The following is a 1153433-nucleotide window of genomic DNA, read 5'->3' as shown; positions in this document are numbered from 1 at the left end:
AGTCACTTCCCAGGGGTGTAAATTCTCCATTCAGTAACTGCTTCTGTCAAGTGAAATATGTAGCTGTCTGGATGTACTGAGGTTATCAACATATATCAAACTGGAGTCAACAGACATTCTCCAGGTGTTTTTTTGTTTTTTAATTTTATTTTTTGGCTGCGTTGGGTCTTCATTGCTGTGCACAGGCTTTCTCTGGTTGCGGTGAGCAGGGGGCTACTCTTCGTTGTGGTGTGCAGGCTTCTTATTGCAGTGGCTTCTCTTTGTTGCAGAGCACAGGCTCTAGGCATACAGGCTTCAGTAGTTGCAGCATGCAGCCTCAGTAGTTGTAGCTCGTGGGCTCTCGAGTGCAGGCTCAGTAATTGTGTGTGGGCTTAGTTGCTCGGTGGCATGTGGGATCTTCCCAGACCGGGGATTGAACCCTTGTCTCTTGACGTTGGCAGGTGGATTCTTAACCACTGCGCCACCAGGGAAGCCCCATTCTCCAGTTTTTAAGACATTTTAAGATGTTGTGTTTTCATTTTAATAATCTGAAATAACTTATTTTGGATCAATCGTTCTACTTTTAGGTGGAATGACAATTTCTACAGATACTATAGAACATAGTTCAGTGATAAATCTCAAAAACTTTAAACATACTCATTTTGACTCAGAAATCCCACTTTAATTTACCTTAAGGATGTAAGAGAACATTAATATATACACAACTGTTTATGTATGTATAAGGATAGCTTTCATTACTATTTATATGGTTAGAAAAATGGGAGCTAAAGAAAAATAGGAAACACCTTAATAGTCCAATATATCAACATAAATTACTGTAACAGAAATTAGCCATTAGGAATTGTGTTTTAGAAGAATGTGTAATATCATGGGAAAATGTTTATGAAAACACAGGTGAAAAGTAATAGAGTTTTATATATAAATGGTATGATTATAATTTTTCATAAATTATGAATAACAATCTAAAAAGAGAGACCAGGGACTTCCCTGGTGGTCCAGTGGTAAAGAATCCGCCTTCCAATGCAGGGGATGCGGGTTTGATCCCTGGTTGGGAAGCTAAGATCCCACATGCCGCAGGGCAACTAAGCCTGCGCACTGCAACTACTGAGCCCACGCGCCTCAACTAGAGAGAGAAAAACCTGCACACCACCACTAGAGAGAAGCCCGTGCACCACAACGAGATATCCTTCATGCCGCAACTGAAAATCCCACATGCCTCAATGAAGATCTCATGTGCCGCAACTAAGAGCCAATGCAGGACTTCCCTGGTGGCGCAGTGGTTAAGAATCCACCTGCCAATGCAGGGGACACGGGTTCAATCCCTGGTCCAGGAAGATCCCACATGCCACGGAGCAGCTAAGCCTGTGCGCCACAACTGCTGAGCCTGTGCTCTAGAGCCTGCGAGCCACAACTACTGAAGCCCGAGTGCCTAGAACCCATGCAGCGCAGTGAAGAGTAGCCCCCGCTTGCCGCAACTAGAGGAAGCAGCAACGAAGACCCGATGCAGCCAAAAATAAATTAAAAAAAAAAAAGACCCAATGCGGCCAATAAATAAAAAGAGAGACCAGGGAATTCCCTGGTGGTCCAGTGGTTAGGACTTGGCGCTTTCATTTCCATGAGTGTGGTCAGGGAACTGAGATTCCACAAGCTGCGTGGTGCAGCCAAAAAAAAAAAGAAAAGAAAGAGAGAGACCGAATGTTAATATTACTGTTATCCCTGGGTAGTGAAGTAGTAGATTTTTTTTAAAAAACTTAATTTTCTGATAATACCTAAAATTTCTGTAATAAACATTTATTCTCTTTTAAAATGAGATAATTCACATACCATAACATTTCCCTTACATGTTCTTACTTTTAAGTAATTCAAATCATTTAAAATTATCTATACCTCCAGTATACTTCCAGACTTTGGGATACTTATATATTTTTGCATACCTATAAATGTTTCATTGTTATATATAATTTTATAATTGTTTTTCTTAATACTATTTCTTGGTCGTGTATCCACATAGAACAAAGAGAATTGCCTCAATATTTCTTCCTTGAATAGTTTTTCATGATTCTGCCATGGTTTAATTCTTTATAAAGGATATTTAAATTATATACTGTATTTTTCTCTCTCTTTTTTTATTAGTTTCTGCTTTATAACAAAGTGAATCAGTCATACATATACATCTGTTCCCATATCCCTGCCCTCTTGCGTCTCCCTCCCTCCCACTATTTTTCTCTTTTTAAAAAATATTTATTTATTTATTTTGGCTGCTCTGGGTCTTAGTTGCAGCATACGGGACCTTCATTGCGGCATGCGGGATCTTTAGTTGCGGCATGCAGACTCTTAGTTGGGGCATGCACGTGGGATCTAGTTCCCCGACCAGGGATTGAACCTGGGCCCCCTGAATTGGGAGTGTGGAGTCTTACCCACCAGACCACCAGAGAAGTCCCTCTTTTTTTGACCACTCTGCGTGGCTTGCGGGATCCTAGTTCCCTGATCAGGGATTGAACCCAGGCCCTCCACAATGAAAGCCTGGAGGCCTAACCACTGGGAAATTCCCTTCTGTATTTTTCTAATTGGAAAATTATTTTCACAGCTTCAGGGAGTTTGCAGTTCTGGTGACCTTTAGGAAGGATTAGAATGTTTGAACAACCAAACTGGAAAAGAATAACTGGCTTTTAGTAACAGGGATTTAATGTTTAATTAACTAACAACTCATGAAGCCTAACCCAACCTTAACCTTTTCTCACCCTTAAGGCACATGAAGATCCCATGTATGACATCATACGAGAGAATAAAAGACATGAAAAGTATGTAAGGTGAGGTTGTCCTGATGATAACAATATCCTCTTAAAGTCCGAAATTATATAAAGTTGGAAACAACCATTCCAGTATTAGAGAAATGGTTTAATAAATATGGTATTTTAATTGTGAAATGTTAGGAGAGCAGGAGTAATCCCTCAAGAGGCCAGTATGTGGGGAATGAGCAGGCCAGCCTGTTGTACTTGGGTTAACTTAAAGCAGTGGGCTTTGGGACTTCCCTGGTGGCACAGTGGTTAAGATGCAGGGGACATGGGTTCGATCCCTGGTCCAGGAAGATCCCACATGCAGCAGAGCAACTAAGTCTGTGCACCACAACTACTGAAGCCCACGTGCCTAGATCCCGTGCTCCGCAACAAGAGAAGCCACCGCAGTGAGAAGCCCGTGCACCGCAACGAAGAGTAGTCCCCTCTCTCTGCAACTAGAGAAAGCCTGCATGTAGCAACAAAGACCCCGTGCAGCCAAAAATTAATTAATTAATTAATTTAAAAAAGAACCGTTATTAAAATTTATTTTAAAAAAGCAGTGGGCTTTGCCCAGCCCACTCATGTCACTGATAGTTGATGTTGGCAACCCACATTGTGGTATCTAGTTCTGCTATATGATTGATTCTCTTTCATATGTTTACTTTATCTTGTCCAACGTCTTTAAGGATCTGAGCTATTGTTAAAAATTGTTCTTAGACGTGAATAAAGATAGGGTGAAAAAACGAGGTTTTTTTCTTTTTTTTTCAAATTGGTGATATTGAATTATAATTGTTGAGGAGGTAGATTGCCTAGTATGAACTTGAGAATACAAAATGGCTTGTACACTGGTTACAGTCATGTAAAATAGGTGTGGATGTAGGCAAGAATAGGGAAAACATGCAAAAATAAAAATAAGTACTGTCTTTAATGAGGCAGTGATTTGTGACATCACTACTGCTCTTCTATTTTTATCTAAAAATTTTTTTTAAGTTATGTTGAATATGTTTCTTTGGTTAATCTTATGTGTTTAGGATACAACAGTTAAAACAGTTACTGGAGGATTCAACATCAGATGAAGATGGGAGCAGCTCCAGTTCCTCAGAATGTAAAGAGAAACACAAGAAAAAGAAGAAGAAAGAGAAGCATAAGAAAAAGAAGAAAGAAAAGAAAAAGAAGAAAAAACGAAAGCATAAGTCTTCCAAGACAAATGAGAGTTCAGACTCAGAATGACAAGAGCTTGACTTGTTCAACATTCTCTTCTCAAAAATCAAACACTGTGGCCAAAGATCAGAGGAATGTGAAATCAGAGAGGAATAGGAGAGGGTGACACCAAGAGAGGAGGAGATTTAGTGTCACAGGTGTGAATTCTCACCTACCTTCCAGTAAAGATATGACCCCGAGGAGAGTGACTGTATCTTGCCAGGTGCTAGCTCTGGAGAGAGGCTGATTTCAGGCTGGAAAGCTTTTCTCATTGTTCTCCTCCCTGCTGATCACTGTGGGTCCTGATTCCTTAGAAATGCCTCTGGCAGGGTGGCCAGACTAAGGGAATCTCTGAGGAAGCTCTTCCAGGTGCTGCCACAGCTTCCACCCTCCATGGTGGGGCTACTTAATGCCCTTAGATTTCAGGCTTGACTTTCCTCTGTCGCTGAGGATAAAAGCTCATTACTTTATTTATTTTAAAAAATCATTTATTTTTGAATCATAGTAATATATGGTCCAAATTTAAAAGGTATATAAGGGGAATTCCTTGGCTGTCCAGTGGTTAGGACTCGGCCCTTTCACTTCCGTGGCCCGGGTTCAATCCCTGGTCAGGGAACTGAGATCCTACAAGCCGCGAGGTATGGTCAAAAAATATATATAAAAGGTATATAAGATTTAATCATGAAAAACTTTTCTCTTCTCTTCCCCAGTTACTGAGTTCCCTTTCCCAATGGCTATCCATTTTACCAGTTTCTTGTGAAGTCATACAGAAATGTTTTGTGTATCACAAGGAAATGTTTTTTCTCTTTTTTTAACACAAATACTAGCATACCACACACATTTGTCTGCATTGTTTTTTTCTTTTTTTTTTTGCGGTACGCGGGCCTCTCACTGTTGTGGCCTCTCCCGTTGCGGAGCACAGGCTCCGGACGCGCAGGCTTAGCGGCCATGGCTCACAAGCCTAGCCGCTCCGCGGCATGTGGGATCTTCCTGGACCGGGGCACGAACCCGCGTCCCCTGCATCGGCAGGCGGACTCTCAACCACTGCGCCACCAGGGAAGCCCTGTTTTTTTCATTTTTTAAATCAACAGTGTAAAATATGTTGGTCTTTGCTGCACACAGAAGTCTTGAGTTCATAAATCCCTGTTATGCTTGGTTGAGTTTTTTAGGGGGAAAGGCTATCCCATAATAACAATGAACAATCATGTCTTTATCTTCCTTAGCACTTACTGCCATTGTCCCATGATTATTATTATCCCCAGAATAACTGATTCAGAAAACTTATAAGGATATAGGAATTACTGTACTGGTCAGCTACCCACATCCCAAAATATATCCTCATCCTGTTGGCTAAGCACAGCCTACACGAGAACTTCTGGCTTTGACTGCTGCAGCTGAGGCAGCTCAGCAGGTTGGGATGGTGCCTGCAGCTAGGAGAGGGCGTCTGTTCTTGCTGAGCCAAAGTGGAGCCAGACTTTGCTCATGAGCAAGTGTCCTTCCCTCTCCACTAGAGTCTCTTGCTGTTTTCATCACTCAGGGTCCCAGGACCTCACTGTTCCCACTTCCTGCCTTTTTTTCCTAGGGCTTGGATTCCCCCCTCTTTAAAGAATAACGGATATGGGCCAGGCTGACTCCTTCCCAATTCTCCTCAGTAACTGCTCCTAGTCTTGGCCTTGGAAAGTTTATCTCAATAACACAATTGGCTGGAATGGCCCAGGACTTGCTCTTCCTGAAAACCGTAAGTCCAGTTAATTCAAGCAGTGCCTTACACTTACCCTTGGCATTTCTAGCTCAGCATGTAGCAGAAAATTCTCCTTCCAGGAATTTTCTTTCTCCTGCTAGAGTCCCATTCATGATAAACATATTCTATTATAATATGGAAGAATAATATCAATGATTCTTGAGCTTATGGTGCATCAAAATGACCTGGAGTGCTTGTTAAAACAGATTCCCATGCCGTACTCCTAGTTTCAGAATTTCTGATTTATTGTACTAATTCTGGAATGGACTGTGGAATTTGCATTTCTAACAAGTTCCCAAATGATGCTGATGCTGTCAGTTTGGGGACCAGATTTGAAGAGCCGCTGATCTAAATGTTTAACCTCTTACTAAAGCCTTTCTCCACTTTCTGCTTTAACGGGAATCTCTCCATCCACTGTAGCCCCTGCAAGTTAATTCCCATCCCTTCTCCCTCCAGGTTTCTCTGTCTTCTATTTCCGGCCTACATTCTGTGGTCCATCAGTTAAGCCTGTTATCTCCCTTGACCTGTGGTTTTTCTGCCCAGCTTACCCAAAAGAACCTCAAACCAAACTCCTCCTCCTCTGTTCTGATTCCCAGACTGCTGAGCCCATAAAGCTGTCAAATTCCTTCATCCTGAAACCTCTTTCCTCAAACTCAGTACTCTCTACTATTAAGGAAGTCAAAAGAAGCCACCAGACCTCCCTTTACCAAGGTATCTTATCAGCCTGCCATCATGGTTGTGGTAGGCAAAATTGTAAAACAGCCGCCCCAAGGCTTCCTACCCAAACCTATAGAACTGTTACTTCAAGGGATTTTACTCCCATGATTAGATTATGTTAAAAGATAGTTTGGCCTTTTAAGGGTGACTGTTTGGGTGATCTGAACCAAATCACATGAGATTTTTCTAATTTATTTGTTTTATTTTTATTTATTTTTGGCTGTGTTGGGTCTTTGTTGCTGTGTGTGGGCTTTCTCTAGTTGTGGCAAGCGGGGGCTACTCTTAGTTGCGGTGCCCTGGCTTCTCTTGTGGAGCACAGGCTCTAGGCGTGCGGGCTTCAGTAGTTGTGGCATGTGGGCTCAGTTGTGGCTTGCAGGCTCTAGAGCTCAGGCTCAGTAGTTGTGGCACACGGGCTTAGTTGCTCCGCGGCACTTGGGATCTTCCTGGACAAGGACTCAAACCTGTGTCCCCTGCATTGGCAGGCAGATTCTTAACCACTGCGCCACCAGGGATGCCCTCACATGAAAATTTTAAAACCAGAGTTTTTTTTTTCTGGCAGGTAGCAAAGTATGGCAGTGGTTCCCACAGAGGTTTCTGCTCTAGTAAGTTTTGACTCTGTATCTGCCCATCTCTCCAATTTTTGGGTCAACGGTTTGCCCTGTGACCTCAATTCTCTGATAGATTTAAGAAGACTTGATGATTAGTTTGTTTGGCTTTTTACTTGTTAGGACAGAGTGAAGACTTCTCATCTCTTTACATGCCAGACCAGAGATCGGAAGTCGATGGATATTGCTTTAAGCCACTACGTTTGTGGTAATTAGTTCCTGCCCACATCTGGAAAATTCGTGAGGGCAGAGACCATCTTGTTTCATGTTGTAGCCTCACCTTCTAACACAATGTGTCATGGTGGTGTTCAATAGGAATTTATTAAAAGTATAGTTACATTTTCCATTTGGAGCATGATTTGGAAGTTGTAGTGGATGCTGTATTGTGCCACTTGTATTTGCCTCCTAACCCCTATGCCTGACTTCAGGACTGAAGTATTTATTCTCCCAACTGCTGGTTAACAGCTGACTTCAGTTAACAGTTGCAAATGACCTCCACTTTCCAGGGATTGGTTGTTCTTTCTAGAAGAGAGCTAACCTATCCAAGGCCATGCCTCATTTTCAGGGGCATCCTGCATCACAGTGACTGGTCTATGCAGGGGTGTAAGATGTAGCCTCTTGCCCCAACTGGGACAATTCTGCAGGGTCATTACAGCTCATGAGCTCTCAGTGGGATTGGCCAAGGCCTTTGTTGTGCCTGCATCACACCCAAACTCCTGCTTAATCATGCTTTGTCCCCTCAGAGATGTTATTCCCTAAAGCACTCCCCATTAAACTTCTTGCACCCAGATCTCCATCTCAGAGTCTCGTCCTAAGGAACTCAACCTGCCACAGAGGTAAGATGGCAGGGAAGAAGAAGGGTAGGTGTGGTCAGGAATTATCATTCATTTTAGACTCCATTTTCCAAATTTATACTTGGCTTTTCATCTCCCCTCTAGGATAAAGGCGAGACTTTGGGAAGGATTACGGAACAGGAAGATGTTCATTGGTACTCTCCTCTGTCTTTGTGCTTCCTCTTCCATATACTGGCATTATCAGTTTCCCCACCTTCTAGGGTCCAACCCACAAGGCCCAATTTGTTAATCTAATTAACACTAAGCCATTCATTCACAAATACCTGAATATATATGATGTCCCAGGACCTATACTCTTCCATGGGGATACTGCATTGGCTACACTAATCCATGGCCCTAAGGAAAGAATACATGGTCTCCTTTGATGAGGGTAAGAATGTCACAAGTCTCATCTTTCATGTCATGAAATGGGCTATGAAAGTTAAGACACAGGTGCTACTAGAACACATAGGGGTGTCACATAATCCAGCCTTGGGTGGGGATAGGAGTGAGAGGTGTTTTCCTGGAGTATCTAAACAAAATCTTTAAGTAGGGGTTAGATAAAGTCATAGGTCTCATAAGACCAGCCTTGGAAACACTATCATCTTTTGCTTCTCATCTGAAAAAATGTAGCGCTTAATCACTTTTTACCATCTCCTTAATCCATTTTGAGGGATACTTGGTTAATACAGGGAGTTAAAGGACATTTTTCTATAGGACATTTTCATCACAGGGTTACTTAGAAGCAGCACTGAGTGGACACATTGATATGTATCAAAATACTGTCCATACTATCACCCAGAAAGCCTTTCTTGGAGGCACCCCCATCCTGTCACATACACTCTGTTCTTTCAAATAACCGTGGGAGAGCCTCCAATCACATAAAAATCTTTTTAGCACATAGTCACAGACCTAACCTGCACCATTTATTGGGAGATTGGTTCTACAAATTGACCACCTAGGTCCTAGGTTCTTAGTATAAAGATCTTTTATTTCCTAAAGCTTCCTTTATTCCTAAGGAGTCTACACTAGTTGAACGCATAAAACATATGATTCTACAGGCCACTACTGGAAATATCCATCAGTGGAGCTACTATGTTCCTGGCCTCCATTTATAAACAATGAGTTGGCATCCTTTCTGTCGTCAAGATGGTTCCTCTTTGTGGGGAATGCTTAATCTTTTTATTTTGTCCTTACATCCACCATCCTTTTCTCCTTATCTAAAGGTCATTGGAGATGACAAGACAGAACTATTCATGACAGCTAGTGCTGTCATGAGTGATGTGGCCATTATGAGAGGAGAAGAAAATGCTGAAGAATCACACACTTTTGCAATTCAGTTTATTTGCTGTTTTACAACTTATATTTCCAAAGGCTTTACAATGTCACATTTTCTTGTTTTTTGATACAATGCTTTAATAGTTCAGTCAAGAGAGATATCATATGATGCAATATTTAGCTCTTCCTTGACACTGGAACTCAGCAATTTATTTCCTATGAAATAATAATAGAATTCATTTCCTTAAATTGGTGTGTAACAGACTCAAGATGTTATACAGAGAATCATTACCAATATCTTTAGTTTCCATTTTTAGGATAAAGCCAAAGGTCTTGACATTTTGCCTGAGCTTAGTTATCAGTCTTCCCTTTATGACCACTGCAGGGCAGAAATGGCCTTTAAGGGGCCATCAAGCCACTGCTCCAGGACCAGGGGTTGAGGTGAGGTAGGGTTACCCAATGCCAAGACTCTGTGTAGGGAAGCCTGTCAAGCTACTGCCCCTTAAGGGAGATGCTAAGCTTCCAGTACCCAGCTCTAAGCTGGGACACTAAGAGTGAAACTGCCAGGATCACTTACAAAATCCCATTTTAACCCACTACATACTACCATTAACAGATCAGGAGTTAAGTGTGAAAGCCAGCTTAAAAATAACATTCCACAGAATTGAAAGGCTTTGGCTCTAATCTTGTCAGCTAGGGCCTTCTTTAGAAGGTATGTCTGTTACCTGGGTAGAACTCTGCCATTTGTCATTGCCCATAAGCAGTGTTAGCTTTGAAGGGCAGACCAGGCACCAAGTAGGAAACCCCAACTAAATAAAGTCCAAAAAGCAAATCATAAGACAAACTGGACACAGGACAGATACCAACCTCTAGAGCTGCTGGGTATTTCCTAAACTTTATAGCATCTGCCTTGAATCTCTGTTACTTTGTAGGGCAACTTGGTTTTTGATCTCTCACAGTTACCTGAGGGAAGAAGTGATTCATACATTAAATAATCCAAATTGCTTAAAAACCAAAAGGAAAAAATAAATCAGAAACACATCTTTCAAGAAATTGACCTGTTTTTATGATACTATTCTATATCATTCTGTGGTTCTTGGCAGCAAAAAATATCATTAGCAAAAATAATAACAGACAATTTATAGAAGAGAGACTTCAGCCTGGAAATTAAAATCTTGACTGTGTAACCTGGAGTAAACTGAAGTTCCCATTATCTTCTTCACAGGACGACTCAGTCAGACTTTTTTTTTTCCAGCTGCACCATGCGGCTTGCAGGATCTTAGTTCCCCGATCAGGGATCAAACCCTGGCCCTCGGCAGTGAAAGCAAGGAGTCCTAACCACTGGACCACCAGGGAATTCCCCAGACTTACTTTCAGACATGGCCAAAGAAGAAAGTGCTAAAAACTACTAAACTACAGTATTAAGAAGGGGGAGAGGGAGTAAATTTATAACCAATGTTATTACCCAAAACAGAAAAAGATTCATACACGCTCTGATGGGAAATGACATGGGAATTCAGAAGCAGATAAGACTTTGAGAAGGCTAAAGGTAAAGTTGCCGGTGTTTTAGTTTATTCATTTTACAATGTTAGACATCGTGATCTAGGGCTCACACACATCTGGAATGGTCCCATTCATTATGGAGCTTACACAGTGCTTCTTTCTTATGCATGAGGGGTCTCTAAGCACAGTGGTCCAGAACAGTCTCTCACCGTCTTTTTTTTTTTTTTTTTTTTGCGGTACGTGGGCCTCTCACTGCTGTGGCCTCTCCCGCTGCGGAGCACAAGCCCCGGACACGCAGGCTCAGCGGCCATGGCTCACGGGCCCAGCCGCTCCGCGGCATGTGGGATCCTCCCGGACCGGGGCACGAACCTGTGCCCCCTGCATCGGCAGGCGGATTCTCAACCACTGCGCCACCAGGGAAGCCCTCTTGCCGTCTTTTATAAGCAAGGACTAAACATACCAAAGCCAAAAAACTCTGCTCATATTTTAAAGTCACCCTATTTTAAAAACCCCTTCCAAATTACTAAGCATGAATCGAAGTCATGACAACAGCCAAAAGTTAAGATGTGACAATACCCCAACTTTTCAATGGAAGTGGTAGGCATAAATGACCAAGTCTAAAGGTTTTGGGACTAAGATTGGGACTTATTTAAACTTCCCTGGGGCCCTTATACATCCCATTCTTCACTTAACCTGCTTTGCTTCATTCTTTGCACCCCACCCCAGAGGTAATCATCTCCCAAAGCTCTCCGTTGGGCCCTCCCTCCCTCCCCACTCCTGTCAGCTGTGCCCCCGCCAGTCATAGGATGGTCCAAACTCAAGCTTCAATCAGGTGTGGGGATGCTGCTAGTCCGGTCCCTCAATCTCACCATTTTATGCCCCTCCCACCATAACCCACACAGCAAAGCAAAACAACTACTCTTCCCAAGTTAACTCTTTTCCATAGATGTTATCATTTTTTTTCGATCTACTCAAGTTCAAACTCCAGCCCTTAAAGATTTAATTGCATTAGTCCTCTCACGTCTGTATCTTTTTTTTGTATACATAGTTGTTAAGCAGTTTAAATTTTATTGACCTCCTGTTTTTTTAAAAATAGTTAAATTTAAGGTCACACCTCTAAGTTTGATGCACTATATACAGATCGTGCAGAGTATGACTATGAAGAGATACAAATTAGTCCATGCGGAAAAAGATTTACTAGAGTACAGAATCATTTTCATAAATACATGTCTCTATCTCATACTCCCATGTGAGTCAGGACCCTCACCACTTTGTTGATTTATTGGGTTGCCAAAAAGTTCGTTCGGGTTTTCTGTAAGATGTTACGGTACTTTTTGGCCAACCCAATACAACACTTTTTGTTGAATAAAACTGGTTTGGGGGCACTTCCCCAGCGGTCCAGTGGTTAAGATTCCACCTTCCAATGCAGGGGGCCTGGGTTCAATCCCTGGTTGGGGAACTAAGATGCCACAGAGCCAAAAAATAAAATGAAAACAAACAAACTGGTTTTCAGCCATATAGGCACTCTCCATCCACTCTAATTTCTCCTATAAAATACTGCTGGTTGAAATTCCTACAGCACATTTGTCTCATTTCTCTACTCAATCTGGATTAGCCCCTTATTGCCTACAGGATAAAAATCTACAAGTGAAGAGAAACACTACTACTTTACCCCATTCTCCTATTTCCCAATTCCTCTGCCAGTCTTCCCATCTCTGGCAGGATGGTCCCGAGAGGAGTCCTGCCCTGGCTGCCCATTTGAGCTCACGCTACTGTCTCCGTTCCCACTCCAAACTTGCTCCTCTTTATCTCCAAACCACAGAACCTAAAACTGTCGAAATTCTCTGCCTCCACATGGACTGCCCATTCTCAGCAATCCAGCTAGACTGATGTCCTATCTCAGCCCAACTCTCCTTACCACTATCACCCAGCTTTCTATCATCTTCTACTAGAGAACTTTGTTTCACATTACACTGCAATTTCCTAGAATGCAGAGATTCTAACTTGGGATTCCCTTTGCAAATGCATGAATGTGAGCAGTACAGTTTAAGTGACAACATACTTTCAAAACAGAGAAATGCTATTGATTCACAGCTGCCTTTGCATCCAGGACCCAGTATGGAACCGCCACAGACAACCAGATAGGATGAACCCACTAGTCACTTACATGCCAATGGTTTGTGAGAGGCTCTCCTGGACTCCAGTCCCTCTGGCTTGGGCATAGTGTGTTTTCTTCGGAGGGTGACACCAGTGCTTTCACAGCCATCCTGTCGTTTCAGCTGGTAAACCACAGGGACGACGTGCTCATATCCACCAGCTTGTAATAACCTGTACTTCTTTCTCGTGGGCCAGACCGTAAGGTGGGGAGGGACACAGCACTCCGGTGGCATCCTGATGATCCTTCCAGCCTTCAGGTAAGACCTTCCTTTGGAAGGTGTCAGAGGGCCCTGCGGACTCACTTCTTCAAGGAGGCATTCTACCTCATGCAATTCATCTTCAACTTCCAACTCGGAGTCTTCCGAATCCTCAGGAAGCACAATGGTCAAGGCAGCACTTTTCTTCAACAAGTAGGCTGTCTTAACATTTGAGAAGCTGCTCAGGTCTTTCAGCTTCCTGCCTTTCACAGTCTCTCTAATCTCTGCACACCTTTTCAAGTTCTCTTTATGCACCTCCCCAGTCTCATCATTCACCATCACTTCGTCTTTGTCTGCACTTAATTGCCTATTTGTGACTGGCTTTTTCCATGACCCCTTGGTTTTGCAGTCTGGTGAGGTCCCTTCATCTCCGGAGGGCATTTGCTGGGGGGATTTCTCTACCTGTGCTTCATACCAACTCACGTCGCACTGGATGCCCTCATCCACTTTGGTAAACTGGGCCGACCAGGTAGGGGAGGGAGCGCGGCCCTCATAGTTACTGTTCTCCACCTCACCGTCACCTTCACCTTCATCCTGGTTCCTGCTCCCCACTGACAGCTGCTCTGCTCCCTTTCTCCCACTTCCTGGTGAAGACTCAGGGGAATTCTCAGACTGTACCTCATACCACCAACTCATATCGCATTGGGTGGCCTGACCTACTTTGTTGAACTGGGCCAACCAGGTAGCGGATGGAACACCCCCCTCAGGGTAGCTATTGCTCTCTACCTCTTCCTCTCCACCCACATTCTCGGGGGAGCCATGGCTCCCACTACTGTTCTCTGGCATACTTTCCCCTACAGTAAGGAGTTTCTGAGATTCTGAATGTAGGCTCGGGTCTTTAACTGCTTCCATGCTGGCACAGAGTGGCCTTTCCTGATGAAGCTTGTTGATATCTCCAGGAGACTGGTACAATTTTGAGTTCAGGCTATTCTGGATCTCATCTCTGTCATCTGGAGGTGGTGAGTTTTGGGAAACAGCTGCATATCCCTTCTTTTCTTCACCCAACTTCATCTCCATGATAGATCCTGACTTAAACATCTCATGTCTTACAACATCAAGACACTGCTCTGACTGGACAGCTCTGTGTTCATCTTTATATGCAGTGCAGTCTCCACCCTCATGAGGATTACAAAGCACACCTCTACTTTCACAGGAACTCTGTGAAATCCCATTGTGCTGCAGTATGTTCTCTGGCATGGCTTTACCATAAGCCACATCATACAAACCCATAGTTTCTTTCAATGATTTCCAGAATTTTATTATAGAGGATCCTTTGCCCTGTACTAGCCTCCTTTGCTCTTTCTCGGATACACAGATTCCTTGAGGTGCATCTCTATACAGAGTGTTATTAGAAGGGCTCTTGCTATGTAGCTCCCTCTTCTGGGCAACAGAAGTCAAAGCCCCATCTGTTTCTTGATGAATGTTGTCAGTTTCAATGTCAATATTAGTAGCAGGGATACTGGTCACCCTTCCTATGTCATGGCTGTCGCCTTCTGCGTGCATGTCTTGTTTTTCTCTCATGTTTTCAGCCTGTTGAGGTTCAGTCTGTGTGTGTTTCGTTTTCATTTTTTTCCCACAGCCACCATATTGTTGGAATTGTGCCGTGTTATAAAACACAGGGACTATGGGTCTTCGGTTAAGAGTAGTGGGCAACGGGGATTGAGGGATGAGGAAGCTGGGATACTCATTGAGCACCACAGGATATGGAAAATACAGACTTCCATTTCTCAAACCTAGAAAGAGAAAGGCATAGCCATTTTGTCTCCTGTGGCCAGTCACAACATTCAGCCAGAACACCTGTACAGCCACACCAATGGTTAAAATATTGAGTTTTCTCTATGTCAGTTGGTAAAGGCCCCCAGTTCCTCCCTGGACATCCACAGGAGTCAACCAGTGAAGGAGCAATGACTAGAACAGTGGGGCCTCCCTTCTTCTAGTGTGAAGAAGAACCCTTCTTCACACTAGAACAGCACTAGAGGAGGCATCTGTTCCAACTGGTTGGTTCCCAAGCCATCAGTTGGTCAGCATATTAAGAATAGCACCCCCTACTTTGTAGCCTTTTAAAAGAGACCAAGCATATACCAGGCATAACTCAGGCTTGTCATGGTTGCAAAAAGAATAATATCAGGCCTTACAGAGCAAGAGGGAACAAAAGTTCTTTGGATTTAAAATCCTTTCTAAGCCTATGTATTCAGCCCTATTCATTCACACACATACACACATCTTCCCCCATTTCCACTCTTTAGGGATAACCACTGCAGTGGTGTCAGTAATGCCAGACGTATTTCTCTCAAACAAATATATTTTGGGGAAAGGCATTTGACTTTGCAAGACAGATTTGTGCAACTGACAAATGAAGCTGAGGTAAAACTTCTAACTATATAAAAGAAGGAACAGTCATATTCAAATCAGTGTTCATGAAGCAATTTAGCCAATATTGTGCAGTAGATCTTATGAACCCAGTTTCACTGTTGAGGAATGTATCAGTGTGCCTCTAGTACCTGGCTAAGATACCTCTAGTATATTTGTATAACCATATGCATATGGATATTTTCCTTTATTGAAGGAAAAGGAAATCTCAGCTTGGGTTTCAACATTGTCTTAAGAGGTTAGAAGCCACAGAAGGAAGTTCATCTAACTACAGAGACAGATAACTTCAAAGCCAGTCCATGGAGGGTCAGGTTTGGAACTCTTGTTGAAACTATTGGAAGAGTGGGCTCTTCTCTTGGATCACTAGCCATAGATTCATTACAGGCCTGGAAATGCTGTGACCATCTTTGCCACTTTGAAATAATGGCTGACAGTGAGGCCAACACAGAGAAAGTCAAAACCTAGAAATAGAGGGAAATAGACTAAAAAATGGATTATGTGTTTTGAGTCCCCATCTCGCCAACCAGAAGTGGCTTCACTCTTGGAATTCTATACATTCCTTTTTTCACTAAAATCTGAATTATGTTGCAATTAAAAAAATACAAATTTTATTCCTACTCCCAGCACCATCCACTTTAATTCCCCTAAACCACAACTCTAAAGGATAAATAATTTAAACCTTAAGCTAAATGGTGTGGAAAAAACAGAGGTACAGCATCTCAACCTGTTAATTCAAAGAATGTTTAAGATACAATATGAATTGCTTTCTCTCTGAACTTTCTACCCTCTGTACTCACACAATTCCTGTCTCTGCACCATTTCAAAACAGCATTTCAACGTCTGTACTAATTAGGGAATCTCCAGAGAAACAGCCAAGAGTTTATATACGGTAAGATTTCTTGAAGAAGCTGGCTCATGTGGAGGTGCTAGTCCAACATCTGGCAGGTAGAGACACTGAAGAATTGTAGGTCACAGGCCATACGCTGGCACAGGTCCCTGTTGCTCAGACTGAGACTACTATTCAGCTGGCAACAGTGATGAATTCAGAAGCTCTCCTTATCACACCTAGTTTTCTACTTGGAAAAGCTGCATAATATTTACAACATGCTTTATCTCCAGCAGGATACTCAGAAGAGCAAGTTTAACATTATCTTTCCTACTTGGAGAGGTGAGATGGGAGAATCACCCCACGGATCCTCCTGCCTGCCTAAAGCCCCTTCCCCCATGTACTGAATGAAACGCTAGATGTCTACCTTCCAAACATTTTCAAGTCTTGCTTGTCATTCTTCCTCCAGAGTACTTTTCTGACTTCACCATAATAGGTTTGAGAACCTTTAGGCCTTGTCAAAAACAGTACAGGGACTAGGAGCTCTAAAGTACCTCTTCCAGCCAGACTGGTCTCACACATGAGGAGACTTTGGTTGGATTACTCTGTGACCCTGGGCCAGTCACTGACTGGGAGCCTCAGTTCCCTCATTTGGGGAGCAAGGAGAGCAACAATACCTAGCTCATGGGCTGTAGAGGTCAATGAGAGAACCTATTTCCAGCATTTAGCAGAGTAACTGGCATATAGCTAGAATTCGAATGTTTCCCATTAACCTGAACAACAAACACTGCCCCACGCGCTGCTCCAGTCTCCTTGGTGTGAGCACAGGGTGAGGAAAGGGAGGTAATGGACACAGGTGTTAGAAACCTTCAGGCTTTGGCTCACAGAGAGGCTCCCTAATCCCACTGAACCTCTTTGAGGATTCAGATTCCTTACCTGCCCCAGGAATGGAGAATGGATTACAGACAGGATTCTGGTACCAGGGACCCAGGTGAAGCTGCTGGGCCACGGGGTGCACATAAAAGAAAGGTCTGGAGTTACTGCCCTCAAAATTGTCGTTGTTTCCTGAAGAGTTCATTTCCCAGGCTGAAAAGCAGGTGTTTGTAGTTAGGAAAGGACAGCCGCACTCTGCCCTGTAAAGTGCTGTGAGGGAAGAAAGTCGTCCCAGGTGTTTGTAGTTAGGACAGCCGCACTCTGCCCTGTAAAGTGCTGTGAAGGAAGAAACCCCGCGTCGTGCTGAGCAAGTCTGGCTCCCCAGGCAGGAGCACCGTCGGGAGATGAGGCCTTGGAGGCGCGGGGTACCTAGTGCTGGGCGCCAAACGCCAGGGGCCGCGCCCCGCGGCTGCACTGGGAGACGCGGCGTAGGCCTCTGCTGCACCGCCCTTGTCCGCAGCCTCTCCAGCCTGCCCCCCAGCCTCCACCCGGGCCGAACCCCTCCTCAGTCCGGGAGTCCAGGCCCCCGGCTCTGCGTCTCCTACCACCGCCCCCCCTCCCCGCAGGCCAGTCTGTTCCCGCGACCTCCACACCCTGCACCCCCGCGCCCTGCAGAACCTGCGCTCCCATTCGGGACACCAACCTGCTCCAGCTCGACGTCTGCGACTGGCAGCCTCTACGGTGGCGCACACGACCCGCACCAATCCGACCTCTGTAACCGGGTGAATCTGCACTGGCGGTGGCCGACGCTCCAGCCTTTATCTGGGCGGCTGGACGGCAACGTGCCGCCTCTTCCGCAGGCACCGCCCCCAGCCCATTCCCTCCCGCGCATGTGCCCTGTGAGAGCTCGTAGGCCAGGTGGGTCGGATCAAAGGCGCTGGTAGAAGCCGGGGCTGAGACTTGGTGGAGGGGAGCGGCCCTGTGCACCCTGCTCCCGGGTGAACCCCAGTCCTCCCTTCTGCACATCCCTGTGTGTGTGGGCGCCCTGGCCTTGACTCTTCTAGAGGACAGAGCCCTTCCCGTTCCCTTCGCTCTCCACGACTGTCCCCTCCTCTGAGTGTGTTGAGTTAGGTCGGGTCAGGCTGCTCCTCTGAGCTCCTGGTCTCCTCATTCCTTGGGCCTAAAGCTACTGACACTTAAGGAAGAGGAGGCTACCAAGGAGAAGCAGAGAGGAAGGAGGCCAACGTGGACGGAGGACAGACCTGAGAGGAGGAAGACTCACACAGGAGAGGTGAACAAGCGTGCTTAATGCTGCGGAGAGCAGCATCTCGCGGGGGCAGGGGCCTCGACAATTAGGACGCTAGTGGTCGGGGGAAGTGGTGGGACAGGAAGGCACTGGAAGTCTGTGGGGTGATGGATGGGCAGTTAGAAGGGGGAAGCTGGCAAGTACAGAGTACTGTTTGTGTGTGAGTGGAAGGAAAGTCATAGGACAGTAGTGGAGGGGAGTCGTGGGGTTGTAAGGAGGATTGTGAATTTTGTTTTGTTTTTGAAAGAAAGGGATTGAGGTATATTTATCCTGGGATGGACTGAGAGGAAAACGTTACTGATAGTGGAGAGAGAAGGCTGTTAGGACGATGTTCTGAGAATGGGAGGGTAGCCTAGGCTGGTTACAGTGCTTGGCCTTGGACAGAAGAAAGTCCTTGAGGTCGGAGGGAAATGAAATCCCGGAGGCAGGAATTTAAGTGCATTAGCATCTGATGACCTTGTTATTACTATATTTTCAGTCAAGAGGGGTAGGAATAGTACTAAGCATGTCTGCCATATTTCCCCATGGAATGGAAAGAGCAGTAATTTACAGACATGCAAAAAGAGCTGCTGGTAGAGTTGGGGGCTGGCCTGGGGTGAGATTCAGTAATTTGTATTGGCCTTCATCTGAAGTGTTATGTCACTTGCCTAGTCATTTTCAGTTGCTTGGGAGAGACACAGTGGTTGGATGGATCAAAGACTGTGGTTTTGTAGGGCTTGTGGGAAGAGAAGTCAATGGTTCAAGAAAGTTCAGTGTAATGGTGAGAAGTTAAATACATCATGGCACATGATGTATACCCTGCACTTGTGTGACCCTGAGTTTGAGTGCCTCCATAAATTGTGCTCCCTAGGTACCTCACCTCACCCTACTTAGTGGAAGAAAGAGAAAGTAATGTCAGAGAGGAACTGATCAAGTTAAGAAAAAGTAATGGAGGTCTTATACATGAGAATGAAAGAGCTAGAGGAGGGCGTTCGTGGTCTGAGAATGGAAATCTGAAGTTTCGGCTTCCAGAGTTGGAGCAGTTGTGAGTTGTAACAAGGTCCACGGGGTGGCTATTGGTTTGCTGAAGTCCTGTGGGCATGAAGGTCATTTGCACTGAGAAAGGAAAAGATCTGGGAGGCTGGGGTTTTGTTTGAGTCACCCCCTCTGTTGCTGAACTCAAGTTTGTGTGCCAGACACACAGTGAGGGCAAACAAACTGAAACATCGGAGTTTGGAGCAAAGAAAGCTTTACAGTATTTGTTGAAGAGGCACCAACCCAAAAGATGGGAGACCTAGACTCATCTCAAATCCATTTTGCTGGCTGGCTGGCTGGGGTGCAAGGTTTTGAAAGACAGCAGAGGTAAATGTTCGTTGTGATTTCAGCTTCCTGATAAGACCTCAACTGCAGACTCCCTGGCTTCCTGTGACTTGATGTGTCATTGGTGACTGTGACTGATCTATGTGTTCCTGCAAAGCAAACTAGTAAATTGTGGTCTTGTGATCCCTTAACTTCTTTCTAGGAGAGAGCAAAAGCAATGGTTGAGGCATTTTATTCTGTACTTAGAGCCTTCATTATGGTTCAGGAGCTTCAGTTCTTAATTGACCCTCCAGGTGTCATCAATTTTAAGTCGGCTTGGGGCCAGCTGGTTGAAGCCACAGGACATTATCTCGACAGTTTGGGGTCATGAATCAAGGCATTAGTTTAAGCTAACAATCATGGAAAAGGTTATGTTGGGCTTGCTTTTCCTTTGTTTCTGCATTCCCTCACTTCCCCAGTTAGTAACTGTTTGAATCTGCTCTTTGGGATTCAGGGAAGATCTAGGAGACTTAAACCTTTTTCTACAAATGAGAAATGGCAGACACAGAAAGGCTTTTGTACCCGGGAAGGCCCCGCTGCACCCTGCTTCATTTCACCTCTTTCGTATTGTAGTCATTTAGAGGTTCCCATGTCCTCATTGAATGTGGCAGAGTGACCAGCAAGGTGAGAGATAGAAACATTACAAGATGTTTGTATTCATAATGTGATGTTTTTCTTAAAGAGAGTTCCCCAAATTTTATAATCTTCAGTCCCCAGAAAACTTGGATCTGCCACATGCTAGTGGCCATGTCAGCCCTGGAGTGCATGGAGAGTGGGAGAATGAAGAACCTCCTTCATGAGGGAACAAGTTTCAATGACTATTCAGTAAATAGGGTGAGGCATATGGTGGCTTGTGCTTAGCCAGACAGGGCTTCCAGGTTGCAGTGGCTGGGAGAGTTGGTAGGTAGGTCATCAGGGAGAAGGACTGGAATGAAAGTGTCCCAGAAATGGCAGCTAACTGGGAACTTTGAATTTGAGGCAGTGCTGGAAGATGTCAAGAATGAAACATAGAGTGGTACTACCTGGTCCATAGATTCCAACTAGACCACTGATGTAAGGATGTTTTTGTGCCAACTGAGGCATTTTGTGTTGGGTGGGGTGTCTGAGGTTAGATGGTGGTTGCTATTTTTACATTAAGGTCCAGCTAGTAAACTGTGTGTTCTCTGCTCAGAATTCCAAATGGTTTTTATTATTATCATCTCTATTTTAAGATGAGGATATCTGAGATTCAGGAAGGTTAAATAATCTGTCCACATATATTAAGTTGCAGTCCTACTAGTTGGAAGGGGAGTGGGGTGAGGTCTTTGAATTCCCAGACCCAGTGCCATTTCTACTGTTTGTGTGGTCACTGTCACTCTTATTTTGACAGTTTGACAGTCTTCGTCTCCCATTAAAACAGAGTAATTTCTACTTCCCCCTCAATTGACATGCTGATCTCAGAAATTTTAAACACAAATGTAATGATAGTCTTGCTTTCTACACCTAAAAACCTCCTTCACCCTCACTAGTGATCCTTCATTTACTCATTCCATTCACAAAATTTGAGTCCCTATAATGGTACCAGCACAATTTTAGCCCTAAGGAAACGGAAGAAAAACAAAATTGTAATTCCTAAGGAGCCTTCATTCTTGTATTTGCAATGAGATGCCATTCACAACTAACACTGGGGAAAAAATGAGTCTGACAACACTAAGGGTTAAGGAGGAAGTGGAGTGACAGGAACATGTATACATTACTCCTGAGAGTGTAAATTGGTAAAAATCACTTTGGAGAGCAAGTTGACAGTATCTGAAAAAGTTGAAAATGTGTCATACCCCATGAACCAGCAATTCTACCTCTCGAAATATCCTAGGGAAAAAACCTTGTGTATACACACAAGGAGCTGTTTATTAAAAATGTTTGTTACCATAGCATTGCTTTTAATATATATATTTAAAAAAATGAAAACTACCTAAATATCCATGAAACAAGAGAACCACCTAAATATCCATGAAACAAGAGAATGGATAAATAAGTTGTAGTATAGATAAATTATGGGAAACTACATAGGAGTTAAATGAATGAACTAGAATCACATCTGTCTCCATGGATAAATCTTAAATACAAGGTTCTAATTTATAATTTCTTTTATAAATATCTTTTAGAGTTATAGTTTTTCTTGCTATTGAAAATGATTTATTTAAACTACATTTTCTAACTGTGTTGGCGGTATGTAGGAATAATATTGATATTTACATATTGATTTTATATTCCAGCAACTTTGCTGAACTCTTTAGTTTCAATTTTTTGTGGATTTGACTAGATTTTCTGTGTGAACACTCAAATCATCTAAAAATAATGAAGTTTTAAAAAAAAAAAATATATATATATATATATTTTTGGCTGCGTTGGGTCTTCTTTGCTGCGCGCGGGCTTTCTCTAGTTGCAGTGAGCGGGGGCTATTGTTTGCTGCGGTGTGCAGTCTTCTTATTGCGGTGGCTTCTCTTGTTGCGGAGCACGGGCTCTAGGCGCGCGGGTTTCAGTAGTTGTGGCACGTGGGTTCTACAGCACAGGCTCAGTTGTTGTGGCACATGAGCTTAGTTACTCCGTGGATCTTCCCAGACCAGGGCTCGAACCTGTGTCCCCTGCCTTGGCAGGCGGATTTTTAACCACTGTGCCACCAGGGAAGTCCCAATAATGAAGTTTTGTTTCTTCCTTTTCAATGAATATCTTCTCATTTCTCTTATTTGTCTTAATCTTCTAAGACCTTCAGCACAATATTCAATTTAAAACACTGATAGCAGATAGCATTGTCCTGTACTTAATTTCTAATGATACACTATAAAGAATTATTGTAGGTTATTTTCAAGATACTCTTTATCAAGTTAGTAGGGCCTGTTATTCCACATTGGCTGAGAAGTTTTAAAATTTTGAATGAATGTTAAGTTTTAGCAAGTGGTTTCCTGCATCTTTGAAATAATCATATTTTTTCCTCTTTCTTCATCTTGCTAATAAAGCAGATTCCTTACTAAATTTTTCTCTCATTAAACAATCCTTATATTCCTAGAATACACTCAACTTGGTCTTGATATATTTTAATATACATTGCAGGATTCCATTTGCCGGTATTTTATTTAGAATTTTGGAATCTAAGACTATAAGTGGAATTGTTTTATAATTTTTAATTCTCATATTGTCTTTTCTTGGTTTCAAGATATCCTGGCCTCATAAAATAAGAAATTTTATTTCTTATGGAGAAATAAAAACTCCAGGTAAGCCCAGTCATTGGTGGAGCCCCCACACTTTTATGAGTTTTACCTCCTGGAGCTCTACAGTTTTCTCATGGTACATATTGGAGAATAATCCCAGAGGGCTTTCAGCAGGGGTGTCAGAAAAGGAACCATTTTAAAATATGCCTGATCATTCTCTTCTTCTTAACAAGGTCTGCCCTCAGGAGAACCTGTTCGGAGCCTACCCTTCTGGGGTTTTATCAGAACCTAAACTACTTCTGGGAAGGAAAGTTCCCAACTACACACACTCTAGCTGTCCTGTCCCACCTAAGGGTTGGGAGGTGGGACAGAGAGACATGTGTGAAGTTCACAATCAGAGATTTAAGCCTACTAAAAGACTGAGACATAATCGTAGGAATATAGGACTCTTGCCCTGACCCCATACCGTACCACTACATTGCTAAAAGCTAATTTACAGCAGTTCTTCAGCCAGTACCCATGATGTACTTTACCCAGTGCATTATGTCCAGCTATCTAGAAAGAAATTACAAGATATATTAAAGGGCAAAGACCACAGTTTGAAGGTACAGAAGAGGTGTCAAAATCTGACTCACATGTGGCAAAGATGCTGGAATTACTAGACGTGGATTTTGAAACAACTGTGATTAATATTCTAAGGGCTCTAATAGATAAAGTAGACAGCATGCAAGAACAGATGGCTAATGTAAGCAGAGAGCTGAAAATTCTAAGAAAGAATCAAAGAGAAATGCTGGAGGTCAAAAATACTAACAAAATGAAGAATGCCTTTGATGAACTCTTCAGTAGACTGGACACAGCTGAAGAAAATCTCTGAGCTTGAGAATATGACAATGTAATAATAGAATTAAACACTTCAAAAATTGAAAAAAGCAGAACAAAATACTTAAAAATTGGGAAAACTATAAAAGGTGAAACATAAACATAATGGGAATACCAGGAGGAGAAGAAAGAGAAAAGAACAGAAGCAACATATGAAGCAATAATGCCTGAGAATTTCCCCCAAATTAATGTCAGACACTAAACCACAGATCCAGGAAGCTCAGATAACACCAAGCATGATCAATACAAAAAAAAAAAAAAAAGCCTACACCTAGGCATATCATTTTCTAACTATAGAAAATGCACGCTAAAGGAAAAAATCCTGAAAGAAGTCAGAGGAGAAAAACACTTTTACTTATAGATGAGCAAAGATAAGAATTATATCTAACTTTTTCTTAGAAACCATGCAAGCAAGAAGACAATGGAATGAATATTTAAAATGTTGAGAGAAAAAAACCAATCCACCAACCTAGAAATCTGTACCCTGTGAAATTATCCTTCAAATGTGAAGGAGAAATAAAGACTTTCTCAGACAAACAAAAATTGAGGAAATTTGTTGCCAGTGGACCTGCCTTGCAAGAAACGTTAAAAGAAGTCTTCAGAGAGAAGAAAAATGATATAGATCAGAAACTCAGATCTGACCTATAAAGAAAAGATCATTACAGAAGGAATATGTGAAGGTAAAATAAAAACTTTATTTTTCTTATTCCCAATCTGACAGATAAAAGTTTACTCAAAGGGCTTCCCTGGTGGCGCAGTGGTTGAGAGTCCACCTGCCGATGCAGGGGACACGGGTTCGTGCCCCGGTCCGGGAGGATCCCACATGCCGCAGAGGGCTGGGCCTGTGAGCCATGGCCGCTGGGCCTGCGTGTCCGGAGCTTGTGCTCCGCAACGGGAGAGGCCACAGCTGTGAGAGGCCCGCGTACCGCAAAAAAAAAAAAAAAAGTTTACTCAAAATAATAATAGCAACAATGTATTCAATTATGTATGCTTTTGTGTATATATATGCTTATATATGCTTACCTGTAATTGAAATGAATGATAGTAATGATAAAAAGGTCAGGAAGTAGGAATTAGGAATTACTAAGGTACTCATACTATTGGTGGAATCAGTATAGTGTTATTTGAAAGTGGACTTGGATTTGTTGTAAATGTATATAGCAACCTCTAGGGCAACCACTACAAAGAGCAAAGCGGAAGTACAACTGATAGGCTAAGAAAAAACAGACTCATATAATATGGTCAGTAAGAACCACAAGAGGCAGAAAAGAGTGGAAGACAAAAATGGGGACAAAGAACAAGGGCAAGAAGTAGAAAACAGTAATGTATATGGTAGATATTAATTCAACTATATGGGTAATCAGTTTGGATGTCAGTGATCTCAGTGCACCAAATAAAAGATGCAGATTGACATAATGAATCAAAAAATAAGATTCAACAAGAAATTGACTTTAAATATTAAGACACACGGGGACTAAAACTAAATGGATGGAGAAAGATGTACCATACTAGCACTAATCAAAAGAAAATGGGAGGGGACTTTCCTGGTGGTGCATTGGTTAAGAATCCGCCTGCCAGGGCTCCCCTGGTGGCGCAGTGGTTAAGAATCTGCCTGCCAACGCAGGGGACACAGGTTCAAGCCCTGGTCCGGGAGGCTCCCACATGCTGCGGAGCAACTAAGCCCATGCACCACAACTACTGAGCCTGTGCTCTAGAGCCCACATGCCACAACTACTAAGCCCATGTGCCACAACTACTGAAACCCGCACGCCTAGAGCCTGTGCTCTGCAACAAGAGAAGCCGCTGTGATGAGAAGCCTGTGCACCGCAACAAAGAGTAGCCCCCACTTGACGCAACTAAAGAAGGCCCGCACAAGCAATGAAGACCCAGTGTGGCCAAAAATAAATAAATAATTAATTAAAACAAAACAAAAAAAGAATTTGCCTGCCAATGCAGGGGACACAGGTTTGAGCCCTGGTCCAGGAAGATCGCATATGCTGTGGAGCAGCTAAGCCTGTGTGCCACAACTACTGAGCCTGAGCTCTAGAGCCCACGAGCCACAACTACTGAGCCCGCACACCACACCTACTGAAGCCCACGTGCCTAGAGCCCATGCTCCACAACAAGAGAAGCCACCGCAATGAGAAGCCCACACACCGTGATGAAGAGTAGCCCCTGCTCACCACAACTAGAGAAAGCCCACATGCAGCAATGAAGACCCAACACAGCCAATAAATAAATAAATAAATTTATTTTAAAAAAAGAAAGAAAGTGGGAGTAGTCATATTTATTTCAGACAGAGAAGATTTCAGAGCAAGGAAAGTGATCAGGAAATAAAGAGGGATATGTCATAATGATAAAAATGTCAGTTTTCAAAGAAGACATAATAATCCTTAACATGTATGTGCCTAACAACAAAGTGTCAAACTAAGTGAGGCAAAAACTGATAGAACTGCAAGGAGAAATAGATGAATCCACTATTGTAATTGGGGACTTCAGTACCCCTCTATCAGAAACGAGCAAATCCAGCAGACAGAAAATCAGTAAGGACATAGATGAACTCAACAACACCATCAATCCCCTGGATAAAATGGACATCTATAGACTACTTTATTCAACAATAGCAGAATATACATTCTTCTCAAGTTCATGTGTAACATTATATTTAATGGTGAGAAACTTGAAGGCTTCCCGCTAATATCTGCTACAAGGCAAGTAGCACTGTTTTTCAACATCATACTGGAAGTCCTAGCTAATGCAATAAAATAAGAAAATGATAATAAAGGTATACTAATTGGGAAAAAAGAAATAAAACTGTCTTTGTCTGCAGAATACATGGTCTTCCATGTAGAAAATCCAAAAGAATGGGTAAGAAAACTCATGGAACTAATACGCAGTTATAGCAAGGTTGCAAGATACAAGGTTATTATTCAAGAATCAATCACTTTCACATTTACCAGCAATGAAAATTTTCAATTTGAAATAAAAGACACACAAGCACCCTCTAAGAATGACATATTTAAGTATAAATCTTACAAAATATGTATAAGATCTATGAGAAAAACTACAAAACTGATGAAAGATATCAAAGAACTAAGTTAATGGAGAGATGTTCTATGTTCATGGATAGGAAGACTCAATCTTTTCAAGATGTCAGTTCTCCCAAACTTGATCTCTAGATCCAGTGCGATCCCAATCAAAATCCCAGCAAGTTATTTCATGGCTATCTAGAAACTGATTCTACAGCCTATATGGAGAGGCAGACTTAGAACAGTTGACTCAATATTGAAGGAGAACAACAAAGTTAGAGGACTGACACTACCCAACTTCAAGATTTACCGTAAAGCTACAGTAATAAAGACAATGTGGTAGTGACAATAGACAAAACAATCAATGTAATCTAATAGAGAGCCCACAAATAGACCAACATAAACATAGTCAACTGATCTTTGACAAAGGAGCAAAGGCAATACAGTGGAGCAAAGATAGTATTTTCAACAAATGATGCTGGAACTATGGGACATCCACATGCAAAAAAAAAAAAAAAGTATCTACACACAGACCTTACACCCTTCACAAAAATTTAACTCAGAATGGATCATAGATCTAAATGTAAAATGATGCAAAATTATAAAACTCCTAGAGGATAACAGAAGAGAAAACCACAATGACTGTGGGTATGGTGATGACTTTTTAGTGACAATTCCAGTGGCATAATCCATGTAAGAAAGAATTGATAAACTGGACTTCGTTAAAAATTAAAAACTCTGGGAAAGATACTGTCAAGTGAATGAAAAGACAAGCCACAGACTGGGAGAAAATATTTGCAAAAGGCAAAAGGCATATCCGATAAAGGACTGTTATCCAAAATATACAAAGAACTCTTAAAGCTCAACCCTAAGGAAACCAACACCCCAATTTGAAAAGAGATCACAGACCTTAACGGATACCTCACCAAAGAAGATATACAGATGGCAAGTAAACATGTGAAGAGATGCTCCACATCATTATGTCACTAGGGAAATGCAAATTAAAACAACGAGATACAACTACACACCTATTGGAATGGCCAAAATCCCGAACACTGATAACACCAAAGGCTGGTGAGGATGTAGAGCAATAGGAACTCTCACTCATTGCTGGTGGGAATGGAAAATGGTATAGCTGCTTTGGAAGAGTGTGTGGCAGTTTCTTACAAAACTAAACATATTCCTACCATACAATCCAGCCAACTATTAAAAATGCACATTTTCTCTCTGCCACTGGGACAGTAGCAGTTTTGCTAGATAAAGTACTAAGGACTTTCATGATTTTTAGAATTAGAGTACTTTTGAAGCCAAGACAAGTTAAGCATAAGACAAAAGTTATCTCATTTTAACATCACAATAGACCTAGGAAGTAGGTACTATTATTATTTTTCCCAATCTATAGATGAGAAAACTGAGGCTTGGGTAGATCAGGTAATTTGCTTTAGATCACAGATCTAGTAAGTGACAAAGCCAGGCCTCTTTCCAATGTTTTCTTGTTGTTGTTTTGTTTTGTTTTAACCTTTTTTTGGTAAAATATACAGAAAAATTATCATTTTAATCATACAGTAGCATTAAGTACATTCACAATGTTGTGCAAGCATCACCACTATCTGTATTCAGAACTTTTTCATCATCCCCAAACAGAAATTCTGTATCCACTAAACAGGAACTCCTCATTCTCCCCTCCCACCAGCCCCTGACAACTACCGTTCTATGAATTTGACTACTCTATGTACCTCATATAAGTGAGGTCTCTATGAATTTGACTACTGTCTGTCTCTATGAATTTGACTACTCTATGTACCTCATATAAGTGGAATCATATAATGTTTATCCTTTGATGCCTAGCTTATTTTGCTCAGCATAATGTCTTCAAGGTTTATCCACGATGTAGCATGTGTTAGTTTTCTTCTTTTTAAAGGCTGAATAATATTATATTCCCATTGCAATAATATTCCAATGTATATATCACATTTTGTTTCTCCATTTTTTTTTTTTTTTTTTTTTTTTTTTGCGGTATGCGGGCCTCTCACTGCTGTGGCCTCTCCTGTTGCAGAGCACAGGCTCCAGATGCACAGGCTCAGCGGCCATGGCTCATGGGCCCAGCTGCTCTGCTGCATGTGGGCTCTTCCCGGACCGGGGCACGAACCCATATCCCCTGCATCGGCAGGCGGACTCTCAGCCACTGCGCCACCAGGGAAGCCCCTCCATATATCTGTTGATGGACATTTGTTCCTGCCTTTTGGCTATTGTACTATTATGTACATGCGTGTACAAATATATGCTTGAGTCCCTGCTTTCAGTTCTTTTGGGTATATACCTAGGAGTGGAATTGCTGGAGAGTATAGTAATTCTCTGTTTAACATGTGGAAAAGAACATAATTTTAATTACTGTTATTTACTTATTTATTTAATTTATTTATTTTTGGCTGTGTTGGGTCTTTGTTGCTGCACATGGGCTTTCTCTAGTTGTGGCAAGCGAGGGCTACTCTTTGTTGCAGTGCGCGGGCTTCTCATTGCAGTGGCTCCTCTTGTTGTGGAGCACAGGCTCTAGATGTGTGGGCTTCAGTAGTTGTGGCACATGGCCTCAGTAATTGTGGTACGCAGGCTCAGTAGTTGTGGCACGTGGGCTCAGTACTTGCGGCTCACGGGCTCTAGAGCGCAGACTCAGTAGTTGTGGTGCACGGGCTTAGTTGCTCTGCGGCATGTGGGATCTTCCCGGACCAGGGCTCGAACCCATGTCCCCTGCATTGGCAGGTGGATTCTTAACCACTGCACCACCAGGGAAGCCCTACTGTTATTTATTAAATGACTACTGTGTGCTAGGCACTTTACTTATATTGTCTTGAATCCTTATACAATCTTAAGGTATAGTATGCCCATTTATTATATGAGGATATAGGCTTAGAGAGGTTAAATAACTTGCCAGGAAGATGTAGCTACTGAATGGCAAGTTGATAAAACCCAGTCCAGTGCTCTTCCTGAAGTACACTCTCATTTACCATGTTGGTCTCAGGGATTGATTGTCTTTGTAGCAGGCATTGTTGCCAGTTTTACTAGTGGTCTCACCCACTTCTTCCTTGCTGGGAGAACCACAATTTTGTCCAGATAAAGAAAAGCAATGTGTTCAGAGAAAGTGGGTCTTTTCCCGCTCTAGCCCCATCTGTCTGAAAACCAACTACAGGAATCTCATTATCCTGGGCAAGAAGATACCAATATAAGAGGAACTTTGCTGAAGATTTGGGAAATATTTTTCCTATCTGTTAATCCAAGAGAAGGGAGAAGAAAAATCACCTCCTTTTCCTTCCTGCTCATACTATTTAAACCATGTTACTGAGATAATATGGTAGTTCCTAAGATTTGAAGTGATACATGGAAGCAGTTGGCTAGGAGAAAAGAAGGCAGTAAAACAGAGTAGTTAAAATCATAGACACTGGAGCCAGGCAGCCTAGATTTAATCCTGGCTCTGCTAATTTATTAGTAGTGTGATCTACAGTGAGTTACTTCCTTGTGCCTTAGTCACTTCAACTGTAAAGTGGAGACAATAGCAGCAAACTCATATAGTTGTTTTAAGGATTAAATGAGTTGATATAAGGTGCCTGGCACATAATAAGTACTCACCAAGAGTTAGATTTTGTTTTGTTTTTATTATTATTGGTGTAGAACAAAGACCTCAGACACTCAGAGGCTGGTAGACATACTATCCCTTGAGTGAGACCTGCAGTTACTAACAGCCTAGCTTGCTTTCCTCTGCTAACACACAAACTACTCAGGTTGCATTTTGACTTTTTGGGACACTGCTACTTTTTGCTTCTACTCTACTACTTACTCTTCATACTGTCTTTTACAACACAAAACTGATTCTACTGCTAGGTCCCCATTAACTTTAGGATAGAGTCCAAACTTAACCTATAAGCAGCTTCATGATCTGTATCTACCTCTTGCTTTCCTCTCCAGATACCCTGTCATTCCCCCACAAATACTCCATGTTCTAGTCATGGCTAATGACCTTGTTCACCCAACAAATATTTATGAGTGCCTAGACACTCACCGTGTAAGGCATTGAAGAGTCAACAAGATATGAAAGGGGTTTCTGCATTCATGGAGCTTACATTATAAAAACATTTAATTATAACCATCAGAAGGGCTGTGAGTTAAAAATACTGTGTACAATGAAAACTTAATAGTGAAACCTACCAGCTCGTTTGTTTAAACCTCTATCCTTGACCCCTGCTATGTTCCTCTTCTGGTCCCCTTCTTTTTCTGCCTACCCTGCTCCACTTTTTCTGAAAAAACTTTCTTGAGCTTCTTGTTTTTCTTATGTACTCTTATAACACCAGTGTACATATTGCTTTCACAGAATTTATCCTACTGTTGATTTGCTTGGGTCTTTTCCTCCAACATTCCTATTCCTCTATGCGTCTTTTATCTCTGTATCCTAGGTACTAAAGCAAATCTTTGTTGAATAAATGATATCCACTTTCTAAAACTTCTTATCTTGAAATAATTATAGACTCAGAAGTTGCAGAAATAGTACAGAGAATTCCTTGTGTACCCATCACCCAACTTCCTACAGTGGTAACGTCTTATATAACTATAGTACATTATCAAAACTAGGAGACTGACATTGGCACAGTGCAAGTAATTAGACCATAGGCCTTACTCAGATTTCATCACCTTTTATATGCACTTATTTTTTGGTAGGTGTTATATGTAGTTCTATTAAATTTTATCATATATATGTTTATGATTATACCAGAATCAAGATACAGAAATGTTCTGTTACCATAAAGAACTCCCTTGTGCTACCTGGTAATAATGATGTCCATTTTAACTAGATTTTCTCTGTATATAATACAGGGAAGCAAGATGGAGAGGGTATACAGTTGACCCTTGAGCAACATGGGGGTTAGGGGCACTGACCCTTCTCTAAGACCATGTACTTTATAGTGGGCCCTCCCTATCTGCAATTCCACACCTGCAGATTCAGTCAACTGTGGATTGTGCACTGTCCCCCCTCACAGATGGCCTGGTAACTTCCTCCCCCAAATCCAAGGTTTTTAAATACGTTAAAATTAACATTAAGAATATTTTAGATTATCTTAATATCTTAAATGATTATGATGTGTAACATCAGAAATGGTTAAGCAAAGATTCAACTTTAGAAAATGTGTAGTTGCATCTTTATTTCCCCAGGAAATCATTTCTGTTTTCTTTCTAGAATCATGACAATGTTTAAAATGCAGTCTTAGAAGGATTCTGTTTCATGGCCATTGGCACTTAATTAAAGAAAATGCCTTATTAACTAAAGAGGAATGCTTAAAACAATGTCATGTGCCTAATTTTGGATATAGATCACATGGGAGCTACTTTACATTGTAAAAAAAAATAGTATAATAGCTAGAAAATACTGATTTATGATCTCCCTAAACTGGACTCTCAAACTAGCTGTGATTGTTCTGCTTCCAAGCTAAGAGGTGAAATCTGTAAAGAAGTCAAGGTGGTGTTGATGTTCATAATGCCAAGCACGCTATAGTTCTACCACAGCAGCTGCAAGGAGTCAGCCTCCTCTGACTGCAGCAGGCGCTTCTTCCTGATTGTTCCAGTTCCCTCTGAGGATTTTTAAGGGGATGGCAACTTTGAGGAGAGAAGGAATGGTAAACAATTACAAATATGTGAGGATACATTTTCAGCCTGTTCTTTTCCCAGTTAAAACACCAAAAAGACTGGCTTCTTTGAAACTCTAGAAACTTCAATCCAGGCTACCAGTCCACAGTGTTTTAAATGTTAAAAAGTGATGCTTGGGCTTCCCTGCTGGCGCAGTGGTTGAGAGTGCGCCTGCCGATGCAGGGGACACGGGTTCATGCCCCGGTCTGGGAAGATCCCACATGCCGCGGAGCGGCTGGGCCCGTGAGCCATGGCCGCTGAGTCTGCGCGTCCGGAGCCTGTGCTCCGCAACGGGAGAGGCCACAACAGTGAGAGGCCCGCATACTGCAAAAAAAAAAAAAAAAAAGTGATGCTTTAAGTATTAACCAAGTAGCAGACTGCTATTTGTCTGGCCCAAATAGTCTTTTGCTAGAGGCTGGAAAAACTAAGTCCTCACAGCTATAGTTGGCCGAAAGACAGTTCTAGAAAATGAGATGTATGTGAGAGTCAGCTGAGTTGGGGGTATGGAGTATTATCCTGAGAAAGCTTTTACTTTCCTGGAAAAAAAGAAAAAGAAAAAGGTGGCTGAAGCCACTCCTTTCCCTATCTTCCTGCCTTGAACAACGGGGTGTAAAGAGTAAAACTGCTGCAACCACCTTGCAACCATGTGAGAAATGTCAAGAGAATCACAGAAATTGTGGCTCTCCTGTTCTTGAGCTGTTGAACCAACGATAACCAACTATCTGCAGACTTAGGTGACTAAAGAGACTCTTCTTTAAGCCATTGCAATATAATGTTTTTTTAATTCGCAGCCATATGCATTCCTAACTGTGCAGCTATTAAAATGAACACCTTTTTAGTACTCTCTTTCATCCTCACTATTAGCTACTCTTCCTATAGTTACTGCTATTACTATCTAGTCACCCTAACTGGAAAACTCAGTCATCCTTCACTTCTTATTTTCCCTCATCCTCTTAGTAACCAAGTCTTGTTTATTATATCTAGCTAGTTTCAAGTCCATCTCTGCTTCACTATCTTCGCTGCCACTATGTTAGTTTGGACTCTCTCTCCACCTCCTGTCTGGACTATTTTTACAGCCCCCTAATTAGATAGTATACCCACATCCAGTCCAATATCCACCATGCTTCAGAATTATTTTTCTAAAATCTTGTAAGATACTCTCCTTAAAAATCTTAAATGGCTCTCAGTCCTCTAGAGGAGGAAACACAAACTCCTTTTTTTGTTGTTTCTGCCTTCTTGTTTAGACTTTGCATCTCCAGGATCCAGTCTGGCCCAGAGTAGGAGCTCAGGTGTTTGTTAAATGACTGAATCTTTTGTATAGCTTCTTTGTTGTTAAATATCAAAACACGTAAACATTTAATCAGACTAAGCAGCGTGATGGCATCCTGGATAGTCTGAATAAAGATTTGCTGAGTTAATCTAGTTTCTAGATTCTACTGTAAAATCCTTTATCAGTAGTCCCAGATATACACATCTTGGTGTGTATTCAGTTGATTTAATCTGGCCTAAAGAAAGAGGCTCTAAAGTAACGTGTACGCAATTAGTTTATAACTGGTCACGTACATCCTCCAGACTGGGCTTGTGCCAAGAAAGGAAGTTACGAAGGTGGGTGAAGAAGCCTATATGGGCATTTCTGACAATTTTCGATCTATGAATTACTGCTATCAAACGAAAGAGTAAATCTACGACTTCCTGCAGGCTCGCAAGCCGTACCAAGTTAACCGCACCAGTGTGGGCCACAGCTTACAGCTGCTACAAAGGCTTCGCTTTGTGAAGGGGAAGGCTCTCCTCTGGAACTTACTGCGGGGAGCGGGGAGCCGCTGCATCGCAGCACAAACTAGCTCAAGGATTCCCGTGCAGAGCTTCCCCAGAACCGCGGGCTCTTTCAGGTGCTGCTTCGAGTTTTTCCTTGGCCTAGAGACCAGGACATGAAGCCTCTCTTGATGAGATCAAGAAAACGGAGCGTGCTTTGATACGTGCAGAGCGTGTTTTGGAGAGCAGGGGTCGAGGAGACAAAGCCCACTCAGCCAGCCGCCCAACATCTCCCTTTCTTCCCTGGTCTGGCGTTGTCTAGTCCTCATTTCCACTCCCCGACTCAGCCTGCAAATTTCTATATTTCAAATGGGAAAAATCACTCTACGGCATAAAACCTGGTGCCCTGCTGTCCGCATTTCCTAGCACTGAATTTCTCCCGCCTCCCTTTTCGCCGGGCTAGGCCTGAAGCCTTCACCGCCCGAACCCCCTGGCGCCCCAGGCCCGGGCGTCTCGGGAGCGACCCCTCCGCCGCGCACGCGCCCTACGCGAGATCTCCGCTGACCTTCTCCAGAAAACCCCTTCAAAAGCGTTTCCCCTTCACCTCGCGCCTTCCCCGCCCTTCCGGCTCTTCCTCCACGCGCCTGCGCGGACCCAATTGTTTTGGCTTTCCGGTGGGATCCGGCAAAGGAAAAGGGCGGGGAAGCGGGGGGAAGCGAGGGTAAGGGCGGGCGGTGGGGGGGGCGTCTCAAGAACCCGGGAAACTGCAAAATTGACGTTTGTGCCGCTAGACGCGGGCGAGCAGCGGAAAGGGAAACCTGGCGAAGGCTGGCCCACCGTCTGCTGTCCGCGCGTTCCCGGGCCTCAGAAGGGGCCCGCCAAGGGGGCGAGAGCGCGCCGCAGGGGCGGGGCAGGAGCGACTAGTCGGGCGTTTCGCGGCCCCGGGGCTGACGAGGCGGCGCGGGCAGGCTGCGCGGCTCCCGTGGGAGGAGTCTGGCGGTGGTCGGGCCTTGTGGAGAGTGCAGCTGCGCCCAGAGAGGACGCTGCTTTCCGCTCAGGACGGACTGACCGAGGGAGGGCACGAGGGGAAACCGGAAGGAAGGGGAGGCGGCGGCGCCAGCCTTCCTCGGAGGGAAGCAGAAGCGAGACCCCGGCCCTAGCCGCGGCAGCAGGGCCACGCCCCCGCCGCCGCGCGTGAGGGGCCCAGTGTCTTCGTGGCCACCGGCCGCATCGGATCCCAATCCTCGGGACTGAGGGACTCGGGTGAGCAGGCGTCGCCAGCGCCGGGCGGGGGTACCTGGGGACGACCTGTGGAGGAATTAGGGGAGGAGGGCCGCGGCGGGAGGGGGCTCGGCCCTTTGTGGCTCGGCGGGGGGCGGCGGCGGCGGCGGCATCTTTCAAACCGGAGACGCTTCCGCTGCGGGCGGGGGAGGGGCGCGGGCGGCTGGCGCCTCCCTCCACCCCCGGCGGCGGCCCCTCTGCGGCTCTGCCTCCGGCCGGTGCTTGGGGCAGCGGCGGCGGGGCTTGCCACTCGCGGGGGCGTTTCCGGACGCGGGTCTCCCAGGCGGCGCCCTGGCCCCGTCTGGCGCCCGCATTGCCAAAATGAAGCTGCTTCCCTTAAGGACTCGCGGCGTCTTCGCGAGACGGTGGGCAGTAGGAGGGCAAGACCTTCCTTGCATTTTTTTCCCGGTACTTTTGAAGTAACCAAGAGATGTCTAGATTAACTGAGGCCCCATTGTGATCTGATGATTTTAAAAAGAAAGCAGAAACTGCCCTTTGAAACGGAAAATTCTGTACGTATTTACTTTAGACTGTGAAATCGCTAACTTATTTGAACTCGACCACCTTTCTCTCCCTATGAATTGAGAAACCGTGAAGTGGAAGAATATCCCTTAGTTTGATGTGGAGCGGTTATTTTGAGTTAACGGGTTTTTTATTTCTCGTTTGTTGATCTAAGATCTCTTTTTATACTACCTCAAAGAGAGAATAATATACCCTCCACAGATCTCTAGAATTGTCCGATGCCACGATTGCCCCTTCAAATGAAAATAGAAAAAGAATCTAAAAATGTAAAATTAACTATGAAAGGGTATGTTTGTGTGAAATATCTATTTTCTGTATCAGTAGTGTTATAAAAACGTAGGGTACAGGACTGGTCACGTGTTGTTGACACATGAATCTGTACGTCTGGCTCACTTAGCATTCAGGCATTCAGAAACAACCCTATCAGCAATGTGGTCTGACTAAAATTTTATTTTCTTCTATTGAGGCAACCAGTTAACTGGGTGGAATTAACAAAGTGGTTTTCTTTCTCTCTCTTTTTTTTTTAAGACAGGGTGGGGTTTTTTTTCCCTCCTTCCCGCTGTGTTGTGAATTTTTGCCTGAATTTGAGTGGTATGGACTTCAAATCTCGCAATTGTGAGTGACTTACTTTAGTTAACCTTTGGTAAGGACCTTTTTCCTGACTTTTTTTAGAAGGACTTTTTCTGACTGAAAGTAAATCGAAAAGACAAACCAGTCAGTTGTTTTCCAGTCTTGATGATGTAGAATTTTCCTAACGTTAAGCTTACTTCTTCACTTTGATCTTTTGTTGGTCCGGTGTTTATTGAAGTCGCGTTAGATTGGGCCCTGAAATTCTCAAGAGGTTGTTGTCCTCAGTAAACAGTACAGGGCTATGGCATTTCTGTTGAGCTTGCTTTATAGTTCGTGCTTTTCCACATAGTTCTATTTTCTCTACAGTTTTGTAAGAAGAGTTCTAAGTGCTATAACGCTTCTCTCCTTTTTGCTCTCATAAGCATTACCATAAAATCTGTTAGCTTTGATTATTCACATGCCCTTTAAGGAGATGGGTGGGAATAAAGGTGTCATAGTGCTTTAGTCCACACTTCTCCATATGTTTTCTTCTGGTTAATGGAAATAACGAGCTGTCTCATAAAATCCAAATATTGAGCACTGAATGTGTTTAAAGTGGATGGTAGGGACTTCTCTGGTGGTGCAGTGGTTAAGAATCCACCTGCCAGTGCAGGGGACACAGGTTCCATCCCTGATCTGGGAAGATCCCACATGACGCGGAACAACTAAGCCCACGCGCCACAACTGCTGAGCCCACGTGCTGCAACTACTGAAGCCCGCGCGCCTAGAGCCTGTGCTCTGAAACAAGAGAAGCCACCACAGTCAGAAGCCTGTGCACCGCAACGAAGAGTAGCCCCTGTTTGCCACAACTAGAGAAATCCCATGCGCAGCAACAAAGACCCAATACAGCCAAAAAAAAAAAAAAAAAAAGTAAAGTGGATGGTAAATTCATAGAAACTTGAATGCAGTCACAAAAGCCAAAAAATACTTTGATTTTCCCAAAGATTTTACTAGCATACTTAGAAAAGAGTTGTATTTTTTTCTTGCTCTCGTTCCTAAGCCCAGGAAAAAGGATTGGTCCTGCTATCATAAAAAATATGAATGAAAATGTCAAAGTCCTTCATTATATCTTAGTCTTATCATTTTCAGTTTTGTGGAGTTTGAATAGAGCAGATGATATTTAAATAACTCAGGGTATTGGAAATAAGTTGATTTCAAGTAACTTTTTTTTTTTTTTTGCGGTACGCGGGCCTCTCACTTGTTGTGGCCTCTCCCGTTGCGGAGCACAGGCTCCGGACGCACAGGCTCAGCGGCCATGGCTCACGGGCCCAGCCGCTCCGCGGCATGTGGGATCTTCCCGGACCTGGGCATGAACCCGTGTCCCCTGCATCGGCAGGCGGACTCTCAACCACTGCGCCACCAGGGAAGCCTTCAAGTAACTTTTTAAGTATATGAAGTTTACTCCTGGTTCCCTTGCTGGTTTTTTCAGTACCTAGATTCCTCTGTGTGGAAAGAAGGGATTATTGTAGAAAATGTGGAGAAGTTGTAATCATTTAATGAGAGATGCTTTTTAAAGTCTTCCCTTTTTTTTTCAGCTCCACTCCCATACCTCTGACAAGTGGGAACATGTAGTCGGTTCCATGATAGACAGGGGATTCTAAGTATTGCTAATTCCTCCCCCCCTTTTTTTTAAAGAAACTGAGAAATTTAAATAGTCATAATCATCGTTAAGCAGCTATGCCCTTAATGACCTCATGAATATATTTACTATCTGGGAAATATTTTCTTCTGCTGTTGTGATTGAAAAAAATCATTGATTTGGTGGAAAATGAAATCCCATTGAAAAGATGAAGGTCAGTTTTGCTTTAGTCTATACTTCTCCAGCTTTCTTAAATCTATGCAGAGCTGAGAAGAAAAAAGTGATATCCAAAATGACATACTACACTCATATAATTATTCTATCACAGATGGTGTCTCCTTTATGTTCTTGTTTAATTTTTTTTTAAGTGAGATAACTTATTATTCATAATGTAGAACAGGAGCTTATTCTTGTGACCTGAATTTACTTAGGGTACTGAGCATAATTAACTTGATGGAGCCATGTAGTTTTTTCAGTATAGTTGGAAAGGAGGAGCACAAAGGAATAGACCTAGGCTCTGAATTTGATTAGAGTAGATGAAGCTGTACTGAAATTTATCAAACTTGATACATTATTTAAAAGGCAGGGCGTTTGGTCTTTTTTTTTTTTTTTTTTCCTTTGGCTTCATTGGGTCTTCATTGCTGCACACGGGCTTTCTCTAGTTGTGGCGAGCGGGGGCTACTCTTTGTTGCGCTGCGCAGGCTGCTTCTTGCGGTGGCTTCTCTTGTTGTGGAGCACGGGCTCTAGGCACGTGGGCTTCAGTAGTTGCAGCGTGTGGGCTCAGTAGTTGTGGCTCTCGGGCTCCAGAGCGCAGGCTCCGTAGTTTTGGTGCATGGGCTTAGTTGTCCCGTGACATGTGGGATCTTCCCAGACCAGGGCTCGAACCCATGTCCCCTGCATTGGCAGGTGGCTTCTTAACCACTGAGCCACCAGGGAAGTTCAGGTGTTTGTTTTTTAATTGATGCTTGTCACGACTCCAAAAATTTCTGTTTGTGTAGTGGTTGACAATCAATCTGAAGATCAGGTGGTCTTCCAAACATTCTCAACTGTCAGGGTTGTTTTGGTAACTTGAAAGCAAAGTATTTCTGGCACCAATATTTTGTCCTCCCTAAGGAGAAACCTGTTTTCTCACTGAAATGAAGAAAGGCTTGTTTTATGACTGGTATCATTTAGTTTTTCTGCATGGGCATCAGCCTTCTCAAGGTTAGTCTTTGTTGTACTAGTTTGTTTCATGATTTGTACCATCAAAATACTCCCTAAAATCTTTGAATAAATTTCTCTTATCTAAAATATTCACCCAGTGTGAAAAGAGAACTGTGTTTGAGTGTTGAGACCCTGTAATTGGGACCCTTAGACCTGTATAGGTGTGAAGTTCTGAAAGTCAGGAAAGTGCTACAAAAACTTGACCAGTGAGTGCGTTAATAAAAATAAATGCAAATTTTTTTTGCACACAGTAGTAGTGTTGTGTGTCAGGCAGCACTGTTCCAAGCTCTTCATAGAACTCATTTAATCCTTAATCCATTGAGAAGAATTCTATTTTTATCCCCCATTTTACAGATGAGCATACTACAGGACAGAAGGTGGTCACACAACTAGTAAGGTGCAGAACTGGGATTTCAACCCAAGTAATTTGGCTCCACAGTTCACGCTCTTAATTTTTTGGCAATACATGAAATTCAGAATGCTCTGGATTCTTTCTAACAAAAGTTTTCGATCTTCTGTATTGACATTTGTAGCACTGGAAGACGGAGCATCACCTAAGTTAATAATATACAGCTTGAAAATGCTTCATACAGATGATAACCTGTAGCCCACTGCCCTTCCTTTTTATCACTGTTTTATCCTTACTGTGTAATTTTTGTGCAGTCCTTGTTTGCAGCCTCCTCTCCGTCTTTTTATCCTTCCTCATTTCACATATACAGCTCAGTTAATTGCTGAGCAGTCTCATATTCACAATCAGTAGTTATTTAATCCTTTATTCTTTCCTTTATCCTCCAGGTCTTCCCTGTATAACATTGGAAAAGCTTGTTTTGTATGTTTGAGTTTCTATAGCTACTCTGTGGAAGGGCACTACAAATGACACACCTATGGGATGAAAACTAGATTTCAAAGTGAAGTTAGACACATCTGCTTCCCCTAATAAAAAACCACTGCCATCAACCTCTGAAACCTGTGAAAGTATTTGGAGTTATTTTTTTAAATTTTAATATTTCATACCTTTTTCCAATTAATCTTGATTCCTGTTCCTTGAATATCAGTATTTAGATCCTATAAAATTTATTGTTACTATTATTTTTAAATTATGAGTATTATAGTAGCATTTACTTTGTGTAAATTTTCTTTGCAGATACACTTTTGGGCATATTTTAGCTTTTGCAGCCTAAGGACTTCAACAGTTTTTTTTATAGGAAAGTGAAGTGAGGATTTCAGACAACCAGCGTAAACTTCTGGAGTACAACTGACCCTTGAACAACTTAGGGTCGGGGCGCCAACACTCCTAATACTAGAAAATCTGCATGTAGCTTATAGTCAGCCCTCCAAATTCTATGTTCTTCCATATCTGTGGTTCCGCATCTGAGGATTCAACCAACTGCAGATCGTGTAGTGCTGTAGTATTTACCATTGAAAAAAATTGGACCTGTGTAGTTCAAACCCCTGCTGTTCAAGGGTCAGCTGTACAGGTACTTTGAAAGTTGGATTTTTCTACAATTTGATTCTATGGTGAAAATGAAAAACAAGTTAGCTCTGTGAAAATTTACTTTATAGTCGCATTGATTATTCAAAGGGAGGAAAACCTATTGAAATAACTTTCCATGAGAGGTGTTTCAGATTTTTAAGTAGAATTGTATATATTGATATGTATTGTTGACTGATTTAATCCTAATAACCATTTAATAATAGAATGTTTGTTTTGAAACTGTTTTGTGTGGTGGAATTCACTCAGTAGAACCTTGTAGGCTTGGGTATCCTAGAGCAGCGGTCCCCAACCTTTTTGGCACCAGGGACTGGTTCCATGGAAGACAGTTTTTCCATGGGCGGGGATGGGGTGGGGAGGCGATGGTTCAGGCGGTCAGGCTGCCCTCCTGCTGTGTGGCCAGGTTCCTAACAGGCTGGGGACCAGTACCAGTCCACGACCCGGGGATTGGGGTCCCCTATCCTAGAGAAAATGTTAGGATCAAAGTTTTGGCTTTTCCTTTTTTCTCTCAATCTCAGGCAATTTATAAATTTTCTGCTCTTATAAGAAGCTCTTAGATTTAAAAATAAGTTGGTCTTTGTTCTGTACTTATTTGCAGGAAGTCGGTAAAAAGGAAAGGATATCATCCTATGTATAGCATTCTAACCTTATTCATTGCTGTTATTCTCTGCTACCAAACAGATCAATCAAAAATATTGAATTGAGCGCAGAACTTAGAAAAAAAGTAAGAATGTGCATAGTTTTAATGCCAGAGTACATTGTACTTCATTAGATTCTGAATTTCGTTATATTGTGTTTGTATGACTCCCATTTAATTCTTATTCTAGTTGGTTTTTTTCGCTGTGGAATATGTTCTAACAACCAGCTTTAAAATACAGGAATGAATGAATGAATGAATGAATGAATGAATAAATAAATACATACATACGTACATACATACATACAAACAAACAGGACTTTTCTATTAATCTTGAGGTGCCTGGTACCAGGAAATGTGGCAAGTAATAGTGGTTTCCCAGTCTTTGGCCCTTGGTTCATCTAATGAATCCATGTGTTCACTAAATGTCTTTACACATTGTCTTGTATACATCTTCTATTTTTCAAATATATGTAAATATGTTGTAGTTGATAAAAAAAAAAGAGAGAAAGTGTTTTTGACTCTAAAATAGTTTTTTCTCATTGTGAGTTTTTCCCAGCAGATTATCTTTAGGAAAAAAGTCCTTTTTTTCTAAGCTTAATAAAGGATACTCACACTAGATTAAAAAAAAAAAGTGTTTCAAAAGTCCACTGAGCCTGTAGTAAGTGGGGAAAGCGGTTGTGTGATTAGGGTAAGAGACATTAAAATATTTCAGTTGAAACATGGGATATATACAGGTTAGATTAAGAATTATATTTAGGACTTACCTGGTGGTGCAGTGGTTAAGAATCTGCCTGCCAATGCAGGGGACACGGCTTTGAGCCCTGCTCCCGGAAGATCCCACGTGCCGCGGAGCAACTAAGCCTGTGCGCCACAACTACTGAGCCCGCGCGCCTAGAGCCAGTGCTCCACAAGAGAAGCCACTGCTATGAGAAGCCCGTGCAGCGCAACGAAGAGTAGCCCCCGCTCGCCGCAACTAGAGAAAGCGCGCGTGCAGCAACAAAGACCCAACACAGCCATAAATAAATAAATAAATTTATAAGAATTTTATTTAATTCAACTTTCAAGCATTTGAGGTTTGTGTGTTTTCCTTGTTTGTGTGATCTGAAGGGAAAACAATCTTCTAGGAAAAACAGCTTGAGACACGTATTTTTGTCACTGATTTTTTTTTAATTTCTTAATATTTGATCAAGAAACAGCCTGAAGCAGAGATTGGTACATTTGGCCTGCAGTCTGTTTCTGTAAATAACATTTTATTGAAACAGTCATGTCCATTTATTTACAGGTTGACTTTTGCTGCTTTCAGGCTACAGTAGATTAAGCATTTGGGACAGAGAGCTTAATGGCTTGCAAAGCCTAAAATATTTTGTCTTTATGATGAGAAAAGAGAGTAGTATGCCTTTTGAAAGTTTGGGTTTTATAATTGAATAATCATCGCATATGTTAACAAAATTCAGAAGGTTTAAATAGGTCTTCATTAAGTTTTTCCTTCCTCTGCAATGTGAACCACTGTTAGCAATGGGGACAAGTGCCAATTGCCTCCTTTCCTCGTTTTACTTGTGCTACAGTTGTTCTTATGGTAAAGAATAAAATTTTCTTGTATTATGTCTCTATCAAAAGTTTGGAAATGAAAGATCACTACAGCTAGATTTTATTCATTTGCCTGCCTCTTTTTGTTTTTGAGTTTGTCTAGAATAATTGGTTTTTAAAACACCCTGTTTTTAAATGATAGTCGTGTTTTGGCTCTGGTAAGAGTAAATGCACTTGGTGGTTTGGAGCTCTAGTGGTTGGCAACTCTCAGTCTGAGTCCTTAGAGTACAATACAATGACCAGCCCTTAGTAAATACTCAAACATTTGTTGAGTTAAATTTAAGTAGCCATTAATTTATAATAGAAAATTAAACAATTTCATTGATACCTGAGAATTACTAAGCCTGAGGATGCTAAATTCTACAGACAGCAGGGAGTATGACTGTTTTTTTGAACCTAATTTTAGGCATAACACAGAATGATATATGGTACGATATATTTATTTAAAGGAAAATTCATAAAATGTGTCAAATCATTGGTTATTAAGTAATATAGTACAGACATTGTGAAATGTTTCAGAGTATGTAGGATATTGATTTTAAGTTTTTTTTTTTTCTGGAACAAGTTGGGAAATTATCTAAGTTTTATTTTTAGGAGAGAAGGAATCTTGTTATAAAAAATATGTTATGGGCATTTAAGGTGGTTGTCGTTGATCATCTTAAACTTTGCCATTTTTCACATTTTTATTTAATACATTTTGAAGTCTATGTTCCCAGAGAAGGGACACTGAATTTTATTTTGGATTGTACTAGATACAGATCAGTTTAAGTTTACTTAATACGATGTCTGAATGACTTTCTTTTTCTGCCTATTTTCATATTAAGATATCATAAATAAAAATTACTTTATTAGGAAGAAATGTACTCTAGATTTCAGAGGAAGGGGTGGGAATAGGGTGTATAAAGCAGTGACAATGAGATTATATAAAGTTGGCTCACCATGTAGTATTCTAAAAGCAGACTTCAGTTTTAATACAGTTTCATGCGTATGATAAAAAGAAATCAAATCTAGCAAAACTGAGACAAATTCAGTGGGGCTCAAAAAAGTCACTGCAAAAAAATCAGGTCATAGCATGAGGTCACAGAAATGACCAGAGTGAACCTGTACAGCTACCCTGCAAGGAATTCTGGAGTCTAATCTAAATCCATCCCTGCACTGGCCACCAGTTCCTGTCACCTGGTTTAAATATGGATGGGGGGGCTTCCCTGGTGGCCCAGTGGTTAAGCATCCACCTGCCAGGGGACACGGGTTCGATCCCTGGCCCAGGAAGATCCCACATGCTGCAGAGCAGCTAAGCCTGTGCACCACAACTGCTGAGCCCGTGTGCCACAACTGCTGAAGCCCATGTGCCTAGAGCCTGTGCTCCACAGCAAGAGAAGCCACCACAATGAGAAGCCCGTGCACCACAACGAAGAGTAACCCCTGCTCGCCGCAATCAGAGAAAAGCCTGCACGCAGCAACAAAGACCCAACGCAGCCAAAAATAAAGTAAAATAATTTTAAAAAAATAATAATAATAAATAAATACGGATGGGGACAATTTTGGGTCCTGCAGCTGGGGTTAGGACTTATGGTCTATTAATACATGCATTTCTGTAAGATAAATTTTTAGAGGTAGAATTGAAAGATTGAGGTATTAAGCATTTTCAATGCCAAATATATCTTCTATAATACTTCATTTGCAATCTGAAATTCAAAAACCTCTTAAAATGAAGTTAAAAAATTATTTTTTGCAAAACTTGACCTGAAGTAACATAAGACTGTGTATAGTATTATTTTTCACACTGTGCATATTTCCCTCAGTGAGAATAGTAGGATGTTCAGTTCTGGAGCTCTGCCCCAGACCCTTTGTAATACATGATATATGTACCACATTACCTCTGTGAGATCTGAAAAATTCTAAATTCTAGAACACAGCTGGCTCCAAGAGTTTGTTTGTTTGTTTTTGTTTGTTTGTCTGCATTGGGTCTTCATTGCTGATCACGGGCTTTTCTCTAGTTGCAGTGAGCAGGGGCTACTTTTAGTTGCGGTGTGTGGGCTTCTCATTGCCGTGGCTTGTCTTTGTTGCGGAGCGCGGGCTCTAGGCACGCAGGCTTCAGGAGTTGTGGCACGTGAGCTCTAGAGTACAGGCTCAGGAGTTGTGGCACACAGGCTTAGTTGCTCCACGGCATGTGGGATCTTCCTGGACCAGGGTTTGAGCCCGTGTCCCCTGCATTGGCAGGTGGATTCTTTTTTTTTTTTTTTTTTTTTTAGTTTATTTATTTATCTATTTTTGGCTGCATTGGGTCTTCATTGTTGGGTCTTCGTTGCTGCACATGGGCTTTCTCTAGTTGTGGCAAGCGGGGGCTACTCTTCGTTGTGGTGCATGGGCTTCTCATTGCAGTGGCTTCTCTTGTTACAGAGCTTGGGCTCTAGGTGCGCAGGCTTCAGTAGTTGTGGCACGCAGGCTCAGTAGTTGTGGCTCGTGGGCTCTAGAGCACAGGCTCAGTAGTTGTGGCGCACGGCCTTAGTTGCTCCGTGGCATGTGGGATCTTCCCGGACCAGGGCTCGAACCTGTGTCCCCTGCATTGGCAGGTGGATTCTTAACCACTGCATCACCATGGAAGTCCCAAGAGTTTTGATTAAGGGCTTGTACATATGTATCAACTTATACTCCTCTGTAAGAATGCTCGTTTTCCGACACGCTCACTAACACTGGGCCTTGCTGCATTATTAATATGTGAAAATAGCCAGTGATTTTAGGTATTATTAGCTTTAGAGGTTATAATAGTAAACTTAGATCTATAGCGTAACTTTCAGATTTGGAAGAGCAAAGTCATTACCTTAAATGACCCAAAGTCTCTGCCTTTGCACCTGTTTTGGTTACCTCCATATAGTTAACTTGGCTGGAAATTTGACAGTCTACGTCAAGTTTGCAGTTTATGTAATAGTATAGTTTGGCAGGAAGTACAATGTGATCTTCTCTTTGACATATGGGTGATATTTTTGTGAGAAAAAATATTAGTGGTTCCAGTGATGGTCAAATATATTTATAGGTTTCATGTCAACAGCACTTGACTTTCTGATTATGGAGCTGAGTCATCTAATTCTGATTATGGAGCTGAGTCATCTAATTAGGAAATAGGTGATAGTTTTTAACTGTTACTAGCACTGTATATTCTATATGTTTTTCCTGATTTGTAATTCCTTTGCCATATGTTGTAAATACTGATTTCTAAATAACATTTTAAATTAAACTTTAATGCAGCTGGAATTTCTTTTGATGAATCGTATGCAGTATGACTAAAACTTTGGTGGGTTTTTTTTTTCCTCCAGTGGGTAACCAGTTGTTCCAACGTTATTTGTTGAAATAACCCAGTCTTCTAGTTTGAAATGACTTATCTTTATCATATCTAATGTCTTTTTTTTAACATGGATGTATTGTATTTACTTATTGTATTTGCTTATTTTTGTTTACTTGGGTTTATTGTAGAATTGTAATACATTTTAATATTTGTTAAGAGTATGAGGAAAAACTTGTCCTCCCTTCCCCTCAAATATCTTGGCAGTATTTGTGAATTCTTGCAGATGAATCTTCTGCAAGTTGGATTTGTATTAAATTTACACATTTTGAGAACATTAATATCTGTATAGTATGAAGTTTTCATGTAGGAATACATTCCTCTATTTTATCATGTTTTATGTTTCATTTTTCAGTAAAATTGTATGTTCTTATAAAGATTTCTAGGAAGGAACCACTGTACAGAGAGATATGTTGTATTTATCTCTGTTATAGGATTGACATGCAAATTTTATAATATAGTTTATGCTTTGGAAATAAACAAATTCAATCTATTTATCATATAGTTTAAGTAATTTAAATATAAAGGCTGTGTGAATACATTTAAATTATACTCCCCAAATGAGAATCTCCTTGCAAGAGAAAGGGGTTTTTTTTTCCTCTTCAATTACAGTCATGTATTGCTCCTAAACAAATAAGTAGGAGATTTGGCTTTGCTGGTAATTGAAATTATTTATTTTTAAAGAACTTTTTAAAAAATGTATGCTTATTGATGTGTTCCTTATTTTCTAGAATGTTTATATTTTGTATAGAAGGCAAAAAATTAACTTAAAACCACAAATGTAATAAACTTGTTAAATGTCCCTTTTCTCATGTTTCATTTTTATGGTAATGTCTAAAGTTGAACTTCAAAAAAATATAATTCATATTTAAGTCTGCGATTTTAAACATTGTATTCTAAAAATGTACTGACCTAGATACTCGTAACTGAACTTTTTTTTCTTTTTAGTTACTCCAGAGGACCCACAGAACATAAGATGTTGCCACAAAATCTACCTCGTATGTTATTCTCTTCCACTCATGAGTTGAACACCAGTTACAAATTTGAGCAAGATATCTGCAGACTGTGTTGAAAAACTCTGAAGAACCTAATTAACACAGGATGACCTGGTAGTGATTCTAAGCCTAAAAAGATACTGCTCATTAGTGAATGTGTCAATCTTGGTTCTGAATGCTGCAGATAACAGCAAGCAGAGTTTCTCCTTTCTTTATTTCTGAAGCATTCACTTGACCTTCCATCAGTAAGACTGACTTTTCTAATCTGTTCCTGGATATATTAATGGAATACAGTCATGTCCACTCAAGACGAGAAGCAGATCAATACTGAATATGCTGTGTCCTTGTTGGAACAGTTAAAACTGTTTTATGAACAGCAGTTGTTTACGGACATAGTGTTAATTGTCGAGGGCACCGAATTCCCTTGTCATAAGATGGTTCTTGCAACATGTAGTTCTTATTTTAGGTAAGTACTGTAATCTTGGGTAGTTTGTAATTTCAAATGCAGAATGTTAGCTTGTTTTAATCTTTTAATAGGAATTCTTTTAAACATTATTTAAATTTTTTTTAAAAGTTAGGTGTCTTAATGTTTTGCTTAAATTTTCTATTTGGGGGCTTCCCTGGTGGCGCAGTGGTTGAGAGTCCGCCTGCCGATGCAGGGGACACGGGTTTGTGCCCGGGTCCGGGAAGATCCCACATGCCGCGGAGCGGCCAGGCACGTGAGCCATGGCCGCTGAGCCTGCGCGTCCAGAGCCTGTGCTCCGCAAGGGGAGAGGCCACAACAGGGGGAGGCCACAACAGTGAGAGGCCTGCGTACCGCAAAAAAAAAAAAAAAAAAAAAAAAAAAATTCTGTTTGGGTGATATAGTGCTTGTCAAATCACCTCCTTGCGTGTGTAAGTAAGGGGCAGGTGAAAGAAGTTTTTACAAAGGATTAAATACAAGAAATTTGTTGAAATTAACTAAGGTAAACTTTTAATGATGGGGAGGCAAAAAGCTTCAGAATACTATTTTTTCATTGAAAGCAAAAAACGAATGGGGTAATTTTCACTTACTCTTAAGATTTTAAAATGTTAAATTTAGAAAACAGTCATCATTTATAAATTTAAGAGTTACAGGAGGCTTAATAATAACTTTTAAAAGATAATTGGTACTGTTTAGACATGTTAAGGACTTTTATTTCCTTTGCAAAAATGAGTTCCTTTTCTCACTCTTGGTTTCTTTCATCATTTGTGCTATCGTTTTAGCCGTACCAGACTCCTTGCCAGATTGAAATAGTTAATAATGTTTTTGTTCTCTATGCCTTAGAATTTATAAGTTGATTTAGTTATTTGTTTGCTAATTACAAATAAATAAAGCTTAACTTTACATTTTTATGATCTTTTGCAACTTTTAATCTTTTTAAGGTAGGTTTCCCTTTATTATGTGTTTCATGGGAAGAAAAGAATTAAGGCGTAGAAATTCCTATATTTGGTCTCTGCCCTTAGGTTGAATTTTTACTTAATATTTGGAAGGGACAGGGAGAATAAAGATGAATGAAATGTGGACCAGTATATTCCTGCTACAAATCTTAGCTGGCATAAGTGGAGATCAGCAATGAAAGTTATTTTCTGCTGCTCATTAGTGGCAGCTGTAGACAGGACAGGTTTAATCTTGACTTTTCAAGGCTAACATACACAAAGGTGTAGAAACTTAACATTCCTTAGTATAACACATCTCATGATGATTTTAGAAGCTAAGGCCCAAATGTCAGTTGCCTTGCTCTGCCTGCCATTGTTTCAGGTTTAGCTGTGGATATTTCATGCAATTTCAGACATTGATTTTCTTATCTTAGGAAGCTTAGCATATTTGCAAACAGTGGTTCTAGAGAATCTAATGGATCTAGAGGATGCTCAGAATCCTCTTGTGCTTCTACAAATAGAGATTCTTGGATTTCAAACCTAGAAATTATGATTCAGTGGGTCTGAGTTAGAGTTTCAGGATTTGTATGTTTGAGAGCTTCCCAGATGATTGTGATGGTCAGGTTTTTTTGTTTGTTTTTGTTTTTTCATATTTACTGACTTAGTAGATGGTGTTAGAAATTCAAGGTTATAGATTCAAACCTGGGTCCGTTAGTTCTTCCTTTTTAATGGTTATTAATTACAAATTGATTATCCATTATTGGAATGAGCTAGCTATATGCTTTAGTTGTAGATTTTCAGATTGATATTTGTAATCATAGAGTAGAATCTTTTGTGGTAATATTTTAGCAGTCATCTTGTGTAACTTTTAAACCTATGCAGAAAGTCTATCTCCATATTTTCTGAATTGTCATCATCTTTATCAGGAAGTAACAACACATGGGTTTATGGGTTAGGTATCTTACCTTTTTTCTTCCTCGATAAGTCTGTTTTTTATTGTATAGATAAAACACTATTCTTTAAATTCTCTAGCCCTGAGGTTATTATTTATCTTTAATTGGATTGGAATTGGTTTTCCTGAAGACCAAGAAGTTTAAGTATTTCATTAATGTTACAATCTTAAAAACAACACATTCTCTTTAAGGCTGCTGTTATTATCACTAACTGGTTCCCTTCTTTAGCATCCTTGGTGTTCTGAGAGAATATATTCTTCCTAAAGCAAATCAGATACTAAGAAGTAGAAATAATAGTAGAAAGAGTAGTCCTATCCATGTTTGGGCTTAAAGCCATCCATCTTTAAAATCCTGTGTCTGGGCCAGTTTCATAATCCACAAGACAAAGACACTTATATATTAATTTTTCTTCCCATATATATCTTTTCTCCGGACTGGGTAGATTATTGTTATTGTATATTCCCACAATAATAACCTGATTTTCTCCCAAGTATTCTTCAACTGGATTCTGCTTTCAGGTTTGTAGATTTCGGTATCCTTACATATAATGTTGCTATCAATCTTTATCATTAGAAATTTACTATTAGAAATTTTGCCTTTTGAAATAGATACATTCCTCCTTTGTAGTTTACCAGTTCCATCCCACTAAGAATCAGAAGAACTTCTGAAATCCAGAGAACCTCTGAAATGGTAGTTTCTTCTTCTTGGTAACATATACACTTCATTTTAGACCCTAAATGAAGGGGATTACTTGAGAATTACTCAACACCTCTTCCACTATGGTAATTCAGCCTCCTATAATATTATGCAATTCAGTATTTACTCTTTCTTTAAAATGTCTGTTTAAGATTTTTATAATCAAGTTGGCTAGGCTTCTACTAATCTTTGGTCTTCAGGAAGCATAGTTCCTTCACAGAAGTCCATTATTCTGGTGTCATAAACCATAGTCTAGAATAACCAGTCTCAGTGTCATCTGTACAGTCAGCTGTTCCCTTGCCCTACTTCCTCTTCCAAAGTTAACTACCTTCTACTGGCACAGACAGAAAAGCACATGACCCCTAAATCTTCCATTTTTACTCAGAGCTCCTATAGTTCTTTTCAGGTTGCTTTTGTTATTTCCCATTCTCCCGTGTCACACAAGTGAAGCCAGTAGCAATTGGTGTTTTTATTAGTTTCTTGTCACATCTTGGGTATTTTTCAACAGCACTTCCTAATCTCTGTTACTTGGTTGGGTTTATTTATGGCCATTCTGTATTCTTTGGGAGGAGGTTATCAACCACCCTGGTTGATGTTTTTGCCACTCTTCCATTCCCTAACTGCCTGAAGTTTCGTTGCTGTTCTTACTGCTCATTCTGAGCTACACTAGAAATCACCAGTGCCTTCCTAATTGCTTTTGCAATGTTTGTTATCCTTGACTCTACAGTTTTTGACACCCTACCTCTCTTGCCCTGAGTAGCATTGTCCTGACTGGCTTGTTCTTATTTCTCTGATGAATGTTTCTCAACCTTCTGTCATTCTTTTTTCTTCTAATTGAACTCTACCTCAGGTTGTCATTGGGATTCTGGGTGGGTTTCTTTTAGTTTTTTAGTCTCTCTCAGATAACTTTCTTGGCTTTAACACATGTCATTTTGTAGATAATTCACAGTCTTCTGCATTAATGCCTGACCTTCAGAGTTCCAGTTGTATTAAACACTTAACTGATTATTGTATTACTTCCATTTGACTCAGCTGCTCGCACCTCAAATTAAACATACCTAAAATTTAACTCACCTTTTTTGCAAGATTAACTGTTTTCCTTGACCTTATAATTTTTCTCTCAATGGTTAACAATATTTTTTCAGGTACTTATTTGAAGATAAACAGATAGCTTTGATTCTTTCCCTGTCTACTTCCTACTCTAGTCTATTCCGTACATTCAGAAAATCACCGGATCTTGTTGGTTTTTTGTAAAAGCTTTTGTATCCATTTCTGCCACCATACCTCAGGTGGTTCTTCTTTCTAATCTAGATTATTGCAGTAGCCTCAGAACCCTTTTTCCTATCTCCAGCCTTTGGCCCTTGAGGTCTGTCAGTACAAAATATTCATCCTAGAATACATTTTATAATGCTAATAAATCCATGCTGAAAACCCTTCAGTGAATCCTTCTTCACTATCTACAATAAAAAGCTCAGACTCTTATGTCTGTGTGTGGTTTTTTTTGGGGGGGCCATGCTGAGGGGCTTGCGGATCTTACCCCAACCAGGGTTTTGAACTCGGGCCCCGGCAGTGAAAGCACTGGGTCCTAACCACTAGACTGCCAGGGAATTCCCTCCTATATCTCATTTTTAAATCCCTCTGTGGGACTTCCCTGGTGGTCCAGTGGTTAAGGCTCTGTGCTGTCCATGCAAGAGGCGCCAGTTTGATCCCCTGGTCGGGGAACTGAGAATCTCACATGCTGCACGGCCAAAAAAAAAAAAAAAACCTCTGTGATCTGACTGCCACTCATCTTTCCGATGTTTTGCATGAGCCCTTATGTTCAGCAATGTCACTGGGAAAAACAGTTCTTATGTTCTACCCTGACTTACTGTTTTATCCATTTTAAAGCCTTTCTCATCTTCTTGTCCTTGAGGTTGCCCAGGCTAGTTCTTGTGCTACCCACTTATGATCACTATAGGCATTTCTGTACATGCAACAATATTCTGTTTTGTTTTTTTACCTCTTCCATGTATATGGGCATTTTACTTTGTATTCTCCACAACACTAATTGCCTTTCCAGCATATTTTCCTGCATGTAATTTTTAGGAAACTGTTCTGCATATTTTTAGGAAATCATTTGAGTAAATGAAATTTTTAACGGCTTTATTGAGATCAAGTTTACACACAATTAAATGAATTTTAGTATATTTAAAGGGCTGTACAACCATCTTTACAATTTAATTTGAAACATTCCCATCACTTTGTGCCCATTTACGGTCACTCACTGTTCTTACCCACAGCCCTAGGCAACCACTAATCTCCCTTCTGCCTCTATATATTTGCTTTGGGGGGACATTTCATATAAATGGAATCATACAGTATGTGGTCTTTTGTATCTGCCTTTTTTCACTGAGCATAATGATTTTGAGGTTTGTGTTGTAGTACGTATAATAGAGTTCCTTTTTATTGCTGAATTCCTGTATGACTATAAGGATTAAATTAATTTTGATGTTATCAGAATGGCATGGTGGAACAGTTTGGTATATCTTTGGCACTGGATTATAATTTTCTGTTGTCTCCCTTGAAAACTTTCCCTATAAGTTGTCCATCAGCAAATACCCTAAATAAACATCCCATGTTGTCTAGTTTTTCTTTTTAGCCTTACATTTGTTTTCCCCATCTCTACTATAGGGCCATGTTCATGAGTGGACTAAGTGAAAGCAAACAGACACACATACACCTGAGGAATGTGGATTCAGCCACCTTACAGATAATAATAACGTACGCATACACGGGTAACCTGGCAATAAATGACAGCACTGTAGAACAACTTTACGAAACAGCTTGCTTCCTGCAGGTAAGCGGTTTTTTCAGTGTCTTATAGCTATATAATTTTATTGCAGATTTTAGAAGGTAAAAGTTTTCTCTTTTGAAAATATGTAAGGGAAAAACAATAGGATTTGATCAGCTAATAAACTTAGTTTTATGATGGGAACTCGACTAAAAAGGTGAAAATTTCATATTAGTTTCATATTCTGCCTAATATACCACAGGGTTTAGATTTCAAGTAAAGGAAATTTTTAACAGCATTTGTTAAATTTAAGTGCTTCAGTTTTTTGGCTAGAAGCTTAGCTGTGCTAATTTTTTATGGTATTTTCACAGAAAACGTCAAGATTCTTATGGAAGTTATCAAACATAAATGTTTATAATAGCCATGAGACCTTACTGAGCTATTAAGGAGAATTAAACTAAAAAGTGATGATTGATATATTTACATACGATAAACTATTTCACTGTGTTTCCCCTTCAACTTTTTTTCTTTTTTGGCCGTGCTGCGTGGCTTGCAGGATCTTAGTTCCCTGACCAGGGATGGAACCTGGGGCCCCTGCAGTAAAAGTGCAGAATCTTAACCACTGAACCACCAGGGAATGCCCCCCTTCAACATTTCTTTTAATTTTAAGAGGAATATAAAAATATTTTCCTCATTTTCTCCAAAGGGAGAAATAAAGTTTCTCCAAAGGGAGAAACTTTAAAGGTTAAATTCTGGGAGTACAGTTCATGATACCTAGTAGGTACTTGATAAATGTGTGCTGAATAAATGTGAATGATGCCAGTCGAATGCCAGTTTCTGGGTGTAACTCTGGGAACCAGAACTCAGTCTGTCCGTGCCTTAAGTACCTGTCTTCCTTTTTAGTTCTGTATTCTTCCCCCCGCCCCCCCATAAATTGTGCAGTGTCCTACTATACCTATAACTCGGGGGACACTGAAGCCATGGTAGCTTCCTGGTGCTTTAGAATGGAAGACATTCACATCCTAAATCCAAACCTAAAAGGGAGAAATGCCTACTGTAAGAACTGTCTTTCTTCCATAGCTTATATGTTTTCATTACCTTTTTAAATTTTTTAACAATTCTAAAAGCACGTTTTTTTAGAATTGCTAAAAAAATTGAGGAATTTTAAGAAAGTTGGATTCCAGAACACTGTTATTATAGTGATACCTTTCCTTATAATTTTTTCTATCATGTTAATGAAACCTATAGGCATATGCTTGACCAAATGCAAAACAGGACTCTGCCTCGGGGAGTAAGTTGCCCTGGCAAGCCTGGGAATGTGGCATTTTGTGACTACCAACATGGCTTTTATTATTAACCACATGAAATGATGTTTTTATATGCCAGATTCTGTACTAATGCTTTATATAGGTTCTCATGTAATCCTTAAAATAATCACTTGTAAGGAAGGATTTCCCCATCCTATACAGGAGAAAACTGAGGCTTAGAGAAGTAAAGCTACTTGTCTGATACTGTACAAGTGTTGACTGGCCAACCCAGGTTTTGAATCCAAGCAACCTGACTTCTTATCACAAACTGCTTCTAGTCAATCACTGTGACGTTGAATAAGTATAGTAGGTAGCACTTCTGACTCAACTGAGATCTACTGTTTCTTAAGAAACAACAAATCTAGGAAAGTCAGAGTGGCTAAGATGGGTCGTTTAAATGTAGGTAATTTGTAATTGCACATGAATATATTCTTTTGATTGATTATCCTACTGCTCCACGTAAGAAAGGCAAATAATAACTACTGTTAGGCATTGTGTATGATTTTCTGCTTCTATATGACTGTCTTGTCCATGTTGAGAAAACCAGAATCCAGCTTCTCAACAGTAATCATTTCCTATACTGATTAACATTGTTTTCATTTGGTTCTCTCAATTACATATTTTGCTAGGCTTTAAAAAAAATACATAACTTATGCATGAATTAATTTCTTTCCCTTTCCCTTTAAGGCTGTTTAGGTTTTTAAGAGCCTATTTAATGTTATACTACTGACTCCTAAATAGGGCAGTTAAGTAGGCCACTGGACAGGAAGACGAAATGCAAAACTATGCATAGTCTTCTAATTTTATTATTACTGGAAGACATTCTCTCTTAGCCCAAACATGTGTATCTAAAAATAAAAACTACAGTATAGGGACCTGATTAATATACCTGTGTGTTACATAAAAATAAAATTTGTCTAGCCTGCCTTTATCAGCCTTTTTTTTTTTTTCCCATTTTAGGTAGAAGATGTGTTACAGCGTTGTCGAGAATATTTAATTAAAAAGATAAACGCAGAGAACTGTGTGCGATTGTTGAGTTTTGCTGATCTGTTCAGTTGTGAGGAATTAAAACAAAGTGCTAAAAGGATGGTGGAGCACAAGTTCACTGCTGTGTATCACCAGGAAGCTTTCATGCAGCTGTCACATGACTTACTGATAGACATTCTCAGTAGTGACAATTTGAACGTAGAAAAGGAGGAGACAGTTCGTGAAGCTGCTATGCTGTGGTTAGAGTACAACACAGAATCACGATCCCAGTATTTGTCTTCAGTTCTTAGCCAAATCAGAATTGATGCACTTTCAGAAGTAACACAGAGAGCTTGGTTTCAAGGTCTGCCACCCAATGATAAGTCTGTAGTTGTTCAAGGTCTGTATAAGTCCATGCCCAAGTTTTTCAAACCAAGACTTGGAATGACTAAAGAAGAGATGATGATTTTCATTGAAGCATCTTCAGAAAATCCTTGTAGTCTTTACTCTTCTGTCTGTTACAGCCCCCAAGCAGAAAAAGTTTACAAGCTATGCAGCCCACCAGCTGATTTACATAAGGTTGGGACCGTTGTAACTCCCGATAATGACATCTATATAGCAGGTGGTCAAGTTCCTCTGAAAAACACAAAAACAAATCACAGTAAAACAAGCAAACTTCAGACTGCCTTTAGAACTGTGAATTGCTTTTACTGGTTTGATGCACAGCAAAATACCTGGTTTCCAAAGACCCCGATGCTTTTTGTCCGCGTAAAGCCATCTTTGGTTTGCTGTGAAGGCTATATCTATGCAATTGGAGGAGATAGTGTAGGTGGAGAACTTAACCGGAGGACCGTAGAAAGATATGACACTGAGAAAGATGAATGGACAATGGTAAGCCCTTTGCCTTGTGCTTGGCAGTGGAGTGCAGCAGTTGTGGTTCATGACTGCATTTATGTGATGACACTGAACCTCATGTATTGTTATTTTCCAAGGTCTGATTCATGGGTAGAAATGGCCATGAGACAGACTAGCAGGTCTTTTGCTTCAGCTGCAGCTTTCGGTGATAAAATTTTCTATATTGGAGGGTTACACATTGCTACCAATTCTGGCATAAGACTCCCCTCTGGCACTGTAGATGGGTCTTCAGTAACTGTGGAAATCTATGATGTGAATAAAAATGAGTGGAAAATGGCAGCCAACATCCCTGCTAAGAGGTACTCAGATCCCTGTGTTAGAGCTGTTGTGATCTCAAATTCTCTATGTGTGTTTATGCGAGAAACCCACTTAAATGAGAGAGCTAAATATGTCACTTACCAATACGATCTGGAACTTGACCGGTGGTCTCTGCGGCAGCATATATCTGAACGTGTACTGTGGGACTTAGGGAGAGATTTTCGATGCACTGTGGGGAAACTTTATCCATCCTGCCTTGAAGAATCTCCATGGAAACCACCAACGTATCTTTTTTCACCGGATGGAACAGAGGAGTTTGAACTGGATGGAGAAATGGTTGCACTACCATCTGTATAGTAAGGAGTTCAGGGAGTGCACGCCTCATCTATTTGCTTTGTCATTTTCTTTGCTAAATGAGAGAGGCTATGAAAGGACTGAATATGAGTACATAAAAATCTATCTTTGATAAATTTTATTTTTATGCCCTACGTAATATTTGCATCAGTATAATATATATCAGTGAGTCTTAAGAAAGATATGCTTCCATAATATGAAATAGATTATCCAATAATTGAGAAACTTTTATGTGTATCATGAGAGCATAAAAATCTGGATTATCTAACATTGTTAGCCCTGTGTATGTACAGTTCCAAAAGTTCTCTTATTAAAGTAGTTTCCTGTTCCTAGTGTGGTATATCGCAAATTATGCTGAGGTTATTTTATTACATGTATTTCATTCCTGTGCTTCTGTTCTGAAGTCCTGGAATAGTTTTTTCGGTGTAGTTAATTGAGCTGCACTTAACACTAACATCCATGTTGGTATAGAAATGTTGTCTAAATCCTATAGTTGAGGAAGATCTTCCATTTTATGGTATTGCACAGGGAAAGTATGACTGCAGGATCAGTCTAACTATTAGGTGCATGTATTCTCTTTTCACTAACTTATACTTGTCTATCTAGAATACAGGTCTTCCAATCAGCTGGTCATTTACCAGGTGTGGACTTAAGTTGCTGGGCTTGCAATAAGAATTGCTAGTCCCTCATTGTGCGGGTCTGTGTGGAGCTTTAATCAGTAAATGCCTCCACTTTCTGTATTACATTAACATTGGCTCATGCATATAACTACCTGCTGCTGTTGTATTTCTCCATCTTAAAGATTTAGAGTGGGTTAACCAGGTCATTACATCTTAATTTAATAACAAACATTACTGTAGAGTGATTGTGTATAGATATTCGTTAGCTGTCAGGGTGTGTTTTTTTTTAACCTGTTGTGTGTGGGGGGTAGGATTAGAAAGGTGAACTGTTCAGGAATTCTCTGCACTAGCGGTGCAGAAGAGCAGATAACTAGTGCTGCTCTGGCATTAATCCCAGGAACCACTAGCAGTAGCGGGGTGCCGCCAATCTAACATGAGCACAGGTGCTTCATGACAAACATTACTAGCATGTTCAACTGCATAATGTTCTGGCACTGTATTTTGAATGACATTAATTTATTAAATAAATTGTATATATTCAATATCTGTTTTTCTTTTGTGATGGGAATTGTGTGCTTTTAGTTTTAGTTTTATGGGGTCAGCTTAGTTTGTTACAGGCGATTTCTTCAGAATTTTGTTGATATGATATTTGTCTGATTTGAGCCTTACTGTAGGAACACAAATTACATAAAAAGTAAGAGGGAAACCAGAGCCTAATGTTAAAAAAAAAAAAGATTTTTAGTTATTTGAATGGGCCTTGTCCTCTTTCACATACGGTTTTTTTCTGCCTCAATCACTCTTCCCCTTTGACTGGTTAGCTCTCAGGTGATTATACATCCTAGTTTGTGCCTGTTTTCCCTTTCACTTTGAAGAGTGTCCCTGTTTGGGTAGTAAATGATATGGTAACCCTGGTTGAATTCAGTTTACACTTCAGGTAACTTCCTCCAACTGGCTTAAAAAAAAAAAATTCTATTGATACTACCATGAGTTCCCTTTGTTTACCTCTCAACTGTGGGACTTCCCTGGTGGTCCAGTGGTTAAGAGTCTGTGCTCCCAATGCAGGGGGCCTGGGTTCCATCCCTGGTCAGGGAACTAGATCCTCCATGCTGCAACTAAAAACAAAAACAAAAAAGATCCTGCAAGCCACAACTAAGACCCGGTGCAGCCAAATAAATAAATAAATATTTAAAAATTTTTTTTGAAAAAGAATAAATCTCAATGGTACCCCATATTACCTAATACTCGTTAAACTATCTATCTTATACTTATCGATTGTTTTCACCACTGCTGTGAGGGCAAGGGCTTGTGTCTACCCTATTTCTGCATCCTCAACATCTAATAATGCCTGTCACATAGTAGGCATGCAATAAAACCTGTATAAAGGCATGCATAGGTCACAAGGGGAATTTGAATTACAGTAAATCATTCAGACCACTATTTTGGAATTGTAGTAATTATTGGAGTATCTGACAGTATGGAAAAGGATTTGTCAGTAGATTAACATCAAATGAGCTGGCATTAAAAACAAACTTTCCGGGGCTTCCCTGGTGGCGCAGTGGTTAAGAATCCACCTGCCCATGCAGGGGACATGGGTTCGGTCGCTGGTCTGGGAAGATCTGGCATGCCGCAGAGCAACTAAGCCCGTGTGCCACAACTACTGAGCCTGCGCTCTAGCGCCTGTGAGCCACAGCTACTGAAGCCTGCAAGCCACAGCTACTGAAGCCTGCATGCCACAACTACTGAAGCCTGTGCACCTAGAGCCTGTGCTCTGCAACAAGAGAAGCCACCACAATGAAGTGCGTGCACTTCAGCGAAGAGTAGCCCCCGCTCACCACAACTAGAGAAAGCCCGCACGCAGCAACGAAGACCCAATGCAGCCAAAGACAATAAATAAAATAAAATTAAAATTAAAACACAAACTTTCCAAAACAACAAAAAACCCCACAAACTTTCCAACAATATAAAAAGGATTTAACCAAGTGGGGTTTATCTCAGGAATGAAAGGTTGGTTTAACATCTGAAAATCACATAATATAACATATTAACAGAATAAAGGAGAAAAATCGTATCATTTCAGTAGACACAAAAATTATTTGACAAAATCCAAGGACCATTTGTGATATATATATATTCATAGAAGTAATAGAAGAAACAGATTAATTCCTCTATAATGAGGGAGTAGGGAAAACTTTCCTCATAATAGCTCAAATTCCAGAAGTAATATGACAAAATGTAATTTCACATACAAAAAAATAAAACTTTGGTATAGAGTAAGACACCTAGGCAAGACACCATAGGCAAAGTAAGAAGACAAATAACAACAGGAAAAAAAAATTCAAGTGGTAGTATCTCTAATATCTTTAAAGAGCTTTTAAAAATAAAAAGGCCAAGAACTATAAGAAATTGAGCCTCTGAGGTGAAAAATAAACCATATAATATATGCTAAGAGAAACACACAATAAAACCAACACTGAGATACTATTTATCATATATTAAATTGGCAAAAATCCAAAAGTTTGAATACTGTTGGTGGAGAAACAAGCACACCCATACATTCCTCATAGTCCTGCAAAATATCATGGTAGCTGTGGGAGATTTGGCAATACTGGTAAAATAATCCTTTGATCACAATCCTATATCTAGGGATCTCTCCCAAAGATAAACTGGCAAAAATATTTTTTAAATGTATGCACAGGTCTGTTATTCCTTACAACAGTATTTGTAATAGCAAAAAGGCCAGAAACAACACAAAATCCATCAGCAATTGGTTAAATCAGGATTGGTTAAATAATGTCAGATCCATAAAGTAGATCTCCAGAATATATCATTAAAGGGCAAAGTGGAGAAAAGTGTGTATATACAGTAAAATGTACATGATTTATAAAATTTGCTATGTGTTTAAGGTAAAAAGATAAATATAAACATTTTTAAATGGTTAACTAGAGGGAAAGGAACAGTATGAGGGATAAAAATAGAAGTCGTCTTTGAACATACCTTGTTTTATAAATTTGACTTTGGAATTATGTAAATATTTTACATAATTATAAAACAATTAAAATTAAAGATTTTAAGATGAAGCTAAAGAATCTAAATTAGTATATGGGGGTGGCATAACCCCACAAAAAGGAAGTTTCAATCAACTTAAAACACTAATTTGTGCATCCCTAGTGGAATAAACCCTAAGGAAAAAAAAGAAAGGAAAAAAAACCTTTAACTTTTTTTAGTCACATTATTAGTGGTAGTGTTGGTATTAGTATTCTAAGACTATTGTGTGTGTATTGTGGTTAAAGCAAATGAGTAATAATCTAACCTGTTATTACCAGAATCTTCTTAGAACTGGAATTCCCTGCAGAGGAGAAAGGAAGAGTAGAAGAGGATAAGTAAAACCCTGAGTTTGCAGGGTTTTATAAATAAAACCCTATACAAATTCACAATACATTTTATTTAAAAAAAAATTTCTGTTTTCTATTGAACAGGCCTCAAAACAATCACCAATCCTATGACAGTGAGCATCCTAGCCCGTGGATGGTAGTCTTGAAATAATACTTCCTACTAAAGGAAACAAAGATTCTTGACAAAAAAAAAAAAAAAGGCTAATTCCAGATGTGAGGCAAGAAATGTACAAAGGAAGCTATAAGTTAGAGACAAGATGGCAGAGTAGAAGGACTTGAGCTCACCTCTCATGAAAAACACCAAAATCACAACTAACTGCTGAACAACTATCAACAAAAAAGACTAGAACCTACCAAAAATTATAGTCTACATCCAAAGACAAAAAGAAGCCACAATGAGATGGTAGGAGGGGTGCTTTCATGATATAATCAAATCCCATACCTGCCAGGTGGGTGACCCACAACCTGGAAAATAATTATATTGCAGACAGAGTTTCTCCCACAAGAGTGCAAGTTCTGAGCCCCACGTCAGGCTTCTCAGCCTGGGGGTCTTGCATCAGGAGGAGCCCCCAGAGCATTTGGCTTTGAAGGCCAGCAGGGCTTGAGTGCCTGAGCTCCACAGGACTGGGGGAAACAAAGACTCCACTCTTAAGAGAACACACACAAGGTTTCACATGCACTGGGAGCTTGGGCCAGACCTACCTGTGGGTCTTGGAGGGTCTCCTGGGGGAGGCAGAGGTCAGCTGTGGCACACAGTGGGGGCAAGGACACTGGTGGTAGAGGCCCCAGTGAATATTCATTGGCATGAGCTCTCCTGGAGGTCACCAGTTTGGTACTGAGACCTGGCCCCATCCAACAGCCTGCAGGCTCCAGTGCTGGGACACCTCAGGCCAAACAACCAACTGGGTGGGAACACAGCCCCACCCATCAGCAGACAGGCTGCCTAAAGTAGTCCTGATCCCACAGTTGCCTCTACACATATCCCTTGATACAGCCCTACCCACAAGAGGGACAGGACACCCAGCTCCACGCACCAGTGGGCAGGGAGTCCCTCCCACTGGTCCCTCCCACCAGGATGCTTGCACAGGCCCTGGACCAACCTCACCCACCAGGGGACAGACACCAGAAGCTAGAAGAGCTACAATCCTGCAGCCTGAGGAACAGAGGCCACAAACACAGAAAGTTAGACAAAAAGAGTCGGCAGAGAAATATGTTGCAGACAAAGGAACAAGATAAAACTCCAAAAGACCAACTAAATGAAGTGGAGATAGGCAATCTTTCTGAAAAAGAATTCAGAGTAATGATAGTAAAGATGACCCAAGACCTCAGAAAAAGAATGGAGGCACAGACCAAGAAGATACATGAAATGTTTTACAAAGAGCTAGAAGATTTAAAGAACAAACAAAACAGGTGAACAATAACCAAAATGAAAAATACACAAGAAGGAGTTAATAGAATAAATGAGGCAGAAGAACGAATAAGTGAGCTGGAAGACAGATTGGTGGAAATCACTGCTGTGGAGCAGAAGAAAAAAGAATGAAAAGAAATGAGGACAGTCTAAGAGATCTCTGGGACAACATCAAATGCACCAACGTTTGCATTGTAGGGGTCGCAGAAGGAGAAGAGAGAGAAAACGGGCCTGAGAAAATATTCAAAGAGATAATAGCCGAAAACTTCCCTAACGTGGGAAAAGAAACACTCAAGTCCAGGAAGCGCAGAGTCCAACACAGGATAAAACCAAGGAGGAACACATCAAGACACATATTAATCAAATTCACAAAAATTAAAAACAAAGAGAAAATATTAAAAGGAACAAGAGAAAAGCAGCAAATAACATACAAGGGAATCCCCAAGAGGTTATCAGCTGATTTCTCAGCAGAAACTCTGCAGGTCAGAAGGTAGTGGCATGACATATTTAAAGAGAAGAAAGAGAAAAACCTACAACCAAGAATATTCTACCCAGCAAGGCTCTTGTTCAGTGTTGATGGACAAGTCAAAAGCTTTACAGGCAACCAAAAGCTAAGAGAATTCAGCATGACCAGACCAGCTTTGCAACAAATGTTAAAGGAACTTCTCTAGATGGAAAAGAAAGGCCACAGCTAGAAACGAGAAAATTATGAATGGGAAAGCTCACCAGTAAAGGCAAACATACAGCAAGGTAGGAAATCATCCACACACAAATATAATATCAAAACCAGCAACTGTGAGAAAAGGAGAGTACAAATGCAGGATATTGGAAATGCATTTGAAATTAAGAGACTAGCAACTTAACACAATCTTGTATATATATAGACTGCTATATCAAAACCTCATGGTAACCACAAACCAAAAATCTACAATACATACACACACACACACACAAGAAAAAGCAATCCAAACACAACACTAATGATAGCCATCAAATCACAAGAGAAGAGAACAAAAGAGGAAGGGAAGAAAAAAGACCTACAAGGGCTTCCCTGCTGGCGCAGTGGTTGAGAATCCGCCTGCTGATGCAGGGGACACGGGTTTGTGCCCCGGTCCGGAAAGATCCCACATGCCGTGGAGCGGCTGGGCCTGTGGGCCATGGCCGCTGAGTCTGCGCGTCCGGAGCCTATGCTCCGCAACAGGAGAGGCCACAACAGTGAGAGGCCTGCATAGCACAAGAAAAAAAAAAAAAAAAAGACCTACAAAAACAAATCCATAACAATTAACAAAATGGCAATGGGAACATAATATCAACAACTACCTTAAATGTAACAGATTAAATACTCCAATTAAGTCATAGACTGGCTGAATGGATACAAAAGGAGGACCTGTATACATGCTGTCTACAAGAGACCCATTTCAGATGTAGGGACAAACACAAAGTGAGGGGATGGAAAAAGGTATTCCATGCAAATGGAAATAAAAAGAAAGCTGGAGTAGTAATACCGATATCAGACAAAATAGACTTTAAAATAAAGATTGTTATAAGAGACAAAGAAGGACACTCCATAATGATCAAGGGATCAATCCAAGAAGAAGATATAACAATTGTAAACATATATGAACCCAATGGACTTCCCTGGTGGTGCAGTGGTTGAAAGTCCACCTGCCAATGCAGGGGACATGGGTTCGAGACCTGGTCCAGGAAGATTCCACATGCCGTAGAGCAACTAAGCCCGTGCACCAAAACTACTAAGCCTGTGCTCTAGAGCCCACGAGCCACAACTACTGAGCCAATGTGCCACAACTACTGAAGCCCATGTGCCTAGAGCCTGTGCTCTGCAACGAGAAGCCACTGCAATGAGAAGCCCGCACACCGCAACAAAGAGTAGCCCCCGCTCGCCGCAACTAAAGAAAAGCCTGGGTGCAGCAATGAAGACCCAATGCAGCCAAAAATAAACAAATCAACTAATTAAAAAAAAAATATATATATATATATATATGCACCCAACATAGGAGAACCTCAATATATAAGGCAAATGCTAACAGGCCATAAAAGGAAAAAGTCGACAGTAACAATAACAGTGGGGGACTTTAACACCCCACTTTCATCAATGGACAGATCATCCAGACAGAAAATCACTAAGGAAACACAGGCCTTAAATGACACATTAGACCAGATGGACTTAATTGATAATTATAGAACATTCCATCCCAAAGCAGCAGAATACACATTTTTCTCAAGTGCACATGGAACATTCTCCAGGACAGATCAAATGCTGCACCACAAAGCAAGACTCGGTAAATTTACAAAAATTTAAATCATATCAAGCATCTTTTCCGACCACTATGCACTATGAGATTAGAAATCAATTACAAGAATAAAACTGTAAAAAACACAAACACATGGAGGCTAAACAATATGTTAGTAATCAACCAAGGGATCACAGAAGAAATCAAAGAGATAATCAAAAAATACCTAGAGACAAATGAAAATGAAAACACAGTGAGCCAACACCTATGGGATGCAGCAAGGGCAGTCCTCAGAAGGAATTTTATAGCAATACAATCTTACCTCAGGAAACAAGAAACATCTCAAATTAACAACCTAAAATTACACCTAAAGCAACTAGAGAAAGAAGAACAAACAAAACCCAAAGTTAGTAGAAGGAAAGAAATCATAAAGATCAGAGCAGAGATAAATGAAATAGAGACAAAGAAAAATATAGAAAACATCAATAAACGAAAAGCTGGTTCTTTGAGAAGATAAACAAAATTGATAAACCTTTAGCCAGAGGCATCAAGAAAAAAGGGAGAGATCTGAAATCAATAAAATTAAAAATAAAGAAGATACAACTGACACCACAGATATACAAAGGATCATAAGAAACTACTACAAGCAACAATATGCCAGTAAAATGGACAACCTAGAGGAAATGGACAAATTCTTAGAAACGTATAACCTTCCAAACCTGAACCAGAAAGAAATAGAAAATATGAATAGACCAATCACAAGTACTGAAATTGAAACTGTGATTTAAAAACCTACAACAAACAAAAGTCCAAGACCAGATGGCTTCACAGGTGAATTCTATCAAACATTTAGAGAAGAGTTAACACCTATCCTTCTGAAACTATTCTAAAAAACTGCAGAGGAAGGAACACTCCCAAACTCATTCTATGAGGCCACCATCACCCTGATTACAAAATGAGACAAAGATACCACAAAAAAAGAAAATTATAGGCCAATGAACATAGATACAAAAATCCTCAACAAAATACTAGCAAACAGAATCCAACAACACATTAAAAGGATCATACAGCATGATCAAGTGGGATTTATCCCAGGGATGCAAAGGTTTTTTAATATCTGCATATCATTCAGTGTGATACAAAATTTTTTTTTTCAAAAAAAGTCTTTTAATTGTTCAAAAGAGCACAAAATGACATCACACTATGGTAATATTGAGTCACGGGGGTTACTCTACAATAGATGAATGGGCTTACTGTTTCCAGAAATGAGAGATCAAAGGGTGGTCGGGAATAGGGATGGGGGAAAACAATGGGACCAGGCAGTGGGCTCCAAGGTGACTAAACGTGATGTTTTCCACACATTAACAAATTGAAGAATAAAAAACGTATGATCATCTCAATAGATGCAGAACAAGCTTTTGATAAAATTAAACAGATTTATGATAAAAACTCTCCAGAAAGTGGGCACAGAGGGAACCTACCTCAACATAATAAAGGCCATATATGACAAGCTCACAGCTAACATCATACTCCCAATGGTGAAAAGTTGAAAGCATTTCCTCTAAGATCAGGAGCAAGACCAGGACGTCCATTCTTGCCACTCTTATTCAACGTAGTTTTGGAAGTCCTAGCCATGGCAATCAGAGAAGAAAAAGAAAGAACAGGAATACAAATTGGAAAAGAAGTAAAACTGTCACTGTTTGCAGATGACAAGATACTATACACAGAAAATCCCAAAGATGCTACCAGAAAACTACTAGAGCTCATCAATGAATTTGGTAAAGTCGCAGGATACAAAATTAATACACAGAAATCTCTCACATTTCTTTTTTTTTAACATTTATTTATTTATTTGGCTGCAGCAGGTCTTAGTTGTAGGATGTGGGATCTTCGTTGCAGCACGCGGGATGTTCACTGCAGCATGTGGGCTCTTTTAGTTGCGGCATGTGGGCTCTTTTAGTTGCAGCATGCAGGATCTAGTTCCCTGACCACGGATCGAACCCAGGCCCCCTGCAATGGGAGCACAGAGTCTTAACCGCTGGACCACCAGGGAAGTCCCTCTTGCATTTCTATACACTGACAACGAAAGATAAGCAAGAGAAATTAAGGAAACAATCGTATTTACCATCACAAAGAATAAAATATTTAGGAATAAACCTACCTAAGGAGGCAAAAAACCTGTACTCGAAAACTATGAGACGCTGATAAAAGCAATCGAAGATGACACAAACAGATGGAAAGATATACCATGTTCTTGGATTGGAAGAACCAATACTGTCAAAATGATTATACTACCCAAGGTAATCTAGATTCAATGCAATCCTTATCAAATACCAATGGCATTTTTCACTAGAACAAAAAATTTTTAATTTGTATGGAATCACAAAAGACCCTGAATAGCCAAAGCAATCCTAAGAAAGAAAAACAGAACTGGAGGAATCAGGCTCCCTGACTTCAGACTATACTACAAAGCTACAGTAATAAATAGTATAGTATTGTCACAAAAAGAGAAATATAGCTCAATGGGATAGGACAGAAAGCACAGAAATAAACTCATGTACCTATGGCCAATCTATGACAAAGGAGGCAAGAATATACAATGGAGAAAAGACAATCACTTCAATAAGTGGTGCTGGGAAAACTGGACAGCTACATGTAAAAGAATGAAATTAGAACATTCTCTAACACCATACACAAAAATAAACTCAAAATGGATTAAAGACTTAAATGTAAGACTGAATACTATTTAAAACTCTTAGAGGGAAATATAGGGCACTCTTTGACATAAATCGCAGCAGTATCTTTTTGGATCCACTTCCTAGAGTAATGAAAATAAAACCAAAAATAAACAAATCGGACCTAATTAAACTTAAAAGCTTCTGCACAGCAAAGGAAACTATAAATAAAACGAAAAGACAATCCTCAGAATGGGAGGAAATATTTGCAAACAATGCAACCAACAAGGGATTAATCTCCAAAATATACATACAGCTCAATATAAAAAAAAACCCAATCAAAAAAATGGACAGAAGATCTAAATAGACATTTCTCCAAAGAAGACATACAGATGGGCAAAATCACATAACAAGATGCTCAACATCCCTAATTATTAGAGAAATGCAAATCAAAACTACAGTGAGGTATCACCTCACACCAGTCAGAATGGCCATCATCAAAAAGTCTACAAACAGGGGCTTCCCTGGTGGCGCAGTGGTTGAGAGTCCGCCTGCCGATGCAGGGGACACGGGTTCGTGCCCCGGTCTGGGAGGATCCCACATGCCGTGGAGCGGCTGGGCCCGTGAGCCATGGCCGCTGAGCCTGCGCGTCCGGAGCCTGTGCTCCACAACGGGAGAGGCCACTACAGTGAGAGGCCCGCGTACCGCAAAAGAAAAAAAAAAAAAGTCTACAAACAATAAATGCTGGAGAGGGTGTGGAGAAAAGGGAACCCTCCTACACTGTTGGTGGGAATGTAAATTGGTACAACCACTATGGAGAACAGCATAGGGGTTCCTTAAAAAACTAAAAATAGAACTAGCATATATGATCCAGTAATCCCTCTCCTGGGCATATATCTAGAGTAAACCATAATTACAAAAGATACATGCACCCCAATGTTTCATTGCAGCACTATTTACAATAGCCAAGGCATAGAAGCAACCTAAATGTCCATCAACACAGGAATGGATAAACAAGATGTGATACATACACACACACACACACACACACACACAGGAATATTACTCAGCCAAAAAAAGAATGAAATAATGCCATCTGCAGCAACATGAATGGACCTAGAGATTATCATACTAAGTGAAGTCAGTCAGACAGAGAAAGACAAATATCATATGATGTCACTTATATGTGGAATCTAAACAAATGATACAAATGAACTTATTTACAAAACAAAAACAGACCTACAAACTTCAAAAACAAACTTATGGTTACCAAAGGGGAAAGGTGGGAGGGGAGAGGGATAAATTAGGAGTTTGGGATTAACATATACACACTACTATAAATAAAAAAGATAAATCAACAAGGACCTGCTGTATAGCACAGGGAAATTTACTCAATATTCTGTAATAACATATATGGGAAAAGAATCTGAAAAAGAATGGAAATATGTATATGTATAACTGAATCACTTTTCTGTACACCTGAAACTAACACAAGATTGTAAATCAACTATACTCCAATATAAAATAAAAATTAAATTAAAAAAAGAATAACTTCAATTGCAAAAAAATAAATAAAAGAAGAAATGTACAAGGAACCTAGAATATCTTATACAAGATATAAAGAAAGCTATCAAAGACTATTAGAGTCACGTTAAATGACTCTGCAGCCCAACAGTCAACATGAACCATTGACCAGGCCTGACTACTGCTCCATGGGATGGGAGACACCTGGGATTCTTGACTGCTAGACCCACAAGGACAGCAGGGACTGTAACCACCATTCAAACCTCCTCGTCAATCACATAGTGTGGGCAAACCTCTGGTCCCAGGAATATGGCCTGGTGGGCCACAGGGGCCTGACGCCCAAGGGCAACTGTGCAAGAGCTAACTACAAACGTGTGTTCCACTGTGACTCAGCATCGAGGCTCCCTGGAATCAGTTCTCAGGTCTGGCTGTGTAGAGATAGATGAGGCCACAAAAAATTAAAAATGAACCAAAAAACCACTGAGCAGAGAGAGGGCAGTATGAGCAACAGTAAGAATAAAAACTCCAACAAGAGGAAGATATATTAGGCTAATGATTTGTTGCAAATTAAAGCTTCTGAATTATAACACATTTCCCTTTCACTTTTTTTGACCCAGACAAATACCATGTTTATTTCACAAACACTGGGAAGATGGGTTGGAGGTAGAGGTGGGACACGGGTGCAAAGCTGCACACAGTCAGCAGCAGCCCATTCGCCACACTGAGGGGCCAGCCAGGCAGTGCCTCCAAGTCCACAGGCAGCAGAAGTGAGTGCAGGGAGGGCCCTGAACACCAAGCCCCCTGAAAGCCTAAGGGGCACAGCTCCAGCTGTCCCGGGAAAACCAAAAATAAATAAGAGTGGGGGGTGGCCCCACCCACACAGATCATCTAATCACCCATCTTCACTCTGGAGGTCTGAAGGATTGCAACGATGACCCCAAAAAGGCCGATGGCGCTGCCAAAGATGTCCACAATGAGAATCTTTACCAAAGAGGCTGGGGTTCTGCACATCAGCCAAGGTGGCTCCACTGCCCATGATGCCCACACAGACTCCACAGAAGAGGTTAGACAGGCCCACTGTGAAGCCAGCCCCAAACATGGAGTAGCCTGCATGGTAGTTGTTTTTTTTTTTTTTTTTGCGGTACGCGGGCCTCTCACTGCTGTGGCCTGTCCCATTGCGGAGCACAGGCTCTGGACGTGCAGGCTCAGCAGCCATGGCTCACGGGCCTAGCCGCTCCGCGGCATGTGGGATCTTCCCGGACCGGGGCATGAACCCATGTCCCCTGCATCGGCAGGCAGACTCTCAACCACTGCGCCACCAGGGAAGCCCATCCCCTTTCATTTTTATTGTGATTCCTTTTCCCTGTTATTTTTCATTGTACCAGTAACATTACTTTTAGAGGAAAAACACTGAAATACAAACATTAATATATGTATTTGAAAGTAGATATTTTCCCAATACTAAGCACATGGTGTATCATATATTTTCCATGTTGAAAATATTCTTCTCTCTGTGGGAGAGTGCCAGCTGTTTAGTGGTACGCAAAGGAACTTAATCCACGGAACCTCCTAGGGGATACCACTATAAAATATGTCAATGTTTTTTTTTCCTGGAAATGGTCTACTAAATATTTAATCTCTTTTCTTTATTGTCTTCAGAAATTAAAACATTAGCATGAAAAATTTCAAAATTTCTTAATTATTTTTATTTGGTAAAAGTGTACTCATTAGAATATATGGAATATTAAACCCTAAATAAGAGGACTTTATATCAAAAGAAATATCATTAATCATCTAATATAATGAATGTCAAAAATTCTATTTGTGTTCCTGACAAAATACAGAAACTTATTTTTATAAACTGAACTATTACTTTGTGTGTGTGTGTGTGTGTAATTCAGATTTTATTGATTATATCATTCCATACAATTTTAAGTAAACAGACTTTGAGAAAAACAGACTTTGAGAAAATATATTGGGAATATTAAATAGATGATGGCAATATTGATGAAAATGTTCAGGTGTTTTACATAAGGTAGTAATACGCACCACTGCCACCATCACCCTCCGAAATTTGTATGTTTCACATAAAAAGAGTAAAATAGTTCATTGGCATTTAACTAGCTTTATTCTTTGTAATTTATGCACCAAGATACACCTAAACAACTGCAGAATCTTCAGAGCAAAACAAAGCATTTTCTTTCACTAGCAGATATAGCAGTTTCAGTTTCTTTAAAAAACAAGCAAACATGGGCTTCCCTGGTGGTGCAGTGGTTAAGAATCTGCCTGCCAATGCCGGGGACACGGGTTCGAGCCCTGGTCCGGGAAGATCCCACATGCCGCAGAGCAACTAAGCCTGTGTGCCACAACTACTGAAGCCCACGCGCCTAGAGCCTGCGCTCCGCAACCAGAGAAGCCACCGCAATGAGAAGCCTGCACGCCGCAACGAAGAGTAGCCCCCGCTCGCCGCAACTAGAGAAGGCCCACACGCAGTAACAAAGACCCAATGCACCCAAGAATAAAAATAAAATAAAATAAATAAATTTAAAAACAAAAAAAAACAAGCAAACAAATCAACACAACTACACACACAACCCCAAAACAAAAGTTGGCATTTCAGTGATCCTGAATTTTGATGTTTCTATTGTATTAATTAAAGAAATAAAATGTGATTCAGCATTTAAAAATGAGACTGATCTTCTTCACCATAATTATACTTACTTTATAATTCAAACGATTTAACTGAAGCCGATGTTAACCCAGCAAAAACCATGGATACAACTCAAATTTCTCTTTGGCTAAGGAAATTTCTTTAAAAGTTAACTAGTCTTTAAAAACTCAAACCCAAGCTGCACAGGTGTAACTTTAAGAACCAACAACTGACCCTTCCAGAAACCACAGCAATAGCTCCAAGTGTTTTGAAGCTGGGGAACATATACAGAATCACTGTAAATCGCACATACACATCAGTAACTTCCTGATAAAACTGTACTAATAGTTTCCTCTATTACTGACTAAAAACATAAATCAAGCAGGTACTACAGTTCAGCATTTAAAAGACTTCTATGCCTATTTTTACAAAGATGCTTGGGCTGCGACATACATTTGTATACTTGAAAACAAACAAGGCTTGAAATGTGGTTTTATGTGAAACCACTTAGAATAACTCAGTCATCAAAAAACTAAAAATACACCACAGATAAATAGGAATTTATTAAAACCATTGTCTCTAACAATATAAAGATTAAATATTAAGGCATCTTTTACTCTCATCTTGGTGTATGCAGCAAAGAGAAGTGTTTTAAATAGGAACCAGCACTTCTATTTCCAATGCTTTCTAACACATTTGGCAGATTTTTTTTCTTTCTCCTATTCCACATTCCACTGAAAGCTCTCAAGATCAAACATCATGACCCAAACCAAAAGAAAAGTATAAACAGATATTGACTTATTAAAAAGCAGTTCACCCTTGAAAAATAAAAAGGAACTACAAAGAATATTCTGTATAGGGAATTTCCTGGCGGCCCAGTGGTTAGGACTCTGCACTCTCACTGCCGAGGGCCCGGGTTTGATCCCTGGTCAGGGAACTAGGATCCCGCATGCTGCGTGGCGTGGGGAAAAAAAAGAATTATGCATAAAGTTCAAATACTAGTATTTAAATTTCTCTGAAGCAATTTGCGCTTCAGTAATTAAGAGAAAGAAGGGATGAAGACTTAAAGACGAGAAGCCTATTAATATGGTCACGCTGTGGACTCGTTCACTCAGTAGTCTGCTCTGTTGAGATGAGAATTTGAAAAGGGCTTCATACTCCGTTAAAAAAAAATCACATTCACCAGAATAAGATCATTTAAATTAATACTGATTATATATAATTCCCCATATTTGTCCACTTATGAAGCTCAATTTCTTCATAAAATATACTAAACAGTAACATTTTCACCTTTTTTTTTTCGGTACGCGGGCCTCTCACTGTTGTGGCCTTTCCCATTGAGGAGCACAGCCTCCGGACGCGCAGGCTCAGCGGCCATGGCTCACGGGCCCAGCCGCTCCACGGCATGTGGGATCCTCCCGAACCGGGGCATGAACATGCGTCCCCTGCATCGGCAGGCGGACTCTCAACCACTGCGCCACCAGGGAAGCCCCATTTTCACCTTTTATTAAGGCAAGTTTGGGACTTTATGTTTGTAGAGTAACAGGCCATAGCATGTAATCTTGCCAGCCCTCCCGCCCCCATCAAGTGTGAATGTGATCAAGTCTCTATACCCAGCTACCAACCTATGAAACTACAGATGTTAGAAGAACATGTTAAATTATTTATGCCTAAAGGATCCAATCAGCAAAATCCAGATCTTGGAAAACTGTAGAGGACAAATGACCCAATTTCTTCAACAAACTGGAAAAAAATACAAAGTTGTAGAGGAGGAACCTGTGGTGACTTGAAAGATTTATCAACTAATGGCCTTGTGTAGACTGTAGTTCAGTACCAATTCAAACAAACTAAAAATAAATATGGCTCCACACAAACACTTGTACATAAGCAATTATTCGTAATAGCCAAAAAAATGGATAAACAAAGCCTGGTAAATCCATACAAAGGAATATTATTCAGCCACAGCAAGGAATGAAGTTCCTTATTCACGTTACAACAGATCAACCTTAAAAACTTTATACTAAGTGAGGGTGTTATCGAAACAGGTTTGTTCTGCCGGATGCGCAGAAAGTCAAAATGGTGAGACGCCGAGGTCTGCAGCAAAGCAAGACGGGAAGACAAATCTCAAATCTGCCTTCCCAAAGGCAAGGGGCTCAGGTATTTATGGGAAAACGAACAAAGAAGCAGGGCAGTCTGAGGCGTGGAGAGAGAGGAAAGGTTATTGGAAAAAGGTGTGATAATTGTTCTGGGCAGGCCTCTGCACGTTCAGTATGTCACAAGCGGATGCTCCCGTATGCCCAGTTGAAGGGTCAGTGGTCCTATCCAGTCCTAAGCAGCTCGGCTCAAACCAGACAGAGCTGACTCTTGGCTCAACTAGAAGCAGAGGCAGCTGACTTCAAGTTCCTGGAAAACACCTTGGGCAAACATATTGTTTAGGCTACGTGCTGCTTGGAGGACCTGAAAGTCTTAAAACCTTGATTAGTGAAGGCAGGTGACGTGGATTGCACCACGGTTTCAAATGAAGCCAGACATAAAAGACCACATATTGTAATTATTCCACTTATATGAAATGTCCAGAAGAGGCATACCCACAGAAATTAATTTGGAAATGGGTAGCGACTGCTAATGGATACAGGGTTTCTTCTTGGTGTGATAAAACTAGTGGTGATGATTGTACAACTTTGTGAAAATACTATAAACCACTGGACTGTACACTTTAAAAGGGTGAATTTTATGGCATGTGAATTGTATCTCAGAAAATACAGCATTCATGGGACAAATGGAAACTTGAATACTGACTTGCTACTTGATAATATCATCAGTTTATAATATTAAAAAATATTTATTTTTTGAGATACATTCTCAAAAATTTACAGATGAAATATGATGCTAGAATTCGCTTTAAAAATAATACAGAATAGGTGGGAAATCGTTATTTTGAGTAAGGATTACATCAGGCAAGAATCATCAATGGATTCTGTAATGGTCCTAACATATGTCCCCCAATTCTTTGATATTCTCCCTTCAAGAGTTGGAACTTCAGGGAATTCCCTGGTGGTCCAGTGGTTAGGACTCGGCACTTTCACTGCCAAGGGCACGGGTTCAATTCCTGGTCAGGGAACTAAGATCCCACAAGCCGCGTGGTGCAGCCACACACACAAAAAAAAGTTGTAACTTAAAAAAAAAAAATTGGAGCTAAATTTCCCTTCCCTGGAATGTGGGCTGGACTTGATCCCTCACATCTAATGAGTTGACTGTAGTGGAGATGACAGTGTGTGACTTCTAAGACTAGGTCACAAGGCTTTGCCCTCTCCTTGCCCTCTCAGGGATCACTTGCTCTAGATGAGGCCAGTACCATGCTATGAGGACACACAAGCAACCCCAGGGAGAGGCCCATGTGGCAAGGAACTGAGGCCTCCTCAGTTCCCACTAACTAAGATCCCACAGGCTGTATGGTGCGGAAAAAAAAAAAAAGTTCTAAAGAACACAATTGACAAAATTGGAATAAGAATGGTACATTAGATAAAATTATTGAGTCAATGTTCAATTTACTGAGGTTGATAATTATACTATGGACTATAAGAGAATATCCTTATTCTTAGGAAATACACAATGAAGTATTTAGGGATAAAGGGTTGTGATGTATGTTACCCTCAAATCGTTCCCCCAAAAAAGTGTGTGTGTGTGTGTGTGTATATGAGAGAGAGAGAGACCTATAAATGAAGTAAATAGAATAAATGTTAATAATAGATGAAAGTAAAAGGTAATGGGTATTTGGTTTTTTACTATTTTCATTTTTGCAACTTATATGTAGGTTTGAAATTATTTCCAAATAAAAACTTTAGAAAATCACATGGCGGGCTTCCCTGGTGGCGCAGTGGTTAAGAATCTGCCTGCCAATGCAGGAGACACGGGTTCGAGCCCTGGTCCAGGAAGATCCTTCATGCCGCGGAGCAGCTAAGCCCATGCATCACAACTACTGGCCTGTGCTCTAGAGCCCGAGAGTCACAACTACTGAGCCCTTGTGTCACAACTACTGATGCCTGCACGCCCTAGAGCCTGTGCTCTGCAACAAGAGAAGCCATAGCAATGATAAGCCTGTGCACCGCAACAAAGAGTAGCCCCCGCTCACCGCAACTAGAGAAAGCCCGTGCACAGCAACGAAGACCCAACACAGACAAAAAAAAAAAAAAAAAAAATCATATGGCAAAAATATTCTATGGGAGGGAGGGAAATAAGTGAGGGTAAAGATGAAATAGATTGACTATAGGGGACTTCCCTGGCAGTCCAGTGGTTAAGGCTTCCAATGCATGGGTTGTGGGTTCGATCCCTGGTCGGGGAGCTAAGATCCCACATGCCTCAGGGCCAAAAAACCAAAACATAAAACAGAAGCAATATTGTAACAAGTTCAATAAAGAGTTTAAAAATGATCCGCATAAAAGAATCTTAAAAAAAAAAAGATTGACTATAAATTGATGAGTACTGAAGCTGAGTGGTTTATTATAAAAGGCTTAGGAACTTCCCTGGTGGTCCAGCAGTTAAGACTCTGCGCTACCCCCAATGCAGGGAGCCTGGGTTTGATCCCTGGTCAGGGAACTAGATCCCGCAGACCTGGCACAGCCAAATAAATAATAATTTTTTTTAAAAAGGAAGTTTATTATACTCTCCTGACTACTTCTGTATGTACTTGAAAATTTCCATAATGAAGGTAAACAACAATGAAGCGACTGAACTTGAAGATCCCCTATGTCTCTCTGAGTTCAATGGTCTTTTTGAGCGTGGTGGGTTACGGATGATGTGAATTTGAGTTTCACCTTCGTTCAAGTTTTTCCTCCAAAAATTGGGGATAATAATTTCTACTAATAGGATTATTAACTTTATATTACACATGTCAAAGTTGTTAGCACGTTTTCTAGCATATCCAATTGTTCAATATGTGTCAGTAATAATTATTACTATTGGATGAATAAGTGAAATATAAAGATTAATTTCTACTTGAGGTTAAAAGAAGTATTGTCTTCAGAGTTTGTTGTTAAGGGATTAGACCTGCATAACCACGACCACTATAGGCATGAGGTATTGGAATAGGCTCACCCTGGGTGCTGCGGAAAGAGCAACGTCCTTATAATTAATTAGGTTGACTCCTATGCGTTAAGAAATTTTTTTTTTAACAGGATGTAACAGAGTCCTCTATTTACCCAAAATATCTTGTACAGAGCCCCCAGTAAAAGTACAAGACATAAAATTAGGAGCTTTTCTATCATTAAACAAAGGACTGGTGGAATCAAGCCTGCATTAACAGTTGTGGTAAAACACACATAAAATTTACCATGTTAAGTATTTTTAAGTATACAGTTTGGTGGCATTAAGTACATTCAAATTCTTGGGCCAGCATCACCACCATACACCTCCAGAACTTTTTATCTTGCAAAACTGAAACTCTGTACCTATTAAACAATAGCTTCCCATTCCTCCCTTCCCCCAGCCTCTGGCAACCACCCTTCTAATTTCAGTCTCTGTGAGTTTGACTATTCTAGGTGACTCACACCAGGGGAATCAATACAGTAGTTGTCCTTTTGTGACTGGCTTATTTCACTGAATGTAATGTTCTCATGGTTCATCCACATTGCAGCATGTATCAGGTTTCTTTCCTTTTAAAGGCTGAAAAATATTCCATTGTATGTATATGTATCCACCACATTTTATTTATCCAGCGATGGACACTTGGGTTGTGCACACCCCATGATGACTGTGAAAAATGCTGCTATGAAACTGGGTGTACATATATCTCCTCCAGTCCCTGCTTTCAATTTCAAGCTTGGATTTTTACAATTTGTGGGAGAAAGTTATATTTTAAATTCCTCTTACCATCTGGCATTTAATTTGTTTGATGTGTTTAAGTGACCTGTAAGGGGACAATGATAATGCTTTTCCTGATAAAACACTAACATGAATGGTCTTGACCTATTCATAATAGCTAAGCTTCCGTTCATTTCAGGTGAGTTCCTTCACATGCAACACTACTCACATGACTATTGGAAAGTTATTTCTATTGGAGGGATTTGAAATAACAACCTTGTTTTAGGCTCTGGATGCTGGGTGAGGATGGGGAAAACTGAAGCTGGTCAGGTTCATGGGAAAGGGCCTGGTTTCTCTTCAGCAGAAAAGTCTTCCTCTTTGAGGCCTGAGAACTGTTACTTGCTCACATTTGATTTTCCCCGTGCACCCCTGTACGATGGCACTTCTTCCCTCTTTCCTGGAGGGTTACATAATTATGCAGCTCGACATCGTGGGCCTTTTTCCCCCAGACAGTACTTTCTGGAACTGCTAGATTTCCAGATGAGAACTGTTTATTCTGGATCAGACTTAATTTGGTCATCTGAATTCTCTTGGGTATGGAGAGTTTTTCTTACCCTTGGCCTACTTTTTGTGCTGCTAAATATCCTCTTACGGTTTCACCAAGCACTTTGTAAGACAGAAAGAGTTGAAGGCACTGCTTCTTTTGCTTTCTCAGTTCCTCTGGCTGTTCCAGTGCGTCAGTTACATGGCGCTTCTCTGGTAAGCCACAACCACAGAGGAAGGAAAGGGAGGTTTTGTTCATGTCACAATGTAAGTCAAGTGCTACTGTGTGCCGGGCTCCAGTCCTCATAGTTCATTACAAAACCGGAACAGTAAGGATGGTGATAGAAATACATGCAGGGCCCAGTTGGGGGAAAAAAGGCACTGAAGGCCTGAGGGGCTCTAATTCCCATGCAGTGTGCTTGTATTCTGTGCCCTGGCACAGTTCAGAAGCAGAAAATCACCATTGTGTTATTGACCTCATATATCAACTCATTTTTCCATGTTCCCATAGCAACGTGGGAGAAACTGAGAAAAGACATAGGAAGGAGGAAGAAGAAACGCAGGGGAGGGGCTTCCCTGGTGGCGCAGTGGTTGAGCGTCCGCCTGCCGATGCAGGGGACACGGGTTCGTGCCCCGGTCTGGGAAGATCCCACATGCCGCGGAGCGGCTGGGCCTGTGAGCCATGGCTGCTGAGCCTGCGCATCTGGAGCCCGTGCTCCGCAATGTGAGAGGCCACAACAGTGAGAGGCCCACGTACCGCAAAAAAAAAAAAAAAAAAAGAAAAAAGAAACGCAGGGGAAGCAAGCTGGCTTCCTGCTTCCTCTGTATACTTCAGTAGATTCTGCATTTTCCTCTTCTCCTCGTTACCCCAGTTTCCACAGTGATTGTTCTGATAGCTGTCAAATGTGACAATGAGCATCGCACTCACTAGTCTAACAGTGAAGCATCATAACTCAGTCCTCCTCTGTTGGTTGTTCCCAGTTTTTCATTTTTCACTATAATGAAAAATGCTATGACAGAGAACTCCATGCACATGGCTTTTTTTTTTTTTTTTGCCTTTTGGATTATTTCCTTGATATTAACTCTTAGGAATGGAATGCCAATCAGGCTTGGGAGGGATTAAGTCCGTTTACATTGAGTTGGACGCTCTCCTGATGAAGGTACAGGGTCATAAAAATGTTCATGCCTGCGTTTTTGACACTCCTTAAAAGTGCATCTCATTGAAAGCAATGAAATAAGCGTTAGCTTAACATTCAAACACACTCAAAAAAGAACTCCGCTGGAGTGTGCAGGAACTCGATACAGTACAGGAAGCACTGCGTCATGGAGACTTAAATAAGGAAGGAATAAACGGTCAAGTGCTGGGGAAGGCATCCTCTTCAGTCAGTCATCATCCGGGAGGATTTTGTTGGAGCAGCTTCCCACCTAAGAGAGGATTTCAAAACCACCAATCTACCTCCTTTCTTTTATTCAGAATACAGGCCCAGAGGAGTCTTTTTTTAACATGCCCAAGGTCACATAACAGTCTAGGACTGTATTCTGCCTTCAGCTTTTGGGGTCTCTGTACAGACATCCTCTCCTAGTAAGTAAGGGAAACTGAGGTAGCGATTGGAACCCAAGGGAGGAGGCCCTGATTATACTTTCACTTCTGAACCTCCATTTTGTTCCTATTTAGATCTATGTAGTCATTCCTGGTGATCACCTATAGCTTGCCTATGTTTTGAGAGTCCATCCTTCAGTTCTTTATGCATTTCATACATGACTATTCAATATGCTATTTATGATGATTCAAATATATGAAAACGAGAGGATGTAATCTGCTGTTTTTAAATATTCCTTTTTCCCCCCCTACTTTTCCCAATGGAATCTTGTTCTTTTTTATTATCAATGATCTTTGTGAACTCCAAATAGTTCAATCTTCATCTGTGGAGATTTTATAGGATTAGAGATACTTTCTTTCAGATACAATATATGTTTGCCTCTGTTATGAGCAGATGTTGCCATAAGTCAATCTACCCTGTAGCTCCCTTCCAGGGTTCTGTCTTAATGAGAAGGTGTCCAGTTCTACTCCTACTCATCCATTAAATTGGGTGGTGGAGCTTTCATTTTATTGTTATCCTTTATACCCTACACATTGGATAAAAATTCATTTGAATCTCTTCAGTTGTTAATTTTTAAAGAATTAAAAATTGTTGAAAGCAAATGTATATTCAAAGCTAACTGTATCAGATACACTGCCCGTGCGTGTGCTTAGGATATTCACACTTTCCTTTTATATCCAATTATGCTGTTCATTTCTGGTCCCCCCTCCTCGAACCCTAGGAATTCACACCATTTTCTTCATTTTCCTTTCATCTGTCTGTGGATTGTGACCTTTCACCTTCCAGTTACATCTATCTTCTCCCTTCTCCCAAAGTCACAAATCAGAACTGTCCATGCATCCAATGTTTACTAAGGGCTTACTACGTCCCAGGCACTGTTCTAGTCCCTGACGACACAGCAGTGAATAAATCAGAAAGAAATCCCTCCTCACTTTCTATGGCGGAAGATGGACAATAAACAAATATGAACACAAATAAATGCATCGACAACACATTCATAATCTAAACCCACTGCACCCATGGGAAACCCAAGGTTCAGAGATGGTGAGTAATAAGTAAGTGTGGGTGCTGGATTTCAAACTCAGGCCTGTCTACATCCAATTTATGAGATCCTAACTTGTAAGCTACAAAGCCCTGAGCAAAAGCAAAGACTGATGCTGATTACTGTTGCCAAAGTCTAGCAAAATGAAAATGCAGGCACTTTTTTGGGTAATTTTCACTTGTCAGAGACACCAGCCTTTTTGGGTTTGCAGTTTTCTTGAAAGATGTGCCTGAAAAATGGAAACCATATTCCTTCCATTGACCATGGCTACCTAACTCCAGAAACAAATTACAGTTTGAAATGGTTGGGGTTTTTTATGATTAAAAATTTTTTAATGTGTCTTATGTGTACAATTTGATTTTAACTATGTATATACTTATGAAACCACATAGATCAAGTGAAATAGTTGATTTTAATCAACACTATGCTTGGCCTTGATATCTGTCACAGCTTGAAAGTGGATAAAGTATCTTTTGGTCCCCAAAGAAAACAACTTAATGTTTCTGTTCGAAATGCTTTGTTCTGTGAAGTTGATATAAAGGCAATTGCACTTTCCAAAACTTTCCAGCTTACTTGATGGAAAGTATTTCATACCCCTGACCCTGGGAAGGCAGCCACCTCATCCAACAGAAGTCCTCAGCATACAGATGACCCCTTACAGGTACTTCTTTTCCTTCCTGTATCGGCAGGGATTTCCCCCCTCCTCAATCTTTTCCTTAATCCTTGTATTCTCACCAAGAGTGATCTCCGGTGGTTTCTATACTTCTCAGGTTCCTTCTGGCTTTAGCATCCCCAAAGACTGTTCTCTTCCTTCTTTCTCCTCTGTCATCACTCCATAACCCTTCCTAGGCCTATACTCACCGACCTGCTCTTCTGCATCACAGGCCACAGGCCCCCCTAGGGTGGACTGAAAATCTGCTCTTATCTTTACTGTCTCTACTCAAAATCTTACCATCTTCACTCAAGGAGCAGTGTGAATGCCACCTCCTACAGGAAGCCTTCTCTGATTGTCCTAGGTGAAAGGACTGCCATGGCACTTTACTGGACCTCTCAAGACACTCATCACATTTTTCACTATCAAATTTTTTTTGGATCAGATCTCCTCTTGTCTCCTGGAGCCCCAACAGCACCTCACCCACAGCGAGTGGTTCTGTGACTGAATCTTGACTTACACCTGCTGGGGCTGTGCAGACGGGAGCTATGTTTTCAGCTGTCAAGTTGTAAGTTACATTCTTCTGTCTGTTGTGCGGAGCATTTCAGTTCTCTAGCACCTTCTACTATACTTCAGTACATACTCTGGCTTTCTGACATGCAGGCTTTCATGAGCTGAGACACAACTCCCATAAACAACACTGTCCATTTAGGAAACCCATTCTGCATTCCCTAAGAATTGTATCAGAAACCTTGGAAATACAATCTGCTCTTCAAGGGAGAATAGTCACAGAATTTAACCTGATAATTTAAAAGGAAACAAAAAAAGAACGTTTTCCAACCAGGAGTAGTGACTAGTATCCTTCATTTCCAAGGAGACCCAAGAAGAAAAATTCTAAGTATTCATTAAGCCCAGATGCTCAAAGGAGTGGAATTAATGGCACACAACATAAAAATGTTTTAAACTTCGAGTCTCAAAATGCAGGATCTATCACTAATAGAAAAACACACTTTAAAAGTTGTCAAATATAAGATTTTAAAATTCAGGGACTTCCCTGGTGGCACAGCGGTTAAGAATCCGCCTGCCAATGCAGGGGACACGAGTTCGAGCCCTGGTCCAGGAAGATCCCACATGCCGCAGAGAAACTAAGCCTGTGGGCCACAATCACTCAGCCTGCATTCTAGAACCCATGAGCCACAACTACTGAACCTGCACGCCACAACTACTGAAGCCCACGTGCCTAGAGCCCGTGCTCTGCAACAAGAAGCCACCACAATGAGAAGCCCGCGCACCGCAATGAAGAGTAGCCCCTGCTCACCGCAACTAGAGAAAGCCCGCGCGCAGCAACCAAGACCCAACGCAGCCAAAAATAAATAATTTATATGTATTAAAAAAAAGATTTTAAAATTTCAGTCCTTGCGCTTTTAAATGACCATAAAGTGGGTGACACAAAAAAATACTCATTTATCTTCATCTGTTAAAACCTTACCTGGAATTTCCATTTCTAAGGCATTTAGTGGGAGTGAACGATCTATCGAGGGCACTGAGGCTTTGGCGTTTAATGGATGATCTTGTACAAAGAACCAATTCAGGATTCCTGCAGCTGAAGATGGTGCAGCGTAACCTCTGTCTCCGTGGTTTCTAGGAAGTGCTGCTGACTGTTTTCTAGGGCAGAGCCAGGGGGCAGGTGGAAAGGCTACTTTTCAGATTCTCTTCTGTCCTACTTTGGGCTAGTCATTCCTCAGTGCACATGGCTCATCTGGTAACGTTGATCAGAATAAAAATTCCATGGATTAGATCGAATATAAATGAAAGCCCGGATGTTAACTGCAGATGGACTTTTTGAACATACTAAGTATTCCTTTCCTGCTTGTAAACTTCAGGAAGAAAAAGTGAGTTTCACCCAGGTTTATCAACATGGTGGTGGCGGCACGGGTCTCTTGGGTCTCCCCTTTGCCAAAAAGAGTAACTTCAGCAGATGCTGAAGTGTCCTCCGAGCTCTCCCGGGACCGCCCACAATCACTTTAGAGCCGCTCCTCGTTCACAAGCCCCCCTCACCTCACCGCTAGTCTAACGGCTGGGGAAATCAAAGGAAAATAGTTCTCAGGGGGACATCAGGGTGACTGGTTTTTGACTGAGGGCTGGGTCCATAGGAGTTTTATTCTGGGGCCCATTGTTTGGGGCAAATGGGATTTAAAGTCGGTACAAATCTAAGAGATTGGGCCCTTGAGGAAAAGGAAGGCGGTGATTGCTGAGTTCAGAGAAACATCACTAGAGCTAATGGCTATGCAAATACAGTGGTGCCCAACCCAGAATGAACTTTCTCAGATGCGGCACCCAACCTGCCACTTGCCCTTGAAGAACCCTTTAAGGTTTTCCCCTGCCCTTTTAGATCAAGTCCACCCCCCTCTGCCAGGCTCACAGGGATCTCTTTTTCCAAACCTGGCCTTACCTTACAGCCTCATCTCTTGCCCACCCAACCTTGCCATTTAAGTTCCAGCCACACCAAAGAACATTCACTGCTTCCCAGTCTTTGCCTATGTTGTTCTCCTAGGCCCTGGAGCCCTTTGTATCTAAGCCCACCTCACTCCTAAAACTATCACTTAGCCTTCAGGGGAAGAGACATCTACTCACCCCTGTCAAAAAGGAGCTGGCCACCATGCTGTGCTCAAACACACTGGGCTGAGCTTTGACCCAGTCTCTTTACCCACTATGGTAACCGTCCATTCTCCCCCTGCTATGTGGGTGGCATGTACTGTGTGTGTACACAGTAGGCACTCAAATACTTGATGGGAAGAAGGTAGGGTTTAAAATGCAGTGTGAGGCACTTGGGTTAGTTTTGAAAGTGACTTCCCAGGGCAAGTAGCCAAAGATGCGCACATCTTGGATCTCTGGAGGCCAGTGTGAGTCTCTGCTTTGGTGTTAAAAGTCCTTAGGGCTTGTGGCTGCCCAGGACAGTTCTGGACACACCAGACATTTATGTGATTGCTAGACTTGAAGAACATCAGCCCTTCAAAGTAAAAAAAAATTGGGTTCCTTCCTCTGTTTTCAAAAACTCATGCTGAGGCAAAGTTTTGCACAGGACCTGTAACAAAATGAGAAAAATAAGGACAAATTAAACTCATACAACACAAAGAGTTACTAATTTGATTTAAAGGATTCTCCTTTACTCTGACCCTATGCTCTTCCCATGTTTTGGTATTAAAACGTCTTTGTAAAAAGTGACAGTGATAAGAGAAAGACAAATATCATATGATATGGTTTATATATGGAATCTAAAAAACTGATACAAATGAACTTATTTACAAAACAGAAATAGACTCACAGACATAGAAAACAAACTTACGGTTACCAAAGGGGAAAGGGGACAGGGGAGGGATAAATTAGGAGTTTGGGATTAAAATAAACACACTACTATATATAAAATAGATAAACAACAAGAACCTACTGTATAGCACAGGGAACTCTACTCAGTATCTTGTAATAACCTATAATGGAAAATAATCTAAAAAAACAGTGTGTGTATATATATATATATATAATATATAATATATATATATAATATATATATATATAAAACTGAATCACTTTGCTGTACACCTGGAACTAACACAACATTGTAAATCAACTATATTTCAATAAAAGGTTTTTAAAAGCCAATAAATAAATAATAAATAAATAGAGTCCTTCCTTGGCCAAATAAGAAGTGCCAAAACTTTCTAGCCATATTGGGTAGGGGGGCGGAGTGGGGACTGGGAAAGAAATTTCAGGTGAAGAAAGTCCTAAATGTGAAAGGCAAAACTGAAAAACTCCTAGAAGATTATAGAGAATATCCTTATGACCTTGAGGTAAAGAAAAGTTTCTTAAATAAAACACAAAAAGATATGATTTCCTCTAATCATAAAGGAAAGATAAATTTGACTACATTAAGAGCTCTATGCATCAAAAGAGACCTAAAGAATGAAGGTAAGTCACAGAATGAGTATTTGCAACACACATAATTGACAAAGAAATAGTATCCAGAAATCCATCCATGTATCTATCTATCTATATCTATATATAGATTGATGTATACACACATACATACACACTCATAAAATTAAAACTCAAGCAAATAAGAAACAGATAACCTAACAGAAAAATGGGTAAAAGACGAATAGGCATTTCACAAAAGTGGAAATCTAAATAGTCAATAAGTAAATTAAAAAGTACTCAATTTTATTTGTACACAGGGAAATGCAAATTAAAACCCACAATGAGATACCATCTTACACTCATCAAATCAGCAGAAATTTAAATTCCTGGTGTTACCAAAGCATAGGAGACAATGTGGAACAATGTTGTTCTCATTCCCTGAGGGTAAAATGGTATCATCCCTTTGAAAAACAGGTTGGCATTAACTAAAAAGTTTGAAGAGATACATATTCCCATGACCCTGCAGTTTCATTCCCACATTTATACCCTAGAGAAAACATGCACAGGTGCACTGGGAGATGTATACTAGAAGGGTCAGAGCAGCACTGCTCTTCACATTAGCTTCAAACCAGAAACAGCCAATGCCCACCCATAGCAGACTGGATAAACTGTGGTGCAGTCGTACAGTGGAACAGCTTATAAAGCAGTGAAAGAGAATATCTCCTAAAACCAAAATTAAGCAGAAAAAGACAATATGGATGGTGTGATACCGTTTATACAAGTTCAAAAACAGACAAAAAATAACAATGCTGTTTGGGAAACATACACAGGAAGGAGGAGGTTGAATTATAAGAAAATGATTATCTCAAAAATCAGAAAACCAAACGTATCTGGAGAAGGAAGAATTATGATCTGGGAGAGACACAAGGGGCGGGGCATTTTAGGTGTGGCAATATCCTATTTCTTGCCTGGGTACTAGTTGTGTGATTGGTTAAGCTTAATGTATACGTTTCTTTTCTGTATGTGTATTTCACACTTAAGTTGCCCATCCCTTTCTTAAAGTTTTACTGGTTGAAAATCTTCAAGACAGAAGCACCTATTTGCCTGGTGCTCAATCAAAGCTGAGTCCAAGTATTTTAGAAAGAACTCCGAGTAGCCCCAGGGGAGACTTTGAAGAGCAAGAGAGGCTGCAGCTGACCTTCAGTTAAGGGGTTCTCTCAATAATGCTTCTCCAACAACGAGAGGGGTGGGAAAGCCTGACCACAGCAAAGGTGTCACTTAGCCGGGGGCTTGTGGTGGCCAGGGTGTCAGGGGAGAAGTTTGGGATGTTACTGTGTGGTGGACTCTGAGTGCCTGATTCAGGAATCTGGATTTAATTCTGTAGACAGTAAGTAGACTTGGAGGATTACCATGCAGCAAAGGGACGATTAAAAATACCCTAATGGGGCTTCCCTGGTGGCGCAGTGGTTGAGAATCTGCCTGCCGATGCAGGGGACACAGGTTCAAGACCTGGTCTGGGAAGATCACACATGCCGTGGAGCAACTAGGTACATGAGCCACAACTACTGAGCCTGCGCATCTGGAGCCTGTGCTCTGCAACGAGAGGCCGCGATAGTGAGAGGCCTGCGCAATGCGATGAAGAGTGGCCCCCGCTCACCACAACTAGAGAAAGCCCTTGCACAGAAACGAAGACCCAACACAGCCAAAAATAAATAAATTAATTTTTTAAAAAAAGTAACAAATGTTCAAGTACAATTGGTGTCTTTAAAAAAAAAAAAACCCTAATGTCTTAGGGAGATGATTCTGGGTGTGAGGGGTAGGGTGGACTGAAAGTAGAGAAACCGATAAAGGCTCAGGCATAATAGACCAGGAGTGACGGAAGTGAAGTTAGAAAGAGATGGAACGAAGACAAGTTACTGAGGAAGAACAGTAGGAACTTAGTGATTGAACAAACTTTTTCAAAAACTTATTTTCCGTTCTTTCCCAGCCCTTCCATTCTAAAGCTAACTCAAGAGAGATTCTGCTTTATAAGGACAAGTGACTGGAACCACGTAAGGTCAGAAGAGGACTAGCAGACACACTGATTTGATGCCGAGAGCCCGACTGAAGGCTTCAAAATTCCCTGCAACTACTTGAGCGTATTGCCAGGGTGGGGGGCTGGGAGGCAGACAGGGAGGACACAGAGGGTGGAGCCTTTTCAGCAGCAGCAGAGTAGTTTAATGGCGAGCAAGGAGTTTTTAACTTTTCATTATGGAAATCTCAAACATACAGGACACCAGAATAGTCTAGCGAACCCCTGTGTACTCATCTCCTGGCTTCAACAATGATCAATATTTTATCAAGTGGCTTTCGTCATTTTCCCACCCTCCACATCAATGTGCCCCAGGAGGGAAGCCAGGTCTGGTGAGGGATAAAACATATATATTTAGAAACATTTGAATTTTAGTTTTTGTGTTATGCTGGGATGTCAGTGGTTCCAAAACAGGTATACATGGGATCAAGAGCAAAGAGCACAACCATCTGGCTTTCCTGCCCCAGACACTCCCTGGCCTCTGAATCCATAGCCATACAAAGCGTGTTACCTGTGTTGGATGACTAGGCCTTAGCTGCCTCGACTGGAGCTGGCTGTCAGTCACGCGACTGGAAGGTCAGCTGGGGATTTGTCGACTGTGAACTTGGACAGATCAGTCCTGCTGCAGAGCGGTTCCCCAAGCCTGTGATTACCACAGGAGGAGATGAGCCCTTCACAAAGTGTGGTTCCTTGGAAGAAACTGGCTCTATAATCATGCTCCTTCCAGATGTTGCCAGGTTTGATCATTGCAACTCCCATCCTATCAAAATGAAGAAGGCAGCTCTGACCTGGGAGACGATGGGGGACCATCCCCTCACCACGGCAGAGCCTGAAGCGCAGCTGGAACAGGTCCTCGGAAAAAGGAGATGTTGGCGGTGTCGAGCTCTACTGCCCGAGTCACCTTGTCAGCTCCAGGCAGCAACAGTCCACGCTGTAAGAACACCGGTACCTTAAATTTAACCCTGTACTCAAGGCAGCGCACACTCCTGGAAGCAAAGAAAGTTGTCTCCTTCTTCTGTGAAGCTGTTTTGCAGAACAGCTGTAAGGAAACCATGGTACATGGAAATACATATGTGAAAATGTGCTAGGAGTCCTCAGTGGAAATGTCAAGGTTATTTTGAAGCTCACCAGTACGGATGGAAAAATGGGTTGCTTGGGGCAATATCCTAGTCCCCTGGGGATTTCGTCCGTGAGCATGTAACAAGATGTTACTGCACGACCAAACTCCATTTGGTTGTACTTTGTGCAGCCCCAGGCACTAAACATTCTTGCTGCGAGGGTCACCACCTCACAAACTGAAGCACCACAAGTATTTTCAAAATGAGAGAGTAAAAAAAAACGAGCAATGCGTCCTTTAGTTCTGCTGGTTTCCTAATAAACGAAGCTGGCCCTTCTGTCCAACTGTGAAGCAGGCCAGAAACCACACTGACAACATGAAGGGTACTTCTAGAAAAACAGGCCAAGTCCACTGTATGCAGGAGAAACAGGATAATTTTATTCTCATTTTTCCTTAAAATAAAGATACAGTAGAAGTTTTACAATTCAGTATGATTGGACGTGATTTATAATTTTAACATTTTTTAAAAAACAAATGACAACAGAAACAAAAGACTAGTACAAATTATAAAACTACTAGAGCAAAGAGAAACTACCTTTCTGATCAAAAACATGTACCATAGCTCTAAACTTCCTAAGAAAACTTTCTAAGATTTCTAAGCTAAACTTTCTTAGAACGGGGTGTGTGGAAAACCTTTAATCTCAAGTATTTAAACTATTCCTGTACCCACTAAATGCTTTCACCAACTTGTTAATCATATGCTTCCTAAATTTAGGAACCAGTGATCAAGTGGCCTGAAACAAGTCTTGATCCTATATTTCCAGCTATAAATTATTAATATTTCAAGAAAACAATATATTTTCTAAGCACGTAAGTTTTCTAAAAACTTCAATTACCTTTTCTGGCTCAGTACCTGACTGAAATGTTCAAATATTCATATTGCACACAAAAAAATTTGAGCAGCATACTATATGAGTGTGAGAAGCTGATGAAAAATAAGATTGAGGAAAATCCCTAAGTTGTGTCCCATTTAACATGATTTAAATATATATTTTCTATATCTTTAATTAATATAAGTAAAAAGGTAATCTTTAGAACAGCACAGAGATACAAATACATTAGCATTTTACAAAATATATTCAACCCCTTATACGTCCAACAATCTTTTAGTTTTGGAGCTGCCATACAAGGGAGCTAGTTTCTTCTCCTTCATATGAAAGCAGGAAGTCATGTGTACAAAGTTATTTATATGAGAAGAATAAGGATCCACATTCCTTTTCTTTGTCCTTGACAAATATTTATGGAATGTTGGAAATGATGAAAAAACAATTCCAATGTTATGAAGTCCAAAGACTTGGAATGAAAAGACTCGTAGTGGCACGCTGAACTACACGGCATGACAATCATCTTCTAGAAACTAGGGCTGCATTCTCTATCATGTTTAGAGGCTACCACAGAACTGGGTGGAAAGGCCATGAATGACGTGCCACCTCTGGTCAAACAATCAGAGCATGCAAATGTCAATGCCATCTCAAGAGTCCCAACCAACTCCCTGATAAAATAACAGGCAACACTTACCGGCTACCAGCTTAACAGGCTACTTTCCCAAACTGCTGAAGCAGATAAAAGTTCAAGGGGTTCAGGGTAAGTCCACTGGCCCCTTACAGGGCTGGGTGCTCCTAAACTCATCACCAGGCCTCAGGGAAAAGGACCACTGGCTGTAACTTCCATAAAACAAATTAAAAACAAAAACTGCCTGCCAGGGAGATAAAGTTAAAGCCTCATTTTAAAAGTTGTAGCTAGCAGATGAAAAATCTAAGTTCTTCATAAAAGAATTCTTATAACCTTTAGCATATTAAATACTGCTCTCAGGCTTCCTTGGTGGCACAGTGGTTAAGAATCAGCCTGCCAATGCAGGGGACATGGGCTTGAGCCCTGGTCCGGGAAGATCCCACATGCTGCAGAGCAACTAAGCCCGTGCGCCACAACTACTGAGCCTGCGCTCTAGAGCCTGCGAGCCGCAACTACTGAGCCCACATGCCACAACTACTGAAGCCCGTGCTCCTAGAGCCCATGCTCCGCAACAAGAGAAACCACCACAATGAGAAGCCCACGCACCGCAATGAAGAGTAGCCCCCGCTCGCCGCAACTAGAGAAAGCCTGCGTGCAGCTACAAAGACCCAACACAGCCAAAAATAAATAAATTTATACCAAAAGAAAAAAAAATACTGCTCTCAAAGTACTTTCATTCAGATTTTAAAGGACTTTGTCTCTCGGCTTTGCAACTTCTCACCTCTCCCTTCCTAATTTGTTTTCTCCTTCCCTTTCTAAGTAAATTATTCTAAAAACAAAAACAAACAAAAAAAACCAATGCTTAATATAGGACTTGGAAAGCAAGATAAGGTTGAGGAATTCACATCATATGCTCCGGTTTGCTGCCCAAAGATATAGCTGCTGTGCTTCTTAAAGCAAAAAGTAGAAGAGCGGGGCTTCCCTGGTGGTGCAGTGGTTAAGAGTCTGCCTGCCTATGCAGGGGACACAGGTTTGTGCCCCGGTCGGGGAGGATCCCACATGCCGTGGAGCGGCTGGGCCCGTGAGCCATGGCCGCTGAGCCTGCGCGTCCAGAGCCTGTGCTCCGCAACGGGAGAGACCACAACAGTGAGAAGCCCGCGTACCGCAAAAAAAAAAAAAAGTAGAAGAGAATTGTATTTTAGGGCCTGGGGGCTAGTAAATCACTAACGGATTTGGAGATAGACTATTCATACTGGTTATGTGAGCCAAATGCAGGTGCAAAATAACCCTAAGCCGTACTGTAACAGGCAACTTTTCCTATTCACTTAACTCAGGACACTTGGGCCAGCTTTAACACTCTTTCCTTTACCTATGTCATCATCATTACAGTGCCTAGTAGGAATTAAAGCACACCAGGGACTTTTTCCAAACACTCTTTTTAAGTCATCTGGACAGGAGCGAGGTCTCCACGAAGCTATGGATGCAGTCTGTGTTGCCTGGCACACTCTGAAAAAGGCTGGCTGACCCTAGCTCCCTCGGGCCTACATAAACGCACTCAGTTCTCAGACAAAAACACTGTGGCCAAGCAAAGCACACACCTTTTCCAGTGATTTGTCTGAAGACAGCCACACCAGTGTTGGCTCCACTCACAGAGCCAGTGGCTGGAGGAGGCTACTGCTTCCAGGCTGGATGCTGGGCTGGAGCCTGGAACCCAAACTTGAAGCACGTAGGCTCCCGGGACCAGGGGCCAGGCTTCCTGCCTGCAACTGTGCTGGCTGCCCCAGGGCCCCCCAGCAACAATGTAATAGCCTGCACTCCCTGAAGATGCCCATACCTCTAGAACCTGAAGGAAACAAAGTTATGGTCTTTTGACCATTTCTATGACAAAAGTTCTATCTTCTGAAATTCTCACTTTATGTTGAAAGTCAGTTAAATGACCACTGTAAATAAGAGTTGAACTCTTAACCAGAAACATGAATAGAAAGTTCCTTTAAGGTGTATATAAAATAGGGAGTAAGTGATACTAAAGCAAAGTTAAATATTATGTAACTTGTTTTATTTCAGTGGGATTCCAAAGTGGATTGGACTTCTTTGAATAGTGAGAGATGAGAATTCACCCCAATCATACAAGCCATATAAACGAAAGGAGGAACCAGCAGCATGCTGGCTGACCACTCACAGCACTCTTAGCGCCGTGAACAGCCCGGCAGTCGAGAGTAGCAACTGTGCCCCGATACGCTATCACACTCTACCCAACAATGTGGCCTCACGAAACAATAAGATGTTAGTCTCAGTGCAACTTTAAAGTACCTTTTAAAGTTTTGTTTGGTACTACTTTCTTCTCTTCAAATAGTATTTCCTGAGAAAGCAAACTTTCCTAGAAGTGGAATTAACAGAGTTCTCACAATAAGCCCTTTACCTTGAGTTATTATACTCAAAGGGAAGTACGCTTTTAGGTGTGCAGGACTTGTGTTAAAACACAAATTGGAAATTTTAGGGATATTTAGATTATGTCCCTATGTTTCATTTCACATGCCTTAGTAGTGCTTCTTACACAAACATTTCTTAAAGGATAAATCAAATATAATCAAGCGTCCTCCCTAATTAGGTCCCCGATTTTCTCAATACTCTTTATATCAAATGTGGATTATACTCATGATGTATTTTCCAAGTATCTTTTGTTACTGAAAAAGCAGTCTGTCGCCTGTAAGTACTCCCTGAGAACACCCAGCCAAAGTCCCCTTGAAAAGCAAATGAGAGCTGAGCCTGGCAGCCACATGAGGTCTAGTTGTGCAAAAATCTTCAGTAGTAAGCACACCTGTGTCTAAAATGAACCCAGGTGTCCTTCATGAAACATGACTGATGTCATGGCTGTAGTTTTCTTCTCTTGCTTTTCTAAATGTGAGCCAAGATGAGATTTCTATTTAATATTTACAGATCATCTTGCTTTTCTTTCATAAATACTTTTGGAAGGGGGTAGAGACTGATTACACGAGGATTTTCTATCAGGGAAGTAGGAAGGCCAAGCGCCCTGAAAAGCTTTATGAAGATTAAGACTAAGAAAAAACCAGTAAGTCTGTAAACACCCAATGGAAAACTGTTCAAAAGAAGAAATAGAAGGCACAAACTTTGGGTTAAAAAAGGCATGTAAAGATTGCAATATTACTACAGTCAATAGAACTAACACCTAGATCTTTAAAAGTCTTGCCCTAAATATACACTCAGTTAAACTGCTTGAACACTGCTAAAACCGTCACCATGCTGTTTCTTTGCACATCTACTTGAACAATTAGGAAAAGGAAGAAAGCACAGTGACCCACCTTGACACCTCAAAGCAAGTCCTTAGGATTGGGAAAGAATAAATTAAAAGCACAAAACAAAACACTCCATCCTCAGAACTACCACCTCTGACTTCCACGGTTTCTAGGAGGAAGTGAAGTGATAAATGTGTTTTGTAGGTAGAAAACCAACAAACAAAAAATCCTCATATAACTCAGCAAGATAATAATGAAGGGCTGGTTTATATGGCCCCTTACTGTTAAATGTAAGCACATTTTAGGGCCCACTTTAGAGAAATGAAAATAGTAATATAACTTAATCTTAGCACATATAAACATCCATCTGGATATTCAAACAGCAACAACAGAACAAAATTTACACCAAGTAAAAACTTTTCTAAAGTAAACAAATGTATACTATCAGAACTCAAAATTCACTAGAACGTTCACTGCGTTTCAATCAGGCTCAGACTGAAATAAAAGTAGTCAATTTAAACCCCAACCTGGGAAGCCGTCCCTGCCACGTTTGTGGTTTTGTCTTTTCAGCATCCCATGACATTCATTTACACAGAGGGCAACCGTCCATGTAAACAGTTTGACCTATCGGTCCCTGCTGTGGACCTGTGGTCGGTGAAGAGGAACAGTCTGGGAGCAGCAGACAGACAGGGGACACTTAAACCTAAGAAAGCGACAGCAGCTGCTGGGTGGCTTGCTCCGCTCAGGGCTTCCCGTCAGGCAGCTCAGTGAGACTCTGTGGAGTGGAACTGGTGAAAGTAGAAAGCCATGAAGACATGGCTGTCTTTGCACTGGAAAAAGCTCCTCCAACTGATTGGCCTGAATGGAAAGAAGGGGAAAAACAAAAGGAAAAATGTCTTCACTTTTGTTAAGAGACACTGAAAAACCAATGTTAATGAATAAATGTTAATTAACTGCAACCGATATGTTAATAGTTACTAAAATACCATTTACACTTCTAGTTTCAAAATAATCCCTTACCATGGGAATGTCTAAGAGGAACCTGGATAATACCAGGGTGAAGACCCTGCTCTCCTAAGCATTTTGAAAATCTTGAGCAAACTCTTTCCTTAATACCCACTGTGCCAGGCCAGTGGTTGTCAGCACTGGTTGTGCAGCAGAATGACTTGGACAGCTGAAAAAGTCCTATGAGCTCGCTGTACCCTAAATCTAAGTTGATAACTAAAAACCACCTGCAGGGAAGAATTGTTAGGCTGCTTAGGGAAATTTGTTGTTGTCATCTAAAATGATGTTGCATCAAATGAAGACACACAGAGCTCTATCTGCCTGAGGTCTGTTTTGTTTTTAAGAGTGTTATCTCATGTTAAAGTGAAATATTTAAGCTGAATCATCCATACTCACTATTCTTGATGAAGGGAGTGTGGAAGAAGAGAATAGGCCTTAGAATTTAAATATCAGCAGCATCACTAAAATTTAACTAACAACTGATATCATATAACTATGAGGAAGTAGAATTTTCCTACTTTTCCATAGTGATGGGGCTATGTGCCTTGTGTCTCTCTTCTAAGAAGAGTGTGTGGAGTAGTTCTCTCACCCTATCTCTGGATATACAGGACGTTAGAGCTACGAGGACCCCTGCACAGAGATCACTTAGTTCTGGGGCTTTTGAGTTGTGTTCAGTAAGGGTTAGCCAAGCTCTCTCAGGAGCTAAGAAAGGAGACGGGTCCTATTTTCAATACTGATATGACAAAGCAAACATAGCCAAATGTAAATAATCAGTGAATCTGAGATAACTGGGAGTTCCTTGTACACTGTTGCACAATTTAAGTTTGAAATAATATAAAAATAAAGTTAAAAATATAGAAAAGAGGGAACAAGAAGTTTCTTTAGAAAGGATATGGAATAATCTTCAAAATATTTTAAGTGAAAAAAGGTACAGAAGGGTGTATACAACAGCATGTTACCATTTGTCTGGCTTTGGTATCAGGGTGATACTGGGCTCAGTAAATGAGTTGGGGAGTATTACCTCAACCACTACTTTCTGAAAGAGTTTATGTAACAGTAGCATTATTCCTTAAATGTTTGATAAAATTCGTAAGTGAAGCCATCCGTGTTTAGATTATATTTAAAACCTTGTGGCAAGCTTTTAAATTTTAATTCAACTTATTTAACAGATATAGGGCTATTCAGATTTTCTATTTCTTTACTGCATTGGTTTTGGCGATTTGAGTCTTTCAAGGAAACTGTAGATTTTACCTAAGTTGTTGAAAAATTGGCATAAAATTATTCACAATATTCTTATTATCCTTTTAATTTCTGTAAGATCTACAGTGGTGTCCCCTCTTTCATGCCCAATACTGGTAATTTGTATCTTCTTTTTCCCTTTATTAGTCTAAAAGGTTTCACTAATGTTGTTGATTTTTTCATAAAAACAACTGTTGGTTTCACTGATCTTCTTTATTGTGTGATACTACCTTAAAAGATGGCAGCTCCTAATGCCTACTTTATTATTATGGCTCTCTACTATTTATAAAGAACTGTGGGCTGGGACTTCCCTGGTGGCACAGTGGTTGGGAAACCACCTGCCAATGCAGGGGACATGGGTTCGAGCCCTGGTCTGGGGAAGATCCCACATGCCGCGGAGCAACTAAGTCCATGAGCCACAACTACTGAGCCTGCACTCTAGAGCCTGTGACCCACAACTACTGAAGCCGGTGCGCCTAGAGCCTGTGCTCCGCAACAAGAAGCCACCATGCTCTGCAACAAGAAGCCACCTCAATGAGAAGCCCGCGCACTGCAACGAAGAGTAGCCCCTGCTGGCCGCAACTAGAGAAAGCCCGCGTGCAGCCAAAAATGAATAAATAAATAAATTTTAAAAAAAGAACTGTGGGCAGCTCAGGGAATGGAGGGAAAACTCCAGAGAAGCTTGAATCCTGGTAACAGAACAGATAGGACAAAATTTGCTAAACTTGGTTTGACATTATCTAGTGCCACAAGAATTGTTTTAATGAATAAGGCCAAAATTTAAAACAAAAACCTCTGTATTCGATCATCTTGCATTATTATGTGATACACAGATCTCTACAACTTTATGTTTTTATCAATGACATATTGAGGATAGAGAAGAGATGTGTTATGATTCCAATCTGTTCCTGCCTAAGACATCCTTACCAACAGCTTTTCCTGTTTGCACAACATTCCGACTCGTTGTGACCATGACGTTTCCAAGTTTTTTGCCACGTTCACTGTTTTGAACAGAACTGAGTAAAGGAGAGAAATGTTAAGTACAATTTAAAAAAATCTCTCAGGTATACATTCACCGCTCCATAACCATCCCCCAAATCAGTACTGAGAAAAGAAGCTAAATAATTCATTATTTGTTATGCATCAATTAATTTACTAACATTTGAAGCATGTGAATTTTCAGAAAACACTAAAGGATATATGCTTAACTCTTCCTACAGTCACAATATGCTAAAGTAACTTCACCAGAATAAAAATGGCAAATCTGGCTATTAGTTCACACCATTCTCCATGAAACAGCAGTGTTTTCACTTTGAAACATACACACTGCTGAGCTAGAGAATGTTATGCACATATTTGGTTACTATTTGAAGCACAAGTCTGTGAAGTGGAGAAAAACAATTCCCAATTAGCAATGAAACACATGGCATAAATTCAGACATAAGACTGTTCCTAGTATTTTCCCTAAATACTCACTGTGAGAATCTTAACTTCATGTCTGACACTGAATACTGGCCTTGGAAAGGATGGCTGTAAAACAAAGTTTGAGTTTAGACCGTGAGTATTTCACCAATAAAGCTGCAACACAGTTATCACATGGAAGAATCAGGAAACCTCCCTCGCAGGGGTGACTCAGCAGGGTGGCAGTGCTCCAAATGCGATATAGGAAACAGGGCTTTGATCACAGCTCTCCACTTACAGTTATGTAAGTCCCTCTGAGCTTATGTCCTTGCTTGTAAAATAGGTGTGCTTTTTTTCTTGGGTGGGGATGATTTGTGTTAGTGCTTCCCTAATGTTCTGATTTACCTGGTCTGGGGTGGGGCCCAAGCACCGACATTTTAAAATCAGGCAACCTGATCAACTTTACACTATAAAACAAGGCGTCAATAAATATTCAAATTCTTATCTCATACGCAGGGGTCTCTCTGTCAGTGTCTAACAAAGAAAGTGACCCTAGAGACATTTGTAGCCACTTACTGAAATATCAAAATGCTATTTATGGCTTTTCAAATGAAAACAAATTGATATATTGGCCATATTAAGCATACGTTAACAACCCCTCTTTTTCTGGATTTCTGAATCACCGGTTGCAAAGAATTGAGAGATTAGTTCATCATTCTCTATTCCTGCAAACGCTGGGCTTAAAGGATGAAACATGCCTGCTGCTTTTAAGGGAAGTCAGAGGACTACCTTCTCTGATCTTTAGGAGTTGAAGAAAGGGTTTCATAGATCTCAAACCTTACATTTAGTTTTGAACATTTCTAAATTATACCCCCTGGTGACAGTTGAAGACTATCATTTCTTGTTTTGAATTTGGTGAAAATATTGAACATCTGCTGATGGTCATATCTGCATAATTTCCCTACCTTTTTTTTTTTCTGGTCCTTTTCTTCAGTTTTCTCCTCAATCTAAGTAACTGCAATTTATTTACATATTTTTAAGAGTATTGTTTTTACATTCCTTTAAAACACATTTCAGCTAATCCTCATATGGACCTGCAACACAATCTGTCGAGCTGCTTCAAGTTAAAGGCACTACAGCAGACGCAGGGGCTGCGTAAAGATCTGACCAGGCTGAAGGTCAGAGTACCGGGGAGGAGACCAAACTATGAGCGGTCACTCCCCCAGCACTACCACAAGGAGCGCCGCCAGGCAAACAAACTCACATCTGTTTCTCCTTATTACTCTTTAGAACACAGACCTTGTGGTTAGTGAGGGAGAAAACTGAACTCTTAGTCCTTTCATTTAATACCATTAAAACGCTTGTGCCTTTTAATTCTCTCTGTTTCTACCACACCCAAATGGCAACATAGGTTTCTGCTACAGCCCAGTATGAGGATTAAATTCCCCCAAATCGGTCCGGAACCTAGTCATTGTTCTTCATAGGTACAAAGTATTGGCAGACATGTTCTCCCAAACCCTGCTTCCTTACAGATGCTTCTGCAAGTTACTATGACATAATTCCTGGGTTTTGTGTTTGTAGCACCACTTAAATCACATCCCCAGTTGAGCTAAGTTTACCATAGTTCCCAAATAATATGGTAATCAGTACTAAATTGATTTTTTTCAGATTCTCACTGAGAAGTTTAAAATACAAATGAAAACCAACGTTCAACGTATACTTGTATTGTAAATAAAAAATTATATTTTTTAATTTAGAAAAGAAGTTGCCAAGATGTACACATTATATTAATTGATCTCCTTAGACGCTACTCTGCCATTCACGTAGTATTATTTCTTAATGGCCCCACTCCCCAGCATGTTTAAATGTCTTTTACATGGGATAAAGTCTTTGCCCAGCAGTCGACACTGTGAAAGGTATTAAATTTTGTTGGATCTAGAATCTGATGTGGAAACTGCATCAGATTTGACTGCAAATCTAGGAGTTCAAATACTAACTTTAGTTGTTCACACTTCATATTTTAAAATAACCTCTCAGTTTTAACCAGTGCTATTTCCCTCAAGGGTTCTGTCTTGTTTGACCATTCTGCTGAGCACAGATCCAGGGAAAGGGAGGGAAGAACCATGAGGTAGGAGGATCCTCACAGGCCAGGACTTTGTCTCCAAATCACGCTGGAAGCTGGGAGAAATGTTAGTGCTTCCAAAATGCCTTGTGTTTTGTGGGTAAGAAGTGTGAATAAGGAAGCAGTTTTCAGCTGCTTCTCTGTACTTGGGAGCCTTTTTATAAAAATCTACTCAGGGAGATTCTTGAAGATATTCACAATATCATCAGAGTTAAGGTATGATTTTCTTTATGTTGGGGCACACTTAGTAAGTGAACCACCTCTATCAACCTTCAGAGGATGTGCTTACTTCGGATTTATTTCTGCAAGTGCTGGATGCTTGTTGCTGTTCCAGACCCTGTAGTTGTGAGTGTTCTTCCATGCTGTAACAAAGGTCGTCCCATAGTCTGATAAGATCTTTTCATTATCTGTCAAGTAAATATTTAAAAATTGAGCTGGACTGTAGCCAGTCAGGGATGTAGAGATTAATAACCTAAACCAGTAAAGAAATGGCTTTAGCCTTCCTGTCCCCTTGCTTTCTTGGGGAGACAGCCTACCAGATGTCAGGAATCTTGGGTCTAATTCCAGAAATCCTGTTAAAGAAGCGATGTGGCCTTTGGTAAGTCACTACTCACTCAGAATTTCGTTTTTCTTACTAGAAAATAAGGGGGCTGAGCCAAATATTTTCTAAGGTTCCTTAAAACTCCAAAATATTTCCAAGTTCTCCTTACCAAGGTAAGGAGGCATAGTATTATTTATTAAAATCTATAGGCTGGATAGTGGGTTAAACATACTGATGTATATACATGGAGCAGGCAATTAGGGTATCTTTTCATCTTTTCACAAATGCCATTTTTTTTTTTTTTGCGGTACGTGGGCCTCTCACTGCTGTGGCCTCTCCCGCCGCGGAGCACAGGCTCCGGACGTGCAGGCTCAGCGGCCATGGCTCACAGGCCCAGCCGCTCTGCGGCATGTGGGATCTTTCCAGACCGGGGCACGAACCCGTGTCCCCTGCATCGGCAGGCGGACTCCCAACCACTGCGCCACCAGGGAAGCCCTCACAAATGCCATTTTTCTAAGAAAGGCAATTAGAAAGAATACATTAATTGGTTCTTTTTAGACACTATTTACTTTTCTTTGCCTCACTATTCAGTGAAACTTACTCTTGAGTTTACATGCATTTCACAGTCAAAATACTTAAAATAACAAGGAGATTTTCATATATTTAAATGCTTAAAACTTTTTGGCTTTATCACTATTGAGGCGAAGCTTCAATGCGGAGCGTTTCTTCTACTTGGAAGAATAGAAAAGGTTTCGAGGACTGATTCAAATGGCTATTGCTCCATATGTTAACTTCAAGTTGCTTGCTCTGAGGGTGAAACATGTGACTTTTTTTGCTGGGAGAGGAAGAGAAGGACATAACACGGTTCTGTATGCAGCATAAGGAAGTTCTTTTAAGAACATACTCCTCAAACGGCTCACTGGACTGAATTTCCTTTAAGAGCTTGGGCCTGAGCCAGACTTCTTGGGCTGAAGTCCCAGCTCAGCCTCTTACCAGGTGGAAGAGCAAACTATTTAACCTCTCTATGCCTCACTTTCTCTTCTGTAAAATGAGGATGACACAGTATCTACCTCTAGGATTGCTGGGAGGATGAAATGAGTTAGCAGATGTTACGTGCTCAAAAAAGGGGGTGCTGCACATGTTAAACGTTCCCCCCAAAAGTTAGCTACTATGTATTATTCAGTGCTCACAGCTACCTGGGCAAATATTTTTAAGAAGTAAATTAATTACTCAGGAAGCTACATGGCTGGTGGAGACTTGGGTTTTCTTACTAGATAAACTGAATGATTCTGAGTTAGAGGATTTAATATTGGGGTCTCAGCTGCTACAACTATAGAAGAGGCAGACATTAAAAAAAAAATCCCATTAGCAAATAAGGAGTCGCTCCGTTAGCTTTCCTAACGAATGAAGAATATGCCCGAAGCCTGGGTTTAAAACTATATATATTATGTGAAGAACTAACCTGGGAGGTGGCAGTAGTGAGGTTGATTAAAAATCTACTAACACAACAATGTGAAGGTACGTAATGTCACCGTGGAACGATACACTCATAAATGGTTACGATGGTAAATTTTAGGTTATGTGGATTCCACTACATTTTTTAAAAAAGCAACTGCGAAATAGTTGGATAATTGAAAAGAAGGAAAAACAAAAGCTCTATACTCTTTTAACACCTCCACCACCAGAAGTACTGAATATATGCCAAGTGTCCAGGGTGGGTAGGTGTCCATGGTGTGAGAGTTCATTGCAGAGCTTCATTTTCTCCTTGTATATATTCTTTTCCATGGGGGAATGAGATAATTTTAACTCAGCAGTGATTCTATGTTTGCCTGTTCCATTTTAACCACTTAATAGGGATAAAATTTCTCAGAATGGGGGATAAATTTGAAGGTCTAATCACTCAGAATGTGATTTTCAATGATTTCTATTTTTTATATTTCTCTTTTCACCCATTATATATCTTAACATGTAAGCAGTGTTTATAAATAGCACTCAAATACTGATATATCCTTCCATATGGTGGAATACTAAGGGGCCATGTAAAAAGGGATGAAGATCTGCATTTACTCTCTTGATAATACGTTTATGTTTCTATTATAAAGAAAAACTAAGTTATAAAAAACATGAAAAATGGGATCCATGTTTGTAAAAGGACTACCACAAATACCACAAAACTAAAATCCAAAACACAGGCTTAGAAAAAGGTCTAGAAGGATATAAAGTACTCAAAATGCAAAGAGTGGTTAAGTCTGTATAAGGGAGTGACAGGTAATTTTTCATAAACTTGTTTCTTACACAATTCAAAACATCGTAAGAGTTACAAAATGAGAAAGAGGCTGTGAGCTCCTTACCTAACTGCAGTGTGGCGGCCAGCAGTGCATGGATGTAGACTGCAAACTGGGCTCGAATCCATTCGTCACCTCCCTCCCAGCCCGTGCCATCCAGGAAGACATCATCCCGGTTCTCGGTCACATGCCTCACTAGGTAATCTGCGAACCTTAGGTCTGCAGTGGTTGGGTTAAGCAGCTTCCTGAGTTCTGGATCATGGATCTGGATCAGAGCTTCTTCTACCTAGAGGGTACCCAGGTATAAGTCAGAGTCTGGGCATTCACGCAGATATCCATGCCACACTTTAAAGAGTAACTACTGGGAAGTTGGAGCTGGAAATAAAAAATATGAATAACAGCATTCTCAAAAGGTGAGCCTAAGAAAGAGACAGGTTTTTTACACTGAAGGTTTTTTTCTTTCACTATTTTAAAAATGCTCATTTTCTGTTCTTAGAAAATATATGCATAAATATTTAATCTTGAATTATAAAAGTAATTCACGTTGACTAAATATTTTGGAAAATATAGAAATGTATAGTTAAAATCACCTTTATCATACAAACAGAAATGAATACAATTAAATATAGTTCCTAAAAATTTTTCCTTTGATTGCACAGACACTTTGGAATATTTTTATTATGTAATACTTGATACAGAAAGAAATATATGTAACTTACAGGTTAGTTTTAAAGTATAATAATAAAACAAATACTCATGAACTTGCCAACCAACTGCACAGCTAGAATGTAACCAATAATGTTGAGAAAACTCTGTGGTCCTCCCATCTGTATCCTCCTGCCTTGGAAAGTATATGTATTTTTCTCCCTCAAAATTGGGATACATATAGCTTTGAATCCCAGATTTTTCATTTATTGTATTATAAACGTTTTCCCAGGAAGCACATTCTGGTACTTTCTGTTAGAAACTACAAAAACCTTAGGGTGGCCGAAATCACCCTCAAGCATTTGTAAAAATTATTTTAATTGTAAAATTGAACAAATTATTTAAATTTCTTATATATTAATAAGATGTCAAATATTTATCTCTAATTCCTTCCTCTTGATATCGGGGCATATTAAACAAGCTAGAAGTATTTAAAATATTTATACGATAAACACATTTTAATTGTGAGACTGTAGTAGGACCAGATTGCCTAGGTAGGAATCCTGGCTCATCCAGTTAGTAGCTGTCTGATCTCTCTGTTCCTTAGCTTCTGCAGGTGTAATACAGACAGTAACAATGCCTATTTCAAAGGTTGTTATGAAAACCAGACCAGTTCATATACCTAAGGCACTTAGGATGCCTGGCAAAGGAAGCAACTATTACCACGATTAGTATTATTACTATGCCCCAAATTCCAATTAAGAAAGAAGGAATCAGAAAGAGAAAAACAAATACCATATGCTAACACATATATATGGAATCTAAAGAAAAAAAAAGATTCTGAAGAACCTAGGGGCAGGACAGGAATAAAGACGCAGAAGTAGAGAATGGACTTGAGGACACAGGGAGGGGGAAGGGTAAGCTGGAACGAAGTGAGAGAGTGGCATGGACTTATAAACACTACCAAATGTAAAATAGATAGCTAGTGGGAAGCAGCCGCATGGCACAGGGAGATCAGCTCGGTGCTTTGTGACCACTTAGAGGGGTGGGATAGGGAGGGTGGAAGGGAGAGTGATGCAAGAGGGAGGAGAAATGGGGATATATGTATACATAAAGCTGATTCACTTTGTTGTACAGCAGAAACTAACACACCACTGTGGAGCAATTATACTCCAATAAAGATGTTAAAAAAAAAGAAAAACAAAAAGAAAGAAGGAAAACAGACCAGCGGTGTCAAGGACCCACACTCATATTTAACCTACTTCCACAATGGCATCACTGAGGTGTTTCTGTTGTCGAAAAAGGATGTTAGTAGCTCCAGCAACAAATCCTCGAATGGTGACATCAGAGAGAAGATGATGTTGCTGCAATGCCATATAAGGCAAACACAGATATCCCTGAATTACAAGAGTAATAGAAAATATTAGAAAAGTAATGGAACAGCCAAGTCTCTCCTCAAGCCTAGAGAGCTAATAGTAGGAAATAAAACTCCCCATCTTTCCCCAGCCCCACACCATTCCTAACACAGCTGATCTTTGACTCAATACAATAATATTCCAATAATAACAACCATAGGTCCTGACTGTATTAAGGCCAGTTAATTGCTAAGCTTCCCCATGAATGGTCAATCTTGGCAAAGTGGTCTACCATGAAGGCTGTCTTACTTGACCACTTTGTTCCTCAGTTCAACTTAAAAGCCTCCACTGTAACTAACAAACTGAATTTTTTTTCATTTAGGAAATGAAGTATTAAGCCCATTAAAAAGTATGTTGTTTAGTAGAAAGCTGTTTGTAAAAGCTGTTTGTAAAATTTTAAAACACATGCATTTGCACATAACCAGCAAAGTATTATTACAAGAATAGCAAACACTGCATAGCAATTATTTTACTGTCCTATTGTTTAAAATTATGCAACAGTATTTCAAGACACTTGCTACTAAATGTTTAAAGCACAAATGACAGTGGCAGTAGTGTATTTAATTACTTTCCATTTGAATTGCATTTGAAAATACCATTGCCCTGAAAATTATACTTTAACCACCAAGCCACAGCAGGGAGTTAAGTGCACAGAAAGCAGCCTATATCCTGAAAATGAAGGTGTTAGCACTGGAGTGATGCACTGAAGGAGGAAATGGAATTTCTGCTGAAAGATTCTATATCAAGATAGATTTCCAACTAGTGGCACAATTTGCATGTGAAGGCAGGAGGGAGGACTTGCTGAAACCCTGAATCTGTTTCAATCAAGTTTGATGACAGTTTTATTCATTTATTTTTTATTCTCACCTTCTTTTTTTAAGAAACACTGACTATAGTTATCTGGATAGTGTCTTGTTTCCCTCACGAGACGAATTTCTCGGAGGGCAGGAGACACCCCTTCTGCTACTGCATGTCCTTCCGTGCATGTACCATCTGCCTTGTACCTCGCAGCTGGTTGTTACATACTTAACATGAAAGAAGACTTCCAAAAGTTGGAATATATGTCTAGAAACCTGGTTTTATTCTTCTTCTTGACAGTGTCTTCCTCTGCTCTATAAAAAGCCAACTAATAGAAGCCGCAAAAAAAAATCTATGTCTATGCATTAGACATATTCAGTATACAGTGCCTCTCAACCCACACCCTCTTTTTTTTTTTTTTTTTGCAGTACGCGGGCCTCTCACTGCTGCGGCCTCTCCCGTTGCAGAGCACAGGCTCCGGACACGCAGGCTCAACGGCCATGGCTCACGGGCCCAGCCGCTCCACAGCATGCGGGATCCTCCCGGACCGGGGCACGAACCCGTGTCCCCTGCATCGGCAGGCAGACTCTCAACCACTGCGCCACCAGGGAAGCCCCACACCCTCTTGTGACTAAAGGTGGAAAGGACCCCTGGTCCTTAGGCCAAATCACTCAAACAGCTGGTGCAAGGCTCACAGGTCATGCTTTACTTTGTGTGCTATGTATTAAAAACAACAGGCTCCCCGCTCCCCAACTACCTGTTTCTAAACATAGATACTACAAATTGAATGCTCTTTCAAACTTGATATGGACCCCAGAATACCCTACTCCCCCAACTAGGCCTGAGAATCCTTCTTGATAAAGGCACTCTCAGAACTGCCAATTTTTTACAAAGATTGATTTAATTGCTCATAGTATTGCATTTCATAATTGATTCTGTTAGAGAAGAAAAGTCTACCGTCAACAGTGGAATTCTTGGCTAAGTCTATAACAGCATGAAAACTAAGAATGTGGTTTTTTTTAAAAAAGGCAATAGTTCAAAGCTTTTTAAAAATATGAAAAAAAATTCCCTAAAATATTATACATACATATATTCTTTGACCCAGCATTTTACTTCTTGTACTTATCCTACAGATACACCTGTTCACGTGTGAGATTTGTAAAAAGTTATTTATTGCAGCATTGCTTATCATTGCAAAAGACAGGAACCCTAACTATTCATGAACAGGGCAATGAATAAATGTTCTTCTATATGATGGAACGCACTGCAGCAAGTGATGAAGTTCATCTCCAAGGAATATTTTGCTTAAAAAAAAAAAAAAAAGATAAGGTTGGTTGCCCCTGGAGAGAGCAACTGAATAGCAGGGGATGGAATGAGAGAGACTTTTTATTATAGATGCTTTGGAACCTTTTGAATATTGAACCATGTAAAAGTATTACATATTTATAAAGTTATTTTAAATAGTAGATCAAAATGGCCTTAAAATTTTGCCATCGTTATTTTTAACGATGGTCAATTTAGCCTAAATTTTTTAAAGGTCTTCAGTGTCTGGTGGCAACAAGAGCCTGGGTACTTTCACATAGAGCAGCCTCTACACCCAAACTCACCATGGCTTTCCACTTTTCTAGGATGCTTTAACTTCCACATTTGGAGCTGCCATATATAACGGTTAAAAAAAAAAATTGAAGAGATATTTGCACACATATGTTCACAGCCGCACTACTCAAAATAGCCAAAATGTAGAAGCAACCCATATGTCCATCGATGGATAAATGGATAAAGAAAATGTGGTATATACGTACAATGGAATATTATTCAGCCTTGAGGAGGAAGGAAATCCTATCATATGCTACAACATGGATGAACCTTGAGGACATTATGTTAACTGAAAGAGGAAAGTCACAAAAAGATAAATGCTGTATTATGATTCCACTTACGTAAGCTATTTTAAAGTAGTCAAGTTCATGGAAACAATGATGGGTGCCAAGGGCTGGGGTGAGGGGAGAATGGGGAGTTGTGGCTTAAAGGTTATAGAGTTTCAGTTTTGCAAGATGAGAAAGTTCTAGACATCTGTAGTACAACCATGAGAATACACTTAACACCACTGAATTGTGCACTTAAAAATGGTAGAGATGGGCTTCCCTGGTGGCGCAGTGGTTGAGAATCTGTCTGCTAAGGCAGCGGACACGGGTTTGAGCCCTGATCTGGGAAGATCCCACATGTCGTGGAGCAACTAGGCCCGTAAACCACAACTACTGAGGCTGCGCGTCTGGAGCCTGTGCTCTGCAACAAGAGAGGCTGCGATAGTGAGAGACCTGCGCACCGCGATGAAGAGTGGCCCCCGCTTGCCACAGAGAAAGCCCTCACACAGAAATGAAGACCCAACACAGCCAAAAATAAATAAATTAATTAATTTTAAAAAAATGGTAGAGATGGGGCTTCCCTCGTGGCGCAGTGGTTAAGAATCTGCCAGCCAATGCAGGGGACACAGGTTCAAGCCCTAGTCTGGGAAAATCCCACATGCTGCAAAGCAACTAAGCCCGTGCACCACAACTACTAAAGCCTGAGCTCTAGAGCCTGTGAGCCACAACTACTGAGCCCACGTGCCACAACTACTGAAGCCCGTGTCCCTAGAGCCCATGCTCCACAACAAGAGAAGCCACCGCAATGAGAAGCCCACGCACCGCAACAAAGAGTAGCCCCCGCTTGCCGCAACTAGAGAAAGCCCGCGCACAACAACAAAGACCTAACGCAGCCAAAAATAAAGAAAAAAATAAAAATAAAAATTTAAAAAATGGTAAAGATAAATCTTATGTTTTTTTTTAAACCACAATTAAAACTAAAAAACAAATAACATCAAAAAACACACCTCAGCTTGGTAAATCTGGCAAACCTGTTGTGAGCTGATCTGCTAAAGAGCTGCAAAAGTATAGTGCCTTCTCCATTGCGACTTGGGAAGGGCTACAATGCCATCAGGACCAACTGCCATTTTCTCATCTCTCCTCTGTTCAGGGATGATAAGCATGTTCATGAACTGGAAGCCTCCATACCTCAGGGATGTCAGTTCTCTCCAAAATTTTATCTAGCGTTTAAAGGTAATCTCTCAAAATCTCAACCTGTGTGACTGAGAACTTAAGCTGATCATAAAATTAATGTGGAAATGCAAAGGGCTAAGAAACTCTCGAAGAACAATAGCAAGAGGGGAATCTCTGCCTGACTCAATATACATGGTAATGAACACAGTGCAGGACTGACACAGGGATAGACAGATACACCAATGAAACAACAAAAAACACAGAGACAGACTCCCTTTCTCAACCATACACAAAAATTAATTCCAGGTAGATAAAACCCAAAATGTGGAAGTCAAAACTACAAAGCTTTAAGTCCCACAAATCAGTGACAACAAGGGAAACAACCCAGAAGCTTTGAACAATTACTACACAAAGGGAAATCCAAATGGTTAAGAAGAACATGAAAAGATGCTCAACCTCAATAGTGACTACTGAAAAAAAATTACAAACTAAGAGCCAGAAGATACTATCAGATTGGCTAAGTATTAGGAAGTTTGACAATAACAAGTGTTGGTAAGAATGTGAAACAATGGGAACTCTTAACCACTGCTATGGGAATGGAAACTGTCACGACCACTTTAGAAAACAGTTTGGAATTATTCTAGTAAAGCTAACATACCCATTCCCTGTAATCCAGTATTCCCACTTCTAGGTACTGAATCCTAAAGAAATGCTTGCATGTATACAGCCAAGATTTCCGAATAAGAATTTCATAGAAGCATTATTTGTAGTAGCCAGAAATTTAAAACAATGTAAATGTCCATCCACAGAATTCGTAAGCTGCAGAATAGCCAAAAACAGAAAACTACAGAGGAATAATAATACACAACTTCAGGCAAAATTACGGATGAAACTAAAAACAATGTTGAGAGGAAAAAAAAACAGTATAGTGCCACTTAAATAAAACTAAAAAACATGCATCCATTACTTTTTAGCTAGTCACAAGTTATCTGTAGGTTCCCTAAATTTGAATATGATACTCTGTAAGCAAGCAAACCAAATATAAACTCAGAAGCAATACATAAAGCAGTTTAATACATGTAGCAGAAAAAAATTTTGGCTTCCAACTACATATACTTTTAATTCTTTCATATATTTGTTTTACTAAAACAGTTGCAAACTGTGGACTTCCCTGGTGGTGCAGTGGTTAAGAATCCTCCTGCCAATGCAGGGGACACGGGTTTGAGCCCTGTTCCGGGAAGATCCCACATGCCAGAGAGCAACTAAGCCCGTGTGCCACAACTACTGAGCCTGCACTCCAGAGCCCGTGAGCCACAACTACTGAGCCCACGCACCTAGACCCCGAGCTTCTCAACAAGAGAAGCCACTGCAATGAGAAGCCCACGCACCACAACAAAAAGTAGCCCCCGCTCGCCACAAATAGAGAAACCCCATGTGTGGCAACGAAGACCCAACACAGCCAAAAATAAATAATATATTTTTAAAGATGCTTTTTAACCTAGTTCTTCTGTACAAGGATTTTTAACATCTTCAAGAGAAAAAAAAAAAGCCTAAAGGCAATTCACTTTTAAGTATATTCCATATTTGAAAGCTACTGACATGAAAGAATCAGCGATTGTATGTGAAACTGTGATTAAACAAGTTAGATTTGAATCATTACACAATAAAACATAAAACCAAAAAAAAAGTTTAATTTACCATAATGATGGTGGTAAGCCCATCATATATTCAGTACTCGTATAATGGACACAAAAAGAATATTCTGCCGAACAGTTTATTAACAGCACACAGAACACATTAACATTGCTTTAATTCAGCAACCTGGCAGACAAAAACAAAATCCCTCCCTCTTGATATCTCCACAGTGATAAAAATTAGAGTGGGTGGGTGAAGCAGCAAAGTAAGGGCTCCAAAAAGTATAGGCAGTCATGACACTCACATATGAATTCAGAAAACCCACAATTTGTGCCTATTGAGTATACTCAGTAGTTTGAGAGCCCTGAGTTTTCTCCCCAGGCTCCTAAATCCCAGTTTTAAGAAAATGTGCATTAGTTCAATCATGAAATCAATTAAGATAATTTCAGCATCCCCTATCAGGTCACAAAATGAACAAAGACAGCATTTTCTGTTAACTATTCAGCAACACTAACTTGGGGCAAGTACTTATTTGTAAAACTGAATAAACCCAGAAAGAATTTATCATCTAGTGGAAATACATGTTCAAGTCAATACTATCCATTTTCTTTTACTTCAGGCATAAAGGAAGGTACTTCGAGAAAACATAAAACATTGCTCTAGTTACTGGACAGATGTATCTGTCTTTCATGGTAGATTCCAAGACCATGGTTGCAAGAATTTAGAACCTAATACGAGCCTAGCACATAGGAAGGCAATAAATCCTTTTTGACTAAAAAATGAAACGGGGGACTTCCCTGGTGGCACAGTGGTTAAGAATCCGCTTGCCTATACAGGGGACACTGGTTCGATCCCTGGTCCGAGAAGATCCCACACAGCGTGGAACAACTAAGCCCGTCTGCCACAACTACTGAAGGCCACACGCTTAGAGCCTGTGCTCCACAGCAAGAGAACCCACCGCAATGAGAAACTCATGCACCACAATGAAGCAGCTCATGCAGCTCAATAACAAAAAACAAAAACAACAAAAAAACAAATAACCCAATCCAAAAATGGGCAGAAGACCTAAATAGACATTTCTCCACAGAAGATATACAGACTGCCAACAAACACATGAAAGGATGCTCAACATCGTTACTCATTAGAGAAATGCAAATCAAAACTACAATGAGATATCATCTCACACCAGTCAGAATGGGCATCATCAAAAAATCTAGAAACAATAAATGCTGGAGAGGGTGTGGAAAAAAAGGAACACTCTTGCACTGCTGGTGGGAATGTGAATTGGTACAGCCACTATGGAGAACGGTATGGAGGTTCCTTAAAAAACTACAAATAGGGCTTCCCTGGTGGCGCAGTGGTTGAGAGTCCGCCTGCCGATGCAGGGGACACGGGTTCGTGCCCAGATCCCAGAAGATCCCACATGCCGCGGAGCGGCTGGGCCCGCGAGCCATGGCCGCGGAGCCTGTGTGTCCGGAGCCTGTGCTCCGCAACGGGAGAGGCCACAGCAGTGAGAGGCCCACGTACAGCAAAAAAAAAAAAAAAAAAAAACTACAAATAGAACTACCATATGACCCAGCAATCCCACTACTGGGCATATACCCTGAGAAAACCATAATTCAAAAAGAGACATGTACCAAAATGTTCATAGCAGCCCTATTTACAATAGCCCGGAGATGGAAACAACCTAAGTGTCCATCATCGGATGAATGGGTAAAGAAGATGTGGCACATATATACAATGGAATATTACTCAGCCATAAAAAGAAATGAAATTGAGCTACTTGTAATGAGGTGGATGGACCTAGAGTCTGTCATACAGAGTGAAGTAAGTCAGAAACAGAAAGACAAATACTGTATGCTGACACATATATATGGAATTTAAGAAAAAAAAATGTCATGAAGAACATAGGGGTAAGACAGGAATAAAGACACAGACCTACTAGAGAATGGACTTGAGGATATGGGGAGGGGGAAGGGTAAGCTGTGACAAAGTGAAAGAGCAGCATGGACATATATACACTACCAAACGTAAGGTAGATAGCTAGTGGGAAACAGCCGCATAGCACAGGGAGATCAGCTCGGTGCTTTGTGACCGCCTGGAGGGGTGGGATAGGGAGGGTGGGAGGGAGACGCAAAAGGGAGGGGATATGGGAACATATGTATATGTATAACTGATTAAATTTGTTATAAAGCAAAAAATAAAAAATTAAAAAAAAAAAGAGAGCAGCTAGTGTATCAGTTAGTTTTTGCTGCATAACAAACACACCCAGATAAGTGGCTTAAAATGGCAACCATTTATTTGCTTACAGTTCTGTAGGTTAGTGATTTGGTTTAGTTCAGCCGGGAAAAAAAGAACAGCCCCTGCTCGCTGCAACTAGAGGAAGCTTGCGCGCATTAGTGAAAACCCAATGCAGCCATAAATAAATAAATAAGTAAATAAAAGTTATTTAAAAACAAAAATGGCATTTTTTTCTTCTGTTCCATTTTGAAAAATAATTCACGAACGGCAATAAAATAAGGAGTTTCTCCTGAGTAGAATGAAAAAAATCAAAAAAACCCAAATGTTGCTTCCAGAATCCTAAAATATTCCTGACATTAAGAAATGATATCCTAGGACATAAGATACTGGCTTAAAGATTCAATTAGATTTACTATGTTGTGTTTAAGTTAAATCATAAATATATTTTGAATGTTTTTTCATAAAAAGATTAAAAAATAGTTTTTAGGGCAAGTTAACCAAAACACTATATTATATCTATGAGGGGTACTAATATTTAAGGTAGCCATCTAAGCTTAAAATTTTGTTCTTACAAAATTGTAGCTTTGGGAATTATCAAATTTTAATATACATTCATTTAATGTAATCAAGACTGCCTCCTCCCCCACCAAAGATAAACCTGAATAATTAAAAACAGACCAAATACAGTGGTTGGTGACCTCAAAATCCCCTGAATTAATTCTCTATAGCCTTACACTATGGTCACAGATGCCACAGCACTGTGTATTTTACAGTCAAAGAAAAAATTTTCAGACTGAAAATGTGTTTAACACTAAAAGTTAAATTCTAAAAGGATTTTGTTATATCCTTAAGGGCCTTAATAAAGCATTTTAAACCTTACCTTTGTGAAGATGGCCAGGGGCATGCCATACTGGTCCTCTTCCAAACCGGAAATTAGCCCTGGTATCAGGACTACCTGGCCTGTGTTAGCTTGAGGTTGTACAGTAATCGGAGGACTGTCTGAGGGCAAAGAGTCCTTTGGAAATGAGTTTGTCTGTTCTGATCCCACCTGTTCTCTTTCTTTCAAGGAGGAGTCCTCTAAGACAATAGGATCCAAGGTCTCCCAGTCACTTTCTGAAGACTCTGGAGATGGGCGAGAAGGAGGTTTCAAATATTGATTGTTGTCATTGGGTTCCTGTCCTTCACTGTTGTCATCATCTACCTGGAACAAAGGTTCTTCAGTCTTGATGGCAGCGTATCTTCCATAGTTTCTCATCATGATTTTCTCGACAGTTTCCAGGTTGGTATTTGAAATGTCAGGAGCAGGCATAGAAACAAATTCATCTTCAGGGGGATTACTTTCTTGAAGCCCAACATCTTCAGACATACTCTTTCGGGGTCTATACTGAGAACTATCACTGAGACCATGTTCAATCATGCCTAAAACATACAATATTGGTGAATAGTTTGGCTTATAATAAGGTAAAGGAAGAACAAGAGTTGTATATTCTGTTTTAAATAGTGGAACTCCCTTGAGGTAAGTCAGAAAGAGACATACAAATATTGTATATTAACGCATATATGTGGAATCTAGAAAAATGGTACAGATGAACTGGTTTGCAAGTCAGAAATAGAGACACAGATGTAGACAACAAATGTATGGACACCAAAGGGGGAATGTGGGACGTAGGGGTGGTGGTGGGATGAATTGGAAGATTGGGATTGACATGTATACACTAATATGTACAAAGTAGATAACTAATAAGAACCTGCTGTATAAAAAAATAAATGAAATAAAAAAATATAATCAAAATAGTGGAACTCTCCTATAAAAATTTTAATAAGCTATGTTTGTACAAATTTCAATGAGAAAAAAGAGAACAGAGAGCAGAAGCAAGAAGAACAAGAGCAAGAAGCAAGGAAGGACACTGCAGCCTGTGGAACAAAAACTACATTCACAGGAAGAAGGACAAGATGAAAAGGCAGAGGGCTATGTACCAGATGAAGGAACAAAATAAAACCCCAGAAAAACAACTACATGAAGTGGAGATAGGCAACTTTCCAGAAAAAGAATTCAGAATGATGATAGTGAAGATGATCCAGGACCTCAGAAAAAGAATAGAGGCAAAGATTGAGAAGATGCAAGAAATGTGTAACAAAGACCTAGATGAATTAAGGAGCAAACAAACAGAGATGAACAATACAATAACTGAAATGAAAACTACACTAGAAGGAATCAATAGCAGAATAACTGAGGTAGAAGAACGGATAAATGACCTGGAAGACAGAATGGTGGAATTCACTGCTGTGGAACAGAATAAAGAAAAAAGAATGAAAAGAAATGAAGACAGTCTAAGAGACCTCTGGGACAACATTAAACGCAATAACATTCGCATAATACAGGTCCCAGAAGGAGAAGAGAGAGAGAAAGGACCCGAAAAATTAATTGAAGAGATTATAGTCGAAAACTTCCCTAACATGGGAAAGGAAATAGCCACCTAAGTCCAGGAAGCGCAGAGAGTCCCAGGCAGGATAAACACAGGGAGAAACACACTGAGACACACAGTAATCAAGTTGACAAAAATTAAAGGCAAAGAAAAATTATTAAAAGCAACAAGGGAAAAACGACAAATAGCATACAAGGGAATTTGCGTAAGATTAACAGCTGATTTCTCAACAGAAACTCTACAAGCCAGAATTGAGTGGCACTACATATTTAAAGTGTTGAAAGGGAAGAACCTACAACCAAGATTACTCTACCTGGCAAGGATCTCATTCAGATTCAATGGAGTAATCAAAAGCTTTACAGACAAGCAAAAGCTAAGAGATTTCAGCACCACCAAACCAGCTCAACAACAAACGCTAAAGGAACTTCTCTAAGTGGAAAACACAAGAGAAGAAAAGGACTTACAGAAACAAACCCAAAACAATTAAGAAAATGGTCATAGGAACATACATATCGATAATTACCTTAAATGTGAATGGATTAAAAGCCCCAACCAAATGACGAAGGCTCGCTGAATGGATACAAAAACAAGACCCATATATATAATGTCTACAAGAGACCCACTTCAGACTTAGGGACACATACAGACTGAAAGTGAGGGGATGGAAAAAGATATTCCATGCAAATGGAAATCAAAAGAAAGCTGGAGTAGCAATACTCATATCAGATAAAATAAACTTTAAAATAAAGAATGTTACAAGAGACAAGGAAGGACACTACATGAAGATCAAGGGATCAATCCAAGAAGAAGATAGAACAATTATAAATATATATGCACCCAACATAAGAGCACCTCAATACATAAGGCAACTGCTAACAGCTATAAAAGAGGAAATCGACAGTAACACAATCATAGTGGGGGACTTTAACACCTCACTTACACCAATGAACAGATCATCCAGACAGAAAATTAATAAGGAAACACAAGCTTTAAATGACACAGTAGACCAGATAGATTTGATATTAATAGGACATTCCATCCAAAAACAGCAGATTACACTTTCTTCTCAAGTGCGCACGGAACATTCTCCAGGATAGATCACATCTTGGGTCACAAGTCAAGCCTCAGTAAAGAAAACTGAAATCATATCAAGCATCTTTTCTGACCACAATGCTATGAGATCAGAAATCAATTACAGGGAAACAAACATAAAAAACACAAACACATGAAGGCTAAACTATACGTTACTAAATAACCCAGAGATCACTGAAGAAATCAAAAAGGAAATCAAAAAATACCTAGAGACACATGACAATGAAAACACAACGATCCAAAACCCATGGGATGCAGCAAAAGCAGTTCTAAGAGGGAAGTTTATAGCTATACAATCTTACCTCAAGAAACAAGAAACATCTCAAATAAACAATCTAAACTTACACCTAAAGGAACTAGAGAAAGAAGAACAAACAAAACCCAAAGTTAGCAGAAGGAAAGAAATCATAAAGACCAGAGCAGAAATAAATGAAATAGAAACAAAGAAAACAATGGCAAAGAGCAATAAATCTAAAAGTTGGTTCTTTGAGAAGATAAACAAAATTGATAAACCATTAGCCAGACTCATCAAGAAAAACAGGGAGAGGACTCAAATCAATAAAATCAAAAATGAAAAAGGAGATGTTACAATAGACACTGCAGAAATACAAAGCATCCTAAGAGACTACTACAAGCAACTCTATGCCAATAAAATGGACAACCTGGAAGAAATGGACAAATTCTTAGAAAGGTATAACCTTCCAAGACTGAACCAGGAAGAAATAGAAAATATGAACAGACCAAGCAGAAGTAATGAAATTGAAACTGTGATTAAAAATCTTCCGACTTGGGCTTCCCTGGTAGCTCAGTGGTTGAGAGTCCACCAGCCGATGCAGGGGACACGGCTTCATTCCCCAGTCCGGGAAGATCCCACATGCTGCGGAGCGGCTGGGCCCGTGAGCCATGGCCGCTGAGCCTGTGCTCCGCAACAGAAGAGGCCACAACAGTGAAAGGCCCACGTACAGAAAAAAAAAAAAAAAAAAAAAACTTCCAACTAACACAAGTCCAGGATCAGATGGCTTCACAGGTGAATTCTATCAAACATTTAGAGAAGAGCTAACACCCATCCTTCTCAAACTCTTCCAAAAAACTGCAGAGGGGGCTTCCCTGGTGGCGCAGTGGTTGAGAGTCTGCCTGCCGATGCAGGGGACGCGGGTTCATGCCTCAGTCTAGGAAGATCCCACATGCCGCGGAGCGGCTAGGCCCATGAGCCATGGCCCCTGAGCCTGAGCGTCCGGAGCCTGTGGTCTGCAGTGGGAGAGGCCAGAACAGTGAGAGGCCCGTGTACCGCAAAAAAAAAAAAACAAAACACTGCAGAGGAAGGAACACTCCCAAACTCATTCTACGAGGCCACCATCACCCTGATACAAAAACCAGACAAAGATACTACAAAAAAAGAAAATTACAGACCAATATCACTGATGAATATAGATGCAGAAATCCTCAACAAAATACTAGCAAACAGAACCCAACAACAAATTAAAAGGATGTTAAATGACCAACACCCCAATGATCGAGTGGGATTTATCCCAGGGATGCAAGGATTCTTCAATATATGCAAATCAATCAATGTGATACACCATATTAACAAGTTGAAGAATAAAACCCATATGATCATCTCAATAGATGCAGAAAAAGCTTTTGACAAAATTCAACACCCATTTGTGATAAAAACTCTCCAGAAAGTGGGCATAGAGGGAACCTACCTCAACATAATAAAGGCCATATACGACAAACCCACAGCAAACATTACTCTCAATGGTGAGAAACTGACATTTCCTCTAAGATCAGGAACAAGACAAGGATGTCCACTCTCGCCACTATTATTCAACATAGTTTTAGAAGTCCTAGCCACGGCAATCAGAGAAGAAAAAGAAATAAAAGGAATCCAAATTGGAAAAGAAGAAGTAAAACTGTCACTGTTTGCAGATGACACGATACTATATATAGAGAATCCTAAAGATGCCACCAGTAAACTCAGAGAGCTAATCAATGAATTTGTTAAAGTTGCAGGATACAAAATTAATGCACAGAAATCTCTTGCATTCCTATACACTAATGATGAAAAATCTGAAAGAGAAATTATGGAAATACTCCCATTTACCATTGCAACAAAAAGAATAAAATACCTAGGAATAAACCTACCTAGGAGAAAAAAGACTTGTATGCAGAAAAGTGTAAGACACTGATGAAAGAAATTAAAGATGATACAAACAGAGAGATATACCATGTTCTTGGATTGGAAGAATCAACATTGTGAAATTGACTCTACCACCCAAAGCAATCTACAGATTCAATGCAATCCCTATCAAATTACCAATGGCATTTTTAACAGAACTGGAAAAAAAAATCTTAAAATTTGTATGGAGACACAAAAGACCCCCAATAGCCAAAGCAGTCTTGAGGGGAAAAAAACGGAGCTGGAGGAATCAGACTCCCTGACTTCAGACTGTACTACAAAGCTACAGTAATCAAGACAATATGGTACTGGCACATAAACAGAAATATAGATCAATGGAACAGTATAGAAAGCCCAGAGATAAAGCCACGCACCTACAGTCAACTAATCTATGACAAACGAGGCAAGGATATACAATGGAGAAAAGACAGTCTCTTCAATAAGTGGTTCCGGGAAAACTGTACAGCTACATGTAAAAGAATGAAATTAGAACACTCCCTAACACCATACACAAAAATAAACTCAAAATGGATTAGAGACCTAAATGTAAGACTGGCCACTGTAAAACTCAGAGGAAAACATAGGAAGAACACTCTTTGACATAAATCACAGCAAGATCTTTTTTTGATCCACCTCCTAGAGTAATGGAAATAAAAACGAAAATAAACAAATGGGACCTAATGAAACTTCAAAGCTTTTGCACAGCAAAGGAAACTACAAACAAGACGAAAAGACAACCCTCAGAGTGAGAGAAAATATTTGCAAACAAATCAATGGACAAAGGATTAATCTCCAAATTATAAAAATAGCTCATGTAGCTCAATATTAAAAATACAAACATCCCAATCCAAAAATGGGCAGAAGACCTAAATAGACATTTCTCCAAAGAAGACACAGATGGCCAAGAAGCACATGAAAAGCTGCTCAACATCACTATTAGAGAAATGCAAATCAAAAGTACAATGAGGTATCACCTCACACCAGTTAGCATGGGCATCGTCAGAAAAACTACAAACAACAAATGCTGGAGAGGGTGTGGAGAAAAGGGAACCCTCTTGCACTGTTGGTGGGAATGTAAATTGATACAGCCATTATGGAGAACAGTATGGAGGTTCCTTAGAAAATTAAAAATAGAATTACCATATGACCCAGCAATCCCACTCCTGGGCATATATCCAGAGAAAACCATAATTCAAAAAGACACATGCACCCCAATGTTCACTGCAGCAGTATTTACAATAGCCAGGTCATGGAAGCAACCTAAATGCCCATCGACAGACAAATGGATAAAGAAGATGTGGTACATATATACAATGGAATATTACTCAGCCATAAAAAGGAACAAAACTGGGTCATTTGTAGAGACGTGTGTGGATCTAGAGACTGTCATACAGAGTAAAGTAAGTCAGAAGGAGAAAAACAAATATGTATATTAACACATATATGTGGAACCTAGAAAAATGGTACAGATGAACCAGTTTGCTGGGCAGAAATAGAGACACAGATGTAGACAACAAATGTATGGACATCAAGGGGGGAAAGCAGTGGGGAGTGGGGTGGTGGTGGTGTGATGAATTGGGAGATTGGGATTGACATGTATACACTGATGTATATCTAATTGATGTCTAATAATAACCTGCTGTATAAAAAAATAAATTGAAAAAAAAAACGAGAGAGAAAAGAAAATCTCAGACAAAAGAGAAACCTATGGCCAAAGTGAAAATGTCAGGGAACTAGATTCCACATGCCACAGCTAATAGATTCCCTCATGTCGCTTCCCTGGTGGTGCAGTGGTTAAGAATCTGCCTGCCAATGCAGGGGACACAGGTTCGAGCTCTGGTCCGGGAAGATTCCACATGCCATGGAGCAACTAAGCCTGTGCGCCACAACTACTGAGCCTGCGCTCTAGAACCCGTGAGCCACAACTACTGAAGCCTGTGTACCTAGAGACTGTGCTCTGCAGCAAGAGAAGCCACCACAATGAGAAGCCCATGCACCACAATGAAGAGTAGCCCCACTCGCCGCAAGTAGAGAAAGCCCGTGTGCAGCAATGAAGACCCAACACAGCCAAAAATAAAATAAATTAAAAATAATTAATTAGTTAAAGAAAAAACAAGATTACCCCATGTCTCAACTAAAAGATCCCGTGTGCCGCAACGAAGATCCAACGTGCTGCAACTAAGACCCAGTGCAGCCGAATAAGTAAATAAATATTTTTTTAAAAAATAAAAAATAGGGCCTCCCTGGTGGCGCAGTGGTTGAGAGTCCGCCTGCCGATGCAGGGGATACGGGTTCGTGCCCCGGTCTGGGAGGATCCCATATGCCGCGGAGCGGCTGGGCCCGTGAGCCATGGCCGCTGGGCCTGCGCATCCGGAGCCTGTGCTCCGCAACGGGAGAGGCCACAACAGTGAGAGGCCCGCATACCGCAAAAAAAGAAAAAAATAAAATAAATAAAAATAAAAAAATAAATAAATAAACTTCTGGAGAAAAGAAAAATAGAATGTTAACCCTAACAACTTTTTCCTTGAAAATTTTTATCATTCAAAGGTCCAGGGACTTCCCTGGTGGAGCAGTGGTTAAGAATCCGCCTGCCAATGCAGGGGACATGGGGTTGAGCTCTGGTCAAGGAAGATCCCACATGCCGTGGGGCAACTAAGCCCGTGTGCCACAACTACTGAGCCTGCGCTCCAGAGCCTGCGAGCCACAACTACTGAGCCCATGTGCCACAACTATGAAGCCCGCATGCATAGAGCCCATGGTCTGCAATAAGAGAAGCCACTGGAATGAGATGCCTGCGCACCACAGCAAAGAGTAACCTCTGCTCACCACAACTAGAGAAAGCCCGTGGGTAGTAATGAAGACCCAATGCAGCCAAAAATAAATAAGTATAGTAACGAAGACCCAATGCAGCCAAAAATAAATAAGTATACATACTAATATGTATAAAATAGATAACTAATAAGAACCTGCTGTATAAAAAATAAAATAAAATTCGAAAAAATAAAAATAAATTAATACTAAAAAAAAAAAGTCCAGGACAGGGCTTCCTTGTTGGTACAGTGGTTAAGAATCCGCCTGCTAATGCAGGGGACACGGGTTCAAGCCCTGGTCCAGAAAGATCCACCATGCCACTGAGCAACTAAGCCCGGCGCCACAACTACTGAGCCCATGTGCCACAACTTCTGAAGCTCGCACACCTAGAGCCGTGCTCTGCAACAAGAGAAGCCACCGCAATGATAAGTCCACGCACTGCAATGAAGAGTAGCCCCCACTTGCTGCAACTAAGGAAAGCTCACGTGCAGCAACAAAGAAAGATCCAGTGCAGCCAAAAATAAACAAATAAATTAATTTTTTGAAAAAAGGTCCAGGACAAATTAAAAGAAGGAAGAGTAGAAACTGCTACGCTCTTACCTGGAAAAAGGGATAACACTGTCATCAGGGCACCCACCAATTTATTCACTGGAGAAATATAAAAGAGAACCTGAAATGGAGTCAATCAAAATTAAATCAGAAAATCCATGAGTCCACAGTGATACTTTAAAACAAGAAAAAAGAAAAGAAGGGAGAGGGGAAAACTCTTCTTTACAGAAGTATAACAGCTAATACATACAGAATTTATGATAGAATCAGAAAATCACCAAGCATCTATCATGGTTCAGGTAAAAATTACTAATGGATGTTAAAACTATTGTGAAAGGTTGTTGGGCAACAGGATATCCACATACCTTCAAATTTATCAACCCACAGTTTACCTATTAATTGCAAAGAGAAAAAACAAGTACCTAATTTAAAGAAACCTGGCAACCACCACCTGAATCAGATCATCAAATTTCACATTGCCAATAATAATACAAACAGTTACGGGGCTCCTGATGTGATGCCCCGAGAAGGACACACCACCACCTGTATTCTTGCCAAAAAAGTTTAATCTGAAACTAGTGGCAACAATCAGACAAATCTAATATTATAATGCAACTAATCTGGATTCTTAAAAAAAAAAAATTAAAAGGCCAATGTCATAAAAACAAGAGAAACAAAAAAAAAAGCGAGGTGGTGGCACTGTTTGAGATTAAAGAAAGCTAACAATGCAATAAATGATCCTTGGTCTCCAGATTAAGAAACGCAACCAGCTTATAGGACATTATTATGACATCTGGGGAAATATGAAAATGGACTGTACATTAGATAGCATTTATTATATCAGTGTTAAATTTCTTGAATGTGAAAATAATATTTTGTCTATGTAGGAATGTACCCTTATTCTTAAGAAATATATCCAGGGCCTGTTAGGAATTGGGCTGCACAGCAGGAGGTGAGCGGCCAGCGAGCAAGGAAAGCTTCATGTGCCGCTCCTCATCGCTCCCCACCGCTCGCATTACTGCCTGAACCATCCCCCTGCCCCGCCTCAGATTCATGGAAATACCATCTTCCATGAAACTCGTCCCTGGTGCCAAAAAGGTTGGGGACTGCTGTCCTAAAGTAGTTAGGGGTGAAGAACCATGGTGTCTACAAATTAGTTTAAATTATTATGATTCAGGGAGAAAAATGAACACATATAAAACAATGTAATGTTTATGAGTTAACAACTCATAAACACAGATGAAGGGTATAAAAGTGTTCATTATATATTACTCTATCAACTTTCCTATAGGTTTGACATTTTTCAGAATAAAAATTGAGAAAAATTAATCTGGAACAGGGTTCAGTTAGGTACTGCACTAAAACTAATGCTGGTGATAATTAAATTAGAGGAAAAAAACAAGCATATAGTTGCTCAGGTGAGAGTTTTTTCTTTTTTTAAACAATTAAATCATTTAGTGGCACTAAGTGATATCCAGTAAAGCATAACACCCACAATCTCCTGTGCTCTCCTTACACATTGCTTATTTGAGCACTTTGCAAGTACAGAGAAACCAAGACTGCATTAAAAGATGTCCTTACTTTATGAAATCAATATAAAAAGTGTGTACCTGTGATTTGCCACATTAAATAAAGTCTACTTGATCATAAATGCCACTACATGTGGTTAGGCTAAATATTATTTTGCAAAATTTTGTTTCAGATACATGTATCCACATGTGCTCTAGGTTGCAATGAAAAACATTTTTTATTATGGGTTGCAATAAAAAGTTTGAAACTTACAACTCAACAACAAAAAAACAAACCTGATTAAAAACGGGCAAAGGATTTGGATACACATTTCTACAAGGAAGATATGCAAGTGGCCAAAAAGCACATGAAAAGGTGCTCAACATAACTAATCATTAGGAAAATGCAAATCAAACCCAGGAGATATCACCTCATACCTATTAGGGATGGCTACTATCAAAAAACCTGAAAATAACAAGTGTTGGAGAGGACGTGGATAAATCGGAACACTTATGCACTGTTGGTAGGAATGTAAAATGATGTAGCTACTGTGGAAAAGATGGCAGTTCCTCAAAAAATTAAAAATAGAACTACCATGTGATCCAGCAATACCACTTCTGGGTATATACTCCAAAAAACTGAAAGCAAGGTCTTGAAGAGACATACATAGACCCATGTTCACAGCAGCATTATTCATGACAGCCAAAATGTGGTATGTACAAACATGGAATATTATTCATCCTTAAAAAGGGAGGAAATTCGGACATCTGTTGTACATGGATGAACCTTGAGGACACTATGCTAAGTGAAATAAGCCAGTCATAAAAAGAAACACTTATGATTTCATTTATATGAGGAACCTAGAGTAGCCCAATTCATAGACAGAAAGTAGAATGGTGGTTGCCAGCAGGTGGGAGAAAGGGAGAACGAGGAGTTAGTGTTTAATGGGTACAGAGTTTGAGTTTTGCACAATGAAGAGTTTTAAAGATGGATGATAATAGTACAACAGGAACATACTTAACACCATGAAACGGTACACTTAAAAACAGTTAAGATGGTTAATTATATGTTATGTGTATTTTACAAGTATAAACTTTTTTTAAAGGTTGAAACACTGTACTAGTATGTGTTAGTTTCATTCACTTTTTTAAAATTTACTTTCTTTCTGTTTGAAGAAAGAATACATATTCATCCAGAAAGCTAGAATACAGAAAAGTGTACTTCCTTCTTAAAAATATAGCCGATATTCTCACCAAACTGTTGCTGTCTTTCCTCCTACTCTTTTCAATTAATATATATTTAATTATAAAATTGGAATCATGGGCTTGATATGTAGCTGGGCAAACTTTTTCACTTAACATGCCATGAAACATCTTTACAACAATAAAAAAAAAACACCCAGAATCTTTTTTGTTGTTTGGAAATTATATACAAAATAAATCAATACTTACTTAGTCACTGATAATTCATTATTAAAAATGACTCAAAGAATCTCTTAGATAGAGCTTTGCATCAACTAAGATTAATTCTGGAAATTAAACCTCTAAGAGGACAATTACTGGGCCAAATGGATAAACAGTTTTATGGAAACAAAATATACTGGATATTGTGAATGGCTGACTCTCCAACATCCATTCCACCCTACTTTACTGAGCACAGTAATACAGTGTATACAACTGGCCACAGATCCAGGGATGGCTCCTGATTACTCTAAACCAGGGGTCAGCAAAGTTTTCTATAGAGAGTCAGATAGTAAGCATTTTTCATTTGTGGGCCATTTGGTCTCTGTCCCAACTACTCAACTCTCCCACTGTAATGCAAAAGCAGCCATAAACAATAAGGAAAAGAATGCCTGTAACTATGTTCCAATAAAACTTTATTTACAATAGGTGGTAGACCAGATTTGGCCCTGGGGCCTAGTGTGCAGACTCTTAGTCTAAAACCCCTCATCTAAATCTTTGATCTAAAATCATTGCAATCCCATCCCTTTGTACTAGAGAGTGGTCTGGAACCCAGGTTTAAACCAATCAGTACAGCCATTTCTTTGGCAACAATTATTGGTTCTGGGTAGGCACATGGCCTCATAGGCCCAAAGGAATTGACAGGAAGAATCCTTATTAAATGGTTTGGGAAGAGGTATTATCTCTGCCACCAGTTATAGCTAAGGAAGCACATAGTTCAATTACTGTTGTCAGTTATCCTACACTACAAGGGAAGTTAGGCTCAAGATAAAGCAAGCACTGTGGACCGTAGAACAAAGAGATGGAAAAAATCTAGGTATTTAAATATATTGTCAAACCATTCAGTCAATCCACTCTGAAGTCTGAAGTGATCCAATACATTTCCTTATTATTATTATTTTTTTTGGGGTACACGGGCCTCTCACTGTTGAGGCCTCTCCCGTTGCGGAGCACAGGCTCCGGATGCGCAGGCTCAGCGGCCATGGCTCACGGGCCCAGCCGCTCCGCGGCATGTGGGATCTTCCCGGACCCGGGGCACGAACCCGTGTCCCCTGCATTGGCAGGCAGACTCTCAACCACTGCGCCACCAGGGAAGCCCCCATTTCCTTATTTTTTAAGTCAATTTAAATTGAGTTTTCGGGACTTCCTTGGTAGTCCAGTGTTTAAGACTCTGTGCTTCCACTCTAGGGGGCATGGGTTTGATCCCTGGTAGGGTAACTAAGATCCCTCATGCCGCATGGCATGGCAATCAATCAATCAATCAATCAAGAGAACTTTCTGTTATCTATAGTCAAAACCATTCTGATAACTGAATACTATCAAATTGCCCCCAGAAAAGACTGCATGAATTTATACTTCTATAGTAGTGGACAAAAATATGTGCTTTAGCCCACTGTACTTTTATAGGCAAAAAAGTCTTAATTTATATTTTATCATTAGTTTCAATTTTATATAGTATTTAAGAAATGTCAATAAATATTAAATATTCCAAACATTCAAATCTCACCTTCTTTTCAAGAAGAATTAGTTTAAACAGGATTAGGACCTGAAGAAAGAAAAAAAAACTGTATTAAAATAAGAAACTCAAGCCTATTTTTCATTTGCCTTTGCCTCTCCTCAAACATAACCATGTATCATTGAATCAATAATATTAAATAATTCTAGAGCTTTAAACACTACATTGAAAATTATGAACTTATACTGAGAAATTCCTGTGTCCTTGAAAAATGTGTATACCACTTAAATTGCTATCAAATTGCACTTTTTGGAATAAGTTGCGCCATTTTTGCTTGAAATATCTGCAAGCTCCTTAAAAGTAAGGTACTATTCATTTACTTCTGGATGTCCAGGGCATTCACAGAGCAGATACTCATTACAGCTGTTAAGTGAATGATCCATGTGTGTATGTCCCAGTCAACAGATGCCTTAAGAATAAAGATCAAAAGATATAAGCATAGATATTTTACTGGAAAATGTTTCACTCTCAGGGCAACATATAAAATATTCTGCAAGATAAAAACACGTTTCTTTCAGATGTGGTGTACATATACAATGGAATACTACTCAGCCATAAAAAAGAATGAAATAATGCCATTTGCAGCAACATGGATGGACCTAGAGATTATCATACTAAGTGAAGTTAAGTCAGAAAGAGAAACACAAATGCCATAGATATCACTTATATGTGGAATCTAAAATATGACATAAATGAACTTATCCATGAAAGACTCACAGACATAGAGAACAGACTTGTGGTTGCCACGTGTGTATGAGGTGGGGGGTGTGGGGGAGGAGTGAATTGGGAGTCTGGGATTGGTAGATGCAAGCTATTATATAGAGAATGGATAAACAACAAGGTCCTATAGCACAGGGAACGATACTCAACATCCTGTGAAAAAAAGAAGTTTTTTCCCACTCTGATTTTATGATATCCAAAATTACAAAAACCATAGAAAAAAGTATCCTATCTTGCACAGAAATAAACAACACTATTTGTATACTTTTAGAAATTTCTATCATATAAGCACTACCAACACTTTCAACTTTGTATCACTATGCCAGCTGTCTCAGAAAAACTAAAACATGGTTATGCCACACTCTGCATTAGACCATGCAGCTCATGGAATTTGCCCAGTTAAATAATTTTAGTACATCATAAATTAAATAACATATCATACCTTGTGTCGAAAATGAAGCACAAGATCTCGAGGAGATAGACCTATAACGTTAAAAAAAAAAAAAAAAAAGCTAATCTGTGACTACCACCTACTGTTTTTGTCAAAGAAAGTTTTAACCTCCTCAAAAGAAAGGCAGGTAAAAGTAGGAATATGCAAATATTTAAATATTTATGTAATACCTCATTATGCACACGCATAATCAGAATTTATCAAATACTGTTAACAGTCAAACAGCACTGCGATAGAACTTTCTGCAATAATGAAAATGTTCTAAATCTTCACTGTCCAATAGAGTAGCCATACGTGGTCACTGAGCACTTGAAATATGGTGTGACTGACAAACTGATTTTTAAATTTTATTTAATTTCTATTAATTCTAATCTAAATGTAAACAGTCACATGTGGCTAGTGGCTCGTGTTGTGGTCATGCAGGTCTAACACCTCCCCATTTTCCAGCCATCTTACAAATTACCCAAGTTTAGAAACTATGAAGCTTGTACTACTGTGGCAGTCGATCATTTAAACATGGTTTTTGGTCACTACACCCCATAGGCTACTATTTCTGAATCACAGTCTTCTCTGATCATCTGCCATAAGACAAGATAAATTAATTTAGAGAAAAATATATTCTCAGAATAGGAGCTTTGTAACCAGCTTACATTACACACAGGATTGCAAAAGTGGAGTTCCAGGGTTTGGCTACATCATGCTAAAATGGGAATTGAGCAAGCATAAATCACTATGTGATCGACAATTCTTTTTAAAACATGAAAACGACATTTATTGAGTGCCTAACACACGAACGAATGTTCTGGGTTGTCAAAATAGAATAAAACCCTCAACTTGAAAAATCTTAGAATAGAAAAGAGCTAATAAGCAGATCTCTCTCTCTTGCTCTCCCTCTGTGTTATGACAGGGAATTGACCTGGTCAGCATTAATGTAAGGAAAAGAAAAAACTTCCATTATTACTCTGAAAAGCAGAAATTTTCCATATACAGTAATAGTTGTAAATTTTGATACAAGTATGTTACAACCCTTCTTAATGTAAATACTGTCTAAGAAGATATTTAAGGAAGCAGCGGCATCAAATGTTGGAGAATTCAGATCCCATATAGAAACATAATTCTTATCATGAAGTTTTACATGCAACTCAGCATGCCAAACAAAAAGAAATGAGGGCATTTCTTCTGACTTGTAAAAAAGTAACTTACCAAGATATACCTGGGATCCTTCTAATGAAGTTCCTCCCAGGGAACTATTCATATGTTCATAGAGCTCCTGTAAAATACAAATTCAGTTTAGAACAATTTACTATCATTTTAGACACTGAATTAGAAATAGGATGACCAAGGGAAAATTGGTTCTTTAACTGAGGCAACTTTGTCTCTCTGAAACTTGCCAGTTTCCAGCAATCCTTCCTTCTCTTCCTCTACATATTAGAGCTTGATTCATTCCCATGGTGGTATGGATTCCTAGGATAAATTTCCTCTACTTCCCTGCTAAATAACTAACTGTCCTACTCTCACTAGAATCCAGGAGAGATCCATGTTCTATACATCCATGGCAGCCTCAAGAAAAACATATTATCCATCTTCAGTAAAGTAGGAATGTGGCTTTTCTGTGTTTTTTAGTATGGGAGTTAGGATCCAGAAATGTGATATATAAACATACTGCTCAGTGTATTAATAAGATAACAAATGTAGAGAAGAAATGCCATAGCGAAAGGGCTATTATCCATTAACAGAAACATTTATGTTATAGTCAACTGTCAATCATTATTTTCTAATAAAAGATGGTTTCATTAAGTTTAATAAATATGAACTGTACATTTTGGGATGATCATTGGCCCTTCAATATTATTTTCAAAGAAGAATGTCCTTCTTAAGCTAATAAGTGATTAGCTCACACTATTAAAAATCTACTTGATTCATGAATCTGTCTTCACACACATCTATGGGGGGGGATAAAGTTACCTTTAGAATGGAAATTTGGGAAAAATCCTTCTCTTCAAAATATGCATGCGTAATGAGCTGAAGTTTTGCTTGAAGTAAGCCATAGAGAGGCTTAAAGAAAAAGAGAAATTACCATTAGTTTGATCATAGTAAAAAAACACCCCACGACTTTTTAACTTGAAAAACCGAGAAGGAAAAAGTTACTGACAACTTTAGTATCTTATTATTCACAGCTGAACGTTGTTAAGTCACCGTTCTAACTCCTGGACTGCAGCTGCAAAGTGCCTGACCCACTCAGAGCACCGGGGTTGAGAGTGAGCACAGACCTCCTGGGTCTTGCTCCAGTCACTCAGCAGCGTAACTCTGGGCACTTAACCTCTCCACGTCTGCTGACTGATGTGAACATAGGTATATGAAAAGACAGTACATCTTATGGGGCTTTCTCGTATTAAATAACACAGGTAAAAGCACTTTCTAGAGTATCTGGCATATAGAAAGCACTTAAACGCTAGCCATCATTGTCATAAAATTTAAAACATATCATAATCCTGTACACTGTTCTGCTAGCTTGTAGTAACATTTAATCATCCTTATAGCACTAATTCTTATATTCAGTTGAACATTCATGATTAAATTTAATTTCATTTCCCCATTTTTTGCCCTCTATAGAGGCTTAAAACAAATAGTCTGTGTCCTTTATAATATCCTACGTAATATTCTTTTGTATATCTGAAAAAAGTTACTCCTTAATTCTTATTTCTCTATTTAAAACCTTCTTCCTACCATTTCCATCCTTTTATGTTCTGTTCTAGATGTTTTCTGGTTTCTGTGTCCTTTTTAGGATGCAGAGACTAATGCTGAATATATACTCTAATTAGTTAAAACAAGTAATAGTGGAATAGTTTTCTCCCCCAATATCCCGGTTAATATATCATTATTTCTATCTAAATATATTTTTATACATAGACTAAAATGCACTAAGAACCACCAAACATTTTTGTGTGAGCTGGCTCTCACCATCCCCCTGCCTGTTCTATCTGTCTGATAAAACTGGCTTTTCACCCCAATTTTATCATATAGCAGTTACATGTTCATGAGAGTTAGACATTTCTTCTCTGAGATATATCTTTATTTGTGAAATGAGAACAATAAATACTTAGATCTCTCTTCTTATGAGGATTAAAATGACAACTATATCTAAAAAGTGCCTGGTATAGAATACTTGACATATAGGCACTTGATAAATGGCACTTATTATTATTATTACTGTTCTTTGAAGAATTATTCAGAAAGCCTTTCAACAAACATGTTGTGCTTATTCAATATCCAGCACTCCTATACTTTGGTCATCTGGTCCAGCATTAAAAAACAATAATTCACTGATGTATATTTTTTCAGGCTACCCTTCTAGCAACTGTGTACAGGAGTCAGATTAGCAATTTACCAATTTTCTGATATTGAAATCTTTTATAACCATTCCTTTTCTAGGAGACTATTCTTGCCCTATATTTAAAATTACTTGGGACTTCCCTGGTGGTGCAGTGGTTAAGAATCCGCCCGCTACGCAGGGGACATGGGTTCAAGCCCATATGCCGCAGAGGAACTAAGCCCACGCACACAACTACTGAGCCCGCGCGCCTAGAGCCTGTGCTCCGCAACAAGAGAAGCCACTGCAATGAGAAGCCCGTGCACCGCAGGGAAGAGCAGCCCCGCTCACTGCAAACTAGAGAAAGCCCGCATGCAGCAACGAAGACCCAACGCAGCCAAAAAACAAACAAACAAAAAATTACTATCTTGGAACAAATACCCTGATCCTCAAAATCGTATTAGTAAGGTCCATAGTACTAAATTATTCTCACTCAGGTTTTGTTTTTTTCTTTTAAAGCTTAGTACTAAGCAAGCTACATTTAAATTGTCTGTGAATATAAGAAATTGGAACAATTGCAGAAGAAATAATTAAATAAAACCATAGTTTTGTTGGTGACTAGGCTAATGAAATATTCTCAGTTTTGCATTAGGTTAACTGCAGAAACATCTGTACTCAGTAATCACATAGATCTAAGATAATTAATATGATAGATATCTAGATATTTTTTTCCCACAAACAGAATTGGGGGGACTATATTTTACATGTAGAACTAGGCATCTGGTGTTACTGGTAAAGGTGTTATTAACCCATTAATAATACAAATGGGACATCACAAATGAGTTAATAGAGACAGTTATGAAAAATAAGAAATGCTATATATTTTCTTTTGAAAACTAAAAAGTTAAAATGATTATAAACTTGCATCTGATCAACCTGTACAGAGAAGACACAATTTTAAAGTGTTGTTATAGTGCAACTCATTATGTCATTTCCTTTCCTCAAACATTTTCAGTTTTTAAAGAGCAAGCTAGGGATACAATTTTTCACTGCAAAGAGCCATGCCCTTTTGTATCATCAATAAAATCTGAGTAATTATGATACTTTGAATTTTAGTAAAATATTACTTATCCACAGTCTCGAGAACAAAACAAAGCTGGATAAATTAAATATATCAATGCCTCATTTTGCTTACCTATCAACCTACTTCCCCAAAACTGATCTATTAGATTTCCTCCCTCTTAACTAGTTTTGGGCAGAGGGGAAATGAGAGTGAACCTGCTGAAAGGCAAAGAGGAGATGCAAGAGCATCAACAATAAGCCTCTGACTAATTTTAATATATCACTGTTTTCATAAATCTCTCCTCATTCTAATAATGCTTTATCATCAAATAAAAAGCTGCCATGAGAGTTTAACATTAACAGGTTATTTGGTCTCTTACCAGCTTGCTTAGAACACAGACACTTTTCTGAACGGTCTCTCTGGTGATATCTGCTTGCCGTACTTTCAACGCCTGTTATAAACAAATAGTCATTATTAAAAATATTTCATGGAAATATTTAAAAATAATTATTTTTCAATATAAAACAGCAATCAGACAAAGTATCTTACACCTAATTAAAAGTACTTATTGAGAACCTCAGAAGGTATTTATTGAATGCATAAGTGTCAGCCAGAGCACTCTGCCAGAATCTGGCAGGCAACGGGAATATAACAGTGAGAGACAATCTCTGCTCTCAAGGAACTGACAGTCTGGTGGAGATTACTTTATGTGTAAATTGCCACATCCGTAATGCAAATCAGTCATCCCTGGTTCTGGTTTTAAAATGGACACCCCTTTCGGAGACTAATGTTTCTGGTGACAAAGGGACAGTTTAACAGCTTGTTTCTCCAGAGATGGAAGAATTGTCAGCAGTTTTGTTAAGCTGGTTATTCTACGTTACTGGAGTCTACCCTGGCACACCTGTATTGTACTGTAGCCCAGCCCTGAGCCGTAACTCAAGCCTCGGTGATTCTGAAGATGATTACATGAGATATCTGCAGTTCTCTGCTAGTAGGAAACAGGACTTGATCAACCTCAGGTAAGGCTGTGAGGGCAGTAAGAACGACTCTTCCCCCTCTAGTGTACTGCCTGACGTCTCCTTGGATCTGTCCTGAGGACCATGGGGTCCCAGTGTCTTCAACTGCCTGAGGACTGATGATTCATCATTAGATTACATCAAGAGTAGAGCCTTTCCTCAATCTGTTTCTACCTCTTTACCTTGATTGGATTCATCCGTCGGGTCTCAGCTTTGTTCAAAAGGAAAGGAAAGGCTTTCTCCTAGGCTCTAGGGCTCTCTGATGTCTGGTTTATCTGTCTGGTTATCAGATGAGGTGAGAACAACCTGGAGAAATGGGCAACCCCAATATACTCTGGAGTGGGTGAGACTCAGGAGGTGACGGAGACAAGCAGTATGAAATGCCACTTAAAGGCTGTCTATGTAGATAGAGCATGAGGACTGTTGTTAACGACAACAGCATCAGAGGAATAATTTTACTAGTGGTTATATAATTTACAGAGGATAAGAGGTAGTGAAAGGAACAGATTTCCAAGAAAGGGCAGCAGCTCAATTCATCTCATCTAATAAGATGTAAGGTACATGAAGAAATCAAATGCGTAATTATTCGCAGGTTTCTTTAATCTTTAAACTCAGTTATTCATTTGAACCACAAACATTTACTGGGTGTGTCCTATGTTCCAGGGCCTGTGCATGGAGGGTTATTTCACGGTAGTTAACTACTTTGGGTATGCTGGGATTTATTCGTGCAGTTTACTTTTAAATGCTTCAGGGAAACACACACACACACACACACACACACACAGAGCAAATGTGGTAGAACATTAACAACTGTTGAATGTAGATGGTGGGTATACAGGTGTTTATTGTGCAATTCTTTTAATTTATCTACGTGTTTGAAACGTTCATTATGAAAGTCGAAAGAAAATTTTTAAAGACTTACTAAGTTAATTACCCACCTGAGGAAGCTTTTAAAACTTTGCAATTGCCTAGGATCTACTACCAGAGATTCTACTTCAGTCTGTAGAAGGAAAGGCCCAGCAAGTATACTTAAATTAAAAAAAAAAGTCTCTGGGGCTTCCCTGGCGGTCCAGTGGTTGGGACTCTGTGCTTCCACTGCAGGAGGCACAGGTTCGATCCCTGGTCAGGGAACTAAGATCCCGCATGTTGGCCAAGTCTCTTGGCAAAGTCTCCATGTAGTTCTGGTTAAAAACCATTGTTTTAGAGCAGTGGTTCATAGTCTTGCCTACATATTAGAATCACCTGGGGAACTTTTAATACTCCTGATGCCCAGAACATTAAATGAGAATCTCTGGGGTTGGGACCTAGTCATCCCAAGTATCTAAAGCTCACCAGGTGATTCCAACATGAAGCCGAGGTTGAAAAGCGCTCACTACTTCAGAGTATTAATAATTTCATAAGAGGAAAGAGATCTTTACTCAGAAAGGGTATCCCCACCACAAAAAGAACAGTGCTGTGTAGAAGCAAACCAGGAAAGTGGAAGCTACCCATCCTGGTTTATTTAAATTTATTAATTAGAGATATTATAGTAAGTTAGGCATTAAGCGGGAAGGTAAGTTTAAGAATGGTTAAAAAAAAAAGAATGATCAAAATCTTAGTTATATATAATTAAGATAACTTGCAAGTAGTTTGCAGCTACTATAAGTACTTTCCATTACTTCTAGAATGTTCCTTAAAAAAAATACAACACTCATTACCATTCCATTTTTTAAAGTTACATACCAAACACTAGAAATAGAAAACTCAAGGACACCATGAAATTGACATACAGTATTTTGAAGACAAATGGGTAATTTTGTTATCAATATCTAAAAACAATGTACAAAATATTATACAATATTGGGCTTCCCTGGTGGCGCAGTGGTTGAGAATCTGCCTGCCAATGCGGGGGACACGGGTTCGAGCCCCGGTCTGGGAGGATCCCACATGCCGCGGAGCAGCTAGGCCCGTGAGCCACAACTACTGAGCCTGAGCGTCTGGAGCCTGTGCTCCGCAACAAGAGAGGCCACAACAGTGAGAGGCCCGTGCACCGTGATGAAGAGCGGGCCCTGCTTGCCACAACTAGAGATAGCCCTCGCACAGAAACGAAGACCCAACACAGCAAAAATAAATAAATTAATTAATAAACTCCTGCCCCCAACATAAAAAAAAATTATACAATATAAATATAATTAGTTGCCAATGTCAACTTAGAAAAACATTCACGTGAATAAACTGGTACTATAGAGAAAACAGCTACATAGTTTATAAAAATTTAAAACAATATCACAGGTACCACATGAAACATAAAGATTATGTATTTCCCTAAATTCTACATCTTAAGTGGCCAACAATTGAACAATTTTTTAGTGTTTTTTGGTGTTATTCATTTTAACTGTACCTTGGCTTCAATTTGTCGATAGCAAGAGATACCATATACAGTGGCTCCGTTTCCATTTCTGGGTGGCAAGTGAAAAAACACAGTATCTAAGAGATATACAGAAAAAGGTAAATACCAAAGTGAACTACCCGTATTAATAATGAACTTTGACATTATAATGCAGTCACTTAAACAAAATGATGAAGTTACAAGGAACCCATGTCAGACTTATTTCTAGCATCACAACCACTGGTTTCTTAGAATTCCTCTCACTGCCTTCCAGTGTGCACTCATCACAAAAAGCCCAAGAGGCTGAAGCATAACAGGTCGAATTGAGACTACAATCACTTTTCTGAGAAAATACTTTATTATACAGGATTATTCCAGATAAAAAGAAAGTAAAGAATCATACAGGGAATTCTCTGATGGTCCAGTGGTTAAGACTCTTCACTCTCACTGCTAAGGCCCTGGGTTCTACTCCTGGTCGGGGAACTAAGATCCCATAAGCCGCATGGCCAAAAACAAGAAAAAAAAAAAAAAAGTTTATCCTTAGGGACTTCCTTGGTGGTGCAGTGGTTAAGAATCCGCCTGCCAATGCAGGGGACACGGGTTCGAGCCCTGGTCCAGGAAGATCCCACATGCTGTGGAGCAACTAAGCCCGTGTGCCACAACTACTGAGCCTGCACTCTAGAGCCCGTGAGCCATAACTACTGAGCCCACGTGCCACAACTACTGAAGCCCGCGCGCCTAGAGCCTGTGCTCTGCAACAGGAGAAGCCACCGCAATGAGAAGCCCGTGCACCGCAATGAAGAGTAGACCCCGTTCGCCGCAACTAGAGAAAGCCCACACACAGCAACGAAGACCCAACGCAGCCAGAAACAAATAAATAAATTTATTTAAAAAAAAAAAGAATCATACAAACCAAAGGGAACACATAAATTTTGAATAGATCCAAGAAATTCTTGGGACAATTGGGGAAATTTGAACATAGATTAGATATGAGATGGTATTATGGAATTACTGTTAAATATCTTAGCTGTGGTAAAAGAATTGAAAGTCATCCCGGGGAATGATCTTACTTTTACAAGATGCAGGCTGAAGTATTTAAAGTGTCATGATGTTTGCAACTGACTTTCAAATAGTATAGGCAAAACTGTACACATATATAAAGAAAGTTTGTGGAATATTTACCATTCTTCCAACTTTTCTGTATGTTTAAAAGCTTTCATGATAAAAAGGTTAAAAAAAGAAGACTTGTGAGGTTAAAAGTACAGCATTTTAATTTTATGTTAGGGACTTCCCTGGTGGCACAGTGGTTAAGAATCCACCTGCCAATGCAGGGGACACGTGTTCGAGTCCTTGTCTGGGAAAATCCCACATGCTGTAGGGCAACTGAAGCCATGCACTATGGCTACTGAGCCTGCACTCTAGAGCCCGTAAGCCACAACTACTGAAGCCCGCGCACCTAGAGCCCGTGCTCTGCAATGAGAAGCCAGGGCAATGAGAAGCCCACACACCGCAATGAAGAGTAGCCCCCTCTCTCCGCAACTAGAGAAAGCCTGCGCACAACAACGAGGACCCAATACAGCCAAAAATAAATAAATAAATAAGTTTAAAAAATTAAATTTATGTTAAACTGCAGAGTAATATTTGCTTCATTTCATACAAAAATTAGTAAATATTAGAAAAACAAGTAGCCAAACCAAGTTTAATCTTGTGTCTTGGTAGAGCCTCTAATACCATGATAAAGTATAGTATATTTCTTCATTAAGCCATTCAAAGCACTCATCTATACGGTGATAGGAGACTCAGTACTAACTTCACAGCATTGCTTTCCTTGAGGGTGTTAACATGCTCCCCACGCATGCAAGCAAACTTTTAAGCAGAACACTGTGATGGCAGTGCTCCAGAGGTGGAGAAGCAATCCCAGCTGTTTTCAGGTGGGCACTGGAGGACGAAGCTAGAGCTCCAATCAATCTGCAGCTGGTGCAGGTAAAGCTCCTTAGTTTGTCTCTGAGAGGAGTCTGAAGTTTAAATGCAGAAAGTGCTACCAGGAGCAGATGTCCTAATATGGCTAATCACTTACTTTGGCCAGAGCTCTTGGCAAAGGAGTGGCCAGTGTTCACCAACCATTACCAATATAAGCCTGGCACTTCTCTGCAGATCCTCTAGTATATGACTAACTAGTCATCTCCAAAGAAGCATTTAAATATTTTATGAATAGTCACAATAGGCCAAAGGTCTTTCATTACCAAAGTACTCAGACTCGTGGCAGATTTTTTAAAAAGCCACCTACTGATTGCTCCACTGTTTACATACCTTCTTGGTAGTTGTGTGCGCCATCTGGTAAGGCAAGGAAGGGCAAATATTTCCATTCTTCAGGTAGAGTGTGACTGTCATGTCCATCTCCTGGAATCAGGGGCGGGTAAGAGAATTCAACCTAAAATGGTAAGGAATGTTAGCCAACAGGTTGATGATCAAAGGGAGCATTATATCCTGGCAGACAAAAATGCTTTCAAATTCTGAGTGACAGAACTAAGGATAAGCCACACTTCTTGATGCCATTTTCAGCAAACCTATGGTATATAAGAGGAAAAAGAAAAAGGGAGGAAAGCCACGGAGCAACTAAGCCCAGGTGCCACAACTACTGAGCCCACGTGCTGCAACTACTGAAGCCCGCGCGCCTAGAGCCCGTGCTCCGCAACAAGAGGAGCCACTGCAATGAGAAGCCCGTGCACCACAACGAAGAGTAGCCCCTGCTCGCTTCAACTAGAGAAAGTGCGTGAGCAGCAATGAAGACCAAACGCAGCCATAAATAAATAAATAGATACATAAAGTTTAAGAAAAAAACCCTAAAAAAAAAGAAAAAATGAGGAAAAAAAATTTGTAAGCCTTTTTCCCCTTTTTTATTTAAAGGAGTTTAACTTTGATGTGCACAAGGGTAGGGGGTAGTGGTGGTGGTGACTGGATTGGAGATGTACATTTGGGAGCTGTTATCAAATAGACAGTAACTGAAGACATGGAAAAACCAATATCCTCCTGAACTGAGGAGGAGAGATCCAACAAAGAAGCCTAAGAAGTTGAGCCAAGTTCTAGATTTGCTTCCCATCAATTGGCTCCCTTGCTCCCAATACTTGAAGCTTTGAGTCTATGGTTTCGATGGGTTGTTAGGGAGGTGAATGGGCATTAACCACCACTTCAGGTTATTTTTTCCCCAAGACTGAGAACTGATCAATGAAGTCTCTCTAATACTGTTTGTCTTGTAGAAATAACAAAGTTTCTAGTATAAGCCCCCAGTTTCTGGCATTCCCTAGGTTTACTAACATTTTCCCCTTGCTTATGGGTTTTTTTTTTGTCGTTATTTCAATGAGACTTTTGGAGAGGAAGGCAGAATTAAATGCTGAGGACTTGAGTTATCATACTGATGTAAGTTCTAAGTGTCTTATGTTTAATTTTCTTTCAAAGTATATTTAAGCAGGAATTTGCATTGCATTAGTAATAAATACACTGAAGATGGAACAACATAGGGATAAGAATCACTTTTAGATTCCGTCTTTAATGTGGAAAGGCATGATGGCTCATTTCCCCACATCTCAAGGTAATCAAGGTGCCACTAGTCACATGAGAGCCGATTATAAAAGGGATTTAATAATGATTATTTTTAACAGGTGATCTAGTTCTATACTGAAAATGTTTAAATTTCCCTGTGCCCACCTCCAAAAGCAATCAACATTTCAGTTTGAAAGGATCAGTTACTTAACATCAATTAACTGAAGGCTGGGCATAAATAATCTCAAGCTACATTTCACATTTCTCTGTATCTTCTCTATCATACCAGTTTTATATTGGCAAATCTTAAAAGTGTAAGGGAAGGCAAGGTGTGCCATAGAGGGAAAGACATAAATTCAAAGCCGATGCTATGAAGCTGGTAGTTACAGAGCTAAAAAAAATCCCCAACTCAGAATTCTTACTTTAACAGGGGGGAAAAAAAAAGAAACAAGAAAATAAATTATTGTATTTTATGTAAACACTAAAGTCCAATATATAACACATAAGAAGTCTTGGTAATTATCACAAAATAATTTCTTTTGGAAAACCACTAATTTTTATGTATAGTATTTATTTTAAAAGCATTTAGTATGGAATAAATATGCTTTTAAATAAATATAAACATCATGGACTCAAATTCTCACAAATGCATCATGATGTTGCTCTTTAGGATCCAAAAAGTTTGCCAACTAAAAATTATCACTTGCAATCTGCCTCTACAAGGATTAGGTCACTAGCCACTGCAGTCACTGACCTTCAACACACCCTGAAAGGAGTTCAGGGCGGAGATCAGGAATGAGGCACTCTGCTCTGGGAAAAACTGGCAGAACAGGCCTTCAGATAGTTAGATCTTTTCAGAAGATTTGAGCCCAATTTCTTGTATCTTCTCATATCTAGAAAAGCACTAAAATCATTAACAGAGACATCTGCTCCTCGTGACCAGCAGCAACCCTCTGCCAAAATGTGTGCTTGATTGCACACATCCCCCTTCACCAACTCACACGTATACTGGGACTTCCATGGTGGTACAGCGGTTAAGAATCTGCCATCAGGGCTTCCCTGGTGGTGCAGTGGTTAAGAATCTGCCTGCCAATGCAAGGGACACGGGTTCGAGCCCTGGTCCAGGAGGATCCCACATGCCGCAGAGCAACTAAGCCCGGCGCCACAACTACTGAGCCTGTGCTCTGGAGCCCGTGTGCCACAACTGCTGAGGCCTGTGCACCTAGAGCCCGTACTCTGCAGGGAGATAGGCCACCGCAATGAGAAGCCCACTCACCGCAACTAGAGAAAGCCCGTGGGCAGCAACGAGGACCCAACGCAGCCAAAAGTAAAATAAATAAATAAAATAATAATAATAATAGATTTAGGATATTTCCTTAAAAAAAAAAAAAAAAAAAGAATCTGCCTTCCAATGCAGGCGATGCAGGTTCGATCCCTGGTCAGGGAACTAAGATCCCACATGTCGAGGGGCAACTAAACCCAAGTGCCACAACTACTGAGCCCACACGCTGCAACGAAGAGCCCGCACACCACAACGAAAACCCAGTGCAGCCATAAATAAATAAACAAACAAACAAACAAAATCTCCATTAAAAAAAAAATCACAGGTATACTAACCTCTCCTGCTACTTGTTCAGAGCAGTTCCTCAGAGGTTTCTGAGAGGCTGTCTCCTGGGCTATAGTCCTCATTTTGCCCCAAATAAAACTTAACTCACAACTCTCACATTGTGTGTGGTTTTTTTTTTGTATTCATTTGACAAGTTTAATCTAGAAAATTCCAAAATAAAGTAGTATGACAACACTCAACCTCTTATTTATTATTTATTTATTTTGGCTGCGCCAGGTCTTAGTTGCAGCAGGTGGGATCTTGGTTGGGGCATGCGGACTCCTTAGTTGCAGCATGTGAACTCTTAGTTGCGGCATGCGTGTGGGATCTAGTTCCCCAATCAGGGCTCAAACCCAGGCCCCCTGCATTGGGAGCACAGAGTCTTACCCACTGGACCACCAGGGAAGTCCCTCAATCTCTAATTTAAACATGGAAATGCAATTTGAAATAATAAAGTTTTTACTCATATATTGAGAAACATGAAAAAGATTATTCATATTTTGTGTTGACAAGAGTATGGGGCTTGGCTGTGGGACTGTAAATTGGTACAGCAGTTTGGATGACTATTTGGCAGTATTATCAAATCAACAATACATTGACTCAGCAATTTCAGTTTTAGGAATTTATCCCATGAATACACAGATATTCACACAGATAAGTCCAAAAATACTCACAGAAACATGACTTATTGAAGCATAAAAATCGGAAACCTAAATATTCGTCGGAAGATTGGTCAAATAAATTTTACATCAGTTCTATCCAGCTGTAAAAAAGAATCGTAGATTTATAATATATTGATAAAGCAAGATAGGTATGGTATAATATATAGTAGGTAAAATAAGAGCCCTCCAGACATGTCCATCTCCTAATCCCTAGAATCTGTCAATGTTACCTTACAATGCAAAAGGACAGTGCACATAAGATTATCTCCAGATGGGGATTATCCAGGCAGTCCCAATGTAATCACAAGGGTCCTTATAAGAGAAGGCAGAAGAGACAGAGTCAGAGATATTTGAAGATGCTATGCTTCAAGATGCTTTGAAGATGGAGGAAGGGACCATGAGCTAAGGAATGCAGGCGACCTCTAGAAGCTGGAAAAGGCAAGAAAACTGATTCTCCCTTAGAGCATCCTGAAGAAACGCAGAGCTGCCAACACCTTGATTTTAGCCTAGTGAAACCCATTTCTGACTTCCAGAACGCTAATAAATTTGTGTTGTTTTAAGTGTGTTGTTTGTGGTAACAGAAGCAATAGAAAATTAATACATACTGTTAAATTTAAAAAGCAAGCAGGGTATCAGTAAATATAGTATAATCCTACTTATACTGTGATTCCATTTATGCAAACAATTATACATCTTTGTAAATGGATTAAAAAACATGCTTGAAAAAACCTTTAATAGAGGTTTTATCTCTGGAGAGGTGAAAAGAGTTGGGGATTGGAGCTAAAGGAATATTACTGTTAATTTTTTTCCATCTTTTTTTAAAATTTCTAACTTACAGAAAATTTGAAAGAATTCAAAAATCTTGTAACTTTCATCTATATTCACAAACTGCTAATTTTTTGGCCATATGTGCTTTATTTGTGTTGCACGTGTATACAAATACTTTCTAAACCATTTGACAATAAGTTGAAAATATTATCATTTACTTTTAAGTAAATTGGTATTTATTTTTAAATGATTGCTTTTTTAAAATTAATTAATTAATTAATTTACTTTTGGCTGTGCTGGGTCTTCGTTGCTGTGCGCAGGCTTTCTCTAGCTGTGGTGAGCGGAGGCTACTCTTCCTTGCTGTGCGCGGGCTTCAGTAGGTGTGGTGGCTTAGTTGCTCCGCAGCATGTGGGATCTTCCCAGACCAGGAATCGAACCTGTGTCCCCTGCACTGGCAGGTGAATTCTTAACCACTGTGCCACCAGGGAAGTCCCTAAATGACTGCTTAAAAAAAATTTTTTTTTTGACGTGGACAATTTTTAAAGTCTTTATTGAATTTGTTATAATATTGCTTCTGTTTTATGTTTTGGTCTTTTGGCTGCGAGGCACGTGGGATCTTAGCTCGTGCCCCGGTCTGGGAAGATCCCACATGCTGCGGAGCGGCTGGGCCCGTGAGCCATGGCCGCTGAGCCTGCGCGTCCGCAACAGTGAGAGGCCCACGTACTGCAAAAAAAAAAAAAAAAAGAAGAAGAAGAAATGGTGACATATATATTTTTTAATATTTGGCTGCTTTGGGTCTTCGTTGTTGTGCGCGGGCTTCCTCTAGTTGTGGCGAGCAGGGGCTACTCTTTGTTGTGGTGCGCAGGCTTCTCAGTGTGGTGGCTTCTCTTGTTGCAGAGCATGGGCTCTAGGTGCGTGGACTTCAGTAGTTGTGGCTCTCGGGCTTAGTTGCTCTGAGGCATGTGGGATCTTCCTGGACCAGGGCTTGAACCCATGTCCCCTGAATTGGCAGGTGGACTCCCAACCACTGCGCCACCAGGTAAGTCCTGTGACGTATGTTTATCCTCCAGGAATGGTAAAAATTACAACCCCTTTCCATAGTTCACAAGTCAAACTGGGCTGCTCTAATCAGATTCCATCTACTTTGTCTTCAGAAGCAAAAGACTGAAAAAACAACAATGAAAAACTACAAAAACAAATAATTAACATAGTGTCCTGGTGTGGACTTTGAGTACTTCAAAAATAGCCTTTGTTCACTGTCTAACAATCCACTCCACTGTCAAGAGAACCATAAAAGCCACAATGCTAAACAGCACACAAATTAAAACACATCCTTGGACCCCACAGATATGGCTACAACAGGGCTTACTAAGGGAAGGAGAGGGCTCCCTGAAATTCTGAAGCCACTGCTCCACCTCTCCACTCCCTTCCTAAGTACTTCAGGGATTTTACCTCCTTTATCAGAAGCACAGGGTACTTGTTTTCTTAACAGTCAAAACATTTTAGGCACCAAGGCTCTGTCATGATGTTTTTCAATTTAAATGAAACTTTGGACGTAGAAGACACATCTTCTCTGAGTTATATTTTCCCTCACAAATTTCTTGACGATTCAATACTAGAAAAGAAATGGCACTCTTCCTCATTAGTCTCTTACAAAGCTGGCAGAGCTGAAATTACAAAGGGATATTAGGAATACTGTATGTAAAGTTCCTCTAACACAGGAGAGCTAGGAAGAGGATTTATAAAAAACATAGGGTGGAATGATGAAGACTGGTCTTCTGGATGAGATGATATAAATAGAACATTATTTATCCCTACACTATCGAGAATATATAAAGATGATTATCAAAGCTACAAAAATTATTTTCTTGCAGGAAAAAAAAATTAGAAACTTCCTAACAAATGATTTAAATCAGTTTGTTTTAGGGACTTCCCTGGTGGTCCAGTGGGTTCCCAATACAGGGGGCCCGGGTTCAATCCCTGGACAGGGAACTAGATCCCACACGCATGCCACAACTAAGAGTTCACATGCCGCAACTAAGACCCGGCACAGCCCAAAACAATCAATTTGTCTTAATGAACTCTACCCTAGCCATCTTTTACACATCAATTTATTTTTAATGTATTTATTTTTGGCTGCATTGGGTCTTCGTTGCTGCACGCAGGCTTTCTCTAGTTGTGGTGAGCGGGGGCTACTCTTTGTTGCGGTGTGTGGTCTTCTCATTGTGGTGGTTTCTCTTGCTGTGGAGCACGGGCTCTAGGCGAGTGGGCTTCAGTAGTTGTGGCTCGCGGGCTTAGTCGCTCTGCAGCATGTGGGATCTTCCCGGACCAGGGCTCGAACCTGTGTCCCCTGTGTTGGCAGATGGATTCTTAACCACTGCGTCACCAGGGAAATGCCACACATCAATTTATTTTTAATATTTCAATATTGAACTTTTATATGGCAAAAAAGATTCCAATTTCTGGGCATGCACCACACCCACAAAATAGAATCTAACAAATTACTAATATCACCTGTGAAAGCCATGGGGGCAGGAACAGGTTTCATTAACAACCCTGCAGTGATTTCCTCATATATTAATAAATAGCTAGCATACCCTGTGATGAGTTGGATGAAGAAAACACAAGTGCAGAGGGCCATATTTCAAATCTAACTGGACACCCAAACATAGTTTATTCTGAAGTCAGACTTCTGACAATGTAATTACCTAGAACACTGCCAACTAGGAACAAGTAAGAAAAGCATCTATCAGCCTAACCAGCTGTCATGCAGCCCTAGAAAATATACTAAGGACAAGTCTTTAGGTCTTCTTTCAAAACCCATGACTGAGTCATTTTATTTCATACACATTTAGTAGATGTGCCCTCCCAGTCCACTGAAGAAAAGAAGCAACATATGAGAAAGCAGGGAGGGGAAGCTGAAAACTACAACATTATGTTTCTGGTCAACACTGAGAAGTAACTGCTCCATCATCTCCCTCTCTCTGACTGGCTATCAAAAGCCCAGCTGAGTCAGAGGCATGTGCAAATCACTCTATGTTAAAATAAACCGATAATGCCATAGTACAACGAGTGACATTTGTTATGAAGGCAGAATCATCCAGGCTAACTTAAACTGTGTTCAGTATATGCTGCTACAAAATCTATTTAAACAAGATCCCCATTTTAAAAAAAAAGAACGAAAAGAAAAGATGACTTAGTCTCCACACTTAGAAAAATGGTGCAAAGTCACAAGGATGTTCTTTGCTGCACTATTCAAAATAGCAAAAAATTGGAATGCCACCTAAGTGTCTAAAAAGGAGACCAGTTAAATAAAGATTTCTACAAAAGACTATTTAGCTATTTTTTAAATGCTATAATTCAATACTTATCAAAATGGAAGATATTAATGGTAAAATATTACATAAAAAAGGCAGGTCCTAAAATTTGTTTATAGTATGTTACATTTTTGGAAAAAGCTATAAATATTCATAAAAAATATTCCTCCAGGAATATTCAAGGCAGGTTTCTCTAGGATATAGGATTTTAAGTGCTAGTTTTCTTTTTTTTCCCCCCTCTCTATATTTTCTCACTTTTCTACCACAGTGAGTACATATTACTTCTGAAAAGAAATGTCATTTTTTGGGACTTCCCTGGTGGTGGTGCAGTGGTTAAGAACCCACCTGCCAATGCAGGGGACACAGGTTCGAGCCCTGCTCCAGGAAGATCCCACATGCCGCGGAGCAAATAAGCCAGCAAGCCACAACTACTGAGCCCGCGTGCCACAACTACTGAAGCCCGCACACCTAGAGCCCATGCTCCACAAGAGAAGCCACCACAATAAGAAGCCCGTGCACCGCAATGAAGAGTAGCCCTGTTCGCTGCAACTAGAGAAAGCCCATGCACAGCAATGAAGACCCAACGCAGCCAAAAATAAATAAATACGTTTATTTTTTTGAAGTCATTTTTTAAAACAGCTGAAATACAATTTTAAAAATTGTTAAAAGTATCAATTTAAATAACATCTTCTAAAAATATCCTAGGGAGAAACAGTTTTTAATCTGGTGGCATCTTTTTCTTTTGGCCGCGCTGCATGGCATGCAGGATCTTAGTTCACCATAGTGCCCCTTGCAGTGGAAGGGGGGAGTCCTAACCACTGGACTGCCAGGGAATTCCCTCTGATGGCACTGTAACCAAAGAATATAATAGGACCAGTCTTTCTCAAAATTATTAGGTAAGTAGGTCTTCATCTTCCTCTTATAGTGCCCATCCATGATAGACCAGGGCCCTTCTGCAGTCTCCCCTTGTCTAGCAAAATCTGTGCTCAGCAAAGGATCTGCACCACACTGATAACAAGGAGAAGGCTACCCATGATATGTATTTTACTGGGGATCAAAGACTTAAGGCAGGGCTTCCCTGGTGGCGCAGCGGTTGAGAGTCTGCCTGCCGATGCAGGGGACACGGGTTCTTGCCCCAGTCCGGGAAGATCCCACATGCCGCAGAGCAAGTAAGCCCGAGAGCCACAACTACTTAAGTCCACGCACCTACAGCCCGTGCTCTGCAACGAGAAGCCACCACACCGAGAAGCCTGCGCACCACAACAAAGAGTAGCCCCTGCTCGCCACAACTAGAGGAAGCCCGCGCACAGCAACGAAGACCCAAAGCAGCCAAAAATTTAAAAAAATATATATATATGTCACCATTTCTTACATAGTTCATTTAGCATTAAGAAAAACTGCCTTGGGGCCTCCCTGGTGGCGCAGTGGTTGAGAGTCCGCCTGCCGATGCAGGGGATACGGGTTCGTGCCCCGGTCTGGGAGGATCCCATATGCCGCGGAGTGGCTGGGCCCGTGAGCCATGGCCGCTGGGCCTGCGCATCCGGAGCCTGTGCTCCGCAACGGGAGAGGCCACAACAGTGAGAGGCCCGCATACCGCAAAAAGAAAAAAAAAAAAAAAAAAAAAGAAAAACTGCCTTTTATTCCTTGTGATTAGAGCATCTTTATTCAGCTTTCCCCTGTTAGCAATCAGCCATTGTCTTCTTTTTCCCTCCTCTTATCTTCTTTTGTAGTTAAGTATGTAAATTATTACTACTAATTGAGATCAAAATAGATTTTGCCATATGAGTGTTGGCTGACATAAAAAGAGAGCTACTTAGGGCTTCCCTGGTGGCGCAGTGGTTGAGAGTCCGCCTGCTGATGCAGGGGACATGGGTTCGTGCCCCGGTCCGGGAAGATCCCACATGCCCCGGAGCGGCTGGGCCCGTGAGCCATGGCTGCTGAGCCTGCGCGTCCGGAGCCTGTGCTCCACAACGGGAGAAGCCACAACAGTGAGAAGCCCGCGTACCTCAAAAAAAAAAAAAAAAAAAAAAAGACTTAAGGCAAAGAAAGAAATTTATGCCTGCTGTATAAAAAAATAAAATTCAAAAAAAAGAAATTTATGTACTGTTAGGCACTTTCTAGCTACCTGGGGAGAATTATAAGAGGACAAAAGAAGCTTCCTGATATTTCTAAATTTCCATTACACAGGTTGACCTCCCACCCTGTTTAGCTGTGATGTCAAGGCCTAAAAGAAAACTATTCCACTGCTATTAAGTGTTAATGTTGCAGCCCTGCAAAGTCAGAGATTTTCATCATTTCAGCATAGAAAAAGCATGGCTAAAATCAGCAAAAAACCTCCACCCAAATATAAAGGTGCTATGGAGGGCCAGAAAATGCAATCTTCTTTCAGGAGTTTTTCTGCATAGCTAAAAAAAAAATCCTTAGATTTTCCCATAATCAGCCCACTCAGACTTTTATTCTTCCCTAACCTCTAGTTCTCCAAAAATTTGTCTTTTCTGTTCCAAAGACCTACTTATTCCAACAAGAATCACAAATAATACCTCCCCAACATTTCATCATTGTCACCACAAGATTCCATCAATAGCAGGTGCATAAACTTTCTATCTGTCAGCCAGCCTTCTGTCACCAAAACCTGAATGGGTCAGGGCTTGACACTATCACCCTAACATAAACCAACCTTCCCCTCAAATCTCCTCAACCCATTCCTGAATTTACAATGCTACATCCTGCTACTCATGGAGATTTCCCCATCATCAGCCCACTCAGACCAAAAGGAAAATATACTGTTCTCTTCACTGCTTCTAGTTGCTTTATTCATTGTTGTAACTACTCGTGTAAACATGAGTTCTAGTGCTTTAATAATTCTACTTTTTAAAGAAGTACAGTCTGGTAAAACCAGTTTATCCAAGAATTAAAACTGCTAGTTATGTTTACAAAACCATGAACTCTATCAGAATAGTGGTCAAAATTCAAGTAATAACTAACTTTTAATGACATCACTTTGGAAAATAACTATTCTCTATTAATTTGAGTGTTTTAAAAAGTTCCACTCTATCTATGAAAGAACCAAAAAGTTTGATATACATTGATTATACTATTTTGCCAAACATGCAAATGTGACAAATACAGTTTATATATTTACGTCCACAAAGCAAATAAGGAACAAGCAAAACTCTGGGACACACAATCTGTAACAAGCAAACTACTATATAGAAGATGTCCATAAATTACCTCATGTCAATAAGTCCAATTGCAGGGGAATAAGAAGGAAGAAGAATTCTTTGCTAAGTGCTAAATTTTAAAAAATTTCAGGGAAAGAGTTGGAGTGGATAAATATTTCAAAACCATTTGAATTGTCATGGTAGTACTATACCTCACTTAAAACGTTCTAAATGTTAAGTAGATCAATAAACTAGAATAATGACCACTAGAAATTAACATGGTATCTATAGAAGAATTCATTCTCATGAATTACCCAAATAAAAATGAAAAAATAATCAAATGATAAACAGATGTTCATTTTAATTTAAAAGAAGGCATTTTTCATTTAAAATACATCTGAAGGCCTCAAAGGTAGAAAAAATAGGAAACAAAGTGAAGGAATCAACATCTACATGCCTAGTTTGAGGATCTTCAACATAGATGGCTTTCATCTTGCCCATGTAAACCGACCTCTTTATCACAGCACTGTAGAGCACCTTTATAACAGAAGAGTCTACAAAGATTTAGTACATTCCCCTAAATAATCATGTTCAACCCAGCACACTGCTGAAAGGAGTTACTTTTTTTTTTAAAGAAATATATTGGCTTTTTAAAAAAATTAATTTATTTATTTATCTTTTTATTTTTGGCTGCGTTGGGTCTTTGTTGCTGCATGCGGGCTTTCTCTAGTTGTGGCAAGCGGGGGTTACTCTTCGTTGCAGTGTGCGGACTTCTCATTGCGGTGGCTTCTCTTGTTGTGGGCTCTAGGAGCATGGGGTTCAGTAGTTGTGGCATGTGGGCTGAGCGGTTGTGGCCCCCGGGCTCTAGGGTGCAGGCTCAGTAGTTGTGGCACACAGGTTTAGTTGCTCCGTGGCATGTGGGATCTTCCTCGACCAGGGCTCAAACCCGTGTCCCCTGCACTGGCAGGCGGATTCTTAACCACTGCGCCAGCAGGGAAATCCCAGAAATTACTTTTTTAAGCAAAGGTTTTACTTCGGCTCACTTGAATCTAAATATTACAAATTACAACCAAGTATGGGAATTTTCTCTATGAATAATCTCAGCGTGTGGAATGAACTGGTGATCAACATGACCTGCTGCATTTTGAGTACTTGGAAGAGCAGTCTAACAAAGCACCCTCAAACCACCTGAAACAATCTCAAGTCAGTTACAACTCAATGAGCCATGTACTTTTAATCCTTTACACCTGGAAGTAAAATCTTAACAGTGGAGAAGGTAGCTGATTAATGCATCCTGAGGGAAATCTTACATAATTAGAAAGTCTGAAACACCTGATACACTACTGATTAACAAAGAATGGCAGTCTCTAGAACAGTCCTTCTGCCTAAGACAATGCATGTACTTTACAGAACATCAAATATATTTGCATTTTGAAGGGTTAAGAAAGCAGAGTTGGATACATGCACCACAATATCCATTGCAGCACTATGTACAATAGCCAGGACATGGAAGCAACCTAAATGTCTATCAACAGAGGAATGGATAAAGAAGATGTGGCACATATATACAACGGTATATTACTCAGCCATAAAAAAGAACGAAATAATCCCACTTGCCGCCAACATGGGTGGACCTAGAGATTGTCATACTGAGTGAAGTAAATCAAATACCGTATGATATCGCTTATATGTGGAATCTAAAAAAAATGGTACAAATGAACTTATTTACAAAACAGAAATAGAGTCACAGATGTAGAAAACAAACTTAGTTACCAGGGGGGAAAGCATGGGGCAGTGGGGGGGTGGGGGTGGATAGATTGGGAGACTGGGATTGACATATACACAATACTATATAAAAAATAGAGGACCTACTGTATAGCATGGGGAACTGTACTCAATACTCTAATGGCCTATATGGGAAAGGAATCTAAAAAAGAGTGGATATACGTAAATGTGTAATTGATTCACTTTGCTGTACACCTGAAACTAACACAACACTGTAAATCAACGATACTCCAATAAAAATTTTTTAAAAAAAGAGTTGTAGGTCATCCAAAATCATTTGCAGAAGTGAAGAACATCCTTTAAGAACTAATATGACATATACTGGAATTTTTAGTACACTTTGATATTTTATAAAAACTAAGACAAAAAAGGGAGAAAGGGCAACCAAAAGTGAGGTAAGTATAATTTTCAAAAGCTGCTTTCAGCCAGCAATAAGAAAATAACCCTGTGACTTCCCTGGTCCAGTGGTTAGGACTCCACGCTCCCAATGCAGGGGGCCCGGGTTCGATCCCTGGTCAGGGAACTAGATCCCACACACGGCAACGAAGATCCCGTGCCCCATAACTAAGACCAGGCACAGCCAAATCATCTTTCATTGCATTGTGGCAGAACCCTTCGCATTCTCTTCAATTCTATCAACAACCCAGGTGAGCAGGCACTCAACAAGTGTATGTATTCAAAAATAATTGCCTTAGTCTCCCTGAAGCACCTTGTGGATTACAAATATATATATAAAAGGCATGTATTTTTTCCACTCTACTAAAAGCCTACAACCTAAAGTGCTACTAAAAGAGATGCAGTTATAAAGACTAGGGACATCTGGGCTTTAATGTTAGTGCTGACAAAGAGGCTCTCCTTAACCAAACTTTAGTCAGGCTCCTCTGACCTCTCTTCTCAATTAGGCCTTGACTTCTGGGCTTCTGGGCTCATCTCCGCATTGTCCAACTTTAGCAAGAATCCTGTTAGGCCGGTTTAGCTAGAAACCCCTGTTACCCCTGAGGTACTAATTTTCCATCCACTGGCCCCCACTCTGCTTCCTGGCTATAAATTCTCACTTTTCCTTGTTATTTTCGGAATCGAGTCCAGCTGTACACTGAGGTCTCTTTTTCAATGTTGCAATTGCTTTTCTGAATAAAATCTGCTTTTACCACTAGCTGTGTAAGTATGTTTAAGTCACTTAACCTTTCTGGGTTTCAGTTTACTCATCTGTAAATTTAAGGGAGGTAGAGTAGACGACCTCTAAGGATCCCTACCAGGTCTAAAATTCTCATGACGAAATCTGGTAGAGGAAAATGAGGTACAGAAAAAATTAAGCAATTTGGACTTGATGGAGGTCACAGAGCTGTGAAGCCAGGACATCATCCAGGTCTTCTGACTCCCACCCAGCACAATGTCCATTTTACAAAACTAGTCACCGGGAATTCCCTGGTGGTCCAGTGGTTAGGACTTTCACTGCCAGGGCCTGGGTTCAAACCCTGGTTGGGGAACTAAGATCCTGCAAGCCATGCAGCGCGGTCAAAAAAAAAAAATCAATCTCAATGCTGAAACCAAAAGCCAGACAAATCCAGAGAAAGGGCATACCCAGGGTGCAATTTCACCCCAGAGTTCTGCTTCACCTTACAATCTGTTGTTCAGTACTCTTTAATCCCTAAGCAGCATTACATTTTTTTTCCATAAGATAAATCATTTTTCCTTTCTGGAAACATAAATTATACTACTTTTACCAATAAAACACGTAGAACACATAATAATTAATCTTGACTTTAGATGACAGCAACGATTAAAAGATTTTATTCTATTTCCTACCAATATTTCCTTCTGTTTTGTTATTAAAAGTTCCATTCAGTTTGGTTGTGAAATGGGCCCCAGTTCTTACTTTACTGTAAAAGACTCCTAAATGCCACGGGGCTCAGCCAAATGAACACACATGGTGCCCAGGCAATTCTGACTCCAGCGTGACTTCAGTAAGATCGTTTTACTTCCTCCAAGTTTCAGTTACTTCGCCCATATTCAAGGTAAGTTATAAAAGACAACATCAAAGATGTGAAGTTTTAAAGTATTAAAAATCTAATGATGGGCTTCCCTGGTGGCGCAGTGGTTGAGAGTCCGCCTGCCGGTGCAGGGGACACGGGTTCGTGCCCCGGTCCGGGAGAATCCCACAGGCCGCGGAGCGGCTGGGCCCGTGAGCCATGGCCGCTGGGCCTGCGTGTCCAGAGCCTGTGCTCCGCAACGGGAGAGGCCACAGCAGTGAGAGGCCCGCGTACCGCAAAAAAAAAAAAATCTAACGATGATGAACACTGTGTTTACATGCCATGATACAATTATCTCAAATATCTATTTTCATACCTCTAAATATAGGGCCACAGTTTTTAAAATTTATTTTTTAAAATTAATTTTTATTGGAGTATAATTACTTTACAATGTGTTAGTTTCTGCTGTGAGGGCCACATTTTAAAAACTTACATTCTACTGCTGCTGCTTTGAATTTTTTTAAATACCATACTGAATAATGCCACTTCCTCCTTGGTATCTTTCTATGCCATTTTTACCTGAGGGACAAGGAATACGATATATTTTAAAGTTAAACAGTCTTTAAAACACGTACAAACACAACTACTTTTTCACTCCCTCAGTTTTCTGTTATCATCCTCTAACGAACTTAAATTTTGCCAATAAAAGTCTTCTAAAATGTTACATTTTCTGTGAAATGCAAGAAACAAAATGTTACATTACCTAGTGGTAGCAATCAGTATTTTTAATACTTTAAGAATTTCAATTTACCGTTCACTAGCACATTATGACATCACTGTCTTCCAGCGTTTGCTCTCATTAAATAATCCTGTTTCTATCTTTGTTCCCTTGCCTTCCATACATAGACTGCAAATGTTCTATTGTTCCCGTTCACCATTTCAGTGAAGAAGCTTAAAAATGACTTTACATTTGCACGTTTCTTAGCTCGGTAAATACACTTCCTCTCACTGCAATTCAGCTGGAGAGGTCGATCTCTCACCAAAAGGCAGTATCTGGACAAAACTAAACAGCAAAACCAAGGCCGAATGGGAAGGGGGGGGTGGAGTCAGTACACCAGCCTAACAGGGGTTCTAGGGCTTCCACAGATAAACAAAGGAAGTTGATTTCCCCACGGCGCCGCGTGTGCTTCACTCGTGTGGAGTCCCAGAGCTCATTACCTCGAAAACGCAGCCCAAGTGCTGAATTTTTCTGGAGGATCCCATTATATGTGGACACCCATAAAGTCAGCGGAGGCAGAGCTGGATGGGGAAGAGAGTGGGCCGACCTTCGATTCCTTCCTCCCACCCCACCAAAGAACCTAAATACCTACCAACCCCAGCATACCGACACATAGCTCCTCCGCTGCTCAAGATACAATTTTCAGGGGCAGGAGAAAAAAGGGAGCGTGGGGGGTGGGCTTCAGGTGGGGTGAGTGCGAGGAGCTGGAGAGAGGAATCAAGTTCAGGGGCGAAGCCGAGGGCACTAGAGGGAGGTCTAAGCAGAACGGAGCAGCTTGGGTGCCGGCGGCGCGCGAACGCCCGAACGGCCGGGGGCGGGCACGGGCCCCTTCCTCACCTGGCAGCCCTTCTTGTGATGAAAGCCAACCACCGCGATGTGCAGTACGGGCCCCCGGGGGGCGCTATCGCCGCCCCGCCCGTTCTTCTCCATGGGCGACCGCCGCAGGCCCGCACGACGATGACTGCAACCGCCGAGGGCGGCAAGCCGAGCAACCCCGTGATCCCCAGGAGGACGGCGAGCAGTGGATTTCAGGTGTCAGCGAGGGCGCCGCATGAGAGCCGCGCAGGGAGCGGGGAGGAGGCCGAGGCTCCTGCAGCTCTGCACCGCCCCCACGGGCCGCGGCCGAGCTTCCCTCATCCGCTTCCGCTGCTTCCGGGCTGTCACCTGACGCGGCGGCAGCCGCCGGTAAGGCGGGACTGGGCAGGATCGGGAGGCACCTGATGAGGCGGGGCCTGGCGGGGCCTGGCGGGGCCTGGAGAGGGGGCGCGGTGCCGGGATAGGGCGGAGCCTGGTGGGGTCACCTGGCACACCTGTCCCCCGCTCACACCCTCTAGGTGCGATCTCATCCTGCTTCCTCCTCCTCTGTCCTTGTTTCTTCCCCCTTAAAATCTCCGCCCCTTCCCATCTCTTCCCTCAGCTTTCCTTTTTTTTTCCTTCACTTTCGGAGTATCCAGTTCTTTCGCTTCCTTTCCTTCGCCTCTCTGGCCTACAGTCTCTCTGTTCTTTACTCTTAAATTTTGATAACACGGAGACATATTGGTGCGGCTGTATATCTGTGTATTCAACCTTTAAATTACCTGCTTACCCAGAGTTTCTCTTTTGCTTCGTACTATGTTTTTTCCCTTATTTAAATATTATGTATAGGAGTTTGGAAGTGTTTTAAGGCCTGATGCAGAATATCCTTGAAAGTAAATTTACAGGGAGACCTGTAAAATGATCCTTCTAGTCCTATTTTATTTATTTATTTATTTATTATTTTAATCCTGCTATTAAAAAAAATTTCATTCTATCTTTCTGGGTTTAGTACTCTGGTCAGCACAGAGTACTAAAATACATGGGGTCAGTTGTCACCAGGATTTTTTATTTCCTTACTGATTGTACTAGTTCAATCAAAAAAAATTGAATCTCATTTTATGTCAATTTAAAGTGAATAATGGAAATACTAATAGATTTAACAAGTCTTATCCAGGGCAGTTTGAGGATAGGTACCTGCTTCAAATAGCATTCACAATTATTACAATAACGAGCTGTGAAGTTTATCATTACAAGTTGCACATCCCTTAGTTTAGACAACCTTAGCAGCTGATTCCACTTCTGGCCTTGAAATTTAAGGACATTCATTCTAATCTAAGTATGGCTGAGAAAAACAGTATACTCTCCTTAGAATATACTTTCTATGATTCAGTTGAACTGTTTTAATGCTAAGAAAAATACTGTAGAAAAATTTCAAGATGTTGCTACTATTTCTTTTCTGTATTACAAAAGTCTTGACATTGGCTCAAAACTGTATGTGAAACTATAATATTGCCTGTATACAGACTATGTTACTGTTTTGTTCCATCTGCCTTGACATTTTCCACAATTGGCCTAACTAAAATTGAAGTGAAATTGAACATCTTTTCAAAAGGGTGTAAGGGCAGGGCATCTTAGGACTCTGTATCTACAGTGAATGCCAATTGTTTATTCATTGTGCAGGAGACCCAGTAATAACTTTATAAAAATCCGTGTCATTTTGCATCCTAGGGCCTCCAACTAAGATTAAATCATTTATTCATAACCATTATGTTGCTTAAATGTTTAAAAATTATGTCATTTAAAATAATGCTATAAACAAAGAAGATATGTTACAGGGAAAATTGGAAGAGAAAGTAAACAAGTGGATTTCCAGAATTTTTTCCATCTCTAAATATACAGACTGGTCCATTTAACAATTTAGAATAACAACTTTTACGGTAGTTTTTTTTTTAATATTTTTAAATTAATTAATTTATTTTTGGCTGCATTGGGTCTTCGTTGCTGCACGAGGGCTTTCTCTAGTTGTGGCGAGCGGGGGCTACTCTTCGTTTCAGTGCGTGGGCTTCTCATTGTGCTGGCTTCTCTTGTTGTGGAGCCCAGGCTCTAGGAGCACAGGCTTCAGTAGTCGTGGCACGCGTGCTCTAGAGCACAGGCTCAGTAGTTGTGGCACATCGGCTTAGTTGCTCCGCAGCATGTGGGATCTTCCTGGACCAGGGATCGAACCCATGTCACCTGCATTGGCTGGCGGATTCTTAACCACTGCTCCACCAGGGAAGTCCTACGTTAGTTTTTAATGAGTTGTATTAATATAAAATAAATTCATTAACAACATATTGTCTACAAGGACAAATATCTATTGAAGGGAAAATAGAAATTTCTCCTTTATTTTAAAAAGTGTTGTAAGGAACAAGATTGGAAATAACAATTTGAGATAATGGAATACTTCCTGAACATTATTTTGTTTTGTTTTTATTTTTTTAAACTTTTTATTTTATATTGGAGTATAGCCAGTGAACAATGTTGTGATAGTTTCAGGTGCACAGCCAAGTGACTCAGCCATACATATACACGTATCCATTCTCCCCCAGACTCCTCTCCCATCCAGGCTGCCACATAATATTGAGCAGAGTTCCCTATGCTATACAGTAGGTCCTTGTTGGTTATCCTTTTTAAATATAGTTGTGTGTACATCTCAATTAACTCTCTAACTATCCCTTCCCTCCCCCCCCGCCCCCCTGCAACCATAAGTTCATTCTCTAATCTCTAAATCTGTGAGTCCATTTCTGTTCTGAACATTATTTTGAAAGGAAACTTTTGCTTATATTTTTATGATGACATTTATCTCCAGGGAAAAAATTAGAAATGCTTTTCTGAATATACATTACATTGAAGAGCTTCTTTTAATTATATATATGCTTTATGGTGAATTATAAATTCTATTTTATATCTGCTCTGTAAGTAAGAGCTAATGGGAGAAAAACCCTGGAGACATAGAGCTGTGGCATGTTTTCAAATTCATTAAAAATGAACTCTCCATCTGGAATTGCATATCATTTCTTTTTGTGTCTTGCCTCAGGAAACTACTCAGTAAAATAAAACCACTCCCTTCCTGCAATCCCCATTAACTCTACTCTCTAAACAAATTGTATCTCCTTTTTCAGAGTATAAAAAGACTTTCTTTATTCTTCATCAATAATATTGCATATTGCTTATGTTAATTTGGTTTCTGTAATGAAATACAAAGTATTGACTTTCTTAAAGCATATTTTCTGAATTTTAAGCTCTATCAAGTAACAACAATGCCTTGAATTTGGTCCCTACTCATATTATAGTATGGTGAAAATAAAACAAGAATAGAGATAGGAAAACAAACAAACAAACAAACAGGAAAAGAAAAGGGCTTCACAACAAATTTGGCATTACTTTGTCTTTAGAATCATGTGAAGATTAAGGAGGTTTTTGATGGATATAAATGAAATACAATGAGAATCAACTTAAAGAACTTAGACCATACCTGGCCACAATGCTTGCCCTTGAACAGGTCTCAGTAATAATGATCTTAATGGAACAAAAGAACAAAAAAATGTTATCAGACAAGAGAAGTAACAATAGCAAAGATAATAAATCTGTCATAAAGACTCCCAGCTCTGTTTCAATGATAAAGGTTAGCCTGAAGCACTTTCTTGAGCTGTTTTGCTCAACTGTAACCTGAGGTTTGATGTTGACCTTTTGTGACCCTCCTGCCTTCAACCAACAAAAACTTTGACTCTGTCGACCTTTGCCCCAATTCTATGCTGAATTTTCTGCTCAAGCCCCCTCATGAATATGCATGTACCTTAGCTTAAAACTTCCCCAATTTTCCTGTTCGGAGAGACACTGTTTTGGAAAAGATCCCTGGTGTTATCCTTACTTGCTGCAAGTAAGAAATCCTGCCTTCTCTGGATCTTTGGCTTGGTTGTGTCTTTCAGCTAGACACCCACCAAGAGGCAAACCCAGTTTTCTGGTAACAAAATTGCTGCCTTAAAATGGCTTATGTCTTTAAAAAGTAAGATAAATGTGAAACTAGCTACCTAGCAATGCTAGCTTTTGTAACACCTACTCTAAACCAACCATCATATTAAATATTAGGAAACAAAGATAAATAAGTAATAATAGCTCATATTTAATGAGTCCTCTGCTAGCTACTTTTCACGTATTATCTCATTTAATCTTCACAACAATCCTGTAAGTAGACACTATTATTCTGTTCTTTCCAATGGGTAACATGGGACTTGCAAAGTTTGAATAGGTCAAATAACTAGAAGGAATTGTGGTGGAGATGAGGTTTGAATTAAAGTAATTTAACTTAAAAACTAATGGATTTAATCATGCTGCTTCCCAAAATTCTTGACTTTGAGGAACCCACAGTCTTTTGCAGGAATGGGGTTGGGTGGGATGTGTGTTACCCCCTGGGTAGATAATTATAAGAAAATGTTACCGAACACAAGTTTGTGTGACCAATGCAGAGTGAGGCCAAACAGACCGAAACATTGGAGTTTGGAGGAGAGAAAGATTTATTGTATGGCCAAGTAAGGAGAATGGGTGGCTCATGCCCCCCAAAACCCCAAACTCCCTGATGGTTTTGGGGAAGGAGATTTTATAGGCAAAATTTGGGGTGAGGACTGCAGGGTGTGTGACTTCTTGCTGATTGATTGGTAGTGAGGTAACAGGGTGGTGCTCTAGGAATCTTTTCTTTTTTTCTTTTTGTGGTACACGGGCCTCTCACTGCTGTGGCCTCTTCCATTGCGGAGCACAGGCTCCAGACACGCAGGCGGGCCCAGCCGCTCTGCGGCATATGGGATCTTCCCGTGCCCCCTGCATTGGCAGGCGGACTCTCAACCACTGCGCCACCAGGGCAGCCCTAGAAATCTTATGCTCAACCTGAAGCTACTATCCTCCACCTGGGTGGGGGCCATAATTCCTACAGAATTCAAAGGTATTGTTATATATGTTCCTTGAGCAAGAACCAGGACCCTGCCCCAAGGCTGCACCATTGTTTCTTGATTTCTCCTCCCTTATTTCTGCATCCCCTCCCTTCCCTAATTAGAAACTGTTTGAATCTGCCCTTTGGAACTCAGGGAAGGTCAAGGAGGCTGAATGAAGCCTATTTCCTACAAACAAGAAATGGGGGACACAAAGTCTTTTGTGCCCAGGAGGGCCCACAGGGGAGAGCATTGAGAGCATTCTGAGAGCTATTAACATTGTTGCAGGATAATGAGAGAACCCAAGTCTGCAAGTCAGAGAAGCTTCACAGAGGTGGTCACATTTGAACTGGGTCTTGAAGGATGAATGGGATTTATTAGAACTTGGGGACAGAGCATCCTAAATGCAATAAAGTAAAATCACTAAGGACTGAGGTTATTAAAGGACAGCATTTAGAAAAGGGAGGGTTTTATGACAAACTCAGGGGAAGTATATAAGATTTAAGTTAAAGTGCAGCGAGAGATGTTTGGAGGAGGGCACATGCCAAGTGCACACAATATTCCCTCTACTTGGAATGCTGCTCTTGTCTCCTTTCTGCCTATCCAATTATTCATCCTCCAAGACTAGATTCCTGTCAATTCCTTTGTGAAGCTTCCCAAGCTATCTATGTGGCCAATGGGCAAATTTAACTCTCTGAGTATGAGGAAATTTATCCAAATACCAGATCAAAGTGAAACCGCAGTCTTCCTCAGATTGGGACTTGAACCCACAATACCAGACTTAGGAGGGGACTCAAACACATTGTCTTTTCATTGAAGCAGCTTACATTGTGTCAGGACTTACTGAAGGTCATGTTCTTTGGTCTCAGCACAGAAAGAATTCAGTGTGAAGCAAAGTGAGTGATAGGCAAAGAGTGGGTTTATTAGCATAGGATGCTTGTGAGGGATACCAGTAGTCAGGCAGGGGAGCACAGCTCCGAGAACAAAGAGGGCTATATTTTTATAATCAAGGAAAAAGTGGGGAGGGGAGAAGACCAGCTCCTTCCTCATTTATGGGTAGATGTCAAAGCTTACATCATTAGCTCCTCCTTTGACCCTATTTGGTCTAACCCAGACTGTAATGGCGCTATTTGAATCATATGTATATTAGCGAAAGGGTGGTGACATATACTAAAATATGATAATTCATCTCAGGTTTCAGTACAATGTCCCCTTTCACCTAGTTTCTTTCCCCTTTCACCTGTATTCCTGTTTTGGCTTCATGCAGAAATGCTACTCTTCAAGAACCATTAACTCCCTGACTTCATGTAACTAGATGTAGACCCCATATCTACTGTCTTGTGTTTTAACTATCAGGATTTGTGGCTTGAATGCGCCTGGTATTCCTTCAAGGTAGAGTAAATTTTCCGCTATGTTACTGGATTCTTTTTTTTTCTTTTAAACTGGATTGTTTTCTTGAATGGTCATTAGTTTACAACAGTCTCCCAAACTCCCTTAAAATTCTCTCTCTCTTTAATCCCCTAGTGGGATTTATAAACTAACTATTTAATTATCCTACTCCATCTCTATTAAAAAAGTAAAGATTAGGAGTAAGTGTATTTGTAAGTTTCCTGACACATATGAGGTACTCAATATTTATGAAATGCAAAAAAGCCAGGATTGGCTTAGTATTTAGAAGGAGGCTGAATCCTAGGGGGCTTTGAACTCAAGGGCCCACCTGTAAGGGCTTCTGAGCCTCCTCGCTGATGTTTGCCTTAAATCATACCTACTTCTCTAGGATCCTTGAAGCTAAAAGAGGACTTTTTGCTTTATGTATTAAATTTCATATGCCTTCCACATAATGTTTGTTAATTGTCTTTCTCCCCTATTTATCCTCTGGCTCCTATAAGGACAGAAGACATTGTAGTTCTGTTCTTTACACTGTTTTATACTCAGCAAAATGCCAGACAGTGTGCAACTAAAGTATTTGTTCAATGAATGAATAATGGGTGCTTTACAGCCATTTGTTGTATGAATGAAGGATGTTCTTTCTGGCCTCTCCTGCTTAGGCTCTTTAGTTTTAAGTTCCTCAGATACAAACATAAATTATACTATGGCAGAAAATTTGTTTGCTTTCTCTTTTCAAAAAAGAAGTGTAAAAGCATCAAGGTTTCCTAAATGTGATGTCATTAACATAGAGTGACATCTGGTGGTTGCCTGTTGGACAATGTGTTTGTGGAAGAAATAGTGAATACAAAAAGTCTATAGTAGACTCCTAGATATAACAGGATTTAAGAGCGATAGTAGAAAATAGGACACATATTTAAAATCTCCCCCTCGCCCAGAAAGGTTTTTTAAAAATGTTAGTTGTGGGTTTTATTTATTTATTTATGTATTTTTGGCCATACCATGCGGCAGGCGGGATCTTAGTTCCCTGACCAGGGATCGAACCCATACCCGAGCCATGGAAGCACAGAGTCGTAACCACTGGACCACCAGGGAAGTCCCTTAGCTGTGGGTTTTCAATCCACCGAACTTTTAAAAGAAGCGGTAGATTCCTTAAAAGAAACAAAAATTTACGAAAATTACAACACAATGAATCGGTGGCGGGAAAATCAAATTTATTTATACTGGTCTGAAGAAAGATCCTGGGTTGAAATGAGATACAACTTGGGGAAGATAAGACGACTCAAAGGTTTCCGTTTGGCAAAGTCTTCCGGGTTAGAGGAATAATTTATTTACAAGGCGGGATAGCTTTAAAGTCTCTTGGAAATTTGGAGAGAAAAGTGAGTGTCTGTCGAGACCGCAGAACGTTCAGGGAACGGAAATATTTCCCAGGATCTCATTGCCGGGGAAGGAGTGACTGGGAGCGATCCCCGTTGGACCGGCCCGATCGCACTCTCGGCCTCAGACTGGTCGAGTCTGTCCGGGCTGCCGGAAAAAGCGGAAGCGCGCTCTTTCAAACTCGCCTTCCCAACTTCGAGAGACGCAGGCTACTTCCGGCGTAGCCATGGCGGCTAACGCTACCACCAACCCGTCTCAGCTTCTCCCTCTAGGTAACCGTTGTCGTGTTGGGGTGCCGGGGCGGGGAGCTGAAGGTTAGGGTCGGGGCCCGAGGGGCAGCGCAGCCCCTGGCTGCGTGTTAGAAAAATGTATATGACCAACTGCTTTCTTTCTCCGCGGCTCTCCTCTAGGCTCCAAGTCTCTGCGGCCTCAGGCCGCCCACGTCTCTTCGGCGTGGTGGGGTTTTCTCGAGGCAGGGACTTTTGACTCCCCAGACCAAACCGTCACCGGAAGAGGTTCACGCTTATTGAATAAGTCGTCGGCCTTCTTTGTTGTGAGCTCGCCTTTACAGTAGTGGATAGCAGTCCCGTTCCTCAACCTGGCATTTAAAATCCCCATATTAGACCCTGTTGCCTATCTGGCCGGTTGTTGAGAGGCGCCAGAATCTGGACTGCGCCTTAAAAGAGGACTCTGGAAACTAGCTTTTCTTGCCGTTCATTCATTCAACAGTTATTGCGCCTCTGTGCACTGGACACTGTGATTGGGCACTGTTCAACAAACTAAAATCACGGCCGTTGCCTTCAGATAGCATACAAACCCGTGTAGGGAGCAGGATACCGGGCAAATAAACACCGTACCAAATAACGCTTAAGCCTGCTGAAGAGCAAGTTCAAGCTGCTGTCAGACTACAGAGGGTAGACTTTTGGGGGGGTGGGGGAGACGTAGTGACAAGAAGGGATCTCTGGTGAAGATAGTTAGGCCTTCTTTTTTTAAAAAAAATAATGTGCTATATCTTTCTGAATTTTTTTAAATTAATTAATTAATTAATTTTTGGCTGTGTTGGGTCTTCGTTTCTGTGCGAGGGCTTTCTCTAGTTGTGGCAAGCGGGGGCCACTCTTCATTGCGGTGTGCGGGCCTCTCACTATCGCGGCCTCTCTTATTGCGGAGCACAGGCTCCAGACACGCAGGCTCAGTAGTTGTGGCTCACGGGCCTAGTTGCTCCGCGGCATGTGGGGTCTTTCTAGACCAGGGCTCGAACCCGTGTCCTCTGCATTAGCAGGCAGATTCTCAACCACTGCGCCACCAGAGAAGCCCAGGCCTCTTTCTTAATATTTTGTATCTGAAGGGTGATTGAGCTAGTGGATGTGGCCGTGATTGTAAAGTGTCATGGAACAAACTCTTTTTGAATGATCAGTGTATGCCAGACAGTGTCCATTGGGGATACACTGATAAGTGAAAACAACCACCATCTCTGCTCTCATGGACCTTAGAGTCTGGGGGGTGGGGGTGGGGTTCATATGTCAATAAGGTAACCTAAAATAATATTAAGCCACAGCCATGATAAATTGTTACAAAGGAGGGGTAAGTGGAGAACAGGGAAAACTTTCCTGTTAATAGAATGATTAACAGAGACATGTAGTGTAAGATCTAAAGTTTTAGAGTGAATACTTTTCCTGGTTTATCTTTCACCATATGCAAGTAATAAGTGCCAATAGGCACTCACATATTTGTTGAAGTAACGAATGGGCAAAATAATCTTTTCTCTCCTCTCCCCCCCACCTTTTTTTGTTAAAAAAAAATTCATAGAGCTTGTGGACAAGTGTATAGGATCAAGGATTCACATTGTGATGAAGAGTGATAAGGAGATTGTTGGCACACTTCTGGGATTTGATGACTTTGTCAGTATCCTTTTAAAAGTTGGTAGTATGGTTTTTTTCTTCAGTATTTTTTAAAAAACTGTAGACAATCAGTACTTACGGATTATTATAATAAAAATTAATTTATTCTCATGGAAATTGTGATAGTGTTTTAAGAGGTGCGTGTACTGAAAGAAGATGAAATTACCAATCACAAGCATTTTGAATTTGAGCCATTGTGTTCAATGTTATAATTAAAACTGAACAAAGGCAGAAGCCAGAGTAAATTTAACTTGGTATATTTATTTTCTTAACACCAAATTTCAGATATGGTACTGGAAGATGTCACTGAGTTGTGAGTAGTGTTAAAAATTAAGGAATTGGGCAGGGGAATCTCTTTAAGGCAGTTTTAGTACTGTTGAGTCAGTAAAATGATCTGTTGAGTCAGAGAACACTGCCTATTCGAACTACTCTAAAGATAGAAGTTTTACCTACTGATGCTGGTAAAATTGGATTAGAGGATTATTACCTTTATGTAATTGTCACTAAATTGTTAGGAAATTAGTAGAGACAAAGCTTTAAGGTAAAAGGTACTAAAAACAGCCAGGGATCTTAGGGCTCAGGTCAAATAAAGGAACTGATAATAAGAGCATTTAATGCTTTAAATTAATTATTCTACAACTTTAATAGAAAATGTAAATGATGGCCTCAGTTATATTAATTATAAAAATCATGACCAGTAGCTCTGCTTTCAGATTTGAATTAATTACAGATTGGTATAATGGGTAAGAATCAGTAGTAAATAATAGTAAAAAGAGTGAGGATAGTAAACATTTTATTTCATATTTGATCTCCTTGGCAAGTTTCACCTTTTTAGATGAAGATCAGCCCAGTGGATGTGGATCTTAGGCCAGTCAGTCCACTCTGTTGCCTTTGGGGAAGAATTTACATCACCCAGGGGTGATGTACATCACCCACTTTGTCTCTGAAAAGTGTTGGTACAGTTGGCCTGACCTCATGTTCATTTATATATAATAATTAACCTTTAATCTATTTGTTTAGTGAAATCACACCAGAAGGAAGAAGAATTACTAAATTAGATCAAATTTTGCTAAATGGAAATAACATAACAATGGTAAGACACAGTAAAGCTATTTTTATTTAGATGTTAAGCCATTTTTGTGGGGCAGGGATTACAGAACTAACTTGATTGACTAAATGCTCACGGTCCAGTGGTGCTTAAGTTGGGAAAGGGGTGCTCTGGTGGTCAGGGCTTTATGGCCAAACTGTTGAAGATGACATTAGGCCTAAGATTAGTTTGTGCTTTTTTTTTTTTTTTTTTGCGGTACGCGGGCCTCTCACTGTTGTGGCCTTTTCCGTTGCGGAGCACAGGCTCCGGACGTGCAGGCTCAGCAGCCATGGCTCACGGGCCCAGCCGCTCTGCGGCACGTGGGATCTTTCTGGACCGGGGCACGAACCCGTGTCCCCTGCATCAGCAGGCGGACTCTCAACCACTGCGCCACCAGGGAAGCCCTGCTTGTGCTTTTTAATTATTTGTTTTGCCAAGAATCATTGTTGAGACACTAAGTATTAATTGATGATGTTGGAATTGTAAACAGCAGTGACATGGAGAAAATGGAAATATGGGGGGGGCAAAGAGGCGGGCGATCAATGAGGAGCTCTCAGTAGGGGTTTTTAGACTATGTAGTACTAAACTAAATATTAAACTTTTTCCTCCTTTGCAGCTGGTTCCTGGAGGAGAAGGACCTGAAGTATGAATGGATTTCCTTGACTTATGCTAGATTCTGTTTTGTCTTATAATGACAACAAAATAGAATTTTTATTTTAACCTTTTAATGTTTGTATTCTGTGAAGCCAAGTTTTCCGTTAAAGGGAAATGCTTTGAAGATGCATTGTAAATGCCTGTTTTTGTAAGTTAATCATGATTAAGTTGGAAAAAGAAGAACAGTTTGTTCTTTGAAGACAAAAATAAAGGTGTTTTTGTTAACTCTCATTTTATTTATTATACTGCAATAGCCAGTGGTTGTAGTTACTTTGTCACTTGCTTTCCTGTCATTTTATGATTATTTGCTTCCTCATTTAGGTGACCATTTGATTCTCAAACAAAAATTGTTCCAAACAAAATGATGAGCTTTGGGCTTCCCTGGTGGCGCAGTGGTTGAGAGTCCGCCTGCCGATGCAGGGGACGCGGGTTCATGCCCTGGTCCGGGAGGATCCCACATGCCGCGGAGCGGCTGGGCCCGTGAGCCATGGCCGCTGAGCCTGCGCGTCCGGAGCCTCTGCTCCGCAACGGGAGAGGCCACAACAGTGAGGGGCCCACGTACCGCAAAAAAAAAAAAAAAAAAAAAAAAATGATGAGCTTTGATTTTGAACAGGTGCATTAAAAAAACCTGAAATTATTACTTACAAAATTCAGTTCAAACTCTGATGCTTTGAAATGAGGATTTTTCTGCTGCACTCCAGTTCCATTAACTCCTATTAAAAACAAAGAAGCAAAATACACAGGTAATATATGCACATTGTAGAAGTGCAGATAAAGTAAAAAGGAAAATATTAATCACTTTGCTGTATATCCTCTTAGACTTTCTTAATATACTCTCAGTACACATTTTATTTTTACAAAAACTTACTCTTCCTGAATGTACTGTTTTGTAGCCTCCATATAAGACTTTTTTTTTAATTTAAATGGGGAGAATCTTTCCATGTCAAATATTTTGGCAACATTAATGTGTGCATAGTATTTTATTAAATGGGCTTACCATAATTTATTTTACCTATTCTTTATTACTGGCCACAGTAGTCTAACTAAATCTTTATACATTTTTATTTTTCTTAGAATAAATTCATAAATATGTAAGGTCAAAGGATAGATATTGTCATGTTGCCAACAAAAAGTTTGTGCCAACCTACATATAGTTGTAGTTTTTCATAGTACCCTTCACACACTTACCAACATTGGCTATGTTCTATTTTCTCCTCTCTTTGCCATTGTGATAGGCAAAACCTGGTATGTTTAAATTTTTAAAAATTAATTTTGAACTGATTTGTATTTTGTGAATTACTTATATGAGGGTTTTGCCATTGAGATACTGTTCTTACTAATCTGTAAGAATTCTTAATAGGTTACTCTTAATCATGCATTTTGCAATAACTTCCCCAGTTTGTAGTTTGCCTGTTGGTACTTTTGTTTGTTTGTTTGTTTTTATTTTTGGCTGTGTTGGGTCTTCATTGCTGCGCACGGGCTTTCTCTAGTTGCAGCAAGCGGGGGCTACTCGTGGTTGTGGTGCGCAGGCTTCTCATTGCAGTGGCTTGTTGCGGAGCACGGGCTCTAGGCACGCGGGCTTCAGTAGTTGTCACGCGGGCTCAGTAGCTGTGGCTCCCGAGCTCTAGAGCGCAGGCTCAGTAGTTGTGGCACAGGGGCATAGTTGCTCTGCTGCATATGGGATCTTCCTGGACCAGGGCTCGAACCCATGTCGCCTGCATTGGCAGTGCTGTGTTCTCAAACAAGTGGGAGAGAGTTCCGGTGCTTTTTTGCCACATAGCTTACACACTTTCCTTTTTCAGGAAGGTGAGACTAAGCCAGAAGACTGTATACTAGATGTCCCAGGCAGTGAGTATGCCAGGGAATTTCTGGCCCACGCACCAACCAAAGGACTTTGGATGCCACTGGGGAAAGAAGTCAAAGTCATGCAGTGTGAGTGTGGAAGGGTTTCAAGTAATACCCTCAATACATGCAAGTTATAGACCACTGTTTACAAACAAGGTCACTTCTTTTAATTCCTTCTCCCCACAGCCCTGCTAAAGTCAGGGCATGATCTCTGTGCTATAGATGAGGAAGCCGCCTTGCATATGTTATTAAGTGTTCTGGGGTAAGAGGCAGAGCAGTGCTTCGACTCCAGGGCTTCTGACTGTAAGGGCAGTGGTCTTCCACAGGGCTGTAGCTGCCTGCGGAGTATATGCCTCAGTAATATTCCTGTAACAGAAAGGATATTCCATGTTAAGGTTTTATCCAGGTAACCTGAGAGGAGCTCTGGGCCACAGAGGGTGGATCTGGAACAGGTAGGGCTCTGTGCACACTCTCCACCGCACCAGAGCAAGCAGCACCTTCATCCAGCGTAAGATGGTGTTTGAAGAAGGGGTACAGCTGCCTTTAAAGACATTTGTACAAAGATTTTTCACGCACACAATGAAAATAGTGTTTCCCAGCCCCTTTCCTTCATTCCCCTCACCTCCAAGGGACCACCTCAACCTCTTTTAAGAAGGTTATTTTGAAGTTTAGCTCTGGACTAAACAAGGACTAAACATACCAAAGGCAAAAAATTTGCTCATAAACTCACCGTGTTTTTAAAAATCCCTTCCAAATCACCGAGCATCAATCGGAGTCATAATAGCCAAGAGTTAAGATGTGACAATACCCCAGCCTTTAAGTAGAAGTGGTAGACTTAAGTATTTCTTGAGTCTAATGGTTTTAGAACTAAGACTGGAACTTATTTAAACTTCTCTGGGGCTCTTATGCATCCCATTCTTCACTTACCTGCTTTGCTTCATTCTTTGCACCCCAGAGGTAAATCATCTCCCAAAGCTCTCTTTTGGGCCCTCCCTCCCTCCCCACTCCTGTCAGCTGTGCCCCCACCAGTCATAGGATGGTCCAAACTCAAGCTTCAATCAGGTGTGGGGATGCTGCTAGTCCAGTCCCTCAATCTCACCATTTTATGCCCCTCCCACCATAACCCACGTGGAAAAGCAAACAACTTCTCTTCCCAACTTCTGACTCCAGCCTTTTTTTAAAGATTCATTTCTGTTAGTCCTCTCACATATCTTTTACTGCCATGTGAATCAAAACCGTCACCACTTTGTTTTGTTGAATAAAACTGGTTTTCAGCCATATAGGCACTCTTCACTCTAATTTCTCCTATAGAATACTGCTGGTTGAAATTCCTACGGCACATTTGTCTCATTTCTCTACTCAATCTGGATTAGCCCCTTGCCTACAGGATAAAAATCTACAAGTGAAGAGAAACACTACTACTTTACCCCATTCTCCTATTTCCCGATTCCTCTGCCAGTCTTCCCATCTCTGGCAGGATGGTCTCGAGAGGAGTCCTGCCCTGGCTGCCCATTTGAGCTCACGCTACTGTCTCCGTTCCCACTCCAAACTTGCTCCTCTTTTGTCTCCAAACCACAGAACCTAAAACTGTGTCGAAATTCTCTGCCTCCACATGGACTGCCCATTCTCAGCAATCCAGCTAGACTGATGTCCTATCTCAGCCCAACTCTCCTTACCACTATCACCCAGCTTTCTATCATCTTCTACTAGAGAACTTTGTTTCACATTACACTGCAATTTCCTAGAATGCAGGGATTCTAACTTGGGATTCTCTTTGCAAATCCTATGAATATGGGCACCTACAGCTTAAGTGACAACATACTTTCAAAACAGAGAAATGCTATTGATTCACAGCTGCCTTTGCATCCAGGACCCAGTATGGAACCGCCACAGACAACCAGATAGGATGAACCCACTAGTCACTTACATTCCAATGGTTTGTGAGAGGCTCTCCTGGACTCCAGTCCCTCTGGCTTGGGCATAGTGTGTTTTCTTCGGAGGGTGACACCAGTGCTTTCACAGCCATCCTGTCGTTTCAGCTGGTAAACCACAGGGACGACGTGCTCATATCCACCAGCTTGTAATAACCTGTACTTCTTTCTCGTGGGCCAGACCGTAAGGTGGGGAGGGACACAGCACTCCGGTGGCATCCTGATGATCCTTCCAGCCTTCAGGTAAGACCTTCCTTTGGAAGATGTCAGAGGGCCCTGCGGACTCACTTCTTCAAGGAGGCATTCTACCTCATGCAATTCATCTTCAACTTCCAACTCGGAGTCTTCCGAATCCTCAGGAAGCACAATGGTCAAGGCAGCGCTTTTCTTCAACAAATAGGCTGTCTTAACATTTGAGAAGCTGCTCAGGTCTTTCAGCTTCCTGCCTTTCACAGTCTCTCTAATCTCTGCACACCTTTTCAAGTTCTCTTTATGCACCTCCCCAGTCTCATCATTCACCATCACTTCGTCTTTGTCTGCACTTAATTGCCTATTTGTGACTGGCTTTTTCCATGACTCCTTGGTTTTGCAGTCTGGTGAGGTCCCTTCATCTCTGGAGGGCATTTGCTGGGGGGATTTCTCTACCTGTGCTTCATACCAACTCACGTCGCACTGGATGCCCTCATCCACTTTGGTAAACTGGGCCGACCAGGTAGGGGAGGGGACGCGGCCCTCATAGTTACTGTTCTCCACCTCACCTTCACCTTCGCCTTCATCCTGGTTCCTGCTCCCCACTGACAGCTGCTCTGCTCCCTTTCTCATTGCCCACTGGATGCCCTCAACCTACTCTGTACAGGGTGGAAGGCGGGGAGGAATACTGACACTCCTCATAGAGGCTATGAGAGTCACCTCCAGAGGGCGTTTGCTGGGGGAATTCCTCGAGCTGTATGCCCTCACCTACTTCGTTCGGCAGGGGGACGGGAAATTACAGGGGAATAAAAATCATCCTCGTAACTATCAGAATAATCATCATCATCATCAGTTTCAAAGAGGTCCCTGTACTTCCCCCATGGTCCTTCACTGCTTGCTGATGATGGCTCAGGCTGTGCATCATAGCACTGACCCATGGCACCCTGAGTGGCCTCATCTACTTTGTGGACCTGAGCCAACCAGGTCGGGGAGGCAATACCTCCTTCAGGATAGCTAATGTTCTCTGCCTCTTCCTTTTCACCCACATTCTCAGGGGAGAATGTATTCACAGGGATACTAGTCACCCTTACTATGTCATGGCTGTCACCTTCTGAGTTAACATCTTGTTTTTCATTCAAGTTTTCAGCCTGTTGAGGTTCAGTTTCTGTTTGTGTGTCTTTTGTTTTCGTTTCTTCCCAGTAGCCACCATATTGTTGGAATTGTGCCGTGTTATAAAACATAGGAACCATGGGTCTTTGGTTGAGAGTAGTGGGCAATGGGGACTGAAGGACGAGGAAGCTAGGAAACTGACTGAGCACCACAGGATATGGAAAATACAGACTGCATTTGTGAAACCTAGAAAGAGAATGGAATAGTTAGCTATTTTGTCTCCTGCAGCTGGTCACTACATTCAGCCAGTACACACTACACTTGTACAGCCACAACTTCAAATCTACCACAGGACAACCACCCAGTCTTCTGTTACCTCTTCTGTTACCAATGCAAAGGACTAAAAAGTCCTCCCCAAGTTCTTACATGAATAACTACTAACAACCCATCTCGCACACATTGCACAGGTCTGTAATCCATTTTGCTTCCAGAACAATCTTTCTGAACAATCAGTGATCCTCACTTCAGTTACAGTATTGAATGGCTTATCATTGCCTGTCAGGATAACCAGGAACAATGACCACATTTCTTAGGATGGCATAAAGCATCTCATTATCTAGTTTCTCATGGTATCATCTCATTAAGATGTAGGTGGTCCAATAAGGACCTTGCCATAGACGGGTTCTTCCACATAAGGCAACTCCTCTTTTCCTCCCTTCCCTGCTACCAAACTGCTACCAAAGCCTAATCATTTTACAAAGGGGATCCTGCCAACACATGGACCTTGAGGCATTTTGCTAAGAAAAATCAGTTGGACAGAAAAAGGCGAATGCTGTATGATCACTTATGAAAATATATGGAAAAAGTGGAATCACAGAAGTAGAATGGTGATTGACAGGCGCGGGGTGTGGGGGAACGGGGAGACGTTGGCCAATGGCAAAAACTCCTCGAATTCAACTTAGTATTCAGAAGACAAAACTGAGGCAAAGAGAAGTTAAATATTTACTAAAATCAGCCCATTTTTAAGAACATAATTCAGGGAATTCTGTGGCGGTCCAGTGGTTAGGACTCTGCACTTTCACTGTCGAGGGCATGGGTTTGATCCCTGGTTGCAGAACTAAGATCCCACAAGCCTCAGGACGTGGCCAAAAACAAAAACAAAAAAAAACAACCCCCCCGTCCCCCATAATTCAGCCCTCTCTTTCAATTCTACAGCACTGTGTACTCCATGTCTTAAATATTTAAAAGGTGGTAGACATTCTGGATATGTAAAATGCTTGGAAGTCACTTACTCCCAAAACAGTAAAAAAGCTAATATATCACAAACTCTTCTCAGATCATTCACAGCAGTGGGTGTACAGGGAAAACTACCCCCAGTATTGGAGAGACGTGAACAATCACAACATACAGGAACACAAACCCCGTAGGGGATCTCATCCCCATCTAGCCAACCGGAAGTGGCTTCACTCCTGGAATTCCAGGTTTCACAAAACAATACATCCTATAAGTTTCTTCTCACTAAAATCTGAGTCGTTGCAATTAAGAAAAACCGACTACAAATCTTATTCCTACTTCCAGCACTTACCCCTTTAATTCTCCTAAACCACAACTCTAAAGGACAAATAAAATATTGTAAACCTTAAGGGTGTAGAAAAACCAGGGGTATCTAGCAGCTCAGCCTGTGAATTCCAAGAATGTTTAAGATACAATATGGGGACTTACCTGGTGGCGCAGTGGATAAGAGTCCGCCTGCAAATGCAGGGTACATGGGTTCGAGCCCTCCGGGAAGATCCTACATGCCGCGGAGCAACTAAGCCCCTGCACCACAACTACTGAGCCTGCGCTCTAGAGCCCGAGAGCCACAACTACTGAGCCTGCGCACCAGAGCTACTGAAGCAGGGTGTGAAGGTCGCGGGAACAGATTAGCCTGCGGGGAGGGGGGTGTTAGGAGACGCGGAGCCGGGGCCTGGAGAGGCTGCGGACAAGGGCGGGGCGGTGCAGCCGAGGCCTAGGCCGTGTCTCCCAGTGCAGCCTCGGGGCGCGGCCCCTGGCCTTTGGCGCCCGGCACTAGGTACCCCGCGCCTCCAAGGCCTCATCTCCCCTCGGTGCTCCTGCCTGGGGAGCCAGACTTGCTCAGCACGACGCGGGCCCGGGCCTCTGGGCGCTATTCCCCTGGCCGAAATGCACGCAGGGCAGCCCCTGCGTATCCCCATCCCAGAAGAGCGGGAAGAGAAGGTAAGGGACTTCCACCCAGGCTCCCAGTTCTGATGGGCGACAAGGACGACTTTCTTCCTTCACAGCACTTTGCAGGGCAGAGTGCGGCTGTCCTAACTACAAACACCTGGGACGACTTTCTTCCTTCACAGCACTTTACAGGTCAGAGTGCGGCTGTCCTTTCCTAACTGCAAACACCTGCTTTTCAGCCTGGGAAATGAACTCTTCAGGAAACAACGACAATTTTGAGGGCAGTAACTCCAGACCTTTCATGTGCACCCCGTGGCCCAGCAGCTTCACCTGGGTCCCTGGTACCAGAATCCTGTCTATAATCCATTCTCCATTCCTGGGGTAGGTAAGGAATCTGAATCCCCAAAGAGGTTCAGTGGGATTAGGGACCCTCCCTGTGAGCCAAAGCCTGAAGGTTTCTAACACCTGTGTCCATTACCTCCCTTTCCTCACCCTGTGCTCACACCAAGGAGACTGGAGCAGCGCGTGGGGCAGTGTTTGTTGTTCAGGTTAATTCTAGCTATATGCCAGTTACTCTGCTAAATGCTAGAAATAGGTTCTCTCATTGACCTCTACAGCCCATGAGCTAGGTATTGTTGCTCTCCTTGCTCCTCAAATGAGGGAACTGAGGCTCCCAGTCAGTGACTGGCCCAGGGTCACAGAGTAATCCAACCAAAGTCCCCTCATGTGTGAGACCGAGGTGCCTTAGTGCTCCTAGTCCCTGTACTGTTTTTGACAAGGCCTAAAGGTTCTCAAACCTATTATGGTGAAGTCAGAAAAGTACTCTGGAGGAAGAATGACAAGCAAGACTTGAAAATGTTTGGAAGGTAGATCTAGCGTTTCATTCAGTACATGGGGGAAGGGGCTTTAGGCAGGCAGGAGGATCCGTGGGGTGATTCTCCCATCTCACCTCTCCAAGTAGGAAAGATAATGTTAAACTTGCTCTTCTGAGTATCCTGCTGGAGATAAAGCGTGTTGTAAATATTCTGCAGCTTTTCCAAGTAGAAAACTAGGTGTGATAAGGAGAGCTTCTGAATTCATCACTGTTGCCAGCTGAATAGTAGTCTCAGTCTGAGCAACAGGGACCTGTGCCAGCGTATGGCCTGTGACCTACAATTCTTCAGTGTCTCTACCTGCCAGATGTTGGACTAGCACCTCCACATGAGCCAGCTTCTTCAAGAAATCTTACCGTATATAAACTCTTGGCTGTTTCTCTGGAGATTCCCTAATTAGTACAGACGTTGAAATGCTGTTTTGAAATGGTGCAGAGACAGGAATTGTGTGAGGAAAAGTACAACGTACAGAGCGGGAGAGGTTTCTGAGAGGAAGAAATTCATATTGTATCTTTTTTAAAGATTTTAAATTTTATTTCTGGCTGCGTTGGGTCCTCGTTGCTGTGTGCTTTCTCTAGTTGCGGTGAGCAGGGGCTACTCTTCGCTGCGGTGCGCGGGCTTCTTACTGTGGTGGCTTCTCTTGTTGTGGAGCACAGGCTCTAGGTATGCGGGCTTAAGTAGTTGTGGCTCACGGGCTCTAGAGCGCAGGCTCACGGCATGTGGGATCTTCCTGGACCAGGGCTTTGCGTTGGTGGGCGGATTCTTAACCACTGTGCCACCAGGGAAGTCCCCAAAATATATTATTGATAAGCGTTGAAAACAGTGATGCCCATTAAAAAAATAAATGGATAAAGGTCTCACCTCTTTGACTAAGGACATATAGATTCTGATAAGGAAGAGTGCATTTTATTGTTCTGGGTCAGTTTCAAGATTGAGTTTTTCCTTTTGTAAAGATAAAAATTATACCTATTAAGAAAAAATAATTCATACCTAAATACTGAGTCAGGGAAATATAGAAAGCAAGGATTAATGGTGATTAGGTGACCAGCATGGTCCTGGTGCCCTGTGCTTCCCGCTCACTGACATCTGTAAGTGGTGAAGCTGGCAGTTGATCTCAGGTCAGCCTGATGCCCAAATCTGCTGCTCTCTGTCTGCTCCAGTCACAGGAGTGTGAGGTCATTTGGCATGAGGCTGGAACAGAGAATGGCTGGAAAAGACTGCGTCTATTATTCAAGGTAGACCCTGACTGAATCTTAGGCTGTTAAAACATTTCGTTCCTGAACCTAAGAAGAAAAATCATGCGTGACATCAGCTGGCCGCTGGAGGGCACTGTGGAACAGGCTACGAGTTGCTGAAGCCAAGGGTGTTTCGTTTTCCCCAGATCCTGCATTCCAAATCAGGTTCTGTCTGGTCTTCTACTCTGCTGTACTTACTTTGGGATCACACCACAAGGGCAGGTAAAGGGTTGGATCCATACTATTTTACACTTATTTTTGAAAAGGAGGAATCTTTTCCTTCATATTTTCTACATGAGGTGCTGTAAAAAACTGTCTCTAAGTATATAACGTTGTGGATGAAAACATGGGCTCTAGAATCAGATTCACCTCAACTCTAGTCCCAATCAATCATTTATTAGTTGTGTGAGTTTAGGCGGCTACTTAATGTCTCTGGTTTCAATCCCCTCATTTATGAATTGGGAAAAATAACTACCTCTCAGGGTTGTAAAAACTAAGGTAATACATGTAAAGCATCCAGTATAGCTTTCAGTCGTATCGTAAGTGCTCAATAAATGGCAGTAGTCATTACTACTATTTTTAAGAGACCCTGGATCAACTTATTTTTATGGTTTTCCTGTCACAGCAATTCCATTTCAACAATGCAAGCTAACTGTCACTTAGTCCACAACATTTCCCCCAAGAATTGAGCCCTTTGTCCTCTTTGAATCTTCTACCACAAAGCTCAGTGCCTGGGCACAAGGGTGCATGTGATTTGTTGAACTGAGTGGTGTCAGTAAAGCTATCTTTTAAGACGAGCCTGAGAAAGTGGGCTTTATTACTTGGAAAATGGCTGAACTTGCAGAGCAGTTAGCTTTAAGGTTAGCAGAGGGAGTAAAATAAAGAGACCGGGAGATTTTAAAATATTCATGTTTATCATGAATAATGCAGTCATTTACTGAGCACCTACTTTGTGCCTGCCCTCCGGAAGCTCACTGCCTGGCCGGGAGACACATCTCCCTAGCTGTGATACAGTGTGATGAGTAGGTTAGCTTTTGGAGCACATGGAGAGAGAGGAATGGGTTCTGCTTGTAGTGGGAGTGGGAAGCTGGAATACAGAGGACTGCTGAAAATTGGATCTGGCTCAGAACTGAGCCCTGGCAACATCCGGACGGTGGGGTTAAGGTATTCCCTTCTCTAAAGGATCTGTTTGTACCTCTGGTTTACAAGGAGGATGGGGAGTCTTTTGGAGGTTGTAGGTTCAGACCAATTCAGGCTTATCTGATGCATTTGGAAGAGAGGGGCTACACATTGGGTCGGCCAAAAAGTTCGTTCGGGTTTTTCTGGTGAAATATCATAGAAAAACCCGAACGAACTTTTTGGCCAACCTAATACCAATACAGGTTGAAGGGAGGGATTTCAGAGGTCTTGGAATTTCATCAGAGGGGAACAAAGGGTCATAAGTATGAGGAAGTGGCTTCAGAAGGAAGCTGAGGATCAGCAAGGAGTGAAGGTCCTAGGAAAGCGACTATGCTCGAACTCATCCTAACTCATGCCCCCAGGGGTGCATGTCCTGAGGAGGAAAGGGAGTGTCTAAGAGAATGGTAAGAGCGGTCTCTCCAAACTCTGTATACATTGAGGGCCTGACTTTTTCCCTTGAGCACTTTGATAGGAGTCCTGTGTCACTAGGTCTATCTCAGTCACACGCAGGCAAAGTGGGCAGCTGAACAGTTCAGAAAGAGGCATGAAAAGGCAATCAGGAAACCTGAGTGTGTCGCCAAGTGGCTGTGTAACCTCAGACAAGTCACCTCTTTTTTTTAGGACTTCAGTTTTCTCATCCATAAAACAGGAGTTGAATTGGATGTTTGGGTTTCCTTCCAGCACTCAACTCTCCACCTTTGGTTGTCTTCATTTCAGCGGAAGAGAAAATCAGTCAAGGGCCTGAGGTCCAAGTGGGGAGGAGGGGTGGTTAACCATAAGTGACAGGTCACGTCTGCAAAGCCCAGGCATGCTCGTTCTTCCCTCCTGTCAACAGCCACCCCATCACTGCCAGCTGTGGTGTGTTTGGAATCTGTCCTGTGTTGGTAGCCGTTGGGAATGGAGGGCATGTTCCCACATCTGCGGATTTTCCCATGACTTCTTGTCCCATGGGAATCTAGTGGTTTTGGATACTGTGGCTAATCTTTTAAAGCTATGATGCTTCCTGTTCTCCTCGCTGCCTCTTCCTTTTCTGTTCTGTTTCAATGAGAGTGAACCTGAAAACTGTCAGAGTGGAAACCACATGGAGAGGAATCATGGTCTGGTGTAGAAGCTCTATCCCTTATTCACTGAGTGAGCTCAGGCAGCCCATTTATCCTCTTTGGGTCTTGGTTTCCTCATCTTTTAAACCAAGACAAGAACTCTTGCCTTTCCCATTCTACACAGGTGTTCTGAAGATGCAGGGGTCTCACAGACGTGAAATGCTTTAACTTGGCCAACTGTATGTATTGACATGGGGTCCGATTCTGGATCCCTATTCGTTCATCATTGGACACCAGCTGGTAACATCCTGGTTGACTTTTGAATCTATACCCCACAGCTTTCCAAAAAGAACTGTGGCATTGACCAGAATGCCTGCAAAATAATTGATCACTCTATTTTCTATAAAATAGAGAAATAGAGTAGAAATCTTGACCATGGAGTGTGGTGAATCATAGATGTGTGGGTCATGGGCTCACATGCTTCCCCTGATCTCTGGGAAGGAGTCTATTTACTTCCTTTTAAGTATTTCCTTTTGTCTCCTAACTACAACTTCTTGGGCCGTGGGCCCCATTAACACTTCTTCAGAGCAGCCCTGTTATTTGTCATTGGTTTTAGCTATCTTCATGGTCACCGTCTCATGAGGGTAGTAAGAAATGGGAAGGACCTTACTTTTCCCTCTGCTGAAGTGCCTGGAGAGCATCTCTTAGTGATTGCAGCTGGAAGTGTGACATTTAATTAGTGGAGAAAATTGAGTCAGAGAAGATGCAGGCTGTGCCAGCAAGAGGGTGAGAAAAGGCTGGGGAAGACGTGGTATGCTCAGTGGGGCAATTTGGCCCAGGTGTTCTCCCAGATCCAGATTGGGTGTTCACATCACCACAGGTGGAGATTACAGAAGCTTCAGGAATTTTCCATAGTGATGGGAACCACAAATGAGCCCCCAGGGACGCCTAGTTTCTTCTATCCCACCCCTGCTTTATTTGGGAAAGCAAACGATGACTCCCCCCACCTCCTCCAAGAGGTGAGGACCTCACCCAATGAAGCCTGGCCTCCTGCTGGCCTAGTGACTGGTGCTTGGAGATGACACAAGCTTGCACTGAGAGCTGTGGTCTCTTAGAGCACAGGATCCAGAGTGTGATGAGTTGGAAAGGAGCTTCAGCACCTCTATGCCCAGTCCTGCACCTTATAGAAGAGGAGACCTAGGTCCAGAGGGGGGCATTGACTTGCCTACGGGACTTAGGGGCTGAGCTGGAACCGGTGCTTAGGTCATTGACACCTGGTTCAGAGCTCTTGGCTGTGCCACTCCATCTCCATGACTGGGTGGTGATGTTTGGATTACACTGGATAAAATTACCCCCTCTCTGCCAGAAGCTGATCGAAGTTGTTTGTGTCTGAGCACCTGCACTTCTCCATGTGTGTCTTAGAGATAGGCATTCCCAGTTTATTTCAAAAGTACCATTTCTTCCCTGCAGGCACAGGATTAATTGTAGTAATGCCTCATCTGCCTCTGGGCCCCCGGTACCTTGAAAAAGGCTGACAATCTGCAGCAGGAGCTAAAGGGTGCAGGGGGACCAGGAGGAGGGGCTTAGATGGAACAGGAGGCAGAAAGGAAGAGGGCCCAGTATGGAACTTAAAGGAAATGTGGGGATCTGCCTTCTAATACTTGCTCTGTTGTGTGCACATTTGGCAAATTCCAAAATTCCATTTCCTTCTCCATCCCCCCTTTACCATTTCCCAGTCTCTTTTCTTAGGCTAAGCAAGATAAAACCAAAAGATAATGTTAAAAATATCTCCATTCTTACCAAAAAAGCAAACTCTTAATAAATTACTTTTTACCTTTATGATTTTGATTATTCCTCATGAGTCAATGACACTTGGTAGAAAAGTGAGCTCCCCACCTGTGGCTTAAAGCCAAACCCAGGTTTCAGCTTTGAGGGGATTCTTGAGGGTATCCCATTAATAACCCTGAAGCCCTTAGGGAAGAATGAGATGCACATTCTAGTCGGGATCTCCATCACTCAAGCAGGGGGACCCAGCCATTTTGTAAATCAACTAAGAGAGTAGGTGGCCAGGAATTCGGGAAATGTGTGCTCATCTTTTCACTCGAGTGGTTCTGCGGGGCAGGACAGATGGGCACAACTCTCTACGCATTGGCAGGTGATATAGAGGGTGTGGTGTAAACGTCCTGCCCTTGCGGGCTTGTCCTAGCTCACAGCCACCAGCCAAGTGATCTTGAGTAGGTGACATTTAGTGTGGTTTTTGCTTTGTGTCAGGCAGTCTCCTAAGCACACTGCTCCTCACAATGACCCAGTGAGAGGGGATGTATTATTGTCCCCTGTATCAGTCAGGGTTCTCCAGAGAAACTGAACTAATATGAGATCTCTCTCTTTGTATCTCTCTCTATCTCTATAGATCTATTATCTATCCATCATCTATCTTTCTATCTATCTATCTATCTGGCCACCTACCTACCTATCTATCTCAAGGAATTGGCTTACACAACTGGCAAGTCCTAGGTCCGTAGGGCAGATCAGTAGGCTTGGGCAGGAGCCTGTGTTGCCAGAGACAGAATTTCTTTCTCTGAGAAACCTCAGTTTTGGCTCCTAAGGCTATTCACCTAATTGGATGAGACCTGCCCACAGTACTGAGAGTAGTCTCCCTCATTGAAAGTCAATTGATTGTAGCTGTTAACCACATCTACAAAATATCTTCACAGCAACACCTAGATTAGTGTTTGATTAAATAGCTGGGCACTACAGCCTAGCCAAGTTGACACATGCAACTGACCATCACAAACTCTTTTACACATGAGCAAACTGAGGCAGAGAGTTCATGCCCAAGGTCTGGGCTGGGATGTGACAAGGTTAGAATTTCAACTCAGGCTCCTCAGCTGTGCCCTTCCCCATTGTGCTGCTCCATGGCCTAACTGATTGCGATTTCAAGTACAGATGAAGCTAATACTGCCTGCCTCTTTCTACTCACAGGATTCCTGTACTTATTTATGTGCTTTTATTCTCTCTCATTCCAAATTGGATTCGAGGAAGCTCTGAGAAATCAATAAGTGAATTCCCATAAAGGTTTTTTTTTTTTTTCTTTTTGTGGTACGCGGGCCTCTCACTGTTGTAGCCTCTCCCGTTGCGGAGCACAGGCTCCGGACGCGCAGGCCCAGCGGCCATGGCTCACGGGCCCAGCCGCTCTGTGGCACGTGGGATCCCCCTGGACCGGGGCATGAACCCGTGTCTCCTGCATCGGCAGGCGGACTCTCAACCACTGCGCCACCAGGGAAGCCCCCCATAAAGGTATTTTGAAGACTATGATGAGAAAAAATAAACCAACACTGACCGTGCGCCTATATGTGCCAGACACAATGCCAGCATCTGCACGTTTGTTGTCTAATTTAATACTCACAAAAAATGCAAATCCTCCATTCCTCAATGTTCTTTGAGGGCAACTAGACCTTGCTCGTATCCTTGTTGCTTTTCACAGGGCTGGGAGCAGTGGAGATACCCATTAAATGCCTATGAGTCAATGGAATTATTGCCCAGTGGTGAAACATGAGACCAAGGTGATGGTTGCTAAGAGCTTCTTGGGTGGGGCAAAGGATTTTATATGGGATCCAGTCTCTTGTAGGAGCTGAAAAAATAATCCCAGCTCATGTTGCCCTGAGAGGGAAGGAGGAGTCTTCTCCAGAGACTCATTGGGGAAATCATCTGCAGGTGAACTTGCTAAAATTATCCACTCCTTTGGTGCAACACACTCCCCAGGCTGGAATACACTGCCACATATGTCACCTGGACTCTTTAAAGCTTGCTCGTCCTGTAGGCAAAGTCTCTCCACTTAATGAGTACTGAATTCCTTTAATCCCCAGCCTTGGAAAGTGTTCCCCTGGAGGGAGGTAACATGAATAGGTTTCTTCTCTGGTTTGTTCTACATCAGTCCCTCCTCATATAAACCCCAAGCAGCAAAATAGCTGGCCTGACATGAAAAGGGCTTTGTGTTAAGTGGATGTGTCTTAAGGAGAGGTTTACCTGTAGGCAGGGTTTAGGTACTAATACGTTAGTATTAGTAGAAGATATCCTGGCAAACAATCAGGTTTATTTTACCTTTGGCTCTGGGTGGACTGGGGCTTTCTGAAGTTCCCAAGAATGTAAACTTGGGTCTTTTGATCTAAGGGAAATGTGCTGAGAAGTGAAGAGGTACTGGCTTCTCGTCATGTGTTAGGAGGAAAGGGTGTGAGGTTTTGGAGTTAACCATGCGTGGTTTGAGTCTTGGCTGTGTCAATTCCTAGACATTTGAGATGGAGCAAGTTACTACCCTTTCCAGGTCTGTATCCATATATATAGGTATGTGTATATGTATATGTGTATATATAAGTATATGGGTATGTGTATGTATATGTACAATATATAGCATTGGGAGGACAGTGTGAAAAACATAGGGCTGTTTTGAGCATCACCATGAGACAATATATGTACAGAACTGGGCCTGTAGTAGGTACTCAGTACATGTCGAGTCTTATCCTTTCCAGAACCACTGCTGGGGGCTGGCCCAAGCCATGCCTCCCCTGTTGCTGATTGAATCTAGGTGAAATCTAGTTAGAATGGACACCAGGAACATCTCAGAGGAGAGACTGTGGTTGAGGTGTGGAAATTGAGGGTCCTGCCTGGGGAGTGGGTTCTGGGAAATGTAGTGGATGCTGTCAATGCCCCTTGTTATTATCCCCTTGGACCTGGAGGTCACTTGTAACTTGGGTGGAGTTTTCCATATCACACCAATGACCTCTTACCTCAAGCACATGATTCTTTCTGTTTAAAGGTTTTCTCTGGCCTGGTGAACATGCTTTGTTCTTCTTTCTCAGGGCTTTGTTATGTGTGGGTGTGAGGCTGGCACCTGCTGTAGCTATCTCCTTGCCAGTCTGAGAATGAAGCTAAGACATGGAGGAGGTCAAAGAAATGGAGAAAGAACCACCTTACTTCTGGTCTTGCAGTTTAGTGGAAGGAATGCATTCCTTATAATAATTTAAGCTAATTTGGGTTGGAATTTTCTATTTTATTGTTGTTTTGCTGCTGGAAGTATGCTAATCAATACAGAACTCTCAACCAATGAACCACAAGAATAATCTTGTTCAGATCAAGTCTTCAGTATCCAGAATCTGTCACCCCTCTTCCATTTGTCCTATGTTTTTCTCATTCTATTGGGATTAATCCCAGTAGATGGTATTCTCATATCAAGGCTTCTGACTCTACTTTTGCAGTTGTTGGCAAAAAGTTCATTTTACTGCGATTTTCATCAATTGATTTCTGTTAAGGGTTGTTTCCTCTCATCTGTCTTGCAAAATGCTGAGGTCATTCTGTTTTGCTTTTCTGGGAGCAGCTCTTATCTTTTTGCTTTGCTGAGAAGCACTGTCTCCATCTGATGCTTCGTCTGGTGACTGTTCTCAACTTCAATGAACTTTCTCTGCCTTACCTCTGTACACTCTGTGGCAAGAAGAGATCCTTTCTGATGGGGGTCTTGTCTGGGCACAGAATGACATCCCCACCCCATTGCATAACACTGTGACATTTCCTGTAATATGGTCTACATCCTCTCTGGCAGGAGTAGCACAAGGATATGCCTGAACTCGAGGGCTCTTAGTACAGGGGCTAAATAAACACACAGGCCTTTTTTGTTTTAAAGGTTTTCCTGCTAATCATAGGGAAGGAGCAGCCAAAGTAACACATATGGGGAAATTACAGTGGTTCAAGAAATCTCAGAAAAGTTCAAATAGTAGTGGTTTTATCGTCTGTACTAAATTATTCTCAGATCATTTTCTTTTTATGTTGTAGTCCTTTTCTTTGCTACTACTAATTATACTTTGAATTAAAAAATTTTTTTGACTTTATAACTCAATAAAAAACAGAAGGATGGGGCTTCCCTGGTGGCGCAGTGGTTGGGAGTCCGCCTGCCGATGCAGGGGACACGAGTTCGTGCCCCGGTCCGGGAGGATCCCACATGCCCACATGCCGCGGAGCGGCTGGGCCCGTGAGCCATGGCCGCTGAGCCTGCACGTCCGGAGCCTGTGCTCCGCAACGGGAGAGGCCACAACAGTGAGAGGCCCGCGTACCAAAAAACAAAAACAAAAAAAAAACTGATGCCCAATTCCATTTCACTGGTGTTAAAAAATATTTCGCTGCTTTTGATGGTCTTATCCTTCAAGTTAATATTTAAAAAGCCTCCTATATGTATATGTATAGCTGATTCACTTTGTTATAAAGCAGAAACTAACACACCATTGTAAAGCAATTATAATCCAGTAAAGATGCTAAAAAAAAGAGAAAAGCCTCCAGCTGTGAAAGCAACATAAACAGGTTCTAAATGTACCTCATCTAAGTTCCTATGCCCGAGGAAGCTAATGTTAACTGATCATGTGGTACTCAATTTGTACAATAAATTATGAACTTGGAAAAAAAATGATCCTCAGACAGAATATATGACTTAACAATCTGTATTGTCTTTCCCTGGCTTGAATTTATTGTTCTATCATTACTTAACATTACTTTTGTGTTTTAAAGTATTTTATACACATTTGTGAATTAATTAGGCTAGATTTAGCATACTCAGGGGCCAAATTTTTAAGGAGATTTGAGGATTGCAATCCAACCCAGCTGATAAAGATTGTAAGCAGCAGGTCTCAGTGCTTCCCCATCTCTTGCTCCTCACTGATCCAGAATCTGTGAGACCGACCACATTTTCTGGTCACATCTAACTCTGTTGAATGCAAAGAGACTCGACTTTTATCTAGTCAAATAAGGGAGTCAGGAAAATATGAACATGCAAAAGTCATTGAACCCAAACTTACATTATATCAACCAACTTACAGGTATTCATATTAGATTATATTATATGCCAACAATATCCAGGAATAGTGGTACTGTTATGTCTGTTTGGAATACAGTGTTCCTCCAATACCATGCTAAACATTTTCAATAAAATCATGCAGCAAACTGAAAACAAAACGACAAAGAAGAACATCCCTTTCATCTTAAGAATATCTTATTTCTTCTTACTGGGGGTTTCTTGGAAGTTGTTCTAGTCAAGTGATCTCTGTGAGCTGAAGGAGCAAAGAAGTATATCAGAAACAGTTGAGGGGTTCCCCTGGTGACGCAGTGGTTGGGAGTCCGCCTGCCGATGCAGGGGACGCGGGTTCGTGCCCAGGTCCGGGAGGATCCCACATGCCCACATGCCGCGGAGCGGCTGGGCCTGTGAGCCATGGCTGCTGAGCCTGCATGTCCAGAGCCTGTGCTCCGCAACGGGAGAGGCCACAACAGTGAGAGGCCCACGTACCGCAAAAAAACCCACAAAAAACAGTTGGGATTCACAGAAATTTATACAAGAATGTTCATAGAGCATTATCTATAATAACCAAAAGGTGGAAACAATCCAAATGCCCATCAATAGATGAACAGAAAATTAATGGTATATCCATACAATGGAATATTATTCAGCCATGAAAAGGAAAGAAGTATTGATACATGCTACAACATGGATGAACCTTGAAAACATCATGTGAAGTAAAAGAAGCCAGGCACAAAAGGCACATATTGCATGACTTTTTTTATATGATACATCCAGAGTAAGGAAATCCATAGATTTGGGAAAACCTGTAGAGATTAGAGGTTATCAGGGATGAGGTAGGGGAGAATGGGGAGTGACTACCTAATGGGTACAGGGTGTTTTTTATGGGGTGATGAAAACGTTTTGAAACTAGAGAGAGCTGGTGGTTGCACAATGTTGTGAATATACTAAATACCACTGAACTGTACAATATGGTTAATTGTATGTTTTGTGAATTTCCTATCCATTAAAAAAATGAGCAGAAAGGTTTCTAAAAAATCTGAGCCCCTAGTTTTCTGAATTCCATATTTTTTTTAAATGCCCACTTTTCTTTTTCAATTTATTTATTTATTTTTTTGGCTGCATTGGGTCTTTGTTGCTGCGTGAGGCTTTCTCTAGTTGTGGTGAGCGGGGCTACTCTTCGTTGCGGTGCGCAGGCTTCTCATTGCAGTAGCTTCTCTTGTTGTGGCAGACCACGGGCTCTAGGCGCGTGGGCTTCAGTAGTTGTGGCTCGCGGGCTCTAGAGCGCAGGCTCAGTAGTTGTGACACGTGGGCTTAGTTGCTCTGCAGCATTTGGGATCTTCCTGGACCAGGGCTTGAACCCGTGTCCCCTGCACTGGCAGGTGGATTCTTAACCACTGTGCCACTAGGGAAGTCCCAGATGCTCTCTTTTTTTTTTTTTTTTTTTTTTTGCGGTACACGGGCCTCTCACTGTTGTGGCCTCTCCTGTTGCGGAGCACAGGCTCCAGACGCGCAGGCTCAGCGGCCATGGCTCACGGGCCCAGCCGCTCCGCGGCATGTGGGATCCTCCCAGACCAGAGCACGAACCCGTGTCCCCTGCATCTGCAGGCAGACTCCCAACCAATGCACCACCAGGGAAGCCCCAGATGCTCTCTTTAAAAAATATATGTATATATTTATTTTTTTTGGCTGCATTGGGTCTTTGTTGCTGTGCCGGCTTTCTCTAGTTGCGGCGAGCAGGGGCTACTCTTTGTTGCAGTGCATGGGCTTCTCATTGTGGTGGCTTCTCTTGTTGTGGAGCACAGGCTCTAGGCACATGAGCTTCAGTAGTTGTGGCATGCGGGCTCTAGAGCACAGGCTCAGTAGTTGTGGCTTGTGGGCCCTAGAGCACAAGCTCAATAGTTGTGGCACACAGGCTTAGTTGCTCCGTGGCATGTGGGATCTTCCCGGACCAGGGCTTGAACATTTTGTCCCTTTCATTGGCAGGCGGATTCTTAACCACTGTGCCACCAGGGAAGTCATCAGCCCCATATTTTGATTTGCATCCTACAGAGCATATCGATGTGCAAGCTCACATTTTAAGAGATGTGTGAGGTGACTATCTGGCTTAGGGTGACTCATCATCGTTTATTAAGCAACCTGAGAGCTTGAGAGCAGTGCATTTCGGGCAGTTTGCTGATTCCTTTAGGCAATCTTAATGCTGAGCCCCGTGAGCAGCAAGAACTAGCATGTGATTAGAGCAGAAGAAATTACTCTTAGAAAAGCATCATTAACTTCAAAAGCTTTTATCCTGAGCTATGTGGCTAAGTGGAGACAAGTTAGGATGCTGTCTAGAGGAGAGAAAGTGAAGTTGTTTTCCCCTCTTTAGGACAGAAGAGAAACCTAAACTCATCTGTTCTAAGTAGTTAATTCTTCCTCTGGGGAGTGGGAGTGGTGGGTTTGGGAGAGGGTGGTGGGTGGAATGTTAGTCATAGGAGGCATGGGGTTTGTATCAATTCTACTGCAAGATGCTTTGGTTCTTTGTTGCTTTGTCTCCTTGGTGATAAAAGGAAGCTGTTCATATTTCCCATTCGAGTCCATCACAGAATCTTTCTGGGGTCTAATTAGTAAGGTGGAAAGGGCAGTGGAAAATTCTCAGGAGACCTGGTTTCTAGGGTCTGCTCTGGGATCTCTTTCTTGGGCCTTGCGCTTCAGTAAGGTAAATCAGAGCAAAGCAGGATCATCTCCCAGGTCCTTATTTAGAAACAGATCCTGAAACAAACTCTTATTAACAAAGTGTTCAAAGCATTTGGACAGTGTGCTCTTTTACTCTTCACTTAAAAATTATTTATTTATTTATTTATTTTTGGCTGCGTTGGGTCTTCGTTGCTGTGCATGGGCTTTCTCTAATTGTGGTGAGCGGGGGCTACTCTTGGTTGCGGTGCACAGGCTTCTCATTGCAGTGGCTTCTCTTGTTGTGGAGCATGGGCTCTAGGCACGTGGGCTTCAGTAGTTGTGGTGCATGGGCTTAGTTGCTCCGCGGCACGTGGGATCTTTCCCAGACTAGGACTAGAACATGTGTCCCCTGCATTGGCAGGTGGATTCTTCACCACTGCGCCACCAGGGAAATCCCTTACTCTTCACTTCTGAAACCCCACTCAGACAGGATTTAAAAACAAAACAAAACAAAACAAAAACCTCAAGGAATGCAATGGGTATTTGTCAAGATTATTGACCTGATTACCTAGGGCAGTAGTTGTTCTCTCTGCTGAGGCTTTAAATAACACACATTGGGCAGATAGGCTGTATTAAGCTTTGTACTATGTTCTTTTATAAAGATTATGTCATCGAAAGATATTTCAAGGTATTACTATTCCAGTTTTACTAAGGTCTAAAGAGATTGCAAAACAAGCCCCGAATCTTGTAACCAGGGTTTTTGTTTGTTTGTTTGTTTGTTTGCGGTAGGCGGGCCTCTCACTGTGGTGGCCTTTCCCCGTTGCGGAGCACAGGCTCCGGACGCGCAGGCTCAGCGGCCATGGCTCACGGGCCTAGCCGCTCCGCGGCATGTGGGATCTTCCCGGACCGGTGCACGAACCCATGTCCCCTGCATCGGCAGGCGGACTCTCAACCACTGTGCCACCAGGGAAGCCCATCAGGGTTTGAACGTAAGTTTTTGCCTCCATATCCAGTGCTTTTTCTCTATCGCAGTATAGCTGATTTCCTTTGGGGGATGACTTAGTCTACACTACACTTCCTCTTCCCATGATCCTCCACTTTCTAGCTCCACAAGAGAATCTGTATTCCTTCGAAAGAAAAAACCACAGCCAATCTCTAAAATTCTATATCCCAATTTCATTTTATAGCCAGAGTAATATGATTTCTGCTTCCATATTTCCATTGAAACACTCTGCAAAGGGCAGTTTCTAGAACACATGGGCATATTTAATCGTATTCTTATTGGATCTCTCCATGGTGGTTGCGTTGTTGACCACCATCCAACTTCCTCTGGTTGCCTGTCCTGGTCTGTCCTGATCCTACTCCTTCTCTGAATGTTCCTCCTCAGTCTCCTTTGAGGGCTCCTCTTAACTCAGAATGATCAACAGCGGAAATGTCCGTGTACTGCAAGGGAAGCCCCATCACCCCTCACAGTTACACAATGGTTAGACATCAGAGTATTTCCTGAAGTCCGGATGATTCAAGGTAAACAGCAACACCCAAAGTACAATTCCCAGTCTAGGCTGGGACCTCCTATGTTTTCTTCACTTCTGAATCCTCACTGCTTGACCTATTATTGGTGTAGAAGGACGTATATGTGGAATTTAAAAAAAAGTATGGATAGATCTCCAAATAAAGATGGGTCCACTCCATGCAGAGGATGCAGAAAATGCCCAGGAATGTGGTCAGAAGTGCTTGGGGCTTTCCAGAGTAATTATGTGGAACACAGTATGGCTACAGTTTAGAGTGGAGGGCTAGAGGCACTGCTGCCAAGGCTGGAAAGTGTAAAAAAATTGTCAAAGACTTTGAAATAGGAAAGGAAAAGAAAAGATTTCGAGGTGTCATATCAGTAGAATGCTGGGCATTGACTTGTGCCCTCGTCCATATCATCTGGTTCTATAGTGGTCTGCACCTTTCAGTGTCTTTGACCTTTTTTACACATTGTAAGTTATGCAACTCTGATAGCAATGCAAATGATTCTTGTCTATAGAAATGAAAACAAATTTTGTCTGGCAGAGTTGCAATTGATTCCCTGCCTCCTCAACACCCCAAACCCTACAGCTGGAAGCATCTAGTTTTGCATCTGTTAACGAATTCCTTTCAGCATTTCTGAGTGCCTATGTATGTGTCTGCTCTGTGGACACTCCTTTGAATTGGGTTTTAATGCCTTATAAGTTCCTCATTAATTCATGACTAAGTAAAATCTTTGACATGTGCTTACTTTATTTTTGTCTAAGTCATGATTTTATCCTTTATGAAAAATGATACTTTAACAGAAAATAGATGAGAGTTCAGTTCTGAAGGGCCTTGAAATCCACTTTAGAGGGTTTAAATTTTAAGTGTCAGAGGTTCTCAAAGCAGAAACAAAATGGGTTTAGATTTGTGTTTTCAAGCAAACACATGTGGTTGGGGTGGAGAGACCAGCTGTTGGGCCACTGCCAGAGTCCAGAAAGGAGAAGGTGGGAGATGGAGTAGGGCCCAGCCCAAAGCCTTAACATATAGTGATGCCAGGTGCTTCATAAACACTTAAAGATTAACAAAATGGACGAATTAAGTACTAACTTAAGGAAAGAGGAGATCAGAGAAGCATTTCTGAAGACAAGTTTCAATTAGGCACACCCACTACCTTCCAGACTCAATAATTTAAAACTTTCTGGGACTTCCCTGGTGGCGCAGTGGTTAAGAATCCGCCTGTTAATGCAGGGGACACGGGTTCGAGCCCTGGTCCAGGAAGATCCCACATGCTGAGGAGCAACAAAGCCCGTGCACCACAAGTACTGAGCCTGAGCTCTAGAGCCCGTGAGCCACAACTACTAAAGCCTGTGTGCCTAGAGCCTGTGCTCCGCAACAGGAGAAGCCACTGCAGCAAAGAGTAGCCCCCGCTCAGCGCAACTAGAGAAAGCCCATGAACAGCAACGAAGACCCAACACAGCCAAAAAAAAAAAAAAAAATTTTAAACTTTCTGATTAAATGCTTTTGATTTATATTTTCACTGACCCTTATTAATATGATTTTTTTTGGTAGCACCGAGTACCAAATCTTAACACATATTCTAAAATCCTCTTTAACTCAATTCTGTTTATTCATTGTTACAGCACTGTTTCTGTTGACTCAGAATCTTTAGCCCATAGGGTCTCACAATTGTCCTGTCTAGAAAGAGTATTATGCTTCAAAGAGAGGTAAGTACAGAAATTGGTGCCTTAAGGTTGTGGTAGACAGTTTCAACAGGGCCTCCAGTGAACCACTTGTGGAGTCTCCTCCCACACTGGCCCTGTGACTTTTTTGGCCAATGGGACATTATCAGGCGTGGTATAAGCAGAGGCTGGATACACGGTTGTGTGTTGGGGTTTGTCTTCTGGAACATTCTCTCTTGGAACCCAACTACCATGCTCTATTGAAGTCTAGGTTTCCCTGTTGGAGAGAGGCCACCTGGGAGGAGCCAGAGTTGGAGATAGCACATGAAAAAGAAAGGCCATGTAGAGGAGAACTGGGGCTCCTGCCACTCCCAGCTGAATGTAGGCTGCACGAGTGACCTGAGACACAGTCTTCCAGACTTAGGAGAAATGATAAATTGTTATAATTTTAAGCTGCTAAGTTTTGCTGCATGTGTGCATGTGTGTGTTTCATACAGCAAAGGGAAACTGAAACTGAAATAGGGTGAGAGCAGCTTTCCTAGAGGGCAACCAGGAAGGGTACATCTGAGCCAAGTTCACTGTTTGAAAAATTCTCAATCAATGGCCCCAGCGATTCTGTTCAACCACAGTTCCTATCTTCAGTGAGGTAGCAAGTGCACCCCCTTTGTGAGCTGTCTTAGCCTCAGCTCTCAACTGACTAAAGTCAATAGTTCTTTGAGCACCTCATATACTTTATCCCCTGCCTGTTCTGCCTGAATCTCAACAGAGGGAAAGGAAACATGGCAAGCCCTAAGGTACAATCAGGATTCTAGAGAGATCCCAATAATTGGCTGTCTATGTAAGACAGACGCCTGTAAAATTGGTTTCACCATAGCAAGCTTTTGATAGGTTTGGGGAATTGGGTCCATTTGGCTAATTTTTCTTTATGTTTAACACACACACACACACACACACACACACACGTATAAAAAAAAGTTTGAACATGAAATTAGGGCTAATGAAAATAAGGTATGACAACCCTAACTGACTTTGATTTGTTCTTGCTTTGGGTATATTTTTTCATCTCACAGAGACAGGAATTTTTTTATTTTTTTTATTTTTTAATATATTTATTTATTTATTTTTGGCTGTGTTGGGTCTTTGTTGCTGCATGCAGGCTCTCTCTCTAGTTGCAGCGAGTGGGAGCCACTGTTCGTTGTGGTGCATGGGCTTCTCTTGTTGCAGAGCACGGGCTCTAGGCACGTGGGCTTCAGTAGTTGTGGCACTCGGGCTCAGTAGTTGTGGCTTGCGGGCTCTAGAGCTCAGGCCCAGTAGTTGTGGCGCACGGGCCTAGCTGCTCCACAGCATGAGGGATCCTCCCGGACCAGGGCTCGAAACTGCATCCCTCACATCGGCAGGCGATTCCCAACCACTGCGCCACCAGGGAAGTCCCAGGAATTTTAATTGTAGAACTTAGCTACTCTTAGGTGACCTAAAAAACAAACACCTGCTGGAAGATATAACAATAAATGCTGTCTTTGCAATATTGTCTATCAGAAATTACTCGGCTTAATCTCCACCCTTTATCCCTTGCTCTCCTACTCATCCTACTTATCAACATCTATAATACTGAATAATTTTAATTGCTTTGCTTGAGAAATAATATTTGGTTCCAAACCCAGGAATGGCTGTTGGGCCTTTGGCTGAGTGGATAAAGTGGGCTGAAGGCAAGAGAGACTACTCAGGGCAATTTCTGTGGAGGGTGTGTGAAGGAAGGGCAGAGGGGAGGTGGTGAGTTACCAGGGAGGTAGGTCTGGAGAGGTGTTTCAAGGGAGCATTGTTGGGGTGAAGGGCTGTGCACTGAGGTTCCCCACTCTTCTGTGTCTGCTTCTATGGACTCTTCAGTGAAATGTCCATGACCAGTAAATTTGCTGAGGAACTGGTCTGTTTTGAGATGTATCAAAGTACTGAGTCCTTGGGTGTGAGGAAAGCAGAGCCTTCCCATGGAGAGCCACACCACCTGGGTGCTATTGGTAATGTTTGTGGCAAGAACTTCCGTGGTATAATTAGCAGAAACTGGCCTTCACACAAAGTGCCTCCGCACTCATTAAGAAGAGCTCTCTTCTTTTCTTCTGTGAGTAGGCCAAATGGATTTGATAAATCAAGGACTGACTTCTTGGGGAGGGGTAATGGGTAGGATGGGAGTAGGAGATGGAGCCACTGCTGCTGGCCTAGTCTTGTTAAAAGAAGCCCGATTTTGTTTGGGAGGCGATACCCAGCCCCAGGTGAGGAATCAGGATTGGCTTAAGCTAATCATGGGCTCTCATTTCTCTTTGCTAGTGTTTTAGGGAACTGGGCATATGACCTGGTGCTGGCCAGTGAGATGTAGGAGGGGACATTTGTTAGGTGATTTCTAGGGACAAGTTTTTTGCCTAACAGAAAAGAGCTATGTACTAAGAGAAGGCTCTTTCCCACCAGTCCTCTTCCTTCCTGCTTGGGTTGTTATTATGTGACTATGCAGTCACATAATAACAAAACGCTTGGCGTTTTGTTAGCCATCTTGTGATCCTGAGAAGGCCAACACAAGTGCAGAAAAGCTGAACAATCTTGGAACTACCTATCTCCAGATATTTTCTTAGATGAGATAAATCAATATGTTTGTGGTTTTGCTTTGTTTTACTTTTCTACATTTAAAAATATATAAGTTTATTTATTTATTTTAGTTTTGGCTGTGTGGGGTCTTGGTTGCTGCACGCAGGCTTTCTCTAGTTGTGGCCAGTGGGGGCTACTCTTCGTTGTGGTGCGCAGGCTTCTCATTGCAGTGGCTTCTCTGTTGCGGAGCATGGGCTCTAGGCACGAGGGCTTCAGTAGTTGTGGCACGCAGGCTCCATAGTTGTGGCTTCCAGGCTCTAGAGCACAGGCTCAGTAGCTGTGGCGCAAGGGCTTAAGTTGCTCCACGGCATGTTGGATCTTCCTGGACTAGAGATCGATGCAGACCCATATCCACTGCATTGGCAGGAAGATTCTTAACCGTTGCGCCACCAGGGAAGTCTCTACATTTTTTTTAAATTAAAGAAAAATTCTTAAAAGGTGGTGGGAGATGAGGTAGCTGCAGCCACTGACAGCCTGTTCTTGGATGAAACTTCGTTAGGTAGGGAAGTAGGAACCCAGAGCTGCAACTTCAAGGAGGCGCGGGGTGAAAGGGGACTTTTCCTTAAGAGGGGAGGAAACTTGCTTTGTCTGTAGTCGGATTGCCAGGGCCTAGCATAATGCTGGCCACTCCCAGGGGGTCAATGAAACTTCGAGGCGCCAGGCTCGCAAGACGCTGGAACCTTTCCTTTTGGATAAGGCAGGGACAGGAAGGCTTAGCCTGATCGCCAACAGCGTAGCACCCTCCCCCTAAGCTCACCCACCCGGGCTGCGTGGAAACCTGGGCCGGGAGGAGGGGATGCTCCTGTGCCCCAGAGCTAGGGGTGGGTGGAGGAAGCAAAGCCTGACAAGCTTTTATCTCCAGTCTCTCGATTCAGTGCATTTGTGGTTAAGCAAGCCACTGTTGGTCAGGTTTTCCTGTTATGCCCAGCTGATATAGAACCCAAGTATTTTCCCCTACTCTGTTCATGGGCTAAATGAAGTTGGATTTTTCACTGTCTTCACCTGCAGTGCAGAGTTGGAGTTTCCAAGTTGCAGCCTGAGACAGCTGCAGAACTGAGGTCATGCTCTGGGGTCATGTTGGGTTTGCTCTGCTTGCTAGGCATCACACTGGGGTCTGGTCCCCACAGAGCTGTCTCTCTCCTTACTTTACCTTCATTTGCACTCCCTTCCTCCTTCCTCTAAGAACTGCATTTGCCGGCTGGGGCAGCAGCCCCTAGCTTGGAGGGAGACCCCAGAGGCAGCTCATGCTCCAACTGGACCCGGGTGTGTTCCACTTTGGCTGAGATCCTTTCAACCTAGACAAAGCTCCAGGAGTTCCCCACAGCTCATGGGTGTAGATGCAGTGCTCCACCTGCAACCACCTTGGTCACCTCTGAGGCGTTCTCTGTTGTGTGGTCTGCCCTTTCCTTTCTTCCACTCCATGCCCCACACCTTAAGCTCTAGTACAAGTCCTGCTGCCGCATTTACTTAAAGGGTAAGTCATTTAACATATCTATCTCACAGTTTCCAAGTTGCTGGATAATCACACATGTATTTAATTGTTACTGTGGGGACCAGAGGAAGTGTAAATGCCCTGGTCTCAGTTGGGCACTGCTGCTTCTCCTGCTTTGACCTCCTGTCCTGGTTAGGATGCCACTGGGCACCCCCTGGTTGCTGGGGCCCAGCCCCCCTTCATACAGCAGAACTGGTGATTGGTCCTTTGTTTGTCAGGCCATGGCTTCATAGTCTGTTGTGACCCTAGTTCCATTTTGAATAAATAGCCCTTTGGACAAACTGACAAAAAAATTTCTTCAAATGTTAAAAAATAGACAAAGTAAATGCGCACAGATCTAAAACAATTCTGTCATTTTCAAAATGCTCAGATTTAATAAATGGTGGGAGTAGCACAGTGGTTAAGAACATGCGTGGGTCTGAGTCAGAAAGACCTAGATTTGAACCTGCATAAACTTGGACAGGTAGCTTAACCTCCCTGAACATAAAATGGGATTAATCCAAGCTTGACCTCGCTGTTATAATGATGACATGACTATACAGTGATGACATGCTAACAGGTGTTGATATGTACTAGGGCCAGCATTTTGTATAAAGATTTCGATGGCAAATTTCTTATTATCTTCACCCATTTCACAGATGAAGAACCTAAAAAATTGGTGAGATAATCTCCCAACATCATACAGCTATTAATTGTGCAGCTGGGCTTTGAATTTGGACATCATCAGAAGCCCTGCTCTGAACAATCAGCTAAGTGCTGCATTTAACATATCCTCCAACACATAGAAAGTGCTTAAGGAAGGCTGTCTATGATCATAATTGTTATTAAGCACATTGTCTGAAGACTCATTAGATGAATTTGTTTAAAATTCCTTAAAATGCTCCAAAGATGGTAAAATAAGAGTAATACAAGCTAACAGATGCAAAGACATTGCAGAATGTTAAAAATCAGTTTTAGTTTATAACATAACTTGTAATCATATAAATTATTTTAGAGGAGAAGGGGCCCAACTTCCTGTTGTCACATGTGGCCTGCCGGCTTGTCCTTGTTATGTATCAGCTTCTTATAGCCTCCCGGTCACCATTTTTGCCTTCCTGCTGGGGCCCACTCATGCCCTTGATGAAGCCTAGACAGGCCCTGGGGACTAGGCTCCTCCACCTGGCTTCTCTCTCTCCCAGGGCTGGGTACTGGGCCTGCCCCACACTGGCCATGTGTAATGTCCCTCCTAGTTTTGTTTGTTCCACTTTCTGAGTTTCTGTTCTAATGCACAGGTGCACAAACTTAGTTTGAGAGTTCGATAGCCAGTCTGAAATAAGTGAGTTTATTATGTGTCATCGTTAACTACTTCCCAGGCATTAGCCCGTTTAACTTTCACAGTGAGACAGATACTATTATTAATTCTAATCTTGATACAGATGTTAAAACTCTTTAAGTAAAAAAATCTAGCCAGAGTCATAGGTTTGATTTTAGCTTGTGCATGTGGGAGGAAAGGAAAGTGCCGTCAATCTTTTCCCAGCTTAGAGAAAATTTCCACATTTTGTACCTTCCAGAACCTTCCAGAAAACAAAATATCAATTTAAATATCATTACAAGGGCAATACATTATTAAGAAAGGAGATCAGACTTTAAGAGGTGAAAGTAAAGTGACAGACTTATGAGGTGAAAGTTTACTTTCATAGTCGGGGTGTCTTAGACGACTTCTTTGGTAGAAAAACCACCTGCAAGGGCAATTTTGTGACAGAGTCCTCGCTGCTTTTCTGCAGCTGGAGGAGAGGCCTAGCTTGTGGAGATTTCTGTCATCAGCAAGTGGGGAGGCATTTCTTTCTCATGGCCATGACTGGTATTTTACTCTAGTTAGTACTGATAGAAACAAAAGCTGACCTGAGAAACTCAGAACCAACAAGGAGAAAGGGAAACCGGTAGAATAGGATTATTAACAAAAGGCACATGCGCGCTGTTCTGAAGTCTTATTTTGTGCCCCCCTCTCTCCCCACCCCGGCCATCCACCTCCACTCTTTTTTTTTTTTTTTTTTTTTTAAACTTTGCTTTTAGTTTGTCGCCCCTAAGCAGATACCGGGAATCAGGGCCCAGGCTGGGGCTGCCCGGTTCAGCTAGCGAGTCTATACAGTGTGTGCAGGGGTGCCGTTCACCCCCTCCAGGTAAATGCAAGGACATGGTCGGCCAGGTCCTGGGGGATTTGGGTGAGATGGGGCCAGGCTGCAGGGCTAGTGCGTTCCGTTAGGCAGCTGTCAGATGTCGAGAGAGGAAGCAGGGGACAGGGAGGGGGTTCGAGAGGGCGTAGTGGGCGCCGGCCCCAAGTCCCCAGCGCCCAGCATTCCTCCCTGGAAGCTGCTGGTGTCCTTGCCGCCCAGCGAGGCGAGGTGCGAGTCGTTGTGCGTGAACCGGACGCTGGTCACGTGGCTGCCGTGACCCCAGTCCACGAGGCTCGGCACCTTGGTGCACGCGCACAGGTACAGGAAGAGGTCCGCTTGGCAGAAGTCGTCGGACACAGTCACCGTGCGCTCGTTGTGGGAGCAGCACAGGGAGTGATGTCAGTTCCATCCGAGCCATCTGGCCACATGCCATAGACATGGAAGCCCAGCACGCAGGTGTAGGTGGCCCACTCCCGGTCTCAGCTCTCATAGTGATTCCTCAGCAGCTTACAGCCTCCAGCCACGTCCCAGTAAAGGATCTCACAGTCCCAGCATTGGACATGATGAAGTTCCTATCCTTGGACCAGTCAGGGTGAGTGATGAAGCTGCAGTGACCCACACAGTGGCCAAAGCGGCTGGACTTGCTACCACTACTGGAAGCTCTACTCTTCTTTATCCTGCTCTGTGCCCTGGGATGTAGATGAAATACAGGAGGCCCAGTTTAATTGGAATTTGAACTTTAGTAAACAAACAGGTTTTTAGTATAAGTGTGTCTCATGCAATATTTGGGACATACTTATACCAGAAAGGTATTTGTTGTTTATCGGAAATTTAAATATATCTGGGCTCCTGTATTTTTTATTTATTTTTATTTTATATTGGAGTATAGTTGATTAACAATGTTGTGTTAGTTTCAGGTGTATAGCAAAGTGATTCCGTTATACATATACATGTATCTGTTCTTTTTCAAATTCTTTTCCCATTTAGGTTATTACAGAATATTGAGCAGAGTTCCCTGTGCTATACAGTAGGTCCTTGTTGGTTATCTATTTTACTTTTTTTTGGCCACGCCACGAGGCTTGCGGTATCTTAGTTCCCGGACCAGGGATCAAACCCAGGCCCCCTGCAGTGGAAGCACAAGAGTCCTAACCACGGGACCTCCAGGGAATTCCTGAGGTTATCTGTTTTAAATACAGCAGTGTGTGCATGTCAATCCCAAAGTTCCAGTCTATCCCTCCCCCTTCCCCTTCCCCCCTGGTAACCATAAGTTCCTTTCTCTGAGTCTGTGAGTCTGTTTCTGTTTTGTAAATGAGTTAATTTGTATCTTTTTTTTGATTCCGCATATAAGTGATATCATATGCTATTTGTCTCTCTCTGTCTGACTTACTTCTTCACTTAGTATGATAATCTCCAGGTCCATCCATGTTGCTGCAGATGGCATGATTTCATTATTTTTAATGGCTAATATTCCATTGTATATTATTATATTACTGTTATTATTAAACCTGGCAACCCTAGTTTGGGAGGCTTCATCAACAGGCTCCTGTCCTCTGGCTTCCCATTGTGTTTGATCAGTGGGAGGTACTGGTGGGAGAAAGGGGGCTGGAAGAGGAGGAGGTGGAGGTATTGGCTGTGTGACTTGCTCTGGCCAATAAAATGAGGCAGAAGTGATGGATGCCACTGATAAGCCTCAGTGAACCCAGCAGGACTTGTAAGATCCCAGAAGAACAGAGGAAGGGAGCAGCCCTAAGTACAGTGAGGAGGGAGAAGCAGGGCTCTAGGTAGAAAACTGGGATTGGGACAGAGGGGTATAACAGTTGCTGATTGGCTGGTACCATTCAATATTCAAGAATATGTTTCTAAAAAATCAACAGACTGGTTTTGGGAAGCTGGTACACCTTAGCTTAGTCTAATTTTTATAGAGTTTTCACTTTTCTGGTTTGTGAGAGTGGAAGCAACAGTGAATCAAAGACTTCATTTGAAAAAATGGCAGAACTTAAAAAAAATGTTAAGTAAAGAAATTTCATGGATTTCTCATTTTGCTGGGTAAGCTTTGAGAATATTGTCTTGACACCTAGACAGATATGAAAACCATTTATTTCCTAACTCTAAGGGTCTTGCATTACTGTGAAGGCAGTGAAATTTCTTTTGGAGGGTTCTAGGTCAATAGTTCATTTAAGAAAAGCTTTAATTCATGTCTGCAAGAGATAAGGGGATGGACTGTTCTCCTAATAGGTTCTTTTATAGGCCCTCCCCCTCAGTGTAGGGCCGTGGCCACGTCCTCTTCATCTTTTTATTCCTAGCATTCGATGCAGTTCCTGCCATGTAGATGGTGGTTGTGTAAATGTTTGTGGGATTGAAGTGAATTTTAGTCTTTTGCATTTGACAGACTAATATACAAATAGACCATATATGAAAATATAACTCTGATTTTCTATCTACAGCAACCAGTCCAGAAAACCAAACAACTCCCATAGCAACTGGCCCAAAATGGTCAAGACTTGATTAACAACTGACAGCTTCTCTAATTTTTGCCCCTACTTTCAACTTCGGACCGATTGGAGAAAGCCAAATATGCTCCCCTAACTAATCACATAAGGTGCTCCACTTCTAGTTAGCCTGCCTGCAGCTTCCTGTGCCAACAGCCTTCAGTCAAGGGCATGCCTCAGGTCTTCCCTTTTTTCCACCATAAGGCTTTTCCACTCCTCTGCCTGACTTTGAGTCTCTGCCAAAGCATGAGTGATGGTGGCTGACTCCTTTGCTAGAGCAGGCTCTGAAAATAATAGCCTTTGGAATATCTGCTTTATTTAATGAATTGAAATAGAAGATTTATTTTAATTAAATGCAACAAACATTCATTGAATGCCCAGTATATGCCAGGTGTTAGGCTATTTGCTGTTTACTACTTAAAAAGAAAATGGTTGTTATCATAATTTTTAAAATTAAATACTTAAATGGAATATTTTAATTAATAAAATTTTAATATTTAATATATTAATTAAAACAACCATTTGTATTTTAATATTTTATCAAAACATTCAGACTGATCTATTATTTATAAATTGTTTTAGATTAAGATGTATTATAATAAAATTACATGGGTAAGTACAAACCCCAAGTTGCTTGAAATCTTACCTACTTTTGGATCCAAAATTGAGGTTTCAATGCTGAATCTGTAAAAGAAACTAAGTCCTGGACATGATCATGGCCACTTTCCCTCAGAACTTTTTCTGTAAATGGCCAGACAGTGAATATTTTGGCTTTGTGGGCCATTCAGTCTTTGTCAAAATGACTCGACTTGAGGGTTGCAGAGCAAAAGCAACAAGAGATAACATGTACAGGAATGAGTGTTGGTCTGTTCCAGTACTAAAATTTGTTTATGAACCCTGAAAATTGAACTTCATATACTTGTCACATATCATGAAAAATTCTTTTTATTTTTTCCCAACAATTTAGAAGAAATAAAAAACATTCTTAGCTCACAGGCTGTATAAAAACAGGCGACAGACCACATTTGGCTCAGGGGCCATTGTTTGCCTCATAAAAATACTCTGAATATCTTTAAATATAACAGCTGGCAGTACAGATGATATTGAGACTCGTCAGTCCTTTTCCTATGTATTTCTGCTGTGATTTTATATGTCCTTGTATATGGTATATGGTACAAGGTATATGTCTTTTTATCTTAGTGAGGCTAGATTCATGCACACACACACACACACCACATACAAATTTCGTATAAAATTGAAAGAATATTTTAACATACATATGTTTTATATATTATCGATAATTAAAAATAACATCATGATGTCTTCTCTGTCTTTGGCTTCCTTTAGAATTATGTTTCCTGTTTCTGTTTTAGACTCTGGCTCAGAACTGGATGGGAGGGAACGAAACAGAATAACCAGCCCAGTAAGTGCAGATGTCCTTTAGAGTCTGAGGGAATTACAGATATTATGTTTCCTTTTCTAGCTTTATTTCCTACCACAGGGTAATGACAAGAGCAATTGAACCACTCCCTGCTAACAGCCTCTAGATTTCAATCACAGGACCTTTGGCAGAAATTCAACCACAGTGAAACCCATGGCGCCTTGCTGGGAAATTAGTGGCATACTTGCCTCTCTCTCCCTACCTCTGTCTTTGACAGACACCTTAAATCTATCCCTGCATCTTCCCTGCTATGCCTTCACTGTGGCTCCAGATTCCTGCTAAACACAGTGCTGCAGGCAGCCACTACCAATCAAAGGCAGGCACACTAAACGAAACTGATTTGCCATGTATGTGATATTTTTGTCTCAATCTTGATCTAAGAAAGCTCAGTTGTTGAAATTTATTATGTGAAGAACAGTTGAAAAGCTGGGAAGGGAGATTCATGTGACTTTCAGATTTGGTCTTTTTTTACTTAGACCATGAAATCTACTGGTTTTTTGTCTTTACTTTTTAAAATTCTTTGCTTCTTAGAAGTGGTTCAGTTTAATTTAATTTAACACAGTTGGGGCAAGACATGAACTTAATCAGAATAGAAATATATTAAAAATTCTTCATTTAGGTTTAAAGGCCCATGTACCAAACGGGGAAAGAAGCCTGCCCAAAATGGGCCTGGGGTTTTAGTAGATGGCATTTTCAGAACACTTTGATGGAAGTCCAGGGTCTGCTGGATTATATAGGAAGAAACAGTTCCAAAGTATTCATTCTATCCTGATTAGACCACACGTGGATCATGGTCTTCTGTCTTGGAATTCAGCACCCCCAACCCCCAGCAACAACAACAACTAGAGAGCATTAAAAAGAACACAATGGAGGGGAACAAAGGGTCTGAGCAGCCTGTCATATGGGGATGAGCTGATGAAGCGGGCAGTTGGCTCGACAGAGAGAAGGGTTGTGGGAGCACAATAGCTGTCTTCATATACTCATAGTTTATCACCTAGAAGGAGGCACAGGTTGATTCTCTGTTACTCTGGGGGCATCTTTCTTCGTTTGTTTCTTCCTTTTAGATAATTGGATTAAAAAATTGTGGTTGAATACACATAGCATAAAATTTACCATTGTAATCATTTATAAGTGTACGATTCAGTGGTGTTATGTATATTCACATTGCTGTGCAACCCATCTCCAGAACTTTTTCATCTTGCAAAACTGACACTCTATACCCATGAAACAACTCCCTAGCTCTCCTTCCCCTCAGCCCCTGTCAACTACCATTCTACTTTCTTTTTCTATCAGTTTGACAACTCTGGGTACTTCATAAAAGTGAAATTTTACAGTATTTGTCTTTTGTGACTGACTTGTTTCATTTAGCATAATGTCCTCAAGAGTCATCACATGATAGCGTGTGACAGAATTTCCTTCTTTTTAAGGACTGAATAATATTCCACTGTATGTGTTTACCACATTTTCTTTATCCATTCATCTATTGATGGACATTTGGGTTGCTTCTACCTTTTGGCTTTTGTGAATAATGCTGCTACGAACAGGGAAATCTCTTCGAGACCCTGCTTTCAATTCTTTTGGGTACATATCCAGAACTGGTATTGCTGAATCACATGATAATTCTGTGCTTAACTTTTTGAGGAACTGCCATACTGTTTCCCACAGCAGCTGTGCCATTTTACATTCCTATCAACAGTGCACAGGGTTCCAATTTTTCCACATCCTTGCCAATACAAGGACATATTGTAAAATACAATATTTTATGGGGTTTTTTTTGATAGTGGCCATCTTATTGGGTGTGAGGTGATTGTGGTGAGGAATGTTTCTCAACCTATGGGAGCCCTGCTCCTTTTGAAAAAAAAGAAAAATCTCAAGCCCTTTAAAAATGTTATTTGAGGGCTTCCCTGGTGGCGCAGTGGTTGAGAGCCCGCTTGCCGATGCAGGGGACACGGGTTCGTGCCCCGGTCCGGGAAGATCCCACATGCCGCGGAGCAGCTGGGCCTGTGAGCCATGGCCGCTGAGCCCGCGCGTCCGGAGCCTGTGCTCCGCAACGGGAGAGGCCACAGCAGTGAGAGGCCCGCCTACCGCAAAAAAAAAAAAAAAAAAAAAAAAAATTGTTATTTGAAATTTTAAAAGAAACGGAATATCTTGTCCCCAAACAGATCTCAGCAATGGTAAATTTGCTTTCCCAATCACACAGATCCGAAAACTTCACCAGGGAGACTTTCTTCCTTTCCACAATAAACTTTTTCATTAGAATATCTAGAGCAGGGGTTGGCAAACTATAGCTCACAGGTCAAATTTAGCCTGCTGCCTGCTTTTGTACACTCTTAAAGCTAAGAATGATTTTTACATTTTTTAATGGTTGGGAAAAAATCAAGAGAAGAATAGTATTTTGTGACAAGTGAAAACTGTATGAAATTCAAATTTTAGTGTCCAATTCAATTCTCAGGAAGGGCTGTATGCTGGCTCAGGCTGAGAGTGAGCCAAAGTTCAGAGGCCTGGAGGAAAGAGAGAAGCTTACCCACAGTTTGGTTAGCAAGCATTTTGTCCAGTTGATCAGTGTGGATGAAACAGTTCAGCTAATCATTTATGAGGCAAAGAATGGGAATTTATAGGGTCAGTGTCTACCCTTGTCATAGGTAAGCAAAGGGACATCATTGAGTGTTATCTAAGTCATCTGGGAAAGGGTGGTTTTTTTGGTTGTAAGCTATTTTCCAGGACATGAAAGGACAGGGGATTTCTCCACCTTCAGTGTTTCAGGTAATATTCAACACTGTCAGTGGTAGAATGTCCAAGATCCAAAGTCACTCAACTTGTAGCATGGGTGAATCAGATCTTTCCAAGGCCCCTCAACGCACACTCTGCTGACCACCCACTGGTGGAAGTCTGGCTGGATAGGAGCGCTCCTGCCCTGATGGAAGAGGTCAGTGACCTGGAAGAGGAAAGGCAAGGGCATGAGAATGACATCACCTACAGCTGGCATATTCTCTAACAGCTTCCTCTAACCAAGCTCTAGCTTTCGATAATGGTTTTTTTTTTTTAATGCAAGCAGAAAAGGAAACAGGGAAGATTGTTTCAGGCTCACCTCTTCCCACTTACAGGAGAACTGGGGAGAGTCTGATTATCAGCAGCAGTGTCAACAATCAAACTCTTAGTTGAGTTTAGCTTCCCTCCTGGAGGAGGGTGTGTGGTGTGTGTGTGTGTGTGTGTCCTGGGGAAAGGTTTAGGTCAATCAGTGTGTCAGAGGGCACTCTGAGGGTTTAGGGTAGCGGCTCTTTACCATCCCATTCAAAAGTCTTATGTTTATGTAAATATTTTCCCAGTGGGTACAGTCAAGTGGAGTGTGTACTCCTAAGTAGGTCCAAAATACCTCCTTCCTCACCTCCTCCCATGCCCACAGTTACATTATTGCTAATGATGCCTATGTCAGGTTTGCAGGAAAATCGAGTCAAGGTACAAGAATAGGAAATGTCTGCCCAGGGAGCTCCCTTTCTAAAAGGTCCTTTGCCCAGAGAGAGGATTTCTACTTGTCCATCAAGTGAGCAAGGAAAGAGTAAAAAGCACTTCAAAATGATAAAGAAGTTAATATAGCCATACACACAAATGGGTTGAGGGACACTGTTGCTTTCCTTTTGTGTGCCCTGAGAAGATGGGTTCCTGATGTTAGCAGAGGTGAGAGGACACTCCTGATGGTCCTTGCATGGCATGGGGATCGTGGTGTGCATTTGCCTCCACGTAATGTTAGCTCAGGGCCTAGGACTTCAGCTTCTGCCCACTTCACAGGAGACAATGCCAAGCACAGAGAGCTGTGTTGGCCCTGCAGCTGTCCCACTTCAGTTCATCCTCTGATTTAAATGCCCGTTGAGCATTCTAAAACCTTTTTTCCTCTTCCTCCCACCTTGGGGTTTGTCAATCTGGAAGCCACCTCCGTGACAGTACTACTTCCCGCATACGTATTTGTATGCCATTTCACAGATGACAGTGCCAAGAGTCATATCAGTGCTGGGCACTGAGGGAGCAGGGGAGGTTGGATCCCAGGCCAGCTGAGGAATCCCTGATAAAGTCCCTCTCCCTTCACACATTCCAACCTCATATTCTGTGTATTTCACAGTTGTCTTGCTTCATAGTTCAGTGCCTGAAACCTTCAAGATGGGGAGCAGGGAGGATAGGAGACTAGGTTTAGAAAGAGGAGTCCCAGGCACAAGATCCAACTCCATTGCTACTAACTAACTGGCTGTGACCTTGGGCAAGACCTGATACCTCTCTGGGCAACAGGGTTTTAGCTGGAACTTAATCCCAGGCTGCTCTTCTTGCTTCTGGATCCACATTAGGTGTCACCACCTTCTTATTGCAGTCAGAGAAGGGGTGGGGATAGGGTCCCTGGCTGCTCTGGCTTCCCTTCATGGGAGCCCCCAGGGCTGCTTTCCTGAGGAGTACTAGCAGAGTTGCCTCCCCTTGCACCTTGGCTGCCCTCTCTGGCCTCCATCCCCCGTGGGAAGGGTGGGCATCTTCTTGGTCCCCACAAAGGGGAGGCACCCAGGATGAGGGGCGCGGGAGGAGGTACGCTGGGGAAGGGGATCGCCGAGCCTTCCTCAGGGACAGCCAGGAGCCCAGCCGGGCTCAGCGGGAAGGCACAGCCTGGAGGAGTAGTGATATTGGCCCTAAGAAGAGTAATTGAGAAGAAGGTAGGCTCCTTCTCTGCCCTCGCTAAAGCCTCCATCCTCTCGGGGGACAGAGGCGGCCCAGATGTGTCGGTAGGAGCAGGAAGGACGTGCCAGTCCTTTGGCCCCAGGTGAACAAAGTGCAGAAAGTAGAGGAAAAAACGGTATCCCTCACATAATGCCACGCCCTTTCCCCCCACAATCCCCAGTAAAACCTCTGGACAGTCTCTGCGCACTGACCCCTCCAAGTGTCCTCACCATGCCGGATTATCGGACAGGCGCGGACACCGCCCGGGTTTCCCTCAGTCCCCGGCGTGGGCGCGCAGCCCTCCCTGCAGCCTCCTCCTCCTCCTCCTCCGCCGAGGAGGGGCAGCACCCCGCGGAGGCACAGGAGGAGCAGAGGCTGGGGGCGCTCCGGCGCAAGGAGAGAGTAAACCTTTGGCACGCAAGGGGTGTGGGTCCCGCCGGGAGCCTTGGCCGCTCCGCTGGGCCCAGCCCGGCCCTCCGAGATGGGCTCCGTCTCCTCGGCGCTGGCGCGGTCCCGCAGCGCCTCGGTGCAGCTGGGCTTTTCGCCGCCGCAGCCCGAGGCGCCCCCGGCTGCTCCCGCTGCTCGCAGAGACCCTGTCGCGCTCCCCAAGACCCGGAGACTTGGACCAGGGCGTGGAGAGGCCGCCATTCGGCCCGCAGCCGGGGAGGCACAGCGGGCCGCGCCGAGCTCGGAAGGGCGCGGGAAGTTAGAGAGTTTGGAACTGTCCCCGGTGCTGAAGCGTGCGGCAAGTATGTCTCGGCCCCATTTGTCTGGAAGCCCCGGCGCCGCGGGTAAGTCTCCTTCTCTTGTGTAAGGATCGCGGGGAGCTGCTCCGTGGAGACCTATGGGGGCCCTCTTTACCGTCAGGGGGAGGCATGAAGGCTCTGTCTCCCAACAGGATTTCGGTTTTCTTGTCCTCTTGCCCATAACTTGCCCATAACCTCTTGCCCATAAAACTTGCCCATTAACTTTCACAGGTTAAGACTCATTTCTGACTCATGTCAATAAGGGGTTATTTCATAAGGATCATCTTTCACAGGGGTTTAAACAGTAGCTGGCAAGGCAGTTTACACCCTAAGGATCCCTTTCCCTATCTTTGTACTGGTGTCGGCACCATGGGGAGACGTCTTCCTTGTTGTCTTGGAAAGACAAGGATAAAGGAGGTGCACCTTTCTCCCAGGGGAAGTGGGAAAAGGGCAGGAGATTGCAGCTTGTCCAAGACTTATCCATGTGTGAAGAAGGAAACCGGTATTTGAGCTAGTCTCTTCTGAAGGGACTTGGGGGTGTGTGGCTGGGGAGGACATCTTAAGGGTAGGCAGCAAGGGAGAAGTGAAAAGAGCCCATGAGATTTGGAGTCGGTGGTGGGTCTGAGTCTCCATCTCCTGCTTTCATTGTGGTCTTGGGCAGGATACCCTCCTTGCGCCTCAGTTTTATCATCTCTGACATAGGGATGATAAAAATACATTTCTCACTAGGTAGCTGGAAAATCTAACCAGACACAGTGCATGCAGTAGTACTTTGAAACTGTCAAGTGCTGTGCAAATACTGAGTATGATGCCTGAACCAGACCTCTAAAACTCTTCAGCTGAAACTGAAGGGAATTGTGAAACGTTTCAGTTTTTAGTTTGAGATATTCAAAGGTCCATTTCATAGAGTAAGTCCTGTTTTGTGTAAGTGGGAGGAAGAGTTCTCAGTTGGTACATGTAATTTAAAAAATCACACTAGAAAAGTTACCAAATACATCAGCTGGGCTTTTGGTCTCATACATAAATCCCCACTTCATCCCAAGCAAGGTTGTGATGCTTATTGCTATTGTCTGTTGAGTGTTCAAGAGGGATTCAGTAGATACAGTGGGCAATATTAGTTCCCCTGAAGAGAAAGATGAGGTTAGTGGAGAGGGGGATTGGCTCTCACTCTGACTCATGAGAGGTAAGTATACGGGTAACCTTATTCCCTTGAGAATTTCCTTTAAAAAAATAGCGTGAGTTTATCTATTAGCTTTTATTTGTTCTCATTTCACTCAAACAGCGTTTTAAAACAAACATTAAAAGAAGATACATGTACATTATGCTTGCAAGGGGGGATTTATCATCCTAAAATATTTAGGGTTTTTTTGCATTCATAGGATATCTTGTGGTGTTAATGGAAAGAGAACCAGATTTGGAGTCAGGGCATCTGGGTCCTGCTAAGGTCTGCATCCTAGGCCAGGAGACCTATATTTTCTAAGCCTGTACTATTAGCTCTTTTAAAATGAGTACAAATAGAGTTGTGCCATCTCCTATGCCACGAAGCTGAAAGGGAGTTATGGAGATAAAATTGGTCTGTAAACTATAAGTACTATACAAGTGTAAGACATTATTAAGGTATCTGGAGACTTAATATTTTCTAATGTGTAGGAAGGCAATTTCATTTTTATATAATCTTATCATAGTTACACTGGATGAAACAATTCAATACTAGGTTGTGTGTGATAGCAGCTGAATTACAAATATATAGATGTCTATGGAAGAATATTGTCATATTTTTTCCTCATGCTTTTGATGATATGGACAGAAGAGTTGTATATTGCAGTTAATTCACACATTTGTAAGTCCTGAGAACTAATTTCTAGGAATTTGCATTGAATTAATTTCGGTTCTGGATTTGATGAATACACCTTGGAAATACTTTTAACTTTAACTTTTTGACTGTACGAAAATTCCTTTTTTCCATTCCCTCCATTTTATTTCATAAAGAATATCTCAAGTTAAAAATAACATTCAGAGTTTTATGTCACCTAGGATACTTATACAAAGTTATTCAATTTCTATATTTTGCTCTTAAAAGAAAAAGAACGGTATTTGAGCTTGAATCTTTGAAGTGTGGTGGGTTTAGATAGTTGGAATTGCAGATGAGACTCAGTTTTATCATCTTTAAAAGTGAGGTGAGTTGCCCTTACCTGTGAATCTGGGTGGCCCTTTGTTGGACTAGATTGAATTTCTCCAGATATTGGGTCGAATAGCACAGAACTTGTGAACCTGGGAGAAAAGGAGATATGCTGCAAACTAAAACTTGTACTTTACAAACCAAACTGAATATATACATGTGTGCTATGTGCCAGATGTTATTTTATGAGATGGTGGGATGGGTCCTTTAATTATCATTTTACAGATGAAGATATCAAGGCACAGAGAGGTTCAGTAACTGGTCACACAGCTAGTAAATGACAGCCAGAATTTAAACCTTGGTAGTCTAGTCCTGGAATTATATTCTTATCTACTTCTTTATACTACTTGTCTTAAGTGCTATGGGTTTATTTCCCATTTTCCAGTCCTTTACTTTACTAGTATTTAGTAACGTCCTTTGAAAGCTTTGTCTTGTCTGAGCTATACCCAGGGGAACCAAGGGAAAGTGTGTTGGTCCTGGGAGGGACATGTCAGAGTATTAAGGAAGAAACCGTTACCTTGGATATTATTGTGGTGGTAATTAAAGTGAAAAAACTTTAAGCGGAAAGACTCAGTGCGCAGAATCAGGGCAGTAAGGCCAGCTGTTTCTCCTCATCTTCATTAAAGGCTTTGAGCCTCTGAGATTCATTTTACTCTGGATGGTGATAGTTCCCTACTCCTCTCTCATGATACTATTGTGAAGGTAAGGTATCAAAACCCAAGTGGGGACCTGGCTTATATTAAGCATGGGTGTTTTGTATGTTTGTATTTTAGAGCTTTGCGGCCCTGCTCACTGGTAGAAAGTAAGGATCAGGTTGATCCATTTTCAATAAAAAGGTATCTCAGAATAAACCAATAGCCAGATAAACAAAATACCTTCCACAGCTACCTGTCTGTTGTGTAATAATCAGCAGTAGGTTATCTGAGGCTCCTAGCTTTTGTCAGAAATTCCCCTGGATGGGGAGAGACTTTGACATTATTCATTAAGGTGGTTTTTGGTTAATAATCTGTGTATTAAAATTATTAGGGCTTTTTCAATTTTCAGTTGTTATTCCCCCCCTGCCTTTTTTTTGTCCTGCTGTTTTAACGTTTGGAAAAGGTCTATCCTACAAGAGGTAGTTTCATACTGCAACCGATATTTGTCAAATGATGGTCTTGGAACATTGTCTTGCTGAATTTTTTTTTTTTTTTTTTTTTTTGGCTACGCCTCACATCTCATGGGATCTTAGTTCCCCGACCAGGGACCAAACCCGAGCCCTGGCAGTGAAAGCACCGAGTCCTAACCACTGGACCACCAGGGAATTCCCTGTCTTGCTGAATTTTATTTTCTGTTTCTTGGTTTTCATCTAAATCCTCTGTGACTCCTGAAAACGTTACCGCCGTTGGGAGGAAAAGTTTTCTTCTACCCGCTTAGACTTATAGTCAGGAGCCTGCAAATTAACTGACAGTAGTTTAAGAGGAGAAAAGACAAGGTTTAATTATATTCACCTGAGGGAGTACTTAGTAATGAGTAACTTGCTGAATAGCTAGAGATAAAGGTTTATATACCGACTTGACAAAAAAAAGAGAGGCTGTTTAGGCCTTCAGTGGGAAAATATGAAAGGTTTTATTGGGCTTTTTGATGCTAATGGACAGCTGAATTTGTGTACGTCCCAGTGCTAAGGGTTAGTCTTTTCGCAATCTGGAGACCCCCTTGGGGTGGGGTGGTGGTCAAGCGCAACTGTATTTTCAGGAGGCTCTGCTTAAGTTTAGAAAGTGTTTCTTGCTGTTGCTGCTGATAGGATGTTTTCAGTTTAAAGTAAATGTCATACCAGTTTGGTGGGTGGGCTATTAATCCCTTTGTCACTGTTTGCCTCTAACTTCAGTCCTCTCATATGCTAGGATCAGTGGTTTTCAAATCTTGGTGTTTATCTTAATCACGTGGAGAGCTAATTTCCGAAGCCCAGGCTTGTGGGTATGAGATAGGGCTGGGGGTGTTAATTACTGTAACCAAATTTCCCAGGTGACTCCCTTACCACCAATGTATGTATCATAGTCACCTGGAGGCTGGCCAGAACACAGGCTCCTGGGCCCCAACTCCAGAGTTTCTGATGAGTAAGTCTGGCAAGCAGTCTGAGAATTGGCATTCATAACAAGTTCCCAAATGCTGTTGATGCTGCAGGTCAAGGGATCACACTTGAAAACCACTGGTCAATGCATAGAAACCACCTAGAAGGAACACTATTCTTAGATACATTGTGTTATAGCCATTATTGAATTCTTGATTTGGGATCTTCACAGATCCCCAAAAAGAGACTCTGGATCCTAGGCAGCTTTCATTTGCCCAGTCTCTCTGCTTCACCTGCCCAGCCCCTTAGCAACCACTATTGCTAATTTCTAAAATGACAGGATAATTATGATTCTTTACCAGTGATGCTTTTAATTTGGGATTACATTTTTTGGAAATTTTTAGCCGAACTAAAAGGACTGATTAATATAAAAATAAAACAAAAGCTTTTATCATTTTTAAATACCAGAGGGTGGATGGTGATGCCACTAGTGTCTTAATCTTTAACACCCACAGCATCTTCTAAGGTATTTCCCTGTTCCAAGTTAATTTAAACAGACACAAATGGCCTTCTAAAAGCTTAGGTTAGTGTCAGGCAATACTGATGAGAACGGAGGTGTGATGGGCAAGTGCTGGACCCCTGTGGATTTGGCATTACCTGCAGGAACTGCCCCCACTTCCACAATGTCTTCCCCGTAGGTAGGCCAGCCCTGGTCCCAGTGCCCTATCAAGGCTGAAAAGCCTCTGAGTCACTTTCCTTTGATTCTCTTTCCTGGCAGTTACTTGAGTCATTGCTTGCAAAGCCAGTCTCAGCTTAGGGCAGGGTTGAGTAACCTGTTTAGCTCTGAGCCACCAGTGGTGTATTTGCTCCTGTTGGGTGGAGAACTTGGGGGAGGATGCTTCACAGCTGTACAGCACTTTACAGCTTAGAAAGGCCCTAGAGAGTCTCTTTATCTTTGATCTTCAGGACAGCTTTCTGTGGTAGGTGAGACACGTGGCCTTATTGCTGGCCTTTAATAAAGAAAGATTTAAATCAACTTTTATTTTTTATTGATGACATGCTTTATCCTAGATCATTTGCAGTTAGTTAGACTTTCAGGTGGACCATTATTAATTCTTCCAGCAAGTGGGTACCAGGAAAATAGGCTCTGGAATCTTAATCCTTGGCTCTGATACATCCTGGCTATAGAAACTTGCCTTCTCTGAGCCCATTTCCTTATCTGGGAAATGGAAATGGAAACGGTATTGGTATTGACCTCACCTACACAAGATAATTTATGCAAGGAACTTAATACATGCCTTGGGACATGATAATCATTTAAATATTGATTATCTTTACAGATAAATAAACAATCAGAGATGTAGACTCTGTACATGTAGATGTACAGATATGATTTCTAGTCCAGTTCTCTTTTCACAATGTCATGGTGATTCTTCTGTGGAAATAAAACAATAACTGTAGTGAGAAAGATAGGAAAGAGGAGGATGTAGAACCAGAGAAATACTGGAGACAAAGGGGAAGAAAGCAAGAAAACACAAAGCCTTTGGTGTTAGGGGGCTGGGGCCCTCGATCACCTACTTCTGGGGTAAGGACATAGATCCCACATACATATGTCACCCTTGATGTTATATTGTCTGTAATTTACTCAAACTGTTCAGCCTATACAGTGGTGCGTGTGTGCGTGTGCGTGTGTGTGTGTTTCAATCTGCTTTCTAGGGGCAGGTAGTTAACACCCTATTCAGAAATACTCAATAAGAAGTGTATTCCTACATTCTTCACCTATTCCTCCAACTGCTCCAATTATGTAATGCCTGATTGTGTTAAAGATTTTAAAATCAGAATAAAGGTAATTGGGAATAATTTTTCATTGGTCACAATGAGTGATGTTGAAGGTATGCCAGGGAACTTCTGCCCTTGCACGAGTGAGGAGTAAGAATCTGACGAGTCCAGTGCGCTATATACCTGCCTGAGTGACATCCTAATCCTACGTCTCTGATTTGGGTGGGAGACAAAGGCTGAGGCTAGCTGATTAAGTTGTGCATATTGATTATAATAACTTCAAAAAAAATTTTTTTTTGTGGTATGCGGGCCTCTCACTGTTGTGGCCTCTCCTGTTGTGGAGCATAGGCTCTGGACGCGCAGGCTCAGTGGCCGTGGCTCATGTGGGATCTTCCTGGACCGGGGCATGAGCCCGTGTTCCCTGCATCGGCAGGGGGACTCTCAACCACTGCACCACCAGGGAGGCCCTTATAATAACTTTTTAAAAAACAGTTGGCCACATCAAAACAGTCATGTCAAAAAGAAAAAAGACAAAGACAAAAACCAAAAACAAGACAACCATGTCAAAATGGACATCAAAATGTCCCTTTGTTTTTAATGTATGGGTGTGGTGTGTTTCTTCAGAGAGTGTAGCCACTTGGCCAAATCCCTCCAAGGTTATATTTTGAGTTTCCTAGTGGAGCGGGGCAGGGGATGTCTCCACCTCTCTTTCCCTTCCAGACCACACCCTGAGGGCAGGGATTTCCCAGAGGCCCTTCTCACCCCTGCCCCTGAATAAATATCTAGGTCATTCCCAAGCACACTCTGAGCCTCTGCATCCCAGAGGGAGGGAGAGAGGATGGGAGGAGGGTTCTGGGAAGATCCTGTGATCTTAGATCTAAGATTCTCAATGTGTCCTGTCAGCTCAACCCAGACCCCTATTTACATATCAGCACCCATCAGCCCTGAGCGCCCTGACCCACTCCAAGTCTCCAGTGGCAGGTACATCGAGCCTCATCACACCTGACGGCTGCAGGGGTGGTGAGGGGGTCCCACACAGCATGCAGCCCCTCTGCACTGCTGAGGGAGGGACGGAGAAAAGCTCTCAGCCCGCCGCCCACTGCCCTGGCTTTTCAGAATTCTGAGGTCCCTTCCCTAAGAACCAACCCCTGCCCAATTCAGGGGAAAACTCTTCTTCTACAGGGATTTTCACTCACCGTGTGGCCTTGGCAATGACTAGCCTGTAAGCCAGCCAGCAAGAGCTTTTGCTTTCTCTGCCTTGCCACTTTTTCCACAGCCATGCTAATTGTGGCCTCCGCAGGGAGAAGGAAAGGCGGCCTGTGCTGTCTGCTCCAGCCCTCTCCAGCTTCCAGCCTTTTGCTTTGTTATGTCCTGAGATTTGGGCTCCACTGGGTTGGGAAAGGGAGAGAGGATGAGAGTGCCAGGTAAGTAGGGGCCCCAGACCACTGCCTGCACCCCACGTCGCTTTTCAAGCTGTCTCATAATGAAATGACCCCTAATACAAGGCGAGTCCTCTTTTTCCCCTTTGAGAAGATTCCTCCCCAAAATTTTTTTAAATGGCGTACTTGAACATACAGACTTCGAGGGGACTAGAAAAAAAATCACATGTATTTTTAAAAATTTATTTATTTATTTATGTATTTATTATTTTTGGCTGTGTTGGGTCTTCGTTTCTGTGCGAGGGCTTTCTCTAGTTGTGGCGAGTGGGGGCCACTCTTCATCGCGGTGCGCGGGCCTCTCACTGTTGCGGCCTCTCGTTGCGGAGCACAGGCTCCAGACGCGCAGGCTCAGTAGTTGTGGCGCATGGGTCTAGTTGCTCCGCGGCATGTGGGATCTTCCCAGACCAGGGCTCGAACCCGTGTCCCCTGCATTGGCAGGCAGATTCTCAACCACTGCGCCACCAGGGAAGCCCCACATGTATTTTTAATATTTATTTTACTTTGTTATACCTATTTAAAAATCTCAAGAGGCAGAAAATGCATTAGTTTAAAATATTCCTTTTTCCACTCTTACATTTCATAAAACAGTTTTTTTTTTTTTTGGTTTTCCTGGGACCTGACTTATTCAATAACTTAACAGATATCTGCATGTTCTTTATGTACCCAAAACACTTGTATTTACTCTTCTTACATGGCTTTTTATCACTAGTATTATTGTCTTTACTAAAGTCATTTTGGTATCATCTAACAGTCTTCCGGAGCACATCATCTTCACCTGTGTCGAAGCTGTTTGTATGACAGCACGTTTGGAATCTGTGAGTAATGCCGTCCCAGGAACTTTTACAAGGCATGGACTGACCGAGGTTTAGCTTTCAGACATTCAGATTCACTTCTCCTCCTCCTTTCGCGAAGTCTGACCTCTAACTTGCTAGAAAGGAGAGACTTGAGAGCTCAGGTTTCAGTGAGTCCCTCTTTCCTGAGGGCTGACTTGACGTGTGCGCATGTGCGTGCGTACAGACACACACACACACACACACACACACAATCCTTGCTCGTCATTTGGGCATACATGGCATTAATGAATCTTCATAGCTGGAAGGTTCCAAGGAGATCATCTGGTAGTAGATAGTACCAACTTCTTTTACTATTTTAGTATGAGTTGAAAATGGCATTATTGTTGTTATAAAAATAATACAACTTGTTGCAAAAATGTCAAAAAATGTAGAATAGGGCTTCCCTGGTGGTGCAGTGGTTGAGAGTCCGCCTGCCAATGCAGGGGACACGGGTTCGTGCCCCGGTCCGGGAAGATCCCACATGCCATGGAGTGGCTAGGCCCGTGAGCCATGGCCGCTGAGCCTGCGCGTCCGGAGCCTGTGCTCCGTAATGGGAGAGGCCACAACAGTGAGAGGCCCATGTACCGCAAAAAAAAAAAAAAAATCTAGTTCATACAATTGAGGATGGTGCTTTTTTGGAGGTCCAATTTTTTGGTAAGAGCTCTACTTTAGCATTCCACCCCTTTTTGGTTCCAGACTTTATTTCCTGTCCTCTCATGCTCATGAGGCCAATTAAATCAGTCCCTAAGCCAACAGAGATTGACAGATTTCTCCAGGGAGAATGCCAGTTTCAGTACTTGCTTATCTCTCTGGATTTATGGTTTCTCATTGTTCCTAACCTTTGAGCCTTTCTATAACTCTCATGCCAGCTCAGACATGTCAATGAAAAGAGGTTTTAAAATGTTTTAGTAGCATTTTTGGTATCCCTGTGCCAGGAGTCTTTTTCCTTGACTTCCAAGTCTGTCATATTGTTGAAAATGAAAGTCAGTCTATTTATATTCAGCAGAAGAGTTAGACTGTTACATTTGGATGTTATCTTGATATCACTCCAGTGCAACAGCCATATGGAGCTCACAGTCTATTGAAGGAGGTAGTCATTAAACCATTATACACAAAAAATTGATATGGAGGATATGTTGGTCATCCATACAGGGTAAATGGGGACACAAAGACATGAACAGAGGGTCCAGGGAAATCTTCTGGCAAAAGCTGACTTGAGCTGGGGTTTGAAAGGAAAGGGTGGAGAGATGAAAGAAAGAGTGGAGTGAGCTGAGGGGGGGTTGTGAAATAGCATCTTTCCAACCCTACAGTCAGAGCTACTTGGTCACCCCAGTCTTTGAAACAGGTCCCAGTCTTGGTCAGTCCCAGTCCCACATCCAAAAAAATCATCGCCTAGACCAATATCAAGGAGCTTCTCCCCTGTTTTCCTTTAGGAATTTTATGGTATCAGGTCTTATGTTTAAGTGTTTAATTCATTTCAAATTAACTTTTTTGAGTGGTGTAAGATAAGGATCCTGTTTAATTTTTCTGCATGTGGTTATCCAGTTTCCCTACACCATTTGTTGAAGAGACCATTTTCTTCCCCATTGAGTATTCTTGGATCCTTTGTTAAATATTAATTGACTGTATATGTGGGGCTTCCTCCTGTCTTTCTTGTTTCCTGTGCCTGCTCCTTTCTGGGGCTTATTTGACCTTCTGGGACTTAAGCCCTGCCAAGTTCTTGCTAGTCCTCCTGGACATGGTAATGCATGCGACTACAGCCTAGCTCCCTCTCTCCACTCTCTGCTAGTAGGCATCATGCCAGACACCCTTCATAATCTTCTCTTATTTCCTTTTCTCAAATAGTCTATGAAGGAGATTGAATTTGGATTTCAGTGGGTAGAAATAAAGTCCCCTAGCCTCTGTGAGGGAGCACTCTTCTCCCTAGCAGGTCCCAACCATGTTTGCTTGTGGGGAACCTTGAGGGAGCAGTAGACAAGCTTAAGAAGGGGAGTGCCATGGAGTTACCAGCTACCTGCTCCCTGCCCCATTATATTGGAAGTATTTCAGAAGCTGCCAGAAGGAAGGAAATTGCAGCTCTAGCTTCTTTGGCATTTCAGAGAAGAGAAAAAAATATATACCTGCTGATGGCTCCCAGTTATATGTCTGTGATCTAGAATTCTCTTCTGAACTCTCTATCTGTATATTCAACTACTTACTTGATATCTCTACTTAAAATTTTTAGAGGAACCTCATAAGAACAGTGTGTACAAAGATAAATTCATCTTCTCTCCCGAACTTGGCTTTTCCTTCTGGGCCCCTGTCTCCGTGAATGCCACCTTGATTCACTCAGATGCCTAAGCCAGGAACAGGAACACCATTCTTGGCTTCTTCTCCCTTGACAAATCCTGTAATATTCCATCTCTGCTCATCTATTTCTGTTCCATTTGCCACTTCCTCAGCCCATTTCCTCACTATCACTTATCCAGCTGGTGTCCCTGTCTCCTTGGTTCTGCTCTCTTCCAATTCATTTATCAAAACTAGTTAGAGTGATCACTCTAAAACCTTGGTACTCAAAAATGTGGTCCATGGACCAGCATCATTAGCATCACCTGGGAGCTCATTAGAAATGCAGAATCCTAGGCCCCACCCCAGATCTGCTGAATCAGAATTTGCATTTATAAAGCACCCAGATGATACATACCTAAGTACACTGGGATTTGAGAAGCATAGCTCTAAAATAAATGTCTCATGATATCTCTGCCTTGTAAAATCCCTTAAAGGCTTTCTACTGCCCTCAGTAAAATCCGTCCTCCTTAACTGAGCCCATAATGTCTTTTAAGATCTAGTCCCTATGGACCTAGGCAGATATGTCTCTTTTCTTGGTACCGTGGTGACCTCTGAGAAACAGCCACTGCCCTGCTTTCAGTTCTCTGTGTCTTTTCTCCAGGATTTGCATGTGTTTTTCCCTCTGCCTGGAATATTCTTTCTCTGAAACATTTCTTCCCCAAGGAAGCTTTGTGACCTCCCATATCTGATCTTGGTTTCCCTTCTATGTGTTCCTGTGGATTTCCCTTTTCTTGCCAACTAATTCTTTTTTTAACTTTATCAAATAATATTTATACAGTACATGTACCTGTTTGCTCTCTGCTGGGATGCAAGCTGCTGAGAATACCCTGTAGATGCTGTGTTCGTCTCCATCTCCCCCTCTAGACTTGAAGCTTAGTGTAGATGGAAGCCATGTTTATTTATTCACTTGTGATCCTGAGACCTAGCATAATACCTGGAGCAAAATGACACTCAAAAATGCAAATCAAAACTACAATGAGGTATCACCTCACACAGGTCAGAATGGCCATCATCAAAAGATCTACAAACAATCTACAAACAAAATCTACAAAATCTACAAACAAATCTCCTGCTGGAGAGGGTGTGGAGAAAGGGAACCCTGTTGCACTGTTGGTGGGAATGTAAATTGATACAGACACTATGGAGATTCCTTAAAAAACTAAAAATAGAACTACCATATGACCCAGCAGTCCCACTATTGCGCATATACCATGAGAAACATAATTCAAAAAGAGACATGTACCACAATGTTCATTGCAGCACTATTTACAGTAGCCCCAGGACGTGAAAAGCAACCTAAGCATCCATTCACAGATGAATGGATAAAGAAGATGTGGTACATATATACCATGGAATATTACTCAGCCATAAAAAGAAACGAAATTGAACTATTTGTAGTGAGATTGATGGACCTAGAGTCTGTCATACAGAGTGAGGTAAGTCAGAAAGAGAAAAACAAATACTGTATGCTAACACATACATAAGGAATCTAAAAAAAAATGTTTCTGATAAACCTAGCGGCAGGACAGGAATAAAGACGCAGACATAGAAAATGGACTTGAGGACATGGGGAGGGGGAAGGGTAAGCTGGGACAAAGTGAGAGAGAGGCATGGACATGTATACACTACCAAACGTAAAATAGATAGCTAGTGGGAAGCAGCCACATAGCACAGGGAGATCAGCTCGGTGCTTTGTGACCACCTAGAGGGGTGGGATAGGGAGGGTGGGAGGGAGGGAGACGCAAGCGGGAAGAGATATGGGGATATATGTATATATACAGCTGATTCACTTTGTTATAAAGCAGAAAGTAGCACAACATTGTAAAGCAATTATACTCCAATAAAGATGTTAAAAAAAGATACATAAAATAAATATATAATTAGGAAAAAATGACACTCAATAAAAACTTGTTAAATGGATGGGGAGCCCCAAGTATACTGATGATGAGTATGGAATATAAAGGACTTATTTGGTGAATTAAGGGGGGGTGATGACAAACTTTTACTGCCTTTTATCTGAGTGTGCTCAAAGAGGTCTATTCTCAGTCTTCTGGAGACTGGGAAATGGAGGCGATGGGAACGATTATTTCATTTTAAAGATGCAGAAACTGAGGTTCAGAGAGGTTAACCAACTTGCCAAGGGATCCACTGATTGTAAGAGTTGGAGCTGCGACTCCAACCCAGGGGTGGCTGACTCCAAAGCTGGGAACTTTTTCCAGAGTCAGGACCTGAGTAAAGGTCAGTTTGGCCACTCCCATCCTGAATGAATGAATGAGTGCATACAGGCATCTGTCCATCATTCTGATAGTTATTTTAGTATACCAGGCATTTCACATTCAAAAGGCCAACCATCTCTCACGTAGAACAATCCTTTCTGGTGTTTTCCATGGACAGCAGACTCCCTCAAAGAAAACTTTCCTTTGGCCTCTACTGTGGGATCTGAAGCCTCTTTGCCTCTCCATAGAATGCCAAATGTAGAAGAGTTCTCATTAGATTCCAGTTGGTTCCATCTCTCTTTTCATCAAGGCTCAGAGACACAGAGTGACTTACCCAAGGTAACACAACAAATAAGTGACTGAGCTGGAGCTCAAACCTGGACCTTTGAGTAGTCCATTCAGAGCTCTATCTACTGGACTTTGCCACCTCGTATGCAATAGGTGTTCAAGAAATGCTTATTGATAGTCTTGTGATTGTTGCTCACTGCTGGCAGCTCTGGCAGTGTATGGAGTGACTCAGGCCTCAGTCAGAGGCAAGTCCCCAGTGATTTTTAGTAAGCAAAGGAGAAGTTCATGTCTTGAGCTATGATTATCTGTTCAAATTCCTGCAATGAGTGTCAAAGATAATAACTTGATTGTTATTATTAAATGTAAAGGGGGATAGTCCTGAGATGCCCCAATGCAGATGTCTGTTAATTTTGAACAGAGACATGCACTGGCTGAGGCCTTGCCTCATGACTCAGAGAGAGAGAGCGAGAGAGAGACATGGAGAAAATGAGTGTGTGTGTGTGTTTGTGGGTGCGTGCACGCACACATGCGTTTGAATGTAACACTCAGACAGCCAGGACAATATGTTTCAGAATTTTCTACCTGCTGTTGCCTTTGAGATGCACGAAGAGCAAGCAGCCATGTCCGCAGGCTGGGAGAGAGTCTGCCTGGCCACAGTGAGGAGGAGGAGGGACAGCACAGGCGCTGGCGTCAGATGGACTGGGCTCAGTCCCACCCTGACCCTTGGCAAGTTTTTAAACTTTATAGATTTACAAAGTGGGTTTGATACTACCTATCTCACGGGATCACATAAGGTAACGTGTGGGAAGTGCTGTACACAGCGCCTGGCACATTGCACGTGATTTGGGAATGGTTAGTGAACCGTACAGGAGTGACTGGTAAGGTTAGCTGGTAGGGGCTTGTGGACAGGCTTCTCCCCATGGGCTTGTTTTGGATGCATTTACTACTAGGTTGCCAGCCATGTTCTGAGGGGTGAGCTGACTGCATGATGCTCCTGGGATGGGCTTTGTCCAGATAGCCGGATGGTCAGCGCCTGAAGGCCTCTTGGCCTATGCAGAACCAGAAGCCTTCTCGTCTCTGGGAGGGCTCTTACAGGACCCAGTTCTGGGGACAGGGATTCTGGGCAGGTGAGCCAAGACAGAGACTTAGGACTCTTTTACCAAAGAGTAAGATGGAGATGAAGCTACCAGAATTGGGGCCCAGCTGTCAGCAAGGCAGAGCCCTGTGAGCAGAGCTGGGGCCAAGGTCAGAGCCAAGGTGCTGGATGTTAAGTCTAGGCAGGATGGAGCCTCAAAATTCCTCCAAACTACACACTGAGCTCCTTAAGGGAGGGGCATAGTGGTGGTTAGAGAGCAGGTGCTGGGACCAGACTGTCTGGATTCGAATCCTGGTTCTGTCATCTAACTAGCTGTGTGATTTTGAGCAAGATGTACCACCTTTCTGTGCTTTACCTTCTGTGAAATGGGAATGATAATCATATTGCTTATCTTGTAGTCCCTTTGGAGGATTAAATGAGTTCATTTATGTAAAGGACCCAAATCAGTGCTTCACATATGGCAGCATGCAGTGAAGATTTAGAGGCTCTTCTACATGCCAGGCACTGTTCCAGGCTCCAGGAATGTGGCAGGAGACCAAACAAGGTTTCTTTTCTCATGGAGCTGACATTATAGTGTGTGTGTCTGGTGGGGGGGCAGACAAATAATAAACAAATACACAAATACATATATACTGTTGAGGAATAATAGGTAAGGCAGGCTGAGCAGGGCAGAAAGATCAAAGGGGAGGAGGTATTTTTTCTTTTTAAAAAATATTTATTTATTTATTTATTTATCTTTGGCTGTGTTGGGTCTTCGCTGCTCTGTGCGGGCTTTCTCTAGTTGCAGCGAGCGGGGACCACTCCTCGCTGCGGTGCACAGGCCTCTCATTTTGGTGGCCTCTCCCGATGCGGAGCACGGGCTCCAGGCACGCGGGCCCCAGCAGTTGTGGCACGTGGGCTCAGGAGTTCTGGCTTGTGGGCTCTAGAGCGCAGGCTCAGTAGTTGTGGCACATGGGTTTAGTTGCTCCGTGGCTTGTGGGATCTTCCCGGACCAGAGCTCGAACCCGTGTTCCCTGCGTTGGCAGGCGGATTCTCAACCACTGCACCACCAAGGAAGCCCTGGAGGAAGTATTTTGGATGAAGTGGTCAGGGAAAGCCTCTCTGGCTAGGAGACTTAGGGAGGGTGGGAGGGAGGGAGACGCAAGAGGGAAGAGATATGGGAACATATGTATATGTATAACTGATTCACTTTGTTATAAAGCAGAAACTAACACACCATTGGAAAGCAATTATGCTCCAATAAAGATGTAAAAAAAAAAAAAAAGAGGCATGAGTAATTGAAAGAGTCGTGTGGATATTAGAGGGGAGTAGCTTTCCAGGCTGAAGAAAGAGTAACTGGGGGGGCCTGAGGTGGAAGCATGCTTGGGCGTTCAGAAAACAGTCGGGAGGCCAGTGCAGCCAGAATGGGGGGGAGCCAGCAGGATAGTGGGGAGTGAGGTTGGAGAAGTAATTGAGGCAAGTGCGCATAGACCCAGGCGAAGCCACAGTGAGAATTATAAGGGAGATGGAAGGCCATGGAGGGCAGGCAATTGAGCAGTTGAGCTGTCAGTTTCACCCAGGGTGCCTGAGTAGAGAATAGACTGGTGTGGTGGGGAAATGGGGTAACCTTTGAAGCTATTGCAGTAGTACAGGCCAGACAGAGCGGTGGCTTGAATTAGAGAAGAAGTGGTGGATGGTAAGGAGTAACCGCACTCTGATGTAGTTTGAAGGCAGAGTGGAGGTGGAGTAAGAAAGAGTGGAGGTGGAGTAAGAAAGAGCGGAGTCAAGGATGACTCTTAACACCTTCGGTCGGAGCGACTGGAAAGATGGAGTTGCTGTATCCTGTCTCCTTGGGTATAAACAAGATGGGGAGGAGAAGGGGTTGAGGGGAAAACAGTCCTGCTCTGGACGTGTTAAGCTTGAGAATATGGGAGACGTCTAACTGAGGTTGCCAGGAAGCTGTTCAGGCGAGAGGCTGCAACTGGAGGTGTGGAACGGGGCATGGTTAGCATGTATGTGGGCACGTCCCCTGGGGAGTGAGACTAAACAGAGAAGAACTCAGCCCCGGGGCTCCCCAAAGTTGGAGGTCAGAAGGATGAGGACAGTCCTCAAAGGAGGCTGGGAAGGAATGGCCAGTGAGGAGGGAGGAAAACCAGGAGCGTGGTGTCCGGAAGCCAGTGAGGTGCATGTTTCCAGAAGGGGATAGCGATCAAATGTGTCACAGGCTTCGGAGGCCCAGTGAGGTGAGGCTTGAGGCTGACCATTGATTTGGGAACACAGAGCCATTGCTGAGCTTGATAAGAGCAGCGCCAGAAGAGTGGTGGGGTGAAAGTCCAGCTGGGGCAGGTTCAAGAGAGGCTGGGAAGAGAGGAGAAGAGGTGATAATTATAGACACGTCCTTTGAAGAGTTTTATTATAAAAGGGAGCAGAGAATGGAACAGTATGTGGAAGAGCGTGTAGTCAAGTGAGAAAGGGTTTTCTTTTATGATGGAAGAAATAACAGATTTGTGTGCTGATGAGAATGATCCAGTAAAGGGAGGGACACTGAGAGTGCAGGAGAGGGGGCAATGGCAGGAGCCGTGTCCTTGAGTAGACAACAGGGGATGGACCTGTGTACCCTGGGGAGGCGCTGGCCTTGCACAGCTCTTCATACTCCCAGCGGAGCCCTAGGTGCTGACTGGGCACTTCCTGGGGGAGGGGCAGCGGTGGCATAGGGGGTCCTGCAGGGAATGTTGAAAGGCTCATTCCAGAGACCAACGCTCAATTCTTTTTATAGCTTCAGAGTTTTGGTCTTACATGTACAGTGAATTTGATGAACTTATTACCGGAAACCAGATGGGCCAGCCGCTAATAGCAGCTGTAGGAAGTTCTTGACTTCCAAATTATGCAGTTGTCCATCAACAGCTCAGTTAAAGCTCTCGGGCAACAGCGGATTGTCAGCATTAAAAAGGGTCAGAGTGAAACCCTCAGGAAAATTCATGAGATGCAAGTCCACCCGTTCGGCTTATTTTTTTTTTTTTTTTTTTTGCTGTACGCGGGCCTCTCACTGCTGTGGCCTCTCCCGTTGCGGAGCACAGGCTCCGGACACACAGGCTCCGCGGCCATGGCTCGCGGGCCCAGCCGCTCCGCGGCATGTGGGATCTTCCGGGATCGGGGCACGAACCCGTGTCCCCTGCATCGGCAGGCGGACTCTCAACCACCGCGCCACCAGGGAAGCCCCGTTCGGCTTATTTTTAGATATTCTAGGCAACTCTTATAAGGATGGAATCTTGGGCTGCTTTATGTCAACGTTGCTGCGCCGGGAATTGACAGTCTGAGAGGCTGACCCTTCAAGTAACAGACTTCCTGCAGCTCATGGGCAAGCGTCTTCCTTTTTTACCCCAAGGTACAATTTCTTTCTTTTTTTTTTTTTCAGGAATCCTGAGTTGTAGGCAGTCTCTATTTGCCAGCCCTAATTATGGCTTATAACCTTGCAAACTGGCTGGGGTAGCTTGTGGCATGGTCCGCAAACAGGGCATTTGGGGATTTTGCTGTGGCTGAGAGCAGTTCTGTCTTTGTTTCTGATGTTGTTTCTGTTTTTCTTCATTATTGAAAGCCCAGCCTTCCCTCTTTGTCCCTTTGGTTTGCAGCCCAAGTGATCGTCTTGGTTGGTACCTCTGATCTTTCTGTCCTTAGCTGAAGGGGTCTCCACCTGTGCTGTCCTAAGCAGTGTCTTGTTGTCTGGACTTGGGCTCTGTCTATCCTACCTGCCTGCAGGTCTTGCCCTGTATGGCTACTGAGTTTCTGGTTGTCAGCTCCAAGATCTGACTGGCAGAGGAATGGTGCCCCAGGCCCTACCTAAGCCCTGAGGAGATCCACCTGCCTGCCTGGACCAGCCTCATACCTATATTGATACTCTATGCTGGGTCAGGGCTATGCTTGGCCTTGGGGACTCAGAGACAATTGGGACATGCCCTCAAGAGTCTGACAGTACAGTGGGGAGACCAGCCACAGCGGGGAGTCACCATCCTTCTCTCAGGGAACTGCAAGTCCTTCAGGGCTGGAGCTGAAGTGTGATGGGGCTGGAGCTGGGGACGTAGGTGGGCCAGAGCTGGGACTTCACACTGAGGGCAAGGGGGAGCCACTGAGGTCTTAAGAAGGTCAATGATGTGTCTTATTTGCATTTGAGATTTGCATATCTCTCTGGCTTCTGCTGCTGGTGTGAGGAGCAAAGGCTGGAGGGGACAGGAAGACAGGTGAGCAGGCTTCGCTCATCTCTGCACCTATCTGAGCCAAGGAGGTGGCGGAGGAGATGTGGAGGCAGACATCAAGAGAGTAAATGCACTCAGTTGGCAGGACTCGCAGCTGGGCTTTAGAACACGATGCTGCTGAAGTTCCTTGCGCAAACCTGATTTCCTTCAGTCCTCATACAAACCCCTTACTCTCCCAAACGTAGGGGCTTGGCAGTGGTGTGACTTTAAATACTGTTTCCTCCTCCCAGAAATATTCTTTCTTTGTAGAGACTAGAGGAAGGGATTATCTTTCTTTGTGGACTCTTGTGCACCAGAAATTACAATCCCAGCCTATGGACCATTGAGACAAAACAAAAGAGGAAACTCATGTGCTGTTTTCACCTTTCCTTCCTCTGTTGCTGCTTTGTTTTGCTCGATGAGAGGTAACAGAGTATAGTGTTGGAAAGCACACATTTTGTAACTGAATTGCCTGGATTGCCTGAATCCCAGCTCCACCGTTTACTAGTGACTCTGGGCAAGTTACTGAACCTCCCGTTGCAACTTCCTCATCTCTAAAATAAGGATAATAATAGTAACCTATATCATATTGTTACTGTGAAGGTTAAGTGAAATAATACCTGTAGGGTACCTAGACTAGGGCTTGGTCATAGTAGGACTTACTGCATCTTACCTATTATTATTGGTGACTTGGAACGTTTGAGGACCAGAGGGCAAGGATGAAATGCTTCTCAGTGGCAAAGTGACTATAAAAAGACTCACCAAAATAGTCCTTCCCAACTGGGGTACCAAAGAGGCAGTGATGGGGCCCATAGACTATTTTAAAATAGCTAATAGAAAGTGCACATTGGGCTTCCCTGGTGGCGCAGTGGTTGAGAGTCCGCCTGCCGATGCAGGGGACACGGGTTCGTGCCCCGGTCCAGGAAGATCCCACATGCCGCGGAGCGGCTGGGCCCGTGAGCCATGGCCGCTGAGCCTGTGCGTCCGGAGCCTGTGCTCCACAACGGGAGAGGCCACAGCAGTGAGAGGCCCGCGTACCGGAAAAAAAAAAAAAAAAAAGAGAGCGCACATTAATCTTAAGGCAAGCTTCACAGACTCAGCCTTACACACTGTGACTATCTGGACCACCCTGGGGCAGCTTCCACTTTGCTCAGCTCCTGAATATCCTGGGGTCATTGTCTCATCCTTTCCATTTCATTCTTAGATTGACTGGAGAGTGGAAGGGTAGGGGGAGAGGTGGCTGCAGTAGGGAACACGGTGATTCTTACCTGGGCCCCAAAAGGGGGCCCACACTCAGGGAATGGCTACAGGAGGATCTTTGAAAAGGGGAAGGCATTGTATTTTTATGTTTATACAAAGAGATATGGGCTTAGGAGGCTCCAGCAAATGCTGATTTAGTCCGCCCCGGGGGTCCTTCACACCCTCAGACCACCGTGTCTGCTTTTAACAGCTCCCAGTCAGCAATGTTTTATTTCATGAAGCAGGCATTTATCTCCTAATACCATCAAGGCAAGGTCATTGTAATTAACAAAGGGCAGAAGTTTTTTCTTTCTTTGCTGTCCCAGTGCATGGGAAACACTGTTTACCAAGGAGACATTATGGTGCCTTTGCCAGTTGACCAGTGTCTTGGATTTCCTGTAGTTCTGAAGTCTGAGGGTTGGCTAGAGCCTAGGTGGTCATCTGCTCCAACATTCCATCCCCGTCCTCTGACAGACCATCCATTCATTCTCTGGTGGAACAGAGAATTTTTTCCATCTGAAGTGGTTTCTTAGTTCCCCTAATGTCCACTTTGTGCATGGGTCAGATCCTGTTGTACAATCATCTTTCAAGATACTGTCAATGGATTTCTTCTTCTCAGTGAGGAACACATCCCAGTGAAATGAAAAATGGTGGCCAAGTGAGTTATACTTTACACTCAAGAGTATCATGGTGGGGGGTACTTTCCTGGTGGCACAGTGGTTGAGACTCCACGCTCCCAATGCAGGGGGCCCAGGTTCGATCCCCGGTCAGGGAACTAGATCCCACACGCGTGCCGTGACTAAAAGTTTGTCTCCGGCAACTAAGAAGCCCATGTGCCACAATTAAGGAGCCCGCCTGCCACAGTTAAGACCCGTCACAACCAAATAAATAAGTAAGTAAAAAAGAAAAAAAAAAAGAGTATCATGGGGGAACTTGAGAATAAATTTGTATCTTAGCTTAGATGGGGCCTTTGAGAAAAGCTATCTCTAATATTTATAAAACCTTGAAGCTCCTTTAGGAAATATCTATTTCATAAAGTTGAAGTGATAAGAATGACTGTAATTCAGTTTCATTTTAATTCAGCTGACATTTGTTGAGTACCTCCCTTTTGCCAGACCCTGGGATAAACCAGGAGGCTGCAGAGATAAATAAGGTCCCTGTCCCTGGGGAGTTCATGGTCTGCCTAGGATGCAGGTGAATAAACAAATAACTATAGTACAGCACATTGGGAGATACCTTAGAAATAGGAACAAACTGCTAAGGGAACTCAGATGAGGGAGCTCCACACCTGGAGCGTTCACTCCAGGTGTGGAGAGGCAAGGAGAGCTAAGACAGGTAACACTATTTATGATGGAACTTACTAGATCTTGAAACATGGGGAGGAGTTGACTGGATTTGGTGAAGAAGCAGAAGCAGTGGAAGAGAACTGGTGAGGTGGAGACACATAGTAGGAAAGGGAACAGTATTGTGACACTCTAAGGAGTGAGTGCCATGATGCCTTTTCTTTGTTTCAGTAGAAATCCCTTCACCTAGTGAGGTGCTGCAGTGCATGCTTGGAGCCTGACTGCCTCTCCTGGGTGGGGTTGTGTATTTTCTTTTTACAGTAAGTCTGTGGTGAGGAATAAGGGAGGCTTGGCTTGCTTCAGGACTGGGCTGATTTCAGCGATCTTGCCTTACCTAGATTCTTTAGTTAATAAAAAATTCAGAGCTCCCCCCCCGCTTTTTTTTTTTTTTTGCGGTACGCGGGCCTCTCACTGTTGTGGCCTCTCCCGTTGCGGAGCACAGGCTCCGGATGCGCAGGCTCAGCGGCCATGGCTCACGGGCCCAGCCGCTCCGCGGCATGTGGGATCTTCCCGGACCGGGGCACAAACCTGTGTCCCCTGCATTGGCAGGCGGACTCTCAACCACTGCGCCACCAGGGAAGCCCCAGAGCTCCCCTTTTAACTGGAAGTACAGTTTAAATGGTGGTGACTGGCTTTCACACTTAGGCCTCCCTTTACCCGACAGAGCCATCTCTGGCTTTCTGAACTTCTTTGTGGGTGAAGGGCCTGGGGTGAGTTGCCTGCGACCCTTTGAGCGCTGCAAGAGCTTCAGGGGGTTGGGAGGGCCTGAGAAAGACTTTGTAAAGAAGGTTTTAGAATTAAAAAGAAAGTCCTAAAGAGTGGTGAGGATTCTTAGACCTTGTAGAAATCTTCTAGCCCTGGGACAGCAAGTGTGTTTCCTCTTTTGTACTGTCTCTCATTGAATGGTGGTGGTTGTCTGGAAGGCTGGCTTGAGGATGCTCTGGACAAACGGGAAAGGGTCTCCTGTGAGGTGAGTGGCAACGTTGGAATCCAGATCTCGTGATTCCTGGGTGGGACTTTGGGACACATGGTGTGGCCGTTCTGAACCCATGGGGCATAGGCTCTTTCCGCGCGAGGATTTTTACAACCTCATAAAAGTCAGAAAAATTCAGAGATCTCTGGGAGTCAACTAGATAACAGCATCCTGACAAATGTCATGAATGAAGAGAAAAAGAGGATTCTCGGGCTTCCCTGGTGGTGCAGTGGTTGAGAGTCCGCCTGCTGATGCAGGGGACACGGGTTCATGCCCCAGTCAGGGAAGATCCCACATGCCGCGGAGCGGCTGGGCCCGTGAGCTCTGGCCGCTGAGCCTGCACATCCAGAGCCTGTGCTCCACAACGGGAGAGGCCCATGTACCGCAAAAAAAAAAAAAAAAAAGAGGATTCTCCACGTTCATCTTCACTGGCTAGATATTTACATTTCATCAGAGCTCAAGGGGGTGGCCTGGGGTCTGGTGTATTTTATTCTCCTGAAATCATTTGGTAGTTAGGTCTTTTCTAAGAGATTTAGATGTCATACTAATCAGTGAGGATTACAGTCTTGTGAAGGAAAGAGGACAGGTGAATGTCAAAGCAATGAATATGCCCAAGCGTCCTGCCATTGTTGTGCATTGTTCCCTGCACTGGGGCACTCTCTCAGTAGTTTTGGTTCTTTGAGATCCGGGATTGACTTTGAAAGAGACAACATCTGACTTGTTGGATCAAAGAGATTGTTTTGATGTCATGATACTCAGTTGGGCACACTGGGAGTGAGGGTGCGAATGTCCCTATCTCAGCTCCAAAACGGACATTTCTAATATAAGACTAATATGAGAAAGAGAAAAATATCTTTTTCTCTAAGATCATTTCATAGACTCCTCCAAACTTCAGATCCTGTAACATAAGAAATTTAAGCAATCTAAGAGGCAACAAGTAATACTCAACAAATTAATTGCATGGAAAATAAAGAATGGAGGTGATACCTATAGACTAAAAGAGATTTCAGCAAGTATCCATCAAGTGCCATGTACAGACTTTAGTTGGACCCTGATGCTAACAGACTAAAAAGGAACACCACAACCATTTGACTTTTAGGGGACATTAGGACACTGAATATTTGATGATATTAAGGAATTGTTCTTCACTTGGTTTAGGTATGGTGATGGTATTGTGCTTATATTAAAAGAGAACGACGCTTTATGTTTTAGAGATACGTATTGTAGTATGTAAGATGAAATGATATGACGTCTGGGGTTTGCTTCACAATGATACCAGAGGGGGAGAGCTGGATGGAGGTGTACAGAGAACAAAATTGGTGGTAGATTGCTGGTAGTTGGGGCTGGTCAGTGGGTACATGGGGGTTCATCGTATTGTTTTGTCTACTTTTAGGTATGTCCAAAAAAGACAATACAGAGGAATGCCACAAGGCAGGACACGGTTATGTATCACGTAATTGTAACGTATCAGGGATATGAATACAAAGTAAGGAGCATACTGTTGTTCATAGAGTAAAGAAACTTATTGCCCGCAGAATATTATTTTTTTAAATATTTTTTTAAATTAATTTTTTTGTTAAAAAGGAACTATTTTTAAAAATGGAAGCATAGTTAATTTATAATGTGTTTCAAGTGTACAGCACAGTGATTCATATATATATATACATATATATATATAAAATTTCTCAGATTCTTTTCCATTACAGGTTATTATAAGATATTGAGTGTAGTTTCCTGTGCTATACAGTAGGTCTCACAGAATATTCTAAACAGAGCTTTTTTGGATCCACTTTAATGAATAGAGGAGACAGCTCTAATTGACAAACACATTCCTTAATAGATGTTATAAAGGCCAGTTTTGAAAATCCTTTGCTCTCAGTGTTCTTAGAAGACAGTTCTCTGAAGTTAACTTTAGCCCATACATTTCTGGGTGAATTTAATTTGGATCTCCTCTCTGGAACAGGCAGTCCTGCCCTTTCCCTCACCCCTCCTCACTCATCTGTGTCTTTATAGATCAAGCATATTTGCCCTGTGCCATGGTCTGCCCTACTGTCCCGAGTTCCTTAAGAGCAAGGATGTGCCTCAATTGCACTTTGTGTCCCCAGCCACGGCCCAGGGCCTTGAGCACCGTGGGATTCAACAAAGATGAACTGAACTGAATTGAATAACAACTGGTCCAGTCTCTGAACTTTCTGCCATGTCTAGAGAACTCCCAGGAGGCCACAGGTCACCCTGAGGGCTGCCTCTGTGGAGGGGCTTGGAAAGGGTCCTTGACGTTTGAGAATGAATTTAAAGTGATCCCTGTTTGAGGAGCCGGTTCATTTTTTCTTTGATGCTGTGACGCCCCCTGGTGGTTCTCTGTTAGAATAGCTTCTTCAAGGAGCTGTCATTCACTGCTTGGGCTGTGTGGCAGAAGAGAATTTAGAATCCTTTGTCATAAATCCAAGCTGCAACTGGCAGCTCTTGTCATTTATTGCTCTTTAATGTAGGAGTGGCCAGTATAGGTGAGCCCACCTGCATATGCCAGGCCATTGGATGGTGCAAATGGGGTGGCCATGTACAGCTCTGTAATAAGAGCTTCAGGGAGTCACTGGCTTAAGGTACATCCTTTGCTGGCCTCCTAGGGAGTCCACCTACCCTAGATAAGAAAACGAAGCTGGATCTATTGCCTCTAGAAGGTCACTGTTAAAATGCACACTGACATTTTGGGTTAAGCAGAGAGGAGGAGTCTTCACATGAGTAAAGAGTAAAGTAACACTTAACTGCATACCTGTTGTGTGCCAGATATTGCTGTAGGCCCTTTCACATACCTTCCCATTTTAAGCTATGGCAACCACCCATTCTGATGTTCATGGGATAAAATTGATTTCAGACCCAGTCCCAGTTCCGCTGTAAAGTCACTTGTAGTTCTCAGACTATGGATGCTAATATTCAGTTCAGTGAACACGGTTGCCGCACTTATAGTGTACTCCCATGAGCACAGCAGCTCAAGTGCCTTGATAAGATGTAACAATCTGTCTTAGGGTTAGACAGAGTTAAGGATGCCTTTTTTGTATGGGCAATTAATATTTTTCTTTCTTTCTTGTTTACGGTAATGAATTACCATAAACATAGCTGTTGAAAACAACATAAATTTATTATCTCCCAGTTTCAGTGGGTCTGGAGGTTTGTATAGCTTAGCTGGGTCCTCTGCTGGCGAGCTCATGAGGCTGCAGTTAAGGTGTTGGCTGGACTTCATTCTCGTCTGGAGAAGTATCTGCCTCTAAGCTCCTCCAGGTTGTTGGTAGAATTCATTTCCTTACAGCCCTGTAACTGAGGGCTCCAGCTTTTTGCTGGCTTTCAGCTGAAGGCTGCCTTCAGATCCTAGAGCTCACCCGCAACTCCCTGCCTGTGGATTTTCTCGACATGCTGGCTTACTTCCTTAAGCCAGCAAGGAGAATCCCTGACCTCGGGAAAAGCTCTCACCTGATTAAGCCAGGCCCACCCTTGATAATCTCCCTTTCAATGAACACAAAATCAACTGATTTGGAACCTTAATTACATCTGCAGTGTCTTCACTTTTGCCATATTCTATTGGCTGGAAGCAAGTCACAGATCCTGCCCACACTGAAGGAAAGAGATTATATAGGGAATGACCACGAGGGGGCAGGGATCCATGGGGGGCCATCTTAAAATTCTGTCTACCACAGTAAGATTGATTCTTGATTGTTTTGTATTCCAGTATCACAGAAAATGCAGGTTCCATAAAGACAGACTAGCCAATAGGGTTCCACTCTTCCTTGATTCCTTAAAAAAATTCAGTACTATGTACTACCCGGCTATCAGCTGTACTGTTCCCTCTCTTGGCAGAAGGTGGGGGGATCTTCAGTTGCCCAGGTGTTCTCAGCCTCAGAGCTGATAGTGTTTCCTTGGCTTTGGACTGAGGTGTCCCTGTCCTGTGCAGCTGAGTCTGCCGGCTGACCAGGCTACCTTACGAGATGTGTGGGTCAGTTGTGGGAAATAGGAGCGAGGACGTCAGATTCTTTTTTAAGCAACTTTATTGAGATATAATTTGAATACCATAAAATTTACCCATCTTAAGTGTACAGTTCAATGAGTTTTAGTTTGTTTATACATTTAAACCAGCATCACAATCCAGTTTTAGGATACCTCCATTACCCTGAAAGTTCCCTTGAGCCTTTTGTACTCAATCTCTGCTCCCATCCCCCAGCCCCAGATAACCACTGATCTGCTGTCTGACTCTATAGTTTTGCCTTTTTTCCCCTAGAAATACTATATAAATAGACTCATGTAATATGTGGTCCTTGATGTCAGCTTGTTTTATCAAGCAGAGTGGTTGTGAGGTTCACTTACGTTGTTGCATGTATCATTACTTCATTCTTCTTTACTACTGCATACTATTTCTTTCAGGTCTGGCTACATAACTTGTAGGCCCAGTGCAAAATGCAAATGCCAGTCCCTTTGTTCAAAAAGCAGGAAAAAGTGCCATTAACATTATTAAAATAGTCTGCCATGGTGCTTTTTTTTTTTTTTTTTTTGCAGTACACAGGCCTCTCACTGTTGTGGCCTCTCCCATTGTGGAGCACAGACTCCGGACGCACAGGCTCAGCGGCCATGGCTCACGGGCCCAGCCGCTCCGCGGCATGTGGGATCTTCCCGGACCGGGGCACAAACCTGTGTCCCCTGCATCGGCAGGCGGACTCTCAACCACTGCGCCACCAGGGAAGCACTTAATGCTGTCTTTTGAACAGCAAATGTTTTTAATTTTAATGAAGTCCAATTAATCAAAAAATTTTTTTCTTTTATGGTCCATACTTTTGGTGACATCTGATTCTTTTTATTATTCGCTTCAGGGGAGAAATTGGGGGCCATGGTGAAAGACAGTCACTGCTTTCTTATTTGTTTGGGGGCACTGAGGGACTGATTTATCTTGATTGTTTTATAGAAACACACAGAGAAAATGAATGTGATTTTTAGATGAACAGGACTTTTGCAGCCTCCCCTTGCCTTCCTCCCCATTGCAGACGTGCAGTACAATGTGTCTGGGGAGAGTCTTGTGGGGAGACTTAGAGATGATGGAGAAGAGTCATAGCCTGACAGTTCCACTCTCCACATGAAAAGGGAAAACATCACATGGAAATTTAAGGCATCGTGGGATCCTCCGACCCTGCATGAGGGATTTTTCCAGAATATCTGACCTTGTGATTATGCTGGAAGGGGAATGATTTGAAGCTGAAGCTCTAGTTTTTTATTTTTTTCAAAATCTAAGCACCATTCAAAGTGAATGATTAGCAGAAAGCTCAGTTTTAGCTAAAACTGCAAATAGGATGATAGATGCGATACTCATAAATGGTAAAGAGACATTTTATCACTCAGGATATTTTTATATTATTAATATCTTTCAGTTAGCTTAAAAAGTATTTACTGAACACCCATTATGTGCAGGCACTGTTCTAGGCCCCCTTTGTCCTAAAAAGGACAAAGCAAACAAAAATCCTTGCTCTTGTGGAGCTTATATTCCAGGAGGGGGAGACAGACAATACATAAAAAGTAAGAAAAATGGGCCTCCCTGGTGGCGCAGTGGTTGAGAGTCCGCCTGCCGATGCAGAGGACGCGGGTTCGTGCCCCAGTCCGGGAAGATCCCACATGCCGCGGAGCGGCTGGGCCCGTGAGCCATGGCTGCTGAGCCTGCGCGTCCGGAGCCTGTGCTTCACAACAGGAGAGGCCACAACAGTGAGAGGCCCCCATACTGCAAAAAAAAATAATAATAAAAGTAAGGAAAATGACACAGTATGATAGAGGTGACAGATGTTACAGGAAAAAATAGCAGGGGATGGGGGGGTGAGGGATGCTGAAGATGTTTCATATCATATAGGGTGGTCAGGAGAGAACTCACTGAAGGGGTGCTATTTGAGGTAAGGAAGTGGTATCTGGGGAAAGAGCGAAAAAGGAAGAGGCCCCAGACAGTGCAGAAACTCCAAGACGATGGTTTGCCCAGCACGTTCATGAGCTCATGTGGAGGTCCGGGTAGAAAGGGCAGGGAAGAGTGAAGCAGGAGACACACCAGAGAGGAAATGGGGCTGGATAATGTCGGCCTCAAAACCCATTAAGATCTGAGCTCTTACAGAGAGTGAACTAGGACACATTTTGTGCAACTGTAATATCCAAGTTTCTTTTCCATTCAGGTGTTCAACAGTTACATTTTCCTTAAATGATTTCCCGAAGAATACAAGGAATTCAGTATGTGACTGAATAATAGTTAACTTTTTAAAATGGCAAATGATGCTGTGTGGATAATAAAAGGTAACAAGTGGATCTAAAATGTTATTATGGAGCTGCCAAAAAGATGAAAATACTGGCCTATGTACAAATGAATAAAATTTAAATATAAAAATGCATCTATTTTCTTTGACATAGGTTTTAAATGGGTTATTAAAAATGGAGACTGGGAAATTACAAAAGATAATTTATTACAAAGCAGGCTATAAATGGGGAAGTACAATGTTACAGTGAAGTCGTAGATTTAAAAAGTGACTCACCAGAATATGCCATTATTAGGTACAAGTAGGATGCACGCTTAAAGATATTTTTACTTACACTTGAGTAATATGGAATAATATGGACAGTGATTCAATCAGAGTATCTCCTTGTGCACTGGGGGAAGAAAGGTACAGCATGAACCCACTAACTCCTTAGGGAGTGGGCTGGGCCCACCGTTGGTGGTTTGTGAACCCAGCTCACCATCTACGAGAAAGTATGCGTCTTGCAACCAAATCTACAAGTCGGGTGACAACGTGACTTAGAAAAAGTGTCGGCTGTGTGGCTTAAAACTCAAACAAATATCAATCATTTAGACCAGAAAGTTCTCCAAGCCGAAACTGGACCTTTAAATGTAAAGAAAATATCCTGCCTCAGAGGGACTGGAAGTAGACCCAGAAGTCATTCTGGTGTAAATTGACCTGTTTTCTGCCTTTCTCGGTGTTCATTTTTGCGCAGCTTTGTCAGAAACCCATTGTTGGCGCCCTCTGGTGGCAGGTTCAAGATGAGGCCTAGTGACTGGCAACACCTTGCTGTTAACATGGCCTAACAGCTCTTACTTCATGAGAAATGACTGTACCAACTCACTGCTTGTAAAATCTAGCATTTCCCTTTGTTAGTGGTGCATATTCCAGAGTTTAATAAGATTACTTGAACACTGATTTGGGCTTACAAATAAATAAGCACATGGAATATTTCTGCATGATAAGAGCTAGTACTTTTGGGGTTCTTACTATTCTGAGTGCTTCACGTTTATTAACTCATTTAAGTCATACAACAACTGTATGAGGTGTTATTATTATTATTTTAAACATCTTTATTGGAGTATAATTGCTTAACAGTGGTGTGTTAGTTTCGGCTTTATAACAAAGTGAATCAGCTATACGTATACATATATCCCCATATCTCCTCCCTCTTGCGTCTCCCTCCCACCCTCCCTATCCCACTCCTCTAGGTGGTCACAAAGCACCGAGCTGATCTCCCTGTGCTATGTGGCTGCTTCCCACTAGCTATCTATTTTACATTTGGTAGTGTATACATGTCCATGCCACTCTCTCACTTTGTCCCAGCTTACCCTTCCCCCTCCCCACGTCCTCAAGTCCATTGTCTAGTAGGTCTGCGTCTTTATTCCTGTCCTGCCCCTAGGTTCTTCATGACCTTTTTTTTTTTTTTTTTTTTTAGATTCCATATATATGTGTTAGCATACAGTATTTGTCTTTCTCTTTCTGACTTATTTCACTCTGTATGACAGACTCTAGGTCCATCCACCTCACTACAAACAACTCAATTTCGTTTCTTTTTATGGCTGAGTAATATTCCATTGTATATATGTGCTACATCTTTATCCATTCATCTGTCGATGGACACTTAGGTTGCTTCCATGTCCTGGCTATTGTAAATAGAGCTGCAATGAGCATTGTGGTACATGACTTTTTTTTTTTTTTTGGCGGTACACGGGCCTCTCACTGTTGTGGCCTCTCCCGTTGCGGAGCACAGGCTCCGGACGCGCAGGCTCAGTGGCCATGGCTCACGGGCCTAGCTGCTCCGCGGCATGTGGGATCTTCCCAGACTGGGGCACGAACCCGTGACCCCTGCATCGGCAGGCAGACTCTCAACCACTGTGCCACTAGTGCAGCCCTACATGACTCTTTTTGAATTATGGTTTTCTCAGGGTATATGCCCAGTAGTGGGATTGCTGGGTCGTACAGTAGTTCTATTTTTCGTTTTTTTCTCCATAGTGGCTGTATCAATTCACATTCCCACCAACAGTGCAGAAGGGTTCCCTTTTCTCCACACCCTCTCCAGCATTTATTGTTTGTAGATTTTTCGATGATGGCCATTCTGACTGGTGTGAGATGATATCTCATTGTAGTTTTGATTTGCATTTCTCTAATGATTAATGATGTTGAGCATTCTTTCATGTGTTTGTTGGCAATCTGTATATCTTCTGTGGAGAAATGTCTATTTAGGTCTTCTGCCCATTTTTGGATTGGGTTGTTTGTTTTTTTGATATTGAGCTGCATGAGCTGCTTGTAAATTTTGGAGATTAATCCTTTGTCAGTTGCTTCATTTGCACATACTTTCTCCCATTCTGAGGGTTGTCTTTTGGTTTTGTTTATGGTTTCCTTTGCTGTGCAAAAGCTTTTAAGTTTCATTAGGTCCCATTTGTTCATTTTTGTTTTTATTTCCATTTCTCTAGGAGGTGGGTCAAAAAGGATCTTGCTGTGATTTATGTCATAGAATGTTCTGCCTATGTTTTCCTCTGAGAGTTTGATAGTGTCTGGCCTTACATTTAGGTCTCTAATCCATTTTGAGTTTATTTTTGTGTATGGTGTTAGGAGGTGTTCTAATTTCATTCTTTTACATGTAGCTGTCCAGTTTTCCCAGCACCACTTATTGAAGAGGCATGAGGTGCTCTTATATTCCCATTTTACAGAAGGGGAAACTGAGGTACAAAGAGGTCTCATTTGCACAAGTTCACACAGCTAGTAAGTGGGAGAGCTGGGATTTAAACTCAGGAAGTCTTCTTCCAGATTCTGTGCTCTTAATCACTACCCTATACTATCCCTTATTTGGCTGGGTACACAGTTGGTTTTGTCAGTGCCCGGTTCTCTTGTCATTCTTCAAATACTTTGCTTTTTGTTTTTATTTATTATTTCTTTATTTTTACTAATTTTTTTTGGAGTATAGTTGCTTTACAGTGTTGTGTTAGTTTCTGCTGTACAGCAAAGTGAATTAACTATACGTATACATATATCCCCTCTTTTTTGGATTTCCTTCCCATTTAGGCCACCACAGAGCATTCAGTAGAGTTCCCTGTGCTATACAGTAGGTTCTCATTAGTTATCTATTTTATACAGAGTATCAGTAGTGTATATATGTCAATCCCAATCTCCCAATTCATTCCCCCCGTCCCCCCACCCTGCCTTTCCCCCTTGGTATCCATACGTTTGCTGTTCTCTATGTCTGTGTCTCTATTTCTGCTTTTCAAATAAGATCTATAACATTTTTCTAGATTCCACATATATGCATTAATATATGATATTTGCTTTTCTCTTTCTGACTTACTTCACTCTGTATGACAGTCTCTAGGTCCATCCACATCTCTACAAATAACCCAATTTCATTCCTTTTTATGGCTGAGTAATATACCATTGTATATATGTACCACATCTTTTTTATCCATTCCTCTGTTGATGGACTTTTAGGTTGTTTCCATGTCCTGGCTTTTGTAAATAGTGCTGCAGTGAACATTGGGGTGCATGTGTCTTTTTGAATTATGGTTTTCTCTGGGTACTTTGCTTTTTAAAAGCAAAGCAAGGTGAAATACTTGTATGTATTTGTACATACACACACGTAAAATATATATTAAGTTAAATATATCATTTAAAGACAGCTATATAAAAAGGAAGATTATATATATGAAGGAAGATAAATACATCGCTTTGACTTCAGAAGTGTTTGAATTGTTTTCTTTATGGTGATGCATATATTCCGATAACACGTGCTGTCATTTATTAATTCAAGTTGTTCTTCAGATTGGGGTTGAAAATATAAAGTTTGCATGTCTTAATCTCTGTGTCTAAGTTTCTTGAGAGTAGAATTAGGATATGATTTAACTTTGAGTGCCAGTAGTGGGGAATCTATCAATACTTATTGAATGGATGAATAATGGAGTCAATATATGAGCTAAACTTTATTCAAAGTAGTGAGTATTCATAGTATTGATAGCAAAGGCTCATATGCTGTTGATGATTCATCACTTTCCTTGCTACTTTACATGCACTAATTCAATCTACAGCAACCTTATGAGGTAGGTACTGCTATTACTCAACATTCTAGAGGTAAAGAAACTGAGGCACAGAGGTTAAATAAATTGTCCACGCTGGTAAGTGGCAGAGCTAAGATTCAAACCAGGACGTTTGGCTCTGGCGTCCATGAGCTCAACCACCATGCTACATGGCCTCATGCAAACAGGTCTGAGCTGGCCTTGGCTATGATGAGTGTGTTTACAGAGCTGCAGGGGTGCACCCTGCGTGGCTTTTTCTGTGCTTAGTGCTTATGATGGAAAAAGTATTAGGCATGGACCCCTTTCAGCTCCGGGAAACTCAGATTTCACACGCCTCCCCCCACCCCACAACTGAACTCACCATGCCCGTCCCCCAGTCCCTAAACTCACTCCTCTTCTCTGCTCCCTGTCTCAGCAGGTGGCAACAACAGTCTCTTGTCAGGGCTTCCTTTCTCTAGGGTTAACCCTGTTCCATCCATGCTCCACACAGCACTCCAGAGTGATTAAAAAAAAATAGACTTAATTTTTTCTAGCAGTTTTAGGTTCACAGTAAAATTGAACATAAAGTACAGAGTTCTCATATGCCCCGTCCACACAGCTGGCCTCCTGCACTGGCTTCTGCCAGGAGTACGTTTGTTACCATTGATGAACCTATGTTGACAGATTATTGCCCAAGTCCATAGTTTACCTTAGGGTTCACTCTTGGCATTGTGTGTTCTGTGGGTTTGGACAAATCTATAATGACATGTATCCACCAGTACAGCAGCATACAGAGTAGTTTCACTGCCTTAAAAAGCCCCTGTGCTCCGCCTCTTCATTCCTTCTTCTCCCCTAACTCATGGTAACTGCTGATCTTTTCTTTTCCCTGTCTCCATAGTTTTGCCTTTTCCAGAATGTCACATAGTTGGATTCATACAGGATGTAGCCTTTTCAGATTGGCTTCTTTCACTTAGAAATATGCCTTTAAGGTTCCTCCATGTCTTTTCACGGCTTGATTGCTCATTTCTTTTTAGCACTGAATAATACTCCATTGTCAGTTGTACCAGTTTATTTATCAGAGTGATCTTTCAAAAACACAAATCTGATTGTAGTTCTCTCTGCTTAAAATCCTTTAATAGCTTCCCTGTGGATAAAAAATAAACTCATTTGCATGTGTTCGAAAGTCTTCACAAAAATAGCCTTGCATTCTATCCATTACCTTCCCCATGGTACTCAGTTCTCCATCCTTAATGAACTTCTTTCTGTTCCTCAAAGTGATATATTCTCACTTACCCCAGGGCCTTTGCACATGCTGTTTCCCCCTTGCTTCACATCCTCCCCCTACTCTAGCTCTTTGTTCTCCTCCTATCTTGTAATTCTTCATGGTGACTTTAGCATCAATGTAGGTGGTCCATTCAATATTCTGGACTCTCAGTTCCTTGACCTCCGGCTCCAAAGACCTTTCATTTGACCTGATTAAGCCTCCTATTCGCAAAGTCATGGACAATAACTGCCCCACCTCTTAAATCTGGATTTCTGGCATCCTGCTCTCTGATCCTTCCCTCTTGTGTCTCCAGCTCACTTGTTTAACAGGACTCCCACCCAGGCAAGTCGCAGACCACAGTGCAGCCTCTACTTCTGTACCCATCCCCCTCCTCATACCCTCACTTCCCTCTCTGTGCAGCATAGATTCTATGGCCTGGCATTTAAGCCTTCCCTTGCAAAGTCTTATAAACCTCTTGCCTCTCTCTCTCCTCTATTGTCCCTGCCTGTAAAAAACCACAACCTGGTTAAAGCCAGGTTAAAGCCACTAACTCTGCCCCTGCCCCTGCACAGCTGTGCTCTGTTGGAGAAAAGGCCATAACCACTTGTTTCAATACATAAGACCAGAGAACCCAAACAGCGGCACCACGGTTCCCCATGAACAGCCTTTAACCTTGCTCATCTTCACCCTGCCAGCCTTGACCCCGCCTCCTCCTCCAGCTATGGCCGCATCTCTGTGCTTCTGTTCAAAGCTAAGAAGTTTGAGAAGTCATGTGTCCTCACTTGCTTGATTCCCTCACCTCCTGGTCTCTCTCCTCCCTATGTTTCCATAAGGCTCCATAACTCACTGTACTGAAAGGGCTTTATCAAAGCCTCCAAACTCCACATCTTGCCACAGACAGTTCTGTCCTCATCTTGTTCGACCTGTTAGTAAAATGAACTACTTATTCATTTTTTTATCCTTCAAAAAAATTAAAATTGTGGTAAAATACATGTGATACACAATTTACCATATTAACCATGTTTAAGTGCACAGTTCAGCAGTGTCAGGCACCTTCACGTTGTTGGGCAGCCAGTCTCCAGCAGTCTTTTCTCTGTACCCATTAAACAACAACTCATTCCTCTCTCCCTCCAGCCCTGGCAACCAGCATTCTACTTTCTGTCCCTGTGATTTTGACTACTTTAAGTACTGCATATAAGTGGAATCATACAGTATTTGTCCTTTCGTGACTGACTTATTTCACTTAACGTAACGTCCTCAAGGTTCATGCATGTGGTAGCATGTGGCAGGATTTCCTTCTTTTTTTTTTTTTTTTTGCTGTACGTGGGCCTCTCACCATTGTGGCCTCTCCCGTTGCGGAGCACACGCTCCGGACGCACAGGCTCAGCAGCCATGGCTCACAGGCCCAGCCGCTCCGCGGCATGTGGGAGCCTCCTGGACCAGGGCACGAACCCGTGTCCCCTGCATCGGCAGGCAGACTCTCAACCACTGCGCCACCAGGGAAGCCCAGGATTTCCTTTTTTTTTAAGGCTGTAAAATAGTCCATTGTATGTATATAGCATATTTTCCTTATCTGTCCACCCGTTGATGGACATGTAGATTTGCCTCCACCCTTTGGCTGTTGTCAGTAAAGCTGCTATGAACATGGGTGTACAAATATCTGTTCAAGTCCCTGCTTTCAGTTCTTTGGAGTATATACCCAGAAGGGGAATTGCTGGATCATATGGTAATTCTATATGTAATTTTTTTATGAACCTCCAAAACTCTTTTTCTTAGTGGCTGCATCATTTTACATCCCAACCAGCAGTGTACAAGAGTTCCAACTTCTCCACATCCTTGTCAACACTTGTTATATTCTGTTTTTTTTTTTATAGTAGCTGTCCTAAATGAGTGTGAGGTGGTATCTCACTGTGGTTTTGATATTAATTTTTCTAACAATTAGTGATGTTGAGTATCTTTTCATGTGCTTGTTGGCCATTTCCATATCTTCCTTGGAGAAATGTCTATTCAAGTTCTTCATCCATTTTTAAATTGGATTGTTGGGTTTGTTGTTGTTGTTGAGTTGAATGAGAGTTCCTTATATATTCTAGGTATTAACTCCTTATCAGATATATGATTTGCAAATATTTTCTCCCATTCTTTAGGTTGTCTCCTCATTCTACTGCTTGTGTCCTTTGACGCACAGAAGTTTTAAATTTTGATATAGTCCAATTTATCTATTTTTTCTTTTGTTGCCTGTGCTTTTGGTGTCATATCCAAGAAATCGTTGCCAATTCCATGTCATGAAGCTTTCCCCCTATATTTTCTTCTGAGAGCTTTATAGTTTTAGGCCTTATGTCTACTTTTTTTTTGTGTGTGTGGTACACGGGCTTCTCACTGTTGTGGCCTCTTCCATTGCTGAGCACAGGCTCTGGACGTGCAGGCTCAGTGGCCATGGCTCCTGGGCCCAGCCGCTCCGTGGCATGTGAGATCTTTCCGGACTGGGGCACAAACCCGCATCCCCTGCATCAGCAGGTGGACTCTCAACCACTGCGCCACCAGGGAAGCCCTATGTCTACATTTGTGATCCATTTTGAGTTAATTTTGATATGTAGCATAAGGATCCAAATTCTTTTTTTTTTTTTTTTTTGGCATGTGGATATTTCATTTTCCCAGCGCCATTTGTTGAAAAGACTCCACTTCACTTCTGAAACACTTGCTTTTCTAGTGCTCTGTGACTCTGCATTTTCCTGCCTTGCCTCTTACCTCAATGACTGTTCCCTCTCCATCTATTATGCTGGTTCCTCTTCTTTCTGACCTCCAAATACTGGATCTCTATAAGCTCAGTACCTGTCTCTTTCCCCTCCCTTCCCTCCCTTCCCTAGGTGATCTCATTCAATTCCATGTCTTTAAATCATGACAACCCCCAATTCTCTATCTCCATCCCAGATCCTGTATTCTGGGCTCACACATCCACTTATCTTTTTGATATCTTCATTTAGATGTCTAAGAAACATCTTAACCTCACAGTATTGATTACCCCATCAAAGTCTGCTCCTTCCTTGTTCCCACCATCTCCCACTTTGCTGATCTTCCCCAAAAAAGAATAATAATTTTTTAACAGCAAATTTTTTTTCCACTTTACTGCACTGGTTTGGGTCTCCCAATTACCTGCTCTCATAGCATGTGTTCTTACCTACCAAAGGGCCCATGACTCTAGTTTATCGTAATTATTTGTTTCTAGCAATTGGCTGTCTCCTACACTAGACTATCACCTCCAGGGGTGTGCCTGCTTTGCTCAAGATAGAATCCCCAGCCCTCAGCGTATTGTCTGGGACATGGTAGGGGCTCAATAAATACCTGTTGATTGAACGAATGAATGATCTGGCCGTGGAGTATGAGAGGCTTAGAGGTGAGGAGACTGGAGTTAGGGAACCCATTTAGGAACCTCTCTAAATAAGAGGTGATAAATATCTGAGCTAGGGAAGTTGGGGTGGAAAGGAAGAAATATAGTTAAGAATCATGAAAGCTGAATCCATGGAATATGAATGTCTGGGGATGAGGAGGGAGGGGTGACTCAGAACTTGTGCAGAAAGTATGCTTCAGTGATGTGGCTTGGTACTTGATAAATCATGCTCACCAGAGTTGTTTAATATAATTTACTGAAACACTGTTAGCCAAGAACTATATTAGGTAGTTTCCTACTTTCCTGTAGAGAATTCTCTTCTTCTGTGTAGAAAATTTCCTTTGCTATGGAAAGTTCTTTTCTATAGGCAGTTCCTGAAAAACTGTACAAATGTTAAATGTATGAAGGCTGTATAAGATATTTGGATGCTACAAGGTGGACTCCATTCTCCGAGAGCTAAGACACACTTCCCAAGTTACATCTTGTCTTCTAGGTGCAATCTTGCATCATCTGGTTTTAGAACCTAATCTGTGTTCTTTAGCTTTTTTTCTTTTTCTGTCACAGATGTACACACATCAGCTTAAGTTCAGTGAACTCCCAGTTGAGAGAGTCCCTGATTCAAGCTCAAATGACAATTCCCATTTTTGTGTCAACTGCAATTAGGTTATGAGGCTTAATGTGTCTAATCACTATAGTTCCAGTCTGTCATTTTCCCACTGTCTATACCTTTATTTGACATAATAAGGGCAAAATGCAGTAAAATCTTCAAATAAGTGTGTAAACAATCTCTAATGGATAGAAGTGGGGTGCTGCTAAAATTGAACTATGAGCTGTTGGCTGGCATGACAGTTTGAACAGTTTGCTTGTTAGGTAATATACAAAAGATGCCCCATGCTGAGGGCACCTTTGTTAAGAAGTGCCCTGCTGTAAAAGGGTTGCGAAGAAAATGGAACTCTACTTATATTTCAGGACATTTGCAGGTAGTTCTGTATAATACCTTTAATTGGACTCTCGTGCTTCTATCGGAGCTAGTCTTTCTATTCACTGTGTTCGTTTCTTTGACACGAACTTGTTATGGGCTGAATTGTGCTCCACCCTCTCCCCCCAGCTGAATTCAAATGTTGAAGTCCTAGCCCCTAGTACCTTAGAATGTGACTCTATTTGGAGATAAGGCATTTAAAGAAGTAATTAAGGTAAAAGGAGGTTATATGGATGGGCCCCAATCCAATATGACTTTTAAGAAGAGGAGATTAGGACATACACACACAGAGGGAAGACCATGTGAAGACCCAGAGAGGAGATGGCCATCTGCAAGCCAAAGAGAGAGGCCTTAGAAGAAACCAATTCTACCAACATCTTGATCTAGGACTTCTAGCTTGCCAAACTGTTTGAACATTAATTTCTGTTGTTTAAGCCTCCCAGTCTGTGGTACTTGGTTATGGCTGCCCCAGCACACTAATACAGAACTCCTTGACCAAACGCCACCAGCCTTACTGGTGAGACCCCTTGGACACCCTCTCAGCCTTGCAGGGTCCTCTGGGCCTTAGAGGTGGAGAAGCATTCCCTTAGGGCCCAAGCAAGGAACAGAGGTTATGAGTGGTAGGATGACTTGTCCAGAGGCACACGCCCAGGAGGAGGCCAGACTGTAGACTTGAGTTTACTGTTCACCACATAGCCCCCTTGAGAGATCTGGACCTGTCAATTTTTTAGTCTATTTGATAAAATGCTGGCTAAGGCATACCATTTTGAATACATCCATGTTATCACTTGCAAACAGATTCTATCCTTCTTTAGATTTCATGATAATGTTCTTAAATGTTTCACACGAATGGCCAAAATGAAAGAAATGGTAAGGGAGAGAGCAATGATGGGGGAGGGGAGATATTACAAACCTACACTTAGATCTCTGCCAAGATGTAAAAAACACCAAAAAAGTAAAAATCAATTACAGGTCATTTTTAAAAAGAAGAATATTTTCTTATGTTATTATAAAAGTAATAAATATTTATGGTGTAACATTTGCAAAAGGCAAAAGTTTAAAGAAAGAAACATGTATCCCTCACAATCTGACCATTCAAAGATAACTCTTAGGAACAATTAAATAGCCATCTTTCCAAAATTTTATTCTATGCCTATGCAAACATACGTATGTATCACAAAAATGAAATTACGGTGTACACGTACAATTTTATAACATCTATTTTATCCGTTTGGAAATATATATATATTTTTTTATTTAATTAATTAATTAATTTATTTTTGGCTGCGTTGGGTCTTCGTTCCTGTGCGCGGGCTTTCTCCAGTTGCTGCGAGCCGGGGCTACTCTTCGTGGTGGTGTGCGGGCTTCTCATTGTGGTGGCTTCTCTTGTTGCGGAGCACAGGCTCTAGGTGCATGGGCTTCAGTAGTTGTGGCTCGTGGGCTCTAGAGCACAGTCTCAGTAGTGGCGCACGGGCTTAGTTGCTCCGTGGCATGTGGGATCTTCCCGGACCAGGGTTCGAACCCATGTCCCCTGCATTGGCAGGCGGATTCTTAACCACTGTGCCACCAGGGAAGTCCCCATTTGGAAATATTTTATGGACATTCTCCCAAATCATCAAATAGTCTTTGAAAATGCAACTCTTACAGTTACATTTTTAAGGTCCATTATACAAATATGCCACACTTTATTTAATTAATATCCTAGTATTCAAGTAAAGTAAGTTCATTTTCTTCTTTTTTACCATTTTATTTATTTATTTATTTTTGAAGCATAAAATACATTTATTGGAAGAGTATTAGGTAGCTGACAGATTCAAAGGTGACCCTGTTGAATGAGGCTTGTTGAGGAACCGAAACTGGCAATGCTTAGGCAAAATTCTGCCACTGAAATAGTCATCTTGGAACAATGCAGCTGGCTCTTCAGCCCCAGGAACTTTTCACTGACAAGGCTTGGCTAGTATGTGGCCACTGGAAACTCACTGTGGCTCCCTTCTCCTCTTCACTAAGTTCATTTTCTAATCACAGATGTGGTCAAAATGTTAGTGGAATTATGTTGAAAAAATGTAAGTCAGGAAAAATTTTTTAAAGGACATATTATATATTTCATTACCCCCAAATTAAGGACTTTTATTTAGACAATTGCAATTGAAGTTATTCTTTCTCAGTAATTATGTGTTGTCACTGTAGGTAGTTTAGTTTTACTGAAAGAAATTTGATTAAATTATGAAATTTGAGTAAATTTACTTTTATGACTTTTATTTTTAACCTTCTTTTCAGTGAATCGTTAATTGGTGGTTCATTTTATTTTTAGTGTAAGTGTGTGTACCTGAAATGGTGTCTGTTCCATGAATTTCAATTTAAGGTTCCAATGGTTTTCCTCCTTGTATTTGTCTGCTTTTCTTTCTGAAATGAAAGGGCCTGGCACGTTTTTAAACATTTTCTGAAAATATCTATGAAGCAAGTTCAAAAGACCTGAACTTTTGTCTTCATTAAGTTGTGGAGAAAATAGAGAATGTTAATGTGTTTACTTTAAAATGAGTAGAATTGCAAGATTAACTATCTGCTATGTTACTGCAACTCTCTAGCATTTGTCAAGGGCTTAATACATGGCAGGCACTTTCCTGTAAATTATTTCATTTCATTCTCACTCCAGTCTCACAATTTATGTAGAATTTCCTCCATTTTATATGAGCAGAAACTGAGTCAAAGAGGTTGAATCGCTTGTCCAGAGGCACATAGATAAGTGGTGGGCTCCAAAGCATGTGTTCTTTTTCATTACACAGCACAGTTTTTTGATGACCAGGACAGCTCCTCAGATCATTTTTGGACTTCTTTAATGGGCATTCAGTGGCAAGGAGCATGCACACATAGACCAGGTGTGATGATAAAATAATCAGACTCATTTTGTGGGTGGTTATGGGAATCATTCTCTTTGTTTTATAGTCACAAACTTACATTATGTAGAGTATATATCCTTGTGGGTAGTGGGTGTGTACATATATACAGGTACAAAAGCCTACCTTGAAAAGGATAGAATGATGCCTTTGTAAACCTCCAAAACCCAGCCAAATCCTATAGTCAGAACACAAGTTGGCAGCCAAATGCTGTAATAACAGTACATCAAGGCTCAGAAAATTAATATTTGAAAATAAAAAGGTTTTACTATTTATTACTATTTTTTTCACCCTCATTCTTTTTTTTTTTTTTTTAATTAATTTATTTATTTTTGGCTGCGTTGGGTCTTCGTTTCTGTGCGAGGGCTTTCTCTAGTTGCGGCGAGCGGGGGCCACTCTTCATCGCGGTGCGCGGGCCTCTCACTGTTGTGGCCTCTCTTGTTGCGGAGCACAGGCTCCGGACGCGCAGGCTCAGTAGCTGTGGCGCACGGGCTTAGTTGCTCCGCGGCATGTGGGATCTTCCCAGACCAGGGCTCGAACCCGTGTCCCCTGCATTGGCAGGCAGATTCTAAACCACTGCGCCACCAGGGAAGCCCCACCCTCATTCTTTTAACTTGGTGCTTGGCACTGATTGGCTATGACCTTGGTTTACCTTGACTATGCTTCTGGTTATTTATTGCAGCTGTATTGCCCCTGGTTGCCATAGGCAAACACTCTTCCGAGATGTTTTTAGAGTACATTTTTTTTTGATGTATGACATAAATACGTTTCAGGGTAGACAGGTCACAAGGTACAGGTTGATGGATTTTTCATGAAATGGACTCACCCGTGTAGCTGACACCCAGATTAAGGAAAAGAACATTACCAGCATCAGAGAAACCCCCTCATACCCAGTCTTAATCACCATCACCCCCTCCCCAAAGGCTTCCACTCTCCTGACTTTTATCACCAGTTTTGCCTGTTTTTGAACTTCATGTAAGTTGAATCATAGAAAATTTTGCATTTGGTTTCATTTTTCAATGTTATTTTGTGAGATTCATCCATGCTCTTACATGCAGTATTTGTTTAGCCACGTTCATTTCTACACAGCTTTACTTTGTCAGAATAAGTCACAATTTATTTTATCCATTCTCTTATGGGTGGACACTTGAGTTTTCCCGTTTTTTGCTATTACGAATAGTGCCCCGAAAAACATTCTCATACATATCTTCTGATACAAATACATATATATTTCATTGGATAAATGCCTAGGAGTGGATTGCTGGGTTATGGGCTATATACATATTCAGCTTTAGTAGATGCTGCCAAACACTTTCTTCCAAAGTAGTTGTACCAATTTAAATTCCCATTCATAATATATAAGAGATTTTGCTGCTCTGGATCTTTGCCAAAAATCGATACTGTTAGTCTTTTTCATCCTTGCCATTTAGTGGGTCGGCTCATTATGGTTTTAGTCTGTGTTTCTCTAATAACTAATGAAGTCGAGCACCTTTTCATATGTTTATTGGCAACTTGAATATCTTTTTTTTTTTTTTGTGGTACGCGGGCCTCTCACTGTTATGGCCTCCCCTGTTGCGGAGCACAGGCTCCGGACGCCCAGGCTCAGTGGCCATGGCTCACGGGCCCAGCCGCTCCGCAGCATGTGGGATCTTCCCAGACCGGGGCACGAACCCGTGTCCCCTGCATCGGCAGGCGGACTCTCAACCACTGCACCACCAGGGAAGCCCCGGATATCCTTTTTTTGTGAAATGCCTGTTCAGATCTCTTGCCCATTTTCTATTGGGTTGTTTGTGTTGTTTTATTGATTGCAGGAATTCTTTGTATTCTCCCAGATAATGTAGCAGCTAGAGGCAGCATGAAAGTCCTGGGATCCTGGAAGGTATGGTACCGAGGGGAGAAGAACAGAAAGGAGTTTGGGGCACCTGGGTAAAACCCCATTTGCTTCTCCTTTCAGCCCTGACATGGGAAAGGTATTTTAGGCGGCAATGCCTTTAGTCCCTGGTGGCTCTGTGCTTCACCAAGGGGTAGGCTGGCCCCACCTCTTGCCTATTGATCTGGATTTTCTGGGAATCTATACATTATTCTAAACTCACAATTTCAGATGCTCTTGTCCGGTCCCAAACTTGGGTGTCGTCTCTGTTTCCTCACCTCTCCTCCAAGCCCTCACCTCTCCAGTCCCACCAAGTCCTGGCGATTCTATGTCCAAAATATGCATCCAATTGGATCACTGTGCCCCGCTTCTACCACCAGCACCTGGTTCAAGGCATGTCGCTCTTCCCGGAGGCCAATGAGATGGCTTCCAAATGGGCCTCCAACTGCCGCAGTGAACTGTTTAAAAACACATAGTGAACCTTCCTTGAAGTTCTTTATTCTCCCTGTTATTAGTCCTCATAGCCCCTCTTCTTTCCCTCATAGCTCTATCACAATTGGTAATTACATGTTTCTTTCTGCCTTTGTTTTCATGTCTGTCTTCTCCACTGACCTGTCAATTCCGTGAAGGGGTCAGACCTACTTTGTACACCAGTGCAGCTCAATAGTTGTTGCATTTGAACACGAGAGATTGAATGAACACCTCGTGTCAGATCTGAATCAAGTCCCCAGTTCCCCTTTCAGCTTGGGAGGTGGTGTCGATCTTGTTCCCATGCCATGGCTCTGACCTCTCCCTCTGGAACTGAGGTCCAGAGTGGAACACATCATGATCTGGGCCTCCAAAATGAGCCTCACCCATCTCTCAGTGGCTCAGCTCCTTACCCGAATGTGAATTACTGAACTCACTTTCATCAGAGGTGGTGGCAGGGAGCTAGGTATCCAAATGCATCCCCTGAAAGAGACAAGGCTACAGTTTGAAATTCTGGCTGTATTCAGGCCGTGTCTCCAGTGTTTAGTTAGTCTATTAAGTAGGAATCTCACCCTGTGATGACCTCAATTAATTTGACGTCTTCCCCAGTTCCCTTTAGATAGTCTGTACTCAGCACTGTGGGTTCATGAGCAATTTTAAATCCAACACAGGAAAGGTCCTCCTTGTATCCCCACAGTTCACAGCCAAGGCTAAGTCTATCAGTGTAGCTCAACAAGGCCTTGGAGCCAGAGAGAGCTGCATTCTAGCTTGATCAAGCCACTTGTCAAGTGGGACCCCAGACATTCACTTACCTTGCTGAGTCTCAATGTCCTCATCTGCAAAGTGGAGCTAATTCTTACCTCCAGGGCCATTGTGAAGATTAAGTAAGTTATGGAAGGTGTCCAGCACTGTAGCTAGTATGACTAGGTGTCCTGTATGAGATGATTCTTTTTCCAAACAGAGTCTCCCATCTTCTGGGAAAGATGGTCTCATATGGCTTACTGAATCTATTTGGTTGTTCTGGGAGATAACTACATTTACACTCCTGATTCTAGGACAGTATTTGCTGAATTGCTATACTGCAAGGTACTGCCAGCCTCCTTGGCATCCTTGATGGGGAGACAAAGGCAAGGTGTAGAAGCTGATTTGAGCAAATGGGCTGGAAACAGGCCCAAACCCTGAAGCTTTTAATAATCTATCTTCAGTTCATTCCCAATTAATTCCCACCAGTTATGGGTGTAGAGGACTTTAATTCCCTCCACTCCTAGCACAGGCCTGATTAATTAGAATCCCCCAAATGCCCTACTTTACTCAGCAGTTCTGGACATGTGCTCTTGTGAGCCTTTTGAGCAACACTGACAGTAAAGGAAAAAAGAAAAAGCGAAGACTTGGAAGAGATCTGCTGATGTTTCCTGGGTAGTAGAAGTATGGATGGTTATTATTTTTCTCATCTGTGTCCCACATTTTGTAAGTGATAATTTATTAGCATTATTATCAGAATCCCCTTCCCCCCAAACTTTCTGAGTTAAAACACTGGGCAAGTTAATTTAAATGCTGCTGCACTTCTGAAGCAAGGGTGAACCTATGTAAAGTGGTCAAAGCAGGGAGCAGCAGGCCCAGGGCACCTCAAGGTCATACATACTGGATTAAAAGCTCATCAGCATTAAGAGGGAACATGAATGTGGTTTCTGTTGCTGAGTACAGGAGGCTTATTCCATTCATAGTAGGTGCTCAGTAAACAGTGGCTAAGGTGATGAATGAATGGTGCTTCTCTTCCAATGATCTCAGAACATTTTGCTCTCTCTATTTTCCTCAGTGAGAAATGCCTGCTTAGCTTGGATTCCCCCCAGATAGGGATACTATTTTTTGTTTGTTTGTTTGTTTGTTTTTGCGGTATGCGGGCCTCTCACCCTTGTGGCCTCTCCCGTTGTGGAGCACAGGCTCAGCGGCCATGGCTCACGGGCCCAGCCGCTCCGCGGCATATGGGATCTTCCCGGACCGGGGCACGAACCCGTGTCCCCTGCATCGGCAGGCAGACTTTCCACCACTGCACCACCAGGGAAGCCCAGAGATACTATTTTTAAACCAACCAGCTGATAAAAATTTATTGAGTTCTTATTATGTGCCAGGTACTGGGTATGCAGTAGTGAACAAGAGAGTCATGTCCTTGCTGCCTTGGACCTCATAAGCTGGTGGAGAAGACAGAATGTGGTCAAATAAATAAAGAGATACGATGTGTAGATGTGTAGGTGCTGCAGAGGAAATAAACTCTTGATAGGGAAGCCAGGTAAGAGTTCCCATCTAAGGAGGCCACTTGTAAGTTGAGACCTGAAGGATTAAAGCAAGAAGGTGGGGTGGGGGATGGAGAGTAGGGCTGTGTTCCAGGCAGAGAGGACAACGTACGCAGAGCCCCTCAACTGGGACAGAGCTTCGCTTGTTCCAGGCACCGAAGGAGACGGGTGTGCCTGGAGCATGGCGAAAGACGGGGAGTGTGGTTGGCGTGAGATGAAGTGGACAGGTGGGTAGAAGCCAGATCATGCCGGCACTTGGAGGCTGTGGTTATGTGCTTGGGTTTATTCTGAATGCAGTGGGAGCCCACCCTTCTTCCCCCAAACCTACTTCACCTGCAGTTTTTCCATTTCAGTTTTTGGCAATTCCATCTTTCCAGTTGCTCAGGTCAGAAAGTTTGGCATTATCCTGGACTCCTTTTTTCCTTCTCAGACCACACCTGCCCTGCCAGCAAATCCAGCTGCCTCCTCCTTTAAGTTATAATAGAGTCTCACCACTCCTCCCCACCTCCACTCCTCTACCCCGATCCAAGCCGCCATCTCTCTAGTCTGAATTATTGCAATCACTTCCCAGCAGCTTGGCTAAGAATGCTGTCACATTATCTCCCCCTTGTGGTCAAAACCTTCCCATGTTTCCCCGTCTCAGAGTGAAAGCAAACTTTCTTACCATTGTGCAATCTGGCCCCTCCCTTTACCTCTTAGATCCTGGGTACAAAGCCAGTGGGTACACACCATTCAGAATGGCCATCATCAAAAAATCTACAAACAACACATGCTGGAGAGGGTGTGGAGAAGAGGGAACTCTCCTACACTGTTGTGGGAATGTAAATTGGTACAGCCACTATGGAGAACAGTATGGAGGTTCCTTAAAAAGTAAAAATACAACTACCATATGACCCAGCAATCCCACTCCTGGGCATATATCTGGAGAAAACTCTCATTCGAAAAGATACATGCACACCAATGTTCATTGCAGCACTGTTTACAATAGCCAGGACATGGAAGAAACCTAAATGTCCATCAACAGAGGAATGGATAAAGAAGATGTGGTACATATATACAATGGAATATTACTCAGCCATAAAAAAGAACTAAATAATGCCATTTGCAGCAACATGGATGGACTTAGAGATTGTCATACTGAGTGAAGTGAGTCAGACAGAGAAAGACAAATATCATATGATATAGCTTATATGTAGAGTCTCTAAAAATGGTACAAATGGACTTATTTACAAAACAGAAATAGAGGCACAGATGTAGAAAACAAACTTATGGTTACCAGGGGAAAGTGGGGCGGGGAGGGATAAATTGGGAGATTGGGATTGACATATACACACTACTGTATATAAAATAGATAAGTAATAAGGACCTACTGTATATCACAGGGAACTCTACTCAATACTCTGTCATGGCCTATATAGGAAAAGAATCTAAAAAACAGTGGATATATATATATGTATAACAGATTCACTTTGCTGTACACCTGAAACTAACACAACATTGTAAATCAACTATACTCCAATAAAAATTAAAGAAAATATTAGTTATGTGGACACCTCAAAAAAAAAAAAAAGCCAGTGGGTAAAACACTGGAGGGGGAAATCAGTGGCTATAACCATTTATTCATTCAGTCATTCCTTCAACAAATAGTTATTGAGACCCTGCCATGTGCCAGGCACTCCTAGGTGCTTGGGACATGCTGGTGACAAATCAGATAAGAAGTCTCTGCCTCATGGAACTTACATAGTAAATAACTAAATTACATAATTTGTTAGAAGGAAATAAGTATTGGGGGAAAAGGTAGTTAGGGTAAGGAAAAATCCAGAGTCTTGGGTTGGGGGGGAGAGTGTGGTCTTTTGTTTTTTTTTAAATTTAATTAATTAATTATTTTTTGGCTGCGTTGGGCCTTCCTTCTTGCACACAGGCTTTCTCTAGTTGCATTGAGTGGGGGCCACTCTTTGTTGCGGTGTGCGGGCTTCTCATTGCGGTGGCTTCTCTTGTTGTGGAGCACACGCTCCAGACACACAGGCTCAGTAGTTGTGGCACACGGGCTCAGTAGTTGTGGCTCGCGGGCCCTAGGCACGTGGGCTCAGTAGTTGTGGCTCGCGGTCTTAGTTGCTCTACGGCATGTGGGATCTTCCCAGACCAGGGCTCAAACCTGTGTCCCCTGCATTGGCAGGTGGATCCTTAACCACTGAGCCACCAGGGAAGTCCGAGAGTGTGGTTTTAAATAAGGTGGCCTTGCTGAGAAAGTGAAATCTCAGCAAAGCCTTGTAGTAGTGGGGGGAGTTAGCACTGCAAGTGACAGTGGTGATGAGGTCTTCAGGCAGTGGCCATGCTGGGAGTGGAGCAATGGCTGCTCCCTCCAGCGTGATGCAGACTGAAGCTGCCATGGAGATTATGCTACCCACAGCCAAGGAGTGGGAGTGGTGGTCATGGTTAAGCCAAATAAGTTAGGTCAGAACAATGAGCTCTCCATGTAGCCTTGATGGAAATATATTTGTCAGATCCCTACTTCCTTTAGAATCAGATTCCCAAAGTGGATTCTGAGCAACAGTTCTCAGCAAAACGATTTCATGAGCAAAGAGTTTGGTAAATGTTCCTTTGAGTTTCACAGGGAACATCAGCATCGTAAAGGCTTTGTGGGATTCTGCGCTAAAGAAGCATGTTTAGCTCAACATTTATTAAGCTTATTTAGTTGTGGAATCCTTTTTTTTTTTAAATGGAACTTCTAGTTAAATTCCATAGAACTACAAACTTGGAAATACTTACATAGACAGATTGGAACCAACCATTCTGGGAAGATTTGATTGGGTTCTCACTAGGAGCAAAGTGCTTGCAGGAGCTGGAAAACAAAGCTAGTTGCTAGGGTGGGTGGGGTCCTCCAACCAGGAAAGTCTAGATAGTTATGAGATTAAGAATGGCTGGGAATGCATCTAGGGTCAAATAATTATTAATCAAACATTTGTTCAATGTTTCCTTTCTTGTGGCGTCTACGTGCCGAGAGTTGGCAAACTTTTTCTGTAAAGGACCAGAGAGTAAGCATTTTAGATTTTGCGGGCCATATGGTAGTATGTACGCAGCTATAGATAATACATTAATGAAGGAGCATGGCTGTGTTTCAATAAAACTTTGTTTATGGATACTGAAATTTGAATTTAACATAATTTACATGTATCATAAAATATTACTTTTCTTTTCCCAACCATTTAAAGTTGTAAAAGCCATTCTTGGCTTGCATACCCTTTATTTATTTATTTATTTTAAAAATTTTATTTATTTATTTATTTTTGGCTGCGTTGGGTCTTCATTGTTACGCGCGGGCTTTCTCTAGTTGCAGCGAGCGGGGGCTACTTTTCGTTGTGGTGCACGGCCTTCTCATTGCGGTGGCTTCTCCTGTTGCGGAGCACGGGCTCTAGGCACGTGGGCTTCATTAGTTGTGGCACGCAGGCTCAGTAGTTGTGGCTCATGGGGTCTAGAGCGCAGGCTCAGTAGTTGTGGCACCCGAGCTTCGTTGCTGCACGGCATGTGGGATCTTCCCGGACCAGGGCTCGATCCCCTGTCCCCTGCGTTTACAGGTGGATTCTTAACCACTGTGCCACCAGGGAAGTCCCTGCATACCCTTTAAAAGCAAGTGGTGGGCGGGCCACATTTGGCGCACTGGTTTGCCAACATCGTGCGCTGTATGCCTTCAGGAGCTCCCAGACTAGTGGGAGACATGTACATGGGTAATTACAGTGTGTTGTGGAAAAGGTTGTAGTGGAGGTCAGCATAGGATGCTCTGAGAGCCCAGAGGAGGCGCTGGGAGGGAGTTGGATGGGTTAGGAGGGGAGCTAACAGCGAAGGCACTCTGGATTCTCTGCTTTGTCTTCAAGACCTGGTTGGATGTTGCCTGAAGGGTATGCCTGCCTGAACTCAGGGTTTCCTCTTCTGTCTGGGCATTAGTGTTCACCTAGAGTCTCTTTTCTGGTGCTACTATTTTCCTTTTGCCTCCTTGACTTGTTTCTATGGTCTTATATCCTCATTTGCCCCCAGTTTACTTTGGGGGCTTTAACTTTCGAGTACCCTCCTGGCTGCTGCAGCCTTCTAGAGAATGAGCACGTGTTCCCTCCCTCCTGAGTGCCCTCGGCCTGTCTCCCCAGGGGGTGGTATTTCCCCACCCACCTAGCTCTCCGCTCCCTCAGTTTCTGGCACTCACTACAGGAACTTCACACAGTGGTGTGCTGGTGCCAGTGCAGATCGGCTCATGAGACCCAAACGTACACATCTCATCCCAAATGAGTTCAGTGACGTTTGGTTGGTAGCTTGAAATCTGCTGTGGTGGAAGTATTTACCCCATAGTAATTGGCAAAGAAAACCTGCAAATACAAATCAGCACTACCCCCCGCCCCATCCCCTCGGCTGTGGCCATTTCTGCCCAGGAGGACTGTTTTACTGGCACAGCACTCTTTTTTTTTTTTTTTTTTGCGGTACACGGGCCTCTCATTGTTGTGGCCTCTCCCGTTGCGGCCTCTCCCGTTGCGGAGCACAGGCTTTGGACGCGCAGGCTCAGCGGCCATGGCTCACGGGCCCAGCCGCTCCGCGGCATGTGGGATCTTCCCGGACCTGGGCACGAACCCGTGTCCCCTGCATTGGCAGGCGCACTCTCAACCACTGCACTACCAGGGAAGCCCGGCACAGCACTCTTTATAAGCCCAGGCAAGATTATTTTTTAGGATATTATACAACCCTACTCAGCCTGGGAGAAATTTGTAGTGTAGTGTAGTGTAGTGTCAATTACTAAACTGTTAAAAATGCCTGGAAGGTACTGCCCTCCTGTACCTTCCTGACACATTCCTACTAGACTCTCCCAGTTTGTGTTGGTCCCTCTTCCTTGGTGTGTTCAGTCATGTCACACTTTTGTGTCATCTTCTGATTCTATGTCTTTCATTCAACTGTGATCTCCTGGAATGTGGGCCTGGAGAGGCAGCCGTAGAGTAGTGATTAATTGTCAGGACTATAGAGCCAGGCTGTCTGGGTCCAAATTCTGGTTCTATCACTTATGATCCGAGTAACCCTGAGCGAGTTATTAAGTAACTCAGTTTACTTCATCTGTATAATTGGTCAGATTTGCAAGGGCTAAATAATTTCATGTACACAAAAGCACCTAGAACAATATCTGCCCTTAGTAAACATTCAGTGAATTCAGCTATTATTAGTAATCATTCTGTTTTCAATTCCCATCTATTGTCTGGCACATGTGATATGGTACACACTTAATACATTTAATATGTATATTAAATACTAATTGTATGAGCAAAAGTACAAATAGAGGTAGAGAAGGGAGTGATCCTTGTGGGCTGTAGTAAGGGGATTTGAACAACTAATGGGATTTGAAATAGGGCTTGAAGGGTTGGTTGAGTGTGGAGAGCTGGGGAAAGTTAATGGTTAATTCAGTTGGTGGTTAATTCAGTTGGCACTCCAAAAGTTAGGCCATTTGGTAAATATAGAAACTGAATGTGAAAAATAATTAGCATTAAGCTGATTTCATCTCAAGTTAGTAGCAGACCTGCTATCAAAATTTCATCTCTCTCCTCCCCAGTGTCTGCTGAGGTGTTTCCAAGTGTTTTGCTTTAGGAATATAATAGATTTTAATTATTGAACGATGCACTTGAAGGGAAAGCAGGAAGTCAGGAATGTTCTGTAACTCTGGAGCATCAATTTTATGCATTCTGGAGAAATTAACATAAGATGGTGACATTTCCACAGCATCCAAAAGTAATTTTACAGTGACTGAGAGATTGTGACCCCTTGACCCTTTCCATTCTCACATGCATTGTCACTTTGCGTTTTGTGAATTATTTTTCCTTTCAGAACTCACCTGTGCTGTCTTTTGGCAAATCAAAGCCACGCTCACTGATAATGCATGGCTCTGCCCCGTGATTGTGTTAAAAGAAAGGCTGCTTCCCCACAGAAGGGAGGGGTATTAATTTGCCTTTTTTAGGACCTGCACAGTGATTGAGGTTGACATAATTCTCTTTGAGGTTTTTATTCCTTTGTCATTGAGTAATTGTTCTTCAGCTGCTAGGAGCAGATCAGAGCAAAGGGATGAGGACTGCTGTAGACGAAGAATCAGGACTGTTGTGAAATTTATCCTTCGTCTTCCCCCCACTCCAAAATTCATAGCCTCTGAGGCAAGACAGATCTGGTTTGAATGACTCTGTCACTTTGCAGTGAGTTATCTAAGACCTGTGATGCACCTTTTATTTTGAGCTTCACTTTTGTCTTCTGTAAACAGGATTATGACACCTACCTGGCTGGAGGTGTGGGTTTCAGTGAGATGGAGCTCTGCGGTGACAGTAAGAGGCAGAGCCCCAGTGGCTTAGTAGGTGCTCAAGAAATGCTTCTTTCCTCACGTTTCAAAGTTTTTTTTCTCCCAGAAAGTGTCCTATGAATGGTAGGATTTTCCTTAAACATATTTAAATTGACAAAGATATGTGAAAATTAACATCCAGATGAAACATCTATTGTGTGAATGTGTACAGGACTATGGGTGTACATGTTTGTGTGTGTTTGCTCTTGGAGGGCAGGCACGTACAAGACTGACAATATTTCTAGAACAGTTACTTGCATACTACCTTCAACTCCACCTTTTTCTTCTCTTCCATCAAGAAAGCAAATCCATTAACAAAGAGGAACAGAAAAAAGTAGCAGACAGGTCTGAAAAGGCACCGAACAAGAAAACCCCATTCCATTCTTACAAAATCTTTGCTATTTGTGACAAGCATGATACTTGAAATTCACAACACACAAGCAATTGTCATTCTCAAAATATACTATACATTGTGTAGTCTCAGTGACCCCCCAAATTTGTGAATATTACGGCATGTCACTACAGACAAGAGTCTGTCAGTAATCTGCCAATTAGCAGGTTGAAGATTAACTGTTTGGGAAATTATCATTTTTAAAATGATAAAATTATTAAAATGATAAAATTATTATAGAATTGACTTAAAATCACAAGTTGGCTGAGTTGTGGGTAGGGAAGTTTTGCTCTGTGTCCAAGGCCATGGCATTCTGGATGGTCTTTTACCCACCCTGTTCATTAGGATTTTGGGTTAATAAAATGTAAATTATGTTTTATTTATCTATGCTCAGGAGGCATAAAAACTATAGAAAACAGAGAAACTGCTTTGTCATCGTAAAATCCGTGCAATTAAACACCATCTTAAGAAAAATTTCTGTAGGAGTATCTTCACTTTAGAATGGGCTTAACTTTCCAGCCTTCGTTTTCAGAGGGGTGGCTGCGGAGAGGAAGAAAGTGCGCTAGACCTGTTGAAGACCCATGTTCAAACCCTGACTTGCCTCTATGAGCTCCGTGACCTTGAGCATATTACTCAACCTCTCTGAGTTTATTTTTCCACTTGAAAAATGGGAGTCATTATAACTACTCACAGAGTTGCAGCAAGTGATATTCTATACTGAAGTTTGTCTTGTGTTCCTATTCCTGTCTCCTCTGGACCAGTGCTGTCAAGATGCAGGAATATTTGCCTCCTCCAAAATGATTTGTGGGGATCGTCCCAAGTGTCTGGAGGAAGCTCCTCTCACTTTTCCAGCTGGTCCCTTTCCAGGGTTGGTTTGCCCATTGCCCAGATGGCTCAGTCCCTTCCTGTGTTGGCTGAAGAGATTAGGAGTCAGTAGCACCCGAGGGGGTGGATGCCATCACTTGGAGAGTGAGAAGAGAAAAAGGGTCTGGAACAGAACACCAGTGTTTAGGGTGCAGAGGAGGGTCAAAGGCCAGCCAGGAGGGAGCTGGGCATGGGAGTGCAGGAAGACCCAAAGTCAAAAGTGAAGGCAGAAGAACTAGTCAACTGCAGCAGACACCCCAGAGAGGTCAGCGAGGATGGGCTCCTCTGGTTATCTTCAGGTGGCTGACAGGGCACGTTTCTTTTCTTTGCGGATAGAGGCAGGAGCCAGGAGGACAACCGTGGAAGAAGAGTGGAACAGCCCGGGGAAAACCAAGGAGAAACTCGAAGACGCAGGAGAGCAAGGTCAGCCCCCCTGTGCGCACCTGACTTGGTTCAGAATCCTCCAAACACTCTTCTTTCCTCAGCTCTGGCAACAGCTTAAGGGAACACAGAAGTGACCAGTACTATCAGTTTCAGTGAAATGATGGAAAAATCGGGACTCAGAGTGCTAATGCTTTTTTTCAGCCATGGAGAAGCTAGGTTTGAATCCACCTCTTCTGAACCTTAGTCCCGAGCCCTTCTCACTGAACCGGCCGCGTCTTTCGGGAGTTTCCTAAGCGTTTACCAAAGCAGCAATGCAGCGCTTCCTGCAGGTCTCTTGGCCACGCAAAAGGCCACCATGCAGGACTCCACGCTGTCTCTCCCTATGGAAAAATATCCAAGCAAATGTGGTCCATCTTAGCATCCTCATGGTTAATCACTTCATGAGTTCTCGCCTTTACTCCTGCTCCTGTGCTCACCGCCCTTGCCCCTGATCACTTCTGCCAGTTAAGTCGGGGGGGGGAGGGGGGTCCCCGGGTGGGGGGTCCCTTCGTCCCGGTGAGAAGAGACCAGGGGCAGCCCGAAATTGTGCTCGGAGTCCTGCCAGCACACAGGCGCCCCCCAGCGGTGCTGTCGGTAAGCGCAGCTGTGTGGACGGCGCCCTAAGGACCTGGGCAGGGGAGGGAGAGCCTGTGTTTTCCAAAGTGAGGTTCCTGGTGCTGTGGGCTGTGGCAGTTTGGGGGATGTTGGACAGAGGAACCCCGTGAGACTTTGCATGGATTTTTATCACACTCAGAAGGACGTTTGGTTTGGATTCTAACCAAATTAACCCTAGGTGTGGGGTCCTCCAATCTGTTGAATGTTGACAGTCACACTGTCTCCTAGTGCCGTTTCCCTCCTTGTTTTTGTGAAAATTAAGGCTTTTCAAGGAACTTTCATCTAAGAGCTCAGGGTTTTTAAAAAAAATTTTATTGAAGTATAGTTGATTTACAATGTTGCGTTGAGTTCAGGGTTTTAAAACAATTTTATAAAGTGTTGTGAAGCGTTAGAAATAACACGGGCTGTCAGAAGTTCTGGTTCCGGAACTGCGCTAACTAGTTGTTAGGACAACCTGTTTCCCTCTCTGACCCTGTCACTTTACCTATGACTTCCGACCCTTCACAGGTTACTACTGTGCCAAAGTGCACCGAAATGCATAAGGTGTGAAAACAAAGTAACAATGACATGATAGCGGCAGCTGATATTTGTTCAGTGGTTAACTTTGTGCTATAGATACTGCCCTAAGCACCTGTCATGGGTTAAGTCATTTAGTCCTCACAGCAGTCAAATAAGGAAACTGAGGCAAAGCCCAAGGGCATACAGCCAGTAAGAGCAGCACCAGGATTTGACCTTGGCAGGTCAGCTTCAGAACTTGTGCTATTCATCGTTGATGTTTTACTGCCTTAACATGAGTGGGGTCGGATGAAAATGAGTATGGTTAGGGTGAAAATGACACCAATATTGTTATAAAAACAAACAAACAAAAGACAAACAGAAACCTTATCCTTTTTGCTCACCTCTTTTTATCACTCTTATCTCAAAAAAAAGAGACTAGTGTGGATGTTATCTCCCCCAGGAAATTGTGGGCTGGACTAACGGCCCCAGGCTGGGCTCCCCCCACCTCCTGGACGTCCCTCTGTCTATGCATCATGTTCAGTTATCATTTGTTCACTTGTGGGTCAGTCCACCTAGACAGTGAGCTGCCTGAAGGCAGGGACAATGAGCCTGGCAGGTAGATTGTGGAGCTTGGACCCTGGGCCCCTGGGTACTGTTGGCATTTTCTCCCCTTCCTCTCTCCTTGCCACTCCTTTGAGGCAACTAGATCTCCCTCCCATCTTCCCAGGAGAGTCCCTGTTAAGTGGTTTCCAGGGTCCATCTGGGTATCAATCAGAGAGGCAGGTCTGCAGTCCTCTAAGGGGCTGCTGACTTTAGGTGAGTCATCTTCATGACGCTTGGGTTTTCTCACTTCCCCTTGTGTAGCAGGAAGCTGAAGGTGGTCAGTGCGGCTGGGGCCTGGCCAGTATTGTGGATGGGAACCAGGACCACATAAGGTACTTGGAGGATGGGCTGGGGGAGAGGCTTGGAGGTGGCTAAGGGCTCCTCTCCCAGGGACAGAAACCTCAAGGACAGCTCAAGGGCACAGTTCTGTATTCCAGGTGGGAGATGGGAAAGGAATAGGGCCTACTCTGTGGCCTCTAACTAGCACCTGTCTCCTCTCTGCTTATGTATTTCTTTGGACTTGATTAAACAAGGGAGAGGTTGAAAAAGTAACAATGGGTGGAAGGGCCCACAGATGGGAGTGTCTGGAACTTTGCACCCTCTGAGAAGATGAAGACAGGCAGCCTAGCATGGCGGATGGAGGTCTGGGGAGAAGTCAGATTGGTCCCCATTTAGATGTCACATCCAGCTTGCTGCACCTGGCCTCAGTTTCTTAATGTGCAACATGGGAGTTGTTGTGAGGGCTAAGATTCTTTCTGGAGATGAAAGGGTCTGTCACAGTGGTTGGACCACAGTGAGGACCTCGACAAACAGGAGTTGAAAATGAGGACCCACTGACTCTTCTTTGAATTTAACCACTGAGTTAACACCTGTTTCACTTCTTATTTCCAACAACTGGTCTTGATTTCCAGCACACTTCAACAATTCAATTTTCTTGTGATTTGCTTCAGTTGTCACACATTTTGAGTCAGTCCCGTAACCATTCGCTGAATGCAGGCCGTGTGTCAGTGACAGTGCTTTGTGGTTTGGAGGATATCTTCAAAATCACAGGGAGATTAATTAAGCCAAGAGGCAACTCATGTGAAAAGAGGAAACCAAATTGCTTCCATTCTCTCAAATGCCCTTTGTTGGCCTGAGAGCCATTTTGTTAGAAATTCAGTTGCCAAATGTATGTGTAAGAATTTATCACAATTTAAAAAATGCCTTTTGGTAACTTAAATACCTGACAAAAGCATCTCAGCATTAAATCGTTAATACTCCCACCTGCTGCCAACATAACTGCTTTCTTTTGTCATGATAATACAGACTGTCTGATTCTCTGGTAGAGCTTTTGGGTGGCAGCATAATCAACATCTGGAAAAATGAGCTTGTGATTCTGAGATTTCAGTCATCTTGTCAATGTAGAGACTTTGTGCTTTCCCCACCCATGAAGGTTTTTATAATTTAAGATCGTAATTTAGAATTTCCACTACACAAGACTACAATCTCTTTGTACCAGGTTGCCTTGTATAGTGAACATGCCTAATATTTTGTAAAGTACCAGTAAATAAGGTGTCACTGATAATGTGATAGCAGGACTTTTCCATTAAGTCCTGGTATGATGGAAGAATGAAATCTCTTCTGAGAAGAGGAGCCCAAGAGATTTTAGACAATGAATATGAATTCTCCTTTACGCAATTGGTGGTAAAGATGGACCATTTATCCTGATTCAGGGAGGCTGGTTAGAGCACATCCTTGACTGAGAAGGCTGACATGTTAATTTCCATGTTTCTTAAAGCTACTGTCAGAACCAGAATATTCATTCAACAAGTATTTATTAACTGCCGACTCAGTGCCAAGATTGTTCTAGGTATTTGGAATACATCAGTGAGCAAAACAGACATAGCCCTCATGAAGCTTACAGTCTAGGCACGGGTCATTGATCTGGCTCAGGATAATTTACTTTAATATGTTTTTTAAATCATAAATTTTTGAAAACAGGACAAATACAGGAAATAATTTAGAGACCCACGTTTGCACTGACAACTGACTTTTTATTTATTTTATTATTATTTTATTTTTTTGACTGCTCCTTGAGGCTTGTGGGATCTTAGTTCCCCACCCAGGGATTGAACCCGGGCCAATGCAGTGAAAGTGCCGAGTCCTAACCACTGGACCTCCAGGGAATTCTCGACAACTGACTTTTTAAATGTTTTTCTTTTTTTCTAATAATGGGCAGAATAAAAAATTTGGAGGACACATAAAAGAAGAAACTAAATTCTATCAAGGTTCCTGGGTGGGAGGATAAGCCTGAACTTGTTGCTTCTGGGTAACCAGGTTACCTGTAACTCCAGCACTAGACTGTAATCACTATCACCATTTTGGTATGTTTTCTCCCTGTCTTTCTGAAGTGAATTTTTTACATAGTTGTGACCATATTGTATCCTACTTTGCTCTTTTTCTTATAGTTTTTTACTCTCACCAGCGATGTTTTTCTGTGACATTTTCTCCAAAACCCCAGCATCCTTATCATTATCATCAGCAGCAGAGACCACATCCAGGACACAAAGTGTGGGTGGGGTGTGTGTGTGTGTGTGTGTGTATAGCTAGCTGTGTATATCTGTGTGGGTGTGTGTTTGCTGGTGATAACGGACATGTTTGTTAATTCTGTTTGAAGTGAATCACTAAGCTGGAACAAAGTCCTGGATGAATTTAGCTGCTAGTGAACAACAGATGGGGGAGAAACTCTCTATTACAAGTCATTCCAACAAATAGTTGGATCCACTCTGGTGTCAGAAATCCCCTTTTGAGCTGCCTGTCTGTTCTCTTTGGTTCCAGTGTTCTTGGTGCTCTTGATGATTCTGTTGCAAGGTTGCCACTGAGAGGAGTTACCTTCTCCAGGGATTTCAGAACCACAGTAAGAAAGATTTTCGAACTAAATCTAACACCATAATTCCATTCTTTGTTATTGGAGGGCTTGAAATGAGATGCATGCGTAAAATACTTAGCACAGAGCCTGGCACATGGTGGCTGTTAGATCCCTAAGGCCACTATGTTAGACCTCTAAGAAACCATGCTCCCTTCCCCACGTTCAAGTGCAGCTGCGTGCTGACTCTACCTTTAACAGTTATCCATCTGGGACCTGTTGCTGTGCAAGTTGTAACCCTGGCTGCTCTGTATTTATTCTAATCCCTATTCCCCAGAGCCTCATCAGACATCTTGGATGTGGCAGATTTTGCTGGCCTACAGAAGATTCTTCACCGAGTTTCTCTCTGTTTTGCCCCTTGCCTCATAACATACTGACATTTTTGTATTTCTATATATTTATGTTTTCTATTTACAGAAAGGAAAAAATCATATGTCATAAGATGATGTAATTTTCAACTACTATTAATGAATTATTCTTTTGGCTTGCTTACTAAAGCCAGAGCTATAATGTACTATTGAAATTGTCTATACTCTTTTATGTGTGTGTGTGTGTGTGTGTGTGTTTTCATCTATACTCTTAAACCTTCTGTAAGTGATAATACCAACATCAGGCCACATGAAAAAGAGGTGTTCTTTTTTGGGGCAAAGTTTTAATTTATATATCATGGCGGTAGGCTTAGGTACTTTTTGCAACTTCAGACCGAAATGTTACAGCTGTGATTTGGGGGCAGATTTTTCCCTCAGCCCTTGGTGTACTATGTCTGCACCTGGTGAATTGGAAATTTGGTCAAAACGGTGAAGAGGGTAGGGTTTCAAATGGATCCACATGTTTACCAAACCCTCTTTTCTTTCCTAATTTCATTTCCTGGAGCCCCTCTTGCAGTTTGATGGGGCCGTATGACTAATTTCTGGCTAATGGAATGTAGGAAGAAGGGATCTGTGTTTTCTTCCAGGCTCTTGGGGGAGGTCATCGAGGAGATGTGACGGCTGGTTGACCTGTGAGCTGGACCCAGGCAACTGGAGGCTCCCCACCACCTCCCCTGTCCTTGGCCCCTTGCCTTCTGCATTTTCAGAAGCTTCTCTAAGGATACAGCCTTAAGATAGAAAGGTGGTGTTGAGACTATCTGGATGGTATATGTGACTGAACCCAGCTGAGTCCTCTATATAAACTTTTTAAGATTAAGTGGGTGTGTGCGGAAACTTACTCATCTCGTGGCCGCCCAAGACAGGCCTGGTAAGAAAGTTCCCTTGTTTACTAAACCTGCCACCCACCAGTCTGGAGTGGTCTGCCTCTTTCTTCAATCTCTCCCTGCCCTCTGCATATAGGGCTTTGTAATGAGCAAGAAATAAACCTTTAAGTGGTGTCAGGCCACTGACACTTTGGATAGTTGTTATAGAAATTAGCTACACAAACTAATACAGGATTTGGCACAGGAATATTAGTTCAGCAAATATTAGTGTGTTTTTCTTTTGGTCCTCAGGAAGCACAGAATGTCAGAATCCTCTCAAGGAAATCTGAACTGAGAAGAGTTGATACATCTAAGCAAAGCCCTTGAGAGAAAGTCAGCAGTCAAGCAGGAAAGCCAAATACATCGCTAATGGCACATGGTGGGGTTTGCGAGGAAGACAGGGCTTCAGACCAGGAGCCAGATAGGAACATCATGATGGAAATAGACCAGGAGTATTTGGGATGAATGTTGCAAACTGGCAGTGGTTCTGATCCTTGGCTTCTCCCTAGAATCATCTGGTGAGCTTTAAAAAAATACCAGTGCTTAGCCTCCCATCCCTATTCAGACCAGTGAATCAGAATCTGTTTTGGTGAGCCCTGATGTCTATATGATCGACTCATTCCACAGGTGATTTCAGCATGCTGTTGTTGTTGAGAACCGCTGCTGTGAACAGTATTGAAGCATCTGTGCCTTATCTTTACTGAGCAGTGGGTACTAGTGTGAGGCATACTTGGATGACCCAAAGGGACTGAGTAATATTATGGCATGCTAAGTAAAGGTCAGAGATAGTTGCTGCCAGAAGAAATTACAGCTCAAACACACCGGGGCATCTATGACTTCTTTTTCCTTGGCATTCAGACCTTCCTTGAGGTGTAGAATATGATCCCTGTAGGTTCTCTGATTCCTGGGTCCTCTCAAGCTGCTTGATGGCCACTAGTATCCATTTCCCATCTTCTTCAAATTCCTTCTTATTACCTGTGTATTAGTCAGAGAAACAGAACCAGCAGGATGCACCCATCCGTCTATCTATCAACCTGTCTGTCTGTCTGTCTATCTGTCTCTCCAGAGAGAGGTTGGTTTATTTTAAGGAGTTGGCTCATGTGATTGTAGAGGCTTGGCAAGTCCAAAATTTGCAGGGTAGATTGACAGGCTGGAGACCCAGGGAAGAGTTGCAGTTTGAGTGCAAAGGTTGTCTGTTGGTAGAATTCCTTCTTGCTAGGGGGAGGTCAGGCTTTTTTGTAGTAAGATCTTCAACTGATTGGATGAGGCTCACCTACATTATGGAGTGTAATCAGCTTTCCTCAGAGTCCACTGATTTAAATGTTAATCTCATCGCCCCCCACCACCCCAGATATTCACAAAACATCCAGAATGTTTGACTACAGAGCTGGGTACCATGGCCTGGCCCAGTTGACATAAAATTAGCCATCACAATCCTCTTGCCCCTCACATGCACTCTCTACCTGTCAAAGTGTGCATGAAAAATGAAACACCCAAATGCCCATTCTCTGGCTTGTTCTCTGCAACTGTAGTTAGAGTCTTCTTTATACAAAGCAAATCAGATGAGCGCAATGTAGCAGATTCTGTCGAGGCCTGGTCTCTGTCCCATGCTCTTACCACTCCCAGTTGCTGAACTGGCATTTCTTTGCTTGCAACCTTCATCTGTCCACCAGATTTTGCTCTGCTGCCGTTTCAGGAGGCCAGGAATACAGTTCATCTTCTGTTTCCACGGTTCTGCATCTGTGGATTCAGCTAACAGCATATCGAAAATATTTGAAAAATAATTCCAGAAAGTTCCTAAAAAGCAGAACTTGAATTTGCCATGCTCAGTTAACTATTTATATAGCATTTATATCGTTTTAGGTATTATAAGTAATCTAGAGATGATTGAAAGTTTATGGGAGGATGTGTGTAGGTTATATGCAAATGCTCTACCTTTTATGTGATACTTGAGCATCTGAGGATTTTGGCATCCAACGGGGGTTCTGGAATCAATCCCCTGCAGACAGCAGGGGGTGACTGTGCCAGGGAATTGGTGTCTTCTGGGAGCAGCCCTTCACTAGTGACTGAGGGGGTGCCCCGCTCCTTCTCTCTTCTGGCTGACAGCTGAGGCAGGTGCCTCACACTGGCTCCTGATGTTCTGTAGAGGATTAAGCTGCAGTTGCCCACAGAACTAGCCTGTCTTTACTGCTGCTTTCCCTACCCTGTCAAACTTTCCCACTCCCTTCCTGAGAGTCCCCATCTCCTATAAAAGCATTTCATGCTTTCTACTTTCTATAGGGGAAAGTCCAAACTTCCCATCATGAAAACCAAGGTCCCTCATGATCTAACTCAGGACTTACCTCTCCCAGTATCACCTATACTCCCCTGGACCACTCCCAGTTCCCCCCAAGATTCTGTAGGGCCTTATGAGCCAAGGTAAGGAGGTGGTTTTTTTTTTTTTTGTTTGTTTGTTTCTTTGTTTTAACTAACTTTTTTTTTTTTTTTTTTTTTTTTTTTTTTTCGGCACGCGGGCCTCTCACTGTTGTGGCCTCTCCTGTCGCGGAGCACAGGCTCCGGCTGCGCAGGCTCAGCGGCCACGGCTCACAGGCCCAGCCACTCCGCGGCATGTGGGATCTTCCCGGACTGGGGCACGAACCCGTGTCCCCTGCATCGGCAGGCGGACTCTCAACCACTGTGCCACCAGGGAAGCCCTAACTAACTTTTAAGTGTTTATTCTGTTAGTTTATTCTAAGAGGTTTTACTTTGTTCTGAGAGTTTTTCTACAGCGATGGGGAGTCTCTGAAGTGTTTTAGAAAGAGAAAGGACAGGACTAAATTTTTGCTTAAAAAGGTCATCTTGGCTGCTGGATAGACAAAGGCTTGGAGCAAGAATGTCAGCAGGTTGCAGGGTTAGGAGGCTGTTGTGACAGTTCACGTGAGAGACAGTGTAGCCTGGACTGCGGAGGGGGAGCATGGAGAGGGGTGGGTGGATGCCAGACGTTTAGGTGGTAGTTCTGTCAGGACTTCGTGGCTATTTAGATGAGGAGACAGAGGGGACAGTCATGGCTCATAGGTTCTGATCCGATGGCAGAGTGCACGGGAGGACCATTTACAGAGATGGGGCGATTGGAGGTTAAGAGTGAGGCTTTGATGATATTCTGGAGGTATTATGGCGAGGAACCCCAAAATGCCTGAGGACTACAAGGACAGTATGGGAGCAACACTCAGCCCACGTCCACTCACCAAGCTCTGTGTTTGTCCTTGCCTGGGCTGCTTCCCCCAGGGGAAGGGGACCCTTTTCTAACTCTCAGGTGCTGGGTGGCTCTTCCTAGCAGAGATCCTTGTCCTAGTGAGTTTGGCCTGAGGAATGCCTTGGAACCCTAATCAGCCAGAGAAGAAATTCGAAGGAGGGTGATAAAGGTGGGCCTGACCTGGGAAGGGGAGTGGAAGCATTATCCCCCTTCTCCAACACCCCAGGGGAACTCTGGAGGTGGATTAGGAAGATGAAGAGTTCAGATTTGGATGAGTCGAGGTTAGGTGCCTATAGGACCTTCTGAAGAGAAAGGAGATACCCTGTGGCTTGGGGAAGTGATCTGAGCTGGAAATAGATACTTGAGAGTCATTAACAGAGCTATCAGAGTGAAGAGGTTTGCTCAGCAGCGAGGGAATCAAGTGAGAAGAGGTTCCTGGATAAGAGCTTCTCTGGTTAACAACAGTAAAGGAAGTGGCTAAGAAAGCTAGAGGGAAAACCAGGAGCAGGTTGTGCCCTGGATGCCCAGGGAACAAAAGAAATCCTAAATGATGCAGCTGTGGTCCACAGAGTTAAACGCTGACAAGAGGCTGAGAAGATGAAGGCCACAACATGTCCACTAAATGCAGTGATGCCTAGGTGACAGAAGTGTCGTGGAACAGGGAGGGGGACGGAGGCTGGTGGGTGGGAGAGTATCTGAGCATTTCCTGAGGGTGCTTTCTGAGCCAGGCCGTGTCCATGCTCCAGACTCCAGCTCTCAGGCAGCCCGTGGGTGTCTGCAGCTCAGTTGAGTGATGGAGGCTTAGAACCTCTGGCTCCATTGCTCACAGGGTGATTGATACTCTGGGGCCTTGGGCCCAGGGTGAGTGAGCTCTGAGCCCGTTCCTCTTGCCTCTGAGTATGCATTATCTCCAGCACTCTGTGCAGGAAACAAGCACAAAAGGGACCTAGTGTCCTAGTGATGATGATGATGTTAAAAAATAACATATTTTGATGGGAATTCCCTGGCGGTCCAGTGGTTAGGACTCCACGCTTTCACTGCCAAGGGCACGGGTTCAGTCCCTGGTAGGGGAACTAAAATCCTGCAAGCCGCACGGTGTGGCCAAATTAAAAAAAAAAACAATACACCATATATTGAAAGTTTACTATGGGTCAGGTTCAGGGAACGTCTTTAACTTATCTCGGTATAACTCACATATTCCCTATAAGGTAGTTATTACATCTCCGTTTTACAGAAGAAAAAAGTCGAGACTCAGAGAGGCTAAGCAACTTGCTCAAGGTCACACAGCTAGCAAACAGAGGAGCTTTTTGTTTTATTTATTAGTTTTCTTTAAAACATCTTTATTGGAGTATAATTGCTTTACAATGGTGTGTTAGTTTCTGCTGTATCACAAAGTGAATCAGCTATACATATACATATATCCCCATATCTCCTCCCTCTTGCATCTCCCTCCCACCCTCCCTAACCCACCCCTCTAGGTGGTCACAAAGCACCAAGCTGATCTCCCTGTATTTATTAGTTTTAAATGTTGTTAACCTGTTTATTATGAGCTGGCTCCAAAGCCCATCACAGAGGAAGATAGAGGGTGAATGGAGAGAGGGAATGACTGTTCTGCCCCAATCATGTCACCTGCTGGCTGTGCAGCACTGCATGTTACATCTGTGTTCACTCCTTAATTGATCAAATGTTTTAGTGAGGGCCTACTCTGTGCCAGGCACTGCTGGGGCTGAGATGGAAGACCCATCCCTGCTACCAGCAGCTTATATCCTTGTGGGGTGACCAGCGTGCAAACAAGCCGTGTGAGTGCAGTGTGATGGTTCTAGTATGGAGATGCAGAATGGGGTCCAGGGGAGGCTTACAGTGGAGTGGCCACCTCCCTCCAGAAGAGGCAGGCAGGAAATGCTTTCTGGAGGACCTGGGACATCAGTGGAGACTTGAAGGATGAGGAGGAGGTCTCTAGGCAAACTAGGTGGGCTGAGGGTGAAAGAATAGTCCAGGCTTGATATTCAGGATTATGGAAAAGAAATTCAAGACCATCATTTTGGTCTCTCCACGTCCACTGCAGAGTGTCTCCAGTTCTAAAAATCTCGTAACTACAAAGGCTACCAGAAAATTCTCCCTAAATTCTTAGAGCAAAAAAGAATTAATTTACTCTAATTTGCTCCTGATGTTATGGGGGAAGCATTGCTCAGCTAATATTTTTTGAGACATGGAAGGATTTTTTGAGACACTGAAGGCAGGTATAGAAAAATAGTCATTTTCACAGATGCACTAATGATATGTAAACTTAGAAAAAAAGTTGAAAAATAGACGGTGGCCATTCCTATCACAAAGAAAATTTGCCTCATTGTGCAAATAGAATTCTGTAATTTTCATCAGGGCTTTCGAGTCATGTTTCTGGGAACTTTCTCTGACCCTCAAGTGTGTAGGCACTTTGCTTTTTATTCTCTCTGTTTATTTAGATAGTCGCTGCCATCCCTGGGCCTAATTAATACGAGAAACAAAGAATAGGCTCTAGGGAAGCAATAAGGTAGAAGCAAAATGAAACAGAGAAGGGTGTTAGTGACAGCTGAAGGGAGTCGCTTCCATAGATACAGATTTTCTGAGACTGCTCTCTTGTTTGGACCCCTGGTTCTAGAGAGTGTTCTGGGACTTTCTCTTCTTGTAAAGTCCTCAAAGGTAGGGACTGTTTCTTGGTTAGCACAATGCCTAACACATAGTTGGCACTCAGTAATGTTAATTTAATTCCACCCTTTCTTTCTCTGTTTATTTTTTCCTTCTCTCCTTGAAAGGGAGCGTGTTTGATGGATTAGTTAGGACTCATGTTTGCAAGCAGCAGAAACTCCCTTATGCTGGGTCACTCACAAAAAGGGAATGTAGTATAAGGTACTAGGGCATCTCATAGAATTTGGGAGGAGCTGATTTTTAGATGCAGGCTGGAACTGCGACTAGAATTTCCTAGAACTTTCTCTTCACCTCTCACAATTCCTACTCGCAGCAAAGATACTCATTAGCCTTATCTGGACTGTACCAGTTACAGCCAGAAGAACAGGGTTGCAATTCAGAAACTTCATTGCCTGTAGCCGTTTCTGTGATGATGTGAATGCAAGGGGGTCCTCTCCCAAAACTGGAGTAGTTGTCAGAGAGCTGAGGATGTCCATGAGGGGTATAAACAATGCTCTAATTGGGGCAACTTGGGTTTACAATTCTTGGGCCATTGGCTGTTGGGAGAATTCCAAATGGTAGATGGCTTCCTATCTGAGAATGGTTGAAATGCATTAATGAAGTGCTGAGTAGCTGTCTTCTCTTTGGTATGACAAATAAAAAGTTATTTTCTTAGAAAATGGACTTTTTGGATAACATATGCTACACATATATATATGCTCATCTTTTTCTAGAGGTTTAAAACCAATGAACAATAAGTACTTTCCACTGACACTCTTTCTCTTACATAGAAACAGTTATCAGCCCCTTCACAAGGAGTATCAAAGGACATGATATTAGCACCTGAGTCAGAGGAGTATCCTGCCATATTAAAATTTTTCCTTTATAGTTGTTTAGTTTGAAGGACATTATTTGTTCCATGAGCTATGAACTAATTTAGGTACTGAATTCAGTTCCTATTCTGCTTTCTTGGGATGAAACCAGGGTCATGCATTATCTTGGGAGAAATTAATTCTAACCTAATTAATCTTGGCTAATAACTGGAGCAAACTATTATTAATGTATATTGTTTCTTTCCTTCCTTCTTTCATTCATCAAGCATTTGTTGCTGTGCCTTCCTTGTTAGAATCCATTCCAGTAATTAAAAGCAGATCAATGATTTTCCAAACTTATTTTAAAGTAAATATAATAAAACTAGAAGTTATCTAAGCCTGGACAGGTGTGAGATATTTACTATAATCTAGGAGTCAGCAAACATTTTCCGTAAAGGGACAGACAGCCTTTTTTGGCTTTGTAGGCCATGCAGACTTGGGCACAACGACTCAACTCTGCCTGTTGGTTTCAAAGCAGCCATACACAATATGTAAATAAATGAGCGTAGTTATGTTCCAATAAAACTTTATTTGTGGACCCTGAAATTTGAATTTCATGCAGTTTTAATGTGTCACATGTTCTTCTTTTGAATTTTTTTTTCAATCACTTAATCACTTCTTAGCTTGAAGACTCTACAAAAACAGGTGACAGGCTGGATCTGACCTGCAGGTCTGTTTGCTGACCCCTGCTCTAACAATAAGAGCATAGGATTCACCCATCTGCTTGGGTATCTTGGTTTAGTTTCCTTACTTCACAGGCATTCTTAAAGGAGCATTTCTGAAAGAGCAAGCAAAAGCAATGCTTCTGTTGATCTTAGTCTTGAACTCATTCTTCCTCGGCTTATGTAACGTCAGCACTCGACTTCACTTGGTTTCGTGTAAGAGCCCCACACTGAGAAGGCTGCTTTCAGACCTTGCACTTGAAGCAGTGCATTCAGTCGTTCTGTAGGTGTGCAATCTCTAAAACCAGGGAGAGAGAGAACGATTCTGGGGAGAAGCAATTTAAAAACAGTTCTAATTGTTCGGGCAAGTTATTTTTACCAGTCTTTAGGGGACAGATAAATGATCACATTGTTATTATTTTTATAGATTATATTTCAAAAAGCTTTTCTGCTAAGAGTGGTTAAATACCAAGTTGTAATTTCACTCACTCAGGGAAAATTTTCCATCACATTAGGATTTTTTTTTCTTGATAACTTAACCATAGGAGACTATAACTCAGGGCTTTCAGGATCCTCATTCCGGAACTTACAGTGCCAGAAAAGAAGGCATGTGATTCTGCTGAAGGTTTGGGAAAGTGGGAGAAATACAGGAAAATGAGAATGATAAGAAACTTTTGGGGGTACTATATTTAAAATACATTCTATATAATACATATAAACATTTTATGTATAAAATTTTCTTATAAAATTAATGATAACAGGGACTTCCCTGGTGGCTCAGTGGTTAAGAATCCACCTGCCAATGCAGGGGACATGGGTTCGAGCCCGGGTCCAGGAAGATCCCACATGCTGCGGAGCAACTAAGCCCATGTGCCACAACTAGAGCCTGTGCTCCAGAGCCCACGAGTCACAACTACTGAGCCCATAAGCCACAACTACTGAAGCCCGCATCCCTAGAGCCTGTGCTCTGCAACAAGAGAAGCCACCACAATGAGAAGCCCGCACACTGCAACGAAGAGTAGCCCCCACTCCCTGCAACGAGAGAAAGCCAGTGCACAGCAACGAAGACCCAATGCAGCCAAAAAAAAAAAATTTAATGATAACAGTAATGAAAATATATTATTGCTGTGAAGAATTTTCTTCACTGTCTACATAATGAAACTTGGGAGTCACCTGGTGATTGCAATAACTGAAGGCCCACTGCATGCCTAGGTTTCACCCATTTCCTCTCCTTAATTCACATTGTAAGATGAGGAAAGCAGACTCAGGAAGGTCTAGCTTCTTGCTCAAGGCCATATAGCTGGTAAGTGGTAAGTGGTGGAGCCACATTTCAGACCCAGGTCTGTTTGTTCCTAGAGTCTTTTTCATGCTTTTGTGTTGTAACAAGTTCCAGTCTCAAGGAGTGCCTCAGGGTTTGAAGCACTCTCTTACTTCCAAGCTGGGACATGCCATTCTGTGTGACATGGGGTCTGTGACATCCATTGCCTTTTGGATCAATTAATCTTGCCACTGACCTGAGAAAACTATTAATGTGGTTCTAGGTCTTACCAGAGAGAATTTATAATTGACGTTCCAACTACATCTGACATTAAAAAATATCCATTTCTCTAAAAATATATGGTAAATTGAAGAAGATTCAGTTCCTGAGATATTCACTAACCTGGTTGCCAGTGGGCTTGAGGGTTTTATGGGTCCCCTGAAATTGCATGTGGAATACTGCACATGTGTGTATATGTGCCTTTTTTTTGGAGAAGACATAATTTTAGTTAGATTCTGAAGACGTGTGGACCCACTGTTCTCTCAGAAACAATGAGGGATATACCTGATTGACTCTGTTAGTATTGACAAGTGTTTGGTAATTGTGTCAAACTCCATCATGACAAATGAGGTTAAATTAACTCTAGTCCCTTAATAACCTGAGCGTAGCATTGTCATTCCACGTGTTACACTGCGTGGACTCCACCAAGGGACTCAGCTCTGGTCTCATTACATGAGCTCCCCAGCCCCTGACACAGAACACTGCAGCTGTAAATCCTTAGCAGTTGCTTGCTGGTTGGAGGGAATGATTTCCCCTGTACAAACCTTGCCTAACTCAGTCATTTCAGGTACTGGAAAGACCAATGATTGATTTGATGTCATAAAGTGAAACTCCTCTGTCCAAACGCTGCCACTTTTTACCTGTAGGACCTTAGTCAAGGCCCTGTCGACCTCAGTTTCCTCTTCTGTAACAAGAGGGGTTAGCTGTAGGATTGGTTAAATTTCTGCCACCTCCACAAATTCCAGGAATCTTTACTTGGCAACACATTCCAGGAGTCTCTATTTGTCAAAACCAAATTGGAAAGAGCTTGGACAATTCGTTTGGAATCGACTAGAACTTGCACATCTTAGAGCCTCTGTGTGTAAGCGCTTAGCCACAAATATGGGTTACTTTGATAATTACCTTCTGGCCAGGGACTGCCAAGAGGTAATCTTACCGGGGTTCCAGGCTAGTGAGGGAGACAGCTGCTGGGAGGAAGTGGGCGTGGCGATTTGCCTGACTTCCTTGTTTGGAGCAAACTTTGGCGGCATCTGACCGGCTTAGATGTTTGCTTTTCCATCTGTTGATGTGCTTTTTGGGAGCTCTCTTGTCCGCCAGAGAAAACATCTAGAAGAAGCCGACGCCAAATCTTAGCCATTCCCTAGAGTCCCCAAACCCCACCAGCCTCCAGAGAGGGGAAGGCGAAGCTGAGAGAAAACAGGCGTGCCTGAAGCGTGCCGGCTTCAGCGGCTCCCAGGGAGTAGGGTGGCAAAGACAGGGATTTCGGCACCCACCCACCCACCCACCGGCCTGCATCCACGCGCACCGGTCCGCGTCGCCTGCCTTTCTTAGCACTCCTCTCGTGGTGTCTGGAACCTGGCACTGGAGATGGAGCAGTTGCGATGCTCGCTGGCTGCGCCGTGTGCCTAGTGCGTTCGTCAGTCGACCTCGCGGTCGCGGCGCCTGCAGCCGGAGCGCTCCGCTCGCAGCGAGCGGCGGACCAGCGGGGAGAGCGCGCGGCGCGCCGGAGGAGGGGACGCGGCCGAGCGCGGGGCGCCGGCGCGGGGCTGCGCGCTCCGCCGCGGGGGACCCCGGGACGCCGCCGGCCGAGCCATGACGGACGCCAGCAACAGGAAAGAGGGCTTCAAAAAATGCCGGAGTGCCACTTTCAGCATCGATGGCTACAGCTTCACCATCGGTGAGAACTTTCCGCCCTCTGTTGTTCTACTCCCGGCTGGGGCAAACCCCCTCGCCGGTGGCGCCGAGGGTGCTCGGGGTCGGGCCGAGGGTCCTCGGGGTCGGGCTGGGCCGCGAGGCGAGGCGAGGCGAGGCGAGGCGAGGCGCTCGCCAGGCGGGAGACCCGGGGAGCGGCAACGGGGCCGCGAAGTCCCGTGTGTGGCCCGGCCGCCTCACCGGGGCTGTCCCCGCGGTGCCCCTCCCGCCGCTCTAACCCGGCGTCCCGCTGAAGCTGCTTTTTAGGGTCACAGCTTTTGGAACTGCTCGATTTCCTCTCTGCGATTTTAGTAACACAAGCCGGGAGAGGAGGAATAGAGACAGAGATGTGGAGGCAGAGAGATGAAAATACCGGGAGAGAGAGAGAGTGACAGAAAGACGTGGGCATGACAGGCACTAAGATAGAGACACAGAGACACATAGAGAGACAGAATGACAGAGACATCTAGACAGAGACAATAGTAGAAACACCTAGACAGCAGGTCAGAAATACAAAGTCAGAGATGCCAAGACAGAGACTGACTGATAGAATGTCAAAGACGTGGAGACAGTTATAGAAACAGAGAGGCAGAGGCTTTGAGAGACACACATAGAGATAGAGAGATTCAGAGAAAGAGATTGAAAGATAGGTTCTACAAAAATTGAAGCAAGAAGAGAAAGGGACACAAGGAGAGAGAGAGACAGACAGGAAGGAGGGAGGGAGAGAGTGAAGATAAAACAGAAAAAGAGGCACATTTAGAGAGAGAGAGAGAGAGAGAGAGAAGGCAGGGAGGGAAGGATGTATCGTGCTGCTGAAATATTTGAGAAAAATCTGTCTGTTGTCCTCTGGACTCCTAGTGACTCCTTTCCCAAACCCTTTACCAAGAGGGGTACCAGAGGGGGCTGGGGGTGTCTTCATGGCTATTAGAGGAAGCAGGACCACAGGGCTTGACCCTCTGGAAGCTGAATTTGATGAGATCAGTTCTTGGTGCTTTTACTGCCCATTCTCTGCTGCACACCAGCTGGTCCAGGGATTGCCTCCTCATCTTCCCAGGAGATGGGCTAAGCCAGGGCAGCTTCCTCTCTGGAATGTCAGAGTTTGGAGAATGGCAGGGCAGAGCCAGGTGTCAAGGAGCTGCTTCAGCATTTCTACTTCTGTGTGTGCTCAGGTCACTATGGCTTTAAATCTGAACTTCACCCCAGAGCCTTTGAAAGTGAAGGGTGTATTAATGTGCTTTTTGGAAGTGTAGCAGGAATTTGCCAGGGGCAAGAAGAGGCTGATGGACAGGAGCTCATCTCTGGGCCACTTTTGCTCCTTCTCATGAAGTGGCCCAAGATTTGGGGGCATGGGCTGAACAAGTATTACCAGAATTAAGTCTACACTCCTTTGCCTGCTTCCCAAGCCTCTCCATTCTGGCTTGAACTTGCTTTTCCTGCCTCAACGGTCACTTCAAACCTGTTTCTTCCACACACTCATGATTGTTTGCCCACATCCCACCCCTCAGAGCCTCTGCTCAGGCTGTTCGCTCAGCCAGGAGTAGTGCCATTTCCCCCAGCTCTGCATTGAGACATCTTGTCTCTCCTGGGTCTCACTTGCCACCTCATCTGCTCTCCTTCCCCATCAGAAAGAATTTCTCCCTCTGCACTCCTCTCAGCCTCTTAGTCCTCTGTGAGAGCTCACACCCGGCCTTGAATCACTTATTGCAGCAACTGTTCGTTGTCCTCTTGCATTAGAGATTCCTTAAGGATGAGACTGTGTCTAATTTATCCTTCATAATGGTGATGATGGGTGCTTGGGAGTTTTTGTAGGAATGAATTAAAGGTTGCCAAGGTCAAAAGTGATGCATTAAAAGGGCTTTGCCGTCTTAATATTAGTTTTTTGGAATCTGATAAGGAAGCTCCCAAAAATGATTTTGAAGTTTTACCTGGCAGTTCCCTGTGAAATCTTATCTTCCAAAAAGTGTGGCTTCTAAAACCCAGGTTTACAGTGTAGCCCTCCCTGCCCCTCTTTTTGCTCCCATCCTCACTAGAGGAAATGGTCTGGCACATTGGTGTGGTCTGCTAGTCAGAAGGGACCTGAAAAGTGAGCAGGTCACTTCCTGGTGAGAGAGCTGCCAGCTTGTTTCAGATCTTTGGGCATTTATTCATTCACTCCTTTCCATCTGCCCTCCTCCTTTCTTCAAAAAATGCTTATTGAATTTTATTGTATTAAAAGATACAATTTAGTACAGTGCCTGCCATATGGCAAACATTCAATAAATGGTAATTGTTGTAATTATTCAAGGCCCTAAGCTAATATCATGGGGAGTTTATGATGATGAATCAGACTTAGAACCTAGTGTTCAAGGAATTTGTACTCTTGAGGTGCTGCGATGTGTTCATACATAACATTTTACAAAGTAGAAGCTACTAAATGCCATAAGAGACGTTTTAGAAGTTTTAGGCCAAAATAGACATTTTAGCAAACACAGATAATCAAAAAGAAAGAAAGAAAATCACTTGTAATTTTATCACCTGATGCTAAACATTATTAATATTTCTTATATAGACTTCCAGTACTTTTTTTGTATATACACAGTTTTTTTAACAAAATGCAGTCATAATGTTTGGTAATGTTATTTAATATCATAATAGCTTTGTTTCAAGCTATATACAAAGTTTTTATTTAAAAAATCTTCTATTGTTGGCTATTTAGGTTGCTTTTAATTTTTACCATAATAGACAATGAAAACAGGCTCAATCTTTGAGTACATCCATTAGTACTTCTGAGAATAAATTTCTAGAAGTACGATTGCTTGGTCCAAGACTATGTATATTTTTAGGGATTTTAAAACATATTGCTCAACTACCCTCTGGAAATACCAACTTACACTCCCATCAGCAGCATATCAGGTGCTCACACACTCTCATGAGACTGGACACTATAATTTTTCAAAAGCTGTTGGTTTGAGAGGTGGAAGGTAGTATCTTACTTCCACATGTTATTTCACTTCTTTTGTGAAATTGCCATTTTACGTTCTTTGCCTGTATGTTTTTCCTCTGGGGGAATTTCATCATTTATTTTTAATTTGCAAGTACAGTTGACCCTTGAACAACGTGGGTTTGAATCGCGCAGGTCCACTTATACGAGAATTTTTTTCTATAGTAAATATTACAGTACTATACGATCCGCAGTTGGCTGAATCTGCGGATGTGGAATTGGGGATATGGAGGAATCACATATAGGAAGGGCTGAGGTTAGTTATAATGAAGATTTTCAACTAACCATAACCCCTGAGTTGTTCAAGAGTCAACTGTACTCTTAATGTACATAATACATGTTAGTTATACATATAATCAATATATTAATTATACATAATATATAATTATAATCACTATATATTAATTATACAATATACTAATCACATAATTATATAATTAGTATGTATAATAATACACATTATATACAAACATGTACGTGTGTGTGTATGATTTGCAAGTGCTGTCTGTCATATACGTTATGTGACTTTTTTTCTGAGCAGGGGACTTCATATTACTGCAACGTCAGTGTGTGGCAGGTAGGACTTGATTTCAGGACATACAGATATCTTGTAGCCCATGCCTATGGTCGCCAGCTTGTCCCATGGTTTCTGCAGGGTGGAATAAGTGGACAGTCCCCCTCTTACCACGTGAGAGAAGAATCCTGAAGAGATCCTGGTGCCCAGATCACTCCCTTTCTCAAGTGTCTGACATTCTGTCATCAAGAATCACCTTCTCTTCCAGTCTGTTAATTATGTAAAATTTCCAGGTCAAAGAACTTGACTAAAGGAATTTATGTTATGGTCCTGGCGAGTCAAGAGATTCTTACCAGGAGAAGCTTTTGAGGACAATGGGGGTCTTGAGGGTTCTTCAGAAAGGGACGCGTGACCCACCCCTGTGACAAGGTCAAGAATCACGTTTCCTTGGAGGGCTCCTGAAAGAACTTCTCTCTGTTAAATGGATGTCTCTGGGATAAGGGGAGGCATCTGGCTCAGAGACTTGTGGTTCAGATTGGCAGGGAGAAGGCTTCAGCTGTGTTTCTCTGCCAGGAATGATACTCCCCAGGGGGTGTTTGGACACATATGGTACACTATTAGTCGTTGAGTTCTAGGGGGCTGGGGACAGGCTCTACAGACAGTGAGCAGAGATCAGAGGGGTTCAGTGTTCTGCAGTGTAAGAGGCAGTCCTGCACAGTGAGGAATTGCCCTGAACGCCAGTGACACCCCCAGGGAGAAACCCTGTGAGGGTTCCCTCTGACATGGAAGCCTGGGGCTCCTGAGCTGGCCTATGCCCTGGCTGCAGGGACTCTGGGATACTGACGGTCAAGGCTGCACGAAGAACGGGCCCTGCCATTTGCCATGCATAGCTATGGGGTGTGGGCCAGGCACTGAACTAGGTGTTCTACTCAGCTCATTTGACCACCTTTCACAACGACTCTGAAAGGTATGTGTCATGACCCCCATTTTAGGAGAAGAAGCTCCTGAGACTCTGAGAGGAAGTAATCTGCCGGAAGTCACAAGCTAGGACGTGGCAGGGTTGGGCTCAGACGACATCTGCCCTGACTCCTCAGCCCAGGGTTTGTCCCAACTGTGCTCCCTCCCATGGTGGACTTTATTTGTGCCTGAGCCTTGGGACCAGCCCATCATCCTGATGAGGACAGGTCAGGGAGTTTGCCAAGGTCTGATGAGCAAGCACAGGCTGGGGCAAAACCAGGAAAAGATGGACCATGGTCACAGGTAGGGGAGGGCTGCTCCTGAGAGGAAGATCGGGTTGAAGAAATAGGCTTGTTAATCCACCTCCCACCAGGGCCGCCTGTTCAGCGCTCCCCTCATGTACCTGGGAAATGGTCTTGTGTCCTCTCTGTATGATGTTCTCAGGTCATGAAATCAGGTATGCGATCAAGAGGTCTTGGAAACGAGATCATGAGCTTGAACACATGCCACATCCAGAAAGCACTACTGTCATCAGCCTTCGTGATTTGAGGGTCCCACCCCTAGGAAACCACTGAAGTGATGATTGTAGCCAACGATTTTAACTGTTAACATTAATTGAAGCCCATGTGTAGAAGTTCAAGTGTAGTTGGACTGTGAACTCGCATTTGAATATGAAATGAATGGTTGTTGCAGTATCGCTGGTTTCCAGAAGAACTTTCCTCGTCTTCGGGGGCTTGGTTATATGTTTGGGTTTGTATTCAGTGGATTTGTAGATTCTTACTTTCTCCATGAGCCTGCCTGAAATACAAGCACACACCTTTTCCCCCAAAGTGAGGTATGTCCTCAGAAAACAAAAGCACTTTTTTCTTTTTCAGCCGCCTGAGGGGGCCTCCCTCCATCTCCCTTGGTGCTACTCACCACTCAGTTTATAGCTGAGAAAATTGGGCTCGGGGGATCCTCATTTCCCCTTCTCCCCTCGGCGATGACCTCCAGGGTGTCAGAAGGAAGTGGGTGAAGCCATGGGCTGGGAGGATGTGAAGTTGGTGGGACGTATGGGAAAGAAGCTGCCTCCTTCAAAAATGAACCTGGTGGTGTTGTGGAAAATTCTAGGCCTGTACTGAAGAAGTGTTGCTAACAGAGGGATACGTTTCCTGTAGCAGCTGCCACTGGCTCCCTTGCCCCTGCGTTTCTCTCTGCAGGGTTGTCCCAGAGGAGGAAAAACAAGGGGCCCCTAGACAGCAATCAGAGGCCCAAGGGGCTAGGAGTGAGGGTTCCCTGTCCCACCCTGGGACTGCCGGGTGCTGGGAAGCCCCACTAAGTGGGGAGGTCTGCTGGAGGATGCTCCTTTCACAGGGGTTCTGGGTGGGCAGGGCTCCGTGGGTGGCTGGGGTGATGGGGCTGCATGCACCGGGGGTGTGGCCCCTCTCCAGCCCAGGCATAGCGGCCCCTGGCCTCCCTTGGTGCGTATGGCTGGGGACTTTCTCAGCCCAGACCGGTCTCAGTGCTCTGTTGGCTGAGTGTCACGTCTGCCTGCTTGTTTGTCTGGGGGGAGGCGAGACCTTTGGGCATTGTACGCCTGGTTGCGGGTGATGGTGGGTCACAAGGAACTGAATAAGGATCCAAGGCAAACTGTCCTACCGCCACCTCCCAGTGCCCGTTGCCCTAATTCCCTCCTCCTCCTCACATCCCTGGGGAGACTGAAGCAGAGTGAGGTGAGGTGGTGTGTGGACTGAGGGCTCACGCAACCTGGGACTGCAGTCTCTACTCTGGCTCTCAGCTGCCCCCCTCGATCCCCACTCCTGCATCTGAGCCTCAGTTCCTCACGTGTAAGATGCGGAGTGTGATCCTTAGTTACGGGGTGTGGTGGGAATCAAGTGAAGTTATGCATGAAAAAGTTGTTTGTTAACCCTGAAATGCCATTAAAATGCTTCTTGTTATTAGGGGAGACTTAAATACTGGTTGAAACTTGTGCACCCCTCTGCACAGCATTTGCACTTCAACAAAGGGAAGCTTGAGGAATGAGGCTCTCATGACGGGGTTCTGATGGTCAGCCAGCAACTGGAGTGCATAGCTTTAAGGATGTCTGTCAGCTGAGAGAGGGCATTTGTAGTGGGAAACCCTGGGCTTTGGAGTCACACAAAGACTTATTGTGCTGGTCAGGCAAGTCAGTTAGCTTCTCTGAGCCTTGGTTTTCTTCTTAGAATAAACGGGGCTAGTGACACCTTCCGCGTGCGTGAACGCGGCCTGGGGAGTGAAGTTCTACGCCCAGTGCCTGCTGTCACGCTGCGTGTTTGCTCAGCAACCCTCCCCTTCCCCTGAAATTATACTGACTAGAGCTGGCTCTGGCTGCGAGTAGGTGAGGGTCGGTGGTGTGATCCTGAGGGTTTGTGGGTGTGTTCTGGGGCAGGCTTAGACGCGGGTCACTACTGGTCTGTGCTGGTGCGGGAGTGGCCACCAGGAAACCCTGTACTGTATCCTGGCCCCTGACGCCAGATGGGAGCAAGAGCAGAGTGGGCACTGGGCACCCTCCTGCCCTCTCATGGACCGATGCACCTTCTGGGGCCACACGGTGTCCCTGGCATGTCTACCGAGCCTCATGGACCTAGCAGAGCAATGGGCACAGTCTCCCTGAGGCCATGGGGACGTTGGGGGTAGTGGGGAGAACAGCATTGCAGGAAAGAGCTTCTGAACTTGACTTGGGGATTGGCCGTGGGACACAGAAAGAAAAGGGGACCGGGATGGTGAAATTGGACCTCATAGAGTCCAGAATATAACCAGCTCTGGAGTTAGACACTTGGGGTTCAGATTCTGAACCTCATCTTTTGCCATGATCTTGGAGAGGTGGCATCAAATGGCTAAAGTTTAGTGTCTTAAGCTGTAAAATGGACATAATAAATATAGTATCTACCTTGCTGGGTTGGGCAATTAAGTGAGATAATGCAAGCAGAGCTCCTAGGCATTATCTTAGTCCATTCAGGCTACCATAACAGAATACCATAGATGGGGTGGCTTAACAGAAATGTATTTCTCACAGCTCTGGAGGCTGGGAAGATTTGGTGTCTGGTGAGGGCCTGCTTCTGGTTCATAGAGGGCTGTCTTCTCACTGTGGGCTGTCCTCACATGGCAGAAGGGGTGAAGGAGCTCTCTGGGGTCTCTTTTATAAGGGTGCTAATCCCATTTATGGGGCTCCACCCTCATGACCTAATTACCTTCCAAAGGCCCCACCACCTAATACCATCACAGTGGGGATTAGGTTACAACATATGAATTTTGAAGGGACACAAAATCAGTCTATAGCACTATTAATATTGGGGGTTAATAAACATTTGCTGAATATAGCACTGTAGAAGAGCCAGGGGAAATAAAATGCACAGTGTAGTGGAAAACATATATCAGACTCAGAATTGAAAGCTAGGGTTAGTTTCTTCCTAACTCGCTCTGTAATCCTGGGCCAGTCGCTTAACATGGGCGACAGTTTCTCCACCTGTAAGTGAGCTGGTTGGGTACAAAAATCTCTGTGGTTCCTGCCACTCCAGGAAGGGAAGGCGGTGAGCTTTGAGTCCTGAAGGCCACCGTAGCTGTCCCAGAGCCGGAAGGTGCAGGGGAATGGCTAAGTTTGGCACTCTCAGGATTTCTGGTGAAAGAAATTTGCAGAGTTCAGAACAATGCAGAGGCAAATTGAATGTAGGACTAGCAGAGAGCTGAAATTATTCTTGAAGTAAGTAGACTAGATTTTGTGTACACGACTTTGTATGGTAATTCACTGTACTCACAGTGAAGTTTGATAACCGCTGAGCTCTAACCAAAGACAAGTCAATGTGTAGCTGCCTGGGCCTTCCAGCTGTTTCACCTTTGTGATATCAAATCCCAATGAGAAATGGGGGGCTGGGTGGAGATTTCCAAGTGTTTCTGCTTGCCTGCAGGGTTAGCTCCATTTTAATGTGTTATGAAGCCTTCATGGCTTCCGTTCATGTTGCTAGATTTGTTTGTAATGAACAATAAATGTGATAATAGATGATAGTCATGGAAGCACCTAGCATGGATCCTGCTTAATAAATGTTTGCTGTATTTGAGAGGCAGTAGGTGTAGAGGTTAAGAGTATGGATTCTGGAGCTTGACTACCTTGGTTTGAATTTTGGCTTCACAGTTTATTAGCTGTGTGATCACTGTGACCTTGGACAAGTTACTTACCCATTCTGTATCTCAATGTGCTCATCTGTTAAACAGAGATAATTATATTACCTGTCTCCTAGAGTGTTGGAGGATTAAATGAGTTAATGTACATCAAGCACTCTGAACAGCACCTGGTACATAGTAAGTTCTCTATAAAATGTTATGATATTTTTCCATATTATTATTATTATATTCATACTGTATGTAGTAATAATAATAATAAATTTCCATAACAATATTATTAACATGAAGATAATAATAACCATCTCTGTGTCCTGCTTGATCAAACACCCATTTATGCCGTTCCTTGAAAAGCTGTAAGGATGACCTTGGTCTTCTGCTTTCTGTTGTTCAAAACTGGCATTTCCTGCCAAAAGGCATTCACTTCTGTGTGTTCTTGGACATTGGCGTCCCAGTGCTGTACAGTTGTTCTTGATGAATCCATGGTGGACCTACAAATGTTCCCATCTTCTTAACCAGTTAATCATCTTTTAGGACTTGTGATAGCTTTGCAGAGTGAGTCCCTAACTGCCAGGCCCTTTTTAGGTGGTTAGCTCTCCTAGGTCACGATGTTATGTGGAAAGGAAGGAGAGGCAGAAGACCTGGGCTCTAGATCCAGCCCTGGGGCTTCCTGTCTCTGTGACTGTGGGAAAGAGCATCAATCTTTCTGAGCCTCGGGTCCCTCATTTGTAAATGAGGATAACACTTCCTTCTTTGTTGTGTTGTTGGGGGAATTCAGTAGGATGGGCAACGATGGAACCCAGCATACTCTAGATGCCCAGTAATTGGTAGCTGTTGGTTGTGACTGTGGAGAGGCTCTGAAATCAGGGAGCGGGCAAGTCTCCCGGACCCACAGCTGCTTCCTTGGCTGGTGCTCCCCGGCCTGCCCCCTGGCTGCCTCTCATAGCCCCCGACCAGCCACTTACGTTGGGTGCTGGCGTGGCCGCAAGGCTGTCTTTGTTTTAGTGTAGGATTTCCCATCAGGCCAGGGATCTGGAGCCCAGACGAGTGTTTCCAGCTGGCTCTGGGTAATTGGTGCCAGCTACTCTGGGGAGAGCTGGCTGGCACTTCCTGTGCTGTTTGGCGGGCAGGCTCTGGAGTGTGGCAGCAGCTTGGCCTGAGAACCAGGCCTTCCTCAAGGGGCCCGCGGGGGTCTTGGAAGCCGAGCTGCTGGAAGTTGGTTTTTACCTGTTGGAGGGCAGTATCTGCCGGACAAAGGTCCAAACCACTCAAGACTCCATCTATGAGTATTAGTCCACTAACACTGCTGCCGAGGTTCGTTTCTCGGAGAGGACATCACATTAATTGATTTGCTGATTCCTGCCTTTTTGCTTTGCTTCTCCAGACAGCTGTGCTTCCTCTCTTCTTGATAACGGCATAGAGTGGCTCCGGTGTGATTCCCTGGGCTTGGAGAAGAAAGTAGGAGAAGGATCAGCTATGCTGGACTTGCATCACTACTAACTACCAGCGTTTGTTTAGCCTTTAAAAAGGGACCTCTAGGGACTTCCCTGGCAGTCCAGAGGTTAAGACTCCGAGCTTCCACTGCAGGGGGCACAGGTTCGATCCCTGGTTGGGGAGCTAGGGATCGACTGTTTGTTTTTTTGCACAAACCAGAAGTTGAATTGCTGAGCTCTGATGTTCACCATTGATGAGCTATCTGACTACAGTCTTCACCTTTCTGAATCCTGTAAAGTAGGAATAATAATATCTATATTCGATTATGCCATTTATAAAGTGCTGGCCTAGTAATGAGACCATCCCAGGTACTTATAAATCTTAATTCCTTTCCCTTCTCTATTCTCCTTCCTTAGCTCATGCCAGACCTGAAGGCATTTTGGCTGGGTTACATGTTCACCTGTGATACAAAGTATGGGAACCCTCCAGCCCTTTGGAAACTTCATCTCTCTGAGAGGCCCCCCGGAAAAAGCTGGCATTGATTTACTCCTGACTCCTGAGGATCCCAAATGAACACATGGGATTTAGGCAGCGAGTGGGAAAGTGGATGGATTTGTATTTTAAAGTCATTAGTTTAAAATTTCCAAGAAAGGCTCATTGTGTCTAGTGACTCATCTTTCTTTAACAGTTGGAAGTTTAGATTTTCAAAATTTGTCAAGTCAGTAAGTATTGAAGGGGAATCCAGCATCTCTTAAAGAGAGGACCAACAGCACTCTGAACCGGACCAGATGCCAGCCATCTGCTGGGCCCCAGAGAAACCCAACTTTCCAACAAGATGCCTTTTCTTCTTTTCTTATCTGGGTCATTCATGAGGCTAACTGTTTAAAAGTTTAAAAGTTTAAAAGATGCAGAAATTTGGCCAGTTGTGTAAGACTATAAGCCTGGTCTTGGTGACTATTCCAAGGAGGCTGTTTTTTTTTTTTTTTTTGAATAGTGGTCTTGCACAACTTTTTTCAGATTTATTCCTAGGTATTTGTTGTGTTCTTTTTTAAAAATTAATTAATTAATTAATTAATTAATTTTGGCTGCGTTGGGTCTTCGTTGCCGCGCGCCAGCTTTCTCTAGTTGGCGGCGAGCGGGGGCTACTCTTCATTGTGGTGTGTGGGCTTCTCATTGCGGTGGCTTCTCTTGTTGCGGAGCACGGGCTCTAGGCATGCAGGCTTCAGTAGTTGCGGCGTGCGGGCTTCAGTAGTTGTGGCTCACGGGCTCTAGAGTGCAGGCTCAGTAGTTGTGGCACATGGGCTTATTTGCTCTGTGGCATGTGGGATCTTCCCAGACCCGGGCTCGAACCCGTGTCCCCTGCATTGGCAGGCGGATTCTCAACCACTGTGCCACCGGGGAAGTCCCCCAAGGAAGCTGTTTTCTGGAGGTGATTATGCAGTTGTTTTGTAAGCTGTTACCCCCTATGTTGATGATGATAATAATAAGGTTTTACCATTTGTGAAGCACTTTCCCAAACAGCAACTCATTTGATTCTACCAATAACCCTGCAAGAGAACTATGAGCAGCTCCATTTCAAGGGGGCTTCAAGAAGTCAAAGTGACTTATTTCAAGAGCAGTGACCTAAATCCAGTTTCTGCATTTTGGAAAGCTCATGCATCTGAAGCAGAAATCTGGGAACCATCTTAATAGATTCCTTTTTCTGTGTCCCTACATCTAGTCAGTCATCAGGTCCTGTGGATTTTCTTCTCTAAGCTCTTTCCTCTTCATACTTTGCCCTCCACCTCCCCTGCCTTAGTTTAGACCCCCTTTTCTCTCCCCGAGTCTACTGCAATATTTCCAAGTGGTCTCCCCACCTCCCCAACTTGCCTCCCCTCCAAACGCCTCTCAGCACCACAGCTAGAATGTTCTCCTGGAACACACAGCTCATCCTGCTGCCCTGCAGTTTAAAACTGTCCAGTAGCTTCCCGCCGCGTGCAGGATCAAGCCCACATTCCCAAGTGAGGCTTGCAGGCCTTCTGTGATCTGGTCTTTTCTCTAGGCTTACACTTTGCAGTGTCCCTGCCTACCCGTGGATGGTAGTCATTCACTTGGCCTTTCTTTATGGGGTGCCCACCACATGCCAGCTATTGCGTTAGGCAGTAGGGATACAATGTGAGTCAAACTGACCAGTCCAGTGGAGCCCACAGTGGTGTAACTGTGCTCTGATGGAATGGCTGGGGTGCTGTCCAAGTGCCCGGAAATGGCATGGAACCTAGTCCGGGGGGTGTTGGGGTGGGCTCCCCTGATGAAGCGGGTGGGAGAAGGAGGTGGGGAAGCATCCAGATGGAGCGGGCAGCCCAGGCCCTGCGCCTGGAGGGTGGGTAGAGGAGGAATATGGGTTAAGAAGAGTCCGGAAAGGTGGGCAGAAGTTCTTTTGGACCAGCTGAAGGGTTTGGTCTTTTTCCCAAGAGCAGTGGGAGGCAACTAATAGTTTTAAGCAGAAGTGATTTGATCAGATTTGTGTTCACAAATGCAGGGGTTAGCTGCACTGGGGCGAATCACTGTGTGAGTGTTTGTTGACTGGCCCTGCTGTTGTGTCATAATGGGCAACTACTGCACATGGTGTTCCTCCTCTGTATCTGGGCCTTCCTATACCCTTCGGAGTATTGATTCTCTCTTCGGAACAAACCAGACAAACTTTCAGGCTGCCAGAGAGGCAGGTGGTCCGTGGGGGCAGGAGACTTTCTTCACTTTCCTAATCACTTAATTCATTTTTTAAACACAATGAAGATGGGACTATTAATTTCATTTGCCTGTAAAAATGATTCGTATTCATTTTGGGAACTCAGGAAAGAACAACTCATTATCCAGAGATGACCTCTGTTAATATTTAGGTGAATCTGCTTCCATATTTTTTTATCTTAAATTCACATAATATTCTGTAGCAATTTTATATTTAAATGGGATCATCCATGTTGTTCTGTTATCTGCATTTTAAAACTTAATTGTATGCATGGACATTTAAAATTACTCAGCTCCCTCTCTCTCTTAGTGCCTTGGCCCTCTTTTGCGCTGTTCTTGGCTGCTTCAACCTGGATACCTCACGAGCCAGGTGAAACTTACCTGAGCATCTCCCAGTGTGGCCTGTTTGGGCAGTGCTGTCTCACCAATTACACACACACACATTTTATGTACAAACACACACACACCACATACACTTATTTTCTCTCTCTCTGTGATTGAGCATTTGCTGTTCACCAGGCAGTATTCTAAGGGCTTTGAAAGCACTAGCTCATTTAATTCCCCATTTTCTGATGAGGAAACAGACACTTGCCCTGGGAAGTGAAGAGCCCAGGGCTTGAATCCGGGGCATCTGAAGCTAACATGGTCGTGTGTGAGCCTGGCCATGCATGGGAGATGTCAGAGGAAGGGCCTTCTTACACCTGTGGCACATGCATTTGGTAAAAATTCAAAGTACTTTTGGGACATCCAGCATTTCCTCTTAGCCTCCCAGTGAGAGGGTTTATGACCTTGAATGGGGGAGGCAACTGGGTATGAAGGTCTTAGGGCCAGAATGTTTCTTACAGTTTATTTCAACAGAAAGCTCAGTCAGCCACTCATTCCTTGTCTTACAAACATTTGCTAGGTGCCCTTTGACTGCCCTGCAAATATAAGGAGACATTAGACAATTTTCTCATTCTTGAAAAGTGTGTGGGCTTGTGAGGAGACTGATATTAAAAAAATAACATCCACGGGCCAAGTGTTGTTTGAGGGATTTATGAAGAACGAGGGTAACACAAGCGCAGGAGGGGCTCACTGCCTGCGGGAGTTTGGACCCAGTTTTCTCCTGTCTTATCTTGTCTTCCTTTTCCCTCCCCCTTCCCTTCCATTCATTCAGCTTTATTCAGTTTTTATTCAATTTACATACCATAAAATTCACCCATTTAAAAAGTAAAATTCGGGCTTCCCTGGTGGCGCAGTTGTTGAGAGTCTGCCTGCCGATGCAGGGGACATGGGTTCGTGCCCCGGTCCGGGAAGATCCCACATGCCGCGGAGTGGCTGGGCCCGTGAGCCATGGCCGCTGAGCCTGTGCGTCCGGAGCCTGTGCTCCACAACGGGAGAGGCCACAACAGTGAGAAGCCCACATACAGCAAAAAAAAAAAAAAAAAGTAAAATTCATGATTTTTAGTAAATTTACAGAGTTATGCAATCATTACCATGTATAATTACTTCACTGTTTCCATTTTTTGGCTACTACGAATAATGCTGCTATAAACATTCACATACAAGTCTTTGTGTGCACACGTATTGTCATTTTCTTGGGTAGATTCCTAGGAGTGGAATTGCTGGGTTGTATGATAAATTAATGTTTAACTTTTGATGAATTGCCAAACTGTTTTCCAAAGTGGTTGTACCATTTTACAATTCTACCAGCTTGTATGAGAGTCCCAGTTTTAAACCAAGTTTTAAAGAAGTAGGAATTAGCTATATCAGTGGTTTTCAGATACTTCAAGGGCAGGGCTGGCTCATACGAACCAAATGGGGAGGTTGTTAAAGATTTCTGGGCCCCATGCTTTGGAGATTCTGCTTCTGTAGTTATGGAGTGGGACCTGGGCATGTGCATTTTTAGGAAGCTGTCTAAGTAACTCTGATGTGTGGTTTTGTTTGGGAATCACTGAACTGTATGAGGTTCAGGAGGGGATGGGAAGAGGAGAGATTCTGGGAAAATTCTAGGCAGAGAAAATGGCATGTGTAAGAACTGCATAATATGTGCTTGTAATGAATGGTTAGCAGTAGGAGTGGCCAGAGAGAGAGGCCAGTTAGGAGATTTTTGCCTTGGTCCAGTCAAGACCAATTAATTCATTGACCTATCCATTTAGTTTTCTGTGAAAATTTTTAGGGGAACTAACTTTTTTTGAGTACCAGGCCCTAGGCTCAGAGCTTTATATTTAATTTTCAGCAATTCTTTTTAAACCTTATTATTCTCAGTTTACAGGTAAGGAAACTGAGGCTTTGGAAATTAAGTAGTAGGGTTGGGACTTGAAACCGGGTTTGTCTAGCTCTTTCCATTATAGCAATTTGCCCCAACTCTGTGCAGAGCACAGTGTGTGAACAGGGTCTTGGGATTTCATATTCATTATAGAAGAATTCATTATGCATTTTCATATTAAACTTGACTCTCCAGCTTGCTATGTGATCACTGCTATTTGCTCTTCCTTTCTGTGGGTTAGAGGTGTATTAGATTTTCTCTAATGGAAATGACAATATTTAAATATTCTAAACACCTTGAGACTTTATGTCTACTTCAGTGAAAGTCCTCTGGCTGCTGCCTCTTTCCTGGTCCCTGTTGATCCAGGGTGCATTTACTGACTGTGCCAACACTTGACCGGGATCTCTGGTGGCTGTCAGTCTGTGCTCTACAGAAGGGGGAGATTAAGCCCTCTGTGAATCAGGAGTTGGGAGTTCTGTGGTATAGCTGTTTTCAGAGTTGGATGCATGATGAGGGGAAACTTCTAGTAATTACCGAACAGATGCTCTTAATGAGGTCTCTGCTGAATTTCCAGCTGGCAGTGAGAGCTCTGCATTGGGACAGGGACATTGCAGTCACTGGATCATTATGTGACATCACATCCTCCCCTTGTTGTCATAGCAGTGTAATTATCCCACTGAAAGTGTCCCTCAGGGTGATGGGAAGCCACATCTTTTTTCATTAATGGGAATTCATGGTGCTTTCTTCCATGATGAGGAGAAAAAGAACTAGCATATTAATGCTCTTTGAAAGGAGAATAAAGCTTAATGATTTTCAACATATTACTTCTATTGTTGTTATCATTTTAACAATTATTATGCAAGTTGTACATGTTGATTGTGGAAAAATTTATAAAATAAAGATTGGCAAAGAGAACACAAAATCCTACTTATAATATCAACACGTACAGAGAATTACTGTTAACATTTTGAGAAAAGTGTTTTCTGCTTGAGTTTTAACACATGAACATTCATTATTATTTTTTCAAATATGAGACCATTATTGTATTGTTGTTTACTTTTTTCCTCCTATCTAACAGTGTGTAATTAATATCATTTCATTTCAGTAGTCTTCCTCAACAGAGTTTTTAAGGTACCATGGTTTATTTAACTGGTCTCTGTTGTTGGACGTTTAAGTGCTTTCTGCTTTCTTTTTTTTTTTTTTTTCTTTCTGCGGTATGCGGGCCTCTCACTCTTGTGGCCTCTCCCGTTGCGGAGCACAGGCTCCGGATGCGCAGGCCCAGCGGCCATAGCTCACGGGCCCAGCCGCTCCGCGGCATATGGGATCCTCCCAGACCGGGGCACGAACCCGTATCCCCTGCATCGGCAGGCGGACTCTCAACCACTGCGCCACCAGGGAGGCCCTACTTTCTGCTTTCTTGCTGTCACAAATACTGCTCAGTGACTACCATCATCTTTACATCTTTAGAAATCCTTTTTTAAAAAATTTTAAAATTTTTTGGCTGTGTTGGGTCTTCATTGCTGTGCACAGGTTTTCTCTAGTTGTGGCGAGCGGGGGCTACTCTTCGTTGTGGTACGTGGGCTTCTCATTGCGGTGGCTTCTCTTGTTGTGGAGCACGGGCCCTAGGCGCGCAGGCTTCAGTATTTGTGGCACGTGGGCTCAGTACTTGTGGCTCACGGGCTCTAGAGCACAGGCTCAGTAGTTGTGGCGCATGGGCTTAGGTGCTCTGCGGCACGTGGGATCTTCCCACACCAGGGCTTGAACCCTTGTCCCCTGCATTGGCAGGTGGATTCTTAAACACTGTGCCACCAGGGAAGCCCTATAAATCCTTTTTGCCTTAGGATAAATTCTTAGAAGTAAAGTTGTTGAGTAATAAGAGTTGAGTATTTTTGAAGCATTTGAAATATATATTCTACCCCTGCAGTATTGAACCAGTTTACAATTCCACACACAAGTATGACTTTGCCTGTTGACCCTTATATTGGATCTTAACCTTTAAAAAAAGCTATAATTTGGTAGGTCAAAAAATGGCATATAACCCTTCTGTTAATTTGTTTGATTATTTGTGAATTTGAACCTTTATTTCTTATCTGTTATTTCTTTTATAAATAGCATACTCATTTTTCTATTGGGGAGTTCTCTGATTTCTATAAACTTTTTATATATTAAGGCTATTTAAACTTTGGTGATATTTTCTGCAAATAATTTTCACCATTTGTATATAGGCCTTTTAACCCTTTTTTATGTTCAGACTTTAAATTTAAAAATAAACCAGTTTTTTTCCCATTTTTGGTTCATATTTAGAAAAACCTTCTAAATTGAACAGATTATGAAAATATGTATCACTCTTTTTCTTCTAGTACTTTATAGTTTTATTTTATTTTATTTTATTTTATTTTATTTATTTATTTTTTTTGAGGTACGTGGGCCTCTCACTGCTGTGGCCTCTCCCGCTGCGGAGCACAGGCTCCGGATGCCCAGGCTCAGTGGCCATGGCTCACGGGCCCAGCCGCTCCACGGCATGTGGGATCTTCCTGGACCGGGGCATGAACCCGTGTCCCCTGCATCAGCAGGGGGACTCCCAACCACTGTGCCATCAGGGAAGCCCTATAGTTTTATTTTTATAAATTTTTTGATTGAAATCTTTGAATTCATCTAAAATTCATTTTGTGTTGAGGTAGAGATTTAATTTTGTTTCTCCTCTAAATTTATCCGTTTTTCTCTGCACTGATTTAAAATATTAACTTTATAATATAATGTTACACTCACATACATACACACATTTGGGTGTCCCTTTGGAATTTCTATTCCATTCTTCTATCAGTCAGTCTTTTCCTATGCTGGTGTGATGCTCTTTAGTTATTGGAGCTTTGTGATACATTTTAATATCCAGTATGGCAAGGCTATACTTGTTCAGCTTTTTCAAAAAGTTATTGGCTACTCTTGCTTATTTTTCTTCTTGATGGACTTTAAATTTGCTAGTTTGCATTTTAAAGTCCTTAGGATTTTTGATAAGGTTGTAGTTATAAGCATGAATTAGCAACTTCCCAGGTGACCTAATTCTAAATAAACTTTAAAAAATATGCCATGGGTGCTGAAAAATGGAGGTTACTTTTATATATATATATATATAACTTAGATATATATAAGTATATAAAAACATATATATAAACTTATATATATGTATAAACATATATGTATATATATAAATACTCAGGCAGATAAACCAGCTTGCCTAGAAAATACGAAAAATAAGTCAGGCCCCAGATTTCCCCAATGCTAGGCTAAATTCAAGGAGATACTGAATCAATGCTTACAGAATTTTAAAGAAGAAAAAAGTTACCATGCAGCAATTTTATGCCACCAATTTATTTGTTATTTTTGGAAGGGATTTTCAGGTATGTGAGCTCTTAAGCTAACACAGGAGCTTCTAGAAAATCTCTTGAATTTGTAATCTAACAATCTGAATATTAAGACAACAGTTCCAGAATGGCACGAAAGTGACTGGCAGTAAAAAGTAAAACTAGTTAAAGAGATAATCAACTGGCAGAAAGCTGGCTATGAAACCAGATTCAAGTACTACAGATGGGTATAAGAGCTCTCTGGGGGGTAATGGAAATGTTCTAAAATTGGATGGTAGTGATGGTGACACAATTCTGTAAATTTACTAAAAATCATTTAGTTGTATTCTTTTTTTTCCTTATAAATTAATTAATTTATTTTTGGCTGCGTTGGGTCTTCATTGCTGCGTGCAGGCTTTCTCTAGTTGCAGAGAGCGGGGGCTACTCTTCATTGCGGTGAGTGGGCTTCTCATTGCGGTGGCTTCTCTTGTTGTGGAGCATGGGCTCTAGGCCCCCAGGCTTCAGTAGTTGTGGCACGCGGGTTTCAGTAGTTGTGTTTCGTGGGCTCTAGAGCGCAGGCTCAGTAGTTGTGGTGCACGGGCTTAGTTGCTCCGCAGCATGTGGGATCTTCCCAGACCAGGGCTTGAACCTGTGTCCCCTGCATTGGCAGGCAGATTCTTAACCACTGTGCCACCAGGGGAGCCTATTTAGTTGTATTCTTAAAGTAGGTTAAGTTTATGGTAAATTACACCTCCGTAAAGCTGTTTGTATTAACCTGAATTCTCCAAAGAAACAGAACCAGTAGGATACATATGGAGATATATAGGAGGAGATTTATTATAGAAATTGGCTCACACAATCACGGAGGCAAGAAGTCCCATGATCTGCCACAAATTGGATGATGCCCACCAGCACTAATAAGAGTGGTCTATACTCAGTCTACGAATTCAAAAGCTAATCTTTACCATAAACACCCTCACAGACACACCCAGAAATTATGTTTTTCCAGCTCTCTGGGCATCCCTTAGCCCAGTCAAGTTGACACATAAAATTAACCATCACATTGCTTTCAAAAATCAAATCTGAAAATGTATCCGAAGAGAAAAATTTATAATGCTAAAAATAATAATATAAAAATCATCTGGATTTTCAAAGCCAAGGTTATATCAACATAGCCTAAGAAGTGGGCAAGACAAGTAAAAGTGTGCCAAATATCTTATCACCAAAGATACCATTTCACACTTGACTCTGACAATCTGAAAAAGTTGATTAAAGAAACTTTTGAAAAATGAAAGTTAACTGCTAATGTAATGCCTTCCAAACACTAGAAAAGATAAAAGAAAATGCAGTCCATATACCAAAAAAACAAATAGGAAAGAGAACGCAGGATTTTTTTTCAGTAAAAAATATTGTTCATGTTACAGAAATAAGAGCAAGTATAAATACTGTAATGATATTTATATTAGTCTCCTCAATTTAAAATTAAAACTATCAGATTGGAGCAAAAAAACAAAATATTGTACATAAAGCACAGTAAAACAAACAAGAAAAGGACAAAAAATGAGAAGCCTAATTGCTTGATCTGATGAAAAATACAGACGTTTCTTACCAAGAAGAACTTAATTTTTAATGTTTTTTAAAATGTTCATTGCAACAGAAAGATGACTACAACAAATTTTAAGTGGAAAAAAAATGCAGATTTCATACCAGCATATACAGAATGACTCCATGGCAAATTGTGAATGTGTGTGTTCATGTGCACACACACCCAATAGAATAATAAAGGGTGTTCACCAAGATGTCAGAAGTAGGTTTAGGGAAAGTTTAATGCTTTTGGAAGTGTGGGGGGGTTGTTTAACTTGCTTTTTTTTTTTTTTTTTGCGGTACACAGGCCTCTCACTTTTGCGGCCTCTCCCGTTGCGGAGCACAGGCTCCGGACGCGCAGGCCCAGTGGCCATGGCTCACGGGCCCAGCCGCTCCGCGGCATGTGGGATCTTCCCGGACCGGGGCATGAACCCGTGTCCCCTGCATTGGCAGGCAGACTCTCAACCACTGCACCACCAGGGAAGCCCACTTATATATTTTTTTAATTAAAAAATTTATCCTTGTAATTAAGTAGTTGTACAAGCATGTGGGTAGTTGTGGGTTTCTTTTAATTGACTTTTTTTTCTAACATCTTTATTGGAGTATAGTTGCTTTACAATGGTGTGTTAGCTTCTGCTTTAAAACAAAGTGAATCAGTTATACATATACATATATCCCCATATCTCTTCCCGCTTGCGTCTCCCTCCCTCCCACCCTCCCTATCCTACCCCTCTAGGTGGTCACAAAGCACCGAGCTGATCCCCCTGTGCTATGCAGCTGCTTCCCACTAGCTATCTATTTTACATTTGGTAGTGTATATATGTCCATGCCACTCTCTCACTTTGTCCCAGCTTACCCTTACCCCTCCCCGTGTCCTCAAGTCCATTCTCTAGTAGGTCTGCGTCTTTATTCCCATCTTGCCCCTAGGTTCTTCATGACCTTTTTTTTTTTTTAGATTCCATATATATGTGTTAGCATACGGTATTTGTTTTTCTCTTTCTGACTTACTTCACTCTGTATGACAGACTCTAGGTCCATCCACCTCACTACAAATAACTCAATTTCGTTTCTTTTTATGTCTGAGTAATATTCCATTGTATGTATGTGCCACATCTTCTTTATCCATTCATCTCTTGATGGACACTTATGTTGCTTCCATGTCCTGGCTATTGTAAATAGAGCTTCAGTGAACATTGTGGTACATGACTCTTTTTGAATTATGGTTTTCAGGGTATATGCCCAGTAGTGGGATTGCTGGTCATATCGTAGTTCTATTTTTAGTTTTTTAAGGAACCTCCATACTGTTCTCCATAGTGGCTGTATCAATTTACATTCCCACCAACAGTGTATGAGGGTTCCCTTTGCTCCACACCCTCTCCAGCGTTCATTGTTTGTAGAAAAAATTCTTATTTTTAAACTTTTTCTCTTACAAATATTTCTTTAAAAAATGGTACCTCTTCTTGTTTATTCTAGAATATCATAGCATTCTATCCTCCTACACACTCATTCAAAGGAAGGGATGTTTACCCGGTTTAGCACAACAATATGTACTTAGGTTAAAAAAATCCGAAAGGATACATGCACCCCAGTGTTCACTGCAGCACTGTTTACAGTAGCCAAGACATGGAAGCAACCTAAATGTCCATCGACAGGGGAGTGGATAGAGAAGATGTGGTATATATACAATGGAATAATACTTAGCCATAAAAAAGAAAGAAATAATGCCATTTGCAGCAACATGGATGGACCCAGAGATTGTCATACTGAGTGAAGTGAGTCAGACAGAGAAAGGGAAATATTGTATGATATTGCTTACATGCGGAATCTAAAAAGAAATGATACAAATGAACGTATTTACCGAACAGAAAAGGACTCAAAGACTTAGGGAATGAACTTATGGTTATTGGGGCGAGGGTCGGGGGAAGGGTGGAGGGAAGGGATAGTTACGGAGTTAGGGATTGACATGTACACACTGCTATATTTAAAAAGGATAACCAACAAGGACCTACTGTATAGCACAGGGAACTCTGCTCAATGTTATGCGGCAGCCTGGATGGGAGGGGAGTCTGGGGGAGAATGGATACGTGTATATGTATGGTTGTTGTTTTGCTGTGCATCTGAAACTATCACAACATCACTTATACTCCAATATAAAATAAAAAGTTAAAAAAAAAATTCTGTCCATGGGCACTGCCTGAAGTTGATTAGGTTGTCCAGAGGGCCGGCATTGTGGAGGGGACTTCTCAAAGGTCATCTCATTGCACAATTCATCCGAGCCCTGTTTGTACCTCTATTTTGCATGTGAGGAAATGGAGACGTAGAGAGCAGTTAAAGGACTTCCGCCAAATGGCAAAGCTGGATCTGAATCTGGGTCCCAGCCACTCCAAAGCCCATGCCCCTGCACCGTTCAGCCCGTGTGCCAGAAGACTGTTGAGTAGGATCTTGAGGGTCACGGCATCCAGGCTAGGGGTGCCTCAGTTCTCGAGGCCAGGTGGCACCTTGGCCACTGTTCCTAACCAGCTCCTTATTTGTGGAGTTTTGAGTTTTCATGTATAGTGTTCTTTCCTCAGGTCAGGCCCCTGGAGACCAATTTCATTTTCTAAAGGCCTTTTGGAGGACCTTGATGGGCAGCGTGGGCACATTTGAAATCAGCCTGACTTCCCGAGAAGTCTTTCATCTCTTTCCTTTCTTGGCTGTGCTTGTAGATGCATTCTTGCCTATTAATCCAGAGAGAAAGCCTTCTCCTTGGCCTCAGAACCTTTTGCAGATTTCTTTCTTCTCTCTCTCTCCCCCACTCTTTTCTTCCTCCTTCCCTCCCTCTCTTCCCCTCTCTCTGTTTCAACTCAAATGCTACTTGATTATTGTAAAAAGAAAAAACATTAGAAAATACAGTTGCACAAACAGAAAAATTAATTAAAATCACTCTAAAGTCCACCACCTGGAGATAAATACTGTTAGATTTTGTAGTGTATTATTTTAGATTTTTTACATGCAAAATTTGCACATAAAATAGAATTGTTATGTATATACTGTTTATGCTCTGCTTTTAAATCTTTTTAATCGGATGGCCTCCTTTTATTGCCTAAAAATATATCCTAACCGTCTGTCTGTATGAATATATGTATATCCACATCATCATTTTTCACAGGTGCACGTTATTCCTATATACATTGGTTACTGTGTAAGCAAGGCCTTGCTACTCAAAGTGTGGTTTGTGGGTCAGCAGTGTCTCATCAGGAAGCTTGTCAGACACGCGGAATCTTGCTACAGCCAGGCCTGCTGGCTTGGAATCTGCAGTTTAGCACGACTCCCAGGTGATTCGTGTCACGTTAATGCGTGAGGAGCACTGGTTGAATGCAGTCTTCCTCGTGGAACATTCCAGTCTTTTAACTATAAACAACACTGTGATGAACACATCTTTAGCAGGCATTTTTCAGGAGGTCTCTATATACTGCATTGTCACAGCTGTCATGACAACATGAGTTGAGCACTTCCTGGCAACTTGTGTTTTATAACTCACTGACTCTTTGAGGCCTCATGGGGAAAGAATTCACAAGATTTGAGAGGTTCTCGCCAAGTCAAGTTAAGTAATAATTCATCATCAGGGGTGCTAGCTTGTTCTGTGTCCTCTCTTGCCCCCTCCCTGACCGGCATCCAGGAATCCTTTCATGTGCATGAGTTTGAGGAGGGGAGATGAGAGGTTTAGTTCAATGCTATTAATTAGTGAAAAGCTGCATGTTATTTGAAATGTTACCTATTATCCTAAGTGCATTTAAACACTAGACTGTTTCTCCCCTTCCCAGTGAAAGGCTGGAATTCAAATCATAGATATTAAAAACAACCTAACGAATTTCACTGTAGGCAATTTTTCCTCATTTTCTCCTTGAGTCTCTCTGTGGGAGAGCAGGCTCATTAGTCTCTCTTTCACATTTACTCAGTCAACAAATATTTATCATGTGCCAGCTGCCTTAACTGTCTTTAGAACAAGGCAAGGTAGAAATAAATAAATGTAGAGCCTCTACTTTTTTTTTTTTTAACTGTAGCATTTCCTGTATCCTCCAAATGCTGTGCTTTATATATTGTTATTCAATCCTTCCATCATTCCAAAAGGAGAGGTATCATTAGTCTCATTTTTCTAGTAAAGGAATGGGGGCTGGAGCAGTTGGTGATTGGCCCATAGCCATGGGGTCAGTATTCGGTGGGGCTAGAGTTGAAACCCAGGTCTGTCTCCACTTCCCGCCCCCGCCCCCCGCCCCACCTCTGACCCAATCTGTGCTCAGCAAGGCAGCCTCCTAAGCCTTTTGGGAAAATGTAGGGATGAATCCTTCAGAAACGTCGAGACCAAACTGAATTTAAATTCCTGACATCAGGTCTTACCCTCAGCACCTCAAGGCAAGGTCTAGGAAAGAACGACCACAGCTGGGGCTCCGCGTCTGGCTCAGCCCGTGTGGCTGGGTTGGCAGCCCTGCAGGAGCCTGCTGCTTCCCCGCCTCCCTGTGACCATATCTGGTGCGCTTGCCACGTCCCTGGAGCAGTGCCAGCCTCTTTCTTTACTGACGGGCACATGGTATCACTTTTAGGACAGTTGTCCTCACTAAGCCTCTCTGAGCCTCTGTTTCCACTTCTGTAAAGTGGGGAGAATAATCCCTAATTCCTAGGAGTGCTGTGACGATTAAAAATAATAATGAATGTAAAGTGCCGAGTGCTCCAGTAGAGGAGGTATTGTGATTGCTGTTTGTGGGTGGCCCCTGCTGGGTAGAGAAAGGAGACAGTGACAGGAAAAAAAGAAGTGATTTTGGAGGGGATTTTCTCCACTGTGACATTATATCCCTTCCCTGCCAAGGGTGTGAGAAGAGACTCCACTTCGGGTGGTTGAGGGTGTCATTTGCTGGGATGTTAGGGGGGAGAGAGACAGAGAGAGACAGTGACAGAGAGACAGAGAGAGAGAGATTTTTCTGCAGCTTGAGGGGAAAAGGCCCTTTGGCTCCCTCTCCTCCCAGAAGCTTCCCTGCCTCCAGTGCTTGACGGATGCTCCCCTTCCACCTGGCTCCTGTTTCTTGACCTGTTCCTTACATGGAGGTGCCCTGGGTTTGGATCTCAGCCCACCCTCTTTTCGCAATACACACTCTGAGGGTTCCCATCCACTTCAAGGTTGTTCCAGAGATTCCCAGAGCTCCCTCCCCAGCCCCGAGATCTCTCTCAAACTCCTGACCCCTGCTGCCCTCACCCACTGGACATCTCCACCCTCGTGTCCCCTAGATGCGTCCCGCTCAACTTGCCCCAAACTGAACACACTCCCGTTCTCCCTCTGCCCTTAGATGAAGTCCCCTAACCCCAGCCTGTGGTCTGGCCTGTGCATCCCTTTCTGACCCCATCTCCACACTAGGCCTTGCTCACAGGGCCTTTCCCCCTCACCGGATCTGTAACTAAGGAGAGTAACTGACCGAGGACCTCTCTGCAGTGTTTAGTGGCATTGGTGCTGAGGATGTGCCTCCCAGGGCCTCTCCCAGCCAGTGACTGAGGTGCAGGGAGACCGAGGCAGACAGGTTCCCTGAGCCGAGCCAGGGACTCCTCTGACTGCTGACTTTTGGCTCCGGTACTGCCCTGCCAGGCCTCCTTTAGACTGCTCGGTGGTCTAGGATACCTCCACCCAGCCTTCTCTTCCACCCTCCTCCCCTGGGGTCAAGCTCTTGCATTGCACAGTCAGTGGGCTCTTCCAGCCTCTCCAGCTCCCTCCCTCTCTTTACTCACAGGCATCTCATCTCATGATGTTCTTGCCTGTTTAATCCCATTTTGCACTGAGGATTGAGCTAACACACTCATTCACACCCCAGGGCCTTTGCGCTTGTGGTTCCCTCTGCCTTGAGTGTTCATCCTCAGGGCCAGCTCATCTCCTCATTCAGGTCCCTGCTCAAATGCCGTGTCCTCAGAAAGGCCTGCTCTGACCTTTCTATTCTAAAGAAGAAAGAAGGCCACCCCTCACCCCTGGCCACCGACCTTATCTGTTACATCATGGATTTTAATTCCTTCACAGCCTTCTGCATTCTTTTTATTTGCCAAACTTGCTTTTGTTGCTACTACTCTCCCTCACCCATCAATTGGTCTGTAAGCTCTAAAAGATAGGGATTTTGTCTGTCTTGTTCTCACCTGGGTTCCAGTGTAAGGAGCACTGCCTGCATATGGGAGGTTCTCCAGAATGGTTTCTTGAGTTGTTAATTTGTTCTTTTCCAAGTCTCTCTTCTGCTTCTGCTAATGGGGCCACTTGCTCACCCTACCTCTGCCTTAATCAGAAAGTTGGTATTCATCCTTGATTCCGCTCCTGGAGATTTTCTCTCTTACATATTTTCAAATCCACCCTTCTCTCCATCTCTCCAGCCTCTTTCTTATCTGTGTTTCTCATCAGGATGCCCTGACTGGCTAGGCTTAAATCAGATGACCACCCCTCGAGCTGAGGAGCTTCATCAAACCTCATCAAGTGAGAGGGCCTGAGTGTGTGCCCTGCCTAGATTTGCTCATTAGCTGTTAGTAGCAATGTAATTATCGGGCTAAAGGGTAGTGAGACAGCTCAGAGTGCTGGTGAAATGAATTTCCTTCTCTCTTCTTTCTTGCTAATCTTGCCTTCTCTGAGTGGTCCAGCTATTCTGTTTTGTTAACTGCTTAAACCCATTAATACTCTTTTTAAAAAAACATTTTTTATTAAAAGATTTTTTTATTGAGGTATAATTGACAGCATTATATTAGTTCAGGTGTCCAATGTTTATGACTATTCTTAATTTTATATATCTGAAGGAGTTTTATCACAAACTGGACTGTTGCCCGTTTCTTGGCAAAGTCAGCCTGGATTCCAAAGGGAAATGTAATTTGGATTAAAGAACAATAGGGGGCATTGTAGTATGAACTGGAGGAACAAAAAAGCATCTGTTTGGGCATTTTGGAAAAGCCTGCTTGAAAAGGGAGGGAGAAGTTCAGAAGGCTTCTAGGCAGAACCTTTGTTAGTGCTGGATGATTGGTTGTTTTCTAGCTCCATGATAGGCCTAGAGAATGTGTAGTGTGGAACACTGTGGTTCATCAACGTTAGGACAGATAGGAAAAAGGATAGGATCAATGTGAGCACCGGATCCAGTGGATCCATTTGAATAATTCCTGGTGGACTTTAAAAAAAAATTATTTTATTTTATTTATTTACCTTTGGCTGCACTGGGTCTTTGTTGCTGCACATGGGCTTTCTCTAGTTGCGGCAAGCAGGGGCTACTCTTCGTTATGGTGCACGGGCTTCTCACTGCTGTGGCTTCTCTTGTTGTGCAGCACAGGCTCTAGGCGCACGGGCTTCAGTAGCTGCAGTTGTGGCTGAGTTGTGGCTCGCAGGCTGTAGAGCGCAGGCTCAGTAGTTGTGGCACATGGGCTTAGTTGCTTTGTGGCATGTGGGATCTTCCTGGCCTAGGGGTCAAACTCGTGTTCCCTGCATTGGCAGACAGATTCTTAACCACTGCGCCACCAGGGAAGTCCCTTCCTGGTGGACTTTATTGGCCATTCCTTGAGCATTGTACGTGGGCTGCACCCAGCCAGAGTCCTGGGTGGCATGGGATGTTCCTGCCTGAGGTCTCCAACCCCAGTGGACACAGTGTGATGAGACCTAACAGCTTGGATCCATTTCGGAGGGAATCAGAAACTAGCCGTGAAAGTACTAGTGTGTCAAAGGCACAGGCTTTTTTTTTTTTTTTTTTTTTTTTGCGGTACCCGGGCCTCTCACTGCTGTGGCCTCTCCCGTTGCGGAGCACAGGCTCCGGACGCGCAGGCTCAGCGGCCGTGGCTCATGGGCCCAGCCGCTCTGCGGCATGTGGGATCCTCCTGGACTGGGGCACGAACCCGTGTCCCTTGCATCGGCAGGTGGACTCTCAACCACTGTGCCATCAGGGAAGCCCAGGCACAGGCTCTTGAGTCAGATGGACCTACCTTAAAATCTCAAGGCAGTCACTTGGTAGTTGTTTGACTCTGGGCATGTTACCTAATCCCTCTGAGCCTGAGTGTGAATTTGTGAAAAAAATAAAAACACCTACCTCATAGGGTCATTGAGATAATGTATATAAAGGGCTTGAAAATAGTAGGTGATTGATAAATATTGGCTTCCGTTCCTTCAAATGTTATCTTTTATGACCCCTGTAGTTTGCACATTAAATCTTCAACACCTACCAGTGTTTTTGGAGTTTTCTACCTAATGGTTCTCAATTGTTTGGAGTATAATGGTACCCTAGAGACCTCTCTGTGGGAAGTGGGAGCATTTAATTATAATTTTGCAAACATCATAGTAAAGATTGGATCAGGAAAGAATCATCAATGGATATGTACTAAATCTAGGGGGTTGGGTGGGGTTTTGATGAAGGATAGTTGCATGGTCCTAAAGCATCTTGCAGGGGAAGAAATAAAACAGTAGGGATATTGAGAAAGAAATCTGACATCCCCCTTGATCAAGTGTTCAAAATTAAAATGACTTATGAAGGATAGATGGACATCATGTGCCTCTGACTGTGAGACCCATAGAGGGAAATGTCTGTGCAGTGTTCTGGCTGAGAATGCAGACCTCAATCTAATCACAAGGAAACTTCAGACACGCAAAATGAGGAACATTCTCTTATAATAAAGAACAAGGAGATTGGTTCAAGATGGTGGACTAGAAGGACATGCGCTCACTCCCTCTTGTGAGAGCACCGGAATCACAACTAACTGCTGAACAGTCATCAACAGGAAGACACTGGAACCCACCAAAAAAGATACCCCACATCCAAAGACAAAGGAGAAGCTGCAATGAGACAGTAGGAGAGGCACAATCACAGTAAAATCAAGTCCCACAACCGCTGGGTGGGTGACTCACAGACTGGAGAACACTTATACCACAGAAGTCCACCCACTGGAGTGAAGGTTCTGAGCCCCACATCAGGCTTCCCAACCTGGGTGTCTGTCAATGGGAGGAGTAATTCCTAGAGAATCAGACTTTGAAGGCTAGTGGGATTTGATTACAGAACATTGACAGGACTGGGGGAAACAGAGACTCCATTCTTGGAGGGCACACACAAAGGAATGTGTGCATCGGGACCCAGGGGAAGGAGCAGTGACCACGGGGGAGACTGAACCAGACCTACCTGCTAGTGTTGGAGGGTCTCCTGCAGAAGCGGGGTGCAGCTGTGGCTCACTGTGGGGACAAGGACACTGGCAGCAGAAGTTCTGGGAAGTACTCCTTGGCATGAGCCCTCCTGGAGTCCGCCATTAGTCCCACCAAAGAGCCTGTAGCCTCCAATGCTGGGTCGCCTCAGGCCAAACAAACAACAGGGAGGGAACTCAGCCCCACCCATCAGCAGACAAGCGGATTAAAGTTTTACTGAGCTCTGCCTACCAGAGCAATACTGAGCTCTACCACCACCAGTCCCTCCCATCAGGAAGCTTGCACAAGCCTCTTAGATAGTCTCATCCACCAGAGGGCAGACAGCAGAAGCAAGAAGAACTACAATCCTGCAGCCTGTGGAATGAAAACCACATTCACAGAAAGATAGACAAAATGAAAAGGCAGAGGACTGTGTACCAGATGAAGGAAAAAGATAAAACCCCAGAAAAACAACTAATTGAAGTGGAGATAGGCAATCTTCCAGAAAAAGAATTCAGAATAATGATAGTGAAGATGATACAGGACCTTGGAAAAAGAATGGAGGCAGAGACTAAGAAGATGCAAGAAATGTTTAACAAAGACCTAGAAGAATTAAAGAAAAAACACCTAGAAGAATAAAGAACAAATAAAGATGAACAATATAATAACTGAAATGAAAAATACACTAGAAGGAATCAATAGCAGAATAACTGAGGCAGAAGAACGGATAAGTGACCTGGAAGACAGAATGATGGAATTCACTGCCACCGTAAAGAACAGAATAAAGAAAAAAGAATGCAAAGAAATGAAGACAGCCTAAGAGACCTCTGGGACAACATTAAGCATACCAACATTTGCAATATAGGGGTCCCAGAAGGAGAAGAGAGAGAGAAAGGACCCGAGAAAATATTTGAAGAAATTATAGTCAAAAACTTTCCTAACATGGGAGAGGAAATAGCCACCCAAGTCCAGGAAGCACAGAGAGTCCCAGGCAGGATAGACACAGGGAGAAACACACCGAGACACATAGTAATCAAGTTGACAAAAATTAAAGACAAAGAAAAATTATTAAAAGCAGCAAGTTAAAAATGACAAATAGCATACAAGGGAATTTGCATAAGGTTAACAGCTGATTTCTCAGCAGAAACTCTACAAGCCAGAAGGGAGTGGCACTACATATTTAAAGTGTTGAAAGGGAAGAACCTACAACCGAGATTACTCTACCAGGCAAGGATCTCATTCAGATTCGACGGAGAAACCAAAAGCTTTACAGACAAGCAAAAGCTAAGAGAATTCAGCACCACCAAACCAGCTCTACAACAAATGCTATAGGAACTTCTCTGTGTGGGAAACACAAGAGAAGAAAAGGACCTACAAAAACAAACCCAAAACAATTAAGAAAATGGTAATAAGAACATACATATCGATAATTACCTTAAATGTGAATGGATTAAATGCTCCAACCAAAAGACACAGGCTTGCTGAATGGATACACAAACAAGACCCATATATATGCTGTCTACAAGAGACCCACTTCAGACCTAGGGACACATACAGACTGAAAGTGAGGGGATGGAAAAAGATATTCCATGCAAATGGAAATCAAAAGAAAGCTGGAGTAGCAATACTCATATCAGATAAAATAGACTTTAACATAAAGAATGTTACAAGAAACAAGGAAGGACACTACATAATGATCAAGGGATCAATCCAAGAAGAAGATAGAACAATTATAAATATATATGCGCCCAACCTAGGAGCACCTCAATACATAAGGCAACTGCTAGCAGCTATAAAAGAGGAAATCGACAGTAACACAATAATAGAGGGGGACTTTAACACCTCACTTACACCAGTGGACAGATCAGTCAGACAGAAAATTAATAAGGAAACACAAGCTCTAAATGACACAATAGATCAGATAGATTTAATTGATATTTGTAGGACATTTCATCTGAAAACAGCAGATTACACTTTCTTCTCAAGTGCACACAGAACGTTCTCCAGGATAGATCACATCTTGGGTCACAAATCAAGCCTCAGTAAATTTAAGAAAATTGAAATCATATCAGGCACCTTTTCTGACAACAATGCTATGAGATTAGACATCAGTAACAGGCAAAAAAGCATAAAAAACACAAACACATGGAGGCTAAAAAATACGTTACTAAATAACCAAGAGATCACTGAAGAAATCAAAGAGAAAATAAAAAAATACCTAGAGATAAATGACAATGAAAACATGACAATCCCAAACCTATGGGATGCAGCAAAGGCAGTTCTAAGAGGGAAGTTTATAGCAATACAAGCCTACCTGAAGAAACAAGAAAAATCTCAAATAAACAAGCTAACATTACACCTAAAGGAACTAGAAAAAGAAGAACAGACAAAACCCAGAGTTAGTAGAAGGAAAGAAATCATAAAGATCAGAGCAGAAATAAATGAAATAGGAACAAAGGAAACAGTAGCAAAGATCAATAAAACTAAAAGCTGGTTCTTAGAGAAGATAAACAAAATGGATAAACCTTTATCCAGACTCATCAAGAAAAAGAAGGAGAGGACTCAAATCAATAAAATTAGAAATGAAAAAGAAGTTACAGTGGACACTGCAGAAATACAAAGCATCCTAAGAGACTACTACAAGCAACTCTATGCCAATAAAATGGACAACCTGGAAGAAATGGACAAGCTCTTAGAAAGGTATAACCTTCTAAGACTGAACCAGGAAGAAACAGAAAATATGAACAGACCAATCACAAGTAATGAAATTGAAAAATCTTCCAACCAACAAAAGTCCAGGACCAGATGGCTTCACAGGTGAATTCTATCAAGCATTTAGAGAAGAGCTAACACCATCTGTCTCAATCTCTTCCAAAGAATTGCAGAGGAAGGAACACTCCCAAACTCATTCTATGTCGCCACCATCACCCTGATACCAAAACTAGACAAAGGTACTACAAAAAAAAATTACAGACCAGTATCACTGATGAATATAGATGCAGAAATCCTCCACAAAATACTAGCAAACAGAACTCAACAACACATTAAAAGGATCATACACCATGATCAAGTGGGATTTATCCTAGGGATGCAAGGATTCTTCAACGTATGCAAGTCAATGTGATACACCATATTAACAAATAGAAGAATAAAAACCATATGATCATCTCAGTAGATGCAGAAAAAGCTTTTGACAAAATTCAGCACCCATTTATGATAAAAACTCTCCAGAAAGTGGGCATAGAGGGAAACTACCTCAACATAATAAAGGCCATATACGGCAAACCCACAGCAAACATCATTCTCAATGGTGAGAAACTGAAAGCATTTCCTCTAAGATCAGGAACAAGACAAGGATGTCCACTCTCACCACTATTATTCAACATAGTTTTGGAATTCCTAGCCACGGCAATCAGAGAAGAAAAAGAAATAAAAGGAATCCAAATTGGAAAAGAAGAAATAAAACTGTCATGTTTGCAGATGACATGATACTATACATAGAGAATCCTAAAGATGCCACCAGAAAACTACTAGAGCTAATCAGTGAATTTGGTAAAGTTGCAGGATACAAAATTAATGCACAGAAATCTCTTGCATTTCTATACACTAACAATGAAAGATCAGAAAGAGAATTTAAGGAAACAATTCCATTCACCATTGCAACAAAAAGAATAAAATACCTAGGAATAAACCTACCTGAGGAGGTAAAAAACCTGTACTCAGAAAACTATAAGACACTGATTAAAGAAATCAAAGATGACACAAACAGATGGAGAGATATGCCCTGCTCTTGGAGAATCAATATTGTGAAAATGACTATACTACCCAAAGCAATCTACAGATTCGATGCAATCCCTATCAAATTACCAATGGCATTTTTTACAGAACTAGAACAAAAAAATCCTAAAATTTGTATGGAGACACAAAAGACCCTGAATAGCCAAAGCAATCTTGAGGGAAAAAAACGGAGCTGGAGGAATCAGACTCCCTGACTTCAGACTATAGTACAAAGCTACAGTAATCAAGACAATGTGGTACTGGCACAAAAACAGAAACATAGATCGGTGGAACAGGATAGAAAGCCCAGAGATAAACCCACGCACCTATGGTCAACTAATCTATGACAAAGGAGGCAAAGATATACAATGGAGAAAAGACAGTCTCTTCAATGAGTGGTGCTGGGAAAACTGGTCAGCTACATGTAAAAGAATCCCTAACACCATACACAAAAATCAACTCAAAATGGATTAAAGACCTAAATGTAGAGCCAGACACTATAAAACTCTTAGAGGAAAACATAGGAAGAACACTCTTTGACATAAATCACAGCAAGATCTTTTTTGACTCACCTCCTAGAGTAATGGAAATAAAAACAAAAATAAACAAATGGGACCTAATGAAACTTAAACGGTTTTGCACAGTAAAGGAAATTATAAATAAGACAAAAAGATAACCCTCACAATGGGAGAAAATATTTGCAAACAAATCAACGGACAAAGGATTAATCTCCAAAATACATAAACAGCTTATGCGGCTCAATATCAAGAAAACAAACAACCTAATCAAAAAATGGGCAGAAGACCTAAATAGATATTTCTCCAAAGAAGATGTACAGATGGCTAAGGGGCACATGAAAAGCTGCTCAACATCACTAATTATTAGAGAAATGCAAAGCAAAACTACAATGAGGTATCTTCTCATACCGGTTAGAATGGGCATCATCAGAAAATCTACAAATAACAGATGCTGGAGAGGGTGTGGAGAAAAGGGAACCCTCTTGCACTGTTGGTGGGAATATAAATTGATACAGTCACTATGGAGAACAGTATGGAGGTTCCTTAAAAAACTAAAAATATAATTACCGTATGACTCAGCAATCCCACTACTGGGCATCTACCCAGAGAAAACCATAATTCAAAAAGACACATGCAGCCCAGTGTTCACTGCAGCTGTGTTTACAATAGCCAGGTCATGGAAGCAACCTAAATGCCCATTGACAGACGAATGGATAAAGAAGATGTGGCACACATATACAATGGAATATTACTCAGCCATAAAAAAGAACGAAATTGGGTCATTTGTAGAGAGGGAGATGGACCTAGAGACTGTCATACAGAGTGAAGTAAGTCAGAAAGAGACAAATATCGTATATTAACGCATATATGTGGAATCTAGAAAAATGATACAGATGAACCGGTTTGCAAGGCAGAAATAGAGACACAGATGTAGAGAACAAACACCTGGATACCAAAGGGGAAAATGGGGTGGTGGGTGGTTTGGGGATGAATTGGGAGATTGGGATTGACCTGTATACACTAATATGTATAAAATAGATTACTAATAAGAACCTGCTGTACTACAAAAATCAAATTAAATTAAATTAAAAAAACCCGAAAATAACCAAGTGTGCATGGGTGGAGCTGTAGTCTTCAAAAATGTCAATGTCATAAAAAGATAAGCAAAGGTTATTGGAAATGTTCCAGATTGAAGAAGGCTAAGGAGACATGACAGTTAAATGCAATGCCTGACCCTAAACTGGATCCTGTTATGGATGGGAAAGGCCATAAAGGATGTTATTAGGTCAGGTGAAAAAATTGGAATATGAATGGTCACTTAGATAAAAGCACTGTCAGTGTAAATTTATGAAGGTGAAAACTGTATTGTGGTTATTCCTATTGTTAGGAAATATACCCATAAGCCTTTAGGAGTAAAAGGCCATAATATATGTAACTGACTCCAAAATGGTTCAGAAAAATAAATTTATATGTATATCCACAGCTACACCCATGCCCATATATACACATTACATATGAATGAACATATACCTATGGAGCGGGGAGAGAGAGAAGGGGCGGCTGAGAGAGAGCGAGAGAGGGAGAGAGAGAGAAAGGAAAACAAATGAGGTAAAATGGTAATAATAGGTGAATCTGGGTGAAGTGTTTATGGGTATTCCTTGTACCATTTTTTGGGCAACTTTTTGCAAAATTTCTCAACAGTTAAAAATAATTCGTCATGCTCTTCTCACCTTCCCTGCCCCCAGAGACCTGGAGCACAAAGGATCTTGGTGTGGTGGAGGTGAACAGGTGTGCATAAGGAAAACTGTCAAGGTGATTCTGATATCCTCCCAACCATGCCTGATTGAAAGGTGGGAGCTGGACTCTGCGGGGGGAATCCCACTTGACATCTTAGTTCTTTAATCATGACTCAGAGGTGGTAAAATCAACAGTCATAATTTTGCAGAGTCTTGAATGAAATGGTATTTGTGACTGAGGACTAGAGGATCCAGGAAAGAAAGAGGGAATCGAGGCCGTAAGGGGCAAGGAGAGCCTTTGGGTAGAAATTTTCACCTGCACACCTAGGTGTGCAAGACATACTGTCTTTCTAAGAATTATTTAAAGCTTTATTCCGATCTCCTATCCCAGTTGGTTGGCAGGAAGTTCAAAGAGTCATTACGGGGGCTCACCTTCCTAGGTCCTAGGAATGAGCGTGTCACTGGTCCTCACGGGGGACCATGGAGTTCCACACTGGGGACCGTGGCGTTGCCTGGTCCCAGCCTGGTTTCCTGCAGGTCCCACCCTGTTTGGTGGCTTGGCTGGCTGATTCTCCACCATGTTCAATACACAGGGAGTCTTTGGCCAGTCGGGGCACCTGTGTGCCAGGGGTGATGCCATGCTGGGGGCCTCTTGCGGTCACCCCTGTGAGGTCCTCCCACTACCATCCTGGTGCACATGGCAGGGTGTGGGCCACTGCTCCCCATGGGACCCCATCCCCAGTCTGGATTGCTTACCATCTGGGGGATTGTCTGCCTTTCCTTCTTCAGAACCTTCAAAGTTACACAGCACCCTCTGTGCCATCCTCCCAGACTAGCTACTCACCCATCAGCATAATTTTTTCAGTGAGTTTAGGATTTTACAAAAGACAAGATGGGACCACAGACTTAGCCACCTAGTTACTTGCTTGGAATTGGGTGTGAGGTGGAGGTGGGAACCACAGAAAAAAACAAATGAATGTCAAAAAATGTCTTGACGTGTAACTTTTTATTTCCTATGTATACGTAGTCCAATTTCAAATTTTAAAAATATTCCCATCAATACGGGCAAATCAGGGGCATTTCTGCCTGGTCTTTAGAAGCTGTTTTCTCACCAGCCACTAGGTGTCACATCTGAAAATCTCAGAGCAGCCCCAGGTGTGAACCTTCTGTTTTGGGGTCAGCACACATGTTTATAAATATTTTGGTGTTCAGAATGGAAGGCTCAGGATAATTTTAGTCCATCAGGGATTTTTTTTTCACTAAGGACAATACTTTAAGACTGGTAGCATGTTAAAAGGAAACTCTACAAAGTAGTGATATTGAACTGATGTGGAGGGAATGAATGATTTCAAAGTAGTGAATGACTTACACCCACCAAAATGTCTGTGTAGCTCTTTTGATTCCCATTGTTTTCCTGTCACATGACTAGACACTTCCTGGCAGGTTTAGTATAAAAATCACAGTTGACTTAAATTCTGGCTTCTGATCCTAGAGGCCAGAAGTGAACTCACCGTGCAGAGATGGGAACTTTCTGGGTCCTCTCAGTCCCCCAGGGGTGAGGAAGATGAGATCTCTCCCCAGAGAAAACCCATGGAGGGTTGCCCTCCACGAGCTGACCACTCTGCCCATGAAACAAAGAATTGGGGTGGGTGGAATTTGAGAGGAAAGTGACTCATGTTTCATCAGGACCTTCTCTGTGCCACGTGTTTTACTGATACGTCGACCCATAATGCTTACAGCAGTCCTGAAAAGTAGAGGTAATTACGCATCCCCATTTTGCACATGGGAACACTGAGGCCCAGAAAATTGCATGGCTTTTCCAAAGTCATGTAGCTAATGAGGGGTGGAGCCAGGCTTGCCTACCTCTCCACTGCTGACTGGTTAGTTCACTTACTTTTGGTTGGATGGTGTTAAATTCAGTTACTGCCCTTTCCGTCATTGCCTCCCTCCCCAGCCTTGACTCTAATATTCACAGACTTCCTGCTTGGGGTCAGAAACTTGAAGCCGAAGTCCTAATCACTGAAGTCTCCTCTGGAGAGGTGACCCTCGTCAGTGAGCCTGGACACAGGGAGATCCACGTAGCATCTCTCAGGAGACTGGTTAGGCCCAGTTCTTGGGGTTTGACCACAGTTCTTGGGGAACAGCCCAATGTTTAGGTGGGTCAGAGAATTTCTGGGCGCCCGTCCATGACTGGGTGAAAGGAAGGACATGCTAGGGTTTGTTTATGCAGTGACTCTGACAGATGTGTGGAGCGGAAGTGTTGAGAAGTCAGCCTGCAGAATAAATCGACTCATCCTCTGTTTGAAGGCTGGAGGAGCGAGTTGGGGTGACAGGTGGCCTCTGTTGACAGTGTTCTCTATCTTTAGATTAATTGGGTCCACTTTGGCTACCGTAGCGCGATATCACAGGGTGGAAATGTGACGATATTTGCTCAAGGCGTTTCTCTGGGAGTGGATGAGAGAATAAGTAAAATCCTTCCTGAAGAGCAGTGTTCTGCTTGTTTGTTTGTTTGTTTGTTTTGCTTTTTAAAACTTAAGCCCAGTGTAGTGAGGAAACTGAGATTTTAAGTCAGATCAAGATTCAAGTCCCAGGAATACCTCATCCTCCCTACGAGGACACGTAGAGGTTTGAGAACTTGCCCAAGGTCCCCCTGCTGCTGAGAGGCGGAGCCCAAATTGGATGCACTTGTCCTGATTCCAGGGCAGTATCCTGTCTGGAGCAGAGACTTGTCCCGGGCCCACGAACATGAGGCATTTGTCCTGTACCTTTGGGGCACTTGTCCAGTCACGCCTACCTGTGCCGGTGCATGGGTGGAATTTAAGGATGCGCTGATGAAGGCAGAGAGGAGAAGGAAGAAGAAAGCAGGAGAGGGAAATTCTCCAACTGGGGTCTCGCTACTGCCCCTTACCAGTCTTGGCCCTGTCATCCTCCTTGTTTGCAGTATGGGACAGCAGTTTATCAGAACTTTTTTTTGACAGGATAAAAATGCCGGCGACACCTCTGAGTCTGGGGAGTTGGGAAACACACACCATGTGAAATGTTTAAAAATCAGGACTGTAAAAGTGTCTTTTTCTTTTTGATAAACTTTTGCTGATTGCCTACCACGTGCGATGATCCATCGAGGTCCAAACCATGGAGTGAGATAGGGGACCTGCTGAGGACCTCCATGCTGGGCATGATGAATATGTCAGCTCCTTCAATCCCATAGTTGTTCTGAGAGGTAGATCCAGTTGTTTCCAATTCACAGGTGAGAAGACTGAGGCTCCGGGAGGGTCACTGACTTGGGTCTAGCAGGCCTTTTGAGAGCGAGAGCTGCCCCAGGAAGGAGCTCATCCTTTTGAAGAATTCTTTGAGGTTATGACAAAAGATATTCTTTGGCTTCAGTAAAAAAAAATCACAGAAGGCTGCAAGCTTGGCCAGAATAAAGTTTCAGGAAGTTGACTGCCTTGCCTACTGGGTTTCCTGGAGCTTCCATGTGTGAGCAAGTCCCTAAATTGAGTCACTTGCATTCACTGGCCTGGCTCCTTTTTTAAAAACATGATGATTCCTCAGGGACCCCAAAATCTTGAATTCCCTTGGCTGGCACGGGGTGTGCTCGGCACACAAAGCTTGGTAGCTGAGAATTCGCCAAGGGTATGCCCTTGCCCCTCTGCACACCAGTCATCCCCGTCATGCCACGTGCAGGGGCCCAGCTCTCACGGGGGAGAAGGGAAGCGCACAGAAGATGTGTTGGTGAGAGAGTCGTTGTCAGGCTTCTGTGTTTTGAATTGGCAGGTTAACAGACAAGGGCTGATATTCATACCAGATTCAGTACAGGTTCCATTTCCTTTTACAGTTTGGAATGTCTCTGATGTGCTAGACCTTGTGCTATGACATGATTTAATTTTGAGAAGTTTATCTTGTATTCTCATTATACAGATGAATATGCATGGATTCTAAGAGGTTAGGGAACTTGCCCAAGGTCCCCAGCTGGTGGGAGGCTGAGAGCAAATTCGAATTCAGAGGCATTTGTCCTGTACCTTTGGGGCACTTATTCCTTCATCTGCTGCCCTTGGAAACTCTGCAGAGGGGTCTGGTGTCTTTGAGCCCGTCTGGCTGGTTCCTTGGAGATCAGCCAACTTGCCGAGCATGTAGATGGGATGGATAGCACGTAGCCCGCTGAACCTATCTCCTTGGCTGCAGAGCAGCCCTGTTTAGGGCTGGTCTCTGTTTCTTGCAGATGCATTGTCAGGATGCAGTGAGCGTATCTGGTTCCGCTCCCAGAGACAGAATGTGGCCAAGCAAAGTGCCAGGCAGGGCTCTTCTGGTGTCTGGTGGGCTGGGGGCAGCCCTCCCCTGCCCGCCCCCCACTGGGGCTCTAGTCTCGCCAGGAACCTATGCTGGGCTCGGGCAATTGAGATGAATGTGAACTTGAGTGCGCCGTCTGTCCTGCTGCCCAAGAGACAGCCGCCACCTCTTCCATTTCACGATTGCTTAAGAATTGATAATAATGATAGTAATAATAACGATGACAACAACAATAATAAAAACACTCATAGAATGATTATGTTGCCAAGCACTGTTCTGAGCATTTTGTAAATATTTACTCATTTTAATCTTCACAACAACACTTGAAAGTAGTGCAACCATTATCTATCTCTTTTATAGATGAAGCTGCCAAGGCATAGACAAGTCACATAATTTGCCCATGATCACCCAGTAAATGATGGAACTGGGATTTGAATTTAGGGAGTTGGTTTCTGACGCATCATTTAAGTATAAATAAATCTTCATCGAGCCTCCCTGGTCATCAAACTCTGGCTGAGCGGCTTCTCTGTGGCTCCTGGAGGTCAGGAACTGTGTGCCTAGTCATCTCAGCAGCTATACAAAGCTTGATGCGTAAACTATGCTTGGTACATGTTTGTAGAACAGGGTGGTGGAGGGGTGGACGGATGGACTGATGAATTGGCTAGAAGTGACAAGCAAGAAGCTGAAACTAGGAGGCTGGGTTGGAAGTAGAAAGAATGGACCATTTACTGATTTTCAGATCAGAAAACATTTTTATATACATTGTCATATTTAATCCTCACAATAGCCCACTTTAGGGGTAGAGCAGATGTTACTGCTTCCATTTTACAGATGAGGAAACTGAGGGCAGGAGAAGTGACTTGCCCAAGGTCACACTACTGTGTATCCAGTGGTTTTCCTACTGCTCCGTGGGACTGGCCAGACCCGGAGTAGGGCAGGGGTGTCAGGTGAGCCGCTGAGCACCCCTGTGGCCAGGTGAGGCTGAGTGGGCAGCAGGAATCTCTTGGCTAGGCTGGTAGAAGTGCCGGCAGAGGGAACTGGCTGCTTGTGACAGACGTACGGTCCCCCTGGTGAGTTGGCTGCCATTCAGCTCATGCTTTGGAGGAAGGGGAGCTAGGATGTGGATGCCTAGGGCTTTGCCACTGGACAGCTGCCTTGGCACTCCCTTTCTTGGGCCTTCCACTCTTGTCACCTGGCAGGACAGTCATACTGCCAGGCTCACGGTGGGAGCTCCTTACCTCTAACTCCAAATAGGAGGTCTACACTAAGCTTTCAGAAAGCTTCATTAAACAAGCTGCTTATACCTTGTACCCACTTGAGTGAAACCTTCTAGGAGATTCCGTTTGTTAAAGTTCAGATGCTTAGGTCTCTGAGAATTAATTCCTTATATGAACCTGAACTAATAAAACACACAGGAAGCAGTGAGGGCAAGTCTTGTGAAATGTCTTTTGATTTCCTTCCCGCATCTCCTTCCCCATGTAATGACTCTGGGTCAGACTTTTGCCATCTTGCCTCCTGAAAGATTTTCCTACTTCTAATCTTGGTCCTCCAGCCCACCTCCACAGTGGCTACAGCGCTCAGTCCAAAACACAGATATGATTGTGTCACTACTTTGCTTCAACATTCAATGTGTCTTTATTCCCCTGAAATCCTGAGGTATTTCTCACCATAGTCTACCAGGCCCTTCCTGTGTCTGAACTAGCCTCTGCCCCTCCTGTCCACGCATACTTATGTGTGTCTGGACACACAACAGTACGGGCCAGTTCACTCCCAGGCTTGCCATCTCTTGTCCTGCCTGTGCTCTTGTTTCCGCCTGGGGTGTCCTTTCTCCTCTTCCTGTGGATCCTTCAAGGCTTGTTGCAATGCACCTTCCTCGGTGAAGCTTTTCAAATTCTTTGCTTCCCTGCAGGCAGGACAAATATACTCTCTTCTTTGGTTTCCATAGCATTTCATAATATTTCCAGTGTTGTACTTAAAACAATGCATTTTAGTCATCTGCTTGTGCCTGGCTCCATGATATGCTCAGGGACAGGAGAGGGGGCCTGTTCAGCTCAGTCCCCAGTGCCCAGCACAAACTGTGGCTCCTTCTGATGAAATGTTTCATGACTAGATGATGGTGAAGCCAGAGTCCAGTAGGGCTGTCCTTTGTAGCTGCGTTCTTTCTTCTCAAGAAGAGGTAAACCTTAAGGAACCCAGAGATTGGATAATATTTTAGTAAATGAAGGGGCGTGTGTGTGTGTGTGTGCGCGTGCACAAGTACACGCATGCGCGCGATACTTTATTTCTGAGATTCGGGCTTCAGGGCCCCAGGATTCCACTTGTATTAGTACCTTGGGAGCTTGTGGCTCTCTTGGTGCAAAATTCTAGATTCCATTTAAAAGTCTAGATTCCATTTATGGAATGCTTCTTAAGTGCTAGTCACTTAAAGACGGGTTCTCCCATGCGATGCCCATGGTGACTCTAGGTGACAGGTACTGTTATGCTCATTCGGAAGATGAGGAAACTGAAATTTCCAAAATATACAGACAGCTCATGGAGCTCAGTATCAAAAAAATAAACAACCCAATTAAAGACCTAAATAGACATTTCTCCAAAGAAGACATACAGATGGCCAAGGGGCACATGAAAAGCTGCTCAGCATCACTAATTACTAGAGAAATACAAATCAAAACTACAATGAGGTGTCACCTCACACCTGTCAGAATGGCCATCATCAAAAAATCTACAAACAATAAATGCTGGAGAGGCTGTGGAGGAAAGGGAACCCTTTTGCAGTGTTGGTGGGAATGTAAATCGATACAGCCACTATGGAGAACAGTATGAAGGTTCCTTAAAGAACTGAAAATAGAACTACCATACGACCCAGCAATCCCACTACTTGACATATACCCTGAGAAAACCATAATTCAAAAGGACACGTGTGCCCCAATGTTCATTGCAGCACTATTTACAATAGCTAGGACTTGCAAACAACCTAAATGTCCAATGATAGATGAATGGATAAAGAAGATGTGGTACATATATACAATGGAATATTAGTCAGCCTTAAAAGGGAACGAAATTGGGTCATTTGTAGAGATGTGGATGGACCTAGAGTCTGTCATACAGAGTGAAATAAGCCAGAAAGAGGAAAACAAATATCGTATATTAACACATATATGTGGAATCTAGAAAAATGGTACAGGTGAACCTTTTTGTAGGGCGGGAATAGAGGCGTAGATGTAGAGAATGGACGTGTGGACACAGGGTGGGAAGGGGAGGGTGGGACAAATTGGTAGATTAGATTTGACATAAATACATTACCATGTGTAAAATAGGTAGCTAGTGGGAACCTGCTGTATAGCACAGGGAGCTCAGCTTGGTGCCCTGTGACGACCTAGATGGGTGGGACGGGGGGGGGCATGGGAGGGAGGTCCAAGAGTGAGGGGATATATGTATACATATAGCTGATTCACTTCATTGTACAGCAGAAACTAACACAACTTTGTAAAGCAATTATACTCCAGTTAAAAAAAGAAAACAAAAGATGAGGAAACTGAGGCCTAGGGAAGTTAGGTAACTTGGCACAGGTCACAGAGTTAATAAGTGGTAGCCCAGGGCTGCTCAAAATGTGGTCCACAGGCTGGGCTGCACTGGCCTCACCTGGGAGCTCGGGCAAAATGCAAATTCTCAGGGCTTCACCAGCCTCACTGAATCAGAAACTCTAGGGTGAGGCTCAGGAATCTGTGTTTTAACAAACTCTCCAGGTAGCTCTGATGGACACTCAAGTTTAAGAATTTTAAGTATGCTGGCCGTATTTAAACTGAGGTATACGCATCTCCGAAGGCTTCTCCTTCCCTCCCTGGGTCTGCTCTCTCAGCGAAAAAAGGGAAGGATGTGGGAAAGGACCCCTCTGGCGTAGAAATAAATCTGGGCAGTTTATGTTGGTGTCTCTCATCTGAGTGGCCTTGACCCCTGTTAACTCATTAATGCTCTTAACAGCTCTGCAAGGCGACGTCAGGCACCCTGGGTTCATGCTCTGGGCTCTCACCCACCTCTGGGACCTCTTGTTATCAATGTGGGTGATTTCCACAACAGAGAGTCTTGGGTTTCATAGCTCTTCTGGGAACAGTTTGGCAACGGGAAAAGGTTGAGTTGTTTCAGTTACTTTAGAATGGCTGCTTTTGACAGACTTCTAAGAGAAAGGAAAGGTGTTTCTCCAAGTCAGATTTAAGAATGTGCATTTGACTTTCTGGGGGAGCCTTTATTTCCTGAGAGAATTACATCAGCAGGAAAGGCTGTGTTGGAAGCATAGAGTTGATTGTAGGGTCCTAGACCCCTTTCTACGGCAGTCCTTCCTAGAAATGGACAACTCCTTCTAGCGGGGGTCTCTGAGATGTCCTCTGCCCTCTCCTTGCTCACCTACACACGTGTGCACACACGTGCATGTACAGGCACTCAGACATGCACACACGTTCACATGTGCACACACATACACACATGCCAGTGCACAGAGACATGCACATGTCTGCCCCCCGGCCACACACACATTCATCCACTGTGGGTGGATTTCCCTAAGTAGATGCTATTTCTGATGAATAGTAGAGAGAAAAAGTCAGGATCTTCCTTTCTTCCCCATCTGCCTAAAAAATAGCATTTATTGATTGCTTTGGGAATCTGGTGATATCACTGAAGGAAGCTGTTGGGCTTTCTGGCTACATTTTAAAGTTGGGAGGAAGGGTGAGGGTTTTTTCCTTGCTCTCTCGGGGCTGAGTAGAGAAAAATTGTTCTTTCCCACCGGGCACCACCCAGAGTTTTGTACCTTCTTATGAATGTGCAGAGAACCTGAGTTTCCTGGATCTGTCAGTACACGTGAGGTCACATTAGCAAGTCAGATGTCACTGGATTTTGCCCCAACCTGCATATCATAGGACTTCTAGCCCCCTCAGAGTCTCACCGTTGTTTCTGGAGGTATCCACAAAGGGGTGTCATGAGTACACAACCACCTTTTGGTGCTCTTTCAGCTATAACAAATAATGCCAAAAATGACCCACACTCAGATGTGGAGTCTGGTCCAGCCCAGATCCTCAGACATGCTCTGTATTGTCTCATCTCATTGTTTCATTGGTGCACAAGGCCCTTTGTGGTACCCCTGTCCTTGTCCTGCCTTATTGCTTTTCCCTTATTCCTATACATTTTCCCGGTAGTGAGCTTCCTGTGGTTTCCAAATGCATCATGCTGATCTCGCTGCCCAGGATGGTGTTCTTAGGAGTGTCTGCTTGGGAAATTCCTTTCCCTGCTTTAAAGATCAGCCACCACCTCATCCAGGAAGGCTTCCCTGACCCACTGTCCCCTGCCCTCAGAGTGGACACTCCCTCTTCCAGGCGTGTGTGTCTGTGTAGGGCATTCACCCTGCAGCATTGCCTTTTATTATTTACACGTTGTTGCCCTGTGTCTGTAAGCTCAGGGTCCGGCTCAATGCCTGGCACATTGCTCGTGCCACAGCAATGTTTGTTTGAATGAAATTGAAACCATCTTTACATGAGCCCTGTGAGTGAGCCAGAGCAGAGATCATTGGCTCCATTTTGTAGATGAGGAAGCCAAGTCTCAGAGAGGCTGAGTGATGGGCACTGGGTCTTGCAGCAGGTGCATGATAGAGGCGGGTCTCAGGTGCCTCCCATCTGTAAAGGCAGAGTCCTCTGCTCTTGTTCCTGAGCTGGGCTGCTTCTTGGCCCCCCTGAACCCTTCCCTTCCCCAGCTGCATAAACTCAATTGTCTCCTTTTAAAAGTCATCAGGACCTTTTGGAAATCCATCAGCTTAAGAGAGATGAGAAAATGGTGAAAAGCACAGCCCATTATAAGCAGATTCTCTTTCTACCTCTGGGGTTTCATTCATTGCAAGGCATTTGCATGAAGAATGGCAGCTGTGTTCTCTGGAAGGCTGGGTAATGCTGATGGATCACTGTGGGGTTTCAGTAAAGGCCAGTCGGCTGTAGATGGCATAGAAAGGCTATTTACAGAAGCAGCAATAAAGATCTTGTTATAAGGTCACCAATAAGGTGGCCCTAAGAACTGTATTTAAATAAGGCTTCAGAGAGCCTGGATTTACCAGGTTTTGGGAAATGTGAATGCTACTTCTGGAGATGACCTTAAATCTCACTTAATAATGACTGTTGATGACTCCTTTGTAGGTTATTGCAAGGGTTAAATATCATTCCCACTAAGGAATGTCATCTCTCACCAAGACACCTGCAAGAGCCCCAGTTGCCCCTTTGGCCCCAAAGGCATTACCCACACACCAGCCAGAGTGATCTCTGAAACCCAATTCTGAATTTACCTTACCCAGGCTTAAAGCCTTTGATGGCTTCCCATCCACCATGCTTCTCAAAATGTGGTCTGTGGACAAGTGCCTGCTTGTTACCAATAAGCCCTGAGAAAGGACACACATGGAGAGCAAGCATTTAGAAGCTCTTATAGTAACTGGCAAAATATTTTATGTCTGTTAAATCTAATAGTGAAAAACATTGGGCTTGTATTTTCTCTGTCTTTTAATTTTTATGCTATTTTATAAAAGTGTCAGTCTGGGACACATTGGCAGTAAATCGTTTGAGCGACACTGGCCTTCAAGGCCTGCCTGCCTCCCTAGAGGTCTTGTCACATCCTCCTTTGTGCTGCGGCCACACCGGCCTCCTCACGTTCATTCTCCTTCCACGTGGAGATTTACAGACGCTGTTCCCTCGGCTTGGGATGCTTCTTCCCTGCCTGTCTTCCCCACGGATTTAATTCCCGCTTATCCTTCAGGTCTCAGCTCACTCATCAGTTTCCCAAAGAAGTCTTCTTTTTTTCTTTTTCCCTCCAGACTGGCTAGTTATATGCTCTCCTTGCACCTGGTTCTTCTTTATAATACAAAATCATCATCAAATAATTAATTGTATAACTTGTTTAAAGCCTATTTTCCGACTAGGATATTGTTCCAAGAGGAAAGGGGCTGTTCCTGCTTTGCAGACTGCCCTGTAATCTTGGGATAGTGCACAGTGCCAGGCACCTAGTATATGCTCAATAAAGTTACTGAGTGAGTGAGTGCAGAATCAATTGGCAAATGTTCTTGGTACACATTGTTTATCTGGTTATATTGGCTATAATTTTAAAACGAGAGCAGTTGCCTAAGAGTAGGCAGGTGAGAGAGGAGGGGATGCAGGTGATCTGTACATCACACGATTAGATCATCACCCCCGGCATAATTAGAATTTGCCTAAAATACTCATAATCCCTGAGTATAATAGAGAAATACAAAATGGAATCCTCCCTGGACACATTAGCCATCAGTTGGGTTTCTTTACAACCCCAGGCTGAAATCTGATTGATACAGTCAATCAGATGAGATCTCAGCTAAAAGAATTTCACTTTGGCTGGAGTGTAGAGTGGGATGAGGGAAGTGGCCAACACCACACCTGGAGCGATGACTATGACCAACCTTTGTAAGCGATCACAAGGAGTTTGGGCTTTATTTTAATAGCACGAGGGAGCTGTGAAAGTTTAAGGGGTTTGGAGTAGAGAATGGAGCATGGCGGAAGGGCAAGAGGCTGTACATATTTTAATTAGGTCTTTGTTATGCATGGATCGATGGTTTAGTGTGCATATTACCCTCCTCTGAGCCAGGTACCTCCTCTGTGCAGGTGCTGGGGAGAGAGCAATCCACAAGACAGGGAAGAATCTTGAGGCAGGAGAGCAGTTAGGAGACTGTTACAGTAATCCTGTGAGGGAGCATAGCGGCTAGAGCAGGAAGCTAGGATCATCCTGGTAGTGGTGGGATGGAAAGAGGCAGACAGACTAGGTAGAATTGACAGGAGTTGGTGATGGATTCGACGTGGAAGGTGAGGGAAAAGGAGCGAAGGATGGTGGATGACTAGGTGCCTGGTCTGGAAAGCTGAATGGATGATGGTGCCTTTCCCTGAGCTGCAGCTTCAGGCTGCTTGTGCTATGCTTAGATTGGGCCAACCCAGCTTCAAATGTGCAGGCAGGGGTGGGTTGGAAAAGGACCTAAGGGGCTTAGCCTGGGTTGTTTGCCTTAGGCCTAAGTGTACTTGTCTGTGGACATGCCAGCTGCAGGTGAATGGATGCAGAAGAATATCCAGCTGTGAGGGGCTGGGGACTGCAGAGGCTGGGAGCAGAACTAGGCTGATGGGGAATCTGCCGCCACAGTTCAAAGAATTTAGCATTAGCCATGTGTGCGTGTGTGTATGTGTGTTTAATCCATCATTTTCTTTATCTGCATCATGCTTCACTAAAGCTCTTGACTTAATCTAGCTTGACTTGTACAAATGTCACCATCTGGCACTAGATCGTGTGCCTTTTCAATCAAAAAGAGTGGAATGATTCCATTCAGAAATGCAAGCCCATGACTGAATGCCTTCGTGGTGTGTTATGGCCAAACTCGAACTTGTAATCAGCCTTTGGGGTATCTTTTAAGTACAAAGCTTGTTTGGATTAACAATAAAATAGATTTCATGCAGGAAAAGTTCTCACAGTTTCAGGGGCTTTACTCTGCCCTGAATCATTAAAGTAGACCCCGGGCAGCCGGATGTGCTTTTGGAAGGACTCAGGGCACGTTGCCTCCGAGATGAGTGGTAAGAAGATGCGGCTATAGTATTATCAGCCATCATCATCAAGCATTTTATTAATAGCACTGACAGCACCAGGCAGACAGTTTCCAGACCAGGCACCTAGTCATCCACCAACCTTCGCTCCTTTTCCCTCACCTTCCACATCGAATGTGGTTTAGTAGAAAGTGTATAAAGCAGGGAGTTAGAGCCTACAGCGGGATTTCTCAAAGTGTGGTCGGTGGTTTGTCCACACCAGACAGAATCCACTGGGGAAGGGAGCCAGGATTCTGAGTCCATTAATCTGAAATGGACCTAGGAAACTCCATTTTTAACATTTTGCTCCCTCGGTGATTCTGATGCAGAATCACCTGATTTGAGAATCACACCTGTAAGCCCATGTTTTTGAATCATACAGACCTTTGGCTCCAGTTCTGCTACTTATTGGCTGTGTGTGTGACCCAGAGTCACTGCTTCCTTTCAGCCTCAAATGTGTCATCTGTAAAATGAGGATAGGAGCAGTGTCTACCCCACAGATGGGTGGTAGAGAGGATTCAATAAAATGCTCAGCGCAGAGCTTAGCAGGCAGTAGGTGCCCAGTAAATGGAAACCATTCAGCTCCTGCCAGGCTAGCCGACATAGGGCAGCTCCTCTGTCTTAATACAAAGCTACAGAGTTTAATAGGCTCTGCATATGGTGGAGTGGTAGCATATGCATGCTTGATTTACAAAGACTTAACTGTACATGCTCATTTTCCTCTCTTTTATGTAATTTAAAATTCTCCAAATTTATAGTTTGCATGTATATTCTTTTTTTTTTTTTTTTTTTTTTTTTTTTTTTTTGCGGTACGCGGGCCTCTCACTGTTGTGGCCTCTCCTGTTGCGGAGCACAGGCTCCGGACGCACAGGCTCAGTGGCCATGGCTCACGGGTGCAGCCGCTCCGCGGCATGTGGGATCTTCCCGGACTGGGGCACGAACCTGCGTCCCCTGCATCGGCAGGCGGACTCTCACCCACTGTGCCACCAGGGAAGCCCTGCATGTATATTCTTTATAAACACTCTACCTAACTGCATGCATTGATCTCGGGCACTGTTTAGGATTGTATATTTAAGAACAAAGAGACTCTACAATTGATTTAAGGGATTTTCAAAGGCAATCGAGCACATGTGATTTTTGTCTTCTGAGCTAACTTTAGAACCTCACCCCCACGGAAGGTGTGACTCCACTATACTTACGACACAATGATTAACTTATTTTTGTGCCTTGATTTTTTTTTTTTAATCTGCAAAATTGAAATCATCTCATGGGATGTTGGGTGGATACATGAGATCGCGGTTGTGAAAGGCACTTATTTCTTAAAAAGAAAAAGTTTTAAATTAGTCCAAAGGAGAACTGACAAAAATAGTCACCAGTGTGGTGGGATGGCCCATTATGATCAACTCCCAGAAACTGATCTGGGGCATCTTCTGTCCCCTTCCCACAGCTGTGAATAGCATTTTTATTAGGCTGATGTTCAAGGGGCCTTTCTCCTTTCCCCCAGCATCCCATGGAGGAACTGAGGGGACACCCTTGTTTACAGCACTAGTGCCATTTCCCATGGTCCAAGTAAGGTGTGGACGTTATTGTTGACCAGATCCTCTAATGTGCAGTTAAATGCCCACTTCTGTGGGCCTGCATTTACCCACTGTAAGGAAAGGAGAGACCCACCGCTGGTTCTCCAAGCCATATTTTGAAGCATTTAGAAGCACCACCTTCAGTGAAATGATCTAGATTCTTTGCTTAAGAACTATAAAACCTTAGAATCTTAGAAGGGATTTTCTGTGACATACTGGAATGTGCTCCATAGCGTCCCTGATAAGAGGTTGTCCAGACCCTGCTTGGACAATTCCAGTGATGACAGGGAATCACTTGTCCTATTTTCACCCAAGGTGGCCCACTTTCTTCTGAATATCTTTGACTATTGGATATTTTCTTTTCTTTATAGTGTTTCATGAAACATTTAACTCCCGAGAGCTTCCATCCATTGGTACCTTAGAACCTACGGCCAGTCTGTCTTCTGCATGACAGCCTTTCATACCTTTGAAGACTGTAGATACTTCTCTTCTTGAGCATAAACAACTTTACTGCTGCTCCAACCCAGCATGTCTCCTGCCTGTTCTTTACATATGTGCAATGCACAGAAACAAAAGGAAGCTTTTCACAACGTCTTTCTCTCCAAGTGTTTTGTTTTCCAAGTGTTGATGCCATTTTGCCCAACGGTATGGTTAGAAGTTAATAATGCTGCAACATCTGGGTCAGAGAGTATTTGCTGCAGCAGTGGGTCCTGGCATGTCTCTTTGATGAGAGGCAGTAGTGGTTATTTGTAGAGGTTGTATTTTTCACAGGTAGTGAATCTTACCTGTCCTTCTAGGTCTCTGCTGAGCTTACCTCCTCTGGAGGTCTCCTGTCATTCTGTCATGTCATCTGGCTTTGTATCTATGTAATTCACTGTGTAGGCATTCTTCCAGGTCCTGGGAAATCCCTTCTGGGGCTGAATCAAGCTGTTGTTTCAGTTTTACATGCTGTTTTCATTCTCCATATGTTTCTCTCTTGACTCCCCTGCTAGATGATAAGCTCATTTAAGGTCAGGATTCTGGCTTGTACATATGAGTATTTCTAGTCCATTGATTTTTCACATTCTTGGTGTTCAATGACTATATTGATTTGAAGAGGATTTGGTCTTCCCTTCAATACTAAATTCTTTTCCTTTGGAACCTCACCTGTTGCAGTGGTTTCTGTATGGATTCCCTCGTTGTCTATATCAAACCGCAGACCCATGCGTCCCATTGTCACCTGAATCTCTCTTTTTATACATCCCCCAGGGACCTCAAATGCAACATATACCTTATTAACTAAGTATCTTTTAAACCCTCACCTGGGCCACCCAAGCCTGTTCTGCATGGCAACATATCTTACTTCAACTAACAGCCAGCCCTTGACCATACGCATGTAGTATATTCAGTTATTTATTGAGTTGAGGTAATCCAACTTTGGAAATGTCTGTGAAATCCATTCTCTCCTCTCCATCCCTGTAGTCATGCCTCCCTGGAGGCCCTCCCTACTACCATAGAGCTGACATTGTTTGGAGAGACAGGCAATAAATAAAAAATCCTGAGCTTGGCCAACAAGGCCCTTGGCTCTCAAGCCCTAGTCCTTGTTCCCTGCTCCATCTTATACAACATCTCTGCTAGTCATTCCCAAACACATCTTACTCATAAATGCTTCTTGGCCTTTGCACATGCTGAACTCTTTTTTTCATCTATTAACTCCTACTTCTCCTTTATAGGTTCAAGTGTCATCTCTTCTGTGGAGCCTTCCTTAACTTTCCCAAGGAGGTTAGTCACTCCTTCCGGATCTCCACAGCACTAACTTTTGTACTTCTCTTATTGAACCTGTAAGGTTATGATTATGATTATTTGTTTACATGCCTGTCTCTTCCACTGAGTGCTTCTTAACGAGCATTTTAAATAATTAATTAATTAATTTGGCTGCATCGGGTCTTAGTTGCGGCATGCAGGATCTTCCTTACGGCATGCAGGTTTCTCTCTAGTTGTGAAGTGCAGGCTCCAGAGCTCGTGGGCTCAGTAGTTGTGGCATGTGGGCTTAGTTGCCCCACGGCATGTGGGATCTTAGTTCCCTGACCAGGGATCGAACTCACCTCCCCTGCATTGGAAGGCGGATTCTTAACCACTGGACCACCAGGGAAGTCCCCACTGAGTGCTTCTTGAAGGCAGGCACTGTGTTTTATTTACCTCCTCAGCCTCAGCACAGTATTGTGCTTGGCACAGAGAAGTCACCCAGTTCATTTAATAAAAATTATAGCCATTGTTTATTGACCTCTTAAGTGCCGTGCATTGTGACAAGAAGTTATTAACACCAGTTATCTCATTTTGTTTTCATAGCGGTCTTCTGAGGGAGACATTATTATGAAACCCATTTACACCTGAGGAAGCTGAGGCTTTACAATGTTAATGTGCCTAAGGTCACACAGCTGGTAATTAGGAGAGCCCGGGTTGACCGCTCATCTCTTGGACTCCAGAGCCCCTGTTCTTCACAAATGTGCCTCCCTGCCTCTTGCAGTAGATATTTCTTGAATGCGTCAATGACAGGACTTCCCAGAAGTTATACATTTCCACGTTTCTATACCACTGGCTCACTTTTGCCAAGTGCTGCTTCTCTGGGTTCTAAGAAGATTCCAGATACATAAACATGGAATAGTATGGCCAATAGCGAATTAGGGCTGTGTTCCCTGCAGGAGCTCTGAACATCCAGGTTTTCTTGGCATTATCTAGTTGGCTTTGGGGCAGGGAGAGTATACACCCCATCCCCTGCTCCTGCCTCTGACCTGCCTCTGAGGGGGCAAAGCCCTTCTTTCGTCATGAGTTTGAGTCCATGCCTGATGCACTTGGAAGAGAACACAGGAGCACAGAATGCTCAGTGGGCTGTCATTCGCTGGTGAGCAGAGAGCAGAGGTGGGATGGCAGGGGGTGGGGGTGAGAGCGGGGAGTGGAAGGGGCTGGGCTGGACTAGAGCCAGAAAATGGCATTAGGCAGCAGAGCTCACAGAAATGAATTCTGCTTTCTTCATAAATGGACTTAGGATTAGCTTTGTGCAACCAAGGAGCTTATTATATTGCCTAATTATTTTATAAATGCAAGGTATTTCAGGATTGGAAGGGGTCTTAGAGGTTTTGTTGTTTCACCTAAAGATAAGCCAAGAGAGGAGCTGTCTGTCTGTCTTCTTGGGCAAGACTGGATGGCAGTGCCAGGATAGGGTTACCACGGCTCCCACCAATTTATTTATTTACAAGGAGAAATTTAACTTCCAAGGGCGCTAGCACTACCGTGTTGAGGCCAGTGCATTTTCTCCTGCAGAGCACACATAGCAAAGGCAAGAGCGCGGCCTTTGGGTTCCCTCTAGCCTTGGCTGGATCCTGCCCTGCCACACACTGGTTGTGCAAGCTTGGCCCAACCCAACAGCACGAGGAGAGAGGGCCTGCCTTGCAGGGCTTTCCCAGGGTCCCCATGAGCTAACATGTGCGGAACACCCAGCACTGCTCCAACAGGAGGCTGTGCTCAGAGAGATGAGCTCCTCAGTTTGACAGTTTATATGAAAAGCCACGTGACCCTTGGAAGTGTGCTTGCTGAGATTAGAGTTCCCATTGAAAAATACATGCTTTTAATGGCTCCTCTTGTCAAGTTGTGACCAGCTGAGGCAGCTTGCTTCCACCTGGGAGTGTCCCTGCTGGTGGGACCGTAAAAATCCTTGGCTGTTGTCAAGGCAGTTTCCCGAAAATCTGGCGTGTAACTGACACGTTCCTTTTCTTGGGCTTCCTTTGTTGTTAGTCGCCGTGAATTTGATGCCATCAATTTCTGCTCTTGGTTTTTTAAAGTCATGCCTTTCCCCAAAACTCTTTGTGAACTCCATTTTTTTATGATTTTTTTAAATTGAAGTATAGTTGATTTACAGTGTTGTGTTGTGAACTCTTAATAGTTTTGGAAATCCCGGGTTCAGTGGTGTTCAGACACAAGCATGGATCAGAAGCATGTGGGGGAAGCCTGCTTAAAATGCAGATTCCTAGGACACCCTCCCCCCTAATTCTGATCCAGAAGGTCTGAGTGGACTTGGGAATGTGCATTTTATCAAGCTTCTTTTGTGATTCCAACACAGGAGGTAGGGTGATGACACACTGAGAAATATTTGCCCTACTCCCGTTAACAACATTTTTACTCACAGTCTTTTAATTCATGTGATATTTTTCAATCCATGGATTTATGGGAAAAATGGTAGTTTTGAGGAACAGGTATAAAGTACCTATCCTCACACTGAGGTTGGTTAATGGCCCTAGATACTCATGTGACAAAGAGAAACCTTAAAATTGAGATGGTCTTCACAATGCCTTCCTTCTAAGAGTATTCTCGGGTCATCGAAATTGTCAACCTTCCCCTCTTCTGAAGTCCTATAACATCTTGTCTGTTCCTCTTTCATGATGCCAACATCTTTTAAAGAATCTTTGCATTCTTCCTCTTTATTTGTGGGATGAAGGAAGTCAGAGTCTCCTCACTTTTGCAGAGTCCAAATCTTTAGCTTAGGTCTCTTTGGTGGGAAGACACCCTTCCTGCATGGACTGTCTTGCAGTGTTGGTATTCCATGGAATGCTCATTGGAAAACAGTGCCCTAGGCTGAGGGAGCCAGTGATTAGGTAGAAATACTGAACACCCACAAAGGAAAAAGAACTAAAGTGGATTCCATTTTCCATGTTCAATGTCAGGGCTCACAGACACCTGCTGTCAGAATGCTGCTTCAGTGCAGGACTGGCCCAGGTCAGGGCAGTGGGTTCTGGAATATTGAGTGTTCTCTGGAGGCCAGCTTCCACGTGTGATTTTTGGCTGCATGGCTGCATGGCCTTCAAGTGCACTGGAAGCTTTAAGAACCAGTCTGGGCTCTTGTCTTGTTTCTTGTTATCTAGCACTACTACTTGTACCTACTGCCTGGGGCCCCATGTGGCTGCTTTTACATGTCCTTCTCCTTTCTCTTCTCCCATCTCTGCTTGAAGGAAAAACACAGCATTCGTTCATTCATCCATTCATTCATTCCACAAATTGGGTGTGGAGGTGTTGCCTTCACAGCCTGCTTCTAGGCCTTTTCCTCCTACATTTCCATCGATGATAAGAATGTAGAAAGAGCTCTCGGAGAGCAGGAGCATGATGTTATCTTGTTTTTGTAGAGGAAGTGAGTCTCATAGTGGCTTTTGTAAAATTTATCTCCTTGGAAACCCACTGACACATAAATCCTCATCTTGAAGGCTTTTGAGACGTGCTTCATTCTACAGCCAGTTCAGAAACTCTTGTGGCTAAGTGTGCTTCCTGATCAACAACACCGATATTTTCTTGTCCTCTTACTCAGGTCTGTATGTCCCGGATTTCAGTGTTTCTTTCTGGGAAAGGTGATAAAGAAAACTAGCACTGATTTAGTCCTGAGAGCTCAGTAGACTTTCTCTTCACAGCTGCTCTCAAATGTAAATATCATTGTCCCCTATATTTACATGGAGAGGAACTAAAACTTGGAGACATGACTTCCCCCAGGAAAGAGGCAGGATTTGAACCCAGGCCTGCTGACTCTTACCTTCAGCTGTTGATGATTAGAAGGACTTTTCCAGGCCCCACTATCACCAACTCTCCCCCCAACCACAATGTTCTTGAAGACCTGACTCTCCTGCTGACCTGTGTGATGGAGGAGGACTGTTTTGTTATTTGTTTGTTTTGTTTTTGTTTTTTTCTTCCAGTTTTATTGAGGTATAATTAACATACAGTGTTTTGTTATTTCTGATGTGCAGTTTGAACGATTTTAAGTCCACCCAGAGCCAGTTCCCGTGGCAGGTGGGTCAAGGAAAGGGTGACTCATTGAAAACCACAGATGATTTCCACATTCCATTTTAAACTAGTGTCATCAGCTTCCTCCCACTCAAAAACATCACCCCAAGCTGCTGATCTTTAAGGGCTCAGAGGGCTAATCTGAGTGTTCCTCGTTCTCTCTGCCTTGTAAGTAGTCTGTGCACGTCAACCCAGGAAGACGGGCACTGCCTGTGCGTGGAGCCGGCTCTTACAGCATTCATATGTAAAAAGCTATTTGTCTTGGAGCCATTTCCCTAAAAGAATACATCATGCATGTGTTCACTGTGCAAGAGTGTGTAGTGCCCGTGTGATCCAGGCAAGCCCCACTCTCCCTCCTCCTGTCCCCCCCAACTTCCCACCCCAATCTGCCCAATAGACCATCTCTCCCTAGTTGTCCATTTGGAGTAACTCATTTGTATCAGGCACCCCAGGAAGTCAAGATTCTGGGTCATCCATCACTATCTCCTGGACACTCATCTCCATATGGCTCTTGTATCTTTTTTTTTTTTGCGGTACGCGGGCCTCTCACTGCCGTGGCCTCCCCCGTTGCGGGGCACAGGCTCCGGACGCGCAGGCTCAGCGGCCACGGCTCACGGGCCCAGCAGCTCCGCGGCATGCGGGATCCTCCCGGGCCGGGGCACGGACCCGTGTCTCCCGCATCGGCAGGCGGAGGACCCATGTCTCCCCCATCGGCAGGCGGACACTCAACCACTGCGCCACCAGGGAAGCCCGGCTCTTGTATCTTTTAATTGGACTAAATCTCTCTCTTCTCCCTGTTCCCTTAAACCTTCCACAGGGCCCTATGGAACCCTCAGTATCTTATCAGTAAAATCCCCTGTGTCCTCAATCTTTTCTTTGAATGGCCACTTTACCTTTTTTGCTCCAATTTAAGCTGGGTTGTCTTCTGAGGACATTGCTTCCACTGGCGGTTTTATTCTCCCATGCCCACCAGGCTCAGGGGCGTGTACGTGAACTTCTCACTCCTCATGGCCACTTCAGCCCGTTGTTCTTATCTTCTCCTGAGAAGCCCCCAGGTCTTTAACTTTTTTTTTTTTTTTTGCTGTACGTGGGCCTCTCACTGTTGCGGAGCACAGGCTCCATGGCCATGGCTCATGGGCCCAGCCGCTCCGCGGCATGTGGGATCTTCCTGGACCGGGGCACGAACCCGTGTCCCCTGCATCGGCAGGCAGACTCTCAACCACTGCGCCACCAGGGAAGCCCCCCCAGGTCTTTTGAAGCTCCTGCCTCAGTTGGTGCTGTCTACCACTCTTCCTCATTATGGTCATCTATAAACCCTCTCTAGTCATTCCTTGCAGACTGCTGTACCTGATTCACAACTCTTGTCACAGTTTTTGGTGTTTTTAAGATACCAAGTAGGTGATCCTCAATTTCTATTAATTTATTGCCTCCCCTTGAATGATCTTGTCCTTTCTCAGCCACTCATTCCCTTGGGTATGCCCCAGACTTGGTCGCTACCAATCATTGTACTCTCTACCCCCAACCCATAATTCCATTAGCAATATCCCACTCGTTGACTGATCCTTTCCTTCCTTCCAGATCATTCCTTCTAGAAGCCCACCTCCAACAATTATTCAACCCCCTGGCAACTCCAAACTATTGAACCTACTTTCTTTTCACTGGCCATTGCCCCTGTCAGATCATCAGTTTCCTTCTTACCCATCTCGTTTCCACAGGCCACCATTATAATCACTCCCTTGCCTACCGTTTCTACTTACCCTCTGTTTTACTCGCCTAGCACAACCCCATGGCAGGTAAGCCAGCAACCCTCTGCCTGCTCTCTGGCAGCTGAATGTGGCTGAGAAGAACATATAGCCAGGCTGACTGTCTTATTTAAAAATTCATGACCATGAGATGGACTTGGAGGGTATTATGCTAAGTGAAATAAGTCAGACAGAGAAAGACAAATACTGTATGATATCACTTATATATGGAATCTAAAAAATAAAACAAACTAGTGAGCATAACAAAAATGAAATAGACTCACAGATACAGAGAACAAACTAGTGGTTTACCAGTGAGGAGAGGGAAGGGGCAGGCGATAGGAGTAGGAGCTTAAGATGTACAAACTACTATGTATGAAATAGATAAGCTACAAGGATATATAGTACAACACGGAATGTAGCCACTATTTTCTAATCACTATAAATGGAATATAACCTTTAAAAACTGTGAATCACTCTGCTGTATACCTGAAACATATAATATTATACAACAATTATACCTCAGTAAGAAAAATTCATGACCATGAATGAATCTCATATTGGACGCTTGTACTTCCTGGCAAACCTTAATACCTTCTCCCACTGTGAGAGACAACTGTTTTATATACTCTCTTCTCTCCTCAAAACTTTCACTCTATCTCCTCCTCATTCTCTACTGATGACCTTGCTTCTTATTTCCCTGAGAAAATAGAAGCAATCAGAAGAGAACTTCCACATGCTCCCATTGCCACGTCTTCCACCCTCCTGCATCTGTACTCATAGACTCTGCATTTATATCCTACACCTGCTGTTTCTCCACACGTACTCTCTCCAGGTACAGCACATGGACTGTGTCTAAGGCCAACATCTCCACTTGTGCAGTGGACCCTATATCCTCTCACCTTCTCAGGAACTTTGCTCACAATAATTCTCCTCCATTTCTTCATCAATTTTTCTTTTTCCATAGGGTCATTCTCACCAGCATACAAACATGCTCTAAAAGCTTCTGTCTTAAAAAGAAAGAAAGAAATCCTGTGTGAACATAACATTCTCCTCCAGTGATTGCCCCATTTCTTGGATCTCCTTGGTAGAAAAATTTCTCAGCATAATTTTTATACATGCTGGCTCAGTTTTCTCTTTTTTTCAACTGAAATATAGTTGACATGTAGTATTATGTTTGCTTCAGGTGTACTACATAGTGATTTGACATTTGCATTCATTATGAAGTGATAACCATGGTAAGTCTGATAACCATCTGTCCCCATACAAAGTTATTACAATATTATTGACCATATTTCTTATGCTGTATATTGCATCCCCATGGCTTATTTATTTTATAGCTGGAGGTTTATACCTCTTAATCCCCTTCACCTAATTTCTACCATTCCTGACCTCCCTCCCTTCTGGCAACCTCATGTTTGTTCTCTGCATTTATGAGACTATTTTCATTTTGTTTGTTTTGTTTTTTAGATTCCACAAATAGTGAAATCATATGGTATTTGTCTTTCTCTGTCTTATTTCACTTAGCAAAATAACACTCTAGATCCATCCATGTTGTCACAAATGGCAAGATTTCATTTTTTTGTTGGCTGAATAATATTCTGTTGTATATATATATACCACATCTTCTTTATCCATTCATCTGTTGAGGAACACTGAAGTTGCTCCCATATCTTGGCTATTGTAAATAGTGCTGCAGTGAACACTGGGGTGCATATATCTTTTCAAACTAGTGTTTTTTGTTTTCTTTGGGTAAATACCCAGAAGTGAAATTGCTGGGTCATATGGTAGTTCCATTTATAATTTTTTTTTAAAGTTAGATTTTCTTTTTCTTTTCTTTTCTTTTATTTATTTTTAGTTTTGGCTGTGTCGGGTCTTCGTTGCTGCGCGCGGGCTTTCTCTAGTTGCGGTGAGTGGGGGCTACTCTTTGTTGTGGTGCGCGGGCATCTCATTGCGGTGGCTTCTCTTGTTGTGGAACACGGGCTCTAGGTGCGTGGGCTTCAGTAGTTGTTGCTTGCAGGCTCAGTAGTTGTGGCTTGCGGGCTCTAGAGCGCAGGCTCAATAGTTGTGGCACACAGGCTTTGTTGCTCTGTGGCATGTGGGATCTTCCCGGACCAGGGCTCAAACCCATGTCGCCTGCATTGGCAGGTGGATTCTTAACCACTGTGCCACCAGGGCTGCCCTATTTATAATTTTTTGAGGAACCTCCTTATTGTTTTCCATAGTGCCTGCACCAAGTTACATTCTCACCAACAATGCACGAGGGCTCCCTTTTCTTCTCATCCTTGCCAGTACTTGTTAGTTGTTGCCTTTTTGATGATAGCCATTCTGACAGGTATGAGGAGGTACCTTGTTGTGGTTTTGATTTGCATTTTCCTGATGATTGGTATATCGAGCATCTTTTCATGTGCCTGTTGGCCAGGTGGTCTTCTTTGGAAAAATGTCTCTTCAGGTTCTCTACTCATTTTTTAGTCAAGTTGTTTTTTTTTTTTTTTTTTTGATGTTGGGTGGTATGAATTCTTTGTATATTTTGGATTAACTCCTTATTGGATATATCATTTGCAAATACATTAAAGTCTTTAATCCATTTTGAGTTTATTTTTGTATATGATGTGATAAAGTACTCCAGTTTGATTCTTTTGCATGTTGCAAAAGTTGAGTTTCCTCAACTTTTATTGAAGAGGAAACACCATTTATTGAAGAGGCTGTCTTTTCCCCATCATATACTCTTACCTCTTTTTGGAGATTAAAAAAATTAATTTTTATTGGAGTATAGTTGCTTTACAATGTTGTGTTAGTTTCTGCCCTACAGCAAAGTAAATCAGTTATACGTATACATATATCCCCTCTTTTTTAGATTTCCTTCCCATTTAGGTCACCACAGAGCCCTGAGTAGAGTTCCCTGTGCTATACAGAAGGTTCTCATTAGTTATTTATTTTATACATAGTAGAGTATATATGTCAATCCCAGTCTCCCAGTTCTCCTTTTTATAGATTAATTGACCCTATAAACATGAGTTTATTTCTGGGCTGTCTATTCTGTGCCATTGATCTGTATCTGTTTTTGTGCCACTACCATACTGTTTTGATTACTATAACTTTGTAGTAGAGTTTGAAACCAGGGAGCATGAAATCAGGGAGCTAGTATATGCTGCTGTAACAAACAGCTCTCACATTTTTATTTATTTATTTATTTATTTATTTAACATCTTTATTGGAGTATAATTGCTTTACAGTGGTGTGTTAGTTTCTGCTGTATAACAAAGTGAGTCAGCTATACGTATACATATATCCCCATATCCCCTCCCTCTTGCATCTCCCTCCCACCCTCCCTAACCCACCCCTCTAGGTGGTCACAAAGCATCGCAGCTCTCACATTTAAGTGGCTTAAGACAAACAAATAGATAAATAATTAGTCATGTTGCAAGTCCATTCATGGGCTGGCAGAGGCCCAGTCCAGGGTCCAGGCTGAGAGCATTGTTGTCAATCATGCAAAGGGAAAGAGAGATGACAGATTGCATACTGACTCAAAGGTTTCTACCTATGAGTGACACCTCTGCATACACTTGCTTGGCAGAAGCAAATCACACATACTTGCCTAGCTTAACAGGGTGGGGAAGTGCAATCCTGCTGTGTACTCGGAGGAGGGGAACTCAGACATTTATATATCAGTCTAATAACTGTCACATTTACACATATAGTTATAGCCCTCTGTGAACCCCTTCCTGGCCTCATTTTTCCCTGTCTCTAGAGACTATCAGTATGCTTAATTTGGTGATATCTCATTGTGTTAATTTTTATTTCCCTGATTATTATTGAAGTTGAGCATCATTTTATATTTATTAACTATTTTGGTTTTCTCTTTTGTGAGTTGCCTGTTTATATAAACATATATAATTTTAAAAATTATATTATTTGTTGCTTTTATATTGATTTATTAGAGTTCTTTATGTATTTTGGATACTAGCACTCTGTTGCTTATTTGTTATAAATATATTCTACTCCATGGTGTATAATACCCTTTATTTATGGAATCTTTTGAAACACAGAAGTTTTAAAACACTTTATTGTTTACCTTTTAATCTTCTGTTTTATGGTTTGTGATTTTTGCATCTTGCTTAAGAAATCTTTTCCTACCCTGAGGAAATAATACTTTCTTTTGAAAGTTTTGCTTTTCAAATATAGGTCTTTATTCTACCTTGAGTTGAAAGTTGTACATGGTGTGAATTAGGACTTTATTTCTTCTCCAGTAAGGGTAATGAACAGTTCCAGCATCCACTAATTTATAATGCTTTTTCTCTTATATATCAAGTTTTCGTATAGCAAATATTCCAGGACTCTTTATTCTGTTCCATTACTCTGTGTGTCTGCTCCGGGGCTAATTAAAACATTCTTAATGGCTTCATAATTAAGTGCTAATGTCTCATAGAATGAGAATTATCCTTCTTCCCACCTCTGTTCTTCAAGATTGCTTTGGCTATTTTTGGACCATTGTTCTGCCTTAAAAATTTTTACAACAAGCTTGTCAAGTTCCATGGAAAGCCTTGTTGGAATTTTGATTTATTTGTTTAACAAGTTATATATCACTTATTATGTGCCAGGCACTGTTCTAAATGCTTTACGAATACTTATTCAGTTAAAAGTATACTTTTATTTGGAGAGAATTGACATCTTTATGCTATTGAGTCTTCCCATTCATGAACATGGCAAAAGATCTGGCCTTCTTTAATATCTTTTAATAACATTTTATAATTTTTTCCATAATGATCTTGATTGTTCAGCTAGATTTATTCCTTGGCACTTTGTAAATTTTTATTGCTGTTGTAGAGGATATCATTTGAAAAATTACACTTCCTAATTGTAGATTGATGGTGTAAAGGAAGCCAGTGCAAATAGATTCTTATTGTTAACCTTAAATCCAGCAACTTTGCTTAACTCTCTTGTTAATTCTCATTATTTGCCTGTGAATTCTCTTGGATTTCCTAGGTGAAAATTATAACCTCTGCTGGTTAGGACTCCTGGTTGAGCAGAAGTGGTGATAATGGGCATCTTTACTTCATTCCTGACTTTAAAGAGAATCTTTCTCATTTTTCACCACTAAGGAGAAGTTTTCTGTAGTTGTCTGGTAGGTTCTTTTTATCAGATTAAGGAAGTATCCTTATAGTTTTAGTTTGCTGAGAGATTTTTGTTTTGTTTTGAATTTTATTTTTTAACATAGAATTTTTTCTGGTGTATGGTTCTAAATATTTTAACTTATGCTTAGATTTGTATAAGCACTGCCAGTGAGTTTATAGAACAGTTCTGTTGTCCCAAATACCTCCCTCATGCTATTCTTTAAACCCTCTCTCCAGCTCTAATGTCTGGCAACCACTAATCTCTTCTCTGTCACTATAATTTTATTCTTTTCAAGAATGACACATGATTGGAATCTTATAGTATATAACCTTTGAGACTTTTTTCATTTGGCCTAATGCCTGTGAGATTCATCCAAGTTGCAAATATCAGAAGTTTGTTGTGTGGCTGAGCAGTAACCCATTGCGTGGAGGTACCACAGTCTGTTTGTCTGTTTACTCTCTGAAGGGCATATGGGTTGTTTCTGGGTTTTGATGATTATGAGTAGAGCTGCCATAAACATTTGTATACAGGTTTTTGTGTGGCCTAAATTTTCATTTCTTTAGATAAATACTTAAGTGTATGTGTAACTTTGTAAGGAAGTGCCAAGTTATTTTCCGGAGTGGCTCTACCAGTTTGCATTCTCACCATGTTTGAGAGTTTCAGTTGCTCTGCACTTTCACTAGCACTTCATATTGTCAAAGTTTTTTATTTTAGCTATCTTATTTGTCCTAAGAAGTGTGTAGTGATATCTCATAGTGGTTTTAATTTGTACTTCTCTAATGGCTAAGCATGTTGATCATCTTTTTATGTGCGTTTTAAGCCTACTGTATATATTTTTTGGTGAAGTGGCTATGTTTTTGCCCAGTTTTTAATTGTGTTGTTTCTTTTCCTACTATTGGGTTTTTAAAAATTATAGTAAAATTTACATAACATAAAATTTACCATTTTAACCATTTTTAAGTTTATAACTTAGTGGCATTAAGTACATTCCCAGTGTTGTACAACCATCACCACCATCTATTTCCAGAACTCTTTCATCAGCCCAAACAGAAATTGTACCCATTATATATATAATAACTCCCCATTCCCTGCTCCCTCCACTCCCTGGTAACCTCTGTTCTGCTCTCTATCTCTATGAATTTGCCCATTCTGGGTACCTCATATAAGTAGAATCATACAACATTTGTCCTTTTGTGTCTGGCTTATATTACTTAGCTTAATGCTTTCAAGGTATATACATGTTGTAGCATGTATCATTATCAGAATTCCATTCCTTTTTTATGAATGAAAAATGTTCCACTATATGGGTGTACTACATTTTGTTTATTTATTCATCTGTTGATGGACATTTGGGTTGTTTCCATTTTTTGGCTATTGTAAATAATCCTACTATGAACATTGGTATACAAGTATCACATTGAATCCTGGCTTTCAGTTCTTTTGGGTATATACCTAGGAGTGGAATTACTGGATCATCATTTTTGTTTTGTGTTTGTGTTCTTTTATTCATTAAAAAAAATTGAACTATAGTTGATTTACAATGTTGTGTTAATTTCTGCTGTACAGCAAAGTGACTCGGTTATACATACATATATATATATATATATATATATATATATATATATATATATACACACACACACACACACACACACATTCTTTTTTATATTCTTTTTTCCATTATGGTTTATCTCAGGATATTGAATATAGTTTCCTGTGCTATACAGTAGGACCTTGTTGTTTATTCTGTTCTTTTATTCATGAATAAGTATTCTTTGATTTTTTTCAAAGACTCTTCCTACATCTATGGATATGATATTTTTGCTTTCTGCTGTAATTTCTTAGTATGCTAAATTATAACATTAATAGATTCTCTAATATTATTCTTACACCTCTGTGATAAGCAGAATTTGTTTAAGCTGTATTATAAAAAACAGTTTTGCTTTCAGTTTACTAACTGGTGTTGGCTCTGGTGTTTTTTACTATTATTTCCCCTATGTGCATGTTTATGTTAGTAACATGAAAATATTAAACTTTCCCATACTCTTTCAATGTATTTCTCTTTTAAATAATTATCCCCACATGCCGGCTTTAAGATTTACTTTGCCCCTGTGAAAAGGTAAGCTGGTCTTCTTACTTTATAAAAATTGGACTCTAAGTATAATGGAAGAGTGCTAAACTAGAAGACAGCTATACAGAGAGAACTGTTAGTGGTCACTAGACCCTTCTTCTAGGAGTTACATAAAAGCTTCTTCCAGCATCAGTTTACAGGTAACTCACTAGTCTCTTCCCTCCTGGGCTGTGTGCAAGGTGTGGAACCTGGGAGCCTGGAGTCCTGGATCTTCTTCCTGCCTGGTTCCTAACTAGCTGTGTGCTGGGTCAGTGTCAGTGACTCAAGCAGAGAATGGATGGGCCAGCTTCATGGACGATGGGCGTGACTGTGTTCAGTGATGTCTAAAATGTCATCTCATGAATGCTGTTGAGCCAGGAAGGACCAGCTCAGTGATTTCGAGCAGGTCACGCTGGATCCCTAAGCTTCAGTGTCCAGGGGGAGTCTCCATGGTTCTAGAGGTTTTTAAGGCCATCATGCTGTTTAGCCTACCTTGGGGATTCTTGGGCTCCACTGTCTGGAAAGGAAGCTGGGTGGGCCTTAGGGCGTCTGGAAGGGGCTGTTAATGAGGCACCAACAGGAGCAGGGCTGAAAGCAGCCTCAGAAGCATGAAGCGTTTTAATTGGCATCTTCCACGGAATAGGAAATTAGGGGCTCAGATTTCCTACCTGTGTTCTTTCTCCCTTGGCCCCTGTCATGCTGGCTGGAGCCCAGACAGAACTGAGTTGCTGCTTGGGGACCGTCACCATGGTTTTTAGGGGCTCCCAGGGAGGCCTGTGTAGAGTCTGAGTTCTCCCTTCAAGGTGGACGCCTACTGCCTTGAGAGCCACTGGGGAGGGCCTGGAAGCTTCCACTTAGCAACAGTTTCCCTCCCAGGACCTGGCAGGCCTACAGAGGAACGTACTTCTTGCCTATGCTGGAGACGCTTCTGAGCTGTGGCCCCTTCAGCTCCCCCTTCCCTCCAACCTCCTTTGTTCTTAAGCTTGGACTTCAGAAAGTTGTCTGGTAAGGGATACCCCCTAAGACCCTTCACTCACTGCCTCCACCTACAATTGAAAAAGCGATTCTGATGCAAAAAGTTGAGACTCTAGCCTAGATAATCTAGCTCTGATCATCTATGGTTGTGCTTAGAACAACTTTGTATCAGGGCTGGACCTGCCTTTAGTTGCACAAGATGCCAGCCCCAGCTGTGCCATAGCTAGCTGTGTGATCTTAGGCAGCTCACTTCCCCTCTCTGGGCCTTGTATTCTTTCAATGCAGAAGGAAAGTTTTGAGGTAGATTATTGATTGTCAACATTTTTTCCAGCTGAGATGGTCTTGAGGTCTGTGACTCCATCTCTGCCAGTTGAACTGTGAAGGTATGGAAATTCTTGGAGTTCTCCTAAGGAAGGTATAGACATCTGGGGGAAAGAGCAAGGGCTTTGGAATCAGACATACATAGGGTCAAATCCCCACCTACCAGCAAGGTGGTGGTTGTCTAGTAGAACCATTGCTGACTCATATGAGCCTTTGTGCAGGTTAGAAAAAGATTTCTGAAGTCACTTTCTGCTGGAAAATTTTCATGACAAATATATAAATCTACAGTGACTATGATGTGACTTGTGCTTCCTAGAGTTGTGCAGTGCCCAACCTGGCCAGCTGTACTCAACAGCTGTCTGTGTCCTTGGGCAAGTTACTCAACCTCTTTGGAACTCTGTTTGCTCATCTGGAAAAAGAAGATACGATGTCTGTCTCACAGGGTAGTGGTGAGGATAGAATTGTGTGTAAAAAGCCCAGGGCTCGTATAGAGTAGTTGCTCTGGAAATATAAATTTCCCTTTTCTTTTACGAGGAATAGTCTTCCTGGGATGTAGTCTTCAGGGCCCAAAGCACCCCCTCCTCCCAAAAGAGCAGCAGGTGGTGGCTTAGTGTTAACAAGGTGGGTTTGGAGCTTGGAATCACATTCTGTCAGTTTGCCTCAGCTTCCGATGCTGTCTTGGGAGTTCATTCCAAGATGCCTTGGAATGTTGCCTTGGTTTACCCCCAGTGGCAGGGCAATTACCTGGGGCATAGAGTGGTGTCACTATTGCGAGGCAGTGGGGAGGCTCAGGAGAGCCGGGCCAGAAAGGAAGAGTGGCACAGACTGCAAGGAGTTCTTGCCTGGCCTGGGGATACCCTGGAGAGCCCTCTACATGGGCAGGGCAAGCAGAGACACACAGGCAGTTCATGCCTTGTCCTGCTCCTCCCGGCAGGTAGGGCAGAAGCATTGGTCACCCACTGAGTCAGAGGAGCTGGGGTGGAGGCTGCTGTGGCCCCTGGTTGGAGTCATGGAGCTCTCCTAACACAGAGGTGTTGGTAAGAGCGCTGGCTCTGGTGTTAATTCCTCCTGCCTTTGAGTTTCAGGACTGCTACTTTTGTCCCCGCCCCCCTCCCAATTGATATGAATCAATGAATGTGATGGAATTTGGAGGTAGGGCCTTTGAGAGGTAATTAGGTCATGAGAGTGTAGCCCCCGTGATGGAATTAGTGCCCTTATATAAAGAGGAGGAGAGCTAGCCCTCCTTTCCCCACCCCCGTCTCTCATCCACGCAAGGATACAAAAAGAAGGCAGGTGCCCTTGGACAAATTCCTTAACCTTTCTGAGCTTCAATTGCTTCACTTATAAGATGTAAATACTTATTATTCCCACCTCTAGAGAGTTCAGACCCTTTAGTATAATATTCAAGGACCGTCAGGACCCAGCCCCAACCTACCTTTTCAGTATCTTTCCTGGTACCTTGCCCTCTGGCCATCTGAGATGCTCTCCCATTTCCCAAACACACAATCCCCATGCATGCTCCATGCCTTTCCTTATTTTTTCCCCTCTGCAGGAAATACAGTGTTTGTCTCTTCTGGGCCTGGTGAAATCCTCCTTGTTCTTCAAAGCCCTGTTCTCTGAAGGTTCTCTAGTCCTTTCCCGTATCAGTTATCTATTGCCGAGTAACAAATTACCCTGCAGCTTAGTAGCTGAAAGCAACAATGAACACATATCATTTCACACAGTTCTGTGGGTCAAGAATCTAGAATCAGATTAGCTAGGTGGGTTTGGGCTCAGGGTCTCTCATGAAGTCACATTCAAGATGTCACCTGGGGCTGTATTCATCTGAAGCCTTGACTAGGCCTGGAGGACCTGCTTCCATATGGCCACTCCCATGACTGGCAAGTTGACGTTGGCTTTTGGTGGGAGGCCTCAGCTCTTCACCATGTGGACCTCTCCACAGGGCTGCTTGAGTGTCTTCACAGCATGGCTGCCTGGTTTCCCCAGAGAAGGGATCCAAGAGAGAGCAAGGTGTGAGTAGCAATGTTTCTATGACCAGGACTTGGAAGTCATACACCATCCCTACCCCAGTATTTTGTTGGTCCCTGGGTTACTACTGACTCAGTGTGAGAAGGGAGCACACACGGGTGTGAGCATTAGGAGGTGAGGCTCACTGGGAGCCCTCTTAGAGGCCGATATCACATTTCCCCAACAGAATTAAGTGTTCTGGTGTTCAGCCACATTCATTTATTTACAGGGTCTTTCTGTGCTATATAGTAGATACTTGTGTGCTAGTTTTATTTATTGGGTGCATTTGATCTGTTCAGCCTGCAGGCAGCTGGTAATGATGTGGTGATTTATGGTGCTGGATGTAACAGTGCTGGCAGTGCATGTCTGAGCAATGTTTAGTGTGTGTGTGTGTGTGTGTGTGGTGTGTTCTCGCACTCATGCCCGGGCACATTGGCTCTCATGAGCTCAACTTACTGCGAGGTGCTTGGAGAGAAATGGAGCAGCTCTGGTTAGTTGTGGCTGTGTGGTTGACCCGTACCCCGGATCTGAGGACCTCCTTGTTTGTTTCGGGCTTTGCGCCCTGCTGGTGGCTTGGCCAGGGTGGGCAGTGATCTTCTAGGTCAGCTGTTCTATTTAATGCCTGTGGAGGGGGGTGAGTTTCCCTTGCCCTCTCTGCTTGGACCCTCCTTCTCACATGCACACCCTCTCAGCATCTATCCTCAAGTAGGTTTCAAAGTCGTGCTGGTAACTGTTCTTTCTCACAGCATGGCTGAAAGAAACCAGGGGAATTGGACATTGAATTCAATAGTGTGCATTTTCAAAACCACCCAGGGGCTTGTCAGGGAGCTCTTAGAAAGTGTGCTTGGCTGTTCCTTTTCAAGGTGGGTTACATCCTTCAACACCTTGCTTCTGGACCAGTACCATCAGCGCCACCTGGGAGCTCATTTGAGATGCAGAATCACAGGCCCCACCCGAAACCGACTGAGACAGAATCTGCAGTTTAACAAGATCCCCAAGTGGTTTTCATGCATGGGGAAGTCTGAGATTCAGTGTTTTGGAAGGCAGCCTTCTGGAAAATTCAGTCCCTTTGGATGGCTCCTGAATGTACAACGCAGAAGAAGGTTCCCAGGCGCCCTGCATATCTCCTGAGAATCAAGCAAAAAGGCTTGGCCGAGGAGGTGGAGGTTTGGCTTCCCCTGGAGATCATTGTGGAAGTGAGTGTTAACCAGTGGGTTGCTGAGGCTTATTTAAAATAAAAACATCTCTCTTTTCTTTTGGCAATGATTTAAGTGATTTTACTTTTGTGGGTAAAGGGCTTGGGATATCTTTGTCAAATGCGGAGTGAATGGGGCTTGTCAGTCTGGATAAGAGGGAGCTCAAAGGGCTGAGGCCGTGATCATTGTCATCAAATGTTGGAAGGACCCTGAGGAGGGATGGGAATCAGGCTTGTTCTGTGAAGGAAGACCTTCAGAAGGATTCCATAATCATGAAGATGACCTTGCTAAGGTCGCAGAACTAATTAGAGGTGAAGGGGGGCCTATCTCCACAGGGGCCGAGCTGCCATCTGTAGGGGCAGTCCAGGCATGAGCTGGACCTGCCCTTGTTTGGGACGTTGCAGGGGGTCTAAGCAGGACATGTGGAGCTGGACCAGTTCCAGTCCTGTGAACTGTCGAGAAAAGAAAAGGGCTCACAGAACTGGGTTCAATTCTGGCTTTCCCATTTACTAGACCTGATTTGGGCAAGTTATTTAACTTTTCTAAGCCTCAGTTTCCTTATCTGAAAGCGGGAATAATAATACTCATCTCATGGGATGGTGTGAAAATTAAATAAAAATTATGGGTATAAAAAATTATGGGGGCTTCCCTGGTGGCGCAGTGGTTGAGAGTCCGCCTGCCGATGCAGGGGACACGGGTTCGTGCCCCTATCCCGGAAGATCCCACATGCCGCGGAGCGGCTGGGCCCGCGAGCCATGGCCGCGGAGCCTGTGTGTCCGGAGCCTGTGCTCCGCAACGGGAGAGGCCACAGCAGTGAGAGGCCCGCGTACAGCAAAAAAAAAAAAAAAAAAAAAAAAAAAAAAAAAAAAAAAAAAAATTATGGGTGTAAAGTTCTTACCAGTGCCTGGCATGAAGTAAGGCTTAATACATTACAGTGTTTTTCCTTCCTCTTCTCTGTACTTATTTCCTTTGCCTTATTTGGGTTGGACTTAATTAGTTAACAGTTTGGACAGCTGGCTTGTTATTGTATTTTAATCTTGTTCATTTCTGATTCTTGTTAACTGCTAGTGGTCCTGGTTTGCTCAACTGGGGTGTTTTAATGAGGCCAGAGTAGTAAGGTGGCCCTGTATGGGCACTGCTTTGGTCACTCAGGTGTCACCCTTGTTGTGAGCCAGCAATCCTGCAGCCTGAGGTCTGTGGTTGTCACCAGGGCATCAGCCAGGAGGGCTGGACAGAGCCCCACAGGCTGTTACCATTGGGAAGCAGCCAGGTGCATGTCGGGTGGTGGTGCTTTGGAGTGACTGCTGACTCTGGACTGGTGTACCAGCACCTGAATTTAGAGCATGTTTAGACATATCTGCTCTTGGATAAATTCATGTGTCCATCCGCAGATGCAACACTTTTGTAGATGGGAATAGGAAAGAAGGCAGAGTTGCAGTGAGAGGCATTTTATAATGTATCAAGAGAGGAGAGAGCTCTTTTCTCTGCTTTTACAGCCCCCTCCCTCAACTAAAAGCTTTTCTTGCCTGAGAAAGGGAGAGATTTAGGGTATGGTTGGTCCATCTCAGTCTGCTCCCAGGCCTTGAATATACCACACTTCTCCCCTCTCCCTGGAACAGATCCCATCATCCTCTCCACCTCCCTGGCTCTCACCTGCCCCGGGTCTCCTAGAAGCCTTTTGTTCTCCTCTCCGAAACTGACAGTCTGTACCTTCTGTGAACAAGGACCCTTCATTTGGCATTCAGCAGAGTTTAGATCATGTCATGTATTAATATTATGTTTCCCCAACTTGGCCTCGGGCCTCCTGAGGTCAGGACCTGGTAGCTTGGCCAGGTGGTTTCTGCAGAAATACCAGGTACCATAATAAATTTGTATTGCGGTAACTCCAGTAATCTGTGTCAGGAAGCTCAGTGCCAGGCCTCTGGTCTCAGTGGACTCCTGTCCACCCAAGGACCAGTTGTATCCATCCTTGAGTCCAGCAAGACATGGGGAGGAAGGGGCTCAGGGAGTGAGTGCTCAGTAGAGTTTAATAGATTGTTTGATCAGAGTAACTGGAAGCCATGGAAGGTCAGTCTGAAACCTGGCAACTTGGAAAGAGAGGCCAGGGAAAGGGAGCCAGGAAGTGATTGAAAAATGTAAAATTCACTTTTATTAATATCCCACTTTGTAACATAAAGGATTGGTGTACAGAGCAAAATAGAAATAAAGTATAATTTGTGGAATGAGGTTGGATATAGATAAACAAATGTATACAATTAGGACCAGGGAAGAAAGAAATATATTACATGAGCTTTTTCATATGACCCCAATTCCTTCAAATTAATTTTAAAAAGAACATAAAGGGCAATCTGTTTCCCAAGCTGTCTTCTCAGGTTGGCAAAGACTTCTTTGATTTTCCTCTCTGTCTGTGTTTCATTGCACCCTGGGTTGAATGAGCTGGCGAACCACCCTGCCCTCTGGCAGGCAAGCCTTGCCCTCTGCAAGGATTTGCTCATTACTCCAGGAGAGAAGGGCCTGGAAGGTGCACCATCCCTTCCACTCTCAAATTATCAGCACTGATGAGTCATCACTACAAATAGGTTTTATTTTCTTTTGTGCAAGAGCCTGATTCGGAGTCGATTTGACAGGCAAATGGGCCCAAAAGGTATAATGAGGCAACACCAAGCATTTCTGAAGAACGAAGTGGAGAAAGGAACAGGCTGAGGGGTGGCGAGGCCCTTTATGTCTCTGGGGCACACAGTCCAGTTGGACTGCAGAGCTCTGTTCTGTTTATGGGGCAGGAGAACAGAGTGCCTCCCTCTGTGGTGCTTCTGACCTGAGGCTCAGTGGAGGGGAGGCAAGGGGTTCTCCTGCCAGGGCTGGGTTTCTCGGCAGTAAGGCTTGTCAAACAGTACTGATACTCACATGCTAAAGGTGTGATGGGTAGCATGCAGGTTAAGAGCACTGGCTCTGGAATAAGGTGCTACTGGATTCAGTTTCCACATCTGCCATTCGCTAGTTGTTTCATCACAGGGAATTTACTTAAGTTCTCAAAGACTCAGTTTCCATATCTGGAAAATAGGAAAATAATAGTGATAACCTCAGAGAGTTGCTGTGAAGATAAAATTAGGTAATGAACGAGCAGTGCTTACTCTGGTCCTTAGTTATATAGCAGCTCTCATTTTAAGCAAGTCAAGTAGTATATTTTTATATAAGTATTTAATTAATTCAGTTATCTCTGCGAATTGTCCATTTTTTTGGCCCTATTATTTTATGGTCTATGCAACCTGGCAGAGATTTTCCCACATACCCATCCTGCCTTCCCCCTCCAGCCTCTCCCCATCCCGCCCATGACAGGCTTTGGTAATGTATCACAGACACATCTTGCTAAACTCAGACTCAGCATCACAAGGCTCCCTAACAGTACTCTGCTCAGCCATTGCCAAGCAGAGTTGTATATGTTTACGTTTAAAACATATCCTGGGGTTGTCAAGCATCAATATTTATCAAACCCAATGGGGGTAAAGGAAACCAAGCCCTTTACTTTTACCCTTGACAGACCACTACGAGGGAGTTAAAGAGATGGGGTACCTTCCCTTCTCTGAGAATGCTGGACTTGGAGCCGGAAGAAATGGATGATATTTCCAACTCTGATGCTTGGCCTTGGTCTCATCTTGGATGAGCCACTTGATCTCTTGGAATGTCAGTTTCTTCCCCTGTTAAGAGAATAGGTCTTGCCTCCTGGGGGCTGGTTTTATGAGTTGTACTGTTTTCATGTGAAGATGAATTTGATTCTAGTTCCTATTCCCTTGTTACTGTTTTCTAACTGTGGAAGATTTAATAGGGTTAGGGAGACACCTGGTAGCTGGGGTTCTTGCATGAATGTGGCAATGAAGCTCCTCTCTGTAACTAGATTCTTCCTCTTCTGGATCCTGTTATTGTGAGTCCTGGCCCCTGTGACCATCTCACAAAAGGGCCCCTCTCTGCTGACCACCTCCTGGTCTTGTGCCAGGTACGAAATCTCCAGGCAGGTGACCTACCCCAATCTCTGTAGGCTGGTACATGGCTCTCACTGGGGCTAGAGCCATGGGGTAGAGGGTCAGGACTTAGTGTGACTTTTCTCTAGGGGTAGCTCTCTCTGGAGCACAGCTCTTATCTGCCTACCTTTCTTGGAAGGCAGAGAGGCTAAATGGAAAGAACCTGGGCTTTGGAGACAGGCATACCTTGATTGGGAATTCTGACACACAACTTTGTGGTCTTGGAAAAGTTACCTGACTTTTCTGAGTTTCAATGCCCTGTCTATCAAATGGGAATGACAGTCTTACTCAGTGTGAAGGCAGGGACCATGACTGATTGTTCAGGGCTTTATCTGCAATTTAGTCAATGCTTTATAAGTATTCCTGAAGGACAGAATGAATACTTTAAAAAATATATATTTATTGGGCTTCCCTGGTGGCACAGTGGTTAAGAATCCGCCTGCCAATGCAGAGGACATGAGTTCGATCTCTGGCCCGGGAAGATCCCACGTGCCACGGAGCAGCTAAGCCCGTGCACCACAACTACTGAGCCTGCACTCTGGAGCCCACGAGCCACAACTACTGAAGGCTGTGCGCCTAGAGCCCATGCTCCCCAACAAGAGAAGCCACTGCAATGAGAAGCCCGTGCACCTCAATGAAGAGTAGTAACCCCTGCTCGCCGCAACTAGAGAATGCCAGTGCGCAGTAATGAAGACCCAACACAGCCCAAAATAAAAACAAATAAATTTCTAAAAGAAAATTATTTATTTATTTGGATGTGCCGGGTCTTAGTTGTGGCATGTGGGATCTTCGTTGCGGCACGTGGGATCTTTAGTTGCAGCATGTGGGATCTAGTTCCCTGACCAGAGATTGAACCCGGGCCCCCTGCATTGGGAGTGCAGACTCTTAGCCACTGGACCACCAGCGAGTCCCCAGAACTAATACTTATAGAACATTTCAGTGCTCAGTGGGTGTTAATGTCCTTTTACCATCTTCTTATTCTGCTTCCAGTTCTTGGCCCCCATCACACTCTGCATGGTAGGAGGTTGGTCATTGATTCAATACTGTGCCAGGCATTTAGGCATTAGGAATATAGTAGTTTTTTCATTGGCAGAGAATCTGTGCTTGTGTGGGGATTAGACTGTAGTGGAAGGAAAACGCAGTAAACCCAGTGAATGAAGAACAGAGCATATGAGAAGGTGATAAGTGCTTCCAGGAGGGATCGTGCAGGGAAGGGGGATGAGGCAGAGAGAGAAGGGGAGTCGGGAGCTGCGATCTTAATAAGGTGGTCATGGAACGCCTTAATTAGAAGGTGACAGCTAGGTAAGCTGTCACTCGATCTTGGACGGAGTCTCTTTCTCCCCAGTATTCCATTCGGTTTTCCTTGCTTGGGTCTTTGCAAGTGGAAGGCAAGGTGAGGTGAGGCCAAGCATCTGTGAGCAATGCCGAGCTTCACCTTCTACAGAAACTAGGAGGGTGCCTGGAACCTCACTGCAACACTCTCTTCTCTGAAGTCCCTTGTGTGTGGTTTTCCAGCCAGCAGGCTTCCCAAAGGACCTCACCTGGAGAGGGTCCCTGGCAAGCCCCAGAGCTAGTGGCAGAACAGCAGCCAGCCAGCATGCCAGGCAGATTTCCTTGCAGGAAGCAAGGCTCTCCTGTGGAACAGCTTTCTCATTGTGTGTTTGCCCTGGCACCCAGCACCCCAGCTGCATTTATGCTCACCCAGGTGCCAGGGTTTTCAAAACAAGGGTGGCAGTGTTTTTGGTGCTAGTTTTGGTTACAAAGCAGTGTGTACCTGCCCATGCCACCACTATGACTGTTTGGACCACCCTCCCCATCTTTTTCTGATGGCCTGGAATGTTTGTGACTCAGTTGGGGTTGAGATGCTCATTGCTCTGAGTTAACTTCCTTTCTCACCATCCTGTCTCACCTGCCTCTCCCCACTGGTCTCCTTTGGAGAATCTTTAAGATTTGTTTCTGGCCAATTTTCTGGGGGGAAAACATAAAGCAAACATACCAGGGCCACACTTCATTTAGAACGCTGCTTCTCAAACATTAAGTAGCTTTCGAGGCAGTTGTTTAAATTCTAGAATCTTGTCTTCCCTTGCAGGATTCCATTTCAGTGGGTCTGGAATGGGACCAAGGAATCTGTATCATATCATCATCATCATTATCTTAAAGTCAGTTCCCTAGCTGAACACACTTGGATAAACCCAGATTGAGAGACATAGGTTACCTCCCTAACTTGCTTGTATGTCAAAACTGAATGAAATCTACTGTTGCAATCCTCCCAGAGTTTAGCCCTGTGTTGAGCTCCCAGGTGGCTCTCAGTACACATGTATTGAAAGTTAGAGGCAATGTGAGGTGAATCCTTTTATAAAGAACCCTTCACTATGTGAAGAGTTGCCCACTAATTGGTCTCCATAGTTATGTTTGCAGTCTTAACTGTTGAATTTTTCATAAAGCAGAGGCATGTCTCTGTTCAGGATTTTAATGACAAAACAATAGCATCCTGAAAAGAAGAACTGAATAGGGGTAATTATTTTTGAAGGCATCTTCCTCTCTGAATGTTGCTTTGATAAAGGTGTCTGAAGTTACACCATTTGTTAGTGCTTCTCAGCCTTAGCTGCTCATTGGAATCATCTGGGAACTTGGAAAGTATGGATGCCTGGGTCCCACCCGCTGAGGCCCTATTTAATTGGTCTGGGCATCAGGATTTTTTAAAACTTCTCTAGTGATTCTTACATGTGGCCAGGGCTGCAAACCACTGACCTAGAAAGTGTGGAACCCCCTGGAGAGGGGAGTGGGTGATTCATTTCTTGAGACTTATAGGGAGTTCCCTTGGACTAAAGATAGAAGGTCCTCTGGATTCTGTGATCCAAGACTGCTCTGAAATCTGAATCTAAAATATGTTTCATATAAATAAATATACATACATATATAATGACCCAAACTATATATAATAGTTAATTGTTTTCTACCCCTTTAATGAAAACATTTGTTTCTGATTTTAAGGATGGCATGTGCTTATCCAACTGTTGGGTTTATGTAGAAAAGTATAAAAAAGGCTGATAATCTCCCCGAATGCCAGCACATGGAAGAAATAACTGTTAATATATCTGGTGCACATCCTTCCGCTCATTTCTCTGTGGCTAAATACACACGCAGCCGAGATATACAATTCAACACCAATGGAATTAATAATACATACCGGTCTACCTGTTATACCCAACATGTCTTTCGGTAAATCTACGTAACTTTCCTTAAATGGTTAACTTTCCTTAAATCTACAGAATCATTTTTATGAGATCTTGCCAAATTCAAGCTCTAATTGCACTTGATAAATGGAACATGTACTTCATTGTTGAAGCTTGCTAGATTTTTTTTTTTTTTTTTTTGGTGGTACGCGGGCCTCTCACTGTTGTGGCCTCTCCCGTTGCGGAGCACGGGCTCCAGATGCGCAGGCTCAGCGGCCATGGCTCACGGGCCCAGCCACTCCGCGGCATGTGGGATCTTCCCAGACCTGGGCACGAACCTGTGTCCCCCACATCGGCAGGCGGACTCTCAACCACTGCGCCACCAGGGAAGCCCTAGATATTTTTTTTAAATAAAAGGCAAACAGCAGTGTAGGGAAGCCCCTCTGCTGGTCAAGAAGCCCCCGTGTGTCTGACCCGGCCAGCATTGTGCTGGTGGACCATCGAACACGTCGGGGCAGTTTGTGGGCTCGGAACAGAGGGGCTTAGCAAGCTTGGCCACAGCCACTCCTTGTAGTGCTGGTCTCTGTTGAGTCTTAGTTTCATTCTTTAAGACCTTTAAGAGGTCCTGTTTTCACCTGCCTTCTGGACCCACGCCAAGGGTATAGAAAGCCCACGCCAGTCAGCAAAGAGCTGCCTCCCGAACATCGAGGAGCTGGACTCACCCATAGGGGGCGTCTCAGTGGTGACCCATTGCTGGCCCATGGGTCTGGATCGTTACTCAGTTATTGAGAGACGCTGACAATCTGCATTTATATTTGAAACCTCTTGATTTTTAAATGCAGACAACTAATTGTTTAAAAATTAAGGACATTGTAGGGGCCAAGCAGAACACACCTGGGGCTTTTTAGAGTCCTCTGGAAGCCAATCTGAGGGCTCTCTCTACGGAGCCATCTGTGGCACTTGGTATGAATTTCAGTCTACTTCATTCAGTTCTAAAAATATTGACTGAATGCATTATTCTGTGTGCCAGTCACTGTTTGAAAGATTGGAAACAGAAAGATGAAAAGTTATGATCCTTGTCTTGGGTGGGGTAATTTATAGTTTAGAGCGGCTGTTCTCAGAATATGGTCCCCAGACGTGCATTCTCAGTATCACCTGGAAACTTGTTAGAAATGCCAACTCTCGGGCCCCATCCCAGACCCACTGAATCAGAACTTGCATCTTAAGAAACCCTGCAATTTATTTTAACAAACCTTCCTGGTAACTCTGGTGCCTGCGCGGGGCATCGCTGGTCTCACCACTGAAGCTTGAGAAGCACTGGTCTGCGCGGGGAGTGCAGAGCACGGGCAGAGGTCTGTGGACTGCAGAAGCCATGCTGGGAGCCAGGGGAGCTTTTCAGAAATGAACGGCTCCTCCTGAATCTTAAAGGATGAGCAGGAATGAAGCAGTGGGGAGGGGTGTGTAGAGGGGAGGGGGCAAAGGAGCAGTAGCAAAGAGGACAGAGAGTATGTAGGGCGTGTTTGGGATTTGTCCATTTAGAGCCTGTGGCTGGGCTCTGAAGGAAGCGCTGGGGGGATACCGTGAGCTGAGAAGACTAGGTGGTGCCAGGTTTTCAGTACTAGGTCAGGTTAGCTGGATTGCATCTTGTAGATGTTGGGACATCATGGGAGACCTTGGGGCACTGGGTCTGCATTTAGGAAAATAATGCTGGTAGCAGGGTTCAAATTCCTTCTGGGTAGAGACAACTCTCACTGGCCTAGATCTTGATTCCTGCCTCTCCTGGCGTGACTTGGATCTGGGTCAGCAATTCCCACCCTTGGACAGGGTGTTGGGAGGGGAGGAAAAAGCCTGTGGGTGAGGAAGCAGCCATGGCTGCATGTGAAACTGTGACGGTGTCGTGACCACCCCTCCTTCTTCCCTCAGGGAATACACGCACTCTCCAAGCTGAACATTTTAGTGCTTGCTGGTGTTCTCAGCAATGGCGATGGTCTTCATATCCCTACTTTAAAAGCAGCCCGTCAGTTTCTGCAGCAAACATAACCTTGCTCTATTTCTTTCTTTAGAGATCTGTAGTGTCCAAAGAGGAAACGATTTGAACTCAAGGCCAGGAAACTCACGTCAACAGCCAACTAGGTCTTGCTCCGTTCTCCCGCCCTCCCTCTCTGTCTTCCACTCTCCATTTCTCTCTCTCTTTCTTTCCAAAATGCTGGGGTGTGAGAGATAATGGGAGCAGGATGCAATGTCACCTCCCCCTGCTGGTTGTTTTGTATAGTGTCTTGTTTGTAATATATACAGAGAGTGCAGACAGTGGGGCAATGCAAATGACAGAAGCACAAAGTAGACTGGGATTAAATTCATTAATTTAAAAAATTATGGTAAATTTAAAATTTTTCACCCTTTTGAAAGGGTGAAAGGAATTTTTGACTCCTTCCATTCTTTGCAAAATGATGTAATACATTTCTGAAGTAGTTATTTCTTTTGTCCTGTACTGTAAATTATCATAGATGAGAATGATTTTAATGATTACATTGGCAGTCTCCTTTATTCTGCATATGTATTGGATGTTCTTTCCTAAACTAAAATGAACAGGTTTTTCCAGTTGATTGCTTTGAATGTTCATTCAAGTTGATCACAAATATCTACAAAACACCCAAGTTTATAATCATTATGGGCATTAAAAGTGATATTTAAAGGGGATGATACTTGTGTTTCAATTTAACAATTGATATCTTTTTTTTTTTTTTTTTTGCGGTACGTGGGCCTCTCACTGTTGTGGCCTCTCCCGTTGCGGAGCACAGGCTCCGGACACGCAGGCTCAGCAGCCATGGCTCACGGGCCTAGCCGCTCCACGGCATGTGGGATCTTCCCGGACTGGGGCACGAACCCGCATCCCCTGCATCGGCAGGCGGACTCTCAACCACTGCGCCACCAGGGAAGCCCTTGATATCTTTTTTTATCCATGAAGATGGTGTTCGTAAATATAGGGGATAGTAATTATGCCCCTATCAAGATGATAAATTATATAGAGGCTTTTCAGAGGAGGGTGAACGACCCTGCTGAGAAGCGTTAGGGGTAAGGTTTTCTAGGGCAGCTCTCTGGACAATTTTCTCCATCCTCCTATTTGTTAGACTCTAAATTTAAATATCCTTCTTAACAATAACCAATCTTACTATCTTCTGAAATCCCTGCCTTGCTTTGCGCCATGGATCAAGAAAATCAGACTGATGTCAGGTGGTTGGGGTGCATTTCTGTGCTGAAGGACATCCCGGTGAGAGGAAGCTTAAAGCAGAAGGATGTGCGCTGGCTTTGAAGCCTGGTGTGCACGCCTCTTAATCAGTGCATGCAAGCCAGTTAACTACTGTAAGCCTAGTAAACTAGGTATTGTTTAGGTCGTCTCCAGCTTAATTCACTCTTCTAATCAGAATGATTAAGACTCTTGACCTCGTTTAGACATTGAGAGCAGCACTGGAAATATAGAAAGAGAGGAAGTGAAGTTGCTTTTATCCTCTTACAAAGACTCTCAAAAACAGCTTAATAGTGAATCATCCAGAGGATTAGCTGTAGGTTGGGCATATTCTATGGACACATGTGCCTTGCTCTTAATTGTATCCTTTTTTTTTTTTTCCAGTTGCAAATGAAGCCGGAGATAAGACTGCCAGACCACTTGCCTGCTTCTCTCGTGAGTAAATCTTGTTTTACTCCTTTCCTGGGCTCCTTCAGAGCCTTTTTGCCTGTGTGGTTCACCCTGCCAGGTGTCAGTAAAACACTGCCAGTAAGAGTAATATAGGAAATGTCTTCAGTGGGTTATTACTCCATTTGAGCCCCATCTCCAGTGAGTTATTCATTGCTATTGCCTTTTCAGTCCTTAGAATTGTGGTTTATCAAACCGTGTTCTAGGGCTTTGCTATTCGAAGTGTGGACCTGGGAGTAGCAGAATCGACATTGCCTGGTGGCTTTTTAGAAATGCAGAGCCCCAGGCTCACCCCAGACCTACTGAATCAGGGTCTGGATTTCAACAAATCCCCAGATTCCTGTGCACAATTGAGTTTGAGAAACACTGCACTGGAGAATCCCCTCAGAGTACCTTGCCGTGGGGTGGGCTTTTTCTGAAGAATGAATGCAGAAGAGTCTATGAAATGCCTGTAGTTGTCAAGGTCCGTTACACGTGTGGAAGCATCGTCACCTCCCCATGTGGATGTAAGGCCTAGCTCCACTGGCTTTACCTCAGTTTGGTGATATTTTGAAGCTCAGATGGAATCTGTAACTGGTTCTCCTTTGGCACGGGGATGTTTGTAAGGGCCTAGGAGCTCCCCATCAATTTCACTTGACTCCTTTGTCCCCAGGTCTTCATCCCAATGGATGAGCAAGAGTCAAAAGCCTCTTGATGTTTTCTGTGCCAGAGTGATCAGCAAGTAATACATTTGCAAGTTAATGCATTCCCTGGGATGAAAACCCAGATGCCAATGAAGGGAGTGGAAATACCAAGGGAGATTGAGTAGGGTTGGGTGGAGATGCTCCCCAAATGGGCTGAGCATCCAGTGGAGAAATAGTGGAACTATAAATCAAAATAGATGGATTTTTCTTTCCAGCACCACCACTACTTGCTGGCTTTCACTTAAAGTAATTTCACTTATGCTTTCCGAGCCTCAGTTTTCCCATCTGAAAAATAGGAAACTCATACCCATCTTCTTTTATAAAAAACTTACCATCTTTTGAAGTGATGGCATGAGAGTCACTGCATTGTTCACATAGGGCTGACAAAGTCTTGTCTGTGGATTCTGCCAACATAAGTCTTAACACGTAGAGTCGAAAGTATCATTTCTCTGTTTATAGGGCTTCTTCCAAATTCTGCCTTCTAGCACTTTTGGGGGGGGGGCTTCAGAACTTTGGGATTGATTCCTAAAAATGATTTTTATAGAACTGTAATAATATATGCTAATGAAAGAGCATTAAATGCTCACATTTTAGAAACTGTGTAATAAAACACTTGCTTCTCACAGGCCCCATTTTTCATTGCCCTCCTACCTGGAATCATTATTTCCAAAATAAGTATTTCATCCCACAGCTCAGTGAGGATGATGAATATGCTTTTAGTCCCTTTATTTCTTCATCTCCTGAGCAGTAGTCAGGCAAATTAATAAGCTGGGGTGGTAATCCGACCATGCTGTGCAGCCTGCACCCCCATGGGAGTTTCTGCCGTTCAGAGGCTCATCACGAGGTTTGGGAAGGGGATGGAGCCCTTTAACCGAGAAGCTAGAATGAAACCTGGAGCAGTTTGGCCCTTCACAGAGAGTAGAGGGTACCTTCTCTTGTGAACGGCTTCTACAGATTCTAAATTGTGTGACTGGGTTGGAGGGATGGTGTGTCACTTGAAAGATTATTAGTAGGAGCTAAGTGAGGATATGAGGGAAAATAATATCTATATAGGAAAAAAGTAATTAGTGGCAAACCAATTAAGTTGGGCTGATTCTGAAAAGAAAAAAAGGAAAAAAGTCTCCTGACTTAGTGCAATGTCCTGGAAAAAAGTGAGATGGCACATTAGCTACTAAATCTTTTTGTAGCAAATACTAGAGGGAAAAAATTAGGTGGCTTTTAGGAAGGGAAAAAAATCCTTAATGTAGCATTGTCTGATTGACACTCACCTCACGTCACCACATTGAAAATGACCTTTTTCATGTGAATGAAGTGTTCAGTTTGGGAAGACTGGAAGGATTTGGATGATGGACTTTCCTTGGGAGACTGGAAAATGAAATACTGCAGCATTCTCTAACTTTTGCACCTTGCAAGACATATGAAAGCCCTGACAGTGTTCGTGGCCCAGCACGTAATTAGGAGGAATTCGGAGTGGGAGGCAAGAACACAGGCCGGTAATGTTGTGAAAACTGGACCCTCTGGGGGTTAAGCAGAAAAGAGCTCAGGGTAGGGAGGAAGGGGCTGGCCCAGTGGCCACCCAAGTAGTCCCAAGATGTTCATCCCCTTTGGGGTTTTCACATTCTGATTCCCAGTGCCTCATTTCTCTGTAGATTTTGCCCCTGCTTGAATCCATATACTTTTCTTGGCTACCCTCTCCTGTAATGGAAATGAGCTATGATGATTATAGTAAGAAATCCTAAAGGAGAACCAGAGGAAATAGAGTGTAGGAGTCATGAAGACATCTGGCTTTTCCAAGGGCTGGCTTCCCATCCTACCTTGGCCATCTAGTTTACCAGCCTTGCAGGCTCATTCCAGTCCGTTTCCAAAGAGGGTCGCTTCCACAATACAACCCTGTGCTTGGCTTTCTTCTCTATGTGACTGACACCACCACCCAGGACACTGTGCTCTCCTCAAAGAAATGGATTCAAAAACCTATATGGGTCAAGCTTACTTCCTATGACTTTTAGACTGGAGACACTTGCTGTGCCATCAAACAGCAGTGCTGAGGTGATGGGTGCCGTGGAGTGAGTCCTGTGAGACTCTGGATCCTATCAGGACCCTTTGCCACCCCATCTTCATCATTTTAGTCTTAGCAGTGACTTTTGATCGACTCAGCCTTAGTCAGAGCATCTATCTAGCAACGACGGACACATAGAGTAACAAGGAAGTCATCCTCCTAGGAGTGGGTTGGGGAAGGAGCAGGAGTGGGGGGAGCCGTATTCAAAAAAAGTGGAGAGTATTATCTTTCCCTCCAAAACCTACAGAAGAATGACAGTGTCAAGGAGAATGAAGGATTGAGAGCGACCCCGACTCTAAGGCATCGTGTGAGCCCAAAGCACGTTGGCTTTGGGTCAACGGATGGTTTAGAATGGCTCCCACCACGAGGCTATCTATCCTTGGGTTGGAGTCCCTGTGTGTGGGGACCACCCCTCTCTGTGCAGTGGGTGGGGTGAGTGGGCAGAGCATCTCCCATGGGTACTGCATGCAAAGCTTTCTGACAGGCAGTGCTCACACAGCTATGCGGTGTCTCCATTTTTACAAATGAGGACAGTGAGGCTGGGAGAAAACACTGAGAATCGCTCACTGCTGGAATTCTAGATCTTCCAACTCCAAATCTTGGCTGTTCCCAGTGCACATGACTTCCTCCTTGGTCTAGGGTTTAGAGTTTGCTGATTCTGGGACTTGGGGATTGGGGGTCTTCCAGCTCAGTCATGGAGGTATTCAAGCTTTACCACAGGGCAGGCTTCAGAGATCCACGTGGCTGTGACCTCCACTACAGTTGGTTTCACCTGGGGCAGGAAGACTTTTCCTCCAACATGCCCTTCCACCAGCTTACTTATATCAGAAATCACCTAAAATAAGGGAAAAACTTGATATACAAATCCCCTCGGAAGTGGGAACACAGGGATTCATTTTTACTATGGTGAAAATGATTGATAGCAGACCTTTTAATTGTTTTCTCCAGATACCTGAAAATGTATTCTCAGTGTGTAAAGAGAGGGGACAAAGGGGTACTTCATTTAATTGTTCACTCACTCATTCATTTAGTTACTCATTCAATAGGTACTGAACACTCATCAGGGGCCTGGCTCATCCTCGTGCCGAGGATACAAATGCTGATTAAAATAAGATCCCTGCCATCAAGGAGTGTAAAGCCTGATGTGAGAAGACAGAAAACTTAGTCAACAATGAGGAGTGTGCTATCAGAGGGGCTCAGGAAGTGGGGGCAGAGGGAACACAGGGAAGGGCCTCTAAACAGGTTAGATCAGGTTTCCCTGGGAAGGGCATGCTTGCCTTGAGTGTTGAAGGGTGCTGCGAGTTCAACACCCTTGAGTGTTGAAGGGTGCTGTTGAAGAAGGTGTGGGAAGCATGTCCCAGGCAGAGAGAACACATGGGCACAGAGGAGCCTCGCACGTTAGGGAAACTGGCTGGAGAGGCAGCCCCGGGTCAGGCTAAGAGGGGTCTTTGTGCTAGCCCATGGAGTGGACCCTGATTCTGGGGAAACCTTTGAAGGGTGTCCCACTTGGCCAGCATCTCCCCCTCCTCCTGGAGCTGGAGGTGGCCTCGGGGGACCAGAGCTGTGTGGTGAAGAACTGGACCTCCCAGCCCAGCTCCAGATCCCAGTCACGGGACGAGCTCCTGGAGCCCCCTGACACTGGGCTCCTGACATTGGGACTGTTGGGATGGAGTCAGCTGGCTCTGGGGCCGGGACTCCTGCTGGTCCAGATGTCTGGGATGCTGGGAGGCTGCCCTTCAGCGCCAGCCCCAGAGAGCCCTCCTCTCTGGAGAGGTCTGTTTTATGTGTATGTCTGTCTCCCATTAGACAGTAGGCTCCTGGAGGCCAACGGACCCCTGGTTGAGTGTATATTGACTGCGCCTGGTGCAGGAACAACTGCCTGTTGAATGAAGACTGAGTGAACTGTTACCCTGCCTGCAGCTGTCCCCACTCCTCCTTATCCTAACTTCGTGGGCAGGGTAGGCTCTCCCACTGCCAGCACACACACTCCCGGATGCCTCTGGATCCAGGCCTCCCTCAGGGGGCTCCCATATACTACCGTGAGGGTCCTCAGAAGCCACGAGGGACATGGGCTCTGGTGTCAGGCCTGGGTTTGGGTTCTGAGTCCAGGAATTCTGAATTCTGTGTGAACTTGGGCAGGTAACTTAATTACTCTAAGCAGAAATGAGTGCTAAAATGCTTAAAAACATGTGACGTGGTCACCGACCAATCAGGACAGATGTTGGCCATGGCTGATGTGAAGGAGGGTGCAGGAGGCACTGATAGGTCAGTCACTGGGTGGGGCGGGGGCCCTGATTACTTGGGGTAAATAATATAAAGCATAGTGTTTGCACACTGTAAGAGCTCAGTAAGTGTGGGTGATTGTCGTTACGTATATTATTACCCTGAGTCATTTTCCTCTCCCCGCCTACCTCTCTCCCTCCCTCCTTTCCTCCCTCCATTCCTTTCACGTGTGTTTCTTGAAGATTTTTCTCTGCTAGGCCCTGGGGACACACAGATGAGTAAGTTTGTCTTCCAAGAGCTCACAATCTAATCAGGGAGTTGGAGAGTTGGAGAAGTAACTGGCTCCAGTGCAGTGTGCGGAGGGAAATGCGAGAGATTGGTACGGGGGTGGTGGGAGCTATATGGGGGAGACCTCATCTGGCCTGTGTTGGGGGTGGGTTCAAGGGAGTCTTCCTGGAGGAGAAAAGCATTAGCTGAGGCTTGGGGAGTGTGTGTGGGTTAACAGGTAGAAAAGGTAGGGAAAAAAAAAAAGAAGCTATACCACTCTTCAAGGAATAAAGGCCATGTGTAGTGTTCAGACGTGGCCACAGTGTGGCAGGAAAAGCTCAGGTTTGGGTGTACATCTCTACTCCAGAAGGCTTAAAAGAGGCTGCATGCGGTGCAATGGACAGAGCACCTTCTGAGAAGGGAGTGCGCGGAATTGGAAGAGACTGTCCTGAGGGAGGGGTTGGCCCCAGAGCTTGTGTAGCTGGACAGCTCCATCCTGGAGTTTTGATTGCTTCCCTAATTGAGGAAGAACAATTTCTCCCCTGAGATGAGTAATGATTGAAAAGAAAATAGTGGTGTCAAAAGCAGTAAGAAAATGGAGCCTAATTAGTAATGCCTGCAAATTTGGCCTCTTTTGCTTTGGGAGGTAATAATCCAGATAGTGTTGAAAATAGATTATTCTGTAAAAGAGCTGGAGTAGTTTCGGTGGATGGATGATAAAGCAAAGGGAGGTCGCCTAGTATTTTTATATTGGGTGTATGATTGGGTGAATGGTCCCCTTTCCTGGGCAGAGGTGGGCAGGGGCAGGCAGGGATGTACAGCTAGGGTGGGTGCTGGGTGAGCCTAGTACCTCTTACCCGGTAATGGCCATTGTGGAACCCCAAGGCAAATTCAAATCATGTCTGACAGAGCGCTCCAGTCCAGCCAGAGATGTTTTCTAAACTGACTGTCACAGCAAGGAGGGTTTCTCACAGGCATCGAGTTGGGGGTGGATGGGTTACAGAACCAGGATGATGAGAACAAGGAAGGATAAAATGGGGGGGAGTAAGGGCTGAGAAATGCCATGAGCAGTGATGGGCTGTGGCTGTTGGCTGGGTGTTCAGCGTTCTCAGGGGTGTGTACTATGAGCTAGAGCCATATTAAAGGGCCCAGGACAGGGTAGGAAGCAGATATGGAGATGTCCTGGTTTGTCTTAAACAACTGTAACTATTTCCAAAATGTTCAGATCCTCTGTAGAGCTCCAGGTCCTACCTCAATAGTATCCACAGACCGAGCATCTTCATTTCCTACTTGCTTCCGCAGAAAGTTAACTTCAGCAGTGGCAGCTCTAGGGGCTTAGGGGTAGCAACGCAGCTCAGTGGTCTTCAAAGTGGGGTCCCTGGGAACTTGTTAGAGATATGAGTATTTGAGCCCTTTACTGGATCTGCTGAATCAGAAACTCCTGGGGGTGGGTCTCAGCAATATGTATTTTAACAGACTCTAGTGGTGATTCTGATGCATGCCAGTATTTGAGAACCACTGCTATAGTTGGAAGGACTATGTTATGTTGGTGGCAGAGATAGAGGTAGAGGTAAAAGGCAGCATGCAGAGCAGTACAGTGGTTTTATTTAGTTTATACATTACAGAATAATACAACTAGCAGTTTTCGATAACTGCTTGTAATATGTAATTGCATACAGACATAAGACAGAGCAAATGTTAATTGTCCTTGTCAAAGAATAGTATATTATTATTATTTTATTTTATTTTTATTGGAGGAGTTTGTGGGGGCTGATGGAGGTTATGGGAAGATGGTCTAAAGGTCCCCCCTAATCCTCCCTTGTGACCGGCACTGCTCTGCATCATCTCTTGAATCTAATCCTCTCTTTTCTAAGATCATCTCCTACCTGGCCCTGACTTTCCTACTCCACAACAAGGTCATTATAAGAACTGCTTGGTTGGCCCCTAGCTTGCTTGTAGCTTCAGATCACCCTCCCCACAGTAACCTGCACCGTCACGCTTTAGTTTTTGTCATGACATATTTGTGTTTCAGAACCACAGGGAGTTACTCCCTAACTTGTGTTCATCCAAGATTTATCTGCCTGACCACAAGGGTCCCACTGCTTGTTCTTACCCCCTTTCTCCATCCCTTTCATCAAATATAGTCGTTATCAGCCATGCAAATGTGCTTGGTTCAGTAAACAGATATATCAACCCATTATCTTAGATTTGAAAAATTTCATGTTAGACTAGAACTTGCAAATGATCCAGTCCAAACCTCACTACTTCCTGTAAAACTCATCCTCTTTGTGACATCCCTGTCAGAGGGTCATGAGTTCTCTGAAGGAACCCATCCAGTGATGGAAAACTCACCTTGTCTTAGCGAGGGTTGATGGTAACGGTATAGTGATGGACTGGAATGTTATGTGTTTGAGGAACTGAAACTCACTCTGCTTTTCTTTTTTTGAATGCGTTTGATCAAGTCTTTGAATACGTCCACTATACCACTTGGTCCCCAATATGTTAGTCATTGGTCCACCAGTGGATGGCTGATGATACTATAAGTAGCTTCTAGAAGCTTGTGGACAATATGTAACCCAGATGTTAGCTGGAGGCTCTTGGTCCATTGAGATCTAGTTAAATAGGCTCAAATGACTGTTGTGTGCCCTTTGGAGGTTCAGAGCAGACCTCAGTGTTTCCGTGAATATCTGGGATTGATTTAGTGTTCTTCTGGCTCTGATTTCCTACCTCTCTTGATTGTGTTCCTCTGTATGCTTCTGGCTATTTTCATATCTGCTCTGACATAGACTCAGATGCAGGCCAAAGCCCCTTCCTCTTCTCTTCTTCCCGTGTAACCAGAGGCTATTGGTCAAAGCGAGACTTGACTGAAGATTAGGGAAAGAGAGATCACAATATACAATTGTGTGCAGACAATTTAAAGTCATAGTTCTCTTCTCAACCGTTCTTTCACCCATCCCACAGCCAGTAATTTTTTTTAAAGACCACGCTGCCCATGTAGCTCCTGGCCTACCACCCCTTGATCCTCCTCTATCCACCGTCCTCCATTCTTTACCCTTTATTTCCACTTCTCTCTTAGGAATAAAAAGACACTCCTCCCAGTCTCTCGTGCAGAGCAGCATGACCATCATGTTAGTTGCTTTGGTATTTGCTGACACCCTTGCCTTCACCATCTCTCCTTTACTTTCAACTTATTTCTTTTCGTCCATGAAGGCGAGTTTCTTCTTCCTTAATGGGAATTGTGGTCCAACCTGTTGAGGTACTAACAGATATTTAACTCCTTGCCACAAGTGTATAAGCTTACACAATTAAAAAAATCTGATTAGAGTGTGTGTGTGTGTGTGTGTATGTGTGTGTGTGTGTGTGTGTGTGTGTGTAATGTGACCCCAGGGAGGGCAGGGAAGACATGGATTGGCTGTTGTATGCCAAGCACCTCCTCCCCTCCCCTCTCAATGTATACTCCTTTCAATAAAGTTAGGATAAAGTTTCTGATTCCAGTAAGAGGTGGACTAAGGAAACCTGAAAATCCTCCAATTTTTATAAGCCTGTAGGAATGCTGAGTAAAATATTTTTTAAATGCCCTTAAATGCATAGTTAAACTTGCAATATAGAAATGGAACTCTGCAGGTGGTAGAAATGAAAGAGGAATTTAATATCAGTACAGCAAGCTGTAAACATGCCTGCTGATTCTGCAGCTATGCTGCATGGGGGTGGTGCTGCTAGTTCCATGGGATCTAGTAACACATGTTTTAACATCCACCTGGGGAAAGAAGTTAAGGCCTTGGCCTGTGCAGGCTAGGGAGTTGGATATGAGACTTCTGCCTGAACTTGACTCTTAAAACATATGGCAGATCATGTTTTCCAAAAATATTTGCAGCTCTATCTCCCATCCCACATGCTCTTCTTGCAGAGGGATGTTGACAAGCCTCCCACTGAGATGTGAAGCCTATGTTCCCTCCCCTTGAATTTGGGTGGCCTATAACCCTGGCAGAATGTTGCTCCGTGACTTGCAAAGTTACATCATCAAGAGTGATGCAGCTTCCACCTGGGGCCTGTTGGGATGCTTGTTCTTGGAACACTGTCATCATGCTGTGAGGAAACAGAGAGGCCATATGGTGAGCCCACTGCTGCACCACCCATCCCAAAATACAGGTTTGTGAGCAAAATAAATGGTTGTTGTTGTGGTTTGAAGCCACTAAGTTTGGGGTGATTTGTTATGCAGCAATAGATAACTGGAACAAAGGGCTACATCCTCAGTGAAAGAGGGACCTGAAGAACAAAATACATCTATTAGCATAGGGAGATAACTAGGAAGCTTGTTTGCCTCCTCTTGCTGTTGAGGAAAAGTCTCCCCAGGGCAATGGAAACTACCTGCCTGGTCCAGGTACCCTTTCAAACTAAGAAATTAGTAAAAATTGGTTCTGTGGGCTAGTAATGGCAGAATCAAATGGAAAAACGCAGTAAAATCAATTGTAAAAATATTCTGAAGTGCAACCCAAGTCATAATGTATTTTCATAAAGAAAACAAGGAGCACTAAGTATCAGCTCACAATCAAAATTTAAAAAAAAATCCACAGGGGCAGCAATCCACCAGGATGAACAAGAGTCAGTGAGCACAATGAATAGAGAATTAGAACCCTAAGACCTCGAGGTAATATATTGACAAACTGAAAGAAAACATGAACTATATATATTTAAAAATAAAGATATAAAAAGAATTGAAACGCTAAGAAAGGAACAAAAAGGAAGATTTTTAAGAGAACCTATAGAACTTCCAGAAATGTGAAAGTTAACATTAACAACAAACAAACAAACAGACAAATAAACCCAAACACAGTTTATCCACCTGTGTTGGGTAGGACTAAAAAGGGAAATAATGAACTGGAAGATATATCTGAGGAAATTATCCAGAATGCAGCACAGGCAAACATGAAAGAATGGTTAAACAATATGGAAGATAGAACGAGAAAGTCCAACATACATCAAATAGGAATTCTAGAACGAAAGACCAGAGGGAATATGGGAAAACTATTAACTGAAAATCTAGTAGCTGAGAGTCCTGCAGAATTGACTAGTGATATGAATCATCAGATTGAAGAATCATACCTAGTTTCAAGCCCGAAAATAAAAATTAACCCATTGCTAGACATATAATAATGAAACTGTAGAGCATAAGCAATGAGAAAAAACTAAAAACAGTTGGAGAGAAGAAAGATTACCTACTGTGTCTGAAACTGTAAGTTTAGTTCTTCTATATTAAAAGAACCTTGATTTTTTAGTGGGGCCTATGTCCCCATCCCTCCAAATAGAGTGCATTTCTCAGGTTCTCTTGAAGCTAGGTATGATGATGTAACTAAGTTCTGGTCAATGAAGTGTAAGCAGAACTGTTGGGGCAGATTTCTGGAAACTTTCTTGAGGGTCTGTGCTTCCTTTTTTCCTTTTCTTATTTATCCCTTCTCCACCCTGCTGCCTGGAACACAAATGTGATACTGAAAGCTCTAGCTGCCACCTTGGACCACAGGGATAATTGTCACACCAAGGATTGTTAGTGTGGTAATATGAAGACTTTGTGGAACAGAGCTGCTATATCAGCCATGAAATGCTTACCTCTAGATTTTAGAGAGCTTAACCTAAACTTCTATCTTGTTTGATATTTTGGAATTTTGAGTCTCTGCTACACAGACATGTATAATCCTAACTAATGCATCTACCAAGAGTAATAATTAGACTGACTGCATACTTCTTAATAGCATATTTAGAAGTCAGAAGACAATTGAATATTTGTGCAATGATGAGGGAAAAGAACTGCCAACCTGGAATACTATACTGAGAGAAATATCATTCAAGAGTGAGGCCAAAATAAAGACATTTTTCAGGCAAAGAAATTCCAAGAGAATTTATTATATGTATACCCTTGCACAGAGAATTACTAAATGCTATATCTCAGGAAGAAGACAACTGAACCCAGAAATAAGAATAAATTATGTTTAACAATTAGTTAAAAAGAATATTGGGATGTTTTTAGTTTTTTAAAAAACAGCTTTATTGAGATATAATTCATATACCATAAGGTTTCCCTGTTAAAAGAGTACAATTCAATGGCTTTTAATGTATTTGTGGAGTTGTGCAACCATCACCATAATCTAATTTCAGAAAACTTTTGTCATTCCTAAAAGAAATCTTGTGCCCAATAGCAGTCACTTTTCATTGAGACTCATACTCCTAGTCCTAGTATATCACAAATCTACTTTGTGTTTCTATATATTTGTCTGTTCTGGCCATTGTATATATTATAAAAGGAGTCATATAATATATGGTCTTTTGTGATTGGCTTTTTTGACTTAGCATAGTGTGTTCAAGGTTCATCCATGTCATAGCATGTATCAGAATATCATTCCTTTAAATTGGTGAATGATGTTCCATAGTATGGATATTCTACATTTTATTTTTCTTTTCATTTGAGTTGATTCCACTGTGAATAATGTTGCTATGAATATTTGTGTTCAAGTTTTTGTGTGGATGTATGTTTTCATTCAGCTTGGATGTATACCTAGGAGTGGAATTGTTAGATCATAAGGTAACACTAAGTTCAACATTTTGAGAAACTGCTCAGGTCTTTTTCAAAGTGGCTAGACAATTTTATATTCGTATCAGCAATATATGAGGGTTCTAGTTTCTCTAAATCCTCCCTTACACTTGGTATGGTTATTCTTTAAAATTTTAAGCCTAGTAGGTGTGAAGTTGTGTCATATGGTGGCTTTGATTTTCCATTTACCTAATTACTAATAACATTAAGCATCTTTCCATATGCTCTTTGGCCATTTGTATATCTTCTTTGGAGAGCTAGTTAGTTTTTAAGACAAAAGGCAGCATTCCATTCTCTGATTTTCTAGTTGAAGGAAGTACAATAAAATGAAAAACAGTCATCACAAGGAAGCTGCCAATTATTTATGAATAAAAAGTGGAAGAAAACAGAGACCTCAAAATCATCAGTTCCCACACTGGACTCATCATCTCTATATGAGTTCCTACTCCTGTGTTTCCTAACTGAATTGGTGCCATTTTATTCACTAGGCAACATCAACCAAAAACCTAGAAATCATATGTGCATCCCTCTTCTCCCTCACCAGTCACCAAATTGTACTGGATCCATCGCCTGAATTCTGTTTCCTTCAGATCCTTTCACTCCATTCTCACTGCCACAGCTTTATTTTAGCCCCTTGTCATGTCCTACCTAATAGATTTCACTGAGCCTCCATTTTCCTCTGTGAAGTCTGTTCTCTTCCCTGCCAGAACAATCTTCCAAAAGATAAAGCTGACCATGTCATTCCTCTCCTTAAAAGCCTTCAGATGTCTGCTTCTGGGAAGATGGAGTAGACACACTTTTCCCTATCACTCTTGTTAAGTACAACTAAAAACTCTGATCATTGTATATAAGGCAAGCAAAAAACAAAAACAAACAAACAAACAAAAGACTCTGAAAGATGAAGAGAAGAAGCCAGACCAGCTAGAGATAATTGGGGCCTGGGTAATGAAACAGTGGTGAATTCTCTGGATTTTCTTTTTGCCTTATACATCCCATTCTTGGAGATGGAGAAGCCAGAATCCTAGAAATGCCAACAGATCAGACAACAAAAGGCCCAGCAAAACCCTGCTCTCTGTATCCAAAGGACCAGGGAAGGGACAGTCTAGCAAGACAGAAAACGTTTAGACAATAACTAGACACTCCACTCCAACCAAATACCACAGAAAAACTGGGGCCCCATCCTCACCCATGCCAACAATGGCTGGGTAGGGAAACTGAATGTCTAGCCTCACATGACTATGAGGTGCCCTAAGACCCCCACTGTGGTGGCCTTGGAGAAGGCCAAGTAGGGAGCTGGCCAGTAATGAGGTCTCTTTCCCACCATGGTATCAGTGGAGAACATGTGGGGAACATGGAGTTCCACTTCCAACTGGTAATGAGGCATCCTTCTTCTTCCCTGTTGAGGTGATGTCACAGGAGGACTAGTGGAGAATCAGGACTCCATAACTGCCAAATGGTACAGAGGCCAAACTCATCAGATGTCACTAGAGGTCACTTGGGGAGCTGAAATGCTCAGCCTTTTCCAGCAGTAACAAATTTGCCTCCCCTCCTTAGGTGTCAAAGAAACTAGAATAGTTAAAATAATTTTGAAAAAGAAGAATAAGGTGCAAAGAATCAGTGTATTTGAATTTAAAACAATGTATAAATAAGGACTAGGTGGTACTGGTGGAAGGACAGATCCATAGATCAATGGAACACAATAGAGAAGCCAGAAATAGATCCATACAAATAAGCCCAACTGATTTTTGACAAAAGTGTAAAAGTAATTCAGTGGAGATAATATAGTTAAATGTTGTTGGAGTATTTGATCATTCATAGGCAAAAATTCAAACCTCAACCTATGTTTCAAAACTTATACAAAAATGGACTTCAATGTAAAATGTAATACTGATACTATGAAACTTAGAAAGACAAAACAGGAGAAAATCTTTGGAATATAGGGCTAGGAAAAAAAAACGTTATTGAAAACATGATCTATAACAGGAAGAAAATGGATAAGTTGGACTTCATCAACATAAAACCTTTCTTCTACAAAATACTCTGTCAAGAGGTTGAAAAGACAAGCTACAGTCAGGGAGAAAATATTTGCAAGTAATGCTGCTATCCAAGAAAGTTCTGGTATCTATAATTCTCAAAACTCAAAAGTAAAAAAGTAAACAATCCATTTAGAGTATGGCCAAAAGATATGAAGAGACATTTTACCAAGGAAGGTGTACAGGTGGCAAATAAGCACTTGAAAAGGTGTTCAACATCAGTAGCCATTAGGGAAATGCAAATTAAAACCACGATGAGATACCTCTATATACCTATCAGAATGACTAAAATACGGAGAAAACTATGGTTGGAAAGGACACATGTACCCCGATGTTCCTTGCAGCGCTGTTTACAATAACCAAGACATGGAAGCAAACCTGAATGTCCATCGACAGATGAATGGATAAAGGAAATGTGGTATATATATATATATATATATATATATATATATATATATATATATATATATATGCATGCTATGGAATATTACTCAGCCATTAAAAAAATGAAATAATGCCATTTGCAGCAACAGGGATGGACCTGGAGATTATCATACTAAGTGAAGTAAGTCAGACACAGAAGGACAAATGTCATATGATATCACTTATATGTGGAATCTAAAAAAAAATGATACAAATTAACTTATTTACAAAACAGAAACACTCACAGACTTAGGGAATGAATTTATGGTTACCAGGGGGAAAGGGTGGGGGAGGACAGATTGGGAGTTTGGGATTGATATGTACACACTACTATATTTAAAACAGATAACCAGCAAGGACCTACTGTACAGCACAGGGAACTTGGCTCAATATTCTGTAATAACCTAAATGGGAAAAGAATTTGAAAAAGAATGGATACTTATATAGATATAACTGAATCACTTTGCTGTACATCTGTGACTAATACATCATTGTTAATCAACTATACTCCAATATAAAATAAAAATTAGAAAAAACAAATACACTATTTAAACATATGCAATTTACTACATGTCAGTTATACTTCAGTAAAGCTATTTAAAAAGTCTTAAAGAAAAAAGAATGGCTAAAATAAAAAAATAATGATCACATCAAATCCTGGTGAGGATACAGAGAAACCACATCATTCATACATTGCTGGTGGTACAGCCACTCTGAAAAAATTTGGCTGTTACTTAAAAAACTAACATGCAACTACCATATGACCCAGCAATTGCACTCCTTGGAATTTATCCCAGAGAAACGAAGTCTTACATTCACACAAAAATCTGTACATGAGATCTCACACCTATTAGATACAGGGGTTGGTGAGGATGTGGAGAAATTAGAACCTTTGTTCACTGTTTTTGGGAATGTAAGATGGTGTAGCCACTGTGGAAAACAGTTTGATGGCACCTCAAAAAATTAAAAATAGAATTACCATGTGATCCAGCAATTTCACTTCTGGATATATACCCCAAAGAGTTGAAAACAAGGACTTGAAAAGATATTTGTACTCTCTTGTTCATAGCAGCATTATTCACAGCAGCCAAGAGGTAGAAGCAACCCAATTGTCCGTTGATGGATGAATGAATAAACAAAATATGGTAAGTACATACAATGGAATATTATTCATTCATGAAAGCAAAGGAAATTCTAACATGTTGCAACATGAATGAACCTTGAGGACTTGATGTTAAATGAAACTAGCCAGTCACAAAAAGACAAATGCTATATGATTCCAGTTGTATGAGGTATCTAGAGTATTCAGATACATAGAGACAGAAAGTAGAATCATGGATGCAGGGGACTCAGAGGAGGGGTGAATATTGTTGAATGGGTACACAGCTTCAATTCTGCAAGATGAAAAGAGCTCTGGAGATGGTTGGTGGTGATGGTTGTACAATAGTGTGGATGTACTTCATGCCACTAAACCGTATACTTAAAAATGGTTAAGACAGTAAATTTTATGTTATGTGTGTTTTAACCACAATTTAAAAAACCCTATACATGAATATTTATAAAAGCTTTATTCATAATAACCTCAAATTGGAAACAACTCAGATGTATTTATCCAGTAAATGGTTAAACAGACTGTGGTACGTTTCTACCATGGAATGCTACTCAGCAATGAAAAGCACAAACTATTGGTATGTGCAACAACTTGGATGAATCTCCAGAGAATGATGCTGAGTGAAAAAGCCAACCCCAAAAGGTTATAAATTCCATGTATATAGCATTCTTGAAATGACAAAAATATAGAAATGGAGAACAGATCAGTGGTTGCCCAGAGTTAAAGAGGGAGTGAGGTGGGAGGGAAGTGGGTGTGGCTGTAAGTGGGCAACGTGAGGGATCCTGGTGGTGATGGCAGTGTTCTGCATCTGTGTCAACATCCTAGTTGTGCTGTTGTATATAGTGTTACAAAATGTTACCATCAGGGGAAACTGGGTAAGGGTACAGGGATCTTCGTGTTACCTGTTACAAAGTTCTTGGCATACCACGAAATGCCCTTCAAAATCTGGCCCCAGCTGACCTCTTCTGTCACACTAATTCATCATTTAAGCCCCAGAAACATGAAAGTACTTGCCTGTCCATGCTGCTTCACTCCTCCGTGCCTTTGCACGTGTGTTTCCCTCTGCTTATCACCAAGCCAACCCATTCATCTCTCAAAACTCTGGTCAGAGGGCACCTTTTCTATAAAGCCTGGTCTGGCCCCCAGGACAAAATGATCACTCCCTCATTTGTTTGCCATCTATATATTTCTACACAGTTATATTATTACTTGCTTCATACTGTATTATAAGTAGCTCTTTATTGACTGTTTCCCTACTAGATTTTGAGTTATTTGAAGGCAGAAACTATGCCTTGCCAGTCAGTATATAAATGTTCAATAAATGTTTGTTTAGTTGGACTGAAAGCAGAGTGAATGGGAATGTTCCAGATCTGTAACAATTCCAGACAAGGGGAGGAATCCCACTTATTGACTGGACAGCTCTTAGGGATCCATACTCAGTTACCTAACTAGAAAGAAGTCAGATGCATTTTAACTTACAGGACTCCCATGATTTACCAGTCACAACATCCTGTGATGCCTTCTTTTCAACAACTATTTATGGAGCACCTTATTGTGTGCCAAGTACTGTGTCTACTCCCCTCCTTGGACAGGCAGGTAGGCCAAGGTGGTACAGTGGTTCCTGCCATCATGTGCATTAGGCCCTGGCTAAGTCTTGGATTGAAGCACAGGGTGGACACGTATAGTCCTGTAGGCTGTGAAATATGTAACTCCAAGGACATCATCCTATAAACTAAGCTATGAACAACTTCCTCTGCAACTGTACAGTCCTGGAGGCTCTGTTGAAATTCTCATGTTTGCAGGTGCAGTTCTTGAAACTTGTGAAAGAATTGCCTTGGTTCCAAGTCTGTAAATTTTAGCTTTAGGGAAGCTAGGTTCCCTGATACAGGGCAAGATAGGAAGGGAGGTCAAGATGTGAAGCCAGTTGGGTGAGAAACTGAAGAAAACTCATGCATGATACAATTAAAACACGTAGAAGAAAAGACTGACAAGAGATTCATTCATGTTTTTAATATTGGTTTACAGCCTCAGAAGCAGATATCTTAGAAGCAGATAAAAAAAGTTAACCTGGAAGGACATTTTGGATGCAGGAGTATGAAAATGAGTAAATCACAGTCCTTTCCCTAAAGGAGTTTACTGCCAACAGATGATCCATTGTTCTTATTTTATTATCGGCAATGGCTAGTTTGGGCCAGAATTAGAAAGAGTTCTTCTCTGTGCCTAATATATTGTCCCCAAAGCCTCTGTTTTTCTGGAACTCTTGATTAAAATCTCCAAATCTCCAAGCAATTACTTTCAAACACTTATATTTTTGATCACAATATACATACCATTTAAACATGTCCAGAATGAATGTGGCACATTCTCCCAAGTGCTCAGAGCACTTTCATATAGACTATATTACTGAATTCATTCCCACCAAGTTTTTATAATAAGGTTAAAAAATCAATCCTGGAACTTCCCAAAGGAACACTAGGCAGATTTACAAATGAATCATCCAGCAGATGGTAAGACTTGGGTTTTTGCATGCTTTGCAGACATTAGCATACTTCAAGGTAGTTATGCATTGAAAATTTTTCACAATTATGGGGGAGGTGGTATCTGAATTAGCGATAGTCTAAGTTATAGAAAACTTAAAAAATACTATCTTCTAACTCTCAAGTACCCAACTTACCCTAACCATTAATGGTGTTTGTCAAGTAGATTTCACTCTTAGTAGGTAAAGCTTCTCTTTTAATTAGTATACTAAATGAATGCTGTCAAATTTCTTGAAAACAGTCTCCCTTTAATCTTGTCTACATCATTACTCTGCTGAACAGACTCATTCTTTTGATGTGTGATGAAGAGTAATCGAGACATTTCCTCTTGGAATTGATGGTCTCACTATATAGTGATCCACTGCACCAGATGAATTTCTAAATAGACTTTGAAAATTATGTGGGAGCTGTGCCCATCAGTTGGGTAAAGACAGATGCAAGGCTTTGCTTCAAAGCAGATTGGGCACTGTTCTTAGTGTTCTCTTTAGGCTTGGGTTATGCATTACTTATTGTGAAAACTAGCTGTTTGAATAGGAATGTCAGTCTTACTCTTGGTTCTTTCTGTTGAATTTATCTGGCAGCCGAGGTAGACAGTGAGTGAAACCTAGAGTGACTTACACACCTTGCCTTTCAGAAAACAACAGGCTCTGTATCAATCTTTTTGCATCCCAGAATGATTAAACTAGGGTTAAATCCAAAATAAAACTCCAAACAAAATATGAAGATCTAGGGAAATGAAACACCATCCTAAAGACTTAGGGAATAGATAGACTTCTAAAAAATGACCTAATATAGGAGCCAAAAGAAAAAATATAAATGCTACTTTGCATTCTCCGTAAGAAGCAAAAAGACATAGACCCTGTGAGATAGGAGCAGAAAGCCGCTAAGAAGAAAAGCAGGTTGATTTTGAGTTGAGATGCAAAAAGGAACAATGCACAGAAAGTAAATATGAAACATAGGAATTAAAATCCTCACTGAAATATAGAAATGGCACTGAAAAGATTTTAATCAATGATTGGAAGACAAACTTGAGAAACAGTGTGTTAGACTATAGAGGAAAGTGATGAAGAATTGAAGACGCTGAGAAAAGATAGTAGGAGGTCAGAGAAGAAAGAACCAACACAAATAAATTAATCATACATATTCTGAGACTAAAGCCACACAGTTGGAACAGAAGCAGTAATCAAAGATAAAGTTGAAGGCAGCTTGCCTGAACAGAAAAAAGTAAGGTCTGAGTCTGCCTATTGAAAGGGCTTGTTGTGTTCCAGAAAAAAAATAAAAATCAGTAAAAGTAACCCACAATTACATATACGCTAGCAAAATTTTTGAAATACAAAGATAAAGAAAAATGTCTGCCTACAAAGGAAAAAAGCACCATCAAGACTGGGTTCCTAATTCTCTTCTACAGCATATAAATAGCAGAAGATAATTGAGAAATTGTTCAGAGTTTAATGTAAATTCAATAAATCTGTCCCTGCAGTGTTGTTCATGTGTATCTCATTAACCAACATATCATTCTTGGAAAGAATTATTCGAGGATATACTTAAGCCAACTGAAACATGAGTCAAAATAAATTCTGTAGAGCTGTTCTGTCCCATTAAATGTGGCTGTTGGGCACTTGAAATGTGGCTAGTCCTAACTAAGATCTGTAAGTTTAAACACACATTGGGTTTTGAAAAAAAAAGAAAAATATAAAAATCTCATTAATAATTTTTATGTTGATTACTTATTTAAATGTAATATTTTGGATTTATTGACTTAAAGATCATAATTTATTAAAATTAATTTCATTTGCTTGTCTTTAATAAATGTAGCTACCAGAAAATTTAAAATTACACATGTGGCTTATATCTGTTCTGTTGGACAGTGCTGCTCTTGAAGATAAATTATTATGTTGAAGAACTGTTGAGCATCAAAACCAGGTAAATTTATCCTTAAGTTCAAATAGCTATTGGACATAAAGTTAGAAAACAAAATGTAATGTGAAACATAATTCTTAACAGCGGAACTTCTTAATATTAAAATAACAATTTAGAAATAAAATTCAAAAATTCACATAACATCAGTGAAAGTGAATGGAGGAATAGGACGTCTAGGAAGACTAATTTAATCATCTCATACAGGCAAGGATCAATGGAAACTGTTGTTATGGATGTTGGCAGTAAGATAATAAGAGAAAGACTAGAAGAATGTATATTCTTAAATTTAAAAGTAACCATCATAGTGTTCCAATTATTACAACTATATATTATTTCAAAAGGCAAAATTGAAACAAAAAAATGATAAGCAAGAATGTTTCAGGTGAGTACAAAGGAAAAGGAGATAGCTGTGGCAGTATTAAACTTGATGAAATGCAGAACTCAAGAAATAAAGCGCTGAGTCATTTTCTACTGATGAAGGATGTAGTCCACAATGCAGATGTGATAGCTCTATACCGTGTTTTCTACACACAGAGTGAATCTTTTCTTTAAAGTCAGCGCCCATGAAGTAGTTACAAAAATTACCATGTGTTGGATGACGGATGACATCAATAGGTTCCCCAAATCAAGATTAGATCACATAGAACATAATCTCTGACTATGTTGTTATAAAATCTAGAAAGTAAAAAGAAAAAAAAAAAGAGTTAAAGAAGGAAGGAGAAAAGGAAGGAAGAAAGAAAAAAGAATGGAAAAAAGAAAGAAAGAAAAGCGTAAGCTACAACAACCAAAAATACTTTAACCACTTGAAATATTTTTTCAGAAGTAGTCAACTTCTGGGTCAAAAAGGACATGAAAATTTCCATTGCCGTCTTCTTAGAAAGGATATTCAATGAGAAGTTGGCATATCAAAACTGATGACATGTATCCAAAGCCATAGACACAAATGCTCTGATTTAAAAAAATAAATTACGGACAAAAGAGGAATATAAACTTATTCAAAGTAGGGGAATGAAAATATCAATCTAAAAGCCAAAACAAGTGAATTAGAAATGAGAAAAGCAGTAGAATGTAGAGATTCAAGAGCTAGCTCCTTAAGGCAATAAAAGTAACTTATGGAACGGCACTGTCCAGAAAACATTCTGTGATGATAGAATGTTCTATATTGGCACTGTCCAATACAGTAGCTGCTAGTCACATGTGTCTGTTAAACACTTGAAGTGTGACTGGTGCAACCGAGGAAGTAAATTTTTAAGTTTATTCCATTTTAATTTAATTTTATTTTAATTTTTTAATTGAAGTATAGTTGATTTACAATGTTGTGTTAGTTTCAGTGATTTATACATATCTGAACACTTGAAACTAACACAACATTGTAAATCAACTATACTTTAATGTATATATGTATATTCTTTTTCAGATTCTTTTCCATTATAGGTTATTACAAGATATTGAATACAATTTTATCCAGTTTTAATTGACCTAAATTTAAGTCACCACATATGATTAACGGCTACCATATTGGACAAAACAGCTCTAGAAAGTAAACAGAGAAGAAAATAAATAAATACTCAAAACTATTAATATATAGGTGAAGATTAAAATACAAAATGCCATAGAAATCTGTGCTAACAAAATTGAATATCTCTACAAACTGGTAATTTCTAAAGGAAAATATTGACTCCAAAAGAAATAGATACTCTGAATGCAGCAATAACAAAAGAAGACATTGAAAAATTTGTGAAATGATTACTTTGCTAAAGATACTTTGGATCCTAAGAGTTTTATAGGCAACTTTATTCAAATACCAGGGAATAGATTATTCCCATGATGACTACATAAGAGATGAAACTAATGGCTTATTTCCTTTATGAACATAATATGCAAAAAGTCTTAAATAGAATTCTAGCAACGCAAATCTCTTAAGTATACTACAATAACAATACAACGTGACCAAATAGAACTTATTGGAGTAATGCAAGGTGGCTTCACTATTAAGAAGCATTTTATAGTATAATTCAGATGTCGTATAGACATGACTTTTAAGACCTATGCATGGTTATCTCAAATCCCCATCCCACATCAGTTTCAATCTCTAAAATTCAATCAGTGGATTTTTCAGGAGTTTCTCTAGGTTTCTTCTCATTATCTCTGGCTCTCATTTGGGAATATAAGGCATTAGAACCAGCACATGCCACTCTCATTCTTTTTTCCTCCTTTCCTTAGGCGACTGGCTTCATTTTCTCAGGCTCCTCCATGCATTGATTGGGACATGGTTGCTGGCACTAGCAATCTAAAGAGAAGGAAGTGACTTTCCTCTTTGGTTTCAGTATGAAAAATACCACAGGGAAGAACTGTGATTATCTGAGATTGGGTTGTATACCAACTCCTTGGCTCATTACTGAGGCTAGGGCCATGGAATAATATAGCTAGAAAGCCCACCGGACTCACATGGGATGAGTAATGGGGAGGAGACATTCCCAAAATAAAGTGAGAGGGGCTGTTATAAGTAGGGAGGAAATGGTGCTCGGGTAAACAAATATGATAGATATTACATACTGAAAGGACATTTCATCTCCCTGGATGTGGACATGATATATTGTGAAGATGATAATGCTTATGAGAAATAAATTAATGAAACAATTAATTATACTTTTGTTAAATACCATCTCAATATAAATTCAGAAGGGAGATTTCTCTTTAGAAATTAAAAGAAGTGATTTTAACTAAGGTTTTCTTAGAGACTTAAACAAGTAAGAAAAGCTGAAAGAAAGGGGGAAGTGTTGCACTATCAGATATTATAAAGTTATAAGTAAATAATGTGATTCAGCTGTTTAAAAGGTTAATTTAACATGATAACTCAGAAATAAACCCTAACATATTTGAGAATTTAGAATGTCATCACAAATCAAGTTGTATTCATATATTTTGCTAGCCCCCCCCCGCCCTACCTCAATGTGTATGATATCTGAAATGGAATTAAATTTTCAAACCTCTCTGAAATTGCAGGTAGCAGAATTTCTGAAAAGTTTCTAAAACCAAGACTTAGTATATTGAAAATAACAGAGCAGTACCTGTGTGACTTTTTAAAGATATTCAAAACAGTCTTGACACTTTACGTTCTGCACCATCATTATTGTTCTATTTTAGTCAGCATAAAACTCTTCATCTGGGCTTCATTAGGTTCATTCCGGACCTCTGTACCCAAGCCCCAATTTTCCTACCCCTTGGGAATTTTAGGAGCCTTATCCTTGCAAAAAGAGAGAATGCCTGTGGATGCCACGTCATAGATATTTTGAGAATCGTTGAAGGTTTCCAAGGTTTTTTCTTTTTTTTTTTTTTTTACCTTTCTGGAGAATTAAGTCTCTTCTGTCCTTTGTAGAACTCTAACTTCTCAGCCTTCTGCCAGCATAATGCTTCTGTATTTTTTTTTTTTTTAATCAGGAACCCAGTTGATAAGTCACTTGTCAGATTTCAATAGGATTACCACATCACCTTGGGCTCCTCATGCCAGCAGTTTATCAGGCTGCCACCATTAGACACGCTTCAAAATGAATCTGTAGTTATTTCGGATTTAGATTCTTCTCATCTCATTTTCTTGCCTTCTTGTCTTTTCTTAACCCATTAAACTCATCTTGCATTATTCATTTCTCCCTGCAGCCTGAACCTCCTTCTTTAAAGGAAGCTGCAAACATGCAAGAGACTACACATCAAGGTTCTCTCTAGTTGCAGATGGGGTGTATCTTACTTCTTATGTAAAAGGATGTCTTTTTCATAGTAAAAAATGCAGAATATTTTGCTTGATCTACACTATGTGTGTGTTTATTTACTCATAAATAAAATACAAACAGTGTGATGTATCACCCTGAGCCCTGGATTAGGAGAATGAGAATTTGGGGTCAAAGCAATTTGTGTTTTCTAACTCTATGGTCTAGGTGGTTTGATCTCTTGGAGGCTTAATGTCCTAGTGTTCAATAGTGTTTCAATAATACTTACTTTGGAGGGTTGATGTGATGATTAAATGACGTAATGCAGATGAAGGCAACATGACAGTGCCCAGCACATAGCAAATACTGAACAAATGTTGGTTCATCTGAATCTGAGCACTTGTTCTCCTGATAAGCTCAGTGATAAGGATGCTGCTACCAGAGTTTGTGACTCTGGAAAATTTATAATCAATCTGGAGCGTTCATAGAGTATACAAAAAGTTGTCTTCGTGAAGGGAACAGAGAAGATTTATGGCAGGGACAGAGGGGGTGATAACAGCAAAGGTGAATGAAATGGGCATTTAGTGAGAGTCAGGAACAAGTCAAAGGAGAGAGGAAAGCTGGGATGGGGAGGGGAGGGGAGTGGGCAGAAGCAGATGAGATGGAGTGGGCTGAATGGAGTTGCTCATCTCCTGCACCTGAGCCGCATTATTTTTGGTACCCTGAAGGCTCAGTTTTATCTATGATTTCCCTCGTGGGGTTTTTGATATTATTAAGAGAGACCTGTGTGACTGTTTCCATATTTTTGCTTCTACTTAGTCAGAAACATTTCATGCTTTCAAAGTCAACTTAAAATAAATTAGAGCAGGGGAAATTTTTTTTTTTTTTTTTTTTTTCAGAACAGACCATTCCAGTGTCCCTGGAGGTTGCTCTGCCCACGTTTGTGGAGAATCAGAGGAAGAGTTCTTTCCCATTCTCTCGGATTTCAAAGAGGAGAGTGCCCAAAAGGCTCACATCAAATTGAGTTGGGATGAGCCGTGTCAGGGGGCTGTGATCCTCCTAAGGCAGGAATGAGTAGCAGATGGAATTCTGGTTGTATACTCTAGGATCCAAAGACTGTGTGGAAACTCTATGAATTGGGTACCTTTTGAACTCAGTGTCACTCCTGTTGGCCCCCTTTTAAAGCTCTAGCTCTACTGCGTTCTCTTTCTTTCTGTCCCAGGAGTCTCTGATGATGTGGAAGTGGCGCCACAGTCATGCACAGTAGGCCCAGAGAGCTAGGGAATTAATACCCTATGGTGTTACCCTTATCCATGGGATGAGAGCCTGTAGATAAATGCTGTCTCTTCCATTCCTCGGGAGGATCATTCTGAGCGTCACCTACAGCTCCTCTGAAGGTCTCTGACAGCAATAATATAAGAGATGGGAGGGAGGAGTTAGGATTATTTTGTTGTTATAAGGTACTCAAACTACCTGTGAAGGGGTATGGTATTATTTGAAAGGGAACTTATATTAGCTGTAAATGTATATTGTGAACTCTAGGGCAACAGCTAAAAAAAGTTAAAAAATAACAATAAGCAATATGCCAAGAAAGAGGAATCATGTAAGATGCTCATTTAAAACCGTAAAAGGCAGAAAAACAGTGGAAGACAAAAATAAGAACAGAAAACAAAGACAGCAAAGAGAAAACAGTAATAAATATGGTAGCTATTAATCCGGTTATATAAATAATCATTTAAATGTCAGTGGTCTAAATTGACTAATGGTTTCAATGTACTGATGAAAACATGGTTAATAACCAACCATGGTGATAGCTCAATATTGCCCCTGTTGGCTGGCTTTCCCTTGTTGTACCCTGATCCACTCTCTCTGTCCTCCACTCACTCCTGCTTCCTGAAATCACATCCAGATAACCTACTTAGCCCTTGTCTCAGGATCTACTTTCTAGAAGGAAACTAGGCCACGACCCTACATTGGAAGCAATTCAGGATGGGCTAAGAAAGGCCCCTTTCTCTGGATATGGTGGTATTCTTTGTTTCACTCTTAATATGTTTCCTGTGATATATTTTTTACTTAAAATTGTTGAAACCATTCTGTTCACCTTTTGCCTTAAAGGTTTATTTATTTATTTTTTGCGGTACACGGGCCTCTCACTGTTGTGGCCTCTCCCGTTACGGAGCACAGGCTCCAGACGCGCAGGCTCAGCGGCCATGGCTCACGGGCCCAGCCGTTCCGCGGCATGTGGGATCTTCCTGGACCGGGGCACGAACCCGTGTCCCCTGCATCAGCAGGCAGACTCTCAACCACTGCGCCACCAGGGAAGCCCAAGGGTTTATTTTTTGAAAAATAGTCTGTCATTACTAATTAATTTACTCCAAGGCCTGTTGAGAACAATCATAAGTTCATACTAATAGTTCTAATTCAGATCCTAAACGACAAGATTCTTCACATTCTCCTATTGTCTACTTTTGTTTTCCTTCTCCTGAAGTGAGAACTCTGGATCCCTGCACCCTCATGACAGCTGCTCATTTGCTCTTTCCTACGATATGTATGACATAGTTTAGATTACTACTTTATGATTACTACTGACTAGAAACCTGCTAATGGAAGTTCAAGATTTCTTTGCAGTGTATATGTTTGTGTGTGTGCCCTAAGAATTGGTCTCTGAGGATGTATAGTTGGAGTATGGTATTCAAAAGATATTTAAATTAATTCTTGTTTTCCATTATGGTTATGTTACCAATTTGATATACAGTTAGATTTGATAGTTCCTGTTTGTATTCAGTTTTAGGATTTCTTTATTCCTTGCTGATTTGATTTTCTTTTTGAATATTAAAACATTTGCATAGTTCAAAAGTAAAAACTATCTGTAAATGCGAAGTCTTTCTGTCATCTTTAGTGTATTCTGCCTACTGTCAACCCATCCCCCTGTAGATAACCATTTTCATGGTTTCTAGTCTGTTATTCTTGTTTGTCTTTTTGCAAAAATATGCAAAGACATCTCCCCTATCTTTTACTCCAGAGATAGCGTAATACACTATCAAATACTAGATAGCATAATATACAACTCACGCATGTTGCTTTTTCCCTACTTAGAATACATATTGGAAATCACTCCTCATCAGTTTACAGACTTTGGGATATTAGTAGCTCATTATGTATATGTAGCATAGTTAATTCAATTGACTAGTATGGTTAGGTTAATTATAGGAATTTCTCAAGGGGTGCAGCAAATATTGGTTATGGACAGCATGAGGACTTTGGTATTGCTAAAGGCTAATTTAAAAAAATCGTAAGAATCCAAAGTGAATATATGTTAAAGATCTTATTTAACTCATTAATTGATGAAGAAACCAGTAAGATGTTACAACTGGTTTGAAGGAGAATCCAAAGAGCAAATATACAAATCCGTCAGAAAAGCTGAGGTGAATTTGCTTATTAGATGTAAAACTGGCAAAATACATCATATCTACAAGGCAATAATTAATTGCATTCCATGGGACAACTTTACATTTCTAAAACCAAAAATCATTTGCATTACTATTAGTTTTCTCCAATTTTCAGAACTGTGAAATAGCTACAAGATAATAGAAAATGGAGATAACTGAGATGGGTGAGCTAGACAGGATATTCACTAAACTTTTTTGTTCATTTCAAGTTTTTAACCATTTTTCTTAACAATGTTTATGGAGGGGATGGGGATGAGGGGTAGGGGAAAACAGATTTATTTTTCCGAAGACTGGCTCTAGTCTGAACCACTCAGTAGTTGCCTTGCATTTTTCTGCCTCTCCAAAGTTTCTTGAGGGCAGGGATGGTGTAATAAAAGCTTCTGTATGTCTTGAAGGATTCAGCACAGAGCTCTAAAGTGCTCCGCACTGTGCTAGAGTATTGGGGGCACAATCGTAAATCCCCTTCTGTTGATGGTTGGCATGTATCAGTGGACTCATGCCCCAGTCATATCCACTATTCTTGTCTTCCCATTTTGTGCTGTGTTGTTGATGTACAGCAGACTGTTGTCAGTAATTTACCTTCTGAAAGAGATTAAAACAGAAATAGCAAAATTCTCCTTTTAATGCTTCGTGTTATGCCAGCTTCCTGGATCTCTCTCGGGTTTGTGCCTTAGGCCAGGTTATAGGTGATACGGTACTAATGAGCTGTTATAATTAGATCCTTGTGGATGGAGCCCAAGTTCTACTTAAATTACAGCTTTTATCAAGTCAGATAATGGCTGGAACACTCCAGGACAGGGCTGGGGCTTTGATATTGCCCTTCTTTGAAACATTTATTATTATTATTATTATAGTTTTTTAAAAATTATTGTTTGGGTTCAGTGAGAAGGGTAATTTATTCCCCAGTTTATCCTGCTGTGAAAAATTTTCTTATCTCAGTCACGATAGAAGTGTTTGCTGAAATAGAATATTCTCATTTGAATCACGTATTCATCATCTGTGTGCTTCCTCTTCATGAATATGGAGGGGATCTTTGCTTATATTTTCTATCTTGAAATACAGCTTTTCAGAGCACGGTTCAACTGCAGGCCCATGAGCTGCTCCACCCCCAGCATTTTCTAACAGCATCACAGTCTACCTGGCTGCTTAACCAGAAACCTCAATCCATCTTGCCACTTCTCTCTTCATCGTCTACACCCAATCAGTTACCAAATCCTACTGATTCTACTTGCTTATCTCCTAAATCCACCTGTTTCTCTCTGTCTTCATTATCACTGTGCTTTTCCAGACCCCTTATTTTCTCACGGCCAATTTGCCTTTTGGTTGATCACCCGGTTCTAGGCTCACGCACACCTCCCAACTGAAACATCCTCTGTATTGCTGGTTCCCAACATTTTTTTGAGCAAAGACCCCGCCCCGCCCCCCCCTTAAGTTAAAAAACAAAACAAAACAAAAATCAAATCAAAGACTATCCCATGAGAGTGATTGTTCTCTGGGTTCTCAAAGGTCAAGAGAACCAGGCCATTTCCATTTTTTGAGTTTCCCAGAATATTAAAAAATGTGAGGAAATGCCAAAATAAGCTATAAAAATTGTAGTGTGTTACAACTGTTTGTGTTTAACAAATTAATAATTTTAACATGAGAAAACTGCAGTGTAGTTATGCCTTTCACAAGATAATTGGAGGATTTATTAAAATGTCAGTTCTTAGTACTTTATAGAGGGTGTATCATTTGAATATGGGGAACACCTTTATGTTAATATGCTGAGCACACATATAACATTTAGGAAAACATTTGGCTACAAACAACCAAATACCTAAGAATGTAATAAGTCAGTATTCATATGTCTCACATCTAGAAATCTGGAGATGAGGGAGACCAGGGAAGCTGTTCAACTGTGTTGTCGGGGATTCAGGTTCTTTCCACCTTTCTGTTTTTCCATATGCAAGGTGTAAGCTTTTGTCCTAATGCTTGTCAACCTCATGGTCACGAGATGGCTGCTGTAGCTCTAACACACGTTCACCTTCCAGTAAGAAGAAGAAAGAAAAGCAAAGGGGAAAATAAGGAAAGGCAAAATTTAAAGGGACAAAAATGTTTTTCTCCTGTTGAGGCTTTACTTTTTCATTGGGACAGAGACACTAGTCCCAGGGATTTCCACCTACATTTCATTGGCCAGAATTATAACATATGGTTAGCCATAGCAGTAAGGGAGGCTGGGAAATTGAGTATATTGTCTTCTAGCCTCTTTGGAAGAGGAAGGCAAGTAAAAAGGGAGTTGGGAATGAATGTTGAGTGAATCGTATTTGTAGCTTCTGCCACAGTCATCTTCTTTTTTTTTTTCTTCTTCCTTTTTATATATTTTTTTATTGCGGTGAAATTTACATAACTTAAAATTAACCTTAAAAAATTATTTTTATTTGTATTTTTTTAAACATCTTTATTGGAGTATAATTGCTTTACATTGTTGTGTTATATTCTGCTGTATAACAAAGTGAATCAGCTATACATATACATATATCCCCATATCCCCTCCCTCTTGTGTCTCTCTCCCAGCCTCCCTATCCTACCCATCCAGGTGGTCACAAAGCACCGAGCTGATCTCCCTGTGCTATGCAGCTGCTTCCCACTAGCTATCTATTTTACATTTGGTATTGTATATATGTCAATGCCACTCTCTCACTTCGTCCCAGCCTACCCTTCCCCCTCCCCATGTCCTCAAGTCCATTCTCTACATCTGTGTCTTTATTCCTATCCTGCCCCTAGGTTCTTCAGAACCTTTTTTTTTTTTTTTTTTTAGATTCCATGTATATGTGTTAGCGTATGGTATTTGTTTTTCTCTTTCTGACTTACTTCACTCTGTATGACAGACTCTAGGTCCATCCACCTCACTACAAATAAACTCAATTTCGTTTCTTTTTATGGCTGAGTAATATTCCATTGCTACATCTTCTTTATCCATTCATCTGTCAGTGGACACTTAGGTTGCTTCCATGTCCTGGCTATTGTAAATAGTGCTGCAATGAACATTGTGGTACATGACTCTTTTTGAATTATGGTTTTCTCAGGGTATATGCCCAGTAGGGGGATTGCTGGGTCGTATGGTAGTTCTAGTTTTAGTTTTTTAAGGAACCTCCATACTGTTCTCCATAGCGGCTGTCTTCTTTTAAACTTGCCAGTGTATCTTTGCAGCTGCTGGTACAACTTCTGAAGGTGTTATTGCATGTCCATCTGGGACCCCTGATGGACAGATAGCTTGGATCACATGACCCTTCTGATTCACTGACTGAGAAAATGAAAAACCTATTATGCATTCATTAGTGCTTTTACATAAATTTCTAGTTTATTAATCATATCTATATATACTTAAAAATTAGTCGTATATATAGACTTCATTATTTCATCTACAGATACAATGGATTCACAGACCTCTTCATATAGCCTTGCTAGTCCCCACGGGTTCACTACTCTACAGCACCCTAGTTTCCTTTCAGAAACACAGAAATGGTCATGTCACCATAACCTTGGTTAAAAATCTTTAGTTCTTTTTTGCCTACAGAAGAAATTCTAAAATAATTAGCATTTTATTCAAGGCCCTATACAACCAATCTTTGGCCTTATCTCTGGTCACTGTCCTCTCTCTCGAGCTGCTTTGTTCTGCCACGGAGCCTTTGCACATGCTATTTGCACTGAATGCTCTTCTCTCTCTTCCCCATCTGCTGAAGATCTGTTCCTGCTTTAGACCCATATCAGACATTACGTTCGCTGTGTGGCTTTCCCCAGGGCCCTGAGGCAGAGGGGGGGAGCTCTCCTCTGCCCCTTCTAGCACTTCTTTGTCCCTTAGTTATGGTGCATTGTCCATTTATTGTGATTACTTATAGGCTGACTCATCCCAAGGGAACCAGTCTCATTCATCTATTTCGAGAGCCCATAATGGATTCTGGCATATTGAGGGAATTCAAAATTTGTATATTGAATGAGTAAATGAAAGAATGAAGGGAAATAGGCAGGGAGTTTATTGTAAGGTCTTCACTTAGATCAAATCTAAGAAAACAGGCTGCTGCTTTTGTCTTCCTCCTAGAACCAGACCTTCGTTAACACAAAACCAGACTTTCATTAATAGGACCAGATCTTATTAAGATATGTGTTTAGGACTTTGAAAAAGCTGTCTTGCATTTCAGGAGTTGGAAGGCTCTGTTTCCTGCTCTTAATGTGCCTTAATTTTCTCTGGATTGACACAAAAGCAGTTTGGGTGTGGTACACCCCCAAGGATCATTCGTGACCATGGTCATTAAAAGAGTTGTTTTTGGACCCATGGGTGTCCTTGGTGAAGGTTCAGGGGTCCTCATGAGGTGCTCCCTTTTGTGTGTGAAGTTCTTTTGATCTTAGCTGCAGAGACAACCTTCAGGCACAACAAACTACGGTGATTTCTTCTGTTGTGGGCTGTGGATGGTTGATCAGGGAGGCATCCTCACGAGCATACGAATCTGTTCTCTACCCACCGATCACATGCATGTGCATTAGCTGGCACTGCTCCTTACCCCTCCATGCCCACCTCGTCATGCCCCATAAAGAGTCTTTGTGTGAATTAGAAAAAGGTCCTCCTTCTGCACGGATGGGATAGAAAAAGCCAACCCCCTCTGGATGGACACAGCTCCGTGGGTGCATGACTAAGAGACCTGACAGTATATCTGAGCAAAGATAAAGGCTTTCTTTCCTCTGGGAAGAGGATAACCAGCACCAGCCGATGGTAACTGGGTAATGATAGTGGTCATGCCCTCAGTCTGTACCTTAAAAATATAACTTGCTCATAGACATTTAAAATAATAACTATTTTTATTATTTATTTTTAATACTTATTTGTATTTTTATAATAACTCTTAATTTTAGAACATTTTTAGATTTACAGAAAATTTGCAAAGATAGTACAAAGAGCTCCCAAATACCCCATTCCCAGTTTCCCCAATTATTCAGCTTTTATATTAGTATGGTACATTTGTCACCATTAATGAACCAATATCGATATACATTATTATTAACTAGTGTACATACTTTATTCAGATTTCCTTAGTTTTTCCTAATGTCCTTTCTTAGTTTCAGGACCCCATCAGGATACCACATTTAGTTATCGTGTCTTCTTAGGCTCCTCTAGGCTGTGACAGGTTTTCAGACTTTCCTTGTTTTTTGATTACCTTGACGGTTTTGAGGAGTCCTGGTCAGATGTTTTGCAGAGTGTCTGTCTGTTGGGATCTGTCTTTTCCCTGTGACTAGACTGAGTGTTTTAATGGGTTTTATTATTTTTAGGTGTGGTAAGGCCAACAGATCAGGGGATGACTGCCATTGAAAAGATAGTTTGTTAGTATTCACAGATCCCAAAAGAGGGGGTACACGTCATCCCACGGAGCCACGCTGGGAAGCAATGGGGTTGTTGTGAGGCCGAGGGAGGGAGGAACTGTGGGCAAGAGTCTTTACTGTGGTTTCTGCAGGAAGGAATGGGTTCTGCCAGGTAAGCAGGCTCAGGACTGGCTAGTTTGAGTAATTTTAGTGCGCTCTGGGGCATAGGGGCTGCCCCTAGATGTCTGGTACCTGTCTGGGGTTATCGGGGCAGGTGGAGAGTGGCTCAGGATGTGAAAGCTTGGTGAGGGAGGTGTTGGGGTGTGGTTGCTGGTTTGGTTGGCTGGTATCTGAAAAGCATGCCCCTTGGAGGGGGGACTCTTCCTGAGGAATGGAGGGGAGGGAGGAAGGGGGAGGTGACAGAGGCAGGAGGCCAAGGCAAGATGACTCAAGGGTATTTTCTGGTTGTCCAAACAGGGAATGTCTGGGATACGCATGTAGGGCAGATATTAAAGTATTACGTTTACAGAAGATAGAAACATGCTTAGTACTCTGGGGTTATATATTTTGGGGAGAAAGACCATGGAGGTAAAGTGCCATTTTCATCACATCCTATCCAGGATATAACTTATCACTGTTGATATTGACCTTGATTACCTGGCTGATCAGGCCCTATTTTTGGCATCATATCTACTTCAGGTCTGCCCTTAATGTTCATCTCATATGTTTGAAGTGTTTGTAGGGTAAGGTATTGGTAAACATCCGTGTAGTTTTCCTTGAGTCTTGATCTTCCAGAAGAATGAACCTGCCTGTAGTGGGTTCTAGTTCTTAGACAGGGGCCCCTCTTTGGGGTGGGTGTCTCCACAGAATACAGTCTTGAAACTTGGGCCTTAGGCAAGATACGTTCACAGGGGAGACTTTTGTCTGAATATCCTGCTGTTCTCTAAAATGGTAGTCCTTTGTATACTTCCAGTTGCTGAATAAATACTTCAGTAAATACCAACAACTCTGTCAGGAGTTGGAGTTGATTACCACTGAAATGAGACAGGATATATATTCATAATACTTAGCTATGAGTTAAAATGCTCAGAGTATTAACCTATTTTTGTATATAAATTTAAAAAATCCTGGTTACTCCATAAGTTGCCTGACCAAAACCTTTTGGAGCCCTCTGATGTTGGTGGAGATCATGAAAGGTATGTCAGTGTTCCTGCTGTGCTTTTGAAAATCCCGAGTTGGGCAAGGCAGGCCATGGAGTTGATTGGTAACTCACCTGCACCCCTTTTCCCCCCTCATGCCTCAGGGTCTAAGTCGCAGAACTGTCTGTGGAACTCCCTGATCGACGGTCTCACAGGGAATGTCAAGGAGAAGCCACGGCCGACGATTGTCCATGACCCCCGGCCACCGGAGGAAATCCTAGCTGATGAATTGCCTCAGCTTGATAGCCCGGAAGCCTTGGTGAAAACGTCCTTCAGGTTTGGTGGATTGCAACTCAGTTTGTTCCTTCTTATTTGCTTGTGGAGTTATTTCAGTCCAGTTGGATGCCACGTCAGCGTGGCCAGCAAATTACCTCATTTCTCTGCACGAACTAAATTAGAATTGATGAAGTAGTGTCGGAAGTAATGCCCGCTAAACTTCTGGCTGGATTTCCTGAATGTAGTGAAGACCGTATCAGTAGTTAAGTTGCTGTTGGTATTTAATTGGTATTGGCGTTTAAATGCTGAGGCAAAGGATTTACTGACATTGGCAATTTGAATTGGATTAATGAGTCTTTTGCTTCAAAGGAGGATGACGCAGGGAGATAAGTGCACAGGGAAAAAGCATGTGGTGGGAATTAACTCAGCCCCGTGTCTTTAGAGTCCCTTGCTGGGGGAAGTTTTCTAGTTGTAAGAGAAATGAGAGCTGTTGCCTTCTGAAATGAAGTGCGGATCTTCTTGTGTGGTTTCCCAGGTGGCTGTTGACTCTGTTCTTGTTCATCGTTTAGTCCTGCGTTTTCCTGCAAAATTCTCTGGTGTTTTCTTTTTGTATTGTACTCCACTTCCATCATGAGGCGTCTCCTTACCTTCTCACTTGTATTAAATAAAAATCAGTCTGGGTATGGATGCGGTATAGAAAAGTGATTCTTTTTTCTGAATGGGTCTTTCAAACTCACTTTTGAAATATGCAGTCGTACTGGTATCAGAAATTACGTTTTAATGATTTTGCCAGCCTGCCTTCCTCCCCTCCTTTCCCCCTGTATTTCTAATTTTACTTCTTTCATTTTTCTTTCCATTATATAAGGCTTTCATACTCTCCACATGGCTAGTAGTACATGTAAGCTTCCCTTTTCTTCCCTCATAAACAAATCAGACAGGATTTGGAGTACAGGAAATATACTCGAAAAATGTGCTCTCTTTTGCCTCCAGGTGATATGTGTAATCGCCCAGTAAAAACCATTTCATTGTGTGAAGGTTCTTAGTGTGGACTGAATTATAGATGAGTTCTGAAAAGGAGTGATGAATAGGGGTTTGGATTTCTTTATATAATGTGACTGATGCAGTGGCGGGACCAGAATTGCAAGGCAAATGCTTTTCTTATTCCTAGTAAGTGTTTACTGCATTGTGAGGTTTAAATAAAATAAAAACCACTCAAGTAGAGAGAAGTACATTCTATGAACCTGTGATTCTCTGCAAGTGACTGGGGGGCGGGGGGAAGAGGGGAGGGTGAATGGGTCTCATGGTCTGTGTGTTCTCATCTCCAAGTGTCTCTGGTGGAGTCAACCCCTTCATATACTGTCTTCTGGTACTTACACCTTCCACCTCAAACCAGGTTCATCGTCTTCTTCAGTGAACAGCTAAAGAGCTGCCGCCATGAAAAGAACATCTTATTTGCTAGTCCAACTCCATTACCGTCATCCCTTCTCTTTGCATTCCCTCTGTGCTCTTTAATAGAGAAAAGGTACTGGTGACCATGAACTTCTTTTGATCTGCTAGTTGTATTATGTGCCACTGTCTTGGTTCCAGAAAGAGATTAAGTTATAAGTTTGTTAAGGTCAGGATTTATTTCTGATTCCTTGTAGCGCATGGCGTGTAGTAGGAGAAACACAGTAGGTGTAAATATGCCAGTCCTATAGCAGTGGAAGCCAGAAATGTATTGGCATTTGTTGTTCATTCACTGGTCTCCTTAATACAATTCTGTGCTATCCTGGAACCATCCTTTCTTCCAAAGAAGATAGTTGATTTCAACAGCAGTGTTAGAGGGTAAATATTCTCTAATGCAGTTGTCCTTAATTGTGGAAGTAACGTCAGTTGTGAGATTTGTTGCAGGTAAATTATTCTAAGCAAAATGTGGGAACAGCTTACTTATCGTGAAATAATTTAGGGCAGAATCAAGGTTGCTCTTGTAGCAGAAGACCTAAATAGACCTTTCTTCAAAGAAGACGTACAGATGGCCGCACATGAAAAGCTGCTCAACATCACTAATCATTAGAGAAATGCAAATCAAAACTATAATGAGGTATCACCTCACACCAGTCAGAATGGGCATCATCAGAAAATCTACAAACAACAAATGCTCAAGAGGGTGTGGAGAAAAGGGAACCCTCTTGTACTGTTGGTGGGAATGTAAGTTGATACAGTCACTATGGAGAACAGTATGGAGGTTCCTTAAAAAACTAAAAATAGAACTACCATATGACCCAGCAATCCCACTTCTGGGCATATACCCAGAGAAAGCCATAATTCAAAAAGACACATGCACCCCAATGTTCATTGCAGCAGTATTTACGATAGCCAGGTCATGGAAGCAACCTAAATGCCCATCGACAGATGAATGGATAAAGAAGATGTGGTACATATATACAATGAAATATTACTCAGCCATAAAAAGGAATGGAATTGCGTCATTTATAGAGACTGTCATACAGAGTGAAGTAAGTCAGAAAGAGAAAAACATCATATATTAACGCGTATATGTGGAATCTAGAAAAATGGTGCAGATGAACCGGTTTGCAAGGCAGAAATAGAGACACAGGTGTAGAGAACAAATGTATGGATACCAAGGGGGGAAAGCAGGGGTGGGGGTGGTGGGGGGATGAATTGGGAGATTAGGATTGACATGTATACACTAATATGTATAAAATAGAGAAGTAATAAGAACCTGCTGTATAAAAAATAAATAAAATAAAATTCAAAAAAAAAAAAGGTTGCCCTTGTAATAATACCACTTGTTTTCTAGATGCCTTTTGGATTGCAGAGAAGGAATGAGTTATAGCTGGATATTAAATAATGTGATAGGAATATATCACAGTGTGCTCCCCCCCACCTCCCTTTTTACTCCAGGAGTGAAAAAACCTGGTAATTGCTGACTCCAATATCAGTGACTCTGGAAAATCTAGGATGACCAGTGCATTATGCTCCTACAGCTTTAAACTTCAGGGGTGTATCCATGATCAGTGCTCTCAAGCCCTACGATAACTTCTTTAACCAAGCAGTACAGTCGTCCCTTTGCTGAGATTGAGGTGTTGGGTTCTTTCTTCTGACTCTGAAATTCAGTGTCTCAGCCACCGTGCCGTGTGTGTGTGTGTTTGTGTGTGTGGACACACTTATACACAACCCCACACACAATTAAGGGATCCAGGCATGTGACTGTGAACATCCTGCCCTTTGCAGTTCTGCAGTCTTGTTTGCTGCGGAGAAACACATGGTTCTCGTGAATTGGCATCCTCTGTCCTCATAGCTCCTCCGCAGGGTCGTTACCACCGAGCAACAGGGGAGAAGTGATAGCTTTGCCTACTCCCTTCTCCTTCTCCTTGTTCACACTTGGAGGGCATTTGGAATTGGGGGCCACAAAATTTTTTTTTGCTTGGGCAAGGAAATAAATGCCTCTTTATTGGTGCTGGAGCTGTTCCTGAGGCAGTCAGACCATGGGACCCTCACTGGGACCCTTGCCCTCAGCTACTTCCATCCGTGGGAGATACTCTGTTCCAAGGGCACCTCTTGTATCAGCTTCTGTAACTGATGCAGAAGTGGGCGTGGGAGGTGGGGGTGTCCTTCCGGGCAGCAGCTGGGGACGCACGTGCAGGTAGCACTTGGCAGCCACCTCCTGCTCCTCCACGCCTTTGAGCAGATACAGACAGAGTGAATAAGATTAGACTTGGGTTTTGTGGGTCCAGGTGCAGACACTGTGGGCTCTGAAAGCTCACGAAGCCTCTGGCATGAAAAAGTCTGCTTTCAAAACCCGAGACTTTTGAAAAGAGGAAAGCGGGAACCATAGCTAAATGAAAAGGCTCGAGTGTCTCGAAAGTAGACACTTCTGGGAACTGTACCCAGGTGCCTGTTTTCCTTGTTCCTCACGACCTGTCCCTTTGAACCTTGTTCTGCTCAGGTTTTTCTTAAAAGAGATGAGAGAATATGCTGAGCCTGAAGCTTAAGGAAGATAGACCAGTCCAGCCAGTCTGTTTAGTGACCGGAATCTTAGTGTTTACCACTAGAGGACCCAAGAGAACAGGAAAGAGCTGGCTGCTGAGAACCCTTTATCTCCCCAGCTTCTAGTGTGCACATTTGCAAAGGTGAGACCCAGCCCAGATTGTACTGAAAGTCAAGGAAACCAATGTTTATTGAGCATCTGCTATGTCTAGGAACTGTACATTCATTTGCTCATTTAATCTCTCCAAACCCTGGCAAGGTGTGTATTGCTATCCCAGTTGTGCAGGTCAGGAAACTGAGTCTCAGAGAGATCAAGTAACTTACCCAAAGCCACCCAGCAAGTGGCAGAGCTGGAAATTTCAACCCAGTCCACCTGGCTCCAAAGCCTTACCTGTCCACCATGTTCTACCACCACATTACCTTGGCTTTCCTGCTTCTGGGTTTGCTGTTGGTGAAATAAGATAGTGTGATTGATTCTACTAATCTGGATGTGCAATTTGGATACATAGCTTGAGGCTTATCCTATGAGACTGACCCTGTTCTATTTCACTCAATCTTTTTTCTAGTCTAAACTTACGTTTTTGATCCACCTACCCCTTTCCAGTAGGAGCCCATTAAGGTAAACTTTATGTCCAATAAATTCGTTGAGGGATCCTGTTAAATGCAGACCCACATTCAGTAGGTCTGGGTAGCAGCCTGTGAATCTGTGTTTCTGACAAGCTCCCAAGTGATGTGATGATGGCCCAGGGACCACCCTCTGAGGAGTGAGGCATGGGCTTTGGAATACCACAGGCATGAATTTGCAAATGCTCTTCTCAACTGTGTGATTTTGAGTCATGGTTTTGATTCTCAGTTGCCTCATTTTACAAATGGAAACAGTGAAATAACAGCAGTGGCCTTGGGTCCTGTTGCTAGGATTAAGTGGGCGATGAATATGACAGCCCCTCATTCCTTCCCTCCCAGTTTTTCAAAATCCTGTTGAGGAGTGGATTGATCCTCTGCACCTTGACCCCTTCTTCTGTGACTGGGCTGTGCAATGTGCCCCAGGCTGGGAATACAAGCCCAGTAGGTACTTTGTGAGCAAGGCTGGCCTCTGGCCTGACCTCCTTGCGCAGTAGTGGAAATTCTGAAGCCATCCAGCACGTTGGCCATCTCAGTTACTTACCTTGAATTGTGTGACTCAACATAGGTTTTGATAATTTTGCATTTGGAAGAAGAGTATGCTCACTCCCTGGAGAGTCACTGGGGGATTGATGAACTTCTCCTCCCACACAGAATGGACTTATTTGGGCTTTGGCAAAAGCGTTCCTGATTCTATACATAACGTACTAAGAATATGTCCCAGACAGCAGAACTGCATTGAGCCAACACCCTCGGCCGCGGATGAGATTAAGTCCTTGTCAGGTGCCATTTAATGGATTGCGTTTTCCACGCAGAATTAAATCGTTGAACTCATCCTCATTTTGGCTTTTGGCATTCATTTTTCCACCAACAGCTATAGCCAAGAAACCAGTTTCTGACTTGATTACTTTCAGGAAATGTGCAATCTGGCTGATGCTATGGCTTGGTGTGGGGTAGCGTCCCCTGCAGCTTCAGACCCCACCCCGGGATGAGTCATGGGTTAAAATTCCCAATTAGCTCATGGGAAAGTCTGGTCACATGTCTTTCTCTATCACCATATGTTGGTCACCCACCGGGAACTTCGGGGGTCCCCTACTTCCGTGACTTAGTGCTGTCTCCCTGGAGTTGACATTTTTCCTTTCTAGTCTTCGCTAATCCAAAGCAGTAGAGTTTTGCTCAGGTCTGTGAAGGGGAAAAATGAAAGAATGAATTCTGATTTTTTTTAAAACTCAGACGAGTTTCTGTTGCAACTTTGGCTTCCCACAAGGGAAATATTTAGGCTTCTCTTTGCAAAGCAAGTTTTTATAGACAGATTTTCCAGTGTTGGAAATTGACAAAGCATATATCATGCAGACACCATTCTGTCTGCATTCTTCCTGGTCCTTCCACTAGTATATTGGGAAAGAGGCAGCTTGTCTCTGTGGTGGCCATGTGAATGCACCTCTCACATCTCTGACCACAGGGAATGTACTTGACCCATGGCCCCAGCTTCTGTGCGAGGATATTTGTCCCTATGATGGCTCTGGCTGCGTTTCTCAAGGGCACTTTCAGCCAATGACTGAGAGTGCCAGGGATCCTAAGGGTGGCCATTCCTGGGAGACACGGGACTCCTCTGATGGTGACTTCAGCTCGAGGACTCCAAGTTCCTTGGTGAACTTTCTTTAGAGCTGCACTGTGATCTAAGACGCTCCCACCCAACCTGCCATCCTTGTGTCCTTCACTGGGAGTCAGACCTGCATCTCGCCTCTCCCTGCCTCCTCTGGCTCCTTCCCCATTTTCTCTTTCACATGTTCCCCCCTGATACATTTCTTGCATGTCTAATCCTTCCTCGGCACCTGCTTCTCAGAAGGCCCTGGCTAACGCAGTCTCACACCATGCTGCGATCCTCTGCTGGCCCACCACTGCCAGCTCTGTGCTGTGGGCACAGCTTCAGCTTCAAGGCTACTGGCCTAGAAATCCTGGACCAGTTCTCTGTACTTGATTTTATATTTGATGCTGCACCTTTCGCCGTGGGCTCTAGTGGTGGGGTGAACATGGGGCAGGCCACAATTCTTTTTAGTCTTTTGTACTTTTATTGCCCACTGGAGACTTTGCTGAAACATTGAGATTAACTAAAGAAATTACAACATGAGAAGGGAGCATTTAAAATCGTACCCCAAATATAATTGTTTCTTTTGTACAAGGGAAATGCTAAAGAATGTTGGACATTGTACAGTTGGTTTGAACACTTTGGTTGCCAGCCAGTGGACCGGTCTCCAAGGCTAACTTCCCCTTAAGAGCGTATCCTTTTTCAAACCAGACACATTCTCATCAGGCTATTGGGGAAGCCAGGGTTCTACCCATAGGAATGGCACTCATCCGAGGTGTCCTCAACAGCTTGGTCTATGCCTAAATCAGAATAACTCCTAGCAGCACATTTTACAAAGTGTGAGTGAGTCATCCTAGGAGAATCCCACAGGGAGGAGTGGGGAGCTTCCGTACTGTCAGGCAGGGGAGAGGCTCGGATACTCCTGGAGGCTTCATCTCCATCTCTCTGCCAGGGTGCAGCGTGGGTCAACCTCCCGTGCTTCCTGATGAGCAACGGGAACTTCTGTCCTTGGTCACACAGAGACCTGAAGTGTGCTAGGAGTCTCTGAAGTTCTCTCTAAGTGAAAGAAGGCCTCCCATCTCTCTATGGCAGTGCTGTGCATCCCATCAAGGTCTGGTCATGATTCTCATGTGCTTCTGGATCAGATTGTCTGGCCTTTAGCCCTTGGGTACTTTGTCCCATGTCAACCTCATGGGCCAGCTCCCCAAGCACAATCCCTGGTAGCTTCTGAGGTTCAACCTCAGGAGCTTGTGGGAACCTCTGGGTCCTGTCCAAACCACACAGAACCCGAGACAACCTGGGGAAGCAAAAACCCAGCCTCCTTCTACCTGCCTCTGCTGGCCACAGAGTTTACTCCGATGTGGACCTTCTGGTTTATGGGTAGATGTCCCTCTAGAAAGAGAAGAGGAAGTCTCACTCCTGCCCTGTCTGCCTCATCTCCCTATAATCCCCCAAGTCCGAAAAGCTGGGTCTCTGGCTTCCTGCTTCTCCTACATTATATCCTCCTCTTCCCCAGGACCAGGCCTTGGGCTAAGTCTTAATGGTGGATGAGGTAAAGAGACAGATTGGCCTAACTGATATGGGACCCTACAGTGGGAAATACCTCAGAAGCACCATATGTTATGCCTTAGAAACTTTCAGTGATGAAGGACTTTACCTCATCGGTTTTTCTGAAGTAAAATTAAGGTTCCCTAAATAAAAATAGAGCAAAACCCTTTGAAACTGTGCCCTGCGGTAATGCAAGTCTGGATATCCCTTGATTGGTGATTGGTCCCTGTCCTCAGCAGTGGGGGATCCCGGGTTATGTTATGAACCTCACAATAATGTTACCTTGTGTTTTACTCTGTAGAAATTTTGGTCCCCACTTGCAGCCTTAAGGCAGGGTTTCTGCCCTTGCTAGCAGGAAAGGAGAGATTTCCTTCTTATTGAATCTTTCTAATAACAGATGCTCTCTTGCCATTCAAGTGCTCCGTGCTTGTTCTGCAGTCACACCCCATGCCCGGCACTGGAGCCACTTGAGGAGAACTGGACCAGCACGTACCCTTGCCCCCGGACCTCACATGGATCAGTGAATATGTTGAATGACACTTGGTGTAACCATTGAAACAGGCCAGGCTGGATCATGGTGGACATTAAAAGGGAAGCAAAAGGAACGGTGTTAGCCAGGGTCAGGAGGCAGGAAGACACGGCATATGTTGAAGGAACTGTTGGATTTGTGTCTAAGGCATGTGAAAGTGAGGCAGTATTGGAAATGTGAAGTTGAGACCAAATATGGCAGGGTGTTGTTTGCCACGAGAAGAAGGTTCACTTTTATTCCATAGGCAGAGATCTTTGGAGCTTTTGGAAATCTTTGGGGAAGCAGAAAGAAGACTGCATATTTTTTTCTAATTAAATTACAGAATTAGGATTTATATTTACATGCTTCTGCCCTCTATACACAGAACATCAAGACTAAGGTTTTCTGCCTGGCAGCAGAGATGGAATAATGGAGCTGGAGAACAGCATGGGATTTAAAAACCTATGGAGGAAGAAGAGCATGGACAATCTGGGGAAGACACTTGTGAAAATATGTCTTCCCACATGGATTGGAACAGGGACTGTTGTTTTTTCTATTACTTCTAAATGTAGTAGCAGCTAATGGTTATTGAATAGACAGCCCCATAACTGTAGTCTAGCTGCTCCCCATTTATTGATTACTGTTAAGTGCAGCAGGAGTTGAATTTGCTAAGATGAATTACCTGTAGACCCCAGAGGCCAGCTTGGTTGGGGAAGGATGGTTATTTGAACAAGAGCTGTAGACATGCTTGTCCTCCTTTGAAAGGGATGATGATTCTGGCTCAGGTGATGGGGTCAAGTACTTGGAGGCAGACACATTGCAAACTGCCCAAGAGTATAACTTGTGCACACTCTGCAAAGCCAGGAACAGGAGGATGTGAATCAAATAGCAAACTTGGATTCCGGGATCCAAACCTTGATCTGTACATCAGTTTCATTCTTTGAAAATGGTCCATATCGAGAATTAGAAAGGGGATGTATGCAGGGGGCTGAATTATATTTATTAAATTTTGTGTTTCTCTACTGTTTTGATAATTATTCTGTCTTCGACCCTGTCTGGCCCCGTCGGGGCTGAGTTTCGTTGGTCATTAGGTTTCCATGGGTAGCACTGAATCAGGCTTTTGTGTCTAGCTCTGAGCCAACTGGTAGGTACCTACCTTGTTTTTCAAAAAACTATTTTGACAATTTTGAAACCTTCAGAGAAGTTATAAGACTAGTAAAATGAACAACTGTCTGTCTTCCACCTAGAGTCACTTTTGCTTGCTTGCTATCAAATCTATCATCTATTTATCTTTTTTTTTCCAAATCTTTTGACCTTAAGTTGTAGACATCATGACCTTTCAGCTTCAGCTTGTATTGCTTAAGAGTGAGACCACTTTCTTACACACACAGTATAATTACCAAATTCAGGAAGCTTAACTTTGCTATAATACTATCATCTAATATACAGCCCACATTCAGATTTCACCAAATGTTCCAATGTCTTTTATGACAATCTTTTTTTCTGATCCAGAACCCATTCCTGAAGCACACATTACATTTAGTTGTCAGTCTCCTTTAATTTGAAGCAGCTTTTTAGTCTTTCTTTGTCTTGCATGGCATTAACATTTTGAAGCTAACGGGTCACATGTTTTGTGCTGCAGAATGTTCCTCAATTTGGGATTGTCTGATCATTGCCTTGCGATTTGATTCAGGTTATTCATGTTGACAGGAATACTATATAAGTGATGTAGATGTTGCGTCCTCCATGCAGCACTGGAAGAGGGCTGTCGATTGTCCCATTACTGGTGATGTTAGCTTTGATTATTTCATTAAGGTTGTTTCCCCTAATGTCTCCCCGGTAAAGGTGCCGTTCTGCCCTTTGTAGGTAGTAAGTTATCTGCGGGAGATAACTTTGAGATGATGAAGATAATCTCTTCTTTCTTTTTTTTTTTTTTAACATCTTTATTGGAGTATAATTGCTTTACAATGGTGTGTTAGTTTCTGCTTTATAACAAAGTGAATCAGCTATACATATACATCTATCCCCATATCTCCTCCCTCTTGTGTCTCCCTCCCACCCTCCCTATCCCACCCCTCTAGGTGGTCACAAAGCACCGAGCTGATCTCCCTGTGCTATGCAGCTGCTGATAATCTCTTTTTTAACAAACTTTTGTGCAACGGTTTTAGCATCAATTGATGATTCTTGCCTGAATCAATGGTAGTTTCTAACTCTATTATTCTTTCTCCATTTATTAAATGACATTTGATGGTAAATAAGAGCTTTCCCTTTCCTTCCTCTCTTGCTCCCTTTCTAGATTGTAGTGTCAGTATGGATTCTGGATTTTTCTTTCATCCATTGTTTTATAAGCCGTTATATCTTCATCCTACCTGGAGCCCAGGGATGGTGTTTGTGAGAGAAAGGACACAAAGAAGGGTGGTATGGGCAGTCCTTTAGTCTAAAATGCATCAACCCTAATGGGCAGAAATAAGTTTGACTTGGAATATGAAGAAGTGTATCAGCAAATCCAGGCTCTAAATAATCCCCTGTCCTGCGGGTAGGGCCTCCTGGGTGCTCTAATCTGGTGGAAGGCAGTATCTTGACATGAAGCTGGTGGTGCCACTGGAATGATGGGAAATTGCAGAGTGGTGAGAGTGCCATGGAGTGGGTTGGGGGAGGCATTACTTAGCCAGAGAAAGGAGTGTGAATGTATCGTCTGGACTTTTTTTTGTGTGTGTGTGGTACACGGGCCTCTCACTGTTGTGGCCTCTCCTGTTGCGGAGCACAGGCTCCGGACACGCAGGCTCAGCGGCCATGGCTCACGAACCCGTGTCCCCTGCATCGGCAGGCGGACTCTCAACCACTGCGCCACTAGGGAAGCCTCTGAGCTCTGGTTTTAATCCCAGCTCCACTCCTCGCCTGCTGTGTGACCTTGAGCAGGCAGTTGAAGCTGAGCCTCAGTTTCCTCAACCGTTTAATGGGATGAAATCTTCTTTTCCTCGAGGGATACCTGTGAGGAGTCAAGGGGGCTCTGCATGTGGAGCAGTGAGCGCAGTGTCTGGTACCAGCAAGTGCCTTGTAGTCATAGGTAATGCCATCCCGCGTCAGCATCCTGCTGAGTGCTGCTGGGAGATGTACCGTTAGCTGTAGGCCCCGTGTTGTGCGAAGGAATTCGCTTTATCTGGCTGTCCCTCAGGTGTGTCCCTTAGTACTGAAAAGCCACTCTGACACCAGGGGCCTTTGAGGCACCCTCTCCCTCTCTTTAGTTTCTAGCGTTTTCCTCTTAATCCTTGTCCAGTCACGTTGTGTGTAATAACAGTAGCTAACCCGACTGAAGGTGATGTGTCAAGCACTTTTCTACATGCTTTACATGCTGTCTGTTCGATCTGCCCAGCAATCCTGGGAGATTTTTAAATTTTTATTACTTTAAATTTACAGATGGAGAAACTGAGGCGCAAAGTTAACTTACCAAAAGTCAGTCAGACCACCAACTGGTAGGTGTGGGTGGGATTTAGAGCCACACATTCTGGCTCCAGAACCCACATATAACCACTAGACCACACTTCCTCCCTGGTCTAGCATGGACGAGGGGGTCTGTGTCTTCTGGTTTGGTTGTTGGTGTGGATTTGCTTTCTAGCTAGGCTCCTGCTTCCTGCCTGCTTCCCAGTGAAGTACCAGCATCAGCCTACTCTCTTCATTTCCTGCCATTTCCTCGTGCCCAGGATGGACTCTTACTTCACTGCCTGCTGGCCTGCTCTCTTGGGCTTCATCCCCTGCTTACCCCTTCCTCCTGCAGAACATAGCTCAGCCCACAAATGCCACTTTAGCTGCTGGGCTGGAGAACTAGAAGGCCCTTCTTAAGACTTACTGCTCTCCTAGCTGTGGCCTCACACACTTGCTACCCACAGGCCTCTCCTACGAGCTTGTCACCAGCATCACCCTGCAGTCTTGCCAGAGCCCTTTGTCCCCAGCGGCCATGAACCATGGTGGTGTGTGTGTGCAACGCAGGGACTTGGTACAGGAAGGTGGTTTAGAACTGGAGCTTAGAATCAGGCAAAGCTGAATTTCTATCCTAATCCTGTCTGTCACTTACCACGTTGGGAAAGTTACTCAGCTTCTCCTGGGCTCAGTTTTCTTTTCTGCAAAATGGAAATAGTAATGATGGGAGGATAAGATGAGAAAGTGTATGTCAAAACACTTAGCATAAAAACTCCTGAAATCTGAGTAAGGTCATAGGCTAGGTACTTATACTGTGTCAATGTCACCTTCCTGGCTTTGATAACATACTGTAGTTGTGTAAGATGTTATCATTGGCAGAAACTGGGTAATGGGTATGTCGAAGCTCTCTGCACTAGTTTTGGAACTTACTGTGTGTCTACAATCATTTCAGGGCTTCCCTGGTGGCGCAGTGGTTGAGAGTCCGCCTGCCGATGCAGGGGACGCGGGTTCGTGCCCCGGTCCGGGAAGGGTCCCACATGTCACGGAGCAGCTGGGCCTGTGAGCCATGGCCGCTGAGCCTGCGCGTCCGGAGCCTGTGCTCCGCAGCGGGAGAGGCCACAGCAGTGAGAGGCCCGTGTACCGCAAAAAAAAAAAAAAAAAAAAAAGCCATGGAATCATTTCAAAAAAAGATTTAAAAAACCTTTAGCATAGTCCCAAATCTCAATTAATTGTAGTTTTTAAATTATAAAATATCACCAACAAGTCAGTTACTTGGCTCAAGTTCAACTTTTTGAGGTGTGTGTATTTGTGTGTGTGTGTGTGTGTGTGTGAGAGAGAGAGAGAGAGAGAGAGAGAGAGGTCTAAGATAAAGTAGACCAGACAACTTCTAAAATTATTTCCCTTTTCTAATGAATAATATCAGTGGCATCAGCAGCAACCACAGGCAAATTCCCTCCGTGCTGTAGTTTCATCTTCTCCCAGTTGAAAACCTTGTCTTTTACTTAGTAATCCCTGTTCTCTTCAGATTTATTATTTACCTTCTATTTCAGTGGTTCTTAATCCGGGCTTCACAGTATACTCACGAGTGATTAAAACAGCATCCCTGGGGTAGCGCCCAGAGAGCTGTATGATTTGAAAGCTTCTTTGGTTTGTGGAGTGCAGCAGGCCTGAGAACCACGGTTCTACCTGCATTGCAGACTCCCCTTCGGCCCTTTCTCCCTTCCCTCCTTCTCCCACATCCACATTGCCTTGGTGTGTGCTGCTTCCACAGGGCACCATTTTTCTAATGACCGTCAAGGCCTTTCCTGACCATGGTTCCCGGATACAGACGTTGCTCCCTTTTCTTTACAGTCTTTATCTGGAGCGGAGGTCTGGAGTTTTGGAATCATCACAGAATGAGCTCTCCCACCCCTCGAGATGCCATATGTCCATGACATTTTAGATAACTTAAGTGTCACCAAATGTCCCTTATGTTGTCTTTCTCCAAAAGCCAATTCAACAGAATTTAGGCGACGTACATGTTTTCTTTTGGGAATGTGATAGGTGGAAGTTTTCAGAAGGCACTGACTACTTTTGCTTACAGTTTCAGTGGCTGACGTGTTTTCACCACCTTCTGGATAAACTCACTTTGCAACATTGCCTCAGTTTCTTAGTCACCAGTCCTCCTTTATTCATCTTTTACAAAATGAGATTTTGTCATAAAAATAATATACTTATCTTGTAGAACATTTGATAAAGGGTAAAAGAAAAGAAGCCTGAATATAATCCCTGCTGTCATTTTGGCATCCTTCCTGAAGTCTTTATATCTATGACTTATTCTTACAGTCATAATTACAGTGTGGATACAGTTTTGTATTCTAATTTTTTTTACTGAATGTTTTATCTTAAGCATTTTTCCAAGTTGCCACATAATGTGTGTGTGTGTGTGTGTGAGAATATATGTTGGACATTTAGGTTGTCTCCAGTTTTTCTTTTTCTTTTTTGTTTTTTTTTTTTGCTGTGCGCGGGCCTCTCACTGCTGTGGCCTCTCCTGTTGCGGAGCACACACTCCAGATGCTCAGGCTCAGTGGCCATGGCTCACGGGCCCAGCCGCCCCACGGCATGTGGGATCTTCCCGGACTGGGGCACAAACCCATGTCCCCTGCATCGGCAGGCGGACTCTCAACCACTGCGCCACCAGGGAAGCCCTGTCCTTTAGTATTTTATACATCTTCCTCTCTGTGAATAATAATCCATGTTTATAGGGTAACAATTTACATTTATAGGATTGCTTTTTATTCCACATGATCCCAAAATGTTCCTCTCTGATCTCTGCATTCATCATTGAATAGCAGCAGTTACCTGGCAGAAACATCACTGAACCATGTCCACGGCACAGAGGAAGTACAATCAGGGAATGTGGTCAGATGTGCCATGTAGAGGAGGTGGCTTAGAAAAGAGCAAGTTTTGAAAAGTAGGGGAATCAGGTCAGGCATGGATGTGGGAACTTCTTAGGGTTCATTCATTCATGATAACCATTGTCGAACTCCTACCACGTGCCAGGCACTGTAGTAGGCTTTAGGTTTAACATGGAAACAAAATAGGCGTGGTCCCTGTCCTCGTAGGGTTTATAGCTCTAGTACATGGCAGGGAGCTAAGGACTTCCTCAAGTCTGGACTCAGAGGCCCTCCAAAGTGACCATTTTTATTCTAATCAAACATCAAAGAGACCATTGGACTAAAACCTAGCTTTCCTGCCCTGAAAAACTTAGGTCCTGTGGTCACTGGGTGTTTACCCCGGAAAGGCATTTCTGGAACTTAGAGTTACCAGGCATTCTTTGAAGGTACAAGAGAATCCTTCACTTCCCTGTCCCACACTGACTAAAGCAAAACAATGTGGAGGATTTTTTTCTTGAGGATTCTGTCCTGACCAAGGCCTTGGCACCTCCCTGTGGCTCCTGATGTTCAGTTTTTCTCCCTTGGGTTAGTATGGATGTGCATTAAGTGTAGTGCAGGCTCTTAACCTGGGGTCAGGCACTAGTGGATGACTTCAGGGGGTCTGGGAATGCCTCAAAGAGGGCCTAGGGTTACATATTTATTTTTCAGGGAATCTGAACCTTTCAACAGATTGTCACGAGAGTTTGTGATTCAAGAAAAGCTTCAGAACCTTCAGTGCTTTGGAAAGAGCACTGTAGGTGGCAAGAAACCTGGGCCCTTCTCTAGCCATATATCAGGCAAGTTGTTAACTCCCGGTACCTCAGTTTTATCATCTGTACAACAGGGATAAATATTTTCCCTTTCTACCCATCGGGATCATTGTGAGATCAAAGGAGATGATTGTACATGAAAGTGCTTAGAAAATGCCCAGTACCATGGAAAATCAGTACACTGTTGCTGCTATTACCATGGCAGATCATGGTGGGGTTAGTAGCTGGGGCAGGGGATGCAGGACAGGGACAGGAGTTGAATTTGGGCAAGGTGTCTTTCCCCATCATCAGGGAGAGGATTAGCAATCTTTCCTGGTGCCTCAGTGTCCTTAATTCACCCAAGCCCTGGGGCCTTTGCTGTGAGCTCTACCTCATCCTAGGGTGAGAAACAGGAGTCAGGAGAAGGAAGAGAAAATCTTGTGTGGATGACATACGCAGGAAGGAGCAGAACCCCACACCAAAGAGAGAACACTTAACAGAGTAAGCAAACCTTACCAAGTAAGTATGATAGAGAAATGTACTTATTTCTCCTAAATACGTTTACTCTGAGTCTGGGCCTCACCTGGGAAGACCTTTTGTTTTTGGATCCCAAGATACCTGGGTTTGGATGGGGCCTCTGTCATACGTGACCCGGCCAAGCTGCTTAATCCCAACCCCCCCGCCCCCCCCCAGCACTAGTTTCCTCATGTGTAGAACAGAAATAATCATACTTATGCTTTGGGGCTATTGTGAGGATTAAAAACAATACAGTATGTAAAGCTCAGCACAGTGCTTGGTGAACTGCAAATGGTCTTGTACTAGGAGGTGGTCAACCAATATTGCAAATGAAGGACCCTTTCATGGTTCTTACTAAGGGCCTGGCCCTATTCTAAATGTTCCTTTAATCCTTATAATAATCTTTTGGGATAGGTACTACTAGCATGCTCCTTTGACAGATGGGAATACTGAAATGTAGTTAAATAACTTGTCCAAGATCACTTAGCTCTCAAGTGTTGGAGCTGGGTTTTGAACCTCTGTTCTCTCTTGTCTCCAGAATCCAAGTGATTAATCACTGAACTATGCTTAACCCCTCAGCTGAGTTTGAATGGTTCTGCCTGTCCCTCTGGAAGCCCATCAGCAAGATGTGAGACTTTGTCTTCTTGGCAGGGGTCCTTCTGCATATTAGCCCTTGCTCATCCTTGGGATATCCTACCAAACTCGGAAGAAGGATGGTCTATTTCATAGTCCAGGCCAGAGGGAAGCCTAGGAGGTTTGGGAGTGGTCTTTGCCAGCTTTTGGCTTGCTGTAAGAGCATTTCGTATCCCAGTCTCTTTATCACTGAGAACTCAATGTGGCTGATTCCCTTAAAATAGTGTGAACAACATCTCCCAGAGCTGGGAGGTGATCAGCCAAGCGTGTAAGGCAGCCCCACACTGTTGTGGCCCAGTGGGAAGTGGACCTGCTGGAAGCCAGCCAGAGTACTTTGGGAATATGAGCAGCTCTGCTGTGAAAGTTGAGTGCGTCTGTGGGCTGGACTCAGTTCTGCAGAGCTGTGTGACCTTGGGCATCCAGTTAGACTGTGGCCCTGCAGTTGTCACATCCTTCTAAAGGGTGATGATAGTTCTTGACTCAGTAGCTTAGACCAACAATTCAGAGAAAAGGATTATCTCCTTGATTACAAGTGGAAGCCCATTTCTAAACAAAAAGTAGAAGAATCTTTTCCTTTACTTGAGCTTCCTTATCCATGGTGAGGGATGGACAAGGGGGTATTGAGATGTGTTTACCTGTTTGTTTAAAGCTTTTTTAAAAAAATATGTTTCTATTATAAATGTAATACATGCTCATAGAAAAAGGAAAAGGGAAAATGTTACCCATTATTCTTTCTTTGCAGATTGCTAAAATTTGATTTCTTCTATGAATATGTTTAAGTTCTCTTTAATCTCACAGTATCATGTTCTAAAATTTAACATTATGACCCACCCAACATTTCTCCATGTTTAAACTTTTATGAACATCAAAAACTCTTAAATTTAGTCACTTAGTGGATGTACTGTAATTTAGTAAACAATTTGCTGATATTTGAAAATTTTCCAGTGTTTTGCAAATGTAATATAAACAATGCTATGAGGGACATCTTTGTGTAAATAGATTGTTGTAGATTTAGGATCATTTACTTGGGTTAGATTCTCATACCCCAGGCAGATTTGTGGAACTCCCCAGAAGCACAGTGTGGTCTGAGATAAGAGGTGCTCCGGCTGTTAATGCCTTTGATGTTCTTCTTTAGGTACTGTTCTAACTCTCCTTCACTTGGCATTTTCTTATCAAACAGGTATTAACTGTAATCTCTTTGGTCTTAAAATGTTTTGACTTGACTTTTGTCAAGCAGCCATATCTTCCGCTAATTGATGCACAAGATCTATGTAATATTGATATTCATATTATCTATTGATACAGGACATTGGAGAGAATCCTTTTGCAGCTGTACTGAGCATTCTTTGTGCACTCTGAAGTGTTTAATTCAATTCTACATACGTTTGTTGATCACTAGAGCAGCTGCCAGTGAATTTGAAGGAGTGTTAATTGGGAGTCAGAAAATGTAGGTTCAAAGTTTGGCTCTGCCCTTTATTAAGTGACCTTACACACAGAGACTAAGCTTGCTGTAGTTTTGTTTTCTGCCTAAGATGTGGAAATAACATCTCTCTCGGTGGGTATTCATGAAGATGAAAAGATGATGACCTTAGTAAACTGTGTAGTGTTATATAAGTAAGAGGCACAATTATTGTCATACATGGAAAGTGTTCTGCTTGATACTGTGGGCGATACTAAGAGGAACCATTCATGCATTCATGCATTCATTTATTCAGCAAACATTTATTGAGTAACTACTATGTGCAGTGCAATGACCTGAATGCTGGGCATACAGTGGTGAATAAGGCCCTGTAAACCATTGAGGAGTTTATAATCTAGTAGTATAGATAGCTGTACTGTCCAGTATGATGGCCATTTCCTACATGTGGCTAGTGCCAGTGAGGAACTGAATTTTTTATTTTATTTAATTTTAAGCTATTTAAATATAAGCTTGAAAAAAGAGATCATTCAGTAACCATTATTGGAAAACTAACGTTTTCCATTGAGAATTATGTCTGGAACAACTTGAGTATGTGAATCTACATTTTAAGCTGTACATTGTATGAAATCTAAATACCATCAAGGATTTCCAATGAAAATTTAGCCTCCTAATTGAGATATGCTGTAAGGGTAAAATCTACACTGATTTCTAAGACTTAACATATACAAAAAAGTGAAATATTTAATTAATAATTTCAATATTGTTTATATGTTCAAATAATATTTTGGATGTATTAGGTTAAATAAAATATATTGTTAATTCACCTACTTCTTTTTACTTTCTTAAATGTGGCTACTGGAAAATTAGGCATGCAGGTTGCATTATGTTTCTACTGGCAGCACCAATGTAAGTAGAGATGAGTGAACCACAGTGGGAGCTCTAGTGCAGGCTGCACTGAGGTGCAAAATGCTCTGGGAATTTTGGAGGTGGAGAAAAGAAGCATTTCACCTGTGGGGGGGTTCAGCAAAGCTTCTTGGAACAATGTCATTTGACTGAGCCTTGAAGGCAAGCTATATGACTATTTTTAAGGTTAGGTTTTATTAAGGAAGAGCAAATTCCAGTAAGAGGAAGCAGCTTTCACAAAAGTATAGTGGTCAGAGGGTTTGGGACCTGTTATTAGGAAGTATAATGGATTTTTTTTTTTTTTTTAATGTTATCAGCTTCTGCTCTGCCTTATTTGGAAGCCTCAGGGTTTTAAAGTTCTCTTATGCTGAGCTCTGCCCAGGTATCCTGCAATGTCATCCTGATCCCCCAGGGGGTGATAGAAAATATATACTCTTCCCAAAAGCACATTAGCTGGGGCATTCTGGACATAGGTCTGTAACAGAAATACAGACAGGTAGTTTCTGGGGCCATAGTGACTTTGGGACAGTCTTGTGGTGCTCTAGTGCCAGAGTGACTTGGAGACAGGATTCTTGTGGGATCCTTAAGACCAAACCACTTGGCAGCCATCTGCCATCTGCCCTTAGGACTGAGTATTAGTTTCTACTTTCCCCAAACCACCTATACCTCATTCCTCCTGATTTAAATGTTCTTTTTGGGCAAATGTGAGTAGCTAAAAATCTAAAAGCTAAATGTTGATCCAGTTCTCAGACTGGGAATACAGTTTTTATTTATTAATTTTTACTGCAAGTAATGAGGACCAAAACCAAGTGGAAAAATCATGGTCCTAGGAATCAGAAATCTGGAGTTTCAACCCTGCCCCTGCCACTTATCTGTTGTATGATTTTGGGCAAGTCACTCATTCTGATAAAGTATGTGGAATGGGATCAATAATACTTGTTTCAGAATTATTGTGAAAATGAAATAAATGGAGATAAATAAAAGTATAAAGTTGGCAAAGTGCTATAAAACATAAGGCACTGTTTTGAGTTGTCAGTAATAATAATTCTGTAATAATTGGCAATTACAATTATAGGTATTATTAGCAATGCCCACACAATCGTTAATAATCACATAAAATCACCAACAGTTATTGTTACAAATTATAATTTGACTATATTTTAAAGTACAATTAATAAGCAGTTATGAAGAAACACTCTTTTGAACCTAAGAGGAAGAACTTTGTTTAGATTGGAGTCTCCATATCTGCTCCCCATGATTTGCTTTTTTTTCCCATGTGAATGTTGTAGTTGGGAGGCAAGTGCAGAGTGAAGGGGAGGAGGGATGAGAATGGATGGTGTGGAAGCTGTCAGCTAAACCTGAAGCATCCTCTGTTGCTGCTCTCCATTCAGTAAGTAGTTACATCCTGTGCAATAGCTCTGTAATTAGCTTCTCCTTTTCCATTCTCTCCAGCTATTAGTTTGGCTCAAGTCCTTGACACTCCTCACCTTTCTACTCTAATAGCCTCCCAACTGGCCTCTTTGCCTTGAGAATCTCCTCATCGGACCCATCCTACCTTTAAAAACCTTCAGTGACTCCCCACTGCCTACAGCATCTGTGCTCATCTGAGGCATTGGGAAACATTGTTGAATCAAAAGTCTGTGAATAATTTATTCTCTTTTTGTTTTACTCTTTAAAAACCCACTAGAGCAGGGTTCACTGTATCATTCTGTCTAGCGTGAGAGAGTAAGGGTGGAATTGGAGCTAATGCATGGAAAAATCGCGAATAAACCCCAGATACGCCTGCAAGATGGTGCCATCCATCATTTATGTTATGGGAGAAAATAGTTGAGAAATGGGAGCCTGAAGAATAAAATCCGTGTTCCTTTGCGTATCATAAAAATGATCCATGGTAAGTCCTTATTTCGTCTTGATCCTCCCCCATTCCCCCACCTCACCACTCCTGCCATCCTTACCCGCTGTGTTATTCCCCAGCCATACCGGTTGTGGTGACCTTTGTTTCCTACCCAACATGTGTTCTTTCTTCTGTGGGAACAGCAGCCTCATTCCCTTTAGGGAAGCTCTGTTCCTCTACCTTCCACCCGCATGGCTTGGGTGGGGCTGACCCCACCTTCAGCCTCCTGGGTTGGCCCTGTATCTCAAGCCTGACTGGCAGAAGTATAGGATTCCTCCAACCATGGGGATTGGCTGGAGATGGGCAGGTGCCTCTAGCTGGGCCAATCAGAACCAACCTGTGGTTTTGTAGGAAGTATTGGGAGTGTGGTGCAAAGCTGGTAGGATGTGTCAGGTCCTCCCAGGGGCTATGTTGCTGCCTGAGGAAAAGGTTGTCTGGGTATGAAGCTGACACAGAAGATAGGAACACTGAGAGAGAAGTGGACACAGAGTCTTGGCGGCATCACTTGAGCCCCTGGATCCACTTGAAGCTAGATAAAGCTTGGTTTTATGAGCCGATTTAGTGTCTGTCTGTCTGTCTGTCTGCCTTGCTTAAGTCTGTTTGAGTTTAGTTTCTGTCATCTCAAACTGAGTCCTGACCAATATACTAGACTCCTTACCATCTGCAATCTTGGCAAGCTCATTACCATGACATGTTTTTGCTCATGGCCTGGAATGCTCCTCCCCCTCTCTCAGCCCAGCAGTGTTCTATGTATCTTTCTCCGCCCAGGTCAGGTATCACCACTGCCTTCGCATCCTGCCTGGGCAGAATGAGTTCTTCTCTGTGAGTTCCTATATCCTGGGGTCACACAAGTCATTTCATTTTGTCTTACAGTTGCTACACGTGCATTGGAATTTCTGACCCCTTACTTATGAGATACTTATTAATTTCAGACACTTTCTTATTTAAATGTATGTCCCGAACACTTTGCATAGCTTCTGTGAATAAACAATAAATACTTGTTGATCTGAATTTAGTAGAAAAAGAGAAATAATAAAAGTAAGAAATAAAGAAAGAAAAAGAAAGAGAAAAAGTGCGTTTTGCCCTTTAAAATGTGAGTCTTGGTCTTGGACTGTGGATAAAGGAAGATGGGAACAACTTGTTGAATAACAAGTTAAACCTATTTAATCCCTTTTCCTGAAAACTGTTTGTACTTGACAGCTGCAAAATATTTGGTAGCCCGAAGATGGGAGGAATTTAGGCTAGCATACGGGGATGGTAAAAAGAGAGGCTGAAGAGATGATTCTAAGTTACATGAAGTCACCGTCAGTGATACTGTGTCCTGCACAGCTGAGTAACTCCTACCCGCTGATGGGATGTCAACTCTGGAATGTCTCTCAGGACTCTCTTTTTCATATTCCCTGGTTCAGGCCGTCCCTGAACACTGGACTACTGCAGAAGTCTTCTCACTGGGCTCCTTGCCACCTTCTTTCACACAGAATTCATCCTGTATGTTGGGTCAGAATGATCCTGTAAATCTGCCCCTGTCATGCAGTTGCTTGCAAGCTTTAAGTCCCTGAGATACCTCTTTAAAGCATCACTTAGGACTTGCTATGGTAGGGCCTGAACTTTCTTTTACAGGCTCATTTTCCAGGACTCCCATTCTTCCCTGTAGTGTTCCAGCTAAAGTGAACCATATGCCAGTCCTGACTGTTGACCATGGCCTGCTGTTTTCTGTTTTGGTAGTTCTCTTAGGGAGACCTCTCCACCTGGAATATTCAGTTCCCAACTCTGCAAGACCAATAGCTGTCATCCTTTGATGCCACAGATGAATGTCACCCCCTCCCTTTTCCGCATTTGGAACTGCCCTAGAATGTTTTAGTCATTAGGGTCATTTGTATATACATTCTGTATTAGGATAGGCTTGCCACTGTAATGAACAAGACAAGCCTCAAATCTCAGAGGCTTAACACAATAAAACTGTATTTCTCACTTGGCCACCATCCTATGCAGCTTGAACATCTCTTCTCTCTGGCCACCTCCAACTCAGAAACTCAGGAATCTGGGCATCTTCCATAATGTGGCTTTACCATCTCAGAGACCTTAGCTTCCAATGGTCTGTCTAGAGAGCAGGAGAGAAAGAGAGAGAGGATGGTGGATGGTGTGAGATGTTTTAGAGGCCAGGCTGGGAAGTGGCACATGTTATTTCCATCTACATGCCGCTGGCCAGAACTGAGCCTTATGGTACCAGCCTAAAAGCAAGGGTGGCTGGGGAATGTAGTTTCCCTGTGAACCCTGGAAGAAGAAATGGAATCGGTGAGTCACTTCCAGCTTCCTACTGGAGAAATTTGTCTCATCGTTTCCGCACCCTTTGGTATTTCTGAACAAGGGGCCCTAAACATATAAGGTGATAGTGAAATTGACACCCATGAGGACCTGTGTACGGGCAGCACTGCACACATTATCTTTTGCTACTTTATTTTGCTTTCTTGCTCCTGAGCAGGGATAAAACCTTTAGTGCCTTCACTTTATACCTTCTCCCCACTTCTTCTCCCCCTTCTCCTCCTCCTTCTTCTGTTTACATTTTTCCTCCTTATTATCAAAATTTTTCCTATTCTCTTTGCCTTCTCTTAACCTACTTTAATTCTCACCCAAAAGCCAATTGCAAAAGGTGTAAGTATACACAGAGTCAGGAATGGATATGTTTGTGTTCTTGGGCAGGTTGAAAAGATGCTAACCACTCCAATTCCTTCTATTCTTTTTTTGGGGGGGGTGTTAAATAAACCTTTTATTTGGGAATAGTTTTAGATTTTCAGAAAAGTTGCAAAGATGATAGAGCATCTCCATATACCCCTCACCCAGTTTCCCCTAACGTTAACATCTTATATTTATGGGGTACTTTTGTCAAAACTAAGAAACTAACATTAGTACAGTGCTATTAACTGAATTCCAAACTTTATTTGGATTGTGCCAATTTTTTCCACCAGTGTCCTTTTTCTGTTGCAGGATCCCATTCAGGGTACCACATTGCATTTGGTTTTCATGTCTCCTTAAGTCTCATCTAGTCAGTAATAGTTTCTCAGTCTTTGTTTTGGATGACTTTGACACTTTTGGAGGCGAACTGGTCAGATATTGTGTAGAAAGTCCCTCAATGTGGGTTTATTTGATATTTTTCATATGATTAGTCTGGGTTCTTGGGAGGAAGACCACAGAGGTGAAGTTCTGTCCCCATCACATCATATCCAGGGATAACTGATATCCACATGACATCACTCATTATAATAAACTTGATCACTTGTTTAAGGTAGTGTTTGCTAAATTTCTCTACTGTAATGTTACTGTTTTCTTCCTTCCATACTCTTATTCACTGGCTACTACTCACTAAGTCCAGCTCAAGGGGGAATGGGATTACGCTCCACTTCCTGAAAGGGAGAATATCTACTTAATATTATTTGGAGCCTCCAATTCTTTATGCTTTCCCACTTAAATGCTTTCAAAGCCCCTATAAATAGATTTTTGCCTCAATGGCAGACATAAATCATGGCCTCAAAAACTATCTCTCTGACAACTAAATGAAGAGCCTTGCAAATTCTTATCCCATAGGTAAGAGGAAGAGTCCATCCTGAGGAATCAAAACAAAGCGAGCAAATGAACCTATTAGCATCTAACCCTTCTGTGAAGTAGCACACCTTGGAGTCGGCTAATGACTGCAAAACGCTGCTTGACTCATCACCACCTCCATTACTCATGAATGCACACGCTCACTCTTGGGTGAAGTGGTGAGGTGCCTAAGCTTTCCAAAACTGCTCCCGTTCTTTGTGGCAGGCTAAGGTGCTGAGGTGTTCTGTTGGTGAGTAAGGGAAGTGGGCAAGAGGGTGCATTTTGCTGCTGTAACAGCCACAGTCATGCCCTCCCTAGCTAGCTAAGAGCCTCAGGGATGTCAGAGAGGAACCTTAGAATGTTTGATGGGAGGTGGGGTTTCTCACTTCAAAGCCCCCTTTCTCAGCTGTCAGGAAAAGTGTGAAGAGAATGCTTTTGAAATAAAAATTGAAATGAATCACAGCTCTAATTGTTTTCCATTTATAATCATAGTTGGGTGAGATCATCTAGATGGATCACTTTATTCTACATGTGAGAATCTACAGATGATGTGAGAAGTAATGCAGCTGAGTGCAGGAACCAGGCCACCTTAAGACATACCTGCTAATTCACTTGCTCATTGGGACATACAGTTCTGAGAGGCAGGAGCTGGAAGAGAAAGAAGAATGTGGGTTTTGGCATTAGGCACACCCAAGTTTCAATCTTTTTAAAAAAATTTATTTTACTGAAGTATAGTTGATTTACAATGTTGTATTAATTTCTGCTGTACAGCAGTGATTCAGTTATACGTATATGTACATTCTTTTTCATATTCTTTTCCATTATGGTTTATCACAGGATGTTGAATATAGTTCCCTGTGCTATACAGTAGGACCTTGTTGTTTATCCATTCTATATATAGTAGTTTGCATGTGCTAATCCCAAGCTCCCAATCCATCCCTCCCTCACCATCCTCCCCCTTGACAACCACAAGTCTGTTCTCTATGTCTGTGCATCTGTTTCTGTTTAGTAGATAAGTTCATTTGTGTCATATTTTAGATTCCACATACAAGTGATATCATAACGGTATTTGTCTTTCTCTTTCTGACTCACTCCACTTAGTATGATAATCTCTAGGTCCATCCATGTTGCTGCAGATGGCATTATTTCATTCTTTGTTATGTCTGAGTAGTATTCCGTTGTATATATATGTACCACACCGTCTTTATCCATTCATCTGTCATTGGACATTTTGGTTGCTTCCATGTCTTGGCTATTGTAAATAATGCTGCAATGAACATTGGGGTGCATGTATCTTTTCGAATGAGAGTTTTCTTCAGATATATGCCCGGGAGCGTGATTGCAGGATTGTATGGCAACTGAGTTTCAATATTGACACTGCCATTTATATTAGTCAAGTAACCTTTGCAACTTTATCTCTCTTGAGCCTCAGATTTCTCAGCTGCAAAGTGGAGTTACTGAAATTTTCTTAGGATAGTTGTTGCAAGGATTAAATGAGGAAATACCTGTTATGTACCTACCTGGTATTTAATAGATGGCAGCTGCATCAGAATGCTTTTGGTGCAAATAACAGAAAATCCAACTGAAAATGGGCAAAAGAATCAAAAGAATATTTATGTTATTTCATATAAATAGAAGAATAGTAGTAGGATTACTCCAAGATTGGTTGTTTCAGAGGCTCAACATTGTTATCAAAAGTCCAGGTTCTTTCCATTTTTCTGCTCTGTTGTCCTCAGCAGGATGGGTTAGTCTTCAGAGTAGCTCTCCTCACAGTCATAACATATGGCTGCTGACTTCCAGGCATCACGTTCATAGATGACACCCCAGAGGAAGATGAGGTATCTCTCCCAGTGTCTTTCTTAAGGGTGAGGAAACCATTTTCAAAAGCAACCCATCCCCATTCTTCCTTTCCTAGTTGACTGCTCTTCACATCTCATTGATGAGAATTACACCACAGATTTGTGTCTGAATCATGGGTCACCATAATTGGTTTAGACCAATCAGGATCCACTCCTGGGACACTGTAATTGGTTAGACCAATCAGGATCCATCCTGAGGCAAATGCTGGTCCAGCCTCCCTGATACCTGAAGAAAAATATGAATACTGTTAAGAAGGAGGAGCATCTGAATATGTCAAAACTTTTGCAGGTTCAGCAAAACAAGGTTATTGCAGTAGTTCATGAGGATGGACATTGACCTGATTGATTATAATGTAGATATCTCTTCCTCCCCTTTAAATTGGTTCACTCTTTAATATGGTAGAATGTCAGAGTTTGAAGGAATCTCTTTAAAGCATGTCTAAAGAATGATTACTTCCTTTTCTTGAACTCCCACCAGTATACAGGAGTCTCCCTGAAGCATGGATGAATGGCTTCTGGTGAACCAACCCTGGGGTATATCTTGAGGTGATTATTTACATCAAAATTAATTGAAGTTAAATAAAGTTACAAGTTCAGTTCCTCAGTTGTGCTAGGCACGTTTCAAGTGCTCAGTAGCCACATGTGGCTAGTAGGTACTGTATTAAACAATTCCAATTATATAACATTTCCATCATTGCAGAAAGTTCTTCTGGACACCACTGCTATAGGTTATCCTCCAGACCGTTCCAGTTTTAAAATTCTGAAGAACAGACTCAGGATTACCAATGTCTATGTACAGATTTAATAATTTGATGGGTGTACTGATTGGTTGGAAAAAAAACAAAAATAACTTATGGGTCAACGTTTAGAAATTCTTACCATAAATTATTTGTCAACTGATCCATGTGAAGTAGAATTAATGATTCTCAATGTGCCTAAATCTGCAATATGAGTTTTAATTAATTAGTATTTAATTTCTTTTGTGCTTACTCATTTATTCCTACAAACCTCAATTCTTGCATATTCTGGGAGTGATAATTTCTGACCTTATTATTTTCTCTCTTGTCTTGGTCTGCCCAGTACTCTGCATTTCCCAGCTGTTAACATCTTCATCAACCAGAAGATGGGGAAAGGAGAGTGTATTGAATTCAAATAGTGAAAAATTACAGCTTGTCAGTGTCTTGAGTGGAGGTTTGGTGAGAGAACATTGGTTCAAATAAGAAGTTTGGACCATCTGTTGATTTAACTATATACTGGTATTATTACTAATAGTACCTTATATAGGCATCTCCCTTTCACATTTTTTATTTCATTTAATCTTCCTGTAAGTTATTGCATTATCCTCATTTTCATACAAGAAAAGAGACTAAATTACTATTGTGTAATGTGGTACATTAGTTGGGGTTAATGTTTTTTAATTTTATTTAATTTTATTTGAATTTGGCTTAATAAAACACACACTGAATACACACACACACACACACAGCATGTGTTTCAAAAGGTTATAAAACTAGAATTTGAACACAGAACTTCTGATTCAAAATTTGGTGCTATTCATATCTGTGGCTGCTTTCTTTGTTCTTTTCTATACTTTGTACCTTTCCCCTTTGCCAGAGATAATTGACACATGGCCATGCTAAACTCTCATAGGAAGTTGTGAAATACAAAGTAAAGGGACTCACTTCATAAATAGTCATGAAAGAACTTGGGGATCTTGACATGAAAGGTTTGCTGAATTATAATTATATAGAGGTACATAGATTATAATAGAATTTCCTTTTTCATTCAGAGATGTAAACACTTATGGGTTGATGCAAGCCTCTTATTCACCATAAGTAGCCATTTTTATGTACATGCTGGGATAATGTCAAAGAGAATGGAGGGGTCCAGCGCGCTCCCTCCCTGGTGCGCTCCCCTTGGAGGAGAGCAGGGGCGGCGTAGGAGGCTCAAGAAGAGCGTGAGCCTGAGGAGGAAGGAGCTCGGCCAGCGCGCAGGCCCAGAACCACCCGAGCCGCGGCTGCCCGTGACGCCTCTGAGGGGAAGAGGGAAGTGAAGGCGCCAGTCTGCGGGTTCCAACTGGGCTGGGCTTGTTAAGGTAGAGGCAGCACCGAGAGGAGGCCTTGGCCACCGATCCGGATAGGGATGTCGAAGAACACGGTGTCGTCGGCCCGGTTCCGGAAGGTGGACGTGGATGAGTATGACGAGAACAAGTTCGTGGACGAGGAAGACGGGGGCGACGGGCAGGCCGGGCCCGACGAGGGCGAGGTGGACTCCTGCCTGCGGCAAGGAAACATGACAGCTGCCCTACAGGCAGCTCTGAAAAACCCCCCTATCAACACCAAGAGCCAGGCAGTGAAGGATCGAGCAGGCAGCATTGTCTTGAAGGTGCTCATCTCTTTTAAAGCTAATGATATTGAAAAGGCAGTTCAATCCCTGGACAAGAATGGTGTGGATCTCCTAATGAAGTATATTTATAAGGGCTTTGAGAGCCCCTCTGACAATAGCAGTGCTATGTTATTGCAGTGGCATGAAAAGGCACTTGCTGCTGGAGGAGTGGGGTCCATTGTTCGAGTCTTGACTGCAAGGAAAACCGTGTAGTCCGGCAGGAACGGATATCTCCCATGGGGTGGGAGTTGCTGGTACAAAGACCAAAACAACCAAATGCCACCGCTGCCCTTTGGGTAGCATCTGTTTCTCTCAGCTTTGCCTTCTTGTTTCCTTTTCATATCTATAAAGAAGAAAATTACATATCAGTTTTTCTTTAATGAAATTGGGATAAAGTAGAAGAAATGTTTCAACAGGAATGTCTCATTCTCTCAAAATGATTTCAGTGATGAGTATACCAGTCTGTACATAGCGTAATTTACATTCAAGTTTAATTGTGCAATTGTTAACCCCTATTGGCTGGTGTAGGGGGTTTTCTTGTTGTTTGGTTTTTGGGAGCGGTTTTTTGGTTTTGTTTTGAATAGTAGTGAGAAATTTAATCAGAATTTGAGGCCGGTTTCCTAACTCATTGCTAGCCAGGAAATGATCTTTATAAAAAATTTTTGAGAGACTGGCAGCTATTAACATTGCAAAACTGGACTGTATTTCCCTTATTTAAATGAAATGTGTTTCTGGAACAAGTGGTGGCTGAACACCACAACCAAGTTCCAACTCTGTTTCTGCTTGCCTCCAGATTATGTGAGTTTGAGTACGCTTCTTCCTCTCAGCATCCAGTAATCATGGCCTCTTGATTTCTTTGTGGTCACCCAGGGTACAGAGCAAGGAATCTTGCTCTACACAAATGTATCTGTAAAATGCCAGACCCTGTTTGGCATGAGCATAAAACTTTTTTTTTTCTAATAATATGGCCCTATTTGGGGAAACTACTCCAAATCAGGAAGGATGTGGAAACTATGATGTAGTTGAAACTCTGGGAAGCCTCTGAATGAAATGCTATTTTCTTTTATAGTAGCTGCCTTCGACATTATGAGGTATATAACTAGTATTTAATATGTCCTATAAATGTCTTCAGTGTTTTTCAGGGTAATTATTGGGATCTCAAAAGATTTGGTTAGGATCCAAACACATACACATTCTGTATTTTAGCTCAGTGTTTTTTAAAAAAAGAAAATGCCACACATCAAAAAGTGTTCACTTTGTTGGACAAACCAAATCGGTTCTCAAAAAATGACCGGTGCTTATGAAAAAGTAATTATTCAGTAGCTCTAAAACAAGTCACCTGAATGCTTATGACCATGAGGGAAATCAGACTGTATCTAGTATTTACATTAGACACCAGTGTCATAATCACTGACTTGTGTGAAAACTGGTGCAGAAATTCTGTAAACTCTTTGCTGTTTTTGATACCTGCTTTTTGTTCTGTTTTGTAAAAATGATAAACTTCAGAAAATAAAATGTCAGTGTTGAATAATTAAAAAAAAAAAAAAGAGAATGGAGGGTAGGAGTAGGAGATGGTGAATTGAATGGACTGACATGTCTTTTTTCTCTCATGTGTTCTCTGTTAATATTGTTTCCAGAGAGGAAACACTGTTTCAACTGATGTAGACAAAACTTGAATAATAGGTCGAGTGAACTGGATAACAAATATTGAAGTGGAAAATGGTTATTGGATCTTTTCATTATTTAATCTGATGATGAACATCCTTTGTCACCTCCCCTTCTGTTTCTTACCCAGTGGATAGAGGAGATACAACAGCTGGCAATGAATCCATCACTCACCTGGTTGATTATTCAATTTTAGGACCTTTATTTAACTGTGGTTGCTAATCAGCTTTTATCCAGGCAGTCTCCACATTGCTTTTTTTTTTTTTTTTTTTTTTGCGGTAGGCGGGCCTCTCACTGTTGTGGCCTCTCCCCTTGCAGAGCACAGGCTCCGGACGCGCAGGCTCAGCAGCCATGGCTCACGGGCCTAGCCGCTCTGCGGCATGTGGGATCTTCCCAGACCGGGGCACGAACCCGTGTCCCCTGCATCGGCAGGCGGACTCTCAACCACTGCGCCACCAGGGAAGCCCTCCACATTGCTTTTTAATAATGGTGGCACCCAAGCAAAGCATGTGACAGGGATTAATTTAATTGTGTTGTCCAGAAAATGGAGCATGGGCTCTAAGGATGCTGCAGTTGTACAGCCCTTGAAGAACCAGGTGATGCTGACATTTTCCTAATGGGGAGTGAAGATGGAAAGTGCTGGGACTGGAGGTGGATCTTGGTTTATCTTGCTGTGGATTACTTGCTGTGCATCTTTGCTTGCAGCAGGAAAGCTGGTTTCTGGAAGCAAACTTCTCTTCATAATACATATTGTGTCTTGTATCTTGCAGGGTCTTTATTGAACCAGACCCTTACTCTGTAAAAGCACTGTGATATTCTCATGCCCCATCATAGATTGCTATAAACAGGAATAAAATGGATGAATGAATATATGACTCTGTGAGTAGGGGTGAACTACATAAAGAAATTGCAATGCTTTATAACTACTGAGTTTAAAAACAGCCTCTTGGGTGTAATTGCTTCCTTCTTTTTCTACTAAGGACTGCTAAATAAACAATACCAAACTACTTCCAATTAAACAAGTGAACTCTGCATGCCTTTTCACATGAAGGCAACTAGGCAACTTTTTGGAAAAGGAGGCAGACATTTTAGATTCTCTGAGGCTCACACACTTCCTCTGCTTAATTATGATGCAGTAGATATTTTTTAAATTGAAATATAATTGACATATAATTTTATGCTTGTTTCAGGTGTACAACATAATGATTTGATATTTGTATATATTGTGAATGATGCAGTATAGATTTATCCTGGGAACAAAGAACTGAGCTAAAGCCTCCTCAACATGGAACAATATTTCAGCAACTTTGGCCTGCTGTTATTGATACATGCTTGTTTTGGCCCCCTCTCTCTTTGTAACTAAATAATCATTTTTGTCAGAAAGAGTCCTTTGATGAGAGATAAAACCAAGAGAGAAGTAACATTGAGCACTTTGAATCAATTCATTCTTTCAACAAATATTTATTGGCCGTTTACTATGTGTTAGATACTTCTGGGCACAGAGGAAGAAAAAACAGATGAATGAATTAAGGTTAAGTTAGCAGAGTTGACCATAGAGGGCTATCCGTGCTTCCTTCAAAATTTACTTTGAGAGGTCTCCCTTCTCACCATCACTACCCCAAAAGGTCTTTTTCAAAGTATTTCCAACAACCTACAGGATTTGCTGTGAGAGGAGTTCTGGCAATGTAATTTTCTCTATCGTGTCACATATCCCTTGATGCTTTAGTCTTCCTTCTAGATTGGCATGTTGGGAAGCAACACTTAAGACTCTTAATCTGCTGTGAACTCTTTTTGGGGAAGACTTTAGATCTCTGTATGCAGTTTACTGAATGGTTTTGTTTAGGAGCAAGGCATAATTAGTTTTGCATTTAGAAGGAGTTCTCTATCATCAGAGTGAAGGATGGAAGTCCTTGCCTCTCTTCTTTGCCTTCCTTTCTTAAACTTCTTCCTGTTGCACTTTCCTCTCTATCCCTTTGTTGGGACTGCTCTTGTCTAGGTTCCTACTGATTCCCACATTACCAAATCTGATTGCAGCTTGTTTGCCTTCATCTCATTTGGTCCATGCCAAAGGAATTAACCAATTCCTTCTTCTTAAAACACTTTTTCTCTTGGCTAATGTGACCACCACATTCTCCTGGTTTTTTAAAAAATACCTCATTGGCCATTTTTTTCCTCAGTCTTCTTTACCAGCTCTTCATCCTCTATTTGACCTCTCAATCTCAGATGATCTTAGGGCTTATTCTTCAGCTTCTTCTCTAGGCTTACCTTTGCTGATTTTATCTGTCCCAAGTCTTTATCTTTTGTTTCAACACTTAGACTATTATGTGCCTAGGTGCGGTTTTCTTGAATGTGCTCTTGAGTCTGTACATTTTTGTTTTTTACTAAATTTGGGAAGTTTGGGCCATTTTTTCTATTATATTTTTTCTGGCCCAATTTCCTTCTCTTCTCCTGGGATTCCAACTACCTTTATGATGGACCTTTTGAAATTTCCCACAAGTCCCTAGGCTCTTTTAATTTTTTTCAATTTTTTCCTTGTTCTTCAGATTAGGTGATTTCTATGACATCTATCTTCAAATTCACCGAATCTTCTTTGTCTGTCTGCCCCTACTATAAACTTAATGAAGTTAGGGTCCTTGTCTATCTTGGTCATGGCTGTGTCTTCACTATCTAGAACAATGTCTGGCAAGGAAAGAAGGTAATGTCTGTGGTCTAGAGTGATACAAGGAGAAGCTGAACTAGGACACCAGCAATCAGGAGGAAGAAAAGATATACCCAGTAAGGTATCTTATCATCAGTAATATTATCAGATCAGTTTGAAATTCAATTCAAGCAGATTATCCTAAGGCAGAGATTGAGTGAATTAGGTTTAAATAGATCTCATTGACTCTAATGAGGTGGCTTCATTAGGGCTCCTAAGGGTCACTAATTCATTCATGGGGGCCCAAGGCTTGGCTCTGATATACAAATGACAGAGCATTTGCTTCTTTCTAAATATTTAAGGATTTAAGATTTTCAGTTCATCCATCCAAGGAACCAATCATCTAACCAACAAATTATTACCCGTACTGAGAGTTGGATCCTGGGCCAGATCCTGAGTATACAGGGGTGATTATGTACGTACCTTATGTTATAAGACTAGTAGAGTCAGAAGTTCAAAACAGTCAGTGCCATCCAGCATGATAAAATGCTCTATACAGGGTATGTGCCAGGGCCTGTCACTTTGAGAATGAGTATGAAGGGTTCAGGGAGCATTTTGAAAGGAGATGCTTGAGTTGTGACATTTGAAGGACAAGTAAAACTCCTCAGACACCAAGGGAAAAGCTTGTGTGCAGATCCATGCAGAGAAACCATGAAGGGGTCCATAACCAGTGGGAAAATTCCAGCACCCTCTGGTGGAATGTGGCAGTCTTGATTCACATAGCTTTATCCTGACCCCCTCAACTTGAAGAAACTAAGAACATGAAGCAGGGATTAGTATCCAAAATGCCCCAAAAAAGTTTGCAGTAATGATGGCACTTATTACCATTATCAGTAGAATGGGGGCTGGGCAGAGATGAGCTCAGGAGGTTCTCTTGTACTTCTTGTCATCACTTGCCCAGTTGGGAGGTAGTAAGGGCAGAGAGGCTGTCATTTTTCAGGGTCTTGCTTCTCTACTTTTCCTCAACATATCAATAATATTTGTGGAGATGCCATCTAAGTACTTCATTATCTCTTGCACCAGAGTTGATCAAGGAGGAGAGAGAGGCACAAGGGAATCTGCTTTCTACTGGTTAGGTTGTTGGTGAATGCTGCAGGGCCAGAGGAGTTTGGTCATAAGTAGTTAGGGGAGTAAAGGACTGTGGTCATTTTGCAGCTCAGGAACAGGGGGTCTAATGAGGGAAATTCATTACGCTGAGATTACAGATACGAATAATGGTCCTACTAGGACAGTAATACCCAAGTATTCTAACTCCTACTCAGGTACTTTTCCCCGAAATACCACAGGGAAGGGAGGAAGAGAGAAAGAAAGGAAGAGAGGAGAGGAGAAAAAGGAAGGAGAGGAAGAAATCCTTAATTAATATTCATATTTTGACCAAGTTTGCAATGTACTTTCCTGGTCTTAGTTACTTAGATTCTGTACTTTGTAATAGAGAATTGTTAGTTCATATTTATTTCAGGAAAAAACTGTGGTATTTTTCCTTTGGAAGATAGATAGATACGTAGCTTCTGTAATGAGAGAGAGAAAGAGTTGTTTTGAACATGAGTGAAAAACTGTTCCTGTAGGCTCTGCCTTTCCTATTTGCACATATTAGCACTATTTTCTGAAAATAAGAACAAACAACAACCAGAAAGAGAAATCTATATTAAAACTATTTAATCTCAGTAAGTGGTCAGCTTCGTTTTTAGACTTGTGTATTGGAAATATTCTTTCATTATTATTGTATGAGGTATGTTGTTTCCAGGTAACAGGGAAGAAAAAGCTTGGAAGCTCAGAATCACAATTTTATAATTCTCTAACTTTGTAAAGTACCATATAAGAGAACTTTAGGCTTAATTATATTGGAACAATGTGTGCTCTATTTTAATCCTGAACTGAGATAACAGAGTCATTGGGAAGATTATTTCTGTCTTAATTTAGGAGATGAAGAAAAAATATATAAGCCCATTAAAACAACTTAGGGTCTTTGAATGAAAGCAGTAAAGAAGTTATACTATTACAAGACTGTTTTTGTATTATTTCAAGTTAATGTGGAGTGACTTGAAGAGATTAAATGCAAAAAGCTTTGAATCTGAGGAAAACTATTTAACAGCAAGGCAATTGAAAAGCAAGAGTGAGTTTATTAGTATTGTTTTTTCTTTTGATAAATCGCTACTAATGTAATGCCTTGATAAAAAGAAAATTGAGAGCTACTATTATATTTTAACAACTTAAAAATAATTTGTTTTCCTGTTACTGAAGTATTATGTCACATGTTCACTAATATGCTGAATTTGGTAAGCAAGTAAGTATACATTAGACGACCCAGCAATCACACTACTGGGCATATACCCTGAGAAAACCATAATTCAAAAAGAGTCATGTACCACAATGTTCACTGCAGCACTATTTACAATAGCCAGGACATGGAAGCAACCTAAGTGTCCATCGACAGATGGATGGATAAAGACGATGTGGCACATATATACAATGGAATATTCGCCATAAAAAGAAACGAAATTGAGTTATTTGTAGTGAGGTAGATGGACCTAGAGTCTGTCATACAGTGGAGTAAGTCAGAAAGAGAAAAAGAAATACTGTATGCTAACACATATATATGGAATCTAAAAAAAAAAGAAATGGTTCTGAAGAACCTAGGGGCGGGACAGGAATAAAGACGCAGACATAGAGAATGGACTTGAGGACATGGGGAGGGGGAAGTGTAAGCTGGGACGAAGTAAGAAAGTGGCATTGACATATATACACTACCAAACGTAAAATAGATAGCTAGTGGGAAGCAGCTGCATAGCACAGGGAGATCACCTTGGTGCTTTGTGACACCTTGAGGGGTGGGATAGGGAGGGTGGGAGGGAGACGCAAGAGGGAGGGAATATGGGGATATATGTATATGTGTAGCTGATTCACTTTGGTATACAGCAGAAACTAACACAACATTGTAAAGCAATGATACTCCAATAAAGATGTTAAAAAAAAGAGTATACATTAGTATATTGAAATTAGTATAAAAATAATAAGAAAAAAATTAAAATGTAACTCCAATACCCAGATATAACCATTGCAATGTCTTTTACTGTTTTCATATGTCTTTCTCAAGAACAACTTTATAATTTAAATTTATAATTAAATTTTATTATAAATTATAATTATAAAGCAAATTATAATGTGTTCTTTGCACGAACACTATATCAGGGGCATCTTTCCATATCAGTAGATGTGCATCTTCAATACAGTGGTCTCAACCATTTTGTTTTACTCCAGCATAACTGAGGAATTAAACACAGTATCGATAGCGGTATTCTGTCAACTCTTTTTTTTTTTTTAACATCTTTATTGGAGTATAATTGCTTTACAATGGTGTGTTAGTTTCTGCTTTATAACAAAGTGAATCAGTTATACGTATACATATGTTCCCATATCTCTTCCCTCTTGCATCTCCCTCCCTCCCATCCTCCCTATCCCACCCTCTAGGTGGTCACAAAGCACCGAGCTGATCTCCCTGTGCTATGCAGCTGCTTCCCACTAGCTATCTATTTTACGTGGGACTCTTTTTTTAAGGGGTGAGGAGATGGGGTGGAGAGGAGGGAGGAAAAATGGTCAGTTTATGTCGAAAAAGCTCCACGTGACAAATAGCTATCTGTAACATCACTTTTAATGATTGTATAAATTATAATGTTTTAAAAACAAATTCCCAATTGTTGGCCATTTAGGTTGTTTCTAATTTTGAAACATAATGTGTAATATTGTGATAAACACTCCTCCCCACCCCCATCTGGTTATTTCCTTACAATAAGTTTCTAGGCATAGAATTATGCTATCAAAGAGCCTTTCCTGCACTAGCAGTACCTTGATTTTAGGCCATTGCCAAATTGTCCCCAGAAGTGTCATTCCAGTTGATACTATTACTAGTAGTTTATGAGATTGTCCATATTCTACCATTTAGGCCCAGATCATTTTAAAAAATCGATGCCAGGGGCTTCCCTGGTGGCACAGTGGTTGAGAGTCCGCCTGCCGATGCAGGGGACGCGGGTTCGTGCCCTGGTCCGGGAAGATCCCACATGTCGCGGAGCGGCTGGGCCCATGAGCCATGGCTGCTGAGCCTGCGTGTCCAGAGCCTGTGCTCTGCAACGGGAGAAGCCACAGCAGTGAGAGGCCCGCGTACCGCAAAATAAATAAATAAATAAATAATAAAATAAAATAAAATCGATGCCAGTTTGATGACAGAAAAAAGTTATCATTGTTTCATTCACATTTTAAAACTGAATGATGAAGATGAACATTTTTATAATTTTATAGACTATTTGAATTTCTTTTTATATGTTTCATAATATATATTTATCTTGTGAATTGTAAGAATTATGACATTACTCCATTTTTATGTCATTAACATGTTACAGTTTCTCCCTCATATATTGTTTACTTTTTTTTTTTTTTTTTTTTTTTTTGTGGTACGCGGGCCTCTCACTGTTGTGGCCTCTCCTGTTGCGGAGCACAGGCTCTGGACACACAGGCTCAGCGGCCATGGCTCACGGGCCCAGCCGCTCCGCGGCATGTGGGATTTTCCTGGACTGGGACACGAACCCGTGTCCCCTGCGTCGGCAGGCGGACTCTCAACCACTGCGCCACCAGGGAAGCCCCCTATTGTTTGCTTTTAATTTTATGTTGGGTGTTGACATGTAAGAATTCTTACAAAGCCAAATTTCTTAACTATTTTCTTTGTTTTTCATGCTTAGAAAAATATTTTCTAAGTAAAATTTATGAATAAAATGTTCACTTTCATATCATATACACAGTTCCTTAAGCTTTAATTTAGCATGTATGTATTTCAAATTTTTTCCATTTCTACCTTTAATGTACTGGTGTTTATTTTGGTGTTTTGCATAAGATAGGTACTAAATTAATTTTTTTACCAAATTGCTGTATAGCTAATACAATCTTAAAATTCTTTCTCCACCAATGTTAAATGCCACCTTTTCATATTCTAAATTCTGAAGTTTACTTCAATTCTTTCTTGACTTCAAATTCTAAGCTGCTAATCTGCCTTATTTTTCCTGCACTAGTATCACATTATTCGACTTACTGTAGCTTTAGAAAACATCTATTAGTTTCTGGTTGGGTAAGTTTCCTTTCATTACTGTTCTTTTCTTTTTTCCAGAAACATCTTAATCAATGTATACATTTAACCTTCCAAGAAAAAATTAGAGTATCTTTTACATACGTCTCAAAATCCAATTGAGATGGCATTAAATGTATAGATTATTTGGGGGATAATTCCCATCTGTACAATATTGAATCTTTCCGTTCTGGAATTGGTGTGCTCTCTACTTATTCTAGTCCTCTTCTGTGTTCTTCAAGAAGGTTTTATTATTTTTTTATATGGTACTTGTTATGCTTATTTCTAGGTATTTTATATTTATTGTTGCTATTAGAAGATCCCCACCTTCCACATTATGTTGTCTTGATTATTGTTGATATATATAGGAAATTTTTTATACTATATTTTGTTATTTTTCTTTCAGAGTTCTTATTGGTCCTCTTTTGAGTTTTCCTGGTAGATAATCACAGCATTTGCAGATCAACCCAGAAAAGTTATCTTCTCTTATGTCTTTGATTATTACTCTTGTTTTATTAGTTCTGCTCCTTCATTAGGAGCTACTATTATATTAAAGTATAATGGTCCCTGAGTATCCACGGGAGATTGGTTTCAGGAGTCCCTGTGGATACCAAAATCCATGGATGCTCAAGTCCCTGATACAAAATAATACAATGAATACAGAGGGCCCTCCATATCTGCAGGATTCAACTAAAGGATAAGAAACCCGAGGATATGGAGGGTTGACTGTACTTTCTCAGTGTTTTTCTTTGCATTCTGAAGAGCTCTTAAGTTGGTCTTCCACATTAATCTCTGTATTAGTTAGGGTTCACTACAGATACAGAACCAATAGGATTTCTGTATAGATAGAGATTTTAAGGAATTGGTTCACATGATTATGGAGGCTGACAAGTCCCAGGACCTGCATTTGCCATGCCAGCGACCCTGGAGGGTCGATGTTATGGTTCTAGTACAAATGCTGACAGGCTGGAGACCCAGGAAGGGTAATTTGAGTCCGAAGGCAGAAAAGAACCAATGACCTCGCTGAAGAAAGTCAGGGGCTATTCCCTCTTACTCACCAGAGGGTCAGTTTCAGGCTGTTACGAAAACTGGAACCTTTCCTATTAAGCTGTTGCTTTTCTGAGACTCCTCTGTCAGCTCTCAGTAGGAGCCTTAAGTGAGGCAAGCATAGACTTGCATTTAAGACTTTGGCTTAACCTGGGGCTTTTCAGTGTCATCCTGTATGTTTCCAGTTGACAGTTTTGGCTTACTAGCTTGAGTGTTTGCAGTCTCCCTTCATTCTTCCAGTTTCCTGAGAATCTTCTTGAGCTTTTTGTAGACTTAGAATTTTAGTATAAACAAAGGATGTCCAAATATATCCATGGTCATTGTGAAAGGGAGGGATTCAGTGAGGGAGGGAGAAAGAGAAAATAAAAACTGACTTTCAGTTTGTCATTGAGGCTGGTATTTTTCAGCTCCTCAGTCCCCATGCCTTGGTTACCCTCTCACACATTATTTGGCTTGGCATTGGTGCTGCTCCCCCGTTCCTGGAGGAGTGATTATAGAAGAAATTCTGGGTCAGGTCAGAAGTCAGCCAGATCATCATAGTATCACAAAGAACACAGAGCAACTGCAAAATGCTTTATGACCTCGAGGTACAAGTACTGTCATGTTTTATTTTTATTTTTAAAATAAAATCAAACCTGGCTTTAAGCGCTGCTAGCTGTGGTGGGGGAAGAATCTAATGTTCCTTTTTATTGGGGCTCTCTTTCTTCTCTACTGAATCATGCAGGGACCTCAGTAGTTATATGTGCCTCGTGAAATGGAGGAAGGAACTGGCCTGAAGTCCACAGTGGTTGGCATTACCAGTATCCTTCCATCTGCTCCTATGTGCTTCACTTGACACCTGGTCCTTCATTCTGTCAGGCTCTGCTTCTAGACTTGCATGTGAGGATGCTCACAGGATCCCTTCCTACTTGATCATGGGACGCTGTACAACCCCCTCACTTCCTTCTCCCTACCCCTCACTTCCTAAAACATACTCACATGACTTCCCAGACTCTGGGAATCCAACCCTTAGGGAAAGGACAAGTCTGTCTTCCTCTTGTTGCACCAGTGTCTATCCTGTCCTCCTTTGGACAGTCTTTCCTAAAGTATTGTCTTGTTAACTTTTCCCTGAGGGCAACAGAAACCAGCCTTTAAGGACACAGACCCCAGCTCCCTCTTGAGTGGAGAATGCAAGAATAGCTTTTGTTCTTGCAGCTAATGAATTCACAACAACATCCTGGCCCCGCCCCCCCCCCCGCAAATTAAAAGCATGGTACCAATTTAATTTTTCAATAACTTACCCGATTCCAGAATTTTTTTAGACATTTAGGGGAGAAAAGGTGAGCAGTGCATTTTGAACATTCCTGGCCACAACCTGTGATAACAAATAGACCTCGCCAGACTGATCAAGAAAATAAGAGAGAAGACAAGTGGCCAATATCAGGAATGAAGGATGGGACACCACTATAGATCCTGGTACACATACATGTATTTGTGCCACGTGTGTGCCCAGTTACGTGGTGAACTAACTGTTATAATAAACTTGAAAGACTTAAGACACAAAGAGGTGAAAGAGTACTTACTATGCTGGAGTTAGAAGTCTTACGTTCCTGTTATGTCTCTGATAATAATTTTTAGCAAGTCTCTCAACCGCTATGGGTCTCTGTTTTATTATCTATAAAAGAGTGTAATAAACCTGCACTCACAGACTCTGAGACCCAAAAGGAATCACATACGTGAAATCACCGGACAAACTGTAAAGTTCCATTTACACATGAGAGAGTTTTCTTATGGTTGTTATTATTATTAGCAGAGTTTGGTCAAATAACTCTTGGTCAACTAGTTTGGGAAGCCTAGCCAGACAAACAGCTTGAGATGAATATTTTTCTCTTGACCTTTAAAACAAAAACTCTTTGAGGGGTTGAATAGAAAGAAACGTTGATCATGTCAAGGGGATGAGAAGTTTCAAGGCTGTTTTCCCTCTGATGGGCTTCCAGATGCATACCAAGTAACCGTTTTGATTTCTGCATTTTGCATCTGCCTGCTCCCAAGAGCAGAGAAGCAGAGATTTCCACTTGCCTTGCTGAGTAATAACTTGCAAAGAAGAACGCTCTTTCCCATGTGGTCCAGGAAGTCAAGCGAGATGAGGAGTGCTAGCACTGCATGCTAACGTTTAGTTTATTGCCATGACATGAGCTATAGGGCGCTGCTGATGAACTTGTCCAGAGATGGACTGAAGCTCTGGACAGAAACAACTCTGTAGCCATAACGGGCACAAGTTTTATAATTCTGTAGTTTTATGGTCCAAAACAATGGCAAAGGAGGACCCAAGTCACCTAACAGGGAACGTGGACTGAAAGGGCTGTCAGATCCACCTCTCTTGTTCTGGCTTCCTCTCACTCTCCGGCTCCCTCAGCTCCCAGCTTTCCAAGGTCACTACACCTTCTGTGTTTCCAGTAGCTCATCATCCTTCTCACCCTAGGTGCTGGAATCAGGAGAAGAAAGTACAGGTGGCAGAAAAATTCTGGCACCTTATCTCTTGCGTTTTACCTATGTATGTGCCTGTTATGAGCAGCCCCCCTGCCATTTGGGGAGATCATCAAGGTGTTTACGTGGAATAAATCTGACAAACCCCGCCTGCTTCTTCGTTATTCGGATGCATCAGCTTTAATCAGAAGCAGCAAGGACACGATCCTCCCATCCCCTGGGAATAGCAGCTGTATTATCTTCTGGGGTTTGCTGAGCCTATTAGGAGTGTCCTTTGTCAATGAGGTAGGTACAGCTCTGTGCTAGGAAGAAGAGAAATATGCCAAATCTCCTACAAACTGAGTAGCATATGAGCACCCCATAGCAGACGTAGATGCAGGAATAAAAAGGGGGATGGACTGACGAAGATGATGCTTCTAAAACATCCCCTGGAGTTCCAAAGCACCCTATAGTTCCATCCCAGGGAAATGTCGCATTTAAGGACAAAACTTTCTTCACTTATACTTTTGTAATGTTTCAGGGATTTTAAAGGCTTGGTCTAAGGAAACTCAATTAAAAACCCCTCATTCTGTCTTTATTTTTTATTGAAGTATATTTGATTTACAATATTATATTAGTTTCAGGTGTACAATAGTGTGATTCAATATTTTTTATAGATTATTCACCATTACATTCTCTCTTTTTATAACCCCAATCTCCTGGGATTTCCTTACACTTTTACTTGAGCAGACCTCTTTCATCCATGCCATTTTGCCCCCACCAGCTTGGTCCCTTTGCATGATGGACTTCTGAGAAGTCACATCTTTCCACTGTGCAGAGCATTCAGGAGGTGTAGTTCTTCCTTCTGATGGCTGTTCTCTTCAGAATCTGCCTGTGCAGCTATCATCCTTTCTCTCCTCAGAGAGCTGGGGGCAAGGAAGAAGGTAAGAGAGCAAAGAAATTGAGGAAATATGGTAAAATACCCTACATTTATAATTGTATCTTATAAAGATTAAGTTATCACACTTGTTGACCAGCTATTTGGCAGATTGCCGAGACTCATTGGCTCTTTTGGCTTATCTTTCCTCATTAGGACTCTTCAGCCTCCCAGAGTTTAGAAACTGGGAGATTTACAGTGAGCTCAACTTTGCAAATCTTGGTTATAATTTTTCTTAGAAATTGTACCTCCGAGGCAACTACTGGCCAATCTCATTTCTCAATACAGATGTGAAAAATTCTAAGAACATTATCAAATTAAGTCTAGTAGTATAATGACCAAGTGAAGTGTAGGCCAGAAATGCAAGGATAGTTCAGTACTAGAAATGCATTATATTACAAGATAAATTGACTTTATTTTTTTTAATTTATTTATTTATTTTTGGCTGTGTTGAGTCTTCGTTGCTGCTTGCGGGCTTTCTCTAGTTGTGGTGAGTGGGGACTACTCTTCGTTGTGGTGTGCAGGCTTCTCATTGCGGTGGCTTCTCTTGTGGAGTACGGGCTCTAGGCTCATGGGCTTCAGTAGTTGTGGCATATGGGCTCAGTAGTTGTGGCTCACCGGCTCTAGAGCACAGGCTCAGTAGTTGTGGCGCATGGGCTTAGTTGCTCCGTGGCATGTGGGATCTTCCCGGACCAGGGCTCGAACCTGTGTCCCCTGCAATGGCAGGCAGATTCTTAACCACTGCGCCACCAGGGAAGCCTGATAAATTGACTTTAAAAGGCAATATCTGTTTCTTTTATTTTTTTTCTGTTATTTTAAAAAATTGTGGTAAGAACACTTAACAAGAGATCTACCCTCTTAACAGATTTTTAAGTGTAATGTTGGCAGTATCCATTTCTAAGTTATCTCTTACGAAAGTAGAGTAGAAGGTTAGTTTTTTTTTAGAACACAAAAAATAGTAATGGAGGAAGATTTTCACTGTTAGAAATATGTATTATAAAACTATAATGATTAAAATGCTGTGTACAGATTCAAGTGTAGACAAACAGAGATGATGAAAACAGAGTAAAAAAGTCCAGAAATGGACCCAAGTATATATGAGTTTTATGTATAATAAAGAAGGTTTTTTAATTGGTGGGTGAAGGATAGCGAGGTCAATAAAATATATTGGGATTACTGGCAACACATTTGTTAAGAATGAAGTTGGAGCCCTTATGTCATTCATACAATAAGCTTTAGAAAGAAAAAAATATAAAAAGGAGAAGAGGAAGAGGAGAGAGAGGATGAGGAAGCATAAGGAGGAGGAGAAAGAAGAGGAAGATGAGGAAAATAACCTAAGGAAGTGGGAGAAAGCGTAGAAAACATCATTTCTGAGGTGAGGAAGACTGAAGGGGGGGCTCTTCAGCAGCCTGGGGTAAAGACCTGAAATTGTGGGAAGATCCATGAGAGGCCTCATAGCCACCTTGAGGGAGACACATTCTCTTTAAAACAGAGATCCCCTTATGATTCCCAGGGTGTTTAGAAAGTTTAGGTTTCTGATGACTCATCTTTTGGGAACAGAGAATCTGGTTTCATGATTGAAGGGTAATATTATAGCCATGAAGGAGTTCAAGCAGTGTTGGAAGAAGATACCAAGATGAGGTTGGGAGCACATCAAGGAAAGTCAGCTTTATTTATTTTCCATTGATATTTTCTTGTAAAGTAGGCAGGCAGGTAACTTACAGGGGTTCATTACTGCATCTTGTTCTGTCTACCCTTCTGCCCCTAGGCCATTCATGTCCTGACCCGTAAAGGTGAGGTCCCAGCCTTTAAAGAGTGGTGGTACACCTCCCTCATTCCCAAGCTGTTCTTGTTCTCATCCTGTCTCCTTAGCTCTGACCTGTTCCCATGCAGTTCTGATTGCTGCCCGATTGTGGTCCGAAGGTCTCCTGGCCTGAACCTCGGTCTCCCAAACAGACTTTGATTTGGGGGGCTCATGGCTCCTACCACTTCTGTGGCAGAAGAACTCACCCCCCAACTGTGGTTCTATAGTCTCAGGCTAACTGGTTGTGACGAAGCCATCCTTGCCTGCTGCCTGACTCCACCTCTAGTCCCTGCACCACTTCCCATAATGAGAGAGGCATTCCAGCAAGTTAAATATGACCAACACCCCACACTCATACACTTTTGTGTCTTTAAAATGCTATGAGTGTGGTAATCGTTACAAGATTTCAGGGTCTGTAATCAAATGTACCATCTTTGGTGTCGCAGAAACATCCTTATTGTCACTTCACACCTGCCTTCTCTGCGCCAAGCTTGAAAATCTAGAGACTTGGAACTGGTCATATGTAATTTTTGAAGCTTCTGATTACATTTGCTTACATTTTTCGAACTTTTAAGAGGTTTCATCCTTTTGAGCCTGACTTCGAGAGGGCTCTTGAGTTTGCTGCGGGTCAGAGAAGATGGAACAGCAGCCTTGTTTTGCCATCTGTCTACAACCCCCTTTTCTTGCTGCCGTGTGTGTGAAAGGCCTCACAACACGAGTTTCATTCGTGTCAGTTCACTCCCTCCCTTGCCTCTGCCAGCAGCAACCAGCTTTGTTCACTGAATGAGAGTATGTTCGACGTGAGATATCTTATTTCTAGCAAATGTGTAGCTATGCTTGGAGGCTCTCTGGAGGTTTTGAGATTTCTCTGGGGAGTTGAAGGAGATTTCTGGTTTCTTCTCAGGCAGTTAAAGTTGTCTTCTCAAGAGCGGAGTTGTTACTTCCCCACCTGGTTCCGAGATTTTAAATGCAGTTGTTTGGAAAATACCACCCATCTCTGGGGTTTAATCAGATGGCAGGCCCTGAAAGGCTGCTGGGTTGGTGGCAGCGGTACCATCTTGAGGGACGATGACTCATTGGCATCATCATTACAGTGTGTATGGAGTGAGGTTAGTCCTTCACTTTAAATTAGGCAGAGAGAGAGGAAAGGGGCGGGGAGGGGAAGGGATGATGACAGAAAGGACCAGGGAAGTGGGACTTGGTGAGACCACTGTGTAGCTACCGCCTTCTTTTGGTCAGTCAAGGGAAAGACCCATTCTTCCTTAGTTGCCATGGTTTCTTCAGGAGAGGCATCAGGACTTTGTAATGAAAGTGATGCTGAATTATGTATCTTACTATGTGCTGGGCACTGCTCTAAGCTCTTAATGATAGATATCATTTTGGAGAAAGTTCACGGGCTTTGAAGACAGACACACCTGGATCTATCACTTGTGTGTTGTAATTTTGGGAGAGTGACTTTTCTAAGCCTCGGTAGCCTTACTCTGAAGGGTAGTAAGAGAAGGTGCTGTAACACTGGCTGGTGGCAGGCCCTCCATGGCAGTTTTGTTTCATGATCCTTCATTGATTCTTCTTGACCTGGGTGTGGTACACCTCATCTCAGCCCCAAACATGTCCTCATCTTGCCGCTGTGAAATATCCTTCCCTCACTTTGTGCATCCCCTAGGTCTGTTACTCCCCATCCATGTGATGGTCTAGTGATTTTGTTTGGCCGTCCATCCCTCTGTCCTGTGCACATTCACATGTCTGTCTTGAAAGTGAAGCCCTGCAGAGGGCAGTGGTCAGCTCTCTGCTGCTCTCTCCCTGCTGGGCCAGGCTGGGGCCAGCCAGAGCTAAATAGATCACGGAAGCGCTATGACAGCTGTCTCAGGGATTCATGAAGGTAGTGGGTGAGAATGCCTACACACTTGCCCAGCCAGAACCCACTCTCTGTGGCCTCAAGAAAGCTACTTCATGCGCATATACGAGGGTATCGGGAGGAACATGTGTACCCCTGCTGGTGAATTTGCATGCTTGATATTCAGATATTTATTTAGAATGTTGGCATGTGCCAGGCACTGTTCTAGGCACTGGGCGTACCGCAGTGAACACAACAGACACAAGTCCCTGGTCATTTTTAGCTCACATTCTACAGCTAGTAGTAAATAACTAAAACACAGAGTGTGTCACCTGGAGAAGGGCTATGGGCAAAAAGTCAAAAACAAAACAAAACAGGGAAAGGCGTGGGTGGAGAGTGCTGGAGTGGGGAGAGGGGTTACAATGTCAATTCTGGCCTCCCTGAGAAGGTGAATTTGAGCAGAGACCTGAGAGAGGTGAGGGAGTGAGTCAGGTAGACCTGTGAGAGAGAACTTCAGGCCACAGGAAGGGCCAGTGCAGAGGCCTGGAGGAGGGAGTTGGTTGAGGAGCAGTGAGGAGGATGGCGTGTGTGGGCTGGAGCAGAGTGGGGAGCATGGAGGTGGAGGACGTGAGGGGGACGTGGGGGGACTAGAGGGTCACTAGAGCTCCCTTCCATCTCTGAAATTCTGCTATTCACTGAATGAAAAATCATCTCTATTTCAGGTATATCTAAGCATGGACATTCAAGGTCCAAGCACAGAAATAGTACGTTTCATTTTGGGTTTATCAACAAACTCCACTGACCAAGGCGAGTTCTTTGTTTCAACTTGAATATGCAGTATTTAAAATTATTAATAACTCCTTAAGAAATACATGTTTAAGCTATAAAAATCTGAAGATACCTCCGAGGACAACCTCACTCTAAAATGTAGAAAAGGCGAATCACCTGTTATCTTACCAAGCAGAGATAGCCATGGTGAAGACTTGCTGACTAGTAAATACCAAAATCTACACTGTGTGCCCTCCAGGCTTCTTCATTTAGGGCAGCGATTCTCAACTGGGGACAGTTTTGCTACTGAGGTACATTTGGCAATGTCCGGAAACATTTTGGGTTGTCACAGCTTGGGAGTAGCTACTGGCACCTAGTGGGTGGAGTCCAGGGATGCTGCTAAAAATCCTGCAACGCACAGGACAGCCCCACAACAAATTATCTGGTACAAAACGTCAATAGTTGTGAAGCTGAGAAACCCTCATTTAGACCTATTAGATGTGCTCTCTGTACTTTTATTAAAAACAAAAATGGAATCAAAGGTATATATTATTTTGTAATCTTTTTCCTCACATAGTGATAAACATCTATCCTTGTATATAAACCCATCTCTCTGTTATTATTAGTCTGTGTTATCCTTTCCTTCGTATGGACGTGCTGTGACTTAAATAACCTCTTCAAATTTTCAGCTATTTGGATTATTTCCAGCTTTTTGTTTTTGATTTTTCTGATCATAAACAACAGTATGAGGAGAATTCTTGTACATAAATATTTATGCATTTTGTTAAATTTTGTACCCCAGTGACTCACACTGTGCCTAGAGAAGGGTGGGAACTTGATAAGTGTATCCCAAGGCTGAGCTTCCATCTCTCTCAGTCCTCTGCTTCTACAGTATTTGTGTCCAATTCCCTGCGTGTTCCTTTGGCCCAGGATTCTTATTTTATGTAAAGTCCTGGAGTGAGGACCAGATGAAGCAGAGTATGTGTGTGCCAGGGGTAAGGTTGAACTGAAGAGAAGGCACGAACATTGGAACAGTAGCATGTGGTAGCTGGAGTTCTGCACTGAGTGACTCAGATTCCATTTCAAATCTCCAAGCTCTGGCACAACCCATAGGCCTGGTTCTGTGGGCCTAGATCGGGCCAGGGAGGACCTCAGTTGATATTTGACAACATGGAATACAGGAAAAAAACATGGCCAGATTTTCTAAATAATGATCATTTATGCTGTGCATCCTATGTGCTTATTAGAACAAGGAGGGAGCAAATTGATACAGGTTTGGAGCCAAATGTTGATCTTTGTCATGGTACTGGGAACGTAGTGAGTGCTCAGTAAACACTTAGGGAAGGATTGGGGTTGTGTGTCTTGCATCTCTATAATTTTCTTCTGGCATCATGGCCAAGGCAAATCCTTTGAGCTTTCACTTTCTTCTGAATTGATCCTCTAATTTTCTCAGATTTTCTATTTCTGCTTATGCATTGTTTCTTTTTCGCTCTATTCTGTGGAAGGATTCCTCAACATATATTATGAGCTTTGATTGCATTTTAATTGTGCCCAGTTCAGGGAAATTTGTGCTATCATTCTTCTGATAATTTTTCCTTCCGTTTTCTCTTTATCCAGAAGTCTCCTCTGTGAGGTGTTGGATATTCTGCATTGTCCTCTCATTTTTTTTTTTTTTGCGGTACGCGGGCCTCTCACAGTTGTGGCCTCTCCCATTGCAGAACACAGGCTCCGGACGCGCAGGCTCAGCGGCCATGGCTCACGGGCCCAGCCGCTCCGCGGCATGTGGGATCTTCCCTGACCGGGGCACGAACCCGTGTCCCCTGCATCGGCAGGCGGACTCTCAACCACTGCGCCACCAGGGAAGCCCTGTCCTCTCATTTTAAAAGATCTTTTCTAGGATTTTCCATGTCTTTGTCTTTTGCTTAACTTTATATTAGATTTTTCCAACCTTATCTTCTATCCTTTGTGTTGAATCTTTTTATTTTTTCTAACATACTTTAAATATTTTATAGCTTTCTTGTTCTTTCTTTTTATTTGAGTAGCATCCTATTCTTGTGTCTTGCCTGCAATGTTTCCTCATATCTCTGCAGATATTAGTTATTGTTTACCTTCAGAGGTTTCTTCTCTTTCCCTCGTTGTATTGATTACCCCCCCTCAAGTTTCTTTTTTGTTTTTGATTCTTATCATGTTGAAGGATTTTCTTGAATATATGACAGTCCTTGTCTGTCCGTTCATATTTAAGAGCACTAAAAGCTGACAAGCAAGCCCTGTCTACATGATTAGGCTTGTCAACTATTGGGCTTTACTGTAGGGTAACTGCGCAGGTTTCTGGCTCATCATCTCTTTTTGGGGAATCGCATCTTAGTACCTAGTGGTATTTTCTCTGATGCTCTTCCAATTCTCAAGAAAGAATTTTCCAGTCTCCCAGTTGGGCAGAAGTGGGTGGGAGATATCTGTCCGGCTGCCAGCATCCTGGGGATAAGAAGTGGGCTAAGACTTGTGTCCTCAGCCCCATCCTCATCCTTACCTTCTACTGAACTTGACTTCTCTGGTCTCAGATTTTCCCAGTGTTCTGCAGGATGAATCAACTCACTCCTCTTTTAGACTGTAGTGTTCTCTGCTCTGGTAGCATAGCCAAACTTTATCTTTAGCCCTCCAATGAATCTCTTCACCCTCTGGTACCTCCTCCATATTCTTTTTGCTCTTTTTTTTTTTTTTTTTTTTTTTTGTGGTACGCGGGCTTCTCACTGTTGTGGCCTCTCCCATTGCGGAGCACAGGCCCTGGACGCGCAGGCTCAGTGGTCACGGCTCATGGGCCCAGCCGCTCCGCGGCATGTGGGATCTTCCTGGACTGGGGCACGAACCCGTGTCCCCTGCATCGGCAGGTGGACTCTCAACCACTGCGCCACCAGGGAAGCCCCTAATTCTTTTTTATTATGAGATGATGTTCATTATCTTATTGAATTCTCACAACAGCCCTACAAGTCAAGATTTGAAAATAGATGTATCTAATTCCCAAACCTGTGCTCATTCCACCATGATGAGAATTGATAAGATGTCAGGGGAAATGGACAGTTTATTCTCTTGACAGCATTTGATGCTCACTATGGCTCTAAACTGAGGATTAAAAAATGTTTGTTTTGGAGATCCTTTAACGTTTTCTGTTTAACATTCTGTTGTCTAAATTCACCCTGTATACCTCTGATGAGGGCTTTAAAGAACATCTTCGAAAACCATTAACGCTTTCTTCCTCTGGCTTTGGGTGACGTCCCTCACCTGCTCAGTGATTGAATGAGTTCATGAGGCTAGAGCTGAATTCCCAAAGTTATGCTGGGAGAACAGCAATGCCTTAAGATGATGCACCAAAGAAGGAGGTGGTGAGGGTTCCCATGGTCCATTAAGTCTGGGAAACACTGCATACTGTACCCCATTTTGGAGGTTCATAATACACCTTAGCCTGTTAAAGGTCTCAAATGTCCTCTGGTAAAGACATCCTCTTCATATTCTGTAACCCAGCATTTCCATAACTTATTTGACCAAAGGCCATTTTTATGATGCCAGTTTATAATTCTTTGCAACATAATATTATGGGAAGTATTGGCCTAAGCATGGGGTAGGTGTTTGAAGTGGCACCTGTTGAGACTGGGGAGGGCCCGGGTGTGAGGGACATTGGATTGTGCTCTTCTGTAGGCACTTTACTTAGGGCCTGGTTTGTTTAGGTCTTATTTGGGGTGAAGGCCTGGAGGATATACCCACATTTGCATAAGGATAGTCTGATGCATCCAGTTTCTAAAGTTCAAAAAGCAGAAAGAAAAGCTTCCCTAGAAGCAGTGTTCTAATTCTGCAAACTGAGTTGATGAGGAATATCCATGCTAGAAGCAGCATATTGGATATACTAGAAGTATGTAACAAAGCTGCACATACGTCTGAGAGCCAAAGTGGGCTGTACAACTATGAGAATAGACACTCACGTCCTACTTGGGATACCCTGACCCAGGTCAAGGCCAGTGTGATTGTGGCCAAGCTGCATACACAGCAGCAAAGGGCAGGCCAGTCCAGCTGAGGAAGTCTGCTGGGAGTGACACATCTCAGATGCCATTGTCTGGAGGGAAGAAACTGAAGACAAGGTGGGATTTCCTGTGCACCCATAGAGGGGCACCAGATCTGCCCATCCTGGGAACACAGTCTTTGGTTGTTGTCTGACTTCAGCCTCATCGGAAATACCTTGGCTGGTTTCTCTCCTAAGGAGATTTTCAGTCTTTAGGCAATCTGAGCATGAAAACTGTTCTTCTTAATGAAACAACAAGATGATTCAGCAAACATTTACTAAATTTTTCGTATATGTTCTGGAGGAAAAATTAGCCTAGTCCTTGCCTTCCAAGAGTTTATTTAGTACAGAGGGCTAGACTGTCTTTTAAAGAACTAAGGACAATAAATGAGTGGGACGATGCGTAGTGATGAGTGAGCAGCACTAGCAAATCGTGCAAGCCAGGCTCTGGAGAATTCTCCAAGTTCTAGGTTTTAAGCAGCTGACTCTTATCCCAAGAGCCGAGTTCATTGATGTCCCCTTAGCAAGATATTGGGCCAGAGTCCTCCGGTCAGTTAGTCAAGGATATAAATTACAATGACCAGAGCAAGAGATCCAGTTGACATTTTGCAGCAAACAGATGCAAAAGGGAACTGGATTTGGGGAACACACACTGGCAAGCTTGCTTTGGGAGTCAGCTGGTGGAATCGATCCCCGTAAAATGTGTAGGAAATTGGGGATTCATGTTCTGCAGCAAATTCTCACCAAGGACTCCACTCTTATAATTGCAGAAGACTGGCTTTGAACTGGGTGGGAAAGAAACCTGCTTTCCTTAAAGGTGAACCCCGTAGGAGCCCATATTTACCTTGACTAAAGGTGTTATTTATAACTCTCTCAGTGATGTCTTAAAAGACTTCAGTGATTCTACTGAATTGTCTAGGTATTTGTGAAATGACTGCATTTTGCACATTTTACATGTGCATATTTTCAGTTAAAGAGGCAGCTAGGGTGCTAGGGTGACTCTCTGGGCATGGTTTGCCCTACACTTTCCTGCATTTAAACTTGAAAGTCCAGCATCGCAGGAACCCGCTCAGTCCCAGGCACATGGAGACTGTCAATCACCCTAGAGGCAGTTGTGGTGAAAGCTCTACTTTGAAGTCGGACATCTGTACTGACTAGCTGGATCACTTTGGGCAAGTTGCTTAACCTCTCTTAAACTTTCCTTCTCAGAAAAATGGAGAAAATTATGCTGACTTCTCAGATGTTGTGTAGATTCAGCAACACAGTGCTTTTAAAAAACACTCAGCACAGTGCCAGGCACCTAGTAGGCATGCAATAAATTTTTCCTTCCAAAAATATAGTTTGCCTATCATCTTGGCTTTTCTATTTTAGCATTTTTAAAAGCAAACCCTCAAAGGAAAAAGTGGGACACTTACCCTCTGCAAAGTGTTCAGCAATTTCTGCTTTAACTTCCTGAGGAGTATCTGCTTGGCTGAGCAGTGTGGTCTGGAAGTGAGCTCCAGTTTCACTCTTGATTGTGTCCAGAGCCGGTGGCTCAACGTTTGCCTGGCAGCCTAGCCTAGGCTAACCAGGAATGCTGGTGGGGGAGAGACACCCTGACTTCCCACTCTTGGTGTCAGATTCAGGTCACCCGGAAGTCAGCGTCTGTCTAGAGCTCCCAGTTTCAGAAAGCTGTTTGAAACCACCAGCGTTTTGTGGCCAGCAGGGGTGTGTGTGTCCAGGTACTGACCTGGGGTCTAGCAGAGCAGGAGAGAAGATTTTGCAGCCTTCCACAGGAGAGAGCATTGTGCAGCCTTAGACATGAAGGGAGGGAGTAAGACAAAGGAAACACTTTCCAAAGCTTGCTTTCCAAAACTTAAATCAAGTGAATAACATACACTTTTAAAGGAATTCCTTCCTGCCTCTTGTCACAGGGCTACATGGAGTGACGTCTCTCTTATGAAAAGAAAAAGGGAAACATCTTTGGAAACTTTAAACATCATATTATTTCTCCCAGGTTGATTTTGAGGCTTTGAGAATAAGACAGCGGGCTTTTAAGGCTTGCCTTCTTAGAACGTAGGGATGAGCCTAAACAGATGTCAGTTTTGTTGCTTGGGCCAAAAACCTTAGAGTCATCCTTAACTCCCTCTTGCATATCAGGGATATGCTTCTCCCCATCTCCACTGCTACCACCTGGCCAAGCCACCATCATCTTTTGCCTGAATAACTGGATGTGGCCTCCCGCCTGGTCTCCCCACTCTTGCCCTGGCCCCTGCTATGCTCCGGCCTCGTGCCTGCAGCCAAAGACGTCTTTGTAGGCTGGAAGTCAGATTATGCTCCCACCCTGCTCTGAGTCTTGCAATGAGTTCCCATTTCACTCTGAGTAAAGGCCAGAGTCCTTGCAGTGACTGACACGTGGTCTTTCACAGCCCCCTGTTACCTCTCCGCGCCCCCTCGCCTGATTCTGCCACGCTATAGCTCCTTGTTCCTTGAACCACCAGGCATGCTACCGCGTGGGGGCCTGGCTCGAGCTCTTCCCTCGAGCGTCTAGCTGTTCCTCTATGCCTCTGCACAGCTCACCCCTTCACCTCCTTCAAGGTTTTGCTCAAATCTCACCTCTGGAGAGGCTGACACTCACCACCCTGGTCAGAGCTATAACCTGCCCCTCCCGCATACTCTCAGTCCCTCCTCCTTGGCTTTTCCTGTTTCCCACAGCACTGGCCTCCAACACTGTATATAATTTATTTGTGTTCATGTCTTTGCTTTAGTCTCAGAGAAGATCACATCAAATGTTCATCAAAGTGCAGGGGGAAGGGGACAGACAGATCTGAGTTCAAATTCCACCTCTGCCACTCATTCCCTGTCTGAGTTGTGTAAGTTATTAATCTCTCAGAGGCTCTGTTGCCTCATCTACAAATTAGTAATAATTAATTCACTCAAATACTCAGTAAGCACCAGCACTGTGAAAGGCACTGGGGGGGACAGAGAGGTGAATATGAAAGACACCGTCCTTGTTGTTATACAGTTGTGAAGCAGATTAAATGCAAAAATGCATGTCATATGCCTGGTAGAGAGCTCGACATATATTTGTTGCTCATTAAGCACAGTTCCTTTTTTTTTAAAGACCTTGAATATACTTTTAATTTTCTTCCCTTTTTAGTTCATACCATTTTCTTTTGGTGCTATGAAGAGCAAACACATACACACACACCCCATGTCGTCATTAAGCTACAGCAGGATTTTTGGGAAAGTGGGCTGGATGAGCTCTGGGAGGGTCAAAGAGCCTCCTAAAAATATATGCAAATCATGGTATACACATTTTATTTAAATAGATAGAAACAAAGTCTGTAACTTTGATCAGATTCTCAAAGTGTGCCCTTGATCCTTAAAAGTTGAAAACATTTCCAACACCCAATGACTGGTCTGCTTTTCTGGGCTTCTCTAAACAAAGATTTGTAATGGAAACTCCAAAATGATGATTAATTCCAGGGTGGAAGATAGCTTTTGTCTAGTCTTGGTGTTAAGCTTCGTGGGTGGTGAGAGGAGAGCCTGTGTATGTCAAGGTCATTGCCTTTTGAATCCCTGGTACCACTGGAATTTAGAGGCTTGCTCCCACGCAGATGAAACCACCCCTGAGATGACTGGGATGACAGTGCAAGAAGTGTAGACACAGGTGTTATGAAAGCTTCATTAATCTAGGTTGAGTACAGATCACAGAGGGCAGAACCCCTCCAGCCCTCAGCGTAATTCTAGGCTGTGATTTTGGAAAGCCTGAGAAAAGGACCATCCCAAAGAGAGTTAAATGCAGAAGCGTTATTACTTTATTATGACTGTTATTTATGTTATTAACAATAGGGCTGCTGGCTCACTTAGCCCCATGCATTATTTCCAGCTCTGTAGCATTTAATCCCAGTTCCCATCATTTTGTCTTCATTTACATGTATCATTCCAGGAAAACATTTTGTTTTGATTTCTTGCTTCTTGCAAGAGAAAAATTAGATGAAAGGAGTGAGAGGAGTTTAAAGGCAAGAAAATGGTACCAAGAAACTGCTTTGCCTTGCCTTAATGAAGCAAGCAAGTAAAATTTTTACTGTGGTCTTCTCTCTGCTTGGAGAGTAGGAAAAATGCTGCCAGGCAAAAGCAAAAACCGGAGTGGGTGAGGGAGGAGTTTCCCAGGAGATATGGGGATATATGTATATGTATAGCTGATTCACTTTGATATAAAGCAGAAACTAACACACCATTGTAAAGCAATTATACTCCAATAAAGATGTTTTTTTAAAAAATGTGGGATATATTCACAATGGAACATTACTCAGCCGTAAAGAAGAATGAAATAATGCCAATTGCAGCAACATGGATGGACCTAGAGATTACCATATTAAGTGAAGCAAGTCAGACAGAGAAAGACAAATATCATATGATATGGCTTATATGTGGAATCTAAGAAATGATACAAAGGAACTTATTTACAAAACAGAAATAGACTCACAGGTATAGAAAAAAACTTATGGTTATTAAAGGGGAAAGGGAGGGGGAGGGATAAATTAGGAGTTTGGTGTTAAAATATACACACTACTATATATAAAATAGATAACCAACAAGGACCTACTGTATAGCACAGGCAACTATACTCAATATCTTATAATAACCTATAATGGAAAAGAATCTAAAGAAGAATATCTATATATACACATATATGTATATTTCACTTTGTTGTACACCTGAAACTAACAGAACATTGTAAATCAACTATATTTTAATACAAATTGAAAAAATGCCAAAAAAGAGATATACTCTCTTAGCAGTCCAACAAAGAGTAGCAGAGAGTAGGATAGTGGTTGCCAGGGGTGGGGGGAAAGGGGAAATGGGGAGATGCTGGTCAAAGGGTACAAAGTTTCAGCTATGCAGGAGGAATAAGCTCCAGAAATCTAATGCACAGCACGGCAACTGTAGTTAATAACACTGTATTGTGTACCTGAGGTTTGCCCTCAAGTGTTCTCACTGCAGGCTTCTTTTTATTCCAGCACTGCCACTGTCTGCAAGTGTGGCCTTGGGCTAGCGGTCTCTACTGTACTCATTCTTGTTTGTACAGCTGCTTAAACATGGCTTGAAGTGGTTGGTAACTGCAAAGTTCTGGTACCGTCGTCAGAAGGCTTTGGGTCAGAGGGCTGTTCGTTGTTCAGACACAGAGTTAGCCTCCCAACTTACTCAAAAACCCCGACGTCTGAGAGAACCCATAGTGGGGCAGGTCAATGACAGCCTTCAGTTTAAATCCAGTTCTGCCCCTTACAGTGTGACCTTGGGCAACTTAAGTGTCAGTGTGAGGGTTTCATGGGATATCGTACTTGCCAAGAGGGAAGTACACACATACATACAATAGAGAGTAGCCATTATTATTACTACTATTAATTGTACTACTACTGTTACTGTTACTACTCATTTTGGGAGCAATATTTATGTCTGGGGAAAGAAGAGGGATTGGATAGGTCCTCTAGATATCATCCAGGGTTAAACCTGCCCTTTCAGTAACAGTGATGGCTTTGTTCACACGTGGCCTTTTAGGGCTGTTTTTTTTTTTTTTTTTTTTTTTTTTTTTTGCGGTACGCGGGCCTCTCACTGTTGTGGCCTCTCCCGTTGCGGAGTACAGGCTCCGGACGCGCAGGCTCAGCGGCCATGGCTCACGGGCCCAGCCGCTCCGTGGCACGTGGGATCTTCCTGGACCGGGGCACGAACCCGTGTCCCCTGCATCGGCAGGCGGACTCTCAACCACTGCGCCACCAGGGAAGCCCTAGGGCTGTATTTTGACCACTGCTCAATTACCCAGATAGCTGAAAAATGTCAGCCCTGGGTCCCAATGCATTATTGATGTTGGCCCTTTTTCTTCCAGCTGCATTGCACGCTCCTTGTCTGTCGAGAACAGAAAGGGTATTCTCTCTCTCCTGTGTCCCTTGGAGGCAGGCCAGGGTGGAATCCTGCTCCAAAATGTTACTTCCCTCCAAAGGTGAAAAGCGTGAGTCACATCTGGTCGTCCCGGTGGGTGATTTCTGCGCAGCCTCTCCTCCGCGCAGCCTCTCCTCCGCGCAGCTTCTCTCCTGCACCATTTCACGGGTGATTAAAGGCAGGCCAGCGCGCCCCGCTCCGCTGGAGTGAGGTCAGAGCCCGACAGTGCGAAGAGGGATTTTCCTCCGCTTTGCAAACACCGGGCGACGTCACGGAGCCTCGGGGGCGCTATCAGTTGCGGCGGTGAAAGCGCAGGCTGACGGAATATTGATTCGGTGCGAGGGTTCGCAGCAGCTGGGACAAATGGGGCCTCCTCGCCGCTGCGGGGCTCCGGCCGCCTTTGCGACCCAAAGACAAGAAAAGCGTGGCCGAGTGTTTGCAAATGCCAGGCGGGATGGGCTCAGCCAGCGGCACTAAATGACGCGAGCCAGGCTACAGCCAGGATGCCCAGAATAATTGTTCACGTGTACTTTTGCAGAGCAAGCTCAGATAAGCTCTCAAATGTAAGCACCTGCTTAATTGGTTTAAAAAAAGAGAGAAAGTCCAGTCACTACATTTTCAGAAGTCCTTTTGCCTTGAAATATTCCATAGCTTTTTTAGGAGTGGTTTTTGTTCCTTGTTTCCTTTTTTTTTTCCTCCTTTCTTTTGTGTTATAAATGGTTTATGATGATGCATTTGTTAGTCGTGGCCTCCAGGGCTAGATAGTGACCGTGGAAGGTAGGCTGTCACTGAAATTCTAATCAAAATTTAAAATCAAATTGAATGGTGTAAGTCTCCCTGCCAATATTCTAACATAAACACATTTTCATTTTGATGGGAATGTTGTTTCTAAAAGCCAAAGTTATCAAATAAAACTCCCGAGGTTACCAGTAGTAAATGACCAGCCCTCTGTCAATAAACCCTTAACCAAGTTTGGCTTTGCTATGGGAGGTGGAGAGGTTTTGAAAAGGTCATGCATTAAAATTTCCTCTCTGACCAGCTGGCTCTGGCACACACAGGCAGATAAGTCCTGCAATAAATTAATAGGAAAAGTGGTCCCAAGTCTCAGGCAATGGTAGCATCTTGAGGAATTGCGTGGAACTGATCTGGCAGAAATGGTTGGTTTCTGGTGGATTGAATCATATACTATAGAATTGAAGTATGGGAAATTATTGTGAACATTAAAATTCTGATCATTAAAATTCCAACCTCCACGGCAGATGAGACTGATTTCTGCACAGGATGCAGAGGGCACTTCCATTATGTTGTATGGATGAGTGAGGTGGGGACTGGTTTTCACGAATGCTCTCTGTGCTTGGGTGGGGAAAGGGAAGTATTAAATGAAGTCTTTTATTTAGAGACTGATTCAGAAGGCTCTGTTTGGTTTGCCCATAGTGAAAGCAGAATGGCTTCTAATCGACTTACAATTGATCTTAATTGACTTGATTGGAGGTATTTTCAAGGACTCAGCACTCTTCCCTTTCAACGCTTTAGTTAAAATTGTCGCGTGCCTCCTCAGTCCCATTGAGGAGAGTAATTTTCATGTCTTCATTTACATCAGCCCAGGCTGTGAGGAAGTCACATAACCATATGTGTGAGGGTCCACCTGTTCCCATGGTGGTAATGGAGGCATCTAACACGTTTAGAGTCTTTTGCTAATTTGCTTTGCATGCTAATTACTTTTAAACTGTGTCCATAAGTTTCCATTCCTCTCCATAAACCAAGTCCCACTCCCTGCTTATAGGAGTCTGTTTATATCTTAGAAGTAGAAATGTAAACATATATCAACTTCTGATGGGTCTGACAGTCTGTAAGTGTGAAGGATTATGGGCCAAATCAAGGTGCCTTCAGGGTCTTTTTTATTAGCCCGAATCTGTCAAAAGTGTGTGGGTGGAAGGCATTCATGGAGCTGTTGTTCTTTAACTCTCCTGGGTCTTAAAAATCCTTTCACTTCTGAGAATCACAGGGACTAGAATGGACCATGTAGATGTACCCAAGGACAATTTTGAAAATACTGTCAGGAGTAGTTAATATCCCTCATTCCCCTTGTGTGCTGAATCACACAGAAAGTAACATTTCACTTCTCTGGAGGTACAGCTGCCAGATAATTGAAAGTAACATTTTATGCACCAAAATGTAACCTGGGCAATGCTTTATTGCCTGTCCCTGGATAATCCCACATTCGCTTCTGGTCTTGTTGAAGGTTCATTTGTTTCCATGTCTCGGGTTTGCTCTTTGATTATACTTTATATGGAAGGAATCATCTTGGACCATAATGAAATAAATATTACAGTCCTTCTCTGAGAAGCCCATTTGGTCATTTGTCATTTGGTCTGTTATGCACTCGAGAGACAGGGATGGACAAGACAGTTGTGATCTCTGTCCTCCAGGAGAGTGGTCTAGTGAATCCTGTAGTAACCCTACCAACAGGGAAATTAGTTCATCATCAGTGACGAATTAGTCCTGTATTGTCACTGTGGATTTTGGATGCTGGAGCTCATGTGTCTAGAGTCTGTCCTCAGTTCAGGTCACTTCTTGAGATCCTTTAGCATCTTTGATTAAGCCAGGGGACATTCTTGCTCCTTTCCGGCCATTCTTCACATAGCAACCAGAGTAACCCTTTATGAACATGCAGCTCTTGTAATCCCTAATGATTTCCCATTGCACTTCAAGTGGAAGCTGGTCTGTAAATCTGCCCTCAAGTCTCTGCTGTGGCCCTAGCCACCTGCTTCCTCCACCTAATCCCAGACCACTCTTCCCTTTGCCGCATCTCTCCAGTCTCAACTTGTCTCCTTCCAGTTCCTTGACCCGATCAAATGCTTCTTCCTGCCCCAGAATCTTTTCATTTGCTGTTCCCTTTTGTCGGAAATGCTTTTCTTCTGCTTATTACCTGGATGACTCCTTTATCTCCTTCAGGTCTTGGCTCAGATGTCACCCGCTCACGGAGGCCATCCCTGACCACCTAGGTGGAGTAAAGATGGCCGTAAAATCTGTGTCACTTCCACCTTCCCCGCTGCCTCGAGAGGTGGACTTTATTTCTCCTGCCCTTGAATCAGAGCTAGGCCGTGTGGTTGCTTTAATCAGCCAAATGCAGCAGAAATGATGCTATGCCAGTTCTGGGCCTGGCCTTTAAGGTTATGACTGCTTCTGCCTCCTCCCACTTAGAACGCTTGCTCTGGCAATGAACTTGCCATCTAAAGAAGTCTCAGCATGGCCATCATCAAAAAATCTACAAACAGCAAATGCTGGCGAGGGTGTGGAGAAAAGGGAACCCTCTTGCACTGTTGGTGGGAATGTAAATTGATACAGCCACTATGGAGAACAGTATGGAGGTTCCTTAAAAAACTAAAACTAGAACTACCATATGACCCAGCAATCCCACTACTGGGCATATACCCTGAGAAAACCATAATTCAAGAAGAGTCATGTACCACAATGTTCACTGTAGCTCTATTTACAATAGCCAGGACATGGAAGCAACCTAAGGGTCCATTCGACAGATGAATGGGTAAAGAAGACGTGGCACATATATACAATGGAATATTACTCAGCTGTAAAGAGAAATGAAATTGAGTTATCTGTAGTGAGGTGGATGGATCTAGAGACTGTCATACAGAGTGAAGTCAGTCAGAAAGAGAAAAACAAATACCGTATGCTAACACATATATATGGAATTTAAGAAAAAAAAATGGTTCTGAAGAACCTAGGGACAGGACAGGAATAAAGACGCAGATGTAGAGAATGGACTTGAGGACACGGGGAGGGGGAAGGGTAAGCTGGGACGAAGTGAGAGAGTGGCATGGACTTATAAATACTACCAAATGTAAAATAGGTAGCTAGTGGGAAGCAGCCGCATAGCACAGGGAGATCAGCTCGGTGCTTTGTGACCACCTAGAGGGGTGGGATAGGGAGGGTGGGAGGGAGATGCAAGAGCGAGGAGATATGGGGATGGATACATGTATATGTAAAGCTGATTCACTTTGTTATAAAGCAGAAACTAACATGCCATTGTAAAGCAATTATACTCCAATAAAGATGTTAAAAAAATAAATAAATAAAGAAGTCTCAGCAAACCACACAGAGACCATGTGGACAGAGGAGAGGGGAGGGAGGGGGGGAAGGGAGAGAGAGGGCGAGGGGGGAGGGGGAGAGGGAGAGATAGGGAGAGAGAGGGAGATGTCCCTGCCAAGGCCCCAGACATGTGCGTGAAACCATATTGGTTATTCTAGCCCCAACAGACATCTGACTGCAACTGCATGAGAGACCCCAAACAAGACCAGCAGAAGAACTGCCTGGTCAACCCACAGAATCATGGGAGATTAAAGATGGTTTTGCTGTTGTTCTAAATTTTAGCCACTAAATCTTAGAGGGTCGTTTGTTACATAGCAGTAGTTGGTTGAAATGCCCAACTTACTTATAAATAGGTCCCACCCCCATTGTTTTCTATACTGGAGAAAACAGTTTCTGTTTTTTTTCTTTTCAGCACTTTTCACAATTGATATTGATGTATTTATTGTTTTATAATCTGTTTAACATCTGTTACCCTAATTAGACTGATGCTCCATGGTGCAGGCACTGGATTTTTTATTGACCACTGCATACCTATTATCACAGAGTGCCTGGCACATAGTAAGCACTAAGAAAAGGTTTGTTGAATGAATGAATGAACGAATTTAAAAGTTTCCAGCATTTATTTGTAAGATTGTCTCCGTCCACCCCCCACCCGCCAAATACAGAGACAAGCATCTGCAAATCTTTTCTGGTGGCGGTTCAAAAACAATTTTTAAAATTTCTTTTTATCTTTCTTTATAAATCATACTTGTTAAATCACAATTCTACTTTGCATCTGCTACACACCTGCTCAGCAGATTTTAATGATTCCCTATTGGCAAGAGCATAAAAAGACTACACTTTCCTATGGTAGTTCAGGCCCACCTCAGTCTGCAGATCAGCCTTTCTCCACTGTCCCTTTCTTGGCCCCCTTACACCCATCACTCCTGGTTATGACCTGAGGCATCACACACATTTCCACTTTCTTGGAGTCTCTCTTCCTCTAGTTTTTTCCTTCAGGAAACCTTTGCCAGTGGCCTGTGGTTTTAGTGGGCATTTCTTCTTCTTATCTGTGAACAAACCCTTGAATCAAATCCTCAGGTGGAAGCAGGAGCTGTTCTTGAGACCTGGGAAGGAAGTTCAGAGATAAAGGAGCCTTGGGCTGGGGGTATGGGGACATGGCTTCTGCTCCTGGCTTTGCCAACGTCAAGCGCTGGGCCATGTGCAGTTATCTAACCTGCTGGGGCTGCCCTTTTCTCTCAGTAGAATTCGGAGCTTAGGTAAAGGGATCGCTAAGTTCCCTTTCAGCACTGAGGATTTCCACATTCAAATTTGCTTTATAGTGACAGAAGAACAACCCGCTGATTTATGTGCATTTGGGTCAGAATTTGGCTGACTGTATCATAAGCAGTTTTACATGAACAACATTTTCAATTTCATTAGTACAGCCAAGTTAATTTTGCTGGGTTGTCAATTTTTCTGAGAGGCAGAGTGGCCACTGGGGCCAGGAGTCAGGAAAGCCTGGTGCTGTCATGTTTCCCGGCCACTAGCTGGAGTGTAGGCCATCCAGAGGGCACCGAGAGACCTCTTGGATCTCATCCACTTCCTTTCTAAACTGCGGATAAAAATAATATGTGTTTCATTCACTCCAGGGTTGTTCGGAGGGGCTGATGTGTGTAATGTGGCAATGCTTTGAGAGGCCATTATCAAAAAATTATTGAAACACAATTTTTTTTTAAAGATTTGATGTAAGTTCATAATAATGCAGTTGACAAGGAAATTTAGTTATTTCTGAGATATACATTTTGAAGTAATAACTAGAATTATGACTTATAACATTATACCAGAACATATAAGATTTTTAGAAATTTCATGTAATGTCTGAAACATTTATATTAACATATTTCCATACAAATAACCCAAAGAAAGTTTAGTATTAGTTGTTTTTGTTTGTTTCTTTTTTTAAACTGCAGGTTCTTATTAGTCATCAATTTTATACACATCAGTATATACATGTCATCCCAATCACCCAATACAGCACACCACCATCCCCACCCCACCGCAGTTTTCACTCCTTGGTGTCCATACGTTTGTTCTCTACACCTGTGTCTCAACTTCTGCCCTGCAAACCGGTTCATCTGTACCATATTTCTAGTTTCCACATACATGCGTTAATATACGATATTTCTTTTTCTCTTTCTGACTTACTTCACTCTGTATGACAGTCTCTAGATCCATCCATGTCTCAACAAATGACTCAATTTCGTTCCTTTTTATGGCTGAGTAATATTCCGTTGTATACATGTACCACAACTTCTTTATCCATTTGTCTGTCAATGGGTATTTAGGTTGCTTCCATGTCCTGGCTATTGTAAATAGTGCTGCAGTGAACATTGGGGTGCGTGTGTCTTTTTGAATTATGGTTTTCTCAGGGTATATGCCCAGTAGTGGGATTGCTGGATCATATGGTAATTCTGTTTTTATTTTTTTAAGGAACCTCCATACTGTTCTCCATAGTGGCTGTATCAATTTACATTCTCACCAACAGTGCAAGAGGGTTCCCTTTTCTCCACACCCTCTCCAGCATTTGTTGTTTGTAGATTTTCTGATGATGCCCATTCTAACTGGTGTAAGGTGATACCTCATTGTAGTTTTGATTTGCATTTCTCTAATAATTAGTGATGTTGAGCAGCTTTTCATGTGCTTCTTGGCCATCTGTATGTCCTCTTTGGAGAAATGTCTATTTAGGTCTTCTGCCCATTTTTGGATTGGGTTGTTTGTTTCTTTAATATTGAGCTGCACGAGCTGTTTATATATTTTGGAGATTAATCCTTTGTCTGTTTATTCGTTTGCAAATATTTTCTCCCATTCTGAGGATTGTCTTTTCGTCTTGTTTATGGTTTCCTTTGCTGTGCAAAAGCTTTGAAGTTTCATTAGGTCCCATTTGTTTATTTTTGTTTTTATTTCCATTTCTCTAGGAGATGGGTCAAAAAGGATCTTGCCGTGATTTATGTCATGGAGTGTTCTGCCTATGTTTTCCTCTAAGAGTTTTATAGTGCCTGGCCTTACATTTAGGTCTGTAATCCATCTTGAGTTTATTTTTGTGTATGGTGTTAGGGAATGTTCTAATTTCATTCTTTTACATGCAGCTGTCCAGTTTTCCCAGCACCACTTATTGAAGAGGCTGCCTTTTCTCCACTGTATATCTTTGCCTCCTTTGTCATAGATTAGTGGACCATAGGTGCGTGGGTTTATCTCTGGGCTTTCTATCTTGTTCCATTGATCTATGGTTTTTTTGTGTGTGTGTGCCAGTACCCTATTGTCTTGATTACTGTAGCTTTGTAGTATAGTCTGAAGTCAGGGAGTCTGATTCCTCCAGCTCCGTTTTTGTCCCTGAAGACTGCTTTGGCTATTCGGGGTCTTTTGTGTTTCCATACAAATTTTAAGATGATTTGTTCTAGTTCTGTAAAAAAATGCTATTGGTAATTTGATAGAGATTGCATTGAATGTGTAGATTGCTTTGGGTAGTATAGTCATTTTCACAATGTTGATTCTTCCAATCCATGAATATGGTGTATCTCTCCATCTGTTGGTATCATCTTTAATTTCTTTCATCAGTGTCTTATAATTTTCTGCATACAGGTCTTTTGTCTCCCTAGGTAGGTTTATTCCTAGGTATTTTATTCTTTTTGTTGCAGTGGTGAATGGGAGAGTTTCCATAATTTCTCTTTCAGATTTTCCATCATTAGTGTATAGGAATGCAAGAGATTTCTGTGCATTAATTTTGTATCCTGCAACTTTATCAAATTCATTGATTAGCTCTACTAGTTTTCTGGTGGCATTTTTAGGATTCTCTATGTATAGTATCATGTCATCAACAAACAGTGACAGTTTTACTTCTTGTTTTCCAATTTGTATTCCTTTTATTTCTTTTTCTTCTCTGATTGCCGTGGCTAGGACTTCCAAAACTATGTTGAATAATAGTGGTGAGAGTGGACATCCTTGTCTCGTTCCTGATCTTAGAGGAAATGCTTTCAGTTTTTCACCATTGAGAATGATGTTTGCTGTGGGTTTGTCATATATGGCCTTTATTATGTTGAGGTAGGTTCCCTCTATGCCCACTTTCTGGAGAGTTTTTATCATAAATGGGTGTTGAATTTTGTCAGAAGCTTTTTCTGCATCTATTGAGATGATCATATGGTTTTTCTTCTTCAATTTGTTAATATGGTGTATCAATTGATTGATTTGTGTATATTGAAGAATCCTTGCATCCCTGGGATAAATCCCACTTGATCGTGGTGTATGATCCTTTTAAGGTGTTGTTGGATTCTGTTTGCTAGTATTTTGTTGGGGATTTTTGCACCTATATTCATCAGTGATATTGGTCTGTAATCTTATTTTTTTGTAGTATCTTTGTCTGGTTTTGGTATCAGGGTGATGGTGGCCTCATAGAATGAGTTTGTGAGTGTTCCTTCCTCTGCAGTTTTTTGGAAGAGTTTGAGAAGGATGGGTGTTAGCTCTTCTCTAAATGTTAGATAAAATTCACCTGTGAAGCCATCTGGTCCTGGACTTTTGTTTGTTAGAAGATTTTTAATCAGAATTTCAATTTCATTACTTGTGATTGGTCTGTTCATATTTTCTGTTTCTTCCTGGTTCAGTCTTGGAAGCTTATACCTTTCTAAGAATTTGTGCATTTCTTCCAAGTTGTCCATTTTATTGGCATAGAGTTGCTTGTAGTAGTCTCTTAGGATGCTTTGTTTTTCTGCGGTGTCTGTTGTAACTTCTCCTTTTTCATTTCTTATTTTATTGATTTGAGTCCTTTCCCTCTTTTTCTTGATGAGTCTGGCTAATGGTTTATCAATTTTGTTTATCTTCTCAAAGAATCAGCTTTTAGTTTTATTGATCTTTGCTATTGTTTTCTTTGTTTCTATTTCATTTATTTCTGCTCTGATCTTTATGATTTCTTTCCTTCTTCTAACTTTGGGTTTTGTTTGTTCTTCTTTCTCTAGCTCCTTTAGGTGTAAGGTTAGATTGTTTATTTGAGATTTTTCTTGTTTCTTGAGGTAGGCTTTTATAGCTATAAACTTCCCTCTTAGAACTGCTTTTGCTGCATCCCATAGGTTTTGGATTGTCATATTTTCATTGTCATTTGTCTCTAGGTATTTTTTTTTTTTTTTTTTTTTGTGGTGTGTGGGCCTCTCACTGTGTGGCCTCTCCCGTTGTGGAGCACAGGCTCCGGACACGCAGGCTCAGCGGCCATGGCTCACGGGCCCAGCCACTCCGCGGCATGTGGGATCTTCCCGGACCGGGGCACGAACCCATGTCCCCTGCATTGGCAGGCAGAATCTCAACCACTGCGCCACCAGGGAAGCCCGTCTCTAGGTATTTTTTGATTTCCTCTTTGATTTCTTCAGTGATCTGTTGGTTATTTAGTAACATATTGTTTAGCCTCCATGTGTTTGTGTTCTTCCCGTTTTTTTCCCTGTAATTCATTTCTAATCTCATAGTGTTGTGGTCAGAAAAGATGCTTGATATGATTTCAATTTTCTTAAATTTACTGAGGCTTGATTTATGACCCAAGGTACGATCTATTCTGGAGAATGTTTCGTCCGCACTTGAGAAGAAAGTGTAATCTGCTGTTTTTGGATGGAATGTCCTGTAAATATCAATTAAATCTATCTGGCCTATTGTGTCATTTAAAGCTTCTGTTTCCTTATTTATTTTCATTTTGTATGATCTGTCCATTGGTGTAAGTGAGGTGTTAAAGTCCCCCACTCTTATTGTGTTAGTGTCGATTTCCACTTCTATAGCTGTTAGCAGTTGCCTTATGTATTGAGGTGCTCCTATGTTTGGTGCATATATATTTATAATTGTTATATCTTCTTCTTGGATTGATCCCTTGATCATTATGCAGTGTCCTTCCTTGTCTCTTATAACATTCTTTATTTTAAAGTCTGTTTTATCTGATATGAGTATAGCTACTCCAGCTTTCTTTTGATTTCCATTTGTGTGGAATATCTTTTTCCATCCCCTCACTTTCAGTCTGTATGTGTCCCTAGATCTGAAGTGGGTCTCTTGTAGACAGCATATATATGGGTCTTGTTTTTGTATCCATTCAGCAAGCCTGTGTCTTTTGGGTGGAGCATTTAATCCATTCATGTTTAAGGTGATTATTGATATGTATGTTCCTCTGACCATTTTCTTAATTGTTTTGGGTTTGTTTTTGTAGGTCCTTTTCTTCTCTTGTGTTTCCCACTTAGAGAAGTTCCTTTAGCATTTGTTGTAGAGCTGGTTTTGTGGTGCTGAATTCTCTTAGCTTTTGCTTGTCTGTAAAGTTTTTGAATTCTCCATCGAATCTGAATGAGATCCTTTAAGGGTCGAGTAATCTTGGTTGTAGGTTCTTCCCTTTCATCACTTTAAGTATATCATGCCCCTCCCTTATGGCTTGTAGAGTTTCTGCTGAGAAATCAGCTGTTAACCTTATGGGAGTTCCCTTGTGTGCTATTTGTCGTTTTTCCCTTGCTGCTTTCAATAAGTTTTCTTTGTCTTCAATTTTTGCCAATTTGATTACTATGTGTCTTGGCGTGTTTCTCCTATATGGGACTTGCTGTGCTTCCTGGACTTGGGTGGCTATTTCCTTTCCCATGTTAGGGAAGTTTTCTACTATAATCTCTTCAAATATTTTCTCTGGTCCTTTCTCTCTCTCTTCTCCTTCTGGGACCCCTATAATGCGAATGTTGTTGCGTTTAATGTTGTCCCAGAGGTCTCTTAGGCTGTCTTCATTTCTTTTCATTCTTTTTTCTTTAGTCTGTTCTTCAGCAGTGAATTCCACCATTCTGTCTTCCAGGTCACTTATCCGTTCTTCTGCCTCAGTTATTCTGCTACTGATTCCTTCTAGTGTAGTTTTCATTTCAGTTATTGTATTGTTCATCTCTTTTGTTTGTTCTTTAATTCTTCTAGGTCTTTGTTAAACATTTCTTGCATCTTCTCAATCTTTGCCTCCATTGTTTTTCCGAGGTCCTGGATCATCTTCACTATCATTATTCTGAATTCTTTTTCTGGAAGTTGCCTATCTCCACTTCATTTAGTTGTTTTTCTGGGGTTTTATCTTGTTCCTTCATCTGGTATATAGCCCTCTGCCTTTTCATCTTGTCTGTCTTTCTGTGAATGTGATTTTTGTTCCACAGGCTGCAGGATTGTAGTTCTTCTTGCTTCTGCTGTCTGCCCTCTGGTGGATGAGGTTATCTAAGAGGCTTGATTGGAGGGACTGGTGGTGGGTAGAGCTGACTGTTGCTCTGGTGGGCAGATCTCAGTAAAACTTTAATTCACTTGACTGTTGATGGTTGGGGCTGGGTTCTCTCCCTGTTTGTTGTTTGACCTGAGGCAACCCAACACTGGAGCCTTCCTGGGCTCTTTGGTGGAGCTAATGACAGACTCTGGGAGGGCTCACGCCAAGGAGTACTTCCCAGAACTTCTGCTGCCAGTGTCCTTGTCCCCATGGTGAAACAGAGCCACCCCCTGCCTCTGCAGGAGACCCTCCAACACTAGCAGGTAGGTCTGGTTCGGTCTCCCTTGGGGTCACTGCTCCTTCCCCTTGGTCCCGATGCACACACTACTTTGTGTGTGCCCTCCAAGAGTGGAGTCTCTGTTCCCCCCAGTCCTGTTGAAGTCCTGCAATCAGTGCCCACTAGGCTTCAAAGTCTGATTATCTAGGAATTTCTCCTCCAGTTGCCTGATCCCCAGGTTGGGAAGCCTGACGTGGGGCTCAGAACCTTCACTCCAGTGGGTGGACTTCTGTGGTATAAGTGTTTGCCAGTCTGTGAGTCACCCACCCACCAGTTATGGGATTTGATTTTACTATGATTGCGCCCCTCCTACCGCCTCATTGTGGCTTCTCCTTTGTCTTTGGATGTGGGGTATCTTTTTTGGTGAGCTCCAGTGTCTTCCTGTTGATGATTGTCCAGAAGCTAGATGTGATTCTGGTGTTTTCACAAGAGGGAGTGAGAGCACGTCCTTCTACTCCGACATCTTCAAAAGTAATCCCGTCAATGCTGAAACACAATTTTTGACTTATCTCTTTATCAGGATAATAAAGTCTCTTTATATTTATCTTGGGTGCTCTGCACGCCAAGGTTCCTGTACCGTTTTCCATCTTCCCTTCCTTCATGTGCTGTTGGACGGGTAAGATGGGGGAGGAACTACCGTCTCACGAGAGCCTTCAGTGTTTAAGGCACTGGTCATACATGTGTTTTTTTTTTTAAATTCCTTACAGTAGTCCTCTAAGGGAGGAGTCGTATTAGTTAGGATTCTCTTAGTCGTCAGTGACAGAAATCTGATTCACGCTAGTTTAAGTGAAAAAATAACGGGGTGGGGGTGGAGGAGATACTTATTTTGTTCATATAACTTAAAAGTCCATGGGTAGTTCTGGCTTCAGGCATAGCAGGATCAAGGGGCTCGAAAGACCCTTTCACATTTTTTTCTTTGTCTTTTTAGTTCTTCTGTCTGCTTTTCTCTGTTATCCCAGAGAAAAGACAAATAGACCTCCTCTCTCTTTCCCAGGGACCACATCAAATCTCCCATAAGGAACTGGTGTTGGATCTGCTTTAGTTACATGTCACCCTCAGACCAATCACTTTGTTCAGAGATAGGAGGTGGATGGCTCTGATTGGCCAACCTAGGCCATGTTTGTTATAGTCAAATCTAGCCAGGGGCTAGACTCCAGGTTTTCCTACAGCTTTTTTGGGTCAATGAAAAGCTTGGTTAGCTCAGGTCAGGCTGCGGGTTTTGAATCAGGGTATGTGAGAGCTGGGAAAAGATCCAGAGGTCACTGAGCCCAACCCAGCCATGGCCAGAGAAGAGAAGAGAAGGGTCTTGTTCTGGGTCACAGGCAATTCAGTGCTACTCCTAGTCCTTTCCTTTTCCTGTATTTACCTCCACTGGAAGGGTTACATGAACTTCTCCTGTCAGAGCAACTGAAGGATCCTTCCAGAGATAGGGGCAAAAACTGGATCACATGCAGGTTACATCAGACCACCCCTGAGCTGGGACTCCATGCTGTCTCTCCTCCCATCTCCTCTCCCTGCCTCGCTGGGCTACACTCTGGATAGTTGAGCCCCATTTCACATGGGGCTGAGAATAGGTTCTCTGGGCTTCGTCAGTGCACTGTCTCTTTTTGCATCTTTTTTTTTTTTTTCCTGGTGGAGGTAGTTCCTAGTATAGAATCTGCCCCAAACTATGAAACCAAAAAGAGAAGACATCAAATGGAAAAGCAGTGTGACTGTCACCAAAGAGGCCCCTTGCTGGAAAGAAACGCTCATGGGAGAGAAGAGCCTGTGTTGACCGTGTGTCCTGGGGGCTGGCTCACTCCTGGTGTGGGCAGGAAGGAGGGGCTGCTCTGCTTGGTGGTGCTACTTCCAATGTCATAAATGCTTCTCCAGAATTTTCCCATCAAAAGACTCTAGATGACGCCATTGCCAAATTATGAAAAATGTATCAAGGACACTGGCTTGCTTCATGGAGGTCAAAGCAAGCAGTCATAATCTTGTAGCTAGAAGATGGGTGTTCATGAGAAATAATGCTGTGCTTTTTCTGATTTTGTCTGTTTTCTTTGTCTAGCTCTTCCTTGGTAAGCTGAGGAGCTTGTTTGCATTTCGTAGTTGGATTCCTCTTATGGAGCCCTGGTCATCATTTGCCCCATGGTTGTTGCATGGTCCTGAGGCAGGTTCCCTGAGCTGACCTCAGTATATGATGCATATTCAGGCAGCAGGTACCCTCCACATGTGACCATGCTTCCCTCTGCCTAGAGCCACCCATAGCTCCCTGTCATCTGCAGAAGAGAGCCCAAACTTCTTCCATGACCACACAGGTCTGGCTGACACTGCCAGCATTTTTCTCCTGTTCTTCTTAGTCATGCACTTATAGTCAAGCCACAAAATTGTTTGTGGATCTCTGGCCACTCCACCCCTTCTCACGCTTCTGTGTATCCTCTCATACAGCTCCATCTTTCTAGAATCACCTGCCTCCACCCACCTTCCACCTTCAAGATCCAGTTCAGATATTATCTCCACTACGTAGCCGCCGTAATTCCCCCGCAGTTTTCGGGACCCCTCATCTGTGCTCCTGTAGCTCCACCCGCTCTGTTATATACCTTTTAATTTGTCTTTTTATGTGTCTGTAGGGAGGAGATAATAACAAAGGGAAAAGAACTTTGCTCTCTGGTCTTGGTTTAAAACCTGGCTTTGCCACTTTAGCAGTACGGCTTTGCCACTTTAGCAGTACGTCTTTGCAAAATTGATCTGACCTTTGGGAGCCTCTTCTATCTTTACTTGTAAATGGGCGTAATGAATTCTTCTGAAGTGTTTCGTTGAGGGTGAAAATGAACTGACCTGTGATGTGCTTTTAGCATGGTGCTTGGCACATGGTAGTTCTCAGTAGCCAGTAAGGGTAGTGGTTGTTTTTATTGCGGTTATTATTGAATTGTGACATTTTAGTGATGAAAGGGAACTGAGGGGTCATTCTCATGCCTGTGAAGCCTGATTCCTGCTCCCTTGTCTGATAGTCATGCAGCTTCTCCTTGAACTCTGCCATGTACAGGGAGTTCACTTTCCTTCTGATCTTCTGATACTTAATGCTGATTATGCAGAGGTTTGATAGTACTTAGGCTAAGTTACTCTTTGTCTATTTGGGACACTATTTTACTTTATTTTTTTCTTGAACCAAAGGTTTTATTTATTTATTTTTGTTTTTATTTTTTATACAATTTTAAAGGTTATACTCCACTTCACAGTTATTACAAAATATTGGCTATATTCCCTGTGTTGTACAATACATCTCTGTAGCCTATCTTACACCCAATAGTTTGCATTCCCCCTCCCCCATCCCTCTGTTGCCTCTCCCCACCTCTCCCCACTGGTAACCACTAGTTTGTTCTCTATATCTGTGAGTCTGCTTCTTTTTTGTTTTATTCACTAGTTTGTTGTATTTTTTTAGATTCCACATATAAGAGAGATCATACAGTATTTGTCTTTCTCTGTGTGACTTATTTCACTTAGCATAGTGCCCTCCAAGTCCATCCATATTGCTGCAAATGGCAAAATTTCATTCTAGTTTATGGCTGAGTAGTATTCCATTATGTATATAGAATATACACATCTTCTTTAGACATTCATCTGTTGATGGACAGTTAGGTTGCTTCATACCTTGGTAATTGTAAATAATGCTGTTATGAACATTGGGTGCCCATATCTTCTCTTTCTTTTTTTTCTGGCCGTGCTGCGCAGTTTGTGGGGTCTGAGTTCCCTAACCAGGGATCAAACCCATACCTCCTGCAGTGGAAGTGCGCAGTCCTAACCACTGGACCACCAGGGAAGTCCCCGTGCACGTATCTTTTCAAATTAGTGTTTTTGTTTTTTTTCTGATACATAGAGAGGAGTAGAATTGCTGGGTCATATGGTAGTTCTATTTTTAGTTTTTCGAGAAATTTCCATAATGTTTCCACAGTGGCTGCACCAATTTACATTCCCACAAACAGTGTACAAAGATTCCCTTTTCTCCACATCCTCGCCAACATTTGTTATTTGTGTTCTTTTTGATGATAGCCATTCTAACAGGTGTGAGGTGATATCTCATTGTGGTTTTGATTTGAATTTCCCTCATGGCTAGTGATGTTGAGCATCTTTTCATGTGCCTGTTGGCCATCTGCATTTCCTCTTTGAAAAAATTGTCAATTCAGTCTTTCTGCCCATTTTTTAATCGGGTTGTTTGTTTTTTTGATGTTGAGTTATATGAACTGTTTATATATGTTGGATATTAATCTCTTATCGGTCATATCATTTGCAAATATTTTCTCCCATTCAGTAGGTTGTCTTTTCGTTTTGTCAATGGTTCCCTTTGCTGTGCAAAAGCTTTTAAGTTTGATTAAGTCCTGTTTGTTTATTTTTGCTTTTTTTCCCTTTATTTTAGGAGACGGATCCAAAAAAATATTTCTATGATTTATGTCAATGAGTGTCCTGCCTGTGCTTTCCTCTAGAGTTTTATAGTATCCAATCTTAAATTTAGGTCTTAAATCCATTTTGAGTTTATTTTTGTATACAGTGTTAGAAAATGTTCTAATTTCATTTTTTAACATGTAGCTGTCCAGTTTTCCCAGCACCACTTATTGATGAGACTGTCTTTTCTCCATTGTATATTCTTGCCTCCTTTGTTTAGATTAATTGACCGTTCGTGTGTGGGTTTATTTCTGGGCTCTTTATCCTGTTCCATTGATCTCTGTGTCTATTTTTGTGCCAATACCATACTGTTTTGATTACTGTGGCTTTGTAGTATTGTGTGAAGTCAGGGAGCATGATTCCTCTAGCTCTGTTCTTCTTTCTCAAGGTTGTTTGGGCTATTCAGGGACTTTTGTGTTTCCATACAAATTTTAAAATTATTTGTTCTATTTCTGTGAAAAATGCCATTGGTATTTCGATAGGGATTGCATTGAATCTGTAGATTGCCTTGGGTAATGTGGTCATGTTAACAATACTGATTCTTCTAAACCAAGAACACAGTATATCTTTCCATCTGCTTGTGTTTAATTTCTTTCATTAGTGTCTTATAGTTTTTCAAGTACAGGTCTTTTTCCTCCTTAGGTAGGTTGATTTGGCAGACTACCTTAAATTGGCAGTTATATGTATGTATATATGTGAGTGTGGATGTATCTGTATATATGTTATATATAATATATTTATGTATATATGCATGTCTATGTATAATTAATGATGTTTCACCATATAAGATTTTCTAAAAAGTCTTACTCAAAAAGCTGGGATAGAAAGTCACCATGGAAATTGACCTCCAAAACAAGATTGGGAATGGCTTTGTGTTTTCCTAGATCTTTTGTTTCTGGGTGGATTTGTATCTAATTTTTTTTTTTTTTTGCTTGCCTCTGAGCAGGATGCCAGTAGAAATTGTGGCTTGTAATGTTGCTACAACATACAAGCATACCCTGTCTTTGATAGATAAAGAGAAAATAAAATCTGAGTAACATAATAACATGGTGTATCTAAAAGTAGTAATATTTTGTTGGCGGAGAGAAGGCAAACTCTTCCTAATGTAGTTTAGAAAGAACCCTGAATGAGAAGCAAGGAATCCTGTGGTGTTTTGTGGTACTTTGGCCTCAGTGTTCTCATCTGTGAAGTGGGAGCATTGGTCACTCAGAGATGGGATATGGAGAAGGCAGAGGTGGACTCTGACCCTGAGAACTAAGTGCTCCACTTCCTCATTCAACCAGAGCAGCTCTTTCTTTACTTTTAAAATCTGAGGTAGGCATTAGAATCCGTTATAAGATGTTAATTTGAAGTAAAATATTCTGTTGCTTAAGAAATTCGAAGATGTCTAAATTAGATTATCTTTAAGGTTCCTCCAGCTCCAAAAACTATGGCTCTAAAATAAAGAAAAGTTATATCCTTATTAACTTTCCCATACATGTTTACTTTTTAAGTTTTCTAAAATGAAACAAAATCATGTTTCACAAACTTTTTAAAGATGATTGTTGGTTCTCCTTCTCTGATTAGCTTACTTAAAGTGAAAGGCTATTCTTTTCCTTTTTCTTTCAAAATTTGCTTTTCTCTGACTTGATCAAAATCCCACTCATGGGCTTCCCTGGTGGCACAGTGGTTGAGAGTCCGCCCGCCGATGCAGGGGACACGGGTTCGTGCCCCGGTCCGGGAAGATCCCACATGCCGTGGAGCGGCTGGGCCCATGAGCCATGGCCGCTGAGCCTCCGCGTCTGGAGCCTGTGCTCCGCAACGGGAGAGGCCACAACAGTGAGAGGCCCGCGTACAGAAAAAAAAAAAAAAAATCCCACTAATATGAGGAAAAGTCATAGGTATGGTGGAGGGTAGGAAGTTGAGTATCATCCTTTATCATTCCCTTCGATCCTTTCATTGTAGGCCAGTCCTTGGAGAAACCATGACGTAGTTAAAGTATGTATTCAGCAATACGCATCTGCCTTTTCAGCATTTCCTTTCCCCACTTCTCTCCAGATGACCTCATAGAATCATGAAGATGGAACAGACATAAAAAACTTTTTGCATAAATTCTTTACTTTAAAGATGTGGAAAATGGGATCCTGTGAGGTTGACAGTTTTGTCTTGGATACAGTAATGTCTGGTCTTTTCCAGTTCAGTTCTCTTTCTGGTAGGTCAAGATAAACTCCTTGTGCTTCAGTTTTCTGCTATAAAATGGAGATGACAATAGTAGCTTTTGCTTCATAACATTGTTGCTAGTGTTATGTGAGTGTAGAGCCCTTAGAACAGTACAGACCAGACCGTAGAAAGTTTCGGATATAAGGTTGCCATTGTTATCATTACTAGCTTCCATATTCTGACAGCATGCTGCACAAGGTGCACAATCTGATGGCAACTCCATTTGGGGATCATCCTTCTGTCTTGTATCCCCAAAACAAGTCATTAAAATAATCTCTTGGATTGGAAGAATCAACATTGTGAAAATGACTATACTACCCAAAGCAATCTACAGATTCAATGCAATCCCTATCAAACTACCAATGGCATTTTTCACAGAACTGGAACAAAAAATTTCACAATTTGTGTTGTAACCCAAAAGACCCTGAATAGCCAAAGCAATCTTGAGAACGAAAAACGGAGCTGGAGGAATCAGGCTCCCTGACTTCAGACTATACTACAAAGCTACAGTAATCAAGACAATATGGTACTGGCACAAAAACAGAAATATAGATCAATGGGACAGGAGAGAAAGCCCAGAGATAAACCCACACACATATGGTCAGCTTATTTTTGATAAAGGAGGCAAGAATATCCAATGAAGAAAAGATAGCCTCTTCAATAAGTGGTGCTGGGAAAACTGGACAGCTGCATGTAAAAGAATGAAATTAGAACATTCCCTAACACCATACACAAAAATAAACTCAAGATGGATTACAGACCTAAATGTAAGGCCAGGCACTATAAAACTCTTAGAGGAAAACATAGGCAGAACACTCCATGACATAAATCACAGCAAGATCCTTTTTGACCCATCTCCTAGAGAAATGGAAATAAAAACAAAAATAAACAAATGGGACCTAATGAAACTTAAAAGCTTTTGCACAGCAAAGGAAACCATAAACAAGACGAAAAGACAATCCTCAGAATGGGAGAAAATATTTGCAAACGAATAAACAGACAAAGGATTAATCTCCAAAATATATAAACAGCTCATGCAGCTCAATATTAAAGAAACAAAAACAACCCAATCCAAAAATGGGCAGAAGACCTAAATAGACATTTCTCCCAAGTAGACATACAGATGGCCAACAAACACATGAAAAGATGCTCAACATCACTAATCATTAGAGAAATGCAAATCAAAACTACAATGAGGTATCACCTCACAGCAGTTAGAATGGGCATCATCAGAAAATCTACAAACAACAAATGCTGGAGAGGGTGTGGAGAAAAGGGAACCCTCTTGCACTGTTGGTGAGAATGTAAATTGATACAGCCACTATGGAGAACAGTATGGAGGTTCCTTAAAAAAATAAAAATAGAATTACCATATGATCCAACAATTCCACTACTGGGCATATACCCTGAGAAAACCATAATTCAAAAAGAATCTTGTACCACAATGTTCATTGCAGCTCTATTTACAATCGCCGGGACATGGAAGCAACCTAAGTGTTCATTGACGGATGAATGGATAAAGAAGATGTGGCACATATATACATATATACTATGGAATATTACTCAGCCATAAAAAGAAAAAGAAATTGAGTTATTTGTAGTAGTGGTTGGACCTAGAGTCTGTCATACAGAGTGAAGTAAGTCAGAAAGAGAAAAACAAATACCATATGCTAACACATATATATGGAATCAAAAAACAAAAAGGTTCTGAAGAACCTAGGGGCAGGACAGGAATAAAGACGCAGACGTAGAGAATGGACTTGAGGACACGGGGAGGGGGAAGGGTAAGCTGGGACGAAGTGAGAGAGTGGCATGGACTTATAAATACTACCAAATGTAAAACAGATAGCTAGTGGGAAGCAGCCGCATAGCACAGGGAGATCAGCTCGGTGCTTTGTGACCACCTAGAGGGGTGGGATAGGGAGGGTGGGAGGGAGATGCAAGAGGGAGGAGATATGGGGATATATGTATATGTATAGCTGATTCAAGTTGTTATAAAGCAGAAACTAACACACCATTGTAAAGCAATTATACTGCAATAAAGATGTTAAAAAATAAAATAACATAAAATAATCTCTTAAAGTCCAATTCCATCAAGTCACAGTTTCGCATTGGGTGACATTGGGTTGGTAAATTGGTTTCCTCAGGTAAACAAATTTTATTGTAAGATGTTGATTGCTTAATGCTGTCTTTGCTTGAGAGTAATGCTTTAACTCACTGGAACTGTATGTGCTTCCAGAAAATCCTTAAGGACTGACTTTAATGAGGTGACTTCAGCTTGTGTGGTAGGTGAGTGTGTAAGTTCTTTTCAATCAAAAAGCTCTGTCATCTCACCTTGAGGCAGGTACCTTCTCCACTGCAATGAATGGGGCTAGCCATGCCATTCTCATCACTCTCATCTCTAATTTCTGGAAAGTAAATGCCCACTTCCAACTATATGAGCACTTAGCATTTAAACACTGTTTTTAAAATTTCTTTATCAAGGCCACTTGAATGGAAATTTACTTGAGCAATGGAAAAAAACTAGTTCTCACCTTTAAGTTTATCTGAATTTTGAGAAGCAGGCAAATATCTGATGGATAGAATCAGAATGCTGGGATTGTGACTGAATCATTAACTGCCAATGAGGGACAATACCATTATAGGGCAAGCTGCGTCCTGAATCTCAGGAGCCCTGAGTCCCAGGTTTGAAATGGCCCCTGGGAAGTGGGAAGTGGTGGTGGCTGCATCTAGAAGGGAGCTTGACCACCAGCTCCTGTGATGTCCGGGCCTCAGTCAGCTTGAGCCAGGATCTTTTCTCTCTTTTCTTTTTCTGTCTTTGGTCTTTCTTTTAATCCCACCTCTCTCCTCCCCTCTTAACTGCATTACCTGGTCCCACTCTCCCTGAGCATTACACTTTATTGACATTGTGAATGACGTAGGGGGACGCAGATACTGAGTTGTAGCTTCGTGGAGCTGAAACTCCTCTCCAGTGTCAACATCTGCCCAGGGACCCTTTGAGGAGACTGTAATGAATCAGTGGAAACTCCAATTTCCTTACTTTTGTTTATATTTTCCTTTTTTCACACCATTTTGGGGAGAGAGAGAGAGAGAGGGAGAGAGAGAGGACTCTCATTAGCAAGAACATATCAGGACTTTCTAAGTGTGATATGTGGTTACTTTAGTCCCTGTCAATTGCTTTAATATTTCAAAATGGAACCGACTCTCTGGCGGGCGTGGAAGTGAGCGCTGTGAATGAAAGCTCCAAGCACAAACTCCGCGGAACCTCGCCGTGGCTGTTTGTCCCACCGGCCCCCTGGGAGGACACGGACCTCGGTTCTCTGGGATTTTCGCGCGCTGTGCCGTGCTATTCATTTTGTGCGGGCTTCGGGAGCCATCGGCGCGCCGGGGCTGGGGGCCCTGCGCCGCGGCGGGCCGCCCTGGCGCGCGCGGGTCACCGGGTGCGGGGCTGGAGCCCGGCAAGCGTGTGCCCTGCTGCCGGCTGTGTCCGGCGCACCCCTCCCTCCGCGCCCGCGGGTGCCAGACCAGACGCTGGTCCCGGCGCGCTCGCAGACGACTCTTCTCAGTTGTCAGTTTTCTCGCTTGTCAGCAGAGCTGCTGGTAAGTGACAGAAAACAGAGAGGGGACGGGAAGGCAGCGTGGCTGGGGAGAGAGCGACCTGGAGGGGGAGCCGCAGGGCGCCCCAGGGCAGGGGGCGCGGGTGGAGCCGGGGTGCACGGCCTCCGGGTCGGACCGCCCAGCTCCGCGTCGGCTCCCCCTAGGCTCACCCCCCTCCTCGCTCTCCCCTTCTCACTTTCTCCCTCCTCGCCGCCTTTCCTCCCCACTCGGTCCTCCCTTTCCCCCCCTGCAGTCCTTCAGCTGCCAAACTGTTCGCTTCCTTGGCTTTGTTTGAGAAAAAAAAAAAAAAAAAGAATCCGAATAGGTCTGAGGTGTTTTCTCCTAGATCAGGAGCACAATTCCTGCCCTTGGCATTAGCCCACGATCATGGCTGGTTCCCGCAGCTGCCTCTGGGGGGCACCTGGTCCCGGGGTCGCCAGCCCTCCGGGCCCGCTTTAAGCCATGATTTGGGGGTCGCAGAAGGGGGAGCGCACGCAGAAAGTGACAGGCAGACGCGCTCGCCACCTGACTGGGGCTCGAGGGCAGGGCTGGGCAAAGAGGCGGGAGGGGACAGCCCAAACTCTCTCGGCCTCACTCCCAGTGATAACCTGCAGCTATGGAGTCGCCAACCAAGGAGATTGAAGAATTTGAGAGCAACTCTCTGAAATACCTGCAACCAGAACAGATCGAGAAAATCTGGCTTCGGCTCCGAGGGCTGTAAGTAGATCTGTTTACTTCTCTCGCCCTATTTCCCTCTCATCAGTATTTTACTACACAGCCACAGTCACGACTGCTCACCCCCATTCCTGCGTGACCCTTAAAAATACAGCCCTAGAAGTTCCACAACCGCTTCTCTGTTAATTACAGTCACTGCTACCTTCCTTTCAACAGCGAGACTTGTCTTTCTGAGTGCTTCGGAATGCCTTGCTGTTTCCAAGTCATGCTTTCTTTGGGGAAGAGGAGATGTCCTTAGATTTCAGTTATAGTAGCTCAGTATTCATGGAGATATTTCTGTTTGTTTGTTTGTCAGGGGAGAAAAGTTTGGGGACTCAGGTCACAGACTTTTAATCAAAGGAAGAGTTATTCTCTGCAGAATGCTTGCAGACACCTTGGCAGGTGGTCCAAGAACTTACCAACAGTTCAAATTCAGCATGCATTCTGGCTGTTAGATTTTCCTCTCCCTCTCCCTAGCCTACTTCAACTTCTGGTATTTTCTTAGGATTCTTTCTAGCAGGAAAATAGTTACTGAAAGGAGGGACTATTTTTGGAGAAAGTAGGGTTCAGAACCAATATTGGAGTTTCCTAGTAATATTTGAATAGTGAAATAAGGCGTTTGCTTTCAATACAGTGGCCAGAATTCTAGTTGGACTGGTGAACAGAGATCTCTGAATTTCATTCACTTCATTGGGTGCTGTCTGTTTTTGGGTACTGAGGAGAGGTGACCTGAAAATATGTGTTATTTTCTGTGAATAGATTTCATAAACAATGAACTGCTGGTTATCCCAGTCAGGAAGCTGTAGTGACAGCTGTATGGTTACAGCTTGCTCCTCAGTTGACCAGGCAGGTCCCAAAGATACCTTCCATAGCCGCCAGATACTCATTTCCCAGATATTTGGCATCAAATATCTAGTGCAGATTAAAAAAAATAGGTTTTCTCCAAGTATATTCTCCAGACCTTCTGTTCCTACCAAGGGCAGTGATGGGAAAACCAGCACCTTGGCAGTTTGTTTTGCTGCAGTTATTGTTTTTGAAAGCATACACACACACACACACACACGCACACACACACACACCCCAAAACAAGTCAGAAAGGCACTGATCTAAGTTATCTTTATCTTGGGGGAGACCACATTCCAACCAGGATATTCACAGTTTCTAAAGGGAAGCAATAATGTAGGTGTTTCTTCAAGGTATCCCCATTTAAAGTGCAATTTATAAAAGCCCTTCCATCAATAATCAAAGTGAGTTTCATTGCCATTGATCTAAATGGGAAACCATGCCAAATAACGTGATTTTTGGGTTGTCTGGCTGCTGCAAGCAGAGGCTGTAAACTTATTTGGAAATCTTGTCTTTCTGGCTGGCGGGCTCTTCCAACAGTTGAGATGCACACAATGCAGCACCTCTCTCAAAGAGGTGTTTACAATAAGCTCATGTTATATGTGATGAACACTCCCTGTGATCATATTGTGGTGCACACAGAAAGTTTGCTGCATCCACAAAATCTGGGTCCAAAATATACAATGTCAAAGTGTTGTCAAGCTGGTCTTCTTGACATCCCAGCTGGAGGGACTCATGTGCACACACTCAGGAACTGCTTCTCTCAGGCTGCTTTACAATTCCAACCAACTCCACAGAGCTACTCAGGCTGGGAAAGAGTGTTTGGGCAAATCAGCCAGGTTGAGGTGGGAAACTTGTGTGAAAAAGCGTTTAGAGCTTACAACGCACTGTCTTGTAGCTTCCTCTGTTTCATCTGTTAGGCTTCTCTCCCCAAATTGTTGTCTGCATTTTTGTTTTCAAGTCTCTCGTGTTTACCTAGCACCCTGTACCTTTGAACATAAAAGGTGTGGGTTGATTCTTTTCCAAATGTGTGTTTTTGAATCCTTCTCTTTTTACCCTTCCTACTGAAACACCCTGCCCAACAGCAGTCCCAGGAGATCTGTAGCTTCACTTTCTGATTTGAAAAAGGACATGTTACTATTGTTATGACATTTTTTTTTTTTTACTACTGTTATGGTTCTTACTACCACTTTTTTTTTTTTTTTAAACAAAACAGTAGTGCTATAATAAGTTGCTAAAGACTCCGGAAACCAAAGCGCATGCTTTTTTATACAACTTGGAATAACACTTTTGCAGTTAACAAAATAGAAACCTTAGGAGATGGAAGGGTGTGTGTCTCTTTGCTCCCACAGTGGATTAACAGTAAGAGAAAGGAAGATGTTCTTTCAACATTTTAGGAAAACTCAATAGCCAAAATTGAATTTTCATACCAATTTATTACCATGACACCTGTATAGAAGGGGCTTTACAGGTGACCACAGATAGTCAGGAATTTGGTTCACCTTGTTTGAGAGCCATCTAAGTTTCAGGACTTGATCATCTCATGCCTGGACTATTTAGTGGTATTGTCAGTATCTCGCCTACTTAATCTATCCTTGAATTTTTCATCTCCTCCAGTAGAATGTCAGTTCCTTAGGACAGACACTTTGTGTGTCTTGCTCACTGCTGTACCTCCAGTGCCTAGAACAGGGTTTGGCACATAGTAGGTGCTCAATGAATAGGTGATGAAGGAAGCATAAAGACCCAAAGATGAACTTTTCAGTATTCAAAATGAAGGTAAATGTATATCTGGGTCAGCTTATAGGCCACGTGATACTATCAACACAATATTCCATGAACTAGATGGGAGGTGGATTTAATTAACATCATTACCCAGGTTGGGCACAGGAATCTAAACTGAGGTGGAAACTGGGCAAGATGTGGCAAAGCCACGACCCAGGGCAGAATCCCACTCTTATGTTTACCCAGGTTCTCTCTTTTCCTTCCCTTTTCTGCACTTGCCTGGAGTGGTCTTTACCAGCAGCAAGAGGTTTGTTGCCAAGAATCTACAGTGTGGAGATTATAGGAGATGGTCCTCTCTATATTACAAGCCCCACACATCCCCCTTTCCACGCTTTCCTTTTTTCTCTAGCATGTTTCACTGTCTTAATACTATATATTTAATTTATTTATTATGCTTATTGTCTGTTTCCTCCAATTAAAATAGAAGTTCCTTGAGGAAGGAGCCTCTTTTTTTGTGTTTCCATTTCCTCGGTTGTCCCCCAAGTGCTGTTGTCCTTACTCTATCCTCTGTAGGAGTGGGTGGAATTGTTAAGAGCCCCTCCCAATGCCTGTTTTGTTAGGGAATCTTCCAGTCAGGGAAAACATGACGACTGCACTTGCCTCCTCTGATGATGAGGGGGAGCCTCACGGCTGTATGGTTTTGAGTCATAACTTGTACCCTGGGTCCTGACCAAGAGTTTTTTCCTGTTATATGATGACAAAAGGGTGTTCTATACTTTTTAAAAAAAATTTAGAGCAAGAGAACAGGTTTCACTTATTTCTTGGCATTTATTGTCACAATTGTAATTAAGCTTTTGTATATCTGTTTTGCCCAACTATGAGGTAATCAGTACAATAAACTTTATGCTTTTATAATACTCTGTGAAGATGCTGCTGCTTTTTTTGCATGATCTAAAATAGTATTATGAACATACACAGAGGTATGGTTTATTATGTTTATTGTGTGTTTCCTCCAACTAAAATATAAGTTCCATGAGGACGTAGTTTTTTGTTTTTTGTTTTTGATCTGTTTTGGTTACTGGAGTATCCCCAGGTTTATGGTTATTAGGGTCACAGACTGGGATTATTGTTTCTGTCTATTCAGCAAGCTTTCCCATCCCCCTTATTATGGCAGTAGACCCTCCCCCCTGCCCCCCAGCCCTCCATGGGCTCAAGATCCAGGATTGGCCAATCATAGAATTTCGCCGTTCTGCCAACAGCGGTTGGTCTCAAGTGTGGCACAGAACCCAAGCAGAAGCAGTAGAGTCCTCCACTGAGATTCTCTATTGGGTGGGGGAGAGTGCTGCTTTCTCTTCTGGGTTTTCCTGGTGGCTGCTGCTGGCTCCATTTCTTACTGCATGGAGAAGAGCTTTCAGTGACAGAAGACAGGCCAGAACTTACAGAGAAGCAGAGGGGAGAAGATGGAGTGGAAGTCCCTGGGTCTGCTCCCACAAGCCCCAGTTGCTGCAGTTGTTTCTCTGATTCTGTCTGCTGTCCCAGCTACGCGAATCCATCAGGCTGTGTTCCTGCACAGGCTACTTCAAGTTTGGTGTCTCTGAAAGTCTTCACTAATACCCCCCACTGAAGTCCAGAGAACTTAAGTGACTTTTCCGAAGTATACATCAAAGGTGGGGGGAAAATCCAGAGGCAAAGAATCCTGGATCTTTGGTTTTGTATTTCTTATTTAATAAAGGTGTCTCATTCTGTATTTTCTTTCTACTCATGTGAAATTTTTAATAGGGTCATCAGTGTTCAGGCAACAGAAGTTTAGTCCGTTAACATTTACTGAGTGTCTGTTATGTGCCGGGCACTTTGATAAACTCTGTGCAAAAGTAGATAAGCCATAAGGCTGTAAGATATAAGGCTATAGCTAAAGAGATGAACACCCTGAAGTGTTGCCTGTAGTTACAGAGGATACACGGGGAGCTACCTCTGCCTGGAAGGGCCAGAGAAGGTGTGAGCAGTGAGCTGCAGACTTACTCGGAGCAGAGTCCTTAGTCACAAGGAAGAAACTTGCACAGATTTCTTTCATTCATGTCAGCCTTTTGCAGAGATGTGAGGAAAACAAGGAGTCATCCAGTCAGCGCAGAGTACATCAGCTCAGAATTCTGAGCTGTTTTTATGGACAACTAGAAAAGCTGTGTCTACTTAACTAGGAATATAGCCTGAGTCCTAGTGCCCTTCCCTATGCTCACCTCTTACCGGTAATCCCAAAAGAGAGGGTGTGGTTGGGTCTAGCTGCTGTCATTCAACATGGAGCTATTGGACAGAAATCTCCCAGGTCACCTCAGAAGCAGTTGGCCCCTACATTGGTCCCTGGTCCATCAGCTGTGCAGGTAACAGGGTTACCTTCCCTGACAAACCAATCCCCAGAGGTCTTAGATATTCTCCTTAAAAGGTAGTTGTGAGGTATCCTCTCGCAGCTCATCTAGTGCAATATTGAGGGATAGATAAAGCTAGTGAATGGAGGTAACAGTGTACAAATACAGAGGTATGGGAGACATTGACACATCAAGGAGGAATGAGAGAGAAAGTTGGAAAAAAAGGCATGGGCCAGGTAGTGACACATCGAATTTTAAAAAATTTACTTTTTGTTTTATTCAAAACTATACATCCTCATAGTTTAAGGAGGCAGGTCTTCGAACACGTTACACACACATCCAAATGTGTTCCAGACATTCTCCATTCATCTTTCAGGGAATCTTTTTTTGAATGCATGTAATTTTAAGGAGTTTACACTTTATCCCTTAAGTTCTAAGGAATTGTTAAAAAGACTTTAAGCTAGAGAGTAACACAATGAGATTTGACTTTTAGGATGGCTATTCTGGAAGAAGTATGGAGGACAGATTGGAGATGAGACTTGAGGCCTGGAGATCAGTTGGAGAAGATTCTTCAGTTATGGTAGTACTACTGAGGAGGAAAAAATAAGGGGCACAGTTGACATTAGAATGGAGCAGAGAGAAAGAGAGAAGGAGAAGTTGTCTTCCAAGCTTGTTTTGTCTCGGATGTATTAGTGAGTTTGGTGCCATTTGCCTTGTTAGAGACCACGAAGAGAAGTGCAGGCTTGGATACAGCAGAATGATAAATTTGGTTTTAGACGTGCTGGACTGGAGCGGGCTCTGTAAGGTTCAAGTAGCTGGTGGTGATAGCAGCCTGGAACTATGGAGAGACCTTTGGCCTAGAGCCTCAGGTCTGAGAGTCATGGTTCTGAGTTAAAGCCTTGTGAACAGATGACCCAGGGAAGAGGGGCTTCACCTGAACCTCACTAATAAAGCAATTCCAAAAGAATAATTTTTAAAAATTGATGTTTCTTGGGCTTCCCTGGTGGCGCAGTGGTTGAGAGTCCGCCTGCCGATGCAGGGGACACGGGTTCATGCCCCGGTCTGGGAAGATCCCACATGCCGCGGAGCGGCTGGGCGTGTGAGCCATGGCCGCTGAGCCTGCGCGTCCGGAGCCTGTGCTCCGCAACGGGAGAGGCCACAACAGTGAGAAGCCCGCGTACCGCAAAAAAAAAAAAAAAAAAAAAAAAAAAAAAAATTGATGTTTCTTTCCCTCAGATTACATATTTTAGGGTGTTAATTGGGCCTTTCACTCTCCCATTTAATTGCAAATGTCAGGTGGTTCAGCATAATTTTATTGGGCTCTTATTATATACCGGATATTAGGAGCTTCAGAAGAGAAATGAAAGTATCAGGAGAAAAGCCCTGCTTTCAGGAAACAGAGTCTAGTTAGGGAGACAGGATAATTCTTTATAGAAGTGAAAAGTTATAAAACAACAAAAAAAGTATGGGCAATAATTAATTGCTAGGTAAATGACATTGACACAATGTCCTAGGATTTAGAGAAGGAAGACATTTGTGTTTGAGGGATTGTTTTTGAGTCTTTCTTTTCCTAATAAAGGCCAGTTAAGTCTCCCTGAATTATGTTCTTAATGTATATTGAAGGGGAGAAAGAGGTGAATATCAAAAAGGGTTAAGTAGATTCTTATATTTAGAATGAAATTTTCTTTACTTGAATACTAATGTCATATATTAGTACATCATCACTTGCTTATCAGAATTTGGTTGTGCTAACTTATTAACTAATTACAACTCAGTACTTAGCAGCTGTTTATTATTTTGGCTAAGTTTTACAGCCTCTGTCTGTTGGTAAGCAGCCCTAAGCAAAGAGGTTCCTTCATTTCTAGCTCCATTTTCCGTCTTTAATTTTCTTTGGTTCCTAGAAAACTACTTTCCTTGGTTCCAGTTTCCCCATATGGAGGGAAAGTGCTCACATGACCCACCTCATAGCTTTTTGAGAGATGACAAGGAAAATAATGATCAAATATGAGACACATAATGTAGTCTGTAACAGCTTTGAGAATGACCATCACAGTTTCCCATTAGTAATACAAATGAATTCTACAACAAATAAAATACTCTATTTCTGGAGAACGTATACTGAATCCATGTAAAGTGCTATATTCTTCAGGCTTATTGGAATGTACTCTTTATTTAAAGACCTTTTGACAGCTCTTATTGAATAAAATAAACGAGTATAAGAAAAATCTAGATGTTCCTAGGTTGTGAAATTATGAAAAATCTTAAGAGAATAATTCAGTCAAGAAGACATCATTCATAACTATAGGTAATGAGTTTTATTTATAAATTTGAATGAATACGCACTCATCCAAATGCAGGAATCTCATCTATCACTCATTCACTCAGCAAACATTTCTCTAGCACTTACCATGTGGCAGGCACTATGCTAGGCACCAGGGATACAGTGGGAAACAAGACAAATGTCCCCTCCTTTAGGGAGCATTCAGTCTACAGGTAGAGGCGAATGTTAAACATCTAATTCCCCAAATAGATATTTACTGTGATGAGTGCCACAAAGAAGTACAGGGTGCTGTGGAAACACATAAGAGGGGGCCCACACCAGGTCTAGGAATCAGGGAAGCCTCCTCTGAAGAAGTGAGATTTAAGCTGAGATGTGAAGAATAAGTAGGTGTTAGTTAAGAGTTGAGGAAGAGTGTTCTAAGGTGTCCAAGGCCTGGGAAAATAGCACGTGCAAAGAGCCAAAGGGACATGACGCCTCCGAGAAGCCAAAAGAAGGCCAAGTGGCTGCAGCAAAAACAGTGTGGAGACAGGAGGCTCAAGGCACAGCTGGAGAAAGGGGCAGATCTTGCCTCTTCGTTTAGACCAGGGAGCCTTAGCAATGGGAAACCACTGTAGGTCTGTGGGGATGGATTTGAGAGATTTTTAGGAGATAGACTCAACAGGATTTGGACTTGGCACGTGAGGGAGAATGTGGAATTTAGAATAACTCCGAGGCTTTTAGCTTGAATCCACAGGTACTATTTACTTAGATCGGGATCACTGAGGAGGGATCAAGTTTGCAAGTTTGGTTGTGTGTGGCAGCAGAATGAATGCGGAGTAGAAATCATGAGCTCAGTTTTGGACATATTGACTATGAGGGGCCTATAAGATGTCCCTGAGGAGACGTGAGCAGTTGGATAAGAGGGCCTGGAGATTTAAGGAAAGGTCTGTGTTGGAGATATAAGGTACAGCCCAACAAAGTAAGAAGAAAAAATTATATATATATAAAATAATGATATAATACATATTGTAAATAATATATATGTGTATAAATATGTATATGTGAATATGTGTATTCATGTATGTGTCTGAATGATGCTAAATTAATATTTCTATAAATGTTACAAGTAGAGAGAACATAGTTTAGTGTGACCTCTCTAAATAGCCTGACAGAAGTTGCCAGAAGCCTATGAGTTTATATATACTTGCTCATTGGCATTTACTTGTTTAACATTTGGGAAAGACCAGCTAGTAGTCAATCTACATGGCTTTGCTTGGAACCCTCGTACTGACTGCTTGGTGTCATGTCCACCACAACATGGGTTTGCAGCAAAGACAGAAACCTGAGGGCTAGGCAGGGTCATTTCCAGTATTCCAGAGGCAGAAAGAGCCCATGACCCAAGAAGCTAAATGGAATGAGGCCCTCATCACGGACCTCGTGGGGACTGTCAGGCATGAGCCAGGCAGTGAGAGTCGGAGCTTGGAGCCCAGCCCCCTGCAGAAGGGTCTGGTGGAGCTTGGCTGGGTGGAGGCTCCCTGGACCCTGCAGGAGGCTGTCCTGTTGTCTAGGCTCGTCCAGTGGGCGCCGCCTCATTGCTGCTGCTCCCAAGGTGTCCTGCGTGCACACACCGGGCCTCTGTCTCTTGGGGCATCCACAGTTCTGCCATGGTGCTCACCCTCCGCATCAGCTGTGCCTCATTCATGGCCTTTTCCCCGGAAGCTCTTTAAGGCCTTCCAAAAATGGACCTTCCTCCCTTCTTTTCCACTCCCTTCCAAAGACCTATTGCAGGGACCCAATATTCAATAGTCTGCCAAAATAGAGCTTTCCTTTCCCTTAAGGCCAGTAGAAGAGTGAGAAGCAATGTGAGGATGCATTTTGACTGAAAGTCACTATTAGACATCCAAAGACCATTAAATTCTGTTTATCCAGATTCCAAACAACCAAAATTCTTAAATAAGCAAGACTTTTCCTACACTCTAGAGACACTGAGTAAATCTGGTAGTGAAAGATTAGTCTTTGAAAGCTACTTCCAGGTGTGTTTTTAGGAGTAGTTCAAATTCAGATTAATATCCCACCCCTTTTTTTTCTCTACGTCTCTGAGTCTTGTCTGAGGATGACTCTAAGGGGTCTTACAATATCTTTAAATTAACCCCCCCAAAGTATTTTATATTTAGTGTACTACTCTAGGTTGTAACTTGGAGCCCTGTCTGCTAACTATGAGAAACTATAAACACTTTCATGAACAGGGTTCTGCGTAGCTCATTTGTGAAATATAAGGATGAATTATTGTAAATCAAGCTTCATAAATGTTTAGAACTGCCATTCTGTCTATAAAACTACTAACTGAAATTAGTCATGGTTAAAAAAATGAAAGAATTGTTCAAAGCATCCATTTGTGGGAGTCTTGGATACTTTCAGTGAGGATAACTGTAGCTGAGGAGAATCTGGTTCAAATACTCAACTGATTCAGTTGACAGGGGCGCTCAAAATGGTCACTAGGAGTGCATCTGCTAGCTGAGTGGGTTGGGGTTTTTTTCTGTATTTTGGGGATCGGCCTTGCTTTTGCCATATTTAAATTGTTGAAATTTACAGAGCCTATGTCCAGAGAAGAGCCTTCTATAGATGATTCTATTGTGAGAGAAGATTTGAGAGGAAATAGGAAGGACATCTGCTTTCAAGGAGCTGTTGTAGTGACTTACGTTCACCTGGAATTGTAAATGGTCAATAACTGCTTTCTGCCCGGAGTAGGTTTTGATAACAAGTTGGGAGGAAAGGTGGAGGAGAGAAGGAAGGAGGTACTACTTGGGGAGATAGGAAAGGCTTAAAAACATTAGACTGGGGCTTCCCTGGTGGCGCAGTGGTTGAGAATCTGCCTGCCAATGCAGGGGACACGGGTTCGAGCCCTGGTCTGGGAGGATCCCACATGCCGTGGAGCAGCTGGGCCCATGAGCCACAACTGCTGAGCCTGCACGTCTGGAGCCTGTGCTCCGCAACAGGAGAGGCTGCGACAGTGAGAGGCCTGTGCATCGCGATGAAGAGTGGTCCCCACTTGCCATAACTAGAGAAAGCCCTCGCACAGAAATGAAGACCCAACACAGCTAAAAATAAATAAATTAATTAATTTAAAAAAATGTTTAAAAAAAAAAAACATTAGACTGGTCACTGAAGTTAAACTTGGCAGAAGATACAGTTTTTGTTCTAGCTAAATCTACATGGGGAAAACAGAGTAGAGAATTCAAGCATCGCTCTGGATAATTCAGTTAAAAAACCTATCCCTCCCCTAATTACAGGGATATATCTGTGAAGAGTGAGGTTTTGTCTCAGTCCTTTGGATTTATCTCCACTCTGGCAGTGTTGTCACAGATATTAAGAAATATTTTTGTTTTCAGCCTTTCTCACTGATGTTTATCGAAACAGGAGACAGGCTCCCAGGAAGGAGGTCACAGAGATCTCTTCCATTCCCGCCCACACAGTTTTATTGTACTTAGAACACTGCAAGTGGTTGTAAATATGTGAATGGAGGGATAGATCATTTATACAAAAAAGTACTACTTGGACTTCTACAAGCATGACATTTACTTTCTGTTTTCTTTAACAACCTTTCCGTATTTTTTCATTGGTGCCACTGATGAGCTCACTGCCCAGCTTTAAGCAGTAGATTTTAAGCTAGAGGGAAATGGTCCTCGGTTTGCTAAAAAATAATGCTTTTCAGGGGAAGATTTCAGCTTTCTTTGGGGAGGGGTCCTATTTTGGGATCTGTTAGACAGTAATCTGAGTGCTGGAATTTTTAACCCAGGCCCAGGAGAGAAACAAGCATGAACAGGAGATTTGGATTTTTGTGTCTGGCCAGCTGACTGTAGCTAGATGAGGGGTCTGGGGAGGGGGAGCAATGAAGACACAGCCCTGTGGGAATGTGGGCGCACCTGGCGCGGGGTGGATTGACTGTGAGTTGGTGCCGGTCCAGGTGGGGCTTCCTATGGGGTTGTTTAGTTTGAACTAAACCTTCTCCTCAAGGATTTCTCCTGTTTCCACTGCCCAGCCGGCATTAGATAGAAACACATTTGCTTCCAGAAGTGAGTTAAACATTGATCATCTTATTTACAGCTGTGTTTCGGATTAGCATTCTCTCATTTTTCTGATTTACCATGCTCAACCCCAAACCACACTCTCGAAGGCTTCCTTCATTTGAATTTGATCTCATCACTTTGGGTTAAACATATTGGAATTTTGTACTCTGGGAGTTGCTGTCCCCAAACATGATCTTCCTTTTCTAAGAGCCCTAAATGAAAGGGTGGGAATCTGTAGGACAATTTTCCCCAATAGACAACCTGGCAGAAAAATTCTGTAGAAAATTTAAGCAAAAACAACTCCTTCCTAATTATTGGGTTATTCCAAGTAAAAGTGAGTTTATATTACTTCATTATTTTTTATTTTTTGTCCTGCCTTGGATCTTTGGCCAACCAGGAAAATAGAATTGTTGCCCATATGGATTTTCATTCTGTAGCTCATCAGTTAAGAAATATTTGAGCTAGTAAGAGAAGAAAGTTTCTCATTTTCTCTAATATCTTTCTTCTCCCCACCCCTTCCCCAAATAGTCTGCTGGAAGGTGCCAGGAAACCACAGTTTATATATATTTTCTCATTGGCATTTACTTGTTAAAAATATGGGAAAGGGGCTTCCCTGGTGGCGCAGTGCTTGAGAGTCTGCCTGCCGATGCAGGGAACACGGGTTCGTGCCCTGGTCTGGGAAGATCCCACATGCCATGGAGCGGCTGGGCCCGTGAGCCATGGACGCTGAGCCTGCATATCCGGAGCCTGTGCTCCGCAACTGGAAAGGCCACAACAGTGAGAGGCCTGCGTATCGCAAAAAAAAAAAAAAAAAAAAAAGGGAAAGGCCGTAAAGCAATCAGTATATATAGCTTTGCAAATGTAGGTTTTAACATGGGTATCATGGAAATGAAATCACTGGGAGAAATGAGAAGAAATGTACAAGGGCCTTCCATTCTCAGCAACATCTAGAGTAGTTCATACAAATGATTTAAAACAGATTCAGTGGAAGTTTCTAGCGATATTCAGTTTTGTTCAATCGGCACCCCATATGCCAGTAAAAAACAAAACCAGAGGATCAGAGGATCATTTAGATCCTCGATCATTTCACGGATATTTGTGGCATTTTATCTCAGTCCACTTTCCCACGAGTGAGCCGCATGTGACCTGAACTCGTGAGAACATGTACTTCACTCCCTGAGTTTTGCTGTGCACTTTTTTTTCTAAGCCTGTCCCCCAATCTCCTCTCCCTTGAGGGAGCTGAAGCCTGAGAACCAACATTTCCAAAGCTATCTGTGCATCAGCAGCAGTAGTGACCTCATTAAGGAAGGATGGAGATGGGATCTGATGGGATCTGGAGCAGAGTGAGTCATTATTGTTCAGAAACCCTGGAGAACATTGCAGACAGAACTGGACTTCTCACTGTGTGTGTGGAGTTGTTGCATATTCAACTTCCCAGACCAGAAAATCTTCTTGTGCTCAACTGGGAGGTATCTTGCTGTCAGCTTAAAGACTAAGCACAAGTTTTGGTTTCTTTCTAAGCCAGCTTGTTTGAATAGTAAGCCTATTTATAAACCTCATTATTGCAGCAACCATATGGCTCTTACTCAAAGATACTCACTTTAAAAAAGTGAAAGACTGCCAGGTACTTCATGATTTAACCTCAATGCTTAATTGACTCTCACTCACCCAGGCTATCAGGAATGATTCCCAAGTCATCTGTTTGACTTTGGAGTCTGTGAAACTTACATGTGATTGTGGGTATGCCCAGTACTCTGCAAACTGCTAGCCATCAAAAAGCAAAAAAAGCTCTTTAAAAGCATCCTGCGTCTGCCACACTGTTGTTTCCTTTTTGCTATTTCCTTGCTGTCTCTACTCTGCCCTTTGGCAGGTCCAGGTGTACTGTGGCCAGAATCACTCCTTATGCTTGCTTAGTTTCGTCCCTTCTCTCCCAAATTGGAGCCAAGAGAGGTAAAATGAAGTGCAGGGTCTTGAAGTTCAAGGTGTAGATGACACAGCCATGGACAGCTTTGGGGAACCTTTTTTTTTTTTTTTTTTTTTTTTTTTTTTGCGGTACACGGGCCTCTCACTGTTGTGGCCTCTCCCGTTGTGGAGCACAGGCTCCGGACGCGCAGGCTCAGCGGCCATGGCTCACGGGCCCAGCCGCTCCGTGGCACGTGGGATCCTCCCGGACCGGGACACGAACCGGCGTCCCCTGCATCGGCAGGCGGACTCTCAACCACTGCGCCACCAGGGAAGCCCTGGGGAACCTTTTTAAATATTGGGGGCCAGTGCTCTTTGCTGATACTCCCTTCTCAGTAGCCACTTGTCAGAATGTGATCAGCTGGACGTAAATGGACTGAAGCCTTCCAGGGGAGATTTTTCCAACTTATCACTTCCCCTGTTCTGTACACATGCATGCACACATAACACGTACACACTATTTGATACTTCTTGGGCAATCCACGATTTCATAGAAACATTCCAGAGTTAAACAGACATGGATTTTCAGTGAAGACCAGGAGTCTTTTAATTTGCCTAACAGGTAAGTGGATGTGGTCAATCAATAATTTTACTAGTTATAGCATGATATCTCTGTGCTGAGTTATAACTTCTAGAGGATGCTTAGGGATTCTGTGTAAGCAACTCACTGGGCTTCAGTTTTTAGGGAATTATTGATAAAAAGGTTTTTTCTTAAAGATAATTTTAGATATTTCTAAGGATTATCATGGTGTCCAGTTCCTAAATATCTAATTTTACTTTCTTTTTTTCCTGCTTTCTGAGCAACGACCCAGCTTTGACATTAGAGGAAAGTGTGTGGGTCTGCTAGGCTAACAGGGACCACTGCTGGGTGGGTGTCAGAGTGTATACAGCCTGCAGGCTCCCTTGGGCGTGTGAGGAGTGAGGAGAGCTGGGCAGAGTTTCAGTTCCTCCTCTGCTTAGTAGGACTGAGATTAGCACCTGCTTTCTTTGTGGCTCAAGTGTTCTAAGATGAGAACTCGGAGTATTCAATTTTTCTACTTTAGAAAACAATCTTAAACTTCTTTTTAAAACTTTTTTAATCAATGAAAGGCTTTTTTTTTCAAACAAAATGTGGAAACCTATGGAATTATAATACCACTCTCACTTATGCAGTACTGTTGTTGTAAGTATAGTAGCTGACTCGTTCTTGAACATTTACTGGATGCCCAACACTGTGCTAAAGCTTTACATTCATTATTACATTCAACTCTCACATCAACCTGTGAAAGGCATATTATTGTTCCCCAAATTTTGCAGATAAGGAAACTGGTGGTTGGGAAAGTGACGTAAGTTGCCAAAGGTCACATAGCTTACTGGACACAGTAAGTTGAAGAAGGGATTTAGCTTAGGTAAGTGATCCTAAACGCTATACTGTAATGCCTCTCTTTTTAAAAAACAAGTGAATAGACAAACAATGCCGTGTGTGTGTGTGTGTGTGTGTGTGTGTGTGTGTGTGTGTGTGAGTGAGTGAAGGGTAGAGGGCCTTCCGGGGAACAGAGTTTGCAAAGTGCTCTAGGCCTTTGTCCATGTGGCTTCCTCAGCCTGGCCTTGTGAGGATGGCCTGCCTTCTGCCTCAGTGTGCAGGTGTGCCCTCTCCATCTCCCACACTGCCGAGATACCAGAGCACAGCAGCTCCTGGTCATTCTCTGTGGTCTGAATGAGCTCAGTCTAGCTCCGTGAATCTTGAGACTTGTGATGTATTGTTATAAGTTTCAAAAAAATTATAAATGTAAAGTAAGTTTGAGAAACCAAAACAGAGCATTTAAAAACATTCCCTTTGTCTTTAAGGTTATGAATCAGGGGCAAATTCTGTTGAAGTTCTTAAAAACAAAAGGCCAAGAATAAACTAGGTTCTTTTCCAGCTCATTTCCTGCGTTTGGATGGAAAGAGCCCAGTATGTTCTGTGGTTGGTTTTGTTTGTTTTTGTCGAGTGTCTAAATTTCCTCCAGGCATCCTTTGACTTCTTTGACTAATTTCTTCAATTTTCTTTGAGGGCTTCAGAGTTTGCTTTCTGTCTCAACCAGTTCAAGGTTCTGTGTCCTTAGAAAAGTTACTTAACCTCTCTGAGCCTCATTGCCCTCAAGTATAAAGTGAGGTAAACCTCCTAGGGTCTGTAGGAGGTCAAAGTGAGTTAATTTATGTAACAGACATGGAACAGAGGAGATGCTCAACAATTGTGAGCCTCCTCTCCAGCTTCCCCCCCCCAGCCTTCTCTCATTGCATTCCTCCTGTGTGTAGAAAACCATGACTGTGGTAGGTGGCCTCACTGCTTGTAGTAACTCATCACTAAACAGAAAAAAAATGAGTAAAAAGAAAGCATTTTGATCAGTGTCTTGATAAATTCACTCATTCACGCAACAGCAGTATATTGAACAGCTGTCATTTGTCAAGCACGATGTTAGGCAAGGGAGAAACACTAGCAGGTAGTGGACAAGCTATCGATCTTGCTATCAGCATAACAGATGAGCTCTGGCCACCATGGAACACACAAAAGGGATGATCCAGTTTGGGAGGCCCTAGAAGGTTTCCGGGAGAAAGTAATGACTCAGCTGAAAGCTGAAAGCTCAAGGATAAGTAGGACTCAAGCCTCACCATCTTGCCCAGTCAAGATGATCTGTGAGTAGGATCTTGAGTAGAGTAATTTCCATGGATCTGTATTTTCTCTTGTGCTTTAAGTGCTGACCTTCCAGCTCCAGTGTAAGATGACACTGTTTGGGTTGGGTCTCTTTGGACATGGGGGCTGTCTGTCTAAATGAGACAACATGGAAGAATCTGTGAAGTCAGGAATGCATCTGTGAAGGTGGGGAGTGAATGTTGGGAAGGTGAGTTGGACTGAAAATCAGATTTTTTGGTCTCTCTTTTTTGGGTCTACCAAATGCACAACCCATGTTTTTGATATGTGTGGGTGGCAGCTACAAATGATGTATTTATTTTGCCAGACATTGGTTGTGTACCAACCATGTGCCCGTCGATGTGCATGCCCTTGGGATAGATACAGAGACCCATATGACAGGACCCCTGAGCTCAAGAAACTCAAAACAAGGCGACAGGGTCCTAAAACTTTTAGAATTCCCCTTATATGGCATGCATGGTACCTGGCAAATTCAGTGCATTATGTTCTCTGAGATCATTCCTCCCATTTTATAGATGGGGAAGCTAAAGCTTGCTTTAGTGTAGAGCTTGTCTGAGTCTCGCGGCTAGAGAGGGAGAAGTTGGATTTTGAACCAGGTTTATCACATTCCAGAACCCTATTGTCTTTCCACAAGACAATGCAACAGGTGACCCCTTCTCTCAGGTGTCATCTTTTAAAAAAAAGTATACATTTCATTACTTTTTTTGATTAGCTCAGCACTTTTTAACCTTAGAACCCGCTATCTGCCTCTGAATCTGGCTGGGCTGAGTTGGGCTGGTTGGAGGTCATTAGGCACGCCCTTCTTACCTGCTTGCCCACGTACTTACATATTCCTCCTTGTTGAACTCCTGCCCATCAATCAAAGCTACCTCTTTCACGAAGCTTCCTGAGCCACCCCTTGTCTTGGTTGTTATAATATAACATTTTTGGTAACATGTATTAATTTCCTTTTTTAGGATTCAGATTCTTTCAGAGAGTAGACCTTAGTAGAATTATTATGAGGATTAGTGATGTATGTTAAGTGCTTGTTACTAGTAGGTGCTGAAATTGGAAGCTATTCTTATTTTTGTTCATTTTGATGCACTCCGCGTTCCCAGCAGTGCCTTTGTAGGAACCTTGGCAAATGTTGGCAGAATTCTGTGGAAGCCAATAGCAAAGGTTGTCTTCTTCTGGCCTCTGAAGATACACTCTGTTGACAGAACTAGTTGAGTTTCTGGGTGGGAACCAGGGGCATCCATCTGCCCCGACTGCCCCCTTACCTTTGGCCCTTGCACACTCTCACTGGGTTATTTTCCAGTCTTGCCAGAGACTCCCGAGCCCGGTGCATTAGACAGCAGTTCTAACGAGGGCCAAGGGCATGGGTCACACCCACAGCTCACTGTGTTTGTGCCTGTGGATGAAACCTCTGCCTTTGCTACTGCCTAGAGCGTGTGAACTATCACTGCTGGGGTGGGGGGATGGTCCAGGATGGTCAGTGCACACCCATCACAGCTTTTGGAGGGGGTGCAAAACACTGTTTTAAGCAGTGGGATACAGTGGGGCAGCATACAAAGAATCTGCCTGTGGGGAGCTGACATTCAGGTGGGTTATCTCATTTATTTCTCACCACAAGGTCTTGAGAGAGGTGCTCTGATTATTCCCACTTTACAGATAAAGAAAGTGAGGCTCAGAGGGGTTGAATATCTGGTCCAACACTGTAGAGCTGAGTGCCACAGCCAAGATCAGAACACAGGTAGTTTGCTCTCAAGCCCAAGACCTAACCCATCTGTTAGTTGACCTTCCTCCCTACATATATGATATAATTCAAACATGTAAATATCTCTGTATGTTCTTCCAATAGATGTATATATCTGTATATGTGACTGAATATTTTATAAATTTTTATAATTATTCTAATTATAATCATAATGCTCATTTAAAATAGAAAATATAGAAAATTCATACAAGTAAAAATAAAAGTAATGATTCATTAACCTACTACCCTGGGCTCGTGATTATCACTCTGGTGTTTTTCCTTATAGATAAATAGGTATCAGTACCTATCAGGTCAAGATCATATTGTGGGTTCGGCGCTGCATGCTGCTTACTTCATTTAACATGTCACACTGCCATGTATGTTTTCATTTAAACAGAGATGTCACAGGTCATAGGGATTCTGAATTTGAAACATCTGTGCCTTTTTTTAAAGCATGTGTGACATGTAGCTCTATTAACAAATCAGTAGCTTGGCTTTCTGGTGCGGTGACTGTAATGGGAATGTTGGTGTGGAACCAAGGACAGCTGCATTGCCCTTCCTGGAGATGCTACCAGGAGATGCGTCTTCCTCTCCCAGCACTTCCTTTCCTTTAATCCCCTCCATTGAAGAGTCTTTTAAAACTCTTTTGAGGGTCTTCAGAGCCTACAAAAGCTGACACAAATGTGAAAAACATTGGGATACACTGGAAAATAAACTTTTATGGCCATTTCCTCCTCGAATGCCACTGTGACCCAGGTGAGATAACCAGGGCAGATGTGACCTTCGTTTGATAGATTAAGAAGCCCTGCACCCAATAGATTTGCCCAAGGCTAAGTGAGGACTCTAAATAGCAGAGGTGGAGTAGAACTCCAGCTACTTGTGCTTCCTGGGGACGTGTTCTTCCAGGGGCCTGAGCCCACAGCTTAGCCAGTAGCAAGTTCCTGATTCTGCTCTCACTATTTTTGCTTCTAGACTTTCTCATTGTCCCTTTTCTCATGTCTTCCTTCTCTGAAGACCTTAGACTGGTCTTACGGTATAGTTGCATGATTACACATTTACATTTTAAAAGGCAGGTCTTTAAAGGGACTTCACTGCTAGCTGATGGGGATAATAGTAACAGTAATGACAGTACAAATAGCTAAGAGTTGTGGACCATTTAATACGTGCCAGATACAAGACACGCTTCACAGCCTCTGCCCACTTACTCCTCAACAACTCCATGAACCTGGTGAATGAAGGGCTGAGATTTGAACCTGGATCTTGCCGTCTTTAAGGTCTGATCTCAACCAGGATGCTACAGTGCTCTCAGAGGGGAAAGAGCAGAATATCGGGGGCAGAGCCATTGAGCTCTTGGGATGCTATGTGTAGCTGATAAGACTATGATTCTCTGCATCCAACCACAATGTAACACAATAATCCAAAACTTTTAAGTGGGCTTTGAGACCCACAAGCCTCACAGAGGGAACTTTCTACAAAGTGTTCACCTCTGCGTCCATCCCCGCTGAAGCTATCTTTTTCTAACCTACCACCTGCCTCAAACTCTTTTCTGATGTGTGTTTATGCTTCTTTTCCCACAGGAGGAAATATAAGAAAACGTCCCAGAGGTAAGAGCATCCCTCTGAGAAAGGGGAACTGGTCGGTTGACTCCTTTGTGTCACAACTCTTCGCAAGTCTGGCTCATGGTGGGCGTTCATTGTAATAAACAGTCTCTCAGTTCCTTCTCAGTGAGTTGCCTGCTTTATCTTCGAGTCACTACTGTTTCTGTAATTAAAAATTGATTGCAGGCATTTAGTGTGGCATAGTAAGTGTACACCTTCACGTGAGAGTGGATCCGAGTGGATCCGGTGGCTTAAAAAGCTTGTTTACTGCTAAGTTATCTAGTGATTTTATTAAAACCTTGACCAGAGTGGGGCTGGGCTGAGGGCATGTGTGAAGGATTATAGGTGGAGCAGAAAAGGTTTGCAAATGCATGTTTAGTGTTTGGATTCTCCTTTGCCTGATTTGCTGACAAAATGCTGTTGAGCTCAAAACATAGGTACAAATTCCTTTAAGGGCAGTCTTTTGATTTAACCATGGAAAGGGTAATTTAAAGTAGAATATCATCTGTCTTCACCCTCCATTACTCTGTTTTATTGAGAAGAGTTTGGAAAGCACATTCCAAAGAAATAGAGTTGCTTAGACCTTCTGTTCGCCAAGCAGCAGAAGACTACGGCTAAGTCTAAAAGCCTAGTGTCTGCTTTTCATTGTTTGACTTTGGTATTATGACTTTAAACAGATTATATGAGATCAAAAATTGCTGTTGCAATTAAAATCTTCCAATAGGTTTCAACAATGGTACTTTCAGTGACAACTTTAATCTGACCTCTTCTAGGGGGCCTCATCTCATAGTAGAGGCTCCTATGTCCTGTGGTTTCCAAATAAAGTCAGTAATCCAAAGTAGTGGTGTCATCATTTGATGTGCAGTGTGGAGGTGCACAAATCATTGAGAGAAAATGAACTAAAACTTTAAAAGCTTCCTAGAGGTTGCTATACTTTTCTAAAATTAGCGAGCTTATACAGATGGCCGAATAATTCTGTCTTGTTCAGGTTCATCAGGCTCATGGTAGTAATTGCATGTGAACCACTGAGCAGGGCGTAAATTAATCACTCAGATTAGAGGGCATAGTAGTCTTTACTAGTAAAAGGTAATCTCTCATTTTCACATGTAGTTAACTTGGGGTATGAGATGTTTCAGAGTTGCCTCAATTTTATTTTAAGGGGAGATAAATAGACAGGTAAGAGGGAGTTTCTCAAGAGAACTGCTCAAACCTGTCAGGTTTCAAATTACTGTGTCAATTTTTGGGGAAAGCATATTTTTGCATGTCTGATGTGAAAGCTGTTGCATTTTTATGTCGATGTCAAAAAAAACTGGTTTGTATCAGCTTTATGGAAGTCTTATAAAGTGCAAATTAATAGAGGCTTGGTGTGAGCTCTTCTGCTTTTAATCACATGCATATTCTCATGTGAAATATATCCATGTCTACTAATCTATCATTGAGTAACAAACCATCCCCGCCCTTATGGCTTAGAACAAGGGTTTTACTTTGCTCATGATTTTATAGGTCAGGAGTTCAGGAAGGACTTGTCTGGGTGGTTTGGATCTGACCCACCTGGTGTCAGCTGGGGCTGATGTGGATGGAGGATCCACTTCCAAGATCGATTCTTCACTCGCGTGTGGGGAGCTTCGGTGCTCCTTTCTTTCTCTCTCTCTCCACATGGCTTTCATCCTCCAGAATGTCTCCAGGAGTTTGGGCTTCTACTGCATGGTGGTCTCGGGGGTGTTGCACTCTTAACTGGCTTCCTAGGCCACGTGTTCCAAGAGAAAAGGAGTGGAAGGTGCTGGTCTCCCTGAAACTGCCTTAATGTTACTTCTTCTGTATCTTATTGGTCAAGCTATTGCAGAATCCACCCAGAGTCAAGAGAAGGGGATATAGTTACATTTCTTGATGGGAAGGTGTTAAAGAATTTGAGGCCATTGTCATGCATCAAACCTTCAACCTTTATCAGAATGATCTTGCTTGAGACCTTTTCCAGGGATCTGTAAATTTGGAGTATGTGGATACCTCATTTGATGAATGGTAGGCACTTCTAAATATATCTTGATACCCCGTCAGATGCTGGTCTGTTTGAATATATGCTTGTCTGTTGGATGATTCATTTGGACTGGGAATAGCTGTGATTCCTTTTTCATGTTAGTGACAGGTGTACTAGTGTGGACTCAACTGGTTAGTTGAATTCTAAGTGCGGTTATTTGGATTCAGTCAATAATTAGTCAGGTAAAGTTGGTGGCTTCATGTAGGAAAACTAAGTGACACAAATGCTACATTAAAAACATTTAGATCTTGTAGGTTTGCTTTGGACATAAGGGGAAAAACAGCTCAGGATACAAAAATAATCTACCTTTGTTTAAACTTTTCTTGCTAAGTTTCATTTCCTTTTACTCATGTATTTATTTACCTTCTAAAGCCATGTTAAAGGAAAAAAAATTGACTAGCTTTCAACGTCATCATTATCCCACTACAACTCAACTGAGGTAGATATATTTCTTTAAATATTTCATAAAGTACTAGGCAGATTTTAGTAACCCACAAGAATATTTTTTTAACCTCTTTATTGGAGTATAATTGCTTTACAATGGTGTGTTAGTTTCTGCTTTATAACAGAGTGAATCAGCTATACATATACATATATCCCCATATCTCTTCCCTCTTGCATCTCCCTCCCTCCCACCCTCCCTATCCCACCCCTCTAGGTGGTCACAAAGCACCGAGCTGATCTCCCTGTGCTATGCGGCTGCTTCCCACTAGCTATCTATTTTACATTTGGTAGTGTATATATGTCCATGCCACTCTCTCACTTTGTCCCAGCTTACCCTTCCGCCTCCCTGTGTCCTCAAGTCCATTCTCTAGTAGGTCTGTGTCTTTATTCCCATCCAGAAGAATATTTTGATGACAGTGGCTCTACTAAGTCTCACTTTTAGTGTTAAGGGAAATGTACTGATGTCTTTCAAGACCAGAATTTCAACAGAAAGAGTGATGTTATAAGTACTGTTTACTGGGTTAGCAAGGGCACCTGTAGGTAGGAGGTAAGCTTCTCCCTGCACAACTTTATTAGATTGGGCTTTAAATAAACACAATTAAGGGGAACCATCCTTTTGCTTTCTGAATGGGGCTTGTCCAGAAAGGCCAATCATTTCAAGAGATTTGCTGAAGTGGTGAAATGGTAATTTGACAGCTAGAGGGGATTACACCGGAAACCTGCTTCCCCATAAAATTCTCATCAGGTTGTTTTCAATACAGCTGCAGCTTCAAGTTATCAGGTCTGGCTCTGAGAAGTTTGTATCTTTGAGAAAGCATGCCAGACCATGTACAAAATAATCACAAATATCTATAAATAATCTAATATTTCGGGGCTGCCCCTGAAGAACAGAATTTCTATGAAGGATGATGTTATAAGCTGAGTCTATATTAGAAGAGCTTCCAACACACACACCATGCACACACACTCACTCCCTGTTTCAGTGTGCTAGGGAATCTGTGAATGGTCAACACAATTAGAGGCAGTTGTACAAATAAAGACATATCCACAAACCTGAGGGACCTCCACAGACAACTGTTCTGTTTTCATATGTGTGGGCGGTGGAAATACTTTGGTCAGGATGGCCAGGGGTTGGAGTTTTAAGGCCACCAGATAGCAAAACTCTCAGTGGCATGAAGGTTTTTGTTGACTTGTTTGTTACTAACCCTAGCTTTGTTAAGATCATTTAAGTAGACGTTCTGGTTCTGACTCTGATTTACTCATTTCATAAACCTAGACATTTCTGTGAACGGTTAACTTTAGCCAAAGTTTTCTCTCTTTTTGTTGATAATCAGATTGATAGTCACATGCATAGCACTTTACAAAAATCTCCCATTTTAACAAAAGTTTACTGAATACTTACTGTTGCCATACACTGAAATAAATACCAGAAATAAAACAATACATAAAAAATAGCCTCTGTGAGGAGGTATACAGGCTTGTAGGTGTGACTGTGACAAAATTATAATAAAAGTTAGTAAGTACTATAACAGATGTAAATACTGAATGTCATTGGGAACAGTTAGATCTTTGGGGAGGATCCTTACCTTATCGCACGCTCTTCTTTCACTGGATCACAAACGAGAGCCGACAGTATTGTTTAGTATTCGTGGTGCTTGAGCGAATGGGCGTATTAAAGTCTAACGGGGTAGTTGAGAATGTTTTTCTTCATGTTTTCAGTTATTTTAAACATGTATGTTTTGCTGATTCTTTACGCTTTTTCTCAAAGGGGCAAATGGCTCAAAAATATTCTGGACATTGGGAGGAAGACAGCCCAGGGTACAAACGTGTGGAAATAATTGATAAAGTGCATCTTGCACATGTAGATAAGAGAATGGCCTCTATCTGTTGCAAGGCATAACAAGGAGTTATTTTTTTTCCCTCAAGTGTCTAATGCCTTCTTTTACTTGGAGTTTTATGTGGCTCAGTAATCACATTTGATGAACCCAATAATTGATTAAATCCAGCAAATGATTTCTTTAGTCAGGTCTGCCCATGTCATCCTCCATGAATCAGCATACTTAATGAGTCATCAGCAGAACCTCCACCTTTGCTGTTAATAATAGATTGTCTTGTGTGGGCGGGGATGGGTAGGAAGGTGAGTGGATATCACCCTTCGGCACGACTGCCTTCCAAGCACTCGTATTCTTATGTTAGCAGGTGCATCTTTTGCTGAACTGTGTCCCGTTTCATTCCGGACATATTAAGACTCATTGGTGAATCCTGAAGCTCTTTTGGAGTCACTGACATAGACTCAGTGGATGTTGGTCCCCCTACCTTTGTGGTAAAAAAAAAGACAGCCAGATAACTTGTGGGGGAAGTTAAAGGGGTGATAGGGTATATCAACGCACATATTTGTGCATGCTTATGGATAACCAATCTTGCACGCTACTACTTACTCAGTAGTATTGACATTTAGAGCCCAAGTATTAGTGGTGAAATCTGGGGCAAGAGGATCTTCTAAGAAATAAAGTCCTTTAAAAAATATTTTCCTGGGCTTCCCTGGTGGCGCAGTGGTTGAGAGTCCGCCTGCCAATGCAGGGGACACGGGTTCGTGCCCCGGTCTGGGAGGATCCCACATGCCGCGGAGCGGCTAGGCCCGTGAGCCATGGCTGCTGAGCCTGTGCGTCCGGAGCCTGTGCTCTGCAAGGGGAGAGGCCACAACAGTGAGAGGCCCGTGTAACAAAAAAAAAAAAAAAAAATATTTTCCTATGTGTATTTGGGATGACTATAATTCTCAGAGTAGTAGGAACGTGCGCATCAGCTATGAGAATACGTCCAGTTTACATTCCAAGTTGGCCAGCTGAGTCAGGGTGAGTTTACAATGAATGGTGGCAGACAGAATGCCAGAGAAAGGAGCAAAGTGGTCTGGTTAGGGCACAAATCACAGATGGACACTGAGAATTAGCCACAAAGGATAATGCCCAAGGGAGTTAACATGGGAAATGGCCTACAAGTACTGTGATTTCAGGTGAAACAGCCAGGGGAGAAAGGAGGGTGATGGAGGGTCCACATAGATAGTTTGGTCAGATTTCAAAGTATCAGGCAACTGCCACTCATCATCCCTCACTCACTCATTCGCCTTCTTAATAGATCAGCAGGAGTCTGGGCAGCACAGGTGCAGGGATCTAGACTCAGAGTCTGTGTAGCAGGAGTTGGGAACGAAGTATGGCGAGAGGGTGCTCCCTCCCTCAGAGGTGGAGTCAGTAGCTCAGGCACTGAGTCTGGGTAGTATATTTAGACACTAGTAGGAAGAATGACCTTGGCATTGAGCTGTCATTTTCTGAATCAAGAGGATTGTCTAGGCACAATTCAATCTTCTTTTCTCTTCCATCTTCAGGTCTGATAATTACTGCCATTCTCCCACTCACCCAGGATCAACACTTTTGAGTCCTTTTATATGAGCTTCTGTTGTGTGTGTTTCTTCAACTTTTCCTTTTTGTTCTCTCCTTCACCTGTGATACATGGGTCTCTAACAGGTTGTGGGCTTTTCCTCCTCACTATTTTCATTCTCATCATCTTGGTCCAGTCTCATTATCCATCTCTTAGAGTCTTGAATAGCCTCCTAACCACTCTTGTTATTCTGGTTTCTTCATCTCCATTCTGCTTACCCGTGTCTGATTCCTTTTTCCACAGTGTCACATCTGTTTAGAAAAAAAGCAACAGTAACTCAACAGCAACAAACCTCCACTGGCTTCCTTTCAGCTAGTAAAGACTATCTTCTTGTCTGGGATTTTAAGGGTTTCGTCATCTACCTCCATCTCAATTTTCCTGTTTGTCTCTGTTATGCTCTTTCATTCACCCTGAGTTCCAGTCAAGCTCAACTCCTTGCTGACGGTCATATTTGCCTTGTGTTTTCTATCATTCCTTCTTCATTAACAATCTTTCCTTACATTTAGGTCTTTAATCCATTTTGAGTTTATTTTTGTGTATGGTGTTAGGAAGTGTTCTAATTTCATTCTTTTACATGTAGCTGTTGGGTTTTCCCAGCACCACTTATTGAAGAGGCTGTCTTTTTTGTTTTTTGAATTTTATTTTATTTTTAATATAGCAGGTTCTTATTAGTTATCTATTTTATACACATTAGTGTATATATGTCAATCCCAATCTCCCAATTCATCCCACCACCACCACCCACTCCCCGCTTTCCCCCCTTGGTGTCCATACATTTGTTCTCTACATCTGTGTCTCTATTTCTGCCTTGCAAACTGGTTCATCTGTACCATTTTTCTAGATTCCACATATATGCATTAATAAACAATATTTGTTTTTCTCTTTCTGACTTCCTTCACTCTGTATGACGGTCTCTAGGTCCATCCACGTCTCTACAAATGACCCAATTTCGTTCCTTTTTATGGCTGAGTAATATTCCATTGTATATATATACCACATCTTCTTTATCCATTCATCTGTCAGTGGGCATTTAGGTTGCTTCCATGTCCTGGCTATTGTAAATAGTGCTGCAGTGAACATTGGGGTGCATGTGTCTTTTTGTTGTTGTTGTTGTTGTTGTTGTTTTAACATCTTTATTGGAGTATAATTGCTTTACAATGGTGTGTTAGTTTCTGCTTTATAACAAGGTGAATCAGTTATACATATATGTATGTTCCCATATCTCTTCCCTCTTGCGTCTCCCTCCCTCCCACCCTCCCTATCCCACCCCTCTAGGTGGTCACAGAGCACGGAGCTGATCTCCCTGTGCTCTGCGGCTGCTTCCCACTATCTATCTACCTTACGTATGGTACTGTATATATGTCCATGCCTCTCTTTCGCTTTGTCACAGCTTACCCTTCCCCCTCCCCATATCCTCAAGTCCATTCTCTAGTAGGTCTGTGTCTTTATTCCCGTCTTGCCCCTAGGTTCTTCATGACCTTTTTTTTCTTTCTTTCTTAAATTCCATATATGTGTGTTAGCATACGGTATTTGTTTTTCTCTTTCTGACTTACTTCACTCTGTATGACAGACTCTAGGTCCATCCACCTCACTACAAATAACTCAATTTTGTTTCTTTTTATGGTTGAGTAATATTCCATTGTATATATGTGCCACATCTTCTTTAACCATTCATCTGTTGATGGACACTTAGGTTGCTTCCATGTCCTGGCTATTGTAAATACAGCTGCAATGAACATTTTGGTACATGACTCTTTTTGAATTATGGTTTTCTCTGGGTATATGCCCAGGAGTGGGATTGCTGGGTCATATGGTAGTTCTATTTTTAGTTTTTTAAGGAACCTCCATACTGTTCTCCATAGTGGCTGTATCAATTTACATTCCCAGCAACAGTGCAAGAGGGTTCCCTTTTCTCCACACCCTCTCCAGCATTTGTTGTTTGTAGATTTTTTTTTTTTTTTGCGGTACGCGGGCCTCTCACCGCTGTGCCCCCCACCCCCCGCTGCGGAGCACAGGCTCCAGACGCGCAGGCCCAGCGGCCATGGCCCACGGGCCCAGCCGCTCCGCGGCATGCAGGACCCTCCCGGACAGGGGCACGAACCCGCGTCCCCCGTATCGGCAGGCGGACTCCCGACCACTGCGCCACCAGGGAAGCCCATTTGTAGATTTTTGATGATGGCCATTCTGACTGGTGTGAGGTGATACCTCATTGTAGTTTTTTTTTTTTTTTTTCCAACATCTTTATTGGAGTATAATTGCTTTACAATGTTGTGTTAAATTTCTGCTATATAACAAAGTGAATCAGCTGTATGTATACATATAACCCCATATCCCCTCCCCTAAGAGTATATGTTTAGAAAACCAGAATTCCAAAGAAAAGTCACATGCACCCAAGTGTGCCCGGCAGCACCGTTTACAATACCCAAGATGTGGAGAGATACAAAATGTCCATGGACAGATGAACAGATAAAAAACAAGTGATATATGTACATAGTGGTATATGACTCCGCTGTGTGAAAGAATGAAATAATGTCATTTACAGGAATATAAACATAGGTAAAACGTAAACGTAGGTAATCATACTAAGTAAAGTAAGTCAGTCAGAAAGACAAGTATTATTTGATATCACTTATATGTGGAATCAAAAAATGCACACCACTGAAATCATTGAGAAAACATAAACAGACTCAGGGACGTAAAAAAGAAACATATGGTTTTCCTGGCGGCGGGGACGGAGGTGGGTGTGGCGGGTCCACGCGGCCTCAGGGCTGGAGCCGGGGTCCCCGCCCGCCCCAGCGCCCGCCGCCGGCCGAGCCCCGCGCCCCGCGCCTCCGTCCTGGGTCCCGGTGGCCGGAGGTGCGCCCGGGTCCGTGGGACAGGCGGGCTCAGAGGTCGCTTGTGTTGGGGAAGCGTGCGGCGAGGTTGCGGCGCCTCCGCGGAGCATCGCGGGTCAGGGGCTAGGGGCGCCGTGCTTGCTATGCTCTCCGCCCTTTCCCGGCTCTGAAGCCGCGGCTGTTGGCCTGTGAACCATGTACAAGAATTAGTTGGGTGCATGTCATTCTTCTTGGCATCATTGTGATTTTTTTTTTTTTTTGAGTAGGGGCTTTGCTCCCCCAAAGCATGATGCCTTGGACCTGATTAGTATTTATTAGTGTGGATTGAATTTATGAGTGTATCAGATTGGGATCCTTCATGTATTTCTACCATGGGTCAGAACTAAAGCCAGAATTACCAGGTGGAACTGCGGGTAAATAAGCTCAGATTGATAAATGATTCATACTTGTAGATCACCACATACTCCCACATTCAGCCTCTATTTGGCCGTCACACTGGCCAGGGTGGGGACCTATGAGGTCAGCAAGCCAGATGGCATGCATGGACAAGAATCAAAAAATATGCAATTGCTTGGATCATTGACTCTGCTTTTCTGTTTAAGTACTTTCAATATGGGTCTCTAGCTTTGGGTGGAAACTCTGAGAGTATTTTTGCTCTACATCAGTACTTCAATCTCTACCTCTCCTCCATTCGAACCATTAGTCCTGGAGATGTTTAGTGCAGTGTCAGTGTATTTGTTTGTGGTGCATTATTCTGAATATTTGAATATTTGACTGTTCTGTGGTGTTTTGAGAATCATTTTCTTAGATTGCCTAATAAGACCTAAGTGCTTCTTTAAGACTTCAGCAGCACTCATGCTGGGCATATCACTGTGCTTCAGAAGTTACGCCCAGACTTTCAGTTGCCCAAGTAGGCAACTCTATAAATCCCTCCTAATCCCAATAGCCTTCAATACTAAAGAGGCAGAATTAACTTGATCGATTCAATCATTGGTGAGAGCTTCCAAATTGGGACCAAGTCCAATGCCCAACAGCAGCTTAAGAGGCAGCTTTTGGAGTATCGGGAGACACTGGGTCCAGTAGTGTAGATCAGAGTTTCTTAACCTTGGTACTATGGGTGTTTTCATTGTAGGGACTGTCCTGTGCATTGTAGGGTGTTTTGTAACATCCCTGGCCTCTACTCACTAGATTCCAATAGCAAACCCCCTATACCTAGTTGTGACAACCAGAAATGTCCCTTGGGGGGCAAAGTCATCTGTGGTTGAAAACCACTGGTATAGATGAAAGATGAAGAATCAGATTTGTATTCTGTCGCTAGTTTAGCTTTGCAGTTCACTCCTCTCTGATCTCAGTGTCCTCATCTATAAAGGGATGAGGTTGAACACGAGAATTTCTATAGTTCCTTTTGGCTCAAGAATGATACTCTCTGATTCTAATTACTAAGGTTTTCTACAGGAAAACCGAGACCACCAAACAACATTTCCAGTGATGACAAGCCCTCTATGACCTATAACTGAATCACTGAGGAGGAGCAACATTGCTGATTAGCATGGAGGTCATTGGGCAGGTACCATGGTCTGGCCTCATAGTGATGGTCCTTTGGCCACCAGCCAGATTACCCATGATTTAGATACTTCTAATTTCACCTAAATAGTGTGAACTAATCATGAGAAGGACATTAAAAGGACAAATGCCAAAACATAAACTTTGGCCAAGACATAGATATGTCTAAAAGGCATTTTATTGATTAAATTTACTGTGTGTTTACCATGTGGCAGGGCTTCACATGCATTATCTTATTTAATCTTTACAGTGATCCTTTTACGGCTGAAGAACCCAGGGAAAATAAGTAACTTGACTGATGTCACAAAGCAGAGAAATGGTTGGGCTAGGGTTTAAAGGCAGGTATTTGAGATGCTAAAAATGTCTTGTTTTTTTTTTTCATTCCGGTGGTTTTATAATTTTTTACAGCTGTGGAACCTCCCCGCCCCCAAATGAAGCAGCTTAAAGCTGAATAAAATCAAAGTGTCAGAAAAATATGCCTTTTGGAGTTCATTTCCCTACTCTGCCAATTTTTATTTTCTCATCAAGACATTTTACATCTGACATTTTTCATATTTGGCCTCAACCCACAAGTTGAAGTTCTCAGGAAAATTCAATGAAGACTTAAAAAAAAACCCAACAAGCAACAGTGATATTTAAATAATGTGATTGAAAGGGGAAAAATCCTTCACCTCTACCACCAGGTTTTTTTCAAAATCATCTGTTTTAGTACTTAACTGCTTAAAGTGCTTTGGAGCAATGTAATCAGTCATACATGAATACATAACTCTTTATACATAAAAAGTAAACAGCAAAATAGAATCAGATAAAGGAAAATTTGTCCTGTATTTTTCTACCCTCTGATTTAATATGATAATGGCTTTTCAAAATTCATGAGATCACTGCTTGAATTTTTCCCTTTGTCTCTGCACAAGTAGAATGACTCTCTGCACTGTATTGTTTATTCCCATAACTTTGAGGAGAGGGGACCTGCATGAAAATTTCTAAGCAAGCTGGAGGGAGTAGACTAAGCCGAGAATGTGCTTTGGAAGAGGCATGTCTGTAGTCTTTGCTCATCCATGAAAGAAGGGCAGAAAGTTGGGTCAAGAGCAGGAGTTTGGAGTCACCCATTTCTAGATTGAAATATGAGTACTTACCAGAACCTTTGTTTCCTGTAGGTCAGATGGAAATAATGATACTTCCTAAGGTTCTTGGGAGCCCAGAATGATATAGTATATGTGAAGCACATAGGAAGGCTTTGGTACTTGGAAAGTGCTTAGTCACTGAAGGCTAGGGGGATCCCTCAGAGAGAAACCAGCATTCAGTGGCCACTGTGCAAATGGCTTGCACTTTGAGACAGAGTAGGGTCAAGTAAGGGAACTGGTAGGAAGCAGATGGCCCTGCTCTTTAGGGGCAGGGATTGTGTCTTTTTTACTGAAGTATGGAATCAGCCTTAACCAAGTGATTGGTGACCCTCTTTTGGAAAGAAGGTTGGAGTAGGTGGGGTAGGGGAGTCCTATGCAAGGTCAACAGCCACTGAGACATGGGCCTTAATGAGGAAAAAAACTTGGAAGGGCCCAGTTGGGTGTAGTCATGGAAAATCTTTCCACAGGAAGACACTCATAGTTCATCTTCATATTTAGTTTTCTATTTTGAGGGAAAATATATGTCCTTTAAACTATCACAGAGTGAATAGCACTATGTTTTATTGGTTGATGGCATGCCTTCTAGACTCAGCATGCCTGGCTTCTAATCCCTGCTCTACTATTTTAAGTATATGACCTTTAGTAAATTCCTTAACTTCTCTAAGCCAGTGGTTCTCAAGTGGAGGCGATTTTTCCCCCAGGGGACATTTGGCAGTGTTGAAGACATTTTTGGTTGTCACATCTGGGAGTGGGATATACTACTGGCATCTGGTAGATAGAGGCCAAGGATGCCGCTAAACATCCTACAATACACAGAACATCCCCACCATAACAAAGAATTATCTGGTCCAAAATGTCAGCAGTGCCAAGGTTGAGAAACCTTGCTCTAAGCCTTACTTTCTTCATCTGTACAGAGGGAATAATAATAGTACTTACCTCATAGGGTTGTTGTAAGGGTTAAATGAGATAAAGATTAAACACATTCAGTGCACTTCCTGGCTTTTAGTAAGTGTAAAGAGTATTTTTTGCCATTATTATTAACATTACTGTTTTGACCTGTGATTCATTGTTAATGTAGCAGATTTATGAATTCTGTTTCATAGTTTATGGAGCTGACACATACAACTTTACAGGTGTTTAGATGCATTTAAATTTTATAAGGAAAACATTTTGAAGTACTTTAAATCATGCATTAAAAAAGATTTTGAAGTTGTCTTGAAGGGATAATACTATTTGGCTTATGTATACTCTGTGCTGAAACAAATCAGAAACCATAAGTTCTACATGCTGTTATAGTCTGTTAGACCTAAAAAACATAAAATCACAGATCTTAAAAGAAAGAATTTGATATGGCATATTGTTACATAGGCAATAAAACAGAGCAAATTTACTGAGAAATCAAGTCCCATCTCTTACATGCGGGAGTAGAGAAAGTTAATTATCATAGTGATTTGAGTGAAAGCTGGTAACGACAAAGTGAGCCTCAATATAAATTGGGATGGATTCCTACTTAGTACACCAGACAACAAAAATTGATATTCATACAAGTCCAGAGCCAGTGCAACACCTCTGAAAGCTTGGCTCTATCTGGAGTCACAGGGCAAGCTCCTCTCTGCTGTGAGTTTGTGAATGGCAGTGCTCAGCCGCTAGGGGATAGGGTTGCCCTTGTTGTCTTGTTGCCCTCTGATATAAATACAAATGGTTGACTTTTTAATAATCAGTTTCTTAATCTTTAAGGTACGTTTTATCATTTACATCATAATCAAGAGTTTCTTAGAGTTAGCACAACAATTAAATAGCTTAAGAAAAGAATGTGATGTGTGCAATGTGGACTGTGAGGTGTGTGATCACTTCTGCTGGTACGCCAAGTCCATAATTCCAAATAACGTTGTCATGATTTTGTGATCATTTTACTAATTCGAGTGTACTATGTTGTTAGGAAGAGTAATATATTTGCTAGCTACCACTGCTCACTCATGACCCATTATTAAGAAGGATCGAAAATTAACCCTTTGGTAATGCAAACAGTGCCTGTTTGATGGGTAAACAGAAGCCTCATTCATTAGAGGTCATAGTGTTCCCCCTTGGGAATGAAGTTGCTTTATAATAACAGTGCCAATGATGGTGATGCTGGTGGTGATGGTGATGACGATGGTGGTGGTGATAGTGTTGGTGGTGGCCCACGAGCACAGCTATTCATTAAGACTGTAGCTTATGCTCGTTAGATCACACTAACTTCATACTTTCGCCTGTTTGCTTTACAGTTGCTTTTTTCCCCTGCTGATTTCTCTGCGTTGAGAAATGTGTTCCGAGAGCATGATTTAGGGATTTGACAGATGAGGTTCTGATGAAGCCATTGTAAAGCTAAATTGCTTTTCATTTAGCACCATTATTTTGAATAGAAAGAAAATTTCCTTAAATTAGTCTCTTATGTGGAAAATGAATCACGTTTAAAGGGTACTTTTGATCTTTAAATTGGTGGGCTGGATGGTTCCTCCTCCTTGATATCAGTGACTTACTTCTGCCATTGGTTTGCACGGGACCTTGTAGGGGCATAATTACACCAGAAGTCTGTAAGCAAGACAATACAGCATTGGCACTCAGAGCATAGATTTGGGGGTCTGAGAGGCCTAAATTTAAATCTCATTTTCACCCCTCCTTAAGTTTGTGATTTTTCAGCTGGTTAAACCTAAATATTCTCAGGGTATGGGCTACTGATAGTACCATAAGGTTGTTGATAAGGATTAAATGAGACAATGTATGTATAGTATGTGACCCAGTTCTAGGTATATAGTAAGTGCCTAATAAATATTAGCTGTTAATATAATGCCCTGCCTTCGAATAAAAATTAAGGGCCACAGAATGCCATTCTTCATCATAATTAAGAATGAGACCTTGCATGTTCTCTGCAAAACTTGACCTCCCTCAAGGACTTATTCTACTTGTACAGGAGATTAATTCTTCGTGATCTCATGTGGCAGAGGAGTGGTTGGAATGGTGCCAGCAAATTATGGGCAGGGTGTGGGAGAAGTTGCCGCCTTTTGCTTCAGGTTGATCCACAAAGCGTGAAGATAAAGTACAGGTCTGTAGAAAGAGCCTAAAAGAGGGAATCCAGCCATTTTAGCCAGAGATTCTAGGTGTCCTCTGTTCACTGCTGCTCTCTTGGTCCCTGTATTCATTCTCAAAGAGGTCCTGCAATGCACAGGTCAATGGGCAGACACCTAACACACCCACCAGAGTTTTTAAAAAGGGAGGTCAAGTATGCAAAATGAAAGTCAGTCCACGTGGTTTGCATTGACAGTGTTATTGAGAGGTTGAATGAAGAGTACATTAGAGGTGTTTAGTTTTAAAAATGAGTTCTACCAAAAGTATTGAGTAAAATCAAGTTAAGCATATTTTATTTATGGATGTAGACTTTGGCCTGTCTGACTCCACTTGCGGGCTCTTTATTTCACTTCATGTTTACTGAGTGTCAACTATGTGATGGTCAGGTACTGTGAGACATTCAAAAATAAATAGAAAGAGTAAGATGTGGCTTCTACCCTTTCTACCCTACCGTTTACTGAACCCAAACCCTGCTTAGTTTGGGTTCAGTTAAGGCTTGCTGGAGGAGACGCCTGAGCTGAAACTTCAGGATGAATAAGCGAAAATAGGCAGATGTGGAAAGGTCGTATGGGTATTTATTTAGAGGGAATAACATGAGCAGATAGTCGATTTTAATCAGTTTTGTTATCTGAGCTCCGGTGTCTGCTCTGGCTTGAGTGAGGTTTGGTATGACAGCTTAAGGCAGGGTCACTGTGCCGTGGGTATCCTTGTGGGTGAGCCTCGAGCCTTAGCTGCTGCACAGAGAAGTAGATAATCACTCCTCTTAGGGCTGCAAGGAGAGGAGAGAAGACAATTCATAAAGACTTCTCTACTCGAAGGCACGCGGTGCGGCCACCTGGGCTCTGTGGACCTATTGTCTCTCAGAACGGCTCATCCCAAAGAAACTGTCACTGCAAAACAAGAATCAAAGGGCGAATTAAAGAAATCTCCTGCATCTTCCAAAAGGGCGTAGAAATTAAAAGGAATGATGAGAAGTGTTCTCTGTTTTCTCAAAGAGTTTTTGTAAGGCTGGTATTTTTCTTTCTTCTGTGTCTGGTAACATTTATTAGCCAAAACCATCTGGGCCTGCATTTCTTGTGGGAAGATGGTATTCAAGCAATTCTCAAACGATATCAGGATCACCAGGAGAGCCTGTTAAAACACAGCTTGCTGAGACCGCACCCCCAGATTCTGATTCCGTAGGTCTGGAGTGGGGCCTGAGGATTTACCTTTCAAAAAGTTCCCACGTGTACCTGATGGTGCCATTCTGGAGAACCACGCTTGGATAACCACTGCCTTAATAGGAATAGGGCTATTTGGATTTTCTATTTCTTCTGTGTCATTCTTGATAAGTTGTATTTGTCAAGAAATTTGTTCATTTCATCTGTGTTGTGATATTCATTGGTATAATGTTGCTTACCGGCTTTTTAATGTTTGTAAAATCTGCAGTGGATTTCATTCCTGGTATTGGTAATTTGTGCTTTTTTCTCATTATTTCTTGATCAGTCTTGCTGCTTGTTGATTACTTTTGTTAATGTTTTTAAAAACCTAACTTTTTCTACTGGTTATCTGTTTTGTATTTCATTGCCTTATGTTCTGATTTTGATTATTTCTTCTGTTTACTTTGGGTTTAATTTTCTAACTTCTTAAGATGAAACTTAAAGCATTGATTTTAAACTTTCATCTTTTCTAATACAAGCATCTAAGCTATACAGTTCCCTCTGAGTTCTGTTTCTCCTCTGTACCTCCCTGGTACCTCATCCATACTTGTAGTTTTACAATTGTCAGCTGGATTCTTGTTTCTCTCCATAACGGTCCGATAAACTCCTTCATAGAAAAGACCCTCCTACTCATTTTTGTCCCCCTAATAAACGCATAGGATGAGTATGTTGCAGCAGGTGGATGTGCGAATGTGTTCGATCTGGTGGCTTAGATGCTTCCTCCTTTGTTCTTGTTTCTTGCATGTGTGGTTGTCAGACAAAGGAACACCACTTACACGAGGAAAAGTCATTTCTGAAGCAAGCTATGTGAGGGTAGAGCTGTCCTTGTTTTGAAAAACTGTTACAGTAGGTGTCAGTAAGGCCGGCCTGGCACTCAGAGAACACTGTTCCACTGCCTAAGTTGGTTGTTGGTTGAATTTTCTCTGAGTTTCCCCGCCTCTGGCATTTCCTTGGAGGCCAGGCTACCCTTCGTGCTCAATACCAAATGGAGTCAAGATGAGATTTCTCTCCATTCAAGTCGGATTTCACAATTGACCAGGTGCACTGTAGCTGAAAAGTGGGGTTGCTTTTCCCATTTCCTCAGCAGCAGCTGGCATCTGTGGCTGTGAGAGGCACGAACAGCCCTCTGCTAATGTACTCCCATCCTAGGGCAGATGCGGAGCCATCCTGTTGGAATTTCTAGCTCCTGGCTCTTCAGAGACAAAAACTCTCAAGTGCATGGATTTTCTGACTTTTGGCAACTCCTTTAAAGGCAGAAGAATTAGGGTGTTTGTTTCCCAGGGGAAAATGGGAACTTCTCTGGGGGATTGAGTTTTGGGGCCCATCATTGTGCAAATCATTTACAATAAACAATTATACCAAAATATTCTTTTTTATTCTCACACTTCAAAATCTACACCAGTGGTATAGATCTCAAAACAAACAAGCTAGGCTGAGGAGAAATCAAACTTTGATTTGAAATGCTAATGACTGTGATGGTAATAATAATAATAATAATAGCCATAATAATACATGATAATACATGATAGTTATTATGTTCCTGGCACTGGGTTATGTGCTTTCCACATGTATCTCATTTAGTTTTTACTATAGCCTCCAAGGTAGGGGCTATTATTGTCCCTATTTTATGGGTGAGAAAACGGAGTCTTAGAGAATATAACTTTCTCAAGGTAGAAAATAGTTGGACTTGGTTTCAAATGATGTTGGTTTGGCTCTTGACCCCAAACCTTTAAGCCCTGTGCTATCCTGCCTCTGTGTTTCACTTTGGGGGCATTGGGATATGGTGACGAAAGTGGGGTTATGACTTGGTGTTTGCATTAAAATTCATCATAAGTGCTGATTACAGTCATTCTGATGTAGATGATTTGGACATCTTCTTAACTCCTCTGTTTAGTTTTCCTGTGCATTTGTGAGTGGGGGCTACCATGAACATACCCAGGGCAGAAAAGGAAAATAATCTTTGTAGAGAACGAGGACCTTAATGAAAACTCTGTTGAAGAAAAGGATCTCCGCTTTGCTGAGGCTTTCTTTTTTCTTCTACTGCTAAGGGACGTCCACACGCCAGATTGGCACCTCTGTGCGAGGCACAAATCTGTGAAGAAGAGCACAAATCAGCTTTTCTTCCTTTTAATGAGATTTATGAGATGTGGCTTCTGATTGAGCTGTAACTGGGGGAGGGGACGGAGGAAAGAGGGGAGTACCTAGAAGCTCCAGTCCCATCTGTCTGGCCACAGGAGGACTTGATTTCTTCCTCTGTCTGTTTATAGAAGCTTATTATATGAGGAAACTGGTTTTTCCTGTTCTCTTCCCATGATTCTTCCCTTCTCTTTTCAGCAAGGGGCCGATCTGCAGGTGCTGTAAGGCAGCAAGTACCTTTCCTGCTTACTGTGACCCACAGTGAAAAACACATGAACACACACTGTGGCTCAGTGTGTGTTCATACTTATACACACACACACACACTCTCACACTCAACACAGAAATAAAAGTTTTATCTTACTACCGGTGACTACATCTGATATTTCCTATTCTATTCTATTTTTATTTATTTATTTATTTTTGTAGAAGGTGAAAAATAATACACCATTATTTCACAGCTTTTAGTACAGTGCCTGGCACAGAGATGGAACTCAATTCATTTTCTTTTTTTTTAAATTAATTAATTAATTAATTATGTTGTTGAGGTATAGTTGTTTTACAAAGTTGTTTTAGTTTCCACTGTACAGCAAAGTGAAGTAGAGTTCCATGTGCGATACAGCAGATTCTTGTTTTAAAAAAATCTTTATTGGAGTATAATTGCTTTACAATGGTGTGTTAGTTTCTGCTTTATAACAAAGTGAATCAGTTATACATACACATATGTCCCCATATCTCTTCCCTCTTGTGTCTCCCTCCCTCCCACCCTCCCTGTCCCACCCTCTAGGTGGTCACAAAGCACGAGCTGATCTCCCTGTGCTATGCAGCTGCTTCCCACTAGCTATCTATTTTACATTTGGTAGTGTATATATGTCCATGCCACTCTCTCATTTTGTCACAACTTACCCTTCCCCCTCCCCATATCCTCAAGTCCATTCTCTAGTAGGTCTGTGGCTTTATTCCCATCTTACCCCTAGGTTCTTCATGACCTTTTTTCTTTTTTTCTTAGATTCCATATATATGTGTTAGCATACGGTATTTGTTTTTCTCTTTCTGACTTACTTCACTCTGTATGACAGACTCTAGGTCCATCCACCTCACTACAAATAACTCAATTTCGTTTCTTTTTATGGCTGAGTAATATCCATTGTATATATGTGCCACATCTTTTTTTTTTTTTTGGCCGTACGCGGGCCTCTCACTGCTGTGGCCTCTCCTGTTGCGGAGCACAGGCTCCGGACGCACAGGCCCAGTGGCCATGGCCCACGGGCCCAGCCGCTCTGCGGCACGTGGGATCCTCCCAGACTGGGGCACGAACCCGTGGCCCCTGCATCAGCAGGCGGACCGCCAACCACTGCGCCACCAGGGAAGCCCATGCCACATCTTCTTTATCCATTCATCTGTTGATGGACACTTAGGTTGCTTCCATGTCCTGGCTATTGTAAATACAGCTGCAATGAACATTGTGGTACATGACTCTTTTTGAATTATGGTTTTCTCAGGGTATATGCCCAGTAGTGGGATTGCTGGGTCATATGGTAATTCCATTTTTAGTTTTTTAAGGACCCTCCATACTGTTCTCCATAGTGGCTGTATCAATTTACATTCCCAGCAACAGTGCAAGAGGGTTCCCTTTTCTCCACACCCTCTCTAGCATTTATTGTTTGTAGATTTTCTGATGATGACTGTTCTAACCCATGTGAGGTGGTACCCCATTGTAGTTTTGATTTGCATTTCTCTAATGGTTAGTGATGTTGAGCAGCTTTTCATGTGCCCCTTGGCCATCTGTATGTCTTCTTTGGAGAAGTGTCTATTTAGGTCTTCTGCCCATTTTTTGACTAGGTTGTTTTCTTGATATTGAGCTGCATGAGCTGTTTATATATTTTGGAGATTAATCCTTTGTCTGTTGATTTGTTTCCAAATATTTTCTCCCATTCTGAAGGTTGTCTTTTCCTCTTGTTTATGGCTTCCTTTGCTGTGCAAGATCTTTTAAGTTTCATTAGGTCCCATTTGTTTATTTTTGTTTTAATTTTCATTACTGTAGGAGGTGGGTCAAAAAAGATCTTGCTGTGATCAAAGAGTGTTCTTCCTACGTTTTCCTCTAAGAGTTTTATAGTGTCTGGTCTTACATTTAGGTCTGTACTCCATTTTGAGTTTATTTTTGTGTGTGGTGTTAGGGAGTGTTCTAATTTCATTCTTTTACACGTAGCTGTCCTGTTTTCCCAGCACCACTTATTGAAGAGACTGCCTTTTCTCCATTGTATATCTTCACCTCCTTTGTCATAGCTGAGTTGACCATAGGTGGGTGGGTTTATCTCTGGCCTTTCCATCCTGTCCCATTGATCTATATTTCTGTTTTTGTGCCAGTACCATATTGTCTTGATTACTGTAGCTTTGTAGTATAGTCTGAAGTCAGGGAGCCTGATTCCTCCAGCTCCATTTTTTCCCCCTCAAGATTGCTTTGGTTATTTGGGGTCTTTTGTGTCTCCATACATTTTGTGTGTGTGTGTGTGTGGTACGCGGGCCTCTCACTGTTATGGCCTCTCCCGTTGCGGAGCACAGGCTCTGGACGTGCAGGCTCAGCAGACCATGGCTCATGGGCCTAGCTGCTCTGTGGCACGTGGCACCTTCCTGTACCGGGGCACAAACCCGTGTCCCCTGCATTGGCAGGTGGACTCTCAACCACTGTTCCACCAGGGAAGCCCTCTCCATACATATTTTAAGATTTTTTGTTCTAGTTCTGTAAAAAATGTCATTGGTAATTTGATAGGGATTGCATTGAATCTGTAGATTGCTTTGGGTAGTATAGTCATTTTCACAATATTGATTCTTCCAATCCAAGAACATGGTATATCTCTCCATCTGTTTGTGTGATCTTTGATTTTTTTCATCAGTGTCTTATAGTTTTCTGAGTACAGGTCTTTTACCTCCTTAGGTAGTTTTATTACTATGTATTTTATTCTTTTTCTTGCAATGATGAATGGGATTGTTTCCTTAATTTCTCTTTCTGATCTTTCATTGTTAGTGTATAGGAATGCAAGATATTTCTGTGCATTAATTTTTTATCCTTCAACTTTTCCTAATTAATTGATTAGCTCTGGTAGTTTTCTGGTGGCATCTTTAGGATTCTCTGTGTATAATATCATGTCATCTGCAAACAGTGACAGTTGTACTTCTTCCTTTCCAGTTTGCATTCCACTTATTTCTTTTTCTTCTCTGTGGGCCATGGCTAGGACTTCCAGAGCTATGTTGAATAATAGTGGCGAGAGTGGACATCCTTGTCTTGTTCCTGATCTTAGAGGAAATGCTTTCAGTTTTTCACCATTGAGAATGTTATTTGCCATGGGTTTGTCATATATGGCCTTTATTATGTTGAGGTAGGCTCCCTCTATTCCCACTTTCTGGAGAGTTTTTATCATAAATGGGTGTTGAATTTTGTTGAAAGTTTTTTCTGCATGTATTTAGATGATCACATGGTTTTTATTCTTTACTTTGTTAATATGGTGTATCACATTGATTGATTTGTGTATACTGAAGAATCCTTGCATCCGTGGGATAAATCCCACTTGATCATGGTGTATAATCCTTTTAATGTGTTGTTGGATTCTGTTTGCTAGTATTTTGTTGAGGATTTTTGCATCTGTATTCATCAGTGATATTGGTCTGTAGTCTTATTTTTTTGTAGTATCTTTGTCTGGTTTTGGTATCAGGGTGATGGTGGCTTCATAGAATGAGTTTGGGAGTGTTCCTTCCTCTGCAATTTTTTGGAAGAGTTTGAGAAGGATGGGTGTTAACTCTTCTCTAAATGTTTGGTAGAATTCACCCGTGAAGCCATCTGGTCCTGGACTTTTGTTTGTTGGAAGATTTTTAACCACAGTTTCAATTTCATTACTTGTGATTGGTCTGTCCATATTTTCTATTTCTTCCTGGTTCAGTCTTGGAAGCTTATACCTTTCTAAGAATTTGTCCATTGTTTCCAGGTTGTCCATTTTATTGGGATAAAGTTGCTTGTAGTAGTCTCTTAGGATGCTTTGTATTTCTGTGGTGTCTGTTGTAACTTCTCCTTTTTCATTTCTAATTTTAATGATTTGACTCCTCTCCCTCTTTTTCTTAATGAGTCTGGCTAATGGTTTATCGATTTTCTTTATCTTCTCAAAGGACCAGCTTTTAGTTTTATTGATCTTTGCTATTGTTTTCTTTGTTTCTATTTCATTTATTTCTGCTCTGATTTTTATGATTTCTTTCCTTCTGCTAACTTTGGGTTTTGTTTGTTCTTCTTTCTCTAGTTCCTTTTGGTGTAAGGTTAGATTGTTTATTTGAGATTTTTCTTGTTTCTTGAAGTAGGCTTATATTGCTACAGACTTCCCTCTTAGAACTGCTTTTGCTGCATCCTGTAGGTTGTGGATCGTTGTTTTTTTGTTGCCATTTGTCTCTAGGTATTTTTGATTTCCTCTTTGATTTCTTCAGTGATCACTTGGTTATTTAGTAATGTATTGTTTAGCCTCCGTGTGTTTGTTTGTTTTTTTTTTACATTTTTTCCCCTGTAATTGATTTCTAATCTCATAGCGTTGTGGTCAGAAAAGATGCTTGATATGATTTCAATTTTCTTAAATATACTGAGGCTTGATTTGTGACCCAAGATGTGATATATCATGGAGAATGTTGTCTGTGCGCTTGAGAAGAGAGTGTATTCTGTTGTTTCAGGATGGAATGTCCTATAAATATCAATTAAGTCCAACTTGTTTAATGTATCATTTAAAGCTTGGTTTTCCTTATTAATGTTCTGTCTGGATGATCTGTCCATTGGTGTAAGTGAGGTGTTAAAATCCCGCACTATTATTGTGTTACTGTCAATTTCCCCTTTTATAGCTGTTAGTATTTTCCTTATGTATTGAGGTGTTCCTATGTTGGGTGCCTATGTATTTATAATTGTTATATCTTCTTCTTGGATTGATCCCTTGATCATTATGTAGTGTCCTTCCTTGTCTCTTGTAACATTCTTTATTTTAAACTCTATTTTATCTGATATGAGTATTGCTACTCCATCCAGCTTTCTTTTGGTTTCCATTTGCATGGAAAAGCTTTTTCCATCCCCTCACTTTCAGTCTGTATGTGTCCGTAGGTCTGAAGTGGGTCTTTTGTAGACAGCATATGTATGGGTCTTGTTTTTGCATCCATTCAGTGAACCTGTGTCTTTTGGTTGGGGCATTTAATCCATTCACATTTAAGGTAATTATCAATGCGTATGTTCCTGTTACCATTTTCTTAATTGTTTTGGGTTTGTTTTGGTAGGTTCTTTTCTTCTCTTGTGTTTCCCACTTAGAGAAGTTCCTTTAGCATTTGCTGTAGAGCTGGTTTGGTGGTGCTGAATTCTCTTAGCTTTTGTCTGTAAAGCTTTTGATTTCTCTGTTGAATCTGAATGAGATCCTTGCTGGGTAGAGTAATCTTGGCTGTAGATTTTTCCCTTTCATCACTTTAAATGTATTGTGCTACTCCCTTCTGGCTTGTAGGATGTCTGCTGAGAAAATCAGCTGTTAACCTTATGGGAGTTCCCTTGTATGTTATTTGTTGTTTCTCCCTTGTTGCTTTTAATAATTTTTCTTTGTCTTTAATTTTTGTCAGTTTGATTACTGTGTCTCTTGGTGTGTTTCTCCCTCAGTTTATCCTGCCTGGGACTCTCTGCAGGACTTGGGTGGCTATTTCCTTTCCCATGTTAGGGAAGTTTTTGACTACAGTCTCTTCAAATATTTTCTTGGGTCCTTTCTGTCTCTTTTCTCCTTCTGGGATCCCTATAATGCAAATATTTGTGTGTTTAATGTTGTCCCAGAGGTCTCTTAGGCTGTCTTCATTTCTTTTCTTTCTTTTTTCTTTAGTCTGTACTTTATGGCAGCAGTGAATTCCACCATTCTGTCTTCCAGGTCACTTATCCATTCTTCTGCCTCAGTTATTCTGCTATTGATTCCTTCTAATGTATTCTTCATTTCAGTTATTTTATGTTCATCTGTGTTTATTTGTTCTTTAATTCTTCTAGGTCTTTGTTAAACATTTCTTGCATCTTCTCGATCTTTGCCTCCATGCTTTTTCCAAGGTCCTGGATCATCTTCACTATCATTATTCTGAATTCTTTTTCTGGAAGGTTGCCTATCTCCACTTCATGTAGGTGTTTTTCTGGGGTTTTATCTTTTTGCTTCATCTGGTACATATTCCTCTGCCTTTTCATCTTGTCCATGTATCTGTGAATGTGGTTTTTGTTCCACAGGCTGCAGGATTGTAGTTCTTCCTCCTTCTGCTCTCTGCCGTCTGGTGGATGAGGCTGTCTAAGAGGCTTGTGCAAGTTTCCTGATGGGAGGGACTGGTGGTGGGTAGAGCTGGGTGTTGCTCTGGTGGGCAGGGTTAAGTAAAACTTTAATCTGCTTGTCTGCTGATGGGTGGGGCTGAGTTCCCTCCCTGTTGGTTGTTTGGCTGAACCGACCCAGCACTGGAGTGTACAGGCTGTTTGGTGGGGCTAATGGCAGACTCTGGGAGGGCTCATGCCAAGGGGTACTTCCCAGAACTTCTGCTGCCAGTGTCCTTGTCCCTGCAGTGAGCCACAGCCACCCCCTGCCTCTGCAGGAGACCCTCCAACACTAGCAGGTAGGTCTGGTTCAGTCTCCTTTGGGGTCACTGCTCCTTCCCCCCTGGGTCCTGGTGCGCACACTACTTTGTGTGTACCCTGCAAGAGTGGAGTCTCTCTTTCCCCCAGTCCTGTTGAAGTCCTGCAGTCAATCCTGCTAGCCTTCAAAGTCTGATTCTCTGGGAATTCCTCCTTCCGTTGCCAGACCCCCAGGTTGGGAAGCCTGATGTGGGGCTCAGAACCTTCACGCCAGTGGGTGGACTTCTGTGGTATAATTGGTCTCCAGTTTGTGAGTCGCCCATCCAGCGGTTGTGGGACTTGATTTTGTTGTGATTGTGCCCCTCCTACCATCTCATTGTGGCTTCTCCTTTGTCTTTGGATGTGGGATATCTTTTTTGGTGAGTTCCAGTGTCTTCCTGTCGATGATTGTTCAGCAGTTAGTTGTGATTCTTGTGCTCTCGCAAGAGGGAGTGGGTGCACCTCCTTCTACTCCGGCATCTTGAACCTATCTCCTCTATTCTGTTTTATTAACATACAAAATGTTGACTGTGACCCAGCAAACTGATGTTCTTATTCACTGATGGGTGGCACCCCATAATTTGAAAATTACTGATGGTGATTGGTGGGAACTGAGTATAAGAGCATAAACTGTATCCTTTTGTGGATATATTTGAATGTCCATGTCCAGCCTGGGTGCATTAATAAACCCAGGTGCCATATTTTTTTTCTGTGGCTAACTCAGTATCCTTTCAGGAGTCTCCAGATTTTCCTCTAACCTGAATTAGATGCAAGTCATTTGAACACCTCTCTAAGGTCTGTGGGTCAAGCCAAAGGAAGTAACCCACAGAGAACTAACTGGTTAGAGTTGCACAGTGAAGGCCCAGGGCCCTTGGCCTTCCCCTGCCTACATGGTGCAAGGTGAGGGCATAAGTTATGGGAGTTGACTGTGTCTTGGGAACCACTTCTTACTGTAATAAGCCCTTGACAATCTGCATTCTTTGGGACTTCAGAGTAGATAACAGCAATAATGGAAAGCAATTTTTGTTTGTTTTCCTTTGCCAAAGTACTGATGGGGGAAGGACATTTATCCCTTTAATGACAAAGGGAATTGGGCTTCTCTGATGCACAGGGTGGCATGACATGCTTGCTGCCAACCTATTCCATATGTGTTCTTCACCCTGCCTTCCAGACTGTAAGTTCGTTAAAACTACTGAATGAATTCCAGGGTAGGGAAGATTAAGCTGTAATTTACTATACTTCATGGCTCGCTTCTCCCTTTTCTTTAAGCTCATTCAGCTGTGGATGAGTCACAAAGAGACAGCAAATGCACCACAGTGCATCCCGCATCCTAAGACAGCTTTGGGAACTGACATTTGATTCTGCTGGGATACAATCAAGAGAGATACAGCCCCTCCCCTCTTGCTTCTCCCTGTCTTTGGGTTCTGTCCTCAGTTCACCATGGGAAGGTCTTAGAGTTGTCAGCTGATCTCAGTTGAGGATGAGTTTTGAGAAGTCACCTTCTGAATGGATTGTGCTGGTAATAGAGCTCCTGTTTTCCAGTTCATGGCCTGGTCTTCCCCATCTCCATCTCTTTGCTTGTTAGTCCTTTGTATACCCATGCTTTGCTGCCTCATCACTCCTAGACACACTCTACAAGCAGCACTTCTCAAACTTTAATGTGATCATCTGGCAAGGTTGCTAAAATGCAAATTTTGATCTAGTAGGTCTGGGGTAGGGCCTGAGACTCTGAATTTCTAATGGATGATGCTGGTGCCCCGGGTCCTTGGCCGTTCTGTGAATAGTGAGACTCAACGGGTTGGTGTGTAGATGGCTGAGAGGGCACTGTCTGTGTGTGTGTTTATCGTTTTCAAAGTGATATATATATGTGACTATGGGGTGGTAGATTTTAATCTATGAGAAGAGAAGCAGGACTGATCATTCCTTCTAGGTAGAGTTGCTCTGTACCCTCCAGTCTGATCACTTCTCTTTATGCATTCATCTTGTATTTCACATGTGCCTTTTGGGAATAAAGGTCCTGTTTCTTGGCAGTGAATGGATTCACTGTGACCCCAATTCTTGCCTTGCAATTGTGAGGAGCATGGTATGCCCGGGTGGCAGAGAGATGGGAAAACTCTCAGGGTGTGAGAAATTCTTGATAGTGACACATTAAACCAGAAAAAAGCAGCCTAGCCTTGTTGTGAAGTTCCTGCTGATCTGAGACAGAGCCTAACACTCAGTCGAGCGACAGCAAGTAGCTTTGTTTTCCTCTTTAAGCCCTGGGGTTTCCACTCCTCTTCAAAAAACCCCTCAATGCAGCCTGTTTTCTCCAGGACAGCACATGGCTTTTCTAACTAGTTATGGCATCCTGGATTTCTGTAACGCATGCAATTATAATGCAACACACCACCACCATCAATTTAGGAGGAATCTTAAATCTCATCTGTTCTTTTGACCTTGCTGTAGCTTGGTCCTAGAAGGAATCTTAGATGTCATCTTGTTCAGCCTCAGGTGAGACAGAAAGCTCATATGGTGAAGGGTTGTGCCCAAGGTCCTACAGCCTTGCATCTCATCTCCTGACTTCTAGGAAAGTAGAGAGCTCACTTCACAGCCTCTTGGTGTTTTTCCACCAAGCAGAGCTGCGCCTCCAATACACACCTGTGGCTTCTGCTCTTTGGTGCCTCTGACAACGTCTGGATACAGAGCCTCCTTGCCCACCTCCTCCCACGTTCACACCCCCTGCTGTGTACCTGCCCTTGGACCTTGTGGTGGTGGTGGTGGGGTTTCCCTTTTTTGCCATACCGCATATCCACACTGTGCCCTTACATCTGTTTCCTGTGTCCTGCCAACTCTATTGATTCTGCTTATCCATCAAGACCCTGGTCAAATTCATCTTCTTCCTTGAACCCAAGATCACTGGGCTGGGTGTCAGGAGCCCTGAGTTCTAGTCTCTACCCAAAATAAGATATGTGGCATGCACAAAATCTTTAGACCTTTGCGCCCCAGTTCCCTCCTATGACAGAGGAACTGGACCTTGATATTTCTCTGATTTCGCAATACTCCACTTCCACACTAATCACTCCTTTCTCAGAATAGCGGCGCTTCACTCAACTAGACCCGAGTTTAGATTTCCAGCTCTACTATTTATCACTGTGTGGCGTTATGCAAGTTGTTTAATCTCTGGGTCTCCATTTCATCATTAGTAAAAGATGGGGCTGTTAGGAGGATTAAATGCATAGTAAAATTATCTAACGCATATTAACGCTGTTAAGATAATTTTTAAAAAAAGTAAAATTATAACTCATTCAGATGTAAAATAAATGTGTGTTAAAGATTTTCATTAACTCATTATTAATGAGGGAACTGGTAAGAAGTTACAAGCAGTTCAGATGACAATCCAAAGAATAGACACATTTATAGATTAGAAATGTGCAAATGGCCGGGCAAAACTTCTTCCACCATGGAGGAGGGAAGTCGACTGATTCTCCACCAGACAGAATGTATTTGCATGTCTATAGACAAGGATTATTTTGTATTATTATCAGTTATCCACAGTTTACAAAGTTGTAAAGTAGCTCAAAGGCTATGTGGGATGTGCCTCTTGTGGTGAGGACAGAAGCAAGAGAAAGACAAACCACTTGGTCACCTTTAAAGCTTTTACTTCATTGCAGTGTATGTCATGACTCACATTCCTTTGGATCAAACAGATCTTATGGCCGAATCCAACATCAGTGGATGGAGGAGTGTAGTCCTCCCGTGGAGGGAGAAGAGGTCCATATTAGCAAATGACAATAGTATCTTCAGCAGTTAGCATTTATTTTATAAATTCTTAATCAGATTTATTATAAATTCTAAATCGGGTTTATTATAAAATTGATCAAAGATGATGAAGAGCTGTGAATCACAGTTGCAATCTTGCATCAAGCTCATCTGATTTATTTCTCCATTTTATTTTTATTTCATAGTATCACCAACACCCTAATTCATACACAGATATGTAGAAGCATACTGATGTGTTCAGTTTTACATGAGAAGACTTGCAGAGATCTGAATTTTTTAAAATAAACAATTCAGAGGAACTACTTCTCTGTATTCAGAATCCAGCCACATGTTCAAATACACACACAGATATAGTGGGAGAAGATTTATTCTTAGGTGAGCACAAACACCTAAGCATGAGTATGGTGGGTTCTAATGTATTAAATTTTGATTTTGGATAAGCACATTTGAGGGTGTGCCTTGTTGTTTTAAATTCTTTTTTTTCTCTGCAAGTAAAATATGAATGCATTCTCTATAAAGAAATTAAAATATTGCTGAGAAGGCTGAAGTGTCCAATCTCCTTCGACTCCCTGTCTGTCCCTTCAACCATCCTTCTCCCAGCTTCCTCCTCAGATAGTGTAACTTTCATCAGCATGGGATGTATACATATTTTATATAATAGGCATTTTTCTGCAACTTGCTTTTTCTACTCAATGATATCTTGGAAAGTTCTATACGTCAGCTCATAAAAGTTTACCTCTTTAAATAAATTCATAATATGGGTCATCATAATTAATTGGGTTGTTCTTCTAATGATAGGCATTTAGGTTGTTTCCGGTTCTTTGCTGGGATAAGTTATGCTGCAATGAAATAGGAAGGCCCATTATGTGTTTATTAAGCGACAGTCTTTAAAATGCACAAATGCAATGGCTAAACTCTGCTTTCTTGTTCTTTCAGATGTATTGGTGCATGTAATTAAGGTTCATTGCTCTGAAAACCCGCTTTAAAACATTTACACAGGTTTTTAAAACCCAGGTCACATTACCTGTTTGGGTGAAAGTCATTCAGTATGAACATCCTGCTCTTAAACTCCTGATTCCTTGAATTTTTTTGCGGTACGCCGGCCTCTCACTGTTGTGGCCTCTCCCGTTGCGGAGCACAGGCTCCAGACGCGCAGTCTCAGCGGCCATGGCTCACGGGCCCAGCCGCTCCGCGGCACGTGGGATCTTCCCGGACCGGGGCACGAACCCGTATCCCCTGCATCGGCAGGCGGACTCTCAACCACTGCGCCACCAGGGAAGCCCCCTTGAATTTCTGTGTATGAAATGATGTTATATCCGCCCTCCACCTCAGCTTTCTCTCCTCTGCTCCTTTCCTTTCCTCTCGTCTCTCACTGCACTTACATCCACTTGTTATGCAGGCCCCAAATAGCCTTGCACATGATATTTCTTGATTTATTCTACATCTTGAAAATCTGTAGATTATTAAGACAGAACTATGTACAACATCACTATGAATCACAAAGATGAACTTGAGATGAGAAATTCTTTGCTTTTTCAAACCACGTGGGAAGAATATGAGCTGGAAATAAAATTAATAATAATAATAAAAATTGAAGTTGAACTGGTTTTCACATTAAAATAGATCTTAACCTTTTTTTAAGGTTTGCGTAGATTGAAGCGGTGACTTAAGTCTATTACTGCTTCTTCTGGTGAAGTCCTTGTAGCAAGAATAATGACATGTATGAAGAGATTCAATAAGTGTATTTGAATGAATAAATTAATATTTGAGAAGGGAAAGCTTGGGACTGTTTAGATTTCCACTGAAAGTCAAAATATGTGCTGTTCAATATGGTAACCACTAGCCACATGTGGCTATTGATCCCTTGAAATATGGCTGCTGCTGCCATATATTAAAATGGTAAACATTTGGCTACATTGAGCCAAATAAAATATACCATTAGGATTAATTTCATTTGTTTGTTTTTTAAAATGTAGGTACTAGGAAGTTTAAAAATGCCGTATGTGACTGGCAGTATCTGTCTATTGGACAGCACTGCTCTAGCTGTTAACTGGCCAGGACTGCTTTTGCATCACCCTCTTTGTTAAGGACATACTTAAATTCTAATCCTACCTTTAGTCCCTAAAGGTGATTAAGTCAAAATCCTAAGAAGGCTTGCTTATTCTTTCTTTCCGATTAGTTTTTGAAGATTTAATTAATGTGGTTTCAGTGTAAGACTTATTATATCATATTTTTGCAGCTCTGAAAATATAAAGTGAAGAATTTGAGGAAATGGTAATCACTACACTAGCCTAACAGATAAAAACAATTCCTTTTCCAAGTTTTCCTGCAGTAGTTTGTAATGCAGCTCATAGCAGTGAGGCTCATTTTGATAGAGAATCAGAGTTGTGATTTTTGATTGATAAAAACTCCCTCCTTTAGCCTCTACCATTTTATTATATGGGCTCCATTGCAAAGAAAACTGAAGCAGTTGCATTCATTTCTGCCCTACTTGAAGTCTTATAGTTTGCCACATCTAGTAAAACCAGCATTCCTTTAGAGTGCTATAATATAGTATCTATTCGAACACACACATAAACACACAACACACCACTAATTTCGTATGTCAGTATTTTTGTTTCTGTTTGGCTTTGTCAGTCTCTGAAGCGTTTTTTTTTAATCAATAAGCTTTATTGTTTTAAGTCAGTTTTAGGTTCACAGCAAAACTGAATAATGGAACGCACAGGGAGTTCCCACATACCCCTACTCCTACGCACATACAGCCTCCCCACTCTCAATCAAGGAACCTACACTGACACGTCGCTATCATCCAAAGTCCGCAGTTTACACTGGGGTTCACTCTTGGAGTTTTTTCTTCTATGGGTATAGACAAATGCATAATGACATGTATCCATTCATTATGGTATCATATAGAGTAATTTCACTGCCCCCCAAATCCTCTGTGCTTCGTCTATTCATCCATTCCTCCCCCAACGTCTGGCATCCACTGATCTTTTTACCATCTTCATAATTTTGTCTTTTCCATAATGTCATATAGTTGGAGTCAGACAGTATTTAGCCTTTTCAGATTGGATTCTTTCATTTACTAATATGCACTTAAGTTTCCTCCGTGTCCTTTCATGGCTTGATAGCTCATTTCTTTTTAGCAATGAATGATGTTTCATCGTCTGGATGTACCACAGTTTATCCATTCGCCTGCTGAAGGACATTTTGCTGCTTCCAAGTTTTGGCAGTTATAAATAAAGCTGCTGTAAACATCTGTTTGTAGGTTTTTGTGTGGACGAGTTTTCCATTCATTTTGGTAAATATCAAGGAGCATGATTGTAAGATGAGTATATTTAGTTTGGTAAGAAATCACCAAACTGTCTTCCAAAGTTGTTGAACCATTTTGCATTCCCACTAGCAATGAATGAGTGTTCCTGTTGCTCCACATCCTCTCCAGCATTTGGTGTTATCAGCATTCTGGATTTTGGCCATTCTAATAGGTGGGTAGTGGTGACAGTTGCTTTAATATGACCAGATAAGTGAGTGATTCGGTTGGAATTCTGTTGTCCCAGCAGAGTGCTGTTCTTAGAGGGATGAGGTATGTTCTTGATGTTCTGAGATGGACAGTGAGTCCCTTCTGTGGTGGCTATTGAGAGAGAAGAGAAGATGGCAGACCAGAAGATGGGGCACCCACATTTCACCCAGAATTGCAAGTTGTGGCCACCTCTGCTCTATGGATGAACATAAGTATAGCACAGGCTGTGGACCTGGCAAAGGAAAAAGTGGGAATTCTGAGTCTAAGCTGGAGGCAGCCTTTGTTCTATTTGGTGCTGGGTTCATTCTGACCACAGTTTATGAATTGTACCGTTGTGTGTGTGCATGTGTGTGCATGTAGGGGAATACTGGTTACTTCAACATGCAGCTTTTGTTTTTTTATTTATTTATGTATGTATGTATGTATGTATGTATGTATTTATTTATTTATGGCTGTGTTGGGTCTTCGTTTCTGTGCGAGGGCTTTCTCTAGTTGCGGCATGCGGGGACCACTCTTCATCGTGGTGCACGGGCCTCTCACTATCACAGCCTCTCTTGTTGCGGAGCACAGGCTCCAGACGCACAGGCTCAGTAGTTGTGGCTCACGGGCCCAGCCACTCTGCGGCATGTGGGATCTTCCCAGACCAGGGCTCGAACCCATGTTCCCTGCATTGGCAGGCAGATTCTCAACCACTGCGCCACCAGGGAAGCCCCGCAGCTTTTGTTTTCTGAGAGCAGCTTGTGTAACCAGCTGTCGGTTGGAGGGGTCTCATTAGTGGAGCAAATTCCCGGGAAGTTATTACAAGGAAACACACTGCCGGGGCTTGGTTGGCCTGAAAAGACACAGCTACGTAGGTGTTCTGATCCTCCCCCTTCTGATCAAAAAGAAACTGAAAGAGAATGTGTTCCGCTGTGAACAGATCGGTGGAGGGGGGCCTCCACCCTGACTGTGTGACCTTTGGCTGTAAGAGTGGATTGGGAACTGCATCTGTAACATGGGTGCTGAATGAGTAATTACAGGCAAGCCAGTCTGAGTCGGCCGATAATTGACCTTAACCATCCTTTCCCCACTGTGGTGGAATCTCACCCATGGCGAACCTACCTTATGGCTCTGCCTCTGTGCTGACGCTATTAGAATTGGCTCACCTGGAGCTGCTGTTCCCACTCTCCCAGGCACCTCCCACTTCTGCCAGGCTCCTCTGGTTGTCTGTCCCATCTTGGAAGCCTCAGCCAGCCCTGCTGGCATCAGCTGCTCATGTTCTGAGTGGTAGCAGGCGGCCGTTTCCGTGATGTCTTCACGCCATGAATACATACACACCCCTGCTTCCTGTCTTCATGCTCCTCGGTTTCTGCTGAGTGTCCCTCCCCACCCCCTACTGTTGTATTTCACCTCCACCTCCACCTCCTCTCCACCCCCCTGGCCCCTGGCCTTGGGTTTCAGTCTGTCCTTGTGTCTGACCTCTCTCTTATACTGTCTTTTTGGTGTCTAACATACAGATTAATGTAAAGAAGTAGGCACATTTAGAGATGGGAAAGTGTTTTCTGAAAAGATGGCAACGTGATACGAAGATGACTCTCAGTGTGCTGCCCATTTTCTGCTGTGTCTGCTTTGACCCTTGAGGTCAGCAAGGACCCAGTGACCTTGGGATATTTGCCTCTCCGTCAGCTGATCCTGGGACCATTTCCTGCTTTGCTGGTCCTTGACCTGCTCGACTGAGACATTTTAAGCCCTCCTGGATGGATTCCCTCGTTGGGCCGGTACTTGAAGACATCGCTTTTCTAGTGTTCTGTTTGCCATCTGCGCAGGTTATAATAATTCACTGAAAGGAAAAAAAAGGTGAGGGGAGATTATATTCACTGAGAGAAGGGGAATTGCAGTTACCTTGGGAAGAAGACAGAGGTAGAGAGCTTAGGTGTTAAATGTTCAAAGCATGGCTCTTGTTAAAGTGCTATAACATTTCAGCCCCGTGGCTGAATTGTGTATGGGATTCTGTGCTTCTGAGAGCTTATAGAACTGTGACTCTGTAGTTCAGTGATTAAACTTAGGCATACTTATAACAGATGTGCCTGGATGAAATGAGCTCTGATTTTATGTTTAATCTTTGCTGTCTCTGATGGTTGTTGAAGAAAGAAGAAATAATTCTATCAAGAAATAAGGTCATGCAATAAGGGAATAAGGAAAGAAGAAGGAAATGATAGAGAATTTTCTTTTTTTTGCTTACTGGAAGAGAGTGAATACTTACTGATTCCCAAGCTCTTAGTAAATGCCATGGATGTTTCTTTAATTTGCACAACTACCTTACAGAGTTGATGGTAGTGTCCCCATTGTATAAAGGTATACTGAAAACTTAAGACAACTTTGTAACGTTCTCCAAATCAGGTTTTCATCAATTTTAGATCTGCTAGGGATGTTGTCCATCTTCCTCCCTTTTCCCTCTCTCCCTTCCTTTCTTCAAAAAGCATTTACAGTCAGCCCTGCAAATCCGTGGGTTCTGCATCCATGGATTCAACCAACCGTGGATTCATCCCACAGATGCAGAACCCGAGGATACAGAGGGCCAACTGTACTACATCATGTTACATAAGGGACTTGAGCATCTGCAGGTTTGGTATCTGTGGGGGGGGGTCCTACAATCAATCTCCCCTGGATACAGAGGGCTGCTGTATTTTGTATCTTAATCTGCGCTCAGTACTGGATTTAGTACTGTTGGAGTTCAGTAGAAGTGATCCTCTGACACATTCTGATATGAATTGACCATATATTTAAAAAATTTTTAATTTTTAAATAATAATAGGTTCATAGGAGGTTATGAAGAAATGTACAGGGAAGTCCTGTGCATCCATCTTCTAGCCTCCTCCAGAGTTAACATCTTACATGACTATAGCATGATATCAAAAGTAAGAAATTAACATTGGTGCAATCCATAGAGCTTATTCAGATTTTATGCATGCGCTCATTCACGTGTGTGTGTGTATAGCTCTATGCAATTTTGTCACATGTATAACCTTGTGTAATGACCCCCACAACCAAAAGGCTGTTGTACCATTACTATGAGACTCCTTCATGTTATTCCTTTATAGCTATATTCATCTCCTCTCCTCCATCTCTCATCCCTGGCAACTACTAATCTGTTCTTCATCTTTATAGTTTTATTTAATGAGGGTTCCATAAATGGAATCATACAGTATGTATCATTTTATGACTGGCTTTTTCTCCACTCAGCACAGTTTCCTTGAGGTTCATTTAAGTTGTTGCGCATGAGAATACTTCCTTTTTATTGCTGAGTAGTAGTTCATGGTACGGATGGACCACAGTTTGTTTAATCATTCACTCATTGTAAGATGTCTGGGTAGCTTCCAGTTTGGGACTATTACAAATAAATCAGCTATGAACATTTGTGTACATAAAAAAGAGATGAAGTTCTTCTGATGTATGTTTAAAATTTTATTTGAACTGAGGCATGAAAATAAATCATCATGCTGTATAGGAAGTTTGACGTAGAGTGAAAACTCCATTAGAACTTGATAATGGCTGAGGTTGTTTTTCAGCAAATATAATCTTTAACTAACATCACTGTCAGAAGAGATTTCCCCCATTGTAAGCCGTATGTTAAAGCTTTCACTAATCTCACCGGCTTTTATATGATTTTGCTTTATCCATCTTACTTTAGAGTCGGTATTTCTGCCAGGACCAGTTGCGCAGCGGCGTGTCCTATTTCTTAGCTCTTTAATAGAAATAACTCAGCCATAGAAGCCAACAGGAGAAGTACTTCGTTGACCCATTGGTTGGCCAGTCTTTAACGTGTACATGTAATAAATGGTGGGGAACAAACAGGCAAGTGGAAGAATAGGAACAGAGCCTTTTTTGTTGACTTTTAAATGTTAGAAAATATCAGAAATAAAAAGAAAACCACGGAAAGCAAACTCACACTGGATTTCTGTATTGTTAACAGGAAAATAACAATCTATTTCATATTGATTTCCCATGTCCTTGGGATTCAAATAAATTGGCATGCAAATGTGAAATAATTAAAATTGTCATTCTTTTTTATTGTAGTACAGTTGATTTACAATGTTATGCTAGTTTCAGGTGTACAACATAGTGATTGAATATTTTTATAGATTATACTCCATTTAAAGAGATTATAAGATAATGACATTTCCCTGTCTTGTACAATATATTCTTGCTGCTTATTTATTTTATACATAGTAGTTGTATCTCTTAATTCCACACCACTATCTTGCCCCTCCCTCCTTCCCTCCCCTAACTGGTAGCCACTAGTTTGTTCTTTATATCTGTGAGTCTCTTTTGTTTTATTAATTTGTTTTATTTTTAAGATTCCACATATAAGTGATAACACAGAATATTTGTTTTTCTCTATCTGACATTTCACTAAGCTCAATACCTTCTAGGTCCATCTATGTTGTTGCGAATGGCAGAATTTCATTCTGTTTTATGGCTGAGTAATATTCCATTGTATATATAGATCACATCTTCTTCATCCGTTCATCTGTTGGTGGACACTTAGGTTGCTTCCATATCTTTGCTATTGTAAATAATGCTGCTATGAACACTGGGGTGTGTGCATCTTTTTGAATTAGTGTTTTCATTTTCTTTGGGTATATACCCAGCAGTGGACTTGCAGGATCATATGGTAGCTCTGTTTTTACTTTTTTGAGCAACCTCCATCCTGTTTTCCATAGTGGCTGCACCAATTTACATTCCCACCAATAGTGTACTAGGGTTCCCTATTATCCATATCCTTGCCAACATTTGTTATTTGTAGACTTTTTGATGATAGCCATTTTGACAGGTACAAAGTGTATCTCATTGTGGTGTTGATTTGCATCTCTCTAATAACTAGTGATACTGAGCATCTTTTCATGTGCCTCTTGGCCATCTGTATGTCTTCTTTGGAGAAATGTCTATTTAGGTCTTCCACCCATTTTTTGATTGGGTTGTTTGTTTTCTTTTTGATATTGAGTTGTATGAGCTGTTTATATATTTTGGATATAAACCCCTTATCAGTCATATCACTTGCAGATATTTTCTCCCATTCAGTAGGTTGTCTTTTCATTTTGTTGATGGTTTCCTTTGCTGTGCAAAAGCTTTTAAGTTTAATTAGTTCCCATTTGTTTATTTTTGTTTTTGTTTCTTTTGCCGTACGAGACAGATCCAAAAAAATCTTTCTGTGATTCATGTCAAAGAGTGTTCTGCCTATGTTCTCTTCTAGGAGTTTTATGGTTTCTGGTCTTACATTTAGGTCTTTAATCCATTTTGAGTTTATTTATTTATTTATTTATTTAATGTTTTTTTGGTTGCATCGGGTCTTAGTTGTGGCACGCAGGATCTTCCTTGAGGCATGCCAGATCTTCTGTTGCAGCATGGGCTCAATGTTGCAGCGTGCAGGCTTCTCTCTAGTTGTGCCGTGCGGGTTTTCTCTTCTCTAGTTGTGGTGCATGGGCTCCAGAGCCTGTGGGCTCTGTAGTTGTGGCATGTGGGCTTAGTTGCCCTGCAGCATGTGGGATCTTAGTTCCCTGACCAGGGATCGAACCCGGGTCCCCTGCATTGTACGGCAGATTCTTTACCAGTGGACCACCAGGGAAGTCCCTTGAGTTTATTTTGTTATATGGTGTGAGAAAATGTTCTGATGAAATTTCATTCTTTTACGTGAAACTGTCCAGTTTTCCCAACACCACTTACTGAAGAGAGTGTCTTTTCTCCATTATATATTCCTGCCTCCTATGTTGTAGATGAATTGACCATGAGTGTGTGGGTTTATTTCTGGACTCTCTATTCTGTTCCATTGATCTGTGTGTCTCTTTTTTTGCCAGTACTGTGCTGTTTTGATTGTAGCTTTGTAGTATAGTCTGAAGTCAGGGAGTGTGATACCTCCAGCTTTGTTCTTTTTTCTCAAGATAGCTTTGGCATTCATTTTTTTAAATTCAAGGAGACCCAATTTGATGGAAGAAGGCTTTCCCAAAAGATCCCTTACAGAGAGATAGAAGTGTAATGTGCAATTGACATCAGCAGATTGATAGTAGAAGCCATATTCATATTCCTCTTTTATTGTTAAAGTGCCAGGCCTAACCTAATTCATTTGTTTATTCATTTGTTCATTCATTCATTTCCTTACTCATCCAAATGGTCTCCCAAATCATTAGTAATACTTCTGCTATATCATTATAAGCCTGGATACTAAAGGAACTCCTTTCCATATTCTATACTCCCTGAAAATACTTTATTTCTCATCCCGTGATTTCTCACATTCATGACTTCTGCTTGGATTACATTTTCCCCTTATGATCACTTGTCTGAATTCTACCTGTTCTTCAAGGCACCTCAAATGTTTTCTCTATTGACTTGCTCCTGATCTCTCTTATCTAGAAATTACAAAACTTTCTTTTGATTTTCCCCAACATTTTATCTGTAGCCCTTTAATATTTTCTACTTTGTATTATGATTATTTATGTACATTTCACATCTTTGCTACCTACTGTTAATTGCTTGAATGCTGAATTCATGTTTGATTCTTCTTAGTATTTATTTGTTCTCTCTTTATCTCCCTTTCCTTTCTTCCTTCCTCCTTCTTGCTCTTTCTTCTGCCTTTTCTTCCATGTCTCCTTCTGTTCATTTTTTTCCCTCTTATGGGTATTCATTAAATATTTGCTTACCACCTGCTATGTGCCAGAGACTATAATAGGGGTTTTGGGTAGAGAGAATAAAAACAAATACTAGGGGGCTTCCCTGGTGGCGCAGTGGTTGAGAGTCCGCCTGCCGGTGCAGGGGACGCGGGTTCGTGCCCCGGTCCGGGAGGATCCCGCATGCCGCGGAGCGGCTGGGCCCGTGGGCCGTGGCCGCTGAGCCTGCTCGTCCAGAGCCTGTGCTCCGCAATGGGAGAGGCCACAACAGTGAGAGGCCCGCGTACCGCAAAAAAAAAAAAAAAAAAAAAAAAAAGCAAATACTAGGTCCCTGGGTTAACTTGATTATGTATTTAAGTTACACATTAGGAATAAAAAAAATATGATTGGTATATTGAGAGATCAGGGACATATTAAAAGAAAGAGTATGGAATATTCCTCTTCAGAAATTTTACACAAAGGTAAATTGTTTTTTTCTTGAGAGAGGGGCATGTAAATGTAGTCTTCCTTAAATAGGACCAATTTCACTCCTAGATTCAGGATTCTGTGAGTTTAAGAAAAATTATTGTGTTCCTAAGTTTTGTTGACAGACATCAGGAGAGTGTCAGCTGATGATAAAAATTGAAAATGTCAAATAAAACATGACTGGAATTCAAATTATGTGTTAAAATAACTTTTATTGGTACATAAAATGCTTCAGCCAAGCATTTTGGAAGCTCTGAAAATGTAAAAAGATAAGAGGAAGTAGAGGATAAGCATTTGTTTTGCTTATCACTTACCTGTATGGTATCTGATGTTGTATCTTGTCCCCTGATGGAGGTGCTTGATAAATGGTAAACAGGAATTGTGTCTATAACAGGTAGATGTGTTTTCCTCATGGCATCCTCTAACTCTTCTCTAAAAAAGTTACTGTGGAAAAAACATACCCAAGGGCTTCCCTGGTGGCGCAGTGGTTGAGAGTCTGCCTGCCGATGCAGGGGACACGGGTTTGTGCCCCGGTCCGGGAGGATCCCACATGCCACGGAGCGGCTGGGCCCGTGAGCCATGGCCGCTGAGCCTGCATGTCCGGAGCCTGTGCTCCGCAACGGGAGAGGCCACAGCAGTGAGAGGCATGCGTACGGCAAAAAAAAAAAAAAAATACCCCAAACTGAGAACTTTCACTGAGTATAATTTGTTTAAAGAGAAGTCAGCAAGGTAGGATTTCTAGGGAAATGTCTACAAAGCTGTCAGAAGTTGAGTGCCCTGGATTTCAAGAAAAAAATTGTAAGGAGACTGAATAAGTCCATTTCTAAACAACAAAGTCTCGGGGAAATGTTCCTTTCAGTGAAGCTTGAGGAAGGCCTATGGAACGATGAATGTGGGAATCTCAAGGAGATGGGCTGAGAAAGTGCAGATTCAGGGCAGCCTTTGATGACTGGCTTCACGTGGGATAAAATGGACAGTGAGGCTACCAGTATAACTGGATCATAGTGCAAGATAGGAGGGAATGTAGAGGGATGGATTGAGGAGCTCTTTCTAAAATTCACTTATATGTCCTCCTCTGATGTTAGTTTTGTGGAGTTTTTCTTCTGCCGGTGATTGGCCTCCAGAGCAAAGCATTTGGCAGCAGAGAAATATAGCTGCCCCCCGTGTCACTGGTCATAAGAGTTTTACCAGATCGAGGGTATAGAAATTACTGCAATGCAAAACATGACTTTGAATTTTATGTTCCTGGCAGTCGTGAGGAAAACAAACACTATAGGATCTGTAATTTGTCCGGAAGATTTTGATTTGCTCCCCAGAGTAAAATTTTAGATTTGTGTAAAATTCATACGACACAGACTGAACTCTTTTGGGCCTTGTTTGAATACAGTCTATCCTTGTACAAATTGCCTGGATTTGAGGCTCTGGTGTGCTTTTCAGAAAATGTAACTGCAATTTTACACTAAATGTTTTTACTCTGTAAAACCAAGAATCTGTGTTTTTTTTCTCTCTTGATTTTAAAATATCTCCAAATTTCTTTGCTTTTAGATCTATGGGATTTGTCCTAAGTGTCCAATTTTGAGAAAAGGATCTATTAAAATTTTGGTATTTTGGAAGTCCTTGGATCACTGTATGTGCTTACTATTTCAGAAAAACAAATCCAGAATTTATAAAATTAAATTACCTTCTTTTGGTTTTTGTCCACAAAAAAAGGAGGAAAAAATATGGAGAATTTCTGTATGTTTATTTTTGGTTATTGTTTTAGGTGTAATGAAAAGGTGCAGAAATTGTAAATGCGTTGGTGGATAAGCTACCTGGGTGATGTTGGTCCCCTTTTGGCTAGCACAGCTGCTCCTTGAGTTATTAGAATTCCTACGAGTGTATTCACATATAGCAAAATGATTATAGACTAACATTTGTGTTGCACTTTTGAAAGGCACCCTAGTGAGTGGGACCTGGGTCTGGCTCATGGATTAGAATTTTCCTTTTAGTGCTTGCTTTTTAAAAACACAAACCTCATCAAAGCACTATCTGACTCAACATCCTTCAGTGATTTCCCCCTTCTTGAGATAAAAGGATTTCTTCACTTGTGCTTTGAGCTACAGCCATTCTGAGATACTTGCATGCCCTAAACGTTTCTGGGTGTGTTTTACATAGGTGTGTTTGATTTCTCCCCTTCCTCTAAAATGCACAGGCTGGAAGCACTCTTTGCTGGGACCTGCCTGTACTTCCTGAGTAGAAGTGTGCTCTTCCTGTGGGTGTGGCCCTCGCTAGAGGCACTTGCCATGTGGGCCTGATGTCACTTGCATTCTTTTTGTCTCCCTGCCCAACAAGGTGTTTTTATGGCAGGGGATCTGTTGGTTTCTTTATATCCCAGCACCCAGGACAGTGCTTGGCACATAGCCTCACTTAATATTCTTGGGATGAAAGCTCATCGAAGGAGCACAAAGGGCTAGGATGTCTGTGGGCTAAGGAAGGAAGAGCAAATTGTTCAGTGGTCAGGCCATAAGTGCCCAGGCTAACCAAGCTCACCACTGTGGTCTTTTGTGTTTGGCTTCTTTCAGTTAGCATAATGTCTTCAAGATTCATCCATGTTGTAGCATGTATCAGTATTTTATTCCTCGTTATTGCCAAATAATATTCCGTCTAATGGATATATCGTTATCCATTCATCAGTTGATAATGATGACTTTATCCATTCATCAGTTGATAGACATTTGGGTTGTTTCCACATATTGGCTATTATGAATAATGCTGCTGTGAACATTCCTCTGTAAGTTTTTGTGTGGACTGTTTTTAATGTTTTCATTTCTACTGAGTATATAAGTAGGTGTGTATTTGCTGGGTCATGTGGTAACTCTATGTTTAACATTTTGAGAAATTTCCAAACAGTTTTCCAAAGCAGCTGTATAATATTACATTCCTATCAACAAGGAATGTGGGTTTCAATTTCTTCACATTATCAACACTTAGTATCTGTTTTTTTGGATTGTTGCCATCCTAGTGGTTGTGAAGTGGTATCTCATTGTGGTTTTGATTTGCATTTCCTTAATGGATAATTATATTGAGCATTTTTTTGTGTGCTTATTGGCCATTTGTATATTTTCTTTGGAGAAATATCTATTCAGATCCTTTGCCCATTTTTAATTGGGTTATTTGTCTTTTTAATTATTAAGTTTTAAGAGTTCTTTATATAGTCTGTATGCAAGTGCCTTATCAAATATATGATTTGGAAATATTTTCTTCCATTCTGTTTGTTGTCTTTGTATTTTCTTGATGGTATTCTCTGAAGCACAAAGGCTTTCAATGAGCCCTGTTTTTCAGTTTTTTTGTTTTGTCACTTATGTTTTTGGTGTCATATTTGAGAAAATGTCTAATCCAACTTGAGATTTACTCCCATGTTTTTTACTAAGAGTTTTATAGTTTTAGCTCTTACATTTAGATCTATAATCCATTTTGAGTTGATTTTTGTGTATAATGAAAGGTAGCAGTCCAACTTCATTCTTTTGTGGGCAGATATTCAGTTGTTCCAGAGTCACTTGCTGAAAAGACGTTGATTTTCTCATTGAATTCTCTTGGCATTCTTCTCAGTGTCCAGGTATTTTCGTCTTACTTGTTCTCAATGTTATTATTATTATTATTTATATAAGTAATACATGGCAGAAAGTAGTAATAATAATTAGCATTATTAAGTTTTTACTAGGTATCAGGCACTGTTCTAGGAGATCTACCATTTAGTCCTCATGATAACTCTGTGAGATAGGCACTGTTATCCCCATTTTACAGATAAGGAAGCATGGGAAGGCTAAATAACTTGAAAAAGGACACACAGCTGGAGCCAGGATTTGGACACAGGCAGTGTTGGAGCCAGGATTTGGACACAGGCAGGCTGACTCTACAGCCTGTGTTCTTAACCATTATGCTTTGTCTGACTGTGTCTTGTTCTCAGGAAAAATAAAAATTTAAAACAGCCAAAATTCAATCTCCAGAGTACTAATGTTGACATTTTCATATATATCCTTCCAAACTTTGTTCAATGTAAAAAATGTTATAACAATGGGATTAGACTACATATACATTATTGAGGTGGTTTTATTCAGTTTATTGATATATTCTTACTGACTTCCCTTGTCCATAAATCTGCATCTAAAGCATCATTCTTAATGGCTGCAAACTATTCTACCACATGTCTGCACCATCATTGATTTAACCAATCCACTGTTGTTGGACGTTTAGGTTGCTTTCAGTTTTTCATTTCATAAACAGTGTTCTGATGCATGTATTCATTTATGTACTTTTCCACTTTTTTTTTTTCTTAGGATAGGGGAAAAATTCCTTTAGCGGGAATTTAAGGAGTATGAAAAATCTGTAGGGCTTTTAATACATATTGAAAACTTGTTCTCCAAGAAGTTTCCATATGCTTACCATTGATATTTTATATTTGATAGGTGACTCTGATCCTACATCGCTTTAGTGTACATCTTTTCTATTATCAGTGAGATTGAACATGTATCAACGACTGTAATTTTTCTTTTGTGAATTACCTATTCATATTTTATTCCTATTTTCATCTAAGAGCTCTTTATATATTAAAAAATATTAACCCTGTGTCCTTTTTTTGCATTCCCCTCTAGTTTATCATTGTTTTTAAAATTTTTCTCATGACTTTTTTGATTTATAGAGAATTAAATTTCTTAGTATCAAAATATAGTAGCAAAAATATATTAAGCCTTTCATTTATGGCATCTTTTTATTTAAAAATAAAGTGTCAAAATACTGTTTTCAGTGTCTGGCTTCCATGAGCTGGGGCAGGATATGAGAAATAGTAATTTTCCCTTATATTTCCCCAGCTTGTTTTATTTTAAACATTGGTTATCTATATTCCTTTAGCTTATAGAGAAAATAAACCATCGATTTAACCATTTGGCATTAAAATGTTAGCGGTGAGACAGGCTGGGATGGAGAACTCGGGTCTCCTGTAAATTGCATGGTGTATGGTTTTCGGCAGTATTTTAACTGCCCGCTCCATGGTGTGTACTCATTTAAGTTTGCTCCTAGCATTTAGACATGATATCTTAAAACTCAAACAACTTAATTTGTATGAGATAATGTGGACTTTCTTAGCAACATAGGTTAGAAAAATTGCATACTATCCAACTGTGAGCTTCACTCATGTGCCATCTCAGTTAGCATAACATGGAGATTTGGGATCTTCTGCCTGAGTCAACTGGTTATTCTTCAAGCAGTGGAACAATTTTCTGGTCTCCTAATCTGATTTGTGGTTAAGATGATGATGACAAGCAGATTGATTTCACACAATTGATTTAGAAAATGCATTTTTTTCACTTTAGTCTGGTTTTCCCACATGGATGAAATACATTGCTTATTTTCTCCCAGCTCCATTTCAGATTTATTTTCTTTCAAAGGGTTTAGACAGAGGACTGGAAACGTGCCTGCCTTAAATAGAAGCTAATACTAAGTACTTTCTTTTGCAAAGCACTGTTGAACACTTTATCAGTTTTATCTCATTTAATCCTCACAATAAAAATATGCTATTTTTATGCCGGTTTTGCATAGGAGGAAACTGAGTGAGGTCAAGTTAAGCTGCCCAAGATCAAAGATCTAGGGAAAAGTTCTACAGATTCAAATCCAGGTCTCCAGAGTAGGGCTGTGCAGTAGCACATAGGGGAAAGGAGTTAGATAACAATTTTGACTTTAAGTATAGTTGAAGCCTTACACATATGGAGATAAACTTTAGTGCCTGTACATACTAGAAACCCATTATTATTTTATCTTAAATTCTTTTTTTAATGTACCCTTTTAATTTTTTTATCTTTTTAACATCTTTATTGGAGTATAATTGCTTTACAGTAGAAACCCATTATTATTATAGGTGTTATTATATCTGTAAAAACCTGCAGACTAGAGGGCCACCATTTATAATTTTTTTTCAGTTTTTAAAAATTGAAGTATATAGTTGATGTACAATATTATATAAGTTAAAGGTGTAAAAGAGCCACCATTTATATTGTCATCTAAGCATTTGATTCCTCATTTTTTGGTCATTTGTTCACTAATGTTTGTTTTGCCTCTGAAAGTTATAAATATACACACCTAGAAAGCTAGGCTTTCAGCAGCATACATATAATTGAGATTTCTGTGCAGGACTGTAGACCCTATCTTTTTCTATGAGCTTGGAAAATACGTGCTAGGAATAAATGAGTACTTTATAATCTCAGAGTTACAAAAAAGATGTTAATATATTTCTTAGAGATTCAGTAAATAAAAGTTCTTGAAGGTGTTTGTTCCTCAACAAACCAGATCTGTAGGCATTAAAATGTCATTGCTTTTTCATTATCCATTGCTGTGAAGGTGTGATCTTTTCAGTCAGATTACACCAGAAGTTTTTGTTTTGGTTTGTTTTGTTGACTGTATAGGTTTTAAATGTTTTCAAACTATCTTCTTACTGGCTTGACATTTGATGCCTTTTGCATGTAAATTTTCCTTATTTTATTTTCCAAAGTCTCAGCAAAGTACTTGTGTATCTTGCATTTTTACTGAATTATTGCAGTGCTAAGGGCATCTTTCTAGGCTTGGTCTTCCACCCACATATTATGAGGACATTAATCAGACCTGTTTTTTCTCTTTGCACAATCCCACAGGCCTACCCACCAGTCTATGGGAGAGAACAGCAATCATGCATGCTTTTTTTCTAGATGGTCTAAACCGCACATGTGTAAAAAGACCTTTAAAGTTGAACATTTTCATATGTGTGTGTGTATTTGTGTGTGTGTGTTTAAAACTTGAAATGTGGTTTTGCCAACTGCAATTGAAGAAGGATTACATATATATGAAAGAGTGTTATTTTGCTGAGACTGTATAACCATTTATACCAGGGTAGGTCACAACTCACATTTGAAAATATGATTTTAAAGAATCCGAAAAACACACTTTTGACTTTCTGCCAGTGCACCTTTGATTTAGCAAAATTCACATTAGCACTATCTGAAACACTGAAGAAAGTGGAGAAGACTCAGCTTTCTAGGCTCTAAAAATACGGGCTGTATGTCTTATCTTTCACGTTAGCTTTCATAGGAGATTAAGTAAGAATGGGTAATGTTATTATTGTTATTATTAATAATAGCTGCAAGTTATTGAGTAACTCATGTTTCACTGAGTTATCAGCTGACATCTGCAATAACTGTGGAAAATAAGTGTTATGAATTACCATTTTTACACTTGGACAGTGTGAGGCTCAGAGATAACTTGCTTGAGGTAACAAAGCTGGAAAGAGATAGAGCCAGGACTTGAAACAGGAGGCCATCTGAATGTGAAATACACATTTAAAAATCAGCTTTATTGAGTATAATTCACATGTAATGCACTGTACTTAAAGTACACAATATAAATTTTGACATATGCATACACCCGTGAAACCATTACCACGTTCAAGAAAGAACATATCCATCACCTCCAGAACTTTGCTCAGGACGCTTTTTTTTTTTTGTGGTACGCGGGCCTCTCACTGCTGTGGTCTCTCCCCTTGCGGAGCACAGGCTCCGGACGCGCTGGCTCAGCGGCCATGGCTCACAGGCCCAGCCGCTCCGCGGCATGTGGGATCTTCCCAGATCGGGGCACGAACCTGAGTCCCCTGCATTGGCAGGCGGATTCTCAACCACTGCACCACCAGGGAAGCCCGCTCAGGGCGCTTTTTAATGCCTCCCTCCAGCTCCACCCTGCCCTTCTCTCCCCATAAGCCCCTTTCCAGGCAGTCAATTATCTACTTTCTAGCTCTGTAGATTATTTGCATTTTCTGGAATTTTACATATATGGATTTATACAGTGTGTGCTTTTTAAAAACTGGCTTCTTTTACTTACTCTAACCGTTTTGAGAGTCATCCATGTTGTTGCATGCATCAGTGGTTCAGTCCTTATGTTGTGAAATATTATTCCATTGTATGGATTATATACCACAGTATTTTATTCATTCACTGTTGATGAGCATTTGAGTTGTTTGAAGCTTGGGGCTGTTACAAAGTTGTTAAGAATATTCATAGGTAAGTTTTTGTATGGACATAGACTTTTATTTCTCTAGAGTAAATACGTAAAAGTAGAATGGCTAAATCATATCGTAGCCACATGCTTAAAGTTTTAAGAAACTGCCAAAGTGTTTTCCAAACTTGTGCCAGTTTACATTCCTACCAGCAGAGTATGAGAGCTCCACTGATCCATATCCTTGAAGCACTTTTGAAGCACTTGGTATGGCCAGTCTTTTTTTTTGTTGTTGTTGTTAGTTTCTGCTTTATAACAAAGTGAATCAGTTATACATATACATATATCACCATATCCCCTCCCTTTTGCGTCTCCCTCACTCCCACCCTCCCTATCCCACCCCTCTAGGTGGTCACAAAGCACTGAGCTGATCTCCCTGTGCTATGAGGCTGCTTCCCACTAGCTATCTATTTTACATTTGGTAGTGTATATATGTCCATGCCACTCTCTCGCTTTGTCCCAGCTTACCCTTCCCCCTCCCCACGTCCTCAAGTCCATTCTCTAGTAGGTCTGTGTCTTTATTCCTGTCCTGCCCTTAGGTTCTTCATAACCATTTTTCTTTGGCCAGTCTTTTTAATTTTAGCTGTCCTAATAGATGAGCAGTAGTATCTCACTGTCGTTTTAATTTGTATTTCTGAAACATCTTATGATGTTGAAGCTTTTTTCATGTGCTTATTTGCCACCTGAATATCTTCTTTGGTAAAATACCTGTTCCACTCTTTTGCTTGTTTTAAAAATTGTTAATTATTATTGCTTTTTGAGAGCCTTTGTATATTTTAGACACAATTTTTTTTATCAGATATGTGATTTGAAAATATTTTCTTGCAGTCTGTGGCTTGCTTGTCATATTCTTAACGCTGTTTTTTAAAGAGTAGATGGTCTTACTTTTGATGAAGGCCAGTTTATCAATTTGTTCTTTTTATGGATTGTGCTTTTGGTGTTTATTATAGGCAGAATTATGTCTCACCCCAAAAAGATATGTTAATCCTAGCCTTTGTACCTCAGAATATGACCTTATTTATACCTACTGAAGATAGGGTCTTTACAGAGGTAATCAAGTTAAGATGAGTCATTAGGATGGGTGCTAATCCAGTCTGACTGGTATCCTTATAAAATGGGGAAGTTTGGATACAGAGACAGATACACACACAGGGAAGATGATGTAAAGAGACACAGGGTAAAGATGGCCATTTTCAGGCCAAGGAGAGAGGCCTGGAACAGATCTTTTCCTCACAGCCCCCAGAAGGAACCAACCTGTCAACATCTTGACCTCAGACTTCTAACCTCCAAAACTATGAGACGATAAATTTCTGTTGTTTAAGTCACCCAGTTTTGTTATGCCATAGCAAACTAATACGGTGTCACAAAGATATTCGCCTGTATTTTATTTTAGAAGTTTTATAGTTTTAGGACTTATATGTAGGTCTATATACATTTTGAGTTGATTTTTGTATGTGGTGGGAGGTATGGATTGAAGCTTAATTTTTTTTTAACATCTTTATTGGAGTGTAATTGCATTACAGTGTTGTGTTAGTTTCTGCTGTATAACAAAGTGAATCAGCTATATGCATACGTACATCCCCATATCCCCTCCCTCTTGTGTCTCCCTCCCATCCTCCTTATGCCACCCCTCTAGGTGGTCACAAAGCACCGAGCTGATCTCCCTGTGCTATGCAGCTGCTGCCCACTAGCTATTTATTTTACATTTGGTAGTGTATATATGTCCATGCTACTCTCTTACATCGTCCCAGCTTACCCTTCCCCCTCCCCGTGTCCTCAAGTCCATTCACTACGTCTGTGTCTTTTTTTTTTTAATAAATTCATTCAATTAATTAGTTAATTTGGCCGTATTGGGTCTTTGTTGCTGCACCCATGCTTTCTCTAGTTGCGGCGAGCGGGGGCCACTCTTCGTTGCGGTGTGTGGACATCACGGGCTTCTCATTGCAGTGGCTTCTCTTGTTGTGGAGCACAGGCTCTAGGTGCACGGGCTTCAGTAGTTGTGGCTCGTGGGCTCTAGAGCACAGGCTCAGTAGTTGTGGCGCACGGGCTTAGTTGCTCCGTGGCATGTGGGATCTTCCCGGACAAGGGCTCGAACCCATGTTCCCTGCATTGGCAGGCAGACTCTCAACCACTGCGCCATCAAGGAAGCCCTCTGTGTCTGTGTCTTTATTCCTGTCCTGCCCCTAGGTTCTTGAGAACCGATTTTTTAAGATTCCATGTATATGTGTTAGCATACGGTATTTGTTTTTCTCTTTCTGACTTACTTCACTCTGTGTGACAGACTCTAGGTCCATCCACCTCACTACAAATAACTCAATTTCGTTTCTTTTTATGGCTGAGTAATATTCCATTGTATATATGTGCCACATCTTCTTTATCCATTCATCTGTCGATGGACACTTAGGTTGCTTCCATGTCCTGGCTACTGTAAATAGTATTGAAGCTTAATTTTTTGCACATGAATATCCAGTAGTTCCAGCCCCATTTGTTGAAAAGACTATCCTTTCTCCACTGAATTGCTATTGCATCTTTGATTAAATCAGTTTTCATGCATTTGTATGTCTGTTTTAAGACATTCTGTTCCATTGCTTTGTCTATCTTTATGCTAATACCGAACTAACAGTATGATAAGACTTGAAAACAGGTTGCATTAGTCTTCTTTCTTCTTTTTCATAGTTGCTTTGGCTATTTTAGGACCTTTATGTTTCCATATGATTTTTAGAATCAGTTTGTCCATTTCTACAAAAAGTCCCTCTGTGATTTGGATTTGGATTGTGCTGAATATATAGATAAATTTGCGGAGGCTTGACATCTTAACAACATTAAGTCTTTTGACCCATAAGCACGGTCTATCTCATCATTATTTTAGGTTTTCTTTGATTTTTCTCAGCAACATTTTGTAATTTTCTGTATTCAGGTTTTGACAACCTTTTATCAGGTTTATTAGTGTTTCATATTTTGGATATTATTATAAATGGTAGTACTTTTTTAAAATTAATTTTTATTGGAGTATGGTTGCTTTACAATGTTGTGTTAGCCTTCATTGCATAACAAAATGAATCAGCCATACACATGCAGATATCCCCTCCCTTTTGGACTTCACTTCCATTTAGGTTACCACAGTGCATTAGGTAGAGTTCCCTGTGCTATACAGTATGTTCCCATCAGTTGTCTATTTTATACGTAGTATCAGTAATGTATATGTGTCAATCCCGGTCTCCCAATTCCTCTCACCCCACCCCTTTCCCCCTTGGTACCCATACATTTGTTCTCTACATCTGTGTCTCTATTTCTGCTTTGCAAGTAAGATCATCTATATAAATGGTATTACTTTAAAATTTCAACTTCTGATTGTTCATTTATAGTATATATAAATACAATTGATTGTTGTATGATGATCTTGTATCCTGAAAGCTTGAAAACTGATTGATTAGTTCTAGTAGCTTTTTGGTAGATTCCATCAGGTTTTCAATATAAAAGATCATGTTGTCTGTAAATACAATTTTACTTCTTCCCTTCCAATCTGTATGCCTTTTGTTTCTTTCTCTTGCCTTAATGCAGTGGGTACAACCTCCAGAATAATGTTGAATGGAGGTAGTGAGAGGGGACATCCTTGTCTTGTTCCTGATCTTAGGAGGAAAGTGTTCAGTCTTTTACTGTAAGTATGATGTTAGTCAGGAGTTGCCAATTTTTTTTCTGTAAAGAGCCAAATAGTACATTTTTGGCTTTGAGGACCACATGGTCTCCATTGTAACTACTCGACTCTGACATGGTAGTACAGAAGCAGCCATATCTTCCTCACATATATGCATTGACATTACTTTGCTGCTTACTCAGGTGGGATTCTCTGCAGATCTCTGGTGTTTTCACTTTGTGCAGTTCTTCTTTCTCAGGTAGTGTTTCCTTCACGTTCTAGCTGCCTTGGTCTCTCTGGAATCTCAAATCCCTCTCCTAACTCAGAGAGTCCATGGGCCTTCAGCTGGGTTACCCCTCCTTGCACTGAGCCCTGTAAACTTTCTCAAGGCTGTAAGCTGTGGCAGTCATAGAGCTCCCCTTGTTTGTTTCCTGAGTCTTAAGTACCACTCTTCCTTACCTATTCTTTGTTGCCTTGATGTCCAGTGGAATAGGGGATTCGGCCCATTGATCCAGATGGCACTAGAAATATCCATGTTTACCATTTTTTATGTCTAAAAACCATACATGAGTTGCTATCAGAAGATTTTGTTTGTAGAAAACATGCTTCTACCACTTATCTTGGAAGTTTCCCTGAAACCTATTATTTAGTATTTTTCATATTATATTAGCTTTTAGTTAGTTTTTTTTTTTTTTTTTTTTTTTTGCGGTAGGCGGGCCTCTCACTGTTGTGGCCTCTCCTGTTGCGGAGCACAGGCTCCGGACGTGCAGGCTCAGCGGCCATGGCTTCAGGGCCCAGCCGCTCTGTGGCATGTGGGATCCTCCCGGACCGGGGCATGAACCCGTGTCCCCTGCATCGGCAGGTGGACTCTCAACCACTGTGCCACCAGGGAAGCCCCAGCTTTTACTTTTTATGACCTTCTTTTTAGAGAGAAGATCTCAAAGAAATATTAGATCTGACCATTCATTCAACAAATATTTTTGAGCACCTGCTCTGTGCCAGATAGTGTTTTAGGGATGGAGGGTATAGAGGTGAAAATAACCAAATTGATTTTTTCAAGCTTCCATTTGAATAGCATGACACATAAAATGAAGAAAGTAAATAAGTAAAATATGTGGAACCACCAGTGCTATGGAGAAAAGTAAGGCTAGTTGGGATTGGTGATGATAGTGGTGGTGTTAGTGGTATTGGGGTGCAAATAAAGATAGTGAGGTGGGGTAAGGCAAAGACCTGAAGTGGGTGGTCATTATTTATATCATTAGCTATTTTGATTATTTATCTTGTGGTAAACCTCCATGATATATTCAAAATAACAATTAAAATCATTTTTCAAGCTGAGTTCTTTTCAGTAGCCTCCTTTATTCATAATCCTGATCCTAGCCAAGGGAATTAGGGATATGGCAGATCTGATTTACAGTATCCTAAAAGCCACTGGGTGGAGGCTTGGTTAGGAAAAAAAAAGTGGAGGGGGGGTGTGGACTTCCCTGGCAGTCCAGTGGTTAGGACTGGGCACTCTTACTGCCAAGGGCCCAGGTTTAATCCCTGGTTGGGGAACTAAGATCCTGTAAGCTGCATGGCGCAGCCCAAGAAAACCCCCAAAAAACAAAAAAACAGAAAAGTATGTGTGGCAGGCCAATATGGTAGGTGTGCTGAGGTGGCTGTTTGGGGGAAGAGAATTAATGGGACATATGTGAGGGTAAAGCTTGTTTCTGAGGCCACAAGGCTTAGGTACAGACAGAAGTATTGAATAGACAGTGGCATACAATTAACTTTGACACAGTTAAGTTCTAGTTTTAAAACCTCTCTGGGTCCTGATAGAGTTAATTAGGCTAATTTACTGAAAAATATGTTGCTATGGGCTTTCAAATTCTGTACTCATTAATTTAGTCATGGTACCTGCGCTTGAATATCATCAATAATAAGGTAAACCTTGGAAGACATGGGACTTTGATTATACAAAGGACCATCATAGAAATTGGGTGGGTTCTTAAATTAATCTTCATACTGTTCTCCATAGTGGGTACACCAATTTACATCCCCACCAACAATGTAGGAGGGTTCCCTTTCTACATACCCTCTCCAGCATTTATTATTTGCAGACTTTTTTTTTTTTTTTTTTGCGGTACATGGGCCTCTCACTGTTGCGGCCTCTCCCGTTGCGGAGCACAGGCTCCGGACGTGCAGACTCAGTGGCCATGGCTCACGGGGCCAGCCGCTCCGTGGCATGTGGGATCTTCCCGGACTGGGGCACGAACCTGTGTCCCCTGCATCGGCAGGCGGACTCTCAAGCACTGCGCCACCAGGGAAGCCCTGCAGACTTTTTGATGATGGCCATTCTGACAAGTGTGAAGTGATACCTCACTGTAGTTCTGACTTGCATTTCTCTAATAATTAGCAGCATTGAGCATCATTTCATGTGTCCATGGGCCATCTGTATGTCTAATTTGCAAAAATGTCTATTCAGGTCTTCTGCCCATTTTTTGATTGGGTTGTTTGGGGTCTTTTTTTATATTGAGTTTTATAAGCTGTTTGTATATTTTGGATACTAACCTGTTGTTGGTCGCATCATTTGCACACTCATTTTGATCTACCATATGATTCAGCTATTCCACTCTTGGGTATATCTGGGAAAAACAAAAACTCAAATTCAAAAAATATATGCAGCCCAGAGTTCATAGCAGCACTGTTTACAATAGCCAAGACATAGTAGCAGTCCAAGTGCCCATCAACAGAGGATTGGCTTAAGAAGATGTGATATATATATATATATGTGTGTGTGTGTGTATATATATACATACACGCACACACACAGTGGTATACTACTCAGTCATGACAAAGAATGAACTACTGCCATTTGCAGCAACATGGGTGGATCTAGAGAATATTATGCTTCGTGAAATGTCAAATAGAGAAAGAAAAATACTGTATGATATCACTTATCTGTAGAATCTAAAAAATAATACAAATCAATGTATATACACAACAGAAACAGACTCACAGACATGGAAAACAAACTTACGTTTACCAAAGGGGAGGTCTGGGAGGGATAGTTTAAGAGTGTGGGATTGACAGATACGAACTACTATATTTAAAATAGCTAAGCAACCAGGATTTACTCTATAGCACAGGGAATTATACCCAGTATCTTGTGATAACCTATAATGGAATAAAATCTGCAAAAAAAAAGAATCGTTGTGCTGTATACTTGAAATTAACACAATATTGTAAATCAACTATACTTCAATTAGAAAAAAAAAAAGAAAGAAACTGAGTGGGGCAGAGAGAAAGGGAGACCAGTACCACCGAAGTGTTGATGTGCCAGGCATTGGACGCTTCATATTCTTGTCTTGCCATTTGACAGTGAAGCTGGAGTGTAGCAGAGCTGGGACTTAGACCTGCCCTGGCTGACTCCATGGACTGAGCACTTTGTGTCATGGCTGCCACTTTTTTTCTGATAATATTTGGTGGCTCCAGGGCCCACAGCATCATCTTCTTTCTTATGTCTATTGGCCCTAAGTGCACCTCATTGCCAGTGTCAATCATGTATCTCTTCCACACCCAACCTACCCATATATGGAATTTCACCATGTTTTTGTTTCCTGCTGTGCCTCTGGGTAGAAGGAAAGCATTCCAACATTGAGCGCTTATCCTCCTATGGAAAATGTCACCAATCTCCTGTACTGCCAGCACCAACTGTAAGTGATGGGCCTGGCAATGGAGCACAGGGCTTCTGAACCAGGACACCCACCTACTGGTGTCTGAAGGATCTGGGACCCAGGCCGTTGTTTATTTCCCCTGTAAACATCCGCTAAGAAAGAGGCATTTCTTTTCTTTTACTCATATCTTCCACCCCCTTGACTTGTATAGTGTGGGAGAGGATTTTGTATTTTAAGGTGAAGAAGACAATTTTTCTAAATTGATCAGCCAAGGCAGAGAATGTTAATTCTTCTGAGAGCATCTTTCCTATAAAGTGAAACTGCTTCACCAATTTAGCATGCCAGGAGAACAAGAGAAGAGTCATTTCAGGCAAAGAAGTAGAAATCAATTACCTGTAAAAATTTTTAAATTCCTTTTTTAGGTGAATTTATTTATAGATTAAATAAATGAAACTCCTTACCTTTTCCTGCCTGATTGGTTTCAGTCAGACCAGTGGAACCAAGAAAGTGATAATAGTGATATTGATCTGCAAAAAGAAAATGCCACCAAAGGCAGTAATGACATTTTAAAGAAGTGACTTTTGAAAAAAATGTTTTCTTCATGAATACTTTAAGCTATCTCCTCTTGTTGCACTGGGAAAATCTGATTTAAGTCTGGCTTGAGTATTTCAGTGTGTCTGCAGATCTCTTTAAAATGACCACATTCAAAGATGCCAAATCAGCAATTGGCTAGAAGCAATCCCGTAAACTCTGTCTCCATGCTTAGTGGTAAAGTGTCTGTTCTGAACTACACACCTTTCAAATATACCAGCCAGTCTGGTGTAGTTCCTTGCTGGTGTGATTGGAGGAACTCCTTGTATACATTTATGGACAGGCCAGTGAGGGGTGTGGGGAGAACACAGTTAAAACTTTGGATCTGGAACTCACTAGTTGTGAGGTTTGGGTGATTTCTCAGAATCTCCACTTCCTTGTTCAGTGTGCAGGTGCTGTGTGAGGAGGAGAGTAAGGCTTTGGTGGGGACTCAGTAAAAAGGCCCATGTGTGGGGCAGTGGTGAGAGTTCATAAACTAAGGATTTGGATGAATCTAGTCTGATTCTCTGCACCTGCACTTCAGTGTTTTAGAAGTGCTCTATATCCTAGAAAGCTCTATGAATTGGTAAAGTGTTAGTAATTGTGATAGATTATAGGATATACACTTTAAGGCCAGGGAAGCAATATTGTATACATTTTCAACCTCTGTAGGAGCTGGCACCAGTAGGGACACATAATATGTGCCAAATAAAGAATTACTGATTAATAGAAATCAGAAGAGACCTCATTTTTCTCTTATAACAAATGGCTCTTTGGCTATATTGAGAGGTGTGTTCAGTTCGCAATAATTTGGTATTAAGGAGAATTTACCTATGATATGTGTTTGGACTCTTTCTGTGGCATGTGATTAAAAAAATAAAACCCCATCTCCAACGAGAATAGGAAAAAAAAGAGATAGTTAATTAACCAATGATTTTGAGAGTCTGAGAACCTATTGGATTTAAGTGTGGCTTGATCCAGGTGCTCAGATGAAGGCATCTAGGCCCAGTGTCTCACTCTATCTTCCCACATCCTGTTCCACAGAGGCTCTGTTCTCTGCCAGGCTTACCTGTTGCAACAAGGCCTCACATACCTCCAGGTTCAGTCCAGCAGAAAAAAAAGTTGTCTGTAGGAACTCTTACACAAATCCCAGGACTTACGTTGCCTGGAGAAGCTTGGGCCACATACCTGTTGCTTGCCAGTTGCTGTGGAAGGGAGGGGATTCAGGATGCCCACTGGCAGGTCTGGGTGAGGCATGCCTGCCTGGAGCTGGGAGTGGGTTCCTCTGAAAGCAGGTGATCTGAGAATGGGAGATGGAAGAGTGAGCTACTGCCAGAAGACAGGGAAAGGGGACACCAGGTGGCCAATATACAGCCAGTGTTCACTCCATCTGTGGACCCCTTGGTTGTCCTCTTCAGGCCTTTGTAACCCATTCCTGCTCAAGTAAAGTTTAGAGAAGGGATATTATCCTTAACGAGGTAGTGACAATTCAAAATAGTCTATTTTGTTATATAATTCCTATCTGTTTTCAGGTATCTTGGGGGTCATTTAAACAACAGAGGCTTTCCCCAATGTCTAAACTACACTTAAGGGTCTGACATGATCTCTCTAGGGATCCAGAGATTTTGGTGCTTGGAATTGAGTTCAAGTGTTCACAATCCATCTTAGCTGTGACTTTCTGGCAAACTGAACAATAGCTCCACAGAAGCTCCATGGAAGTATGAACAGAATAGCCATGTTAAATTCTGGGCAAAGGGCAGTTCTTTGCATGGATGGCCCTTTCTTGTCATCCATATTTCACTTCATCAGAAAGGCCTTCCTGATTCTTAACAATACATCATTATCTGAAAATAGCTTTTGTTTTATTTTATTTATTTTTTCCTCACTAATGTTAAACTCCATAAGAGCAAAAAAATTTTTTTATTTTGTTTTCTTCAGTAGCCATAGCACCTGGAACAGTGTAGGACACATAGTAGGCACTCAGCAAACACTAGGGCATGAATGAACGGCTCCTACAAACCATTCTTATACTGCCTCACTAGACGCGAAGTGTCCTCTATAAATGAGGTTGGCTGGAGTAAATACAGTAGCTGAATCCAGCTATAGCCATGTTGTTATAATGGATGGGCCATGTAATATAGTGAAGTTATTAACTCCCAAAGTTTGTACTTTATCCAAAGGACATATTACTGGCTTTAGGCAAGGAATGAGTCTGGCCTCCATGATAGATGGGGCTTACACAAGACAATAAGCGTCGTACTTGGGACTTTTTTATCTTGAACGACATAATTGCATCTGAGGACAAGCATGATTGACTATGTAGAAATGGAATAAGGTTTGTTATTAATGCAGTCTTGGAGCTCACGGTCTCACAATCTATTTGGCAGAGATTTCTAAGTCATTACCCAGAGAATTTTACCATAGTGCCTGGAAGTGAGTTAGAGTTTCCATTGTTCATTCCTCCACACATGCCTCCCTCCTCCCAGCAAGCCGTGAGAAGGAAAACTGATTCCAGTGACTGCACTTGTTAAAGGGGGTCTGCGCTTCCCCATTCTAGAGAGAACCTAGAGATTGGATCTCTGTGTAGGTTTGTGGCAGGCTGGGCTCCTTGACAGATTGGATTCATTTGGTCAAATGTGTTGGCTTCAACTTTGCAGAAATGAAGTTGAATGGACGTCAAGAGAAGCTACAGGGCTGATGGTGTAGCACATTAGTGGACCTCAGAGTACAAGTTAGCTTTTTTTATAGATATTGCTTTTATGGTGAACTAGCTAAAAAGACATCAACAAAATGAACAGAAAGTGAATTTCAGTTCTCAGAATATTGCTTGTAGTCATCACTGTGTGAGTCTAAATGTTTCAAAAATTTTCACTCCATTTTGACATTTTTAATGAACATATATGAGCACTTTCCAAGTACTAAGCACTGAGGATATAAATTTGAATAAGATAAATCTGTTTTGGTTTCAGAAAAACACTCAGTCTAGAAAGGAGAGACAGATCTGCACACACCTAAGTTGAAAATCTATGGTAAGTAGTATGATAGAAGTCTGTGCAAAATACCATAGGAAGTGGCAAGTAATTCTTCTTGGAGTGGGGTGTGTGTGTATATATGCGTGTGGTATTTATGCCCTGCCTATGGCTTTTTATCTCTAATAATAATGGAAGCAATAAATACACAGTTAACATTCATTGAGTGCTTTTTATGTCAGGCGCTGTTCTACTTACTTTATACCTATGATCTCATTTAATCCTTGTAGTAGCTTCTATGGAGAAGGTATCCGGATCTTCCTCATTTTGCAAAAGAGGAAACTGAGGCTCACAGAGGATCAGTAACTTGTTCAGGTTCATGAGGCAGAGCCTGTATTCGTCTAGGTGACTCCTGTTACCTGTGGCCTCCCAGCACCACTGGACCCCTTGCTTCCATGCTAGTTGACAGGAGTCTCCTGGAAGTGCTCTCTGTGGATCCTAAGGGGTTGTTTCCTTCCCGTACATACGGGTTACTCTCTTCCTGTGTGGAATCCATCATATGTGTGTGCCTCTAAGGTGACTTTACTAATGTGATGGTTCATTTTGTGCGTCAGCCTGACTGGCTCTGGAGTGCCTAGATTAAACATTGTTTCTGGATGTGTCTGTGAGGATGCTTCCAAATGAGATGAGCATTTGACATGGTAAACTCAATAAAGTAGCTCGCCTTCCCCATTGTGTGTGGGCATCATCCAATCCATTGAGGACCTGAATAGAACAAAGGGTGGAGGAAGGAGGAATTTGCCTCTTTTTTCTTTCCCACTACTTGAGCTGGAACATCTCACCTTATCTTCTCCTGCCTTCGGACTGAAATTTATGCCATCAGCTTCCCTGGTTCTCAGGCCTTCACACTTGGACTGAATTACACCACCGGCCTTCCAGGGTCTCCAGCTTGAGAAGAGCAGATCATCCGTAATTGCATGAGCCAATTCCTCGTGATAAATCTCCTTTTATGTGTGTGTGTATGTATACATCCCACTGGTTCTTTTTCTCTGGAGAATCCTGACTAATACAGCTCGTGTCAGGAGAATATCTTAACTACATATGTGTGCAATGAAATGACATTGTTGGTCTGTTTTAGAAAGCTCACTTCCTAGTAGTCTGAGCTGTGGTTCTCACTGGGTTCTCAGTATTAGTCTCCAGCACTGAGTCCAATCTATTGTGTTTGAATGTGCCCACTACTGCTGATAGAAAGTTCTGCCTGGAAGTCTTGGGGACCTAGATTTTTCTTTAGCTTCTCTCCCAACTTTTTGACTTTTGGCCATTCACATGACTCCACTGGACCTCAGTTTCCACATCTGCATAATGGGCATAAGGATGAATTTGCTCCCTCACCCAGGGGCTGTGGGCAGGACATTTATGCCTGTGTGTTGGTTCACTCAGCTAGTCTGTGATGATGATCTCATGTGTGGGAGACACTGTGTATCCTGTGTGAGTACAGGCCAGTCCAGACAGGAGCTGTCCCCATGGAGCTCACAGCCTCACTGGGGGAATCTGATGCACATAACTGAGCTTGAACACAGTTATTACTCTACACATAATTATCATCCAAATAATTATACCTTACTTATTAATTATGCAATAGTTCTATACAAATAATAATGGTAGCGCAACAGGCAGCTGCCATTTACCAACAACAGTTAACTATGTATCAGGAAAATGTACTTTTATTTAGGCATTAGAATCAACTTCTGATGTGAGATTTCTTGCTTGTTTTTTAAAATCACTTAAAAATTTAAAATAGGACACATGCATAGTATAAAAGTAAGATACAAAAGTGCATTAAATGAAAAGTTCGTCTCTTTCACTGTAGATTTCTCAGTCCTACTCTCCAAAGTAAACTCATTGTAAACTTTTTTTGTATCCTTCAAGAACTCTCATTCAGGTACTGGCAATATACTCATATTCATTCTTTCACACAGATGCGACCATATTGTGTACAATTCTACATCTTCTTTTTATACTCCATGCACTTTCTTTCTGTCTCTGCCTCTGTCTCTGTCTCTCCCTCTGTCTGTCTCACTACACACACACACACACACACACACACACACACACACACACACACACACACACACACACACACACACACACACACACACACACACACACACACGTACACGGAGAGAGGTCAATCTCCACCTCATTACTTTTGATAGTGATTAGTTCTCTTTCTCGGGGAATCAGTAGTTTAAAAAAGTCATATCATGTGAATGTATTCTGTAACCATAAAAATATAAAAGAGTAAACATAATCCCTAAGAACTGGCCGGGGTCTTGGAGCTTGAGCTAAGTGGCATCATGAAAGGACTCTGGTTCTGGGGCGGCTTACCTAAGGAGGTGGAATGTGGCTCTGTGGGCAAGTGGGTGGATGTGGAGAGAGTGTTGCTGGGCAGTGTGTGTCCAGGGCTCATCTCTGGCACCTGCTCTGTGGGGAAAGCACTGATTCCCACCCCTCTGGCTGGTGGCTGAGGCTGGTGGGAGGGTGCTGTGCTGATCAGGGTTGGCTTGGGAATTGGATGGGACAGTGCAGCTGATGCCAGGGACCTGAGAGGGAAAGGGCTGCCATCTTGGGCCCCAGGCCTCCCAGACCACTTTCCTGGTCTGTTCGCCCCGACCCCTTTCCGCATTTCTACTCTTCCTCCCACCTAGGCTCTCACCAACCTTCCCTGGTGAAATCCTACTCTTCCTTCAAAACCTTCCCCTGCACCTTCATGCTCCCTTTTAAAACACTGGGAGTGTAGCAGTGGTCAGAGAAGAGCTGAATTGGTCCAAGTTCTCACTACATTGCAGACACTAAGTTCTTTACATGAAGTTACTCATTGAATCCTCACTACTGCCCTATGAGAGACTCTTATCTTCCTCATTTTTATAGATGAGGAAGGCTGAGACACAGAAAGTTCACGCATTTAATCAGTGATGAAGCCCAGTCTCAAATTATGGCAGTCCAATGAACTGTCTGATGTAACAGCCGTAATTGCTACCATTTGGCCCTCACAATGACCTTGACGTAGGTGTGGTTATCTCCATTTTTACAGATGAGGAAATGGGAGCAAAGCAACTTGGCAAAGGCATGCAGTAGTAAGAGGCAGAAGTGGGTTTTTTCCATCTGGTTCTCATCTCCTTTCCCCTCTAACTTGCTGTCTCTGTACATACACCTAGGGTACTAGAGGCCCTTGTGCCTGATGTACTCACTGCTACTGTAGTCTTCTTCTCTCCCCCAGCAACAGCCATGCTTGGCACTGCTCCTGGCATATAGCCAATGCTCAGTAAGTAATTGTTTCATGATCAGTCTTTCTGTTGGCTGTGTGAGGGTTCTTACCTTACCTAAACTGAAAGGCATGTCTCACTGCAATCATTTTGAAATTATAGAGGGAAAAGTGTCAAAACCTGTGATGGCTTAATGTTGTCATGTCACATGGAGTTCATCTGTATTCTTTTTTAATAGATTTGTTTATTTATTTATTGTTGGCTGCGTTGGGTCTTCGTTGCTGCACGCGGGCTTTCTTTTTAGTTGCAGCGAGCGGGGGCCACTCTGTTGCGGTGCGCAGGCCTCTCATTAAGGTGGCTTCTCTTGTTGCGGAGCATGGGCTCTAGGCACGCAGGCTTCAGTAGTTGTGGCAGATGGGCTCAGTAGTTGTGGCTCGCAGGCTCTAGAGCGCAGGCTCAGTAGTTGTGGTGCTCGGGCTTAGTTGCTCCGCGGCATGTGGGATCTTCCTGGACCAGGGTTCAAACCCACGTCCCCTGCATTGGCAGGCGGATTCTTAACCACTGCGCTACCAGGGAAGCCCTCATCTGTGTTCTTGCCCAAAGGTGTTTTTACATTCATGTGGGAGTGCCTTTCCTTCCACATTCCTGACGTTGCATGAAATCAACAGATTTAATAATTTATCAGTGTCACATGGGGCTTGTCCTGTGAAGTGGCTTCAGGGTCCAAGAGCTGGGGAACCACAGGGATTCCTGGTGCTTCTTCCGGGTTCTGCTGTGCTCTACTGAGGGTGTTTTACACAGATCCCCTGGCCAAACCCACATACACCTGGCTGTGCAGACCCTGAGATGGGCGTTTGGATGGAGTTGTCATAGAGTGTATATCAGTTATGTTGGGTCAGTTTCCCAGGTGCAACTTGAACATGTTGAATAAGTGATGTGTCCTTATGAAGAGCATATTTGCATATTAATGTGCCTGCATTTTGATTCTAAGCCCTTTACTTCCTTAGGACGGTTCCACTGAAGTTTGTGCTTAGGTCTGAGAATATCTGTAAGTTCTAGCAGAGCCAAGCCTGTGTCTAATGTAACTCTGTCCCCTGGCACAGTACCTGGCACACAGTGAGCTACCATAACATAAATATTGAGTGAATTAATGGTTGTGTCTTTAGGGAGGTGAGAATGATTCTGGGTGGGAAAGAGTTTCTGAAAACGCTGCAAGTATATCAGTTCCTTTGTTACTGAACCCTGACATTTCCTTCATGTTTCTTTACTTGCAAATGATTCCTGATGTTTCTGACCACAGCCATTAGGAGGTGGCACAGTAACGTTGGCTGTAACCTTCTTGGTGCATTGGCTTTTCGACAGAGAGTTGCTAAAATTAAACTGTTGCTTTGGGTTAGTGCTGTTGCCCTGCCTTCATCATTTGAGAAAAAGTGCATATATTCGAAAATTTGCCAGGGCCCAGAATTTGCCTATGGAAATGAATTTCAGTTAATTCCACCTTTAGCTAAAGAACTTTTAGCCATGTGTTAATCAAATTGTTAATTATGCTCAAAACAGTGTATATGATGACTAAATTACCATAATTTTGCTACTAATGGTCATTTTCTGCTTCCGTCCCTTCAGTTGTATTATGGACCATATACACAATCCTGTAGCATTCTTTAATTTAGTTTAACAGTTCTTTTGTGAATCACTGATATAATCTTATAGTTGTACCTAGATGTGTACAAGTGTGATTAATGATGATAATCCAGTGTATTACGTTTGTTTTCCTGTTGCTGGAATTAATTGAAATAATATACATGCAAAGGCCTAGCACACTGCTAAGTAGTCATCTGTCTAATATGCGTACATCCATTTTCCCATCTGGTGGTAGTGCTATTAAAATATTTTTCAGCAGCCATATAGGGGCATTTTATTTTTTAATTTTTATAGTAGGTGGCCTTTATTCTTAAATATTCCAAGTTCAAATTATTGCTGCAGAGATCTATGATACAGAGTTCTAGAATCCCAGTTCATTACTGTCTAAGCATTTGACTGGTTTACGATATATATTTTCTCTGAGACAAAGAATTAGCTTTGTCTGTAATCATGCCTATAGTCGGCCCTCTATGTGGAGGGAGGATGGCCCACTGTCTGGGTGAGACAGTCCAAAAGGTGTTAATCCCACCACCTGGCAGTGAGTCCTGCAACGACTCCCTGATTGTGGTTGAGACCATTGTCAATCTAAGAGACAGACCAGCCACCATTTCTTTGGGTTCTCTGTTGTTGAGTCTGTCTAACAATTTATTTAGACCGTTGTAATATCTACACTTTGAGTGGAATGTCTTCAAGGGCATTAGGTCTCTGACTTTTGTCCCATTCATACAAAGACCTGAATCTAACCATTGTGAGTGGGGACAAGGGATGGGAGATGGAACCAATATTTTGTGCACCTGCTCTTCAGGTACTATGTAAGATCCTTTGCCTGTGTTATCTCATTTAATCCTCATGACAACCTAAAGAGGGAGGTGCCATCACCTCCATTTTAGAGATGAGGAATCAGAAGTCTCATGTGCTTAGGTAGCTTGACCAATGTTCTAGTTACTAATTTGAGCTCAGGTTTGTCTACTGCAAAACCCATACTCGAAAGTTCTATGCTGACTTGCTTCATGCAGCACTGTTTGTTGTTATTTAATGTTTTGTTAATATTTGTCAACCTATCAATTCATTCTCTACATTTTCATGCAGTAAATTTCTCCTAAATTCTGTGCCAGAAAGACTGATCTTTCTATAAGCTGATGATGCTCCTTTTTATTAGAGCATGAGGGTTATTTCACTTCTCATAGTTTCTTTTTGCTTGACTGGAGAGCCAAGTTGAATGCTCACTTGTAACAATTCTCATCTCTGATTTCTGGTACTATTATCTCCCCCTTTCTATCTAGAATTTTCTATCGATCTTTTTCTCTTATTTTAACTTGCCTCTTAAGCTTCCAAATTATTTCTTAAAGTATAAATTATAAAATCATCATAGTATTTTTCAAACATTTAAACAGCTTTACTCATCTTGGAAATCAGCTTAAAAATGTTCAACAAATAGGGAGATACTGGATCCATTTAAGCAATAGCTTTATATCTTGTCCTTTCACGCACAAACGTGTGCGCAAGTATATCCATGTGGACGCACACACACTATTAGTGGGACATGCCCTCTGAGTCTCCTGCCCATGGCTTACATCTGTCTGTCTTGTGTGGCATTGGTTTCACTGACCCTATTCTCTGGTCACCTGATCTGACCAACCACACAGTGTAGCTAAAGGTCATCCATCCAGAGGACACTCCCTCTCACTCCTCTAACTCCCTCGTATTAAAGCTGTTTAAAAGAGGCAATTTCTGAGTATTTGAAGACTTTACAGTAGATCTATGACCTTGAAATTTAGTTTTGGACATTACCTTGGGTGATCTTTAAGTCTTTCAGGCTATAAATTACTACTCTAGCCTGGGGGCTGCAGCTGGAGTGGAGCATGAGCAGGTGAGGTCCTTGTCCTCCCAGGCAAGGACAAGTCTGTGTAGTAATTATGGTGGTTCTTCATTGTTCAACATCTGATGTTGCCAACTTCTCTCTCCAGCTTGGGTTTCATACCCAGTCATTGCGTAGAGGAGTGTGTGTGTGTGTGTGTGTGTGTGTCCTGAAGCATAAAGCGGCAGATGGTTCTGAAGGCTGGCACAAAGTGTGAACTTCCTGCTGAACAGCTCTCCCTCTTGGGGCAATGCCGGCTGCCCAATAAACCTATGTTTTCTGGCACCTAAACCCATTGCCAAGGATCCTTCCTCTGCACGGGCAACCTGCACCTCAAGGAACATGAACAAGCATGAAGGCCTTTGTTTGGCCTGAATGCTGATGACAATTTAGAACTGATGCTTTTTGTTTGTTTGTTTTGGTTCTTAAATTTGGTGCTTTCTGCTAGGAGACCAGTTGGCCTATCAGCTATAAGCAGCACTCCCTCTGTATAGATATCAACTCTGTGAGATTCTTTGGGGTATTTAAGAGTTGAGTAGATAATCAATTCTTGCTCCCAAGAAGCTTGTGAGCCAAACAATTTTTCCAATGCCAAAATCTAAGGGAGTTAGGGAAAAAAAAAAAACAAACCCTTTGGTGCAAAATTAGGCATGCAATATGATAATTACATTGTAATTTTAAAAATGGTTTACTATTAAATAGATCTAGTTGCAGAGTTGGAAAAATGCTGAAGAAATATTCTCTACTATAGAACAGGGCTTCTGGGCATTGGAGGTGTGGTGGAGAATGAGTCGCTTCAGATGGGTGTGTAAGTTTGTATTTTGGGTCCTCAAAAGTTGCAGAATGGACTATCTTGTCCGTTAAGTATTTTACAAAATAGACCTCCGACCAAGAGGGGCCTCACTGGCTCTCTTCCTTCCCCTTATCTTTTCACTATAATTTTAGGAGGACCTTGCTCAGTAAGTATACCTGTAATTACAGGCATTACAGGGGGTACTCAGGGGAAAGAAAAAGCTTCTTTTTTGAATAAGGAAAAATATCCAAAATAGTATCTAGAAACAAGAATAACCATGAAATGAGCAAAGATCATCTAGGATTATTTGGGCTTCTCTCCAGGATGGTCCTGTTTAGGATACAGGATGGAAAACATTCCTTGAAAGCGTTATCATGGTCCAGTCAGTCCTGACAACGTGGGTTTTTGTTCCATGGGTGAAGACCCACATCATTACAGACTAGCTCTTGCTACAGTTTGAGTGGGACCAGGGATTTTGCTGTAATCATTGGTGAATAAGCATTTGCTAACCCCTCTACTGCTGCTGTTTTACAAACCAGTTAAGAATGATGGCTGAACAGATTCTGACAAGAATCAGTTACTCTTCCTAGATTCGCATAAAGCTGTGAACCTTAGGTTGAATTTACTTTCATAGATGTTCATAGATGTTCTTTCACTTTCTGAGGATCCTGAAGTTCCCTGTTGCCCAGTTGTTGGACCTGTGAAACTGAATGGCTAAAGGAGAGTGGGAAAATGGTCATTAGGTTCCTTCCAATTATGATGAGCTATCAAGAGCTCACTTTTTATCGCCTGCTGTAGTTCAAAGAATGCCATGCATTTCATAATCTCATTTGAATTTGGCAACCTTGGGGTGGACAGGGAAGATTTTACAATTTGCCCTTATTAGATGAGAAAACTGAGAGAGAGAGGTCAGGAGGTCATCCAGCTCATTGACAAGAAACCTGCTATAAATCAGTATTTTATTCCAAGTTCAGTGCTGTTTCCATTAAGCACATTAGCTCTCAAAACTAGTCGTGCGTTCTATTCTTTAATGCTTTGATTTTGAATATTTTAAGAATATTTATTCTTTTGATGACAAAGGTAGTTTAGATAATATTAATTACATATCCAGATGAGAAAACTAAGGCATAAGGAAATTTGGGTGCTTACTCAAGGTCATAAAATGAAATTAGAGGCGGAGCCTCAGAGAATTTGGCCTTTTCTACCGCACATTGCGATTGTTGTTTGCCTTTGTGTACTGCTTCCTCCGGCTTGAAGCACTTGCTGCTACTTGAGATATTGAAGAAATACAGGAAAAGGGGACTTGGGTATCTGACACGAACTGTGATTCAGCAACATCATGGAATTTCCACTTTCTAGTTTCTCTGCCTTGGAGGTTAATGATTTATTCTGTCTTCTACATAGGGCGATTGAGAAGTGGGTTGTATGCTTTTTTACATAAATATTGTCCAAAAAGGGAAAATGCAGGACTGTTACATTTGTTCAGCCACAAAAGAGTTTTTTAGTTTTGTTTGTTTTTAAGATATCACTTTTGTCCATCATTTTCTTTTTACTGATAAGGAAAGAGACTAAGGGAGGTGAAAAGACTTGTTAAGCTTACAAACTTTAGCACCAGGACTCAAGCCTTCTCATTTTCTGTTCTATTCACTTTTTACTCTATTACATCTTTGGCATATGTTGGCATGCAAATTATTTGTTATTTAATAATATTTCCTACTGTTTTATAAGATTTTATGAGACTTCTCCCTCCAAAATTTCTTCCTTCAATTGCCCATATCCAAAGCTTTTATATCTATAAACGATTATGTTGTGTAATAGGAAAAAAATAGACTTATAAAGGGTATCCATTCATCCTCCTGATTTCTAGTCGATCACTTAGGAGATTTGAAAATATATGCCCAGCATCCCTATGTTTCTCTTTCTTGTTCTTCCCAAGTTCCAGTTCTGAATGCTTGCCAACCAGGCCCTCCAGCACTCTGCGTTTGCCCTCCTCCCCTCATTTCTAGCTCAAACTGTGATCCTTTGTGTATGCTAGAATGCTTTGCATACCCCAGAATACCCTTAAATCAGCCAACTCAAGTATTAGCCTGGAAAACAGCAATTATTTATTGGGTTAAACATTCATATTGAATGATCACGAATGATCATGTTCTAGTTCAGACAGAGAGTAAGGTCACAGCTCTTCTCTATTTGTCAGACATAGCTGAGGCATATTCACAACATCGTTTTATAGTATCTCAGTGTGAAATCACTTAAATATTAACCAGTATGTATTGGCAAGTATTGGAAGACACCAAAAGCATAATTATTATTTTTTAGATTCCATATATATGTGTTAGCATATGGTATTTGTTTTTCTCTTTCTGACTTACTTCACTCTGTATGACAGACTCTAGGTCCATCCACCTCACTACAAATAACTCAGTTTCGTTTCTTTTTATATCTGAGTAATATTCCATTGTATATATGTGCCACATCTTCTTTATCCATTCATCTGTCAGTGGACACTTAGGTTGCTTCCATGTCCTGGCTATTGTAAATAGTGCTGCAATGAACATTGTGGTACATGACTCTTTTTGAATTATGGTTTTCTCAGGGTATATGCCCAGTAGTGGGATTGCTGGGTCATATGATAGTTTTTTTTTTTAACATCTTTGTTAGAGGATAATTGCTTTACAATGGTGTGTCAGTTTCTGCTTTATAACAAAGTGAATCAGTTATACACATACATATGTCCCTATATCTCTTCCCTCTTGCATCTCCCTCCTTCCCACCCTCCCTATCCCACCCCTCTAGGTGGTCACAAAGCACCGAGCTGATCTCCCTGTGCTATGCGGCTGCTTCCCACTAGCTATATATTTTACGTTTGGTAGTATATATATGTCCATGCCACTCTCTCACTTTGTCCCAGGTTATCCTTCTCCCTCGCCGTGTCCTCAAGTCCATTCTCTAGTAGGTCTGCATCTTTATTCCCGTCTTGCCCCTAGGTTCTTCTGACCATTTTCTTTTTTTTTAGATTCCATATATATGTGTTAGCATACAGTATTTCTCTTTCTGACTTACTTCACTCTGTATGACAGACTCTGGGTCCATCCACCTCACTACAAATAACTCAGTTTCGTTTCTTTTTATATCTGAGTACTATTCCATTGTATATGTGTGCCACATCTTCTTTATCCATTCATCTGTTGATGGACACTTAGATTGCTTCCATATCCTGGCTACTGTAAATAGTGCTGCAATGAACATTGTGATACATGACTCTTTTTGAATTATTGTTTTTTCAGGGTATATGCCCAGTAGTGGGATTGCTGGGTCATATGGTAGTTTTATTTTTAGTTTTTTAAGGAACCTCCATCCCTTGTAAGAAATGTTCCCAGAGCAACTGGCATAGACTAATCAGAGTTTAAGTATTATAGAAAATACACTACATAGCTGCTGATTGTATGGCGTGAAGATTAGAGATCAAAACTTCATTATGTTCTGTATGAAATGCCACTGTAGAATGGAAAACAATAAAACTTCAACTGTTTGTAATTGATATTTATATAGTGTCTTTCTCCCAAGATCCGGACAAGCCATCATTATCTGTCATTTCTGTGTGGCAGTGAACAATAAGGGTTCAGCATATGTTGGCTTAAAAAAGTCAAGCTTAGGGCTTCTCTGGTGGCGCAGTGGTTGAGAGTCCGCCTGCCGATGCAGGGGACACGGGTTCGTGCCCCGGTCTGGGAAGATCCCGCATGCCGTGGAGCGGCTGGGCCCGTGAGCCATGGCCGCTGAGCCTGCGCGTCCAGAGCCTGTGCTCTGCAACGGGAGAGGCCACAACAGTGAGAGGCCCGCGTACCGCAAAAAAAAAAAAAAGTCAAGCTTACTAGTATTGGTGCCATAATATTTAGAAACTATGTTATTTACACAGCTATAATGTAACCACTTACTCTGTTCTGCTATCAAGCCATGGAAACTGAGCTCCCCCAATGACTCTGAGCACGGCTGCAGACACCCCTTACTTAAGGTGCTGGACTTCTTGGATGTGCCCTTCTCTCTGCACCCCTCCTCAGACCTTCCCAGCCTGTGATGCAAAATGAATCACATCGAGGGAATTCAAATTTTCCTGGCTGGCACTGCTACTGAGGAGGTATTACCACCTCCCTGCTCCCCAACAAAGTCTTCCCCAGTTGTTTGGGAGTTGCAAGGGGTGTCTCAGATGGGGTCCTGAGAAGTCCTTTCATGGTTTTCCTCTGTGAACCCTTTCTTCCCTGATGTCCAAATTGCTTGGAACCCCAGGTACTAGTACCTCAATCATCCTTGCCCCTGTGGCTGGTGTCCTCTTTAGGAAAATGGCTTTCCCTGGACCGGTGTAGATTTCTGTTTCTCCTAAAAGTGCAAACTCTGTGATAGTCCAGTGGTGTTGTGGTCCCTCGGGTGTCACTGAGCTGAAGTCACAGGTGTTCCATGCATACACGAGAGGGGTTTCTCTTCTCCATTTTCTCACACCCTGGATATCCTTGTGCAGATACTCCTACAGCCTCTGACTACATTCCTCCTCTCAAATGGGCTCATGCCTGGTGTGTGGGGAGCCCACTGGGGGACAGATACTCTTTACAGGTCATTCTCTTTATACTCACCCCTGACTCCAGGGCCTTTTTCAGGCCTTGCAAATCAACTCATGGAAATAGATGTCTTCAGGCTGCCTCCCTACCCCTTTTCCAGATTAACCCAGAGATCTGGAACCAACGAGCAACCCTATAACATATTACCAGCCATGACAATGGCTTTGTGACTGTTAGAAGAAACAGTGTGATTCGTACTGCAGAGGCTCAGGGGCAGAATGGTGAGCAAGAATTTACAGGCTGTATCAGTGGTAAAGGAAGCGCACTGTTCGGTAGATTGCTTCGAGCTGGTGCAAAAATAAACCAGTATTTACTGAGTTCTTACCATTCACTGGACCATGTTCTTAGCATTGATATTTACTAACTTCATGCACACAGGTATATATGCACATAATGCATGCACACACATATATATGCACATAAACACATATATGCATGCATTTCGTTTAATTTTTTTTTCAGTCCTACAGTGGAGGTCATTTTCTCTGTATACTAGGACAGGTGACAGGTTCAGAAAGCAGAGGAAGGAAAGGAAGGGAGCCAGTATGTACTGAGTGCTGCTCTGTGCCAGGCATCGTGGAGGTGTAGTGCATGTGTTACCTTACTTAGTCCTCATAGCTATTCCCATTTTGCTGGTACAGATATAAAGGCACAGAGAATGTAATTTGTCAATGGCCACAAAGTTAGTTACTGATAAATCTGAGATTCCGACCCTGGTCAGAATCAAGACAAGTGCCATGGAGACCTCATTTAACTCTGTACCCACTACCCATTTCCAATTTTTGCCTCCGACACCCTACCGTTATTTACTTCGCCAGAACCAGGACTCAAAGCCTCTGAATTTGACCATTTTCCGTATTTTCTCCATGGAGGTGTTTGATTTGGTGACCAGATGCTATAGTATAACAGACTTATTTTTTTAAATATAGTTGATTTACACTATTATATTATTTTCAGATGTACAGCATAGCATTTCAGTATTTTTGCAGATTAGCGTAATAGACTTTTGAGGGCTAGCCTGGAAACCTCAGCACTATTAAATATCATTTCTATAAGAAAATGCATGGCACATTCCAATTAAACAACTTACAAATAAACTTTGAATATGTAATAGATATTCAAACATATATATGTAATAAACTTTGAAAATTTGTTAGTTGGCTATACATAGCATTAATTGAGTTAAATTTATTAGGAAAAAAAGAGAACTATCTTCTTCAGTGTCCATCACCCTCTTTTGTGGTCATGTGTGAGGACTCTAGGAGCCAGGATGGAGGCAGCTCAGAGTTGCTGGTAAAAGTCATGTAGGAGGCTCCCTGATATGAGAAGAAAATTCTTGTGGTTTAAACATGAAATAAATAGTAAGATCACAATGATGTATTGAACTTTTAAGTGTACTTTTCATTTAAATGAATTTTCCCCCTACATCTTGCTGCTCTAAGGGAATCTCCAGTAGAGGAACTATTTAATTTTGAAGCTGAATTAAGTTCAGTAGTCAGACTCAGAAAAGCAGAAAATTTCTCTTTACACATATAGAATTCAAGTAAAGTTGTATTAATTTCAGTTGAGGAAAGCATCTTTTGGCTATTGCCACTGTGACTGATATTGTTTCCATAACTCTCAAAATCAACCAGATATTGAGGGTGGGTTTTTTTTTTTTTTTTTTTTTTTTTTGGCGGTACGCGGCCTCTCCCGTTGTGGAGCACAGGCTCTGGACGCACAGGCTTAACGGCCATGGCTCACGGGCCCAGCCGCTCCGCGGCATGTGGGATCTTCCCGGACCGGACTGGGGCACGAACCCGCGTCCTCTGCATTGGCAGGGGGACTGTCAACCACTACGCCTCCAGGGAAGCCCTGAGGGTGTTTTTTAATCTGTCTAATTCTACTTAGCATTAGGGACTTGGTTTAGTGGCCCCTTCTTCTGGGAAGTCCTCTCTTATCCCTGCCCACCAGCCAACTGGAAGACACCCTCCTGTGTGCTCCCACACGGCCCTGCACTAACCACCCGTCTTGTTCCCAGACCACACGCACTGTAGTGGTCTTTCTGTTCCTCTGGGTCCCCACCAGACTGCAGGCTCCTTGTCGGAGGGGCTGCTTCAGATCCACCCCTTCCCTGTGCCCTGCACAGTGTCTAACCCTCAATAAGCGGTTACTGAATAATCAAATCAGTGAATGACTAAATGATTCCCATTTTTTTCTGGTTGGGGAAAGCAAAGCTCAGACAGAATAATTGACTGTGATTGTATAAGTAAGTGATAGAGAAAGTGCCTGCCTAGAAGAAGGCTAAAGACAAAGACACAGCTGGTCTCTGGAGTTATCATAGCCAGAGAGACCAAAGACAGTTCACCCATCAGGGGCCAACTACGGCTGTAATGAGCAACATTAATGGGGTCTCGTTAAAGCAAAAAGGGAGAAAGTAAATTTTCTCTTGGAAACACTGAAGAGACACTGAAGAGACACTGAAGAGACACTGAAGAGACAGAGACACTGAAGAGACACTGAAGTATAAGAATGTATAAAGTGTTTGGAAAACTACTTGACCAAAGGTGGAAACTTTTTTATATCTCTATCTCTATCCCTATATCTATATTTGTATCTGTATCATCTATCTACATGTATATATGTCAAAATAGAGAGGAAAAGTTGATTTAACAAGAAAATTTCAGTGTACAGTGTGTATGTGGATATAGAAGATATAATGTATGTATGTAATATATAAAAACCTGCTATGCATGTTTTTGGAAATGTTCTTGGTTTCATGGTGATTTATGATTGACAGTACCCACCTGGCTAGAGCTTATAGCAACAGCACACATTTATTGAGTATGTGTCTGGCACTGAACTAGTTACTGACGTGGGAGGAGATATAAAAATTAGGACTATTTTGTCATTGATCTTAAGGAGTTAATAGCCAGAGAAAGAGGATTTGACCTGAATACAAATGAAAATAAAGCAAAATGAGGAAAAATACCATAAGTAGAGTCCAAAATGATACAATTTTTAAAAAACAGAGGCCCAAATGTGGAAGAAACTGTATGCAGTTAGAAAGTTTGTTAAAAGATGGTTCTTGAAGCATGGGCAAAATTTCAACAGGTGAAGGTGGAATGGAGAGAAGGCAGGTAAGATGAAGTCAGTCATCTTATGAGTTGTTGTGATTGTTTATTTAAATTACATGGACATATTCAAAATAGACTTACAGATGTTGGCATTGTTACTTATCAGTCCTGGTTCTGGCTGGAGACCAATGACACATCTAAGGGTTTAACTCAGGGCCATTTAATGAAGGTGCTCTTTACAGACATGTGGGCAGAGTTAACAGAACCAAAAGGAATGGTAAGGCACCCAGGGACTGGCAATAGCAGGAAGCTCTCCCTGCCTGGGCCTGATGGGGCAGGGGGAGGGCTGGAGACAGCTCAGAGCTGTGTGAACAGTGACAGTTCCACCTGTCACTGTTGGAACAATAGTGATCTCGGGATAGGTCATGTCATAAGTACTCCAGCTTCCTTCTCTTTCCACTCTCTGATCTTCTACTGGTGCCTCCAACAGAAACTCAACAGGGAGTGGAGGGCCAGAGTGATGCACAGGCCATGGGAGTCACCCCCATAGGAGCTGGCAGAGGATAACCAGCATAAATACATAGTATTTTCTACGGATTCCAGCTTTAAACTGAAAGTTCATTATAGAACTGTTTACATCAGAGAACTCAGAAAAATAGCTCCATATTGGGCATCTTTCAAAGAGATTTTATTACTGAAGCTACCAGAAATAACCTCTTTTAAATCTACTTTGTATGCTAATGAAGCTATAACATGGTTCTCCAGGGGAAAAATTGTAATTATGCTTCAATAAGTTAGTTTTATTAGGGAAGGGGATATTTTGTTATCCAGGACCCTTCCCCTTCATTTCATCCTGGTACTTTGCAGAGATGAGACTGAGAGAACAAAGCCCTGCAAGGAAACTGTAGCTGGAGACATTTTCTTGGTTTCAAAGCTCATTTTTTTCTTTTAGGCCGGGTGTGGTTTTCTCTTTAGGCAATATAAGAAGTTCCAGATCTCTGTAGTAGCTTCCAGTGCTCCTGAGAAGGGATTGAGGAAGGATTTAGCTTAGAGACATTCTGAAAGAGTGAGATGGATGCAAGATGAGCTCAGCTGGGTGGACCCACCCTGTCCTGGTTCCTCAGCGCCACTGGGAATAAATGCTTTCAATTGCACATCTCTTTGTTTACTTTTCTTAGTCTCCTCAAGAATCCTTAGTGCATTAAGAGCTAGTTGTTTCTTTAGCAGGGATTTCCTGATAAACAGTTTAAAGGTCCCTTTTTAAAAACACACTCCACTAAGTAAATAAATACATGAATGAATAAATAAAGAAAGAAAATAGTAGCTTAATCCTAGTCCATCCAAGAATGCTTTTTTCCACTCAGCTGTTTAAGGCACAGATTCAATGAAATTTAAATCGTTCTGACTCTTATATTCCTCTGATTTAATCAGTGTTGACATTAAATTATATAAGTTTGGATTTTTGTCTTGAAACAGATGTCTTTCCCCTTCCCTCTTTCCTTCCTTCCTTCCTCCCTTCCTCCCTCCCTCCCTCCCTCCCTTCCATTTTTCTTTTGGAAAATGGAAGCTCCAGTAAGTGTTGCAATAATTAATCTTCATCAACCTTTCATCCTCCCAGTTAGTTCCTAGGGCTGCTGCAACAAATTGCCACAAACTTGGTGGTTTCAAACAATAGGAATTTATTCCCTCACAGTTCTGTTGGCTGGAAGTCCAGAATCAAGGTGTTAGTGGGCCATGCTCCCTCTGATGACTCTAGGGAAGAATCTTTCCTTGACCCTTCCAGCTTCTGGTGACTCCACGTCTCTTGGTTTGGGGGCTGCATGGCCCCAATCTCTGTCTCAATCTTCACTCTGTGTTCTGTCATCTTCTTAAAGGGACAGCAGTCATCAGATTTAGGGGAAACCCTATTCCAGTATGCTCTCACCTTAATCCTTAACTAATTACATCTGCAAGGACCTGTTTCCAAATAAGATCACTGTAATGGGTTGAATAGTGTCCCCCCAAAATTCATGTCCACCTGGAACCTCAGCATGTGCCTTTATTTGGAAATAGAGTCTTTGCACATGTAATTAGTTAAATTACCATGAGGTCATACTGGATTAGTGTGGACCTAAATCCAATGACTGGTATCTTTATAAGAAGGGCAGAGGACCCAGAGAGAAGAAGGCATGTGAAGTAGGAGGAAGAGATTGGAATAATGCAGCCACAAGCCAAGGAACATGAAGGATTGTTGGGGGCCACTAGAAGCTAGGAAGGGAAAAGGAAGGATTCTTCTCAAGTCTGCAGAGAGAGCATGGCCCTGCCAAAACCTTGATTTTGGCATTCTGGAGTCCAGAATTGTGAGAGAATAAATTTCTGCTGTTTTAAACCACCGAGTTTGTGATTATTTGTTATGTGAGCCTAGGAAACTAACAATCACGCTCTGGGTTTCCAGGTCAGCATGAATTTGCCGGACCCTATTCAATCCACCATACCTCCTTCGCCTACTCCTCTTCTTTGCCACTTTTTAAACATTTACTGAACATCTACTCTTGCCAGGCACTGTGCCAAGTGAACACCTCCCCAAAATAAAATAAACACAGGTCCTGCCTTCCAGGAGCTCCCAGTCTAGTGAGGGGGAGAAAAACACCGCCTGGAGGATACTATTATGCTATACTGCTCCAAGTGCTATGGTACGGTTGAAGGCAGAGTGGTGTGGAAGAATGCAGGGATGCCATTACGTCAGGAGTGTGTGTGCGTGCGTGCACACGTGCACTGCACACGTGTGTTAGGGAAGACTTCTTGGAAGAAGTGACACTGTATGTGGTAAACTAGCCCATAGTTTATGACCAGGTCTGACTTTGGAAAAGACCAGGAATGAGAGTTATAACATATGGAACTTATTTGGGAAGTAATTCTTAGCTATGACTTAAGAGCCTGTGCTCAAATGCCTGGGAAAGTTGAAAGAAAATGTTTGCAAAATAAGTATCTCTTGTTTGCTAAATTGTAGGACTTAGATAACTTTTGGGTACTCATGGACTTCTGTATTTCTGTATTAAAGCTCTGAAGTTTTCTCTTTAAAAAAAAAAAAGAAGTGACTTTGTAACCAACATCCAAATTGAAATCGGAAGAATTTCCTTATTTCAGGAAACCAGGAAGCCAGAACAGTGTGTGCATTGTAGGGGTCAGAGAGAGCCACTGGTAGAGGACATGTCCGGGCTTGGCTGGGGTCACACTCTGCTTATGCCAGTTTGGGGGTCTAGTGCAGGTGCCCTAATTCCAAAGCTGTCCTGCTCGTGAAGAGGGAGATCCTGAGCAGCATCTGTAGCTGGGGCAGGGCAGGGGCAGGCAGGGGCTGACAGGCGAGTGAGGAAAAGCATGTCTTAGGACGTCTTGATTTATAGGGAAGAAAGGGAGCTGTCCCAGGTAGGAAGAGCAACACTTTGCATTAGCGACTATTCACCCAGCTTAATTCAGAAACACCTTCATATAAATGAACTTTTTATTTGGCTCTTAGGACTCCGTACTGTGAGGGGAGTTGGCCAGTGTTGTTCTACCTGTTACACAAATGAGGCACTAAAGGAAAGCACAGTGCAAGAATTTGAGTTTATTTTTTATTTTATTTTACGTTACTTTGTTTTGTTTTCTGAATTGAAGTTCAAAACTCTTTTCTCTTGGAGATAAGAGTTCTTGTTTTCTGAGAAACCATTTCTCTGGGTTCAGTTATAAATTTGATTTATCTGATTATATAAACAACACTGCTATTTAAAAAATGTGACCTAAGACCCTTCAGTGCAGTGGTCCCCAACCTTTTTGTCACCAGGGACCAGTTTCGTGGAAGGCAATTTTTCCACCAATGGGGTTGTGGGGGTTGGTTCAGGTGGTAATGTGAGCGAGGGGGAGCGATGGGGAGCGGGGGGGGGGAGCGATGGGGAGCGAGGGGGGGCGATGGGGAGTGATGGAGAGCAAGGGGGAGAGAGGGGGAGTGGGGGGGAGCGATGGGGAGCGAGGGGGAGCGGGGGGAGTGAGGGGGAGCAAGGGGGAGCGAGGGGGAAAGATGGGGAGCGGGGGGGAGTGATGGGGAGCGCGGGGGAGTGGGGGGGAGCGATGGGGAGCGGGGGGGAGTGAGGGGGAGCGGGGGGAAAGATGGGGAGCGAGGGGGAGCGGTGGGGAGTGATGGGGAGCGAGGGGGAAAGATGGGGAGCGAGGGGGAGCAGGGGGAGTGGGGGTGAAAGATGGGGAGCGGGAGGGAGTGATGGGGAGCGGGGGGGAGTTGGGGGGGAGCGATGGGGAGCGGGGGGGAGTGAGGGGGAGCGGAGGGAAAGATGGGGAGCGAGGGGGAGCGGTGGGGAGTGATGGGGAGCGAGGGGTAAAGATGGGGAGCGGGGGGGAGCGAGGGGGAGCGGGGGTGAGAGGGGGAGCGAGGTGGAGAACGAGGCGGGCAGCGATGGGGAGCGGCAGATGAAGCTTCACTCGCTCGCCCACCACTCACCTCCTGCTGTGCAGCCCGGTTGCTAACAGGCCCTGGACCTGTACTGGTCCACAGCCCGGGGGTTGGGGACCCCTGCTTTTTAGTGCTTTGGTGGAGTGAAGGAGAATCATGGGGAAGCTCATCCCTTCCCTTCCCAGTGAGGATGTGGTATTTTATTTCATGACTGTTATGGTACTGATTGACTCTCTCAGCCCTTCTCCCTGGACTGATAAATCTTTCCTTAGAAGAGAAATATTATACACTCATGGCTTGATGGTTCTCAACAGCAGTCCCTCAGTGCTTTTCCTCTAAGCGTTGATTTTTAATTATCATTTCCCTACATTTCTCCTCTAGTATTTTGAAGTAAGGATCATCTTTCTTTCAGAGGAGCTGAGGAATGAACCTGGGCTAAAAACTTTAATGTACAGCTGCTCCAAAGGACGATGTCTTGTTAACTTCCTGGCTTTCCTGTCTGAGGCTTCCATATTGCAATTTGTTGATTTACTGGAATTTCTGAGACAGAAAATGTTGGTATTCCTCATGACAAATTCCATTTATGTCAGCATTTAGTTCAGCAGTCAGTGTTTGTATAAACTGAGGTTATAGAGAATCCCCAAACTGAATCAATTTTTAAAAGATCATTGCACCAGAAGTGACCTTTCTCAGGAATTTTTTCTCAGAACACTCCGTCCAGACTGGCGAATCCCTAAATCTTCTTGGCAGGACCAGCTACATAATTTGTGCGACCCAGTGCAAAATGAAAACATGGGGCCCCTTGTTCAAAAATTATTAAGAATTTCAAGACGACGACACCAGAGCATTAAATCAAGTGCGGGGGCTGATGAATCCTGGTGGACTTCCAGGATGATGACCCAGGATGAGAGAGTACAGTGGAGGGTACACGTGAGGTGGGGTCCGTTAAAGATGCTGAAGGCTGACCAGAAGGAACAAGCAAAGAATAAGGCAAAAAAAGACAGGAAAATAAAGGCGTGGGGAAAGACAGTCAAAAGGGAATGAGGATTAAGAGTAAGTGAAAGATGGTACCAGAGAGAAGGAGAGGCAAAGGACTAGATGGTCTGGATGCAGTTTGCCACTGATGTTGCCTCAAAGTTGTTGTGCTTGTTTCCTCTTTCCCTAGGATCCTCACACCATCTTCTAACCTGAGCATCACTGTCTCTTCATGAAGAGTCAGTGTAGAGTTCTCCTCCTCATGCAGACGTTCCTGAATTCCCTGGCTGAGTGTGGGAGAGCAAGATACTTTCAAGGCTTTGCTGATAACTCAGTATTTGCAATTTGACTTACAGCTTTGCTAGACCTCTCCTCTTTTCCACCTTCCCACCCTCACACTGTGTTGCATCCTGCGTGCGTGTCTGCTGGAAGGCTTAGTGCGTCTCCAGCCTGGAAGGACAATTCTGGAAAACAGAGCCTGGACAGAGGTCATTCTTTTTTTTCCATAGCAACCAGAACTTACCTTGGTTATAGTTCTTATCAGTTGACTGGAAACTCCATCAGGTCAGGCTGTGTGTCAGGGTTGTTCATTGCTCTGTTTCCAGGGTCTAGCACTAGGCCACAGACTTAGTAGGCATTAAATTATATATCTGTTTAATGCATGAGTAAACACTCCAGATGATTACTGTTGGCTTACTCATATATTTACACTCTAGACTTTGAGTTATTTACTGTAGCGGTGACTACAGGCATACCTCGTTTTAGTGTGCTTTCCAGATAATGTGTTTTTTACAAATTGAAGGTTCGTGGCCACCCTGCATTGAGCAAGTCTATCAGCGCCATTTTTCCAACAGCATTTGCTCACTTTGTGTCTCTGTCACATTTTGGTAATTCTCGAAATATTTCACATTTTTCATTATTTTTACATTTGGTATGGTGATCTGTGATCAGTGATCTTTGATGTTACTAGTAATAACTCACTGAAGGCCCAGATGATGGTTAGAATTTTTTAGCAATAAGTATATTTTGATTAAGGCATGTACATTGTTTTTTTAGACATAATGCTACTGTGCATTTAACAGACTACAGTATAGGGTAAACATAACTTTTATATACACTGGAAAACCAAAAAATTCAGTCTTGCTTTATTGTAACATTTGCTTTATTGCAGTGGTCTAGAACCAAACCTGCAGTATCTCAGAGGTATTCCTGTGTATTTTATTTCTCTCCAAATTCCCAGTGAAGAAATGCATGAATGATTCATTCATTGATAAGGGCCACCATAATATGAGAGGGAAATAGCCCAACTGTGTGGAAGAAATGCATTTTCCTCATTGTGGGTGAAAGTATTGCCCCAGAGATACAGCAAGGCAGAAGGTGGTGGTGGGGTGGGGAAGTGCTTCTAAAACAGTGATTCTCACCCTTGGCTGCACACCAGGATCACCTAGGGAGTGTGTGAGATCCTCAGTGCCCAGAAGGCTTAAATAAGAAGCTCAGGCATCGGGATTGTTTAAGGTAATTCAAACATGAAGTCAAATTTGGGACCCACTGGTGTTGACAATGACTCTGACCTCTCCCAGGGAGGAGTAGGCTAAAGCTTCATCTGATCAGGTTGTCTTAAAGTTTGGCTGACAACACATGCAAAACACTGTCACAATGCCTGGTGTTCACTAACCCACAACCCACGTGTGTATTGTTTATTTTACTGAATGTATACCGGGGGTCCTCTTATGGATACTCTCCTATTCCTCTTGCTTTGTTCTATAGGTGTTATCTCCTTGCTACAGATAAAACAACAAAGCTCAGAAAGGTTTGCCCAAGGTTTCCCAGCTGGGTGGTGCCCCAGATCTGTCTATTCCAAAGTCACTGGTCTTTCTAAGACAAATACTGCCTTTCAAAAGTTGGTAATCCTCCGTTAATGTTTTTACAGAGGGTTTCAGGTAACTTAGTTTTTAAAGCCTTGTGTATGCCCTGAATACTTCTTCACCTACATTTGGTTGGGTTGGCCACTTACTGGAGATTCATCTGCTTGTTGAAGGTTAGTTTACAAAGGATAAGCAGGACTCTTCTTATTCTTTCTTTACAATGTCCTATATAGTCCGGTCACTCATTCTATGTAGTTTGGTCACTAAGTTCTAAAATGACTTTCTGTATGGTTTGGTCACTAATTCCTGCCAGTGTTATTTCTTTAGAACTGACTGTAGCCAGCTGGGATGGCCGTGTGCTTGTGGCTGCAGGTTTGCCTAAAAGGAGCAGGCAAAAGTAGAAAGACAAAAGTGGAAAAGAAATGCTGGAATACAAGGGATGGCAGTGTACCTGAGAGATGAGGTGGGAGAGAAGGAAGAAGAGGTCAGGGCGTGAGGTGTGTGGAGAATGAAGTTTGCCACCTGGAGTAACTCAGAGGTTCTTGGCACCTTTGCCAAGAGTTACTCTTTTGTTTTTCCTGCTTAGTTGGTTTTACAAGCAAAATATGTAAGGTGTTGGAATTATAAATCCCAGGGTTTCCTAGTGTTTACATTAACTCTCATGTTCAGTGAAAAGGAAAGTGTTCTATCTGAAAGTTAAATATGAGATAGAAAAAAGAAAGTTCCATATCTTACAGATGAACTTGATGCCTGGCAAGTGGGAATAGAACATTTTCTGAGCACAGTTCACGTGTGAGACTGTGTTCCAAGTGCTCTGCTCAAACAGCCATTCTCCAACCTATCATAGCATTCGTCAGTGCCTTAAAAATAGCCTATTAGATTACCTCAGATAACCCTCTTCTAAGCTGCACAACACAATTCATTCACTATCGGGTCTGATGTTCTACCTGAGGTGCAGAGTAGAGCACTGTTCTTTCCATGTGCAAACATCCAAACAGAGTTATGTGGAGATTAAGCGTCTCTGCCAAGGAACCAAAGGCAACCCAGGGAAGGGCTCTCAACTTGCCCCCAGATCTGGCAGCTGTGATAGGGAATTCACATTTCAGTGCATTTGCTTTTGTGCCAGATTTTCTGTGTGTGTTAAGGAGTCATCCATCAACTGGTCTTAAGTAAAGGCTCTTTTTGTATCTCCCTCCTAGGTTATTCCTCCCCAACCCCATTCCTGTCTTATTTCCTTCCTCTTTCACAGAAGCTTTCATGAGACTTTTTGATCATTCATTGTTTTGGGAAATTTGAGTTCACCAGTGTGCAGGCATTAGAATGTTCATCATCCCGATCTCTGAGTCTGTGTAATGAGGAGCAATTGGGAGATGTTTCTGTCATTGCTTAGCCCCGGGGCAATTTGTACTCTGACTTAAAGGGTGTGACAAGGACAGTTACATGAAGAGGGGGATGGGCTTAGAAGATTTTAATTGCTGTTCTAGTACATGTCAGTATGACATGATCTGCAAAAGGAAATTTCTCTAAAGAATTTAACCCTGTGCCAGTCACGTTTTGTCATTCAGGAGAGGTATGAAGCAATGTGGATTTCCAGTTTCTCACGTGGTAGATTGTATGTAAAAATTTTGGGGGGATGGGGCTATACACGGAGAGACGAAGTAACTGGTTTGTCTGAATGTGCCCCAAATTTATGCAAATTTCTCAAAGTTCATGTTTCAGAAAATTTCTTGTGAATTATTTCTTTTTCTATTTTACTCTTTTATTTCCAACTTTTGATTTTGAATTTTTTCCAAACATAAAGGAAAGTGAAAAGAGTAATGTAATGAACACCCTTACACCTACCACCTAGATTCAATAATTATTATAGTGAGTTGGATCTTGACTCCAATTAGGCAATTTGTGTGTGTGTGTTATTCACAGGCCCCTTTCAAAATCTATTGGTTTTGGCTTGTCACTAAGAATTTTCCAAACTAAGAGGGACCCATTGACTTCTGCCTGTATGCAAGAAAAAAAAAAAGAAGCATAGAACCTTCTATAATAATAGGTTTAATGACAGGAAGTTGTTACACCTATTGGTTCCAATTAAGTATTCTTCGTTTTTTGAATTTTGTTTATCTTTATCCTTTCACCTTTTTTTTTTTTTTTTTGCGGTACGAGGGCCTCTCACTGGTCCCCTGCATCGGCAGGCGGACTCCCAACCACTGCGCCACCAGGGAAGCCCTTTCACCTTCTTTTATATAGGCTACCGAGAGTGGACTGTTATGCCTAGCTGAAAAGAGAGGTTGACATTAAATTCCTGGTTTGTATCTGACAATCAGATGAATATCATAGAGAACTGTTTTTCATTCTTTTGAATTCATACTGATGTGCTTGTTGAGAGGAATGTCTGAACAGCAGGAACCTCACTGTGACTTCTGCTGGCAGCTGCCTGTGACTAAATGGCTGCCAGATCTGGGGGCAAGTTGAGAGCCCTTCCCTGGGTTGCCTTTGGTTCCTTGGCAGAGACGCTTAATCTCCACATAACTCTGTTTGGATGTTTGCACATGGAAAGAACAGTGCTCTACTCTGCACCTCAGGTAGAACATCAGACCCGATAGTGAATGAATTGTGTTGTGCAGCTTAGAAGAGGGTTATCTGAGGTAATCTAATAGGCTATTTTTAAGGCACTGACGAATGCTATGATAGGTTGGAGAATGGCTGTTTGAGCAGAGCACTTGGAACACAGTCTCACACGTGAACTGTGCTCAGAAAATGTTCTATTCCCACTTGCCAGGCATCAAGTTCATCTGTAAGATATGGAACTTTCTTTTTTCTATCTCATATTTAACTTTCAGATAGAACACTTTCTAAATTGCTTCAGTATCATGAAAAGATATAATATATGCAGGTAACACTTTCCCAGTTATCTCCTCTTTTCTTTTATGTGTTTTGACACATACAACTGTATGTATTGCTATATAAGTATCATCTCCTTAAGCTAAGAAAGTAGGCATGGCTGTCTAGAAAAAGTGCTTGTAGGCAGACAGAAGTTTTAAAACTAAAGCAGTGATTAAAATTTTGTCATTGGAGGTAGTGGGGTAAACTGTAGATCATGGTTTGTAAGGTCTTTATTCTTGAGTGAAAATTTTATTGATCAAAATCCAGAGAGAAAACTTGATTTAGACTGATGGATCTGTTGGAACATTTGAGCAAAGATTTTTTTGTTAGCAAAGAATTTTATAATTAAAATATATGAAATGGGCTAAAGACAAGTGATATGCTATAATGTTAAATTTACTTAGAACTTGGTCTACCAAATCTCAATTATCTATAAATTCATAAGTATATGAATGCACAAAAGCAGAACTTAAGATTTAAAAATTTTTTGCTAGACTTTTACACAGTTGATGTTACAATGCCAATAGTCTTGGCTGTAGTCTAACGTAACTTTCTATTATAGGGTTGAGCTGCTAGATGTGGACAAGGTGGTGTATAGTTGCAAAAATAACTTAAAACTCAGTATTTGGGGCATTTAGTGGTTTTATAGAGTAGGAGAAAAGACTTTAAGAATTAAAGTCTTAAGGGTCAAGTGGCAGGTAGAATAATGACCCCGCCCTCCGCCCCCCCCCCAACTAAAGTTGTCTATATCCTAACCCTTGAAATCTGTGAATATGTTACCTTTGGTGGCAAAAAGGACTTTGTAGGTGTGATTAAGTTAAGTATCTTGAGCTGGGAAGATTATTCTGGATAATCCAGGTGAGCCCAATGTAGTTGTAAGGCTACTCATAAGAGGGGGCAGGAGTGCCAGAGATCAAGAGAGACTGAAAATGCCACACTGGCTGGCTTTAAGAGGAAGGAAGGGGCCATAAGCCATGGAACGCAGACAGTCTCTAGAAGATAGAAAAGGCAATGAAATAGAGCCACCAGAAGGAACTCAACACTGCTGATGTCTTGTTTTTAGCCCAGTGAAACCCATTTTAGATTTCTGACCTCCAGAACTGCGATATACGATTTGTGTTGTTTTAAGCCACTGAGTTTAGTCAGGAAGCGGGTTGGTCATAGGTATAAATGTGTTTTTGATCAAGAAGGTGAAACCAGTTTGTGGCTCATTTCCTAGAGTAGTAAACCAAAGATCTTATAAAATATAGAAAAAAATTGGTAATCCTGCTACCCAGGATTTACTGAAGCCCTTGGAATTCATCAGTTAGGAGGTGTTAGGCAAATTCAAAGTACTTTTATCAAGATTAGTCTTCATAATTATATTAGTAGGTGGAAATTAAGCCATAATTTAAATCATTCTGTATAGGATAAAGCTTTAATTTCTATATTTCTTAAAATTAAATTTTATTTCTAAAAAATAATGACTTCCTGAAATCTTAATCCCTGATACTTACGGACTCACTTTTTATTTGTGACTCACCCGAAACCTTGTGATGAAGTGGATCTACACAGCTTTGTGCTGGGGTACCAGCAGAATGCTAGATTGAATTGCTAGAAGAAGCCATCACCTGGCTGGAAGGCTCATCATTTGCAGAGCAGAGGAGAGCTGACAGCCACAGGGTACCTCCTTCCTGAAGTCTGAGCAAGTGTGAAGAAGGCTACTTTTTGCTAAAGGAGCTCTTTCCTACAACATTTACGTAGGCCTCTATCTCCCCATGGTGATTTATATGTTATTTCTCCCCTACTGTCAGGGTAAGATGAGTATTTTGAGGTCTTATGGTTTGAGAAGGTTGGTCCTATCTGTCAGCTGTCAAGAAGATGGAGACCAGCATCTGCTCTAGCTGTTGACCTGTAGCAAAATAACCGTACTTGGGTCCAGATAATCCTGCTGCTTCTGTTTCTCCTTGTCTAGGACTTGGAGTAATAATTATGTATTTTTCTAGGAATTTTCACATGGAGATCTCAAAGCAAAGCCTGCAAATATGGGTAATCCACCGTCCTTCCACCTCATCTGAAAGTGTTTAGCTCAGTCCTTCAGCCCAGGGTTTAGATGTCTTACTCTGGCTCATCCTCTGCTCTGAATCACCTGGCCTTCTTAGCAAGCACACACATCTTTCATTCTGACCCAGCTTCCCAAAAAGACCAATTTGGTCTGCCTGAATGTCAGCTTACTGCTTCCTAATTTGACACTCATCTTCCAAACATCTGTACTCAATTTAAGAGTCTTCTGGAACGTACATTCTCTAAGTGCCCATCAGTTAACCTAATAATTTCATGAGGTTCGGAGGGCAGAATTGGCTACTCCTGTGCCCAGCTTCCATCTGTAGGAGATCAGACTTGGGGCATCGCCACAGAGAGAAGGCTGCAACCCATGTTGAAGATACCCGAGCAGGGTCATGTGGTGGTTAAGAGTATGAACTTTTGGAATAGGGCAGGCTGGGTTTGAACCCTGGCTCTGTAAATACCAGCTCTGTAGTCTCAGGTAGTTGAATTAACTTCTCTACATCTCAATGTCTTCATCTCTAAAGTGGGGAAGATGATGATTCCACCTCACTGAGCTCTAGGGAGAATTAAAGGGGAAAATACCAGAAAAGATTCAACCCAAGGACTGGCCCATAGTAAGCAGGCAATTTGGATCATTGTTGTTGTAAGCCAGGATTGAGTCTTTATCACTGTTATTGTTCTAACTTTATGTTAAGTGAGTTTATATTGGGTTTATTTATTAACTTATTTTAGTAGCTATTAAGCAACTATTGTGTTTAACCCATTGGGGTCCCAGGGATTGATTAGACGGACAAGTTCCTTGCTCTCAAGGCAGTTATATTTTAGTGCATAGACAGAAAATCAACACATGAAGCAAATGAGACAAAATCAGACTGGGCTAAGTGTTATGATGGAAGTAAATAGTGTGATATGATAGAGAGCAACTAGGGTCAGATGCAGTTTTTACACGTCCATGGGGAAAGGGTGATCAAGGCAGTGATCTGGGGTAGGCACATTCTAGGCAGCGCTACAGTAAAATGCAAAGCCCCTGAGATGGAAAAGAACTTGGAGTTTTCTGACAATAGAAAGAAGGCTAATGAATCTAGAGCAGTGGTTCTCAAATTCTGTTTTTCTGAATCATTGGAGGACTTGTCAAAACACAGCTTTCTGGGCCTCAAACCCAGAGTCTGTGATTCAGCAGATAGGAAGTGAGGTCTGAGAATCTGATTTTCTAAAAAGGTCTCAGGTAATGTTGATGCTGCTGATTCTGGGACCACACCTTGGCTGGTGAGTGGTAGATGATGCTAAAGAGGAAGGTAGAGGCCAGGACATGAGGGTCATGGGCCCATGAGAAGGGATTTGCTTGTTATTCCAAGCACAAAGGGAAGGCTTTGATAAGTGTTAACCTGGGGCATGATATAATTTAATATGTTTTCAAAGCTTCACTCTGCTTTGAGGGAGACTGGTTAGGAGGCTACCAGACTTGTCCCTATGAGGGACTGTAGTGACATGGTCCAGATGGTGGCAGAGGGGTGCACAGGTTCAACAAGCACTTTGGAGGTAGACCTTCCAGTGGTTGCTGGTAGTTTGGATATGGCTAGAGGAAAAGGTACTAAGTAAGGATGACTTAATCAATATTGAATATTTAATGGAAACCCCATATCTGCTTAGATATGTTCATCTTTCATTCTTTTACATACTTATTATAAATTTAATTATCACTGACCGTGAATCTTTTATTAATTCTGAGGCTAAGGTCCCAATAGCATTCCTCTTATGCTCCTCTGTAATAAACATTTCACCTTCTGGACTGGTGCTTTTGCCCTTTCATTTATCATTTGTTCAACAAATGTTTGAATTGGTTGTTGAATGAATAAATTTCTTCTTCCCTAAACTAGATTGCATACAGAGATCCCAGAATTTTTCATCTACTGTGGGAACGTGCAGTTACATATTATTTGATTTCCCAGGTTGTATGTTAATTCTTTACATGCTAAAATGTTATTTTCCTTTGAAGGAAACCTGCTTGTAGCCCATATTTATTTCCCTGCCTTCTTACACAGTGTTCTAAGCAGAATTGAGTATTCTCTTGATGGCTCATGGCCTGGTGATGAACATTGTCTATTGGAATAAGCTCTACAGACTTGTGGCTTTAAAAGCAGATGGAGGGCTTCCCTGGTGGCGCAGTGGTTGAGAGTCCGCCTGCCGATGCAGGGGACACGGGTTCGTGCCCCGATCCCGGAAGATCCCACATGCCGCGGAGCGGCTGGGCCCGCGAGCCATGGCCGCGGAGCCTGTGTGTCCGGAGCCTGTGCTCCGCAACGGGAGAGGCCACAGCAGTGAGAGGCCCGCGTACCGCAAAAAAAAAAAAAAAAAAAAAAAAAAAAAAAAAAAAGCAGATGGAGATGCTATAGGAGGTGAGACTGGCTGCCATCAGTCTCAGTTGTGATGCTGTTTTGGTTGGTCACCTCTGGGTCAAACACGGAGGAGAGTGTAAGTCAGTGATGTGGTTCTTAGCACATCTGGTTTTCAATAATGTAAATTATTGACCCAGCGGCCTAAATAAGGAAATAGAAGTGAAATGACATCTGTAAGTAGTGTAACTATTCCTTATAATAAATTGTGAGGTGTAGGTATAGCTCCGTTTTACAGATGAGAAAGTTATGTGCTTGTCTTAGTTCAGGCTGCTGTAATGAAGTATTATGGACTGGGTAGCTTATGAACGACAAAAATTTATTTCTTGCCCATCTGGAGTCTGGAAGTCTGAGACCAGGGTACCTGCATGGTTGGGTTCTGACGAAAACCCTTTTCTGGGGTGCATATTACCAGCTTCTCATCGTGGCCTCACATGGTGGACCGCAGAGAGAGTGAACTCACTCTCTGGCCTCTTCTTATAAGGGCGCCCTCAGGACCTAATTACCTTCCAGAGACCCCACCTGTTAATACCATTACACTGGGGATTAGATTTCAGCAAACTCCGTAACAGTGCTCCTTGGGGAGGTTAAGTAACTTGGATATAACTAGTAAATGGTGGAGCAGGGTTTGAACTCAGGTCCCTGACTTCAAAGTTTGTTCTTACTACTGTACATGAGAGGGTTTTTGTTGTTGTTGTTTTGACCCATTTTTTTTTTATTGCTGCTGACATAGTTTTTTGACTTGTGTACTGCAAGCAGAATATAAACTTTATTCTTTTTTTTTTTTTTTTTTTTTGCGGTACACGGGCATACTCACTGTTGTGGCCTCTCCCGTTGCGGAGCACAGGCTCCGGATGCGCAGGCTCAGCGGCCATGGCTCACGGGCCCAGCCGCTCCACAGCATGTGGGATCTTCCTGGACCGGGGCACGAACCCGCGTCCCCTGCATCGGCAGGCGGACTCCCAACCACTGCGCCACCAGGGAAGCCCTCATGCACACTTTGACAAACCCTGAACTACATACACTACATCCTCATCAGTGAGGAGATGCTCTGCATAAGGACTGGTAGGAGGGGAACATCAGCTTTAAAAGTGTTACTTTCTCATTTCCTGCTCTTGCCATGAAGTGATTCAACCTAACCTCACTTTGGTCTTGCTCATCATCTGTTCTTCCTCCCCTTCTCTCTTCCAGTTTAGGGAGCTGGAAGCTCAACGTATGACTGTGCTGTTAATTAGCTCTGTGACATTGGCTTGGGAGCATCACCTTTGTGGACCTGAGTTTCTTTAGCTCTAGAAAGGAAGGGGCTGAATGAACTCCGTGCTCTATACTTTCCTTCCAAATGGAAACAATTCCATGGTTTTGTTGACATCTCCATGCCAAATTTGCTGTTTTCTCCTCATGTTTTGGTCTGGTACCATTGTTTAACTTTATCTGCTGTTATTTCCAATATGTAAATGACTTCTGTGAAAAAGATGTGGGAAAAGTTGACAGGTGCATCTTAAGTCACTCATATAGCACTCAGATGAGGGTACAGCATTTGTTAAAATGTTCATACTGACGATAGTGAACATTTGTTGAGTCATTGCTCTCTGCCAGGCATGGTTCCTCCTGTAGTGGCTGATTGCCGTGGCTCTGGCACGGGGAGTGCAGAGGTAGACAGGAGGTGGAGCTCTGATAGCAGAGGTGTCAAGCACAGGCTGGGTTCTCTGAGTGTGTGCAAACCAGGTAGGGTCTGATGGGTATAGGGTGCCCATGACATTTGGTGTGGAACAGTGAACAATGCTTTGATGTGGAACACATTAATTAGATGGCAAAGTCTTTTTTTTTTTTTTTTTTTTTTTTTTGCGGTATGCGGGCCTCTCACTGCTGTGGCCTCTCCCGTTGCGGAGCACAGGCTCCGGTTGCGCAGGCTCAGTGGCCATGGCTCACGGGCCCAGCCGCTCCGCGGCATGTGGGATCTTCCTGGACCGGGGCACGAACCGCGTCCCCTGCATCGGCAGGCGGACTCTCAACCACTGCGCCACCAGGGAAGCCCGTGAGCTAAGTTTTGAGACATCCAGGTGGAGTCATTCATTCATTCGTCCATTCGGTTGTTCACTTACCCATTTATCAAGTATTTATTTTTTCCTGCTATGTGCTAGGCAATAACCCAAGAGCTAAATAGGGGTTGGCAACTGGAAAGATGAATGTAAATGCAGAAGCATCCTGACAAAAAGGATGAATAGGTCTGGATGAATAGAGTGTGCATGGAAGGAGGCCCAGATGACGAGGAAGTGTGGCTTAGGTGGCCTCATTCTTCATGGGCCCATCTGACTCCAAAATACTCTGATGGCATACCTCTCTAATAGGAAGGAATTTTATAAGCATAACAATCCACAGTGGAATGCCCTAGCATCTGGGACAAAACCCAGCAGCTGTGTGGCTGTGTGGTGCAGTGTACAGGGCAGGGAGTTGGTAAAAGTTATGTATCCAGCTGACATTGCAGCTGGGAATTAAGATTAGCAGAATATACTTATTGAAAGTGGCAAGCCGCCAGGTTCTCAGAGCTCATACTCTGTGCCTGCCTTGCCAGCTTGTTGATGACCAGCAGTTGTCAAGACCACTCTTTTATAGCTCCATTCCAAAATGGGAAATTTTCAATGATTCACTAATAATATGAGGTCACTTATAAAATTGCTTCAGATCATCAAAACTGATTACAGTCATGTGAAACACTATGGCACATTACTTTGAATGTTTCATCTAATGTGCCTGAGCTTCACACAGCAAAACTGCACCAAAACAAAAGCTATAAAAAGATCTGCAGAAACAGCAAAAAGGAAACACTGAAGCAAACACAAATTTGAGTCTTTGAAAACATACACTACGCCTCTTTTGGATATTGCATCCAGTATCCCTTGAGCTTGGAGCGTACAAATAAATGCCCATATAATTACTCTTTAACTGAGTAATTACATGCTTATTCATGCCCTATGGATTGATTAGCAATTACACATGGAATTGCTAGGGGAAACAATGAGACCTGCTGAAGTGGTTTCTGTCAAGTGGTAACTAAACATGGTTGAAAATGATTGTTTGCAAAATGACTCTGGTGGTTATTTCGATAATGATGGTTTCCAGAACTTGAAGTTTGTGATAAACAGTTTTCAGAAGGACCTGAGAAAAACTGTGCTGGCTGCAGCTGGGAAGTCTTTCTCAAGATTCTATCAAGAGTCTTGGTCTTCCTTTTTCTCAGAGTAAAGTCATATCGACATTTCACAGGAAGAAAGCTGGATTGTAGTTGGTGCCATGTGTGGGACTGGGTTTGGACCAACCTGTGTAATTGTGGTAGGGCTTTAGGAATGAGATAGAGAATGTTTCCAATATCATCAAATCACCAAATGGGTTTTTCTGTAATTGCTAGTTTAACAATGCTCCTCTCCCTTCTAAGAATGGTTATTTAATAATATTTGGTCGTTTATAAACTTCTGCTGTACTGTAAATTACCATTGGCAATGAATCTTAGTGGTAGCTGGGTCCCTCACTTACTAACATATGAATTTTGAGTTTGGGTATTACAAAGGGTTTGGCAGGGAGCAGATTCCAACTCAGATGGTTCAAGAGATTTTTAAGGAAGTGGCTACTTGCAAGCATGGGCACAGGATAAGGGTATTGGTGTTCCCAGAGACTAGTAACAATGGGAAGCTGTTACTACCCTTAGCTCTGAAGGCACAAGGAGAAGAATTAGCATTACAGGAAGCCAGTGAGAGACAGGAGCTGGAGTCTCGGGGGGCCACAGACAGTGCCCGAAAATGTAGCTCACTGGAAGAAGACAGTGGGAGGAGATTCCTCAACTTCCTTCCTCCTGACCTGACCTCTAGTTAGTGGCTCCCATTGGTCTAGTCCAACCAGAAGCCTGCCAGTAGAGGGGCTCTGGGTAATGTATCTTTAAGAGGAAGTCTCAGGTCATAGAACAGGGCAGAGAAGGCAGGAGGATGATCCAGAGTGGAGGTGAAAGCAAACAGAAGAATCCATGCAGATCCGAGTAATACTGGCTGCCATCTGTTGTGTTCTTGCTCTGTGCCAGGCACTGTGCAAACTGCTGTATATCCACAGTCGTCATAGTGGTCCTAGACCCTCATAGTACTCTATATACATAATTCTCATAGTGAGGCTCAGACTAGTTATAGCATAAGTGAGGCATATACACACAGGTTTGGGAACATAAAACTAGGGTTTGAATATCAGCTCTGCTGTTTACTAGCAAAAAAAAAGTTTTCTCCCCATTTTATTAATGAAGAAACTAAGCCTCAGTGTGATTAAGTAACTCTCTCAAGATCACACAGCTAGTAAGAATATATATGAAGAACAAAACACCGTAGTTCTTAACTGAGAGAAGCTCTGAATAAATTGGCAAATATTCCATGTTTTTGAATGGGAAGACTTCAAATTTTAAGATAGAAATCATTTCATCACTCAGTAAGTGTCTAAGTGCATAACAACAAACAAACAAACCAGCAAATATATGCTGCACAATATAACCTTGCGACGCAGCACGGCATTTGGTCTCAAATATCTGTAAAATAGGCTTCACAACTTTTTCCTTTTCCTTTTCTTTCTTTCTTTTTTTAATACAAGTTTTACCACGAGGATTAAATAAGGTAGTATTTGTATGCTTAGTAGGGTGTCTGGCATATAGTAATTGATCAATTGATCAATAAATATAGGCAGTTATACTTTTTTTAAACATCTTTATTGGAGTATAATTGCTTTACAATGGTGTGTTAGTTTTCAGAGTGAATCAGCTATACATATACACATATCCCCCATCTCCTCCCTCTTGCGTCTCCCTATCCCACCCTCCCTATCCCACCCCTCTAGGTGGTCACAAAGTACTGAGCTGATCTCCCTGTGCTATGCGGCTGCTTCCCACTAGCTATCTATTTTACATTTGGTAGTGTATACATGTCCATGCCACTCTCTCACTTCGTCCCAGCTTACCCTTCCCTGCCCCCCACCCCGCTGTGTCCTCAAGTCCATTCTCTATGTCTGTAGCTTTATTCCTGTCCTGCCCCTAGGTTCTTCATAACCATTTTTTTTAGATTCCATATATATGTGTTAGCATATGGTATTTGTTTTTCTCTTTCTGACTTACTTCACTCTGTATGAAAGACTCTAGGTCCATCCACCTCACTACAAATAACCCAATTTCATTTCTTTTTATGGCTGGGTAATATTCCATTGTATATATGTGCCACATCTTCTTTATCCATTCATCTGTTGATGGACACTTAGGTTGCTTCCATGTCCTGGCTATTGTAAATAGTGCTGCAATGAACATTATGGTACATGACCCTTCTTGAATTATGGTTTTCTCAGGGTGTATGCCCAGTAGTGGGATTGCTGGGTCATATGGTAGTTCTAGTTTTAGTTTTTTAAGGAACCTCCAGACTGTTCTCCATAGTGGCTGTATTAATTTACATTCCCACCAACAGTGTAAGAGGGTTCCCTTTTCTCCACACCCTCTCCAGCATTTATTGTTTGTTGATTTTTTGATGTTGACCATTCTTGATGTTGACTGGTGTGAGGTGATACCTCATTGTAGTTTTGATTTGCATTTCTCTAATGATTAGTGATGTTGAGCATTCTTTCATGTGTTTGTTGGCAATCTGTATATCTTCTTTGGTGAAATGTCTATTTAGGTCTTCTGCCCATTTTTGGATTGGAAGAATCAACATTGTGAAAATCACTATACTCCCCAAAGCAATGTACAGATTCAGTGCAATCTCTGTCAAACTACCAATGGCGGGCCTCCCTGGTGGCGCAGTGGTTGAGAGTCCGCCTGCCGATGCAGGGGATACGGGTTCGTGCCCCGGTCCGGGAGGATCCCATATGCCGCGGAGCGGCTGGGCCCGTGAGCCATGGCCGCTGAGCCTGCGCATCCGGAGCCTGTGCTCCGCAACGGGAGAGGCCACAACAGTGAGAGGCCCGCATACCGCAAAAAAAAAAAAAAAAAAAAAAACTACCAATGGCATTTTTCACAGAACTAGAACAAAAAATTTCACACTTCGTTTGGAAACACAAAGACCCCGAATAGTCAAAGCAATCTTGAGAAAGATAAATAGAGCTGGAGGAATCAGGCTCCCTGACTTCAGACTATACTACAAAGCTACAGTAATCAAGACAGTATGGTACTGGCACAAAAACAGAAATATAGATCAATGGAACAGGATAGAAAGCCCAGAGATAAACCCACACACATATGGTCATCTTATCTTTGATAAAGAGGCAAGAATATACAATGGAGAAAAGACAGCCTCTTCAGTGAGTGGTGCTGGGAAAACCGGACAGCTGCATGTAAAAGAACGAAACTAGAACACTTCCTAACACCATACACAAAAATGAACTCCAGATGGATCAAAGGCCCTTCTTGTCTGTGTCACATGGCTTGGTTCTAGCATGGATGCAAGGTAATTTACCCTGCAGATGTTTGCATAAGAAAACATTTACAACATTAACTTTAGAACAGTTTGTAAACCAGAAGAAGCTTTTTATTTAATCGCTGCAGTATATTCAAGGTTTAGAACTCCTCAGCGAGTGGAAAGCCAAAAAAAAAAGAGAAAAAAAAAGAAGGCTGCAACTCATATATATGTAAGTGCCCATATGCAAACAAGCAGAAGGGCCCTGCTCAAGGAGGGAGAAAACCCTTCTTCCTACTTTAGATGTGAATTTGAAGGCTTAAGGAACTGTCCCCACGTGAATTAGTTCAAAAGTCTGTCTTTGCTTATACTTTCCCAAGTTGAAGGTGAAGATGGCATATCTTCGTTTGGCATATCCAGCATCCCATGTGGGGCCAACTGGAGAGCCTTGGCTAGAAACTGTGCTTTTAATAAAACCCAGTTGATTTTCAGTCATTTATCATATGAATGGAAGCTTGTTAAAAAATATAAAGCACTTCAGGTCCTGGTTGCTGTGCAGTGACTTGATAGAGATGATGTTTTCTACTTGCCCTGTCCTCAGCTTCCTCCACTGCCACCAGTAACCAAAGCCACACCTGAGACATGAACTGCTGAGAAAAGGCATGTTTGCTAAGCTACTCAGGAAGGGAACACCAGTGTAGGTAATGCTGCATGCAAACTAATGTGGCCAGTGTTTCCCACTTTAAGAAAACGACAGTGCTAATAGCAAAAGGAAGAATTCTCTTGTTCTATCTTACAGAGGACCAATCTAAATGTGCCAGTGATGGCACAGCTCCCAGATACTGAATCATTTCCTACTGTCCTCTTGCTCTGCACCTTGACTGTTAGAACCCAGTGTATCAGTGAGGGTTAGGTGGTTTGTTCTGTCCATACAGGAAATGGACTACCTAGACTCTACTGTCTGTAGCTGTTTTCGAGGACCACATAGAAAGACACTTTTGAATGACAGAATTGGGTGATGCCAGGGTTACAGGAAGAGGTTTATATTTGTGCCTGAGCCACAGGTTAGCTAATGTCCACAGTAGAAGAACAAATGAAAAACTGACATGTTACCTTATGCTTGAAATGCCAAATATTTTGTTGCATAAAACTTCTTTATGTCAGCATCAGAGGAGTTAACTGACTTGGCTGTTAATGAAATGAAATGTAAGACTCTGGAAAATCATATACATTTTAAAACTTCTATTTTAGGGACTTCCCTGGTGGTGCAGTGGTTAAGAGTCTGCCTGCCAGTGCAGGGGACACAGGTTCAATCCCTAGTCCCGGAAGATCCCACATCCCATGGAGCAAATAGGCCCGTGCGCCACAACTACTGAGCCTGTGTTCTAGAGCCCACGTGCCACAACTACTGAGCCCGCACGCCTGGAGCCCGTGCTCCACAACAAGAGAAGCCAGCGCAGTGAGAAGCCCATGCACCACAACGAAGAGTAGCCCCTGCTCACCACAACTAGAGAAAGCCTGCGTGCAGCAACGAAGACCCAAAGCAGCCAAAAATAAATTTTAAAAAAAAAGCTTTAAAAAAAGAAACAAAACTTCTATGTTAATGGCACTATGGTTTTAATACAGAGCATTTTTTTGCCTCCTTAAACAGGATAAATAATGAGTCTTCCAATTTTTATTCCTTATAGTGTACATATTAGCCAATTTTGCCTCTGGCACTGGCATATGTTTAGATTATGATCTCTTTGTAGAGAAATAGGTGGGCTTAGGAAGAATTATTGTACTCCAGGAGAAAAATCTCTTCTGCATAATTGGACATGTCAGTTTATAAAAGGGTAGCAGAAACCCATACAAATACAAATTCGTTTCATTGTTTATCTGCCCATGATTTTGACTGATTGATTTTCAGTTTTCTGTTTGTGGATATTTTGAAAAACTCTTATAGTTGTGATAAAGGTTAGGAATTTTGGTTTGGTTGTTGAGTCTTTGATTCTTGGAAAACAAGTGAGTTTGATTTTAGTTTGGGTTTTTTCTTGATTAACTCATTCTGAATATTTTTTTCCCTGGGTGGCTGCAGGTGATGTGGATCAGTAGGTTAAATAGAAGCAAATTTCAAGGCAAGATTCCTGAAAGGGCAAGTTTGAGGTGACTCACACGTTCACCCTGTGGGGAGAAAGAGAGAAACTTATTAATTACAAGTCACTTCCATTCAAACCCCATTTAAGAAATTTTCACCTAGCTTAACTTATCTTTGCCTACTGAGAGATTTAAATAGGACATTCTCCCTGACAAGAAGGTTTGTGCACACATGTGGAAGCTCATTTTATTTGTAAATCTGTTATTGATCACACTATGTCCATACATTTAACTCTGTGTTTTAAACATTAAAACATTAAAAGTGTAAATATTAAAAGTTTAAAAATGTTTCATCTTTCATGACTTGCCCTCCAAGTCAAATTGATCATCTTCACCTTTAACTTGGGAAAGTATAAGCAAAGACAGACTTTTGAACTAATTCACGTGGGGACAGTTCCTTAAGCCTTCAAATTCACATCTAAAGTAGGAAAAAGGGTTTTCTCCCTCCTTGAGCAGGGCCCTTCTGCTTGTTTGCATATGGGCACTTACATATATATGAGTTGCAGCCTTCTTTTTTTTTTTAACCAGAATCCTCTCAGTAATGATCAAAGAAATAGATCAGTCAGAAGGGGCTTTCCCTACTGTAATAGACTGTCTGACTGGATGTTCAGTCAGACAATCTATGTTCAAAAAAAAAAAGGCAGACACTTGCTGAAGCCACATTCAGTGCCAGGACAGAAGGCTCCATGGGTCCCCATCACATCCCCCATTTTAGGTCCTTTTATTCATCCCATTTTACTGCTGGGGAAACTGAACCTTAGTAAGGATGTGACTGGGTCACGGTTACTCAGCTTGAATCAGGTCATTATTTCCCCAGAGCTCTCAGCATTGTCTGTATTGCCTCTAAAGGAAGATGGTTCAGACAGAAGAGGAGCTCTGTCTACAGTGAGCTTCTGACACCAGAGTGACATGCAGCCAGGTGAGTGGGAGTCGCTTGGCTGTTACATGGTAAATCAGTATGTTCCTTCAGTGACCACGGGCAAGTCACTTAATCTCCTGGGGCCTCAGTTTCCTTACTTTTAAAACGAGACAGTTGGACAGAATGCCATCTGGGCTTGATAATATTCTTTAAGCGTCCAAGTATGTACTTCCATAGGTTAAATGTCCAGTCTGGAGTACTTCAATTACTTATTGAGAGTGGGGGATTTTTCCATTTTAAGACAGTTAATCAGTATAAACTTCATACTGCCCCACTCCATTTTGGGCACAAGGAGATTTGTTTTTGAACCTACTCTCTGGAAATTGCCTTCTGAAGGCCACACTTTTTGACTTCTTTGTTGGACTAGCTCACATTTAACTGATGGTTTCAGCATGTGGTTTTGATTTGAGGGTGAGTAGTTTTACCAGTGAGGGTGAAACTTTAGCCCTTTTTCCTTAACTGCAAGAATAAGGAGGAGGAAAACTTCTGAAATGGGTATCCATGAATGTGGCCTGTTTCAGTGAGAAGGATTTAATGAAATGGGCCTAGTCGATATCAGTTTGACAAATAAATGAGCAGCCACATCAAATTGTACATAACATAATCCAGATTGGGGGTGGGGAAGATGGTCAGGATAAACCTGCGTCAGATCACATGTGGCTGCTTCCAGATGTGCTTCTCATCTGTTACGTCAAACAAGATTCCTTAGTACCAGAACTATTGCCAGGTCTGTTGGGTGATGATTCAGAGTTGAAGAAAGATATGTATGAGACCGTTTGGAGACTAAGTGAAAAGTTATCTCTTCATATTTTGAGATGAGAGAATGAAATGTCAAAAGAGAGATAAAATGTGTTATTGTCCTTTTACAAAGGAAGAAACTGAGGCTTGGCAAAAAGTAAATAATTTGCCCATGGTTACCCAGAATCAGCTGTTAAACTTACATCTATACACTACACAACAACTCTATTTTAATCACTTCCATCACATAGTAGTAGTGTGGTATGGTAAGCCAAGCTGCTACGGATGAATGGAGAAAATAACAGATATATAACTATTTCAGTAAGCCAGAGGGACAAATTCTTGGCAATCCACGCTACATCAAAGCCAGGAATAGATGAGAGAATCAAACTGTTAGTTATAGAGCCATAGGCTCATTAAAAGACACGTCAAAATGAAAAGTTGTTTAATAGGTAGAAAACTAAAATAGCAAATTGGACCAGTTAGGGTAAAGCTAGCTGCATAACAAACACCAGACTGTCGGTGCCTCAGTGTTACTGAACTTTACTTCTTGCTCTCATGTTCCTGGTCAAGTGGGTGACCACCCATCTAATCAGTGATTTGGGTACGCGGGCTCTTTCTGTTCTTTGTACAGTCTGTGAAACCTCTGCATTCGGCGGAGAGTGGGGAAAAAGTGAAGATAGCACAGTTGCTCCTTAATATTCCTGGTCCTAGAGTGACATACATCAGTATCACTCAAGAACTAGTCCTGTATGACAGACTCTAGGTCTATCCACCTCATTACAAATAGCTCAATTTCATTTCTTTTTATGGCTGAGTAATATTCCATTGTATATATGTGCCACATCTTCTTTATCCATTCATCCGATGATGGACACTTAGGTTGTTTCCATCTCCGGGCTATTGTAAATAGGGCTGCTATGAACATTTTGGTACATGTCTCTTTTTGAATTATGGTTTTCTCAGGGTATATGCCCAGTAGTGGGATTGCTGGGTCATACAGAGTGAAGTAAGTCAGAAAGAGAAAGACAAATACCGTATGCTAACACATATATATGGAATTTAAGAAAAAAAAATGTCATGAAGAACATAGGGCTAAGACAGGAATAAAGACACAGACCTACTAGAGAATGGACTTGAGGATATGGGGAGGGGGAAGGGTAAGCTGTGACAAAGCGAAAGAGAGGCATGGACATATATACACTACCAAACGTAAGGTAGATAGCTAGTGGGAAGCAGCCGCATAGCACAGGGAGATCAGCTCGGTGCTTTGTGACCGCCTGGAGGGGTGGGGTAGGGAGGGTGGGAGGGAGACGCAAAAGGGAGGGGATATGGAAACATATGTATATGTATAACTGATTAAATTTGTTATAAAGCAAAAAAGAAAAAAAAAAAAAGAACTAGTCCTGTGGCCTCCTCACCTCGGTGCAAGGCGGGGTTGGGAAATGTAGCCCCTGACTGTGCAGCCACTTCCCAGAAACAACTCTACACTATGGAAGAGGCAGCATGAGTCTTTGGGAGATCATCAGCCACTTGGCTACACAAATGGGCCTTCTAGACCTCACCTAAATGAGTTTCACTTACTTGTCACAGCAGAGGATTGAATTGGAGAATATATTTGGGAAAGGGGCAGCGTGGTGCTTAACTTCAAATGGCGACGTTTCCAGTCATCACAGTTTAAAATATTCCCATCAAAATACTGTGCACAAGGTCCTAAGATACCCTATTTCTGTAGCTCTACTTCTCCTGTTTTGTTGTTGTTGTTTTCTTAACATTTTACAAACTCAAAAGAACAGGACTTTCTGACTTTTTTTTCCTTTCTTTTTTCTATTTTTTTCATGCAAGAGATCATGAAATGGTTTCTGAGTTGTAGCTCTGTAAACACAGAGGCTTGCCAAGAGTGTTTTTAATGGCATCATCTGTGACAGTTTCTACAGCTATTCTGATGTGTCAAAATGCATTTCTCTTAGCATGGAATTCCTGTGTCAGAGTAGCTGGCAGGATGAATAAATATTTTCCCTGGAGAGAGTGGTTTGAAATGAAAGCAAAATCTGAGCTTATTGAGAAATCTAGCAAAGACTCTTCCTAGTGAAGGTGTTCTTATATAGAGCTGTCAAGTACCCTGATTGTTACCAATTTCCAGTTTTGGCTTTTATACTTTCAGTAATTTTGCTGAGAACCTGTCGATATCAAACTTAGACAGTGGGGCAAATTATTTTGCATTTACTTGGAGACGTAAAGAGTCAGAACCTTCCTCTTCACTCCCAAGGTTCCCCCTCTGCCTTCAGAATGGAGTGTGGGGTCCCTTAGCTATGGAAATGGGATATAAATGGTGGAGTCCATTAAGCCGAGTTACGGGTAGAACCTCCTGCGGTTACTAATTGAATCAGCGCAGTTGCAAATCTGTGTTCTTGTAGGCCCGAACAGCTTTAGGCATGTTGGTCAAAGATGCAATTAGTAAACATGCAGTTAATTTTGAAATACCTTTTAATCTGCTGTTTTAAATGGCTGCCAGTTAATACCAGCTTTCTGGCTGTGACAGTAAATATACATATTTATTATCAATTCAACCACATGATATTTTTTGAATATCTATCATATGGAAAGCATGCAGGGCGCACTATTGGAAATATTAAGAATAATGAGCAAACATAATCTCCAAAATCGAGGTACTTATGGTTCATCCATGTTTCTAGATAGATGCATGTTAATAATACCAGCTGTGACGTTTGTCTTAGGGCCAAGAGAGTGAAACAAACTGAATTCTTAGACAACTTTGGAGGAGGGAGGGAACTTGGACGGCTAGGATTTTTATGTCAGGGGAGATACCATGGGTAATGGTATTCTTCCTTGAATTTTGATTAATATAAATGACAAGTTTATTTAACTTTTTGATTGACTGTTTATTGGTTTTCCTCAAAACGCATTCATATGCAGCGTCTCATTTGTATTGTTTCAGCTGTTTGTAAATGTGAAGAGCAGGTATTATTGGTCTGTTTTCCAGATGTGGAACTTGAAGCACAGAAAGTCATAGCAGGAGCTCCACCAGATATCCAGAGTGTGTGAAATCCAGGACTAAACCAGAAGTAGTATTTTTTCTATGAGACTTTGTACCTCCCTATATAATAAACTTTTGCTAAAAATAAATAGTTCCCTAATAGAGGTACATTCTTATACCTAAGTTGGTAGAAAATTTATGCTTGAGTAAGCAGGGAAAGATAGTAGACAAAGCTTGAGTGTTGGAAATAAAGGGATTAGAATATTCACTCTGCCATTTACTAGTTATATGATCCTGGGGGAGTTACTTAACCTCTCTGAGTCTCAGTTCTCACTTCTGTAAATACTTGGATTTGTTGAGAGGATTTGCAAAACAATATAAGGGAAATAGCACAGTGCCTAGCAAGCAGTAAGCACTCACTAACTAGTACTTCTTATTTTATTTTTAAAGTATTTTTTCCAGTTTTATTGAGATATAATTGACATACATCTCTGTATAAGGTATATAGCCTAATGGTTCGACTTACACATAGTGTGACATGATTACTGCAATAAGTTTAGGTCGATTCATCATCTTATATAGGTATAGTAAAAGAAAAGGCAAAAAGAGCAAAAAATGTTTTTCCTTGTGGTGACAACTCTTAGGATTTACTGTCTAAACAACTTTCATATATAACATACAGCAGTGTTCATTATATTTGTCTTGTTGTACATCTGTAGTACTTATTTATCTTGTAACTGGAAGTTTGTACCTTTTGACCACCTTCCTCCAATTTCCTCCCTCCCACCCCTGCCCTTGGATAACCACAAATCTGATCTCTTTTCCTGTGAGCTGGTTGCTTTTTTTTTTAGAGATTCCACATATAAGTGAGAAAATACAGTAGTATATATAGCTTGAAATCAGGAAGTTCATTCTATTCCAAATAGCATATGGATTTCATAACAGTGGTAGGGCAAGCGGAACTGTAAGTTGGTGTCTCCTTGTGGAAGATCAAAGGGAAGGTGGGAAAGGTTAGTGCACCAACCTTTCCATGGAAGGCACAGAGAGAGAGAGAGAGAGAGACAGTGGCCAGACTAACTCTCTCACACACGTGGTTTAGGCTTAGCTGCCATTGGGATCGGATATTAGGCCAAGTAAAACAGAACTATTCTCCACGGAGAAGACCCATGAGGGTATGCTGGATAAAAGAAGGCCCTGCCAACATGTGGTTAGCTATGAGGGGGAAGTCTCAGCCTACTGAGTGATGCCCACAGTTGGGAAGAAAAACTGAGAATTGTGCAGTAGCAAGTGAAATAACTGTTAGTTTCACCATTTCTCCTTTGCCTCATTGCTCAGACTTACTGGTTACCAATAAATGTTGATAGCAACCTCCAGTGAGAAAGAGCAAACTTGGGGAGGGAAAGACAGCTTAACTGAGACCTGAAAAGTTTAGGAGCTAGTGGCTGAACTACCACATGTAGTTGGTAGGTTCCAAATCACTTAATAGGTTTGGAACCTACTTTTCTTTGAATCTATTCATGGATAATTTCTGGGTCAGATAGATGGCTCTTACATTAATAGGAATAATAGCTAAACTCCTGGGAGGTTATCATGCAGTCAGGGTACTCTGTACCTTGGTGAAGATACTGACATTTCTAATCTTCTTTAATTCTATTTCAAGTTGAGGTCTTTATTCTTTTTTAATATGTAACATTTACATGAGATTAGAGTCTCTGGGCAATGTCCACTGTGGATTGATCTTGTGGGGTGTCACAAGTAATTTGTTACTAATAGGAAAACAGTAAAGTTTGTGAATGATTCACTTAAATTAATAAGTGGACTCAAGGCTATTCCTGTAACTTTTTTTTTTTTTTTTTTTTTTTTTTTTTTGCGGTATGAGGGCCTCTCACTGCTGTGGCCCCTCCTGTTGCGGAGCACAGGCTCCAGACGCGCCGGCTCAGTGGCCATGGCTCACAGGCCCAGCCGCTCTGCGGCATGTGGGATCCTCCCGGACTGGGGCACGAACCCGTGTCCCCTGCATCAGCAGGCGGACTCTCAACCGCTGCGCCACCAGGGAAGCCCAATTCCTGTAACTCTTACTTTCCTTCAAATATACTTTTCATCAATGAGAGAGAAAGGGAGTGGAGTGATAACAGGAACATACTTAGAACATATAAGAACATATGTGTGTGCATGCTTAAACTCACACTCACATGTACTGAAAGTCTCTGCCAAAGAGATCCCTTATCTGACATGTGGTTAGCAATTATGGCAATAACAATTTATTAGTTCTATTCTGCTCTGCATATTTTTAGGGTGTTAGGGAAATTGGGGTGAGCTATGAGAGTATGCTTCAATTTAGTATTGACATTGGGGTGGGCTATGCAAGTATGTTTCACTTTATCAAAATTGGGATGGGCTGTGAGAATGTGTTTCACATGTTTTAGATTGATTAATGGTCAGCCCTTAAAAAGACCTCTGTTTTTATGTCACACTCTCTCGGACCCCTTGGGAGACCTTTGCATGCAGTGCTGATTGATCGCAGTGCCAGAGAGATTTATAAATATTTAAATGGGAATTTCAATTTTTTAACTTGCAGAAGAATAGCTTAAGGACTAGGTTAGTTAACTGTTACCAAAATAAAGCAAGAGAAATGGGCAAGAACACTGTCTGCTCTAGTATAGAGCTTTTCTTTATTAAGTGAGAATAGAAAGACATGTACATTTTTTTAATGTGGAAGCTGAAAAGTTATACTTTCAAGCTTATGAAGCCTTCAGACTTCACTAGAGCAGGTCTTTGAAGACACAGGAAAGTCAAACACCAGTTAATGAGGAAAAAAGAAACTAAACTAGCAACTGTTTGTGGTAACAGTTGGCTGCTTTTTTGGGCTCTCCGTATGCCTAAGTATATAGTTCATTTATGATCAGGCATCTTTGGAGAACAAAGTGCTCCATATAACATAATTTCCTGGGTTACCCCTTTACGTCAAATGAAGAGATAAAAATGCTTTATTTGGGGTGAAAATTCCTGTAAAATATTGAAAGTTCTCAATCCAGAGGACAGTGAGCCCAGTTCAACCTTTTAATGCATATTAATGACTTCATTTCTTCTGTTGTAGATTGTAAGATATATCATTACTGAATTTCATTAAAGGAAAGAAACACTACTATGTTAAAGGAACACATCATTTCCAAGACTGATTTCAATTTCAGAAACATTAAAAAGTGAAAACGTAGAGGAAAATGTTAGTAATTAAGACCAAACTGGATAGGGCTATTGAAAATAGTTCATCAGCCTAAAGGAACCCAGTCTTCGTTGTTTGAGCAATTTTGTTTGCTCATTGTAGGTTTTCTCATGCCCGGTAAAACCTCCCACTGGAGACAGCATGTCAGCCTACTGCCTTTGCCCACCCCTTAAGTTTGCAATTTCTAATATGCTTGGGAGTGGTGAACCAGTCGTTACACAGTTAGGGCTATCTGTAAGATTAGGGGCCTTCCAGAAAACTGCACAAATTTGGGGGCTCTCTTTTTGCTGTGCTCCAGCTTGGGGCTTGTCATGGATCTTAGTTGCCAGATTTGTGATTGCTATTAAACTGTGATCTGTAGCTTTAACAAACTATCTCTCACCTAGATGATCAGGAAAGAGTACTAGGTGTTAGGATGATAATTAAAAAAAAAAAAAAAAAACATAAAAATGTCCCCCTCCCCAAACAGATACGTCCCTCCCTGCAAAAGTATAGGTAATACTAAAACATCCAGGACATGGAAAAGTGAGGAAAGAAAGTTGGGAGAAGGAAAAAAGTCTGGAGAAGATGTCAAGAAGTGGTGATTTTGAACATCACTTTATTTTATGCTTAAAGTCACAAGAATATGATTCACAACCTTCATGGAGCTAAGTGGATGTAAAGGAATGAATCATTTCCAAATGATATTAATAAAATAAAATTCAACTATCACTTTAAATAATTGTTTCTAAACTTCAGGTGATATTTTTTCAGCTAGTATCTAGACCGTTGTATTAAAGGTAAACTGAACTATACTTGTGCAGAGTTTATCATTTACAGCTCCTTTTCCTGGTTACCAATCAGCTAAGATACCTATGTTTACCGAGTAAGAGAATTCCTATTAGTCAGGTTCAAAGTACACATAACTGTATTTATAAGGGAGGAACTCTCAAATGAGTCCCTAAAAGTGACATCTCTAGGGGAATAGGAATGTATTTTTGTGTGAGTGTTTGAAAAGATGTCAGCTAGTTGCCTGGTGAGCTGGGTTGTTAAAAAGTCCCAGAGAGAAGTTGTGGTTGAGGACTAGCAATGTTTCAGGAGCTGTACCAGTGGGCAGGACCTCACGGCTGATCTGGTTAGTATGGGGGTTTAGTCTCCCAATCTTTGACATGATCCTGAAAATAGAGGTAAATCTCTTAACATTGTTTGTCACATTTTACCACAGTCACCTGTGCATCTGACTGTGTTTTCTTTCGATTAGTAATATAGCTAGAGTGGGCCTCTCCAGGTAAATATACCTAGTATCTGGACTTGACCTCTCCTTAAGAGTGTGTGTTGAACTGGTGCATTATATCTTATCTCTGCAACTACATTTTAAGTTCCTTGAGGTATTTACTACCGTTTATCTCCTACAATGACTTGATTACAATAGATGTTCAATCAGTATTTTGAGTGAATGCTGAATTAATTTTCTAAAAGCTACTTCAGGACAAGGGACTATGAGAACATTTATCATTGGTGACCCTGAATATATGAAGATCACTGACACAGATCAGTAAAATGATATTTGGAGTTCTTTCCTCAGCAGTGAGGAATGATTGGAGGCTTTCCCCCTGTGGTGAATGGAGACCTGTGAAGGCCTGGCTGACTTTGGAGGCGTGCAGTGATGCCTTTGGAAGTGAAAAAGATGCTGCCTGACTTGGCCTCAAAGGCCTGCCAGTTGTTAAAGGTTAATTTTTTTTTTTAATAGAGGTAAATCATGGCTCTCATTCAGGTATAACATGGACATATGTTGTAATGGTTAATTTTATGTGTCAGCTTGGCGAGACCATGGGACCCAGATATTTGATCAAACATTATTTACATGTTTCTGTGAAGCTACTTTTCTTAAATGAGATTAACATTTAAATCAGTAGACTTTGAATACAGCAGATTACCCTTCATTCTATGGGTGAGCCTCATCCAGTCAGTATATCCAATCAGTTGAAGGCCTTAAAAGAAAAAATACTGACTTCCTGGAGGAAGAGGGAATTCTGCCAACAGACCGCCTTCGGCCTCAAGCTACAATATTAACTCTTTCCTGGGTCTGGCCTACCCTGCAGAGTTTGGACTTACCAGAGTCTACAGGAGCCAGTTCCTTAAAATCAATCTCTCAGGCTCTCTCATCTCTATCTACAGATATAGATTATATATATATATTCTCTCTATACATATCATATATATATAGTATATACAGTAGTCTGTCCCTCCTTATCTGTGGGAGATATGTTCCACTACCTCCATTGGATGCCTGAAACCTCGAATATAGTACCAAATCCTATATATACTATGTTTTTTCCTATACTGATGGGTAGGTAGTGTACACAGGTAGTGGACGAAGGTAATTCACTTCCTGGGTGGGATGGAGAAGGATGGCTCAAACTTTCATCATGCTACTTAGAATGGCACACAATTTAAAACTGATGAATTGTTTATTTCTGGAATTTTCCATTTAATATTTTTGGACTGTGTTTGACTGGATAACTAGAACTGCAGAAATCATGGATAAGGTTGGGGGGGTCTACTGTACAGTATATCTATACACCTCTATATATCTAATGATAATTTTAAAACCCTAAATATACTATGTATATATTTCTACTATTGGTTCTGTTTCTCTGGAGAACCCTGACTAATATACATGCCAAATATTTTATTTAACTCACTTATTAATGAGGAAACTAGTAAGATGTTACAACTGGTTCAAAGGAGAACTCAAAGTACCAACACTTTGATAAACAAAGAATGTTTTAAGAATAACTACATTTACGGGTAATCTGGGCCTTGGAAAATGTTAACATCGGTCAACAGATTTGAGAGATTTTATTTTTAAGCAAATTCCATTTGTGAGAGTGAGTGTGAATGTATGTTGTTGAAACAGATTTAGTGACTGAATAGAACTGTTTACTAAATTTCCTTAGCACCATATCTCTTCAAACATTGCTGATATGGCCGCTAGGGCTGTCTCACTTGAAGGAATTTAGAACTTTCACAGCCTGAAATTTGATTCTTCCATATTTAGGCAACCAAATCTATTTGGCATTACTAGAACTTAGTATAACATTTATAGAGCTAAAGAATGTACCTATTTAGATAGTTTGGGGATGGAGGATTATGATTTTTCTGTTAAAAACTTTTCCTAATCATTTGATAAGATGGTGGATTTCTATACTCAGTTATACATAAATGGAAAATCTTAAAGTAAAAGCAATAAAATGGTAAAATAGTAAGCTAGTCAAATTCTTGTGTTATGAAAATAATTCACAAAGAACCAGACAAAAGCCTGTACTAAATATTAAAGAAGGGCAATTTATTATAGCTGTAAATACAGATAATGACCACTATATTAATTTTCTATTGTTGCTGTAACAAATTACCACAAATTTAGTGGCTTGAAACAACACAACCATTTTCTTGCTGGTTGTTGGCCAGGGGTGGTTCTCAGCTTCTGGAGGTTACCCACATTCCTTGGCTTGTGGTTCGTTTCCTATCTTCAAAGCCAGCAATGGTGGGTTGAGTCTCTCTCGTGCTTCAAATTTCTCCTGCCTCTTCTTCCGCCTCCTCTTGCTACTGCAGCCGGGAAAGGTTCTCAGCTTTCAAAGACTCATTTGATTAGATTTGATCCACCTGGATAACCCAGGACACTCTCCATTCTAAGGTTCATAATCTTCATCATATCTGCATTCTTTCTTTGCTGTGTATTCAGGTTCTGGGAATTAACATGTGGACATCTTTGGGGGGGCATTATTCTGCCAGTTCCTGGCCATGTTGTGAATCATGTGCCACGTACTTGTTGACCCTGATGTAGGGGAATGCTTGAGCATGATAGTGATGGGGAGAGAAAATCAGCAAGAGCAGAGTAAGATGAGGAAGTCTCAAAAGAATTTGAAAGTGGTAAAGGATGTCTTTTCATGGGTCTTGTTTTGGTGATTTGAAAAGTGGGGTTTGGCCTAAGTGAAGTTTAAATACAAGGTAAGAAGGAAATCATTTTAGTTGAGGTGAAGCCATTGGTCTGGGGACGGGAGGGCAGGGAACTGTGCTGAGAGTAATGGACAGCTTCTGTTGGAGAGCTCTACTTGACCACAGGATGACTGGGGGTGGGGTCCCACTGTGAAGATTGGGGGAGATTTAACAAATATGAATTTTGTCCTACTTGATGTTTATTTGATGAGATTCTGATATTCTTTGTTTTTTATCTACTCTCCATATCATGAAGAAATAGTATCTTAGAGATTCCACTATAGTTTTTCTGAATTTACTGTTCTTTCACTGGTAGGGATTCAGTAAAATCCTCTAACAGTTTTTATCTGAAATTCTGATCCTATTCCAATGAAATATGTAGTTTCCCATTCCTTGAGAGGAAGCCCTCATCACATGCCTCTGGAAAGAAGACCTCTGTGTGTACAGAAATTCTGGGGAGAATTAGTTAAATACCTTGGAAACCCCTGTTATTTAGGAGTTTATACTAATGGTAATTGATGTTTATGAGGCTACTGTTGGTGGACTTGCTCTTACCTTAAGATTTGAGTACTAATTTTAGATTGACAGAAAATGAGGACTCTCATATCTCCAGGTGTATTATTACCCTGGGTTAGGCAAATCAGTTTATTTATCTATTTCATTAAAAAAATAGAAAATGAATCAACAATCAATATATCTCTTTGTTGAATGAGACTTCCCTTGGAACAAATTCCCTAATGTGGCTCCCACAGGTTTCTGACCCCCAGTTGTCTGGTGAGCAGTGACTGCAGGGCAGAGGTCAAACCTCATGTGTTCTGAGCCTCACTGGGCTAGACTTCATATATGCTTTTGATGTTGGGAGATAGATTATAGGCATATGGCTCTTAATTGTTACCTCACATGGAACTAATCCAGCAGCACTTGTTCTGCATTTATAGCTCTTCCACGTGCACCCTGTACCCTGGAGCTCAAAGGTTTCCAAACTGCCAAAGGACAGGGTCTTTTTTAAGGGAAGCCCTAACCAGGAGGCACTTCTAGCATAGGAAATTTGCATGCTTTCAGGCATTGGGAATTTCCTTTATACTGTGGATGTGTTCTTGGACACCTCAGCTACTACAGCTATTTATTCTCCACCAATCATGGCCATTTGTGTTTTTGAGCATTGTGGACACCTTGCTTCTAAAATAGCCCACATGGTAGCATTTTTTTTCTTGTTTACATGTGTCTTTATTTTTTTATTTTTTGTAACAGCTTTACTGAGATATGGTTTCATGCATATGTCTAAACTCAACAAATTGTATACATTAAAAATGTGTAGTTTTTGTATATCAACAACAATAACTATTTTTAAAAACACCTTAGTGACAGGAACAAGATTGTTAGACTTATCAGCAGAAAACAATTTCTTCAGTGAATGAAGAGATATTTTGTTATTACATGTGAGGATCAGCTCTATTGGATGAAATGTAAATGAGGACAATATAGATTGTGTTTGCTTTTCACATTGGAACATATCCTAAGGATAGCAATTGACCATCATTATAGATCTAATCTAGGTGAGACTATGCTTTCTTATTACTGCCTCTAGACAGTAACTATCACTTGCCTCTAGAAATAAGTGGCTTCTAAGAAGATTGATCTCAAGTTACTATCTCAGATCCTTCTAATATTTTGCATTGCTGCTTACTTATACAGCATCATTTATTACCTATGAGACAAAGGGCAGCACACATCCATTTTAATACCCCTTGGATCAATTTCAACCCATGCCATTTCTAGGGTGTATTTCTTCTGGGAATTCGAATGGCTTTGGCATCATTTTGCCAGGTTTATAAATTATTGAGGGTCATAACTTAAAAAATGTACACTTTTCTGGGGCAACACTGGCAGCATGAGGGAATTGCGTTATGATAAAAGGCTAGTTTAGGGGCATAAGTTGGGAGCTAGCAACCCTTAAACTGATAACTGTTCCTGGAGAAGTTTGGAGGGAGTCATGATTCAGACTCACATAAAACACAATGCTTGATACAGCTTATGATTTCCCTCCTGAGCTTTGAAATGAGGTATCCACGGACTCTTCCACTTGAGTCTGTATCACACCAGGCTCTTATTAGTGTGGTTTCCTCAGGCTGCTCTTGAAGGAAAAAAATGGGCTTTTTTCTTTATTCTTAGGAAGATGTTTAGTTATTGTCTTTAGAGGTGAATGTGAAAAGAAAAGCCGGAAAGGTTATCTACCTCCCCTCTATGTATTCACATGAGTAGATATCTGTTTCACAGATATATACCTGATTCTCAGCTGGAAGAATATTCCTTGTTTCATGCATCTTTGCATTTTTAATTTTAAGTATCAACATCATTTCTATCAAATAAGACCACTCAAAATACCACTAAATTGTGATTAACAGTTTTCAAGGCACTTTCATACATCATTGGCCAACATTGGAACCCTGAGAGGCTCACATCATCGTTAGATTACAAATGACAAAGTCCTTGATGTAAGAAGGTAAGGGATGTGCCCAGGTCACCAGGTTAAAAAGCAGGAGAGATAAAATTAGAAACTAGGTTCCCTGACAACTTTAGTCCAATGCTCTTTTCTCAAAATGTCTGAAAGATTTCGATTAGGGATGACTAACGGGAGGGGGATGTTGGGAGGGCAACAAAATCCTTGATATTTACATATTAATTTAGAGTACCGACATTATTTGATACCTCCTCCCTGGATCTGTCAAGATCTCAGGAGCAGATATACCCTTTGATTCAATTCTGGGAGCAAGGAGTGGGGCGGTTATTAAGGAAAATAAAGGTTACTTGAACACAAGCACTTTGATACCATGATTGTTGATCTGATAACCCAGATGGCTACTAAGTGACTAATAGGTGGTATATGCTACACGAAGTGATGATTCATGTCCTGGGCTGGATCATCTTTGAAATCGCTTTTTTCATTTTCAGTGAAAATGATGTCTACTTTAAAAAGTGGTGCTGTGACTTAAACATTTACTTTTTAATTATGAGATATTTAATACATCTGTACATGGTAAAAAAAAAAATGTAGTCACGGTGATGGAAATTGAGTTTCCCTTCCACCCAAAGGCACCCCACTCTCCAGAGATTGTCAGTGGTTTCTTGTCTATTGTACCAAAAGTCGACCATGTAATTAAGTGCACATACAAATACAAATATAAATAATTTAAAAATGTAAATGAAAGACTGTTTACATGATCATCTTTTCTTTCTTTCTTTCTCCTCCTCTCCCTCCCCCTCCTCCTCTTCCCCTCCTCCCCCTTCCCCTCCTCCTCCTCCTCATTCTTCTTCCTCCTTGTCCCCCTCCTCCTTCTTCTTCCCCAAGCATCTTGTACAGATTTTCCTCATTCTTTTTAGACTGTGTGGAATTTTATTGTATGGATGACCCAGTGTCTTAACTAGTACCTCACACATGATATACACTTGGTAAATATTTGTTGATTTAATAACTTTAGTAATTTATTTAACTGCCCCTCCCACTGATGGAGAAGGGTATCTGACTGATAAGAGACATATTCAAGGGAAAAATAAAAACTAATAATTAGGTTCAAGTCAGCATTACAAACCTTTATCTCTTGGAGTCTACTCAGTGTTGCCACTGCTTAAAGAAATTCTTCAGCTCTGATCTTGGTAGTAATGAATTTCACACACACATATAAAGACATGTCCGTGCCTAAAGAGCTGCTTCAAGTATAAGGAATAGATTTTTTTAAACAAATTTATTTATGTTATTTATTTATTCTTGGCTGTGTTGGGTCTTCATTGCTGCACACGGGCTTTCTCTAGTTGCAGTAAGCGGGGGCTACTATTCGTTGTGGTGCGAGGGCTTTTCATTGCGGTGGCTTCTCTTGCTGCAGAGCACGGTCTCTAGGTGCACAGGCTTCAGTAGTTGTGGCCCACGGGCTCTAGAGTGCAGGCTCAGTAGTTGTGGCGCACGGGCTTCGTTGCTCTGCAGCATGTGGGATCTTCCCGGACCAGGGCTCGAACCTGTGTCCCCTGCATTGGCGGGCGGATTCTTAACCACTGCGCCACCAGGGAAGCCCTGGAATAGATTTTCTACCAGATAATTTCTATAAATCTGACCAATTGAGCCATGTATTTGGGAATTTGACATTGATGTCTGAGTTGACTGCTCTTTCTGATCTTCTGTAAAAGCTCCTTGATTACTATAGTTAGGTTGTGTTTGATTGAACACTGAAGTTCTATCTTCTTTTCACATCTCAGAAAGGTATAGTTCTTACTTAGATCCATGATATATCACCTTTCACTCATTCATTTGTCTCCCATCTTTAATATATTTTGGCATTAGGTGGAATGTACATCAGCTGACTTGGTAGATGTAATCTGAATAAATTATGCTTCAAAAAGAATGGACTTGAGGACACAGGACGGGGGAAGGGTAAGCTGGGACGAAGTGAGAGAGTGGCATGTACGTATATGCACTACCAAATGTAAAATAGATAGCTAGTGGGAAGCAGCCTCATAGCACAGGGAGATCAGCTCGGTGCTTTGTGACCACCTAGAGGGGTGGGATAGGGAGGGTGGGAGGGAGGGAGATGCAAGAGGGAAGAGATATAGGGACATATGTATATGTATAACTGATTCACTTTGTTATAAAGCAGAAACTAACACACCATTGTAAAGCAATTATACTCCCATAAAGATGTGAAAAAAAAAAGTGTACTGTTGGCATGTAAGAGTTACAGTAGTCTAAGACTCTTCTCATTCTTTGTTGATGGTCCTGTGTTTGAATTTCACTCTTTTGGATCCTAAAATTATTTTAATAACAGGAACATATTGTCTCCATAGGCACCAACATTTTCCCCCTGAGGAAAGTGCAATGCTTGTACTTTCCAGTTAGTTCTAGCAGCAGAGCAGAGTGTGGACCGCTGCCCATTTCCTTGAATGGGGAAGGCATCAGAGTAAACACTGCTGCAGTGTCCTTCTTCTGAACTCTGCCTGTATATAAAAGCAGGGTCCCCAAAAGGAAGGAGCAGCTGCTGGATCAGTGGAGGAAATGAAAGGCTCTTTACATAAACCAGGTGCCTGTGGCTCTCATTGATTTGTTGATCAAAGCTGTCTGAAACGCTGCAAGGCAGGGATTTATCAGTGCCAGTCATGTGCTTGCAGGCCACAAGCGAGTCCTTTAGGTTCCTTAGGTTGGGTTCCAAAGCTGATCCCATGCGAGGAATGGGAAATGCTTGTCAGCTCAGAGGAATCTTCTATTCAGCTTTGCTGCAAATTAAAATGGGTGCTTCTACTTATTTGGGCAGAGACCCTGTATTACCCTTTTCTATTGAAAGTACCCAAAACAAATAGCGCTAGCCAAGATTATAGGAACCCTCACACTTGGATTTTAAAACGCAGGTTTCTTGGGACCCTGTGCAATAGAAAAAAAATTCACCTTAGGAAGTTGGGACTATTACACTTGCAACTGGAGAATACCTTTTTTTACCATGTACTATATATATATATATATATATATATATATATATATACACACACACACACAATGGAATACTACTCAACCATAAAAAGAATGAGATTTTGACATTTGCAACAACATGGATGGGCTTGGAGTATATTATGTTAAGTGAAATAAGTCAAACAGAAAAAGACAAATACTGTATGATATCACTCATGTGGAATCTAAAAAATACAACAAATTAGTGAATTTAACAAAAAAGAAACAGACTCACAGATACAGAGGACCAACTAGTGGTTACCAGTGGGGAGAGGAGCAAGATAGGGGTAGGGGATTAAGAGGCACAAATTACTATGTATAAAATAAATAAGCTACAAGGGTATATTATATAACACAGGGAATATAGCCAATAGTTTATAATAACTATAAATGGAGTATAACCCTAAAAATTGTGAATCATTATGTTGTACACCTGAAACATATAATAATGTACATCAACTATATGTCAATAAAAATTTTTTTTAACCAAAAAAGTTTTTATTGAGTGCTAGCTGGCCTCTTCCATATTAGTTCCATTTTACTCAATCATTAATCATCAAATAAATTTTGCCTTCTACTCACCCTGAACCAGTGGTTCTCAACTCTGGCTGCTCCTTAGAATCACCTGGGGAGCTTTTAAAAATGCCGATGCCTTGGGACGCTTCATCTGCCTCCCCTCATCCCCTAGTAGATTCCAATTTAACTAGTCTGGCTGGGACCTGGGCACTCATGATTTTTAAAAGTCCTCTTCTCTACCTAATGCACTGTGGTAACCTAAATGGGAGGGAAGTCCAAAAGGGAGGGCCTACCCTCATGTGTGTGGCTGATTCATTTTGTGCAGTGGAGGCTAACACAACAGTGTGAAGCAGCCATACTCCAATCAAAATTAAAAAAAAAAAAAAGTCCTCCAAATGATGCTAACACGTGGCCACTGTGCTTGAATCCTACTGTGTGGCTCAGGTGAGAAGCAGCTCAATCCAAAATCAGGACATTTTAGAGCATCTGCCACTGGAATTATTGATTTGGGGGCTCACATTTAAAATCCCTGTAGCTTTCTCTGTTTAGAAGATCTTATTAATGCATGTTGATTTGATCTCCCTACTGTGCTTGAGCATCAGCTGCTCTGAGTACTGCCCCCCACATTTCTCTGCCCAAGTCGATTCAGCATATGCCATTGGTCTATGTTTAGTTATAGCTTCCCAAACATACACTCCAGATATGATGAAAATGCACCCAAGCTGACAGAAACGTCTTTATGTAGAGAGAGATAGGAAGAAAAAATAAAAGGACAGAGGCTTTCAATTCTGGAATAGTGGACCCACTTTCCCAATTACATTGTCTTTTACATCCTTTCAACGACTTTTGTAATGGATTTTTAAAAAATAAAACTCATTTTTGACTCCACACTTTTATCTTGAAGATTAATATCCTTTTTCCCCTTTTGCTTATAAACCACTGAGTGAATAATTGTATTTGCTTCTTCAACTGTTTCTCTGAGCATAGCTGTCAGCTATACAATTGTAAAAATGTTCCATAACAGGATGCAGTTCATACATTTTGTCCACCCAAATCACTTTGTTATATCCTCATTTGCTTCAAATTCCCAAACGTAATTTGGTTAACTGTAAGAGAAAGATATGCCAGGGAAGTTTTACGACAGCCTGTGCTTAGATTAAAGGCTTTGGGATACATTTTACCTCTGGAATATGCTGCTTAAAGAAAGTAAACATTTATACTCGTTCAGAAAAATAGGCATACAGAAAAGTTAGTAGGATTACAGCCTCCAGATTGACACTTTCAGAATATAAATTCAGAATTAAAACTCTATAAAATCTGTATCACTATGCAAATGATGGAGAAAAAAGACTATTACATTATAAGAAAATCTGGCTCTAATTTCAGAAAGCATTCTTGCTTGGGGCAATGAGATTTAATATTTTAAAAGCTCAATTCCACTGGTGTTTCCAGAGCATTTCCCTAAGATTGTTAACAAGTCTACCCAAAATAATCTGAAGTATTTATAAGAGGGGCCAAGGACATTGTACCATAAAGTATTTAAAGAAAACTTAAATATTATCAATGTAGCTTCTCTTTTCATTCTTCATGCTATGGGATTTCACAGCATACTAAGGTAGTATAATAATGAAGTTAAGAGGTGAACTTTGTAAGCTGACAGGATTCAAACTGTAGTTCTACCACTTATCTGTGCAACTTTGGCAAATTATTTATTGACCTTTCTTAATTCCAATTTTCTCACCTATACAATTGGTAATTAATAATATGTATCTCATATGGTTGTAAGGATTAAATGAGTTAACGTACATCAAACACTTGGCATAATGGCTGAAACAAAACAGATGTTCAAAAGAGTTATTTAAATTGTTAAATACATTAATTATTAATAATAGAAGCAGTATTGAGTCTGTTGATTCCATTTTCACAAAGAAAAAAATAAAAATCAGACTTGAGAGCAAGATGGTGACAAGAGGCTCCTGGAGTTCCCTCCTTCCGTGGACTCACCAAATATACAGCTACACATGGATCAAGTCCCTCTAAGAGAAATCCAGAAACTAGTCGTGTGATTCCTACCCATCAGGAAACAGAGAATACCCACATTAAATCAGGTAGTAAAGGCTGAGACATGCTCTCGCCATAAACCCCACTAATGGCATAGCACATGAAATTGAGAGGGAATCCCCAACTCCCAAAGCATTTGGACCACTAGTCTAGCACCCCAACTTTTTTGTGTGTGTGTGTTAGTTTCTGCTTTATAACAAAGTGAATCAGTTATACATATACATCTGTTCCCATATCCCTTCCCTCTTGTGTCTCCCTCCCTCCTTCCCTCCCTATCCCACCCCTCCAGGCGGTCACAAAGCACCAAGCTGATCTCCCTGTGCTATGCGGCTGCTTCCCACTAGCTATCTACCTTACGTTTGGTAGTGTATATATGTCCATGCCTCTCTCTCGCTTTGTCACAGCTTACCCTTCCCCCTCCCCATATCCTCAAGTCCATTCTCAAGTAGGTCTGTATCTTTATTCCTGTTTTACCCCTAGGTTCTTCAGACATTTTTTTTCTTAAATTCCATATATATGTGTTAGCATACGGTATTTGTCTTTTTCTTTCTGACTACTTCACTCTGTATGACAGACTCTAGGTCTATCCACCTCATTACAAATAGCTCAATTTCATTTCTTTTTATGGCTGAGTAATATTCCATTGTATATATGTGCCACATCTTCTTTATCCATTCATCCGATGATGGACACTTAGGTTGTTTCCATCTCTGGGCTATTGTAAATAGGGCTGCTATGAACATTTTGGTACATGTCTCTTTTTGAATTATGGTTTTCTCAGGGTATATGCCCAGTAGTGGGATTGCTGGGTCATGTGGTAGTTCTATTTGTAGTTTTTTAAGGAACCTCCATACTGTTTTCCATAGTGGCTGTACCAATTCACATTCCCACCAGCAGTGCAAGAGTGTTCCCTTTTCTCCATACCCTCTCCAGCATTTATTGTTTCTAGATTTTTTGATGATGACCATTCTGACTGGTGTGGCACCCCAATTTTTAAGGCTACTACCAGAAGGACAGGCCCCCAAATCACATAGCTCTGAAAGTCAGTGGGGCTTGCATTCATGAGTCCCACAGGACTATAGCAAACAAAGAAGCAGTTGTTAAATGGACATATAGCACGGTGGCTATACACCTGGGCTCAGTGCAGAGGGAGGAGACAAAAATGCCCATCTCCCAGATTCTCCCTGGAAGGGGTTTGACTGCATAATTTCCCAGCTGCTGCCTGTGGGTCTGCCTCCTGAGCAGCCTGCATCTAGGTGCTGACTGTAATCCTCCCCTTTGGGGTACTGATAAGTCTTAGCACACCCTCAACTACTGCAAGCCACTTGGACAATCACAAAGGTTTGAAAGGCAAATAGGGGCTCTGGCTGTGCTGGTTGATGAGGTTTATCTCCTACACAAGACTACACAATCTGTTAAAACTGGGAGAGGTAGCTATTTTATCTAATGCACAGAAATCAACACAGAGAGTCAAGGAAAATGAAGAAATGGGAATGAGTTCCAAACAAAAGAATGAGATAAATCTCCAGAACTCTAGCTTAATGAGCCAGAGCTAAGTGATTTATAGAATAGAGTTCAAAATAATGGTAATAAAGCTGCTTACCGAGGTCAGGAAAGCAATGCATGAACAAAGTGAGAAATGCAACAAAGACATAGAAAATATGAAAAAATACCAAGCAGAAATTGAAGAGATGAAGGATACAATACTTGAACTGAAAAACTGAATTGAGAGGTTCAACAGCAGACAAGATCAAGTGGAAGAAGTGTTCTCTTATCATGTAATCTTTACTTCATCAACCTCACTCTTTTTACTTCCAATATGACCATACTGTATTTAGGGTTGTATGAGTTATCCCCTGACACCATGACTCAACTACTTCTGTTGTCCTGAGCATTTGTTCCTATTTTAAGTATTTTAATAAGATACTAATAATTATCCAGATGCTCAAATTTGAACTTTGGAATTTATCTGTAAGTCCCAGCCTAATATAATTTATTCATAGCAGTGCTGCTGATTATTATTTGCATATAACCTGATCCATGGAAACAGAGGATCAGGAAAGAAGAAAAGGAATGCCATTCACTTTATTTTATCTTAGTCTGTTCCACATTAGAAGTTGCTCATCTTGAGCCAAATAGATTTAGATTGGAGTGGTATACTGTGTATAGTACAGTGGAGACTTCTGGGAAAATATGGCAGATTAAACACTTGGGTTGGGCTTCCCTGGTGGCGCAGTGGTTGAGAGTCCGCCTGCCGATGCAGGGGACACGGGTTCGTGCCCCGGTCTGGGAAGATCCCACATGCCGTAGAGCGGTTGGGCCTGTGAGCCATGGCCGTTGAGCCTGCGCGTCCGGAGCCTGTGCTCTGCAACGGGAGAGGCCACAACAGTGAGAGGCCCACATACTGCAAAAAACAAAACGAAATAAACACTTGGGTTTACCTCTGCTCCTTTATAAAACTCTTCCATGTGACAGTAAAGCAAGGAAGAAGGCATAAATGTACAAGAACAGAAGGGGAGAGGAAATGACAGAAGAAAAGAGATATCAATAAAAAATCAAAAGCTGGGAATTGCCTGAAAAATTTGAAAGCTAGTGGTCACTGTCTTAGCAGACTGGACACAGCAGAAAAGCCTTCAGAAAGAGAAGGTGACAAGAAACAAGCCCCTTTGTGCTCATAACAACAGAAAGACTCAGGACCTGGGGGCTGAGGAAGCTCAGATGGTTCACAGTCTTCACAGGGACAGTTGGACCCCCAAGTCCCCTCTGCAATATGCCCAGCTAAGCAACTCTCTTCTTTTTACTCTGGGATGAAGAGAAGTCAGTTGGGTTTTCATGAGTCTGCAGAGCTGGCCTGGGCATACATGCATGATACGTATCTATACAAAAATGAATAATGCTTTGCCTCAGAGTTGGCAGTTTGATGCAAATTTTGTTTGTCATGGGGTATTCCATTTTCAAAACTCTGAAGCCAGAAGCAGAGAAAATTGTGACACAAAATGTCCCTGTCATGCTTGAGACCAGGACACTGGAACTACAGATGAGGTGGGGGAGTCTGATTCATATTTTATTAATACTGCTCATTGAAATCGAAAATGAACACATTAAAAAAATCAGTAGCTATTCATAGATCTGTTTGATACAGTAAATCAATAAATGAATTTACATTCTAATTAAGGAGGTCTAATCACCTTGATCTCTTGTAAATCTCCTGGGGCTGGTATTGGAAAGGCCTTCAGTACTAAATATCTTTGACGGTCTTTGATATATGGGATGTGGGTAGCACTCAATATTATTTACTATTGTATTATTATTTCCACAGGGTTTAAATCAGGGCAGTGATTTGAATCTAAACTCTTCAATACAGCATTTCTAAGAGAGGCTTTCCTAGTGCAGAGGTGTAGATATTTTTAACAGGTCTTTTGGCAAGGCAAGTTGATTATCAGACATCATGATTGAAGATTAGTATCATACTGAAGAGTATGGTTACTTGGAAGAAACACAGAGAGTTATGACGAGTAGATCGATAGCTTGCCAGGTCCTTGATGTAGGTTTAGTATACTAATTCAGGTAAAAATAATATTATTGATTGATCCTTATGGTTTTTCGTGTGTTTCTTGTTAGGTTTGGTTTTTCACTCAGTTGCTATATGAAAAAGCAACTTACCCAAACCCAGTATCAAGGCAATTAATGTCATTAAGCAAAATATTTGTTCAGCAGGCTTATTCGTAGAGCTGAAAAATTAGAACTATTCTACAAAGGCTTGGTTTTGGCAGTGTAATGAACCAAAATGCTCAGAGACTCATAGGTCTGACTCACTTATATTTAGGTTGACATTAATTCGCTTTAAAAAGCAATGCCCATCTGTGACTGCTGTGTTGGTAAAAGGTCATGAAATCTTGAATGTGGCTCAAAAAACTTAAAATGAAATTGATGACTGTACAAATCTTCTCTTTCTTTAAAACGATCCCTGGAATCTTAGATCAGATAATCTAACATAGCTTATCTTTTATTTGTAAAAAGAGGATTATCCCCACGAAAATAAATTCTCTGTTAATCTGTGGTATTTGAGATGGAACCTGGGTCAGGATTGGGGCCAGTTACTTCTCCACCTGTGGCTGAATAGAAGTGATGCCTTTCCCATGCAGGAGCACTGCCTTACTTGGAGCTGCTGGGCCTTCCTAGGGGCCACTTAACATTTCTGTTCATAACTGGTAGTTGGGATTCTTCTCTAGGTAGGTTGGAAAGTATATACTTTCAGCGCAGGGATTGGCAGCAAGATAATATCGCACCTCTCTCAGCATCAAATCAATACATTTCCCTTCACCGACCAAGTGTTGGGGAAAACTGGTCCAGTGGCTTCTAGACAGGGATATGAATAAATGGGACATAAGCTGATATTATCATTACAGGTGATACAATGGAACAGTCCCTCAATATCATGCTCCACACTTATCACAGTTTGATATGAAGGAATGTTTTGTTTGTATAAACTCCCTCTTCCTCCTCCCCCAAAACATTAGCTCCATGAGGCAATGCTTTTTGTCTGTTTGGTTTACTGTAGTCTCTTTATACCTAATATAGAGTCCGACACAGGACTGCACAATAAATATATGAATGAATGAACAATGCCTAAACTACCCTATGCCATGTCCTTGCCTACGGAGAAGTAAATTTACATAAGACAAGGTTGGAGTAAATGCATTAGGTCTCATATCACGAGAACAGTATGGTGTGAAGATGGTGTGTGGAACTAGCAGTGTGGGCTTATGAGTATCTTGCATTCTTGGCTATTTTGGTGACTTTATGTTCTTAAGTAGGTACCTGGATTTCTATGGTCATACTTTCTACAGCTATATGATAGATATAGTATTTCTAGATAGCTTTGTAAAGTACTCAGTAATTCAGTTTTACTTGAAACCACTTATTGCCTGAGATATGCAAATCACCCTTTAGGTCTGAGGAGTTTTAAGAATGAAAGAGACAGTATCTTCAGAGATCCTACAGCTCACTGGAGGAAGTCAATCATAACTGTAATAATAATACTAACACTTGTAGAGCATGTATTATCTTCCAGGCTCTACTGTAAGGTTCTATGTTTTATATATTTATAAAACTTATAAAGTGTATACATTTAATATACTTATAAAATATATAAATTTTATCTTCATAGTATCCTCTGTGGTAGATACTAGCATTATTTCTCTTTTACAGATAAGGAAACCAAGACATAGAGAAGTTAGTATAGACATTTAACACTAAGCATTCCTGGAGAATAATTCCATGGATTCAATGAAATATGAAAGATAAGTGGATACCATTAATCCCCCATAATGCATAAATAGCATCAGTCTAGGCCAATTTTGTTAATATCAAAACTGGAGGTAGGGGCTTCCCTGGTGGCGCAGTGGTTGGGAGTCTGCCTGCCGATGCAGGGGACACGGGTTCGTGCCCCGGTCCTGGAGGATCCCACATGCCGCGGAGTGGCTGGGCCCGTGAGCCATGGCCGCTGAGCCTGCGCGTCCGGAGACTGTGCTCCACAAGGGGAGAGGCCACAACAGTGAGAGGCCCGCGTACCGCAAAAAAAAAAAAAAAACTGGAGGTAGGGTAGGTTTTCATGGTGAGGTAACTCAGCTGCAGGCAGCAGGCATAGCAGGCAGGCAGGGATTTTTAGGAAGATATAGCCATATCCATCCAAGACCTAGATGGAAGGACTGTAACAGCAGCTGAACCTTGAATATTGGAAACACTGGAGAGCAAGGCCAAGCCTGGGTCTGGGGCTGCTGGGGAGCATCTGGGTTGGGCTATTGTGACAGAGATTGGGACATGAAAGCACAACTCTCATTGGGTTAGGTAGGGTCTTATTGAAGGACACAGGCTCAGAACCTACAGGTCAGTAAATACACAGGAATACGGCTGACTTTTGATTAGATTCTTTGGGAACCTTAAGTCCCATCTCGGCTAGCAAATGGATTGGTTCTAGAGGGCTAATAGAATGAGTGAATATTTGAATGAATGAATGAATGAATGAATGGACATCGTCTTGGTGAGGCTAAGTAAATAGAGCTAAATGAATTAGACATATTTAGGGACAGACAGACAGATGCATCGTTGTCATGTAAGTGGTTTTTCTGTGATAATGGATTTACTCTTGAGCAAACCCTCTCGTAGCTTCAGAGGAATGGTGACTGTATTTTGTAACTTGAGTCTTGTCTTCCAAACTGTTTTCAAATGGACAGGAATCTTTGCTATTATAGATGCTAAAAGGCAGCATTTATAATAGAAGAAAAAACTTGAAGTAACCCTGAAGTTATATTTGTCTATGTAGCATGAACATCTTTTACCAAAGTTGTTATTGAGGTAATGTCTTTTTATTTGTTTGATAGCTTAATATTCAACCTTTGTGATGATTGAAGAAGACATCTGGTAATGGGGGAAAGAAAGGAATCAGTTTGCTTTATCCATGTATCCTTGCCTCGAAAACATGTATTTAGAGCGGGTTGACTATAGGTAAAGTGAGAGGTATTATGTTAGGTCTACTATTTGCTTTCACTAGATTCCTCTTATTATCAAGCCAGTGTAAGCATCCCTATTTAATACACAAAGAAAAAGCAAGGCGTGTATTGACATTTGGATGTAGATGGATCAAGTTGGATATAGAATTGCTAAATTCTTCCCTGAACTCCTTGTCATAAAGTTTTCCCTTCCAGCCCATGCTTATTCTCACACATGTAATCAGAACTATTACATTTGTTTTGATGTGATAAGTTTTTCCCAATGATAATCTCTACATTCTCTAAAGTAGACTGTATTTTAATTAAGTTCTTGGGCTTTGATTTCTTTTATAGCTGTTTTGGAGAATTTGTGTAATTGATTTATACTTGGTACAGAACCAACTTTGAACCTGACCTGTAAATCAGATTGGAGCTGCTTAAAAATCATCTGAGTGATTCTGAGACAATCTGTGTTAGGTTTATGTGAATTTATTTTAGCTAGTATATGCTTTTTTTTTTGCCTTGGACTGAATTCAGACTCACTGTATGGAGTGTCAGTGAGAAGGAATGAAGATAATTGCTGGTTTAAAAATATAGCTGTTGGACGTAGAGAATAGATTTGAGGACACGGGGAGGGGGAAGGGTAAGCTGGGACGAAGTGAGAGAGTGGCATGGACATATATACACTACCAAATGTAAAATAGCTAGTGGGAAGCAGCCGCATAGCACAGGGAGATCAGCTCCCTGCTTTGTGACCACCTAGAGGGGTAGGATAGGGAGGGGGGGAGGGAGACGCAAGAGGGAAAAGATATGGGGATATATGTATATGTATAGCTGATTCACTTTGTTATACAGCAGAAACGAACACAACATTGTCAAGAAATTATACTCCAAGAAAGATGTTAAAAAAATATATATGGCTGTTGTAGATTGAACTGGCATACAACCCTGAGATGTAGGCAGAAGGTAGCAAGCTGAAGGGAGATTAATGAAGTGGATTGTGCAGGTTCTTTTTGAAAAACTCTTCTCTTTGTGCTCATGAACAGAGATGGCAAACCAGCATGCAAATGCTGCTCCATAGCCACAGCTGAAGTGGTCTTATGAGGCTAGGATTGGAGAGCTCCGTGTAAGGATGAATACTGGTTAGCGCTTGGTCCTTCAAAAGGGGTGCTGATGCCAGCATCCCTTTTGAAATGACTCCAGACTATTCTTGTTTTGGCCCCAGACCACAAACCCCAGACTTGATTTGATCATTTGGGTTGCCTTTAAACCTCAAATCAGCCCACTGCTTGCCCTAGTCATTCTGGTGTCTTTTGTCTGCTATTTCTCTGTTCATCCACAGTCGCATCTTCAATTTGACACCTGCTGCATCACTCCTGCCCTTCTGACTCCAGACTTTGGCTTTGTCTTTCTGGCCCAATGTTAGTTGTTACCTTTAGCCTCCCTCCTTCTACATGACCCCCAAGTGGCCACCACTTATTATTCAGGGTGCTTTTTTCCCCAGTCCACTGCCTTATAAAATGGTGCTGGACACAGCTGCTGCACAGCATTGGCTCGTACCCTGGGGATTGCTTTTCTTTTAAGCAACATTGAAATTTCACTGAAAGCTTTTCATTGAACATTCATGTGTTTGACTGTGTACAACATAGAGAGGTAAAGTGAAAGTGAAAATAAGGTTTATGAATTTTAAAGAGTGTGGGATAAAGTATAGCCCCAAGTGTGTGAATCCTTTAATGATAATGATGATATTGAACCCTTACCACCACCCCTTTTCAGGGGAGAAATCTGAGGTCCAGGATGTTTGTGTCCTCGAATTTATGCGGTAAATCAATAGAGCTGGGAAGACATTTTGGGTCCTGGGCCCTAATGTCTCTTGATCACCAAAACTACAAGTTGAAGTATGAAACACTTGGTCTAGCCAACTACTTGGGGTCATGAAGATAAAAATAAGCCCAACTCTGTCAGCAAACATTGGAGTACTAATCTATGAAACAAATCATCCTCAGTGATTACCTGTTAAACATGTTTGTGTGTGCAAAAAATAAAATGTATTTTCCATATAATTTCTAGCCCACTAACTGCTGTCCTTCTTAAAAACAGCCCTATTGGATGCATCCTGCTGTTTTAAAGGGAACTAACTCCCTGTCTCAAAGGCCAAAATATTTTTTTATTATCTATGTTTTAATATACCATGATATGAAAATAGTACTTCCTCTCCCCCAATAAATTTCATTTTAGAAATACATGTTTACCCAAACAGAAAGATATCTGTATGCCAAGTCAAAATATTCTGAATATTTCTGGTAATAATAGTGTGGCTATAAGACCATAAGATTAACTAGATTTGAGGTAGAGTTCTTTTTCCTTATCTGTTGTTTCAGAATTAATAGGTTTTATTGATTTTTATCCTCCTTTTTGTCATGGTGACTTTGTATAGATAACTTTACAAAGTTGTGTCCTGTAATTAAATCACTGTATGGTTACTGGCTTCATTTTAACTTTGTCTTTAAATTATTGTTTTACATCTTTCTCTCTTCCCTACCCCCCTTTTCCCCTTGCACTCATCTATTTTTTTTCCATAAGGTTTTATTTTGCTCTAGTTATTTGGCTGTATATAAATACTTCTTACTTGCAGGAGTAATTTTCACCTGTTCCCTGGTGATTTCTGATGTTGAAAGTAAATGACTCTGTCAAGTATATTTTCAAAGAACTTGTGCACAGAGACCGTTAACTCACTTTATGAATGCCTTCGTGTAAGAGATATTTTCCAGCTGTGTATAATAAATCTGCTTATATCTTTGGGATATTTTTTCACATTCACAGATTTTATTGTTTTTTATTAGATTAATCTTTACCCTAAAATAAATTGCCTGCCAGTGAGTTGCAATACATTAACTTTCAATGAAGAATGAAATGAAAGGGAGGAATATAAAATTATAAATAGATGTATAAATGGCATTATTCTAACAATAGGAGACTTAACATAGTCTAGTTTGTGGGACATGTGATTACATTCCCATCGTTGTTCACAGGCTGAACAGCCTCACAATAGTTCATATAACCCTTTTCACTGGGCTCGTGTTCCATAAAATGGGACTCAAACACCTGCTTCCCATAAAGTTTTACAGGTTCAAATTTATTAAATACCTTTTATGCTTGCCGACTTTTCTCGGTGCTAGTCTCTGTATAGAAGGACTTATGAGTCACAGTCAACCCTATCTATGGAGGCCTCTATGGTTTGGGAAGGGAAGAATTGTGCACAGGAATGCAGATGAGGCTAGATTCCCATATAATATTACTTGGATGCCACTTTTCTTGCTCTTTACTTCCTTGGAAAAGGATATTTATCTTGCTTTTACCTGTAGGCTCAGAACTTCTCACTCGCTGAGGTTATTTTTGACTACACACACACACACACACACACACACACACACACACTCGTGACATTCATGACATATCTATTAGAAGGTGGTTGGCTCACTCTCAAAATCTATTCTTGCTCTTCAGTTTAGCCCTCTCTCTTTTAAAATTCTGCCTTGCAGCATAGTTATTTATATACCTAGCAGAGTACCTAGCACAAAGTATACACACACATGCACACACAGCAGCTACTGAGGGTTTAAAAGCACTGTGCTAAACTCTCTACATAAGTTATTTTATGTAATTATCACCTAACCTATGACGTAGATACTCTTGTCATCCCTATTTTACCAAAGAAGAAATGGAAATATCGGGAGTTTGAAAAACTTTGTTCAAGGTTATACAACTAGTAAATGGAAAAGGTAGGCTTTGGATCAGAAGGCTTTATACTCCAAACACCACATGCTGGACTGCTGGGCTATCCCTTCTTTTGTTCACTCACTGGTGCATGAGTCAATGCTTGTCTCCAACACTCAACTGGAAGCTTCTTGCATCTTTTCTCTCTATAGCCTATATGGCACCTGCCATGGACTTGGCAACAACAAATACTGTTGACTCAACAGTACACTTGGCCAAGGGCATGGCGATTTCTGATCTACACATCTTCCTATATCAAGACCAACCAAAAGAAAGTGCATTTCACTGTACATCTAATATATTTAAAGCAAAAGCAAAGACGGCATTCACAGATTGATTGCCATCTGAGTAAAAACTTATAATGTAATATAAAAAGTTAACATGCTCTTAGGAATTATTAAGAGAAGTTGACATTTGAGAGATAATAACTAATTAGAAACTCTTGATACTAACACTTTGAAAGGAGCCTGAAGAAACTAGAAGATTTGTGTAAGAATGAGTGAGATGATTAAGGCTGTTAAGTGTGGTATTTATGAAGAAATGACTTGAGAATATTTAACATAAACATTAAAGAAGGTTATGGTTACATAATGACTTCAAATATAAGAAGATTTAAAAAGAAACTGATAGTGATTCATTTTGTATTCAATTTACACCCAAGAGAAAATGTACTTAAAGTAAAATGTTTGGTTTCACATTTATTATTCATCCAACATAATTTACTTAATGTCCACTGTGATCAACCACAAAGGCTTTAAAAGAAGATAAAAATTTGTACACATTAAGTTATATAGTTGCAACTGTCCGTTGAAGTGGCAAAATGTTTCCTGGCTCTAAAGTGTAGACGGAAGTTATTTTACAGATCCTTGCATAGCACAATTTTGCAAGAAAAGGCATAACCTTTTCAATAGACATTTTTTTAAACATCTTTATTGGAGTATAATTGCTTTACAGTGGTGTGTTAGTTTCTGCTTTATAACAAAATGAATCAGTTGTACATATACATATATCCCCATATCTCCTCCCTCTTGCATCTCCCTCCCACCCTCCCTATCCCACCCCTCTAGGTGGTCACAAAGCACTGAGCTGATCTCCCTGTGCTATGCGGCTGCTTTCCACTAGCTATCTATTTTACATTTGGTAGCGTATATAAGTCCATGCCACTCTCTCACTTTGTCCCAGCTTACCCTTCCCCCTCCCCGTGTCCTCAAGTCCATTCTCTAGTAGGTCTGCGTCTTTATTCCCGTATTGCCCCTAGGTTCTTCATGACCATTTTTTTTTTAGATTCCATATATATGTGTTAGCATATGGTATTTGTTTTTCTCTTTCTGACTTACTTCACTCTGTATGACAGACTCTAGGTACATTCACCTCACTACAAATAACTCAGTTTCTTTTCTTTTTATGGCTGAGTAATATTCCATTGTATATATGTGCCACATCTTCTTTATCCATTCATCTGTTGATGGACACTTAGGCTGATTCCATGTCCTGGCTATTGTAAATAGAGCTGCAGTGAACACTGTGGTACATGACTCGTTTTGAATTACGGTTTTCAGGGTATATGCCCAGTAGTGGCATTGCTGTGTCATATGGTAGTTCTATTTTTAGTGTTTTAAGGAACCTCCACACTGTTCTCCATAGTGGCTGTATCAATTTACATTCCCACCAACAGTGCAAGAGAGTTCCCTTTTCTCCACACCCTCTGCAGCATTTATTGTTTGTAGATTTTTTGATGATAGACATTCTGACTGGTGTGAGGTGATACCTCATTGTAGTTTTGATTTTCATTTCTCTAATGATTAGTGATGTTGAGCATTCTTTCATGTGTTTGTTCGCAATCAGTATACCTTCTTTGGAGAAATGTCTATTTAGGTCTTCTGCTCATTTTTGGATTGGGTTGTTTGGTTTTTTTGATATTGAGCTGCTTAAGCTGCTTGTAAATTTTGGAGATTAATCCTTTGTCACTTGCTTCATTTGCAAATATTTTCTCCCATTCTGAGAGTTGTCTTTTCGTCTTCTTTATGGTTTCCTTTGCTGTGCAAAAGATTTTAAGTTTCATTAGATCCCATTTGTTTAAAACAGAAAATAATTATTTTCTGTTTTAATCTTTGGCCCATGGTTATTTAGAAGTGTATTCCTAAATTTCCAAGCATTTGGAATATTTATAGACATTTTTTGTTATTGATTTCAAGCTGAGTTCCACTGTTGTCAGCAAACATTATCTGTATGATTTCAATTATTTGAAATTTGTTGAGGCTTTTGCTATGACCCAGCATAATGTCAGTTTTGATAACTGTTACATGTGTACTTGAAGAGAATGTTTTATTCTGCAACTGGGTGTAGTGTTCACTGGGTGTAGTGTTCAGTACATGTTCAATTAGGTCAGTTTTATTAATGATGTTATTTAAAATCTTCTATAACGTTACTGATTTTTTTTACTAGTTAATAACTTATATACAGAGGTATATAAAAATAGAGATATGAACCTAGGTGCCGAATTTTTTTCTTAAGTGGAAAAGTAATTAGAGGCCAATAATTTATTTAAATCTATTTGTACCTCTGCCTTAAGCATGTGTAATTGAGAACTGTAAAAGCAAAATTTGTTTACTTATGGCATTGATAGAGGGTAAAATTTACATAGCTGGGCTATTCTTGCCAGTCTTTATTTTTGTTGGTATTCTTGTTTTTGGTTTGGGGGTCACTAAATCAGGAAACCACATACCTAAAACAAGCCCTTTCCTAAAAATTACTGGAAGCAGTGATCCGTACTGCCTAACCATATTCCTGCAACACCTTATCAAAGTGCTATCACAGGAGAAATGATATTCATACTCCACTGTTCAGGGTACCAGACAAGCCAAATTACAACAAAAATATAGAATCTCCCCACTCACCAAGGACCTGCACTCTTCTACTCTATTGCTAGATTGATCTTTCTAAATTGCCAATCTTATCACACCACCTCCCACCCCATTTAAAAATTCTCCAGGGACTCCCCATTATCTCCAGGAGAAAATGAAATTTCTTTAGCTTGGCCTGCTAAGCCCACCAGGGTCTGACCCCGGCCTTGTTCTGAAGTTTTATCTCTTCACGTCCCCTGAATTCCAGCTACCATGGGATTCCTTGAATGGATCACCATCTTCCAAGTCCACCATTTCTCTATCCCATCTTTCTTGCCTGGATGATGCCTATATGGCCTCAATTCAGCTCTGATGTCACCTCTTCTAGGGAGGGCCTTGTTACTTGGAGATTCCTCTCCTGTGTGCTTTCTTAGCACCCTTGTCACACTCTGCCATCACGCTTGCTGTACTTGCACAGTAGGTCCTGATTAGCTGTCTGTCTTCCCTAATTGAGGGAAGGCACTGCATTGTCCCCCTTTGTATTCCTGGAGCCTATCACAGTATCTGCATTCAGAGTGCACTCAGCCAATGTTGAAGGGATGTTTCAAGTACCACAATGTTAATTATAGAAACAAACAGATCTCCAGAAAAATATTCAGATGGCATCATTGGGTGACATTAAAACATAAGCCTGAAATCCCATTTGGAGGAGTTGTTTCAATTTACTTTCTATGGCATTTAGGTAAGTGGCAGGGATGGGAGTGACAGAGGAAACAGGTGTGTATAAATACACAGAGACGCCTTTGCCTTACAAATACATGGATGTGATGAACTGAGATGGTGATTTTTTTTATTCAGATGAGTTTTTAGGACACATGATTCATTGGGACATGTACGGGAAGTGCTATAAAGGATCCAGGTCCCTTTGACGTTCTTTCAAACTAACAAAGCCTGTCTGAGACAACAGCCGTTGGCGGCCACACTGGCATTTTAGGAGCTGCTTATCCATTCTCAGGAGGAATAACCTTGGGCAGAATGGACAGATATAAGAAACTTTGTTTCATGACTCTTTATTCCAGTTTATTTTTGCTTGTTCTTTTCTGATTTCATTCCAGCTCAGCAAATGAATGTGCTCTCAAGGCATGGTGTTGAAGGGTTTTTGGGACCTCACTTGGGTAGGGAATAATGCCGAGTCCGTGGTAGGGCAGTTTTCTAAGTTAAGAAGTTGAGTTCAAAGGTTGCTTCCTAATAAAGTCACCCCCATTGTTCCTAGAAATTATCTTTGTGGAAAAAAAGAAGACTTTGTCTCTTCCACTCCAACAACCTTTCAAGTTCCAAAATACAGTGTGTGGGCCTTGCCTCACTTAGTTTCTCTCTTCCAACACTTTTCTACATCCCAAATAATGACATAGTTTCCAAGCAACTCAGCATCCATCCAGGACTTGCTCCAGACCTGAGGGCACTAGGAACCGAAGTGATGCAGCATTTTATCATATGCCTTGTAGCAAAGAAGCCTAGAGAAAGCAAAGAGTTTATGTGGAGAAATGAAAGATTCGTGTAAAGATGCAAGGGCTCATCCACAATGAAATTATACACTCTCTTCAGAGAAAGACGCCTTGCCAAAGTTTGAAAGTGTAAGCTATTCCTAAAATGGTGTTGTGCTTCTATACTGGAACTATTATCTGGCAGCCACAGTGACAGAAATGGATGGAGTGCTGGAAACTATGAACATTCACTCAGAAGAGAAACTCTATTATTATTTTTGTTGTAGTATATGTTTCTCTTCTCCCTCCCTCCCTTCCTTTAGGTGCCCAGACCAAAAATCCTTTTGAATAGTATTAAAAAGCTAGATGTACAGACTGCAACTTACTGTGGGACCTGTCCTTGGGGACATTGGCCTTTTAGGTAAATGAATTCACATAGAAAAACATCCAGACAATCTTTACTAGGAAAACAAAGGAAGGCATCTGAGCCTTCCTGCTTAGCTAGTCTTCTTCAAGTTTAACAAAAATACTTTGTAGTATGGGTATGAGGGATCTTGGCTATTTTTAGACAACCCTTCTTAAGATGACTTGAGATCTAGGGCAAACCTGCAGTCTGATGGCTTGAGATCCAGGGCAAACCTGTACTAGGGAAGGGTGCCTCCTTATTCCCAAAACTTTAGGACATTTTTCAGTTTTTGAGACTAGTTGGTGACTAGTGGTGAAAGGCTAATTTGAAACTCTTCTGCCCACAAAGCAGCAATTTTACCAAGAGGTAGATGGTAGGTGGCAGAGTGGGGTGAGGGTCAAGGCAGGATGTTCCAAGAAGGATAAAGGATTGGAGGAGAGGAGGGACTTAGGGGCCAGTGGAGCAGCACCCACCTGAGTGATACCCTAGAACTCAACAATATTTGAAAATAGGGACATCTGGAATTTCCTAGGGTTTGTGTGGCAGCTACATAAAGCAGAAAGCTGGCAGCTGCGTGGACAGGGACAGCTGTAGCTTATACCTCTGATAGGTGCTAGTCCAAATAGGAGCTGGGTATATAAGAAGTTGGTCACTTTTTTTAAAAAAAGTTCTTATAGTCTTTTTAATGTCATGTTTTGTTTCTTTTTCATTTCTTCTCTCTCCATATGTTCACTTTTATTACATTATGATTTCAGCTTTCACATTTGTTTCAAAGATCTGTTTTCCTGCATTTTATTGAACACAAAGCAGATGCTCCCTAAAATTTACTTGTGTTTCCTTTAGTGAATCTTGAAAAGTGAGTCCTTCCTCTGCATTTTGAAGACTATTCTCCACTTTCTTTATTGCTGAATCTTTCTGTAAATATATCTTTTTCCTGTTTAGTTGTCCTTGAATAAAGAGAGGTGAATGTTGCTGGGTGTTTTCCATAAACTCTGGGGATGTGTTGTCCTAGGCTACCTTCCTGTCTGCCAGGGTGTTAGTGGATCTCCTGCTCATCTCATTAACTAGAGAGATGGGAGTAGATGTGAATTTCTAGCATGTCTTATGCATCCCGCAAGTACTTTATTCTGTGTCATTTCATCTCTGGCTTTGTCGAAGCCACTGGGCTAGGGGTTTGCTTCTGTTTATAGCTTTCTGTTAGGTCAGACTTTTGCACTGGATACATAAATGTGGCCGTGCCTAATGTCTGTCAGGCACTGCTGGTGACTACATCTGGGGGAAGCCCCACACTGCTGATTTTCTGCTAACTATGGCATAAAGTCTGGGACTTTCCGGGAGAGATGATTTTCAGTGCTGCTGATCTGAACTGCTGAGTGGGAGTCCAAATGATGCTTTCCCCGAGAGCACTACTCCTGCTCTGGCCTAAGGTCCTGGATGACATATTGCATGAGGCTCTTCACAACTCAGTTCCCCCAATATTGTGCTTTCCCTGGAGTGGGAATTGTTAATAGTAATGGCTATAAAGTGATATTCCATATAATGTTCTTAATAATTTCAGTTGTTTTCTGAATGATTATAATGAGTTTTTAGTCCATAAAAGTGACATAGGAAGCATTTACACTAGGAATAGGAGCTTGTCTTAGGAAAAGAAGATGTATCAGCCCTTTTCATGTGTAGTTGTCCTAGTATAGTTAGCACTGTATTTCATCTACCACTCATTTTTAATCTTTTAAAACTACTTTTCCATGTTGTTAAGGTTGGCTTTGTTAAATCTTGGTCGTGAGTCTATTTATTTATTTATTTATTTATTTATTTTTAACATCTTTATTGGAGTATAATTGCTTTACAATGGTGTGTTAGTTTGTGCTTTATAACAGAGTGAATCAGTTATACATATACATATGTCCCCATATCTCTTCCCTCTTGCATCTCCCTCCCTCCCACCCTCCCTATCCCACCCCTCTAGGTGGTCACAAAGCACCGAGCTGATCTCCCTGTGCTATGCGGCTGCTTCCCACTAGCTATCTATTTTACGTTTCGTAGTGTATATATGTCCATGGCACTGTCTCACTTTGTCCCAGATTACCCTTCCCCCTCACTGTATCCTCAAGTCCATTCTCTAGTAGGTCTGCGTCTTTATTCCCGTCTTGCCCCTAGGTTCTTCTGATCTTTTTTTCTTTCTTTTTTTTTTTTAGATTCCATACAGATGTGTTAACATACAGTATTTGTTTTTCTCTTTCTGACTTACTTCACTCTGTATGACAGACTCTAGGTCCATCCACCTCACTACAAATAACTCAGTTTCATTCCTTTTTATAGCTGAGTAACATTCCATTGTATATATGTGCCACATCTTCTTTATCCATTCGTCTGTCGATGGACACTTAGTTTGCTTCCATGTCCTGGCTATTGTAAGTAGAGCTACAATGAACACTGTGGTACATGACTCTTTTTGAATTATGGTTTTCTCAGGGTATATGCCCAGTAGTGGGATTGCTGGGTCTTATGGTAGTTCTGTTTTTAGTTTTTTAAGGAAAATCCACCCAGAGGTCTCTGAGACTATCCTCAGTTCTTTTCATTCTTTTTTCTTTATTCTGCTCTGCAGTAGTTATTTCCACTATTTTATCTTCCAGGTCACTTATCCGTTCTTCTGCTTCAGTTATTCTGCTATTTATCCCTTCTAGAGAATATTTAATTTCATTTATTGTGTTGTTCATCTCTTTTTGTTTGCTCTTTAGTTCTTGTAGATCCTTGTTATACGTTTCTTTTATTTTCTCCATTCTATTTCCAAGATTTTGGATCTACTTTACTATCATTACTCTGAATTCTTTTTCAAGTAACTGGCTATTTCCTCTTCATTTGTTAGGTCTGGTGGGTTTTTGCCTTGCTCCTTCATCTGTGTATTTCTCTGTCTTCTCATTTTGCTTAACTTACTGTGTTTGGGGTCTCCTTTTCGCAGGCTGCAGGTTCGTAGTTTCTGTTGTTTTTGGTGTCTGTCCCCAGTGGCTAAGGTTGGTTCAGTGGGTTGTGTAGGCTTCCTGGTGGAGGGGACTAGTGCCTGTGTTCTGGTGGATGAGGCTGGATCTTGTCTCTCTGCTGGGCAGGTCCACGTCTGGTGGTGTGTTTTGGGGTGTCTGTGGCCTTATTATGATTTTAGGCAGCCTCTGTGCTAATGGATGGGGTTGTGTTCCTGTCTTGCTAGTTGTTTGGCACAGGGTGTCCTGCACTGTAGCTTGCTGGTCATTGAGTGGAGCTGGGTCTTGGCGTTGAGATGAGCATCTCTGGGAGATTCTCACCGTTTGATATTACGTGGAGCTAGGAGGTCTCTTGTGGACCAGTGTCCTGAACTTAGCTCTCCCACCTCAGTGGCACAGCCCTGATGCCTGGCTGGAGCACTAAGAACCTGTCCTCCACATGGCTCAGAATAAAAGGGAGAGAAGGAAGGAAGGAAGGGAGGGAGGAAGGAAGGAAGGAAGAAAGAAAGAAGATAAAATAAAATAAAGTAAAATAAAGTTATTAAAATAAAAAATAATTATTAAGAAAAAAAATTTTAATAAAAAAAAATGGACAGACAGAACCCTAGGACAAATGGTAAAAGCAAAGCTATACAGACAGAATCACACACAGAAGCATACACATACACACTCACAAAAAGAGAAAAAGGGAAAAAAATATATATATTGTTGCTCCCAAAGTCCACCTCCTCAATTTGGGATGATTCATTGTCTATTCAGGTATTCCACAGATGCAGGGCACATCAAGTTGATTGTGGAGATTTAATCCGCTGCTCCTGAGGCTGCTAGGAGAGATTTTCCTTTCTCTTCTTTGTTCGCACAGCTCCCAGGGTTCAGCTTTGGATTTGGCCCCGCTTCTGCGTGTAGGTCGCCTGAGGGCGTCTGTTCTTCGCTCAGACAGGACGGGGTTAAAGAAGCAGCTGATTCGGGGGCTCTGGCTCACTCAGGCCGGGGGGGAAGGGAGGGGCACGGAGTGCGTGTCGAGCCTGCGCAGCAGAGGCCAGCGTGACGTTGCACCAGCCTGAGGCGCGCCGTGCGCTCTCCCGGGGAACTTGTCCCTGGATCATAGGACCTTGGCAGTGGCGGGCTGCAGAAGCTCCCGGGAGGGGAGGTGGGGATAGTCACCTGTGCTCGCACACAGGCTTTTTGCCTTAGTGTCTCATGCCCGTTTCTGGTGTCTTCGCTGATAGCCGCGGCTCGCGCCCGTCTCTGGAGCTCCGAAGTTTCCCCCCTCTGCCACCCGCAGTCTCCGCCTGCAAAGGGGCTTCCTAGTGTGTGGAAACCTTTTCTCCTTCACAGCTCCCTCCCACTGGTGCGGGTCCCGTCCCTATCCTTTTTTTTTTTCTGCGGTACGCGGGCCTCTCACTGTTGTGGCCTCTCCCGTTGCGGAGCACAGGCTCCGGACGCGCAGGCTCAGCGGCCATGGCTCACGGACCCAGCCGCTCCGTGGCCTGTGGGATCCTCCCGGACCGGGGCACGAACCCGTGTCCCCTGCATCGTCAGGCGGACTCTCAACCACTGTGCCACCAGGGAAGCCCCCGTCCCTATTCTTTTGTCTCTGTTTTTTCTTTTTTCTTTTGCCCTACCCAGGTACGTGAGGAGTTTCCTGCCTTTTGGGAGGTCTGAGGTCTTGCCAGCATTCAGTACCTTACTTTTCTGTAGGAGCTGTTCCACATGTAGATGTATTTCTGATGTATTTGTGGGGAGGAAGGTGATCTCCGCATCTTACTCTTCCGCCATCTTGAAGCTTCTCCAGTCATGAGTCAATTTAATTGGAGATTCATGAATCTATCCTCCTTGAAAGATCACAGTTGGCCTTAAAGTTTTTTGTTTTTGTTTTTATTTTCTGGAAAAGCATATTAATGATGAAATTTTGAGCTTGTCCACAACTGAGAATGTATTTGTTGGCTTCACATATACATGGCAGTCCTAGTATACATAGGCAGATGTAGATATCTTGAATTATACCATATTATTTTCAAAAACTGGTGTTGTTATTAAATTGCTTTTTGATATTTGGCATGGTTGAAGTCTTATGGCCAGCTTGAATTTTTGTTACTTTGTAAGTAATATATATTTTTCTCAACAATTTTCATCTTTTTTTATTCTTGGAGATAAAAAATTACAACTGCATATGTTGGATTTCTTTTTCTGGTTTTATATGATCCCTTTTCATCTGCTTATAAAGGTTTTTCTTCAGTCTAGGAAAACTTTTTGATTAAAGCTGCTTCTGTTGGTTTATTTCTTATTTCCTTTTGTAGGAAGATAGAATCATCTGGTTCTTATTTCTGTTAGTCTTGTAGTTTCCGTCATCATTTTTTATGTTTTGTCTTCTCCTCTCAGGTTTTGAGAGCTGAGATGGGTCCTGTTAGGGATTCATGTCAATTCTTGGTAGAATCTTTAAGCCCCAAATCAAGGGAGAACATTTTTAGGAAGTTTAAACTTACCCTCATTTTTCCTTGCCAGTGGAGAGTCAAAACAGGCTGGGGGTAGTTGGGCTTCTGGAAGTGAGAGTCAGAATTGGAGGCAGACTTAGCCAGGAATGTGTTTTGCTAAAGAGCTTCCATTTCTTATTTGGAACAACTCTCAGGGCTTGCCTCTGCAGTCTCCCCATTGTTTGGCAGGCTGGCTGTCCACCGTGTGTGAGGGACTGATAAACCCTTCCATGCCAACTCCCTGTCTCGCACTGCCCTTGAAACCAGAACACTTCCTAGTGCTGCTAATGGGATCCACAGGCTAACCCTCACCTCCAAGACTGCAGAGGCCTCTGCTGATTTCCTTTGCATATTTCCCTTTTGCATGTTGGAGATTCACAAGTCAGGTAGCCACTACCCTCAGTCTAATTTCCTCTGTAGTTTACATCCCTGAAATTCCTGGGAATTTATTTTGTATGGCTGACCCTCTTGCCTACTTTTTAAGGGTGATCCTGAGTTTTTCCTCTTTCTTTATTGTTGATCATTTTCATGTAGATCTGGAGGGGAGTGGTTTATACCTTGCAGAGAACTTGACCTGTGCTCTCTTATAAATGCAAATCAGAGGATATTTTGAAGTCAGGAAAGTGGGAGCAGCCTTGGGAAATGGAGACTTGATAATAATCTTAAGTATCCTGATAGCGTGTTTCTCATCTGGTTACCTCTGATGACCAAGGTCACTGAATAACAACAATGACAATAATGATAACAAATGCCTTTTAAAAAAACAACGGGGAAATGGGGGAAGTTGTTCAGAGTACAAACTTACAGTTGTAAGATAAATGAATTCTGGGGATCTAATGTACAACCTGGTGGTTATAGTTAGCAAGTACTGGTTTTAAGTATTGTATACGAAAGTTGCTAGAATAGTAAATCCTAAATGTTCTCACCAGAAAAAGAAATTAAATTTGTGAGGTTTTGGCTGTATTAACTAGCCTTACTGTGCTAGTCATTTTGCAACATATATGTGTATCAAATCATCATGTTGTATAAAGACACAATGTTATATATCAATTATATTCAGTAAAGCTGAAAAAAATTACCAATCGTTGGTCACATGGTTGTTGTGACTACATCAATATCAATTTGATTGAATCTTTATATCAACCTAGGAAGTTTGGTGGTTGCTCCTTCATTTTATAGCTGACATTCAGCTATTGCCTGGGATTGCATAGCTAATACTCTGTGATGTACAATTCAAACCCAAGGTTGTCCTCAAAGTTTCTGTTCTTTGCTGGCTGTCAAAGAGCCTGAAGACTTGTCCAATCTCCATATCTCTGTGGTATTTACAGTGTTCCCAGTTGCTGTTCTTTGATAATCTGTTGGCATTTTATTGCTCTCATATGTACTGAGTCCTTCTCTGTGGGGATAGTGTTCATATACATAAGAGGAGAGCATGTTTTATTGTTTCTCTTTTACTGTCTGGAGCTCTTGACTAGCAGTGGGAAAGGTCTTGTCCTCAGTACCTTGGTTTGTCATCCATCCTCCTTAAAAAAAACAAAAAACAAACAAACAAACAAAAAAACTAGGGTATTTATCTGCTCCTAGAGGAATTCTTCCTGTCCAGTAAAACAGTTTGCCTTCATGTATTCCTTATGGAGCCCTCCGTGGTTATTTTGGTGGTCTAAGTCTCCTCACCTGTCTTGGAACATGTGTGGGCCATGGGACTGCTATTCTCTGTGGTCACAGCTGAACAAAGTACCTGCAACATAGCAGGATCTCAAGCAGTGTTTGGTGATGTTGTTGCTGGTCATGCTTTACTACATACAGTTAGGACCAAAGAAATACGAAAAGAAGAGAAGCAAAATCACTGATAATTTAGGAAACTCTTAGCAAGATAAAAGGTAGTTAGAAAGTGTTGGGGGCTGTCAGTGCCTGGTAGAAGAGAATATTTTTGTTCTTGATTTAGAGTGGAAAAAATGTGTGCACTTATTTTATAACTTGCTTCTTTGAGAAATACTGGTCAGTTCCATCATTAGATTTGTATTTTCCTTTCAGATATATTGGGATAAATAAAAACATTTAATGGCTATGAACTGTGTCCCTCTAATTGTAGGATTATCTTTGGCTTCCTCTAATTGTTTTTCCTCTATTCTAATTGAATCATGTCTTTTCCCTCCAGGTTACGGTCTTTGGTCAAACAATTAGAGAGAGGGGAGGCTTCAGTGGTAGATCTTAAGAAGAATTTGGACTATGCAGCCACAGTGCTTGAATCCGTATACATTGATGAAACCAGGTAAGCTAAAATGACAAGAAGTTGATGTGGTAATATAAATTTTCTGTTATATGGCTTTTCTGAAATGTCCCCCATGGCATGTAGGAGGTAGCATTCAAATGATTGGTCTTGGAGCTTTAGTTTTCACAAACAAGTGGGGTAGATTTGGACATCACATATCCTCTGTACATGCTCATTTATAAAAAGGAGCAAATAGAACTTACCTCTCACATGCCCATTATGACAGTGAAGTAAGAAAATGTAAGAGGAAAAAAAGTGATTTTCAACCCTCAGAATGGGAGAAAATATTTGCAAATGAAGCAACTGACAAAGGATTAATCTCCAAAATTTATAAACAGCTCATGCAGCTCAATAGCAAAAAAACAGACAACCCAATCCAAAAATGGGCAGAAGACTTAAATAGGCATTTCTCCAAAGAAGATATACAGACTGCCAACAAACACATGAAAGAATGCTCAACATCATTAATCATTAGAGAAATGCAAATCAAAACTACAATGAGATATCATCTCACACCAGTCAGAATGGCCATCATCAAGGAATCTAGAAACAATAAATGCTGGAGAGGGTGTGGAGAAAAGGGAACACTCTTGCACTGCTGGTGGGAATGTGAATTGGTACAGCCACTATGGAGAACGGTATGGAGGTTCCTTAAAAAACTACAAATAGAACTACCATATGACCCAGCAATCCCACTACTGGGCATATACCCTGAGAAAACCATAATTCCAAAAGAGACATGTACCAAAATGTTCATTGCAGCTCTATTCACAATAGCCCGGAGCTGGAAACAACCTAAGTGTCCATCATCGGATGAATGGATAAAGAAGATGTGGCACATATATACAATGGAATATTACTCAGCCATAAAAAGAAACGAAACTGAGCTATTTGTAATGAGGTGGATAGACCTAGAGTCTGTCATACAGAGTGAAGTTAGTCAGAAAGAGAAAGACAAATACCGTATGCTAACACATATATACGGAATTTAAAAAAAAAATGTCATGAAGAACCTAGGGGCAAAACGAGAATAAAGACACAGACCTACTTGAGAATGGACTTGAGGATATGGGGAGGGGGAAGGGTAAGCTGTGACAAAGCGAAAGAGAGGCATGGACATATATACACTACCAAACGTAAGGTAGATAGATAGTGGGAAGCAGCCGCAGAGCACAGGGAGATCAGCTCGGTGCTTTGTGACCGCCTGGAGGGGTGGGATGGGAAGGGTGGGAGGGAGGGAGATGCATGAGGGAAGGGATGTGGGAACAGATGTATATGTATGACTGATTCACTTTGTTATAAAGCAGAAACTAATTAAAAAAAAAAAAAAAAGAAAAAAAAAAAAAAAAAAAAAAAGTGATTTTAAAAAATCTTACCAGGGCATCCCAGGTGGCGCAGTGGTTGAGAGTCCGCCTGCCGATGCAGGGGACACGGGTTCGTGCCCTGGTCCGGGAAGATCCCACATGCCGTGGAGCGGCTGGGCCCGTGAGCCATGGCCGCTGAGCCTGCGCGTCTGGAGCCTGTGCTCTGCAACGGGAGAGGCCACAACAGTGAGAGGCCCGCGTACCGCAAAAAAAAAAAAAAAATCTTACCAGATTTTTAATCAAATGTAAAGTTCGACTGGAATTATTGAATATTATTCATCTCAGCCTAAAAATTATGTTCATGTTTTAATTCATGTTATCTATCTGTAAATGGAAGCTTCTGAAGGGATGGAGAAGCATTTGTTCTCTTAAACACCCAGTATTCCTCCCTTAATCCTTAGGTATGTTATTGATTTACTTAGCAGACCCTCTCCACTTGAATTATCCATAAATACTAAAGCACTTCCAGTTACTATTGTAAAATGAATTTGAAAGTAACAAAATTGCTTTTCTTTAGAAAAGTGTGGAAATGGTAAACATGAAGGGCTTTTCTTCTTTTTTCTACTTCAGACAAGCTTCTCTGTTAGTATTTGTGTTGTATTACTTTTCTATGCCAAATTCCAATCCAAAAGGATTTCCCAGTAATCTAAGAATCGTGTGGCTTGGTTTTCGGTGATATGCTTGGTTCCTAATTTAAGGAAATTTGATACTGTAGTTTTTTCCCAAATGTTACATTTTTCTCCCCTACCTCCCAATTGATGGGTCTAAAGGGAAAAAAAACAAAACAAAACTTTCCATTGACACCTGTTTTTACTGCTTATTTTTAGTGGGGCTTAGTATAAGTATAAAATACAGCATTCAAAGTTTTATTGTAATTTATTACTACTTATGTTCTGTTCTAGCCTGACCTGTGAACACATTTGAAAAATCTGCTGAGCACACCTGACAGATGACTTAAATCACTGTGTTCAAATAAAGGACTGCATTGTTTTGGAAATTTTGCTTAAATTTAGACATTTAAGTTTCGGTAATGTCCTAACAAACTAGAGAGAATAGCAGTTGATATTATTTGGGTTCATTACTTCAGAGGACTGATTTGATGTGATTTGGGTAATACTTTGCAGTCTTTCTTTTTCTTTTTTAAAATTTATTTTTATTGAGATGTAATTGACATGTAACATTGTATAAGTTTAGGGTGTACAATGTGTTGACTTGATATATTTATATATTACAATATGATTACTACCATAGCATTAACTAACACCTCCTAATTATTATTTTTTGTGGTGGCAACTATTAAGATCTAGGCTCTTAGTAAGTGTGAAGTTTATAATACAGTATTGTTGTCTATAGTTTTTAAGTGCCATTATTTTTAAAACAAAATAATGCCACATGGCCATCTATGAAATAAACCTCCCGGTGAATGCATTTTTAAATGGAAGGTTTAGATTCCATTCAAATTCCACAAACCATCTAGGAATAAAGATACTGGGTGCTCCTGAGTGCAATGTGTCTTGGACCTACAAAGCATGAGATAAAGTATATTTGGCTTTCTCTGATTCCTTTGTTCCTTTGTCCAGCCTGAAAAACAAATGGTGGGCTTTCACAAGCCTTGTCAAAAAGGTGCTGGATTTTTTTGTGGCCAATTTATTTTGGTTTCTTTGCACCTGTGTATGCAGGTGGGGTGGAGAGAAGGAACAGCTGCTTTGAACAGAGAGCTCTAAGTTCAGATTTAAGCTGTGTCCTGGTTCTGTTTCTTGGGTTCAGGAGACTCCTGGATACGGAAGATGAGCTCAGTGACATTCAGTCAGATGCGGTGCCCTCTGAGGTCCGAGACTGGCTGGCCTCCACCTTTACACGGCAGATGGGGATGATACTCAGAAGGAGTGAGGAGAAGCCGCGGTTTAAGAGCATCGTCCACGCAGTGCAAGCTGGGATATTTGTGGAGAGGTAAAGATGGCTGTCATTCAGTGACAAGGCTGTCATTTAGTGACCAAAGCAGCAAAAGGGACACCAGTTTCTAATAACCAAAGGCTTTGCTTTGATGTAGTTTTGGTATCTTTATAAATGCTGAAAATTCTGGGTGGAAACAGATAGTCTTGAATGAGAGATGGCAAAAACATATCTCTGCAGCATCGTTAGGACAAGCTTTTGCCTTTGCTTTGAATTCTTTTTGTTAATGTTAACTAGAGAAGATTTAGTTTGAGTTGAGTCTCTAATTTTTAAAGAAGGACGTCTCATCCATTATCATTTGACACATATGGATGATGTCTACATTTGGAACAGGTTAGAGATGCTTTGTTGAGGGTATTGAGCCAGGGAGGAGTTCATTCAAGGTGTTTGAGTTCCCCACTTTCCAATTTTGTAAGTCACTTTGCTCTCTGAAATTAAATTGCCCCCTTTTCCCAGAAATGGATTCCAGAAATCGATTTATTCTTCCTACAGCCCTTATCACACAATTACACGTTTTAGAAATGCCATGGTCAGCTCGAAGTTCCCTCTAGTTTTTGACAGTTCTAAAGAACAAACTCTTCTAAATAGGTTACCCATAGGAGTTCTTTTTCAGGTTAAAGTACTACATTACATACTGTCCATGCTATACTATAATTCACTTCCAGCAGAAGAGGAGACCCATTTTAATAATTTAATTTCCAATTTGGGGCACATAGACTTAATTTTTTTTATTTCCAATGCTGTACGTGTTTGAGATTGCTTTAATTTCATTTCATAGGCCACTTGAATGACTATGAAAAAGGTTATAAAAGAAATTTTAGGTTCCATGGGTCCATCAGATGACATGACTTCTTGTTAATTGTCAATACTGGTATAAGTCTGTGGCCTGCTAATTCTTCTTTGTAAGACATAATATTGCATTTTTCCCTTCTGACTTTGCCAGAATGTATAGACGAACATCAAACATGGTTGGACTGAGCTACCCACCAGCTGTTATTGAAGCATTAAAGGTAATACCAATAAAAAGGTCTTACAATGTTCAAGGTACCTTATAAAAAGTACAGTTAAATTTCTTGTTAGAAAATGAGAAATTTTCATTTACAATTCTATTTACAGTTTTCCTAGTCATTCCTGACTTCTTTCCTTCATTATCTGTTTGCTATTCATTCTAACAGTATCACTATCTTTTCAGCCTTTGTACTGCCAAATTTTTTAAAAATTGAACTCTGTTTGGTTTCATTTCTTTCTACTCTCTTGGAGTAGTTTAGTGATCTGTATAGCGATCTGGCATTATGAGACTCAGTCTGACTTTGGCCGTAGGAGATCAAATTTGTACTGGTTATAAATATTCAACATTAAGAGGATCTTTGGTGATTATAATTCTACCATTATCTGCTTACCTGCTCTATATCCATTTTATAGATGAAGAAACTAAGACTCAGTGAGACTAAAAAACAAAAAAAAGACACAGAGACAGAACTGAGGTTTGATACCAGAGTTCCAAGCACATAGTAAGCTAAGCTCTCAGTAACATATTACTGCATGAAAGTATGTCCCCCAGAGCCCTTGTCCTCTTCATATATCCTACTGTTTTCCCAAGTCCCTCACTGAGCCCAGAAGTTCCATGGGAAGTCACACAGATGCTTGAGTTTAAAGGGGCTAAATACTGCAAGATGAGTCCCAATCAGGCAAGCTCTTGGAATTGTATAGAGTATCTCTAAGAGCCCCCAAGTAGATGTATTCCTGTAGAAGTGTGTTCATTCAGACCCATTGGTCTAAGGATATCCCAGCTGTGCTGAAGCTGATTTGACTTCTGGATTTGAAGGAGGGGCCGTGCTAAGGTTCAGGATCACAGAGCTGGTTGACATTGCCTGGTGCCTACACAGGGAGTTGTGTCAACTTGCTCAGGGGCATCCCAGCATTCCGACTCTTCTTAAAGCTATTTTAGTCTTTCTCTGAAACCTGAAAAGTGTGTTCCTGATGAAATTTTCAGAAGATAATTTAAATTCCCTTTTCACAGAATCAGAGGTGGGAGTGCTTCTTGATCAATTTAATGTCAAGAGAGGGCCCTTGAGGGTCATTTTGATTTTGTATTTCATAGTCCCTTTCTCTTGACTCAGAGACATTCACTAGCTGAATTTGGGAGACCCTATATATTCAGATCCTCAGTTCTCCATTTTATGTTTCTTCTTAAGTCATCTAGGACAGCAGTCCCCAAACTTTTTGGCACCAGGGACCAGTTTCATGGAAGACATTTTTACACGGACGGGGGGGAGGGTGGGGAGGGTGGTAATGCGAGCGATGGGGAGCGATGGGGAGCGGCAGATGAAGCTTTGCTCACTTGCCCGCTGCTCAACTCCTGCTGTGTGGCCCGGTTCCTAACAGGCCGCAGACTGGTACCAGTCAGAGGCTGGGGGGTTGGAGACCCCTGATCTAGGACAGGTAGGATGCTCAGGAAGGAAACGGCAAGAAGACACATGTTTTCTCTCCCTCCTCTTCAACCCCCACTCTAATGCCCAATAAATTATTGTGTAATTTACAGCAGTTTCCCATTTAATCTGTGAAATCACTTCATGAGATCTGATGTTTCATAACACCCACTATGAAGTTGCATTGATTTTCATAATTGAACCCGAAACATTCAGTGAAAATCTTGGGAACATTAAAAGCATCTTTTTTTTTTTTTTTTTTTTTCCCCAGTACGCGGGCCTCTTACTGTTGTGGCCTCTTCCGTTGCGGAGCACAGGCTCCGGACGCGCAGGCTCAGCAGCCATGGCTCACGGGCCCAGCCGCTCCGCGGCATGTGGGATCTTCCCGGACCAGGGCACGAACCCGTGTCCCCTGCATCGGCAGGCGGACTCTCAACCACTGCGCCACCAGGGAAGCCCTAAAAGCATCTTTTATCCTTAATTTCTTCCTTTATCATGAACATAAATACAGGTGGTTATACCAGTGCTAAGAAATTTATGAAAATATTTCTTCCAAATTGGAGCATCTTTTCTATGCAGAATTATTGAAGAAATGTGGAACAACCTGTGATGTGCATGAATTGTTGTTTTATGCTTAGGGAAAAGTAATTCTCAGAGGCACACATGTTGTCTTTCTGAGGGGAACGTTACCTTGATGATTCAGACAAAAAGTAAATACTAACTCTCTGAATTGCTGTCCTTCTCCACACTATTGCTGATGTGTACAGAAGGCTAAAGCTGTTGTTTCTCTTGGTTGTATGCTCTGTTTACTGCAGAAGTTCAAGACCTTTTTACAATGTAATATTTTTCTGCATCCCTAGACTCCAGTTTTATTTTCAGTGGATTGGAGGTAAATTGGAGATATGACATAGATTCTTTTTTTACATAGTGCCTATTAGAAAAAGGTTACTTTCACTGCAGTGCCAGCAATTTATATGGAATCACTATTGTTTTCTTCTATTACAGAAAATTTCCCTAAAGCCTGAGAGAATACAAGTCAATAAAATAATCATCATGCCACTGTCATGTTAACCTTTGTGATTAATGTAAGAACATGGCATAAAATAACATTTAAGTAAAGAGAATACTTCACCACCACCAATCCCTAAATTTTAAATATGTTGCAGTTTTGTTCTTTTTATTTGTTTCCATGCAATGAATACTCACTTCTAATTTGGGGTGTTTTATCTCTAACCTTCTAAGGTGGGGTTATTGAAAATGTAGAATTGTGCTGTTCTTTAGAAGGGCATCTGTTGTGTGACTCAGGAAGAGACACTCTGGACAGACTCCAGGTTTAAAGCGGGAGGAAATGAGGAGGTTCAGGCTTTCTTCACTTTAGACTAATAGGAAATTCATGCAGTGTTTCCACAGGAGTGGTGCTTGGGCCAAATTTACTAAGAAAGGAAGAATGGTTTAAGGTGCTTGTTAAAATGCAGATTCCAGGCCACAAGCCAGGATTCTGCAGAGCCCTCCACCAGGGAATCGACATTTTTTTCTGAGTACCCCCAGGTGGTTCTAAAGAACACTGAAATTTGAGAATCACAGCTAAGTCTTCCCAAAAATGAGGGGCTGGAGTGAATGTTTATCTCACTGTCTGTATTTACTCATCCTTCTGTTTCTCTAAGACTTAATATTCAGAATAAATCTTGACTTTTTACTATGATAATCTCTTGATTTCCAGTGTTAGAGAGCTCTTCTCTTTTTCAGTCATTCCAGTGAAGAGGATTAAAAATTGTCAGATATGACAAAGGGTTTTCCTATCTACTGAGTTGTCAGTGGACTTTTCTTTAGGACTATTGGCTAGACAGTGGCTGTCATGACAATGCCAATTACAGTAGCCAAGGTGATGCCAATTACAGTAGCCAAGGTGAAGCTTTAGGTCTTGGATTAATCTTAAATGACCCCACTGTCTATGGTCTAGGCCCTATTGGGGTATTTAGGGCATGAGGCTTGGGTCACAGCATGTATTCATTGAGTTTACAATGTCATCTGTCAGTAATGGTATCACCAAGGGGTGTCAGTGGGGTTATTACCTGGTTCTGCTACCAGTTGGCATTAGACACTTCATTTCATCTCTCTGAGGTTGCCATCTGTGAAACTGGGGAAAGTGATGCCTGTTTCTAGAGTTGTGAGGGTTTGCAAATGTGTATCAACACTTCCCACTGTGCCTGGCACAGAAAATGTCCTTAATACTTGTAGCTATTTCTTTAATTATTATAATGGAGGAGAAATTATTGAAGGCTGAGGTGTGGTTACCACTAAGTGTGAATTGAAACAATCTATTTGAAACCCTTTTGGAAATATTTGGTTTCACCTGTATACAATTTGGTTTTCCTGTGCCCTGGCATCCATGAGAGAGGCTGTTCATGGTCTTGGGGTGATCTTGATGGTTGGGATATTTGGAGAGGGACAGGATTGGGATGGATAGATGATGTTGGAATGCAGTGAGGGCTGAGGTGGGAGTCACTGGGTCCAGCAGTTCCTGAGAGCCAAGGTCTCTTCCAGGGGACCATCTGACACCTAGCCTGAACTCAATGTGGTCTCATATGGGTCCATATTGTCACACTCATGGCAGCACACTTTCCTTAGCCACTGAAAGGGAGACTCTTGGTATACTGAGAAACCAAATACTATTGCTTTAATTATTGCTTAAACACACCTTTGTTCATAACACCCACAAGTAGCTAGTTATAAGTCAAAGACACATCAGGCAATGTTTACATATATTTTAGAGTCGCTATTTATGGACAAATAAGGCTTTGAACTTCAGGAGCGGTGTGTGAGGAGTGTGTTCAGCTTAGCTCTTAGTTTTACTTTTTCAGTAAAGTGACTTACAGATTTGAGGGCTCAGTCCCCAGATCAGTGACTCCAGAAGTGGTAGCATTTTTCCATCCCGTGAAATGAGGGCTCTCTCCTTGGTTTCAGCTCAGCAGTCTGGATTGTTGAGGTGACACATTACTTTGTGATCTACATCATGCATGTTTCTGAACACTTTTAAGTGGGTTAGCATTCTCAGTGGTGGACTAAGAGGAAGTCAGTAGATAGTATCATGGGGCTTGGGAGAAGTTTAGAGTAGGGAACACCCTAGGTTATTGTGAAATCAATTAAAATTTTGGAATTCGGCAGAGATAGTAGAAGGTTAATGGAAAGAGCCTGAGTTTAGGCATCAGTTGAACATGTGTTCGTGTTTTGTCCCTAGCACTGGCTTGCCATGGGTCTTAGGGAAATTAGGTAACTTCTCAGTTTTCTCATCTGTAAGATGTGACTGATCATACCTACCACTTAGAGTTGTCTTCAGGAAAGATTACATGTTTATCACTGATCAGAATGCCTAGCATATGGTAGGTACCTAATAAATTATAGCTATTGTTATTACTAATAAAACTATTGAATATTGCATCAGTAAATGCTATGTAGGACTGCCATATTGGAAACAGTTTGAGAGTGGAAAGGGTATTAGAGTCTTAGGCTGTAAATACCTAGGTGAGTGCTGTGGGCTAACTCCAAAGTAGGGAGATTAGTAGCTGTGTAAGTGGCTACCAACTAATGAATTATTTCTCTCCATCCTCTCCTGTAGGATGTGGACAAGTGGTCCTTTAATGTCTTTTCCCTCAATGAAGCCAGCGGGGATCATGCACTGAAATTCATTTTCTATGAATTACTCACACGCTATGATCTGATCAGCCGTTTCAAGGTCAGTGTCTAATTAAAAAAAAAAACTGCACACATTTGTCCATCCTTGCATGATTTTGGGGCTAAGACCAAGAGAATCCTTTTAATGTAGACTGAAAACTCTCTGGGGTGACTTGGGAAGCATCATCTGGACAGCCACTGCCATGAACTCCTCTGTGGTGGGAACTTTTCATTACTCCCTTGTCTGGTGGGCTCATCAGCAGGGGAGAGGCTGGAGCTGCCCATTTAGATCCCAGTCATCCTAGAAGTATGGCTGGAAGCCTGAACCAGCAGAGATCCCCCGCCGGCTCTGCCCACAGATCTCATTTCAGTGAGACTTCGTGTGCTAATGACCACCACCAGCAAGGAGACAGGAATGGAGACAGAGTGCCCGTCTGTTATCTCCAAAAACTTCTCTTTCGGCCACTTGGCTCAAATTCACACAGATTTTCTCACTTATCATCTGTGACAGATCATTGGTATTTCCCAGCCATTCATGCTTCAAATTAATTCTTCACCTTTAAGTAAAGAACATGAATCGATTCCAGTGTTCCACCTCCTCGGCCTTCTAATTCCACAGACTCTGGGGGTGGGGTCCGGTTCTCTAGAGAACTTGAGCATCATCTGCTGGCATCTGTCATATCTTGCCAGTTACATTCCTCTCATCATATGGATGAGTCTCCGGAAAATGCAGGTCTTTTTCTGTATAACATATTGATTTCTCTGGGCAGCATGGTTCTTTATCACTTTCCTAAGGAGTGCACATTTTGGGATATCTTTCTTACATAGCCATAAGCACTTTATGGCAATGGTCCTTAATTTCTTTTGCATCAGAAACCTGCTTGAAGAGCCGATGGCTCCTCAAGACCTCAGAAGAAAGTTCCCGTGCGTATGCACACACCTTTACCTAGCATTTCAGTGGCTCATAGATCTCCAAAGAACAGCCCAAAGAACCGAGGTTCATTGGATCTTCATTTTTTAAAATGATAATGAATTAATCTCTCACATCTAAAAGGCTATATTTAAATTTTAAAAATCCACAAATAGTAAATATGGAACAATGTGCCCAAGGAAGAACATAGTGTGGATTCTCATGAAACACTGTAGTAGTATTTTCCTCATTTTTTCTTATGAATGTGATTTCTAGTCTCCTGGAACATACACTCTCTCCTTTTCCCCCAGTCTTGTAATTGATAATTTACCCCAAGCCAAGGAACTGATCCAGAAAACTATACAATGAATGTTTTCCGAGTCTCCTTATTTTGTACAGGCATTCTGCACTTGCTCACTTTCTGCCAAATAGGAAACGAAGGTGTGTGTGTTACACATATTTGAGACAGAAAGCGGCTAGGATAACTGGAAGTATTTTTCCAAATTGCAAGGCACCAATAATAAATTGCCAAGTAATAAACACAAGAACACAGCTTGTTTCTGTTACAGAACAGACTATCACTTGTGTTTTGGTTTTTTTTTTCTCAGCTGTCCAGTGTATACATCACTCCTTCTAAAGGGTGCAGTTTTCAGAAGGCGGCAGCTTGTGTTTGTCTGCAATCATTTTATAGCTTAAGATCTTTGTGTACTTATGTTTTCCCACAAGTAAATGAGATGCTGCATAGTATGTGTTCATTTATTTCTCAGGAAATAAAGACTTGAGCCTTTGCCTGAGAAATAAATGAGCACCTACCTTTTTGCCCTCAATGTCCTTGAGATGATCCTGTGTCATTACCCTGGGCCTCTGAACTGGAGAACAAAGAACAATTTGCAGGGTGGATCAGGGGCGTCCAGTTAGATTTTCAAATTATCCAATACTTTGTTCAGTGACTTTTATTAACTTAGAAAAGTTCTAATGTCCTCATATGATATCTTACGCCTTCAGAAAGAGGCAGCTAGAGTACCTTAGACTTTTGCATCGTCACTCAAAGCTGCTAAATCACTAGCTGATTAACCTTGCCGCTCTCTTTCAGATCCCCATTTCTGCACTTGTCTCATTTGTGGAGGCCCTGGAAGTAGGATACAGCAAGCACAAAAACCCTTACCACAATTTGATGCACGCTGCCGACGTTACACAGACTGTGCATTACCTCCTCTATAAGACAGGAGTAGCAGTAAGTACAGATAGAAACTCTTAGATTACACAAAAGATGTGATAATTTTTTTTGAATTGGAGGCTGTTTCTATTCTGATGAGGTTGAACCCACAAGAAGTGCATTGTTTCATGGACTGTCTGTTCCCCAGTAATTATCTAACCAATCATGGAAAGTCTTGGGGTTCCTTATTGCCTTTGAATTTTTCTCCATCTTGGACTTGATGAAAGAAATATCTGGTAGTGCCTTGTATCCTTACTAGGCTATGGCCAAGTTAAATATAATTTCTATAACTAAATATGTATTTCCAGGTATGGAGAGTGGTACTATTAATCTCTTGCTATGGTCAATTACAATGATAGCCATGCATATTGAAATTATATTGAGTATACTTGGGAACCATGCTGTACACAGTTAGCTTTTGGTTTAAACCAGTAGATCTTTTTCACAAGGACTCTGTTTATTTTCATTTATATGCATTTGATTTTTTTGAACCTAAGGATTAGTCTTTACCTCCAACCATTTGGAATTTTCTTGCTTGTTTTGAACGTTTTAGCTCTTTAGATATTTTTGAATCTCTGTTCTATAATTCATTGCATTAACAGACCTACTCAACTTGGTTATCTGTGCCTTTGCCTTCTTTACCTTAATATAAGCCATTCACTTTAAATGTATAGCTGTTAGTGACAAACAGCTAGGTCTCTATAGTAAATAGACACTGTGACTTTTTACTTTGAAATCTTCTGAATTGACATGGAGATAGACATTTTTGGGGGGTGTGGTTATTAATTAACCCATAAACCCAGTACACATTTGTTATCTTTTTCTGCTAGGGTGTGTTGAGAGGCTTGGTCTAATATCTCATATTAAATATGGAATAAAGTGGGAGGAGTGTGGGCTCTAGAGCTAGATATAGTTGCATATAAATCCTTGCATAATTACTTATTAGATTTTGTGATCTATGATAAATTGCTTGAATCTCTGAGTCAGGATTTCCTCATTTCTAAAATAGTGAAAAATACTCTGTCTGTAAAAGTACTGTGATGGTTAGGAATAAAGTATCAAAAGTATGAAGTGCTGTGTCTCATAAAGGAAGCTCAACAGTTAGGAATTGTTGTTATTAAAGATTTCCCCCAAACCTCTCAGCAGTTTTCATTTTTTCCTTATTGTAAAGCTGATTTCTTAAAAATATTGCTTAAAGAGCTGTTTTTTAAATTTTAGAAACACTACATAGGAAACCTGTTTAATATGATAGTTTTGCCCAAAATTTAGAGCACACGTCATAGTTAATGGTGGTTCAGTAAAAGCATGGAGCAAAACAGGGATGCTGATATTAATATTGCTAGTGAGCATTTTTCTGGAGATCTCAGGCAGTGCAATATGGTATCTACAAAAGTTGAAGAAGCATCCTATGAAAATAATTTGATCATCTCCTTTAAAAAAACAACAAAAAAAGCCAACTATAAATTATTAGATCATATAAAAGGCCTCAATAAGATATGGATAAAATAGCTGTCTTATACACTGGAAATTAACAAGTGTAGTAGAAAAACATACATTCCCAACAGTTATTAAAAAATCTATAAATTACCCATGAAGAACTTCAAAATTAATGAAAAGGAGACTGTAAAATTAAATTAAGGGTACAAAAATAATGTTTAGGGCCTCCCTGGTGGCGCAGTGGTTGAGAGTCCACCTGCCGATGCAGGGGACACGGGTTCGTGCCCCAGTCCGGGAAGATCCCACATGCCGTGGAGCAGCTAGGCCCATGAGCCATGGATGCTGAGCCTGTGCATCCGGAGCCTGTGCTCTGCAACGGGAGAGGCCACAACAGTGAGAGGCCCACGTACCGCAAAAAAAAAAAAATAATAATAATAATAATAATGTTTAAATAAGTGAAGAAATACACCATGTTTTTAAAGGAAAACCTCAGTATTAAATAGATGTCAATTTTCCTCAAACTAATGTTTATAGATTCAAAGCAATACCAATAAAAATTCTAGTAGGATTTAACATGAAACATGGTAAGCTGAGTCTAAAATTTATGTAAAATAGATATTTAACAACCTTAGAAAAAACAGTTTTGAAAAAGACAATGTGTGTGGTGGGGTAGTTCTTACTCTACTAGATGTTAAAATATCTGCTGAAGCTATAGTAATAAAAACAGTGTGGCATTTGTGCAAAAATAGACAAATGTATCAATGGAATTGAGTGGAATTTAAAAAACTGAACCCAAATATTTATTGAACACTTTTTATGTGCCAGGTACTTCTTTACAGGATGGAGATACATTGGTGCTCTTACAGAACGTGCATTCTAGTGAGAGGTTACAGATAGAACACAAATGAAAAAGTAAACAAGAAAATATCACTAGTGTTCTGCAGAGCATTAAAATAGGGCACCCACACAGGGAAAACTGGGAGTTTTATTATATAGTCAGGAAAGGCATCTTTCCAGAAGTAATGTTTAATCTGAGACAGTTGTGATTTTAGGCTTGAGCCATGCTAAGAACTGAAGAAGGTATGCCAGCAGAATTAGTGCAGTATTAGTACAATGTCCCTCATGACTAGAGGGAGTCAAAATGTATACACTTTCATTTATAAAATAAGCCATGGGGATGTAATGTACAGTATAGTGACTATAGTTAATAATACTGTATTGTGGATTTGAAAGTTGCATAGAGAGTAGATCTTAAAAGTTCTCATCACAAGAAAAAAAATTCTATAACTGTGTGTGGTGTGGAGACTTACCGTGGTGATCATCTTGCAGTATGTACAAATATTGAATCACTGTGTTGTACACCTGAAACTAATGTAATGTTGTATGTCAGTTATACCTCAACTTAAAAAAAAAAAAAAAAGTCCCTCGTGAGAGAACAGCTTTGCTACATTCGAGGAGCAGTAATAAGGCAAGCACATGAGGGGGACAGAGGTTCAAGATAAAGTTGGAGGAGAAAATGGGAGTCAGACCAGGTCAGCTTTGTAGGCCTGGGTAATGAGTTCCAGTGTTATTCTAAGTACAGTGTGAGGCAACTAAAGGGTTTTGACAATGGAATGAGATGATCTGATAAAGACTAGACAAGGATTACTGTGGAGAATGGATCTTGAGGCGGCTTGTTAGAAGAGATACTGGTGAGATAATGGTAGTTTGGACTAGGAAGGACATTGCTGGGATATAGAGACCAAAAGTTCTATTTCTGAGGTAGAGTTAAAAGAATTGGGTGGTGAATAGGATTTGGAACACTAAGGAGAGGAATCAAGAGGACATCTTAGATTTTTGGGTTTGATAAACAGGGTTGATGAGAGAACCTGGTAGCAAAGCAAGCTTTAGGGGAAGGGAAGTCAAGAGTTTTGATTCAGACATGTTGAGTTTAAGATCCTTATTAGATATCATTGTGGAGATGTCAAGCAGGAAGAAAACTAAGGAGTCTAGAGTTCTGGAGAAGGGTCAGGGAAGGACATGGAGATTAAGCATTCAGGGGCATATCAATATTATTTAAGAACATGGAACCAGATGACGTGATATAAAGAGAGGGCATAAATAGAAAAGTAGAGGGGCTCTGAAGTGAGTCTTGGAGCAGTTCTAAAGTTTAAAATGAGGGTAAAGAATTAGAGCCAACAATAATAACTAAAAAAGTATGGCCAGTAACATTGGACAAAACCCAAGAGAGTGTGGGGTTATGGACACCAAGGAAAGAAAGTGCTCCAAAGAAAACTGTGACTTATGCGGGACATACTGAAAGGTCTAGTGGGATGAGGACAGAGAAGTGACCACTGCCTTTGGTAACATGGAAGTCATTGGTGCCCTTGTCATGACCAGTCCCAGTAGTTTGGTGGGGATGGAACATGGACTGGAGTATAAGGACAGAATCGCAGGTGAGAAGGTGAGGACACGTCTATAGAAAACAATATTAGAGGGAAAATTACTCAGTCCAAAAAATGTTTTGGGGACAGTTCATTTGGAAAAAACATACTGTTTTTGTCCTACTTGAAATCATCCACCAAATATCAGACAAATGAATTAAAGATGTGAGCATAAGATTTTGATTATATTAGAAGAAAATATGAGGATATGTGTATAGGCTTGAAAAAGGAAATCCTTAAATAAGCCTCAAAGCATGAGTTATATAACAAAATATTGATTATTTTGAGTACATGGAAATTAAAGCCTTCTGTAGAATAAAAAAAAAATCACCATAATGAAGTAAGTACTTGAGGAAAATGCATAGAGAGCAAGGATTAAGATCCAGATTACATAAATAAATCAAAAAGAAAATGGCACAAATTCCATGGAAAAATAGGAGGAAACACATTGACAGAGTTAAGATTCTCCTATCGTAAAGTCTCTGGCATGGGCTGAATTTTGTTCCCCCTCCCTCAAATTTATGTGGTGAAGTCCTAATCTCCAGTGCCTCAGAATGTGACTATATTTGGAGATAGAGCCTTTAAAGAGATAATTCAGGTAAAATAAGGTCTTATGGGTGGGCCCTAAACCAATATGATTGGTGTCCTTATAAGAAGAAGGGATTAGGACACAGACATGCATGTGTACTGAGGAAAGACCTTGTGAGGATACAGAGAAAAGGTGGCCCTCTGCAAGCTGGGAAGTGAGCTGTCACCACAAACCAACCCTCCTAAAACCTTGATCTTGGACTACTAGCCTCCAGAACTCTGAGAAAATAAATTTCTGTTGTTTAAGCTGCCTAGTCTGTGTCATTTTCTTATGGCAGTTAGCAAACTAATACAGTAGCAGAGCCAGAATTTGGTTTCAGTCTAATATTTAAATATAAAATATAAAAGTTTAAATATTTAGCCATGCTTCTGCAATGCTGGTGGCAAAAAAGGACCCCTTATATTCTTACACCTCAGTATCCTCATGTGGTACTTCAAAGTACTGTGGTAAGGATCAAAATGGATGTGAAAATGTACTTTGAAATCATCTGTTTGACATATCTTTAGTTAATACCTACTGTGTACAGTGTACTATGGAGATATAAAGGTGAATCATACACAGCCTTTTTACCCCCTAGAAAAACTCTCAAGTCTTTCTACTAATGCAAGTTATCATTACATAGATGTTATACCATAGCAGCCAATGATCATGATGTACTACTGCATACTATTCTTAAATGAGCTCATTTGCCATTGAATTTTCATTATCAATTCAGGCCATATTCAGAATAATTCTTAAATATAGAAACTACTTCCCACCCACTCTCTCTTGGAAACGCAGCTCAAAACAAGCTTCTTTCATTGCAAGCTTACGAAAACAGTAGGAAGCATTCTGATGAATGGAGAACATATTGTTACACTAACCTTTCATTACAAACCAAGAGGGGGAAAATGCTGGAGAGCATTTCAGCTTTATAAACTGTGAGACACGTAGGGAATAAAAATATCCCATTGATAAAGTGGTGCCTGGGCTTCAACATCAACAGTATTACTCATTGTAATCTGTTTATATTACTCATTATTGCTTAGCTAAGATGCCTAGGAGATGCTTGAATCTTTTCATAATGATTTTGCTCACGTCTAAGAGAAAATCCTTGAACAGAATTAGATTGAAGAGTTGTTGATTGAATAGATATGAATCACACTCTGAGCTCCAGTCTGCTTTTGAGTTAGGTCAAAAGATTCCAGACTCCAAACCTGTCCTCTGGCCCTTTCATTGCTTTTATCAGGAAAGGTGCTGTTAATTTTCCCTTTGCTTATTTTTTTTTAGAAGGGAGAAGCTGTATATCTTATTCTTTTGATCATATATGACATCATTGTATTTACAAGGGAAACAGTAAGGACATCTATCTAAATGGCATCTTGGTGCTAAGTAATTTTATAAAGGTTGTGGTCAGTAGAATTTTGGCCCCCATGACCTTTGCCCTCTGATGTCACACTTGTGAATAAGTTACATTAGATGGCAAAAGGGATTCTGCAGATACAGAAGGTTGCTAATCAGAGGGCCTTAAACTAGGGAGATTATGCTGGATTCTTCAGGTGGGCCCAGTGTAGTCACATGAGTCCTTAAAAGTCAAGAGATATGACAGAAGAAGGGTGAGCAGGACTCAATCAGCTGTTGCTTGAAGATGGAGGACCCAAGTGGAAAGCATGAGAAGGAGATGAATTCTGCCAGTACCCTGAATGCACCTGGAAGCGGATTTTCCACAGAGCTTCTGGGAGGAACACAGCCTGCCAACACCGTGGTTTCAGCCTTGTGAGGTCCTCACCAGAAAATCCAGCCTCATGGTGCTGGCTTCTGACCTACAGAACCGTGTGCCACTAAATGGGAGTGTGTGCTTTACATTCATGGTAATCTGTTAAGGGAGCAATAGAAAACCAATAAGAGTTGGAAACAGATTACTAAAGAAACTCTGTCATTTACCTGTCGAAGTCAGAACTTGCTAATGATGTCTCCACTAGCAATGGGGAATTATCCGTGTCTTTTCCTTCAGGTTTTCACTGCCCCCCACGTGTCCCCCCCAACCCACATACATGCACAGCTTGCTCTCCTGAGTCCTACACAGCAGAATTCAAAGTCTACCTTTACCAGTTGTCAAGGTATCCCTGTCATTGAATTAGCTGTGACACTCATATTTTGTAGGTAGGGAAATTCTGGATAGGATCTGTGACTTGTACTTGTCACAGTTTGATAAATCTTGAATAAAATTGTCACAGGACTTAGATTTCTGACATTTTATGGATGGTCATAAAACCTTCGGGGTTCATAGTAATAATGAATTTGGAAAAGGCAAGGAAATCTGAGCTATATTAAAATATTAAATCCCATTTCCCTCAAAATAGCTTCTCCCACTTTCTCTGTTTCTATTAATCCTGCCATCGAATGCCACCCACCATTTTTTCTTTCCGCTCAGGCTAGGAATGTCACGGTCATCTTGAATGCATTGTTTTCTTTGACTGCAGCCTCTTCCTGCCCCTCTGCATTCAGTGAACTGCTCAGCTGTAAGGATTCTACCTCCATACTGTCTGTACATTCTATAAGGACTCTCCAATCCAAAAGTTCAGCTCTTATTTCTTTCCTTTCTGCTCTCAGCTCTTCTTTCTCCCTTTCAGTGGCATGCTGACCATATTACTCTCTTGCATGTAAACTTCACTGCCTAATGAACCTGGTTTGTGTTCCTTTGGCTTTTAATGCCTGTCATCATAGGGCCCTAATCAACCCTCATTCCTGCTCCACTAAAGGGAATCATTTCCTTACTGGTGATGAATCAGCTTTTGCCACTGGGACTTGCTTCATTGTTCATTCTGAAAATGCCCAATTCCATTCTTGCTCAGTCCAATCTTCATTATGGTTTTATTGTTTGTTCATTTAATCATTTGTTGGTTTTGGTTTGTTAGAAGTAATTTACACTTAAGATAGGATTTTGTCAGTATATTTGGATAAGGACAGGAGTTACACTGCTGTTTGTGAGAACTGTGATTATGTAGTTACTTAGACACTTTCTGCTGGCTGGGCTGATGCTCTGTGATTCAGATTTATTTAGATGGTACACTGTCTCCCATTCATGATCTTATTTTAACATGTTAAATTAACTTGGCATGAACTTGGAGAAAGAGATACATTGGTACTTGGGAGTGGGTAGAGGGAGTTGGGGCAGATGGGTGGGGACAGGGTGTTGGGGAAGAAAAGAAAGACATTGCCAAAATGAGAAAAGTACATATGAATGGAAAATATCAAGAAAATTTGTAGTATAAAATCATACCTATGTAATTTTATGAAGAACTGAGTAAACACATGAACAACGACCCAAAGGAAATGTGACTTAAAAATTATAAGTAAGAATTCTGGAGTCAGAGGGTGTGGCTTGTCTCAGGACTAGCTCTGAGACCTTGGGTAAGTTACTGAACCTCTCCCAGCCTCAGTTTTCTCATCTATGAAACGTGGATGACAGAGTACCTACCTTTATGGAGTTGTATGTTGTATGAGTTTCTATGTATAAATAAGCCGACACAAAGTGAGCTCCCGTAAGTGTTAACCCTGATGAGGATGATGCCCTTTGCTGCTTTCAGAAGAGTTTTTCAGTTTTCTTGCAGTCTGCACTTATTTACCCATGTCTTTTTTATTTAATTCTGTTGACTTTTCATCTTATTCTGTTTTCTCCTTGTGTCTTTCTGCTCCTAGTAGTACATCAATTTGTATTTTGCAACGTATTATCAAGGATTCCAAAACGTTTCCTGACATTTCATGCTGGATTCTGCTAGAAATCACTTTTGTTTGTTTGTTTGTTTTTGTTTTACATTTTCATAACATTTTAACACTTAATAGAAACTAGGTACAATAATTTTTTTATTGTATCTTACATAAGATAGCCACTACAGAAATTTACATACGTAAGAAGTAAGATGGATGGTTAGGGAGGGCCCAGTCCTGTGAGCTATTTTCTCAGAGGCCATAGGTCAGAGTTCATTGAGGGGAGGGGCTTCAGATTACCCAATTAGGTGAGAGGTGAGGAAAGGCTAAAACACAGGCTGCTAGACAGTTATCCAGTCATTGGGTCCATCAATATCCCAAGACTTGGGAAATAGCATTACAGAAATCTCTCTCCCCTTAAGTAAGCACAGTCCCAAATACTCTCAATCCCAGCAGCTCTGACAGGAATCACCTATCTCTCTTCCTTGCCTAGAGTGGGAAGACATCCACAACTTTTAGACACTATTGGTCCCTTCCCCCAACATTTAGTTTTGACTGTAGCACTTGATAACCCAGAAGAAAAACAAGGTAGTCTGGGTTGTCCTTTAGCGAGAGATGGTCAGAAAGAATTCTGTTTAAGGAATTTGAAATACAAATCCTCCAAAGTCACCTGGTTCCCAAAACAAACTATCAACTGACAGAAGTGGGTTCTGGCTTCCCATCTGCAGTAGCCACTCTACTTTGAGGCAATGGCACAGAGGCTTTCTCAGAATGGAAATCACTTTTTTAAATGTAGTTTTTTCTTGAGTTATTTCTGTGCTCATTCTTTCCTTAACTCTGAAGTCTTTTTTTCATAGGTTGTATGTAGTTTATTTATTTTTCCCTTAGCCATCTTCAAAGAAGGTAATAATTTCAGTAAGTTTCTTAGATGAAGATGAAAATTAGTAATAATTGGAAAAAAGTTAAAGTGAGAATTATTAAAAATTGACCTGTTCATTTTTAAATCATTTTATTAACTTAAATCAAATAAATATATTTTATTCACTAATCTTTAATTCAGTACCCAGGCTGCTTTCTGAATTCTTCCAGTTTAGGTTCCCATGTTTGTCTTGCATTACCCCTGCTCCTGTCTAAGACTTCTAGTGTCATTTCTTTAAAAGGAAATCGGAACTTAATGATTCTCATGAAGAAAACTGAGTGCAGAATCTCCCTAAATTTTTATAATTGTTTTCTACTGTTTCCCAGTTGTCACATCTATTATGATACCAGTTCTTTTAGTGACTGTGTAAAGCATTGAACTTCTATGGACATAACTTTTTGTATTCACATTTTTATTGGTTTATTTTATTACATAATTATAATAATAACTGCAATTTGTTAAAATTGGGTTTGGGATAAACCACACTGAAACTTGGAATCATTAACTCAACTAGTACAAAAGTAAGCAGGGATACCAAAGGGTGGGCTGAGAGTATGGAAGCTCCATCTTGTGGGCACTGAGCAGTGTGGTTTACAGAAGGGAGGGGAGGCATCAGTGAATCCATAGAGTCTCTGAAATGGAAGTCGGTTGAGGGAACTTCAAACACAGCCGTGGTTCTCAGACTCCAGTGTGTATCAGAATTATCTGGATGGCTTGGTAAAACACAGATTGGTGTGCTGCAACCTAGAGTTTCTGATCCAGTGGGACTGGGGTGGGGTTTTGCATTTCTAACAACTTTCCAGGTGATAACTAACACTGCGGTTCCAGGGAACACAATTTGAGGACCACTGAGCTACAGCCAGTTTTGGTGATGTGGATGGGGACAGGTCTCTTCAAACATCAGCTTGCACAAGGCAGAAGACCAGATGTTACCTTTCCATCTGTGTCTACCTATCCTCCTTCTAGTGGATAGGCATTAGGTTTTCTGTTACTCTTAGTTTTTGGTATTGTGTTGAAGCAAGTTCTTTTTTTTTCTCTGTCTACTTCGGAACTTCATTTGGAATTTGGGAGAGGATGCAGTGAGGGCTGTTAAAGTTTTCATGTTCATTGTTTTTTGCTTCTTTGAAAAAATAAAATAAAAACTACTAGTTAGCTCTTTCAACTGTGCTGGGCATGCTGTTTTCAAATCACACATCCTCCAGTCTTCCTACAGAAGGAAAAAAACCCATTTCTGTCTGTCAGAAAATGTGTGTTTGGCAGTAGCTTGCCAGCTGCAGAAAGGAAAGGCAGCAATGGTGTGTTGTCAGCAAGCTGAAGACTTTGAGAAGGAGACAGATTATCTGATTGCTCTGTAATCTCCCTTTCAGAACTGGCTGACAGAGCTGGAGATCTTTGCTATAATCTTCTCAGCTGCCATCCATGACTATGAGCACACCGGAACCACCAACAATTTCCACATTCAGACCCGGTGAGGATGTTGAAACGTTTGGAGAAGAGGCGAGAGGGGGCAGGGATAGAGTGTTGAAGTCAGAGGGGTGCAGTCCCCTTTCTTTTGCATGGTGGCTCTATGTTGAGTTTCTGAAAAACAAATTATAAATAAGAGATTAGCCCAGTCAGTTTCAATCAAAACTTAAAGAAGCCATTTGCTCCTAATTCTCCTATGTTATTCACATTAAATATGGATATCCTTTTCTTCTCTATTATAATGCTAGCTATTTACGTATGTATGTACTGTGCATGCTCTACCCATTTCTAATAGGAGGTGGAACAGTTTCCATAAAGGTGCAGATACCGTGTAGACTAAATCACTGAGGACGGGCAAGGATTGAGTGAGTCTGTTGACATTAACAATGGCAGAGCCATCTTACCCTCTTACCTCTGGAATTCTGGTGATGCTCTTCTCATCCGCCCTGATTTCATCTCTGCTCTGTTCAGTGCATATGTTACTCCCTCGCACAGGGCTTGGGGAGCTAGGTTGTCTCATGTAGGCCACTTTGCACCCTCCATAAGGAACTTCACAGGGAGACACAAACCTCTGTGAGGGTATTAAATACAGGTCCAATTGCCTGCCTCTGAACCTCTTGACTGTAACAGGCATCACTAATTGATATTGGTATTTTTTTTCTTAACGAGCTGCAGATTTATCCTTAGTATTCGTCTTAGCACAGAATTCCAGGCAAGCAGTACAGTCAGCTGTCATTTCCATTTAGGATGAAACCTTATCTGCCTTCTCTGGGTCTAAGAACATAGAGTCTCTTAAGACAATGATGTGGAACTGGAGAGACTCTGACAGTAGGATTAATTGGGTCTTGAGGTAGGAATCAAAAGAAGCTAGAATTGGAAAAAGGTGGTGAGACACAGAGAAAGAATATAGTGGGGAGGGTTGAGAGTTTAAGGCTAAATAAATACTTGCTGATTTCACTTGAAAAAAGCAGGTGCGCACTCCAGATAGATTTGTGTTCGTTAAGTCATTCCCTACATTATTTAACGAAGCCAGCACTTAATTACGGGGTACATGAAAGAAGACGATATCGACAACATCATCTGATCTCTGCTCAGAAGGGGATTTCAGCAGAATGGAAGCGGACAAAAGGACCTAAGCCACATGCTTCATCTTCTGCCTCCTGCTTCCTCACAGTAGTTTTGGCTGCTGTGAAGCAGCCTTCTGTAGTTCTGTTGCAAGGTCTTTGAATACAGGGATTCCACAGAGCATCTCTGTTTAATGTGTATCTGCCAGTGGAACCTTTGCTCTGAGGAAGAGACAGCCATGAATAGCACCTGCTGAAGGAAGAGAGGTGGGTGGAACAGAGTTGTACATGGATCTTGGCTGGAGACCAGTGTCAAAAGTAGTCACAACTCAGGGGAAAATGGCTTAATTACAGGAGTTGGAAAATAGCTTAATGTCACAAAATACACATCAGTTGGTGCCTTACTTACTCAACGGATATAAGATTAGATCCTTCACCTCGGGATTTGCTTGTTTTGTGTTACGTCCATTGCGATGGAAAAATGCCAGAGGGTTCAGTTGAGCTTGCTTTGGAATGAAATTTAAACATTCGCCTTCTTTAAACTGAATTTTATCCAAAGCATCTCAGCCTGTGAGATCCCTGTTTAGGAAACTAAATCTGGGACCTGGTTCTTTGCCCTTTGATGGACAGACTGTTAAGCCTAACACTTTAAAGGTATGCTAAATATATCCCAAAGTTTGGCCGATGACAGGTGGAAGTTATCTTGGGGAGAAATGGCTCAACTGTCAGAGGACATTACCTTCATCCCAGCACTGCCACTTAGCCACTGTGGGGCTCTGTGAACTCTCACTTTATATCTCTGGGATTTAGCCTCCTTGATGAGAAATGAATAAGCTCTAACAATCTAAGGTTTCATTAAATTAAATATATTAAAATAGTATACTGCCCTATGTGTGGTGTCATTCAGCTGTTTGAGAAAGCGACTAACAATTGTCATATAACCCTTCCTCAATTTCCCATGTATGGCTTCTGCATGGCAAAATTTTAAGGTCAAGCTACTAACAGAAGAACTTGAAAACTGTACCTGCCAGGTGGTATGTGTTCAGAGAATTACAACTAAAACAAATGTAAACACATTCCCTCATTGAATAAAATAAAAATAAAAAGTCATTCCAGAAAATATAAGGACGTTTGACATGACCCACATTTTTTAAATAATCACCTTTGCCACTGCTGCAGGTAATTGAGATCTGCTTACAGAATAGTTTTCAGAGAGTTCTCAAGTTGGATATCACATGTGAAATAACATCCACATATTGACATTAAAATACTCTACATACATCTATTGATAACTTGTAGTGTTGGTGTTAGCTTTTTGGTCGATATAAATGGCATGGGGGCAAAGTTAATTGCTAAAATAGGATAAAGAGATGGTGTATTCTACCTTTAGGAGAGTTACCTGAAAAATCTCAGCTGTTCAACATCCTAAATTATTTTGCTTGGCTTTCCTCTCAGGTCTGACCCAGCGATTCTGTACAACGATAGGTCTGTTTTGGAAAATCACCATTTAAGTGCAGCCTATCGCCTTCTACAGGAGGATGAGGAAATGAATATTTTGATTAACCTCTCAAAGGATGACTGGAGGTAAGGAGGAGCTAAGAGAGAGATTAGGAGGCCAGGAAAGAAGCCGTGAGGAGAGACGGTGCATGCATCTTTTGAAGAAATAATACTCTGTTTGAAATTGTTATTGCTGTTTCTTTCTTTCTCTATCTCTCTTCTCTTTCTTGACACAGATACTCAAATATATTGTAGGCACCTTGGGAATATTTGCTGTTGGTTACCTTAGGAAACTTGTGTTCTTTTTAATCTTACCTTCTTAAACCTAAATTTCATCAATTAACTTTTTTTTCACCTTATATTGGATTGGACTTCTTAAAAAAAACTTTCAAAATTTGCTGAGGAAATTGACGCTTTAAAATAATCATGGGCACTTAATTCTGTCGCCTAAGTGGCACTATGTGTCTTTGAATTTGGGCAGACCTGAGTTTGAATGTGAACACAATTATTTACTAGCTGTATGATATTTAGGAAGTTACTCAACCCCTTTACACCTTTTTAAAATTTAATTTCTAGAAAATAGATAACATTTAGCTTGTGATTTGGTTAGGGTAATAATACATGATATAATCCATTTAAAATGCTTAGCACAGTTTGTGACACATATAGCAAGCCTGCAGATCCTTGTAGCCTGCAGATCCGTAATATAGGTGAAGGTGTTTCAAAGCTTGTAGGCAAAATCATTTAAATGCTTAAAAACTTCTGAATCTACTGTGATGCAAATAATACTTATATTTTAATTAAATGATCAGCTGTTTATTGAGTATCTCTGTACCATTATTCAAGGATTCAGAGAAATAAGCCATTCTGAACAACAAATCTGAAACTGATTTTCAGTAAGAGTTGGCTATTAGTTTCCATGCAACTCTAGTTCATTAAAACAGAGAGGAATATTTGGCTTGAATTTTGTTGGAAAATGTTAGATTTAAGCAGCAGCTAAAAAATGCAGAGCATTTCAGTTAATCAATGCAAATCTTGTAGAAAAAGAAGCCCTCTATCCAATTTAAATGTTTGTAAAAGTATAGTATAATAAAAGATTTGAATATGGCAGAGAACAGCTTTACACATATTCAGATATATCCCTTTGATCCCAGAGGAAGGAGAGAGAGAGGGAAAATTGGGTAGAAGCATCCTAGATCTCCATGCATCCTAAAAAAAGTTCAGCAAGGCTGTCAGGAAATTCTTGAGCCAAAGTCGGCCATCAGAGGAGTCCCATGTCTCCCAGGAAGGGATGCCCTCAGTCATTGGCTTGGAGCAGCCCATGGGAAGCACGGCCTTGGGCAAAAATGGCAATAGTTTTCAGAATGTAGTAGCTGAGGCCCATAGCCAATTAAATTCCTGTAGTTGGAGGTCTGTGTGGTATGTTCTCATGGCCACTGTCCCATGGTAATTAAAATATGATGTTAAATGGCTGTATAATACTCCATCTATGGAAGTCCCATAATTACTTTTGAGTGTGTGAGTATGGGTGTGTTCGTGTGTTTTGGCTGTTATAAAGAATCCTGTAATGAACATCTCTTTAATGTATTTTTATGTGTAGAATTAATGGATCAAAGAATGTTGTTTTAAGGCTCTTGTTGAACTTTGTCAAATTGCTTTCAGGTAATGCACTGATATTGCTGGCCTGTGGGATTTGTGAGCACATGGGATTTATGGCTGGATAGGCATAATTGCCTCTTAATCTATTTTGAAAGCATAGATATGCCACCTCTGTTATCTGTATTTTTGTTAAGGGTTTTCTATTTCTGCTTAACTATACATTTGTCAAAATTTAGCTTAGATTACTTGTGTTTCCACTCTGCTATGATCATAAACCTCGTTCATTGTTCAGTCTGCTACTGTGTTAGTGAGGCTGGTTTCGGCAATATCTAAACCCAGAATCATTGCAACAGACCAGAGTATATCAGTTCACACTGGAATACACTGATATTCACCAGTGCAACCATCCTAATTATGTATCATTAGCTCTGCGTTCTTATTGGTGCGTATTTGTGAAGTACTAGCTGTGAATGATTTGAATACTACCTCTGACCAAAGCAAGTTGTAAAACTGAGTGATCCAGCAAAACTTAAGTGAATTTAATATAAAAAAAGTCAAACAAGTTACTTGAAAAATAGAGTTTAATGAAATCTGTTTATGTACAAGCCTTATATATTTGTGTGTTTTATTCAGCACTGTCTTTACTATCTCAAAGACAGAGTGAAATATAATTGATTTAGAATCATGGAACGTCTCAGGTACAGGAACATTCTGATTCAGTGGAAACTTTATAATTATAGCCCATAGTGCCATGCTTTTTAGCTACTCCTGTTTTTGAGGATTCTGTAGGTTAAGAAAAGATTGTAGTTGATGTAACTTAAGTTACATAGATTTAGTGTTCTATTATATTTTCATTTAAGGACAGTTTTTAAAATATTGTTTTATTATGTTATCATATTTTATTAATGTTGAGATACATTGCTCTAAGACAGTGGTATTATCTCACAAATAAAATGTTAACTTATTATTAAGGACTCTCAGTTAAGCCCATCAACCCAAACACAACATATGTTTAGTATCCTATGTCTTTCTAGGAAAGCAATTTAATATCTGATAGATTCTATTTGGATACATAAGTGCATTAGACTTTTAGGACCTTTATAAATGAATGTATTACCAGGTATTTACTGCATTTCAAAGTGGAAAAAAATGGAATTCCACTTCGGGCAGACCAAATCAGCTACTGATAAAGCAATTCTCCTGCAAATAAAGCTATAAACTATGGACAAAATACAAAGACACAAATAAACACAACCTCCAATGACGTGAGAGCTGTAGAGAGTAAACAAAATCAGACAAATTTTGGAGATGTGTTAAAATTTGGAGAATCTGACAGGATGAGGTGAGTGTGATGTTTTGTGTCTTTACTCTGAATGCAGTCTCAGTCAAGGCAACACTAGATGGATAAAGTTATATTTATACAAAAACCTCCACTATGTTTCTGGCTAGAGAAACCAGTGTAGGAACTACCAGAGCTGCTAGCAAGTGAATTAGAACTCCATAAAAGAGATTGCCAAGTAAGGGGAAACTTAAATTCTGTGACAGTCTCAATGACAATACAGAGAGCAGGAAAATGTGATTTGTTTGCAAGGGAAAAGACAATCAACAGATGCAATCTCCAAGATGAACTATTGTTGGAATTATCAGACAAGAACTTTTAAAGCAGTTATTATATTTATGCTCAGTGAGGTAAAGGAAAATATGCTTGTAATAAATAAAATACAGTAAAATTTAACCAGTGAAATGACAATAGAAGCAAGAGCACACAGAAATTTTAGAACTGAAAAAGTGAAGTATCTATATAGAAAATTCACTGTATTGGCTTAGTAGCAAGTTGGAGAGGACAGAAGAAAGAATTCAGTGAGCTTGAAAAGATCAATCCAGGGGCTTCCCTGGTGGCGCAGTGGTTGAGAGTCCGCCTGCCAATGCAGGGGACACGGGTTTGTGCCCCGGTCTGGGAAGATCCCACATGCCACGGAGCGGCTTGGCCCGTGAGCCATGGCTGCCGAGCCTGCGCATCCGGAGCCTGTGCTCCGCAACGGGAGAGGCCACAACAGTGAGAGGCCCGCATACCGCAAAAAAAAAAAAAAAAGAAAAGAAAAGATCAATCCAAATTATCCATATTGAAGAAGTAGGAGAAAAAAAAGATTTTTAAAAATGAGCAGTTTTAGGGACCTATGGGACAATTTCAGGTGGTCAAATATAGGGACAACTACAGTCTCAGAAAGACAGGAGAGAGAGAGAGAATGAGACACAAGATATGTTTGAAGAAATAATGGCTGAAAACTTTCCAGACATGGTGAATGAGATAAATTTATAGATTCAAGAAACTCAGCAAACTTAAACAGGATAAATTCAAAGAAAAACATACCTGCATGCATATTATAGTCAAACTGCTAAGAGTCAAAGATAAAATTAGAGAAAAATGGCACATTACATTCAAGAGAACAATTTGATTTACTTTGGACTTTTCATCAGAAACCATGGAGGCCAGAAGGCGATGGAATAATGTCTTTAAAGTGTTAAAAGAAACAACAACAAAAAAGTTGACACAGAATGCTATGTCCCATGAAAATATCCTTTAAAAGTGAAGATGACATAACATTATTTTCAGATGATGGAAAACTACAGAAATTTGTCACCAACAGAGCTGCATTTTAAGAAATGCTAAAGAGCTACATGATGACAGTATATCTCTTAGTTTATTTAGGTCCTCTTTAATCAGCAGTGTTCTGTAGTTTGCAGTGAACAGGAGTTACACTTACTTTTTAAAGTTACTACTAAGTGTTTTATATTTTGTGCTATTGTAAAATAAATTATTTTATTTATTTTCCAATGGCTTGCTGCTAGTCTGTGTGTGTGTGTATGTGTGTATGTATAGATATATATCTGTATATCTATATCTATATCTATATCTCCATCCAAGGCATTCAATGGGGAAAGGAAAAGCTTTTCAACAAGTGGTGTTGGAACAAATGGATATCAATATGAAAAAAACGTTTTATCCTTACCTCACGCCATACTCAAAATTTACCTTGAAATTGATTATAGACCAAATATAAAAGATTAAAATGGTAAGACTTCCAGAGGAAAACAAAGTCCTTGGGGTAGTTGGAGGTTTCTCAGATAGGACCCCAAAAAGAAGCATTAAAAAAATTGTATTAAAATTTAGATTAACATACAGACACTATTATATATAAAATAGATAACCAACAAGGACCTGCTGTATAGCACAGGGAACTCTACTCAATATTCTACAGTAACCTATATGGGTAAAGAATCTGAAAAAGAATGAATATATGAATAAGTATAACTGAATCACTTTGCTGTACACCTGAAACTAACACAACATTGTAAATCAACTATACTCCACTAAAATTTTTTAAAATGGTATTAAAATTTAAAACTTTTGCTCTTTGAAAGACACTGTTTAAAAAAAAGCGAGGTAGGAAGTAGGAGAAGTTATTCACAACACATATATCTTACATATGATTTGTATCCAAAATGTATAGTGTACTTCTACCGCTCAATAAGAAGAACACAAACAACTCAATTTTAAAAAGGGTAAGGCCCATGAATAGACATTTTTGCAAAGAAGACATACAGATGATGGCCAGCAAGCATATGGAAAGATGCTCAACATTGCTAATCATCAGAGATGCAAGTCAAAACCACAATGAGATATCACCTCACACCTGTCAGAATGGCTATCATCAAAAAGACCACAAATAACAAATCTTGGGGAGGATGTGGAGAAAGGGAATCTTTGTACACTGTTTGTGGGAATGTAAATCGGTGCTGCCACTGTGGAACACTGTATGGAGGATCCTCAAAAAACTAAAAATAGAACTACCATATGACCCAGCAATTCCACTCCTGTGTAGATATCCAAAGAAAATGAAAACACTAATTAGAAAAGATACATTCTTCCCAATGTTCATAGCAACATTATTTATAATAGCCAAAATATGGAAGCAACTTAAGTGTGTATCAACAGACAAATGGATAAAGATGTGGTATATGTATATAATACTACTCAGGGGCTTCCCTGGTGGCGCAGTGGCTGAGAATCTGCCTGCCAATGCAAGGGACATGGGTTCGAGCCCTGGTCTGGGAAGATTCCACATGCCGTGGAGCAACTAGGCTCGTGAGCCACAACTACTGAGCCTGCGCGTCTGGAGCCTGCGCTCCGCAACAAGAGAGGCCGCGACAGTGAGAGGCCCGCGCACCGTGATGAAGAGTGGCCCCCGCTCGCCGCAACTAGAGAAAGCCCTCACACAGAAACGAAGACCCAACACAGCCAAAAATAAAAATAAATAAATAATTAATTAAGACCACATATTAAAATAAATAAATAAATAATAAAATCTTTAAAAAAAAAAAAAAATACTACTCAGACATAAAAAAGAATGAAATCTTGCCATTTGCGACAACATGGATGGACCTGGAGGGTCTTATGTGTAGTGAAATAAGTCAGACAGAGAAAGACAAATACTGTATGATATCACTTATATGATAGAGGTAGGAGATTAAGAAGTACAAGCTACTATGTATAAAATAAATAAGCTACAAGACTATATTGTACAACATAGGGAACATGGCCAATATTTTATAATAGCTTTAAATGGAATAAAAATTTTGAATCCTTATGTTTTACACCTAAAACTAATATAATATTGTAAATCAATCATAGCTCAATTTTTAAAAAAAAGGGGGAGGAAGGGTCTGAAAGAGGCATTTCCCTAAATAAGGATATACAAATGACCTATAAGTACATGAAAAGGTGCCTGACATCATTAGTCATCAAAGAAATACAAATGAAAAACACACTGAGATACCACTACATATCCCTTAGAATGGCTGAGATATAGAAAATCTGGAACTTTCATACACTGATTGTCAAAACGTAAAGTGATACAAACCACTTTGAAAAATTTTGGTAGTTTTTTTAATAAAGTTAAACCCTCATGTATCTTATAAACAAGCCATTCTACTCCTAGGTATTTACTCAAAAGAAATGAAAACATATCTACACAGTGACTAGTACATAAACACTCATAGTTTTATTCATAAGGGCTCCAAACTAGAATCGAATAACCCAAATGCCCATCAGCTGGTGAATGGATAAATTAATTGTGGTGTCCTCGTATGATGGAATACCATTCAGTAGTAAAAACCAATGAACTATTGATGAACAACTATGCGGATGAATTGCAAATCATTATGCTGAGCAAAGAAGGCTAGAAAAATAAGAGTACATTTTGCATTTTATATGTGTGTGTGTGTGTGTGCATAGGCAGATACATATAAGTGTGTATACCTAGTGTCTAGTTTAATATATACGTGCATGTACCTATGTACTCTACATATATGTGTATATACACATACACATATATATCTGCTTTATGCCTCTCTGGTTTGCATTTTCTAGTTATATATATGTATGAGTACACACACACATATATAATAAAACCAGAAAGACATAAAGCAAACTATCTAGACATAAAGCAGATCAAACATTGCCTGGGGCCTGTGGGTAGAGGAAGAGGTGAGCTGCAGAGAGGTTTGAGGGCAATGGAAATGTTCAGAACCACGACTGTGGTGGTCCTTCCAAAAGTTTTACTCAAATGTTAAAACTAATTGAAATGTGCAACTTTTAGGGAAGCAGTTTATTCTATGCGAATTCTACTTTATTAAAGTTCTTAGAATAAAAAGATCCAGTATTTGGCAGGGGTTCAGGAGCAAGAGGAATGAATAGGTGGAGCACAGGGGATTTTAGGGTGTTGAAACTATTCTGTCTGATACTGTTAATGGGGGAACATGCGAGTATGCATTTGGCAAACCTCATAGAACTGTGCAACATGAGAGTGGACCCTCAGGTAAACTATGGACTGGAGTGAATGTAAGGTATCGATATTGGTTATCATTTGTGACACATGTACCGCATTAATGTAAGAGGTTAATACTGAGGGAGACTGCAGGGTGGGGAGAGGGTATATGGGAGCTCTCTATACTATCTTCTCAATTTTTCTGTAAACCTACAACTGCTCTAAAAAAGTCTATTAAAAAAAGTGAAATACCTATATCCAACATGTACTATGGATTATCAGTCCCCCTCCTAGGATTAATTTCAAATTAATTTTTTCTTAAAACTTGAGTTCAGTAGAGAAAGGAATGCTTTACTACACCTTCAGTTTCTTTGGAATTTTTCCTGTGAGTTAATTTTCCAAATGATATGTGCATTCTACATATCCTATTCCTAATAAATGATATCCTTAATCTTTAACCTTCCTTTATTCCTCCCAAAAAAGTCCACCTAAAAGACTCAAGTTAGATTCGAAATGTCACAACCAATTAACTGATTTTGGTTAGAAATTGCAAAGAATAAACTAATTTTTCTTTCCATTTTTTACTTCTATCCTTTTTTCTCCATGGGGTGTCCCTGAAAGGGAGTTTCGGACCTTGGTAATTGAGATGGTGATGGCTACGGATATGTCCTGTCATTTCCAGCAAATCAAAGCGATGAAGACTGCTCTGCAGCAGCCAGAAGCGTGAGTGAGCCTGTGACATCATGTGTTTTCATAGGTGTTTGACCTTGTCTTTGTCCATGTCACTGTACCTTTAAAGTTTATCTCCTTCAATATGACGTTATTGAGTGATCTCATAAAATAATGATGCTTGGAGGAGAAAGCCTGAGAAGTGTACCTATCACAGATATATTCTCATTAGAGTTGAAATAACAATTTGCCCCAGTAACAATTTGCCCCAATTAGAATTTAAAATATTTCCGTCAGAAACGAAATTATCGAAGATCCACTCAATGCAGAGGCGGCAAATAAAGGTCAGTGAGTAACTCTTGGATTTTTGTTGTCTTTTTAATGATGGCAGTCATTCCAGAAACGGTTTTGAGTCAGTTTTTGAGGTGTCCAGTTCAATAAGCAGGGAGACCTTGCTGATGAAAATCCAAGTTGTAGGATGAATTGATGGTTTTCCCCTAGTTCAGCTGCAGTGGGGTTTGAGATGGGAGAATGGAAGGGATTTTATTTTTTTATTTTTAAAAAATTTTGAATTTTATTTTATTTACTTTTTATACAGCAGGTTCTTATTAGTCATTGATTTTACACACATCAGTGTATACATGTCAATCCCAATTGCCCAATTCATCCCACCACCACCCCCACCCTCTGCGGTTTTCCCCCCTTGATGTCCATACATTTGTTCTCTACATCTGTGTTTCTATTTCTGCCCTGCAAACCGGTTCATCTGTACCATTTTTCTAGGTTCCACATACGTGCGTTAATATACGATATTTGTTTTTCTCTTTCTGACTTACTTCACTCTATATGACAGTCTCTAGATCCATCCACGTCTCTACAAATGACCCAATTTCGTTCCTTTTTATGGCTGAGTAATATTCCATTGTATATATGTGCCACATGTTCTTTATCCATTCGTCTGTCAATGGGCATTTATTTAGGTTGCTTCCATGACCTGGCTATTGTAAATAGTGCTGCAGTGAACATTGGGGTGCATGTGTCTTTTTGAATTATGGTTTTCTCTGGGTATATGCCCAGTAGTGGGATTGCTGGGTCATATGGTAGTTCTATTTTTAGTTTTTTAAGGAACCTCCATACTGTTCTCCATAGTGGCTGTATCAATTTACATTCCCGCCAACAGTGCAAGAGGGTTCCCTTTTCTCCACACCCTCTCCAGCATTTGTTGTTTGTAGATTTTCTGTTGATGCCCATTCTAACTGGTGTGAGGTGATATCTCATTGTAGTTTTGATTTGCATTTCTCTAATAATTAGTGATGTTGAGCAGCTTTTCATGTGCTTCTTGGCCATCTGTATGGCTTCTTTGGAGAAATGTCTATTTAGGTCTTCTGCCCATTTTTTGATTGGGTTGTTTGTTTTTTTAACACTGAGCTGCATGAACTGTTTATGTATTTTGGAGATTAATCTTTTGTCCATTGATTCGTTCGCAAATATTTTCTCCCATTCTGAGGGTTGTCTTTTCGTCTTGTTTATGGTTTCCTTTGCTGTGCAAAAGCTTTTAAGTTTCATTAGGTCCCATGTGTTTATTTTTGTTTTTATTTCCGTTACTCTAGGAGGTGGATCAAAAAAGATCTTGCTATGATTTATGTCAAAGAGTGTTCTGGAAGGGATTTTTAAAAATGGTGATTTGTTAAAAACTCTTATTGAGGTTCTGTAAGTTTGGTCATCATGTGTTTGGATCCTTTGGGTTTACAGAATTGAAAAGCCGAAAGCATTATCCCTGATGTTGCACACGGCAGACATTAGCCATCCAGCAAAAGCCTGGGAGCTCCACCACCGCTGGACGATGTCACTCCTGGAGGAGTTCTTCAGACAGGTACCTTGTTGCTCTGCTAACCACGCCCCCACTGCTGTCATCCATGGACATATCCTGAATTTTATATTTCAGCAACATTGTGATAAAGACTATTACAATTACAGTCACCTTCTTTGTGGAGGGAGGAATCACAGCTTTTTTTTTTTTTTTTTTTTTTTGGTCTTCTGGTCATGTGATATTTGAATTTCACCTAAATTCTGATTTTCGGAATGTTATGGTATTTCTATCCTATGCAAAAAAAAAAAAAAAAATGCATTTCCTTGTGGCAGTCTTTTGTCAGAATGTCAGCTGAGGAATGCTTTTACTTTTTTGGGGGGTGGGTGACCAAATGGCAGTCACTTTAACTCGCTTCTCTGTTATAATTGGCTGGATTGTTCCTTTCTAGCAGACAAACCCATGTTGTCAAATTCCAAAGCCGGGTGGGGCAATTTGAGGTCAAGAAATCACTAGAAGCTACTATTCCAATTATATTTAAACTTAGTACATCCTAAGACACAGGGTTGTATTTTCTACAAGAATAGTGAGAGTCTTTAATGAGGATACATTGCTTTAAATTTATTTTTTTAAAAGGTGCATAGAAGTAGAGAAATAAAAAGGTAAATAAATGCATAGCCCAGGACTGCTGACTTCTCAAACCCAGACAGGTGTGCTAAGCTCATCTCAAGAAGAGCTGCCATTAAATATCTGCTTCGAGATGTGAGGTCCTGAGGCTGAAGGCAAGATGACATGTAGATTGTGGGACCTGAATTACAGTTAATTCAGATTAATACAGTTAATTCATTAATTCTTGTTAATTTACTGAGGGAGGTTACAGTACAGATTCAGAGACCTCTGAGATTCCATAAAACACTACATATCAACACCAGTCTCAACTTTGTCCCCTCAACTGACAAGAGGTGTACTCTTTCGCTGGTTACTCAGATTTTTGGAAGCAAATTACTCTTATGATTACTCTTATTCTTATGATTCTAGTTTGAATGGAGAAATTATAGAAGGCATTTCTGTGTTTGTTTTTTTCCTTCTGAAGCTGCACACAATATCCAGTAACAAAGTGGGACTAGAGTTAACAACATATTAGGCAAAGTTCAGAAGGCCCTTTACTGGAATTTTTATTCCAACTGGTTTGTGGTCTGGAACTAATGAAATCACTCCTCTGGTTCCCAGTGGTCTCATCTGTGATTTGTTTTTTGGAAGGTGGGAGGATTTAAAGGAAGGTTGGACCAGATTTTTTCCTTAGTGTCCTTCCCACATTAAATGTTCTACAATTCCTTCATTCTGTCCAAGGGTGCACATCAACACATGCACACACGTGTGCCCCCTTAAGCTGTTCTATGAATACGCCAGCAGTTACCTTATTCAGCATATGGCTGTTTCCCTTACATGGTCATTGCTTGGCCTCACAGAGTAGTTCTCAAGGGGAACCCAAGGGCGTGAGAGGAACTAGAGCTGTACAGGTGTGGCCATGCTGTATATACAAGAATGACTGCAAAATCATCCTTAATGGAGGGCTAATTTTGAGTCATTTTTCCAGAGGTTACTTTTCTAATATTAATGAAAGAATTTTCTCCAAATCTCCACTTCCCTTATCATATGCTTTTTTTGATTATTGCTTTTGTAATGATACTCCCTATAACTAGGAATATTTAATCTATAGCCAGAGGTAAATCATCACTAACTCATATAAGTTTGAGGTATTGAAGTGATTCCTTTTTTTAATTGTAAGAGAGTGAATATGAGAAATTACTTAAGTATGTGAACATTTTTTCCCATGAAAGGAAGGCTTGTTTGCACAAACATAAGCTTGAATTGAAAGAAAATGTACCAGAGGCAATGTGAAAATAAGCATATTGAATTTCTTGCCAATTGGGAATGGAATGTTATCTCACTGGACTGGAACTATTTTTTAGCAGTTATGATTCAGTAAATTATTTTTATTGACTTAATATTTTAACCCAGATGCCTAAGCCGTGGTAAGTAACCCATGTAGGAGAAATGTTGCCTGAGTTCTTAACTATAGATTTTAAATTGGACAGTTCAAATGGGAAATCTCAATGGGACTGTAGAATCTTTGAAAAAATTACATTTAGAAGTTGGGTTATATTTCAAAATAAGGGCATAGCCTCAGTGTTCATAGACCAGACCTTCTATGCTTTGCTAAAAGAGTAAGTTACATCTTCAGTTTTACAACCATTTTTTACAAAATCCAAGCCACTGCCTCAAGTCTTTTACAATGAAATATTAACTTTAAGAAAGTATAAGTTTGCCTCTTTGGTGAATACATTTTGAGATTCATTTCCTTAGTATTGCTGTATATTTTTCAAACATCTCCTACAATTCTTTTAATTTCCTCTGTGTTTGTGGTGGTTTCCCCACTTTTGTTTATTTCCTGTATCAGTGTCTTTTTCTTCCCTTTCTTCTGTATGAAATTAGCTAATCATTTGATTATTTGCTAATCTTTAGCTAATCTTTTTTATTTTATGATGTCAGTTACTGTTTTCATTTTTATTAATTCATTTCTTCTGCTTGAGTTTATTTTGTTATTTTGCTAATTCCCTGAGTTGGATGCTCAATTCAATTATTTTCATTCTGCCTGTTTGATATTAGAAAATATAAGGCTAGGAGTGTGTGTTATCATGAATCTCGTAGGTTCTAATATGCAGGTGTTCACAATCCTTCTTTTCTAAATATTCTGTAATTTGGGTTTTGATTTCTCTTTTGTCCAAAAGTTGCTTCAGATGGAGATGTTTGTTTATGTAATTTTCCAGTGGTAGTTTCCTTTGCTTTCTACTTTTGCAATTAATTTGTGGCTTATTGAAATTTGATCAAAGGATATTTTTCATTGTTTGGATCTTACTGTAAAACTCGTTTGTCACCTACTATATAATCAATTTTTGTGAATGTTCATGGCTCTTGAAAAGTAGGTTTATTTTCTACTTGCAGGGTATAAAATTCAAAGAACACCAAGCACATCCACCTTATTAATTATGTCATTTAAGTATTTTATATATTATTTTAAAAACTTTGATCTCTCGTGGGCTGACAGGTGTTTCTATTATTTTCATTTACTATGTGGTATAGTTTTTGCTTCATGCATGTTGATTCTGTGTTATTTGTGTTCTTGGATATTCATAACTGTTAGATTTTCATAGTTTACTGTACCTTTATCATTATAAAGCCTGCTTCTTTGTCTTATCTAATGCTTTTACCTAGAATTCAAATTCGGTTCATTTTAAGAGGAGACTCTTGTCTTTGCACAACTTTCTACTCTAACCTTTTCAGAGATGCTTTGATTTGGGTGTGTCTTTTAAACACTGTATATAATTGAGGTTTTTCTATGAGTCAGTCTAAGATCCTTTTATTATTTGAAATCAGCCGTATTAACATCTATTGAAATGACAGGGATCTTTGCTCTTAGGTGCTGTCATATTTTATATTATGATTTCTGTTTTTGTGGCTTCTTTTTAAATCTTTCACTATGTTGGTGGTACCATCTGCTTTGTTATGTTTTTATTTCTTCTGATGACTTGGAAGTTTTATATTATGTTCTAGTGGCTAACGTGATAATGAAAACTTTACATCCTCTATTTATTTAGATAGTATCTATTGCCTCCCTGCAATAGTAAACTTCTGTTCCTCTTGCTGCTTCCCCAACACCTCCTTGTAACTTGCTTAATTTTTGTAGTCTGTACCTTTGTTATTTAAATAGAACTCTATTCCTTTATATATCAGGTTTAAATGGTATATTTGCACCCCCATTTTTAACGCATAAGAAGGACAGCACTTATTCATACCTCTCAACACCTTTCCCATTTTCCTTTCGTAATATAACTAATTCCTTGTTACTGTTTGTTGGCTATATTATTTCTAAATTCTTAATATTTTCTAAGTGAGCATTCTATCTCATGTACTATATGCTGTTTACAAAAAACACACCCAAAACAGTGTGACCCAGAAAAGTGGAAAATAAACAAATTTGGCAAAGGCATAATTCTCCAGTTGTTCTTGTCCTGGCTCTACTCAGTGCTGGCACTTTGGCCATGGTTGATCCATTCATCTATTAGTTGGTCAAAGTTGTTCCTTGAGTGGTTTCTTCTAGAAGTGCTAAAAACCACATTTTTGTGTGTTTGCAAGTTTTTCTACTGCTGTTATAGTTGGGTCACAGTTTGCCTGGGTAAGACATTTTTTTGAATCAAACCTTCTTTCCCTGAGGTCTTTTTTAGATTTTGTTCAAATGTCTTCCACCTATGAATGTTGTTATGGAGAGGTTGGAGGCCATGCTAGAATTATTTCCACGTCTAGGTGATATATCTTTTTGCTTATGTGCCCTAAGGATAATTTCTTTACCTTTGAAGCCCGGTGACATTACTAGGATATATTTCAATAATGATTGTTCTATAATAGCTTTTCTTGGGACCTGGCATGCTCTTTTTCTGTATAGGTTCAAGTTACATTCATTAAATCTTTAATGATTTCCTTTTCCATTTGTTTTTGTTTCCTTCTTTAGGAAAAACAGTTACTCATATGTGGCCTCTCTTGTTTTTCTTCCATGTCTGTTATTTTCCTTTAAATCTTCTTTAACTCTCTGATCAGTGGTATTTTTTTTCAGTCCTGAACTCCATGTCCCTTAATGTGTTTTTATCCAGAATAACTCTCCTTTGTTTGGCTTCCAACACAATCTTCATTTATATGATGGTTCTGTTTTTCTTTTCCATATCTTCTCTGAGCTCTGCTAGCTCCTGGTTCCCTAAGCCCTGGTTCTTGATAATTTCAGGAGTTTCTTTCTGATCGTGGCAGTATGTTTGGTCATCACTTGGTGGCACTGTTTTTTCTGGTGAATGTTCCCTATCTGTTATTTTTCTGTTCCTTTATTTATTTTTTTTTTCTTTTCATGTGAAGTATCTTTTCATAAGTTTTTTTTTTCCTGGTAGTGGTGATAGTGCTGCCTCCTCTTTCTCCCCCCCTCTTTCTACACCCCGTTGCTCCTCCCCCTCTTTTCATTCTCCTCCCTTCTTCCTTCTTCTTCTTCATTTTATTATTATTTACCATCCTTGAGTGAAATATATTATTTTTTGACCAACTATTTGCAGGAGATATGTGCCAGGGAGAAACTGGAACAGCAATATTCTAAGTTCCATGGTTTATTATGAGGCTTCTATGACATGGGGTATGTGTGTGTGTGTGTACGTGTGTGTGTGTGTGTTAGCCTTTACTTCTTCCTGGTCGACAGTAGGCAACAGTTATAGGACTGCTCACAGTTCAGTCTCTGTCATCCACCCACTCTCTTGCCATGCTTGTGTGTTTTCTCATTCAACATTTTCTTCTCTACTATTCTTGGAGCTAAATAAGGTGCAGAGTAGCTCCTCACACCAGCGCTTACTGTCTCTCTGGTTTTCCCATGTATTGGATGTGGGGTACTTTTCTTGTCTGAGTGAACTTTGGAAACCTCTATTCTTCAAGCTTTATCTGAGATCTGCAGCCATAGGCCTCTTCTCTGGGCATCTTACCTCACCCCTCCCAGATATTCACAGCATTTTGCAGCCGTTCCTCATGTAGTTTTGATTTGAGATTACAGATTTCTCCTAATATTCATTTGTGTTTCTGTTGTTTGTCATTCTCCTGTTTTGAGAAGATAATTTCTGAGAGAGAAGGGCAAAGATGTCTTTACTATACTTATCTTAAATCCAAAATCATAATAATTTTCTCATACCTCACATTTGTAACTTCTTCCTCTGGGAAAGAAGAATGTATATTGCTGCATTTTGTTCAACTTGATGCTTTTGTTGCCTCCCCAATCAAATACCTTTTCTTCGGTCTACCTGGAAACACTCACTTGAGATGTCACCTAACAGTCTTTTGAAGCTCTTGCATTGAGAGATGCCGTCTGCCCTGTGAACTTCCAATACAGAAAGAACCTTTGTTTCTCTTAATTGGTTTGCTGCTTACAGATAGCTGCTGTAACAAACAAACACCCACATGTATAACAGTACACATAAAATGGAATTTTATCACCCACTCATGTAAAGTACCGACAAGTGTTTCTTGATTGGCAGATGGTTTACAGTAAGCAGTGATTTTAGATCCAGACTCTACCATCTACATGGCTTCCATGGTGCTTATCTACATCAAGCCAGCAAAAGAAGGGAGGACATAGAACCATAGGCATAGGTGATTTTATAGGCCAGAACTGTGGTGGAAATACATTCCCTCTCCTCCTGTTTTATTATCTAGCACAAACTGGCACAGATTCTGGGAATCGTAGTCTAGCTACCTGTGGACAGGAAATGGAGGGTGGTGGTGGTTTGTGAACAACTAACTGCCTAATTGCTCTCCCAGCTTGCTTGTGATCAATGTCCAAGTGACCAAAGGAACTTGAGTGTTTCTAACCAAATTCATCTTTTCATTCCTTCAACTAACATTCCTTGTGTTCCTTTTGTAGATTGATTCTGTGACCTTATCAGTCAGTTATCTTAACCCCCACCACAAGAATGATAGTTACTTATTTTTCTGCACTGTCCTGGAAGAAAAAAAAAATGAGTTCCTTTAAAAAAAAAAATCCTTTGTGCTGACTGAGACTTTCCCCCTTTTTTGAAAATATTGACCTCTTTAACAAAGAGGAAGGTATATGAATAATTCCACAAGGGCCAGTAGTTAAAGAGTTGTACAATATTGTATCAGTCAAGCTGGATTCGCCTGTAGAAGTACATTCTTCTGTATTGCTTTCCGCATAATTTTTCCAATTTATAAATATATCTGTCCTCCAGAGGGAATTCAGGGACCACTATCTTAAAATAGGTTTTTAGTAGCTGGTAGTAATAGTTAATTAAATCCAAAAGATGTAAGTGATGTGTGGATGTGGGTATGGACAAGTCCATGGGATAAGAAGTTGCTTAATATCATGCACTTTTTCGGTAATAAAATCCAAATTAATGCAGACATCTTAATAGTCAAGTGGTTAGTGTTCTTCTAAGCCACACCCATTAAAATGCACCAACAAAACAACTTATATCCCTGCTTCATAAGGAATAAGAGTGGGTTTTATTTGTGTTAGCTGAGCTAGCCCACTAAACCAGCTACACAACAACAATTTATGTTATAAATACTCTTCCTTCTCGTCATACTGCCCAAGTAGAAATAGCTTTGGAGTAAGTTATTTTCAGCATGCCACTTGAGAGATAGAGCAGCCCTCAGCAAGGTATACTCAGAAACAGAGGGACCATTGTATCCCATGGGCTGTTCTTATAGGAAAGAGTACAGAAGGAACTAAGCCACTTCAGGACTGTTCCTGAGACCCTTGGATGTCCCCAGCGCCCATTGTGACCCCCACTATTCAGCTTCCTCAGATGCCCATTCCTTTTCCTTCTTTTCAATAGATCTTAAATGTGCATGTGAACTAGCATCCTTTCTCTTTGGTAACATGCCTTAGAGAGAAAAAGCATTCAGTTTTTTAACTTTGGTTGTCGAATTAGGTCATTACTCTTTATTTACTATAGGTTCACTGGTGATATTTATTATAATCAGAGTGTAACAATTAGATGTAACAAGTTCACTAAAAGTTTCTCAGATCTTCACTTAGATGGTAGAAATATCTACTGGGAAACAGTAATTGTTCTTTTAATTTATATACATTTTGTCACTTAATCTTCATTGTTACTTGATGACATAGGGATTATTATCCCACATTTGAATTGAATGTGTGGGGCTTCCCTGGTGGTGCAGTGGTTAAGAATCTGCCTGCCAATGCAGGGGACACGGGTTCGAGCCCTGGTCCGGGAAGATCCCACATGCCGCAGAGCAACAAAGCCCATGCACCACAACTACTGAGCCTGCACTCCAGAGCCCGCGAGCCACAACTACTGAGCCCATGCACCTAGAGCCTGTGCTCCACAACAAGAGAAGCCACCACAGTGAGAACCCTGCGCACCACACCGCACCGCATCGAAGAGTAGCCCCCGCTTGCCACAACTAGAGAAAGCCTGTGCGCAGCAACGAAGACCCAACACAGCCAGATAGATAGATAGATAAATAAATAAATAAATAAATTTATTTATTTATTTATTTAAAAAAATTGAAATGTGGAGAGGGAATATAAACTTCCTATGATCACACAGGTGGCGAGAGCAAGGCCAGATTCAAGCCCAAATCAGTAGCCATTAACCTGGGCAGATTATTTTCTGTTAAATTGAATCAGCACAACTTTGTGGCTCTCAGAAGGGTGACATTTTCCCTTTCCTCTGGGCGTGTGACTGAAGTATTGTGCTCTGGTTCAGAATGGTTTTTAAAAATCATCTCCATCATTATTCAGACTTTCCATAGCACTTATTATAGTCTTGCTTTTTGATGAGGTTGAGAACATATTGGCCAGAGAATCATGTTTTATTATTGTCTAACTTGATAAACACAAGCAATTATTTACTTTGCTTCTTTTTCGTTCCACTTTTCATCATCACTGAGCCCTGCAGTGAAGACCCCAGAAGCACTTATTCCAGTTGTTTATGGCTTTAGGTAGCACTTGGAGAATGAGTCCAAATCAGTCCCATTAGAATTGGTGTGTTAGACACTCCCCACAACTGGGAGGGGTTTGCTGGCTCAAGAAAGGCCACAGGTCAGCACAGGGCAACTGGAGAACACACAAGAATTCTGACTGCTCTGCTGGCTCTAGGCCACAAGACACGTTGCTTTTCTTATTTTCCTTGGGGGACCTATAGCTGTCTGATGAGGCTTTCTATACAACAGCATGCACCTTTGCAGTTGGATGGAATGATTGGACCCCGGAGGGCTTCAGCCTCTTGGTGTCTTTTATGCAGAGGAGCAGGTCCCAAAAGGACATACTACATAATGTAATCGGAATAATTAAAATAAAGACCAGTGGCCTTTGTGGCAGCTGAAGTTGTGAAATAAAATCTGGGCAGCTCAGCCTGTTGTTGTTAATTTACTTTGACCTCCTGTTTTTCTAGGGTGATAGAGAAGCAGAGCTGGGGCTGCCTTTTTCTCCTCTGTGTGACCGAAAGTCCACCATGGTTGCCCAGTCACAAGTAGGTATGTGTTTGCCAATCCATTGGATGGAACGAGAAACCAGAAAGGAGTGTCTGGAAGTAAGCTCAGATGCTCCCAGTGATTCTTCAGCTGGGAACCTGGCTCCATTCTGCTTGCTGTGCTCATGGCTTTGGCTGGTTGGGCTGATGGAGCAGCTCTCCCCATCCTTCTCCCTGGAGTGTAGCTGGTTCCCAGGAAGATTAGACAGTGACACTCTGCTGTCTCCATCATTCCCTGCCAAGAGAAAAAGGGACCTTAACACTAAGGCAATGACAAGAATTAGTGGTGGGAAGCCCATTCTATTTCAGTCTCTCCATTCTGCATGCAATACCAGAAGTTTCCTCAGTGATGCTTCCTCTAGCCCTGTTTCCAGGACAGCACCATTTCCTGGATGACCCTACTTCCAGGAATGGCTCTTTAAAAATGTCTCCTTCCCCTTCCTTCTTTCCTCCCTTCCTTCCTCCTCTCTCCCTCCATCCCTCCTCCCTCCCTTCCTTCCTTCCTTTAAAAGAAAATTTAGCACCTTTTTTTTTTTTTGGTAAAGATAACTTTTACACTGCTAATAACCATAATATATGGGCATTACAGAATTCTTCAGGTGTGAGGGAGGGTAGCAGTGCCAAACATAAATTAAGTGTCATCAGTGATCTCCACCTTGGAAGAGTCTGAAATCATTGAAAAAATAAATTCAACAAAGATTTATTGATTTTTTTCTACTTGTGTTTTGGGGACTTATTAATTTTTTTCATATTAATATATTGAGTTCCTGTTAGGTGTAGGGCACAGCTAGGCACTGTAACAGATGTTATAAAAAAAAAAGACAAATTATACATGGTGTCTGCTCCCAAAGACATTGAACCAGTATTGGGTGGTAGGCAAGAGGTTGAGAAAACAAAATCTATTAGATTGTTACAATGCTAAGGCAGAGATTGTACATGGTACAATGAGATACAGAACAGAGTTGTGAACATTAGACCCAGAAAGACTTGTTTAAAGGTAATATTTGAGTTAAGTCCTAGGAGATAAGTAGGCAGTGTCTAGGCATATGGTGATATGTGTTAGAGGTAGATAGGGGTGGGTGGAAGGAAATTGCAGACAAGGATCAGCATATACTAAACAAGGAAATTTAAAACAGTATAGTATTGTCAGGGAATTAATTACAAATAGTTCCATTTGGCTGGAGCAGTAGGTAGGGAGTAGGATGTGGTGAGGGACATGTTTGGAGAGAAAATCAGGTCCAGGTTAGGAATAGCGTGTGCTTATACTTTCCTGTAGGAAATGAGGGCACAGCTAAAGAATTTTAAGTAAGGTTAAAACTATATATAAATTGATGTTTTAGAGTAAGAATCAGCAAACTATAGCCTGTGGGCCAAATCTGGCCAACTGCTTGGTCTTGTGAATAAAGATTTATTACAACACAGTTAAGCTCCTTCATTTGCATATTGTCTATGGCTGCTTTTGCACTACAGTGGCAGAGTTAAGCAGTTGTATGACAAACTCCTTTGTTTAGGTTTTGTATGTGGCCTCCCAAACCTAAAATATTACTATCTGGCCCTTTACAGAAAAGGTTTGCCAATCCCTGCTTTAGAAAGATTTCTCTATCAGTAGTATGGAGGATTAATTGGAGGGTTTTGAGTAAGACTAGAGGCAAGGGCTCCAGCTGGTGCTTCCTGCAATGTTACAGGGAGGAGATGTTGAGTATCAGAACTAAGGCAATACAGGAGAGAGGTAGCATATAAAACATTAAGGATTCAGCTGGATGCAAGGCTAAGATAAAGGTAGCAATCTAGATTGAGTGGTTGAGCCATGTCCTATTTACAAGGATTGGAGGGAAAGCTGATGAGTTAGTTTGTGTTTGGACATGTTGAATGAGTTTAACTTGTGAGAAAAAAAAAAAAAGGTGAAAATACTGTCATCAAACACTTCCATTTCAGCTTAAAATTATACTGCAATTAACTGCAATTCAAATTTGGCTATCAGTGTTTCTTTATCAGGACACTATTGGTATTTGCTTGGGACAATTCTTGTCTTGCCAATTACATTACAGGATTTTTGGCATCCTTCACTGCTGGGCATTAAATGCCAGTATCACTTCCACCTTGGTCACTGTAAAAACCAAATAAGCATTTGTATATTTCCAAACACTATATTTCCTTTGACTGGTATTTAGTTTCATGTGGCTGTGTAATGAATTATCACCCTTAGTTCTAGATTCTGTATTTTCTCCTGATGTGTCACAGAACACTTGGGTATTTTTGAACTGTTGAGACATTCAGTCTAGCCCAGCATCAACTATCTCCCCAGCATGGTGATCTCTCAAAGGTATAGTTCCAGATCTGACCCTTCTCCTAGTTTCCAACCCTGTTTCTTCCAATTCTTTTGACCCTCTTCCATCTGGGTAGGTCCCTGGTACCTCAAGTCAGCAAATCTAAGACCAAGCCCACCATCTTCCTCCCCAGTCACATTCTCCCCCATTGTCCGTGTTCTCTCTGCCTTCCTGTTGGAAGTCTCAGACAGATCCCACCTAGAGGCAGGACCACCTCCTGCTGTGCATGTATCTGTGCCTCCATCACACTCTCACCTTAAAATGGCACTGGATCTTGCCTTCCTTACCTTGCCTTTGAGCTATTGCAACAGCTTCTAAAATGAGTTTCCCAGCCTCAGCCCCTATTGCTCTCTCCCTTCCCATCCATCTTGCCAGATTAACTTTCCCAAATAACATCAGAAAAAAATCTTATTACAATGCTGCCCAGACATCTCAAGGGGCTTCTAGTGCCTATCTAAATCCTAACCTTTAGCCTGATACTTAAGAACCTCCCTCCTGGGCTTCCCTGGTGGCGCAGTGGTTGAGAGTCCGCCTGCCGATGCAGGGGACACGGGTTCGTGCCCTGGTTCGGGAAGATCCCACGTGCCGCGGAGCGGCTGGGCCCCCGAGCCATGGCCGCTGATCCTGCGTGTCCGGAGCCTGTGCTCCGCAGTGGGAGAGGCCACAACAGTGAGAGGCCTGTGTACCGCAAAAAAAAATCCTCCCTCCTGAGCTGATAATGACCTGCCTCCCCAGGCTTTCCCTTTCTGACTTCAAAAGAATCCCTAAGCCCCAGTCATTCTCCAGACACATCCTGCACTTTTCCCTATCCTTGTCACTTTGCTTATTTCACCCCCTGCATCTAGAATGAATACCCTTAAGGGCTCAGCTCAAACATCACAACCTCCATGATGCTGTTTGCAGCCTTCTCGGGGGGAGGGAAAATATCCTCCCTGCCTTACCTTCTCAGGGGCCTTTATTTGGGCTTCTTCTTTAGCCCTTCCATTTTTGTGCTCATTTAATTCCTCCTATAAGCTTCCAAGGGCAGGCAGTTTGTGTTACACATCTTAGTCTTTTATGCAGCACCTATTACATCGTTTTTTTACATAGTAGATGTTGAACTTGCATTTTTAAGCACTTTATTGAACTATCTCCTAAAAAGTTATAGGAAGGTTATGTAGGAGAAATGGAACTGACTCATGATATTCAAAACAAGGAATATATTAAATGATTAAGACCAACCTAGTCTCTCCTAATCTGATCTGGCGCTCCTATGAAGATGAATTTTAAAAGAAAAATACAACCCATCAGTTGGCATGGGAACTTATGGAAAGGCCCAAGTTAATATGCAGTTCCTCTGAAGTTTTGCTGTTTCTCTTCAGGCTTCATTGATTTCATTGTGGAACCCACCTTCACTGTGCTTACGGACATGACAGAAAAGATCTTGAGTCCACTAATTGATGAAACCTCTCAAACTGGTGGGACAGGACAGAGACGTTCAAGGTCAGTGCTGAATCTTGAAAGCTGGGGGTCAGGGTGGCCCGTCCATGGGGATAGACTTCTTCTGGAAGGGATGGGACTTCATAATTATGTTCATCCTACCTCCTCCTTATAAAAGATAAAAAGAGGACTCAAAGTTGTACTCTCTGTACTCTCCAGGCTGGCCTGTAAGGGGGTGACCAGGGTCTAGGTGATGACCAGCAGCTTCCCAGTACCAACCCCCCACCCCTCATTCTCTCTTTTGGCGGCTTTGCTCACAACAGCATCAGTCACTGCACTTTACCTGCTGTGCCCAGAGGGTCCTTGCTCCCCATACTCCAAAAGGAAAGTACCACTGATCAGAGTTATCACAAGAAATGAAACTGACTTTCATTTCTAGGTTCAGGAAGAAAATAGAAAAAAACTGAAATTTTAAATCACCTTCTGCCACAACTTCACTATATTGAGGGTAGTTTCGTAGTCAAAGAGCACAGCCTCTGGAGTCACAATCCTGGGTTAAACATCCTGATTCCATTACTTATTAGCTGTGCCATCTCAGGCAAGTTGCCTCAGTTTCCCCATCTGAGAAAGCATGGATTATACTCATAGGTTACTGGGAGGATTAAATGAGTTATTTAATCTCCGAAGCCCTTATAACAGGGTCCAGCACAGGGGAAGTGTCAGCTACAATAAAGCTAATGCTCAGTCTTTACTAGTCGTATTACCAGTAGTACAACTCTCCCCTCCTCCTCGTCCACGTAAAACCCTGGGCTTTGTCATAAAGGAGAGAAATGTAATGAAGAAAAAGAAGAAAAGGGCAAGAGAAGGAGTAAATAGGAGGAAGAAAGGCAAGAAGAATATTAGGACAGTGGGACCCCAGGGATGCTTAAGGTGGAGGGACCCAGTCAACGCTGCTAACAAGGAGGACAGAAGCCCCCTGCCCGAGTCCCACAGCTCCACAGCTCTGCCGGTGCTGGGCTGAGACCTGCCCTTCTTATCTAGTCAGTCTTGGTTGTCATTCAGTGGATTTGCATTTGTGTCACTCACTACTGTAACTCCTTGGAAGTGTGTGATACTTTAAAGTTTCCCAGAAGGATGGCACTTTCTGTATTATAATATTATACACCGTAGTCCCTACGTTTAAAGCTTAAAATGATATCATCTTTAAAAAGGTCTCCTGCATGACCGATCTCCCACAGTCTCCATGCTGTCTGTGCCTCTCCACCTTCCCCAGGAACATAAGGAAATCACCTTACTCTGGCTTTGGGGATCCTGAGATCAGAGGATCTTGACTTCAGGGGGAGGGAGAGCTGGAAAGAAAGAGGACCAAGTGACTGGGTAACTTGGAAAAGTGGTCAGTGTGGAGGCAGGTGGGTGAACTGTGGAACCAAGTAGAAGTCAAGTTTAAATGCATTACTTTCCGAAAGTCAAAGGCAGAGAATTCTTGTGTGGGGAACCTAGTCATATAGAAAAAGAACACCTGAAATATGGGGACTGTGGGGACGATCAATAGTCATGAGGCTGAAATCTTGGGGTTTTTTTTTCCTGCTGAATATGGAGACTTTCCCAGCTGTTGAATACGGAAAATAGGAATTACAAAGCTCAGGCCCCAGGAATTTCACAACAGTGAAATTGAGTGTTAACTGAGTGTTAACCACTCTTCTCTTAGGCTTGTTTATCGGCACACATTTTCCAAAGACTAACCCTCCTCTTCCGTGTGTTTTTTTTTTTTTTTGAATTTTTGAATTTTATTTTATTTTTTTATATAGCAGGTTCTTATTAGTTATCTATTTTATACATATTAGTGTATGTATGTCAATCCCAATCTCCCAATTCTTCCATATGGTTTTTTTTTGTCCTCCAGTTTGAACAGCATCAGTTCGGCAGATGCAAAGCGATCAGGTGTCAAGAGCTCTGGCTCAGAAGGAAGTGCCCCAATCAACAATTCGGTCATCCCTGTTGACTATAAGAATTTTAAAGTCACTTGGACTGAGGTGGTGCACGTCAATCGGGAGAGATGGAGGGCCAAGGTGCCCAAAGGTAACGTGCTGCTGGGGAATATTATCCAAACCACTCAGACCCGCTTACAAAGCAAGGCGCTGCCACCCCTGATTTATAGGTGTTGCAAATGAAGCACAAACTCAGGATATAAATTCAAATTGCTGAACGTTAGGATCGACCATCTTTTGATCTTCATTATATCTAACACTCAGTGCACGAGAGAATGAGGCTGACCACCAAGCTTCCCGACAGCGTGACCTTTGTGCTATATGACCAGACTCTTCTCGAAATGAAGATTCTACAGAGAATGGGTGTTGCTATTTCTTGGTTTCTGCTAGGCCATTTTGTCATTCTTATTTCATGTCATGTGGCACATTTATGAGGCCTTTATTCCTTCTTTTATCTAAATGAAGCCTGGCCAGTAGCCACTTCGGCCAGTATGTTGAGATAGAAGGGGCTTTAATCTCCTTACATGCATTTTTATCTTTCATGTTCTCAATTTCCCTTTAGCCATTACTCAGGCTAACCTTCTAAGATGAAGGTAATGTGCAGGTTAACAGAAATTTGAAGACAGAATAGTCATCACTCTTGATACTAGAAACAAACAAACAAAACCCCTGAAATCTGTTTTTTGAAAGCTGAAATTCATTTGCTCATATGCATGTTTGTGTTTATTGAGCATGTGCTACATGATTCGTACATACTACATGCTCATGCTATAGTCTAGGTAGGAACATATCCCTGAGGTAAGTCTTAGGAAGCTGTGATGCCTGATTCCAGAGAGGGCACAGACGTGGATGGCTCTAGAGCTCAGCAAGGAGACTGATCTCAATGGGGTTTGTGGAGGTGAGCCTTCAAAAACAGTCAGTTTTCGCCAACATCTATTGAATGCCTACCGTATGCCAGGCTCTGTACTCTGTGTTATTCACAGAGGTGAATAACAGACATCCTTATCCTCAAAGCTCGCAGTCTCCTGGGTGGGGCAGGGAGGCATTTGTACAGAGTTTCTTTCAAAGTAAGAACGGGAGTTCAGTTGAAGCTTTGCACTCATCGCCAGCACCTACTGGCCCTGAGCCCCAGACACTCATTATAGGCAAGGAAAGTTTTATCTCCAGTCACAGCATCCCACACTTTTATCCACCCAGTGTCTGCACAAGTGAGAAGAAGAGTAGACGGGCACAGCACATTCTGGCAGTCTTGGTCCTCAAACATTGGGGGCAGGGGGCTGCTTCTAGTGTGCAAGAGATGAGACCTCACTGCTGGAGTTATTCAAAGGCCAACATTGTGTCCTGTCCAAGTGGCTCTTCAGTTCAGGTGGGGCAAAGGGTTTATCTTTACGACTCTTTTAAGGCATAATTGGGCCCTCATCATTTGGGGACAGAGGTTGCATCCTGAGCTCTGGAGGGAGCCAACATCTCTTCCATATTTTAGGTGTGGCCTCTCACAGTCTATTCAGCTGCTTTAAACATTGAAATCCTCCCTGTTGGCAGGCACTGCAAACAGCAATGGTAGCTACTGCATCATTTCAAAGAAGCACTCTCTTATAATCAATTACACTCATTACACTTGAAAATTCAGTTCCTGACAACACGCAATTGAAAGTGGTACTTCAAAATAATTTGAAGTACCTGGCTTACTATTATCTGGCTTACTAAAATTACCTTCTGAAACTAATCACCTGGGGGAGCATTAGACAGTTTCTTTTCTAGGAGAAAACTGGCCCTTTAAAAAGAACAGATAAATAAGCACTAATAGTTTTTGAATATGTGAGGTATGCTGATAGAGATAGTCTTAAGCTAACTTGTCCCTAACCTTGGTTGGGATGCTTGAGAAGGCATCTTGTAGCTAGGATTTGAAGGATGCCTGGGGTTGAGCCATGAATTTGGAAAGGGAGAACAAGGAAAAAGGGGTAGACAAAGGCACACATATATTTCGTGGGACGATAGTTTGGGTATCAAAGCAAAAGTTAGTTGGGGAAAGAGAGAGTTGAATCCCTACTTGCCCTGTGCTCTTTGGCAAATTCAGGCAGTCTTTGAGAAAAATTCCCTTTGGGGGATGATAATAGACATCGCAGAGTTGATGAAAAGAACAGAAATTACATATGTAAAGCACTGAGAACAGAGCCTGCACATGGTTAGTGCCTGATAAGTAGTAGCTGTTATTTTGAAAAACTGGAAAAGAAAGTTAGAAGTTTGAATACAAAGTTAAGAAGGTGGTGGTCAAAATGCCCACCTATAATTAATATTTTATAACATTTTCAGCTTCCCAATAATGCCGTTGGCTGGTTAAGAAATTCAGTTTGCATCTGTTTTTCCATTGGTGATTGGTTTGTGCTATACTATTCCAGGCTGTTTTGCTCATGATTCGTTTTTACCAGAAAACCCCGATTTCAGCAAAGGCTGCCCTGCATGGGGCACTTGAATATATGTTGTTATTAAATTGATCAGAAATGGAATTGGATCTAAAGTCTTCGTTTTATTAATCAACCTGATTTACAAAGCTAGCTAGGCCAGAACGCATAGTTGTTAGGAAAGATTGAATCAGTATTTTTTTTTACAGCTCTTAGGGCTGAAAATCATTATTCCCAAACAAAGATATATAGGTATAACAATTTGCAAGTCTGATAAATATTGATCAGTTTCTATTCAGGATTTAATACTTTTTAAACATTTTCTTCTGGTATAAGAATAGTAGGTGTTTAGGTTACCATGCTGAAATATAAACAAAATATATAAAGAAGAAAATAAAAATCACTCATAACCTCTCCAGCCAAATATAACTACTGTTGAAATTCTGATGTAATTCTTTTTAATTTGATTTTCTATACATATTTATAAGTAAAAATTTCCCCTTAAGTTGAGATTATAGTGTATGTAATATAGTATTTTCCTTCTCTATTTCTATTTTGAAGATTTTATTCTGATACTGAATATTCTTAGAAAATATGATGTAAATGGCTACATTGTTTGGAATACCATAGTTGAACCATTTCTCTGTTACTGAGCATTTTGGTTTCCAGTTCTTCGTTATTGTATATAACATTGTTATGAACATACAAGTTCAGCAGTCTTTGAGCCTACATCTGATTATTTAGGGTAAATTTCTAGATATGGAATTCCTCTGTCAAAGTAGATGAAAAATTCTAAAGCTCTTGATGTATATTATCAAATTTCTTTCAGGAAAGTTTTTTTTTAAACCGTGTTCTCTTTCAGTAGAAGTGTAGTGAGAGTGCCATTTCCCTATATTTTCCCCCTTTATTTTTCTCATTGGGATGTTTATATTTTTATTACTGATTAATAATAACTTTTTATATATTAAGAATAGTAACTCTTCAGTTGACAAACTGTCTTGCAGTTTCTGCCCTACCTCTGTCCAGTTAGTTAGTTTGTCGTATATTATACCTTTTAACTTTGTTTATAGGGGTTTTTGGGGGGTTTTTTGTTTTTTTTTGTTTTTTTGTGGTACGCAGGCCTCTCACTGTTGTGGCCTCTCCCATTGCGGAGCACAGGCTCCGGACGTGCAGGCTCAGCAGCCATGGCTCACAGGCCCAGCCACTCCGCGGCATGTGGGATCCTCCCGGACCAGGGCACGAACCCATGTCCCCTGCATCGGCAGGCGGACTCTCAACCACTGCGCCACCAGGGAAGCCCTGTTTATATATTTTTTAAATATATCCTATTTTTATTTTACTACAGATTATCTTCATATTTTTTATTGAATTATGTCTCTATCAAGGTAAATATGAAATAGTATATAATGATACTCCTTTGCATGTGCTGAGAAGTTTATTGAATTTTTAAAAATTTCCTCCATTGTCACTCGGTTTTTATTGAAACAATAAAAGATTTTCAACCTAGGTGATTGTAAGTAAATTGCTATTTTACAATTAACTTATTCTTTAATATTATTTTAAATATTTGCATCAAGTTTTATATCTAGCTTAACAATTATTTTTATTTAGCACTATGATGTACTAGTTTTACTGTACATCATTAACATATTTTCCTCATTCTGAGTTTTTTTTTTCCGCCACTCTGCGTGGCTTGCAGAGTCTTAGTTCCCCGACCAGAGGCTGAACCTGCTCCCTTGGCAGTGAAAGTGCAGAGTCCTAACCACAGGACTGCCAGGGAATTCCCTCATTCTGAGTTTTTAATGTTGATTGAATTTTTCTGTCAGCTGAAGCACTTTTGCTAAAATTTTTAGAAAGGTCCAATGGGAACATCTTCTGAGTCCTGAATTGGCTAGGAGTACCTTTCTGTTGTTCTTGTATATAATCAAAAGTTGACTATTCAGAATTCACATAGTGTCTTGGTTGTCTTTATTAAGTTAGTTTCTCTCCTTTTCTCTCTCTGTTTGTAGGTGGTTTAGGTAGGCATTTCAGAGAATTATATTAAGGAATAATTAGCCCAATATCATTTTTAACCAAGAGCCTATAGTATCATTATTCAGAAAGGCAAATTAAATGAAGAAATCAATGTATTTCTCCAAGACTGCACAGACATTCAGTGTGGGATAGAACCAGCTCTCAGGAGGAATGTAATTTATAGATCATGAGGGCTGTGCTCTACCTTAAGTCTTTAGCTCCTTGCTTTTGGCCATTTTCATAATGATCACATCACTACAGATGGTGTGAAACGGAAAGCAGAAGGAAATGAGATTGAACTACAGTGTTTGCTTTCTACTAGTCTAGGAGCCTAGGAGTTCCATGGATGTTAAATCTAAAACCTGAAAAGTTAATTCTTTGTATATATGTCATCTCTAGAACTGTTACCATATACAAATTAATTGTTCTATCACCTACTTTGTCTCATAGTAGGAAAGATTTTATATATATTAATATTTCACCTTGAAAATATAAGGGGATTGGATTACAGTGGAACAGATGTTCCTTCTGTCAATTTATTTTCTCTTTTCTTATTTATGTGTTTGCTTGTTTTTGTCTACTTATTTTGAGTAGTAGCACTGGATGCTGATGGCTGATCTCACTAATATCAGATATTTCAGAGATACAAAGAAGAGATAGGAGCAGAGTAGAGAAGTTGTAGAACATTTCAGAGCCATCCATTGGAACATGATTGCTGCAGAGAAAGGAATCATGTCGGATCTGATTATGATGTCATAAGAGCTACCATTCACTAATTTAAACATTAATTGCCTGCTGTCAACTGTAGTTGAGCCCAAACAGACTTGTTTCTGAAATGTACCCCCCGGTTTTTTGGGGGTTTTTGCTAGATTTTCCATAGAAAATTGGTCTGACTCAGTTGTCAAATGAATTTTTCTTGCTCAGATAATATGTTGCACTCTTGTAGCAAAGCAGAATTTAACACCTTCAGCTTTCCTCAAAATTACTTTTAACTTGGGGATATTTTGAATGTTGAAAGTTTGCAGTAGATTCAGTGGGGATTCTGTGAGAGGATTATACATTATTTTACCTGGTATCTGAGTATAAATGAATTCTCTTCCCCCTTGGCCCTCTTTCCCTCTCTGTGTAGTAAGTACAGTCATCTTTTTACTTACCTATAGTCAAATACAGTCAAATGGCTAATTTTTTTCAGGATAGGACTTTAGGGTGTGTATAGTTCCTGTATTTTATACTGGTCTGGATTGCTGATGATGGAATATGAGTCAGGTTCATTGGCAGATAGGGTGAATCACACCCTCTGTGTACATTTCATTTAGTCAACAAATACTCCATGAGCATCTGCTAGGTGCCAGATCTTATACCAAGCACTGGGAATTCAGTGATGGAGATGACATTTGACCTTTGTCCTCAGGGCATTACAGAAGAATAAGAGGAAGTCTGGACGAACATTCTAGGGAGCCTTCTGTGGGCCTGCAGCCTATTTGAGAATGCCATCTCCCTATCTTCTGCAAGGGCATTCTTTTACTCTTTAGTTGTACCTTTCTGTAGGAGTCAGAAGACATATTATACTATATATGCACATAATTATGCAATTTTGTTAAGAAATTTTTCCTTACCTTTTCACTGTAAATTATCAATACATCCTGTTGGGAAGTAGAATATCATGAAATATTGAATGGCAAACATTTAAAATTTAAATCAGTGCTTATCAATCCTTATTGCATGTTAGACTCATCTGGAGAGCATTAAAAATATCCTCTTCTTGCCTCTCTCCCTCCAGAGTCTGATTTACTTTGTCAGGGGTGAGGCCAGGGTATTGGTTTGGATAGGTGGTTGGATGAATCAATGAAAGGATGAATGAAAACTTCATAATATATTAAGGAGGACATCTGAGCCAGGCAAATGTAAGGGCAGGAAGAGTAGAATGAAGCCAGAGGTCATAGACATGCACAAAATACAACGCCATAAAGCCCGGTGAGCGTGTGAACCTGGAACCAAATCTGGGCTTTGTGCTATTTAGCAGCTAAAACTAAGGGAAATGTGATCACATGCATAACCACTCTGGTGCCCATTAGATTAAAATCTCACTTGTCATCTATGAAAGCCAGCTGTTTTCAGGACCAGGGCTAACCAAGGGAAGTAAAGAAGACTCCTGGTAATGAGGTGTGGGGCATTTGTAACACATCTAGAGAAAAAAATGCAATAATGCTATTCATAGTGGAGGTTGGAAGCCCTTTTGAGTGAATTGAATGCTAGACAGTGAGTCTGTAGACCTTAAGGGAGGATTGGTTTCTGTTAGGTGCCTTCTGTTGGTCTCTGTAGGTTACTTCCTACAATCCAGCTCCACTTCATTGCCTCCAAGGCTCTGCATGATCTCAACCTTGCATGTCCTTGGTCACTTGACCACATCATCTGTCACTAACCCCTTACTAAATTTGCTTTAGCCATACTGGCTAACTCATTGTCCCTGGAACATACCAAGCTCATTCCAGTCTTACGGCCTTACACTTTTTATTTCCTCTGCCTGGAATGCTCTTTTTTCTTGATTATTGCATGGTCAGCAATTCATCATTCAAGATTTGGTCAAATGTCACCTACTTCACCTCCTTACCTAATGCCACCTCCTTCCCTTATGCTGATCGCGTTCCATCATATTATTCTGCTTTACTTTTTTGTAAAACTCTTTTCACCATCTGAAATTATCCTAATGATTTGTTTGCTTAATTATGGTATTTTCTACTCTATAAGTCTTCTTGCTTGCTGCTGTATTCCCAGTGCCTAAAACAGTACTTGACACTGTAGCTGCTCAATAAATATTAGTTGAATGAATGTATCCACTTTTTCATGAATCCTTGACCATAGGCAATTACACTATGTTTTTGATTAAACACAGAGCCAGACCCTTTCACAGTCAACCAAATTGGAAATAAGGCTGACACCCTCTCATTAAAGAGGAAGACACAGACCAGCATCCCTGGCCAAACTAAAGGCTGCCTCTCACCCTGTGGACAGTTTGAAGACCATGTTTTTTTGTGAGGCCTAATTACCCTCCTCCTACTTTTAAATTCACAGACAGTGGCCTGCAACAGTATTCTAGTGGTGGTTATTTTCCCTGTATTTTGGTTTTGTAATCAGTTTTTTTATGTTTAAACTCCAGTTTCTAAGCAAATCTACATGAAACTTCAGTTTTTACTGGGCTGTGGGAGAGCTTTGTAATGTCTCTGAGCCTCAATTCCACATTTGTAAAATAGAGTTACAATAATAGTAGCTGCCATATGAGGTTGAGAATGAGAGGAAGTAATCCTTGGAAAGCGCTTAGTATAATACCTGGCATAGAGGACACACTCAAGAGAACTTATTGGTGGTAATATTAATATTAATGCCAATTACAGTATTGGTTTATTAATTATTATTATCCTTATTATTACTTTCTCCCCATCCCCTTCTTCTAGCCCACTGTTTTCAGAAATGACATCACCATGAACAGATATTATTGGTTTCCTGAATATACATACCAATCTGACTTGAAATAACCAAAATTATACCCCAAACGCACAGTAAACACCTTAGGTCATTTTAATGCATTTATTCCCAATGCAAATTCTTGCTTTTGTTCAAAGAGGCAATTCTCCTAATGGCATGACCTCTTTTTATATTTTCTCCACCTTTCCTGGCTTGTTCTGGATGCAGAGGAGAAGGCCAAGAAGGAAGCAGAAGAAAAGGCTCGCCTGGCCGCAGAGGAGAAGCAAAAGGAAATGGAAGCCAAAAGCCAGGCTGAAGAAGGTGCATCTGGTAAAGCCGAGAAAAAGGCATCTGGGGAAGCTAAGAATCAAGTCAATGGAACAGGAACAAACAAAAGTGACAGCCCTCGTGGGAAAAATTCCAAAGCTGAGAAGTCATCAGGAGAAAAGCAACAGGATGGTGAGTAGGATTGCACTGGTGAAGGGCTCTTTTCAGGGTGCTAATGATATGATGAATGGACGCTGGCAAAGAACTGCCCCTGTGAGGACAGGTCACAGAGCAGGGCTGCCCTGGCCATCCAGCTGCTGATGATCATACCTCCCTAGGCTGAGGATCCTATTAGGATCCCATCAAAAGCAGCCAGAAGCTTGCTTAGGCCATGCTCTCTGGGGAGATTTATATCTTTTGGGCCCTTTCCAGCTGGGTAGTCCTGGAGACTCTGGCCAGTGCCTGCCTGCCAGCAGGAGAAGTTCCTATTAGCAATCCCAGCACATTTCTGAGTGCTTAGCGCAGGAATGAATGAATAGAAAGGCAGTCTTCTGTAGGTACCATCCCCCTGGCAGGGCCGGCACTCATGTCTGTCTAAGGTCTATTTCCATAGTATTGTCTATATATCTGTAGGTGAACAAGTGTATACATTAGGATGACCAGTCATCCCAGTTAGCCTGGGAATGAGCGGTTTCCTGGGATTCAGGGCTTTCAGTAGTAAAACCAGAAAAGTTCCAGACAAACCAGGATGAGCTGGTCACTGTTGTGTGCATACAGTTGATGATTTCTTATATTTAATGCAACAAATATTTATTGGTTAACAACTCAATGCCAAGCACTGCTCTTGGCACTGAGAATTTAGAAATGAAAAGGCCACAAGAAGTCCACAATCTCCTAGGGGATATGGACACCCTCAGAATTAATTCTGAGCCAGTAACAGTAGTGGCATGGCAGATAAAATACCCAAGGGCCATGTGCAGAAAAGAGTAGCTTTGTTGGGTCTGGGGATTGCAAGATGTAGTAAATGTCAAAGAAAGCTTCAAGAAGAGGTGATGTCTAAGCTGTGTTTCAAATGCTGAAATTTGGGGGGACACAGGGACTTCTCAGCCAGAGAGAATACGATGAGCTAATGCATAGGGGCATGGAATTGCTTACCTTGTTTAGGGAAGAGCAGGAAGTTCAGAGTCACTGGAGCTTTCAAGTGCCAGGTTGTGGCATGGTCGTTTGGCAGTCAGACCTGGATTCAAGTCACAGCTGTGCCTCTCACTTCTTGCTGGCCTTGGCCAGGTTACTTAACCTTCCATTGTCTCTGTAAAATGTGCATAATAATAACTGCTCATAGCTTGGGCCACTTGTGAGCTTCCAATAATAATAATGGTAGCAAAAGCAACAATGACAATAAAACAACTAGCATTTATTGATTATACACCAGATGCTGTTTAAAATTCTCTCTTGGGAATTTCCTGGTGGTTCAGTGGTTAGGACTCAGCGCTTCCACTGCAGAGGGCCCAGGTTCGATCCCTGGTTTGGGAACTAAGATCCGGCAAGCCACGTGGCACAGCCAAAAAATAAATAAAAAATAAAAGACCATCCTTTAAAAAGAATAAAAATAAATAAATAAATAAATAAATAAATAAATAAATAAATAAATTCGTTCTCTCTTTACATATTCACTCTCACCTGCCTCGTAGGTCCAGGTGATCTCCTCTGAACCATGGTCTAGCTATTATGCTACACAGCCCAAGTAAATGAGAAATACGTAGAAAGTGCTTAGCACGACACTCCAATTATTTTTGCAGTTGACATATATAACATGTAGAACAGAAAACAATGTTTTAATACATGTAATAATGATAAGAGCTCATGTCAGGACTTCCCTGGTGGCGCAGTGGTTAAGAACCCGCCTGCCAATGCAGGGGACACGAGTTCGATCCCTGCTCCCGGAAGATCCCACATGCCGTGGAGCAACTAGTCCTGTGTGCCGCAACTACTGAGCCTGCACTCTAGAGCCTGTGAACCACAATTACTGAGCCCACGTGTCACAAATCCTGAAGTCCTCACGCCTAGAGCCCGTGCTCTGCAACAAGAGAAGCCACCACAGTGAGAAGCCCACACACCACAATGAAGAGTAGCCCCCACTCGCTGCAACTAGAGAAAGCCCGCGGACAGCAACGAAGACCCGTCACAGCCAAATAAATAAATTAAATAAATAAATAAATAAATAAACTGAAAAGGTGTTTAAAAAAAAAAAGCTCATGTCGTGTTCCAAGAGCTTTTGCCTAAATTCCTTCAGGTAAGCCCCACGAACACCCCAGGAGGCAGGGAAGGCCATCATCCGACTTGCCCAGCCCCTCAGCAGCCAGGTTCTGGAGACAGCTCGTAACTAGTTTGCTGTGTATTCAAACGCATCATAGGTCAGAAAATATGTTCAATTCAATAAGAATTTCTAATACAACTGTTGGAGTTTTAGAGAGCAATGCAAAACACCCCTGTCTTCCCCTACTGAGGGTGGAACCAACTAAGAGGGAGACACCAGAATCAGAAAGTGATCACAATGTTAGCTCCACTGCAGCTGGAGCTGAACTGGAAAACACAGACTTGATCTGCTGAGCACATGGGCTTCTGCACACATCTGCCCTGAACTGGGCATGGCCCACGGGACACTGGCAGAGCAGGTGGGATCAGGCCTCGTCCCTTACCCCCCACTCCACACCTAAGCAGGCTGCTTCTGCAGTAACAGAAAAGGTGTGTGTCTCATGGAAAACGCATCTCAGAGGGGGCTGGGGGCTGGAGAAACGGGTGGCTGGGCTGAGCTGTGCATACTCAACTCTTCCTTCTACATGAGTCTCTCCTTCCCAGAGGGGGAATATGTAAGGACTGGTGAGAAAGGCGAGATGTGTTTCTTCCCTACTTTTTTTTCTGTTAGGGAAGTGGGTTTAAAATGTCTTTTCCTTAATAAAAACAGCCATTATTATGTCAGTAACAGTTATGGAATGCTTAATATGTGCTGGACACTGTACGTGGGATTTTACATACATTAAATCATTTAAAAATCCTAACAACTGTATGAGGTAGATATACTCATTTCCATTTTGCAGATGAGGAAACCGAGACTCAGAAAGGTTAAATCACTTGCTTAAGGCCAAGCAAACATTAAGTAGAGATTTCAGGTCAAATAGGAATGTGTGAGTCCAAATTCTGTACTCCTTAACCAGCATGACCTTATTTGCGCGGTTTGGCGCTATTGGTGAGAGTAGGAAATAGAAGGAATATTGAGACCCAGCTACTGTCCACAAGAAGCTTATAATCAGTTTATTCCAGGGGTTGTCACACTCTTTCTATAAAGGACCAGACAGTAAATTTTATGCTTTGCAGCCATACAGTTTCTGTTGCAACTACTTAACACGCCTGTTTTAGTACAAAAGCAGCCACAGATAACATGTAAACAAGTGAGCATGGCTATGTTGCAATAAAACTTTATTTATGAAAATTTAAATTTAAATTTTCACTTGTCATTAAATATCCTTCTCTTTTTTCAACCATTTAATAATATTAAAAACTGTTTTCAGGTTGTGGGACCTATATGACCCAGGCATTGGGACCACGTTTGGCTCATGGGCCATAGTTTGCCAACCCCTGGTCTGGTCAGGGAGAGAAGCCAATGAATACAAACATGCTGGTCACAAAGGAGGTTATACATTCTACGAGACAGGTATAAACAAATACTCAGAGAGGGCAGAGGTGGCAATAATTTATTTTTAAGATGGTTAGGGGAGTGCCTGAAAGAAAACAGGAGCCTGAGCCTTCAGCTAGGCTGGACTGACTCACAACTGCATTCATTTCCCAAAGTAAGCAGTAGTCTACCATTTCCCTTAAAAATTAAGTATTAAATGAGAGGTGGGGAAAGAAATCAATTTTGAGCAATAATAATAAAAGCTAATGGTGGTTCGGGACTTGGTTGCAGCAGCCTAATTAAAATGATTTATAACTGCACAGAAAGGCTCTTTTGTTTCCCCCTGTTTATTGAATAACAGCTCACATCAGCCGTTAGTCCATATTCAACCCATGGGAAATTACCTAATGGATTCTGTTCAAGGAGCATCATCAAACAAACATGTGTCACTTTCCCGGCACTCTTCTTTGTGGTCGCTCAAGATACTTCCAGGATGGAGCTGAAGGATATTGGCTAATTGTGGTTCTAGACATTTGGTCCCCTATCAGCTATCATGGGAACCCCTAAGCTTTGGTCTCCATCAAGGTACTTTCCCCTTTAGCCTCCCCAACCCTGACTGAGGAGAAGGCAGGCTTCCACAGGCTGTTGGCTAGCATCCAGCACATCAGACTACTCCTGCTGACTTCTAGAAGACATCCTGGCCCTGCTGCAGCTGTGGGTAAAGCTGCAGTCCAGGGCAACCCTGAAACCTTAAAGTATTGTGCATTAGAGGTGTGAAGTCTCATTGAGGAAAGAAAGACCATTTTTCTGTAGGGAATTAGTTTGACTACAAGGCTCAGGATCATCCTTGAGTTCATTTCTGGCATCCTTAAAATAGGGAAAAGCCAGCGTTTGAACTGTTCCATGGGGTTTCCAAAGGAATCCATCTATTTTGGCCATTGGTGGTGGTAATGTGCAATGACCATGTGCTTCACTCACACTCCTCCTGCTGGCACTGTGGCCAGAGTTGACTCCCCTTCCCTCAAGCTTAGAATTTGTCAAATTCCATTAAAACTACTTATTTTGTAGAATGTAACCTAAAATGGTCTTGAATTATCCTTGGGTAACCATTTCTATATAAATCTATAGGCCAAAGGCATTTAAAAATGGCAACAGTAGGGCTTCCCTGGTGGCGCAGTGATTGAGAGTCCGCCTGCCGATGCAGGGGACACAGGTTCGTGCCCCGGTCCGGGAAGATCCCACATGCCGCGGAGTGGCTGGTCCCGTGAGCCATGGCCGCTGAGCCTGCACGTCCGGAGCCTGTGCTACACAACGGGAGAGGCCACAACAGTGAGGGGCCCGCGTACCGCAAAAAAATAAAAAATAAAAATAAAAATAAAAATGGCAACAGTAAATGGAAGTCTGAAATCTAGAGCTTAAGCTTCATAGGGAAGTTGCAAAATACAGTACTTGAGAGCTTGGCCTCTAGAATCAGACCTGTCTGTGTATGTTATGGTAAATTACTTTATCTGTGCTTTAGGTTCCAGAGCCATAAAATGGAGATGATTCTGTGGGGTTTTGCTTAAGACTATTTAATATTTAAGCAAAATCACTTTGTAGAAAGATCAGTTGGTCATTTGTCAGATCGATGGCTTAAACCAGATCTAAAGTAGCCAACAGGAGCAGTTTTGCTATAGCAACAGACACTCTTGCAAAGTTTGGGGCAGAGATGCAGCCTGAGAGCATGTGAAACACATTCAGGAGAGCAGTCCACTACACTCAAGACAGCTGGCCTGACCAGCGTGTGACAGAGTGTCTGCAGTGAAGTCAAGGAAAAACTCAAACTTGGAAAACATCCTCAATCATTTGGTGATTCAGCAAATTGATCACTTAGTGAATTAATCTCTGATGAATTTGTCTACTTTCAATAATAGTACCTTCATAATGAGGTTGCTATGAGAATTTAATGAAATGATGCATGTAAAGCATTTAGCACACTGCCTAGCACAAAGAAAGTAGAAAAGATAAATGTACCCTTCCCGCCTTGGGCCCTACTCCCCGCTTCCTGGCTGCAATAATTATTAGGGTCTTTTTGCTTTATTAATGCCAGTAATTTAGTAGTAATCTATTCTTGGTTTTATGCAGGCTAAAAAGAAAGCCGCCATCAGTAAGATTTGTAAGAAAAATATCCAAAACTTAAGAATAAATCTGAGAGAAGAAATACCATGTCCTTTCAATGTCACACTGGCATATTGTCAAAAAGACCTGCCCAAGGATTATTTAACTGTCTTAGGCAGGGGTCAGCAAACTTTTTCTGTGTAGGCCCAGATAATAAATATTCCTGGCTTTGCATGTCTCTGCTGCAACTATTCAACTCTACCATTGCAGCAGGAAAGCAACTACAGACATTATATAAATGAATGGATGTAGCTATGTTTCCAGTAAAACTTTATTTCCAAAAATGATAACAAGCCAGATTTGCCCACGGACAATAATTTGCTGACCCCTTGTTTTAGAAGAACATGACTATGTTTAACTTTGTCATTTACTATTTGCTCAAGCCTAGGTACTGTGAAGTTATGTACTAACGTGTAGATTTTTGACTACTAGAGGAGATAACCCCAACAGTTATAGTTTTATTGCCCTGTAAGACATAACCAGTTTCGTCTCTAACCTAGCAATCTTATTTTAACATATTTCTAAAATACCTAGAAATATCCATTTCCTTAAATGCTCTTGGAACCATCCTTACTGTCTTCCTGGTTCCTTCATAAATAAATTAAATAAATTTTTGACACATGTTCACTCTACACTGGTGTGCATAGTGTTTTTTAACTTTTACATATTCCATTTCAACAAGCTCATTAATTAAAGTACCATTTACAGCTCTGTTTTAGAATAACAGCTGTCATTGAGTGACGTGCCAGATAGCACATTCAATACCTTAAATGCATTTATCCTTATATTATGCCTATAAAGTAGGTATTATTATCACCATTTTGCAGATAAGGAAAAGCACATAGAAGTTAAATAGTAGCTATTAATTGATATAGCTTACAGTAACGCAGGTTTTTCCTCACTCCACAGCCTAATAGTAAAGCTGAACTGCCTTCCTTGGAAAATAACACCATTGACTTAAGTACAATCCTGTTTAACATGAACTTTCAGTCTTAATTTCCAGATCATAATCCAATTTCCAGGACCTAATCCAGTTTCCTGATATTTACACTCAGACATGTAACCCCTCACGACTAAAATTATGTGGTTTTTTTTCTTTTTTTACCTTGACAGTTTTAAAGATATTTATAACTTCCCCGTTAGCTTTATACATGTACTGTTTGTCATGTTTATTACTTTCAGGTGACTTGAAAGATGGTAAAAATAAGACAGACCAGAAGGATCAATCCAATGTCAGAAATGATTCAAAGAAAACAGATGGTAAGAGCATAATTCCCATTATATTTTTCCATAAATTGTGCAATTTAATGCAAGCTTGTTAGATTTACACATAAAGTTGCAATTGTGTGAAATTGTTAATATAGCCTTATACCCTGAAAAAAACATTCACTACATTTAAAGAGTACTATTATCCCTTTTTCAATAATTTACAAATTATTGTTGTATCTTTTCCCTTCCACCATATTTTCTCCATCACAAATGAGTTCTATACTCTTTCTTTTCCCACTTGCCATTTTTCATTTTAAACTTTATGAAAAGTTGATTCTGGGCTTGCTGATTATAATGGAATGGAATATAAGTCTTTGTGAATTATGCAGCGTAAATGGGAAATGTTCCATGTTTTCAGTTTTCAATTTTTTATACCTTTAATGAGTTATTATTTTTGGGAAAAACAAAAACAGAAATCTGTTCAGTGTTATCAGTGTGTTGGGAGGCCCACATATTGGAGACTGTGCATAGCTGTAGAATACAGTTTGGTCAGCAAGAGTACGTCTTAAAGGCAAGCTTTGGATGACAATCCCAGACCAGTTAGAATGAACCTACATTGTAATGGGCTTCATAAACACTGCTTTTACTTTGTATAAATAGCATTCCATTCTTTATAAAATCTGAAAGTTCAAATTATATTGCCCTCCAAACTTTGGACCATCAGATTGAGAAAACTACTCTCTCCTTTTATATAATCCTCCTGTTTGAATTATAACATGGGCTTATTCCTAGTTATCCCCCCATACATATAAATGATATTAAACTAAAAATGAAAGTTTTAGGAAGTGGTTTTTGTTAGGGTCTCAGACTCTTTGAACCGTACCTCCCTGCAGACATTGTATTAGATGCTAAGCTATTCTTTGAGTAGTTTGGTTAGTCAGAGAAGAACAAATGCAGGGTAATTGGGTTGAGGAGTAAGAAGAAATTTGAATACAACTCATACATCTGTTAAAAAGAGAGAATTGCCTTTAGTTTTCATCTCTAAGCCATTGTGATATGCTCTCTTTACCCATATGCATGAAATCAGTTCTTTCTTTGAAGATCATTCAAATAATTCACCCCAGGTGTCTTATCATATAACATCTGGGGAACATACATGTCCAATTTTTCTTACCAAATTGTTTATGCAAATGGAAACCACTTGCTTAATACATACCCTCCTTGAATAATTGTGACTAAGACATGAATTACATGGAGATAAAATAGGATTCAGAATGACAGTCTCTTAGCCAGACTCTGTTATGGGTAAGGTTTGTTCAAGTACCAGACATCATTAGACCCAAGTCAAGGTAACACAAGCCAGAATATGTACAGTAGAAGAGAATGCTGTTAGTTATAAACCCAGCACCTGGACACCTGACCCATCCTATATCCAGTGACTGACCCATCTGAATTCCTACAGCATAAAAGCCCAGAATAAACCAATTCCCAGATCTTTAACACGGGGTCTTGAATCTTGTTGTATGCTTGTATTGTGCTATAAATAACTGTTGTAATGTATTCATGTGAGCATTGTAGGTTAAATTTTATCACCTTCATTACGCCCTTTTATTTTACCTGTGTCTTTTTAAATTGAATTATCACCAGTATTTTAAATAATTAAACTTTTTTTTTGGTGGGGTGAAGTGATGAAATAGATATTTTGTTCTATTGTACAAATAAGCATAAAGCTTGATTATTTAATGAACAGGATTCTTGATCCCATAGGGCAGTGAACAGGATGCAGTAAATAAAGAAGGGACATTTTCTGATGTCTATCCTTTTTCCTTCCATAACTCCAACCTTCAACTGATTCAAATTGAGTCTGGTGTGTCCATATACTTGTAAGTCTGGGCATGAACAACTTTGTATTTTAATTTCATTGATGGGCTAACACGACATCAGTCATTATTGCTTTGGTGTCATCAGGACTTAGATCATTGGGCTTTAGTTACTTGTGTTATCTTAGCCCAAAATCTTATCAGGACTAAAATTATTTCTTGGTGGCATGAAGTGGAAAAGAATTTGATCAGCTTCATATACCCCTTCTCCATTGCATTAAAACTCTCTACTTTAGAAAAAATTTTAAATGATATTCATATCAGTAGATATATTGATTTTTAGAAACTATCTAGTAACAAACAGATACTTATTGAACATTTCTTTTTAATGAATCTTATTACATCTCATGACCAGAGGGAGTCAATTTAACTATTTTTAATGCTCCTACCCTTAATCCAACGCCTGGGAACCAGCTCTAATTTTTGAAAGGGAGTATCCAAGCACAATTTGGTGCCCAGTGTGATCAAACCCACTATGTTTTGAAGTTTAATACTGTATGCATTCAGAAAGAAACTCAATGGAAACTAGACTACAGTTGGCTATTCCCAAACTCCAATGAGCTGAGGCACATACAGAGGGAAGGAGCATGTGCTGAAAGGGTAAATTACATCCTGGCAAAATGAACACATTGCAGTTGTACATTATCTCTGTCAGGCTACTAAAGTACTGTTTAGTACCCTGCAGCACTAATTTTCTAACTGACTTCAAAAAATGAATGCTCTTTGAAAATACCTTGTTTCTTAGGGAGAAATGTACTAACATAAAAAGATCTAGGTTTCTGAGCCAAGATTCTCTCAGGGGCTAAGTTTTTACACTGCCATTGGGAGACTTGTGGGGTGCCACATGAATGAATTATTTTCAGTGTGTTTTTAGTCATGTTTGAAATAGCATAGCTATAATTTTTATAGTTGCCCAGAAATATGAATTTTCCCTTAACTTTACTTGACTACATTAACAGCGATATAAGAGATAGCCACTGTTTGTGTCTCTCAAATGATTCTCTATAATTAAGCCCTGCAAGGTTATTTACCAAGTCCCAGGGAGGGAGTTCAGCAGGAATTTTTCCTTTATTGAATGTTCTGGGAATTGGAATGTTTAAAGATGTCAGTTCATGAAATGTAAGTCAGTTGTGAAGAGTGGAAAGAGTGGACAAAATACAATCCATGGACATCTGCTTCTGCAAAGAGGGCTACCAAGAATTAGGTTTACCCTTCTACCTGAAACAATTTTTTTAAAAAGACAACATATGTGGAAGAATGGTTTTTCAAGAAATGAAGACATCAAGAAATATTGGGCATCAAGAAATGAAGACAGTGCTCTCTAAGAGACAAGAAACAAATGAAGTAAGCCCGACGATTGCCTCAGCTTACAGCATTGAGAGGGTTTCCAGGCAGACCTGATGGATTCCTTGAGTTGAGGAGTTGACTAAGGATCCATGGATACCAAGGCAGCTATAATTAATGGGATAAAACACCAGAGAGGATAGAACTGAAGAGAGATAGAACTCTAGAAATCTGAAGAGTATGCATCAGAGTACTAATTGACTCTCAATGAGGAATCCATCTGAGACCAGGAAAGAACCATTCAAGAGGTTTAGAAAGAACAGTCCTGATGTTCACACTTCACACAGAGCAATAAAAGTGCCTATTCCTACTAGCCAGACGAGAATACCTCATAATTTAAAGGGAATTGGAATTTAAAGGGAATCGGGTAGAATACTCATAATTGTCTTGCCTTAGCAGGGGAATAATTAGTTGTAGGCTAAATGTTGCTTTAGGCTCACCTAACAAATCTTAAAATCAAGATATAAGAGGATCAAAGTGTTTCCAAGTAACTGCATCCCAGGATAAAGCGCGCGTGTGTGTGTGTGTACACACTCCCAGCAAGCTAAAATTCACAATATCTAACATCCAATCAAAATTTACTGGATATGCAAAGAAGGAAGAAAACACTACCAGTAATAAGAGGAAAATAACAACCAATTGAAATCAACCCAGAACTGAAACAGATGTTAGAATTAGCAGACAGGAGCATTAAAGTAGTTCTTACAATTCTTACAACTGTAGCCCATATGTTTAAGTAGAGACATGAAAGATATAAAAAAGATCAAATGTCTAGAGATGAAAACTACAGTGTCTGATATGAAAAATATACTGGATGGTATTAACTAAATAATATTGTGTGGGATTAATGATAAACACACTGGATATGATTAGACATTTTGGAAGAAAAGAGTAGTGAGAATTAGCAATAGAAACTATCTGAAATGAAGCACAGGAAACAAGAATAGAAATTGTAAAGAGCATCAATGAGTTGTAAGACACCTTCAAACAGCCTAATGTATGTGTAATTGGAGTCCCTAAAGTAAAGAAGAGGGAAAGGAGGAAAGAATATTTGATGAAGTAATGGCTAAAATTTTGCCAAATGATGAAAACTATAAGTCCATAGACTTAAGAAGCTCAATAAAACACAAGCACAAGGAATATAAAGAAAATTACACCAAAAGCATATTATAATCAAATTACTCCAAACCAGTAATGAAGAGAAAAAATTTAAAAACAGCTAGAGAAAAAATGTTACATATGGAGAGATGAACAAAGATAAGGATAACAGTAGATATCTCATCAGAAACAATGAAAGTGAGAAAACAGTGGAGCAACATCTTTAAAGTGCTAAGGGGAAAAATTCAACCAAGAATTTTATACCCAGCAGCAATATTTTTCAGATATAAAAACTGAAAGAATTCATTACTGGTAGACCTACACTACAAAAAATGTTAAAGAACAGCAGAAGGATAGATATGCCAGATGGAAATATGGATCCACACAAAGAAATGAAGAGCACTAAAAATGGTAACTAGATGGATAAATATACAATATTTTTCTTATCATTTAAATATCTTGACTATTTAAATAATTGACTTTGAACAAAATAATAATATATTACTGAGTTTATAGCATATATAAAACTAAAATGTATGATGACAATAGCATAAAAGTGAGAAGGGGAGAAATGTAAATATGCTATTGTAAAGTTCTAATATCATACATGAAGCTATATAATATCAATTGAAGGTATTGGGTTGACCAAAAAGTTCGTTCGGGTTTTTGGCCAACCCAATAGATTGAGATAAATTAAGAGCATATACTATAAACTCTAAAGCAATTACTAAAATAACAAGATAATGACATATAGCTAATAAGCCAAAAGAGATAAAATGGAATCATAAGAATAATTAATCCAAAAAAGGTAGAAAAAGAATAAGAAGAGAACGAAGAATAGATGAGACAAATAGGAAACAAATAGCAAGAATATAGACTTAACACTAAGCGTATCAGTTATCACATTAAATGTAAATGGCCTAAACAGCCCAAATAAAAGGCAGAATTTTTCAGATTGTAAGACCCAAGTATATTCTGCCTTTATATTAAAAGACACAAAAACCCAAAAATAAAAGGATGGAAATTGGTATGCCAAGCTAACAGTAATCAAAAGAAAGCTTGCATGATTATATTAATACCTGATAAAGTAGATTTCATAGCAAACACTGTCACCAGAGAAAGGAGGTTCATTTCATGATAAAGTCTATTTATCAAGAGGATATAATAATCCTTTACATTTATGTACCAAAATGCATGAAATGAAGTGTAAACAAATTTTAATACACAATTCTGTTTGGAAGCATTAACATCCCTCTCTCAATCATCAATAGGCTAAGTATATATAAAATCAGCGAGGAAAAGAAGACTTGAATGACATTATCAACAAACTTGACTTAATTGGCCTTCCCAGAACACCCACAGTATGAGAATACATATTCTTTTCAAGTGCACATAGGACATTTATAAATATAGATTACATTTTGGGACGTAAAACAAGTCCCAATAAATGTAAAATGATTCAAGTCATACAAAGAATGTTCACAGGTCACAATGGAATTACATTGTCATAGGATGTTCATATTGTTTTAGTTTCTTTTTAATAGCTATAGAATTTATAGTGATGTTGTCTTTATCATTTTTTATATTGGTGATTTGTGTATTCTCTTTTTTTCCTAACCAGTCTGGCTAGAGGTTAATAAATTTTATTAATCATTGTCATTAATATTTCCCATTGTTTTTCTGTTTCTATTTCATTGATTCTGATCTGATCTGTATTATTTCCTCTCTTCTGCTTGCTTTTGGGTTTGGTTTGCCTTATTTTTCTAGTTTCTTAAAGTGGAAGCTAATGTCATTGATTTGAGATGTTTTTCCTTTTCTAATATAGGCCTTTAATGCTGTATATTTCCCTCTAAATACTATTTTAGTAACAAACTCTGATTTGTTGCATTTTTATTCACATTCATTTCAAAATATTTTCTAATTTTTATTTAAATTTCTACACTGATCTAAGGATTATTTAGAAATATATTCTTAGTTTCCAAATATTTGGTAATTTTCCAGAGATAGTTGAAATTTAAGTTCTTTCTAAATTGATCTGTAGATTCCATGCAATCCCAATTAAAATCCTAGCAGGCTTTTTGGGTAGAAATTGACATGCTGGTTTTAAAATGTATATGGAAATGCAAATCACTCAGAATAGACAAAGCAACTTGGGAAAAGAAGGAAAAAATTGGAGGACTAAACAGGTAGGCCTGATTTCAAGACTTATAAAGCTATAATAATCAAGGCAGTATAGTACTGGCATCGAGATAGATAAATGGGTCAGTGGAGTAGAATAGAGGGTCTAGAAATAGATCCACATGTATATGGACTTCTTATTTTTGACATCGTCAGATGAAGGAATTCCACATTGACAGTAAATGAAGGGTGGATTATGCTGTAGAAGACTTGTTGACACTAAAATGAATAGTTGTGACCAATGTGTGGTTTTGATTGCCAGTTTACTGTGAAATATATCCTTCATGTACACTGGAATGCTCACATCTACTGGCCAGTCAGCGGTTTCTTTCTCCTGAAGGAAAACCTACTGGGGAAGTCAAATCATATCAGAAAGTTGCCTGCTAAGCTGAGAATGTAGGGGGAGTTAGTTGATGAATTGTGACTTCAAGGTAGAATATCCTGAAATGTCTGTCTCTACCATTGGGATGAATCTGCCAATAGAGGGAATAGGGACCATCTTGTGTACACTAGATACTGACAGTGCAAGAGGCGGCCCTCCATGGCACCCCTTTTACGTCTAGTCTCCTTTTGGATCTCACATTCAGTATCAGATATGTTGATATCTTGGGGTAGATTCTCATTCTTGTTCATTTTCAGTCATCCTTGATGACATGTCTGGACCTTGATTTTGATGAAACTTCTTTGTTTTTAAGGCAACGGTCCTCAAACTTTTTCTCTCTTATTTTCTTTTCCTAACATATTATCATAAGCTTTGCATACCTCCCAAAATTATGCCCAGATCATGAGCTCTGGTGGGTAAAATAGGCCAAAGATGATGAACAGTTCTGGGGACACTAGCTGGTACCCTGTCCTTTTCTCTCATACCCAGGACGGTGCTACACTATAACAATAACCTTGAGTCCTTTCTAGTTTACTTTAAAAATTAAACCTGTAAGACTGTAGGGCTTAACTGTTTTTTAGCAATGATTGATTTGCAACACACTTCACCATTGATTATGGCACTGATATCAACACTGCTGTCTTGAGGTAGTTTCTACAAATAGTTAATCCCGTCCTTTGGATTTTTTATTCACTTCCTTCTCAGAGGATAACATTATTTCTTAGTTCTGGGAAGATATCTCACTGTAGCCTTCTATGTATTGACAAAAGTAGGTCTGTTTCTTTAATGAAGGAATTGCCTTCCACATGAGAATCTAGGATCCTTATGGGTTATTTTTCATGAGTGTACAGGGACCAAACATCTGGAGTGCCCTGGGTCCCAATTAAGATAAGTCATCATAACAACACATGTTCTGATTAATATCCCATTTCCCTTAGCCATTTGTCCATGAAAACTCTCGTGACCCATTTACTTAACATATTTATATGTAGCAACACATAGAGCATCAACAGTAAGTACATGCTGTGGTTTAGCAAGAAAGAGGAATGAAACATTTGCTTTTAAAAATATTTTATGCCTTATTTTCTCAAGTAGTGTGATAACCCAAGTGTCTTAACCCTCCACTGCAATGTCCCTGTCAAAGGAAAACAACAAAAAGTTGATAAATGTATGAGAGAATTGCAGTATTGTTTTTAGATACCTGTTATTCTTATGCATCTAGATAAGATCCCCTAATTAGATTCTAAAAGGTTTTGTAGCTTAAAATTTTTGATTTATATACTTCAGTGCCATTTTCTAATTGATTTTTGAAGCCATGCTGTAGGTTGACCCAACAAGAGTTGTTGTGAGTGCAACAATACTGAAACCCAATATAATTTTTTTGGATGGATTTTGGGGAAGACTATTAACCAATCCATTATACGTCGGTTGGAAGTGGTCAAATGGGGTGAACTCAGAAAATCTCTTTGTTCCTTTTTGCTGCGGATGATACACTTGAGAGCATGGAGGTACAGAAGCCATTGACATCCACATGGTTCTAGCATTGATGAGTCACAGTGAATCAGAACAGTGAGCTCTTTTGGTTACGATCATCCATTTTAAACCAATGTGTTTTTAGTATAGTTTTAGGTTCAGTGAATATCCTTGTGCTTTTTAAGGAGGGTATATAGTACATAGCCTCATGGTGGATTATAAAGGAACAACGTGGCATGCAGCTATTATTATCTTCCTGTAGGTTTTGTGTTTATGAAATTCACATTTGTAGTATCAAACAGCAACTGAAATTGTATGTGTGTATATACATATATATGTATGTATGTATATTGTGTGTATATATATATGTATTGTGTGTGTATATATGTATATATACATATATATAATACAATGTAAGATTGGTGGGTTTAAAATAATTAAATTGTGTTCTACTAAAGAAAACTTCTAAAGTCAATTCATGCTTTTCACATAGCTGTTTAGATTCCAGTCTCTTACCAAATAACTACCTAGTAGAAATGTCACATAAAACTATATTGTGTACTCTTTGTTAATGAGGAAATTAATATTTTTAAACAACTTTTCCCTTGCAATTATTGGTGTATAAGCTTTCATTGTTTCACTCTATCTTCTAGACATTTCTTTACACTCTTAATGTACCATTGTATTTTTAAAGGAACCTGGTTTGACAGAGAGGATTACAATTTTGGAACTACTGGGGAAATGTGATTTGTCTTTTTTTTCTTAATACTGATGTTCAGGATTAAAAATAACTTTTTAGTATTCATGAAATAAATATTTATCTGTTCTCCCCCTAGAAAAATTGTATTTTGTCAGATTCTTTGCAAGTGATTGGAGAAACGCAAGTAACAATACATTTGTCAAAAGAAACTCTATTAACATTATAAAAAAATTCTTTAAAATAACAGCTGCCTTTGAAATATGTGCCAAAACCAGGAGCTAGAGATGTCTCCATTGTTAATGCCATTTTTTTCTTCTAGTCGCCGACAAGCTAGAGAGCTGTTAAAAGTGCAATGCTACTACCCTTTGTACAGTACTTATTCTTATTTTTTATATTTGGATCCAGTGGGCAAATTTTAGGACATGATGGCATAGGCAAGGTTTCAGGAAGTTATATTCCTACAAATTTATCTATCTATCATCTATTTATCTATTCTATCCATCCATCATCCATCCATTCATCCATCCAACAATCCACCCATCTTAGCAGGGCTATAGCATTGGTATTATATGCAGTAAAATTAATATAGAATAATCCTAATATATCCTCTATCATTTGGGGCAAGGAGAAAGCATGGATGCATATGTTGGGGTATTTGGTGGTAACCATTTAAAATATCTGTCTTGCACTTATGACCAGAAGAGTGAAAACAATGCCTGGGTAAATCTTAACAGCTATCTCTCAGACAATGTTTGTTTGTTTTTAGTATTTCCTCATTATTAAGAAACAAAACCAAACCAAGACGTGCTTATAAGCCCCACAGAAATCCTACTACTCAACATTTAAAATGGGTTTGGTTTTACCACATTTATTCTTCCCTGTTTTTTTGTTTGTTTGTTTGTTTCCTATTTAGCCTTTTACAACTCTTTCTGTTGCTTACAGTATCACTTTGTTGTTTTTGTAGAAAGTTGACTCCATAGAGAGGCAGCTCTGGAAGGGTTTCTGGGACTTGAAAATCTGGTTTAAATCCCAGCTCTGTGCTCAGCCAAGTCAGCTTACTTTTGAGCTTGGGTGATAGTTGAATCAGGCTGTAAAAAAAAAATCAAACCCAAGAAAATGAAAAATAAAAGTGTTTACAGATGTTTTTAAAACCCAATGCCAGATTCTATGAGGGCTGCCTCACAGATGGTCAGCTTGTGATCTAGTAATAAACATTATGATTGCTAAACACATTTTTAGAGTCAAATCAAACTTGAACTTTAAGCCTCTTTTTAAAACAACTATCTTTAAACCAAATGGTTTTCTGTAGCATCTCCACTTACCTTCAGGAGTAGCCTGAGAAGGGAGGAGTCAGGCCACATTGTTGTAAGTCTCCATCTCCTATTTTCTAAATTAAGTTGCTGAAACATTCTTTGCTATTCATTCCCTTAGAGTAAATACATTTCTGTGAATTTGTACACCACACACTTCAGGCTTCAGAGCCCCCATGGCTGCCCCTCTATGAGATGTGAGAAGTCTTTCTTCCAGGGGCAGGTGAGGAGGTAGCACTTATTTAGATATTTTCTTGAATTTTCTCACCTTGGGTAAAGATATTTTCCATTTCAGTTCATCAGTCACTCTTAAAAAGGTGAGGGAGTTTAACCACTTTTTGTGGCCTCCAAAAAGCCAACATAGACTTACAATCAATGGAATTCAAAGCAGCTGTAACAAAAATAGTCGTGTAAATCGGATCAATACAGAGCGACTTCTCACACTTTGTTTTTAGATCCTCATTTTTATATACTTTGTAGTCTTACCCAATTTTTGTTTTAAATGCTTATGCAATTTTAGTTTACATTGAAAACATATACACGAAACCAAAACACAACAGAGCAAGTCTATGACATTTGAAGTTTAGGAGAGGAAGTGTGGAGTAAGGAGAATGACAAACCATGTCAAAGCCACCTGGATGGCAGGTGCTCTTTCTCTGGGAGCTTAGTTCCACAAAGAGCCATGCACAGTGGGGCTATTTCTTCATAAGGAGTATACATTTTTGACATATCATAATTTGCTGTTGAATAAATTGTAAAATCAATGTACTTATGATTTCCTTTTTACATCACACTATGAAAGTCAGGATTAGAAAAAGGTTGGAGAGAGACTTCCTATTCATCATTACACCTTCATCTGTCCCATCCACCTCACGCTTATTCAATTCACTTCCTTTCAATGAAAAACTAATGATTTGTTGAGCATATGCTGTGTGTCAGGTATTGTACTACATTCAAGAGGAGTTACAAAGATAAATAAGATATTTTCCCTGCCCTCAAGGAGTCTCCGGTCTGAGGTAGAATATCTTCCTGCAGATAGATATGATACTAGCCACCACAGGGGTGAGTGCCCTAAGAGGAAGTTTTTTAGAGAAAACGTGTTTGGGAAGGCTGGGAACAGTCACTCAGGTCACAGACCCAGCTGCAGAGTATCTGCCTCTTGTTCTTTTATGTTGGTCGTATTTAATGACAGTGAACACAGGCACTGCTTAAACATACAGGCTGCCTTTATTTACCCCTTTTTGCCACTCCTTGACCAACTCCTTTCCTCTGTCCCTTGACCAGAAGGCCGAGGAGGGGAGGGTAGAGATCCATAGCCGACCACTCCACCATTTCACCCATAAGCAATGACTAGCAAGGGAGGAAGATCTCCTCTCAGGGGCCTTTGGGTTCCATTCACATACCCTGGATGTACCTCTTCCATCTCTGGGACACAGCCGTCTGGACAGCGGGCCTCTGCTAACCCAGGCTCTATGACACAGGAGGTGCATCACTTTCCTTCTTGGCAAATTGGAGCTCACTGGGTGTAACAGTGATCCTTGTCAGCCATCTCCAGCTATCTGTCCTGACTTCCGTCTGACCAATCTATCATTTAGTAGGAGATTAACCTTATATCATCATAACAATATATTGGGTTTTATATGTGAGGGCCTGGGGACATCTCTTAAGGTGACTAATGCTATAATGACCATCTAAAAGGAGTCTCATTACCTATGACCCCAAATTGATAATGACAGGGCCAGAGCACTAACGGGCCGTGTCTTGCAATTCCCTTGTGGCCCAAACTACCTAGAGACAATCAGAAACAATGGAAAATTTCTAATCCATGATTTCAGCTTTTGTTTCACCTCTTTCCCTCCCTGGCAAGTTCCAGTGAGGCAACCGGCAACTTCCCTCACCGATCCTACTAGAATCAGAGTAAAGTGATTGGCCAGAAGTTTTTCTTTTTTCTGTTATTTCTCCCAAATGGGTGAAGGTGCTAATGGAGAGTAAACACTCACAAGACCAGAATGAAGAAAGAGGAACCACAGGAGGTCTGGATCAGTGGCCCCTGAAAATTTGAGAATTGACCATAATTACAATAGATCGGAAAGGGCTCTCCTGTCTCCCAACTGGTTTGTACCTAATTTCGACCAAGTCTTATTTAGGAGAGTGTTAAGTCTTTCAAGTTGAATGGAAAATTTCCTTGTCCTCTAGTGACTCCTAACATTTCTGGAGATGATGATGTTATTCTTTTTAAAGTCTCCTGTCCCTCTGGAACCTTGCGTAGGAGGGAATCCTCTCTGAGGCATGCTGACTTGGAGAGCACACAGCACTTAGGGGAAGCAACCATAATAATTTTTGTTTGTTTGCTTTTTAAAAATCCTGTCCAAGTCTGTTGAGGTTACATGTTATCCAATAAGCCAGGTGAAAAAAAAATCCAAGATTGTTTATTTCCATTAATGAGTCCTATTTCAATCTTTGTCTTCTTCTACCACCTCACTCTAGGCCCCGTAGAGACTCCAGGTGATTTATCCATTTGCACAGTGATTTCAGTTGGGGCGCATCTTGCTTTGAATCTTTTTGGGAAACATTTGTTAAGCATATGCTGTGTGTCAGGCATTGCACTACATGCAAAAAGAGTTATAAAGATAAGATATTTTCCCTGCCTTCAAGGAGTCGATAGTCTGGGGCAGAACATCTTCCTGCAGATAGCTATGAATCCTGATAGAGGAACGTTGCTTTGGTATGGAAATGATTGGGATTAGATGAATCCAATTTCTTCCAGTCCCACTGACCCCTGAGGCAAATTGACCAGATCAGATCTGGCAGTCACTGTCATCCTGATTGCACAATAAGGCATCTTAAAACCCATACTGCATGAACCAAGTATTTGATGCTTCAGTTTAAAGCAACTATTAAGCCTTCCAATGTAACCAGTGTTTAAAATTCTCCACTGAGATTTCCCCTTTATGAATAGAAGGATTGTGTTACAAAGGAGACAGCAGTGACTAGCATTGAAATGTGTAATTGATCCCTCTTTTTTTTGTCCCTCAGATTTTCTTCTCATACCTGGAGGGTTGAGAAGGCGGGGAAAGGCAGCATTGACACTTTTCTTTTTCTTTTTCTTTTTTTCAGATTCAGAAGAGTAAAACACAACTCATAGACAATAAGAGAGGCTGCCAATGTCTTGCATCATTTTAGCTGAGCTTCTTCATTCTCTTCTCCTTCCACAAAGACCTGTATCTGGGGAAGGTGTACAACTTTCAAAAACAAGCCCCACCCCTGCACTTGGCCTTCTCTCATGCCATCTCCTCCCAGGAGATGACTTTCTGGGAGCTGGTTTGAGGTCTTAGAACTCTGGGGGAATCCCCCCAGCCCAAGCAAACAACACAACTTCCGATTTTTGCACAAACAGAAACACATGAAGGGACTTCCTCAAAATCCTTTGCTAATGCCCTGGCTTTCAAGGCACCTGTCTGGCCTGAACGGACATCCTGGAAATGCTGAGAGAGGCCTGAGAAAGCCACACACACAGGAATTGCCACTGTATTTCTTTATGTGTTGTTATTTTTGCACTGGTTGCTGATGGTGGATGCAGCCAAGCTGGCCTTCATCGCAGCTAAGATGATGATTTCAGTCTCTGGTTGTTCCTTTCCTGAGTCAGGAACGTTCTTTCTCTCCAGTTTTCTTTCAGACTTAGAAATTGTTCCCATGCTTTTCTTTCCATTTGTATGATATGAAATACTTTCTGTTTTATAAAAAAGGAGATTTTCCTCTTCTTTATTTGATGCTTAATTTACCTGTGCATTCATTAATACAAACCTGAATGTTTCAGCTCATGACCATATTGTTCAGGTGGGAAACCCAGTGTTTTCACTGAGTAGCATCCATGACTAAGTGGTTACTGAAATTTTTACCACTGGCTGGTCCTCTTCTTTTGAATATTTATGGTTTGACCTAATTGCTCTTCTTTCTATTCACGGAAGTGCTAAGGGAATTAGTATCAGGGAGATATGTCCAATAATTTTTTTTTCATTTTAATGAGCCTTTAGAAATACCAGATAGGAGATGATTAATAGCATGAATCAAAAATAAGAATAGTGAATGTCACAGGGAAAGAGACGAAAAACACAGCCCCCTGAAACCAAATCAAGAATGGGATCCAGTGGAGTGCAAGTCAAGGAATTTTGTGGATCTAAGTGGTGTGATTTGAATGAAACTGATTCTTAAAATGGAGTTGTGGTTCACAGAGGAATCTTTGAGTCCTTCCTAAGGGTAAATCACATGAATAGGCTGGTGATGGAAGAGGAATACAAATACGAAGAGAGAGAGAGCTGGATGGTAGGCTTAACCGTATTCCTCGTTGAAGATTTAATTTCCACATTGAAAACATGAAAACAAACATTTAAAAACTCGTCTCAGTACTAAGGCAAAATGGTGGTATTTCTTCAGACAGAAAGGAGACTGGGTATGTAGTCTACCAGGCCTTTTGTCTCACTGAAATATTCCCCAACAGAAAGATCTGGAGAACTCTGTGGTGTGGAATGCACAGTCGTGTACTGATATTCGAGCAGCGTTCTTAGATCAGATTTCCATTTTGCTTGGTAATAACACGGACTTTTCTGTTGATCTTCTTGTTTTGCTAACAGTGACCACAGTAAGTCACGTGGTCACAAATTCAAAACAGGAGCTCAGCAGGTCAAGTAAATGAGTACAGCAAGCTATAATATCAGAATGATTGCGATAAATGGCAATTCATCGTGGGCCTGGGTATCAGAGAGCCAGTGAGGAACAGTAGGGAGGAAGTGGGGAGGGCATGCACTGCCCCAAGGGGGCAGTGGCTGGCAGCTACGGGATCAGTGCTACGTGGGAATGAGTGTCCTAGATACCTACGATTTTATGTAAACCCCCTCCAAATTTTTTAATATTGGCAACTAATTCAGAAACTTACAAACACAGTGCTGGCCAAAGAAAACATCCCTATGAACTGCATTCAATGCATGGGACATCGATTTGCAAACTATGCTCTTTGAGGTGGTTTTAAATAGAAGTGAAATACAACCAGTGCGTGTCAGTTCTTGACCTTGGAACCTGAACTTTTGACCTCACTTCAATTCTGTATTTTTCTATGTAGACCTTTGCAACCAATCAAAATAGAAAGGTACAGCTTCCCTTTTATACTCAATCAAGACTAAACAATATTTGAAAAAGAAATAGGAATATAGCCGTTTTTTCTAGCACCAATAAAGATGGAAATGTTTTACATTTGCTTTAAGTCATTAATTTAGCTGGAAAAAGGTGGGAAGAGAATTTTATTCAGGATAGCACTCTGCTTGGAACTCTCAGCGTGGAAAAACAAAAACACCATGTAACTCTTATTTTTAAATCCTTAGAAAGTGTTTTGAAGGGACTTTGAGTAAAAAAGCATAATTATCTATTTTTTAAAATAAAAAACAATGTATTACTGTGCTATAAATTGATACTAGAGCTGGTAAGACAACAGTATTAACTGGAAGAACAGTATTTCCAGAGCTCTAGCTCACTTGCTGTGGTCTTTCCATTCTCTTGAAACAGCTTCTTCCAAGTTGAGCAGTGAAGTGGAAGACACATTCTTCCATTGCACGGATTGTGACACCTTACTCTGTGTCCCATTGTCACTTAAAAAGCAAAGGCTTACACACCTGAGTTAAGAATTAACTGGTATGTGGGGAAAGTACTAGGGATATACCCATCATTGACAAACCACCAGTTCTACATGTCCCTGGGTAGAAAGTGACAAATGGAATTAGCCCTTGAGTTTGGACCCCCATGTCACCAACTAGCTCTACAGCCAAGTTTTGTTGATGCAGTATGTTTTGCTGCCATAATGACCGAACCATAGGTGGGTCTTTGTTCCAGCTTTTATTCACTCCCACCTTTCTTAGGTTATGAGCCCTAGTTGTTTATGGCAGCAGGCAAGAGACTCATTTCTAACCCATTAAATTCAAATGGATTTTCTTCCTATGTCCATTTCATTCCTGGAGCTTTTAAAAAGCATTGAAGACATCTGACAGGATCCCATTTAGGACCTGATATACTTAAACAATAAAATGATATCTAGACATCTGAGAGCCAAAGAACTATCTAGTGCACCTGTTCATTTCATTTGAAGATTTAAAGCCATTATATTATATTTTCCACCTGAAGTGATGTCTCTAGTAAATATGAAAAATAGAAAGTAAAGAGCAATATTATCACAGGATGTGAGACAGCAAATAAAAAGATGGAGACCAATTTTGTAATCCATATTTTAGGAGTAAGGTTGCTGGTCTTTTAATGTCACTTCTGTCATGGATGAATTTTCTTTAGATAGATAGGAAGAACATGTAATATGTTTTCTTCTATTCTTAACCTTTCAGCAGAGACTTACATGGTAGAAATGACTTCATAACATTCCCCATGGAGTAAGGAGGAAAACAAAAGAAAAAAGGCACAAAATCTTCTTCTCATAATGAGATAGAGAAGATTCTGAGATTAAAACCTATGTATGTAGCATTATGTCCCCCATAAAGGGGATTTTAGGAAATAAACTTCATTCTGGTTGCAAGATTCCCACACATCCCAACAGGATTTGCACCACTGGCCCACCACAGTGCCTGGCATACAGTCAGCGTTCAGGAAACACATGCAGAACTGTCCAGCTGAATTCCACTAGCCACCTGTGAGTGCAAAGTTCAAGTTTACCTGAAAACGCACTCAACATCTTCTGTATGTCAGTGTATTGCTAAAGGCTTATCTTCTAAGTATGTGCAGACATACCCTAGTGACACAAATAGCTTATTATAAGGGACAGGAAATTGCAAGTAGTATGGGGGAAATTAGCAGTGCCAAGTTTATGAAAATAAAACTTCTCTGTGGTTTGGGGGTTTAAGAAAAACAAATGAAAAAACAGAAACAAACCAAAACAGGATTTATATGAAAATTCACTTCCAAAAGGGATGATGACACCATTACCAGTGGATTTATTTATAATCCAAGTTGTAATATTTAAAATCCAAAATAAACTTTCTTGAAGCGAGTAAAAACATCTATATGTGCAGCATGGGGAATCGGTGCTCTGCCAATATTATGGTCGGTATAGTACTGAACCACAGCACAGTTGGATGTTAAAGAAATAACGTTGCAATAATGATGTTATATTGGGTCCTCTTTGTGAATAAGTGGAAAGTAATATATGTAATTCATTGATAGTGATCCATGATTAAAGGCCTCATTATCATTTAGAAAATGAACTTGAAAAAATTGTAATGAACAGCACAATATTTGTATAAAATATCCCTCTGAGAACCAAGAGACACATTATCTGCCAAGACCAGATGTCAGTTGTTAAGGTTTCCTCTCACCAAGCACACTGGTGGGCACAGAGATGATGGCAGAATTAGAATGGTAACAGAGCCTGTAGGACATTAGACAGGGTTCATCTGATAAGTGAATTTGGGTCCAGGAAAGTTTAGAAAATGGGAAGAAGTCCTCTGGATGTTTTCATCGGACATTTGCAAAAGCCTGGATGCTCCTCCAGGAAATCTGCAATAAACAAGGATTGTTTCATCAAAAGAATATCTTGTTTTTACATTGAACAAGAGTGGGGTGCAGTGGGAGACCCGGACTGAAAGGATCATGAAAGTGAATTTCAACATTATTAAGTCCTGATTATTTTAACTAATGCCCCTCCACCTCATCCATTTTTTTCTTTAAAATATTGGCAGACATATTTGTAATGAATTGACATTTATTCTGGCTTCTGTTCTCAAGCAGAAATGGACTGACACTGACAATGGCTGGCTTCACTAAATGAACTTGAACCCAGCCTAGATAGCCATCCACTGAACCAAGGAGTGGTGTGTGGGCCCTTCACCTCACTCAGGGCACACTTAGCCTCCATTGAGGAGATCTCACCATTTCTGGGGCTTAATGCTTGCTGTAGTAGGTCAGTCATTGCCATCTTGGAGGCTGTCAGCTTTGGTCAGCTTCAGTCATGTTTGCTGAACCTCACCCAAGTATCTTCATGGAAGCTGGCTTTTGGACAACAGAAGCATTTCTCTGTCAGGTTACAGTACAGGAGAACTCATTTAAAATAAAGCCCATGAAAACCCAATGGCTATGGAATGGCTTTTCAATAGATTGCCCTGGAGGCATACCCTTGTATAGTTTTTGCTTCTCTGTGGTGATCTGTCGTGGGGTAGATATTTGTGTACTAGTGTCCTTGTCTTTGAGTGGATATATGTGTGATGGTACAGAATATAGTTGCACACCAATAAACATAGATTTATAGTAAAAATCTACAGCCATAGGTATTGTCCAGTAACTGATTCTAGAGATAGAACTGTATAAATTTTCCTTTTTTCTTGCTTTGATGATATTTTTATAAAATTTTATATGCTGTAAAAATTTTTTTAAAATATTTGCTATTTTCATTTGTAGAGCTCAGTTAGGTTTTTATCAACTCTGGTGCCCTATGTACAGCCAGATTCCTCCCTCCACCTAATCTAAGCATTCTCTCGCTTTTTCATACTTTTTCTCTCTCCTTATTTTCTTCTCTCATTTTTATACCTTTTGCAAATTCCTTCTTTTGCCTCTGTCCAGGCAAGCCATTCTGCTTGCAGCATCTTTTTAGCACATGGAAACACAAAATAATGGAAAAAACAAAATTATCTTGTTCCAGTGTGATCCACATGAGGAAAGGTTGTGGGCCAGGGATGGGGTATGGGTAGATGGGGAGGAGGGAATAGTTTGGGGAAAGGAAGCAGGAAAAAGGAAATCCTCATGGGATATCCATTACCCAAAGTAAGGTGACTCACTTTGAGCCTAATATAATGCTCTTATTATCTCTTCTCAGTCTACGGCACAATTTTTGTACAGGGTTTTTCTCCTTAGGATGTTAAGCCCTCACCATGGGTCTCTAGACCTTTCCGTACTAGGGCACTGGCCACCAACTCAGCTCATCTCCTCAGCCTGAGATCTTGCTGCTGTTCAGCTGGATTTCAAGGAGATGTCTGGATTAAAATCAAGAATGTTTAACAAGACTCAAAAGAGGGAGGCAAGCAGAATCAAAACCCTGAACCTCAACCCAAATCATGCCGAATAAATAGTTCTTTTCAGGAATAAGGAAGGTATTTCTAGATATGTTCTGAGAAAGCTCTTCCAAAAGGGAAGATGATAAAATGGACTTTGTCTGTATTTTATGGCAGTGATAGAATGTACTTCCATGATGTGAAATATGTTTTTAGCAGATAAAATGCAGGTTGCAATTTGCAAGAGAATGACCATCCATTTTAAGAAAAGTGTTTTGTTCCCTGTGATGCTGGTTTGTACTAAAAGAAACTATTCAAATACCATAGCCTCACATCTCTAAATGCAAAAATAAATCATAGGGATTCATGTAAAACAGAATATGCTAAACTGCTCTCAGTAAATTATGTGTTTATTGTAAATCTTTATTGCACAGATGAGGCTGACAGTCCCTCAATGTATAATTTTCCCCCGGCATCTAGTAATGAATAAGTACTTGCATGTTCTTCTGATTACCAAATAAAAACAATGAGTTAACCTCTCTATTGAAATTTGAAAAATGAAAAGGCTGTTTTTCTTTACTTTAATGTTTTTCATTGTTGTCAATGTTCTGTCCCAGATGGGAGGCTGTCCAGACTCACTCAACCATCTGTCTCTTTTGTATTCTTCCAAATGCCAAGCAATATCCAGGTACCAAGTGCTTTTGCCTGCACACTGAAGATAGACACAGTGTATCACGTCTCATATAATCTTTTTTGAGGGATGAGTGGATGGGCTATCAGAAGCTCCTTGGAGGCATAAGAAATGCCAGTGTTCCAGGAATTAGGCTGGCTTCCATATGTTCAGTTTTCTTCTGGGTACCATGATATGGTTTTACATTCCTACGATGCTAGTTTTTGAATTCCAAACATTTTTTCCTTTTCTTTCTCCCTCAGGTAGAAAGGGCTACCTGGCAATATTTTCTTTCTCTCCAGCTACAAACATAGGGAGTCTGACTAGGGACTAGCCATTACCCCTATTTGTGAGCGTACATACATGGTTTAATATAGTGAATGGCGTCCAGCCTTCAAACCAGCCACTAAGAGGCACCTCTAGTGGTGATGGTGCATATTATACAAGTACCACCCCCTTATCTGGACCACCTCTGTATGTTGTTCCTCTGCAGTAACTCCGCTGGGTAATTACTGACTAAAGAGGCTGGGATGTTCCTCCCAAGCGGCCATGTGTTGAGACACTTTTTTTTCAATTCCCTTTTTTTCCTGAGAGCAAAAAACAGAACTTATTTTGAAAAATATAGAGAAGTATAATAAAATTTAAATCACTTGTAATACCCCATTCACTGTCAGTTCTTTACTTCCCAATGGTCTTTTGCTATGTGTTTTTGCACAGTTGAGACCATACAGTATAATATATTTAATTTTGTATTATGGTTTGTTCTCATAACATTGGATTGTAAGCATTACCCATTTAAAAAAACTCTTTACTAATATAATTTCAATTGCAACATAATTTTTCATTTTGTGGCTCTAGTGAAGTTTACTTAACTACCTGTCTGCTGTTGGACAATTAAGTTATATGCTTTTATTTTCAGAAGTTGTAAATAACAGCAGCGGGGCTCTTTGTACATAAGCCTTTGTCACATTTCTGAATATCTCCATTGGAAGAATTCTTAGAATACTGGGTCAAAGGTCGTGGACCTTTTTTCAGACTCCTCATTCATAGACCCAATCCCAAGGCATATTCAGATATTAAAACGGCCATATTTAAATAGCATATAACGTTGCATGTCTGAATAGCTCTTATGTTTTTGATCATTGTTCTTTGTGATGCACAGAGATCAGGTCACACAAAAGAAAGCATGGTATTCATGTATTGTGGAGGAGAAATGTTATCAAACACTCTGACTCTGCTGCTCTAGCTTATACACTGTTGGAAAACAACTCTTAGGAAAGTACAGGAGGTGCGCTTGAAGCCCTCCAAACTTTCAGAGATTCCACAGCCCTAAGCAGAACGTGGACTTCTCTTGATGCCCTTTTTTCAAGGCTGCAAAAGGGCAAAGATAACGATTCATTTAGCTCATTGATCTCTGCCACCCTCTAAATGGAACACAGAGAAAATGTTGATGGATGTGCTCAGCAACGGCTATCAAATGTTGTGGGTATTGTAAAGGCAGACACTGCAATAGGCTAAAAGAAAGAAAGTGAAAATGCACAGTAGGCTGACAGACACTTTTCCTACTTTAATCCTTCAGCACCCACTTCTGCCTTGGGACCTGCTTGTGTTGTAACAACATTGCTATTGTTGGACCATTACTAACGATGATGCTAGGTCTCAAGGGCTTTTAAATCGCCTTTCCCGGCAGGCTTGGGCCTGGCCGTGCTAATCTTACTTTGCAGAGGGAAATTACTTGAGGTCAAGTTGCCAATCATTGGGTTTAGTGCTAACCTCACGTCCTGAGTCTTAGGTGTGTGTATTTGCCCCAAGGCAGGAAGCCTTGGTTGTCACTTTCATCACTGTCCTCTTCTCCAGACTCCTGATGAATTGGATTTGTTGCCCTGTAGCTGAACCAACCAAGGACATTAATTTGAAATATCTGAAAGCTATTAGTTTGTCAAAAGATACTTGCAGTCACACAAGCTGCTGGGTTGACATCTCTGCCCGGAGCTGACTGATTGGGTTGTTTACTCCTTGAACATTCACATGCTCTGGGTCAAGGACAGTGTAATGCGTGACCTTAAAGTGCTTCTCTCCCAAAGAGGACATATTAGCTACTGTACACACACACACACACACACACACACCTTTCTTTTGAATATAAACTAATAACACACACTCTATCACACTTCACTTTGCTGAGTTCTCTCACTTGGTCCTCACAATGACATCCTGAAATCGATGTTTTTAAATTTTTATAGATGAGGAAAATGGAACTTAGCACAATGTCAGCGCTGATGTAGTTGTTTATTCATGTTTTTATTTTCCTTACCTCATTTAAAAAATATTTCAGAAGTCTAAAATCACATAAATGTAACCAATTTGCTTTTAAAAAATGAAGACTGCAGAATAAAACCAGAGGCAGGAAGTCAAGCTAGTGTAGACTGAGTCAAACAGGGCAAACGTTAGTGTACGGTCATGCAGGCTGGATAGGCCTCCCCAGTTCCCAGCATTAGATCATAAATTGGGTCTGAGTTTCCGGGAAACCTAAATAAAAATGAAAAGAACCCATTTACAAGATTCACATCATTCATGAGGATAAAGCACACCAGTTCCTCAGAAGAAAGAATGCTTCCCTTACAGCTGAAAGAAATGTCTTCCACAGGTATTCACTGGGTACACTGCTTCTCACTCCTGGCTGCAGACAGGCTCACCCGGGCCCCATCCTAGATCGGTGAAACAGCATGTCTAGGGGGAGGCCCAGGTATTAGCATATTTTCTTTAGAACTCCCCAGACCATCCTAATGTGGAGCCAGGATTAAAAAGCACTGGAAGAGTGAATTCTGAGTCACTCACGGAGCAGCATCCCAGGTAGATTTCTACAATAAATCCCAGAATGAGGTCTAGTGTCCACCAGCCTGGAACAGTAGGGGTCAGTTTGAAAGCTGATCTGGATGTGGATCTTCCAGTTTAATTTCTGATGTGTTCCCTGGGAATGGGAGCAAGGGAGGGTGAAAGGTTTTAGAAAATGAAACTTAGATAAGCTGAGTAGCAAATGAAACTTAGGTAAGCTATTATTCCCACAAACGGAACTTTGAGTAAAGTGATCGGTTATTTGGTGGCTATGGAGTGGAAAATGATTTCAGGGACACAACCTGACTTAACAGGGAGCCCAGGGGAGGCTGACTCAGAGCCTAACCACCCACAATGGTCCATGGGGCCACCTGATGGTCTGGAGACATTGGCAACAGGTTTATTTTATGCGTCTCTGCCTGCTACCTGTTTGTGACTCACGATTAGGAGAGGCGCACGTGGTTTCTCCCTTTTCCTGATATATTGGGCATTTCGTCAAGCATACAGAGAAAATAACCGCATTGGTAGAGGGCTTGCAGCTCTGCTTTTCCACTGACCCACGGCCCCCAGAGTTTTCTGTCTCATTCACTATCTGCAAAGGAGCCACCAAGGGAATGAAAAGCTGCCCCAAGAAAAAGCCATCAAGCTTCAGGCTTTGGGAAGCTCATGATAGATCATTTAAAAAAAAATTATTTATTTTATTTTTATTTATTTTTGGCTGCGTTGGGTCTTCATTGCTGCACGCGGGCTTTTCTTTATTTGTGGTGAGCGGGGCTACTCTTTGTTGCTGTGCACGGGCTTCTCATTGCGGTGGCTTCTCTTGCTGCAGGGCACAGGCTGTAGAGCGCAGGCTCAGTAGTGGTGGTGCACGGGCTTAGTTGCTCCACGGCCTATGGGATCTTCCCGGCCCAGAGATCGAACCCGTGTCCCTTGCATTGGAAGGTGGATTCTTAACCAGTGCGCTACAAGGGAAGTCCCTTGATAGGTGACTTTAATTGCGCCAAGCATTTCTATGAAATAACCTGGCAATAGTGAATATTTCTACAGGTAACACCATTAAAAGCTTGTCGTCATTCAGTGCTTTGCAGGTTTTTAAGTGCTCATTTAGGTCACATTACATTTGATCTCTCTGCTTCATGAGGGTATCTGTGGAAAGCAGAGTGCCCTATTTTCCAGCAGTTAAAGAAGGAAATTTCTATCACATAAGGTTTTCCAAGCCTCCCTGAAGTTCAGAATCACCTGGGACACTTGTGAAAGATCCACGCCCCTCCAGAAATGCTGGCTCACTAGCGCTTGGCTGGGCTAGGGAATCTGGGTTTTTTTTCCTTTTTGTTAATAATCCCAGGTAGTTCTTATGTGTAGGCAAATTTAGGAAGAAGGCACCTGAAGGAAACCTGAATAACGGATTGGTCAAGAAATAGCAAGAGTCATTGGGAAACGTTTCTCTAGGTTTAAACTCTGAAGGATCTTGGCTTAAATTTTGCCCCCCAACATTCAGTAACTTTGTGAAAATTACTTACACTTTGTCTCCAAATTCCATAAATTAGGAATCATTCTATCATCAGAGAGTATCAGAAAAGATAACTAACGTACGTTTAATTGTCCATTACTAATATGGTGCCTAGAACATGGTAGCTGCCTGATATGTGACAGTGACAGATGCTAATGACCAAGTGGCCAAATTGTGTGTCACAGCTCTGAATAAAAAACCCTAAACTCTGCCTCCTTCCTAAAGCAATGGTTCTCAACGGAGGGCAATTTTGTTCCTAGGGGACATTTGTCAGTGTCTGGAGGACATTTTTGATTATCACGACGGTGGAGGGCTTGGTGGGGGGGTGAGGAGGGGGGTTGCTGCTGACACCTAGCGGTAGAGGTCAGGGATGCTGCTAAACATCCTACCATGCACAGGACAGCAAAGAATGATGTGACAAAATATCAGTGTGCATCTGTCGAGAGAAACCCTATCTGAAAGGGACAGTGAGACAAGTGAAACATCGCGTGAGTGGAGGGATAAACACTTTGAATCATTGGCTTCCCCACCGTGGAGGCGGATCCAGTGGGACATAGGTTGTTTCTGGTGGGTCAGGAATGGCTATGGATCTGCACCCTGGTAGTGCCTTTGATCGGGACTGGCTTGTTATACACTCAGGTCCACCATTCTTCCTGTAGGATACAATGTGAGTGGCACCCCCTGGAGCTGTGCAGTGAGGCAGCCCTGGCCCGGACCCCACTTATCCCTTTGGGTAAATCTTTTTACCTCTAGTGTCTCAACACCCCCATATGATGGATGATCATTAGACTCACCTGGGGAACCTGTTGACCTGCAAACTTGTGGCTTCATTCCCTGGAGGTTCCCCTTCAGTGGGTCAGCAAATGACCCTGGAAGCCATATTTATAAAAATCCCCCAACTCTTACATTCAGGGCATCTACAAGATCTGGAAAATGAAGACCTAAAAGTTCTGCCAGATACCACTTCTCTCACCTCTTGCAAATTAACAGTTTTTGTGGGTCTGAGGTATTTGGATTAATTTCGTGTTCTCTATTTTTACTATTATTATTACTACTACTACTAACACTATTAATGGTACTTCCACTGATAATAATAATAATAATAATAATAATAATAATAATAATAATAATAATAATTAACAGTAACACAGAATGTCAAGGGTAGTACCCTGTTCTTTAAGACTAAAATGGGACAGTCTCAAACACCATCCCTAGTGTATATCTTCACATCTCACCAGGTATTCCGGGGTTGGGAAAGCTTATCCCTCGCCTGGACCCCAAGTTCCTACGTCGTCTGATGTCGAGATCAGTCAGTGTGTCTTCTCGTTATCTTTGCCCATGACTATGTTCACTCAGACTAGCACAACCTCCACTCACACCAGGCCCCTGCATGGAAAGTAGCCTTTACAAAAAGTTTGCGTAGGTTCAGGGGACTTGTGACAAATAACTTGACGTTAAATCATGCCTACCCTCTGCCTGAGAATTCTCTCTGCTTTTCTGCCAGCTCAGACTCCAGGCATTTGTCATGTTGCTGGATTCTGGCCTTCAGGCCTCTTTTGCCCCACTCTGTATGGCCAAATAAACAAAGAAACCAACGAATAAACAAATAATATTTGCATTTATAGATAAAATATATATGTATATATGTGTATGTGCATTTTATGTGTATACGTATATTTATGTATAAAATAATATATACATGTATGTGTGTATAGGCATATATTATATATATACAAACATACACACACACACATATGTGTAAATGTTCTTTTGCAGAACAATTCACCTCGCTTCCTTTATTTCTCGCCAGAACACTTAGACGTAGTTGTTATTTCCCTCGTTTTGCAGATGAAGACTTCATCTTCACAGCTCTTCAGAGGTTCCAGAGAAATCAAGTTTGTTGCTTGAGGTCCAATAGGGAGTAAAGGCTATAGGGACAAAGCAGAGACAAACCCCTGACTTCTCACTTCTAAATCCAGAACTTTCCCTTTCACAGCAGCAGTTCTCCACTCTGGATGCACATTAGCATCACCTGGGGTGGGCTTTGAAAATCCGGATGCCAGAGCTCCAGCCCAGTACAATGAACACAGAATCTCTGGGTGTGGCGCTCAGGTAACTGCATATTTAGAACGCTTCCCTGGTGATCCTAAAGTGCACGCCTGCTCAGACCAGTCTGGAGACCAAGAACCATCACACGCACAGAGGTAAAGGCTGTGCTCCTGGCTTTACTGGACCATGGGCTATGCCCTGCTTTGCTCCCACACCATCACCCAACCTTCTTCTCAATGTTGTCTTCAGACCCAAACTTTTGGATCATTTGATAACATTGCACATGAGCATTTACCGGTCTGAAAAGTCTGTCCACAATCCTATTCTTTCTCATCCTCTCTTTCCTCTTTACAGGCACAAAGAAACATTCTCATGGCTCACCAGCCCCAAGCACTAGCTCCACAAGCTGCCTTACCTTGCCAGGTGGGTAAATATCGTTGCTTCATAATCTTAGTTGATCACAGACAGCAGAAAGGACCCGTTTCTCAGGAGTTGAGTTTAGCAGTTGATAAGTGGGGAATCTGGCCCCTTGTGTATCCTGTTGACCCCATGTTATCAGAGGGCTTTGTTTCTGTCATCCACATTTGTAAGGTTCTCCCAAGAATGGACATAACATATTCATAGTTGGTTCACAATCTCTCCTGCTCACTGATGGAAAGGGTAGAATCTTGATCTTCCTTAAGGTTCATCAGGACATGCTGTGCAAGTATTTCTTTGAGAGGCAGATGGCACAGGGGGAAGAATGAATTTTTGGTGAGAGAGAGAGACTTGGGTTCAAATCTCAGCTTTGCCATGTTCACCCTGTGCAGGCTCACTACACTTATTCAGCTTCTTAGAGCATCTGTTTTCTCATCTGTCTGCATGATAATAAGAATTAGAAATAATACTCATCAATTTAACATAGTACTGACTCATAGAGGGTGCTCATAGCGAGTATCTACTACTGAGAAATAAGGAGGTCATGGACGATCTGTACTGGATCCTATCTAACATTTACTAGAAAATTTTAAGCATTCGTGACAATCCTGTGTAATCACTATTTAATATGAGAGGTACCTATTGGTCACTGTCTCCATACACAGGCTTACATTCTCCATGCAAATTAGGTTCCAAGTAAAACTTGGAAAAACACATTTATTTGGAGGGAAGGAGAGATTATAAAAGGTAAATATAGACATTGTAGAAAAATCAAAAAATAATACAAATTAAAAGAAGGAAGGATGTTGCCAAAATGCTGCCACTCAGAGCTAATCAAGATTACCTCTCCTTCCAGTGCTTCTTAAATACCTTTTTTTTTCTAGATTGAGATTATACTCTACATGGAGTTTTGTTTCCCCCCTTTTAAAATTTACTATTACATTATGAGCTTTCCCTCATGTTATTAAATATTTTAAAAATATTTCAGCAATTGACTAACATTTCATATGATTATGCCACATTGATTTATATACAGCATCCATGGAATTGGTTTCAGGACTACCCACAAATACCAGAATCCATGGATGCTCAAGTCACCCACAGTTAACCCTCCATATCTGCAGGTTCCACATCTATAGATACAAGGGGCCGACGGTATTCATTAATAATCTGGCATTTATATAGCTTGCCTTTTTTATCATTAATAACTTTACATTCTTGTACATAAGTCTTCTTCTGAGTCTGTAAATATGGATTTAGGACAGCTTCCTGTAGGTGCAATTACTGACTCAAAGAGTATGTACATACTTAGGTTCTTGACCCATTATTATCAAAGTGATTTCCAGAAAAGTAGTATTATTTTATACTTTAAGCAATGAGTTTGCCATTTCACTTTGCTCTTGCTACTGCTAACATTGATACTTAACTACTTTGATAAGAAAAATTATATTCATATTTTGTTTGCATTTAGTTTATCTTTTAAAAAATCTGTTTTCTAATGTTGATTTATCTTTTACATTGTTTCTTTGGGGAATTTCCATATTTCATCCATTCAAAGAGGGACAGTGACTTGCATTTTAGCTACTCTGAAATAGGAATGTTTTGCAAGCAATGGGGTGTTATAATTGGATTAACAGCATTTTTTTCTTGGTTGTACATGAGGTAATAGTTCACTTTATAATCAGCGGCATCTTAGATTAGATGAAATATAATCTATGTCCATCTGCTTTTTCAGCCTCAGCTTAATGCAGTCCAACAGCTGGACTCAGTGTCCACTGAGTAGCCCCTGAACTTACTTGCCTCTCACTCTGCCTAGAACAGTCTTTACCCTTTTCTCCCCTGGTTAATTTCTCTTTGCATTCTCTCCAAACTATCTAGGTAGAATTAATGCTGACGTATAATTATTTGCTTATAAGTCCTTTAACCATTGATCGGTGGCTTTTTCAAGGGTAGGGACTGTCTTATTCTTTTTTGTCCCAGTGCCTGCTGAGGTGACAAGCACATATTGTGTGCTCATAAATGTTTATGAGGCCGGGTGCCCTGGTGTGTGAGTGAGCATTATCCAATTTAATTTATGACTAGATAGAAAGCAGCCATCCTCAGAAGAAGGCTCATCTTGGAAATTGGATTTGTATCAACTATACTAACTTACAGCTATACAACTATAACTATACAACTGTACTGACTGTTTTTTAGTACTGAGTAGACCTTGCTCTGTAGTCTCTGGAAGCCCATTTCATCTTGTCCCTGTTTGTGGTTATTGTGCTCTTAGGATTATAGTCATTATGAGGAAAACATTTCTAAACCCAACAACTTCAGGCTGTAGTGATGGTGTTTGCTCTTCTTTGTAAAGTCATAACATTCCTGGGTCAGGTGGGACCTCTGACATACTGGACATCTGCATGAACATGCAGACCTAACCTGGTTCCCACCTGCTATGCCAGGGACCTATTGCTGGCCTGCTAGGATTCTAAGTCCTCTGAGTCAGAGTCTCAGCCACCTGTCTTTGGCCTTAGTTTCGCAGTCTAAAGTGGTCCCAAATTGGGTGTCAGGACCTGAGTTCCAACCACTTGAAAACCTGTGGAGGTGGAGTGGGTCGTTCTCAAAACACTTGACATAATAAACCATGCTTTGTTTAGCAGACGCCCTCCACGTCATTCATAATGACAGCCAGCCCGCTGTTTCTCCTTGTGACCTCACGAACGCCACACATTCCCTCCCACAGTGCACATGCCTCTATCACAAGCTCTTGGTGCAGGCTGTCAAGCAACTTAAAATATGTTTTAAGATACTCAAAGAGCCAAATGGAGGAATAAAAATCCTTTAAAACCAATAAAGGAAAATTATGCTGAAGCCAAACAAGAACAGAGATATGCAAAAGAAGCAATCCAAAGTCTGAAATGTTAAAAAGCAAACAAACAGGGCTTCCCTGGTGGCACAGTGGTTAAGAACTCGCCTGCCAATGCAGGGGACATAGATTCGAGCCCTGGTCTGGGAAGATCCCACATGCTGCGTAGCAACTAAGCCTGCAAGCCACAACTACTGAAGCCTGTGTGCCTAGAGCCCATGCTCCACAACAAGAGAAGCCACCGCAATGAGAAGCCCGTGCACCGCAACAAACACCCAATGCAGCCAAAAATAAATAATAAATTAATTAATAATTTTTTAAAAAGCAAACAAACATATAGTCATTGGAATTTTTTAAAAACAAAGAAAAACACAGTTGGTGGTATAAACTCAAGGTAGAACACAGCTGAAAAGAGAATTAATGTTGGAAGATAGTCCTTAGGACTTTATACCAAACATATTGTACAGATGGAACCATATAAAAAAAGAAAAGAAAGAGCTTGAACCATAAAACTCTTAGAAGAAAACATCCTTATGACCTTGAATTAGACAACGGTTTCTTAGATATGATACTGAAAGACCACGCTGCCAAAGAAAAATTAATAATACAACTTCATCAAAATTAAAAACGTTCCATTATCAAGAAAACTAAAAGAAAATTCATGTAATGAAAGAAAATATTTGCAAACCATAAATCTGATAAGGATTTAGTATCCAAAATATGTAAAGAATTCTTATAACTCAACAATAAAAAGACAAACAAGACAATTAAAAAGTGGGCAAAAGATTTGAAGAAACATTTCTCCAAAGAAGATAGGCAAATGGAACGTGAAAAGATGCTCAACATCATTAGTCATTAGGGAAATGCAAATCAAAACCACAGTCAGATACCACTTCACATGCACTAGAAAGGCAAGAATAAAAAAGATGGATAATAACAAGTGTTGACAATGATGTGGAAACATTAGTACCACCATACATTGCTGATGGGAATGTAAATGGTGCAACTACTTTGGAAAACAGTTTGGCAGTTCCTTAAAATGTTAATCATAGAGTGACCATAACACCCAGCAGTTCTGCTCCTAGGTATGTTCTCAAGAGAACTGAAAACATATGTTCACACAAAAACTTGTCCACAAATATTCATAGCAACATTACTCATAATAGCCCAAAACTGGAGACAACCTAAATGCCCATCAGCTGATGAATATATAAACAAAATGTGGTATATCCATACAATAGCTTATTATTTGACCGTACTAAAGGAAGAAAGTACTGATACGTTCTACAACATGAATGAACCTTGACAACATTTTGCCAAGTGAAAGAAGCCAGACACAAATGGCCACATATTGTATGATTCCATTTATGTGAAATATGCAGAATCGACAAATCTATAGAGACAGAACGTAGACTTGTGGTTACTAGAGCCTGGGGAGGGAGAAGAATGGAGAGTGAATTCTCATGGGTATGGGATTTTTTTTTATTGGTGAAGAAAATGTTTTGTAAACTGTCACTGTTTGCTGATGACATGATACTATACAAAGAAAATCCTAAAGATGCCACCAGAAAACTACTAGAACTAATCAATGAATTTGGTAAGATTTCAGGATACAAAATCAATGCACAGAAATCTCTTGCATTCTTATACACTAATAACGAAAGATCAGAAAGAGAAATTAAGGAAACAATCCCATTTACCATTGCAACAAAAAGAATAAAATACCTAGGAATAAACCTACCTAAGGAGACAAAAGACCTGTATGCAGAAAACTATAAAACACTGATGAAAGAAATCAAAGATGACATATACAGATGGAGAGATATACCATGCTCCTGGATTAGAAGAATCAACATTGTGAAAATGACTATACTACCCAAAACAGTCTACAGGTTCAATGCAATCCCTGTCAAATTACCAAGGGCATTTTTCACAGAACTAGAGCAAAAATTTTTACAATTTGTATGGAAACACAAAAGACCCCGAATAGCCAAAGCAATCTTGAGAAAGAAAAACAGAGCTGGAGGAATCAGGCTCCCTGACTTCTGACTATACTACAAAGCTACAGTAGTCAAGACAGTATGGTACTGGCACAAAATATAGGTGACACCTATGGTCACCTTATCTTTGACAAAGGAGGCAAGAATATCCAATGGAGAAAAGACAGCCTCTTCAATAAGTGGTGCTGGGAAAACTGGACAGGTACATGTATAAGAATGAAATTAGAACACTCCCTAACACCATACACAAAAATAAATTCAAAATGGATTAAAGACCTAAACATAAGGCCAGACACTATAAAACTCTTAGAGAAAACATAGGCAGAACACTCTATGACGTAAATCACAGCAAGATCCTTTTTGACCCACCTCCTAGAGAAATGGAAATAAAAACAAAAATAAACAAATTGGACCTAATGAAACTCAAAACTTTCCCACAGCAAAGGAAACCATAAATAAGACAAAAAGACAACCCTCAGAATGGGAGAAAATATTTACAAACAAAGCAACTAACAAAGGATTAATCTCCAAAATATACAAGCAGCTCATGCAGCACAATATCAAAAAAACAAACAACCCAGTCCAAAAATGGGCAGAAGACCTAAATAGACATTTCTCCCAAGTAGACATACAGATGGCCAACAAACACATGAAAAGATGCTCAACATCACTAATCATTAGAGAAATGCAAATCAAAACCACAATGAGGTATCACCTCACACCAGTCAGAATGGCCATCATCAAAAAATCTAGAAACAATAAATGCTGGAGAGGGCGTGGAGAAAAGGGGACCCTCTTGCACTGTTGGTGGGAATGTAAATTGATACCCCACTATGGAGAACAGTATGGAGGTTCCTTAAAAAACTAAAAATAGAACTACCATACGACCCAGCAATCCCACTACTGGGCATATACCCTGAGAAAACCATAATTCAAAAATATACATGTGGACTTCCCTGGTGGTGCAGTGGTTAAGAATCCACCTGCCAATGCAGGGGACACGGGTTCGAGCCCTAGTCCAGGAAGATCCCACATGCCACAGAGCAACTAAGCCTGTGAGCCACAACTACTGAGTCCACGCATCGCAACCACTGAAGCCCGCATGCCTAGAGCTTGTGCTCTGCAACAAGAGAAGCCACCGCAATGAGAAGCCTGTGCACTGCAATGAAGAGTAGCCCCCGCTCACCACAACTAGAGAAAGCCCGCACACAGCAACAAAGACCCAACGCAGCCAAAAAATATATATAAATAAATAAATTTATATCAAAAAAATGGTCAACTTAAAAAAAAAAAAGATAGATATACCACACTGTTCATTGCAGCACTATATACAATAGCCAGGACATGGAAGCAACCTAAATGTCTATCAACAGATGAATGGATAAAGAAGATGTGGCACATATATACAATAGACTATTACTTAGCCATAAAAAGAAACGAAATTGAGTTATTATTTGTAGTGAGGTGGATGGACCTAGAGTCTGTCATACAGAGTGAAGTAAGAAAGACAAAAACAAATACTGTATGCTAACGCATATATATGGAAACTAAAAAAGCTGTACTGATGAACCTAGTGGCAGGGCAGGAATAAAGACACAGACGTAGAGATGGACTTGAGGACACAGGGGTAGAAGGGAAAGCTGGGATGAAGTGAGAGAGTAGCATGGACATACATACACTACCTAATGTAAAATGGATGGCTAGTGGGAAGCTGCTGCATAGCACGGGGAGATCAGCTCGGTGCTGTGTGATGACCTAGAGGGGTGGTATGGGGGGGGTGGGAGGAAGGCTCAAGAGGGAGGGGATATGGGGAGATATGTATACATATAGCTGATTCACTTTGTTGTGCAGCAGAAACTGACACAACATTGTGAAGCAATTATACTCCAATAAAGATGTGAAAAAAAATGTTTTGTAATTAAATATTGGTGATGATTGCACAACCTTGTGAATAAAATAAAAAGCACTGAACTGTACACTTCAAATGGTGAATTCTATGGTATGTGAACTATATCTCAATTTTAAAAATGAAAGAGCGTGGAAGATAGATAAACAGCTCTAAAGGCTCAAATTCCTAGACAGTAAATGCACCTCACTTGCCATACCTAAGTAATACCAAACACATACCAAAATGCATTGTGTGAGATTGTTCCAAATTATGTCAAGGGTGAGAAAATATTAAATGCTATAAGAAGCTGGTTGTGTTCAAGGGAGCTGCAAGCAGGTTTCCTGTAATAAAATGACAACCAACTGACAGCAAAATTTGCATTAGCAACAGCAGATGCCAAAAGACAATGAAGATATATCTTTCATAGGCTGAGGGAAAATAAAGCATTATATAATAGCTAAAATAGCTAAATTATTAGTTATGAATGAAGGCAAAGTAAAAACATTTTAGGTTTACAATGACATAATTTAGCACTCCAGACTTCACTAAAAGAAGTATAAGGGATATACCTCAAGAAGAAGAAAAGTGAACCCAAAAGCATAGTGTGAGAGACAGGAATTAATGGTGAGCACACAAGTAAATAAAGCCTGTTGGTAAATGTGAGTAACTGGTCACCATAAAAATAATGTCCATATTTTTTGCATTAAAATAGGAAACAGAAGCTATAGATGGAAGAGGGGATATTTAAGAGGGAGTTAAGGAATGCTAAGATCTATTCTGTCTTTGGGCAGAGCTTTGTAATTTTGTAACTTTTTTTGCAACGCAAAGGATCATCAGTAAAATAATAGAAATATAACCTATAGCATCTAAGTCAGCAAATGAACAACAACAAAGAAAGGGAATACAGAAAATGTATCTACTTGATAGAAGGCAGAAAGGAAAAAAAAGAAGCAAGGAATAAAGAATGATTATAAAATCAGAGAGTTGAATCAAGTCCAAAACCAAAACAAAATTAGATAGTAGAATCAAGTCCAAAACTATCAGTAATAAGAATAATTGCAAATGGCTCAAACTCTGCTCTTAAAATACAGAAATTTGGATAAGAATCCAGAACAAAATCCAGCCCTGTCCGTCTTTTAAAAGAAACACTTTTAAGAAAAACTCCCAGAAAGTCTGCTAATGTATGGCAAAAGAAATTCCATGCAAAATATAAAGCTAGTTCTTTGAAAAATATCATCCATTTTAACATCTGTACAAATCCTATTATATAAATGTGCCACAGGATATTTAATCATTTTTCTGTTGATGGTGGTTCTCCATTTTTTTGCTATTGCAAACAATGCTCAACATAATGTTGGGCAAGAAAAGCAAGTTTCAATAAGATTTATACCATCTAACACAATTTGTATTATCTTTTAAAAATAAGCAAAAATAAAAGTAGATATTTTATGGTTGCATAGAAATGCAATAATTGAATGACTATATGCACAGGAATAATAAACGTCAAATTCTGGATGTCTTTTTGTGGGGGGAAGGGAAGGGTATATTAGGTACTTAAATTCTACCTTGATATTTAATCTCTTTAAACAAATGTTTGAACACATATGCAAAATGTTAAGATCTGCTTAAACTGTATTGAGAGAGTACCTGGGTCTTTGTTATATTATTAATTATAGTTTCTGTATGCTCAAGTATTATATATTAGAGAATTTCCTAGTGAAAAATCTGTGACTGTCTTCCAAGACAGTTTTGTTTGTCACGTGTGTCAGTCCTGAAGCCACCAGAGACCACTTCATTAAAGAACTGCTTGTGTGGTTTCCGCAATTATCAAAGCTTTCTCCTGAATGCCAGCACCAGGAACCTGCTCTGAGGACATCACCTTGATTCCTTGCACGCCCATAGCAAAGTGACTCTTATATGGTAAAGTAATAGCACCTGCAGACAATTTTTTTCTAGTGCCAACTTCAAGTGTGGCCCGTGAGGTTTGTGAACGCAGTCAAGCTCATGGGCGGGCCGTAAATGATGGAGAGCTGAGCAAATGTTGGCTCTCGCTGGAGGAGTGGCCCAGAGCTTCACTTCCAGTCATGACTGCTAACGATGGAGACTAGTCAGTGGCTTCTGAGCAGATGCCCCCAGCGCCTCGGTCACATCACTTTCCCGAAGTGATCGTTAGATGGAAAGGTACAGTACCGGAGTCATTTGCTGATGCAGATAGCTGATTGCTCCTGTGTGTGCAGCTTCTGGCTTGCACGGTAGTGTTGGCAATAGATGCAGCTCTGCTTCTAATCTCCGTTGCCTGATGTAGAAAGAGTTGGTGCGTTGAGATGCCAGCTGGCTTGCAATGACATTTTTTGTGTGTCCTGTTCTAGGGGACTATGGATAAAACATCCATCCAGAGGATTCCTCAGAAGAGAACTGACCAGCCCTGAGGTCTGAAGACATTTTAGGAAGCTTATGTTGCTTTTACAGAAACAAAATATTATGTGTATTGTAAGTTACTGAGTGATTAACTTCAAAAATGGTAACTTCTGATCTTCCTAATACAGATTTTTAACAGTAAATACTTTGGTATGTATTGCACATCTATCAAATATCAGGGACAATGCTAGGTTCTTCACACGTATTATCTCATTTAATCTTCACAACAACCCTCTAAGGAAGGTACTGTTATCCCCATTTCACAAATTAGGAAACTGAGGCATACTCAGATAAATAGCTTGCCCAAAGTTAGCAGATGGCAATCCTGTACTCTTTGCTCGAGTTTCATTGTCAAGGGTAAAGACTGGTGTCAAACAGTCCACACTGGAACAGCCTTTCTTTCACAGTTGTACTCTGCCTGGGGTAGAGTACAATTAGGCATGTACCGATTTCAGGCACAGCTCTGGGGTGTGGAGGGATCCTGCACTGTCTTCATTTTAAGTAAAGGTTCCCATGAGTGGTCTCTTTGCAATTGCCTTTTATCTTGAGTTCAGTTTAAGGGATGCCAGTTGTCATTCTTACTATGGACTAGAGCAAAACACATTTGTTATACGTGATTTAGCACTTCAGAGCTCTAGAACCCTAAAGAAATTTAACTTTACAGGCTTCTTCTGGCAGAGGTCATAGTTGGAGTGAGCAAAGGACTGAGCTACTGACTTGGCCTTACACTCCCCATCTTCAGATGCACACGTGGAAAAAGGCACACACTGATGAAAAATATCGAACAAAAGACTTAGCTTGCGTAATCTCCCCAATATTTTTCTCCTTTGAAGGAGCATGCCTCATGTTCTTTGTGCTTGCCAGGAGAAACAAAATGAAAACAAAGAACTCAATTGAAGATGATCATCTCCTTGAGGGAGGGCTTTCTTATTCGTTTTTATTAATTAAAATAATATTTTTGTTAAATTAAACAATTAATCGTTAAATCATAAGGTCACAGGGCATTGAATAGCTAGCAGTTGTTTGAACAAGAAAAGAGCTTATTTTCCAGCCTTATTACCTAATTGCTCCTGCTCTTTCACCTGTTTGTCAGAGAGACTTGAAAACTGTGCCTCAGCCTCTCCAGACGATAGTAAGACCTGAGTTGAGGTTATAGCTTTGGTGTCAAACAAAAGTGCTCAGGCCTCAAATTTGAAACTTCAAAGGAAAGGAACTTGCCGACATTCTTCTTTGAGCAAACACGGGCAGCAAATCCAGGTATCAAGGCATTGCTGATGCAAGGGAGAAATATTAGGTTTTGTAGATTCTAGTCAACTGGGTCAGCTGGTGTGTATTCTAAGTGATTCCCCTCTTCTTTAGTAAATGAGAGATTTATGAAGGTTACTGAGTATGATGCCGAGTAGTTTACTCATTCATTAAATATTTTTCAGCACCAACTGTTATCAGTACTGGGATTAAATTCTGGGGATGCAAATGTGTATAACACCCTGTCCCGTCCTAATGAAGTTTATAGCCAGGATCAGTGATCTGTAGGGTGAAGCATAAGGAAGAGGTATCTCAAAGACCAGGGAATCAGTGGCTCGCGAATGGCTTCCAATGAAGGTGACTCAAAGAAGTATTATGACTCAGCATAATAAATGCAAAGAGTCTTAAGAATCAAAAGTCATTTGTTTGTCATTTTCCTAATTACGTCAAGATGAGAGTTCAGGGACTGAAACTCCTTCCATCCTGGTTGGGTATCTAAGCCACACTTCCCATCTGGGGGTTCCAGCGCTCTACACTCATGGTTAGAAATAGCCCAAAGTGATTGAATGAACCTCCGTATTTGTACATGGTATAAATAGTTTAGAATGTGGGATAGATGTTTCTGCTTTGCTTAAAATGGCACTGGGTTTCAGCAAAGTGTTTCTCTTAGGTAGCTGAATGGAAAAGCAAACATATATACATACATATATATATATGTATATATATATATATGTATGTATGTATTTTTTCCCCCACAAATGCCCATTTTGGATAATTAGCCTTTTGTGAGTCACAGTGGTGTGTTCTCTGCCAAATAGTCACAAATAAATTCATTAAGTTAATCTCTTCGTTGTGTGCTGAGGTCTTTCATGTGGTAAAATCCATTTGTACGGGGAATGACATGACTTTCCTATACTATAATAAGAAATCCACCAGGGAGGCCACCCTTAAAAGGCTCCTGGTGATGACCTTTCATCTCCTGTGCTGTGTAATGATGGTAGCCACATACCAAGCACCTACGACATACTGGCACTCCGCAAGGTTGCAAGGTACCATACATACATTATCTCAGTTATAGCCCCTTTAAAATCCTCACAACAACCATGCAAAGAAGTTACCATTTTCCCCATTTTACAGAAAAAAACAAAAACAAACCCAAAACCCTGAATCCCAAAACAGAGTACCTCCTTAGGATCTCACAGCTGGTAATAGTTTAATCCAGTTCTGTGACACCCCAAACCCACGCTTCTCTCACAATACCACACCACCTCTCCCAAAAGTAGATCTTCGTGGATTTGATTCTTGTCACAGATCTTAGCATGTGGCCAAGGGTTGGCCACTCCTGTGTGCAATGACCAGACCCTGTCAGCTGCCCCAAGCATCCCTCGAAACTTAAGGATAAGCCGACATATTCTCAAAACAAACTCAGCACCTAAGCCAGTGGTTCTCAACCTGGCTACGAGTTAGAACCACTGGGCATTACAAACATACTTGCTTGAGCTTCACCTTAAAATAACAGATTACTTTCAGGACTCTTGGATGTGGGGCTTAGGAATCAGTACATTTGAAGCTTTCCAGGTGATCTGATGGACATCCAAGGTTGAGAAATGCAGGTGGAAGCAAACAGATTCAGGTTGGATGAAGGGCAATAAAACTATGTGGTTTATTTTTTTCCCTGTGGCCATGTATTCCTCTGGGGACCTGGAAATGCTGGTCAGGTGATCTTTCCACACTAGGGAGTGGTTTGGTTCAGGCAGTGTCAACTGGCTTTTTCTGGATAGCTTCTCAGACAGCAAGCTTCCTGTCTCCTGTGCTCTTTTCTCTGTGAGCTTCAGATATGGAACCAGTAGATTAGTTAGTATTCTCATTTTCTTGAGGAAGAGTCCTTGGAGAACCAGTCTTTTCCAGTGTAGATGCTGGGTTTAAGTATTCTAGTTTTAATATAAACTACACCTTGAAGAGTTTAAGCATAGACCCTCACCTTAGACAGCACTACATCTAATGTGCATGGGTTTAAGAGTAATTTTCTGGCTGGGTTCATGTTGCTAGATTGTATTTCTGCAAAAGGAAGGAAGACCTATCAGCGTGGCCTTCATGTAATGCTTTCATGCTCCTTCATGTCTTGAGGAGACAAAGCACTTCCCTAGCTGGGAAAGTATTCTGCTGCTGAGTTTTCCTGGCAATTGCAAATCTTCCAGATAATTCCTGAAATGTAGGATCTTCCTCTGAGGAAAGGGATGGAAACTGATACTGGGTGAACGCCTACTATGTGTCAGCGCTGTGCTGGCTGTTTCTTATACGTTGGTTTCTTGTCATTCTCACGCAGGCCTCTGCAGTGAGTGTTACTACCTTTTTTTTTTCTTTTTATGGGAAACTGAAATTATGTGTCCCAGTCATATGGGGACAGAGAAAGAACTGAATCTGACTCCCTTCCAAGGATGGGTGAGGGGCTACTACAAATGAGATAATGGGTATAAAGACACTGAACTGTGCAGAAGACAGGCCATGCTACTGGGCTCCTTAAACAGCAAAGCCCCGGGTTCACAAAAAGTTGTTATACTTCACTTTCATTTTTAAAACTGTTTGCTGGGAAGCCTAGATATTGAACAAGGACCAAGTCTCCTGTTCTGGTGAGACAAATGAACATCTTCCACTTGCCCTTTAAGGAAAAGACCAGCTATGAAAACCAATTCAGCCAAACTGCTCATTTTAAAGGGTGTGTTTCTTCCTTTGGGACTGGGATGAACCCATCTTGATTCCACTCTCTGTGGAGCTGATGTTAGTGAGAGGAGTCCTTTGGCTGATTGCGTGTCTTCCCACGAGCTTATCTTCAGAAGGCAGTTAATTCATACCAAGTGTGCTAGTGTGGCTGCCTCAATCAGAAACAGGTATAAGTCGGGTTTGGAATTCCAGATGCTCTGAGGAGATGTCCCAGAAAGAAGCTAGAAAGAGTCCAGAGAGAAGACGAATCCAGAGGGCGAAACTGATGTCAGGCCGATTCTCTGAAAAGGGCAGGAGGAGTGAGCGACACCCTTTCCACCAGCCCAAGATCGGCACTGCCAGGGATGGTGGTGCCTGTCCCAGAGTCTTTCCAGAGCTCCCCTTACCCATCAGCAGTTCCCCTGGACATGGTCACTGTCACTACAATAATAATAGAAGTTGCCCTTAACGGAGGCCTTCTATATGCCAGTCACTGTGATTCACATGGTCCACATGCCCCATCTCGCCGAGTCCTCCCAAGAAGCCCTATTAAGTGTGTAACATTGTTATTCAGAGGGGAAAAGTGACCCTTAGAGAGGGGAAGTGTTTGCCTAAGACTGAACAGCTGGGGGAGGTGAAGGAGGCTTTAAAACCAGGTCTCTCCGACTTCAAAGCACCCACTCTTGCTCTGACGCCTTAGTCAGACACCAGGAACATCCTCTTTGGTCTTACTCTTTGCTTTTCCAAGTGCTCAATATATTTAGGAAAGATCGCTGACTCTAAGTGTTGGCTCTTCATGTTACAGATTTCCTCACAATCCTCAGGTGATGGCATCAAAGTTGTTTTTTCCAACAAAAAGAACATTTTTTTTCTTCATTTCTCAGAGCTTTTGTCTTCATGTTAGACCCAACAGGAAGAAAAAACTATGTGGGTAGGAGAGAAAAAAAAAAAAAAGCCTAATTTTGAAGACCACAAGTAACTTTAATTGATGCGTAAAGGACTCTTCACCAGCCAGGCAGTTGGTTGTGATCAAACTATAGCAAGAGCCCTGGCGACCTCTTTACAATTTATAGAATACTTGCAGTGTGTGCAAAATATCATCACTGTTGTTCCCTTGGTGAAGATAAGGAGTGGGGAGATTGGCGAGACTGAAACAGTAGTTTGCAAACTCCGGCACAGTGGAATTATCTGAAGAGCTTTAGAAACTCCTGAGGCCTCAGCCTAACCCCACACAGATTCTGCTTTCATGGGTCTGTGGTACCCAGGATTTTTAAAAGCTCCCCAGGTGGTTCTCATATGCAGCGAGGGGGTGAGAACCACCAAGTTAAAAATTTCACCCAAGACCCTGGGGCTCCTCTGACTTGATTGCTTGTCTCCGGTGCTTAGACTTCTGGAACACCTGTTCCATCCCAAACCCACAGTAGGTGAGGGAAAAGACAAAAGCAGCTATTTAAGAGACCTGTTAGCCACGATTTTTATGCAATTCCTTCCTGAGCCATTACCACACAAATTGTATTAAGGAGGAATGGTTTGCTTTTGCTTTGGGGGAAGTATGATTATGGCTACTAACAATGGTATTCAAGAATCCTATATATCATAGATATATACTCAAATTATTGAGAGTATAAATGAATTACTATTTTAACTTATTATGGTAGTTATTAAAACTTACTCTGAACTTTGGTCCCGGGTTATTTTAAATATGTGAGGTCTGAGGCTAGACCACTTGGATGTGAACCCAGAATCCAGACTTCCTGCAATGCTAGCTGTGTAAACTTTGGCAAGTTACTGAAGCTCAGTTTCCTCACTCAAAAAGGGGGTGATCGGGGCTTCCCTGGTGGCGCAGTGGTTGAGAGTCCACCTGCTGATGCAGGGGACACGGGTTCGTGTCCTGGTCCGGGAAGATCCCACATGCCGCAGAGCGGCTGGGCCCGTGAGCCATGGCCGCGGAGCCTGTGCTCTGCAACGGGAGAGGCCACAACAGTGAGAGGCCTGCGTACTGCAAAAAAAAAAAAAAAGGGGGTGGTGGTGATAATAGTGCTTGCCTGTTGAATTGTAGTAAAGATTAAAGGCTGGTTCACATTAAATTCTTAGCATTGTGCCTAGTACACGATGCATGTCAGATATTATCATTATTTTACCATCACGGATGCTGAAATGAAAATCACAGGCTCAGTTCTTACATCATTTTATCCTCGTGGAATGGATGTTGACACGTCAATCCCTTGCAATTCAAAACCCATGGATGATTTTTGAGCATTTTTATAAGGACTTTGCATCAAATTTCAGACAGATATCAATAGACACTTTTAGAAATGGAATGTATGGCAGTGGGCTTTTGTTCCTCATGTAAAACAACATTTATGAGGCAATAAATGATTGTTTTTTATCTTGTTAGTGTATGTGTTGTGTTGTGTGTGTGTGTGTGTGTGTAAATGCAGTTAGAAAATGTCTACATGTGGAAATGTTTTTTCCAAAGGTCATGTTATGGCATTATCTTGAAAGAGAAGAAAACACATGCACAACACTTTTTTTTTTTTTTTAAAGGTGCCAATATTAGAATTTATTCAGAAGCTAAGAGTAAACCAAGTTTCTGCCTTTGGAGGCAGTCCTCTACCGCAGAGATTCAGAAATTTTCCCAGTTGCTGCTGCTGTGCAGTGGCCCTGCAAGATCACACTGAAGCCGTGGGGGATTGAAGACACAGATTTGGGTTCTAACACAGATCATGGTTTACCACACGGGAATTAGGCTGCACGTAGATTAGACGAGCCCTGTTGACCATTCCTTCTGCCTGCTGTCAGTGCAAACAACAGGGCATACCGAATTAATAAGATACAACATGTTATGACATGATACCGACAGTGATAATGAATTAATCCAGTCTTTCCGAAAGTGTGACATGCTCCTGATAAAGGGGCGCCTTGGCCTAATCAAAATGAGAAAAACACATGCTGTTGGCTGTTCTTAGGGATTCATAATACATGTCGCCATCATTTAGGTCTCTGAGAAGTCCTGCCATGGACATACTAGTTTAACACAGTTACGTTCGATATATGAATAAATCACAGTCTATTTTCTGAAGAAGAATAAGTCTATGCATTACTTTCGTATGGGGAAAAAAAGTAGCCACCAAGCAAAGTGGCCTCAGAGAGAGAGAATAAAAGGTTGGTGATGGCAGATAAAAGGGTGAAAGTCATAGACACCTTTGGGAGAAATTGCGTTTATGAAAAAGATAAGATTTAAACAAATGAGGATTAAAAGTCCTAAAAGAGCGTTAACATCTATGAAAAACAAACACTGTAATTGTATAATAAAGGATGATGATGTGTCAGTTTTTGTCTTGAACTTGTCTTTTCCTAAGCACATTTGAAAGTAATATAGATAATGACTTTCCCTAGTTCAGGCTCTGTGCAGAGAAACGTGCCTTTGTCAAATCTTCATTAGCCAATGAGATCGTTTTCTCCAAGTAAATTGCTCTAGGAGACAAGAGCAGACTTTGTGAATGTGTTCCCAAGAGGAAAAGGGTCCAACTTGTTGATAAGCATATGAAGGGAGGGGATTCTGTTCCCAATTTGGTTCTTCTCTGGTTGGGGCGGGGAGGGGCTCGGGGTGAGAGAGCAGAAGAGGATTGTAACACTACTGCCTGAGCTCAGCTGTGGGAGGTACCCAGCCATCGAAAGGGAAAGGGCCAGATCTCCTTCCAGAAATATCTCAGGAATCGCCAAAAGACAAATGAAAGAGTCCTTAAGTAGCCACAGCACCACCCCGGAAGAAAGGTCTCCATTAAATTCAAAATGGTACCCTCATCCCAGGTGCTGCTGTTTTGCCCTGTCATCATTTCATGTTCCCCTGGAGAGGGGAAAGGCAGTCAATGCATACAAACAGCACTGTGTGAATTTTTATTTTTTCCCACATTTTGAGTGAGGGTGACAGCAGGCATATAAGTATTTCCACAATCTCGGTGGGGAGCCGATCTCTATCAGCGGATTCAACTCTATTTGCAGCGACTCCAGTGGCAAGGAGAGCTTTCGTTCTGACAATCAGAATTCTAGCAAAGGGTAAATGTTTCTTCATGCTGAGAAGTGGGAAATTCAATAATACTTTGGCTGGGTTCATGCTGAGTAGTGAAAATAGAATGAATATGGAGAGGGACTGTGACTTAAAGAGCAGTAAATCAGCTAGCCCAGAAGTGTGGGACAATCAGCTTTTAATTCGAAGCCCTCGCCTGTTTCTACTCCATTCTCCAGGGTAACGGGACTGTTTTTATATTTGTTCCTAGAGTGTTTTGTGCTGCAATCCCTTGTTTACCCCAAGAAACAGAATTAAACATTCTGAGATCTTTTTTTTAAAAAAAAAATCTGCATATACATTATTATGGCACTATAGGACCATTTGCTGAAAATCTTAACCTATGGGTTAGCCTAACTCCAAAGGCAAAGTAGGTGTGGATAGTGTGGAGCTTGTAGTAATAGCATTACTTATTATGATTGAACACTTTTTCTTCTATAAGCAAGTCACAGGTTTCAGAGGGGGTTACTGGAATGGAAGCCCCATGAGGGTAGAGGTTTCTGCCTGTTTTTTTCATTGTTGTATCAGCAGGACACACCGTTAAGTGCTTTAAGAAGTGGGTGAATGAATATTGATCTCTAGGCTGTGAAAAGTATACTCAGCTATGAGTGCTCTGAAAGGTCTCGGACTAAAGTGCACAGTAAACTCAGTTTTCCTGACTTTCCATTATGTATAGTTTTGTAGAATAGCTTTGATACTTGATTCTATGGAAGAAATTTTTAGTAGTATGTTTCTTTTTAAAAAGTTACATCACTGAAACTTGATCATCATAGAAAAAATAGAAAGTGTAAACAATTAGAAATAAAATTGCCATGTTTATACTACTCAGAGATAATCACTGGTATGGCTTAAATGTATGTTCTCCCAGATTTTCCTATGCACACACTTATGTTTTTATAATATTAAGATTAGATGTATATATGCTTTTTTCATTCAGCAGTACTACATCCTAATAGGTGTGTAGTATATATCATTGTTGTTTTAATTTTCAATTCCTGAGTGACAAAAATTGTTGAGCATCTTTGCCTATGCTTTTTGGCCATATGTATATCTTGTTTGGCAAGGAGTCTGTTCAGATCTTTGCATATATTTAAATTGGGTTGTTTGTTTCCTTTTGTTGAATTTTAAGAGTTCTTTCCATATTTTGGGTACAAGACCTTTATACATGTGCTTTGCAAATATTTTCTCAGTGATGTGCTTCTTATTAGCACTCCGGGATTGTGTGCCACTTTGCAACCCTAAAAGCTTACATACAGTGCTAAGTGCTGATTAATGAGATGGCTGTGCTCACCTGTGTTTGCTTTGCTATTTCCCAAAGTGACGCCACTGCTCCCTCTCACTTCCTTAACCCCATCCATTCATTGTCAAAGAACCTTTGTATTCTGGGGTCATCACTGTCTATCTCTAGGAATTTTCTTTTCCTAGGCATTTGTCTTTATTTATTTTAAGTGGATGACCAAAGTGATGATGTGCTTATTCATCTATTTGCAATAAGTTTTCTAGTGAGAGTTCAACCCTGTTTGTTTCCTGGTTTTAAAGAAGACAAACAGGTCTGGGGGCCTCCAGGAAGTCACCCGCAGGATTTAGGAGCACTGTGTAGTTGGTGAGGCTAACCGTTGTCTGTCTTCCTTTGCATGGCCTGCAGTCATCAAGCCTCCTCTGCGTCATTTTAAATGCCCTGCTTATGCATCTAGCTCCTACGCACCTTCGGTCCCAAAGAAAACTGATGAGCAACTGCAAGGTACAAGATGCTGGATCAGAGGATCAAAATGAAAAAGATTCAGAACATCTCACATAACTGGAACAGAAAATAAATCAAGGGGAAGAGGGAGTGAAGGAGAGGCCCACCCATCTGCCTCTGGGCACTAACCAGCCACAGTGGGATATGTCTCCAGAATGAGGCCTTCAGGGCTGGTGCTATCATTGTTGACTCTACCAAGGCACGGTGAAGCCTATATGTGAGTTTCCCCTTTGCTGTTCTGTTATAGAGCCATCAGTCACAGGATTTGGAAGCCCATGCAGCCTCTAGCAGCAAACCAGTAAGAGAGTTGTCTCATGTGGCTTTTATTGGTATAGATCTTTCAAAGTCTAAATTGGACCCAAGTTAAAATGATGCTACCCGTTCAGAAAAAAATGAAATTCTTCCCATTGACACTTTTTTCATCCCTGGAAATTGACTTGCCCCAGTGAGAATATCAGTTTAATAATAATCACTGTATTTAAGAAATGCACTTCTGGGCTTCCCTGGTGGCGCAAGTGGTTGAGAGTCCGCCTGCCGATGCAGGGGACACGGGTTTGTGCCCGGGTCCGAGAAGATCCCACATGCCGCGGAACGGCTAGGCCCGTGAGCCATGGCCGCGGAGCCTGCGCGTCCGGAGCCTGTGCTCCGCAACGGGAGAGGCCACAACAGTGAGAAGCCCACGTACCACAAAAAAAAAAAAAAAGAAAGAAATGCACTTCTAAAAACATCTTTTCCAATTTTTAATACAAATATTTACAATTCAAGTAAACATGGAACTTTCAAAGTCATTGCATTCCCAACAAAAGTTGTACTTCTGAATGGAACTATCTTAGAAGGAAAGGAGAACTGATGAATTGTATTCATATGTACTTCTGAACTTAGGCTTCATAAAGCAGATCCAAGTTAAAAATAAAGACCGTTGTCTTCGGTTCTCATTGTATGCCTCATGCCTGATAGCCTCGCTGTACCTTTAAGAACATGAGAGTTTACAGGAGATGGATTTTGGATCTGCTTTTCTCCGATCTTTCCTCTTCACTCACAGTAGACAATGCCAGAAGTCAATGGGATGCCTGTACCTCAGGGACTCCTGGTTTGAGATTCACCCAGGAAATGTCCATTTAGTCTTATGGTCCTGGTTCAAGAGAGTATAAAATGCTGAAGCTAATTTGAATTCCTTATTGGCAGATTTTTCTCCATAAGTTTGGAGGTGACTGTAAGTTAAATTTCAGGTCATCTTCCCAACAGACCACATATCTGAGTCCCTTTGGGAGCCCAATTGCTCTCACAGCTGTTGGCGGGATAGAGGTCTATAACTTACCTCTCTTCATGGTGGCATTTTTGAGCCTTTCTGTATCTCTCCCTAAAGTTTTTACTTTGGGACTAAATTCACAGAAATGGTGAGAAAAATCTCAGGGTCAGAAATAGCTTTTGATCCCTTCAGAAATGGTCTGGTGTGGTGGAAAACTTCAGGTTTGTTGTCTGTCAGGCCTGATCTCCGAGCCTGTTCTGTCTATAACTAGTTGCAGGTCCTCAGTCTAAATGGCATAACCTTTAAAAGGCTCAGTTTGCTTGACTAGAAAATGGGCTTCATAATCCCCACTCTTGCCTTTTGTGATGAAGATTAGGGATAACATAGGTTTTGTTTGCTATGGCTGAGCCTGGAGAGTCATAGGTACACAGCAGAGGTAGCCGTGAGCATCCCACTGCTGAGAAAACTCTCTGGGATGCCCCTCAAAGAGGAGACTGTACCCTGAGCCACAGCATTTGGGGTCTGATTGTAAAGGGCGTAGCATCTTCTCTTCTTATTCTCCACGTTCATTTCCAATAAACCACAGTTTTGCAAGTTGAGTCTGCACCAGAGTTTAGTGCCCATCAGGCTATTGAGAAATTTATTTATAATGTGCTTTACAACGGTATTTCAGGGAAATTTAATTGCTATACAGAAAGGAAAATCACTGTGACTTTTCATTAAGGAAGCAATTAATTCTTAGCTCCCTGCTTGGTGCCTGAGCAAGAGGACCCTTCTGCAGGCTGGTAGAGTCTAATCAACCTGAATTAGGTTAACTCGACAGGTAATTTCTACCTGTTTGTATACAGATGCCTTAGTGCTTGCTGCACAGTCATTTGGCCACACAGTGAAAGTGTCCATGGGGTAGTGGCCTCCAGTGGATCAACCCACAAATGATGGTCCTCACCTGTCCCTCAGTATCTTCAGTCTTAGGTATTGAGATTGTGCTTTCTTGACTGTGCTCCTTGGCATTGGAAGCCATGATCCTGAGGAAGAAAGTTGACTCCTTCTGTATTCTTTTATCCCAAGCTGTTACTCTTCAGCCTTTGCTAATCTTTTAATTGAGCAAATGTACAAGAATTGAAATTCTGCATTGCTTGTAAAATGCCTACTATGTTTTTTTGCATGATGGGTTGTATGGACAGCCCAGATTATATTCTTATAGCAAATAAAGTGATGCTTTTAAAGAACTTTCTTGTATGTGAGTCATCTTTTTCTTCTGCAGAATTCTGGGACTCATAGGAAAAGAGTTAGATTTCCCTTATGCTTGGCACTGTTCAGTCCTGAATATCTTGTCAAGATGAATAGGCTAACCCTTTTCAGCTTGCTTCCTGATTGTATAGGCGAAAGCTTTTTTTTTTTTTTAATTTTTTTAATTAGTTTCTGCTTTATAACAAAGTGAATCAGTCATACATATACATCTGTTCCCACATCCCTTCCCTCATGCATCTCCCTCCCTCCCACCCTCCCCATCCCACCCCTCCAGGCGGTCACAAAGCACCGAGCTGATCTCCCTGTGCTCTGTGGCTGCTTCCCACTATCTATCTACCTTACGTTTGGTAGTGTATATATGTCCATGCCTCTCCGAAAGCTTTTTTTTAAAAAAAAAAAAAAACCTCCTCCTCCCTACAGCACAAACCCAATAAGTTAATTTGTTGAGTAATAATAGCAGCTAGTCCATAGGTAAACATCTGTGTTATCAACTCAGTTTATATCATTTCAGATGAAGGTGTATAGCTTAGTCTGAAATCTCAGTGGATTCAGAAAAAGGAATATATGTTTGAAGATTAAAGTGCCATTATACTTTTCTTTAAAAAAAAAAAAAGTGACTTTGCTCTTCATATGTGTCTCTGTTTTATCTTTGGATTCAAAATTCCTGGAGAAGAAAAGAATACAGCTCTAGCCCTTAGAGCCTCACCCTTAAAAGTAGGTAGTTTGCCTAAGCCATTCTGCCCCACAAACATTTACCCATGGAGGGCCCATATGACCCAGAGTTGTGGACACAAATATCAGGTTGTGAACTCATCATTTCCTAAAATGCTTTGGGTGATGTTGCATTAGACAACACAGTTGTGTTTCCAGTAAACAATCTCCCATCTGAAGAGAATTTTTATGTTAATAAGCCAAATGAAATGTGTGTCACCCAAAGGGCATCATGAATAGCTCATTTCTGGAAATGAGGTTGAAACCATGATGAACTGGTGGCACAAGGATCTGGATAAGGCACACACTTAAAAATTATATTTATTCAATTTGATGGAATCAAGGTATGGATCCAACTAGATCCACTCACTTCTTACGCTGCACTGCCACCTGGTGTCTCTTAGAGGCATGAAATGTTTGCTGAGTTCCCCGAGATCTTTTTTTTTTTTTTTTCCTTTATAAAAGGAAGTTTTATTGTTAATGATGATAGTTTTTAGCTGGATGAATCTTGGAATTTAAAAGGGCAGGTACCTGTGGAGAAAACCATTCTCATTCTCATAACAGTGTTGCTCCATTTCTGAATAGGTTTACTCTGCTAGCAAACACAGGGCCTCGAAGAGTCCTATTGTGTAAAAACAATAATAATACACACATGAACACACTAAGAAATCTTAATCTATGGAGAAAATAAAATAAAATTGGGGGACATATTGGGAGACAAATTGCAGAAGTCCTGGTAAATGTAATAGTGACAGAATGCTAAATAAAAGACAATACCTGTGACATTTAAAATATGGAAATAAACTATTTACAGCACCATTTAACTAATTAATTACCATTTAATTACAGTACCATTTACTTTATTATCCCTAGTATGCTCATATGCTCACACAATCTCCATTTCTAAACCCTTCCTTTTCACCTGTCTCTCCTGGAGAAGCTGTAAAAGTTAACATTCAATTCCTCAGTTTTCTTACATGTAGGGGCAGCCATGTGACACAGTTTCAGCTAATGAGCTATAAGCTGCCTTTTCCAGTTCTCCTTCTTGCCTGGAATAGAGACTTTAGCCTGGATGTGCAGCAGCCATCTTGGGTCTCTGAGGTGTTGATGAGCATGGAAATAAAGTCCAACATACTGAAAGTAACTGGAGCAGAAAGCTAGAAAGAGCCCATGGCTCTGATTATATCACCGAACTGCTATACCATCCCTGGACTGACTCCTTGAGACTTAGTGTTGTGTGAGAGAAATAAACATATTTCTTTGAGTAACTGTTATTATTTCTCTTGCTACCTCTGAAGCCTATTCCTAAGTAAAAGACCTTGCTTCCCTAAAGTTCCATTAAGATGCTTACATTTTAGTTTTTAAAAAAAAAAAAACAGAATTGTGTGTGTGTGTGTGTGTGTGTGTGTGCGTGCGCGTGCGCGTGCGCACACTGCGTTCTCTGGGCAATTATCCAGCGCTGATGTGATCTTATGATTTCAGTTGTTGACACCATTGAAACTACAAACTACTGTTTTTTCTTATGTTCCTGTTTGCTTCCCTTTATCTTAACTGCTGTAGGGGGGCAGTTCTCAGACATCTGAAGGATAGGTAGAAATTAAGAAACTAAAAAGTGGCAGTGTTCTTTAAATCTTTTAACTTTTTGTGGGTAACGTACCCACAATAAGCCTGTGGTAATCTAGCATCAAATATTTATTCTGACAACTTAAATATGTTCTATTTCAATTTTGATGTAAGTGAAGAATTGGAAATGACCTGAATTGGAAAAGGATTTTAATCTAGGCATTAGAGTCACTCACTTTCTCAGTTTTTTCAAATACACCAAAATGTTTTACCTAGATTCATCAATGATGAGTCTGCATGTCAGTCATTCACCCCTTGGGAAAATAGAACCACTAGTTTCAGTGCATCCATGTCAATATTATTCTCTTGGCACATTAGAGAGTGGGGTGGTGGGTGACTTCATTGCATCCCCCAAAGAAAAGGAGTTCCATGACAGCAAAACCAAATGCTGTGTTCTAACCCTTCATAGCAAAAGACAGCTTTGGTTACTGACTGACGTTTCGTGGTGTGCCTGTGTCGTGCTTACCTTTTGCAGAGTGAGATAGGAAATGGAATCTACACGAGCATGCATATCAGATCTCAGACAGTGCAGATGTAGGAGAGAGAGTCAAGTTAAAATTAGGAAATTGAGTCATTTGAAGTGTCCTCTGTCCATGTTGCCACTGATTTAGGAGACCAAGTACTTGAGGATGGGGGCCGACAGGTGGAGGCATCCATAGGGGTATGCGGTGAGGTAAGGTATGTATGTATGTTTTCGCGGGTCGGGGGTGAGACCAGGAGGGGCACCAGGTGTTTCTCCAAAGGGGACAAACACATTTTGAGCCCTGCCTATGAGAAGGTCTCTACAGAGCAGGCTTTCACATGTTAGACCATTATATTCTTATCGCGTCATGAGTAGGAATGACCATCCCTGTTCTACACAGGAGAAAACAGAGGCTCAGAGGATCCAGTGCCCTGCATGAGGCCACACGACTGGCGACAGCTGAAGCTTGTGGTTGAACCCCGGCCTGAGCCCAAAGCCCTGGCTTCACTCCCTCCCCAGGGAACCGACGGGTTTGATGTCATCCTGGCCCTTTGAGGGCCTCTTTTGAAGTGCTTGGTGCTGTGGAAATTACTCCCCTTTAGGGTGCCCTTTCAGAAACACCTCTTCGCCTAGCCACCCGTCTTTTCAGGCAACACCTGTTTGAGATGAGATTATGTTTATCCCAGCTTTTCCTTACTCCTTCTCAACTACACAATCCCTCCTCCTGGCCTGCTTGGCTGAGCTGCTGGAAGGAGGTATGAAGGGATAACCCCCAGGACCAACCCCATCATCTGGGGCATGGCTTCATGGCCTGCCACCATGGCCTTGGCTTCATGGTGGTGGCAGGGAGGTGGTGGAGCATAGATGGGGGCTGGGGAGAGAAACTCCCACTGAGAGAGCAAACAAATGTCTATGGAGCATCTACTCTGTTACTATGTTTTTCAGGTGTTGTATTATCTTACTTGACCTACATTACAGTCCTCTGATGCAACCAAGGCTTAAATCACCTGTTCATTCCTCTCATTAATGAGGACCCAAATCAGAGTATTTCAGAATGGTTGTGGCAGAAGAAATAGACATGAGTTTAGGCTTTAGACTTACTACAGTACATCTAATTTCTTTAGAGTGGGGGAACATTTCGTATGTGAGAGAATGAATTCAGACTACTGTTTTGGGGAGTTCAGTTTGAACTGCTGAAAAGCTAAATGCTTGATACTAGGTTTCAACAGGAATAGTTTTATTGTAAGTGAAGACAAAGAGACCAAACTAGGTTAATGGTAGTGGTGTTCATTTATTTTTTTTCCTGCAGCGATGGCTAGAGTTAGAGGAGCTGTTATAATGAACAAATGGTTTGCAATGAGAATGTTAACTGCATTAAATGGCCACTTTTAAAATACTTCGAGGCTGACCTGGTTTGGCCTTAGCCTCCCGTGTCCTTTCACACCGTTGTCACACTTTACGGTTTGGAACGTTACCTGGCTTCTCTTTCTTGCATACATACACACACGCACACAGACAAATTGTTTGTGCCTCCATAATGTTAACTCTATTACATTTTTATCTCTGATAAAAAAAAACTTCACAAAGCAAAAAATAAACCTCAGTCTTGTCTAAAGGATCACAAAAATCTGAATATTGCAAATCAACGTCTGCTGAGTATTAAAGGCACTAACAATAGACAGGAAACTGCAATGTGACAATTTCTCCAGCAGGTGGCGATGCTGTGCAGGAGGAAAAGCTACCCTCAGGCTAGAGGAGAATGGAGGCTGGCTGGGGACAACCCTCAGCAAACACTAATTGAACATTTCTAGTTTCCAGGCACTGCCCTAGGTGTGCAGTGAATCCAATAGGAGTGAGGTAGTGTCCCTCAGCTTTGGGAGCTCACAGTCGTAGGGGAGAATGTGTCCTTGTCTGTCAGGCAAGGTCATTCATTCATGCTGCTTGGAAAAGAACTTAAAAACAAACCCCACACCTTGTGCATTGTTGGTAGGAATGTAAAGTGGTGAAAAACAGTAAGGTGGTTCCTCAAAAAATTAAAAACAGAATTACCATATTATCCAGCAATTCCACTTCTGGGTATATACCTAAAAGAATCAAAAGCAGGGTCTGGAAGAGATATTTGTACACCGTGTTCACAGTACCCCTAATCACAATAGCTAAAATGTGGAAACAGCCGAGTGTCTATAGATGGATGAATGGATAAACAAAATGTGGTATATTATACAATGGACTATTTATTATTCAGCCTTAAAAAGGAGGAGAATTCTGATACATGCTACAACATGGATGAAGCTTGAGGGCATTATGCTGAGTGAAATAAGCCATTCACAAAAGACAAATACTGTGTGATTCCACTTTTATGAAGTACCTGGAGTAGTTGAATCCATAGAGACAGAAAGTAGAATGGTGGTTGCCAGGGGCTGGAGGGAGGGGAGTTAGTGTTTAGTTACAGAGTTTCAGTTTTACAAGATGAAAAGGGTTCCGGGGATAGATGGTTATACAATATGAATATATTTAACACCACTGAACTGTACACTTAAGCACGGTTAAGATGGTAAATGCTCTGTTATGTGTACTTTACCACATACACACCACCACCCCCGAAGCAAATTCTTCTCTGCCTGTTAGCCTGTCTGCAATGTTTCCCCATATTGTAGGGACACAGCGAAATCCCTAAGGCAAACCTACATACATTTCCAGGCTGCACCCCTTGGTTCAACACCTGGAAAGAGAGGGCGTGTTTACGTTTGCTTGGCTATCGTAGTAGGTGTGGTCATCAATCCAATGACTGAATATGAAATTTGATTTCTCCCTCCCGCAGTTGTGACCTTTCAAAGGTGTAGAAAAAGAAGACAGTCACCTGCCCTAAAGCTGCAGACCCAGGAAGCAAAAAGACACCATAGTTTATTGTTCTACTCTGGACCAGGCATTCTACTTTGTAAGCATTGTCTCGCTTAACCTTTATTTAATCACCTCAAAGAGACAGGATCAGCCATCATCCTCCCTTGGCAAGTAAGGAAATTGTGGCTCAAAGTTCACAGTGTTACCCAAGATCTATAGCTAGTAAGTGTCAGGGGGGCAGGATCTGAGTTCTGACTGCTCAGATGGAGGCTCTCTGTGTGGTCTGATGAGGAGCTAACAGGTGTGGGCCGTTCGCTTTTACTGCCCTTATGATGCTAAAATGCAGTGCTTTTCAAATGTGAATCAAGTGTTAGGGATCCCCGGCGTCCCTTGTAAAAAATGAAATTCTGACTTGGCTTCGGCAGGGGATTCTGCATTTCTAATGAGCCCTTAGGGGATACAAAAGGTGCTGGTATCACTTTGAGTAGCAAGACTTTAATTTGCAGAGGTTCCCAAACTTTCTCATTGTCTCAGCAGCTTTTTCTCAGGACTTGCGTTCAAAAGAAATTCCTATTCTGTTTTTTAAGTTTTTAGTTCCAAACAACTTAATAAGTATTATGTTCTAACAGCTTAGTAGCCATTAAACAATTATGTATATGTAAATTGAAGAAAACGATAATGTTTTTATTTTATTCTTGAATAAGCACAATTACTTACTAGTAGTGAGGCTGGAGATAGATGGGCCCCAGGCTGAGCAGCTGGAGTTCGTCTTCTGTGGACAGAAACTACAAAATAGCAGGAGGCGGGAGAAGCCGTGCCCTGCCTAGATAAGAGATAGAAGACCACATATTCCTCATTCTCAAAGTCCAGGAGACCTTCCCAGCTACACACATGCAGAAAGGTTCCTTGAAGGTCAGAAAGAGAGGAGGCACCACCGCATAGTAGAAGATGGCAACCTACCCATAGCCTACCCATAGGCTTCTTTGCTAGAATCCATCTTGGCTAAGAGATACACACGTACACATGGGAGGATCCTGAGGAGTAGAGATCCCTGCCCAGCATCCCTACTTGAATTATGGGGCTCAGATGTGATCCAGGTAATCGAAGAAGAGCCGGAAGGAGAAGACAAAGAGGCACTCAATCTCTGTCCTTGTGAGAGGTGACAAATGAGGCAACATAAGTCAATGTATTTCATAAATATGTATGTGTCCTTTGAGACAGACTGTTTCATCTTCATCTAAGGAATATAAGAAAATGGACATCAGCAGAATGCCAATCATTCTTATTCTTTCCTTGGGACAAATCAAGCTATGGAATGGCTCTCCCTTAAAAATGGAAATTCCAAGCTCAGAACCTGATACTTCTCCCTAAAACGATAGAACCATCTTCCGATCTCACCTCAGTATCAAGATGAATCACTTTTTCCACCCACCTAAGCCGTCCTCCTGTCCCCTAATTGATGAGACCTCAGGGTTCTACTAACCCTCTCTCTTTCTTTCTTTTTTTTTTTTGCTGTACGCGGGCCTCTCACTGTTGTGGCCTCTCCCGTTGCGGAGCACAGGCTCCGGACACGCAGGCCCAGCAGCCATGGGTCATGGGCCCAGCCGCTCCACGGCATGTGGGATCTTCCCAGACCGGGGCACGAACCCATGTCCCCTGCATCAGCAGGCGGACCCTCATCCACTGCGCCACCAGGAAAGCCCTAACCCTCTCTTTTGAGAATCAGATCCAAGAACATCCACCAATTAATCCAAAAGGTGTCCCTTGGGTTTATAGTTCATCATTATTGATTTTAGCCATATTAACTATTAAACCTAAAATAGACCAAACACATTTTGTGGGAATGAAGAACTCTATGTGTGTGGGTATATTCATCAGAGTTATTCAGAGAAACAGAACCAATAACACACACACACACACACAATGAGAAAGAGCAAGAGAGAGAGAGAGAGAGAGAGGTTTTGAGGAATTAGCTTATGCAGTTGTGGGGTTTGGCAAATCTGAAACCTGTAGGGCAGGCTGGAAGCCTGGAAACTCAGACAGGGTTTCTGTTTTGCAGTCTTGAGTCCAAATTTCTTTCTCTTTGGGAAATCTCTGTCTTTGTTCTCAAGGCCATCAACTATTAGATGAGGCCCAATGCTTTACTCAAAAGTCTACTGATTTAAATTAATCGCATCTAAAAATTACCTCACAACAATATCTAGACTGGTGTTTGACAAAACCACTGAATATGTTAGCCTACCCAAGTTGACACGTAAAATCAAGGCATCAGAGTTGGTGTCCAAAAAATGACTGAGTCCATCCAAAACAGCCTAAAATCGGCTGTTTATTGTAATTCAGCTGGTACCACCATAAGATGAATAAAACCACGCGGGAGTAGAGACTCAGGATGAGAAACTTTCCCAGGTAAATGTCTTAGGAAAATGAAACACCAAAGTCCCTCCTCCAACAGCCCGTGTCTGGGCTTCCTGGCTCTACACAGTGAACGGGAACATCTGGGTGGGTGTGGAAACACCTGCACAGGTGTGTTCACTGCAAGGCAGTCAATCTTTGGGTTGATGTACCCTTTTCATCAATAGTTTCTCCTCCACTGGGGCGAGTCCTTTCTGAGTAACTCTCTGCTTTATCAGATCCAGAGGAGGGGTGGAGCTCTGGGAAAATAAACAATGCAAAATCGTCACTCAGGGAAAGTAATGTCCTCCTACCCATCTCTTCCCTCTCCCTCGGCCAGAACGTGAGTCAGATCAGCCTGGTGGCAAGATGTTAATGTGTTGGAAGGTTGGCCCATGCCTGGAGCATCGTGAAAAAGGTATTCCTAGAAATATTTTGCCTACTTATTAAAAAGTATCGTTCCCTCCCTCCCACCCCTCAAATGATGTTGTGCTTAGTTGTATTAGGAGGTGATTTCTAGCCAGTGATTGGCTGGAGCTTCTGAAAAAAGCTAAACCAACTCACCCATTGATCCTCAGGCTCCCTTTCCATCCTTAGGGTCCTGCAGGTCTCCGTGAGCTTGGCTTGCTGAGCTGTGGTTCCTGATTCCCTTACCTGCCTCCCTCAGGGGCCAACTCCCAATCCACACCCACCCCCAACCCCCATGCAGCGAAACACAAACCATGGCGTCACCCCTTCCTGTAATGCCCACTCCATGGCTGACTGTTGACGAGACGATGAAGGTCCACATCCTGTGCATGGCCTGCAAGGCCCTCCATGGTCTGCCTCCCTGTAATTTTCTCATCTTATTTTCCCTAATCTCCTTGCATTTTCTGATCTAGTCATTAGATTTTCTGACCTACCAGGAGATTTTGGGTCTCCTTTACTTGTTGCTTCCTTCTTCCCTCTGCCGTGTCATTTTCTTTTTTTGTCCATCCTTCATATTCTTTTTTGCTTGGTGAAGGGGCTGAGGAGGAAGTAGAGTGAAGGGAGCAGAACTGAGACTGGAGATCAGTGATCCTGAATTGTTTTGATTGAGCTGAAAGGATGACATCAGTGTGTGTGTGTATGTGTGTGCGTGCGTGTATGTGTTCAATGTGCACTTTGTGCAGCACAGTATCTGTTGGTGAACCACCTAAATGGTGTAAACAAGGTCTCAGACACCAAGAGGAAAGTGATGGGAAAGAGAGGTGAACTAAGATTGAATTAATGTCTAGGGAACCAGAGGTTTTCAATGCATGATCTCCATTGCTTGTCACATCAACCTGGAAAGGCGGTATAACCAAGCAGTTTTTACAGACGAAGACACTGAAGCTAAGAGAGGTTCAGTAACTTGCCACAGAGGCATAGCTAGCAAACGACTGAGCTGTTAGCGGTATCCCAGGGGTCTGGTTCCAAAGCTCCTCATTGTATCAATTATGTTTGCATGATCTCTATACAGAATTGTCCTGAGGACAGTTAAAAATTTTTTGCATCCCAAAGGTGACTCAGTCAGAAAAATGTGTCTTACGTAGCTATTATGGATCCCGGATTATAGGGAGAAGATCTTTCGAGATTCTTTTTTGAGCCCAAGCATCCTTCACTTGCCAGATCCTGTTTTCCTTACTGGACTGAGCTTAAGATTTGGACCTGGCCTCTCGTCAACAGTCTGGGTGGGAATTATCTGGGTGGTAACCCTCCCTTTCTCTAGTACCCTTGGTGTGAGCCATTCTTCCCCAAAGGAAACAGGTGTGTCACCTACTGGGTGCTTTAGATTCAAAATCTGCAGGTATTGCTGAGATTAAATTTACCACTATTGTTCCATTTTAAAAGTACCATGCAACAGAGAAAATCTTCAAAAATGCAAAACATATCATACTTGTTTCTCTCACTGGTTCCTCACCAAGTGTCTCCCCTGTGAAGACTTGCGGTGTATCAGGAGTTGAGTTTTTATGAAATTTGTCATTCCTGCCAGAGCAAATCCTTCGAGAAGGAACAAATGGGATTCATTCAACCCAAGGTAACCCCAGACAAGGCCTGTCAAGTGGTTCTCTGGGCCGGGACAGCTGTTTCCGAGAAAGGCCCACATGGAAGATTAGCTGTCCAGTGGAATGAAGACAGAAAATTAACTTTTGTCCCTCCTTCTTGCCAGGATGAGGACTAGAAAATTTCACAAGTGTTTTTACATTTAATCCTCACAAAAACCTAACAAAATCTACATCTATCATTTGTTTTTGCCAATGAGGAAGCAAGACTCCAAGGAGGTAAAGATGCAGGTCTAAGGTGAAGTCCCAAGTCAGTGGTGTGAAGCCTGAAACCAAACCAAGTCCACCTGACTACAAGGTACAGAACTCAGGTTCTGGGCTTCCTTGGTGGCGCAGTGGTTGAGAGTCTGCCTGCCGATGCAGGGGACACGGGTTCGTGCCCCGGTCCAGGAAAATCCCACATGCCGCGGAGCGGCTGGGCCCGTGAGCCATGGCCGCTGAGCCTGTGCGTCCGGAGCCTGTGCTCCGCAACGGGAGAGGCCACAACAGTGAGAGGACCGCATACCGCCAAAAAAACCCCCCCAAAAACTCAGGTTCTAGGCAGAAAGATTTATCCCCATAGGAGGTGGAATAGATTCTTTTCCTTCCACCCTGCTTTGCTTTCATTCAGGCATCCTTAGGTCTGAAATACTCCCTCCTTTCCATTCTTTTTCAAAGCAAGCCCAAATTTCACCTCCTCTGTGAATTCTCCTAAGACCTCCCTGACAGCACTGAGCATCCCCTGCCCCACAGCTCTTCTGGGCTCCCGGACTGACATTTGTTCAGCACTGAACATAGTGGGTCATCGATATTTGCTGGTGGCTCCCTCCAGGATGGTGTGAGCTCAGGGAAGCCTGGGACTGTGTCTGATTCTATCTCTGAACCTCAGTGCTCAGAAGACAGTGGATGATCCATAAATACCTGAGGAATGAGAGAATACATACATAAATGAATTAACATAAATTCCAGAACTTCAGAACAGAAAATTGACTACAAGGACTGTGAAATAACTTCCAAAACAAGACAGTCAAAAACAGAACCAGATAAAACAAATGCTACATCTCTTACTTTGGGGATTTGTTTGGCCTAGAATGACCCTTATTAGCAAATGGGAGAAACAGGCTGGTGGCCTGTGGGCTGATGGGTTGTGCCTTGGGAGATCTGATTGTCTTCACCCCAGAGAGAAGTGCTGGCTTATTTTCTTTCCTGGAGGACAAGTGGCAGCTCCAGGCTCCCCTGGGCCCCATGTCCTCCATCAGACTGCTTGGATGGTTGATTCTATTTCCAACCACAGCCTCCTGAAGTAGATAGTTTAACATTCCAAACCTGCATTGCCCAATACAGTAGCCACTACCCACATGTGACTATTTAAATTCTTCAAAATTAAGTAAAATTAAACACTGAGTTCCATAGTTCATTAGCCACATTTCAAGTACTCAGTTGGCACAAGGTGCCTACCATATTGGACAGCACAGACCTAGAACATTTCCATCATTATAGGGAGTTCTATGGTCAGCGCTGTTCCAAATAATTTGGTGTTGTTTCCTAATTTCAGCACCGTAATAAATGAGCCCTGTAGTTGGGGTCCTATCATCTCTGAATGACAAACATAACCTTTGCTCTAGAATTCTCTTTCTGTTGACTTCTTCCTCTACGCCTCTCAATCAGGGTTGAGATTGAAATGAAATGGACCCCAGAATGTTCTGCCTCTTGACAAGCCATTGTGTGCTTGGCTTTGGTTGGATTTATGTGCATACACTCATACACATACAAGCATTCTACTGGGGATTTGGTGATGGAGCCTGTGTCTTTAAACCTCTTGGGAGAAACCAAGAATACTCTTTTCTCTCTAAGATTAATATCTCATAGACTGATAAGAATTTTTTTCAGAGGCAGGGTTTGGTAAAATCAGGTATTGATTCTCTGGAACTCCACTACACCTGAAATAATGCTTTTAAAGTACTAAAAAAATATAAATATTTGTACTGTTGGCAAATGTACATTGCTCTGTCACCAAATACCCAAATGCAGAAGAAAATAAAGGCTTCCTTTCTGTTTTGGAGCATTAGAGCAAAGCCCTAGGAGGGGACTTATAACTACACAATTACAAATTATGAATGTGCATTTGTTCAAGAACTACACCCTGTTGATTTGCTATTTAGTTTTTTTTATTGCTGGCTTTTTGCTTTGCTCTGTAGGAGAGCGACTGCAGGTTTGGCTGCTGCTCAGACTGAGGAATCGCCAGGGATGTTGCTCCTATTCAGAAATGCACAGGGTATATCAAAGACGGAGCTTGCAAACGTGCATATTAAAACCCATACATTACGCACACAATGAAAACCCTCATCCCACTGGACATGGGAAGCTTGGGGCTGAGTGTGAATGGAGGCCTCTCATGCTGGAGGCAGCTGAAGGAATGCTTGGCCTCCTTAATTATCTAGTTACCGGGCTTCTGACCCTGCCTGGCAAAGTCCTAGTGTTTCCTTAAAGTCCACCAAAGGAGGTGATGGGAGGAGGAGGGAAGGCGGGGGTGATCATGGGGCTTCCTATCGTACTCCCACTCAGTTCTTCAGATTCGATGTGTTCTACATACTAGCCTTCTCAGTATGATTTCCCTTCAACAAAAGGATCCCCCAAACACTGGATAATGGAAGCAAGAAGCTTTCCTGTGGGATTAAGGGGCTTAGGGAGGAGCGGGATTGGCCATGGTACTTGTTTTCTTTCTGGGTAGAAGCCTTAGAGCAATGGGTATTGGCTGGTATGCCTCAAGCCTCTCCTATGTGTGATGGCTCATTTCAATGACTGTGTGGGATTCATTCTTGTTCCAGCTACTGCCTTTCAGATGGAACACAGAGCCATGTGGTCATGCAATGGGATGGGGTGGGAAGGTAACGTGTGGCTGGGGAAAGGATAGAGGGATCAAGGAAAGAGCTATGTTTCCCGGAACAAGTGAGAACTCAATACCAAGAAATTATAATAGCATTGACCAGGGCAGTAAAGAGCTGTATCGGTCACTCAGCATTGAAGGACAACCTCGTCAACACTACAAGAACTCTGGGAAGTCTTCTTTTTTGAATTTCCTGAAATGGGTACTCTTATGTTATTAATATTCACCTTTTAATTCCAGCAATCATCCTGCTAAAAAATCTGGTTAATGAAATTGTGTGGTGAATATATACTATTTGAGAACCACTGCAAAAAAGGGTGAAGGAAACAGGTGGCCAGACTTGCTCAGACTCATAGCAGCTCCCTTTCCCTCATAGTATGGGCAGACAGCTGTCTCTTGCCTGCTAGGGGCAGATTTATCAAGGGGCTAATAAAGCTTAAACTCCAGGGCCCCTCACTAGCATGTGCCCTCTTGAGTTCTGGGGGTAGCTGGGAACCACAGAGTGTTCAGGGAGCAGGGAAAGCCAGGGTGCCATCAGAAAATATTTCTGGTAAGTTGCTAAAGAAATTGCAGAAGAAAAGCACCCAGATATTCAAGATTCCAGAACCTGGATCTACCACTGGCCTCAACCTCTCCCCAATCCCACATCCTCCCCACCCCGTCTCCAGGTTTCACACACCTTTCAAACTCCTGTCTCTTAACCTGACTTTGTCTGTATCACTGCTGCTGTTTGGCAGCCCCGTGCTGGTAACTGAGGGTCAGTTTGGTATAAAGGCTCTAGTTATATAACCCCAGGAGGGGCACAACCTTGACTCTACTTATACCAGAGGATGTTTCAGACACTTTCCCCCTAAGGCGATCCTTAGGACCCGTGACAAGCCCGTAGGAACTACCCTGGGTGCCCAGCAGCTAGGAGCTGCAGAAGGTTGTACACAGTGGTCATTCCTCCACACCCAGCTGCCAGGATCACAGCACTCATGAGTTCGGAGGCCTGAGTTTCCATCCTGGCTTCTCCTCCAAGTCAGTTTCCTTGGCTATTCAGTTTTCTTACAATTGCTTTCGAGGATCAAACGAGACGATAGAGGAAAAAGATTGAACAAATGCAAGGGCTGAGAGCACGCTGTTCTTTTCATGAAGGGCATTATTTAAGTAGTGATTAAACAATACATTTTAAATATAGATTATACATGATTTGATGGATAAATATTGTTTTTCTGGAGCACTAACACATAATTGTAAGGATGTGAGGATCTGTGCTTCGCTGGTTTTTTTTTTTTGGCGGTACGCGGGCCTCTCACTGTTGTGGCCCCTCCCACCGCGGAGCACAGGCTCCGGACGCGCAGGCTCAGGGGCCATGGCTCACGGGCCCAGCCGCTCCGCGGCATGTGGGATCTTCCCGGACCTGGGCATGAACCCGTGTCCCCTGCCTCGGCAGGCGGACTCTCAACCACTGCGCCACCAGGGAAGCCTTGGTTTGCTGTTTTTATGCAACTCTCAAAATTCCCATTTGGCACCAGATTGGAAGAGTGACGTTGGTTCAGAGGAGCTCAGTTATCTTCCATTTTCTGCTGCTTCTTCTCAGCAAGTCTCCTGAAGACGAGGAGTCTCACGTTGTTGGAAGGACCTGCTACTGTAAGTTAGGAAATACCTATCCTTTCTTCTTGAGAAAAATAAGCTGATATCTTGGATTTTTCCAGGGCAGACCACATTTCAAATACTGCATTGTTTTCCCTGTAAATACACTTATCTGTGGAGAGTCTCCTGCCCTGATTTTTGGGGGTCAGGAATTATGGTCATTATTGTGTTCTGAACTTCTGTGAAGATGATACCTTAACGCCAGTTCAAAGGCAATCCTTGTCCGGGAGACCAGGAGGAGGAGATTTTCAGTCCATCTATTTTCTCTGCATTCATTCACTGCCTTGGGGAGTTTTCTGAGTAAGTCTTCCACACTTAGAAATTACAAGTGACAAGGGAGCCTTATTTACACACGATGACAGAGAGTCTACACAATCCATCATGTAACTAGGAAAAGTAAGTGCTCAATCAACCTATTTGCACAACCACATGTCATCTAAGTCTGTCCTTGTTTTAAGAAAACAATGTGGACAACACAGGCTTGGGAGGCCTGCAGTTCATTTAATTGCATTTAAAAGGAAACGCTGCTTGAGTCCTTTCCCAGCACCTGGCTCCGGCATCTCCAGGTGATAATAATTAAACATTAGAAGCTGGCCGTGTGATCTCAGGCAGCAGCTTTTAAGGAGGATCTGGATTTAAATGAAGCCACCAGTGCTATGTGCAGCTAAGAGTCTCATGTCTAGCGCCTCCTCCTCTCAGGCAGCCTGGGCTTGGGGTAGATGCCATCCAAATGAACAGATGGCCGACCGATTTGCCAGTTCTGTTGGGATGCCTTCAGTTGGGGCCTTCTTTCTGAATGGGCTCCCATGTAATGCTCTTTAGTTTCTTAATATGATGATTATTTAGTTGGAGGGAAGTTATTCACAATGTATCGAAAACTACTTTAATCCGAATGTAATCCTAATCGTTAAACCTCTATTTTACCTGCCTAGAAAAGGGCTACATGCATCAAGGGAGGTGAGGGAGATTTGGCTTCAATCCAAATCGCCCAGTGACATCCAGCGTTGGTTAGATATTCTGACTGGCTTTGTCCCTCACCATTTCTGTGAGTGCTTCTTTGAGGCTGGGAGAATTACATAGACCATCTTCCTGGAAAGAGGAGGGCTGGTCTTTCAGTTAAGGCTACGCAAGTGACTCCCTACTTGAAGTATTTCTTCAGAGGTTCTGATTCAAGTCCACATAATTGCTACTGATTTAATACCCAGGCAATGGGGTTTGGCAATAGAAAAGGCACATTCCTCACTCTGAAAATGTCTTAAAACAATCCTGTTACAGACGAATAAGCCTTTTAAGCTTACTACACCCTTTGCCTTATATTATCTCACTTAATTCTCAGACTATGAAGGCAAAGTGGGGATTATTAACCTCATTTTCAAGATAAAGAAACAGACTCAGAGAAATCCAGGGACTTGCTCAGTGTTGCACAGCTGGGGCAAGAACCCAAGACCTTTGTCTCTTCAACAGCCAGTCTACTTTCCACCCCACCCCAGGAATCAGAAATGAGGAGAGCTTTTCTGAGCACCTGCGAGTTTATTGAGCACAACCGGTGGGCATGGCTGCACGTACACCACGCTTGTACGGCAAAGCTGATAGAATGAGAGTTCATCTGTGTTTTCTTACTAAGAATCCCTTGGTGGTGATGTAATCCTATTATCCACATACGTGTAAATGCATTTGGCTTCTTTATGGTGGCCTGTTTCACCACTTATGCTTCAACCAGCAGCCTGGCCACAATCTTGCTCCCCTCTTCCCAAAGCTGTGATTGGGGCCACCACTAGTAAAAGTGGAGTGGGATCAAAGAGGGAGAGATCATTAGGGACACAACGTATGGGTTTTCACCAGAGGTTCCAAACTCAAACGTGAAGGCTGGGGGGTGAAGTCAGTGGGTGAAATACGCCAGGTGGGGCAGATGGAGAGCTGGAGAATGTATATTTCTCCTAAAAGGGCATCTGGTGCTCAGTGCCCGCTGATGGTCGCCATGCTTCTAAATCAGGCTCAGGTTGCCAGACCTTGAGATGGTTTCTCAAGAGAATCTGGAAATCTAGGATTTTATGTAAATTCTCCTGATTAGATTATTAAATATTAATGTTGATTCAAACATTTTTAAACCTCTGTGGGTCAAAAACAAACAAAACAATCCTTGAGTCTCTTTTGCAACCTCTTCTCTTTATAAGTGTAAAATAGGGTATTTTTAGGAGAAATGCACCCAGACATAGCAATGCATCTTATTACCAGAAGCATCTTTATTACCAGCAGGGTCCTGTATCTTTTCCACATTTGTGAGAAGGACAGAAAGACAGAAGGGATTAACAAACTATTGGAGTCAGGGTGTATACAGAGCTTCCAAATTATCACTTAGGCAGGATCTGTTTGAATATCCACCTTTATACCTTTGAACGACAGCTTTCGTTTTTCCCCATGTCCATCACCTGATAGATGAGGCCCTCGTGCAAAACCTTCTCATGGCACTCACAGACGGCAGGCTGGGGCAGGGGTCATACATAGACTCCTGCTTACTAGCTAATGCCACATCTTTCCCTCGCATCCAAGAAAGCATATTGGGGTCTAAATAAATGAGATTGCTAAAAGTATAGGAATGGCCTTCCATTGATCTTAATTAAGTTTTTAAAAAGTAAATTCATCACAAACATTGGTATTATACCTATCATTAGTAATGGTCATTTGTGACACAGCTCACAAAATTTCAGGACAACATAGTTAAGAAACATTTTAAGAAATAAATAGGGTATATTGCTAAGCTTCCCAGATAGACCAGCACCCTCTACCTGTGCTGTTTTCAGTCAAGGCATGGTTGGTTGGGTTGACTCCCCCAGCTCACATATTCACTTTTAGGGTATCAGTTACAAGGGTCTTAGTTAGGTATGTCACAAGAGACACTTGGACTCTTAAGAAAGGATAAAAGAGATAAAAGACCATGTTCTCCAAAGCAATCAGTGAGTTAGAACCCAAACATTCTCATTTCCCTAACTGGCAACAGGGAGCCCCAACCTGAACTAGTATTTGGATGATGTGAAGTCAAGTCCCGCCCAGCAGCATAAGCCAAGAAGTAAAGGCTTCCCATGTGATCCATGCTCTTTGTTCCACGAATTGATCCAGAAGATGCAGATGCTGAGCACTAAAGCTTTCCCTGTTATCTCCCAAGTTAGGATGATCTGCTTCCTTTCCACTGCATCAGACAATGAAAATTCAAGAAGTGGGAATAGAAACTAGATTCAAAAAAAGAAGAGGAAGACAAAGAGGTGACTGGCAATCTGATATAGTATGCCTCCTGGGGAAAATGTGTCTGGATCTTAAAGGCAGACTATGACAAAATGAGAGCAGAAACAAGTCTACTTTTTCTAGGTCGCCATAGGGAACCAATCTAACCTATTTACAGGTGGTCTCAGGGGAAATATCTTTAAATAGCTATTTGTCACCATCTTTTTCATCATCTTCCATGATCACTTTGGGTCTCTCGTCCCTGAGCAGTGTCACACCTGCAAAACAAAGCACAGATCTGCAATTAAGTGCCTCTAATTAAAATATTAGACGACCTTACAGCATAGACAGTACACAGGAGCATGGCGACGCAGAAACGTTTGAATGTCTGCAAAGCTAACTGCTAAAGGTGCCAACAGAGAGGGAACTGAGGGGCCTTATGTGGCCTTCCCAGAGGAGCTGTGGCTGAGTGAGAACACCGTTATGGTTATAAGAGATGCTCAACCTAGGAGTCAGAGGCAACTTTCACCCCCTTCTCTACATTCTACGTTTAAGCTTACAGCAGTAGGATGGAAGCATATGGATTTTGGAGCCTAACCGCTTTGGACTCATTTTGCCACTCACTTAATCTGTGTTGGGCCAGATAACACCTTCAGACCTAAGTTTTCTGATATGTAAAATGAGGGCATTAATATTTATATTAAGGGTTATTGTGACAACTAGATGAGAAGTATGTAATAATTCTTAGCACAGTGCTACAGCCATGAGCAACTCAGTTCTTCCTCTCCTTTCACAATTTGCTAGTTTATTTTCCCTTTGAAAAGAACTGGTAAGCCTCATGAAGTCAAACTAAACATATTTTACTAACATCTGGGGAAAATATTGAGCTGAGACTCTGAACATGCTGTTTCTGAATGTCAGTGCTGGTAGATGATAAATTTTATGTGGTTTAGAGCAAAACGAGAAAATAAGGAAAATGCGGTGAATTTTTTTCATACAGCTATATGGCTACAATTCTGTCCTTTATTTTGAGATGATTCTTTTTCTTATTTTGGGGATTAAAATATCCTTTCTTTTATGAAATTTTAGGGGTGTTAGATGGTTGTTTTGTCAGTATTCTTACTAGGAAAAATTCGAAGTTGCTATCCCGGTGTTAGGCTCACAATATCTTGTTTTTAAAAGTTTACTAGTCTGTGGAATTCAGAAACCTGAGCACCATTTTCTGGACTGATCAGCCCAGAAAAAACTATCCAAGGAGGTCTGGATGGTTCTGCTCATCCTGTGAATTGTGAAATCGGTTGTTTTAATAAAAGGAAAGGGAGCTGTGATTCAGGGCCAGTCCTCCATGGTTTCTGTCATCCCACTCCAGTCAGTCAGCTTTGTTTGCCCACCACTGCCTTGAATCACTCCCCACCCTTCTCAGAATTAGAGACCTTTCTGTTCATGAAGCATTTCATAAAGATCTAAACTTGAGGGAGGAAAGCTGTGCACCACGAGAGGCCTTTCTACAACACTGGACTCCATTCAACAGTGGCAAATTGATGAAAACTATGTGTTGATCTTAATGATTATTCATTTGATTCAGTCCCTAGTCTGTTCATATGGGTTCTTTACCAATTAGCTGATATTTATTGGAGGAGAAAAACAATTTCAAGAGTCTGGCTGAAAATAAGGCTTTTGCATAAATCACTTATGAAGCAGAGTGGGAGATATTTTCTCTTATACCAGTTGCACAGAGGTTTGGATTTTAATTTAGAATTAAGGCTATCTTGATAGAAGAACGTAGAGTTAGCTATGCTGAGACCCCCAAGCAAACAATCCTTCCATCCTTGATATTTCTTCACATTACACCAAATTTGGGTGGGTTCAATGTGGACAGGAGCCTTTAAATTCCCAGATCCTAGTCAACTTTCTGGTTATTTTAAGTATCCTTGACACCTAGTTGTACAAGCATCTGGGCCAAAAAAAAAAAAAAAAAAAAAAGCCTGGGTTCAGGGAAGGGAGGAGGCTGTTAAATCACAAGGTCAGCCCTTCCCAAAGTGGGCTAGGTTTTCCACAGGGACACAGGAGATACTTTCAAGTGGAGGTGAACTAGAATTTATATTAGTATAATTAAGCATTCATTTTAATGTCTTATAATGAAAAATATATGGTAGTTTATCAGAATCTTGATTTCATGGATATCATTGCTTAGGATGAGGCTTAAATCAGTAGCATGTATATGTCATCACTGTGTGCTTATCCCTGATGCTTCATATCATTGCCTTTGGTCATTTGAATGAGATTTAACAAACACTAGTCTATCTGATTTAACCCAGTCCTGATCCTCACATTTTCCTGTATAAGCAGAGGTGTATTATTGGAGAAATGTGCTCTAGAGCCAGAAAGCTTTCCCTTCATTGGCCACTGAACTTGGAGCAGGTCACGTAACCTGTCTGAGCCTCAGTTTATTCGTCTGTAAAACTGGAGGAAGCATAATTTGTATCTCCCACAGGGGGTGATTCCGCCAAGATAGATTTAGCCCAACATTCTTTTATGCTTCAATCACACCTTACATGAACCTCTGTTAAAGTACTTTACACATTGTAGGAATCACTGGACAAGACATCCGTCTCCTTACCAAACTATGAGATTCTCAAAGGATATTCTAACATCTAGCACAAGACTTGGAATATAGTAAGGATTTAGAAAAATGTCACTTCTTTCCCTTCCACTCTCTATGTAGAAGAGTTTAGGGGCACTTGGTTGCTTCTTAGAGCTTGATGTGTTTTTAAGGCCAAAGCTGTTAGTCCAAGGTCTCTAAAGGGTCAATTAGCCCTGCAGCAAGCTGTTTAGGCCATGATCCCCGCCAGAGCACCATCTAAAGCCAGTCACCTGCATTACAGGTGTGTGCAGATCTAAGGCAGCCAGGGCTAAGACACCACCACTTCTGGTAAACCAAACCAGAGAGAGCGCTCTATTCCCGGCAGGACAGAAGAGATGTCACTTTCAAAGGACACATCAGGCTCCTTTCTACAAGCACCATATTGAGCTTTGATCTCCAAGTGTTCACAGCTCATAGGCCAATTTTTCAGGAAGTTTCTCTTCAATGCTTGCAGCCTCATTATTCATTACTTTCTCCAGTTCCTTTTGCCACAGACCTCAACTGAAGACTCCACTGCTTCTTAAGCAGGTCTCGGCTATGCAGATCTGACCAATCCCAAACCAGTGCTCCCTGCCCTGCAGTTCCTTGGCCTTGGCAACTGTGGGTCACATTGAGAGCAAAGCTTGGGCTGGCAAGGAAGCCCGAGATGCCTCCTCACTGCTCAGAGGAGTTGTCTGATGGTTGGAAGCTGTCAGAGAAGCTCATTAACCTCAGGGAATGAAGGTAGTTAGCTAGAGATTTAAAGAAGAGAGTGAATCCCTGTCCAGCCTTCACTTGCCAAGGGCTAATGAGAGGAGATGTCTCTGGAGTGCATTTTCCTGTGAGTTCCTCTCAAACCCTTATTAGAACCAGTGTGTCTCTCTGAACCTCTGCTGAAGGCTCTATTCTTATCAGCCTAACTAGCATTTCGATTACTGCCAAATCTTTAGATACTAAAAGGCTCTTCAAAAATAAAGTACTTCAGCTAATATGCTAATGAAAGCTAGAATCATAGAACACTATCTATAATTGCACATACTTGCAACCCAAAGATTTGCTGATTCAATGACTTCCATAATGTATACAGGCCACTGCTCCAACTCTTGTGTACTTTGCACTGTTTGATAAACATTTTTTATTTGTCCGGGAAGCTGCTCTCTTAGGATGTCGATATTGGGACGTAAGCAGCCTTCATTCCCAGAGAAATAGAGCTTAACAGTTTAGGAAGTTCCTTGAATCAGCAGGGTTCTATGGAGAGGTAAAATACTGTGACTAGAAAAATTCTCACCTTTAGAAATGATTTAACTTATCTCAAAGAATATAAGGTTCTTGAGGACACGGGGAGGGGGAAGGGTAAGCTGGGACGAAGTGAGAGAGTGGCATGGACATATATACACTACAAACGTGAAATAGATAGCTAGTGGGAAGCAGCCGCATAGCACAGGGAGATCAGCTTGGTGCTTTGTGACCACCTAGAGGGGTGGGATAGGGAGGGTGGGTGGGAGGGAGACGCAAGAGGGAGGAGATATGGGGATACATGTATATGTATAGCTGATTCACTTTGTTATAAAGCAGAAACTAATACACTACTGTAAAGCAATTATACTCCAATAAAGATGTTAAAAAAAAAGAATATAAGTTTGAAAAGAGTTAAAGGTGAACTAACATTTATTGAGGACTTTCAATAAGCCAGGAACTGTGCTAGGTGCTTTATATACTTTATTTAATTGTGTTAACAACCTTGAGAGACAGATTTTATGGTTCTCCTTTCAGAGATGGATGAAAGGAAGGAGGCTCTTAGGGTCTGTTTCCCAAGGTCACAAAGCTAGAATGGAGCAGAACCAGAGATCAAACCTACACCTGTCTGACTCCAAAGCCCATGTTCAGTGCTGTGTACTAAGGTAACTCTCTGACCGTCAGTATTTTTATTCCTCTACTAAGTCTTCCTCTAGAAGGACTTCAATAAAAACAAATACAAGAATGAGCAGAAAATAATCAGTCTCCTAATGGAGAACCTGAAACTGCTAAGCCATGATTGCCAAATGGAATATCTAATGAACAGATACTTATTGAGCACGGCTATATAGGAGGGAGTGGACCAGATATCAAGGTGAATACCAGCAACACAGGGCAATCCCAGGCCAATTCTCATGACTTCATCGAAAAAGTCTTTGATGTAAGTCAATTTAAATAACAGCTACCACAACAGCAACAAAAACAATAAGGACAATACTAAAAGAGAGGGCCAAGTCTTGGTATTTGCATGCCCAGCTCTAATACAGAGTTAGTTCAGAATAAAAAGTATTCATTTTGGCCTTGGAGGGGTCTGTTGGCAGAGACTTCAAGCTGGCTGAGTCTTAAAAGGTGACTAGAAGTGGGGCAGAGGCAGAGCTTGGAGGAAACGTGTGGTGGGTTGAAGGGTCAGTGTAGGAAGGGATGCATGTAGCCTATGAGAAACATGGCCGAGGCAGGTTCAGATCCTCCCAACTGGTCCTTGGTCCATTTCTCCAGACAGGTGCTTCCTCATGCTCCATTCCTCCTTGCCTGGCTCTTCTCAGAGGTCAGTACCCCTGTCTGCTCCCCTGACTGTCTTTTCATGATGTGTTCTGAGCCGTCTTTCAATTTTGTTATTGGATGCAATAATGGGAAAATACAGTTTTATAATAATGACTAAATCTCATCTCCTCCCAAGTGTCCCTTCGGGATTGCTAAAATGCTACCAGTCTAAACCATAGCATGGTGCGATGAAAAACTGCTCACAGATGAGACAGACCTGGACGGGAGCCTCAGCTCTGTCATGTGACAGTGTTTGAACGTGAGCATAATTTGATCCATTCATCAATCGTTCTAATCATCCCATCATCAATTAGCCCATCAGCCATCCATCCATCAATTTCATCAACAGAAGACTTTAGAGTAGCTAAGTTACTTAAATTCTCTCTCAATTTCTTTTATCTGTAAAGTGAGATAATAGTTATTGTGTTATTCAGCTGATTTTTGAAAATCCACAAGACATGTAAACTCAGTAGCTAACATTAAGTAGGGTGTCAATAAACATTAGCATATTTTCTCTTCTGCCATTCTCCCACCCCCAACTACTATAGAAAACAAACACACACTCCGTCTTATACTCTAACTGTGATTGTATGTGTCTTTCTCCCCAACTTGTACATAAAATTCTCAGGGACAAGACTATACCTCACATGCTGGCTGCCCTGCCCTATAACGTGGGGTTGTGCACATAGTTCAGCAAGATATTTTGGTTTGATTTGACACATATTAAGAGAGCTATCATGATTTCTGCAGCTTCTCTCCCTTTCGCTCTCTCTTTCTCTTCCTTTGAGGATTTGGTAAATATATCCAGGTGTCTTGAGAGACTCAGCTGTCAGCCATAGAAGGCAAGATTCCTGGAAGCCTGGGGAGGAGGGTATTTAAACTCTTTTCAAGGACCCACTGACATTTCTATTTCATTGGCTCAGTGAATTCGACCAGTTCTGCTGAAGCATGAGTTATGCTCTGATCCTCACCCAGCTCCAAGTCAGCCCCAGGGGAGCGGCCAATGAAGGTAAACCTGAAAGGCAGCTGTAAATGCTGCTCCACCCCTGGGCACTTCTTTGAGACACAGATTGCTGGGCCAGGACAAAGGCCATGCCTCTGGCACCTCCAGATGGTAAGGCTCTTGACCTGTTTCCATCACCCCCTGAAAATGCCCTGCACCAGCTCTTTTACCTGCTGCAAAGGGGGACACGTGCAGGGCAGGTGTGTCTTTTCTCCGTGGCTTTTTCTGTTCCAGGTCAGTATTATGAAGAGCTGGATTCATTTTGCCTTTTGGATGTCTCTCTTGGACATCGTATCTTTTAATTAATTGTTCTGAAAGCACACCTGCATAATTAGGGGAACAGAGGGAGAAACAGGGTCAAATACATGCATCCATATTTGCACATACACCTGGTGATGGTAGTCAATAGATCTTTTCAAACATCTTAATCAAAGCAGTTTCTTTAAAATAAGAATTAGTATCTACTGAGGCTACACTAGGGAACATCACTTGTGCAAAGGATTTTACATGTCTGATTTCATTTTAGCCTCACAAAACCCTGAGCAATTTAATATTACTACCACCGTCCACTCGCTGAGGAAAGTGAGGCAAAGACCTGTGCCTGAGGAATGGAGCCCAGGTCTGTCTGCTGCCAAAGTCCACCCCCATTAGAGCGATGGGGCCTTTGCTGTTCCATAAGCCACGGGCTACACTCTTCACTGACTTAATTAGCCCTCTACTTCCACCTACCTGCCTACTCTCCTCTCTTCTACGCGTGAGAGTTTTCTCCATCTGTAGAATGGAGAAAACTCTCTAAAAACAGCCTCCTCTATAAAACTGTCCAAATTCACTGCCCACACTGAGCTCCCAGGGTCCTTATCTGAGGACCTCCGTTATGATGTTACTTCTTGCTGTGTATTTCAGCTGTTTATGTGTTTCTCTTATTTCTTATAAAACTGAAAGGAAGTTCCTTTTCAGAATGCTCTGTGTTCTATTTGTTTTGTATCCCCCTGAGTGGGTTGTGAATAGAGAGGACATTAAATAAATGGCCTGGAGGGAAGGGGTAAGGGAAATAAAACGTTTGGAAACAAGAGAGTGTCACATGCCACACGCACGGTTGTTATAGAGACTCGTTAGCTGTTCACCAGACTGTTTTGCTCTTCTGGGCACACAGCTGGGCTGCATTTCTCTGCCTCCCTTGCAGTCGGGTGAGGGTTGTGACGGAAGGAAGTGTGTGTGCCACTTGCAGGCTTGCCAGTTCTCCACTCTGTCTGCCCTGGGCCTACTGGATGCCTGCAGTGACTTTAGAAACCCTGTAGTGCTGACGTCCATCGACTCGAGTCCCTGTGGGACTGTTTGGAGCACAGCCTGCCTCTCCCACCCCCAACTTCCACTGATGAGGGAAAAGTAAACTTGTATTGTGTTATCCACTAATATTTTGGACTATATATATATATATATATGTTATAATGGCTGGCCTTATCGTAACTAAGACAAATGTAGAGATTGTAACAATGATTTAAAAACCTCCAGATATTTAAGGAAAAATTTGTAAGACCAATGTGATCTAGAGGCAATCAGTTCCCTTTTACAGATGTGCAAACTGACCTCATTGTCCATTACCTGGTATGAAAGGTGGGATGTGCAGGGCCGGTGTATCTTTTCTCCTTGGTTTTTTCTGGTCTGACTCAACATTCAGGGTGACTTGTACATTTTTCCCTTTCCTTGGCTTCTTTTTGAGATCACAGTCCTTAATAAACTGGTCTGAAAGGTCATCTGATTTTGACAAGACGCAAAGAAAAAAAGAATATTACATAAGTGTCCAGTCATGGACTGGTTGGATTCCAATTATACCTGATGATAGGAGTAGAAGTCATTTGGTCTGAAAAAGAAAAGTGTTTATTTATTGTGGCCTCTTCTACAGCAGACTTTACATGCATAAATCATGTAATAAAACTACAATTCTGTAAAATTCCAAATGGAGAGAGCTTAAATGGGATGGATAATCAAGGCAAAGAGGAATTTTAAAATATAGTTAAGCAAGGCACAGAGTGGGTTTAAGTTACATTTCTGATGGGAGAACAGGTGTCAAATGCTCCTTCCCAATTTCCTTTGCTCAAGCCTTATTCTCTTTGGAGAGCCCAAGGGCCGGTATGGTGCCTTAGGCTCTCTTTGGTTTTGTAGTTGGGTTCTCAGTCTGTTCCTCACTGCCTTCATTTCTATGACTGGCCAAGTCACACCAGTGATTCACACTTACACTGCATCATTGGTCTTTCTAAAAAATTTTTATTTTATATTGGAGTATAGTTGATTTACAATGTTGTGTTAGTTTCAGGTGTCCAGCAAAGTGATTCAGTTATACATATACATGTATCTATTCTTTTTCAGATTCTTTCCCCATATAGATTATTACAGAGTAGTGAGTAGAGTTCCCTGTGCTATACAGTAGTAGGTCCTTGTTGATTATCTATTTTATATATAGTAGTGTGTATATCAGCATTGGTCTTTACCCTGCCCCCTGGCTTTGCAATTCTATTTGCCCATCCTAACCCCAGGTCCTCACATCTTCTTATTCATCTCTTTATTTTCCTCAGTCCCCTGCATTACCTCACCAGAGCTTTTGAAGCCTGGATTCTACATCATGTCCATCAGATGTCATTGTATGTAATTAATTTGATCTGATCACCCCTTGCCCATTAAAGTATTCTCTCTGTTCCATTTTACTCCTCTGTGCTTTGGTTTATGTTGCTGTCCTTTGAGCTCCTCTGTCACTGTTCTAGCATTTGTTCATTCCATAATGATTTATCTCCTGCTTTAGATAGAACCTTTTTGGAGATTAAAGATTATATATCCTTTTGATAACGTTATTCTTAATTGCCTCTCCCACCAATAAATGCTTGCTGAATGGATAAATAAGTAGAGTTAGACTGATCTAAGTTCAAATCCTGACTCAGTTTCTTGTTAGTTCTGAGAACGTAGGCCATAATTTCTTTTTTTTTCCTTTTTTTTGGGGGGCGGACTTAATTTCTAGGAACTTTAATATTCTCTCAAATTTTAAGGTGAGGATAATATTAAATCGGTGTGTGTGTGTGAGAGAGAGAGAGAGAAGAGAGAGAAAGAGAGAGAAAGGAAGAGAGAGAGATAACTAAATTTGTTAAGGATGGTAAAGCATTTTATACACTTGATATATTTCATATCCTCAAAAGTGTTCACTCTGGCCATTGCTTACCCCCAATACTTTCCCCAAGGCTCAGAGGAAAGCCAACCCTCCCACTCCCACCCCATCATTGTCTTTTCTTATTAACCCTAGTCCTGGGTGTCCTTTCTCATTTTCTAAGTATCCACAGCATTTTTACTCATGTTAACACCTTTAAAGGGTGATCTAATGATTACTTATGCATATCTTCTTGGCCTTCTTTTATGACAGGTGTCCTGTGTTTTATCTCCTTAGCAACAATGAATAAATATTTGTTGAATGTATGCTTGAATGAATGAACTCAAACATATTATGGATAAGGAGCTATCCTGTTAGGATTCAAAGAAGGTGCAAGGCAGTGAAGCTATTTGTCTCTCTGGAAACTCACTATGGCCTGGATACTGTCCAGCTAGATTTACAACTATGAATGATGTTGGGGAAATTCAGAGAGTAATTGGATTTTTTTAATCCCTCCCTCCCTCCCTCTCTTTCTCTTTCTTTTGTTTATGAAAATATTCAGGTCACTTTCTTTAAAATATTGTGGATTAAATGTGCCAAACCTTTTCACTTCACTTTTGTGGGTCTAGACATAACCTGTGTCATTCATTCATTTATTTATTCAACAAACATTGATTAAACCTCTACTGTATATGCCGGCATTGAGCTAGGACTAAAAAGAAAAGTAAGAAATGGCCCTTGCTTCCAAGTTACTTATGGTCTATTGGATGTTATATCTGGATGATCCTTTGTTTTAGAAAACCCAATACGTGTGAGGAACTGACTATCAGAAATATTTAGTAACTGTATATCATTATGCCTGCCTCATCAGAAAATCATAATATATAACCAAAAAACCAGCAGCATCATTCTTCAGCCATATTTAATAGTAATAAATAGTTCCCTTTATCTAGGAGATTTTAATAATTTCATCCAATCATTTCAATTTAATAAGCATTGATTGAAATTGTACTATGTGTAAGGCATTGGACTATATGATTTTATGTTTACATGCATGCAAAAAAAGGAGATGAGAAGGGGGCTTTATTGAGTACTACTTATGTACTAGGTGATTTCACCTCATTTTAGTGTGTGGGTTGGACCAACACCTTTCCTGATTCGTCAATGCCTGTGTTTTACCAGATGTTAAATATTCACACCATCCTGAATATATTATCTCATTTAGTTCTCACACCATGCCCACGAGGAAAGGTACAATTATCCCGAACTTGCAGATGAGGAAACTGAGGTTTAGAAGGCCAGCTAAAAGGCTGAAGATTTCCCTGCTGGCAGGTTATGGCATCAGGATTAAACCCAGGCTCTTGAGTCTATGTATCTTAATGCCGGGCGGAAAATGTAATTTTAAAAATTTATTACCACAGAGCACAGTTCATTTCCCCCCATATTATACATACCATAGACATTTGTTGAATTAATTAAAGTGGCTCAGAATGGGTGCTGCCCAGCTGTGGGGTCTCTGGAAGTACAGGCTGGCTATGGACCAGCCATGTGTCACCGTTCAACCCCAAGAAGTGATTCAGGGCACCGTATAAAGAGCAAGACATTTCCTTCAATTTTGACTTTTACTTCAATTGCCTTTTTTCCCATTTTTGGAGAAATCCTGAATATAAAATATCTTGATGGTAAATGGGGAGAGGGGAGAGGCAAGGGGAGTCATAACCAGGCGAGGCATAAACAAAGGCTATGAATATGCAAAAGGCCCATCCATCAAAAGTCTGAGTGTCTCATTTTTAGAAATGGGTAGAGGCAGAAATGTTTCTGGTATTTTCATTACAAATGTTATGCAAAAAGTCAGTTCTGGAAAGGAAACAGATTGACAATAAAGCAGAAAAAGGCTATTTAAAATTCTGTCTTGATAGGCAAAGAGAGATATTTGAAATATTTTATTGGCACTGCACATGGGGTGTAAGTGTGCCGGGAAGTACTGGAAACAAGCTATAATGTCACATTCCATTTATTGCCTCAAAAATGCTCTGCCTGGGACTCTGTCAGACCCAAAAGAGAGGACAATGCCTTTCCCCTCTTTTTTTATTTCTAATGAACTTCTCTACAGTGCTTCAGCTAATATTTACATGGCAGACCCCACAGACCCATGGCTATTGCCCGTCCATCTGGTGTTGGCTGTCATCAAAAGTCACAAACTATCAGGTTTCAGGGTGCCTCCCTCTGACTTGCTTGCAAACTGAATGGCAGAGATGCCCCCTTTCTGACTTTCACCATTGACATTCACACTGGAGCATTTACCTAAGTGGCCACAACGAGGGTCAAGCTTGTCCAGTCTGTCTTCTGAGAGCTCCAGTGGCTGCATTTGCTCAGTGGACATCATCAAAGGAGGGCCCGTGTGTGGATTTCTTCTCCAGCACCACAGAAGTATAGAAACAAGTCCATTAGTACCTCTTCTGTTTATTCACTCACTTATTAAATAAGTATATCTACTGAGCACTTACTACTGTGTTCTCAATTCAATCCTATTTTTAAAGTCTGCTTCTTCTACTTAGCTACTAGAAGCTCCAAACTTAAGATTTAAGCCAAAATAAATGAATCACACACACACACACGGATTATCAGTAATTGTCACATATCAAATGTTCAATATTTGCTGTCTTTCAGAAGCACTGTGGGAGTTTCAAGAATGAACTCTTGTAAAGTCTAAATTAGAAAAGAGTTAGCTGGGAGTTACAGAAAATCTTGATTAAACCTTGCCTGTATTTTTTTCCGTTGAGTTCTGCAAAGTAAGATTATACCTACTTCACAGGTGAGGAAACTGAGGATCAGAACATCTAATTATTTAGTCACACATCTATTAAATAGCAAAGCTTGGATCCGTCTCCATTTCTGAAGACTTCCACTAGAGACCCAAGACTCTTAAAACTGTGGTTCCTTTGAATCGAAATTGAAACAGGCTTCTGGTTTTCTACCATTACATGCTTATAACTATGAAGTAATGAGACTTCTTCCCTATCCGTATTACAACAGTCGTAGAGACGTGGTAGGAAAAAATCTAGGTCTTGAAATGGATCTTTATTATTTTCTCCCTAGAGATTTCTGACGTTATAGCAAATCTGTTTCCTCTTCCTCCTCCCCCCATAGCCCATTTTTCCTAAACCGCAAATCCATTGAATTTTTCAGAGCTATTAGTTGTAGCCATTGTCCAGAAGGAGTAGAAATTCAGAATGGACATGTGTCAGGTCTGAATGAGAAATGCATTAGTTGAGATTTATAGGAAATCTTCATTAGAGTCTGCCTATATTCTGTTTCTTTTAGATAATTTATTACTCATGTCCTACCATAGCAAGAATGGTTGGAGAGGAATAAGATTAAAATGACCCAAGTGGTCCTTTTTTCTTGAGATTCTTGGATCACTGCCATGCAGAGGAACACACAGACCAATTGTGTTAACGTTTCAAGCTCACTGAATTAGTTCAACTCAGTTGTCTTCTGAGGAATAAGCCAATGTTCTCTGGAAAGGCTAGAGGGCCTCTCCTCCTACAAGCTGAGATCATTGTGTAGCAGATGGAGCCATTAACGGATTACTTGAGCCAGCTTTTAGTGTCATTCTGAGCAGACTGACTTCACTGAGTGACTTCAGCAGAAATCAATTCAGACCATTGTTTTTAGTGTTTGTATAGAGACTGCCAACTCCCTGGGACCATAAGGAAGTACGCTATTAACTTGGGTGGCCAGCCCCTACCTGCTTGTGTGAAGAGAAAAGCTATGGGACCATCATTCAGGATGAGTGGGCTCAGTGTTATTGTTGGGGTCTGGAGGCAAAGTCATTCAGATATGGCCTGTGTACCTACTCAATCTTTCATCTCTTTGGGCAGAAAGTCATGGGCCCTGTCATAGACATTGTGCTAAACATCACCCCATGCAGGAACTAGTTAAAGTATTCATTCTCTAGAAGAAGAAACTGAGACTCAAAGAGCTTAAAACGACCTACGATTAGGGGCTTCCCTGGTGGCACAGTGATTGAGAGTTCACCTGCCGATGCAGGGGGCACAGGTTCGTGCCCCGGTCCGGGAAGATCCCACGTGCCGCGGAGCGGCTGGGCCCATGAGCCATGGCCGCTGAGCCTGAGCGTCCGGAGCCTGTGCTCCGCAACGGGAGAGGCCACAACAGTGAGAGGCCCGCATACCGCAAAAAAAAAAAAAAAAAAAAATGACCTTCAATTAGTTACATACTTAGAGTCAGAGTCATCATTCGAACTCAGGCCTCTTACATTCTACTCTAGGTCCTCTCTGGCAGGAGTACCCCTCTCCTTCTCTCCAACATAATGTAAGCTGTTTTTTGTACTTGGATCATATGGCTGCTCCTATGTGCTCAATAGCTGGTTTATTTAATTTGAATCTGAGCTTTCAAGTCAAATAGATCTAGGTTAAGTTTCAGCCCTTTACCTAAAAGCAGTAATACTTTGATGAAGTGGCTAAATCGTCATGATGTAGTGAGGGTAGATGGAGCCCAAGTGCAATATAATCGTTTTTGCCCTTTCTACCTACAGTCTATTGCTGCTGTGGTAGAATTTGCCAAGGCGAGTGTCTTCCTGGTGCACCCACAGACTGGTACCCGGGGACATATGGTCCTCTCTGCCCCCATTCTTAGCCTCAGTTTTCTTATCTGTAAAATAGACTTAATAGTAACTATCCCAGAGTTACTATGACGATTAAATAGTAGCTATGTGCTTTGCACATTGTAGGTATTGAGTAAATGTCAGTCATGTAACATTCTCTATACCTTACTAGATAGCTGGCTAATGAAGACCAGCTGACGAACTGAACAATTCTAAAAATCATTGACTTTTTCATTTTCATCTAGATGCTGACCCATGGGACAGCCAGCCACCATCTGAGCAAATTGGCTTTCACAGTACTGGACTTGAGAGAAAGGAGGCTGCCCTTGAGAGACGAACTGTGCAAGTGTCAGAAGTCTACAGACAAGGTAAGCGTACCTGGTGATGAGTCACAAAACTGACACGGACAAGGTAAGCGTACCTGGTGATTAGTCACAAAACTGACACATGCCTCCTCCCCAAGGTAGCACCTAGTGTGCTATGGGGCACACATCACTATTTTAAATCAGTGTGAGGGAAAAAATGATGGTTAAGCCTCTGTTTACTAGGAGGCTGAGAGATGATTTTCACATTTGGGATTTTACTTTACAAAAATATTCCATGCTGGGCAGGGATGCATTTTGCCCATGGGATTAGAAGCTACTTTTACTATGGATGATGTCACTACAGTCTTCTTGGCTGTAAAAAAAAAAAACCAAAAACCTTCACACAAAGAAAGGAACGATTACACGGAGGAGAGAGGTATTTGGAGTTTAGCATTACCTTATTAATGATCGTCATTTTATCTGCCTGTTGAATCTTAGTATAAGATGACCCCGTCTCCCGACCCCCTCTGCATTTCTATCCTCAGTGAGAAGGGGTGCTCAGGATAATTGAGCCATTGTAAGTCAGGAGCTAGTCTAATTCTTGAACTGGGAAATGGAATATTTCTACTTCGTATTCCTGACTCTGCCCATGCATTTCTCTCTTTAATTCAGTCTCCACCCCAAGCACAGCATATGGATGTTGCTTTTGTCATGCTGCCCAGGGAATGTTTCATCATCTCCCTCAGCAGTTCGCTGTAATATGGGAAATTTCTGAAGAATCAGCTCTTTCTTTCGTACCTAAACACCTGCTACCCTGGGTCTTCAGATTCCAACCAAAGGGCTAGGGACTGAAGAGATGCTTTGTGGGTATTTTATAAACTATTTTCTAGTCAAAGATTTGTGATCCTTTAGCATTCTCTTGCCGTCTATTGGTTCAGTGTGGTCTCTGAATTTGAATACTCACATAGTGGCGACTGGGACCACCACTGTGACTGTCAGTATTGGCCCTCCCAACCTCTCCTGAAAAGCCTGGGGCCACATGTATGGTGGAAATCAGGATATTTTTATTATGTAACACCTCCAGAGGAGTCTCAGGAAGCTCCACAATCACAGGCATTACTTCTGTAGCAAAAATATGAATATTCACACTATATCACATAAATAAAGCCTGCAAAATGATTCATACCTTTCATGTCAGGTTTAGCTACCAAATGAATATATGTTGAACCTAACAACAACAAAAACTTTTGGTTTTCAGATTTTTCCATTAGAGAAGAAAGAGCTGTGGGTCTGTATTACTTTTCTCATTGTTGTTTGAAAGAATGTGGATGTATTGTTGTAGCATGTACAAGAGACCAGGTGATGGCATTTCAGGGGTTTGAGGAGGTTTTCAGGATCCTGACGCTAAACTCTTGCAATTCCTCTTGGTAATTCTTACATTCCTTTTCTCAGAGAGACACTTGTAAACACAAATACCACTGAGAGAGGAGATACATTAACTGATGTCACAACACACAGGGGTTATTAATGACAAAGGTCTCTTTCTCTTTTGAGAACAGGAGAGGAAAGGTCCAGGGAGCTGGATGCCAGGGAAGGAAGCTGGCTAAGTTGCAGGACAGGAACGCCAGAGCAGCCTGCTAAAGCCGAGGACACCTTTGAGGGAGCCTGTCTCCACTAGCTCAGAGCTGGTTCCTATTTCAGGAGGATAGTAGTGCTATTTCTGCAGCTAAAGAAGATTGGTCAGTTCACTTTAAGGTCAGAAGATGCTCTGGGCATTTTGTCCTTTCTCTTAACACTGAGTAGACTTCTCAGTTGGGTGTTAGAATATGTAGTTTAATTCACAGAAAATTCCTCACTGACTGTAAGCATTTGGTGCTGTGAGGTGATATAAGGTAGAAACGAAGGCTTGGTTGCTTGTCCCACTCTCTAGCTGGGTAAACTGGGGAAAGTTATATGTCCTCTTGGAAACTTAGTTTCCACATCTGTGAAATGGGCACGATAGTGGCTCTTCTCCAGGGTTGTTGAGAGTATTAACAGTACAATGTGTGTCAAGATCCCAGCCCAGATCCCAGCACATGCTACCATTTTAAGAATGTCAGTTGCTTTCTTTGCTCTTTTAGTCCTCTGCTTGGAATTACAACATTTACATCTAAATTGAACCATTGGAACCATTTCCTTGTCCCATCTCTGGCCTTTTCTGAAGCTAATGATGAGATAAGAACAATCCAAGGTACAAACCAACTGCAGAACACCCATTTCCAGGCCTTGGGAACATGCTAATACTGATTCTCAGGAGCAAGCTGACACTTAGCCGAGTCATGTGGTATTCTAAAGAATTTCCCCAAATTAGTCAGACCTGGATTTACTTGATGGAATAAAAAGTTAGAAGGTTATGTCCACAGCCCAATGTGGTGTCTGGTTAAAGTAGTCTCTGCTTATGTAAAAATTCATATCTTTTGTCAAATCTTTTTTTAACCTGAGGACTGAATTCAGGTTAAAAGTACCACGTTTTTAAATCAAACTTGTTCATTTAGAAGGCCTAAATTTGCAGTATTCCTCGAGGAATGACTCTTCCTCGAAGTAGGACAGAGAGGTTTTTTTTTGATTAGGACACTGTCCTCAGCCTTGGAAGATAAGCCTTGCTACACTGCTGTGTGAATACGCAGATATTCCTGTGTTCATTATGAAACTTCGCAATTTAATTTGCGGGGACTCTGGTTCTTACAGAACTCAGGAGTCCACCTCCCTTGGAAAAAATGACTTGCAAGTGGTGACGTTCCCAGCTCCCCATCTAATTCCGGCTTAGTCTCACTCCAGAAAGCATCGCCATCTCCCATGCCCCCTGTACCACCAGCTGCAGCCTTCTTTGTCCCAGCAACCACAAAAGAGCTGTAACTTATTGGAAGCTTACTTTTCTCACCATAAAAGTTCTCAGAGTAAAAATCCGAAGCACTTACCAGTCAGTGCAGGTGCTGAGATGAGAAGGCAAGTGATGGGGAGGAAGTGTTTCCTCTCTGAAGCTGGGCCGGCTCCTCAGTGGCAGTGGCTGCTGCTGCCCGGCTTCAGCTCCTCTTATCAAGGGACCAGCTGCCGCTGTTGCCATGGGGATGCTCTGTTTCTCAGGCGCCAGGGCAAGGGGGATGGAGAGGCAAAGAGGACTCATCTCGCGGCCACTGCTCCCTGCCGTAATAATTGTCTGTTACAAAAACAATGCACAGAGTAGTGCTATGTAGGGCCTGCTGTGCAAGGCTGGAGTGGTCCAGACAAACAAGCTAGGTCCTTTAATCCCCATAACAACCTTATGCAGTAAGATTTTTTTGGCCTGGCTTTGCACATATGGAAGTTTAGGCACAGAGAGATTAAGTGACTTTCCCCAAAGGTGCCACAGCTAATTCTGACCCTCAAATCCATTTGAATTTAAATTCAGAGTACTCTCACTCACCACTGTTGCCTCTTCGAGTAGTGTCCTGATGAGAAGACGAATAATAATAGCAATCGCTGACATTTACATAGGGCTTCCCACGTGCCAGGCCCTCCTCTTTACACATATCAACTCTTCAGCCCTCTTAACAGCTTTGCCAGATAAGCTGCTGTCGTCGTGCCCATCCCACTGATGTGAAATCTGGGGCCCAAGTCCTCACTGCTAGTAAAGGGTGAGGCTAGGGTTTGAACTGGGCATTGAATGTTCGAGTCCATGCTCTTAACCACTTTACAGCCCTGCTCGCCAGAGAGAGCATTTTAGAAAGAAATAAAACACAACAAAGAATGCAGCCCTCACCATATAGGTGGGGTATGGAGGGCAGGAAACATTTGCTCCTTCAAAGGAACTAAACCAAATGTTCTAGTCTTAGGAATCCACATGCACTCCAAGAAAGGCTTAGGGTCCAAGGGTATTTAAGCAAGTTGTGCGGGAGGTGACGTGCTGTCCGATGGAAAGGAAGGGTCCATGTTTCCCGTTCGCTCACTGGAGGAAATGTCCTATGTTGATTGGAGGAACAGAAGTTTGTAGTCACTGGGTTGGGCATCAAGAGCATGGAGGTCAGTCTGGGAGATCAGGTAGGGATCAGCATAGGCTGGAAGGACTTGAGATCCCTGAGGGTAATCAGGAGGCCACCCACCAATACTGCCCAAGAAATGGATTCTCCCAGAAGAGGTCTGAGCGCTTTCCATGCATGTTGTTTTCCTTCCTTCCTGAAGGTGCAGGCTGTGCAGGTCCTAAGAAGCTCCTCATTGGCCTCAACTACCAGTTAGTTCCCAGTATTGAGTTGGTCAATGCCTCCTTGACATTTGCCAGCATCTCAGTAATAGAACAAGAACTCATAATAATAAATTCATCCTGAGGTTGACCCCAAGGGTTAGAATTTCTTCAAATGCCGTGGTAGTGAATCAGTAGAGAGTAGGCTTCCCTGTTTGATCCACCTTGTCTTGGTCCTTATTGGAAGCTCTAGGACAGAGATGAAGGCTGCCAAAAGGTAATGCTCCTGGCTAGGAAGGGAAACGTCTGCATGCTGAGGCAAAGTCCCTAAAAGCAGCTCTCAGTTCCAAACTGCCTGCTTTATCCTCTTACCAGCAGCCTTGTTGGCCAACAGGTTAGTGGCATCTTTATCTCCAAACTTAGGTGGAAAGAATATGCTTTCTTCCTAGACTTCTCAATTCTTTTTTAAAATTAAACCTTTTTTTTTTTTGGATAACTGTAGTTATCCAAAAAATAATAAAATAATATTATAAAAAATAAAAAATATATTTTTTATAAAAAATAATACAGAGAAATCACCTGTAGCCTTTAAATAATTCCTTCAGTGTTACCTCTTGCAAAACTATAGTACAATATCTCAACCAGTGTACTGATATGGATACAGTCAAGATACAGAACAGTCCCATCATCGCAAGCCTGCCTCACGTTGGCCCCTCCTCCCTCCCCCCCACCGACACTCTTCCTGCCCTTACCCATTCCTTAACCTCGGCAACCACTAGCCTGCTCTCTATTTCTATAATTTTGTCATTTCAAAAATGTTATGTAGCTGGAACTGTACAGTATGTAATTTTTTGAGTTTTATTTTTGTTTGTTTGTTTTTAACTCAGCATTGTTCCTGGTGATTCATCCAAGTTTTTTCATGTATCAGTAATTTGTTCCTTTTCATCACTGAGTAGCGTTCCACGGTATGCACCAAAGTTTAACCATTCACCTGTTGTAGGACATCGGGATTGTACCTGGTGTTTGGCTATTACAAATAAATCTGTTATGAAAATTGATGTACAGGCTTTTGTGTGAACAAAAGTGTTCATTTATCTGTAATAAAGCCCAGGAGTGAAATTCCTGGCTCATATGGCAATTGCAAGTTTAATTTTATAAGAAACAGCCAAACTGTTTTCCAGAGTGGCTACACCATTTCATATTTCCACCAGCCATTTATGAGTGATTCAGTTTCTCCACATACTTGTCAGCATTCGTTGTTTAATTTTTTAAAAGTCATTCTGATAGGTGTGTAGCATTGTCTCATTATGGTTTTGCTTGCATTCCCCTGTTGAGTAACAATGTTAAACGTCTTTCCATGTGCTTGTTTGCCATCTGTATGTTTCTTTGGTGAAATGTGTCTTCATGTGTTTCACCCACTTTTCTAATTAGATTGTTTGCTTTTATTTTTTTACTGTCGAGTTTTGAAAATTCTTTATATATTCTAGATACTAATCCTTCTTTACCAGAAATACATTTTTGCAAATGTTTTCTCCCAGTCTATAGCTTATCTTTTCAAACTTTTAGCAGAGTCTTTTGCAGAGCAAAAGTTGAAACATTTTATCGTCTCATGTATCATTAAATTAACTTTAAAGCATAAAAAGTTGAGATTATTTCTGGGGGCCTTCAGAGAAGCTGAACAGTGTTAGGAATTTTAAAACACTCTCGTCACAATTTCCCAAGTTCAAAGGGAACATTTTCAAAGAGAGAAGAGAGTATGAATTCTTTATTTCCCCTTTGGATAGACATGTACTTCTCCGAAGTTCAGGTTGTTGTGGTGGTGTTTTTTCCAGGGCTTTCTATGAGCACTTTAATTGATTACACCCAACCCCCCTTTTAAGACAGATGTAAACAGCAACTGAGATGGCAGATGGTAATGTAAATCTATACCTCAGAGAGTTCTAAATAACAGCCACATATGTGCAGTGTTGAAGTCATGGACCCTTGGCCTACAGTGTTCCCAGTGTAAGAGCAAGGAGCCATTGTGTACGTGACATGATTTGTAGGTCCAGGAGCCCTCTGATGTGTGGCTGAATTGGCTTCCGGCTTCATTCCTGATGGATGCCTAATGGTAACTAGCTTTAAATGAATGTATTTTCATTTTAGTCACAAATATTCAATCTTTATGAATAAGAATGATCACAGTGATAGACATTTTCAGACAATTTATTTCAGTCAGTAACCTATAAAATGTGCACTTGAAATATTTCCCTTCCAAAATCGATCTAAGGCAGTTTCTGTGTTGATGGGTGATGGGGCTCCAGCTTTTCAATTAAGAAAGAGAGAGAGAGAGAAAGAGAGAGAGCACTGAATATTTGTAGGCTGGTTCTTATCCCAGAGATCTTGCTGGATCACTTTGGTTATTTCCTTCAACATTCAGAGAGGAGAATTACGGTTTCAGATCAATATCTTCTGGTAAATAAGTGTCTCTGTTTTGCTCTGGGAAGCTTTGAAAACAATTTTAGCTCTTTATAACAGAGGACTGTTTGACTTTATCTATAAGAAATTCTGATATCATTTATTCACATCTAATTGAAATAAAAATATAGAATACATTTAACCTTCCAGAAATTGTCAAATACTTAGTAAGTGCTTATGGAAATAGAAAGTAATATTAATTCACTTCAGATAATTGTAGATTCACATGTAATTATAAGAAATAATATAGAGAGATAGAGCCCTTTCTGTATTGTGCTCAATTTCCCCCAATGGTGACATTTTTTAAGACTATAGCACAATATCACAACCGGATATTGATATCCATACAATTCACCTATCTTATTCTGATTTCTCCTGCTGTGCGTGTGTGTATTGTTTCATACAATTTCATCACCTGTGTAGGTTAGTGTATCTACCACCACTGTGAAGGTACTGAACATTTCCACCACCAGAAGGATCCCTTATGTTGTTCTCTTATTTATTTATTTATTTATTTATTTATTTATTTATTTATTTATTTATTTATTTATGGCTGTGTTGGGTCTTTGTTGCTGTGCACGGGCTTTCTCTAGTTGCGGCGAGTAGGGGCTACTCTTCGTTGCGGTGCGCGGGCTTCTCATTGCGGTGGCTTCTCTTATTGCAGAGCACGGGCTCTAGGCTCGCAGGCTTCAGTAGTTGTGGCCTGCGGGCTCAGTAGTTGTGGCTCGCGGACTCTAGAGCACAGGCTCAGTAGTTGTGGCACACAAGCTTAGCTGCTCCGTGACATGTGAGATCTTCCTGGAACAGGGCACGAACCTGTGTCCCCTGCATTGGCAGTTGGATTCTTAAGCACTGTGCCACCAGGGAAGCCCCCATGTTGTTCTTTTTTAATCGCACCCACCTCCCCACCTCCCATTCCTGTTTTCTTTGCCCCATCATAACCTCTGGCCCTCTGGCAGTCACTAATCTATTCTCCATTTCTATAATTTTGTCATTTCCAGGATGTTAGGTAAATGGGATCATACAGCATGTAACCTTTGGTATTGGCTTTTTCCACTCAGCATAATTCTCTGGAGATTGTTGCCTGTATGTTCTTTTTTCTTGCCAAGAAGTTTTCTATGGTACGGATATACCCCAGCTCGCCTAACCATTCACCTGTTGAAAGATATTCGGGCTACTTTCAGTTGTCATTTATTACAAATAAAGCTGCTATGTACATTTATGTACAGGCTTTTGTGTGAGCATAAGTTTTCATTTCTCTGGGATAAATGCCAAGGGGTACAATTGCTGTTATGTATGGCATTTGAATGTTTAATTGTTTTATATGCAACACCTTTTGTTCCAATCACCTCTCAAAACAGGTTTCAATATGGTGACAACTAAGAGAACACATACATGGGAACGAGGCAGTGGGTTGTTTAATTTTATAAAAAATGACCAACCTATTTTCTACAGTGGTTATATCAGCTTACATTCCTGCTAGCAACGTGTGAGTGACCTAGTTTCTCTGCATCCTCACCAGCATTTGATGTTGTCACTATTTTTTATTTTAGCTGTCCTAACAGGTTTGCAATGATATCTCACTGAAGTCTTAGTTTGCATTTCGCTGATGGCTAATATGTTGATCATCTTTTCATGTACTTAGTTTGCTATCATTTTTTTTTCTTTTTTCTTTTTGCGGTACACGGGCCCCTCACTCTCGTGGCCTCTCCCGTTGCGGAGCACAGGCTCCGGACGCGCAGGCTCAGCAGCCATGGCTCACGGGCCTAGCTGCTCCGCGGCATGTGGGATCTTCCCGGACCGGGGCACGAACCTGTGTCCCCTGCATCGGCAGGCGGACTCTCAACCACTGCGCCACCAGGGAAGCCCCTAGTTTGCTATCTTTATATCCTCTTCAGTGAAGCGCCTTTTCATGTCTTTTGCTCATTGTCTAATTAGATTGTCCAATTTTTACTGTTAAGTTTTGAGAGTTATTTATATATTCTAGATATTAGTCTTTTGTTGGATATGTGGTTTGAAAAGATATTCTCATAGTATGTAACTTACCTTTTCATCTTCTTCACATGGGTTTTACAGAACAAAATTTTTAAATTTCATGAGTCTTATTTAATAGAGATTCTCCATTGAAACAATCTGGGCATAGACATTTCTTTTGAGAGCTTTCAAATTACAAATTCAATTTCTTTACTGGTTCTGGGTCTACACAAATGACTTATTTCCTGTGGGTTAAATTTTGGTAGTTGCTGGTTTTCAAGGATTAGTCCATTTCTTCTAAGTTATTGAATTATGAGCAAAAAGTTGTTTCCTTATTATCTTTTAAGTGGCTGCAGGATACATAGTAATATCCCTTACTTCATTCTTGATATTGGTGCTTTGTATCTTCTCTCTATTTTTGTAAGTCTTGCTAGTGGTTTATCAATTTTACTGATTTTTTCCCAAAGAACCAGCTTTTTGTTTCATTGATTTTTCTCTACTGTTTTCCTATTTTCAATTTCATTGATTTCTGCTCTTATCTGTATTATTTCCTTTTTTCTGCTTGCTTTGGATTTATTTTGTCCTTCTTTTATTAGTTTCTTGAGGTAGGAAATTAGGTTATTCATTTGAGACCTTTCTTCATTTCTAAGGTAAGCATTAATGACATAAGTTCCCCTCTCAGAATTGCTTTAGCTGCATTCCACATATTTTGATGTGTTATATTTTCATTTTCATTTAATTCTAGGTATTTTCAAATTTCCTTTGAGACTTCCTTTTGACACATGTGTTAGGTACAGCAGATACAATAGTGAATAAAGTACAGTGTCAAAGTCCTTTGCATGGAATATGGCAGGGGCAGATGGCCAAGTACAGTCAAATTTTGAAAGTTGGAAGATTGCAGCAACTATTTACCTACCCTTCTGAAAAAGAACAGAAAATTACAATCTTTCTGGAGGGACTGTGTCATATCATTTCAAGAACTGTCAAATTTTAAATGAAACTTTGAATTATTCCTGATGTTTCGGTCTCAATGATAACATCTACCCAGGAATGTGGGTGACTTGCCTTTAAATGGCATGGGTGTCCCTACTTTGTGATGTCAGCTGACCCGCCTGAATGTCTCAGGGGATGCACCACTCACCTGTCAGGACCTGACATTGCAGCTTTCCTACGGTGCTTGACTGGATATTTGATCTGTGATACATCCTTGTTTTCCACACATACCTCATCTTTTATCTCACCTTCATCTCTACCTTGATTTTCTCTCATTTCCTACAGCTGATTCAATTCCAAGGCTTGCCCCACCTACATGCATTTCTGTCTAGTTTCCAGGTCCTGGCCTATAATGGTTTGTCTTATCCAGTAGAGATCTAGAACCATGAGGTCTTTGAGCATCATTCTCACCAAAGGGGCCATAGTCCCACCTGCCTCAAGTGCATTTTTGACCCAGAGAGTCACAATCACACTGACTGATCTTGAGCACCGTTCTGATCCAAACAGCCATAGTCGCCCTGACCTAACTACCTTTTATTAAGTTCCCACTTCAGTCTAAGTATGTTCTGGTGAATTCTCATCACAACCCATCAGGTATATGTTATTTTATGTTACAGGTTTAAAACTTGATTTTCAGAAACCTAGGTCACTTGTCAATATTGAATAGCTGCTAAAGAGCAAGGGAGTGGTTTGAACCCGCAATCTATCTTCTCCAGAGTCAATGTTCTTCCCTTTATCTTGCTCTGTAATGCATGTGACACTTTCCCCAGTTGTCTCTGCATTGGTGGTCTTCCCATGCTTCATGCTCTTCTATTCTCTTGCATCGGTGAAGCAGACAGATCCGACCCATCCTTTGCTCCCTCATGAAAACCAAGCTGATTTTATTCTTTTTGAGTAACATGCTCTCAAAGCTGGATATCTGGCTACTGTATAAAATGGTGATCACCACTCAGCAGAATAGCAAGGGAGCCATGTGGCTTTTCTTCAGTTACTAATCCAAAGCTTTGCTTGAATATTAATTCTATCATGGCTTCTCTGATGCCCTATTAAGTAAGTATACTAAAGATGAGAAACGTGCTGAAAATATGCTGACTAATGCAGCTGTAAGTCATTAAGGGTACCCAAATGCTCTCTGGTCACTGGTTACCTCTCCAGCATGCGAGTTTGAATACGCCTGTGGAGAATGAATTCATTGCCCTTTCCCATGCATGCTTCCTTCTAGCTAAGCTATTAGAATTTTCCAAATCTGAGACTTGCCTGGATTCTGAGAAATCTCCACCAGAGGCAACACAATAAAGGAACTGAGCCTAACCCCCACTGCGTCACCAAAGCCTATCAAATGTTACTGTAAGCGTTCATATAAGGCTGCCTTGTTGGAGGAAACCAGCGAGGGAATTGATGTGAGCTACCAGATGGTAATAGTGGCAGACACGACACGTTGTTTATGGGGGCTTCTAAACACAGAGGGAGCAAGCACATATATTTTCCCAAAAGGCACATAGAATTTTAAGGTATATGCAATGCAGTTTAAAGCTTTTGTTGCTCAGAGAGAAGTAGTTAAATGAGGGGCTGTCACATTTGAATCGTGCTACGAAAATATTAAGTAAGTTCATTAACTTTCTATGAGCATAAAAAGTGTTGACTAAGGTTTTTATGATATGGAAAAAATCTTTTAAAGTTTTAGGACTTTGCCTCTTTGGTTTCAACTGCATGAAAAATGACACACAATTTAGGAATATGTGAAAGCAAATTTTAAACTCAGCATGTGTTTAAAACAGCGGCTGTAACTTCTGCACTTGATTTCAAGGAAATTACATGCCTCATATTACTACATGCATAAAGCCCAGTGGGAAACTCTCTTGCCTTTTGCCAGTGAGAAGGTCAGCTCCCCGGTTTCTGGCAGGGCCTCCATGCAGAATTTTGGCTTCTCCTCCTGTCTAGTAAACCCTGGCCTGGAAGGGGCAGCTCTAGAATGCCTACATAGGAGCAGCCCTGGGGTGCCCTCTGGTTGGAAGGGGAGGTTAGAGGCTCTGCCTCAAAGCTGCATTTGCAAAGCCAGCACATGGTTATTACTAGATTGTATATTCATTTGTGTTTGGATTGGTGGTACACACTATGGTCAGGCTAAGTCTACCAGCCCTTGTCTCTGCCAGTGCTTCCAGAAGAGTTTTTCTTACATTCCCATCACAATCCAGGAAGTTGAAATGATACCAATTGCCTTTAAGGTCAATTTTGAACATCTATATCTAGAATCAAGGCTCACTTGATCTGATCTTTTCTTACCTCTCCAACCTGGTCATCCACTACTGCCTAGATGATTTCCTCCCTGTTCTCCAACATTCTTGTCTCAAGCATATAATATACTGGAAAAGAAAGCACAAGGTTTGAAATCATAGAGAACTGGGGTTAAATCTGTATCATGTCTAGTTACACTCTGGGTGATCACAGACAATTTAATCTCTGAGACCTCATTTTCCCACCTATAAATGGTGATAGTAATACTTGTCTTATACAGTTCGGATAAGTATTAAGAGCGATAATACCATAAAAGTATCTGATACAGTGCCTTGGCTCAGAGCTGTCACCTAAGAAATACTCATCCTCTTCCATTGTCCTTTGCTTCATTTTTTTTATTCTCCCAACCCCATAAATGATAAAATCAAATTTAATTTTGTCAAATAAGAACCTCCTGGATCAACTTAGACAAAATCTGTATTCAGAGGGTCAGTAGAATTTGGAAAATCATGTATGAGAACAACTAGTAAGAGGTAATAGCTCCATGACCATTCAAACTATGTTCATTAAAATCAAATCTGGGGAGAGACTTCTGCTACCAGTTAGAATATAGAAAATTGGAAGATTCTCACAATGAGTACAAGCAAGATACACCACAAAAATCACAGTGTTTAAAAAAAAAAAAAACAGGGGCTTCCCTGGTGGCGCAGTGGTTGAGAATCCGCCTGCCAATGCAGGGGACGCGGGTTCGAGCCCTGGTCTGGGAAGATCCCACATGCTGCGGAGCAACTAGGCCCGTGAGCCACAACTACTGAGCCTGCGCGTCTGGAGCCTGTGCTCCGCAACAAGAGAGGCCGCGATAGTGAGAGGCCCGCGCACCGCGATGAGGAGTGGCCCCCACTTGCCGCAGCTAGAGAAAGCCCTCGCACAGAAATGAAGAGCCAACACAGCCATAAATAAATAAATAAATAAATAAATAAATAAATAAATAAATAAATAAACAATCGGAGAGTTGAGGATACATAGAAAGCTAAATGAGCTAAAAGTCAGAGAGAGAGACTATTTTTTCCAGGATAAAATAGGCTTATGGCTGCCTTTATAGCTGGTGAGGTAAAGGAAGAAAAAGAATTCATTGTAGATAAAGATAAAAAATAATCTTAATGGCTGGGTATGAGCTGGAATATGGATTAAAATCCTCAAGAACCCTGGCCAGAGTGAATCTACACCTACTTGCTATTACTTTCCTAAGGGTTTTCGTTGAGTGCAAGAAGTTAGGTAGTGTGCTGAGGCTGGGGCAAAGCAGGAGGGCCGGAGGAAGGCAGAGATATCCTCCTCGAGACTCTTAGTGCCTTCTCCAAGTGTAGTGGTCCATTTCACTGAAAACTGCATGCAGGGCAGGAGAACTAAAGGAGATTCCCCTTGAGGCATTTCAGGTCTTCACTGAATGCATGGCGGGAACCCATTGAATGCAAGGATTAGAGAAGAAAGCCAAGGGAAATCACTCCAAGGCACTCTGGGCCATCACTAAGTACACTTTAGAGATGATCAAAGGCTAGAATCTGGGCAACAGGATGGAGAAAGATCTCCCAGAAATGCACAGAAGAGGGACTAAAGAGCAAAGAGGAGACCTCAATGATCAAAAAGCTGAAAGCAGGGCTGTCAAGCAGAGAAAGATACCCTGTGGTGCTGAAAACAGCAGCTGGATAGTGAATCTTAAAGAGATCTTGAAATCCCTAATATATGGAGTCCAAGCCCTGCTGAAGGGAAAGTCCTTATCCCACCCTGAAAATATTTGGAGCCAGTGGTGAAGTGAATCTAATGAAAGCTATAACAAAGCCCCAACCCAGCTTAACTTCAGATTAGACTTATTCAGGCTCTCATGCTAGTGCCTGACAGAAGAATCAAAGTGCCCTTTTCTGGGGGTAAATATTATTCACCTCAGTCTCTACAGTTCTTTTGCCCATGTCTGCATACAATAAAACATTCTGAGACATGCAAAGAAGCAAGAAAATATGATCTGTGGAAATGGTAACTGTGAATACACATAAAATACTTTTATTTTTCTCATTTCTTAATTTTTAAATGATAATTGGATGCTGAAAACAAAGAATTTTAACAATTTATTGTGGAGATTATAGACAATATAAGCCAACAAAAGTTGGAAGGGAGGTAAAGGGAAGCATACTGTTGAAAGGTTCTTAAGTTATATGTAAAGTGACATAATATCACTTGAAGCTAGACTGTAAGATGTTAAAGTTGCATACCATAAGCCATACATAGAGCAACAACTTAAAAAAGAGAACACATTAGTATGTCTAATAAATCAAGAGTGGTGATAAGATGGAATCCTAAGAAATACTTGATTAATTCAAAAGAAGACAGGAATTGAGGGAAAATGGAACAAAGAACATATGGCATAGAAAATATTAAGATTGTAGAAGTAAAACAAACAATATCTGTGATTACAGTAAATGTGATGGAATGAATATTAAAATTAAAAGACAGAGATTGTCCAATTGCATAAGAAAGAAGAGCCAAACTATATACTATTTATAAGATACAGACTTTAAGTATAAAGACACAAATAGGATAAAAGCAAGAAAATGGGAAAAATATGTCAGGCAAATAGTTTAAGAAGGCTCAAGTTACAATATTAATATCAGACAAAGTAGACTTCAGGATAAGAAACATTACCAGAGATAAAGAGGGACATTTCATAATAACAAAAGGGTCAATTAATCAAGAATGCATATAAATCATTAGTGTATAGGTACATAATAACAGAGTTTAATAAAACAATAACTGACAGAACTAAAGGAAGAAATAGAGAAGTTCACCATTATAGTTAAAGATTTTAACACTCCTCTCAGTAATTGATAGTACATGTAGAAAAACAATCAGTAGCAATATGGAAGATTTGAGTAACAATATCAACCAAATTAAATTAACTGATATTGTAGAACATTCAACTCAACAACACATCGTTTTCAAGGGCATATGGAAAGTTACCAATATAGACCATATGCTGGACCACACACACACACACACACTCAATTTTTAAGGACTGAAATAATACAGAGTATATTTTCTGGCCTCAGTGGAATAAAATTAGACATAAAAAAAACAGAGTGTTTGGAAACTCCTCAAGCAGTTGATAGTTAAGACACACTTCAAAATTTTCTGTTAATCAAGAAGTAAGAATCAAGGAAATTATTTTTTATTTTATTTTTTTAATTTATTATTTTTTTTGCAGTACGTGAGCCTCTCACTGTTGTGGCCTCTCCCGTTGCGGAGCACAGGCTCCGGACGCGCAGGCTCAGAGGCCATGGCTCACGGGCCCAGCCGCTCCACGGCATGTGGGATCCTCCCAGACCGGGGCACGAACCCATGTCCCCTGCATTGGCAGGCGGACTCTCAACCACTGCGCCACCAGGGAAGCCCAAGGAAATTATTTTTAATTGAATGATAATAAAAATACAACGATCAAAATTTGTAGGGTGTCATTAAAGCAATGTTTAGAGGACAAAAATTACCAAAGTAGATTCAAGAAAAAATAGAAAATCTGAATAGATCTTCATCTATAAGGAAATTTAATTATAACTAAAATCTTGCACAAAGAAAACTGCCAGCTCAGATGGCTTCACTGTTAAATTTACCAACATTTAAGATGGAAATAATACTGAGTTTACATAAAATCTTTCAGAAAATAGAGAGAAGGGAACACTTCCCCCCAAATTCTATAGGGCCAACGTAATTTTCATACCCAAACCAGGCAAGGATATTGCAAGAAAACTATCAACCGATATCCCTCATGAATGTAAAACTCAAAATAAAATCTTTATGAATATGAGAAAATCAAATCCAGTAATACATAAAAAGGATGATACATCATAACTGACTAAATTTTATGTCAAGAATTCAAGTTTAATTTTACATTCAAAAATTAACAAATGTAATTTACTACATTACCAGGATAAAGAAGAAAATATGTGTTATCATCTCATTAGATACAGAAATAGCATTTAACAAAATTCAACATCCATTCCTGGGGCTTCCCTGGTGGCGCAGTGTTTGAGAGTCCGCCTGCCGATGCAGGGGACACGGGTTCGTGCCCCGGGCCGGGAGGATCCCACGTGCCGCAGAGCGGCTGGTCCCGTGAGCCATGGCCGCTGAGCCTGCGCGTCCGGAGCCTGTGCTCCGCAACGGGAGAGGCCACAACAGTGAGAGGCCTGCGTACTGCAAAAAAAAAAAAAAAAAAAGAAATTCTTTCCCACAAAAAAGGCCATAAGGATATTTTCTAATATTAGAAAATATATTTTCTAATATGCTAGGGTTGAATGCAGGCAATATAATCTAGGTATTTTAATGGAGAGGAGTTCAAAAGAGGGAGTTCTAACAAAATCTGGAGGCAGTATCAAGATGAAATCTATGATCTAGGGTGAAAAAGCCATAATCACAAAGCTGCCATGGCCACCAAATCAAGCACGTCTTGTCTGCTCTGAAGCTGGTGACTGCAGGCTGGAACAGAGCCCAGCTACTGCTACCATCGCAACTGCCCATCACGTCAGGTGGGCAGGATGCTTGCTGCATTTTCCATGGTCTTGCTTGAAGCAGAAAACAGCCTAAAGCAGCAGGTGGGTGGCCTTGGCCTCATTGCCATCTTCTAAATCTCATGTGAGCACACCTATTTGCTGAAACCTAATTTGTATCCTGGGCCTTAGCTACTGGGAGTTTGAGAAATGTCTTTTTTTTTTTTTTTTTTTTTAAGATTTCTGCAGTGTAGGAATACCCATCAGAAGAAAGTAGAAATGGATTCTGAGCATCGGTCGACTGCATCTCACACCTCCTCTAAAACTTTCCCAGCTCTGCCTTCCCATTTAAGTCCTTAATTCATCTGGTTTTATGCTGTCAGGAAGGAATCTTATTTTATTTTACTTTTTCCACACGGATAACTGATTGTCCAAGTACTATTTCTTGAAAAGGTTGTTGTTCCTCCACTGATATGAGATGCTGTTTCCATCATAAGTGCAGTTTCTGCATGCTTATGGGTTTGTTTTGGGGTTCTTTATTCTGTTTTTTTGGTCAGTTTTTCCATCTCTGTAACACCACATTGTATTGATTAATATATCTTTATATTTTTCTTGATATCTAACAATATTCCCCTGATCTTGATCTTCTGCAGAAGTGTTTTAGATCTTCTTTGGGTTTTTGCTTTTTTTTTCATTCTAACATTTTATTATGTAAATTTCCAAACATAAAAAGTTGAAAGCATTTTACAGGGAATAAACATATAACTACAACCCAGGTTTTATCATTAACATGTTACTATACTTGCTTAGTGTATAGCTATCCATCTACTCATCCCTCTAACTTTTATTTTTGATGTATTTCAAAGTATGTTGTAGACAATAACAGCCAAAACTGATGAATGATGGAAAAAAAATCTAAACAGTGATTGCTTCTGTGTAGGCTGGGGCAGGGCTGACTGGGAAAGAACATGAGGGAACTTCTGAAATGATTGTGATATTCATTATCTTGATATTATCTTGAAAAATGTCTTGAGTTGCACAGGTGTACCCATTTGTCAAAAGTTGTTGAATGGTATATTTAAGATTGGTACATTTCATGATATGTTTAAAGGAAAAAGACTGTGAACACAGCTCTTGTGAATGAGATGCATACTCCTCCAACAATTAGTTGTGGATTTTCTTCTAACTGCCCACAGTGATGTTCACTCCCTGCCCTTCTGGCACATCAGACTCTTACCTTTTAAAGCTCTGTGAGGCACTTCATAAGCTGAGAGTGTAATTAAAACTTCAGAGCCTAATATTATTATTTAATCAAAACCAAAACTACTGGTGGGAATGTACTGATGGGCAATGAATGGATTTTTAAAATAAGTGATGTTGAGGCAACCACGTATCAGTTTGAAGAAAAAGAAAACTAGTCTCCTGCCACCCACCTTATACCAACATAAATTCCAAATACATTAAATGTTTAAAAAGTACAAACATTAGAAGAAAATGCTGGTGAATATTTTATAATATTTGAATGTGAAAAATCTTTCCAAGCTAACTAAAGCAGAGGCTATGAAAATTAAGGTTTATATAAAATTTAAAAACTGATGGAACATAAAAACATTAAAAACTCAGAATCAATTTGCAACATTTATGTCAAAGATTGAATCTCCTTACCCTATAAAGAGTTCTTACATATCAAAGAGAAAGAGATATTTTCCCCTCCCCAAAGACTGAATATACAAACAAACAACATACATTAGAAATAAAAAAAGAACTCTGACCCACAGTCTCTGCAGCGATCAACACCAAATGGCTGTAAGTTGATAATTACTGTCAGCTTTCCTAATTTTTACCCCCGTTCCAACTCAGGACCAACCAGAGAAAGTTAACTATTCTCCCCCAAACCAATCATATGAACTAGCTCCCTTCCAGTTAGTTCATTTCCAGCTTCCCCATGGCAACAACTTGCAATCACGGCATTCTCGAAGCCTTCCATTCATTTCACTATAAAGCTTTCCTACTCCCCTGCTTGCCCTAAAGTCGGCCAAACACAAGCACTGCTAGCTGACTCCACTGTTACAGCAAGCTCTGAAATGAATAGTCTCTGCTTGTTCTCAGTTGAGTGCTGTTCACTTACTTTCGCACTCCCAAACATGTGCAAAGAATATGAATAGGCAATTAAAAACCAAAAAAGAAAAAAAAAAAGAATAAAAGAAAAAAGTCAGAAGTATATGTAAATATGTTTGATCTCACTAATATTCAGATAAATGCAAACCAAATTCATTTATCAGATTGGTAGAGTTAAATGAATGATAATGATTTGTGAAGAGTATGGAATAAGGGTCATTGTTGGTGAGTTTACCTTTATGTTGAAACGGGGATAGTTTGGCAATATGTATCTAAAGCTTTAAAAAAGTTCATATTTTGACCCTGAAATCCCACTTTTATTAATTTAATCTACCAAAACTGTCTGACCTGTGTACAAAGATATCTTTTCATTGTTAATAAAAAGGAAACATGAGAAGCTATCGATGTATCAACATGGGGAATTAGCAGTATTGGAAAACAATTATAACAGGCTGTGATGCAGCCATGAAACAATGTTCATGTTTGCAATTGTGTAATTTTTTGAAAGATCATACAATGTATTTCCCTTCTTGGTAAAGTATACCTCCTGCCCCCTTGCCAAGCAGTTTTTTTGACATGAACACCTGGTCCTGAGTCTGAGGCTTCTGGCCCCAGGAGAGGGGAGGACCGATAAAGCTTAGAACATAGAAGTCATAGCTCAGCTTTGAGCATTTTAAAGTCCCTATCAAGAGAAAAAAACATAAAAACAGGGCTTTAGGAAAGAAAAATAATAATTTTCTAGAAAATTCCAAAATTTTTCACAAATCAAGGATCAATCCTCAGACCATGAAAAAATGGAGGTTATGATAAACGGAACATTCTTATCACACAAGCACGAAAGTCCTTGTGGAGTCAGGGGTAGGAGAAGCTAAGAAAGAGATAAAAGTGGGGAGGGCTTCCCTGGTGGCACAGTGGTTGAGAGTCTGCCTGCTGATGCAGGGGACACGGGTTCGTGCCCCGGTCTGGGAAGACCCCACATGCCGCGGAGCGGCTAGGCCCGTGAGCCATGGCCACTGAGCCTGCGCGTCCGGAGCCTGTGCTCCGCAGCGGGAGAGGCCACAACAGTGAGAGGCCCGCGTACCGCAAAAAAAAAGGGGGGGGGCAATATTTTAGTTTTAGTGTGGGTTTTGTGCCCTACTTCTATGTGCTGCTAGATGCCTGTTAGATCTCTGGGATTCCCTGACAGAGGTATGGGAATCCCAGAGCAAAGGGGAGTTATAGCATGCTTCCCATCCGAGCTTCTGGTTGAGCATCTCTGTGTCTGTCCCACGGCTATATGGGGTGGGCATAATAGAAATGCCAGCATGGTGGACTTAGGTGGAGAGAGGGTCTGAGACAGGGTCCCATGATTCCCCACAGCCTGGGCACGATGTTGAGGAGTGCTAGATATTCCAGTGGGCCCCAGTCTGGCGACGAGGGTGGTGGTGTGGAGTGGGGAATGCACAGCAGATAGCTGACTGTTGAGAGCCAGTGGACCTGTGAGGCTATCACCATGGCACAAGGCAATGAATGACCAGTGAGGTGCAATGAGATTTTGTAACAGAGGTAGTTGGATAGTCTCATAGAAGTTTATAGACAGGGCTTGAGCCTGAACTTCTAAAGTTACCTGTGAGTCTACTTTAAAGCATAACTTGACTTTTCTAGAATCTAAGCTGTAATGGGACAACAGTTACCAGTTAGAGAGATCAGGAGCAAAACAAATATCACAGGGAGATATGCAGGATCATAAAGGAGAGAACATGGAAGAAAATTGCACTGAAGCAGGGGCAGGTTTAGAATTGATAAACCGCCTCTGAAATGATCGTTACAATCACCAGTGCATGGGTATGGCTCAATTTTATGGAGAAGTGGGCATGTGGTATATGAATGTTTGGAGCTGGCTGAAAGACAAGGTGTCAAATCACTCAGACTTTCAAGGTTGATTGGCTCCTGACATAGAAATATCTGGGTCAAGTGAAAGAGATACCTTGGGACCTGTCACGGGATGGGAGGAGGGCTGGAGGAGTCCCAGATGAGAGTTACACATTCCAAGGCTGAGCACAGTTCTCTGCTGAGCAAACCTCTTCTGTGAGAAAAACTGATGCGTTTGAAAGGATGGGGGCTGGAGAAAAGAAAGGGCGTTTTTAGGCTTTTATGCTTTTATTTTTAAATTATATTTGCTAATCAAAACGTCTGTAGGCTGCAATTTAGCCCTGAGGAAAGTGCCCATTGAAAATTGTGTTGAATAGCAGACCTCAAATCTCATTATGTGAGTAATGGTCTAACAAAGCCTGCCTATTCTTTACCACCCACTTGAGCTTGCATGAGGGAAACAACCCCTAAGGCAAGAAGAGGAATCTAATGCAAACGCTGTTTTTCTACAGATGCCTTATTGTTCCTTTGCCAAATATAGCACTGAAGACTAGTTTGTTTGTGATGTAGGAAAATCATTTGGCTGCTGTGAGCTAGAAAATTGGTGTGGAAAGAGTTGTCATGGACAAATTAAGTGGCCTATGTTTTACTTTGACAGTGCTATTTGGAGTGAAAAGCAGGTTTCCATACTAAATTGGGATAATGCCTTCTTTATAAGGATTAATTATATAAGAGTTTAAATTTTTCATTATTAATAGATTGCTCTCTTGTGAGCAGTGACCGTATAGCTTGTTTGAGGTACTAAAGGTTAACAGTGGGTCAAATATTCTGGATAGTAGTCTTTTTCTGGGGCAAGTCATGAAAATTGTTCTGCTAAATATAAAGTGACCTTGCTGTTTATGATAAAGAGAAAAGAAAGGAAGGGAAGGGAAGGGAAGGAAAGGAATCTGACATTTCTGAGTGTTGCTCAAACTGCAATGATAGGTCCTGGCAGGTCTGCCTGCTTCCTTTCACTCCCCCTGAGTCAATAACCCACAAGATAGCCAGACTAATCTTCTTAGTATGTTTTGCATCCTGTCACTATCCTACTTCAAACCCTTTGATGGCTTTTCATTACATTCAAAACAAACTTCAGAAAGATCCTACCATGGCTTGAGACCCTTCTGACCTGGTCCCTGCTTCTCCCTCCTTGACTGGCTCCAGCCTTACTTTCTCTCTGTCCCCTAAACAGCGCAAATTCATTCCCAGCCGAGGTGGTGTACTTGGTGTTGCCTCCCTGGAAACACTGCCTCAGGTGTTCATGATTACTTTGTTTTTATTTATTTATTTTGCTTTGCTACCTTTTTAACACTTCATTGAGTTATAATTTACATGCAGTTAAAGTGAACAGTTTAATGGTTGTTAGTATATTTACAGAATTGTGCAACCATCACCATAATTTCAGAATATTTCTGTCACCCCAAAAGAAATTTCGTTCCCCTTGGCAGTCACTTTCATTCCCCTCCCCTGCCACCTCATTTTCCAGCTCTAGACAACCACTAATCTACGTTCTGTCTCTATAGATTTGACAATTCTGGACATTTTATATATACAACATCATATTGTAAAATATATGGTCCCTTGTGACTGGCTTCTTTCACTTCGTGTGATGTTTTTGAGGTTTATCCTTTTGCAGCATGTAAGCATGTATCAGTACTTCATTCTCATATTGTTTTATTTATTGATTACATAAATGCACTTATTTGAAATTTCATTGTTTCTGCATATTTGTTTACTAGTCCACTGTCTATTCTGAAGGGCACATACTCCCACTCAAGAAGCCCTTTCATTTGATGTATATAGATAAACATACTCAGCAATCCCAGGGGGGTGAGTAGGTGGAGAAGTGAAAATCTGACAAATTATCTCTGTGGAGGACTCAGGTATATGTGAGCAAGCTTAGATGAGAATCCTTCCCCACTCCTCCACTATTGTATCTAGGGAAAGAACCTGAAGGTTAGGGAAAAAAAAAAAACACTTGGATAGGGAGCCCCTTGTTTGTAGTTGTTAGGACCTTCTTTGTCATGCTGGGGGGTGGGGGTTGCTCACCCAACCCAGGTGAGGGTCATTTGACTCTTTGGTAGAAAGTACATAGAAAGTATGCTTGTTGGACTTATATCCATTAGGGCCATGGGATTTAACAACTCTCTACAGTTAGATGTAAGTTTATCAGAATCTGATAAAACACAAATTATTTTATATCCAATAACAAATCAAATAATATTTATCCAGTAGAGGGACTTCCCTGGTGGTCCAGTGGTTAAGACTTTGCCTTCCAATGCAGCGGGTGGAGGTTCAATCCCTGGTCGGGGAGCTAAGATCCCACATGCCTCGGGGCCAAAAAACCAAAACATAAAGCAGGAGCAATATGGTAAGAAATTCAATAAACACTTTAAAAATGGTCCACATCAAAAAAAAATTTATCCAGTAGAGAAAATAACCCCCCAAAATATGATTTATTGCTCTGTAAGACATTACCCGTCTTTTACTTAAAGTAGAAATTTTATCAGGTATTTATTTGTCTTACACTCATTATATAAACAAACCTTTCTCGTGTTACTATTTATTGTTTTTTGGGTTTTTTTGGCCGCACCGGGTGGCATGTGGGATCTTAGTTCCCTGACCAGGGATCAAACCCACACCCCCTGCAGTGGAAGCACAGATTCTTAACCACTGGACCACCAGGGCAATCCTCGTATTATCCTTTAAATAAACTGTCATCTTCCTAGTTCCCTCCTTAATGAGTTCAACAAAACTTCAACAAATTTTCATTTTGTATTTGAATGTAATGTCTTTTTTCTATAATCTTTTGGAAAATGACACACTTCACACAATTAACTTAAGACTGTAGTTTGTATGGATACGTTTGATTGCACTAAGAGAAAATCAAGTTTGGCATACAGACCTGATTTTGTTCTTTGGAAGGACACTAACTGCTTTTTAAAGTACGGTTATTAGGGTATAATTTACATACAGTAAATTCACCATTGTATGGTGTGCAATTCTATAAATTTTGACAAATACATTGTCATATTCCATCACTACAAGTCAAGATAATAGAACATTTCCATCACCCCAAAATTCCCCACTTAGCCCTTTTGGTAGTCAATGCCCAGCTTTCAATCTAGCCCCTGATAACCACTGGTCAGTTTTCTCTCCCTATAGTTTTGCCTTTTCTATAATGTTATATGACTGGAGTCATAAGAGTATATAACTTTTTCAGTCTGGCTTCTTTCAGAAGCATAATGTGTTAGAGATTCACTCATGTTTCTTTTTATTGCTGAGTGATATTCCATTGTATATATTTATAGTAATTTGCTTTTCCATTTACCAACCGATAGACATTTGGTTTTTCTTTCTAGTTTTGAGAGATTATTAATAAAGCTGCTATAAACATTAATGTGTAGGCTTTTGTTTGTATATTTGTTTTCATTTCTCTTGGGTAAATACCTAAAAGTAGTAATTTCTGGGTTGTATCATAAGTGTATGTTTAATGTTCAAAAAACTGCTACACTGTTTTCAAAGTGGCTGTACTAGTTTGCATTCCCATCAGGAATGCATGAGATTTTCAGTCACTCTGCATCCTTTCCAGTACTTGGTAGAGTCAGTTTATTATTATTAACACCATTCTAATAGGTGTGCTATAGTATGTCATGTGGTTTTAATTTTTTCATTGCAGTTTGAATTTGTCTTTCTCAGTACTCTTTTTTTTCATGTGCTTATTTGCATCCATATGTTATTTCACTGAGGTCTGTTTAAATATTACATCTTTTGGAAAAATTAGGCTGTTTGTTGTCTTATTATTGAGTGATGACAGTGCTTTATATATTCTGGATGCCAGTTCTTTATCAGATATGTGTTTTCTAAGTATTTTCTCCCAGTCTATGGCATGTCTTTTCATTTTCTTTCTTTTTCTTCTTATTCCTCTTCTTTTTATTTGTTTATTTTAAAATTTTATTCTGGTTGGATGCTAGTATTATTCTCTTTTTTAAAAAATAATCTTTGTTTTTTAGAAACATTTTAGCTTTATAGAAAAATTGTGAAGATAGTACAGAAAGTTCCTATATGCCAGAACCCAGTTTCCCGTATTATTAACAGCTTACGTTAGCATGGTATATTTCTTAAAGTTAATGAACCAATGATTATTAACATGATTATTAACTGAAGTCCAGACTTTATTCACATTTCCTTAATGTCTACCTGATGTTCCTTTTCTGTTCCAGCATCCCATCCAGTATACCATGTTTATGCAGTCATCATATTTCCATAGGCTCCTTTTGGCTGTGATAGTTTCTGAGACTTTGTTTTGATATTCTTGACAGTTTTGAGAAACATTGATCATACATTTTGTAGAATCTCCTTAAACTGGCATTTTTCTGATGTTTTCTTCATGATTAGATTGGGGTTATAGGTAGAAGGAAGACCATAGAAGTAAACTGTCATTTCCATCACATCATTTAAGGCTATACAATACCACCTTGCCTTATCACTGTTGAAGTTGATCTTGATCACTTGGCTGGGGCAGAGTGTATCTGGTTTTTCCACTGTAGAGTTATGTATTTTCCCTCCTTTCTGTACTGTGCTATTTGGAAAGATTTTATTGTGCACAGTCCATACGTGAGCATGGGGGAATTACAGTCCACCTCTTTGAGGATGGAGTATCTACAGACATTATTTGAAACTCTTCTGCATGGGAGATTTGTCTCTTCTCCCCATGTACTTACATTTTAATCATCCACTTATATCAATGAGGACTCATGGAAATTTAGTTCATACCTTGAATAATAATCCAAGATGACTTTATTTTGTTGCTTAAATCGTTCCATCGTTTGCCATTGAGAGCTCTTACACTTGGCTCCTGTGTCCCTTTGACATAACCCCTACTGGATTGTTTTTGAACACTTACTTCCTTTCTGGCATTACAAGTTAAGCCAGGCTAAGCTTGTATATTTCCTGCCCCAGTCCTAGAATCAGCCATTTTCCCAAGCAGTCCTATTTTCTTTTATTGGAGGGTGATGTTAGAAACTAAGGTCTAAGTGCTAGGTGTGATTGTTGCTACTGCAGTGTCCTTACTTCTAAGTCTGTTCAGCTGATAGGGCAAGAAAATATGTGTATTTTCATGTACATTTGTAAGGTATATTAATTGGTAGTTTTTCTCTTGGAATATCTTTTTAAAATTTTGATATCAGGTTATAAAGTCAATACATAAACATTAATAGCCTTCAATATATATAAACAAAAATAATTTTTCTCCCAAGCTCTGTCACAGGGAGACATTCCTGTCTCTCCTTGGGGTGAGGTGGGAGGTTCTCTCTCCTCAAATTTCAAGTTACTTGGTTGCCCTGTGATCTCAGCTGTATGATAGATTTACAAAAATTATGATTTTTATCTAGCTTTCCTCATTGTTCATTAAGAGTGATCCAACTTTATACAGTCTAAGAAGAAACGGATCTCTCAAAAGTTAATCTATAATGTAGTTAGTTATTTTTGAATTCAGACATTTCATAGGAAAATGAGTCACAAGCCAGGGAATAAATTCCTCCACATCCCATTCTCTACTGCATCCACAAGACTAGAGCAGAGGTCTGCAGGATTTGGGGGAACACCAGGGTACAGGTCAAGACTGAATAATGCAGACTTGGAGGGGAGAGAGGATCCTTAGGTGATATCAACATCTGTAAGTAAGATATGTGATTTCTTGAAAAAAGGTATTGCAAATTCTCATGAAGAAGGTTTGAATGAGGCTCTGCATGAGAAAAAATCAAAGCCTGCAGGCAGGTGGGCAAGGATACCACCTGGAAGGCATCCAATGAAGGAACCTTCTAAGAAGTGCCTAACTTGTGAGGTGCTTCTCCTTTGGACTAGAAGAAAAGTCAAATTCAGCATACATGCTATAATTATTTTCCTACAAATATAATTCTCTATAGATTACTTATACTAGTAGTTCTCAACCCTGTGTACCTATTAAAATGACTTGAAGCACTTTTATAAAATGCCAGTGCCCAGCCCCATCCTATACCAATTATATAAAAATTTTTGTGGGGACTTCCCTGGCAGTCCAGTGGTTAAGACTCTGCACTTCCACTGTAGGGAATGAGTGTTCGATCCCTGGTCAGGGAACTAAGATCCCACATGCTGAATGGTGTGGCCAAAACAAAAAAATTCTGTGTTTTTTCCTAGGCAATGGCAACTTTTTGAAAATTCTTAGGTTATTTTAATAGGCTCCAGATTTGAGAATCACTGACCTAGATGATTTACTATAGTCTGAAAATCTCATACAGGCATGGGATTCAAAAGTAAAGGAAACCTGTCCATATGAAATCCTGATTCAAAGGAGGCCCTTGGGAGGAAGTAGCTTTACAATAAGGTAATGAATTCCATGTGCTGGTGAAGCAAGCAGGGGCTTGGGGTGGAGGAGAAATCTTTGAGGGGGATTATATAATTTGGATCCAGGTTTGTGATTCTCCAACCAAGAGGCAACTCCTCTAATTTAAAAGGAGAAGTAACCCTGAAGTAAGAGGAAGAACACTGTTACTTGGGTTGCATTAAAGACTTGCCCTGTTGTCCTAATATTTTTTTCTCAATTTCCCCGCTGTCTGGTACAAATGGTGATCCCAGGTCCAGAAACGTTGCTGTTAATAGGGAAGTTTTGAAAAGTATAAATAAATAACATAGACAGTTTGTTAGCTATATGTTTTTTCCTCCCCAAACCAAAAATTCCTTGACGGATTAGACTGTGTCTCATCTTTGTTTATCCAATGTTTATTAGTGTTGATATATTGATTAGTTAATTAGCTAATTAACTTTCTTGTCTATTCACTCATCAACTTCTTTTATGAACTGATATCATGCCAGGCAGTGTTTTAGGCCTGGAGATAGGATATGGAAAGGTGACAGACAAGTCTCTTCCTTATGAAGCTTACTTTCTAATAAGGGAGATAGCCACTAAACAAATAAAGTAATAAAAATCCAGGTAATAAATGCCATGAAGAAAACAAAGAGGATAAGTGGATAGAGAATATACAGAGATGTGTGTAGGAAGAAGTTCTATTTTAGATAGGGTTGTCATGGGAAACCTTTCTGTAGAGTTTGCATTTGAACAGAGATTTAAATGAGAAGGTACCAGCCATATGAATATCTGGGGAAAGTGGACTAGCAAATGCAAAGAGGGAACAGCAAGGGAAATGCCCTTGAAGTGAGAATGACCTTAATGTGTTCAGGAATTAGCAAAAAGATCCATGAAGTTGGATCATAGTGAGAGAGGCAGAGAGTGGTATGAAATGAGGTCAGAAAGGTATGCAGGGCTGGGTCATGTAGAGCTTTGTAGAGATTGGTAAGGAGTTAGGGATTTAATTATAAATATACTGAAAGCCATTGGAGATTCTTATGCAGAGAAGCAATCCATCTGATTTATGTTTTTAAAAGACGACTCTGGTTATTGGGTGGTAAGTGGATAACTTCAAGAAGGAATTAGATATTATTATGATGTTCCATTATGGGAATAAATGTCTTGGTTAGGTGAGGTAAATTGAGTGTTCCAAGACCCAGAATGGAAAAATATTCCATTCAACTGTATCTCTTGGATACCATCATGATCTAAAAGGACTCAATTAGTCTCTTTGAAAGGAAAAGTTCCTTTGAGAGACAATTCCTGTTGGATGATGTCCCATGTTATTGGCAAGAGTTTATAAAACATCTTTCCTTCAAACCATCTCAGACATGGTAATCCAGGAGGATTCAGGTACTGCATCTTAATTGATGTCATCATAAACTGTTGCATCTGGTTGCTGCAGAGGCAGACACATGAGTCTGTATTCCATACCTATGGTAACTGGAGCATCATTTTCTATTATGTTCTATTTTGTTCTGACAGACAAATGATTAATTAGCATAATCAGCATCTCTCCTTGAAAAGGGCCATGGATCAGCGTGTTCCCCTCCATCATGTAATTGAATCAGGGCCCACACACCTGTTTCCACTTCCTTTAAACAAACACCTGTCCAATAACCAACACAAAGCAATATTAAATCTCAACCTGCCTTGTGCATAAGTACATCTTTCAACTTGACCTAATCAATGCTGAAAGCTAGGAAAACATGGGTCTCAGAGAAGACCGCTGCCTGATCATCACATGTAATCAGAGTATCTGCAGCTCTGGCCCCACTCATGATTACTTTGCAGAGTGATTCTGGAATCAGACCAGTCTAGGATCATACCTGGTTTTCCAGTTGCGTGACACTGAGCGATTCAGTTAACCCCTGTTACGTCTCTATTTCCTCATCTTTAAAACGGGGTTAATGACATTTATCACAAATGTTTGTCATTTTTCTATATGTAAGTGATTGCAAGTAAAAGGCTTAGCACAGTATTTAGCACATAGCAAGCAAGTGTTAGCATTTTTTACTATAATAAGATAATATTAAAAACAATCAGGTTGAAAATTTTCAGTTCTGGTTAAGATAGGGTAAATGCATGCCACCTTCTCTTTTCCACTGATTACAACTAAAAGTCCTGGACAGAATATATGAAGCAACTATCTGAGGACTCTGAAAAGTATACAACAGCAAGTTAACTGAGGAGGAGAAAAAAGCCACAAAGAGCAACACCTATGAAGATGAGTTCCTGCTTCTTCTCTCCTCCCATACTTCCAGGCATAGATTCAAGGACTGCTTGAATCTTGAGACTGTACAACAGGTGCTAACAGAAAAAGTTGCATGAAAAGTCCTCTCTCTTGGGCCAGAGGGCTGGGAATGGGGCCCCTGGGAAAGAAAGATTTTTTACCTCTCTAAGCCCTACTTCCGTAATGAGGTGGCATTCCCATGGCAGTGGGAATTGCAGCAGAAGTGGAGGTGGCATCATGGGTAGCAGCTATAGCAGCAGGGTTTCTGCAGGCTCCTTTCTCTTGCTACTTTGCCCTGAGGTAGATCCAGTTTCAGGAAGTTCATTATAGTACATGGATGCTAAAACCATGGTTTTCTAGGCAGAGCAATGAAAAGGAGTCCATAGGGGTCAGAGAATGTGGGGGGGGATTCATAAGGAGGAGGTAGCAGGAGAAAGGGATCCTTTAAATCTGTGTATAACGTTTGGGCTCATCATGAGTTGTGCATGTATAGAACTTGATCATAAGCAACATAGCAGAGTCTTTGAGAACTGAACTACAAGGTAGACCACCACCCTGGTCTCAGACTGAACCTGGATGGTGCATGCACAGGTAGGCCGGGTAGTACAGAAAGGCTATGAAAACTGAATTCACAATAGAGCTACAGCCTGCAGGTGGGTCAGGACTGTGGTCTGAACCTAACTAGGTTAATTGCCTACTAAAGAAAACAAACAAAAAAATAACACTCCTCAGAAATTTTTTAACAGATCCTATATTCTCATAGCATAATATTAAAATGTCCAGGATACAGTCCAAAATTATTTGACATACAAAGCACCAGGAAAATGTTAACAGTCTTCAAGGGAAAAAGTAATCAACAAATGCAAACTCCAAAATGATCCAGATGTAGGAATTATCAAATATTTCAAAACACCTCTTATAGTGAATATTCATGCAGTAAGGGTGAACATTCTCAAAATGAACAAAAAGAAATAGAAGGTATGCCAAAGAACCAAGTGGAAACTTTTGAACTGATAGATACAATAACAGAACTAGAAAGTCCACTGGAGCACCTCAAAAGCAGAATAGAGATGAGAAAAAAAGGAACCAATGAGCTTGAAGTTCGATCAATAAAAATTATCCAATCTGGAAAACACAGAAGAAAAAAAAATGTTTGATAAAAAATGAACGGATCCTCAAAGAACTGTGGTACAATATCATAAGTTCTTATATATTGTGATTACAGTCCTGGAAGGAGAGGAGAAATAAATTGGTGCAGAAACATATGTGAAGAAATAATGGCTAAAAAATTTCCTAATTTGGTAAAGGCCATATATTTGCAGATGCAAGTTCAGCAAACTTCAAATAGAATAAGCTCAAAGAAAACCTGCTCTTACTCATCATAATCAAAGGGCAAAAAACCAAACCAAAACAAGAAATCTTAAAAAGACCATGGAAAAACAATACATTAAAAAGGGATCAGTGACCCAAATGATGGCAGATTTCTCATCAGAAACCATGGAGGCAAAACAAAAACAATAACAAAACACCAGTGGAATAACATTTTTTAGGTGCTGAAAGAAAAATACTGTCAATACAGATTTTCATGCCCAGTGCAAACAGCACTCAGTAATTTAGGTCTGAGATCAGGTCTGGTACTTAAAATAATTTTTTTTTCACCAAATGTTCCTACTATGTTTTAGATATAGTGCTCAGTACAAGTGATTCCAGAAAGATCAAGACTCAGCTACGCCATCAAGAAACTTACTCTGAAGTCCAAGATAAGGTGGAAATGTGAGCAGTTAAGTGCCATGTAAACACTGGAGTTAAGGATGAAGTCCAGATAAGGTACTCTGGTGACACAAAGGAGGAGGTAGTTGTTTCTATTCAGGTAAAAAGAAGGAACCAGGCATAGTTTCAAGAGGAGATTATGTTTGACTTGAATATTCAAAGGTATATCCCAATGGGTAGAGAAATTAGTGCAGTACAGTAGGTACTCTGTAACAGGGAGAAACATGAATACACCCTGCAGTGGTTTGTTGGTATATTTGGGCAACTTTAAGTTTTTTAGTTATTATAGCACATGTACCTCTGAACACTTATTTTTCACTTTCACCAAATTTCCAATTTCCAGTTCCTACAGCACATTGATTGAGGGCTGGATCCAATTCTTCTTGCACACAGAGCAATCTGATTATACTGGGGAATTAATGCTCCAGGGGCAGCTTTCAACCAATGACTGATGGGAGTTGATGAATAAATACCCCAGCTCCCATACCCCTTGGACAGGATAACTCTGAAGCACTGGGGTCTCAGATTTCCCCAGTGGAATTAAGTCCTGTTTGCCCACTCTTGTTAACTTGCTTGACAATGCATACATTATTGATTTTCTTCCATTCCCTCTCCTACTTCCCCACTTGCCTGAGTAGTGTTTTTAGGGATAACTTCTCAAACAAACTATTTGAACTTGTATCCTTGTTTCAGGATCTAACTCTGAGATAACTCAAACTAAAATAGTTTCACAGATTAGGTTTCCAAAGAAGCAGATTCTGAAATGGAGATTTCGAATTTATTAAGAGGTACTCTTGTAATTAACATCTGTGAGATAAGGAAGCAGGATTGGACAGAGGGAGGAGTTGGGCTGTAGTTAACAATGAAAGTCTCAAGTAACCCCATGGAGAGCTCTGAAGCTGGAGTGACTCGAGATTTGTCCCAAGTTGAGGTGAGGGGGCTTGGCTGACATTCCTTCATATCAACCAGTCATCAGATGCACGTTTAACCTTAATTACCTCCTGTAACATCCTATCTCCAAATACAGTCACACTGCAGGTTAGGGCTTCAAGATATGAATTTTGAGGGATACAATTCATCTTATAATGTGTGTCTTTATGAAGAGAGTGTTATATGATGTAGTGGACTATGCCTTTACATAGACATATGTATAAGGATGCCTCACCTTGAGCATAAGTGAAGAGAAATCCCTAAACCTTGTTTTATACAAAGCAAGGCAGTGCTCCTTAATTTATTTCAATAAGCATTTATAGAGAAGTGACTATGAGCAAGACACTGTTATCAGATGTGAAAGATACAAAAGTGAATAAGGTTACGTTAGAAGTTCTTACTGTAATTTTAAATGACTTGACTATTTTACAAAAGGACACACAAAATCTTCTTGCAAACTAAAGCTTTTCAGAAAGCAGACCACTCAACCAGAAGAAAGGGAACCTATTACCTTTCTAAATTTCAAAGAGCATCCCTATTTAAATAAAGAGTTTTCAGGGGAAGCAAATGTATGATTCATTGCTCTACAGTTATTCAGATTAAGTGAATAGTAGAGAGTTGTTTTCTGAAACAAAATACCGGAGCATACACATAAAGTGACCAAGTGCCAGACAAATATCCTACTCTACCACTTGTATACCCAGCTCTGGAGCCTCCACTCTGGACTGAAGAAGCAGCAGAGGGGTTGGTGGAGGTTGAGGCTGTAGAGAACAGATAAGTGGTAAGACTGGGCAGAAATGAGAGTTGAACAGGGCAGGGAACCTCCCCCTGTAACGCATCAATGTTATGCACTCATTAAAGCAATGGGGAGTTTGCAAGATTCAACAGTTTTCAACAGTTCAAGAAACCTGTGTCAGTGGATAATAAAAAATAAAAGTAAATTTCATTTTATTCATAGGAATTGCTAACAGAGCAATGCAGTTGACAAATGCCTACCCATTTCCATAGAAGCATACAGATGGTCCAAAGCAGAAACATGTAACTTGTTTTGAATGGGTAGATACTTGGCTTTTGGGAAAGAAAATGCTGGACACCTATTATATTCCTTAAGTCCTAGAAATTATATTCTTATAAAATATCTCAAAATATTTATTTTAAAAAAGAAAAATATAGATGTTCTATAACTCTGGTACACTGTCATTAGCAAATAAGCAATTATTGAATGATAATGGGAATGAAGAAAATGTAGGTACATTTAGGAAGTAGGTGCATTTCTTTCACTTCCATTTTCCTGGTGAGTGAATTCAGAGAAGGACTGGCTCTGACTGTTGGAGTGGATTACCAACTTTGGATAGCACTGAACTCTTGAAGTACCCAAATGGGAAAAGTCTTCAATTTGATTCTAATGATTAGAAATCATTCGTGACATGGAAGTCTCTTTCTTTACATAATTGGGTTGACTCAGAGAGGGGGCATTTCATACTAAACTTCTGGTCTACTAATGTTTGAAAATTAGACTATTAGAACCTGAGTCTTAGGTTAGAGAAAGGTGCTACCAATATTTTGGCTTCTGTTCACATTCTCTCATTTTCAAGAAAGACAGTTTGACATCATTTCAAATAATCTACAGTCCCTACAAATTATGGCTGTTCTTTGTTGTTCAAATTAAAATTTGAAATTAGATATATAACCCACCATCTCACAATAAAACATTTTGAAACTTTTCTTCTCAAAAAAACTTTTATCCTTTAATCTCTGCACAAATGTCCTATTTTATGACCTCTGTTATACCACAGAAATTATTTCTCAACAAGAAGAAACAGTTATATTAGACCAGATTTTCAAGTCATTAGAACATACTCTGATTTTATTTTTTCTACTTTAGCAAAGTTATTTTCTTTTGAAGAAAAGATGATTCTGGACCTGCAGACAAAAATGCATATATAAGGGAATATCTGTTAAACAAAAGCTAATGGGATTTTGTGGAAATGTTTTCCTGTGGACTGAAAGATGGATATCCTTATATAAATCTACATAGTCTATGCATATGCTGTGGTTCAGAGCAACCTTCAAGGTTTTATCCTTTTGTCTCCATCGTGAAACCTGGGTCTTCACTCATGCATAACGAAACCAAGGAAAATATATAACCCGAGTTTCCAAGTATTGTTTCTCAACTCAGTTTTCTCTATTCATACCTTGGGCTTTGAATATTGAAATGAAATCTGGATGGAATAAAATTAGTACAGGAAGGGACCCCTGTCCTTTGAGGTAAAAGAGGTTAAATTGTTCCCTTGCCAACTTCTAAATTTGAAAATGATCAGGTGGTGTGATTTTTATCTTTTTCTTCTTTTTCATTGAAATGGAATGACTCTAACATCGAGCTGGGTTTCACAATGAAAAGGTTTTCTATGTTATTAACTTTGTACAAATATTTATTGCGATGATCTCTGATTTCAGATATGTAGTCTGGATTTTCCTGAATAAAGTCAACTTGGATAGGTTAACTTTGAAAAAAAAGAGAATGCAGGATCTTGGAACTTGAAGATAGAACAGTGAGATTCCCCAGAAAATCATTCAGGGACTGCAAAGGAACCCTTGCCATTATTCTCAGGCAATGGGACAAGCAGTAGTAAGCTAAGAGTTGCTAGGATGGTAGGTTCCTGAGGAGTCTTTGCGGAAGAACTCATCTCTTTACATGAAAGCAACTCAGAACCTGCCTTTGACTGCAAGAGTCATTTGTCATTAACATAATACCATGCTTTTCAAACTTTTATATAGAATGGGAATTTTTTAAAGGAAAATCTCTGCCAAAGCTAAATAGATAATGCAGACAGAAGCAGGGTTACTTTGGTTGATTTGGACCTATCAGTGGGCTCCACATAAGCCCCAAGGCTTGGCAGAGCCATAATAATGAACCACTGGCAAAACATGGAATCAGAGAGTCAACTCAATCCCTTACTAGTTGTTGGAACTTAGACAATTTATAGTCTTTTTGAGCATGTGTGTGCACATGCATGCGTGCGTGTGTTTGTATTAATTTTTGCCTCTCAGGATTGTTGTGAAGATAAGTGATAATACACATAAAGTGCTTAGCCCAGTACCTTGCATGTAAGTAGATATTCAAAAATTGCCACTACTCTTATCATCATCATCATCATCATCATAATGAGTCGTACTCTGTATGGAATCATACAGGAACCATGTTCCAGGCTTGCTCTAAAGGGCTATATATGCATTAACCCTTGTAATGTACAGATGATGACACTGAGGCTTAGGAAGTTTAAGTAGTTTATCCAACGCAGATAGTGGAGTTGGATTTAAGCTTCTGGATTTAACTCTAGAGCTTGAGTCCTTAACCCCACTGTACAGTTGCTTCTCATTAATAATACAGCACAGGACTCAGTGTGTACCTGTGAAGATCATTCACTCCATCTTAGCTTCCTCCTATTCAAATGGGGAATACTTCCCTTAGCACTGAGAGGCTCAAATGAGGGAAAGTCTGTCGTGTCACATGCAAAAGACTTCTATTTTTATATGGCAACTTATATGGTCAGTTCCTTTTATGCAGTTTGATTATATGAAATAACAACCACCAAATCTTCATTTGCATCTGTTTTGTGTGGAAGCCACTCAGGTCACAAACAGGCCTGAACTTTATCAACACTCCAAACTCCAAAATGGAACTTATTTAATTTTAAGCTAGGTTCTCAGAAAAAAAAGTTTGCCATGTCTAATGAACAGTTTTGCTGTGGGCTGCTTTTGAGAATAAGAGATTGTCATATAAGTACTTGGCATGGGGCATTGTGTATCACACAGAAATAAAAAGATAGATACTGAGTGAGACGTGGAAGCAAGTCTTCCAGCTGAAACTATCTTGTGGAGAGTAGAAAATGCTGGACGGGAATTCTGGAGAGAGCTGGGAACTGGGCTTCTAGAGTGAGTGTGTATATTGAGAAAGATGGTGTGGAGAGAGAAAAAGAAGAGAATTGAGGACAGAAGAGGGATGTCCACACTCCAAGGAAGTATAGTTAACAGAGGAAACTGCAGGGTGGTCTGAAGGGTAGGAGGGCTCCCATGAAGCCAAAGGGCTTCCGAAAAGCAAGGAGGATGAAGAACGGAAATAGGCTATGAGATGGGTTCTAGTAATGGGTAGCTTCCAAAGAAATAGCTTCTTAGCTTGCTTGCTGGAAAGTAACCACCACTGGCCCATCTTACATAAATTATGCACTTCCCTCAAGGAGTTACTTTCCATGAAGTTTTTCTGACTGTTCCATTCTTCGTGCATTCCCCCCTCCTGAGAATTCCTGTAGCACTTAGAGACCGCCAGTGCACTCAGCCCTGGTGTACACCACCCTGCATTTCACTGGCGAAGGGGGGTGGAGGGCTCACAAGCCTCCCCAGTGGGATGGAAGCAACTTGACAGCTTTGCTTCTCCCTTCAGGGATTACACCACCTGCCTTCTAACGGGACCTCCTGCACAGCTGTAAGTCCCCAGTGGTACCTTCTCCACAAGGCAGTTAGTGTGACTTTTAAATGTAAAGCAGATCACAGGACAACCGTGCTTAAAACCTACAATGGCTTTCCATCACACTTGGGAAAAACTCAGGCTCTCGGACTCTAGCCTACAGTTAATCCGAAGCCCCACCTCTCAGACTTCAACTCCCTCCACTCCCCTATCACTCACCCACTCAGCAATGCCGGCTGTTTCTGTCTCAGAGCCTTTAAACTTCCCATTCCTTCTGCTTTATTTTTATTTTTTTTTAGAGAAGGGCTCTTTTTAAAAATAATTAATTAATTAATTAATTTTTGGCTGTGTTGGGTCTTCGTTGCTGTGCACAGGCTTTCTTTAGTTTCAGTGAGCAGGGGATGCTCTTCGTTGCGGTGCGCAGGCTTCTCGTTGTCGTGGCTTCTCTTGTTGTGGAGCACGGGCTCTAGGCATGCAGGCTTCAGTAGTTGTGGCACGTGGGCTCAGTCGTTGTGGCTTGCGGGCTCTAGAGTGCAGGCTCAGTAGTTGTGGCACATCGGCTTAGTTGCTCCGCGGCACGTGGGATCTTCCCAGGCCAGGGCTCGAACCCGTGTCCCTTGCATTGGCAGGCGGGTTCTTAACCACTACACCACCAGGGAAGCCCCCTTCTGCTTTAAATGTTCTTTCCCCAGAATTTCATATGGCTTCCTCTTCCTCACCATTCGTGTCTCGCCCAAATAGCTTCCCTTTCGCAAGGCCAACCACTCTGATGAATGTGGTAAGCTTCTCACCCCACATCACTCTCTATAGTATTATCACACGGTCTTCGCCATGGTGAGGAACTGACGTGATCTTATGTACTTGTTTGTTGGTGCGGTGGTTGTTTCTCACTCTTCGTCCAAGGCTTTGTTGAGTAGGAGTTCTGTCTCGTTCACAGCTCCGTCTCCAGCACAAGAGGAGCTGCTGACACCTAGTGGGTGCTTCTTCACGAAGTCTGGCTTGCCGACCAACTCAAGGCTTTTGGACAGTCTGCTGCCTCTCAGGCTTGGATCTTCCTTCCTCCTTCTGTTGTCACTCCTTCAACCAGGCCCTTCTGATACCCTGATCTAAATCAGCCTCCCTGTTATTCTCTCTTTCATAAAACCCTGTTATTTCCTTCAAAGCCCTTTCACAGTTTTCAAATTCATACCTATTTATGTGTTTACATTCTGTCTCCCCCAACAGACTGTAAGTTTCAGCAGGGCAAAGACTGTACACAATATATACCTTGAGGGATATATATTATATACATCTTGGCCACTGCACCCTATGCCTGGCACATAGTAGGTGCTCACTTATTCTGTATCGAATGAGTATTAAAATATTCCTCCCAGGTTTAACCATAGAGTAGAATATTAAAAAAAATAGCTAGGGAAGGATTGATACATACTTCCTCCTTAGGGAAAATTTAGATATTCTTTTTTTTTTTTTTTTTTTGTGGTACGCGGGCCTCTCACTGTTGTGGCCTCTCCCGTTGCAGAGCACAGGCTCCGGACGTGCAGGCTCAGCGGCCATGGCTCACGGGCCCAGCCGCTCCGCGGCATGTGGGATCTTCCCGTACCGGGGCACGAACCCGTGTTCCCTGCATTGGCAGGTGGACTCTCAACCACTGCGCCACCAGGGAAGCCCTGACCCTTCACTTTTGAATTGGCTCATATTACTTTTTAAAATTTGTATGATTTTCTTTTTCTTTAAATCTAAATAATAAACATTATAGATGGATCTTCTAATATACAAAACTCTTATTTCATATACAACTCGTTTTCTTTTCTGGAAAGATTTTATTTCAAATTAACAAATTATTGTGAAGAAATCACTTATTTATAAGAAATTAATCATGTCAGCAAACCATAATCATAGATAACCCACGAGAGCACACCCTCTCTGTGACTTTCTTCTGAAGTTTTAAACACAGTTTTGGTTTTTTATACTTTATTATTTTAAACAATATATAAAACCAAATATGGTTTAATTTCTATTTCCTTATAAAATTTATCTTAAAAATGTAAATTAGAAAAATAATATTTTTTCAGGATATGTTAGATCAATAATCTGGTTTTCATCATGGAAACTGGAGTACCTAATTGTAGGATTTAATATTTTTCCTCTTATAGCCTCTTAAAATGTCACCTTCTCCAGCTGTCTTTCATCCGTAACATTTTCCTGCCTGAACTATATGGTCAAGTAAATGTTTATTCCCTTAGAGCTGAGTTTTTCAACTTTGACATTGTTGACATTTTAGGTCAGATAATCCTTTGTTGTGAGGGATGTCCTATGTATTGTAGGATGTTTAGCACCATCCCTGACCTTCACCCACTACATGCCAGTAGCACCTTCCCCAGTTATGACAACCGAACATGTCTTCCAAACATTGCCAAATGTCGCCATGGGTGGGGTAAAATTATCCCCAATTGAAAACCACTGCATTTCCAATCTCTCAACTAACATCAGTGATGATCATGACTCCTACTATTCTCCAGGATTTGAACCTCGGTCTTTTTACTCCAAAGGACCCAAGCTATACATTAGCTTTTGTTCTTTTCTCTCACTGAAACTTAGCATAATATTATACCTAGAATTGATCTCAATACCTTCTTTTACTAGTTCAACCCTTATTTTATCTTTCATGTAATCACTTTCTATATTTATATTACATTTGTATAGATTTCTATATCTTGAAGGGCCATGTAGTAATTTGCCTTATCTTTCAAGTAGTCACTTTCTCATGTTACTGTTACACTTACATAGATTTAGATATTTTAAAGTTGGACACATCTTTGGAGTGGATTGTCCAAGAATTTGGTGTCAGCTAAGCTTGAATGTGACTCTGGACTTAGGAGTTGTGGGAAGTTGGAAAATTAAACTCTCAGTTCTTGCTTCCTCATCTGTAAAAGAGGGAGGACTTGGCACATTTATGGCATGGAGGAAAATGGGGGTTATTTGACACAGCATAAATAAAGTGCTTGGTATAGCACTCAGTAAATATTTGTGGAATTAACAGAATGGGAAGGTAACACAGAAGGCACCAAATAGTAGGCACCCAGGAAATTATAGCTGCCCTTCATTCTCCTTTGAACAGCTACAGTCCTACGTTATATGTGCTACCTTGTTTTCCCACCCTGTCTATACACGTAGTTTCATGTTTGATACTCCTAAGTTTTTAAATCAGTGGCTAGCCTTGATAGCCTAGATTATTTCTGACCTTGAGAATTGCTGAAGGGGGTTCATTGGAAGGACTCACTAAATGCTTGTTGATTTACCAGGAGCTGAACAGCGTTGTGGGTCCTTCAGCCCTCAGTAACCTCAATGTTCGCTTTTTTTTTTTTTTTTTTGCGGTAGGCGGGCCTCTCACTGTTGTGGCCTCTCCCGTTGCGGAGCACAGGCTCCGGACGCGCAGGCTCAGCGGCCATGGCTCACGGGCCCAGCCGCTCCGTGGCATGTGGGATCCTCCCGGACTGGGGCACGAACCCGCGTCCCCCGCATCGGCAGGTGGACTCTCAACCACTGCACCACCAGGGAAGGCCTCAATGTTCACTTTTAAACAAGCTTAGCAAAGGAAGACCAAAAGTTCCTCTATTTGACATGATAAGTTCTATATTTAAGACCTGAACAACAATAAAATAGTAACAAAAATTGGTAACCACACAATTAGCATTTTCTAGGGCTTTCTATGTGCCGGGCACTGTGCTGAGTGTCTGAGTGTGCTGATTGCCTCACAAGTTTTCTCTCATTTAATCTGAAAACGATCCTGCATCGATGACATGAATAGTCTCCCTATTTTACAAAACAGGAACTAGGCTCAGAGAGATGAAATGGCTTGTGCAATATTATACAGCTAAGTGAATATCAGACAGAATTTTCAGTTAGACTGAACTGAAGAGGAGGTACAGATGCATTGATGCTTAGAACCTTATATATGAATGTACTGTTCTATACCCCTCTGTAAAATGGGGGTGGATAATAAAATTTGCCTTCCTTCCTTCATAAGGTGATTGGAAGTATCAAATAAGAAGAAATTTGTAAGAATATATTGTAAATAATAAAGCAGTCTACAAATATTAGTCATGATTTGAAATGGAAAGGTATGTCCCGAGAGCTCACATTCGGAAGGGAAGGCTGAACTTTATCCCTGAGGTATTTATTGTTGCTGTGTCTGCTTCCCCATCTTTTCTTTGTTGTTGTTGTTTTTTTGTTTTTTGTTTTTTTGTGGTACGCGGGCCTCTCACTGTTGTGGCCTCTCCCACCGCGGACGCGCAGGCTCAGCGGCCACGGCTCACAGGCCTGGCCGCTCCGCGGCATGTGGGATCCTCCTGGACCGGGGCACGAACCCGTGTCCCCTGCATCGGCAGGCGGACTCTTAACCACTGCGCCACCAGGGAAGCCCTGCTTCCCCATCTTTGCAGAGGTAAACACTGACAGAATACAGCTCCCTCACTGTGGTATTCTGAAGGACTTTCGAAGTCTTCATGAACTGGGCTTCCAGATGGTTATGTGAGCATGAGCAGTGCCTACAGGCTGAAGACACAAAGCTGGGGCTTTGCCTCGCCACGTGGCAGGGGAGATGGTGGTGACAGCAGCCACCACAGTGGGCAGGCACATCTTGGCAGGTGCCCCCTGGGTAGATACCAGGGAAACATGTGTCTGCAGAGACAGATTTGGTGAGGGGCTGGGCCTTGTTACTTGGAGCTGAACAGCAATGCCAGGGCCTAGGCTCACATGTGTTAAGTCTGAACAGAAACATCATTGAACTGTCTTGCTTCTGTTCCCAGTCCTGGTTCTGCTGTGGTAACAGGGTCACACGTAGTGCATTCTAAAGTTGCTTCTCTAGAATCCATTCCCAAGACCACAGCACTCTGAGCAGCTGATGCCAGTTTGGAGAACATCTGGATTGTCACAGACTTGGAGCTAACAGCATTTATGTTAGCATCTGGAGGAAGGTTTCCCATCTCAGATTCTGCCCTAGGTGGTATCTGACCCAAAGCACTACACCTTGGCCTCACTTGGGGAGTATCGCCAGCCACTTAATCTAGATGGGGAATGGACTTTCCAGATGTTTGGACAAGGTCGCCTGTATAGGGCATGGCTTCACTGGGCTTGGGGACGTGCTGTGGGACACTTTTTTTGCATCAGTAAGGCGTTGTTAATATCAGGACAGAGTTTACCGCCTTCTATTCCTCTTGGGGCCTCCGAGTCAACATGAAAGGACTTGTCTTGAGCACGATCAATTCCAGGTGATCTCTGAGACTCACAGTGGTGGCTTTGTACATATACTGCCCCAGCTCGCTCAGGCCTCAGGAACCCATCCTTCACTTCTGTGATGTGCATCATCATAAGACCCAGAGGGCAATCATATTTGGAGGTAACCATGCCTACAGTGACCTCATATTCAGTCTGGGGCACAGGCAGATGCTGCCACAGATGGCTGTTTTTCCTTGGGGGTTCTCCCCCAGGGGTGATCTTATCAAGGGCCAGATCTTGGGTCAACAGCTCTGAGGGCCCGTCCATGGCCTCAAACTGAGACTCTTTCTCTACCACAGAGGTTGAGGCTTTTTCTTCCAAGACACTCCAGTCTTGATTTGAAAAAGATGTCCTCACTTTGCTCCTGGAATCAGACTCCTGTGACTCTTGCTGACAGTCCTGGGATGACTCTAAGCTGTGGCTCTGATTCCTTGGCTTTCTATATCCATTCTCAGCAGGACTCTGGTAGCTTGACAAGCAGGGTATCTGTGGGAGAAATGGGAATAAAGGCAAATGGGTCAGAAAGGTGGGGGAGGTACTAGGTTTAAGAAATGCTGTGTTTTCCTTTTTTCTTATCATTATCAGTGACTTAGGAATCAGGAGACAAGGGTTACAAACTCAGGTTTGTGTACGTTTACTACTTTACCTGGAACCTTCTTTCTACGAGATTCAGTCTCCTTCCTTAGAAAAATCAAAAGAAAATAAAAAGGAAACAAACACTGAGCTTTCTGTACTTGTCCACTGTGACTCCATGGTTCCCCATCTCTTGGGTGCCTATGGCGTGTCTTCTAAGCATTGGTTGCACTTTCCAACTGTGGTGACACACTTTCATCTTATCTTTCCTTCTGTTCCTATTCTGATCCTCAAGGGGCCCTCTACCTGCAGGGGTGGTGGTTCCTCCAGGAACCCGCTGCTGTCAGCCTGGCAGCTGTTTGCTCTGTCGCCATGGCACCTGCAGAAAGATAAAGAGGCCTGGGGTCAGTAAAGTGAAAACAGACCGCCAGCAGGACTGGGGTCAAACACTCTCTGTGTCTGACACACTACAGATCCTCAGTAGATGTCCACTGTGTGGAAGTATAAATGAATAAGGGAATTTCAAGGATTTTTTTCTGTTATCAGAGGGTCCATGTAAAACTGAGTCACTGGTTTCCTGTTACAAGGAGTAAAACATGAAACAAAGTAAGGGGAATTAACATCTCTTAAAACTAAATAACAATCTGATTGTGAGATGCATCTTCACTAAGGGGAAGAAAATCCAGAAGGAAATGCATATGCCACACTAAAAAAACAATAAACACCACAATTTATATATCTGTGTATATGTATTGCAATGGACAGAATGTTATGTTCCCCTTCCACCATGCTATGTAAACATTAGGAGACCCAAAGATTCAACAGAAGGGTTGAAACTTGCTGAAGATGGACAAAACAGACTTTGCAACCTCTCACTTTTTCTATATTTGTTTTGGTGCAAGATTTGTGCCACAAGCTGTGAAGGACTCGCAGTACATCATTATTCTTTAAAATTTCCAGATAATGTCTAAGCAATTACTATTCTGGAATATAAGCTTCATATAAAATGGTTGCTATTCCCTTTCTTATAACTCTGGAATGAAATTATACATTAGAGCACTAGAACAAAATTATCGGTTAAAGCCCATTTATTCGTATGCTGGTAGGTTCAAGTCAATCTGGTCCAAATGAAAATAAACCACCACAAACATAAAGGATCCCTAAAAAGTAGAGAGAGTGATTTCCTCTAAAAGGGATATAGTTATATTATGACTGCTACCTTTAGTTAACTGTATTTTGTAAAGCACAAAAACCCAAAAATAAACAAAAATAACCTCTGAACCTCATTTAAGTGAATTTGTGAAGAAACCAGATTATGAAAACTTCTCTTTGATGGTGAGATCAAATGGTGGAATTGGGCGTATTTCTCTCAGGAGTGGAGCCTTATTTATCTTGTGTTTTAGAAGCCAATTACATGCATCTGAATCGTTTTGAGCAAGTCACCAAGAAAATGTGGTCCAATTTACAGATGGTTTTGTTTCTTCAGGAGGCTAAAAATCTTTCCTGCCTATAAACCACCTTTCTGACAACTCGATAATAAACTCTCAAAATTGGGTTTGCAAATTCTTTTAAAATCAATCAATTAATTAATTAATTTGGGGCTGCATTGGGTCTTCGTTGCTGTGCGCAGGCTTCCTCTAGTTGCGGTGAGCAGGGGCTACTTTTCTTTGCGGTGCACAGACTTATTGTGGTGGCTTCTCTTGTTTCGGAGCACGGGCTCTAGAGCTCAGGCTCAGCAGTTGTGGCACATGGGCTTAGTTGCTCCGTGGTATGTGGGACCTTCCCAGACCAGGGCTCGAATCTGTGTCCCCTGCATTGGCAGGCGGTTTCTTAATCACTGTGCCACCAGGGAAGTCCCACAATTTGGGGAACAAATTCTAACCATTCTCTTAGGGTTGTAGTAATTACATGATACAAAGGATGAGAAATTGCCTAGTCCAGGATGGCTATGATAGATGATTAAGCAAATAGACAAATACAAATGTGCATCATTTAGCACTCCCACACCCTCACACCTAATATGTAATATGAAGGTTGGCATGACTTAGGGGAAGATGATATGGCCTCTGGCAAGAGTAATGGACTTAGTACCTGCACCCCCAGGCCAACCCAACCCAGTTCCTGAAACTGTCGAGGCCAAGACAGGTAGGACTTCAGAAGCCTCATCACCTCCAGTAGGATTTTCCCTATGCACTTAATATGGACAAGGAGCCATAGCTCTTCCTTACTCCACTAGACTGGGGTCTTGACTTACCCCTACCTTATCCCTTACCCCTACCAGTCCCTTTCCCCTAGCTATATCTTATTATTCAAACCCTTGCCTACCGGGTGGATCCTGTACCAAACCACCACAAATCCCCTCGTGAGTTTGTCATGCCCCTTAGACTGATGATTCCCCCATTCTGCCAATCCCGTAGCTCGGGGCGTTAATCTCTCTATAATGTATGCTACTAAGATCCAGTTTGCTCCCATAGCTGAGTCATCTAGAAAATCTGGAGCCAAGTCTACTGGGTTAAGATTCTGATTCTCCTACTTACTAGTTGTGTGGTCTTGGGCATGCCACTTACACTCTCTGAGTCTGTTTCCTCATGGGAAAAGAATAAATATGCTGTTGAGGATAATATCCAATAATATATATGTGACGAATTTAGGTACATGGAAAAGATGATGTAATTATATATACATTTTTACTGCAGAACATCATCTTAATATATTATCTATCAGAATTCAATCATTACTAATGTTATTAAATATCATAATGAGTGTCATTATTAATATTAATATTTACTAGAAATTACCTTTTCCAGCACAGGACTGTCCTCACAGAGTTAAGATTTTACCCTCCCAATTAGGTAGACCCTGCCCCGGGAAGGTTTGCTTCACCATCTCACGGGTGTGAAGCATTTCTGCCTGGGAGGAGAGTGATGCTGCAGGCACTTTGTCCAAATAGTCACCAGGTGGCAGCATTACACCAACCACAACACAGAGGAGTCAGGGCCCTGACAAGAGTCTCTGGAATGGCTTAAAGCAGTTAAGAGAAGTCAACCTGAAGGGTTGCTTTTCTGAGCTGAGTTAGTGATAAAAGCTCTGAATCCTAAGTGGAAAGTTTTTACTTAATGTAGTCTGAGCTCCTAGAGGCTCAGGAAAAAAAAAAAAAAAAAAGCCTGTGGATTTGAAACATAAATGAGGGGAGGGAGAAAAAGAAAAGGAATCTTTAAGGGTGTGATGTGTGCTGGAGTTGTGCAGAACAAAAGAAATGGTTCAACCTTAGGCTGTTTGGGGTTCCCATCTTCCCTGAGCTATTCTACTCTACCTCTTTGCCAAGTTCTTCTCTCTTCCATCCTCCAATGGCAGAAAATTCTGTGACAGCTCCGTGGTGAAGTTACATCTCAGGGGCAAATTATCTTTGAATTGGACTGGACATTACAGATTATGCAAACTCGAATGCCTTTAGGAGCTGGGCAGGTCTCATAGATATGTGAAGGGAGCCATGTGAATAGTTTGGACTCCAGAGTGTGTGTTCCCCCAAAGGCATTTTAAAAAATTCATTTGTAGGGCTTCCCTGGTGGCGCAGTGGTTGAGAGTCCGCCTGCCGATGCAGGGGACACGGGTTCGTGCCCCGGTCCGGGAAGATCCCACATGCCGCGGAGCGGCTGGGCCCGTGAGCCATGGCCGCTGAGCCTGCGCGTCCGGAGCCTGTGCTCCGCAACGGGAGAGGCCACAACAGTGAGAGGCCTACCGCAAAAAAAAAAAAAAAAAAATTCATTTGTAGAACAAACAAAACCCCTCTATGGGCCTATCAGTCCCCCATGTTGGAAGCCTGCATGGTGCATCCTACCATCCAGTGCAGGAGTACCTTCCAGAACATTCCTTATAGATGGTCATCTAGCTGGTGCTTGCCCACTTGTGGTGACAGAGACCTACTCTTGTGTACTCAGAGGGTATCATACTTTTTAGAAAATGCCTTTTTATATTGAGCCAAATCTACTTTAGCACTTTCCATCTGTTGCTCATAGTTCACTCCCTGGAGTAATACTGGACGTGTCTAACCCATTTTCCTCTGGACAGCTCTCTTGTACTCTCCAGGCCTTTTCTCCTCACCTTAAATCTCCCCAGATCTCCTTAAATCAGCCCTCAGAGGGTGGGGTCTCCAGGCCATTTGTGTTTTGTGTTTTGGAATAAGCACTTACTTAATAATGTTTGCTGTAAAACTGGGCGCCCAGAGTTAGATTCCGTGATTGATACATGGTCTGACCAGCATGGAGTGGAGCAGGACTGCCTTTTTCCTTCTTCTCGATATTTCTCTTCTGTACACACAGCCTAAGTTTAGTCTAGTCAGAAGCTGTGTTTGCAGTGTTGGGTTGTACTGAGATCAGTCTCTATTTTGTATTCTCACAAAATGGACCTAGCTAGTTTGGGACCATGTTTTCATCCAGTCAAGGATGATTTTGACCTTCATTCTGAAAGCTATTTGTGTTATCTATGGCTTTGAAACACATTCTTGCTGTGGGCCAAGTCACAGCTAATATTCTGAAGAGAACAGGCCATGAGGCAGAGCCGGGCAGCGTGCTCTACTGCAAACCCCCCTTCTTCCATTTAACACATGTTCACTGGCCCTGCAGGGCCCTGCACTGCTCCAGAAACTCCACGGACACAGCAACAAAAGTACCTGGCCTCACACAGCTTATATTTTATCTTGATTGAATTCCAGAACTCAAGAAAGGCTGACAATATTCGTGATTGTGGCAGGTACAGCTGAAGAGATTTAATTTTTCCTTTTATGCCAGCAGGCTGGCAGCAGAGGAGTTTCTATCCCATAAAGATTTCTACATAAGGATTTGATAACTTCCATTAGCACCCTGCTGACATTTTTGTTTCAATCTCTTTCTTACAACCTGGGAATCCTTACTTTTTTCCTTTTTCCTTTTTCCTCCTACTCCCCTCCCTCTCCCTCACCTCCTCCCTCTTTTTTTTTTGTTTTTTGTTTATTGCTCCAGGTTTAGCAATTTCTCCTTTGTTCTTTAGTCAGAATAATCTTCCTTCATCATTACAAAAAAAATAGCTGCTTCTCTAAAATCAGCTTCTTTTTGGCTTAATACATTAGTTATTTTTTAGCATTATAGAAGTAATACATAGCAGTGAAAAAAATTTGGAAAGTGAAAAAACATAAAAAAGAAAATAAAAATTACATATAATCTAACCATACAGGAAAGTTACTATAATATATACTTCAATCCAGTACATTTTCTTTGTGTACATGTATATGTATGTTTTATAAAATAATCATCCTTACATACACAGTATATATTCTGCTTCTTTTCACATAATATATTGTGAATTTTTCTCTATCAAAAATTCCTTATAATTCGTGTGTTCATATGTGTGTATTTGTAAGCACATGAATTTATTTTTCAGATTTTGATATAATGATTGTGCCACTTGTATAAAACAGTAACTAGATAGGTTTCTTTTTTTTTTTTTCCTATGCTCTCAAGCAGTGTAGGGAGCTTAGGTAGTATCACGTCCTTAAACTTTTTTCTTTTTTTTTTTTTTTTTTTTTTTTTTTTCTTTTTGCGGTATGCGGGCCTCTCACTGTTGTGGCCTCTCCCGTTGCGGAGCACAGGCTCCGGATGCGCAGGCCCAGCGGCCATGGCTCACGGGCCCAGCTGCTCCGCGGCATATGGGATCCTCCCAGACCGGGGCACGAACCCGTATCCCCTGCATCGGCAGGCGGACTCTCAACCACTGCGCCACCAGGGAGGCCCCTTCTTTTTTTTTTTTTAAGAAGATGTTGGGGGTAGGAGTTTATTAATTAATTAATTTATTTTTGCTGTGTTGGGTCTTCGTTTCTGTGCAAGGGCTTTCTCTAGTTGTGGAGCACAGGCTCCAGACGTGCAGGCTCAGCAGCTGTGGCTCACGGGCCCAGTTGCTCCACGGCATGTAGGATCCTCCCAGACCAGGGCTCGAACCCATGTTCCCTGCATTAGCAGGCAGACTCTCAACCACTGCGCCACCAGGGAAGCCCGTCCTTAAACTTTTTAAAGTGCTCAGCCATAAAACCACTGATCATGGTGCATCTTAAAAGATGAAATTCTTTGACAGCTTTTAATTTCTACAATAGTTATTGACATTTTTGGATTCCTACTTCTTGAATTAATGGAAATACTTTCTTTTTCTTACTTATTTTCTAATGTTGTCAGTCAAATAAATCATTTATTTTCATTCTACACTCTCTAAAAAGAACAAAGACTAAGTTTCTGCCTCTTGTCATAGCTTTGGCTTTATTGCATAAATTTTTGTATGTACTTTTTTTTTCTTGAATTCTGCTCTAATAATAATAATGTTGGAATTCCTGTTTTCTTTTTGTTTACTTTAGCATACTTTTTGGTATATTTTTGCCCATTCATTTTTCTTTTAACTTTTCTGTGATTCTTTATTTTAAATGTCATTAATTTATTTTAATGACCTTTGAGACTTTTCCTTTGTTAGATACATTTATTATATCTATAACCATTTTCATAAAATATGATCTTGGTCTTATTGTTCGTAATTTTATGTTATCTACTTTTATAATTGTGATTGATGTAGTAAGCATATGGCATACTTGATGCAAATCTTCTCTCTTTTTTTTAAAACAGGCATCACTAATAGTCCATGCTGGTCTTTTCTGCTGAGCTGGGATTCAGCTTCAGAATATTTATCAGTTCAACATTACTAAAGGCTAATACTAATCAATGAGAATTGGGACATAAGTTATAATCTATTTGCTATTCTTGTTGTATTAATAAAGACCATAACTTCACATTTAAGCTGACCTGATTTCGAACTGCATCATAAATAGCTATCTCAGAGACTTAATCGAGGATTAAAGGAGATAATGTAAAACACTTAGCCTAGTGCCTGGCACTCAATATTTGTTAGTATCATTAATATGATTAATTTTCAATGATTATTCTTTTGCCAGGTGGACTATATTTTCTTAGGTTCCTTTTTTCCTCTGGTAATTCATAGGCATATAGTGTATATAGATACTTATTTATTAGATATTCTTGAGAAAAAAAGAAGGGGCACAGAGCCAATTTTGAATTGTAAACCTGCATTCATCGTTCAGGAAGAATGTAATGAAAAATTTTCATTTGGAACCGGTGCTTATCTCATATTTGAAAATAGGAGAATAGAAGTTTCCAGGGCTAAATGAACGTCGCCATGACCATTTGAGACAATAGGTGGATTACAAATTTTGTGATACCAATTTCTTTGAAGCTTTTAATTTCTGTACTGATTCAACTACCATAGTTTTGAAGACCACTGGTCCAAATGTTTTTTCTCTTGCGAAGCTGTCTGGGAGGAACATTATCCTTGCTTGACTTAACCAGCTGATGGGCAGCTGATTATGCCAACTGCTCAGACAGCAAGAGGCAACAGTCCATTTACATGGTAGCCTACTTCATCAAAAGTAACAATTTAAGTATCCAAACTGGATCTATTTTTCTTACAATTATAAGTAAAAACTGTTTATTAAAAATACAATTCTTAAAAATGTAATAATCTAGGATGAAAAAGGAAAAAAGTTTAGAGACACCAAGCTGGAGAACTAAAATTTTCATCAAGAATCAGGCTTATGATTTTCATCTACTTACATTCCAGGGGACAGATGTAGGACTGGTGGCTGCATCGGGGGCAAAGGGGAAACTCTTAGGGAAGCCACTTGTGTGTTGGTTAGTCTCCATTTGCCCTTCCTTACTTTCACTGCCGCTACTCCAGTCATTTTTTGCCCTAACACTGAGTACTTACTTACCACCACTTCCTTCAGGGTACTATTTGAAAATAGCTGCACTCCTTTAGAGTGAGATCCCCAGGTAAAGTGTTTTCCTTCTAAAGCTTCTACTTTTACCAGGCTCCAGTAACATGATTCTTTCCCACTGTTTTTTCAGACCTAGGAGTGGTAATGGCTTTCTGCTCTTCCTAGCCTAGGGGTGCTTCCCTATCTCTTATTGGTTCCTTGAATTCAGCCCACCTCAGTAAATAGTTCCTTTTCAAACCTCTCTTCAGTTAAACTTTTTTGAATATGCTATTGCTTTTCTGTCTGAGTGAAACATCCAGGACAATCACCCAGGTAACTAAAAATGCTTTGCCATGGCTAACCTAGTATTCTCATAGCATTGTATCTTTTTATTTAAAATTAAAAAAAAATTTATTTATATATTTATCTTGCCATACTGTGTGTGCGATCTTAGTTCCCTGACCAGGGATCAAACCTGGGCCCTCGGCAGTGAGAGCACAGAGCCCTAACCACTGGGAAGCCAGGGAATTCCCAGTATCTTTAAATTTTAATCCTAATTTATCTCATTTTTTTTTTTAAAAAAAAAGGAGGTTTGGGTTTTTAGGGACCTTAACCCACTGAAGCTTGTTGGAAAGATGGACAGAGGATTGAAACCCCGTCATCCATATCTGTCATATTTAATCCCTTTCACCTCTTTGCCTTGTTCATTTTGATTTTTCTCTAAAGAATGTCTTTCATGTCACTCTTTTTTTTGCACTACCAATGTTATTTTTTACTACTTCAAAATCATTTTAAATTCTGGTAAAAATTATTTTATATATTCTCATTCATTTACTTGACAATTATATTACTGATTGGCTACTCTGTGCCAGGCGTTGTATGAATAATGGAGAGACCTGAAAGACACAGACCAGGCTTTGAGGAACTTGTCTAGTTGACAAGGCACAGATTATGGGTAAAATAGATGGTAAAGAAAAATGCTAAAAGTGCCTTTTAATTTAATTTGATAGCAATAAAAAATACCCCAGAAGATCTTTTTCAACATATGTTTTAGAAACACATAATTTATAAGACATGCCTCCTAAGCAATGAAATAAAATAATTTTAAAGCTGATGACTAGCCACCGTCTCGAAAAAAGCTTGCTATATTTATTTATTCATTTCCAGAAATATTTATCTATTGAGTGCTTACTGTGAGTTAGTCAGTGTTCTAGATTCAGGGGATACAATGGTGAATAAGATTGTGTCTCTCGGCAGAAATTCAGTCAAATGTTCTGAGAATGAGCTCTGAGGATGTTGGTAGCCCTTACAAAGAGTAAAACAGCCTTATACCAGAGTCTTTGTACACTTTAAAAACTAAGTCCTTTTATCTGGGGCTCCAGCAGCACTGGCTCCTCTTTAAAGCATGGTTTCACTGACATTTGTAAACTATTTGGATTCAAATGCTAAAAACTATTCAGAAGAGAAATCCTGAATACCTACTACAGGGGAAAAAGTCAAGTGAAGATGTTGTATGCAGTTTTGTGATATTCATGATAGCAAAGGGAAGCATGATAACAAATGAGAAATATAATCACGGATCTATAAATAGTGAAATGCAAACACAAGTATATTAGAAAAACTTATTTCTACCTAGTAGCACTAGATAAGTGATGGCAATTGAAGTATGATTAATGGTAGTTTATGGTACCAAATGGTAGTTTGGTTACACACCCAAACTTAAAGCGTGATTGTGGTCACAAGGTGGCCTATTTCAAATTGACTTTTCAAAAGGAATTATATATCTGGCTTAATTTCAAACAAGCAATTTTAATATCTTTTGTCATACAAAGTATATTCCATTGCTTTATGTGATGTTATCATTCTTTTTTCTGGTCTTTGCTCTTACAAAAGGAAAACCAGAAGATGCACAGCAGTAACAGATTTTGAGGCTGAATTCTTTTTTTCTTAGAAGGACATGTTTTTGCCAAGTTTGCAACCCACTTGAACTTCTGTTTGTTCTTTGATTTTAGAATAAACTTGGGTTCCTTTTAACATTGGGAAAATTACAGATTTTGCCATAGATAAAGAAGTCTAACAAAGTTTACTCAAGATTTTTATCATCACCAAGTATCTGTAAATAAAGAACCTTCTTAATGCAATCATTGTAGCTGAATCTGAAATATAGTGTCTTAATTTAAGGTGAAACCATTTTATTTTCAGTTAAGCATTCATAAAATAACTTTGTAAAGGAAATATTTTTTAAAAGACGTTCTAAGAAAAGCTTACTCTAATTTTTAACTGTTTGAAGAAGAGCTTGCTTTATTTAAAAAACTACTTGATCATTTGTTTCCCCAACAAACATGAGTGTTTGCTCTGTGCTAGGCACTGAGGTAAATTCTGGGGATTGAAAAGAAATCAATTATTCATGCCATCAAAATGCTATTACCTGCTTAAATTTACTTTTACACATATCGTTTAAACAAAGAATAATTTGGGAACATGTTACACAGAGAACTGGTTAATCATAAAATAATCAGAATTGAAGATTCAGAATTGAGAGTCTTGGGTCTGGATTTGTCACTAATCATCACTGGCATTGGGACAAGTCATTAACCTTGTGGGCCTTTCTTTCCTCATATGTAGAGTATGAGGGTTGGCCTAGAAATGGAGTCATTAAGCCTTCCATTTTATAATGACAACAATTTGATTGCCTGAAATAACCATAACCTCATGCCCACCCCTAAATGTCTGAGCATGCATATTGGCTCAACATGGTCCACCAAAGCCTACCAAGACATGGAGAGGGTAACTTGCATGTATTTATAGACAAAGAAAAGGAGGGAAGACTAAATCTATTTTTAAAAATAAATAAATAATTATGGTTAATATATACAGATTACAGGTAACATGGGCATATTTTAGAAATTATAAGAAGACGAAGGTGAACAGGGAGTCACAGAGGATTTCCTCTCTCAGACATATTACAAGGTGGTGAACAATCAGGTTTCACAGAGTGAATCCTGGAAGGCTTTGTGTTACCCACTCCCTTATGACCCATGTGATAAAATATTTTATCTGCTTTGGCTTCTAATGAAATGCAATCTGCACCAGCAAAACTCATTTTATAATAAAGTTACATCCTGATAGGTTATTTGCAGCACAGAATTTGGGCAGGGCATTCCAACTGGAGTCAGAGAAATCTGGGTTTCGTCCTGATGCCAACACTTGCCAGTTGGGTGAACTTGAGCAAGTTACTTAACTTTTATGAGTCTTGGTTTCCTCATTCACAAACTAGAAATAACTGTAGGTGAGTCTTTATACTCAACTATAATTATGGGGTACTACGTTGTAACCAAATTAAGGAAGGGAAGTTTCTGAAATATGCCTTTGGCCTTTCTTGACTCCCTTTTACTTTCTTGGCTCAGAGCCTTTTCTAACATCATCTCTACCTTCTCCAAGGAAAAAGGAGGACCCCACTTAGAAGCATTTTGTCTTGGAATTAGGCTATGGATCAGCGAAGAAACAAATATTTGTGAAACTTGGGTACAAAGAGTTGGCAAAACCCAGATGCCTCTAGCAGTGTTGTGTATCAGAAGCAAAGGGCATGAGAGGGATCCCCCAAAGAATAATGTAAACTTGCCTTCTTTCCATTTCCCCATAAACGGCCCTACTATTTGTTATGGGATACTGGTCATACTGGGGAGAGGGGCAAATTGGGTGGTGATTGGAGAGATACACATAAAACAGAAAAGTTCTTACGTTTGGGGAACTGATTACACCGTTGGTCTGGATACAGACTTCAGAGTCCTTGCTCCCATAACACTAATGGGTACCAAAAAGGCATATGAGTCCTAAGGGTCTGTGAGCCAGCTGGCTTCTGTCTTCTCCAGGCTTCCTTAGGATCCCAGGGAGGCCATAACTACCAGGAACTGTCAGAAGAGCATGTACAATTTCTCTAACAACAGTAAATATGGTGCTTCTGAAATTATTTCCCCACCATTTCCCTTGCTACAAATAGAAAAGGAACTTTATTTTCTTCCCCTACAGTGATTTGTGTTAGAAGTAAATTTAAGCACCTTTCTTCTGAAGTTAAATATTCTTTTCTGAAACTCAAATATTTTATCTTCGCTCTGTCAACCAAGTTTACTGAATTTATTTTAGGTCCCTAAAGTACTGTGGGAGCAGGAATAGGGCACAAACATAAACCAGAAAATTACAAGAGAATATGGTGATGTTTTTCCTTAGAAGATGGGACACTGAATTATTTGTAAGGTGGGACATTGAGTTATTTGTAAGGTAAGGGACTTGTCTAAAGAGTGGCTGTTAATGGAGACCAATCAGAATAAGTTTCCTCTGAAATAAGTTTAACCAAACTCTGTTCTTTCCACTTACAGTGAAGTTTTCTTCACAAAAAGCAAGACGATTTTGATTTTATACTGATACACATTTTCTTTTAAGTAAACTGTTGGAGATATTTGGTTATATCTCAATGCCCCTCTTGTGTAACTTAGAAATGCTTAATATTGCATGGAAGTATGATACCTTGGCACTCTGAAACTTAAGGCTAATTTTATTATAGGTTATCAATGAAATACTTGCTATTGAGAAACTCCTTTACATAAATCATCCTCTCTGCCCAGGTCTATCGCTTTTTAATTGTTGGTGTTGTCTCCATTCTAATTAGACCAGTGCTTCAAATCTACTGAGGTTATAGGAGTAATAATAGGATTTTCCCTTCTCTAGGTTTTTCTTCCTGAAGGATGCCAAGTGCTTTAAAAATTGAATAAGTTGGGCTTCCCTGGTGGCGCAGTGGTTGAGAGTCTGCCTGCCGATGCAGGGGACACAGGTTCGTGCCCCGGTCTGGGAAGATCCCATACGCCGCGGAGCGGCTGGGCCCGTGAGCCATGGCTGCTGAGCCTGCACGTATGGAGCCTGTGCTCCGCAACGGGAGAGGCCACAGCAGTGGGAGGCCCGCATACCGCAAAAAGAAAAAAAAAATGAATAAGTTGATAGACAAATTATACTGGGATGAGCACACCTACCAAGGATGTGCAGCCATCTCCAGGGTAGCTCCCTGTAGCTGTTTACTACCTCACAGTGGTGCCTAGGCGCAGTTGGTTAAAAAGGAAAGAAGAATGCCACTTGGAATATAAGCAACAGGGGGTTTGAGGAAGAGCAGATATAATTATCTAGATTGGAATGTGACCAGGACAACCACACCATATATGCAAACTACTAAGATTAAAATAATTCCTTTTATTGATGGAGTAATCGGATTTGGAAAGGCAAAAAGTAGGCAGGAGAGGTTTGGGAGTCTGACAGTTGTTTGAAAGACAAGCTAGTGTTTTTACGCTGCCAACATATGCATTTTAGAAACCTTTTTGGTCTTGTGTTTTTTGTCTCATTCACTGGTACTAATCCTCACGCTGTTTCTTGCTTTGGGCACAGAGGAAATCAGAAAAAATCCACTGAAAACTACTCTCCCAGCTATCTAGGGAATCTACTGTGTGATTTAAGGCACTAGCTATTTTCAAAGCTAAAATAACAGATAGTGCCTGTGGAATCAGAGAAGATGAAAAATTGAACCTTTGTCAGTGTGTGGAAGGGGTATGTTAAAAAGTGTATTACCTCCTTCAATTCCTAGTCCCACTCCACATTCCCCTACTGTTTTTCCTGGGAACACTTCCTAATAAATAACTTTAACACGAACCTTTTACCAAGGACTCTTTCTGGGGAACACAGTCTAAGATAAATGGTAGGGATGATTCATAAATGAACTCTAGAACATAATGTTAAAAAAATCTAATTATTGAAAGTCCAATATATGTAAATATTCATCACAGGCCCTGAAGGGCTAATCATAAATAGAATAAATGAAAAAGAAGTAAATTAACAATAATTTACATTAAAAAAAACCAAGAAAGAGCCACAATTGAAAACCATGATCAATTCAAGGTAATGTTACTAATATGTTGATAACAAACCATAATTCTTGAAAATTGTAAAAATTCCAAAAATTTACATGTGTGTATGTACAGTAGGCATCTTATAACGTTGTCAAAGCATTGTGTAGCAGCCAGGCCTCTTTATAGAAAACTGAATTAGAATTCTCAGTAAACTCTAATGTACCACTTGTATGAGCTCTTAATAAGTCACTTAGTATGTTACTAGTAATAGTCTGGATCATATCTGAAAATGAAAGTCTGTGTAATTACACATACCTTCCTTTTAAGAATTAAAGAAAAGACTTCCATTTTTTAATCAGTTAATGTCTCATTTTTCTTAAGAGAGTACTAAGGACTATCTATTGATAATCACTTATCATGTCTTCATATCTTTCCATAGAAACGACAGAAGAGTATTTACAAATGACTTTCAAGATGAATCCACAGTAATAACTACAGTACTAATAGCCACTATTTATTGCCCACCACTACTGTTTGTGATGTTCTGTACACATTGTTTCTGATCCTTACAACTGCCAAGTTGGGTAGATTTCATCAGGCTCATCATAACAATGGAAACATTGGGGTTTGCGGGCCTCAAATAACTTACCATAGGTCACACAATGTGACCTGACCTTATGTTCATGCTTTTTCCATTAAAGCACACATATCAAATCTTTGGTATTTCACCAGTCAGTCCTGTATCCATGTCCAAAGAAGAAAGGAGAAAATATTGGCATTAATTTTCTAAGGGCTAAATTCTGGATTATGGTGATTTCTAGAGTTTTGCTAATCAATATATACTTTCCAGAAGCCACTCTTATGCTCCTTAAGGAAATTAATATAAAATTAAGCTGAACTAAATAACATTCTCAAGCTTACAGCTTAGAGTTTAAAAAGAAATATCTGTTTAGTCTCTTGGCTGATGGTGATACAAAACATCAGCAGTGGACCTGAAGTGAGGTCCAGTGTTTATTCCTGCCATTCTACTTCAGGGAATAAGAAACGACATTCCAGGGTTCCTTGTGATTTGAAAGTATAAATGGAATTTCTGAGTCAGGAGTTTTCTCAGTGGTTCTTTCTGAAATAGGTTTCAAAAAAAATGAGCAATGAATATTCTAAAATCAGATGACAAGGGTGTCCAATCCCTTCTCCTCAGAGAATCTTTCCTAACCATCTAATAAAATATAACTCCCTGTGCCAGGACATTCTATACTCCATTACTTCATTTTATTTTTTCATAACCTTTAAAAACATCTAAGATTACCTTATTAGTTAATTAATTAATAATATAAATGTATATTTATTGAACACCCATTATGTATCAGGATCTGGGTATGTCCTAAGGAACTGGGCATACAGTATTGTAAAAAACAGAGAAAATAACTCTATTCATGAGATGTGTACACCTATTAATTGTATGTCATCTCTTCCTTTTGTGGAGACTTTGTTATTTATAGCTCTGGACACATAATAGGTACTCAATAAATATTTGTTAAATTACTAGAAAAAGTATAAATCTGCAAACTTGCATGCAGTTATTTTTTAAAATAAGCTATTGAGCTAAAGTTGAGTCTCTCTTCCCTTCCATACCCTTCTCCCCACCAAAAACAAAGATAACTAGCCCTGGTCTTCTCTTATAAAGCATAATTTTATTGGAAATATTTATGAACTGACCTCTCCATCCCCCTTACTTTAGATGCTTAAGAAAATATTGGAGGTTATATAGGTATTTTAAGCATTGGATGGTTTGGACTAAATAACAATCTGAAAGTCCATGGTACCTGGAGTCAAGGACACTGGATGGTATAACGAAGAGGTCTCTAAATTTTAATACAGATGACCTGAATTCAACTTCCAACCTTGGTGCATACTAATTGGTTGTTTTGTGGCAAATCACTTAACTCCTCTGAGCCAAAGTTTAGCATCTGAAAAATGGGGATAAGCCTGACTGCTTAAACTACTATACTGGTGACTGTAAGGAAAAAACTTATGAGCTAGAAAAATATGAAGCTCTTATTAATGGCAAGAATAACACAAATGTAACTTAATGTCATGAGAAGCCATCTCTCGAATTCAGGAAGGTTCAGAATGCTGTCGGGTATACAACATAAATATAAACATAACCAATGAATCTAGCTTTACACAGAAACAAAACAGACTGCTGATCATATGGGGATTTAAAAGAAGGATGGTCTTAACCAAGAATATCTTTCCTTCTGGTGTGTCTTACTACCTGATATTCTACTAGTAGAAATGTTTCAATCCATTGTTACTGAATAATAAAACAAATGTAGACTCTGGGCTAAAATGGTAGAATGAACACATATAATTTTTTTCTTTGCAAATATCTTGCTAAAACTGTAGTAAAGAAATTTGTTCATATAGTAGCATCTTGGACATGGAATTGTTAAACCATCTTTGAGAAATGTACACCAGGACTTGTTCATTAGGTTGGCAGCAGAGGGGCAGAAGGAAGTATAAAAGGGAGGGAAGTATGTGGATGTGTTCCTATTTATATTTTGATGATAACCATTGATGTGTGTGCATCTCTTAGCTGTACTATAGGAATATATTGTTAAGTAATTCAAGGGAAACATACCTCCTTGCTAATACTTTAATAGTTTAGATCGGATAATGAGTCCTCTTAAAAAAAAGAAATTTGTTTTATTACAAAGACATAAAAGGAGAGAAGTACTTCTGGAATAATGGAAAAATAGCCTGCCAAACCCCATTTCTACATAAAAGCAATAAGAACACTGGCAAAAATTGTCAAAATTAACTTTTTCAGAACTCTAGAAATTAACTCAAGGCTTGCAACAACCTAAGGAGCATTTATTCAAGGGAAAATAAAAAGCTGGATATAAATAAGAACAGTGAACTTTGTGGCATTTTAACTTACCCTAATCCCATCATCCTTTCCCCAGCTCTGCATGAGCCTTGAAAACCAGCAGCCTTGGAACAACAATAGCTGTGAAAATCAGAAGACTTAGCAGTGAGTGGTAGAAGCAGAAAAAGTGTGAGCCTCCCAGAAAAGCCCATCCCTGGAGAACGGTCACTAGTTGACCTGGCTGGCAGCTCTCTGGCAAAACCCCATTCACTAAGCTTGTCTTTATTTGATCTGACTCACAGGTCCTTAAGTGAGGAAAGCCACATCTTCAGGGTATTTGTCAAAAACAACCAATTATAATTGTTTAACATTGCAGCTACCTGAGATGGCGATACCACTTGGGGCAAACATGAAGCTGACTAATGCCCACAGAAGACTTTGAAAAGCTCCAATATATTCCTATGGATCTAGAAGGTTGTACACATGTGCAAGGTTGTGTGCATGACAGGAAAGATCTGAGGAGACCCCAGTCTTTCACCTCTGGCTGATCTTGAGGCTCTGAACAAGGAGGAAGTGAAGACTAGAATGAGTTGTAAATAGTTGGTGCACTGAAGCTGTGCTCCAACATATGCACAGAAACCATCAGCAGTGCGTGGGAGATTTATTTGTTCAAGGCACTCTGCCCAATCATTAACTGACCACTAAGCTATCTGAGTAGAGACTTCAGTGACTGCACATGACAAAGAAGACAGACTTCACAGAATTAATCCAGGGAAGTCACTTTAAAACAAACCAACCAACCAGAAACAACAACAAACTATCATAACAATAAACCATAGGGAAACTCAATAAGATTAACAGTTAACTTCCCATCAGAGACCATGAAGACCAGAGGCTGTGGGATGACATTGTCAAAGCACTGAAAGAGAAAAGAATGCCAACCAAAAAATTCTATATTCAGCAAAACTGTCCTTCAAAAATAACAGACAATTTAAGACATTCCCAGATAAACAAAATTGAGAGAATTTATCACTAGCAGACCTGCCCAATGAAAAAAACTAATGGAAGTCCTTCAAGTTGAAGTGAAAAAACACTAGAGGGTTGGTGATGCTAAGATATCCTAAAGTGACAACTGTGCATCAGGCATTAAGCACCACCATCTTGTTGATTAGAAAGGCACACTAAGAACAGAGTTTTGTTTTCTGATTATATATCTTTTTAATCTAATGAAATCACTGGAGGATGTTCTCTGAAAAAAAAAGGGGTACCCAAAGAAATAAATGAGTTCTAGGAAAAGGATAATCCAACCCAAAAAGATGTAGGAAAAATAAGGTGAAGGAAAATCCCTGAGGATGACAGTTTCATAGCAGGCTTAGAAATCATTCTATCCAGAGAAAAAAAAGGATGGAAATTACCATAAGAGTAGATGCCAAGAGTAAATTGAAATTATTAGATTTGTTAGTTTACCTGGCATAAAAATTTATTTTATGAAAAAATATATTAAGAAGGTATTGGAAAGTGTAGGAAGAGCTGGTAATGTACATAAAAGAAAATAAACAAAAAGAAAAAAATACCTTGCCCAAAATATCTTGGTCCATTCTTCTATTCAATATCTCCATGTAAACTTTCAATTTCTCTGATAAAATCCCAGTTGATATATTATTTGATATTAATGTTTGAAAATAATAGTCTGATGGGCATAAAATTTTTTTATTCTTCTAAATTCAAAGCTTTTTATCATTATCAAGTCAGGTCAACAGAAGTCCATACTACTGCACTACATTATCTTTGCAAAAATTTATTTAAGTGACGTTGATTTTATTTAAGCCTTTAGAGCCTGGCCATCATGAGTTTCTCCGTCTCTCTCTTTCTCTAGCTCTCTCTTTCTCTCTCATATCATTGCTCTATGAAGACATTTAGATAGGGGCTTGATTTTGCCTTTTTATCAAAGGCAAGAATACAGCTCCTGAGAAATCTTTGTTGTCTCATTCATCCATTGAAGAAATACTTTCTGAGCTTCGAATAGGTGTCAGATTCCCACTAGATTACCAAGGTATGCATGTCAGTGTCTTTGGACTGCTAGGAAATCACAATTTATTCACTTTATCGTTAACAAAGATCAAATACTGGTTTTTGAAATAGTCATATTTTTCAGGAGGCAAGAATTTATACTAATAATATTACCTATTAATCAATAGGAACAATAATGATAGAAACAGAACTTTGAATTTCCCTGTAGACTGCATATTTTTAAAAGAAAGTCATTTAATAAAAATAGAATATTTAGAAGTTCATATCATGTTATATTTTATTAAATAAATTTAAAATCCTATTGGTTAGTGTATCAGACCATGACCAAGGTTAAACCTGTGCAATTGCCATGCAGGTGGGCAAATTGCACATGCTGAAGGAAATAGACCATGTCAGATATCATCCTTGAAGTCTGTGTGGGCACCAGAAGCAGACTACAGTTGGCAGCAGAAGAAACCAGTCAAATTCTCAGCTGCTCTAGCTCTGAGCCACTCTCTAACCTCTCTTCCCAGGGAGAAGAACCAGCCTCACCTCTGGTTTCAACTTTCCCAGGGAAGACTAAGAGGGGAAAATGCCAACTCTCTTTCCAAAGTGAGGAGAACAGCCAGAATAAGATCAGATATGGAAGGAAAAGCCCTAATATTCAAAGCCTCTTCTAGTACCAGTTTCCTTTTCATTTGCTCAAACTTTTCTAGAGCCTTGTGCTGACCATACAGGATAATGTTTGCTACACAAGACAAGTACTGGGATCTTTCTTCCAACAGATTCCTGAAAAGAAGGTGGGAAGCTATGATTTTCCCCTTGCATTCCCCTAAGCCATGGATGTTCACATCGATTTCATACTACCTGGGACTTTTGGCAAAACACAAACTCCCTTATTAATGGCCTAGTTTCTTGATGCAATATTCACCTTGGATGATTTTATACTAGTACTTGGCCAGTAATTAAAAGAACCTAGAAAGGAGTGGGGGAAAAGTGGTGGGGCTGAGCTGGGGCAAGAATAGGGGATAAACCATATGATAAAAAACATCTGAAACACATCCTCTTTACCTTCCCTTTCTTCCTCTTTGGTGGCTACTATCAACCACCTTGGCCGCTCCCTTCATTCCTTCCATCATCACCTCTCCAGGCTCAAAAAAGGGCCTGTGGGGCTTCCCTGGTGGCGCAGTGGTTGAGAGTCCACCTGCCGATGCAGGGGACACCGGTTCGTGCCCGGGTCCGGGAAGATCCCCCATGCCGCAGAGCGGTTGGGCCTGTGAGCCATGGCCGCTGAGCCTGCGCGTCTGGAGCCTGTGCTCCGCAACGGGAGAGGCCACAGCAGTGAGAGGCCCGCGTACCGAGAAAAAAAAAAAAAGGGCCTGTGACGGACTGATTTTCTGATCCTCTTCCAAAACAACCTGTTAGTCTAAAACAAAATAAAGGATTCCTGGTTTCATATCTGATAAGCTATCCTCTGAACAAACCCTGAAACACATCTCTTGTTAAACAAAAATTTAATTTTTATAAGGGGCATAGAAGAGCATGCTCTTGTTTATTTTCATCTAGCATAGTTCTGTGGGGATTTATATAATGATAATAACTGATATTATTATTAAGCGTGAATTTAAATAAACTGAACCCCTAGTTAAATCATAAACTTTGGTTTGCTCCCCCTTTTTTGGTGTAGTTCATTTCAACCATATTAATATACTTTGATTTTAATATTCCCTTAGAAGTACGACAGTGTTTTCTCTGTTGAATTATAAATCTAATTCTGGGCTTCCCTGGTGGCACAGTGGTTGAGAGTCCGCCTGCCGATGCAGGGGACGCGGGTTTGTGCCACGGTCCGGGAAGATCCCACATGCCGCGGAGTGACTGGGCCCGTGAGCCATGGCCGCTGAGCCTGCGCGTCCGGAGCCTGTGCTCCGCAGTGGGAGAGGCCACAACAGTGAGAGGCCCGCGTACCGCAAAAAAATAAAATAAAATAAAATCTAATTCTACCTACATTTTAATATTAGGGTGGTATCTTGACTATTCTAACATAACATTAAAATTTTTGTTAGGGAAATAGAGGAATGTTTTGGCAAGAATAAAAGTTTTTGTGTCAGACAGATCTGTGAATCCTAGCTCAGTCACTCAATAGCTGGGTTACCTGGATCCAATTATTTATCCTCTCTCAGCCTCAGTTTCCTCTTCTGTAAAATGGGGGTAAAATCCACTAATTCCTGTGGTTGTTTTAAGGATGAGTTAAGAATGGAAAGCGCTGTGTGTGATGCCTGGCCTATAGAATACTCAGTACAGGTTTATCCCCATTCTTTAAGCCCACTTCCCATGCTAAGTGCTCCACGGATGTGATGCCAACCCCTAATCAAGACATGGCTACAAAGATGTATGCAAAGAATCCGTAAAAGAAATACCAATTTAGTTAGAGACATATGTTTTGCACCAGCTAATTATAATCAAGGCAAACTGTGTTCAGGCCTATGGTAAAGGCATATCAAAATTTATGGGAGCACTGAAGAAGGGGTGCTCCAGGGAAGAGGGTTCTTGGAGGAGATGATAGAAGAGGCAATAGCTGAACTGAGACCTTGAGGATGGATGACTTTTGGCATGTAGAAAAAGAAATTGGAAGTGGATTCCATGAAAAGGGAGCAAGGCAACTACAAAGATGTAAAAGTGGGAAGTGCTGAGGGATGCAAAGCGACCTAAATACATGCAGTTTGGGCTGTGGGAAAGGAAGTGAGACTGTCAGGATGTACTGAGGCCAGAATGGGAAAGACCTTGAATTCAATCCTAAGGATATATCCGAGTATAGACAATTAGGAGAAATGAAATTCAAAAAACAATCATGAACGAGCACTAGAGCATTCTTATGGAAGTAAAAGCTCCCAGACAAGTGTAGGGTTATAGCTATAGAACTTAGCATCAAGCAACTGCTCCTTTTATTCGATAGTGGATAATACCAGCCTTCATGCTATTGGAACATACTCAGTCAATTAAGAAAAGTACTGATTGCCGGCTGCAAAATATCCCCATGGTGCCAAAATGTCTGTGGAGTGGGTGGGGAGGGGGAGGGAAGGTGTGATAATTAAAAGAATTGTTACTTGCAATGTCACAGGAGCCAATGTGTTAACTCTGCATGCTGGAAGCTAGACTGCTCCCAGCTGCCACAGGGAGGGAGGATGTGGTTTGATCCCTGGCACCACTCGTTGGGACAAGATGAATCACAAATGTGTTAATAGTGAGGTTCCATGTCATAATGTGCCAGATGGAGGTGGTTACATCTCTGACTGATTGCCTCCTGGCCAAGACAGGGGTTTTCCAGAAGGCTCCAAATTGGTGTTGGAGCTCTAGGGATCATCAGCAGGTCTTTATTTTGGTCAACGCGGACCTGACATTCTTGACTTTATGAAGTGTGGCTTCCCCAAGACACAGGCAGCCAGAAACAGTACGTGGATGAGCAAAGATGTGATGAGGGTGTGATATATGGAAGAAAGTTTTGCACTGGACTAAGCGTGGCTGTTAGTGAATCTATGTATGCACTGGAAATACGGGGGTGGAGTGGGGGTGAGGAGATGCACTAGACACCCTGCCCGTGAATGAATTAAATAACTAGAGAGAGGAAAGGAAAGAAAAAGAAGAGAAAGAACAGGGAGGAAATGCTTCCCAGCCTCAGACACCAAATCCCCACAGCAGATGAACCCGGATGCCAGGCTGAGGCCACCAGGCAGAACTACAGAGCAGAGTAATGCTGGGTGACCTTCCTGCCTGTTCCGTTCCTTTCCATTCACCCCAACTATAACCACCCAGCCCTTTGTTGTTGTTGATTTTTCTTCCCAACACAAGCTTCCGACTATAAACAGCCAACTACAAGGGCAATAACTGTGGCATCCTACTGGGAGCTAACGCAGCCTCTCGTGCAGGCGCTGGGTCCTAATACAGGACAGTGAATAAAGCTTCATTACAGAACAATGGAGTTAGCTGCCAGAGCCTACAGATTTGAATAAACAACAAATAAGCAACATCTGTTCCAGCATATGTGTATGGTAAAAAAAAAGTCACAAAATAAAAGAATTTGTAAATGCCAAAAGCAACACGAAACTGGCAGTGCTACTGTAGAGTGAATTTTTAATTGCACATGCAAAGAGGCAGGCTGTGGGTATTAGTCTCACATATGTCTTGTTGCTGCCAACCTGGGAGTATAGATGAATTTAATTAAATAAGGATTATCCCTTCTCCCCAGTACAATTACTTATTTATAACAATGATAAAATTGCCTAATAAAAATTGTAATATTTCAAAAACAAGCCTAGAAAACACCCTGCTTTCTGTAAGTCGTTCAGGGCTGTTTGAATTTGAGTGTGTCTTTTAAAATTGTCTTTGCCTACTGCCAATGAAGAAAACAACAAACAGTAACCCTTATCATAAAGCCCGCTGCAGTTAAACAGCCAAAGATGGTATTATGGAGAAATATAAAGAAGACACAGAGCAGCATGGGAACTGGCTTTCGTGGGGTGTGCAGAAAATTAAGCAATTGGACTCAAATTGAGGCCAGGCGCCTGAGCCAAGGGACAGAGCCACTGAGACCTGTGCTCCACCAGTGTATGGGTCCTAATCTGTCTTGTGAACAGGCAGTCTCAACTGATCAGTTCCCTTCATTCTGGCTATCCTTTTCCCTGTGCACTAATTCCCCCAAAACAAGTAACACTACCTAGGCCAAGCAAACAACCAAAGAGGTGGGCACTCCTGCCCCTCTTCTCATTGCCAATGGAGTCCATTTTTACCTTCAAGTTAGCAAATCACACCTTCGGGGAGGTCAGTGGTAATAATCCAGGTATGAAGCCATAAACACCAAAGTAGATTCATGTGTAGGAGGTTATTATAGAAATCAGTATCTTCTGAGTCTCATGATGTAAGTTTGTTTTATATTTGAGCAATGTTGTTGTTTCAATAGACTTTCTGCTCTAGGGTTTAAGGCAAGTGCTAAGAGCTCGTCACCATGGGGATTCTGTCAATGCCAATTCAGAAGGCAACCAGAAACAAGAGACAGGGACTCTGAGATGTGTGGCCATGGGCAACCACACAATCTCTGTACATCAGTTTCCTCATCTGTGCAATGGGAATGATAAAGATGGAATCCACCTCCAAGGGAGGATTCAATGAATTAATAGATGGAAAGTGTCTGGAAGTGTGCCTGACACAGAGTGAGCACTCAGATGTTGCCAGGAAATTAAAATGATGCTTTATCAAGGCACTTAAATCTGTACTTGGCTCTTTCCGGGATGTTAGCAGCTTTCAATTCATCTTTTGCTTTTTCCTCTTGACACTTTTGCACAATTGTACATTAATAATTAATTAGTTCTCCTAAATCTTGTAAGCTCCATGAGACTAGGCTCTGTTTGCCTTCCATCTGTAACCCCAGCACCTAGAACAGGTTCTTGTATGTATAAGTGCTCATTGAATATTTGTTGAATGAATTAATTCAGTATGGAAGGAGGACAAGATCCTGGCTTGAATTTTGGTCCTTCCCTTGGCCAGCTGTGTAAACTTAGTCAAGTTAATTTATTGATGTCTTATCTCTAAAGAGGAAAGAATAGTGTGATTATTACATTAAGTAATATAATTAAAACTGTTTGGGACACTACAAATCTGTGTATTGATGTAAATTGTTAATTAACAAGGAAATGCTCCTTCATAATAATTGTAATTGATTGGAGTATAAAGTTCAGCAACAGATTTCACATATATTCTGATAAACCAACTTTCTGAGAGATGTTGCTGAAATGTGTATAAAAGTGAAGTAAATTGTCTACATTACTTAGTACTAAATGCAACATGAATAAAATGAAGGAGCAATTCACAGATTTGAAAGGTATGTACAAATTGGATAAATTCCTAATTTATAAATATTCAAATCTATGACAGTAAAACCATTAAAAAAACCATGCACTATATTTTAAGCTAGTCATTATACTCTGCCCATAATGCACTGTTGCAACATTAAATCACTACTGATGAATTAGAATTGGGAACTCTTTTGGCTAAGAAAAGAGAAGCCCAGAAGGTGACATGACCAATGTGGGGAGGCAACATGTATGTATGGGATTGCCTGATGGGTCAGGCACTGTGCAGGGCTTACTGGGTAAATAGGACAAGATTCCTACCCCTAAAAGGAACACAGTTTGGCACAAGAGAGCCAGGTTACTGTTTCTCCAGTAAGTCCTGTGGGGGTGTCATTCACCAAGGGCAATAATAGCAAAAGGAAGCGGGTATAGGTAGAGAAAATAAAGGAGGCAGAATAGCAGGGACTACGGAATTTGTCTGCCTAACAAAGGAAATAGGCCATTTTTGGTGTTTTCTAAATTCGAATACCAGACTCTTTGAAATAACAAAGAAAGAAGAAGAGAGAGGGAGAGGGAGAGAAAGAGAAGGGGAGGGGAGGGGAGGGAAGAGAAAGGAAGGGAAGGGAAAAATTGAGAGAGGATAAACGATTCTAGTTTAGTGGTAACTGATGAAGAAGAAGACCAACCAGGAGATAGGATATAAAAGTTATCTCTTCAAAGTTCTCTAAGTCCCCAATATACTCAAATTGTAAAAATTAACATTTAGGATTATCTTCACTGAATGATTATTCTGTGTAGACAAATTAGAAAATACAGATAAGCAAAAGGAGGAAAAACCAGATGTAATTCTATCATCTGGAGATTGCCATTGTTAATAACTGTGATCTCTCCCTCTTCCTCTCTCTTGATTGATTGATCAAAGGATTGATTTTTGTTGTTGTTGTTGGAGGGCTAAGGGTTAGAAACTTGTTTCAAACATTTTCATTTGTACTGTATAAAATGTAAGAAGGGGAAAGACAAAATATTACCTGAAACTCATCATCATGAGATGGTCACCAAACTATTACCTGTAGTTTATCTCATATGTAATTTTTATGTGTATTATATAGATTAAATATGTAATTTTATATAAGCAAATTGAGATATTTTTCTGTAGGAACATGAGTTTTATTTTGACTTGTTTTTATCTCCTAACTCTAAGTCTTTAACCACTGTGGTGTAAAATACCAGTTGTGTTCTCATTAATCACTGCATGATATGCAGCATTATTTATTTAAACAATCTTTTATGTTGGATATCTAGGCTAGTTCTGATTTTTTTTAACTGTTTTTATTTTTATTTTTCACACCTCTTTTATAACTGTTTTAGGATAACTTTCTAGAGGGTGTGCACAGCTCAGAAGCTAAACCATTTGCAATATTTCTGATACATGTTGTTATATTGCCTTTGGAAAACAATGTGTATCCTTGACAACATTAGATTATATGATTTCTTAACCCTCCATCAATTTAGTAACTCATTTGTCTATTTTAGTGTAATCTAAATTTATATTTCTTAGATTACTACTGAGGTTGAAATTTGCTTCATTTACATTATTTTGTTGAGTAAAATTCCTACTGATGCCTTTGGTTTTTGTTAAATTTTCTCACATTGGAAAATATTTCAAACACTAGAGGGTATAGAAAAATACAACAACAAATACCTATTCCTTGAAACCTTCCACCAGCTCTGTTAAAGTGCAACATTTAGCCATAGTTTCTTCAGTTTTTTTTTTTTTTTTAAAGGAAACACCACAGTTACAGTAGAAGCCCTTGGTTTATCTTGTCCTGATACAATTTCCTCAGTCCTTTCCTTCCTTCCCAGTTAACCAGGATCCTGAATTTGGTGTTTATATTTTTCCTTGCATATTTTTGTGCTTTTACTTTAATATGCATTAATACAGGGCAAATGTTGCTAATATTTGTGATATTTTCCCAAGTGGATAAATTAACTTGTTTATTATCACTGTTGTGTATTATTCTACAGTATGACTATATTATAATATCTTTAACGGTTCTGTTATTGATTTGATTGCTCTTAGGTTGTTTTAAGTTTTTCACTATTTCAGTGTTGCAAAAAAAATATTCTTATACCTCCATTCTTCTGCATATATGTGAATATCTCTCTAGGGCATATACTAAAAATGGAATGGCCAAATCAAAGAGTCTGTGTATCTTAAACTTTACTACATTTTGCTAAACTGCTTTGAAACTGCTTTACAAAATGGTTGTACCAATTTATAATCTCACCAGTAGTGTAAGAGTTCTCCCCTTTCTCCATAGGCTTACCGGCATTTGGTAGTATCAAAATATAAAATTTTGCCAATATTTTGGGTTTAAAATAGTATCTTATTTAAATTTACCTCCTTCTGATTATAATGGGATGAAGCATTTTTTCTTCTTTATTGGCCAACTTTTCTGTGAATTGTATATTTTTATGTTTTGTCCATTTTTGTTTAGTCATTTGCCTTTTTACTATTTTCCTATCAGAATTTTTACTGAAGTTGTGTTGCACTTCTAGATTAATTGGTGAAAATTTAATTTTCAATAAATATACTGTCTTCATTTAGATATATTCCAAGGTACTTTTATAGGTTTATTGTTTTTGTTGAAATTCTGAACGAAATCCTTTTCTTTCCCCCATTAATGTCTTCGTTTGGTTATTGCTGATGCATGGAAATAATACTGATTTTTGCATTTTGCTCTAGAATTCAACAAGCTTGCTAAACCTTATTATTCTACTAATATGTCTATCAATTCTCTTGAGATTTCTATGTAGACAGTCACCTTGCCTGCAAAGGTGAACAGTTTTTAAGTTTATACACTTCTTACTTTCATGGTGTTGTCATTCTGCTTTGACTTTTAGCTCAATGTTGAATAAAAGCAATGTTAGCAAGTTTTGTTCCTGGCTTAATGGAATTTCTTTAAGGTTTCTTTGCTAGGATTGATATTTGCTGTCAAGATTTGATAGATGCCCTTAGATTAAGAAACTTCCCTTCCATTGCAAAGAGTTTTTATTTCTTTGTTTTGATATTTAACCATTAATTACTTTTGCATTTTGTTACTTTCTTTTCTGCATATTTTGAGATTATTAAATGTTTTTTGAACTGTTAATGGATAGGTTTTAAGTGATTTTACTGATGATGGTCCCTCTTTAAATTTATGGGAAAACACTATTGCTCTTGTTAGATGTTTGATATGCAATAAATTTTATGTAGTAAAAAATAATAATCCTGTCTTCTTTATGATGAAAATATACTTCCAGTTTGTCATTTACCTTTTCATTTTTTATGGTTGTTTTCACATGCAGGTTTTCAATTTTAGGTAGTAAAAAATCTATTAATTTGTTGTATTTTAAGTAAAGCTTTTAAAATCATTCTCTATTTCAAATGATATAAATATTCATCTATATTTACTTCTAGCCCTTTTGTAACTTGCTTTTTTTCTTTTTTTGCATTTAGTTGTCTATCTTTTTTTTTTTTTTTTTTTTGCTGTACGCGGGCCTCTCACTGTTGTGGCCTCTCCTGTTGCGGAGCAACAGGCTCTGGATGCGCAGGCTCAGCAGCCATGGCTCACGGGCCCAGCCGCTCCGCGGCATGTGGCATCCTCCCGGACCGGGGCACGAACCCATGTCTCCTGCGTCGGCAGGCGGACTCTCAACCACTGCGCCACCAGGGAAGCCCCTAGAGTACTTTTTTTTCTTGCAGGATCTTAGTTCCCTGACCAGGGATTGAACCTAGGCAGTGACAGCTTGGAGTCCTACCACTGGACTGCCAGGGAATTCCCAGGACTATGTTATTTTGAGTAACATCTTAATCAGTCAGGACATTGTCCTAGAAGGGCAGTGAAGGGAATACTTCATGAATCTTCCTTTGAGAATGACTTTAAGCTGCCCTTGCATATACAAAAAATATGAATGGGTATAAAATCATTGGTTCACATTTTCCCACTTCTAAATTATGTGTACATCAGTTTCCTCCCATCTGCCATTTAGTGTTCCTAATGACATGTTGGAACGTTTTCACTTGTAAGTAATCTGTACTTTTCTGTCTGGAAATTTGTGGATTACCCCTTTCCCCACCTTATCATTGTATCTCATACATTTTACTGTGATATTTAGGTGTTCTCATTTCCTTCATGTACCTAGACTTAATAAAAACTATTTTTGTTGCAATATTTATTTATAAAAGGTAAGATTTAGCTAATTTACACTGCTACTGCACTCCCTTTGTCCTTGTATTTCTATCTGTCTATTATCTATCGTCTATCTGAACATTTCTTACTTTTGCAGTCTATCAGCTTTAATCATTATCTTGCCAACCTTCTATCTAAGGTAAAGACATTAGTGTACTGTACTGAATGTTTTCTGTTTGCTCCTCCAGATCTAGTCTCCTTTCTTCTCTACTCTATGTGTCCCTTATTGACCATATCAATGAGCTTCCTTGATCTCTGGGTTTGGCCATTGGAGATTGGAGGATAGCGAGAGAGGGAGTTTGGAGTATTTATTTTCCCACCTGCCTCCCTGCTGGGTCATCCACAGCTTGGCTGCCTCACTCTACAAAAAGCCACAGCTTTCCGTACAGCTGTTCACCCCCCGGTTTCAGCCACTACTCCTTCCCCTGTCCCTGCAGTCCTAAGAGTGGTAATTTCTCCCTAATATTTCCAAACCTAGGATTTGGCACCATTCATTGCTGGGTTTAAGCTTGCTCGTAAGTTTATGGAAACTACTTCTCAGTCACCCAGGTTGGGTGCCATCTGTTTTCTTTTTGGATGAAAGTCCCTGTTCTTTCCTCCACCTTTCTTCCAACTTTTCATCTACCACATCCCAACAGCTATAATTCTACCTTCAAAATGTTTATGTGACCAGAATTAAGTCTCTGTGTTTGCCCATTTGTTGATTCTCGAAGCTGAAAACCAATCAACAGCGTTTACATTGTTATAGCTGTGTAAATATGATTCAATGCAGAGTCTGTAGTTTGGTCAGGTGGCATTTCCTTTTCTTTATGCCCATTGCCATCAAATGGTATTAGATACCATTAATTTTAAGATTTCTATTATTTATGTACCACTAAAAAAGGAAAAAACCCTCTGCCAATTAAATTATGACCTGCCATCAATTGTAAGATGTATCTTGATTTCAAGGAAAAATTGTTCCTTATAATTGATGAAATACAGTGGTCAACTCTTCCCTTGTCCTCTTGACTTGTTCTTGAGCAGTTCTCGGCCTGGAGTCACAATCCATTTCACAGCCTGCATTATTTTTCTCATTCAGCAAGCACATGTCTTCCAACTGCAGAGGAGTCATTTCAAAGTTGTATGGTATGGTATTTAAGAGTACAGACTCTGGTGCTAGATGACCTGAATTTGAAACCTGGAACCACTTTCTACTATCTGTGAGGCCATGGAAAGTTACTTAACCTCTCTGTGCTTCAGTTTCTTCATCTAATAATTAGAAATAATGATAGTGCCTAACTCAATGGTTTATTTTGAGGATTAAAAGGTGTAATGCACGTGAAGTACCCAGAACATGTGAAGTACCTGTTACACTGTGACTGTCCTTGTTAAATATAATGAAATTGCTCTGTGAGTGGTCTCCTTTAAATGCCCCTTACTGCTTGGGTCTCAAAGTAGCATCCTCAGTCCTCCTCCAAATGGTAGAAGGGCACACAACAGGGCATTACTGTTCCTCAATTAAATATCTTCACCAGTCTTTTCTTTCTCTCTGCAACTTGTCCCCTCTTTAAATACACAATGAGCTCAAGAGTTGTGGAACTGAGTCCTACAATTTCCTTAGAAAAGTTGCATATACAGATTTGTCACATGTTGACTTTGTATCTGATATCTTTTTTAGAACCTCAGTCAAAACTAGGACGGGAAGAGTCCAACTCTAACCACCTGTTAGGACTATGTAATATACTCCTTGGATCTGTCTTCCTTGACATTTTGTTTATTATATCCATTTCATTTTTCTATTTGATTCTTAAATAATTTCTCACACATGTCTCCTACTTTTAAAATTCAGTTATTTTTCTGCAGTATTCAATCTGTCACTTACTGCCTTCATTGTACTTTTTCGAATTATAATTTTTCTATCAGCTTTTTGCTGATAGAAAAAATCACCTCTGTGATTTTTTTATTTTTATTCATACAGCAGGTTCTTATTAGTTATCTATTTTATACACATCAGTGTATACATGTCAATTCCTATCTCCCAAGTTATCCCACCACCCCACCCCTACCCCCCCCTGCTTTCCCCCCTTGGTGTCCATACGTTTGTTCTCTATATCTATGTATCTATTCCTACCTTGCAAACTGGTTCATCTGTACTATTTTTCTAGATTCCACATATATGCATTAATATCTGATTTTTATTTTTCTCTTTCTGACTTACTTCACTCAGTATGACAGTCTCTAGATCCATCCACATCTCTACAAATGACCCAGTTTCGTTCCTTTTTATGGCTGAGTAATATTCCATTGTATATATGTACCACATCTTCTTTATCCATTTGTCTGTCGATGGGCATTGAGGTTGCTTCCATGACCTGGCTATTGTAAATAGCGCTGCAGTGAACATTGGGGTGCATGTGTCTTTTTGAATTACAGTTTTCTCTGGATATATGCCCAGTAGTGGATTACTGGATCATATGTAATTCTATTTTCAGTTTCTTAAGGAACCTCCATACTGTTCTACATAGTGGCTGTATCAATTTACATTCCCACCAACAGTGCAAGAAGGTTCCCTTTTCTCCACACCCTCTCCAGCATTTGTTGTTTGTAGATTTTCTAATGATGCCCATCCTAATTGGTGTGAGGTGATACCTCACTATAGTTTTGATTTTCATTTCTCTACTAATTAGTGATGTTGAGCAGCTTTTCATGTGCCTCTTGGCCATCTCCATCTTCTTTGGAGAAATGTCTATTTAGCTCTTCTGCCCATTTTTTTTTTAACATCTTTATTGGAGTATAATTGCTTTACAATGGTGTGTTAGTTTCTGCTTTATAACAGAGTGAATCAGCTATACATATACATATATCCCCATATCTCCTCCCTCTTGCATGTCCCTCCCACCCTCCCTATCCCACCTCTCTAGGTGGTCACAGAGCACTGAGCTGATCTCCCTGTGCTATGCGGCTGCTTCCCACTAGCTATCTATTGGTTTTTTAATGGTTGCTTTAAATCCTCAAAATTTCACAGTGTACTTTATTTTCTATTTTTAGTTTTATTTATTTTTTGGCTGCATTGGGTCTTCATTGCTGCACATGGGCTTTCTCTAGTTGCAGCGAGTGGGGGCTTCTCTTGTTGCGGAGCACGGGCTCTAGGTGCGCGGGCTTCAGTAGTTGTGGCATGCAAGCTCAGTAGTTGTGGCACGCAAGCTCAGTAGTTGTGGCTCACGGGCTTAGTTGCTCCACGGCATGTGGGATCTTCCTGGACCAGGGATCGAACCTGTGCCCCCTGCATTGGCAGGTGGATTCTTAACCACTGTGCCACCAGGGAAGTCCCTCGTGGTGTACTTTAATATTGTGCCGTTTCACATAAGATGTAAAAACTTTGAGCTATACTGATCCATTTACCAACCTCCCCTTCCTCCATGCTGAAAATGTCATATGTATTACATTTATGTATGGTATAAACATCACAGTTCACTGTCTATCATTAGTCTGAAGAGCTTCCTTTAGCATTGTAAGTGCACTGTAGAACTATACTAACGAGTTATGGCCATAATTTCCAAATGAATCTAAGTTAACTCTCAGACTAGTCAAGGCATACCTTTCCTGTCACTATAATATCAGCAAACACAGAAAAATTACCACAGTATCTAGCAGTTCACAATTAGAGGCTCTTCCAAGAAATGCCCACCAATAAAAGAATGACTACAAAGAATCATTTGGAATCCTCAGAAATGAATATTTTCAGTGAGATGAGAATTGTTATATGTTTCCTTCTTATATTTATATTCCCTCGTCATTCCAGTGATAATTTTTCAGTGATAAAGGGAGGATGGTACATTTATGGCCTTGGGTCCCCCTTTCATAAGAAGAAATTTTGCTCAAATTCATTTAGGGAAATGCTTAAATACACATTTTCTGCTAATATTGAGTATTGTGCTTGAGTAAATGAAACAGTCTTTAAAATATCTTTAAGTTTTAAAGGTATTTGAAGTGTTCATCACATGCCTTCATCTATTTGTATGTATATATGTGGCTTAAAACTACAATTCATTATTACTTCTATGGTTCTGTGGATTGATTCAGCTTAGCTATGTGGTTGTTGCTTGGATTCTCTCAGGCAGTTGCAGTCTGATGGCATCTGGGTTGGAGTCATTTGAAAGTTTGACCGAACTGGGTAACTAAGATGGTTTATTCACAGGTGAGCTCATTCAAGGCTGTCCCACCAGAGTGATCACATGTGGCATACCCACGTGTCGCACTTTTCACACAGAATGAGCTAGGGCTAGGTTCCCAGAAGGAATATTCCAAGAGCAGGTATCTCAAGAAACAGGAAGCAGCCAGGTGGGTTAAAGGATAAGCTTGAAAGTGGCACAACATCATTTCTGCCATATCCTATTGGTCAAACAGTCCATGTGCTTTCCTCTTTTGAGTAAAGTCATCTTTTGAACTTTGTGTAAACATTCATTCATTCATATGTGTATATACTTAATATGTACGTATATAATTCATATATATGTAATCCATTCATATATATCAATCAAAGTAATAATTTTCCCTTTCCCTATTAATCAAACTAGTTTTACTTATTTTTTCTTAGTCCTATTTTTTCTTGGGTTAACAACACTGTTTTTGAAAGTAATAAAATCACTTTGCTTTACTGTAATTCAGATTTTCTCCATTAGGCTAACCTTTACCCATCTTAATTTGTTCTATGAGTTTGAGATTAAATGTAAATTAGTGCTTTTGCCTAACTTCCCCAATGATTTTTTGGAATGACTGGGGAGACTTACATAGTATCAGCAGACCTCTTAATTGAATGTCAAGGAAGGCAATTCCTATTGGCAAGGGGACCTCCAGCTTCACTGAGAAGCGTTCAATTAGATGGAAAACAGATGCTTATTTTTGTCTTATAAACCTCAGTGCAGGTTAGTGGTAATTACTTCGAAGAGCAGGATAACAATTTATGTAATCAGCAGGACCCTATAATTACTAATGCATAATTTCTAAACAGCGTTTAGCAAAATGAGGCCCATACATACACTTTGTAATGAAAAAAATGTGTTTGACACCACACTAAATTAAAATTTAAATTTACATATTTTCTTCTAGGAAACACACAAGCTTCATCTGCTTTATTTTGCTTCACTAACCCCTACTTTTAGCCCTTTTATAGGATCATGGAAATGCTGAATCACAATGATGGCTGAATGGCAGCGTAAGAACCAGTAGTGGAGAAAGACTTCCTTCTCCCTTTTCTAGGGTAATATAACACCAGTTTAAGAGAAGATTTAGAATGTTACATCTAGGCAACTTGTTTCCACTGTGAGATTAATATGATGGTCATAGAATCACTTAATGTAGACTATAAGTGCCAGCAGAGAACTTCAAAATTATCTGTACTTATCTCTTTATTACAGACGGAAAAACTGAGGTCCAGTAAAATATGACTTGTGCAACAGCAAGCAGTTGGCAGTAGGAGTAAGAAAGTATTCACTCAGTTAGTCCCAGGTCTGTGTAAAATCCATTTCATTAGCCTATTTGGGCCATATAGAGTTTTTGTTAGATAATAACACATACTACATTAGCCCCAGGGATACTGGACATTTCTGTAGTAAGTATTTTGAAATTTACATGTACATATGCATTGCTAGCAGGTGTTTAATAATAGTAGGTTGAAGTAGTAGTAATAGTAGGTATAGCAACTGTTGAAGATAATTTAAGTTCTACATATTAAGAAAATGAGCACTAGTTATTGACATTTTCTTTGTGAAAGACCATTGATGAAATTGTACACCTTGATGAATTCTTACCTACAGTTCCTGAGGTCATGTCAAGAGGATTACCAGCCTCTTCTTCAAAGCTCTGGACCTGAGACACCAAAATGCATCAGTCTCACTAGAAACGCTTTCATAGTAAATTCACTTCATTTATTTAATCAACATATAATGAATACCTACTGGCTGCTGCCAAGAGGATTAAACATGATTTCTGAACTCAAGAGAGCTAACAGTCTGTGGCAGGCAGGCGGTATGTACAAGGCACTCATAACAAAGATTCAAAGAACTAAGGGAGTTACGAAGAGGGAAAGGGAAAGATTACTTCTGGGTGGAAGGAATAGAGGCCCTGCCTGGAAAATGTGGCATTTGAACTAAACTTAAATAATATTATTACTATTGACCTAGAAATATTTCTTTTGTTCCTAAAGAGTTTTAACTATATTTGGAGCAAGCAATTTATTTCCCATATTTAATTTTAGCTCTCTAAGGGATTTATTTACAACTTGGTAAATTTGTGGAGAGCAATTCAGGAAATTTCATAACTCAGTTGCTATATAAAGCTTAGAAAGCTCAAAGAAAATTTGATTTTCAAATTGAGAGAGTAGAATTTATTTTAAAAATTCTTTTAAGAATTAATGAATATTACCCTATTAATGCCAATAAAATTATTGTTAAAACAAAATAATTATTTCTTTAAAAATAATAACAGCTTTCTATAGAAACTTGATAAATATAAAAAGTTAAAGAAGGTAAGAAAATGGTTACTGTTATTATTTTGGAGTATGTCTTTGCAGGTTTTCTTTTAATACATTAATTCTGGATATAGTAGCGTAGTCAAATTTTCACTCAAAATTTGGAGGGACCTTTTTTCCCCACATCATAAAATTTCTTTGAAAACACCATCTTCAATGAGTGCACAATAGGCCATATTTTGAAGGTACATTAATTTACTTAATGATTCTCCTAATGTTGGAAAGTTTTCTAAATTTTGCAAATAGAAATCATGCTGAGATGAGTATCTTTGTACATAAATCTATTTCTACATGTCATATTATTTATTTGGGATTCATGTCTGAATATTGAAGGCTGAATCAAAGGATGAAAACATTTTAAACATTGTGGTACATATGGCCCCAAATTACCTTTAACCCAGGAATAAACAGAGGACTATGAGGATATAGCTCAGCAATGTAAGAAGAAATATTTATTCCCTCTTTTTAATCCTTCATCTCTTTTTTCACAGAAGGTACTTTATACTTGTAACTGATCAGACATACTTCTTAACATTATTTTTACTGGTTTTGTAACTCAAACCAGTGTGCACCATATAAATTTTTCAGTATACTAAGTAAATTTTTTCTCTGTGACCATTATCCTGGAGAAAAATCCACTTAGGGCAATGTAAAGTACCTATTCATCTATTAAAAAAAAAGAACAGAAACAAAACATTCCCAATAATGTAAAATGGAAACCAGGTGTATTCCTGGGTTATTCCACCTGGGCCCAACTTATTAATAATAACAAAAAAAAGAAATAATTATAACGTTTGAAACATTTCTCACCTAAACAAGATGCTGACTGGCATTGTTTAATAATATGGGTAACATTCTTACATAGGAGTTCCAGAGAGCAGGATCCTTGTATGTAAGCGAGAGGGAAGGTTAAAGATGTCGTATTGTAGATACAAAGAAGCATCCTAAGAGAGTCTACAATTACAGAAGTTTCATAAGTATTAAATTCTCATAATATATTTGGGAATTAAAAAAAGAAAGGAACAGACTCAGTTTAACTCAGTAAAATTAAACACAAAAATGTTGATTTTTGCATTAAAAATCTATGTACAACTTGGTTGGAATCATAATTTTGAGAAGTGAGCCAAATATTACCATATTCAGCCTTTAGTAGGACTTTAGGGAAGGCATCATAGAGTGATCTGGAGGCAGAATTTGGCCAGAGTTGAAATTCTGATAGGTAGATATTTAAGTACATTGGTTTATGTTTTAACTGCCATGAAAATCTGCCAATTTCACACATAGTTTTCATTTCTTGTATTTTTAAATTTGCCATTAAAAAATGACTATTAAATCTGGCATTAGCTCCTGTTTAAGCTACAACCTACCCAAGTTTCATTTACTCATACATTGGTATTGAGTGAAAGAAATATTTTTCTCCCAGTCTGTGTGATGAAGATTTAATATTTTAAATATACATTTTTAAGAAAACAAAATTCGGGACTTCCCTGGTGGTGCAGTGGTTAAGAATCCGCCTGCCAATTCTGGGGAAATGGGTTCGAGATCTCGTCTGGGAAGATCCCACATGCCGCGGAGCAACTAAGCCCGTGCACCACAACTACTGAGCCTGTGCTCTAGAGCCCACGAGCCACAACTACTGAGGCCCCCGCGCCTAGAGCCCGTGCTCCGCAACAAGAGAAGCCACCACAATGAGAAGCCCGCACCCACAATGAAGAGCAGCCCCCGCTCGCTGCAACTAGAGAAAGTCCGCGTGCAGCAACAAAGACCCAATGCAGTCAAAACTAAATACATAAGTAAATAAATTTATTTAAAAAAAGAAAACAAAATTCAAATAGTGAGTTTTTAAATATCATTTTGAAGGCTCTCTCTGCCTTATATATACATATAGTCTCTTACACAAATCTGGGCAAATACTAAAGAAACACCACAAAGTTGGCTTCAAAGTTCAACAGAATATTTTGTTTTTATATGGAAGCCACTCACAGACTAAATTAATATTGTCAAATACTTCCAATATTAATTTACTCGTTTATGAATATTTACCAAGTTCCCACTATGTGCCACAAAATGTGAGGTTTTTATTTTTTTTTTATTTTTGGTGTCTGAGTGTGTTCTCCCTTACCACACCTATATATACTAATACGTATTGCTTTTCCTTGAATAACTGTCATATAAGAATATTTGAAAGTTTGCCATGCAAGGACTAACATTCTTTTCCTAGTTCTTTATGTTGAATATGATAATATTTATCTCTCCCTGTACTCTCACATATAGATGACATACAAGGAACTTTGTTCTCCTCTAAGTCAGTATAGTTTGATGCAGAAGAAGCTTAGTAAGGGGACCGTGGAGTCTAATGAGGCTTGTCAACAGGCTGGAGTTTGGTGAATTTCCTGTTTGGATCCTAGGAAATAGACAGCAGACTGAATAATGATTTGCAGATTGTCTTTATAGTAATTTAACCATTAGTTTGGTAATTAAATAATTTTTACAAGATTGAATAAAAGAAAATACTCTTTTTTAGTGCCACCTGCGATTGTATTCAAATCACGGCACTTGACCAAAGCTCTGTTTTTTCTCCATTTATAATTTTTATTCATTTTATGCTATTGTTTTAAAGTCAGATTAATATTTTAAGGTTCTTAAAATAATTTTTGACATAAGACATATGCATACAAAAACATATACACATAGATATTAGGATCATTAACAGCTATATATTTTGAGGCAATTTTTATCTGTGGGATGGGGAGACCTACCAATAGGCATTCTTAGACTTCTTTTAAAGTTATTGTTAAGCTTTAACATCCTACGATTTCCTTGATTGGCTCAGCCCCCTGGCTGATTAAGAACCCCTTTTCTTACTCCCCAGATATCCAAACTTGTCTCTTTAGTGACATGAAAGTTCATCAGCAGAGCTGTCACTCTCCCTACCATGTTATTGGTTTTTGTGCTTATCCCTGCCATTACACTGTATTTCCCTTGAGGGCAGAGGCTGTGTCCCAGAGCCTCACATGTAGTGGGCTCACATGTAGAGTGTCTCACATGTAGTGGGCTCACATGTAGAGTGTCTCACCTGTAGAGGGCTCGAAAGAGAGTGGCCTGACCTTGGGATTGGCATATAAATATCCTACCCAACTTCTAAACAATTTACATGAAACGGGGGAAAAAGCCTTGCTCTTCTGTACTTTCTCTGTAATTAAAGAATAAAGAGATGAGTGAAAATGTGTATATGTTTTTTAAAAAGACTTTGAAGTACAGTTGGGTGTGCCATCTAAATGACAATGAAAATTAGCATGTGTGAATGAAGGTGGGATGAAGAGGCAAAGAATATGTGTGAAATGGAGGTCAAGCTATGTGAGTATCACTAAATCCCAAAGTCCCTACTTTTTTTGTCCAAGGCCCTGCATTAGGTGCTGCAAGGGAAATATCCCCAAGACATATTCCCTTGAGGATGAAATCTGATCCTCCAAGAGCTGACAATCCAGCGGAGGAGGCGTTATCAACACACACACACACAATCTTTACTGTAACAAGCTCTCCCTGCCAAGGCTACGAGAATACAGAGGAAGAGTGGTGCGCTAGCTTCACTTAGTGGGAAGTAGTTGAACTGACCCTCAGAGAAGGTGAAACATGAGAAGTTACAGGGTAGATGAAAGTATACTGAGATGCATAATAAAACACTGAGGAAAAGCAAAGTGAAAAATAACCTGTGGATTCAGTTGTGAGCAAAAAAAGGAAAAGAAATGGGAGAAAGCAAAGGCTGGCTGCATACTAGTTTAGTTCTGACTGACGTAACTAGAATGACCTTAAATGTCCTAGATTAAACAGAAGTTTGGAATGATAAAATGTAATGCTGAAGGGCTGAAAGGTGAAGGGGTTAAATGAGGGGTGGAAGGTAAAAGATGCCTTGGTGGGAGTTACTTCCCTTAGAAGTTGAGTACACTGACCTCTTCCATTTCGAAGGAGTCTGGTGCTTTGCCTGCAAGACAAGACAAGCTCTTGAGTCTGTAGTCTGAAGTGAGTTCTCCTTTTGAGTTCTGTCCTTGACTAACCCCTCAGACACACAGGAAGGAGGAGGCTGCTTGGCCAGCATGGATGAGTGAGGACACTGCTTGCTCAGAAGAGCTTGGGGAGGTCCATCACAAGGTGTCAAGTCATCACAGGCTTGAAGAGACCAGTGCTCTGCTGAAAGAGACAAATGACTTTGGTCATGTTTGTTTGTCATGGCAACTCTGCTCCACACCCTGCTTCTGCAGAGATGATGGAAAATTTGTTTCTCATCTTCAGTGACTGTGATGCTCCCAGGCTATAATCCCTTCTAGTGTTCTGCTTTGAACCTTTCCTAAAAAGTTCACCCGTTCTTCTTCGATGCTCTTTGGCTTCACTCACTGAGGTTCTTTGCGCACTTTTTCCTTCATCTTCCTCTTCAGCTTTGTTCTGTTGACAGATGTTGACATCTGTCAATGTTGACATCATTCAGCAAAGATGAGAAAGCACTGGCCACATGATCCAATATTTCCAGCTGTTAGAAACAGCCTGAACGATACAAGGAACACACAGTTTTTAGTTTCAACGAAACTGCATTCATGTAGTAAAAACTGAAGAGATTTGTTAACACATGTGATTTTCAAGATGGAAAGGACTTTAAGTTTCTGAAACTCAAGTTTTCCTTAGTGTGTGCCATTGATTATTATGGAGGAGATTCCCCTACATAACAAGGTATCACTGTATTATAGGGAAAGAGAATGCCTTTTATATTTAGTTGAATATGCATGACTATATAGATTCATATAGTTTTTATGTGTTAATCTATAAAAACTATAGGCAAGGATGAATCTTGAGATTAATGTCATGTGTTAAAGTAAATGTCAAAGAGTGAACCCAGCTCTTTCATATGAAGTGAGCTTGGAGATTCTTCCATAGCTTGAGGCAGTCACCATCCTCATCATCACCTCCATCATATCCATCTATACCCTACACCTGAGAGTGTGGAAAGATCATGACATACGGTATCAGAAGGCCTGCATCCAAATCTCAGATCAACCACTCACTGAAAGTGTGATCACAAAGTAAATGAATTAATAGATTCATGGTGCTTAATCCTGTGCCTGGCACACAGTAAATGGCCAGTTTCTTCATCTGGAGAATGAGATAATAACACCAGTCTTACATATCTTTCACATCTGTTGTGAAAAGCACAATGCTACATAAATATCAGTTAAAATAAATGTGCACAACTCAGGAAGGGAATGTTTTGTCTTCAGTCTTCCAAGAGAAGATAGTCATTAATGTGAAAACCCATTTACCTTTCCAAACAAACCGGCTCCTCAACTTCTAAGTCCTTCTGAACCACCTGGCCTCACTCATTTGGGCAATATGCAAGAATTGGCTTAATTAGTATGTGGGAGAGATCTAATGTAGCAAGGGCTATTTTGGGGATGCATTGCCACTTTGAAAAAATTGTAAAAAATATTTTTGGTATCTCCAGACAGTAAAACTACAGTAATGGAAACAGAAAATTTTGTTTTTATTACACAGCCTTCTCTCAACCCCAGTTATAGCATGAAGGGTTGCATAGCTCATCAACGGCCAAAGGCCCATTGGTGTGGAAGGATGCTGTCCTCTGTTCTGTTGTTTGCATCATCATAGCAATGCTACAGACTCCTCCGTGAGCAAATCATTGTGCCTACCTGTTTCCTTCACCTGAAAGTGGAAGATATTGACCATTCATAATTCTACTCCCAAAAAATGTGATGGGCGTCTTATGGAGGACTGTGATAGTCTGTCAAGACCTAGAGGAACTCTTGGGTTCCAGATGTTTTCAGAAATATTCTGATTACGCTTCCCCCTTAAATTTAGTTGTAAGCTCAAGAGCATGACTGAATCATAATTCCACTTTTACGACTTAGTATCCTTTCTATAGCAGATTTTTATACTTAGACTAATACAAAACCTATCAATTTAATTGGTTCAGGCAATTCAGAGAACATAATAATGTGAAGTGTTGGATGGGGGGTTTCGTTTGTTTGTTTTGCTTTGAGGTACACTGAAAATGAACCAACTGATTCTCATCCCTTCAAGTTGGAATTTTTTTTTTTTTTTTTTTGCAGTACGCGGGCCTCTCACTGTTGTGGCCTCTCCCGTTGCAGAGCACAGGCTCTGGACGCGCAGGCCCAGCGGCCATGGCTCATGGGCCCAGCTGCTCCGTGGCATGTGGGATCCCCCCGGACCCGGGCACGAACCCGTGTCCCCTGCATCGGCAGGCGGACTCCCAACCACTGCGCCACCAGGGAAGCCCCTGGAACGTTTTGTACTGACTTTGAAGGAGACATACTTTTCCATTCTGCCGATGGGACAACCAACTAATTTTACTATTGCTTGTTTTACATTCGACTTTCTCAGTTTTCTCGAGTTGAAAGTGTACTGTAAGTGTTGAGTCAGAATAGTTACCGTGCTCTATTAGCACAGTTCTAAGTGGTGAAAATAAGAGGGGGCCAGCAGTCACAGGATCAGGGGCCAACTCCTGGTTTCCCTATAATCCATGTGTCAATTTCATCTGTGAAATGTTTACTTCACAGATCTGCTCAATCACTCCTCAAATATTGGTAAGTGTTATTATTCTCCCCAAATAAATAATCAAAGATTTTGCATCTCTGTGGGGCTTGGAGGAGGAGACAACAAAGAACGGTATTAATTTCTTCTAAAGGTAAAGAAACATTACATTGCAACACCTTCAGTTTTGCATACTCTTTTTAAAAAATGTCATTGCTGAGATTTCTGAGACCCATTTCACCCATATGAAAGCAGGGGAAACAGAAACTGAAATGAAAAATCTAAGTAAAACCTCTGTTCCTGATATTTATTTGAGAGAAACACTTCATCTCACTTGACTTTCCTTTCAGTGAATTTATTTATTTAGAAGAATTTATTTAACAGAATTTTGGCATGTTCCCCAGTCCAGAATTCTGCAAACTCTATTCCACGGAGGAGATGTTCTTTAATGCTCTCTAAGAGAGGTTCTGTACTGAAATGATTTTGAAAACGCTGCACTGCATCCCCTCTAGAAGACTGAGAGTGCACCTCAGCATATTAAACAAATCCTGCAGCAAATAAACCTGTTTAACTGTAAGCCATCTTTCTCTCAAATTATTTGAGCACAGTACACATACTCCAAGAATATCCTCAGTAGTGTCCTAGAGAAAAGTATTCCATTGACCATCAGTTGGAGAAAAATTGCAGCATGCATGATAACTATAAGATTTAAGCACAGTTAATCCACAAATCTGAAGATATGACAGATTTATAACTACCAATTACAGCTTGGGGTGGAAATAAGCAGTGTTCTAAGCCTCACAGATGAGAAAATTAAGGTGTCACTTAGTGACTCATGATAAGCCTTGCCAGATCCCGGTTTCTCTGACCTCTGGGTATGTGGCTATGGTATGTATTAGTGCTGTTCACCAGTATTGTCTTCCTTCTGGGCATGTGGTACGATTGCACATTGTCACCCCTTTGGAGTTAAGTGCGGCCACATGATTTATTTTGGACAATGAAATCTGAGCACACTTGATATGTGTAAGTTCTGAGCAGGAGGCTTTAAGACCCAAGTATGGTTCTCTATTTCCACCTTTTCCCTGTCATTACAACCAGTGATGTTCCAGATAGTTGAGCCAAGTCCATGGATAAGGAAAACATCATGGAACAGATCTTTCTTCCTCCCAAAATATACACCAATCCGCAGTGGACATGGAGAGTGATCATGACATAAACTTGTTTCTGTTTGAAGTCACTGAGATATTGGGGTTGATTGCTACTGCACAGATCTCCTGGCCCACCCCTCCTAATGCTGTGGCTCATCTGACTGCTCATTGCCATTGCTGAGATTCTGACGCCATGTGGTCCTCACTTACTGTACAAGTTAGGGTTCTCAACGTCCATTCGCTGCTTTTGAGCTTCAAGAAAAACACGGATGTTGATTCCTCTGGCTGCTGAGTCACAATCCAGGAATCTGGCTGGGATTCGTGTGTAGATATCTGGCTCGTCAGCACCAAACCCCAGATCCAAGAGAATCTCCACTGGATCTTTTTCCCAAAATTCCAGCCATTCAGGAATGCTGCAGTAAAAATATGAATATCTTTATCCAGTAACAGTTCACTTAACCAAAAGCCATTTTTTTTCCTAGTCACCTCACCCACCCAATCTTCCAGAAATTGAGTAAAGGAGGAATCTGAATAGACAAACAGATGGTGCATTTCCTAGAGCTCATACATACTTCCTAAAAGGACAGTCCTTCACCCCCACTCAGGAACTGCTTGTCTGTACTTTAAAATGAGTTTACTTCACAGGTTTTCCATTTCACAACAGGCAGATGTTAAATTAGATACCGCAGGGAGATTGTGGGACAAAAATCAGAGGCAGTGAAGTGATAACCACAAAAAATGGTAGTTGATGGCAATATGAAACAGAAGAAAAAAAAAACCCTGAAAACAGTAGACTGAAAAAAAAGAATATTTAAAAAGAGTATCAGTCTGGGGCATCCCCAGTCACGCAGATTTGTTGAGGATATCACTAAATGGAGACTACAGGACTAATGTTCACAAATAATGACTTTTAAGTCCCTAGGTGAGGTTAAAATATGTTCTGTATTTTTTTGGACTTGGCTGAGAAACAAGAAGTACTTTTTTCAACTTGTTTTATTCAGTGCTGGCACTTAAAATGATACCCTGCAGTTATGTGGAAATTATATTTATATATACCAGCTCACTTCCCCCTCACTGACTACCCATTTACACAAATATTTATTGAATGTCTGTCATGTTCTAGGCTCTCTGGTAGGCACCTAAGGCACAAAAAAGAACAAAAATAATATAGTCCTGCTTTCTAATGGCTCACATTCTCATGGCCAAGAATATAATTATTGATTGATTTGTCATTAAAAATACTTTCAATATTATTTACTTTTTTAAATCTATATTTAATCAGGTAAGAAAGACATAAAATACACTCACTTTGTTAAAAATTGTAATGTCCTACATAAGGGTCTCTCTCCCCTTTGGCCATTACCCCTGCAAATCCTGACTGCCTTCCTACTGAATTTATGTGTATCCTTCCAGACATTTTTTTTTATGTAGTTACATATATGCTTTATAGTTTTCACTTGTTGGCTTTATAAGCAGTAACTTATTCTATGTATCTTTCTGCATCTTGATTTTTTTCCTCTTAAAATATGACTTAAAGATCATTGTAAGTTAGTATAGTTATCTCTACCTATTCCTTTTATCACTGTATAGAATTCCATAAAATGGGTGGGCCAATAGTTTAACTGGCCATTTCCCCATTGACAGATATTTAGTCCACTTTCACTGAATCTTTTACATCCTTCTTGCAAGTTGGGGTTCCGAAATCCTTTATTCATTCTCTCATCCATCCATTCAACAAGTATTTCTCAAGTGCCTATTTGTAATTTCATGAAATCCATCGTTGAAGAGAATGATTTTTCTGGATGAAAAGTGCCTGGAGATCACGTACCTTTGTGGTATACTTGCAGCAGACTGGCAAGAGTTGAAACTGGTCCCTCTGGAAAGACTGGGAGTTTCTAAACACTGATGCAGAGATCTGCAGTCAGGGGTTGCGGGGGGGGGGGGGGAATACCAACGATGAGATGTGTTGATTTAGATAGTCCCCTGGGAGGTCATTGTGACCCTTTCCCTTCCAGAGCAAACATTTGCATTTCCTCTTTATTTCTAATAATCTCGTAATGGCCACACCTTTGAAGAAGAGAGAGCGTGCAGCAGAGGAACTGCTCCTCTCTTCAAGAGCGTTGTGTTACAGAAGGTGTAGGAATGTAAGTGTTAGGTGCCCGCAAGTGCCCATTATAAAGGTGACAGAATGTCTCACTTTGGACAGATGGCAAATCATTGGGGAACCTTTCAGGAATACAGCTTTGCTAGGCACTGACTTTCAGGAAAAAGTTAAAATTATGTGATGAAAGAGGTAGAGCAAGCAACCACTGAAGCGACTCTGCATGAATTCTCATAATGGTGGAGGGTTTCATACCGCATGGTTAACCTTCTCTAAGTGCTGTCTCCTGTGGTCATCCATATGCAACACTAACAAACTCCTTTCTTATGGCAAAGGCAGAAACGAGCGTCTCTCTCTCCAAATAGGCCTGCAATGCAAGTCATTTGAAAGGGTTTCCAAACAGAATGGAACCCTGTTATAATGTAGTTCACTTTTATATGGCTCAGATAGACCATAACATATCTAGCCTCATCAAATATAACAGCAAGTGGGCACAAAATTGGAATTTATCAAAGAATACAATGTTGATATCAATTCTCCCAAGGAGACCAAGTTATCTTACATGGGCTCCGGAATTTGCCTTAGCCTGGTCCATATTTGGTAAGAAGAGCTGGGCCCCGCCTCTTCTTTGTTTAATTGCTTCTCTGTATTAAGGCCGAGAAAGTGCACGTTTCTGAATAATAAAGATTCTGTTTTAGACTGAGCTGGCTGAGAGCCTTGGAAGGCGGGAAGAAGATACCTTTCACTTACTGCCTCCCCTCAGTTTGCATGAGGTTTGCCATAATTTTTGTTTCACTCTGTGTTTGAGATTCACACTTTATTTTATAATGTTCAGCAGAGCTACCCAGAAACTGCCCTGACCTTGGATCCAGGAGAATCCATGTACTGTCACAGTTCTAATCAAGCTGTAGGAGCAGGGATGAGTCACTGACCTTAACTTGTCATTTTCCTCTTCAACAAAACGAGTTGCCTGAGAGATTTCTGTGGTCCCCACGCCTCTATGATTCTGTGAGTAGCAAAAACATCTAAACTTCTAAGAGGGAAAAACTATGCCGAAGTAGCATTTTAGGTGTGAATCAGTAGGAGGTAGAGGGATACAGTGTTGAACGTTTTGTTTTCGACAAGTTCGAATTATCCGGAGAAGGCAAGAGTGACTAGAGTGTGGGAAGCAGAGTTCCCAAGCCCCCAAAGCACACTGTTTGTTCCGGTGGTTCTTACACTAGAGTGGGCCTCAGAATATTTGAAGGGCTTGCAAAAACGTAGATTTCTGATCCCTACGTCCAGATTTTCTGATGTGATGTGACTGGGGTGAGGCTTGGAAACTTGCAGTTCTACTAAGTTGCCAGGTGATGTTCCTGCTGCTGTTGGGACCCCTTTGGGACCTAGTCTCTCTCCTCATATTAGGGACACTCAAAATGCTTTCTACCTAACAGTGGAAACCGTAGGCATTCTTGTCCAGCAAATAGCGTGATAATAACGGACAATATGGAAACACGGATGTAACTACTTTACGAACAGGTCCTCATGAATAGCTGAATTTTAGTAGAATACCATTTACGCAGATGCTTTAATTAAACTCCTAACATTGGAAACTGTAGGCATTCTTGTCCAGCAAATAGCATGATAATAACAGACAATATGAAAATAATGACTGTAACTATTTTATGAACAGGTCCTCATGAATAGCTGAATTTTTAGTAGAATACCATTTACATGGATGCTTTAATTAAACTCCCCCCCAAGCCAGCATTTGCTGAGTTAATTTGCACACTCCTTTATGACAATTAAAGAACCTCTATCTCTCTCGAGGCTGGTACAAATGGTTTAGGCACTGTGGCTAAACCAGTGACAAGATCCCAAGATCCATGGCATTATAAAGAGACCTCCTCACTTCCACTTCATTTATGAAAGACGTGGCTGTAAAATCCTGCAGTGAAATAACAGTGACTCTGTCACCTACCTCGTGGAGTCTTTCACAGTCATTTGAACCATTCCTTGTTCATGAAAAGGAACTGCAACAAAAAAGAGGAGATGAGCTTAATTTCCTTTTTTTCTAAAGGAAGGTTTTCTCACCTTCAAACGAACCAACATGGCATTGATTTCCATATCCAAGACTGTATCGGCCTGAGATACAAGGCATCTCTGTAGTGAACAAGACAGAATGTAATTAATGGCTAAACTGTGTGGCAAGCACTTGAAGAAATGTGGTACTTGCTCAGTGAAGGGGGAAGTCAGTGGCAGATGAAGTAGTCAGCAAAGATTTCATGGAGGAAACAGTACTTGTCTTGGATTTTTAAGAATGGGGAGAATTTGATAGATGGAAAAGAGGTGTCATCATGAAAGAAGGGTGTCTATAGCAAGTGTCAAGCACAGTGATAGGGCTAGGCTGCTTAGATCACAAGGCATTCTGGAATACTCTCTCCTGGTACAAAAGGTTGAGGAGCAAGGATGGGGACAGGCAAAAGAACACATGAAGAACCCAGCATTCACGGAGCAGTTTCCATTAATTTGTATCACCTAATCCTTACAACAGTCTTATAATTTAGGACCTATTCTTATTTTTCAGTTAAGGAAACTGAGACTTACAGAAGTTGAGTAATGAGCCCATGACCACACAGTCAGAAGTAGCAGATCCAGGAATTTCTCATTACATTTATTATTGATTATAACAATAATAGTTACTATTTATTTAACTTAAGTTTGTGTGAGGCAATGTGCTAAGCATGTTACATGCACAATCTGTTTATCCATGAAATAGGTATCATTCATCCCCACTTAATAGAGAAGTAAATTGAGGCTCAGAGTAAATAAATTTCCCATGGCCAGTAGGATGTCACAGCCTATTTTTATTTGTTGCTGTTGTTTCTTTTCAAGACACTACGCTGTCAACAGATTGTCTTGTTGCTTATTTGAAAGCTGGAAAGAAGAGTTTATTATGTTTGTGTTAGGACATGGAGAACCATAAAAAGTTTTTGAGCAAACAAGTAAATGTGAGCAGGACGATGCTGAAAGTCCATTTGCCTGGTGAGTGGTGCTGAGGACAGAATAGAAGAGCTACTTATTGGATGTCAGAGAGGCCTATTCAGGGGCCGAAGCAGTACTCAGAACCTGTGTTGTGAGGTAACGCTGCGGCAGACATCTGTAGAAGGAAGTGTTCAGAAGATAGGCAGTTCCTCAGAAGTCCCCCACTCCATCCCCAGGGCTTCCAACTTCCTCTCACTGTGGCTCTCCTGGGCGCAAATGTGTGACATGTATCAAACTGGAAGTATTACCACCCAGCACTTCTATGAGAATGTGAAGTTCTTCACCATAAGAAATATAACACAGGTTGGGAGAGATTTTGGAAAAACAAGCTTAAATGATTGAAACATATATAAAAAAGGAAAATAATAAAGGGCTCTTCAGTCTGGAGCCAGAGTTCCTCTCTGGGTAGGGGGGGTCTCTGAATAGATCTCAAGGTATTTGGGAACTTGTCTCTGAATACCAAATTTTGAGGGTGAAGATAAGAATACTCATAGTTTTCAGCTGGTATTTTTTTAAGGCTCAGTGACCCTGCCGAATGGAAAAGGGTAACTGGTCTAGAAAGATAAAGACTAGAGGTATATTACTGAGGCGTGAGCAAATAGTGCATTCTTAATTAAGTCCGAAATACATAACTACAATTTTAAAAGGTAATGAGAAAACAGATACACTAAGTTCTGCCCTACAAAACAAATGGAATTCTGTCACCACAAGAGCTATATAGGGTGAAAAATATTAATCTATGATAAAGGTTTAAAAATAAAGTATATATATCTCCATGCTACCTCTCAATCTCACTCTCATAGCAGACATCATTAATCAATTACACCACTTTCTCATAGAGCCTAGATAGGCTCTCAAAATTGTCAGGAATTGAATGAGATGAAGCTTTTATGCCATCCTTTGTGTAGAGTAAACTTCATGAGTGGCTTTTTTTTGAAGAAACAAACTTCACTCTTTGTTTAGAATAAACTATGAGTTTAGAATAAACTGCTTCATAGAACATTATAGGGAGCCGCTACCAAGGATGGAATATCAAGGTGAATGACCATTATTATGATACAAATTTGACATTTATTAAATGTGCTATGTGATATCTGGTGACAGTTATTTATGTAAGTTAAAATATCTGACTCAAACTTATGCACCAGTTTAGAAATTAGCTTAGAATCCAAACTCCAGTCTTTTGCCCATTACCTAAGTAGTTTTAAAACTATGGGTTTTAGTGAGGAATTCTTTTGCAAATTTCTAGCAATTTAAATAGATAAAAGGAGTGCTGTTCTGGGCAGAGTGGTCTCCCATTTAGCTCTTCCTTCACTCTGTCAGTCACCTCCACAATCCAGAGTTTGAAAAACATCACCTATTCAACACCAAATCTCTCACCTAGGCAGGCATTGCTAATCCACTGCAGCACTCTTGCTCACTGAACTCAGTCTCAAAGCTTCTCAAACCATAAAGCCAATGCCAACTGATTAAAGTTGTCACATGGGAGAAAGCCTATTTGCCACTTTATTAATCATGTTATAGATGCAAGCACAGTATAATTTTTTGGCAGTCATGTTGTAATGACTTGATGAATTAAATAATAGGTTGCCCAAAATGGAAGGTTAAAATAAATATTTATCATTTTCAGCAATTTTTTGCCTATTTCTCCCTGCCCCCACCATCTCCATCTATTGCTTTGCATGTGTCTCACAAAGGCAGGCTCCATTTGTGCCTAGTTAGCTCATCCAGAGAATTCTGGAATTTCTGAGCAGCTCGTGCATAAAATACTCTGGGGTTCTAGGACATTTGGCTTCATATTCTGCCAGTACCGCCACCCTTGCCACTGCCTCAGTCTTTTCTGGTTGTCTGCTACTGCTCTGGATTTCCTAGAACACGTGAACGGATGTATACGTCCAGGCCAAGGGGTCTGGCATTGTGGCCACAGTGAATTGCTCAGACTGTCAGACAGGAAATGAACCATTTTCAGATACTGATGAAAAGAGTTAGCTCAGCCTTGTTGAGTTTTCAAAAACCCTAGCCCCACAGAAAATCTAAGTCATCCATAAAATTCCACATCCCTTCACTCAGGGCTTCTTCATGAGATTCTAGTGCCTACACAGATCTAGTAGCCACATTCCACGGATCACACGCTGCAGCTCTGCAGTCCAGGTTCAGGAGCAATCTGGTTGTCAGGAAACCAAGGGCAGCCCCAAAGGGGAAAAGAAGCCCCTGAAGGAAACATATTTTCTAAGGAATGTGCAAAGTGGACCTGGCTAGTTCACCGTGGCGTTTTCTGGTCTGATGACACACATGAAAGCCTTACACAGTTTTAGCATCAGCGGGCCCTCTAAGGCCCAGCTGTCGCCGACAGCTAGGGGCTGGGCAGGATGTTTGACCCCCCCTCACCTGAATCTCGCACTCAGTGATATACAGATATAGCTTTTACATCTTTTGTTAGACTCTTTATACTCTTTTTGATCTTGTTTAAAATGACACAAATGTCTATCTCTAGCCAATATATTCAGACACATAGCCTTCTCTGCTGCCAAGCTTAGATTCTGGAGAAAATGAAGCCAGGGAAAATCGATATAATTTTTTAAACTCACAAGACAAGCCTGATTTTTTAAATTGTAATATAATTATCAAAAATTAATTAGCTTCACTGCTTCATTTCCATTTTTCACTCCCTGGACACCCTGAGTCCTGGGAGACCAAGGGGCATTTTCAGCATTACTACGTGTTTACTTCCTGACGACTGTGGAAACAGGAACTGGCCTTCCCAGTGTTGGACGCTGACAGTTGAGTCTTGCACAGGACTGTGTGAAACTATTATTCCTTGCCTGTTTGAGGTTTTTTTGGTTTTACTTTAGCTTTTTTTTTTTTTTTTCCACTTTGTTAATTTGTAAGGTAAACTTCCTGGAACCTGAGGACAAGCTGGTCAGGGTCAGGCCCTTGCTTCTTTGCCTGTTTTCAACAATGAACCTGAAGCTGGTAGCCCAGTTCTCAGCAGCATTGGTATTCCTAGGCTTTTGTTAAAACCCAGAAGATCCAGCAGCCCTGGCTCAGGTCTCTTCAGGGCAACATCCGCTGGAGGTGATGCGCTCTGCAATTCTCTGCAGTCTCCCCGCCTGCCTGGTTCATTAGCACTCACCTGCCTGGCTCACAGAAGCATTTAAGTCTGTGACCTCTGATCAGAGCACAAATTTGACACCTAGGGAATGCCATCATGGGACAAACTGCTCCTGTTACCCCGGATTTCCCCAAGCTTCTTCAGGTAGAAGGTGGGACCCTTACAGATGCACCTGTGCTCACCACAGAAGCCTGCCTGCTAAGCCTGCTCAAATCCACACTGGCTTCTCTGAGTGCCTGGCTCTGATATTTTCTCCATTTCTTTGTCCTTCCAAGATAGCACTCTTATTAGGTTTTTAAAGCCAGATTTTACTCTCTAAAAGCATTGAGGGAACAAAGAAAGAAAAAATTCAAGTCCTCCTATCCTCAAGTTTCCTAAGGGTTGGTCTGAAGGAAAATTAAAGTGAGAAAAAAAAAAATTCCCTGCTCTACTCAATACATCCCATTGCATGGGTTAAAACGCCAGTTCTGATTCCCTTTTAGATACTTGAGTCTCCAGCCACCCTCCCTACTGTTAGGTGGACTTCTGCCATCTGAAGCAGCAGACACTGCACTTAACCCTGCAAAATGTATTACTGGAGAAGATGTAGTGAGATATGCAGAAGGCACTAATTAGCACCTTTATTGGCTTGGAAAGCATTTTTTATTTTGGTTTTCCTAAGCATTTCTGACTGATTCATGGAAGACATTTGGTTCTTTGGAATATCGTCCAATAGACTAATCAAATTGCATTTTCACAGGGCTCTAAAATAATAGCATTCTGCAGCTTTCTGTATATTTAACTCCTGCATGACCAAGACACTTAGTAGAGGCAGTCATCAGGGTTTATTTGTCTCAGTTGGCAATTTATTAAACTATATTCTTACAAAAAAAAGAGACACTGACATTCTCCCTGACCTTCATGCTCAGAACTTTAAAGCCAGTTGTGATGCTTTGCTCTTCTTAACCCAGATAGCTGTTTATTTTCCAGATGCTGTGGACTCTTCTTCTCTATTCCTCTGCTGACACCCAGCCCAAGCTCTCATCACCCCAAGCTTGAGGTCATAAATAGCTTCTTCCCAAAGGGTGCACCTTCTTCCCATTGCCAGGATAAACACTGGAATCTGTCATCTCTCTTCTTAGAAACCGTTCGTAACTCATTACAGTAGAGACGGCAAATGTGAGACACACCTGCTTCAATTCCCCAATGCTGCACCTGTGGAGTTATTACTTATTATGCATGACCCTCTATTCAGGTGAACAAAGATATGGCTTCACAGTTCTACTCAACACAGACCCCAGCTGTAACTACCCATCCTTTGGCTGGAACTTGAGATGACACTTCTTTGCCATCCCTGTCCTAAGACGTCAAGCGTGATTCCCTCTTTCTGGATTTTAAGGCATTTATAACCTGACCACACCTTATTTAACAGAAACATGTCTCCCTTTGCTCCTTAGCGTGAAAGCTTTTCTCTAGTCTTATCACCCTATATGCTTTCCTGCACACATTCAGTTTGCTTCTCACTCCGTGCCTTTATTCAAGCTCCTATTGCTTCCAGGAAATGACATCGACTTGCTTTGTCTCTTTGTTTTTTCAAAACCGTATCTCTCTTTGATTAACTAGCTCAAGTCTCACCTTTTTTTGAAGATTGCTCAATCTGACTAAATCATGTTTATTATGGACCAGTTTTACTAAGATCTTTTTGTTGACTAGCTTTAGGGAAATCAGATGTGTGAGATGATTCTTGCCTCAGTGGCCTTTACAATTTTGTTAATGAGGCCGATCATATACTAATAATTTGAGGTAGCACAGACCAAGTGTCATATGGGTAGAACCCATGATGGATGTCACTGATGTTCAGAAGAGAGACTGAGTCTCTTAGTGCAGATGTCAGGAAGGGCCTTACAGAGAATATGGGACTTGGGTAAAGTCTCAAAAGAAGGGCAAGAGGTAAATGGAACAGGAAAGACTTTAAGACAGGAGGAACTGGATGAAGAAAGAGAAAGAACTAGGTATAATGAGAGGAGATAAGACTAGACAGTCTTATAGAAAATTGGAACAGGTTATATTCACATTGTAAGGGTCCTGGAAAGTCAGAGTGACATACTTGAGAGCAGGAGTCATATATTCTACATCTTTGCATCCTCCACCTTGCATAGCTCTCTGCTTTGAATGTTTTCATTTGATAAACATTATGCTTCCATATTATAAACATTCTTATAATATAGACAACAAATTTAGAACTTGATCTTGTAAGTTCTTATTATTTAATAATTTTTTAAATAATTAATTTAGATTGATTTTTGGCTGCGTTGGGTCTTCGTTGCTGTGCGCGGGCTTTCTCTAATTGTGGTGAGCGGGGGCTACTCTTGGTTGCGGTACTCGGGCTTCTCATTGCGGTGGCTTCTCTTGTTGCGGAGCACGGGCTCTAGGTGCGTGGGCTCAGTAGTTGTGGCTCGCGGGCTCTAGAGCGCAGGTTCAGTAGTTGTGATGCACTGGCTTAGTTGCTCCGTGGCATGTGGGATCTTCCCGGACCAGGACTTGAACCTATGTCCCCTGCATTGGCAGGCAGATTCTTAACCACTGTGCTACCAGAGAAGTCCCCAAAAGGGGTTAGTTTACTCTTCAGGGACCTCTCTGAGAATCAGAGAAGAAATGTCTAAATATTAAAAAGGACAAATGAATTAACCACTCATCAAATAATCAATGGCACCAAGCAGAACTTTGATAGAAACTGTCTTTTTGCTGTAGGAGATCGTTCTGGTCTTTACTCGCAGTTATGCGTGGATGTGTTGTTGAACAAGCACACATGATATAAACCCACATGTTGACACATGTACTCAATGTATGAGTCTGCCCTTGCAGCATCAGGATGGTATGCTCCACAGTCAGGCAGAGCTGATGTTGGATTTGTTCTCTGGTGGTGGGAATGGGTTTGCCACAGTCCAGCTCCTCTCTCCAAGCTTTCTTATGCACAATTTTAATATGAAACCTGGGATTAGGAATGAGTCAGCAGCCTGAGAGGAGGAAATTTAACATCCATGACCATGATCCCTTTAGTACCACCGCTGACCCCAAAGAGGCTCTGAATGTCCTATTGTGTTTGTGATTATAGGAAGGTCTGTGGATCCTTACTGTGCTCAAACCAAGAATCAAACTTGTTTGCTTGTGAAGTTGGTGACCAAGAGGAGTTAACTTGTACCCAGTGGTGGTGGTTCTTGGGAAGTGAAAAGAGAAAGAAATTGAATGATGCCCATGAGGCTCTTTCCTGTCATGTGCCCTGAGCAGACGGTGTCCTGGAGATACATCAAAAGGAGACTGTCGGACCACTCAGCTAAGATACCCTAATGTTTGTCAGAAGATAGGGCTGAAGGTGAGAAACTTTTGTGAAGTGCATTAGTGAGACTCGGGATTCAAGCCGTATGGGCAGCTGTCCAACTTTCTACAGTTATTGATGTTCATACGGAAGGAAGGAGCAAGGGAAGTTATTTTTCACGAAGGGAGAAGCCCAAATGATTTCTATTGGTAAATAATCCTGGGTAAGTGATGTTTCAGTGCAAGAGACCTCAAAGCCCCAGGAGGCAAGGTCCCAGAGGGGAGACCCAGGCTCTGCCAATGGCTCTGGGAAGCCAGGGGAAGGTGCCACGACCACCTCAGTACTTCTTGGCCACTGGATCATTCCCATCATTCCCATCAGCCAATACACTTTGCCTCAATAGCTCTCATTCCTGGAAGAGAATATCTTTTGTCTCCACCTCTCCTCCAGCTGTCATTTTAATTCACTGCTCCCTTTTACCTCATAACTCCTCCAAATACTTCTCTGTTTCTACTTCTTCTATTCCCATTTTACTTGAAAGCAGTACAATCAGGCTTTCTCCTCCAGTGTTCCTCTGAAATAGCTCTTTTCAAGGTCACCAGTGACCTAATTGCCAAACCTAACGGTCAATTCTCCTTCTTCATCATATACGACACATAAACAACAGTTGACAGTGTGGATCACTCCCTCCTTGATACCCTAACTTCACCCATCTTCCAGACACTTTTCTCTTGGTCCTCTTTTTACTTCATGACCTACTCCTTCTCCTCCTCCCTTGCTGGTTTTTCCATATCTTCCTGACTTCTTCTCTGTGCACTTGCTTGGTGACCTTATTTGGACTTCTGGCTTATCATCATCTATATGCCAACTAGACCCAAACATTTATCTATTCCCGGACTTTCCCCTGAACTCCAGATTTGTATTTCCAATTCGTACTGATGTATACCTATTTACTAGTATCTCCTTGGGTATCTATTAGGTATTTGAGTCACAGCATGCCTAAAATTGCATCTCTTACCACCAGCCTGATACTTCATGTTCTTCCCAGCCCAATAAATAACCATGCATCTTCCCAGATGCTTGTGCAAAATCCACTGCATTCATCCTTGACTTCTCTCTCTCTCTTTCATACCCTACATCCATGAGCATATCCTGTCCTGCCTATATTCCAGATATATCTAGAATCTAGCACTTCTCTCTGCAACAACTGCTACTGCCCTGGTCTGTGCCCCCATCCTCTCTCCTCTGAATTATTTCCTTAGCCTCCTAACTGGGCTCCCTGCTTCAAAATTTTCCCCAGCAGAGTTCATTTTCCAAGTAGCAGCCAGAGCTGTCCTGTTAAAAAGAACCAAGACTATGCCACTCCTTTCTATAAAACATGTTAAAAGTTCACTTTTCCCTCAGAATAAAAGTCAAAGTACTTACAGGGATACATATAGCCCTAAATTATTTGGCCTCTGAATAATTCTTGAACTCATAGCTCTTTACTGTATCCCTTGCTCATTTAGCTGCAACCATTCAGGCCTCCTTGCTGTTCTTGGAATACAGAGGGTACATTCCCACCACAGGGCCTTTGCACATGCTGTCTCATTTGCATGGAGCAGCTCATTCTACAAATAAGCAAATGTCATGTAACTTCACTTCTTTCAGGTAGCTACTTCACAGCTAACCTTATCTAAGATACCTTCCCTGGCCATTTATACTCCTGGCATATTACACATTTATTTGTTTTTTGTGTCTATCTCCACTGCATCTTTCTTCTTTGCTATCTCCAATCTTAATGGAGTGTCTAGTTTGGAGGAGGCATTCTATACATATTTGTTAAATAACTGAAGAATGGAATAAAAGGGCATTTGTCAGAAGTGTTGTGTGCTTATGGACAAGGAAATGAAGTTGATAGCATGTTTGTCCTCTAGTCTCCAGACTAAGTCTTAAGGCTCAAGGAGAGATATGGGCTGCAGGAAGAAGCTGAAAGTTTATTTCCATCATGAGTTTTTTTTTTTTTTTTTTTTGCAGTATGCGGGCCTCTCACTGTTGTAGCCTCTCCCGTTGTGGAGCACAGGCTCCAGACGCGCAGGCCCTGCGGCCATGGCTCGCGGGCCCAGCCGCTCCGTGGCATGTGGGATCCTCCCGAACCGGGGCACAAACCCGTGTCCCCTGCACCGGCAGGCGGACTCTCAACCACTGCACCACCAGGGAAGCCCTCCATCATGAGTTTTGTGTGACACAGAACACTAGTCATGCTGCCTAGATCCCTACATTCAGTATAATAGAAAAGTGTTTCTACAAATTCTGCAAGAACTAGAGCACTATAAGGACTCAAAGGCAGTACCCAGAGGAGCACAAGAAAAACTAATGCTCCGGGAGGAGCTTCAAGATGGCGGAAGAGTAAGACGCGGAGATCACCTTCCTCCCCACAAATACATCAGAAATACATCTACATGTGGAACAACTCCTACAGAACACCTACTGAACGCTGGCAGAAGACCTCAGACCTCCCAAAAGGTGCGTGAGGAGAGGGGATTAAGAATGCCGCTTAAAGGAGCTCCAGAGACGGGCACCAGCCAAGGCTATCAGCGCGGACCCCAGAGACGGGCATCAGACAGTAAGGCTGCTGCTGCAGCCACCAAGAAGCCTGTGTGCAAGCAGAGGTCACTGTCCACACCTCCCCTCCCGGGAGCCTGTGCAGCTGCCACTGCCAGGGTCCTGTGATCCAGGGACAACTTCCCCGGGAGAACGCACGGTGCGCCTCAGGCTGGTGCAACGTCACGCTGGCCTCTGCTGCGCAGGCTCGCCACGCATCCGCACCCCTCCCTCCCCACGGCCTGAGTGAGGCAGAACCCCCTAATCAGCTGCTCCTTTAACCCCGTCCTGTCTGAGTGAAGAACAGACGCCCTCAGGCGACCTACACACAGAGGCGGGGCCAAATCCAAAGCTGAACCCCGGGAGCTGTGCGAACAAAGAAGAGAAAGGGAAATTTCTCCCAGCAGCCTCAGGAGCAGTGGATTAAATCTCCACAATCAACTTGATGTACCCTGCATCTGTGGGATACCTGAATAGATAACGAATCATCCCAAATTGAGGAGGTGGACTTTGGGAGCAACGATATACATATTTTTTTCCTTTTTCTATTTTTGTGAGTGTGTATGTGTATGCTTGTGTGTGTGATTCTGTCTGTAGAGCTTTGCTTTTACCATTTGCCCTAGGGTTCTGTCTGTCAATTTTTTTTTATTAAAAAATTTTTTTTCTTCATAATAATTTTTTAAATAACTTTATTTTATTTTAATTTACTTTATCTTGTTCTTTCGTTCTTTCTTTTTTTTTCCTCCCTTTCATTGTGAGCCATGTGGAGGTCAGGCTCTTGGTGCTCCAGCCAGGTGTCAGGGCTGTGCCACTGAGGTGGGAGAGCCCATTTCAGGACACTGGTCCACAAGAGACCGCCCAGCTCCACGTAATATCAAACGGTGAGAATCTCCCAGAGATCTCCATCTCAACACCAAGACCCAGCTCCACTCAATGACCAGCAAGCTACACTGTTGGACACCCTATGCCAAACAACTAGCAAGACAGGAACACAACCCCATCCATTAGCACAGAGGCTGCCTAAAATCATAATAAGGCCACAGACACCCCAAAACACACCACCAGACGTGGACCTGTCCACCAGAAAGACAAGATCCAGCCTCATCCACCAGAACAGAGGCACTAGTCCCCTCCACCAGGAAGCCTACACAACCCACTGAACCAAACTTAGCCACTGGGGACAGACACCAAAAACAACAGAAACTACGAACCTGCAGCCTGCGAAAAGGAGACCCCAAACACAGTAAGTTAAGCAAAATGAGAAGACAGAGAAACACATAGCAGATGAAGGAGCAAGGCAAAAACCCACCAGACCAAACAAATGAAGAGGAAATAGGCACTCTACCTGAAAAAGAATTCAGAATAATGATAGTAAAGATGATCCAAAACCTTGGAAATAGAATGGAGAAAATACAAGAAATGTTTAACAAGGACCTAGAAGAACTAAAGAGCAAACAAACAGTGATGAACAACACAATAAATGAAATTAAAAATTCTCTAGAAGGGATCAATAGCAGAATAACTGAGGCAGAAGAACGGATAAGTGACCTGGAAGATAAAATAGTGGAAATAACTACTGCAGAGCAGAATAAAGAAAAAAGAATGAAAAGAATTGAGGACAAGTCTCAGAGACCTCTGGGATAACATTAAAGGCACCAATATTCGAATTATAGGGGTTGCAGAAGAAGAAGAAAAAAAGAAAGGGACTGAGAAAATATTTGAAGAGATTATAGTTGAAAACATCCCTAATACGGGAAAGGAAATAGTTAATCAAGTCCAGGAAGCACAGAGAGTCCCATACAGGATAAATCCAAGGAGAAACACGCAAAGACACATACTAATCAAACTATCAAAAATTAAATACAAAGAACAAATATTAAAAGCAGCAGGGGAAAAACAACAAATAACACATAAGGGAATCCCCATAAGGTTAGCAGCTGATCTTTCAGCAGAAATTCTGCAAGCCAGAAGGGACTGGCAGGACATATTTAAAGTGATGAAGGAGAAAACCTTACAAACAAGATGACTCTACCCACCAAGGATCTCATTCAGATTTGATGGAGAAATTAAAACCTTTACAGACAAGCAAAAGCTAAAAGAATTCAGCACCACCAAACCAGCTTTACAACAAATGCTAAAGGAACTTCTCTAGGCAGGGAACACAAGAGAAGGAAAAGACCTACAATAATAAACTCAAAACAATTAAGAAAATGGTAATAGCAGCATACATACCGATAATTACCTTAAATGTAAATGTATTAAATGCCTCAAACAAAAGACACAGACTGGCTGAATGGATACAAAAACAACACCTGTATATATGCTGTCTACAAGAGACCCACTTTGGACCTAGGGACACATACAGACTGAAAGTAAGGGGATGGAAAAAGATATTCCATGCAAATGGAAATCAAAAGAAAGCTGGAGCAGCAATTCTCATATCAGACATAATAGACTTTAAAACAAAGGCTATTACAAGAGACAAAGAAGGACACTACATAATGATCAAGAGATCGATCCAAGAAGAAGATATAATAATTGTAAATATTTATGCACCCAACATAGGAGCACCTCAATACATAAGGCAAATGCTAACAGCCATAAAAGGGGAAACTGACAGTAACACAATATTGTAGGGGACTTTAACACTCCACTTTCACCAAGGACAGATCATCCAAAATGAAAATAAATAAGGAAACGTAAGTTTTAAATGATACATTAAACAAAATGGACTTAATTGATATTTATAGGACATTCCACCCCAAAACAACAGAATACACATTCTTCTCAAGTGCTCATGGAACATTCTTCAGGATAGATCATATCTTGGGTCACAGATAAAGCCTTGGTAAATTTAAGAAAACTGAAATCTTATCAAGTATCTTTTCCGATAAAACACTATGAGACTAGATATCAATTACAGGAAAAAATCTGTAAGAAATACAAACACAGGGAGGCTACACAACACACTACTTAATAACCAAGAGATCACTGAAGAAATCAAAGAGGAAATCAAAAAATGCTTAGAAACAAATGACAAAGATAACACGATGACCCAAAACCTATGGGATGCAGCAAAAGCAGTTCTAAGAGCGAAGTTTATAGCAATACAATCCTACCTTAAGAAACAAGAAACATCTCAAATAAACAACCTAACCTTATACCTGAAGCAAATAGAGAAAGAAGAACAAAAAACCCCAAAGTTAGCAGAAGGAAAGAAATCATAAAGATGAGATCAGAAATAAGTGAAAAAGAAATGAAGGAAACGATAGCAAAGATCAATAAAACTAAAAGCTGGTTCTTTGAGAAGATAAACAAAATTGATAAACCATTAGCCAGACTTATCAAGAGAAAAAGGGAGAAGACTCAAATCAATAGAATTAAAAATGAAAAAGGAGAAGTAACAACTGACACTGCAGAAATACAAAGGATCATGAGAGATTACGACAAGCAATGATATGCCAATAAAATGGACAACCTGGAAGAAATGCACAAATTCTTATAAAAGCACAACCTCCAAGACTGAACCAGGAAGAAATAGAAAATAGGAACAGACCAATCACAAGCACTGAAATTGAAACTGTGATTAAAAATCTTACAACAAACAAAAGCCATGACCAGATGGCTTCACAGGCGAATTCTATCAAACATTTAGAGAAGAGCTAATGCCTAGCCTTCTCAAACTCTTCCAAAATATAGCAGAGGGAGGAACACTCCCAAACTCATTCTACGAGGCCACCATCACTCTGATACCAAAACCAGACAAAGATGTCACAAAGAAAGAAAACTACAGGCCAATATCACTGACGAACATAGATGCAAAAATCCTCAACAAAATACTAGCAAACAGAATCCAACAGCACGTTAAAAGTATCATACACTATGATCAAGTGGGGTTTAGCCCAGGAATGCAAGGATTCTTCGATATACGCAAATCAATCAACGTGATACACCATATTAACAAATTGAAGGAGAAAAACCATATGATAATCTCAATAGATGCAGAGAAAGCTTTTGACAAAATTCAACACCTATTTATGATAAAAACCCTCCAGAAAGTAGGCATAGAGGGAACTTTCCTCAACATAGTAAAGACCATATATGACAAACCCACAACCAACATCGTCCTCAATGGTGAAAAACTGAAACCATTTCCACTAAGATCAGGAACAAGACAAGGTTGCCCACTCTCACCACTCTTATTCAACATAGTTTTGGAAGTTTGAGCCACAGCAATCAGAGAAGAAAAGAAAATAAAAGGAATCCAAATTAGAAAAGAAGAAGTAAAGCTGTCACTGTTTGCAGATGACATGATACTATACATAGAGAATCCTAAAGATGCTACCAGAAAACTATTAGAGCTAATCAACGAATTTGGTAAAGTAGCAGGATACAAAATTAATGCACAGAAATCTCTTGCATTCCTATACATTAATGATAAAAAATCTGAAAGTGAAATTAAGAAAACACTCCCATTAACCACTGCAACAAAAAGAATAAAATATCTAGGAATAAACCTACTGAGGAGACAAAAGACCTGTATGCAGAAAATTATAAGACACTGATGAAAGAAATTAAAGGTGATATAAATAGATGGAGAGATATACCATGTTCTTGAATTGGAAGAATCAACATTGTGAAAATGACTCTACTACCCAAAGCAACCTACAGATTCAATGCAATCCCTATCAAATTACCACTGGCATTTTTCATGGAACTAGAACAAAAAATTTCACAATTTGTATGGAAACACAAAAGACCCCGAATAGCCAAAGCAATCTTGAGAAAGAAAAACGGAGCTGGAGGAATCAGGCTCCCTGACTTCAGGCTATACTACAAAGCTACAGTAATCAAGACAGTATGGTACTGGCACAGAAACAGAAATATAGATCAATGGAACAGGATAGAAAGCCCAGAGATAAATCCAAGCACATATGGTCACCTTATCTTTGATAAAGGAGGCAAGAATATACAGTGGAGAAAAGACAGCCTCTTCAATAAGTGGTGCTGGGAAAACTGGACAGCTACATGTAAAAGAATGAAATTAGAAAACTCCCTAACACCGTACAGAAAAATAAACTCAAGATGGATTAAAGACCTAAATGTAAGACGGGGCACTGTAAAACTCTTAGAGGAAAACATAGGCAGAACACCCTATGACATAAATCACCACAGATCCTTTTTGACCCACCTCCTAGAGAAATGGAAATAAAAACAAAAATAAACAAATGGGACCTAATGAAACTTAAAAAGCTTTTGCACAGCAAAGGAAACCATAAACAAGACCAAAAGACAACCCTCAGAATGGGAGAAAGTATGTGCAAATGAAGCAACTGACAAAGGATTAATCTCCAAAATTTACAAGCAGCTCATGCAGCTCAATATCAAAAAACCAAACAACCCAATCCAAAAATGGGCAGAAGACCTAAATAGACATTTCTCCACAGAAGATATACAGATTGCCAACAAACACATGAAAGAATGTTCCACATCATTAATCATTAGAGAAATGCAAGTCAAAACTACAATGAGGTATCATCTCACACCGGTCAGAATGGTCATCATCAGAGGGTGTGAAGAAAAGGGAACCCTCTTGCACTGTTGGTGGGAATGTAAATTGATAACAGCCATTATGGAGAACAGTATGGAGGTTCTGTAAAAAACTAAAAATAGAACTACCATACAACCCAGCAATCCCACTACTGGGCATATACCCTGAGAAAACCATAATTCAAAAAGAGTCATGTACCAAAATGTTCATTGCAGGTCTATTTACAATAGCCAGGACATGGAAGCAATCTAAGTGTCCATCAACAGATGAATGGATAAAGATGATGTGGCACATATATACAATGGAATATTACTCAGCCATAAAAAGGAATGAAACTGAGTTATGTGTAATGAGGTGGATGGACCTAGAGACTGTCATTCAGAGTGAAATAAGTCAGAAAGAGAAAAACAAATATCGTATGTTAACACATATATATGGAATCTAGGAAAAAAAAAGATCATGAAGAACCTAGGGGCAAGATGGGAATAAAGATGCAGACCTACTAGAGAATGGACTTGAGGATACGGGGAGGGGGAAGTGTAAGCTGGGACAAAATGAGACAGTGGCATGGACATATATACACTACCAAACATAAAATAGCTAGTGGGAAGCAGCTGCGTAGCACAGGGAGATCAGCTCGGTGCTTTGTGACCACGTAGAGGGGTGGGATAGGGAGGGTGGGAGGGAGGGAGATGCAAGAGGGAAGAGATATGCATAACTATTTCACTTTGTTATAAAGCAGAAACTAACACACCATTGTAAAGCAATTATACTCCAATAAAGATGTTAAAAAAAAAAGAAAAGAAAAAATGATGCTTAGGGAGTGATGAAACATGAATTGTCCATATGTTGACACCCAGGGGAATCTGTTGGAGTAGAAGCAGTGACAATGGAAATGAACTCATTCATGAAAACGTGTGAGGCATCTTCTGATGAATCCCAGAAATACTTATGGGCGATGCTTTGCAATAGACCCTGTGTCACCAAGACGGAGGCAATAATCTATCAAATTTGGGGTACTAATTTCATTATTATTTAATTTTTACCCAGATGTGTATATTGAAGAATACTTGCATCCCTCAGATATATCCCACTTGATTATGGTGTATGATCCTTTTAATGTGTTGTTGGATTCTGTTTGCTAGTATTTTTTTGAGCATTTTTGCATCTATATTCATCAGTAATATTGGTCTGTGATTTTCTTTTTTTTTGTAGTATCTTTGTCTGGTTTTAGTATCAGGGTGATGGTGGCCTCATAGAATGAGTTTGGGAGTGTTCCTTCCTCTGCAATTTTTTGGAAGAGTTTGAGAAGAATGGGTGTTAGCTCTTCTCTAAATGTTTGATAGAATTCACCGGTGGAGCCATCTGGTCCTGGACTTTTGTTTGTTGGAAGATTTTTAATCATAGTTTCAATTTTTTTACTTGTGATTGGTCTGTTAATATTTTCTATTTTTTCCTGATTCAGTCTTGGAAGGTTATACCTTTTTAAGAATTTGTCCATTTTTTCCAAATTGTCCATTTTATTGGCATAGAGTTGCTTGTAGTAGTCTCTTAGGATGCTTTGTACTTCTACTTCTGTGGTGTCTGTTGTAACTTCTCCTTTTTCATTTCTAATTTTATTGATTTGAGTCCTTTCCCTTTTTTCTTCATCAGTCTAGCTAATGGTTTATCCATTTTGTTTATCTTCTCAAAGAACCAGTTTTTAGTTTTATTGATCTTTGCTATTGTTTGTTTCTATTTCATTTATTTCTGCTCTGATCTTGATGATTTCTTTCCTCCTGCTAACTCTGGGTTTTGTTTGTTCTTCTTTCTCTAGTTCCTTTAGGTGTAATGTTAGATTGTTTTTTTGAGATTTTTCTTGTTTCTTGAGGTAGGCTTGTATAGCTATAAACTTCCCTCTTAGAACTGCTTTTGCTGCATCCCATAGGTTTTGGATTGTCGTGTTTTCATTGTCATTTGTCTCTAGGTATTTTTTTGATTTCCTCTTTGATTTCTTCAGTGATCTCTTGGTTATTTAGTAATGTATTGTTTAGCCTCCATGTGTTTGTGTTCTTCCCTTTTTTATTCCCTGTAATTCATTTCTAATCTCATAGCATTGTGGTTAGAAAAGATGTTTGATATGATTTCAATTTTCTTAAATTTACTGAGGCTTGATTTGTGACCCAAGATGTGACCTATCCTGGGGAATGTTCTGTGTGCACTTGAGAAGAAAGTATAATCTGCTGTTTTTGGGTGGAATGTCCTATAAATATCAATTAAATCTGTCTGGTCCATTGTGTCATTTAATGCTTGTGTTTCCTTATTAATTTTCTGTTTGGATGACCTGTACATTGGTGTGAGGTATTAAAGCCCCCCAATATTATTGTGTTACTGTCAATTTCCTCTTTTAGAGCTGTTAGCAGTTGCGTTACGTATTGAGGTGCTCCTATGTTGGGTGCATATATATTTATAATTGTTATATCTTCTTCTTGGATTGATCCCTTAATCATTACGTAGTGTCCTTCCTTGTCTCTTGTACCATTCTTTATTTTAAAGTCTAATTTATCTGATATGAGAATTGCTACTCCAGCTTTCTTTTGATTTCCATTTGCATGGAATATCTTTTTCCATCTCCTCACTTTCAGTCTGTATGTGTCCCTAGGTCTGAAGTGGGTTTCTTGTAGACAGCATATATATGGGTCTTGTTTTTGTATCCATTCAGCAAGCCTGTGTCTTTTGGTTGGAGCATTTAATCCATTCACGTTTAAGGTGATTATTGATATGTATGTTCCTATGACCATTTTCTTAATTGTTTTGGGTTTGTTTTGTAGGTCCTTTTCCTCTCTTGTGTTTCCCACTTAGAGAAGTTCCTTTAGCATTTGTTGTAGAGCTGGTTTGGTAGTGCTGAATTCTCTTAGCTTTTGCTTGTCTGTAAAGCTTTGATTTCTCCATTGAATCTGAATGAGATCCTTGCTGGGTAGAGTAATCTTGGCTGTAGGTTCTTCTCTTTCATCGCTTTAAATATATCATGTCACTCCCTTCTGGCTTGTAGAGTTTCTGCTGAGAAATCAGCTGTTAACCTTATGGGAGTTCCCTTGTATGTTATTTGTCATTTTTCCCTTGCTGCTTTCAATAATTTTTCTCTGTCTTTAATTTTTGCCAATTTGATTACTATGTGTCTCGGCGTGCTTTTCCTTGGGTTTATTCTGTATGGGACTCTCTGTGCTTCCTGGACTTGGGTGGCTATTTCCTTTTCCACGTTAGGGAAGTTTTCTACTATAATTTCTTCAAATATTTTCTCAGGTCCTTTCTCTTTCTTGTCTCATTCTGGGACCCCTATAATGTGAATGTTGTTGCGTTTAATGTTGTCCCAGTGGTGTCTTAGGCTGTCCTCCTTTCTTTTTATTCTTCTTCCTTTATTCTGTTCCACAGCAGTAAATTCCACCATTCTGTCTTCCAGTTCACTTATCCATTCTTCTGCCTCAGTTATTCTGCTATTGATTCCTTCTAGTGTATTTTTCATTTCAGTTATTGTATTGTTCATCTCTGTTTGTTTGTTCTTTAATTCTTGTAGATCTTTGTTAAACATTTCTTGCATCTTCTCGATCTTTGCCTCCGTTCTTTTTCTGAGGTCCTGGAGCTTCTTCCCTATCGTTGTTCTGAATTCTCTTTCTGGAAGATTGCCTATGTCCATTTCATTTAGTTGATTTTTGGGGGTTTTATCTTGTTCCTTCATCTGGTACATAGCCCTCTGCCTTTTCATCTTGTCTATCTTTCTGTGAATCTGTGAATGTGGTTTTTGTTCCACAGGCTGCAGGATTGTAGTACTTCTTGCTTCTGCTTTCTGCCCTCTCTACAATTATTTTTAATTAATAATATTTAAATCTTCTTTATGTACCTCAAGTGTAAATGAAATAAGGTTTTATCAATACAAAAAAAACCCTTAAATGGAAGTGTCCCTTTTTGCCATCCAAGCTTGGCTCACACAAATAAGGAAAAGCTAGGGATAAAATTAATGGCCATGGATTTACACCAGTATGCAGTATATTGGTTTCTGGTAAAAAAAAAAAAGCATGAACTTTGAAATCAAACGGAATTCAAATCATGTGTCCACGGCTTTGGCTTTATGTGGTTTTAGGTAAATCTCTTAACTTTACCAAGTCTCTGTTTTTTCAATATTTAATGAGGTTAATCAATCACCTTGCTTGAGAAATACTTCACAGTATTTTTTAAATATGCAACAGGCACTCAATATATGATAATTACTAATTATTACTAATTATAATTTTGAGTCTGAAATGTATAGGGATCAGAAACCTAGTGAACCTCAGGAAAAAAAACAATAACCATGGAATTTTCTAACTCTTAAACACTAGTATCTCACTCATGTCGATTTTCCAAGCGTTTAGTTTCTCATAATTTAAAATTTCTGGAGTTAAGGTAGAATGGGCTTCTTATGACTTTCTAGAAAACTAATTTGATGCATCTTTTTTATTTTAAGATCCAGATGTGGCCATTTTTCATTTCTACGGATACTTGACTGACATTTAAAAAATTAGCGTTGTCCTACTTCAAAACATTTAAATTCAAGAGGACTGAGTTATGACTGTAAAATCTGGTGCACAAGAGTCAGAAGACCTGGAGGGAGAAGTAGATGCTAGTGAACTGACCAACATTGTTCATGCTTTGACTTTTCTAGCAGGGACACTGATGCAGAGCTTTCCTCCCAGGATACTTCCAGGAGTGTCCATGCATAACACGGATAGTAAATTATACTATAGTCCTCTAGAGAGAAAACGTGGCTGCAGAGTCAGATAGACTCATGTTCAAATCTCAACTCACTTATCTACTAACTGGGTTACTTTGGGCAAGTTACTTAACCTTTCTGAGTCTCATTTTCCTCTTTGAAAAAGTTAATAATGATAATATCCACCTCAGAAGATGGTTCTGGTAAATGAGATAATATACACAGAAAGTACCTAGGCTGTGTGCTCTCCACATGTACTAATTTCATTCCCCTCTGGGAGCTCTACCTATCATAATGGTGGTGAACAAGATAGGCCAACCAGATTCCAGTTTAATAAAAATTAGACTTTAAAAAAAATTAGACTTTAGGTAGCTGCAGAGCAGCATGAAAGCCAAAAAATCAACATTAGAAGCCAAGACCTGACCGTGGCCATCTCAAGACATAGGAGGAAATCAGCAGTAGGGCCACTGAAGCCTTATTCCACCTCTTCATTTTATTTGAGGTCCACTAGAATGCTTTCCATGGGAGGTACTGGGTCACCTGGAAGATGAGCAGGCACTTGGATCTTGTTACTACTTTAATGTATAAAGCCTCAGAATGATCACTGAGGGAAACCAGCCTCAGAGTGGTTTCTACTTGTTGTCAGTTCAGTAGTATCCCCCTCAAATTTCATTTCAGTATCTGAAATTTCATATCAGAATGTATCCTTTATCTGGAAATAGGGTCTCTGCAGATATAATTAGTAAAGGTGAGGTCATACTGGATAAGGGTGAGCCATAAATCCTAAAGCCAATGACTGGGGTCCTTAAGAGAATAGAGAAGACTCACAGGGAAAAGACAGCCATGTGAAAACAGAAGCAGAGCATGCAATGATGTAGCTACCAGTCAAGGAATGCCAGGGTTTGATGGGAACCACAAGAAGGAGGCCAGGAAGGATTCTTCCCTTAGAACCTTCAGAGAGAGAATAACCTTGCTGACACTTTTTTTTTGTTGTTCTTTTAAGGTTTTATTCTCTCCATTTTTCCCTTTACTTATACTACAGACAGCATTTAAAATCTTGTTGCCATAGTGACTGATATTAAAGCACATACAAGAGAATCAAACCTGAAACTCTAAGAAAATATACTTGAAATAAAAGAAAAATCACTACAGTGAAACATACTTATATATAATAATTTCCCACCTGACACTGTATTATTTTTCTTCCCTTAGAAGATATAATGATTGATTGAACTATATAGTGCCCCCAAAAGGTTGCAGGATTTAAAGAACTTTAAAATGTTTCCTTAAAAGAGAACCTTGCTGACACTCTGATTTCAGACTTTCAGCCTTCAGAACTGTGAGAAAACAAATTTCTGATTTAAGCCACCAAGTTTGTGGTAATTGGTTATGGCTTACCTAGGAACGAATGCACCACTCTACATCATACTGAGATTGTGGGAGCTTTTACAGGATTTTCCCTCTAGCAGAGACTACTTTTCTTTCTCTTCTTCAGTTCCTTTTGTTTCACCACAGTTTTCTCTCTGACACACCTCTCATGACCTTCAGGTCTCCAGTTTCTTCTACTACTGTTATAGTTTCCACTTCCTGGTGTGGTCCTTGGCTTCCCTAAACTCAGGGTGCCTTGAGCTCATTGCAGCAAAACCAGCACACAGAGGGGCTGAGAGAATGCCCAGCCACAGGTCCCTCCACACACCTCCAACCAGCTGTAACTAAAAATAGTGGCACTTGATCACCCACATTCTCCACCTGCAAACACAGATGAACACCAGCCTTGCTACCACACAGGTTACTGAGTTTAAAATATGATAGATGAGGAAGGGCCTTGTAAAAGTGAAGGCTCAATTAAACTTGTAAGAAGCTATTCCATTATTATTAAAAACTTCGCTAAAGACAAAGGACCTGGCAAATAGAAACTGCGCATGTCTGATCTCAGAGTCATCTTGTTACCCTTCTCTCCTCCAACTCTTCACCTCACGCTTTTACTTCATTGACTTGATTCAAAGGAGGAAGGGCCATGATTTGTCTTAATTTCTGGGAAGTGAAGCTTTTAATATAGTTACTGACAACCCCAGAACTGGTGCCAGACCTCCTACTATAACCTGGGCAAGATGAAGTATCAGAGGGATATTAAATGCTGGCTATATTTCTTAACTTCCTGCCTTTTCATGAGACTAAACTGTCAGGAACAAAGGTACTTAAATTCAATTTATTGGCAAACATCTTCGAGATTTTTGGCATCATGGAACTTTTATATTAAAAAAAATAAAGAATCTTGGCAAAGGAGGAAATTTGAACGATATACCTAGATTTTTAAAGTAAAAATTCCTAAATTTAAACTGGTTTGTAGCCAATGGTCAATCTTAATTTAAGTGGCAGCGAAGGAAGTGAAGTAATTAAAACCAGCCAAGTAAGTAGCAATTAGACTAATAATTTTCCCTCTAATCATTAAACTCCTTATTTATGTTATTTTTACATGCATTATTTAGGGCATTACATCAATTTTAAAACACACTGTTTTCACATTTTAACATCTATGAAATCAGGATGTGTCTAGTAGTCAATGTTGCCTACTATAATGCCTAGTTATAATTGACAGGGATGACAAGGATGGCTGCTTTATTTTCCTATTGGAGTGGTACTTAAAATGTGGGTGTATTTTATGATTGAGGAGGCTTACATTCTATGAAATACCGTATTTGATTTAATGAAGATGTAAACTGTGAGACCTGTAGTTAAATTTCTTTTTCTTCTTGTAATGTTCTTATCAAATCTCAATGTAACAAATGTGATATATTTTCTGCTTTGGAAATACATATTTGTACTGTTTGCTATAGAATTCAGTCATCTGTTGTTTTTGAGAACAAATGCATCATTAGAAAGAGACAATATAATTTTAAGACTGAAGAATAGAAAGAAACTAGATTTAGAAATAAAAGTACAATACAGTGTGAGGAAAAATTAAACAATTTCATTTTCATTTCTGTAATTACATCCTTGCAAAATGTCTTCACAGACCCAGTGAGTTTTCTGTTAGAGTCTGAGCTAATGATATGGCAAGAGTCCTTGTTTCTAGCCCCCAACTTGCTGCTGGATAACACCTATCCTTTCTGAGCTTGCCTTAAGTATTAAAGAAAGTGAACTGAATGGTTTCTGAGATTTTTTTTCCATTTCTAGGAACCTCTGATAATTCTCATTTTTAAAAGATTTATTCACACAAACATTTTAATACATCTCCTACTCAGGTCCACAAAGCATAACTGCTTCTGGGTTCTCTGGTCTTACCAATGTTGTTGATGACTGGCTGAAGGTTTTCATTTGCAGAGACACTATAAAGAAACAAAAGTATTGTGAGTCAAACAATGTGTGTAAATAAATTATGCTAAATTGCTCCTTAATTAAACAGAGTTATGCAGTTAGGCTTTATTACAAGAGGACTTTTGGAAACCAATGAACAGCTGGGGACTGAAATAATATTATTCTATTTTGTACTTCTAAACCGATATATAACTTTTGCAATAACAGAGTAATCCTTCAAACACCCAGTTAAAATGAAAATCCCTACATGTCACACCTGTCTCAGAAGAATTACCCATAATGTTTTCATGGATCTTTGCAAGAAGGATGGGTAAGGGCATAAAGAAACACTTACAAGAATTCAGAGTCCAGCCAGTGTTGAATACTTTCTTGTTTGGAATCTTCTACTAATGAGAAACAGACCAGTCAGTCAAAGCATAACCAGCTAAAGTGATCTCACCCTGTTATTCAGCCACCACCCAATAGGTCTGTTTCCTAGTATTTAGTCACATGCTTCTATAAGCATATTCATTTTTTCCCCAAGGCAAAACTTCCGGTTTTCCATAATCAGCTTTTCCTGAAAATGAAGTGTAAACTTGCCAAAAGACTAACTTAAAAAAAAAAAGAGAGAGAGAAAGAAAAAAATGTGAAAAGGAAAAAAATCACCAAAGAGCAAGAGATGTTAGAATAATTTTTAAATTACCTGGTGTGAATACAAAGGGTAAAAAAGCATAGGAGACTTTTGTCTTTCTCTTGTTGGATATAAATCTCATGGAGCCTCTCCTTACTGAATCACATTTACATGAGGCAGCTAGCCAGTGATGTTCATTTGCAAGGAGTTCTCTGCCAGGTTAGAAACCAAATTTGCATTCATTCCAGGGGCAAATTGCACTACAGTCCCAGAATTGCCAAAGGCACCCTGTGTTAAAAAGGCATCTAGTCTTTTAAGGTGGATCTTTATCACTGGCTCAACAAATAGTCAACAGGCAAAAAGGAAAGGATATAAAAGTAGTTTTCCTGTAAATATTTGTTTCCATTCTGGTTGGTTACAGGTTACTCTGGGCTTATTTTCTTTGACTTTATCCTACGAAGCAGTGAGGTACCTGAATTACCCCCTCACAAGGTGTCTGGTGAACCAAAAAGGCCAAGTGGACATGGGAGGTGCTTAGTCTTCAACTGAGGTACTGTGAAGGGATAGAATAAATTGGTGGTGGGCAAAGAAGAAAAGCCATCAAACAGTTACATCATAAAAAATCAAACAAACAAAAAATCACAGTGAAGGGAGAAGTGTTTTCTTACTTATTACTCTTTAAACAATTAAAATTATTATCAACACCTTGTGCAAGATCCAGCAAATAAAAGCCTTTCAATAAAATGTTTGATGTCCTACAAGAAGCTTCATGTCTCTGGCATGGACTCCACATAGCTTTATGATCCTGGGGACTTAGGATGAGGGGATCTTGGAGTGGAAAGGAAGCAGAGTTCATTCGTTAGTTGGTCTGTTTCCATCAAGAAGGTCTGTGTCTTAGGTGCTTGTAGGGCAAGTCAGATGTGCCCATTTCATAGAAGTTTCTGGTATCATGCCAGGAATACTGGTATCTTCAAAGTCAAGTGTTTGTTCCAAAATCATTTGCCCCCAGCCCCAAACCCCCATATCCCTCACCACTCACAGTAGGTTGGATTCAAATAGCCCTGAGGGCCCGTTCTCACCCAGCATGGGGGTGGTGAGACTGTGGCTCTCCTCCTCAGAGCCAGGGGGCAGCTGCTCATCCAGGGGAGCCCATGTCCTCTTGGTGGACCTCAGCATGTCTCTCCTGCTCTTTTCCTGGTCTCCTTGAGACTTCTCCGCCATCTTTAAGAGAGTAATTCAACAAGCTAATTAAAAACACACATACAAACAGATTAGACACAAAGAGCTCAGCTTTCAGGTTTGGCTCAGTGAGAGGGAGAGGACGACAGGATTCACAATTCAATGAGTGGACCCAGCTTTACAATTTTTGGGAGCCTGGCTCACCTACCCAAGCAAGGTCCCTGTCTCAATGAGATAACTGTTTCTTTCTCAATGGAGAGGCAGCTGGAGACCAAGGACTAATGTGGTCTCACCCTTCACCAGGCCACACCCACACTCTGGATGATTCAATCTGGTGTTCTGGGATGTGGATGGCAAGCAAAGAAATTGGACTGGAGGACCTACCCAGCCAAGGAGAAAGTTTAAAAGCACTGATTAATATAATAAGTATCCTTCAAATTCATCCAACAGTTACATCTATAACAATATGTTTAGAGACCCAAAATGTAAAAAATAAGGGCTTTGGCTGAGTCTCATCTCTGCAATTTATTGTGTGGCCTTGAATAAATTATATAACCTCTCTGCATTCCCTTATTTTTAATTGGGGATCAATTGCACTGAATTTTAATAACTGTTAACCTCAGCAGAATACTTATTATGTGCTAGATTCTATGCTGAATTCTATAATCTGTTATTTAATTGTCAATGAAGGAAGTGATCTAATTGCTTTTTAAAATGAATTTATTTATTTATTTATTTATTTATTTATTTATTTATTTATTTATTTATTTATTTATTTATGGCTGCATTGGGTCTTTGTTGCTGTGCGCGGGCTTTCTCTAGCTGCTGCGAGCAGGGGCTACTCTTCGTTGTGGTGCGTGGGCTTCTCATTGTGGTGGCTTCTCTTGTGGAGCACGGGCTCTAGGTGTGCAGGCTTCAGTAGTTGCGGTGCGTGGGCTCAGTAGTTGTGGCTCACGGACCCTAGAGCACAGGCTCAGTAGTTGTGGCGCACGGGCTTAGGTGTTCCACAGCATGGGGGATCTTCCCGGACCAGGGCTCAAACCCGTGTCCCCTGCCTTGGCAGGGGGATTCTTAACCACTGCACCACCAGGGAAGTCCAGAAGTAATCTAATTGTCACAATTTTGTAGTAAATCTAAGAGCAGTGGGGTTAAGTTGCTTACCCAAAGTCACACAACAACCAGGATTCACACCTAGGCTCTGGACTCTAAGCATGTTCCCATGACAATTAAGCTGCACTATCTGCCCTGTAAGATGGTTGGGACAATTAGGATATTAATAAATACATTATTTACATGGCACAAGAAATACAGGCTGTCCCCATCATCTCATTTGACATTTATTAGTATAGTTGTGAGGCTCACAGAGTAAGAAAGGAGACAGAAGTTTAGAGAAGCTGTGTAAATTGTGTAAACTTCCCAGACTATCAGCACATGGAGAACAAAGGCCTCCTTCTTACTAGTTGATGTGTCAGTATTTGATTGCATTCTCAGCATATAGTAGGTGCTAAATAAATATGTACAGAACTAAAGTAGCAAAGCTAGAGTTAAAACCACTAAACTGTGACTGAATTCCTTCCATGGCATCTACTTGAAATTGCATTAGTTTATTCTTCAAGTTTAGAGAAATGAACGAATAGTCAAATACCTACTTCAGCAGCATGTCTTGCATCCCTAAACTTATGCATAATCACTGATCACATGACATGTAGACAATCATTTCTAATCAGCATTTTAACAAGTCAAGTTGTTCAGGTTTATTATAGACATTTGAATATTTTCGTTTAATTACAGATGAGCATTCCAGGTGCAATTGTCAATAAGGGTCTTCCTATATGATTTATATATTAAAATTCTGTCATTCAGTTGAAGTATAAATATACAATTACTGTTGCAATAATAAATTACTGCAAAAATTAATTGTGATGACTGTTAATTTTATGTTTAAAAAAGCAATTATTAAGAAATCTCAATTAATTAAAATTTAAGGCAAAGGGTGGAGAGTTAATATCTATACTAATGGTAGGTCTTTTAGCCAGCTAACTTTAGAAAGTTAACTTTAGGAATATCTTCTGGGAGCAAATAAATGTTTATAAAAATTTCTATGATAACATAAGACAAAAATCATACAGAGATGATTATATTTCTAAAATTTACAGAATTATTTCATATGCTAGAATTCATAATGGCAAAATAAAGTTTAGAAACTACATTTAATTTTTAGTTTAATTTTTGAGTAAAAAAAAAGTTCTCTTTGGTAATGCCTTGTATCTTGTATGTGTGAATTATAATAAAAGCATCAACTCTGACAGTACAAAATCTCACAAGGAGGAAACCTCCAAAATCATGCTCAACAACATTCATGAAATATCAAACTCCATAAAGGATCAGGGCTTGAAGGAAAGAATAATGTATTACAAAAAAAATAACATTCCCCCAGTAATCTTGCTCCTCCACTGACCTCAGCTGAAAGTCAGTTTCTGTTTATCACAAAGATTTTGCTTTGTAGTGGCAGCAAGGGCTGTCAAGCAGTTCAGTCCTCAAATTGCTGCTTCTGTACTATAATGTTGAATTTTCACCTAGCTACCACTTTCTCAAACACAACACTGTGAAAGTCATCCAGATTTTAGATAATGGTGCTGCTTTATTCATATATCCCCAAACTTCCATTCTACAATGGCATGTGTGACCTCAGCCACCAGCCTTGCACAGCCAGTGAGGATATGCTCCCTGCCTGCTCAGTTGTACTTGGCTTTAGAGCAGGAAAAAGCTTGCCAAGGAAAGTGGGAACCCTTGCTAAAAGCAAGGGTCAGGGACAGGTTTGTAAAGAAAAACTCGTTTGTTCCCTCTGTTATAGTGGATGCCTTCCCCATTAGTAAATAAATCTGCTTCTGGAAATGTATTCTCTGATGCTTGAATGACCTTGCTTTGGCATCCACTGGCTTGACCCACAGAGAGTCCTTTGGGAAGGGACACAAATCAGGTGGCAGGCCCAAATAGTCCAGTGGACTGACAGGGCAGAAGTTATGTCATGTGGCCTCTGCTGACTCATCTAGTTAACCCCTCCCCAGGACCGCTTGGAACCTGTCTTGCCAACTCTGACTTGGCCCAAAGTGAATCCTCATTCTGGATTGCATAGTCTCCTGTGCCTGAGAGGCCCTCCTCTCTCTTCAGTTCCCTTGTATCATGATTACTATGTCATTAATCGTTATGTGTATAAAGAACTGCCATTAACATGGGAAATTGCTTATATTATCTAGTTTAACTGAAAAAAACAAGAGGATGTGAAACTATATACGCATCAAGAACTCAATTTTGCAGGAACAAAACAAAACAAGACCAAAACCAATGTATTGAAGAGACAAAAATTAACATACTGAAATGTTATCAGAGTTTCAAAATTTTTTAAATAGTCAAAATGAGAAAAAAATTGGCTTTGTTACATTAATATTACATCACATTTTCTTTCACTTGAGCAAATTCAACCATACATGATACTCAGAGCAGTGATAATGATTACATCTTTGTCCTCTGGAATTATTTAACTTTTTGCACCTCAACGCAAACAGGCTGTCTTGCCAAATTGGTAGTTCATACTGCGGAATAGAGACTGTGCTTTATTTACCTCTGTATTTCTCATAGATCCCAGCACAGCATTTTACCCTGAGTAAATAATCTTTAACTGTTAGTTGCTTGCTTGGTTATTGGGAAAGGAACGTGCAGTTGGCTTAGCTAGTATTCTTGGTTGGTATGTGGTTAAAAGAGCAAGTGTTTTCAGATCAGATAACTCCAGGTTTTAATCAGCTCTGCTGCTTTTCTGACACCTCCTTGGGGAAATTTTCAAATTCCTCTGATAATCTGTTTCCTCATCTCTGTAATGAGTATGAAATAGTAACTTCATAGGGTTGTTGGGAAAATTTAATGAAAAATGTATATAGAACAATCAATACCCATATTGGTCAGTTTTTTTTTTTTTCTTCTCTTCATGTTGCCTCTTGTCATTGTTCTGGCAAGAACTGTCAAGTAAAGAAGATGAATCAACAACCAATGCAATAGTTTTTCTCAGAGGAGATAAATTTGACACTTATTTTGTAGATAACCCATGTCATCTTGAGATTACTTAGTTTGGATTATTGAGAAGTAGATATATTTGGGGAGTATGAGAATAAAATAATTCTGTGACCATGAGAATGCAGATTTCCCTGAGACTAGTTAGAGGTTCATATCAGACTTTGGAAATTCCCTTAACTATGGACTTAATTTCAAGGTTATAATTACAGGCTGTAGCTCTAGCCTTGGCCACCACTTCTGAATGAGCCCTGTGGTCAAGAAGAGAACTTCATAATGAGACAACAGCTCCAAGGCATTCTGGGTCCACAAGGGATCTCACGATCTCTATGTCTCCCTCTGGATTCTTGTTATCACAGCCTTTGTTCAAGCCTTCGTAAGATCTCACATAGTATCCAGGCTTGCCTTTCTCCCCTCTATCTTCTATATGTAATGCCTTCCCTAGTAGCAGGATTTAAGAGAAGTCTACATAGAGCCATGGGCTCCAGGAAGACCTGTCCCTTTTCCAGCTGTAATGCCATTCATAGATGTTTGAAAAGGAAGCCCCCAGAGCTCCTTATATTCTCAAAAAGATAATTACCATGAGCCTCAGAACCACTCACCTCTCTTCACAAACTAAGAGATCAGTACTGAGAGGCTGACACTCAAAGAGAACTGATTTACATTTCTTGCCCTAGGAGACCACAGGATTAATCCCATCATGCCCTAGAGCCATGCTCATATAGCAGTGAATGTTGCCTCATCTGGCCCAGTCTCCCACCCTTTCAGGACTCTCCTAACCCTTGTGCCCTCTGGAATTCATGGATTGGAACCCACCAAATCCCCTTTATCTGAAGCTCTTCACTGAATGTCCCTTCAATTCTTTCTCTAATTGAAACCTGGACATAGCTTCCTTTGTCACCGTCTCAAGTTGTGGCTTGTTCTTTTTTGCCCATTGAATTAGGAACATAGTCTTGACGATGGTGTAAATTTCCTTCATGTTCTTCATTCCTGCTTTCAGATCTTGTTTCCTCTGTCCTTTGAAGAGCATGCTATCAGACTATGTAGGACATCAACATCTAGGACATTTGCCCCATTTACTGAGAGTTTTAAGATGGTATTTCTGTCATCTTTCTGGAAGATTTTGTTATCAATCTAGATGACTTATCAACAACTGAGTACTCAGTTTAATAATCTGTCCACTTTTCATATCTGGAGAAAACCACAATTCGAAAAGACAATGCACCCCAATGTTCACTGCAGCACTATTTACAATAGCCAAGACATGGAAGCAACCTAAATGTTCATTGACAGATGAATGGATAAAGAAGATGTGGTGTATACACATACAATGGAATACTACTCAGCCATAAAAAAGAATGAAATAATGCCATTTGCAGCAACATGGATGGACTTAGAGATTATCATACTAAGTGAAGTAAGCCAGACAAAGACAAATATCATATGATATCACTTATATGTGGACCCCCCCAAAAAAAAAGATAGAAGTAAACTTATATGCAAAACAGAAATAGACCCAGAGACACAGAAAACAAACTTATGGTTACCAAAGGGGAAAGGAGGGGAGGGATAAATTAGGAGTTTGGGATTAAACAGATACACTACTATATATAGAATAGACAACCAACAAGGACCTACTGTATAGCATAGGGAACTATACTCACTATTTTGTAATAACCTATAAGGGAAAAGAATCTGAAAAAAAATACATATATATATATATATATATATATATATATATATATATATATATATATATATTATATATGCATGTATAACAATCACTTTGCAGTACACCTGAAACTAACAATATTGTAAATCAACTATACTCCAATTAAATAAAAATCTGCTCACTCTCAACAATCCTTCACTCTACTTGATTCTCATACTTCAACATTGTAAATGAACATCCTTTTAAATCCCAATTTCAAGCATCCCCTGTCACCACTATTCTGCTTACATCTTTGCCTGGGCACAATTACCGGGTCATTCCCTTCAGTTTACAACATGGTATAATGTTTCCCATCTTAAAATAATCCTCCACTGACCCTTTCAATCTGTCTCCAACTCCTACTCTACTTTGCTATTCAACCGACGGTGATTCCCAAATTCACGTTTCCAAATCTGGCCCGTAGCTTCAGAATAAGGTCCCCGAGACTCAGAATGGGGTATTCCCAGTTACGTGACATCTCTACTTAGATACTTATAGACAGCTTTAACTTAATATGTACCACACTGAATTCTTCGTTCTTTCCTTGACTTCTACATGACCCTCCCACGTACCTGCATCTATTACAGTGTCCGTCTCAATAAATAGTACCACTATTCAAGTAGTTGCTCAGGCCAAGAACTTGTGAGTCTTCCTTGATTCCTCTGTTCCTTTCACATCGCACATCAAGCCATTAAGTTGAGAGAGGCAGACAGACAGACAAAGGAGCCCTTGCAATATATCTCAGACCAACCACCTTCACTGGTATCAACCTGACGTGAAGCAGAACTTGTAGCTTCACGTGGATCATAGCAAAGACTCCCATCCACACCTCCCATTCTCTTTATAACCCACTCAAATCAGCATAATAAAGGTCAACTATCAGTTCTTACCATTTTAGAATGTTCAGCAGCATTTGATATAGCTGACCCCCTCCTCTTAATGGAAACAATCTTTTCATTTGTTTTTTAATACCACAATTTCCCAGGTTTCCTCCTATCTCACTCAAAGCTTTTTTTTTTTAAGCTCTTTTGCTGGTTTTCTCCTCTCCAACCTCTAAATTTTGAATGGTCTATACCACAGTCCTCAGCCCTCTCTTATCCTATCTACATGCTCTCCCTACATGAGTGCGGCTTTAACTGCTACTCTCTAATTCCACAGTTCAGTGTAAATCACTATTAAAGTATTTTTACATTGTTTTATAAGTCGGCTTAATGTCTGTTTAACAACTCTGCTTAACCATCTCTGTTCTTCAGGACAGAGATCTTAGCTCTCATATCATAATTATGTGGAAAAGATAATGTATGTTTGTTGATTGAATGAATGAATGCCAACAAGGGATTGAGAATATCAAAGAAAATCTGGTTATGAAATCATTAAGAATGGTTTGGTATTTAGCAGTTAAACAACTTATCAGAAGGTGCAACTTGCCAGGAACAGGTATACAGAATCAGGGAATAGTGCATTGTGGATCTGAATTTTAAAAGTGATAAGATTTTATATATATATTCATATATACACACACATATGCATATATATATATAACATAACCATTTTGAAGCAGAATTTTCTGTCATCACTTGATGCCCACTTCTGCCATTTTGACCAAAACTACCTGAGTAGATACCTTTTTCTACTCTTCTCTTATGAGCCTTCCAACAGCTAACAAGCAGATGAAAGATATTAATTCATCACCAGGGAAATTAATCAACAAATAGTTAATTGGTATATGACATTGGGCATGTAGTTTCAAGTTGTCTTGGGATGTAATTTCTTCTTGCGTGATATGAGAGAATTGGATGAGATGAGATAATACCATAAATTGATTATTCAATTTCTAGCCTCCACACAGACTGTTTAATATTTGACCAATGGAGCTCATATTTAAAAATTATTTTAAAGCTATATTCATCAAAACTATAAAGTGAGAATAAAACATCGTTCCTATTACTCACAAGTTTGGAAGACCACTCAAAAACTCAAGCAACAAACCCAAGCCAGGAATGCCCTTCTGCTCTTCCTACCTATCCAAGTATCAAAGTCCCACAGATACTTGTAAATGTTCCCAAATGATTCAGTGAAGTAGAGGCAGAGCCTGGGGAATAGAGTGTTCTGTCATCACTCTGCTGGGAGGAACAAGCAGTCTGTGATGACTTGTTCTGTGGGTGGTTTCCTCCCACCAGGAAATATGTGAAGGGTGTTCACTCCTGCCATTTAGGAGCAAGCTGGATCTAAAGACAAGGCAGTTGTGCCCAAGTTGGAACCCAAAGTCAGTTCTCTTGGACTTGGGAGTTTTCCTCTCTTGCTGGGGAAAATAAGCAAAAGATTATTATTTCAAGAACCTTATATACAGCTTCCTGGAAACTTGAAATGACTCTGAGGCTGGTAAAGTTGGATCGAATGATCCATCTGCTGCTAGCTCTGTTCCAGTCCCTTTCCAGCTTTAAAGAGATTTTAATTTCTCAATGATCCCCTCCTTTGTCATCATTTCTACTCTTGTCTTCCAAACATTTGCTTTGCTTCATGCTAGGGAGGGAGGATGAAAGGATGTGGGGGCATCTATGCACTACTTCTGGTCTCCCATTTCAACATCATTGCAGCCTAGGTTCCTTCATGTACATCATATTCTGGATACACAGAACTACTTGTTCCCAAATGTGCCCTCCTCTCTGATCCCACTGGGTACAGATCCTTCTATAGTGCTGCCCCTTCTCCTTACTGGATACTATTTCATTGAGTTCAAACAGAACTTATTCTGTAGAACTTTTTCTCCTTATCACTCTCCACTCCCACCCCAGCCTGCTTCTGGAACTCACAGCAAGCTGTGTGACCCCTTATTGTAGCACTCTTCACACTCAAGTTAAGTAGTTTTTTTTTACACTTCTGCCTTTCTCACTCATCTAAATGGACTTGTTGGGGACAAGGACCATGACTTACTCATTTTTGTATCCATGATACTTAGTCTGGGACATGGATAATAACAGGTGATTAGCAATAACTGCTTAATGAATGTATAATTACTTCTGACCCTGGACTCTGTCTTTGCTCAAAATTGTGGGAATTGTGAGTTACTCATCTTTGTAATCTTCATCATTTTAGGCAAGGTACTGTACACCTGTAGTTGCTCATAAAAGCACATGGTATAAATGAACTATAAGTTAAATAAATTCAATAATGATACCTACTAATTCAATTCAGTTCAATATTTTACTGTCTACTGTGTACAAAGAAACTTTGAGAAGCTTACAGTATAAGAAGTAGAATTTATTAACTACATATTGTGAAGCAGAATATGCATTTTAAAAGAAGTACAATACAGCTGTTTTCAAAAATTAAAAGAGGAAAACGTTCTCTTAGGCGCATAAGAAAAGGCTTCTTGGAAGCGAAAGTATTCATTCTGGCTCCTGAAGATGGGATAATGGGTAGGCAAGCATTCTAGACAAGGGGTTCAAAACACATGTAAGCAATGATAGCATAAATTTTACCAAAGGGCTATTAACCGGTGACTTTGCAACAATTAAACAGATGTTCTTCAGTGTTAACTTACTGAAACCTTGTGTCATCTTATCTGACGGTGTGATGATTAATTTTATGTGTTCACTTCACTGGGACGCAGGGTGCCCAAAGAGCTGGCTAATTATTATTTCTGGGTGTGTCTGTGAGGGTGTTTCCAGAAGAGATTAGCATTTGACTCAGTAGATTGAGTAATGCAGATTGTTCTCCCCACTGTGGATGAGTATCATTCAATCTGCTGAGGGCCTGAATAGAAGAAAAAGGGTGAAGGGAAAATTCTTTTTCTCTGCCTGATTGATTGAGTTGGGACATGAGTCTCCTCCTGCTTGGGAAGTCGGATTTATACTATTGACGCTCCTGGTTATCAAGTTTCGGACTCAGATGGGAACCTCACCACCAGCTTTCCTGGGGTCTCCAGCTGGCAGATGACATATCATGGAACTTCTCAAGTTCCGTTATTGTGTGAGGCAATTCCTTATAATAAATCTCTCGATAGATAGACAGACACATAGATAGGTAGGTAGAGATATTTCTTTCTCTGCATATATCTATGTCTGTATCTATCTACATATCTATGTATCTATGTTCTGTTTCATTTCTCTGGAGAAAGCTGACCAATGCAGATGTTTATTTCTCTCTCTTTTTAAAAAAATCTTTTATTTATTATAAAAGTCTTTTTAATAGATCTTTATTGGAGTATAATTGCGTCACAGTACTGTGTTAGTTTCTGTTGTACAACAAGGTGAATCAGCCATATAGTTGGGCTCTATCACACTTTCCTTCCATCTACCTTTCCTAATAACCTTCGCAAATGACTGGTCCAGCAATTTGCTTTAAGATCTTCAGGTGCATACATCTCAAGTTTAAAAGTATACTGTTACACAATAAAAACTGCATCATATTTCAGTTCAATAGGAAACTAACACGATGGTAAAGATCTTAATTATATAAATGAGAAAGTATTCACAAAGAAATAGCTGATAGTGAAGAGAAGAGATCAAGATTTAAGCCAACTCCTGTGCCTAAACACGCTTTCCTCCTAGACTTCTTACAGAGGCAAATTCTAGCAGTATTCTTTACTCCTTTGGTATCAGAGATGTCATCATTGTTCCTTTCCCACTGTGATCATAACCATAAAATCTCAGGGAATGTAGCAAAGGGAATAGATCTTATTCATTATAAATGATCTTAAGAAACTGTCATGATATTACAGCTTCGTACCCACTGACTGTGTTGGGAAGACAAACTCTTCCCAGATAAAATCTGCATATGCAAAAATAAGTTATGTATGCATTGTTAAAAAGATTCCTGCATTAAGGCAGGAAGACTTTGTACTATTTCTTACAACCAACAGTATGTGAATCTACAATTATTTCTAAATTAAATATTAATTAAAAAACAAAAAATAAAACAAAAGAAAAAGAGCCCTAAAAATTCATCAAAATAAATTTCAATAGTGTTAATGATTTAATGTGAAAAAATGAAATACAAATAGTCCTAGAAAAAAATATTGTGAATATTTTTTCTAATCTTGGGGTGGTAAAAGCCTGGAGAGAAATGACACCAAAGGCAATGAAGGGAAATCATGATGGATTTAACCAGATAAAATTTTTAAATTTACTGTGGCAAAAATAGTAAACATGTCAAAATGTTTTAAAAAATGTAAAAATATTTGCAGTATATGTGACATTAAAAGTTTTCATATCCTTAATGTATGACATGCAATTACAAATCAAAAAGAAAAAGATACATGGAAGTAGAAGCAGTGTAATGATCAGGCAATTCCAAAATAGAAAATCTATGAATGACTAAAAAATGTAAATGTAATGTCTTATTATTTAAGAAAAGGAAAACTAAAAAGAGAATGAGTTACCATATTAGAGTTTCAGATAGAATTTCATTAGCGTGAGAATAGCTGACTCATTATGATTATTTTTGACTACTGCTTCCTCCTTTTAAGGTTTGAGTCCCACTATTAAATCATTTCCTAACATATTATAATAAGACTGATAATTAGGTGATCTTTTGATGGCACTTTATAGTGAAAGGTTTATAGTGAGAAAAATGCATACTCTTTTTTTTTTTCCTTACAATTCTTCAATTTTCATCCCTGAATCAAATTTGCCTGGCTTGTCAACTAAAAAATACAGGGTGTTCTGTTAAATTTAAATTTCAGGTAAAAAGTAAATAGTTTAGCATAAGTATGGGTCATACATTATTTGGGACCTATTCATACCAAAAAATTTTGCTGTCTATTTAAAATTCAAATGTAACTGGGTACCTTGCATTTATCTGGCAAGCCTATCTTTGAATCAGCTTTCTCTACTCTTGCAAAAGAAGCTTTCACTTCTACAGCAGTTTCCACCTGTACCAGAAAGCCCACATGGCCTGAGCACATCAAGCTCAGTTTTCATATTTAGTGAATTAACTGATTAGTTAAAAGCCAAAGAGTGTAACTCTTTTACTTCATCTTAACGAATTAGACTTCCTTCAGATAGTAAGGGAAAAGTGACACAAATGATCCAAGATACAAACAATAGATACAAAAGGAAGGAAATACAATTTCTGCATCTTAGAAACATTGCTTGAAATAATATTCACAACATAGAAGAAATAAGCTAACCATTTTGAGCCTAGAGCATTCCCATCCCCTGTGTTTTAGACCTTTCTGTGCTAATGGCAGCCACCCAGGCAGTCACAGGGATGCTGAAATCATCCAGGCCAGAACCCATGACAATTAGATTTCTTACCTTATTGCTAATAGTCTCTCTTCCTAGGAATCACTCCGTCACACAGCTGCAGGTATAAAAAAAGTTTCAGAACATGCCACAGCTGCCCTTTCATTCCAACTGAGAGAAAATGAGAACAGAGAACTAATATCCCCTCCCTCACAACAAACAAATGATAAAAGTTACTCTACCAGAAGAAAGGAATCTCAGCAGAGAAGTGGCCCTTGTAGTTAGTTTGCTGTAGTTGTTATCAAAAAGTGTTTGTAGTGGTCTTGGATGCTTTCCTGTCTCCTTAAGCATCACAGCTGCTAACATTAAAAAGGCTTTGTGACAGAACTGTGACCTAGGTTTTTATTTGTGCCTATTTAAAAGTTAGTCATAGAAAGCCAGGACAGTCTGCTTGCAAAGATCCGTGGTCAAGTCGGGGATAAAGATATGTAGTGAATCCCTTTACCCTCCCTTTTAAGGAAAGAAAGCAGCAAGAAAGTACTGGTTAGAAATAGCAGAAGTTATTAGTAAGAAGTCCTGGACTCAGAGGAATGCGTGGAGAATGGTTACAATGGTTCCAGTTGTGTTTTTATTTCTATGAATCCTCTTGCTGTCCCTTTAATGCCCTCTGATCTGTTGGCAGTAGCATCAGGTCTGAATGCAAGACTGGAAAGCACTTCGCTGAGGAAGTAAAGCAAACTTGTCTTCATTTGGTTACCATGGTTATGGTACTGTGTGTTACCAACTTGATGATTTGCATTGCAAACCATCACTGGCAATGAGGACAGTGGAACTTGATATTCCAGGTGGAGAGGTTCAATTCACAGGAACTTCTATTGGGAAGTTCAGAGCAAAGAGAACATAAATATACACACATACTCCCAAACCCATAAAGAGGACCAAACTGTAAGTGCTAACAGTCAGTATTATCCTCCATGGAATTTCAGTATCTATAAAGTATTTTAGTTGAAAGATCAGACAATTTCATTTTAGAAAGGTAAATAAGCACATTATTGGCCTCATTTTAAAAAATTAAATTTCACAGTCACATTCAGCATGCATTCTTGTGAAAGACATAATGCTAAAGCACTCCCTAAAAATTATTCCATCCTGAGTCATGCATGCCAACAAATAGTCTTCATTTTGAAAAGCTGCATTAGCAGAGTTTGAAATGATGGAAAAGACCATGTGCATTTCTACTTATATTTAACTTCAAACAAACAGGAACCCTAATATATAAAAGGAGAGTGCTGAGGTTGTCTTCAAGAGGAATGAGTGGAAAGGGCCTCATCAAATCTTCCCTCTCCCTCTATGACAGCTAGTGAGGTTCCTCTGCAGATCTCCTAGTATTAGTGGGTAGAATCCTAATAGCCCTATAAGCTGGCCTGAAACCTATCCTGGGAGAAACTCCTGTCTTTTAGGCTTCTCTCACCTCTTCACCACCAGGTTCTGAGACCCTTACTCTCAGAAGCCCAGGAGTCTCTTGAGGCCTGAGATAACACCACAGCCACCTTTTCCTCCTGTGGCATCCACAACCCACTCAGCCCTAGGAAGAGCAGAACTTTTGTCTTGGACAAAGGCTAACTGGCAAAGCATACTTTAACTGAAGTATCATGTGCAGAACTACACTTGGAAAATGGAGTCCGTATTTTAACAGTTTTCATTTTAATAAAAGTGATTTTTTAATACAAATAGACATTCAATTGCACCCACAAAGAAATCCTCAACTAGCCATATTTTAGTTGCCTATTAGTTATATATGTATTATTTATGTAGATCATTTATTGGGAAGTTGCAGTACATGATGGATTGAAATCTGCATTAGAAATTAGGAGAATAGGACCCTATCTTAACCCAGTTCCTACTAGAATGGTCTTGGGAAAATCAATTCCCTTCAGAGATACAGTTAATTTGGAAAAATAATGTGTACATTGCTGAATTTTTTTTTTTTTTTTTTTTTTTTTTGCGGTACGCGGGCCTCTCACTGTCGTGGCCTCTCCCGTTGCGGAGCACAGGCTCCGGATGCGCAGGCTCAGGGGCCATGGCTCACGGGCCTAGCCGCTCCGCGGCATGTGGGATCTTCCCGGACCGGGGCACGAACCCGTTTCCCCTGCATCGGCAGGCGGACTCTCAACCACTGTGCCACCAGGGAAGCCCCATTGCTGAATTTTTAAGAAAGCTCTCTGCATGAAAATTAAAGGTATCATATTGTATCAAAGTCTGTGAAACAGGGAAATTGATAGCCAATACATTGTTATTCTATGAAGTCTTCCAAATAAAACACCTTCCTTCTAGTTCTGTTCCCTAGCATGCAGAATAATTTCTTCCTTAGTAATAAAGAAATACTTAAAGGTGAATTAGTTCACTGCCTAAGGGAGAGGTAATAAAGTAAATCAAAGTGACAACAGAGTTGCTAAGTTTTGGGGGGTAAAAGGAGAGGGTTCTATGGAATCTCATAGTTAGAGTCCTCAGCCCAGGTTTGAGGGTTTGGAAAAAGCATCCTGGAAAATATGGAGTCTAAGCTTGATCCTAAGGGAGAACAGAAGTTAGTCAAGGAGGTGAAGAAGAAGGGAAATAAGCTAAAGGGGGTGCTCCAATTTAGTAGGGAGATGAGGGTAGGGCAAAAATGAGACTGGAAAAGTGAACCCATGTATTTTCCATATTTTCAATAAGTGTATCATTCTCATAACCTTGATCTCTTTGGAAATTCTGTAATACAATGGCAGGGATAAGGAAAGTGAGACCCAGAAAAGCTAAGTGATTTGAGAATATCACAAAATGAATTTTTGGTATATTAGGCCCTGGAATTAAGGTCTCAGGAATCCCTTTCCTAATGCTTCTGCCATTAATGGGTCATCCTGGGAAAACAGGCTAAAAGAAGAGGCACAAGTTTAATGTCTTTCCAATTAACTGAGTTTACTTGTAGTTCCATTTGTCTGGGGTAGCCTTCTTAAGAATGCCAGTAAGTAAACATAAGCTCCTATCCTCTGCATGGGGTGGGGAGAAGGAGGGCGATCCAGGCAGAGGGAACAGCATGTGCAAAGGTCTAGGGGCCAGAGAGAGAATGGTACACTTGAAGAATTGCAAGAGTCTAAGTATGGCTACTGCATAATATATGAAGAGTCAATGTCAAGTGATATAGCTGGTGAGAAAAGGAGTAAGCAGATCATAAAGGCTTTGCATTCCATTAAGAGATTTGAACTTTATTCTGAAGGTAGTGAGAAGTGACATGATCAGATTTATATGCTAAAAAAGATCCTCTTGCTTTAATATGGAGAATTCAATAAGTGGAAGGAACATGACTAAAGACAGGAGGCTGGGGACCAGGTGAGATACAATAGTGACTGCAGCCATAGCCCCACAGTTAAAGACATGAGTTACTTTAGAACCATGTGTGAGAAAAAAATCAGCAGGTCTTATTAACTGATCCACTCTGTGGAGAAAGACAGTGGTCAAAGATTTTTCTCAAGTATAGGTTTATAAAGGGATCTAGTGTGTTTTGTTTGCAAATATAGAGTTTGGGGTTCCCATGGAAACACCAAGGGGAAGTATCAGTATGCAGTTTGGATACATGAGTCTAGTGTTCAGTAATGAAGTCTGGGTTTACATGCATGTCCAGTAACAAAATAGCTTCTAATTGAAGCCAAGGTGACAGGTGAGTTCACTACAGGAAGGACTGTGGAGTGAAAGTAGGTCCTAGACCAAGATGGAGAACAAGATGAAGGGAAGAATTAAGAGTGCCAAAATCAGAAGCGGGCTTGTAAGCTCTGGAGGACTGAAACCTTTGATCTACATGAGAAGCCAAGTTACAATCATCAGGCAGCTTGATGAATCTAGAATAGAGTCAATTGTATTGTTGAAATGTCTAACAGGTTCAAACTGTCAGAAGGAGACACAATAGACAGTTGAAACTTTTGATTCAAAGTTTCTCAAACCTAAATGTGCATGGAAGTCCCTAGTGCTAGAGATTTTAGTCAGTAGGTCTGGGGTGGGATGAGAAAATATGCATTGTTACTGATAAGTTCTCCAAAGCAACTCTGATGTAGCGTGTCCCAAGGGAAGAATTTCAGAATCATTGTTTCTGGTTAGTGCATCCTTTCTCCTGATTGGCCAGTTTTGCTTCTTGACATTGTTCTTCTACACACAAATACTCACCTTCTACTATTAAGCATTTAAAAGATATACTGATTGTTGAGCTATACGTGGAGCTTGTGGTTTCTAGTACATTTCCAGCTCATTGGGAATGTTCCCACTCTTACTCTTCTCACTTTTACCCTGTGAAAACTTCACTTACAGAGAACATGTGAATGATGATGGTGGTGGTGGTTTTTAATGATCAGAGGCAGAGCCTGGGGGAGGGAGACAGACCTTCAGCCTCCCTAGAATCTCATCAGACCCACATTCTTTAGTAAGATCAATTGAAGTGTTTTCCAAATAGCTCTTAATGTTCAGTAGATGGCCATTAAGGGGTGTTTCACTTTAGTAAGACCTTTAATGATGCTTATTACTGTTTTTTACCCCTCTGAGTTAGATTTGTCATATCATGCATGCTCAATAAATATTTGGGTATTCATTCTTATCACAGTAAGTCCTGCTAGGTCAATTTAATCTTTCTACAGTAAAGATCCAAATCAAATGCTGTCTCCACTGGGAATGGGACTCCCCTACTTTACTCTCATTTTGCTTACGCTTGTCATGGAGCACTTACCACATTGTGCCTGCTATTAGACCACTGATTCTTAAATGGAGTTTATTTTGCCCCCAAGGGGACCTTTGCCAATGTCTGAAGACATTTTTGGTTGTCACAGTGGAATGGATGATGCTACTAGCGTCTTATGGGTAGAGGCCAAGGATAGTGTTAAGCACGCTATAATACACAGAGCACTTCCCCCGTCACAAAGAACTTTTCAGTCCCAAATATCAAGAGCATTGAGATTGAAAAAAACTCTGTATTAAGACAAAGGAAAGACATAAATTGCTTAGGACTTAGAGCCACAGGTGCTTAGTTCCAGCTCTGGCTCCAATGTTACCTGTGAGACAATGGGCAGGTCTCAATTTCTGAATCTGAGTATTCTCATCAGTAAAATGTAGATACTTATTTTACAGATGCTCCTCTCACAGAAATATTGTAGGGTTCATGGCAATAATGCATAAAAATGGCCTGTAAACTTAATACACTCATCATTGGATGCTTTGAGATTGTATGTATAATGATGACTATAATAATAATAATTATGCAGGGAGTTTGGATATATAGGTCTAGAGCTCAGTAATGAAATCTAGGCCGGATTTCAAATTTAACTAGAATCTTACTCATTTTAATTTCATCTCAATGAGTATTTATTGAGCAGGCTCTCTGGGCTGGCATTCTTCTAGGTACTATAGATATAAAAATGAGACATTCTCCTTGAATTAAGGGCTCTTTTTTAGGATGGAGATAGAGATATAAACAAAAATTATAATCTCATGTAAAATAGCCTAAGATAACAGAGAATAGGTAAATGAAGTTTTTTTAGAAAAACAGCAATTAAAGATATATTTAGAAGTTTATGGGTTGCATTATTACTGGCAACAAAAAAACTTTCTTTACTACCTCTCTTTACTGATCCCCACGGGGAAAAATATACATTCTAATGACTTAGATTACCCACTCTACACAGTAGATGAAAGTCAGTAAGGAACTGAAATTGCTTTTTAACAATGAATATGTTAAATCTGACCATATAGAAAAGTAACAAAATGGAGGCAGCTCTCTAGTCTTTAATCCTAAAATGGAACCACTAGCCTTGACTCAAAACAGTGGCATATGCTGTGCATTGCTCATTGCTCTAAGCGAGGCATAAAATGCCCTCAGAATGCAAACTAATGGTATTTGAGGAATGCAAACTAATGGTATACTTGAAGTTTTCTAGAACACACCAGGCAGCTGGACACTATTCCCAGTTATCTTGCTCATAGGAAATAAATAACTGCTCAGTAAATGTCCGATAAACTGAATGGGATTGACAGTAATAGAGGAAGTGGGCACTGATTTTGCCCCTTTCTCTACAAAGCCCCACAATGTTTGGTTGGAAGGGAGAGTACCAAATACCCAGGGATATCTCATTGAAAAGAGTGAGTGGACTCATCTTGTCTCTACACTGTCTTGGGTACTCAACAATTTCAGCATAACTGAATAGTTGATATATTACTAACATGTACCTCCTACACTGTCCATTGTCATATTCCCTTCGTGGATCTCCTAACCTAGAACGTACTCAGTATTGCCTAGGCTAATAGCTCCAAGCCATTTTAATCCAAAGGGCTACTCAGTGGTTCAAGAAGAACCAACACCCTTACAACTACCATTTACATCAACAAACCTCATAGAGTTAGTAAGTAAAAAACCCTACTGTTCCACACCATGAGCACAGTGAATATGGCACAGTTGGACAGCACCTAAGATCTCTAAAGGATGCAGTCCAAGAGAATCTCTCCCATTTTTGTGAACTTTACCTTCAGGAAACCCAACAGGTCCTCACAGTGAGGATGCAAGAAAGAGACTCTCATGGCTCTGGGAGCAGTAGGGGAAGAGTAATCATTGTGAAATATGCTCAGATCCTTCTCCATAACAAAGGCCTGTTCTCCAAGAGAAAATATTTTGCCAGAACCTCACCCCAGTTGTGGAAAAGCATTCCTCCTACTCTAGACCACTTTAGATTTCTTGTCTCACCTAAGAAAAACCATAGTCAGTAGGGGTCAGGGCTTCAGGGATATAGATTGGGAATGCTGCTGCCAGGTATGGCAATAGGGGCAGGAAGGAAGAAGCTATACTATTGGAGAAATGCTTGTGAAAGTCTCAGCCCCAACACAGAGACCAACTAAAACACTGAGATCTAATCAGAAGATTGCAGAATGCATCCTCTTCCCCACATTCTACTAACATACCAACAGAGTTCTGATATAATCATAGTGGATTACAACTTAAAAAAATCTAGACTCTCTCTCTCTCTTTCTCCCTCTCCTCTCTCTCTCTCTGAGGAGTACTTGGGGAAAATCCAAGTCAAGATGGGAGACAAAAAACCAGGACAAGAGGAATTTGAAAGGCTCTGGCATCAATAGCCACAGCTAACATTAAATACAGCCCAGTCTCTGGTCAAATAACATAAATTCTTACACTAAAGGCTATTTACTTCAGTTCTTATTACCTGATACAACATGTATTACTTTCAACAAAAAATTACAAGGGAAGAAAAAACACAGTCTAAAGAGGTAAAACAATTATCAGAACTAAAATCAACCATGATACAGATGTTGGAATTATCAGATAAGAAATGTAAAATAACTATGATTAATATGTTAAGGGTCTAATGGAAAAAGTATATAGCATGCAAGGAAAGATGGGTAATATAAGCAGAGAGATGGAAACTCTAAGAAAAAATCTAAAGGAAAGTCTAGAAATCAAAAATGCTATAACAAAAATAAAGAATACATTTGAGGTACTCATCAGTAGACTCACACAGCCATGAAAAGAATCAGTGACCTTAAAAATAGGTCAGTAGAAACTTCCCAAACTGAAAATCAAATGAAATAATGACAGACTCCACAGATTTAGGACATTCAGAAAGCACTAAGTAGGATAAATAGTAGAAAACCATAACTAGGCATATTATTTTCAAATTATAGAAAACCAAAAACAAAGAGAAAAGTTTGCAAGAAACTGGGGGGCTTGGGGAGATGTACTTATAAAGAAACAAGGATAAGAATTACAGTGGACTTCTCACCAGCCATAAAAGAAAGAAGAGAGTGAGTAAAATATTTCAAATATTGAATGAAAACCTCCCATCAAATTAGAATTTTACAACCAATGAAATTATCCTTCAAATGTGAAGAAGAAACAAACGTATTCTCAGAAACACAAAAATTAAGAGAATCACTAGCAGGACTACCCTATAAGATATGTTAAAATTTTTTCTTGAGGTAGAAGGAAAATGAAACAGGTCAGAAATTTAGATCTACAAAAGAAAGGAGAAACATTGAAGAAGGAATATATACATGTAAAATAAAATTTTTTATTTTTCCTATTCTTAATTTATGTAAACTATAACTGTTTGCAGTAATAGTAGTAGCAATGTATTGGATGATTAAAGTATATGAATAAGTGAAATAAAATATAATATCACAAGGATGGGAGAGAGGAAGTGGGAATACCCCATTATAAGTTACCTGCATTACATGAGAGGTGGCATAATGTTATTTAAAGGTGACTAGATTAGTTAAACATGAGTAGTGTAAACTCTAAGGAAACCACTAAGTATGTTTTAAAATAAGTATACAGCACGCTAAAAGAGAAAATAGAATAGTCATATAAAATGCTCAATAAAACCGGAGGAAGCAGAAAAAAAGAGGGGAAAAAAGAAACAAAGAACAAATGCAACAAATAGAAAACAATTACAGACATAGTAGGCATAACACAGAGACATTATGCCAATTATATCAATAATCACTTTAAATGTGAATGCTCAAAATACAGCAATTAAAAGATAGAGATTGTCAGAGTGGGTTAAAAAACAACAACCCCCAATTTGAAGTTATCTACAAGAAATCCATTCTAAATATAAACACTGAGACAGATTAAAAGTAAAAGGGATGGAGAAAGATATACCACACTAATCAAAAGAAAGCTGGATTAGCTATATTCACTTCAAACAAAGCAGACTTTAGAACAAGGAAGATTATCAGGGGTAAATATCAGCATTATGTAATGATAAAGGTATAAATTCTCCAGAAAACATAACAATTCTAAATGTGTATGTGTAACAGAGAACAAATCTGACTCCACATTGGCTCAATTCCTTTAGTTCTAACCTTTGTGCTCTGTTGCCTGTGCTTAGTCATGATGGCTCTGCGCCTTTCTCTCTTCAAACAGTAAAATAATGTTGCCTATAGCCTGGAATATACATAATAACCCTTTCTCAAGGCTCTGCCTCCCAGGCTTGACCTTTAAAGGCATAACACTTTTCATTCATATAGAGATAAAAAGTTGCAGAACATTTGTTTTTTTGAAGGTTTATGGGAACATTGTGATCAGACCTATGTAGACAGCTGTAAGAACAAAGAATTATCACATCCCCTCCAGAGTCTGGCTGGCACCAAGATGTCTGAAACAACCAGCCACACACCCTCTCCTCTTTTAGTATAAAAGAAGCCTCACTTCTAACTCAGGTGAGATGGTTCACTAGTCCACCACCTTCTTGATCTGCTGCCGTCCTGAATAAAATCGCCATCCTTTGCCCCAACAACTTGTCTCTTTTATTGGCCTGTCATGCAGTGCGCAGTAGAGCTTGGACCAGGTAACATATGTACTTAACACAAGAGCATAAACATACACGAGGTGAAAACTGATATAACTGAAAGGAGAAATAGGCAAATCCACTATTATAGTTGGAGACTTCACCACCCCTCTTTCAGTAATTGATACACAAAGCAGGCAGAAAATCAGTGAGGGTACTGATGACCTGAACAGCACTATTAACCAACTTGATCCTGTTGAAATGTACAGAAAATTTCATTCAACTATAGGAGAATACATATTCTTCTCAAGCTCACATAGAACATTCAACAAAGTTGACCACATTCCGGGTCATAAAATGTACCTTAATAAATTTATAAGACTAGAAATCACATAAAGTGTGTTTTTATGCCACAATAGAATCAAACTAGAAATCAGTAACAGAAACATAACTATAAAATTTCAAAATATTGGAAGATTAAACAACACAATTCTAAATAACACCTGGGTTAAAGAAATCTTAGGTTTAAAAATATTTTGAACTAAATGAAAATGAAAATACAACTTACCACAATTATCAAAATTTGTAAGGCGTAGCAAAAGCAGTGTTTAGAAGGAAATTTATAGTATTAAATACATATTTTAGAAAATAATAAAGATCTGTAATCTAAGCAACATAAGCTTAAAGCAAGTAGAAGAAAAGAAATAATAAAAATAAGAGCAAAAATCAATGAAATTGAAAAACAGGAAAACAATAGAGAAAAATCAATGAAACCAAAAACTGGTTATTTGAAAAGATCAATAAAAGGGATGACTCTTAGGCAGGCTAAGTGAAAATAAAAGGGAAAAGAAACAAACAATGTGAGAGCCAGGTTTCTCATGGTCGGAGTGGAAATTTACAAATAAACAAGGGGAAGAAGTTAGAACAACCCAGGTAGTAATGGATTAGATTTGAGGACAACAGTATGAACTCACGGTTAGCTTAATATACATACAGATAGTTACATATGGAAAAATTTATACATATGTTTATATAGATGAGTTAGCATACACATATATATTTCCTCCCTCTGTCAGCTGAGAGGGCCTAGAAGCAAAACACCCAGTAGTAATAAGCATGGATAGTACCCAGATCTTGGTTTCTAATATATCATTCTCCTGTAAAAGGAACCAATGCACCTTGAGAGATTGTTGAACTATAAATGATAAACTCGTAACATCTTAAAGTAATGAAGTGCTAAACATGCACACACACACACACACACGCACACACACACACACACACACACAATGATGTGGTATGTCAAAGAGATACAAAAGCCAGCTGAAAAAGCTCCTAACGGCCCAAGCTGGTACAATTTGAGCACACAATACATAAAGCAGTACTGGATTATAACCCAAAATTTAAAATAAATATCCACGAGTCCATACTCATATAAATGATTTCTATAAATAAATAACTGTGGGAGAATAGACAAATCTCCTGTGAAAAAGAATTCCAAATAATTTATTTACATACTACACTTTCTAACTTCTTACTCCTTGAGTGTGGGCTTAGCATAGTGACTCTCTTTCAAATAATAAAGTATGGAAAGGTGGGAGGGAGTAATTTTACAGATAAGAAACCTGACAAACAATACCTGAACCAGGTGATCAAGGTTAACATCAACAGTCATGTCATGTTGATAGTTTGCACCCTTGATACAATGAGATGAGAAAGCTATTTTACCTCTGTGACCTTCCTCCCTCACACCCATAACTCCAGTCTGATTATAAGAAAAATACCAGACAAATCCCAGCTGAATGACACTCTACCAAATATTTGATCAATATTCTTCAAAAATGTCAAGGTTACCAAAAACAAGGAAAGTCTCAGAAACTATAACAGTTAAGAGGAACCTAAGAAGATGTGAAAACTAAATGTAATGTGGTATCTTGGATGGGATCATGGAACAGAAAAAGGACAGCAGGTAAAAACTAAGGAAACAAAAGTACAGACTGTAGTTAATAATGATGTATCAATATTGATTTATTAATTGTAATAAATTACCACACTAATGTAAGATGATAATAATAGAGGAAAGTGGATATGGGGAACTCTGTACTATCTTTGCAATTTTTCTGTAAATCTTAAACTATTCAAAAATTTGTAAAAATTATTTATCTGGCAGTTGGACAAGATGGTATTTAGTATACTTATTCTAACTCTGATATTCAGTGATTTTAAAATAAGATATTTGTGATTTGCTAAGTGACAAATAGCAGCAGCATGCATATATATATACATTAAAATTATACATATATTGAGAGAGACTAGAAATATATACATATATGCATGATTGTGTGTATATATCTATGTAGATGTAATATTACTATATTCGGATATATAAGACAATGTTAAGAATAGTTATCTCTGGATGACATGATTATGGACCATTTTTACTTTCTTCATTTTATTGACAGCATTTTAAAAACAACTGACTAAGGACGCAATTATTTCTGTAAAATAAAAACAAGTCAGTAAAAGTTTTTGTTTTAAAAATCAATGAGTATCCATGATGAGTGTTGCCTGTCTGGACCATGTGCCCCTCCTCCAAGCCTAACCAATTCTTCATGATTACTTCTATCATTGTATTTACAAAATAAATTATATATGTATGTTATTTGTCTGTCTTCCTTCCTAGATTATAAAATTCTTAAGGACAAAAAAATGTGTCACTTCTGCATCACTACTGTCTAGTACAGAGCCCAGTATGTTGTGCGTTTAGGGGCACAGGCAGAGGGCAATGCAATGTGAAATCTTGGGCAAGCAACTGAAGTAACTAATCCAGTTTTCTCATACATAAAATGAGAAATCTGGGCTACTTCCAACTCTGGGGTTCCTTCCAGATTTAAGATTCAACATTCTCTGCCTGTCTCAATGAATTAGGCATAATTTCACAAAATTAGAACTCCAGGGAAATTATGTGACTTGCCCAACTTCTTCTTTTGCATCTTCTGGAAGATGATGGAAGATTGAGATTCAGGAAATGTCTGCTCCGTGGGAATTGGTTCAGAAAGCCTTTTTCTGTAGGTTTTAAATAATTTATTATTTGCAGTTAAATTTGTCCTTGAAAATTTACAAAGGTTTGAGCAAATCAGCGTGGTTAAAATATGGAAGGATTAAATACAAGGGTAATTATTTCATTAAGGCCTTACTGAAATTATTCTTTAAAAAAGTTCTGCAATATGCAGAAAATACTCTGTGTGATAAAGTGAACATATTGCTACATGTGTGTCATTCTGATTACACTGCTTTTTCCTTGGGCCTGAGATTAACAAAGAATGATGAAAAAGGACAAGTCACCATCCATACATCTTGAAGTCAAACTCTGAGCCCCTTCCACCCTCCGCGGTTCTGCCATCTCTTAATCAGCAACAGTTTCCAGTTTTCCTACTCCTATTCCCCACTGACACTGATCCCTTGAAACATCAAGTTCACCTAGAAGAGCCTATTACAACTTGTTTTAGTTTTCTATCGAGCTGCAACAAAGTACTACAAATTTAGTAGCTTAAGACAACACAAATTATATTATAGTTCTAGAGGTCAGAAATCCAACATTCGTCTCACCGGACTAAATTAAGGGGTTAGCAAGTCTGCACTCCTTTCTGAGGGCTCTTGGTAAGGAGCCATTTCCTGCCTTCTCCGGCTTCTAGAGGCTGCCCGCACTCTTCAGATCCTGGCCCCTCCTCCAGCTTCAGTACCAGCAGTATAGCATAGACCAATCTCTCGGACACTGATATTCTACTCCTGCTATGACATCTCCTTTTCCGACTGTGACTCCCCCCCCTCTCTCCAATAAGGACACTTACAGTCACGTTGGGCCCACCCAGATAATCCAGGATAGTCTCCCCATCTCAAGATCCTTCATTTATTCATATCTGCAAAGTCCCTTTTGATATGTAAGGTAGCATATCGACATCTTTGGTATGGGGGCCATGTTTCTGTCTACCATGTATCTGTCTTTCTCTCAATATCCAACAGAGTGGACACCTCTATTTTCGTGGCAATCTCTGAGTGAGGCACTTTTTGGTACCAGTCACATCTTGTCACAGAGAAGTCACTACTTTGTCAGTTCTATAAGATGACCCTTTTAGAAAGTGTAAATGGATATGTGAGGCTCTAATTAAAGCACGCAATACTTTTCTATTCAGACAAAATTTGTGTTTTCTTAAGAGTATAGCTTTGGTGAGACAGACTCAGATTTAAATCTGGGCTATATCATCAATTATCTGTGTCACTTAGAATAAACTGCTTTCTTTTTCTGAGTTTGCCATCTCTAATTCAGCCACATTTTCTACCACCTAATTAAAGACCCCACCATCCCTGAGATTTTTTCTTTAATGTGAGATTTGAAGGATATACAGGATGTCTTAAATTATACAGTAACTGTCATAATTGAGCTTCATAGACTTATTAGAAATAAATGAGTAGAAAATAAGGAAGATCTTATAATTTGGGTGGGCTTTTTACTTGAAAGGTCTAAGGTTTGATATATTCATTCTCTCCTCTGAAAATATTTTCAATATCTATTCTCTAGAACCTATAAACACATGCCAAAAAATCTTAGAAAAACTACCTAAGTGTCTAACAAGACACCCAGGTGATGAAGTATTATGCAGATTATAAGATATGATGTTTATAAAAAGAGTTTTATTTTTAATCTCCGGGTCCCTTCCTCTCCTAGCCCAATCCTTGTGTCTCTGTGATTCTCTGAAACTTGTCCAAGTTGCTCTGCATGCCCTGTGGTTCTGGGAGTCCAGCTCTTTTCTCCTTTTTAAAAAATTAAACTAAGTTCCCAAATGTACCCTCCTTCCTTCCCCAGTGCCCCTCTTTAATAAAATTATATTAAACTTGCTAAAAGTTCAATGTTTAACTAGAAACCTAGTATATTATTAGCAACATAACTTATTCAGGATGACTCAAAATATACAGACTATTTCTTTTCCTAGCACAATATCAATGGCATCTTCAAACATGACAGAGAAAATCATTAGTCCTACCTGTAAAGAGTGTCACACCTTGATCATATTCTTCCGATCTGTGTCCTGCTTCCTTCATTCTCTTTTCTCATTCCCTCATTTACATTCCCACCTTCAGTCATTCTTTATTTAAAAATGTATCAGTCTGGCTCATTGCAAACATTTTAAACAATACATATTAAATAATATAATGTGTATAAAATGAAGTGAGAAAATTTTCCCACCTTCTCAATCTTGTGAGGTAATTATTATAAAAAGTGTTGCCAATCATTGTCTTCCATAATTTTTCACTTATGAACACCTGCTGGACATCACGCCATGTCCAAGCATGTAGATCTGACTTATTTTTGGTGGTCACATAGCAGTCATTGAATGGACATACCATGATTTGTTTCTCTCTAATGCTCTCTTTATTGTTGCTGCAGAAAGCAGGACGTGTCCCTTGTTGCATTTATCACTCCATGTAATTTTCAGTGGAGAAATACCAAAAAATAATGAAAAAAAGCCGTCCTTAAAAATATCTTTCCCTCCAAAATTTCTCACTTCTGGATCTTTTGCCTTGGAGGAGTTTGGGGAGTGGTCTGGTAAAGTTATTATTTAGCTGCACATTATCAAACATGAATAGACAATTACTAGAGCCCAATTCCCCCTCTCTTGACAGTTCCTTAGTGATAGTGATTGAAATGGGCCATTCTCACGTCAGAACCAGAAGTGAGAGGGAGTCCTGTGCTGACTTAATAAACGTATCTGCTGAAAATACAATTGTTTTTATTCTACAGGGGGGCAGACAGACAGACACATATATATGTGTGTACATATAAACATATATATAGCAATTTTATTTATATATGTTGATATATAAATATATATCCTTAAATATGTTCTACTGTCTGATTGGAACATTCAATTTCATCAGTATTTAGTATGTTTCATTAATTAACAACTTATATTAAAGATGAGGTACTAAAATACCATTCTGACTATGGCATTTTGAACATTCTTCTGAATGACATCCTCACACAGAAATATCACTATCTGGAAACCAGAAATGGAGCACCATGCTTATAAGCAGTTCTTACCTCCTGGACTTCTCTCTCTCTCTCTCTCTCTCTCTCTCTCTCTCTCTCTTTCTCCCTGCCACACACACCCCTCTCCTTCCCTGGAATTAGCAATCTCTCATGACCACACATTTATTTGTCAATTCTCAGCTGCAACTCTAGATTATCATTTTGATTTACACCCATCCACAGAGAATTACTTTTCCTTCTTGTCTCTTTCCCAGTGAATTCTTCAACCCCCTCATCATCAATGGCATTTAACATCATTCTATTTGTTTCTAACAGCTGAAGTCCCCTCAATTTCACCTGCATTCAACTCAAGTCTGTTAGCTTAGTTTCAGTCAAAAGATTCTTACAAATAGGAAGGAGAAAGGAAGCTGATTTCCTGTGTCTCTCCTTTTAACGATCAGGGAGAGCAATTAGGTTGCTATGGCACAAAGGAAAGGTCCTGATAAACAGTCTTACCTCCTCCAGTTGGAGTGAAGCTCAGGGACAAGTAAAGTTCATCCCCTAAAGAAGCTGACTGTCATAGTCCCATACACTGACCCCATCCACCTGCAACAAAAGCTTCACTGCTCAACTGTCTGAAAGTTGTATACGTGGACAGTTCCTGCAGGAAACAGTGTAGCATTTGCCTAATATTGCATAACATTTTCATAATCCATGCCCATTTGTCATAAGAAAAAACCTGTTTTCCTGATATTTTATATCAGGAAGCATTTGAAACGGGACTGAGACAGTGAGGCTCCTTCACACAAATGAACCAGACTAGAGGAGACTTCTTGCATCCCTTGGTCCCACAAGATTTTTGGAGGTCTACTTTGTGCCAGACCACGGGCTAGGAAAAGGAAATGTGAACATGAACAAATCATTCTTCTCTCCCCCAAGAAGCTTGTAGCCATTTGAGGGCCACAGCCAGTAACTCCCAGGGAGGAACAGTGAGGGCAGAGAGGGAGAGGGCATGTCCTATCTAATGGAAATTTGGGAAGGCTTCACCAAGGATATAATGCATGCCATGAGTTTTGAAGCATGAATAGGAGCTTCCCTGATGAACAAAGACTGAACTAGGCTTGAAGCTGTGGGGAGGATGCATATGCAAAGGCATAAAATTATTGAACGGATGATACCTTTGGGGAACTGCAAATTGTCTGCATGGCTGAAACACAGAGTATGTGGTCGCAAAGGGGAGAAATGAGGCTGAAGAAGAAGGAAGCCTCACCTGGTGGGCTGACTTATGACTTAGAAAACCGTGGGTAGACTTCCGGGGAAGATGGCGGAAGAGTAAGACGCAGAGATCACCTTCCTCCCCACAGATACACCAGAAATACAGCTACACGTGGAACAACTCCTACAGAACACCTACTGAACGCTGACAGAAGACCTCAGACCCCCCAAAAGGCAAGAAATTCCCCACGTACCTGGGTAGGGCAAAGCGGAGAGATTCCCGCACAGAGGATCGGTGCCAACCGGCACTCACCAGCCCGAGAGGCTTGTCTGCTCACCCACCGGGGCGGGCGGGGCTGGGAGCTGAGGCTCGGGCTTTGGTCGGAGGGCAGGGAGCAGACTGGGGTTGGCGGCGTGAACACAGCCTGAAGGGGTTAGTGCGCCACAGCTAGCTGGGAGGGAGTCCGGGAAAAAGTTTGGACCTGCTGAAGAGGCAAGAGACTTTTTCTTCCCTCTTTGTTTCCTGGTGCGCGAGGAGAGGGGATTAAGAGCGCTGCTTAAAGGAGCTACAGAGACGGGCGCGAGCCGCGGCTGAAAGCGCGGACCCCAGAGACTGGCGTGGGACGCTGGGGCTGCTGCCGCCGCCAGGAGACCTGTGTGAGAGCACAGGTCACTGTCCAGGGCCCCCTTCCGGGGAGCCTGTGCAGCCCGTCACTGCCGGGGTCCCGAGATCCAGGACGGCTTCCCCGGGAGAGCGCACGGCGCGTCTCACGCTAGTGCCTGCAACGTCATGCCGCCTCTGACGCTGCAGGCTCGCACCGCAGTCCGTGCCCCTCCCTCCTCCCAGGCCTGAGTGAGCCAGAGTCCCCGAAGCAGCTGCTCCTTTAACCCTGTCCTGTCTGAGCGAAGAACAGACGCCCTCCGGCGACCTACACGCAGAGGCGGGGCCAAATCCAAAGCTGAGACCCAGGAGCTGTGAGAACAAAGAAGAGAAAGGGAAACCTCTCCCAGCAGCCTCAGAAGCAGCGGATTAAAGCTCCACAATCAACTTGATGTACCCTGCATCTGTGGAATACATGAATAGACAACGAATCATCCCAAATTGAGGAGCCAGGAGTCAGTGCTGTGCCTCTGAGGTGGGAGAGCCAACTTCAGGACACTGGTCCACAAGAGACCTCCCAGCTCCACATAATATCAAATGGCGAAAATCTTCCAGAGATCTCCATCTCAACACCAGCACCCAGCTTCACTCAACGACCAGCAAGCTACAGTGCTGGACACCCTATGCCAAACAACTAGCAAGACAGGAACACAATGCCACCCATTAGCAGAGAGGCTGCCTAAAATCATAAAAAGTCCGCAGACACCCCAAAACACACCACCAGATGTGGACCTGCCCACCAGAAAGACAAGATCCAGCCTCATCCACCAGAACACAGGCACTAGTCCACTCCACCAGGAAGCCTACACAACCCACTGAACCAACCCTAGCCACTGGGGACAGACACCAAAAACAACGGGAACTACGAACCTGCAGCCTGCAAAAAGGAGACCCCAAACACAGTAAGATAAGCAAAATGAGAAGACAAAAATACAGCAGGAAAAGGAGCAAGATAAAAACCCACCAGACCTAACAAATAAAGAGGAAATAGGCAGTCTACCTGAAAAAGAATTCAGAATAATGATAATAAAGATGATCCAAAATCTTGGAAATAGAATAGACAAAATGCAAGAAACAGTTAACAAGGACCTAGAAGAACTAAAGATGAATCAAGCAACGATTCAAAACACAATAAATGAAAAATACTCTAGATGGGATCAATAGCAGAATAACTGAGGCAGAAGAACGGGTAAGTGACGTGGAAGATGAAATAGTGGAAATAACTACTGCAGAGCAGAAGAAAGAAAAAAGAATGAAGAGAACTGAGGACAGTCTCAGAGACCTCTGGGACAACATTAAACACACCAACATTCGAATTATAGGGGTTGCAGAAGAAGAAGAGAAAAAGAAAGGGTCTGAGAAAATATTTGAAGAGATTATAGTTGAAAACTACCCTAATATGGGAAAGGAAATAGTCAAGTCCAGAAGGCACAGAGAGTCCCATACAGGATAAATCCAAGGAGGAATACACCAAGACACATATTAATCAAACTGTCAAAAATTAAATACAAAGAAAACATATTAAAAGCAGCAAGGGAAAAACAACAGATAACACACAAGGGAATCCCCATAAGGTTAACAGCTGACCTTTCAGCAGAAACTCTGCAAGCCAGAAGGGACTGGCAGGACATATTTAAAGTGATGAAGGAGAAAAACCTGCAACCAAGATTACTCTACCCAGCAAGGATCTCATTCAGATTTGATGGAGAAATTAAAACCTTTACAGACAAGCAAAAACTGAGAGAGTTCAGCACCACCAAACCAGCTTTACAACAAATGCTAAAGGAACTTCTCTAGGCAAGAAACACAACAGAAGGAAAAGACCTACAATAACGAACCCAAAACAATTAAGAAAATGGGAATAGGAACATACATATCGATAATTACCTTAAATGTAAATGGACTAAATCCTCCCACCAAAAGACACAGATTGGCTGAATGGATACAAAAACAAGACCCATATATATGCTGTCTACAAGAGACCCACTTCAGACACAGAGACACATACAGACTGAAAGTAAGGGGATGGAAAAAGATATTCCATGCAAATGGAAACCAAAAGAAAGCTGGAGTAGCAATTCTCATATCAGACAAAATAGACTTTAAAACAAAGACTACTAGAAGAGACAAAGAAGGACACTACATAATGATCAAGGGATCGATCCAAGAAGAAGATATAACAATTGTAAATATTTATGCACCCAACATAGGAGCACCTCAATACATAAGGCAAATACTAACAGCCAGAAAAGGGGAAATCGACAGTAACACATTCATAGTAGGGGACATTAACACCCCACTTTCACCAATGGACAGATCATCCAAAATGAAAATAAATAAGGAAAGACAAGCTTTAAATGATACATTAAACAAGATGGACCTAATTGATATTTATAGGACATTCCATCCAAAAACAACAGAATACACATTTTTCTCCAGCGCTCATGGAACATTCTCCAGGATAGATCATATCTTGGGTCACAAATCAAGCCTTGGTAAATTTAAGAAAATTGAAATTGTATCAAGTATCTTTTCCGACCACAATGCTATGAGACTAGATATCAATTACAGGAAAAGATCTGTAAAAAATACAAACACATGGAGGCTAAACAATACACTACTTAATAACGAAGTGATCACTGAAGAAATCAAAGAGGAAATTAAAAAATACCTAGAAACAAATGACAATGGAGACACGACGACCCAAAACCTATGGAATGCAGCAAAAGCAGTTCTAAGGTGGAAGTTTATAGCAATACAATCCCACCTTAAGAAACAGGAAGCATCTCGAATAAACAACCTAACCTTGCACCTAAAGCAATTCGAGAAAAAAGAACAAAAACACCCCAAAGTTAGCAGAAGGAAAGAAATCATAGGGCTTCCCTGGTGGCGCAGTGGTTGAGAGTCTGCCTGCCGATGCAGGGGACACGGGTTCGTGCCCCGGTCTGGGAAGATCCCACATGCCTCGGAGCAGCTGGGCCCGTGAGCCATGGCCACTGAGCCTGCACGTCCGGAGCCTGTGCTCCGCAACGGGAGAGGCCACAACAGTGGGAGGCCCGCGTACCGCAAAAAAAAAAAAAAAAAAAAAAAAAGAAATCATAAAAATCAGATCAGAAATAAATGAAAAAGAAATGAAGGAAACGATAGCAAAGATCCTCAATGGTGAAAAACTGAAACCATTTCCACTAAGATCAGGAACAAGACAAGGTTGCCCACTCTCACCACTCTTATTCAACATAGTTTTGGAAGTTTTAGCCACAGCAATCAGAGAAGAAAAGGAAATAAAAGGAATCCAAATCGGAAAAGAAGAAGTAAAGCTGTCACTGTTTGCAGATGACATGATACTATACATAGAGAATCCTGAAGATGCTACCAGAAAACTACTAGAGCTAATCAATGAATTTGGTAAAGTAGCAGGATACAAAATTAATGCACAGAAATCTCTGTCATTCCTATATACTAATGATGAAAAATCTGAAAGTGAAATCAAGGAAACACTCCCATTTACCACTGCAACAAAAAGAATAAAATATCTAGGAATAAACTTACCTAAGGAGACAAAAGACCTGTATGCAGAAAATCATAAGACACTGATGAACGAAATTAAAGGTGATACAAATAGATGGAGAGATATACCATGTTCTTGGATTGGAAGAATCAACATTGTGAAAATGACTCTACTACCCAAAGCAATCTACAGATTCAATGCAATCCCTATCAAACTACCACTGGTATTTTTCACAGAACTAGAACAAAAAAATTCACAATTTGCATGGAAACACAAAAGACCCCAAATAGCCAAAGCAATCTTGAGAACGAAAAATGGAGTTGGAGGAATCAGGCTCCCTGACTTCAGACTATACTACAAAGCTACAGTAATCAAGACAGTATGGTACTGGCACAAAAACAGAAAGATAGATTAATGGAACAGGATAGAAAGCCCAGAGATAAACGCACGCACATATGGTCACCTTATCTTTGATAAAGGAGGCAGGAATGTACAGTGGAGAAAGGACAGTCTCTTCAATAAGTGGTGCTGGGAAAACTGGACAGGGACATGTAAAAGTATGAGATTAGATCACTCCCTAACACCATACACAAAAATAAGCTCAAAATGGATTAAAGACCTAAATGTAAGGCCAGAAACTCTCAAACTCTTAGAGGAAAACACAGGCAGAACACTCTATGACATAAATCACAGCAAGATCCTTTTTGACCCACCTCCTAGAAAAATGGAAATAAAGACAAAAATAAACACATGGGACCTAATGAAACTGAAAAGCTTTTGCACAGCAAAGGAAACCATAAACAAGACCAAAAGACAACCCTCAGAATGGGAGAAAATATTTGCAAATGAAGCAACTGACAAAGGATTAATCTCCAAAATTTATAAGCAGCTCATGCAGCTCAATAACAAAAAAACAAACAACCCAATCCAAAAATGGGCAGAAGACCTAAATAGACATTTCTCCACAGAAGATATACAGACTGCCAACAAACACATGAAAGGATGCTCAACATCTTTGCTCATTAGAGAAATGCAAATCAAAACTACAATGAGATATCATCTCACACCAGTCAGAATGGCCATCATCAAAAAATCTAGAAACAATAAATGCTGGAGAGGGTGTGGAAAAAAGGGAACCCTCTTGCACTGCTGGTGGGAATGTGAATTGGTAGAGCCACTATGGAGAACAGTATGGAGGTTCCTTAAAAAACTACAAATAGAACTACCATATGACCCAGCAATCCCACTACTGGGCATATACCCTGAGAAAACCGTAATTCAAAGAGTCATGTACCAAAATGTTCATAGCAGCCCTATTTACAATAGCCCGGAGATGGAAACAACCTAAGTGTCCATCATCGGATGAATGGATAAAGAAGATGTGGCACATATATACAATGGAATATTACTCAGCCATAAAAAGAAACGAAATTGAGCTATTTGTAATGAGGTGGATGGACCTAGAGTCTGTCATACAGAGTGAAGTAAGTCAGAAAGAGAAAGACAAATACTGTATGCTGACACACATATATGGAATTTAAGGGAAAAAATGTCATGAAGAACACAGGGGTAAGACAGGAATAAAGACACAGACCTACTAGAGAATGGACTTGAGGATATGGGGAGGGGGAAGGGTAAGCTGTGACAAAGCGAAAGAGAGGCATGGACATATATACACTACCAAACGTAAGGTAGATAGCTAGTGGGAAGCAGCCGCATAGCACAGGGAGATCAGCTCGGTGCTTTGTGACCGCCTGGAGGGGTGGGATAGGGAGGGTGGGAGGGAGACGCAAGAGGGAGGGGATATGGGAACATAGGTATATGTATAACTGATTAATTTTGTTATAAAGCAGAAACTAACACACCATTGTTAAGCAATTATACTCCAATAAAGATGTAAAAAAAAAAACCTGTGAATTTAGCTAATTATAATGATTCTACACTTTAGTGTCTGAACTTAGCATATTATTTGTAATTGTGAGAGAGAAGCATTGAAGACAAGAGTTCAACATATATTTTGTTACTCAGGATACTCCGAAAACGAGTGATTTGTTTGGGCAAATGACTTAGTTTGAATTAGGGCAGTGAATACCAACTTCCAAATAATGAGAATAATTAAAGTACATTAAATATTAAAGCTGTCATTACTTCATAGGAATATTCCTTTGACACTTCAGAAGGATCTTCAAGGCTTTAGAAAGGGTCGGCCTGTGATCAGCATGAGTACCACTCTGTGTGAGGGCCAAGTTGATTGCCCCCAAGATCTGCTGGGGAGGAGGTGAGCTTAGTGTTCTCCTATTCTAAAAAGCACTTGGGGCTTCCCTGGTGGCGCAGTGGTTGAGAGTCTGCCTGCCGACGCAGGGGACGTGGGTTCATGCCCCGGTCCGGGAGGATCCCGCATGCCACGGAGCGGCTGGGCCCGTGAGCCATGGCCGCTGGGCCTGTGCGTCCGGAGCCTGTGCTCCGCAACGGGAGAGGCCACAACAGTGAGAGGCCCACGTACTGAAAAATAAAAATAAATAAATAAATAAAAATAAAAAGCACTTGCATTTAGAGTATTTTTACACTTTTGTGTTCTGTGAAGCCTCCTGACAGATTGAATTTGGGTCAGCATAATAAATGAAGCACTGCACTAATAATGTTAATACAAACAAATAATCAGAATAAACCACATTTACCCACATGATCTAACAAACACATGGTCTTGTGGTTGAAACTTGGCAAGTTAAGTGTCATAAGAACCCTGAAAGGAAGGTGGAATGAATTGGTAATTTTATCCCTAGGTCAGACCTCCGTTCTTGATATTTCCCTGTTCCCACAGAATGGCAAACCCTTGAAATAGCAAGCGCATTCTATTGTTAACATTTCTTCCTCTGTGAAATTGAATTAATGATTATAATTTGCTCCATTCATATTGGCTTTACAGCTTCATTAAGTGCTTTCACATGCATTATTTTACTTTGTTTGTAAAGATTTGTTGGATACCCAGGGCAGGAAAGTTGTTGTTTTTTATTGTTTTTTTTTTCCCCTCCTACATTTAACATGTAAGAAGCTAAGACTCAGAAAGGTGATTTGCTTTGTCCAAGGTCACATGACCTGAACCACAATGCTTGCTTCTATCTCCAAGTCTGAATACCCTTTTGCAATCATACTGCCTCGAGGACATTTCCTTAAAAGGGAGTTGCGCACAGTTAGTAACTTGTACTGTTTGGACGGTCTCCAGGACTCCTGACCATTTTCCAGAGCTCCCAAGTGATTTTGGATGGCACAGTGTCCATCTTCCCTAGCCGCCTTCAATGTCCTGACCAGGACTTCGCCTCATAAAAATTGGCTTGTTTCCTTCCACCTTGTCTTTGACCTCTCTTGTACTCACATGGTTTCCCCAGGTTCTGTCTCCTGCCTCTACTTGGACTCTCTCTCTCTGTCTAGCATCTTAGAGTTTCAAATCTTTTGAATGCCTGACTGTCCTCAATTTATTTCTTTTATCAATACTGCTCTTTTATTGTTTCTATGAGGATGTAGGACTGCAGATGATAAAACAAGTACTGTCTCAATTTTATGTCTGTCCCAGTTCCATGCTCAGCATCTCAGACTTCCAATTACCTGTCAGGGAGGATGAGTCACTGAGGGGTATAGGCACGAAATTAACTGCCCCCAGAGAACAAGGGCAGGGTGAAAGCCTCCTCCATTCCTCACCGGAACCAAAATAGGCATTCTAGGACAGGTCAGTCCAAAAGGGTTACTAACTCAAGATAGATTGGGTGGATGGCATAAGAATATAAATATGGTCAAGAGGAAACCAAGGCCATGTCTAGAAATATAATGCAGAAGTTCAAGTCTGAGGATCAGTGAGTTTTCAAGACTAAGATTCTGAGGAATCAGGGAGTCCTATGGTAGAGGTGAGATTTGCTACTACAAGAACCAGGTATGTTGGATAGGAGATGTTTAAGCAACAAAGATTAACTTGATTTTGGCTTTGGGATTAGTTACAGGATGTAGGCATGAATACAGAGGGGCAAAGTCTTAACAAAATACACAGATCCATGAATAGCCATCTGCAAGGTAAAGACAGCAAGCAGAAAAAGGAAAGGACTTGCAAGAGAGAAAAGGTGATAGGCAGGGGAAAGAAGGATGACAAAGAGTAACAGAGTCTCATTTAATAAACCAGAGCTTCATAGGGCTCCAGTCCCTTTCCAGCACTGTCTACCTCTAATACGAGACATAAATAGAAACCTCCAGCTACATGGAGCTAGTCAAATCTCCCCAGACCCTCAACTTTATCTTGACTCCATGACTTTGCATATGCTTTCCCTGCTCCCTGACATCCTCCTGGTTAGTCCACTTGAAAAACACCTAAGCACTTATCAGGGCTTGACTTACAGATGATCTCCTTTATAAATCTCTCCTTGATGCCTTACTCACCAATTTATTTAAGCACTGTTTGTGTTCCCAACATTGTTCTAATGAAAACCTCACATTAACCCTATGGTATAGATGCTAATGTTATTCCCATTTTGCAGATGAGAAACCTGACATGAAAAGGTTAAGGAACACATTATCTCAAAGGAAGAATTAGGAGTCAAACCCTGATGGTAGTGGGTTCCAGAGTCTGTACTGTTAACTACTATTGATATGCCTCTCCAAGGCTGTTAATCTCCCCTTTCTGATGCCATTACTGTACCTTGAATATATTACTATAATATCACTTGTCTATGTGACTTTCTTACCCACTAAACTTGAAGATTCTGTACAGCTGAGCCAAAGACTTATCTTTGTTCATAGCCTTGCACCTATTAACTCCAGAAAATATTCCTCTGTACTTTTTTTTAAAAAAAAAACAGATCTTAATTGGAGTATAATTGCTTCACAATACTGTGTTAGTTTCTGCTGCACAACAAAGCGAATCAGCCATATGCACACACATGTCCCAATATCCCTCCCTCTTGAGCCTCCCTCCCATCCTCCCTAGCCCACCCCTCTAGGTCATCACAAAGCACCGAGCTGGAGCTGATCTCCCTGTGCTATGCGGCTGCTTCCCACCAGCCAGCTATTTGACATTAGGTCGTGTGTGTATGTCGATGCTACTCTCACTTCGCCCCAGCTTAGCTCTCCCACCCCATGTCCTCAAGTCCATTTTCTACGTCTACCTCTTATTTCCTGCCCTGCAACTAGGCTCATCAGTACCATTTTTTTTTTTTAGATTCCATATATATGTGTTAGCACATGGTATTTGTTTTTCTCTTTATGACTTACTTCACTCTAAATGACAGATTCTAGGCCCATCCACCTCACTACAAATAGCTCAATTTTGTTTCTTTTTATGGCTGAGTAATAGTCCATTGTATATATGTCCACATCTTCTTTATCCATTCATCTGTCCATGGACATTTAGGTTGGTTCCATGTCCTGGGTATTGTAAATAGTGCAGCAATGAACATTGTGGTACATGTCTCTTTTTGAGTTATGGTTTTCTCAGGGTATATGCCCAGTAGTGGGATTGCTGGGTCATATGGTAGTTCTATTTTTAGTTTTTTTAAGGAACCTCCATACTGTTTTCAATAGTGGTTGTATCAATTTACATTCCCACCAAGAGTGCAGGAGGGTTCTGTTTCACCACACTCTTTCCAGAATTTATTGTTTCTAGTTTTTATGATTATGGCCATTCTGACCAGCATGAGGTGATACATCATTGTAGTTTTGATTTGCATTTCTCTGATAATTAGTAATGCTGAGCATCTTTTCATTTGCCTCTTGGCCATCTATATGTCTTCCTTGGTGAAATGTCTATTTAGGTCTTCCACCCATTTTTTTTTTTTTTTTTTTGCGGTACGCGGGCCTCTCACTGTTGTGGCCTCTCCAGTTGCGGAGCACAGGCTCCGGATGTGCAGGCCCAGTGGCCATGGCTCACGGGCCCAGCTGCTCCGCAGCATGTGGGATCTTCCTGGACTGGGGCACGAACCTGTGTCCCCTGCATTGGCAGGCAGACTCTCAACCACTGCGCCACCAGGGAAGCCCTTCCACCCATTTTTTAACTGGATTGTTTGTTTTTTGATATTGAGCTCCATGAGCTGTTTGTATATTTGGGAGATTAATCCTTTGTTGTTTCATTTGAAAATATTCTCTCCCATTCTGAGAGTTGTCTTTTTGTCTTGTTTATGGTTTCCTTTGCTGCACAAAAGCTTTTAAGTTTAATTAAGTCCCATTTGTTTCTTTTTGTTTTTTTTCCATTACTCTAGGAGGTGGGTCAAAAAAGATTTTGCTGTGGTTTATGTCAAAGAGTGTTTTTCCTATGTTTTCCTCTAAGAGTTTTATAGTGTCTGGTTGTACATTTAAGTCTTTAATCCATTTGGAGTTTATTTTTGTGTATGGTGTTCGGTAGTGTTCTAATTTCATTCTTTTACATGTAGCTGTCCACTTTTCCCAGCACCACTTATTGAAGAGGCTGTCTTTTCTCCATTGGTATGTTCTTGCCACCTTTGTTATAAATTAGGTGCCCATATGTGTGTGGGTTTATCTCTGGGCATTCTATCCTGTACCACGGATCTATATTTCTGTTTCTGTGCCAGTACCATACTGTCTTGATTACTGTAGCTTTGTAGTATAGTTTGAAGTCAGGGAACCTGATTCCTCCAACTCCGTTTTTCTTTCTCAAGATTGCTTTGGCTATTCGGGGTCTTTTGTGTTTCCATACGAATTGTAAAATTTTTTGTTCTAATTCTGTGAAGAATGCCATTGGTAGGCTAATAGGGACTGCACTGAATTTGTAGATTACTTTGGGGAGTATAGTCATTTTCACAATATTGATTCTTCTAGTTCAAGACATGGTATATCTCTCCATCTGTTTATATCATCTTTGATTTCTTTCATCGGTGTTTTATAGTTTTCTGAGTATGACACTTTCACCTCCTTAGGCAGGTTTATTCCTAGGTATTTTATTCTTTTTGTTGCAATGGTAAATGGGAGTGTTTCCTTAATTTCTCTTACAGATTTTTCATCATTAGTGTATAGGAATACCAGAGATTTCTGTGCATTAATTTTGTATCCTGCAACCTTACCAAATTCATTGATTAGTTCTAGTATTTTTCTGGTGGCATCTTTAGGATTTTCTATGTATAGTATCATGTCATCGACAAACAGTGACAGTTTTACTTCTTCTTTTCCAACTTGTATTCCTTTTATTTCTTTTTCTTCCCTGATTGCTGTGGCTAGGACTTCCAAAACTATGTTGAATAGGAGTGGCGAGAGTGACATCCTTGTCTTGTTCCTGATATTAGTGGAAATGCTTTCAGTTTTTCATAATTGAGGACGATGCTTGCTGTGGGTTTGTCATATATGGCCTTTATTATATTGAGGTAGGTTCCCTCTATGCCCATTTTCTGGAGAGTTTTTATCATAAATCGGTGTTTAATTTTGTCAAAAGCTTTTTCTGCATCTATTGAGATGATCGTATGGTTTTTATTCCTTAATTTGTTAATGTAGTGTATCACATTGATTGATTTGTGTATATTGAAGAATCCTTATATCCCTGGGATAAATCCCACTTGATCATGGTGTATGATCCTTTTAATGTGCTGTTAGATTCTGTTTGCTAGTATTTTGTTCAGGATTTTTGCATCTATGTTCATCAGTGATATTGGTGTATAATTTTCTTTTTTTGTGACATCTTTGTCTGGTTTTGGTATCAGGGTGATGGTGGCATCATAGAATGAATTTGGGAGTGTTTCTCCCTCTGCAATTCTTTGGAAGTGTTTTAGAAGGATGGGTGTTAGCTCTTCTCTAAGTGTTTGATAGAATTCGCCTGTGAAGTCATCTGGTCCTGGACTTTTGTTTGTTGGAAGATTTTAAATTATGGTTTCAATTTCATTACTTGTCATAGGTCTGTTTATATTTTCTAATTCTTCCTGGTTCAGTCTTGGAAAATTGTACCTTTCCCAGAATTTGTCCATTTCTTCGTGGTTGTCCATTTTATTGGCATGTAATTGTTTGTAGTAGTCTCTTATAATCCTTTGTATTTCTGCAGTGTCAGTTGTGATTTCTCCTTTTTCATTTCTCATTTTATTGATTTGCATCCTCTCCCTTTTTTTCTTGATGAGTCTGGCTAAGAATTTATCAATTTTGTTTATCTTCTCAAAGAACCAGCTTTAGTTTTACTGATCTTTGCTATTGTTTTCTTTGTTTCTATTTCATTTATTTCTGCTCTGTTCTTTATGATTTTTTTCCTTCTACTGACTTTGGGTTTTCTTTGTTCTTCTTTCTCTAGTTGTTTTAAGTATAGGGTTAGATTGTTTATTTGAGATTTTTCTTGTTGTCTTGACATGAGATTGTATTGCTATAAACTTCCCTCTTAGAACTCCTTTTGCTGCGTCCCATAGTTTTGGGTCATCATGTTTTCATTGTCATTTGTTTCTATGTATTTTTAAATTTCTTCTTTGATTTCTTCAGTGATCTCTTGGTTATTTAGAAGTGCACTGTTTAACCTCCATGTATTTGTGTTTTTACAGTTTTTTTCCTGTAATTGATTTCCAGTCTCATAGTGTTGTGGTCAGAAAACTTGCTTGATATGATTTCAATTTTCTTAAATTTTCTGAGGCTTGATTTGTGACCCAAGATGTGATCTATCCTGGAGAATGTTCCATGTGCATTTGAGAAGAAAGTGTATTCTGCCACTTTTGGGTGGAATGTTCTATAAAGATCAATTAGATCTATCTGGTCTATTGTGTCATTTAAAGCTTGTGTTTCCTTATTTATTTTCTGTTTGGATGATCTGTCCATTGGTGTAAGTGGGGTGTTAATAGTCCCCTACTATTATTGTGTTACTGTCGATTTCTCCTTTGATGGTTGTTAGCATTTGCCTTATGTATTGAGGTGCTCTTATGTTGGGTGCATAGACATTTATAATTGTTGTATCTTCTTCTTGGATTGATCCTTTGATCATTATGTAGTGTCCCTCCTTACTTGTTGTAACAGTCTTTATTTTAAAGTCTATTTTATCTGATATGAGTATTGCTACTCCAAATTTCTTTTGATTTTCATTTGCATGGAATATCTTTTTCCATCTCTTCATTTTCAGTCTGTATGTGTCCCTAGGTCTGAAGTGGGTCTCTTGTAGACAGCATACATTTGGGTCTTGTTTTTGTATCCATTCAGCCAGTCCCTGTCTTTTGGTTGGGGCATTTAATCAATTTACATTCAAGGTTATTATCAATATGTATGTTCCTATTACCATTTTCTTTATTGCTTTGGGTTTGTTTTTGTGGGTCTTTCTCTTCTCTTGTGTTTCCCACCTAAAGAAGTTTCTTTAGCATTTGCTGTAAAGCTGGTTTGGTGGTGCTGAATTCTCTTAGCTTTTGCTTGTCTGAAAAGCTTTTGACTTTTCCATCGAATCTGAATGAGATCCATCTTGGTTGTAGGTTTTTCTCTTTCATCACTTTAAGTATATCCTGCCACTGCCTTCTGGCTTGCAGAGTTTCCGCTGAAAAATCAGCTCATAACCTTATGGGCATTCCTTTGTATGTTATTTTTTGTTTTTCCCTTGCTGCTTTTAATATTTTTTCTTTGAATTTAATTTTTGTTAGTTTGATTAATATGTGTCTTGGTGTGTTTTTCGTAGGGTTTATCCTGTATGGGACTCTCTGTGCTTCCTGGACTTGGGTGACTATTTCCTTTCCCATGTTAGGGAAGTTTTTGACTATAATCTCTTCAAATATATTCTCAGACCCTTTCTTTTCCTCTTCTTCTTCTGGGAACCCTATAATTTAAATGTTGGTGCATTTAGTGTTGTCCCAGAGGTCTTTGAGATTGTCTTCAATTATTTTCATTCTTTTTTCTTTATTCTGCTCCTTGGCAGTTATTTCCACCATTTTGTCTTCCAGCTCACTTATTCATCTTCTGCCTCAGTTATCCTGTTATTGATTCCTTCTAGTGTATTTTTCATTTCAGTTATTGTGTTGTTCGTCTCTGTTTGTTTATTGTTTAGTTCTTCTAGATCTTTGTTAAACATTTCTTGTATTTTCTCAATCTGTGCCTCCATTCTATTTCCAAGATTCTGGATCATCTTTACTATCATTACTCTGAATTCTTTTTCAGACAGATTGCTTATTTCCTCTTCATTTATTTGGTCTTGTAGGTTTTTACTTTGCTCCTTAATCTGTGACATATTTTTTTGCTGTTTCTTTTTTTTTTTTAATGAGTGGGATTGTGTTCCTGTCTTACTGGTTGCTTGCCCTGAGGTTCCAACACTGGGTTTTGTAGGCATTTGGGTAGAGCTGGGTCTTGGTGCTGAGATGAGGAACTCTGTGAGACCTCACTCCGATGAATATTGCCTGGGGTCTGAGGTTCTCTGTTAGTCCAGTGGTTCAGACTTGGAGCTCCCACCACAGGAGCTTTGGCCCATCCCCGGGCTCGTGAACCAAGATCCTAAAAGATGCTGGTTCACTTTGGGGTTCCTCCTGTCCCCTTGGGCATCAGAGTCCCCCACCAGGAGCGGGCATGAGCCCTAGTTGTGGGGAGATGCTAACTCCATGTCTTCCCACACTGCCATCCTGACTCCGCCTCTGAGGATGTCTTCCTCTGTATTTCTGATCTCAAGAAATGATATAACCATTCACTCAGAGTCCAAGCCAGAAACATGGGAATTATTTAAGACTTATCTTTTCTTCCTCATCACCATCAAGCCCTGTCAATTTTTCCTAAATTCCTCTTAAATTTATCCTTTCTTCTCTATCTTTCACCACCACTCTCTGTTTATGCCTGAACATTTCTTTTCTGAGTTACATCAGCTACCTTGTTTGAAGTACCCAAAAGTTTTTTTTCCACACATCACACCCATGTAGATGCTGCTTCCCCTTTTGGCATAAACTTCCCCTACTTCTTTGCCTATATAGTTCCTACTCATCATATAAGACACAACACAATCAATTTATTTTACTTATCCATTCCACCATTGATAGAACCTCAATTGAGCTCCAATGCTACCTAATCACCTACAATTAAATTATGTGCTTTCTTATGGAAAACAAAAGTAAGCAAATGGGACCTAATTAAACTCAAAAGCTTTTGCACAGCAAAGGAAACCATAAACCAAATGAAAAGACAACCCACAGAATGGGAGAAAATATTTTCAGTGATGCAACTGACAAAGTATTAGTGTCCAAAATTTACAAACAGCTCATGTGGCTCAATACCATAAAAACAAAAACAATAAAAAAAATGGGCAGAAAACCTAAATAGACATTTCTCCAAAGAAAACATACACATGGTCAAGAGACACATGAAAAGATGTTCAACATTGCTAATTATTAGAGAACTGCAAATCAAAACTATAATGAGATATCAACTCACAGCAGTCAGAATGGCCATCATTAAAAAAACTTTACAAACAATAAAAGCTGGAGAGGGTATGGAAAAAAGGGAATTCTCTTATACTGTTGGTGGGAATGTAAATTGGTACAGCCACTGTGGAGAACAGGGAGTTTCCTTAAAAAACTGAAAATAGAGCTACCATATGATCCAGCAATCCCACTCCTGGGCATATATCCAGAGAAAAACTTGGTTCGAAAGTATACAGGCACCCTAATGTTCATTGCCGCACTGTTTACAATGGCCAGGACATGGAAGCAACCTAAATGTCCACTGACAGAGGAATGGATAAAGAAGATGTGGTACATATATACAATGGAATATTACTCAGCCACTAAAAAGAATGAAATAATGCCACTTGCAGCAAAATGGATGGACATGGAGATTATCCTACTAAGTGAAGTAAGTGAGGCAGAGAAAGACAAATATCACATGATATTGCTTATATTAATCTAAAAAAAAAGATACAAATGAACTTATTTACAAAACAGAAACAGACTCACAGACTTAGAGAATGAACTTATGGTCGGGGGGAAGATAGATTGAGTGTTTGGTATTGACATGTACACCTTGCTATATTTAAAAAAAATTATGTGCATTCTTGTTCATGTCTTTCATGACTAGTTTTTCATAACCCTATCTATGAGTTTATCAGGGCTACATACCTAGCAGTGAGATTTTAGGATCAAGGTCAGCTAGTCAAAGTCACAAAAGCTGATCCAGAGTCAAGAATTGGTGAGAATGATAATTTATATATGGCTAAGCTTATATTTTTACTTTGTTTTTGTGTAAATAACATACTTAAGATCAAGGATCTATGGTGTTTTCAATGATCATAGCTCCCTGGGGTCTCTTTTTAACTCAGGGGGATACCTCCAAAGTTTAGAGATCTCAGCTAGCCTCAAAGAGTGAAGGTCATGCCATAACTGAGAATCTTAGGCTGTCTTCTTTGCTGCTTTAGGTGGGAGTGTAGGGTGGTTGTGGGTAGCATTAACATCAATGGCCCACCTTATTATGACAAAGGGAATTTTATGCCATAGCAGAACTGAATGATCTAGTTGCTTTTCTGTTTTCTTTTCCTTATGGTATCACTGCTCCTATTCATCTCCTCAGGTCAGTCAGCCCATTGCCTACCTGAGAGGGTTTATGCATTCCTAATTTCACCTAGTTCTGACACATCACTCTCCAGAAGGGTGCTTTATTGTCTGTATTCCCACCAGTGGTTCAGGAGAGATCCCATCACCCAAGCACTTGTTAACTCTGGGTGTTATCTGATTTTCATCAAGATGAGTATAAAGCAGTGTGTCTATATTGTTTAACTTTCATTTCTCTTATCACACTTTCACTAACAGGGTTGAGAATTTCTTCATATACTTATCATCCTTCCATCTTCTTCTAACTTTGAATTGTATAGTCATAACCTTTGCCTATTTTCTATCGTGTTCAATTTTTTTTTCCTGGTTGTTTCATTAGAGTCCCTTGTATTTTCTAGGTTAATCCCTTGTTGGTTTTTGAAGTTGCAAATTTTTCTCCTTATCTGCCACCCATATGTTAACATATGTTAACGTAATCTACAGAGTAGTTCACTGAATAGAGGTCTTTAATTTTGATGCTGTCAAATCCAGTTTTTGCCTTATGGTTTGTGATGTGGCGTTCTTATTTAAGAAGTACTCCCCCACCTAATGATTTAAAAAATATCATGTTTTCTCCCATTCATTTTATAGCTTTACCTTTTATATATAGGTCTCTTATACCTCTGGAGTTCACTATTATATATGGTCTGTGGACCAAAACTTATTTTTTATGTATATTGTGAACCAGTTTTCTGAATACCATCTACTAAACAATCTTCAGTAAATTCACTCCCCCTTACTCCTGTTTGTGGTGCCATTTCTTTAATATGTCAAATCCTTCTCTGTCTCTCTGACTTTGTCTGTCACTGTGTGTATGTCTGTCTATCTGTCTGCGTGTCTGTGTTTCTCTCCGTATCATATATATTATATATTATATATTATATATATATATATATCATATATGTCTTTGGATATATCTATCTATTGAGAGAGAGACATGTATATCCCCAGATATAGACACACATACACATGCACACATCCTATTGGTTTCATTTCTCTGAAGAACTCTGATTAATTCAAGTATAGAAGAATGATATTGATACATTCATTGATACCTAAGTTTGTGTCTGACAATTTTGCTGAACTCTTATTTGTTACCATATTTTGAAAATTCCATTAAGCTTCCTATGCAGATGATCACATACTTCACAGCAATATTTATGTTACCCCTTTACTTTCTATCTTTGTAACTTTTCTTTCTTCTTCTCCTTCTTTTACTTATATTTTTATTTTATTGCATTGCCAAAACCTCTAATACTATTTTAAACAACACAGTAGTAGTGATAGTGGGCATATCCTTGTTTTATTCCCTACATTAAAAGGATCAAGTTTATATTTCTCTGTTGCACATGATGTTTTCTGGATATCTTTAATATGTACTTTCTCAAGTTAAGGAGACTATCTTCTAGACTTCGTTTTCTACTCATTTTTTCTGACTTAAGTGTTCATTTTATGTACCACTTTCCTGAGATAAATCCTCATTGAAGTGGTGTATTATCTTTTAAATACACTAAGTATTCCATTAGCTAATATCTAATTTGACTTTTTTAATCCATGTTTTTAAGTGAAATGTCCCTACAATTTCCATTTCTTGTTCTTATTTAGATTTGAAATTGCAAATACACTAGCCTCAAGAAAAAAGTTAATCAACTTTCCCTCTTTTTAAAAAAAACTTTTATTTAAAAATGGATAGAACTCTCATTTAAAGCCATCTGGGACTGGGGTTTTCTGTTGGTGAAAGCAGGGTATAGGCCTTTGATTGTTTCTCTGATGTTATGATTTATTTATTTTTCTATTTCTTCTTGTGCCAACTTTGCTATTTAATATATTTCTAGAAATTTGTACACTTGGCTCAAGCCTTCCAAATTGTTGCCTGTAGTTGTTCATGATATTCTCTTAAACTTAAAATGCTTTCTATTTTGTCCATAGTTATTTCTGCTTCTTTTTTTTTTAAACTAGCCAGCTTTCCTTTCTTTTTTTTTAATTTAATTTTTATTTTTGGCTGCATTGGGTCTTTGTTGCTGCATATGGGCTTTCTCTAGTTGCAGCAAGTGGGGGTTACTCTTCGTTGTGGTACACGGGCTTCTCATTACGGTGGCTTCTCTTGTTGTGGAGCATGGGCTCTAGGTGCACGGGCTTCAGTAGTTGCAGCACGTGGGCTCAGTAGTTGTGGCTCGCAGGCTCTAGAGCACGGGCTCTAGAGTGAAGGCTCAGTAGTTGTGGTGCACGGGCTTAATTGCTCTGCGGCATGTGGGATCTTGCTGGACCAGGGCTTGAACCCGTATCCCCTGTGTTGGCAGGCGGATTCTTAACCACTGTGCCACCAGGGAAGTCCCCATAGTTATTTCTTAACTTTCCAAAATTTTTACAGATAAATATTTTTAATTTTCTTAATTAGTCTTGCCAAATGCCTAAAGTTTATAAATCTTTGTAAAGATCCAAGTTTTGGCTTTTTCATCTTCTCTATTGCTCTTCTGTTTTCTATTCCATTTATTTCTCCTCAAATCTTTATTATTTCCTTCTTCCTCATTTTTAAGGGTTAACTTCCTTGCTTTGTATCTACCTGCTATATTAGATAATTTGTTTTGTGTTTATCTTATTTATTGATTATATATTTAAAATTATAAGATTTTTTAAAGTGATTACAAACTTCTTTTTAGTTTGTGTGATGCTGATGATCAGAAATTGATGGCTAGTACTTCAATTTTTATGATTGCTCCTTGTATTATTATAAATAATGTGAATTTCTCTTTTGTGGGTTCTCTGTATAGCTATTTGTTCTGATATTCCTTACATTTCTGATACTATCTTTTTTAATGTTCAAATTTAAGTGAGAGTTTTGCTAGATATAAAATTCTAGATTCAATGTTCTTTTCCTTCAATCTTTTGAAATTGCATTTTGTTGTACAGTTGCATCCAGGATTGCTTTTGAGGAATCTGATGCCTCTCTGATTATCATTCCTCTGTAGGTGACTGTAGGTGATCTTTTTCTGCTCAAGAGCTTTCAGAACTTTCTTTTTTCTTTCATGTTCTTAAATTTCACCATAATGTAACTGTAATATATTTTATATCCAGTACCTTCAAAAGTTCTTCTTTATGAATTCTTGTTCCAGGTTCATTTTTCCAACATCCTCCCTTGAGAATATTCATTAAATAGCTATTACACATTTATTTGTTGTATTGGCACTTATTATTTGTCAGGTATTATTCTCCATGCTGGTAATACAGCTTGGACAAAACATGTCTCATTGAGTTTATATTAGAGTGGAGGGAGACCGAGAAATAATCACATAAATATGTCAGGTGGTAATAAGTGTAGAAGAGAAATATAAAACAAGGAAAGGGATAGGAAATTTGTGTGGGAGTCATATTTTTAAACTTTTAATTTTGACATAATTTCATTCTTAGAGAAAACTTACAAAAATAATGCACATAATGTATACATGCCATTCACTCCAATTCCTTATTCTTAACATTTTACCATACTTGCTTACTGTGTTCTCTCTCTCTGTGTGTAAGTATCTTTATATATTCTTCTATCTATCTACAGGTATAGATGATCTATCTATAAATACAGATATGTAGGTCTAAATCATCTAAGAGTAAATTACAGACATGATACCTCTTTATCCCTAAAGATTTCAGTGTTTAATGTCTAAAAGCAAGAGCAATCTCCTAGATACTATTATATAGTGTTCAAAATCAGGAAATTAATGTTGATAGAATATTATTGTCTAATCTATAGACCTTATTCAGCATTCACCAATTTCATTGCCCATAGTGTCTTTTATAACAAAAGATATAGATAACAAAAGATGGATCATGAGCTGCATTCAGTTGTGATGTCTTTTTATGCTCCTTTAATCTGAAACATTCCTAAGTCTTTTGAATACAATGGCAGCAACATTTTGAAGCATTATCTTGCAGAATATTCCTCAATTTGGGTTTGTCTAATGTTTCCCTATGATTAGATTCAGGCTATGTAGTTTTGCAGAAATAACACTAAAGTGATTCTGTGTTCTGTGTTCTTCTCAGTGTATCATATCAAGAGTCATATGAAGTCAGTTTGTCCCATTACTGGTAATGTTAACTTTGATAATTTGGTTAAGGTGGTGTCTTGCCAGATAGGGAGTCATTTAAAATTTTTCTCTGGCTTATTAATATTCCTTTATCCAGTATAGGCTGTTCAAGTTGCTCTCTTCCTCTTAATGTGGTTTGATCCTTAGCTATCTTTCTGTTTTCCCTCTGAGTTCACATTCCCTTGGATATAGTGGACATCTCAGCCGGTGATATGAACCTGTAGGAAAGCGCTGAAGTCTATATCCTTCCTTATGTCCATAGGAGTTTAAATAGTAGGTGGGGATAAAGGAATCCCCCTCAGACAGGAGAGCCTCTGGAGCTACATTCATGCCTGTGTGCTGGCTCTGCTCTTTTACAATAGCTCTTTCACTTGTTTGTCATCACCTAACCAACCTCTTGGGGTGGGAGAGCTTGGTTATTAAGGAATAAAAGTCCAATTACTGAATGATCCAGTTGTCATGTATCTGTTGGTACTGGCTCTGACTGTGGTCTCCTCCAGCCCTGCCCTGACTAGGTATCCCCTAGCCTTCCTGGGCTGGCTGCTGATCTTGACTTTCAGAAATAATAGGGTGGGTAGCAGTCTGCTCAGGGTAATGTGGGGAGAAAAAAAAGAGCACATGTAAAATCCCTTCCCTACCCAATCACTCATCTGTGGTGCTTGTCCTCCTGTTGTCTAGGAATGTCTTGTGTTTTATGTAGGTTCGCTGGGGCTATTTTTGTTTTCCTTTATCATCTGTGGTAGCTCCAGGGTTGGACCTCAGAAAGGGGGCCACAGGCCATGTTAGCTTTTCATCTTGTCTAGTGTTTTTATGAGGATTAAATGAAATAACTATACAAAAGCATCAGGAGGGCAGTATGTCACCGGTAAATGTCACTACACTAGGATTATTATATGATTATTATTATTGTTATAATTAATTATAACTTTTTCATTTCTCATCATAATAAATATTCTCTAAATATATATTAAGCCTCTTCTATACCTTAGACTCCATTCTGGATGAAAAGCTATAAAATGTATTCCACACAAACCTTGCTCTGTAGGTGACACAAACTACTGAGTATTTTCAATGTGCACAGCAAGGGGGGGGCACTTGTCCACGTGGGAGAGAGAGGGTGTTCATAAAGCCTCAGAAAGGAAAGAGCTTATAAAATCCCTGTGAGTTTTCCAATAGCTCTTACTACGTTTGGCAGAGACACAATCATGGACATTAGTCTCAAGGAAATGCACGGCCAGAGAGCCCAATGGACACTCAAAGTTTCACTGATGTTGGGCCTGGGGATAACACCGTGATATGTTGGGAAGAGTGCTGTAAAAAGAGGCTGTTCCAGGGCTTTCATTATCACAGAATTTTACTTGTGAAAGGTTTTCCCGTATGCAACAGGCTTTCTTTCTCTCCTTTCCTGCTCCTACCAAACTGGAATGAATTTGCAACCTTTGCACAGAACAGTGGTGTTGAGTATAATATTTCTTTACAACTTAAGAAATGTAAACCACTCTGCAAATATCCTCCTGGGTCTGTTGACATAGCAGGAGTGGCAGTAAACCTCCTAGCTAAAACGTATTAAGACATTTCTGGATTCCCTTCTCCCTTCTAGTTGTTTTAGGAACAAAACTTTTGGCAACCTGACCCTTTTCATGAAAGTAGAGCTGGAGGCACAGAGCTGATTATGAAGATCATGTATGCAGGATTAGGGAAATGAAGTCTTTCTGACCTTCAGTCCCAGGAAATATGACCTCATAGTACTCTCCCTCTCCACTCTCCAAATTTTTTTTCCATGACTATGGCCATGGGAACATCAACTCTCCCTACCACAATACGTAACCTAATTTTATGACAATGTTTCCCATGACCAAACAAGTGATATATGGTGAAGCTGGAGTGCAAACCTAGGTCTTTATTACTCCAAAGCTGAAAGACTTTCCATGATGTGCTAGGTGTTTAACATGTGTTGCTTCACACAGGTCCACACCAGGCCCACAGCTTATCTTCCTTTAACTATCTGAAGCCCAGACTAAAGGGACCATATCTCTTCAATCAATAATCAAGACAAAATTACACCTCTATGCATAATGAGATAGAATGTTTAAAACAAAGAAGGTTCTGGAAAAATCTAGTAAGCATGGTCACCACACTCCTTGCTCTTGGGCTCCAACATTTTCTGTAAATATTTACTAAATGTCTGCTCTCTTTCTTAGTCTCTGTTAGAAGATAAGTAAGTTCAAAATATGAGCAAGTAGAGCCAGCCATAGGCCAAAATTGTGGTTTTCACTTCCTGCTTTAGGAGTTCCAGCACCCATCTTACCAAGTCCTAGCACAGAGGCCCAGAAACAGGACCTGCACTATAATTCAAACCCAACTTAAGGTATTCTTTTTCACTCTATGAGTCACTAAGTATTACGTTTCAACAAAGCCAAATCTCTAGAACTTTCAAGAGCAGGGATGTATCAGCATTGTGTTCAAGAGAAGTTTAAGAATCAAATACATTTTTCTGTTTTGAAAAACTCAGTGGAATTATTCCCTTTAGGCTTCTAAAGCTATGGAGCAACACACCAAGACCACAGCACAAAGCTGACGGACACCTGAGCCACGGAAGGAAGCAAAGTCATCCCAAACCAGTGGGCCTGAGCACAACAAAGTGGTCCTCAGTGGCACTGTCAGGTCCCACAGGCCTGTGACCCACATGGCTGGCATCTTCACTGTGCAGGGCTTGGAGAAAAGCCAGGAATCAGGGCCTGAACTTCTGGGGAAATTCTACAGTCTATATAGGACTGGTTTTTCAAATAAAGCAAAGAACAATAAATAATTCAGATAAGCTTGTTAAAGGTAGGCCAAGGAGGGGGAACAAAGGAGATTGGTGATATGTATTTACCTTATTAGTGAAGGCTCACCCTCTGGGGGCAGGCGGAATGTTCATAAGAGGGGTGGTAGGTGATGGAGCACATATACAGCCTGGCAAATATTTTCTGTTTCTCTCATTCTCTATAGGACACTTTGGGTTTGTTTGGAGTCAAATTTCCTCTCAGGTTTGTAAAATAGTTTACATTTCTTACAAAAGCAATTTGATCTGAAGGGTGAGGTACCACTTGGTAATAAAAGCTACTAAGAAACAAATTCAATCTTCTTTAAATTTCATAACTGACCTTTCCTTAAGCTGGTAATATGACATCCTCTTTAATGCCTATCCATATCTGACACTAAAACAAACAAAAATGGTCATCTTCCAATGACTTCCAACATTTAGCACTTTAGCTGGAAGCTAAAATCCAAAAACTCAACCTGGTTTGTTTGGAAATTTTGCTCTTAGTTTGCTAATGTTTTCATAGATTAACCATTTGTTATTAAATTCTAGTATTATTGCATTAGGCCAGAGATCAAGACATTGAGGCCTGTACTATTGCTTTTTTGGAATTTTTGCTGCTGTCTATATGAATTAGCTCATATAGATTGATTTGTGTACATGTTTTATGGGCACTGATATTTTAGATCCTCAGTTTTGTAAGAATGTAAGTGTGAGATTATATATACATATAAAATCATCTTATTAATTATATTACTCACTTCATATATAATCTTGCTTATCATTTTATATATATAAAATATTAAATTATATATCTACAATATATAAAATATTTTGCATGTCAGTTCTACTCTCTTCCAGTGTAAACTTTAATGGTACTATTGTCTTGTGTGTGTGTGTGTGTGTGTGTGTGTGTGTGTGTGTGTGTGGTACGCGGGCCTCTCACTGCTATGGCCCCTCCTGTTGCGGAGCACAGGCTCCGGACGCGCAGGCCCAGCGGCCATGGCTCACGAGTCCAGCCGCTCTGCGGCATGTGGGATCTTCCCGGACCGGGGCACGAACCCGTGTCCCCTGCATCGGCAGGCGGACTCTCAACCACTGCGCCACCAGGGAAGCCCCTATTGTCTTTTAAGATTCCTTGGAATGCTATAGTATCTCAGTTAAGTATATAAATATATATAATATATATACATATATGTATATTGTGCATTTGTTCTGACAAAGAATTGTGTAAACAGGCCAGCAAGTACTCAGAATCACTCCTTTTATATTATGACTTCTTCATTCTTGAGCTCTTGAGCTCTGAAGTTTGCTTTACTTCCTGGCTAATTGGAGTGGATCTACAAATAATTTTATTAGGTAGGGTAGGTACATCATTGGCATATTTTATGAGCTTCTGTTTATCAGAAAATACATTTATATTGCCTTCTCACAGTTGTCTGAGTCTAAAATTTTTGGGTCTAAAAACTCTTCATTGAGAGAGAAAAAACATTGCTTTATTGTATACTGACATTTAAGGTTATAAATGAGAAACTGAGCTAAATTAATGTTTGTTTCTTTGCAGAAAACCTGTTTTTCTTATTTGGATCACAATTGATTTTTATCTTTATCCTAGTTGTTTGTCTTTATCCAAATGTCTAGATGTATGTGTCATTTCTTTGACTTCAGGTGGAATTTGCAGAAAATGTTCTATTATTATAAATTTATGTCTTTTCTACTTTGTCCAAGGTTTCATTCAGAAATAATACTTATTTGCAAGTTGGCCACCTATGTTTGCCCTTAGCATTTATAATCTTTTTTCCCCAGCACTGTACTCTTCTTTTTGTATACTGTCTCTTCATTCTGGAAGAATTTTACAAACCTGTCATTCATATCACTGATAATTCTTTTACACATCAGTTCTACTCTCTTCCAATGTAAGCTTTAATGCTCATATTGTCTTTTAAGATTCCTTGAAATTCTATATTATTTCATTTAAGTCTATTTTCATCCCACACTCCAGACTTTTAACCTCAATCTGCTCTCTTAATGGCTGTGTCTGCTCATGTTTCACATAGTATACGTCTTTTTGTTCTGTACTGAATATTCCAAACCTCTTCTCCCAATTTTCTTTGGGATCATGAATAGATGATTTGTAGAAATACCTTCCTTTTCTTGTTTTCTCCAGCAGTACACCAAATGTCCTATTTGGAGGTTATTTTCTATCATAGTCCCCATGTTGTTTCCTTACTATTATTGTCTATCCTTAAAGTAAGGTGAGACCTAGTAATTCCCCATATTTATTTTCAGACAAGATGAAAGGATAGGCTTTTTCTTGTTCAGATTACACTTGTTGATTTCCCTTCTCAAATCTAAAATGTGAGGGCAGGTTAATGGGCACATCTTCCAGATCCATGACCAGTCTCTAGGAAGCTTTTAACTAGCGTCTAATTTTCCTTCCTTGGGTCTCTCATGCTATGAACCCAAACAATAGGTGAAAATTGACCATGCCAAGCTTGTTGTGCTCTGTTTTTCCTTCCTCAGCCTTGGGCTTCACTGTTTTCTTCATAGGATGGAATTTTCCAGAATGCACTCTACCCAACCCTGCCCTCTACATCTCCTAGTTGAGTTCTAAGATTTATAGTCTCTGCCTGAGATTTTAAAAAGTGGGAGGGAAGGACTGGGGGATAAACACATTCCCAATCTGGTGGGTACAGGTCCTGGTTCTTAAGTCTACAGGAGATGATATAGAAGGAAGACAACATCTATTATTTCTTTAATGATACTGTTTCATGACATTGAACCAGGTCATGACACAAACTGATAGTTCTTTTTCCTAAAATAATTGCATTTGTGTTTTATTGACAAGGCATTCCAAATCCTGATTCCAAATCTTGTCTATAAATTTCAGTTTCTAATGCTTTGGATTTCCTCTTATTCTACTTCTTCATGAGTATTTTAGAAGACTCTTGGAAAGCCTATATTGGGGGCTACTTGCCAAGCAGCATTCTGAGCAAGAATGCCATAATGATCAATCTTTAGTAACGCTTATGTAAAGATGGTTAAAATCGTCAAGTCATGGGGCATTACTCTGTTAGCAACCTTAAATACCATCCAGTATAGTCTTATCTATCTGAGATATGGAACCGTGGTAGAAGAACTTACACCCAAGCAGACTCTTCAAAGTCTGCAATTCCATCAGAGGAGATCCTAAAATTTTCCTCTCAGCCTCTCTCTCTACCTGTAGGTCAGGGGTATATATGCAGTGGCTCGGAGAAGCTGGGCCCTAATTGCCCTGCCAACTTTCCTAAGAGAAGCTGGTACATTCTGTCATATCCCAGACTTTAGCATCATCTGTCCACACCAGGAAATGGATTCATCTTTACCTTCCTTTCTTCCTCCCACCCTTGCCTATTCCCACCACTCCCAGCAAAACATGCTAATCCCTGACAAAACTACTTCCCATTAAATTCGCATTTGCAATATTCATATGACAATGGGTAAGAAGAAAATTTGGGGCAATCATTGAGCCTACTTGTAGGGAAAAGCAAGTTAAGTGACAGAATTTATCTGTATTCACCTGCTCCCTCCTCCCAGTTAGGCATGGTGATAGGACTCAGGCTCTCTCTCTCTCTGGTTCTCTTATGCACACACACACACATACAATACACACATGTGTGCAACACACATACACACACATATACACACAAAGAGAGTATTAATGATTGTCTGTCCCTACCATGACTTTGATTTCATCCTAAGAGCAGAATAAACCAGGTTTTCACAAATTATAATCCAAGGTCCATGGAATGTTAACATATATTACATGGAAACAAAGAACAACCACCTGAACAGCAACAACAATGAATGGTGGTAGGGAGAGGCTTGGTGGTCAAATACCTTTGGGAAATGCTGATTAAGCACAAACAGTCCTCGTAGCAGGAATTCTTAGGATCTCTACTGAGTTTATGTGCTTGCTGAGAATATCCAAATTCGGTGTGGAATAAGCAGTGTTTCCCACCTTACTGAATCATGATTATCTCATGGGGATCAAAGCTTTTACCCAGAGAAAGTATTAGAAGTAATAAGCTAAATACCTTCCCCATTCTTCCCCAAACCTTCCAGATATGGGGGCTCTGGAATTACAAAGACCTGTATTTAAAACCAGATTCTAGGACTTCCCTGGTGGTGCAGTGGTTAAGAATCTGCCTGCCAGTACAGGGGACACGGGTTCGAGCCCTGGTCCGGGAAGATCCCATATGACGCAGGGCAACTAAGCCCCTGTGCCACAACTACTTAGCCTCCGTGCCACAACTACTGAAGCCCACGCACTTAGAGCCCGTGCTCTGCAACAAGAGAAGCCACTGCAATGAGAAGCCTGCGCACTGCAACGAAGAGTAGCCCCCTCTCGCCACAACTAGAGAAAGCCTGCATGCAGCAAGGAAGACCCAACACAGCCAAAAATAAATAAAATAAATTTATAAAGCAAACAAACAAAAAAACCCAAAACAGATTCTGCTACTTGCTATGTGGCCTCTGTTAAGTTGGTAAACCATTCTGAGCTTTGGTTTCATTTTCTATAGGAATTTAAATAATAATATGTGTTTCATTGCATCATTTAGAGGATTAAATAATAATTCCACTCAAATGCCTAGCAGAGTGTCTGTCTCCTTTTTTCTGAAGATGCGCTGCTCATAAAACATTTTCAAGTATGGTAATGAACATGGTTAGACCCTACCCAAAATGCATAGATCTCCAACAAGTGGCTAGTCACTGAGGAAAATCTCCCATGCTCCCTCAAACCTCTATGAGGTTGCCAAGGTGCCCAAACACTTCACATACTATACGTTTGTGTTAAAGCACTGAAGACACTGCTAAAATATAGCGGCCCCTGGGAAGCCAATAATAGCATTTAGAACTACTGTGTGAGTCAGCTTCTCAGATCAACATTTACTAACCAACTAGGCCCCTAAAAAGAGCCGTGGCTGAGAGATGCTATGTGCAAGGACCAACATTAGGGGGACAGGTTTTGAATACCTGATCTACAACTCACTGGGTGGGGCTAGGACTGAATGATGTGTGAATCTCTTAGCATAATACCTAGTACACTGCAGAAACTTGATTGGAAAAGCATGCATGTATGTATATATTATTATTACTCACTCATTAATTGAGCAGTTTTTCTGTGCCAGGCACTGGGGATACAATTCTTGCTCTCATATGGATGTGTTCACTGAGAAGCCCATGCACAATTTAAATAACATTAAATCCTCCAAGCCACTTTAATCCACTCCCTACCATCCAGTGGTTAAATCCACTCCAAATATTCACCTAACAGTCACCTGGGTTCTGCTGGACACGTGAGTGGAAATGGGGAGCTCTCTGTTTTCCAAGGCAGCTGATTCCAATTTCAGAGTCTCTGGTAGTGGATCACTTCTCTCAGTGAATCCAGGTCTCCCACACTGCCCATTTTACTTCACAAGAATAACTTCCATGCACATTCAAATAACCTTGACCCACATTAAAATCATAGCCAGCATCTTTTCCCCCTTTCTCTTAGAAACAGTAAGTCATAGCTAAAACATTCCTCTTTACCTGCCATTCCTTTTGCCTGGTACTGCTAGTGACCCCTGCCCTTCTTTTGTTTCAAATAGAGCTGATGCTACAACATCTGACATGATTAACTACGATGTCTCCTCGAAGGCTTGATTAACTGCAAAGTCCACTTGCCCTCCTGAGCAGCAAGGAGTCCCTTTCCATTGTCACCACGGGACGCAGCCCTGGCAGACCGGGCAGTTTATGCTCACATCAGCGGTGAGGTCCACTTCCCCTGGGGACAGGTGGCTGTTTATTGCTGTTGAGCAGAAGGACAGCTGTTTGTCCTTGGCTTCATCTGGGTCCCCATGGCCTACATCAAAAGGAACCACAGAATTTCTATTTCCCGCTTAATGAGAGCACTGGAAAGTGAGAATGGACCTTCCAGTAGGGGGAAGAGGAACAATAAATAACCAAGCAAATGAATGGTAAGATAATTCTAGGTGGTGATAAGTGTTATAAAGAAAATGCAAGGTGATGGAGTTGAAAAGGATTGGTGAAAGTTCCTTTAGACTGGATGGTAAGGAAAGCCATTCTGAGGGGATGGAAATGACATAACAAGAAGCCAGGTGAACTGGTGGTTCTCCATTTGCCCCCATCCATGCTCTGCTTTTCTCTATTCTGACTCCCTTCCCAGCTTATTTCCAATGGGATTTAGCCAATGAGACACCAGAGGGCAGGAGGAGGGAGAGTAAGTAAATCTTTCCTTGCTTAGAGCCTGAGCCTTATCAGACAGGTGGAGACTGTGGTCCTCTACAATGGCAGCTCTCCTGGGGTGGCCCCCTCCCCGGTTCCAGCTCCAGCAGGGCCCCAGTAACATGGTTCCTCCCACCCCAGCCCCAGTTCTTCTGGCCTTAGAGGTAGCAATGGCTTCTCAGTACTGGTACTGTCGAGGTTTCCCACCTTTCCTGGCTGTCTCCTTAACCCAACCCACAGTACAGTCCCTCAACCAAAAAATTTGGGATGGACTCTGTTTCTTGCTGGAATCTGAAACAACACACCTTGCGAAGATGCAAGGAAAGAGCATTCCAGGCAGAGGGAACGCCATTATTTTATAGACAAAATGAAAGGATGTTATCAATAATTAACCTTTCTGTGATTTTGTTTATAGATTAGGAAGTGTTTTCACATGTATAATCTCATTTAAATCCCATGACAACGTAGACAGTTTGGGCAGCTATTACTCCCATTTTACAAACAAGGAACAGGAGGCTCTAAGAAGTAAATGACTTGCCAGAGGGTGACACAAATGGTCACTACTAGAGCCTAACCTCAAACGAGGTTTCTGGCTCCAAGTCTAGGCTTCTCCACTTCCACCCGTCACCTAGCAGGCAGGTGGAAAAGAGAATCCAGGGACATTTCCCAGGGACCAGCTTACCAGCTTCAGTAGCAGCTCACAAAATCCGTCACACTCAGCAAATAGCCAACTAGAATCTTTAATTCAGCCATAGAGTCCCATGAAGTGCAAAAATCCCCCCAAGATAAAAAGTGACAAAGATAATCATCAAATCTTATTAAAGGGACAGCCATGTGATTAAATCTTACAAGTTGATACTTTTGTTTCAGAGAACATACAGTCTCCACCTTACTCAAAATATTACTTTCCCCTAAATATATGTAAGCAGTCACAAATAATCTATCTGAAGAAGATAGATGTTTATTAGAATCATTTGATGGAAAAATGTATTAATAGAATTATTTTGAAGATCAAATAACTAGTGTATACCTAATGTGTCTTGGAGTTGAGAATTTTGTATAAGTGGTTCTCAAAATGGGCACATTCATAGTCATAACACCACCTGTATGAGCAATATAGTATAGATCTAGGATTAACAGTAGAATTTATCCTTGAAAGTAGAGCAAGCCACAGAAAAATCCAATTTCCAGCAGTAGATCATTCGTTCCAAGACTCCTACAAGCCACCTTCCTCATTAACTTATCATTTGCAGTTTAAAATATCTACATGCACCTCTGTGAGACACCAATAGTTAGTCCTCTGGGGGTTTCTAAGCCAGATTGAACATCTGGATTTGCAGTGAATCCTAAAGATCACCAGATTCAGTGTGGTAGAAGGAGATGGATAAATGGGCACATGACAATAGGCAGCCACCAAGACAAACCGCTCCTGCTGGCCCAGGCCAGCTCGGAAAGCTTAGACACATTAAGACCACATGGATATCTGCTGAAGGATGAATTGTTATATGGCTTTGGAAAAAGTCAGTGTTTCCATTTCTTTCTCTCCCACTTGGCATTTTGGAGCCTGCTGTCAGGATTCACACCGATTTTTGGCTTGGTTTTAGAGGCTTTTTTTCCTCTTACTACAGTTGGGCTTAAAGAAAAACAGCACAAAGAAATTGTTAAGAAGAAAGGAAATCATGCTCCAGATGGTTTTGAAGAACTCTAAACTGACCCAGAGCCCAAGAAAAGGCCTTTCATTTATAGAACATTGAGGAAAATGATATTACTTTTATTTGGTCATAAAAGCAACAACTGAAAATGCCCTGAGCATCCATAAGAATGCACTCCAGCATGTGTGCCTTTGTGTGTCTGTGTGTGCATCTGTGTGCATATCTATGAGGACACAGTATGTATATGTCCAAACTAGAGACTCACAGAAGCTATGGGGAATATTCACTTATGAACTTCCAATTCTCTAACAGCTGCTATGCTAAAGGACATCTCCAAAAAATTGAGAAATGGTCAAATTCAGTTTCCCAATGGTAGAAAGTTTCTGACAAACCCACTTTGGGAAACATGTACTTTCCCTCACTGTATTTAAAATATGTGAAGGGAGATGAAGTCCTGTGCAAGGTGGGAGTGTGGAAAGGGACGGGCCCTGGAGGAGGTCAAGAGTCTGGGAGGCTGCAGTTGTAATGTCTTTTTAGTTACAGGTCACAGAAACTGTATTCAAACAAGCTTAGGCAAAACAATAAGTAAAAAGGATTTATTAGAAGGTTTCTAGGGTAATGAAGGAACCAGGGCAGGATAAAGGGTCAGAGACTGGGACCTGTGACTGATACTATTCCAACTTTCTGTCTGTCTATCTTTTATGTCAGACTGCCTCTTTTTCACCCTATTCACTCCAATGCACACAAGTTTTCTCCTTGAGGTGGAGAATGTAGTCACAGGCAGTTGGAGTCCAGTCACAAAAGACACATACTGTTTCCTGTTGGTTCTAGATAGAGTAAACCTCAGAAAGGTAACCTGATGAGTTCGGCTTTCGTCACACATTCTTCTCTTGACCAATCACTGAGTCCAAGCAGGTTATGCCTGCCCAGCCTGATTCCCCAGGATCAGAGTTTGTACAAAAATAAGCAACAGTGCAGGGAGGAGCAGTCACGGAGGATGGTGGTGGAAGTGCCCTACACAGTTGGAAAACAATGTCCCACACAGCAGGGAACGGAAGCTTACCAGGTTGAGCCGGCTTGTGTTACTCACACTTAATATCCCAAATAATATACAATTCAAAGATGGGGTACAAGTTTTAAAGTTGGGGGCAGACTTCTCATTGCATTTAGAGAGGAGTGCAAACAGCTCACCATGGCCGACAGATGCTATATGATGTGGCATGCCACCTCTCAACCTCATCTCATGTCCCCCTATCTAATCACACTGCTCTACTTTCAGGGAAAGAGGGCTCTTTCCCTCCTTTGGATTTAGTGCATTTTATTCCTTCTTCCTATAAATGTTTTTCCCTTGCTATTTGCATGGTTAAGACCTTGTCATACTTCAGAGCTCCTGCCCTCAGAGAGGGCTTCACTGAACACCCTGTTTAAGGAAGCTTTGCTCTCTAATTCATCAGAGCACTTTGTTTAGCTTTTATGGTACGTCACCTGTTTGTAACTGATATATTTATTTGTCTGTGTAATTGTTCATCTGGTCTCTGTTCTAGACTGTAAGCTAGGTAAAGGTAGGTACCATGTCTGATTCTATCATCACTATATTCCCACATCTGTAAATGTGCCCCACCCATAGTAGGGGCTCATAAGTATTCGTTGAATGAATGGATAGATGGATGGATACACTGCCCAGATGAATGCAGCAGCAAGTGAGGAATAAAAAGGGAAAATGAAATACAACCTGAAAGGTAGGAAGGGGATACAAAGCGTGGATCCTTGTAGGCTGTGCAGGACCCACACAGGGCTGCTATGCTCGGAACACCAGGGGGCACCATTTGCATAGACTACAATGATGCTGGACCCCCACCCCCACCCCCTCGACCCCCCACCCCCGAGTTAGTGGTTTCTAGACCACATCTACCCAGTTTGGTACATCTCCTTGTTAGGAACAAATAAACCAATTCTAGAAAACCACAGACCTTTTGAGCTGTCTCAGACTTGAGGTCAGTGATTCTTAAATTATCTGGGATGAAGGACCAGTTTTGTAAAATTATTTCAAAACTTTTGTAAACTACAATAAAAATGAATTGCTAAAAAACAAAATTAAAAAACCTAGAAGACATGCAAAATAAAAGCCCAAATTTGTAAATAGATTGAGCATAAAATCACAGTCCAATTACCATAAAAATATATAAACACTTTTAACCTCTGTACTTATCTCACTGTAGACTAACAATGATTTACAGATCAACACTGGTCTGTGAGCCACACTCAGGGCATCACTGCTTTAGAGAAAACTCAAGTCAGAGTGAAAGACCAGCCACCAGGCTAGGTGGCTGTTAACACCCTGCACTGAGTCCTCACAGCTATCCTGTAAGAAGGGCAGGATGAAGAGAGTGAGGTGAGTTGTGTAAGTGCAGGGTAGATACCGTTTTTATTAGATTCTGAAATGGCATTCATCATGGATATTTTGCATTAATTTTGATTTTTAAAAATATTATATTAAAATAATATCTTCTTGATTCCTGAGATTTTTGGTGTCCCCTTAAATTCTGCATCCAAAGTGAATCCCTCATTCACCTCTCCCTAGTCCTGGCCCTGAGGAAGGGCATAATATTTGCTATTAATTTACTATCACAGATTAATTACTATGAATTAATCTATGTGAATAAGTGGCTGAGACCTGAACACTGGTCTAACCTTTCCATTGCACTACACTACTGCCCATGCTGAGCATCTACCATTCACTAATTCATTCACTCATTCATTTATTCACTAGCAATGCCAACAGAGATTAAGTGTGTGCTACATGTGTAGCTGGAAATGAGTAAGTTCCCAGCAGTAAGCAGGGGCCAGGTAATACATGACCTTGAATGTGAAGTTGAGGAGTATGGATTTTATCTGGAGTTACTGGGACATTCTAGAAGTGACATGGTCAGATAAAATATTTAGAAGGTTCACTCTGAATGCAGTGGGGTGACTTGGTAGACAGGAGTGAGCAGAACTGGAGAGAGGTATCCAGTTAATGGAAGGATACAACAATCCAGGGAAAAGAAGTAAAAGAAGGTAAAGATGCTGGTCACATTTGGAAAGACTCTTACCATTGGCATTTTGAGGGTTCAAGGAAAAAACAAAATCACCGCTGCTACCACCAGGCTATGCTCTATCATGCTCCCTGGGATAAGGAAAGACATAACCTGGGTCTATTGGAGAAACCAACCAATATAAAACTGTGCATGGGGGATGGGGAGGGATAAGGAAATAAACACAGGGATAAGTGAGAATCTGGAGAGAGGCAAACGGGTGCAAGGAGACATGGAAATACAAGAAACTGGTAAAGGAGAGAGCAGAAGGCAGGCAGCATCTGCGTGCTCAAGGACAGGAGGAAGGGGGAAGGCGGGAGTAGGCGGAAACAGCAGTCAGATTCTCAGCAGCACTAAAATTGTCCCTGCCACTTGGCAGGAGTCAGTTCAGATGTCCCAGATCCAAGAGCCAGGGCCTTTTCCTCATTCATATAACACAAGGAGCAAATTAGTGAGATTCATGGACCAAAAGATCCCTTGGCAAATATTGGCTCTATCCTTGGGGATGTTTTAAGCCCTCAAAGCACTGTTTATCGAAGTGATGGCAATGACAATGAATTATTTCTGCCAGAATGAACTATAAGAAATTTAGTCTGGCTGATTAAAAGAAAGTTTATAAAGCACAGTTCAAATATGCATGATGCCTTTTAGGAAAAATTAATTTAACATTTAAATTAATACACAATTGATACTGTGATTCAATCTTTAGAGACCCTAAAGAGCACTCTTTTCATTATTGACCATTTTTATAATGAAAAAGAGAGACCCCTGATACTGTGGACAACTTTACAATCCTCTGTGCTTTTTCACTCAAATTATGCAATCATTTTTGCATTTGCATTTGCTTTGCACATTCATTATGCAATTGTTGATTCTTTCAACAATTCTATAAAGTATAAAGGGCAGGAATTATTATTCCTATTTTGCAGAAGTGAAGACTGAGGCCCAGAGTGGTGCAGAGATTTGCCCAAGGTCACACATATGCCAAGTGTTAGAGCTGACCCTGTAACTCAGCCCTCTTGACTAACAGAACTCTTCCTACTCATTTCTATCATTCCACTCTAAACAGCCTATGTTGTGTGGCTTTTCTGGAAGTGCAACATGATGATCATTCCATCGTCTTCTCCCAAAGATCTACTGAAGGACAGTTGTGAAGGAGGATCACATACTTCCTACAGGAGGCAACTGCAGAGACTTGGGCCTGGAGTCAAAAGGTTTAGACACTCCCACACTGCAACTTACCACCCCTATGACCTTGGGCAAGACATTAAGCCCTGAAAGTCTCAGTTTCCTTAGCTGAAAAATGGCTGCCGCAGTCCCTATTTTACTAGATTGTTGTAAAGCGTTATGTCCAGTAGAAAAGAGAGGGGTAAAGGGATGGGACACAGGTCAAGCAAATGAGATTGGAGGGAAAAAAGAGGAAGAACCCCAGGGTATTTAGGGTCCATAAGGAGAAGCAGACCCGGCAAGGACATATGAGTGGAGAAGAGGGCATACAGAAATAAATTAGAAATTAGCACGAGTCCTGTAAGCATCTGGAAGACAGAAGAAAGCTCACTCCTTGAGTACCTGCTGTGTGTCAAGCACTGCTAGACACTTGGGAGTATATCATTTATTCAATGACTGGTTTTGACCACTTACTATGAGCTGAGTGCTGTTATAGGTGCTCACAGACAGATTGCATGGCCCTAGAGGCTCACCTCCTCTCCTCTAGTGGTCCAGCAAGGAGAGTTAGCTCCCTGGGACAGGGACCAAAGCAGACGTTCACGGAGCTCTGAGCTTCCGCCTTTCTAATGAGGACACATCTACCAGGAATTTTCTACTGTTACGTGGTCGCCCCCTTCCCACCGTTATAAATATGTGGACTTTCAGAGGAGTGGACGATTTCTCTCTGCCAGAGCTGTCTTAATGGTGTGCCTGACCTGGATACCCTTCTCTGGAATAATAAACTTTGGAGGATCATGTACACTCTACTCCCCATCTGCTGGTAATATTTTCCCCAAATGCTCCAGTCTATATTTATATCACACGATAATAGTGGCAGGTGTGCCAATGCCTTTTTCGCAGAACACAAAGATTCTATTCTCAAGAAGCTAACACTCCTGTGGACAAGACAGACAATGAACAATTAAATAAGATAATACTCTGTCACTGGCTCCATCCAACTTTACCATAACTGCTCAGGTTTGAATCCCTGCAGGCGATCTGTGACTCTCATCCAACTACGGCTGATACACTCCCCTGGGTGCTCTCGGCTACTCTTGTGGATTTGACCATTATCCACAACTACTCTTGTGGCTTCAACTGTCATCCCCTAGACCTTTATCCCCAGCTTAGGTCTCTCTTCTGAGTACCAGACTCTTCCTTTCAGCTGCTTCCCTGACGTCTCCACATGCACGCCAGAGGCGCTGCACACTCCTCCTTCTCCATTTTCAGTCTTCACTGATCCTGCCGCCCAGGCTAAGAATCAGTCTCAATCTTTCCCTCACCCTTTCTTCCTACAACCAATCTGTCACCATGCCCTGTCAAGTCTTGCATTTCTGGCCTCTTAATCTCTCTCCTCACACCCTCTCTGACTTAGATTCCACTCTAAAATCTGAGCTCATGCTCACAATAGTCTGTTGACTGGTTCTCTCCTGCAATTACCCTTCCCCCAAGAACTCTCTCAACCCTGCACCAGTGTGATCTTCCTAGAGTAGACATTTAAGCAGATGACTCTCCAATTTCCAAAAGCTTGTAGGGAAAGGACCAAACTTCCAAGTAGACTTGGCTCTTTCTCTCCCACCTCCCCCCCACCCCACCTCCTTTGACTCCTTTCCCTGGAAATGGCCTATGCTCTGGCCACACTAAATTTCTCACCAATTTCCAAACATAACTTGCCATCTTGAGACTATTTAAATCTGCAAACCCTTCCTAGAATGCCGTTCCTCTCATCAACCTGCAGAACCCCAACCCTCTACCAAGACCCAGCCTCAGGCCACATACATTTAAAATGTCTTCCCAACTTCCCCTAGCTAGAGACAGTCTGGGCTCTCGAAACACTTAGAAAGATTTATCTTAATATGTCTTCTAGAATGTGAACCCCTTAAAGAGCTCTTTGTATTCTTAGGGCCTAGAAATTGATACATAATAATATTATAATAATTATATTAATAAAATAACAATAAATAATGATAATATCTATCATTACATAGTGCTTACTGTGTTCCCAGCAGCAAATTCGTGTATGTGAATATATGCACACATATGCATGTATATTCAAATAACCTTCAAAAGAAACTTTGAACTAATGCTATCATTAGTTCCATTTTACAGATGAAGAGACTGAGGCAAATGTGTTAACTGACTAGGCAAATATCACACAGCTAGTATGTGGCAAAACTGAGTTTCGAACTCAGGACCAGAGTGCTTGGTCATTACCACTAAGCTTTACTGCCTCTCACAGGGCATTCTGCACATTTTGGATATGGCTGGCCGACTGAATGAATGATTAAAACATAAGGCAAAAGGTGGTGAGAATGATAAGAATGGTTAAAACCAAGAGACCAAGACCTATGATGCAATCTAACAAAGGCACCGAGGCAGGTGACACTACAGTGTTTGCCTTGTGGGGAAGATGGTGAGGACAGAGGGCATGCTGTAGACAATAGGAACAGCATAAGCAGACAAAACTCTGCAAAGATCGCAGTGCTTTTAGCAGAACAGTGCAGATCCGAGAGTGGCTGCAGAACTCCAGAGCAATAGTGAAACCAAGTGAATGAAATGTTTCCCTTGGAAGTAAAAGTATTTTCATTACATGGTACTTTTCTCAGGCCAGCACAGGATGTTCTGGGCCTGAGGCACTTTTGCCTTTGTGGGCCCCCTCCTTCATAAACTGTATTAAAAATTATAATTTACAACTACATTGGTGTAAAGATGAACTTGTTAATATTGTATATTAAAATATTTCATTTGATCTAAAAGTTTACTTTTTTCTTTGGATGTTAAAATAAATTAAAAACAGGCCCTATGAAAAATCTGAAAGAGAAATTAAGGAAACACTCCCATTTACCATTGCAACAAAAAGCATAAAATACTTAGGAATAAACCTACCTAAGGAGACAAAAGACCTGTATGCAGAAAACTGTAAGACACTGATGAAAGAAATTAAAGATGATACAAACAGATGGAGAGATATACCATGTTCTTGGATTGGAAGAATCAACATTGTGAAAATGACTCTACTACCCAAAGCAATCTACAGATTCAATGCAATCCCTAGCAAACTACCAATGGATTTTTCACAGAACTAGAACAAAAAATTTCACAATTTGTATGGAAACATAAAAGACCCCGAATAGTCAAAGCAATCTTGAGAAAGAAAAACGGAGCTAGAGGAATCAGACTTCCAGACTTCAGACTATACTACAAAGCTACAGTAATCAAGACAGTATGGTACTGGCACAAAAACAGAAATATAGATCAATGGAACAGGCTAGAAAGCCCAGAGATAAACCCACACATGTATGGTCACCTTATTTTTTTTCTTTCTTTTTTTTTTTTTTTTTTTTTGCGGTACACGGGCCTCTCACCGCTGTGGCCTCTCCCTTTGCAGAGCACAGGCTCCGGACGCACAGGATCAGCGGCCCAGCTGCTCCGCGGCATGTGGGATCTTCCCGGACCGGGGCACGAACCTGTGTCCCCGGGATCGGCAGGCGGACTCCCAACCACTGTGCCACCAGGGAAGCCCCGGTCACCTTATTTTTGATAAAGGAGACAAGAATATACAGTGGAGAAAAGACAGCCTCTTCAATAAGTGGTGCTGGGAAAACTGGACAGCTGCATGTAAAAGAATGAAATTAGAACACTCCCTAACACCATACATAAAAATAAACTACAAATGGATTAGAGACCTAAATGTAAGGCCAGACACTATCAAACTCTTAGAGGAAAACATAGGCAGAACACTCTATGACATAAATCACAGCACCTCCTAGAGAAATGGAAATAAAAACAAAAATAAACAAATGGGACCTAATGAAACTTAGAAGCTTTTGCACAGCAAAGGAAAACATAAACAAGACCAACCCTCAGAATGGGAGAAAATATTTGCAAATGAAGCAACTGACAAAGGATTAATCTCCAAAATTTACAAGCAGCTCATGCAGCTCAATATCAAAAAAACAAACAACCCAATCCAAAAATGGTCAGAAGACCTAAATAGACATTTCTCCAAAGAAGATATACAGATCGCCAACAAACACACGAAAGAATTCTCAACATCACTAATCATTAGAGAAATGCAAATCAAAACTACAATGAGGTATCACCTCACACCAGTCAGAATGGCCATCATCAAAACATCTACAAACAATAAATGCTGGAGAGGGTGTGGAGAAAAGGGAACCCTCTTGCACTGTTGGTGGGAATGTAAATTGATACAGCCACTATAGAGAACAGTATGGAGGTTCCTTAAAAAACTAAAAATAGAACTACCATATGACCCAGCAATGCCACTACTGGGCATATACCCTGAGAAAACTGTAATTCAAAAAGAGACATGTACCACAATGTTCACTGCAGCTCTATTTACAATAGCCAGGACATGAAAGCAACCTAAGTGTTCATTGACAGATGAATGGATAAAGAAGATGTGGCACATATATGCAATGGAGTAGTACTCAGCCATAAAAAGGAACGAAATTGAGTTATTTGTAGTGAGGTGGATGGACCTAGAGTCTGTCATACAGAGTGAAGTAAGTCAGAAAGAGAAAAACAAATACTGTATGCTAACACATATATACGGAATCTAAAAAAAAATAAAAAATGGTTATGAAGAACCTAGGGGCAGGATAGGAATAAAGATGCAGATGTAAAGAATGGACTTGAGGACACGGGGAGGGGGAAGGGTAAGCTGGGACAAAGTGAGAGAGTGGCATGGACATATATACACTACCAAATGTAAAATAGCTAGCTAGCAGGAAGCAGCTGCATAGCACAGGGAGATCAGCTGGGTGCTTTGTGACCACCTAGAGGGGTGGGATAGGGAGGGTGGGAGGGTGACACAAGAGGGAGGGGATATGGTGATATATGTATACATATAGCTGATTCACTTTGTTTCAGCAGAAACTAACACAACACTGTAAAGCAATTATGCTCCAATAAAGATGTTAAAAAAAAAATTAGGCCCTGAAGTCCTATGTACTTTACATACCATGCCTTCTGTGCCTAATGAGTAAATTGGCCCTGACTTCTCTCTTAATTGTTTAAATCAACAGCCCTCAAATGTTCTCTCAGGGATGAATGGAGGATGACTCTGACAGGGTTAGTTCTCAAAGATCATTGTTTATTATCAATTTCCTTATTTGCAAAGTGAGAGAAACAGTCTCTATCATCTCTGAGGGGCCTTCTGACTAAAAATTAATGTGCTATCTGTTGTTTTTGAGGTGTTTAACAGCTCAGAAATATACTTCAAGTTTATCATCCAATTTGATTCCACAAATTCCCACTATTCATATAAGGAAACTGAGGCTGAGGGCAGCAGGCTGCCTGGTTTCACAGCTCATACATGGTGGAGGGTGAGGCAAACCTAAGTCTTCTAACTCCCATGCACTGCTCACATAAGTGGTGTGTTCCAGGAAATAACCCCTGGGGTAAAAGAGAGGCTTATATCCATGTATGGTTTACATAGTTATACACGATCGGTCATGAACTTGGAGCTGGCCACATGGTGTAGTAGAAATTGTCCTAGGCTTGGAGTTAGACATATGGGTTCTTGTCTTGGCTTCACCGTTTCCTAATCATGTGCCCTTGGGCATGGTATTTAATCACTCTGAACATCAATTCTTGTATTAGTCAGCTCAGGCTGCCATATCAAGACACCACAGACTGGATGGCTTAAACAACAGAAATTAATTTCTCATAGTTCTGGAGGCTGGAAGTCCTGTATCAAGGTATCAACCAATTTAGTTCCTGATGAGAGCTCTCTTTCTAGCTTGCAGACGGCTGCCATCTTGAAGTGCATTCACACGGTCTTTCTCTGAGCACTGCACACAGAGAGGGAGGTCTACCTCTTCCTCTTCTGATAAGGCCACTAACCCATCATGAAGGCTCTACTATCATGACCTCATCTAATGCTACTTATCTCCCAAATGTCCCATCTTCAAATACCCTCACATTGGAGGGGTAGGGCTTCAACATATGAATTTTGAGGGGACACGATTCAGTCCATAATGTTTTTCTAATCCAAGAAGTGGGCATAATAGAATACTTGGGAGAATAAACTACAATTCAATAAGAAACTCTCTCTCTCTCTCTCTCTCTCTCTCTCTCTCTCTCTCTCTCTATATATATATATATATATATATATATATATATGCTACCTTCATAAAGACAGGATATTTGGCTTTAAAAGGTTTAGATTCTTAGATTTTGTCTTTGTTCCTGTTTCTGTGACTTAGCAGGTAACTGAACTCTGGTACTGACTCCTCATCTGGTCCTCTTTCAGATCAAATGCAGAATTATCGGTCAATACAAGGGGCCCAGTCTGTTCAAACCCACACACGTTTTACTTTTCAGTACCTACAGTATTTTGGGCACTGGGCTGGACCCAAGCAGGGCAGGAAAAGGAGACAGAGGTGCACAGCCACACACTAAGACTGATGTCTAGTCCAATGGTGTTTAGTTTAAACGGAACACAGGTTTGATAAGAAATATGTGGCCAAAATAGCATAGGATGCTAGGAGACAAAACAGAATGAGGAGGAAGGAAGCACAGTTGAGAAGAAAAGCTGAAAATCTTCCTGCTTTCCTCGGGGCTGGTCAGCTCTCCCCTTCTTGTTTCTGAACCCACAAAAAGAAAAATCCAGAATAAAACCTCTTAACAGGCAAATAAATATTTGTTTGTATAATTTCCTATTAAAACTAAAAGTTGGCCTGATTCTAGTCAGGTGAACATTTTCCACCCTCTCCCTTACCCCATGTTGGCCAGGCTAATAAGAAAAGCACTGTATTGAGGAAGTTTGGGCATGAATTTTATCACTCCCTGAACAGTTCTGAACGATAGAAGGGGAGGCATTACTACGAAGTTTTAAAACTCATACTACTTTGAAATTATCGCGTAAGAACTGTCACAGGGGAACGCAGTAAGACTGCGATTTCTTCTTGTTTTACACCACAGGACTGAAAAGGGAGTTGAAGGAGATTAATTACATTCCCTGCTAATCAATGCAAAGACATATTTTCTGCTTCTCCATCTCATAATTTTTATTTCATCTAGTTTGGGCTTTTTTAGGGTTGCCAGATGTCCCAGTTTCAGTGGGACAATCCTGCATTTTGAAGGTACGTCCCATCTGCTCTTGAAAATATTTCTGCTCACTGCTCTCTCGTGGACTGCAGGGTTTTTAGAGCTGCCAGCCAGAGTACGGCTGCTGGAGAGAAGATGATAAATTATTGTAACACTATAAAAAGAATCGCTCACATCCACCACCACCCCACCTTAGCAATGCTGTGAATTAATTCTGCAGGAATCTTTGTCATGAAAGGTGAATCTCCAAGTCTCCAGATGGGAATGTGAAGCTCTTTCCACACTGGCTTTGAGAAGACAGAAGAAGTAGGCAGGGCCGGAAAGCACGCATGGACTGATTCTTGGATTTGCTGTCAGAACACCTGGCTCTGCCATTTTCCACAAGAGTGACTTTGGTCCAGTTGGTTAAAAGAACAAACTGTTTTTTGAGCACCTACTGTCTACCTGACTTGATGCTAGGCACTTTTGATAAAGTAGCTGATTAATTTCTATAATAATGTTGGATAGTATAGGTTTTATCCCCATTTTATAGACAAGGATGTTGATGCTCAGATCCATTGAATCCAGATCTCCATGGTACCAAACCCCACTCTTTTCACTACAGATGACTCACTTTCTTTATCTATTCAGCAGGAATAATAATAATCTATACCTTGTAAGATATGAAACAGAAGCTGATGAATAGACTCTCTAAAGATCTCTTCCAGGGCTCCTATAATGAGGATGAGGGAAATTGTCAATTGAGGTTCCATCTGTGGAAGGTTTTAAAAGGATAAGTTCCACTGAGCAAACATTCTTAGTGCTGGTCTAAGTGTTTTTTACCTTGACTTCAGATTAGACATCAAGGATGGCACTGTCAGAGAGAAGCTAAGTGATCTTAGGGCCATGGAACCAAATTATCTTCTTCCTTTGTATTCTTGCATTCCTCACTTCTCCGAGCTGAGGCCTTGAAACTGATGCTTCAATTCAGCTGTCATTTCAATGGGGCCACTCATTGCATTATGAACAGCCATCTTATAGAGAGTGAGTTTATCATATTTATTTTAACAGAACAAGGCCCTAACAGCAGAGGCCAGGCTGGGCAAACACTGTTGGTAGCATTGAGGCAATGCCTGGGAGAGGCACTGCAGAGGAAACCCTGCCACCAAGAGGCACGTGAGAATGTTCTGGTATCCTGTGGGAAAGGCACTGAATGATTTCATTAATACACATTGCCTAGTTTTCATCACACCAGTAGCTTGATGCTTCTTCCAGGCCCATAGCTTTGATATTGCTATGCCTCAGTAGGAAAGCCTCAATGGAAAGAGAGTCGATAATCAGTACTGTGGGCCTTTGTCAGCGTATCGAAGTAACAAATGTGCAAGTGGTGGAGAGACCCTAAAATACTGCTAGCACGTCAGCTGTCATCACTTTGGATGTTTTGCTGGCAGCGTGTCACATGGCCTACTCTTCGTCTTGTTTTCCTCCTGCCCTCGGCAAAGACATTTTCTCCCAGTGGTGACGAAAACTGTCTTCTTAGATTTCAGTTCCGTGCACTCTGACCCTTCCCACCTCTTTCGGTCCTTTGTTGGGTGTTAGGAGTTTTTATCTTATAAACTGTAGAAGTGCTTCAGCGGGTCAAGAAACCCCTCGCAATTTTTCAGAAGTGTGTATATATGTGTACATTCCATCAGATTCTCAAAGGGATCCAGGACATCAAAATAATTAAGAGCTAATGCAGTAAAATATCCCTTTTTCTGGGGTTACAGGGCCACACATAGCAATCTGAATGGGTGGTAGGGACACCAGCCAGTGTTCTACCTGTGGAGAAAAGAGTTATTTCTAATCCAAATTACCTACATTACCACAAGCAAATTACTTTAGCTCCAAATTCTTCTGCTTTCTCAGCTGTACAATGGGCTCAATGAATCTCTCACTGACTCCATAGCCTCTTCTTGTCCCTGCCTCTGCTGCTCCAGGCACACAGATTTTTTTACCAGTTCTGAATACTCCACACCTTGTCACATCTTGGTTTCTGTACTTCTCACCTCTAACCATTCTCCTATCACACTGTACAATAACTACCTACTTACATGCCAGCATCCCCTCTGTCTGCATCATCCTGGGGAGGGTAGCCCTGGCTTATTCAGTTACCACCAGTGTCAGGCAGTGGGAATGAAGGAAGGAATTCATAAAGTTGTTATGAGATTCAGCTTGTTTGAACTCCCACACACTCCACCTCCTTGCATAGAGAGAAAGGAGAAATTAGCTCTGCTGGCCTGAGTTTCCAAGGGCATAGACAGTAGGGTGTGTAGACAACCTAACTGCCTTCCAGCTTTCAGTGTCCAAAGAGTGGCTTATTTAAAATTCCTAGGCACCGCCCGCAAAGATTCCTAGGCACCGCCCGCAAAGATTCCGATCCCATTTGGGATGGAGTACCTGAAAGTAGTGCACCCGGGCGGTCCAGCGAGGCTTGGTTCGTCAGGGTAGCTGGGAACCGGACATTAGTGGGCTGAGAGATAACTGCAGCCTCTTTTCCTGAGATCAGAAACAGGTCTGAAGAGCTGAGGAACCACTGTATTTCCTTGATGGTCCTCTGGGTGGCGCTGTGCAGAAGCTTCAGCGAGATGAAGCTCTTGAAAACTCAATTCTTCAGGGCTGGCCCCCAAGTGGGGCTTCTGCTTGTTGGCTCAGGACTGCCAACGCCAGGAATTTATATGCGGTGATGTCAGGCAAGTATGAGGTTCTCATCCAGATTTCTCTGCTCATCCTGACTTGGGGAGAGAGCATTGTTTCCAAGACAGGAAGATGTGTTTGGGTCCCAGTGGTGCTTGTCACTTCTCACAAAAAGCAATGAGCTCAGAATGGCTGGGGGCTTCAGTTACTTCACTAGTTACTTTTCTCCTTCACTGTGAGTTTTAATTACAGAGGTAATGCATGTTTTTGTAGATGATTTCAGAAAAAGCATATAAACAAAAATAATTTTTAAAAGTCACCTGAAATCACAGCACCTACAAATAACCACTGTTAACATTTAGTTCACGTCCTTAAAAGGATACTGTTTGGTAACCTGCTTTTTCTAACTTAAGCATATAAGAAGAACATTTTCCAGGCTAGTAACTACATTTAAACTATTTTTAAAAGTTGCCCAGTATTATAGTATTTCACTTATAGATGGACCATGGTTTATTTCACCAATTCCATACTGTGAAACAATAAAGTTTCTCTCTCTCTCTTTCCTTCTTCCGTCCTTCCCTTCCACTTTCCCTTTTTTGGCTTTTATGACCAACTCTGCCATCAGAATTTTACAGTTACCCAGTTGCCTCTTCAGATGCTTGTCCAATCATTTCCTAAAGTATAAATTCCGAAATAGAATATCTGGGACAAAGGATACATAATTACAGTTTGTAGTTCTGGCTGCTTTCTGGAAAAGCAGCCCATTTTACTCACACCGCCAGTGAATGAAAGGGAGAGAGGGACTTCTGAAGGGATACTCCAAAGTCTTTGACAATCTGTCCTGCTGTTAGTTTGGCAGAATTTGGTGATAAATTAGCTTACCAGCCCTTTATTCCTGGGAGGCAGAGAATCAGGCTGTAGAATACCTTCACAGAGAGGCTGTTGATTCTGCCTCATTCTAACAGAGCAGTCTGGAAGGGAAGCCTGCTCATCCCCTCTACCCTTACCTCTTGGGCTTGGGAGCCTGAAATTTACTGAAACTACCTTAGAATTAGTGCAAGAGAAGAAATATGGGCAAGGTGGTGGTGACACTGCATGGAGTGGCTAACGTAAATTCAGTGTCAGTTGCACTAATCTTCTCTCTCTCTTTTGGACAATGATAGTGGCTGTCTTTTCTTCCTATCACACTGAATTTCCTGGATATGGGGAGTGGGAGAATGTCTGGGACTTCATGCTTTGCCCCAGGGTAGGTGACCCAACAACATCCACAGGCAAAATATTGGAATCTGCTCCATCCCAGGAGGAGTGAGAGGGTGAACAGCCTTGCCATGGCCAGAGTTAAAATTCTATGTGGCCATGAAGTCGGGATGGAAGAAACCCACATTATAACACTTAAATCAAAAGCCATAGGTGTGAATTAGCCAAAGACCAAGAAGTAAAAAGAGGTAGGAAAGTTGCCAAAGGATACAACAATCCAAGTTGGATACAGAGTCCAGAACCTAAAGCCACAAGGCCAGGAGCCAGGACAGGTGGTTGGAGGGCCTGGGCACAGTCTTGTGTGTCTTGTTGCTTCGAGTTTGTTTTTACCACCCCACACGGTCATGGCGCTTGGATGGATAACATGCAGCCTCCATGCATACAAACTCACAAGCCCTCTGCCCTAAGGTCCAAGGGCAGAACAACCTAGCAGATACAGCCAGATCTTCCAAGTGCACAATGTTTATGGTCATTATTAAATGGCCAAGCAGCAGAACTGAGCTTTGGCAGCCAGGGTGGAGGGGGTGAGTATTTCACAGAGTTAGGCAAAAACTATTAAGGAAGAAGTATCCCTGGCTAGGGATGCAGAGAAGCTGTGTGCAAACACCTCCGTCCCATTTCTACAGCTCAGCTAATCTACAACTGGCTGCAGGATGACCACAGAGAGTCAGAGATTTGCCCTAATAGCAAGAGGCCTGGCAGGCATTTTACCAGTGTGCCAGGGATGAGATAGGGCTGGGTGTGGGTAGGGAGAGACCGTACTGTTGTATACTCCTGACTTGTCTACCATATGAATATATTTGTTTCATGATTAAAAGAAAAACTAATTAAATCTGTTTTCCAAATTCTTTTCGAAGAATTTTGCATGCTGTAACAATATAAAGTAAAAAGAAAGCAGAAAATAAAATTGTCTATGGTATAATTTCAATGCAGCAAAAATGTTTATACATTTACATAGAAAAGGTGTTAGAATGAAATAAAGCAATATTTTGACAATATGGGGGAAATGTTGAATTTCAATCTATTTTATCAGCTTATATTGGTCGTTCTCTGTCATTGATTATAAGTCTCCAGTTTAAGAAAGCAAGAAGCAGCCATTCCTGTACTACTCTCCAGCCTGTGATAAGGACCAGGTAGAGCCCAGGCAGGAGTGTTAGTGGGATTCAGGAAATGAAAGAAGAGGGCACCGTGTGAAGCAAAGTCGCATCCTTAGCCAAAATGCAGCTTTTCCTCATTTCCTATTTTTGCTTCATCTGCTTTCTTCTATGATATTTTTAACTTGTTAAACTGTCTGTGCCCTTTCATAATCAAGGTAGCTGTCAGTCAATTAACTAGTTGATTACAATGAGACAGGTATAGCAAAAAATGCCAGCAGGAATATAATGATTATACTTAGGTTAATTGAAAAGTAAACTGTGAATAGTTCTTATCCCATGATACAGATTCAGCCATGTTCATGTAATCTGTGTTTGCAATTCACTAGTTAAAAAACACCTCCAAGGGCTTCCCTGGTGGCGCAGTGGTTGAGAGTCCGCCTGCCGATGCGGGGGACACAGGTTCGTGTCCCGGTCCGGGAAGATCCCACATGCCGTGGAGTGGCTGGGCCCGTGAGCCATGGCTGCTGGGCCTGCGCGTCTGGAGCCTGTGCTCCGCAACGGGAGAGGCCACAGCAGTGAGAGGCCCGCATACCGCAAACAAACAAACAAAAAACAAAACACCTCCAAATATCATTAGAAAGAGATACTGAAACTGGGGGCACCCAACTGTGTGATGAGAGGCAGCTAGGATGGAGCAGTAAAGATCACGTATGATGAGGAATGAATGATATGGGGTTTGGTCCCAGCCCCCAACCATCCTTGCCAAATTGCCAGCTATGTGACCCGGGGTAAGTCACATACACTCTCTGAGCCTCAGTTTTCTCAGTTGTTAAATGGCAGTGTAATACCTATCCACCAGGTTAGTAAAATTTATACAAAACAAGTGCTAGAGGACCCAGCATCAAGAAGAGAGCTGCCATTTTCTGCCCCCGCTACCCACCATATCTTCTCAACCCCAAAACCAGTTAAGATTATTCCTAAGAAGATGCTCTCTGGCCAAGTGGAGATCCCTAGCCCAGAGGCTTGAAATGTGAGCCATTTTTGCCCTCCTTCATGGCCTCTACCTGCTCCTAAGTCTAGATTTCTCTCCATGGAATTCACTGTGAATTAGTCTCCCCGTTCCCAGCCTGAAGTTTTAGCTTTGCTAAGTATCATATCTGTTCCTTTATTAGCCCAGGGTGGATGCCAAGACAGGCATATCTTTCAGAAATTTGGAGTGCATTTTAGAAGAAATTAATTGGAGCTCAGAAATACCATGACTTAATGTGAATATTTTCTGTATTTGACAATAGTAAAAAGTAGTGAAGCTACTGTCACTCTTAAATATATATGTTCCATGAACTCTGAATTTCCAAAGATTAATTTGTCTGGTTTAAATAACAATGCTCAATAACTAGTCTTTTAGCAACTTTTTTTTTTCCTATGAAAAATGAGAATTTTCTGCCTGAGCATCAAGCTAGATCAGACAAGCTTTTTCAATTCCCTTTTTTCCCCAGAACCTTCAGCCTCTAGAAAGTTCTAAATCTATTTGATAAGCACCTGAAACTTTAATGTCCCTATGAGCTACAGTTCTCTAAGTTCATGTTTGGTGTAACAATTCACAAAGCAGCCCTTGGCAGTTCCATCTGCCTACAGACATGCTAAGAGCTGGTCTTACCTACTGGTCACAACGTGTGATGACAGTTTTCCAACTAGAACTGGCCATTTGAATAACGATGACATTGATAACAGCAGTGCAGCAACAGGCATTTTATCACCAGATCAAATATTGGGTTGGCCAAAACGTTCGTTCGTTTCCATAAGATGGCTCTAGTGGCACCTAGTTGTCTTTAACTTCATTTAAAATAATTTTGTTAGATTGTATGTGACGGCTGTCATATCAGCGTGCATTTAACAAAAGACATCAAAATTGGTGAATTTTTGTGTAGCCATTTTAATATTGAAGATGGAAGGAAAAAAAGGAACATTTTCAGCCTATTATGCTATATTATTCCAAGAAAGGTAAAAATGCAACTGAAACACAAAAGAAGATTTGTGCAGTGTATGGAGAAGGTGCTGTGAACGACAGAACATGTCAAAAGTGGTTTGCGAAGTTTCGTGCTGGAGATTTCTCACTGGACGATGCTCCACGGTCGGGTAGACCAGTTGAAGTTGATAGCGATCAAATCGAGACATTAATTGAGAACAATCAATGTTATACCACATGGGAGATAGCTGATATACTCAAAATATCCAAATCAAGCGTTGAAAATCATTTGCACCACTTTGGTTATGTTAATCACTTTGATGTTTGCGTTCCACATAAGTTAAGCGAAAAAAACCTTCTTGACCGTATTTCCACATGCAATTCTCTACATAAACGTAATGAAAACGTTCTGTTTTTAAAACAAATTGTGATGGGGTATGAAAAGTGGATACTGTACAATAATGTGGAACAGAAGAGATCATGGGGCAAGTGAAATAAACTACCACCAACCACACCAAAGTCAGGTCTTCATCCAAAGGAGGTGATGTTGTGTATATGGTGGGAATGGAAGGGAGGCCTCAATTATGAGCTCCTTCTGGAAAACCAAACGATTAATTCCAACAAGTATCACTCCCAGTTAGACCAACTGAAAGCAGCATCTGATGAAAAGCATCCAGAATCAGTCAACAGAAAATGCATAATCTTCCATCAGGATAACGCAAGACTGCATGTTTCCTTGGTGACCAGGCAAAAACTGTTACAGCTTGGCTGGGAAGTTCTGATTCATCTGCCGTGTTCACCAGACATTGCACCTTTGGATTTTCATTTATTTCGGTCTTTACAAAATTCTCTTAATAAAAAAATTTCAATTCCCTGAAAGACTGTAAAAGGCACTTGGAACAGTTCTTTGCTCAAAAAGATAAAAAGTTTTGGGAAGATGGAATTATGAAGTTGCCTGAAAAATGGCAGAAAGTAGTGGAACAAAAGGATGAATACGTTGTTTAATAAAGTTCTTGGTGAAAATGAAAAATGTGTCTTTTATTTTTACTTAAAAGATGAAAGCACTTTTTGTCCAACCCAATACATTTTAAAGAACAATAGAGGCTGAGCATTCAAGAAATCTCTTGCAATTATGAAGACAGAGTTAGACTCCCCATCATCACTTTCTCCCACATTCAGCTTCTATAGGTAATTCCTCTTTAGCAATCATTGTCAAGTCCACTCAGAAGTGGAGAATAACCCAAAACAGATTGTTTTAAGGCTCTCGTATACTAAAAAAAGATAAAGAAATGTCAAAACGGGGTCACCAAAATGATGCTATTTTAAAAATATTTACTTTTAACAAATTAATGTTTTATACCAGAAATATTTACAATGTAATGCAATCATGCTGTTCACAAGCGTCTGGTAGTAAGAAAAATAATAACAGCTTACATTTATTGAGTGCTTACTATACGCTGCTCAAAGCACTTTTCATATCTTACATCATTTAATTTTCCAACAACCTTAGGAGGTATGTTCCATTATCGTTATTTCAAAGACAAAGAAATTGGGGCACAGAAATGTTCAGTAGCTTGCCCGAGGTGAAAGGGAATAGAGACATTTACAGTTTTTGAGTATCTTCTTTCCAATCCTGCTAGTGTACTTCTGAGACTGTGTGTGTTGCCTCAGTTAGACTCAGGGACGGAAGTCTAAATTTGAGAACTTTGTGAATGTGAGACCTCTGGTCATTTGCAGTAATCAGAAGGACACTTCGCTCTAACTGCGGGACCTCGGCACAGTGCTCACCAGGCATGGTCTCACAGGGGCCATACTCTGACTACACACTTCTTTCTGGCTGAGTCTCAGCTTAGACCCAGGGTTAGTCTTCCTCTGGAAGGCAATGAATACTCCCCGAATCTCTTGTCTTCTTAAAGGAGGAATGAAGCCCACTTGCTCAGCGATTTCCCTAGCTTCATACATCACTCCCAGACTGACTTGGAGCAGGGCCAGAAGTGCAGGGCCATCTCCTTTGCTGCCCTGGCTTTGTTCTCAGCCCCTGGAGAGAATGGGCTCTTCCTGGATACCTCCAATACATCTCAAGCATTCTCAGCAGAGTGAATGAGCAGATGGAGGATCATATGGCTTGATTCTTTATGTCTTTGAAGAAGAGAAGGAGTGAGAGAGTGAGAGACAGGGCATCAGCAAAGTGTGCATTTTCACTATCATTATCCCATCCACTTCCCAATCCACCCTAGTCTGGCTTCTGTCCCCTGAGCAGCTCTTTTAGTGGTACTGGTGGTCTCTATATTACTTAATCTTAACAGGTACTGTTCTGTTCTCTTCTTTATTATACCTGCTACTACTTTTTGGCACCACTGACCATTTCATCTTCATAAGATCATCTCTTCTCTTGGAGTCTCTTCGTCTCAATTCAGTGCAGGTTTTCCTCCCACCTCTGTGGACCCCCCATTCTCAGTCACACAAGCAGGCTTATCCATTCTGCAAGGATTAGCCACTGGCCTCTTCTTCTCTCTCCTATTTTTCTTTGCTTAGTTAATGCCCAAGACTTCAATCACTAGTTATAAACAGGTGACTTTCAAATTCACCTCTCCAGATCAGATATTTCCTTTGATTTCCAAATGCATGTATCCAAAACAATTACTTATCAAGCTCCTTTAAATATCTCAGAGGCACTTTGGATTAAACTTTTCATGTGCTTCTGAAATCAAACTTATGATCTTCCCACCGTGAATCTGGTCCTCTTTCAGTGTTTTCTTTGTCAGTGAATGGCCAGAATTTACCATGTTCCTTCCTTTTTCAAGGTGCTTGGCACATGATTCTCCCTCTTCCACATGAATGTATAGTATACAGATACATATTGACGCATGCATAAACACATGTATGCATGTATACAAACTGGCAAATATGTAAAAATGAACCTTTTATCACTTGCTAAATTTCAGTCTTGACCATTTTCATTTATGTACTGAAGGAAATAAAAATCACTTATTAGAAAAAGAATAAACTTGGTGTTAAATTCTGCACAAGTAAAATATTTAACTCAGGGCACATTACAATTCTTTCCATTGTAGTTATTGTAATTACAGCCTAAATTGTAATCTGCAGTTGCAAACGACTGGTTGAGTCTTTTTTTCTATTTCTTGTTTCCCCACTCAGTGGACAGCTGTTTACATTGATGTTTTTCTGGTGGAATCATACCCATAATTTCACTGCTGCCACAGGTCAGCTGTCAGTCTATTTCTTAATCTAAAAACAAAGATTGGAAGGAACTGTGTATACTGGTTTATTTCAGTTTAGGGATAAGCATGCGATAAAGTGTCTCCAAAGGCTCCACTTCTCACTTTCATCTAGATGGAAGCCTCAAGTGCAACTTCATCTTTCCAAATATTTTTAAAATATTATATCCCATCTACTTCCACCACCTGTACCCAGGACCAGCTACATAATTTGTGAGGCCCAGTGCAAAATGAAAATGCAGAGTCCTTTGTTAAAAACTTAAGAATTTCAAGATGATGAAAGCCATGCATTAAATGAAATTTGGGGCCCTTCCAAGCATGGGGCATAGGTCATACACCTACCACTTGAGAAGAATGTGCATTATGTCATTGGGTACAATGTTCTGTATGTGTCTGTTAGATCTAGCTGATTTATTATGTTGTATATGTCCACTATTTCCTTATTTATCTTCTGTTTGGTTGTTCTAGCCATTATTGAGAACGTATATTGAAGTCTACAACTATTACTGTAGGCCTGCATTTTTCCCTTCAATTCTGTCGTTTTTTGCTTCATGTATTTTGATGGTCTTTTATTAGGTACATAAATGTTTATAATTGGTATATCTTCTTGCTGTATTGACCCTTTTATTAATATATAATGTCCTTCTTTGTCTCTTGTAAACTTTTTAATTTAAAGTCTACTTTAAAGTCTACTTTATCCTACTTTATCCAATCTTCCTCAGAAATAATTGATCTGTATTTAGATTCCATGAAGTTCACAGTTAAAAAGTAGATTAACATAGCCAAGTTGCTTTGACATAATGAAAATGTTCCAATAACTGAACCAAATGGCAGTTTTTAAATTTAAATTAATTAAAATAAAATAAAATTTAGTATTCTATTATTTTAGTTTCTCTAGTCACATTTCAAGTGCCCAATAGCAATGTGTGGCTAATGTTGACCAGATAGGACAGCACAGATTTAGAGTGTAACCTTAGCGAAGTCAGTTACCACCTTGAAAATCAGATTTACCATGTGGATCATGAAATGATTGGACTAGTTTATTTCTTATGTCACTTGGGGTTCTATCACTTAGTAATTCAAAATGAAATAAAAAACAGAATTACAGAGCACCTCAGAATCTTCACTTTACATCCTTGAACAATTTCTGGGCTGATTTCCACATCTATGAGTTTTAGACATTTCTGAGGGTATTTCGAACCTTAGTATGCTAATCGTAAGTGAATAGACCCCACAATTTTTTTTAATTTGCTAAGTTAACCTTGAAGTTATACTATCATATTCTTCAAATGCCTTTGCTTTTTTTGTTATATACTTAAGTGTTTGCTCCTAAATTTTTGGAAATCTTCAGGGTGGCTGTGCCAGAATCAGTAAGGCCTGGGAACATAACACAACCCACCGCCAACTGCTTCCCTCTATCATTATTCATCTGCTCAAGGATGATTCCTTTCCATCTCCACATGAGCTTATTTTCTACTTCACCTACCTGTCCATATGAGTTAAAGTTAACTTCTAATTTTCTATATTATCTAGGAAGCCAAGAAAGTAAGTTGAGAACTGCATTGCGCTTCTTTCATTTTAGATAACTGCAGGCAATAACATTCTACATATGGATCATACTCTATAAATTTCAAACATTTTTACATAAATAATCTCACTTGAACAGTCAACATACATGTCAATATGAATGAAAGGAAAAGAGGAATTTGAAATCATGCAGCCAATAAATAGAAACACCTGTATTACAAAAATAGTGTTCTAAGTCTTAGTCGAGTGCTCTTCTAACACATCATTTTGGATCTCCCATATCAGGTTTCTGCTGGAGCTAACATGACACTAATTGCACTTAGTACATAAAATAAACCTCCAACTTAGGCACTCTTCTTAGGTGCTCAGGATGTTCTACCATTCACAGAGCAGCCTCATAGAAAAGCAGGATATTATTCTGCTTTTTCAGATGTCAGGCTTCTAGCAAGTTTCTCCAACTCTCTAGAACACAGTTCTGAATTCAAAATCAAGAATAAATAAACCAAACTTATTCCATGACTTGATACTGAGTAATAGGTGATTAATTGGGTTGTCAGTTGCCACTGTTTCCAAGGAGATGTTACTTGAAATTTCCATCGTGCAAAACAACGGGGAATCATTTTCTAACTCAGATTCCAAATAAGAAGGTCGCTCTTTCCTCCCAATGGATGCTTTTCCCACAAGAAAAAACAAACAAACCAAAAAACCAAAAAAAAAAAAAAACATGGGAAGGAACAGAAGTACAATCAAGGACAACAAATGGTCCTCTATGAGCACAAGGAACAGGATGAAATGAGGTTCACCAAGGGTCGTGGAGTGAGCCTACTAGTGAGGAACCCAGGCTTTCAGCACGCCCACAGATATGTGATACAAGAAGTCAACAGAGAAATAACAACAACAATGTCATCTCATTGCCACAGTCATTTGAGGGAACATGGACTTAGAAAATTCCGTTGAACGAGACAGAGAGCTATAACTTCTCCCACCATCTCAGGGCAAAGACGGACACGAAACTTACATTAATAATAACTGCCCTGAAGCAAGAAAGGGACATTAAGAAAAAACTGATCATTATCATAAAATTACCAATATAAATGATGACGATGACGACACCAGTAACAGTGAAATGCTGATTTACTTTCTTTGTTTTGCTTACTTGCAGTTAGGGAACTAAGACAGGCCTGAGAGAGAAGGTCTAGGGAAGATCACAATCAATCTGGCCGAGACAACAGGACAAATCCTTGCCCTTATTCTTCCACGGCTAACTGGCTTATCTTCAGACTGGGCTTTCCTAGCCATTTGAGGGGAAAGGTATAGAGGACTTGAGATTCAGAAGCTTAGGAGAAAGGGGGCAAAGGAAGTTGTGCAGGTCTCTTTATTCTAGGCCAGAGTCTTCTGCAGGGCCCAGTCTAACTCCCCAGAGGAATACATTGTGATTTCAGTTCCTAATAAGTCCCTAAACAATATAATTAATACCCAGTACAAATCCCAGCTTGCATTCAGGTGTCTCCTTTCCTGGCCTTGTCCTTGGTGCAGATGGTATACTTGGGAGCAGTGCTCTGGCAGAACAGACCTGGGTGGTGGGTTCATGGGACCTCTTATGAACCTCCAACAGACCAAGGCAGTATATGTACAGGAGACTAGCATGTGAGCAGCAGGCTCCCACATTGTGGCAGGTACAACTGGCATTAGGAGAGACCTCCAGTGCCCTGTTTCTAAGCGATCATCCCTAGATCTCTAGGATCCCCTCAAGAACCACTCAGGAAAAGGGCAGGGAAGCTGTGTATTCAAGGCTGTGGGCGGATGATCCTTATTCCAACCAGAATAGCTCTCCATTAACAACTTTATACACTGTTGTCCATGTAAATAAGATTTCATTTGAAAAAACAATTCGGGGCATAAAACAAACAAACAAAAGGTCTGCAAACCACCACTTTAATGTTTATACCCCCAATGGCAAACTGCATCAACCATATCTTTTTATTTTCTGTATTCTGATGCTTTGCCATCTAAGGCCTTGTTGACCCTGGATAGACTGCACCACACAGGGTTAGCCAATTCCTAGAGACAGAGACAGGAAACAAGTCAGCCAGTGGCATGCCTTTCATATGCAAGCCAACCAATACCTCCACTTGGAGTCTTCACTAGGTTTTCACATTCCAGGCTACTACCATTCCCCTGCCCTAATCACCCCAGGGACAGGTACCAAACCACTAGGTAGGTAGGTACCCCTATGCCTCAGAGCCTGCTGAAATTATTCAAACAAGCCAATCCCAAACTTGTTTACCGTGCCATGACTCTTCCTTCGCACAGAAACCACAAGAAAAGCTCTTGCCTACATTTCCCCACCTCTCACCTCCTGTCCAACCCTGTGCTTCTCCACGTGGCCCTGCATGGCACACCAAGCTTCCTGTTTCTAGGGAACTGTATAAACTTCTTAACTTCATGACAGTTATTTCTGTGCCTACATGTCTTATCATACTTGATTGAAATAAATCCCAGCTACACTTAAAACACAAAATACAGCTCCAGATCTTGCAAGCAACATCCCATGTATTGTAAGCAGAATCTGGTGTTAGCAAGAATAGGAATTTGTAGGGAGGCTGAGAACAGTGTGCCCAGGAACCTTGAGCAGCTCTACAGTTGCGTTCTTGGTGGGTAACTTCCCACAGCAGGGAGCACAGCTAGTGTGGGGGCTTATTTCTAGCATCAGAGCAGGCTCCCCTCCTACCACCAGAGTTCTGACATGCAGGTTTGGACCTTTTGGATTGAAAGAGTCAGACACAGGTGGGTGGCCTGGTGCTAGCTAGAATAGGCTATTTTTCCCTTCTGTCCCTCAGCCATTGTTGAGGCTGATGTGCCTCTGTAGGCTAAAAAGGGATGTTTCTGTTGCAATTAGAATAATGCGGGTTATACAGGCAAAGGAACTTAAACATGGCACAAGAGATGTTTGGGGATGGGGCAAATGACAAAGGACATAATGTCTTCTTCCTCTGGGTTCTGTTCTCCCATTAGAATTAGAGGCTGTGTCATGGACAGAGAGGATGAGGCTCAACAGTGCTGATATTGCTTTGTTGGACCACGTTCCTCTTTGATGCATAATATATTTTGTATTAAATTCAAAAGAAAAATGTAACTCATTATAATGCAAAATTGGGGAAAATGCAGTTGAATTTTAAGATCTGATTAATTGTAAATCCTCTAATTCGGGGTAAATTTGATTAACTTCCAGTACAAATCAATGTCAATGCTGGAAGAAGCATTTAAAAAACATTGGTAGCAGATATCACCTTCCTCCCCACACATACACCAGAAATACAGCTACACGTGGAGCAACTCCTACAGAACACCTACTGAACGCTGGCAGAAGACCTCAGACCTCCCAAAAGGCAAGAAACTCCCCACGTACCTGGGTAGGGCAAAGCGGAGAGATTCCCGCACAGAGGATCGGTGCCAACCGGCACTCACCAGCCCGAGAGGCTTGTCTGCTCGCCCGCCAGGGCGGGCGGGGCTGGGAGCGGAGGCTCGGGCTTCAGTCGGAACGCAGGGAGAGGACTGGGGCTGGCGGCGTGAACACAGCCGGAAGGGGCTAATGCGCCACAGCTAGCCGGGAGGGAGTCCGGGAAAAAGTCTGGACCTGCCGAAGAGGCAAGAGACTTTTTCTTCCCTCTTTGTTTCCTGGTGCGCAAGGAGAGGGGATTAAGAGCACCGCTCAAAGGAGCTCCAGAGACGGGCGCCCGCCGCGGCTAAAAGCGCGGATCCCAGAGACGGGCGTGGGATGCTGGGGCTGCTGCTGCCGCCGCCAAAAGACCTGTGTGCGAGCGCAGGTCACTCTCCACACCCGCCTTCCAGGGAGGCTGTGCAGCCCGCCACTGCCGGCGTCCCAAAATCCAGGGACGGCTTCCCCAGGAGAGCATACGGCGCGCCTCAGGCTGGTGCAACGTCACGCCTGCGTCTGCCGCCGCAGCTCGCCCCGCCCCGCACTGCGCGGCCCTCCCTCCCCACCGGCCTGAGTGAGCCACAGCCCACGAAGCGGCTGCTCCTTTAACCCCGTCCTGTCTGAGCGAAGAACAGACGCCCTCCAGCGACCTACATGGAGAGGCAGGGCCAAATCCAAAGCTGAGACCTGGGAGCTGTGAGAACACAGAAGAGAAAGGGAAATCTCTCCCAGCAGCCTCAGAAGCAGCGGATTAAAGCTCCACAATCAACTTGATGTACCCTGCATCTGTGGAATACATGAATAGACAACGAATCATCCCAAATTGAGGAGCCAGGAGTCAGTGCTGTGACTCTGAGGTGGGAGAGCCAACTTCAGGACACTGGTCCACAAGAGACCTCCCAGCTCCACATAATATCAAACGGCGAAAATCTTCCAGAGATTTCCATCTCAACACCAGCACCCAGCTTCACTCAACGACCAGCAAGCTACAGTGCTGGACACCCTATGCCAAACAACTAGCAAGACAGGAACACAACGCCACCCATTAGCAGAGATGCTGCCTAAAATCATAAAAAGTCCACAGACACCCCAAAACACACCACCAGACGTGGACCTGCCCACCAGAAAGACAAGATCCAGCCTCATCCACCAGAACACAGGCACTAGTCCACTCCACCAGGAAGTCTACACAACCCACTGAACCAACCCTAGCCACTAGGGACAGACACCAAAAACAACGGGAACTACGAACCTGCAGCCTGCAAAAAGGAGACCCCAAACACAGTAAGATAAGCAAAATGAGAAGACAGAAATACACACAGCAGGAGAAGGAGCAAGATAAAAACCCACCAGACCTATCAAATGAAGAGGAAATAGGCAGTCTACCTGAAAAAGAATTCAGAATAATGATAATAAAGATGATCCAAAATCTTGGAAATAGAATAGACAACATGCAAGAAACAGTTAACAAGGACCTAGAAGAACTAAAGATGAATCAAGCAATGATTCAAAACACAATAAATGAAATGAAAAATACTCTAGATGGGATCAATAGCAGAATAACTGAGGCAGAAGAACGGATAAGTGACGTGGAAGATAAAATAGTGGAAATAACTACTGCAGAGCAGAAGAAAGAAAAAAGAATGAAAAGAACTGAGGACAGTCTCAGAGACCTCTGGGACAACATTAAATGCACCAACATTCGAATTATAGGGGTTGCAGAAGAAGAAGAGAAAAAGAAATGGTCTGAGAAAATATTTGAAGAGATTATAGTTGAAAACTTCCCTAATATGGGAAAGGAAATAGTCAGTCAAGTCCAGGAGGCACAGAGAGTCCCATACAGGATAAATCCAAAGAGAAATATGCCAAGACACATATTAATCAAACTGTCAAAAATTAAATACAAAGAAAACATATTAAAAGTAGCAAGGGAAAAACAACAAATAACACACAAGGGAATCCCCATCAGGTTAACAGCTGACCTTTCAGCAGAAACTCTGCAAGCCAGAAGGGACTGGCAGGACATATTTAAAGTGATGAAGGAGAAAAACCTGCAACCAAGATTACTCTACCCAGCAAGGATCTCATTCAGATTTGATGGAGAAATTAAAACCTTTACAGACAAGCAAAAGCTGAGAGAGTTCAGCACCACCAAACCAGCTTTACAATAAATGCTAAAGGAACTTCTCTAGGCAAGAAACACAACAGAAGGAAAAGACCTACGATAACGAACCCAAAACAATTAAGAAAATGGGAATAGGAACATACATATCGATAATTACCTTAAATGTAAATGGACTAAATGCTCCCGCCAAAAGACACAGGTTGGCTGAATGGATACAAAAACAAGACCCATATATATGCTGTCTACAAGAGACCCACTTCAGACACAGAGACACATACAGACTGAAAGTAAGGGGATGGAAAAAGATATTCCATGCAAATGGAAACCAAAAGAAAGCTGGAGTAGCAATTCGCATATCAGACAAAATAGACTTTAAAACAAAGACTACTAGAAGAGACAAAGAAGGACACTACATAATGATCAAGGGATCGATCCAAGAAGAAGATATAACAATTGTAAATATTTATGCACCCAACATAGGAGCACCTCAATACATAAGGCAAATACTAACAGCCAGAAAAGGGGAAATCGACAGTAACACATTCATAGTAGGGGACATTAACACCCCACTTTCACCAATGGACAGATCATCCAAAATGAAAATAAATAAGGAAAGACAAGCTTTAAATGATACATTAAACAAGATGGACTTAATTGATATTTATAGGACATTCCATCCAAAAACAACAGAATACACATTTTTCTCCAGCGCTCATGGAACATTCTCCAGGATAGATCATATCTTGGGTCACAAATCAAGCCTTGGTAAATTTAAGAAAATTGAAATTGTATCAAGTATCTTTTCCGACCACAATGCTATGAGACTAGATATCAATTACAGGAAAAGATCTGTAAAAAATACAAACACGTGGAGGCTAAACAATACACTACTTAATAACGAAGTGATCACTGAAGAAATCAAAGAGGAAATTAAAAAATACCTAGCAACAAATGACAATGGAGACACGACGACCCAAAACCTATGGGATGCAGCAAAAGCAAGCAAAAGCAGTTCTAAGAGGGAAGTTTATAGCAATACAATCCCACCTTAAGAAACAGGAAACATCTCGAATAAACAACCTAACCTTGCACCTAAAGCAATTCGAGAAAAAAGAACAAAAACACCCCAAAGTTAGCAGAAGGAAAGAAATCATAGGGCTTCCCTGGTGGCGCAGTGGTTGAGAGTCTGCCTGCCGATGCAGGGGACACGGGTTCGTGCCCCGGTCTGGGAAGATCCCACATGCCTCGGAGCGGCTGGGCCCGTGAGCCATGGCCACTGAGCTTGCGTGTCCGGAGCCTGTGCTCCGCAACGGGAGAGGCCACAACAGTGGGAGGCCCGCGTACCGCAAAAAAAAAAAAAAAGAAAAAAAAAAGAAATCATAAAAATCAGATCAGAAATAAATGAAAAAGAAATGAAGGAAACGATAAAAAGATCAATAAAACTAAAAGCTGGTCCTTTGAGAAGATAAACAAAATTGATAAACCATTATTAGCCAGACTCATCAAGAAAAAAAGGGAGAAGACTCAAATCAATAGAATTAGAAATGAAAAAGGAGAAGTAACAACTGACACTGCAGAAATACAAAAGATCATGAGAGATTACTACAAGCAACTCTATGCCAATAAAATGGACAACCTGGAAGAAATGGACACATTCTTAGAAATGCACAACCTGCCAAGACTGAACCAGGAAGAAATAGAAAATATGAACAGACCAATCACAAGCACTGAAATTGAAACTGTGATAAAAAATCTTCCAACAAACAAAAGCCCAGGACCAGATGGCTTCACAGGTGAATTCTATCAAGCATTTAGAGAAGAGCTAACACCTATCCTTCTCAAACTCTTCCAAAATATAGCAGAGGGAGGAACACTCCCAAACTCATTCTACGAGGCCACCATCACCTTGATACCAAAACCAGACAAGGATGTCACAAAGAAAGAAAACTACAGGCCAATATCACTGATGAACATAGATGCAAAAATCCTCAACAAAATACTAGCAAACAGAATCCAACAGCACATTAAAAGGATCATACACCATGATCAAGTGGGGTTTATTCCAGGAATGCAAGGATTCTTCAATATACGCAAATCAATCAACGTGATACACCATATTAACAAATTGAAGGAGAAAAACCATATGATCATCTCAATAGATGCAGAGAAAGCTTTCGACAAAAATCAACACCCATTTATGATAAAAACCCTGCAGAAAGTAGGCAGAGAGGGAACTTTCCTCAACATAATAAAGGCCATATATGACAAACCCACAGCCAGCATCGTCCTCAATGGTGAATAACTGAAACCATTTCCACTAAGATCAGGAACAAGACAAGGTTGCCCACTCTCACCACTCTTATTCAACATAGTTTTGGAAGTTTTAGCCACAGCAATCAGAGAAGAAAAGGAAATAAAAGGAATCCAAATTGGAAAAGAAGAAGTAAAGCTGTCACTGTTTGCAGATGACATGATACTATACATAGAGAATCCTAAAGATGCTACCAGAAAACTAATAGAGCTAATCAATGAATCTGGTAAAGTTGCAGGATACAAAATTAATGCACAGAAATCTCTGGCATTCCTATATACTAATGATGAAAAATCTGAAAGTGAAATCAAGAAAACACTCCCATTTACCATTGCAACAAAAAGAATAAAATATCTAGGAATAAACCTACCTAAGGAGACAAAAGACCTGTATGCAGAAAATTATAAGACACTGATGAAAGAAATTAAAGATGATACAAATAGATGGAGAGATGTACCATGTTCTTGGATTGGAAGAATCAACATTGTGAAAATGACTCTACTACCCAAAGCAATCTACAGATTCAGTGCATTCCTGATCAAACTACCACTGGCATTTTTCACAGAACTAGAGCAAAAAATTTCACAATTTGTATGGCAACACAAAAGACCCCGAATAGCCAAAGCAATCTTGAGAACGAAACACGGAGCTGGAGGAATCAGGCTCCCTGACTTCAGACTATACTACAAAGCTACAGTAATCAAGACAGTATGGTACTGGCACAAAAACAGAAAGATAGATCAGTGGAACAGGATAGAAAGCCCAGAGATAAACCCACGGACATATGGTCACCTTATCTTTGATAAAGGAGGCAGGAACGTACAGTGGAGAAAGGACAGTCTCTTCAATAAGTGGTGCTGGGAAAACTGGATAGGGACATGTAAAAGTATGAGATTAGATCACTCCCTAACACCATACACAAAAATAAGCTCAAAATGGATTAAAGACCTAAATGTAAGGCCAGACACTATCAAACTCTTAGAGGAAAACATAGGCAGAACACTCTATGACATAAATCACAGCAAGATCCTTTTTGACCCACCTCCTAGAGAAATGGAAATAAAGACAAAAATAAACACATGGGACCTAATGAAACTTAAAAGCTTTTGCACAGCAAAGGAAACCATAAACAAGACCAAAAGACAACCCTCAGAATGGGAGAAAATATTTGTAAATGAAGCAACTGACAAAGGATTAATCTCCAAAATTTACAAGCAGCTCATGCCGCTCAATAACAAAAAAACAAACAACCCAATCCAAAAATGGGCAGAAGACCTAAATAGACATTTCTCCACAGAAGATATACAGACTGCCAACAAACACATGAAAGGATGCTCAACATCTTTGCTCATTAGAGAAATGCAAATCAAAACTACAATGAGATATCATCTCACACCAGTCAGAATGGCCATCATCAAAAAATCTAGAAACAAGAAATGCTGGAGAGGGTGTGGAAAAAAAGGAACACTCTTGCACTGCTGGTGGGAATGTGAATTGGTACAGCCACTATGGAGAACGGTATGGAGGTTCCTTAAAAAACTACAAATAGAACTACCATATGACCCAGCAATCCCACTACTGGGCATATACCCTGAGAAAACCATAATTCAAAAAGAGACATGTACCAAAATGTTCATAGCAGCCCTATTTACAATAGCCCGGAGATGGAAACAACCTAAGTGTCCATCATCAGATGAATGGGTAAAGAAGATGTGGCACATATATACAATGGAATATTACTCGGCCATAAAAAGAAATGAAATTGAGCTATTTGTAATGAGGTGGATAGACCTAGAGTCTGTCATACAGAGTGAAGTAAGTCAGAAAGAGAAAGACAAATACTGTATGCTGACACATATATATGGAATTTAAGAAAAAAAAATGTCATGAAGAACATAGGGGTAAGACAGGAATAAAGACACAGACCTACTAGAGAATGGACTTGAGGATATGGGGAGGGGGAAGGGTAAGCTGTGACAAAGCGAAAGAGAGTCATGGACATATATACACTACCAAACGTAAGGTAGATAGCTAGTGGGAAGCAGCCGCATAGCACAGGGAGATCAGCTGGGTGCTTTGTGACCGCCTGGAGGGGTGGGATAGGGAGGGTGGGAGGGAGACACAAAATGGAGGGGATATGGGAACATATGTATATGTATAACTGATTAAATTTGTTATAAAGCAAAAAATAAAAATAAATAAATAAAAAAATAAATTAAAAAAAAAAGCATCCACGTCAGTGAACAAGTGGAGGTGGCACACACCATGGAATCTCCATGCCTTTCCCACATACCTTGCCCTATGCATCTCTTCCATGTGGCTGTTCCTTTGTAATAATCCAGACATCTAGCTAGAATCATGCTTTCCTGAATTCTGTGAGCCACTCTAGTAAATTAATCAAATCTGAGGAGGGGATGTGGGAACCTCCGATTTAGAGCCAGCTGGTCAGAAGCACAGGTGACAACCTGGACTTGTGACTGGCATCTGAGGTTGGCCAGAGAAGGCAGAATTGTGGGACTGAGCCCTTAACCTATGGGATTTGGAGTTATCTCTGGGAAATAGTGTCAGAATTAAGTTAAATTGCAGGACACCCAGCTGACGTCACAGAATTGCCTGGTGTGAAAAACAACAACCACCACCACAACAAAAACTACTACACATTTGGTTGCCAGAGTACAGAAGTGTTTGTAGTGAAAAGAAAACCAGTTGAGTTTTTTCCTTTATAACTCTGATCCCACACAAGAACTGAACTCTGATCTTTTGTCTCACTGCCATCTCTTTGCTCTTCTCATGGAGGTAAGATGACCCCAGGAAGCAGCTCTGCCCTAAGCCAGCCTGGGATGGGCAGCCAGATGAACTGTGCTCTAGACATCGACACAAATACCATCACACTCTCACGTCATCTTGTTGACTTGCCTGTCTTTCTTAGGACTGGACTTTCCTCAGCATGGGATGGTGCAGTCATTAGGTCTACTTTGGTTCTTAGTGACTCAAACTCAACTTATATGAACTGAGTATAAAGGGAAGTTCAATGATCATGGAGGCAGACCACAGGTCTTAGGACTGATAGCTCCAGATGCTCAAATGCCACCAGAAGTTCACTCCCTGTTATCTCTTCTCCTTAACTTGACTCCCTTACAGAAGCTTAGGCTATGTCTGGTAACCTGGCCACCAAGAGCTCCCAGGCTCATGACATCCAAATTTGCTACTGGAAGAAAGTTTTGAACCTCCTAGGTCAGTGAGGGCACCTTGAAAATACTCTGATTGCAGCAGCTGAACCAGGCATCTAGCCTCGGTCAGGTCACATTTTGGACAGGAAGAGGGGTCACATGAAACCCAGAAGCACCCGTCAAGGTCACACTGTAACTTTGGAGCAGGGAAATGAGCACTTACCAGAAGAAGTGTATTTGTGTGTTTGGGTTAGAGCAGGGGAAAACAGAGCCTTTTCCTTCCTATGTAGGGGAAAACCCAGTTCTTCCCTGCTATGAGTTTCTTCCCTGAGTCTACTTTACCTTCACACAGAACACTTCACTTCTGACACTCCTGGTCACCAAATGTGTGGAGAGTTTTCCCAACAACAACAAGCAATTCTCAGACACCAGCTGAGTGTCTTACAATTTAACTCAATCTACAGAATACACAGGGAAATAGTAGTAGATCTCACAGGTAAGGGCTCAGTCCCACAAGACTGCCTTGCCCCACCTCACTTCACATGCCACACAGCTCAGGTTATCACCTATGCTTCTGACTGACTGGCTATAGATCAAAGCTTCTATCAACACCCCTCCTCAAGTTCAATTAACTAGAGCGGCTCACAGAACTCAGGAAAGCACTTATTTACATTTACCAGTTTATTAAAAGATATGATGTGAGGTCTGGGAGGATCCCAAGCACAGGTGCTTCTGTCCCTGTGGAGTTCGGGTGCATCACCCACCTGATGTGGATGTGTTCACCCACCTGGAAGCTCTCGGAACCCCATAATTTGAGGATTTTTATGCCTCCTCGGGTAGGCATGAGAAATTATTAATCCCATTTCTAGCCCCTCACAACTCTCTGGAGGATGAGGAGTGGGGGTGCACATTCCAAGCTTCTCGTCATGGCTTGGTCTTTCTGGTGACCAGCCCCCATTCAGGAGCCCATCTGGAGTTGCCTCAATAGAACAAAAGACGTTCCTAGCACTCTTACCACTTACGAATTTGCAGAGGTTTTAAGAGTCCTGTGTCAGGGATGAGGTCAAAGACAAGTATTAGAACAAGAGATGCTCTTAGTGTTCTCATCACTTAGGAAATTCCAAGGGTTTTAGGAGCTCTGTGTCAGGAACTGGGGGCAGAGACCATTAAAAATATTTCTCAAATAGGGGTGGTTTTGCCCCACCCTAACCCCCAGGGGGCATTTGACAATATCCGGATACATTTCTGATTTTTACACCTGGTGTGTGTGGAGGGTGCAACTGGCATCTAGTCTGTCAAGGTCACTGATGCTGATATACATCCTACAACATAAAGAAGAAGTCCCGGGACTTCCCTGGTGGCGCAGTGGTTAAGAATCCGCCTCCCAATGCAGGGGACAGGGGTTCGATCCCTGGTCCAGGAGGATCCCACATGCCACAGAGCAACTAAGCCCGTGTGCCACAACTACTGAAGCCCTAGTGCCTAGAGCCCGTGAGAAGGCCGCATGCAGCAGCGAAGACCCCATGCAAAATATAAATAACAAAAATAAATAACAAATAAATAAATAAATTTATTTTAAAAAAGCAAAAGAAGAGGCCCCCATAGCAAAGAAGTATCAGTCCAAAATGTCAATAGTAGCGAGGTTGAGAAACCCTGTGCTGAAGAGTAGGGAAACGGTGGGGAAAATCTTGTATTACTAGAAGGGACAGAAATGTTGAGCTGATTTGACAGTAGAAGTCCCTGCAAACGGTAAGCTATGGAGGCTGGGATTCAAGCCTGGGAATAAAGGACAAGCGGCCAGGGGCCACCTGATCTACTCTGATTCTCATGTTCTACCTGCCTGAGTCTGGGCAGGAATCTTCTGCATGGTCCAGCCTAGTTGGCAAGCACTTCATTCTTCTGAGGAGGCAAAGCCTCACATTATTAAAGGCTTTTCTCTAAGCTTTGTTCTTGTACTTTCAGCTCTTAGAACCATGTCAGCGGCTGAGTATGCCGGGAGCAGGGCTACCTCTGCTTACAAAGTGTGCTCACCCAATGCCCTCTCGTGTTCTCCCTCACAAGGAACTCTGTGCCTCGCTGCATTAGCCTGACTCTCAGCCTTGTGCCTCTGTGTAGGCCTGTCCCTTTTCCTCTGACTGCCTTGCTACTCTTTACCCTTCAACGCTTAGTTTATGGGTCACTCCCCCAGGAAGATTTCCATGAGCCACACTCACTCCCTCCCAGAGGAGACGCCCCTCACCTGTGCTCCTATGGCATTCTAGGCTCACCTTCACCAAAGCAAGCATCACATACTACACCACGGTGACATTTTTGATCTCATGTCTCCAAACTTCAGCAGTCTCCTTGAACTAAGTGACTATTTTAGGCCCTCTGGATCTCCAGCACCTAGGACAGTGCCTCCCATGGCGACTGTGATTTTACCTGCCCGAAGTATAAATGACCTCTAAAGGCTCCTTACTACCTCAAGATTTTGGACAACTTACAACAAGTTGGAAAAGTCAGGGGTCAAAGTCAATCTTTAATCTATTTCTGTGCAATAAAAATGAAAGAATCAGGGGCTTCCCTGGTGGCACAGTGATTGAGAGTCCGCCTGCCAATGCAGGGGACACGGGTTCGTGCCCCGGTCAGGGAAGATCCCACATGCCACGGAGCGGCTGGGCCCATGAGCCATGGCCGCTGAGCCTGCGCGTCCGGAGCCTGTGCTCCACAATGGGAGAGGCCACAACAGTGAGAGGCCCGCGTACCACACACACACAAAAAAGAAAAAAAAAAAAAAAGAAAGAATCTCCTATAAAAGAACCAGAATGACAATAAAAGGAAGGGGCAGTCCCTATCTTTGTTCTACCTAGATAGGCCTCAATCCAAAATGTCAGCCTGAAAACCTTTTTTTCCTGAGGATGTGTTAAGAGCTCTTGTTTCCAACCTGGCACCGAAACAGTTAAAGCTGCACCATTTGCTGTGTGAGGTTTTGATTCTGCTGACTTTATTTCAAGCAATCAAAAATATCTAATTTGCATTCACATTCACATCAGTGGCCCATATGTTAGCCCTGCTTAAAAGCTATAGGCTTGCATTCATTATGGAAGACTTGGCTCCCCTTCCTTATCTTTTCACTTGAAAATTATTGAGATACTGTTGCTACAAAGGGTTATATTTAGCTAAGACACAGCGTTTCCGTGTGCGTATGTGTCTCTGCCCATGTCTGTGTGTCTGAAAGGGATTTGATATTTGCATCTTCCTCCAAAATATCTGATAACTTTCAAAATGGGAAAAGGAAGAGCCATCTCCTTCTCTAGCCATTTCATATGTGACAGCGCTGCCTCCTACCTAAGGCATCATTAAAATACGGCGTAGCAATATGTCAGTGCACATGACTCTAGACCACACACTGAGCCCTGATGAGCAGACCCCTCTACAGAGCTGCAGTGAGGAATTCAGTTCCTTGAGAAGGAGCCCAACCAGGATTTGCTCCTGGGATTCAGTCACATTTCAGTTAGATTCAACTCACCAGTGGGAAGGTCTTGCCTGTGTCTTCTTTTATTTATCAAAAATTTACAGAGCCCCTACTATGTGATAAGCACTCTTCTATGTAAAGTCAAGGAGATTTGTGAGGAAGGGTTTCTGCGATCAAAGAATTTACAGGGAGCAAGGACAGAGGAGAGCGAGCGTTCCAACAGTTATGCCACTGTTGGAAACGTGCTAGAGTACTGGTATGTGCAAAGTGCTCAGGTTGCACTCCAAGAAGATGATGGGTTCTTCCTGGAGAGGTGGAGCAGCAGGCAGGATGAGGTGGGACGGCAGGTGGTCCCAGAGATGGACACATTTAATCTGGACATTCATGAGGAACTCACGGTTGTGGAAAAGCAGAGAAAGGACAGAACAGCAGGAGTGAGAGTAAGGTGTGAGTTCAGAAAGCACCTTTATTCCATACCCTGGCAGATTCTGATGCCACGAACACCCCACCCCCGATGGGGCATAGATAAAAGACATAATGGCTGGGGTGTGTACAACCAATTACAGTAGTTTCTTTGTTCTCTAGAAGGATACATGAGCAAATGGTAGAGTGGTTGCCTAATGGGAAGAAAACCAGGGGACTAAGGACAGAAGTCAGGAGAAGTCTATATCTTTTTTACTTGCTTGGATCTTTTTCCTGCTCTGTGTACGGCATTGCTATTAAAGAAAAATTAGAAAAATATTTCAAAAGTTTTAGGGCTTCCCTGGTGGTGCAGTGGTTGAGAGTCCGCCTGCCGATGCAGGGGACACGGGTTCGTGCCCCGGTCCGGGAAGATCCCACATGCCGCAGAGCAGCTAGGCCCGTGAGCCATGGCCGCTGAGCCTGTGCGTCCGGAGCCTGCGCTCCGCAAGGGGAGAGGCCACAACAGTGAGAGGCCCGCATAACGCAAAAAAAAAAAAAAAAAAAAAAAAAAAAAAGTTTTATTATTAGAGAGGCTAATCAGAGCAGATGTACCATGACATCAAGTTTAAAAGATCAAATAAAGTGAAGGGATTCAATAGCATGTATGTATATTCAATATTTTAACTATTGGTAGCAACAACTCCCTCCCAGCAACTCTGGACTGATGGAGATCCCCTATCCCCACCCCGAGAGTTGGAACACTTGGTTGAGAAGCCCAGGGCTCTGCTCTGGCTGAAGAAAAGAGCAAGAAATGCCAATGAATTTGCCAGCTATGCTCAGATTGCCTTAGAATCCTGGCTTTACCATTTACAGTATGACCTTGGTATGTCACTTAGCTCCTTCCTGCCTCACTTTCCTCATCTGTAAAATGGAGATGATAGTATTATTTCATAGGGTTGCTGTATGAAGCAAATTCGATTAGTGTTAGTAGTAGTAGTAGCAGTAGAAGTAGTAGTAGTAGTACTAAGTGATACTAAGTGATACTTCCCACAGCCCCTGCTCAGGAAAACAACCCTGGGCTGCTATTTGCTTTGGAATGGGCACTAAGATTGAACGAGAGATTAGGCATGGGAAGTGACCTATATATGGCCTGGGACAAAAGATCTGTGTGGCCTGGTTCTAAATGATGATATCTATTAATTACACATGCTCTTTTCAAATCTGAACAGAATTACAAATGAAAGTTGCAGTGATAGAAGGGCAACTTCTTACGGATGAATCAGAGGAGTCAAGAGAAAGTAGAGAGCAGAGGGTAAAGCAGATGCCCAGAGAAAAGCAGAGGGAGAAAGAGAGAGTGCAAGTGTAAACTTGCAGCCCCTGTGAAAGGTAGCCCAGGGTCCTGTCCACTTTCCAGTTCTCAGTTCCAGTCCCCAGGAGTTCTGGCTGTACTTTGGTTTCTGCCCTTTGATTTCAGTAAGTGTCCTTTGTGTGACTTTAAACTAAATGTCCCCATTTTGAAGCTAGATTGAGGGATTCTCTGCTCTAGTCATCCAAAACATTCCAAATACGAATTAGTTGCAGGCATGTCTTACTCCACCTCTAAACTGTAGACTGTGAACAACTTTAAGAGCTAAATCAGGGGCTTCCCTGGTGGCGCAGTGGTTGCGAGTCCGCCTGCCGATGCAGGGGACGTGGGTTCGTGCCCCGGTCTGGGAAGGTCCCACATGCCGCGGAGCGGCTGGGCCCGTGAGCCATGGCCGCTGAGCCTGCGCATCCGGAGCCTGTGCTCCGTAACGGGAGAGGCCACAGCAGTGAGAAGCCCGCGTACCGCAAAAAAAAAAAAAAAAAAAGAGCTAAATCACTTTTTTTTACTTATAAACTATTGCAAACATAATAAAAAATAGAAATAATTAATGTGAATCTGTGAACCCAATAATTAGTTTTAATAATAGTTTGATTAAATAGTTTTGCCATGTTTGCCTCATCATTTTTTAAAAGAAATAAAACATTTCAGTACAGGTGAAACCCCCAAGATACTCATCCTCAGTTCTATTCCCCACCCTCAAAAATAGCCACTATCTTGAATTCGGTATTTATCATTCACATAGGACTGATAATATATACATACATATACACACACATTACAATATATTCATATATACATATCACATATATGTGATATGTATATATAAATATGCTAAAATTTACAAAATGATATAATTCTGCTACTTCAGTATATTATGTTTTTGAAAGTTATCCATGTAGATATCCAACTCAATTTCATTGCATGACTAAATCATAATTTGTCTCTTCTGTTGATCATTTGGGTTTTTCTCAGTTTTTTTGCTCTTATAGGCAATGCTTCAATGAACATTCTTGCACATGTAATCTCACAGACACACTGAAACCTTCTCTAGAGTAATTGCTTAAAGGTGGATATTGAGTCCTACCATCCATGAACATGGTATAAATCTTTTTTTTTTAAAGATCTTTCGTGTCCTGCAGAAGTATTTTACCATTTTTGTAAGGATTTTTCACATTGTGACATGAATGGGCTACTGAAAACAATTCAAACCCCTCTCCTTTCTTGCTTTCCTGTGTCTTAGAGGAAACCAAAAATGCTTGACTACCCAGACTCTCTTATCTAAGAGATGAGAAACATTTAGAAGTGTTGAAAACAGGGATGGCAGACCTGACTTAGATTTTTAAAGGGTTATTCTAGATGCTGTGTTGAGAATAGACTGTATGTAGGGGACAAGGCATAGAACAGACAGAATAATACTTCAGAGGCTTTAGCAATAATCCAGAGCAGAGCTAATGGTGTGGACCAGGATAGTAGTAATATAGGTGGTGAGAAGCAGTCAGATATATCTCAATATATTTTGAAGATAGACCTGATAGGATTGGCTTATTGGCTTGTTGGATGAGGGGTGTGAGCATATTAAAGGAGACAGTGACAGATGCCAAGGTTTATGCCTTGAGTAAATGGAAGGATGGAGTCATAATTTACTAGGATGGGAAAACTCTAAGGAGAGCCAATTGGGGGTGTGTGTGGAATTTAGTAGTTTTGTTTTGGACATATTGTTTGAGGTGTGTCTTAGACATCTAAGTAGAGAACTAGAAAATTGGGTTTATAAGGTCTAAAACTGAGAGAACAGATCTATGATGGAGATGCAAATTTGAGATTCATAAACATATAACTGGTATTTATAGCCATCATGATGGAATACTCATTCAGGGCCCGAGTGTAGACAGAGAAGAAAGAAGTTCCAGGATTAAGTGCTGGTACACCCTACCTTATTAAGAGATTGAGGAGATGTGGAAGAACAAGCAAGGAAACTTAGAATTGGCCAATGAGGTGGGAGGAAAGGCAAGAGAGTAGTGTGTCCTAGAGGTAAATTGAAGAAAGTATCTCCAGGAAGAGAGACTGATTGTGTCAAAAGCTGTTACTGCGACAAGTACAATGAGAATGGAGTATAGACCATTGGATTTGGCAATGAGTAAGTTACTAGTGGGGTTGACATGAGCAGTTTTGGTGGAGTGGTGCTGGCAAAAGTCTGATTTAAATGAATTCAAGAGAAAACAAGAGGTGAGAAATTGGAGTGAGTAGAGACAACTCTTTTAAGGTGTTTTGTTGAAAAGGTTAGCAGATAAATGTCCTGATAGCGGAAAAGGGATGTGAGTTCAAGAGAGAATTCTTTTTGATGTGGCAGGACTCAGAGCACATTTATGAATGAATATGACCCAAGAGAGAGTCCAGACAGTGGGAGGTGATGATAAAGATACTACAGAGGGGAGTGAGGATGATTACTGGAGCAGAGATAGAGGGATGGAATCTAGGCTTCAAACAGAGTGGTTAGCTTTAGTTGGAAGCATGAGCAGAAGCAGCAGCATGAGAGGTAGATAATACAGGCACTGATGGAGATAGGTGAATACGTGTGAGAGAGGTGAAATTCTCTTTTAATTGTTTCTGTTTTCTCTGTGGAATAGGAAGAAGGTCAGCAATTAAGAGCACGAAGGATGATGATAGGTTAGAGTTTTGAGGAATGAGCACACCTATTGGCTTCAATAATTGACCTAAAATGAATTACCTACCCTCTTCTTTTAATCTGATAAGGCTTTGGAAATGGAAGGCCAAAGTGAACCAAGAAGAATGTTCTTATTTTCTGACATGACCTGTGGCTTAGGATGTTGGAAAGGTTAAACCAACTTCTACATTAATTGAGAAGAATTGTTTTATTCCCATAGGCTATTCCCCATAACCCATTATTGATCCTCTTTCCAAAGGTTTCACCCTCACACCTCTGTAACCCATCTCTTACCCTGAAGTCATTTTTTTTAAACACATATAATCATTTTATTCCCCATATTTGTTGGATGTTGAACATCTCTTCACCTTCCATACTATTCAAATGTTACCTTTTAGACACATTTTCTAGTAGGAGCTTTATCCCCTCCAACTATTGTCTCTTGTCTCTACTGCCATCAAATTAGTCATCTGAGTATACTGTAATTAACTGTTTGCCTATCTATCTCACTCACTAAATGTTGAAATCTTAGAACAGGGGTCATCAAACTTTTTCTGTAAAGGGCAAGATAGTAAATATTCTAGGCTTTGTGGGCCATAAAATCTCTGCCATAACTACTCAGCTCTGCTGTTGCAGTGGAAAAGCAGCCATAGACAGTACCTTGAAAATGGACACGGCTGTGTTCCAATAAAACTTTATTTATCAACACTGAAATTTGAATTTCATATATTCTTCTTTTGATTTTTCCCCAACTCTTTAAATATGTGAAAACAATCCTTAGCTCACAGGCTGGACAAAAACAGTGAGCTGGATTTGGTCCACAGGTCATAATTTGCCAACTCCCGTCCTGGAAGCCTGTGATTATATCTTTTCAGCTTTGCACCTCTATTGCCCATCCTGGTGCCTGACACAGTATATGCTCATTAAACTTTATCAAATAAATGAATAAAGAAAAGAAAGAGAAAGGGCAATAGGAGAAAATAAGCATGTCTGTTCTCTCCATGCACATGGTTTAGGGCCCAGGGCTTTTAGCTGTGGGGTTATCGGAATATGAACAGAGCATATTCAGAGCCTAGCCAGCATCTTCTAGGGTTCTCAGCAGGGCCAACAGAATCACTGAAGACAGTTCTGAATCAGGTCAGCATTCTCAAAGGAGTCAAAATAAAAAGGCAACGGCAGGGGCTTCCCTGGTGGCGCAGTGGTTGAGAGTCCGCCTGCCAAAGCAGGGGACATGGGTTCATGTCCCGGTCCGGGAAGATCCCACATGCCGCAGAGCGGCTGGGCCCGTGAGCCATGGCCACTGGGCCTGCGCTTCTGTGCTCCGCAACGGGAGAGGCCACAGCAGTGAGAGGCCCGCGTACCGCAAAAACAAAAGAAAAGCAAACAAACAAACAAAAAACCCCAAAACAAACCAAAAAGGCAATGGCAGCTTGTGGACATGAGCTAGATGGGGAAAGAGGGGAGCCAGGGGAGCTGAACATGAGCAGGCTCAGAGCAGTCCAATGAAAGGTGAAGTCTGGGAGGTTAATCTGCTGCAGCAGCAGCTGCTACAGCCTTAACTTCTTTCCTACAGCTGCAGGCAAGGGTGTCCTGAGTCCCTGAGAGAACAACTTGGGAGATGAGACTTATGTGAGATGACAGAAAGACTCATTGTACCAGAGGGATGGGATAGAGTTGGAAAAAAAAAAGTGAGATGGCTGACATAGCGCCAGATTGACAGGAGTTTTATAAACCAGGCAGAGGGTGTTAGACATGAAATATGATCAGAGAGTTAGAGCCACGAAAGTTTTTTGTAGGGGAAAGATAAGATTTAAGAAAGTTTGTTGCCATTTATAGGCTTGGGAGAGATAGAAGTAAAAAAAGAAAGTTAGGAACTTCTTGAATGAATTCAGGTGTGACATGATGAAGGTTGGCAAGGGAAATGAGGAAAAATGGCGGTTTTAAGAGAAACTTCACAGGAACTACCATTAAGACTCTGCATACTGGGCTTCCCTGGTGGCGCAGTGGTTGAGAGTCCGTCCGCCTGCCGACGCAGGGGACACGGGTTCGTGCCCCGGTCCGGCAAGATCCCACATGCCGCAGAGCGGCTGGTCCCGTGAGCCACGGCCGCTGAGCCTGCGCGTCCGGAGCCTGTGCTCCGCAACGGGAGAGGCCACGACAGTGAGAGGCCCGCGTACCAAACCAAACCAGACCAAACCAAAGGAGACTGCCCTAGGAACACTGTCATCACACCTGCCACTCCATTTGGTATAGCCTATCTGCTGAGAGAAGTAAGGGGCCCCTTAGAATGCAGGGGTTACGGATCTTCTCAAATCCTCAAGTTCAAGGGAAGTTCACTAAGTAATTTTCCTCTGATACCCTGAACTTCGATGATGTGACAATTCTCATAGTCGCACCACACTGAGACCCGGCTGTGGTCTCAGGAAAACATAGGCTGGTTCAACTGTGTGGGGAGTTGTGGAACGTCCCCCCCAAAGTCTCATTCAAATGTTGCTTCAGCCTCCCTTCTTATCCTCAGGTTTCCTAATCAATTGAGGTCCTGTGAGAACTTAATTTCATGGAGGGGGGAGGATCCTCCTATGTGGAAATATTCTACAGATTTCTTTCAATCTTATGGAAATGAAGAAAATCGTGTTTCTCTTTAAGACTGTGAACTAGGCGAGCTCAGACCCTATAGACTGCGGATAGATCTCAGAAGCCAATCCTAATATTGACTTCAGAAAGTTACAAGGCTACTTGAAAATTTTAAACCTACGATGAACACATGGCTCACCAGGCTCACTTTGATCTTGCTGAGAAAATGTTCACAGGGAAACATTTGCTGGCTTGCATGCAAATACTTAGGAGTGTAAACCAGATCTCTAAACCACTTGTAACTCACTCCTTTTCCTACTGGGTGACCCCCCTCAATTGCTCAATCACAAAGAGTCAACTTATTAGTTACTTATTAGTTACAGTCTACTTCTGTAATTCAAATTAAACTGGCCCTGTGGCCTTCAGGCTCATTTCATCACAAACAAAATACACACACTCACACAAACACACATACACAATGTCGACAAAAGCTCTAAAGGGTAATATAACTCTTTTCTAGAGGTTTTCTCAGAATTGGGTAGTAGGTCAAGGGAGGAATTATATTTGATATATCCAAATGTTATAAAAAAGCTTCTTAACTGCATGGTAGGTTTCCCAGCCTCCTTTCTTTCTTAAATTTCCACTGTCAACTCTTTCTCCTCTCCTTTCTCCCATGTTGGTCCTCTGGCCTCCTTTCTGTTCATTTTCTTCTCTGTCTGCTATGGTCTGAATGTTTCCTCCCCCCACACTTCACATGTTAGAATCCTACTGCCTAACATAATGGTGTTAGTAGGTGGGTTCTTTGGGCGGTGATTAGGTCATGAGCGTAGAGCCCTCACGAACGGGATTAGTGCCCTTATAAAAGAGACTCTACAGAGCTCCCTTGCCCCTTCCACCAGTGAAGACACAGCAGGAAGTCTGGGACCTTGAAGAGATCCCTCACCCAACCATGCTGGCACTCTGATCTTGGACTTCCAGCCTCCACAACTGTGAAAAACAAATTTCTGTTGTTTATAAGCCATCCAGTCTGTGATATTTTGTTATAGCAGCCCAAATGGACTAAGACAGTGACCATCTTTTTTGTTAAGGAAAGCAATCTGGTCCTTCCTTAAATCCTCTCAAAATCTTCTTCATATAAAGCCCATGTGAAAGAAAATGTAGTAAATATTTTTACTTTAATTTTTTGTCCTGTTATAAAAATACTTTGCCATGATTGTTATGCAAATAAATAGTTTGCTTTTACACCAAATCACTGATGTAATCTGTAAGTTGTGACTGTTGCCGCTGTTCCTTCTCCTCATTTCTTTTTTCCCACAGAATGAATCTTCCATGTTTCTTAGGAGAGAGGAGAGGAGAATCACTCTGCTATCTGTGGGCTCTTGTCTACAGGCCATTCGGGTGTCTACACTGAGGATAGATAATCCTGATCTCACTGAAAACCAGAGATTCCCTTTCTCAATTTGTTCCTAATACCACCCACTCCCTTTCTTCCGAGTGAAAACATAGTCTATTTTCAGAAATACACTAGTGTATTTCCCACTGTGGGCCATGACTCACTGTAGATCATGAAATCATGTTAGTAGGTCACACTGGCTTTTTTTTTTTTTAATGAAATACGGTAGAAAAAAATAAAACATCTGAATGAGATCGATAGGAAGGGTAAGTATAGTTTTATGAAATATTCAGTTATAACTAATGCAAAACATATTTCTTACTGTGAATAAGTCAAAAATGTTTGAAAGTTTGAAAGCCACTACTTTAAGTAATGTTTTATTTGAGAGTTCAAAGATTGTTACAAACTCTGCAGAGTAGACTGGGGTGGGGGAATTAGGCATGATCCTGCTCTGGCTCTTGTGTGCCCTGTACCAAAACTTCCCTCAGTGTCCTTGGGGCAGGGGGTTCTCAAATATCCTCTCTCCAGGCTATCCATTAGGCTCTGGGCTCACCCCGGCTCCAGTAGGAGGGTGGCAGAGCCTTTGGGAGGTTTGTATAAGGATGATTGACTCTGGTCTTTGAGTACACTCTGATGGGGTAGAAGGTAGCAGCTTTCAGCCGAATTCAGAGCAACTCTGCCCAGCCACTCAATACCTGGGGGTGGTGTACACACAGCACAGTCCCCAGAGTCATCTGGACTGCACCCCCTTGAGGATCACAATATAGCACCATTGGGGATCAGAGACAAAGCCGTGCGTGTCTGCCCACTGCCTCTGGCTGGCCTTCCCTGGGTCCTGGACATTTGGGGACAGTGAGGACCTATGGATGAGGGGGAACCACTGCAGTCTTGCCCACTGTCTCACCAGTAGTGCTGTCCTCTTGACTTCTGTACAAGGCAGTGGCAGCCACACCAGGGCTTTCTGCCCTCCTTGCTGACCTCCAGGGTCAACAGTAGCAGTCCCCATAGTCACTTTCAGTTTGGTAAAGGAAAGTGGCCAGCCCTGTGAGCCAACAGGTGACACCAGGTAATAAGGACTCCTGACAAAATGGAACGAGGATGCTCGATCCAAGTTCAGGAAAAGGTACCAGGGATGCCCAAGTGCAAAGGGGTCCCAAGGTAGGTATGTGACCAGTAGTGACTTGACCTCTTCCAGTCAGCCTAGTTTCTCTGAAGTGAGCTGGGGAGTCCCGTGAGTCTCTCGAAGAGGCACCAGGAGTTGTTGGCAAAAACAGGAAACAACCCACTGCCTGACCTCTCCTCCCACCTCTGCTTGTGAGGTAAACCATGAGTGATTCTTTATCGACCGAGGTTCCACGGGTTCTCCTCCAGGTATCAGCAAAGAATACCAGCTGCCCCAGCGATATGGTGAGTAGCCCATGAGAATCCCTCATGCTTTTAGCTCTCACGCAGTCCAAAGTCCAAAAACTCCTCCTTACTGGCCAAAAGGAGGAAAGAGAAGACCCTTGCCTCAGCCAGCTGTGCCACCCCCTAATGCACCAAGTTTGTCAGAAACTAGCGTGGCTAGGCTGCTCTGGCCCAGAGGCAGTCCCGTCTAACCCTCTGTGGGACATTCTGACTGAAACTGCAGAGGGAGTAACTATCTCAAGCACAGGCCATTACAAATTCAAAGGGGACCCCCAGTTATAAGTTATATCAGAGTCCATGCCATTTCACCGACTCCTGTTTTGACCTTTTGAGGAATCCATTAACAGTTTGTTTCTGATTCCAAATTTCCTAAGCCAGAAATCTTACTTGGGTAAGATCTTGTGGCATTTGCCTGCCAAAAAATCACTCCAATTGCCCCTCCCTCCCACCCCCAGTAGTTGGGAACAAATCCAAAACAGAACATCTAAGGTATGGGGAACCCAAACATCCACCATACTGAAGGATACCTGTTAAGGTGCATCCTGCAGAACTAGAAGTTTTTCGAAAATCACCCCTTGACACCAAAACATTTAATCTTCCTATGTAATAAAGCCTGGCCCCAATACCAGCTGGCAGATGGGGAATGTTGGTCCCTTCAATGGGTTTCTAAACTGCAACATCATCTTACAACTGGACCTGCTATGGCAGAGACAAAAAAAATGCGATAAAGTTCCCTAGATCCAGTTTTTTTTATGGCCTTCAGAAGGGATGTGAGCTCTCCTCCACTGAGGTAGTACCAGTCCTTGAACCTCCCCCCAGGACCTTCTTGATCTCCTTCCTAACCCTCCTCTTATTGCTCTCTCCCTACCCCCTTCCTTCATATGTCCCAGTTTGGGCCACAGGCCCGAGGGGCCCCCTCCATACCAGCCAGAACCTAACCTACAGAACCCAGTCCAGCCATTTTAATCCTGTCACTCTGCTACCTACAAAAATGGCGCCCCTGGAAATAGAAACCTATTCCAGTTGCCCTGACCCAGGAGAGAGTGAAAAAGGCTGGTGGGATATGCAGTAACCTCCCAGACCCAAGTCATAGAAGCAAGAAGCCTACCCCCAGGGACTTCTGCCCTAAAGGCAGAGCTGACTGCCCTCACCCAAACCTTAGCTTGGGACAGGGAAGATCTTAAACGTTTACAAAGATTCCTGATATGCATATACTATCCTATACACATGGGGCTATTTGGGAGGAAAGAGGTACACTTACTGCAAAGAATAAACAGGTGAGCATATTGAAGTTCTTAGAAGCAGTACAGTTTCAAAAACAATGTGGCAGTGATTCATCGTAGGGGTCACCAAAAGGGGGAGGCAGAGGTAATAAAGGTAAACAACAAAGTGGATGCAACTGCCAAAAGAGTGGCCCTGGAACCAGTAACTTGGTCACTACCCCTCTAACCTCAAAAGCTAAATTCATCCAATTATTCCCTAATGTACACAAGGGAAAAATTAGACAAAGCTGGAAAATGGGACTTCAGTAGAGATCTAGAAGATCATGCATGGCTGGTTAATGAACATGGGCAACACTTCTTTCCCCAAACTGCAGCTTATCAAGCTATCAGGGAGGCTCATCAAGGAATTCACTATAGAGGGGGGAACCCTAAATATTGGTTAGTTGAGGTCATGGTAACTCCTGGAATTAAAGTGTAATCAGTTGAAGAGTTGAGATATGTTCCATCTGCACAATAAACAACACCAACACCAGACCCCCTCAGGGGCTCCCAGATAAGGCCCATTCAGAACAGAGGGACATACCATGGAGAAGATTGGCAGATTGATTTCACCATCAGGTCAAGAGTACCGGGCAATTTCAGGTATTTCTTAGTGCTAGTGGACACATTTTCTGGGTGTATAGGAGCATTCCTTGCTAGAACTGAAATGTCAGCTGAAGTGACTAAGGCATTACTAAAAGAAATAATCCCCAGGTTTGGGCTCCCAGGATCCTACAAAGCGATAATGGTCCAGCATTTGTGCCCCAAGTGACAAAGGGGCTAATGAGTGCCTTGGGCATCAAATGGACCTTGCACTCAGTCTGAAGACCCCAATTGCTGGGGTAAGTAGAGAGATCCAATCGGACCTTGAAACGGGCCTTAGCCAAGCTGGGTCAGGAAACTGAAGAAAACTGGATTAAGTTGCTTCTGATTGCCCTGCTCCACATGCAGTCAGTCCCAAGAGATAAGTTAAAGTTATAGTGCATTTGAACTCACGTATGTAGACCCATTCTCCAAGCCTCAGAGAAGAGATACCTTAACCCCCTTGAAACAGAACAACTTGAGAATGCCCTCCAGGTAGGAGAATCCATGAAAGCTCTCATGGAATATAATAACCAGGTGCTGTCCACACCCACCGACCTGGCCCTACACCTCTTCTGGCCAAGATACTGGGTGCACCTAAAAACCTGGAAAACCAGCAGCCCAAAAGATCAGCTCACTTCTAAGTGGAATGGACCCCACTTGGTGATCCTAACCACTCATCCTGTCCTGAAGTTGCAGGGGATCACTCCGTGGACACATCACATGCGAGAGAAGAGGGCCCCCAAGCCCCAAACTCTGGAGAGACAACCTGAGGCAACAGCCCCCTTGACTCATCGTATGAACGTCTGTCTGACTTGAAGCTTCTCTTCTGAAAAACCACCGTGCGATCAGGGATAGTCAGGCCACGGCATTGAGCCTCAGCATCAGGGCACACTTTTGCCTACAGGCAAAAGACCTACATACCTTCATTTTAAGGAAAATCTGACATGTGACCATTGTTCTTTTGCTAATATTTGGGCCATGTACCTTAAATCGTCTGGTGTCCTTTGTCTCCTAAAGGTTAGACAAATGGTGGTCACTCAGGGATCTGAACAGTTAGGGCTGCGACCTGGGGACAACTACACACATTTAAAGTCAGCTGGGGAGAATCTCCGCTCCTCTGCTGGTGTTATGACGACATCCAAACTCAGCAGGAAGTATCAATAGTTGCAGAAGATGGACCATCACCTCTCAGCGCCCCTCATGAATGAGGAGCAGGACAAAAGAAAGCGATTTGTGAGCAGCAAAGCCCATTAACAATTCCCAGGAAATAAAAATAGAATCTGCGTAATAAAATAAAGTCTGACCTTTTTTTCCTTTTCCTTTGTGCTTAGTCTAGTTCCACTTGCTCAAAGGGTGCCATGTGCAGAGGCCTTGCAACAAACACGTAGGACTAGAGTTCCCAGCGCAGGCTCACCTCACCGACACTTCAGCTCGGCGACCGTGTAGAGAAGCGCTGCGCGCGACACTCAGCTCAAGATGGCGGCTGTGAGCCGCGTGCCGAGGCGCTGCTCCCAGAACGGCGATCTGAGCCTGAGCAGCACAGCTGCGCCTGCCCCGCTAGACAACTGACCCCTCCTCGCTGACAGAACGCCATAAAGCAGCCCCGCCCACAGCCTGTCAGGGAGAGCGTGTGCTCCAGAGCCTGTGCTCGCACCTCTCCAGTCTCTGGTCAAAGAATGAAGCTTTCCTTTGCTTCTGAACTGAACTCGGTCTTGTTCTATTGACTTGAATGACACCAGACAGGAGGACCCCGGTTGAGGCTTGACTCGAAGGGGTAGGGAACAAAAACATTTGATGAAGGAGTTCGAGTTCTAGTTATTGCCTGAAAACCACCAATTAACATATTCCGGTAAGACCAAGAAACTTCCAGTGTCAAAAATTGCAGAATGGGGGCTTCCCTGGTGACACAGTGGTTAAGAATCCACCTGCCAATGCCAGGGACACGGGTTCGAGCCCTGGTCCAGGAAGATCCCACATGCTGCGGAGCGACTAAGCCAGTGCACCACAACTAATGAGCCTGCGCTCTGGAGCCCGAGTGCCACAACTACTGAAGCCTGTGCGCCTAGAGCCCGTGCTCCGCAACAAGAGAAGCCACAGCAATGAGAAGCCCGCACACCGCAATGAAGAGTAGTCCCCGCTCCCCGTAGCCTGCGTGCAGCAGCAAAGATCCAACGCAGCCAAAAATAAATAAAAATAAATAAATTTATAAAAAGTTGCAGAATGGATATCAGTAACTTAGAAAGAAAAAGATCAGAACCAAAAGTGGCATGCTCTTTCAAAGAAATGCACATAACCAGCATTCTTGATGATACAGAAAATGAAGCTGATGGAAAAGCATGGAGATCAACAACACTGAGCAGAAAACTGACTCCGAAGACTCCAACTCTGAAATTTCATTTTATTTTGCTTGAATTTTCCAGTGGTGTATACCAAAAAGAAAGATATATGATTTTAGAAATAAGTCAATAAGTCTAAAAGAGCTACTTCAGTATATAAAATAAAAATTCCAACTGGGTAAGAGTATTTTATCATAGTTTATTAAGCAGTTTTTGTTTTTTCTTAGTGGTACAGGAAAAAAAGGTTCATCTTACCTCCAGTGGCATCTTAAATTGATGAAACATGGAATTACATTTTGAATCCCACTTCCTCACTTGTGACATGTCCAAGGTCACCAAGTATGATTAACCCAGAACCATAATCCACCCTTCCTAATTCTTGGCTTACTTCATCCCCTTCTATATATGAGTGCTTGTGCTAAGCCACCAAGCCCTTAGAGGCAGACTCTGTTTTTTGTTAGAATCCAGCAAAGTGTCTGACATGTAATACCATTCAGTTAGTATTCGTTTTTTGAATAAAGGAATGGATGAATAACACTATGGACATTTAAGCATTCAAAGTGATATGGTTTTTTTGCTTTCTGAGAAATGATGACCGGTAAGTACCAAACACAATTTCAGAAATAAGCTATCTCCCTTTTTCCGCAACAATGGAATGATTTCAAAATGCAGGTTAAGGGGCAGAGCAACTCACCTTTCATGAAGACATCATGGTTTCATGCCATTTGAATAGTAAGAAGGAAGAAGAAAAAATATCCCTTCTTCACCAAATCCATCTAAATTTAATTAGCAAAGCTAAAAGAAAGGAACTTTATTTGTGAAGGATTATTATTCCTTTCCACATGGAGGAATGCATTTTTTCTTTAATTTGTGCATGGAATCTCTAAAGAACAGGATGTACAACCCCAGATCTAGATAAATTCAAGCCAGTACCCAAGACACTCTCTGAGTCTTTCAGGAGGCTCATCAGTGATGGAAATATGTCACTTTTGCCTAAGGCAATGTCATTGCTCAAGGGAAAGCAAAGCACAAGTGTGAGGTCAAGGGAGTTGTATACACAGAACACCCACAGGCATTTAAGAGATTTCTTCAAAGAAAAATGTAGGGAGAACTATGAGCGGAAGTATGCAAATTGCCTCAAAAATGAGATGAGAAAGTCTTTGAGAACTGTGTGAAGCCCTTGATAAACCCAAAGCTCCAATGCCTCATTTACATGCCAATTAATTAGAGAACCCTTCTAAGGAAGACAGAAAACTTGGATTAAAAACAAAATTGCAGCAGCACCTGGGCCCTAACCTGTAAATAATCAGTAAGATGTCTGATGGACCAACATTATGCAGAAGAGATTTGGGCTTTAGATTTGAGGAAAATCTCTTTTATGGAAGTAGAGAAAAATTGATGAAACATGGAATTACATTTTGAACCCCATTTCTGCAAGTCATCAATTGAGGAAAATGGAACACCCAACTCAAGAGGAAAATAGAACCAAGAGGAAGATAGAAAACTCAGGAAAAGGCAGTTGGTCAAGGCCTAGCTTCCTACCAAAAGTAGTCAGCTTACCATTCACTTAACCAAATTTGATAACTGTTTTGTCCTTGAGTCCTGATGTGGGAGTGGGGGACAATTTTTACCCCTCTATTATACCTTGTTTCCCAAATGGCTAAATCATCACTAAGGTGAAAGTAAGAGAGTGATAAGGGAGGGGGAGGGGAGAGAGAAGAACAATAGTTTACTGGTCTACAATAATGAAATGACCTAAGAAGGACTCCACAACTCAGCAGCAATATCTACTCAACACCATTGGAGCTCATATTTCAAGTCCCAAACTGCTACCTCACTGCAGAGTTCAAGGAGAAACAGCCTGCAGCAACTCATCCACTTCCATTGGTATGAACCAATAGAAAAAGTCATCAGAAAATCCAAGCCCAGTCCTGGCTCCGCCTCCAACTAAACCTAAGACCCTGGAGTACCAGTTCACATCGCTGGGTCTCAGTTTCTTCATATTTAAAGTGGAGATGCACGAGTAGATTACAAGACCTTACAGACCCCTCATGCTATAGGTCACTCCTGCTCTCAAGAAATTCAATTTTAGGCAGTAAAAAGAAATTATAAATACAAATCTAAATGGCAATTAGAAATTAATGAGTTCTAAAGGGGAGGAATAAATAAGTGCTATAAGTGTGCAATGGAAGAAGAAATCCTTCAGGGAGGAGGTTCAAGTGAAATTTCATGTCCTGAGCATCATTTAGAATGAGCAGAACTTGAACTTTTATAGAATTAAGGAAAAGCATTTCAGGCAGAAGATAATAGCAAGAGCAATTCTGGAGAAGGGAGAGATTCTTGTGGAAAATAGGAAGGAGAAGAGGGAAAAGCGAGTAAGAAGGAAGGACAAAACTATGATTTATTAATTTCCTCCTGTGTAATAAATTCTATGTTAGGAACGTTAAACGTGTTAATCACTTAATCCATAGAACCATAACAAGTGTCTATTATTAGGCTTCCATTATAAATGAAGACATTAATGCTCAGAAAGTCTAATAGTATGCCTGGAGTCATATAACAAGTAAATATGAAAGTAATGATATGAACTCATGTCTGCCCAGCTTCAAGGATGAGTTGGAAGCTGAGCAGAGTCTTTAAGAGCACCCAGGAATTGGATGGGTTGAGAGGGGATAGGAATTAGCCTCACGACTAAGATCTTGATGTTGGTAATATATTGATTCTGAGGTGGTGAGTCATGGAGTTGGGGCTCACTGGAGAAGGAGCATGTCTGCCTTGCCATGACACCCACCCGTGACAGCATCACAAGTCCCCAGTGGGTCCCATCACATGAGGGCATGTGGGATGTGAGGTGGGGGAGAAGGTCCCAGTGTAGAAACAATACATTTCTGCATACACACTGTGCTTCTTCACATGTCAATGGTGCTTGTATTTTTCACCTCACTTCTTCCTGACTACCCTGAGAGACAGTGCAGGAACCTGTTACAACTCCTTTGATGAAGGAGACTCTTTGTGTCTGGCCTAGACCACTGGTGTTGTTAGTGACAGAGTTGGGAATGCTCAGGTCACCTCTCTTCTCCCTCTTTTTCCATTCTCTCTGATATCCTCTCATGTGCATCTACTCTTTCAAATTTGTATGGTATTTAGATTATAAAAGTCATTTATATAGAGTATTCCACTAAATGCAGTCCTCCCAACAATTTATTCCCATTTTGCAGGTGAGAAAACTGAAGTTTAGAAAGGCTAATCACAGAACAAGTGATAAATGATGCAGAAGACTCTCTATGAGGAGCTATGAAAGTGGCACAGATGATTCCTTTCCTTGGGAGTTTGAAAGGCAGAGGAACATGGGATCATAGGTAAAGCTAAAACTCTTGGCTGGCAGCTCTCTTCAAATATTTGAAGGCTGTCATAGATAAAAGAAGTTAGATTTGCTCACTTTTTCATCTCTAAAAGGAACGATAAGAACCAGTTGATTTGATAAGAGTGAGACAGATTTCAACTCAATTTAAGGAAGATTTTTTTTCAATGTTTTCTGCTTGTAGAGGAAATACATGATAATGGGGGAAAATTTTTTTAAAACAAAGAAAAATATAATAACTGTTCATAATACTATAATCTAAAGGTTATATTAACATTTTAGCATATTTCTTTCCAGCATTTTTCAATGAGTATGTATGATGAAATAAGAGATCATAACTGTACATAAAATTTTGTACACTATTTTTTCACTCAACATTATATCATCTCATACGCATTTTTTCAGCTCATTAAAAGCTCTTCATAAACATAATTTAATGGATGCATAAGATACAATTGTATGGCTATATCACAATTTATTTAACTAATGTCCTATTTTTGGACATTTATGTTTTCCATATTTTTTGCTTATTATGAAATAATGCTTCAGTGCATAAATCTTGTTCCATAGTTTTTAGAATTTTATAGGCTAGATTTTTAGTAGTTGAATTACTTAATAAAAAGTGTGATTATCTTTAAGACATTGATACATATTGCCATTTTCCCTCTGTGAAATGTATACTAATTAACCTCTGCATACTCACTTTTTTCTCTTGACATTCAAGACTCTACATGCTTCTGTTTGTATTTTCCTCCTTCACTGACTGTTCCTTCTTAATCCATTTGGCTGACTTTTCTCTTCTGATTGGCCCCTAAATGCTGGAGGGTCACAGGGCTCTCTCTGACCCTCCCTTCTCTTCACTACTAATATATATTTCCCTACATGAATTAAAACAGTCCCTTGGTTTCGAAAACCATATAAAATTCCCAAATTTATATCTCCACCATGACCTTTCCCTGCAAATTGAACCTAGTATATTTAATTACTCATGTGACAACTGCACTTGGACGTATAATAAATTTCTCAAACACATGCCCAAACTCTTGATTTTTCTCCCAACCCATCCCAACCTGCTTCTCCACAAGCCTTTCTCATTTCAGTAAATGGAAATCCCATCCATTCAGCCATTCACGATGAGTATTACCCTGGACTCTTCTCTCTCATTTACCCACCAAATCCAACCCACCAGTAAGTCTTATCAACCCTCTCTCCAAAACCTATCCTGATATGATTCTCTCTGATCCCATTTCTCCAACCTGTGAGAGTGACCTTCTTAGTAGGACAAGAAACACTGCTTGGAGTAAGACAGCTGGGATTTGAAGAAGTGCCTGGTGCTTATGGAAGTTATTTGGGCATCTTGGATTCCATGAGAAATTTTATCCCTTCCTGACAGGGGAAGGAAGCCATCAGTCCCATGTGAAGCATGTTTTGAGAGAGCCCCTCCTGTCCAGGATGGTTCCAATTAATTCATTGCCCAGGTAACCCCAAGTGAGCATCCAGAGTCATTTTTTAGCACTCCTGCTTATCAAATTATGTCAAAGAGTGGTAAGGAGGCCAATGGTTTTGGAGCAGGAACAATAAGGGGGAGAGTAGTAGGAGATGAAGACAAAATGATAGGAGGGATAGAGGAGATCCTGTCGAGGTTGTAAGCCATTGTAAAGATTCTGTGCCCACATATGCTACCTTTCCTCTTGTCACTATGCATAACAGATCCATGATCTTCTCTAAGCCTTCTCACAAATGTCTTCAATCTCTCCTACATAGTCATCTTTCTCTCTCTCTCTGCTAGATCATGCAAACATGTGATTACTTCCTGATTTTCAAAATCCCTCCTTAACTCCAGATCCCCTGTCTCTACCTGACTCCATGCCCTGAAATGTTTTATGGACTGAAACTCTCACTACCCCTACTTTCTGTCCTCCAGTTAAGTTTGCATGAGATAGGGTTGCTGGATTTAACAAAATCAACAAAATACAGCACACCCAATTAGAATTTCAGATAAACAAGGAATAATAATAGAAGTATGTCCTAATATTGCACTTATACTAAGAAGAAATTCATTGTTTATCTGTAATTCACATTTAACTGAGTGTCCCTTATTTTTTCTGGAAACCCTACATGGGAGTCACTGAGGAGACTGAAGGGTAGAGAAGAAAAAGGGGGGACTGTATCCCCTACCACCTATCCCTGCAGGGCCCCAGTGTAGCCATTTCTGGGGTCCACTACCTGAGCCTGTAGCTCCTGTCAAGTTGCCCTTTTCCCAGGTCTAGAGCTCCCACTGTTTCTGTGACAGCTCCCTGCCCTGCCCCTTTAGGCCCAGAGGGGTAAGAGCTTCCTGCTCTTGCTAATCCCTGGGTGCCTCACGTCCCTGTGGTTCCATGATCCCTGCCCACACCTGTCTTCTTCTTTCTTCAGTTTCCCACACTGAGTACACTGACAGTTTTCTACTTTTTTTCTCCCTCACTTGAATGTTTCTTCCTGAGGGCCATGATGGTGTCTGATTCGTGTACTGCACTGACGCTAGCACACACTCTAAGTATTTGACTAATTGATTGAATTCAATTCCTTTCTTCACATATATTTACTGGGTGAGTAGTCCTCCTAGTGTGATGCTTGGACTTTGGCTAATGTAAGAAGCATCATCTGGGAACTTGTTAGAACTACAGATTCGCAGGTCCACCCTGGGCCTATTGAATCAGAGATTCTGGAGGTGGCCTGGTCATTCTGATGTCTGCTAAATTTGAGAACCACTGGGCTAACAAATGGATATAGTAGTGAACAAAAATGACAAGGTCCCCAGACTCATGGTAATTATCAATACAGCAGACACATCTGCACACATTCAGCTTAACAAGTGACATAACTAGCTAACAGACAGTGTCTGAATACATTCTACCTATTTACGCCTGTGAATGGTTGCCCGTATGATTCACAGTCTGGGCTTGTCCTCTGTTTGAAATCCCTGGAAACTTCCAACAGGCCCTTTGTGAACCTGATCTGAAGGTAAACTGAACTTTGCCAGTTTAGAGAAGCTGACTTCTTTACTTCAAACTACATTTAGGGCTAGCCTACGTGGGAGGCAGGAGATTTGACAGAAAATAAAGGAAAGACTGCAGAATTGTCTCATGATCTGGCACTACTTTCAAATACCCTACCTGATATTAAAAAGCAAAAGCAAAAACCTGAATCTAGTACAAAATCTGTTTATAATTATACAAACCTAAAAACTCCATCTTACATGTAAACATAAGGTATTTTTACATCCTTTATTATGCTCTGTGTTTTCCAGGAATGGCGACTATTATGCAAATTGAGGACATACTTTGTTTTGTTCTTGTCTCAAGTATTGCTTATCATTTCCTAAAATCCTAACACCAATGGATGTCTGAGTTGTCAATACAGCATATCTATATCAGTCACATTTGTGGCTGTCATATTTACTGTGATTCTACAAATGGGGGAAACGGTGGACTACATTATGTCTTGTAGCACAGTGTGTCTAAAACTCAACAGTGACCTGGGGACTCTGCCTTGCTAATGAGCTCCCAGTTGGTATTATGCTGCCCATGGACCACACTTTTGGGAGTGAGGTTCGAAGGTAACTGTGCCCCACTTCTTGCATATTGGAATGTATATGATTTTATTATTAACTCTTTTCATACCACTTTTATATTATAATTAGGACATCATATCAATTAAGTATATAGTTAAATTTAATTCTCTATGGATTTTACTTCACAACAATACAGGGAGCAATACAAAATGGGGTGCAAAGTCTGATAGAGTTGAGAATATTGGTCTAAGTACTTCAAGGTCATCCCATATGCTTGCCACATGAGTAACTTAGGGATAAAAAGGATAATTAGGACATCGTATCAATTAAGTATATAGTTAAATTTAATTCTCTATGGATTTTATTTCACAACAATACAGGGAGCAATACAAAAAGGGGTGCAAAGTCTGATAGAGTTGAGAATATTGGTCTAAGTACTTTAAGGTCATCCCATATGCTTGCCACATGAGTAACTTAGGGATAAAAAGGCTAAGCCAATCTATCCATGGGAACTGTCCTGGAAGGATAGGTTCAGGAATGGGCATATCCCAATTTAAAACAAGAAAACTCATAAAAAGCTTTTCCAGGGATTTTTGGGAGAGAAGTTTCCTCATTCTTATGAGTGGATCCAGGAAGCATCCTTCTCTCTTCCTCTGGACATTGCAAAGTGAGGACCCAAGGTCTGATACTGCAGGAGCTGTCTCACTGCCAGCTGGAAGACAAAGCTAGCATGGAGGGAGAGGGGGGAGAGACAAGAGAAGCGCAGACAAAATCCATAGCCTCTGGATTAATCCAACTATGGGGCCCACCTACTTTTGTTTCAGTGTGACAGGTGAGCCAATAAATGTTCTTTTGTTTAAGTCATTTGGAGGTGAGTTTTCTGTGTCATTGGAACACCAAAGGGTAGTGTCAATGAGATGGACACCAAGGGAGTTATCTGGCTTGGAGATGTGAATTTGAGACACAGCAACACAAAGATGGTTTTTAAATCCACATTAGAATGAACTCGTTTGAGGAATGACAATCGCTAGAGAGCAGAAGAGGCTCAGGACTCAAATCCAAGGAACCACAAACTTGAGACTCTGGATAGAGGGTGATAGGAGCCAGCAATGGGTCAGGAGGGTCAGTGGACTGATTGCTACTGACAGCAAGGCAGACTGGCACGAGTGCACGTTTCCCTAAGCTCTTGCCAACATAGTGCAATGTTTGGTTTCATTTTTCCCCACTACTGTTTATAACATCTTCCCCAGACTCAAAACTTGCCAAAGCTCTCATGCAAATGGGAATTGTTTTCATGTAAAAAGCAATTAATATGCATGAAATGGATTATTTTAGTGTTTGAATTGTATCCCCCTAAAACACATTTTAAAACTCTACAAAGCAGTGTGAATACAAATTCCTTTTTCTTTCTCTCACGTGGGGAAAGTCCTTGCTTAAAAAAAGAATGCATGCAGTACTATGAATTTACTATGTGTGCAGAATGTTTGCTCCTTTTCAGTCTACCAGTATGGAAAGGTGATTGGCCAAAGTGAGATTAGTGGGCCAGGACCCAGAATGGTGAGGCCATGGTGAGCTTAAGGAATCTTCTCTATACTTCTTCAGGAGCGTGGAAAAGTGGGGTCATGAACAACAGCGAAGGTGAGAACAGCAATCCTCAATTGCTAGGGAGATGGTGCAAGGCAAAAGCCTTGGGAAATGTTGATTTGTTTTTTTTAAGTCAACCTTTATATGGACTATCCTAAACAGAACTGCCCTGTTTAACATTTGTTGGTATTAGGTATTAGATAAACTCCTTTAAAAGGAATTTATCTTTAACAGGTCACTGTCTCATGGAGACTTGGTACACTTCACCTGGACTATATCATCCCATCTTGTGCCCTGACATTTTATCTGGGGGCCCCATTCAGTCCTCAGTGATGGAACTGTGATGCCCTTTGCCATCTGGTGTGGTGTCTTCCGTGCTGCTTCCTTCCCCACTTGCCCCAAACACATGCCTTCAACCCCCAACATTCCATCACAAAAACGTTACATACCTTCTATCATGTCTCATTCAACCAAACAGATTTCCAACAGTACACACAGAGCAGCTCACATTTCCTTTAAATGATAACAATTCATTCCAGAAAAGAGCTAGTCTTCATATCAGATGCCTCACTGAAACTGCTTCCCCTTAACTTTCTGCGTTATTTTTTCCCCAAGCAGCAATTACAAACTTGTGATCTTCCTGAATTTGATTGGCATTCATGTTTTATTTGTTCTATAAGTTATTTTTTAAAGGATCTATTTTAAATCGTAGGACATTTCAACATAAAAATCCAGGCTACTGGTTTCTCTTGCTAATTCACAAGACCTGGGAACCTTGGGCTCGATTCCCACATGGTGACAATTGGACCTCACCATAGTCCTCACCATTCCCTACTGTCTCCATGACCTAAGGTCACACAATATATGCCATTTATCATTATACTTACGCTATTTCTCTTCTTTTAGTAGAGAAATATTTCTCTGTACCTGGGTCTCCATCAGAAATGATGGACCACATATCTAATGAAAAATTCTCTTTCTTTGCAAAAGTAAAAATTATTCCAATATGTTTTAAAGAAAATGCAACTCCACTTCACTTGTTTTTTAATTACCTCAGTGTCCATTTGAATTGGAAGCCCCAGTGTATAAGACACTGACTTTCAGCACTGTCTCTGATTATTACAAAAGAAACCATAATATTCCTCAAAAGAAAACATTTCATTAGCTTAAATAATAAATATATTATTCAACACCTTTTCAAAGGATGGGTAGAAACAAGGTTAGGGAGTCATGAAATCAAACAATATTATTCAGGACTATCCTTGTTATAGCTCAGAACCAAGGCTTTCTGAGAACAGGTGATCTTTCATTGCTCTACAACTGCATATCCAAATTTACTTGTAATTTGAATTCTGAGGGTACAAGAAATGTGACTACTTACTCTTACGCAGAAAAGAAATTTTACTCTTACAAAATATTCTAATGGAATGGGAATGGATTTCTTTTTAAAATAATGAATCTAAACCTTTACCTATATTTAAAGTGCTATTTTCTAAATTGACTTTACTGACTTGTGATGCACCCTGCTTTCTATTTCAAGTGTTGATATACTTATGGGTCTATTTTTGACCACTCTAGAAGTCCGTTAATTTATACCTTCATCTCTGAACCAATACAATATTCTTTTACTCATTATAGATTTAAACAAAGCTTGATATCTGATAGGATAAGATTCACACCTTTATTTTTCAAAATTAGAAAGGTATGATTAGATAGTGAGATAGTCACTTTATTTTTTTATGTTTCTTTTTTTAAGTTGAAGTATACTTGATTTACAATATTATATTAGTTTCAGGTATACAACATAGTGATTCAATATTTTTATAGATTATACTCCATTTAAAATTATTATAAAATATTGGCTATATTCCCTATGTTGTACAATATACCCTTGTAGCTTATTTATTTTATACACAGTTGTTTGTACCTCTTAATCCCTGTAACCCTATCTTGCCCCTCCTCTCTCCTCTCTCCCCACAGGCAATCGCTGTTTGTTCTCTGTATTTATGAGTCTTTTTATGTTTAGTTATATTCATTTGTTTGTTTATTTTTTAGATTTCACATATAAGTGATAACATACAGTATTTGTCTTTCTCTGTCTGACTTAATTCATTGCGCATAATAGCCTCCAGGTCTATCAGTATTGTTGCAAATGGGAAAATTTCATTCTTTTTTATGGCTGAGTAATAGTCCATTGCATATATTTACCACAAATGTATGGAAGCAACCTAAATATTCATCAGCGATAAATGGATAGTCACTTTATCTGGATCAAAAACAAGGTATGAATTTACTCTGACCCCAAGGACATTATCGTGTACTTTCTGTAATTAGTCCTCAAAACAATCTTGTAAGATTCAAAGTGTTATTCCTATGTTAGCGATAACGAAACTAAGATAATAGTTGGTGATAGGTAACTTGTCCATGTTAAGACATTAGACAGTGGCATGTGCAGAATCTCTTTGACTTCAAGTGTGGTGCTTATTAAAGATATTTAACACCAGATCACTTAGTGCCTCTCATGAAGTCCCATGAAAAATAGTTGCTTCTTTCCTTGGGCAATATGAACTCTTATATTTTTCTCTTTGGAGTCTAGGAAACTTAGGTTCAAATTTGTGCTTAACAATTTAACTGACAAGTTCCTTATGATTTAATTATCTATTACTATTTTTTGTTCCTTAATATCCTCTTCCAATTTGCAGTTTTTCCTGTCTTGATTTTTAAATGTTTATTTCTAATGTGTTGCGTTAATGAATATAGGTTTTATAGCTAGCCTTAAATAATTTACAAATAAAAAAATAAACAAATACATCTTATTTCTATTCCAACAATGCTTTTCAAACTTTAATGTGCATCGGAATCACCTGGGGTCTTTTTAAAATGCAGGTTTTCATTCGATAGGTCTGGGCAGGGCCTGAGACTCTGCTTCTCTAACCAGTTCCTAGGCAAGGTTGATGCTGCTGGATCCAGGACCACAATCTGAGACGCCCAGCTCTTCATCCCAGATGAGAAGACAGCACAATCAATCTCCAGGGCTCCCCAGAGGAGAGATAGATGCCCACAGTAGGCCTGACTCACCGATGACGGTTCACAAGCTTTCTGTAGCTTCAGGTACAGCTGGGAAACAAAGGTATTCTTGGGTGTGATTTACTTTCAGCTACCTTCCACGGCCAGGACACGGGCTTTTCTGGCTAAGGAGAACCAGACAGGTAATGAGGATATTCTTCCTTTCTGATAGAGGGTTCAAACCTGGATGAACATTAGAATCTCCTGGGGGGCTTTTAAAAACCCCTAGTTCAAGCCACATCCCAGCTCGATTAAATCAGAATTTCTTGGGGCAGGGCTTCAAGAATTTTCTAAAGTTTCCCAGGTGGTTCCAAAACGCAGGCAAGGTTGAGAACCACTGCTTTACAAGAAGAGAGATAAATGGTCCCTTTTACCAGTTTTATGGAGAATTTTGCCCTCCCAGTCTTACCTTGACTCTTTTGAGGTAGGGGAGGCCCCAGGCCAGGCCAACATCCAGCCAGAGCTCTTAAGGTTATTTTTTCAAAACTGTTTCTGTAACCAAAAGGGGGGTCTGGTTGCTCGCCGCTCAAAAGCCAATAAAGAGGCCAGGTTGGTGGAAAGGAAAGTTTGCTCTGTTTTGGATGCCGGCAACCGGGGCAGAGGGCGGACGCCTGTCCAAAGGCCGACTCCCCCTGTGACAGTCAGGGGGCAAGAGCTTTTATAGACGGAGGGAGGGGGCTACATGCAGAAACAGCACAGTCAGCTCTGACAGGTATCTTGAAATTGGTCATCGGTGGTCTGACCAGCGTCATCTTGACTGTTTTAGGTACAGTTAGTCTTCGGTTCCAGTGTCGGTTTGTTCCCGTTTCCCTGAGGCCAATTCTTGGAATTGTGGCAGCTTATGTAGTGGCTACGGCCTGGTCATCATGTAGTTAACTTCTTCCACCCGGTGGAGGTTTCAGTATCTATAAGACAGCTCACAGGAGATGGCTCAGAATATTATCTACAGCCCTCGAGGAGGAATTAAAGGTCCTTGACTATGCTTAATGACTGAACTATTATTATTTGGTCTTGTTGGACAGTTTTCCTTTGTTTTTGCATTTTCTCACTTCTCTGCTTAAACTTATTCTTTGGCTAAAGTTTTTCCACAGACAAAAGGCAGGCAGAGGACATGGGATGGGGGCAAGGGTCATAGGGTCCTGGTCCATTTAATTTCTACTACCAATCCCCTGAAATTCCCCTTTTTGGGACCTTTTATCAGGCCAGGTTCTTTTAGAAACTTTCTATTTTAAGATCCAAATAAAAATTAGAGAGTAAATATTTTAAACAACACAGAATTTTTTTAAGTAAAAAAAGATAAATCATGGATGGAATTTATTGCCTTTTCTTCCTTATATGCCTCAATCTGCATCTCCATTTCTTTCTGTCATTATTTTTCATGTCCAAGTTCATTGTATTGGAAGGCAGGTTTCAACTTTTCTCTTTAAGCCTCTTATTTCTATGAGGTGGAAAGTACAGTTTGAAATCCACATGACCTTGGAATTGAATCTTGTCTCCTCTGATTATTAGCTGTGCGTTAGAGGGTAAGGTTTTTCTTCATATAAAAAAGCCAGGATAATATTTACTTCACATGGTTGTTCATTGAGTTGAAAGGGTTAAATTAGTTAAATGAGAATATGTAACAGAATTCCTTCCGTGTCATGGAAACTCAAATCTTAGTTTCCTTCCTTCTTTCCTTCCTTCCATCTCCACTGAGAAAGAAGTTACAATATATCATTTCCTAGAATTGATTCCCCTCCTTCTCCTAAAAGAGGTTTGAGGAGACTGAAAGGAACTATATACAAACAAATATTTAATGGAAAGCATGTGCCTGAATGAAATCATTCTTTTAGAGAGAGAACTGTCACATGCCACCATTACTAAGTAATGTGTTCTTCATAATCTCAATTTAAATAAGTTTTGAATAGAAGAATTGCTATTAAAATTCGCAATGAAACACGGCAATTGCTTTTTCTTTTTTCTTTTCTCAGTTTTTTTCTTTTTTTTTCTATTTCATAAGTGACAGTGTGACATGTGAAAATCCTATCTCACACATTATATAAAAATAGATTTCAATTTAATTTAAAAATTAAACATGACAATGTGAGAAATTAGAAAAAAACTCCCTTTAATAGAAAAATGGCTAAATTAAAATATATGAATATAATGTAAAATTATATATGTATACATATATATACACACATAGGGAGAGAGAGAGAGAAATTAAAACAAATGAACTAGATGTGGTTCTGCATTAAATGGATAACTTTAAAAAGTTAATTTTGGGTTAAACTGAAGGACACATAGAGTATGATAATATTTATTTAAGTTTTAAACACATCTATACTTTATATCATTTATGGGCTCATAGTTACATTCATGTAACCATGAATGAGAAGGTTCACACCACCTATGCAAGAGGAGGAAGGAGGAAAGAGAGAGGAAGGGGAGGTAACGTAAATGGAATCAAAATAGACTTTAGCTGTATAAGTAATTTTTTTGTTTTTAATCTACAGGTTGCATGGTAAGTTGGAAGCCAAAGTATTTTTTCATAAATCAATTTATCTGGAAGCTGTTATGTTTCTCTGAAGTAATTTAAAGGTTTAGCTCCTTGTATCATTTATAATGCTATTTTGACATCACAGCATTGTATCATGACTAAGCTTACTGACTTTGGGTATCCTTCTGGCTTTGCCACTTTCTAGCAATGTGACCTTAGGTAAGTCACTTAACCATTCTCTACCTCATTTCCTCATCTGGAAAGTGGAGAAAACAATAGACCTACCTCCTAGGGTGTTGAGGGCAGTTAGTACACATAAAAGCACTTAGAATCGTACTGGCAAATACCACTAAATAAATCACTATAGTCATCACCAACACTGAGATTTTCATTTAAAAGAAAGTTACTGGGGCTTCCCTGGTGGCGCAGTCGTTGAGAGTCCGCCTGCCAATGGAGGGGACACGGGTTCGTGCCCCGGTCCGGGAAGATCCCACGTGCCGCGGAGCGGCTGGGCCCGTGAGCCATGGCCGTTGGGCCTGTGCTTCCGGAGCCTGTGCTCCGCAATGGGAGAGGCCACAACAGTGAGAGGCCCGCGTACCGCAAAGAAAAAAAAAGAAACTTACTGAAGCATCTTAGTACGTAGCCTCACTGTGCCCTCCACAGTCCAAGGATCAGGAATTCAAGCTCTAGAGGAAGGGGACTGATAAGAGCAGAGAGGAGCCTCTTCAGCCCCAGATATTGGCTGACATTTGGGCAAAAGCCCCAAGCCTAGTGGGGACCTGGCAGGCTGGGCCAGGAAAGGAGGTGGAACTCCCCCCCGGATGAGGAGCTGTGGGGGAAGGATCATTGCTCAGGGAAGATTGCCACCTGGAAGGGACACAGGCCCCCAAGTGTCATCCCTGACATGATAGATAACAGCTCTACTGGTAACAAGATCAATTTCAAGCCTCCCTGGATGGTGGCTCTGGGGTTTTGCTCTGTCTTCTGCCTTTTCTATGGAGCTGGGCTATGCTTTGTTCCAGAGATGGGGGCCTAGTTTTAGACAAAACTCTGAAAGGGACAGAATAACACTGTGGATAAAAATCATATACCATGGTGCCAGACAGGCACAAGTGTGAATCTAAGCCCTGCCATTTTCTAATGAATGGTTTTTAAAATTGTTGCTGGGAAGACTAAATGAGACAATCTACGGAAAGGCCTTGGCCTTGTATTTAGCCTATGGAAGTGATCATAGCTAGTGGGCTAGCTGTTATCACTATTACTATTAAGACACTCTGATGAGGATGATGATGATGAGATGAGATGAGATGATGAACGTGATGTTGGAGAAGACCAAGGGAGGGAAACAAGGATGAGACTATCCCCTGAGATGCAAAAAGAGGTGAAGATTTAACCAATATTTTAATCAAGTAAAATGAACCCCCCAAAGAAGCAATTATACTGAAATTGAAATGGGACACTGCTCGTGGATCTTGCACAAGCCATCCCTTCCAGACACAGGAGTCTCATGTTTCTAAATTGGCTTAGAGGGCACATTTCTTCCCACAATCATTTCAAACCCTGGTTAGCCATAATAGGATAAAAGCCCACATTAGACTACACTCAGAAAATGGAACTTAAACCTCAAGGGACAAAGATTTAACTAACAGAGCTGACAGCAGAGAGTTACATTCCCACACCTTGGGCAGCGCGTGCAGATCTCTGACATTGCACCAAAGCGAAATGTTCTGTCTCCAGAACCTGACTTGTTCCTCACTATTTTTTTGTGTTGCAGCTTAAAAAAAAAAAAAAGCCAATTAAGTTAAACTAAACTGTTGCACAATCAGCTTCTATAATTACCAGCAATGGTTTAGGATAGGTTCAAGCAAACAGAGGGTTTGAATTTTTTTTTTTTTTTTTTTTGCCTGAGTTGAAGTTTCTTTTTGTAGAAACAATTATCATGGCAGTGCTTCCCAGCAAAGGGAAAAGGTAGCCTGAAGCCATTGCATATTTCATTTTCAGTCCAGCCGTTTTAGAGTTCTTGCTTTTCCCAGTGACTCTTCAGTGGGAGGAAAAGGTAACCAAAGGCCCTGGGTAAAAAGCATGGTCTCTCACAAAGCAGGCAGCGAGGCCACCAGACGCTGGGTAAAAGGAACGCTGCCCTCATCCAGGGCAGCTCCCAGCTTCCCACGCACATTCATCCACAAGATGGAGTAATGACAGAATTGGAATCACATATCACAACCAAATTAATGCAGTCGCTCTCCAGCAACATACGTCATGATGCACAAGGATACAGACCTAAAGTTAGATTTAGCAACCATCAATAAACAGCAAAGACATGAAACAGCTAGTTGGTAGGTGGCACAAGGAGTGCGTCTGGGGTTAAACCACTGTTTCATCACCTACTGGTTGAGCAAGTAACGTAATCTTATTAATTCTCAGTTTCCTCATGAGTAAAATAGGGTTGCTGGTAACATTTAGCTCGGAGAGCTGCTTTGAATATTAGATAAGCTAATAATGGGTCCGATCATTTATTCAACGAATATTTATCAAGCAGTTACTATGTCTCCAACACTGTCCTAAGTGTTGGGGATACGAGAATGAACAAAACAAACAAAACAGTCTAAAGGAGCTTAGAGGAAAATTGTCTAGCACATAACAGGCACATGTAAGATGTGAGCCATGATTTTTTTGTGTGTGTGTGCAGTACGCGGGCCTCTCACTGTTGTGCCCCCTCCCGTTGCGGAGCACAGGCTCCGGATGCACAGGCCCAGGGGCCATGGCTCACGGGCCCAGCTGCTCCGCGGCACGTGGGATCTTCCTGGACCGGGGCACGAACCTGTGTCCCCTGCATCGGCAGGCGGACTCTCAACCACTGTGCCACCAGGGAAGCCCCAGCCATGATTTTTATGTTTGTATTATTTTATTGTTACATGTGAGATTTGTTTTTGTCATTGTTAGCTATTACATTTTATATTCATAATGATATGATATTATTCCTGCATCACCCATGGGAAAACTGAAGTTCAGAGAACCTAGGTAATTCATACAAGGTCATAGGACCAGTATGTTAGAATAAAGTTTCAAACCTAAGTTTATGGGACCTGTGTCCATCTTCTACCTAAACTCAGAGCACAGTTTGAGGCCTCTCATGTGGGATCAGGCCGTGGATTCAGCACTGCGCTTGCCTCTCAATCACAGCATGATCTTAAATCTTCATTATACCCGGTGATCAATAGTTGAAGGTTGTGGGCGTGGCCCTTTTCCCGGAGAGGAAATAAGGGTGGTGGGTAGAAATGAAGAAAAGGTAAGATTCAGTTGATCCTGAGGAAGAACTTTTCAACAATTAAAGTGATTAGACTTTGGTATGGGTTATGATACAGGGCACCATAAGAGGTGAATTCCTTGTCTTCAAATAGAAGTGAAAAAACATTGAACGTCCATGTTGCCTGGGGGATTTAAATATCCATTAGGGAATTGGTCCCTAGTTCCTATTTCCCCAATCTGAGTCTCTCTCAAAGAGCTTGATAAAAATACAGATTCTGTGGACTCCCTCCAAGATTTTTAGAGTATCTAGGATATTTGGTATGTAGCTCAGATCGCTGTCTTACAAATTAGATAAACTAATAATGTACTCCCTTACTTATTTAACAAGTATTTATTGAACAGTTACTGTGTGCCAGGCCCTGTCCTGAAAGCTGGGGATAAAACAATGAGCAAAGTAAGCAAAGTGCTCAACTAGGGCTTCCCCGGTGGCGCAGTGGTTAAGAATTCGCCTGCCAATGCAGGGGACACGGGTTTGAGCCCTGGTCTGGGAAGATCCCACATGCCGCAGAGCAACTAAGCCCGTGCACCACAACTACTGAGCCTGTGCTCTAGAGCCTGCGAGCCGCAACTACTGAAGCCCACACCCTAGAGCCCATGCTCCGCAACAAGAGAAGCCACTGCAGTGGGAAGCCCATGCACCGCAATGAAGAGTAGTCCCCGCTCGCCACAACTAGAGAAAGCCCGCGTGCAGCAACGAAGACCCAACACAGCCAAAAATTTAAAAAGTAAAATTAAAAAAAAAAAGTGCTCAACTAATGGAGCCTAGAGGAAAATCATCTAGCACCATGCTCAGCACATAATAAGCATGTGATAAATGTTAGCTATGATTTTTATAATTGTGTTATTTTACTATGCAGACTCATGAGACATCTCTGGTCTTCCAGGGTAGCCTGTCCTTAGATAGGCTGAACTGAAGGATTGGCTCTGAGATGTGACCATTTCAGGTCTCAGGAATGGTATCTTGCACAAACACTGCACAACCATTTCCTAACTGATTATCGAATTTGCCACGAATGTTGATTCATCTGCAGCACTGAATTCTTGATGAGCAGAAGACAAAAGGATGAAATGGCAGCTTTCTCCAAGTACCACAAGCTCCTTGTAGACTGTAGACTCCTGGAGGGCAGACTCCACATTTATTTCTGCTCTACTTCCATAGTTACCTTGTACAAAATTGGTTATCAACTGGAGTTTATTTAGAGAATGGATAAATAAATAAATAAATATGGGCAGCATTTTCTAACTTGCCTGATCATAAAGTTCACTCAGAACACTTCTCTCTCTTTTTTTTAAAATTAATTAATTTATTTCTAGCTGCACTGGGTCTAGTTTCAGTGAGCGGGGGCTACTCTTCGTTGCAGTGCGCGGGCTTCTCATCGCAGTGGCTTCTCTTGCTGCGGAGCACAGGCTCTAGGCGCATGGGCTTCAGTAGCTGCAGTGCGTGGGCTCAGTAGTTGTGGCTCAGGGGCTCTAGAGCACAGGCTCAGTAGTTGTGGCACACGGGCTTAGTTGCTCCACGGCATGTGGGATCTTCCCAGACCAGGGCTCGAACCCGTGTCCCCTGCATTGGCAGGTGGATTCTTAACCACTGTGCCACCAGGGAAGTCCCGCAGAACACTTGTTAACGTATGGATTCCCATTACCCACCCCAGGCTGACCAAGTCAGAATTTCTAGTGACTGGTGTCTGGGAATCGATATGTTTAACAACCCACCTCCCCCAGTAGCATCAAGAAGGTGAGGGGTACACTGATATATGCTAGTCTTCTAGTCTTTCCTGGTTGCACTAGACCTGAGACTTTCTCCTGGCTCAGGGGACTCTCAGTTGGTTGAACATCAGGGATACTGGTCTGGAGATGAATTCCCATGCTTGGTTTTCCCCAGTTCATTTCTGAAACACGTGGAGGCTGGGGGTGGCAGTGGCTTATGCTGGAAGGAACTTGAGGTTAACTCACCTCACTCTTCTGCCTCCTTCTCTCCTGTGCTCAGCACCTATTTTGGAAGAATTTCCAAAGAGGTTTCCTAAGTGTTCATTTTAAGGAGGGAAGAAACACTACAAGAAACGCACTTTTTTTTTTTGCTTGCTGAAATCAAAACCTGTGTTTTCTTCTTCTCCCACTGATTAGAATCTCAGCATTCCACTAAGACAATATCCAAAAAAGGAAAAGCAAATTAGCAGGGCTGTTTCTGAGGATATGAAATACTTTACAATTAAATAAGGTACGGTCGGGCTCGGGGCTGATCACTGGTGATGGGTAGGTTTCTGCGAGGCTGCAAATGAATTCAGCATGGGACAGCATTCGAAATGGCTTCTACAAGCTTTCCCTTTATTATTTTTATTTGGTTATGTGCTGACTCTCATCCAGAATTGCACTTAATGCCCTAGTCTGAAGTTGTTGAAATGGCCCCCATGGCATAGTGTGACAGTGAAAGGATATTGCCTTTGGAAGCTGCTAATGGTCCATGAAAAGGAAACAGCAGCAAGCAGGAAAGCAATGCTCCAAACTAATGTCAGATAAAAATATTCACATCTTCACTTTCATGTCCATTTACTGGGAGAGAGGTGTGATCACAGGGAAGGCAATGATTTCCAAAACAGGCAAAGGTAGAAAGAATGCAGCCATCCAAGGTTAAAAATGTACCCACATTCATATGTATATTTTTCTCCAGTTCATAATTAAAAGACGGAATCTACATTTGGAAACCTAATTGAGCTCCAGACTCTAAACACAGAAGGGAAAGCACTCTGGAGCTATAATGGTAGACATGGCGGTCAGATATGGGCAGGGTTGTTAACTCATCCATCTAACCAGTCTGCATGGGCACTCACTATGTGCCAGGCCATGTGTTAGGAGCTGGGATACGGAAGTGAGTAAGACAGATCCCTGGCCAGAAGGAGCCCACTGTTGGCAGGGAAGAGAGACACAACACACCTCTTATGGTAACATAAGTCAAAACGAGCTGCTGGAGGAGCACAGAACATTCAAGATTCGGGGAGGAGCTGGCATTGGATTTCACACACTGCCAAGAGAAGGTGAAGAGAGCTGCTGGGTGGGCGGAGGGGGAGTGGAAAGAATGTTCCAGGCAGAGGGAAAGTTCAGTGCAAAGACACAGCATGGATAAGGGGTTGATGAGTTGGAAGAATGTGGAGAGGTTGAGTGTGGAGGAAAGAAGGGGTGCTCGTGGAAAGAAGGTCCAGGTAAAGCTAAGGAGGGCTGTGGGTGTTGGGTATCAGGGAGGTTCAGAGAGGCCTGGCCAGGCACCATAAAGGACTGACGGGCCCCTAGTGGCCAACTAACCCCTCACTATTGACAAGGGCCCTCACATACTCTCCTTGTATACTTAGGGAGTGTTCGGCTCTCAATGTCTTGAGTGAGAGTAGGAGAAAAAGCATTACTACCTATTTATATTAATTAATGAAATTCATTCAGATCCCTTCCCTCCTGTTTCCACTTCACCTGTGCATGAGTTATACGATTTATGTATGTCATATAGTACGGCTATTTTGGTAAAGGTTACAAAGGCCTTCTGGCATCAATTCAGAAATGCCATGGTTTAGTAAAGATCAATGGATAGAGAGCTGGAAGAGCTGGGCCTTAGTCTCAGTTCTACTACTAATTACCTGTGTAACTTGGTCCCACTGATGGGCTTCCTTTTCTGGACTCAGCCTCCTCACCTGTGAAATGGGTTGGGGTGTGTGACTGTCGAGATGCCATCCAGCCTGGACACTGAGGAATTCTATGACCATCCTTGACTGCCTTGTAAGCAAGAGCGACTCTGAACTCAGCAGTGCTACTTGGAGGTTTTCTGGGAAGGGTAGTCAAGGAGGCAGATGTTAGTAAAGACAGAGGCCCGGGACCCAAAGCCACAAACCAGACAGGGGTCTCGTGTCTACTCCTTGCCTTCCTCATCTCAGAAGCCAGAATTTCTGCAAACCAATCTTTTTTCCAAATTCCATACCCACAGATGTGGACCCTATGACCTCATGAAGGCACAACAGGAGAATAATAATAGCTAACATTTATTAAGTTCTTACCATGTGGCAGATATTGTTCTAAAATATGCCCACTACACAAATGAGAAGACTTCAGTTCGGGGAGTTGTAACTTGCCCAGGGTATCACAGCTGAAAACTGATAGAATCAGCATTTGGACCCAGGTGCCTGGTGCATTGGTGCACTTGACTCCATTCAGTGTTGCAAGATTTGCCCAGCTCACTCAGACCTACCATAACCATCAGGTATCAGAGTCTATTAAGAAGCTGAGAATCAGTTAATTAACAATTTATTAAAACTATTATGATGCATTTGGTACAGGGCTGAGGGCCAAGAGAGTAGTAGAAGTATGAAATGTGGTATCTGATTCCCAGGAACTATCTATAATAAAAAGAGCAAACACATAGAGTGCTTATGAGATGAAAGACATTATTCTAAATGCTTTACAAGTATTAATTTATGAAATCCTCACAGTAACTCTATGAGAGAAATGCTATTATTTCCCAGTTTTTGCAGATGAGGAAACTAAGAGGTTAATAACTTGCTCAATGTCACATAGCTAATAAGTGGCAAAGTTGGGAGTCACCCAGGCCAGTTGTCTCCAGAGGCCATACTTTTAACTATGCTGTACTGCCTATACATTCGCAATTCAGCTCAAATTGGCAAACATTTTGAGCTACGTGACCAGGGACCTATGCTGACAATCCACAGGCAGTACCCTGGGCACTGTGGGTGGAGAAAAGCCATGGAATAGCTGTGAACACTGCTGGGCAGCATACAATGGAAAGGGAAAATGCGGGAAGGTCATAAGAGGAGGGAGAATAAACTTTTTTCCAGTTCTGAAGAGATAACAATATACATTAAATGAATCAATAAACAGAAGTAATCAAGGAAAAGTACACACAGGTATTCATGTGCACACAGTTCAGACAGTTGAAAGCACAAAAGCCTTTATGGTCTTTAGTGGGTGAGCATCAGTAAATATAAAAATGCCTTTCAAATTAAATTTAAATGTAAACTCTACTCAGTGTCGGAGTCTATCCAGGTTGCCATAATAAAGCACCATAGACTGGGCAGCTTAAAAAACAGAAATTTACTTCTCACATTTTTGAAGGCTAGATGTGCAAGATCCAGGTGCTGGCCAATTCCACTGCTGGCAAGGGCTCTGTTCCTGGCTTGCAGTTGGCCACCTTCTTGCTATGTCTTTACATGGCCTCTCCTCTATACTCGCAGAGGGAGCGAAAGTGATATGCCTCGTCCTCTTCTTGTAAGGACACAGTCCTATTGGATTAAGGCCCTATCTTTATTTCCTCATTTAACCTTAATTATTGAATACCTCCCAAGGACCCATTCTCCAAGTACAATCACATTGCAGGTTAGAGCTTCAATATAGACTTTTTTTAAAAGTCTTTATTGAATTTGTTACAATATTGCTTCTGTTTTATGTTTTTTAGTTTTTTGGCAGTGAGGCATGTAGGATCTTAGCTCCCCGACCAGGGATTGAACCCGCAACCCCTGCACTGGAAGGTGAAGTCTTAACCACTGGACCGCCAGGGAAGTCCCCCAACATAACTTTTGAGGGGAACACAATTCAGCCCACAACACTCAGTTTGGCTATCCTTTGTTGAAAAGTGTGGGAAAAATTACTTTGTAACTGTCTACGTTACACGTTGCCTAGAAATAAAAGATTTGATCTTCCAATGTAACTATAACGTGGCAGTTTTCAACCTTGAGTATTTTTTCATCTTCTTTCTTCCCCATATAACAACAATAATAAAAAAAACAATAATAATAACATTTAGGAGAAAAGCATATTACCCTAAGAGACAGCCATGTTTACTGTGCAGTGATTTCCCAACAGAAATTAATTCCAAACAAATTTACATTCTACATTTAAAGAAGATATAAATAATTCATATTTTCATATCATCAGCACTGTGCGTTTCCTACACCAGGGTACCTGTAATTTTTTCAGTTTATCTGTTCTAAATTTTGATTCCATAGCTCATTATCACATTGTTTGTGCTTCTGTTCCAAGGTGGTAGTTTAATAGTCTTCCATAGAATTATGTTCAATTAAAATGTATTCAGTTTTACCATTCAAAACCTTTTAAGTTTTTAATTTAATTGCTGTAGGATTCATGTTTATGTACCATTGACATGCTTTATTTGCTCACTGCACTCACACAAATACCAAACCTGCTAAGTAAATGAAATCCTTGACAGCTATGGGTGTGCCTAAGTGTCTTCTTCCTCCATACCAAGTGACTCATTCATGCCAGCCTCTTAGAAGAAACTGACTCAGCAAAATTTTCTTTCTAGCATCTTCAACATTTTGATTCCACAGTCTCTTTAATAGTCTGCACACTGTAGAAAACTGAGTAGAATTCTGTTTTACCAACTCCTGTTGCTTTTTTGAAAAGCCCATGTAGCCTATTTATATTTTGTACTGCTACATTCAGCATGGGTCTGCATATTACATATTCATGGCATATATCTAGATAGATTTACAAGCAAGAACCCAGGGAATTCCAAGCTGTAAACTGCAGAAACCTCACTGTTTTTTTCACAAAAGTTTGCAAATTATAGATCGTGGTTTTTGTCAGGGAAGCTGTCTAAACGTTGCAAAACCATTCTATCTACCACCTACAATACTTACACTGGAAAAAGGATATGACATGCCTCAAGCAATAATAATGTCAAACAGGGGGTATAAAAGGTAAGATGGAGAATTTTAAGTCAAATCTCACTTACTGCACCTAAGAAATGATAAAAATTTTAGTACTATCCACCAGTAGTCTATGTTTCAAATAATTCCAGCAAAAGTAATACACTGGTATTTTGGGGAGGCAAGCAAGTCGCTTATCTTGTTCTTTGCCGGCTGGTAAAGCCACTAACATTACTACAAGGTCTCTAAGAGAACAACACAAGAGACACCTCAGAGAAGACTGCTGACTGAGGATTTTTCCTATTATAGTAGAAATGCTCTAATCACCTCTGAGCTCCTTGGATTCTGTCCACCCCTGTTGATAGGTAAAGATGGCTGAGGAAAATGGAGGTCAGATGTGTAGTAGGACAATTCTAGGCAAACTGCTGAAAGTTGAAGGAAGGATGTGATGGTGGCTGTGGCCCCATGACTTGGGAACAAGAGATGCACCTACCTGTTTACTGAAGGCAGCAAAACCCACAGCCCTGGCCTCCTTGACACTCCCAAATACCTCATTATTAATGCAGTGATATCCTGGCTCTTTGCTTCAATTGCTTGAGCAAGGGTGAGTCCCTCTCCATGGAATGCTTGGATCAAGTTGCTCACAAGTACTAAAGAAGTCCTTTGGTTCTTGCTAAGTTGCCATTTTATTTGAAATGATCAAGAGCCCACAATTTACATGGATATAAATACAGACCTTTGAAAATAAGGGCATGGGTAGGCTTAAGGCACTGTAATAATTCCATTTTCTTAATCCAAAAAGGAAAATGACTGTAATTAGGCTGAGATGTCTGCCAAGTTTCAGCCCAGAGGGACTATTTTGGCCAAGACATAAACCCCTGAGAATACAGACTCATAATGGACGTATCAAATCACACTTAACTATGGCAGAACAAGTAGCTGCTTTGTAATGCTATCACTCAGTGATCATGCCTTATGTTAGCACTTTAATTAAAATAAAGAATACTTCTTTTTTTTTTACTGTCTATCACCCTCTTCTCAGATATTATTACCAGATAAAATATTTAGATTAGCAAAAAAATCTGTAAAATACAAAAGTGTAAATGAAACATCAACTTCATCATGCCCCCACTCACAAGATACCTTCATCAAGACAGACTGGGAGGCAACAAACATAAGTAAAGTGATCCTTAAGAAAGACTCAAGTTTTGGTGTATTCATGCCTGGGTCTATTTAGTGTGAACCTCACATTCACTACAGATATAGGAAGTTTCATTTTTAGGGAAGTTGAGTATAGTTTAATTAGTTATAGTTGCAGAGCACTAACTGGAACCTTAATGACTTGAGAGAATGACTTCACCTCCCAAAGAGCCTTAACCTCCTCTCAGGGAAAATTTATCCAGAGGGAAGATCAAAATGATTATTAAATGAAGTTATACAGTTGCAGTCAAAAACTACAGCTGGGCTTCCCTGGTGGCGCAGTGGTTGAGAGTCCACCTGCCGATGCAGGGGACACGGGTTGGTGCCCCGGTCCGGGAAGATCCCACATGCCGCGGAGCGGCTGGGCCCGTGAGCCATGGCTGCTGAGCCTGCGCGTCCGGAGCCTGTGCTCCGCAACGGGAGAGGCCACAACAGTGAGAGGCCCGCATACCGCCAAAAAAAAACAAAAACAAAAACAAAAAAAACTACAGCTATGCCACGAATTTCATATCCTATCCAATGGAGACATCGAAAGCAAAGTGGCAGCTGGCTTACAGCTCCACATCCAACTTAGATGAAATCTCATGACACCAGCCAAGCTTAACCTGAAAAGTAATCACATCTTGGTATCTAGGGGTAATTGATATGGGTGATAAGCAGAGTGTTATTAAAAATATTTATCACCCAGACATGACAGATGCTGGCCACAAACAACTTCAGTGGTCATAGTGGAGGGTACTGGCTGAACATCAGCCTCAGTTATACAGAAAGTGGAATGATGTTAAGAGGAATCTACCCAGGCTTCGGTAAATGAGACTTTACGAAACCATAGGAGACCATGATTAAAAAAAAAAAAAAAAAAAAAAGAAGGAAAAAAATGTTTTGTGTCTCTCCTCACCAATCTGCTCCATGACTTGGAGATGTGGGACCTACATCTGTGAAAGGATGAGATATCCATTCATCTTCTATACTTCTTGAAGTACTCTGGAAGGTGGCTGGAGGATGGACCCCGATCTCCTCCCTGTCTCAATCTCCCCACATCCATATGGGTGCTGAAAATTGCAAGGCAGAAAAAGAAACTGAGGGAAGGCTGATGGTGGTACATTTCATTCTGGGAAATGTCCCTCGGAATACAGCACTTATGTCAGAGACATAAGCAAGAAGAAATCTAGGAATAGCAATTTTGAAAAAGAGAAATAAAGTTGAAGGACTCATATTTACTGATTTCAGAATCTATTATAAAACCTTAGAAATTGAGATAATATGATAATGGTAACAATAGACATATAGACATATTCCATAACAATGAAATAGAACTGAGAATCCAGAAATGAACCCTCCCATTTATGGTCAATTGATTTTCAACAAATGTTCTGGACAATGCAATTGGGAAAGATTAGTTTTTTCAACAAATGATGGATACTAGTACAGCTGAATATCCACATGCAAAAGAATGAATTTGGACCCCTCCCTAATACCATACACAAAAATTAACTCAAAATGGATTATAGACCTCAATGTAAGAGCTAAAACTATAAAACTAAAAGGAAAACAAGGAATCAAATCTTCACTGCCTTGGGTTAGGCAATAATTACAAATTATTGTAATTTCCTATTTACAATACCACATGCTTAAGTGACAGAATAAAAAAGACAAAGTGAACTTCATCAAATTTATAAACTTCTGTGCATCTAATGACATCATCAAGAAATTGAAAAGACAACAGAATAGGATAAAATATCTGCAAATTATATATCTGACAAGAGACTTGTATCCAAAATATATACAGCTCTCTTACAACTCAACAATAAAAAGATCACCCAATCAAAAATGGGCAAAGGGGCTTCCCTGGTGGCGCAGTGGTTGAGAGTCCGCCTGCCAATGCAGGGGACACGGGTTCGTGCCCTGGTCTGGGAAGATCCCACATGCCGCGGAGCGGCTGGGTCCGTGAGCCGTGGCTGCTGAGCCTGCACGTCCGGAGCCTGTGCTCCACAACAGGAAAGGCCACAACAGTGAGATGCCCGCGTACCAAAAACAGAATAATAATAATAATAATAATAATGAGGCAATTTATTGTTACAGGAAGAACAAGAGCCAGGAAGGCAGGAGTCCTGGATTCTGGCCCTGCCTTTGCTGTATAATCTTGCCCGTATCAGTTGACTTTTGTGGTCATCACCTGCAACATAAGGCATCTTAAAAAAAAAAATCTTTAACCCACCTTCTTTTCTACTATAGAATTACATTCTTTACTGGCAGAAATAAACGCACTTTCTAGTGAATTGAACCTAGACATTGTTCATACCAAAGATCGTCAAATTATTATCATAATCACATTGTCTTTGAGAAAATAAAAGTAGGACAACAATCTTGATCTCAGATTTTGATAAATAAAGACTTTTCATGTAATTTGGCCTAAAATGTGTTGAACATTAAGTTATTACCTGAATGGAGTTCTATTTGGCAACTGGTTTAATCAACTGTTTTACAATTTGTCAAACATTTATGCCAGTTAATTTGGTTGTCTGACAATGGGAAATTTGCTTGTAAAGACTGTGATTATTACATGAATGGCATCACCCTTCCCACTCCTAAATTAAATATCACAAATTTGAACAATAATGCCCATTCTGCCTATAAGTGAACAAACAAATAAGGAAATAAATATCCTTAATTTTCAGGAGGAAAGGAAAAAAATGTGTTTCCCTCATCAGCACCTCTCAATTACTATATCATAAATAGGAGGTAGTATTTTCACAATCATTTTTGGATGGGTGAAATTTGTAATTATTTATATGACCTATTTTTAAATACACTCCTAAAAGCACCGCATGCACAAACTGATTTTTGACATCACTCATTCTAGTTTTGTAAGAATTTCAAAAGATACCTTGAGAAGGCAGAAAACCTTGGAATGAAAGAAAGCTAAGGGATAATAATATTTCTAGTTCACCTTAAGTAGGAGTTTGTTGTGTTCAAGTTGATGCTCTAAATAAAAAGAGTGGTTAAGAATGCAGACTTGGGGGAGCCAGTAGCTGGTCAGAATTGCCTGGCAGGGTTTTCTGTAGTTTCTAACTTGGTGTTGGTGAACCATTTCTAGGGTGGCCCTCATCTTTGTTTGGTTAGACGGCACCTCATCTGGGATAGGCTAGCGTTCATATCTGCAATATTTATCTTCTCCTGTGCCTGACCCACGAACCTGTGAGCCTCTGGAGGTCAGAGATTGAATCTGGTTCTGTTGGATCCTAGGGGGGGCTAGCACAATTCCTACCACTCATCTGATTCTTAATAAAAATTTGTGGGTTTTCAAAATTTTTGAAATTACAAAAATTTCATTAAAAGTGAAAAATTTGAAAAGCGTTTTGGGAAACACAATGATAAAATAAATAAGAGTTAGGATGATTTTCAAATCTTCCTCAGCAGGGGACAGAAGTGAACAGTTGATATATAAATCTGCTTATATTGATGCCATTAGACTTGCAAAGACATCATTGTTAAGAGCAAATAGCGGGAGATAAAATAAACAGAAGCGAGAGCTGGAGGAAAAAGAAAGTATTAAGGGAGAACCAAGAACATCTGGATAGAGAGGTTCAAGCAGCAAGTCTGAGGAGTAGGAGAGAAAAGGGTGTCAAGTGTGAAAGCCATATTTCACATTCTATACACTACAAAGGTTGGGCAAAATCCAACTAATAGTAAATCCAAAGAAATGACATGTGGTTAATCATACTCCAAGAATGGCATAAATGATACATAGACAAATATAGAGAAGGAAAAAAGTAGATGCTTATAGTAGTTCCTCTCCAACTAGAGAGGAACTAGAACTTGATGTCTGGAATGAAGAGCTCTGTGGGGTATCACCGAGGATGCAAAGATAACCTGGGTCACATAGCCAGACCAGCCTGGAAAGAGCACATCTTTTTGGCTCCACCCTCCCCCATTTCTTGGTGGATACTTGAGCATTGCCTCAGATACCTCCACACTGGTTCTGAGGATGGGTCCTTCTGGCGAGTCCATGCATGAGTCATACCTATCTCCTCCCGCTCAAGCAGCAGTGGGATGTCTGCTGTGACTGGGCCTCAAAGCTCCTCAAGCGAGGTGTCCCCCAAAGCCTCCCCCAGCTCATCATCAAGCCCATGATTCGTGCCATCACTCAGACCAAGTGTGAACAGTGCCCTACAGCTCCTTGTGCCACATGTGATACATGGGCTGCAACACAAGGCTGACTTCTGCTTGCAGCATCGTAATGCCCCTGGTTCCACTTTTGATTTGTTTTTATTGCACTGCTCTTCTTGGGACTTAGGCAGAAGTCACGAGGCTTGGGCTACAGTACATCCCATGTGATGGACACCACACTGCAGCCAGAGTCACCCTTTGGACAATAATCTCAGACCTACCCCCAACATCTCTCCTCGGTTGGTGTAAACTCCTCCTGGGAGGACCCCTGCACAGACCCTCCTGGTAAGTCTCAATAGTAATGACTTCTGGATTTCAACTTCTCTGTGCCAGCACCGGATTTTACATGAGTTTTCTTAGTCAATCAATGATTCTATGGGATGGAAATCATCCCCCACATTACACTTGAGGAAAACTGAGGCTCAGAGAATTAAATGCCTCACCCAGCATTTGCCAGCCAGTTTATTAGAGTCAAGATGTACGCTCGAGTGTTCTGCTCTGCAAGAATAAGACTCTTCACAGGTAGACAAAATTCGTTCCGGGGTAATGCAGCTCAGACAGGGGTTCCCAAGTAATTGGGGCAAGATTCAGGGCTGTCTCTTGCCTAGGTTTAAAGCCACTACATTCCTTTAAACTGAATATCCAAGGAAGAGGACATGATAAAATAATTTATTCTGCCTCAAAGCTTACGGAATCCCTTAACAACTATTGATTCCTACAAACTAGTCTCAATCACGTTAGATAGGAGAGGTAAAACGGCTTCTGGTTAACAAAAATTTTGTATGAAGTAAAAAGAAATGGTGTTTTTCAAGGCTGAAGAATCCCAAAGATATGCATTAACACAGTGCATGCGTACCTGCAACATGTACTTTAACAGAGTAATAGTGTACAATCATAACAGAAATGTTTCTTTAAATATTTCAGTTTTACAAGACAATTAGTGACAAAGAACACAGCCATAGGAAATTAGGTGTCATTGTTTGATGCTGCCGTATGGAGTGGAAACGTTGTAAATTTTAATTCCAAGACCCAAATGATTCTAAGTAAGACAGCAGAGAACAGTCATTCTACCTGATGTTCGGAAGCAACTAGACAACTGTAGGAGTGTATCTGAGTTTGTAAGAAACTGAAAATGACAATCAAAGCATGTGCAAATGTTTGTCTTATATGTATAGGGGGAAAAAAGCTGGCTGTGCAGATTCTAGGTATAAACTGGCAGGGCCGGACGTAGGGAAATAACAAAATCAATCTATCGTGTTCCCTTCCCTGGGCTCTCTTTCATTCCCAGCTCCCATGCCCATGATATTCTCACTCAGGAGGTTCTGCTCTTAGCTGTTCCCAAAGCCCTGACTAAAATGTCTTTCAGGAACATATTGCAATATGTGGAATTCTAGGTACTTTTAGAGGCAATGGGGGAACCATTTTGTACCCCTATATTCACACATCAATTTTTGTTCTTCCTTTTACTAGTTCATTTATTGTTTCTTTGGATTTACACTTAGTTCATTTGTTTACAACATTTCTTAACTTCTAATGTAAATATTCAATTCTGTATCAAAATGAGTCATGACAGAAAACAATACATTCAAATGAGTCAACTGACAAGAGCTTAATAAAGGAATTATATGTAAGTTGTGGACAGAGTTAAGGGGTCTATTTCACATAGTGAAGTCTGAAGTTCATCTATATGCCTGTTTATCCTACAGCAGCATGCCCTTGGGAAGCTTTAAATCCAATTTCCCATTCTCAGTCTTCCATGTTATTCTGATCTCATAGCTTTGTTCCAACTTATTTTTACCTATCCTACACCCCACTTGGTGATTACTGTTATGGTTTTGCCTTTACAGTCATTTTTTCTTTTGTTTCTCATGATTTCATTCTTTTCTGGATCTCTCTGGGTGCAATTTCCTTCTTTTTAAAGTCCAGTATTCTTTTCCTTGAGTGGCAAACTGAGACATTTACTAAAATTATTATTATTTTGTCCTCACTCTGGAATGATAGCTTTTATGTTGATTACTCAGCACTGAGTTTCCTCACCATGTTTCTGGTACACTTGGGATTCCTCACTGCAGTGGTGCAGGCATAGGATCTCAAGTTTTTGTGGATGTTTTCCTTCTCTCTCAGAGCAAACATTTTTGCTGCTTCACCAGACTAGCACATGGAGATTTTCCAGATGATGAAGACTTTGATGCTGGAGGCTTTATCTGTGGAGCTCTGGTCTTTCTTCCCTGCCCTGGATGTGCTGTAGCCCTATGTAGACATTCAAACTCCAGTCTCCCACCACAAGATCCTCTATTATGAAAAAATCCATGGGTTGCTCCAGTTCAGCTTCTCTTTTATGCTCAGGCTTTGCTTCTCTTTTCATTTTTACTACCTCCTTTTTTCATTCAGTAACTTGCACATTCATTAATGTTCATTGCAATATAGTATTTCATTATATGAATATGCCACATTTTATTTATCTAGTCTCCTCTTAATGGACATTTTGGCTCAAAATTATGTCCTTTTGGACATGTGCTCTGTGTACATATATAAAAGTTTCTCTAGAATATACACCGAGAATTGAAACTACTGGCTCATAAAGTATGCACATCCTCATCCTTACTAGATTTTGCTGTTTTGTCTTTCAAAGTAGTTGTGCAAGTCGATAATCCTACGAGCAGTATGTGAGAGTTTTCTTTAATCCTACATCCTTGCCAATAGTTTGTATCCTGGTTTTTTTTGACTTTTTGCCAATTTGACAGGTATGAAATCTATGTTCTTATTTGCATTTATCCTGATAACTCAAGAGGTTGAGCATATTTTCCCTTGTTTCTCTACTCTTTCATTTCTTTACTCATCGTTCTACTTTTAAATTTCCTTCTTATTGATTTGTAAATGTCATATATTCTGGATGCTAATGCTGTATTGGTTATACAAGTTAGAAATATCTCTCCAGTCTGTGGGTTGTCTTCTCAGAATTTTTTTGTCTTTTGATAAAAAGAAAATTTCAATTTTAATGTTGTTAAAATGGTCTCTTTTCCTTCTGGTCTTGCATTTTTTTGAGGATTGATTAAGAATTTTTTTCCTACTCCAACTTCATAAAACGTCATCCTATATTTTCTTCTAAATGTTTAACATTTTGCTTCTTGCATTTAATTTTTAAAACCATCTTTATGTTTGATATGAGGAAGGAATCCAATTTTATCTTTTACTCTATGGGTAATCATCAGACTCTTCTTGGTAAGAGTTAGGATCGATTTTTGTGAATGGCCCATTGAGGAAAAATGGGCTTACACTGGGTAACCCTCAGCAATTTGTTACAAGCAGCAGGATTTGGAGCAAAAGCTTTTTAAAGATTACTTTAAAACTACTCAAGTTTTGCTCTACTATTGAGCCTTTGTCTGAACTTCTTTCCTTAAGACAAAGAGATAAGTAGTCTTTCACTCTGCAACCCAACACTGAATTTTTCTACTTTAGCAATTATTTCTTTTTCCTGGGAATATCTATGTCCCCATCTATTTCCTCCACTAACCAGTGGGGCCTTGAGGTTTGGTCCAGTGCCTTCTGATCTTTGCATCCCTGGTGACTGATACGTAATAGACACCAAACGTTTGGCAGATTAATGAATTAATGAGCATTTCTGGATCACTCAGAGAGGAGTTTGGACGAGCCCCAGCCAGCTTGCTTAATGCTGGATGGAATCCTGTTTACTCTTCTCATTCCTATGTCTAAAAATTGGGGAAGAGAAAGATATTCTAAGCTATGCAACAATTAGTTCTAGAAGTGTCTTGTCCTAGGCTTTTGTGAATTAATTTGGGAAGCAGCACAATGCCCCATTTACTTTTACTTTTAAAGAGAGGCAGAGAAACATCATGCATACAAAAAGCTGCATTAGGCTGAACCCAGCTCTAAGTGGTTAAAGAGTTACAATCCAATCCCGTGCACATGATTCTGATCTCTTTTCATTTGTCTTATCTCAATAATTATTTGTTTCATACCTCAGTTTTTTTTACCTGCCTTAACACATTTGAACTCTGTAAAATTATCCTTTGCACATGAATTAGTGTGAAATTTATTACCATATTCTTTCCACTTATTAAAAGGGACGTACTTTACAAATATGACTGTAGTGCAAATTTATTATTTACATCCCGAGCCCTAGCCTTCATAACTACTTAATATGGATAAGGTGTTTCGTTTTCCGATGGAGTCCAGCTGCATCACTGGCATCAAACTTGTAATTGCCTCTTTGGGATTTAAAACCATTATAGTTGTGCTTTTATGTTCTCTTTTGTTTTGCTTGAATCACTTTTTCAGGTCTATGAAGTACAGCTGGTACAATAAAAGTTTGATCAATGCATAACCAATGCAGTGTATATTTCTTCCAGAAATATAAAACCCAGGTGAAAAATGTTAATCTATGAAAATTATCTCTGTCAGCTACTTATTCTTGGAATTTAAATGGGTTTCAATCTTGAGGTAAGATCTGAGCTTGGATTTCTGTGTTAAATTTTCTGAGTTTGCCAATGTTGTACACTGATGTGTATGTTAGGGGCTGCAGGATATAGAGCTTTTTTTTTTTTTTTTTTTTGCTGTATGTGGGCCGCTCACTGTTGTGGCCTCTCCCATTGCAGAGCACAGGCTCCGGACGTGCAGGCCCAGCGGCCATGGCTTACGGGCCCAGCCGCTCCGCGGCATGTGGGATCCTCCCGGTCCGGGGTACGAACCCACGTCCCCTGCACCGGCAGGTGGACCCTCAACCACTGCGCCACCAGGGAAGCCCTATAGAGCTTTTATTATTGAAAAACAGATCATTTTATTGTCTCTAAAATACTCTATATTTATTGATTTTAACATCTTTATTGGAATATAATTGCTTTACAATGGTGTGTTAGTTTCTGCTTTGTAACAAAGTGAATCAGCTATACATATACATATCTCCCCATATCCCCTCCCTCTTGCGTCTCCCTCCCACCCTCCCTATCCCACCCCTCTAGGTGGTCACAAAGCACCCAGCTGATCTCCCTGTGCTATGCGGCTGCTTCCCACTAGCTATCGGTTTTACGTTTGGTAGTGTATATATGTCCATGCCACTCTCACTTCGTCCCAGCTTACACTTCCCCCTCCCCATGTCCTCAAGTCCATTCACTATGCCTGTGTCTTTATTCCTGTCCTGCCCTAGGTTCTTCAAAACCTTTTTTTTTTTTTAGATTCCATATATATGTGTTAGCATATGGTATTTGTTTTTCTCTTTTTGACTTACTTCACTCTGTATGACAGTCTCTAGGTCCATCCACCTCACTACAAGTAACTCAATTTCGTTTCTTTTTATGGCTGAGTAATATTCCATTGTATATATGTGCCACATCTTCTTTATCCATTCATCTGTCGATGGACACTTAGGTTGCTTCCATGTCCTGGCTATTGTAAATAGTGCTGCAATGAACATTGTGGTACATGTCTCTTTTTGAGTTACGGTTTTCTCAGGGTATATACCCGGTAGTGGGATTGCTGGGTTGTATGGTAGTTCTATTTTTAGTTTTTAAAGGAACTTCCATACTGTTCTCCATAGTGGCTGTATCAATTTACATTCCTACCAACAGTGCAAGAGGCTTCCCTTTTCTCCACACCCTCTCCAGTATTTATTGTTTGTAGATTTTTTGATGATGACCATTCTGACTGGTATGAGGTGATACGTCATTGTAGTTTTGATTTGCATTTCTCTAATTATTAGTGATGTTGAGCATCCTTTCATGTGTTTGTTGGCAATCTGCAAAATACTCTATATTTAGACTGGTTAAATAATGTACACTTGTATTGTCTTAAATATTCTCTTGATTAGAAAATGGGGACAATGAAATGAAATAGTTTGTTTTTAATTTTTTTAAAGGGACAAATTATCACAAACCCAAATTTTTTTAAATATAAACATTATGGTTATAAAGAAATACATTTCAAAACCCTGGCAATTTAAAACTGACTACTAGCATTTTTTTTTGTTTTTGGAGACAAAGTTCCGAGAATGACTAGTTTCACTTGAAGGTGATATTATGATTTCAAAACGGTGTGATTGTCTCTCATTTCTAAGTGCAAGCAGGGTTAATCATGGACAGATGTTCACCATCAACTCTAAATTTCTTTGTTCTTGCCCATTAAAATTAGCTATATTTTGAAGGAAACACAAAGCTGTGTCCATGGCTCCTCCTTGAAAAAAAACACTCTTTATACTTTATATGGAAAATATGGCAGTGATAGCCACTGCCTCAAAAGCTCTGCATCCACCATTTCTACCACTTGGGATCAACCTGAACTGTAACACAGATGTCTCTGTCTTATCTGTCCCCAGACTTTCCTGCCTATGCATTTTCTACCCCCAGGGCACGAGTGTTTACCTGGATTCTTTGCTGATCCTTGTAAAGAATTGATATTAGTCAACTCCTCAGAAGTATAAATTAAAATCACCCTTCTATCTTTTCCCTGACTTCTTAAGTCTAGAATTTGTTATTGTGGAATGAAGTGCTTTATCCCTAGATAAGTACATTTAAGCAGGAGCCCTGGAAAGCAGGGAGAGTGAGGCCATTCCAGTTTCCACAACGTTTAGGCAGCCATGAGGTCTGCCTGGTGGCCAGATTGGGACTAGGGTAGGGACAAGGGGGCACTAGACTTGGGTGTAAAATTTAAGGTGGCACACACACACAAAAAAACCTCTCAGTAACCAGTAATCAAGGTAAATATTTTAGTACAAAATTTAAGAAATAAATTTTTGGTATTTTGTTCATCCCGGATGATGATGTTTTATCGTTTAAAATTGAGCCTGAGGTAAATGATTCATCCTAGAACTGGTCTTTCTTGGTCATTCTATTCCAAATATCATCTACAGAAACTATTTCTTCCTAGTATCTGCCTGATACCTTGGGCATCAGGGATAGTCTGAACTAAGCTCTCCCCATGGAAGGTAGATAATCAGCTCATTACATGGACTCTGAGAAGAGTGTTCATTGTCACAGCATGCCTGGCACAAAAAATAATAAATGTTCAATAAATATTTTGAAATAGAATTGAATGAGTGAGTCAGTACATATTTGGTATTATTAGTGCACCAGTGAAGAGGAGACTATTTAAATGTGCTCATTAAATGAAGGCTACTTCCGCATGTGTGTGTCGCTTACCCCTCTGGAAAGCAGCTTAAGTAACAATAAACTTGAATACAAAATGCTCTAAGTCACCACAATATAAATTAGACATGCAGCTGGGAGCATAAATATAATACATTTTTTTTTTTTAAAAAAAAAGGTCTTCAATTTCTTATACAAGGCAAATATAATAAGCAAGTTATTTTAGTAACCATATTCCTATTTAATCTTGGGATGAACTAGGATAATTTTACTTTTTTGGTGAGAAAAGGCACTTTTTTGATGGCAAATTAAATTGTAGGCCTATTGATTTTTAAACCTATGGAAGTACAAGAACTTAGCTTTGGGATACCTTATTCAAACAAAATCAGGTCCATTTTCCTCTGTGCCTTGAAAAATACGTCAAATCTTATTGTATTGAATATTACGGAGGTAATGTCTGTGTCAGTTAATTAGTTCACTAGAGCACAGACATATTTGTTACAGATAGCCAATCAAGTCCCATTCTCTATAATAAAGAGTATCAGATCATTTAAAATGGTGAAAAACCCAAGAATCACTTACATAGCATTTGCTTAAACTTCCAAGGTTTTACATATTTAAATATGCACAGGTCTGGTACTCTTGGAATTCAGTTTAAATAAAATAGCTAAAACACATGGTGAAGACCCAGTCAGGAAGAGTTGGGAATTATATCACTTCCTTTCTTACCTGTGCCTAGAACTTTCACCCACCTCTCTGTGCCATGCTAGAGTTTGACCAAATAACCCTTTAGAAAGAGGCAGTCTTCTTTGATTTTATTTGTGGTTCAGTCGAGAACATTCAAAATCATTGAGCAGAGATGAATATGAAGGGAGGACCAGGCAGAGGTGCTAAGGCAGGTAAAGGCAGCGGGAGCGTTTCCAGCTGAGACACAGACCTGGGGTGCAGTGTCGCAGCCTTTGGAGTCTGGTCGGAATCACAATAATGTGTGGGGACTGAAGTGGGCTGAAAAGGCGGGGGAAGCAGGATCATGTAAGGTCTAAGTTTTCATCTTGTTCTGAAAAATATGGAGCTACCGAAAGATTTTAAACAGAGGGGTGACATATACGACTAGATCTGCATTTTGTAAGGATCCTTTTAGGGGCAGGAGGCGTTTGGATTGGAGCAGGGACAGGACTGGAAGCCAGCGGAGAGGCAGACACTGGTACAGTGAAGGGTATGATAATTTGACAGCTGAGGGTGGTTTGAACTAAGAGAGAGGCTCTGAGAACGGAAAAGAGAGCACAGAGCACATTTTGGCTTAGAGTCTGTAAATACGTTCACTAAAAATACCTTTTGCTGTTTGCAAGCTCCAAAGGAAGTAAGCTAAACAAGAGATGGCAAATGATCAGATTTTGGTAAACTCTCTGGAAAATTTCACTAAGAATTTGAAGCAGTTCACCTCAGATAAATTGGGGTATAGATAATCGTAAGTAGAAACAGAAATGTGTGCAGTCTAGGTATAGTCAGGCCCTAATGAATAAGCACATTGGTCATTATTTACTACAGTGAGGCTACGTCTGTGCTCTGGCCACTAACTTAAAACTTTGCTCTGCTGGTGGATCCACAACATATTGCACTGGATAAAAAAAATTTTTTTAATCTTTTTTGACTATTTCAAGTTACTATTTATTTAACACAGATTTATGTATTTAGGTTTGGAAAAGTGTTACTTTGTGGAATGTAGTAATAATTACATTAAAAAGCTTTTACACACATGCACACGAATGTGGTGCCAGGCACATTCTGTGCATGTTTTCCATGATGGTGAAGGTTTTCAGCCTATTGGTGTTTCAATTGATTATCTCAAAAATATCCAGGATCCTGCTGATCTTGCCATGGGATCAGCAAAGAGAAACCCCATGACTACATTCATTCATTTAACAAGCCCAGTTGAGATTCTTAACAGCTAGAGGCTCTAGCTTAGCAGCTAGAGCTGAATGGCTCCCAAAGGATTCATCGGTGGGTGGCCCCTTTCTTTCTCACAATCCCTCCTCCCCCAAAACACAGTGGTCCCCAGGGGAGGTAGCTCTTCTTTGTTAGTGGACATGCACTCTCCCTGTGCCAACAGGCAGCCGAGCTCTGTTTCCAAAACTCTCCCTTGCATCAGGCACAATCATAATAATGATAATATATATAACATATATTATAATAATGATATATGTGTATTATATGTAATATACATATATATCATTGAGCACCATAGATATTAGGTCCTTGCATATGTATCAGATGATTGGCAGGCCATATATATGTTTATGTCATTGAAACCATAGCCCAGGTAGCTGTATCACATCCTTTGACTCATGTTTGATATCAGTGACAGCTCACCTGATTTTGGACTCACTCACCTTAAGGGGCGCCATGTGTCTCCATCTTCTGTTCCAGAGCCTTCTCCACTCTGTGAGAGAGTGCATCACCCTCAGAGGCAACCCTCAACCTACGTGGGATGGGAGCCAGTGGGTAAAGGAGGCAGCCTTTCCAGATACTTCTGGACACTTCTGGGAGTGCACTCTGTACCCTTCTGAGGAGGTCTCACTGGAATCAGGACCCTGTAGTCCTCAGCAGCCCCTCCATAACATACCCTTGGATTGGCTTTTCCTTGCTCCTGTACCCAAGTCCTTATCTTGGACTTTGTTTTTGGAGTAATTCCAACTAAAACAAAAGCAATGTCTGGCACACAGTAGGTCCTCAACAAATGTAATCTCTTGACCCCTTCTTCCCATGGTAAAAATGAGAACTCAGAGGCTCAGGGGCACTGAGTAACTTGCTGGAGACGACACAGCCTGAAACCAGCAGAGAATTCAAGTCAAAGCTTCTTCCTAGTGGTTTCTGTCTTAGAAGCTGGCTTTTGCTCTGTCCAGAGCAAACCAATGAGGACCCCTAGTGGCATGAACAGGATGGACATACAGCAACCAAAGGCCATGCCTTTAAACAGCTTGACACCATTCAGAAAAGAGGTGTGAAGTCGGAATCCGCACAGGGATTCCTGGGAGAAATTCAGCCTAACAGGTTACACACAGGCTTCAAACCATCAAGGGTGGTTCCACAACCATGGGAGCTGCCCCAAAGATGACATGTCTCTTTGCTGTATAGGAAACATGAGTATCTTATTCCCAGGTTTCCAAAGGAGGTTTCTCTCTCTGGATCTTAAACCTCCTTTTACTGGGTTGGATAATTTCTAACCTTTCCTGTATTTGCTAATTACTTTATTCATCTATTTCTGAAGTTAGGGAAACTCCTATCCCCCAGATGGAGCATCAGTGAGAGAGGGAGAGAGTAGGGGACAGGGTCTACATCAAAACTGGGGCAGATTATTGGGCTTTAGTGGAGGATGCACCCCTCCTCGTGTTGGAGCATTTTCTCACCAGGCTGGGCACAGATGCCCACCAGCCTCCTACACTGCAGCAAATCTGAGGAGCAGAAGTCTTATTCCTGCTCCTTTCTGAAGCCCTTGCAGCCTACAAGCATTCATTCCAGAGATGTCTGGTGGGTGTCTGTCTTTTTTTTTTTTTTTTTAACATCTTTATTGGAGTATAATTGCTTTACAATGGTGTGCTAGTTTCTGCTTTATAACAAAGTGAATCAGCTATACATATACATATGTTCCCATATCTCCTCCCTCTTGCGTCTCCCTCCCTCCCACCCTCCCTATCCCACCCCTCTAGGTGGTCACAAACCATCGAGCTGATCTCCCTGTGCTATGTGGCTGCTTCCCACTAGCTATCTATTCTGTGTCTGTCTTTGACATGTGCATGCACTTCAGCCCCCATGAAGCCAACCAGACTGTTCCACATCCTATTCTAACAAGGTTTCTTTACTGGGCATGCCCTGTGCCAACTGTGTCACCCTCTACTCTGGGAAGCTTGGGTATATGGAGTCACTGTTCTGGGTGGACTCAATCAAGAGCTATGGGAGGTTGCTCACTGGTGAGGAAGCAGATAGAGCAGATGGAGACCCAGTGGCAGAACACAAACCTGAGAACAGACATAATGGGTGCCAAACCAGCCTGGGACACGAGGGGGTGTAAGAAGGAGGCGGAATTTGGCTTTACTGGTCTTTTTAGACTAGTTGGTGAAGCCACCCCCTCTCCTTTACCTGCTCCTTTCGTAGGGTACAGCACAAGTATCAGGAGTCCAGGATCCCCCTAAATGCAGGGCAATCTCCCCAAGTCTTCCTCCCCAGGGACTGCCTGCTTGTAAGCAAGACTGATTACAGACAGATAACATGGGGGAAGTGTAAAACAAAATAAGCTAAGTGCAAAGGGCAGATATGAAACAGATTTTTTCCAGGGCTCCAACTGTGGTAGATATTATAAGCAGAACAGATTTCATATGGAAGACATTGACAAGGAATAAACATAGCACCCAAAGCTAGCGTCTTCAAGGATTTGCCTCTTTGAATGTAAGCGTTTAAAGAAAAAAAATCACATACTTATCAAACAATAGGCATCAAAATCTCTCCCCCCAAATGGCAAAGGCAGATCAAACCTAGGTATGGGTTACCTGTATTTGCAAGACCTGCTTCAAAAATCCCATTTCCATTTGCTATGAAAGCATGTGCTGCCCTAGCTTTCTAATCTATGTTGAACGCTCAAAGGTTAAAGAGACTTGGCTGAATTTGTCTTAAGATATACCCTTTGTTCTCATTCAATCATTTATTTGAATTTAATATTTTAAAGGACACTTCAAACAGACTTCACAAAGCCCCGTTACCATCAGGACCATATTTATTATTTAATATTTAACTGGGGAGATTTGTCAAAACCCTTAAGAATTAATGGTTACAAACTTGTGGAGTTAAAAGGTTTGTGGAGGAAACCATTTTCAAACAACAGGGGGACAATCCCCTTGTAGGCTGAGCCCCTGCAGACCGGGCCACCACCATAACGTGAATAAAATTGGTGATCTAGTGACATGTTGAGCCCATCTCTCCAGAAAAAGCAGGAAGTGTAATTGTCTTTAAATAAATATTCTAATGTGCTTAACTTCTGAATTGTAAAGCTCAGCTTGTGCCTTAAGAAAGGAGGTGAGAGTGAGAGCAAAGCAACTTGAAAGGAAATTGTAAACAAACTGTTATTTCAGGTCTTCTACAAAGACACAAGAGAGAGTCCCAGAAGTCGGGATCAATCCAACCACATTAAAATGCACTTTTGCCTAAAAGATCTTCAGACTTGGGGAAAATGTTTTTTGATCTTCAGGATCCACAGCTTTATGATGCCAAATATCAAGAAGAAAATTCAGAGCCTGAATATCTATATATAGGTGAGTGGGTCATATTTTAGAGATGACAGATCATAGTGATTATTGAATTGTTCATTCAGATATTCCTGTGTCCTATAGACCAACAAGGCAGTCGGGTGGAATCTGTCATAGCTTTCGATGTCTTTACAGGGGTTCAATAATCTTGATTAACTGTCCCAACTATGCAAACTTCCTAAAAATAAAAATAGGTGAGGCTCTGTCAGCTACAGGCCAAGAATGTCACAGAATACATGTCAGACATCATGCTGACCAGGTCCAGGTTGAGGAATGGAATACCCAAGCTGCAATTTCTGGCTATAAAACGATGCACTTAAGAAGGTTAATCATCAGCAGAGCTTCCCAAACACCCTAGACTGACAAGAGTAGGGCTGTGGTAAAGGGTGGCCCATGGGAGCAAATCTCAATTTTATGAATAATGCCACAAAGTAGTGCAGTTTACAGGCCACATGCCTCTGTCTTAGCTTATACTTGGCCAATTGAAGGGCTAAGCCAATCTGGAGTAGCTGTAAATGACACCAATAGAAACCATGATGGCCTAGGGGGCTGTCTCCTACCTCCAATATGGAGTAGCCAGAATCTCTAGGCAAGAGTGAGTGCAACAGTGGCCTCAAAACAGTGAAAAGACAGCCCCTGCCAGTGGCTTCAGAAAGTGTGAATGGGACTGACAATGGGTGTCATTCTGCAGCCTGGACCACAGACGGTAGGCCAGGTACTAAGTGACACAGAGAAAAAAGCCATGGGCTCCAGAATGCAGAATTGCTTCTGGCTGTATTTCCTACTCTGTCTTCTCAAGCATTTGGAACCTTTATCTGCCAAAATAAAACTCCAGAAAATATAAGCTGTTTTTATGTCTTTTTGTCTAGAACTAAAATACATGTGAACAGGGATCTATAAAATTGCCAACGAAGCCATCATAATACTTAAAATAAACAAACATCTATATCTGCTCCTACTCCAAAAGGTGAAGATTCACCAGACATATGAAAAGATTCACTTGACCAAAAGAAGCAACAGAACCAAATTCCCAAAATGATATAGGTTTATGACAAGAAATTTTAAAAACTGTGTATTTGAAGCTGTGTATTAAGTATATATGACAATACATACTGTTGTAAATTCAGTATCTTTCAGAGTTGCATCTCTGCAAAGAAAAAAAAAAATCTGCTTCCAGAAGAGAATGCTGTCAGACAAAAAACAGGTTTTTGAAATGTAAAAGTACTAGTGAAGTGGTGAATAGCAGGAAATGGAATCTGTGAATTGGAACACTAGAGCTTCACCCAGAGAGCTCAGTGTAAGACGATAAATACAGAGCAAGCAACAAGTGGAAAGATAAGTGACACAGATGATCGATCCACAAGACGCAGTATGAGTATGATGAGAGAATAAAGAAAATAGAAATATGCAGGAGACATAATTATTTACAATTGAAATAACAACAGAAAGATTTCTGTGATGAAAAAAATGCTAAATGAACCTGGAGTTCATGGGTCCAGTACAAAAGGTAATGAAGAAAGGCACACACACATACACACACACACAAACTCTAGTTATGGTTTTCTATTTGAAAGACAAAGAAAAAATATATATATATATTTAGGCATGAGTAATTTTTTTTAAAAAAGGTAATCAGATTAGAACTCAAAGCCAGAAAATAATTTGGGTGAATATGTAACGAAATTTTAAGAATAACAAAAACAGATTGCATGCCATTTATGCTTGAAGCCAAGAGAAACATTTTTTTCCTGATAAGCAAGGGCTATATATGTTTATCACCCATATGCTTTTTCTGAAAAATGTCCTCAAAAAAGTATTTCAGTTCATTGAGAAAGTAACAAAGCATTTAAATATTATATATGTAAAATGTTGTTGAAAAGAAATGGCAGTGAGCAATGAAGGCAGTAAAGTTCAGTTAACAGCTAAACAATTGCTAATATGATTATAAACAATGCAAATATCAAACATAATTCTTGAAAGAAGAGACACAAATGGTATTTCAAGAAATGAATATAAAAGCACCAAATTATTTAAAGTCAACTGAGCATAGGAGATGGGAGGAGACAATAAAAGCAGAAATATCTACTCTGGGAGGAAAGCGAAGGTGGGGAAATTAGCAGAAACTGATTAAACCCTAACGCTGATAAAGATGGATTCAAATATTTTCAATAAAAAGATAATGACTATTTGAGAACAATAAGTTTAGAAATCTCAAACCACTACTTGAAAGAAATGTAAGCAACAACGATAACAAAGGAAAAAGGAAGATCGACAACAAAATAGGATGACATATAAATATAAAAAAGATTGAACTGCAAACAATTCAAAATATCCCATAACATGGGACTAGTTGAATAAATTATGGAATATCCATGCCCACAAATGAATACTCTGCAGTCATAAAAATGACGTGCATTTTGAAAAACTGACACCAGTAAGTATAGATATGCACACGCATGTGCGCACGCGCACACACACACACCCCAATATGGAGAGACTGACTCCACTTTTGTTAAACAGATACAAGGTGACACTCAGAGTATTTATCAATCTATACAGCACCAATTCTTTTTTTTTCCACTGAAGTAAAATTGCTTTACAATGTTGTGTTAGTTTCTGCTATACAATGAAGTGAATCAGCTATATATACACCTATATGCCCTCTCTCTTGGACCTCCCTCTCACCGCCCCCATCCCACCCATCTAGGTCGTCACAGAGCACCGATATACAGCTTTGATTCTGACCAATCAGAATAAGCCTTAAACAAGTGATCCAGCTGCAGCATCAGTGCAAACCCCAGGAATGATAGAGATATATCCGTAGAGAAGTATGAATGTATATAGATACTAACAGTTCTAGATGTAGCTATACATAAAAATCAGGAAGGGTAGAACCCTAAATATTTACAGTGGTCATCTTTGGATTGTAAGATTAAGGGTGATTTTTATTTTTCTTTATGCTAAACCATGAATATAAAATAATAGTTTTAAAAGGGCAAGGATTTTAAATTGTTTGTCCTAGAAAGCTAATGCATTCCTTCTCATATGCTGTGGCACATGTTTTCAGAAGAGATGGCTACAGTGTGGGTGTACAGAACACAAAGTTCCTTACCATAAGCCAATTGGTCATTCTGGGACATGAATTGTTCAACCTCAGTTCATTAGCATCATCCTTTAACTACAGCTGATTGCTAAAAAATGTGAGGCCAAAAACAAAAACAAAACTCAATAACTTCTTATCTAAAACATGGGTTAGGGAAAGTAATCTAATGAAAAAATATCTTGTTTCCTAAAAAATATGACTTAAATATAAAACACATCTAGTATGTGGCATAGGGTTTTTAATTTAATTATCTGAAGAAACATATTTTTTTCCATTTCACCTTCATAAAGCATTTATGAATAGCATTTATTTTTTTCTTTCAGATGGAATTTTGAAGGTTCAGTTCTCCAGATTTGGGCCATCCCCTTTCACATTCTTAAAATCGGCATCATGATTCACTTTTATGGGACTAATTAGGTTCTAAGATACTGCGCTCAGGCTCTCACATTAAATAAATGATTAGCCCAGCTCTCCCCTTTGGGACCTGTAGAGCACAGCTATATACCCTGCAGAGTGGAAGGGTTTGAATTCTCCCATGCACATAAACTCACTTGGTAAGGTGGCTCACTGGCTTTTCTGAAGGCTGTTCTGAGATCAGCAGATGGAAGACTTCTGCTGAAGAATTGTTCATCATCCAGCGCAAGCCATGAAACAATCAAAAGACTGCCTCATCTTTGAGAAAGTAATCTCCAAATTGTGTTCACATCAAAATAGAAAATAAGAGAAGTCAGCTGCGCTGGGGAAGATGAGGCTGTTACAAGCATGGGAAACACTTTGGCTCCACCAGTCAACCAACAAGCAGTTGTTGTGTACAGACTATCGGGCAACGTTGTCCTTGCTGACAGGGTATATACAAAGCAGTAAGTTATTTACAGTTTATTAACATACATGGAAATACAATAAGAAGGAAAAGGCATTTCAGAGAGAGGATGAGATTGGTTTCAAGTAAGTTGTGCTGGAAATGAACACAGATCATTTAAGAATGACTTTTAAGAGCTCTGTCAGTGACTTAAAACATGGCACTAGGCACCCAGCCAGACAGCCACCTACTAGTGGCAGTTGAAACTTTGAGAAGAGATTGAACTCAGGGAGGAAAGTTTAAAGAGAGAGGAGGAGGGGATAAAGTAGGAGCCCTGGAATCAACTCATGCATGGAGTGGAAAGAAGAGACAGGAAGGAGGCCCATTGCTCGGCAAACAATGGAAGTATGATGCAGAAAGGCAGAGAGGATCTGTGCATTCTCTAGGCCAATCAAATGCTTGGATCGTCTGTCCAACCACCTCCTCTGCTGGCAGCCCTCTGGGTCCTGGACCTTGGTTACATCTTCCCCTTTGGTGCCCTGCAATCTAATTGGTCATCTACCTTGGCTCCTTCCTGTTCCCTTTTCTCCATCCCTGCTTCTCTTCCCCACTTCCTACCACCCTCATTTAGTCCCTTGGTTTGTATTCTCATTTGCTATCATTCATACATCTTACTTTCTCCTTACTTCTCCTTACTTCTCCTTACTTTCTCTGTACCTTGGGCACGTGACTAATTTGGGAGAATGAAGTTAGTATTAGTCTTATTTTTGTTAAATGCTTTACATATACAGACATTTCTGAAGCCTTAGAAAACCTTCCAAAGCACTTGCAAAATATTTCTATGAACTGAAACAATGTGAAGGCTTAGCACGAGAGGCCACCATGGCACAAAAACCTGAGAAAACAGGGTAGGAAAAGCAAAATGGGTTCTTACTGATGACTAACATTGGCACAGCCCTATACACATTGCTTTTACAATTGTGGTCTCCTTTTACCCTCAACATAAAGCCATGAGATGGTGAAAAGAAAAATAATAATGTCCATGCTGAGAATAAGAATAACAAACAACAATACTAAGGACTTTTCACTAATTATCTCAGTTACTCCTCACAACCACGTATGAGAAAGGGAGCACTGTTATCTCCACTTTGCTGATGAGAAAACTGAGGAATTGAGATTTCGAGTAGTATGTATCCTTTGATCCAGCAGTTCTGTTTTCAGGTATCATCCTGCAGATCTACCTCCGTATGGGCAAAGTGTTGTATGTACAAGAATATTAATTGCAGCCTTATTTGTAGTAGTTGAAAATTGGAAACAACTGAAAGGTCCATCAATTGATGGCCAATACAGGTAAATTACTGTACTCTCATACAATGTGAAACATGCATGCTTAAAAAGTACAAGGTAGGGCTTCCCTGGTGGCGCAGTGGTTGGGAATCCGCCTGCCAACGAAGGGGACACAGGTTCAAGCCCTGGTCTGGGAGGATGCCAGATGCCGCGGAGCAGCTAAGCCTGTGTGCCACAACTACTGAGCCTGCGCTCTAGAGCCCGCGAGACACAACTACTGAGCCTGCGCTCTAGAGCCTGCGAGCCCAACTACTGAAGCCCATGCTACTGGAGCCCGTGCTCTACAACGAGAGAAGCCACCGCAATGAGAAGCCCGCGCACCGCAACGGGGAGTGGTCCCCGCTCGCCACAGCTGGAGAAAGCCCAGGCACAGCAACAAAGACCAAAAATAAATAAACAAATGTATATATATATTAGTACAAAGTAGTTTAAGAGTAAGATGCAGAAGATGGTCATGGTATGCTATCATTCGTGTGTGGGGAAATATACACACACACAAGTACAGTGGCTATCACTGAAGTACACACAGGAATTAGTCATTGCCACTGGGGAAGGGACAGAGAGGCTAGGGGTCAGGGGAGGAGACTAACTTTTTATTGAATATCTTGTACACTTTTTGAATTTTGTACCATGTACATGTACCCTCCATTCCAATTCTTTAAAAACATTTCAAAAGTAAATAACTTTTATAAATAATAAAAAGTACAGTCACATAGAGAGCAACTGAGGGGGTGAGGACTGGGTGCTGACTGCAAAGGCCTGGCATCCACCACAGCACTGATGAGGAATCCACCACTCCTGTTTTCACAGATGAAGAAACTGACACCATGAGGTTAAATGGCTTGCCCAAGATTACAAAACCAGTAGTGGGTGAGCCAGGGCTTGAATGCCAGTTGCCCAGCTGTAATGATAGCAGTTTCCTTTTTATTGCTCAATCATCAAATCCCACATGGAGAAGGCACAATAGAGAGGAAAGAGCATGGGGAATTAAAATAGAAATTTCTTTCTGAGAAGAAGGAAATGAAGGGACATTTAACACATGAGGATTTAAATCTTAAACACCATGGCTCCCTCCCCTCATCTCCTAATCAGTGAGTATCACTTGGCACCTACCCAATAATAAAGGCAAGACTGTACATGAATAAGTTATTGTCACCTTAAATAGACTTGAGGTTCTTGAAGGCTGCAGCCATTCATTCATTCATTCATTCAATCACTCAGCAAATACTTATTGAATGTTCTATCTGGGCAAAGAACAGACACAGCCTCTTATCCTCAGAGAGTTCAAAGGCTAATTGGGAGAGACTTTCTCATATGTCACTCTATCCCCCAAGATGGGTCGTTAGAAACATAGTAGGTCACCAAAAAGAATTTGCTAAATAAATAAGTCTGAATGAGCACAATATCCCTCCTAAACATTGTGAAAGATAGTTTCCTCTCCTAAGAGCTACTCCTAACCTTGTCCGGACCCCCCTTCCCCATGATACAGTCCTTCACTGAGTCTCTAAACCGGAATGATAAAACTTTTCATTCAGGGGCATGGAAATCAAGATGGTAACTTTGGCTTAAAACAACAATAACAACAAAACCCCTGAAAATATTGGATCCCCCAAGCTATAGTGTTTCAGCAAAGAAATGTGATTCCCTTTCTATATTCTCATTTTATTTTTAAGTGTTTTGCTGCAAAGTGGGTGAACTGTCGAGCTCCATGTCACAGCCTGCAGCACAGCAAACTGGCGTTTTCTGAAGCCCGTAATGTGATAATTAAATTGCCAACAGGCACCTTAGTGATGGCATTTGCTGAAGATGTGAAAGCCCTCTCACAATTGCACCTTTCTGGAGGGGACTAGTCAGTGGGAGCACAGTGATCAACTCAGGGTGTCTTTTTTTTTTTACATATTTTCTTCCATGAGTACATTAAATTTTTATGTGGAGTGAAATGGGACAGGACTTGTTTCCCTTCCACTGCACAATGATTTATTACCCAAAAAAGACCGCAGAACTAATTAGCAGAGTAATTAATTAATATAAATTTGCATATTTGCATTTGCAATTAGTGCAGCCGACTGATTAGTCTGAAAATGAGAAGTTTGACTCATTAGATGTTAGTGTCTGCTGGACCAGAAAGCGGCTGCCAGATGAGGCGGAAAAGGGTGGAATAAGCATGTGTGTTTCTTTTGTTAGAAGAATGGAGAATATGCTCAGATATCTGGGGCCAGACATCAGGGTTCGCAATTTTTTTTTAAAAAGTAGTAAATTATTTGCTTCCATTTCTGCTACTCAATGTTCCTTGCCCTTTTGCCTACAGCAAGTTATTCCAACCAACCCTGGAAGTCAATGTGCCCCTCAGACCAGGCTCCTCCTATTCCCCAAAGGCAGAGGGGTCTCTGCTGTTTGTGGGTGAGTGGGAAATCTGTCCTGGTTTGATGTCCCAGGAATTTGACTCCTGCACTCAATTCAGTGGTTCTGTCAAAACAGTTCTCTAGTGCTGATGAGGACCCTCAGGGGACTGCGGAGTAAGCGTTCACTACCTTCCCTTCAGGGGGTTCTGATTGCCTTCTCTTTGTTCCTCCAGCTGATAGCTGAGCTCAAAGCTCTCCTATCTAGTTGACTGAGTGAATCCATTTTTGCAGAATGACACGGGGCAAATAAACTATAAACATACGCACAGACACGTAGACACACAGACTTCAAATACCAGACATTAAGCACACATAGTAAAATGAGGGACCTGCTCAAAAATTTCCAGGGAGGTTGGGGAATCAGGGTGAATAAGAAATAGCATCTTGATTTGACTTCACTAAATATATTTTCAGGGTAAGGATGCACATCGCAACAGGAGAGAGCCTGACTTGGTATGAATGCTTTTTTTAGTAATAAGGGATACATTTAGTCTCAAATCAAACCAAAATGGAAATAAAAAATTATTTCGTTTTCTTAACATTCTAAAACTGAAATGGATTGTATATACTTTCCTTGGTGTTCATATACCTTTTACAGATGCCAAAAGAAATTTCTGAAAATATGTCGCTTTAGCTCAAGCCTACAGATTCTTTGTAGATGAAAATTACCATTGAGCTTTGTTAATTTATTATAACTTTCTAAACCACTCAAGTAGTGATGTTGTGGGTCAAATCCTGTCCTCCGGGGCTGGAGAGATTCTAGAGAGGAAATATACATGCCTATTACATCAGAGTTGTACTTTTATTCGTCCCATCTCTTTCTTTTGCATTATATTTTCCAGGTTCAAATAACATCCGATGCCTCCCCCACCCCAAACCCTAAGCCAGGGCCTCTGCCTTGCACAGTCCAGGGGACAGCCATCCCATAGTGGCCTTACTTGTCCTTCAAAGCTCCCTCAGACCTCACCTCCCCAACTCTGCCCACGCAGCAATTTCCTTGCTCCATCTTTTGTCCTCCAAAGCACCTGGTCCTTGCCCCTGACACACTGCTTGCCAGACAGTATTCCAACCATTTCTTTATACCTTCGCCTCACTTCTTAGACTGATCAATTTTTTGACATAGCTGTCTTATACTTGCATCTTTGTATCCCAGAGCCTGGCATACTACCTGGTACATAATAAAAAATAAATAAATGCTTGTTAAATCACTGCATGGATGAATTAATGAAGGCATTTATGGTTTGATTATAGAATACATTCATCAAGGGATTTGCCTACAGTGTAAAAAAGCAGCTCCAAAACATACGCAAGGACGTAAGTAACTCGAAATGCAGTCAAGTAAAACAAAAGAAAATAAAAATGACCAGTGGATCAGTACAGTTCCCAGTTCAAACTTTTACTTGGGGTCTGTACTTCCTTTGTCTTGGTTTTTCCCTCTCTCAGTGTTTAAAGGAAAACCTCTGGTGCTTAACTGTTTGGCATTTTACAAAAAAAATTACTGATTTTTCACATATAAGTTCAAAATAAAGACTTAAACAAGTAGCCTGAGTATTATTTTCAATCATAACCTAAAGGCAACATATGACCAGTAGTCCTAAAGAATTGGAGCTGGTGAGTAGGATTAAAAACAAATGTAAGGGGCTTCCCTGGTGGCGCAGTGGTTGAGAGTCCGCCTGCCGATGCAGGGGACACGGGTTCGTGCCCCGGTCTGGGAAGATCCCACATGCCGCAGAGCGGCTAGGCCCGTGAGCCATGGCTGCTGAGCCTGCGCGTCCGGAGCCTGTGCTCTGCAAGGGGAGAGGCCACAACAGTGAGAGGCCCGCCTACCGCAAAAAAAAAAAAAAACAAATGTAAGGGGCTTCCCTGGTGGCGCAGTGGTTGAGAGTCCGCCTGCCGATGCAGGGGACACGGGTTCGTGCCCCGGTCCGGGAGGATCCCACATGCCGCGGAGCAGTTGGGCCCGTGAGCCATGGCCGCTGAGCCTGTGCGTCTGGAGCCTGTGCTCCGCAATGGGAGAGGCCACAACAGTGAGAGGCCCGCGTACCGCAAAAAAAACAAAACAAACAAACAAAAAACAAATGTAAAAAATTTAGTGGTGAGGCAAAGGCTTAATGTGGTATTTGAATCTACAATGAAAGGAAAAAAGTTTATTTTGATCAATTATCCATTTTTTTGTTTGTTTGTGTGTATGTTTTGCTGTCAGTTATACAGTCTTTCCTGGTAGACCCTAATCAGGTCTTTTTCAACAATGTACTCTCCTGTCCCCAGGGCAGGCATCTAGCACAATGGCTGTAATATGGGGGCACTTGATCAAGGCAAAATAGACCTTAATAAGATCACGTGGAACTTAACTAGATATTACTTCATAACATCTATACAGATGTCACCATAGATCCTAAGATACATTGAGAGCAAATTCTTGGTTATAAACTTTTTCTTTGCCTACAAATTTTATAGACAAATACTATACTGGTAGTCACTCAGTCACTTATGTATTTGTTGGTCTGAGTGTTTTAAATTTATTCTCCACTTACCTCCAAGATTTGAGGTAGCAATTGAGCTGAACATTTTTATATCCTTCGTAGAGCAATTCACCATTTAGAAAGATTCCTTGTTTCCTAACAGTGCCATAATACATATGATGAAATATATCATTATATTTGTTTCTATAAACTGCATGGTTTATTTTCCGGAAATGTACCACAGATATATTGAGAGGATACCAGCAACGATAATGGATGGCAATACCTTCTGTCTTTATCACTGGAATAGAGGGAAAATCAAGTCATATCTCAGAAAATGTACGGTAGGAATTGCTATAATTGTCCGTTCCATATTTGCTCACTGAGAAAACGAGTAGTGATTTTTATACTTGTTGCAAAACATAAATTAAGATTTGCTTATCCATTTAGCCATCTCCAAATGAGACATGAAAACACAGACTCATGTATGACTACAGTCCAAACATGGCATTTCTTCTGTACTAAGACTTTGGTTTTTTGTCTTTGTGATGTAATTTCCTATTCAGACAGTGACCAGAAACAAAAGAGGTTTCATTGTGAGGGCTGGTCTTTATATTAGAAAGTTACAACCCAAAGGGACAAGCAGCTCTGGTAACGGCAGAAACTTTTTTGTGTCCTGCTAAGTTAAACTGATTTTTTAAAAGAATCATTCCAGATCACTAGTCCATTAGGTGAATTAAACACTTTGGCTATTTTAGTAAAACACATTGCAGGCTTTTAACATTGTTTTTTGAAAAGGGAGACACTTATGCCCCATGTGGGGCCCAAGTCTTCAGCAACTGCACTTCCCTGTGGGTTTTGCCTCCTTGGAATACTCACTGACAGGCAGGCCCCTTCTGACCACCGACTTCTAACATTTCAAATAGTATTTTGTGAATTCATCCTCTCTCTTTCACAAACTATAAGGTTTAATAGCGATTAACACTAGACCGCAGCATTTTCAAATTAAGGATAGCCCTGCCAGTTCTAATTGGTATTCTAATTAGCCCAACCGATTCAACTAATTAAGAACATTAAACTTTTTAAGAAAGGCTAGCTTGCTTTGTGTGTTGTAAAATGGAATCTAAGAGGAGTGGAGATGGTGGGGGGCAAGGGGGGTAAGAACAAGCCTGGATTTCCATTACAGACCCGGAGCAGGGGGCATGGGCTGATGCCCCCTTTGATGGGGGGAAGGGTCACAGCAGCCTTGGTATTCAAGAAGGGTGAGAACAGGTTCATGCAGCGATGGTACCCTGAGACTTCTCATAAGTGGTATTAAGGGCAAACCAGCTCTGTGGTGGTTCACAATGAAGTGGAACCATAAACCATCCAGCTTTATACACAGTGCGACCTTTGTTACAAGGAAGGAGACTGGGGCTGCGCAACTGAATCTCTGCAATTTCAAAATGTGTTTAATTGAAATCTCCTATTTTCAAAAGCACTCTGTGCTCTGGTAAACTTGGCAATGGAGCAAGCAGAGCAGTGCAGGCTATCCTGGGGGCTGTGGCCGGATTTACAGTGAAAATCAAAATCATCGTAGCATCACACTTGACTCCCCTATTTTGCTCACATTCCATATGCAATTTGTTAGTAGATCTGTGAGCTCTTCCTTTAAAATAGATCCAAAGTCTGGTGACTTCTCTCACTTCCTAGACAGAACCCCTTTTATCCCAGCCACCAGGGCCAAAATGTAAGGGAATGCTTACCCCTAGGGTGGTACACCAGCGCTCACGTGACCCTAAGGGTGAGTGCCTCCTTCAACTTAGGATCCCAGGTGCCCCGCTCACCTCCCCTCCATCACAGCCCTGCACCCACCATGTCTATCATCTGACACCTGCCATACTTTCGCCCTCTTAAAGCCTCTTCACCAGCAGCAGCTCAAGGTCCTCCAATGACTGACTGCCTATCACACTTAAGAGAAAGTCTGAAATCCTCACCAAGGCTTACCAGGCCCTACGTGGTCCACAACTAGATGCCTCTTTGGCAATCTCTCATATTTTTCTCTTCCTCGGTCACTACATTCCTGGCATGAGGGCTTCTGGGGGTGAACCAAGTTTGGGGTGGTGGTCCACCCCAGGTGCAGGCCAGAGGGGGTACACTGTCTGCAGAGAATTTTAAAAGGTTTAAAATACTGAAAGAGTCTATCTGCTTTCTATAATCTCCATTTTACTAGCAATTCTAAACCATGCCAGTGAAAATACTCTGCAAAAAACAATCTCTTGTTCTTCTAAGTCTGTGCTGTTCAATATAGTAGCTATTGAGCCCTTAAAATGTGACTGGAGTAATTGGGAAACTAAATTGTTCATGTTTAAATTTTAGTTTAAAGTTAATTAACTTAAAATTTAAAACTTCAACTACCAGAAAACTTTTAAGAATGTTTTCAAACAACTTGTGAATATATTTTTCAACTGTAAATTTTATGAAATCTACATACAGATCAAATATTTCTGATGAAAATTTAGCATACAAATGGAGACATGCTGTAATGTAAAATATACACCAGATTTCTAACAGCCCAAAAATAAAGAATGTAAAACACCTCATTAATGAATTTTTATATTGAATACCAGTTGAAATGGTAATAGTTTGGTTATACTTGAAGAATTCAAATATCTTATTAAAATTAATTTCATCTGTTTCTTTTTGCCTTTTTTTTTTTTTTTACTATGGATACTAGAAAATTTTAAATGACTTGTGTGGTTCACATTATATTTCTATTGGAAAGTGCTAGTCTAAGTTCTAAACCAGGATATGCACATTTCTGCCTATAGGCAAAATTCAGTCCACCAATATTTTTGCACAGGCCAAGAGCTAAGAATGGTTTTGCCTTTTAAAATAGTTGAAAAATATCAAAAGAAGAACCAGTATTTCACAACATGTAAAGCCTATATGAAATTCAAATTTCATAAATGGAGTTTTATTGGAACACAGCCACACCCATTTATTTATATATTGCATAAGGCTGCTTTCACATTACGATAGTAAAAGAGACCCTATGACCTGCAAAAAAAGCCTTTAAATTTTTACTGCTTCGCTTTTGAGAGAAAAGTTTCTCCACCTCTGTTCTAAAGAATTGGTTCAGTTGTTCTTGAGTTTTAATATACGTTCGAAAGGGATGTAAATTCAGAAAACTCCTAGTTACATAGTTGGCCCCTGACACACACACACAGAGCTACATGCCAGTCACGAAGATACTAAGAAAAAAAGGCACAGATACTTTACAGGATTATTGTGACAATTAGATAACGGAATAAAGTACCCAATGAGCCTAACACTTAGTAAGCACCAAATGAATGCCTTTGAGCCCAAAAACAGTCTCCAAAGGGGCTTATCACAGATTTCCCTGGTGGTCCAGTGGTTAAGACTTCATGTGCTTCCACTACAGGGGGCACAGGTTTGATCTCTGGTCAGGGAACTAAGAACCCACAAGCCACGTGGCCAAAAAACACACACACACACACACACACACACACACACACACACACACACACAAAGGGGCTTATCACAGTCCAAGAGAAGAGACAGACAGGTAAGCAGGCAGTTACAATTCTTTGTGCAAGTGTACCAGTCCAGGTACTTATAAGGAGGCATCTAACATAGTCTGGGGAAAGGTATCAATTAATGAGTCCTCAGACTGACTCCGGTATTACTAAGGGACCACTTTTGCAATCTAATCATCACTCATCTCCAGTTCTGAAATTTCTGTGCATTAAAGTTTGTCAGTACTCTTAGTGATAAGTGACAGAAAATTAAACCAGAATTTTTAAAGTGAACTTATTGTTTCCATAACTAAAAGTCTGGGGTAGTCTTGCTTCAGACATGGCTTGATCCAGGTGTTCAAAAACTGCCATTAGGGATCTGCTCCTCACCATGTCTTGGCCTCTCTCCCTCTGTGAGTGCATCTTTCTCCAACAGCCTCTCCTCAGGAGTAGCCAAGATTGCACTAGCAGCTCCAGGCTGACGTTCTTCCAGCTCAGCAGCCTCAGTGGAAAAAAAAAGTTCCTTTTTCCAATAGTTCCATCAAAAGCCTGGGGCTGATTCTCATTGGGCTTATTTGGGTCCCGTGCTGATCCCCAAGCAAGCACTCCATCCAGGGAACAGAATTGTTGACTGGCCCCTGGGTCTAACCTATCTCCAGAGGTGGAGTTAGGACCACAAAAAGCATGCAGACTGAAGAGGGCTCATCTGCCAAAGAAAAGAAGAGCATTTTGCCAAAACATAAAGAAATGACTCTTGGCACTCAGAAACAGATGGCCACTACAAGTAAGCAAAAATTCAAAAAAATAAATCAACAGTGGTCCAGAAACTTAAGAAAATAACTAAAGCTGTGATTTGTTAAATAAGAACAGCCTCTTTTGCATTATTCAGAAGTTATGATTAACCAAGTAACTGTTTTCATATGGAGAAAGGAAAAACATATAGCAGATAAATTAGCAGATAAAATATGTTTGGCCACAGTTATTTTTTAGAATTTGCCTTTCTTAAAACACTCATCTGAAATAAGTATAATTCTAATGACAAATAGATTATCTTACATTTTTCATTTCCATTTGAAGTATTCTTAAAGAATGATTCTAGATTTTGTGCCAGCTATTTCCAAGAAATCATATTTATTCATTGGGGTGTATGTATGTATCTATGTAATATGTATGTAGCTCTGTGTTTGAGTTGTAAAACAGAAATAAATGAAGAAACTGTTTCCCTTTTTAAACTATGTTTTAAAGTAAATAATGATAGAGCATAATTTTTCATCACCATTAGTCAGGCCAGGGTTAGGGGCATGTGAGTGAGCACTCACCCCAGAACAAAATTTAAGGGGGTGCCTGTTATGGAGTAAATGTCTACACCCCCGAAAAATTGTAGTTGAAGCCCTAACCCCCAATGTGATGGTTTTTGGAGATGGGGCCTTTGGGATGTAAATAGGGTTAGATTAAGTCATGAGGTTGTGTCCCTCATGATAGGATTAGTGGCCTTATGAAATGAGGAAGAGATCTCCCTCTCTCTCCCTCTCTCTCTGTCTCCTTCACTCTTCCAGTATGTGCAACAAAGAAAGGTCATGTGAGGACACAGTGAGAAGGTGGCTGTCTGCAGGCCAGGAAGAGAGCCTTCCTTCACTAGAAACTGAATTTACTGGCACATTGACCTTGGACTTCCAGCTTCCAGAACGGTGAGAAGTAAATTTCTGTTGTTTAAGCTACCCAGTCTTGGTTTCTTTGTTATAGCAGCCTGAGCAGACTAAGATAGCATCAAAATCAATATAAACATTTTAATACAAGGTTTTTAAAATTCAAAATTAATGCAAAAATCCACAATAAAGAAAATATCAAAATTCTTTGTCTTCTAGGACCCAATCTAGTTACCTTGCTTCTGCTTATGACTTCTTGGTAACTATGAAGATAGTTTTGATTATTAGCCTTTGAAAACTCTTTCTGGGGTTTCCTGGGTAAAGACTCTCAGTCTTGACACTGAGGATAGTGCTCCCACAGGGTTGACTTTCATGGGTGTGCCACTTGAGCAGGCACTTACTCAGAAAGATCCTGCACTCAGAAAGGTCCCATGCTTGGTTTGATGATCTGTTGTTGCCATCTTGAAATTCTTAATAATTTCCGAATTAGGGTCCCTGCACCCTCAATTGATTCTCAGCCCCACTAATTATGTGGTTGGCCCTGTACACCTGCTTTAGTTGCCCTTCATTCAACAATAAGATAAAATTCATGATAAAGATGTGGTACATATATACAATGGAATACTCAGCTATAAAAAAGAATGAAATAGGGCTTCCCTGGTGGCGCAGTGGTTGAGAGTCCACCTGCCGATGCAGGGGACATGGGTTCGTGCCCCGGTCCGGGAAGATCCCACATGCCGCGGAGCAGCTAGGCCCGTGAGCCACGGCTGCTGAGCCTGTGCGTCCGGAGCCTGTGCTCCGCAACGGGAGAGGCCACAACAGTGAGAGGCCCGCATACCGCAAAAAAAAAAAAAAATGAAATAATGCCATTTGCAGCAACATGGGTGAACTTAAAGATTATCATACTAAGTGAAGTAAGTCAGAAAGAGAAAGACAAATACCATATGATATCACTTAAATGTGGAATCTCAAATATGACACAAAAGAACATGTCTATGAAACAGAAAGATTCACAGACATAGAGAACAGACTTGTGGTTGCCAAGTCTGAGGGGATGTAGGGAGGGAAGGATTGGGAGTTTGAGACTAGCAGATGTGCACTATTATATATGGAATGGACAAATAACAAGGTCCTACTGTATAGCACAGGGAACTACATTTGATATTCCATAATAGACCATAAAGGAAAAGAATATATATATATAAAGATATATATATATATATATATATATATATATATATATATATATATATATCTGAATCACTTTGCTGTACAGCAAAAATTACACAACATTGTAAACCAACTGTACTCTAGCTCTAACTAAACCTACCCCAGGCACAAAGGGAGACTGTAAAACACTTGAGATAAAAGAAAAAGCTGGATTTCACCCTGCAATGTACAACTCATCACAGAAGCCAGTAAGAGCAAAAAAGGAAAGGAAAGGAAATCAGTGAGGCAGGTTCAAAATACCCATCACATTCATCATAAATAAAAGCATATTGGCCCTTGGCAGGATACTATGTGTATCCCATCAGAAATTTCAGTTCTGCAAGATACTCCAGGAAGAAAGGAAGTCACTCATAGTGGTCTAACAAATTTGGGACATGCTCCCCTGCTCTTGGAAGGTTGTGATTGGGCATATGGAAGAAATCAAGAGAGCCCACTTGAAAGAAAATACCTTAGACCATGCAACTCTTTTCCTTGTGATTCCCATTAACAGTCTACAGAGCATTCTTTGGAAAACACTTTATTAGTGCATAGCATATTAATCAGAAAGTGTATTTTACGAGGAAAAAGCAACTTGGGGTTCCAAGAATAAAGGAAGCTTATAGAGTTGCCAGGTAAAATATAGGACTCCCAGTTAAATCTGAATTGCAGAAAGACAATGAATACTTTTCAGTGTGTTTGTCCCATACATAAATATGTCTGAAATTCAAATTCAACTAGGTGTCCTGCATTTTTATTTGCTAAATCTGGCAATCTCAGTAGTATACCCATTCTGCCATGTCCTCCAACCAGGTGTATTTCATATGGAGAGTGGGTGGCTTATGAAAACTGGAAGTTGAAGGAAATAAAAGAGGCAGACACTTCTAAAAGGTATTCCTAAGGTCCTTGTAGGTTAGCAGGTAACTCCCAAAGCACAGAGATTCTCAACCATGTGGAGGTTTAAAAAGTGCTGTTGGCCTTTGTGACCGCCTGGAGGGGTGGGATAGGGAGGGTGGGAGGGAGACGCAAAAGGGAGGGGATATGGAAACATATGTATATGTATAACTGATTAAATTTATTATAAAGCAAAAAATAAAAAAATAAATGAAATTAAAAAAAAAAAAAAGTGCTGTTGGCAAGGCCCTATCTCCAATGACAGGTGGATAGGTCGATTTATCCATTAAGCACAGTACACAAGTATAAAAAACATAAACATATATGTTTATATATATTATTGTATATATATAAACATATATATAATTATTCATATAATAATACAATCCATCTTGGATTATACTTCTTATATAGCAACACAATCACCAAGTATAATTTTTATAATTTGTATTATTCTTTTATGGAGGACAGGACCTACAAAAGCACAGTATCTAGGGCCCACAAAAGTCATAACTCCATGCTGCCCAGACATTCTGAACTAAACGCCACACCACCTCATCTATACAATTCTCACTTTTTATTTAGTTATGGCTAGAATTCTCATGGAAAATAAAGTTTTGCAGTCTCCTGAGGAATAGTTAAAAACCAAGTTCTCAAAGACCTCACGAGTTACATTTCAAAATTTCCTTTTCAATCTGCTCTTTCCTATTGTAGAAAAATTATAATTCTTCCAGGTAAGAATGTTAATTCCATCCACATTTCCAAGGGGCTATTATGTTTTTACTGCCATCACTACCAAAAATGTCTAGGATCATTTCAAACCTGAAAGAGACAGACTTCTTCTATGGAGTCTTATAAATCAGGGGTCCCCAACCCCTGGGCCACAGACTGGTATCAGTCCGAGGCCTGTTAGGAACTGGGCTACACAGCAGGAGGTGAGCCGTGGGCAAGCGAGCAAAGTTTCACCTGCCGCTCCCCATCGCTCCCCATTGCTCGCATTGCCACCTGATCCATCCCCCCACCCCGACCCCGTCCATGGAAAAATTGTCTTCCACGAAACCGGTCCCTGGTGCCAAAAAGGTTGGGGACCGCTGTTATAAATGACTCTTACCTCCCACTACTTTAGGGATGTGTCTACATGAGTCTAAATGTCCCTAAAGACCAGGAGTCTTTTAAGGACAGGCACCGTGTTCTATTGGTTTATCATGCTAGACATTCAATAATCACAGCTGTTAAGTACATGCCATCTTTAGGTGTCCTGGCTGGCCTTTAATTCCAAATACGTAATATATTCACTTACTTCTGTTTCATTTTCTCCACTGATTCTCTCTCAGCCCCCTCCCAACATGGATTGTTTGTAAGAGACATGCTAATCTGGAAGGATTTTTGCTTTGGAGAAGAGGATCATTATTAATATCGTGGATTTCCCATTCCTTCCTTATCAGTCCACCAAACGTATGCGCTGCCTCAGCAGCCAAGTAACCAGCAGGGCCAGATGGAGCATGACGGAGGACGGTCCCTTCCATTCTTTTTTATATCAATATCTCCCAAAAAAGTAACAGGGGGAAAAGTAGAGCTGGCGTACTGCAAGTTATCATCGCCACTAACAAGCCAAACTTATATCCTGTGAATGGTAGAAAATCCAGCCTGGGGAATGCTTAATCTTTGAATCAAAGGGATAATGATATATTTCCTGCAGAAAATGACACTGGCCAATAAGAGAATTCAAAGCCATGTGCCACAATCTGAGACTGGATCTTGTACCAGTATTGGTGGCCAAAACGAACTGCAAACTGCTCAGTGAAATAGTTACTCTAGCTTTTGAAAGAAGTAATTAGCACTGCAGCAGACTTTTTGGATTAAAAAAAAAATAGGAAGGAGATATCCGGGTTCAATCTTCACACGTAGGCTGAATAAAATTACTGATCATTTTTGCCACCTCAGAGCCTCATGCTTTCCAAAGGATTTTTTCCTGCTTAAGGAATTATATAATCTACAATTTAACTTATGGTATGTGAGGCATGAAGCTCTCTGTCACTGACTTATTACCTTATTGCTTAGCCATGGTGTTAATGAAGAAAAGATTACAGCTTTGATTGACAGATGGGCCTCATTGCTCTAAGGTGAGCAGCCAAATGTGCTATGACTACAACTGATCAATTCAATTCTACTATCAATATTGATTGAGTCCCTACTAAGTACAAATCAGCATGTGTGTGACGTAGGGGCTGCAAAACAGAATGAAACAAACAGAAATCCGAGACAGTTTTTGTCCTCACGATCTAGCTGGGGAGACAGATGCATTCACAAATAGCTCCACTACAAAGTAAATTATGCTACGCACAATAATAGAACTACAAAGTGTAGTGGGAAGTCAGAGGAGAAAGATGAATTCCAACCCATGAGGATGTGAATGGATCGCCATGAATTTATTACCACCCCAGGAACAACAACTTACCACATATGTTATAATAAGAGTGGGTTCGGGTTGCTATTTTAAAACACAAATGAAAACTATACTGTAATTAGATGAGATTTGCCAGCCAAACAGAGCAAACCAACCAGAAGTCTAAAATATAAGAAGACAAATAATGATTTGGGCTTTTTCATTTTTTGTAGGATTAGTTCGCTACTTATTCTATTGCTATAGGCGTAAACAACGATTTTCTTTTTTTAGTGTGATCTAGGGGTTATAAGTTCTACCTGCATATGGCAGATCTCGGGACAAATATATGTGGTCTCTGGGGGGGTGACTGGATTGTGCCTGTGTGCATTTGAATCCGTGGCATTAGCAAAGTTAGCCTTTTAATCTAATGCTTTAGTTTCCAAAGTCATCTCATGGCCTTATATCTGCAAGCATGTAAACATTAGTACTAAAAATGCTTTCTGTCTGTTTATCGTCTGGGTGTGTAGTGTTTTCCTTCCATCAAAGCCACTAAGAAATTCAAAAGTAGGTGGAGACAAAGTGCAAAGTCTTCAGTGTTTCTATAGGAAAGAAATGGAGTATTCATAGCAGAGAAGCTCAAGTTCCTTAAATATTTGCAGCCTGGCTCTACCTTCCCTCGGATGGTATGTGTCTTTAACATTTTGCTATATTTCCTGGCCCAAGGAGATAAATTTGTAAGCAAAAGGATATAACATTTTCAAAATAATTGATTTCATTGACAACATAATATGTGCTCTCCATCTATAACCCGAATGCTTGAAAAACCAGAGGACATTGCCAGAGACGTGAGCCTTTCCTTCACAAAGAGTTGAGGAATTATTTCACATAAATGCCTTATTTTTAAGCTCCCCCCATTTTTATTTTAAAATAATCCAGCAAATAATAATGCAAGACTTACTATGTGCCAGCTAATATTATAGCCATGTACATCCAATGACCTGTGAGATAAGAATATATTTATCCCCATTTGACGGATGGAAAACCTGAAGCGTAGGACCTTACTCAGAGTCAACCAGCAAGAAAGTGTTAGAACCAGGGGTTCTGGTTCCTGATACCACATACTGATCTGCTTATGCTTTAGCTACTATACTGGTCTGCTTATGTATATAATCCTCACAGCTGTTGTAAGAATTATATAGCATATGCAGAAAAGCTGGTACAAAGAAAGTATTAAAATATTAGTCAATATTAACATGATCAAATATTAGTCAATAATTTAGCCATCATGTTTTAAAACTTAAAATCAACTAAAGTACTCTTTAAGTGCAAGTATTCTGAAATATGTCCTTGGTAAACCTTCTGCATAATCTTAAATTTGCACTATCTTCCTAAAGAATATTACATAAACAAAGCAAATATTCATTTGTTTGATACTCTACGCCATAGTCTGCCCCTCATGCATCTCAATGCTTTAAGTTTGTTAGTTTCATTTCCTCAACAGGATTCTTGAGTCATTGAAGGGAAGGATTGTGTCTTCTACTGTCTTTCTCCAGTATCACAGTGGCTTGTTGCATAGGAATCACTCAGCAAATACTTGTAGATTGGTAACAGACTCTATAGCTTTGGGATAATATTATTGATCTTGTGTAATGATCTTAGAAAGTGTGTGACTATCATGTAGGTAATTACTAAAGATTAACTCTTTCTAAATGTCCTATTCTGAATTCCTCTTAAAATTATACATGCAGAATACATGTATGCATTTCTGTTGGATATATACCTAGGAATGGACTACACCTAACGTATATATGTTTACTAAATTATTTGTATTAGGATAACACTATTTATAATAGCTCCAAACTGGAAAGTATCCAAGCACCTGTCAACAACAGAATGGAGAAACAAATTATAATATAGTCATACAATTGAATATTATACAGCAATGAGAATGAACATTCTACAGTTATGTGCAACAACATGGATAAACTGCACAAACAAAATGCTGAGATAAAGAAATCAGACCCCCCAAAAGTAGATACTGAATGATTCCATTTATATAATGTACAAAATGAACAAAACCAAGCAATGCTGTTAGAATTCAGGATAGTTCTCTCTCTTGGGGAAAAGTGTTGGGTACCTGGAAGGGGCAGGAATGAGGCTTTTCTCGTAATGTTCTGTTTCTTGATCACAATCTTATTACACAGATGTGTTCAATTTGTCAAAATTAATTGAGCTGTGTACTTACTGTCATGTGTGCTTTTCAGTCTTTATTATACTTCAACTGAAAATAATTCTCCAAATACTTGCAAACTCTACACAAATTCCCTACCAACAAACTCTCTTATCATAGTAAGCTCACTCTGCTTTTAATTAGAATATTGTGGACGTATTTTGTATGTTACTTCAACTCTAACTTACTTGAGAGGTGGGGCTCTTTGTTGTTTATCTTTATTTCTCCTAATAATATCTAGAGTGGTAACACACAAATGTAAGTGTTTTGTTGAAGGAATGAAAAAGAATGAAAGAATAAGTGAACAACTCAACCTTCAACTATTCCAGACAAACAGAATCTCAGTCATGACTACTGTAATCATTGTTATAGGATTATGTCATACATGGCAGTCTAGTGATCTACCTGTCTATGCACATGGCTCTAAAAGACAAATGTATATAGTAAAAACGCTTAAGTCACCGGATATATTAATAGGATAATTCTTCATTTTGTGAATAGATTCATGGTTAAGTTTTTCTACTTCATCTAATATTTATTATTTATTCAGGATTTATTTTGTACTAGAAACAGTGCTAGGCAGTTCATTGACATTTGATCATTTAATTCTTAAATCAGTAAAGTGTGAGTTGTTAAGAAACTAGGATTTGGATGCAGACAGACTTATGTCCAAATCGTGATTCTCCCACTTAAAAACTGAGCAGTTGTGGGTACATTAATTCTCTGAGCCACGTAGTTTCATAGAGTCTACAACAGAGATAGTCACGTCTACCTTATTGCAAGGTTCCCATGAGACAATGTACAGTTGACCCTTGAACAACACAGTTGGAATTGCATGGGTACACTTACAAATCTTTTCAATAGTAAATATCACAGTACTACACCATCCACCGTTGATTGAATCCAAGGATGCAGAACCATGGATACGAAGGAATTGTGTGTGTGGAAGGCCAACTATAAGTTATACATGGACTTTCGACTGTGAAGAGGGTTGGTACCCCTATCACCCACCCCCAAATTATTCAAGGGTCAACTGTAAATGAGGCATTTAGCCTGGTGCTTGGCGGATTACACGTGAAAGAGTACTGTTCAGTATCGTCAGGACCAGAGGTTAAGGAATTTCCCACATCTAATCCACGCCCATCCATTGATAAGTTCTGCTGACTCTATCTCCAAAATATATTTCTGGGCCTCCTCTCTCCATTTCCATTACCACCACTCTAATCCAGGCCACACCCAGGCCCCTCTTGTTCTGTCCACTGTCATAGGGTTTGTAAATCTCTCCCTGTTTCTTCTTTTCTTCTCTCCAAAGCAGCCAGAAAGATCCTTTCAAATCTTAAATTGCCTTAAACTCTCAATGTCTTCCTTTGAAATAAATTCCAAATACTTCACCAATACACAATCTCATATGGTCTGATCCTTACTCTCACTGTGCTCTGACCCTTCTGGTCCACCCAGAATGTTAGACATTTCACATGTACTCTTGCCTCTGTTGCTCTTCCTTCACAGCTCAGCATAAAAGATGACTCAGAAAAAGGTTCCCATGTAATCCAGTAGATCTTCCCATGATTCTCTGTAGCCATCAACATGTAAATTTCACATTTCTATGCTTACCTGTTCATTGCCTGCCCACTGTTTAGACTGTAAACTTCCCAACAATTTTGCCATGGCTGTTCTACATGCCATTGAATAGCCACCACTAACCCAGTGCCTGGAATAAATATCTTCATTCAACAAGTATGTACTTATGGCCTTTCATGAGCAGGCACTAGAACTGCAGATTAATACACACATTAAATAAGTAAATGTATTGTGTTAGCAAGTGATAATCCCTACTGAGAAAAGCAAAACTGGTGGAAGGTGGATAGAGAGGGATAGATGGGGGTAGGGGTACAGTATAAACTAGGGTGGTCAAAGGGGACCTCCCTGACAGGAGCCTTTGAGCAGAGACGAAGAATGTGAGAATAAACCATGGAAGGGGATTCCACGTAGGACTAAGTGCAACTATCCTGAGGTAGGAGCGTGCCTGAGGGTGTGAGGAAGAGCCGAGGGCCAGTGTGGCTGGAGCTGAGTGAGTGAAGGGGAGAGGAGTAGAAGGTGAGATGAGAAGGGCCAGAGGAAGCCTCTGGGTCTCTGTTAAGTTTAGGTTTTGACTGAGGGAGAGGGGAAGCCATTGAAGGTTTCCGAGCATAGAGGAATACAATCTGATTCATGTTTTAACCAGATGCTCAGGATGCTGAATTGAGGACTGTGTATGGAATGTAAGGAGTCAAGAGTGAAAGTCCAGGTGCCATTTAGGCCACGTGAAAGATGAAGGCAGTTTGGACCAGGGTAGGAGCAGTGGAATTGCCAGAAAGTGGTCAGATCCTGGATATAGTCTTAAGATAGTACTGAGAGAATTTGCAGACATTTGGTTCTAGTGTGTGAAAAAGAGGAGTCAAGAATTACTCCAAAAGAGATATTCAGTAAACCTTTGTTGAATGGATGAATAAATGAATGAATGAAAAAATGAATGACACATAGCTATTAAACAGCAGGATGAGACTTAAAGCAAGGTTAGTTGGTCATCAAAATTCTTGTTGTGATTCTCAACTTTTTAAGAAACTGAGAGAAAGCCTTTCTTTAGAAAAATGTACATATATGCCAAATTTGTACATAATCTTAGGAAGGTCCAGAACCTCTTAAAATCCATCCAGGCATCCCCTGTGTGAAGAGAGCCTGCATGTCATCATACAAGCAACTAATATAAAACTTGATTTTCAAGATGCGGTTTGCATAAACTTTTGCAAAAAAAAATCTCCTTATAAAGTACCCACTCCAATCTTACAAAATGGATTCATGTAACAGGAAAAAGACAAACTGCACTTCTGTTTTCTATGTTTATAAGTAACGATCACAACATTGGAATATAGCAATAATCTTGAATTCAGCAGCATAAAAAATAGTAATCAGGGACAATAAATCATTCTTAATATTTGTAAAAGCCTAAAGGAAACTACATTTTCATACAGTAAGATCACAAAAGTTAATAAAACACCATTTCTTTACTAATGGCTGGAAGTATAATAACTCAGTCCAATAATACTGGTTTTCTCATACTGGTAGAAGTTTTCACTGGCAGATTCAGGTGACCTTATTTGATAACAAATTAGAAAATGAATTTAATAAATGCGGTTTGGTGAGTAAAATAAAAAGTATGCTTCACGGAAGAAAAGTGAGAAAAGTATTTCTGGAAAGGACTGCAGTGCTGTTTTGTGCAAAGACAAAAGTCAAAGACTGAATGTTGCAGCGTTTTGTGAGTGGCATAAACAACCATATATTTTTAAATTGCATAATAATACAATTCACTCTAGTCTTCACTCTGAAAGAAATCTAAAAAACAATCCAAATGTTGCTTTATTTCCAGATTATCTGTTTAGTCTAAGTAATGCTAGTGTAATACACATAAACAAAATATTAAGACATCTAGTTTATATTTTTAAGCCCTCTAAAGTTTCAAGGGGAATAAGGTTGTTTTGTGTCTTGTCTTACAAGTTAAAAACCTTTATTTAAACCCCAAGGGCTGTTTTTCAAAGTGGGATGCTCTGCCACAGCCATAAAACTCTTTCAAGGCAATGTGGATCACAGAGTTAAAACTCTAGGGATTAACACTGGGCTAGTTCACAGGCTTCCAGGCTGCCCTGAAGCATTTGTCTAAAAGCTTTAAAAAAAAAAAAAGGCAATAGAGAAAATTGTCCAAAATCTATCTCAGGAAGTACCCTACTTCTGGGAAAAAAAACTCTGGTCCTGAGGTTTTGCTGCCTGATCCTGCCCAGGTCTACATTCTGCTGCCTTATACCCTTGGAGAGCTGAGAAAAATGCCTGTCATGTTCCAAACTGATCTCTTAAGTAATGAGGGGATTGTGAAAAAGAGAGTCAACAGAATTCCCATTTGCTAAGACACAGGTACCAACTGGAAGAACTAAAAATAACAACACTTGAGTCTTAATTTAGACTTTATGCCTCTGTTGCCTTGCAACTGAGTCAAATTATACCTAAATTTTCTCTGGGTCATTTTTATAAGTGAAATATGAACATTCACCCAGTGAAAGCAAGACAGAGGCAGGCAGATAGACATTGGGCAATTTAAAAAAATCTATTAAAAAATGTCATGGCCTCAGAAGCAAAGAACATATCAGTTCAATTAATATTAACTTGAGTTATAGATGTAAACTTTGGTGTGCAGTGATTGCCGTAAAATGAGAAATGGTGATGATACACTTCCTATACTCCAAGTATTTGTCTATAACTCACAATGTATTTCTGTTTGGAGTACTGGTGTTAACATGCTTTCTTAGCAGAGAGTAGAACAGCCGTTATGGTGTATGTTATGAATGCATATTAACAGCACAGACATTTGCATATCTGGAACTACAGTAGAAAATGCATAACGAAATTTCTTTTGAAAGACTATTGTACAAACACACTGAATCCTTGCTAAATCTTGACATAACAACTTTTTGTTTCCTCCCTTTAAAAAAAAAAAAAAAACTAAGACATTCAAACAATAGATTAATACTCAGAAAACCTCAACACAGATTCTATACCCCGCCTCGCCACATCACTACCACCACCAAAGGGTTTTATTTCACGTTCAAAGGCAGAAATAGAACAGCCCCAAATGTTTTCATGGAAAAGCTGTTTCTCATTTGTCTGCACATCGCAAAGATAAAATATAAAATCTATCCTTGGGATGAGCCACGTTGGTCATAATTTTCTATTAATGTGTCACTTTATCTGTTCCTTGGATTTTGATTTTCATGTCTGTAATGCCTTTACTACAATGCAGCTTCTGGAGACTTTGCAAGTTTAGAATATGGTGCAATATGCAACATTCATGACAGGGATGGCTGCTTCGTGGCTTGTGACTCTGACACTTACGCTCCTTTACATTTAAAAAGTAAACCATTCCTGAGAACAAACAAAATTCTGCACATGGTCTTCCTATAGATATTTTCTGTGCTGATACAAAAAATGTGTGTAGTTTTTGAACCAAAAGCTATATGAAATACACTTAATGCACCCATTACCAGGACTATTCCCTTAAACAACAAATTTGAAATGCCTTTGGTGTGTCTGATTTTTTAAAAATCATGAGCTAGGCCAACCTACCCCCCTATTTTAAGTTATGAGTTTATAGCCTTATTTTTATTTTAAATTTGCATTTTTTTACCAGACCACTGAGAGAAAAAAAATGACCCTCCTTTACTTAGCATGATTCTTCTTTTTGCCAACTTCCCCATCTTTTCTCAAACAGTCCAGGCAGTCAGGTAACTTTGTGGGGAGACGGAAATGAGTGGGGTATGACAGGAGAAAAATTGCATTTAGCTTGAGTCCCCTGATGCCAATTTGGAACCAAAGTGCATTAAAGCAGCAGAATTTTAAACCTTTCAAAACTGGGATTTATAAGGGGAATGCTAACACAGATTCAACAGTTACAACTCTGCCAGGGATTACTTTAATACCAAAAGCATACTGTCTCACTTTATAGAAAGAGATTACTCAGTTGTCAAACAACAAAGGTTGTGTTTGTCTATTTTTAAACTTTTATTTTTTTTTAAAATGCCCTTTTAACTTTAGTGACAGGCAATCCTGAAATAAAATGTTCTTTTATTTCAGGGGTAGGGGGCTGGTGGTGGCAGGGGAGTAGAGAAAAGGAGAAGAAGGCGAGGTTTGCCTCTGGCTTCACAGTTCGTTTTATCTATAAGGCTTTGCCAGCTTTGCTTAACTGTTTGTACCCTGCTTTTGTTAAGAAACCAAAAGGGAAAAGTGGAAGAAAAAGATAAATATGAAATAAATCTGACAGAGAAAAACAACTGGACACTGATACAGGGATGAGAAGATATTTAAAATGATTTTGATCTAGAGGTGGAAAAATGTGAGGGGATGATTTTTAGGAGAAAGAAAAAAATCTGAAAGCTCCAAAAAATAGGAAAGCTAACCTTTGACTAAAATACTCAGCAAAATGCTAGGGAAAGACAAAAACCTAAGTGATAATTTTTATGTTCATTGTATATGAAATGAAATGAGAAGGAACAGGCCAGTGAAGGCTGTAAAGAGAGGGACAATAAGAGAGTGAAGTTGTGACTTTGGGTAGAGGACATAAGAATGTAGTTTGAAATCTTTCACAGTGGACTTGCAGTTGTCTCTGCATTTTACACAGATATACAAAGAATCTCTCTGAAAAGTTGTTGAAAGATACCAGCAAGTGTAGAAAGGGGAGCATCTGAGGATGTCTTTCACAGACCCCAGATGGAGAAACTGTTCTTTTATTCCAAATTCTTAAGAAGCACAGAAGTCTTACATGTCAATAAGAGAACACACAGACATACACCCATAAGTTACATGCCATGAAAGGAAATAAGGAGACCTTTGTTGATCCCTGTTCGCTTACACAAATCTTAGTTTGGTTAAGCATCTCAAGACCATTTTCCTGATTTCAGCTCCTTTTCACGGCTTTCTTTCCCTGGGTACCCAGGTGCACAAATGGGATGGTGATCTTTACAAAACATCAACAACAACAACAACAAAAAACCTCTCGCTCACACAAAAGCCCACCTTGTAAATGAATGGAATATTAACGACTACCTAATAGTTGCACCGTTGACAGGGCGAAACTGAACACTAACACAGCTATTTCTACAGATTGCCAGTGAAGCCGAAGCAGCTCGAGGAGAAACACACCTACTGTATGTGAAAGGCTGGTGCAGATTTTTTTTCCCTATCAGTCTAACCTTCTGTGTTGATGCATGAATGCTGGTACCCACTTACAGGGATGCCAGATGATCAGTGCAGAATGAAGGTCCCAAGAGAGAGGATCACATGGTTCTCTCTGCCCTGTGACGTCACTAGCAGATGGCATGGGTACCAGCTCTGGCAGTTGGCATCAATGTCACTTTTTAGAGATCAATGAGATAGTGCAGATACACACAGATCTAGAGACTCCAGGAGACGATGCGACACTCAGCCTGAAAAGATGTGGAAGATCCAAAATGAAAACTGATTATTGAATGAAATTAAAACCTAAGGTAATATAAATAAAGATATACTTCAATTGATGCTGGCTTTGCATGCAAGTATTTAAAGATACAGTGTCACTGTCTTATGGTATTTATATGGTCTTTTGTCATCTATAACTTCTTATCATATTTCATTCTTATGATGTAATTATCACATACTTTCACGGCTATTATGTAACTGCAAGTATGTGGACATTATTAAGAGTTTGCGTGTGTGTGTTTGTGTGTGTGTGTGTGTTGAGGGAGCTGGAGATGGTTAAATTAAAAAGTCTCTGTTTTAACATGCTTATTTGTTTGAAGACTTTAGATGAAAATACTTGCTGCTTCGCCAAACGAAAGCCAAAATTGCATTTGAAACACAAATTATTTTCCCCTTTCATTCGGGATTCTGAATACACGTGTACAATTGCAGTCAGAATCCTTGGACCGTTCCTGTCAGATATTAGCTAGAGGGAGACTTCTGTGGCTCGTAGAACAAAAACACTACGAGAGTGTTTTTTGTCAGGATGATTTGAACAGCAGTAAACAGACAATTACACTGAGAAAAATTTAAAATAGAAAAGCAGTCTCAATATTTTTCTTGACTTAAAATAATGCCAGTGATTTTTAAAATTTATTTATAGAGTTTATCCCAAATTAGCCTAATCCTCCCCCTCGCTTTTTTTTGGTGAAGGTTGGGAAAAGAGTGCTCTTTTACATGTTTCTTTACGGATCAGAAAGAAAGCAGTTTTTAAATTGGCTCTGATTAATCTCTTTTTTAAATTTGTGTATTCAACAACCACTTATCTAAATTCACAGTTATATAATACAGCAAATAAAGTTAAGGCTTATTTTCTTTCTAAAAAATAAATCTCCACAAATTTGTCAGCTAATGGAGAGGTAGCATTTTTTATTTTAAAAACTGGTGACTCTTCTCATTTTGCACTCAGGGGAATTGGAATTAATGAAATTCTGCATTGCTATATCATGTTTTGCATTTGTTTGAATTTCACTGCCCTTTTTGTGTATTAAAAATCAGTTTAAAATCAAAGAGAAATGGAGGTGGTGGTGGTATTACAATAAATACTTCCTGTTTTATTTTCTTTTGATAATTTGGTATAAATTAATCCTATTGCATGTGTCATTGTTTTCTTTAATAATTACTAGGCTGCACAAACTCAAAAATTTTATTTAGTGTAAAAATCAGTCTTTTTCTCATGTTTTTGTGTTCTTATGATTAAGTCATTGAATATGTTTTAAGTGTATAAACTTTAAAAATGAAAACACTTTAAATATTGTGCTGGCATTTTTTCAGGTAATTTAAGATTAGAGAACCATGTTAACACTACCGTTTGATGAGTCAGTTGTAATGCCAGAATCCCAGATGTGCAGAAAGTTTTCTAGAGAATGCGAGGACCAGAAGCAAATTAAGAAACCAGAAAGCTTTTCCAAACAGATTGTCCTTCGAGGAAAGAGCATCAAAAGGGCCCCTGGAGAAGAGACTGAGAAAGAAGAAGAGGAGGAAGACAGGGAAGAGGAAGATGAAAATGGGTTGCCCAGAAGGAGGGGTCTTAGGAAAAAAAAGACGACCAAGCTCCGACTGGAGAGGGTCAAGTTCAGGAGACAGGAAGCTAACGCGCGCGAGAGGAACAGGATGCACGGCCTCAACGACGCCCTGGACAATTTAAGAAAAGTGGTCCCCTGTTATTCTAAAACCCAAAAACTGTCCAAAATAGAAACTTTACGACTGGCCAAAAACTACATCTGGGCACTTTCTGAAATTCTGAGAATCGGCAAGAGACCTGATCTGCTCACGTTCGTCCAAAACTTATGCAAAGGTCTTTCCCAGCCAACTACAAACTTGGTGGCAGGCTGCTTGCAGCTCAATGCCAGGAGTTTCCTGATGGGTCAGGGTGGGGAGGCGGCACACCACACAAGGTCACCCTACTCTACCTTCTATCCGCCCTACCACAGCCCTGAGCTCACCCCTCCCCCGGGGCATGGAACTCTTGATAATTCCAAGTCCATGAAACCCTACAATTATTGCAGTGCGTATGAATCCTTCTATGAAAGCACTTCCCCTGAGTGTGCCAGCCCTCAGTTTGAGGGTCCCTTAAGTCCTCCCCCAATTAACTATAATGGGATATTTTCCCTGAAGCAAGAAGAAACCTTGGACTATGGCAAAAATTACAATTACGGCATGCATTACTGTGCAGTGCCACCCAGGGGTCCCCTTGGGCAGGGTGCCATGTTCAGGTTGCCCACCGACAGCCACTTCCCTTACGATTTACATCTGCGCAGCCCATCTCTCACCATGCAAGATGAATTAAATGCAGTTTTTCATAATTAATGAGGAAAATGAAAATAAACAGTGGTCATTCACCTCCCCCCTCTGATTAAGACAAAGCAGATGCTTGTGGGCTGAGTAATAGGCACAACTCTAGCTAAGGTGTTTATTAGTTTCTGGAGTGTGTTTCAACTATTGTGAGAATTTTCTAGGTAATAATAAATCTCTTTTCCTATGAGAACTTCTTTTCCTTTCCTTTTGTCTGTAAAGCACTGTGATTCTGTTTCTACTGGAAGGATATTTTTTTCATGTTTTATTTTCTTTGAAATTCACTTAATTTGTTTGAACAAGGTGTCTAAGAATATACTGTTGAATAAAGAAATGCACACAGCATAATTCAGTGTCTACTTCAGTTGTACAGTAATTATAAAAATGCATGTTATTAAAAATCAGATGAATAAAATGATGTGTTTATAAATATTAGGAACTTATATATAATGTATCTCTGAAAAATTGAACATTTTAAATATCGAGAATAACACTAAGCTGACAATGATATTGGAAGATGCATTTGAGGGTGTACAACAGTATAAAAAGCTATGCAATTTTCTTTTTATCAAGGACGAGTCTAAATGCATTCGATCGGTAACTATTCCTCTTCAAGGATTTGCAGATGGGGCAATATGATATTTGGGTAGGTGGTGTCATAATTTTGGAATAATTATATCAATCCTAAAGAAAAAATTTTCAGCACTTGTTTTGTATTGTTCAGAAGTTATCTGTACAGGTTTGTTATCACAATGTATAATTGTGGTTTTCCACCCACATTTTTAAAGCAATTAAACATAGATATTTCCACTCGTAAAGGACATCTATTAGCTGTGATATTTTTGCATGATACTATTATTTCCTGGTACACAGCTGGTTTCTGTCTCCAACACTCCCTCCTCCCCATTTCAGACATAGTTCTGGATTTCAAAACCCGGCGAGATAAAACAAATTTCTTAAACAAAATGGCCAAAGTGCTTACAAGAATTTTTTTTTTTAAGCATCTTAAATGAAAGAAGAGGCGCCCATGAGGGTTAAACATCCTGGGGAAACAATGATAAATCCTGGTAACCTTCAGCTCGCGCCGAAATTCGGTGGCAAATTTCCAGCAAACACCAGAGTGGATGTTAAAACTGGAAGGTTTTACTCTGTGCCGTTTAAGTAAGTCTGGCCGATTAGAGGCTAAATTCTGTGTGAGTATAAGTTTAAACCCTACTTGAATAGCGCAAAGGAGCTCACCCTCTTAAGCAGAACTGAGACTCTTCTAAAATAAAAATCAAGGTGGCAGTGACCTCACTCCAGATGCCCTCGTGCGCAGGTTGCCTCCAGGGGGAAGATGGGGACAGCTGCAACGGCTGGTGAGGCCAGTAGAAATGGGTCCACCGATGGCGGGACCGCGCGGTGCTGGGTGGGCCGAGGCAGGGGGTCCGCGCTCCACGGCTGCGCCCACGCTGCCCACTTGTGCGCCCCGCGGGCATCCACTGAGCGGGCGCAGGCCCGACGGCGCCTCGCGGCTGGCGCGGGGAGGAGGTGGAGGCGGCTTCCCGTCGCCTGCAGTCAGCCGGGCTCAGGGACTCGGGCTGCACTGCCCGGGTCCCGCCCGCAGTGGGCGCCCTGGGGCCCGGGGGCCGCGGCTCTTGCTCCGGCCTTGCAGGCCGGGGAAGACACTTCACCGCGGGGGGAGCGGGCGCGCCCGGCAGACCCTGCCCCGAACCGGGGAGGAGGCGACCTGTTGGTGGCCAGGCCCCGAGGGGCGGGAAAGGGGTCGCCCCATCACCCGTGCTGTCTGCCACGATGGGGAACGCGCGGCGGCGGCAGCTTTAGTTTGCCCAAGTTCGGCTAAGAGCTGCCCCGTCCTGCCCCTCCGCGGCTGGCGGGGCTTCTTGAGCCGAGGCCAAGAGACTCAGCGTCCCCGTCCCTCAGCTCCCCCTGCCTTAAGCGCCCGGCCCTGTGGCGCGCGCGGCCGCCGCGCTCTGAGGGGCAAGGGTGCCAGCAGGTGCTGGCGCGGGACTCGGTGGGTGACGGATGCGCTTTTCTACTAAGCGGGTGTGTTAACACCTGCCCGTTCACACCCTGCGAGGGCCGGGGCGAAGGAGTCGGGAAAGAGGAGGCAGTGTGCCCTCCAGGGATAGAGAGAAGTCTGCCTCAGGTAGAGAGCCGCCTGTCCCCTGTCTGTCGCCGACACGGGAGTGACTCGTGGTTGCTTCGTGGAATCCGCGCACAACACCTGCCCTCCCTGGGATTGTGTCCAGGATTGCCCAGCCTCGTTAAGGCCCCTCAGACGCTGAGAGTCAGATCTTTGCTCACCCTGTCTGAGCCAAGAGCAAGAAAGTAAGGAAGCACCTGGTACTAGAAGAATCTGTTGTGTTTGGTTTAAAAAAAAGAAATAAGGCAGTTCTGTTTGGTCATTAGCAGAATAGGTGCGGTGTTCCCACACCCTTGCTCCAAGGTGACCCACACTGCGCCTGCTCAGTGTCTTGTTGGTCCAGACAACCTCTGAAAACCGCAGTCTTTCGAGGGTCACAAACTCATGTTGGAACTAGAGATTGCAACAGGAGCTGCATTCTCCTGTCTCCCTTCTGGCAATATGGGAGAGCTGCGAAGAAAAGCAGCTGGCTGAATGTCTGGGGAAGAAGCAAACGCTCAGAAGAAGCATCTCATCTCAGAGCTTTGTTCGTAAGGAATTCAAGCAAGAGTGGGATTTTTAGGCACAGACCCTAGAGATAATGAAATTTCTTCCATAATTTGGATGCACAAATCTGATACGTGCTCTCTCCTTCAGTGGACTGATAGAATCGGGGTGTGTGGGACTGATCCCTGTGGCTTAATTATCCTTCAGATCCCACTGATGACCTCTGGCATGGGAATCACCCAGCTGCCACCTTTACACTCACCAAGGACAGAGTGTCAGTTCTCTTCCCCAACAGGGCCCTCCCTGTTCCTAGTTGACTGCAACCCTGAGAAATCATATGAATTGTTCATTCATATACCAACATCACAGTTGCAATGCATTACAGAATCCTACCTCTTAAGGTATCGCTCCAATGGAAGAGGAAATAGTGTAGAATAGAGAGCGCAACTGAGGATCAGGAAGGCTTGGAGTCGGACAGATTTGGGTCAAAATCTGCCTCACTGCTAACCTCTGATTGCAGCCTCAGTGAGATAGTACACAGCACCCAGAAGGCTTGAGGTCAGGGCACTTTAACTCCTTGCTCTCTTCCTGACCCCATGCTTCCCTTACATTCCAGCATGAGAGGATGAGAGGTATTTCTATTTTCTGAACCCTTTTAATAATTAATGCCTTTCAAATTGATTAAGCATCTCTTCTTTTTAGCTGAGTTATGTGAATCTCATATTTAATCTCAGGATTTGTGTGTGTGTGTGTGTGTGTTATGTAAGTGGCCTCAACAAAATAAAGATGTATTTCACGCTCATTTAGAAGAAGTGGTAGATAAAGTAGGACTTGTATGGCTGTCCAAAGGCGCCAGAGGCCTAGGTTCCTTCCACCTTTCTATTCCTCTAACCTTAGTATGGGACTTCCATTCTCAAGTTCACCTCATGGCCCAAAATGGCTGCTGGAGTTCTAGTCATTGTGTCCTCATTCCGATGAAGAAGAAGGAAAGGGGACAGCAAAAGAATGTCCCACCCACCTGATCAGACCCCTTTAGAGAATATTTATGAAAGCCCCACCCAATGACTTATACTTACATCTCACTGACCACTTCAGAGAAGTGTAAAATATATCCTTTTTATCAGAGTATATTGCCACCTGGAATAAATTCGGGTCCTGAATATGTAAGAGGGAGAAAATGGATGTTGGTTAGGCACCTAGCAATCTCTGCCATGCCTCTCCTTCTAAACTCTGAAGCCTCAAGAGCTTTGGCCTCACCTTATACACTGTGAGGACCACTTCAGCAGTCTGCCTTGCACATCATAGGTGTTCAATATAGTTTTAAATTATTTTAAAAATCCTCATGACAGTTCAGGAGGGAAACGTTCCAGGGCATGTCTTCCATCTGTGTGCTCATGAGATACACTGCATATCAAACTTCAATTGGACCATTTCTGCAGTTCAACCATCCTTCACTGATGGCCCTCAAGGGGTTGTCTTGATCACACCGATCTTTGTCTCCTCACACTGCACTGCTTCTGGCCTCCAAGATGACACTTTTGTGCCACCCATGGCGTCACCTGCCTTAGAGAGTTCAGTCTGCCAGGTAAGAGCCTGTCTTAGCTTATTTTCTTTTTAGTACAGTGATCCCCATCCCTTCCCAGCTGTATGTGGCCAGGTTTGCTTACCACTTTCCAAGACCAATGCCCTTAACTCTGCTGTCCACCAATTCCTTCTCTCTGAGATCTTATACTTTTCCCAAGTATTCTTTTTTCTGTTTCTACTATCTTTTTCCTCTTTGACTACATACCTGCATGCTACCAAATGGTCTCTTTGGCTCCCCCAGCTTATAGATTCTATGTAGGTTTGTTCTTAAGTCCAGTCCTCCTTCTTCCATGCAAAATGCAAGACCTCAAGCCTCTCACTTTCTGTATTTTGAAGGCATGGAAGGAAAGGATTTCATCTACCAATCCTGGTGGTACCTGTGCCTTTTCTCAGTCATGTCCCCATGCCCAGGTTGCCCAAGCTAATGCCACCTCCAATGAAGCATTGTGTGGCTGATGTTCTACTCTGTGGCCCACCTGGTGGCACCGGCCCACCTTTGACCTCCATCAAATGTCTTCTGGGCATGTGTGCTCCCCCTTGAAACTGCTTTCTCTCTCTCATCACCTCTCTGCAGGTCTCTGGCTTATAAAGAAAAACATGTTCATATTTTGAAGAGACGGTAGAGTGCTTGAGCTCCTGATAAGGGTCTCTTGCTTTAATCACCCAGCCCTCTTGGTCCCAGGGCACTCAGCCACCCAGGGAGCTGGGTCAGGGTAGGTTCAAGAATGGCCTCCTGTTTTCTCAAAGCTACTGCAGCTTGTCTCCCCTTGGCCCTGTTACTGAGTTGTCTTTGATGAATCTGAGACGTTCTGTATGTGTGGGGTATCCTCCCTTTCCAACAGGGACCCTATTTATTAATCAGGCTTCCAGTGGAAACCCAAAGTAGGACAAGGTTCAGGTTCTTCCTTTGAGTAACGCTACACCAGGAGCATAGGAAGGGGAGGGTCTATACCCTGCCCTCTCATACTAAAGTGTATAACATGATGCTCTAATCTTGGCAGAGACCCAGCCATGTATACAAGACTTTCTTCCCAAATTGGGGACCCAAACCAAAACAACAACAAAACACCCTTCTTCACCCTAAAGCCCCACCTAGACTTTTGCTCCCTTCCCTTCCTAAGCAAAGTTCTTCAATAGGTACTTGACAAGGAATGTCTCACCTTCTTTAGCACCTGCTCTCTTTAATCTGCTGTAGTCCTTCCCCCACCTCTACCATCTGAGGCTGCATATGTTTTAATATTTACTCCCGAGATGCCGTTTTAACAAAGCACACTGACGTTTCAAAAGAAAGACCTCTTCCCCAGCTGACAGGAAGCAGCCAGGGTCTTAGCAGTCCGAACACTGGCCCCAGTGCGCAGGCACATGCCCCGGGGCACCTCCAGGAGGGGAAGGGGCAGCCGGAGGAAAAGGTGTGGCTCCACCTGCTGGTTGGGGGCGTGAGTTACATGGCAAGGAAGGAGGCAGACGTCCCGGGCTGGTGGCAGGGAGGGGAGGGAGGGAGGGAGGGAGATAAATAAATAAATAAATAGATAGATGATAGATAGATAGATAGATAGATAGATAGATAGATAGATAGATAGGAAAAGGGGGGGGGAAAGTGTGTAAAAACCACTGATAAAAAGAATTGGGATATCAGGTTGGAAAAGTTGACTAGAGATCTCATCTCATATACAAGGCCCTGGCTGCCAGGTAAGGGGATACGGAAGATCACCCAAGGGTGTTAGGTCTGAGGGCCCAACTTTGTCCAGTTATGTCCATCAGCTTTGTGCCCCTGGGCAAGGAACACGACCTTGCAGGTTCTTAGTTTCTGGTAAAATAAGGATCATACAAAGCATCATGGTTTCTTGATGTCGAATGACTGTCATTCAATCCCTATTCTCTTTGCTGTCTCTCTGGCTGCCCCTGCCCTCCCAAGCTATCGTGGATTTCCTCCCACTTTGTTAAACTATTCTCCTGTCTGCTTTACAAGCCCTCCCTTCTCTTACCTTTCCTCAGCGCTTTGCACTTCTTCGTTGTCTTGCAGAGCCCATTTCTCTGCCTCCTGTCCCCTCTATATGAAAACTACCAGATCTGCACTTCAGCCCACCAAACATCTTCACCTGGGTATCGCATTGTCCTCTAAAACTCAATGTGTCTATAATGAAACACTTTCCAAAACACTAGCCCCTCCTTCCAGCCTTATCTAGAACATTTCTGAAACCTCCCGTGAATAAACTCTCTGAGCTTTCTCTGGTTAAATGAGCATGAATGTGAAAAACATTTTGTAAAAAAAAAAAAAAAAAAGGTATTAAATATTTCTCATATTTTCTTCTTTTTCTGGCCATTGCCCTTTGAAGTTAGTCTCCAGGTTCTGTTGATTTCCCCTTATCCCTTCACATCTTGACTAATTTACTGTCCTCCAAGCTAATCACCCCTGTTCCGCCCTTCCTCCTTCCAGCTAATTTCCCAAGGCCGGATTAATCTTCCCAAACTATTCCAACACACCAGTCCCTTGGAGTAACACCTTTCACGGTTCTCATTTACTATCTGATAAATGATAAAATTCTTCATTGGTCTAAATTCTCCATATTAACAGTAAAAACAACTGCTGACATCATATAGGACTTTAGAATTTATAAAACACTTTTCACATATTCACCTTATTTACTCCTAGGAACTTATCATGGAAAAGTTGGAAAAGTTGACTAGAGGTCTCATACAAGGCCCTGGGTGCCAGGTAAGGGGTAATAATAATTCCCATGATTCTTATTTTACTGGAAACAGAATCAGCAAAGTCGTGTCACTTGCCCCTGGGCACAGAGCTAATGGACATAGGTGGACAAAGCCAGTTCTCAGATTTTTGCCCCTTGGTTGGGCACCCAAGGCCTTATGTATGGAGTGTCTAGTCCACTTTTCCAACCTGATATCCTGTTTCATTCTATAAATGGTCCTCACCCACTTTTTAAAAAAAGCATCAGTACGCTTTGTTCAAATGATTTCTTGGGAGCTGGTGTGCACATGAAAATGTTTCTGGCCTTGGTAAAGACTGGTGTGGTGAGCCAAGGCCAAGACACTCCCATCCCTGCTCTAGCTCCTGAGATATCTCTGAGGAGCAAGGGTAGACAACTTCTACTCTACAGAAATACATCCCTGGTTAAGCCTGTTTACTGCATGTCCATCCTGCTTTGTGTCTTGCATTGCTCCACCTGTTTGAGATGTCCTCATTTCTATTCTTTACCATTTCAAATGCATGTGTCCTTTAAGGCCACCTCCTACATGAAGTCTCCCAGGTCCCTCTAGGCTAAAGTGACGTCATGCTGCTCTGAAGTCACAGCCCTATTGTTTCAATCACATAATTGTCAACTAAATGTTCACTGTCTAGATATTATGTTATATTCAAAATCTTATTTAGGCCATACATTGTTATTTAAGGTAGAGATTTGACTAGCTTGTACACTCTATGTGAGCAGGGGCAATGTTTAATCCTCTTTGTGTGTCTACGGGGCATGCACTCATTAAGTTCTTGATTCATTGACTGTAATTAGGGCTAGAAGCTCTAGTCTGATTACAGGATAACCTCAATTCAAAGGCAAAGCAGCACAGACCTTTCATATCCAACAACTGACACTGAACAACCGCATAAGATTCAGATTTTCACCTTTAACGTGAGAATAATAACACATATGTCATAGGGTTGTGAAGATAAAATGCAATCATTTATGAAAAGTGATTAGCCCACTTCCTGATTCAAAGTAAGCAAGCAGCTGATGAAACCAGATATTATTTCTATTACTAATATGGTATAAACGTATTAACTCCTGTTAAATCTGAACAGTATGAATATTTTTCTAAGTGCAAGTTTGATCGAGGTTACACATGTGATACAAATTTAGTCTAGTGAACTTTATCAATATATTTTTAATAGAATGAAAAATAGAGTCCCTCACACATAGTAAATGGAAGTACTAGTTCATCTGAAACTTTACTTCATTTACACACACACACACACACACACACACACACACACACACACGGTACTATATATTTTACGACATCAAATGTCAAAAATGTTGGAAAGCCCCTGATCTGGAAGATATCTATGGTGGAATAAATGTATGAAAAAGCCGGAGAACCCAAGCTCTGTATACACCTGCACCCAATCTTGTGAACTGTATTACATCTTATGTCAGACCCCATCACACCAGAAAGGTGAGAATTCCCTGTATTCTCACCTGCCAATTTCCAGGGATGACTTTTATAATGTGACAAGAATTGCCAAGGTGCCACATCAGGGACCTTATTTCTCTCCAGAGTTTGAAAAAGGCAGTAGTGCAATGAGAACTCTGAGGAAAAGATGGTAAAGAACCAGCATCCTTTTAACGTCAGGAAGGGGAGGAGGACCCCAGTAAGTTCAGAGACTTTATATTGGAGTATAGCGTAAGAACCAAAAAAGGCTTAAAGGACCCATCATAAATACCTGCAAGAATCCAGTCAAGTCCTAGATTTGGAGGTCAGCATTCTCATGTTCTGCTCAGCAACAGAATCACCCACGGATTGTTTTTTGGAATACCAGTTCTCAGGTTCCATCTCCACCTGCTGATCCTTTGCTACTTCATTACCTGGTCCACATGCGTTCCTGGAATGCCAACGCCAGAGGTATTTCACATCACTAAACAGTGAACACAGTCTTTGGGGTGACAGATAAAGGCAAAGGAAAGAAAAACTGAAATATCTTTTCAGATCTCAGCAAGAGAGTTGGATACAGACAATGGAAAAGAGGAGGAATTCCTTGTGCCATTAGTGTTTTTGTTAAAGAAGAAAGTAAAGTCACAGCATGAGTCACACTGGCCTTTGTGCAGCAGCCTTGGTCAGGAATATCACAGGTGTGTGATCTGCTGAGCCACAAGGGCTGTTTTTCTTTCCAGCCTTTGAGCAGTCAGCCCTCCCGACAAAAAGTTGGATAAACATGTAGAAGACCTGAGATATGTCATTAGAGAACACTGATTCCCAACTATGTTGGCATTCTTCCTGGTACACTTTTGAAATACATCCCACTCTCAAATCCCCCTTGCTGAACATTCCGTATCTATTTCTTCTCAAAATATAATGGAAGTAAAATTAGTCATGAAGGATTTTTGTGTGTTTGTGTTAAGACATGACTCGAGATAACAGGGGACATCCTGGTGGATCCTGACCTGGGACTGTCACTCTTCTTTTGTGGTGGAAGAATCCAGACTTGCTGTAACCCTGGGAACACTGAATACAGATTTCCTCATGGAAGTGCCTTAAAAGCAGTGCCATGGATTTGCAATTAGGATGGTGGGCTTGTCATAATGGAAAAATTGGTCTTTGTGCATGTTCTCCAAGACCCTCTCCCAGACTTGGAAAATAAAAGAGATATCCCCCAATGAATTTTTAAAATTTTATTCTCTACTGCATCTGGAGACTTGCCAATTCCCATTGGGTGACTATGCAAGGGGGTCCCATGTCACATCAAAGAGGATCTAGACAGGAATGTAGACTGGCCAGCACCCCTGGAGAACTGGAATTGTGGACAAAAAGGAATATGTACCAGATCCTCACTTTCCTAGTTGCATATTTCAGGGCTCTATAGACATAGATTTCAATTAGTTTGTGACACAATGGCCAATGGAAAGTGGAATGGAAATATTACCAACCTTCCTTATAAAACACTAGGGCAATAAGTTGGCAATTGCTCTGTGCCTTCAAAAAAACCACAAAATAATGAGTCTTGGCCTTCACCTTTTCTGTCTCAACAGGAGGGAAAAGTGGAGGATTCAATGAGAGGAGTTGTTCATTCAACAATTATTTATTGTGTCCCTACTCTGATGAGTCCTTCACTGTGCTGGGCAGTGAGGATAGGAGGAGACAAGCTCCCTGATCTCCTGGAGTTTCTGGTGTGGTGACGATGCCCATGTGTCCTTCACCCAGGTAAGAGGCTCTTCAGTAGAGCCACCCTGCACCATGTGATGCAAAGAGGGTGCCGGGAAGAGGGTGGACACAGTGGCGAGCAGGCTAGGCATGGTTCCTTCTCTCTTGGATCGTGAAGAATCAAGGCCAAAAGAGCACCCATTCATTCAGCAAATATCTATTACTAAACTGCTATGCTTCAGAAACCTCATTAGGTGTGAAGACATAAAAATGAAAAAGACACTACTGTCCAAGAACAGGGAGTCCAAGACAGAAGAAAGATATTTAGATAAATAAAAATGAATAAATCAAAAACTTTAGTGGAGAGGACACAAATGGTTCAGTTATGTTTAAAAGGTTCAGTGGCAGCTCTCGAAGTCTGGAGTTGGGGAGACATGTCTGAGCTACAGTTGTAGACTTGGAGGTATGAATGGACTCAAACCCAGAGTGTGGGGTGTGAATAGAAAAGAAGAGTAAAACCAGAGGGCTGATATTACTCTAAGGACAGTCCCCTCCAGTGTTAAATATTCCACAGGATAAGTTCTCTGTTTGTATTTGCAGCTATTATCCCAGATTCCTCTCAAAATTACTGCAGGACATGTAGCATAACTGTACCAAACCAGGCCTTTGATTTCTGGATAGAATTATTAAGGACCATGCAGACAAATTAAAACATGGTTCCTAATCACAAGATATTGGAACGATATTGCTCTCAAGTTTTTTAAAGTTCTTTGTTGTAAAGTTCTGTGTCATGAAATCAGACGGTAACAAGAAAAGGCCAAAACTGACCACTCGACACCATTCTATCATTTAAGCTGAACAATCAATTTAGGAAATGACTGGACTGATTTTTTTTAACCTCTCTAACCATCAGTATCTTTATTTGCAATTGTAAGAACCATAATAATTACTTGATAGCATTTAGGGGAAGATTTAATTAGATATTGTATGTAAATTACTCAGCATGTCTGGCACATAGTGCGTACTCAATAAGTATTTTTTTTTGAATTTTATTTTGTTTATTTTTTATACAACAGGTTCTTATTAGTTATCTATTTTATACATATTAGTGTATATATGTCAATCCCAATCTCCCAATTCATCCCAGCACCACCAACACCCCCCCCAGTAATATTATTATTATTTGTGAAGTGGTTGAACATTTTTGATGATTAAATTCCAATTACTCACATGCAGATTACCCATAGCAATATTTTTTAAGTACCAGCTAGTTTTCTCTTTTCTATCTCCTCCATTCATCGCCAGTCTGTGTTACTCAGGGAAGGCCAACTAATTTTAATATTATCTGATATCGAATATAATTAGGAAGAAAAATCTGGAGCCAAAACAATACATTTTTAAACTCACATATAAACATTTGTTACATTATTTGCGAGTGTAGATTTTTCATACCACCATTCCCTATTGTCAGAAGTCTCCTTTGACGTGGAGCCTAAGAACACAGGGAAGAAATAGGCCATCTGACTTAGCTGTGACCCCGTTCCCCACCCGAAATAACAGAGCTGAGAATACTTCCCACGGAAGAAAAAGGAAATGAATATTAGTGAATTTGTTGAAACTATTACATGACCATGACCATGTTATACTTCTTTACGTTGTTTCATCTTATATATTCCTACCAACAGTGCAGGGAGATGAGTCTGGTATGAGCATTTCATTTTTCAGACAAAGATTGAGGTTTAGAGCAGTGAAGCAACTTGTCCAAGTGATAAATGGTGGACCTGGAATTCAGCCAGATCTGCCTGACCTGCAGCTTCACAATCTCTGCATGAACCTCGTTCTCTCCCAGAGAATTACAGCAGCTCAATTTAATGAGGCTTCTTCGAGGCAGGTCTCAACCTACACACTTCACGTGTACTTTCTCATTTAATCCTCCCAACGACCTGGGGGGCATATCCTATTATTAGCCCCCTCAGGAAACTGAGGCACAAAAACTAGCCCCGGGTCACACAGTTCAGAAGCGCTGGGATGAAAATTCAATCCAAGGGGACCCACACTCTCCGCCACCAAACTAAAACATTTAAGACAACCAACCATAATCTTCAAAGCTGTGCACTGACATGAAAGCATGATTAGTTTCAATCCGGCAGGGGAGAGAAAAATGATAAGCTATATGATAAAGACAAATCACCTATAAAATAGGGGGAAAAATACTTGCAACAATTCAGTTCCCACCTGGCTGTACCAGGAAGGTAACTGTTACTGAGTAATACGGCCATTGTTTATCAACCCAGGTGTCCAGCTGGAGCAAAATCGTTTTCTCTCTAAAAATTTGGTGTTAGGGGAAATAGAAAATTAACTCTTAAGCTTTCAAAATGATAATCTAGCATCACTTAAAAGTCTACAAATTTGTTCCTAAATGTTTTTAAATCTTACCAGCGAACATGATGCTTGGTTATTAAAAAGTAATTCCGGAGAAATTAGCTTGCAGCTACAAAATTAATATAATTCATTTATTACTTGCAGCCACAAATCAAGATGTTGTTAACACTGCTACACACAATTTAATGTGCGCAGTAAGTTTCCATATGGCTTCAATTTTAGGTTTCTGGTCACTCCACTGAATCATTTACAGAAGAGCCCAGCATGTCTAGTCGGAGGGCGCTTGACCTAACCAGTGTGAAGCTTTGACTTTCAAACTATGTAATTAGAGATTTGGTTTATTTCTTATTTTTATTGTATTAAACAAATATGTTTTAAAATATATAGGCTTATTATTACATAGAGATTTAGTGATGGAGAAAAACCAAAAGCACCCAGTCTCCAATGCTAGCCGAGGCTCATCTATTTTTCCTGGTTCCCCACTTCCTTTTTCTTTTTACTGTTTTTCCTTAGAAGATGAAGGACAAGGAATAGACACACACACACACAAACACACATACACACACACACCCCTAGCTGATTTAAGAACGCTGAGATAAAAGAGTTGTTCAGAGTTTAAACTTTCTTCCTCATGATCCTGCCAGAATGATATGTCATCTGGGTTTCACAGCTAGATTTCATGCCTCCATTAAAAGGAGTTCAAGTTCCCTAAGGAATGAGATACACAACTTGCATCATTATCGATGAGAAACAAATATTTTAATTGTACTTCATGTCTCAGGCCTAGAAGAGAACAATCAGCCTAAAGAGTAGGGAATATGTCTCTCACCTGTATTTTCCTTTAGTGTTTCGTTTTCTTGGGAACTTGTGCCTCCACAGAGCCCCTCAGGGTATTTTGTGTGGGCAACTGCTTTTCTTCCTTAGTCATTCCCACCATGAAGCCTGGTTGTCAGATCAGACAGATCAACCACTTTTCTTCCAGAATTTGTCCTGGAAAGGATCTCTTCATCCATCGTGATGAAGTCTCTGCTTTAGTCACTCCATTTCATTCTGTAAGTCTTGCCAAATTCTTTTTACTGCCACTTTCAAAAGTTAAACTGACAAGAGAAACCTATGATTCAGAAAAAAAAATTAGTGACAGAGATTTCTCAACTTTATATTTGGCAATTGCACATTTTTGCTTCTGTTATTTACAGGAGGGGTGGGTGATAGAGGAGGGAGGAAGACAGGAGCTGAGAATACAAAAAGGCAATATGCTTTGGCTCTGATTCGCACCAAACAACGATGCTCTCACAAGAAAGGGGAGCAAGGTTACATGAGGGAAACGACCCCAAAGGGTTTCTATTCTCAAACGGATGCAAAGGTGCACATCTTTGTAAAAGACTTATGGGTTTTGATCCTAAGCTAGAAAAAGTGGAGAAATTAGAAAAGAAACATTCTATAAAGATCAGTGAAGAAAATTAGAAACACAACATTGATCACTGTTAACGACTAGTGAAACAGGAACCAAACTATACCCAAGAGTTTATTTCAGAGCTTGTTCTAACAGTGATGCTTCCCTTCTGAGTGATACCTTTAAGCATTATTTTACATGGATTATCACAACAAACTTTTTGACATGTTGCAGTAAATAAATGTAATTGCTAGTCTTGGATATGGAAAAGCAGAGAAGTAGGTGACTCACCAAAACTCACACTGCTAGCAAGGAGCAGAGTTTAAATTAGACCCAAGTCTTTCAAAAACCAGTTCAACAGTCATTCCATAGTATTGCTCAGAAAATCCTGGTAATGTCTAAGTTTCACTGTTTTAGTAAAGTAATGGCAAAATCTTGCTTTACGGATGAGACAAGTATGACTTGTGTATTTCCAGCAAAGAGTGTACTATAATATTATTTGTGTTTTGTCACTTTTAAGAATTGACTATATTTCCTTGGATGTTTCACTGCAAGCCTAAATATTTAAGATGTTTGCAAACATTGTAAATCTGTCTATCAATTTGAATACAGTCTCCAGACCATGGAAAATGCTGTGCCCTTGTAGGAGAGCTGAGGAGCCACTGACAGGTTTGGGAGACTTATTATTGGAACTGGGAAAAGACACCGGTTAAGAAAACCTTAGAAGAAAGAAAATATGAGAAAGAAAATCTGAATCATGGATTCCCTTTGTCTTCCCCAATCTTAACATGTGTTACCCAGCTCTCTCTTGACTTTGTGAGATGTTTACTCCATCACCTGGTCATATTGTATTTATTCACTTTGTGAACTTTAAGAATGCTATGTTCAAGTGGCCCTCCGAATCCAAGGGTTTGGCATCTGTGGGTTCAACCAACTGTGGATCAAAAATATTTGGAAAAAAATTCCAGAATGCTCCAAAATGCGAAACTTGAATTTGCAGTGCACATTTACATGGCATTTACATTGTATTAGGCATTAGACATAATCTAGAAATGATATAAAATATACAGGAGGATGTGCATAAGTTGTATGCAAATACTACACCACTTTATGTAAGGGTCTTGAGCATCCATGGATTTTGGTATCTGCAGGGGTCTTAGAACCAATCATCTGCAGATGCTGAGGAACCACTGTATATCCACGTAAAGGCATATGCTCTATCAAATCGTAAATCCTGGTCATGTTGTTGACCTACACAGCACTCATTACAGCACTCAACACAGTGTCCTACATACAGCAGGTGCTCAATAAATGTTTGTTTAACTGAATCCATTTATATTGTATGCATAAAGTACTCTATGTGTTTACCAAGTGCTAATCCTGTCTCAAAAGATGAGAATAGTATCCATTTTTTTTAAATGTTTAATTCCCTTTATTTATTTCTTATACATCTTTATTGGAGTATAATTGCTTTACAATGTTGTATTCGTTTCTGCTGTACAACAAAGTGAATCAGCTGTATGCATACATATATCCCCATATCCCCTCCCTCTTGAGCCTCCCTCCCACCCTCCCTATCCCACACCTCTAGGTCATCACAAAGCACCAAGCTGATCTCCCTGTGCTATGCAGCAGCTTCCCACTAGCTATCTGTTTTACATTTGGTAGTGTATATATATCAGTGCTACTCTCTCACTACATCCCAGCCTTCCCCTCCCCACCGTGTCCTCAAGTCCATTCTCAACATCTGCAACTTTATTCCTGCCCTACTGCTAGGTTCATCAGTACCATTTTTCTAGATTCCATACATATGTGTTAGCATATGGTATTTGTTTTTCTCTTTCTGACTTATTTCACTCTGTATGACAGACTCTAGGTCTATCCACCTCACTACAAATAACTCATTTTCGTTCCTTATTATGGCTGAGTAATATTCCATTGTATATATGTGCCACATCTTCTTTATCCATTCATGTATCAATGGACATTTAGGTTGTTTCCATGTCCTGGTTATTGTAAATAGTGCTGCAATGAACACTGTGGTACATGTATCTTTTTTTTTTTTTTTTTTTTTTTTCTTTTTGCGGTATGCGGGCCTCTCACTGTTGTGGCCTCTCCCGTTGCGGAGCACAGGCTCCGGATGCGCAGGCCCAGCGGCCATGGCTCACGGGCCCAGCCGCTCCGCGGCATATGGGATCCTCCCAGACCGGGGCACGAACCCGTATCCCCTGCATCGGCAGGCGGACTCTCAACCACTGCGCCACCAGGGAGGCCCCATGTATCTTTTTGAATTATGGTTTTCTCAGGGTATATGCCCAGTAGTGGGATTGCTGGGTCGCATGGTAGTTCTATTTTTAGTTTGTTAAGGAACCTCCATACTATTCTCCATAGTGGCTCTATCAATTTACATTCCCACTAACAGTGCAGGAGGGTTCCCTTTTTTCCACACCCTCTCCAGCATTTATTGTTTCTAGATTTTTTGATGATGGTCATTCTGACTGGTGTGAGGTGATACCTCATTGTGGTTTTGATTTGCATTTCTCTAATAACTGGTGATGTTGAGCATCTTTTCATGTGTTTTTTGGCCATCTGTATGTCTTCTTTGGAGAAATGTCTATTTAGGTCAGCCACCCATTTTTGGATTGGGTTTGTTTTTCTGAGAGAATAATATCAGCTTAAAATGCTAATTTCTTGCCTGGTTTCGGAATACTGAGCATCCAGGCCACCATGTGGAACCTGACATAGAGACAGGCAAAAAGGCACACCACCACCTGAATAAAAGACAATAGTATTTTGTGTGTATGATTTTCTCCAGGGGACCCCCCAAAAAAGTAGAATCCCTTTTAATGTCTTTTAATAAGTTTAGAAAAAGAAGGCAGTGCCCCTTTAAGAAACCACTTATGTCAAAAGATTGGTCAGAGGTCAGGCTATAAAACTACAAGATTAGTACGAAGTACTAGTGAGTACACTTTCCTGGTTGGCTGTTAATGGAAGGAAAGACTCAGCTTCAGAGGGTGGAAAGCTAGGCAGGAAAATAATGAGGTGGAGGGAAATTACTCCCTTCTGATTGGAAAAGGAGGGAATGACACTGAGGAGCCCTAGTGGGGCTCTGATCTCTCCCTTGCAGCTTTTCCTAAGCCGTGTGAGGCCGAGCACCATGTGGACCTGAGAGCTGAACAAAACGCCAGGGCCACTTCCTCTTTTCGCAGGGAGTGCTGGCCTGATTGTCCTGAAGCCCGGATGTTCAGGACAACCTCTTAGAATTTAAAACGTCTGTCCAAGTCTGGACACAGAGGGACACAGAATCGGGGTTAGGTTAGGAGGGGACCCACGGCAGGTACTTGACAACAGTTGATGAGTAAGGAGAACGTATCTGATTGTTTATATGATTATATTCCTAATAATGTGTCCTGATTCTATCATTCTGTAAGCGTTATACAACACAAATCACAGTGCTTAGAATTTTAAAGAGCTGTGTAATGAAAACTCACCATCCTGCTTAGTGTTACTGTTTCTCTCTTCCCAAAGAGAATAATTTTCTTTCATCCAAGAATGATTTCTTTTTACTCATATTACAGATTCTGGCTATGTGATCATGAGCGTACTGAGTGCCTGACCCCACCAATCCAAAATGGTCTTAGGCTGTGAGATCTATGCTTTGTTCCATCCCTCAGGAGTGGTATGAGGGTCATATTGCTTATTAGTCTCAGCCATGGTGACAAGGCACCTATCATATGAGCAGCAAGATGTGCTTCTACTTGCTCAAGCCTCGAAGTATGTGTCCTGCTTTGTCAGGGCATTTTTCCAGGAGCTGGAGCAGCATTTGTTGTGCCTTCTCTGTCCCACAGGCCTGGGTAAGACAGGCAGGTGGGAACCTGGGACCCTTTGCTGCAGGTGCTTGCACCTGGACAAACATCTCCTTTAGCAACAAAATACAAAGACACTATAAAGGACTAAAAATAACTGTGAGCATGTGCAGTTGGGGCAAATTATGAACAAGATACAAAAAGACCAAAAACCCAGCAAAAGTAGGGTGTCTGGAGCAAAAGCAGGGTACTGCGCATGCCCCCTACACACAGCACCACCAAGGGGGTGGGCAGACCACCTAAGCCACCCCTCCTGCCTGACCCCTGGACCCACCCCTACCCTCACCCCATATAAGGGGCCAGCTCGCACCGCCCCGCTCGGGGAGCAAGCAAGGGCACCTGCTACTTGTTTTCGCTCCCCCGTGCTGCAGCACAAATCCCTTAAAGCCTTGCCTGAACTTCTTGTCTGGCCCCTTATCAGTTTCTATTGATTAAGGAGGCCAAGAACTCTGGTGGGTAACATTGGGATCTTGGGAATCCTGAATGTTACTGCCTAAGTCCCTTCAACTCTTCCCAGATTCCAAAGATATAGCAGACGGATGGCCTAGTGCACTTTCTTGACACGCCAAAAAGAGTTCCCAAATGGAATGTCCAGATTAGGCTTTTAAAGTTTTGTTTGCATGTTTTGACCTTTGATGAGTTTTTCATTATTAGTTTTGATAATACAAGGATTGCACATTCATTGTAAAACATTTAAGTTATAAATCTAGCTAACAAACTATTAAATAAAATACGTCCTATCCTCCTCTTTTGACAAATGTGCCTGTATAATGAATGGGAAGGCCTAGTTCAAATGGAGAATAATCTGACTTCTTGGAATTTCTCCTTGGACCCTGGCAGTGCGGGGAAAGACAGCCTTTAGGTGCTAACCTGCCCTCCTTTTCTTCCCACCCCGACTCCCCTTGGCCATCACTTGAGGCTGAGAAAGCATGGTTCGCTATGCAAGGACTGGCCCAGCAGGTCAGCAGCTGAGGAAACCAGCCCAGAATACATTTGTGAAAGGAATTCTGGGCCCTGGGTACCTGGATCTCGGTCCAGAGTGTGGGCAGAGACTCAGGATGAACATCTGCCTTTGCCCCTCGGCCTCGCTCGCTCTCACATGACCTCTCCTTATAGAAGAAATTTTGGGGATCTGGCTAAGGAAAGCTGAGTTGGGGATAAATTTAGTCTGGGGTTGTGGTCCTCAGTCATTCAATACTATTGCTGGCTCTTTAGGTGCAGGAATGGCTTTCTGGAATAGTCCTACTACCCAAGTAGGCTGAGTTAACCCTCAAGGTCCTGTACCATAGAGTGTGTCTTATAGTATATTGTGCTAATGGGGGGAAAATACAAAGCCAGAAGCTAGTAGTGGGAAATTCTTCCAATTATCAGTTATGTGTACTCGTAAGTGGAACATTCAGTCTCATCCAGGACTGGCCAAATGGAGTTGTCCCCTGTCAGGAACACATCTGATAAGGCAGCATATCCAAGTCTAAATGGACCATACATTTCCCCCTTTTTTTGATGCAATAACACATTTGATAGAGCTAAAAAAGTACCATTTTAACTGCCATTTGTAGAGCCATTTTGGAAAGTTCAATAAAACAAGTGTGAAATTACAAAATCTTGATTTGAACATATGTGAAGTATATCATCTTTGGTAATAATTTAATTGATTTGTAAACACACACACACACACACACACACACACTGGATAAAAATGATGGGCCATTAAACAAAAGTGATACTGTGATCAGCTGTGGTAGATGAAGACTGGCTTAGCTTTCTACTCTATTAAAAATTGTATTAGCAAATTGTTGCTATATGAAGAGTAGATCAACCATTATGCAGAAAAAAAATAATGTAGGGGGAAAAAGGTATTTGTAACTTGTCAGCCAGTTAACTATTAAAAATATGTTGTGTGTGTCTATATTTTTGGATTTCTTAATGTTTGTAGTATTTTCCAGCTTTTAAAAAATCTCTAATGTGTTGTGATTCCTTTGCTCACCTTAATCACTCATTTGGACCTAATTTTGTGTTTTGCACTTTGCATTCTTTGTGTGAAAAGCCTCCTGCCCCACCTCCACCCCAATCATATAAACTCCAGGTTCCCCAAACCTAGGTCTGCCTCTGGGTTCAGGGATGGAACAGGTGAGCAAAGATGGGCAGTCTCAAGCCATGCAGGAGGGAGTTAGGTCCAGAAAGGCAGTGACAAGCAGAGAGTTTAAACAGATAGGAAAGGTATTCTTTAAATCAGATTAGAAGGTATGAACACTGAGTAAAAGCCAATATATTCAGACTAATAGATGGGAAAAGTCAGTATAAACTTAGAAAACATTTGACTGACAGGTAGTTTAATGGAAACGTGCTTTTTTTTCCAAGTCCATAAATGAGCTGAATTAATTCAAATAAAATATTTGGGTATACATATCCTTCAGTTAATCAGATACAGTTCATTTAATATTTAGGGCCATTTATTGTATTTACATATAAACATTTAATATACAGTCCGACAATTCTAAACAAAAACTGTCTTGTTCTTTTAAAGCAAGGGGTTATAGGAAAATGGACTGTGGATTTACCCCATGCAGAGGCAAATCCTGGATCCCTTGTTACCATCTGTGTGACCTTGGGCAGGTGACTTACTCTCTCTGGCCCTCACTTTTTTCCCTGGGATATCTCACCTAACAGTAGCACCTGCCTCATAGTACTGATGTGAGGATTAAATGAGATAATACATGCAAAATGCTGAAAACGGTGCCTGACCCAGAATAAGTGCTGAATTCACGTTACCTCTATCTTGTTAATCAAATACCTTCCTTATAGATCATGATAAAAATTAACTTCAAACAAGCCAGGATGAGTTATTACAAAACCTGAATCAGATGGTATCCAAATAGGTTTGGCTGAACAAATTGTTTCAGCTCTGGCCCAGTAACACTGTGGCAGAGACTTTGACAGATCATGCAGTGTTAGGCTGATGGGAGAACATGGTAAGAAGGAGATTAAATTAGTCATGAGTGTAGCAAGTGATTGATATCATCTGTAACCCTCTAGGATTTCTCTGCATTGTCGTGCTGACCAATTTAAAGCACAGCATTTATTCTCTCAGTCAGATGTTTGAATTCTAGATTTATACCGAGTGACTTCATCCATCTGACAAAATATAGAGAAGAATTACAAAAACAGAATAAATCTTTAAGTGGTTAATTGCCATGGCAATAAAACTGAAATAGATTCTTCATGTGATTAGCGTATAAGATTCCAGGTACTATAACTGATATTCACAAATATATATTTAAGAATTTTCTGCTCAAATGTAACTCTATTGCAAATTAGCAAGTTGTAATGGGAAAATATTAGCATTTGTCCTCTTTATCTTTAAAACACATTCCTTCCCTTGAAAAATTAGCTTTGGGCCTACAATAATGATGTTTTAGACAAAGAAACAATAATTCCTGGCATTAAGCAAAAGGCTCAGTATTTTTCAACCACAGACTCAGTGACGGTTTAGAGAATAACATGGGATGTTCATTGCACAAAGATTTCTTAAAGAGACGATTAGCACCATAAGCTTTCGTGGGTTTTTTAATAACATTTTCCTACTAAAATACAAAAGAAATTAATAGATATAATTTAAACCATATTCAAAAAGAAAGAGAGAAGAATTGGGTAGTTCTTAATGTGCCTCATACCTCATAATGGGCTTAGATTAAAAAGTAGCATTTTCTTCAATGATGAGTCAGGAAATGTGTAAAGGATAGGCAGGTCCACAGTTACATACCCTAATTAAAATACAGACCCCTAGTATTTTCTGTGATTAACGCTATTTCATTAAACATGTGTTTGCAAGCCACAAGTGTGGACAGTGCTACAGTTAAATTCTGTTTTGTTAAGTTACAGGTATAGTTATAATTGAGCCAGAAATAAGTACTGTTTAAAAAAAAAGAGAGAGGGAGACTTCGAGTTCTAGAAAGCTGAGGACACATGACCACTCTCTCCCCAAATTCCCTTAAACTGCAGGAAGGAGATAAAAAAATTAAATACACAGCAGCACTCAAAATCTGGACAGTACAGTACCAAAAAGATTGAAGCAAAGAAAATTTTTTCTAATAGGTAACAGAAAAAGGGAAAATGCAACTGAAAAACCTACAACCACTTCAAATGAAAGAGAATTCTCTGTGTCCAGGTGAGTTTCCCCAACAGAAACTCTAATAATTCCAAACCCAGAAGCAGCAGAGGCTAGAAGGAGGACAAGAGAGACTGGCTAGTTAATGAATTAAGTGGCAATAAAAGTTAGGGCAATTCCATAATCTCATGCTTCTGGATTGGGCATTTGGCTATGGATGAAATTCTGGAGTCCTCTGTGACTTCAGAATTCTGACAAGAGAGACTTAACAATTGGTATGGGGCTCTAGAAGCACACAGCATTCTAACAAATGTATGGTCACTAAGAAATTGGTCTTCATAACCCAGAAGAAAAACCACCCATAGACCTGAAAAGAAAGTCTGACTTGCCCTATATGTCTCCTTCCTCCCTCCAGCCAGCAGAAGTAGGGCTTTCCAAATCAGAACACAAATTCATGGGCAGATAGGAAGTTTCAACTGAGCAGAGGAAATAACGTTTCCTAATAACATTGTTTAAATTAGATCCTCATCTATAATATGAACAGACCACAAAGAATCACCAAACATCCAAGAAAAACACCAGCATGCAAGAGACACAGTATTTAGCAAACAAAAGAACTATATCCAGAGAACATAGAATTCATGCTGAAAACAAAAGAAAATTTTAAGTATGTTATTCTCCAAGAGATTTGTAAAGCTATCACATTTATAAATTTAAAAAGAAATAGCAGGCTGCTATTAAAAAAAGCAGTGAGAGCTCTTATCAGTTAAAGCAGATTGCTAAGAAAAAAATCAGTAGATGATCTGAAGTGTAGAATGTACACACTGAACACGATAACAGAACTCTAGAACAATGTTCAAGGGGTGTTAGTCACCTCTTCTATTAGGAAAAAAAATAGCGTGGAAGAGCACGGGACATGTTCAGGGCAGGGAGTCATTTAGTTTGGCTACCAGGTAGTTATGTGCAGCAGGAGGGGTGGGAGATCCTGCAGAAAGTGGGGATTAGGAGATCATCAGGGAGAAACTAAGGTTGTCCCAGGGCTGGCGAAGAGTCAGGAATGGAAACGTGACAACAGGGGGAGCAGGTCCAAGGCAGCTGACTGGTTAAGCCTCAGCTGCCTTTATCTTCCTCTCACTGTGATAAGAGCTAATCCCAGGAGAGCCTACACATCCAACAGAAAACATCTGGCTGGATATTCTGAGTGTAGGAGAAAGAACAAACTCTTCTCTAGTAGCTGCAGTTCTCTGCAGGTAAGGGGCTAAGGATCCGGGAAGGCTGCCTGACCCACATTGGAAGGAATGTCCCGATCTTGAGCTCAGTAACGGCTGGGGTAAGCTAACTAGGCACAGGCGAGGGCATTTACCTGTCTTCCAAAGGAATCCATCCCACTGTATGGTATTCCTGCTTCCGGGAACAAACATCCTACCCAAGCCAGACTTTAAAATGAACCAATGTTTGTTAAAGTTAGATTGAAACAGTGTTTCGGTGAGGGACATTTATCCTAGGATAGAGCTGTGTAGACAATAGAGATGTCATTTACACTCGTGTCATTGGTGAACATGGTAACAGTGCTGTGCTGGTAAGTGTTTAACAACGGGCTCTACAGGGAACAAGCCTAGATGGTAGCATTTGCCAATTTTGTATTGTAAGTACTCCTACCGTGGCCGATTTCAAGCTATCTGTGCAATGTCCTTGCATATGGTGTTGGGAAGAGATGCCCAGGCAAACCCAGTGAACCACTGCATGCAGATCACTCCCATGTTGACACTGGACCTTCCAACACTAGCCCCATGACTTGCTGTGATTTTTCTGCCTCTTCGTGAACCATCAAAAAAAAAATCAGACACTTAAAAATTATTTATCTTTCACTTTTGAAAACCAGCCAGCTCCTTTTCTGCATACTTTGAAATTTACTTGCTTAGTACCTTTTGCCAGTGGAATGGAACTCATTTAAACAGATATTTAGGTGAGAATATACAATAGATGTCTAAGAGAATGATCCATAGAAAGCCAGTTCAGAAACCTATTAAAATGACACAAAACAGGGGGAAGAAATCTCCCTCTCCTCTAAAAAGCCGGAGACAAATCTGGACTCTCTTCCACTATTTTCCCAGGGCCTGAAAGAAAGTAACTAGTTCATAAATTCCATCAGGAGCTTGGGGATTTTTGATGTAATGAGTTTTACAGTTTCAGAGGAGAATGCTTTGCTAATAATTATGTAACAGTAATTAAATCTGAAAAAGGCTGTACTCTAACTATGTTGATTTATTGCAGCTCCTACAAAGTACTCCTCAGGAGTACATTGGAGTGTGCGCTGCCTCCCTCCAGTTTTCTTTAAATTCTCACAGAGCACTGGGTCACAGATGGTCTGAGCTGCTATATTTTCCCTATTAAATTCCTAATAATCTTTTTCTGAGGCTGAGTCATGGAAGCCTGGGGATTTCTCATTTTAATTAGATGGTTTAAGGAGCTAACTCTGTTTGAAATTTTCTCCTAGGAGAGATGGGTGCAGGTGATCCCATTCAGAAGAACGACACAGTACCGTGGCCAGGACACATTTCCATATTAGATTGCAGCTTGCTTGGCTCAGCTCCTATTTCTGAGGTTGATGATGTATTGTCTGAAACTGAAGAATAAGCTTCGGAGAATAGGGTTATTGGGAATTTTTATTTTGGGGGACATATTTTGGCATTTGGTTCCCATCCCTACTTTGCATATAGAGCAATGATTCAGGGACGTGAAGTATTTGTTATTCCAAAAGAAGTTTATAAATCATATCAACCTGAGCCAAAGTCACCAGGGAACAGATTTGGAGACCATTTGTCCATCTTCATTCCTGTAGTTTTCTCCCTTTGGCCCCCTCAGACCTAATTTCTAAATCTTCCAAGTTTGGGGACAAGCTCATATTAAATACCATCTTTCCTGTTTAATTTTACTAGCAAAAGACTATAAAAATGTGTATGAACAGGCAGGAAAAGCTATTTAAAATAACATGTATAATAGACTGAGCATTCAAGGAGTAGCATTCAGGATGAGGCATATAGCTGAAATCAGATGATCTTTTGGAGTTTACCAATGAGTTTGATTGTAAAAAGCCTATTATGTAAGGCAGTGTGTGGAGCTAGGCACAGTTCCCTTGATATTATAAATGTACAAAAAAGAAAATGCTTCTTCTAAGACAGTTGTTCAAGTTTTGTCTGTCCCGATCGCAAAGCTGGTTTCTCTGCTTTTGTAAAATAACGAGAACCTCATGCTTTGCATGTGGCACCATCCAGAGAAGAAGTCAAACTAAAGTGTCGCTACCTTTGTAGCCCCCCTGTAGTTTTCATATGTGCATATGTTCCAGAGCTGGAAGCAAATGCATTTTATAAAGCTAAAATGTATCAGCAAAACAAATGCATCATTGAAAAAACAGATTTTTGTAAATGTAGAATGCTGGCTTTTTAGTTAATTGAGACCACGAAAAAGATTTTTTCCCCCCTTTCACATCAAAATGATATTCTCCTTTCGGTCTGTATTATTGAATTCTCTGGCCCCTTCAGATTCAGCTAACTGAGTTATTTCAAGGTTTGAGAAGTATCCTTACCCAGTTATTAGTAACTGAGTTATTTCAAGGTTTGAGAAGTATCCTTACCCAGTTATTAGTAATCCCCAGCAATTACTTCTGTGGCTTCATTTTTTCATAGCAATTCATTAGGTTTCTCAGGACAGGTCCTAGTCTCTATAGCCATAATTTTAAATGTAAGCATATTTATATTCTGTACCTATGGAAAATAAAATACAAAAAATATACATAGGGCTTCCCTGGTGGCACAGTGGTTGAGAGTCCGCCTGCCGATGCAGGGGACACGGGTTCGTGCCCCGGTCCAGGAAGATCCCACATGCCGCGGAGCGGCTGGGCCCGTGAGCCATGGCCGCTGAGCCTGAGCGTCCAGAGCCTGTGCTCCGCAACGGGAGAGGCCACAACAGTGAGAGGCCCGCGTACGGAAAAAAAAAAAAAAAAAATATATATATATATATATATATATATACACACACACACATATATATTTTCCACTGTTAGGATATGTCATTTGCTATGTGTTATAATCAAACGTAAATCAAGAAAGGAAATAATAGTTTCCACACTAAATTCTGGGTTACATCAGAAGGTTTAAAAAGCAAAGACATGGGCAGCTTGAGAATGTTATACTAAAAATAAAATTTTGCAGGCATATAAGGCTTTTTAATCTGTAAGAATAAGCTTTCTCTCAGATACCTCTGGGCCAAGCTGATGTTTCTAGAATGTGCTGGCGATAGCCATATGCTTAGTGAGTCCGTTCTTGAAATGTGTGGACGAGGTGGCTGAGAGCTGCCAGACTGCCCTGTGTGAGCAGGTTGGCCTGCATGATGCGTGTGGATAACACTGTAATAATAAGGCAAACGACACCCAGCACCGTCATTGTGTGAGAGACCCAACCACGTTCACTTCAAAGTCCGGGTTTAGGAGAGGAGACAATCTTTTCATACCTCATTCATAACATGGCTGCATAGGAAAGGAAACTCTGTACGAAATAGACAAATAAAAATGTACGTGGATACATGGAACTGGAGAGAATTTCAAGTTATATATGTTTATTCAAGCTCCTAAGGACCAAAATCTTTCACTGGAAATTCCAGATCTCCATGCACCAGACCTAACCTAATGTAGGAAGCATGCTGTCTGAGCATTTGGTCAGGGAAAGAGTTAAGGGCATGATGTCTGCAGCCAGGTTCTTAAAGGAGTTAAACCAGAACATGTTTCAGACTTCTGATTAATGGCCAGGGACATTCCAAGCTGCTTTGCCTACCTCAGCAGTACATGACTCGTACAGCAGGGTAATATCTAATAACTAATCTTTGACACAAGAATTAAGTCATTTTGCAAGAAAGCAGATCATTAGAAGCCAAACTGAATTATAAGTAATACTATCTCTGTAGAGGATTGTAAATTAATTGGTTTTTAACAATAACATTTCTATATTTTATTAAAGCAGCATAAGAATTCAGCGAAGAAACGAATGTAGCAGATAAACAGGCCAGGTGCTGGTGATGCAAATGAAATAGATGACAGATGGTGAGTAGCACGCTCACTCACTGTGTGTGTATAATGGATAGAGGTAATCAAAGTCCTTTGTGAATTGGCGACTTTCTGTACACCAAGAACTTTAATGCAGACTTGCTTACACATCTCTCTACCCCCTGCTCTCAGCACGCACATGTGCCCGTACACACACACACACACACACCCTCTCAAACACACACACAGCATCATTACACATACATCCTAATTATAGCCTAAGTTACTATCAGAAGGATGGGCTATAGTTCTATTTACATAACACCACACAGAGATACCATTCCACCAAATCAACCTGTATACACTAAACAACAGATTTCTCTGATGAGAACATCACACTAAGGAAACAAAGCAACCTGTTTCCATGAAAGAAGTTCTATTCAGTAAGGAAGCGATACTTAGACCAAGAGGCTGGGCTTCAGTGGGAAAGAATTACTTCTGGCTCTTATGTTGGGTTTTCCACTAGAATCTTTAAAATGTTGATGAACATTCTGATGGGTTTCCTTTTTGCCTTCAAATAATAGTTAAGGAGTCTCAACACTCAAAGAAAATGCTGACCCAAGTCGACTATTAGATTTCTAGATTGTATGTAGACTTCTCTCCTCTCCATTCTGGTACCAAGAAGATTGCTTTATTTTACTACTTCTTCTAATAAAGGGAAAACTGTACTCAGTTAATTCCAGGACATAAATTCATATCCCACGTGGAATACAGAAAATAGTTCCTCTCAGGATCATAATAAATGAACATACAACTCACTGAGAATTACCTTGCGTATGATCAAATTGTATTTCCTGTCCTATGTTATTATCTTAACTTTATTTCCATCTTTCTTCCTGCTTATTGGACATTTCCACTTGGATGTTTAGATGTGACTTTAACACCAGTATGCTCGATATTACATGCATAGTCATTTTTCCACAACCAAGTTCACATGGAAAGTTTCCTTTCACCAACCTTACTTTCACTCAGATCTGAAATTCTGAACTTTTCCTCTTCTTTTCTTTAAACTTCATATACAGTCAAAATACAAACCCTGCTGATTTTCCTTCTAAAATGTCCTGACATTTATCATTTCCTCCCCTGTCCTGTTTCTGGGTTCTAAACTAAGCACTGTGGCTGGACCACTTCATCAGCTGGCTGCCATGTGGTTTCCTCAGACTCTGTCTCTTCCTTCTTCCACTTTTCCCTATTCCCCTCCTGACTAGTCTTCTCTTCACGTTGACTTCAGGTCTCTCTCTTTCCTACTTCATCCAAATCTTTGCTGGCCCTCAAGCTTCTCCAGCCAGACCCACTTTCCACTGGCTCTCACAGTACACCATTTGCTCCATTGGGGCCAGATTCCTGTGGTCTGTGCAGTGCCATGTTTGTTGTGGGTTAATCTCCCATGATCCATGCAGCTGCCATGTTCCTTCAACCTCAGAGCCTTTGCACATGCTGTACCTCTGCCTGGGATGTCCCCAATCCCTCTCCCTTCCCCTAAGCTTATTGAAGCCTGCTTGATCTCCCCTCTCTGTGAGGATTTCCCTGACTATTCTCTCTGAATCTCACACAGTCAGTCCGCAACCCACTATTTAGTCCTTCATCATTTGCTATTTTGAATTGTTCTCTGGTTGCTTCACATATGATAGAGTCAGCCCAGGTACACTGGGAGTCCTTTGAGTAGAAGAACTGCATGTTGCATGAATCTGTACCCATCCCCATTGGCACGCACTCGTGGTGCCTTGAAGCCATTATATCTGCTTTCTTACTGAACAGCAGATACCAGGCAAGGGGGCCACAAGTACTCTGATTCTTCACCAACACTTTATCATCCAATTCAAATCATTGTCCCTTCTTTCTGTGCCCTTGAGGTTTGATTCTAACCACAGACTTCTCTGACGAATGCTTGACCTCTTAGACCTTAATTCTGACCAGGTGCCCTACCTTAGGTAAGCCCCTTTCTGGCTTTCTGGGTCCTGGGACCCTACTTTGGAGCCCCTTCTCTTTCTCCTTTGAAGAATCTGCTCAGATAATCTACCCTTATGAGTGCTGAGCAATAGTAAATACCCAATTAGTGTGTGTTCATTAATGTGTTGTTTATGGGAAAAATACATTTCTTTTTTAAGCTACAGCACAAGTCTGCCAAATCATTCTAAAGTACAATTTACATGCCCTTCCTTTATTTATATATATGTGCCTACCAGAACACTTCTATACACCAGTCCTTAAATTTGATTCCAAGAAGCTGAAATGACATTTGCATTGCAGGATTCTGTGCTTAAGGACGCAGAAGGCGCTGGAGTTGGCCTGGTGGTACTAATTTTGTGTTGACTCTTCCTCAGGGAATAGTATGTTTTTGGACTGTTTCTGATTTCCTATTAGATGGCATTAAAGGAAGTATATTATATCCTGAACCTAAAAGGATCAGCTCTTTAATAAACCAAATTGACCTTTCTGCTTTTTTCCCAAAGGGATTAGGGTCCTCCTCCATGCCTTGAAGCCCCCTTTCTTCCCTGGAAATAAATTGATTTTGTGACTGTTTTGTTTGGCTTTTTTACATGACAACCACACGTATATGGTGAAGAATAATGACGAAAAGTCATACTCCTGGGCAACTGGGTATAGCCAGATGAGACGATAAATATAATTTGTTGAATTACAGAGGTAGCTCCTGTTCTGTCGCGTGTGTGTTCAGCTTTGACATCTTGGCAAAGAGATGATGTCATCAGAGTCACAAGGCAAGTGGCAGACCACCTGTTAAGCATCTAGTCACAAGTCAAAACCAAGAGCCCCAGGTTTATAAATGTTCCCCTTTAAGTCTCATCATTCCAATTTGAAGTTATACCATTTTCAACAAAAATCTTTTTATTATCAAAGCTCTATGTTAAGGATAATCAAATATCAGAAGACTTGATGTTTTAGTACCTACCTATAATCATTGAATTTATCATGGTGGAAATGGACAGCCTTGCAATTCATGGATAATTGGAACACTAACAATTCTTTAACATGTAGGAACTATATTAATACCCTAAATGAAAGATGCATTGGTACACACTGCTTTTGCGGGCCTATGTAAGAGTAATGGATATACTGGGAAATAAAGGCATGACTGGACTGTTCTGAACTAAGATCACCTTCCTTGTGACCACTCAAAACCAAGATTTTGATTCATTGCAATTGTAATGCTCAATATTAGCACCTCAAGCTCTTGCTGAAAAGTAAATTTACTTATATCCCTTAGATATCCCCCTTCTCCGACAATTTTGGCCTTTCTTTTGCACAGGAGAAATTCTGCAACTGAGTTCCAAAATCTCTTCTTCCTAATGCATCTGTAAACAGCTGCAGCTCCCTGTTCAATATTGGCTGCAGCTGCCATAATGCCCCAGAAGGACAACAAAATGGAGAGAGCTCCCCTTAATTGCCTTGCCACCCCGATTGAATTTATGCTTTGTTTTTAAGTAACATTTTGTTGCATATGTATTACTGAAATCACCAGGTTACAGTAAACTATATTCCCAGATCAATGTCCCCCGAAAGAAAGCAGACGTGAACTTTATCACCAACGACAAATTCAATTTTCACATTACCTGCTGACAAAGAAGCTTGTTTCAACAACACTTGCGGATTCCTGAAAAGTCCACCAAACAAGAAGAAATCCACAAGTCTCAGGTTTTAATATCACATAAGTTTGCTATTTAACTATTGCTTTTCACCTCTAGGTGAATTAATCTTGGCATGTTTTGTTTTTGTTTCAAAATCAGATAGGGTGACACATAAAGATGTTCCCAATTGGAACCCTAGTGCATTGCTGGCAGGAATGTGCAGGCTTTATGGAAGACAGTTCGGCAGTTCCTCAAAAAATTAAACATAAAATTATCGTATGACGCCACCAATTCCACTCCTAGGTATATACGCCAAAGAACTGTAAACAGGGACTCAGGTGCTTGTACACCAAAGCTCATAGCAGCATTATTTGTAATAGCCAAAAGGTGGAAACAACCCAAATGTCCATCAACAGATGAATGAATAAGTGTAATGTAGTATACACATACAATGGAATATTACTCAGCCATAAAAAGGAATGAAATTCTGACACATGCTACAACATGGATGAACCTTGAATATATTATACTAGGTAAAACAAACCAGGCACAAAAGGACAAATATATGATACCATTAATATGAGATATCTAGAATAGGCAAATTCATAGAGAGAGAATGTAGAATAGGGGTTATCAGGGGCTGGAGAGAGTGGGAATGGGGAACTATTGCTTGATGGGCACAGAGTTTCTGTTTGGGATGATGAAAAATTCTAGAAATAGATAGTGGTAATGACTACCATACTCAGTGGCACTGAATTATACACTTTTAGATGGAAAATGATATGTTATGTATATTTTACCACAATAAAAAAAGTTATTTTCAAACTATCTAGAGCTTAAAGTTGTGTTACAAATTTTAATGTGAATTCTAATAATTAGTTTATTAGAGATGGGTCAAAGTATAAGGTTTGAAGAAATAGGAATTTTATCTATTAATTTCTAAAATCTTTGTCAAAGATAAAACTAAAATAAATGTTTTTTGTGTCTTTTGTTCCATTTTTTTTCTGTGATTTGTAGAAATACATGCACACATATATAACATTACTTTGCTAATTAAATGTTACATATCTTGGAATTTGTGACTTGTCTTTCATTTTCTTTAGAGTGTTAATGAGTTAATTTTACACTTTAATATCGACACTATTTTTGTGCTTCATCTAAAAAAGTCAAAAAGACTTTTCCCCTAACAATCTAAAACACTCCTCTGTCACATATAAACATTCCATATATATGTGGGTCTATTTCTGGGCTCCCTCTTCCATTCTGTTGGTCAGTTTCTCTATTCCTGCATCAATATTATACTGACTTAATTACATAGTTTTATAAAAAGCCTTGACACCAAGTACAGCAAGTTCTTCCATCCATCTCTTCCTCTGTATACTTTGACTTTTCTTGACTCCATGGTCTTACATACAAATCTTAGAACCAACTTCTCAGGTTCCATGGAAAACACTCTTAAGAGTTTGATTGGAAATTCATTGAATTTATTTGGAGAGAATTAACCTCTTTACAATATTTAGTTATCCTATCTATGAACACACACTACCTCACCACTTATTAAGCTGCTTTAGTGCTTTTTAACAAAGTTTTCTAATTTTCTCCATACAAGTCTGCACACATTTTGTTAGATTTATTCTTATGTTCTTTACAGTTTGTTATTGTTATTGTAAATAAAAAGGTTTTTTTTCTTTATTTGCATTTTCTAACTGTGGTTGGCATTTATTATTTTTGTATATTGACCTTAAATACAAACACTTTAATAGATTTTCTTATTATTTCTAATAATTTGTAGATTATTTTTGGTTTTCTAGAAATAGTTCTATTGCCCTCAAATGGTGATAGTTCTGTTTCTTCTTTTCTCATTTTTATAACTTTAATTTTTTTTCCTTATCTTATTCCACCAACTAGAATTTCCAAAACAATGTAGAATAAAAACTGTGAGAATGGATATTTTTGTCTTTTCTTGCTATCGAGAGACCTCTTTCAAAGTTTTTCTATAAAAAACAATGTTGGCTGAGGTTTGGGATAGATATTCTTCATAGGTTTCTGAAGACTTTCCTGGTTTGTATGGGTTTTTAATAATAAAAATGTATTTAACTTTATCAATGTCATTGCTTTTCCTCCTTTTATTGAGACAATCATATATTTTTAAACTTTAATATATTAATGTGAATTTGATAATAATTTAGAATGTCTAAGATTTTAAAAATTAAAATAATAATGATAATAGTAATTCATGTGACTAAAACAAAGAAAGAACTAAAACAACAGCATGTAATTTGGGTAATAAAAAAGCAGTCCCCTGTTACTCTGAAAGTGGTTGAGATCAGAAATATTTAAATCTCATAATATGTATGAGTTAGAAGAGTTTGGTTAAAATCTATAATTTAAATGGTATACTTAGGAATCATTGAATTATCTTCCATTTGAATTCTTTCAAACTGTGTTTCTTGTTGAGGAACAAATGTGTAACAATAATTTAGCATAGAAAAACAAGTTAATACAGAGCTATGGGCCAAGGATCTTCTCAGTTCAAAGAGAATTAAGGGTCACAAAAACTTGATTTGGACACCCCAGCTGTAAAAGACATTTGGGGAACAATCTGGAAATTTTGAAAATGGTCTTATTATTGCACAATATTAGGGAATTATTGATAATTTTGTCAAATGTGATCATGGCTTTGTGATTATGTAGGAACACGGACTCGTTTTCCATGGATGTCTATTGAAGTTTTTCTAGGTGAAATGTCATGATGTCCATAACTAGCATAAAAGCACTTAAATGGAAATAAGAAAATTAATGAAGCAAATATGGCAAAATGTTAACAATTGTTAAAGTTATGTGCTGGATATATGATTGCTCATTATACGGTTGCAATTTCCCACAAGAAAATAAGAAAGATTTCTGGTATTAAGTAATAAGAGAAAATGCTGTGCTAGGCAACTCCTGAGAAAGCCCCAAAGATCCTCGCCTCCTGGTATCTGCGCCCCTGTGTTCCCTTCCCCTTAAATGCAGGCTGGACCTAGTGACTAATGAACAGAATAGGGGAAAAGTGGTAGCATATCACTTCTGAGATTAGATAACATAAAGACTGTGGCTCTTGACTTGCCCTCTCTCGTTTCTCTCTCTTGGTCTCTCTCTCATTCTCTCTCTCCTCCCTCCCTCTGGGAAAAGCCAGCTGCCATATTGTGAGCTGCCCTATGTGGGGGCAGAGGGGGGAGAGGAGCGGGGGTGCCAATGGCAAGGAAGTGATGCCTCTAGCCAACAGCCAAGGAGGATCTGAGGTCTGCCAATAGCCATGAGTGAACTTGGAAGAGGATCTTCCCTAAGTCAAGTCTCAGAAGACTCTGAGCCAGAGGGACTAGATGAGCTGTTCTGGATTCCTGACCTATAGAAACTGTGATATGGTACAACTTTGTTGTTTTAAGCTGCTAAATTTGGGGGTAATTCGGTATGCAGCAATAGATAACTAACACAAATATTATGAGAATAAAAGAAGCTAAACACATAACATTGCTAGAGACATTTTGAAACACCATGATTTCAATTATTGTTTTCAACAAGGAGTTAGCTCTTACTATTTCAGGAGTTAATCAGTTTGGTAGGAAAGGGAGGTCCATTTGGCAGTAGGAAATGATCACTAAAAATTAAGAAATACTAACCTATCATTCTGCAAGAAACATGTCTGTTGACTTACGATTAAATCAATAAGCATGTATAAGACACCTACAATTTGTGCAGCACTGTTTTAGATGACAGAATGAAAACAACATAATTAAAAGGTAGCCCTTGCCATTTACTGAACTAGAGTCTATTGATGCATAAACTACTCACTGAGATTATACTAGGCAGATTTTGATGCCATTTTCTTTCTTTCAGGCCATCCGAGCACCACAAACTCCAAATGGACAACACAGCTTCTAAGATTTAGTTAGCTTACATCTAGAAATTAGTTTATATAATAGGAAGAGCTGCAATTAAAGACTCACATCTGCCAACGTCTGTGTAAGATGGTGGCATAAGCATAGATGCAGGGGAATCCATTTTCAAACTTCTCTTTTAAACGGCCATGAAAACACACCAATGAGAGAACATCTGCAACCATCATTCATTAACAATTATTTATTGAGCACCTACTGGGTGCTAGAGACCCTGTTACGTGCAGCCTAACAGAGGTGAATAAATTAGACATGGACCCTTCCCTCACTAAGTTTATACTGTACTGGAAGATGTACAAATAAGTTATATCTAGGTATTATGATGGATACTATGAGGGAGAAGTACAGCATGGCAGAACTGCTTCACTGAGGATGTTTGATTTAGGCTGTGACCTGAGAATAATGAAAATGAGAATATTTCTAATGAGGGCAGCAGCATTCCCAAAGGCCTTGAGATGAGAAAGAACTTGGTCCGAAAAGAACAGAAAGAAGGTCAGTGTAGCTGCAGTGTCGGGAGCATGAAGATAGAAGATGGCTAGAGAGGATGGTGGACAATTCTGTAGCCAGTCAAGAATGTTGCATTTCATCTGAAATGCAATGGAAAGCTTCTGAGGGGATTTAAGAGGGTGGTGAACTGGTCTGATTTATACTATGAATAGATCGCTTTAGCTACTGTGTAGAAAATTGTGGGAGACAAGAACTGAAATTGAGACTATGATTAAAAATCTTCCAACAAACAAAAACCCAGGACCAGATAGCTTCACAGGTGAATTCTACCAAACATTTAGAGAAGAGCTAACACCTATCCTTCTCAAACTCTTCCAAAATATAGCAGAGGGAAGAACACTTGCAAACTCATTCTACAAGGCCACCATCACCCTGATACCAAAACCAGACAAAGATGTCACAAAGAAAGAAAACTACAGGCCAATATCACTGATGAACATAGATGCAAAAATTCTCAACAAAATACTAGCAAACAGAATTCAACAGCACATTAAAAGGACCACACACCATGATCAAGTGGGGTTTATTCCAGGAATGCAAGGATTCTTCAATATATGAAAATCAATCAATGTGATACACCATATTAACAAATTGAAAGAGAAAAACCATATGATCATCTCAATAGATGTAGAAAAAGCTTTTGACAAAATTCAACACCCATTTATTATAAAAACCCTCCAGAAAGTAGGCAAGGCAGGAACTTACTTCAACATAATAAAGGCCATATATGACAAAAGAATGTAAAAGAATGAAATTAGAACACTTCCTAATACCATACACAAAAATAAACTCAAAATGGATTAGATACCTAAATGTAAGACCACACACTATAAAACTCTTAGAGGAAAACATAGGCAGAACAGTCTATGACATAAATCACAGCAAGATCCTTTTGGACCCACCTCCTAGAGAAATGGAAATAAAAATAAAAATAAACAAATGGGACCTAAGGAAACTTAGAAGCTTTTGCACAGCAAAGGAAAACATAAACAAGATGAAAAGACAACCCTCAGAATGGGTGAAAATATTTGCAAATGAAGCAGCAGACAGAGGATTAATCTCCAAAATTTACAAACAGCCCATGCAGCTCAATATCAAAAAACAAACAACCCAATCCAAAAATGGGCAGAAGACCTAAACAGACATTTCTCCAAAGAAGATATACAGATTGCCAACAAACACATGAAAGGATGCTCAACATCTTTAATCATTAGAGAAATGCAAATCAAAACTACAATGAGGTATCATCTCACACCGGTCAGAATGGCCATCATCAAAAAATCTAGAAACAATAAATGCTGGAGAGGGTGTGGAGAAAAGGGAACACTCTTGCACTGCTGGTGGGAATGTGAATTGGTACAGCCACTATGGAGAACAGTATGGAGGTTCCTTAAAAAACCAAAAATAGAACTACCATATGACCCAGTAATCCCACTACTGGGCATATGCCCTGAGAAAACCATAATTCAAAAAGAGTCATGTACCAAAATGTTCATTGCAGCTCTATCTACAATAGCCAGGACATGGAAGCAACCTAAGTGTTCATTGACAGATGAATGGATAAAGAAGATGTGGCACATATATGCAATGGAACAGTACTCAGCCATAAAAAGAAATGAAATTGAGTTATTTGTAGTGAGGTGGATGGACCTAGAGTCTGTCATACAGAGTGAAGTATGTCAGAAAGAGAAAAACAAATACCGTATGCTAACACATACATATGGAATCTAAAAAAAAAAGGTTCTGAAGAACCTAGGGGCAGGACAGGAATAAAGACACAGCATAGAGAATGGACTTGAGAACACGGGGAGGGGGAAGTGTAAGCTGGGATGGAGTGAGAGAGTGGCATGGACATGTATACACTACCAAACGTAAAATAGATAGCTAGTGGGAAGCAGCCGCATAGCACAGGGAGATCAGCTCGGTGTTTTGTGATCACCTAGCAGGGCGGGATAGGGAGGGTGGGAGGGAGAGGCAAGAGGGAGGAAATATGGGGATATATGTACAGCTGATTCACTTTGTTATACAGCAGAAACTAACACACCATTGTAAAGCAATTATACTCCAATAAAGATGTTAAAAAGAAAAAAAGAGAAAATTGTGGGAGAAACAGCAATGGAAGCAGGGGCACAACTGTCTCTTGGGCCCGTACTTTATATATCTTCTCTTTACTCCCATTATGTTCTCCTCCTTATTCTTTTCTTTCACATTCGGAAAGAATTTACTGAACTCATCTAATGTAATTTAATTTTCTGCAGCACCGCATTCTCTCCCTGTATTACAGTTTAGAATTTTGCAATTGTGATTTTCATCTTCATATAGAATTTTCTAGTCTTAAAATTGCATTTTCTTCATGTCTGTTTTATCTAGCTCCATGTGTACAAGATATCTTTTATCTTTTGAAAATAATTTTATTGTGTTTTTTTCCCTTATTTACAACAGGCAAGACATCTTCACATTAGGAAAAACTAGAAATAACAGATAGGTGAAATGAAGAAAATAAAAATAGAGTCTAAATTGCACACTTCAAAGGTAATCAGTGTATGCCAGTGGGATCGTAGGTTTTGTGCCCTTTCATTGTCTGTCTGCTTTCCCTTAAAATACGTCACAAAAATCTTTCCATATGAATGTTTGTCTCCAATGTCTTTCAAAGCTGGATAATATTTGTGTGTGTGTGCTGTCAGTTCAAGCAGTTTCTTATTTTCCTATTTACCCCTGAAATGCTGCGGTTTCCTACGGGTCTTTTTTTTTTTTGTTCTTTCTGTATGTAATGTCCTTGAAGGGGCTCATCTCTTCTCATGACTTTAAAGATCACTTAAAATATACACGTATGGGACTTCCCTGGTGGTCCAGTGGTTAAGACTCCGCGCTTACAATGCAGGGGCCCTGGGTTCAACCCCTGGTCAGGGAACTAGATCCCGTATGCTGCCACTAGGAGATCCCGCAGGCCACAACGAAGATCCGCACGTGGCAACGAAGATCCCGCGTGCCACAACTAAGACCCGGCGCAACGTACATATATATGTACAACTGAATCACTCTGCTGTATATGAAACTAACACAACACTGTTAATCAGCTATACTCCAATATAAAATAAAAATTAAAAAATAAATAAATGATGCAATCGCAAAACTGTGCCTTTAGCCCAAACCTTTTTCTACTTAACTTCAGAGTCATGTTTAGCTATATGCCTAACAGATCCATCCAGATATCCTTTCTCAAGTGTTAGTGTATGTTAGCATCACCTGGAAGCTTGTTCAAACACAGATTTCTGGGCCCTGCCACCAGGAGTTTTGACTCCTATACATCTGATATCGAGCCCAAAGATTTGCTCTCCTAGCAAGTTCCTGAGTGATGCTGCTGTTGCCCTGGGAACCACGCTTTGAGAACCACTGTTCTACAGACACGTCAAATTCAGAATATTTCTAACAGTAATCATCCTCTTTACCCCCAAACCTCCTCACTCTTGCTTTCACCATTTTTGTTGCGGTATGAAATTCATATAGAAACATGTCCATATCATACATTTTTCATAAAATGAACACTCATGTGTAACCAGCACCTACGTCAAGAAGCAGAACATCACCAGTGGCCCCCAAAGCCGCTTCATGGCCCATCTTGTCAAAGTGGTTTCAGACCCCATAGACTGGTTTTGCCTAGCTCTGTGCTTATATAACCTGAATCATACAGTATGTGCTTCTTTGTATCTGGCTTCCTTCTCTCAACTTCATTATTACATATGGTGTCAACTTCATCCTTGTGTCTGTCGGGCACACAACAAGAAAGGTTAGCACATGTTAGCCTCCCCTTTCTCACCACTCTCACATCTAATCTATGAACAGGTCTATCGACTATAACTCCTAGTTATATTTTCAACTCATCCCTAAAATTAAAGACTCAAAAAAAGGTTCTAATCACCTCTCATGGAAACTATTAACATATTTTCTCAACTGGTTTCCTTGTCTCCTTTCTCTTGGCCCCTCCACTTTGGTGCCAATTTAGTCATTTAAAATGAATGACACTCTTCCTGACTTAAAAGTGAAACATCAGGAACCAAGTTTTCAAATACCACCGTCTGTTTTCCTTTCTTCCTGCAATTTCCCTCTTTCTCACTGCAACTGGGGATGTTCCTGATGGCAGAACATAGTCAGTTACAAGGCAAAAACTTTACAGTTCTCTTCTGTTACTACAGGAGAACTAACCCATTCCCCTTAGTTTCAGTTGAAAAGGAAATTCCTGGAGAAGGATGTCGATTGGTCCAGTCGGGGTCAGGTGCCCAACCCTGGATAGCCAGGGTGGATTCAGGCCAGAAAGCATAGGCATGGCCATGGGAGACCCACATAATGAGTGGCATCTCCAAGGCCTTTAACCACACACTGGGTCCTATACAATCCATGTAAGCGGAGTTCTAGAAAGCTGAATTTGAGTGGAGAGAGGGGAAACCAAGTTCAAAAATAGAAAGATGAAAAAAAGACTTGAGTCATCAGATCTAAAAGGTCCTGGACAGGAATATTGAAACCACACATTAGTCATATCATATTGACATTTCCAAATACCAAGAATAAATGACAAGTGAACCAGAAGAGCACTGGACTAAATACTAGAAGATGAAGAAACGTTCACAGAGTTATAAGGAAACAGAAATTTTCTCTTAGAAGTCTGTACTCAGACAGACTGGTGTGCAAACAAGAGGGGGAAAGTATAACATTTGAGGACATTTAAAGATTTGAAAATGTACCACCTATGTCCATTTTCTGGAAAAAACATCTTTTTTAAGTCCTAAGGAAAATCATTTAGTCAATCACTCCAACGACAGCAACAACAAAAAAGACTCTGAATGCAGGGCTCAAGAGAGGAAAAATTAACATACAAAAATGAGCAATATAACTGCTAAAATATATAACTAAACCTAAACAATTGTGGTTAATAGAGTTGTGAAGTTTAATGCTGTTATTTAGAAATGAACCTTAAAGTCAAAGATATTACGTCAAAGTAAACTTAAACTAGAACTTAGGTTATTAAAATAATTGGAAGAAGGGCAGGTAGAAGGTAAATAAAAACATATTCATGTCCTTTTATTTTTTAAAGAATGGACAGTGTTATAAACACTGTTAACTTCTGGGTGTTCAAAGACAAAGCTAAATTCCCGTACATGTGCTACAAAGCTAAAATCAAATCAGCAAACTATAGCCCAAGAGCTAGCTGGCTGTCTTTGTAAGTCCAGTTTTATTAGATCCTGGGCTGGGGTTAGGATGAGGCAAAGTGTGCAGTGCAGATTTCTGTGTTTATTTAAATTTTTGATGTTATTCATCATGGACTTTTTGCATTAATTTTGATTTTTTTAATATGTTGCATGAAAATATCCTTCATCTTGATTACTGAGTTTTTGGTGCCCTCTGAAATTTTACATTCAAGGCCTCTCACTCACCTCACTCTAATCCTAGCTCTGCATCAAAACTATTTGAAGAAATAAATAAAAAAGAGAAACTTGGTCAATCCCTTAAAAACCACTATAGAGAAAAAAGGAAACAACAACAGCATACACAATGAGGGAGAATTGATAAGCAAAATATACCCTATAAAAGCTGATGATAAGAAAGCAGAGGACGTAGTAAGCTCAGAAAAAGAAAAAAAATCAAAGAAAAGGGATATTTTTCATTGATAATATAGATATTAGTACTTTTCTACTTGATAAGCAGTATTTATTGATATTTTTATTCAAATGTTGTCCTGTATCAAAGAGATACTGAGATATCATTTACCAATCAATATTGCACTGAAATGTATATATACATCCACATCAGTTGAAAGACAAGGACATTTATATAAAACCTTCAAGGGTTTTCCATTGTTCTTAAGGTAAAATTAGTTCTCTCAGCCTCTCCTAGGATCTGCATGATCTGCTCTTAAACTCATTTTCTGAGGCCCTCTTACACACCAGTCACAAGCTTTCCCTATGTTTAAACATGCCAGACTGCTCCCACATGGGATGCTTCCCCGCTGAGCCATGTCCTCTTGACACGGCCCTTCTTAACCTGGCTAGCTGTGGTGATCCTTCAAGACTCAGCCAGAATCTCAGCCTCAGGGATGCTTCTCTTGGGTCCCACACTAGGATCCATCACTCTGTTTTATGTTTCATAGCACCTTTCATTCTCCCTGACATTTCTCATACTTTGGAAATATTCAGTCTATAACAAGGGCAATGACTGTATATTGTTCACAGCTTTTGACCAATGACTAGCATAGCCTCTGGCACATAGTACACGCCCAATAAATTACTTGTTGTTGAATGATTGCAGTTAGGTCTTTACTGTTATGTTTTCACAATTTACTATTTCTATTCCAATACCACAGGATTTTTATTGCAGTATTTTTAGTGTCTATTTATGGCTGATAGAGTAAATGCCTCTCACTGGCTCTTTTTAAAAATTCTCTTGACAACTATCATATATTTAGAACCAGCTTGTCCAGGTCCAGAGACAAGCAAACAGAAAAGGCAGTTGGGATTCTGATTGTAATTGCATTATATGTCTATATTCATCTGGGAAAGACCACCATTTGCATTATATTGTTTCAGGTCATAGCCACTGCATTCTCCCCTGCTATGATCTCCCAAGGCTATATATGTAACATTCAGCTGGTTGACAAATTTTAGAGGTTTTGGTTATGCTCATGGGAGAGGTTAGACCGAGGGAGTCAGGTAACACCCCTCTCCCAGTACAATACACAAACATCCCACAAAATGAAGCAGAACAGTGGAGGAGTGTCTCAGGAGAACTTGACTTTCTTCACACTTCATTTTAGGAGTTATCTAATTTTATCCTGTCTTTGTGAGCTCTTACACCTTCCTGATCTTTCCCATCATCCATACCCAAAGCATCTAAGCATTAGCAGCATCATGGAACCCAGATCTAGCCTCTGCTATTCTTTTATTTTTTAAGAAATTTATTTATATATTTTATATTTTATTTTTGGCTATTGCGCAGGCTTCGTTGCTGCGCCTGGGCTTTCTCTAGTTCCAGTGAGCGGGGGCTACTCTTCGTCGTTGCGGTGCGCGGCTTCTCTTGTGGTGCAGCACGGGCTCTAGGCTCGCAGGCTTCCGTAGTTGTGGCTCGTGGGTTTAGTTACTCCGCAGCATGTGGGATCTTCCCGGGCTTGAGCTCATATCCGCTGCATTGGCTGGCGGATTCTCAACCACTGCGCCACCAGGGAAGTCCAGCCTCTGCTATTGTAAATGGACCTACTAGTTCGAGGAAATCAAGCATGTTTCACTTTTACTACCTGAAATCTTATTTACAGAAGTAAGTAATAGTTTGAAAGTCTGCATGCAGCCATGCAGCACGTTTCCTTAATAATGAGGATTCTCTAACTCAGCCAGGGAAGAAAAGCATCAAGGAAAGGCAGATGTCTGGCAGTTCTAAACATTTGGCCTTAAGATGCCTCCAGGAATGAGTTGGAGGAGGGAGCATAGTTTGACAGTTTTCTGCTTCTTTTGGCTTTTCTGTATGTTTTATTTTGATATTAGACAACCAAATGTTTAATACTACTATAACCTCATACTTCATTTATTCTGGTCTTACTTTAAGTCCTTCAGAAAACTTGTATACCACAGTGGCAACTCATCTTACACAAGGGTTGGTTTCCAAAACCAGCACTCAATTGCTTATAGTAAAATTATCCTTGAAATGCCTTTAAATTGCCCCTGATAAACAGTATACAGATGTAATATCTTACAATAAATTCAACACAGTCAGCTTTTCCTCCAATATTGAAACAGATTGCTGTTTCTTAAGTTGAACACCCAGTATAGGACTTGGCCTATATCTGGGGGCTCAACTGCATGAAATATACATATCTTAAAAAAAAAAAAAAGAGGGCTTCCCTGGTGGCGCAGTGGTTGAGAGTCCGCCTGCCGATGCAGGGGACGCGGGTTCGTGCCCCAGTCTGGGAAGATCCCACATGCTGCGGAGCGGCTGGGCCCGTGAGCCATGGCCGCTGAGCCTGCGCATCCGGAGCCTGTGCTCCGCAACGGGAGAGGCCACAACAGTGAGAGGCCCGCGTACCGCAAAAAAAAAAAAAGAAGCATGTGCAGCATGGAATAAGTTTAATTTGTATATGATAAACAGGCATATGTTATGACTCCACTATATTTCTCTTTAGGTAGATTTTTTTCTTATTAAATGTATTCCCAAGTAACTTATAGTTTCTACAGTCATTATGAATGAGATCTTATTTTTTCATTTCAACTTTTTGTCACTTATAGCTAGGAAATGGGAAAGCATTGATTTTGTGCATGTTTTTGTACTCCAGCAATTTAATAAATTCTTTTAGCTTTTTTTTTTTGTGTGTGTGGTACGCGGGCCTCTCACTGCTGCGGCCCCTCCCGCTGCAGAGCACAGGCTCCGGACGCGCAGGCCCAGCGGCCACGGCCCACGGGCCCAGCCGCTCCGCGGCATGCGGGATCCTCCCGGACCAGGTCACGAACCTGTGTCCCCCGCATCGGCAGGCGGACTCCCAACCACTGCGCCACCAGGGAAGCCCTCTTTTAGCTTTATTAATAGTTTTATAATTGATGCTCTTGTATTTTGTAGGTATACAATCATACACTCATATCAACTGTTAATAATAGTTTCTCTGATATTCCAATATTTATACTGATTATTTTCTTGCATTGTGATATTTGCTTGAACCTTCAGAATGTTTAAAAAATAATGACGACAGTAGATATATTATTGTTTCTTAATCTAATATGGAATACCTTTATCATTTTCCCTCTACTATAATTATCACTCTTGGTTCCTGATAAAATTATCTTCATGATTTTTAAGAAGTTTCCCTATATACCTTGTAATAAATATATATTCAATATTTATGATAAATCGTGAATGACTACCTCTTGTTTAAGAAAACTACACAAAGATTGCTAGACAGGGTTTACCAAGAGGCAAATAGGTAATATTGATTAAGTTAGGTTTATTTGCCATGCTCTTAGGTTTTGGAAAATATACTCAGGCTATCTATAATAATAAGGAATTATTTAAGTATATCCAAGAATACGAAGTAGCATGGAACAGGGCCTCTGCAATTATGTCCATCTACTTTCTAGGCTGAGATGGAAAGCACATATCAGAAGGACCTAGAAACACAAGTCAGATTTTCTCAAAGCGCACACTAGTTTTAATATCTTTCAAATTGCTGAGTGTTTATGCTTTTCAAAAGAAGATGTGATATTTATAACACTTATAACACTTAATTAACATATAATGATATAATTATGTAACATATAACACTTATATAGCTAGATAACAAAAATGCTATAAAATTATTTCTACTCATCCTTCTGTGTATCCTTAGCGAAATTCTGAGTGACGTTCAAATATTAACACTGTGATTTCTGGGTAGTTGGTTTTGAGGTGTGTCTTTGAGCATTTCATGTTGATTAAATGCTTTTCACGAAGCACATGTGTGACACTTTTCAATTAAAACGGATATATTTTTTAAAGAAATAAAGAAGAAGAAGATCTGATGGGATGGGTTTATACTATCCAATACTTAGCATAATTTTACCACAAGCCAATTCAGAGTGTATTAGCCTCTCTGACGCTTAAGTAAGCTTCCTTGTGGCTAATACTTCAATCACGGATCCAATCAGTTGTAAGTATATCCAACCTATGCTCTATTAGATATACTGATGCATAAAAAGTAACAAGATTGGGGCACTTTTTAAAAAGATAAATATGCATGGCAGACTTGAGGCTTCACGAACATCGTAAGCATTCTGCCCACTGTATTAGGTTGAATCCCAGATGCTATGTAGATGTTTTAAATAAAAATGGAAATTAACAAACTGGATTTTTGAAAGTAATATTATTGTTTCATTTTAGCATTTTATTGAGAGCATGGAACAAGTAATAGTTCATATAATGACTTAACCACATAATATTAAGTGAAGTCTTTTTATTTTACCAGATCTTAATGCATGAAAATAATATGAGCATTTATCACGTGGATTTGATTCCTATATATTAAGAAATCATTTTCTTGATATTTGGTTTACAAAACTAGCACCTGCTGATTTAACTGAAATATGTAATGATCTTTCTGTTTTCTATTACATTTAAACAGATGTATACAGAACTAACGCTAACCGAGGTATTTGACTTAAGGCCACGTGTCTCGGTTCTGTGTCTGTTCTATTTTTTCTACTAGAGTTATATATTTATCGTCTTCGAATATTTCTTGTTACATGCTACCTAAAGCAGCAGAAATGTCAGTGTTATCCAGTATGTTAATCAAACAGCAAAATATTTAGTCTCTATACTAAAAGTAATCAATGGTCATGCTTGTCACCATATGAATACTATTTGAGTATTTTAAATTGCATTCTATATATAAAACTTTTATTAGCTTCGTTCTTGCCCTCCAAGACTTTTGGAGGGGGTTTAACCCTCCTTGGTAGCAGTAGAAGGTGACGCCAGCCTTCAAGACAGCAAGCTGCCTCAATTTCTAGACTCCAAATCTAATCCTTAAATCTAATATCCAGTCCTGGTATTAGACGGTATTAATCAGTAATGGCCACCAAAAAAACTGTGGTGTGACCTGAATTCATGAAAACACTGTAATTCCATCATTGGGAGAAACAAAATACTGTACAACCCATGGGTTCACGTGCTTGCCTGTCCAGTAACATCTCTCTTATCTGCAATCCAAGACCATCCTTCCTGCTCTTGCCTTTGTCTTTTCTCCTTTGCATATCACCACACTGCCAACTACTCTCCAGGACTTTTCCCCAAGATAGAGCAGTAAGGCTATGTGTTTTTCTATCATTAATTACTATTTATTTGTACATGGCTTTTCATTTTAATATCATGGTCATGATTCAAGGTTTTAGAATTGAGGTGATGGGAAGTGGTGTCTACAAAGTTCAGTATTAGCTGCATCTGCTCCACTGGTCTGAACTTCATCTGTGTTATGGGCTCACATGAATCTCATAGTTTGAAGAGTGTAGGCACTCAGCAGGCTCCCTAGCTAACCATTCTTCTCAATATCTTTACCGAATTCATGACCCAGCATACCCTATTTTTGTCAACTAAACCTAACACATTTCCCTCTTCCAATAAAATGGATATTTCATTGAACAAAAACTACCCAATAATATTCATTAAAATATTTAGATTTGTTAATATTAACTTTTATTTGAATTCTATGTATGTGTGTAAACCTGGCAATAGTGCCTTTATCTTATAATTAGTAGTATTATTAGCATGTTCACAATCTTATTCATCTACCATTCCTCCCACTATTACTTATTATACACCTACTAGGTACCAGATACTATGCTAGGCAAAAAGTATGAAATTTATGCTCTTTTCTCCCAAGTAGATGATCTGGGTATATCTCTTAAGAGGATAAAGTTAAAAGGACAAACTTAGAATGAAACTATAACACATGCTATAGCATATAACAGACTTTTATTTCTAAATCTAGCTTTGCTAGTCAGAATAAACTTGTCATTAGTAGATTCTGGATAGATCTAATTTCTTAGCCAAATAAACTAGAGCTTATACTTAGAATTCTTATGAGTAATTTGTCTCTAAAGATAATATATAATTCCTAGAAATCAGTTCTGAAAGGATTTCTTTTTCCATCCAAGATGGAACAAAAGGAACCAGATTTACACACACACACCACACACAAACGCCTAAAACAACTAAATATCTGGTTAAGATATACTAAGCTATGATCCAGACATTGGACAATAGGGAGGACAGTGATTCCTAAGAGAAGGAAACAAATTATGTGAGCCATATGATTATGCCAGCTAATGGTCCAAAGAAAGTTTCCAAGCCATGGCGCAGTCAAGGGGAACCTAGGCAGAGGCCAACAGTCTCAATTTGTTGAGGAGCCATTGCTGGGAGTCTGGGGAGTCTTACTGTGGCTAGAGCTGTTAGGGCCAAGTAGTGGGGGGAGGAGAGCTGCATAGAGAGAGTGCTCTGGGGAATTGCAGAGGGATCCCCTCAAGTCTTCAGCTGCATGCTGATCTGGGCATTTGTCTGAAAAAATCGCCCAAGGTTGGAGGAAGAACCATCTGAAAGCATTAGAGCGAACACTCCTCAAAACTAACATAGGGGGTGCTTCCCTGGTGGCCCAGTGGTTGAGAATCTGCCTACCAATGCAGGGGACACGGGTTTGAGCCGTGGTCTGGGAAGATCCCACATGCCGCGGAGCAACTAGGCCCGTGAGCCACAACTACTGAGCCTGCGTGTCTGGAGCCTGTGCTCTGCAACAAGAGAGGCCGCGATAGTGAGAGGCCCATGCACCACGATGAAGAGTGGCCCCACTTGCTGCAACTAGAGAAAGCCCTCGCACAGAAACGAAGACCCAACACAGCCATAAATAAATAAATAAATAAATAACCCAGGGATTTCAATCCTACTACTCTTATTTCCTGTGTATGGTCTTTGGCAATTGCTTATGCTCACCAAATCAGCAAAATGGATACATAATATCACTGACACCAAAAAGCTTTTGCAAGAATCAGAAGTAATGTATATTAAACACACAATATGGGACCTGGCACATAATCGGTACTCAAATTTTTTTTTAAAAAGTGTTCATGCACAAAAATAAGTAAATGAATGAAACTGGCACAGGGCTTGGACTAATTCATGTTCCCACCAGCCAGAGTGGAAAACCATGTAATTCATGAGACATTGCATAAAGTACTCAAAAGGATATTGCCTCAGTAGTGGTAGAAAAAATAGCCCTAGATTAAATGCTGCTCTGGTTCCATCTAACAAATCTTAAAAATCAAGCCTTGAAAGGATAAAATGGTTTTCAAGTAACTTAACTGCATTCCAGAACAAAGCTCAAGAATATTTATGGAAACAAAACAATATCCAACAAACACCAAGGTAAAATACACAATCCAAAATCCAATAGAAAATTACTAGGCATGCAAAAAGGCAGGAAAATATGGCCCATAATGAGGAGAAAATTGATCAACAGAAATACATTCTGAAATGACACAGATTATTAAATTAGAAAATAACATTAAAATAATTATTATTACTATATTCCACATGTAGAATAAAGATTGTTTTAAGTAGAAACATGCAAGATATAAAGACCCAAATAGAATTTCCAGAGATGAAAACTACAATGTCTAAGATGAAAAGTCCATTGGATAAAATTAACAGCAGTTCAGATAATACAGAAAAAGAGATTAGCAAACATGAAGACACCGCAATAGAAATTGTCCAAAAGTGAAACAAAGACTAAAAGAAATGAACAGAGAATCAGTGAGTGTGGAACAACTTCAAACATCCTACTGTACATGTAATTGGTGTCTCAGGAGGATAGGATAAGGGGTCAGAAAAAATACTTGAAAACAAAGGGCTGAAAAATTTCTAAATTTGATGAAAACTGCAAACCTCCAGACCCAAGCTCAACAAATCCCAGGCCCAAGAAACCTGAAGAAAACTATATCAAGTAACATCATATTCAAATTTCTTAAAACCCATGAAAAAGAGACACCTAAAGAGTTGCCAGAGAAAAAAAAGCTCACAGTATGTAGAGTAACAAAGATAAGAATGACAAGAAACTTCTTGTCAGAAACAATGCAAGCTGGAAGTGAGTAGAACAACAGTTCTAATGTATTAATACTACAAGAAAAAGATTATCAATCTGGAATTATATACCCCGCAAAAAAAAAAATCGTTCAAAAGCAATGGCAAAATACAGATTTTTGCAGGCACACAAAAGTTGAAAGAAATCGGGCTTCCCTTGTGGTGCAGTGGTTGAGAGTCCGCCTGCCGATGCAGGGGACATGGGTTCATGCCCCGGTCCAGGAGGATCCCACATGCCGCGGAGCGGCGGGGCCTGTGAGCCATGGCCGCTGAGCCTGTGCGTCCGGAGCCTGTGCTCCACAACGGGAGAGGCCACAACAGTGAGAGGCCCGCATACTGCAAAAAAAAAATTGAAAGAAATCATCTCCAGCATATCTGCACTACCATAAAAGTGAAATGAAGCCCTTCAGGTAGAAGGAAAATGATCAATGATACCAGGTGGAAATCTGGAGATATACAGAGAAATAAAGTGCATCAGAAATGGTAAATATGTGACTAAATATAAAAGAATATTTTGTCACTTATAAAATATCTTTTAAAAAGACTTGATTGTTTAAAATAAAAACAATGTATTGTGGAATTTATAACATATGTACAAGAAAAGTAAATGACAAAAGTAGCACACAGCAGGAGGGAGGGATGAATATATTCAGTTGTGAAGTTCTTATTCTATACATAAAGTGGTATAATGTTACTTCAAGGTACACTGTGCTAAGTTCAATATGTATGCTATCGGTAAAGCAACCACTGAAACAGAGTTATAGTGAATGAGCCAATAAAGGAGATAAAATGGAATCACAAAAATCTTTAATCAAATGAAGACAGAAAAGGTGGAAACATGGAACAAAGAACAGATGGGATAAATATCTATTCTGAAGGAATAATCTGAAATACAAAAGTTAGAAGCAAAGGCGTTTATCATAGCACTATCCATAATACAAGACATTGGAAACAACTTATCCAGCGATAGGAAAATGGTTAGTAAACAACATGATGGAATACTATGCAGACACTAAAACTGATGTTTATAAAGAGCTCGTAACGAGATGAGAAAAGAAGATGGTGTTATAAAGTACATTGAATTAAGGCAGAATCTAAAATTTTATAGTGAGCATTACCTCAACTACAAAAACCATGATAGGAAAAAGTCCAGCAAAAAAACTGGATGGTTTGGCAATGGTGATTTTTTCTACTTTTTTTTTTCAATTTTCTATAATACACTTATATTCCTTTCATAATCAACAACAACACATCCACATATACACACACAGTAATTAAACTCTTAAATTTTGTCAGGTCCCGTGCCAAATCTATTCACATATTATCTCCTGACTCCTCACAACAGCCTTGCAAAAAAAGGCATAGGGCTTCCCTGGTGGCGCAGTGGTTGAGAGTCCGCCTGCTGATGCAGGGGACACGGGTTCGTGCCCCAGTCCGGGGGGATCCCACATGCCGCAGAGCAGCTGGGCCCGTGAGCCATGGCCGCTGAGCCTGCGCGTCCAGAGCCTGTGCTCCGCAGCTGGAGAGGCCACAGCAGTGAGAGGCCCGCGTACCGCAAAAAAAAAAAAAAAAAAAAGGCATAATTTCTTATGTTTTTAGTTAAGGAAATTGAAGCCAGAGAGTATATGCCTTGGTGCAAACAGTGAATAAGTGTCAGATTGTTGGTAGTGACTGACATCTTCTGCACAGGTTTAATTCTTTTACCGGAGTATTAGAAACCAAGCATGTCTGATTCCAAAGACTGTGGTTTGTATTTGTCACAGAACTAATGATAAGTGGCATATAATTCTCTTTATTTTTGTACATTTAGTTTTCAAGTTGGGAGATAAAAGATACAGAAGATTAGCTGATGTAATTCAGTTGATTTTTTTAAGCTGCTCTTTGTAAGCTGCACTTGTTAAAATAGAAAGATAACACATCTTACTTATAATAAATACAAAAAACAAAATGGTAGCTACAAAAATTCTTCAAGTTCTTATAGGCATGAGCTTTTCAAAGAAGGACAGATATCTATTGATTAGGACCACAAATCCTTTGCCTGATGGAGTTTAAGACATATTAGAAGACATTATTCACAGAACAATAGAAATAAATATCAACTTGTTGTTTGCCAAGTCCCCATGCTCTGTAGTATTAGCGTATTATGGATATTTTGTACACACTGGCACTCATGTTTACTAAATACACGTATTGTCAATTGATATCCTTAATCACAGAATAATTTATTTATACCAACATAATTGAAACTGCTAAAAACTTTTACCATTTATAAAGGCAGAGAAATCTAGTTTTAAATATCTCTGGTAACAAACTTGAAAGAATGATCTATTCCAAGATCAAATAACTTAAAGAAATCTGCATGTTATTGAGATGTTTATGGCTGGCAAGCACAAGGTAGTTATATCATTTACACTTGAATGTCCTTAATATGTTGAATCCTCTAGCTAAACAAGTCTAATCAGATGCAAAGAGAAAGCAAAATACTGTGATTTTGTTTTTGTTTTTGAATGCTGGTTGCCTGGAGAGCAGACAAAATGCTTCTACTCCTCTGAAAAATCGGAAGCCACAAAAGTGATTTTCAAAATTAATGGCAACTCACAGCTGAAAATTATACCTTTGGGCAAAGGGCCAATTCGAGATGCGTTTCGCTCTGATTTGGAGCCCTGCCAGAGTCCCTCAGTCCCATTTGCTCGGTTATGTAGCTAACAAACAAAAAGGAAACACAGAGTATAGCTGAAATGCGGCTGCCTGAAAGTCAGTATTTAAGGTCTTGCTAAGATGCATGTTAACATGTAGAGCTGCATGGTGAGAACAAGAATCATTGGACATTCTCAAACAACCAAGCAGAACATGACTGGGGAAGGAATGCTGCTTATTAGTGGAGCGTTCCAGCGTCCCTTGGTATACCAGTCAGCGGGCATTGCATAGGGGAAACGGGAGGGGCACGGAAACCCAGGGACAAGAGTACCACATCCTGACGTTAGCACGAAAAACAGGATTTGTTATAATGGCCTCGGAAGTTGACGAGACCCATTTCTAAAATAAACACACGGTATAATTTCACCTGATTACCATACTAAAATCGTTATTTATTTTCACCTTACACTTACGTAACGGCTAAAGATCAAACTAATTCGACTTGATAGTTTTCGCAAATAAAATACCTAAGAATAACTTTATTAATACTACTAATATTTTTCAGGCTGCAGATAAAAAATACTGATAATTGCTCATTATGAGCCTAGATTAGGGAACAAATTTAGCTCCCTGCATTCTTCGACTTAAAAAAAGCCGGGGTTTGGGGGGCTTTTTTGTTTTGTTTATTGGAATGTTACAACTTTTAAAAGAACTGACTGTAGAAAATAGAGACAGAAAGCAGAAAGATTATTCTGAGTTAGCCATTGTTAACATTTTAAGGTAATAATATCCTGCCATTTATATAAAAGGAATCTATATATTTGCCATATGTTATATATATACACACATATTTGCCATACATATATATATTTGCCATATATATATATATTTGCCATATATATTGATGGGCATTAATATCCTGCCATATATACATATATATAAACATAAAAGGATAATTTTGCGCAAAAGTGTATCATTCTGCTCTGCAATGTGTTTTGGGGTTTGGCTTTTTCTTTTTCACTTAACCATATATCATGAACAGCTTTCCATAAGACTACTATTTTTAAGTGTAGGTAAAGAAAGATTTTGAATATCCCTTTTTGAATAGTCTGTAAAGGGAATGTGAGTAACACTATTTAGTGGAAACTGCTTCTTCTTCAAATAGGCTAGACAAAATTCATAATATGAAAAATTTAAAGGGCTGTTGCACTTGCAGTATATAATATGGTTATTAAAAAATCTCAGTTTCTGGAATAAGGCCATCAGACCTGTGTTGGAGTCCCCATTCCACCCAGCTGTGTAACCCCTGGAAAATTATTTAACCTTTCCAAGCCTAAGCTTAGACTTAAAATTTCATGTGGATCAAGTGAGCCAATGCATAAAAAGTGCTTAACCCAGAAATGCCATTGACAGCTAGCACTTATTTATTCCCCTACACTATCTTAAAAATCATTTTATTGGTCTTACCCAGCTCTCGCACCCCAAAATCTCATAGTGATTTTCATTTGGCGTTGCAGTAAACTTATACCTTGATTTGAGAGATCTTCCATCTTATAACATTCAGGTTTCCCTGAGTGTTTCAAGAAGTCCTTCTTATACCTCAGAGAAGTAGGCTCGGTTCAGGAGTTTTTTTCCCCATAAAAATACTAAACATTTTTTGTTAGTATTTTCCCTAGGTAATTTGTATTTCCACTATTTCAAACATGGCCATTTTCCCCATATATTTTCTACTGACAACTGAAGGCACAGAGAAAAGCTATTATGTTTATTTTTTTCACTTGTTATATTATTTAAATATATTGGTTCAGAATGATCTCTTTAATTCTCATGGTAGAAGTTCACATTATCTATAAATAATGATTATTCTGTATCCTTCCTTATAATAATTATATTTCTGTTTCATATCTATTACAGTGGTTAGACTTCCCAAAAAGTACTCGATAATAATAGAAATAAGAATTTTTGTCTTATTCTTTCTTTATGTGGTAAAAGAAGTTTGCCACTATTTTTAATTTTCTAAGAATTTTTCACTCAGTGATAGATGTTAAATATTTTTAAATGCTTATATAAAGCATCTATGGTGATGATTTTATGTTGTTCTCTTTCTGATCTGTTAATTAAACGAATTAATAGATATTCTAACACTAAACTACTCCTTCTGGAATAAAGCCTAACTATGGTGTATTATTACTTTGATAGACTGCTCTATTTAGTTTGGAAATATTTTATTTATAATTGCTGGCATTGACATTAATAAGTGCACTCATTCTCTAGTTTTCATATCTTTATCAGATTTTGATATAAACGTTGTATTAGTTTCTGAAAACAACTTAGGAAGTTTTTCATTCTTTCATTTGACCTAGAATAGATAAATGATTTTGGAACAATATGATCTTCAACGTCCACTATCTGGGTTATGACGCTTTTAATGGTAGATATTCATCTAATTAACTTTCTAATCAATTTTATGATTATTTGTTCGTCTCCTCCTCCTCTTTCTAATTGATATATTATCTTTAGTTCCTCAAATGTAAATTCTCCTCTTTAATTATATCCACTAACTTTCTAGCATGGATCACTTATGGCATCAAAAATTAAGAAATCTCTTTGAACACTTTAAGAAAAGAGAAGTATTAAATTTGTCACAGGTATATTTAGTTCTTTCCATGTCAAGACTGTTAAAGAATAGCCTGAACTCCTGGTACTATGGTTCTCAACTCACAGACCCTATGATCTACAGTCTATAAATCTATAACCCTTGAGCATTGTTGTAGACTGAATAAATAGGTTTATTTCCATATGTATTGTTTGTTTGTTTGTTTGTTTTTGTGGTACGCGGGTCTCTCACTGCTGTGGCCTCTCCCGTTGAGGAGCACAGGCTCCAGACGCGCAGGCTCAGCGGCCATGGCTCATGCACCCAGCCGCTCTGCGACTTGTGGGATCCTCCTGGACCGGGGCACGAACCCGTGTCCCCTGCATCAGCAGGCGGACTCTCAACCACTGCGCCACCAGGGAAGCCCCTCCATATGTATTTATTTAATTTCTGCCTCTCCGGAGTGACAATAACCTCCATGGGCAACAGGAACATTGTTTATCATGTTATTCATTATCTTGTTTGTACTCAATACATATTATTAAATGAATAAATCAAGGTACAAATGGATTAAGTGCATTTTAAAATAATACCAATTAACTATAATAGTATTAATTAACAAAAATGTCAGCTAGGAATTCAAGAGGTACACAAAATTGGCCAGACCACCTAGAGCCCTCTCTAAGACTTCTGCTAATTTCTGAGCAGCTTACATTCTCTAGTCTTCTTCTGCATCCTTACTGTCTAAGACGTTTAAGCCTTCAATCCAGCGTGAAACATCTCTTTCTTTAGTGTTCACAACCAAAGTTCACTCACATCATGCATTTCTGAGTTTATTAAACTGTTGAAATTTGTGGATGAGTGGGTGAAGGTCAAAGGCAGAGAGTCATCATTCCAGGGAACAAATCCGTCTCCCCATTTGCTAGCCTGTCTCTCTCCCCTCTCCTCCCTGCCCCACCTCCTTTCCCTTACCCCTCCTTCTTTTCATCCTCTTGTACTGCCTCCCAAAACTCCAAACTTCTCACACCAGCCTATTCTCCTGTCCTCCACATTCCCACCATTGCCCATACATAATCATCAGGTTCTTTTACCAAAGAGAATTCTCTCCCTAGAAAAATCCTGGTACTAACTCTATTTTTTCCTAGCCTAACTCTTAAGATAAATATGTCTCAGTCTTGCTACATTTACTTAGATATTAACATGATTAATATAATACAAATTAATTTTAAAGTGTTACTCAAATGCATAGCAACTTTTTATCATTATATATTTGCACAAGCAACAGATACTAAAAATTGATAACCTTGTTGTACAGGCACATCTGTGGTAGTTATTAGTGCCATTTACCCAATACATCCAAGTTCTCTCATCCTTCTGAGCCCACACTAGGGTTGCAAATCTTGTGGTGCCGTATGACTAGTTCTAGTGAATGAAAGGAAGTGGTGATTGTCACCTCTGAGCCAGGCTTTAATGGCCAGTGGGAGACCCTCCAAAGCTCTGCTCTTCCCTCTGCTTCTGTAATCAGAGATGATGGTGCCTCTGTCAGCCTGTCTGCCAGAGTGACTATGATGATCAGAGGCCTTCATTGATTCAGGATGCTCTTTCTGGATGAGCTGATCCAGAAAGAAATTTTGTGGCTTAAAGCTTCTAACATTCTGAATTTGTTTGTTATTATCACTTTCCCTAGCCTATCCTGACTGGTACAGAGTCTACGGCATCTTTTGACATGAAAAGTAACTTCTCATATTTGAAAAGGTTTAAACTACTCATTTTCAGAGTAGCTGACAGCTATCATGGCCTCTGGAATCCTAGGATAGGGAAGGATCCAGAGCATATCCATGCTCCTTGGGTCCACATTTGTCCCATTCAACAAATATTACTGTAAACTCTTCAAGAGCATCAAAGGTCTTATATTTTACTTGGATCCTCCTTCTCTCCCCTTATGACTATTATAGCAACCAGCCCATACATGTACTGTAAAATTTTACTTGGCTTATTTATAACTTGTGTCTTTCCCTAAAAGCTTTGAATTAGTATATAACCAAACTCACTGACAAAAAAGTAAATTAAAAAGGAATATAAAATTAATATTATAGAGAAAAAGGAAACTGCAAATCTATTGATATGCATAAACTCACTAACTCTAAACTCAACATGGGAATTCTAATTTGTCAGCCATGACAAAAAGAGAAATGGGACATTGCTACATAGCTTTTCTTACTGAAAAGTAGACAGTATTCCAGGGTTTTGGAGGGAAATGCAGGGGATTATGGAGGCGTAGAAAAGGAAATAAGGTTAAGGTAAAGGGAGCTCCACTTCTAATCTTTGGCCTGTAGAGGGAACAATGTGCAGGACGGGCAGATTGTACTAGGCTACCAAGGCCCGAATGCTGGGATCTCTGGTAAAGCCACAACTAGCCACTGACCAAAAGAAAAAAATTTTCAATTTGATTTAAATGTCTAATTTTTATATAAGTCAAAATTGGATCCCATTCTTCTTTTTCCTTATCAAATACTAAACTGACAAAGCAAGTCAGGAAACCCTTATGTTAAAGACAGGTGAGCATTAAAAAAAAATAAAGCTCTGATCACAGGGGATTGTTATTTTCCGGGCACAAACTACGACGCGAATTGTTATAAAACTGCAGTGCATTGCTTGTTGTTGTTGTTGTTGTGTGTGTGTGTCTGTGTGTCTGTGTGTTTTAATGAAGCTGGTTTAGCTACAAACAATATCAGATGCTAAACACATTTTTAGGTAATAGTTCTTTTCTTTTGAACAACAGAGAAGCTAAAAACACTATAAGAAATGAGTATGAAAGCGAAAAAATTAAAATCCTGTGAAGAAATGAGCAAAATATACCAGATGGAATAATATTAAGTTATTGAATATAAAGAAGTATTAAATAAAAAGCACAGAGGTTCAACTCATCCCCATTCATTTATTCAGTAAATATTTACCAAGTGTTTACTCTATACCAGGCACAGTTCTAGGCTCTAGGGATACAACAGTGGACAAAAGGGACAAAAATCTCTGCCCTAATGGAATTTAGATTCTGGGAAATGAGGACGGATGCAGACAATAAATAAATCATAAAATAGAAAGTGAGAAGTGCTTTGGAGAAAACCAAAGCAGAGAAAGGGGACAGGGAGTGAGGGGTGCAGTTTGTTCCCAGCATCCTAAGTAGTTCCTGGCACACAGAAGGGCTCCACACGTGTTTGAGAGGCAGCAGTCAAGAGGTCAGTGCATCCCTCACAGGCGTGTATCCAGCATTTGAAATTTTAGAGGCTCACTACATCCTGATCATTTCAATTAGCACCTTAGGGGTGCTAACAAAGCATAAAGACAAGACTCCCAACGTGGAATAAAGTTTTGATATACTTGTACCAGTTTCCTGTCAGAGAGGACTTCTGAAAGTTAAGAGGTGATTGAGCAGCAAGGATTTGGTTTTGTTTGTTTTTCTTTCTTTATTCAATCATAGAGAACACAGTGTACTCGGTTGCTTTTGACTTCCTGTAATCCTTTTATCCATCTTCTAGTACCGGCACCCTGATTTTTCTTTTAAGTACTGTCCTTCCTCATCCTTGGTCCATGTGGCTTGAGTGGGCATACACCACCCAAACTCCAGGATGGGACAAGTGCCCAAAGTCTGGCCAATTACCAATGTTATAGTACCAATTTTACTGTAATATTACCAATATTATGGTAATATTTCAATTCCTTGGCCAAAATATTCGGTTCAGGGGTATTGCTCAGTAGAGCTCAGGAGAGCCCTGAAATCCTGCTGACACTACTGGGAAAGAGGCAGGTCCTCATCTCTGGATATTTTAACCTGGTTTGCTGTAAGCCTTGGGTTGCCAGGGTTCATGATGAGGAAAGAGTCTGCTAGACAATGAAGCCAACAGGGAGGAAAGCCGAGCTGAGGGACAGAGAGAGAGTCCCAATGACCTTGTGTAAGGGTATCATCTACCACCTATATAAGACAAGATATCTTTTATTTCAGTGAGCCAATGAATTATCTTTTGTTTCTTAAATAACTTTTCTATCAGTTTATTAGTTCATTTATTCAGAAAATACTTTCTAAGTACCTAACCAACGGGAAAGGCATTGTTTTAAGTGTTGGTGGTATAGCAGTGAACAAAACAAAGTTGTGCCCTAACAGAAGTGATATTGGTGAACAGATAAATATATCAATAAACATTTAACATAATGCCAAGAATCAAGAACCATAAAGAAGAATAGGCAGGATAGTGGGATAGTAAGTTTTGGGAGATAGTTATAAAGGGGCATTAGGGAAGACCTCTCTAAACAGAGACTTAAATAAATTAGGGGTAAACACCCTGTAAGTATTTGGGGAAGGTTGTTTTAGGCAGAGAGACAAAAAGTTCAAACTAAGACGAGAAAGTGCTTTGTATATCTGAGGGAGAACAAGGCCAATGCAGAGTGGCTGACACAGAAATAACAATCTTTCTCTCAGTGACTCTCTGACCCACCATTTATTTAACTCCCATCATATGCAAAGCCAGTTAGTGCTATTCAAAATGGAGATAGGACTCATGCAAAGACATGACAAAACCAAGCCATCCATGAAACACATAAAACTTTCTTTGACTTTACTCTTATGACTAAATCCTGCAAGAAGTTTCCTTCATCTGGTTTTGTCCACAAGGCCAGAAAGTTCTAAGGAAGTCAGTTTAAGCCCAGCCATTTTGACCCTACTGTTTGATTATTTAACCACCACCAGTTTTTTCCTGCTTGCTTATCTTACTGCTGCCAATTTTACAACAACTCTGATTTTTCAGCCAATTTGTTTATTCGTCGTTTCATTTCCTGGCCTTTGTCAGTTACCTGTAAACTGTAAGAAGGGTAATGTATTCAGATGAGGGAAGTTTGGCAGAGTCTTGGTCCGGATTTTTTGAGAGAAAGCATGCATGTGGAGATGGAGTGTTTGGTGAAAATTAATGAGTAGTGATCGGAGTGAAGAAGATACAATCAAGAAATTTTTGTCAAGAGGAGAAAATACCCAATGTTTTCATTTCACCCTCACACCTTTCTCCCTAAAAGGCAAATTATAAAACTTTCGGCTGTTAACTGTTTCTGCTGAATTCTCTCAACCACCAACAATACAATACTACAGAGCACAAAGCCATGTGTGTGAGGGTCCTCCCTCTGTTAACAGTGCCACATACAACTCACTCTTTGCATTTTAATTAGTAGCCACATCTTGCTTCATTGCTTGAGAAAAGTACACTTTTTGTTTGCTTTGTGAATTGATCTGAAGTATACAGAGGAATTGATTAAGCAGATAAAATGGCTTCCTCAAAATGGCAAAGTCAAATGTTGGATTCAAAAGTGTAAACCTAAATGCCATGTGTTTCTCTGGGCACCAGAATTTTTGTTCTAGTTGTCAGATATTGTAGACTCATTCCAGGTATTATCTATCGGTAAAAGTGTTTCCCAATATGAATAGCTTATTCCTCAGTCAAATAAATTTGGAGTACCTCGGGTCAAAACAAAGTTAAATAGACCATGTTCAATCATGAAAGGTTGAAAGCTCTTCCCCTAAGACCTGTGACTAGACAAGAATGTCTTCTTTACGGAGACAAGTTATTAGAATTCATAAGTGAACTCAGATAGGTCACTGGTTATGAGTCAATAACAAAATCAATCATTCATATATATAAAATCTAATGAACAACAAATCTAATGAAAACTACATAAATTTATTAAGAATCAGTTTTTAAAACCTGAGTAAATAAGATAACAGAACATAATTATGAATTTGAAGACTCAATATTGTTAAAGTGTCAGTTCTTCCCAAATGATCAAAAGAGTCAACACAATCCTAGCCAACACCCAAACAGGATTTTTACTTGTGTGTAAGTAAAGCTCATATGGAAATGCAATGGCCAAGAATAGCAGAGACAGCTTTGAATATGAAGAAGAAAACTGGAGTACTTAATCTCCTGGGTATCTTGATTTTTTAGAAAGTTGTAGTAATTAAGGTAGCGTGGTATTTGGTACAAGGATTAACAGAATAATGGAACTGAAGAGAGGATCCAGAAACATACGAACCTTACACAAACACTCAATTTATGACAAAGGTAAAACAGCAGTGTGACACTGAAAAGATGGTCTTTGCAATAAACAGTGCTGAGTGAACTGGATATCCATACAGAAAAACAAAACTTTTATTCCTACCTCAGCCCATACCAAAAAAAAAAAAAAAAAAATCAGCTGAAGGAGGATTGTTGATCTAAATATGAAAAAAAAAACAATAAAACTTCTAGAAAATAACACATAAAAATATCTTCCTGACATTAGGGTAGACAAAAATTTCTTAAAGTGGACCCAGGAAGCACTATCCATCCTGCAGAAGACTGGTAAATTGGATTACTTAAAATATTACAACTTCTGACTATAAAGAGATATTTCTAAGAGAGTGAAAAGGCAAGATTGGGAGAAGATATTTGTAATACATATAGCTGTCAAAGGACTCATCAAATATCTATAACTCAAAAATTAATTTTTTAAAACACAGATAACTGAATAGAAAAATAAGCAAAGGTCTTGAATAGACACTTCACAAAACAGGATATCCAACTAGCCAATAAACATATGAAAAGGAACTACATCATTATTCACCAAGGAAATGCAAATTCAACAATGAGCTATCAGTACACACCTTTGAGAATGGTTCAAATTAAAATCACTGGTAACAAGTGATAATCAAGTTTAGGCAAGAATATGTATCAGTTGGAATTCTCATAAACTGCTGGTGGGAGGGTAAATTGTTACAACAACATCAGAAAAGCTATTTGGCGGTATTTGTTAAAGCTGAATATACACATGCACTGTTACCTAGAAATTTCATTTCTAGATTTTCATACCAAAGAGATATGTGTATATGTGTTCACCAAAAGACATGGACAAAAATGTTATATTGGTACTATTCATAATACCTAAAATAGGTAAATACATCAAATGACCACCAATAGTAGAATAGATAAACTATAGTATATTCTTTAAAAATACTACACAGGAATAAATTGTTGTGTCTGTTATTCACAACAATAGCCATAATGTTAAGTGAAAAAAACCCAAAAAAGTAGTACATAATGTATGATTTCATTTATATAAAAATCAAAAACAGGTGAAACCTATTAATGGTGATTTTGGTTGATTATAAAAACGGCCAAAATACTTTGAAGACCCTTGCATTAAGACGTAGAGTCTCACCCCTTGAAACTAAGTTGGCCTTGTGATTTTCTTTGACAAAGAAAATGTGACAGACTTCCGGGTAAGATGGCGGAAGAGCAAGACGCGGAGATCACCTTCCTCACCTTCCTCCCCACAGATACACCAGAAATACAGCTACACGTGGAACAACTCCTACAGAACACCTACTGAACGCTGGCAGAAGACCTCAGACCTCCCAAAAGGCAAGAAACTCCCCACGTACCTGGGTAGGGCAAAGCGGAGAGATTCCCGCACAGAGGATCGGTGCCAACCGGCACTCACCAGCCCGAGAGGCTTGTCTGCTCGCCCGCCAAGGCAGGCGGCGCTGGGAGCTGAGGCTCGGGCTTCAGTCGGAGCGCAGGGAGAGGACTGGGGCTGGCGGCGTGAACACAGCCTGAAGGGGCTAATGCGCCACAGCTAGCCGGGAGGGAGTCCGGGAAAAAGTCTGGACCTGCCGAAGAGGCAAGAGACTTTTTCTTCCCTCTTTGTTTCCTGGTGCGCGAGGAGAGGGGATTAAGAGCACCGCTCAAAGGAGCTCCAGAGACGGGAGCGAGCGGCGGCTAAAAGCGCGGATCACAGAGATGGGCGTGGGACGCTGGGGCTGCTGCTGCCGCCGCCAAGAGACCTGTGTGCGAGCGCAGGTCACTCTCCACACCCCGCTTCCCGGGAGCCTGTGCAGCCCGCCACTGCCGGCGTCCCAAAATCCAGGGACGGCTTCCCCGGGAGAGCGTACGGCGCGCCTCAGGCTGGTGCAACGTCACGCCTGCGTCTGCCGCCTCAGGCTCGCCCCGCCCTGCACTCCGTGCCCCTCCCTCCCCCCCGCCCGGCCTGAGTGAGCCACAGCCCACGAGGCGGCTGCTCCTTTAACCCCGTCCTGTCTGAGCGAAGAACAGACGCCCTCCAGCGACCTACATGGAGAGGCAGGGCCAAATCCAAGCAGAGACCCGGGAGCTGTGAGAACACAGAAGAGAAAGGGAAATCTCTCCCAGCAGCCTCAGAAGCAGCGGATTAAAGCTCCACAGTCAACTTGATGTACCCTGCATCTGTGGAATACAAGAATAAACAACAAATCATCCCAAATTGAGGAGCCAGGAGTCAGTGCTGTGCCTCTGAGGTGGGAGAGGCAACTTCAGGACACTGGTCCACAAGAGACCTCCCAGCTCCACATAATATCAAACGGCGAAAATCTTCCAGAGATTTCCATCTCAACACCAGCACCCAGCTTCACTCAATGACCAGCAAGCTACAGTGCTGGACACCCTATGCCAAACAACTAGCAAGACAGGAACACAACCCCACCCATTAGCAAAGAGGCTGCCTAAAATCATAAAAAGTCCGCAGACACCCCAAAACACACCACCAGACGTGGACCTGCACACCAGAAAGACAAGATCCAGCCTCATCCACCAGAACACAGGCACTAGTCCCCTCCACCAGGAAGCCTACACAACCCACTGAACCAACCTTAGCCACTGGGGACAGACACCAAAAACAACAGAAACTAACAACCTGCAGCCTGCAAAAAGGAGACCCCAAACACAGTAAGATAAGCAAAATGAGAAGACAGAAATACACACAGCAGGAGAAGGAGCAAGATAAAAACCCACCAGACCTATCAAATGAAGAGGAAATAGGCAGTCTACCTGAAAAAGAATTCAGAATAATGATAGGAAAGATGATCCAAAATCTTGGAAATAGAATAGACAACATGCAAGAAACAGTTAACAAGGACCTAGAAGAACTAAAGATGAATCAAGCAACGATTCAAAACACAATAAATGAAATGAAAAATACTCTAGATGGGATCAATAGCAGAATAACTGAGGCAGAAGAACGGATAAGTGATGTGGAAGATGAAATAGTGGAAATAACTACTGCAGAGGAGAAGAAAGAAAAAAGAATGAAAAGAACTGAGGACAGTCTCAAAGACCTCTGGGACAACATTAAATGCACCAACATTCAAATTATAGGGGTTCCAGAAGAAGAAGAGACAAAGAAAGGGACTGAGAAAATATTTGAAGAGATTATAGTTGAAAACTTCCCTAATATGGGAAAGGAAATAGTCAAGTCCAGAAGGCACAGAGAGTCCCATACAGGATAAATCCAAGGAGGAATACACCAAGACACATATTAATCAAACTGTCAAAAATTAAATACAAAGAAAACATATTAAAAGCAGCAAGGGAAAAACAACAGATAACACACAAGGGAATCCCCATCAGGTTAACAGCTGACCTTTCAGCAGAAACTCTGCAAGCCAGAAGGGACTGGCAGGACATATTTAAAGTGATGAAGAAGAAAAACCTGCAACCAAGATTACTCTACCCAGCAAGGATCTCATTCAGATTTGATGGAGAAATTAAAACCTTTACAGACAAGCAAAAACTGAGAGAGTTCAGCACCACCAAACCAGCTTTACAACAAATGCTAAAGGAACTTCTCTAGGCAAGAAACACAACAGAAGGAAAAGACCTACAATAATGAACCCAAAACAATTAAGAAAATGGGAATAGGAACATACATATTGATAATTACCTTAAATGTAAATGGACTAAATGCTCCCACCAAAAGACACAGATTGGCTGAATGGATACAAAAACAAGACCCATATATATGCTGTCTACAAGAGACCCACTTCAGACCTAGAGACACATACAGACTGAAAGTAAGGGGATGGAAAAAGATATTCCATGCAAATGGAAACCAAAAGAAAGCTGGAGTAGCAATTCTCATATCAGACAAAATAGACTTTAAAATAAAGACTACTAGAAGAGACAAACAAGGACACTACATAATAATCAAGGGATCGATCCAAGAAGAAGATATAACAATTGTAAATATTTATGCACCCAACATAGGAGCACCTCAATACATAAGGCAAATACTAACAGCCAGAAAAGGGGAAATCGACAGTAACACATTCATAGTAGGGGACTTCAACACCCCACTTTCACCAATGGACAGATCATCCAAAATGAAAATAAGGAAACACAAGCTTTAAATGATACATTAAACAAGATGGACTTAATTGATATTTATAGGACATTCCATCCAAAAACAACAGAATACACATTTTTCTCAAGTGCTCATGGAACATTCTCCAGGATAGATCATATCTTGGGTCACAAATCAAGCCTTGGTAAATTTGAGAAAATTGAAATTGTATCAAGTATCTTTTCTGACCACAATGCTATGAGACTAGATATCAATTACAGGAAAAGATCTGTAAAAAATACAAACACATGGAGGCTAAACAATACACTACTTAATAACGAAGTGATCACTGAAGAAATCAAAGCAGAAATCAAAAAATACCTAGAAACAAATGACAATGGAGACACGACGACCCAAAACCTATGGGATGCAGCAAAAGCAGTTCTAAGAGGGAAGTTTATAGCAATACAATCCCACCTTAAGAAACAGGAAGCATCTCGAATAAACAACCTAACCTTGCACCTAAAGCAATTAGAGAAAGAAGAACAAAAACACCCCAAAGTTAGCAGAAGGAAAGAAATCATAAAAATCAGATCAGAAATAAATGAAAAAGAAATGAAGGAAACGATAGCAAAGATCAATAAAACTAAAAGCTGGTTCTTTGAGAAGATAAACAAAATTGATAAACCATGAGCCAGACTCATCCAGAAAAAAAGGGAGAAGACTCAAATCAATAGAATTAGAAATGAAAAAGGAGAAGTAACAACTGACACTGCAGAAATACAAAAGATCATGAGAGATTACTACAAGCAACTCTATGCCAATAAAATGGACAACCTGGAAGAAATGGACACATTCTTAGAAATGCACAACCTGCCAAGACTGAACCAGGAAGAAATAGAAAATATGAACAGACCAATCACAAGCACTGAAATTGAAACTGTGATAAAAAATCTTCCAATAAACAAAAGCCCAGGACCAGATAGCTTCACAGGCGAATTCTATCAAGCATTTAGAGAAGAGCTAACACCTATTCTTCTCAAACTCTTCCAAAATATAGCAGAGGGAGGAACACTCCCAAACTCATTCTACGAAGCCACCATCACCTTGATACCAAAACCAGACAAGGATGTCACAAAGAAAGAAAACTACAGGCCAATATCACTGATGAACATAGATGCAAAAATCCTCAACAAAATACTAGCAAACAGAATCCAACAGCACATTAAAAGGATCATACACCGTGATCAAGTGGGGTTTATTCCAGGAATGCAAGGATTCTTCAATATACGCAAATCAATCAACGTGATACACCATATTAACAAATTGAAGGAGAAAAACCATATGATCATCTCAATAGATGCAGAGAAAGCTTTCGACAAAATTCAACACCCATTTATGATAAAAACCCTGCAGAAAGTAGGCATAGAGGGAACTTTCCTCAACATAATAAAGGCCATATATGACAAACCCACAGCCAGCATCGTCCTCAATGGTGAAAAACTGAAACCATTTCCACTAAGATCAGGAACAAGACAAGGTTGCCCACTCTCACCACTCTTATTCAACATAGTTTTGGAAGTTTTAGCCACAGCAATCAGAGAAGAAAAGGAAATAAAAGGAATCCAAATCGGAAAAGAAGAAGTAAAGCTGTCACTGTTTGCAGATGACATGATACTATACATAGAGAATCCTAAAGATGCTACCAGAAAACTACTAGAGCTAATCAATGAATTTGGTAAAGTAGCAGGATACAAAATTAATGCACAGAAATCTCTGGCATTCCTATATACTAATGATGAGAAATCTGAAAGTGAAATCAAGGAAACACTCCCATTTACCATTGCAACAAAAAGAATAAAATATGTAGGAATAAACTTACCTAAGGAGACAAAAGACCTGTATGCAGAAAATTATAAGACACTGATGAAAGAAATTAAAGATGATACAAATAGATGGAGAGATATACCATGTTCTTGGATTGGAAGAATCAACATTGTGAAAATGACTCTACTACCCAAAGCAATCTACAGATTCAATGCAATCCCTATCAAACTACCAATGGCATTTTTCACAGAACTAGAACAAAAAATTTCACAATTTGTATGGAAACACAAAAGACCCCGAATAGCCAAAGCAATCTTGAGAACGAAAAATGGAGCTGGAGGAATCAGGCTCCCTGACTTCAGACTATACTACAAAGCTACAGTAAGCAAGACAGTATGGTACTGGCACAAAAACAGAAAGATAGATCAATGGAACAGGATAGAAAGCCCAGAGATAAACCCACGCACATATGGTCACCTTATCTTTGATAAAGGAGGCAGGAATGTACAGTGGAGAAAGGACAGTCTCTTCAATAAGTGGTGCTGGGAAAACTGGACAGGGACATGTGAAAGTATGAGATTAGATCACTCCCTAACACCATACTCAAAAATAAGCTCAAAATGGATTAAAGACCTAAATGGAAGGCCAGACACTATCAAACTCTTAGAGGAAAACATAGGCAGAACACTATGACATAAATCACAGTAAGATCCTTTTTGACCCACCTCTTAGAGAAATGGAAATAAAGACAAAAATAAACACATGGGACCTAATGAAACTGAAAAGCTTTGCACAGCAAAGGAAACCATAAATAAGACCAAAAGACAACCCATAGAATGGGAGAAAATATTTGCAAATGAAGCAACTGACAAAGGTTTAATCTCCAAAAATTATAAGCAGCTCATGCAGCTCAATAACAAAAAAACAAACAACCCAATCCAAAAATGGGCAGAAGACCTAAATAGACATTTCTCCACAGAAGATATACAGACTGCCAACAAACACATGAAAGGATGCTCAACATCTTTACTCATTAGAGAAATGCAAATCAAAACTACAATGAGATATCATCTCACACCAGTCAGGTGGCCATCATCAAAAAATCTGGAAACAATAAATGCTGGAGAGGGTGTGGAAAAAAGGGAACCCTCTTGCACTGCTGGTGGGAATGTGAATTGGTACAGCCACTATGGAGAACAGTATGGAGGTTCCTTAAAAAACTACAAATAGAACTACCATATAACCCAGCAATCCCACTACTGGGCATATACCCTGAGAAAACCATAATTCAAAAAGAGTCATGTACCAAAATGTTCATAGCAGCCCTATTTACAATAGCCCGGAGATGGAAACAACCGAAGTGTCCATCATTGGATGAATGGATAAAGAAGATGTGGCATGGGCTTCCCTGGTGGCGCAGTGGTTGAGAGTCCGCCTGCCGATGCAGGGGACACGGGTTCGTGCCCCGGTCCGGGAAGATCCCACATGCCGCGGAGTGGCTGGGCCCGTGAGCCATGGCTGCTGAGCCTGCGCGTCCGGAGCCTGTGCTCCGCAACGGGAGAGGCCACAACAGTGAGAGGCCTGCGTACCGCAAAAAAAAAAAAAAAAAAGAAGAAGATGTGGCACATATATACAATGGAATATTACTCAGCCATAAAAAGAAACGAAATTGAGCTATTTGTAATAAGGTGGATGGACCTAGAGTCTGTCATACAGAGTGAAGTAAGTCAGAAAGAGAAAGACAAATAGTGTATGCTGACACATATATATGGAATTTAAGGGAAAAAATGTCATGAGGAACATAGGGGTAAGACAGGAATAAAGACACAGACCTACTAGAGAATGGACTTGAGGATATGGGGAGGGGGAAGGGTAAGCTGTGACAAAGCGAAAGAGAGGCATGGACATATATACACTACCAAACGTAAGGTAGATAGCTAGTGGGAAGCAGCCGCATAGCACAGGGAGATCAGCTGGGTGCTTTGTGACCGCCTGGAGGGGTGGGATAGGGAAGGTGGGAGGGAGACGCAAGAGGGAGGGGATATGGGATTATATGTATACATAGAGCTGATTCACTTTGTTATACAGCAGAAACTAACACACATTGTAAAGCAATTATACTCCAATAAAGATGTTTTTAAAAAAAACAATTCTTGGAAGTCTATCAGAAGGAAAGACCATTTCCTGAATTGGCTTTCTCTCCTAATTACCTCTGTAATTGCCCTTTCCTGTTATTTTGTACCCTTGTAATACAATACCCTCTTAACTGGTGTCTCTAACTTTTGTGTCTCCCTTCCCCCGTCTTTATTCCACATAACAAATACAAAATTATGTTTGTGAAACACACACACAAGACTCCAAATTAGGAGAAGTGGAGTACATTCAAAGGGATATTCTAATTGATGCTGATTCATAAAATTATGAATCAAATGTAATTGAAATCCTTAAGAATTAGTGGAAAAGTCATCAATTTTTTTCAAGATAATTAAGAAAATGGAGTCTTTCTTAAGAAAAACAAAACCATTTACTTCAGTTTGGGAACAGTTGACTGAAACCACCACCCTTGGCCAGGCCTGCTTACCTGAATTGTCTCACAACAGGAGGTCCTGATAAGGAACATGGTGCTGCCTCCATAAACTAACCAGAAGAATCCAAAAGAGGGAGGAGACAACCAACCTCCCAGAGTCCTTCTTGCTGGAATCCATCTCAGCTGAGAGATGCGCGCGCCACCAGGAAGGACCCTGAGTCAGACTATGGGCCAAACAAGATGACTGGCCAGAGACAACCCGGAAACTTACCCCATGACCATAAAACCTGAGACTGTGAGTCACGTGGCAGAGCAGTTCTCCTGGGTTCACTTACCCTGCTGCTCTCCACCTGGGCGCTCCTTCCCAATAAAGTCTCTCACCTTGTCAGCACGTGTGTCTCCTCAGATAATTTATTTCCTAGTGTTAGACAAGAATCCAGGGCCCGGGAGTCCCCTTCCTGCAACACTTCCATGATTAATTCTGGAGGAGAATTTTGTTGGCTGGGGAGACCAAGAGAGCATTCTTGTTGTCTTGAGTTTACCTTCTTTTACAGCTTGAATGTTTGTGCCCATCCACAAATTCACCTGTTGAGATCCTAAATCCCAATGTGGTAGTATTAGGAGGTGGGGCCTTTGAGAGGTGATTTGGTCATGAAGGTGAAGCCCTCATGAATGGGATTACAGTTGACCCTTGAACAACGTGGGGTTAGGGATATCGACCCTCCACGCAATTGAAAATCTTCATATAACTTTACAGTTATCTCTCTGTATCAACAGTTCCACATCTAAGGATTAAACCAATTGCAGATCCTATAGTACTATAGTACGTATTTATTGAAAAAAGATCTGTGTATAAGTGATGTGAACCCACACAATTCAAACCCATATTGTTCAAGGGTCAACTACAGTTTGCTTCTAAAAGATACTCCAGAGCGCTTCCTCGATCCTTCCACCATGTGAGGACACAGTGAGAAGGCACTGTCTATGAACCAGAAAATGGACTCTCACCAGACCCTGAATCTGCCAGCACATTGATCTTGGACCTCCCAGTCTTCAGAACTGTGAGAAATAAATTTCTGTTGTTTATATGCCACCCAGTCTATGGTGTTCTGTAATAGCAGCCTGCCTGAATGAACTAAGACATCTTTCCTTTTATTATTTTTCTTTTTTTAAAAAAACAATCACTTCTCCACTACCATGGTATTGGGCCATAGCCTTTGGTGGGGGTCTTTATTCACTAGAAACTTGAACTCTTTTCCAGGGCAGAGATCACTCACATTGCAATCCCCAACTTTTTACTGCCTTTTAGATACCTTGACCTTTCCCTTACTAAGAACAAACTATCAAGAACAAGAGAATTTCACACCTTCGGGCTCCCCTTAGTCCCTATTTCCTGAAAGCAAAGCACATCTCTTTTCTAGATAATTGGCACCAGAAATTCTTCAGGTAAGTCTCTGTCTCTAATTACATAGATTGGCCTAATACCCACTAGAGATCAAAGAGAGTAGCCTAATTTGATGCAGAAATCATAGAAGTCATATAATAAATATACCAATTTATTTCTTGAAGAATTTTATGACTTAATGTTTTAAGTTAATTATTGGGAAAACTTAAAATATGTCTAAAATAAAGTTTAAAGGGAGGAGAAAGCAGGTATATTTAAATTAAAATTAAGCTACTTATGACTTGTAATAGGGTAATGTTAGGCTATGTTATGGCAACAAAACTTATTGGCTTATTGTGATATAAGGTCTATTTCTCATTCATGCAAAATTTACTGCAGATGGGGCAGCTGTCCTGTATGTCTCTCTTTTAAGTTATGACTCAGGGACCCAGGTTTTTACCATGTCAAAGCTATAACCCAGGAACATGTGGTCTCTGAAGTCACCATAGTGGGGGAATGGAGGGACAGAGAAAGCACACTGATCCTTAATTACCTTGGCCTGGAGGTGACGCAGATTACTGATGCTCAGCGTGATTGGTCAGAACTAGCCACACAGCCCTAATCTAATGGCAAAGGAAGCTGGGATATATAGGGGTACATGGATATTTGGTGAACACTAACTCACTAACTATCTCTGCCATGTGACTTTAGCCCAGTAATTTGAGAAAGGAAGCAATGCATCTATTGACTCATTTAATCCTATAGGTCACCCCATGAGGCAGGAACTATTAATATTCCCATTTTGCTGATGTGGAAAGTGAGGTATATGGAGTTTAAGTAGGTTTCCCAAAGTCACACAGCCACCAAGGGGAAGAAATAAGATTCAGATCCATGCAGTATGGATCCAGTGCCTGCACATTTAATTCCTATAATGCTTGCTTTCCACATTGAAAGAAAAGTAGGGGGGCTGAGAAATTGTCAACACATTGGTCAATCCTCTTCTTTAAAGGGGTTAGATAAAGGCTTGGTAGATATAGGATTCTTTCAATCATAGAAGAGGGTCAATGCATATGCTTTGTTTATAATATTCACCTAGACTTCCTAAACTACCAGAAAACAAAACAAAACAAAACCTGTAATTGTTGAATCTTGCTCTTTGCTTCAGCTACATAATCTTGGCCTTGAGGTTCCCTGAGGATTTTGGAGCTGAAATCCAGCGTATTTTCTCACCATCATCCTCTACACAGGTTGCTACTGGATAGAGCATTTGCAAAGTGCTGAATCAAAGAGATAATTGCTCTGAATTAATGAGGAGAGAAAGAAATTCACATTTTTAAAATTTCAAATATTATTCATTTCTGTACCCTCTAGGTATCTGTAAAAAAATGATAATAATCACAATTAAAAATAACATCTGACAAATATTTAAAACCAAAGGGATAATATCACTGAACAAGTGGCCTCATATTCCATTCCAAGGACTCTATTTATATAGATCCAAACCAGATAAAAAGACACTATGCTTTTTTTTTATTGTTACCAGATAGAGTTGACTAGTGCTCTCAGAGTTTAAAATAAAAATTGTTAAAATTTTAGTTCCATGCAAGAAACTAGAATCCATCAGGTCAAATCTAAATTTACTTATTTTACTCGGTCAACTGTAATATTTGAAGAAATGGTACTTCTGCAATACTTTGTGAGTCAGTGCTCACTATGAGATTTTTCTGGAACTACAAAAATTCATGGCTTTTTCAACCTAAACATTTTTTAAACTTTTGGAGAGGGGGAATTGAAGCTAAGAATATCATTTATTCATTAATGTTTTAAATGAAGAAGTTACTTTTGATGTACTCAGCCTAGCGAATCAGCAACAACAAAAATATTGCCATATCTAGAACAGGTGTTTCTGTAATTGTGATACATTAGCTGGAATTTTGCAATGCATACCGGTTCTCAAATCCATGGTTCTTTTTGAAGCAAACAAAAACTTTTTGCAAATCTCCTGCAATCAATGATCTGTAAGGATTCCTCAACCAAAGTTCCTCGAAGACCTAAGAGATTTGCAAAGGCTGTGCTGAGAACCAGGGACGGGAAGTCCATCTCAGCATCCTCATTCCTGCTTTGCTCTGTCCCCAAAATAGAGTCATTCTGTTTGTCAAGTACCCTTTCACAGCCCTTCTTCACTCCCTCTGCCTCTTGTTGAACTGTCTTTCAAGACTTGGCTAAAGATTTTCCTCTGCAAAGTTTTCTTTAATTCGGCAAGGAACATTTTTTCTTATGCTACTATACACTTAGAGCAATGGCTTTAATGTATTATAATAGTCTCCCTGGTAGACTGTGAAGTTCACAGAGGTAGGAATCATGACTTTTTACCTTTGTAAACCAGGGCTCTTTAAACATTAGGTCCTGACACATGATAGATGTTTAATGAATGAAACAATTCTAGGTTGAATAAGAAAATATATTATAGTTTGAAATAAGAAAATATACTACATTTGGAAAACTGAATTCCATACTAAAATAGTTAAACTGTGCTTTCTTTACTGTTTGAGGATGAAAACCAATTTAAAATATAATATATGGTAAAAACAATTTCTATTATATAAGCCACACAGCATTTGAATGCAAGCAATTTGATCTCCCAGTGGTGGGCAGAAGACAAATAGTTTCCATCTCTAACTAGATTTCACATGTGGTATCAGGAGAAGTTGGTAGGATTAAGTGCAAGCATGAGTTGGCAAGAAAGCTAATACCAAGCTGGACTGCTGAAAACTCAGCAGAACAATTCCCCAATTAGAATCTAAAATATAGGAAGAGGGTTTCTCCTTTAGCTAATCATCACACCATCAGTGAGTTGTAGAGAAGATGAAAGATGTGGGAGACGGATCAAGACCCAAGTCTCATTGGCAAGAGAGGTCTGATGGTCTGCCCCAGAGGAAAGGCTGCTCCCTAGTCCTAGTCCCCCATGCACTGGAGCCAGATGGTAGCCTGGAGCCTGCCATGGTACCTACAGCCCAGTGCAAAACCCCATTACTGGGAAGCAGCAATCTTACTTTAAGAGGATGGCCGGGAGAGACCTAAGGCTTTCATCTGTTGCAGGCATCTAAGGTCTGATGTGGTACAATATCAGTGGCTGTTCAATGCCGTTCCTTCCCCATTTCCTCTCTCTCTTTTTTTTTTTTTTTGCGGTACGCGGGCCTCTCACTGTTGTGGCCTCTCCCATTGCGGAGCACAGGCTCTGGACGCGCAGGCTCAGTGGCCATGGCTCACGGGCCCAGCCGCTCCGTGGCATGTGGGATCTTCCAGGACCGGGCCACGAACCCGCATCCCCTGCATCGGCAGGCGGACTCTCAACCACTGCGCCACCAGGGAAGCCCCTCATTTCCACTCTTAATTCCCCTCCTTTCCTGCCAACCACTCTAGTGTTATTATTATTGAGCCTTTGTGTCTACGTTCAATATGTCTGTGTAGACATCATGGAGCATAAAAAATGCAGAGTAGTTGTTTTATGTGTGTGTGTTTAATTATTGTCATGGTGTTATGCTATTAATCATTTTCCATTTTTATGTCACCCCATATTATAAAATCCATCCTTGTTGCTACATGCACACTTAGTCCATTATTGTTGATGGTATAACCACATTCCATTTACACATTCCCTGGTGATCTTCAACTCCTTCAAAGCCATCCTGCTATGAACATGACCTTTGGTAACCTGCATGAACTGAGATGGCTCCCTAAGTTTGAAGTCAGACTTGGCACAGAATTGTATTCAGAGAAACACTATTTTGCTAAATTAAAATAATTAAAAAGCTGTTTGAATACTTTAAATATATTATTTTTCCTGTTTAACTCTCATTCAAACCAGCCTTTAGAAATGTTGGTGTTTTCAACTGCCACCCTCCCCCATTTCTGGGTCATTCTTTCTATTAGTTCTCTTCCATTTCCAATAGAAAACGGCCTTCCATTTCAGCCTCTTTCATTGTATACTCGTACCCCTCCTAATACCATCTTTCCCAGGAGCCAGGTAGATGGAGGAACCAAAGAGGAAAACTTGTCATTAACTTTTTCCCCAGCCTTTTTTTTTCCTTTGAGTCTCTCTTAGGTTTCTCTGTACGAAATGACAGTTCTGACTGGGGGATTTTCCTATTTACTATGACTGTGCTCTCTTTAGACCAATTGAAAGGATATTTAAGAAAGATGTATGACCACTGGTCATATGCATTAATTTATTTATGGTGATTTTAAATGAACTGGATGCATGCCCACTTGACCTATCACATAAGATGATGCAGCCTTCCACAAGGAGCCCTGAGTACTCCAATCAATACTTACTTCGCTAATGAAGGCCTGCACCCCAGCTCCCATGGCACCCCCAAGGCCCAGCCTCTGCTCTAAGAAAACAGCATAGCAATAGTTACTTTCTAACATACTCTATAGTTTATGTATTTATCAGGTTTAGTTCACTATCTGCCACCCCTTTGCTAATCAAGAGGAAGTATCTGTGTCTGCTGTGTTCTCTGATGTATCCAAAGCACAGAGAACCCTGCATACCCAGCATGTAGTACAAATCTGATAAGGAATGAATGAATGAGTGAATGAATGAATGACCTCCACTGGTGCTCCCTGACCTTTAGATGATTGCTGCTCCGGGACGTTTTCATAAATCCCACAGAAAGCTCTTCCCTGAGGACATTAGCCTTGACCTCCCTTAGTTCTCCTCCGGGTGGCACCTTATAGCAACCTCCTCAGTGCCTGCAATTGGAAGGTCTCTTTCTGCCAAAGTCTCTTCATCTGGAAGGAAGCCCTCCTGAATGGATCTCATTTTCAAATGAGTTCCAGTCCCTGCCAGGGGACCCGTGTCCGATCCATGAGAAATAGGCCTCTCTGTCCTGTCCTCCAGGGAGGCGCAGCTTGCTTTTAACACACCCTCTCCCCCTTGCTCACTGCCAAGCAGATGACCCCTGCCAGTCTTTAATTTGAGTCTACCAGGCACATAACCCCATCAGCTCCTGCTCTCTCCAGGCTGCAGGTTCTTCAGGCCTTTCTCAGGAAGGGTTTCTAGAAGGAAGCACACCCTCTTCTCTCCCATGAGGGTGGGCACAATGGGAATGTCACCAAACTCTATCACCTGGACTCCTCAGCCTCTACACTTTGATAACAATATATTCAATGTGTCACTAAAAATGCTCAGACACCACCTTTTGCAAGTCCTGTAAATGTGGGGCATACTCATGCTAAAAAAATTATTCCTTGTTTATCTGAAATTAAAATTTAACTGAGCAAGTTCTATTTTATTTGGCAAACTTATATACAGCTGGTGTATTTCTCATGTTGAAATAAGGGCTATTAACACCTATTGTTTTTCTTTGGCTTTCGGCCCCCAAACAAAAAGCAATGATACCAAATAAGTCCATCCACAGAGCAACATGTTAAACCATATAGCACTCCCCGTGTGTTATGTATCTCATTTATATTATTCTTTGCTTCCTTCTATCACTCAGTATCCATACAACCAGACTTTATTCATTTTTGTATTTTCATCTACTTGAATGGATTCATCAAGATGCAATTTCTCTAAAGTTCATACCTTTAGGAGAAGCCATATTAAAACTTTTTATATGGTGGTAGTGGGCATTAATAATATCAAATTTCAGAAATTCTCAGGCAAATTTTTCTCTTTCATAGAGGATTGCTTGTGCAAATATCTGGAGCAGTTTCAAGCTTCTTATTCTTTGAGAAGTAGCCTGGCCTGGCCTGTGGCGTCCCTTGAAGAACTTTCCGCACAGAGATCACTGCTCCTCCAGGGCGAGAAATGAAACTGTGGCTTCTTAAATAAATGGATCAGCTTTAAGTGATTCCTGGTCTTTCTCAGTGCCTCATTAAAATAGCTCTGAAGACACACAAAGATGAAAATTCATAACACCAGTGAAAACTAGAACAATGAGCTTGTTTCCAAATACTAGGAGAATCTGGCTTTAATGCCACTATAACCAGACTCAGAAACTCCATGCCACAACAAAGGACACTGTGAGTTTTGTTTCTAAAGGAAAAAATAAAACAAAACAAAAACCTGTATACCTGAACGAAGGAAGAAAAATCCTTTTTTTCTCCTCCAGTGTACGATGCCTAGTTGAGAAACACATGAACTGTACCCACCAGAAAACTAGCCATCTAGCCCTTCACTAAGCTCATGTTATTTTTTAGGACAGCCAGATGGTAATTTCTCATTTCACTCACCCCCACCTCACCCCTATCTATATCCAGAGACTTCAATTCTTCAGAAAACACCTGGGCAAGACTTAGGTTGTGGGCTACCAGCATAGTAGTCTCCATAAATAAAACAAAATAGGCCTGGAAGAAGACAGAAATAGAAGCAGTAAAACCAGGGCTATAGTTTTCCATGCAGTCCATCTGTTTCATGCGCTTGAGAGCCGGCAATGGACGTAGGAGGGGATCCCATTTCTGTCTTAGGGAGCAGAACTAGACAGGAAACATGTGAGGCACTGGACTCACCAACCTACCTTCCATCTGTGACTTCAGGAAGGAGATTCAGCCACTACAGAAGTGGTCGGAGCACAGGGGTTTGGGTACTCTCCCACCAGCTCCCTAGGTAAGGATAGAGCAACCTAAATAGTAGGGGGGATTAAGAGAAAGGTAACACCTTCTGAAAGACTCAGAAAGAGGATACCTCTAGACATTTTTGCTCAAAGAAGCAAAAAAAAAAGTTGTTTATATCTCAATAAATGATGAGATGAAATGGAAAAAGAAGGTTAATGATAAAATAGACCTATAAGAAATAAGATGAGACGAAAGTAGGGTTTACTGAAGTAAGACATGGCTATCAGGAAAAGAAAATTTCAAAAGGCAGAATTAAGCCCTTACTTAGGCAGAAATAGCAGAATTGGCATTGACATACGAATAAGTAATATAGAGGACAAACTTGAGAATTCATTATAGAATAAAGAGGGAAAAGACAAAAATGGAAATGGGGAGAGAAAAAATGATGGACACAGAAATTCAAAGATCTAACTGATGATCTAAGTGATGTTCTACATGGAAATATTGGTGAGTCAATTAAAGATTGATGGATCAAAATTCAAGAATTTCTTCTAAAGAGGACAGCATAGCAAAGTTCACAGGAAGGGCATAAGTTGAGAGAAAATATTTGAATTGCTTAAACTTACAAGAGATTGCCATCCAGAACAGCAAGGAATGCCTCCAAGTCAGCAAGGATGAAGGAAGGAAGGAAGGAAGGAAGGAAAGAAGGGAGGGAGGGAGGGAGAGAGGGAGGGGCAAATGAATGAACAACCCCCACACCCCACACCCCCAGAAAATGGGCAAAGGACCTATAAACTGAATTCACAGGAAGGGAAAGCCAAAAAACTAGTAAGAACATGAAAAGGAGTTCAGTCTCACTGGAAATCACAGAAATGCAATTCAAAACAAGACATGACTCTTCATCTGTCCAAATAGCAAAAACAGGAAAGTTAAATTATATATATAAAGTGCGGGTGAGGGTGAGGAGAAAGGGTGAAATTATAGATGGCTTTCAGGAGTGTAATCTGGCAGTGAATAAAATATGTGAATACCCTTTGCCTCGTGAACATCAGAAGAAGCAGCAGAAGGTGGAGGAGGAGGTAGAAGCAGGAAGAGAGGGACAAAGGAAGGAGCAAAGAAAAAAGACAAGTGATAATTGATCCAGAAGAAGGAAGTAAAACAACAAACAGAATTAGGAGAAATAAGCCAAAACTATTTTTATTTTCTTTTTACTTTTCTGAAATTTTCACTTTTAATCAGGCATTTTATACCATATATGTATTATGCATAAATTTTGTAATGTATTATACGTAAATATCAAAAAGAAGTTATTTTTAAGCATCCACAATCCCACCACCCAAGGTTTATAACTACTGCTAACATTTGGTATATTTCTTTTGGAACATTTTCTATGCATAAGCACTTTCCCAAATCATTAAATATTCTTCAAAAATGATTTCATCATTTTTAAAGATGGCATAGCATTATATTAATTGAATGTACCATAATAATTTCTAATTTTATCCTCATTATAGAAATTGTAGCTATTTCCAAATTTTAAAATTACAGTTAAATAATTTTTATACCAGTTTTGTTAGTATCCCTGATTACTTTTTAACCATTCATTTATAGATGTAGAATGACTGTGTTTAAACATTGTTAAGACTCCATATTACATATTACACCATTTCCTTCAATAATGATTATAGAAGTTACTATTTTTTCCTACTGTATGAAATCTCTACATAACATAATTGACCCTGTATTTTAAAAAGCTTTTGCCAATTTAATAAGTGAAATATTATAACATTGTTTGAATTTGCCTTTTATATTAGTAGTAAGTTTAAAATTTTTACATTTACAGGCCATCTGTTTGTACTGATCTCCACCAACTCTGGGCATAAGTATCATCTTCTTATGGGGCTCTGACACCTTATTCACAATTGCCCCCTCCTGCCTTATCTCACCAGCCCCCACACTCCCAATTCCCTTACTTTGCTCTCTTTTATACTTTGCCATAGCAATTACCACTTCCAGTATATGTTAAAATTTATCTATTTATTGTTTCCCTTCTTTATTTTCTGTGTGTCTGTCTCCTCCCACGTTCATATAGCTTCCCAAGAGCAAAGATCATTGCACATTTTGCTCATTGATACATCCCAAGACTCAAGGAGAGGGCTTGACCCATGGTAGGCTCTCAATAAATGTTTTGTTTTTCCTTGGTGTGAGCCCTCCCAGAGTCTGCAGTTAGCCCCACCAAAGAAAAAAAAGTAGGCTCCAGGGCTGGGTCGCCTCAGGCGAAACAACCAACAGGGAGGGAACCCAGCCCCACCAATCACCAGACAAATGGATTAAAGTTTTACTGAGCTATGCCCAACAGAACAACACCCAGCTCTAACCACAACCAGTCCCTCCCATCTGGAAGCTTCAACAGGCCTCTTAGATAACCTCATCCACCAGAGGGCAGACAGCAGAAGCAAGAAGAACTACAATTCTGCAGCCTGTGGAAGGAAAACCACATTCACAGAAAGACAGACAAAATGAAAAGGCAGAGGACTATGTACCAGATGAAGGAACAAGATAAAACCCCAGAAAAACAACTAAATGAAGTGGAGTTAGGCAACCTTGCAGAAAAAGAATTCAGAATAATGAAAGTGAAGATGATCCAGGACCTCGGAAAAAGAATGGAGGCAAAGATCCAGAAGATGCAAGAGATGTTTAACAAACACCTAGAAGAATTAAAGAACAAACACCTAGAAGAATTAAAGAACAAACAGAGATGAACAATACAATAACTGAAATGAAAAATACACTAGAAGGAATCAATAGCAGAATAACTGAGGCAGAAGAATGGATAAGTGACCTGGAAGACAGAATGGTGGAATTCACTGCCACAGAACAGAATAAAGAAAAAAGAATGAAAAGAAATGAAGACAGCCTAAGACACCTCTGGGACAACATGAAACACAACAACATTCGCATTATAGGGGTCCCAGAAGGAGAAGAGAGAGAGAAAGGACCCAAGAAAATATTTGAAGAGATTATAGTCGAAAACTTCCCTAACATAGGAAAGGAAATAGCCACCCAAATCCAGGAAGCGCAGAGAGTCCGAGACAGGATAAATCCAGGGGAGAACACGCAAAGACACATAGTAATCAAATTGACAAAAATTAAGACAAAGAAAAATTATTAAAAACAACAAGGGAAAAATGACAAATAACATACAAGTGAACTCCCATAAGGTTAACAGCTGATTTCTCAGCAGAAACTCTACAAGCCAGAAGGGAGTGGCACAAAATATTTACAGTGACGAAAGGCAAGAATCTACAACCAAGATTACTCTACCCAGCAAGGATCTCATTCAGATTCGACGAAGAAATCAAAAGCTTTACACACAAGAAAAAGCTAAGAGAATTCAGCACCACCAAACCAGCTCTACAACAATGCTAAAGGAACTTCTCTAAGTGGGACACACAAGAGAAGAAAAGGACCTACAAAAACAAACCCATAACAATTGAGAAAATGGTAATAGGAGCATACATATTGATAATTACCTTAAATGTAAATAGATTAAATGCTCCAACCAAAAGACACAGTCTCACTGAATGGATACAAATACAAGACCCGTATATATGCTGTCTACAAGAGACCCACTTCAGACCTAGGGACGCATACAAACTGAGAGGGAGGGGACGGAAAAAGATATTCCATACAAATAGAAATCAAAAGAAAGCTGGAGTAGCAATATTCTTAGCAGATAAAACAGACTTTAAAATAAAGGCTGTTACAAGAGACAAGGAAGAACACTGCATAATGATCAAGGGATCAATCCAAGAAGAAGATATAAAAATTATAAATATATATGCACTCAACACAGGAGCACAATACATAAAGTAACTGCTAACAGCTATAAAAGAGGAAATCGACAGTAACACAGTAATAGTGGGGGACTTTAACACCTCACTTACACCAATAGAAGATCATCCAGACAGAAAATTAAAAAGGAAACACAGTTTTAAATGACACAATAGATCAGATAGATTTAATTGATATTTATAGGACATTCCATCCCAAAAACAGCAGACTACACTTTCTTCTCAAGTGCACATGGAACAGTCTCCAGAATAGATTACATCTTGGGTCACAAATCAAACCTCGGTAAATTTAAGAAAATTGAAATCATATCAAGCATCTTTTCCGATGACAATGTTATAAGATTAGAAATCAATTACAGGGGAAAAAAACGTAAAAAAAACACAAACACTTGGAGGCTAAACAATACATTACTAAATAACAAAGAGATCACTGAAGAAATCAAAGAGGAAATCAAAAAATACCTAGAGACAAATGACAACGAAAACATGATGATCCAAAACCTATGGGATGCAGCAAAAGCAGTTCTAAGAGGGAAGTTTATAGCAAGAACACTCTTTGACATAAACCACAGCAAGATCTTTTTTGATCCACCTCCTAGAGTAATGGAAATAAAAACAAAAATAAACAAGTGGGACCCAATGAAACTGAAAAGCTTTTGCAAAACAAAGGAAACTACAAACAAGATGAAAAGACAACCCTCAGAATGGGAGAAAATATTTGCAAATGAATCAACAGACAAAGGATTAATCTCCAAAATATATAAACAGCTCATGCAGCTCAATATTTAAAAAACAAACAACCCAATCAACAAATGGGCAGGAGACCTAAATAGACATTTCTCCAAAGAAGATACACAGATGGCCAAGAGGCACATGAAAAGCTGCTCAACATCACTAATTATTAGAGAAATGCAAATCAAAACTGCAATGAGGTATCACCTCACACCAGTTAGAATGGGCATCATCAGAAAATCCACAAACAACAAATGCTGGAGAGGCTGTGGAGAAAAGGGAACCCTCTTGCACTGTTGGTGGGAATGTAAATTGATACAGCCACTATGGAGAACGGTATGGAGTTTCCTTATAAAACTAAAAATAGAATTACCAGATGACCCAGCAATCCCACTACTGGGCATATACCCAGAGAAAACCATAATTCAAAAAGACACATGCACCCCAATGTTCACTGCAGCACTATTTACAATAGCCAGGTCATGGAAGCAACCTAAATGCCCATTGACAGACGAATGAATAAAGAAGATGTGGCACATATATACAATGGAATATTACTCAGCCATAAAAAAGAATGAAACTGGGTCATTTGTAGAGATGTGGATGGATCTAGAGACTGTCATACAGAGTGAAGTAAGTCAGAAAGAGGAAAACAAATATCGTATATTAACGCATATATGTGGAACCTAGAAAAATGGTACACATGAACTGGTTTGCAGGGCAGAAATAGAAACACAGATGTAGAGAACAAACGTATGGACACCAAGGGGGGAAAGTGGAGAGGTGGGTGGTGCTGGTGGGATGAAATGGGAGATTGGGATTGACATATATACACTAATATGTATAAAATGGATAACTAATAAGAATCTGCTGTATAAAAAATAAGTAAAATAAAATTAAAAATTAAAAAAAAGTAAAATAAATATTTTGTTTTATTTTGTTTTAATGAATATTATAAAATTTCCTTTAAAAATATCTAGCTCATCAATATGTAAATGGGGAAATAAACTATGGTACATCCATGCAATGGAATATTATTCAGTGTTAAGAAGAAATAAGTTATTAAATCATGAAAAAACAAGGAGAAACCTTAAATTCGTATTGTTAAATGAAAGAAGTCGGTCTAAAAGGCCTACATACTGTGTGATTCCAACGAAGTGACACTCTGGAAAAATGCAATACTATATAGGTAGTAAAAATATATATATTCAGTGGTTTCCAGGGGCTCAACAGGGATGAATAGGTGGAGCTTAGGAGATTCTTTTGTGAGACTACCTGTGTAATACTGTAATGGTGGATACATGACACAATGCATTTGTCAAAATCCTAATAACTATATAACACAAAGTGAGCCCTAATGTAAACTACGACTTAGTTAATAATAATGTATCAATATGGGTCCATCAATGATGACAAATGTACCAATGTAAGATGTTACTAATTGGAGCAACTGTGAGGGGAAGAGGGGGAAGGGGCATATGGGAACCCTGTACTTTCTGTGCAATTTTTCTATAAACCTAAAATTCTAAAAACTCTAAAAAATAACTATTAATTTAAAAGCAAACAATGTATCTTTATTTTCTCCTAGTTCTCCTGTGTTTTGTTTTTTTACATTTAAATCCCTACTCCAGGGCTTCCCTGGTGGCGCTGTGGTTGAGAGTCCGCCTGCCGATGCAGGGGACACAGGTTCGTGCCCAGGTCCGGGAAGATCCCACGTGCCGCAGAGCGGCTGGGCTCATGAGCCATGGCCACTGAGCCTGCGCGTCCAGAGCCTGTGCTCCGCAAACGGGAGAGGCCACAACGGTGAGAGGCCAGCGTACTGCAAAAAAAAAAGAAAAAAGAAAAAAGAAATACTTCACAGGCTGCAGTATAAAGAAAGAGTGTCAAGGTGGGAAAGATTGGAGCCAAGGAGACCAGTTAGGAAGCTTATGTAACATCAAAGTAAACCATGACAACTCACATTGGAAAATGATTACAGAAAGGACATAAACCAAATGATTTCTCTAGTTTCTTTAGGTTGTATTGCTGCATTTATTCATTTTATTAGAAAACAGATGTCTGGGCTATCTTCTCTCAGTTCTCTAAAGAATACCTTTAGGAACCTTCAACACAACACTACATTCATAGCTTTTAATTTGCAGTCAATAGAAGAAAGAGGACACAGAGGCCCTTCTCTGTCTACTGTAAAATGTCTACTGTGTATTTCACTGTCTCTGATAGACAGAATCATGTAATAATTCATATTATAATTAAAACAAAATAATATTTCTTACCTTATAAGATTTCATTTTATATTTTATTTTACTGGAATAGGATATGACTATGGTGTTTTGCTTTTGTTTCCAAGAAGCTCACTACTAAGGTTTTAGCACAATTATAATAGGCTTTCTTAGCTTATCTCTTCTCCCTTTAGCATGTTTTTGGTTCTTATTCTGTTCTTTTTATTATTAGAGGTTTTTTTTTAATATGGCAAAACTTAATCTTTTATAGACTGTATTTGGGGACAGGGATAGGTGGGGAGAAAGAATTTCACACAGCTTATTTCTTGTGGGATAATAATAATAATAATGATAAAATTACTGTTCATAGTAAATATTATCCTTACTCAAGATTCAGAGACATTGAGTAACTTACCCATGAGCACATCTATAGTAAATTTCAGGGCCAAGATTTATATCTGTATCTTTCTTTCCCCAAATCTTAGACTCTTCTCCCCCTTTACCCAATGCCTATTAGGCAGGAGGACTTAAAAGAATGAATTAAATCTATTAGTCTTTAAATTAAGTTTTGAATAAAACTGTTGTTAAAATTGTAAAAATGCACAATGTATACTTATATAAAATTATCATGTCATACACTTTAAATATCGTACAATTTTATTTGACAAGTATACATCAACAAGGGTGAAGAAATTAAATAAACAAACCAATTCTAAAGGCAAAATGACAGAATGAGAAAGAACATAGCAAATGAAACCTATCCAAAATAATTTTTGTAAGAATAAAAAATATGAATGGAATTTAAATTATTTAGCCTAAATCAGAAAGGTGAGAAGCAATTTCAAATATATAAAATATAATTAGTCAGGTAGATGGGGACACCCAGATTTCTTCAATTAACTGGGTTGCTTAGAAGGCTGCATGTGGGAACTGAAGAAGACAGAAAACTCTCCCAGCAGCCTCTTAGCCACACTCATAGACACTGGATTGACTTTGAAGACACAAACCAAGTTGAGCCACCTATTTCCTTTTCCTCTGCATGGCAGGCCAATGTTGTTTCTCATTCCAGTGATCCACCATTGTGGCCATGCAGCTCCACACAGCTGCTCTGTATTTGCTAATACTTCTCCACTACTGACAGACTCTTAGGGGAATCCAAACCAAGGCACCCAACATTGTCTATGCCCCTTGTATTTTATTCAGTGATGGAGATGTTCATTTGTTGCTTTTCGATTATACAGATAGTTCCCTGCACTTGGGGTAACCAATCCTGGTCCTTTTTGCCTAGGACTGAGGTGGTTACCATGATTTGGGACTTTTAGCACTAAAACCAAGAAAGTCATGGGCAAGATGGGATGAGATGGTCATCCCACCAGCCCATTGCCTGCCTGCACTGGTGAATGTCTGCAGCTTCTTCCTTCTTATAGACAGGAGGCAGACAGCTGGAGGTTGCTCTGAATTAACCAAGGATGGAACAGTATCATTAGCATGTGGGTTAATTAACTGGAAAAGAAGCAGAATTCTTCACCCACTGTGCACAATAGGTATGGTGAGGAAGGATAATAAAGGGCCCGAGAGCCTGAGTGGACCATATGACTAGCAATCATCGCCTTGAGACACTGACAAGTGGTATCACTTAACAATTATTAATATTTCCTAGCAGTGCCTCACACAAAGATCTCACTATTTGCCAAAAGTCCTGCCATACTTCATGGGATTTGAAGAAAATTAAGATGTTCATTAAACCAAGTGTCACTCAGTATAACTTTCAAGTCTCAAACATATGAAAGCATGTTAAGGTCTCTTGTGGAATTAACTAGCAGATTTTCTTACTAAGTTCTGAAATAGGCTCTCAAGCATATCCTTCCTAATGGAAAAATATATGCACAAACAATACTTTCATAATATAACCAGGAACATCTGTCTAAATCTGAATGTTAAGTTATACCTGGAACGTCCCAATAAGGACACTTGGGTTGTAATGATGTATGAAAACATTTTGTAAACCATAAAGCATCAT

At 41.0% G+C, this 1153433-nt stretch overlaps 9 protein-coding genes and 1 pseudogene across 17 annotated transcripts in view; 6 read left to right on the top strand and 4 right to left on the bottom strand.

The window, feature by feature from the left end:
- The window catches only part of LOC308623049 (retinitis pigmentosa 9 protein-like), a 22038-nt gene extending 11728 nt beyond the window's left edge, over window positions 1–10310 (top strand). Inside the window, exons 5-6 of one of the 3 annotated variants that reach the window (XM_081244913.1) lie at window positions 2749–2801; window positions 3809–10310. In XM_081244913.1, coding sequence (XP_081101039.1) covers window positions 2749–2801; window positions 3809–4007 — 252 coding nt within the window. In that variant the 3' untranslated portion in view covers window positions 4008–10310. Of the gene's footprint in view, window positions 1–2748; window positions 2811–3085; window positions 3481–3808 lie in introns of those variants that run through there. The other 2 variants (XM_081244912.1, XM_081244914.1) reach the window with 2 other exon arrangements.
- Window positions 10311–35081: 24771 nt separating this feature from the next.
- On the top strand, window positions 35082–58323 carry KBTBD2 (kelch repeat and BTB domain containing 2). Its single transcript, XM_081244911.1, has 4 exons — window positions 35082–35559; window positions 47498–48010; window positions 53262–53427; window positions 55629–58323. The coding sequence occupies exons 2-4, from the start codon at window positions 47841–47843 to the stop codon at window positions 57162–57164; spliced, it is 1872 nt and encodes a 623-aa protein (XP_081101037.1). The 5' UTR covers window positions 35082–35559; window positions 47498–47840; the 3' UTR covers window positions 57165–58323.
- A 30455-nt stretch (window positions 58324–88778) lies between these two features.
- Window positions 88779–152681, bottom strand: AVL9 (AVL9 cell migration associated). The gene is made up of 16 exons (XM_081244665.1): window positions 152385–152681; window positions 136271–136391; window positions 133973–134058; window positions 130956–131027; window positions 128169–128258; window positions 127407–127473; window positions 126195–126235; window positions 125024–125062; window positions 120599–120668; window positions 112371–112909; window positions 103629–103763; window positions 101788–102007; window positions 99185–99302; window positions 96849–96902; window positions 96300–96388; window positions 88779–93986 (listed from the first exon to the last, which is right to left on the bottom strand). The coding sequence occupies exons 1-16, from the start codon at window positions 152475–152477 to the stop codon at window positions 93871–93873; spliced, it is 1950 nt and encodes a 649-aa protein (XP_081100791.1). The 5' UTR covers window positions 152478–152681; the 3' UTR covers window positions 88779–93870.
- A 7526-nt stretch (window positions 152682–160207) lies between these two features.
- LSM5 (LSM5 homolog, U6 small nuclear RNA and mRNA degradation associated) lies at window positions 160208–163930 on the top strand. The gene is made up of 5 exons (XM_081244669.1): window positions 160208–160338; window positions 161873–161968; window positions 162250–162277; window positions 162985–163057; window positions 163668–163930. The coding sequence occupies exons 1-5, from the start codon at window positions 160293–160295 to the stop codon at window positions 163698–163700; spliced, it is 276 nt and encodes a 91-aa protein (XP_081100795.1). The 5' UTR covers window positions 160208–160292; the 3' UTR covers window positions 163701–163930.
- Window positions 163931–203329: 39399 nt separating this feature from the next.
- PDE1C (phosphodiesterase 1C) lies at window positions 203330–734719 on the top strand (the record flags this gene model as incomplete). Of its 5 annotated transcripts, XM_081244323.1 has the most annotated exons (20): window positions 203330–203639; window positions 256960–257046; window positions 353205–353255; window positions 386891–387062; window positions 624242–624355; window positions 627487–627669; window positions 628616–628682; window positions 633718–633834; window positions 635777–635917; window positions 646325–646425; window positions 648941–649069; window positions 657031–657132; window positions 658831–658951; window positions 667906–667987; window positions 671672–671792; window positions 673633–673808; window positions 681823–682053; window positions 688874–688951; window positions 715716–715784; window positions 724884–725286. In XM_081244323.1, the coding sequence occupies 20 exons, from the start codon at window positions 203330–203332 to the stop codon at window positions 724895–724897; spliced, it is 2466 nt and encodes an 821-aa protein (XP_081100449.1). The 5 variants fall into 5 exon arrangements, with proteins under 5 accessions (XP_081100449.1, XP_081100448.1, XP_081100451.1 ...); XM_081244322.1 differs by lacking the exons at window positions 256960–257046; window positions 724884–725286 and adding an exon at window positions 734592–734719; XM_081244325.1 differs by lacking the exons at window positions 203330–203639; window positions 256960–257046; window positions 724884–725286 and adding exons at window positions 272988–273543; window positions 734592–734719 and having other exon boundaries at window positions 635777–635911.
- Window positions 415182–417042, top strand: LOC308622379 (actin-related protein 2/3 complex subunit 5). The gene has a single exon (XM_081243752.1). The coding sequence runs from the start codon at window positions 415285–415287 to the stop codon at window positions 415738–415740; it is 456 nt and encodes a 151-aa protein (XP_081099878.1). The 5' UTR covers window positions 415182–415284; the 3' UTR covers window positions 415741–417042.
- A 20487-nt stretch (window positions 734720–755206) lies between the features above and the next one.
- PPP1R17 (protein phosphatase 1 regulatory subunit 17) lies at window positions 755207–766700 on the bottom strand (the record flags this gene model as incomplete). Of its 2 annotated transcripts, XM_081244233.1 has the most annotated exons (4): window positions 755207–755277; window positions 761352–761504; window positions 762784–762936; window positions 766619–766700. In XM_081244233.1, 4 exons carry the CDS (start codon window positions 766698–766700, stop codon window positions 755207–755209), a joined length of 459 nt encoding a protein of 152 aa, XP_081100359.1. The 2 variants fall into 2 exon arrangements, with proteins under 2 accessions (XP_081100359.1, XP_081100360.1); XM_081244234.1 differs by lacking the exon at window positions 762784–762936.
- A 42277-nt stretch (window positions 766701–808977) lies between these two features.
- Window positions 808978–810486, bottom strand: LOC308622710 (protein ITPRID1-like; annotated as a pseudogene). Its single transcript has one exon. The product of its transcript is annotated as a protein ITPRID1-like (transcript).
- Window positions 810487–810971: 485 nt separating this feature from the next.
- ITPRID1 (ITPR interacting domain containing 1) lies at window positions 810972–911508 on the bottom strand. The gene is given in 15 exon segments (XM_081244330.1): window positions 810972–811186; window positions 811580–811652; window positions 845688–845745; window positions 850357–850418; window positions 850421–850633; window positions 850636–850870; window positions 850872–850934; window positions 850938–850945; window positions 854320–854522; window positions 855938–856024; window positions 858171–858222; window positions 881787–881830; window positions 882154–882205; window positions 883509–883650; window positions 911428–911508. Coding segments are annotated over 14 exon segments (1368 nt in total). The 5' UTR covers window positions 911428–911508; the 3' UTR covers window positions 810972–811110.
- Window positions 911509–1067315: 155807 nt separating this feature from the next.
- Window positions 1067316–1068329, top strand: NEUROD6 (neuronal differentiation 6; the record flags this gene model as incomplete). The annotated part of the gene is made up of 1 exon (XM_081244232.1): window positions 1067316–1068329. The coding sequence occupies one exon, from the start codon at window positions 1067316–1067318 to the stop codon at window positions 1068327–1068329; it is 1014 nt and encodes a 337-aa protein (XP_081100358.1).
- Window positions 1068330–1153433: the final 85104 nt, after the last annotated feature.

This window comes from Mesoplodon bidens (genome assembly GCF_964165515.1).
Source record: "Mesoplodon bidens genome assembly, chromosome: 9".
In the NCBI taxonomy this organism is placed as follows: Eukaryota; Metazoa; Chordata; class Mammalia; order Artiodactyla; family Ziphiidae; genus Mesoplodon; species Mesoplodon bidens.
Note: the sequence above shows the minus strand (reverse complement) of the source record. Positions and strands in the feature narration are given on the sequence as shown.

Bases quoted from the DNA above. Each gene is read 5' to 3' on its own strand.
- KBTBD2 (XM_081244911.1), top strand. From the start codon at position 47,841: ATGTCCACTCAAGACGAGAAGCAGATCAATACTGAATATGCTGTGTCC. The intron at 48,011-53,261 runs GTAAGTACTGTA...TCTCTACTATAG, and splicing joins ACATGTAGTTCTTATTTTAG to GGCCATGTTCATGAGTGGAC. The intron at 53,428-55,628 runs GTAAGCGGTTTT...TTCCCATTTTAG, and splicing joins AAACAGCTTGCTTCCTGCAG to GTAGAAGATGTGTTACAGCG.
- AVL9 (XM_081244665.1), bottom strand. From the start codon at position 152,477: ATGGAGAAGAACGGGCGGGGCGGCGATAGCGCCCCCCGGGGGCCCGTA. The intron at 131,028-133,972 runs GTACAGTTAAAA...TGTTTATAACAG, and splicing joins ATCGACAAATTGAAGCCAAG to GCGTTGAAAGTACGGCAAGC. The intron at 93,987-96,299 runs GTAAGGATGTCT...CTTTCCATTCAG, and splicing joins GCAAACAGGAAAAGCTGTTG to GCCAATCAGTTGGAGGAGCT.
- LSM5 (XM_081244669.1), top strand. From the start codon at position 160,293: ATGGCGGCTAACGCTACCACCAACCCGTCTCAGCTTCTCCCTCTAG. The intron at 162,278-162,984 runs GTGAGTAGTGTT...CTATTTGTTTAG, and splicing joins CTGGAAGATGTCACTGAGTT to TGAAATCACACCAGAAGGAA. The intron at 163,058-163,667 runs GTAAGACACAGT...CCTCCTTTGCAG, and splicing joins ATGGAAATAACATAACAATG to CTGGTTCCTGGAGGAGAAGG.
- LOC308622379 (XM_081243752.1), top strand. From the start codon at position 415,285: ATGTCGAAGAACACGGTGTCGTCGGCCCGGTTCCGGAAGGTGGACGTG.